Here is a 1153433-nt window from a genome sequence, read left to right as displayed (position 1 = left end):
ATAGCTGCCTAGTAGAGAAGTATGAATAAAGAGATCTTCTGTACATTTATCCAAGGCTGAGCTGAGCATTGTTTGTACAGGTGGACAGCTTCAGACAGCCAACCAGAAATGTATGTCTGTCTTTTTCATGTCTTCCTGTTTTAAAGAGGCAACTTTGGATTTTACTCATTTTTTTCCTATTGTTTTATTAGTTTTTGTGTTTTTTTTCTTCTGAGTGACTGCTTTGAGGTTAGTTTATTCTTTTGCTAGCATCCTTAAGACTACAGTTAGGTTGTTGATTTGAGACCTTCCTTTTTGTAACCTTTTAATTTTTTTTTAATTTTATTTTTAATGTTGGAGTTTGGTGTCAGAGCCTTGTGCTGGCTAGGTAAGTGCTCTAATGCTGAGACACACTTCTAAGCCTACTTGTACTGGTTAATTTTATATTAGGGGTTTACTTCTTGCCTGGGCATTTCCCTGGACTAAGAATCTCCTGTTTTTCACTTCCCAATATTGCTGAGAAGCTTCTGTCCCCACACCTACTTTCTTCTGCTGAGATGCAATCTTACAATCCTTTCTACCTGGAATGACCTGGTACTATAGCCTTCTGACTTTAGCCTCCTATTTAGCTAAGATTGTAGGCTTGGCCAAAGAAGCCTAGCCGAAAGACTTAAAAAAATAATTTTATTGTCAAGGTGATGAACAGAGGGGTTACAGTTACATAAGCAAAGTAGTGAGTACATATCTTGTCAAACTTATTATCCCCTCCCTCACTTTTTTCTCCCACTTTCTCTCTTCCTACCCCCGCAACTTGTACAGTTCATTTCCAACATATTGTCATATGAGTACTGATGTTACATTGGTTTTCCCTTTGTCTTTACAAAATGGTGAGACAAAAGAGTTTCTTTAAAATGTGTTTTATCACTCTAAATTTCTTTCTTCCTTTGTAGCATGTTTTTGCTTCATTCTGTACATCTTGATCTTTCACTTCCATATGTGTTTATCTTATGGTATTTTGTAATCATCCTTGCATTTCTTTTTTGTTTGTTTGAATGTATTGTTTAAATTTGGAGGTGCATCCCTTCTTGTATTGGTTTCCAGCTCCCTTCTGTAATAACATCTATATGGCTTCAACCATTTATAAGATTATTATGTCTTGTTTTGTGTCCTAACATATAAAACATACATTAGGTGATGGAGAATCTTTAAAGTACACTTAAGAAAAAATGTATATTGTGCTGTTGTGGGTGGAGTGTTCTATGTGTGTTGCATGCAATTAATTTACAGTTTTGTCCAGCTCTTTTATTTTCTGCTTATATTTGCCTGATTGTTTCATCCATTATTGAAATTAGAGCATTAAAATCTTCTCTTTTAAAGAGTAATGTATTCCTCCCATTCGTTGTCTCCTGTCTACTTATATTTGGAACCTTAGATATTTGTTATAACTGTTATAACCACTTGGTGAATTGAATTGACTCTTTTACCATCATTCTTTGTCTCTTGTAGCACTTTTAACTCAAAATCCATTTTGTCTGCTGTGAATATATTTAACTTTGCTCTGTTTCGATTACTATTTGTGTAAAATATCTTTTTTCCCATACCATCTTACATGTTTGTAAATCTAAAAATGAATTTCTTGTAGATAGCAAGTACTTGACTCTAATCTTTTTATTTTTTTTGGCCAGTCCTGGGCCTGAGCACTGTCCCTGGCTTCTTTTTGCTCAAGGCTAGCACTCTGCCACTTGAGCTACAGCGCCACTTCTGGCCATTTTCTGTATATGTGGTGCTGAGGAATCGAACCCAGGGCCTCATGTATACGAGGCAAGCACTCTTGCCACTAGGCCATAGTTCCAGCCCGACTCTAATCTTTTAATTCATTGTTTCAATCTATGTTTTTATCACTGGCAATGAGATAGCTAATTTTAGGTTTCTGCATACCTAGACTGGATGTAAACATATAGCAAGACAGGTACTGGTGAATGTCCCTTGTAATCCTAGCTACTCAGAAGGCTGACATCTGAAGACTGAGGTTCAAAGCCAGCCCAAGCAAGAAAAGTCAGAGATTCATATCTGTTATTAATCACTAAAAAGCCAGAAGTGAAACTGTTGTTCAAGTGGTTGAATGCCAGTCTCGAGTAAAAGAGCTAAAGGACAGGGCCCAGGTCCTGAGTTCAAACCTTAGTACTAGAAAACACACACACACACACACACACACACACACACACACACACACACACACACACACTACATTGGGACCTGAGGATCTGATAAGCCATCCAGAAAAGGGTTCTCAATAAAGAATATCTTATCTCAATGTGGGCAGAATCTACTTAAGTGGCTGGAATTCCTGATAGGAAATATAAAGGCTCGCCTTCTCTGTCTCCCTCCCTCTTTTCACCCCTCCCCCTTTCTTTGGATTCTTTGTCATCAGTGTGCTTTCCTTTATTTATTTATATTTTCCTTTGATTCTTTATTAACACATTTAAAGCCTTTATTTAAAATTCTTTCCTTCTTTGGTGATAGTTTCTGGAAACCATTTTATTCCTTTGATGAGGCCATGTTTTTGTTTCTCTCACTTTTCTTTTTTACCTTTTATCTTGAGGTTGGTTTCTGTTTTGAAAAGTATGCATTGAAATGCTTCTTTTCTCTCCTCTCACTCCATCAGTGTCCCCCACCCCCCTTTCTTCCTCTCCTGGAACTCTTCTTTTCTTGCCTTGGAAATCAGAACTTTAGGTGCTTCAGGCTTTGTACTCCAGGACTTATACGAGGGTTCTCAGTCCTTCAATCTTGGACTGGAAATCACACCATCAGCAACCACGGTTCTGGAGCTGTTAGACTCGTTCTGAGCTACACTACAGGTGTCCAAGCTATCCAGCTTACAGATGATTCTCACAGTGCCTTCAGCCTCTCTAATCACATGACACAATTCTCATAATAAATCCTCTCACACCTATCTATCATATTTTCTCTGTGGTTACCATAGAGATTACATAATGCCCTAAAGTTACAGAAATATGTGTTAAATTGATTCTAACATAGCTTAAATCACCTACATAAACAGTGCATTTTTTACAGCTGTCTCTCAGCCCACTTTATGTTACCGAGGTCACAAAATTACATCTTTGTGTATTATGTGCCCTTAATATAGATTTATAGCTATTTTTATGCTTTAGCCTTTCAAATCTTATGTAAGTATTGAAATATTCTATGTTAAAATTACTATAAGGATTTTTAAAAGTTTTCTCTGTATTTACCTTTATTAAGGAGGTTAAAGTTTCATAATCTTCATAGAAGTTTTTGAGTTATTCTCTAGCATCCTTCCTCCTGACTTCAAGGGTTTCTCATTTCTTCTGAAGCAAGTACAATGGTAATGAGCTACCTCTGGCTTTGCTTATCTGGAATGTTTTAAATTATCCTTTTTTTTAAGTGTCATTTTGAAGTACATAGATTTCTTTCCCCCACACTTACATCATCATCATCATTATCATTACCATTATTACTATAGTTATTTTTATTAGTTTATGTAGTTGTACAAAATGGATTCAATTCCATAAGTCAAATTATAAGTACAATTCATCTTGATCAATGTCATTCCTTTTGTCTTTCTCCCCAAATTTTCCCCTTCCCATCCCTACCCTCAAGTTATATAGTTCAATTTTTATATAATATACATTGAATGTAATGTGCACACTTTCTCACCTTCTTCCCTTCATTAGTGTGTCCTCTCACCCTCTTGACTTTGAGATATTGACTTCTTGATTAGAGGGTTCTTTCAGTGTTGTAAATATTTTATCTCATTACCACTGGTCTGCAGAGTTTGCAACAAGAAATATGCTTGTAAACTATTGTAGATCTCTCACATGCGATAAGCCACTTTCCTTTTGCTCCTTTTAAGAAGAAGAGAAAGCTATTTTGCTTGGTAATTACACAGTTCTTTGTCTTTGGATTTCTAAAGTTCTTTCTATTTAAATTAATTGTCTTAACTCACACATCATAGCATGAAGAGTATTCATATGTGTGTATGTGCATATAAATATCTGTATATATGTATAGTTATGTATGTATGGAAAATTAGATGTTTCAGTACATGCGTATATACTATTTAAATCTGGTTAAGCATATCTTACCTCTTCAACATTTATGATTCTTTTATCATGAATTCCCTCTAGCTTTAAAAAAACATATAGGAAAAAAAAAAAAACAAAAAAAACCAAAACATATAGGATATTATTCTTCTCTATAGTTACACTACTATCCAATAATTTAACTCTAAAATATTTTACTCACATCTAAAGGATTTCTACAGTTTAATATAGTGTGTCTTGATATAGGTCTTTGGATTTAGCCTCAGAATTTCCTTTCTTTTTGCCTGTCTACATCTAAGTTAACTTTGGAAATTTTTCAGCCACTATTTCTTCAAATAACTTATTTTCTGTCTCCTCCACTGTAACCCTGATAATGTGAATTTTGCTCACATGGACAATGAATCAAATTCTCTTAGAGTCTAAATCTGTCTCTATATATTTTTTCTCAACTTTTAAGAATTGATAGATTCAAATGATCCATTTTCAAGTGTACTGATTCTCTTTTCTGCCTATTAAACTCTGATACTAAACCCCTATAAAGGATTTCGTATTGTTGTATGAGCTTTAAACTCCAGAGTTTCTGGTGGTGTTTTTTTTTTTTTTAATGGAATTTCTTCTTGTCTGTTGATATTCTAATTTTGTTCCTACATCACGTTCCCTGAGTTTCCCTTAGGGCATATTTATGAATATTGTTTTCGAAGTCTTATCTTAGAAAGTGTGCTGCTTGTGTTTCTTTGGTGATGGTTTCTGGGAATTATTTTGTTCCTATGATGAGGCTATGCTTTTCTGAGACTTTTGTAGGTCTATTATTTTTGTTTGAAAATTATGCATTGAAAGCACTTCTACCTTCTGAACCTTTGTAGGTTAACATGGGAGAGTGTTACGGTTTGACTATGAAATGTGTTCGCTGGTTTATGTGATAAATACTTGGTCAACAGCTAGTGACAGTATTTGGGGAAGTGACAGAAACGTTAGGAGGAAGAGCCTCACTGAATGAAGGAGATTACTGGGAACACAACTCCGAAGGTTATACTTGTTTCCCTATCCCTTTCCTTATGTGTCTCTCGCCAGTCTACCAAGAGATGAACTTCCTTTGTCATAGGCTCCCATGATTTTCTGCCCAAGTGCATGGAATTAGGTAGCCATGGATGGAACCCTCTGCATCTGATACCATAAATCAAAATAAATCTTTCCTCCTTCAAGTTGTCTTGTCAGTTAGTTTTTATTCTATTTTTATTTTTGTGTCAGTCATGGGGCTTGAATTCAGGGCCTGGGCACTGTCCCTGAGCTCTTTTGCTCAAGGCTAGTGCTTCACCACTTTGAGCTACTTCCTGTTTTCTAGTTGTTAATTGGAAGTAAGAGTCTCACAGACTTTCTTGCCAGAGCTGGCTTTCAACCATGAGCCTCAGATCTCAGCCTCCTGAGTAGGAAGGATTAGAGGTGTGAGCCACCAGCACCTGGCTTCGGGTTATTTTATCAGAGTAAAATACTATTTAGTAAGCCTATCAATCTTAATACCTAGATAGAAAAAAAAAGGTATTTTGTTGTCTTTTTTTTTTTTTTTGATAGGTGCTCTACCTAGGCCCAGGTATATTTTTCTTTTTCTTTTGTTTTAATGATCTTCCCAATCCCCATACCATACAGCTAGGTGCTTTTAAATGCCTGAATTTGCTGAAAAAGTATCAGTCTAGGTTCTTCTTCTTGTTTTAGATGTTTTACCATATCCTCTGTCCATTATCTCTTAGCCTCTGCTTGTTTTACAGGTCTGTAGTTTCCTGGAGATTTATCCACCATGACACCTGTCATTACCTTTTAAGATTTCCACCAACCTGAGAACCAAAGTGTGTCACCATTTTCTGACTTGAAATCCCAGTCAGGCTAGTCAGCAATGAGCACATTGGACAGCTACAGACCAGCTAGAGCATTGCATATGTGTTCTATGGGGTTTGACCCCTTTTTCCTAGTCACTATTCCACTTAAGGAAGGGGTAAAGTACAGGTAAATGAGAGCACCACAGAACTTCCCACTATTTGATTGTGGCATTTTCCTCCAAGTATACATTCATTCATTTGCTTGCTTTGGCTCTTTAGTCCCCATAAATCACCTAAAGCTCTTTGGTCAGGCCATACTTGTTTTCAGTAATGTCTCAGGGACTTATTGACTTGGTCACCTTGCTGACATTGTACCTAAAAGGCTCATACAACTAGAACCTGGCCCAGAGAAAGGTGGCATTATTTTTGTTAATTATGTTCACATCTTTTACTGTTCTGTTTTCCAACAAGCGTAATAGCACTAGGAATGAAACAGAAAATAGTTTTAAGTGACTGGACCAAAAAGAGATGAGGTTTTGTGACATTCCTAAACTCTTGCATGTACATGACTGACTAAAACCTGGTGAAAGCTGACTTTCCTGAGAAAACTCACTAAATGTGTAGGGAACCCACAAGAATGGCACACAATATATGATCTGAATATGGGAAATGAATGATCAAAAATGAAATTAAGCCTGGCACTGGTGGCTCATGTCTGTAATCCTAGCTACTCAGGAGGCTGAGATTTTGAGGAATATAGATAGAAGCCAGTCAGGGCAGCCAAATCTGAGATACTCTTATTTTCAATTAAGCAGAAAAATACCAGAAGTGGAGGCGTGGCTTAAGTAGTGAAGTGCTAGACTTGAGTGAAGAAGGTAAGGGCCACCACCCAGGCCATGAGTTCAAGCCCTAGTATAGACACACACACACACACACACACACACACACACACACACACACACACAAACACACGAATCAAGTTGAGGTTTTGGCTATTACATAATCATAGACACCCTCAAATCTGTGTGTAAGTAAAGGGTAAAAAGTTCACATTCCCACTTCTAGTATTTCCTGTTCTAGAAGAATGATACTGTATTCAGTGTAGGCTATCAGCAGCTTGAGGTATTTTAAGATCTGCATTGTTCCAAACCTATTAAAAATGAGTGGTTAACTTTTCTTACAGTTTTGAAAAGAAACAATGTCTTCAACAGTAAGGGAAGCAAGACAATGACCTGTGGGTTTTGGTTAATGAGCTTTGGGTATAAGACTGTATCTGTTAACTCATGTGAAAACCTGTTAGTGGTATAAACTTCTAAGAGTGAAAATAAGTATTCTAGGGGGACAAGGTTAGTTCACACATGTGTTTTTTTTCTTTCCTTCTTTTTAAATAAGTGATGAGGAAAAAAATCGAACTCTCAGGGCCATTCTTCTATTGAGCTGTGTACCAATCTACCTCATTTTATGACAACAGATAAGGAGATTTTGACAAATGACACATCTTTTCTGTTATGATACCTTCTTTTTTAGTTGGCTCAAAATAAAGGAATATTGTACTTTATTCTTAATGTTCTCTAAAGAGCTCATAGAAGACTTCCCCAAAGTACCACTTCCATCACATTGGAAGGTTAATAACATTGGACTTTCTTTCCTTTCTATGGTTTTGTTTTTCTTTTTCTTTATTCTTTGGAATTAAATGAATAACAGTTGATCAGCATCTCATCTAGGGCAGCCATTACTGAATAGAAAATAGGTGGATTCTATCTTATACTCCAAGTGAAATAGTTCAGAAACCTTTTAATATGTACAACACAGAGTCAAAGCTCAATACATATTGAACCTCTTTGCCAGTATTGTAAGCACTTTTGATTGGGAGAAGTTAAGAGCATGCTGGTGTTTGGCCATTTTGTTGCTAACCTAAGATTAGGAACTTTCATAAGACAGAAACCAGCCACACCTTTCAACAATCTTACAAGCTCCAGCCCAGCAGGGGAGCAGATTTGCCTGCAATACTTGATATTACTGTACCTGGCTAACAGATGAATAAATAGAAGGTGAAATTTTGAAAGTCAGAGCTCAGAACTCTGAAGCAATTAAGAACAAAACAAAATGGAATTGACTTCCACAAAGCTTGATGATGCTGGAAGCCAGTGAGACTTAATTTAGTTCTTCGGGTACAAATTTCTAAAACCCTAAGGAGAATTGGCAACTATCAGGACTTTCACTTGGGAGTATGGCTGAGTTATATAAAGTTCCTTCCAATCTTAGGATTATATGATTCTGTGGAGGAATCATGAGCATAAATTCTCTTCCTCCCTACTTCCATGTGCATGTATTTTCTTTCATCTATACTCAAATGTCTCATTAATCTCAACACTTTAGGCGATCCAGGTGTCTGAATTCATATGAATGCTCGGACCTCCAACATTCTTAATCATTTTGGCTTTATTCCATCCATCTCTAAGGTAAATTGCCATGTTGTTTGTGGCCATGTAGGCCATTTATCTGTGACATAGCTTATGCATGTGAAATGCACTCATCACAAGGGCAGTTTGAGGACTCAAGCTGGACCAAAGTGTGAAGCTGTGGCTCTGCTGTTCTGTATACTGTATCTCCCAACCCACCAACCCATACAACCCTGAGAGGCCTGGGGGCTGCCAGCCCCACACAGTGAAATTTAAAAGACTGAACATTTAAAATCCATTTCTTAAGTGATATATAGGTCTGACTGTCTTCATTTCTGGTACTTGTTTGTCAGAGAAGAAAATAAAATATCCTTCTAGGGAAATTATATAAATACATGATTCCCTGCAAAAGGGAAAAGCAAAGCAATAAATAACCGCCACCTCTGTCCCTGCTGTCAGGATCAAACATTCCAGTATCTAATCAGAAGTTTTAAAGTCCCTGTTTTAGGCTTATAGTACATTAGCTACATGGGTTTTTAAAAGTGCAAACAGTCAGGCTAGAACCTCATTTGATTACATTTCCAATTCAGGCACCACCTATTTTATTTTTGATGGATTTCGCAAGGGAAAGTTGCTTATTTATTTTTTGTGGCACTCCCAGTGGTGCTGCAACTTGGTGAGATATGAATTGTTTTGGTCTTTCACATGCAATTCTGCTAAATGCAGACTGGGAGGAAGTGACAGCGGTGCTTACTCCCAGTCCTCTCGGCATGCAGCCCGAAGCTCTCTTGGAAGCCCTCTGACAGGTACCTACAGAGACACACTGGGTAAACTGGGAGCTGGAGCAGGTCTTCTATGCACAAATTGCTGAAAATGGTATATATCTGGCTAAGATTTCCTAGCTACTGGTAGTTCAGGTGGAAATCTTATATGGCAGTCAACACTTATATTAACTAGTTAGCAAGTCTCAGCTAGATTATTTGTTTAGGTCTAAGTTCATATTGGATAGAGGAGCACTACAAGGTCCACTGTGGCTAAGAATCTTACATACTGTTGTATAGACAAAGTTACGGTGGAGATTCGGCTTTCCTGACTTACTACTGTATGAGACTCTCATTTTTACTGGATTATGCTATTACAGTATATAAGCTGCTTCAGTTCCAAGACAAGAGCACTAGAGTGACTCACTTTAAGAGGGGCATGGGTGCAAGGGATGAGGGGTAGATGAGCAAAGGTGCAAATGGGAGGAGAACGCAGTCAAGAACTCATGGTGCATACCACAAAATAAAGAAAAGTAGAGGAAGGGGTTGAGAACGATGATGGGGGTACCATGGATCAAGATGCATTGCATTCATTTACTGCTTTGTTAATTGGCACCTCCTTTGTACAACTACTTAAAGATAATAATGTTTTAAGCAGAAAATGGACTTGTGGCATCCTTATGAAATATGTAAAACAAGTTATTAAAATGCTATTACTTGTGTATTTTTATCTTTTAACAGATCCTCAGCTGAGATTTCCCATTGCTTCATTAATTTCTCTTTCTGTGCTTGTATGTAGTTCTAATAACTGCTATAAAATGGTAAACAACCACTTTAAAACTTACTTAATTCCATCATCAGAGTTGTGTGGGGGTTGGTCTTCACTGATTACCTTTTCCCTAGATGATAAATCACTTTTTCCCATTTCTTGGTAGTCTAGTAATTTTGAGTATGTTCTGGACAATGTGATTGGGTCAAAACTGTCTTCTGCTCTGCTCCTCTGAATGTATTGTAGCAGGCAGTAAACTCAGCAAGGTTCACACTTTCAACTGGGTCTCCGCTGTAGAGGACAGCACAAGAGATGGCATTCACTGTTCAGTCCTTTCCACCTCGGCCTTGTTGGGGTTGTCACATCTTTACAGAAGGGACAAGCCAGAGATTTAAACAGGCTTTAGTGCAAAATTCAATGTGATCAACCAGTGGATATCGCTTTCCTTCCATTTTCTTCCTCAGTTTGTAGTGGCTGTAATCAGTTCTGCTCTCCTGTCTGGTTTCCTCAGCCAGTAACCTGGCACCTGTTCCTTGGAATTTTAGAAATTCCTCTGGCGCTGACTGGGGCCAGCTTCAGATAAAGTCTATGGAACACTGGAAATTGACTCAATGCCATTCCATCTCTTCTTTCATGTATAATTTTTCCTCGACATTTCCCTACTTTTACTTGCTTTCATTACCATCAGATACTGTTTTCCCCAGTAATTTAGTTGTCTGTGTGTGTGTGTGTGTGTGTGTGTGTGTGTGTGTGTGTGTGTGTGCATGCAGGTGGGTGTGAGAGCATGTGTATGTCATCTGTCCAAATGTTAACTCACATCTAGCAACTCTATCATTGTTCAAAGCAAGCAGTAGATTTTTTAAATGGAATTCTCTCAAGAGTAGTTTCCCTACTATTTTTTACTTCTGTTAGTCTCTCTATCTTTCCATGTTACTGTATTATAGATATGAAATGAACACTTCTATATAAAAATGATAGAAGTTTTCACATGATTTTGATTATGTGGATTATATATGCACATATACAGTAGGTTTAATGTGTACACATGTATACATATATGCTTACGTATACATGTGTATGTATTTATGTCACATACTTTAAATAATATTTGTTATATAAAGCTGGACATAATGGTACACATCTGTAACCAGAGCACTTTGGAGGTTGAGGCAGGAGGATTGCAAGTTCAGGGCCAACCTGAGCTACGTAGTGAGTCCTTGTCTCTAAAAAAAGAAAAAGAAGGGAAATGAATACATTGTTTATATAGTTAATATTCCATGTTTTGTTTCTTACCTGGGATAGAGTATTAGGACACTTTGCTAGTTACCCTACTACACTGACTTATCCAAGACAGCTCTTTGAGCACGGATCTAATCACCTTTCTCCTGTCTCTCCACCATCTTTACTTTGGTATAAAGTTGTTATCTCATTTTCTGCTTAGCTGCGGAAGCAGAAGGATGCGCAGAAATTGTTGCCTATGCAGGCTCATCTTCAGAGTAAGGTGCTAAAGGAAAGCAATCTCTCTCTCTCTCTCTCTCTCTCTCTCTCCCACTCTTTTAAATAACTCCCATCTTTCTGGATAGTCCAAGTTTTCTCTGAGAACTGTCATTTCCTTCAGGTGTTCCAAGATCATTCTCCCCAGTCTCTATATTACATATCAGAACTAAATCTGAAAGGTTGGTTACAGCCTTTTTTTTTTCTCAGCGAGTCAGTGTCAAAATGAGAAAATTTGAAAAGAAAATGGATTTGTACTGGTGTATCTTCTATTGCTGGAGGAAAGAACAGCATCTTCCTAAGCCATTCGGCTGTTCCTGGTCATCTTCTGAGAATATGTGAGAAAAACTGCTCAAAAGCAAGGGTGAGGATGCTGCTGCTGCTGCTGATGTGTGTGTGTTGCTAGGGATTAGCCCTAGGGACCTGCACATGGTAGGTGTGTTTTCTTCCACTGAGCCATATCCCTCACCCAGGAGGATAATTTTGATAGCAATTCAAAATGAACCTGAATTCACCAGCTAAATTAATAGATTTTCAGTGAGCACATAGACTCCGGAGTCAAGAAACTACAACACTGGTTAATTCATTATCTCAGTAATCTGAGGATTTTGCATGGTATCTCTGTACTTCTTTCACACACACAATTGACTGTTGTTACTGCTAGCATCACATCTTTATGTGAAGACAACCAGAGGAGAATAGCATATGAGTTGGGACAGTACGGTTTTAAATCAAATGACAATGGAGTGTGAGCTTTCTGTGACTGGCCTAGATCAAGTATAGTTGTTTGAGACTTACTCTAAGCCCTGGAATCTCAAAATGAGATCTGATTTAGCAATAGGATCTTTCTTAATATAATCATTAAAGATAGCAATATAATTCATCCAGGATTTATGGTGAGCTCTAAATCCAACAAGGGTGTGTGTAGCAATAGAATTATATGTTTCCACCAGAAAGAATGATATTGTACCATTTGTAAGGAAAAAGAAAAACTTGGAAAAATTACATTAGGCAAAATGAGCCAGACCCAATAAAACATAGGTTGCATTATTATTATACTATTATTATTATTATTATTATTATTATTATTATTATTATATAGGTTTCCATTATTGGTGGTAACTAGAATGTGCCTATAAACCTACAAGTAAACACACTGGATGGTAAAAGAAAAAAGTATACTTGGACATGATAATCACACCAGGACTCTAGACATTCACATAGTGAGAACAAAGGAAGCTAATCATACTAGAGGATCACAAAGGCTCAATAGCTATGGACATATGATCATATAAAATGATGCTTATTGAAATGAGCTCAAAGAAATGGAAACAAGAGTGTTTTTGGTTTCTGTTTTTGCTTTTGTTGCTGTTCTTGATTTTTGTACTTTTTGTCTTGTATATAAGTTTATCTGTTTTGGAGAGGGTAAGGGGGAACATAGAAATGGTGGGAAAAAGGGTGGACAAATGCATCACTCATACCCACTGGACTATGAACTATATAACTATACAATTTGTGGGAGAAGAACGTCAGAAAGAAAAAACTAGGAGAAGATACAAGAAATGTACTCGTTACCTGACTTATGTAACTGTAACCCTTCTGTAATCACCTTTATAATACCAAAATCGAGAGACAAAGGATAAAAAGACAAACGACTACAAAAGTAATACTTGCAAAACTGTTTGGTGTAAATCAACTGAACAACTCATGGGGGGAGAGGGAAAGGGATGGGGGGATGAGGGAGGAGGTAACAAACAGTACAAGAAATGTATCCAATGCCTAACGTATGAAACTGTAACCTCTCTGTACATCAGTTTAACAATAAAAATTTTAAAAAATAATCAAAAAATAACAAAAATAAAATACCAAAAGGATGAGGAAGAAAGTCTGTAGCAAAAAAATGTTGCACACTTGAAAAAAATGTTTCTGAAGAATGGAGGGAGAAAATGAGAGGCAGAGATGAAAGTCTTGGGAACATGAATGTCCAGATTGGAGTATGACAGTTGCAGGTTGAGGAATGCTCAGGAGAGACAAGGAATAATTTTCTCTAAAGGATAGAGGTGGGGAGGGGGGAGAGTAAGGCTCTGTTAACAGTTAAATTTCACTCTATCTATCAGATGTAGTCAGATAAAGATTTTGTCCATTAAAACCAGAGTGAAAACATTATATCAGTTAACAGGAAAATGATCTGGTATATGCTGTAAGGGAATTGAGAACATTGCTTGAAAGTCAACAGTATCATATAAAGTGGGCCACACAGAGTATGGGACAAAATTCACTAAGCATAGTAGTGACTCTGCCTGTAACTTCAATAGCCACACAAAGATGAATTTTTTCTTTAATTTTTCTTTTATTGTAAAGGTGATGTACAGAGGGGTTACAGTTACCAAGTCAGGTAATGAGTACATTTCTTTTTGAACAGTGTCAACTCTTCCCTCATTTTCTCCCAGTTTTCTCCCTCCTGACATTCTCTTCACCACAAATTGTATAGTTCAGTTTCAACATAGTATCTTAGTACCACTGCTGCATTAGTCCATCTTTTTTCCCACCATTTCTGTGCTCCCCCTTAAACTCCCCAAAACAGATAAACTTACATACAAGACAAAAATACAGAACTCAAAAACAGCAATAAGGAGGATGGGGAACTCCACAAAATTAAAATGACCCAAAACCTCTTGTTTCCATTTCTTGGAGTTCATTTTGGTAAGCATGGTTTTATATGATCATATGCACGTCACTATTGAGTCATTGTGATCCTCTCCTAAGGATATCCTCCTTTGGTCTCATTGTGTGAATGCTTAAAGATCATTTAATTGAACTTGTCCAAGCATAATGTATTGTTGTTGTTTTTACTCCATTGTGTTTATTTGAGGATTTATAAGCATGTTCTATTTACCACAAAGGAGGGAAACCATGCAACCTATATGTCTTTGGGTCTGGCTTACTTCGCTTCATATAATTTTTTCAAGAATTTCCATTTCCTTACAAATGGGGCAATATCATTCTTTCTGATGGAAGCATAGAATTCTATTGTGCATATGTTATATATATACATATAATTATTGTATATTATGTATATGCATATTATATACATATATAATATACATGCTATACACTAATGGTAAATGTATATAACATGTACATGTGTATATAATATGTATGTATTATATATACACATATGTAATGTGTACATGTGAAATATGGGTTTTTTTGTGAGAACCCTGATGAATGATTATGAACATCCACTCATGAATAACCATCTTTGCTTTGGTGTTCTGCCTTCTATTGCCAGCATTTCCAATAAAATAAGCAACATTGCAGAGCCACAGATAACAAAGGACATGGCTTTAAGAAGTACACATTTGGTAGATTTAACAATAATAAGTAATAGTATAAACTCCAACTCCATATCTGTCCATTGGGGGAGAGGAAATGAGAATTCAAATCCAAACCAAACTAAACTAAACTAAACTAAAACTTAAAAAAAATTAAACTTGATCCTTTGGGATAAGAATTGATTATAATTAAGGGATATGACTCACAAAATGTGAAAAAAGAGAATCTGGCATAGAAAATTTGAATTGTTCAGTTGATCTAATTTCAGACTTTTGGCCTCCACAGTTGTGGGGGAATAAATTACAGTTGTTGTAAGTATCCCCCTTCCCCTCCCCTGACTTTGTAGGGATTTATTAGGACAACTTTAGCTGACTAAATTAGTCCATCAGAGATTACAAACTACAGACCAATTTAAAGCATGCCAGTTGTCTCTTCATACAGATTAAATTATTTAGTTATAACACAACCACTTGTCAGTTTCACATTACTTTTGGCTGCTTTTCTACCACGATATTACAGAGACTTCAGGGTGGCTAAACCTACTTCTCTGTCTTTTTTGCAGGAAATATTTTGCTGACTTTTGGCATAGATTAGCAGGGATTCACCTCCTAGGGTTTTAGAGAGGTGTAATTTCTGTGAACAAGAGGCTGCTCAACACCCAGGCAAAGCAAATTCTTTTTTCAGCAAAAAGTAGGGAAATGATTTATGGATAGGCAACCAAAGCAGTCATTAAATATGAGGACTGAATATTCACCATGCCTGATAATAAACCAATCCTTTTTAATGATTCTCACTTGTACTTGAATCTAGGGAATGTTTCGAGCCTGCAGGCTCACAGGTAGTTTTTGTTATTAGGACAAATTGTTAGTAGCATATATCTTAATGTGCAACAAATCTGCATCTGAAATCTAGTATCCATTGTGATTATGTTGTTCTAGTGAACAAGGTATGCAAAAGCACAGACTATAAACACATTTAATGATACCCTCAGCTCTGCAGATGATGTATTCCTAAATATGGGGCCCAAAACAATAGAAGTTTCTATTCTCACAAGAGGAAGGGTGGTGTTCACATAAGCTTAGGCACAGCTCATAGAATAGAAGGAGAGTCCAGGTGAAAACTTGTATACATGCAATCAATTTAATTTCACAAAGACGTTAAAGATGATTTAATGGAGAAAGAATCATTTTGTTTCAACAAAAGTTACTGGGACAACTGGATATCCACACTGAAAAAGGTGAACTTTGACTTTTGTCTCACACGATGCACAAAAAGTAGATCATAAACCAGGTACAGGTGGTTCACATCTGTAATCCTAGCTACTCAGGAGCCTGAGACCTGAGGATCATGGCTTGAAAGCAGCTCTTGAAGAAAAGTCCATGATACTTACTTCAAATTATCCAGCTGTTGTTCAAGGAGAAGAGTGCCATCATTGAGTGAGAAAGCTAAAGGACAGCACCGGTCCTTGAGTACTGAGTCCATTACTGGCACCAAAAGAAAAAACACACGTAGATTATAGATATATTTAATGGAAAGAGTTAAAGCTAGAATATGTGTAGAATAGAACACAAGGAGAAACACTTTATGATGTTTGTTATGTAGACTTTCTGAGACTTAACATCAAAAACGTGATTTCTGAAAAATACTTTTAAAAATGAAAACTGCACATTGTTCAAAATTGAAAACTTAAGATTGAATGTATCATTAAGGAAAAAAAAGCCAGGCACTGATGGCTCATTTCTATAATTTTAGCTACTTAGGAGTCTCAGATCTGGAGGATCAAGATTCAATGCCAACCATGCAGAAAGTCCACAAAACTCCAAAATAACTGGCAAAAAACCAAACTAGAAGCATAGTTGAAATGGTTGTGCACAACTCCAATAAATGTGAGGCCCCAAATTTGAATCATAGTACCAAGCCAAAAAAATTTCCTGGGAAATATTTTTTACACATGAAAGACACACAGATTCAAAGTATTCTTACAACCTAATAATAGTAACAATAATAATAATATGCAAATAAATCCAAGTAAAATTAGACAAAGGATCCAAGTAGAACATACCTTCTCAGCTAAATATTTGGTTAAGTTCAGGCAAAGGTATGTGACATTGGCATCCAAGTGGACAAAGGCAGATTCCATAGGATCAAATTCAATAGAAGAAAGCCACTCAACACTAAGAATTGGCAAGGCAAGGATACACATAGATTGGCATTCCCCTAGCTACAGGGCTGAATGCAAATGCTGTGGACACTTGGAAAGAAGCATTTCGTACAATCCTAGTTCCTATGTCTGGCATAGAGAATCTACTCATCAGCATCTGGCCTTGAGTAATGGAAGTAGTATGGGAAGACTGAGAATAAGACTGCACAGCAGCATTTGTCACAGAGACCCCAAACTGGAGACAGCACAAGTCAGCCAGCAACAAGGATGAGGTTCAAGAAAATGTGGGATTTTTATTTTTTTCTTGACGTGCTTTCTCCCTATGATGCCATGCTGAGCAACGAACAGGAGCATTTGATTGCCTCAGGCTTCAGTGTGAAGGGATCTTGGAAACCTATGCTATAGAGAAATGTATATAAATGGTAAGATGTTGCTTGCTTCTATGTTTATTTAAAAAAATCCAAAAAAGGCAAATCTGTAGAGGCAATGCAGGTGAGGAAGGAGGTAGAAGAGGGAGTCACAAGTGACAATGAGGGAAGATGATAAAACTAGATAAAGTTAAATAGATAAGACTCTATGAAGTTATTAAAACTCACAAAGCTTGCCAAGTACTGGTGGCTCATGCCTGTAATCACAGATATTCAGCAGGTTGAGATATGAGAACTGAGTTAAGTCAACCTGAGCAGAAAAGTCTATGGGTCTCTTATCTCCAAGTATTCACTAAAAAGCCAGAAGTGGATTAAGTGATTGAATGCCAACCTTAAGTGAGAAAAACCAAGTGGGATCACGAGGCCCTGAGTTCAAGCTTCAATAGCAGCATGTGCAAGTATGCGTGCGTGCACGCGTGCGCACGCACACACATACACATTCTGAAGCTTAACAGCTAGTGGATTTATAGAATGTAACTTGTACACCAACAACATACTGAAAAATCTATAGTGGGAGCGTTTTCATACGTCCTGAAAATTGGTAACATTTGTCCAGTGAGAGACATGGCTGCAAACTGGAAAGCCTGTGAAATGTGCCCACTGCCATCTGAGTTCAAACAGACTTCAGAAAAGCTGGTAGAAAATGGAGGATTCTGTTCTTGTCAGAGAGATGTTTAAATCTCATTGCCATTGTGTCTCTTGGAGAGGAATGCCTGAGTCTTCTGGCCTCCTACTGATGGAGTAAGCAGAGAAAAAGCTTAGAGTCCTATTAGTGGAATGAGCAGAGAATACTGTGAAAGCTTTTCTCTATTTCTTTTATCTTCACTGCTCTTGCAAGGTGGGCTGAATAGATATTTTTGGGCCTCTTTAGATCATAAAAATCACAGACATAGGACTAAGATCACATCTGACTTTTTAAAACATCTTGTGGGAGGTAGGGAGTATAGCTCTTTATTTCATACTCAATCCCATCTCTTCACCTCCTAATCAACTTTATCTTCAGAACTAGCATTACATTTTACCCCTGCTCCATTCCTTCCTTTTCCTGCTCTCCTCTGAGAAAGAATGGAAGATGATAATTCTTGAGCATATCTTTGCTGAAAACGTGCACCTACATGCATAGAAACCCAGTTATAGGACAATCTTCATTCAGGAAAAAAATTTGACTTTCTATAATTTTATTTTTTTGTATCAGTACTGAGGCTTGAACTCAAGGCTCGATGCTGTTGAAAGCTGGCCTTCTACCACTTGAGCCACACCTCCAGTTTGCTGGCTCTTTTCTGGTTAATTGAAGATAAGAGTCTAAGTCTGGGTTTACAATGATTCTCAGATCTCAGCCTTCTGAGTAGGGAGTAGTACAGGTGTGAACCACCAGTACTTGTCTTGTACAATGTCTGTCTGTCTGTCTTTGTGAATTTACAATGTTACAAATCCCTTTACTTTTTCCTAGTTTGATCTAATTTAATTTTGACTTCATTCTTTACACCATGAGAGATGGCAGATGGCAAAGGGAATAATGACAATATTTTTCATGGTGAGTGAATATTAAGCTTTGTAGAAAATGTTCCAGTTGAATTTCCTCATTTACTAATTATTCTGGCTCTATGACACAGGTGCTCATGGATGAGAAACCTAGAGATTATGTTTTACCAAAAAGAGTTACTGCCATGGTCATTATAGCACTGTTCACCATAGTTAAACATCAGAAGTAATCTTTGTTCTTCAGCAGATAGGGGCATAAAGAAGATATTGTATATATCCACAGTGGAATTCTATTCATCCATAAAGAAGGGTGAAATCTGGTCATTCACAACAATATGTACAAAATATGACATCATTATGTTCTGTGAAATAAGCTAGATATGGAACCTGAAAACACTGACATAATAGAAACTGAGTAGATGGATGGTGAACACAGAAGGGATAACATAGGGGGAAGGAGGAGGTGAAAGGTTAATCATTGGGTTCTAAGTTACAGTGAGATAGGAATCAGAGGTTCCAGTGTTGAGTTATTCGGTAGAATAACTATATATAAGAATATACTTTACATTTGCAAAAGCCATAAGAAAGAATGTGGAATATATAAGTGTTTGAGGATATTTTAATGTGTGAGGATGTATCTAAATATCTATATCTATATATCTTTATTTCCTTAAAAACACATATATGTTTTCCCATACACAAATACATACACACACACACACACACACACACACACACACACACGGTTACCCTGATGAAAAGTATATACAAAATATGCATATATTGAAAGATCATATGCTACTCTATTAATATGTAAAAATGTTTTATGACACAGTTAAAATAAACAAGAATACTTTTTTAAAGTAGCAAAAAACCAAATATCACCTAGTTCTGCTTGCGTTCTGAGGTGAATCCGTAGCATAGCCCAATGGGGAGTTCTCACCCATACTGTGCAAGAAAGAAGTGAACCTTGTTACTTTAGTGTCTCTTTGTACTTAGAAACTCGGAGTGGGGGTAGGGCATGATGAACCCCTTTCACTAAATGTGGCTCTGGCATTTTGCTAGTTGATTGGGGATGGAGTTTCATGGACTTTTTTTTTTTTTTCTGTTCAAGCTGGCTTTTAACCTCTATCATCTGATCTCAAACTCTTGAGAGGCTATAATGACAGCTACTGACACTGCTCTTTTCTAGTTTCTTTTCTAAATTAACTCCCTTATAAACTTCTCTCTCACTTCCAGAACCATGTGAGGACCCTTTCCTTGCTGTGTTCCTAGGCAGGAAATCCAATCAGAAACAGACAAAGAACACTTTTGTTCTCATTGGAGCATCGGGGGAAACCAATTCCAAGATTTCCTGCAGTTCATGACCATCTCTTGACCAATCAAACCACGACAGACCATTGGTGGGGTGGGGGGTAGGATGACAAGCGAATATATATTGAATAAGACCAGGTAAAGAGACTGAGGCCTCCCAGATCCAGGGCCTCTCTTCATAGAGCCTACTTACTGCTTTTCTTTTGCTTCAGTAAACTTGTTGTCTGTTTTAAATACATTCCTGCCTTTTAATTCTGTAATCATCTGAGAAAAAAAACAGTATTCCTAGACAGCATTGTTCTCCTTCTTTCCTTCCTTCCTTCCTTCCTTCCTTCCTTCCTTCCTTCCTTCCTTCCTTCCTTCCTTCCTTCCTTCCTTCCTTCCTTCCTTCCTTCCTTCCTTCCTGCTTTCCCTCCTTCCTTCCCTCCTTTCCCTCCTTCTTTCCTCCCTTCTTACCTCCATCCCTCCCTTCTTCACACCTTCCCTGCTCCCTTCTTTCTTGAAATACAAATACATTTACTAATACAATTTATTTTGGGGAGGGGTTGCTCCATACTGCTTCCTATTAGTTTAGTAAGAAATCCTTGTGTTTATTAAACACTGATGCTTTTTTATTGTGTAAATTTCCACAATGTTTTGCCAGAACCCTGTTTTCTGATAAGCATATTCAGTCTGGGTTTCCACTTTTGCGAATAATGCTGCTATAAACAATCTTTCATGAATGTATTTTGCATATGTCAACAATTTAATAATGGGATTTCCCTGGAAGTAGAATTCTTAGATTAAATGGAATACTTAAAAATGATTTTAAAGAATTAATTATATTGCCCTCAGGAAGCTTTTTTAAATCAATTTATAACTCCATTAAGAATATTTGATAAAACTTTTCTTAATAGCACTGGCCATATATATATGTATATATATATACATATATATGTATATATATATACATACACACACACATATCTGGGGTAGAAGTGGGGGTGGGGGTGAGGGTGTCGGGGGTGTCATTATTAAGTCTTGAACCCAGGGCTGGAAGCAGTTCCCTAGCTTATTGTTCAAGGCTAGTGCTCTGCCACAACTCCACTTTTGGCTTTTTGGTGATTAATGCTAGATAAGAGTCTCCTGGACTTTCTTGCTCAGGCTGGATCTGAATGGTGATCCTCAGACCTCAGTCTCCAGAGTAGTGAGGATAACAGGCATGAGCTACTGGCACCTGGCTTGCATGGGATATTTTCAATCTTTAAAAAATCGATGGCAGTTTGATGAATAAAAATAACGTAGGGTAGTGAACTGACCTGGGACCTGGTCATCTAACTTTGTCTAAATCTAAGCAAATAGCAACTACCTATTTGTGGGTAGGTTATTTTTGTTCTTTATGCAGTCTTTAATTTCTTTACAGGGAAGAAAATACTTAGCACAAAGCTTGGTTGCAAGGATTTGGTAATTAGCTCAGGGGAAACTCTGAGACAGCAACTGGCCAGTAACAAACACTCAATAAATGTTAGGCATTTATTATTATCTATTCAAACACCATTTTCATATATTGTCTGATTTAATGAGTGTCCTATTTGAATTACTTCTCAATATTATTTTCATTGTTTTTTACATTTTCATAATAATTTGAAAGAATTTGATGTACATATTTATAGGTGATATTGCATATTACACTTACTCTGAGTTTTTTATTGAAAGTATTTTTCAAAGATATTGTGTTCTCTAATTTACATACAGTTTGTTAAAGTTACTGAAGTTTGAAGTCCTGCTTTCATCAAGTCTCTCTTCTCTGATCCAACTTTAACGTGGGTAACCACTTGGAAAGCTCCCTCAAGGAGCTTGCTTTATCTTTTAATTTTGTCCCAGTCCTGGGGCCTGAATCGTGGTTTGGTTACTGTCCTTGAGCTTTTTGTGCTTAAGGTTAGTACGGTACCATTTGAGCCACAGCTCCACTTTCGAGTTTTATTAATTTTTTAAGTGGTTAGTAGGACATAAAAGTCCCACAGACTTTCCTGCCCGGACTGGTTTTGATCCTTTTTTTTTTTTTTTTTTTTTGCCAGTCCTGGGCCTTGGACTCAGGGCCTGAGCACTGTCCCTGGCTTCTTCCCGCTCAAGGCTAGCACTCTGCCACTTGAGCCACAGCGCCGCTTCTGGCCGTTTTCTGTATATGTGGTGCTGGGGAATCGAACCTAGGGCCTCATGTATCCGAGGCAGGCACTCTTGCCGCTAGGCTATATCCCCAGCCCCTGGCTTTGATCCTTGATCCTCAAGTCTGAGACCACTGGGATTACAGGTATGAGCCACAAATACCTGGCTTATTACAATTTTTGTTTTAGCATAGAGTAATCATTTTTTTTAAAAAACACAAAAATAAATAAATTAGAACAAATGAGCTCCAGCTTTTTCCTTTTAAAACTTTAATGTTATTCTTCAGAATTATTTTGTCTCCAAAGGCATTTCACAGTGTTTGTGTATACAAGCACATGTGTGTATACATGTGTGCTGTGTGCATGTGAGAGAAAAAAAGCATTAGGTGTTAAGCATTCTAGTCTATGATATACATTAACGTATGATAATTACTAATATTTGTTTATGATAAGTCCATTTAGGGAACTTCCTTATTTTAGTAGTTTTTCTTATTCTGATAATTTATCTACTTATACCTTGGGCTTTTCTAGAGATGAAAATTAAGGTGTAGAAAATTTCACATATTTATGGATTCCTCTGTCACGTGCTATTTACATATTTTATTTGACATTTCCATTTCTTGGGCCTGCATTACAATGTTGAACAGGATCTTTTATCTTCTCTGGCTCCTGGATAGAGTAGGAATACTACTATGGACCTATCCTATCCTAGATGGAATTTGTTCTTTAATTCATAGCCAGATTTTATTGTTCAGGTCTTATTTGGTAATCTTCGAAAGGTAAAATTTCCCTTTTGAATTTTTTGCAGGGTGTGCGGTGTGTGTGTGTGTGTGTGTGTGTGTGTGTGTGTGTGTGTGTGTGTATGTGTTGGTCCTGGTCCTAGAACTTGAACTCAGGTCCTAGGCTCTGTCTCTGAGCTTGTGCTCAAGGCTAATGTTCTACCACTTGAGCTATAGCTGCACTTCTGAAGTTTTGGGGGTTATTTGGAGATAAAAATCTCATGTACATTCCAGCCTGGTCTGGATTTGAACTGTGATCCTCAGATCTCAGCCTCCTGAATCACGAGGATTACATCATAAGCCAATGGTGCCCTGCTATTTGTAGCTTTTGTGTTTGTTTAAGAAATCAGAATTGAAGCTAGGAGCTGGCTCCACTCAGGTGGAACACAGGTATAGGTTGTGAATGGTTTAGAACAAGGGCTTCTAAATCTTAGCCAGCTGAGCTACCTTCCCTTTGGTCCCCTTGATGTGTTCACCAACTTGGAGGTCCTGTGAACCACTTGTAGGACTTTGTTGTTACTATTAATTTAGTTTATTTCTTCTTGATTCATGATCTTATTATCCATCCCCAGTTGACCTTAAAACTAATGTAGCTCAGGGTTTTGATCTCCCCAGATTTAGATGCCCAAGTACTAGAATTTCAGGTATATATCACCATACCTGCTGCTTGGTGTGTGTGTGTGTGTGTGTGTGTGTGTGTGTGTGTGTGTGTGTGTGTGTTACAGGGATCAATCATAAGCATAATTGATCATATCATTGAACTTAAGTGAGCAATGAAATCTCCAGCTTTCTCCTCTTCCAGATATTATAGTGGGATGGAACTCTAACCTTGGTTTCTTGTTTCCAGCCCTTTCCAGGGGCTACCCACAGGCCCAACACCAGAGTCCTAATTAGAACAAAACCCCTCCATCCCTCAGACAATCAAAAAGGAATCAAAAAGGAATTAGGAGCTGTGAGTCAGGAGAAAATATCAAACCTATATGTCCTCTTATATCATGTTGAATCTTAGTATATAAATTTCTCTCTTTCTGTGGTTTCTTGTTTTGTATCAGTATCACTGTAGTCTACACAGAGCTGAATTTTTCTTTGGAATTTTAAGTGAGCGTGTTTTGGGGGAGGAGGAGATTGATACTGATATACCTTTATTTTGTTCTTCCCTGCTTCTATCCCTCCTTCTCTCTTTCTTCACTTCCCCGGGGGTTAATTGATTCTGTATACTTTTACCATTATACATTTTCCTAGTAATTTAAAATTCATGCACCTATTTTTATTCTTGAAGTGATTACACACACACACACACACACACACACACACACATTACAATTGTAACAGCTCTTTCAACAGCTATAATATGGGTATCTGCCTCTTACATAATAAGTTCTCTGTTCTTACACTTCCTACTACCCTCTCTGGCAGACTGTGCTGTTGAGAACATCTGGTGTCTTAGTTCCAGATGGTTATTTTACACATTAAAAAAAAAAAAAACATCAGGCATCAGCAGTTACTTAAACTTAACCATAACTTTCAATGTTTTATTTGATCGCTACTCTGTCGTGTATGCTATTTTTTCCTCCTGAATTATTTGTGGGTAGCAAAATTTCCTAGTCCTACAGATCCCCAAATCTCATTGTCTCTCCATACTCAAATGCAAGTTGAACCGGACATGAGTCTTGTTTCAATACAAAAATATTGGCCCATTTTCTTGTAGCATTCACTTTTGTTTTTGAGAAATAAGAGCTAATTTTGATCACAGTGATTTTTGGAAGGTATCTATCATTTTGTCTTTGAATCTCTATGAGGATTACTATTGACTCATGGGATTTTAATATGGTACATTATATTTTTTTTCTCAAATTTTTATTATCAAACTGATGTACAGAGAGGTTACAGTATCATACGTTGGGCATTGGATACATTTCTTGTACTGTTTGTTGCCTTGTCCCTCATGCCCCTATGGTACATTATATTTAAAAGTCATTGTTATAAACTCATCATTTTAAGCCAGAAGTCAACTGGTGGCTCTTGTAGTATTTATAGTCCTAGCTACTCAGGAGGCTGAGATCTGAGGATCAAAGTTCAAAGCATGCCTGCCGTCCATGAGACTCCATTTTCAAAATAAAGAGCAAAAGGCCATGCTAGAGTCATATCTAAAGTGGTAGAGCTTCAGGGGTAAGAAAATCAGCTCAATTAGCACATGTTCCTGTGTTTAAAACTGTAAGGTCATTTTTCAACTCAGCCTTCTTATATTATTTTTAGTCTTCATTTCTGTTCATTTCTTTTTGTTGAACTTGTTTCTATGTTTAACATCTCTTATACTTTACTTATACATATATATGATTTTCTGAAGAGAAATGTTTAGGCCTGGGGCTTAAACTCAGGGTCTTGGTACCTTGCATTTGCTTTTTTGCTCAAGGCTAGTGCTCTATTACTTAGACCACAGATCCACTTCTGTGATTATATTTTTAATCTCAAGATTTATCTATTCTATCTAAAGGGTTTGCATTTTCTAGACTAATTCTAAGCACATTGAAGTCCTCATCTTTGTTCAATTCCTTGTTCTGTTTTTTGAAAGTGTGCTTTATTTCCTTCAAATGGTGACAGCTTTCAGTCTATGTTTTTCTTTATTTTTGAAGTTCTTTCCTGTCCACTTTTAGCTGGGGTCATGTTTTCCTGAATATTCTGGTCACGTTGTTGTAGAAGAATATGCATGAAGACTGGGGGCTGCCAAGGCAGGCTTGACTTTAGGTAAATCTCCTTGATGATATCCCAATCCCAGATCCAATTTCTGAGTGCCTCTTTGGTACAGGGTGGACACTCACTGCTTTACGGTGTTCCAAATACCTTGTGATCCTGATGACTTGGTCTGGTAGACAGGTAGGGTCGTGGTGGCAGTGCTGGCATCCTTAGAGACGCAGCACATGTCTTTATGTAATTTTTTTTTTCTATAAACGCCATCCTCTGAAGTCCTTGGGCTTGTCATTCCACAAGCCATCTCTCTGTGTGTTTTGGACTCCTTTGATCTGATATCCTCTCCCTCACCAAATACTGATACTATTAACACTCTTTAAAAATAATACTTTTTATTTGTAAATGGTTGTATGAAATGGTTAAAATTCAATATGTCCATTAATGGGTAGATTCTGTGTGTTTTGCATTCCTGTGATTCAGGTTTACTCCCTTACTCTTTATACTTTTCTGCTTTCCAAATTAATTTATTTTTATCTACAAGTGGATGTATAAAAGTGTTACAATTTAATATGCCCATTTATGTGCAGAATACATCTTGATCAGAGTCACCTCTTCCATCCTTCTCCCTCTCCCTCACCAATTGCATCAAGTTACCCACTTGCTTTTTCACATGTGAACATGTATATGTACTGTTCATATTTCTGAGCCTAGCTTAATTCACTCAATATTTCTTTTCCAGATCCATCCATTTCCCTGTAAATGGCATAATTTCATTCTTCCTGATGTCTGAATAAAATTATATATTTGTGTATGCATGTGTGTATCACACACACAGAAACACATATTTATTGCATATATATGTGCATGTGTCCGATCTTTTGATAGATTTATCAAGTTATGCACACTACCCAGATATCCTATTTACATTATTTATAGAATCACAAGAAGTTCTGTTCCAAAGACCCATAGATACAGCTTGTTACATGCTTTCCAGTGTTCTTAAAAGCTTTCTGTCTTTGTTTTTCCCTTCATGGGTTTCTTGTCATTTCATGGGATTGGAGTGGGTTAAAGGGTGGCTCAGGTTTATCTCCTTAGTCAACCCTTAGCTTTGTCTAAGGTGGTTTTCTTCTAAGGACCAGGGGATTATATTGCTCAGCTCTCTGGAACCAGGGGGCCTTTTGTTATATTTTCATTGATATTCCCTTTCTGTCACTCTCTTGGTAGCAGTAAGACATATTACAATATGCACAACTAACACCCTTCCCAATACAGAGACACTCTGGCTTTTCTATATATGTGGTGCTGAGGAATCAAACGCAAGGCAAGCACTCTACCACTAGGCCATATTCCCAGTCCCCACCCATTTGCTTTTATCTAATGACTCTACTACATAGGCTTATCTGACACACTGTATTGTTTTCTGGGCTCTAATCGTGCAGTGACATTATCATCTAAGTCTAAATAAATGTTGGTTGTCCTTCAGAGAAAGATGATGATGTCTTATGAATCTAAAGCCAGATGTGTTAAAAACATGAACAGTCAGTAGACGTTGGTGAAATGAAATGATGCCCTGAGTATGTATAAATGAATGAAAACAGAAAAGCATTCCAGCCTGCTTCTAGGTGCTAATAAATGCAGGATTTCATTGTTTTTAAACCACCAAGCCTTCCAGGTACACAATCATACCAGATCCAGGAAAAACTATACATGTTAGGTTCTATTATTATCCTCGCTATTTCAGAAGAAAATTGATAATATTAGTAATGTGTTGAAAACAACACAGCTAGTAAAAAGTGAAACTTTACTGGAATCCCCTGTTTGTCTAATCAATCATACATACTCGGATTTTTTTAAAGTTTTCTTGTTGCCAGCCATTCTGCATCCTGGAACTTATGCTATAACATAGGAACTCTTAGCAGGATAAGATGACAGATTCTGAGGCTGAACTTTTTAGCTTGTTGACAGGAATTTTCCAGATCTTAAGAAGGGGGAAGTGAGTGGAATTAGTGTTCACTCACTCTAGATGAGAACTGTGACTTCAATTCATGTCTAAATGTCTTTCACATTTGTGAAGATCCAGGAAAATGAAGGCTTTGGGGGGCCAGGGAGGAAATTAAGCTGGCCACCCCACCCCCATCTTCTTCCATCTCTCCTGTTGCCAAGTCAGACATTTAATCCCCAAATAAATCAAAACTTCAATCTTTTAGCATTCATTGGTAGCACGATCATTTCTAGGTTTTTGGCTACTTCTTCTTAAGCGATAATATAAGCAATAGATTGTTTTGTTATTCTTGTAGAAGATTGACTAGTTTTCTTGAAACTTTAGGAAATGAAGAATGTTTTAACAGACACTAGTGGCTCATGATTATAATCCTAGCTGATCGGGAGGCTGAGATCTGAGGATCAAGGTTTGATGCTAACCCCAGGGATAAAAGTCCATGAGATTATTTTCTCTACCCACCAAAAAGACATACATAGAGCTATAGCTCAAGTGGTAGAGCATCAACTTTGAAAGAAAAAAAAAACAAAACTAAAGGATATCACCCATTCCTTGAGTCCAGGGCCTAGTTCACACACACACACACACACACACACACACACGCACGCACGCACACACACGCAGAGAGACAGAGAGACAGAGACAGAGAGACAGAGAGACAGAGAGAGACAGAGAGACAGAGAGGATGTGGTCCTAGTCCCAGAATTCATCACCAACTGAATTCCCAGGCATTTTCTGACTGTTCTTTTTATATATGCTCGAATGTGGTTTAAACATGAGATTGTGCATATGTGTTTTCAGAGAACAGTCCTGATAATTCTAAATTAGAAATATATAAAAGAGCTATCCAGACTCAATGCTTTCTTTGCAAGGTGAGCAGCTGAAACCAGCTCCCTCTTCTACCTTCTTAGAACAAAACTGTGAAATATGTTAATAGTCTCTGCCCTGGCCCACTGGAGTGGGAGGGGGGGGGGTGGCTGTGCTTAATCCTCTTCACAGGGGGTGAATTGGAAATTGAGATTTGCAAATGAAGTCAGTGATAATTTCCCATCTTCATTATTTATGGAAATCAGTTACTTTACTTAATTATCCACTGCTTGTATCGTCCACATAAAATGCCTTTCCTTTTATTTAAACTGTGAGTAATTGCCAGTAGAATTATTCATTGGAAAGTGGAATCTACTTTTTTTTTTTGTTTTGATCTCTAGAAAGCCTATTAATAATGAATAAAGGTGTTATTTATTTGTGACAGTTCCACAAATGGAAATAGAAGAAAGACTGTATATTCCTCATTTATCCCCTCTGACATTACTTAAGTAAACTCCCCTCAGGAGAAAGAAAAGAATGAGAACTGCGCTTCCCTCCCCCCCCCCCCCCCCCCCGCCCTTTCCCTACCTTCTTTCAAGAAATACCAGCCAGTGGCTCCAACTGTGGGAAAGGCAGCTCGGGAGAGAAGTTAACTCAGACCTACACTCTGCCTTTCAGAACATAAGAAACCTTCATACATTCCTGATATTCACAAGGGCTATGGCCTGAGACCCTGTCAATCCCCATATCCATGGATCTTCCTACAGCCTATAATTTGCTATATCTGGGGCAATAAAATCTAGCTGAAAAAATGTAAATGACACCTTTGGACCCTTCATAATTCTAAAAGTAGAGGGTTCAAGGAATTTATGAGGCTATTAAAATAAATCTTGTGATTAACATGAAGTCTACATTAGACTGTCTCCACGGGAACAATTGTTACTCAATTCATACCATTTTGTTAAGCTGGTTTTGATACCATCTAGAGGTCTTAGATCCATTCTTCTCTACACTAAATAAAGACTATGAGACAAGAAAACAGGGAGAAGATGCAGAGTTTATTTGAAAGTGAGAGTAAGGTGCCAAGGAAGTTGAGGATGGCCTCTCGACTACTAGAGGGTTGGTAGAAGCCCCCGAGTAGAAATCCTGGCTGGAGGTCTGCTTATGCCATCTTGAGGTTCTTTCCACCTGTTTCCCAGCCAAAGAGGAGAAGGGAAGAGGAGGAGGAGGAGAAGGAGGAGGAGGAAGTGGAAGAGAAGGAGGAAGAGGAGGAGGATGATGAGGAATAGGAAGAGGAGAAAAAGCAGGGGGAGGAGAAAAAGGAGGGGGAAGAAGAGTATAGACTTCTCCTTGGGGCAAGAAAGTGACTAGGGGTCCTGGAAGTCAGCAATCCATGGTGGAGCTTGTGGAGTCTCTCACTACATCTGTTAGGGAGAGTCATGGCTGGTTAGATCACTGTCCAACTCATTGCAGAGGAAAGGGCAACTGTCTGCTGTGTGAGTCTGCTCTAGGCCTACCAGATACATTGTTTCTGCTGGGGCCACTACCTATCTTCCAGAAGCTTTATGAAGAAGGGGTGTAATTATCTCTTCCACACCACTTTCTCTCCTGATGCCTAGTTTTCTCTGACTTTTCCTCAATGGAACAAGTTCTTGTCCCTCAGGTTCTATGTCAAATGGGTACATCTTTCCTGCTGGAACCAGTAAAGTCTACATTTTCAGTCTTCAATTTTCTTTCAAATATTTATGTCTTGGTCATAACATGGCTTGATAGAGTTCCTCACCTCCCCCTCGTGTTTGTTACCAACAGTAGACGCATATGTTCTTTTTAGGAACCCACTTTCTTCTTCCCACTGGGAGATCCACATTTTCGCCTGCTCATTGGTATGTCTGTATGAAGAGGCAGACTGCTGCTTGTTGGGGAGAGGCACATCACTTTCTGGTTGCTCTTGGTAGCTATGGTAGTTACTTTTGGATGTCAGCTTTTGGTTATCCATTCAAATTGTAGCTTCAGCAAAATTAATATATTACATCAATGATGACACTTGAAGCCCTTCATCAATAGTCAAAACCTTAACTTCCATAACCATCAGTGAGAAACATCTGATATGTTTATTAGATCTGTACAGGGCCAGAAGGAGACCAAAAGAAAGTGAATAGAAAATTCACTTATTAAAATGATTCTCAATATAATTAAGGAGCAAATGGATAAAAAAAACTATCAATGTAATTCAAATAATGAAATAAAACTTCTAGAAGTAAGACATAATTGAGAGTAAAAATTCAACAGACAACTATAAAGCAGATTTGTTCCAGCTATGGAAATAATTAATGATGAGACAATAGAACTTAAGAAAATATGCAGCAATAATGTAAATTAAAGTTTTCCATGTCCTCAGGATGGTACTGTGTTTTGCCTCAATAACTTTTATAGCACCCCCTAGAGTAAAAGGAAATACCTAACATATATTTTATTGAGTGGTTAGACTCCAAGCACTTAGTATTTTGTATAATGTGTACAGTTAAACATGTGTTTTCCTGTGAGTTCAAGCTAACTTTCTCAGCACTTCTTTGAGCTCCATCTCTGGGAAACACAGATATGAAATAGACAAAAATGGACAGTATCAAAACTATTTTTACTTATTTTAACTAATGGGGTTCCAGAAGAAGCAAAAAAGAAGAAAGACTTTTCTGGAATTAAGACCAAAGTCAGACATTCAAGAAACACAAATTCGGAGCAGGATCAATAGAATGATACCCCATAGCAAATGCACAGAATACCACAAATCAAAAAGTCCTTAAGCATGGAGACATGAAGACTGAAAGCTGACATAAAGTAACAATGACTTCATGACTCTTTCTTGTCTGTTTCTCTGTCTGTCTCTCTCACTGCTTTTGTCCTTCTCTCTGTCTCCCTCACTGTCTCTGTCTCTCTCTCTTTCCCTCTCTCTTTCTCTTTGGGGTTGGTCTTGGGGATTGAACTCAGAACACTGCTGTTAGCTATTATGCTCAGGGCTAGGCACAGTATACTTGAACTAGAGCTCCACTTCGGGCTTTTGGCTGGTTATTTGAAGATAACATTCTCTCAGATTTGTCTGTCAAGGCTGACTTTCCACATAGATTTTTAGATCTCAGCCTCCTGAGTAGCTAGGATTATAGGGATGAGCCACCAGGACTGAGAATGACTTCTCTTATCCTAAAATAACTAAGTACATTTTGCATAGTGTTTTCAAGATGTTTATGTGCATTGTTTTTTAAATGGAGTCATACTATACATAGCTGTTTTTTAAAATCATTTTTTCAATTAACACAGCATGACTTTTATTTACTTACTGAAAAATAATTGTAAATAGTACTTGACTAGTACTCAGCAAATTGTTGTTCAAAAAATAATTACCATGTAGGAACAGGATAGTCATCATTCTAAGTACTTCTTAAATGCTAATTTATTTAACCTTAATAACTCCAAGAAGTAGATATTATGCCTGCTTTGTAGGTAGAGACTCTTAGTTTCCATTAACTTTAAACATTATAAATAGACTTTGGTAAATGTCCTTTTGCCCACACATTTTTTAACATTATTTTCTTAATATGTATTTTCAGAAGTGAAGCTCATGTTTAATTTATGAACTTCTGTAGTCTTTCTATTAGCTCTGGGGCCACATGTAACAGAACTATGGCCAACTGAGCCCAGAGATGACGTTCATGTTTATAACTTGTAGTTGTATTTAAGAATTTGAGTCAGTGTTTCTGGATTTTTGGCCATGGCAATTGCTTTCCTCATGAATGCAACAGGAAGTTTTCACAGGTGGCAAACTCCCCTTGCTTTCTCCATGCTCTGTGACCCGGGCTGAGTTTTCTCTTAGTGTTTGACTTATTCTCTGTGGAGTCTCTACATTCTCCACTCATGCATGAGAATGCGTAGTTCTGCCTGAAATAACTGTGACATGCATTGAGGGAGTATCTGACTTTTGTGGGTTTATGGCATTTTGCCACCAAATGACTCACGTGAGTACCTTCTTTTCTTTATTTCTACTTTTAATTAATGTTAATAATATTAATTAGTATTTGTACTATTTAACAGAGCTGGCTGCCAGTGCCTCATGCTTGCAATCCTAGCTACTTAGGAGGCTGAGATCTGAGGATTGCAGTTCAAAGCCAGTATAGGCAGGAAAGTCTGTGAGACTCTCCACTTAACCACCAGAAAACTAGAAGTGGTGCAATGGCTCAAGTGGTAGAGCAATAGCCTTAAGCTGAAGAGCTCAGGGACAGCACCCAGGTCCAGAGTTCAAGTTCTACAACAACATAAAAACCTCTTTAACAATTAATAATGTTTATTACTAATTAGTAATGTTTAATACATATTCTATTTCACGATTTAATAATGCTGCTATTATTATTATTGTTATTATTATTACTGTTAATTTTGGGTTTTGCCAGAGTTGGATATCAAGGCCTATAGCTTGTTCAGCATGCTTTCTCAAAGCAGGCCTTCTACTACTTGAACCATACTTCCAGCTCACTTGTTTGCTGCTTATTTTGAAGGTGGAGTCTCACAGATTTTTCTGCCTTGGATGGCTTTGAAATAAAATCCTCTGAATTTCAAACTACCGAGGGTCTAGGATTACAAGTGTGAGCTATCAGCATCTGGCATCTTTATTTTTTATTTTTTATTTTATTTTTTTGCCAGTCCTGGGCCTTGGACTCAGGGCCTGAGCACTGTCCCTGGCTTCCTTGTTGCTCAAGGCTAGCACTCTGCCACTTGAGCCACAGCTCCACTTCTAGCCATTTTCTGTATATGTGGTGCTGGGGAATCGAACCCAGGTCCTCATGTATACGAGGCAACCTCTCTCACCACTAGGCCATATCCCCAGCCCTCTTTATTTTTTTTTTTTATTTGTGGTTGATATGTATTTATACTGCATATTGGTGGGGTCTGTGTGATAGTTCAACAAAGCCACTAAGCACGTTCTGGTTGAATCTCTTACCTTAACCACCCTCCCCTTCCAAATATATATTTACCAGCATTCTGCACTCAATTCCTCTTGTTTTCATTCTACATACTCTCAACTGGTAAGATGTGGAATCAGGCTTAGTACTTATCAAGGGATAAGTGGATAAAGAAAATGTGACAGGTAAAGCATGTTTAGGGTATTATTTATCCATAAAAAGGGATGGAACCATGAACAATATGAACATCTATTTTAGTGCTATTTTTCAAATGTGTAAATCTACCTGTAGTCCCAACTTCTTCCTGATCTCTTTATTCCCTTTCTGTGAATTTTTTTCTGCTCATTTTTTAAATTAAAAATTTTATTACAAGGGCTCTCCAGATTCTATCTTCCCACCCAAACACCTCTAACCAAGACCACCAGTGAGCCCCCTACAATCAAAACCACTGACCGAAGACAACACTTAGCTTGCACCTCACTGCCTAGCAATACCTTCATCCTTCCCACCCCCAACTCCTGGCAGTTCCTTGTCTGTCTTCTACTTGGTCCTCTTCATCTTGATTCTTCATTCCAGCACCTCGAAGCAGACTTTTTTCTTCTTTCACTCCCACCATGATTTCATCTACCCATGTGACTCTAAATGATAGGTCTCCATTTTTATACTTGGTTTCACCACTATAACTTGATTCTGTCTCCCAAACCATAATCTGTATACACTATTCTCAGTATTCCTACCTGGGTGTCTATACACAGATATACTAAGTGGATCATATCCCAATTAAACTCCAATCATATTCCAAATCTCCATTCCATGATCATCCCAATTCAGTCAATGGAGACTACATCCTTCCAGTGCTCAGGCCAAGAACACTGGAGATACTCTTGGCCTGTTTCTCTCTCAACCTCATCCCGTGTCCCCTGCCCCCCCCCCCCCTGTCTTAAATCCCACTGACCCTGCCTTGTGCAAATCTTCCTTACCATCTGCAATAGTACTAAGCTTTCCATAGCATGTCTAGGATTTGGCAATAGCCTTCAAATGGTCTTTCCATTTCCCCTCTTCTTTCCCCTGTCAGTAGATTTTTACCAAAGAAAATAGATCCCTTATAATTATAAATCAAATGTATGTATTGGTGGCTCACACCTATAATCATAGCTAATCAGTGGTTGAGATCTGAGGATCATGGTTCAAAGCCAGCTGGGGAGGGAAGTCAGAGAGACTTTTATTTCTAATTAGCTACCAAATCCTGGCTGTGGAGCTGTTGCTCAAATGGTAAAGGCTAACATTGAGAACAAAAGCTCAGAGATAATGCCCAGGGCCTGAGTTCAAGTCCCAAGACTGGCACCAAAACAAAACAAAACAACCAACAGCAACAATAAAAATTGGAATTCTGATCATTTCCTGCCTCTGTCTCCTCTCTTCTTGTCACTTGTTTTTTGTTATCGAGTGTGAGAAACACTCATCTGTCCAGGGGCTCTGACTAAACTCAGAGACAAGTGCAACAGAAATGAGACTTCTATGAAGCTCTTGAAAGATTGATTGGGTGTCTAATGGGCAGGCATGTCCTAAAGAGTTGCAACAAGCCATTTGTTCCCTAATGGACAAGTCCCTTCCCCCTGTTGCTCATTAGCTGAGTAATATAAGTTGTATGATCTTCTCAGGTCTCATCTAAGTTTCCTTTTTTTTCTAATGGGTAGTTTAAATATATTTGAACTTTAGAGGAGGGTCTTGTTTCTGTCCCCTTCTGGTCTCTTGTGGCAGGAAGACTTTCCTGGATAAATGGCAGAGGCTTAGTAGTTGCTACCTTTATCTGTAATCTACCCATAGCCCTGGGCCCCTAGCATATGTGGGCAGGTCCTTCCTTCATCTGTGTATCTTGTCTCATCCTCATCTCTCTCTCTCTCTCTCTCTCTCTCTCTCTCTCTCTCTCTCTCTCCCATTGACATTGCTTGAACTCAATGCCTAATATTCTTGCTAAGCTTTTCCTCACTCAAAGTCAATGTCCTACCACTTGAAAATCTAGCTTTTTACTGGTTAATTGAATGTAAGAGGTGTATGGACTTGCCTTTTGGAGGCTGGCTTTGCATGGGGATCTTCAGATCTCACCTGGCTAAGTAACTAATATTACAGGCTGAACCATGAGTAACCAACCACTCCTCTTACTTAAAATATTCTTCTTACTCCTCCCTTCATGAATAACAGGGTTATCCATGCCATCCAATACACTCTTACATGTTTTAGTCTAATTTGAACTCCATTTTTTCTCTTTCCCTGGTCTTTCTGTCCATTATTGAACCTCTTGTGTCTGATTTAATCGTTACCATTTTGTAAAACATATTTCCTGTCTGGCAAGGCATATCTTCTTATTATTCTTCTTTCACAAAAATCTCTTTAGTTATTCTTAGCTTTTTTATGCTTAAATTTAAAAGCACTTTGTCATGTTCTAAAAATCAAGTTGAGCTACTTTATTGGAATTTTATAACACAGAGACATTCGTTTGGAAAGAATTAATATCTTTACATTATTTGCTCTTCCTTTCTGAGACCATGATACATTTCTCTGCTTATTCAAGCTGATTTTGATTTTGTTGTTAGTGTTGTAGTTCTGTATTTCTTTCAGTTTTTGCATATTCCTTGCTGAAATCACTCCTATGTGGCTGAGTCTTTTTTTCCCCCACTATACTTTATTCTTGTATGTTTTCACATATCTTTCTGTTTGTCTCTGTCTTTGTATCTCTCTCTATAACACACACACACACACACACACACACACACACACACACACACACACACTTTCCAAAGTAGGTAACAGGGGCTTACACCTATGATCCTAGCTACCCAGGAAGCTTAAATGTAGAAAATTGGGTTTTCCTGTAGTTTTAAATTTTATTTTATTTTATTATATTGTATGGTAAAGGTGATGTACATAGGTGTACATTTACACGAGTCAAGCTATGGGTACATTTCTTTTTGAACAATGTCATCTCTTCTTTTGTTTTCTCCCAGTTTTTCCCTCCCATCCCCACCCACAATTTGTGTGTTGTGTAGTTCATTTTCAATATAGTGTCTAGTGAGTACCACTGCTGCATTTGTTCATCCTTTGTCCCACTATTTCTGAGCTCACCCTCAGAGGATTGGGGTTTGAAGCAACCCCAGGCTGAAAAGTTCTCAAGAATGTGTCTCCAAAATAACCAGAAAGAATCAGGGCTACAGATGTGGTTCAAGTGGGAGAGTGGTAGCTGCAGGCAAGCTAGCTAAGCAAGCACAGGCTCTAAGTTTAAAATCTAGTATTGTCAAGAGAAGTAGTATTTTCACGTAGAAAATTTGTGTCAGCTACAATGATTAACTATTTTTTTTTTCTTTTCTGCCAGTCCTGGGGCTTAGAGTCAGGGCCTGAGCACTGTCCCTGGCTTCTTTTTGCTCAAGGTTAGCACTCTGTCACTTGAGCCACAGCGCCACTTCTGGGCATTTTCTATATATGTGGTGCTGGGGAATCGAACCCAGGGCTTCATGTATACAAGGCAAGCACTCTTGCTGCTAGGCCATATTCCCAGCCCCTGTAGCCCAGGCTGGTCTCGAACTCGTGATCCTCCTGACTCATCCTCTTCGTTGATTACTGGCGTGTGCCACCATGGCCAGCGATCAACTATTTTATTAAGTGAACTAGATTTTCAGCTTATTTTTTCTCACCTTCTAAGTAGATGCAATGAGAATTCTCTCACTTTTTGTAGGCTATGATTCCTTCACAAAATCCCCCACAAGAGTGCTAAAGAACAAGATAATAACTGCCCTGCCTGTCCTCTCACAGCTCATTCTTGAGTCCACCCATCTTCACCATGATAAGAAAATGCCCCTAAAATCCCTGATTACTAAAAACTGTTCGGGAATGATGAGCATGATGATGCATGCCTGTAATCCCATTTTATGAGTTGGAGCAGGAATCAGACACCACTGGGACAAAGTTAGTGTAAGACTTTAAGTGAAAAACAAAAGCAAATAAAACAACACAAAGTAAAAGCCAAAATTGCTGGGAGTGTGGCTCAAGTGGTAGAACATTCACCTTGCAAGCCTCAAGCCTCAAGTGATAACCAAATAGCAATAGTAACAATAATAAGACTCTTTTTGGAAGAGTTATAAAGTTTGTCTTCTGCTTCCTTCTATCATTTGAGCTCATGTTGCCTTTTGATTTGCTTAGTAGCCTTTCCCCCAATTCATAATCTCAGCTGTGGGCTTTTAGCCCATTGCGTTGAGTGTGTTAGCATTTAAATGAGGATTTTATATGCAAGTTTATGAGTGTGTCTGCTCTATAGTTTTAATTTTATTACCATCTTCTGTACCATCTTCTGGTGGGAGGGCGTTTTTATGAAGTATATTGACATGTGGTTCTGACAAGTTCTCCATTTGGGCTATAACATAGTGTATGAGTACATATATGGCGTGCATTATGTGTTGTATATGTATACTTGTGTCACACATGGGCTTTCATGGGAATATATGTGTAGATATTTCCAGAGAATATGTGCCCTAAGAAACTTGACATCATTTATAGCTGAATAAATAAATATCTGGTCTGAAAGACCTAAACCATTTTGTAGTTTATTGATTTTCCCTCTTATGCATTATAGTATATTTTAATATCCTACCTTCAGAAAATATCTGATAGTATGTTTGTTTTCTCAATAAATGGCTTATTGATTAAAGATTCAAATTACAGCTATAATCGTGTTTGCATGTCATTTTCTTATGGCTACAAATATATTCTAGATCTGTTGTGGTCCAGTTGGCTTTTCTAATTATGTTCATTTCTGTTTTATGCTTATTTTAAGTCAGTTTACAAGAGGCTGATCTAATTGTTTAATTATTTTTCTTTCTTATATAAGCCTTTAAAGTCCATGCCCTAAAATTCTAAAATATTCTTATTATCCTTAAATAATTGTATAAAAGGGGTTTCATTTCAACAAATCAGTTTATAGGTACAATACCTCTCGACTAGTTTCACCCCTTTCATCATTCTCCCCATCTTTCCCAATCCCCTTGATCCCCTTAACTTTCCCAATTTCATAAGAAATGAAGTGACTCCATACCCCAGGGTTTAGATGTTTTCCCAGTTTTATTTTTGTACATAAATAGCTAGTAAGTGTTAGTGCCTTTGGCTTTATGGTGTGTGTGTGTGTGTGTGTGTGTGTGTATATGTGTGTGTATTTGTGTGTGTCTGTGTGTGCGTGTGTGTGTGTGAATTGGGGCTCATAATCAGGGCCTTGTGCTCTTGCTTGGCTTTATTGCTCTTTGTTGGTGCTCTTCCACTTGAATCATACCTCCACTTCCCTATTTTCATTTTGGAGGGCAATTTTTAAATTTCTCATAATGATTTTGTTCATTTTATTTAGAATCATGGTTCTTTATTTTTTCTTCTTACTATATTGTGGACCAAGTAAATGACCATTGTAAATTTCTGCTACTGAGAATTTATAGTGGTGTGTGTGTGTGTGTGTGTGTGTGTGTGTGAGAGAGAGAGAGAGAGAGAGAGAGAGAGAGAGAGATTCCATTGGTTACCAATGCAACGTCCATGTCCACTTGAATTTAAGATATTTCTTTAGTTATAAAGAAATCCACACTGTTAATTATATTATCAGATTCTCTCAAATTTCAAATATTACATGCTTGCATGGAAATTCCACAATTATATTTTTACACAATTTTTATCTTTCAAAATTTCATCTTCGTAAAATTTTCTGCCCAAAGTTTTAAAATTTGTTGTGGTCTGTTTATGCCTAACATTGTGACAGTCTCTTACAATAGCTCATTTTTCCCCTTAGTGCTTTTCTATGTGTTTCACTTTGTAGACTGGTTCTCACATTTTGGGCATGAATATACCTGAAAATTCATTTAGAAATGCCCCTGCCACACTGTACATATTTGGTCCATAGGAACCTCCCACATACTTTGAGCTGTGCTTTAACTGATACTGAAAATTGCAATCCCGTTTCATGATACACTGTCAGGGGGTGTGAAAAATCACAGTCTCCAGTATTTACTAATCACGAGGCTTTATTCTTGCTATCATGTGTCATGGTAAGCCAGGGAACATCCTCATAGAGGAGAGCTGAAGATGAGACAGCCTGTACCCTGCTCTGCCCTTCCTTATCTTCTGCCGCCACTTGGTTTCTGTTATTATAACTGATTATCTGAGCATGCCTAGGTTGGGACACTTTACCTCCTTGTGTGGAGTTCAGGGTCCCGTGGATCTCGGGTTACTGAAGCAGAGGGGAAGAGTGAGCAGCTTCCACCTTCTCCCTGCTCTCTCCTTCTACACCTTCACTGTTAACTCTGTGTGACTTCCACCTTGCCAGGGAGTGCATGGTGCTTTCATATTCAAGTGCTTAGATGGGTACATGATTCGGGAATTCGATGTATGTGTTCTTTTCCTTTATTTTATTTTTTTGCTTCCTCTGTTGCTTCATAGACATTTGTGGAAAGCTTAGAGAGATAAACAATATCATAGTAGTCCAGGAAAAGAAAGAAAGAAGAAAAAAGAAGGAATGACAGAAAGACAAACAGAAAGAGAGAGAAAGAAAGGAAGGAAGGAAAGAAGGAAGAAAGACAGAAGAAAGAGAGAGAGAAAGAAAGAAAGAAAGAAAGAAAGAAAGAAAGAAAGAAAGAAAGAAAAGAAAGGAAGGAAGGAAGGAAGGAAAGAAGGAAGGAAGGAAGGAAGGAAGGAAGGAAGGAAGGAAGGAAGGAAGGAAGAAAGAAAGAAAATCTGCTACTAAAATGTTTCCAAACCGATGTGGTGTTTTCACCATGTTATATTTTAAGAATCCATCTTTATGTTTTCAGCAGTACTGTAGTTTTCACTTAGGATTTTGTGATTGCTAGGTAGGCATTCAACCATTGAACCACACTTGAGCTAATTTTGCTCTGCTTATTTTTGAGATATGGTCACTTTTAGTCTGATTACACATCTAGATTATTATCCTCCTATTTATGCTTCCTACCAAAAATTGGATGACAGGTATGTTCCAAAACACCCAACATTTTTTTTTTCTGATGTGATAAGGTCTCTTGAACTCTTTTGCCTGAGCTGGAACATTGATCCTCCTGATCTCTGTCTCGCACATAGCTGGAATGACTGGTAGGAGTGCAGAAAAGCATAATGGAAATGTATGCATACATGCAGGCAAACATTGCAGCTATGATAGCTTCCATATAGGAAGAAAGAATCGAAGTTCTGTCCACCACCATTTCTACATAGCCACTCTCTGGCAGGCAACAGGTGTTTGACATTAGCTGGAGGTCCAGTAAAACTTGACCGCTTTTTTGTTTGTTTGTTTGTGCCTCAAATTCCAATGACTGGGACACAAGGAAAGAATAATAAGGTAATAAGCTTCAGCTGAAGCAATTAAAATGATCAAGGCAATCTTTGGGTTCTGAAGAAAAAGATTAAAATTCTTAATAAGCAGAGATACATTTTGAGAGAAGATAAATGTTTATAAGACGGTGGAAGGGAAATACAAACTCATTTCTCAATTTTACAGTTTGTATGTGATTTGAGATCTAAGAGAAGGAAGTAGAGAGTCCTTGGGCAGGCAGTGGGGAAATTTAAAAATTGAGCCTTGTGAACACCTTGTAGGACAAGTAGCTGAGTGTTTAATTCCAGGCACAGCTCTGCCACCAGCTGTTTACATGATTTTGAATAAGTGTCCTCACTCTGAGCCTCAAATTTCCTATGTGCAGAATCATGACTGTATCAGTTGGGTTGAAAATGCTTTGATTCAGAATTGTAATTTTTGTTTCTCATAGCAATTTGGATTGGTTTGTAACCCCTCCCCCCCACACTCCCTGACCAAAGGTCTGGGTACTGGGAATGTAATCCTAGATGTGCTTTACATATTTAATATGGTGCTTACTGGAGCATAATTAGGTCCTGGGGACTCTAATATCATGAATGGGTTAATTTTCTTTCCAAGGAGTGATGACAGTATGATAGAGTTAGATTCTTTCCTGAGAGCACTTCCTCCCACCCTTCCTCCTTCCCTTCGTTCCTTCCATCCTTCCTTCAGCTTGAACTCAGGCCTTGCACTGTTGCTTAGCTTTTCACTCAAAGTTGACTCTCTACGACTTGAGTTTACACCTCTACTTCAGGCTTTTTGCTGACTAATTGGAGATAAGAGACTCATAGACTTTTCTTTCCTGAGATGGCTTTGAGCTGCTATCCTCACATCTCAGCCTCCTCAGTAGATGGTATTACAGGCATGAGCCACCAGAACTCATCTCATTCTCTTCTTTCCTCACTTGCACACATGCAGCCATCTCCTATTCCACTATCCCCAATGTGATGCACCATGCTCTATAAGTCTTCCAACTAGTAGAATTATGAGTCAAATACACTGCTTTACTTTATAACTTACCCCAGCTTCAGGTATCTAAATGAATATTTATTATTATTATTATTATTATTATTATTATTATTATTTTGTCTGTCCTGGGTCTTGAACTCATGTCCGGGGCACTGTCCCTTAGCCTCTTGGTGTTCAAGGCTGGCTTTCTACCACTTCAGCCACAGCACCATTTCCAGCTTTTTCTGAGGAGTTTATAACAATTCCACAGACTTTCCTGCTTGAGTCGATTTTGAGTCTCAATCCTGACATCTCAGCTTCCTGAATTACAGGCACGAGCCACCAGCATCTGGCTAGGTATAGCTGCATAAAACAGACTCAGACAGCATAACAAGTTATGAATACTTCACTATCAATTCAACATTCTGAACATATTTATGGAGTAGAAGTCTCTGAAAAACTGAAAATATTTGCTTATGTTAGAGGTTAGTAATGACATAAGTATTAAAAGTCAGTTGCTGGGCTCTAAGAAGACTCTGAACTAATGTGGTACAGTAGGCCTTTCCTTCTAAGGTCCAGGTCAGTCCCTCCTTCTAAGGTCCAGGTCAGTCCCTTGGCTAGGACAGTGGAGGGGACACAGGCCTATATGGGCGTTCACATGTATATCTTCTATGGCCTTAGAGGCAGGCAGGCCCATTTGGCTCTGGGAGGATAAGATTGGAAAATAATTAGGGACTTCTAGTCTTACCACTTTTTTCCTTATGCCTAGCAGTGACTCTCACAATGTACTTGCATCAATTCAGATCATCACTATACAATGGCTTCCAGGTGTAAAATCCATGTCTAGACAAAGCCCTTTGTTTGTGGAAAATGTGTGTGTGTGTGTGTGTGTGTGTGTGTGTGTGTGTGTGTGTGAAAGAGAGAGAGAGAAAGAGATACAGAGGCAGAGACAGAGACAGATCAAAGATTACCCTTTAAATTGCATATTCCTATTATGCTACTTCTCTATGGCCAAACATCGGGTTCTCACAAGAGTGGCTCTGTGCCTGAGGGAAAGGCCAAAGTTTTCTTCTGGTTTCTGGGCTCCACCTTCACATGTTCCCAATCCAAGGAGGCTGAGCACTAGAAATTGATCATTTCAGGCAGACTATACCTGTCTCTACCCAAAATGGGCTAAGAAGATATTTGAGAAATATGATTACTTAAAAGAGAGATACCAGATGTATACTTTATCAAAGACAAAGTATTAGAAGTGCTGAACTAACAATGAAAATTAGTTTTATAAGAATGGTGGGGAATAACAGCAATTTGAATTAAGAAAAGAAAATATAAAAGGAATGAAGGAAAACAATGAATAAAAATACGTTTGTCACAAAAACAAGAAGGAAGAGAATTGTCATATGGGATGGGCATCATGGAGAAAGCAGTTAATTCATTAATTCACCACCACAGCACATTGAACAGATCCTCAGGACCAAATTATAAAAATCAGGTAGTGAAGAATGTTTGTAAAATTAGAAACACAAAGCATGGAGATGCTTGAGTCTTCAAAACAGAGATTTCATCCAGAGAAAATTTTTAATGGAAATTAGAAAATATGTAAGATAACACATTCCTTGAAATTAAAAATCAATAAAAAGATTATAGAAAAGAAAAGGTCAAGGATGTAGGAAAGAAAAAAGGGGATAAAAATCCCATACCTAAAAATATAACGACATTTAAGAACATTAAGTCTTTAGAAGAGAAAAATTTGAAAGCTTATGGAGAGAAAAAGAATAAGAATGAAATTAACAATAGCTCTTTCAACAGCACCAATGGATACAAGGAATTGGCATTTAAAATCTAGAAGCTTATGTACAATCCAGATTTCACTGCACTGTGAGGGCCTGATAAAAACATTCTTAAGCTGGTAAGATCTCAGGAACTTTGTCAGAATCTCAACTGATTGGAATAAACACATTTTATAAAATATTGAAGAAAGGGGTCTTTAGGAGTTCTTGTAAGAACTATATGGAGTGAAGTGATAAAACCTGGTTCAGGGTTTTGTTGTACTTTGAATAGCAGAGGTAAAAGAGAAGGGATTAGAAGTCTAGTTCTGGCCCATCTAGTTCATTTCAAATGGAACTATCTTGAGTTAAAATGCTTATGGCATACAGTACATGCCAGATTTTAACAATTTACCATGAAATAAACTGCCAAGTGTCTCAAAAACATTCTGTATTAATTGCATGTTGAAGTGATGTCAGTTTAAATAAAAATAGAAATGCTTCTTATTCATGCAGGTCTGTGTATTGACACACTCATCATAATCTGAGGATGCATTTTTTTTTTCTTTTGCCAGTCCTGGGCCTTAAACTCAGGGCCTGAGCACTGTTCCTGGCTTCTTTTTTGCTCAAGGCTAGCACTCTGCCACTTGAGCCACAGTGCCACTTCTGGCCATTTTGTATATATGTGGTGCTGAGGAATTGAACCCAGGGCTTCATGTATAGGAGATGAGCACTCTTGCCACTAGGCCATCTTCCCAGCCCATGGATGCATTTCTTATAGCCCTATGCACATTGTAACCCAGCCACACAGAATGTGCTAGGTGATTGGTTGTTTGCATTGGGGACAATTGGTGATGGGAAGCTGTGGCTCACTACACAGTACCATAAGACATTATGGTACCACACACCCCTAGCCTAACAAAAGACCAACTTCCAAGTTCCAAGTTCAGGTACTTCTCACCATTATGAGAGTGGAAATTTGTAAATCAGACCAATAAGGTTTATAGTTCAAACCAAGTCCATGATTTCTTTCTACTGTCTTCTGTGTTGCAGTTTTCATATGTGGCTCACATATGTGGCCCCCCTTTGTGTGTCAGCTGGACTGCTATGGTAAGGCATCATGAAGGGAATGGGAGAAAGATGACTCTAATGGACAGTGCTTAGCAGGATTATCATACAGCTTTCATAACAGATTTAAAAACACATAAACAGGGGCTGGGAATGTGGCTTAGCAGTAGAGTGCTCAACTAGCATGCATGAAGCCCTTGGTTCAACTCCTCAGCACCGCATATATAGAAAAGGCCGAAAGTGGTGCTGTGGCTCAAGTGATAGAGTTCTAACCTTGAGCAAAAGGAAGCCAGGGACAGTGCTCAGGCCCTAGATCCAAGCCTCAGGACTGGCAAACACACACACATACACACACACACACCATTAACAGTTTTACAACTAAAGAACTAAGAATAAAAAAATCACAGAAAAATTAGAAGAAACAAAACAACTAAGAAGATAGAAACAATAAAAAATTGCAATAAGTATATGTGAGTTAACTTCATATTTAAAGTCAAACTGATTGATGGGGTAAGACACAGACAGATGGACAGATGATAGATAGACACAAGATATGTACAAAAACAGAAAGATATGAAAAAGTTACTGTACTATACACACACAGATGTTTGCCTTAATTTTCTAAACATTACACTACAAATGTACATTTACAGTCTAAATATACATTTAGACTCTACTAGGTGTTATAAGAATTGCATCAATTAAATGTGCAAATATTGTGCCATTTTATGAAAGGGATATGAATATGCATACCTGGGAACACTGTGTTCTGTGTTTAGAACCATTCCCCTATAAGCGACTGAGGGATGAACCTAAAAGCAAGAGTATATTTGGGGTGTGATATAACCTGTGGTTTTCAGGCCTCTTCTGGAGGGCTAGGGATGTATTCTTCAAAAAATGACAGGCTACTATATCACATTAATAAGCTAAAAGACAAAGGGTCATATGAATATTTCAGTAAATATATTAAAATGTATAGTAAGATCCAATACCCACTTAAAATTAAGAAAAAAATTCTATGAGTAAATTAACTTGAGAGCTTCCTAATTTGGATATGGAATGTCTTAGTGAAGATTCACCACAGGGATAGAACAAGTAATATATATTTAACATGATAACATATATGTGTACAGTTATATAAAATTATTGATTGATATATAATCACATATAAGTTAATATATATAGACATATACATATGATTTGTTCATATATTTCTGTTTATATATCTACAAGCCTGGTTGGTCCAGGAGACTGGTAAAGAGGATAAGCTGTTAATGCCCAGGAATTCGGAAGGCTAGAGAATTCTCTCTTGCTTAGGGAAAGCTAATCTTCAATTTACTGGATGTGGCCCATCCACATATAATGGCTTGTGTGCTTTGGATAAAGAATACAAATTTTCTTCCTCTTATCCTGCGGAAGGGAAAGAGAATCACAGAAACAACAGGACAAAAGATGAACTAATGCAACAATGATAGTCACTTCATACTATGTTGGAAATGAACTATACAACTTGGGGGGAAGGGAGTTAGGAAGGGGTAATGGGACAAAATGAGGGAGGTAACTGTGTTTAAAAAGAAATGTACTCATTACCTTACTTATGCAACTATAAACCTCATCACCTTTGCAATAAAGACATAAAAAAGAAATAATAATATTAATATTTAATCAAATAGCTGGATATCCTGTGGCCTGATTGACAAAATTACTGATCATAAAGACTAAGACACAATGAACACAAACAAAACCATGGAGCAAACATCATACTGAATGAAACATTTGAAACATTTAGTATAAAATTCAGGAGAGATTAAGAAGTAGCCTAGCTGTACACACATTCAAAATCATAGTATCGGTCTTATGCAGTAAAAAGAAATAAGAAATAAGAATTCGATCCATGGCTGGGAATGTGGCTTAGTCGTAGAGTGCTTGCCTAGCATGCATGAAACCCTGGGTTCAATTACTTAGCCCCACATAAACTGAAGAAGCCAGAAGTGGTGCTGTGGCTCAAAAGGTAGAGTGTTAGCCTTGAGCAACAGGAAGCCAGGGACAGTTCTCAGGCCCTGAGTTCAAACCCCAGGACTGGCAGGGAAAAAAAAAAAAAAGAATTAGATAGATATATACATATAAACTAGAAACAAATACAGGTGATCTTGTCATTTGCCTAGAAAATGCAAAATAATTTTTAGGCACATAAGAAACATGGATGTGGAATGGGACATGAAAAAAATAGCTGAACATAAATATAAAATACAAAAAGTCTATTGCTGTTATGGTCTATAACAAAAGACACACCATTTACGATGGTATCAGAGAAGACCAAATACTTACAAATAAATCTAGCAAAAGATTTGTAAGATCTCCATAGAAAAATTACAAGCTTTATTTAGTCCTAAACAATTGGAAGTGTTCACTATGTTACAGATAAAAAGGCAATGTTACACAGATGTATATTCTCAAACCTGCCTAGAGATTTGATACAATTCATTCAAATCTCAAACAGGTATTTTAATCTTGATGAAACATTGCTGAAAATATTATGTTTGACTAAAGAACACAATTGAGAGATGACTATGAGACCTGCTGGGATGTATAAGAAAGGCATATTTATTTAAACACACAGTGTTTAATGGAAGAAGCACAGACAGACTGACCAATGGAATAAAAAAAAAAAAGCACATGCATGGAGTTTTGATAGAAGATAGAGATGCCATGTCAAATCAGCTCAAAACTATGAAATTAAAACAATGAATATTCAAAGATATAGAAATCACAACTCTACTTCACATGATGAAAAGTCACCTTGAGATAGGTTAAATGTTTTTGCCAAAAATAAAACTTTCAAAGTAGGAGTATATACTTTGGATCATAGGTGCTAGTGTGTGTGTGTGTGTGTGTGTGTGTGTGTGTGTGTGTGTATCTGTGTGTTGGTACTAATGCTTGAACTCAAGCTCTGAGGTTTTCTTGCTCAAGCCTGGCATTTTATTTTATTCTTTTTTGCTAGTCCTGGGCCTTGGACTCAGGGCCTGAGCACTGTCCCTGGCTTCTTTTTGCTCAAGGCTAGCACGCTGCCACTTGAGCCACAGCGCCACTTCTGGCCATTTTCTGTATATGTGGTGCTGGGGAATTGAACCCAGGGCCTCATGTATAGGAGGAGGCAAGCACTCTTGCCACTAGGCCATATCCCCAGCCCCAAGCCTGGCATTTTATCACTTGAGCCACAACTCTATTTCTGCTGTGTGTGTGTGTGTGTGTGTGTGTGTGTGTGTGTGTGTGTGTGTGTGTTTAATTCGAGATAAGGGTCTGGTGGACTTTCCAGCCTAGGCTGGCTTTGAATCTGGATCCTTAGGTCACAGCCACCTGAGTAGCTAGGATTACTAGCTAGATATGAGCCACTGGCAACAACTTTTATGTGATTTTTGAAGAAAAAGACTTTGAAAATATTGTGCATTTACCCTTAGTTGTTAGGTCTATACCCAAACAAGGTTTAAGCCCATTAGCACTAGGGTAGTCCTCTCCTAAAGACACCAAAGCTAGAGAAGGACACAAATGGCAGCATCAGGAGAACAGCTGGTCTATTTTAATTTTTTAGCTCTTATTTTTGCTGGTATCATACTTTGAACTCAAGCCCTGGAGCTAGCTTAGCTTTCTCTATTCGTATCTGGTGCTCCACCACTTGAGCTATGCTCAAGTCCAACTTTTCTTTCCTCTTAATTGATCATTAATCTCCAGGATTTTTTGTTTGTTTGTATTGCCTGGTCTGACCTCAAACAATGATTCTCCAGATTTCAGCCTCCTGAGTAACTAGGATTACTGGTGTGTGAGAAATACACTCACCTACTGAAGCTTAAGAAATGGACTTGTAGACAAGAATTGCAAGGACAGCAAGTAATGGTAATCATGCAAGTCTGCGTGTCTGGTGGGGAGAAACAACCCAGAGAATTGCAGCAAGCAGCTTATTCCTAATTTGTAAAGTCCACATCCCAATTCTGAACTGGCAAAATACTGTGTATTATAACGCAGTTTCCTGGACATTTCCTACATTTCATTGCTTCCTATTGGGTAAATGGAGTACAAGCACCTGTTGAGAATGGTTAAATTTTAGAAGTGGATTTTGACTATTTCCTTCCCCCTTTCTAGGTATATATTCTCTAACATGTACATAGTTTTTTAATTAATCTATTTCCTCTTTTTATTATTATTTTTTTGGACAGTTGTGGGGCTTGAACTCAGGGCCTGGGCACTGTCTCTGAGCTCTTTCACTAAACATTAAAACTCTATCACTTTGAGTCACACTGCTACTTCTGGTTTAATTGGAGACAAGTGTCATGGACTTTCCTACCTGGGCTGGTTTCAAACCACGATCCTTAGCTCTCAGCCTCCTGAGTTGCTAGGATTACAGGCGTGATCCACTTGCTCCTTGCTGGTTCATTCTTCATCTTGCAAATTGACTCGATGTCCTGTTTGCCTGTCCTGTTTATCTAGGGACTTCCCTGGTACATCAGCTTTGTGATAAGCTATTAAGCCATTGTGTAAGCAAACTCTTTGCTAACTTGCCACTCAGAGTCCCATGCCTTGTCTTGAAAATAGATCATCACTGACTTTATTTACACAAGTATGAACCACTGATATCAAGAAAGCTATGGTTTATTTATACAATAGGCCATTACCTAAGATTATAACAGATGCAGTGGATAACTGAATGAAGAGAGTAAATTCTCAATTATAGCATTTTGAGTGGTCTGCCTTCTGATCATTCACATAAAAGACAATGGCATATCAACAAGGAATTAGCATGTGTTTCTGGGACATTGGTAGGAAAGAGGAGAGGGTGGGGTCTACCACATGAGTATCTATGCATTATTATAAATGTCTTGTCTTCAGTTATGGGTTGTATGTAATTAGAAATAAATGTCTTAGGCTCCTCATTAGTCAGTCATGGAAGGTTTAGGTCTGCCTAATTCAACTTCAGTTTATCTTGCTTCATCCACCATGCATGTTAATCATGCATGAAAGAGAACTGTTAACAGCTGGGCACAGGGGCTTCTGCCTGTAATCCCAGCTACTTAGAAGGCTGAGACCTGAAGGACTGTAGTTTGAAGCCAGGTGGGGCAAGCTGAACAAATGTGAGTCCCTGCATTCAAGCCCCAGTAGGGGCACAAAAATAAGTAAATAAAAAAGCTATGAGATGTCTTTTGCTGTCTCACACATTACCTCCTCCCATTATTTAAGGGCTTAAGCCAATAGTAATCACAATTTCTTATTGTTTCTGGGGCAAGTGGGAATTCAGATTGTTCAGGGCAGAGCTGGTACCCTGATGGCTACTCCAAGGTGCCTGGCGATGCTTCTAGATAGAAGCAAGCAAGTCTTGAAAGCAACAGATGCCCAGAACATTAAAGACTGTTGTCATTTTGCTGAGTGCTTGCTAGAATGTTTATCTTTGTTACTCCCTAATGTGCAAAGAGGAAGGCCAGTTTCAATAAATAAGGGCTTGTTTAGAACCAAGAGAAACAAAGTAAGACTGAATGACTGGGCCTTCATGTCCAATGGTTGTTAGAAATCCCAGTTGCCAATTTCCTCTCAGTAAGTGAGCCAGCAATCCCAACTCTAAAGCTCCAAATGGTTTGTGACAATGCGGGAGAGAAGAAAAAAAAAAACAAAACATCAAATTGAATGTTGAACACTAGTGACTCATGCTTGTAACCCTAGCCAGTAAGGAGGTTGAGATCTGAGGATTGTAGCTTGAAGCTAGTCCAGGCAGAAAAGTCTATGAGATGCTAATCTCCAATTAATCACCAAAAAACTGGAAGTGAAGCTGTGGCTCAAGTGATAGAGAGACAGTCATGAATGAAAAAGCTAAGGGACAGCTTCAGGCTCTGACTTCAAGCCCCAGTGTGAACACACACCACCACCACCACCACCACCACCAAGTGAAAAACAGTAATTCAATTATATGTCTGAGCTCAAATAAGAATAACAGGTAGAAAACAGATACGAAAAAGTCTCTGGGTATTATCCTCTTCTCACCCCCAGTAGCCAGTCATTGCTCTCCAATTGGCTCACTGTCTGTGGCTGACCCCATTTGGCCAATGATGTCCAGCCAGGTGTGCTGACCTCACACACCTAGACTTTGATCTTTCTTCCTAGAACGTGTTTCTCTTTCCTTTGCAATGGGTGTCTGTCATCATCTCTTTGCCCAAGGACTTACCCTTCCACAGAGCCTAGAGAACATTCTACAATATGGTGGAGAACTATTGTGTAGCATTGCCCTGTGGCTTCAGGTACTGCTTCAACTCTGATGTTGAGTCAGGGTCTCAAGATGAAACCTGGGCTCCACAATTTTCTCCTCTTCTCTGTGGCTTCTGGCTCAAACAGCTCATCCACACCTGTGTTCCCACTTGGGTCCTCCCCACCTATGCCCATTAGCAGCCATTGTGATACTTTTCTCTGTTGCCTTGAAGTTTCACAGGAAAATGGACATAAATAGAGTTCGGCAGCTAGGATACACCAACATTATTTTGGCATGAAATCTCCTTGTGTTTTTTCTAGTTCGCAAAGAATATCATGTTGGGGAATATTAAATTTTAGCTTCAAGGCCAAATTCCCATTACATTGTAAGCCTAGTTCTCCAAATCCTTGGCATGCTATCAAGCAATTCACAGGCTATCTGGGCTTTTATTTTCAACTTGCTGGTTAAACTCAAACCTCCTAAGGCTCTCACACCCTTAATCCTATGATCATTACCAAAGATAATGATAAATGAGAATGTTTCAATGTTAATGAGGGAGCAAATAGCATGTTAATGACGTTTGCAGATGGATCCAAATTAGGAGAAGTTTAACACCAATGAGGCCAGAAAGACAACAATAAAAGTTTTTTTTTTTTGAGAGAAAAGGAACATACACAAGGAAAACTAGAAATGAGAACACCCTGAGACTAAGAAGGTATGTATATCAATACAATGAACAATAAGTGGATTGAAAAGAATCAACTCCTTTCCTAGAGACTGAGAGAAGAAGAAAGGATTGACTATCTAAAAGGGGTCTTCTTCCTGGACAGAATTATGTGAAAGGATCTTTGGATTTGTGGCCATTGTTGAGTTGGAAAATGCTAACAGTAGTCCTCTGAGGGGGAAAAAAAAGTGTGCATTCTTGTAACATGTGTGCCATGTGTGTGCATGTGCATGTCTCTGTGCACACATATGTACACATACTTAAATGTACTCACCTAGAAATTGTGATATATGCAGCCTTAAGGGGTGCTGTAGTATGATACCTTCACCCAATATTCTCATGTTGACCGCTTCTTCCTTAGTATGATAGCTAATTACTTAGGTAAAAGGGATGGCCCTCCTGAAGAGATGAATGTGGTCTCATATTACTCAGTTGGTTCTGATGAGAATGGACTGTGAGAAAGGAACCTTGCTCCTCTGAATTCCTCTTCCCCACAAGTTCCTACCAAGGTTGCCATGTGCCCTGTGGCCACTCCAGAATGGAGATGATGTTGGCATTGTGTTCTTATGCCATTAAATTGCAGCGTATTATTCATAAGTAATGAATCGGTATACAATATTTTTCATTGTAAATTCAATAAAACAAATTGATTCTCGCAAAATTCTTGTTTTGATTTTTCCTAAGATCTTTATGTCTCCAGCCCAACTTTTTTTTTATCCTGAAGCAAAAACAGTTTGACATTTCATTTACTGGAGTAAGAAGAAAGAATAAGGATCTATGTCAGAACTTCTGTTTGTTAAAAACCGAAAAGTTTGAGCTGGGCACCAGTGGCTCACACCTATAATCTTAGCTACTTAAGAGGCTGAAATCTGAGAATCTTGGTTTGAAGCTTGCTGGAGCAGTAAAACCTATAAGACTCTTATTTCAAATCAATTACCAAATAAGCCTGAATAATCACTGTGGCTCAAGTGGTATAGCACTACCCATGAGCCTAAAAGCTCAGGATAGTGCCCATGCCAAGACAAATCCCAAAATTATCCTCTCTCTCTCTCTAGCACACACACACACACACACACACACACACACACACACACACCTAAATAGCTTACTACATAATAATTTTGAATACCTAAAGATATCTCCACAATTTTTTCCACAATATTTTGTACTACTCCCAACAAAATGATCAGAAGCAATTAAGCCTAATTGCTGTTATAACATTTTTCTATATCTTTCTTAAGTCTAGTCAATGAGCAAAGGATCAAGCTGTGGCATTGTGGTAGTTGCTTTTGTCTGGGTGTCAGAGTCAACTTCAGGCATTCAATGTGATATCCTGTACACAGAGTGAGGAGGGACCGCCCACCTAACATCATTCTAGAATGTCTCCCCCACATACAAAGCAAACACACAAGTTGAAGAACATGAACCATAGCAAATGTACTAAAATAATCCGTAAGTGATGATGGTGGGAATATTCATTGCCTTTTAAAAGATAACTTGTTTACATTATTTAATTGAAATACTGGTATGCCATTCCTGAAAATCTGAATTATCTTAGTTCAATCTTCCTGAGTCAGCTGTAGCACATTTTTCTCTGTCATCCCCTGTACCCAAGAGCTGGACTTTCTTCCCCTGTGTGCTAGGCAAATCTCTATTCAAAACCAAACTTGTCTCTGTCCCAGCTCTGCTTGCAATCTCCTCTTTCCAGAGAAGCCATGAAACCATCATCTTTCTAAGCTCAAAGATCCACCATCTCCATCTCTAATTGCTACTTAGCTTGCTCTGAAATCAGCTCTTGAATGTCTACCCTCCTGGTTGAATTCAGATCCTCATTACATCTACTTCAGTCTAGTCTTCCTAAGCTTCTCATGGTATTCGAGTATTTCTCTTGTTAGTTGGCTTACCTGAAGATTAAATACAGATCATTCACCATAGTTTTCAAGTGGAAAGCCAAGAACCTTGCTGGGATAGAGCATAAAGATCACTGCCCATCCTTCCTTCTGAGCATCTGCCATTTCCTCCCTCGCTCCAGGCTCAGCCAGCCAGCCACCCACCTTTTTGATGGCAACTTTGAAGATGGCACTCTTACACAAGCTGACAACAATATGAGCAAAGTGAACCTGGAGGGTCTAGTGAGGAAATCTGGAAAAGGGGATTTGAGAGGCTGAGACATGAGGCAGCATATATAGGACTTAGGTTCTAGCAAACCCCATGCGAGGAATGTGGCCCCGTAGGTCCTTTGTCCCTTTCTGTGACCCCAGTTGATTATATGTTCTTTGCCTTGACCCACCACTCCCATTTTTACTCTTTTGTCTAAGTCTGCAAGCTTTTCCCACATCCCAGACTTATCCCTATTTAGGTGACTTGTTTCTGTCTTCCTCCTTTTGGTTTTGGCTTCTCCAAAGCTTACCAACTGTGTGTCTGTCCATCTCCTAGTTGACCCAGGAGTCAATTAGTCCAGTTAGCATTATCACAGGGAAGGTGATTCTGCCAAATGGACTGGCAGAATTTGAATTCTGTTCTCTTGCTGAATTGAGGTATTGACAAGGGGCTTCTTCAAATAAACCCACGCGGAACATCAGGGTTTCTTTTTGTCTTTGGATACCATCTGGCATCTGAATCTGAGTCTGTGTTTCTAGAAAGATAAATTCTGCAAGGTCAGGATGTCTCTGCCAGAGAGGGGTGGAAGTGCAGAGAACCCTGGGCTGGAAAGCAGGAAACGGAAGTGCTTTAAAATGGCACTGTCATTTAAATCCATTCAAGTATCTACGCTGAGGAGGCAGGGCCGAAACAGAAAGCTGGGATTTGTGCAGCCCAGATGTTAAATCTTGGAATGATTTTCCTCTGAATGTCTTTGGGGTTCCCTGCATTTCTAAATTCATGGGCCAGATAAGCTAAGGCTCCTGGAAAGCAAATAACACTTTCAAACAGTCACTCTGGGTTTTGTTTTCTGGCACCCCTATAGGTGAGGGCTGAGAGCTTTGTCTATAACTAATAACAGCCCCTGAAGCTGGAGGTCTCTATGGGAGAATTGCTACATGCATGCTGGAGTGGGGGTGAAGTGAGGGCTTCCTCTGCACATTCCCCCTCCCCTACTCCATCTCAGCCATACATCTCAGAGAACCTGGCACATAACTCCAAATGTCACTAAGGTGTCTTAGTAATTTTAGTAAATTTCAAGGAAGGCTGCATTTCCCTAGAGCATAGCATATAGTATAGTGGGATGAGAGTTCCCATTGTAGGCCATGGAGGTTTCCATTGAATGGAGTATGTGTATGTGTGTGTGTGTGTGTGTGTGTGTGTGTGTGTGTGTGTGTGTCTATGTACTAGTACTAGGACTTGACTCAAAGGTCTTGTGTTCTCTTAGTTGTTGAGTTCAAGGCTTGTGCTCTATCAGTTGAGCCACACGTTGACTTCTGGCTTTTTTTGTTGATTAGTTGGAGATAAGATTCTCAGTGACTTTTCTGCTCTGGCTGCCTTTGAACTAGCATCACCCTTAGATCTCAGCTTCTTGAGTAGCTAGGATTACAGGAGTAAGCCACCCACACCTGGTTCATAGACTGGATTGTAGTCCCAATGATCAGCATATTGATGTTTGTGGGCACTTGGTCACAGTAGGTGTTCTTCATAAGATAATTGTTGGAGTGGAGATACACAAATGAGTGAACTATTTTATTTCAGCTACGTGGCACCAGCCATGCTTCTAAAGCAAACACATGACCTTGTAGTAGCCAGAGGAAAGGAGAAAAGGGAAGGCTGCTCCCCCTTGCTCTTTCCTTTGGTTGGGGAGGAAGCATTTCTACCATGCTCAATGTCCTGTCTCCTGAGGCTCCTCTACCTTCCTGACAGATGTCCTTGGGTCATCCGTTGGACTGGATGAAAGGAACTTTATTAGCTTTCCTTTCACACTCTGACAGCCGCAATCACTCTCGGAGGTTTTAATTAAAACATTTAATTAAACACAATTCTAACAGCAGAAAGTTCACTCTCATCCTGCACAAGTCCCTGGGCTTGGAGTTTAGGAGAGGATGGCACCAAAAGGGATGTGGGCACAAATGTCCTATGCTAGAGAAGTTGTTGCCAGGGAGAGGGAGAGACAGGCATTCAGCTTCTTGTCACATGAGACTGGCCCTCGGTTAAAATAGAGTAAGTGAATTTGGGCTTCATTGTTCTCTTATGGCTGCTTGTAACCACCCCTATTCTACCTGGGTCTCCAGAGCTGTCCACACATTTTATTAGATCCATTTGGCAGTTCATATTCTCACATTCTCTCCATTAACTATTGCAATCTTCTTAAGTTTCTCTTCTTTTAGTCCTCTTTCTAGTTGGTCGGTCAGGGTCTGGGTGCTATCTCTGAGCACGTTCACTCAAGGCTAGCACTCTACCACTTTGAGCCCCAGCATCATGTCCTTTTCTTCTGTGGGCAGTTGAGGCTCCTAGTCCATGATCCTAAGCTATACCTTCAGATGAAGGAAGGGAAATGGAACCTGAAGGGGAGATAAGTTTGATCTTATGCAGTCTCTTGGCATTGCACAAATCATGTTGTAGTTAGCAATCTTAGAATACTCTGTCTTCTGCAGTATGGTCATTCAGTGAAGAGGCTTTCTTCTATTCCCCTCTCGAGCCCTGCTTCTTCTGCCACTGGGCCCCATCTTGGTTGTCATTTTTCCTTTCCAAATCAAGGCTGAAGAAAGCATCAACCAAGCATGAACAATATGCTAAGACAATAGACTCAGGTGGAGTAAGAACAGAGGATAGTGAGGGGAGCGAATTATCCTAGCCTGGGTCCTAGAATGAAAGTAGAAAACTTCCTTACTTCTTTTCCTCCTCCTCATCCTTCTCTTCCTTTTCCTCCTTCTCTCTCTTCTTTTCCTCTCCCTCCTTGTCCTCCTTCTTTGGTAGTACTAGGAGTTTGTTCGAGATCTTGTATTTATTAAACTTGTGCTCTACTACTTGAGCCATAACCTCTAGCACTGCTTTTATGCTTGTTATTTTGGAGATGGAGTCTAGCAAACCTTTCTGATAAGACTGGCCTTGATCTATGATCCCCTAGATTTCTACCTCCTGAGTAGCTAGGATTATGGATGGAAGGCACTGACACAACATCTCATGTATAAAAAAACATGTCTCTAGAAAGCTCAGACAGGTGAGCCCCAATGTGAGAGGAACCAATATGAAGTTACAGGAGGTGAAGAGAAGATCATTCTAGATACCTTCTATATCTACCTCCAGTATGATAGCTGACCGGTAAAGCCATAGCAATGATCTTTCTGATCCAGTTTTCTGGATGGTTTGGCCAGTGGGAAATAGGGGTGGAAACTGGAAGGAGAAAATAAGGTCTTGGTATTTATTATCTTGACTTCTCTTAGACCAATTATGAGACAGTTGAATCTTTTACCTGAGGATCACAGGTCCTCCTAGCTGGACATTTCTAGTAGCTCTTTCTAGATCATTGTTTAAGCAATGAGTTTTTTGGAGCTAGGGATACTGACAGTGTTCTGCACTCATCAGCTGTGGGGCAGCACCCCTTCCCCCCCCCCACATTACCCTCTACCTGGCCCTGTCATTGTGGTCAGTGCCTTTGCCAAGTCTTTCTCAGGCTAGCCTACTCCAATGTGTCCTGTGTGTTCAACTGGGTCTCTGAGTGACAGAGGTAAACAGATAGGTAAGTGCTCTAAAGCAAGTGCTCCTATGAAGTTCAAGGGGAGAGGTGCTGAGTGTTTTCTTGTCGTTGCTGTGTGAGGAAAAGCCACTTTCCCTCCCTCCCTTTTGTCTTCCCTTGGTGATGTCTACCTAAAGATCACCTGAAAAGACCATGTTGTTTTCAAGTTACTTCCTGGGCTCTGGCTGAGCCTGGCATTTTCTCATTGATAAATGGAGCTAATAGTATGATATCTGTCCAGCCTACCTCTTAGGTCTGTTGTGGTAATAACATGAAATAATGTCTGTGAGCATTCTCAAGTTGTTTAAAAAAACACACTCAAAAGTGCTTGTAAGACTGAGCAGTAAAGGACCTGAAGGCAGGAAGTGTGAGACCCAGGGAAAGAACAAGTGTTGCAGTAAGGCTGGGCCAGGCCTGAGTAGCTGCATTCCATCCCATGGCCTCTTTCCCAGCCCTCCTAGCTTCTACCTCCCTCCTTGGACCTGGCTCCTTTCTCTGATAGATTATGTGATCTAGGTGCCTGAAGGCCTTCCCAAGGACACTTTCAAGGGCAAACTCAGAGAATGCCGGGATTCTGTCCTTCAGCTATTCCTTAATAATGGTGGTCAGAATTAAGGAGTGCTTGAGAGCCTTTCTTCTCAAATGAAGGTATGGAATAAAAATCAAATATGCTTCAAATAATTATGTACTATCAAATTATGTTTTAAGGCTGTGCTCAATTGTGTAACTTTCACTAGGGACCACTGTTAGCCATGTACTTTTCAGTTTCTATTCAAGCTTGGGAAGTGAAAATATCTTTGCCTTGGTTATGGATCCTTCTGATGTTCCCTTCACGCTGACACCCATCTGGGACCTCAAGGTCCTGAGTGAGGTCCATCCAGTTGTTGGTCTGAGGGATGCTCTGGAGATGACTGACTTGGGGATTGTGTGAGGTTTTGATACCTCCTGTTCAGTGTAAGTCATTGAGACGTGTGGTACTGCTATTTGTAAGAATTAAATAGGAGCTCTTCTGTGTTCCTTTTTGTTTTTTAATAGGAAAGCCTTTCTCCTGGTAGCAGGCAGAAGAGAATCACAATGTGCAACATGTCACCAAATGATGTTTTCTGCTTTAGGGGCTTATTTAAAATATATTTCTTCTTGAAAGTCCATCCTGAGTGTTGCTTTGTCTCCCAGCAACGTCAAAAAAAGCCAATGGAAATGAGAATCCCCCCCCCCCCCCCAATAACGTATGCTTTCACTCAAGGAAGGAAAAAAAGCAACAAAACCCTCCTAACTTCTAAACCAGTTCCCAAAATAGAGACAGAGAGAAAGGGAAGCCAAAGTGTGCCTAGAAACCCTGCAACCCTTCTCCAAGGAGCAATTACAATTTAGAGAAAAAAAAAAAACATGCTGTGTTCATGGCTCCTAGGAATAGCCCAGCACAGTGGCCTCCTTACTCCCCCTGGTCCTTACCTCCCTTCTCCTGCCAGCCCAAGAACTGTTCCTAAGAATCCTGAGGAGACTGGAATATTAGCACTTTCAGATGGATTCTGAACAAGCATCAGGCACCTAGACGCAGGATTAAAACCTAGGTGTTGCCTACCCAACAGTTTATTTTTCATATTGATTTGCTAAAGCATTCTGGGATTGCTTTTGTGGTATAATTGGAAATTCCTTCTATAGTTGTTGGGTTTTTTGTGGGGGGGGAGAGAAGAGAGATGGGGCTTGAACTCTTGGCCTAGATACTGTCTCTGAAAGTTTCTGCTCAAGGTCAGCTCTCTACCACTTTCAGTCACAGCACCACTTCTGGATTTCTGGATGGTTAATTGGAGATAAGAAGATGAACCAACTCAACAGTGATATTTCCTAGACACTATGTTAGAAATGAACAATACAACTTTGAGGGAAGGGAGTCAGGAGGGGAAAAACTGGGAGAAAACGAAGAGTGGGTGATACTTTTCAAAAAGAAATGTACTCACTACTTAACTTACATAATTGTAACCCCTATATATATCACTTTTGCAATATAACTTAAATTAACAAAAACAAAGACTACAATAAAGAAAAGCTCTATGAAAATTTGAAGGAAAAAAAAAAAGAATCTCACGGATTTTCCTGCCCAGGCTGGTTTTGAACTGCAATCTTCAGATCTCAGCCTCCTGAGGAACTAAGATTACAGGTGTGAGCCATGGCATCCAGCCGTTTCATAGTTTTAACAAATGCCCCAGTGTCATCTTCTAGCACTTTTTATATGTTGTAGGTATGCCTCCATCACACTTGACCATTCAAGTTTCTGAGCTCTGTTGCTCTTGTTTTATCCTTAACACGTGGTACATCCAGTCTGTTCAATCTACCCCATTTCCTTCTCTCATCCTCTTCCATGGAATCTTTCTCTGGAGCCCCTCCAGGGGGTGCTATGTGACCCAACTGCAGTCCTTCCCCCATGAGGAGAGATCCCCTGCTTGCCTGTTGCCCTTGAGCAGATGATCAAATCCACAGAGACAGGGGACTCCGTTCCATTTCAACTCTGGAGCCTGCAGTTCCTCACAAGGAGTCTATTGCTGAGGAGAGTGTCTCTGTTGTTTGATTGCTGCTTCATTAAGCTGCCAATTCCAGAAGCTAAAGTCCTTGTTTTGAGTAGGCAAGAAAAACCTTTGGGCCCATTACTATCAAAGAGACAGGCACTGTTCACTTCTCAGTTTTATCAAAGATAAAATGTGGGTATTGATATCTTTTATGGTGGGTAGAAAAATCTAAGGAATATATCCCATATATTTATATTCCATATATATTCAAAATATGTCATCTCATTACCTATTTTCTATCTGACATTTAGTATCTGCCACATATAAAGGCTTAATAGCAATTATTATGGTACTTAGATCTATTATTAATTTTTCTAGTATTGCTAAAAACCTTCCATTTCCACTGATTCCTAAGGTGCTTTCAGTTTCTATTGATGGAGTAAATATCCCATGGGAAATATCTGCCTTTTTATACCTCAACCCAATGGTTTTTCTCAACTTCCTTCAAATGGCATCATTACTCATGTTTATACAACATTCAAAATTCACTACTTAGCTGATAAAGAGTCCTGGAGTAAGAATTGGGAACTCTGGGATGTAAGATAATGGGCCAGTTTCATGAAGCACATTGTCTGAGGGAAATTTTGTTGGCTTCCATGTTTATCTCTGCCTCAGTTTCTTCTTCTGTGAAGTGAGTATTGTGATGAACCCCATTCTAGAGGCTTCTTTTCTTTCACGACCCACAGATTTTTCTTTTGGACCTGTCAGTTTTTGCTTACTTATCAACATGCAAGTGTTTGGTTCTCTCTGCCAGGTGTGCCAGCCAGAGATACCCAGGGAGTCTGGCAGCTTAGAGGGCAAAAACCAAGGCTTCAACACAGGATAGAATGGTTCAGGATTGGCAATGGTTTCACATGACTGAGCTACTAACGTTCCCACCCTTGGAGCTAGGATGACATTCTGATGGTAATCTCAGGCTGAAAATTGCTAGACACATGGATACTAAATGCTATCCAGAGAATTTGGAGCTGACCTGGTCCAGTGAGTGGTTTCCTTTTATATTTCACTTTTTCTTTCTCTTTTCTGCTCTCTTCTCCTTCCTTTTTCACTTCTTCCTTAAACCCCTCTCTCCTTCCTTTTCCTTATCCCCTCCCCCCCATTTCTTCTCTTTCTCCTTTCTTCTTTCCTCCTTCCATTCTTTACTTCCTTCCTTTGTTTTCTTTCTCTTTGTGCTAGAGTTTGATCTCTGTTACTTGGCAGCAGATGGTCTACCTTTTGAGTCATGCTCCAAGCACTTATTTACCTGAGTTATTTATTTTGAACTAGAGTCTCAAGCTTTTAGCTTGGGCTGCCTAAGACTGATCTTCCCAACTATCCCTTCCACGTAACAGTGATAGCAGTGTATACCACTATATCCAGTTTATTAGGATGGGGCTCTCACTAACATTTTCCCTTTGGCTGACCTTGAACTATTTTCCTCTAGATTTACACCTCCCAAGGCACTGTAATTACAGGTGTGAAACACCACGCTCCACTTCAGTAGCTTTGAACTGAGAGGGATTAGGATTTACCTAGATCTGTCTCTTGCAGTTTAAAAGTTCTGGGGAAAGGTGAAACTCATACATTTTTTTTCATTAATTTGTTTTATTTTGTGTTACTTTTAAGTAGTTATGTAAACAGATTTCAGTTCAACATGTCAATTTGTGAACATAATATATCCTGATCAGTGTTATCTGTTAGACACTTTCTGATCTGGTCCATTTCCCCTTCCCTGACTAAAATCTCCATACGGTATAATCTTCTTTCTCTAGTGTGCAATTATAACCTTGAGGAAGAAAAGGTAGAAGTCATTCTCATTACTCAGGAGGCTGAGATCTGAGGATGGTGGTTTGAATTCAGTCAGGGCAGGAAAATCTATGAGACTCTTATCTCCAGTAACTACTCAGAAAAAAACTGGAGTGGCAGTGTTCAAGCCCTGAGTTCAAGGCCCAGGACAGGCAAAAGAGAGAGAGAGAGAGAGAGAGAGAGAGAGAGAGAGAGAGAGAGAGAGAGAGAGAGAGAGAGAGAGAGAGAGGAGGTAGAGGTGATGGATTTCCAGAAATACGTCTGAGTGCATACATTTGGGCCTCTTTACATCCAATGACTCCCCCATGAAGGACAAAAAGGCAGCCTTTTCTCATTCCAGCACTGCATGCTGGGATACACTTCAGTAATAAAGCTAGCACCAAGTAGGCACTGAAAGGAATGCCATTTTTCAGGGTAGAAAATTCACATGCAAGCACAAATCTGTGCTTTATAGTTTTTGTATCATGAAATATATCTGAAATTGATGATATAGTAACCAATCTAATCCTAAATCCAGAGATTAATATGTGGCATTAACTCAAGCTTTTTTCTTTTTTCCTGATACTAACTCCAGGTGTTGACTTCCTGAGCACTAACAGAACACTCTAGAATTTATTCTGAGATATATTCTCAGAGCAATCCCATCGTTCCAAGACGTTATTTGTATTATCCCGAGGTGAGGTGGTGAAGTGGATGAGTTTAACCTAAGACCTAGAGTGGAAAGATGTATTTCTAAATAGCTTAACTGTGAATGACAGTGGGCAGGCATAACCATAAGGTGGGTTTTCACCATTTCCCAAACTGAAGTTTGGAAAACCAGACATTCCAGAGTGTCTTCCGCTGGGTGATCGCTGATGTATTTATTCCTCTGATTAATGAACTTTGCAAATTAACCTCTGCCTGCTCTGTAATTTCGATTAAGGTTTCAAAAAATCACTTAAGCGTATGTTTCCGCCACTCCTGAACCTATTCCAGCTGGATGGGCCCGCTCACTGTGCTGATCTCAAAAAGATAGTGCCAGTCCCCTGACCTCTGAATTTACAATTAATTATTACATTCAGCACCCAAATTACCCCCAGTCTCCATGTGCATGGCTTTATCTCTCTGCACACACAAGCCTGGCTTTTAATTAAAGGCCCTCCAAATTAAATGAAAACAAATTCAATTATTACATCTCATTGGAACAGCTCATAGCCTTGGCTGACAGCATTTATCCAATGGGCATCCCCGGAAAAGCTCAGCGCCCACAACTTAAATTAATGTGCCTACTAAATGATTTTTCTTATCGTTGTTTGAACAGATTCTTTGCCATTGGGTCAGCCCTAGCTGTGGCTTTTACTGTCTATGGGGGGAAAATGAAAGAAAGAAACAAATTACAGTTTAGTACAATTCGTCCTTTCTCTATCTTTGCTGATCTCTCCAAAGTTCTTAGTCTCCATTTGTACATGGAAAGAAAATGTTCTGCCTTCTCTGAGAGCAAGAGATAATTATCCTCCAATCTCCACAGGTTTCAGGTGCAGTGCAGATATACACTCCCTAAATTTAGATCCTTCTCCAGAACACTCAAGGATGTCTACGGAGAACATGTGTCCATTCTTAACTCTCCAAGCAGCCTAAAGTTGAGAAGAATGCACTCCGAATTGAGATTATTGTTGTAATGGATGGTAACAATAATCATAATAATAACACGTTTCTCAAAGGCTATAATACACCAGGCATTGCAAATAGCACACAATTAGACACAGTCCCTCCACTATGGACCTTTTATGTAAGTAGAAGCAAGGCAAGCCCCAAACAAAAGGAGCAATAGAAATGAACTGATTGCCTAGAGGGAGGAAGCTTTTGCTGTTCTGATTCCTGGCTAAGGAAGGTCACATAGCTCTCTTGCCTAGGCCATGTTGTCTAGGCTGCATTTTCAGCAAGGTTTTCTTCTGGGTGTGAAATCCCTAGGCTATGTGGCAGGTTGGGCCTGGGTTACAAGGTTGTAGCATTTAATTGGAGGAAGGAAACTGGATCTTTTAGATTTTATAGGGACTGGCATCATGTGATAGGGAAAAAGGCTCAGAAGTTTTGAGATATGGGTACAAAACAGATGCTGTTTTCTCTGCTGTTGGCCCCAGGCACCACCATGGAAGCTCTGCTTCCACAGGCATGGGAACCAGACTGTGCAGAGGCACAGAGCAAGGAGAGAGGCTAGAGAGAGAAGTGGGTGGATTTGCATAAAGATCAAGAATTCACAGGTCTTCTATCTGTCTCATATCCCATGCTGTGAAGTAGATGGGGACCAAAAGAAAACACATCAGATCACCAGGGAAAAGCAAAACAGGAGAAAGAAGTGTGGGCAGGGGAGAAAGAGCTGCCATCCCAAGCCTGTGGCTGCCAGACACCGTCTGCCTGGCGTTTCACATGCCCTGAATCTCAGCCCATATCCAAGAGAAACAAGAAGGAGTGCACAGAGAACTCAGTGAAGCATCTGATGTCCTCTGGGAGAGGGGACATTGTGTCCCCATATTTAACACCCACAAGCCTCACTTGTGTCTCCTGGGGGTGGTCAACCAGCTGGGAGAATACTGTATTTGAAGAAGATTCCCACTCTGTCCTATTTTGTATCCTCGGTTGAAAAAGCATCCTTAATAGCCCCCTTTCCTGCCTGCTCCATGTGCAGGAAATTCTGTAAAAGTCTCTTGGGAGGATTAAAGACCCTCTGAAGATTTCTGTAATCTGATTGGTGCATGGAAATACACATGTAGAAGGGAACTAAAATGTCAAGTCCCATTTCCCGGTGGTGATTCCGATAATTTATGCATATGTTTATGATTTGTCTTAGCATACCACCTAGCCATTACCTGCTTCTATTTTATTCTTATGCTCTCAACTGATCTTGATCAATGCAGGGACTGTGTCTTTGTTTTTGGAAATTTTGAATATCACTCCCCCGTGAAAAAATGAGTACTGTCGCTATCCGGTAATTATTGAATCAAATGAAGTAAAAGCCTAGTTTAAATGCCCTCAACCAAACCAGCATCAGATTCTTTGGTCCTCAGACACACTTTGTACTTGTTGTTGTTGTCTCATACTGTCTAGCAGCTGAAAGTGGTGGAGTGTGGCTCATGTCTAAGAGACTGTCTGTATGACCTTGGAAAGTTCCCTCATCTGCTGTATTCCTTGGGTATAAAAACAGTAAGCATGGTTTGATAACCACTGTGACATCTGAGTTGGTGTCATGTCTGCTATGTGGTGTTATGTAAGTGGTAGTTTTGTTCTTTTCCTGTCTTATTCTGGAAGATACTTTAGTGGATTGAAATGTGTTCTGTAGAAATATGTATTGAAGGGTAACTTAACAGTTCCCACTCATAAGCCTGACCACATTTGAAAATAACTTCCTTATAGAGTTTCTCAGGTTAACATAAGGTCAACCCAGATTAGAGCAGATAATTATTTGATAGATCTATATAAAGAGAGAAATTTGGAGAGATACCCTCAGAGTGGAAGACAATGCGAGGGTACAGATAGATGAAACAGAGAATATCATATGAAGGCAGAGGTAGAGAGTGAACTCATGGGTCTACACTCTTGGGAGACCATGTGTGCTAGCAACTCCAGGAGCAAAGAATGACCCAGCACCAATTCTTTTATAGAGCTTCTAGAAGGAACTGTTTCTATCAACCACTGGATTTTGAACATGTAGCTTCCAGCCCTGAGGGGGAAAAATATGTTGTTTACTTGAAAAAAGTCAAAGGTCATAGTCAATAGTTATTTGATGAGTTGGGTAGAAAGCACCATGAGATCATTAATCACTGAGACAAGTATGGAATTCCAGAATCATGATAGCAGAAGTAGATCTCAGCCCCTTTTACATATTAATTATTTGAAATTAGATAAAGTAAATTTGTCTGATTGAAATTTCTCCTTTTCTTTCAATCATAATGTGATAGGTAACCAGTGTGATGACACTGCGTATCCAATTCCATTGAACAGAATATCCACAGCGAGGGGGCTGCTATCAGAGGGTGATCTAGGTTCATTCTGTCCCTTGCAGTCTGCCACATACGCTCATCTTTTCCTATGCCATCTTGGACTTATTTCAGTACAAATTGAACAACTTTAAACAAAGAAAACAATCTAGGTATACACCAAGTCACTGGGGGAAAGTGTATGTACAGGATTGTGTTGATCTTAAATGGAAATTCATTCATGAATATTCACCAAATGGCCCAGAATTGCACTGCAAATGGGATATGATGGAGAATGGAACAAGGAATGAGAACAATGCGACTTAACATATTTATTACGTCCATACACTTAGATCTTGTAATAACTCCTAGATCTAGGTAAGTCACTGATGATGTAGCATCCTGATGTGACATTGCCCAACACAGACAATGGGTACAGAGGCCAGTCTGGGGGCAGTCTGACCCTTGAGCTTTCTAACCATTGTTCCCAAATCACTCAGCTCTTATCCTTTCAGAGTCACAGAAAGAGCTTGGTAGAATGTACAGCTTTTCCTAGGCTGGACCTCAAGGCAGACTAGGGCACAAGAGAGAACAGTCAGGGAAGCATACCTGATTCTCACTACCTCCCCTTTCATGATTGTCCTTAGGTGTCTGGTCCAGAGAGGCAGAGATGCTCTTGTGCTTTCTAGTTCCTGTAGATGCCTACAGAACAGAAGCCTCAGTCATCCTCTGTGGCATTTTCAATGGAGAGACCAAAGAAAGCAGACTCTGTGCTTTCCCTCTTGGTCTCCTCATTGTCTGACCCCAAAGATCTACTGCTTCACTCCAGACAAGGTCTATATTTTGTGGCACATTGGAAACTATCTCCTGTTATTTTTTTTTTGTTTATTTATATTGTTCTCCCCCATCTCTCCAAACTCCACCATCCTCTCGAATTGCCTGGTGGGAAAATGAATCTCTTGGTCCTTTCCAAGAGATGTGATCCAGACTGAGAAACTGATTAGGAGAGTCATCATATGCATATGTGTTCCATTTGCCTACCTTGTGTGTCCTGCAGCGCTCGGGTTTTGAAGTCTTTAGGTATTCTCTCATGCTTCCTGGAGTAGATGAAGCCCGAATCTCTCATGGAACAATTTACTTTGGAGGATGACAATGAGCCTGTACTCTGTTGTAGAAGCCGCATGGATGCGGCACTGAGAACTCTCTGCTGTGAGCCTTGTCTCTAGCCTCAACAGATGTCATGGAGGTGGCCTTCGAAAATCTTCCACTCTGTGAGTTCTCCACTCACCAGAGGCTTAAAAGAAGATAAGACTAAAATAAAATGGTTATTTTTAGTAGGGAGGTGGTTGTGAGAGGACTGAGTAGGCGAGTCAGCTTCAGGGAAACATCTTCCCAGCTGTTCCTAAGTGTGTGTGTGTGTGTGTGTGTGTGTGTGTGTGTGTGTACTCTATTGTTATTGTGAGCCACTATCTCAAACTTTAGTTATAGTCAGTCCAATCCCATCACTATCCAACTGAAACTTGCAGAGTGGTGACAATAATAGTATCAGCATGACACTGGAAAATGGAAGACCTAGTATGGGATCCATTCCATCACTTCTCAAGTGGGACCCTGAATAAAAATGCAAACACTCAATATTTCAGTTCCCCCTATTATAAAATGAAGTATCATAACAACGTTTCTTGATTTCATGGACTACTTTTCAAAAAGTCAAGTGTGTGGTAAAGTTTTTGTACAAAATTTTTGTACAAAGCATAAATATTTTGGCAGAAAATACACATGAATAGTCTTCTCTTTTGGATTATTCAAACAACATCAATTCATTAGTCTGTTTTGTTCATTGCAAAAAGGGGTTCCATTGTGATATTTCCTTACTTGTATACCATATACCTTGATCATATTTACTCCCTTTATTAGTCCCCTCTCCTTTTACCTCCTCTGTTTTTAACAATTCTTTACATGGATTTCATTATGACACTATGGTAGAAATTCCTATCTCCTTCCAGTGATCAAAAGAATACAGTGTTTGATTTTATTCCTTTTCCATTTAACCAAGGTAAACCAAAATGGGATTGACTTGTCGGCTATTTAAAATACATTGATTTTTTTTTGACTTCTAAGCCTCATAGGTGTATATACATATATATGTATATATGTAAGTGTGCATATATGGGATGTTTATATATGTGTGTATATATATGTACATATATAAATAGTTAGTAGACAGCTAGGTCATTACTTACAAGAATAGGACATGTAGGTAATGCGTCTTCTGGATTCTATAATTTGGAAACAGGAAAGAAATTGGGTGTTGGAAGGACAAGGTACAGAATCCTATGAAAAATGTTATTTTTTTTCTTTGAGAAAAATTGGGCATTTTCAGAGCACGAGGCTAACATTTATGATGGGCAGCTTTCATAGAAATTTACCATCTGAGGTGGCCTAAGCTGAGAGATGACAGACATGAAGGGAATGTCCAGAGGCCCAACACTCATGGTGAACAGAGTGTCTGAGACCACTCTACCTCATCACTTGCTTTGAGCATGCCCTTTCCTGTCTAATGGTGACCATCTTTGATTTTTCTTTTTTTTATGGTACTGGGCTTGAAATCCAGGCCAAGCCTCTCGCTTGGCTTGCTTGCTTACCTGGTACTTTACCCGGTGAGAGATGTTTCTAGCCTGGCCTGTTTTTGTTACTTAACTAAAGATGGAGTCACCAGGCTTTTTTTCCCCCTGGGATAGCTTTCTACTGTAATCCAATAGCTCTCAGCTACTTGAATAGCTGGGATTAGAGCTATGGACATACAGCTAGTGGTGCCAGGCATCATCTACTTCATTTTAAAATTTTTTTTCATTTAATTTTCTATTGATAGGTTATAAGGCTAGAAGTCAGGGCCTGGTTGCTCTCCCTGAGCTCTTTAACTCAAGGCCAGTGCTCTACCACTTTGAGCCACAGCTCCGCTTCTGGGTTCTTTTATGAGTGGTTAATTAGAGATAAGAGTTGCACGGGAACTTTTCTGTCCAGGCTTGGTTCAAACTGCAATCCTTACATCTCAGCCTTCTAAGTAACTAGGGTTACAGATGTGAACAACTAGTGCTTGACTTCATTTAAGTTTTTAATATAGAAAATTATAGATGTTGTAAAATTTAACTTTTTTTTTTTAATTTAACTTTTTAAACCAGATTTTTATTTGTTTATTTTTGTGCAGGTCCTGGGACTTAACTCAGGGCTTGGACATTGTCCTTGAGCTTCAAAGCTAGTGCTTTACCACTTGAGCCACAGCTCCATTTTCAGCGTTTTGGTGATTAATTGGAGATAGAAGTCACATGGACTTTTCTGCCTAGGCTGTCTTTGAACAAGATCCGCAGATCTCCTGAATACCTAGGATTACAGGTGTGAGCCACCCAGAGCTCAGCTCATTTTAACCAGTTTTAAAAGTGCAGTTTGGTGGCTGTATGTATACTCACATTACGATGTACCATCGCCACCAATCACCTCCAGAACGGCACAGGGTTGTTTCTAGAAAAAAAAATAAATCATTCCTGATTGTTCCTGTACAAGCCCTTGCAGGATGTAGTGTACCATAGGGCTGCAAAATGCTTTTATCTCCCTCCCCCACTTCTCTTTCTTATTGCCTTTTAATTAGCAGAAGGGTGAAGGTCATCTTCAGAGGGTTTTTTTAACTTGTAGATGTCTTGGGGAAGATGAACAAATGGCTGATCTTCTCTTGAAGAGAAGAGACCATGGTGATGCCTCTGAATTATCTGTAGCAATTAATGTCATGTCAAACTTAAACTTCCTACAAATGTGCTCAACTCATTTCCTCCTTTGAGTCTATGTTAGAAGATACCATTTCTGCCTGTTGGGCATCTGAAATGTGTGGGTGAGAAAAGCTGTACAGTCTATGGGAAGGAGCTCATGTGAACTAAATGAAAAGATCTAAAAATAGTTGAAAGCAAAAACTCTACAAAGTGTAGAATTTTGAAGTTTTTCCAGATAAGAGGTGGTCTTCTGACTTTCCCAGGACCCAGTTTTTCCATCCTTCCTTTGCAGAAAGGCCTCTCCACCTTGCCAAGCACAATACGAAGCAGCCCAATGCATTCATTCACAGCTAAATGCATACAAGCATTTTATTCATTCAACAAGAAATATACTTTCCTAATCTGGTTAAAGTGTTCCAAAATTGGATTAAAGAGAAGACAAATCTAGAAATAAAGAGCTGCGTAAGGGAGGAGAAACCCAGTGACTACTTTGGGAATTGCTGTGCTCTTAAGAAATTAAATTTGGACCTAATGGTCATTTATATCCATCCTCTGCATCCTTTATTCAAGATCTCCTTGAATGTTCCTTACTCATCTAGAGGAGCACAATGGGGTGGGAGTGTGTGGCTGGACTGTGCATTTGTCCTGTGGACTCATGAACACCCTGTGTAATGGCAGCAAGGTTGTTCTGAAAAGGCAACTATGAGAGAGAAGAATTGGGTAACAGTGATGGTAAAGAAGGGATGGAGTTGGGTACTGGTGGTTTGTAGTGATCATGTTAGCTAATCAGGAGGTTGAGATGTGAGGATCACAGTTCAAAACCAGCCCAGGCAAGATAGTCTATGAGACTCCTATCTCTAGTTAAGTGCCCTCCAAGAGCCAGAAGTAGAGATATGGCATAAATGCTTAGGTACTAGCCCTGAGACAAGAGTAGCTAAAGGATAGTGTCTAGGCCCTGAATTCAAGCCTCAGTACAAGGACAAAAGGAAAAAAAAGGGGGGGGGGAGATGATTGTAGCAGTTATTAAAAGCATACTGTATACCCGGCATTTTATTAATCATATTAGTTTATTTTTACAACTCACTTGTTAAGTTACTGAAACTTAAGAGGCTAACATACTGCCCTCACCCTACAACTAGTAAAGAGAAGAGCTGTGCTCAAGCCCAGGTAGGCCTGTGTTATTTTATTCCTTTATATACCATCAGTAGAAATGTAGATCCTGACCTATTTTTGCTGAAAACTTTCATAAATGAAAAATGCAAGGTATTTCCTATGTGAAAATGGAATTAGATAAATTGAAGGGATGGGTGGGCTTGGGAAAGTTGGAGGCAGAATGAGGGAAGAGATGACATTGATCAAAATACACTTTACTCATAAACTGACAGGTTAAATTTAAATGCCTTTGTGCAATTACTTAAAGATAATTAAATAATTAAAAAAAATTAAATACAAGTTAATCTTCTTTTCTTTACATGATAAGTTCTTTCCTGAATCTCTTTCTACTAAATAGAGGGAGTTAAATGCAATCATATCTAAAATTATTCCAGATGTCAAAAAAGTAAACAATTATGTAATTGAATGTCAAGATTCTAAATAAAGGGCTGGGGATATAGCCTAGTGGCAAGAGTGCCTGCCTCGGATACACAAGGCCCTAGGTTCGATTCCCCAGCACCACATATACAGAAAACGGCCAGAAGCGGCGCTGTGGCTCAAGTGGCGGAGTGCTAGCCTTGAGCGGGAAGAAGCCAGGGACAGTGCTCAGGCCCTGAGTCCAAGGCCCAGGACTGGCCAAAAAAAAAAAAAAAAAAAAGATTCTAAGTAAAGAAAGAGTTATTCTAACACAGTTTTCTGTCTCTGTGTGTTTTAGTTCTCCGGGATTGTTACTTGTACTCAGATATAGTTTTGTCCTATTTTTCCTTGAGAGGGATTGTTTTTTCACAGCAATACATCTTTTAGCATTAAAAATTTTTCAGGATGGACATAAGATCCATAGTTGGGTAAAATTTTTAAGAGTATAATTCCCCATACACATGGAGGAAAATAGGACTAAAAAGAAAATTAGACTTGGTGAGGAGTGGAACCAAGAATGAAGGTGGGAATGAATTTCTTTTTTTTTTTTTTTGGCCAGTCCTGGGGCTTGGACTCAGGGCCTGAGCACTGTCCCTGGCTTCTTTTTGCTCAAGGCTAGCACTCTGCTGCTTGAGCCACAGCGCCACTTCTGGCCATTTTCTGTATATGTGGTGCTGGGGAATCGAACCCAGGGCCTCATGTATATGAGGCAGGCACTCTTGCCACTAGGCCATATCCCCAGCCCGGGAATGAATTTCTTGATGTTTGCAGCTTTTCATTTAAAGTGTGTGTGTGTGTGTGTGTGTGTGTGTGTGTGTGTGTGTGTGTGTGTGTACCTGAATGGTGGGGGCTTGTGCTCCTATCAAAAAATCCTAGGCAAGGGCCTGAGGAATGATCTATTACTTTCAGGCCACTGTTTATCTTAGAATGCGCTAACATAGATATTTAGGTTATTTAAAACTTTTTAAATTACCTCATTCTATCTCTTTAGGAAGGTATTTGTAGTCTTGTAATTCTTCTTGCATGGAGAGAAGGAATATATATTTACAAAGACGATGGAACAGAGGTTTGGTCCAAATGGTAGAGCATCAGCCCTAAGTGGAAAAACCAAATGGGTCTGTGTGTATTTCTCTCTCTTTCTCTCTCTCTCTCTCCCTGTGTGTGTGTGTGTGAGAGAGAGAGAGAGAGACAGAGGCCTTGAATTCAAGCCCCAGAACACTCACACACATACACACACTCTCTCTCTTTTTCTCTCTCCCCTTCTCTCACTCTTGCACCCTCTCTCTCTCTCTCACACACACACACACATACACACACACACTATATAACATAAGCAAATGCTTCTTTTCTAATGGATAGTAAAGAAGCATGTCATTCAATCACCCTTGAGACATTTGCCCTGGGCCAAACACTGTAATAGTCATAGAGCCTCAAGGAGACCCTCTTCCTAAGGGGGATGTACTACATTGTCAAGGATTCCTTTGTCCTAAGCCAGGCAGAAAATGATTGACATTGGCATAATAAAGAAGCTAGTTTTTGATAGGGTAAACTAGACAGTACAGGCCATGCCAGAGGTTGCTTCAATGCTAAATAATGATCAGGGACAACACTTGGAAGTAACAGTGCAATGGGCCCTACTGGCCTTGTGGGAGGTCTTGAGTTCCATTCTAGCCAAGGCCATTTCTTAAGTGTTCTTGATGCCTGGACTTCTCTCCCCATCAGTAACTTGCTTCCTCTAGTATCAATAGCAGCAGATAAGATGTCTGATCAAAGACAGGTTTTGCTGTAGCCTGCCCTTGGCAACTGAAGGCATGGGTGACAGCACAGGGTTGGATAAACTCAAATCCATCATCGCTGCTAGAAAACATTTTAGAAAACATGCCAGAGTAATGATGGGTAGAGGCATCATCTGCCTTGGAGACATGCCGTCACTGCCTCAGGATTTAATGGAATGCTGCTACCTTTACACAGGATCAATATAAGACTTGGCAATTGAACAGAATTTCTGTATCTTTTGTAAAAATGGGGTTGAAGGTATTTTTCCACTCTGTCACTCAACGCCCTTTTTATAAATCCTGGTGATTGCAACTCCACACCATCTTCCTCGGTAAATTTTTGCTTAAGTTTTGTTCCAAGGAAAATGCTGTCTTGACTGATGAATTTGTATGCTTTCTGTTTTTAGAGAGCAAGCGACATAAGCCAATGTCCTTTCCATTTGCTTTCTCTAGCACAAATTCAGAGCCAAATGCATTACCCAAGTGTTATCTGCTCAATTCAGGTATCTGCAATATCCCTTCCTCTGATCTCTCCCTGACGATCTGTTTTATTTATCTTTAAAAAGACATGTTTTACACTGCAGGTTGCCTGAAGTCTACCCTGTAGTTACCATACAAATCGAACTGATGACTTTCTTTTTCCATATGTTTACTAATATGGATGTCTGTTCATCTTCCTAGCAGATGCAACAAAGCAAGATAGATCCTTGGGGATAGAGCTTTATTTTGTGGCTAATTAAAAATTTAAAAAATGTTAGCCAGGAGCCAGTGGCCCATCCCTGTAATACTATGCTATTCAGGAGGCTGATATTTGAGGATCATGGTTCAAAGCTAGCCTGAGCAAGAAAGTCTGTGAAACTCTTATCTCCAGTAGAGCACTAACCTTGAGCAGAAAGCTCCTGGACAGTGCCCAGGCCTTGAGTTCAAGGTAAACACACACACACAAAAGGCCCAAAGGGCTGGGAATATGGCCTAGTGGCAAGAGTTCTTGCCTCTCATACGTGAAGCCCTGGGTTTAATTCCCCAGCACCACATATATAGAAAATGGCCAGAAGTGGTGCTGTGGCTCAAGTGGCAGAGTGCTAGCCTTGAGCAGAAAGAAGCCAGGGACAGTGCTCAGGCCCTGAGTCTAAGCCCCAGGACTGGCCAAAAAAAGGTCCAAAGTAGAGCTGTGGCACAAGTGGTAGAGCACTAACCTTGATTGGGAAGCACTGAAATATAGGTCCTAGGTTTTAAGTTCAAGCCTCAGTACCAGCACAACATTTTTAATTAAAAGTAAATAAATATTATAGATAAGGCATTAATGACTCCCACCTGTAATCTTATCTACTTGGAAACATGAGATCTGGAAGATAGTTCTTCAAATATAGCCTAACTAGAAAAGTTCAAGCAACTCCATCTCCAGCATAAAGCTAGAGTAGAGGTATAGCTCAAGTGGTACAGAAGCAGAAGTGCTCACAAAAGCAGTGTGAGCAAGCAAGCTGAACAAGAGTGAGGTCCACACAGTACCTGCAAAAAAAAATAATAAAAAGTATAGATAAATCAAAAGCATGAGTACTGACGACCTTGTATGCTTAGATTTGGAAGGAAATGTAAATAGTCATCGACATTGTACTTGGAAAGCACCAGCTCACCTGGAGCAGTCCACAAACATTTCCATCCTTCCTCCATTCACATTCACTTGGAAATGACACCTGAACATTTATCACTGGAATAAAACTTAGCACTAATGATTGCAACCATTTATTTCAATAATTGCTTCACAATCCACTTGTTCAGTCACATGGAGCTTCATTGTGCTCACGCTGTGAGGTGGTAAGAACAATTCTCTGTTCCTGCCTAGAATATTGGACAGGCTGCATGGGGGCAGGGCTACAGATTTCTACTATGTTACATCAGAATCTAAATTCCTCACTGAACCTTTCAGTGTCAAATAGATCCAACTTCACTGCTGCTTCTGAACCTTAGCCCACTTTGTAATTATAGGTAAATGTTTTACTCCAACTTTGGTTTCCTCATCTGTGTAATGAGGGTAATAGTTATAGTTACCCCCTTAGAATTTTGGTGAAGATTACTTATGTTAATTCATGCCTATTTAACACAGTGCCTGTCATATGGCAAATCAAATTAAGCTTCTGAAAATACTTATATGTAATTTGAAAAGAAATTTAGCCCTTTTTTTCTTTTTGGTATGTAATTTGATGACTCAGTATAGACTTGAGCATTATATCCTCTCAGTTCTTTTTCTATCTTCACTCTTTTTTTTATTTGTACAGGTTTGGAAAAATTACTGAATTTTTTTGACTCTTAGTCTTCTAATCTCTAATAGAAAAAATATACATATATAGATCTAAGGCTGTTGAAATGTTAAATGATGTTACACACCTAAAAGATCTTTAACACTGGGTCTAGCACAGTGTTGGCCTTGATAAATCTTGATACTATTTATGGTAATATTTAATGCTACTATTAATGATAAGGAAACCAGCTGTTTTGTCCTCTTTGACAGTACTGGAGTTTGAACTCAGGGCCTCATGCTCATGACTTGCTCATGGCTGCTGTTCTAACACTTGAGCCACGCCTCCAGTCCAACTTTTTTCTAGCTCATTGAAGATGGAATCTCTCAGGATTTTCTGCCTTGGTTGGCTTTGGATTGTGATCCCCCTGAATCTCAATCTCTTGAGTAGCTAGTATTAACAGTTATCAGTCTCTGTCATCCATGAAAACTGTGTCTGAACATTTATTGAAATGCATTCTACATTTCCTAGACCTCTTTCTTACCTTCACTGTTTCTTCCAGTAAATGTATTCTCTGAGCACAACCTATTGTTGATGGAAGGATTTCTGTGAGGTTGTGCAGATCACATTGAGTAGCAGTGAAAGACTACATGGAATTAGAAGGTGGAGATCTGCTGCGTCAAGTCAGTTTGCTACCTAATGCTCCCAATTTGAATATCCTAGCACTCTGGGAGGACAACTGCTGATAAAATCTGTGATTTCCAGAAGCTCTGGACATACTGGGAGACCAACCATCATGACAGAAGACCTGAAGGGACATGCAGGTCTCCCCTGGCTTGCAAAAATAATGCACAAGGTCATTTGTAGACAGGAATGTATCTCTGAGGGTCCCATCTCATTACATGGAGCCATTTACATTGGCTACCTGTCTATGTCTTCTTAGCAGGGCCACCATGTACCTTCCATGTCTTCACATAAAGCCACCCACTGGGGCATTGTTGACGTTCATCCCACAGCTGATTCTCTCTCTCTCTCTCTCTCTCTCTCTCTCTCTCTCTCTGCCCCCCCCCCTCTCTTTTGACCCAAACTCCTTCCACCTAGTTGTCCAAGTGGGTAGGACTTCCTTTGCTACTTCCACATGCTGGGGAAATTGGCTGGGTCTGCTAAGTGTGATTGGAGCCGTTTGTTTTTAAGCTGCACATAAGCATCGGGTGAGATTTACAGCACTTTCCTTCTTGCCGAATCGACCCACTGGGAGCCATTAAAGTTTTATTGCTCTCTGCAGTTGCCTGGCCAGAGTGGAATTGAGGGGGCCTGTAGTTGGAAAAGCTTTTTCTTCCATTGGCTTATTCACAGGGAGTACTGAGGGGGAGGAAAAGATGACTCTTTTGTTCAGGCTCCTTATTTTGGTCCCAGTCCTTTTCCAAATTGCACTAAACTCTTGGCATGACTATCTCAAATAATTTGTACTTCAAGCTAAGCCTTCTCATTCCATCAGGACCTTCCTAAATTCCCACCTTCTCCAGGTAATCTTGTGTCTATCAAAGAAAAGACTTCTCCCACAGTCCCCTTATCTTAGCTGGTTGTACCCAGCCCCACTCCACCCCCTTTTATATCATTTCAGTGGTCTTCATTTCTGATTCAGATGCTGATTTTTCTTCAGAGGACCCACCTCTTCAGGGTGGGTCATGAGTCCTAAAATCATAGAATATCACATGCAGGAGTAGTAGAAATTCTTTAGTTCACCATAAGCAGTGCTTTGCATTGCTTATGTCAATTACCAGTGCACTTTTATGCTTGTCTGGAAGGAAGAGTCTTTGTAGGAGGTGTTCTTCTGCCAGATTCACAAAGCATTGCAGTGATGACTTCAGTTTTGCCTACCTCCCATTGGGCTCTGGATGAAATAGGCAGATATTTCTTGATTTCCATTGGAGGGAGACATCTCCATTCATTAACAACTAGTAATCATCATTATTGCATACTTACCATGTGACAATCACCATGGAAGCTCCTAAGATAACCCAGCCACAGCCTCTGCATCTATGGAGCTCACAGCTAAGCACAGCAGACTGAACACAGAATAATATTCTCTGACAGTTCCTGAGAGAGAGGATGCCGTGGGCTGTAGGATCATTTATGGAACTGTGACGGCCAAGGCTCACTCAAAAATCTATCTTCAATACCCAAAGACAGTATATGACGAAAATAGGAATAGTAATAACAATAATGTTCGTAACTGCACTCTGAACATCTGTTTCATTTAGGGACTGCTCTAAAGGTACAGATTATTTCATTCTTATCCTGATAAAAATCTCACAAAGTAGATTGAAGCTGAGTGTTATCTACAAAGAAGCCAGGACTGCATAGAGATATATTGACTGGCCCAAGGCCATGCAGTCAGCAGGTGGCTGAGTGCCGCCTAGAAGCCAGATTGAAGCCTTACACGATCATGGATTCTCTTTTCCATTTCACTGCAAATCTGTCAACCTTGGGAAGGTTTGCAGAATAATATGTTGTTCTGTGTAATTTCAAGCTGCTATTTAGTGTTGCATACATATGTAATTGCATCTTAGGGATGAAAGCTTTGGATGGGGTATGAGATTTTATCATCAAGTGTATGCATTTTGACATGCATACAGACCATGTAGGAAGTCACTCCCAGAAGGCCTGCTTGGCCCATCCACATCCCTGATATTCTCCAGGCTTACTGGCGATCACAGAGTTTGAGAGCCAAGTGCTGCCAACTAGCAAGTATAAATGACTCTCATACCTCAGTTTTCTCATGTGTAAGACAAGGACAAATACAAGAACCTACTACACATGCTTAACCTGGGAACTGAATGAAAAGAGGATATATCTGAAGCACTAATGATTCTGTCTGGCACATAATATGTTCTCAGTAAAAATTTACTCTTAACATTGCTCTTGTATTCAAAGCCATTCACACATATCTCAGTTTTAGTATCATACTCTAGGATCAGAGATGTCATTCTACACTACTGTCTCTGATGTACTCTGTCAAAGAAGAGAAAACTGGGCATCCTCAGTTCTGGAATTGACTGAGCAGAGCAGAGAGCTTGAAATGCCTTATTACAGTAGAGGCAGTCATTGTGGTTGGTCTCTTCTGATTAGTATAGCTCCAGTATATTCTATATTCTCTCAATTAGGACTTCTTTGGATTAGCATTGGCATTCTGAGGCTGTTAGAAAATTTGGTTACAATTTCCTTAAAAATACACTTTCTTAATCATGCAATTGGTTCCCCCTTCTCCCCCAGAGTTGTTCCTACAATGTAAACCACCCAGAACTCATACAAGAGATTCTGTGTGTCAATCCTTTCTTACTGTATCAAATTTCTTTCAAATTCTTTTTTTTTTCTGGGGGTGGGGAGGATGCAAGAAGGAGTTCTAGTACTCACACTTGAACTCAGGGCATCAAGCTCTTGCTTTACTTATGGCTGGTGCTCTACTACTTTAACCACACCACTTCCAGGTTTGGGCTGTTTAATTGATGATAAGTCTCTCTCTCTCTCTCATTTGTCTGCCCAGATTGGTTTCGAACCTTGAGATTTCAGTACCCTGAGCAGCTAGAATTATAGATGTAAACCACCAACACTTTGACCTTTCTTACTCTTGACACACATCAATGACAAGAGAAGAACCACAACCCTTTCTCAAGCACCCTGAGAAATTCACCCTTCCTTGATTTCTTCCCAAGTTTAAAATGAAAAGGTGGGAAATATGCAACATGTGTAACACATAATAATGTGTATGAGTGCTTGTGCTTGTATATGTGTGCATTACTTACACTTTACGAATCTATTTCCCTCCATCCTATTAAGAACACTGTAACTGTAGTTATAAATATAATTACTGTAATTGTAATCATGGTTGGACTGGTTTTTGCTGTTGGCCAATGATACAATCAGGCAGGTTGACTCATGGTACCAAGACTGGCAACACATTCACTGTAGAACTTCCTAAAAACCTCAGAACCTTCTGGAAAACTCAGTAAAATCCAGCACAGACTCCAAGTTCCCTTGCATCCTCAACAACCTCTAACTAGTATAGTGTGTTACTCACACCAAACTTATGGAGCCTCTTCCTGCCTACAAGTTTGTGTATAGATGATTCTTCTGCCAACCATTAAATGTGTCTCTTCCGTCTGAGATATGGGTCTCTATGGAGGTTGCCAGTGAGGCTGATTTGTCCTTATGTACTTTTTGAATATCTCTCCTAACCCCTATCTTTAGTTTCATTCATAGTTCTCATCTCTCGCTATGATCATGTCAGGTGTTGTTCTTATAGTCTTGACTTCTTTATTAAATCACAAACCATGTGTCTGCCTTGTTTATTGTGTATTTCCACCTAGGGAAATGCTTTGACTATAGCAAGTCATGAATAAATATTTATAGAATAAATACAAACATTGAGGGAAGGAATTAATCAACGAAGCTGATGGCATAGAGGGATGGATTAATTTCCTACATTCACACATCTGGCAAGTTTGTCTGTTATCTTCTCATAGGAAACCCTGGGAACATGGTGAGTTCCTTCACCTATTTGGCACCGAAGATCTGGCTTAGCCTCAGGTAAAGGCAGGCAGCCTCCCTGCCCCTAAGGTCTGTGATTTACACACATATACATGAGAAGTTGTGACTCCCATGCAGGTCTGCCAGTGAAGTTTTCTTCCCAGTCCTCAGTGTTGTTTTGGTATTACTACTGTCTTGGGGACTTGACCCCACATAGCTACAGAATCGTGAGCTATACCATTCCTCTGGGAGAACAGAATGAGCCCAAATAAAAGGCAGAATATATAAACTGAGACAGCTGTCTTCCAAGCCAATCCACAAACATCCCCTTCCTTTCCCTGAGGCAGGTGGACAAGATTCTCTCTGCACTAGGGCCTCCCCTGGTCACCTTGTCATGTTCCTTTTCACTGTGTGAGGCTCTATGAGCCAGCACTGACCAGGTATCGCCTCTGTCCAGCAGCCCAGTGGGAAGGAAATACAACCTCTCTGAGAAAGGGCCAGGGAAGAGGAGCAAAGGAAAGTATGGATGAAGCTAACGATCCATTCTTTAGGCTGCATTGGCCTCACTTGTTCCTTGATCCAGGGAATGAGAAAAATTCATCTCATAAAACAGATGTTTAGAAACTGGAAACCAGTTTATAAACAATTATAATATGGGGTCATGCCCATTGAATTTAATCCAAATCAATTCTCAGACGGCAAAGACCTACAGGGCTAAGTAGTGAAGAGAGCTGTCCTGAAAGAGAAAGATCCAGCCAGTGGTGGCACTTGAACTCAGGGCTTGGCATTGTCCCTTAGCTTTTTCCATCAAGGCTAGTGTGCTAGCACTTCAACCATAACACCATTTGTGGCTTTTAGGTGGTTAAATGGATATGAGTTTCATGAAGTTTCCTGCCTGGGTTGACCTCAAACCTGGATCCTCCGATCTCAGACTCCTGAGTAGTTTGGATTACAGACATAAGCCACTGGTGAAAGGTCCCTTCTTTGGAGCTGGGAGCTGGGCCAGTATGTCTTCTAATTTAATTACTTCTCTCTCCCTCAAATTGTTTATGGTACACTAGGCTATTAAATGCACCATAAGCAAACAGCTCTTGAAAGAGGAAGTGGATTTATTTGTTTAGTTACCACTCCAACAAAAGTCTATTTCTTCCGCTAATTAAGATTCCATTTCCTAATTTAAATGTTATGCTAATTAAAGTATAATTCTGAGAATGGTAAAAGGAATAAAAAAAAAAAAGGAGACAGAAGAAAAAAACCAACAGGGTTGGCCTTTAGGAATTACATTAAATTTATTGCATTGTAACAATGGTAAGCTGGGTAATTTTTTCATTTGCCTCCCATTGGTATATGGTGCCTGCTTATTCATATGCATTCTAACACTTCAGCTCATTAACACACACTCCCCCCTCCTCTTTAATGGGAGTTTTCTTGTGATGGTTTGAGATGAGTTGTGAGTTAGATCCTTGAAGCAATGTTTAGAATTTCTTCAGATGGGCCACACAGAGTGTTACAAGCTGCTGCCTGATTTGATGTTTAGTGAGAGAGGAGGGAAATAAAAAGGAACATCTGGATTTCTGCTTTGTAACCAATTTTGTAGCCAAGTTGTTGTTCCAACGTCTCCATCCTCTCTAGAAGCCAGCGGATTTTGCAGAAGACAGACAAAATAATATTTTATAGAGCATTTGTCTTAATTGAGTTATGTGTGGAGTTTTGAGCATCTGGTCTGATTTTGAGGATGACACCAAGGGACACAAAGCATCTTGGGACAACCACGAATATTCATGACCAATGCCCCATCAGTCTTAGGGAGTCCTCAGGAGGATTTAAAGAATACATGCTGCCAGACCCTGGTACCCAGGTCTGCATCAGTCTGCTTGCAGAACACTTTGAAGAGATATTTAGAATGAGGCATGGGGGCTATGGGATTTTCTTTTGGGATAAGCAACAAGAGCCAGGGTTGACAGAAATGAAACTAGCTGAACAAAGAGTCAGTTGCATCTGTCTGATTTTCAATGCCAGAAAGAAGAAGGAACTGACTCCTGTTTTCTGCTGGTAGTGTCTTTCTTGCCAACAGTTTGAGTGAGATGTGAGTTTGATCACACACACACACACACACACACACACACACACACACACACACAATAGGCAAGGAAGGAGTGGGGGGGTAATTGGAGTGGACCATGGGGGATGGGGAAATCAGTCCTGAGAAGTTGGCTTTGTTGTCTTTGGCTGTGGGGGAAATTGCTGGACCTCTTGCCCAGGGCATTCAAATTGCCTTCACACTTATTCTTGTGTTCATAGACTGTAAGCTATGACTTGGAAACATAACTGAGTCTCCAGCAAGAGACTGCACCTTTGTGCTATTTACAGTTCACATTGAACAGCAGATTCCCACCGTACCAAGGTTTATAGATCTAGGAATCTTAAATGATGTTTAGTTTCAGATACTTGTTCCCAAAGAAATGCCCCCAGAGATATGTGTTGAAGATGTACGCCATGCATACTTTACCTGTTCAGGATGCACCTTGAGGTTATATTCTGTGAGCAAATATTTATTGAACATCCACTAATATGACAGGCTCTGTGCTTGACATTGAGAAATATATAGCCACAAAAACAAAATACAATTTGATCCCTGCACTCAAATAGTTGACCTTAAGAGGGGAGTTTGGGTTGGGTGCCAGTGATTCATGCCTGTCATCCTAGCTACTCAGGAGGCTGAGATCCAAGGATCACAGTTTGAAGCCAGCCTGGGGAAGAAAGTTTGTGAGATCCTTATGACCAATTGACTATCACAAAATTTGAAGTGGAACTGTGGTTCAAGTGATTGAGTGAAGAAACTAAGAGACAGTGTTCAGGACCAGGAGAGAGAGAGAGAGAGAGAGAGAGAGAGAGAGAGAGAGAGAGAGAGAGAGAGAGAGAGAGAGAGAGAGAGAGAGAGTGTTGGTGTCTCAATCATTCCAGAGTGAATTACAGAGTGGATTTCAGATCTTGTGACAGAGTTCCCATCTTTGCTCTATGACCTAACCTTTCACAATCAGAAGAATGCTGTGATCAGATGTATGTTTGAGGAGGAACACTGTCATTGTAGTTCTGGCAAGGCAGCTGTTGGGAGTGGGAATTAGAAGAAGGGAGAGGATGACTGAGTTCTGTCTGTATTCCATGGGATGGAATTGAGCTGTGGATTCAAAAGCAATGTATCATCTGAAGAATTGATATTGCAGCAGCAGAAATCATATCCCTGACTTCCTGCTTACCTTGTGGAAGTGCAGGATGGAGACAGAGGAGTAGAGATAGCTTAGATGCATTGTTTGAGTGACCAGGACAATACCGGTGCTGTTAACTCAGAGGAAGAAAGATGTTAACCTAGGAGGAATGGATGGGAAGATGGCAAGGAAAGAAATGGAGTTCCATGGGGTGGTGGGGGGGAGGTTATTGTACAAAGAGGTCCTTAGTGATTGTGTTATATTTGGGGTCTTCAGTTCTGTGCTCTTTGCCCAGGAAGGTCACCTAGAAGGAGATGTGATCAGAAAAACTAACCAGGAGTGGGATTCTGGTGGCTGTTTTAAAACTCCTTTCATAAGAAGTGAAATAAAGCTTAAGAGCTGCCCTCCCCTTCCCTCTGAGGCTTCTCCTTTGTTGAGCTGGGTGGAGTGGGGTGACAGAATATCGATCCATGGGAGATAGATGGGAGAAAAAGCCCTCATTGCCCACTGAATCAATGCGCCCTTAAAGACAGCAACAAACAGGATTAGAGGTTGAAAGACATTTATTGAGGGGCAAATCTGAGTGTATGTTTTATTAGTCAGTCCCGGTACTAGGTTTATAGAAATGGCCAGCTTAGACACAGCCAAGAGCAATAAATCAGGACTTTCTTCTTTGGCTGGCTGCTTGGTCAGTGATATGGGGGTGTGTAACCCTAGGCCAAAGGATGGAAGGGAGTGTTGTCTTCACGCCATCTGGGGTGGTCTGGGGGCTGGAGAAGGGGAGACAAGTGAAAATGATGGGCCTTCTCCAGTATGTCATGGTAAAGATCAAACATGTCCATTGCCTGGGTAGACGCCTGTGGGCTTGAACAGAATTGGGATATTCCCCACCCCTTCTGCCAAAACCATTTGCCTAACCTTTTGCCTGACTGATTCAGAGGCTATCCACACAGCTGGTCATTAATTGTAGGCCAGAGCTTGATTAATGAGCATTATGCTAATGTTGGGTCAGGGAGCAGATTATGTGCAAAGGACCCAAACAGTAAGCCAAGTCAGAAGCAATAACAACACCTTCCATCATGCTGCCTCCCAAAATAAGTTGGCAGCTGGCGGTAAGTGGAGGAAAGGCATACTGATGAGATGGCGCCTACCACCCGCACTGGTTTTCGCCCACGTGGTCTATAGTGTTTCAGGGCTCCGATGGCCAATGGCAGAAATTCCTGGTGAGCAAAAATAGCAGGAGAAACTGCTGAAGAAATGGGTATAGAAGCTCAGCCAGAGGATGGATTTAGAGGGCAAGACATTCAGGAAGTGAGGAGTTTATCATCTGTCATCTCTAGGTGAGACTCCTTAGTTTAGGATGCATCCAGGCAGTTTAGAACAAATCATCAGTGTTTGAATTTTAAGGCATGGATTCCTTCAGTGTCATGTGAGTTTGTGATAGGGGTGAGTAGTTGGGATTTAAAAAAAAATGTTATTGTGAGGTTTGGTGTATGCCTCTTGTTTCGTTTGTTTTTTTTGCAAAGAATTAAATGACAGTAAACAGCATAATTATTAAATTGCACAGAGCAAAACAATCTGGGTGGTCAACATGTTGAAGAAAGAAGTCATGATGAAAAGGATTTTAACTGCTGAGAATAATTGATTAAATAAAAATGAGAGTGGGGCTAAAAATGAATAGATGCAGAAACTGCAAATTCTTCAAGAATGTGGGATGAGAAAGGTCTGTTTTCAGACCTACTGTGAAAAAGGCAAGATTATTGAAAGCTCACTATGAGAAGAAATTAGGACTTTCCTTTCCTTCTGCCAATAAATAAGAATATTTATTACAAATTATCAACTTCAACGCAAGTATATTGCTTAAATGAAGGAGTTGGTAATTTCAAAGTCTTTCCAAAGACCATTCAAAGTGTGGATTAGTTTGTTCTCTTAGGGGCATGACTTGAGACTTATATTGACACCAAGATTTTATGTAACGAAATAAAGTCTAGGAAGGTGAAAGAAACAATAAAACTCCTATCTGAAGAAAAATGGTTGAAAGGACTGCAGGTATTTAATTTGGAAAAGGAAAGACTTTGGGGAAATGGGGTTTGCTTCCAAAACAATTGAAGCACAAAAGGAAAATTGGATAAGCTGTATGGTTTCCCGTGTCAGAATAAAAGAATGATGCTCAGGAATTGTAAAGAGACAGATCTCAGTTCAATATGGCATTTCAAACTTTTTAACAACTACCAATCAATATCCAGGAAGGAATGAACTCACTCTGAAGGGCTTGATTCAGCTGTCTCCAATTCAAAAGAAGCATGGCGGTTTCAGGAGCTTTGCACAAGATTCGCCTGAATCCTGGGGCCATCCTCTTTCTCCTGGTCAATGTGATTCTAGCTGGGAAGGAGATGCCACACTAGGTATTCCACGTAGAGAGAATTTAATAAAGGAAGTGAGTTCAAACGTGGTGTTCCAAACAGCAGAGAACGCTAAGAGTTGTAGCCCTTTGTTTATCAATAGTCCAATGACTCTAGGTCAAAGGTTCCTGCTACTGTTACACCCAGGTGGGGGGTCTAATGGTTTTTAGACTTTGATCTCTGCTCTGATTGGTTGTCCCTATTATAATTAGGTGCTTTGGAAGGTAACCTTTTATTGGTCAGAGCCCATGACTTGGATTGGTTGTTAACTCCTAATCAGGAAGTCCTCCCATGCATCCTCTTTCTAGAGTCATGAGAAGGCTTTTGAAACTTGAAGCAACTAGGGAAGGGCTAAGGCAAGATGTTTTGAACCGATGTCTCTTGCATCTGGTTTTAGCTGGTTAGGCCAGCATGCTTTCCAGGAGCCCTTGGCCCCAAATAACCTGCCCTTTTAATAGTACTTTAGAGAAAACTCTGAGAACTTGTAGATTCTAGATGAAAGACAAAGAGGTGGAGACACAGGAGAGGATTAGTGTTGGGTTGTCTGAACATGAACTCCATTGAAAGAACATGCTAAGAGTCATGAAATCTTGGAAGTTCAGAAAGGAGCTAGAGGTTGAGGCCTAGCACCCACAGCTGTGGGACCTGTGCCATCTGTGGTACCACATAGCTAGGGTGAGAAAAAGAGGAGAAAAGACATCCCTCTGCATTATACCTTTTCAATTCCATTCTAACATCTTCAGTTGCAGATGCTCAGAGAATGTTGAGTGGAGAAATACCTGGCAAACATAGTTCTTGACACTCAGTCTTAGAGTTCAGGACAGAGCACAGAGGGGAAATGTATCACATCACAGGCACTGGTGATCCATCATTCTCTGCTCCTGTACACATAGGGACAACAAGAATAGCCACTTCCTACCTCAACCCAATTCACTCTTTGTTCACCAGCCACACCAAATGCTAGCCCTCACACAGCATACCACCTGTTAGAATTCCCACCCACAGCATGCTTGAGCCTTATCCCCAGTGCTCCATTCTGTTTGCACTGATATTTACCCTTGGCTGTGGGAACACTCAGATAGCATGCTCCTTCCTTCTGCCCTTTGCATCATTTCTTTCCTGTCTTCTCTTTACTCCCTCTTCTCCTTTCCTACTTTCCTTCTTGTCCTATAAAACTTGCCTATTTTCCAGGGGATTGAGTCACACCTACAGATCTTTCATGCTAGCTCAACGCCAAATTTCCTACTTTTCAAATATGAACAGATTATTGTTATTATTGCTGTTTTGCATTAGTTAGTTTAATGGTGGTCATTTTCTGCTGCTACTACATGGCTTAGCTCTGATTTACTGATTTCCTAATTAGTCCCTTCATATGTAATGGAGAACATTTAGGAAGGACGAATAAGGGAAAGGGACTAAAATATCTCATATATAATCTTGCTTGTAAGTAATCATCACTAATCAAATGTTTAAATATCCTTCTAGTTATCTTTCTATATTCATAAAGCATAAATATGTATGTATATATAAACAATTACATGTATAATATAGATTTTTGCATTTGTATCTTTGTAGTGAAAAACGGCTTGCAAGTTTTTTACATTGAAAATGTTTGGTAATTTTTGTATCTGGACATCATTTCTGTCACAAGTCATCCATAGTGAATTTAATGCCTAGCACTACTGCATGTGACTTTGCCATCATCCATTTAAATGAACCCTCTATCAGTGGAAAATTGATTCGTTAGAGTTTGCTATCATTCTTACTTGTATATCGTAGAATGCATTATTTAACTTGTTCTTGCTTGTTGTGGAATAAATTATTCATTGTTTTCCTTCTTACTTAACGCACTTATAACCTTTTAATTGCCAAAATGAGTAGTATTTTATTTGAAAAGTCAGTGATGTAACAAAAAAAATGGTTGTCATTTTCTTTTTCATTTATTTATTTTGCAAGTCCTACATTTGAACTTAGCCTGGAGACTGTCCCTGAGCTTCTTTTGCTCGAGGCTAGTGCTCTCACTTGAGCCACAGTGCCACTTCCAGCCTTTTCTGTTCATATGTTGCTGAGGAATAGAACCCAGGGCTTCATGCATGCTAGGCTAGCACTCTTCCATTAAGCCACATTCCCAGCCCATGATTGTCATTTTCAAAATGTAAGTAAGCCTGTGGTCTTCTGCTGAATCTGACTCTATCTACTGCTATGTCACCCAACACCTTCTTCTTTAGACCTTGTGCAACATACAATAAACCCAGTGTATCCCCTCCTACTTCTTGTTTCTAGGCAGATTCTTTCTGCATGGTAGAGTAAGTGGATACAGCCAGGGTATATAGACAGTTCTTGCTCTCTGGAGCTTTTCTTTGATCCCAAACATGTTTTGTAAAACTCTGAGTTGTCCAGAAATAAAGAGCAACGTGATCTTGTGTTGAGATTTTGAGGTAGTTTTCAATTTCATATCGATTTTGAACAGGAACACAAACAGTGAATGACTTCTCTGTAACCAGGACCATTTACTGGAGGAGCCGACCCAGGGTTGTTCTAACAAAACTGTCAACTTGATTAACCAGAATACTAGGCAAGAGAGACAATTTTTTAAAAAAATAAATTAATGAATCTAATAGAGGCCAAAGCCATAGTAAGAGGTCAAAACAAGGATAGATGATTATGAATACAAGGAAAGTGAGCTTAGTTGGCATGGAGGAGACCCTAGATTTAATCTGAAAAATATAGTCATATGTATGGTCTGGATATGACCTCAGACATTGCACTGTCATATCTGCATATTTTGTTTTAAATTTCAGTCCTCAAGTCATAGCTTGAAATAGGCCTAGGGCTTTTTTTCTTTTTGGAAACTGAGCAATTAGGTCTGATAAATAACAACTGGAGTCAGAGGACAGATCACCAACAATCCCTCCCTCCCTCCCTTCTTTCCTCCCTTCCTTCCTTCCTTCCTTCCTTCCTTCCTTCCTTCCTTCCTTCCTTCCTTCCTTTTTTCCTTCCTTCCTCCTCTCCCTCCCTCCTTTTCACCTGTTAATAGATATTTATGGCCCAATATCCACAAGTTACAAAGGAGAAATTAGAGATGATGCAGGCAGTACTATCCTTGGGCATCTTACAAATGAGGTAGATGAAAAGGTGAGGTTCATGCTAATGCATGTGACAATCATGAAAACTCGTTATATGTTATCACATTGAGCCTATTAAGGGAATCCAGAAGCAAAATTTGGATTATATAGACATCTATCCTTTTCTCAGACCCTACTTTTTCTTCCTTTTAAAACTTTTTTTTTCTCTTTCTCTAGGAGGAGATAGTTTTAAGTGGGGTCATGAAGAGTGTGAAGAACTAGAATATTCAAAATTAGGGAGGAGGGGTATGCTTTGCATGAATGAGTGTTCATGGGATCAGAATAGGGTCAAGTTCAATTTAAATTATTGCTGAAATAATTTGACAGATCCAATACCTAGACATATAATTATCATTCCATTTTACAGGTGAGAAAATTAAGTCTTACCCATCAAATGACTTGCCTTAGTAGTGTTTGCAGTTGATAACACAATTTGTATATGGTAACTTGGGTCCATGAAGGAGAAAATGAGAAAAAGATTTGGGCTGGGTGCATGGCTTGAATGGTAGAGTGTCTACCTAGCAGGCCCAAGTCCCAGAATTAAAACCCTAGTACTGCCAGGAACAGAAAAGAAGAAATGATTTCTGCCACTGTTCACTGGACATTAATGCTATGAGTTTCACAGGTTCTGTTGGGTTTCTGCCTCTGTATTATGCTGAATTTGCAGACCTCAGTTGGTTGATCCACCCCCCACACTACTGATGAACTGATAATTTTCCTACAGGTTTTGCCTTTTACAAAAAATGTTACATCTCTGTACAATTTTGTTCATAGAAATATTTTCAGTGCATAAATACTTAGAAGTAGAATGGCAAGATCATAAAATAGGCATTGATTTAATGTTGAAGTAGCTTGCACATCAATTTCATACCACTAAAACATTAGAGGTAATTTAAAACAAGTGCTTAAATGTACTATGACACAAATGTGTGATAGAAAACAATGAAGGATGGCAATGAAATTACATTGAGGCAGAAAGACAATCACAAAGTAAGAGGGAAAAAGGCAGGTTGTTGATATTGTAAATACATGCACCAAAATATTAGTAACATTTACAAAATTGATTCATTTATGTCTGGATGTACCTTTAGGTACTATTTAATCTCTTTTCATACTAAGCAAAAATATTTACAGTTTCCTCCCCTTCAAAACTAATTAAACTATTTAACTTTGGAAGGTGACCAGAAAGCCTGAACTAAGTTTCAACTAATTGAATAGACATAGAGTAGCTGAGACATCGTTCATAGTATAAGTACTTAAGGAACGAGAAATAAGCTGTAATATATAAGGTCCTTCGATTTACTTTTTATTAATATTAAGATTATGAAGTATATAATTTTCCCTGAAAGACAAGTTCATTTTTAATTTTTTACATATAGAAAACAACAATAACCAGGAATGGATAGTAATAATATCTTATTTTCAACTTAAAAACCTAAGTAACAATTGATGTATAACTTATGCAGACCTATGTAGGCAATTATTTAAATAGAAGATAAGGTATTGAGAATGGTGATGTTTTCTGGATTTCTATTATGCCAGGAAAGCTCCTTAGTCCAAGGCCACTGAAATGAGAAATGTATGACCATGAGCTTCAGGAGGACCAAGTTAGTCTTGGTAGGATGAGAGTGGGAATTTCAAGCTAAACCTAATATAATAACAACCACCTCTGAAGAGCTTCATTGTTTCTTAAACATCATACAGAGAGCTTGCTTAGTTCTGTGAAAACTTTGGGAGAAGGTAGGAGAGGGATTCTATTTCAATCCCCATTTAGCGAATGATGAGTAAGATGCACAGAAGTTAAATAAATCATCCACAAAGTTCATGTGACTCCATAAAGAGTTACTAAGAGCTTTCATTATGTTTTTTTTTTTTTAATTTAATCCTCACAACAACCTCAGAGGGAAAAGGCAACAGGAAAGATGACTTTCTTTGGCCTCAACCATTTTTCAGATGAATAGTTGAGCTAGATTAGATTAAATATCTTGAACAAAGACACACAGACAATGACTATTTAATATAAGATTTATAGCAGGGCTCAAGTGGCTCACACCTGTAATCCTAGCTACTCAAGAGACTGAGATCTGAGGATCTTGGCTCAAAGCCAGCCAGGCAGGAAAGTCTGTGAGACTTTTCTCCAATTAACCACCAGAAAACTGAAAGTGGTGCTGTGGCTCAAAGATATAGAGACTAGCCTAGAACTGAAGAGCTTAGGGACAGTGCCCACTCCCAGAGTTCAAGCCCCACGACCGACAAAAATAATAATAATAAAAGATTTAAATGCAACTTGTATTCTAAAGCAAAAATTCTTCAATGTATTCTATAGCTATAATGAAATTATAATAATAGTACTGATGAATAAAGAAGTCAGTGCTTAGCCTTCAGTCTTCTGACTAAAGGCTCCTTACCTGATTTGAATGTGGATATACATCTCCCCACCTTTTGTGGTAGTAGTGGAATTTGAACTAAAAGTCTTGTACTTGCTAGGAATGTATTCTAGCACATGAGCTACACCCCCATCTCTTTTAGACTTCACTGGTTTTCTAATTGGGTTTCACTTTTGCTGAAGTACAGTTCTATTTATACTTCCTATGTAGCTAAGATGACGATGTGTCTGTGCAGGTATACACATTCTCAGCTTTTGCTATTTTTTATTTTTTTAAATCATTTTTATATTACTTATATAAGTTGGGAAAAGGCATGGTCCTTGTGTTTCTCTGGCAAGAGAGAACTCACACCTATGTGATGGAGGATGCAGTATGATGAGTAAAGGACAAAGCAGGATCAAAAGTTATTGCACTTAAAATCATGAGGTGTTATTTGCATGAGGAAAAACAAAACAGCATTCGAGTAAGTACATGATAGTAATAAGTATCAACACAAAAGGAAAAAAATTGGCAAAAGTTGTAAACTTGATCTGATTTATGGTTATAGTGGAATATGTATGGATGTCTTCTCAGTGAATTAAAGGTATCATTTGTAAGATAGAAGTTGGCTGTAACATTAAGGCACTTTCCATTGTTATTTCTGTATCTCTACTAGTAGAAAGTTGAAGTTGAGTGAGTGTGTGTTTGTGTGTGTGCATGTGTGCATGTCTATATGTCTGCCTGTCTTGTCTGTCTGTTAAAAGGTATGAGGTTGAGCATTCTTTATAAACTTGTGAAATTTGAAATATGTGGCATGGAGTCACATAATGTTTTACTATTCCTTACAGCTCCTGTCTCCGGTTCATTGTGGCAATAGTTTATTTCATGATGAATTCCAGTGTGCATGGTGAGAAAGTGAAGACATGCCAGCTGGCTCTGTGCTCTAATCCAATTAAATATCTCTAGTACTCTTACCCTGTTACAAAGCTTTGTTCTTTGTGGCATGTCTCAATAAAGCGAATGCTTTGGCCTCCTCTCACGTTTGAATCTCTTTGGGGAAGTGTTTGTACATAGACAGGTTTGAGGCTGATAGTCACGGTGGCACTGTCAATGAAGAATGACATGATTGGCTTAACACAGTGCTTAGTAATACTTCTCTCATTTGTATTTAATCCAAAGGATTTCTTTCTGTGGACAAAAACTTTCTGTGCAGAATATGATAATCCATTGACGTTACTGACTAACAAATTATCACATTTACTCCAAGATAAGCCAGGGCCCATTCTCTCTGCCCCCAGGAAACAAGAGGGCAATCCAATGTCCTTGCGTTCCTTAGCCTTTTCAGTCACTTGAGACTGGCTTCGCTAAATTTGGTTGGCCTGGAATTTCTTAATGAGTTTTCCTGGCTGTCTGCCCATGATTAAGAAATGCCTTTGATTATTAGAGTTACCCTCCTTTTGTAAATCTAAAAGGGCTTCTTCTAGAAGTGTTAAATTAATTTAACTCTATAGCTATGTTTGTCTGACAACGAGAAGTCAAGAGAGGAATCAGAAAGCCAGGACAAAAGCTCTAGTCTTAGAATCCAGTCATTTCCTCTGACAAGTTGAAGTCGAAGGCAAAGTGGAAACCTCTTTAGAGCTCTCTGTGTATCTGTGCTCTTAATATCCAGAGAGTTTGAGATTTGTAAAGATGATGGAAGGGAATGAATTTGTTTTGATAGAAGTAGGATATTTATAGGAATATGTAGGTAAGAAATAGAAAAAAGCTAAGTGAGACTCTCTATGGTACTGTTGTAAGTACAGGGAAAAAAAAATTCATCATAGTCTGCTTAGAAGGGTTTAAGATGGTTGGGAAACACTCCAAGCATGCGTTCCTTGCGTCCTCTGATGTTGACTTAGTAAAGCATGGGGAATTTACATTGAACCAAAGATACACTATTACAATGCTAGTTAGAATCTGATCTTCTTAGTATAATTTTTTGTATCATCTTTTTTTAAACTTTTTTTTTTTTTTTGCCAGTCCTGGGGCTTGGACTCAGGGCCTGAGCACTGTCCCTGGCTTCTTTTTGCTCAAGGTTAGCACTCTGCCACTTGAGCCAGAGCGCCACTTCTGGCCTTTTCTATATATGTGGTGCTGAGGAATCGAACCCAGGGCTTCATGTATATGAGGCAAGCACTCTTGCCACTATGCCATATTCCCAGCCCTTTTGTATCATCTTTAAGTACCTGTACAAAGGGGATTCAATTCAACATGTCCATTTATGGTTATACTGCATCTTGACCAATGTCACCCCTTCCATCATTCTCCTTAGGCAGCTGCTCCAACCCCCTTCATCCCCTCAGGTTACCCAGTTGGAGTTGAGAATTATTTGCAAGCACATGAAATTTGGTGTATAGTGGCATGGAGTTAGACGATGATATATCATTCCATATAGCTCATGACTCCCATGTGAGTATTGTTGTAATCTGACCATGACCTTAATGATTGTCCCAAAGTCCTTTCCCTCACCTTCCTCTCTGCTTGCTTCTCTTTCACTTTTACTTTCACTGCTCTTCCTCTTCCTGTCTTTCCCTCCAGCCTACACTTTGCACTAAGCAAAACACCAAAGGGAGTTGGATGTGTAAGGATTCCTGCTTTCCTTCCATACCCACAGCAACACCACAGAAATTACAGTGGCCAGCCTGGGCAGGGTGCCCTCCTCCAAGGACCACCTGAGCACTTTGCATCAATTTGCACCTAGGAGCACAATGCAATTTTCCATCTTTGGAGCAGAGAAAGAGATAAGTTCACAGGCACAGCCAAGACACATGCTGAGTCAGGAAATAGCCCCAGGTAGCACCCAATATCCTTGCTTTGTTCTCAGAAGCTGGGCTACTCTGTGCCACAGAATCAGCTAATAGGGTGCTAAATGGGAGACAAAAGTCACTTCCCAAGAGGAAGGCAGTGCTCTGTGGGTGTTTAGGAGGGTGGCAGAGGAAAGGCACTGGCTATAAGCTAGGAGAAAAGGAATAGAGAATGACTAGCTTTTGAGTTCTGCCTACCTCCTCAAGTAGAAACAGATGGGCTCTGTGACTTAATAGGGCTATTATTAGATGCTAAATTCGAACTAGTCTTAACTATTCTGTCTCCCCCAAAGCATAGAATTACCCAAAAAAGCTCTAATTGTTTTGCTGTGGCTTTCATGAAGGTAAACTGAACAAATAAAGAGATCAAAGTTGGCCTTTGTGCCAGTGGCTGATTCTGATGTTAGAGGCCTTGGAGTTTCCATTTCTCCACTGAGTGAAGTCAGTGGGTACTTCTGAATCTTGAACAGAGCCATCTCTGCCTTTATGAGCTGATGACAATGGGACAGGGGGAGGGTGGGACTGGATAGGAGCAGGGAGGAACAGGATTTATTTAACTGAATTTATTCCCCTAAAAAACAACAACAAGAAAAAAATGTACTCCTGCTGGACATTAGTGGTTCATGCCACTCTGGGCAGAAAAGTTCACAAGACTCTTATTTCCAATAAACTACTCAGAAAAAGCTGGAAGTGGTGCTGTGGCTCAACTGGTAGAGTGCTAGCTTTGAGCACAAAGAGACTGAGGGACAGCACCCAGGCCCCCGAATTCAAGCCCCAACCCAGGAAAAAAAAAGAGCAAGGGGTTTGTGAATGGAGGAGGAGATCCAGGCTTGTTCCTAGGTCCACTTTTCTCCACTCAGAGCCTGCAGGTACCTCCCTTTGCATGATTGGCATTGCCGTGTAGAGTGAGGTCTGTCACAGGCTGAGTTGACACTCATCTCTTCCTTGAGTGGCTCTTGCATGTGAGTGCTCTGAAGACCATGCAGTCTCAACATTAAATTGCCCTGAAAACAGAACTCTGAAGATTAGAGCAAATGTGTTGTGGCTACTACTAGGGAGTACGAATTTGCTTCTTTTTCTTTTTTTTGTAGAAGAAATTAATTTTATTACATTTTATTCTACACTGGGACTGGGAGGTGTGACACCTATGCTAGAGTTATTTCTGCATCCTTCAATCTCTTTGGCTTCCTCTCTCCCTCCCACTCCCATCCGGGCGATACAGCATTAGAGACTCAGGGAAATGAGAGCGAACTGTAGTTTTCCTCCCAACCGACAGCCCCAGCTCTGTATAATTCCAGCCTTTGCTTTGACAGCTTATATCATCTTCTTCAGACACATCTAGCTCTTTTCTTCCCCAAGGGAAGGGGTGAAGAGTTCAGCTTGAGCTCAAGCCATACTGCCCTTCTTTTCATTTTTGGATTCCCTGAAAGGAATTGCTGACTCTCCCAGCAATGGCACTGTGATGTGGCTCCAGGCCCATGACCCACTCACCTCCCAGTGGCAAGAGGGACCCACAGCATCACCCGATCTGCCCAGTGGAATTTGGATTGGTGACCTGATTTACACTTTTTTTTTTCTTCCTCCTGTCAATATTTTGTGTGGTAAAACATTTGTTGAGAAGGGTAGGGAGAAGATTCTAACCTCCTTCTCTGTTCATTTGCTTCCCTAAATAATCAGGAAAATAAAATCTAAGGAAGAAAGAAGATAGATTATAAAAGGCTAGTGGCCTACAGTAGTCATCTCACCTCCTTATTCATAGGACCCCTTGTTATTAGCAGTACATGCCTTTGTCCCCAAAGACTGACCATATTCTCTTATTTCCCAGTATCCTTTGCAGCTGTCAATGGCCACATGGCCTAACTCTGGCCAATAGGATGTAAGAGGAAGTTAGTTACCCAAGAAGCCTTGCTATAACAGAGAGAAAGCTCAGTTACTGTTGGCATTACATGTTTCCCTTTGTCTTATGACCAAGAGGTGACTAGCTTGTACATAATATTTTTATGCTAAGGCAGAAAGCAGGAAAGCAGAGCCTAGGTAGAAGATGACATTCCTGAATATTTGTAGGGACTTCCTTTCTCATGGCTTTATGTTCTGTAAGAAAAGGGAACCTATGGTTTTTTGTTTGTTTGTTTTTACTTAGTTTATTGTACAGGACTGTTAGAGGTAGAATGGTCCCACCCCACAGCCATGTTCAAGTCCTAGTCATCACTATGGTGGAATGAAAGGTAGGTCTTTGGGAGTGGGGTAATAGGCATGAAGACAGAACCCATAGTATGAATGGGATTAGGGTTTTATAGAAGAGATTTGAGAGAAATGTGATCCTGGTGTGAACCCAATCTGATTCTACCAACTTTATTTCTTGACATGAGAATTTGATAGGCAGAAGTGGTTCCCCAGAATGGACACTTAGCATGGTTGTATAAGTGAATCTTAGAGAGAGAGAGAGAGAGAGAGAGAGAGAGAGAGAGAGAGAGAGAGAGAGACAGAGACAGAGACAGAGACAGAGACAGAGAGATACAAAGATGGAAATTAAGTATAACAATGAAGAAAAGTCAAATCATGCAGAAATCTACCAAAATCAATCTGCCAAAATAAAATATTTGGAACAGATAGAGCTTGAAGGTAGACATAACAGCGTCTTTGTCTTAATTATATCAATTCCATTTCTGATAAATGAGGTTCACAAAGTTCCTTCCCTCCCCTCCTTCATCTTAACTCTTTGCTAGCCATTTGAACCTTTCAGGGATCCAGTCTATTTCTTTAAAAATGTATTTGTTCTACAAAAATTGCATCCTTGCTAAGTGCCAGGCCTCTTCCTAAGAATTGGAAAAATAAAGATAAAAACATTGGCTGGGGCTTTCATTTCTGTACGTATTTATTTTGCAGGATGTGGCATATGTAATTCCACTTGGTATTTGTTTTAAATAATACTGTGAACTAACTCATTTTGCTGGTTCATATTATCATTTTACAGATGGGAAAACTGAGGCTTACTCTGAGGTTCAGTATCATCTTCAGGATCACACGGCTTATCACTATTGAAACAGCCATTTATAGACAGAGCCACCTTAGCCAAAGCCAAAGCTTTCCATTTCTGCCTTCTCAGAGCTCCCAATGTAACAGGAACAGCCAGAAATATTTGGAGTCAAAGGGATAGGAGCAGATTCCCAGATATTTACTGGGCAGTTATGAGTCTTAGCATGATGAGATTTAGCTTTATGATATGAGAAATTGCAATATTGGTATCTACTCCATCTATCAGTATTTAGATGATTGCAGTGGCAGTAGAGGACATCTGTGCCTCTATGTACACATGTGTACAAAACAGACCTTGAGATGGTTAATAAAACATGATCCTCATATTTGTTATTTGCAAAGGACTGATATTTGCCAAGAATTAAGCACTGAATAACGGAGGAAAATCAATAACAATATCACAGGAACCTAAAGAGTGATAACTAGTCAGTCAGTAGACACGGGAGGAGGGCACAGAGTTCCTTTTGTCCAGTGGCTTGTGCCTGACATCCTGAGTCTCACAGGACTTTTCTGTGGACAGCAGAAAGGGAAGGGGAGGGGCAAGATTCAAAGTGAGGCTCATGTCATTTATGAAGGTTCTTAGACTCAATGCTAAATCAAGAGATACAAGTGACCTGGAAGACCTCTTTCTCTTGGGGAAACCAGAGAGCACTTGCCACTGGGCCAAGCATTTAGCTGTCCAATCTGGCACACTGGCAGGCAAACTTGTCAACTTTCACAGGGTCAGGGACACTCAGGATGGGGTTCTACTGCCCTTCTACTCTGCTAGCTCTCTTCAAAGCTTCTGGGCTGGAAGTACTGTTCTCTAGGCATGTGTACATGTGAGGATGACCAGTGTGAGCCAGCTGTTAGTCTACATCTCTCTGTCATGATAACATCTTATCAGAATGAAATAGCCCTAATGGCCACTTCTATTACAGTGATAGGCAAAGGCATTGCTTTCAAAAAGGATTAAAGAACTGAGAGTAGACAACCAATAATTTATGTGTTTTTTTAAAGGGTATCGGGCGGGGGGTGGGCAGCATCTCACATACATATGTAAAGAATTTATCCTAAGTCAGGCATGCCTGAGTATATCTGGACCTACTCAGTGAGAGACTCATTTCTATGCCATCTATTTTTGCCAGTCCATAGTTGGTTATGCAGTTCTGAAAATTTCAGGAAGACTACTGGATTATTTGAGGGAAGTTCTTTGTGGCTTATCCTGTAGAATCCCATGCTCAGTGACATGACGGGATTTCCAGTGACTCTGGAGCCCTTGTTGACCTTTCTTAGTCCTGGAGAAATCCTGACTTACTACTTTCCCCATTAGCAATTTGACTAGACCTTTCCCCGCTTTGGGTAACCCTTCAGAGAGGGAGGGTGTTTTCATTTTCTTGGGGTTTTCTAGATAGCCTGTTGTGCTCTTCAGAATGTTTCCTGAGGAACATATGTGCCTTATAGAGATTGAGTCCCATACATGCAGCTGTTCTCAATTTACAATAAGATTATGTCTAAATAAATCCATTGAAAATTGAATATAACATTATGTATAAAATGCATCTGATATAGTTAACCTAGAGACACCAAAAATCAGCAGCATATAATAGTGAGCCAGCATTCTCTGGGTCTTTTCTATGTTTCTTGGGGCATAGGAATGTTGCCTCATACTATTTGACTTGGAGAACTGGCTTTGCCCTGTAGGCCACTCTATGAGCAGAAGGTGAGGCAGGATTAGGGAATGAGACTATGTGGATGCCTATGGGTTTTGTGGGAATTTAAAATTGTTCTCATCCTTTATCCTGGCCTGTTTATTCTCACTTTTCCACCCTTACCCTTAGGCAGGGTTAGCTTATGTGACTCAAATCCTCAACTCTAGGTGTTTCTCATCTCCTTCCCTTCAGCCTGCCCCTGGATTCATCCCAGTCTCTGGTGACATTTGTTTTATTGAAGGGAGATGGACTCTTCCCTTGAGAACTTGGCAGCTAGACAAGTTCTGTTTTTCTGAGTGAATAATCCTATTTGTGGAACACCAAGGAAACAGTTTACATCCCCAGGAGGCCATCGCATGCTGTGTAGAATCTCTCTCCACATGGTACATAGCGGTGCTGGTCCTGTCCTGCAGGGAAGGTGGGAAGAAAAAAACAACAAAAACAAAACAGCCCAGAGAAGGAGCATTTCCAAAGCCAGGAGCTTGAAGGTCATCCCTTTTGCGTTACAGATGCTCAGTTCCATTACAATTAATGGGTGCTCCTAGCCTGGCACATTTCTGCTTGATCTCTCACACCATATGCCCTTTTTCTCCACAATCCTCCTCAGCATCTCATGTACACAACCTTCTTCTCGAAAAGAGCTGAGCTCTACTTGTGAGAAAGGCATCTGTGGAGCACTGGAAAGAAAACCCTTTTGAAGCTTTTTGGTGCCTTCCTTCCTTCCCTCCTTCCTTCCTTCCTTCCTTCCTTCCTTCCTTCCTTCCTTCCTTCCTTCCTTCCTTCCTTCCTTCCTTCCTTCCTTCCTTCCTTCCCTCCCTCCCTCCCTCCCTCCCTCCCTCCCTCCCTTCCTTCCTTTCTTTCTTCTTCCTTTTCAACTTTCATTTGAAGCCTCCTGTAGATGTACTTTCCATGATTCCTGTCAAAATATTTGCTCTAGGTAAAAATTATTTTAACCCTCTGTTTTATAATGAATATTAAGATTGTGTTCATCCTTAAATTCTTCATTTGTGGGTGTTGGGGGACATTTATATGCATCGAGGTTGGAGGAGAGTCATGGAGTCTGCACTACAATTTCACTATGGCTTCTGCTATGATTATGTGGACATATTTGAATGCTGAGCCCTAGGGTAGCATAGTTGAAAGAAAAGAAGAGAGTGGGTGAAGTTGGCCATATGTTTAATAGAATCTCAGTACTTCTTTTTATTAGCTCTAGGGTTTTAAGGAACGTCTTCACTTTCTTTGGGATTGAGTTTCCTTATGGTAATAAGATAAGTCATTGATTCAACATGGAAACTGATATTCAGTTTCTAGCATAGTCTTGTCACATCACAAATGTTTTCTAAATTATAATTCTGATGTCTTTAACTAATTGGACGTTAAACTTCTTAGGATTGTTTTGCATGACATGGATCTACATTTTCACATACACATACCTTTACATATGGAGGTTCACCTAGTTTGGTGGAACAAATACAGAATTGAATGAATGTGTAAATAAAAACACTCAAATGAAAAGCTTTGCATAGAAGAAACCTCTACATTCTCCCTCTGGTTATGATTCTTCTACTTGTTTAATAGTGGCAAGAAATTGTTGAACAATAACTACTAATACATTTATTTATTGAATACATTGTATTCATTTTTCAAATTATTCTTGCAGCTTCTGACATAATTTAGAATATACTCCAAAGTTGTTGCTATGGTCTACAAAGTCCGTTTCACAATACCTCCACTCTCCTGTCACCCATGTCCCCATCACAAACCCTGCACCCCAGCCTGCTGGGCTCCTTGCTCTTCCTCAAGCTGCCAAACCTTTGCCATTTCTGTTACCACCATGTGGTCTGTTTTCAGCTGGACTCAGATTCTTACTCTCCTTCCCCTTCCTCATGTCTCTGCCTGAATCCTAATGAGTCAGAAAGGCTGTGCCTGGTCATTTTTCAAACATGACACTGCCCATTAGCCTGTGCTATTCACCATTGTCTCCTCCCTTCAATGACCTAAGAACAGCTAAATGCATGTGTGATACCCTCCCCAATGCTGCTGGATAAGACCAGAAAGTTTCTGCTTCTCCAGCATCTAGAACAGTGTGCTCAATAGACAGTTGTTGAGTAAATGAGTCACCTAAATGATGAACATATGTGAGAGATGGAGATCTCTCAGCCTAGGCAGAGTGGGGATGAAGAGCTCTGTTAATAAGATGTTGCATACATCACTGAACAAATAGTCAAACCCCATAGCAAGTGCTAAGAAAGGAAGAGGAAAGGAATCCTCCTAGAAGGTACAGTTCACTAGGAAAGATCAGATAGGACAGTAGAGAGAGCTGGAGAAGGTAGGGCATTGTGAAGTATAGGGATAGATTAGCACAACAAACATTTGCAGCCCAATGTGCAAAGGCAAAGTAAACTCTGTTTTCATATGGGCCAGCTAGGAAGCTGGTGGCACAGTTTAGGAGAGAAGAGAATAGCATAGGTTGAGACTGGGGAGGGGAGAGAGGACCCAGCCAGTAGGAAAAAGTCAACGAAGGTGTGGGTGTGTGTTCTTCCCCTGAAGTTTGGCAGGGGAAGGATAGTGAGCAAGGAACAAATGACTCAGCAGTTTTAGTTTGGTTGTGAATGTGCTGGAAGTTTCCAATGGATTTGAATATATCGATAGTCTTAAAGTAAGTGACCTGTATGGCAGGAAGATGCCAAACCCTCACTAGATTTGACAGATCATGGAGGAGACAAGATATGGAACCCTCACTAGTTCTGACAGATTATGGAGGAGGCAAGACATGGAACCAAAAGCAAAATATTTATCCATTGTAAAAGAATATGAGAATTGTAGAACATAAAATATAGAATTCCTTGGGAATTAGGACGTGGATCCATTTTGAGTTGGAGGAGAATTGTCAGAGGAAAGGGCCTCAGCAGCTTTCAATCTTTTTGTAGAGAGAAGGTATCAGAAGTTGGGGTTTGAAAAGACATTTGATGATAGGCTATGAAGACCAGGTAATGAATTATGGCACCTATAAGACCATAGGTGACTGGCTTCACATGAAAGGTGTCCTGAACCATCACACATTCCTTTGAAAGAGCTGTGATTTATGATCTACTTCCACATGTCAGACCTCTACCGTGTACCCTCTACCCTTTCTGGTACCTCCCAATGGCTCTAAGAAGACAAAGGTTATTATCTACAGAGACCAGAGTGATGATCAGAGCTGGACACCTATGGAGGAGGAGAGCTGGATTTGAACCCAGGTCATTGTATCTCCCAAGGTGATCATGAAGATGGTCATTTTCATAACTGTGAACTTTCCTGTACTATGAAATAGTTGTTATTTAGGATCTCCAAGTCTGGGGTGGTTTTAGAGGCACTCTAAGAAATGACCACTACTTCTTTCTCTCTCCCAGAGGAAATAGTTGTGTACTAACTCAAGAATGTAACTTTATGCGGTGACATCTAAGAATATCTATCGATAACTTTTGTCTTGAATGGAGGCTAGTGGTTCTATTATTTTGTTTGCTTATATGTTTGTTCGTTGGAAGGACTAGGGTTTGAACTCTGGGCCTTGGTCTTGCTAAGAATACTCTATCACTTGAGTCTCAACTACAAACCTATTATCTGTACTTCCTATGCAGGTCTAAATTACACATGTGAACCGCCATACCCAGCTTCTTTGTTAAGATGGGAGTCTTATCTTTATGCTTGGATTGGTCTTTTTTTTTTTTTTTTTTTGCCAGTCCTGGGCCTTGGACTCAGGGCCTAAGCACTGCCCCTGGTTTCTCTTTGCTCAAGGCTAGCACTCTGCCACTTGAGCCACAGCGTCACTTCTGGCCATTTTCTATATAAGTGGTGATGGGGAATCAAACCCAGGGCCACTAGGCCATATTCCCAGCCCCTGGCTTGGTTTGAATCATGATTCCCCAGAACTCTGGCTCCTGAGTCACTGAAATTGCAGGTATGAGCCACCTTAATTTGCCTTGATTTCTTTTTCAGTAGGCCTTAGGAAAATCAAATGACCACCATACCCGGCCAGTGCACCAGCACAGTGGCCATACACTCACAGAAACTCTGTGCCTGGCCAGTATGAGACCCTGAGGTTCCAGAATTAATTTAAGAACTGTGCCTGCCACACCTGTGACCCTGAGAATTTGTAACCACAAACAAAATCTGGACAGAGTCCACGTCAGCCATGACTTTAATTAAAGCTATTTAGATGGACCGAGGGCTAATTTAAAGGTGATTGCCAGATGGGTTTTCTCAGGTCTGAAAATGCTGGTGTGACAGTTAATGATAGTGCAGGGCTTAATTGGCTCCAGTTAAACAAGGAAAAGCAATAGAGGAGACCACAGCTGATGTGACCTCTGCCCTCATTGTGACTGATCCCCTGATAGCTCAATGATGTCTTCCTCACATGGTCAGAGAAACAGACTGGTAGATTTAGGCCTTGGGGTGGACAGGTGACATGAGAACTAATGTCAATCTATTTCTTCTGGGTTTTTTTTTTTTTTTTTTTTTTGCCAGTCCTGGGCCTTGGACTCAAGGCCTGAGCACTGTCCCTGGCTTCTTTTTGCTCAAGGCTATCACTCTGCCACTTGAGCCACAGCGCCACCTCTGGCCATTTTCTGTATATGTAGTGCTGGAGAATCGAACCCAGGGCTTCGTGTATAGGAGGCAAGCACTCTTGCCACTAGGCCATATTCCCAGCCCCTATTTCTTCTGTTTAACAATGTCGTGGAAACTTGTTCACAACCTTAGTTGGGTTAAGAGAGGTGACAGCTCAGAGCATAAATTATGGAACAAAATTTAGATCATAGAGCATGTCTATTACCTAGTCCTATGTTCCCACTCTACCATATTTTCCTTTCTATTTCTTCCCAAATTTTCTGGAGCTTGAACTCAGGGCCTTGTGCTTACTCAGCTTGATTGCTCACTGCTGGTACTCTACCACTTGTGCCATACTGCCATTCTACCTTTTATGTTGGCTAACTGGAAATAGAGTTTTATGGACTTTTCTATCTGGTCTGGCTTGGAACTGCATTCCTCAAAATCTCTGTCTGCTGAATAGCTAGGATTGATTGCAAGTATGAACTACTGCTACTTGGATCAATTATATTTCATAATAAAATGCATTTAATAAAAATGATAGAGAAACAAAGTCATGTCGATGATTATGTTTAAGACAGCAGTGAGAAGAAAGATTCAGGTTTCCCCAAGTTATTTCCTGACATGTTTTTGAGGAAGAGCTAGTGAGTGAGTTTCCCAGTGGTACTAATATTGGAACTCAAGGTCTCATGCTTAGCTAGGTAGGCACTAGCACCCCTTTTTATGTGAGTTTTTTCAGATAATTCTTCACTCTTTTGCCCAGAGCTGTCCTTAGACCAAGATCCTCTTAGCTATGCCTCCTGAGTAGCTGGGATTATAGGTGTGAGCCACTGCATCTGGTTCCTGGCATTCTTAATTGCATTTTCCCCCTTTAATTATACTTTTCATAATTCTACATCTTAACTTCTCATGGTACCAACTTTTTTAAGTCAACAGAGAGTTTCTTTGCTTGCTGACAAAATCAACAAGTTTATTCTGAGTGCCTGCTTTATGTTTACATCCCTCTGGTCCTTCTAACAATACCAGAAAAGGAAAACTGACTCATGTAGTTGTTCAGAACATAGTTCCTAGCTGCGAAACCAAAGCCTCTACAAGCCATAGGTCTCACTCACTATGATGACATGATTCTTTTACCTCTTGAGACTTTTTGTGATTGATTGAAACATGCTTTTAATGTTGGAGATGCCCATTAAAGATCCTCTTTTCAGCAGCCATCTTGTTTTGGGCATGGTAGATGGAACCACTTCATGTTTGTCACAAACACTCACAACCTATAACTGGTTACTGAAATTAGTAAGATAGGAAGCAGGTTGAATTGCACAGAGGGGATCTTTGGGCCAAATACTTCTCCAGGATGGCAGCCCTTCTGCTGTTGTGTGTGGATTATGCTCTAAAGGAGCTGCAAATTTATTTCCAACTCTCTGCTCCTCTAACTCTCATTTTTCAGTCACTGGTTTAGTTCAAGGGTAATACAGGTCCAGAGTCACCAGTCTCTGACTCTTAACCCAGTGTTCTCTGCTTTCTGCCAGACAGACTTGCATTTAGCCTCAACATGTCACGAAAATTGGTTAGCTCTATTAACAGTTACCGTGGAGCTGACCAATAGAAAATGTTAGAAGGATGAGCACAACAGAGACCTCATTTTGTTCGGTCAATTACAAAATGGACTAAGGCTTCCAAATCTATTCCATGTGGGCAGCTGCTATTAGACTTAATTTGAAAAGTCATTGGCATTGACTCTGAATTTGTAGAACTCCTCTCAGTCAGTTAACTCAAAGCTCTTAACCTTGTATTAAGTACTTATTACCTTTGTTCAGCATGCTGAACCTCCTGACCTTTTCCTTGTAGGTAAATGGAATGAAGAGATTGGTATAGTATTTTAGGACTTAGTAGCTTGTCATTTTCTTTTTGCTCTGTTCCATCCTTGGTCATCTCTAACTCCACTTGGGATTGCTTCTACATTATCTTCAAGAATATGGAAAGGATTGTCTATTCTATGGTGTATAATTTATTAGAAGGCGACTTAGGTGTTTTTTTTTTCGTAATTTCACATTCTGCATGCAAATCAAGCCAGTTTCATTTCTAAGGCATTTACAAAGATAACATCTTGAATAGGCTACCCTTCCCTTTGTAAACAGGGGCAAGAGTTACCCTGTCTTTGCTGATCCTGGACTGAGAACTATGTGTAGAAGTCTAAGAACTTTTCATTACCTTACTTAAAATCCTCAAAATCCTGACTACACCACAAGATATTAGAATGGGAGGTGATCAGCTATATTCCTGTAGTTAATAAATGGCAAAGTGGAGGTACTTTGCAAACTTGACCAGAGTAAAAATAGTCATTCCCTCAAACTAATGTTCTGGAAACCTAGATTCCCTTAAACTAATATTTTAGGCAACCTAGATTGGAATTCCATTTGTATTGTCTGCTAGTCAAGCAAGGTGTTTAAAACTTCCATGTCTCTGTTGTGTCCATTAATGTCTCTCTTAGAGGTTTGTGGCAAGAATAGCATATTATAATAGTTCAAGATCCATTCATTTTCTTCTTCCTTTTATCATTGTTGGTGCTACACGATCACCACCACCTCTATCCCGTCATTGTCATCACACCAGTACCATTGCCTTTACCATCATCATTACCTCCTCACTCCATCACCTTCATTACCATCACCACTAATAGCACCTCTGTCATTGTCATCACCATGACCAGCACCACACTCCTCACACATCCCTGCCATCCCCACTATTACCATCACCAGCATCACTACCATCACCTCATTTTGAACCACCCTCATCACTCATCATCACCACCACCAGGAACACTACCACCACACTCATCACCCATCACCATATCACACTCATCACCAACATCACCACTTCTACCACAATCACCTCTACCCTATCACTGCCTTTACTCAAGGCTACAACTACCATTACCACCAACATCATTATCATCACTCTCATTGCCAGCATTAATATCAATAATAATTCCATCACCACTATCATCATCAATGCCAGCACTACCAACACCACCATCATCAACACCATCACCATGAACACCATCATCTTTAGCACCAATATCAGCAGTATTCATAACACCATAATCCAAATGGGGAATAGAAACAGCACAGAAAGGGCAAGGCAGATGGCAGCCAGCCGACTGGTTTCCTTGGAGAGAGGGACCACAGTATTTGCATGTTGACTCCTCTATCATCCCTTTTGCTGCCCCATCAGCATGGAGAAAAAGCACTCACATTATCTAGCCAAGCCAGCTATCATTTCAATCCAGCCCTTGAGAGAGTTGGCCCCAAATTGGGGTGCACAGTGCAAATGCATCATGTGGACAGTTATATTCTGAGACAGATTCTAAGGGGACTAAATTTCCCACCCTCAGAACTTTAAACTATTGAAACATACATTGTAGGCTAATAAAGCCTACATATGAACAACACTTGTTTATTAAATACCTAGTATGCCTTAGCTTTGCAAGCATCTCTTTCCATTTTCTTGGTGATTAAAAGGATTGTTATTCCCACTTAACATATGAGAAGTTTGAAGATCAGGAAATTGGGAGAGTCCTCAGATTATACAGTTAGTCGGGAATAGTGGTCTGCACTGTCCAGTACCTGTGCTTTGGATGGCTTATTTTAACTAAAATAAACTTCCTTTGAGAGTTAGAAATGGCGACTTTCAGTAGTCCGACTCTCATTTCTCTTGGGTTCAGGGAAGACTCAATCAGGCATGTCATAATTTCTGAGCATGTGCAGTTCCACACCATGCAATGAACACACAGATATAGCAAGGAAGACAAAGTTCTTATCTTCATGAAGAGCCCCCATACACCTATATTGGTAAAAGATGTGATAAAGGTGAAGAATGTGTTTGTATCTCACACTGAACACTGGCATTCAGAGAAACCACAAATACTCATGAACTATGAAGGAACATTCTACATCAATGAGACTGCAGATCAAGGGGCAGAGACAGCAAGGAACATGCCTGCTCTGCAGACCAGGGCCAGGGTATTGAAGTAGAAACACAACGATAATCAGGAGAGACAGGAAATGCAGTGCTCAGGTTAAGCTGACCCAGATGACCTGACCATGGCGTTGTAGGCTCAGGAAGCAGTGTGAAGTTTCCTCAGATGGTCACAGTAGGACCTAGATAGCTTTAGCCACTCAAGTGCAATGGTCTGATTTAAGTGGCAAGTTGAAAGTGGTTTGTAGGAGAAAGATAGTCCAGGCAGAAGGATCTTAACTCTAAAAAAGCTATGAAGACTTTTTGATGCGTGATATGTACTAAGTCTTGAACTCAGAGCCTCATGCTCTTGCTTCACTTCTTTCACGCAAGGCTAGCACACTACCACTTGAGCCACAGCTCCACTTCTGGATTTTGGTGATTAACTAGAGGCAAGTGTCTCATGGATTTTCTACCTGGGCTGGCTTAGAAACACAGTCCTCAGATCTCAGCCTCTTGAGTAGCTAGGATTATAGGTGTGAGGCTCCAGTGTGCTCTTTACGTTGAATGTAGGGTAAGTAAAAAACAATTTCATGATGATTCTTAGCTCTTGGTCCATGGAACTAGATGTGATGGCTCAACAAGCACGCCAAGGTAAGGACTGTGTGAGGAGAGAATGTGGAATGGCCCCAGTTCCATTTGTACCTGTTGAGTTTAAGAAGCCTGGTTGGGAGTGGATATCTTGTGGTATGAATTTGCTGCTCAGGAAAGATAGACTGGGCTAGGATTTTGTGCCTGGTTTGGCCTTGAACCATGATCCTCCTGTCTGCACCTCCAGCTGAGATTACAGGTGTAAGCCACTGTGCCCAGTAAAAGAGCCACTCCCTCACAAGCAAATGAACAAGTTGCAAGTATACTGGCACAGATGCTTGGAGAGGAAGCTACAGAAGAATCTGTGTGTCTGTGGCTTCTGTGGCCACAGGTTGAAAATATTTGAGAAAAAATATCATGCCAGTACTGAACACACACGGGATCCTTCTGTTTGTCTTTATCCTTTACACAATGTAGTATGACACATGACAGCCTTTCATGAAGCGTTTGCACTGTATGAGGGATTGAAAGTTATTTCAAGGTGATTTCACATACTGGGGGTGGTGATGGGGGGACTGCACAGGTTCTATACAAATTCCACGTTATATTCTGTGAGGGCCTGGAGTATCTGCAGACATGGGTGTCTGTGTGAGGTCCAGGAGCCAATCACCTGCCCCCTCACATACCGGAACATGGAAGGACAATAGTGTCTCTTTCATGCTGCTCAGACCAGAGACCGAGTGCGGAAGATGAAATGGTGTGTGGCAATTTGGTGAGACGAAGGGGTTGATGGCCTCAATAGGAGCTGTTTTGTTGGAATGGATGGAGTCGAAAGCTCAATTGTTGTGTGTTGAGAAGAAAATGGGGAGGTGAAAAGGAGCGAGATGTGGATACAGACTGTATTTCTCAATCCACTCCTAATTACACACCACCACACACCACAAAAGCTGGCTACTGGGCAAGGCCATTTGCTGTTGCTGAAATAACCATGGCAAATGGGGAAAAAAACAATGCATGGTCCCACATTGGAACTCAGATCAGTTTGAATCAGTTGTCATTATCAGGAAGCTGTTCCTTCTACTGAGAGATGGAAACCTATTGTAATTTTAAAGAGACAGAAGCATGCTGAGTTTTGTTACTATTCTGTGCCTGGATCCATTGCTTTTGTGATCCTACCAGCTATCTGCCTTGGTCCACTCATAACTCCTCATGACTGATACCTCTGAGTGAGCTATTCATATACTTCCCATAAAGCTGTGTGTGTGTGTGTGTGTGTGTGTGTGTGTGTGTGTGAGTGTGTGTATGCATGCATTGGAGACAGACTTAGTGCATTCATTTTTGTGCTTCATTGACAGAATACCTGATGCTGGATGATTTGCAAAGAAGAGAGGTTTCACTGACTAAAGATTTTGGTGGCTGGAAAGCTCATATATCAAAGGGGCTCCTAGCTGCACCACAGCATTATGGGGAAGTCTAAAGGTTAACATCCCCCCACCCCCGAAAAATATAACAGAGTTTAAAAAATGTCTGAAGGCAAGTCCAAATCAAGGCTAAGCATTGGTACTAGATGTCCAGGCTACCACACTTGCCATGGAGTGTGAGATGTCATGGCAGTAGTTTAGAACAGCCAGGCACAGGTGGTTCAGACCTATAATTCTAGCTACTCAGGAAGCTGAGACATAAGGATTCTGATTCAAAGCCAGCCTGGGTAGAAAAGTCTTTGAGACACTTATCTCCAATTACCAGCCAAAAGCTGGAAATGGAAATGTGGCTCAAGTGGAAGAGTGTGCGCTTTGAGTGAAGAAAGAAAGCAAGAATAAGAAGCCATAGTTCAAGCCTCAGCACTGGCATCTAAAACAAAAACAGAGTGCTGGGAATATGGGCTAGTGGCAAGAGTGCTTGCCTCATATACCTGAAGCCCTGGGTTCAATTCCTCAGCACCACAAATATAGAAAATGGCCAGAAGTGGCGCTGTGGCTTCAAGTGGCAGAGTGCTAGCCTTGAGCAAAAAGAAGCCAGGGACAGTGCTCAGGCCCTGAGTTCAAGCTCCAGGACTGGCCAAAAAATAAATAAAAATAAAATAAAACAAAAACAAATGGCGGCAATAAAACTCTCGGGGAAATTTGGAGAGGGAGGGTTGATGTGAACTTTGCTAAGTTTGTTCTCATTTGGGTGGGGCGTTCCTCTCTCTTATGCTGTCACTCCCTCTATCTTCACTTGACGCTCCATGTTTAGGAGGCAATAGATGTTTATTTCTTTACAGATACTATCTTGCTCACATGTCATTGATGTCTCCAATCGAAAGGGAGGAAAAGTCTGGACGATTCTCCATTAGAAGCATGCTATTAAAATTGTCAATTTCTCGAAATAGATGGTTGAAAAACCATCATTTTTCCCCCCACTGTGTGTTACCCTAAACCATAGATCTGTCATCAGACAGCTAGAAGCATGTGGGTACAGAGAAACTGTGGGAAGATCCGAGTGGCACTTAAATTACATTCTTCCTTTGATGTTGAAGACACTTAGTGCCATTTAGCAGAATTCCAGTGTAGTTGTTTCCATAGAAGAGGGGCTGTCCCTTTGAGAAAGCCTTTGCTGCAGAGACTGAGGAAAATAAATGAAGCCATCAGAACAGCAGGGTTAAAGAAAGGCAAGGCTCCTTGGGTTCCTTGCACTCTTGTGGAGGTGGTAACTGCTTTGCAGCTGCTCCAACATGGGCCACACTGGGAAGCCCAAATTTGTCCAGTCTTCCATTTGGATGACATGTTATTTCAGAGAGAAGGAGGCTAGAGCCTAGAAAACAAATGGCCTGCTTGCTACTCAGCAGGATGAGACCTGAGAATCACAGGTCTAAGCCAGCGTGAGCAGAAAAGTCTATGAGACTTTTAGCTCCAATTACTCAGCAAATATCCAGAAGTACTTTACATGGTAGAGTGCAATCTTTGGGTAAAATGGTAAGAGACAGCCATAAGCTCCAGTACCATCATCAAAAAGAAAAAACAGGAAAAAAAAAAAAAGAACTCAGGAGACTTAGATCTGTGGGACACAGTTCAAGGCCAGCCAAGACTGGAAAGCCAGTGAGACTGTGAGACTCCTATCTCTAATTAAGCACCAAAAAAGCTAGAAGTGGAGCTGTGGCTCAAGTGGTAGAGTGATAGCCTTGAGCAAAAATGCTCAGAAACAGTGCCTAGGCAGTGAGTTCAAGCCCCAGAATTAATATAAAAATAAGGATAGTGAGAGCTAGTAAGAGAGATAAAGCACAATAGAGAGAAAGTAATGTGGCCCCCCTTCATCCCTCCCTCCTTCTCTTCCTCCCTTTGTTCCTTCCTCCTTCCTTCCTTTCTTTTGGTGGTACTGTGGATTGAATGCCAAAGGCTTCACACTAACTAGACAGATATTCTACTGCTTGAGCCATACACCCATCCCTTTTTGCTATTCTTATTTTTCAGATTAAATCTGTCTGTCTACCTGTCTCCCTCATACAGACACACACACACACACACACACACACACACACACACACACACACGCGCGCGCGCGCGCGCGCGCGCGCCTATCCCCCTCAGAACCAGCTTGGAACTGCAGCTCTCATGTTTAGGTCTCCTAAGTACCTCAGATTATAGATATGCAAAGCCATGCTTTTGAAATGGAGTCCTGAAAACTCTGCTCAGGCTGGCCTCAAAACTCTCTCTTCTCTCTCTTCCTCCTGAGTAGCTGGGATTATAAGCCTGAGCCACTAGACCTTATTAAAATGGATTTTCTTTTCTTTCTTACCAGAAACAATATTCTCTCTCTCTCTCTCTCTCTCTCTCTCTCTCTCTCTCTCTCTCTCTCTCTCTCTCTCTCTCTCTCTCTGATAGGTAGTAGAGAAAATGTAATGTACTCTGTGCCTAAGTCAAAGTATTTTATTTTCTGGCTGCATAGCACAGTATATTATTTCCATGTGGAGTCTTTGTCACCTCAGAAATAACCTCACTATGGGGAATGTGGGCACAGATACAGAAAATCTAGGAGGAAAGAAAGACAATATATCTGTGCACTCATCTAGGTGTCTTAGGTAAATTATAAAATTGTGGCCATGTGGGTCAGAACCCCCAAACAGGAAGGGATGCAGTTGCTTCTTGGTATAGCCGATTCTCTGACTGTGGATCCCAGTGTTCTCACCCAGGATAAGTAGCAATCCTGCTTCATTCTCCTCCCTTTGTTTCTGAACTCCATTTATAGCATTTGAAATGGAGCTGCCGGGTTCTGGTAATTTCTATAGCTATCGCTGAAGTGATTCTCTGTCACTTTACTTTGTCTATGACACAAAGCGACCCAAAGAACTAGCAATTAAAACATTCAAAAGTTTCCTGGAAACTTCAGGCAGCTAGGTGAGCAGTTAACTTAACCACTGATATTTGGTATAATGTACAGAGAGAATGGTAGTAATTTCCAATCTGTACTCAAGAGTGAACTGTAAAATATTTAGTCAGGTGTAGCTGGGAGAGTTCTCTGTACCTTGCCCTCCTTCTGAAACCTCCTTACCCTCTCAGCCTACCAATACACAATAAGGATGGAGAGTGTATTCTTACAGCTCTTCAGCCAGAGGGAAGTCAAATGACTCATCAAAGGTAGCTGAGATCCTGGAGCACCCAGATTAGACTCTAACCCGGATCCCTCACGTTCAGGCCTGCATGCCAACTCTCTTGCTCCCCTCCCGCTAGCCTGCAAACTCTTATCTGTCCATCCAATTAATAATAAGTGTTTAGTAATTATGGCTTAAATGTGGTTTGTATCAGTCCTACGTGGTCAATTTCCCTCAAACATGTTTCCACTCATTCATTCCTTGCAGGGTTTCTATGCTAGCTGAAATGAACTTGGAGTTTCTCTTTGTGAAAGCACACACATTGATCAGACTCTAACAGAGCATTTTTTTTCTTCCCATTGTGACTCTGACACCATTGTTTCCCACTCATTGTTAGGAAATTCTGCACCAGTCCAGGAAATCTCAGAACTTCATTGTGAAGTTCCTTGGCCTCTCAGGGAAAGCCCACACATATTATGCCTGCACATCTCCCTGTCAATGGCTTCTCTCAGGAGTTCTCTCCAAGCAGCTTGAGTACCAGAGGAATATTCAGCCTTACTGAGTGTTTGCCCATGGTTATTTCATGGATTTTCGTTACCAAACACTTCCATTAATTGATGAATGCATTCTCCCATCTACATTTACCCAGCACCTGCTCCAAGGAAGGCCTTGTGCTAAGCTCAGGGCCGGGCAGATTCAGCCATGAATTAGGCACAGTCCTTGCCCACAAGCAGCTCACAGCTGAGTTGTGCTAGATGAGATTCCATTGACATCTGGGCCCTGCTGAATCAATGTCTCTCATTACAGTCTATCTTATGCATCACAATCATGGAACAGTTAGTGAATGGTCATTGAGTACACATTTTCCATAACAGAGACTTTAGTCACAGTGAATAATCAGAGAAGACAACCCTAGGACTCTTCCCTCCTTGAGCCTTTTCCCCATCCCTGAGAAAGAGCAGCTTTTGTCAACGGATCAATAGAACACATCTATGCCTGGCAATCAGGTCAAATGTGACAGGGTACTATTTGTTGGTATATCATCACGCTTTGTGCTTCTGATAGGGGCTGCTCGTAATGAGGAGATATGAGTTCTTCTTCTTCTGCCTGTCTTCTTAGCTTATCATTGCCAGCCCCCTTTTTTGTCAAAATAAAGACTTTTTTATACTTTATGCCTATGTTTTCTTTTTCTTTCTTTTATTATCATTAAGATGTTGCACAAAGGAGTTTCAATTCAACATGTCAGTTTATGAATACACTGTATCTTGATAAATGTCTCCCTTTCCATCAATCTCCCCATCTCTCTCAATCCCACCTGTTCCCACCAAATTATTGGTTCCATTTTCACAAATGTACATTGGCTATTGTGACTGCATTTGCCCATCCTTCCTCTCTCTATTCATCCACCCCCCCATCCCTTTAACATCCTCCACCCCAACAACTCATGATCCAACTTTCTAACATTCACTTTGTTAAATTGCAAGTTGGTTATTCAAAGGAGTTGTACACCATTAGAATCCTCCTCTGTGTATACCATTCTTTAATTAACATGTTTGTATCTATGTATATGATCCTGTACATGTCTTCATCTATTTTATAATTTAGATATGTCTTTTGTATATGAGGGAAAATCTGCCCTTCTTGTCCCTCTGAGCCTGATTTAACTTTACATAGTCTATTTTTTTTTCCTGCACTTGATAGATACTTGTAGATACAGGGATCGTAATAATTTCAGTGATTAGAAAAATCATTCTTTCTTGTCTCATCCTCAGTCTCTCCCCAGAGGACACTTAGCTGGGAGGTAAAGGGTGTTCCATGGCACTGGGTGAAGAGGACTTGAGTCAGCAGGATTTTGACTTAATCCTGCTGCTTATTAGGACAGGAAATAAACAGCTCAATGCTGTGTCCAAAATCAGACAGATCTTCAGCTGCTAGAAGCTTCCATTTCTTGGTTTCAAAGGCCAATCTACACACATAAACTCTCCACTGCTCAAGTGACCAATGTGTTCCATATTAGAGACAGGGAAGAAAAGCTCATCGAAGACCTGAAATGTCTGTGTATTGGTGCAACTACTTCAGACAAAGGCTGACTTTTCATGTAAATGACCAATAACCTCAATGTAGGGCCCTGTGCGCCTTATAGTCTTCCCTGGAGTGAATGAAGAATTGTCTCCTGTAGGAAATAATTCCTATATGCCTGAGCCTACTAGGTGTGGGAGAGAATTACTGCACTTGTACCACCTGCCCTTCAAGGAGAGGGAAGAAAGAGAGCCTCTGGGGAGAGGTATGGAGGGGACATGAAGCACTCTGGCCACGTGCTTTAACACTAAAAGCCTAAACACAAATCCAACACAGAGTTTGGAAGAGCAAACAAAAAAAAAAATGATATAATCAATAAATTCCCTGGCAGCTATCACAAGAAAAAGTAAATAGAAACAAAGAGAACAAATTTGTCTTTCTCTAAAGCAAGAGTTTAATTAAGTTTAGAATTTTCCTTCAACTCAGGACAATATGCACCCCTATTACCTCCTAAAGCTACTGTGAACTGGGGTGCCAGTGGCTCACGCCTGTAATCCTAGCTACTCAGGAAGCTGAGACCTGAGGATTGAAGTCCATAACCAGTCTGAAACACTTACCTTCAATTACACTAAAAACCTGAAGGTAAAGGTGAAACTCAAATGATAGAGCATAAGCCTTGAGTGAGAAAGCTAAGCAACAGACCTCAGGCTTAGAGTTCAAGGCCCAACACCAGCATGAACAACAAACAAACACATAATACTGTGAAGCCATGTTTCTGGAAGGCTGTCTGAAGTCATGAAAGATGGTCTTCAGTATGGTGTATTGTAATGAATCAGAAGATTTGCACTGAACTCAAGGAGGATGGCAAAATGGTCACGTGCCACTTGTCCAAAACTTGGATATTAACATGCGTTCTTTGAGAGACTGATCAGAGCTCATCCAGCAAAGAAGCATCCAGATTAAACTTAGAACCCAGCTTCCTTGATGCAGAGTTGCATATTCTTTCCATTGCTACTATGTCTTTTTCGAATTTTCTTTCAAGTCTGCTTGGAAATAAACATACCTAAAGGACCTGTGGGATCCACACTGACTAGCCTAAGATTTGACTTGTTCCTGTCGAGAGGAGACACCCTGGTGACTGCACTGCCTCTCAGATGTCTTCATATTAGTTGTGAACTGTTCAGTGGGGTGCAGTACATTTGCCTTTCTATTCTTCTGCAGCTTCCTAGTACCTTGCATCTCTACAGATGGTCTTTGTTCCCTCTCCTGATTTTGAATGCAAGAATTACGCAGTAAAGTAACAGGCATACCTGTTGCATGCCAAAGCATAGTGGGATTTGGCTAAATGGCAACTCCTTAGTACAACTACTTAAAGACTTTTTATAAAGCAAGGGACAAAAGAACATACCATGGTTCAGCTTGGGAAAGAACACAGTCACAGCAGTAAGTTCTCTGACAGCAGAGATCAATGGAGGAAGAAAATTACTGACCCTGAAGTTTATGCTGTCAAGGGGAATCAACTTTTTATCAAAGGCTGAGCTAGGTAGTTCTGAAGCATTACTGTCATAGCATGGTTTACTACAGAGACAAATGCATTTGCGAAACAAACAATACTTTTATTCTATGTGATGAATGATTCATATCAAGAACAGTAAATAAACATAGCTACTTTAGCTTAATGTGGGGTTTTCTGAATGCATTTTGCTATTTGTGTGTGTGGTAAGGTACGTGATTTTGAATTCAGAACCTGGAGCTTGCCAGGAAGGTGCTCTGAGCCATGCTTACAACCTTTTTTGGACTGGCTTTCATTCTGAGTCAGAGTCTCATTTCCTGCTCAGACACTGTCCTAGACCACAACCTCCTATTGCAGGCTTTCCATTGTAGCTGAGATGATAGATGCCTACTACCATGTCATATTTCTTTTGGTTGAGATTAAATTTTGAAGACTTTTCTGCCCAAATTGGTCTAAAATGATAACCCTCCCAAGATTAGCTTCCCCAAAAAGCTGGAATCACAAGCATGTGCTACTCTGCCCAGCTATTGGTTAGGAAGGACTCTCCTGTATCTACTTGGGCTGGTTTCAAATTGCAATTCTCCTAATCTCAGCCTCTTAAGTACCTCATATTACAGGAATGAATCACCAGAGCTCTGCCTCCCTTGGCCCATTTTAAACACAATTTCATATTTCTACCTTTTGAACACCCATTGAAAACTCCTTCCTACCCAGCTCTTCCAATCTTGGAAGGTCATGTACCATAAAATCCCCAAATTCACAAGACAGACATAACTTTGAGATGACCACAGTATACCTTGACATCCTGTTGTTTCCAGGAATGATAGGTTTTATTGAGGCCACTGTCTTCTTAAAGTAGGTGGCCATTTTTATGGTTTTTATGATAATGGTGATAATTTTCAAGAGAGGTGTCTGGAATCATGTATGCTGGTAACAACAAAAAAAGAACATAGGACTAGGTTCTAGTGGCTCACACCTGTAATCCTAGCTACTCAGGAAGCTGGGGTCTGGGAATTATGATTCAAAGCCCACCCAGGCAGGACAGGCTGTGGGATGCTTATTAAGCATCTAAAAACTGGAAGTGGAGCTGTGACTCAAAGTGGTAGAATGCTTGCCTTGAGCAAAACTTCTCAGGGCCAGCATTCAGGCCCTGAGTTCATGCCACACAAACTGACAAAAAAAATAAAGCTAGAACCAAAAAGCATAGGATTGTGATCCTTCAGAAATGACTGTCAGGAACCTCTCTCCGTCACTGTTCTCAGTGTCTAAGAGCATGCAAGAAGCAAGAGACAGGCATGCAGTGCTATCAAAGAAGATGCATATATATCCAACCACTGAGGACTCGACTAAGGACTTTTACTGAAGGGTTTGTCATGAATAGAGCAGAGCTAGAACCACTGCCTCTAGATAGCTAGATCTTATCTTCTATAATTTCACTAAAGCAAATGACAATAAAAATAAGATACCCCATATCTTATTATGAATACTCATATGCCAAGGACCACTTTCTGGTAGAGTTTAATGAAAAAGAAAAAGATGAGGGTTCTTCTTTTCTTTTTTTTTTCTAGGTCCCTTCCTTCCTTCCTTCCTTCCTTCCTTCCTTCCTTCCTTCCTTCCTTCCTTCCTTCCTTCCTTCCTCCCTTCCTCCCTTCCTTCCTCCCTTCCTCCCTTCCTCCCTCCCTCCCTCCCTCCCTCCCTCCCTCCCTCCCTCCCTCCTTCCTTCCCTCCCTCCCTCCTTCCCTCCTTCCCTCCCTCTCTCCCTCCCTCCTTCCCTCCCTCCTTCCTTCCTTTCCTCCCTCTCTCTCTTTCTTTCTTTTATTTTCACAATATCTGAGGTTTGAACTCTAGGCTTTATACTTGCTTGGCTGGGCGTCTGTCATTTGAACCATGCCACCAACATAGACTATTGCTGGCTAATTGAAGATGAAGTTTTGAAGATCTTTTTGCCTGTGGTAGCACTGAATATGTGGTCTGAATAAAATATTATAAACATCCAAATGGCCCTTGGCAGAAAGAGGATACTTACCCGTATGGGGGAAAAGGGGACAGTAATACTGTGCAATGGATGAGAAGAGGGATACTTGAAGATCAGAATGAAATAGATGTTGTTGGGACCTGGGTAGCAAGTCAATCTTCTGCGTGTGTTAAGGAAAGCTGCCTCTTGAGTTGGACACCAGTGGTTCACACCTATAAGCCTAGTACTCAGAAGGCTGAGATCTGAGGATCACAGTTCAAAGCTAGCCCAGGCAAGAAAGTCTATGAGACTGTTAACCCCAATTAGCCATCGAAAAGCTGAAAGTGGGGTTGTGGCTCAAGTGGTGGAGTGGTAGCTTTGAACAAGTAAAAAAAGCTCAGGGATAGCACCCAGGCTCAGAGTTCAAGCCCTAGGACCAACACAAGAAAAATAAAATGAAAACTAAAAGAAAGGTGCCTGTCTGGACCTGATGCAGAGAAGAGCGAGTTGGGATTCAGCCACTTGTAATGCATTCGTGCTCTCAGATGAAGAGAAATTGGCTCCAGAGCTGGACACGGACTGTCTGCTGGAGCAGTCACCCATTCCTGCCATTGTTCAACAGAAGAATGGTAACCCAGGTTATTTGGATCCAGTCTTGATTCTCCACCTGAGGCTGGGAGGTTGCTGAGAGCAGCTAGCTTTAGATGGAAGTGTGTGAGGGAGAGGACACACAGCCAATGGTCCGCGGCTCCCCATGTATGTACTTCTTTCCTGGGTTTAATCTTTCTCATGAAAGTTGTAGAGAGTTCACTAGAAATGTTTTGGCAATAAGTTCAGAATAAGCTGAAAAGATAGTATAGGGACTTTGCTGGGCAGATGCTTGTCTTTGCAGACCTCTTTTTTTTTCTTTTTCTTTTGATGAAGGTACTGTGGGATTTGAACTCAGGGCCTCCTCATATTCTCACATGGATTTTTCACTCAAGGTGGGCACTTTACCACTTTCGCCACAGCTCCACTGCTGACTTTTTTGCTAGTTAATTGGAAATAAGAGTCTCACAGCCTTTTCTGTCCAGATTTGCTTTGAATACAGATCCTCAGCTTTCTGCTTCCTAAGCAGTGAGGATTACAAATGTGAGCTAATAGCACTTGGTTTAGAATTTTGAAGTGAAGAATGAGTATGTAAATTCTACAGGTTCATGAAAGTGTTGGATTTTTCAAGCTGTTTTGAACTGACACACAATAGGTGATGAGAAGGGGAGAACCCTACCCAAATGTCCCTTAGCAGGCATTCTTTATTCTATTTGGATAAGTGAGAGTGTTTTTTTTTTTTTCCTGTTTGTTGGTTTATGCCAGTAGCAGGGCTAAAATTCAAGGCCTGTGCTCTTGCTTAGCTCTTTTGCTCAAAGCTGATAGATACTATACCACTTGAACCTCTCCTTCTATCTTTTTACTGGTTAATTGAAGAGTTGAGTCTCTTAGATTTGTCTGCCCAGGCAGGCTTTGAATGATGATCGTTAAATCTCAATAGCTTGGGTTACCAAGTGTAAGCCACCAGCTCCTAACTTGCGTTTGGAAAATTATTTTCATCTTAGATGTTCGTGACATTTTTAGGCTCATTACAGGTCTAGGACAGCCGAATAATTGGACGTTGAAAAGTTAGTGAAATGTAATCTGAATTCTCATTATTTTGAAGTAAATAATCTGGTTACTAAATAGTTTAGCTTCTGTCCTGAACCTAGGAGAGAAAATTCCCTTCTGTTCCCAGGAGGAGAGAGTCAACACTGGGAAGTCAAACCATTCAGCTGTATCTGTGATCTCAGGCACAAAGAAATTGCAGTATCAGTCTTGGCTCTGTTTCAATAGGCCATGTTGCCTGATAAGGTTAATTGATTCCCATCGCTTTTAATTAACAAAATTTAAGTTTTTTTAATCAAATGAGAGCGATTGTCTTGACAGGGGTAGATAGAAAGATGACAAGAGCCATTTCTATAGTTAAGGGATGACTTGGGCCCTGTGAAGAGCTAAGGGGACCCCACAAATGACTGAGTCACAGAGTCCTGAGGGATGGGTGACTATGCCAAGGAGCACATCACTACTCATTTACTCTTGAGAGTCAAGCCTCGTTGGATACTAATTGACTATTTGGAATAGCAGCCCTTAGAAATCCATCATTTCTTGTTCCCAAGTCTCCAAAATGAGCAATTGTCAGCCTGTCTCTTTGAAAGTCTAACCTGCCACTGAGGCGATTCCTCCTCTAGGCAAAGCATGAGCTTCAGGCTCTGTTTTACATCAAATAGTCTTTTCAGAAGCCAGCACCATTCTGGGCAGGACAATCTCTATTGGAGGTCAACTTGAAATCTCTATCAATGCAAACATGGGTCCATCTCCTGCCTCTAAACTGCCACTCTTGGTCCTCCTTCTTCACACTGCCAGTCCCATGCATTTCCCACATGTCTCCCCAGCAGCTACCTGGGAGATGACTTGCAGATGGTCTTATTTGTGTGTGTGGCAACAATTGCATGACAAGCAGACCTGTTCCTCATCGGTGTGGTCTGTCTTTTTTCTGTAGAAGCCTCCTAGTGTGTTGAAAGTGATTTTCCCAGTCATATGTACAAGTAGGAGTCGATTGCTTACCATTTCTAGTCGGTGATAGCCATATTCTATTCTAACACAACAATGTTGCATTGCATAAGGATGAGTGGAGGGCCACAGTGTTTTAAACACAGGTGTAGTGACGAGGATGCGAGCCTGTGTGATCCATCTTTACCCTGTTTGCTGATATGCTTTGCATCAGAAGCATAGCAGTTTCTAGGGCATTCATTCTCCTCTTCCCTCCAGGGGGTCTATGAAAGGCAGAGGCCTCCAGGGAGCTTAAAAGGAGAACTGTAAACTGTGTGATTTGTTCTGATGCCTTGAGAAGTTGGTGTCTAGCCAAGGGATAGAATCCAAAAGCCTCAAAGACATCTTTCTACTTCACCTGGAAACACATATTTCGATACTTCTTTCTGATGAGTCTTCCTTTGTGGATTCCAAGAAAGAATGTAACTTCTTCAAGCCTGATGCCATTAATTCCTGTAGAAACTCCTGCAGAGCATTGTGCTTTTATCTGGATTTCTGGTAGAGGAGAACTAGCATAGGCCAGGGTCATCTGAAAGTCATTTGAAAGTCTGGTGTAGGGGAGGGAGGCTCTTGATACCCTTGCTTTCTTCAAGGAGGTGATGGAAAACCTGGAAACCACAGGAATGTACTGCTAAATCACATCTAGATTGTTCTTTTACACACACAAAGCTTCACAGACATCAGCCAGATTTGATTTGGGACCTTTTGATATTTATTTGTTAGATGTTAATGTGCTGACAACTTTTATTAGAGTGTATGTGTGTGCGCCCGTGCCTGTGTGTGTGTGTGTGTGTGTGTGTGTGTGTGGCCTGTGTGTGTGTGTGTGTGTGTGTGTGTGTACCTGTGTATGTGTGCCAGTACTAAGTTTTGAGCTGTCTCTTAGCTTTTTTGGTCAAGGCTGGCACTCTACTACTTGGGCCACAGCTCCACTTTCAGCTTTTTGGTGGTTAATTGGAAATAAGAGTCTCATGAGCTTTTCTCGTGAGGCTGGCTTTGAACTGTGGTTCTCAGATCTCAGCCTCTTGAATAACTAGGGTTATAGGAATGATTTACCACCATCTGGCATTAGTTTTTATTTTTTGCCTTGAGTAGTAGGTATTGGGAATCCAGAAAAATGTTGGAAAGGAAAACCTGAAGTGGAGCTCACATTCTGCCAGTGTAGGAAGGAAGGAATGTGGGTAGATAAATATGTAATAGGCCAGTGGTGTCAATGCTATTCAGGGAATCAGTAGAGGAGAGAAGGCCAGGAGAGTACTAGTTTATAGGAAGTATTAGAAATACAGCTCTAACATTCAGCAGAGATGGAAAGAAAGGATGCTAGTGAGAAATGTGCCACAATGGGAGAACCTGTTCTAGACTAATCTAGACTGAAGGGTCCCCAGGGGTAACACCTTTGAACTTCACAATTGTTTTACTCCTCATCATAGGAAGCATGTGCTTAGAACTGTATATTTTCATATCCAAACACTTCAACTTATCTTGCTTTCTTTTTCTCTGTTCTCACACCCACACACTCACAATTACAAGGCTAGAACACTTATATGGAGATCAGCTACTTAAAAAAAAGAAAAAAGAGGAGGTGGATAGTACACACAGGATTTGCAGACTTCAGATGAACTCAAGGTAGAATAGTCCCTAGAGTCTACCACTCATCCATCAGTCCTGGGCTATGCTAGGCAGTCCACAGAGGATCTGAGAAGGGCATCATAAATGATTGGCAGTGGTCAGCAGTCACTTCTCATATATAGATAAGCCAAAGAGTCAATGGCACCCTGGAGGCACAATCTGTTTATGATCACAGACCAGCAGGTGAGAGAAAAGGTGAGGTCTTATTGAAATGTTTGGAGGTCTCCTTGCCCCAGAGACAGAAGCAGTATTTATGGGCATTTTCTAGACTGAAACGGAGAACCAAGAGCTCCCCAGAAGCAGTGGTATGTGGTATATGGGGCTCAGTCAGCTGCAGGTGGATTGTAGCCAGTGGGTCATTTTCATCTACAGAAGTTTTGTAGGACTTGAAGGTTGAATTATTCTTTTTTGTCAGTTGTAGGACTTGAACTCAGGGCCTGGGTGCTGTCCCTGAGCTTTTTTGCCACTTTGAACCACAGTGCTGCTTCTGGTTTTCTGGTGGTTAGTTGGAGATAAGAATCCCAACAACATTCCTGTCCAGGTTGGCTTTGACTATTCTTTTTTTTTTTGCCAGTCCTGGTGCTTGGACTCAGGGCCTCAGAGTCGCTGACTTCTTTAGCACTCTGCCACTTGAGCCACAATACCTCTTCTGGCCTTTTCTAGATATGTGGTGCTAAGGAATTGAACCCAGGGCTTCATGTATATGAGGCAGGCACTCTACCACTAGGCCAGCTTTGACTATTCTTAAGAGCCAAGTCCTTTGCTGACTAATTTTGGAGACTTCTCTTATGTTTCTAGAATTTAAAGGGTTCTGCTGAACAGTATAAAATACTTTCCTTAAATGGTGCATAGTCTTTTATCACAAGACAATATGTAGACAATAAACAGCAGGGGTCCAAAAAACAAAGATGTCTGATCATAGGTGCTCAGGGTTTGAGTCCTGCAGCAACATCATCATGACTAGAGCCAGCATGGAGGAAAGATTAAGTTTTATAAAAGAGGAAAATGGAGCAGCAGTAGTCAAGGAGTAGACTTCATTTATTCTGTATTAAGACAATATGAAGGCTTGACAGGCTAGAAGTGAAGTGGGACCTCGCTGGCACAATGAAAGGCAGAGTTGGAAATGCTGGGAATTGAGGATACTCTGTAGGCAAGTCTCTAAGCCGAGTGTGTATCAATAGCAGAATTTAGTGGCTCAGACCATGGGGGAAGGGAACAACCATTTGTTTTCTAATCATGAGCCCTGTGTTATTAGCTGTGTTACCTTTGCCAGTTCAACCACTCCTCTAAATCCCAGGGTTTTCCATCTTTAAAATCAAGAGCCTAATTTAGACAGTGACTGCGGTTATTAAATAATATGTGTAAAGTCATAAGAAAATACTCTAGCACATATTAGATATTCCATAAAGAGAAATTTCTGTTGGTAATAGAGTCAAATGGGGAGAGCATTATGGGTTATCATGAAGAGCTGCAACTTCCTAGAGTAAAAGAAAATGGAATTTGTGTTGTAGAAATTGGTCTCGTTGCCAGATGCTATACTCAGTCCTTGAAAGGGAGTGAGAAGAACAAAACAAGGATGATGAGAAAGAAGCTCAGGCTAATTTGTCAAAGGAGTCTGCAACCCTATTCTTAAGCCAAGCCAGCTCCTGAACATCTCTGTCTCCTCCCATGCTGAGATTATACAAAATAATCCTTGAACAAACAGTACAAGAAATGTATCCAATGCCTAACGTATGAAACTGTAACCTCTCTGTACATCAGTTTGATAATAAAAATTTGAATAAAAAAATAATAATCCTTGATGCTACCCAGGGACCCAGGGTGTTGGGTCAGCCCAGCCAGATGTTTACACACTGACAAAGATGATCTTTCTTTTGAATATTTTTCTTTATCTTTAAGTAGTTGTACAAAGGAGTTGCCATTCGACAAACTAGTTTATGAATATAGTGCATCTTGATCAATGTCACCCCTTCCAACATTCTCACATACCCATCCAAACCCACTTTTTCCCACTAGTTATCTTAATTTTAGGCTGTATATTGAATTTTTGCCATGTAACAAGGCAGTTTATGTGTACAATTTGTGTTACCACTTCAACATCTTCCTCCCTCTTAGACCCACCTCTTTCCTTATAGTTCTCAATTCTGTCGTATATACAATGAACTTGTGTCTGCACTTTCCCATCTTTCCCCCTTCATTTTTCTATCCCTCTCCTCTTGGGCCTACCTTCCCGTCTTGCAAGTACCCATTTCCTGGTGCTTAACTTGCTGGGCTTTGCCATTGTCTTTTTTAAGGAATTATACTACTTGCACTCTCCATATAGTCTATTACCCTTCAGTCAATTCAATTGTAACCCCTGGCTTAACCACCCAGTCTGTTGTTTAGTTATAGATTTATAGGCACATTGTAGCTACTACAAATGAGGAAAACCAGGCAACTTTTGTTTTTCTGGGTCTGGCTTACTTTGCTTAGTATAACTTTTGCCAAGGAAAAGAACCTGTCTTTCTTATGCTTGGCAGCATAAGCTCCAAGCTGGAGAGATGATTGGGAACACGCTCGTTTTCCTTCAATCAGGCTAGGAATAAGGCCCCTTTACAGCCTCTCTCCATTGTTTCAACCCTTTGTAGCCATTTCAGCCCTCATCTAAGTGGTAAATGCTGCCTTCAGACCCATTCTGCAGGAGTCTTGTACACAGTAGTCCTGCTTCTTACTGGTTACCTAGAAAGAACGCCTGTGGAAGGTTTCTCAGTTGTAACTTTCTGTAGAAAATAGGCAAAGAGATATCCAGATAAAGGTATCAAGGGAGCCCACGCGCAAGCTGACACTGTCCTTCAGTCTCAATTCCTTCTGTCTATAGCCCAGTATCCCTGGCAATGGTGGTCCACCCCTACTTCAGTTCATACAACATCACCAGCTGGGTATGGACTTCAGGTGTTGGGGACAGGGGCTGCTTTAGCAAGAGCTGGTGGTAGGTGGAGCCCTGTGCTGTTTTCAATATCACAGTAGACAAGCATGGAAATGTCTGAGGGCAGCAGGATTGCAGGACTTACCAGCAGTTACTGAAACCATTGTATTCAATGGAGAAAAACAAACTCATTTGACACTCACAACTGCCAATGCCTTTTGATTCTAAAGAATAGAAACTGAGAGGATGGGAGAGGGACAAAGCAACCAGGCCTTCTTCCCCCATCATGGGCAACAGAATGACTTGATAAACATTGTTCATTCTGGAATGCTTCTGAACAATGTGTGAGTTTTGCAGTCTTACAATGCTCCTTGGCTATTTCTACCTTCTTCTGTTGCTTTAACATCCTTTTCACACACACACCCCCCACCCACACACACACAGGCACCAATACTAGGGCTTAAACTCTGGGCTTTCTGATCTTGCTTCACATCTTTTTTTCACTCAAAGCTGGCACCCTACTAGTAGAGCCATACCTCCACTTTCAATTTTGCTAGTTAGTTAGAGATAAGAGTCTCTTGGATTTGTCTGCCTGTGTTGGCTTCAAATTATGATCCTCAAATCTCAGCTTCCTGGGTAACTAGGATTACAGGCATGAGCCACTGGCACCTGGCATTGTGCTTGCAAAATTATATCTTTTAGAGTTTTTGTGTGCCAGATTTCATCCTGGGTAGAAACTTATCCCAGATTTTCTTTCCTTTGAGTTCTATTTGGATGCTACTTTGACATGCATACCACTGCAAAAGTAGAATATTGAGGGAAAGGATGAGAATTGACAAAAATGAGGGCTGTCTTGCTTTTACTTCGAAGTCAATTGTCTGTAGAATATGGAATGTTTCTTCCTGCAGTAGTGAATGAAGGCACTAAAGTGGCTGCAGATTTATCCAAATAGCTCACAATGCATACCAAGTGCCACAGGCTAACGGCAGGTGAGCTTACATTCCCAGTTGTCCTCAGGGCCCTGGAGGTGGGTCCTCCAAACCTGCAGGAATCCATGGTTCCCCAGGAAACGGTGATCACTTCCCTGTCTTGCAAGATCAGACATCTTTTAATTACACATTTATCAGTAGTAGTGTGGTAGGTGAGTAGGTCAGTGGGTAGCTGCTTTCAGAAGCTGAGGGAGTCTTTCTATTGTTAAGACTCCCAGAGTGTATTATACTGGTGACAGGTGTTCAAAACTACTCTCTGAATGGTGGGCAGATGTTTTAGTATTGCTCACTTTAGGAAAAGAAAAAAAGCTAGTGAGATTTCATATCCGGCTTGTCATATCTACATATGCCAGTCTTATTGTAATTATTTCTACTTTTGTAAAGTTTCTTTCTGGAGCCTGAAATGAAGGGTGTGTGTGTGTGTGTGTGTGTGTGTGTGTGTGTGTGTGTGTGTGTGTGTCCTTTGCCTCTATGATAAGATGCTATGCCCATGTGAGCCATTCTTCATTATATATTCATTTGGTTCTCTGTTGCCCTTGTAGAGTTAACAACCTTAAAAATTGGATGCTTCTCACTGGTTCTGTAATGAAGTCGCAATTGGTCTCCAGGTCTAAGCCCAGGTGTAGTGATGCTAAATTGAAGGCTGGCCTTGAGCATCAGAAGAATGCTAAATACTTCTGGGTGTGGAAAATCCTCAGATGTCACAAATGGGAGAGGGCAAGTCCTCACATCTTTTACTAACATAAGGAAGTGTGAGGAAGTAAGGAAGGAGAGATGCTAAGAGCAAGGACAGTCACTAAAATTAGACCCTCTGACAGCAGCAGCCACCTGCCCTTCCTTTCAGCTCACTCTTCTAGCGCCAAAAGAAGTGATAACTTGAGGCAGGAAAAACTTGTTTTCTTTCAATATACTGTTACTGAATTTTTACTATATTCCAAGCATGGGGATTTTTCAATTTATGATCTCATTTTCCATTCAAAATCCTATGAAAGAGATTGCTATTAGCTTCTATTTCAAAACAATGAAATCCCATCTTAGAGTCTAAGGGCTTTTCTGAAGCCATGCATTTGTTCAATATATGAACTTTGACCTTGATTTGTCCAGATCTTAATATCTTAGTCATTAGGTTCTACAAGATTCTGCATTTCTTTCCTTGTTTCTGTTTCCCTCTGTCTTTGTGTCTGTCTTTCTCTTCCTGCCTCTCTCTTTCTCTCTCTCTTTTTCTCTCCCACTCCCTCTCCCTGTCTCTCTCCCTCCCTTTCCTCTCTTCTGGCCTTAGTGTTGTTGCTAAATATGCTTCATTCTTAAGGTACTTCCTTTCCCTCCCCTTGAAGTTCCAAGATAGATCCTGCTTTAGGTTACCACTTGAACCACATCCCCACATTCAGATTTTGGGGTTTTTTTGTGTGTGTGGTTAATTCGAGCTGAGTGTCTCATGGACTTTACTGCCTGGGCTGGCTTCAAACTGTGGCCCTCATATATCAGCCTCCTGAGTAGCTAGGATTATAGGCATGAACTACTGGTACCTGACTTGACTGTGTGATTTTTTTAAGCAATTCCATTGCTGTCTTTGCATTTCAGTTGTCTTTTTACAAAAGAGAAGGATTTTTTTTAAAGTCTGCTCCTCTCAATGAGACACATGAAAACATTTTTTTTAACCTTATGAACCAGTGAAAGCCACAAACCATTTTTGTGTCCTCAATATTTGGGAAACGTCCCAGTATAAGCTAAATATTCAGTACATATCTTATCATTATCACAGTAGAAGCCAAGTTTTTGAGTATTGTATTGTAATATCCCAGGAATTGTATCATACACACTGTACTCTGGTTTTATCTATTAATCTGTAAAATATACTCACTAGGTTTGTCATATCACTCTCCTATTGGACCCAATTAGACTTTACAAATAAGTTGCCCCAAACTACATAAGTAGTTCTGTGTTTAAACATATTTTAACGAGTGTACAGGTATAAAGAACATGAAGTGTGAACTGAACAATGGTCAAAATACCCACTATCAGCTCACCAAGTTCTTAGAAACTTTTTCCCCAGAGGCGTATAAGTGTGTCCATGGAAATAAGGATGAATGCCCTAGAAGAGAGACATCACAGACTAAACTCCAGGCATGTGGGTTGTTGGTTCAGGACCCTGGTGGACTTGATTTCTCATTTTTTTGTAGATTTATCCTTTTCTGGGCCCCCAGGTAGGAGCTTCTCACCAGGTAAGGGTTGTAGATTCTTCTGGTCAGGATTAAGTGGCAATTCTGTTTTGCACCTATCCAGGAAAGTGGTGTTCGGGTGATAGTTTAGGCTCATAGAAATCCCATCATGTCCTTTGTTTCTAAGGAAGAAGTTAGGCAAAAACCTGTATGAAAGAGAAGAGAATCTTAAAGAGATGAGGAAGGTAGCTCTGTATAAGAGGCAGATTCCTCAGAGCATAGGAGCTACCATCTTAGAGACTCAAAGGCTAATCCCACACACAGCTTTTTCCTTTAACATTCCTGTCTATAAATCTGGCCCTGGAGAGTTTCTTTGAGCAGCCGACACTCCAGATGGACATGGAAGGCCACGTTGTCCTTGTAATTAGGATAACTAGTCATGCCAGAATCTAAGTGGAAACTTCATCCAAATATATCATGTGAGTACTTCTAGTACACACCAGACATAGTAATGTTGACACTCCTGTCCATTTACCTGCACTCATGGGCATACACACTCTCTCACACACTATTCTCTATTCTCTCTTCCTCTCCTTTCTTGCATTAAAAGGGGACAAAAAAGGGTGAAATATATCTCTTATTTGTTTGGGGAGGGCAAGAAGATTTTAAAGATAAAGTGACAAGAAAATAAAGCAGTGAGGAAAAGCAGGCTTTGGAATTGCACTCCGTTCTGCTGAAGAAAACAGGAAGAAGATGAGCAAGAAATGAGGCTTAATTTTAATGAAGGGGAATTTGCAGCTAAGTAAAGAGAAATTGCAGGAAGTGTATTCAGATAAGAGCAAGGCCTCACATTCCATTGTGAGGGACAAGTTTGTGTTCTTGAAGAAACTATATTAACACACAAAAGATAGAGAGACACAGGAGTCTGAGTGGACTCAGACCAGCCCCCTGAAAGGCAAAAAATGGGACCCACTGTCTTCTCAGATGAGTTCTGTGGAGGTCAGTTAAGGACATCTCTCACTCTTTAATTCATAATGCTTTTCCATATGAACACTTCCAACATGGAAAAGATGCTGCATATCTTGGCAGGGTGTCATCCCTCTTTCCCTCCCTCCTGCCTGGCTGGAGCAAGTAGATCAGATTTCGCAAGAATGAACTCCTAGGATATCTTGAACTGCATTACTATTTATTGCCTATTAAAATAATGAACTTTTTTTTTCTGGTCATGGGGCTTGAACTCTATGCCTAGGCACTATCTTTGAGCTCTTTAGATCAAAGCTAGTACTCCACCACTGAGCCACAGCACCATTAAGAATGAACATTTTTATACATACATTTAATATAAGAAGGAAGAGTGATATTATATATATATATACACACACACACACATAAATACACACATTTGTCATCTCGTTACTTTCTGTTTCCTTCTACTTCTTTTGAGGGGGGCATTGAGGAGTCAGTACTTGGGATTTGGATTCAAAGCTGCCATAGTAGGTTGACCTCTAGACCTTTATACACTGGCTAATTTCAGACAGGGTCTTTTTTATCCTGGCCAGCTCAGAGATCCCTCCTATTTATGCTTTCCACAGTATGTGTAACGACTCCAAGCTATTGTTCAAAATACAGTTTCTTGGGGCTGGGGAAATGGCCTAGTGGCAAGAGTGCCTGCCTCATATACATGAGGCCCTGGGTTCGATTCCCCAGCACCACATATACAGAAAATGGCCAGAAGTGGTGCTGTGGCTCAAAGTGGCAGAGTGCTAGCCTTGAGCAAAAAGAAGCCAGGGACAGTGCTCAGGCCCTGAGTCCAAGCCCCAGGACTGGCCAAAAAAACAAAACAAAACAAAACAAAAAACAAAATACAGTGTCTCGTGAACTTTTTTTTTTTTTTTGGTCTGAACTAGCCTCAAACCTTGTTCCTCCTTCTGCATCTTGAGTAGCTAGGCTTATAGGGGTGAGCCACCTTACCTGGTACAAATTGGGCTTTTAATACTAAAATCTCCCTGATGGAGGAGGTCTGGTGACTTGGCTCAGAATGAAGTTGGACTCCTGTCTCCTCTCTGTGGCCTCTTCAACTTCCTGGAAGGCAGGAAACAAGCAAAGTTTCTAGCATCTGGGATGGGAAATACAGTACTTACCAATTTGAGTCATTGTCCTAGAAAAGAAATCCTAGGATGTGAGAGGTATAGATAGCAGGTATATAAAATAAAATATGTAGAATTATATTAACAACACCAAATGCTATTCTCTATAGATGTGGCCTATAGTATGCAATACTATTCCTATGTATAGTATGTATACTAACTTTCTGTGTAGAATATTATATACTAGCTAATATAGTCTATATATGTATAATGATATACTATATAATACTTTCTATACAAAATACAATATACTATTATATATAATATATATGTAAAATGAGGGCTGGGAATATGGCCTAGTGGCAAGAGTGCTTGCCTCGTTCATATACATGAAGCCCTGGGTTTGATTCCCCAGCACCACATATATAGAAAATGGCCAGAAGTGGCACTGTGGCTCAAGTGGCAGAGTGCTAGCCTTGAGCAAAAAGAAGCCAGGGACAGTGTTCAGGCTCTGAGTTTAAGGCCCAGGACTGGCAAAATATATATATATATATATATATATATATATATATATATATATTAGATATCTTTATATTACATAAACACCATACTATGTAGACATAAACTAGAATTAATTACCTAAGTTTTTTAATTTTAATAAATATTATTATATATAACCAGGAGCACATAGACATTGTGCCTTTGTATTCCTCCCCTTAGAACAGCCTCCTTTGATCTCACTCTGTGTGAATGTCTAGAATCCTATAAAATTTATCAACTTATCAAGCTGTGAATATATACCCATCTAGGGGCTGGGAATATGGCCTAGTGGTAGAGTGCTTGCCTCATATACATGAAGCCCTGGGTTTGATTCATCAGTACCACAAATGTAGAAAAGGCCAGAAGTGGGGCTATAGCTCAAGTGGGAGAGTGCTAGCCTTGAGCAAAAAGAAGCCAGGGACAGCACTCGGGCCTTGAGTTCAAGACCCAGGACTTCCAAAAGAGAAAGAAAGAAAGAGAGAGAGACACAGAGAGAGAGAGAGTCAGAGAGAGGGAGAGAGAGAGAGAAAGGAAGGAAGGAAGGAAGGAAGGAAGGAAGGGAAGAAAGGAAGGAAGGAAGGAAGGAGGGAAGGAAGGAAGGAAGGAAGGAAGGAAGGAAGGAAGGAAGGAAGGAAGGAAGGAAGGAAGGAAGGAAGGGTGCGAGAGAGAAATATATATATCCATCAAGCTTTATGTATTTATGAACATATAAAAACTGAAATTCACTTGCCTATGGGAAAGAAAGCTGGCATTTAGTGCCCCATTGAAGCATAAAACTGTTCCAGTTTTATTCTAAAGTGGGGCTAGCTGCTGGCAACAAGACCTTAACATAGGGCAAGCAGTCAAGGTGGCATTGTGGAGCTGAGTCTTTCCTTAAGCCCCTACAATGATGATGGACTAGAGCAGAGAAGGTGTCTGGGAATTCCTTCTAAAGATTTCCTCCTTTCTCAAGCAACATGGGATTGTTTAGATCTGGAGTTCCTCACTTTCTTAGAAATCATGTAAAACTTCAGACACCAAAGTTCTTCTCATCTTGATTCTAGCCCCACTTTGCTGGATAACTGGTAAGTTTACTTTGGCTGGACTTGGCTGTTACTGCAGAAAAGACATCATGTCAGCCTACCACCAGTCTCTCTCTCTCTCTCTCTCTCTCTCTCTCTCTCTCTCTCTCTCTCTCTCCCAGAGATTCCTCAAAGCTCAGATTAGAGCAACATGGAGAAAATCTCGGCAGACCATGAAACTCAGAAACCAGACAATATTTTCAGTAAGAAAAAAAGTATGGAGTGGAGGGACAGGTGGGGGAAGTGGTGTTATAGAAATAAAAAGAAAGAAAAAAAACTTCTTCAAATATTCAGGAAGAGTCACAAAATGTTGAAGTAAATCCTTATCAGGAATTTTAATGAGCAAAATAAAATATGAAATCTGTATGATTAAAATCAAATCTTCCCCCTTCTGCTCAGCTAGCTCAAACTGCCAAAATGAAGGCACAGGCAGGCACTGGGAGGCCTTTTGTATTTAATTACTGCCAGGGATTTTTCTCAGTTCAAAGCTCTTTCTCAAGCCCCCACAGGGGTAATGGAGGACTTGAGAGAACAAATAAGCTGCCCTCTGAGTGATTTAGAGGCCTGGACAACAAGCAACAAACATTTTAAGGAAGTGGAGAGAACCAGGCTAGTTTGCTTTCGTTTGTATCTCTGCTGGAGTGATGGCCACAAATGAAATGCAGGGGAGCTAGAATGTGGACATGACATCTACTCTGTATGAACCCCCTTTCCCTCCTCTCAAACCCATGGTTTAGGGGTTGGAAGTGGGAAGACTCTATCCACACTCTCATCCTCTGGCCAAGATTACTTGTTACTGATTTTTTCCTATACCTGTCTCAAAGCCTAGTAGATACCTCAGCCTGTGTGGAAAGATGAGATTACTTTCACCCTTGGAGCAGCACATGGCTCAAAACATTGTCCTCAATCTTGAAACCTTTCCTTCCTTAGTGGTCACTTAGTGGTTGCTTTTTGGAGTCCCTTGGGGGTGCATATTAATTGGAGACACCTATTCATTTGCATTTAGATTTGTTTCATTTCAAGATTGATTTCATCACTTCCTTCTTGGCTAGAAGGGATATTGTTTTACATTATGTATTAGCATAAGATAGGCCACAAGCTTCCTTGGCCCCCTCTGGAAACCCAAACATCTGCTTCTCAGAGGAAGAGGCGATAATTGATGTTTTTTCACCAGGTACCCTTGTGTGGACTGTAAAGCCGGGGTGGCTCTGACAGGTGCATATCCTGAGCTTGTCTGTGTGAGCCTGAGGGAAACAGGAGATGGTAGGTTTAGACCACAGGTCTTCATATCCCTGGTGCTAGCACTGGCCAATGTGTGGTGCAACACTTCTGTTTGATACTGTCTAGGGGTCTTGAAATCTTTTTTTCTCCCCCCTACCAAACAAAGAACAGAAAAAGAGGGAGATAGAAAAAGAGGGGCAGAGGTTATGCTTATTTGACTGCAAAACTAAGGCATCAGGGACTGAGGCAAGCCTCTTAGCTACCAGTGAGTTGGTATGAGTCCCTAACCAGGACTCATGGATGGGAGGGCCATCTTATACCATATGAGTTTTTTTTCCACTTCCTCCTGGGGCAAGGAAGAGGAGAGCACAGACATCTCAGTGTGAGAGAGCAAAAAAAGAGGCTGGGAAACTGATTGCCCAATGTAGGTTTGTCTTTTCTAGTCCTTTTGGGCCAGTCTTGAGTGTTCTGACATTTTGTTGGGTCACTCCCTCCTCACACTGAGGGAAGGAGCAATGGTCCCCTGGGCAGGTCCGCATCAGGGTTGTCAGGGGGTTTTCTTTGTCAGAGCCCTTATCTCAGCTTTCCAGGGTCTTCAGAAAGACAAGGGACCATTGTCTCTATCAGGCTTCTTTGATTTTCCCAGTGTCTTTGGATGAGTTGGGACTAGAGTCTCCACCCCTTTTCTCACCTTCCCATGGTCCCCAGGAAGAGGAGGGCTGTTCCCTCCACCAGGTCACTGTCTCTTCCTCTTTGCCTACTCTTTCTTCTTCTGCTTCTTCCTCTTGTTCATTGTGTCTAACAGGACTCAACTGCTCCATTAGATATTTTAGCAACTTTCAATTTAGTGTCTTTTCATAGCAACTTAATTTGTGTATGACACAATTATTAGTTGCACAAATAGTTGTTGAGGAATACCATATGTAATTGCTTGGTTGTTTGGTTATTCTTGCACCAAATGCTTTCTGAGTAGGTATGTGTCTGGTGCCAAACTGACTTCCAGGAGTAGAGCAGCAGGGGAGTTAAGATGTTGAGAGAGCTTAGACAACAAACTGCAGATGAAGTATGGAGCTGTTAGGGACAGAGCCAGAAGCATTAGGTGATGGATTGGATGAAGGAACTATGCCTGCTGGGTGCTGGTGTCTCAGACTTGTAAACCTAGCTACTCAGGAGGTTGAGATCTAAGGATCCAGGTTCAACATCACAGCAAACAAAAAAGCTCATGAGATGCTTACTTCCAATTAATCAGCAAAAAAAAAGGTCAAAAGCAAAACTGGTTCAAGTAGCAGAGTGCCAGTTTAGAGTGGAACAAATCCAAGCAAGAGCACACACACATACACAGAGAGAGAGAGAGAGAGAGAGAGAGAGAGAGAGAGAGAGAGAGTCCATGAATTGTTAGTTTTAGTAATTAGACATTCGATGTGTATTTCTTGCAAAGACTGCATGATTCTTCTCAGATGCCTACCAGCACTTTTTTTTTTTCCGGTCTGATCCTTATTGTTTAACTAGTACATGCCAGAATCAACCTGTAAGATTTAAATTTTCTAAACTCAAAATTGCCTGGGGTCCATTTAGTCTTATTGATTCAGACTATTTGGTTGGTATTGCCTCAGCATCTGTGTTTAAAGACAGATCTCCAGGCAAAATTTTGTGCAAATCCTTGGTTGGGAAAATACTAAGGAAATATGCCATAACTGACAGGTGACTCGTGTGTCATGTGTATGTGTGTCCATAGCACTCGATATATTATTAATCTCAAACTGGATTCCCAAATATCTGCCTTTAATTCATCCCTGCCCAGTTCCCATTAGTGAGTAACTGCCTAAAGAATGACACCATTTTTAATATCAATCTGAATAGAACATAGATTGGTGGACAAGTATGCTGGGGAGAAAGATCTCATGATGCTTTCAGCCACAAGTGATCATGAAATACTATTTTATTTTGCTTTGCTTTCTTTTCTTTTCTTATTTTTAGCAGTATGGAACTTTGAATTCAGGCTCTCAGCCTTTTCTTTAACCCCACTATCCTAGTACTTCATGAGTTAGGACCTAGCCCAGGCGTGTACGTAGACCTCCAGGAAGCAAGGAGGGCAGGCATGTACCATCAAATCTAGCTATTGCTTGAGAATGGGTCTTATGGCCATTTGTGCTCTGGCTGCCTTTGAACTTCAATCCTCCTATGTCTCAACTTCCCAAGTAGCTAGGCTTATAGGCACGTGCCACTAGTTCCAGGCAAACCATTTTGAAATGTTTTCTCTTATTTTTTTAAATAGTAGTCACATTTCTTCAAATAATTACTAAAAATTGATGGTATGGGTTCATATAAAACCACATATGTTGCATGCATAGATGTACATATGTAAATATTTTGCAGGTAGTCTTCTGATTGATCTTAGGTTGTTTGAGGCACCATGGTTTCTATGTCTCACCCTGTTTGAGGTCAGAAATTGAATCCAATAATTACAAGTGCTCAGAATCACTATTTTCAGGGTTGATATAGTCTTATAGGTTTTTTTTTTTTTTTTTTTTTTTTTTTTTTTTTTTGCATAATGGCCCCCCTCCAAGATCCATGAGCTCCAGTTTCTATTGACGAAATGGCCCTTGATGTATATCCTCGTTAAGTGTTATCTACTTCAACTAAATAATAGTAAGTAGCTAATCTGCATTCCCATAAAGTGATAAAGACACATAGATTTTTCTGTGTTGAAACTCTGAAGCAAAGAGGAAGACCTGTTTTAAGTCATTGCCATAGCCCAAATGGCAGAGTCACCCCTGCCCAGAGTAGTTTCACTGCAAGAACCTCTTTCTAGTCTCCTTCAAGACCATATCCCACCTGACAGAAGGTGAAAAAATACTTAGGAATGAACACAAAAATGCATGCACAGGGCTGGGAATGTGGCCTAGCGGTAGAGTGCTTACCTAACATGCACGAAGCCTTGGGTTCAATTTCTCAGCACCACATAAACAGAAAAGGCTGGAAGTGGTGCTATAGCTCATGAGGTAGAGTGCTGGCCTTGAGCAAAAAGAAGCCAGGGACAGGGCTCAGGCCCTGAGTCCAAGCCCCAGGACTGACAAAAAAAAAGAATGCATGAACAAATGCATGAGCACATACAAGCACATACAAACACACACATGTACAGATTCATCTGTTCATCTGCTTCAATATTTATACTCACACTTACACAAGGGATGTACCTGCCCTGCCTCTTCTGTGAAAACAGTCTGATACAATCTGCCTTTTGAACACATCCTCCAAACTAAGTATGAATAAAATCAATTTAGCCAAAATCAATGTGCTTTGTAGAACTGCTTAAAATCTAAGTGAAAAATGAAACCTTTGAAGTTGTCTTCCCTTAGTAAATGCAGCTTTTGGGGGTGGTGGGAGGCTGGACTAACAGACCCTGTCTAGCACAGAGTCTTTATTTCATGGACTGGAGAGTAGAGTAATTAAGGAGCAGGCAGAAAATGAATAAATTATGAGTTTTGTTTCTCACAAATATTTTCCCTTCTTAATCTCTACATGAGACCACTAGAGCATTTGTTACCTTGTGCAACCATGTTCTACTTGCATTAGATCTTATGGCTTTTCCTTTGGCAGAGGTAAGGGCTGATAACCCCTTAAACAATGAAGCTATGAGGCTCCCTGCCTTCCTCCACTCCCTCAAGGAGAGTGAGACTTAGTTCTCTGGCACAGCCAACTCCTCACTGGTATATCCTCACTCTCAGCCCAGAGCTGGTCTCTGGGGCTGCTCTTACTGTATTCTGAGCACGTAGGCAAAAAAAGAAATGTGGCCTCCATGAAATGCTTTTCTTCTAGACTGAACTTTCAGTAGAGATGTTAGTGTAGATGATGAAGAAGACAGCAGTGGGTGAGGAAAATACACAACTTTACATCATGTGTGCCATGACCAATACCATTTATTTGCCCATTGACAAAGAAAGGCATAGATATTTTGTAACTTATTTTTTTTATTTAAGATTACAATGAGAAGACAATTCAATTTTTGGGTTTAATTGTTGTTGTTGTTGTTGTTGTTTTTTGCCAGTCCTGGGGCTTGGACTCAGGGCCTGAGCACTGTGCCTGCTTCTTTATGCTCAAGGCTAGCACTCTACCACTTGAGCCACAGCACCATTTCCGGCATTTTCTATATATGTGGTGCTGAGGAATCGAACCCAGGGCTTCATGTATACGTGGCGAGCACTTTTACTACTAGGCCATATTCCCAGACCTGTAACTTATTTTTAATTATGAAACATATATATTTAATAAGTATGTTAGTATTATGGAATTGGCATAATGTATAATTTCTTTTAATTTATGTATGACAAAACTAGTGATAATAGCTAACGTTTATTAGAAGTTTGTAACAGGCACTCATATGCCTGCTTCATGAGAATATCTTAATGGTAGGCACTCTAATAGTTATACTATGCAAATTATCTCATTTAATTACAAGAAACTGAGTTAGAAGTAAGGTTACTATTTCGCCTTTATGCATAAGAAATATATAATCACAAAAGAGAACTTCTCAAAAGTCTTATAAAGTAAAGAGAACACCAAGACACAAAATTATCTCCCTCAGACTGACTAAAGGTGCCTAAGATGAGGAAGGAATGAGGAGCGAGGAGGGAGGAATGAAGGACAGAGGGAGAAGACAAATAGGTATAAATTGCTCCAAATCGCTGTCTTGATTGATTTACCAAACAAATGGTAGAGTAATGAAAAATTGGGACATTCGATGAGTTTTTGTATGTGTTAGGGGGAAATAACACTTGTGTAATTCCAAACAACAAGAGAAATGAGAAAATGACTCAGGAAAAGAATATGACTCTTTCCTGTACACAATTATCTATTCCTTTAGAGATAATTTGCTATAGAGAGAACCTCACTGTCCTATGCCCCACAGCAGTGTTAGCATTCATTACAGCACACTTACCACTAGTGTCTCCAGGGCATTTCCTGGAAGGCTTTGGAGGTAAAGAAAAACCCTTCTATAGCAACCTGATACATATGTCTTGGAAATTCCAGAACATTCGGCTTCTTTTAAATTGCTCAAATAAATTAGGCCAAAGACCTCTACTTTCTCAATACTGTTGAGTCACAAGGGTCTTTGCAACCCAGTTCTTCCTCTCGTGCTACCCCCTGGAGTTGCCAGCTGCAAGCCTGAACCCTCCCAGATGGGGAGTCATTGGTTCAGTACTCCCTCTCTGTTTCTTTGAGTCCACTGGATTTGGGGATATTTAGTACAGTGATAGACTCATGCTGTCTGAAATTTAAAGGGAAAGAAATTGTGGCACTGGTGGCTCACACCTGTAATCCCAGCTACTAAGGAGGCCGAGATCTGAGGACTGAGGTCCAAAGAGAGTCTATGAGACTCTTATCTCCAATTAACCACCTAGAAACCAGAAGTGGAGCTATGGCTCAAAGTGGTAGATTGTTAGCCTTGAGCAAGAAAGCCTGGCCCTGAGTTCAAGCCCCATGACTGACAAGAAGAGAGAGAGAGAGAGAGAGAGAGAGAGAGAGAGAGAGAGAGAGAGAGGAGAGAGAGAGAGAGAGAGAGAGAGAGAGAGAGAGAGAGAGGAAGGGAGGGAAGGAGGAAGGAAGGGAATGTGGTAGAGAGGAGCAGCCTAGGAAGAATGTAAAAATTACATGATAATGATTTTTTTAACTTTTTTCATTTTTGGTTTAGGTGGCTAGAGGATCCAGATAATGAATTCTGGAATCAATGGTGGAGATGAAGTTTTAATTCCTGGGTAATCTTCTTTATAGGGAGGGGGGAAGATCACAGCAGGGCTGCCACTAAATGCAACAACCTCCAAACCATTCTGAGAAAAAAAATCTGAGCAAGGAATTTCACCCTGTCAGGAGCTCAAAAGAAGCCTCTTGTTGTTAAGGGAAGGTCAGACAACAGCTGGGTGGCCTGTGAACTCTTCCTCGAGCAGTATTCAGAAGCAGCACTTGGGGAAAAGGATGCTCTGATTTTCATTCACAGGCATCTCACCTGGGTGCATAACTAGACTGGGCTGCTTCAATGTCGGCTTGTCAACACGATGTGTCATGAATTTTAAAGAGAAAGCACTGATTAATGTCCTGGGTTAAAATGATCAGGTTGGCAGTAAAAGAAAAAAATAATTGCCAACACTTTAGACCAGTAAAATCATAAGACTGTGAGCAAAGCAAGGTTGAAAATTTGAATATCTCACAATCCACAATCCACTGTCTAGGCATTTGAGCTGTTCCCTGTTTAAAACTAAAACAAAAACAAAACTGGAGATCGATTGAAAACTGCCATTTGTATTTATTGTGGTACTAAATGAGGCAAATTTCTCACAGAAATTATAAAATGAAAACCAGAACTGGGCAATGGTTAAAGAGGAGAGTAACTTGATTCTAATAAGAATATTGCTGTAGAAAAAGGCTTTTGGCCTATCTCACTTAATAAAATTTTTTCAAGTCTTTCCATTTCTTTATGAATGGTATAGTATCATTATTTCTTGTAGATGAGTAGAATTATATTGTGTACATATACCACATTTTATTGATCCATCCATCCATCAAGGGGTGTCTGGGCAGATTCCATATCTTGGTTATGGTAAACAATGCTGGAATGAACACGATTGTGCTGGTAGTTTTATTGTGTAATGACACAATATTGTTTGTGTCCTAATGGATAAATGCCCATGAATGTAATTGCTGGGTCACATAAAGCATAAATTGCATAGTTTTCATCATTTGTGGTAGCGAGAATGTGCTGCACCTGTAAGTCTACAAGTAAACACAGTAGATAGCAAAAATAAAATAAAATACACTGGGACATGATAAATTACACAGGTCTTTAGACATTCACACTTAGTGAGACCAAAGGAGGATATTTTTCAGAGAAGAACACAAAGGCAAAATACCTGTCCATCTGATCATATAAAATTAATATTTGTTGAAATGAACTCCTGAAATAGAAATAAGAGGTTATTTTTTCTTTGTTGCTGTTTTTGTTTTCTTTTCTTTTTGTTTTGTTTATTCATTTATCTGACTTTGAGAAGGCAAGGGGGAGCACAGAAATTGTGAGGCAAAGGATAAACAAATGTAACCATGATATTCACTAGACACTGTTAAAAATGAACTATAAAACTTGTGAGTGGGCATGAGAGGGAAAAACTGGAAGAGAGTGAGGGAAGGGGTGACACTGTTCAAAAGAAACATACTCTATCTAACTTATGTAACTGTAACCCTTCTGTACATCACCGTTACAATAACAATAAAAATACATTTAAAACAACATTGAAAAAAATAAAAAAGAAAAGAAAAAGCCTTCTATATAGAACTGGGATTAGCTCCAAATACATCCTGAGTAAGTTGGAATATATTTATAGCCAAGAAGGAAAAAGGTATAGATCAGTGGATGGAAAATTCCTGAGAGATTCATGCAGGGTAAGCAGATTCTGGCTAAAGCAATCTAAGAGGAGGTAGGTTAAAGGTAGACCATGTGATCAGGCCCTATGTCAAGGAGGACAGAGTTGAAAAACCTTGGTAGATATTGAAGTTGATCAGATGTGGAGAATGGGATAGCTGTTGCTAAATGGGCCTATCAGGGAATCTTCACTAAAACTGGATTTTTCAAGAAAGCACATGGGGTAGGGCTAGGAGAGCCTGATATTTGTAGTGAAATTATAGTTTTAGAACCCAGGCCTAAACTCCAAGGCTTCCATGTGTCAGGTCTGGCCTCTTCCCCCAACATTGCAGATAGTCATCGATAACATGTAGAAGCAGGTTAATTTCCTCTATCCATTAAAGAATTAAAAGACAGGAAAGTATCTAAGGTAAACAAAGTTTCTTTGAGAAGGAATGGAAATCTGTGAAGAAAAGTAGAGAGATTCTCCATCAGGAGAGGAATCTAAAAAGGAGTCCCTTGGAGTCTTCTCATAGGGCCTTTTTGTTGTGGTTGTTGTATTGTTTTTGTTTGCTACCAGTCCTGGGGCTTGAACCCAGAGCCTGTCCTGAGATTCTCTTGCTCAAGGCTAACACTGTCCCTGAGATTACTTTGCTCAAGGTTAGCACCCTGCCGGTTGAGACACAGCTCTATTTCCAATTTTTTTTGGGGGGGGGTTAGTTTTAATGGAGATAAGGGTCTCACAGACTTTTTGCCTGGGCTGGCTTTGAACAGCAGTCCCCAGATCTGAACCTCCTGAGTAGCTAGGATTACAGGTGTGAACCACTGGCACCTGGCTCAGAGAGAAGTTTCTATAGTACAAGGTTTCTCTCAGGTCTCCTCCCTTGGCTTTTTTCTGATTACCCGATTGTTTGTGCATGCACTGCCCTGGATGACTCTTTTCATTGGTGGAGTGGACACCCGGAGGGTTATTACACAGTTGTGGTCTGGTTGGTTATTATCATAGTCGTTTTGGAAGCAGTTCCAGGAGAAGTTAGTATTGAAGTTATTACTTCAGGGGAACAATTTTGGTCAGAATAAGAAAGTCATTGTTGCCTGGCAGGTGGTCTATCCTGCTGAAGAATTCTGCTGGTCCCTTCCTAGGGGGCATTTTTCTCCATCCATCCTTATAAACTATCAGTGAGTCCTATGCTTCCTGGATACCGAGGTGATTACAAAGTGATTGCTGAATGCACCCTTTAGAGAAAAGATTGATACTAAAGAAGGGAGGCAGAGGTGCCAAACCTTTGTCCTGTTCTTAATTAATTCATGGGCCCAAGTAAGGAGTCAGTGATTTTTCAGCCAAAATTGTATGTCCTTGCTCCGATATTTTCTGATTCCTCTTCTTCTTTTAGTATTTTTTAAAAATTTATTTATGCTCTGGAATATTCTATTACTTGCTCATCCTTGTCCCTTCTTAGAAGAGGCTCAATAAAAGCAAGACATCATCAAAATGTGGCCTTTTCTCTCTCCTTCAGATCAAGAGCAGTCCTTACCCCATTGTAGATGCTCTATAAACAATTGTTGAATTAGATCTTCGATGATGCAAGTATTCATATTGTGGCTGTTTCTAATGTAAAAAAATACTGTGAAGAGGAATATGAAATGATATTATATCTCAAATGTAAATTTCAGCTTGGGGTGATGCTGGGGAAAAAAAAAAGATTTCCAAAGTTCAGTACTGAAGTAGGGGTACTGCCTAAATGTCAATCCAACATACAAACTGCTGTGTCCACTCGGTAATGAAAAGTCCTTTCAGTGTGCGAAGCTATTTCATAAGCAAATGAGTTTTGCGGCACTTAAGTTAATATAATGTCACTGGAGTAATATGTCCAATGCTGACGGGGCCAATTGACTTTTATTGCTATTAGATTCCACTTTAGAAACCACACGTGCATTAAGTTTCATATTTTAAAGGAGGAAAAGTAGATACATGGCTTTCCTGGACCCGTTTGAAGCCTTCATTTTTTAAGTTGAAAAAATTGCTAAGTGAAATACTGCTAGTGCTAGTAAAAGGTTTAGGAAACAAGGATGTAATTTATATTTAATGAACTGGCCAGGCTCCTTATTTTACTTCTTTCAGCTGGTTTTACCTTGGTTCAGTTTTTAATCCTGAAAGTCTATCCAACACACATGGTCTCTCTTCCATTGTAAGTGCTCATGTGCACACACATGCACACACACACACACACACACACACACACACACACACACGCTGAGGTGTGGTTTTCAAGGTCCTATCATGTTTAGCAAATATTTCAGATGAAACGATATGTTCATCTGTTACACTGATTGCCAAGATTATAGCATGACAACAAACATTATTTGGGGAATAGAAGCTGAAATTACAGCCCACTCTCTCTGCGTCTGTAGCAATGAACAGATGCATGTTCATTTCTCACAGCAATCGCCATGACTCCAGGGCTGGGGGCTCCTGAGAGCATTTGTGCACAACCAGTGTGCCTGGTGGCTCTGTGCTAGAGATGCCACACTGGTGAGCTAAGAAGTCACACCAGTCCCTCCCCCATGGTGGCTGCAACAATGAGTATGCTCAGCAGCTGTGACAACATTTTTTTTTCTTTTTTTCTCATTATGGAGGGCAGCATGAAAAACAGTGACAGAAGATGGTTTGGGCTCTAGATATATTGAGGTACTCGCTGCCTCATGAATAGTATGTCTGCTTTTCCAGAGCCAGAAAACTTCACCAAGGCTTCAGGATTTTCTAAAAGTGCCCATGGAGATATGCAATATGCACACACATACACACACACACACACACAAATGTACAACATACAGGTATGCACACATATATACACATACACTCATGCACATACAGACATGCACACATGCACACATAACCATGCATATGCATCTACATGAAAACAAATGTGCACATGCACACACATGCACGCACACAGCATAAACACACATGTACATATACACACATTCGCGATTATGGATACACATGCAAGTTGATGCCTGCATGTGTACGGAGATGCATACACTCATGCACACAATGCTCATCCACATACATACAGAGATGTAACACATACACATATACATAAAATGTACAGTTGCCACTATATTTAGAATTATTTACTTTGGCAGGAAGCCTGAGGATCTGTGTAGAAAGCAGTTTATCAAATACAATGAATTAAAAATCTTTAGTTTCTTTGTTATGATGTCTGAAATATTTCTGCAACAAATAAGCAAGATTCTTCCTCAAACTGACAGTGTATTCTGTGTCATGCATGGTTTTCTACCATGACAGTAACAAGTGACCGCAGATTTAGAGCTGAATGTCAGCCTATGTGTCCTCTCATAGTACTGTAGTTCACATGTCTGGCCTGGGCCTCCCTGGGTTCCCATCAGTGTCAGGAGGACTGAACTCCTCTCCTGAGCTTTAGGAAAATTCCTACCTGTTCCACCTTCTAGAAGGTTGCATGTACTCTGACTGCACTCCTTGGCTCCTAACCCTTTCCTTCATATTCAAGTAGCTCTCTGGACCTTGCTTCAGTTATCACATCCCTTCCTCTGGCCAAAGTCTGGACACATTGGAGAAATGATAAACTGGGCATCGGATAATCCAGGATAGTCTTCCTTTCTCCATATTCTCCCTTCTGTTTATATCATAGAAACCCCTTTTTCCCATGCCAGGTAACACACTCTGGAGAGGCTGGGACAAAAACATGAGGTCTTTGAGGGGGACATTAGCTTGCCTTCCCAAACTCCTAGATTTCAGGAGTGAAACCTGCTATCAGAATTTTGAGCTTATTTATTCATTATAAAGATACCAACTTTGAGGCCAGGAAGATCTGGGTTGAAAACCTGACTGCTCCACTCATTCATTAATACATTCATCCACTCCTAGCACATTACCTTACTGAATGCCTACTAAATATTAGGTCTTGCCATGATCTCTGGAAAGATGGTAAGAATTAAGACAAATTTGCAGTCCATGGGCATTTATATTTTATTAGGGGAGAGAGATGATATGAAAAGAAAGAAATGTATCATGTAATGTCAGATAGTGATAAGGACCCAAAAGATAAATGGAAGTACAGGATTATGTCATCTATAAGCAGAAATCACTCCATCATTGTAGCCCTGTATCATCCATTCATTCATTCATCCACTTGTGCCACCATCAAGTTTATCACTGAGATACTTAAAGTGAATAAAGTATTATAAGAATCTTAGTATGAACCTGAATTTTCCTTTTTAAGTATCAATATATGCCTATGAAATAGTGATTTTTTGTGTGTGTGAAAAAAAAAACAAAAAACAATACCCATGGCTCCAAGAAGTTAAAGGATTTTCTTATATAAGTTTTTAGTAGGTGGTAGAATAGCACAGTGAACTCAGGGTTTGGGGATGCCCTTGACATTGAACTTAAAGTAAACATGTCTTTATTCTTCACCTAAGCAAATAATAACCCCTTGTGAGTTACAGCAGAAAGAGGGAAGCTGAACTGGGCTTGGAAGCCTTTTATTTCCTTCCAACCCCAAGATAATGTGATTTCTTTGAGCTTCCACTAATTTTCTTTTAGTCATTATGGGCCTATTCTATCTTTGATCAATCATTTAAATCAGTGTTTACACAAGCTTAGCAGAGGGACCAGTTAGACAATTACCCATGCCTTGGAACTAATTTAAACAGCCCATTCTGGGCGGCAGCTCATTCTCTCTTATTTCTTTCAGGCTTGGATGCAGAATTCAGTAGGCACAGTATTGGGTGGAGGGAAAAAGAGCAGAGAGATTGGAGAATTCTGGCAAAAAAAAACACAGGAATCTCTTGTGGGGTTTGGTTGTGGTGGGCTTTCTGGGTTTTGCATATGTTTGTTTATATATACATACACATGTATTATATATATATATATGTTTAAGGAGGTGCATATTTTTCTTCCACTTAACTAGATGTGTCTCCTTACTTGTGTACATTTACTACTTGAATGTATTTGCCATAGAAAATTTTAAAGTATATCTGAATATAAATGAATTCCTAATTTCTATCGAGGAATTGTGTTCAGCATAGCGGTCTTCAACTGACTGCCTTCTTTTTACCCACTTTATAATTTAATTTTAAATATAAACATACATGATTATGCATGTGATTACATATTTAATAATATATCTCACATAGATGGTATGTATATAGTGTTTATGTATTTACATATGCATGTATGTACATATATGGATTTTTCTGTCTTTATCACCCTAGCAAGACATCACAGTACCCAGCTCAGTACCCAGCTGGGCTTTGGGAGTTGGTGATTCCCAGCGAGTAGATAATGTGCCTTGGTATTTAGCCTGCTTTTGAGCGCCTCCTACTCTCATTGCTGCCCCAGCTGCTGGTGGAGCCTACTTAAATGTTGCCATCACAGAGCCCACCATTACATTGCCCTCCTACCTTGTCACTGCCTTGTTTCCATGTCCAAAAACCCTCTTGTCACAACTTCCCTTACACCGGAGTTGCTCCAAGACTTGGCCTTTGCTTCAGCGTGTCCTCAGACACAGGCCTTCAGCATGCGATGTGGATCTTCTGTTCTGCCCACTGGGTCACACTCACTCTGGCCTGCCTGTAGCCAGCCCACCAAATCCTACCTTAGCCTCCCCAATTCCTTGAGCTCTCTTCTAATTGACACCCTCTGAATCATACATATTTTAAAACACTGGGCCCTGTCTTCCTTCATAGCATTTCTTTCATTCCCTGAAGCTGAGTTGACCCAAACACTCCATCCCAATCTCCCCGGTTTCAATGCAAATAGGAAGTTTTGCTTTTAGAATCCTGACCCCCATCACTAATTATGTGAGTTTGCTTGCTTATGATCTTCAGAAATCGGAACCAGATTCTCAATGTTTCCAACAGACTGTAGGGAAAGCAGTGGGGTACGTCAAACAGGAAGAATAAAAGTGAATCTTGTATCTCTTCTTCCAGCTGTGTGTCTCTCACCCTTAACCCTGTTAAGCATCCGCTCTCCCTACCCTGTCTACCCCTGGGACAACCTCAAGGCAAACACCAGTAAGTGTAAAGATTATAAATTAGCAATCCCAGGAGTCCTTTAAAATGCTATTTTTCCTTTACGTGTTAGGATGAGAAAACCAAACTAAAGGAAGTGGGGAGGGGAGGGAGATACGTCACCCAAAAGCCATCGCACAGGATTCTGAGCACAATATCCTCCTAAATGACACACAGAAGGAGTTGGAGCTTTGTAATACCTTTTATATTGCTGCATGCCATCTGGTTGGCAATTGTTAAGCCTAAAATATTCAGGTAAGCTCTATTTTCTCAAATAGTGTGATGTTCTGGGGATTTCAGCAGCCAGTCGTCTTTTAAATATCATTCTATTTCAGGGTTTTCAGAACAAAACAAGCTAAGTTAGCAAGATGTTTGCATAGCACCTAGGGTCACATGGAGGTACTAGGATGCCTGGGTCTCTGCAGTCCCAGGACATATAGGGGGCAGTGAATCGGTTACATTTTCTATGTGAGAATTTTTATTTGACATGGACTGTTTGCTCCACCTGACTTTCACCCAGGGAAAATGATGCTTTTGCATTCAGGAAGGAAAGTTGCAGTAAAATGTGGTCTTCTTTCTTTTTGATGAGGCCAGCAAGCAAAGCAGAGGACCAAGCAAAGCATATCTTACTCCCTTTCCCTCCCCTTATACTGCTACTCCTCGCCTTCTCATCATTCACTTTTTCTTCTTCTTCCCCCTCCCCTCCTCCTCAATGTTCTTTTTCTCTCCCTTCTTTCCTCCTCTCCTCTTCCCTCCCTTCCCCTCTCCTCCCCTCTGTTCCCCTCCCCTCTGCTTTCTCCTTTCTTGCTAAAGTTCTTGATGCTTTTACCATTGTCTTAGAAGAAGTGGGGAGGAGATAGAGTCAAATATTATACCTCAAAACAATATTGCTTTGAACTAAGATTTTTTTCCAGTCCTGGGGATTGAACTCAGAGCCTGAACATTTTCTCTGGCTTCTTTTTGCTCAAGGCCACAATGCTACTTCTGGATTTTTCCATATATATGGTGCTGAGGAATCAAACACAGGACTTCATGTATGCGAGGCAAGCACTTTACCACTAGGCTACATTCCCAGAAAAATGTTATTATTTAGTCGGTGGTGGGGCTTAAACCCATTGCTCTCCCTGAGCTTTTCTGCTCAAGGCTAGAGCTCTACCACTTTGAACCACAGCTCCATTTCTGGTTTTCAAGTAGTTATTTGGGGATAAGAGCCTCATGGACTTTCCTGCCTGGGTTGGCTTTGAACCCTGATCCTCAGTTCTCAGCCTCCTGAATAGTTAGGATTGCAGACATGAACCCCCTGTGCCTGCCTGGAGATACGTTTTTGGTTTTGTATTTTGAGATTAAAGCATGATGAGGTGGCAAAATAAAGCGCACACAAAAATTTAAACTCTATTTATTCATAATGTCCAGGGAGACAGAGCCATCTCTTCATGGGTCCATCCACACAGGCACATGTTTAATTAACATTGGTGGACATAATTATTTTGCCAGACCTTGGTGAGCACAGTGTAAAGTGGCAAGAGCACAGAATTGAATAAACCATAGCCACTGTTCCACAAAAGTTTCTAAAATAAGAGCAATGGGAAACAGAGTTAAATTGGAGTTTCAACGTCAGACTCCTTCATCTTCAGACTCCTTATGTGCCTTCTCTATGATTGAATCCATCTTTGTGTCTCCAGTGAATTTCTAAATGCTGACTGCTTCACAATTTATATTTCCAATTTACATCTTTCTCATACTCTAGACACATTGATCAAACTGCCTAATTTGCATGTCCATCTGGTTGTCCCAGAAGTACCCCAAACTCAGCATGTCCCTGCACAGTAGTCACTTGCCCTCCAAGCCTGCTTCTCCACATCAACCCCCTCCCCCACACACACCCTGGAGGATGCTGCTCATCCTAAGTCTCCCTTCCTGTGACCCACCTGGTCATCATTCCCATCTCTAGTATTGTACACTTGGTCAGTCTTCCTTCTATCTAGCACTGATTTCACTGTCTAGGATTTTACTTGGCTGTTAGTTTGGAGTGAGTGTAGGAATCCTTAAGAGTTCTCACTTAGTCTTCTTTCATGTTAACCTTTTCAGAGAATTAGCATAATTAAGACATTATCTGTGGTATGATCCTGTTAACACATTTATAGGGTGTATTGCACTTTCCCCAGTTTTCCACTTGTGTCATTTTTTTTCTCTTCTCTTTTCTGTCTCATGATAGGATGTACAATATTACACTGTACTTTCTCATTGTGTTTTCACCATCTTTCTTGTGATCTTGATGCTTTAACAGAGTATTAGTGCATTGTTTTGCACAATATCCTCACAATGTGGCTTTGAGTGATGCTGATGTTGTCTTGTGTTTGTGTGAGATGATGAATTATAGGAAGATATGTGTCCTTTGCTTTATTATGCTGAATTATGATATTGACATGTGCCACTCACTATAGATAATATCTTGATCCCTTGATAAATGTAATAACTGCTAAAATTCTCCATTTCAAAGTTACTTTATTCCCTTTGTGAATATTTTAGGAAAAAAACATTTCCTGTTTCTGCTGAAAATCACACACACACACACACACACACACACACACACACACACACACACACACACACACACACACACACACACCTCCACTTCTGGGCTTGATCTCAGGGCTTATGCTCTGTTTCTGATTTACTGTGCTCCTGTGCTCAAAGCTAGTGGTCCACCATTTGTGCTACAACTCCACTTTCAGTTAGTTTGGTGATTAATTGGAGAAAAAAGTCTCATGGACTTTCCTGCCTGGGCTGGCTTTGAACTATGATCCTCAGATCTCAGCCTTTGAAATAGCTAGGATTACAGGTGTGAGCCACTAACACCTGGCTGCTCATTATTAATTTTAACATTAATCAATGGTTGTTGCCAGAAGCTATCATGACTTCAGGCTTTTAACAGTGATGTTCTTTTTCCTTAGATCTTTCTATATTTGTGAATTGAAAGGCTTTAAGGAAGAACAACCTCTTCCACTTACTTACGTATTCAGCTATCTATCAATATCAATATGGATTCATGGCTATTTGTTTTCATATTTTTCTTTGTGTCTTACATTGTTCCAACCTTAGTCATTGGGAACTCTTTCAGGTTGGCTCTTGTGCTATTTGTAATGTGTACACATCTCTCTTTTTAAAAGTGTTTTCTTGGTTTCTGGCACCAGAAAATACGACACACTGCTATTTCCTCATCTCTCTCCTTGAAATCTGGAAATACTCTAGGTTCTTTGTTTTTCTTTTCTTTTGTTTCTTGGAGGGCTAGACATTTAAATCAGGGCCTTTTACACTCTATACAAACACTCTACCACTAAGTTACACCCCCAAACTCTCTAGTTGCTTTTATTTTTCACTACTGAGGTTTGTATTCAGAGCTTCATATTTGCTAAGCAGGAGCTTTAATATGAGTCATACTTCAGTCCTTTTTTGCTCTGGTTATTTTTTGAGATAAGGTCTGACATTTTCCTTAGACTAGGCTGAATTGTGATCCTCCTATTTATAATTCTTACTGTAGATGAGATGACAAGTGCAAGCCACTGTGCCCTAGCTATTGAGAGATGTGTATTTATGAGCTTTTGGCTCAGGCTAGTCTCATACTCAGTACCTAGGATTACAGATGTGAGCTACTATGCTGGGATTGGGTTGTTTTAACTGGAGAATGAAAATCAAAATCATCGTACAGCTCTATCTATCTGTGTATCAGATATACATAAAAGTGCCTCTGATTTTTGTAATATTTCCTTCCCCCCTCTCAGTTTTCCCTCTTTCATTATTTGAACTTCCATTTCCAATAGTAAAAATACTGGCTCTCTTCATCTACAAAATATTTGCTTATGTTAAACCTAATATATAAATAAACTTGTTTCAGAATTGCTAATCTATATCCCTCTGAGAAAAAAAATGCAAGTGAAGTGCAATGCTCATATAGAGTTATTTTTGTTTTTATATAATTCCTACTGGATGAACTTCCTTTCTCTGCGGGTTGGACCTTAACATGTCCATCTTCAGAAATTTTCTCCATACCTGATCCATTCTTCACGCTACAGTTAGGCAGAATTTATTTTTAGAAATCATATTGCTGGCCAAGTGACAGTGGCTCATGCCTATAATCGTAGCCACTCAGGAAGCTGAGATCTGAGGATCCAGTTCAAAGTCAGCCAGTTCAAAGACAGGAAAGTTTATGAGACTCTTACCTTTAATTAACAAGCAAAAAGCATATAAAGTGGAGGTGTGATTCAAGTGGCAGAGCATTAACATTGAGCGAAAAAGCTCAGGGACAGTGCCTAGGCCCTAAGTTCACACCCCAGGATCAGATCATGCATGTGTGCGCACACATACACACACGCATACACACACACACACACTTCACATTACCTTGCTAAGATTCTCTAGATTCTCCTTTCCACCTAAAAGATAAACATGTAAGTGTTTACTATGGCATGGGAGGTCCTTCCCAATCTAGCTCTCATTCAGCCTCTAGCTCTTGCACTGAACATAATGAAGATTAAAAAGGTTTTGATTAATAACAATACTCAGAACAAGATGTCAGCAACAATTTTCCTGGCGGTTGGGGAGGATAAAACATCACAAAGAAACTTGGAAAATAAGAAAAAAATAGGATTTATTATGAGTCTACTATGGATCAGGCCTTTTATGAAGGTCATCTCCCTGAAGCTTCCTAAGTAACTGAGAATGTGACATGGCCAATAGCACAGTTACCAGAATCCAAACAGATCTGAATTCGAAACCTAATAAAAGCACTCCAAAACTTGGCTAATCATCCAACATGACAAAGCTGAATTTTTCTTCCATGGATCTACTAGTTGGTAGGGCTTCATGAAAGAATAAACAAAGATATTTGTTTATCAAGAAAAAAACAAAACAGAACAAAAAAGCAGAAACAGAAAGATCTTGCGATGTAATGTGATAGAAAAGGTGTAGCAACTCAAGATGAAGGCATTCTTCTCTTCTGGGCTGTGTCCTTGACTAGCTCTATCCCTGACTATGCCATTCCATCCAGTGGATTCCAGATTCTTCATATCTAACACTAGAGAGTTGAACTTGATGATTTCTCATACCACTCCCTTCTCTTTGACTGTGGACTCTCTTCCCCAGAGCTAACGACCAGTGCTCATCTTGTATTGCTGCCTCTCATGTTCATGTAACTTTCGATTTCAAAATTGTACTTTCAAACGCTTGAAGACACTGTGCCCAAGAAAATCAAAAATGGGAAGGGGAGAAGAATGTGAAAGGGTGAGGTAAAAAAATGCTGACCTGTGACAACCCCCCCACCTTCATGTCTGCATTGTTATTAAGTTTTTGAGCTATTATATGGCAGGCCGAATATCACTCATCTATTGATCATATATTGCCATGAAGCTGAAAGGGCCATTTTCGTGTGATAAACAGCCTATTATGTGATAAACTATATGTGTCTCTAGTACATATAGAACCAGAAGAAGTAGGATCTAGGTGTGGCATAGAAATTCTTCACTAGGTATGAAGAGTAATTGCCCTTGGGTACATTACAGACTGGCAACCATTACAGAATGGTCTTCTGGTGAACAATGTGGCCCTATATTCTTTTCCCCTTTGCCTCCCAGCTTAACTGCTAGGAGGTGGATGGACTGAGTCATCCCTTAATAGACCCTTTCTCACATTTTTTTATATTGGAATTTTTCTGTGATTAGGTAATATTTGCCTTTATAGTATTTTATACTATGATGCAACTTTCCCAAGACAATAGGGCCTGCACTTCCCTTGTCTGTGCCACTGTCTCTGCTAGGACACTCCATTTACTGAAACTCATATTTTATAGCAATTTCAAGACAAGAACTTGTCCTTTGTAAATCAAAGCCAACACGAATTTGGATCTGAATAAACCAGCTCACCATTCCATATAAGTAACATCATCATTTTCTCAGTGTGTTAGGTATGAAGTTGTCATTGTTTGTGATAGATTGCATTGCTTCTTTTTAAATTAAATTATCCATGCTTATGAATTATTTTGTTGTAATATTCATGGCTTCCTAAGGGCACACAAAATTCAGATGCTTGTTTTATTGTCATATAACTTACAAAAGAGACACCCTGAGTTAGAGGTGAGTATAGTGGAACATAACCAGAATCCTAGCATGTAGGAGGCCAAGACAGGAGGATTTCAAGTTCAAGGCCAGCCTGAGCTACATAGTGAATGACACCCTGTTTTCAAAAACAAACAGGAAGTGGTGATGTGGTTCAAGTGGTAGTGTGCTAGCCTTGAGCTGAAGAGCTCAGGGACAGCACCCAGGCCCAGAGTTCAAGCCCGACCACTGACATATATATATGTATGAGAGAGAGAGAGAGAGAGAGAGAGAGAGAGAGAGAGAGAGAGAGAGAGAGAGAGAGAGAGAGAGAGAGAGAGAGAGCTGGGCTTCACCCATGATAGCAGCATGAAGGGCAAGTTAATTTTGGTTATTCTGCTCTATTCTGGTAAAGATTAGAAATGTGCCCAATATTTTAGGACTGGTTATCACGTGTTGCAGTACAGAAATATCTCATGTCTTAGTGCACCTTCTCAGCCCCTAGGGACTCTTCAGCAATGCAGGTCAAATGACAAAATGAAAGTTCATATTATTTAAGACTTCAGAGTAAGCCAGATTTACCAATGTCAAATTGTTGGTGAGACGTTTGACCCCATGTTTATTTCTAATTTCCACAAGCTGTTGCTAAGAGCTGCTGTAAATCAGGTTGCCATTGATCTTGGCTCCCACTTGTGTAATTCTATGATGGACTGCTTATCATCTATAGAAAAATACTACTGTTCTGAGAGAAGGCCTGTGGAAGGGGGTTCCCAGGATGTTCTAGAAATATGCATGGGTATCAATTATTCAAGGAGGAAGAAAGGCAGACACCTGTGTGAACAAGTTGGATCTGGGAAGTCCTGATATAAATCTATACATCAGGAGCTCTAAATACACAGACTAGTGAAACTTAGCCTTAAAGGAAAAAGGAGAGAAAAATGATACACATGGCTGTAGCAAGCCATATTTGTTTAAAAGCGACAAACTTCATGCCAATATGCTAGGCGCTTAAATGATCGTTGTGGTCAGCCTTCTTATACTTCATGCATTTTTGAGTTTTTTGTGTTCTGAGCTAAAAGGAAGGCTCTTCAACCTCCCGCAGGGCTTCTTTTATTTCTAGATGCATTGAAAATACTTGTGAGCCAGTCATCCCTTTCCAAGGCTGGCATCTTCATATTGCCGTGATCGCCTGTGAGGCAGGGAGCAAGGAGGGTGGGAGTGAGGGCAATAGAACCATATGTATTTTCAGTCTCTCTAGGACGATGCACTTTGCTTCATGTCTGTTATCTTACATAGCACAACATCTCTGTGAGATAAGTATAAGAGCAAGAGCATTTTTCTCTTTTGATGGGAACAGGAGGAGAGCATGACTGTAATAAGTGAGAACAGAGTTAAGAATCAGACTCTGCTTATTAGTCGACACAGGAAGCTGTAGCTTTCAAGGGCTGCTCCCTGCATCTGAGCCACAGGGTCCTGAGACAGAGTCTGTCTGGCTATTTACTGTCCATTGCTTGGTGAGGAAGAACTTGTTCACTTCAGGTTTATCTTCAAGACATTTGCTTAGAAAGCAAATTGTCAGCCAGACACATGGGACCCATGTCTGTAATCCTAGCAGTTCAGGAATCTGAGATCTGAGGATAGTGGTTCAAACCCAGGTCAGTCTTGTAAATCCGAGAGACTCTTATCTCCAATTAACCAGCACAAAGCCAAAAGTAGAGCTGTGGCACAAGTGGTAGAACAACACCCTTGAACTAAAAAGCCAAGCAAGAGCACAAGGACTTGAGTTCAAGCCCCATTCCTGGTATGCATGTACATGTGCACAAAAGCAATTGTCATAAATAAATCTTATTTTTATGTCAATTGTCATTCTACTGATAATCATTTATATTAGGAGAAAGTTTGTAAATGTATTTATAGAGGGGAAAATGCTTGGTGATGGTTAGGTATATTTCATGGTACAAAGTGCTAGCTGCTCACTCCATAACCACCTTTGGATCTCTTAGTGAAACCTACTGTTAGATTCAGGATCTCCAGCACTGTTTCCTCTATCTTGGTCCCAAAACTTAGAAAAATCCCCATCTTCCTTACTTTTACCTTGGTGTGAAAGGTTAAGTAAATGTTTCTGTTATTCAAGCAAATATTTTAGAACTAGTTATCTTTTTTTTGTTGTTGTTGTTGGGCCTAGTGGCCACAATACCAGATCCAAGTTCAGGGGATTATTGTTAACCTGCTTAGTGTAGTCAACTGCAATTTATTGATCCCATATCAATCATTTTGTGACCTGTCAGGTGTTTCCAAGCAAAGGGGTCAGGTTGCTGACCTCCATTAGTCTACCTCATAAGCTTATACTCTTGATATACTAGGGCCTTGTCATTTAAGTGAGGGAGGGGCTAGATGGTAGTGATTGGAAGGCTCACCTCACGTCACTGTACATCTGAGTTGATCCAAACTTGATCTCTGAGCTCTGGCCTCTTTCTTTTTTTTTTTTTTCCTATACAAGGGACATGTTTATTATGAAGACACAGAAAACAGGACATACAAAGTACAATCTTCTAACATCCTGAGATACATACTCACATATACACTGTACATAAATTTATATTATCAATATAAAAATACACCATTAACATTTCTAAGGACAAATACAAGCCCAGTAAATATCACAATCCTAAAATATCTACCTCCATTAAGTGCTGGTGGATAAGATGACAGTAAAAGGAGCCAAAGCAGGTCTGGCTTCTAGTTGTTGACTTATATTGGTTTGGGGGCAGTGACCCAGTGTTCTTTGCTTACTTATCCATTTCCCCAAATCATTTAAAGGTGCCTGATGTCATCAACTCTCAAAAACAGAGCAAAGAAATAATTTGACATTATGGCATTATTCTCTGGCAACACACATGCACACACTTCAACCGCATTTAGTCAAGAGATGTTGATCACAAGTTTAACTTAAAACCAGTGCCTCTACAATTGACCCCTCTGAGGAACACCATAGTAGAATTTTGTTTTCCTTCTCATACACATATTTTGTGTTGTGCTTAATAGATTTTACTTTCAAACAATAAGATTGTGTTCCTAGTCAAGTAACAATTGAGGACAAAGCCCAACATGAGGTCAACTATGGGAAACAGGCACAGATGTACATGGGAGCGCACTGTGACCGAGCACAGATTCAAAACCACAAACTCGACTATAACTCTAATTTCCTGTGTCCAAACCCCACTGGACTTCGGCTGCAGGGGGATTCTTTCCATAAAGTTTGGGAAAATCTATATACTTCTCAAACATGAGAAAACACGAGTAACTGATTTTACCCATGGAAGCTATATTTAGGTCAGGAAATTCTATTTCTCTTTCGTGTGTGTGTGTGTGTGTGTGTGTGTGTGTGTGTGTGTGTGTGTGTGTGAGAGAGAGAGAGAGAGAGAGAGAGAGAGAGAGAAAGAGACAGAGAGAGAGAGAGTTAGGTGGGCTATATATGTTGGGGGGAAAGGGGGAAATAAAACATTCCCACTATCCCGCTCTGGCCTCTTTCTTCCCTTGGGGTTCATCCTTCTAGCACATTATATTCTCTTGCCTGACTATCTCTCCATTTCAAAAGAGCTTTGTAAAATATAAAAGTCGCTCTCTGGAATTATACATCTTACCAGTTAAAAACTTTACACATAAACTTGACTTAGGAAGAAAGATTTTCAAACTCAGTTCTTCTGGCAGTTATTAAAGTTTAAATCTACAACAAAGAACAAAGGATGATAGTGATAGTTTTCAGTCTCCCATTTTTCATTTTGATTGTACAGATAGCACAAAGAAAACTGCTGCTATGCACAATTTATCTTCAGTGACCCTATTCTGCAACATTTCTACACCTCCCTTTCTTTTGTGTTTCTATATATTTGTCTTAAAATATTTAGTTTTGTTCCCTTATTATTATCTTTAAATAGTAGTACAAAGGGATTTATGAGTATAGCACATCTTGATTGGTGTCATGTCTTCCATTATTCTCCCCCATCTTTGGCATAATTTCTATTCTTCTCTTCCTCACATTTCAAGCTGCTCTGGATCCCTAACTTAGGCTAACTTATCAGCTTAGTAATAGCATGTCATCAATAATAGGTCAACATCAACTTTAGAATACACACAGTAGGATATTTTCCACAAATCTCATTCAGCATTAGACAGAATTCATTATGTTGCAAGTTATTAATAGGATCCAGGGGTACTTTATTTCTTTTTTCTTTGCTCTTAAGTTTGTGTTTTTGATGAGTAAGTACTCGTTTCATTTCAACATGTCAGTTTGTGAGTACAATGCATCTTAACTTCTCCTCTTATATCCTCCTCCTCTATCTCTCCCACCCCCACCCATCCTCTCAATTTCTAATTCTATTTTCACATATGTACAATGAATATTGTGACTGAATTCACCCACCCTTCTGCTCTTCACTTGTCTACTCCCCTTCCACATGCCCCATCTTCCTTGATACCACAAGTTCCAGCTCATTGGAATTCATTTTATTAACTATATAAATTAGTTGTTTAAAGGAGTTAGTTACACCATTGGAATCCTCCCTAGCATATACCACACTTTAATTGATTTATCTGTGCATATATGCATATGGAATTATATATGGCTGTATTATTTAGGGAAACACCAATGTACCAACAAGCCAACTGCAACAAAGAGCAGATTCAGCTTGTCAGCCATTACCATCTTGACAAGCCATCCAGCTTATCATTTGCATGCTCTCCTGCAGTAGGTAGATAAAAGTAGAGAGCCCGTGATAAGATGCATCTTTGTTAGCACTTCCTTTTCTCCTGCCATATGCAAGACTGCCTCCTGGTACGGAAATTGGTTCCACATCTTTAAATACTTTCCAAGTGATGCTTTCCCTTATGCCAACTCTCATTTCTGTTTCTTAATTGTCTTTTCTGTGCACACATTTTCCCTCTTTTGCTTCAACTTCATTGCTCAAAAAAGCAGACATCAGTATATTTGCTTCAGGATTGCATTTTTTCACATGTTATTTTTTTTCCATTTCCATTGTTTATCTATTTATTGGCAACTATTTCATAAACAAATTGGATCCCAGGCATTCAAGGTGGAAGTATCTTGTTCAATAGCCAATATCCAAACACATTGTTTTGGATGATGGTTATTTACTAGAAGAAATTGAAATTGTAGTATGTTAGCAAACAATCCAGCCATTCCTCTACTGCTTCAGTTGTATGAAAGAAAGGAAGGCTTTGAATGATCTTTCTTCATTAAGTTTGCTTAAATTAATGTTATCATTATATTCCACTTCATTTCTTAGAATCTCATTTAATCCACCTAATTCAAAAGAATATAGACCAAATAGAGAGGTTGAAATTTTTCATATTAGCCCAAGGAATAGAGTGTAAGAAGTCAGAAGTTCTTTGGGATTAAAATGAGTGTATGTGTGTGTATGTATATATATATATATATATATATATATATATATATATATATCCCATATTTAAAACTAAACTTAGCACGTAATAACAAGAAAGATGATTTTCTATCCTTTGTACATACTATATGAATATTTTTGATGTGTTTTCTTACCCAGAGTAACGTTGCCCAGTCCCTCTCTTCAAGGGCCCATTTGGATATTCTAGGGTAATTGCTTCTTCACAAAATCTTTACTCATGTCTTTTAATGGCACCTTTTCTTCATATAAGGTAGTATTTATAAGCTGAGGAATCAGAACCCAGTATATTTGGAAATCTTTATTGTACCTATCATTATCACTTTCCTTAAAGTATTTATGGTATCAGCTAAAAGTACACATGTAAGGATTTAGAAACTGTATCAAGAGGTGTATGTGAGCCAGGTACTGATGGCTCACACCTAGATCCCTTGCTACTCAGGAGCTGAGATCTGTGGATTGAGGACTATGAGTCCCTTACTTTCTATTACCCAGTAATGTGTCAGAAGAAGCATGGCTGAGCACTGGCCTTGAGCAAAAAAGGTGAATGAAGGCCCAGAGGTCAAGCCTCGATGTACACACACACACACACACACACACACACACACACACACGTCTGTGTTCCAATGACTTGTGATTGTATAAATAATAATCTGCAATAAAAAAAGAAAGAGAGAAATGACCTTGAAACAATCTTCCCTTAAAGAATCTGTAATATTGTGGAAATGTGGGGAGGAATACTTTCTAGGCAGGTACAGCATAAGCAAAAGTTTGGAGAATGGGAGAGTAGAGATGTTTAGGAGAAAAGAAAAGGAAAGAAAAGATAGGGAAGGGAAGGAGAGGAGAGGAAAAGGAAAGGAAAGGGAAAGGGAAAGGAAAAGGAAATGGAAAAGAAAAGAAAAGGAGAGGAAAAAGAAAGAGCTAGGGTTTACACTTGTAATCCTAGCTGCTCAGGAGGCTGAGATCTGAGGATTATGTTGGGAAGCTAGCCTGAGAAGGAAAGTCTGTGAGACTTATCTCCAATTAATCATGGAAGAAGCTGTAAGTGATGCTGTGGCTCAAGTGGTAGAGTGCTAATCTTGAGCATAAAGGAACTCAGGGATGGTGCCCAGGCCCTGAGTTCAAGCCTCAGGACTGGAACACACACACACACACACACACACACACACACACACACACACACACACACACACACACACACACCAAAAAGACACACCACCCTACCTTTGAACCTTACATTTATCCTGGAAGTAGCAGGGCTACGTGTGAAGTACAGGCTGACGTCAAATGGTCCTTCTTTGTAAGAAGCTTCTTCATACTCATATGTTATTTGCTTTTAAACACTCTCCTTTCAATTTTCAGTCAGATTCTCTTTCAGTCTCCACAATTAATTGTTTTCCTGCCTTTGGTAATATTTATAACTCTGCTTTTGCATTGTTATTTTTTCCAAAACTGGGTTTTCCTCTCATACCAGCATGGTTTCTCTTTTTCTGCTCTAGGATTGATACATTGATGCTGAGAAGATTGCTTGTATTATAACGGGAGCACATGGAAAGGCCCGGGCTCTGTGTGTGTGTGTGTGTGTGTGTGTGTGTGTGTGTGTGTGTGTGTGTGTTCATATCTCCAGTATTACATGAGCATAGGATGGATTTTCCACACATGTTAAATGAGTGTGTTTTTTTTTTTTAATTTTTGTTTTTGTTTTGAGTGAATAGACTAAATTTGATCAAGGACCTTGAGACTCCTGAAAGGTCCTTACTAATACTGGTGGTGAGGGTAGTATTTATATACTTGCCTTAGTACCCCTTTTCTACTCATCTCATTTTGGGTTTGCCTTTACCAGCACCTGTGGAATCTCTTGGGCACCATTGGGACCATTTAAATCCTTTTACCTCTTCCTCTGCTTAGGAGCAAATATTGAACTCAAAACTATTGGGAGGCTATATAGTCTATATTATTCTAAAGATGTTCAGAGATGATGTAAGTGATTTTATGCAGTCAGATTTGGGTATGTGTCACCTCACTTTCTTCTTCATATTCACCCACTTTTCATAATCTACCCATTATATCTCATTTGACCTCTGGGCAGTTGGGAAATAAAGGGATTGGCTCCATGTTCTTGATAGCCCAGGAATGAGATTAGATTACGGTTGCTGTAATTAAAGGTGACTTAAGTAGAAGAAATTGTGTATCTGCCCACTAATAAGCAAGGTGATGTTCATAAGCGGCTTTGTCACCATCAAGCTCCTAACTCACCCCAGCAGCTTTCCATTAAAGCAGGGGGATTAACTGTCAGTGAATCACAGTGGAAGGAACTAGAAGAATGGCTCCTTGGGTCCCAACAACAAATTACTTCTGAATCAAACCTCTGATTAATAGCTCCAGAGTTGCCTCTCTGCTTTGCATAATTAAGTTTCATGGAGTGTTACAATTAACAGCCTTGCCTTCACCCAGGTAGAAACTGCCACCGTTTATTTGGCCAGCAGTGTCAGAAAGTGCTGGGTGGTGGATAAGAAGCATTTATGAGGGGATTAGGTGCATTCTGGGTCATAAATTGACTAAGACTATAATTACCTTCCAATAAAAAGCTACAGACATGGTGATCCCAGGATACTGCCCAAGTTCCCTTTCACTTTTGTTTTTCTGCTGACATGGGTCTAAGAACTTCTTTCCTTAGTCAAATAACAGCTGTGGACATTGAAAACTTCCTCTTTCAAATGTGTTTTAGCCTTTGTGAATCTCTAGTGCGTAGCTTCTTTTATATCATTTATTATGGCTACATGTGTTAGCACACAAGTATCAGACATGCTATGCAGATGTCAGGTAAGCTTCAGAGTCCTGGAATTGCCCGGGAAGAATGCCAAGATGTCATTAGAACTACTGAGATATGACAAAATGCTAACTACTTTGTTGGAGGTGGGTAAGGCCAGGAATTAACCATTCATCAATTCCAAGGGATTAAAATGTAACTAGAAGATATTCTTTTATTAGAAATTTTTTTTTGCAGAATGATATTTCTGTGACATATTTATTCCACTGAACAAGGAAATCAAGGACCAAGAGTAGTCATTGGTGAGATGAAGTCCTCTGTTCAAATTTTTCTTAGATTACTAGTGTTAAATAATCAGTAACAGAATCCAGGTGCCAGTGGGTCATGCCTGTAACCCTAACTACTCAGGACACTGAGATGGTAGGATATCAGTTTGAAGTTAGTCTAGGCAGACAAATCCAAGAGACTCTTGGCTGCAATTAACAAGCCAAGAAGCTAGAGTGGAGGTGTGGTTTGAGTGGTTTAAGCGCCAGCTTTGAGTGAAAAAGATGAGTTTAAGCCTTGAGTTCAAGCCCTAATACTGGCAAAGAAAAAGGAAGGAAGGAAAGAAAGAAGGAAAGAGACAGAGAGAGAAAGAGAGAGAAAGAAAGAAAGGAAATTAGTAAGAGTTGAAAGTTTCCCAGATGTAGGAGCTTTCCTATTCCCTTTACTTATACCAATTTATTTCATGAAGAACATGCTTAGAATATCTATTTACCTTTATGTTTTTACTTTTCTTACTAAAGCATCCTTCCTCTCTGTTTTCTACTTTCTTCATTTCCTCCATTTCCCATTCTTCTTCCTCTTCCTCTGTCCTTCTTAGTTGTTTTTATATTGCACTTGAGATTTGACTAAGAAAAAGATGTGAAACCGAGAGAACTAGATTTAAGAACTTCTGAAAGTATCATTCTTCAAGAGTGTAATTTTAGACAAATCAATTAATCATATTGCACCCCCATTATTTATTTAAAAAATAAAAAAGAAAGAGGCATATAAGGGATAATACTCTTCCTGTCTATGGTAAAAATGCTGCCATGAATCTCAAAGGTAAGGGTACCTCAGTGTCTTTTGTAGTGCATAGAGCACTACAAATTTCCACTTGTTTTTGCTAGCCCCTAATGAATAATTTTGAGAATTTTATTAGAACTGAGAGCCAGACCTATCTGAGGAAATATACAAATAAAGGGAGAGACTGGTGCTCTAGACAAATTGGGGGCCTCATTATGCACTTACCAGGAGGAAAATGCTGCCTTTCCTTGGCTAAAAAGCCATTTGTCTTGCAAATTTCTATAATGAACAGATTTTGGAATAAATACCGTGTAATCTGTGATGACAGTTCTCTCATTTCTTTTTTATTAGCTCAATCTTCTCGGCATCTGAACGACGTAGCAATAGAACTTCTGTGATCATTAAGGCAGCGGGGCCAATGCATTTTGTCTTTTCCTAACACATAGTTCACTCCCCAGCCAGTTTCTCTCAACAAGGCCCGTGTCTAGTAGTTCAATGTCTATATAAGGACACCAGAACAGACCAGAAAACAAGCAGTAGGCTATATGTTCTTTGCTACAACATGCTACTTCCCCTACTGACCTTTATCCAAGAATTTTTAAAGCCTGGGTTTTTCTTAGAGCTGGTGGAGAACTTGAATTAAATTAAATACCCCTTGCTTAAATTGGATAATCTCAAACTGGGCACTGGTAGTTTATTCCTGTAAGAGCCTCACAGACTTTTCTATCTTGGCTGACTTTGAACCAAGGTCCTCTGATCTCAGGTTTGAACCACAATCCTCAGCTCTCTTGAGTAGCTAGGATGACTGGTATAAAGCACTATTAGCTGTTTCTTAATTTTGTCTCTTGTACTTGCAACCAGAGTCCTCTTTTGCAGCCAGGGTAGAAAAGTCCATGAGATTTCCATTTAGAAATCACCATCAAAAGGGCTTGGAATGTGGCTTAGTGGTAGAGTGCTTGCCTAGCATGCATGAAGCCCTGGGTTTGATTCTTCAGCACCATATGAACAGAAAAGGCTGGAAGCGGCACTGTGGATCAAGAGGTAGAGTGCTAGCCTTCAGCAAAAAGAAGCTAGAGAGAGTACTCAGGCCCTGAGTTCAAGCCCCAGGACTGACAAAACAAAACAAAAACAAAAACAAAAACAAAACCACACTTCACCATCAAAAAGCCAAAAGTGGAGCTCAAATGGTGAAGTGCTAGACTTAAGTGAAAATGTCAAGTGAGAGTGTGAGGTCCTAAGCTCATGCCAGTACTGGGTCACACACACACACACACACACACACACACACACACACACACAAACATACACACACATCTCCATGGACTATGAATGAATAAACTCTTAACTCTTTTTCCTCTCTGTCTCTTTCTCTAGGTAAGTGGTATTTGGTTATGGTTTGAGCTTCTGTAAAAGAGAGCTGAGGCCTTCCAGGTCTTAGTCCCACTGAAAGGAAGTCTTTGGCTGGTGACCATTCGTCTTGCCCAGGTGCTTCCGTGTCATGTTTGGGTCCCTGCAGCACATGAAAGGTAAGGCTGCTCATGGCTGATGGGTATGCATCTGGTCCTGATGAAGGGATGCAATGATGGATCTGTGACAGTGACAACAACTGGAAGAAATCAATGGGCACCAAGTACCAAACAATGATCTGCCCTTTACCTCTGAGGACTAACTTGTCATATGGGTTCTCATGCATTGTGTTGATCTACTCACTAAAAGTGAATGGCATAAAACAGATAAATTATGGTAATTTACTTTCCTGCATTGGCATCATAATTTCTGCCATTTTTTTAAAAAGAGGCAAACAGGATTAAATATTTTAATATACTAGTTGGGTGTGCAAGTGGGTTGATCCATAGCATATTCTCAAATTATGGAGTTCATCTTGTTCTTATACATACATAGTTGAAAGAATTGTTGAGAAGCATGAAGGTAAAAGCTCAGAGGGATATTCTGAGGACTGAAATTAAACATTTTCTTGGTGTCTTTAGCATTTGGGACATTGAAGTACCATCCCATAATAGCTATTATAGAACTGTCTTTAGCAACTCTAACATTATAGTCTTGATGGAATGTCAAATGGGCTTCCAGAATTATGAACAATTTCCTACAACCTCTGGAGGGTTTAATTCATTCAAATGGTTGGGAAGACCCGATGTGGGTTGTCCAAAAATTAATGAACCTGGGTTTTAAGCAAGCTTTGTTCTTATCACAAATCATTAACTGTAGTCTTGGGCAATATAAAATACAGACATGACTTCTGTGTATTTTGATATTACTACTAGAAATCATCAGGTGTGCCTAAAGCAGTTCACAGTCTGATTCAGACAGAGAACATGGTCTCCTTTCATCCCAATTCTGTTCTTTCATACATTCCTTGACAGTATGAGGGTAAACTATTTTCTTTGATAAGCTAAATAAATGAGATACTTGTGTTCATTTGCTAAATGATAACTTTTAGAAAAGCAAAGAAAATCATGATTTTGATGCACATAAAATAAACCCATCAGAAGTATTTTATTTAAGTCATTGTTAATGAGGATACTGTAGATGTTATATATATTTCAAAACATAAATCAGAAACTTGAGATAGTTATTGACATCGATTTTCAAGTGGACACAAAGTTTTTGTTTCTCATGGAAAGGAGGCCACCTAAACCTGAACAAGGCAGAAGTTATTTCTATGTGTATTGATAAGAACCATCTTGCAGGGGGACGGGGGGAAGAAACATTTGCCAAACAAATGGAGAAACCTTTAAAGCGATGGAACTTGATGTTTATTACTCTGATTATTTGCCAAATGCCGTTATGAAAACATTTCTCCCATGGGGAGAAATGTTCTACCATGTTCAGTCCACATGAATTCTTCAGCCTCTCTAGAGCATCATACATCAGAACTCATGTCACTCCTCCAATAAGAAGGGACCCAAAGGAGAAGCCAAGGTTTCAGTAGAAGGCAATGGAGAGATAGGTATTGCTAGGTGTAGGAGCACTGTGATCCCCATCTTGGGTCTTGAGCCTCAGGAGAGCCAGCTGATCTGCTTGCTGAATCTGTGGTCCTGATTGCCTCTTAGCATGGATGGAAGGCCACTTGTACATGTGGTTGCTGCAGATCTCTGCTTTATACTGTTGCCATTGATGAAACCCTCTCAATGGGCAGGAGCTACAGTACCACAGGGACCCACAGTGATGGCATTTCCAGGGAGGGTGGTGCATTTCTTTTCACCACTTCCAGGAAAATCCTCTTATTCTCCCTGCTAGAAGCTCTTACTGGGATTCCAGAGCTCCTCTCACATAGAAACCCAGCTGTGCTACTGAGAAATTTGAAAAATGGAACACTGGTTCCAATATTTTTCTTTATCATAAAACACCTGGGTATTTTTTAAAGGTGTTCCTTGAGAATGTAACAAAGAAGATCCTAAAGAGATATCTCTTCAGTCCAGACTCTCCATTGAATTGCTCAAGACCTCGTGGGTGCAGGTGGGGAATGAGGTAGTGAGGTGGGGGGGGTGGCTTTCCTATGGTCTTCTGGTATCAGATCTCATCTTTGAACTTTGGTTACCTGGGACAAATAGAGAGCTGCAAGTATAGTTGACTTAACTGAGACACTAATAGTGACTATTAATGACATTGAGTCCAGTGCTCAATCCTGTTGATTCATTAGCATCTGTTGGGTTGATTTCCCATAGCATATGCATAGATTAAGATGGGGAGAAGTAGCCTTAAAGGTTTGGCTATTTGCCATTTAGAAACCAACTGTAACTATAAATTGCATGAGAAAAATCAAAATCTAGATTTTCTAAGAAGGGACTATTGTGGACACATCAGGATGGGTACTTTTCAGTCTGAAATTGGTTCACTTTTCCTAGAAGCCCATGGAGTTCTGGGACTATCAGCCATCTGGTTTTAACGATTGAAAACAAAAATCAAAAGTTTTATTTTTAGTTAGTAAACAAACTGACCACATCTGACATCTCTATAGCATCTTTTCCTGTCCCCTGCCACCCTAAGTGCAGAACAGTGGAAGGAAATCAAGGCTATACATACAGGGTAGGGTAGGAAGGCTCAGAGAAAGAGCTTGGGGCAAGTAACATTCCTCAGGTATGTATGTTAGGCTCCACTCTTCATACTGTTCCTTTCCTTCCCTAGCCATACCTCTGTGGAGATCTAAAAGCAATTGAACTATTGTAGAAAAAAAAAATCTCTCCTAGCGTGACTGCAGGATTATCTAGCTAGCTATGGTTTGTTAAGTTGTGCATCTCTATGTTCTCAGATTCTTTAGAGAGCAGATGGTCATGGGAGGACAACTTGGTGTGAGACCATGTCCTGCCCACCACCTCCCACTCCCTTGCCCCTACAGCCTCTCTTCCCTTCTTATTTCGTTCTGTCTTCTTGGTGCCATAGAGAATCCTTTTTCCCTAAACCACAGAGGCCATCAGCGTATCCTCATGTGTGAATTTTAGCTGTAGATTGATTTCTGAAATCATGATGAGAAACCATAAGCAGTATGCCAGGTGGTAGAGAGAGAGATTTAGCTTCCTTATATAACTCTCTGCAGCTCATTCACCCAGTGTCATCTTTTTTTTTTTTTTTCTTGGAGTCCACATATTATCTCCCTCTAGCAGATGCAATAAGGTAGAAATACAACGGTGTTTGGCATGCTGTTTATTAAGACATGCTTTGGAGCCAGTTGGAGGGCACTGGCTGGAAATGTTAATCATAGTAACCACCAGTGTGCTGACCTGCGTGCTGTTCTCTGCTTTGGGGAATTGAAGCAGAGCACTGGGCCGATATCATCCTAATTCAGACTATTGTTGTTATTATTATTTCTTTTCTGGAAAAATGTATAAAACTCAATCATCTTATTCTCTGGGAGCAAAACCCAAAATTATATGGAGGGAATAACAGCCATGTATATTCAGAGTACAGGAAGAGAAAGAGATTCCTAAAGGAAAGAAGGGAAGGAGGGATGGGGACATTCTCAACTTCTAGGAGATTTTTGGTGTTGGAAAGAAACTGAGAAGCCACAATGAAACAAAACAAAACAAAACAATATCACATCTCTGTCACAATAAGCTTTTTCCAGGAGCTGAAAAAGGCATTATTACTCTCAAAGAAAAGAACTCTCTTTCCCCCCTACCAACCCTTTTTGATTTAGACTCCTGTGATTCAAAGTGCTCTGGTGTTTTAATGGTCTGTTTTAAAGATGGAAAAGGCCCTTATGTGTCAGAACACAACCTGTCCCAGCCAGCACGAGGCTTTGTTTGATTATGAAGCTTGTTTGGGATAGATGATATTTTTATAGCTTCTGCTTTGCTTCACCAACGGCCATATTGATGTAGCTCTCCAGGACGGGCCTAATAAATAGTTTATAAAACTGTAAGGCCATTCTCTTGGGTAATCTACCACTGTGCTTTCACAGATTGCAGGCTGCACAGATTTCAGAGCAAGATGACTTCTCACACATAAGCTGGCCAGAGGGTGGAGAGTTTTGCTGTGTGTGTGTGTGTGTGTGTGTGTGTGTGTGTGTGTGTATGTGTGTGTGTGTGTGTCCTCACACAACATGCCTTCAAAAGACCCACCTGAAGTTTCTTGTAAACGTTTTAGAAGGGCAGTGGAGAGTGAAATGTTGAGGTTGGATATTTCATTAACATTGTTCAATCTGTGCTCAGCTGTAGCAGCTGCTGGGTAGGCTGGAGCTCACAGAGCAGCTGTGGAGACCCTTCTAGAGTGATTTAAGCCTCTGTTATATCACCTTTTTTTCCAGAAAAATCAAGATGGAGTGGAGATGGGAATGAATCCACAGGCTAGGAAGTAGACTTACTGGTGACTCGGGGTGCAGGCAAGAACTTCCGGGCCTCTCAGGTGCTTTTTTGGAGGAGGAGGAGGCTAGCTTTCCCGGGGGAAGAGTGCAGGATGTGTCCTTTAAGGACATGCTCAGGCAGCACTGAGATCCCCAGGGGAGCAGGGACTGCATGAGGGGGTACAATTTGCACAAGCAAAGGATGAATATGTGCTGATATGGAAAGATTCTGAGATCTGGACCAAGTGCAGTTGCTCCCAGTGTTCAGAAGCACCTCTTGCAGGATTTCTATTCTACAGAGATTTCCACATTTATCATCTCATTTAATCCACAAATGCCCATGAGTTTAGAGATGAAAAAATAAATAGCCTCAGAGAGGTTTACAAAGCAAACAAACACAACCCCAAAAGATCAACAGCGGTACCAATGATAACATAAGACAAAACCCAGCTATGGTTTTTTATGCTTCTGTTAGGAGCGGCAGAGCCTCTACCTGGGTTTTTTATCTGATGACACTGCCTTGCCTATTAACCTAAGTGTGAATCCTGTACTGGGGGTGTTAAATGTAAGCTGAACTGACAACTCTTTTTGGGGTGAGATCTTAAAACCTCAGGAAACCTCTTGCCCAGAAATTCCTCTGTTCATCACACCTGAACTTGTGGGTGCTGACGACACACCTCTAGATTCAGGAGGTGAGAATGAGTCATGTGTCCTTGAAGCAGAGAGTGTTACAAGCTGCTACTTCTTCTTCCTTTTCAAATTTCTTTTACTATACTTAATTTTTTTTTTCATTTATGTTTCAAATATCTTGAAGTAGTTGTATAAAGGGGAAACTCTCGATGCTCCTTTTGTCGATAAGAGCCCAGGCAGCCTTTTCACACGCTGTACCTCCAACCTTCGCACACCCTTTGAGAATGGAAGGGCTTTTTAAATCCTTCCAGAGAGTTCTAGAAGGTGAGGTGTGCTGCTCAGGCACTCTATAGAGTGGGCATGTCGGCTTCTGAAGTGCCTGCTGTTTCTTGCTCTCCTGGTTGGCTGTGGTGACATTTCCTGCTACAATTCCCAGCTGGGGCCTAGGTGTGCCCAAGTGCTGATATGGGAAGCCACGTCTGAGGCCAAAGTGGAAGGCAGGAAGACCCTTCCTGCTGCCTCCCATTAGAACATTCCAAAGACTGTAGCCTATTTTCCAGTGCTCCATATTGGGCAGTGTTAGCATTTCCCTAGCCTCAGGTCCTCAGCTCCTCCCACTAGCCCCCAGATCCACCCATACCTAATGAGCCACCCCTACTCACTACCTACCTCCTTCCCCTTTACTCCCTAGAGAGAAGCTGCCACCTGGATAAGGTGCATAAGCCATGTAGCTCCCTCTCCCGTGGGAACTATGGCCCCACTAATAAACCTCCTTATGAACCTTCTTCTCCTGCCTGTGATTATCTCTGCATGGTCCTCTGGGATGGCCGATACCTATGCTTTCAGGCAGTATAAACTAGCTGTGCTCATTTTTTCCCCTTTTAATTGTTCATTAACTATAGTCAAAGTCACTTGGAGCTGAAGTATAGGCCAGCAGGTGATCAGAATTATGGACACCTTCTTCATTGAGGCTCACTTCTCCACACTAGCATCTTCCTACTCTTGTTGAACTACACTATAGTGTCTGATCATCCCCTCATTAGATGCCTGACCTCCAGCTCTCCAGAGGACCTCAGGCACATCTGAATGACAGGACAAAGGTAGTGCTGCTGAGGAGATGCAACCCTGGCATGTTGCCCTGACAAGCCTTTGCTCCGCATCACTGTGTATTGGGCCTCATGCCAGGCCCAGGCTGTATCCCTGGCCTGAGTGGAGCTCTCAAGAGCAGATTTCCTCACTGGTTCAGAAGGAGATGTTGAGGAAGGGCCTCTATGGTTTGTCTATGCCTGTTATCTTCTTCTAGAATTCCTTATGCACCCGCCCAGGGCTGGGGAGGACTGGTCCTGATGATATAAGGAGGAAATGGACACAGGGTCTCCCAGAGCCTCAGAAGTCTCTACTGTTACCCCATAGAAGGGTACAAAGTTATCAGCAGGTTTCTGTGAACCCTTAAACTTGAAATGATCAAGTAATGAGAGAGATAACTTAGTTCAAGTTTATACTGAGAAAGCCAGATGTCCTGATTTGTATCAACTCCAGTGTTCCTAGCTCTTGAATTACAAACAAAGACAAGTGATATCAGCCCTACCTTTTAACCAGTGGTAGAACCATGCCAACAAATGTGACTCTTTTAGCACAAAACTAAATTGCTACTCAAATATAAAGAAGAAATCTATAATGTTCATTCTCCAAAACAAACAGTATCAACCTAATCCCTTGTTTTTCTATACTCTTGTTTCAACAAAGGCAAATGACACCGTCATCAAATACTGGCATAATTCTAGATCTCATGGTTTCTTATCCAAATTATGGCTCTGATTTTGGAGCCCTCTTCCAGGACCTTCAACTCATGACCCCCTGCATCTATAATTGTGTTCTGAGTGTTCACACAAGTGACAGGAGCTGTGATGGTTAGACACTGTATTGTTCTTGTCTTGTCTTTTTCATCCTCTCAAGATTCTCAAGAGACATAGCCCAAGGGATAAGAGCAGGCACTTGTATGCTCTCTATTCTGGAGTCTTTTGCCTAACCTCCAATGGGGGCCTCGGTGCTTGTGCAATGGATGGAATAGAGCAGAGTCTCTGTCAACTCTTGGCTGTCCATGGGAATCACCTGGGAGAATTGGAAAAGCATGAACAAACACAAACAGTGGCACTCAAAGCTCTAGCCAAGGGATTTTAATTTGATTGGTGGGAGCACAGCCTGCCTGGGCATAAGCAAGTTTACAAAGTTCCCAGATGGTTTTCATGTGTAGCTGGGACTGATAACTATGGGTGTGGGGCACTCTCTTTTGTGGTCTGCAGCCCATCCTAAACTCCTGTCTTCATTGCCTTAGTTTAACTCACAGCTGTCTGCCTCCTCTCTCTCTCTCTCTCTCTCTCTTTAAAGTACTCCACTTGAGAAGAAATACATATCATGAAATAAATCACATTAATGCATCCCAGTTTATAGAATTTACCCAGTGCAGAGATGATGGATCAAAATCAACTTGCCCTTGAATTATCTTATGATGAGTTTCTAGCAGAAATATTTCCAAGTCAGTCTGGCATGTCCTAAGTGCTCAATAAATGTTCTCTATTACCAGTTAGTATTAAAATTGTATTGCTTGATTTTTTTTTACAAAAATAAATATTTTCCACATGAAATAGACAATTTCTCTGGTCACCAGGAAGTAAAAGTTGAGAGACAAAGAAAGAGAAAGAAAATAGGCTAGGGGCCTGTCTAACACCTTTTCAGAGACCTATCTGTGCCAACTTTTGTCTGCATAAGGACAGAATTTAGAGACTGCTCACAGTGGCTCAGGCCTCTACCCTCTTCGCTTCCCATAAGAAGCTGTATTTACTATTCCCAACACACAATGTAATGCTTTGAATTTCCCCAAACTTCTCATCTCCCACCCTTCTTGGAAGCGTAGTCAGAACAAGAGCTAAGCCAGTGTTAAACCAAGAGCTAAACTCTGAAAGAGCTGATTGCTCTCTTTCCCAGTGAGCAAGCAGGACTGCCAGCCTTTTACCAGATATAGATGGCAAACCAAATTCTGAAGTCTGACAGAAGAGCATCTGAGGTTTCTGCAGTCTCCTCCTGACACATCCCAACCACATCTAGATCCTTCTCCAACGTGTTATTCCTGCTTGATCCCTGTCTGGGCTCTGCCTTCTTTTCCCTGTAGCTCCCCCTGCTGGCTTGGAAAGATCAGGCTCAGGGGCTCATCTGGAAAACCCTTCCTGGAGCATCTAATTGCTCACTTAACTCACCTCCTATAGACAACTGACATCACATTTTGTCTACTCACTTATTTATGTGTTATTTTACTGAGAAATCGAGTGAAAGGAAGGAATCCGGCCATTGCCTTTAGTTCTGTTCCATTCAGTGGCCGCTCGCCTCATGTGGCAATTGATCATCTATACATAGCTAGTATACAGGTTAAAATAATAATATTTTGACCCTATTGGGTAAAAGAAAATATCTCAAAGCACTTTTAGGGTACATATTTTTCACTTTTAAAACTGTAGCTAGAGATTGGGGTGCTGGTGGCTTATGCCAAAATCCTAATTATTCAGGAGGCTGAGATCTGAAGATCAAAACTCACAGCCCAGGCAGTAAAGACCATGAGACTATTATCTCCAACTAACCACCAAAAATCCAGAATTGGAACTGTCACTCAAGTGTAGAGCACTAGCCTTGAGCACAAAAGCTAAGGGACAGTACCCAGGCCCTGAGTTCAAGCCCTAGGTCTAGCACACACAATAAGCAAATGAACGAAACAGTGTAGCTAGTAGAACATTTGAAATGATTGATGAGGCAAAAAGAAAATGACACAAGATCCAATTTGGTTAGCGTATTTGCAGTTTTTGCATATTTGCATCCATATTTGTATTTTATATATATTTTTTATTATCAAACTGAATTACAGAGAGGTTACAGAGGTTACAGAGAGGTTACAGAGAGGTTACATTAGGCATTGGATACATTTCTTGTACTGTTTGTTACCTTGTCCCTCATTCCCCCTCATATTTATATTTTTTATTGTGGGATTTTTGGTGATATTTTGTTCAGTTAGTTTGCTGATTGATTCCTTGGATTTTGCTGGTAATTTTACCACCAGAACTACATCTCCAGCCTAGCTTTTTTGCTGGCTGATTAGATATAAAGTCTCATGGACTTTTCTGCTTCAGCTGGCTTTAAACCTGTATCTTCCAGATCTTAGCTTCCTGAATAGCTGAGATTACAGGTTTCAGTTAGTAGTGCCCGCATCATATTGTATTTATACTGGCTAGCTCTGGTCTGTAGCATGTTCCAAAGGATCAAATGTAGATCTGTCATTGCTTGTGTTTATAGCTTATCTTCTTATGTTCTCACTGTATCTAGCTGTCACTTTCTTGGGCTGAGATACAAATGATAAGGTATTTTCCTTACCTTTTTGTTCTTTTGTGATGCATTTCACTTCCTGTGACTCTTCCAAACATTGTCTTCACAGGGCCTACAATAGAAAAGATGCTGAACTAATAATTATAGAGTGGGCTACTTACAGAATTTTTTTATGTTCTACGTCATACCACATGGCCCTGTAACCCCTTTCAAAATTATAATCACTTCCTCCTTTTACAGAGCTTAGAGAACATCAGATTCAATTAGTTTATAAGTGAGTTTATCTCAACACCATCGAGGTTAGTGAAAGGATGGAGCATCATGCAGTAACTTAATCAATGAGTAACAATCCTACCAAGAAGAACAAAGAAAAGAGGACAAGATCCAGCACTGGTTCTTACACTAAACACACTGGCCCTGTGAGACAAAGCATTCGATACTAGGAACTGGTCAGGAAAAATCACGGACTAAGATCTATTTGTCTTCCACTTGGGCAGGAATGTCTCATTTCCCGTGTAATATCTCATTTAAACCTTTAAACTCATCACAGGACCCACATTATCATCACTATTTTATATTAAGTACCATGAAACTGAGGTTTGGAGATTTCTCATTTGCCAATAAGAGCCAAGATGTGAATGAGTGTGTTCTGTTTTGAAGAACATAGTGTTTTCCCTGGTACAATCCACCTTTCCCCTTCTGCATGGAACATTCCATGCCTTCGTCACAGAGGGTAGTGCTAGTTCAATAAATTAGGCCCAAATCTTACTATTCTAGTTTCCAGAACATCTGACTCCCTCCTCATGTGTCTTAGCACTTTCCTCCTGCTCCTCTCTTCCCCCTTTACTCTATCTACCTCACCTCCTTTACAATGCACAGCATGGGCCTCACTGGGTGTTTGTTCCTTTCTTTGTACTGCAAACACTTCAACTGCTTCCCCACCCTCAGGGACACCTCCCACTGGTGCCATTTCTGCTCTGATTATTTAGTGTTTGCTGCCACAGATCTGTAGTGATTCTGGTAAGTGCTGAAAATGGTCCAAAGAAACTTCAACAGGACTCAACATAAGTCCCTGGGCCTGGCAGGCCCTGGCTCTCTTAAGTTTGCCATTTTAAAAGTCTGATCCAATGACAGGTTTTGCTCAGGCTTCTCCTTCCTGCCTCTCCATGCCATTTGCTGTAGATTGGCACAGAGCACGATTTTCTCCGTGTAAGAACATAAAATATGAAATACTCTCTGAACAGGAAAAGGCCACACAGCTCAATATATTGACCTCTTGTGTTAATATTTCTAGGGAGGCTCCGTTTGGTTAAGAGAGCTTGGCTGATGGCTGATAGCAGGAAGCAATGGAATAAAAAAGGTGATTTGGGTTTGACTTTTGTGTATTAGAGATGGACAAGTGCTAGCAGGAATTCAGAAATCCCTCCTCTCTTCTTCTTCTTTTGCTTTTTTTTTTTTTTTTGGTTAAAGTTATTTTTTTTCTTTATTGTCACAGTGAAGTACAGAGGGGTTACAGTTTCATATGTAAGGCAGTGAGTACATTTCTTATCCAACTTGTTATATCCTCCTTCATTTTCTCCCAGCCCCCCCACCCCCTTTCCCTCTCCCCACCCATGAGTTGTACAGTTGGTTTACACCATATGGTTTTGTAAGTATTGCTTTTGGAATGGATGGTCTTTTTATCCTTTGTCTCTAGATTTTGGTATTCCCTTTCCCTTTCTTAGTTCTAATACAACGTATATACAGTATCCAGGGTACTAAGATCAGATACAGTGATAGCAGGGGTAAAACCATGGAAAGGGAATATGAGAGAAAAAAATAAAAAGGGTACTCTTTCACATGGCATGTTGAAAATAACTACAACAATGATATACCATGTTTTCATAACATGGAGTTCATTTCACTTAGCATCACCTTATGTGTTCATACAGGTATAGCTTAAAGAAGAGTAAAAGAAGCTTTGTGAGACTCTGTTTTTCCCCAAAGTGTATATGTGTGTTTGTTTGTTTATTGTTGGTCATGGGGCTTGAATTTTGGGCCTAGGTGCTATCCCTGAGCTTTTCATCTCAAGGGTAGTACTCTACCATCTGAGCCACTGCACATCCTGGTAGTTAATTGGAGATAAGAGTCTCATGGACTTTGCTGCCCAGGCTGGCTTTGAACCGTGATCCTGAGATCTCAGACTCCTGAGTAGCTAGAATTACAGGAGTAAGCCATCAGCACCCACCATGTGTTTAGAGCTGAGCTCTTATCAGAAGTTGGACTTGATAAAATTATTGCCAACCATGACCACCACAAAAATAAATGCCTTGTGATGGGGGCCTCCACTCCAAACTTAGTTTTTATTGTTTTTTTTTTTTTTTTTTTTTTTTTTTTTTTTTTTTTTGGCAACATAGGGATTGAAAGGGAACCACCATCTTACTGGACAAGTATTCTACCACTCGAGCCATGCCCCTAGCCCCTTTTTATTTACTTTTTTCTGGTAATAAGGCCTTGCATGTTTGCTGTGGAAAGCCTCTCGCAGTACCTGTAGCATGTACCCACACAGATAGCATGTTTGTTGAAATATAGTCTGCCTAACTTTTCCCCAGGACTGGCCTCAAATCACAATCCTTCAGATCTCTGTTTTATAAATAGCTGGAATTACATACCTAAGCCACTATGTCTGGCTCCCTACTTGAACTTCTATTTTAAGGTGGATTTGAGAGAGTTACCTTAAGGACTAGGATTTATCCCTGTCCTTGCTGATGAAGGACAAAGTTATCTGGTTCCAGAGCAGCTAAATGTTGGCTGGGACACTGATCAATATTTTCTGTGGTCTGGCTTTCTAAGAAACACTTCCCCTTATTCCGAGCTTTCCCAAAGTCTCTAGAGTAAGTAACATTCCAGTGAGGGACAGAGCCCCCTGGGAGGATTTTCTTATTCAGACAGTTTCTCTAGAACTTCTACAGAAAGTCTTCAGCTTCCAGGCTGGAAGCTGATTGGTGACCATGCTGTGAAGGGGACCAAGATAGCAGGAGTTATGGAGGGGGTCTCCCCTGACCACCACCCACCCCTTAATGGTAATAATTGTCAACTTCCCATCTGGTGCATTTTTGATTAGCAGTTATTCCAAGTCATGTTTATCACCTTATTAGAGTATGTCATAATCAAAGATCTCAGAAACTCTGTTTTCATGCAGCCAAGGTAGCACCTTGGCAAAATCATTGCCTATGAGCCACCATCCTATGTCCTAGATAAGAGGGTCTTCTTTAGGATGAGAAGTAGACAGAAGATTAGCTTTGGAGCAAAAACAAGGTTTGTTATTTAAATGAAGTACAGAAGGCTATCTGATAAGCAGAACAGCCTCTAAAAGACATGTGCATTTCATCTTATGAGGAACGGTTTGAATAGTCTTTTGGAGGGGGAAGGTGAAGTAGAGATTATGAATTTTGTATATGGCCTCTACTTGTGTAAAAAACCCCACTCTGCTCTGAGATCTTATTGGATTGAACTATTCCATTGAAGGTATAATGATTTTCAAGGACAATCCTTCATCAGATTTGTCCTGGATGGCCTTCTTAACTGGCCTGTACGTGCCTTCCTGTTTTATGTTTTCTTGCTTGTAGTTGCTTCAGCCATAACCTGATGGTTTCTTATCTCACTATACTCCACTTTGGATATGTGCATTGGTCACCTACAAAGTGCATGAAATATAATTATTCAAGCATGGTACTTAAAGCAACTGGTGGCCATTGGGTCAAGTTTGTGTTCTAGAGCTATGAATGAGTGTTAGGGGATTTACTTTTGGCTCCAAATCTGAAGGGAGTGGCTGCATAAGCTTTGTAAGTAAAAGAAAGTCTGAGTCCTATTCCTCAAGGTAATTTATTAAGAGCTCCTGACTTTAGGGGTGGGGGAAAGAGGACCTTCCAGTTCATTGCAAATACTTTTATTTTTTTCTCAAGAGTGAAGGATAATTCAGACCCAATTCTTGCTCAACATTTTCTTCTACTGCAACATCTGATGATGTCTGCATATTTTTCAAAGGTAATAGATACTTTAAGATTATTCAGAAGTCTGAAATGAAGATGCTATTTCCAAGGAAGGCAAAAAAGTGAATTTATTTGCAAGGCTTAAGTAAATGGAAGGATAAAATAAAACAAAGTGGGGTTTCCCATCCTGCTTTTGGGTGCCATATTTTGCTTGATATGCCATAGTGCTCTTGAAGAACCTAAATTCACAGGTCAGGTGCTGATGGCTTCTGTCTATAATCCTAATTAAAGAGATCTGAAGATCAATGTTCAAAGTCTGCCTGGGTAAGAAAGTCCATGGGACTCTTATCTCCGAAGAACTACCAAAGAAAACTATAAGAGGAAGAGTGACTCTAGTGGTAGAGCACCAGACTGGAGTTCAAAAAGCTAAAGGACAGCTTCCAGGCCATGAACGCAAGCACCAGTACTCTCCTGTACACAAGCATGTGCATGCACGCGCGCACACACAAACATCTTATAATGTCTGTACAAGTCAATTGTTGAGGTCCATACTTAACCTTCCTCTATGAACCAGAAACCCCTTCTTATTACAGTCTTACTCAGTAATGATATATTCTTTTTACACGAAGGAGGAATAGGAAGGAGAGGAATAGGTAATGCCCATAATTATTTCTTCCCAATAAGCAATTAACTTGTTGAATTCCACAAAAGCCTTCAGCTTCACTATTAAACTTTAAATTTAGAAATTCAAAAATGTCTCCTCTTCCCTTTATTTTATTTTATTTTATTTTGTGTGCGAGTATTGGGCCTTGAAGTCAGGGCTACATGCTTACACTTGGCTTTTTCACTTGAGGGTGGTGCTCTACCACTTGAACCACACTTCCACTCCTGGAGTTTTGATAATTAATTCAAGATAATTCTCTTGGACTTTCTTACCTGGGCTGGCTTTGAACTGTGGCCCTCAGATTTCATTTTCCTGAGTAACTAGGATAAAAGACATGAGCCACTGGTGCTCTCGTATTTTTTTTTTTTTTTTACAAGCAGAGCTAGTTTTCATTTCTGTGCTTGAGAAGAGGAAAAATTGAAATAGGGAGACTTTTCATTTCCCTGTCTGATGTGGGAAGACATATTTTTTAATAATGCATGGGGAATCTGTGCAGAGGTAGATGGCCAGGCTGCAGAGGTGCCAGCAGCTGCTGGGAGTGGGCTGGAGGTCGAGAGAGGGAAAGCCAAGGCTCCTGTTTGAAAACTACTCCAGGAGGACACTCCCAGCTCCCAGCAACTGCAGCTGGAAGGAAGATTTCTGGCAGGGAGGAACAAAGTGGTGATTTGCTAAGACCAGAGCCTGATTCTGCCTTCTGTACTTAGCCAGACAACTGCTTATCGGGAGCCCTCAGACTGGAAGACAGGAAATTAATTGTTGGATTGGAGGTCCATTCGTGCTAAGCTGCCTAGGGTTGCTTGGGAAAGCTCACAGCAATAAGCCCTGGCCACACCTCTGGGCTTTCAGAAATCAGCATCAGGAGACTAGCAAAAATTCAGACCTGCAGAAAGAGATGACCTGTTCCAAGAATGTCAGATCACTGAGAATAGTTGAACCACAGTATGACAACCACTTGTGAGATGCAGAGCTGTGTGTATCATGTGACATTCTCCTATATGAATGCACTGAGTGCTGGGCACTGCCGTTTATTGCTCTCAAGTGTCTGGAAGTTGGAGGTTGGAATCACTGAGGTCCTTGGTTCAGACCCCACTGTCAGTCCCGCTACCCCCACACTGGTAGTATGGTAAGGTCTAGACAGTGGGCCCTTGACTCTGAAATCACCCTGGGTTATACAATAGCGATGCTGTAATTCAGTGCTCGAGTGCACAGGCTCTGGAGTTGAACACACTTGGGTTTTAATTCCTGTTTTGCTGTTGACTAGGCAAAGGAAAGTAGGCGAATTACTTAAATGCTTTAAGGCTCAGTTTTCTCAATTGCAAAATGAAGACAATACCAGGCTGTGTGGAATTCCTAGGAGACCTGAGTTAGGAACATTACAGTTAATCACACCTCTTCACTCTTCACCTCAGAACTTAGAATCAATGGGGTAGACGACACACGGATTAAAGCAAACAAAAAATTAGAGGTTTATTGCTGTAGGTGTTCAATTAAAGAAGGCAGCTTGGATCTGCAGTTAAAATTGGGCTTCCTAATATACTCAGACGAAAATGAACACAGGCACAACTGCAGCCTCCTGGTTCAAGGACTGCATGCCCTTTGGTACCCCAGTCCACCTGCACATGGATGAATCCATCAGACCTATGACCTCAAGGCCATATAAGGATGAGGGAAAATATAGCTAACCTGACAATGACCTGTCAGTCTCTATATTTATAGAACAATTATTTCACTCATAGTGATTTTCACCCTTATGTATCTCTAAGGGAACTGATTCATACAGCACTTTTCTTATTTTATGAGCAAAGGAAGAGAACAAGGGAAAATCTAGGCATGTGTTTGTCCTTCATTTCCTGCTCTCTGTGTTGCTTTTTAGAATATCATGAAGACAGAAGTTGATACTCATGGTCTCATTCTCTTGCTTTCCATGCCAGGAGATCCAAGCTTGAAAGACTTGAAAGAGCTAGTTGCCGGTTCCATCTGGCAGATACTAGGGTGAAGGATAAAGAAATGCTTATGCAGTGATATATTTAATATTTTAATGTTGAATAATTCATATTTCAATACCCTTGTGGGGCATGGAATGAACCAACGGACATGATTAAATTCAAGACGTTTATCCCATCCTCTACCTTTGTGTGTTTCTGGTCCTAGGACTTGAACTCAAAGTCTGGGTGCTGTCCTTGAGCAATTTTAGCTCAAAGTTAGTGCTTTACCACTTGAGTCACAGTACTACTTTCAGATTTTTTTGTGATTAATTGGTAATAAGAGTCTCACAGACTTTCCTGCCTGTGCTGGTATGAAGTGAGATCTTCAGATCTCAGCCTCCTGAATAGCGATTGGTGCCTAGCATCCTCCAATGTTATAGGTCAGATTTTTCCTTGACTAGCTTAACAGATCAAAAAGATACACTCCAAGAGCTAGATGACAGGATACCAAGAAACATTAAAATAAGTCCCATAGGCCCTTATTCCTGATAAGATTATTATAGTAGGGCAGACATTTATAGTCCTGTGTCTTTTCTTAGACATAGGATGACCAATCCCACAACACACAATGGGAGATTTTTCTGCTGGCATCATTCATTCACTTCCTGCGTCTTGTCATAGCCCCCTCAGGGCACTATTGTTTCCACATAGCTAGTCCTTATTTAGGAAGGAATACATGATAGTGGACAAAAGGTCCACATTCCAGGCTTCCTTGTGGAATATCCAGACTAATGGGTCACACGTACAGATCATAGGATTTAAAGAGCTGCTGTAACATTCCCGAAATGTTAACCTGCAGTTAGGATATATGTTTACATCCCATCTCTACCCTGTACTTGCTAAATGATCTTAGACAGTTTTGTAATTTCTCTGTCTTCATGTGTCTCTCTGTCTCTGTCTCTCTGCCAATACTGAGACTTGAACTCAGGGCCTCATGCTCTTTCTTGGCTTTTTTGCTCAAGCCTAGCGCTCTATCACTTAAGCCACAGCATCAACTTCTGTTTTCGGGTTAACTGTAGACAAGAGTCTCACAGACTTGTCTTCCCAGTCTGGCTTCAAACTGTGATCCTTAGATTTCAGCCTCCTAAGTAGGTTTTATCCTCCAGCACCTGAGCTCTTTATTTCTCTTAATGGCCAAATTATATTAAAATTACTTAAGGGTTATCATTAGGCAAGAATAAAGTAATGTACCATAAGACATGCTTATGTGTATATATACTGGATCTGAAGAGAACACATAAAACAAGAGTGCATCCAAAGCCTGCCTCCCCCATTCTTACCACCAGGCCCCTCATAGCTGGAAGGTGAGTGATTTGAAAGAAATATAAGATAGATATTGGCTCAGATAACCAGAAAGTACACTTAGGCTGCATACTCTTTCCTGCCCAATTTTATAGCTGTATCTTAAAGTGACTCTGATGCATGAACTAAAGCAGAAATTAATGAGGGCATGAATGGTTTGTTTCATAGAGGTTGTTTTGTGTAAAAAAAAAGTATGACTTATATTTGATTTGCTATAAAACATATGACTGGTCACCTCCTCATGTTGCTCATTCAGTGCTCTTTCTTCTCAAAAATGAAACTCCTAAGGGCACAAGGACCTTGTGAATAAAGGGGTGGGGGCAGCAACTAGGTTACACTTGTGAAGGTATACATTACAGGCTTGGGAGTGGGTGAAAGGGATATTATCATTCCTGACAAGTATTTGGAAGTTGGGGCTGGGGATATGGCCTAGTGGCAAGAGTGCCTGCCTCATATACATGAGGCCCTGGGTTCGATTCCCCAGTACCACATATACAGAAAATGGCCAGAAGTGGCGCTGTGGCTCAAGTAGCAGAGTGCTAGCCTTGAGCAAAAAGAAACCAGGGACAGTGCTCAGGCCCTGAGTCCAAGCCCCAGGACTGGCCAAAAAGAAAAAAAAAAAAGTATTTGGAAGTAGAGAATTAAGGAAAGAGTGGATAAGTGAGTTTCCACACCTGGGAAAGTTGAAGAAGGCTTAGGTGCAATTGCCATAAATAAAACTAGGGCTAAGGTAAGGAAGGAGATGAATAGAAAATTTCTGTAGTATATATTTCTCTATCCACATCTCCATCCATACACATATATATCTATATTTACAACAACCTATAAACTATAAATTGTACACATGCCTGACACTTGAGAGAGACATGAACATCTTTCACACAAAGAAGCAAATAGAGTCTTTGAAGTAGACAAGGTCATTCAAAGACCTTAAGTAAATGCCAACATTATTGCAAAAAAGGAGTGGATGCAGAAACAGACCAGGTTGAGAAGTAAAAATATAAACCGGAGTGTCTACTGCTGTCACAGAATGGCAACTTTTTTCTTTTCAGAAAGGGATGAAGAACAGCTACAGACAGACTAGAAAGAGGGAGAGAAATGAGGAGGCAGAAAAGGTCTCTAAATTTGATAATCAGGGAGTTATCAAGGACTTAGGCTATTTTCAAACACCCATGTGCTGGGGATTAAGAAGTGGGTAGACATGAGAGAAAGGACACGAGCATACTTTTAGAAAGACTTAAAATAGAGCAGGTGAAAAATGAAATAAAAAAGAGAGAGAAAGAGAGAAGGATCTGGGTTTGATCTAGCACCACAAGAAAAGAAAGAGAAAGGAAGGGACATGAAAGGTAGGAAAAAAGGGAAGGGAAGGAAGGAAAAGAAGAGGAAGGGGAAAAAGAGGAAGGAAAAAGCAGAGAAAGAGAGGAGGGGAAGGAAGAGGAGGAGAGGGGAGACAAGAGGAGACAAAAGGAGAAAGAAGGGGAGGGGAGGAGAGGAGAGGAGAGGAGACTAGAGGAAAGGAGACCAGAGGAGGAAGTTTTTCAGGTAGGAAAAGAACCACAGTCTTTAAGGAGCCAAAGAAACTCAGAGCAAAAGGGAAGAAATGGGGGACTCTGCTCTCAGGATGGGCAGAGGAGAGGAGAGAGAAAGGACCAGGAATGCAAATCACAATGTAGAGATACATTAGCAGCTTCCAGCAGTAGGAAGACTCATGCAGCCAAAGTCAGCTGAGTCTGCACATGGTGGCCCTACCACCATCTATTTCTTGGCTTGGTTCACTCTTTGTTGCTGTGTGGCCTCTTGAGTTGCAAAGGTCGGCATCTGTTTTCCAGTGTTCTAATTTAGGATATGGAATGGGCCTCCTAGGTTCTATTAATGTGTGTTCCTAATCATACTGACATATCTGGGTGAGTTTTTAAATTAAATAATTGCCATCATAAAACATCTTCTGAAACAGTCGTTTTTCTTGGTATCATGATTTCTGTATTCCAAAAACTCTGATTATTGGAGAGTCTTTATGCTTTGAATTAATCTAATCTTGGTGCTTTTGTCGATAGTTTCTCACTGACCACCTCCCCTCCTTTTCCACAACCTTCTTCTTCTGCTCTTCTCCTCCTTACTTTTCTGAGGCTTGAACTCAGTGCCTGAGTATTGTCCCTTAGCTTTTATACTCAAGGCTGATACTCAACTGTCTGAGTCACAGCTCCACTTCGAGCTGTTGGGTAGTTAATTGGAGATAAGAACTTCGCAGACTTTCTTGCCTAGGTTCACTTCGAACTGAGATCCTCAGATCTCAGCCTCCTGAGTGTGAGCTATGAGTGCTAAGCCTTGTATTAGCATTTTCTTCTTCCTCTCCTTCCTGTTCCTCCCTCCTCTTTTTCTTCTCTTTCTCCCCCCCACCCCCTCCTCTTCACTCTCCTCTTCCTCCTTCCTTCTCCTTTGTTCCATCTAGTCATCCTTTAGTAGGGAAGCTAAATATTTCATGATGAGCAGCAGAAATGGAGAGAAGAAAACATCTTAGAGGGATGAAAGAAGGAAATGATTACAACATCCGCAGTTATTCATATGAGGGCTCTTTCATTTGTGAACAAATGTTTGCTGAAACTCACGTGCTGGACATTTTTCTGGAGCCACAGATGCAATGATGGGTAAACGGATCATTAGCTCCCAAGTTCTTTAGTGTCCGGCAGAGAGGTAATAGTTTTCAACTGTGGTATATTCATCTCAAATCGTCATGGCTTTGGTGGGGGGGGAGGGGGGACTAGAAAGTATGATGTATAGCAGTAACATGCTCTCAGCCCATGGTTTTAAGATGCGGATCCATAAATGATGCTATGCCCGTGGTGAGGGCTGGTGCCTGCAGAATGATGTGTGGAGATCACCAACAACATGTACTGCCCCGAGCTGTCCTTCATGCTGCCTTTGTGCAGAATCCTTTGTGAGATTTAATAATCAGAAAACACAGATGGTTTTACTTGGCAAAAGAAAAGGTTTATTGCTGTCTATTTTTTTTTCCTTTCACATGTTCGTTATCTATAGAGCTGTGAATCTTGGAAAATCTATTAAAAATAATTTAGACTATACAAGATGTGTGGACTCTGTCAGGAAGCAAAGGTGCAGTGAGCAGGGCAGTTCCATTGGTAGCCTTGGCTCAATCCAGAAATATTCTTTTGGGGGGAGGGGTGTGATAATGTGTGCATGTGAGTACTGGGTTTGAACACTGGACTTTGTGTTCCCCCTTGCCTTTTTTTTTGTTCAAGGCTACTGCTCTACAACTTGAACCATACCTCTACTCTTGGCTTTTTGGTGCCTAATTGCAAATAAAAGTCTCATGGACTTTCTTGTCTGAGCTGGCTTTGAGCTATGATCCTCAGAACTCAGCCTCCTGAGTAGCTAGGATTACAGGCATGAGCTACCAGTGCCTAGGTCCCAGACATATTCTTGAGGCAACTATGAATCATAGCTGCCACAATGACTCTAAGGACAAGAGACCTACATTTGGAAGACAAAATTTACGTGAAATATCCCAAATGGATTAATGTAAAGGACTCTTCTTTCTTAGAAAGTAAAAACAAATTGTCTTTTTTTTAAAATAGACATTCTTACACCCCCCCCCCTTTCCCCATCTTTTTCTTTTTGGTGCTAGAGTTGAAAATCAGGGCTTTGCCCCTCCAAGAAAAGGTTCTACCAACCACTGAGCTACTGCCCCTATCCCTTAACCATTTTTTTATGAAATATTTATGATTCTTGTAGAATGGTAAAGCAGGCACCTCTGCCAATTGGAGTCCACACTCTGGGTTCTGTTTCCTAGGGTAACCATAGCCAAATTTAAACCTGGGAGAACTAAGAAAACAATGTCTTTTGTTCTGTGTCCTTGAGACTGTAGCCCAGTCTGGCTTCGAATTTACCATCCTCCTGTCTCCGCCCTCCTGTGCTACATATATCACCACTGGGATTAATAAGCCAATCATTTTATTTATCAGCTCTAAAGACCAAGAAGTCCAAAGCCAAGGTGTCAGCAGGGCTCTTTGACTTGGGAAACTTCTAGAAAGGCATCTTCTTTTTGTCTCTCCCAGTGTATTCTGGGTTTTCTTGTTTGGTTTTTGGCTTGTTTTTATTTTTGTTTTGTATTGCTGAAGATTGAGCCTAGGGACTTACTCATGATACTGAGCTACACCAACCCTCTCCGACCCGCCCCCCCCCCCCCAACCAGGTTTCTGTAGTTTTACTTAAAAAAAATCTTGGTGCAACCAAGACTCACTCCCATGTTGCATGGCCTGTCATACTCATGAGACTGCCTCTGTCTGTCTCTCCTCTTCTGTCTGGGTAGCAGCCATGCTGGGTTCAGGGCCCAGCCTGCTCCATTGTGATGTCACCTGAACTCTCCCTTCTGTCAAGATCCAAGGTCTAAGTGAGCTCACAGCCTCCCATACCAGAGGACAAGGCTCCAATGTATTTGGAAAGAACACTGCAATTCATAACAAGTTATTAAAGGTGAACACATAAATGAACAATTACGGTGACTCCCACCATTTACGTTTTGGCTCTGTAGATGACATATCTTCAACAGAGAAGGATGCACATTCCTCACTGCTGAGTACAGATACAAATGTAACTCTTGGTCGATTAAATATGGAGCGATTAAAGATAAAGGCATATGTCTTCATTCAATTCATTTTCCATATTTCTGTGTTACATTATACTAGCTAAAATTATGTGGATTTTTTTTTTCATTTTGGTGGTTCTTGGGCTTGAACTCATGATACTAGGCAGAGGCTTTCCCCCACTTGGGCCACAACCCTTGCTCTTTTCATCTTTAGTGATTTTTCAGATAATATCTCCTGTTTTTTTTGTCCAAGGCTAGCCTTGCATCACGAACCCCCTACTTTCACCTCCTGTGTAGCTGGATTCCAGCTGTGAACCATCACGTTCAGCTTATTTATTGAGAAGGAGGTTTCTCTAAATTTTGCCTGGATTGGCCTTGAACTGTGATTCTCCTCATCTCCACCTCCTACGTAGCTAGGATTAAAGGTATGTACCAGCGTTCTTGTCCTAAGATGACTTTCCCTCAAGGAATGATTCCACTGACACCAAGGAAAATTGACTTGCACTGGAACTTTTCCCTATAAACAATTAAATAGTTCCAGAGCTGGAAAGGTTCCAGATAGGTAAATGGTTCCTCCTTTTAGAATGCAGGGTGCATTCCTCGTACAGGAAGGCAAGACAGCTCCCTTCAGCGTCTGGCTGAGCAGCTTTCTTGAGGCACTGTTTAAAGCCTAGCAAGAGTTTTTACTAGTTAATTAAAGAGAAAAAGAAATTCTGTCTCTCCTGATCTCTGATTCTACAGGGCAAACAGTCCCATGACTGTTATCTTTCCTTTGCTTGCTTTGGGTTTTGGTTATGTGGGTGTGGGAGCTAGTACCCCAGCCCTGTTCTGACTCTCAGGTGTGCGTGCTTGCTGACATTTGAAGGACTGCCACTCTTCCCATCTGTATTGGGGCTCATTCTTCCCTGTCAACCCTACCCTGTGGTTGATTAGCTGGTTGGGAGGAAGTACTGGTTTGTTGTCTGAGAGTGCCTGGAATAAAAGCAGTCGAATGGTCATGAGCAGCCAAGAGCTTGGATTCTGGATGCCCCTTTCCAAGGGTGTGTCCTATCTCTGGCTCTCCCAGTCTTCCTTGACCTCATCTCTTCCCAAGTATTGTAAGATTAAATTCAGACCCTTTAAATAATATAAGTGCATCAGGAACTACTCTCCCAGCAGCAGGCCCAATCCTTTAGGGCGTGAATCAAGGGCCCTTAATTTTCCAACAGTGGTTGGAAGTGATATTTCTCCATTTCCTGCTGACTCACCGAAGTAGAAACTTGGCTTCTCCAGGTCCCCAGAGTTTCTTTGTGTTGAGATATTGTGTCAGAGGCCTTCTTCCCAAAGAGATGTTCTTTAAAAGGAAATTTTGATGCCCAGAAAGGGATCAGATTTGTGACTTTGGCAACATGGGAAAGGACTACACTGAGCATTTGATTGACGATGCATGTTCAGACCTAGTTCACCTGCCACCTCCATGTCACCTTCTCTTGCCACTCACTTCTCTGTGAACAAACTGCCTGGAGCATTACCTAGCCAAGGCTGGCTGGACAAGAATCAAGAAGCCTGTCATGTGACCACAGAGACAGGCTGAGACAGAATTGAAAATATAATTCCCCAAAAGGTATACTGTTTCCAAATAGCAATCTGTATATGGAAGAAATCTACATCTCGATGCACACACAATTTGTAAAACAAATTGGGGCAGAAAAGTATATATACAATTCATTTGAAGCTACATGTTAAATAAATGGTGACTTTACCAGCTGGGTTAGATCATCTCAGGGCCAATTCTACACTGGTAACCACATATATTTCAAGGGCATTCGAGACTCTCATGCACAGATCTTAACAGGCAAGGCCACAGCACTTTTGGTGTTTGTTCTGTGCTGTTCTTCTGGTGATCTCTTTGAACCTTGTCTTCCTCTGTAAAAATCAGTAACAGAGGAGAGACCAAGCAAGGTAAACTCAAGATGCCTTTGCATTCATCTTCTATTTAGTGTACTTTGGACTTGGGATGCTTTCCATTTGTGGCTTAAGATAAACATGAACCATTTAAATGCAAGGGAATTTTCTCCTTCCTATTCCTGGCTGGCTGAGAGTCTCTGAGTTTCTACACGATTGAAGCAGAAAAAACAAAACACACTAAAAGCACCACTTTTTTGTAGTATTTTCAATCTGTCATCCAGAGGAACTCCCTGTCCAATTCAATAAGGAGTCACTTTGGTAATACATCCAGCTGAAAGAATGAACAGCTATCAAGACATGCATTTATAAATGGAAGCCAAAATATATTGGAGAACTTAGTGTTTCTTTGCTAAAATATTTCTTAATATGTCTCTAGGAATCAAAGAAATATAGAATTGGAGACCTGGAAGAACTAGAGGGATCATTAACGTAGCCGTCTCATTTTCCAGATGAGCAAAGAAGTTCTTTCCTTTTCCCCAATTGTGTAATATTTTTAGTTCCCTTGTAGCATTATTTCTCATCTAGTTGAAGCTCATAGAACAATTCACATGGAGAAAACATTGGGCATATGGCAGTGTAGTAGTCATTCCCAGTATGCCAAAATGGGTCTGAAGGAAGAGAGTTGTTCTGCTGTCACTCATTCAGTCAGCTGATCAATCAGTGAATCATCCAGTTCAACAACAACAACAACAAAAGTCCACAATAAAATTCGAAATAAAATGCAAAATTAAGAAAGAAATAGCCGATCTATTCTTGGTGTCTTGGCTGTCATTCTTGTCACCTCTCCTACAAAGGACAGTGGTCTAGGATGTGAGAATTAGATTCAAAAGTCTGCATTCAGGGGCTCCTAGGACTCACCTTTTCTTTAAGTTTTCCTGTATTATTTTAAGTGATATCTCATAGTTACCTAGCCATGAAAATAAAATGTATAAAATCACACCTCTTGAAGGTACTTTCCTTTTATTCATTCCTGTCATTATCATGAAAAACTTTCCCTGCAGTGGTGCCCAGATTGGCTCAGAGCCTGTACAAAGCTCTCCTCTTTGGTAAATGACAGCATATTCTTCTTGCTTTCTCAAAGAGATAATCTAATTGTGAGTATTTTTCTACTCAGAGAGATGGTTTGCTTCATGTCAATACACAGTTCTTGGACCCTGCCTGCCACTTAGTCTTACTTGTAAATGAAGCTTTTGCCATGAAATAGCAAAGTGGTTTAAAGTAAAATTCAGTATTCATTGTTTTTTTTTCCTTCACCAGAAACAACTTAAATCATAAGGAAAATGTATTCCTTCTTAATGTGGATATCTGGATTGGCTACTGGGTGATGGAGTGCTGGAAGATCAACCAGCATAGTTGATCCTGGAATGATTATCAAATCCTCAAACCAGCTATCCCATCTTCCCCTTGTTCCAAGGATCTTTCCCATGGAAAGTCACCCATGACTGCTCTCTGTAGAATGTCAGAATCTCAGTTATTCTTTTTTTAACCCCAAAGATTTCCACATGAGGATCTGTTCAACTCATTGGTCCCATGGCTGGTAGTGTCATTGGGAATCCATGTAATGGCTCTCAGAAATGCCATTCTTCCCAGACAAGTATGCCATTCTTCTTGGCTATAAGGAGATTTTCGAAGTAATCCATCTTTGGGGGAGAGGGGTGTTTCAGATTCATATGTGAGCCTAGAGCTCTTTCTGTCTCTACCAAGATGCAGGACATTATGTTTTGTTCAGGACCCAAACTGTTTGAACACACAAACTTGTCTCCTACAATGCAGCAAAAGCACAATAGAATCTGGAATTTTGCATTGGATATAAACCATTGAGATGAAGATTTTCTGTATAAAACCTTAAAACTGGAGTGAGCAAAACCCCCCTTTAGAGAAATACAAGCATTGCTTAGGAGTTTCATTTCATTCTACATTATAGGCTAGACTATCTACCCATATCACACCCAAAGTGCTTCTATCTCTGTTCCTACTGAGCAATTATATTCAAAATCTACAAATGCTCTTTTATAAGATGATAAATTTAGCTTGCTCAATATTAATCACCACTTTGAAAACAGTTTGTAATATATGCATTGCCTAAAAATTGTTCATCTATGATGTTGTACATTTTCCTGTCAATCTATAATTAAATCATAGGAAAACATGCTGATTTTACATCATTATAATAAAGGTATGTTCTGATATCTCTGATGATGGTAGCTCCCTAGCATTCATTATTTAATTGCTAGATATTTTAGCATCAGCTCATATGGTGTTATCTAGATTAATTGTGAACTTTAATATATGTGAATTCAAAAAGGAAATCATCTCTCTCCCCCATAAGGGAGACCCAGAAAACTGAATAGCTCAATTTCATGTTAGCAGTGTAATAGCTCGCTGCAGTTAGGAATAAAATATGAATGTTTAGAGAAAAGTCCCTTTCAGTTACTTTTAAGAGTTTCAGAATTGTGACAGCATTTTACCAGTTGAGTGGAAGAAGAAGGGTTTTATTCCACTGTGTTTGGTGATGGTATTTCTAAATTAATCTTATAGCAGTTGGATGTGAGGATTTCCCTTAATGACTGTCTGCATAACCATGGCTCTCCACTCTGGCCTGAAGAGCTTCCTGAAAATGTTCACTAGGCTAGGAGAGAGATGGGAAGAAAAGCAATCAAGAAAAAAAAACACCAGGGCTGTTCTTACACCCGTGAATAGGAGACTGTTATCATCTGGTTTCTATTGGATAGACTAAAGAGGGAAACAATTAAAGTCAAGATCGGGAAGCCATTCTTCCCTTCTACTATCCATCAGGACAAACGATTATTGGATAATGGAAAAGTTCCTTGCAATTTTACACCAAGAATAAATAAGTATGTGTATTTGTTGAATACCTGTTGTTTTACAAGAGACCAAATGAGGACCTTTCCATGGCTCCGTCATGTATTGTATTCCTCACATTAGCAACACTGGGGTATTCCCATTTTACACGTGATAAATTGAGGGCTTAGCTGATGTGCAGGCTTGCTCAGGAGCACACAGTGGAAGGAGAGAGAACCTAGCATTACTAAAACAATGATCAAGGCTCAAGTCCGTAGTGTAATGTTAATTTTTTGTATAACTGCAGCAGTGCTCAGAGTAGGGTCCAGACAGTAAATTACTGAACATGTATTAGAGACAGGATCATTTCAATTCCAAAACTTCTACTTGTTCCAGTATATAACATTTCCACCACCTACAATGTCCTTTCCAATCTACTAAACAACCTCTGGAGGGACACTACAACTATTTATCTGCCCAAGATGTAGGATCACCCTTTTCTCTTGAAGATAGACAGTGTGATTGATGCATCTTCTAAGAATTTGTTCAAAGATGGACATTTCTGAGATGGCATTTTAAAGGGAGATTCTAGTTAGATTGCAAGATTGGGGAAGCACTCCAGTACAAAAGAATCTGTCGAAGTTCAGTTAAAAGTTCATAACAAAGAAGCCTGGAGTGTGTGGGGTTGGAGGGAATTTAAGAAGAAATGTACTCAAAAAGGAAGTGGAGGAACCCCACAAAGATCTGAATCTATATAGATTCACATATCTGGTTTGTATCTTTTTAAAAATAGATAACAAAGCAGGTTTGTTTGTTTGTGAAGATGAGATCCTTACTCCAACTTCAGCTGTGAGGTCTACTTCCTTGACTTTTATTTTGATCTTTGGTTAGTGGGCCCAGTAACCAAAGTCCCAGCCCACTTTTGTAAATGGAGATCTATTAATACTCACAGTGAAATTGTTGGGACTGATTATCTAAAGCCTGCAAAGCTATTTGACATGATTCTCAGAGTGATGTACTGTGAGGTCTCCTTGCATCTCAAAAGCCCTGATTGCTTCCGGCACATTCCTCCACCTCCTTTTTTTTTTGTGGGACTTTGACAGCAGATTTTCCCAATGCCTCCTCTCCTAGTCTGTTACTCATCACCATCTGACACCTGGAAGGAAGGCTCTATAGCATTCCTGGTCCTCAGCATCCCTGCTTCAGACACAGGGTCACCTAGAAGCTAGAGGAGCAGAGCTGCTGAGCCCATCCTGCCCTACATGTGATGCTTATGCCTGAATTGAAGCTACTTCTTTATGTTTCAACCCTGGTTTCCCTGTGCTGTTTCAAAGTCAAATCCTGCCTCCTCTGGTTCTCTCTGGAAATTGCATTCTTCCACACTTGTCAGAAACAGTTAATGGTAAGTTTCTTTTTCCTATCTGATTTCAGAGGAGAAATTAATAGTAAGTATTTGGATCTTTCTCTTGAGATTGTATTCTTGAGACAGAAAACAGGACATGCTAGCATCAGGGATAAAAAGTAAGAAGGTACCCACCTGACTTCAGAGCATATTTCACTTGGTTGTGAGGGATGGATCAGCCCAGGTAAAAGGCATGGGATGCTTGCAAAATGGAGCTGAAGATGTACAGTGTCATTTCCTCCATGGGAGGAACTGACCAAAGAATTGCAGTGTCCCTCATCTCCTCCAGAGCACCTGGAGACTCATCATTCAGGTGTCAGTTTTCTTATCTGTAATGTACCTTGTCTAGGGGCCTGGATAGAAAAGAGCTCATCTGACTTCAAACCACAGGATGTTTTATTAGGCCCAAGTATCTGAAAACCCATGAGCTTGAGGAGAGAAGAAAGAAACCCACAGAAGTAGGAGAATTCTAACATATAATTAAACTTAAAAGGCCTGTTACATGTGACAAATACTAAGCATCCTAATAACTCAGGCAGTTAGCTTCCTGAATGTCCCATGCTCTATTTTTAATTAATGATAACATATAGATGACAGTTGTGTAGCCAGAAACATTTTCTCAAAACTACACTATGCATTTTTCTGTGGACTTGCAAATAGCACCATGAATTAGGTAAACAAGGTATTATTATCATCTTGTTTTTGATGTCAGGGAACTTGAGGCATATACTTGCTTCTAAGAGGTCTAGTATAGTAGATATAGGTGCTTCCATAGAGTGTTAATTCACCTACAGAACCCACGAAGTGGGTTGAGCTGTTTCCATGTGGCCCAACCTTGCCAAAAAAGAGATGAGGACATGGAGAACACATCCCCATCCCCCATTTCCAGAAGTCTCTATATCCATGTTGGATAGAAATTCATAAGGACAGCTTCATGTATAGGAACACAAACCCTCCTGAACCATTCCCTCTGAGGAGTGACTGAGAAAGATTTTGATTGTGTTTGTCAACTCCATTGCATCTAAAAGATGAGAACATGTTCTTGCTTTCAAAATGATAATATCCTGTCTGGCACACAATGAATTGCAATATGTATTTCTGTCTCATGCGAGGAGTCATTTCTTCTCAGCAGGCAGGCTGATTTGGGAGACTCTCTTTCTTCAGGTGTTAACTTTTGCTGTATCTTCTTCTTTCTCTGCTTTCGCATTTTCCACTTTCCATTTTCAGCAAATCAGTGATTGAATTTTCTATTTTTTAGTATCCTTTTCAGTGAGATTCCTCTCCCTCTTTCAGAATCCAAGACTGGGAGAAAAACACCTAGATGAAAACATAAGTTCAAACAATATATATTTAAAAATATAAATAAAATATTAATTATATCTCTTTGTTCTTTGATTTTAAATGTGATATGAAGTTGAAGGCACAGTCTTTGTCCCAGGTATTATGGCACAGTCTTCTCAAACTCAACCTCACAAAACTTTATAACAGGATCCCAAATGCAGTTGGAAGGGACAAAGTATTAATAAAAAGTTGTCAGGTTTTAGAAACTATGTGGAGAATAAAGACAATGTGTGCCTATGGGTTTCTGGTTTCTGTTCTTTCTTCCAGAGCAGATCTTTGTCTGGCCCCTCCACAAGTAAAAGCCTATTAACCACATACCTGACCGGCTATCATGATTTGAAACCTACTTTAGGACAGTTAGACTTACCAAGGCATCCTAAACCCAGGGATGTTTCTAAGCACTTTAACTCATTGACACACTTAATCTATGGGATGGCCTTGTAAAGGAGAAATCCTATTAGTAAGTAGCTTTTGTGGAAAATTGAGACACTACTAAAGTACCACACACACAGACACACACACAAATAAGTATGTGAGGTAATGTATATATGTTGGTCATCTTGATTCAGCTTCTCTACAATTTATATATACCAAAATTATCATAAGGCAACCCATAAATATATGAAACCACTATTTATACATTAAAAATAAATAAGTATATGTTTCACAAATCTGAAAAGAAACTATGGCAGAGTAGTTAAAAGAAGCAGCTAGAGCAATTCTCCCACCAAGGAAGTATCGGAATGAGATGAAGAACATCCAGGACTTGAAGGCAGTAAAGTCTCACAGGAAAGTTTGGGGTGGCCAGGCAGTTACTACTCCAGCTGGGGCAGCAGTTAAAATACTCCACCACCACTATCCAAGCCAGAAACACAATGATTGGGCCTCAGCTTCATCTTGAAGTCAAGATGGCTCCTTCACTCTCTCCCTCCATCCATTCTGCTTTTCCTCCTTCCTCCCTTCCATCATCTCTGACTTTTAATAAGTGTCATCCAGCATCTATTGTGTAATATTCACTAAACATAGAGGACATTACAGTGAACAAAAATGAGACTTGTCCATCCCAGAGGTTGGCATTCGTGGAACAGCACTGGATTTTAGAGACTTCCAAACACACAGATGGATCTGCACTGTGTTGTAGCCTCACAATTCTTTACTGAAGTGCTAACTTTAGACAAAGCAAAGACACCATTGTCCTCTCAGTATCAGCCAAGGAAGCAACTTCAAGCTAGAGTGTCAGGGAAGGAACAAGAAGTGGAGATGTAGCACAGAGTTCTAACCCTGAAGAAAAAAGGCTAAGGGAAAATGCCCTGGCCTTGAGTTCAAGCCCCAGGATTACACACACAAACACACACACACACACACACACACACACACACATATTTGTACATACACACAAACCTTCAAATCCTCATCAGTCAGGCACTGTTGGCTCATGCCTGTAATCCTAACTTCTAAGGAGTCTAGGATCTGAGGGTCACAGTTCAAAGCTAGACTGGGCAGAAAAATATGTGAGATTCTCATTTCCCAGTAACCAGCAAAAAAACAGAAGTGGAAGTATAGCTCAAATGGTAGAGCACCAACCTTGAGAAAAAAAAAAAAAGCCATTCAAGAGTGTGAGGTCCTGATTTCAAGCCCCAGGACTGGCACATGCACATAAAGGCACAGGACATCACACGAACACACACACACACACACACACACACACACACACACACACACACACACACACACACCACACATTCAAGACATTTCCAGTTTCCATGAGAAAGGAGAGCTATAGGAACAGTAGATCCTCTACAGGGTACAAGAGGAGACTGAATTAGGGAAGGGACTTTCCTTCTCATTCAAAGAGCTCAGGAGGTAGCTGGGAATATGGCCTAGTGGTAAAGTGCTTGCCTCGTATACATGAAGCCCTGGGTTCGATCCCTTAGCACCACATATATAGAAAAAAGCCGGAAGTGGCGCTGTGGCTCAAGAGGTAGAGTGCTAGCCTTGAGCAAAAAGAAGCCAAGGACAGTGCTCATGCCCTGAGTCCACACCCCAGGACTGGCAACAAAAACAAAAGAAATAAAGAGCTCAGGAGGGACCAGACATGGATATGAGCTGGCTCTTGGCCTGAAGGCTTCTGGAGCATTCAGTAATGGCTCTCATCTGGAGCAAACACAAGGGAAGCATTTGAGAAGTTGTCTTGGTGTCCACAGCATGGTCAGTGGACCAAGGTTCCGTGGGTCTGAACTTCAGTGACACTGGAACAGTAACTGAGTGTTCCAGGACATTCCATCCCTCTCTCCATCCTCTCTGAACCTTCCCTTTTCTCTCAGTCTGTTTCAAAGAAGACCATGCATCAAGGCATTAGAGAAAACAGAAAGAAAGCAAGAAACAAGCAGAAACAACAACAACAAAAAAATCCCAACAACTAATCCTTGTACTCCAAATCTTCCTACATGGGCATCTAGTGATTACAAGACAACAGAGAATTCCAACTTCAGCTGGGGCTTTTAGCAATGGAAACCTGGGCCGTGGAGTTATCATTTCAGGCCAAAATTTCTGTCATCCACAGTTCCTTATTCAGGTTCTACAGCCTACACTGAACCTAGCCACCAGTCTCAGCAGCCCAATTTCTAGAGCCTTTGTTTCTAGAGCCAGTGCTCTTAGCATCCTGCCCAAACTGCTGATGCCTACTGGATTCTGCCTCAATTTTACCACTGTTACTTGGCTGGCTGCTTCTAGGCTGCTGATCGATGCCTTTCCAACTGTAAGAGTAAAACCCCAAATCTTCAACATGGCCTGTGAGGGCCCTGCTTGAGCCACCTTTCTGCTTTTCTAGATTGACTTCTTACATCTCTGCAATTTATTGCTGGCATCAGGGCTCTGGCCTCCTACATTCTTTGAACTAGCTAAGAATAGCTTGATTTCTGGACCCTCATAAAGGATCTTTCCTCTTCCTGAAACCTTTGGTCATTGAGAGGCACCAAGCTCCCTCAAGTGCTTTTTTTGTGTCTTTACTCATTAATCTATGTACAGAATGCACTTAAGCCTAAAACTGTGCTTCCCTTTTTCTTGTTTTATCAACATGAGGAGTCTTTGGGCAGATTAGAGAGATAATGAGACAAGACCTTTGTTTCTCTCAAGAAAAATAAGTTTTGTTAAACAACACTGCCATTTTATTGTACTGTACTTCTTTTGTTTTTATTGTAATTTCTTTATTTTTCTCTCTCACTTCTTCATCAAAGACTGAGGGATTTAGCTTGAATGTTAGAATAATTCCTGGCTGGATTTTATCAACTCTAAGAGTCCAAGACTGAGGTGATTTCCTGTTTCTGATTTAATTTAACTTTTAGTTTACTTCTGCTCAGGCCTAGAGATTTGAACTGGATGGTCCAGATTTCAAATCTAATGTCTGCCAGGGCCCTTTGCTCCCCTGCAGTGCTTCCTGAAGCCCAGATCAGGGAACCCAAGTGTTAAAGGAAGCTGCAGAGGAAGCATGGGGCAGGACAGGCCCCTGGGGGTGATGGCAGAGGGTAAGGGGGTAGGCACTGGCACTTCTGAAGCTACTGGGTTCCTGGAACTTCGGATACTTGCTTGCCCAATCATACAAGTGAGTAGGCTGAGCAACAGGAATGGGAGTGGCAGCAGCTGACCTTAGCACCTCAGGACCAGTTAACAGAAATCTCATCCAGGAGCCCCAGCGACAGTCCTGCAAGTCCCAGGATGCAGCTTGTCAACTCTAACCACACCATTGTACAATGAATGGATTGGTGGGTCCCCAATCATTCCATGGCTCCCAAGATGTTATTAACTCTCTCCAGAAAAACTACAGATGTTGGCACTGCAACATCTGGCCAGCCTTCTTCTTGAAAATGACACTGAATTAATTGCCATTCCCTAACATGATGGAGAGGGACCATCCTTTCAACTTGCATGCCCACAGGCATCCTTTGTGGGTGTCACCTATGCCCACTCATACTGAAGGGTTGACAGGATAACTGTCTATAGGGTCTGCTGGAGTCAGTCTTCCCTATTCAGATGATGTTCATCCATCTTCTTCACAGTTCCTTCTCAGACATGAAGGAACTTTGCTACTGTGGAGTATCTGTAATGTGTGGGATGTCATTCAAATGGAGAGTTGGGGCTAGTCATCTGTGCTGGGCTTTGTCTTTTATAATATATAATTACATATTATACATTATCTCATATTACATATATTAGGTAATATATTTTCATATATACATATGCATTTAAACACACACGTATAGTATACATATATATGTATATGTGTGTTTATATATACCTACATTATTAGGATTGTTCCAGTAATCATAAACCAGAAAGACTTTAGAGACTGTCACATAAGAAATAAAATCAGCCTAAGTACAAGTATATGTTTGTGTTAAAATTATTAGAGTTTTGATGAACTACAGTAGCAAAAACTAGTGAAAGCCTATTTATAAGTGAATAGTAGAATAGATTCATTTACATATAGACCCCAGAATATTATATAGTCTTTAAAAGAGAGTGAACTCAAACGATGCCAGATAATCAGGAAGGATTTCCGCTGCCATCATCATTGAAGAAGAAAAGAAAATCACAGACAAAAGTGCCTATCAATTCCATTCCTCATAAAAGATGCAGTAAAATATTCTTTCTCCTGTCAGCTACATATTATCAGCCTTAAGTGACTACTTGTCTAATAAAGTGTGAAGGGCTAGATGTTAAACTTCTATTCCCCACCCGGCTCGGTAGGAATGTGATTTCACACTTGCCATTTGAATTTTCCCAGGAACAAGACTTAGCAATTATGTATTTGTTTATTAATTGCCTCCTTAATTTACAAGATTTCTGTTTGGGGCTTGTCAGTGATTCAATTTTAATATGTGTTCTTTTAAATTCATATGTTGTTGTTGGCTGTTATTCTTTTTCTTTCTTGTAAAACTTTTACTTTTTTGTGCAATCAAATATGCTTATCTTGGGGCTGGGGATATGGCCTAGTGGCAAGAGTGCCTGCCTCGGATACATGAGGCCCTGGGTTCGATTCCCCAGCACCACATATACAGAAAACAGCCAGAAGCGGTGCTGTCCCTCAAGTGGCAGAGTACTAACCTTGAGCAAAAAGAAGCCAGGGACAGTGCTCAGGCCCTGAGTCCAAGGCCCAGGACTGGCAAACAAACAAACAAACAAACAAAAAACAAATATGCTTATCTTAAAAAAACAAAAAACAAAAACACTATGGTTCTTTTCAGATTCATGTTAAAAATGGGCGGAAAAGGAAAGGAAAAAAAAAAAACCCTAATAGATCCAAATAAAACCGTGACTGAAGGGGGCCTCTGCCTACCTAGACCCTGAGCCTTCACCCTCCAGTGTGTACCAGGCTCTGACCCTTGCTGTACACATCCCTAAGCTGCCCTAGACCATAGGAGTCTTTATTCCCAGGTAAGGGGTTCCTTCCCCAGGTTGGTGTTTCCTTCCCAGTCTATTAAACAGTCTCTACCAGCAGTGGTAGCTTCTGAATAGGAGCATGCCTAAAGAAGTTGGAGGAGGAGGGGGCTGAGTCCCATTAGCATACGGCTGGCACAGCAACTCCTTGTATTTTATTACCCTAATTAGATGGGTATTAGGTTATATTTAAAGCTTAAATCTTCATTATGTCCTATTTCAATTGTGGATTAAAAAAAAAATTCAACATGTCTTTGAATCAGGTGTTGTCTTAATTTGGCTTTCCTGCCAATTATTGTGTCTGTTTGCCTGACTTTTTTTTTTTTTTTTTTTTTTTTGCAACTCAGTGCTGTGTGTAATGGGCTTGTCAAATCTACATATAACTTAACTGTTTGGGGGCTCATAAAGGTCTCTTGGTGCCTCATGAAGTGGTGAGAGGGTTCAGGTTACAGGTCCTTTAGCTTTACTTCCTGTGTATCAGAACCCTTCCCTGAAAATGGATGTTACTCCCCTCAGCCCCACAGAATAACTATTCACCACTCACCATTCATCCTTCCCCACTCCAGATAATTTTGACATAAATTCAAGCTCAGGCGCTGTGTTTTGAGTGAACATAGGCTTGCGTGTTAGATTCCTGGTCTGCCGCGATTTAGGGAAGTGATAGAAAACTTAGGGAGAAGGCAGAAACTTTGAGAGGGAGGGCATCTGGCTGGAGGAAGCTGGTCCTTGATGGCTGCCTTTGAAGGCAATACCTGGTCCCTTCCTCTCCCTCTTTGTTTCTTGTCTTCCATGAGGTAAAGAAACTCCTCTACCACACACTCCCACATTCATAATATTCTGTTCAAGTACCTGGGGCCAAGTGACAGAAACTGTAAGCCAAAGTAATTGTTCCTCCTCAATGCTGTTTCTGCTTAGTTTCTCTAGGCTGCATCATCATATTTGTAGGCCCAGATTATCATATTGTCAGCCAGCTCCCAAGCCTTTCTCCATTTTAATAACAAATTGCTGTCAAAGCTGTCTTTTGAAAATATTTCTTTTACTTTCCCTTTGAAAGACCCCTAATAGTTGAAGGAGAAATCCAGATTCCTGTGTGTATCCAAATGCCTTTGTGCTCTTCTGACTCCAATCTCCATTTCCAACCACACTGTTACCACGAACAACTCAGACCCCTGCATCCATGTGTCTTGGTAGTTCTGTGAAACAGGGAGCAAATCCTTAGCCTGCCTATCCTCTGCCATCATGTATTTCTAAATGGAACTGCATGTGTCCTTCTGTTCCTCCCCCTTTGCTGGGATCCTAAATCCTACTCATTATTCAGAGTCCAATTCAAAGTCACATCCTCACTGAATTGTTTCTAAGTATTTTAGTGAAAAATAATCCTCCTTGCTTTGGTACTTGTTTGTACTTTGTAATACTCTAATTCCAGCATTTGCATTTATCCTAGTGAATTGAGCCTCTGCTATCTCTTGACCAATTGCATGTTTTTGAAGATAAGACCTGCATTGCACACATCTTTTGATGGCTGAGTCTGGAGAGAACTTACTTCTCAATGCATAAGGAAAACAAGGAAAGAGGGAGGAAACAAAGAAAGGAAGACGTAGCCTTAAGGGAGTATGCCCTGCATTACACATAGCTTATTTGATTTGGCTTTCTTCCTTTGTTTTACTTGACTATTATTTGTTGACTTCTCTAAATGGTCAAATAAATATTTTTAAGCCTGCGGTGGAACTTAGCTTATTTTGAAGATTTTAAAAGTAACTTTCCCTATAATATATATGGAGAGACCTGCAAAGAGAATACATTATTGTCATCATGAATCACATTATCTTTCCTATTTTTATTAATTCCAGTTCTAATTCTAGGGCATGCTAAGAAGAAATGACTATCTATAGAATCTGGTGTTAACATATTCTCTGTGTATCTGTTGTCATTGCTAAATTGAGAAATCAGTCATCTTGTTAGGTTATAAGTTAGTTGTTAAAAGCATTTATACCATGAACTTTCTCATATATCATACTTAAGTTAATATGTTAGTGCATATATATATGCATATGACCTTGTATATGTTTAAATGTATATTTAAAAATTAGATTCAACTTCAGTGTATGAGAACAGACATGTGTACTTTGTCTTTCTGGGCCTAAATGAGAGGAAGGATGGAAGAACAGTCATAATAGTCAATGTGTATGTGTGAAAATGAAACTAGGAAAACTGAGGGGATGGGTGGTGTTGGGAGACATGGGAAAGAATGATGGAAGGGGTGACATTGGTCAAGATGCATTGTACGCACAAACTGCCATGCTGAATTGAAATCTCTTTGGGCTTCTAGTTAAATATAATTTTAAGAATAAAATAAAATTTTAAAAAGAAAAGTTAAATTGAATCTTAAAAGGAAGAGAGAAATTGCTCATCACCTTTCTACCCTCTTACCTGCTAAGGTAACAGTGTGGTCTGACCTGCTCATACTAGAAGCATTGAGAAATGGGCCGAAGCAATGTGTGTTTTATGGAGCATTGGTTGGCAGGTCGTGGTCACAAGATTGCAAGAAGATAGGCAGAACCAGAAACATTTGGGAAGTTGCTGAAAACCGTCTGAACCAGGAGAGTTAATCAGAAATAGGACCTCTAGAGGTTTCCCATCTCCAGCAGAGCATTACAACACCTGATGAGGCGACTTCTGTTGCTGATGGATGACAGCTTAATTTACAAGAATGTCGAGCCACAGCAAATTTGAAAATAAACCAAATATATACTTTATAAGGAAAGGGAAATATGATTCTGCACTTCATTGCATACTTTACTGGAAGCATCATCAACCCCATAATTAGATAATACCTAAACTAGATGAAACGTTAATACTAAATATTATGAGAAATTTACTGGAGATTGCACCTTACCTCCTATTTATATTTCTGGCCCAGCTTGTCTTTCTCATTTTAATAGAGAATGTGCATGCATGTATGTGTGTCTATGTTGTGGAAATTTCCATTAGGAATTAATTCTGGAGTCTTAATAGATTAACCTTGCTTGTACCTAATAGAATTTATTTTCAAGAAATAAAATTTCTACTACAGTGAAGATTTTAATGGGTAAGCTTTTTCTCTCATCTCCCTCTAGAAAATTCCTTGCCTGAGGCTGTATTTTTTTTTAAGGCCCATTCCCCTGAAGGCTGTGTTCTCAAGTCTGCCCACCTAAAATCTATAAAATGAGTCCAGAATTCTTCTATACCTGCTTGCTTGAAAAGGATGGGACTCTATTTCCCTGTGCATCTTGCATGGTCTTTGACCCTCTATTCAGATTTGGAAATATCATGATGAAATTAACTCCCAATTTAGTTGTTCAGGGATAGGGATTGAACCCAGTGCCTTCAAATGCTAAGTAAGCATTCTACTCCTGAAACACATTCCCAGCATCCACTCTTTGTGGAGTGTGTGTGTGTGTGTGTGTGTGTGTGTGTGTGTAATTAGGGTTTGAATTCAGGGCCTCACATTTGCTGGGCACGCACTCTACCACTTGAGCCCCCATCCAAGCCCTTTGCTTTTATAATCTTTCAGATAGGGTTTCTTTTTGTTTTCCTGCGCTAGCCTGCACTATGATTCTTCTACTTTCTATTTTATTTATGTTTTATATTGTAGCTGTGAGGTGCCAGACTTTGAAGTCAGGCCCCACCACGTGAACCCCATTTTAGAATCGAACCCTGAGCCAATCAGATTTGTACCTGTGTTCTAATCTCGCTTGCACAGCTGATTGTTGTAACCTTGTTCTTTGCCTTTATAAGCCCTGTGTAATCACAGCTCGGGGCTTCCTCCTAACCTCCGCTGTGTCGGTGGGTAGGACGAGGCCCGAGTTGGCAGCTCGTTAAATAAAGCCTTGCCTTGCTTTTGCATTTCGGAGTGTCTGAATCTCGGTGGTCTTCTTGGGGGTGGTCTTGCAACTTGGCACAACATTTGGGGGCTCGTCCGGGATAGCCCCAGAGACCCCGAGATCCCAGACTCCGAAGGTAAGAAAACAGCGCTGTTCATTTGTCTTGTCCTGTAATTTGTCTGTCTGTTTTGCTTTTGCTTATACTTGTAGGGCGCGAGTCAGTTTGGTTTTTGGCCGGAACTGACCAGGAGGGCCTCCTAAACGAGACTCAACCCGCCCACCTTGTACTCGGGTCCACTCCTTCTGCACCCTTGCAGGAGGTTGTGGGCCAACTCGGGTCCACTCCTTCTTGCAGGAGGTTGTGGGCCAACTTGGGTCCACTCCTCCTGTACCCTGGCAGGAGGTTGTGGGCCAACTTGGGAGATCTCCAACTCGTAACTCGGGTCCACTCCTTCTGCACCCTTGCAGGAGGTTGTGGGCCAACTCGGGTCCACTCCTTCTTACAGGAGGTTGTGGGCCAACTTGGGTCCATTCCTTCTGCACCCTTGTAGGAGGTTGTGGGCCAGCTTGGGAGATCTCCAACTCATAGCTTTTCTTGTTCTCAGGCCTGTGTGTTTTCCTCCTTTTTAATTGTTTGTTTCTTGTAGCCTTTTGGACTGAACATCTGATCAGAGCTATAGATAACGTTCTGAGGACCTCCATCTAGCCCCCTAGACTTGATCCTAGCTCACTGGAGGGAGGTTAAGGAGATCATTTTTGTGTGTTTTTTTCTTGCACTGTGCCTGACTGACAAACGGATGATGGGGAACGTTCTTTCCACTCCCCTGGACTTGACTTTAGCTCACTGGAAAGATGTACAGGTGACACCCCACAATCAGTCAATCAGTGAGAATGTCCGCAAAAAAAGAACTCTAGGGGACCCCCACCCAGCCTTCTTAAGCAGAAAATTGTTTGGTGCGCTAAAATGTTTTACTAAGACTAAAAATGTTTTACTAAAACTATCAAGCCCTGGAAAATGAGGCTGGAGAATGCTAAAATCATTTGTTAAAGGTTTTTGTCTTAAAATGTACGGTCGATGCTTATTCAGCGCGCTTTAAGATCTTTTGAAAATGGATGTGTGTGTGCATATGTGAGTGTGAACATGTTCAAGACTGCAGTATGATGCAAAACTAAGTTTAAATTCAAAGGTCTTCATGCCATGCAGTAACTGGGACTGAAAAAAAAAAAAAAAAGGCACTTTTGAAACAAGCAGCCCGTAAGCAAAGGGCAGCACCTGGTTTCAGAATGCCTGTGAGCTTCAGTTTTTCCGATGCAGATAAAAGCTAAAGTGTTGTGTTAGTGTTAAAAAGGCTTTGGAAATCAAGAATACATTTCTAGATAAGAAATTTGGAAGTAAAATTGTCCTAAATAATTATTGCAAAGTGAGAAAAGGAGAATTATGGCTACCAAAATGTTTAATTGCCATTCCAGCTTCTTTGTAGGTTTTTTGTAACAGTTTCCAGCAGGCCCACAGAAGCACAGGTGATTCCTACAAGTTTGTCAAGATCTAATACTGACCCTTCCAGTCATCTGTGATAGTGGTTAGTAAGGGTAAGTTTGTCAAATGAGAGGATAGATTAAAATCTCACCCCCCGCATTTACTCAAAGCCCTGACTGGCAGTAAGAATTTTAAGCTGATACATCTGTTTAGGAAAGAAAGCTTGTAGACCTGAGATTGTGTTGTGTCCTTATTGAGATCTGTTAAAGGCCTGTCAGCTTGCCAATGCCCCCAATCAACAGATTAACCACGGTGGAAGGGACACTAGATGGCATCGCCACTTGGGTTCATTGCTTCCACGCCAGGCCAGCTGACCCCTTTGCCCTGGATGACAACTACCGTGATGGAACATGGGAGGTCTCCAAGCACCCAACTCAGCCGCTTCACCTTCGCCTCAAGGAAAGAAAGTTAGACTGAGACTAAGGTTATAGGTTCCTGGCTAGGTAAGGTCTACGCCCCTGAGTCAGCCTGAAGAAGTTACAGAAGATGGATGATCTTCACCCATCAGCCCCCCTTTAAAATCAAGGGACCAGAGTTGTTTTTGGGAAGATGAGGCAGGATAAACTAGAGACATGCAAAACAGAGGTACAGAGACTATTCTTGTAAGAAATGGTGACAGGCCCTTTGGTTACTACATTGGGCCCTACTGGCCCATGCCTTACCTCTATATCATCCCCTAGACATGCAAGCCATTGAAATGGACAGAATGGAGCCATGATTGGCTCCCAAGGTACCAAAAAGAAAAAGGGGGAAATGAGGTGCCAGACTTTGAAGTCAGGCCCCACCACGTGAACCCCATTTTAGAATCGAACCCTGAGCCAATCAGATTTGTACCTGTGTTCTAATCTCGCTTGCACAGCTGATTGTTGTAACCTTGTTCTTTGCCTTTATAAGCCCTGTGTAATCACAGCTCGGGGCTTCCTCCTAACCTCCGCTGTGTCGGTGGGTAGGACGAGGCCCGAGTTGGCAGCTCGTTAAATAAAGCCTTGCCTTGCTTTTGCATTTCGGAGTGTCTGAATCTCGGTGGTCTTCTTGGGGGTGGTCTTGCAACTTGGCACAACAGCTGGGATGACAGATGAACACTGTCATGACTAGCTTTTTGTTGTGGAAATGGGATATTTCAGACTTTTTGCCTGGGTTAGCCTCAAAATGTGATTTTCTCAATCTCTACCTCTTGAGTAACTAGGATTGCAAGCATAAGCAACTGTGTCCAGCATGAAAATGGGTCTTCTTGTGTAGACCAGGCTGATATCACATTCAAAATCTTCTTATTCCACCTTTACATGCTGGAATCCCATTCATAAATGACCACACTGAGTAAACCTCTTTTTAAAAATGTATTTATTTATTTTCTTTTTTACATATTACTCAGAATAAGGTACTCTATGATAGAAACAAACAAACAAAAAAAACCTAGTTCACATCACTTTCCAATCTACTTTCCCTGGGCCATCAAAAGGCATTTTTCCTATTCTAGGAAGACCAACACAATTGTCTAATAAATACCTCAAAGTACAAAACCCTTTGGGCCTCCTAATGTCTCAAGACAGGGGAATTTTCTTAGACACGATTTCAAAACATTCTTTGGTATTGACTTTTCTGAGAAATAGTTATTCTAAGAATCATACTCATTATACTCCTTTATACCAACTTTCTAAGAAATTCTGTCTGGCCATCCAAACACACAAAAGTAGAATCAGGTCTTGCAGGCCCTAGGGTTTCTACAGACAAAGTACACAGCTGGAAGACTTTCCCTGGAGCCTCTTTTCATTGTTTATCACTTCCTCTACCACAGAAAAAAGGTGGGTGTGTAGTACTTTTAACCTGGGGACTCAAATTCTATATCATTTAGTGTTGACAATACACAACAAACTCTTTTTCTGGATGTGTAAATACCTGCTTGTTTATAACCCTAAGGCTATTCTTCTATCCCCAATTCTGTCTTAAAACTTTTTGTTTGTTTTCTGAAATTCAGTGCCAGAGCATTTAATAACATCACTAGCTAGAATCTTTGGCCTTACACAACTCCAGGAAAACATGTTTTAGTGAGTATACTTGTTTAGAAATTCCCTTTTCCAATTGCCTTTTATCACAACACGTGGAGAATGGAAATCCTTATATTCACATGTTAGGGTTGCTAGAGTGTCCATAGGCTCTTTGTTCAAAGGAGAAATGGTTCCCTTGTTTCCAGGGATTATCTTTTTCCCAATGCACAGCAGAGCCTTCCATTCCAGGAAGAGTATGGTAGAAAACTAGCCCTCTTGCCATGAGAAATGGTATGTTTGGAACAAGTGCTTTCAGCTGGGGGGAAAAAAATCCTGAATTCTGGAAGTCGATAGTAGTCACAAAAATTATATGAAAGAAACACTGCTAGTTGTCCCTCTTTCCTTTACTCTTCGAAAAATGTTTACCATTCTTTCAGTTGAAAAGGCTTGAAAAGTTCTTAATAAAGAAATTTCTCCTGTAAAACACCGTATTCTTCCAGTCAACTGGAGCTAAGAATAGGGATGTATTCTTTTTCTGTGTGTGTGTAACAGAAATGAGGCTTAAACTCAGAGCCTCATGTTCTTTCTTAACTTTTTCCTCATTCAAGGCTGGTGTTCTACCACATGAGCCACAGTTTCATATCCAGCATTTTCACTTGTTAGTTAGAGGTAAGAGTCTCCCAGATTAGTTTACCTGCACTGACATTAAACATTGATTTTTAGGTCTTAGCCTTGTAAGAAGTTAGGATTATAGAAGACGATATTCTTTTCTTAGGCTCTTTATTCAGTATCTTGCTGAAATTAATGAAAATTAAATTTCCCAAAGGTTTATATTTCCATCCTCCCTCCCTTCCTCTTTCCCTTTCTCCTTCCTTATCTTTTTCCTTCTCCTTCCCTTACTGTTCCCTTTCTCATATCTTCCCTCTTTCTCCTTCTCCTTTTATCCCCCGTATTTTCTTTTTTCAAATAAAAAAGGTCTAGATGCTATGGTTGATATAGATTAATAGGGTTTTTTATTCAAATCTCAATAGCTTCAGCTTTTGTAACTTCTTGCTGTAAAATGGTAAACTATTAAATTATAACAGAAATTGAGAAGGCCCTTATGAACACATAAGATGATGCTAAGTAAAATGAACTCCATGTTATGGAAACGATTGTTATATCACTCTTGTAATTACTTTCAACATGTAATGTGAAACTGTAGCTTCTATTATTGATGATCCTCTTGTATCCCCTTCCTGTGGTTGTACCTGCACTATCTCTGTATCTTATCTGAGTACATTGGAAACTGTGTATACTGGTATTAGAACTAGGAAACTGAAAGGGAATACCAACATCGAGAGACACAGGATAAAAAGACAAACAACTACAAAAGCAATACTTGCAAAACTGTTTGGTGTAAATCAACTGAACAACTCATGGGGGAAAGAGAAAGGGGGAGGGGGAGGGGGGAATGAGGGAGGAGGTAACAAAGAGTACAAGAAATGTATCCAATGCCTAACGTATGAAACTGTAACCTCTCTGTACATCAGTTTGACAATAAAAATTAAAAAAAAAGAAATTGAGAAGGAAAAAGTAGAAGTCTGAAGACTCTGAAAGATTTTCTAAAAGTAAACAAACATGTCTTTATCACCTGAGAGGAGATTCAGATTACAAGGATAAGTTTATTGTGTGTAAAAACAAACAAAAATCACCCTCTTACACTAAGTGATGCCCCTCTTCCAGCTAAGTAGAAGGCTTGGTTAATGACTTCATTGGTCCTGACCAAAAAATTGGGGTCACTGAGAATGTAAAAATGGCTTTTTCAAGCTCCCAGGTAATAACCTGAATTGCACTGCTTTTCCTTGGCGAAGATCCCATTGTTCATTTATAGCTTTGACCAATGTCCATTCTGTATTTTTGTCTTCTTTGCACTTTTGACAAGTCTTGCTCAGATTGTTGGACTGCCTTCTGGCATTGTTATGTGGAGAAATTAATAAGCACAGTGCTTTGACATTCTAAAGAGTTACAGAACTGCTTAATGATGATGAGATTACCATGGAGCTGTCTTGCTCCAATCACATCATCTGAGGGAGTCTAGATTGAATTGACAGCTCTGGTAGGTAAAGTTTAAAGTATAGGAACTGTCAGAAATATCAGAAATGGGTGGAGACATTGCCAGCTTTTCCTGCTCTGCCTTTGTCATTATTGCCTAGCCCTACTATAAACATCTGCTCTAGGAGACACAAGGCACCACAAAGTAGAGTCAGAGAGGAATAGGTCTAGAGCTATTTCTTTGGTGGTTTGGGGTTGCATGAGCACAAAGTGGTTAGCCCTAGGGATGAAAATAAACAATTGTTTTTATAATCCTAAACAGCTCTGCAATGTTGGGCAAGGGGGTTGTGCCATTTTCTCAAGACATGTTAATACTCAAAAGGGCAGCATGAATAGCCATGTGAACCTTATAGCTTCTCCTACCCCAAGCCTTCATCACACACCGCTTCAGTAGCTCCCTCCCCTAGCCAAACCCTGGAATTACAAATTCCTTGAAAGATCTATAACCTTAAGCTATATTCCCTCTTTGGTGGCCCTAGGTCTTCTACAATATATAAGATTTTATTGCTCCCTGCTGTCCAAATCTCTTGGATTTCTCTTTCCCACCACCCCTCCCCCCACTTTAGACCCCCCTCGTTGAATGGAATACACTTCAATCATCTATCACTTTACCTTTTTGTTACTAGTGTTTCACAAGAACCTCACAGCTGAGCATCCACACCACAGCTTCCTCACTCAGATTCTGGGCACTGATACCGGGAATGAACCATACTGGCTGCTTTCACTATCAGCAGGGCTTTTGGTGGATATAAGCCCTCTGCATTTTAAGTTTCTTGTATGCCTTTTTAACAATTGCTGGGAATGGAATACCTCACACTAAATCCTACCTTGAAAGCTAGTCACCATTTTGAGGTATTCAGGTGAGCCCTTGGGAAGAGATTAAGTCATTGATACTCTGCCCTCATGAATGAATTAATCCATCTATTGATTAATGGATTGATGATTGATGAGTTGTCTTACAAGTGGGTCACTATAGAAGCCAGTTTACCTTCTACTGCATCTTCTTGTTATGCCATGAGATGCCATGCACTGATGTCTGATGACAGAACACCAAGAAGGACCTCACCAGATGTGGTCACCTGGTCTTGAACTTATGAACTTTCAGAGCCATGAGCTAAACTAATTGATTTTATTTTCTTATGATTTTCCATGTTTCTTGGGTATTCTGTTACAACTGTATAAAACAGAATAAGGCAATTTTCAAACAATGGCTATCTCTAAATTCAGAAAAGAAATGATCAGGTATACATTCTCTGAAATTTTGTACCCATGTACCACATATCATTTATTTGCATTTTAGCTGCTATGTTCTTTCCCTTCACTTTAGCCAAAGAGGTGGCTCATAAGGAAGATATGGTCAAGTTAGAATCACTCAATTGACATTTCACTTGTATTTTCAAAATCACTTAGGAGATGTTCTTTATTTTTTAAGTATGTGTTCCACTTTCTTATATCTTTACAGAATACTCCCCACTCAACTCTGTAGTCCTTTTAACTGTGTTAACTCTCTCCTTTCTGTCATAAGCCCTGGAATGAAAGTGTAATCAATGATCGACACTTATTATTTCCATTTTCTCCTAGGGCACCCTCCAGTCTCTAGCACTTTAACTTCCTTGTGTGCCTCTCTCATGAATATAAGGAGGGCCAGTGCCCACCCTAGCTCCCTTTTTCTTTATTCTTTGTGATATGCTTGTACAGTCTGATGTAAACTTATATAGTTTCCTCTTTACTAGACATAGACAGGTCAAAGTTATCTCCTCAAAGTTGATGTTTATATTTCTCTATCTTCATTTTAATTCTTAGTACACACCCCATCACATCATCATTTACAATGCCATAGCCCTAGGAGATCAATTGAAGTTGTTCCCTTGTCCTCCATTGCCACCATTATCAAACTCTGCCTGGTCAATCTACCTAACAGGTTTTTAATTCGACCATTCCTAGTGGTGTATCATTATAATTTCATGGTTGGAAAATCATTCCCTAATTTGTCCCCTTTCTCAAAACTTGCCATATTCGATCTGTTTTCTGTGACAAAATATAATTACACAGTTGCTTCCTTATCCATTGAAAAGTTTCTGTGTGCTCTTGGTAAGAAATACAAAAGGCTCCTATGTATTCAAGTTCAGCATGAACTCACCTCCTTTTGTGCTCTCTGCTCACCCTACCTACAGCTGCACTGAGCTAGTGATTGGCAGAGCAAGCTGGGACACGTTCTCATATTTCTCTTCCTCAGCAGACAGTTTCAAACAGCTAAAGTGTGCCTACTGTTGCTCTGCACCAACTTGCCATATGGAAAATTCTCTTGCTTCATAAATGCAGTTCCTCCATTATGAATGTGGTAAAGACTTTCCCTAACCATAATAGGTGAATGTGCTCTTCTTTGCTTTTCTGTAGAACCCTATCTACGTTTCTGCTTGAAAAGTTATCACAGAATTCTGTACTGATGTTTCTTTCTTATACCTCATCCTTGAGTGATGTAGGGCAGAGTCTGCCTATTCCATTACCTGTTATGTATTACATTCACAACATGCATGAAGACTGAATAAATGTACATTAGATAAAATTTGAGTTCTTCCTTTTGTGACATTAGTTTGAAATCATTAGACCATTTTCTCATCAAAGATCGTAATGTCAAAAATACTGAAAACAGCCAAGCATGACTGAGTGGGTCACACCTCTATTTATTCAAGCGACTGAGATCTGAGGGTCACAGCCCAAAGCCATCTTGGGCAGAAAAATCTGTGGGATTCTTAACACCAAATAACCACCAAAGAGCCAGAAGTGGAGCTGTGGCTCAAGTGGTAAAGGCTAGGTTTGGACAGAAAAAGCTAAGAGATGATGCCTAGGCCCTGAGTTCAAGTCCCAGTATCAGGGGGGAAAATTGAAGTTATTTGAACCAACAGAATAAATATAAATATATGCTCACTGGGCTCCTAGAAACTCAGAAGACTGAGCTCCAATAATTGTGGTTTGTTTGTAGCTGGCCTGTGCAGAAAAGTTCATGAGACTCTTACTTTAATTAACCAACAAAAATCCAAAAGTGGAGGTTAGCTCAATCTGTAGAATGCTAATCTTAAGCAAATCAGCCAAGGCATGTTTAAGGCCCTAAATTCAAGCCCCTCTACCATCACAAACCAAAAACAAACAGACAAATAATGAATGCATGCTCCTCTATTGCAGAACTGTGATAAGGGTATTGAGTTAGTTATACTTCACAGTGATGAAATGCCTGAGAAAAGCTATGTAAGGAGGAAAGATTTATCTTGGCTCACAGTTTTATACAGTTTCATTCACTGTTGGTTGGCCCTTTGTGCATGAATAGGACACCACATCATGGCAAAGACTGTGTATGCAGGATGCTTTTCATCTCATTGTAGACAGGAAGTAGAGAGAAGAAGGGACTGAGTGAGCATCAAGCATAATTTACAAAGGGGCTCCCCACAATACCTACTTCCTTGAAGTAGGCCCTCCATTTTGAAGTGTTTATCATCTCCCAAAATAATACCAGCTAAGGACCAAGATTTCAACACACAAGCCTCTGGGGAGTATTCTAGATTCAAATTATGATAGGTATGATGAAAACTCAAACCATCATCACAAAAGCCTTAACTCTAACACTCTAGGTCCTTTATTCTTTTGGGGGACCTGCTGGTAGCCCTCGGTGCTTGTAGGACTATTCAATCTATGTCAGCAGTAAAAGCACAATCTTCAAATGGCTTCCCCAGATGTTCAGAAGACCTTTAGCCTGTCTTCTCTAGCTGCCACTTAGTTTATGCTTAAGAAACAGAGATTCATTACAGAATTGGCAGAAATCAATATGCCATGTTTAAACGTCTCCCAAATCAATTTTAAATTATCCAAAAGTTCATGTGCACATCTCTGATCTCCCCTGACAGGGAGTGCCATGTGGAGAATTGTCTGAAAGGGAAGGTCTGCATTGCCACATGCAACCACATACTGCAAAACACTGGAATAGAGACATGGCTTCCAGCTCAGACCCCAGTGACTTTCTGGCTCTTTAGAAAGTTACCTTTCACACAATCGTAGATCCCTTATACACTATGCCAATTAAACTCTAAAAGAGATGCTCTTCATCTCCTTGTGGACCATGTTGAGAACAAAGAACTACTAGACAGGGGTAACCTGATCACCTTTACTCAATAGGGCCGCATGTCTCTGGGTCACACTGCAGCTCAGCTGTTGTAGGTGCCAGGTATTCAGGAACACACACTTGGCTGTCTTACTGGGTTAGCTCACTAGTTCTGGTTGTGGTAGTATTTAGCCATTGCTACTGGGTAATATTTATTGAGTATCTAGCAAATATTCTAGCACATTTACCTTGAATTAGCTCCTTCAATCCTGCCTTAGCCTTTTTAGGCATATTCATATATTGTTTTGTATTTTTTTCTCAAATGTAGAAACTGAGAAACAAGGTCAGGGAACTTGAGTGAGGGCTATGAAATAGTAGACTTGGAATCCAAAACTAGGCAGTATGGTTGCAAAGCCTAGCTCTTTGCTCCACTCCCAAGAGGTGAATAATGATTTCAGAGCCCTGTCCACATCCTGTGACACTTGTCTTATTGTCAGCACTGGTGTGTCTCTGTCTGGAGATGGCCACCTTCTCATGACTGAAGTGTTCTCTGCTTCCAAGAGGTGGGTTGGAAGGATTGGGAAGGATGAAGCCCCAACATCTGTGAGTAAGGGAGGTTGCAGGTATATATCAAAGTTACCACCACCATCACCACCATTCACCTCTGCTGAAATGTAGCTTGAATCATTCCCCTAAATGGAATTAAGACCCACTGGTTGGCAGCATTTGCCTCTCTCTCTCTCTCTCTCTCTCTCTCTCTCTCTCCTACTGATATTTTTCTCTGTCTTCATTCTGATCTCCAGTTCACATAAACATCTTGTCTCATAGCCTCACCTCTGTCTGCTTTTGGAGACATTCATACAACAGCAGCTGACTTGCTAGAGCTCAGGTATAGGGCCCTGACCAGGACTACCTCATATAAGTCAAGAACAAGACTGGCATGGGCCTGGAAGCCTATGTAGGTGGCTGGCTTGTCTGGCTTCTTCCAGAAGACTGACTGTACCTCCCTCTGCTTCTCACTGTTATCCTCCCTCACTGAAGATGCCTGGTCCTCTCTGCAGGGCCTCATGTCCTTGCTGTGAACACATTGCAGTGAGTCACGTCACCTCACTCCATTGCACCTGGAAGGATAAAAAGGGTCTTGTCCCTTGGATCAAAATACTTGGAGGGTGGTTATTGCAACAAAAATAACTACAGGTGAAAATAGCAAATCAGCCGACTGTTCAGTGCAGCTGCCTGGAAGCCCAGTCTAGACCTTTGTCAGCAAGGCTCTCGCCACACTGGCTGAAACCCTTTGCAATGCCTTCCATGTCTGTGTGTTGAGCACTGTCTGGGACTGTGGTTTGGTATCTTACACTCTGCCAGCCTCTTTGCAAGTAGTGTGAGAAAGACCTGCTGTCGAGCAGTTTCTTTGCCTTGAGTTCTGGATTCCTGAAGTGGTTTCACAGAACTCTGGGCGCCAAGCAATTGCATTCAGCAAACACATGCTAATCTCTTGTTCCCACAGCCCAGAGTCCAGGGGAGTGAAGCCAGAAGGGAAAAAGCAACCACGGTGGAGAAAACCTGCTGTGATTGTACTATGGGTTTTGCTTTGATTTATTTAGTTTTTATTTGTTAAAATAGAAACTTTTAGTTTTTTTTTTAAGTGCATTGTGTGTGTGTGTGTGTGTGTGTGTGTTATGTGTGCGCGCACATATGTGATACCGACATTTGAAATTGAAGGCTTTGAACTTGCTAGGCAAGTGCTTGACCATTTGTGCCATGTAGTCAGACCTATTTTCTTTAGAGGAATTTGTTTTGTTTTTCAACTAGGGTCTCATGTTTTTACCTGAGATTGGCCCCAGAATGCAACCTTCCTGTCCTTGCTTCTCAGGGAGCTGGGGGGATAGGTTGAGGTAGGTTGAGATAGGTTCTCAATAACTTTTAAACTAGATTGGCCTTGCCCTCTGACCCTCCCCATCTCTACTCCCAGGTAGCTGGAAGTATAGGAGTGAGTCACTGTCAGCCAGCTACAGTATTGTTATTTATTTATTTGTTAATTTCTATTGACTTGGGTCTTCAGGCAAGTTAAAATATTTGTAGCTTCTTTAAGATGAAGCAAGAAAATGCTAAATAACTAAATAAAATAAAAACAAATAACAAAAAAAAATCATGTGTAGTATTTTTTCCTCCCAAGCCAACAGGTCAAAGGTCACCCTTGGTACTATACTCAGTTAATTCTTACTCTGTGTATAACACACTTATGTATAGAGTACCACAAAATGCTGTTAGGGGTGGGTGACTTCTCTCTCTCTCTCCATCACTCCAAATTCCCATGTTGAAGCTGTAATTCCTATTATCTCTGAATGTGATTGTTTATAGTTTTGTTTCAACTATTTTTATTTGTAGTACTTGATTCAAACCTATAACCTTGCACATGCTAGGCAAGCACCATACAAATGGAGAAGCATCCTAGCCCTGGATCTTTCTTCTCTTGGTGGTGTAGTATGGTTTAAACTCAGGGCTTTCTGCTTGTTAGGAAAGTACTCTAGTACTTGAGACAAATTTCCAGCCTGAGAAAGAGTGTCTTAATGGAGGTAACTACAATTAAATGACTTCATAAAGGCAAGATTTCAGTTCAATTATAAGTGTGCTCTTATAAGAACTGGGTATGTACATCTCTCTCTCTCTCTCTCTCTCTCACACACACACACACACACACACACACACACACACACACACACAATGGCATCATTCAGGAACAGCAAGAAGACAACAGTGTGCAAGCAGAGGAGAGAGTTCCCAGAAGACACAACCCTGCAAATTTTGATGCTTCAATATCAGCAGTTTTGCTCCTAGAATAAAGTTTGGGAATAAAGTTTGCTTTAGTGACTCAATCTGCAATACTTTGTTAGGTAGCACAAGAAGATTCATATGGATATTCTAGTGTGAATCAGGACATGGACATGAGGATCAAAGTTGTTTCTAAGAGCATAGTTTACACCTCTCATGGCCTAAAGAAATGCTTCTCTAAATCTTATGGAAATGGTACATGCACAAAATGGGCACACAGAGGCAGAGATCTAGGTGACTCATGCCTGTGATCCTAGCAGTTCAAGAGGCTGAGGGTCAAAGCCAGCCTGGGCAAGATTATCTCCAACTAACTACCAAAACAAAAACTAGAAAAGCCAGAAGTGGAGCTGGGGCTTAAGGGGTAGAGTATTAGTCACTAGCCTTGAGAAAAACAAAAACAAAAGTAAAACCTCAGGGACAGCAACCAGGTCTTGAGTTCAAGGCCTTGAAGAATGTCACAGCATACACTTTATATGCACCTCTCTATATATTATACAGTATATACTTCTTTATACACTGTCATCTGGGTAACAATCACACAGACAAAAGAGCCAAGATATTTTTAATTTTTATGGTCCTGAGGTTTGAAATCAGGTAATAAAACTTAATTGGTGTTCTACCATTTGAGCCACACTTTAATTCTTGCTTTTTTTTTTTTTTTTGCAAGTCCTGGGCCTTGAACTCAGGGCCTGAGCACTGTCCCTGGCTTCTTTTTGCTCAAGGCTAGCACTCTGCCACTTGAGCCACAGTGCCACTTCTGGCCATTTTCTATATATGTGGTGCTGGGGAATCAAACTCAGGGCTTCATGTATACGAGGCAAGCACTCTTGCCACTAGGCCATACTCCCAGCCTCATTCTTGCTTTTTGATGGTTATTTTGGAGACAAAGTTTTACCGATTTTTTTTTCTTTGACTGCCTTTAAACTTTTATTATCAAGATCTCAGCCTCCTGAGTAGTTTAAGAGTAAAGGCAGTCACCACTGGTATCTGTCTGCTAGAGAGGTGTTTGCCATGATTTATTTTCTGGGAGTAGGAGGAGGGGCAGGATCCCTTTTTTTTTAATGACATAGCTACCATATGAATAAGTACTTAGCACCAAAAAACCAGAATATGTGATTGAGTCTAAGTGGTGATAAATTGGTCTTACAAAATTGTGGGAAAGGTTGTTGGTGGGTGATGTTTTCTGGGGTACAGGAAGATCTCCTGTGGGTGGGCCTTCAGTGAGAACACAGAGTGCATAGCATTTGGAGGATGGAGACAGGGAACAGACTGAGCACTGCAGATGTAGAGATGAGGAAGCAAGGAGGGTGGGCACTCTGGCATTCAGAAGACAACCTATGAACCAATAATGGGGGGAGGGGTGTGAAATTGTGCTCCTGTAGAGAGCAGCAGGTTGCTACTGCCCACCTTAAATTTTGAGAAAGCTATTTCCTTGAAGAGGTTCCTCCATTGAGAAATTGGACTCTGTGATCAATAACCTCTTTCAACTACACCGTTCTTGAATATGGCTGAAAGAAGATGAGATAGGTGGGTATGTTGAGAAGTTCAGATTATATCTAGACTACCATGTCCAATTTGGAATGAGTGAAAATTATGATATCATATATGGTTTCTTCAGCTTGGTTTGCCCCCTGCCCACCAAGCTACATGAGCTGGAGGCTGAGCCTCCCATGTGATAGTATTGAGACTATCTCAAAGAAAGTGAATATATGGAAGTTTGGAAGCTCCAGATACCCAGAAGTGGTGATCCATGAAAGATGACTAGATCATGAGAGCCCTACCTAGAGAGGGGTTAGTGCCTTTGAGCAGGAATGAGCCAGGTTTTTTGACACTGGGTTACTTCCTCTGAAAATGGGTTGCTCTGAGGGGAGGTTGGCTTCCTCAGCTTGCTCTTTCATTCTACACTCTTGTACGTGTGCTCTTTCTATAGGCATCTACTTATTTTCCAGGGAAATGAGGGGAATTGTAAGCCAAATAAACCTCTTTTCTTTGTACATTGTCTAGCACTGGTGTTCTTGTAGCAACACTGAAGGCAGTAAGGGGATGATAATTCATATTCATAGTATAATAAATTTGTGTCAAGGAGACTAGCCAGGAACACAGTAGCAAGAAGAGCTTCCTTCTTGACAACTATTTGCTACTTGGGAATGAAGATTACTCTTTTATTTTCATACATATGCTCATTCACAGGGAAGTGCTTGTTTTCTTTATTCTAGGTGAACTCTGAAAAAATGTGGAAGTGGTAGATCTAAGACTCATGTAAATAATGAAGAAAATATTGGGTGTTGTAGGAGGTAAAGTGAAATTTTTTCTCTGTGGAAAAAGAACAAGATATCATAGAGTATATGGTGTCCAGTATGCATCTGGGCATGAGCCTTCATTTCCTCATGGGTTTTAGAAGAAAGGGAGGAAGTATGTGTTAAACACCTATACCATCAATCCTCTGTGTACACAATGGAGATGAATAAGGTCTTTGGAAACTCAAGATGCTAAAACTTATATGGTATCACACTTTTTAAATTAGTTTTACATTTATTATAAAGATGATGTACAGAGGGGCTACAGTTATATAAGTCAGGTAATGAGCACATTTCTTTTTGGAAAACGTCACCCATTCCCTGGCTTTCTCCCAGTTAGGTTATCATGCTTTAAAGAAAGAATTCAGCTAAGGGTAGAGCTCAGTGGTAGAACATTTGCTTATCATGTACATGTCTTAAGTTTGATCCTCAGTGACAGAAAAAAGAAATAACTGAGTTTAGTAACTGAGTGGGTATAAAGAGGGATTGTAAAGAAATAAATTAAGAACAGACCTTAGTTTTCACCCTGGAGGAATGAAAGACTTGACATAACTTCAAGTTGTTTTTTTTTTTTAATTTTCCTTTCCATCATCTTTGTCCTCATCCCCCTCCCTCTTGTCGCCGTCGTCGTCATTGTCCTCCTCCTCCTCCTCCTCCTCCTCCTCCTCCTCCTCCTCCTCCTCCTCCTCCTCCTCCTCCTCCTCCTCCTCCTCCTCCTCCTCCTCCTCTCCTCCTCCTCTTCTTCTTCTTCTTCTTCTTCTTCTTCTTCTTCTTCTTCTTCTCCTTCTTCTTCTAATAGTGCTACTGGATGTGAATTCAGACCCTCACTCATGCTAATCAAATACTCTACCACTGATATATAGCCTCATCCCCTGGAATTATTTCTAATGGCTTGGGAGGTAAAGAGAACAGTGCTGGGCCAGTTCACTTTGTGGTAACCTGTGAGCATACCATGGGCAACTGAAAATGCAAGATTGTAAGAAAGGGCTTAGCTGGGGCAAGAGGAATAGCCCACAGAATGTGAAGTCTTGGAGCGAGAATAGTGCTTAGTGAAAAGAATGCAAAATGGCCTCCCATATGTTGTTTCTAAAATGAATGCTGATGGATTCTTTTTGCCTTTGACTCGAAGCCTGGTGGGCTAGCATGATGGCTAGTTTAGTCAGTTTCATGGAATGCAGATCTAGTAGACAACAATAAGGCCATCGCCCTCTGCTACTTGCACCTGCTGTGATGAAGACATGTGTAAGAACTTGTCCTCTACTGGGCACTGGGTAAAAAGAAAGCAATTGACTCTGGGAAAACCCACACTTGGTGGGCAGGAAACAAAAATAGTTGAAGGATGATGAATAAAACATTACGCATAGACATCCTTAACATAGAGATGTATGCAAGTCTGTTTTTGGCCCCTCTCTAAGCCAAAAGGGTGGGGATATTCAATCTATACTATAGAGGAAAGTTATGGGAAGGAGCACATAAGAAAGAGGCTTTGGGTGGTGGAGGGAGGGGGACAGGAGGTTTGTGCATATTCTAATGCTTTTGTTGGAGCCATTTCCAATTATTTAATGTTTGAATCTAATCATTTCCTTGATTTAGCAAATCAAAGAATTTTTTCCCCTCAAGGGCAAAATACCTTCATTTTATTTTCTTCTCCATAATTAAGTAATTTCTTAATTAGTAATGTTCAACTTCTCCAATCTTAAATGACACATTTTAGTCTGTTTTTGTAAAAGCTCGAATACACATGCACCCAACCCCGCTCTTTGTGTTCATGAGCTGTCTGTCCCTGGCTCCCCTCCTCCATGTTTCTTACTGGTGAAAGAGATTAGTCATCTCCAGCAGCTCTTCCTGAGCAGTGGGGGCATCCAGCTGTGTCATCTCACACTGTCTGACTTCCTCCTGGTGGTTGTAATTAGCATAAAGGAACTTCCCCTCTGAGGAGGAGATAGGACACTATGCTTTGTGCCTGGCAGGCAAATCTACTTTCTGGTCCTTCTAACATGGCAGGGAAGGGGTAGAGCATCCAGGAGAGAGATTCCCCCCCACCCCCAGTGGGGGCAGGGCTGTGACATTCTTCAAGGCCTTAAAGCATTTGCACCTGAGCTGGGACTGAGACCAAGGCCACAGGGAGCAAACTCTTCCCAGTTTTGCCTTTCTATTTCCGTAGACTTTTCATCTGCTTGACTAAGCTCAGCATCAGATGTCACTCCCTGTGTCAACCTGCTGTAGACTACAGAAAGTGGTGGGGGTCTAAATGGGGATTGGTCTAGATTGATCTGAGCACAGTGACTCTTCTTTCTGAGGCTGTCACATCCACCAAGACTGACAATAAATGGTAGATACCTCCTTCACCAGCAGTTTTGTCAAACAGTGAGCACTTTCTGAGCATGGAAGCATTTTTTCTTAGGATGTGGTTATGTTCCAATAAGCCCATCATAAATTGGAAATATCACAAGTAAAAAATGTCCTTAATGCATTGTCACTTAGAGTTGCCTAACTTAATTTAACGTGCCTATATTTGGGCAAGACCATCTAACAAGATCTCCTTTCCTTTATTTCTTTCCTTCTTTCCTTCTTTCCTTCCTTCCTTCCTTCCTTTCTTCCTTCCTTCCTTCCTTCCTTCCTTCCTTCCTCCCTCCATCCTTCCCCTCCCTCCCCTCTTCTTTCTTTCCTTTTTTCCTCTTTCTCTCTCTCTTCCTCTTTCCTTCCTTCCTTTTTTCCCTATTCCTTTTCTTTTTTCTTGTCAAGGACTTGAACTTAGTCCCTAGGCACTATCCCTTAGCTTTTTTTGTTCAAGGCTGGTACTCTGCTACTTAAGCTATAGCTCCACTTCTGGATTTTTTCTGTGGTCCCCTGAACTTTTCTTTTGGAGCTGTCTTCAATCTGCAATCCTCATCTCTCAGCTTCCTGAGAAGCTAGGGTTACAGGTGTGAGCCATGGTCATCTGGCTAAAAATCTATTTTTATAAGAGATTGGTTATTATTTAGTACATACAGTGATGGATATTTTGAGGATAAAATAAGATGCAAAAACACAATATCCTCAAGTGGTACCAACTCAGTCCAATGTAGACTCTCAGGGTACAAGATATACTAGAGCTGAGCTTGCTGTTGCCCAGGGACCTGCAATTGTTGGAGTACAGATGGTTATCATGGGGAAAAAAGATCAAAATCCCAAACTCCAATTGTGTTTTCTACTGCATAGGTACTATTTGAATATCAAGTTGAGAGATCATTAAGAGGAAAGGTCATAGTTCAGAAATGCTTGCTATGTGCATAGATACATAGCAGCGATGAAGGATAGCAGAGATTCCCAAGGCAGGCATTTCCTTGAGCAGGTTCAGGCTTCCTCATGCAAGATGATCCTTTCGTGCAATTTTTGGAGTTCACCTTTTGGAAACCAGGTCTGGGAGCATGGATAACTGTATTCTCCATCTCTTCCTGCTGGCTATGTGTCCTGACCCCTGTCTTTTCATTAGTCAACCTCCCTTGGCCCTGGAAGAGGAAGATAATGACCCAATATGCCCTTCCCCCCAAGGAGGTGCAATTAATGTTAAAGTAATAGAACAATAATGCCTGTGTGTGATAGGGACTTTGAAATCACCAGATGAAAGTCTCACAGAAGTGCAGTGGGCTATTATTAGCATTTATGTAGCCACATTTCATCTTCAAAGCCCTTTGCAAATATTAACTAATGATCACAGAATCCTGTCTCCCCTCCCCATCTAGGCCTGGTCTCTGTGGAGCCTGGATTTAAATGGAAACATTGCTTCATGACCCACAGAGGCAGAGAGGTGTCATCCCTCACAGCCACCCATCTTCATTCTCCTTGGGAAAGCTGTTCTGGCCACCAGAAAATCAAAAGCTTGCTCCAACCCCTGTGGGCCAGTGGATAGCAAATTCGAACATAGGCTAGACTGGTACCATCCAATAGAAATGAAATGTGAGGTACACATTCCAAATTGGAGGCATATTTGGAAAAGTAAAAAGAAGGTGAAATCACTTTGAAAAGCTACCTATGGTAGTGCAACTGAGATTAACAAATAAATATTGCCCTTTTTTGGCACTGTATCTTTGAAGTCATTGATTATTGTATACTTTGAGCACAGGTTGATATGGGCCACCCCATGTTAAGTGCCCACTAGGCATAGAGGGAGAGAGGCTCTGATGTAGAATAGCACAAAGCCACACTGCTTTTGAATAGAGGGGCACAGATAGTTGGGCCTGTTATCAGGATGTATGGTGCTACAGAGCAGGGTTGTTCACAGTTAACTACGAGTTCTGTGGCCTAATACAATGAACTTTGACCTGCAAACACTAGCTGTGTGACAGTAGACATATTGCCTAATCCACTTGAGCATTTTAGACAGTTTCTCTGTCTATAATGCTACTTACCACATCATCACAGTTTTTAGGAAGATTAAATGAAATCATTTCTGCCAAGCAAATAGGTAGTGGTTATTGTGCAATCCTGGTGCTAGAAACAGCAGCATTACCATGGGAATGAGGCGGGCTTATGCTTCAGGCTTGGCCTCTATCTTACCCTCTGCAGGCACCAGACACATTCCACTTGTGACACAGAACCTACTTTGGCTTTGGCTGTGAGGTTGATTAGTGAATTTCTCCCTTCTCCACCCACACAAGATCCATGATTCCTGCATGGATTTATATTCCCAGCTCTGTATGGATAGGGCTTTTACAGTGTCACTTGCTCTGAAGAAAAGAGAGATAATGAAGACTTGGGGCCTATTTCTTCTGCAAGTCCCTTATACTATGTAATTACTTTCATTGTCTATTCCTTAATAAATATACTATGGTCTCCATAACCTGCAGACCTTTGAGGAAGCATCCTTCTCTTCAAGTGATGCTGCCTTCTGAACCCATGAAAATGTGCTTTGTGGCTTCTGCCTTCATTCATCACTTTCCATCTGCTTAGATTCGGTGTTAACTTAGTCCTAGTCCTTCCATGTTATTTCTTTCCAGGTGAACAACTGAAACTCACTGTCTTCTCAATGGATGCTCAGTGATTCTTTGCTGAGTCTGCAGAAATGTAACCCAGTGATAGGAGAGTACAGAAGAGAGTTCTTCGGGACATGAGAATCAGTGCCTCACTCATACCTCTCTTACACACCCAAGCTTCCATGACTGAGTAAACGCATCCATTGCTCAGAGTTTGCAAATCTTTCTACCTCAGCAATTCTTTTGCAATAACTTTGAAGTGGCCTTAGTATAAGCTGGTCTGAATTTGAAAGAACCACCTTTGGAGACATGAAGATTCAGGAAGTATCTGCCCCTTATAAGCCTAGGTCTTCTAGAAGATACAAAAGGTGCTGCTATACTTTGGATCTGGAATGTTCTCCAAAATCACAAGTCAAAGGTTTGGACTTCACCTATGGCATCCCTGAGAGGTGGTAGAACCTGTAAGAAGTGGAGCCTAATAGGAGGCCTGAGGTCATTGGAGGCACCTTAGGTGTTGTCCTCTCTTCCTCTTCACCTTGGCAATGATGTGGAAAGGGTTCCTCCAACTATGCATCCACCGTCATGTGTTACTTCCACACCTGGCACTGAACAACAGTCATAATCAAGGTCTAAATGAAGCTAGGTGCTGATGGCTCACCCCTGTCATCCTAGCTACTCAGGAAGCTGAGATCTGAAGATCATTGTTCAAAGCTAGCCCAGGCAGGAAAGTCTTTTACCAATTAATCACATAAAGAAGTTGGAAGTGGTGCTGCGGCTCAAGTGGTAGCTTGCAGGACTAGAGCAAAAGGAGCTCAGGGACAGTGCCCAGGCCCAGAGTTCAAGCCCCAGGTCTGAAAACAACAAAACTTCTCTTTTCATAACTTGATTATGTCAGGCATTTGTTAATTAATATCTGATTGGTACAGGCACCTGCATGTTTTGCTGTCTGGCTCTCTGATCTTCACAGCTGAGGCTAAGCAGCCAGCTCCTTCTAGTCTGAGTGAGAAGGATGCAGAACAGATCTGTTTTTGGTGCCCTCTGCCACCCCCCCGCCCCCCTGCCCCAGGAACCATACACACTTGTTGCTGGATTCTCAAATAACCCACTGAAAATCATCCTAGCCAGAAAAAAGTCAGGTATCAGCAGGGAGAATGCTCTGTTTGGGTCCCTAGGATTTGATTAGGCCCCCCACATGAGGAACCACCATTGGTTCCTGGGCCAGGGTTCTGTTTCCTAGCCACAGCTCTTTTGGGGGAGCTGTGTGCAGTGTGTTCTGGCTTCTGCCTTGTGGCCTGGCCCAGGTTGGCTGATGGTGCTGATGTGTGGAACATTCTGCCTTCTACACGGTATGTGAGTTGAATGTGTCTCATTACTGCCCTTCCCAAACTCGATTTTTCCTTCATCCACATTTACAACTCTGCCCTCCCTCATGTAACTACCTTTTTTTTTCTTTTTGAGGTTACATCAACAATCCCCAGCCTCTGAGGACAGAGGTGTATAACCAGGGGACCTGATTTTCCTGAGGAGTGTTTGGCTGATTGACTGACCATGTAGGTCTCTCGCCACTCCCTCCCTCCAGGATCTGCCTTTGGGGTAACTCCTCAGAAGAAAACACAAAAGCACAAAATGCAACTGACTGTTGGTGCAGAACTATGTGTAGGGAAAGATAGTGTGGTTGGGTGGGGATAGGAATTCTTTGTGACCCCTGAGGTGGCCAGCTAAAGCTGCGGAGTCCCTGAAGCATGAAATTTGATTACCCTTATCTTGGTGCACAGCTCTGAATCTGCTGCCGGTCATTCAATTACCCAGCAACCTCTACAAATGTCTCAGCTGCAGTAAATATGGCATTAGGGCATTATGCTGCTGTCTTCCTGGTACCCCTGAAACTGTAACACCGTCAGCACCAAGGTAATGCTTTGGTGGGCCTCGGGTCTGAGGCTTTGATTGTGGCTCCAGAATGTTCTCTGTACAGTGAGTGACTGAATGCTTCTTTGCTACTTTTAAGATGTTGTCAACTCCTATTCACATCAGATATGGTAGTTTAAAATGGCCTGGAAAGATCCTCTGATGATTATGTGTGTGGAGGAAATAACCAACAAGGCATGGGGAGAGGAGTACTATTTAACATGGAGCAGAAGCATGAGGCATGATGGCGTTCTCTCTCCAAAAGTGTGCAAAGACTGAAAGAAGCTAGGGCCAGCTCCTGAGGCTGGGCTCTGAAGCCATGCAAGGGGAGCCATTGAAGCCCTCAGGCGATAAGTAGGGGGTGACCAGGCAGGAACCCCCATGTTATCCTACTGTTTCTAGACTGATTATTCCGAGTGGCATCGGCACCTTTCTGACTTTCTACTGGGTGACCTTTTAGGGTTCCTGCCCATTCAATGTGAGACATGGTTAGACAGAAAGGATACATATTCACTGAGCAGTGTCAGCTTGCCTTGAGACAGAAAAGTTGATAAATAACTCTCCAAATGTGGGTTTATTTTGTTTTTATTCTAGTATTTGGCTATTCATAGAATAAATGAAAACTGAGATTGTGTGTGTGTGTGTGTGTGTGTGTGTGTTACAAAAAAAATCTGAGAGAGTAGTGTTTGGGAAACGGTGTCAGTTCCCACTAGTATGGAATCATTTTGATTATCTAAACAACTCTTAGAACAAGTGAGCAGACAGATTCACTGCCACTAACTGTTCTGAGCTTCATCAGAAAGCCAGTAGGACAATAGCTGGGGCAATGACCCCATGTGGACATCATACTGATTTCCTCTTAGGGGAGAAGACATTGTCTTTACTGTCTTAACTTCTGTAGTGGGGGACAGGGCCTATGAATTAAACTGAGAAAGTCAAATTGGCACAAGGAAAAGTGTAACCATGTCACTTGAGATTAGTATTTTTATGTTACATGGAAAGCTTCACCAGAGAAGTGAGAAACCACAAGGAAGCATATATGTACCATTTTAACACAAAGTAATAAGCTATGTAGATAAGAAGCATAAAAGTTTTGGGGGACGGGGTAAACTAGAGATGACAAGAAAATATATGGGGAAACTCATGGAATATAAAGATTGTTTGAGTAGGTTTGTTTAGGTACATACTCATTGTTGGTATTGACTATCTCCCCTAATTTAAAAATTATTTTTCTACTCAAGGTATGAAGCAGAATTTTTTTTTTAAACAGGAAGTTTGTGTCCTGCCTTTAGGTAGAAACAGGTTGGATGGAGAGAGCGCTATCTGCTTCCTACTTAGCTGCAGATCTATTCTCAAATGGCATCTTTGGGAATTGCATCTTCTGGCCCTCATCACATCCTTCCCATAAGAGGGGGAACAGCAACTGAGCAAGGCAGGCCCACCTTCTCCTCAGGCTGGAAGCTTATCTCCTATTTCAGTTTGAAACTTCTCAGGATCTGTTTCCACAGCAGTTATTATGGCTCTTTTGAAAAGCTGCTCTGCTAGAGCATGATCCACAACTGGCATTTCTAGATTTAAAAGCAGTCCACAGACATTTCCCGGACAAAGCTGGAGGAAGACTCAAAGATGGACCACACACCCAGGTGCCAGAGCAGTGAAACAGGTGTTCTTTAGCTTGAGTCAAATGGTCCCCTTGATGCAGTTCCAGCCACAATGGTAGTGTGTCTTAATTAACTGAAAATGACGTACTCATAAAACTGTCAGCACCAGGCTCTAATGTCTGTACTTTTAATGATGCATTTGATTAGGAGGTAATACTATTCACTGGGAGGCAGTCAGACCTGTTTGATGAGGGTCTTTTCCCCCCACCTTTTCTCTCCTTCTTGAAATATTTATGAAATTGTGATGTCCCAAACGGTCTCATAAATAAATAAACAAATCGATCAAAGCAATGTCACGATTCCTTCTCAACACCCCTGAACCCTGCAGTCACATCTTTTGCAAATGTCAGGTGATGGGTGAGGTGACTAAAAGTACAGATATTTTATTTATTTTTTTAGTATTTAGCAAATCTTGGAAAGATAATGCATTTGCTTTGCATCTCTCCCTCTTCTCTCCTTCATCTCATGGCTCATGATGGTGCTGGTGGGTCTCTTCCAGGGAGGAAGAGAAGCCTGTAACATTGTATAATAGTACTGTGTGCCTATCTTGATCTATTGACTTCACCTTCCCTAACTGTTCCCCCTGCCTCTCCATTTCCCATACCACAGTCTCCTTCTCTTTTAATAATAATAGATGATATTCTTTGACGGCTTCTTTTTGCATATTTTGTTTACCTCTGTTGTCTCATTTAATCCCCACGTCATGGGGATATGGTTAAGGTTCTTGCAGCAAACTTGGGTCATGGTTCATCCTATGTATAGTCCAACATCAGATGAGAAACAGCAGGCCAGATGTGACTGGATCGTAGGTCTCTATTGCTGCTTAGGTCCCACGATGTATTGCTGGATGTTCACTGTGTTTTAGGCATAGCTCGGAGCTATGGGAGTGGCCAAGAGATAGTACAGGCTCAACTTGGGCTGGGTCCGAGGTGGAATGTACTTCTATAAGTTGGGCCTGAATGAATGAGCACTTTCATTGAAAGTCCAGTTCCCCTGGACACAGTGCCAGTTTATAAACAATAAGAGCTAGGACTTGAAGAAAAAGAAACTCACGTTTATAATTAATTTGCCAAGTAAATGAAGAGGACTGTGGGAACTAGTTTCCAGATCTACCATCTCATACATGAGGGAATATGTCTGGTTTTGAAGAAGTACCCAAGAGCTCAGTTCCAGAACAGGTGACATGGTGCACACCCCAAGATCAGGTGAAGGTTTTAGATCTCCTTATCTCCTGATTGTACTTCTACCACATCTCTAAAGTTTAATGTCCTTTTAAACCAAGGCTTATGCCTTCTTGTGCTCAGAGCCAGATGGAAAACAGTGCAGAGATGGCTTGGCTTGATTGAAAGAGTGTTCATCTTAAGTTTCCCAGCGCAAAGGGAAGAGCAATAGAGGTGTCGGGGGAGGGGATTATATCATTTTGAATCCACAAATAAGTGGCATTGCACACTGTTGAGTAACATAAGTGGCCTCAGCTGGAAGTTGTTTGGTAGTTTGCATTACCACCTCAAATACCTTACCAAGGAATCTGCAAATGTGATACAGTGAATGTGGACTGTCCTGAGATACCCAAACTTTTAGAAATTGAAGGTCAAAAAGGTTAAATAATCTTGATGTGTGAAGGAACTAGATCCCAAGTGTGGGAGTCTAGGGCCCAGTCTTTTTTCTCCACTTTGCTACATTGCCTGTCTGTATTCATCAAGGAGCAAAAATGACAAGGACTTGTCCCCTTTTCTGTAGAGGTTCATTTTTTATTTTCCAGCATTCTACCCATTGCTACTCTTTCTGTGGTTGCTTAGATTTCTAATCAGTCTCCATTTGGAGAAATTGTTGCATGATATAACAGTCAAAGAGGAACTCATGACCTTGCATCCCATCCTCCCCAAACCCCCACACACATAGTGTCAGCACAGAGAATTTGATATGTTGAGACAGACAACCCCTTATCGTTGAGTCTGTTTGCAGACATGTGCAGAGTCCCTGGGTTTTGACAGTGGCAGATTTGGATCTGAATCATAAACTTCCAGAAGCTGCTCTCTTCTCTCTCTTTTTCATTAAACTAAACTGTTCACACATCAAAAACAGTACAAGTATCAATGCCACATCACCAAGGCTGTATAACAAGCAATGTCCTACACCACAGAGATACAGAACTTGGCCACAGTGGTTAACTCAGGGGACTGGGCTCACCTGTCAACTGGAGTGGACAGACTTATGCTAGGTGTATATCTATGCCCACGATCTACTTTTATGTTGTCTGGATCATATGCTCTCACTAGCTCAGTTAGGACCATTGGGCTTTCTAAGACTAAGAAAAGCTAAGTGAGTCCTAAATGTAATAATCTCATAAGCAAATAAGTTTGGGCTTTGGGGATAAAAGCTTGTTGGAAAGTCTCTTATGCAAAGTAAAATCTCTTGTTCTGTTCCTCGTATCAGCAGCCCTTTTGTCTCTCCTGTGGGAGAGGGTTTTTGTTCTGCTTCAGGGTTGGAGTGTGAGGGTCTCTCTTAGTTATCTCTCTTAGGCTCTTGGGTGAGCTGCCACCTGGCTAGAATTAAATTAGTGTCATCCCCACTAGCTCAGTGAACCTATACCTCTGCACTATTATGCATCATGCTAAGTGTCCTTGAGATGTGTTATGGAGGCAAAAGGAGCTTTTTTCCAGGGTTTCACAATTTGAGTCTATGAAACAAAACTGACAGTAGATTAACTGGAGAAAATCCATGTAAGATTATAAATGCACATATCCATGGGAGTCACACACAGAAGGGCAGATGGTTGGAGCTCAAATTCTCACTCCACAGGGGTGAAAGCAGTGGGAGCAGCAGGTATGTTTGGAGGAAGATGAAACAGTTCTTAGAAAAAAGCAGAACAGTTCATGGCTTGGGATAGAATACACCTAAGCTATGGAGGTGGTGTCAACTGAATCTTTATGTGAGTTCATCGTGGTTGGAGCTCTACTCTCCATGAGGCTGGTTGAGGGGCTCACAGTGGCCCCTCTTTCTCAAGAAGGGTGGTGAGTGAGAGTGGGAGGCAGGATGTCTTTTAGCAGAAAGCACTGGGCATGCTGAAACTGCCAATTTAGGGGGATCATTTTCTGAGTCCACAGATGCTTTCACACATATGTGAAAATTGAGTCACTCTCTATCCAACAAATATCTCCAAGGAGCTAAATCTTTAGACAGCAAGAACATTGGCCTTAGGAACAGTGCATGTATATGGAGGATTCTTTCTGTCTTTCCTTTCTTCCTTCCTTCCTCCCTCCCTTCCTCCTTCCTTCTCTCTCTCTCTTTTTCTTTTTTGTTGGTTGTGGCGCTTGAACTCAAGGCCTGGGCATTGTCCCTGTGCCTCTATATGCTCAAGGCCAGGGCTCTACCACTTCAGTCACTGCTTCACTCCCAGTTTTTAAATGGTTAATTGGAGATCAGAGTCTCATGGACTTTCCTGCCTGTGCTTTGAACCATTATCCTCATATCTCAGCCTACTGAATAGCTAGGATTATAGGTATCAACCACCAGGGCCTGGCTCTCTCTCTCTCTTTCTTTCTTTCTTTCTTTCTTTCTTTCTTTCTTTCTTTCTTTCTTTCTTTCTTTCTTTCTTTCTTTCTTTCTTTCTTCTCTCTCTCTCTCTCTCTTCTTTCTTTCTTTCTTTCTTTCTTTCTTTCTTTCTTTCTTTCTCTCTCTCTCTTTCTTTCCCCTTTCTTTCTTTCCTCCCTCCCTCCCTTCTTTCTTTGTTCCTCTCATTTTTCTTTCTATCTCTTGTTCTTTCTGTTGGTCACGGGGCTCTCAAACTGGAGGTCTAGGCACTGTCCCTGTGTTCTTTTTGCTCAAGGCTACCATTCAACCATTTTGTACCACAGCACCATTTCCGGTTTTCTGGAAGTAAATTGGAGATAAGAGCTTCACATACTTTCCTTCCTAGAATGGCTTTGAACCAAAATCCACAGATCCTAGCCTCCGGAGTTGCTAGGATGGCAGCTGTGAGACACCAGCACTCAGAACCTTTTTCTTTTTAACCTTACAAAGCAATCAGTTTTTCCTCAACCTGACTAATAGTGTTTGCAGTGTAGAAAGGCACTGGTGGCTCATGCCAATAATTCTAGCTACACAGGAGGCTGAAATCTCAAGATCAAACTTCAAAGCCATCCCTAGCAGAAAAATCCTTGAGACTGTGTGTGTGTGTGTGTGTGTGTGTGTGTGTGTGTGTGTAGAATAGTCTCATGGAGTTTCCTGCTGGTGCTGTTTTTGAACCACAATTCTCAATTCTTAGCCTCATGAGTAGTTAGGATTATAGGTGTGAGCTACTGGTACTTAGTTTCTTGAGACTCTCATCTTCAATTAACTAGTGGAAAACTAAAAGTGGAGGTATGACTGAAATAGTAAATTACCAACCTTGAGCAAAAAAAAAGACAAGCAAGGTTTCAAGTTCCTGATTCCAAGCCACAGTTCTGGTGCGCACGTGCGTGCGCGCGTGCGCGCGCGCACACACACACACACACACACACACACACACACACACCCCTTGCCAGCATATAATTCTGAAATATTTAAAGGAATCAAGGGGTTTCTGGGGCACTCTAGCAGAGAACACATTTTGAAGAGAGGCTGGCCTGCCTGCATAGAAGAGCTGGCCTGCCTAAGCCTATCAGGAGAGTGAAGATACAAAGAGGTACACACACATACACACACAAATATACATACACAGAGTCAACAGGCATGCAGGCATTATCTGTGTATAAAGGAAAGACTGTATAAAGGCTTGTCTGGGAAGAGCTGAGCACAAAGCATACCTTTGAGAGATGCTAAAATCTTGCATTCAACACGTGGGCTTGGAGATCAGAATTACATCCAGTGAGGAACACATTTTAATTGAATGCTGAACATCCTGTCCTTGCCGCAGGCCACCTACTAACAGCAAATTAAACAAAAGAAAAGCAATTAGACAGGCTCAGCTGGCTCCCCTGGGGTGTCCTTTGCTGTCCCTTTCCTGCCCTAGGCCTGCTTCAGTGCTGGACCTACTTCTAAGTGAGGATGGAGCTTCTGCCACTTCTTAACTTCCTGGATATTTTTTCTGATCAGAAGCACTGGGAACAAGGTGCAATCGCATGCTGAGAATTACAGAGTTCCACTGGGACCCTGAGTTTTAAATTAGGACCTCAGCACGTGAAGATTCTCTCAGATGGTAAGGTTCGGCATCGGAACGCTACGGCTGTCACTTTGAATGGATTTCCCTTTCCTGGTCCTGCTCCTCCTGGTCCAGCCTAGGCAGAGGAGAAGGGATATTTTAAAGTGACAGGTTTAAACAGCCTCTGCATGTACGTGTGTGGTGCAATCATTTCTCATGTGCTGCCTCCCTGCCTCCAGCTGAGGGGCTCTGCAGGATCCAATCTCCTTCCATAAATCCATGGGAGGCCCCATGCTGCCTGGCAAGGCACACACAGTAGGGGTGGCTGGGGTGGGGGTGGGGGAGTAGGTAGCAAGACTGAGGGCTGAAGAAAGGGTGGCCCAGCAGAGCCCTGGGTCCTGAGAGCTTGGTCCATACCCTGACACTTTTGAGTGCCAACAAGCTGCTTGGCTCAGGGCTGACCAAGGTGGCAGGTGCCCTCTAGACAATTTCATGTGCAACTTGGAAAGTGGTCACTGTGATTCTGTTTTAAAAGAAGCAGCAGCAAGTAACATGCAATCTAGTCTTTGGGGCCAAGTGTTCTTCCTTCATCCAATTTAACCTGGGCAAACCTCAGCTTCCAGATCTCCACCCCAGAGCCTGTTTCTTTCTGTAAAATGGGGATCTGGGGGCTCACTTTGCTTTGCTGTCAGGAGGAAGCACTGAGTAGCTGAAATGGAAGGGCTTTGTGACACGCAGTGTCGCTCTGCAAATGAAATGACATGTGTGACGTAGTGACAGCAACAGTGCAAGAAGAATTGGATGACAGTGACTAGGGTAGCATTTGCCTAATTTGGTGTTCTTGCACTGTCTCAGGGAGTGCCCATCTCCCCCGCACATACACTCAGGCTGGTGCAACTGGCCCTTCCCTGTCTGCAGCTCAGCCAGGAGCCAAGCAAAAATCTTGCAAACACAATTGCATCTCTACTGAACACAATGCATTATAAATAAAGCAGAAAAGATTTAATGCATGCAGGAGGATGTCTATAAGGTCTCTGCGAATACCACACTATTTTATATCAGGGACAGACATATCTGTGGATCTGTATCTGCAGCATCCTGGGATCAGTCCTCAGCTGATAACAAAGGCCCACTATGCTGTATTTAATGAATGGGAACAGTGTCATTCTAGGGAAAGTACTCACAGCAAAGGCAAAAAGCATACTCACTCTGAGTAACTGGAATCTCTAGTTTTCTGGGGAGAGAATCTGACCTCAGTTGCTGCGACTCACTGACACCCCAAAAATGACAGAGCATGGAGCTGCATAGGCAGGAACCTGACCCCAACATGCCACCCTATGAACACATGGCCACAGGGCCCAGCCCTGTGCCTCCAGAAGTCAAGATAGCACTATGAAGTCGAGCCCCTTTTGAATGCCTGGCTCCTGCCTAACCAAACTGTTCAGTGCTCCTATGATGAGGAAAAAAAAAAAAAAAGAAAGGAAAGTATGTGTCTGGGGGAGGGAGGTAGCCTCTGCTTTCTGTCTGACTTTATGGATCCAGTGCCCTTCATGCTGCAGGCTCAAGTATTTCCAGACAAAGCTATAGGGAACTCAGCCCTGGGGGGATGGGGGGGGGCAGGAGAAAGAGCTGCCTGCTTTTTTTCTCTTCACCTCCTTGCTCCTTTTGCTTTAAAATCGTGTGATTTCCTAAGCAATTCTGAGACTGCTGCCTGTGCTTCACAGCCACTATTCTATTTAAACGTTCAGTAAGAAAGATCTCAGTAGTCTGTCCCAGGAGGAAATTGCCTCCCCAATTCAAGTAAGCCAGGTGCCCTCTTGAGACTTGTGAGATTGGTGTCCCCAGCCAGAGAAACCTTCTCTCTTCTCAAACTGGGAGATGGCAGCACATAGGCCTATTACTAGAAATAGATGCATTTATGAATTTCAACATCCTATTAGTGGTGATGATCTGACAAAATCATGAGAATAGAGATATTTGGGTGTGCAGCTGACAAATGATTGGTGTGCTGAGATGACAAGAGGAGAGGCTCTTGAGGAGCATGTGCAGGGTGCAGCGGGGGTCAACCAGGGGTCCCGTCAGTAAAGCAGGAGAGCCATCCTTGGGGTTCAGGAAGACATGAAGAACCTTGGCCCTGACTCGGCCCTGACTCAGAAGGTGTGCAGGTGCGGAGCCTCTGAGGACAGATAACCATCGTTTGCATTCCTGTCTCCTTGAAACAAGTCTGAGCTCAGGCTGCCACCGCAGCCGAGGTAAATTTCTTTTCCTCAGATGTAATAATTCGCTGGAATTGATAGAAGGAAATATATATTTGGAATCACTATCCAACCCAGTGAGATTGGATCATGACAAGAATATATTGAGTTATGAATGTCTGAGTATGGTTATGGAGTGGCTTACTCCCTCTCCCAGGGTGCTGAGTGAGACACACGGCTCCGCCAGATTCTAGGAACTGTTTATGAAGCACCTTCACCTTCTCATTTGCTCCCAGAACAGAGTTGCCTTAGTCTTTATTGGCATCTGTGCCCTCTCTAGCTGTATACGTAAGAGAAAAATCCAATTGGTCCCATTAGCTTGATTTTTAGTAGCAATGGAGATGCTAATGGATTCTGGGCTGGCTTGCCATTTAATTTAGATGTTAAAATATCGCATGTGATTGACCTAGATCCATCAATGCCACTGCAGTAGTGAGTGAGAAATATACAGAGACGGATGCTGGCTGCCTTGGCAGACTATCATTTATAAAATACCTAGTTAATTCAAGGAAGAGGACCACCATGTCCCATGGGGCCCCCTCAGGGATACAAGAATGAGTTTGGAAGACAGTGTGTCACAGCATGCCTTTCTCATTTCAGCCAGAAGCATTGGAGGATGTTAAAAGAAAGGAGATTTCTCCTGGCTTTGGTGGAGCATTCCATTCTCCAAGAAACATACATATTTTAGTCCTGTAGATTGCAGCTCTGAAGGCCAGAGCCAGGCATCAGTTACACATTGCTAGTTCAGGTATGTTGTAGGGCCGACACAGGGGAGGGATGGACTAAACAGAGCAAGGGTGGGAAGGATTGGTTGAAGCTGTCACACTGGAAGGTGATATGGGAGCATAGTCAGTCTATTTCTCAGGTAAATTTTTCCATTCACCCCGGGATCTGCAGTCACATTTTCTAAGTCTGGCATCTCTTGCTCTGCAACCTGGTGCAAATAAATCAACCTCTCTGCAAAGAGAGTTTACCTCATCCGTAAAACGCTAGTTCCAATGATCATACAGGCTTCCAAGACTTCAAAATGAAATGAATGTTTTGGGAAGATCTAATGACTTATTGCAGGAAAAGATACTATTATAAGTACTTAAGTGTTGCTATTATAAACATGTATTCAATGCTTGTTGTTGTCAGGAAGGAGAAGTTCAAGATTGCTTTGCACCAGTCCATCCCATTGTCTAATTAGGATGGGAAACTCCATCTTTAGAATTTGAAGTTTATTTTTCTAAGGCTTAAGGCTTTTTCTCTCATACTGTCCTCATACAGGTAGAAACATTCTCTATAGAAATGATACAAGCGAACATGGATAAAGCCCTGGTTGCCTGTGAGTCTCAGCATTCTTCTGTTTTGCCATGTGGAGACTATACCAGCTGACCTCTAGAAACATCCTTTGGCCCTTTGTGAATGTACTGTAGCCACATCACCAGGAGCAAGTATACTGTGTACTCACTATGTGATTGGTGCAGTGTGAGGCACTTCCTATGTGTTAACTTGGCTAATTCACAGAGTAATACTATAGAAGCATTCACATCCTTACCTGCATTCTAATGGTGAGAAATGCAGGAGGCAAAGAGCTGATATCTTCCCAGGTTGTCCTGCTAGTAGCATGCAACTTGAATCGAGACTAATCAATTACTCAGCCCAGGATCTTTGGAGCAGGAGTCCTTCTGTGGCTTTTCTGTTACTATGGTTTTGTGAATCTTTCCAAATTCAGCATGAGTGGAGAAATCAAAATAAATATCTCTCTTCTATAGGCTTTATCTTGAGCCCTGACCTTGGCATCAGAGAATATTTTCCATCTATAAATAGCAAAGCACATGATTGCCAACTAACTAGAAGAATATTTGCTACTGTGAAAGTGTCCCCAACAAGCTGAGTTATTATTACTGTGTCATGATTATAGCAAAAATAATGTGTATTTATGGAACACTTCATGGCCCCCAAGTACTTCATGACTATCCTAATTAGACAGTTTGTTGACACGTTCTAGAGAGATGACTGCAAACATTGATTTCAACTCTTTAGGACTGTGAAACGTAGAAGTACCTCTCTGTTTGGCATGGAGGGCCAGGTAGAAGACATGGGAAAGCCAGCAATGCCAAACTAAGAAGAATGATTGGACAAGGATTACCACAACTAGGTTAGAAAGGCAGTGCTTGATCTAAATCTCTTTGGACTGTGTAAATCAAAAGTGAATTACTGGGAGGGCCCCATTTGTACTTTTATTGCTCTATTTACATTTTATGAAGCCATCTGGTATCATTAATATGTTGAAAGCCCGTTTAGTTTTATTTGTAATTTCATAGGAAAAGAAAAAGTTCATTTTCCTCAAGTGGGAAAAACAACAGACCCTAGGAGACAGCATCTGGGCCAGGTGAGTCGTGGGTATGAAATGAGGAATGGTGGATCCGTTCCATAACCTCTGAGAAGATGGGAAGTGACCGGCTTTCTGGGACTCTGGCCATACTTTTGTAGACTCAGTCCCTTGAAGGGAGGCTTGGCCCTCTGCACCAGGGGATAATCCACATCCCTGGGATGTGTATCCCTTGTTAAGAGGAGCATATGACAGGCTAAAGAACCATGCAACAAGACCACCAGCTGCCCTTCCTGGGCACTGAGATACAGGGAGCCCAGCCAAGCTACCACTGCCTCCAACCATGCTCATCTGCAGGGACATCCCAGGGGCCACACACATGGATGGAGCCTACAAGCCATCTTGTTCTTCTGCTCTTGTTTTGCATCCTTAGGACACAGATGAGCGATCCCCTCAGAGGTGGCTTAGGGAGACCAGAAATCATCACCAGCCACTCTTGGCTCAGGGATGAACTAATGGCAAAACATTCCTTCCCCATCACTACCCAAAATGAGCAGCTGCTGGAGGATTACAGAGCATTGGACCTTCTCGTTTTCATTTTAAATGTTATCTCAGCTGGGCAGTTCTTGCAAATGAACCTTTCCCCGCCCTTTCCTCCACAGCCCCCATTCTCTCTACTGTGCAATCTACCCAAGTCCACTCTGGACCAAGCTAGGGCCTAGGAGGGGTATACATTAACTAAACTGTGGCTTTCTGACCACATTGGGGCTGTGCCCAGACTGAGTTTCTCTGGCTTAACACTTGGTTGCTAATGACAAGAGCTGGTGGGTCAGATGTGCCTGAGAGCGAGCACGCTTCTAAACCAACTTGGCAAATTAGCATCACAGAGCTATGCTTCCAGGTTATTTCCTAGGTCCATAGGTAAGGCAAGGTGTGTGTGTGTGTGTGTGTCTGTGTGTGTGTACGTGCACGCACACACATTTTACTTTTTTTAACCAATGGGACCATCATTTTGCAGTAGCAAAACATGTACTTTGTAATGGTCTCCAATCGTACCCTGCAGGTTTCAGAAACACAAAACAAAAGCTTTTATTGATTGGGCGGAAATGTGAATGCAGTTTTATTTCTCTAAGCGTTCCCATGGTACAGTTTCTTCCCTCTGACCCTTATCCCCACATTTTTCTTGTCTCTGTGTCATCTTCCTGTTTTTGTTTTTGGGATTTTTTTTCTCCTCTATAAGATATGAATGGGAGATAAAGCATCATAGGCTTGGAGCAGTAGGAAGAAATTACTAGTAACAACAAAACAAAACATTGTGCCTGCTTAATCATTTCTGCCTAAACCTGAGGCCTGGAAAGAATGTTCTATCCTTTCTTTACCAGTCTGTGTGCTGTTTTGCTCAGGTTCTTCTCATCAGTGTCCTAGAACTGATTATAATGAACTTTCCTGCATGATTCAGGCACTTACCCAAAACTGCTTCTGAAACCATTGCGTTGGATAGTGACCAAGGACAGTAGTTAGGCCAATGGATTTGCTGAACAGGAATGAGATAGTTGAAACACACCCCTTAAACATCAAGAACCAAGGTCTGGTCTGATACTAATGGTTCATAGCTGTAATCCTATATACTCAGGAGGCTGAAATCTGTGGATTGCAGTTCAAAACCCATAAAAACCTGTGAAACTCTTATCTGCAATTAACGACCCTGCCCCCAAATCCAGAAGTGGAGCTGAGGCTCCAGTGATTGAGCACTAGCTTTGCGTAAAAAAAACAAACCCCAAACTCAGTGAAAGCCCCCAGGCCCGTAGTTCAAGCCCCAAGCACAAAAGCACGCGCACACGCACACACACACATGCACGCGCACAAGATCTGCAAGATCTGCTGCAGGACTCTATCAAGGGCAGATGTTGAGACCAGCAAGGCTCCATCACTCCTATCTATCTGGACCAGTGAGAGCCAGGGATAGCAACACCCCCATGAACCCTTGTCTAGGGAAATTCAAGGGGCAGATACATGCTTTGATGTAGATAAACTGAGATGTGGGCATCTGCCTTTGTATTTCTAGCACTGAGGCTGTGATCAACTACAGGTTGTGCTGCAAGTGGCCGACAAGGAGCCTTGGGCTTGAACGCAACCCATTCAGCTCTGTTTAGCTTCTGGTATTATAAATTATGTAGCTGTCTTCATCTATTATTCAGCATAATTTATTTTGGACATTTGCATCAGCGGTTTATATACAAAATAAATGAGATGCCAAAAGAAGGAGGAGAGTATGAAAATGGACATGGGGGTGGCAGGCAGGGAGAGAAGGTGTGAGGGACCTCCAGTCCTGTCATCCATCATATAATCATGCTTGGCTGTATGGGAACACGAGGAGGAGAAAGGCAGGTAGGAGGCACATTCAACAAGCAAGGGACCTGAGCAGCTTACTAGCCCGTCTCATGTGCTTCAGGTTTTTGGCTGTTATTTGGGGAATACCAGATCACTCACCTCCCTGGAGCTATGTGTTTCTGGACAAAGGAAGCATCTGGCTTCCCATGAAGCAGTAACTCTGTTGTATTTGCCTTTGAGTCACACATCAGGGCCTTCTGACTCCCATAGTCACCTGGCAAAACAAGCAACTTGGGCTGGGTGCTGGCAGCTCATGTTAGTAATCTTAACTACTCAGGAGGCTGAGATCTGAGGGTCTTGGTTTGAAGCCATCCTGGACAAGGCAGAAATGTCGGTGAGATTTTGATTCCCAATTAAGCTGAAAGAGGAGTGATAGAGGGCCTGCCAAATCTGAGCAAAAGGAAAGACCCTGTATTCAAGTCCTTGTACTGGCACATGTACATGCACACACACACACACACACACACACACACACACACACACACACACACACACACATACACACACAGCAAGCGGCCTAAGCTTGCCTCCAAGCCTCCTTCAGTATTTTCTCTAACTGCCCCATCCTGCCTCTTTGCAGGCTCTCTCCTGTTTCTTCCTGTATACCAGGTACTTTGCTCTGTAAGCATTGAAGCTGCCTTGCACTTACCTTTGTGTGGTGACATGGTCCTTCACCTGCTTCACAAGTGTTATTTTCCCTGTAGCCCTGCCCATTGACAACCTAGGACTATCGATTTGGGCCTGGTGGGCAGCAACTAACATGTAATCTCTGATCACAAGTTCTGAATTTCTATGGCCTTGGGCAGCTATTGGGGGAAAGAAGTAGATGTAGCAAATTGACAAATAAAAAGAGAAAGCTTCCTTTGTGTTGTGACCCCAAAACCCCTGCTCTGCTTCTGTAGGGCACAGAAGAGGAGAACATTAGTTACTTTTTTTTCCTGGATTTTGGTGTCTGCTCTGATAACCAAGAATTGTTGAAATGGCTGAGATCATAGTCTAGGTCTGATTGGCTAGCACAAAATCTGAGTTGAGTAATTATAAGACCAAATTCACACAGGTCAAAACTCATTAGCTAGAGTATAAAAACAGCCTTCTGCAATAATATAGCATTTCTCTTGCACTCACACACAATTGGCTTAAATCCTCTTTGTGTCTCAGAATACTTGGGAATAGAGGTGACACCCTGTCCATGTCAGTCTTGCAACCCCTATGCAGAATTGCAGCTTGGAATTTTTGAAAGGCTATGGCCTGGGAGCCATGCCCAGTGATGTAGACACTACAGCAGAGGCTCCATGTTCCCCAGATGAGCTGCTCAAAGTATGTGAACAGGTGAACCCAACACACCTTTGACCTCTCAGGAATGGAGGTCAACCAATTTGATAAAACAGAAAACCAGATAATGGGGGCTCCCACCAACTTGCTTTGCTGAGAACACACAGCTGGCATGTGAAGGGGAAGGAGTATCCAGAAGTTTCCAAAAAAGACAAGAGAGCCTGAAGCTGAGTGTTTTCAATTTTCCTTATGGGAAGGCACTGAGTTGATGGTACCTCAGGCAGGACTTTCCATGGCTTGTCACTATGTCGTTGTACTGGGCTGTCACTGACCAGAGCTGCCAGAGGGAATGGAGACAGTTGACAAGAGTAGGTCCAGGCAAAGACTCTAATGGTAACATTCAGCCCCTCACTGTGTTATATAAAGACACCGTAGCTGCACTTGGGTAGGCCTTCAGAGCATTATAAAATAGTTTGGGAATCTAAAAATGGAAAGAGGGTTCAGGCCATGGCTAGAGTCACTGAATGATTTCAGAGTCTCATTTCCGACAAAAAAGATGGAAGGGCCCTATAACTATGAGATTATGTCTGTCCAATTTTATACCCATGACTCCCCAAGGCCTAGGGATTTGCTACAGCCAAACAGAAAAACACCATATAGATGGTTTTGTAAACAGACCTCAGTGGGCTCAGGGGTTTCTGAGTCTGAGAGACAGTTATATATCTAGAGAAGGAAGGAGAGAGGGGAAAAAAAGGAAATGTGAGTAGGGGTTTGGTGTCAGAGTGTGTGGGGAGAGAATTCAGGGGTAGGGAAGTTGTTACTTGCAGCATGTTTGATTTCAGACCTGAGAGGATACCTTGAGGCAGACAGAACTGCAGCTCTTGCTCCCTACCCAAGTCACGGGGTTCTACGTCGTTTAGGAAACTTATACTGGTTTCTTATCCTGTTCAAAGAGGACAGCTCACTCTTGTTTTTCTGTTTTGTTTTGTTTTTTCGTAGGATAAAATTGCCTGCTTTATTGAGCTAGTCAAATTCATTAGAAATGTTGTCAAAAAGGTGTAATTCACTATTGAGCTTCCCTGGGACATCATTGTGTGACTATTTCTTCATAGTACCAGTGACAAAATTATTTTTTTTCTTCCTTTTCTTTTTCTTTTCCTTTCCATTCTTTCTATCTTTATTTTTTTATTATCAAAGTGATGTACAGAGGGGTTATAGTTTCATACGTTAGGCCTTGGGTATATTTCTTGTAGAAAGCCAGGGCTCTGGGGGCGGCTGTCTGACAGCCTTGAAGCCCTGAGCTGGCAAGCAGGGCCATGGGACTCACCCAGACAATGCAGAAAAGCTGTCTGTAGAAGAATGGATGGGTCTTTGCTTTATGGTGACCTCACCTATTTTATTTCCTGATGTGCTTCTCAGGTTAATGCCTCCCACAGAGTTCCTGATGACTAATAATGGTGTGATTTACATGCAAAAATTAGACACCAATGGTATTGTTCCTCATGAAGACTACAACAAGAAGCCATATTCCTCTGCTGTCTGGCAAAGTAATTTTGGGGCCTGGAGCTTCAACTGGGGGCCAAGGCTCTATCCTCGAGTACTTTTTGATCAAGGCTAGTGCTCTACCACAATGCTACTTCTGGTTTTTCTGGTGGTTAAATGGAGATTGGAGTTTCACAGACTTTCCGGCCTGGGCTGGCTTTGAACCAAATCCTCAGATCTCAGCTTCCAGAGTAGTGAGGATCACAGGCACGAACTACCAGCACTTGGCTGGCAAGTTTATTTACTTATTTTTTTTAATCTTTACTGGGACCCAGTTCCTGCCCAATCTTTTAGTACAGAAACCCAGTGTTGAAACACAAATGCTGTATTCCATATCCAGCTCAGCCTCTCAGGTTGAAAGAATTTCAGGGTAAAAGAATGGGAGTATGATATTCAATCAAGGAATGAGGTCAACTTTATCACTGAATAGAACTGATGCTACCATAACCACTTCTGCAGTCAGAAGCAGCAATCAGTGGGCCCCCAGCTTTGGGACAATCAACTCCTCCAGTGTTCTTAATGATGGATACAGGAGGTTTATCCTGGGCACCATAGATATTTAACAGCATCCTCTATCAAATAGATGCTGGTAACAGCTCTTGATCCACTACTATGACAATGAGAAAATGACATCAGACTTTGCTAAATGGCTTCCAAGAGGCAGAGTTGCCACTGCCTGAAGATGACTGAGTTTTGTCCTAGTCCCTAGGTTCATCTATTAGATCACTCATGGTAAGTTCCTGATGCCCACAGCAGCTGGAGCTGGTCAGAAGTAGGTTTTCATCTCACAACCCCAGGTCACTGTCCCTCCGTGAGGCTAATATTTCAACAAAATGTTCCCCACAATTCTTACCTTCTTTGAGAAGCATTGCTATATAGGAGCTAGTTGCCATGTGTCGCTATTTAGCCTTTTTCTTATTACTAAAGCCAATGAGTGAATGAAAATAAAGATGATCACAAAGCCAGTTACTGCACCAGGACTAGCACAGGAATACTACCAGTGGTGTTAGGCACTTTGTGGAAACACTTGATTTTACAGTGGTGTGATGGAGGCCATCAACTCTGATATTGGTTACCGAGGGACCACACCCTTGCCGGACTCAGGTAAGTGAAACTCTCAAAGACCTCAGAGCTTTCATCAAAAAGTTCTTACTTTGTGAAATCCAGGAATGCAGATGATCAGAATTAAATATTATGACTCTTACAAACATGAAACGTCTAGGCAATCCTTGGAGTTGGGTGAGAAATTATATGTGTCCTATGACTCCCTCTTATGTCAGATGCAGGCATCACTAATCAATCATTCTATTCTTCTTCAAGTGCCCTGGCAGCAGCCAGTATCAATCAACTCAAGTTTCAGGTATGACACCAGTTTATTCACTTTGTCTAGCTCAGATTCTATTACTTCTTTCTGTGTTTCTTTTTTAAAAAACATAAATACAACTTTTCTGTGCCACAGGATGTAACAGGATCTTTCTCCTTTCAAAAGTAGATGACTTAATGTTTACCACCCTCATCCTTTTCTGTCAACAAACCTGGTATTTTAGCACAAACTATAATCTCCCTTCCGCACTGCATTATTGGAGTCTCAGAAGGCCGACAGACTTAGCCAACAAGGCTCTGGGATTGGTTTTTCATTACTACAACTTAACTTGATTCCAATTTGGATTATCTCGAGCTTGAAAAGGCTCCGTGATTTCTTCTCAACCAAAACTCAAATTAAATAAACATGACAAAAAAAATCTTTCCAAGCCCACCATAGGAGACCCCGGCATGAGGGAGAAGCAATGTCATCAAGGCCACTTTGGCATGAGCACAGTCTTGAGAGAAGCTCGGGGTGATTAAAGGTACTTAAGCCTCTGTCAAAAAGCCCAGGAGGCTCAGTGTCATTGTCCCCAGCTTGGCTCAACTCCCTTGAGACAGGCCAAAGAGGCTCTCAGCAAACAAGGAAAGAGAATGCCATTGGCTGGCTGGTCAAGCACCCACCTCATGAGGGAAAGGGCTGAAGGAAGCAGACTACTGGTATGGTCCCCATCTAGGGCGCTGTAAACCTCTGAAACCAACACTTGGATGCCACATGGTATGAGTTTGGAGTGTTGAAATAATTTTAAATATGATTCAGGAGCATTCCTTTTTAGGAGCCTCTAGGAGTCCAGGGCTGAGAGCTTGACAGTGGGCCACAATTTTTCCTCTGAGAAGAGGAAAATGATCAGTATTTTTTTAAATGAGTTCTACAATGGGTTTCTTGTTGTAGAAGATTTTCAGGAGGACAGGAAGAGAGGTGCCTTAGCCCCAGAGCAGGAAGCTAGAACAATCTTTCTGGTGACTAGAAATGAACAAGACGGGTGGGCCTAGCACCTAGGGGGCTGTAGACCTGCAGATAAGACTATTCGTATTCTTACAATCAAGTTTCTGTAAAGAAGATGGATGCATGTAGCTGGTGAACTTGGGTGGAAAAATTTGTCTTCATCAATGATCTTTAGAATATCCTGCAATATCCTTTATTAGCTTGATTCTAAACCACCTACCCAGTATTTACACATATATGTATATAATACATAATTAATTTACTTGTATAGATATATTATTGTAGATGTTTATATGCATATATGCTCACATAGATTTATATGTACATATCGAAATATGGTGCCTGTTACTACATGACTCTTAAAATGGCATGCATTCAGATAGTTCCAAGTTTGTATCCAACATGTATCATTTCAGGAAGATACTCCCCTGGGTAGATTTTGTAATTGAGCCTTAATTTCCCCTTCTGTAAAGTAAAAATGATGATGCTTATTAATGTCATATGAATGTTACAGGGAATATGAAAATGAACATAGAATATAGAGAATAGGTAATAAATGGCAGACACAGGTATTTGCATTAGTATTGCTTCTATTACTCTGACTAGTTAAAGACTGGATGCCTTGTTCCTCAGGGTTGGTGGTGAGAATCTGGAGGGACTGGTCATACTGCTGATATAAGTGTTTTAAGTGTTTGCAACAAATTTGTCTGCTGTGTACCAGCTAAAAAGCTCATAAGGAATATCCTTTTGTTTTCTAAATCAGATTCTTCCACTGCAAGAGCAACTCATTTCTATTTTATAACTGAGTGATTTCTTGGAGGAATTCCCTGTTGTGGCTTATAAAACATAATTTCAGAGAGGAAAATGTTACCTCTGTGCAAAGGAAAAACTTCTTAGGAAAGGGGCCCCTGGAGGCATTGCCTTTCTTCCCTGTTACATAGATGTTTCTCCACACCAGGACCATCAAACATGGGGATCTGGATACCACATGAGAGCTGCACTACACACTGTTCTAAGATCTCCTTGATACTTGCAACCCACACATTCTCTGGCTCTTCCAGACAGTGCCTTCTGAGTGTGACGTGCTCTGACTGTTGTAACACTAGGCTCCTAAACACCACCTGCCTCTCCCAGCTCCTATTCATCAGTTACCAGGCCTTGGAGAAATCCAATAGTGAGGAGGTGAGATTACATTTTGAGGAAATGGGTAAACTGAAATGGGGCTAGGATTGAACGCAACCGGGCAGCCAGCTTCATTTAGCAGCTTGTGTGTGTCTTATTAAGAAAATGCAGCCATCCAGAACAGCTTTGCCTGAGCTCCTGGCCGGAGGAGGGGCAGCCTGGAGAAGTGGCAGATGGAAAGAGACCTCCCTTGCAGGCTTGCTCAGACTGATGCAAGTTAATCCTTGCCCAACAGAACAACTTTTGAGTCCTCTCTCAAGGAATTCTTTGCTTTCCCTCCCTGGGCTATTCTTGGTAGGTATTTTCTCATTAGCAATCTGAAGATAGGATGACTCTCCTAGAGGTCCCAAGGAATAAAACAGTATGGGGGATAGCATTGATGGCAGTGCAGGGAAGTTAGGAAGATGGTTTAGGAAATATCTTTTATAACCCTTGCCCATGAGGACAGGAAATAAATAAGAATAAGGAGTAAGAAGCAGCAACCCGGAAGCCTGTCTTGCTGAGACAAATGGCTCTGGCTCATATAACAACCACAAAAATTCAAAACAACAAAATAGTAAATGCTGGCACAGAGAGATACAGAAAAAGGAACTCTCATGCCCTATTGGTACTCATGTGACTTACTAAGCCCTTATGGAGGATAGCACGGAGGTTCCTCAAAAAGAGTAAAAATAGATGGACCATTATAGCCCAGCAACCCCATTGCTAGAGGTATATATATATATATATATATATATATATATATATATGTGTGTGTGTGTGTGTGTATATATGTATGTATGTATGTATGTATGTATATATATATGTATATCCAGAAGAAATGAAATCAGCAAACAAATATATTGCTACATTATACATTATTTACCATTTTAAGATATAGTAACAGTCTACATACCAGTCAAAAGATAGTTATAGAAAATGAGGCAAATATACAGCATGGAGTATTATTCAGCTATGAATAATTTAACTCTGATTATCTCAACATTGAATGGTGATTATTAGGATTATTCAAGGTTGGGAAGTGGGAAAGGGATGGGGAAGGCTGATCAAGGAAGGCTGGATTTGATCAATATACAGTGCAGAATATGTATGAAAGAACACACTTAATCCCACCAATATGTACAATGAGTATATGTCAATAACAATTATGAAAAGTAACTGAATTCATAAAATTCAAGCCACAGCTACGAACAGACTCATATTTTCAGGGTAGATGTTGGTGTGGTTCCTAAGACCTCAGGCTCTGCCTCTATGTCTCTGTGCTATTCTCTCTCTCTCTCTCTCTCTCTCTCTCTCTCTCTCATTGTGTGTGTGTCTGTTGCTTTCTGTCTCTGTCTTTCTGTCTGTCTCCTTTTTTCTCACACACACACACACACACAAAAAAAAAAAAACCACAAAACTATGGGACTATAAGTTGGAATGCAGGAACCTTTGCTTCCCTGCTTTATAGCTGCTTGAGCCTTTGCAATCTGTAAATGGTGGAGATATTTAGAGTCATAACTGGCTATTTTTATGTCTATGGCAAATTCTAAGACGTATACTTACACCATTCTAAAGGCAACCTTGGAAATTTTCCGATGAAAAATGTCATAGAGGTTTGAGTTTCTGTAATTATCTATTTATATGCTATGGCTACCCAACGAGGAGTCCCGAGATTGCCTCATTTGCTGGCTCTATAGCTGTTCATAAGTAAGTGTAATGTGACACACACCCTGTATTGGTTCATAGGGATTGGAAAATTAGTTATGTCACATCTGAAAGCCACTTTACATTCATAGGTCATAAACCGAGAGGAAAAATAACCAAAAGTTTCAGTATTCAATTTGTTTACTCTGAGCAAAATGCAGCCTCTTAAGCTGATGAGAAGAGGGTGGGAGAGATGGAAAAAAGGCTTTTAGGAGTTCACTTTAAAGGCTCAAAAGATGTCTGGGATATTAAATAGCTGTTAAAAGCTCCAGTCTGCTAATTTAAGTGCAAATGAGTATGAACTATATGGATTAAATTTGCCTTAAAATAGTAGTCTGAAAAATTAAGGAAAGACTATTTGAGACAAACATGGTTTGCCTTTTTTTCAAAACTTGAGCACTTGAAAAAAATAATTTCTGAGTCTCAATGGAAGCTAAATGTAGTCAGATTTAACGGTTCCTAATGATCTCCCCATTAAAAGGTACAATTTAGTAATAATTATACCCACATTAAAATCAATGTGTGTGTTTATGCATACACAACACATAAAGTGTATGAATTTAACCTAAGCTTATATGATCTTTTTAAGCATAAATTATTAAGTATATACTATACATATACCATGTATAGCATACATATCTATGTACATCTATGTCCTGTCTATTTATATCAGCAGACTATCTGCGGATAAATCTGAAATGTGTATTATTAAAAAAGAAACCCTTTATAACCTCATATGCAAACTCATTTGATCTTTTAGGGTACTGTCTTGTATTTTTATTATTATTAAAATTGGGATTTCATCACTTCATAGAATATTTTACCCCCAAATTATTATTGAAGTCCTTCATTTTGCTAAATTAATTTATAAAGGATGTCTGCACTTCTTCATAGCACTCATATTTGAAATGAGGCAGCTTTAAAGGAGCAAATTCTAACTTTAATTCTAACCTGTAGAGCTGTCTTTCTACATTATATGTTCATTATGCAGTGAGGTTGCACATGAAAAAGCATATTTTAAATTATTCAGCATTATCATTATTATTATTGCTCTATTACAGCCATCCCTTTGCTTGATTTTAATATGCTTTTCTTTGGAATTCAAACATTATGAGCAATACTTGGCAAAAAAGCCAATTATGAATATATATTAATACCATATACTCTGTATTATACTGTTTTAGAACATTTTCTTTCTTTTTAGTTCATCAAGATGTTGAAAGTTCAAAAATAAAGAGAACCAAGCTTAAGATATGAGAACACTAAGGCACAGGAAATCCCCTGACACTGTATGAGATTTGGGTGGAATTATTAGGCTGGACAATCACTCCAGGTTCTTCTACTTTTCCACATTTTATTGTGGTATGCCATGAAAATTTAAGGTGTCCAACTAGGGGCCAATGAACTTTGAAGTTGTTGAAGTATCATCTGAAGTGACGGTTTGACCTGTGAACAGAAAGAATGATTCAGCATTGAATTTTAGTGTAGAAATTCATAACAAGAGTCCATTATGAGATCACATGTACATTTTCACAGTCATGGGGGAAAAACTTTGAACTAGAGGTCATGAATCTGCTAAGGTACTTTTGAACCTTCATCTGCTAATTTATTCAACCATTATGGCAGACAAATAGATCAAATGGTCATAGAACTACACAATGATGGAATTCTGGATGATTAGGAGGCAGACAATAATACTCACAGTAAAGAAGTATATGATAGGGATTGTGAGAAGATGGATAGTCCTTTGGAAAAGAAAATCAATGTTCCATAGAAGTAGATTACACTTAAATTGTGAACCAGGGTTGGTTTTCTGGGAAAAAATACCACTGAGCAATGATTTGGAGATGGGGAGAGGTTGGTCAAACAAGAGCCTTGACATAGAAAGAGTCTTGACATAGAAATGCACCCAACATATCTGTTGAAGTATTCAGTTTGGGTAGGACTTAGGGATAAGGATTTGAGTGGAAAGTGAGATCTAATAGGTAATTGAGATGACACTAGGCAGCCTAGACCTAGTCCTATAGGCTATGAAATAAACCTTTGTATATCCATCTTTCATGGAGTTGGGATAAAAAACAATAAAATTCATTTTTTATAATTGTTAAAATTTTTTCATTATTTTTTTCATTATCGTTAGATAATTGTACAAAGGAGTTGCAATTTAACAAAGCAGTTTATGAATACACTATATGAATATACTTATCCAGTATATGAATATACTTGATCAATGTCACCCTTTTCAAAATTCACAACCATCCCTCCCCAATCTACCCCTTCTCTCTGTCTTCTTAATTTTATTGGATATGAATTGGATTTTTGACTGCATTTTCCCCCTAGTCACCTCTTCATTTATCTACCATTTTTCCCTCTCCAACCTCTTTTGAGTACCCACTTCCTGGTGTTTTATTTTGCTGAACTTCGATTTTGCTTTTCTAAGAAATTGCCCTATTTGAGTTCTCCCTTGAATCTACTGTATTTCAGTTAATACATTTGTGCTTGTTGTTTCCCTGTTAGTTTAGTCTATAGGGTTATTGTTTGGTGATGACTGGTGGTATCCCAAATGTGTTCATGCTCATGTTCAAGCAGGTGAGAAATCCCGATGTCTTGTCTCACAATGCTAGTGTGAACGCCACATTTTAAAGGCTGTGTTTGGAGTGATAGAGACTGAATAGGTGTTGGTAGGCATTGCATTCTTATGTCATTAACTTGTCAGCCCCAAGTTCCTGGCTCTGACTATGCCAGTACCTTATAGTATTTGTGATCACAGTTCTTAGAATCAGACAATCCTGACATTAATTCTACATTTGTTTACTTCCTAGTTTGGTGAATTTGAGCGAAGGGCTGATACTCTAAGTATCAGCCATCATGAACCTTAAAAATGATATTTTATGAAAAGCCTGATGTGATAATGATTGTGGTCATGATAATTATGATGATAACTTTTAATATGTACTTCAAATTTATAGATGACAATTGTTGTTCATATTTGTCTGGTAGAGTGTGATATATATATGTACATATATATATATATACATATACAATGTAGAATTACCAGTTCAAGGCAATTGGCATATCTTTTTTAATTAGTTACAAATTTTATTTTACTTTTTATATACAACGGGGTTATAGATACGTAAGTCCAGTAATGAGTACACTGATTTTTGAACAGTGTCACCTCTTCCCTTGTTTTCTCCCAGTGTTTTCTCTTCCTGCCCCCCACCCCAGAAATTGTATAGTTTATTTTCAATACAGTGTCTAGTGAGAGTGTTACTGATGAATTTGTCATCACTCCAAACATTCATCATTTCTTTGTGTTAGAAATATGTGAACTTCTAGCTGTTTTAAGTTGTATATAATTGTTGTCAACTGGCTATTCTACTAATGTTGGAAGTTATTCCTGGTACATGATGATTTAATCCATACAATGTTGTGCCACAGATCTGGAAAGTTTTTGCATTGAGGAAACCTTCTCTTGCAAGATTCATAATCTTCAGCTTCCTTCTGGGGGGCCTAGCCTCATTCTGTTGATGCCCAGTCAACAGAGTTTTAGAACTTCTGAAAGGTTCAAGTTTTTTAGTCTCTTAAAGCTTGTATGCAGACTGTATACAAAAAGCATTTATCTCTGGGTTATGAAGGCTGTATATTGACAATGTCTCACCACAATGTAAGAAATCATCCATCACTGATTCATGGCTTTGAAGTCCCATTGCTTCAGGTGTGTGAAGAAGCAGATTCAGGACTTTCTAGGTTCAATTGCTACAGAAATCATCAGAACACTATGAATAGAAATTGCATTATGTGGAGGGTGCTGGTGTTGGATCACTGAGAAGCCCTGAAAATTAATTAATGGAAACTACCCCACATCCCGGACCCGAGAAAACCATTTCTGGAAGTCAGAAACTGAAAAAAGAAATCAGTATATTTTATCCTCAAATGCAGAAATAGTCAATTCCATCCAACAAAACGCACTCATCAACCAGCTAATGATTAGAAAATCTAGTTGAAGGAGCAAACTTCCATTTCCACTAATACCTCATCTCCACTAGTTTGTAATTTTTATTTAAATATATTTACTATCTTTAAGTAATTGTATGAAGGAATTACCAGTCACAAAACATTATATGAATGCATACAATACATCTTAATCAATGTCACCCCTTTCAACATTCTCACCTGTACCTCCGAATACACCTCTTCCCTCATTTTTCTTAGCTTTTCTTTATGAAATTTTGATTGCATTCTCCCCACCTTCTCCTCTTTATTTTCCCCTCTCCCTATGACCTTATACTCATTTGCTGCTCTTCATTCTGTTGAAATGTGGTATAGCTATACAATGGAATTTTGATTGTCTGTTTGAAAATTATATTGTATCATTTGTAAAGAAATGGAAAGACTTAGAAAAAAATCATGTTAAGTAAAATAAGTCAGGTCTAGAGTAACAAAGGCCGCATGCTTTCCCTCACATGTGGGAGCTAGAATTAGCTTACAAATGAATAAGTTAATACATTAGATAGCATGCAAGTGTATACAAATATATTGAATAAAGTATGGTAGATACAAGGAAGAACGCAAATAATGTATTTCCCTAGAAAGGTAATGTCAAAGTAGTTTTCAGGTTTTTAGGAAAACTTTTTTCCTCTTAGGAGGATAAGAAACATCTGGCAATGAAGGAAAGTTTTACAATAGTAATATTCTACTAATGTACACTAAGAAGAACACAGAAACCCCAATTATCCTTCCTGCACCAGCTCTGCATCCTAGCAGTCTTATAAACATCATATATTGGGTTTATGGCTTATGCCTAATCCTACCTACTCAAGAGGCTGAGATCTAACAATCAAGATTTGAAACCAACTTGAACAGACAAAGGTATGATACCCTTATCTCCAATTAACCAGCAAAAAGTTGAAAGTAGGGGCTGGAATGTAGTTCAATGGCAAAGCACTTGCCTAGCAAGTGGAATGTCTTAGGTTCGATCCCTAGTACCAAAAAAGAAAGAAAGAGGAAGGAAGGAAGGAAGGAAGGAAGGAAGGACGGAAGGAAGGAAGGAAGGAAGGAAGGAAGGAAGGAAGGAAGGAAGGAAGGAAGGAAGGAAGGAAGGAAGGAAGGAAGGAAGGGAAAAAGAGAGGAAGGGAGGAAGGGAGGAAGGAAGGAAGGGAGGAAGGGAGGGAAAAAGAGAGGAAGGAAGGAAGGAAGGAAGGAAGGAAGGAAGGAAGGAAGGAAGGAAGGAAGGAAAGAAAAAGTTGAAAGTGGAAGGGAGGCTTGCTCAAAACACCAGCCATGAGGGGGTAAACAAACACACACACACACACACACACACACACACACACACAACTGAATGAGAGCTTGAGGCCCTGATTTCAAGCCCCAAGACTGACACACACACACACACACACACACACACACACACACACACACACACACACCCCACACACACACCCCACAAAAGCAGAAGTAGAATTTCAGTCCTTGTCTTTCTAACTTATATTCCAGGTAGATTAGCTTCACTTCACTTTCATCTTCACATGAACTCAAAAACAAAGAAACAAACAATAAATATTAGCAAACATGAATGACCTCAGGTTCTCTCAAGCCATTTCATTGGCCACTTGCCCTTTGGCCAAACTTGGGATGGGGAAGGAAGTGTAAAAGAAAAACCCCTTTAGGCCCAGTATTAATTCCTTTGTTGGTAAGAAAGGAAATAAATGTAGTCAAGGATTGGCTTTTAAAACAAAAACCATGAAGGGAATTTCAATAGAGAGAGAGAGAGAATCCATTCCAGAAGGAGGAATCATAACTCTACACTGGGATTAATCTGGGAAGATGAACATAAGAAGGAAGGGCTGTGGTGAGAAAGAAAAAGCCGGAAAGAAGAAGGAGCAAGAACCATTTTTCTTTATTTTATTTTTATGTTCTTTATTATCCTGTCTTTTTTTTCATCATTTTTCTGATGTTCTGCCCATCTGCTGTTAACATATAGTTCTCTAAAAAAAAAACCCCAAACACAACTTGAGCAAATTAAGTTGCGAGGCATTGGCAAGCCCAATTATTCCATGTTTCTCCCCCTTTCCACCTTTCCTGATGCTTGGAAATAGACCTCATTTCCCTGTAATTAACAAAATGGTGAGTGACAGCCTGGGCAAATGAGACAAAACCCAGCTCTGGCTTTGTCTGTCAGAGACGTATGTGTCTGAAGAGGCTTTCTGGATCGTTGATACAGCAGGTCTGGGTGCGCACGCATGCAGACACGCAGGCTTAAGCTAAATTGAAAGGTGCCTACATGTCAGAGAGAGGATTTTTCCCCTTCTTTTCAATTTATCACAGCAGTTGCTACCATTTGAACATCTAGTTGATTCCTGAGTAAAGATATATGTTTATTATGGAGGTTATTTATTAATAATAGATGGGGTGAAATTGAGTTAGAAGTGCATATATTATGTTTCTCCATTCGTAATATGAAGGCATTATTGAATTACTGAGTCTGGCCTTACAGTTGGGTTTATTTCTCTCTCACTTTTACAAATAATTCATCCATCTATTCTTTCATTCAAGTAGATAGTCATGGAAGCCCTCTCTCTGCCACACAGGGTGTGGCAAGCATCCTGGGTAAGCAAATGGTTTGAAAGCAATGATCCCCTACAGGAACTCCCTATGTGGTAGAAAAGACAGACAGGTACATCAAAGTCGTGTGTGTGTGTGTGTGTGTGTGTGTGTGTGTGTATTACAATATGGTATTTATTCTAGTAGACTATTACGTCAGAAAAATGATGACTTTCAATTTCAAGTTGAACATATACCAAACTGTCTTGAAGTAACACACACCTGTATTTCCACGTTGAAACCTAGGCTATCTCATAAGGACAGCCAAGAAGTGTACCACCTTTTCCCACATGTGAGAATCCAATTCATTAAATAATTGTTATGTATCTCTTCCTAGCCAGACACTTCAGTTCCAGGAGCAATCACACTGTCCCTGGCCTTATATAGTTTCTGATCTATCAAGGGAAATGGAAATGAAAGAAATAGTTACACACATAATTGTTTAATTACAGCTGCAATGTAGTAAGAAGTTGATAAAGGGCAGAATACTTTTAAGTGTGTGTGATGAAAACCTGACAAATCTTGCAAATGAAGGTGAGATTTAGAAAGTCATTTTTCCTCAGTAAAATCTGCAATAGAAATCAGTTGTGTGACAATCTCCTGTTCTTCTCATATAGCTTGTCTTTGTAGCAGAGTCAGTTAAAGGAGGATATTTAAGTCAGGCTGCCTTGAGAACAGTTATGATAGTAAGTCATGAGGAAATATGATTTATAGGGAGAGATGAAGCCTGGTATCTTGAATGATAACCAGCCCTAGCCCTTGATGTGTTCCTTTGGTCTTAGAGAAGGCCACTGCATGAGATGATAATTTCCTAGTTTCACAACTTTTCTTTTTCACACAGCTATACTTCTGGAATAGCTCGCACTTGCAAATTATTCAGTAAAGGAATACAAGGAGTCACATGGGGCTTCATAGCAGAGGAAAGATAGCTAGAAAGTACAGCAGGTATCAAGTGAATGTCAAAGACCAACTTTTCCTTCTCTGTAGTCATTAGAAAAGACTCATGGATAGCTACCATCAGTATTGTATTTCTGGATACTCTAACAACATGGTTCATTTCACCTCATCTTTCCTACCCTGCCCTACAAAAACAGAGTAAGCAACAGAGGTTTAATGCCCCATATCCTCTGCCTAGAATTAACTCCAGAAGTAGCCCAAGTTCTGACCCACTCTTTCCTCCACTATGCCCCTGGTGCCCCACCACTATGACTCAGATTGTACCAGAACAAGTGGTGTAGGCTTTTATCCTGTAATGCATTCACTGGCTTGTGTTTATACATGGCAATATAGCACAGTGCACTATAACCTAACACAATACAGTGCCATACTTTTGGGGTGTCTTCTATGTGACCACCTGCTAAAGCACTTGAAAAGTCAAAGGTGAGCAAGGCTGGGTACTTTCCTCATGGATCTTAAAATTAAGTTAGGAAGGTGCACTGCTAAATAAGCCACTCCAGTAGAGTATCATAGATGCTCTTAAGAAAGTACAAGATGCATAAAGAGCAAGGTTAATGCAGGACTTATCCCTGCAACGAATTGTTGAGTGTCATTTAAGTGGTGACTTACATAGCTTGGGTAAATAGGCAGGTAAGGAAAGGGAAGAAATATTTCCCAATCAACAAACAAACAAATAAAACCATCATGAAGGAAGACCCAATGGTTACTTTGGACAGAATATGAGAATATGCTATAGGTTCAGGTTAGCTACCATACAGCATCAGGAGGACAGTAGCTAGAAATAAAGATGCCATGAGAAATGTCTGGTCTTCTCATATTGAAGTATAATCATAATAATGGTGATGTACTCAGAATCTTGGGGCCAGCAGTAGCATCCAACTGTCTGCCTTCTCCCTCCATTAAGCCAGCCTGAGAATGTACATGGTTTACCACAGACATAAGCTTATTTCCTCTGAGTCAATGGTCATTTCAGAAAGAGTTTCCCTCCAACAAATATGTGATTAGAATCAGAATTGAAAAGAATCTCAGAAATTGTTTAATACTATTAATCCTACCCTGACCCCAGACATTAAAGTCAGGGGGCTAGAAGAGATCTAAAGTTTGAATTGGAATCTGATAGGCTTTAAATGTGGCCCTATCAACATCACTGTTCATTAGTAGAAGCATCAAAAAATATTCTGGTATTCTGTTGCTGACATTATGACTTAAAATGGCTACTGTTAGATGAGATAGCAATTTAGATCAATGTTGCCTATGGCTGTCTTCTGGAAGACTGTGTGAACACACTGTTAGGCAACATCTTGGGCTGTCTAGATCTAGGTTTCCACAGTTTCACAGTTTCAAGTGCTATCACTCTCCTTACCTCTTCCAGTGCTGGACAGAGTCAGAGGGTGAGAAGGTCATGGTAGGTATGTAGACAGGAAAAATAAAGATGTGTTTTTTACTCATTCATGAGTTTGCTGTGTTGACGTTTCTCCTGAGTTGATGTTTCTCTGATTATCATTTGGAGCCAAGGGGACTGATGGTCAATAACATACTGTGACCAGCAGGTAGACAACACAAAATGCAGAGAGTTTAGTCTGTGTTCTTCGTAAAAACTCACCTGCATACTGGCTACTTGCTTCCTGGATTAGGCTACTAATGGTCTTCCAAGTGGACCTGCCTTTATTGACTTAACGAACTAGAATTACAAATGTTTCTAGAAGCACACGATGTTCCAGAAGGAGTGGAAGAACTCAATAACTTATCTTCATTTTCTTCCTCTTTTGTCATGTCACATTTGCAAAACTCTAATTGAAGAAAGATGGAACCCTGCAGTTTTAGAGCTGAAATGGCTCTTGATCATCCAGTTTTCATACTTTATAGCTCAGGAAACTGAGGACTCCAGAAGTTGTCCAATTACCTAAGTCATCCATAGCTACTAGATAGTAGAGAGGGAATTGAGTGCATTGATGTCTCCACAAAGAGCTTTACAAATAGACATAATGATGGTGAGTTTTAGGCACCAACTTGGATTGCTCTGGTCATTGATGGTAATAGCTATCTAACCATTAAGCATTTATGTTGCGTTAGGCAGTTTGTGAAGCATTTTTTGTGCATCATCTCTTTTAAGCCTAGGAACAATCTTACGAAGTACAACCGGTATTTGTCATCATCTCCCATTTTTACAGAATAATAATAGCTAACATTTATTAAATGCTCACTGTAGAAACTTTAGCAGTTATAAATCACTATGTATGTTAGTTCTCACCAGAAACTACAACAGTACTAAATCTCCATCTACTTGATCAGGAAAACAGAGGGAAAGCAGACAAATACATAACTTTTCTAAGATTAACGAGGTACTAAGGGTAGGCTTTGACTACAGCCCTCACTTGGTCATTGGCAGGGATGGAGCTCAGATTTGTTGGAATGCAGGGCCCTTGCTCTTGCCCCTTGGGCTTGGCTCTGAGTAAAGAAAAAATAGAATGTATACCTAATAGTATCCTCTTAGGACCCTTAATTGAAAAGCATAATAAACCAATGGTATTTCTCATTTCAAGTCAGTTTCAATAGATAAACTTTGCTTTTCACACTTGGGAGAAAGAACAACAGTGAATCAAGTGTTCTGGTTCCTAGTTGCCTGCCTTCAGGAAGTGTTTTATCATCATGATAAGGCAGGATATGAGTTGCACCATTGTGTTTCCAGCTTCTTAGTGTCTCACAATACATACTTTACTCCTTAGAACACACACACATACACAAACACACACACAGAGTAATGTTTGCTTGGTTTGATTCTGCTGTGTGCATATATATGTGTGTATATATATATATATATATGTATATGTATATGTATATGTATGTATGATCTCCCAGGTACTTGATGCAAAACTCAGGCTTATAGTATTCACAATGATGTGATGGCCTGCTTATAGCCATTATGCCTTACTGAGGCCCAGTCCTCCCAAGACTCTTCTGTATAAACACTGATGGGCCCACGTGATCTCAATTCAGTCCATTTTGCATTCACCCGAATAGATAATGGAGAAGGAGGGTAGGTGAGAGGTCCAGGGAAACTATTCACTCGTGTAAACATCAAAATAGAAATTTTAAATGGAGACTTGCAAATAATTTTCATGGCAAATCGAATGATCAGTTTACTGTTTTCCTCTTAATTTGACATTCAGATAATAATAACCTTGCCTGAATTCTTTCTTGTTCTTTCACTTTCCAGAACATATATTTTTGCATAGTTTAAATAGTTCCTAATTGAAGATGTCAATTCTCCTCTAAGATGAAAGAAGTTCCTTGTCCATTGCGTCTTTGCAATGAATAGAAATTATGTTCTTTAAAAGGCTTAGCATAATCTGACAGATAGCTACAGTAATGCCTCATTAACTTGGCCTCCACAAGTGCAGAACAGTGCAGAATTTTCTAATCATCCCTAGTCAGGACTAGGCAGAGATTGTGAATGATCTACCCTTTCTGATAACTCCTGTTCTATTTCCATTTCTTTTCATAGATAACTCACAACTAACTACTAGCTGTATTTTGAGATAGAAGAATCTTGTGTCAAAAGTCATCAAATTGAGCACCTGCTTCTAACTTCACACCTCACTTCCTAGAGCCTTTGTAGTTTTCCCATAAAAGGCAAGTGTGCTTACTTCTGGTCTTATTGATAAGAAACTGCTAGGCAGTTGGTGACAGATGAGGCAATAGCAGTCTGAGGAAAACAAGTCTAAGATCTGTTGAGAATTTTCTTATGTCCTTCCAGGTGCTGCAGGTAGCTACTAATATCCTTGGTTTACAGATAAGAAAGTGTATTCAAGGGAGATGAAGAACTTACTTGGTGGTAGTGGTAGGAAAGTTATTAATTAGAAGCCTTTTACTTGGAGTTTTATGATTTTTAAATTGAATTCTACTTAGTCTGCATTTGTATAACACACGTAGTTATATAAATATGTGTCTATGGGACAAGTAATAAATTTATTTGAGGCACAGGCTCAGCCTTTGCCAATAGGAGGCATAGCAAATATGACTTTTTTTTAAAATTGTAGTTCGAGATCATACTGCTCATGAGAGGAGGAATTAAAATGGAAGCCCCTGATGGAAACTCTAGACCCCTTCTTTTTATGACTACCTTTATAAACTGCTACCCAGAGCTTTTCTTGTGAAACGAGGTTGTTTTCAGTCTCAGTATATTGGGAAGTGGGAGCAAAGCAGTGTCAATGAACCTAGTCTCTAGCTGAACTGCCCACATGAGTTTTATACCTGCAGATAACTGAGCTGGTTGCTATTGGTGGAAAGTTTCCTGTAATGAACTTTGCTTTACAATAATAAAATAAAGCAAAAACAAAAACAAAAGGATGAATCAAAGCAACCAGGTACCAGTGGCTCATACCTGTGATCATAGCTATTCAGGAGGCTGAGATCTCAAGATCATGGTTCAAAGCCATACCTGATAGGTAAGTCAATGAGAATCTTATCTCTAATAAAAAATGCCAAAAAAAAGGGCAGAAGTGTAGCTTTGGCTCAAGTAGTAGAGGACTAGCTTTGAGTAAAAGAAGCTGAAGCTCAATACCTAGGGCCTGACTTCAAGCCTCAAGACTGACAATGAGACTTTTATAACTGCACTAATGAGGGGGCACTTGGTTCTTTTCATGTTATGAGAGAATGTATGGATTTACCTCTCATAGCAATCTTATCATCTAGAGCATGGCATTATACATTATTGTTATTACTGGAAGGACTATAGAGGACACCAGAACACTTCCTGGTTTTGCCAGTCATAAAAACACGACACAGAATAGAAATATTGTTCAGGCTTATGTAGTTAAGTAGTATCAGAGAAGAAAGAACAGAGGATGTTCAGTTGATGGATAGGAGCAAATAAAATCTCAATGGTCTTTTATTTATATAAATTTGTATCATATTTAAGTAGGTGGACAAAGAGGTGTCAGTTTATGATCAATGTCATCCTTCCATCATTGTTCCCCATCTCTCTCCTACCCATCCTCTTAGTTTACCTAGTTCCATTTTTATTTATGCACATAAAATATGACAGTGCTAGAGGTCTTTCTGGTAGATCTAGTAAACGAGAAATGTGACCTTCAGTATCCTTCCCTGAGTATTAAGTCTGAATTATTCCCAAATCCTTCTATTTTTCCTTATGTTTACTCAGAGCAGACAATGGACTCTATGGCTTCTTGCACACTCCCTGGCTGCCTATTCCTCTAAAGTATAAGCTGCAACTAGGCACGGCATTATTTTTAATGCCAGTACTGGGACTGAAACTTAGGGCTTAGCTACTGTCTCTTAGCTTTTTCGGTCAAGGTTGACACTCTACCACTTGAGCCATAGCTGTAATACTGACTTTTTGGTGGTGACATGGAGATAAGAGTCTCATGGATTTTCTTGTCCAAGTTGGCTTTGATCTCTCATCCTCAGATCTCAGCCTCCTACATTTCTAGAATTACAAACCTGAGCCACCAGCATCTACCCGGAAAAGGGGCTGGGGATCTGGCTCAGCGGAAGATTGCCTGCCTGGCAAGCGTGAGGCCCCGGGTTCGGTCCCCAGCTCTGGAAAAAAAAAAAAAAAAACATACACAAAAAACTACAAAAAACCTGGCAAGACATTGTTTTGCTATCAGCTGGATCCTCATCCTGCCTCATAGAAATTAATAAATATTCATCAAATGCTTATCAAATAAGTGAATGACATATGGCAATGACAATGCACATTCTATAGGTGAGGGATGTAGGGTGGATGTGGAGGTATAGTAAGAAGGCACCCAGACAGAACTTTCCAGCCTCATCCACCTGCCATAATGACTTTGGAGAGTGGTGAGCTTTCCTGAGCTGTGGACACAACACATAAACATTTTTCCAACTTACTTCTCTCCCACCACTCTGTCACCACAGCTGTTTGGGATTTCAGAGAACATTTTGTCTTTCCTTTTGCCCTCCCACACTTTGCTCCTTCATCTGCCTTTCTGGTACTCTGCTCTCTGTACAGAACTTTCTGCCTGGGTATTCTGAACAATCTACCTTCTTGTCAAAATCCTGCTTACCTGCTGTTTCTTTATTTACCTGTAATACACTGAAATACGATATGCCTACTGGACATATTTCAGGAATAAAAGAGCATTTGGTAATGAAACAAATCAAAATGTTTGGCCATCTTGAATTGTAGATAGGACTTGGTCATCTGTTAGGTGTCAACTGTATTTTACACAAAACTAGATGGCATAAAAATATTTCCATGCTATGGAAATGTATTCAACTATAAAAATAACGTAGATCTTTCCCCATATGTAATGGTATAGGCAACATCCAGGACATATGACTGGAAAAAATAATTTTATATGCATGTATATATACTAAACACTTGTTTTTTTAAAAGCCCAAGTATTTACATCCATATCTCTATGTGTATAAAAGTGCATATCTGTGCTAATATTTAAAGTTAAGCCATATACTCAGATATTTTGGGGGTAATTACCTATCAGAAAATGTCTCTAGAAATACACTAGAAATATAGAACATATGGGGACTGTTTGGGGTGAGATGTAAAAGGGGGAAAGGCACACAGGGAAGGAAGAGTAAATGTGGTCCAAATACTTCATATGAATGCCTGAAAACAGAATAATGAAACCCTTTAAAATGTGTTTCAAGTGATATGGAATGAGAAAGCCATAAAGGGAATACATTTGATTAAAGGAAATTATATGTATATATGCATTATAGAAATACCACAATCAATTTACACTAAGAAAAACATAAAGAAAAATACACCACAGTTTGATACCAGTAGTTGATTCTTTTTTTTGTAATTTATTTATTAATTAAACACAATTTTTTTTGAAAAGGTGTTGTGCAAAAAGGGTTCAGTTACATAGTAGGGCAGTATGTACATTTCTTGTGATATCTTACACCCTGTTTTATCTTTCCCTTCCCTGGGTCAGTTAGACATATATGCAATACACAATGTACCAAGAACATATACAGTAGCCACGTGGCCCACACCAAAGAAAATTTGCCTAGGGTTTTAAATGTAATGTTGGTATTAGACAATATGTCGACAGTAGTCTTATATGAACGTACATACATAGCTTTTGAGCTATTGTCTTCCACTGAGAGGTCAACTTTTGACCTTTATATGTTGTGTAGTTGTTTGGGTTTAGGTACATAATGTTGGGTCGCTGACCCAGTCCTGTGGGAAATACCATTTGACAAGCAGTTTTTGGTTTCACAGACCTGGTCTCTACTGTCTCTCTGTCACCCCTTCTTAACAGTCATATATCAGGGAGATCATGCCCCTTTGTTTTCTGTGTTCTAGGCTTGTCTTGCTCAACATTATTTGTTCAAGTTCTGACCATTTACCTGTGAATAACAATATTTCACCATTCCTATTCGCTATGTAGTATTCCATTGTGTATAGGTACCACATTTTTTGGATCCATTCATCTGTGGAGCGGCATCTGAGTTGTTTCCATATTTTGGCTATTGTGAATTGTGCAGCCATAAACATGGAAGTACAAATGTCTTTTTGATATCTTGGGACCTGCTGTTCAGGTTAGATGCGAAGGAGTGGTATAGCTGGGTCATAGGGTAGGTCTATATTTAGCTTTTTGAGAAACCTCCATACTGTTCTCCAATTATTTAGGCTTCATCCCACAGTCACAAGGATGGTTCAACATCCGTAAATCAACCAATGTAATTCACCACATCAACAGAAGTAAAATCAAGAATCACATTGTTATCTCAGTTGATGCCCAGAAAGCCTTTGACAAAATACAACATCCATATTTATTAGAAGCTCTGGAGAGAACAGGAATAGATGGAACATTCCTCAAAACAATAAAATCCATATACAACAGACCAACTGCTAACATCATATTAAATGAAGAGAAACTTAAATCACTAATTTGCGCTCCCACCAACAATGGAGAAGGGTTCCTCTTTCCCCACACCCCCTCCAGCATTTGTTGTTGCCTGAGTTCAGAGTATAGGCCATTCTAACTGGAGTGAGGTGGTATCTCAGGGTTGTTTTTATTTGCATTTCCTTTACTACCAGGAATGTTGAACATTTCCTCATATGCTTCTTTGCCATTTTTATTTCTTCTCTTGTGAAGTCTCTCTTTAGCTCCTTTGCCCATTTCCTAATTGGTTTACTGGGCTTGGAGGGGCTTTGTCTTTTGAGTTCTCTGTAGATGACAGATATTAGGCCTTTGTCTGTTGCTGTGCTGGTAAAGATCCTTTCCCATATGGTTGGCTGTCTTTCTATTTTGGTGGCTATGTCCTTAGCTGTGCAGAAACTTTTTAATTTGTAATAGTCCCATTTGTCGAGTCTCTCCCCTATTTGTTGTGCCCCTGGGACTATATTCAGGAAGTTCCTTCCTGTGCCTATAAGTTCTAGCGTCTTTCCTACTCTATCCTTCAGTAGTTTCAAGGATTCAGGCCTGATATTGAGGTCCTTGATCCATTTTGAGTTTATCTTGGTCCATGGTGATAGGCTTGGGTCTACTTTGAGTTTTCTACATATGGCTGCTCAGTTCTCCCAGCACCAGTAGGTGAAGAGGCTATGTTTATTCCATTGTATGTCTTTAGCTCCTTTGTGGAATATCAGTTGACTGTAAGAGTGCAGTTTTATTTCTGGATCTTCAATTCTAATCCATTGGTCTTCGGTCTGTTTTTATACCAACACCAGGCTGTTTTTGTTATGATGGCCCTATAGTAGAGCTTGAAGTCTGGTATTGTGATACCTCCTGCACTGCTTTTTTTGCCTAGAATTGCTTTGGCTATTCTAGGTCTTTTGCTGTTCCATATGAAATTATGGATTGCTTTCTCTATTTCAGTGAAGAATGTAACTGGGATTTTGATAGAGATTGCATTGAATTTGTATAACAATTTGGGCAATATGTCCATTTTCACTATATTGATTCTGCCTACCCATGAGCATGGGAGGTCTTTCCATCTCCTTGTGTCTTCTTTGATTTCCCTTATTAGATTTTTATAGTTCTCATTAAATAGGTCCGTCACGTCCTTGGTTAGGTTGATCCCTAGGTATTTTATTTATTTATTTATTTTGGCTACTGTAAATGGAATTGTTTTCATAATTTCCTTTTCTGCTTATACATTGCTGGTGTACAGAAAAGCTGCTGACTTTTGTGGATTGATTTTTTATCCTGCTACTTTGCCAAAATGGTTTATTAGGTGTAGGAGTTTGGGGACTGAGTTTTTTGGGTCCTTCAGATATAAGATCACGTCATCTACGAATAGGGATAACTTGATTTCTTCCATGCCGATGTGGATCCCTTTGATGTCCTCCTCTTGCCTTATTGCTATGGCTAGGGATTCCGGCACTATGTTGAAAAGAAGTGGGGAGAGTGGGCATCCTTGTCTTGTTCCTGAGTTTAGGGGAAATGATTTAAGTTGCTCTTCATTTAATATGATGTTAGCAGTTGGTCTGTTGTATATGGCTTTTATTGTTTTGAGGAATGTTCCATCTATTCCTGTTCTCTCCAGAGCTTTTAATAAATATGGATGTTGTATTTTGTCAAAGGCTTTCTGGGCATCGACTGAGATAACAATGTGATTCTTGATTTTAGTTCTGTTGATGTGGTGGATTACATTGATTGATTTACGGATGTTGAACCATCCTTGTGACTGTGGGATGAAGCCTACTTGGTCATGATGTATAATTTTCTAGATCAGCTTCTGGATCCTGTTAGCTAATATTTTATTGAGAACCTTTGTGTCTGTGTTCATTAGTGATATTCGTCTATAGTTGTCTTTTTTTGTTGGGTCTTTGCCTGGTTTGGGAATGAGTATGATATTAGGTTAATAGAATGAATTTGGGATTTCTCCCTCTGTTTCTATTTCGCGGAAGAGTTTGAGGAGTATTGGTATTAGCTCCTCACTAAAGGTTTTATAGAATTCGTTGGTGAATCCATCTGGGCCTGGGCTATTCTTTGTTGGGAGGTTCTTGATTACCCCCTGTATCTCGCTGTAAGTTATTGGTTTGTTTAGTTGATTTATTTCTTCTTGTTTTACTTTGGGCAGTTTATACTTCCCTAAGAATTGATCCATTTCTGTAAAATTATTGTTTTTTGCTGAGTAGAGGTTCTGGAAATAGTTCCTTATGATTGTTTGAATATCGTGTGTACTTGTTATTTTTCCAGTGGAATCCCTGACTTTACGTATATGAGTCTCTTTTCTTTTTTTTGTAAGTCTTGCAAGGGGTCTGCCAATTTATTTATTTTCTCAAAGAACCAGCTTTTAGTCTTATTTATTTGTTGAATGGTCTTTCTATTTTCAATCAGATTTATCTCTTCTTTGTTCTTTGTGATCTCTCTCCTCCTAGTCATTTTAGATTCGAACATTTCTTGTTTCTCCAGTTGTTTTAGTTTCACCGTGAGGTTATTCACCTGCTCTGCTTCCATTCTTTTAATGTGCGTTCTGAGGGCAATGATCTTGCCCCTCAGTACTGCCTTAGCTGTGTCCCATAGGTTTCTTTGTGATGTATTTTTATTGTCATTGTGGCTTATGAATTCGTTGATTTCATGTTTAATTTGGTCTGTGGCCCAAGTTTGGATAACAGTGTGGGGTTTAGCCTCCAAGAATGTGTATAGCCTCTGTGGTAACCGTTGTTATTGAGGGTTACCTTTATTCCACTGTGGTCAGATATAATACATGGGATTACGTCAATACTTTTGTATTTTCTGAGGTTCTTTTTGTGGGCTATGACATGGTCTATTTTGGAGTATGATCCATGGGCTGCTGAGAAGAAGGTGTATTGGGTCTCTGTAGGGTGGAAGATTCTGTATAGATCTGTCAGATCCATTTGGGATATGGTGTTACTTAGGTCCTCAGCTCCCTTGCTGATCCTCTGGGTGTTGGATCTGTCTCTTGGAGAGAGTGGGGTATTAAAGTCTCCCGCTATGATTGTGTTTGGGTCTATCTTGTTCTATAGTTCTGTGAGTATTTGCTTGACTTATGTAGGGCCTCTTTTGTTCGGTGAGTATACATTTATCACCTTGATGTCTTGATTCTGGATTTTTCCTTGTTCTAAAATGTAGTGACCTTCTTTGTCTTTTTGAGTTGATTTTAATGAGAAGTCCAGCTTGTCTGAGATCAGGATGGCTACACCTGCCGTTTTGGTAGGTGGATTTGCTTGGAAGATCTTGCTCCATCCTTTCATTTGGAGCCTGGTTTTGTCCCTTGCTGTAATGTGGGTCTCCTGTAGACAACAGATGTCAACTTTTTGTTTGTGGATCCATTCTGCCAGTCTTCTCCTCTTTATCAGAGTGTTTATACCATTTGTATTCAAAGAGATCAAGGATAAGGGCGTTTTTTTCTCCTTCCATTTTCTTGTTGGGCTCTTTTTCCTCTTTTTTTTTTTTTTCTTGTCTTTAGTGAGCTGCTCTTTCTGTTGGGCTCTGGCTATTGTAGTTTCTTTCTGTTTCTGTCTGTGTGTCCTATACGATTTCTGTTGGGTGGGATTCCCCTCTTAGAATTCGCTGTAGGGCTGGTTTTTTATTCACATACTCCTTTAGATCCTCTTTGCTATGGAAAGATCTGGTTTTCCCCTCGAATGTGAACTCCAACTTCGCTGTATATTTTATCCTAGGTTGGCAGTTGTTGGCCTGTAGAATTTGGATGATGTTCTTCCACTCCCTTTGTGCGTGGTAGGTTTGTGTGGAGAGGTCTGCTCTTATCCAGATCCTCTTCCCATTGTAGTAAATTTCTGTGTTCACTTTGGCTGAATTCAAAATTTGCTCTTTATTCTTGAGATCTGAAGTCTTAAATATTATGTGCCTTGGCGTGGCTTTTCTGGGTTCTGGCCTGCCAGGTGTCCTATAGGCTTCGGTTACCTGGATGGGGTCCCTTGTGAGATTGGGGACATTTTCTGCAATATCTTTATTGTAGATATGTTGAGGCCCTCTGCTCTGGTATTCGGCTCCCTCTTCTATTCCAATTACGCGCAGATTATATATCTTGTCTTTGTCCACTAGCTCCTGGATTAGTCTGCCCTGAAGCTTCACCATTTCTTTGAGTGTGGTAATTTTCTGGTTCTTATTGGCTGCATCTTCCTCTGAGAGAAATTCTGGATTCCATATGGTCAATTCTTTGTGCTGTGGATTCAATTGCGGAGTTTATGGATCTCAGAGAGCTATTTATGGTTGCCAGATCAGCTCTGATCGTGGAAATTTCTTCCTTTAAAGAGTTGTATTTTAAATCTATTTTTTCATCCATTTCACTTCTCAGGATGTTAAGGTCTTCTTTAAAGAAGGTTTGCATTGTATCCATTTTTGCTTGCATTTCTTTCTTGGCTTCCTGGAGGTCCTTCAAGACTTCCACTCTAAACTCCTGGAATTGTTTTCTGATTTCGTTTCTGAAGCTTTCCCTCATTTCTGCTAACATGGCCTTTCCATCTCCTTTTCAATCGTGTTGCTTTTTGGAGCTGGAGAGTTGGTTTGCCCTTTGATGAACTGTGTTATATTTCTTTGTGATTTGCGCATCTGGATATCTGTGGGTTGCTTCCCTGGTTTGGCTTTGTACTGGATCCTGCTGGTCTGTCAGTGGGAGCCTTGTGTCTTGGTGTCCTGGCTCTGGGTTTTGGTATGGCTGTTGAACCTTGCTGCCCAATGGGTGAGCGTGACCTTCTTGGTTGTTGCTGGGGTGTTCACCCTCACTGCACTTGTGGGTCGGTAGGTTCTGTGTCTTTCTCTGAGGGACAGTGTCCTGCTGCTCTGTTGTGCTGAACCTAGCGTGCCCCTGGTGGGGGTTTGCTGGTTGCTGATTCAGCATGGCTTGTAGGCTTTTCTCTTCTTTGGTTCTTTTTTCCACTCTGTATCTTGGTCAGAGGAGCTCACCTCTTAGGCGGTTCACCCTCTTGTGTGGACCGCTCCGGGGCCAGTGTTGTTGAGGGGCAGCCCACCCACTTCTGTGAAATGTGCCAAACTAAGTGTGCATGGCCACTGGAGAGCTTTGCCCTCTTGTGCAGGTGCGCCTACCAGAGTGGGCACTGTCGCCGAAGGCCTCGCCCACCTGTGCGGGATATGCCTACCAGAGCAAGCCCTTGGTTGTTGGGTTGTGCTTGTGCCCTCCCACGAGTCCTCTGTGGGGGTCGGAATGTGTGGGCCCCAGTGGGATCAAGTGTCTGCGAGGCCCAGGCATCTCGGGTGGGGCTTGCAATACCTGCTGTCCCTCGGCCCCTGTTGGGAAGGGGGCGGGGCCGGTGAGGCCGACTCTGGCTCCTTTGCTGCCTTGGTGCTGCTCCGCCCTTCCCTTGCTAACTCCTGTGTTTTCCCAGAGCCTGATGGTATCTTGCCACCTGATTTGGGGGTTCTTTGTTCCCTTGGGGTGGGGAGGGGGAGGGAGGGAGTTCTAGCTTCTTTGTAGAGTTTGGGTCTCTGATAGCTGGTCTCCCATTGGGGGAGGGGGCAATGGGGAACTCACTGGTCCTGGATTGAGTGTGTGTCTTGAGCAGCCATTGGTTCTTTGGGGGTGGAGTGCTGGGGTGTGGCAAAAGGTCATGGTGGTAGCCCCGGCTCTCCCCTTCTGCGCCACTTGGTTTCCCCACCGCTCATGTCCTATCCTGGCTGTGCGGTCCAGAACTTCCTGTCACCACCATGTGTCTTGGTCCACGCTCTCCCTGGGGTCCATGGAGTCCTGCTATCTGGACTCTGTGCTCCTGGTGTGGGTTTTCGGCAGTGGGTTTTCCTTGTGTGGGTCTGCCGTTCACTGGGTCCCCTTTCCCAGCCTGGCCCTGTTTGGGCCAGGGTCGGCTGGTGGGGGGAGGGTACCCTGGAGATTCTCTGACTCCGTGCAGGTTATAGGCTCTTCTTTTTTTTTTTTTTTTTTCTCCTTTTTGTTTCCTGCATTTCTCCACTGCTTCTGGCTGCTGGTTTTGCTGGGTTCTTGATGGGGTGTTGGGTGCTGGAGTTCCCAGCTCGCTATTCAATTGGAGCGAGTTGGGGTGCCTCCCTACTGTGCCGGTGCCATCTTCCTCTCTCAGTAGTTGATTCTTAAAGAAAAATTGGTTTAGTGAGGATAGAGCTTTTGTTTGTTCTAATGATAAGAAAGCATTGATAATTTAAATATACAACAACAAAAAGTGTCCAGTGATGGTATTTTAAATGGCCTTTGTTCCCTCAAAAAGGCCAAGGCCCTCTTGTCCAGAAAAAAAAGTACATGGAAATAAATATAGTTCAGTGTGCGCATCCCTTTGCACATAATATGCCTGGGATGCTTTCATGTCAAAGGAATGAAGGGCTCCTTACTGAAACAAAATGACTTCTCAGAGCAAAGATGCTGGAGCTGGTTCTTGAGAAGAAAGAAGTTCACAAAGACAGAGGGTTTATATGAAGATGGGGTCTGAGTACAGGTTGAAGACACAAGTATAACTTAATGGGTATGTGGATGGCAGGGTATGTGCTAGACAGAGACATAAAGGGCAGAGGAGGAGGGAGAACACCAAAAGTTCAGCTGAGTCCACACTCTAGAAGACATATTGTTGCAGACATTTCTCTGGAGTCAGCACAGGGACTGATTCATTTTATTTCCTAATTTCATAAATATTCTCCCGCATGTACTAGATGTTAGATTTTTACTGAGGGTGATGTAAAATATTACAATAAGGGACAGTAGAAGAGACAAAGATTTGGAGAATTTTTATTTTTTCTTAAAAAGACATGAGGTAGAAAACTGTAGATCAACTTGCTGGCTTTGAGTTAACAGTTAAGGGTCAGAGGCCTTTGTGGGGATGTGAGGAGTGGCTAACAGCTTAGCCACTCAACTCTATGAAGAAGAGGAAGTTGGAAGTTTCCAGCCTTCTTGGAATGTTCAACAAGGATGAAGATGTGTTGCAGGAGCCAAGATTTTAAAAATCCAACATTGAACAGTTACCATTCCTCCTCTGCCCTCAGCTCTGTTGAGAGAGAAAGTTGATTTGTTTAGCTCGTCTGTCCAACTGCCTATTTCTCTCTCTTCTGTGTGATCAGATTTCCATCAATAGGTGACTGGAGAGCCACATGGCTGTGTTGATGTGTTGAAGTATGAAGCTTATTAGAGAGGGAGAGCTCTTAAAACGAAACCAATGACAATGACAACTTATGAGAGCATAGGTAATTTTAAAGTAATTTATTTTCCTCTCCCTCTCTCCCCACCCCACCCCAACCCCAAGCTAATTTTAAACAAGAAGCCACTCCAAAATCCTCTACAGCGTTTCATCAAAATATCAGCCTTGCCACCTTCTCCCTGGGGCCTATGTGTAGGTCAAGAGATTTTCATTCTCTCCCAGAATGTCTTCTGGCCCTCAATACCTTGGCTTCTGCAGAGTTTTATGAACTACAGCTCCCATTCTTTGTCATTAACCAGCTTAAGCCTTCTTCTCATTTTCTATGTGCCTTACTTTCTCTCTGAGAAAGAAATCCTGCTGTTTTCATCCATCATATTGTTTGTATGTCTTTTTGTATGTGAGAAGATGTTATTCATTGGAACATCTTTAGCCATATATATGCCTTCCCATAAGTATCTTAATTCACAAAGAGATTGATCTCATGGGTTTATATACTAGTGTTTTAAAAAACAAGACTCATAGTTTCATATGCTGCCTGTCCAAACATGCACGTTTTCTGCAGCCACCCTATCCCTCACACATCCTTGCCTTGATACTCCCTGGGGATCTCTTTCTACCTACACCAGGCTCATAGTTCAACATGGTAGTGGTTGTTAGTATGGGCCCTGGAGGCATGTTTTGGTTGGTACAGTGCCAGCCAATGACTGAAAGCATCAGGGACTAAGTTGACATCCCAGTCTTGGATCAAAAGAAAATAACAGAATAGGCCATCTTTTACATTCCCATGTTTTCTAGTCACATCTGCATGGTGATACTAGTTCTTCCCTGGGGCCACACAGAAGAGCTATGACTGATTGAGTGAACTCTATTGACATTGTCTTTCTTCCTATCTGCCTGGTACCCAATGAAGGAGTCCTGCTCACTGCTAGCTCTTTTCTGCTGGGTCTTCTTGATTGGTCTAGGCTGTATTTTATATTATCCCTGAACATGGTCTGACTAGAGTTTAGTAGAGTGGGAGTCTAACAATTTTCCATCTGTTATAGAAACTCATGGAATCTATGATCAGCCTCACTTTTTGTCAGTGATCACTTCATTCCTGAGAGATGTGAAAATATGGTAAAAAAAAAAAACACTTCTTTATATGAAAGTATGTTTCCCTTTTAAAAAAATCATCATACAGTATCTATAGCAATCAATGATGTATGGTTTCCAACAATTTTATCCTACCAATGAACACATAAATGATTGCATCGGATAGATACCTCTTGAATTAATTTTGAAGGAATATCCAAGTGAGCTTTTGTTTGATTCAAAAAGTTTAAAAATACTAACTTCATTCATTTTTTTACTTGCATAAAAATCAGGCTGCTAAAAATGTTGGAGAAGAGGAGGCTTTAGAAACAGATTTTCTGGGCTGGGGATATAGCCTAGTGACAAGAGTGCCTGCCTTGGATACACGAGGCCCTAGGTTCGATTCCCCAGCACCACATATACAGAAAACGGCCAGAAGCGGCGCTGTGGCTCAAGTGGCAGAGTGCTAGCCTTGAGCGGGAAGAAGCCAGGGACAGTGCTCAGGCCCTGAGTCCAAGGCCCAGGACTGGCCAAAAAAAGAAACAAAACAAAACAAACAAACAAACAAAAAGAAACAGATTTTCTGGAAATTATATGTTCAAGATGGGACTGGGAGATGTGCATTGAAACTTCAGAAGGAAAGCACTTAGCCTCTAACTTTCTTCTTTGCCTCAGACCATGAACTTCTAGTCTCTCTCTTACTCACCTGCTTTAGGAATAAAGGATGCTTAGGGAGCTGTGTTACTGAGCTCATGCTTAGCCCATTGAAGCAAAGACTCGGTGAAGATGGTCACCCTGAGGCACTTGTGAAGGAGAGGATGACTCAGAGATTCTGGGACTCCAGCATTTGCTAGATCAATACCCACTGTAGCAGGATAGGTATTGACTTGGAATTCATGGCCATGAAGACCATTTATGAGCCTTCTGGGAAGAAGAGAGCCAGATAAAACCTAAAGACTGTCCCTCACCTGTGATTAGTCCTTCTCCTCTAATTGACAGTTTATTAACCCAGGCATTCTCTGATCATTAATCACTTGGGTAGAACAATGAAATGAGGAAATGAGTCTATACTACCACAGGCCTAGTGCTATGGTAGCTCTCCAGTGATCACACTTATTGGCAGGTGCTATGTGTTGAGTTTGGTACAGAATTTTGACATGATGTGTTTTCTGCCTTAAAGGAGTGAACATATTCAGGTTTTAATGAATAGAAGAGAGCCAGTCAGAGGTAAAGGGCAATGCATCATTATAGAAGTGAATATACATAGTACTGGCTACACTCTCCAACCTCTCCAACCCTTTCAGATTTCATGGAGCAAGTATTCCAAGAATCTGTTCTATCCCAATGGTAGCTAGGCTGCTGGTGAGAAGGGGTAAAGCTTTCTTGCTTGTCTTGTTTACGAAGATATAGCCTATTGTGTAGGGGTTTGGATAGATTCTACCTTCTGTCCTTAGAGGTGCTTACTAGAAGGCATAAGAACACATTTAAGTAGGATTTGGAGCAAAAATTTAGCCCTCTCCAGGAAGCTTCCTTGGGGTTGTACTCATTTCCTTCTTTCTGCAGCTCTAAACCCTTCTTTATAGAAAAGGGCATGCTATCCCCTCTCTAAAGAATGTCACATTATACATACTGCCCGTTTCCAGGAAGCCTTCAGGGTCACTGCAGTTACAGGAAAAAGTCTTTATGCCTCAGCCATGTAAATAAATAGCTCTTTAGCATTTCAGAGGCTCATCAATAACAAGTGTTCAGGCCCTAGGACAACAGAGCAGTTGACCATGCATCTGCCCACAGACTGGTTTTTCTTTTATTTTCTCTGCCTGTGGTAGGTCCCAATTGTCTTTCACCCTCCTCCCTAAATCTGCCCTTTGGATTCGATTTCTCTATTATAGCATTTGCATAAGAGGAAAGAACATTTGATTGTCCCTAAATTGTTCAGCCAGCTGTACTATTAAGGGGCAACATAGTTTTACATCACTGAGTTGGAATATAGGTCACCAAGTTATTCCCCATTAGTCTCAAGAAGCTATTTGCCTAGAGACCGAAGATAGCCTCATCAGAGAACTTGCAATTTGGCTTGTCATTTTGCAAAGATGAATATGCATGAGCATCCTCCAAGAGCTCCTGAGAGGATTGCTAGGTAGAAGGAAGACACCCAGTCACAGGCATCTCCTGGAGAAAAGATAAAGAGAGAGTGAGCAGGTGCTTAGATGGATACATTAAGCTGACTTTAAAAACCACCAAAGTGTTAAGAAATCTACTAACATCTTGCAAGACTAAGGCCAAAATCGATTTAGGGAGTTCAGGAAATTCTACACCTGGCTTGGTGCAGTAAACCCCAAAGTCATTATGAAGAATGAGTTAAGCCCCCTGTTCTTCCTGCATTTATTTAACTTGATCCTATCTGGTTATTTCCTTCAATTTGTACACACAGGTGTACACTGATCTCAGCAGTTTGTGAATGCCTGAAAACTCAAGTTTCTTGCAAAAGAACAAATGAAAGTTCAACATCACTGCCTTAAATGTATATTTTCTGACCTCTTATGTCCAAGGAAATGTTAGGAATTTCTCTGACTTAGAGTTAAGAAATACTAATACCTACTTGTGCAACTCCTTGGGGCCAGTACTTATTCTGTATGATAATACATTTCATCATTGTAACAGGTATTTACTGACCATATATGGAATATAACAAAACTATTCTTTATGCTGAAGATACAGCTGTGGAGGGCCCTGTTCCCAGAGCTTTATGATTTAATGGGAAGGTAAAGAAATACTGAGGCAATCATAACATATGGTATGACTAAGACTATTTTCATGGTAACTTTTAATCCAGCACTTCTTCCCAAACCAATTTAATCCTACACAGAGATCATGGAGATATTTAATGAACTGTGTGATTGACAGCAGAATATAATCTTTGATTTTTGTCAATGGCACTTGATTGGGTGCCATAATGAGGCCTGGAAATAGAATCCAAAGAATTTCAGTACATTAAAGAAATGTTTGTCAAAGTCATTAGGAGATTTGTCAAGGACATTCTGGGGTTTTTCATAAGGGCATGGATTGTATGCAGGGAGAACACCAGTATCTTTTCGATGAGTGATCTCCCTAAAGCAACATTTGTCATTAAGCATTGTGGAAACACATACTACTTGGAAAGAGTTTTATGAATTGAAGCAATTGTTTTTGATAGAAATATGGAGCTAAACAAAGAAATGTTCACAATTTTACTAAAGTCAAGTAATAATAGAGTTTGATAGTGCTAGAGGTGTTCCCCACTCTGGGTGCCCTTCTTAATATACCAATGGATTTCAGTAATCTAAGCACCTACTAGATGCAGAATTCCACAAGGAAGAACTCAAGAAATGCCATTGTGAAAGGGGCAAAATTATTCTGTAATACAAGTGAAGTAGGAATTAGCAACAACTGTATCATTTGCACAAAGGAGCTGTCAAAGGAGCTTTAGGTTAAGGAAGAATCTTAGCACTTAGAACCATGAATTCCAGCTTGGGAATCCTCCAATCAAAGCCACAGACACATGTGAAGACATGGAGTATGAGAGACATCATGAGTATGTCACCCAAATAAGATTCGGAATGTAGAATATAGAGAAAAATGACAATGACAAATCAGGCTGGGATGAAATAATCAGCATACATTCTGAATTTTCTTCCCATAAGTGATATGAAATCATTGTGGTATCTAAGAAAAGTGAGCTATAGTGGGTTATTTTACTTTGTTCAGTGTGTGTGGGGTGTGTGTGTGTGTGTGTGTGTGTGTGTGTGTGTGTGTGTGTGTGTGTGAATGTGTGTGAGCATACACATGCATGCAGGTGAGTGCATGTGTGCACGTGAACTCATGCTGGGGCTTAAACTCAGGGCCTAGGCACTGTCTATTAGTTTTTTCATTCAAGGCTAGTACTCTACCATTTGAGCCACAGCTCTACTTCAGACTTTTAAGAGTCTCACAGACTATCCTACCTGGGCTGGCTTTGAACTGAGATCCTCAGAACTCAGTCTTTTGAGTAGCTAGGATTACAGGTGTGAACTACAGGTGCCTGGCCCTTTAGTCTTCTATAGACCTCCTGAGAAAGTAAAGTGTGCTTGATGTGGAAAGTCTAAGTATGGGAGGATATAACTCATTATAAACTATTCATTTGGAGAAAATGTGATCTGAAATAAAGCTAGCATGACCCTTATTGATAACTAAAGCAATAGAAATGAGCTTTAGTTGGTAGAGGAAGTTTGATATGTGTAAAAGTCGTGTAGCAGGATATTAGCATCTTGCCTCCCCTAACCTAGATGAACTACATTCTTAGGACACAAAGAGACATTTATTCCTGGGACAGATCCTGTTGTTAAATACAATAACTTCAAAGTATCATGCTCTTAAAAATATGCCCCTTTTCTAAAGTAATAGCTTGTATTATTCTTTCTTTTTTATTATGGGGCATATAGGACATTGATTATTGCTGTTATTATTGTAATTCTTAAAATTACATTTTCGTTGAATCATAAATCAATGGATGTTCTTCCCTCAAGGCACTTCTTCTATTTAAAGAGCCAGGTCGATTTTTACAGGATATGCCAACAATAAATCTTTGGGTCTATTTTTTTTCCTCCTGAAGACTTTGGATCAGGGTTATTATTATCATTATTTATTATTTATCGAGTGCTGTCAGTTTGCTCAGCAGTATACAAATATAAATGGATAAACATCATCATTAAATCTGTTTCCAAAAGGAGCAGGTGTTTATCATGAAAGAAACTATTTGAATTACCAAAATAATGCCCATTAGTGGTTTTCATTTCCCGGAAAACATTGTCTTTGTGGTCATTCAACTCCTGCAGCATTCTGAGTGGAAGAAAAAGGGGCACTCTCTTCTTTCTGGCTTATTTCCAAGTTGGGAATTACCTCCTGCTTATTGGAAATTGTCTTTGATCCAATTTCCATAGCTTTGAGTTGATACCTTTCAAATTTTGTTCTTTAATGATTTAAAGTCCAGGTCCCGTCTTTAGGGAGAACAATTTTGTGTATATGTGTGTCTGTGTCTGTGTGTCTATGTGCCAGTCTTAGAGCTTGAACTTGGGGCCTGGGTGCTGAATGTGTGTTGATAGCCTGAGGTTTCATGCTACCACCCGAGAAACAGCTCCACTTTCATATTTTTGGTGGTTAATTGGAGATAAAAGTCTCACAGACTATCCTGCTTAGTTTGGCTTTGAACTATGTTCCTCAGATCTCAGCCTCCTGAGTAACTAGGGTCACAGCCATGATTCACCAGCACCCAGTCCAAGTAGAACACTCTGAGTTGCTCCTCTTGGTGAATTAAAGAGAAGCTAGTTCATCCACAGGCACCACCAGTCAGTTAGAAAAAGATTTGTTCAACAGTCATGTTTACTTCTTCAATCATGTGCAACTTCAAAGTAATTCAGTAGTGATGCTCTTAATCCTATTCCTCCTCAAGGGACACTACTCCAAAGAGAATATTTTCCCATTTGTTGGGGTCATGTTAAGCAATGTCCAAGATCTATTTTCCAGCACAGCTGAAAAAATAAACTAATGTTTCCAACCTCTAGTTCAGTAATTCATTACTAAAATGCCACATTAACAAAGGTAAAGAGAGAGAGAGAGAGAGAGAGAGAGAGAGAGAGAGAGAGAGAGAGAAGGCAGAAGCAACTAATGTGTTAGATTTGAGGTTACTAGGCAATTAAAGCAACCACCAGGAGGAAAAAGCCATCAACAGCTAATTTTTTTTTGTTTTTAGTTTAGCTTTACACAAGGTACTCACTGTTATTATGTCAATTGATTTGCACAAGAGTAGCATCAAGAAAGGAGAATGTGTGTTGCATTTAGCATCTCAAATGGATGGAAGAAAATCCAGATTTAGAGAGGTTAAGTGATTTTCCCACAACTAAACAGCTGAGCTCTGGTAGACATTGAAGTCCCATTTCTTCCTATCATTGACAATTGGATAAGACCAAGTAAAATCTAACTAACAGTCAACCACTATTAGAAACAAAATCCAGAGGATGTAGTTTATCTCTAAAGAATGAGCTCCTACAGTCAGGGTAGCTAAAAAGCCTCTGGATCTCTGAGTAAGCTGTTGGACTGATAATCGGTTTAGATGTTTACTTTCCAAAACTAGATAAAAACCACTTCATGTATATATTATGACCTACATGAGGAAGTGGACTCATTTATAGATCAGGCTATCAATCTACAAATGAGCTTCTGTCCTTGTCCAAATTTAGATAAGCATGCAGGGAAGCCATCAAGACATTAGTATGATTGGCTCTGGTTTCAGAAGACCAAAGCATTTCAGACAACAAAGAAAATGATTCTGCTCCTTCCTCTGCTTTTTAAAGTCAGCAAAACCAAGCACTAAAAAAATCCCATGCCAGGCTGTGAATGCAGCTTAACGGTAGAGTGCTTGCCTAGCATGCATCAAGCCCTGGGTTCAATTTCAGTACTACATAAACAGAAAATATCAGAAGTGGTGCTGTGGCTCAAGTGGTAGATTGTTATTCTTGAGCAAAAGAAGCTCAGGGACAGAGCACCGACCCTGAGTTCATGCTTCATAAAGGCCTAGTATGCATTGTATTATTTCATCCAATATTTAATGAACACTTTGTTTGTGCAGTAATGTTTTATTGTTCCTTTTTAAATGTGTCTATCTCAAAAGAGTATATCTTCAAATTTCCTTTAAGGCTAAATAGTGGACGGTTCAACTGAATTTATTTAGTTCTAGCGTTCCCTTCACTCTAAAAACAAACAAACAAAAAACAGATGATCATTGACGAAATATCCTGTTTACAAATATGGCTAACGACACTGCACCTGTGCAATACACATATGATCATGTCAGTGGGAATCTTGTTTTCTGGAGATAGAAAAAGATACAAACATCATGTCCTTCTTTGGTAGAAATGTAGGATATTATTTGTTTGAATTATTTCTAATGTATACATCTAACATTCTCAATTGGCACCAACAGTCATTTACCAAAAAAAAAAAAAAAAAAGATAAGAAAAGAAAACCAACAACAAAAAACAAAACCACCCACATAAGCACAAAAACAAAAACAGGAACGACATCCTACAGTTTATCAATAAAAGGGCTAGTCAGTTTTCAGGATATGAGAAAAGGATCTGAATAAGCATTTCTTCAGAGAGAAAATGCTTTAGTCCATGAGAACATTAAAACATATCAACATCTTTGCTCAGTGAAATGAAAACCAAAGTAATAACTCAGTATCACACTATACATTCACTAGAATCTCTATAATTAAAAGACACATACTAACAAGTATTGGTGAGGGTATAAAGAAACTGAAAATCTCGAATAACTGCAAAATGAAAATATAATATAATGTAAATGTAAAATGTCACAACTGTTGTTTTTTTTAATTTGAGCATTGTATACCAACATCGTTCAGCAAATCAAAGGTATATACTCAAAGGAAATGAAAACAGGTCCACACAAAAATTTGCACCAATATTCACAGATGAATTATTCATAAAATCCCAAGGTGGAAAAATACAAATGTGCCCCTAATACATAGTTATTTTAAGTCTTGTGTATATATATATTTTAAGTCTTGTGTGTATGTATATGTATATATATCACCATAAGATAATTGAAATCCTCCACACATATCAATTTTCAGTACATTCTACTTAATGAAGAAAACTAGTCACAAAAGACTTCATAAGTATGATTCCAGGATCCTAAGTGTGTGTGTGTGTGATATGGACTTTGGACATAAAAGTCCAAATAATGCATGCATATCTAGAGAGAAAAAATATTTTAATCTTTTTAAATCTGGGAAGATAGAAAATTTGACAGGAAATAAATACATGGTACAGGATTAATTTGGTGAGAGGTGACAAAGATGTTCTAAATTAATTGTTGTGATGGTTATATATGGCAGTGAAAACACTAAAATCTATTGAACATTTAGAATGAGTGAGTTGTATCTTATGATAATTATATTTCACTAGTACTGTACCAAATAAAACAAAAAGGGATAGAGAAAGGAGAAGGAGGGAGAGGGAGACTCAAATAGCAGTGGCTCACATCTGTAATCCTAGCTACTTAGGAAGCTTGAGATCTGAGGATCAACATTAACAAAGCAAATCCTGGTAGACAAATCTTCAAGACTCTTATTGCCAATTAACTAGCAAAAAAATACAGAGTGGAGGTGTGGCTCAAGTGGTAGAATATCAGCTTTTGGTAAAAAGGGCAAGCAAGCAAGAGCATGGGGTCTTAAATTTAAGCCAGAGTACCTGACTAAGTGAGAGGAGGGGAGAGAGAGAGAGAGAGGAGAGAGAGAGAGAGAGAGAGAGAGAGAGAGAGAGAGAGAGAGACAGACAGACAGACAGACAGAGAGACAGAGAGACAGAGAGACAGAGACAGAGAGAGACAGACAGAGAGACAGAGAGACAGAGAGACAGAGACAGACAAAAAGAGAAAGAGAGAACAAAGGAATTTATGGTGATGACCACTCTTAAATATCAGCAGAACTTTTTTTATTCTGTTTGATTCCTCTCTCCTTTATTCTTTCCATCCCTTGGAATGGCTCTAGAAAAGACAGCAATTATGTTTCCAGCATGCTGTCTTGCAAGATGGAACCAGGCTTGCACGCAGCTTTTTCATCTTTTGTTTCCATTGGGAAATTTTAGATGTTGGGAATTGATGATAGCTTCAAGCAAATTCCCAGCTGGTCACAACGTGTTTGGACGCTGGTTTTCGGAATTGGAATACAAGAACATTTGTGTTTGCTTCTGTCTGAAAGATTATATTTGTATTGATCCTTCCTGCCTGTGACCAATGGGAATGATATGGAAATGATGAAGTCTGTTGGAACAAAAAAATTTGAATCTGGTGAAAACATAACCAGGTCCCACTAGGGAAGAACTAAGCATCTGTGTGGAGTCTGTTCAATACAAGGCAGCAACTACTCCTTGTTTTCCCTGTTCAATTAGTAGAGTGCTCAATTGCGCTAGCTATAAGCAGCCTCTAGGGGTAGATATGAAATAACTATGACTTCTTTTTTACAATTATTTAGACAACTGCTTCTTCTGGAAATCAACAGTGAATTGATCAGAGCCGTGTATGATGAATGTCTTCTAATTTATATTACTACACTGGCTGAGTGTTTTATGATAAAGTAGGTAACAGATACAATGGTTGAGGAGGTCAAATATAGTGGGATCCTTTACAGCCTCTTGGGAGACCAGATATCCAAGAGATGAAAATTTTTCTGAATGACTCCTATTGATAAAGAAAAAAGGAAATGGTTGAACTGTATTTTCAATATTCCAGCAGTTGTAATAATAGATACTGCATTTTTTTATCATGTAGTTTTGTCTCGTGTCCTATATACAGTATTCCCTAATAGTACACCCTTCAAGAAACTGCTAAAATATAACAGAGGTGTTTTGAAAATCCCTTAGGTTGTCAGTGTAATGTACAATGTATTATGTCAGTCTAATGTATAACCTTCTTACTTGGTCTTTGTTTCTATGGTCTACTGAAAAAAATAAAAAGGAGAAATTAGATCAGATAAGGTGTGTATGTGTGCATGTGTGTGTGTGTGTGTGTGTGTGTGTGTGTCTGTCTGTCTATCTGTATGTATGTATGTCTTCATGAGTGATGCTAAGGATCCAATTCAGAACATTTTTAAGGTCAGCTTAACACAATATAATGTATATGCCTTTGGAAAACAATAGTGTTTCTTTAGGTCTTGATTTATGCCTTTATTTATTAAACACTATTGAGAATTTATAATACATTGGACACAGGGCTGAGCTGGCAGTACAGAAATAAGTGGTACACATGTTTTGCCTTCACAGACCTGATACCAGCAGACAAATGTGCAAGTGATTTATAAAGTCTGGTGACTACACCAAGGGAATCAGGAGCATGATTTAATGGAGAGAGGTTTGCTGCAGATAGTACTTTTCTTGGGGATGGAGAGGTAAGGAATTTTTTGGAGATGTGAGATCAGAGCTAATGCTGGAGAATAAGAGAAATTTTGGTCATTCAAAGGCTTGAAGAATGTAAGAGGCAGAAGGAGAGCAAGTTTGTATGTCCCAAGGTGAAATAAAACTTCAGAAAACAGGATGAAAAGTTATGGCAAATGTCAAGTAACCAAGTCAGGGAGTGGCAAGACAAAGCTGGAGAGCAAAGCAGTACTGAATATAGGGAAGGTTTTGCAATACATGGTAAACTGACTTTCATTTAAATCATACTGACTTATATTTAGGAATGCTTGCTGTAGATAAGTTGTGGAAGATGAACTTGGAAGTGAAAATGGAGGCAGAAGAACTAATCAGGAAGATCCTGTATTCCCTGGGGTAAGAGAACACAAGCTAATGGCTCACGCTATGGTGTTGACAGAACTGGGGAAAAGAAAGTAGCACTGAAAGAAAAGCTAAAATAGGGAGCTGTTGACTCACCTCTGTAATCCTAGCTACTTAGGAGGCTGAGATCTGAGGTGATGCAAAGCCAGCTCAGAGAAATACGTGAGATTATTATCTTGAAATAACCAACAAAAATCTGGAAGTGGATCTGTGGTTCAAGTGGTAGAGTACCAGCTTTCAGGGAAAAAGACAAAGGAAAGCAAGAGGCCCTGAGTTCAAGCCCCGATACTGGCACAAAATAGGAAGGAAGAAAAGGAGGGAGAAAAGGAAGGAAGGGAAGAGAAAGAAAGGGAATGGAAGAAAAGGAAATAGTAGTGAAGGGTAGGGAAGTTGATAGAGAGGGAGGGGAAGTGGGAAGTGGAAAGTAGGGTATAGTAATGGATGGGATGTCAGCAATGAAAAGGAGATGAGAACGAGGCTGAGTTTTCAACATGACTAGCTGAATGGATAGTGCAACCATTTAACCACAGAGAGAAGAACTAGGGAAGAATAAAAGTTTTGTCTGTTTATGGAGCTCTAAAACCCAAATGCAAGAGGTGTGTATATTACTTGTGTTGGAATGTCATTTAAAATATATACAGTATATGGGTAGCTATTTCCTCAAGTCCATTGTTAAAATGTTTCCTGGTAGTGTTAAAGTACAGAAATTAGGCCTAGATACAGAGTAAGAAGTAAAAAGATAATGCATTCAGTGTATGTACACTAATTATATCAGATCTAAATGCAGCAGAATCTCATTAATGAAGATAATTTATAGTCCTTCCTTCATAAGCACTTTTTGTTAAAAGTGAAACAATATGATTGTTTCTAATGCTTCCCTATTACAAAATTTCTTCCTCAAAGTCTAGAGACTTAGTCTTGTATATTTTATATCTATTCCCAAACAAGTACATTTTAAAGCAATACTTTTTTCCCTATCCCCCACATTTCTGATTTATTTTCCCCTTATCTTTCAGTTGGTATCAATTTCAAATTTTTTAATGTAATTTGATTTCCTATAAGAGTTCTCCCTCCTCCTTCATTTTCTTTCTTTTTGAGCTAACCTGTGGCAATAAAGACAAATATGAACTGGTTAACAGGAAGGCACATGTGAATTGCTTACCTTGCGGTGCCCCAAGAGAAACATTGAATGAATGAAAAAATCATTTTAAATTGAATAGAGACCTTCAGACAAAGAGCCAGGGGTAAAGACCAAAGTCAAGAGAAGCATGGCTCAAATATTTGTTCATGGAGGTAGAATAAGATCCTGAGAGTCCTTCTGCTATGTTACAGCATCCAAACAGGAAATCAATGATGTCCTAATGATAATTGCAATGACGATTTCTAGATGGATAAATTCATTCATTGACATTCACTTAACCTAACCAAAAATAAACCTCCTCTTTGTTGACTGATATCATTTCTTCTTGAGAACAAAAGAATTATACGATCTTGAGGTCAGAAGGTAGGTAAAATATTTCCAGATTTTTTGAGCTGGGACAGAAGGCTTTGAAAGCTGTTTTCTGTTATCACCCTGAGCTGATTTTATATTTGGACAGCATCAACGCACCAGGAGTGAAACGACTTAGAAATGTGTTGTGACTCTACTATGTATCAGCTGTGTGGTCAGGGACATTTTTTTCATCGTTCTTATCGTTGCTTTTCCACTTTATAAACTGGGCCGAAGAATAGAAAAGCTGATGGCAGGTCCATCTGTGCACCCTATTTCAGGAGGATGTTACAAAGATCTTGTGAAATAAAGGATGAGATGGCCTTTTAAAAGTTGTGCACAAAATAGCCAGGCACTTCTGGCCCATGCCTACAATCCTAGGTATTCAGGAGGCTTAGATCTGAGGATCGAAGCTCAAAGCCAGCCTGGGCAGGAAAGTCCAGGAGCCTCTTATCTCTGATTAACCACCAAGTAAGCCAGAAGTGGTGCTGTGGCTGAAATGGGAGAGCAGTAGCCTTAAACAAAACAACTCAAGGAGAGTGCCCAGACCCTGAGTTCAAGCTCCAGTACCAGCACACAAGGAAAAAGAATATACAAAAGAGATGAATGATCACATGATATTTTACCTAACACTGGGAAGGTCTCTCAAGTTACCTTAATGCAGTAGTTAGTAACTACATTCCGCAGCTTTGTAAGAGCTTCAAGTCTTTCCTTCCTTCCTTCCTTCCTTCCTTCCTTCCTTCCTTCCTTCCTTCCTTCCTTCCTTCCTTCCTTCCTTCCTTCCTTCCTTCCTTTATGCCTGCCTTCCTGCCTTCCTTCTTTCTCTCCTCCTCTCTCTTCTCTCCCCTACCTCTCTCTCTCCCTTCCTCCCTTCCCGCCCCCCTCCTTTTCTTTTGCCAGCACTAGGGCTTGAATTCAGGACCTGGACACTGTCCTTTAGCTTTTTCACTCAAGACTAATGCGCTACCACTTGAGATATGCCCCCATTTCCGTGTGTGTGTGTGTGTGTGTGTGTGTGTGTGTGTGTGTGTTTGTTTGAGATCAGAAATAAGCATATCATAGACTTTTCTGCTCAGGATCCCTTTCACTTGGGATCTCTAGATCTAAACTGCCTGAATAGTTAGTATTGGTTACAGGTATAAGTCATCAGTGGCCAGCTAAGTCCCAACTTCTTTAAAAACTATCTAGGTATCTGCCCACACTCTTTTCTTAGTGAATCAGGAAGGAGAGGATTGTGGAGAGTGGAATGTGAATATCAACTAGTTCCGAAAAATAGGGAGCTTGACAAAAACAAGCAGCCAAGTAGGTCAGAGAGATGGGAATGGACAGTAAGTTTGTCCAGCAAGCAGTAACATGCACTATGGCTAGAAATCACAATGGAAGCATGTAGTACAGTGGGAGTTGCAAAGCTTTGCATTTGCTGCCAGAACTGGAACTGTCATCCAAAGATCAGTAGCCTCCAAAAACCATCCCAGGGTGGTTGGACCAAGGAAGTGTATTATAATGAGGACACTAGCCTCTGGATTTAACGTGGCTTCAAGGATAAGCCAGGGTACAGTAGCTACCCAGCTAACCCACCTCCGTCACTACCTTAATAGTCTACAGGCGTTTCCTGACTTACTTCTTCAATTCAATACCAGTGTTACTATTTATACCATACTCTTTAAGATGCAATTTAGGTGTTGTCTGTCCTCTGCTCAGAAATCCCTAATGGATTTTTACATTACTCAGAGTAGACGTCAGATTACGAACCCCTCTCCTCACACAATTTCTTCGACTTCTTTGTGTCCTAAACTGTCCCAGCTGTGCCATCTACCTGGCGCACAGTAAATGCTCCGAGGCAATATTTTTTCTTCAGATATTGCATGGATAACTCCCTCACCTGCTTCAACTCGCCTAATTGTCACCTTCTCAGTGAAGCCCACTCTTAAAAAAATCATATTTAAAAATTACAATTCCCTCCAGCACTTGTCCACTTAATTGACTCTGCTTGAAAACTTTTCTCCAGCACTTAACACCATCCAGCAGGCTGTGTAATTGGCTTACTTATTACGTTATTGATTATGGCTTGCCTACAGTTTTCTAAAAGAGGACATATGAAGGCTGGGGTCAGGTCTATGTTGTTCATGGATGGCCAAACACAATAGAGCCTTCAGAAATAGCTTTTGTATGACTGAGAGCAAGGACACTCGCATTCTGTAAGATCTGTGAGCAGATGGATGGGACCCATGCCTCCTGATCTACTTCCTTACCTTGCCCTTTACAATCTATACTCTGAGGGCCAGGTACTTTCTGTTAGAGTCATTTCATGTCTATTTCAGAAAACTTGTCCTTTGGAACTACACACACAGCCTGCAGCCTAATGTTTGGCACATAAGCAAGGGTAACAACTATCCTTCCTCTGTAGTGGGACTACATTTGAGAAGCAATTGAATGCTCTGGAAAGCCAATTCTGATGAATGAAATACACCATCACGCTGGATAATATCTCTTTGGAACTGAACTGAAATAACTACAATGAACTGAGGCAATCCTAAAGGAGAGGTTAAAATGTCCAGTACCATGTTTATGATATTTGTCCAAAAAAGTACACCTATTCAGAATGGTGAAGGTGTATGTTTTGAAATTTTGATGTAAAACATTCTATTCCTTATCATAGTTCATGCCCTTTCCCTTTCTTTATTAGCATATATTAATTCATTAATTGCATGAGCTTCCATTTTGATATTTCTACACATGCATACAATTTATAGTTGATCATATTTTTCCTCTTTTTCCCCAGTGGTGATACATTTTTATTTTATTTACTTTTGCCATTAATGAAATAGTTTGGCGCTTAAGAACAGGTGCATATTTGCATCATATATATGTTACTCCACTTCTATCTTCACAAACTCTCTTGCCTCCTTTAAAGTTTTCAATTTTAAAGGTATTTATTTTCACACATATATATGATATATATCTAGTACATTCATCTACATTATATTTATCTCATTCTTCTGCTGGTTCTCCCACAAAGATGCAACTTTTAGAGTCATGTGATACCTATGCATATATATGAATACATAGGATATATGTATATATATATGTGGGTGTGCATGTGACATACTTTATATATAATCTATATCTCTTATGGTCACATATATTATATATTATATTTATATGTTGTAAATGCATGTGTACTCTACATTATATAGTATACATATATTATATACATATATGCTATACACACATATATAATACATAACAACAAATATAAGACATAAATGGCCTAAATACCACATCATATATATGAATATATAATACATGTGTGTATATATACACATATATGTGTGTACATGATGCACCTTATGTAGAATCTATGTCTATCATATTCACATATATTATGTTATATATGATACTGACATTAAACACCTACTACATATACATTGTACTGTATGTCATATTATACATACATATTATAGACATAGATATTACGCATACACCTATAATACATAACTACAAAGATAAGACATGTATAGTCTAGATTCCACATATGAGAAAAACATGCCATACTTGTCTTTCTGTCAGGCTTACTTGACAACATGATAATGTCTGATTTCATTCATTTTTATGCCTTTTATAGAATTCAGAAGTCTATTGAAAGAAGATAGAGGTTCCTAAACAAATAGAAATAGAGCTTCCATAGGACCAATGATCTTTCTTTTAAACAGATGAAATCACCACTTCCTAATGACGTCTGCTTCCCATGCTCAGCCCAGCATTGTTCACAAAGTCAAGAAAAGGAAACACTGGGGTGCCCACCAGTGGATTATAGATGGACACACTACGATGCATGTCATATACATGAGTCACCTTAAAGAGGCACAGCTTGCACTGGCTACAACACATGCAAACAGACAAAACACTATTCTAAGTGAAATAAGACAAACATGAGAATAAAAAAAAAACCCACACTGTATAATCTCATACCTGTGGGATACAAAGATCAAAGAAATCAAATGTATGAAATAGGGAATAAATCAGAATTAAGTACGGGGAAGAAAGCAGAGATGTTGGCCAGATGATACGAAGTGCTAAACATGTCAAAATGTCTAATGTATAACATGAGAATTCTAATTAAGACTCATATTGTGCTCAGGCATTTGTTATTGCCACAGGGGAGGTTATATGAGGCTACATGACTTGGTTCTACTCTAGTGACCATTTTACTACCTATATATCTCTTGACATCTCACGGTATACCTTAAACATATAGAAGATGTATTTGCAATAAAAGATTCAGTGTATTGACATAAATAAGGCATATATTGAGTTAAGTGTGGTACTCACCGGGGAGGACTACAATGGTGTAATGTCTTCAAACAGCTAACTTATACTTTAACAAAATGAGTACCAGGAAGCTAAAACAAGTGTTATCAGGAGGAGAGAAGTGAAGAGGACGCAGAGTGAGGAAGGGTATGCCCATATGGTCACAATATTCAAGCTGCCTATATCAAAGGGAAACCAGGTAAACTGAGGGAAATGTGGGGTTGGGAGAGATGGGAGAGAACACTGGAAAGCGAGACATCAGGCAAGTCATACTGTACCCATAAATTAACTTGATGAATTGAAACCCATTTGTACAACTACTTAATGATAATAATAATAACAACAACAATAATAATAAGCACCCATAACTACCATGTTTAACTTAATGAGTAGAATAGAAGTACACCGCATATTTTGTAGGCCTTTCTGGGAACATGAGAGGAGAAAGGAGAAAGAAGCATCTACCAGATCAGACACTGTGTCAATGATGAATTTGTGTGTGTGTGTGTGTGTGTGTGTGTGTGTGTGTGTGTGTTAATTCTAAATAAAATAACCAGAGAGGGACCAGAAAATCAAAAGACATTATTTTTCTTCCTTCTTATTCATTTTCCACTCCCTATCTATCTACTTTGTCCTTTCTTATTGAACTTTCTTAAAAGGTTTAACCTTCTGGATTGTTCTCTATGCATCTTTATTTTCTAATTCTTCCACCCCCACATCCTGCTCATTTTGTCCTGGTGGGATTGATCTATCCTATGCCGTGTTCTCCTTCTTAGAGCCTGACTATAGCACATAGCAGCTCTCAGAGGGGCCCTGCTGACAATGAAATAAAGCTGGAAAGCTGTATGAATTTAAGTGGCTTTTCTTCACATTTAGGACTGCTATTACAGTGTTGATGGTTGGTAATAAAAGACCTTTTAGTGCAGGAAATCAAATAACCTTATACAAACACAAATGGGCCTGGACAATGATTAAACCTAATGTAATTGGAGAATGAACTCTGATTATGGGTGTCAGTTCTTGCCTTTCTTCAGGTATGTGAGGGCTAATCTAGTGATGGATAGATTGACATTCTTTGTAAAAAAGTGTAGCGTTTATCATAATACTCTATATTTCTTACATTTGGCTTCTCTGCGCCATACAATTTTGTAAGGTTTAAAGTGGCATGAACTTTGTAGAAGCTTCCAAAACATTTCTGCAATGAACTATAAGTTCAAGATTGAGTGAAAATCAAGGCAGTTGTCAACAAAATTTCCCTGTGTTAGTGTGTGTGTTCCTATCCTTCTCCTCAGGCTCCCAAAAGAAATGGAAGAAATCACATTTAGGAAGGAACTGTTTAGGAAAAGACTAGAAAATGTCCTTGGAGAAACAATCCTCTATTTGTCAGGGCATTTTGAAATTATTATTATCTTTAAATAGCTGTACAAAAAGGTTTCAATTCAGTATGTCCATGTACATGTAAAATGCATCTTGATCAATGTTGCCACTTTCTATCATTCTCCTCCCAACTCAACATATCCCCTCCAGTTCATGGTTTTATTTTCATTTATGTGCATTGAGTATTAGGACTATATGTACCTACTCTTCCTCTTTTCACTTGTGTGACCCATTTCCCTCAAGTCCCATAAGACAAAATGTTTCAGCTTTCTGGTATTCATTGAGTTAAATTGTTAGTTACTTGCTCCAAGGAGTGACACCATTAAAATTCACCCCTAAGTAGACCATACTTTAGTCTATTTGAATAGATAGATAGATAGATAGATAGATAGATAGATAGATAGATGTTGGGGTTCCATGCATGTATGTTTACATATATATTTTATATCTAACTTCCACATATGAGGGAAAACATGACCCCTTTGTCTCTCTGAGCATGACTTACTTCACTTAACATAATTTTCCAAGTCTACATATTTCCCTGCAGATTACATATTCTTGATGTATAAAATTCCATTATATTTGTACATATATCACACATACATATATCACATTTTCTTGATCTGTTCATCCATTATAGGACAGCTGTGCTGTTTTCATAACTTAGCTAGGGTGAATAATGCAACCACAAAAACAGGTATGCAAATGTCATTATTGCATCCTGACTTGTAGCCAGGATAAATGTGTTAGGACAATAATTTACCTGCCTTGGTAAGTATTTCGTTTATCCTAGGTTATCATTTTCTCATGCAAAAAAAACACATAGGTAAAACTGTATTTGTTGACTTTATTAACTGCAATCAATATGTCTTCCTAGCTATCTATTTGGTAAGAGAGATCTACTGTCCTGCTGAAAGGAAGTCAAGTTCCTTGTCTTAATGACTTTAACTAGATAGTTAATTTAATGGACCTGGCTTTTATAGATCTGCCAATGGCGATTTTTATTGCAGATAATGGCAGCCAGCAGAACACACTTCAGTTTAAGAGACAGGCATTCTTGCCATGCTCAGTTTCACTCTCCAAGCCCTCACAGCTGCCCACCTTTGTCCTTTCTCACAGAAAATCCTCACTTCCCACCATGTGCATCACATTTGCTACCGCCTCATCCTTCAAGGGTAAGAGCTCAAAGGCCACCCTTCTCTCCCCATGAGGAGTCAGCTTTTCTTCCTGTGAACTCAAACATCACATTTTCATTCCTTCTGCTACTACAGCCCAACCATCACCCTCTCCCGTTTTACATAATGTTCACCACTGTTAACGTAATTAGCAGTAGGTGGACAGATAACTGAACATAGTCACATCACTTAGAGTGTCTTTGCTGTTGCTTTAACTTTTTTAACCCTCCAGCTTCTGCTCTAGAATTACTCTTGTCACTTAAACCAGTTTCCGTTCCCTAAATGGTAGATCTTACCTCGTCCATGAGGAGCTAGATAACTACACTAGATTTTATGCAACATTGTGGTGGGATTGTGTGGCATATGTAAATGGGTCTCTCTGGAGCACCAGATAGTTATATCTCAATAGCAGTGAGAGAATACCCTGGCAGAAATAAAAGCCAAGGAATTTATTTAGTGTATAATGTGAAGGAAGTATTTTGAGGCCCTCTGGAGCTCCTTTATAGGCTGATTCTCTTCAGGGAATGAGTTTTTCTCAGCTTCATGAGCCAAAAAGTTCATTCTGGCAGCAGATCACACTGGCTTTTAATGCTATTGATTTTTTTTTTTGACAGGGTGCATGTACAGGGGCTTGAACTCAGATCCTGTGTGTGTTGTCTATTTACTTTTGACAGAGTCTAAAAGGCTTAGCTCAAAAATGATTTTTAAGAGTTTCATGTCTATGTAAAATACCCCTAAGATTCAGATTCATGAGATTTTCTGTCTGCACATATTTATTGTAGAGATTTGCATCCAAAGGAAGTTGTACTAATTGCTTTTATTTTGAATCCAAAATGCTTCCTTATAACTGTAATGACCCCACTTCACAAGGTGATGTGGGTGTGATCAGTATATTATTAATTGTCCTGACTCATTTATTCCCTCATCTTGGCTGTTTATAGGCTAGAACCACAGAGCAGACCACTAATTTGGTGAGGGGACCACTCACGGTGCTTCTGGAAGAAAGTTCTCTTTGAGAGTATAGACAACTGTAACTGGGTCCATTCTCCATTTCATATATATATATATATATATATATATATGTATGTATATATAATATACGAAATATATATAGTTCAGTATCACTTAGTATTGTGTATGTGGGGGGTGTGTGCACATGTACACACACGTTTGTGTGTCTCTATGTGTGTGGCTGTGTTTGTACTGAGGCTTAAACTCAGAAACTGTTCCTTATTCTCACTCAAGACTGGTACTCTACCATTTGAGCCACACTTCTACTTTTGGCACGTTTTTGCCAGTCCTGGGGGTTGAACTCAGGGTCTGGGTGCTGTCCCTGAGCCTCTTTGTGCTTCATGCTAGTACTCTACCACTTGAGCCACAGCACCAGTTCCAGCTTTTTCTGAATAGTTTATGGAGATATGAGTCTTGTGGACTTTCCTACCTGGACTTTCATTGAACTGTGATCCTCAGATCTTAGCCTCCTGAGTATCTAGGATTATAGGCCTGAACCACTGGTGCCCAGCTACTTTTGGCTTTTTGATGGTTAATTGTAGATAAGAGTCTCATGGATTCTTCTGCCTAGGCTGGCTTTGAATTCTAGCCCTTAGATCTCAGCCTCCTGATTAGCTAGGATTACATGTGTGAGTCACAGGCAACCACAGAGTATTTTTTAACCACCTGTGTTTAAACTACTTAGTCAGGAACTCAGATTGTCTTCCTTGTAGCTGACCCACCCTTTAGCATCTTAGCTCTCACATTCACATGTTACAAGAGATGACACAGCCATGCTTTCCAGCATGAGGAGATTCCTAGCACTTGATGTTCTTACTGGAGATTTCTGATACCTCTTTCTTAGCTAGCTTCAAGCACTATTCACCTACATTGATCATCCAGTTGACTCTCTTCTGGAGCAAGAAGATTCTATCTTCTCTTCATTTCTACTGTGATTCTGGGAGGGCATGACTGGCAGTCAGCTGGCAGCTGTGATAGTTTTGGGATTAGTATTAATATGAGAGAATGAGGTATCTGTTCTGTGAAAATGAACACACATCATGCAAGTTGCATATTTTGTAATTTTTACAAAGTTGAAGTTGTTCTTCTAGCACTGAGACAATAAGAAGTCAACAGGATGGCCCATCTTTTGGTACCATCTTTGCATGAATTTTAACCACAGGAGATTATCCATCTTTAAGAAGGCACCTGGCAAAGGAAGCCCCCTTTCATTTCTGTTGCATGAATTTCTCTCTGTGAGGCACTGAAGATGTACCATCAGCTGAGAACACTAAGATTAGTTAACTTCAGTGAGCGGCCTTGCATTTCATCTTGAAAATCCCAAGGTATGAAATACCCAAAGAGAAGAAACAAAGGACCGAGAGCAGCATTATTCAAAGAGGGCATTGTAGGAAACCCTGCTTCTTTGGGGGGCTTTTCTTGGGCCTGTTCAAGGCAGATTGGATGAGAAGCTGAAAGTCAGAGAGAGCAATGCTGTGAGAGACATCCTTCTGCCAGCAGAGAAGGGGAGCATGGATCAGGAACCCTTCCAATTACTGTGTTGAGGGCTCAGCTCTGGACTGTTGCCTTTTGAAGATGGAGCTTTGAGGAAGGGCCAGTAAAGAGTGTGACACATGTCTAATTTATGCAAATCCTCACCATTCTTGTGAGCTCATGGATTAGTAATTTGTCCAATGACAGCATTTTTCTGCCATTCATATTCTTTCTCCAAATGGAGGGCTTAGGAGACATTGACCAGTGCAGTTTCCATAGCTGACATCCAACCCAGAATGCGGTATTTCTGAGGAGCAAGAAAGGGATTGTCAAGAACCACACTAGCGGTTAGTTTTGACAATCATTATTTAGAGTGCCAGTGGGCATTTGCTCCTGCAGCACAATGGTGAAATAGATATAGGAAGGTCCCCTTAAACCGCACCATCCATTTAACTTTGCTCTTTGGAGTTGATTGTAGATTCATGTGCAGTTCCAAGTGATCCTGTGTCCTCGCCATCTAGAATTCTCCAGCGAGGAGCATCTTGAAAAATGACAGTGCAATATCATAAACAGAATGTTGACATTTGTAAAATCCACTCATCTTAACTGAATGTCCTAGGACTTCAGTGTGTACTGTTGTGTTGGCGCTTAAAAGTTTTCCACAGTGGGCTGGGAATATGGCCTAGTGGCAAGAGTGCTTGCCTTGTATACAGGAAGCCCTGTGTTCAATTCCCCAGCACCACATATATAGAAAACAGCCAAAAGTGGAACTGTGGCTTAATTGGTAGAGTGCCAGCCTTGAGCAAAAAGAAGCCAGAGACAGTGCTCAGGCCCTGAGTCCAAGCCCCAGGACTGGCAAAAAATAAAAGTTTTCCACATGTGAATGCATGCATCCAACCCCTATGTAGTCTTCTTATACCTACACCAACTTCCCTCCCACTTCTGACCCCATTTCTAAACCTTATCAACATGTATACATTCCTCGTTTAAGTCTGTCATTTGAGAATGTTGCAGAAATAAAGTCATACTGTCTGGAAATTTGGGGGAATGAATTCCTCTCCACAGAATAATTTCCTTGAGCTTGTTCCAAGTACTCTAGCGTTTCAATCACTCTTTTGCTAATAAGCGTTAGCATTCTAGGGTATGGTGAAGTCACAGCTTGGTTAACCTGATAAAAGATATCTAAATTATACTTTCCTCCAAAACAAAACCACAAAGAACTAATAGCCCACTCATCAAGTGGGCTAAAGACCTACAAAGAGACTTCTCTGATGAGGAAATGAGAATGGCCAAGAGACATATGAAAAAGTGCTCTACATCACTGGCCATAAAGGAAATGCAAATCAAAACAACATTGAGATTCCATCTCACCCCAGTAGGAATGTCATATATCAAGAAAACTAACAATAACAGTTGTTGGAGGGGATGTGGCCAAAAGGGAACCCTACTTCATTGTTGGTGGGAATGTAAACTGGTTCAGCCACTCTGGCGAGCAGTATGGAGATTCCTCAGAAGGCTAAATGTAGAACTCCCCTATGACCCAGCAACCCCACTTTTGGGTATTTATCCAAAAAACTACAAACAAAATCAAAGTAAAGCCACCAGCACAACAATGTTCATTGCAGCGCAATTTGTCATAGTGAGAATCTGGAACCAACCCAGATGCCCCTCTGTAGACGAATGGATTAGGAAAATGTGGTACATATACACAATGGAATTTTATGCCTCTATCAGAAAGAATGACATTGTCCCATTTGTAAGGAAATGGAAGGACTTGGAAAAAATTATACTAAGTGAAGTGAGCCAGACCCAAAGAAACATGGACTCTATGGTCTCCCTTATTGGGACTAATTAGCACAGGTTTAGGCAAGTCACAACAGAGGATCACAAGAGCCCAATAGCTATACCCTTATGATCCCATAAGATGATGCTAAGTGAAATGAACTCCATTTTATGAAAATGATTGTTATATCAGAGTTGAAACTACTTTCAACATCCCATGTGTATCTGTAGTTTCTACTATTGATGATGTTCGTATATCACCTTCTTGTGATTGTATCTACACTATCTCTGTAATCTTATTTGAGTGTATGGGAAACAGTGTGTACTGGTATTAGAATTAGGAAATTCAAAGGGAATACCAAAATTGAGAGACAAAGGGTAAAATACGAGAAACAACAACAAAAGCAATACTTGCAAAACTATTTGGTGTAAGTGAACTGAACACCTCAGGGGGGGACAGGGGGAGTGGGGAGGGGGGTATGAGGGACAAGGTAACAAACAGTACAAGAAATGTATCCAATGCCTAACGTGTGAAACTGTAACCTCTCTGTACATCAGTTTTATAATAAAAACTTAAAAAAATAAAAAATAAATCTCAAATAAAGGTTAATTGATGAAACATCAAGAAAAAGATATCTAAATTATTTCACTTTTGTTTTTATTATGATGAGTAAAGTTATCTATAGCCTGCATTTATAAAATTGCAAGTAAAAATCCTTCGGGGGAGAAAGGTTTTTAAATCCTACTTTCCCTCGGGTTCTCTTGTTGTTGTTGTTTTCTCAATCCTGCTTGTCTCCACAGTCATAGTTCAAGGTCATGGCACTGATATCTCCCCAGATTACTTGCAGTGTAATCATGTAAAACAATCTTTAAAAGGGTCCTCTGGTCCTAAAGTTGAATCACTCCATGCTCATCCCCTCAGTGGGAAAAGTGAGGCAGCAAAATGTTTGTGCTCTCCTCCTGACTCAATGTCCTCTTCTTCTAGCCTGAACTTTTATTCTTCTCAGAAGAACTTTGCTTTCTCTCATTTTCCTTCCTCTCTGTGGAGAGAGCAGCAATGATGCTTCGTAGGCACTTGCAATGACCTTGCAAAAGTTATCTCTTGGGAAGAGCCTTTTTACAAAGCCCACACCTGTCTGGTTTTAATTGGACTGACACTGAACAGAACTGAGTGGTGGGGACAGGGAGGAGGGTTCCAGGAAGGAACAAGAGCAGTTCAGATAATCAGTGCTGCTTCGATAATGGGAGGCTGTGGTTACACATCCGCCTCCTTGGGACGGCCCTGTCTCTGTCACATCAGGTAGGAACTACAACGCTCTTTCTCCACTCACTATCTTCCTGCCCAACTTGGGGACTGAACAAATCTGAATCACCCATGAGGCCCACTAAGACAAGAAGCACAGAGACCCTGGAACTGGCTCCCTCGTTCATCTGGCTCCTGGAAATTGTGTGTGAAGGGCTGCACTGTGCAGGTCCTAAGTTATCCATCATCTTTGATGTCTAATTCTCTAATCCCTTATTGTTGTTGTCTTCCTTAAGCAGGGTGATGAAACCTGTTTTAGTCCTATAGTTACCTTCCAGTGGTTTATTATTCTATTGTTCAAGGTGCTCCATCCATCTGGACCCTCTTCACCTTCCACCCCTTCTCCATTCCTCCATTCCTTTGCTGCCGGTAAGCATCCTGTTCTCCTGCCACTTCACTTCCCAAAGTCTCCTGCGCATGCCTCACCTTTAACAACTTCTAATGCTTTTCCTTTACTTGAAATTCTCTTTTCTCTGTGTTTCTTTAGCAAATCTCTAGTTTATGTTCAAGGTTCACAATACTTATATCTTGTTTGTTTACTTGCATTATGTATTTAGTTATCCATTTTCTGATGTTATAACAAAATACCTGGACCTGGGTAACCTATAAAGGAAAGCTGTTTACTAAGGTTATGGTTTTGAAGGTGGAAAGACCAAAATCAGCTGTTTTTTAGTGTTTAGTTTGGGGTGAGGGCCTTGTGGTGGATAATGTCATAATGGAAATATAAGCCAAAGAGATTACAGGATGATACAGGAAGCAGAAGAACAAGGAATAACCAGCCTTCCTCTTTTATAACAAACTGGAAAGCAAGAAATTAATTGGAGCTCTTTTTTTTTTTGTCAGAAACCAGATCTCAAACTCAGTACCTGATGCTTTTGCTCACTTGCTCTACCAGCTGAGCCATGCCTCCAGCCTCTCGGAGTCTTATAAGATGGCTATAATATATATTAGAGGGAGTGTCCCTAATGATCAAATTGCCTTGTAGTAAGTTCTACATCTTGTACCTGCCACTCTCACTCAACCTCACCACATTGAGAGTCACGCTTCCAGTGTAAGAGCCAATAGATTCACAGGAAAACCACATCAAACTGTAGCACTGGGCCAAAGGAGACTTTGTGGCCTATATGGGGCTTTTAACACATGGTCTGTCAGTGGTCACAATCTCTCTTTGAAAGATTTAATCTCTCTGCACCCTGAGCTCTTTGATTAACAGAACCATCATCTCCCTGGACTTCTCAATGCCCGGATGTTAGCAACTAACAGTACAGGGTCTGCTGAATAAAGGCTGGAGAAGAAAAAGCCTTGGACTCATGAGAGATACCGTCGTTGTGCATCATTTCTCTTCTTTTCTCCATCCACAAGGAGGTGTCGTCACAGATTTCCTTTAGTGTGCCTGGGAATCTGAGCAGAGATAAAGGTTTTATCTACTTCACAGGGCTCAATTCACTGCCACTTACCAATCTTCAGATAGCTGTCTCTTGGATTGTCTATCATCATCATCACTATCCTCTTCCTCCTCCACCTCCTCCTCCTCCTTTTCCTCTTCACTATCATCATCATCAACATCAACATCTTTGTCATCATCATTGCTGTGAACTCTGTCCCCAGGGATATGCTTGTCTCTCCTCCTTTTCTTCATCTACTAACTAATTCATTCCTTCTATGATTGATTGGTTTTTCTTAACCTCATTTTGTATCTTTCAGGTGTCTGTGAGCTTCTCAAATATGTCACCAAGATACATGGACAAAAATAAGAACTTTCCTCCAGGAGGCCTTAATAGAGGAGTCTTTTAAGAGAGGGCCTTGAAGGGGTCTTCAGCCAGATGACTGGCAGAATAGCAGGCCATGAAGGTGTTACCTAAGGGAAAACAGAAAAGGCAGATGGGACAACCATGTAGGAAACGTGCTTTTGTGTGTTTTAAGAGGTGCTAAATGAACTCCCCTCCCCATCTTTAGAGACAGTAAAGGGAAACAACTTAAGCAGTTAATTTTTTCTTTGAAACATCTGCATATTGTACATGTGTTTGTAAAATCCCTGCATGTGTAAATTAGTCTTCTTGTCTCAAAATATGAGTAATAATTAACTGGCTTATGCTTATTAAACTCCTTGACAGTTCCTATGGAAGTATCTACCTTAGTTGAACATTTTCTTTCCTTGATCTCTCTTTGAATCCTTTGTTCTCTTCATATCTACCCTACCCTGTTCATCTGAACATAAGGTTCATGATCAGAGCATACACTATACTCTGTTTGGGGAATTCTGTTGTGTAATTTCTGCCTCTGTTCCAAAACGTTATTTCTTTCTATCTTTTTTCTTGCTTTCAGGTAACAAATATCTTATCTCTTGCAACTCACCTACAGGCCTCTGGGAAGTGAGAAACTAACCATTTTTTTCTGTTTTGCATCTAGAAGAGTCTACCATATAGATGTTTTCATATTAAAAGAGCAGAGGTCCTAGAGGCTGGATCAAGGGAGGTAGGAAGGTCCTGGCCAATGTAGGAGTAGTGAGATTCATTCAAATTAGTGAGATTCATAGAGCTGTGGAGTTTCTTTCTTTTTCAACCACACACACATGCACACACACACACACACACACACACACTCACACAGAAGTGGGCCTACCCTTTGACCTTCCCTGAACATAATGCCAGGAGGCTCTGTTTTTACAAAGCACTTTCTTCACAATGTCGACACATTTCAGGCTGTGCCTCCCATGTTATATTTAACTCCACAAAGATAGAGAGATGTTATGGTTCTTATTGGTGTCCCATGTATAAGTCTAAGGATTCCTGACTTGCAAGTGCTAATGAAATTGTTTACCCATTGTCATCTGTCCTTGAAAAAGAATACAACTCCACTCATCAAAAATAAGGCCCAGAGTGTCTACATTGAAAACATCATTGTAAATTCTTCCTTAAACCTTGGACTCAAAAGAACAGAGACATCTATCTTAAAAGCATCCAGATGACCCCATTCACCCTCCTGTGTTCTTCTCTTACTTCCTTCCAAATAACCAAATAAATGCAAATCTGCAGTAACTGATTTTGCATGTCTAATTAGATGTTTTGATAGCTAAACTGAGAGCCATTTCCAATGAGATTCCACATATGCTGTAGCATCTAGTAAACTCTGTGGAGATTGGTTGCCATGCCCAAGGTGAGGGAGACTTGCATGGGAATTGCTGAGATACCCCACTCTCTGAGGGGCATTGAGTCACCAACAAGTTAGAAAAGTGAACTGGAGTTGTATCCACTTTTCTTTTTCTTTGCTACTCCAGTAATTAGATTCTAGAGCTCTCTGTGGGAAAGCTAGGCTCTAGTACAATCCTTTCTGTCAAAGGGGGAACAGGGTTTTGATTTGTTTATTTCCTTATTCATTTCAGTGGATTTAGCTAAGCTTAATAAAGTTCAAACAACCTGTCCAAAATCATAAATTAGCATTAGCGATCCAAGATTACTGATTTCCTCAGGGCTCTGCCAGAATTTACAGCCATCTCTACTTCCTTCCTTCAAATGACAGAATCTTAAAAAGGCCTTCAAAGTCCCTCTGTTTGTTAGATCTCCATTAGGCACATTTCCAGCCCTGGCTTGGATCAGCAAATCTCAACAGGTGTGCAGAGGAACACCAGTGTGCCATGAGGCCTTCACAGCTGTGCTCCTAGATATTAATAAGTGAGTAAATTTTATTTTTACCCAACTGTCACACATATGGGGTGATCATGATGCCTGACACTTGGAACTGTGCCTTCAAGGTATCAGTGACCCTGTGTGAACAGGTTATTATAACTTGCGGGCTACTGGCCACAAGAAATACTGGTGCTGGTATCCAAGACAAATCAGATGCCAGAGGACCTTGCAAACTCACTCATGCCCATAGATGGTGGTTGATTCTGGGCATCTCAGTGTAACATTGGCCAAGGAGGAACTGGAACCACTGTAGAGCTATTGTAGACAAGATAGCTCATTTAAAAACCCTGGTAAAATAATATATAAGATAGGGATAAGCAAAAAGAACTCCAAGAGAAGGACACAGGAGGATTCTATTGTTGTCATTATGTTTAATGTTCTAGGTGAATTTCCTTTGGCGTACCCTATGTAGTTACTGTATATGATTTTGGTACACTGGATATTGTATATATGCTTACCTGAACTAGGGAAGGGAAAGAAAAATGAGGGAGAGTATAACAAATATGACAAGAAATGTACTCACTACCTTATTATGTAACTGTACCCCCTCTGCATATCACCTTGTCAATAAAATTTAATTAAAAAGGTAAAAGCCCTGGTAGAGACAGTGTAGTTATATTACTTACATTTCTCATATTGTTTGGAAAGGTTTATGCAGAAATGGTGCCACAAATATAAAATGGTAAAGTCTCCTCATAGCTCCTCTTCATTGAGCTATTCTCATTGCCTTATTCTACTCTGGGTTTGTCCAGTTTCAAGTGTGCACTGGCTATCTGCAACATACTTGCTTTTCCCAGCCTAAAACTTGGCTTGCTATAACTTCCACTGAAGAGTTATAGTGTTTTGTTTGTGGAATAGTAATAAACACATGAAAGTCAATGTTTGCCCCACCTGGGTAAGCACAGAATGAGATGGAGATCCATTTTCAAGTATGGACTCTAGGGTTTACACTCATAGAAATTCTACTTAATAGTGGCCCAAGAGATTTATAGTCTTAGAAAGCTTCCTAGGTGATGCACAACTGATGCACAACCAGGTTGAAGAAATATTGCTCTCCCATAATCCTTAGCTCATAGCTAAACTCTTCTAGGTTAATTGAACGTTTTTTATAACCCCAAGGTACTACATTTTTTTTACAGAATTAAGAGCTTAGCTCCCAATATGCAGGCCTCATTCACTGCATACTCTCTCTTGCCTTTTTACCAAGGTTCACAGCACTCATCCACAAAAGAAGACAGAATTTTGATGCCTGAGTATATCCATTTACATTGTGCAGACCTGTCCTGAGTGGGTTAGTCCTATCTAATGCTGATCCTCCAGGGACATTTAAATCCAGACTTTCTTAAGATAAAAGCCAAAAAGCAAGAGACACAACGAAAACCATAGTGAGTGAACTATAGACAATTCTTTTAGGGCTCCTTATCCTTGTCTGTCCTTGCCTTTCAATTTCAAGTTTCTTAATTAAATGTGTGAATAGAGAAACTGTGCTTTTGATAGATGTTACCTGTCGTGGATTGCAGTCCATAATGGAAAATCTAGTTGGTCTGGTCTTTTTTTTTTTTCCTTGCTTCTGTTACATTTGTCAAACCTATACAATAGTAAGTAAGGTATAAACATCTTTAATAACAGCAATGAATAGGCATAGAGGAGGCAGTTTGTGGGGCTTTGAGAGTAGCCTCCATAATAGAAGGCATTGATTTTCCTCATGACTGCAGAGGACTCACAGATGCAAGCCTTTCTGGACCACATCCTCTCTGATCGTTGACACTTCCATTTGGATGGACCTGTGGTCTTCTCCTGTCTGCCCACACAGACCATGGTCCATTCAAGTGCAGTGCTGTCTCCTTCATATGTCTGCTCAGCCTGGACCTGTAATGCCAAATAAATCTTTTGTCATGTTAGCAAGCCCATGACAAAGAGTTACTACTCTGCTTCCAGAATTAACAGGCTACTATTAAAGGGCTTTTTTTATGGCCAGGCATACAATAAAAACATACTACCTGGGGTGTGGTGCTGGTGGCTCATTCCTGAAATCCTAGCTACTCAGGAGGCTGAGATCACAGGTCAGTTTCCCAGTCTAGGCAGAAAACCTGGAAGTGGAGATGTGATTCAAATGGTGGAACACCAGCCTTTAGCAAAAAAAGATAAGGGATAGAGCCTAAGCCCTGAATTCAAGCTCCAGTACCTGCACCAAAAGAAAAAGAAATACACATTATTCACAAACAAATCATACCATAGAGATCAATAAATGAAATAGATAAGATGATGAAATGTAGATTAAGTATCATCTGTATCTTTTCTCAAAACAAAGGAAAACCACAGAAATGCATTATACACTCATCTCCCCCATTCTCTTCTTTTAAATCATTGAACAGCTATCCCTGAGTAATTTTCCATGTTGACTACAGAAAATACGACAACTGATTACACTAATTTGTTATCTATGCTATTTCTAGACCTTCACAATATTAATAATTTTATGATCATGTTTCCATGATCATGAAAGATAAACTCATGTGTATTTTTCTAATGTCACTTAGAAAGTCATTCTGTCCTGTGAAGATGGGGATAAGGGTTCAGTTACCTTCCTGGACTATCAAATGCAGGGAGTCGTGTTTTGGAGCATAGAAGAAGCTGTAGCTTCTGAACCAGAGCCTGGGTTCCCTGTGAAGGTCTGTCTTTCTTCTGCAATTCCCCAAATCTGACGAGAAGCAGTGCCAATGGTTGAACTCTCTGGGGTCTGCACAGAAAGTCCCCTTTCCTTCTTTCTGTGGAAAGATACATTTCTTTTGTGCCAGAGATGATAGAGAATGAGAAGAAGAGAAGACGACACGAGGGACGAAGCCTGACAACACTGAAAATGCTGACATAAATTAATCAAACAAGGCATCTCACAGGATTGAATTAGTTCCTGATTTATGGCTGCAGCACAGCTTCTGCCGGCCGCTTCCTCGTGCTCATCCATTGCTGGCCCTGATTTATGTCAGCATTTCTGTGCATTGGCTGACTTGAGATTCTCAAAGGATGGAGGGAAGGGAGAGGGCTGCTCCAATGCCGGCTGTCTCTCGTCCAATCTCCATCCCACCTTTCTCATCCGTCAACTTCATTATTTGCCTCATAAACTCAATGTATGCATCTTTAGGCTCTGTCATGTTGCTCTGGGATAAGGGAAATAAGTACAATTCATTCGTAGAGATTCTTCCTTCTACTGGGATTGAAACTAAATCGGTGTGGATGTGCAATTGTTATTATCTGTAGAGACATGTCTAGGTCTTTGTGGGCCTGGTCAAGTTACTGCTAATTTTTGTAATGACAGCTACCTGGGGGGTGATTTGCAAGGAGATGTGGTTTGAATGCTGAGGTCTTCCTCCTTTGGGAAATCATTTTACTGCCATAGAAATCATTTTACTACCCTTATAGAGAAAGGTTGCTGGGGATATTTCTTCAGCTCATTCTAGAAATCTATGTGCATCCTGGTGATGTTCACTTTTCCATATGTTGATTAATTTTCTTTTTTCTTATGCACCAAATTCTGGGTGCTACATGCTTGCCTAAATTCTTACATTATGAGTTTCACTCTTTAAGGCTTTTGTTATCTTCAAGGGAGACAAATATTAAACATATCAGATAAATAGCATGATTGTATACATGTGGTAGCGTTCATAATTATAATCAGTAGACTTCACATTATGTGGAGTAATTCTAATTTTTGAAAACAAATATGGAAGAAATTAACATCTTGAGAATTCATAGGAAGTATTAATTAATTGATTAATTAAATAATCAAGTCATATTTCTAGACTTTTTTCCTTTAGTTATTTTTCAGGTAAGGTCTCTCTTTTTCTCCTCCCATGGCTGTGATTCTACTACCTATGTTATATGAATAAACAGGGTGATAGACACATACTATCTTATCTAGCTTATTTAAAGAAATTAGAAGGTCACCAGGCTGGCTTTAAACTATTGCTATCTTAATAGCTAGGATTACAGACATGAGCCACTATGTCTGGTCATGAAATATTTTGTATCTGTCAAATGTAGATGATACTTTTAAAGGATGGATTCGGTTGTAAATGGTTAATACTACTTGGAAACATGGTAAAGTGTAAGATCAACTTCATATGAATAACGTTGTTTAGAATTGTACAAATAGTATTTTATTATCAGACATGAGATGCTTATTTTAAAAAATAAAATAAAAATTCAAACAAATAAACAAAAATACCTTGTCAGGCACTGGTGGCTCATATCTGCAATCCTAGTTTTCAGGAAGCTGAGATCTGAAGATGATGGTTCGAAGCCAGCCTATTAGGAAAGTCCATGAACTTTTTATCTCCATTAATCATCAAAATTTGCCAGTATTGAAACTGTGGCTTAGCTGCTAGAGTGCCAGTCTTGATTGAAAAAGCCAAGCCAGAGTGAGGCCATTAGTTCAAACCTAGTATTGGCACAGAAAAACGAAAGTTTGTGTTGTAGTGTCCAAATCAGTATATTAGATAAAGTAGTTAACATCACTAAAACTTAATAATGTCTGCCTCATAATGTTAATGTTCAACCAGGGAAGGTATTCAATATTTTAACACCATACCAAATATCTAGCAGATATTTGGTCAATGTTATTGTATTGATTTATTCCTAGTACAGATCTTTTGTTCCCTGTATTTCTGAGTCATAGATTAGAGATCACCTAATTAGATATTGGACAGCCTGCAGAAAATTTGAAATTAAAACATAAGAAGTAGGACTACTTCCTTTCTCCCTAAAGAGGCAAATCTTCCCCTCCTGATGCTTTCCAGACTCTTGTGAATATCCACCACCCTGTACCCAAGTCAGAGCCCTGGGGCCATCTCCCACCCGCCATGTCTGGCTGCTGAGCTCTTCCACTCCCTCCACCATGCTACACTCTGGCCTTATAGAACCCCCACCACATGTTTTTTCTCAGTGGAAGCAGTTTTCTATTATCTCACCAAATTCTCTACTGTACACCCCTTTACATCTCAACAAGGGATCTCTTCCCAAGAGGCTTCACCATCCACACTCTTCTATATTGTTCTCACTATAGTGCTTTGCTCAGTGTGTTGTGAATCAATCTTTACTGTTTGGGTACTTTTCCAAAATATCTATGGCTCAGCAACTGGTACTGGAGCTGTATCTCCAATAATCTTTCATATATGGAAAAGGGGATACTAGGCATTACCTTTATTGAATGAAGAGTTTAAAAAACAAGTTAACTGGACATCAGACCTATAATTCTAATTACTCAGGAGACTGAGATCTGAGGATCACAGTTCAAAGCCAACCTAGTTCAAAGTCCAGGAGACTTTATCTTAACTGGAAAAATGCTAAACTGGAGCTATAGCTTATGTGGTAGAACACTCACTATAAGCAAGCAAACTGAGAGCAAACATTGGGCCTACAGTTCAAGCCCAGGTACAGACACAAAACAATAATTATATTAATAACAACATAAAGGACACTTGAAATTCAAGGGAGGGGGATTATTCTGATGGACTTACCAGCATTGACATTGACATGCCATTTCCACACATGGACCTTTGCTGTGAATTTAAGTAAGCAATTACCATGACTCATATTGGCTGGGAACAGAACAGCCCAGCATCCAATCAGTTTGCATGAAGTTTTCAAAAACAACAACATAAGGTATATGTGTTTGTGGTAACTAGATGCAAATCTCCGGCCATTACCAAAGAATCATACCTTCATGTTTTCCCTTCTCTGCTGTTGCTTCTTATGCCCTGGGAAAAACAGCAAAGAGTTTTCTAGTCCCCTGCCCTTTGCTATTTCTTTGACATATTTCAAGCATTCTATTGTTAAAGAGCACATTAAATGCTATGGCTTCTTCTCCTAGGAGACCAGATATTCACAAGGATTCTTTGCGAAAACTTCAGGGAAAGACAAGCCGTCTTAGTTCTTGACTGTGAAATTTTCCCTAGACAACATAGTATCAGACACAAGAACAAACAGCTCCAGTGTTGGCTTCCTGTGGGATATTGATTTTCCCTCTCGGCTGCAGCGTTTTCCTCATCCTCTGGCATCCACTGGAAAAAAAAAAAAAGAAATATGAGATGTGGAAAACTAAAAATACTGAAAGTGACAGGTTCCTCTGGCCTCTGGGGTTCTGTGAGACTTCCAACAGAGAGGAACCGATGGGGCATGCCCTGTCCTTCCACGGTCATTGAATAGACTTTCGGATTGTGGAAAAGATGGAGGTAAATAATAGGTATTAGGCAAGGCAAGATAAGAGCCTTTGGAAAAGTGGTTAGTAAAGCATTCAGAAGCGGGTCTAGTGAGATAATGCAAGGCAAACATGATTGTCCCCCCACCTCACCTCTGCAAAGCATCACTGGAAACGCTTTCCTGAATTGCTTTTGCAGCAACAGAATAGATAATAGGTAGAATACTGGGGTTTGGATGGCTGCTTCCTCAGTAAAACAATGAGCTGTGTGGTCTGCCTTATTTCCTGAAATCTCACTGTCACTTCGGCCTTTATCAATGGCTGAATTCAGGAGAGATCTTCACAGTGAAGGCTAATTGCACAAGCCCCCATCCAATCCCAGGTTGCAGAAAGACAAATTTGAGGAATTCTGGCTTAGCTCCACAACTCTATTTTCTAGGCTGTTAGCTACTTAAAAGTGGCTTTAAAATGAGCATTTACTTTCAGTCAAAAAAAAAAAAGTAATTCTTGTATGGATGCTTATTTCTCATCTTGCCTTTCGGGTCTGATTACTGACTGGGATTTTTGCTTTTGGCTCCTGAAGCCATTTTGACAACTTCTCCAATGCTTCAACTCCCTTCAGGGTTTTTCATTGCTCTGGTTTTTCTAGTCTCCCTCTTCTTCTAAAGGTTTGCAGGAAATGTAGACTCAGTCCCCAACCTCATTATGTGCTACTGTCCTACGCTTGCTGTGGATTTACTGTTTCAGTCCTTAGATGTGGTGTCTTTAGCTAATAACAGACTCCTTCATCAGTATCTAGATTTTGTTCTCCATCTCACTAAGAGTGCTGGACCCCGACCTCTTTCTGCACACATCATGCAAGTCTCTGTTTTGTAAGCTTGTTCCTTAGGCTACTGGCATAAAACATAATAGACTGTACTGTCCTCCAACTTAAGGTCACAGCTATCCATTGAACACTTTGGCTTGCCTTTATTACAGCCAACTCACACCTTAAATTTAGAAACTAATCTTGACTCATCTGTTCCTTGTACCAACTATGTGCTAGTTCTTCTGCTGGCCTCTGCCTATGCTGTTTCATAACAGAGCTCATCCATCCCTGTAGCCTTAAAAATGCTCTCTACTTTCATGAGTTCTAAAGCCCAAATGAAAATTAATATGACCATATATATATATTTATATACACACATATATTCCTTTATAGTATACAGATGGACTTTTACATATAAGAATATATTGCATAGACTTATACTGAATGAGTATATATTGTATATCTTAATATATACTATATATATGTAAGTATATATATATATATATAGAGAGAGAGAGAGAGATTTTGTTACATGTGTCTACTTGATTTGGATTTGGATACTTGATATCCAAAATGAGACATCTGACAGACATTTCCAATTTACAGTGTCTAAAAGCTGAGGCTGTAGCTTAGTGGTTGAGCACTTGCCTATCATGGCTAATGGAAGTTGGCTTGGTGATTTTGTACTTTGTTTGATGACTTCAGGAGCCTGAGCCTCACTCCCTGCTCAGTTAATGTTTCTTTCCCACATGATGAGAAACACAGCTTGCTATTGAGACAGATATTATCCTTTTATTCTATTTTTTCCTTATTGGCAGTATCCCTTATTTCTTACTTTAATGTCTTCAAATAGTTGTACAAGAGAATTTAGATTGAATATTTCTACTTATGTGTACAATGCATCCTGATCAAAGTTGACATGATACTAAAATGATATGGGCATAATATGCATTGAAATCTTGCTAAGATAGCACACACAATACACAGCTTCTCCAAAACAACAGGCTTCTAGTTGTGTTCCATTCTTCTCAATAAGGCAATGACCATCATTTGTTTAGTGCTTACTATGTGCCAGGGTCATCTTTTTATTCCAAAAAATGAAGTGTATATATGTATTATTTACATATATTATAGTGCATATATATCACTCATTATTGCTTGGTCTTAAGATTAGATACAGGGCTCTTGGTATGTATTCTTTGAAAAGAAGTTGACATAATTACAAAAAATGATTCTCAGCCTTGGGAAGTTTCCTTGTCTTTATAAATAGTAATATTGTTCAGTGTGCATTGATCGCCATATCCCACCAGTATGAAAGTGATATTATTCAGTATAAGTTTTTGGCACCAATATTATTTTTAATTGTCTGTTTTGCTTTTCAAATATAAAATAAGGGCATGACATATTTTTCACCTAATGAAGTACCTTAGCATTCTAACATGTTCCCAAAGGAGAATAGTCTCCAATCTTTGTCTTTTATGAAATCTTAGCTGCAGCTTTTCCAAACTACTTTCTCCAACTCCAAAATGTGCACCTCTAACCATCTCATACATCCCTGTTGAAAGAAGTTGCACTGAAGTCTTGGACCAGTGGCAGAATTCTTTCCTTGTCTATGGTTTTGGTTTGGGTTTTTGCTTTTACTTATCTATCCTCCATCCTTTGCAAACCCATTAAGTACTTCTTTAATAACCTTACTAATAGATACTTACTAATTATAATAATAAGATATACCATATATACTATCCAGAGCAAGAAACAGTTGGCTCACCACAGTGAGATTTTTGACTGACCTATTGACAGAGAGAAGTACCAAAAAAGTCCCTTTGTTTTGCTGCTTTCATATGTACTTGTTATTTTATTTTACCTGTTTTTTAAAATTCAAGCTACTATTTCTTTAACTTGCATGACCATGTAGTTTCTGTTTATTAGAAATTAGCTTCATTAGAAGCTGGAATTAGAAGCATATCCAGACTTAATCACTTCATGGCTGTGTAACTTTGAAGAAGTCCCATGATCTCTCAGTGCCCTAGACTCTTTATCTATGAAGAAGCAATAGGAAAACTTTTCATCTATGGGATTCTGATGGTAAGCATATAGATTAATATCTGTAAAATATTATCACAGATTGGGATGCATGGCAGGAGAGATTGATGGAAAGGGTGACATTGATCAAGATACTTACAAAATAACATGTTGTATTGAAACCCCTTTGTATAAATAATTGGAGTCTAATAGTCATAGTAATAATAATAAAGAAATTCAAAACATATGTAACAAATCCTAGGACACAATAATGAAGATGATGTAAGTGCATGGTATTATTAAAGTACATCTGATGTCAAGTTTCTGATGTGATATGATGTTCAAAACGTTGTGTTTTACTTTTGTCAGATCTTCTGGACTCTGAAGGCCTTTGGGGTAATGTTGTCCACTTACTCTTTGCAAGATGGCAAGAACACGGCTTTCTGTCAGACAGTCATCATAGATTTTCTAAGCTGTACTATACTCGCCATTTCGTTGTGGACTCCTCAAGCTTTTCTTGTCAGCTTGAACCTAGCTTTGTAATTTAGACTTCCAATATTCTTTGTGCTTAGGCTACTGGTTGTGGTCACTCATTGTCCGCCACTGACTATCCCCAAACACCATATCTTTGAACCCTATGCTTTCCTCATGAATGCCTTACTTAGTGGTTCTTTCAGACATGGTTGTCTTTCACATAAACAGAACCACAGTGGGGAATCACGTTGTCCTCCCTGCTGCCCAACTGCCTGTTCTATTCCATTTCTCTTCCAAGTCCTTGTCATCTTGGGAGGATTTTCTGCAAATAGCTATTCCCAAGTACAGAGCACCTTATTCTGGCAGGAAAGGGTGATCTCAAACAGTTCTCTGATGTCACCATTGTACCACTAAGACAGACATTTCGCCAGAATCGTACCAAGGATTTCAAAAGTGACAAAATTATTCAGTAGCCACCTGTCATCAAGTGAAGTCTTCTATTCTTTATACTGGGACTGGTGTCATTATTTTACACATTTTTCTCTAGGAGGTTATTAACACACGTTTTCATTTCATACATTCTTTTAGAAACATAGAAAGGTGAGTGAATCAAAAACCCTCAGGGGAAAATTGCTATCTGGAATTTTCTTGAGAGGAAAAAAGCAAGAGTCAAACGATCAAGTGAGTGAATGAATGTTAAACAGCAAAGGGAAGGTCTAGAGCACAAATGCAAGTTTCTGGTCAAGTGTCCTCATGGGTAGTGCAGATACTAACTAAAACGTAGAACTATAGAAAAGAAGGCAGAAGAGAAAAAGTAAAATGTCAGGCAAAGTGCACTGGCGTGAAACATGGTAGAGTGCACAACTGGGAAGTGTCCAGTATGTAGTGGGCATGGGGAGCCCCAAGTGTGCATTGCCCTGTAGGTCCCTTTCTACAGGAAAGGGATAGATAGAGCCAAAGGGCACATCGGGAAAAGCACTGAGCATGGACTCCATAATAATATTTTTAAGTGTGTGTGTGTGTGTGTGTGTGTGTGTACAGCCTGAGGGGGAAGAGGATAAAAAGAGGTAGAATATGGTTGCAGAAAACTCCCAGAGACATTGCAAACCCACAGAAATGGCCATCAGTGTGATTGGCCATGATCAGATCTTTTGGCTCAAATGAGAGAGCATTTTGATCTTCTTAGTATTCCATTACATTAGGAAATGAAAAAAATAAGATTGTGTTTACTAATAATTCCTAATTGTGTCTACTGGGTTTGCATATATTATTCATTTTTTGCATTTTTTCTTGGCAACTCAGCAATGTAGGTAGTACTAGCTTATTATGAGAAAAAGGGGAAACCGAAACCATGGGATGAAGAAGCAAAATGATACAGCCCTCCTGCCAGGGCAGCCAGCCAGCCAGCCAGCCTTAGGCCCAACACTCCATCCTGCCATGTTTATAGGAGATATGCAGCGACTGGGCTTTCCATTCAGCACCTCTTCTAAGTAATTTGCAACCTGACTCCTCCTACCTCCTGTTTCCACAGGCTGATACTTTTCTACACTGATGAGAACCCTAGGGTGATCATAAGAGGACAGGGGCAACAAAACACAGGAGAGAAAAAGTGCAAGCCTATTTGCCATTAATCAACACGTTTCTTCTGGATAAATGCAAATGATATGAGGGCAGTGATCCCAGACGAGGCCAGTACTCACTGAACCGCATCGCTGAGAAGTTTGAATGCTCTCTTTGCCACTTTCCCCCAAAGAGAGCAGGGCTCATGATTGCAAATAGATTTAACCTTTCCCATCTGAATTATCCTGGGTTTAGGATCCAATTTGGCTTCCTTCTGGAATTGGCCAGGTAGGGCTCACTCTGTACATGTTCCATATTGAAGGACAAGGTCTAATGAAGCTGGAGGCATAGCTCAGAGAGAGTGTGCCCATATTTCTGTATGCAGCTTCCAGAAAGTTCTTCCCAACAAATCTTCTGCCACCTCCATGTCCACAGTAGAAGAAGTGATTCTTTCTCTACAGTCTCGTGACATGTGCCAGTATTGTAACATTAAAGTTCCATCCTACATAGGACCCAGTTCAGCCATCATTAACTATGGGTCTAGATAGGCCATTGAATCTTTGTGTACTATCCCCATTACTTATAAAATAGGGATGGGCATAGTAGGTCTGTGTGGATTAATACATTAGGAACATAGGTACCTGAAACTAGAGTCCTGGGGTTTGAACTCACAGCTTCGCACAGGCTTGGCTTATTAGCCTTGCTTGATCTGCTGGCACTCTACCCCTTGGATCGTGCCTCCATCCTTGTTCACTTCTGGTAATTTGGACATGAAGACTTGTAGACTTTTCTTTCCAAGGATGTCTTTAAACCACCATCCTCCAAATCTTGCATCCTGAGCAGAGGGGATTATAGGCATAAGCTACAGTGTCTGGCTATCATGAATTTTTATAAATGATGCTGACCTGCAGTGATCTTGTAATCATTGGTCATTCCATAATGGTTCTACAGTTTTCCCCTCAAAGCACTATCTGGTAGAGAGGAGGTGTTCTGTTACGGCTGGTTGAGAGAATAGAGCAACTTTTGATTTGTAGTGATTAGGGCAGAATCTGACAATTAATGAGCCAAGTGAGCCACAGAGCCAGTGAATACAAAGCAGGCTGTGGCCTCACCAAGGCTTTCAAGATAAAAGCCATTGTCTGCATCCTCAAAGCCCCTTCCCTGCCCCTCTTGTGGATGGGTTCCACTGGATCTCAAGTGCTTTTATCTAGAAAGGCTGCACTTGGGGTGCACAGGCTCAGAAGATCGAGGTGTGGGATTCCAGGGCCTACAGATCTTTGTGGTCTGCATTTGTCAAAGAAGCATCCTGGAGAAAACCTACCAGCCAAGTCAGCATAGAAGACAGAGGGAGATCAGAAAGCATGATGGTGTTGTGGAAGGGAGGGGATGTTTCTGCTTGTCTCACTTGCTGTTATGTAGTCAAACAAACAGGAGACAAGGGAACAAGTCTCCAGGGGCACAACTTCCTTAGTTCAAATGTCCCTTTAAACCAGGAAAAATGGGGGGGGGGGAAAGAACATTTTAAACTTGGCAAATATCAAGGCCCTGGGTTCAGAGACAGAAAGGGCATAACAACTTCTCAAAGCCGACATGAGACCCAGGAGTTGAACAGCCAAGTGAGGTAGTATCAACCCTCCCTGCCAGGGAGGGCTGTCACCAAGCTTCTCCTGCTATGTTATGAGCATCAGGGTAACAGACAGAAGCCTTCCTCAGCCCAGCACTCTGCTTTTTTGTGATCTGAGTGAACATGACCCTCTAGGACCCCTTTCTGCAAACTTGAGTGGCAGAGGAAAGTCCTTGTGCCAGAGCAGCTATAGAAAGAGGCATTGTATCTGCTGCAAACGTCCCCACCGGGCTCTGTGGAGAGCTGGATTTATGTTCTACACATGTAGCTCCAAGAACCATGGCTCAGCAAACTCAGCTAACATAGATAGGTTCGGCTGTGAGTACGCATCCCCTTCATTTTTAAATGTATATGCACTTCAAGGGAAATTAAATCCATAGGTTTCCAGTTCATTTACTCTTAAATCATTAAAAGGTTGTTTAAGAGCATTAGGCATCCACAGAGCTTTCCCAGACATTCTGATAAGCACCAGAATGACTCCTTACCCCCCTCAAAAGCAAAGTACCCAACCTTCCAGAGGATGCTTGGTGTGAAACACTCAGTGTTTTCTGCTTGTGGAAAACCCTAAAGCTGATAAAGTAGGCCTTCCCTTCAATACAGGATGAGCGTAAAATTAATATTTTTCTGCAGACTTTGAATTAGAACATAGTCTTTACATTATCCTGGAATTCTTGGTGACATAACCTTACATGAGATGGCATTCTGAGCATTTATTGTGCGTTATATGCCTACCAGCCACTGGGTTCCATGTGTTTTAAGCCCATTGTTCCTACAGCAATGCATGCAAGGGATTGTCTCCTGTTCTGGCCAGTTTTCAATCTTTGGAACTAAATACCTAAGATGATCAGTTTCTGAGAAATGGGTTGTTTGGAGGTTCCAGTCTATGATCCTGCTCATTCTGTGTAGAAGCAGTACAGTAAGGCAGGAGAAAGTGATACAGCCAAAACTCCCACCTCATTGCTAGGAAGCAAAAAGAGTTAGGATGGAGGTAGAGGTCCCACAAGACCCTTCAAGGCCATGCCTCCAATGACCTATAGGCCTCAGCTAGACTCCATCTATTAAAGTTTCTACCATTTCACAACAGTAGCTGAGGGACAAAGTGTTTCACATAGGGGCTTTGGGGGACATAAAAAAAATTGTGGCACCCTACTGTATAACTGGGACCTAGAAAAATATATTCTCTTGCTTGAAGTCCCAAGTGATGGCACAAGACTGATCATTCTGACTTGCAAACATTTCTTTTCCCACTGGTCTTGGCACTTTTCTAAGCTAACAGGACAAGCTGGCTTTGCAATATATCCAGCACTTCAACAAATAATCAATACAGTATGCATTCATCATTAAGGAAATATGCATTGAGGGCCCCAGCTTCACCTGGTAGCTTAATACTTGAATCTACTGTAGGAGATAGCTATTCAGATTTGGGTTTTATAAAGGGTGAGAGGACTGTCAAGGATTGGGAAACGAGACTGGGTTTTCTCATCAAAGCCACCTGCCTCTGTGCTGTTGCCTCCTTGAGACAAATGAATTTCAGCTAAAGGACCATTTGGTAGTACCGCACTGTGATGATCTGGACAACTTCTCTTTAGTATCAACTTGGTATATAGCCACTTAATAAAAGGAATGAGTTAGTTCAAGCCATTGGGCAGCTGCAAAGCTGCCCTTCGTGAAATTGGCAGAATGGTTGGTAGGTTTTAAACACAGAGATTGTGGACAACACATCGATCCTTTATTCATAGAAGGGGAAAGGTAACCTCATTCAGCTCATTAACAGGAGAGAATTTATCCAAATCACACCGAGACACTAAGTTGAAAGCCAAGCGATGGATTTGTAATGAAAATCTGGCTAGAGTTGCTATGATAGCAGAAGCAAAATGAAATCAGGAAGGGGTAATGGTGCCTGCTCATTCAAACTACAGCTGTTATTTCCCTGTCTAATACAATTACAGCAGAGCTTAAAAAAAAAAAAAAGGACAGGGCTACTTCTTTAGGCTGCTAAGGATGAAAAATAAGAGGAGTGAACATTGCCAACAGGGATCTTTCCTTCACTCACCTTGTGGAAGTAGTTGGAGAAAATAGAGCCACTAGAGGGCACTATCCAGACCACCAAGTGGTGGTCATACCCACCACAGAGGGGGTAAAAAAATTCAGAATTTGTGATGGCTCTGCAGTGGTCCGTAATCTTCCCACTATTATTCCTGACTCAATCCTACCTTGTCAACTTTCACGGACATGTGCCTTCCATTCTGATAAGGAAGAGCCTTTTGCTTTCTTCAGAGGGCTAACAGGAGAAAATTTCACTCTTGAGTACTCCCTCCCTCATAGTCTCTTGGCATGTGACCAGGATTACTAACTTTCAGGCTTATTACATTTTTCTTTATCCATTCAGCTTTTATCCTCTGGTTATCACGGCACACATGTCTCTTTAGCCGTACCTCAGTGGTCAGAAAATATGCACTAGGCATTTGCTAGCATTTGTGCTGTGTTATGTTATTCCCAAATTAACTGAAGAGTATCCTCTTCTCAGATTTCTCACATCTAAACTAATGAAACTATGAAAAGGTGTAGAGGTAACAAAAAAATCAGGAAACATGTCTAGAAATAGCAAGCAAATAAATACAATGACAAAGCACCAATATCACACCACATTTGGAGAGCAATCTTCAGAAATATTTCATGTGTGTGGCTTGTATTATCATCTGATCCTTACCACAATATCCTGATCTAGGCTAAATTTTATCACTAGACATTCTTATCTCAAAAAACCACAGACAGAAGCTCACAGTAGCAAGTTTGAGAGCAAGAAGACTAGTTATTAACCACACCAAGATTCCAACTTCCGTATTCTTTTACTAAGTCCCAAATGCTTTCCCAGTTGTGAGAGTTTTTTGTAAATTTACTCTTTAGTTGTACAATGAGGTTCAAATTCAACATGTCAATTTGTAAGTCCAATGCATGTTGACCATTCCTTCCATCATGCTTTCTCATCAATCTCAACCCCACCCATCCCCTTGTTAATTAGTTACATTTTTTCATATGATTGTAATCGCCTACCCTTGTGAGAGGTTTTTGTTGATGATTTTCCATAAGGAAACAAAGATTTGTGCATAATGCAAATGGAACCCACAGCAAAACAGAACCTATATTCAGACATTGGGAAAATGTTTCCGGAAGACCTAATCATCAGTCCTGTTCCCTTGCCTCTTGGTGTAGGGGCACTGCTATGGTGAATGTCACACATGTTCATAAGCCATCAGGTCTGCTTTGAGGTGGCCAATAGTGGGCTCATTACTCAATAAACTAGTTGGGGAGATCCTTCCCTGGCTTCTCTCCTTGGACCACCAGGACTTGCACAAGAGGAGAACCTCACTGGTCCCCACCCTAAGCAAAATGAATTGAGATGTAGGACTAATTTAGTTTGTCTGGTTTCTTTTGTTGTTGCTGTTATTGATGTTGTTTTGTTTTGGGTACTAGTACTAGGGTTTGAACTAAGGGCATCAGCCAAGTTCTTACTTGGCTTTTCTGCTCAAGGCTAGTGCTCTACTTACTGCTTGTGCCACTCTTCCACTTCTTTGGGACTCTTTGTAAGCAAACATGAACTATCATTGCAATAACTTAGCAGTGTTTTATTTTGCCATTGTACTAATAAAATCTTGCATCAACATGCTCAAGTTAAGTGGTGGGCTAAGTCAAGTATCCAGCTCAGCAGCTCTGAGCCTGTTTTCTGACTCCTTCTGGACATGATTTATCCTTCTTGGATTTATCACCCAGCTTGTGGGGTTTAAGACTATGCATACATTTTTAATGGAATTCCCTCTTTTCCACCTCTCTCTCCACCTCCCTTTCTCTTTTTACAGTCTTTTCTGCAAATTTAGTTAGTTTGTACACACTTGCCCTTACCTCTACCCTCCCTTCCAAGATGTAGTTGAAGCTGACATTGAACGGATGCTCAAATTGGAAGGAAACATAGCAGGAAGTGACTAATCACCAGATGGCTATTTGTATCTACCACTTAGTTATTTGATATCCCAACTCCCATCTAGAATGGCTTTTTATTATACTGTCCTCACTCTTTTCTACCTACCAAGATTCTCCTCTTGGAAGATTCAATTTTACTTTCAAAGCAAACTCTCTCCATTATCACTTGACTTCCATCATCAATCCTCCTCTACATTCCAACAATTTAATTCTCTTCCGGTGAATTCTTGAACTTTAGTTTGAAAATATGTCTTTATGTTGTTGTTTTACTTTCCTCTTCATTTTATGTCTTATTTCTACAACCAGTCAAGATTACTGCCCCCAAATACAGATAACACAATAAAATATACCAGAGGATATGACATGAGTTACCTGAATGTCTTCTTTTGGCTTTTTTTAGTCAAGTAGGAAATGAAGAGAAATGTCAGGCAGAGGCTGTGCTGCTCTCATTCAACCTACTACTTGTTCCTCATTGGGCCTACTGCCTGATTTTAGTGAGGCCCTGAGTATCTGAGCCAGGGCTACTTGCAGGGCAGGCCCCATGTACATGGCAACCTGCTTGCTTAGTGAGGCAAACCATGTAGCACTCCAGCCCTCCATATGCTACCTTGGCTTTACCTCCCTCCAGTACTCCATGGACCTCTTCAGGGCTCTTCCAGAAAAGACTATCATGTATAATTCTTATGGTATCTGAGCATCCTGCCAGCTCAGGGACAAGTCCAGTCAAGGCTACCCATACTATTGGGATCCTGGGCCAAATCTACAAAGAGCCCCAAAGACATTGCAGAAGATGGAACTGGAAGGGGTAGGAGCAGGGAATAAGATCAGAAAGCAAGATAGAGCTGCCTACCCATTTGGAATGGCAATGCAGTGACAAGTGTGGGCTCAAAAGGCTTCAGAAAGGGAAAAATCGCAATGAAACACATAATGCTTACCTCCAATTAGCAAGCAGGCCTGCTGAAGGGATCTTTCTAATGGGTAATTCAGGAGGCCTTTGGCGACCATCTATTCTGGAGAGCAAAGTGAAGGCTGGTGATGGCTGGCACAGGTGAATGCTCAATTGCTGTTATTCAGTTTCTTCTGCACTTGCCAAAGGGCACTGAGGCTACGGGGTTGTTGATTGTTATGGACTAATTTTCTTTGCTCTGTTTGATGGAATTCTGGGTAGGCTCCCCTCTGTTTTTCATATACTTTGTGAGTACATATTTCACAGTTAAGTTTCTTTGTAGAATAAATGGAAAAGGCCATTTGCAGTTGGTTCATGCCTATAATCCTACTCAAAGGCAGCCTGGACAGGAAAGTCCATGAGATTCTTACTTCCAAGTGGCCACCAAAAAGCCAGACACAGAGCTTTGGCTCAAGTGGTAGAGAGTCAGTCTTGAGTGAAAAATCTAAGGAACAGTCTCCAGGCCCTGAGTTCAAGGTCCAGTAGTGTCACGCCAGAAGAGAGGAAGGGAAGGAGGGAGAGAGGAAGGGAGGGAGGGAGGGAGGAAGGGAGGGAGGGAGGGAGGGAGGGAGGGAGGGAGGGAGGGAGGGAGGGAGGGAGTTGAAAGCAGGGGGTAGAGAAGGATAAAGAAAGAAGGGAGAAAGGAAAGAAGGAAGGGCAAAGAGGACTTTCCAAATCATTGCAGGAACTGGGCAACAATGAACCTCTTATTAACAAATCTGTAATGCAAATGACACCTCAGTGTGCAAGTCATTGGTATCATTATTTTTCCAAGTTGAAGTCATTGGTGGGAAAGAGTGTGGTGACGGCATGGCTGACTCTGGCTGGTTATGTGTCTGGCCCCTTCCACACAGCTTTTGTGGAATTCTTTAGGGCTTCCTGCCCCTTGCTAAAGCTTTCACACTTCTCAGAGCTTATTTTCAAGAAATGAATCCAAGACACTAAGGAATACAGTATTTGCATACTTGACACTTCCTTTCTAATTATCCTTTGCTGATGAGGTTTTTGCTTTGGATTTGGGTTTTTCATCTAAGCCTCTCATTTATATTTTGTTCGGGAGTTCAAATTATCTTCAGGTAGAAAGCCTCCATTTCTGATTTGAGCATATAGGACACAAGAGTCCAACCATTTGGCTTCTGTTGGTAAAACTCCCTAAACAAAGCCAAGTATTTGCCACTGCTTGGAAACACTGATATCTGCTTCTGTCTTCATTCCAGGGCTGGGTGTGAAATGCCCTTTTCAGAGCTGAATCACTTCCTTCTTTCCCTTTTCCCCTATCATTCTCTGATTTCATATGGCCCTGTGCTTGCTGTAGCCCTCACTGAAGACCTGAATGGGTGCAAATAATGGTTTGTTTGGGGAGATGTGTTTTTATTCCTCTCCCTCTTTCTCTCCCTCCATCCCTCTTTCTATCTTTTCAGATCAACATAGAGAAGGAAGGCAGAATGAAGGTCTCAATTTTTTGGAAAGTAAAATTAAATTAGAAGGCAAGGTGGACACACTGAAATTGGACAATTTAGGTCCCATTTCCTTGGGTTGTTTAGACAGATTGGTCCAATTTGACTTTGTAGCTTGATCCAAAGGAGGAGTTGATTACTGGCTTTGAAATGAGCTTCCTTCATTGCCTGCGTGAGCTGGTTGAGAAGATGGTCAGAGCTCCAGCCAAGGAAGACTGAAAACTGGGAAAGGGAGGGATGAGGGGAGAGAGAAGGAGGGAGAGAGGGAGGGAGGGAGAGAGGGGGGAGGGAGAGGGAGAGGGGAGAGGGAGAGGGTGAGGGAGAAAGAGGAAACAGGAAAGTAGGGGGCAAAAGAGAGTGAGGAAGACAAGGTGTTGCTTATTACTTCTTAGCTAAGCTTGTTCGTGATTAACCTGGTAATAAAAGTCACCTCTGGGAGGCTTGCCTGGAAATGAAAAGAGAGCCCAAAGTGGATATAAAACAATCTCCCTTAGCTAAGAAATTGACAGCTGATGTTGGTCCCCTCAGGGAGCCAGTAGGAGAGAGACGGGCCGTCAGCATTCTGGACGAGCTCACACTGCAGCTGCTTGGTCCTGATGAATGGTGAGATGCTGCCTCTCAAACCTGATAGGGCAAAAGTTTTCTCCATAGCTTTTAATTTGTAAGGTCTTGTGATGGTTTTTCATAATTATGACAGCCAGCCCGTGGTGCCTGCAGTACTCCATGCACCAGCTCCGACTTCTTCTTGTCCTTCAGCAAGAGCTATTTTGCTCATTAGCTTCAGTGTGAGGGAGAAATTGCAGGCTCCCTCTGAAGATTTTGCCATTGGGTGACTGGATAAGCAGAATGCAAATGTGCAAATGTAGCTGGAACCCAGCATCAGATATCTCCCGGGCTGGGAGGATGCATTTTTCTAAGTGGTTTCACAGATTGAAAGAGGCACGACGGACAGGGACCAGGCCAACTGAGAAAACTACTGAAATAGATGGAGAGAGACCCAAAATTTCCCACTTTTCTTTTTAAGCCTGGGCTGTTAGAAACTTTTAGGTGTCTAAGTGTGGGTTTTATGCAGCATTTTTATGATAACAAAACTAAACTCACTCTTTCGTTCTTTGTTTCTTTGCGTTTGTCTTTTTATTATAATAGAAATGGATTCATTTGGCTGGGGATATGGCCTAGTGGCGAGAGAGCTTGCCTCGCATACATGAACCCCTGGGTTCGATTCCCCAGCACCACATATACAGAAAACAGCCAGAAGTGGCACTGTGGCTCAAGTGGCAGAGTGCTAGCCTTGAGCAAAAAGGAAGCCAGGGACAGTGCTCAGGCCCTGAGTCCAAGGCCCAAGACTGGCCAAAAAAAAAAAAAAAAAAAAAAAGAAAGAAATGGATTCCTTTTTCTGCTTTAGGGGTCTGAGACATCGTTTGGAAGACATTTTTAAAGTAACTATCAAATTCTTTTCATGACTTTTTCCAGGTAGACATGTGGTAAATTATTACATATTATTTTTATGTTTAAACAATTTAACAAATGTTTTACTGGCTCCTATTGTATGATAAATACCCAACTAAGGATGATACAGAAAAATGATTCTTGTTCCCAAGAAGCACCTGATGAGCTTGATCAGTTAAGTAAATGGAGATAGAAGAAATGTGGCCAGTATGTGGACACACAGTACAGGTGCAGGGAATTCTAGGGGAATAGAGCTATGGCAAGAATTGCTCTTTACAGTAGACAGTAGGAAAGCTGAGCTGTGTAGGTTGAGGAACAGTTGGCCAGTCAATCAGGAAGGCACAGCCATATGGCATGGCTCATACCTGTAATCCTAGCTACTCAAGAGCCTGAGATCTGAGGATCACTGTTCAAAGCCAGCTGGGGCAGAAAAGTTCATGAGACCCTTATCTAATTAACCAACAACAAAATCCCAAAGTGGAGATGTGGCTTAAGTAGTAGAGACCTGGCCTTGAGCAAAAACCTGATACAGTACCTATACCCTGAGTTGAACCAATACTGGCAAGCAAACATGCATATGTGCACGTGCACATACACACACACGCACACACACAAACACACACACACAATCACACTCTAAAGTCACTGTGCCTTCTTGTGGCTTAGGATCTTGAAATGAGATGAACAGACAAAAAGATAGAGGTAAGAGCTGAGCACAGGGCATCAGGTGAGAATCTAAGATGGAAGCTCCCCACTAGCGTAGGCCACTTGGAGTTTTTATCTTCTAGGTCAAAAGAATATTTGAAGGATCGCTCCTTCACAAAGTTCAGCATTTCAGTCCTCTTTCTTCAACTTCACACCTGCCACCCCCCTTCCCTTCCATTGTACACCTCTCAATCTGTATTCATCCACAAATCTCGGTCTCAATGCCCTTCCATCCATCTGCTCACTCATTCTGAAATAGTATTTTTTTTCTCTCTGATGTGTTTGAGTTGCTTCTCGGATAAGTGGTTTTCTTCTTATATTTTCAGGCAGCCTTTTAAGATATTTTAATGTGGATAATTAAAAATAACAGTGAATGAAAGAGACCTTTTCCCTAATGAGTGAAGTTTCCCAAATATTTAGACAGAAAGAATGAAACTACATTTTATATGGAAGAATAGTCATAATTGCATAATCTGTTATGAAAATAAAAGATTTGAATGCCATGCAAAACTGGAGGGGAGATAGAGCCACTGAATCACACACTTGTATAAAATTTAAAGGGAAAAAAATGGGCTTTTTGAAGGTACTTCCCAGACAACCTGTCACATTTGTGGGGGAGGGGGACAGGTCAATCTCTCTATGGAAACTTCTTTCAAAGGTAAAAGTAGAGGCACAGTGGCAAAGCACTTACTTAGCTGGCACAAGACTCAGTTCCAGTACCGTCACTGTGTAGAATGAATAAATAAATGCATTAATTAGCTGATTAAAAATAAAATAGCTGGGCATGAACCTATTGAGCAGATGGCAAAGTGGCATTTGCTCCTTTTCTAGTTCTGGTGAATTCAGCATACTCCCTAAGGAGCCTCCACAGACAAGGACCTTCAAGTAGTTTGGTTGAGCATGGTCGTCTGCTCAGAGCTCCTTGTGTGAGTTAGGGCCCTCATTATCTCTGTAGGGCTTCCTCAGTGACCACTGGTCCCTAATCAGCCCCCTGCCTCCAAAGACGATCTTCTTATCCCCCAAGGTCCTTCAACCAATGCATAGGCACTTCCTTGTTTTCTTTTTTTTTTTTTTTTTTTTTTTTTTTTTTTTTTTTTTTATTTTGGCCAGTCCTGGGGCTTGGACTCAGGGCCTGAGCACTGTCCCTGGCTTCTTCCCGCTCAAGGCTAGCACTCTGCCACTTGAGCCACAGCGCCACTTCTGGCCGTTTTCTGTATATGTGGTGCTGGGGAATCGAACCTAGGGCCTCGTGTATCAGAGGCAGGCACTCTTGCCACTAGGCTATATCCCCAGCCCCCACTTCCTTGTTTTCAATGGAGAGAGGCCAACAGTGTTAGCTGGTCAAAATCTGTCTCTGACATATCTGTACATGCATCCCACTAGGGGACTCTGATTTCCATGTCTAGATGAATATGCTCCCCCGCCCCCCCCACCCCCCAGAACCTACCTTCTGTGATATTTGTTAAGACAGCCAAGTTACCCTACAGGGAAACCAACAGGCAATTGTTCCCTTCTTGCTTTTGCCTTCAACTGTCATGACGCACAGAAGAGAAGCTTCTCTATCATGCCTCTAGCTTTCTGTGGCTGTTAGACCAAGTGTTTGGAAGGAAGGATTGAGCTAGGTAGAGTCTTCGGTCCTTCAAAGAGCTTGACTTTTCCCAGAAGGGCCAGATTTCTAGCAAGCAGGCCTGGGCTCAAGGAGCTTTTTCAGCACAGCTCCAGGGAGGATAGCACAGGTGACTTGGAAGGCAATCTCAGCACCAGGGGACATTCACTTATGTGGGAAGACTGTCTTCCCCTGAGGTCTCTGGGCTCACTTCAGTGTAATTGAAAGGAGCTGGGTAACACCTGAGCCTGCCATTTAGGCAGCTGGGTTCTCTTCTCACCCTCTGATGGATTAGTTCCCCTGTGGAGACATCTTTGTGACTCCATCTCTGGCTTCTTCCAGCCATCAGCCTTCCCTGCAGCTCAGGCTATGGCTTGCAGAAAATGTTTTCCTCTCCCCCCATCTTCCCTACCCCTTCTTCTGAGACTATCTCCAGATACCTGGCTGGGGTATTGGCTCTCCCACAGACACAGATATCTAGCAATTTCCAGTGTTTTCCTCTGAACTGAAACAAAATGTAGGCATCCTTGACTCAGTCCTGATCCCAGTGCCCAAAGCATGACATCTGTGAAGTATCCCCTAAGATACTCACAGAGCCCCTCTCAGATCAAGCTATGGGCCACCCTGCACAGCAACATCTCTCTGCAGATACTACTCCCTTGCCAGAGTTGATGTTGCGGTTTTCAGGCTGCGAAATGAATATTTTATTAACTTATGAAGAGGAAAAAGATTAAATTAGCAAAATGATGATATAAAAAAAGGATAACCTGACTTCAACCTTTTTATTATGCTTCACACAACTAGACAGCAAATTGCGTGCTGGGCCTTCTGCTTAGATGGCTGTAAAGAATCTAACTTTTGCTTTCAAATTAACCTGTCAAATCATATATTTATAAAGGAATGAAGGGAGGAAAATGAGGGGCCTAGGAAGGCCCACGCATCAATTAAAGAGAAATTAATTACAATTTACCTGAATTAGCACATTAACACTCACAGATTAGCAAAGAAATGTGTCTGTACCAGGAAAAGAGTCAAAACAGCCCACTCGGGGGGAGGATGGAGAGGAAACAGTTATCTTGAGTTCCAGGAAGAAGTGGAAAAGAAGGCTGGGAAAAGTGAGATCAGCTGGAGGCAATAGAAAGATTCAAGTAATCAAAATCCTCTCTGGTCTGTGCTGATTTAGTCTTAGAGAGAATAGCATGTTTCTCAAAGGCTGTCTCTGAAATCACCCCAGAGTAGTCAAATAATGACGTGGGCCCCCACAAGAAAGAGTGCCACAGAGATACAGAGAGCAACAGACCCCTACTCATGTCAATAGAAATCACAAAATAAGTCTGGTTCTAGAGGCTCACTCCTGTAATCCTATCTATTTGGGTAGTTAAGACCTGAGGATCAAGATTTGAAGCCAGATTGGACAGAAAAAAAAATACATGAAACTCTATCCCCAATTAACCATCAAAAAGCTGAAAATTGAGGTGTTATTCAAGTGACCAGCCTTGAGCAGAAAAAAGAAAATGCAAGGTCTTAAGTTCAAGCTCCAGTACCAGCATAAAACAAAAAGGCTGGTCACTGGTGGCTCACACCTGTAATCCTACTCAGAAGGCTGAGATCCGAGGAACACTGTTCAAAGCCATACCTGGTAGGAAAGTCTGTGAGACTATTATCTCCAACTCACTACTCAGAAAAGGTCAAAAGTGGCTCTGTGGCTCAAGTGGAAGAGCATGAGTCTTGTGCATAAAGAGGCTCAGGGACAGCACCTCGACCCTGAGTTCAAGCCCCATGACTGGCAAAAAAAAAAAGAAAAGAAAAGAAGATAAAAGAAATCACCAAACAAATGTAAAATTATCTCTCCTCTTGGGGGTAAGATAATGAATAAAGGAACATAGAAGAATTGTGAACATTGGAAAATGCTGTAATTTGGATGTTGAAAGTTTCTGAGAGGATGATGTGTTAAGGCTTAGTCTTCATGGTAGCACTATTGGAAAATGATGGCTATTTGTAGGTAGAGGGGTGGTGGTGTCTTTGTGGGATATTCTTGAGTCATTGTTTGTGCTCCCAAAAAGAATTGTGAGCCACCAGCCCCTCTCTCTCTTTCTTTCTGACTTTTTGACCATGAAATAAGCAGTTTTGCTTAGACTTACTATAGCCTTTCCCATACAACATATTAAAAATCACAGTTTATAAACACAAACTTGGATACTCTGCATGTGAACTTATGATCATATTGTTATAGGCAGTTCTCACTTTTAAAAGATGTAGCGGTTCTTGTTTGGTTTTGGTGAGGAGGGGAGCAGAGGGCAGGGCAAAAATACCTCTCCTTCCTCCTTTCTCACCCATTCTGTCTCATCTCTAGCAACAGCCTTTGCCAATGAAACCCATTAGATCTTTGTTTCTCTCTTTTTGTTTATTTACTTTTTAACTTTCCCTCCTGGGGTTGCTGAATTAGTAATGTTTTTGAAATGGTCTGGAGCTGGCTTTCTCCAGTAAGAGCTCCATGGCAGGGGACTTGGTGGCTCTGATGGCACTCAGCTGTCTTCTTTGCTTCTCTGTCCAGTCAGATTGAATCGGCAGTGCTGGGGATAGCAGTGACCCTCTTTCTCATGGTCAGAACCATGCACTCCATTAGATGTGCCTTGTAGCCACAAGAAGAGCTGATGAAAGGAAGCAGAGAAGAAGGAGGCTCTACAGTGCCTAGGCACTTATTTCAGAGACAGCAGAATAGGTTATGGGGTGGACTTCCACACAGCAGGCTTCCAGACATGCTGGTTCTTCATCTGTGGGTTCCACTAGGAGTTAAAGATATGGGAAAGAGATTTGCATCTGTACTGAATGCTTAACAGGCTTTTCCCCTGTTATGAGACTGCACAGCAACAACTTCACATCACCCTGGCCTGGCATTAGGGTTTATAAGTCATCTTCAGATTTAAGTTATCTGAAGATGACCTAGCGTCTACAAGAAGATGGATGTGGTTTACATGCAAAAAATGCAAGTTTATAGAAAAGGATGTGAGGACTTGAGTAACTAAAAGCACATAGTTTAGAGATCCAGACAGAAATCTTAGCTTTGCTGTTTGTTGTGGGTTAGCTCAAGCAAAACCCAATGCCTTTGTGAGTCTCAAGGTTCCTTTCCTATAAAAATGAAGATGAAGACAGACAACCCCCAGGGTTTGGGAAGCTCCAAATGAGATCAACCACACCAAACCCTCAGTACAGGCTCTGTAAACCATCTTCTATGTCTCTGTCCCCCACTATAGGCCTCCAGTGTGATCCTTGTCTGTGAGGATGTGTCCCACTCATTCGTAAAGAGAAGGACTGTTTTTTTTTTGTTTTGTTTTGTTTTTTTTGCCAGTCCTGGGCCTTGGACTCAGGGCCTGAGCACTGTCCCTGGCTTCTTTTGGCTCAAGGCTAGCACTCTGCCGCTTGAGCCACAGCGCCACTTCTGGCCATTTTCTGCATATGTGGTGCTGGGGAATTGAACCCAGGGCCTCATGTATACAAGGTAAACACTCTTGCCACTAGGCCATATCCCCAGCCCAGAAGGACTGTTAAATGAGATACTAACAGGAGATGCTCTGCTCTGGAATGAAGGAGTGAGGTGAGCAGTGTTAGCCAGTGGGGCTGGCTAGATCAGCATCTTCTAGCTGCTTGCCCCTCCTGGTGCTGGGTAAAAGTGTTCTGTCCCTTTAAGAACCCAGTTCCTTTGCCCCCCTGGTTTCCCTGGCAGAGCCATCTCAAAGCCCCTATGGTTGACTCTACTTTGATCTCCTAGACCTTCCTCTTCCAAGTGGAGGGATCCACTGGGATCCAAACATTCCATCTGCCATTTGGACCAAAGGATTACTGAGCAGTTGAGGTATGCTTAAGGGCTTCCTAAAGTTACCCATATGGCAGCACGAGAAGCAGCCAGGAGCCCTGGTGATCCTAGGGCTATGCTGTGCCTGAAAATGCTGCCATACCAAGGGAGCAAGGTGCCCAAGCTGACCGTTAAACTCCAAGACAGCTGCTGATGTGGGGGGTAAAGATGGCAAGAATTTGGATGGAGTAGACACAAACCAAAGAGTAGATAGGATGAAAGAGAGGAGACTTAAATGTAACATCTTTCTGGCAAGTCAATTACCATGCTTTACTTGAAGAAAGAAGCACAGTAGTTGCCCGGGGCCTCTCTCTTGTGCGTTGGCTCCAAGAGGTAGGCTGGCAGAGGAAGGGGATGGAATTTTCAGGGAGAAATATATGGGTTGTATGCTGCAATGTTAAAGGGGAAGATTTTTCTCATATCCACAAATCAGATTCATCTGAGTCTTCCAGAGGACCTGCTCCAAATGTTATCATTACCCGTCCTTAATTTATGCCACCCCATTTGCAAGCATCATGGTGCGTAACAAAGTTAGGACGAACTAAGCCACAAAACCTAAATAAAAGACCTTCAGCGGAGAAGAGGAGAGCCATCAATTTAGATTTTTAAACTGCTTAATAGAATTGAGGTGGCGGTCTGGGTCTATTGCTTTTCCCAGTTCAGAGAGCAGATGAATTGTGGTGGTATAGAAAGGAGGGAACACCAGGCTAGTTGTCAGTGAGTGAGGACAATCTCTCGCCCACCTCCCTCTATCTTCACCTTAGCTGCTCTCTCCTTTCTCAAGATCCTGTGCACTAGCAGGCTTGGTTAATCAGCTTGGGCTTACTCTCGGCCCCGCCCATCACTCCCAGTTTCCAGATCCATCTAGGTTTTCTGATCAATAGTACTATTGGGTCCCAAGCTCAGTCAGTATTAGAAGAGTTACTGAGCAAACCTCTTCTCATAGCACCTAGGCCCAGGCAGAGACAAAGGGCCATTTAGTTGACCCAGTATGAGAGAATGCAGGAAGCTCCCAGCGGATGGTGTAGAAGATAGAAGAAAGAGACATCAAGATCAAAATGGCAGAGTATTAGAAAGAATACACTGCATTTGCTTCTAAGCCAGAAACTTTGGGGACAGCCAGGAGCAAGCTAGCAGACTGGTCATCTGGTGGCCTATAGGCAAAAATCTCATAGTGCTGCCCAAGGTATACTTGATGAGCTTGGCTGTTTTTCAGGCTCACCTTTTAACATTGTGCCTTTTCCTCTTCACACCTCCCTACTCCAAGTCCACCCTCAATCCAAACACACATACTGAGACAAGTCCCTAGGAAGGAAGACAAGAGACAGGAGGTGGAAGACAGAATTTGCTGGGTGACTAGCACAGGCTAGGAGCTGGGAGATTCTGAGTTCAATGTGCTCATTATTCATTCCTGCAGATGAAGTAATAGAGGTTACAAACTAACTGAGCATGCACATGGATGAATAACAGAATGTTGGGAAGTGAATGCCTCAAGGGCAATTTTTATCAAATAGTTCGGTACCAAACCTGACTGTTGCAGTGGCTGGCACTTGGTAGGCACTGGTTTTGCTTTTATTACTTCATGGGTGATTTGTGTTTTTTTTTCCTTTGTGAATTTTCTATTCCATTGTATTTGTAAAATTGTGTGTGTGTGTGTGTGTGTGTGTGTGTGTGTGTGTGTATACCAGTTGTGGGTCTTGAACTCAGTGCCTGGGTGGGCTATCCCTGAAATTTTTCAGCTCAAGGTTAGTGCTCTATCACGTGAGTCACAGCTCCACTTCTGGCTTTTTTTGGTGGTTATACTTGAAGATAAAAATCTCAAGGACTTTTCTGCCTGGGCTAACTTCAAATCTCGATCCTTATATCTCAGCCTCTTGAAGACTAGGATTATAGGTACAAGCCACTAGAACCTGGCGTATATTTGCATTTTTATCTGTATCATACATTTGTAATTTTATTAAGGATATTTTTTGTTTGTCCAGAAAGACTGAAAAAATACTGTCAAAGTTTACAGTGCTTTTGGACAAGCATAATTGTGTGTGTGGGGGAGAGAGAGAGAAAGAGAGGGGAGAGAGAATGTATTAGTAATGGAGCTTGAACTCAGGGTCTGAGTACTGTCCCTCAGCTTTGTTTGCTCAAGGCTGGTTCTCTAGTACTTGAGCCACAGCTCCACTTCAAACTTTCTGGTGGTTAATTGGAGATAAGAGTCTTACAGACTCTCCTGCCCAGGCTGACTTCAAACTGATTGACAAATCTCAGCCTTCTGAGTAGCTAGGATGATATATGTGAGCCACTGGCATGTGATTTCAATGTAAATTTTTAATGCTGAAAGACAAAGAAGCAGGAGACAAGATATGTTAAAATATAGACTAAAGTGCATTCATTTAGCATTTATTGAACAACAACAGCATCAGGCACTGACCCTTTCTACACATTACCTTATTTAACCTCCATCAGGTAAGCCCTGGTATGTATCTCCATGTAATGAGTTTATGCATATTTGCAACATCAGCGTCAATGCTGTTCACATGGACATTTCTCCCATTCAGATGAAAGGTTTTTCCTGTTGTGAAACAGGTAAGCCTCACCTCTGCACCTGTCTTCTATCTGTAGTTCTACCTCTATTACCCAGGCTAGAGTTAGCATGGCTCATCTGAAGCTTTTACCCTGTCCAAATGTCATCACTACTCAAATCTCCCATGACCTACTATCTCCTGCATTTCTTGGTGTGCTTTCTCCTGTGGGTGCCCAACAGGTTTACTTTCTCCTCTGTGCTTTGTTGGAGGTGGGAAAGTAAATCTGGTATGTGGAAAGTATGTAACAAGGCAACCCTAAAGGTTCAAATCTCAGAGACAGGAATGACCCTCTTCTGAACTACTTGATCAGAGAAGGCAGATGCCCCTGTCTCTCAAGGATTGGATCCCGTGCTCTCATGCTGAATCAGGGAGTTCTGTTCTTTTAATATGTGATGGAGCTGCCTTGGAGACATTTATGTAAGTATTCTCTGCTCACTGGCATCTCCGACAGAGGAGAAACGTGCTTGGGGGAAACACCTCAGCTTCCCGGCACTTAGCAAAGGTCAGGAGGAGAACGGCTGACAAATTAGACAGCTCTTTTCAGAAGTTTAATCTTGAATGTGATATATTTTTCCCCTCCCCTTGTCTATAAGGAGCAGTGACTCCAACCCTGTCATGTTGCTAGGCCTAAAGAGGGTGTCCTCCTGGTTTTGCATATGACAGACAAGGGTAGAAAATAGAGCTGTGGTGGTGACAATTGCTGCATTCTAATTGATCACGGTTCCTCCTTCCCAGAGCTCTGAACATCAGCTCATTCATCATTCTCGCGGCTTTATTAAGTAAGCCATTACTGGGTATTAGTGGCCCCATTTCTTGGTTATGCAGCCAGAGTCTGAGAAAGGATGAGTGATTGATCTGGCATCACAGGGCAAATTAATAGTAGGTTAGTAGTTAAATTCTTAACCCATGGTCCTCTGTTTTGACCATAGATCTATGCTAGCACTATGAAACATTTAAACAGGGCTATCATGATTAGAATTCTATAAGAACATCCTTAATCACTGGCAAGGATATTTACCAAAGTCATGTGATTCCGTCTTTGTGTGATGACTATTTGAAGTTCAGTGGAAAGCGGCTAAATTCACTGGGCCCAGGAGAAGCATGAGGTGGGCATTTGTAATTATCAGAAGTGTGTAATCTGAGGTGTTGAACATGGTAGTTCCTGAACTGAGCACTTTATAAATGGAAAGGGAGTCCTGTGGGCAGGAGAAACTGATGGGCCATGATGAGGCAGGTCACCAGCAGCCACCAATAGAAATGAAGAGAAGTCTACGCCTCTGGAGACACATGCTATATGCACATCCATGCCAAGGAAAGTCCACTAGACTTTTGGCCAATGTCAATCAGTGACATTCAAACTCCATCTGCTTTCTTTTTCCAGTAGAAGATATTGCTTTACTATTCATTCGCCTTAATTGTCAAGTTTCCAGTGTAACTCTTTTTTTATTTTATTTTTTTCTCAACTGAGAATGCCTCTCCTCTGGCTCTGGCTCATACCTGTAATTGTGGCTATTCTGGAGGCTGAGATCAGGAGGATTGCAGTTCCAAGATATTTTAGGCAAAGAGTTCATGAAACCCCACCTCAACAATCAGAGGTAGTCCTCTTTTTCCTCTTCCTTTTCCTCCTTTTCCTCCTCTTCTTCCTTATCATCTTGGTTCCACCTTCCAGATTTTTCTGTTCCTTCTTCTCAACAGCTTAACCTGCTTCTGGATATACACACCTCTACCCACCCCTCCTAACCAAAGCAACGGCTATACTTTCAAATTGGTCTTCTACCCTCTAGGCTCTTCCTTGTCCAATGCATCCTGTCTATGTTTCTTTAGTATTGTCTTCCTAGTTTTGGTTTTAATCCAACCTTATATGCAACCTTTCTTTGCATTCAAAGGAAGTACAGTTATTTGCTTCATATTGAAAACTGTCAGTAATGTGACCGGTCAAACTTTTTTCCGAGCTTCTTTGGGCATGTAGCTCAGTGGTAGAGCACTTGGGCACTGTTTGTGCACAAAGTCCTAGATTTGCTCCCTAGCATGGTCATCAACAACAAACATAAGAAAACCCTTTCCAAGATTTTCCCCAGTATATCTTTTCCTCTATCCCTTCTACTACCTCCAGGCCCAATTGACCTGCTGATCAGTTTGTGGTCTTTCTCCTAGGAGGACATTAACTCTTGCTATAATCACTTTTCCTATTGTTCCTGATGGGCAATCTGCATCCTATCTAACTTTGAAACCTTAAGTTAACCTCATTTCCTCATAACTTCTCCATCCCACCACCATCATCTCTCAACTTGACAAAATAAACCTTTCTCTAACATTTCCTCAAAAGTCTTCATGGCTAATCACAATCAGTTTTTTTTATTAATCTGTAGTATATATGTTTTATTCTCTTATTTCATTTAGACATCGATGGACAACTTTCCAACCATCATTTGTTTCCCAGAAATAATTAGGCCACCCTAATTTGGAGACCAAAGAGTATGAGTGACAAGGAATTTTCCCTTGGTCTCACTGCCTGAAATTTCCTACAGAATCCCGGGGACTCCTGAAAGCTGAGTTCCTATCTGGTCCCTGCTGTTGCTAAGAACACAGGATATTTCTTGCCCAGGAAGTGACTGTTTCCTGCTTTCTGGAATTAATTCACCACTCTGTTTCCTAACTTCTCTTTGACACTGAGATGTTTGAGTATTTGTGACTCCCCTTGACTTTGGATCCATAGCTCCTATTTATTTCTTGTCACAAAAAGTGATAGAAACATTTCTTCTACCTACTCTTCTCAGAAAACATTAAAAGAATGTGACGTTTGCTAGGATATATCCATTTGGTTGTTTCTCTCCATCTATTTGGTTGTGTTTTCTATTTTGGAAGTGCTAGGGATGAAAGCCTCATCCACGATTGGCAATCACAACCCCCATTGAACTCCACCAGCTCCTAAATCCACTTGAAATAATATTGTCATGAAGAAAGAGTTGCGTACACATGTATAGGAAGTGAGATCCTAACTCAAATGATCCCATCTCTCATTTATTCGGCAAATATTTAGGAAGCCATTGGCTGTGTGCCAGCCCCCTTCCTGAATGCTGTCCTTACACAAGACAACATAGTTGGTCTCCTTTGATCTCACAGGAAAAAAAAGACTCTTGGCTTGCTACTCCAATTCAGTTCATTCCTGCCTGCCATCCCCTCTTTGTTGGGAGGGATTCGAATCTGATGTGTCCGCTACTCACTGAAACCATAAAACTCAGATTTGCTGAAAAGGAGCAAAAAGAAGCCCTTTAAGAGAGACAAGTACCATGCTGACTTGTGGCACTGGCCTTGGCTACCCTTGGACCATAGCCAGGCTCTGATCAGGACTTTGGGAAGAGGGTAAATGATAGGATAATGATGTACAGGGCTGGGCTATATCTTCAGGGAATCCCTGGAATGCAGTCCGGGGTAATAAACTCAGGAAAACAGAAATGAGCTGCGGTTCCATTTCCTTTGTGACTGAAGTATCTATCCTACCAGGAAGGGGAAGGCGCTCCTCTTTCACATTCCCTACTTGAAACTCCCCTCAAAGCCCTCTTGTCAGAAGCGAGAAGAGGACCAGACACAATTAGGCAGGCAGACCCTGGCTAAGTGGCAACTCTTCCCTTTCAGACATAAAATGAGAACCAGACACAACTGCCTGGGCTCAAGTGTGGCCCGAGCACCCCTCCATCTTCCTGGAGCTGTGTCTCAAGAGCCCTCTGCCTCCCTTCTCTCCTCCCTCTTAGAAAGAGTGATGTGGCTTATAAACTTGGATCGCAGCTCCTACCACAGCCATGGGATATGTGGGGCTGTGAAAGAAAACAATAACAGCCATGTTTATTAAGCATTAGCTTTTATATTTATGAGGGATGGTGTGGTAGAGCAGAAAGATAAGTGGGCAATTCCTCAAAGTTCCCCGCTTCTAGTTGAGGGATTAACGGGAAACCAATAAACACTGCTATCCTCTGTTACCTTGTAAGGAAAATGGAATAATCAGACTTATGTTTCCTGTATCTCACTTTGCTCTAGGGTTCAACTGAGATGAGATATGGGGGAATGTGTTGAACAGTGTATTAGGTTAAACAATTCTAAGTGTTACAGTAAACAAGTCAAATTTTTTAGGGCTTTATTTAAAAAAATCTTTGTTTTCTTTCTCTCACCCATGACATTGCTGTGGTAGGGCGAGGCTTTAGTCTGTGCTTCACAGACACTTGGAACATGGACTTCCTGCTGCAGTACTAAATTCTCCAATAATAGCCTTAAGGTCAAGAGCATGCTGGCCATAGCATCCACAGAGGTAGGAGAGATAGACAGACAGGTAGATAATAGATGGATACATAAATGACAGATAGACAGAAAATAGATGGATGACAGAGAGATTGATAGATCAATAGATCAATCGGTAGATAGATAGATAGATAGATAGATTGATAGATAATGACAGACAGGCAGGCAGGCAGAGTGGCTGTCCAACTCCTGTATTCCCTACAGGGAAACCAATCACAGTGTTCCACCTGATAAGAGACATGTGCAGTAGAGGCATAGTAAAAGAGGATACTATTGGGGAACCAGATTGGTGTAATCATCCTTACTCAGGAGGTCGAGACATGGAGGATCATAGTTTGAAGCCAGCTTACGCAGAAAAGTCTATAATACTTTATCTCCAAAATAACCAGCAAAATGCTGGACTGGAAGCATGGCTCAAGTGAGAGCCCCAGCCATGATCAATAAAGCTAAGCAAAAGTATGAAGCCCTGAGTTCATACCCTGGTACCAGCACAAAATGAAAAAACAACAATAATAAAAACAACAAAGGAGATGATGTTAGAGATATTCATGTCATGTTCTGAGGAGAATTGAGATTCCAATACAAAGCCATCTCATCTATCAGGCAATGAAATCTGTGTGGACAGAGGTCTTGGGAACTGGAAGTCAATCAGTCTGATCAGTAGACGGTAGTTAGAGAAGAAGTGAGGACAGGGAGCATAGGCTGGAGTCTAATTATATTTATGAGGCATTTGGGAGTCTTTTGTGGTTCAGACTCCTGAAGTCATTTTGTCAAAATTATGTGTGTAAAACTTTCTTCTGTTAGTAGAGGACAGGGGGTTCATAATCTAAGTGAAAAAGAGTGAAATTATTAATAACTGCTCCAGCTTGAGAACTTACTCAGCATGGGACTAACATTTAATTGTGTCCAGACTACATGGAATTTGGCTGCTATTATTTCTTCTAATGGTTCTAATTGTCGGAGCTTAGGCTATAGACAGCCCCTGCCCTCAATACTATGAACTTGCCATAGTGCTAGGGACAGCTTGGAATCCAAGGTAGTGGCAATGAGATTCAAGGAAGGATGGATGAAGAAGAGTCTGAAAGAATAGATCAGTTATTGATGGATTGGGTTGAAAGGATAAAGGGAATGGGTAATATTAATCCCCATTCTGATACTGGAAGGTGGAAACGAAAGGATTATCAAGGACATTATAGGAACACTACTTGAGAAGTAAGAAGATGGCCACTTCATGTTTCTGATATGTTGATTTTTCAGTGAGAGTGGATGAAAAATGGTATGGTAAGAATTCAGTGCAGTAATTTATTCTCTCTAGGATTACAGGTATAAGCCTCCAGCACCCTGTGGGTGAGATTTGAGGTAGAAGCCCCTAGGTAATGCAGAGAGGGTACACTCCATTCTTCACTCTGTTACTTTTGGCCTCACCCATTACATCAATCACCACCAGATGCCAGGAGGCAATGGCTCTCTAGTTCATACACTTTCACTCTTTTCTCTTCCTGGCTAACAACTCCCCTGTCACCTCAGGAAACTTACACACACCCCTGTTTTCCACTTGTGAGGGGACTGATCACGGCTTACCCAGCTGAGGAGTTTCTTCATGATGCCCATCCTGGATGACAGCTCAAGCCTCTGGTCACATCTAAAACTTATTCAGATCATCCAGCACCCAGAACTGCATCCCCTCAACCAACTGCAGGCACCTCTAGGAAATACTATTCTTTCCATTGCTCCTTACAACAATTCCTACCTGTTTCACAGAACAGGTGACTTGGTTTTATATCCATCGATTCCATAAATGCCTTGTTAGTGCTTTTTACTGAAGAATGCTCAGTTTAATGGCAGACAGAATGGATATGAATTACACTTCTACCTCTTACTAGCTATTTAACACTGGGCAATCTCTCTAGGCCTCAGTTTTTCCCACCTATAGAAGAGATATCATAACAGAGTCTACCTCATTAGATTGACATGAGGATTATATGAATTGACATGTTTAAATACCCAGAAGTATGTCTGGTTCCCAGTGAGCCCTTCCCAAGCCTTAAATGGTGCCAGGCTCTGTGCTTTCTACCCTCAATGAACTTGCATAGAATGGAGACTAGTTTAGTTAAATTGTTTTTACATTTCATTTCATTATAAGTATAGTAGCACCATTCCAAGGAAATGAAAGGGGTGACATCAAATAAAATGCATTGCACTTATAAACTGATTTGTTGAATTGTAGCTCCTTTGTACAACTACTTAGAGATAGTGAAAGTATAATTTAAAATAAAGGAACACCTCAATGATGCTATATAGTAATATTATTTTGAGGAGCCAGTTGAAGACCCTGACAATTATTTATAGTCTTTCTGGAAATATGCATGTTCAATTTCATGCAATCAGTTAGCAGATACCTTTGAAATACGTCCCATTCTGAAATGAGGAGCACACCTATTCTCAGTATTGTGAGTCTGTTATTTGGAGATGAGTGTCAGCATAAAACAACTTTCATGCTAGGCACCAGTGGCTCACATCTGTAATCTTAACTAGTCAATAGACTGAAATCTGAAGATGGAGCTCTGGCAGAAAGGTTCATGAGGCTCTTAGTCTCCAATTAATCACCTAAAGCCAGAAGTGGAGCTGTGGTTCAAGTAGTAGAGTGACAACCTTGAGTGCAAAAGCTAATGGACAGTGGCCATGCCCCTTGAGCTCAAGCCCTAGTATCAGCACACACACACACACACACACACACACACACACACACACACACACACACAGTGAGGGTAGGAATGAGAATAATATGTTGGCTAATGATTGGTTACTGGGAAGGGTCAAGTCCATTATGTAGGCACAACCAGGAATGCTGACTATACCACATGACGGGTCCAGAGACAGCTAGGACTAAACTCTAGCTTTGGAATTAGCAAAAACTGTAGCATCTCTCAGAGAAAAGTGGAGGCACTTCTCTTTAAATTTTAGATGGGCTTTAATCATCCAGGAGGAGACAGTTGTAGAAGGGTAACTGCATACTACAAAGTCACAACACCAACAACAAATCTGAGCAGGCTGTCCTACTTTGCACGTTAAGAAACTTGATTGATGTGGAAAATGAGGGCAGTGGAAGTCAGAAGCAGGCCATAGCTGTATGGCCACCATAGAGGTGTTGAGCACACAGAGCAGATGCTAGGCTGTCCAGACAGTCCTGCTCCCACGCTACTGCCTTTGCTGAGCAGAAGCATCCCCTCGCCCATTGAGGCCCTTGAGGAGACCTGGGTTTGAGTTTCCTGGGGCATGTAATTTTCTGTTTGCAAACCTCTCTAGTCTGTTCCCACTTTAGCAGGAGGTCGATTTTTCCTGACATGCTTAAGAGCCCCTGATGTTGACGGAAAGTGCAATTTGCTGTGAAAGTGTGAAACTTCACCCAAAATGGAAGGGGGAGGAGTATGAAACAACGGAAACATTTAGCTCCTTATTCCCCAGACAGGTAGGAGACTGTTAAGTTGAAGGAACCTTCCTCCAGATCAAGAACAATTCCTAGCTCAGACTCTCCCCCACCCTTGACATTCAGAGTGGACTAAGTGGAGTAAGATGACAAGAACGGCAATGCTAACACCTCCAATTCAACCAGTGGATGATTCCTCCAGATATCAAAGGCCATATGGCCACCATGCTACCAACTCCTCCAAAGCACTTTATGTATGGGAGACCATCAAAAAGCTGTCAACATTCCTTCTGTCCCAATGAATAAGTCTGTCTTCTGTGAAAAACTCATACATGTAAACATAAACAGTCACGTGCACATATACACAAACATATAAAGGGAAAATTCCAATGGTGTAATGCCCTTGAAAATCAATCTCCAGTCTAACCAAATGAATTCCAGGAAGCTGGTCCTTGAGGTTTCCCAGCTGGTGAGGTCAAAGAGAGGAGGAGAGATGAATGAAGAGAAGGGTGAGAGAACACAGTCATAATATTAATGCATATTGGTGAAAATGGAATGTAGAAAACTGAGGGGATGGATGGAGTTATGAGAGAAGGAAAAGAAGGATGAAAGGGGTGACATTGATCAAGATGAATTGTACTCATACACTGACATGTTGAATTGAAACTCTTCATCCAAATATTTAAAGATAATTTTAAAGCCTGTAATTAAGCCTCATATATGAATACCAAGGTACACAAACAACAAGATGAGTCATATTTAGGATTAAAAGCATTGAATCCATAGCATTCTTCTTTGCGATTAAATAAAACTTCTGAAAAACAGGAATCACAATTTTAAGTAGAATTTAAAAAATAAATGAATAAGCAAATACAAAAAAACCAATTATGCACACATTTCCAATGAAAATTCAACAACTTTCCAAAAGACTGAACACTTTCTCAAGCAGAATAGATGTTTATCCCTGAACTCATTAGAAGAAAACATAGAATTAGGAAGTTTTCAAGAGTTGCCCCTGCACAATGCTCTGTAAATTCCACCCCACCCCCACCCGTCCTTCCTAGTGTTCAATGGATGAGGGACCAGGGATGGAAAACCATCCTTCAAATTAACAGCATTTCTGGCCTTTTTAGTCCTGGAAACAAGCAACTGCTTTTCAGTGCAGCCTTCATAAGTGTTTTCCCCAGAATGTACCAGAATTCTTCTCAGAGATGAGAATTATTCTTTCTTTCTGAAAAAATAAATGCATCCCTGAAAATATTGTCATAAAAACTTACCAAGCCCAAGTCCCAACTACGCAGGAGGCTCAGATCTGAAGATCATAGTTGAACACTACCTTGCATAGAAAAAGTTTTATGAGACTCTTACTTAGAATGAATCAGCAAAAAAGAAAAAAAATGCAAGCAGAGCTGTGGCTGAAGAGGTAGAGTGCCAGCATTGACACCCAGGCCCAGAGTTCAAGCCTCAGGACCAGCAAACACACACATACACACACACATCAAAACTCCCCCACCACTCCAAACACACAGGAACTACAGTATAGAAAACCTCCACATTTCAGATCATTTAAAATGTAGCCATATCTTTACACTTCCATTTATTTTTCATTGCAGTCCCCATCCAATTACTGATTCAATCTATTTCCCTCTCTTCAGTCCTTTGCTCTGTGTGTGGTGTGTGTGTGTGTGTGTGTGTGTGTGTGTGTGTGTGTGTGTGTGTGTGCCAGTGCAGAGTCTTGAACTCAGAGCCCGAGTGTTGTCTCTCAGCTTTTTCTCTCAAGCCTGGCACTCCATCATCTTAGTCACAGGTCCCTTTCCACCTTTCTGATTGAATAATTAGAATACAGAGTCTCCTGGATTTGACTGCTCAAGCTGGCTTTGAGGCTCAGCTCTCAGCCCCTTGAATAGCCAGGATTTACAAGCATGAGCCATTGGCAGCAAACTAAATTCTTTACTCTTTCCTCTTCTCCTGATCATCCCAGCCTGATACAAGGAGCCTTCTCATTCTCCCTCGAATGTAAAATGCCCTTTCTTCCATCTATGCCCACCAGGAGGTGAAGGGCTGATAGCTGCTGCAGAGGTTTCATAGGGACCTGCAGGCATGTTTTGTGGAGTCTTTATCCCAGCCCCTCCTTCACTGTGCTCACAGCTCTACCTTTATCCAGGAGGAGAGAGTCAAACACCCTGCCCCACACCCTCACCTCCTTCTGCCTTGCTTGAAGGTGACTTTGGGTTTGACAGAAGCACCTTGGACATCCTATCCCATGCTTTATTCCCATCCTACCATCCTTCCCCTCTAAGCATATCATTCCAAACTCTCTGCTCAGTCTCACCTCAACAGAGCCCTTCTTCACAGATAGGAAACTAAATGGGTTTTTACTGTATGCATTATTAATTTTCCTTACCTGTCTTCTATTCTCAGTCTCAGACACCACATCCCTCCCTGAGCATCTACAAATGCCAGTAATGAGAATCTCACACTAAGTAGATAGATTTTGAGGTCTTTTGAATAAAGGCTGGCAAGGAACAAACTATGCGAATATGTCTGTGAAAGGTAATATGTTATTTCTTGGTCAATATTGCTTTTTTTTTTTCGGTCCCATAGCAGACTTCTACAGCTGTTGTCTGTGGCAACTTTCCAACTTGGGTAATTACATTCTGCTTACCTCTTGTTTCTCTGGTGGTTCTAAGATAACTTACTCTTCATGTCCTTTCCTGAGTAAAACAAAGAAACCTACTTTTGCTTTTGCTATTTGCAGAGGAAACGTGCTATACAGAGTTGAAGCTCAGTAGAAAATAAGCCTAATTCAAGGAGTTTAGGGCCTAGAACCAGCACCTATTCTGATGGGAATGTCAGCCCTAGTCAGCTTCAGTTTCTGCAATTGTATTTTGGGAATCTCATTCTAAATTTTTAATTATTGCAGGCTCACATACAATACTCCAAGTGAAAGGCTTTAAATAGTATTCTAAATTATTGGTTGACCACAAAGAACCTCTGGAAAGAAATAGATTTATAAGAACATTTCTTATAAGAGGATATCTTTCTTCTATCTCAAAAAACAAAGCTAAGTGTACAGCAACTTTTTTTGTAAGTACAAAGCTTTGGAAGACAAGGAATATATAATGGCCTCTTGATTAGAGGAGTGTATGTAGGGCTTGATCCTGGTCAGATCTCAGCAGTCAACTAACTAAAGACATGTGTCAAGCCCACATCATTCTGCTGGTCTCAGACTCCTCTGTTATTTATTGTTAGAATCATCAAAGTAGAGGTCATAAGGCACAACCCAGGCATGGGAATGCTATCAGATATGAGTCCTCTGTGTTAATTAACCAGAGTGGAATACCGGCCAAAGAAGCCAGGTAGAAGGAAGTGGGTATCACGTATAAAAGTTCTGGATCTGCGAGGTCTCTGCTCTCTGCCTTGATTATGGAAACGTGCGCCACCTACTGGAAGGAATGGGGTGGTGTCTCTTCCCACCTGGGTCTGGTCTTGGGTGACTTTGCCCCTGTGAGGTTTGATCAATAGTCCTTTTTTTTTTTTTTTAAATAATTATTTATTTATTATCAAAGTGATGTACAGAGGGGTTACAGTTTCAAACGTAAGGCAGTGGGTACATTTCTTGTACAATTTGTTCTTGTGGAGGAGCAGAGGCAGAGGTTAGGGCTGCAGCTCAGCCTGGATCAGATGTCAGGAAAGGAGCCCATGACATAGAGAATTAGGACTGAGAGTGACTCTCCAAAGAGTGATGCTACTCTACTTCCTTCTTCCTGTTCCTAAAACCAGGGCCCCCATCCATCCAACCATCCCAAGATTCTCAGAGAGACTCTAAAGACTTCCCATCCTGAAGAACTCTCCGTTCTTTTCCTCTGGTTTCATTTAGTAGATACTTAAATCACTCTGCACACTTTTTTTTTGTAGTTGAGGCTCTCAGTGGGGGAACTTAGGCAGGCTTTGGTGTTGCACTGGGGGCTGGAGAGAGGAGGGAGATGAAAGGGCTGAAGGAGCTTATTAATAGTTAAGTGGACAAGGCTGATAATGGGACATCTTTTTATTGGCCCCACAGGTAACTCATAATACCGGAGCTTGCAGGCAGCGCTAGTGATTTGCATTGATACAATTCAGGCTGAGGTTTTCATTATGTACCACCGATGATAGGGGCTCCTGCTATCAAAGGCACTGAAAGGTGCTCCTATCTTGCATTCTGTGTATGCGTATTCATTAATGGTTAGGAAGGTGCTTTGTCCCCTTGGTATTGGGTGTTCCATGGTGAATCATTAACATCATGAACAGCTTCATACATAGGTCTTATTGATGTGTAAAGTACTGGCAACTGAGGCTTTTGCATTTATTTATTTATTTTTTATTTCTGAATGAAAGTGCTGTTTTACTCAGGGATCTGCCTAAAACCTGGTGTGACATTCTAGGTGAGCACAAGAATGTGGAAAGTCCAGGAAGGGATGGTAAAAGAGACCTCAGAAGGCTGATAACATGGTATTGGAGACAAAAGGAGACTGTATAGTGTGTGTGTGTGTGTGTGTGTGTGTGTGTGTGTGTGTGCCTGTGTGTGTGCCTGTGTGTGTTGTATGCTGATTCTGGGGCTGGGCACTGTCTAGATGCTTGTTCAAGGCTAGTGCTCTGCCACTTGAGCCATACCTCCACTTCCAGCTTTTAGGTGGTTAATTGGAACTCAGAATCTCAGACTTTCCTGTCTAGGTTGGCTTCAAACCCAGACACCCTCAGATCTCAGCCTCCTGAGTAGCTAGGATGACAGGCACAACCTATCCTCAGTGGGAGTTTTTTTTTTTTTTTTTTTTTTTTTTTTTTTTTTTTTTTTTTTAAGACAAGGGGTGTCAATAACCAGTGTTGAGGAAGGAGGTTAGTAAGTTCAATAGCTGAATCTATTTTCCCTAAGGGAAAGAAAGGGGGGGTGAGCTTCCTAGCAGTCAGGGAAAAGCAGATGATGGGATGGTGATTAGGGAGCCTGTCTGGAAAGAAGCATTGCACAAACCATTGTAATAATAAATAGGACAGAGATCCAGGAGGGAAAAATGTATGTTGGGAAAGGGGATACATGAGCATGGGGAGAGAAGATACAGGAGACTGGACAGACACAAAAATGTTTAGCAGCTGACAGTATAAAAAAAAGTTTGAAGGCTAAAAACAAAGGAGCGGATGCAGCTTTTCCTGGTTAGGGAGGAGAGGAATAAGCAGGACCAGAGTTAGAAACCAATTATCTCTGATTGCACAATCAGGACACTGCTTGTGAACCAGACTCTGAGCCCCACCGCCACACAGGGGTCTGGGGCCACCAAAAGTCAATTATCAGATCCGGGGAGCTAGTCCATCCCTTCTCACTTCAATCCAAAACATCACTGGACAACTGCTGTAATTTGGGGATGGGGGATGACAATATTGCTAGGATTTCCTAGTGACATGAGACCTAGTTTGCTGTCAGGCCTTTAATGTGGCAGTCGTCAACCGCCAAACAACCCAAAATACACATTTCAATTTCCCAGTCTTTTGCTCCCAGCCTTCATAGGGCTTTATCCAAAGTGTAAGTGTTTTTTTTCTTGTTAGCTTTAAATCCACTATTATCCCCACACTTTCCCCTCAGTAGTGTATAGTTGACATTGTCCTCCCCTCATTTTCATACATAACCTGGTGCCACATGCACTGACTTTATTAATATGACATGTGAGTCAGTCGTATGTGTGTGTGTGTGTATGTATGTGTGTGTATGACATTCCTTTTTCTTGCTGAGTACTATTCTATTGTAAAGACATGCCACATTGTGGGATTCTCCACCTGTCAAGTGACGTGTGGTTTTTTCCTAGTTTGCAGCTAGCAGAAGTTAAGTTGATAAAATCAGGCACAGGTGATTCACACCTGAAATCTGAGCTACTCAGAAGATCTGAGGATCACAATTGGAAACTAGCCTAGGGAGAAGAGTCCATGAAACTCCAGCTCCAATTATAACTACCAAAATACAAACAAACAAGAAGCTGGAGGTAGAGATGTGAGCAAGTAGCACCACCTTGAGTGAAAGGTTGAGAGACAATGTCTAAGGCATTGAGTTCAAATCCAAGTACACATACACACATACACACAAACACTTGATCAGAACTTTTGTGCACAGGTTTTCATGGGCATATTTCTTTATTCTTTTTTGTGTAAATTTCTAAGAGATGGCTGGCTTACTGAGATTTGCTGAACTTTTAAACTGCCTGTTTTCCATCAGTGTATCAAAGAACCACAATAGCTATATGCTAGCCAAAACTAGGCAGAGACAACTTTTAAAATTTTAGCCATTTTAATACATAGCGATTTTTCTTCATGTTTAATTTGCATCTTCCAGAATGTTACAGATGTTGGGTAGCTGATCATATGCTTGTTTAAAAAAAAAACCCTCAGCAGTCTATCTTCTTTGGTAAAGTGTGTTTATAAACCTTTATTCCAATTTTCAAATCGAGTTGTTTGTTTTTTACTAACTATTGAATTATGGCTTTTTGCCCCCTGTATTCTAGGTACAAGGAACAAGCTATAGTATTTTCGTTCAGAATGTACTTATCTTTGCAAACTCTAAACAGTGCTGTTCAAAGGGATTTTAATTCCATTGATGGTTAATGAATCAATTTGTTCTTTTCTTCTAAAAGCTGTGTGTGTGTGTGTGTGTATGTGTGTGTGTGAGTGTATACCAATATTGGGGCTCAAACACAGAGCCACTCTCAGCCTTTTGGCTCTCAACTGGTGCTCTACCACTTGAGCCACACCTCCTCATTTGAGCTTTGTCTGGTTAATTAGAAAAGAATGTCTTGTACTCAAAGCCTGCCTGTGCTGGCTTTGGATCAAGATTCTCAGATCTCATCCTCCTAAATAACTAGGAATATTGGCATGACCTACCAGCCCTGCTTTCCAAAACCTTTGTATGATTAGATTTCATACTTGGGTCTATGATACATTTTAAGCTATTTCTCATATGAGGTCTAAGTCATGGCTTGAAGTCCATGGTTTATTGTATGAATGTGCAGCTTTTCCATGTGCTGTGAGAACTGTTTCCATTCCAAAGTAGGACTTTCGATGGATATTAGGTATTCAACTCACTGGTGCAAGTATCTAGGACAATGGCAGCCTCTGGTTAACTTTGCAAGAGGCTACAGACTCTTCAGAAGTGCACTACCATTCTGCATCCTCACCAGCAGTAGACAGGAGTTCTAGCGGTTTCATGTGATTGCTGATATCTGGCATGGCCTATGTCTAGCGTTTCGCCCTTCTAATGAATCTACAGTGGCATGTCATAGTTTCTTAGGCTGCCATTTCCAAATGTCTAATGATACTGAACACACTTTCACAATTTTCTTCTGTCCTATCTCTTCTTGTTTCAGATTGTGTATTTTGATTTATGGTCCACTTTGAGTTTCAGTCTTGTTTTCTCTGTTATAAGGAAATATTCTAAATGGAGTGGATTTGAAGCAACAAACAAGTCTCAAGGCTCTAGATCAAGGCGGCAGCAGATTCCATATTTTTCAAGGCTTGGTTCTGGGTTTGCAGATGGAGCCATCTTAGTATGTCCTCATGTAGTTTAAGCAACAGAAGATTTCTGGGTGGTCTTTTTCATAAAGGCACTAATCCCATTCCTAAGGGCTCACCTCTCAAAGGATTTTTTTTCTCCAAATACCACTAGCTCAGCTCTTAGGTAAAATGCAAAGGATGGGCTCATAAATGCAATCTAGATGTATTTAATTTTGCACGTGAGTGTCCAGTTGGTCTAGCACTGTTTATTTCAAGAAAAGATTGTCCTTTCTCCATTGAGTAGCCCTTTCTTCTTGTGACAGGAGTTTTCTATGTTTGTGTGGAGTCTGTTCCTCACTCTCTGATCCATTCCATGGTGGGATACTAACTCTTTGTCTACTCCTTTTTCAGTAGCACACTGATTTCATTACGGTGGCTTTTCTGCAGTTAGTATAAGTTGTTTTTTTGCAGGAGTATCTTGGCTATTTCAGGCCTTGTGTGTTCCTATACAGACTGTAGAATCACAATAATCACAATCTAAGTTTTCTGGGAGCATGTTGAGTGAGTCTATAGACCAAATTGGAAAAAACAAACCAATGCTAACACTATAATAGTGTGCATTTCTGTTATGGTTTGTACAAATGTTCTCCAAGAGCTATGTATTAAATGTTTGGTCACCATATTATTGCATTGTTAGAAGATGGAAGAAAGTTAGGTCTCAGGAGTGTGCTCTAAGAGAGGACTTTGGGACCCTAACACCCTTTTATCTCTCTTTTTGTATCTCTCCTTTTTCACCTCCTTTTTCTCTCTCCCCCTTTTCTCCTTTTCTTTTCTTGTTTCTCATCTCTCTCTCTCTCTCTCTCTCTCTCTCTCTCTCTCTCTCTCTCTCTCTTTTCAGCCTTCTGGTGGCATATGGTATTATGATGAGCCATTTCTTTTTCTACCTCAACCTTCTGCTATGACAGTCTCCTTTATCAGAGATCCCAAAGTTACAGACCAATTGACCATGGCCAACACCATGAGACAGAGAAAACCTCTCCTTCTAATAAATTGATAGATTGCAATTATTTTGTCATAGTTATGGAGAGCTGATTGGCATGTCCTCCTCTCCATGCACATAGGATACGTTTCTCTTTTATTGAGGTCTACTTTGATTTCTTTCATCAGCATCTTAGGTTTGTTCATTTAGATTGTGTGCACACATGTTAGGTTTACATCCAGTATTTGGTCTATGTTGGTCCTTCAGAGGCTCTATTTGCATGCATATCTATACCCCTGAAGTTGTCCTTCAGAGCACCATGCTCCTTTGCTAAGTTTTCTTGTGTGCTTTATTTTCATTGGTTACAAAGTACTGTGTGTATAAATTCACTAGATTTTTTTTCCTCGTTGACTGATCATCTCCATTTTAATAATCCAGTGAAGGCTCGTTTAAATCTCACACATTATAATGTGCAGTATGATAAGTGTATATATACACACATATCTGTTTCTCTGGAGAATTCTGACTAATAAACAGTTCACATAGGAAGCTTAAGGGAAGGATAACAGCATTATAATAAATATCTTGCAGAGTTTCAGAGAAGTCAGGATTCTGTATGTAAAACCTGACTACAAATAGGACACAGTAGGTCCAAGCTTTTTGTGCAGCATTGAAAAAGATCGAGTTATAAAACCTTTGAATAAGGTACAGCTCAAATACAATTGCAAGGATGATGGTAATGCATTAATCACAAATTACCTGAGGGAGTGGGATCACAGTTATGTCACTTAACACTGGGAACACACTCTGAGAAATTTATCTATAGGAGTCTTTTGTCATCTAAACCTCAGAAGATACTTGCCAGGGTAAGTCAATCACACTCCTCTGCCTATTTTTACTGTTTATTATTATTATTATTGTTGTTGTTGTTGTTATTATTATTGTCAAATAACTATACAAGGGCATTTCAATTTAATATTAATGTGCACAATATGTATATATGATTCAGGGTCACCCCATCCACCAATGTGTCCCCATCTATCTCATCCCCACTCATCTCAAGTTTAGTAGTTCCAGTTTCACCTGTGTACATTGAGTTGGTATCCACTCACCATTCAACTCCATTTGTCTGTCCTGTCCTTTTAGGCCTTACTCTCCCCATCAAATACATTTCAGCCTCCAGCTATTCATTCTATTAAACTGTCTGTGAATTGGTCACAGTGGTTATACTATGGAATCTTCTCTACTCTTACATATTCTATAGTTGAATCACTTTTTGAACTCATACACACATGCATACAGGTATATCTATATATACCTATATACAGGTGTATGTACATTAATATGACCTTCTATATATTTTCATGTATGTCTAGGTTTTAGATTTAGCCTCCACATATTAAGAAACATGCACCTTGGGGGTTACTTCACTCAATATGATGGTTTTCCAGGTGTATGCTATCCATTTCCCTAGAGATGGCATAATATTATTCTTAGTGACAAATGAATCACATGTAAAAGTGTGTGATAGAATCACATTTTTCTTGCTCCATTTTTCCATTGTAGGACATGATCCATAACTTGCCTACTGTTGTAATGAACACAAGTGTGCAAGTGCCTATATTGTATTCTGACTTACAATCTTTCTGATAAACTCAGCCTCTTATACAATCAACAGATGCAGCACACACAAGATGCATAAGGCTGATGTTACAGTAACATGGAACACTCTTTTACAGTAAACATTTTTTAAACGGAAAGACTATATCTCAAATGATGACTGAAAGTATGCTACAGCAATAATTTTTAGAAGTGTAGCCATTTTTTATCATAGGCCAGCTTCGCCTACTAAATATAATCATGTAGTTTCATAGAATGGCAGTACAGTTGCCATGAATGTGTGTGATATGCTGTTCTATTATGTTAGGGTCACTAAGTCATAGGAAGTTCTGCTCCTATGTAATCTTATGGAACCACCACCTCATATGTGGCTTCCCATTTACGGAAATGTCATTATGTGGTACCAGACTGCTTATTTCACTTAGGGAAAGTATATATATATCTCCAGGATGTTAAGCAATGCATGGGTGCATGCACGTGTGTGTGTGTGTGTGTGTGTGTGTGTGTGTGTGTGTGTGTATCTGACAGAGAGAAATATTCTGACTCCCTGGCATAAGTTTGCATCTTCTCTGTGTAGATATGGAAGGGTGAAGAAGCAAGGAAGAAAGGAAGGGGGGGGGAATGAGGAAAAAAAGAAAGGGAAGGGAAATGGGGAAGGGACCTGAGGAAGGGAAAGGGGAAAAGAAGGGAAGCTAGTCATACAAGGCTATTAGAAATGCAAAGTGGGAAGTGGTGCGGTGGCTCAAAGTAGTAGAGCTCTAGCCTTGAGCAGAAGAGATCAAAGACAGCACCCATGACCTGATTTCAAGCATCATGACCAAAAAAGAAAAAAGAAAGAAAAGAAAAACAGAGTAGCTTGGGATGTGATTTCTTGGTAAGAGCACTTGCCAAGCATGAACAAGACCCTGAGTTCAATCCCAAGCACCAGCACCTTACAAAATAAAACCTATGAAAAACTACAGCACTTCTACCACTCCCTCTTAAAAAGAAAAAAAAAAGGAAAGAAAGCAAAAGTGTAACACATTGGTGTGTCCCTAGCAATTACTATCATGATTTCAAGAGATTGCTTAGGTAACAGGCAGCTCTAACCCTTGGAAATGCTATGCTGTCCTTCTTTACATATGTTCTTAGCTGGAGACCACACCTGGGCCTGCACGGGAGGAAGTGACCACTGGGTGTCCATGGGAAGACCTGGCTTTCTCAGGTTGTCAGCTGGAGGCTAGGTAGAAAGGCATGAAAGGGGAATATGGCTCAGATCTCAGGCTAGTTTGTGCATATTGCATGCCAAGTGGCTTTTGCATGAGGAGACACTGAGAAGGAAACAGAGAGGGCAGAGCTGAGTGGCTATCCATGCTCCCACCATAAGAGACGTGTGAATGTTCAAGGTGGTGAGAGGTGGTGAAAGGTAAGGGACGAAAGACATTGAAGGTGACAGATCCATCTCAATGCCACCATGCTGCCTGCTGGGCCTTGTCTTGGGGCCCTGTGATTAGACTGAGCACCTTTGCCCTCAGGGGATGCTCAGCAAATGTCAGGCTTTAATGAGATTTTCTATACCATTGAGAGACACTTGTGAAGTGTTCGCCCACTTATAGAAAGTTACCATCTGAAGTTTACATTGACTTGCCACCCTGGAGAGGGATCACGGAGTCAGCCATAAAGCAGGTAAGACATGCAGGAGGGTGGAGGAGAAGCCTCGGCACTAGGCCTCCTAGACAGAGGAGATTCTGGGGCCCTAGACTTCCATCTATTAGCCTGTTCCTGGATTTGCTGAGTTCTTTGCAAAGATCCCAGGGATGGGGGGAATTCTGGGGCTGAGAGAGAACAGTAAATGTCACAGCACTTAACCTTTTACCTTAAGGAAAAGCTGTACTTTCAGAGAATAAATGCATTGTCTTCAAAGACCTCCTTTATTTCTCCAGGGCATGACTTAAATATTGGGGAGCCATAGACTGAATTCTCTTTCAATTGCTACCCTTCGCTTACACTTTTCTCCCTCTAGAGTCCTTTAAGCCTTTGGATACCCACCTGCAGAGCAGAGATAAGACTGCCTTCCTGTGCTTTGAAGGCATGGTGGCCATTTCTGATTTTCCTCTTGAAGGACACTGACCAAATTGGCAGAGGCCGCTCTGCTTTTCGTGGGCACATGTTCTCTTTTCCATTTCTTTTTCTGAAATCTCAGATGAGCTGGTGAGGTTGAACTCCATGGCATGAGCCAGCACTGAGAGTAATTACAAGGATGCATTAATTAAAACCCCATCACCCCTGAAAGCACCAGGGTGCAGCTCCACAGGAAAAACCACAGGGAAAGACCCAGGAAGGATGCCACTTAAGATGAGGTGACCTTTTGGCATATGGTGACTCAGGGGTTGGATGCATGGGTTTCTGAAGAACTCTCCAAGCAGCCATCCATCTGGACCCCTATGTGGCTCCTTCAGGCATGCAGAGCTGACCAGATGGCCCTCGATAAGGCAGTTTTGGAGGAGGGAGGCCAGGAATGGATCCAGAAAGTGTTGCACTCTCATAGGCAGATTGCCTTTGGCTGCAGAGTATTCCTTGCTTAAATCTTAAAAACAAAGTGTTTGTTTGTGCATGTGCTGTCATTTTCCCCCAGGGCAAAGAAGAAAAAAGAAAAAAAAAAGACTGCCTAGCAAACATACATAGGCTAAGGAAAACACAAACAGACCTCGATAAACAAGGACTCTGTCTAGCATGAGAAAGTTCCCCCACCCAGGCTCTCTGTTTAATATTCAATTATCCTTTCTAAAATCATTTAAAGCCTGAGCAATGCAAAGGGTAAGACAAGGGCAAGAATCATCTGTCACCCAAATGAACTGGCGGATCCCAAGCCATCTAATCAATAAAGTGTGTCTGGAATTGAGGGGATTTCTTAGTGGATGATGTCATGGGAGGAAGTTTTCTTTTAAGTCTGTGTCCTTGGGTTGTCATAGGGGGGAGGAGTGACAAAAGGGACTGGTTTTGATCTGATTCAGTGGGTTGGGTGGGTTTTCTTTTCCCCAGACAACTTCACAAGCTGTCATGGAGAAACATAATTTGGGGGCACTAAAGAGCCCCTAAGTAAACTATGGATCATCTTCATGGTATTTTGGAAGCACTTTGCTAGTGATTTCAAAGAGGAATTTAGATAAGAAAAAAAGCTAGAGAATAAAAGACTTGCTGGCCATTGGGTAAAAGCCCAGAGCTGTGCCCATGGGCCTTGCCTAATGCTTAGTGGAAAAGACACTAGTTTCCAAGTTTACCATTGGGAGCTAGGTGTGTTGGATGTCCTGGTTAAGGTTTTCTGAGGTTTGATTAGAGATGACTGTTAGAAACATCCACAAATTTAGCTTGGCACTGGTAGCTCATGCCTGTAATCCTAGCTACTCAGGAGCCTGAGATCTGAGGATTACGGTTCACTAACCCTTGGCAGGAAAGTCCATGAGACTCTTATTAATAATTGTCCACCAGAAAACCAGAAGTGACACCATGGCTCAAGTTGTAGAGTATTAGCTTTGAGCTGAATACTCAGGGAAAGCACCCAGGCCCAGAGTTCAAGCTCCATGACAAGAGAGAAAGAAAGAAAGAAAGAAAGAAAGAAAGAAAGAAAGAAAGAAAGAAAGAAAGAAAGAAAGAAAGAAAGAAAGAAAGAAAGAAAGAAAGAAAGAAAGAAAGAAAGAAAGAAAGAAAGAAAGAAGGAAGGAAGGAAGGAAGGAAGGAAGGAAGGAAGGAAGGAAGGAAGGAAGGAGAAAGAGAGAGGTGGGAGGGAGAGAGGAAGGGAGGGGAGGAAGGGAGGGAGGGAGGAAGGAAGGAAGGAAGGAGGGAGGGAAGGAAGGAAGGAAGGAAGGAAGGAAGGAAGGAAGGAAGGAAGGAAGGAAGGAAGGAAAGAAGGAAGGAAGATCCACAAATTTTATAGGTGACTAGCCAGAGAAGTCTAGACTCAGTCAAGGCAAGCAAAACAAGTGTGAAGGAAGATATAAATTTTCTCTACAAGGTCCTCAGGGATCTCCTTATGTTTTAACTTCCTCTCTCTGTGAAGAATCCCCAAAATGCATGTAAATGTAAAGGAAAATAAGAGGTCTCATACCCACAGGGACAGAAGGAAATTGGGACCAATATACCAGTTTCAGAGTCAGGATGCCTTTTCCTTGGTGTCAGCGCTCTCATTAGGTGACATTGCACTTCCCATTTTCCTTGGAGATATTCAAGCTCTACAACTCTTACTGTGGATTAAAAACGCAAGAAAATTAACAAGCAACCCCCCAGACCCCTTCCCAAATGAGACACATCACTCTCCACAGAGCTGAGGCTCCAATTCAAGATTCCTGAGCTCCATTCATGCTATAATATTACAACCAAATAGGATTATTGCAGGCAGACATTAGAGTGGACAAGGATAGCTCTATTATCCACTCAGCTAAAGATAATCTATATTATTTTAAATAGGAAATTTAAGCTATTTCCAATTTGTTCTCTAATTGTTGTGAAGATAAATATCAGGATGGGGGAGTCTTGAAAATATGGGTCATCAGTCAGCATTTCACCAGTTCCTACATGCTTCTTAAAAGTAATCATGCTGGGCACTGGTGGCTCACACCTAATCCTAGCTACACAGGAGGCTGCGATCTAAGGAACACAGTTTAAAGCCAGCTAGGGCAGAAAAGTCTGTGAGACTCTTATCTCCAATGAGCCACCAGAAAACCAGAAGTAGAGCTGTGGCTCAAAGTGGTAGAGCACTAGCCTTGAACAAAAAGAGCTCTGGGACACTTCCCTAGTCCTGAGTTCAAGCGCCATAACCTACAGAAAAAAAAAAAAAATCATAAGGACAAGACATGAGTACTTTTTTGGAAACACCAAGACTAATAATTATTCTGCTGAGAACAAAAATGTTAGCATTGAAAATTGCTTGAGGCATTTTTTGAGATCAATTATATTACATATTTATATTCATATAAAAGATTATTTTAATCTTAAAATTTGGAGGAGCCCAAAATAACTGTCAAGAAATGAAATAGCATTCATATAAGGAACATTCCAGTAGATTTTAAGAGGCTTCTGTTAGTGGAAAAGAGACAATTCAACTTTAATGTTGTCTAAGATGAGCTAAAATGTTAGTGGTATATAATGTAGTTAGTTATATGTAACCCATTTCCATAGCTCTTACCAGTGGTAAAACTGGGACTGTGGACATTCCAAGCACAGCTTTTCTATATCCTACTGATATACCTCTGCTAGATATTCAAGAAGGGACAGATGAGTAAATTTCCCACATGTTGATAATATGACAATGTAGAGAGCCTTTCTAGGAAGTTTCTGACAGCCAGAAGAAATCACTGTGCCGTTTCAGACTAGAATGCTATAGTGTGGATGCAATGGATGCAATGTCTATGTGTATATGAGAGGTGTTTGACGGATTGGGGTGAGTACTGGATAATTACCAGAGGAAATGTGGGTGTTCAGTATTTTCATTGCCCTTGGAGGCTCTAGTTCTGGGAATAAACCATCTGCTTCTGAATGAGAAAACTCATACCGTGTTTGTGATTGCAGTGGACTGACCAAAGCCTGAGCATTTCACAGAGATCAGAATTTCTCAGTGATGTGTACTTAAGAGTTTCAGCTCTAGGAACTTGGAGCTCATCCTTCAGGAACAGAATCATTGCAGATCATAAAGGGAATGATTTCTGGTTTTGCTATCAGCTGATAGCATTTTAGGTGGGTGACATCAGCCAATGGTATCTAGTCTGAAACGTTAGCTAGTAGCAAGTGCTCTGGAGGAAACATTGCCGGCATTGAAGATCTGTTGTGAAGATCGAATTAGTTGGTGCATGTCAAATGTTTGTAATAGTGTCTGATATGTGGGAAAGAGCTTAGGAAGGCTTCAAGCTTGGATTTTCCCAACCAGATTTTAAATTCCATGAGGATATTATTGCGTTGTGTTCACAATGCCTGGAACAGTGCCTAGTCCCTTAGTAGCAATTAAATACATATTGCTCATTAACCAAACTAGTCTTCAAAATGGAAATGATACCCAGGCAGCATAAAAGGGGCTTTGCTTAGTGATTTTTGTGTTGTATATACTTCAGAGATGTGTAAGATACCTGTGGTTCTGTTTCCCTCCAGTGCCAATTAACTTCAGTCCACCACAGCTCAATCTATGCACAGTTATGTCACTTAAAATATTTTTATTATCTTTAAGTAGTTGTACAAAGGAATTATCATCCATCAAAGCAACTGATGAATGTAGTATATCTTGATCCATATCACCCCTTCAACATTCTCACCTACCCCTTCCAACCCACTACTTAATTTTAGGTTATGTATTGAATTTTTGCCATTTAATAAAGCAGTTTGTGGTACATTGCATCTTGGTCCTATTACAATTTCTTAAGAGAGATAGACACCACATTCAGATTAACTTTATTATATAATAGTCTCTTCTATGTGTTCTATTGTTATCACTAGTCTTTTATCTCTTTCCATGTTTAATTTCTAAGTTAAACTTTATTATGGTAGATGCATAAGGAAAATACACAAGTGTCATCAGATCCACTGTTCCAGTACCACAGTGCTTTCTGCTTTTGTTCCAGTAAGCGTTATTTTATGTAGCAATACTCCAAAATGTAAGAACAGAGGTGCTTACAATTTTATTATGTTATATTATTATAATAGCTCTATTTTGTTATTGTTGTTCATCTCCTGTTGCCTAATTTATAAATTAAATATTCCTCCTCCCCCCTTTTTGGTACAGAATATTGCTATGCAACCTTGATTGGCCTACAACTTGCTATGTAACACAGGCTGGCCTCAGGCTTCCAAGTGCTAATAAAACCATTCTGCCACCTGGGAAGTTATGGTTACATAAGATTTCATCACGCTGTTCTGAAAGACACTGGGTTTAAAACTTCTGAATTGTTTACTTCTAGAATTTTTCAACCCACAGCTGGCCATAACTAGTGGAAGCCTCAGAAGGTGAAATTCTGGGGTGGGTGTGTTACAGCCCATTGGTTTACTGGTTCATCTCCCAGCAAAAATTGAATGTTACACATATATCTCTATGTTGGCATCACAATACTAGTTATGTGCTTGGAAAGGGAAGTGGTTGGTAAATATTTAATGAAGGTATTCAGGAGTTATCACAGTTGCATTCCTGGTCTCATTGGCTAGACCGATTTCTCTAACATATGTGGTTTCTTCTAAATCAAAGAAAAGGAGCCCCTCTAGTGTACTACTGATAAGGTCTAGAGACTTTTTGTATCCTTTTCTCTCCCCTTTAAAGAATAAAAAGGTAGAAATGCACTTAGGGTAAACAGAGTAAGTTTGTTTGAAGGTGAAAGGAAAGCCATGAAAGTGAAAAGAAAAAACAATGACAGGGGGGTCTCCCTGATACTCCTCCATGAGGGAAAATTTGAGGCTTCTTTGTCTAATCTCTCTACATGTATGGTCCTTAGTCTCCTCACTCTTACAAGATGTGTCTTTGTTTTCCTTGGTTAAACAGCAGTCACTCAATCCCAAAGGCATTTCCAATTGGATATAAGTTTCTGTCTGGTTGGTCCTTCCCATCTCGGTGGGAAGTGGGAGGGCTTGCCTTCTGCTTTTGCATCTGATCTAAACACATGTGCCAAGCATGGAACCTGCCACCCTGGGCAAGAACAAGAAAGTTGATTTATGCTTTTTCTTTTTTTCTTACCATAAGACTTTGTCCCAGTCACTTTTTATCCCTGCCTACCTAGAGTCCAATACCTGTCCCTCAGTACAATTCCAGTGCATCTTCAAGGAGATATAGGTGTAGAGATTCTGTTCCCTGATAGCTAAGCAAAAGAATATAGACCTCTGTATAAGCACCGAGCCAGTGCCAACCAGCTTCTCCGACCATCTCTTGGCAAACAGGATAGACTCAAGCTTGGCTGAAAGCATGAGCCATTTCCAGAGCTTGGGGCATAATGGCTATAGATGTTGCCTGAGTTGATGTTGATAAAAACTTGCCAAGCCCTGGCATGGTGTGATATTTATATGCACAGTTGGCCTCTAAAAAAAAAAGTGATTATCTAAAGGAAGTAATTGTTTAGAGCCTCATGCTGAATTCTAGTCTTCCTTTGGCCTGGGCGACTAACACTGCTAATCATTGCCAAATTACTGCTATTGTAATACTTGAATTAAAAACCAGACTGGCCATTTGCTCAGTGGAGGGTCTTCTCTGGACGGCATCCATGCCTAGGTCTGTGCAGGAGGGCACTTTGCTGTATTACTGGCTGCAGAGAGCATTTTGCAGAGAGAGGAAGCAAGGCCAGGAGTACTTAGCTGTTAGCCAGCTCTTGCTTCCTCCTCCAGAAGGAATACAGAGCTGCTTACAGGGTGAGGAGGAAGCGGCCTGCACTCAGAGCTGGTAGGAGATTAGGAAAGAGGAATTATTTTTTCCTCATGTGGTTATTTGTGTAAGAAGAGAGGATGTATTATCAAAGGAGAGATGATCATAAAATCTAGGCGCCTCTTCCACTTTTCATTTCCTTTGCATTACCATAAGTATGTGGGGGGGAGGGGAGTACTGGGGCTTGAACTCAGTGACACAAACTCTTGCTTGCCTTTTTTTGCTCAAAGCTAGCCCTTCAACACATGAACCACACACCCACTTCCATTATTTTTATGGTTAACTGGAGATAAGAATTCCTTAGATTTGTCTCCCCAGGCTTCTTTGAACTGGGATCCTCAAATTTCAGCATCTACAGGAGCTATGGATTATAAGCATGAGCAACCAGCACCATCCTTCTTTGCCTTTCTTTACAGGGCTTGCTACATAGCTTATCTCTCCCCATTTTGTCTGTTTGGTAAGAAGAATGATAGAAGAGAAAAATCCTTTCTGCCTCTTTTCCATTTCCCAGTCCCCCATTCTCATGACCACTGAGCATACTCTAAGAAAGGACAACCCTTTCTTTTTTTTTTCTTTTTTTTTGCCAGTCCTAGGCAGTGAACTCAGGGCCTGAGCACTGTCCCTGGCTTCTTTTTGCTCAAGGCTAGCACTCTGCCACTTGAGCCACAGCGCCACTTCAGGCCATTTTCTGTATATGTGGTGCTGAGGAATCGAACCCAGGGCCTCATGTATACGAGGCAAGCACTCTTGCCACTAGGCCATATCCCCAGCCCAGGACAACCCTTTCTGACCCACGATGTTCTCTTAGTATTAAATAGGCAATGTCATTATTCCAAATATGGGCTTCTGAATCCAGAATAGTGAATTTTCTTCATAAGAAAGTTTCCTCAGTTTTTGGTAACAAGAATAAAGTCAAGATATGTACAATTCATAGCCTTCAGAAATAATATGCTACCTTAGGAATGGAGACAAATGTCACACTATCACACTTGAGAGACATATTCAAAAGTATGTTCTTTAGTCCAGAATTTTCTTCTGTGACACAGTTTGCTAACAAGGGAACTGTGACTCAGTCCTTTTTTTCCCCCCTAAAGTTGTTTTACCTGCTAAAGAAGTGGCTTTACCTTTAGGCAGAAAATAGAATATTTTAGACTTCACCCACGTTCAACTCTTATGATGTCTTTGTTGTATATTATTATTATTATTATTATTATTATTATTATTATTATTATTACTACTACTACTATTTGCCTTGATAAGTCTTGGAAAACTCCCCAAAGATTGTTTTTCTAATGGATTGTTCCTAGTATTATTATAATTATCCAAAAGTCAAAGTAAATTTGGTGGTTATTTGAACAATTTCCTTTGCTTGATATCACCACAGTGATGGAAATATGGTTTTTTTCTACAGTTAACATTTTTGGTTGTTAGTGTGCTCATCAGATTGGTCATTCTTTACCTAAAACAAAGCAAAATCTCAAATATAGGATTGGACAATAGGTTTAAATTAAGCCTTCACCTGGTTATATTATTCATCTTGTCAACAAGCTATCAAGAAGTAATCCATATTATAAAGTGGTAGGAAATAAGCAAGAGAGAGAGGTAGAGGGGAAATGGCAGAAGGAGAGGTGAGATCAGGAGGGAAAAAGAAAACTATTATCTGTAATGAGGTCTAACTCTTGAATTCCATAGGAGCCTGATGAAGGTCTGTGGGAATCCCTTGGGACTATGAGTAGGAGACTATTTTTGAAAGTTCTAGTTCATCCGAAGATCTCCTTAAAAGTAACCAGAACTAAACTTCCAGAATAGTGGGAAAGCATTATGCCATCTGCTCAGAAGCAATCTGAACTCCATGCTAAACTGGCTGGTTCTGGGGCTGAGGTAAGAGGTCTACCAGAAGCGCTTAGGAGTCTGTGCACTTAGGACTCGCACCTGTAATCCTAACTACTCAGGAGGCTGAGATACTGGATCACATTTGAAGCCATCCCAGGCAAGAAAGTCTGTGACACCCTTATCTCCAATTCCCCACCAGAAAACTAGAAGTAGAGCTGTGGTTCAAAGTTGTAAAGTGCTAGCCTTGAGCAAAAGAGCTCAGGGGCAGCGCTCAGGTCTTGAGTTTGAGCCCCACAACAGACCAAAAAAAAAAGAAGGAAAGGAAGAAAGGAAAGAAGGATGGAAGGAAGGAAGGAAGAAGGAAGGAAGGAAGGAAGAAGGAAGGAAGGAAGGAAGGAAAGAAGAGAGGAAAGAAAGAAAGAAAGAAAGAAAGAAAGAAAGAAAGAAAGAAAGAAAAAGAAAGAAAGAAAGAAAGAAAGAAAGAAAGAAAGAAAGAAAGAGAGACAGAGAAGTAAAGAAAGAAAGAAAAGGAGCCTAGAATATCTTCATGGACCATAAAAATGAAGTGCTTAAAAACAACAACAAAAAAAGGATACATGTGAGGAAGTACATGTTCCACTTTTCCTAAGAGTTACCAGAACCTTTTATTAGAGATTTATTATTAGCAAAGTCAAGCATTTTCTTAAATATACTACTAATAAAGAAATAATAATAAATAATCATACAATTAAAAAAACTGGGGGGCTGGGCATATGGCCTAGTGGCAAGAGTGCTTGCCTTGCATACATGAAGCCCTGGGTTCTATTCCCCAGCACCACATATATAGAAAATGGCCAGAAGTGGCGCTGTGGCACAAGTGGTAGAGTGCTAGCCTTGAGCAAAAAGAAGCCAGGGACAGTGCTCAGGCCCTGAGTCCAAGGCCCAGGACTGGCAAAAAAAAAAAAAAAAAAAAAAACACAAAAACTGGACCACTGAAAATGACACCAGGACTGCCTTACTACACAGCCCCACTGAACAAGTCTGGGACAAAAGAACTATAAAAATAAAGACTACCTTGAACATGATTTAAGTCAATAAATTTAGGTCAATAAATCTTTATGAAATATATAGATGGTTCAATAAATTGGAAGAAAGGTGGAAATAATCTTTCTTACAGTATAATTCAAACTAATGTTGTAGAATGTATGTGGAGTGGGATCTTCCCCATTTTGGAACTGCCATAGTAATAACTGATTCAAACAAAGGCCATGATGAATATTTCCAGCACAGGTTTGACAAACAGAAGGATATATACAGTTTTTCAATAGCTTCCCACATATGACTCACAAGTTGCATAGAAAACAATAACAGTAACTAAACATAATGGAATTTTTACCAGGTACTTTAACCAAGCAGTTAAAGCAAACATCACTAGTAACTTACCTAGTTACTAATGCTCTTAATAAGATGCACTGAGAGGATGCAGGGTCATATCCTGCCAGAAATGCATGATCTTACACCAAATAAGAAAGTACCCAGCATACTAAAGTAAGGAGCATTTCAATATCCATTGGGAAGCATCAAAATTGCTTCAGTATGAAAGAAAGCAAGCTTGAGGAATAGTTCCAGATTAGAGGAGACTGAAGCTGTTTGACAACTACATGCCACAAAAGACTTGAGACTGGCACCTGAAACAGGTTAGAAAGGCTTGGAGAATATTACTGGAGAAATTGATTAAGTGTGCATATACTAGATAGTACTGCATAGTATTACTCAATTCACAAAAACATTTCCTGATTTTTAAAAACTATACCATTGTTATACAAAGAATATGATTACTTTTAAGGAGATGCATGCTGACAGGAAGATGGAGTGCACATATAAATAGAAGAAAGCAACAATGCAAGCACCCATGGTAAAGAATATCTGGTAAAATGCTAACAGTTGGTGTAGCTGGGTAATGTTGTATGAAAAAAATGTAGTTTTTCTCTAAATTTGAAATCATATAAAAACAAGCTTAGTCATACACTGGTGGTTCACACCTGTAATCCTAGCTACTCAGGCAAATGAATTCTGACAATTGTGGTCCAGAGGCAGCCTGGGCAGACAAACCAGAGAGAATCTTTGCTACACTTAACCAGCAAAATTCCAGAAAGTAAGATATAGTTTAAATGGTAGATCATCAGTCTTAAGTGGAAAAGCCAAGTGAGCAGATTAAGCCCAGAGTTCAACTCCCAATACCAGTGAAATTAATGAAGTAATTAATTAACTTTATTAAAGTACAGGGTAGAGGTGTGCTTCAAACAGTAGAGCCCTTGCCTAGCAAGCAAGAAGCCCTGAGTTCAAACTTTAGTACCAACTAACTGACAAATAAATAAATAAATAATGAAGCTATCATTTTTAAGTAGTTCAAAGTAGCCTGAAGCATTTGATAATTTAGCTGGATTTAGAGCTGCCCGTGCCTCAGCCACTGTAGAGCTCTGGCTTTTCCCTTGATGTTTGTTTGCTAGCAAATGGAGTCGTTGCCAAAGAGATTGTCCCCAAGGTTCAAGTGACCATTGTGTGACTCTGTTTACTAAACAACATTGTTTAGCTGTTGTAATTTTTCAATGTTAAGCATCAAACTCAGGAACATGTCTCACACATGCTAGGCAAAAGCTCTATCCTCACCTCCAACTTTTCTTTCCATTTGTAGGCATGTGAGACCTCAGCTAGCTTGTTCTCTTCTCGGGATAGTTGTCCAGTAGCAATTCGATGCATTGGAAGTGTATTCCAGGAGAAATGAGCTTCTCCAGGGCTCCTGCTTGCCTCAACTCCCAGAGTACTCCAATAGCCCCTACAAGTACAAGTGGCAGATTTCAAGCCCTTAGAGAAAACTCCTTGTTGGTGCAGCTAGGAGGCAGGTGAGGTCATGCGAGGAAAATTGGGTAGTACCCTCATCCTCATGCGGTGTGATGGGCAGGGGGCTCATGATTTTAAACCAAAACAGCATGTTTCCTCACCAAGTATTGTCAGAACAGGTGTCTTTGTTGGGTACAGAGCTGAAACATACTCTGAGTGCACAAAAGTGAGTGATGGGTGCGTAAGTAAATGTCAGAACAGGCTTTTGATGTGTTCTTTGACTTTCCACTTAATGCGATACACACGATTCCTAAACAGAATTTAACAAGATAGATAAAGGCCTCGAGGATCCAAGCCTAACCACAGAACAAAGACATAGTTGAAGGCCATTTCAGTTCTTATTCTGCTCTATGAAAACATGAAAGAGGAAGGAATGGCTTTGTAAATGAATAAGAAAATGTCTTAAATACTCCCTCTCACCGTCTTCCATTCTGTAGTGTAACCACCACTCATATCTAATTTTCCACACAGGCCCATTAATCCATCTAGCAGCTACTAATTGAGCACATGCTCTATGCCAAGCACTATTCTATGGCCTAGATACACAGTGTGAAACAGACATGTGCTGTGTCTTGTGACTCCTCTATCTTGTACAAAGAAACATTACCTTGTGAATGGGCAGAGAGAAGGGAGGCTACAGCCTTATGTTTGGCTGAGAAGAAAATGGAGAGCCACTGCATGTTCTGAATGATATCTAGCTTACAACTTAAATGATCACTCTGTCTATGGATTCAAGACATAATGCTGACAGCAATGGAAGAAGATAATCAAGAGTCTCTGGTTTTGTAAAGGATGGGTGACTAGTGGAACACTAGGTGATTATATAAGGTTGTTTTTAAGCTATAACTTATAATCAGAGTAAATAGGATTCCCTTCCCTCCGTCCCTCCCTCCCTCCCTCCCTCCCTCTCCCTTCCTTCCTTCCTTCCTTCTTTCCTTCCTTCCTTCCTTCCTTCCTTCCTTCCTTCCTTCCTTCTTCCCTCCCTCCCTCCCTCCCTTGCCTCTCTCGCTCCCTTGCCTCCCTCCCTCCCTTGCCCCTCTCTCTCTCCCTCCCTTCCTCCCTCCCTCCCTCCCTCCCTCCCTCCCTCCCTCCCTCCCTCCTCCCTTCCTTCCTTCCTCCTTCCTTCCTTCCTTCCTTCCTTCCTTCCTTCCTTCCTTCCTTCCTTCCTTCCTTTCCTTCCATTTTTGCTCTCTTTCCTTTTGGCAGAACTGGGGTTTTACACTCAGTATATTGCACTTGCTACTGATAGAATTTTCTCTCAATGGGAATGACATGTGTGGAAATAAAGAAGGAAGAGATGTGAATGACATCAAAATTTCTGCTAGAACAACTAGGAAGGTGGGCATTTCCATTTCTTGGCACTGGGAAACAAGAGGAACAATCTGGAAGCACAGCAGTGGTGGGTGCCTATTGGATATAGGTAAAGGAGTTAGTTTTGTTACCAGGAGAGGCCTTTGCTGTGGACATTGTGGTGTGTGTAGGCATTCAGTATCTGTGGGATAAGAGCTGCAATATGTTACAAAATATGGAAATTCTTCAACAAACATAAATACCATAATATACAACAGTATTAATAGTTGTTACACTCTGTTTCTGAAGACTCAGAGTGGAACTTTTAAAGAGATTAGTACCTATTGTGGACCTTTCCCTAGCCTGCTCTCAACCTGGACCAAGATGCTTCTACTTCTTTGTATAGGAATGGTTCTTTCATAAGGTACAATCAATGCAATTTCTGTTAATGAAGAAAGAACTAGGTACATACCTGAATTTCCGAGGTAGGAACATAAAATTGAGTAATAAAACCCAATAACCCTTTTCGCACTCTGGGAAAAAGTATTACAAAAGCTCTGTCTCTCTGTCTCTCTGTCTGTCTGTCTCTCTCTCTCTCTCTCTCTCTCTCTCTCTCTCTCTCTCTCCTCTCTCTCTCTCTCTCTCTCTCTCTCTTTTCTCTTGTTGTTGGCTTTGTTTGCTTGCATGCACCTAGATAGTAGAATTGTAGTAAGGGTCTTCATGCTAAACAGGAACTATATTGCTGAACTATTCTAAAGTTCCTATAAATGGTCTCTTACCTGTTGTAATTATGAAACAAATTCTATGATTTTTTTTATGTTTTACTTACTACTTTCAGTAGTTGGCCGTGAGCTTTGTGAGCTTCCATGATAAAATGATGATAGGCCTGTGTGTAACCATTCTAAGGACAGATGAGGCACTGCTATTTTTCTCCATCCTTTTGTGTTACTTTATTTTTCTGCCCAATTTTCAAAACCCTTAGGTCCTAATTCATACTTCAGGTAAATAAAAAAAATAGTGACTGATTGACTAAAACTATTTTCTTAATAAATTATATTTTCTGAAAAATTCCCATTCCACTTAATAGGTAATTCTAAGGGAAATGGAGAAAAAGCAAACATAGATAACAAATGACAAGACAGATTGAAAATGAGTCAGATGGAAAGAGTCACAATTATGTTCTTTTTATACCCAACCAGTTTAGCTCTGGATAAATTCAGAAAGGGAACAAGAAAGAAAGAAAGCTCTTCTTTTCCAGAATGATAATTACAAACCCCATACTGTCACTGGGCTTTGGAAGCATAATTTTAAAATATATTTAGCTGGGAGATAAAATGGAAAATGGACTGTATATTCTGTAACTGAAGAACACTTATAGATGGAAATACCAGGAGCTTCCCAGGTCTGGCTAGCAGGCAGGGAGACAACACCACAGTACCCTTACTCTAGGTGCTAATAGAGACAGATGCAGGGAAATCTTTTATGGGTAGAAGGACAGTACTCTCTTCCTTGCACTTTGCACAGTTTTAGTCATCTTAAAGAGAGTGGTGGAAGGATAGATGCTTGCTGCAGTAGAGGACCAGGAAAGGGTGCAATCGTTTTATTCCTGCATTTGACCAAACCTCACTAAACCTGGGAAAATAATCTGTACAGAAAATAAGCGAGGAACACCCTTCAACACGTTTTCTTTTGGTTCACTCTGCTCTGACCTCTTTTATTCTAGATGATTCCATTCTTAGTTTTTCAATTATGGGAAGATAGAAAGACTGCTTACAAGTAGCTTATGGTTTTTGTCCACATCTGAAATTCTTCGAAGATTTTGAGATTTGGGAAAAAGCAAAACCAATCCAATGGTACTTTCTACATTTTCCTGAATTTTACTTACTTTCCACATCTTTCTTATCTCTTAGTACCATAATGACTGATTTTAATATCATCATTCATTTTTATGAATTTATGTTTAACAGTGATTTTTCAAGTGATTATGATTTCTTTTATTTTCTCTGTTCTTGAATCAATGAATTTGAACTTAGAAAGGTCTGAGTCTTGCTCATATTTTTTTTACTACAAAATCTGATTGAAGAAAAAAAGAGATTGGATGAAACCACCCACCCCATATTAATATAGAGAATAAATAGCATTGTCATAAACCTGCAAGTCCTCATATCAAAACTGGGTTAATAAAGGCACATCTATGAATTTGAATATCTTCCACAATCCTGGCAATATATTTCCTAAGAACTAACATAAAAGTGGATATACAGGACAATTTCCCCAGTCTAGTGTTTGTGGGTCCATAACAGCATTTTAAGAAAAAAAAAATAATATCCTTCACAGGTGCCCTTGAGTGAGAAAGCTGATGAAAACTAAAGTCATAGATAACTCTGGCGGACAATATGAGCATCCTTCAGCCATCTTGCAGGTTATTAACAGGTGTCAATCAGAGGTGGAAATCTAATCAAATCACAGGTCCAATTCTCAAGGAAATGATGGGACCAATATAATTTCTACAGGATCAGCTCTCCTCCACCCCAAACCAATAACCAATGCACCTTTCCTGGCACCAACTTTATTTTCTGGGACTATTGTCTGTGTGGAAAAAGAAAATCCCCTAAGTTCATAGTTTTTCTCAGCAGGTGGAGCTCCATGAGTTTAAAGGGAGCTTCAGATGGGCAGCAATGATGAAAGAACCATCCAAGTGGAAACAATTTTCTCCCTGGTGTTGAATATTGCATTGGCTGGGTCTAAGGAGCCACTGAAACCAATAGAACTAATGAGAGATCTGATGTCTGGAAAAAAAAAAAAAGACCTGCACTAACATTGGAGAAATAGAAAGAGCCAAATAACTTCTTGGTGGACAGTAACCCTAGGAGTGTGGCTTTGCCTTTCTCCCTAGCAAAAGGAAGGACTATTTTCCCAGAGGCAATCTCGATCTCAACATGCAAAGCAACATGTAGAAGAGGGGTAGACAATGAAATCCTCAGAGTGCCAGACCACCAAATGATTTCCTTTCACCTTCATGCAGCCCAAGAGGATTCTGCTGGGGTTCGAGTGCAGGTGTACGTATGAGTCTCAGTTTCAGAGATTTAAATATAGCAACCAGAACAATTCTCTGTTTTCCACAAAGAACAAACTGGCACGTGGGAGAGCAGAATCATATTCCTACTTTTTTTTAAAAATTCAGAAACCAGATAATATTATCTGGTTCCATTTACTAACTTAGCTCTTTACCTTCAGGCTGTCCTAATGTGTATCTTCTCATTTTTTTTCCAGCCACAAACTATGTAGTTAGGTCTTAAAATCCCACACTGTAGATGGGAAAGTTTAAGGCCAAAATGGTAAAATTACTGCCCAACTATGTGCCAATATTGAATGGCTAGGGTCAGGCTTCTAACCACAAATGATTTGCCTACTCTTAGCTATGTTTTTTCAGTGCTCTAGTTATCTTCTGTGTCTTGTGCCTCTCTTTCCTTGTCTTCTTACTTGTACTCTGGATACAATTCTACTTCATAAAGGGCAATTCTACTCCCTAACTTGTTTGCCACCTGACTTTTAGAGAGCAAAAAGAATCCTGTAGCGCATCAGAATTAGAAGATTCAACCTTTGAGGCTATTAACAGATAAAGAGGAGACTGAACCCAGAATGGGGAAGTCACAGCTTGGTCCAGGTCACATAAAAAACCTGCAGCTGAGCTGCACTAGCTCTTAGGTTAGTGCTCTTCTCCAAGCACTCTACTTCATTCATTAATATGACAGCTGGGGTGCTAATGAGAACAAATGTAGGCCCATCTACAGGCCCGTGACCACTCTGTGCTCACAGCCTAAGTTACCTGTAGGAAACTGGTATGAATAAGATTCAGGGGGATATGTTTTCTGTACTTGATGAGTATATGGCTTTTCTGTATCACATGTGCTCATTAAATAGTTAAGAATTGTGACATCATCGACACTATTAGTGGATCCATTGTCCCAGCTCTGTGGAGAGTTTACACTCTCCAGCTACAATGCAAAGTTTACTCATTTTTATTCCAATCCTATCTTGTTACATTATGTTGGATTTTGACCAAAGCATTGCAACTTTGCAACCACTGACTTTTAAAGCCAGAAACTTCTTTATGTGTACAGTCCGTTTCTATGCATTTTAAGATCTTTAGCTTCTCTGGCTTTTACTCAAAAGCATCCTCCACCTAGATTGTATTAGGCAAAAATGTCTCTAGATATTGCACAATATTCTGTGAAGAGTGAAATTGCCCTTGGTTGAGAATGGGACCAAGGGCTTCCAGAGCTTAAGTACCACGTATTCTATTTGCTTTCAGTTCCTGTCTCTCATTTTCTTCAGCTGCAAAAATAGAACAGTGAATGTGATAAACTATAACATCCCTTTCTAAAATCCAATGACTCACTTCTCCTTTTTTGATCTTCCAAAGATCAGCAGGGAAAACTGTGGCTGAATCCTGGGGCCATAGTCTCCTAGCCCAAAGGCATATTTTGGGGGGCCATGAGTGGTGGATAAGAAATACAGGTTAGAGAACACCCAAGTGAAGTTTTGTGAGGTAGGAAAGTCACTTAACGCAGACAGAAAACAAATAGAAAAATCAAGATGTCAGAAAACACAGGTGCATGAAAGAAGCAGAGAAGTAGGTGAGATGATCTTGTTTGCAAGCTGGGGAAGTGGATCTTGATGAAGCCTTGCAAAGAGCCTGAATCAATAGCCCCACAAGGCTTCTTAAACCTGCAGATGTGTGTGCAGGAGACACTGGTGAAAACTCTTCTTGCCTGGTGTGGTTAATAGAATCAGGTTCATTAGACACTTAACATATTTTCATTCACCTATATTTGGCCACGTGCCATCTGTGGGGATGTGAGAATTCATTAAAAACGGCTGTTAATCTCGGTGAAACCTGGACTCTTGCATATATGTTACATTAGAATCTAACCAGTTGAGGGGCTGGGGATATGGCCTAGTGGCAAGAGAGCTTGCCCCCCATACATTAAGCCCTAGGTTCGATTCCCCAGCACCACGTATACAGAAAACTGCCAGAAGGGGCTCTGTGGCTCAAGTGGCAGAGTGCTAGCCTTGAGCAAAAAGAAGCCAGGGACAGTGCTCAGTCCCTGAGTCCAAGGCCCCAGACTGGCAAAAAAAAAAAAAAAAAATCTAACCAGTTGAAGAAGATCCACAGAAGGATCAGAGAGTGTTTAGCATGGACAATTTATTGAATTGTACGAAGGATCAGACAATGCCTTGTGCAGGTAAATTAGGGAATTGTGGAATAATCAGGCAATCCTTTGCACAGATACATTATGAGTGTGGTTGTCACATGTGAGGTAACTTTGTTTTATTAGACTCGTGAAGATCCCACTTTGCTCCTGCAGAAAATCCTATCACAGCTCAAGACAGGAAACTGCAGGGCCTTTTTCTTTGAGGTATGATAGATTAGTAACTAGAACCACTGAATTTACATTATGTACCCTTACTTTAATAGTCTGACAGTCAAGCAAATGTGCTGCCAAGTATCTGTGTGCTTTTGAGCCTATGATTTAGTAATAGATGGCCACCTAGAAGAATAACACTGTGCTAAGACTGAAACTGAAAACAAAATAGAATATTAATTCCTAACAAACCCACCTCTCAGCCCCACCTAAATGTGTACTTTGACATTGATCAGCACAAGCAAGCTGAGATTTTTGTGAAATTAAATAGGGAAGTCTCTCAAGGATTGTTTCTTTGTTAATATACTTCTGTCTTGATCTAGAGTAAGCCCTCTCTTGCTATAAACAAGAATAATTTCGCTGCTTTGCTATTGTGCATCCTGAACCCTTCCTTTAGCAATCTTGATGAGCACAGGGTGTTGTGTGCTGCATACCAATGGCCTCTCGAAGCCTGAAAATGAGGTAGTCATCCCAACCCACACCATCTGTGGTCTCTGCTAGATTTGTGGCATATCTCCCTGAGCTGAATCAAACCTCACTGTCTCCAGTACGCTGAGAATCAGAAATCAGAAATAAATTAGGACAAGTAGGCAAACATTAAAATGAGTTGTTGCAGAACATTTGTGTAGATTCCAATCTTCAATGTCAAGAGAGCATCATTGTGCTCTAATCGTATCTTTGTATGAAAGTACTTTGTGGCAGGCATTCATAAATGAGCAGCCAGTGAAAGAAATGGAAATGGAAACTGAGTCACCAAGGCAATTTATTACAGTGCAGACAAGGCATCTGTGGGTATGAGGTTGGAATGGTGAACAATGACGATGAAGAGAAGAACTCTCAGCTATTGTCTTGCAGTCTTGTCCATGTCAACAGACTATTTTGGATGTGCGAGGCTGACAGCTTCTCTGGATGAATAGGTTCAGGCCAGAAATGTTCATTTATGATGGAAGTTTCTCCTTACAGCCTGTATCAGGATCTCCAAAGCTCTGACGAGGATGGCAATGGCTCTATAAATCAGCCGGGACCTTTGTCTGCTTGGATAGCGTTATCTCAATGTTTGTCCCAGCGATTCTGAAGAATGCTCTTCCTTCCCTTTATCAGAGGTCAGCAGCTTTAAATGTAGACAGGATACCCTCTAATGCGAATGCAAACAGAAGTCTTCAGTGCCCATAGATTCCAGTTAATAATTTACTTATATGCACCTGGACATTTCTATATAAATACAGATTTGTCACAACCAATGTTCCAAAAGGAGACACAGTCCATCCTGGGATTAGGTGCCCATGGAGAGCCTTCTTTTGAGTAGAACAGAGAAGCTGTCCTGAGGTAAGAGTAAGACCTTGATCCTGGTGTGAATCACCCCAAAGCCTTATTTTCCCCTAGTTTGTAAATGGTGGCGCCTAACATGGGAATGTGGCACTAAGATTTTGCTGCTAGTAAGTGAAAGGTAATTGTTCCTTGGAAGGGTCTTACTGGGGCACAGGATTAGAAGGACATGGCTCCTCCTCATGGAGTGGTTCAGCCATGGTCTATTCCATGCTGAGTGTGACTGGGCCAGGAAAGGATGTGGGTAAAGCATGGGAGAAAGACTGGTATACAAAACAGTGTTTCTGAAGTAGTGTCATGCATTCATATTTATGTTTATATAGTGTGTATTTACTTCTTATTTTCATCTCCTTTCCCTCCACCCAAGCAGCTGACTCTGACATGTGCTCTATTGTCTGATCCTAGATATATCATTTGTGCTTACATTTTGTGTTGTGGTTTGCTATTTGAAGTATCATTAGTTGCTTCCTTATCCTGGCTTTCCCATCATCCCATTTGCCATCTGGATGTAACACATTGCTGCTAGCACTGCAGCCACATCTACACAGTTATGCTGGGGGGCTCGTTATTTCTTTAGAAAACAAGGAAGTGATGTGCATAAAGCTTGAGGGCTGATTTTTACCATCCAATGTACTTGATACATTCTTTGGGACTATTTCGGGTTGCTGTCATCATTTCTTTCAGAAAGCCGGTACTATGTATATTCCTGGTGCTGTAGATGGAGGAGCAGAGTTTGCTAGATGTGTGTGAGGCTTGCCTTTTAGAAACCTGAAAATCCAAAGGGACAGAGTGAGCCCACATTAATAATGACACCCAACTTCACAGTCCACAAAACATATTTTACTCCAACGAGTTTTTGACTGAGGTAAATTGATAAAAAATTATTGTTAAATTGGTGTGAAAGTATATAGGTGTGATTCACAAAACTAGAGCCACTGTTAGTGAATGGCAGTTTTAAAAATATATAAAGTAGTTCCATTTGGTTAGATTCATGAGAGATTAAGATAAAAATGTCATGTTATTCAGAAATGGTGCCATTAAATGTGCTGAGTTTTCTACCAACTATTCCTTTTTCCTATGTGTGGCCCAATAATTCCAGTTGCTAGAACTGGCTAAAACCCTATAGATCCTTCCCAGTTTTATAATTTATTTTAGTTTTTGCAGTACTGAAGATTGAACTCAGGACCTAACGTGTGCAAGACAAATGTTCTACCATTCCTCCCTTTTATGGTCTTGGTTAATTTATTGGGGCTTGAACTCAGGGTCTGGTTACTGTCCCTTAGTTTCTTTTGCTCAAGGGTGGCACTCCACCACTTGAGCCACTCCTGCTGTGGGGTGGTTAATTGGATGTAAGAGTCTCATGGACTTTCCTGCCTGGGGTAGCTTTGAACCAGGATCCTCAGTGATCTCAGCTTCCTGAGTAGCTGAGGTTACAGATATAGTTGCTGGTGCTCAGCTGACGTGGATTGTTTTTTCCCAAGCTTGGCCTGGTTTGTAATCCACCCCATTTGTGCTTCTCCATGTTCCTGGAGATGACAGGAAGACACTGCATTCTCAGCCATTGCTTCTCCTAACTAGCGTGCATCCTCAGACCCATTGAGTGAGATATGGAGTCTTGGAAACATTTCTTCATCTGCTGACCTCAGCCTCCCAAGCAGCTGCTGATCTCAGCCTCCTGAGCAGCTAGGATCACAGGCTTGGGCCACAATATTCAGCTTCCAGGTCTTCTCTGAGGCTTTCTCCTTCAATTTATGTTAATAGAGTCTGTCATCAAGCCCGAATATTTTCATTCTTGATATGTCTCAGCATTCATATCCTTGTCATTTTCATTTTGACCTAGTTCTGAGATGGATGCATCACATTTATTTCTTCTCATTTTAACCCATGAATCACTGGTCCTGGCCTTAACTGTGTGTATCATTAATGCTTCTGTGAATCCATTTTCCCTTCAATTTCTACACGGGATATCCATTTTTAGTATCATTTCATAACATGACTCTTACTTACAAATTAGAACCTTTCTCATGAAGCCCTTAGTATCTAAGTTTGTTCTGAATATGATTTTCTCTTTTCTTTAACTTCGTGTTTCTATCGACATGACAATCCCATAATGAACTACTTTCTTAATTGTTTTAGGTATGTGTTGAGCTCTGTATATATTTGTTAAGCCTCAGGATGATACCTCTCTACCAGAAGAGGAGATGGAGCACACATAGTTGGGAGACAATACATCTTTGATTATTTGTCCAGGCATGTCTCCAAATCATAAAGAAACAGACATTAAGACATAGAAATGGGGCTGGGAATATGGCCTAGGGGCAAGAGTGCTTGCCTCATGTACACGAAGCCCTGGGTTCCATTCCTCAGCACCACATATTTAGAAAATGGTCAGAAGTGGTGCTGTGGCTCAAATGGTAGAGTGCTAGCCTTGAGCAAAAAGAAGCCAGGGACAGAGCTCGGGCCCTGAGTTCAAGACCCAGGACTGGCACAAAAAAAAAAAAAAAAGAAGACATAGAAATGTCTTCATGTGCCTAATATCCTACTATACATCTGTAATGTATAATTGGTCGAAATTATTTTGGCCTATTAATATTTTGCTTTCTATTACATCTTGGACTAGTGAGCACTAATGGTTGGATTCTGACAAAGAGTGACCTTTGTGGGAGAATTATTTGCTACTGTTCTTCATTTTTATTTGAGCCGTTAGTATTTTTCCCCTCAATAGCTTGTGAACCATGATCCATTTAATTAAAACTCACTTTTAGAGACAAAGGAAATCAACAATCTGAAAAAAAGCAAAATGTCACATTCCCCTGGCCTCTCCCTTGAGTGCTCTGAATTTTCTTGAAACATTTGCTGAAGGCATTTATAGGTCCCTTTCCCCCAGAAATAAAACCTAACTTCAGCTGAGTCACAGTGGAGATAGGTTCAAATCTTAGACATGTTTTACTTTCAATGTTTTTCCATTTTAACATCACCATGAGTTGATGTTTCAATTACCATATGCATCTAGGATGTATACTTTCAAAGCACAGAGAGGCAGAATGCCAAAACTCCACCAAATGGAGAAATGCCCAATTGGAAAGCATTTCTAAATAACTTGTCTTATGCAAATACTCTCCTTTTTATTTTCCCCAGAATCCTATAAGCCTAGATGGGCTTGCTCTAAATAACTAAACATTTGGATGCTTGGGTGAACTAGTCTCTGAGATCCTCAAGGTTTGTGACTCACTGATGCCCTCTGTCTAATGAAGGGAAAGGGAATAAATTTATGAGGTCTCTTCAGTACCCTGGACAGCTCCTGCAGCCTGCCTGCCATGGAAAAGCTTCATCAACAGATTGCTAATTTCTCTCCTTTCTCCCTGAATGGCATTAGTCCTTCTGGCGAGAAGCACTGTTTTGCATCCAACCGTACGATCTCACCTGTGGACATAGGAGGCTGCCTAATGGATGCCTGCTTTTTGCCCCACTGGGCTGTGACTGAGCAGAGAGACAGAGCTGTACAAGTTGCTAATTGTTTCAGCCTGTAACTCCTGAATGATGAAAAAGATTAAAGGGGAAGGAAAACAGCTATTATATCTCTTTCTTGAAAAAACTTGCACTGTGAGAGGCTCATTAACATCATTAGTGTTCCATTAACCTCTAGTCAGACAAATAAGCTGGAGGTAATTTCAGAGCATGGGGAGAAAAAGAGGGAGAGAGAAAGGAATTTAAAAATTATCCGGGTGTAGGTGACATTTTCCCAGCTACCTCAATTGAGCATTTGGATGGACACCAGAAACTTTACTAACGTTAACACCAGCCTGGTATTGGAGCATAGCCAGAATTCTGGCTGCTAGGCAGGCCTGTAAGTAATAGCAAGTGGAGAGATTCATTGATTGGGATGAAATGAAATTCACTTTAACACAACAACACATAAAATTTTGCAAAGGAACACAGTGTGATACAATACAAGCTTTAAAAAGGTCTACTACAAAATTATGTACCATTGTATGAACAAAAGGTTTTCTACCTAGTAGTTTTTCCTCGTCACATTTTGTTTTATTTTAATCCACATCTCCAGGCCTGACCCTCCTCCTTTCATCCCTACTCTCATGAAATCTGCTACAAATCTAGAAGTCAAATGCAAAGCACTATTAGGCTCATTCATCTTTTGGTCTTTTGCAAAGGAGAGAGTGATTTTGTTATACGGAGACACAAGTGAGACTTTAATTTTGGCTAATTCCTAAAGACAATGTAGATTTGGGTGATGCTCTCTATCTCTTTATAAAATGGAAATGCTTTGAATTTCCAAAATACTCCTTTTGAGAACAATGGATGAGGAAAGATTGCTCAAAGTGCAGGCACAACTACAGTTTCATGATAATCAAATATAACCTTACACAACTACATAAACTTAAAATGTCTTGGCCAGGTGCTGATGGCTCATGCCCATAATCTTAGATACTCAGGAGGCTGAGACCTGAGCATCGCAGTGTGAAGCCAACCTGGGGAGACAAACCTAAGTGACTCTTCTATCAAGTTAACCAGCAAAAAGCCAGAAGTAGATGTGTGGCTCACAAGACAACATGGTAGTCTTGAGCATAAATGTTAAAGGACAGTTTGAGGCCCTGAGTTCAAAGTCCCAGTACAGCATGTGCATGCATGCACGCACGCACATACACACATGTCTCAAATTAGGAAATTCTAAGTCACTGTTAAAATAGTGCTATATTTCAGTTATTGATGTTCAGTACAGAAATGATTTGCATTAAGATCTTATTTATGTATTCAAGTATGAGAGGCTAGTGGCAAGAATCAGAGCAGCCACTGATTCTTCATCCTCTGTCTTCCCAGAGAAGACATCTTGGCTCTTTGTTAAATATGTATGTATAATGCCTGGGGTCTCAGAGCACATGTACATGAACTTATTGTTGGAGCAACAGAGTTTCCATCTACACAGGCATACAAACTCAAGTAGGCAAAAATCAAACTTAGCATAGAACTGATACATTAACTTCTCAGTAACATGTGTGATTAAGAGACTTTTGGAGTCCTGTAGCTATTTTTGCCTTCATAGAACCGCCTAGGGCCCCTGCCCTGCTTCTGCACCCTATCCCCAGGAGATTTTAGGCTCATAGCAAAATTGAGCAGAAAATAAGAGATTCCACTAAACTCTGTCCCTACCCAAGCAGATCCCTAGCTTAACAACAAACTATTCTTGAGTGACCCATTCCTTATAATGGACAAGCATACATTGACACAACATTATCATACAAAATCCACAGTTGACATTAGAGTGGACTGTTCTGTTGTTGTGCATTGGTCTTTTAATGTTTGATACCATGTGTCTCTCCTGTGAGCATCATCAAAAACTGTCACACTGCCTTCTCCCTCCTAATCCCTGATCTTGTTGGGTCCTTGATGAGAGGGGACATCTGTGATCCCTTGATCTTAGTTGATCACCATTAAATATGACCCTATATCATGCTGAGGTCTTCATTTGCTAAGAGATTTTGTCATCAGTCGAGGTTGGGTTTTGTAAGTTCTCCACTCAGCATCTATCTGTGTGGTTGTGTTTTTGTTCCTTAGGCCTGTTAATATGATGCATTGTGTTGGGGACTGTTTTGGCCTTGGTGGAGGAAGGGTGCCAAGAGCAAGATGCTGCCCTTCCCCCAGCCCTGGGACAGTGTGGGAGGGAGACCCTCCCACCTTCTGGCCTCAACCGGAAAAGAAGCCCCCCGCCCCTTGGGAGGCGAGCACGTGCATGCCACCATGATAGGGTTGTCCAGCCCACAAAGGAAGTCCCATGACATCACTTGAGGGGCAGCCCAGTCAGCCAATCAGTCAGTCACCCCAAGTCCTTCCCCTTCCGCCTTTGTCATCGTAATAAATTTCTCTGGCCCACCCTCTGGGGGCTGAGACGCATCCCACCATCGCAGCATTTCCCTGGTGCCTTCTTCCCCCGCCCCCTCCTGGTAACACGTGAGGGGACCGGGGGGAGGGGAGGCTTCAGCAACCTTTCCTCAACTTAGCACAAGTCCACAAGGGTACGCCTTCATTTCCCACAGGCGGGGAAATAAGGCCGAGTACTCTCTCATAGTTTTTGGAGTTCAACCATTTCTCCCCGGGAAATTGGGGAGAACAGGATTGTCCAGATCCCGACAGCATTGCACTGTTATTTTTTTTTTCAATTATTCAATCATCCTCAAATACTTGGGATGAATCCAATTGGTAGTAATATCCATTGTTAAATTCCATTAGATAATGTTTTCTAGAACGCATTTGCTTCTCCATTCATGGAAGACCATAGTCTGTAATTCTTTTTTTTTTTCCTGAGAATTCTTGAGAATTTCCTTGAGAATTCCTTGAGAATTTTCTTGAGAATTCCTGAGAATTTCCTGAGAATTCTTGCCTGGTTTTGATATTAGAGTATTACTGGTTTCAAACAATCCAAGTTAAGATATTCTCCCTCTGCCTAGGGTTACTGTCTCTTGTCTAGGGTTCCAGTTTGTTTTCTCTGCTCAGTAAAGAATTAAAGAAAAATGTCTGAAAGCCAAAGAAACAGTGAACCAGACTCCTTGTGCAAAGAGGGCTCCCAGATCTGGTATCTGCAGTCTCTTTCCCAGGGTAAGCTATACAGAGTCTCTTCCCCAAAGGCATTCTCCTTGTCTGATTGGTCAGTGGTGGACGTGTGCTGCATGGAGTCTCATGATTGGTTCCCCAGCCTCAGAGAATGAAGGCAGACATTTCCCTCTGATTGGATCTCTATCTCCACACAAAAGTATGGAAAGAGATTTAGCTAGGTTACAGTCTAGGGGAACAGACTCTTGGTCACAATGGTGAAAGGCTCACGAACTATGCTGTGTCACCACCCACAATCAAGCAGGAGCCCAACCCAGCCCCCATTTTCTATCTCTACCTATCCAACGCAGGCCTAACTTCCCCTTACTGTTGCTTCTGGGAGAAGAATAAACAATTGGTATGATTTCTTCTGAAGTAGTTGATAGAATTCACATGTGAAACCATCTGTGCCTGATGCTTTCTGTTTGGGGAGGTTTCAAATATTGATTCAATTTATTTAATAGACTATTCGTAATGCCTGTTTCTTCTTGGATGAATTTTAACACATTGTGGAAAGGTTCCATGTTGTCAAATCTGTGAGTGTAAAGTTTGTTCCTGGTATTTCTTGATTCTTTATTAATCATTTAACGTCCATGGGTCTGAACTAATGCTTCGACTTTTAATTTTTATATGATCAAACTATGTTTTCATTCTTTTTTTCTTCTTCCTTAGTTATTCTGGCCAAAGCTTATTGGTTTTCTTGATATTAAAAAAAAAAAAACAAAACAGTTTTTAAAACTTTCATTGATTTTTGTCTGTTGATTTCCTCTTTTCAGTTTCATTGATTTCTACTCTAATTATAGTATATAACTTATTTTCTTCTGCTTACTTTGAATTTAATTTACTTTTCTCTTTCAAGTTCCCTAAGATAGAAACTTAGATTACTGCTCTTTCTTCCTTATTAACACATGAATTCAATGCTATAAATTTCCCTTGAAGCATGCTTTAGCTATATCCTACACAGTTTTTTATGTTTAATTTTTATTTAGTTCAAAATATTTTTAAATTTCATTTTGGACTTTTTGGAACTGTGTGTTATTTGAAAATGTATTGGTTAATTTAAAACTATCTTGAGATTGTCCAACATTTTTTTAATTTTTATTTTTATTTTCGAGGTGATGTTCAGAAGGGTTATAGTTACATATGTAAGATAGTGAGTACATTTCTTATCAAATGTGCTACCTTTTCCCTCATTTTTCTCCCACCTTCCCTCCTCCCCAATCCCCCCACCCAGTTGTACAGTTGGTTTACTACATGTTATCTTGTAAGTATTGCTGTTGCATTGGTTTGCCTTTCACCCTTTGTCTCACCATTTTGATGTTCCCCTTCCCTTATTTAAAGATATATACAATACCCAGCATACCAAAATCAAGTACAGTGACAACAGAGGCTCTACTTTAATTTCATTGTGGTCTGAGAAGAAACATGCAATTTGAATTATTATTATTTATGTATTTACTTTTTCTGGCAGTGGTGGTTAATTAACAATAACAGTCTCATGGACTTTCTTGCCCAAGCTAGCTTTGAATAAGTCTCCTGAGTAGCTGGAATTATAGGTATCTGCCACTGGTGCCCATCTCAATCCTTTAATTTTTTTAAAAGTGGGTTTTCTACCACAGAATGTGGTCTTGAGAAGGATCACATGTTCTTTTTTTGTAATTTATTTATTAATTAAACAAAATTTTTTTGACAAGGTGTTGTGCAAAAAGGGTACAGTTGCATAGTGGGGCAGTGTGTACATTTCTTTTGATATCTTAAACCCTGTTTTTCTTTCCCTTCCCTAGGTCAGGTAGACATACATACAATACACAATGTACCAAGAACATATACAGTAGCCACGTGGCCTACACCAAAGAAAATTCGCCTAGGGCTTTAAATGCAATGTCAACATGAGACAATGTGTTGACAGTAGTCTTATATGAACGTACATACATAGCTTTTGAGCTATTGTCTTCCACTGAAAGGTCAATTTTTTATCTTTATATGTTGAGTAGTTGTTTGGTTTTAGTTACATAATGTTGGGTCACTGACCCAATCCTGTGGGAAATACTATTTGACAAGCAGTTTTGGGTTTCACAGACCTGGTCTCTACAGTCTCTCCGTCACCCCATCTTAACAGTCATGTATCAGGGAGATCATGCCCCTTTGTTTTCTGTGATCTAGGCTTGTCTCACTCAACATTATTTGTTCAAGTTCTGACCATTTCCCTGCGAATAACAGTATTTCACCATTCCTAATCGCTATGTAGTATTCCATTGTGTATAGGTACCATATTTTTTGGATCCAGTCATCTCTGGAGGGGCATCTGGGTTGTTTCCATATTTTGGCTATTGTGAATTGTGCAGCGATAAACATGGAAGGGCAAATGTCTTTCTGATATCTTGGCACCTGCTGTTTGGGATAGATGCCTAGGAGTGGTATGGCTGGGTCATAGGGTAGGTCTATATTTAGCTTTTTGAGAAACCTCCATACTGTTCTCCAAAGTGGTTGTACTAATTTGCACTCCCACCAACAATGGAGAAGGGTTCCTCTTTCCCCGCACCCCCTCCAGCATTTGTTGTTGCCTGAGTTCAGAGAAGAGGCCATTCAAACTGGAGTGAGGTGGTATCTCAGGGTTGTTTTTATTTGCAGTTCCTTTACTACCAGGGATGTTGAACATTTCCTCATATGTTTCTTTGCCATTTTTATCATTCTCTTGTGAAGTCTCTCTTTAGCTCCTTTGCCCATTTCCTAATTGGTTTACTGGGCTTGGAGGGGCTTAGTTTTTTGAGTTCTCTGTAGATGACAGATATTAGGCCTTTGTCTGTTGCTGTGCTGGTAAAGATCCTTTCCCATATGGTTGGCTGTCTTTCTATTTTGGTGCCTATGTCCTTAGCTGTGCAGAAACTATTTAATTTGTAGTAGTCCCATTTGTCCAGTCTCTCCCCTATTTGTTGTGCCCCTGGGACTCTATTCAGGAAGTTCCTTCCTGTGCCTTTAAGTTCTAGCATCTTTCCTACTCTTTGCTTCGGTAGTTTCAAGGATTCAGGTCTAATATTGAGGTCCTTGAATCATTTTGAGTTGATCTTGGTGCATGGTGATAGGCGTAGGTCTACTTTGAGTTTTCTGCATATGGCTGCCCAGTTCTCCCAGCACCAGTAGGTGAAGAGGCTATGTTTATTCCATTGTATGTCTTTAGCTCCTTTGTCGAATATCAGCTGACTGTAAGAGTGCGGTTTTATTTCTGGATCTTCAATTCTAATCCATTGGTCTTCCGGTCTGTTTTTATACCAATACCAGGCTGTTTTTGTTATGATGGCCCTATAGTAGAGCTTGAAGTCTGGTATTGTGATACCTCCTGCACTGCTTTTTTTGCCTAGAATTGCTTTGGCTATTCTAGGTCTTTTGCTGTTCCATATGAATTTATAGATTGCTTTCTCTATTTCAGTGAAGAATGTAACTGGGATTTTGATAGGGATTGCATTGAATTGTATAACAATTTGGGCAATATGTCCATTTTCACTATATTGATTCTGCCTACCCATGAGCATGGGAGGTCTTTCCATCTCCTTATGTATTCTTTGATTTCCCTTATTAGATTTTTATAATTCTCATTAAATAGGTCCGTCACATCCTTGGTTAAGTTGATCCCTAAGTACTTTATTCTTTGTTTGGCTACTGTAAATGGAATTGTTTCCATAATTTCCTTTTCTGCTTGTACATTGCTGGTGTACAGAAAACCTGCTGACTTTCGTGGATTGATTTTTTATGCCAAAATAGTTTATTAGGTGTAGAAGTTTGGGAACTGAGTTTTTTGGTTCCTTCAGATATACGATCATGTCATCTGCGAATAGGGATAGCTTGATTTCTTCCTTGTCGATGTGGATCCCTTTGATGTCCTCCTCTTGCCTTATTGCTATGGCTAGGATTCCATCACTATGTTGAAAAGAAGTGGGGAAAGTGGGCATCCTTGTCTTGTTCCTGAGTTTAGGGGGAATTATTTAAGTTTCTCTCCATTTAATATGATGTTAGCAGTTGCTATGTTGTATATGGCTTTTATTGTTTTGAAGAATGTTCCATCTATTCCTGTTCTCTCCAGAGCTTTTAATAAGTATGGATGTTGTATTTTGTCAAAGGCTTTTTGGGCATCGACTGAGATAAAAATGTGATTTTTGATTTTAGTTCTGTTTATGTGGTGGATTACATTGATTGATTTACGGATGTTGAACCATCCTTGTGACTGTGGGATGAAGCCTACTTGGTCATGATGTGTAATATTCTTGATCAGTTTCTGGATCCTGTTAGCTAATATTTTATTCAGGACCTTTGTGTATGTGTTCATTAGTGATGTTGGTCTGTAGTTCTCTCTTTGTTGTTGTTGGGTCTTTGCCTAGTTTGGGAATGAGTATGATATTCATAGAATGAGTTTGGGATTTCTCCCTCTGTTTCTATTTCACGGAAGAGTTTAAGCAGTATTAGCTCCTCACTAAAGGTTTTATAGAATTTGTTGGTGAATCCATCTGGGCCTGGGCTTTTCTTTGATGGGAAGTTCTTGATTACCCCCTGTATCTCGCTGTAAGTTATTGGTTTATTTAGTTGATTTATTTCCTCTTGGTTCATTTTGGGCAGTTTGTACTTCTCTAAGAATTGATCCATTTCTGTAAAATTATTGTTTTTTGCTGAGTAGAGGTTCTGGAAGTAGTTCCTTATGATTGTTTGAATATCGTGTGTACTTGTTATTTTTCCAGTAGAATCCCTGATTTTACGTATATGAGTCTCTTTTCTTCTTTTTTTTTGTAAGTCTTGTGAGGGGTCTGTCAATTTTATTTATTTTCTCAAAGAACCAGCTTTTAGTCTTATTTATTTGTTGAATGGTCTTTCTATTTTCAATCAGATTTATCTCTTCTTTAATGTTTGTGATCGCTCTCGTCCTAGTCATTTTAGATTTAATCATTTCTTGTTTCTCCAGTTGTTTTAGTTTCATCGTGAGGTTATTCACCTGTTCTGTTTCCATTCTTTTAATATGAGTGCTGAGGGCGTTGATCTTGCCCCTCAGTACTGCCTTAGCTGTGTCCCATAGGTTTCTTTGTGATGTATTTTCATTGTCATTGTGGCTTATGAATTTCTTAATTTCATCTTTAATTTGGTCTATCGCCCAAGTGTTGGATAACAGTGTGGGGTTTAGCCTCCAAGAATGTGTATATCCTCTGTGGTAACCATTGTTATTGAGGGTTACCTTTATTCCACTGTGGTCAGATATAATACATGGGATGACGTCTATACTTTTGTATTTGCTTAGGTTCTTTGTGTGGGCTATGACATGGTCTATGTTAGAGTACAATCCATGGGCTGCTGAGAAGAAGGTGTATTGGGTCTCTGTAGGGTGGAAGATTCTGTATAGATCTGTCAGATCCATTTGGGATATGGTGTTACTTAGGTCCTCAGCTCCCTTGCTAATCCTCTGGGTGTTGGATCTGTCTCTTGGAGAGAGTGGGGTATTAAAGTCACCCACTATGATTATGTTTGGGTCTATCTTGTTCTGTAGTTCTGTGAGAATTTACTTGACATATGTAGGGCCTCTTTTGTTCGGTGAGTATACATTTATCACTGTTATGTCTTGATTCTGGATTTTTCCTTGTTCTAAAATGTAGTGACCTTCTTTGTCATTTTGAGTTGATTTTAATGAGAAGTCCAGCTTGTCTGAGATCAGGATGGCTACACCTGCCGTTTTGGTAGGTGCGTTTGCTGGGAAGATCTTGCTTCATCCTTTCATTTGGAGCCTGTTTTTGTCCCTTGCTGTAAGGTGGGTCTCTGGTAGACAACAGATGTCAACTTTTTGTTTGTGGATCCATTCTGCCAGTCTGCTCCTCTTTATAGGAGAGCTTATACCATTTATATTCAAAGAGATCAAGGATAAGAGTGTTTTTTCTCCTTCCATTTTCTTGTTGGGCTGTTTTTCTTTTCTTTTTTTTTTTTTTTTCAAGATAGTTAAGTTTTTATTGAGCCTTTTAGATTACAACATGAGGTAAAAGGAAAAAGTACTCCTTAACCAATATTTTACACAGCTATACCAAAATATCTTAGATTCACAGGACTTATATGGGATTGCATTTCTCAAAAATTGGTATCAAGTATAAACATGTCTTAACTCCTTGGATTTTCCAGTTGACTATTCCAACATGAGTTTCAAGGCCAAGTTTTATCATTGCTGAGCTCTTCAGATCGGACACTATTTTAGTCGATGTCCACCAATTCCACTTCAAAAAAGAGTTTTGCATTTGGTGGAATTTTGGCATCAGGTTGTCCTTTCTTCCCATAAGCCCATTCTGGTTCAATCTCCAGTCGAGCCTTTTCTCCTTTACTCATAGTCAAAAGTGCTTCATCCCATCCTCTGATAACTTTACCTACTCCAACCTTAAAACTTAAAGGCTTGGCACTTTTCTTTTTCTTTGAACTTGTTTGAATATTTGTATCAAAAACAGTTCCATCTTGTAGTGTTCCTGTATACCAGCAATGAACAACATCTCCCTTTTTGGCAAAGTTGGTTTTATCTACCTTTTTCAGAATACATTTTGTGTATTTTGGTGGACCCTCATCCAGAGCCTCTTCAGCCTTGGTTTCTTTGGGTTTATCTTCATTAAGCTTCACATTTTTCACTTGTTCAGACACTTTACTTACACTTTCAGTACCTTTGAAACGCTTACTTTCAAAAAGATGGTTATAGGCCATAACCAAATGATCCTTATTAGCAGTCTTGGCTACATTTTTAATGTTTCCTAATAATTTATGCTCTGCCAGAAACGAATCTGAACCGTTATCCTGCAGAAACTTGATAATGTCCTTCTTGGGCAGCTGCTCACTGCGTAGCTGCTCCACCGTCCACGCCCCCTGCAGTACAACAGCCGCCATCTTTCCCCACTGGCGCCGCTTTACTCTTTCCTTTTTTTTTTTTTCTTGTCTTTAGTGAGCTGCTCTTTCTGTTGGGCTCTGGCTATTGTAGTTTCTATTTGCTTCTGTCTGTGTGTCCTGTATGATTTCTGTTGGGTGTGATTCCCCTCTTAGAATTCGCTGTAGGGCTGGTTTTTTATTCACATACTCCTTTAGATCCTCTTTGCTATGGAAGATCTGGTTTTCCCCTCGAATATGAACTCCAGCTTCAATGGATATTTTATTCTAGATTGGCAATTGTTGGCCTGTAGGACTTGGATGGTGTTCTTCCATTCTCTTTGCACGTAGTAGGTTTGTGTGGAGAGGTCTGCTGTTATTCGGATCCTTTTCCCATTGTAATAAATTTCTTTCTTTGCTTTGGCTGAATTTAAAATTTGCTCTTTATTCTTGAGATCTAAAGTCTTGAATATTATGTGCCTTGGCGTGGCTTTTCTAGGATCTGGTCTGCCAGGTGTCCTATAGGCTTCGGTTACCTGGATGGGGTCCCTTGTGAGATTGGGGAAATTTTCTGCAATAACTTTATTGAAAATATGTTGAAGCCCTCTGCTCTGGTATTTGGCTCCTTCTTCTATTCCAATTATGCGCAGATTATATCTCGTCTTTGTCAACTAGCTCCTGGATTAGTCTACCCTGGAGCTTTACTGTTTCTTGGAGTGTGGTAATTTTCTGGTTCTTATCAGCTGCATCATTGTCCAAGAGATAGATTCTGGATTCCATATAGTCAATTCTTTGTTCTGTGGATTTAAGTGCGGAGTTTATGGATGTCAGAGAGATATTTATGGTTGCCAGATCAGCTCTGATTGTGGAAATTTCTTCCTTTAAAGAGTTGTACTTTTAATCTATTTTTTCATGTATTTCACTTCTCAGGATGTTAAGGTCTTCTTTAATGGAGGTTTGCATTGTATCCATTTTTGCTTCCATTTCTTTCTTGGCTTCCTGGATGTCCTTCGAGACTTCCACTCTAAACTCCTGAAATTGTTTTCTGATTTTGTTTCTGAGGCTTTCCGTCATTTCTGCTAACATAGCTTCAGTAGTTTTTTTTATTCTCCATCTCCTCTTCAGTCGTGCTGCTTTTTGGAGCTGGCGAGTTGGCTTGCCCTTTGATGAAATTTGTTATATTTCTTTGTGATTTGCGCATCTGGAGATCTGTGGGTAGCTTCCCTGGTTTGGCTTTGTGTTGGTTCCCACTGGTCCGTCAGTGGGAGACTTGTATCCTGGCTCTGGGTTTGAGTTTGGCTGTTGAACCTTACTGCCCAATAGGTGAGCATGACCATCTCGGTTGTTGCCGAGGTGGTCACCCTCACTGCACTTGGGGGTGGGTAGGTTCTGTGTCTTTCTCTGCAGGAAAGTGTCCTGCTGCTGTGTTGTGCTGACCCTAGTGTGCCCTTGGTGGGGGTTTGCTGGTCGCTGATTCAGCATGGTGTGGAGGCTCTTCTCTTCTTTGGTTCTTTTTTTCCACTCAGTATCTTGGTCAGAGGAGCTCACCTCTCAGGCGGTTTGCCCTCCTGTGTGGATTGCTCCGGGGCCAGTGTTGTTGAGGGGAAGCCCACCCACTTGTGCAAAATGCGCCAAACTGAGTGGGCGCTGCCGCTGGGGGCCCTGCCCACCTGTGCGGGGTACGCTGTCCAGAGCGAGCCCCGGGTGGTTGGGGTGTGGTTGTGCCCCACCGCAATTTTGCTGTGGGGGGCAGTATGTGTGGGCCCCAGTGGGATCAAGTGTCCGGGCATGGGTTGGCTCCCACAGACTGTGCCTCCGCTACAAGGGGAGCATGTGATGGGGCCCAGGTGTCCCTGCTGGGCTGGTATTGCGCACCAGCATCTGTGACTTTTGTTCAAAAAGTCCGCGAGGCCCAGGCGCCTCAAGTGGGGCTTTCAATGCCTACCAGTCCCTGGGCCCCTGTTGGGAAGGGTGCGGGGCCGGTGCTGCTGGTTCAGGCTCCTCAGCTGCCTTGGCGCTGCTCTGCCCCTGCTAGCTCCTGTGTCCTCCCTGAGTCTGAAGGGACCTTTTGCTGCCTGATTTGGGGATTCTTTGTTCCTTTAGGGTGGGGAGTGGGAGGGAGGGAGTTCTAGCTTCTTTGTAGAGTTTGGGTCTTTGATAGCTTCTCTCCCGTTGGGGGAGGGGGTAATGGAGAACTTACTGGTCCTGGATTGTGTGTGTGTGCCCTGCACTGCTGTTGGCCCTTCAGGGGTGGGGTGCTGGGGTGTGGCGATTGGTCATTTGGTGGTGGCAGCCCCAGCTCTCCCCTTCTGCACCACCCAGTTCCCCCGCCGCTCACGTCCAATACTGGCCATGCAGTCCTGCACCTCTCATCCTCCACCATTTGTTTTGATTGGTCCACGATCCCCCTGAGGTCCTCGGAGTCCTGCTGTCTGGATTCTGCACTCCTGGCGTGACTTTTCGGCAGTTGGTTTGTTGGTGCCGGGTCCCCTTTCCTAGCCTGTCCCTGTTTGGGCAAGGGTCAGTGTGTGGGGAGAGGGTACCCCGGAGATTGTCCGGCTCTGTGCAGGTTATAGGCTCTTCTTTTTTTGTTCTTTTCTGTTTCCTGCGTTTCTCTATTGCTTCTGGCTGCTGGTTTTGCTGGGTTCTTGATGGGGTGTTGGGTGCTGGAGTTCCCAGCTCACTGGCGGTGCCATCTTCCTCTTCCAAGACTTTCTTTCTTAGGCTCACTATTTTTTATTTATTGCTTTTGTTCTTTGTTTCCATCTCAGTCTTCCACCACAGCATTTTTATAATCTCATTTTCTTCCTCAAGATCTGCATAATATATCAGTTAGACAGCACAGTTAAATATCTAATTATTAGTTACTTTGTAAGACACTAATGATTTAAGTACCTTGATTTCGCCTTAAGTACTCTTTCTTCACAACCCAATTCTGAGCTGATTTCTCTCTTCTCTTTGGGATATAGTTCCCATGGTCTTCCTTATATCCTTCCAGTTCATCTTCGTCATAAATGTATATGCAGATGCAAAAAAAAAAATCACTTACATTAGAACTATCCAAATCTGTGCAAATTGGTTTGAGAGAATGATTTAATTAGATGTAGCTAGAAAACATCTTAGGAACCGAGTAAGTACATACATGTGATTTTATGCAGTACTGTCTTGCATCATAGAGGAGTGTACCACAAACACAAGCAAGTCGTATAACACTGCTGGTTGTCCCTTGGGAACTTATCCAATATGACAGGATTTATTTCCACTGCATTATTACATCTTTATATAGCAATACTAGCAACCCGATAAAGCAAGAATGCAGGTGTTTGTTTGTCCTGTATCAGCAGGATAAAAATTGAATGCTGTATCCCAGGACTCTCCTTGCATTCATGTTGTCATGAAGTCTCCTCCCCAAGTTCAAACATCTGCTGGCTACATGCTTCAAAACACTGCTGTTCCTAACTCATTTCCAGCATCTCAAGAGAACTTTATGGCAGGTGTTTGAATGTGTAAGCATATAGTTCATTCCAGACATTGCTTCCCTAATATGTTGCTGTTTGTGACTCTCTTACTCTCTCCTGCTGCTTGAATAAATAAGGACTCATCCTTAGTTCTGGTGATTTGAGCATTCATCCAGACCCTTGCATCAAGACAGACATAGTAAAATATAGTCTACCAGCAAGATCAACAACTCAAAACATGCTTGGAGCAACTTCTACTTGTAGAAACATCAATAATACCATCTGTCACCTGCTCTGGGTCATTGAGATGGAGACAGTGAAGGGCTAACAACCTGGAGTGATTTGTAAAGGGATTGGAAATGTTCACCATGGCTTTTTAAGGCAATTATCAGTGGCTGGTGACTTGAAACTACACCTAAGCATTTGCCCTGAGTACTGTGAGTTTTATTAGGGTAGTTTCAGGGTCCTAAACCTAGTATGATAAATCTATCCTTCAATCAATCCACCTTTAGCAAAATGTACTCCATGTTAAATGTTTTTCTAGGTCTCACCTTCTTTATTCAAACACCACCTTTTCGTTGAAAGAAATTTGACCTAAAAGCCTCCAAGTCAAAAGTAATTGGAAGCTTGTTTCACAGTACCTCATACAGGAAGGTAATTATAGCTGTATGTATGTACACACACACACGTGTATGTATATACACATACACATGTTTTGACAGAAATAGTTAATCCCATATCCAGATAGTAGAATGTATTCTTTAAATAAATCAGAAAGTTGACACTGTCCAGGGAGCCCAATGTTTAGCCCTGTAATCCAATTTAGGAGAAATAAAACTCCCTGGCTAAGGCGGATACTGACAATATTCATGTGCTCATTCTTTTGATATTGGGATAATTATTACAATTCCTACAAGATGAGAGTAAGGTCTCTTCTATTTTAAGTGAGCTGAGTGGACTCATGTTCATTGACAGATGGCATTTGCATTCTGATTCTTTCTGCTCCCACTGTATTCAAGAACTGTGGTGAGGGGCTGGGAATATGGCCTAGGGGCAAGAGTGCTTGCCTTGTATACATGAAGCCCTGGGTTCGATTCCTCAGCCCCATATATATAGAAAACGGCCAGAAGTGGCACTGTGGCTCAAGTGGCAGAGTGCTAGCCTTGAGCAAAAAGAAGCCAGGGACAGTGCTCAGGCTCTGAGTTCAAGCCCCAGGACTGGCAAAAAGAAAGAAAGAAAGAAAGAAAGAAAGAAAGAAAGAAAGAAAGAAAGAAAGAAAGAAAGAAAGAAAGAAAGAACAAACTGTAGTGACTCTTGCTTAAAAAATAAAATCATGTGCTAATGGAAAGAAAAGGAAGAAAGGATATTAAGTACAGATTTCTAACTTTAGTGTAAAGACCATACAAATTCTATAACAAATATCTGTTACATTACCTACACAAGGGAACTTGTATTTCTTTCCTTCTTTTCTTTAATTTTATATTTCTGGTTTTTATGGTTCTGAACTTTGAAATCAGGGTCATACATGTGCTAAGTAAATGCTCTAACATTAGAGCCACACTTCTCACCTTTTTTCTTATTTGTATTTTATATTGTATAATTTTATATATTATAGATATCATTTATGATATAATATTTATTATATTTCCAGATATATTCTCATGATTTTTGCCTAGGCTCATCTTGGACCCTCCTACCTCCACCTTCTGCAGAGATGAGATAACAAACAGGTAGCACCATGCATGGCTTGTTTGTTGAGCTAGTCTCACTAACTTTTCCCCCCAGGCTGAACCAATCCTCCTATCTCCATCATGGAAGTAGTTGGAATTACAGTCATGAACCTTTGCAGCTGGTCTTGAACTTCTATTTTTTGAACCTACATTGGATGACTGCCTATTACTTGCCTGCTCCTAGCTTTTTGACACAGATAGAAACAAGTTTGAGTTTAGGCTCTTCTTTCTGAAAGTCACACCAATGTTGTAGATCATTGTGAGGTATGAATGAGGTACTAATCATAAATGGCTTAGGGTGCAACTAGACACTTAAGAAATGCAATGTGTAATACACCCATTATAATTACTATGCATTTGTCAAGGATTCCTATTACAAACTATGGAATGTAATTTAAAATGGTCCAGAGTAATGACAACATGTATTAGATGAATGCTGAATATGTTCTGTATCCCAAACATGGGATGAGGATGGGTGTGTATGGCCTCAGAGGTAGGTTGCACTAGGAACTCAAATGCTGTTAAAGAGTGTTTTCTTTCTTTCTTTCTTTCTTTCTTTCTTTCTTTCTTTCTTTCTTTCTTTCTTTCTTTCTTTCTTTCTTTCTCTCTCTCTCTCTCTCTCTCTCTCTCTCTCTCTCTCTCTCTCTCTCTCTCTCTCTCTCTCTCCCTCCTTTCCCTATTACTTTGCTTTGTTACTTTTTCGGGGTATATTTCTTAAATCTCACACTGTAAACCCAGGTCTTTACAGGAAAAGAGCAAATAATTAACCACTCTGAGTTCGGTGTTGATTCATGCTCTCCGTGGCTCCTGTCCTAAAGAATCCAGGAACCCTATTGCCTTTGTTCATGCTCCTCTAACAAAATGCCCCATACTGGATAATGTATGCACAGCAGGATTTTCTTTCTCATGGTTTTGGGGATGTGAAGTCACCCTAAAGTGGCAGTATGAGCTACAACAAGATGAACTGGAGCAGGAGGTGCTACAGCCAGGGAACCTTGCACCAGGATGTAAGCAGCAGAAACAGAAGGCCACCCTAAGCAGTGGGCTACCCATCTACCAAGCACCCTGAGTCCAATTGTTATGTCCTCAGAGGCCCTGACACTTTGAGCTGGTGTACGAGTGGCTGCACTGTTCAGCTCTAAGCCTCCCAGAATCTCCATCCACCTTGGACAATAGCTCCTGGCCGCCTTCTTCATCCTTAGTTTCCCACCTAGCGGCAGCTGCTATACTTCCAATATTCTTTTCCTGGTACAGTTACTTACTCTTCACAATCTTCCCAGGCTAACTGTTTTCCAAATCTTTAAGTCCTGCTTGGCTTTTCATGATCAATCTTTCTTTCTACTTATTTCTCTCTACTTACTGTCAAACACAGGCTATCCAGGGAAGCAATTGCACACACTTTCCTAGGTATTTCTTTTTACTAAATATTCCAATGCCTTCCTTTTTAATTTGGCTTCCACAACGTGTGAGGGTGAGGACCCAGCTCAGCTAGGTTCTTGGTTCTCTTGCAACAAGAGCAACTTTCCTTTCCATCCCCCCCAGTAAGTTCTTCATATCCACCCACAGCTTTATCACAACAGAATTTCCCGATGTTCCTGCCAACATTCTGTCCATGTTACTAAGACAGTCGTAGAGGATGGAGCTCCCTTACAGCTTTCACCTTTTGCCTCACAAACTCCTTCCTAATGCTCCATTCATGCAAGCCTATGGTTTTGTTTCTTTTTATTTGCTTAGTTTTCTTTTATTACTGTACATGGCTCTATGAAGGGGCATCAATGCACGCACACATGTGCGTTTTTGAGTACAACATGTCTTGATCAGTGTCACACCTTCCATCTGCCCCCGCTCACCCTGTCCCACCCCCCCCAAACAATCCTAATGTTGACATCATTATTCTCTTCAAACTCTGACTGCCTCCAGCCATGATCCAATTCAAAGTCATTTTCACATTTTTAAGTGTTTCAATACAGCATTACCTGACTTGTACCACTTTCTGAGTTACCCTGTTTGTATAACTAAAACCCTACCACAGACTGGCTAATTTATCCAAAACTGATTTTTTTTTTTTATCTCACAGAGATGGAGGAGTCCATATCAAGAATGTGGCCCATTAGCATCTGGTAAAGGTTGCTCCAGACAGCTCAATCCTGTCCCCTCTAGGTAGAAAGAACACTGTTCTCAGACAGCAGAAAAGAAAGAAACAGCAGATGGGCACACACAGTGGCTCACACCTGTAATCCTAGCTGCTTAGGAGACTGAGATCTGGGGATCATACTTCAAAGCCAGTATGAACAGGAAAGTCTGTGACTTTCTTATTTTCAATCAACCACCCAAAAGCTGGAAGTGGAGCTATGACTCAAGTGGTAGAGCAGCAGTTTTGAGTAAAACAGCACAAGTGCAGTGCTTGAGCCTTAAATTCAAGCCCCAAGACTGGCAGGAAAATAAACAAAAAGAGAAAAAGAGAAAAGGAAAGGAAGGAAGGAAGGAAGGAAGGAAGGAAGGAAGGAAGGAAGGAAGGAAGGAAGGAAGGAAGGAAGGAAGGAAGGAGGAGGGAGGGAGGGAGGGAGGGAGGGAGGGAGGGAGGGAGGGAGGGAAGGAGGGAGAAGGGGAGGGAAGGAAGGAAGGATATGGAAGAAAGGAAGAAGAAAACCCACCATCTTAAGCTATTTTTTGAGTTAATTGAGTGATCTTCTATTTGCTTTTCTTTTTTCTTTTGTTAGTACTGGAGTTTGAACTTGTTCAACTTGCTGAACTAGAAACTCTACCACTTGAGCCATGCCTGCTCTTTGCTGCTTAACTGGTGATGTAGTCTAGCCAACTTTTCTTCCCAGAACTGGCTTCAAACTATGATCCTCCAGATCTGAGCCTCCTGCATATCTAGGATTACAGGCATAATTACTGGCTCTCAGCTAGTAATCCCTTCCTTTAGGGCCCTTCATGACTATTAATCCCTTTAATTCAATCACAATTTTGATTCAACATGCAAGATTAGGGGACATTGAGAACATAGCACCAATTAACCAGTTGACAGTGATACACGTTAAACTCAGAGACACTAAGACCATACCATTGTGTGACAAGGATCAGTCCCAGAAAAAAAAATGGTTTATTACCAGATTAAAAGTATGAAGGATTATTCATAAATATTACTGTTGAATCTAAGCCTATAAAGATAGCAACATTCTATCTCTATCCTGAAGTTATTTAAAGTCCAGTGGAGTAGACAGTCACAGAATTATAGATGAGCATGCTGAGAACTACATTAAAGTGTGAAGGGAGAGAAGAAGCCAGTAGCATCTCACTATGCTGGGGCTGAGTAGACTATCTGGGTCTGTCTCACCTGGGAGGTGAGATGAACTCTGTTTGCTGTGGATAGGTGGTAGTAGGTGTACAGTGAGGGCATACAGACCTGTGGAGAAGGTGTTGAGCATCATCTTCTCTATCTTAGGAATGTTCTGGTGGTATCCTGTGGCTGGGTATGGGTCCTTGCTTCAGGGAGCTTAGGGGATACCCACTGTGGAGTACCTTTCCTGGGATGGGAGGGACAATGGAGTAGAGATGTGGGATCCAGTCACAGGTTCTAGTTAGGAACATGGTATCATCCTATTTACTTTTTAGAAAGATAATTGCTGACAGTGTAGGAGCAGAGACAGTGTTCTAGAAGGACAGTAATAATCATGCAAAACACAAGGAAACTGTGCACTATAGACCGGGAGGAAAATAATAAAAGAATTCCAGAGATGGCAATGAGGCAGAAATCATGAGGTCTGTTAGCCAATCAGGTACCCGGGGACAGGAGGAGGGGGTGAAAATAATAAGTCAAATGTGATTCTATGTGCTGTGTCAGGCCTAGGATTACGGGAAAGAAAAGGCACCGGAAGAACTAAATTGAAGAAAGATGTTGAGTCTGTGTTTGGTATGTTGGGTTTGAGGTGCTTATACAATATAGTTTCAACCCACCTCCCGCTTCTCTTCACTGCTCCAACTGTAGTCAACAGTAAACTTACCTTTGTTCTTCAGACTTTCCTGGGATGTTTGCATACTCTTCTTCCTCTCACCTCAGGGCTCTTCCTTCTGTTTTCCCAAATTAGGTGGAAAGATCCCTGAACTACAGCTCAGGAATTCTCTCCTCTGGAAAGTCTTTCTGTTTCCCCATTTCTCTGCCCCAGAAACTTTTCCATCTCAACCTTATCACTGTTACCAAAAAGAAGCAGCAAAACATGTATTTTATAGTAATCAGAAAGCCAGACGTGAGCAGAAAAGGATGCATTAGAGGCCTGCAGCTGAGACCTTCCAAATGTAATAAGCAACCCACAGAGGGAGCCCCCACAACCAAGCATCATGAGCCCATGCTCTGGACCATTTGATGGAGTTAAGGGTAGTCCCAAGAATTCTTACCAATAGATATCCCTACCTCAAGACCAAAGAAAAGCCCTGAACAGCAGCTGTCCTAGCCTCTATCTTCAGAAGTGTACTGTCACTTTTTTTAAAAAAAGCTTCTTTCTTTTCACAATAAGAGATTCATTCTCTACTATTCTTTCCTTCACCTGCTCATTCATCTTTTCCTGCCCTAGACATGGTACTTTAATTGTAGCCACTGTCCTCAAAGAATCGATGTTATTCCAGTGCCTTCACGGTCATAATCACTGCAATCTGAAATCGTTACCTTTGTTAAAAAGGAACAGGAGAGCTGAGGACCAGTGGCTGATGCCTGTAATTATTGCTGCTCAGGATGCTGAGGTCGGAGGGTCACAGTTCAAAGCCAGTCTGGAACAAGAAAGACTGTGAGACTTTTATCTCCAATTATTCACAGAAAAAGCTGGAAGTGGAGCTATGGCTCAAGTGGTAGAGTGCTAGCTTTGAGCAAAAGGAGCCCAGAGATAGCTCTCAGGGCCAGAGTTCAAGCCCCCTGACCAGAAAAAAAAAAAAAAAAAAAAAAAGGACGAGAAGAAAGAGACCCAACTCAGGTCTGTGTAATAGAGTGGTAATGGGCCAAAGGAAGAGAGAGTTGTATGCACAAGTACTAATATGAACTTGATTAGGTGTTGAGGGAAGAGGGAAAGGAACTGGGTAGAATATCATGAATATGTATGATTGGGACCCTTGACAGATTGTGTCAGCCAGACTCTTTGCCAAAATAATCCTCAAGCACAAATCCTGAAATGAAAGCTGGTGCAGATGAGTCTTACTGAAGTTTGGTCAGGAAAAGTGAAGTAAGAGTGTCCTTGTCCACGCACATAGATGACATTTTTTTTTTGTCAGTTGTGGGGCTTGAATTCAAGGCCTGGGAACTGTCCATAAGCTTTTTTCTTCAAGGCTAGTGCTCTGCCACTTTTAACCACAGCTCCACTTCCAGTTTTTTAGTGATTAATTGCAGATTGGCATCTCACGTGGGGGCTTTTCCTCCTAGGGTGGCTTCGAAGCATGATCTTCCTATCTCAGCCTCCTGCCTAGCGAGGGTAACAGGTGTGAGCCACACACAGATAGCTTGGATGTCTTTTAATAATTATTTTACCTCCCAGTTTAAAGTGAGGGGATATGTGTAGAAATCTTGCCAACTTGTACTCCTCATTTTATTTGCAGAACCTAAGACCTTCTCAGTGACTCAGTGAGTGTCTGTTCATTAAACATCAAGAGGAAACGCCTGTTTCCTCTCCCAATAACAAATCATGGTATAATCAACTTGGAGAGAGAAAGAAAGAAAGGTGTATTTCCTTATGATTTTGAAGGTTCCAGGCAGTACTGGATGGAGGCTTGGGGGTGCTGTCGTAAGGCAGCAACATCATGGCGGGAGTTTATGCTAGAGCCTAGTGACTCACTTCGTGGCCAGGAAACAAATACAGCAGGAAGAGACAACAGAGTCCTTCTATCCTATCCCATAAGGAAGGACTCATGCCTCTGCCTGACACCAGAGAACTTGTAATTAGGCCTCAGATCCCAAAGGTCGTACCACCTCCCTAAAGCATCACCACAGGGCCAAGCCACTGGGGCTTTTGAGGATATTTAGGAACTGAACTATGGCGGAAGATGTCAGATTGGATGTCTCATTCCCCTGTGCTGCTTTTACTCCTTTTTATCTCAGTCAGGGACCTCTGGGAATTTTGAAGGGGCTGGCTGAAGTTCCCACTTCTGAACACACCTTTTCTGGTACATATCATTGCAAATGTATCTCTTTTTTTTTCTGAATTTCTCTAAGTAGTTATTGTCTGTCATTCATCTGACTCTTAATCATATTCTCCCTGTTTCTTAATGAATTCAGTTATGTCACTCCCATAATGATTAAAATTGTGAGCCTTGAGAGAGACAGGAGAGAGAGAGAGTGGGAATCTCTTCAGAAGCCTTTTTGTTTTGCCTTTAGCACAGAAAATGTTGCTATTGCCTGATTGATGCTCCATAAGTATCTCTGAACCAATGAGTGAATTCATTAATTAACACAACTAATTCTAAGCCCTGAAGAGGTTTATAATTAATAAAGAGCATCATAAAAATACTTTAATTTTTCAAATAACATCGATCTCAGTAAGCAAAATTCCCACACAAAAAATCACTCTGGGGGATGATAATACTGTTGTTAAAATCTATTCATCACTCAGAATGTACCAGAATCCCTCTTTTGACTTAACGTGCATTTATGGCCTGTTCCAGACACTATCTCTGTATCTCTACCTGTCACATTGCAATAGTGATTCCAACGGTGATCTTTGTTTGCTTATTACTATCAGACACATAGCTTAAGATCAGCTGAGGTTTCTTTTTGGCAGTTGTCCGTCAAATTTTAATTGACTTAGGTTGGAAATCTATATCGTAAGTCAAATCAGTCCATCTTATTGTGTTATACTTGGCTATCACTATAGATAATCTGCCACACCTGATACTATGCTTAATATTAGCAACACAATGGGAGCTTTCAGAGATATATTTATCATCCAGTTTGATGGTTAATATTACTTTCTTTGAAATATCTCTAGGATGACAATTAATAATACCCATGCTAAATATATTAGCCTACAGACTTGATTATCCATTCTCCCTGTTGTATAATAAGCCTGGCCAACTCTTTCTTTCATTCCATTGATGTCTGAAACATCTGGGGACATTACCTGCATTGCAGGTGTTTTCTAGAAAGGTACCGTGAATGATTTGATTGTTCCACACTCATTTCAAGTTCAATTGCAGAGAGGGGCAAATCTCCAGTCTGTATAATCCATCTATTACTTGAATGAAACTGAGACCACTGCCTGCTTCTGCCTGATATCAAATTGTCTGGGAGTTGTGGTAACTTGAATGGTTTTAAACCAGTGGCAGAACAAATAGATGATAGAAGTTTACCTGTAACAAGAATGGTGCTGTTGAGGAACCATGGTGTCCATGCACCCATCGCACATGGTGAGCTCACCCCTTTCAAGGGTCTGGCACGTATTAACCAATGCCACCAGCACAGTACTTAGGGTTGCTGGTATTCACTCTATGGGAGAGGAAGCTGTGGTTGATGGCAATCGTGTAATCTTCTGCCAGGATTATGTCAGAGGCAAAGTGGGATTGATGTGACTGCATGTTTTGTTTCTCTTAGGGGATAAGAACTCCTGGGATTTCCTGATCATGCTGAAAACCTGGAACAACTTGATCAGACCCATTGTCTCCAGGGTCTCAAAGAATGAGTCCATGGACACAGAGTGAGAAGTGAAATGGCAAAAGTTTATTTAAGGAAATGTTAAGCAGAGCTTCTACTGGCCAGGAAGGGTCCCCAGGGAGAGCCTTTGTGCAGGGCGTCACTAGGAGAGAGCTCAAGATCATTGAACAGCCTGCAGGCCACATCTATCCCCAGACCCGGTCAGAGGCATCAGTCAGCAGCTCTCCAGGCATCCTTTAGCCCCTTGACTGAGTGGCCAGTGCACACACCTCTGGGGTCCAATCAACCCAGCTCAATCTTCCAGGGGCAGGGGCCAGATGCTCAGGGCTTTCATGATTGTCTGTGCACAGCCATGGTGATGCGATGTCTAGGGGCCTGCATAGAGAACTGCTCAGGGTGATGGTGAGGGATGCAGGACCTCTGTAGGAAAGCCATTTCCCTTGACTGCCTAGGAAGGCTCTTTTTCTGCTCTCACTCATCAGCCTCAGAACTGTGAAAAGCTAGGGCTCTTGGGAGTTGGCTGTTCTTTCTTACCTTTTGGTGAGAATCATGGTGCTTTTCTTTCTTTGTGGGTTGATGCCAGGGTTGATGCCAGTCACACATGCCACCCACCATTCACATACCTGTGAGGCTGGATCACCCAGAGTGGTGTGCTACTTAAAAAAAAAAAAAAAAAAAGAAATCTCTGGGTTGTATTTCATTTCTCACCTTATCTTCTTTTCATACCTTATTTCCTCCTGTATTTATGGTAAGGTATGTGACCACAAAATGCCCACTAGACAGTATAGCAAGCTGTCACAAGTTCAATAGGGTCATGATACTTGGAGCATTTTCCTCACCTGTAGCATGTCCTTACCATCTGACCAGATAGATGAGTTCCCACTTTCCAGATGAAAACTCTGAATTTCAGAGTGGGGGAAAGTCCTCAGGTAGCCATGGGAAACAGCTTGTGCTATCAGCCTGGAGATCCTGGTTTTGACGTCTCAGAACCCTAAGATGCAGCATTTCCCCACCAATGTTCCCTGGTACAACAGGATTTGAGCTGGGGTAGCTGATGCCCCAAAAAAGAATTTCAAAAATGTCTATAGTCATGGTTTAATAAAATGATTATCAAGAAGCTGAAACATGTTTTAAAGGGCTAGCTGGAGTTGGACAAATGAATGGAAAAGGGACCAATGGGTAGACAAATACAGTCCTCATATTTAATGTACATATGTGAAAAGAGAAGCTGGGAACTGAATGTGACCAGTGGGGGAAAAGACAGGTGAACGAAATGAAAATGATGGAAGAGGTGATACTATTCAAGACACACTGGACACATAAATGGAGTGTTAAGTTATAAGCCCTTCATTCAACCACTTCTCGATGTAAGAAATAATTTAATAATGTTTGTGAGCAAACACAGGACCAAGTTCTCTCTCCTGGGGAGTCAAAAAATACCATACTAAATTCCCTGCGGAGCCCAACAGTAAATAAACCAATTATGTCAATGTATCAAAATATGAAACACAACTAGTATTTGATAAGTTTATTTGGTCCAGCACATTTGTAAAGTTGGACTCAAAATCTATTCATGCATTAAATCCTTAAAAGTTACTATTTGACAAGCACATCTTGGAACATGTTATTAAATGGAATAAAAATATTGGGGGAAAAGCACAATTCTCCACCAGCCCATAACTAAATCTAGCCTTAGTTTTTGCCAACCAGCCCTGAGACAGTCATGCAATCGTTTACCCTTTGGGTCTTAAGTTCATCCTCTGTTAAATTGTAAGTTTGAACTTGATGACCTGAAATGCAACTGTCAGCTCTGACGTTTTGGAAGTCTGACACCAAGTGCAATCTCATTTGAGGCAGGGTCAAGTGGCTACTTGAGTTCTGAGGGTTAATGTAGCATCTAGAAGAGTTTTGGTTTGGGAATTGCCTGAAGGAAAGGCTGCTATTTTATGGATATCAACTTGGAAGAACAGCATACTAAGCAAACTAAGCTTGCATGGAAAGACCATGCACAGATAGACATGTGCACTTATTTCATTCAGGTGAGATCGTTTTAAAAGACAAAATCATGGAAGCCAAGTGTACAAGGCAGTTGGTTAGGGCTAGGAGACGTTTGTCAAAAGTGTGCCAACTTACTGTTACAAGATTCATAAGTTCTGAGGGGACCGGCTCTCCAAGAATTGTTATACATGACTTGATGAACTCTATGCATGCATTACTACCCAAATATATAGACACCAAATTATTACCACTCCTACCTTGAACATATTCAATCCATTAGGTATTTTATTGATCATCATCTACCTTCAAAAATATTCAATCAATTTGGTATTTCATTATTTAAGCCAAATGTTCAGCTGAAGGGAGGAGAGGGGATAAAGAAGGCATTTATCAAAAAATAAATTGATTTTTTATTGCAAGCTAGATATGAAACTTTTCTGCATTACTTTTCTCATTATATTTTTCTCCAAGCTGTGGGAAACTCTGAGGAAGAAAAACATGAAGACATAAAAAAGTTGATGTCCCTTGCAAAAGCTGTAAAAAAAAAAATCACATCATATTTTATGTTAGGCTTTCAAAATGGAGGGAAAATAATTATGCTTTGAATTGTGAACATTGTTTGACTGTAATATCTCTTTTCAAGTAGATCCTACTAATTCCAGATTTAGAAAATGAAAGTGTATTCATAGAAACCAACAGAACAGGGCAGAAGACAAGAAAAAGTAAAACCTTAAACCCTTAAAAGGTACTTGAAGGAGTACCTTTAGATCTGCGAATAGGAAACACATTATTAAAAGGTTTCTTTGACACTATTCTACCATGTTTTTAAAATGCAAAGGGGCACAGAGTTATTAATTTCTATTTTCCTTAAGAACTGTATAAAAAGACAAGTTTTTTTTTCCAACTGCAGCAAGAATACATTGAATTTGATAGCAGGTGAACCAACAGATTGATTACATAACACAACTCGCTTCCAAGGATGTATAGCTAAATGCAAATTTAGCATGCACAAATCTCTTGGCTTGCCTTCTGTTTTTATCCTTCACAATCAAGATAGAGTGTACACACTGGAACCGGGGGAGTCTCTTCGACTTTCTTCATGATCTCCCTTGTTAGGTCTTTACGCGGTATCTCTGCTTCTTTCTCTATGTGACAGTCTATTACGTCTTGCTCTTTCCTTGTCCATAACACATGCCTTCGCACTTTATTATACATAGGGGGAAATAGGCTACAATACTGCCTCAGAAGTTCATTGCTTGGTGTAGCTCCTGTTGGGAAAATGGAGGATAACAGAAAAGGAATAAGCTGGACTCGATCATCAACAGGCAAAGACTGTTTATTGGGGAACAGCGAGGGGTACAGACCTTCCCGCGGGTTTGAAGGTTGTGCAAGGGGGTGAATTTGGGACCAAGCTTATATGAGGACTGAGCAAGGAGGCAGAGGTTATTAAAAGCACCACTAGGTCTAGGAAGTTAGTGGCTTGTCCTTGGACCCTTAATGGATTGTTAACAGATGGGTTGTTTTCAGACCGGCTTAGGTGAATTGCCCTGGTGAATTGCCCTGCCTGCACATCAAAGCTGGTCAGCTCATACCTGGGGTTTTGCCTGGTGTCTTTAGGAGTCTGGGGCAATAGGGTGGGGGGTCAATCCTTTAGCTCCTCTCACCAAAAGCATAGGAAGCTCTTTCGAATCAATTCTACACACAGGATTTGCTCTATTCTGGGTATTAAAGAGGCCATCAAGACAAAGACAGTCACCCCTGGCCTCCCAGTGCTGGGTACCCAGGGCCAAAAGGAAATGCACAAAGCTAATGTAAGAGCAGCTTTTGCCCAGGCTGGCCTCATACTGCAATCCTCCTAATTCTGACTCCCATACAGCTAAATTTCCAGGCATGCACTATATACCCAGCCCTTCATCTTTATTCTGTCAGGAGTGAAAGCAAAACTAGAGTTAATGTAGGAGAGCTTGGGTGGCTGTATTTGTATATCATGATTCTTATTACAAATCTATGTTGAATGGAGTTATTCACTTGGATGTGAGTAACTTCAAACTGATCAATTGGGCGGTGTGGGTAGCTCAGTAATAGAGCACTTGCAAACAAACAAAAACAGACATAGATAAATAAATGGATGTTTTGAGGGGTGTGGTAGCGAGGTTGTGTGTGTGCGTGCACGTGTGTGTGCACGGGTGCACACAAGCACACAAGTGCACCAGTCCTGGGGCTTAAATAAAGAGCCAGAGCACGAACTGAGCTTCTTGGCTCAAATATAGCATTCTACCACTCTATTTCTGGCTTTTTTGGGGGGGGGTGTTTAATCAAAGATAAGAGTCCAACTGACTTTCCTACTCAGCCTAGCTTTGAACCTGGCTGCTCCTCAGATCTCAGCATCTTTAATAGTTAGGATTATAAGCATCTGCCACTAGCACCAGGCTAGTGATGGTAACATTTTAAAGAGAAAATGTGGAGTCAACTTATAACATATGGTCTTCCTGGGGGACCCCATGCAGGCAAGAGACTAGGGATCGAAATCTAGGCCCCAGGCAAAGCATTGTCCCCTGGCTGCTTGGGGCTCCCTCAAATCCCTTTCTATAGTGATCTTCTAAGTACCCCCCAGATAGTTTATCAAGAGGAACCTAATCTCCTTCAATTTCATTTTAAAGGATCAAGTGCTTTGAGTTTCCAGACTTAACACCCTCAGGAGATGCTTGGGTCAATATTTGCTTCCTTGGTATAAAGTTCTCTGTGTAGAAGCCGAGACTCCCAGCTGAAGCTTAAGACCATTTTACGGGAAACGGAACCTTGAATTTGAAAATTGACCTTCATCAAATTTTAATTATGCATCTTCAAACCTTACTGGTTAAGAATGATACAAAGGGAGCGGTGTTTATTGAGTTGCTAGTGTGTGGATGGTGATGTCCAAACGCCTGGTAGGCCCCCTGGGCAGGAGGTCCAGGTACTCATTCTGGGTCAACCACATGCTGGTCTTGTGTTTCTAAGACAAGCTCTTACCTTCCTTCCTGCCAAGCGTAAGAATAAGAGGTCCTAGCCTGCAGGTCTCTTTTATGGGTGGAGCCACTGTAGAATGTCGACAATTCTTGCCGGTTAAAAATAGTCAAGACGGGCCTCCCCTCTCAAAGAAGCTGCCACCTCTTTAGGGAGACAAGTTGGGAGCATGCAAAAAGTTAATTAGTAACAAAAGATTAAAATAACAATTCCAGACAACAATGGAAAAGATGTCACAAAGCTGTATAAGATTAATTGCCAAATGAATTCTTTACACAATAAGAATTCAAAGAAAGAACAAATCATCCGTGGTGGGAGATGTCTACCAAATTCATCACCTCCTCCTCCTCCTTGTTCCTCAGCCTTTGCCTTCCCAAGGGACTGCCTTCTGCACCCCCTCCCCCCAAGTGAGTCATCCCAGACCTTCATAGGCTGTCTGGGACTCAGTGCTGGGTGCCAGGCACCCCTGTGGCTCTGAGGTAGGTGAGGTGGATGTGTTACCCCAAACTCACTGATCACAGGCATGCCTGTGTACTGCCCCCCACCAGCACCAGAGCACAAGACATGTATTGTGATGTCATCAGTAGGTGACAAAGTCCAGGAGGGCAACCCCTCAGGTCCCTGGGCAAAGCAGAGAGGAGCACCGGCCTCTTGCCAGCCCTGGCTCTAGAGGCTCCCAGCATTGTGAGCCAGGTTAGCCCCAGATGTGGCAAGGCCCAGGTCAAAGCAGAAGGTTCTAGACTGTCAAAATGGCATCATGGTGAATGCTAACCCAGTTAACACCTGCTGTCTGTCCCTGGAGACAGAAGCAGAGAGAAATTCCACAGAGGATGCCTAAGGCAAGGTGTTGTTTGTGAGATGTGTGTGCTGTTTATGGTGTGTGAGCAATGTGTCTGCTGTAGGTGTAGTGTGTGGGGGCGTGTTCTGTGTTTAGTGTGTATATGAGTGATGTGTGGGGTGTGTATGCTTAGTGTGTGTGGTGCATGTGGTGTTGTATAGTGCATGGTGTTGTGTGCAGGGTGTGGCGTGTACATGCAGCTGGAGTCTGGATGGTGTGTATGCATTCAGTGTGTGTACCTGTATTGGGGTGTGTATATGTGGGGTCTCTGCCTTATGTGTGTGTTCTGTGGTGTGCAGGTCATTTGCATTATGTGCAGTGTGCATGGTGTTTGGAGGGGGGTGAAGAGACCACCACTGTGGATACTGGTGCTCTCCTCAGGCTTCAAGACCCAGTAATGGGGAAAGGCTGCTGTTTCTGGCATCTGTGGCAGTGGCCCCAGGATCTGCTCTTTGCCCTGCTGCCTCTCAGCCTGTCCGGGCCTGCGAGCGCCCTCTAGTGGCCACGCGCACACGATGCAGGCCTCGGCCTTCTCCCCAATTGTGCAGTGTGCCAATTGCTCCACCTGCTGCTGGTACCTTGGCCAGAGTTAATTTTGAATTGACAATCTAGTACACCAAGAATCTCCCAGCTCTGGGCGGGTTCTCAAACATCCAGGTCAGTGTACTGGGAGCAACTTGAGGCCTTCCACAGAGAACTTGAGCCTCTATCCCCTGCACTCCTGTCCCAGGGACTTTCTGCTTGGTGACACAGGCCCCGTAGAAAGCAGACCTTGCCTCAAGCCAGGTCCAGGAGCCCAAGCTGGCCAGAGCCACTGCACCCTGGCCGGAACTCTGGGCAAAGTGTTGGGCCAGGCTCAGACATGGGGCTGACTCAATGTCAGGCAGCCCCAATGAGTGGGAACCATGAGGCAAGAATGACAAAGAGTCTGTAGTCCTCCTGGAAGAGAGGGAACTTCTGGGGTTCTCAGAGACCTATGTATCTCTTGGAAGAACACAGCACAGACTTTCTTGGAAGAGCAGAGCATTACAGAGAGGGAAAAAGCCTTAGGGAAGAGCAGGGGTGGGGATGAAGGTGGAGAACAGGGGTGGTGTGTGGCAGATATTTACCTGGGAGGGACTGGCTACCTTGCGCTGTGCTGTGCTGAGCCATACTCATGCTGGTGTGAGGTTCTGACTTTGTACTGTGGCCCCCATGTCAGTGATCAGTGTCACTAGAATAAACTACAAAGCTTACTGTGGGGTGAGAGGTACAGGGCACAGTGTCCTATGGCAGGGATGCTGTCTTATAAGTTTGGCTTGGCCTGGAAAGTTTTTCCTTTTTCTTTCCCTCCATTCTTTGTTTTATCCACACAAAGTTTTGCTTTTGGCCCAGATGGTCTCAAGACCAAGATCTTTCTACTTCTGCCTCCAGCCTAGCCATCACCGCAGATGCAAGCCAGCTTATTGGTTGAGTTAGGGTCTTCTTAACTTTGTGTCCAGGCTGGCCTAGAGTCACGATCCTCCAGATCTCTACCTCCCGAGTTCCCAAGGTGGCAGGCTTGAGGTGCCTCACTCCTCTTAACCTTCACGATTCTGATAGAAATTTACTTCTATCACTTCAGGAGGAGATAGATATACCCTGATTCAGTATACTTAAAAGCAAAGATGGTCTCCCATCAACAGACTTGTCACAGCCTACATTCATTCCCTCGTGCACTTGTGGACCCATGAAACCTTATTCTGTCCTTGTATGCCACAGCACATGTGGGCACTGAGACTGCAGAGAAACTGGAGCCTCCTAGGTCTCAGACCTTGGCAGCTCTTAGGGGCCATTCATTGAAACGAGCCAGCAGTAGCCAGCATCCTCAGGGATGGGGGGGGTGCCAAGCTAGCACAGCAAAAGAGAAGTAATTTTCCAAGGAACACGAGGAGCACAGGAAGAAAGCTGTCCTTTAAGGGCCTGTAGGCAGCCATGTCCTTCCATCTGGAACCACATAAATATAAGGGATAATTACCACCACCCTCCCCTGTGCGATACCCCTTGTCCAACGCCAGAGGGAGCTGTCACCTCAAGAGCCCTACAAGGAATAACTGCACAGACCAGTTCAGCATGGGTTCCTTTTAGTTCTAAAATTCCATCTTAGCTATGTTTCTTAGCATAGCATTGCACATAATTCCCTTACACCCACAAAAGCTAGCAAAGCCCAGACTGTAGGACCCTCTTCCTTACCATGCCCTCCACCTCTGCCCCTAACATTCCCACATACCTGTGTGTTCACTGAGCTGCATGGGCCTGGAAACTTTTTTCTTCATGCCAATCCCCGGCTTCCAGTGCAGGGCTTGACATACAATAGAAGGACTCAGCGAGTAGGAGAATGAATGAACAAAGAGATACCTGTAAGATATTCCAAGGACAGAAGCACGTACTACATACCATCACAACCATTTTAGATGTAAGTGCTTTAATGCCGGTTCCCTCTCCATCTTCCCATTTCTCAGTGGCTCCTCGCAGTGGAACTGAGATGAATGGATGCCATGTGTTCTGGTGTTGTGCTGCCTAGTGGGGCCAGGAGGAACTTGGTGAAATGACCTGTGGGAACTTGAACTCCCAGGTGTGCCATTGCCCTTGGGCTCTGTATACCTGAGATTCTCCACAAAGGAGATGAAAGAAAGATTGAGGAAAACCAGACACAATGGAAATGATGTCTTTGGTTCCAACTTGTGTGCAGTGTTGGAATTCTACTCCTCCTCTCTCCTTGACTTCCTATTCAAACTATGTGCTGTGGGAGCCCTACACTGATGAAACACATGTGCCCTTTAGCAGACTACAAGTGTGACTAGAGTACATGTTAGAGTCAAAGAGAAAGCTGCTTGCCGCCCAGTTTATTAAGTGACTGGTGTCTAGTCAGGGTGCTGTGATCTGCTGGTGTGGATGGGCTGGGTGAGTGGTAGGTGCTGCTCAGAGCCCATGAGTTATTTGCTTCATCATTCTTCAGACTCTCATTCATGGTGTCTGGACCCTCTACCCAATGCTCCACCTTCTCCTGTTGAATTAATTCCAGAAAGCCGTCCTGCTGACTGGGTTGAAGCTGGGAAGGCATGGAGGCTATCCTGAGAGGGAAAAGCCATGTAGGCCTCTTTCCTCCTGAGCAGGCCCCCTGCAGGTGCGTGATTATAGAGCAGAACAGGAAGCCCTGCAAGGGATCGGGACCTGAACAGGGGCTCGGGGCTCAAACGTGGCAGTTCCTCCCTGGCAACAAACTAATAGAAATGGAGGGAACAATGGTTGCTTTGGGTCACCTGGTGAACACTATAAGGGTCCTACTACCAAGCCAGATGTCAGGAGCTTTCCACCACCTGTAGCCCCTGACTCTGCCATTTGCAGGCCTTCGGAATCAAGACCTCTTCACCCAGAAAGAATTCATAGAACTCAGGCTAACTTTGCCTTTTTTCTCTGTTCCTCAAAGAACCTTAATCTACTTGAAAGGAAATCAGACTAGACACCACAAGCTGCATGTAAATATACAGGAAAGCTGATTTATGGTTAGAAACCCATATATTGACTGCTGCAGCTGCTTGTCATAACACCCTGTGTTGTAGGTATCTGGCCTTGGATACTTTTAGGAAAGATGTGTGCAAATAGCCCCAATTTGAGTACCAATGGATCATTATATGGCTTCCTTCTGTCAATTTGGTATATACCTCCCTTGGCTTACTCTCTCACAAACAACATCTCAAATGTATGTGCCCGTGTGTATCAGGTAAGCTCGCCAGCAGCAAACGTGAGTCTGATGATGGTGTGGAGACTTTATCCTGCAGATAGTCTTCAATTTTGAGTGGCAGCCAGCATCAGAATTGAAAGAAAGAAAGAAGAAAAGAAGGAAGGAAGGGGGGAGGCAGGGAGGGAAGAAAGGAGGGAGGGAAGAAGAGAATATTCATGGGCAGGATGTGCCCTCTTGTGGCTGACTCCTGCCACCGCAGCTTTGTGGGCAATCTAAGGAATCTGTAGGGAAGACAACCTAGAATATCAAATTTGTGATGGCTGAAAGGCAGCTAAGTCCCTGGATGGAAGAGAAGGGGACCCATCACAGAGTGTCTGGTGAGCTGCTTTTTGGCTGACGTCAAGCACAAGTGCACGTTCACATGCTGTCACGTATGGGGTGTTATGCCGAAGATCTCACAGCTACTGAGTGTCCCTGTCATTCGGTGGGTACTTGTTTCTGGCTGCACAGTTGTGCTTTGTGGTTCCCCATTGGCCTCATCTGCATACCTCGCTCCTGGCCCCAGGGCCTCTCCCCACCACCAGTGCAGCTGGCACCCCTGTAGTGCCCCTTCAGGATTCTAGGAATAATTGGGGTCTGAGGTAGGCTCAGAAGTGAAATTACTAGGTCTTCGCAATTTAATTTACTTCATCTACATATTATCATCTGCCTAACATTGCTGTATTTATAATAGCTCTCATTTCCCTCTCTCCCCTCCCCTACTCCACTTGAAATTAACCAGCTTCTCGACTTCTGTTACCTACATGCGAAGTGCTTTTGTCCTATATTCTTGTTATTTTAATCTGCATTTGTCTTGCCATGCACGGATCCTGTATCTTCCCTCCGGCAAGCAGGTATTTGGATTGCATCTTTAAATCACCTGCTCCCATCTTTTGCCTTTGCTCCATTCCGAGTTTTTTTCTTATTGAGTTGAAGATTTTCTTAGAGAAACAATACATTCATTTCTTAGTGTTTAGCTACATCGCAAATAGTTTGGTAGAGTGCCAGAGTGAAAAATTAAAAATATTTTCAATGCCCAAAGTCAAATATGAAAATATTTCTTGTATTAGAATTAAGAACTTCAGGAACAGTTTATTCTGTCAAGAGTCATCATTTGACTTGTTGTGCTTTTTTGCTTCAGAAATTATGTATAGAAATTCAAACCAAAAAAAAAAATCTTCCCTTCTAGTTCTCAAATACGTGGGCTGTCACTCTTTTCTCTTGAATTTATCATCCTCTTTGCACACAGAAAATCGGGCAACATTTGGCAGGTGATATTGTCTAGGGCGTCTTAGGTTCTTTTGCTTTTCCTCTACCAAATAAATTATTGTGAGGCAGGAAAAGTGGGAGAGGAAGCATAGGTTATTTGAAGGTGAGAGTAAGTTACCACGGAAAAGAAGGATGCTGGTGGATTGGCAAAGCCTATCATAGACCTTATGAAGTCGTATCCAACTGCTTTCTGGGTGAGAGGAGGAGGAAGAGGAAGATACTGACTTCTTGAAGCAAGAGTGAAAAGCTGGGATCTGGAAATCAGTGGTCCACTGTAGCTCTTGTGGGTTCTGCATTTTATCCGCCATTTGAGCAAGTCTTGGCTATTTTGGCATATGGTTAGGTCACTGCCCATCTCACCCTCCACATAGGATGACTCCTGGGTCATCAGGGGTGTTGCTTCATACTGGGCCACTATCTGTGTTGTCCTGGCTCATAGGGAAGAGGAAGGGACCTTGGCTCCACTGAGCCCCTCTCTCTCTTATCTGCTACATCTTTCCCTCTCAGCTTTGCAAAGCTTGAAGCTGACTCAAGGGAACCAGCTTTGGAGTCACAGGAAAAAAAATCCCAGCTCCTTCGCTTCAGGTCTGGGGGTCATAGATTCTTTTCTAAATGCATCCCTCAGCAGCCCCAGCCCTCCTGATTCCCATCCAAGCAGAGTGGAGCCCCTAACCCTGTCAACGGACTTTACCTGATCAGTGTCACTCCAGGAGCCCACAGCTGGAATGGAGGCCCACTCTGGATGTACACAAAGCAGATTCTGTATTTGTCCATCAGAGGAATTCCTGGAGGAAAGACATCCAGCCTCCTGTTGTTGGACGTTTGGGTAACAACCAGCCAAAGACGTCATACATACCATCTCCTGTCCCATCAAAAAGCATTATTACTTCACTACAGAGTTTTTTTCCCATGCTAATGTTTAAACATTGTGCCTCTCCCCTGTCCGCCCCCCTTCCCCAAGCAATCAAACTGGCTGAAGAACCAATTGCCTGGCCTGGGCCCTCATCTGCAGGGAGGAAGAGAGCTGGGTGGAGGGAGCATGCCTGAATGGCAAAGATGAGAAGAGATGCGTGAGTCGCCCAACAGCATTGCCAGCCTAGCCTTGACAGGCATGTCGTTCTCCTGAGCTTCAGTATCCTCACGTTGTTGACAGTGATGACAGTAAATGGTCCAAATGCTGCGCATTTGCACTTGACTTCATGCAGGCCTTTGGGCAGAGCCTTCTTTTATTCTGTGCAGGAGGAAGCCAGCTGCCTGTGACCTGTATTGTATGCCTTTGGCCCCCTCTTCTGTGATTTTTATGTATCATCTCTCAAGGACTTTAGTTTGTCCACATATTTGTATGTGCATGTGTGTGCCAGTAATGGGGCTTGAACTCAGCACTGGTCCTGTTCCTTAACGCTTTCTGCTCCAGGGTGATGTTCTAGCACTTAAGTCACAGTCCCACTTCTGTTTTTTGTTGGTTAGCTGGAAATAAGAGTCTCAAGAGCGTTTCTGCCTGGGTTGGTTTTGAATTGCAACTCAGATCTCAGTCTCCTGAGTAGCTAAGTTAATTGTCATTAGTCACCAGTTCCCAGAAGGCTTGTTTTTGTTTGTTTATTTATGTAATGTGTGCAGGTCCTAGAACTTGAACCCAGGGCCTGGGCACTGTCCTTGAGTTTATTTTGCTCCAGGCTAACATTCTACCACTTGAGCCACAGCCCCACTTCTAGGTCATGGGTGTGGGGTGGGGGGTGGTCATAAATTGGAGCTAAGAGTCCCATAGGCTCTGTGCCCAGGCCAGCTCTGAACCACAATCATCAGATCTCAGCCTCCTGAATAGCTAGGATTAAAAGTGTGAGCCACCAATGCCTAGATAAGCAAACTCACTTTTAAAATGGAACTTCAAAGGCAGGGATGCTGTCCTTCCCAGGTGGACATGAATAGTCTAATGACACAAGCCAGAATAATGCTCTACAGAGCAAAGGAAAGCAGAAAAAGGCCAGCCAGCCATCCCAAACATTCCCTGCTTCCTGAGAACTTAAGTGGTTTAGGTAGAAATGTCATTGAATGGGAAACAGATTTTCTAATTATTTGGGAAATTAGGTCTAGATAGAAATAGTCACTTCATTTGTCAAAAGGCCTTACCCACAGTAACTTGAAAGGAAATCTACAAAGTATTGAGTAAAATATGCATGATAATACATATTCTATCACCTGTTTGTGTGAAAAAGCATGCAAAAAAAAAAAACCCAGAACTAAGAAATGTGTACAGATTCTATAGAGATTTGTGCAACCAAAGACAAATGTTATGGAAGCATATAGTGTATTTCATATATATATATATATGCATGCTTCTTAAAAGTACTTCAGCATGGTACATTTCTAATTCAAATAAATGGAGAAGAAGAAATAGCCAGCTGGTTTGGTTTCTGGTGGCAGGTTGAATTGGTCTAGTTCCTCTCTGCTTCCAAAACAGATTAATGAATTGCCAAGAACCTAGGTCAGGCCTTGGCAGGGCCAAACTCCCTGAGGTTTGCTCCCTTGTTTACTGTTTGTAGCTTCTCAAGGTTGAGACAACCTTAGATGAGTAAGAAAGAGAAGTACCCAGGTGTCCTGAGATTAGGAAAGAATTGAACCCATTCAACCATTCAAATAAGTGAACTGGCTTCTAAGTGTAGATGGATCAAGTTTCTTTGTGGGGGGGGGGGCGGCGAGGGGGAGATTTTATAATGGAGTTTTTGTAAGGAGCATTGCATCTAATAAAATAGCCCCGTCTGGGCTGGGGATATAGCCTAGTGGCAAGAGTGCCTGCCTCGGATACACGAGGCCCTAGGTTCGATTCCCCAGCACCACATATACAGAAAACGGCCAGAAGCGGCGCTGTGGCTCAAGGGGCAGAGTGCTAGCCTTGAGCGGGAAGAAGCCAGGGACAGTGCTCAGGCCCTGAGTCCAAGGCCCAGGACTGGCAAAAAAAAAAAAAAAAATAGCCCCATCTGTCTGTCTGTCTGTCTGTATGCACGTGGGCACGTGCACACTTGGGGGTATCCAAGCTCACAGCAGAAACCTGTGAAGCAAGCCAAAGTCACAGGAAAGGTCGGAGCCTCCTCACCTGTGCAACTCCACTGTTGCCTGGCCCCAAACCTCCCCAGCATCTTCTAAATTCGGCAACCTTTGTTTCCAGTCGTGTCAAAGACAACAGGGTTCATGACCTTGCCCATGTGGCAGGCTGCACTGAATAGAAGTCTCTGAAATTGGGGGGTGGGAGAACCTAGCTTCAATTCCATCTTCAGAGAGGGATGACTCTCTATGACCTCATAACGAAAGGCTGTGTGTGCCTAGTACATTGCCAAAACAATCCCAATGATGTCATCAAAATATTGATCCTATGGTCACCTCTGATATCTGTCAGGGTCCATATTTTATACTCCTGAAGATGGAGGGGGAGGGAGGGAAAGAGAAAAGGAGAGGGGGAGGGAAGATATGCTGTATCTACTACATGGTCTGTGATCAAATGTTGACGGATGTTGACATGGAATCCACTCTTGCTTCCTGGCTTCCTGCCTTCTATTCTCCTGTCCTGAAGTCTTTGCTGCAGGTGCTGTCTCTATGTGAGCTATGCATGTAGGGGAAGGTATGGTGTTGGATACGCTGGGAGGAGTCTAAGTGAGGTTCCTCACCTCTGTGCCTTGCTATTGACCCCTTTTTAAGTACAGCTGAAACCCATGACTTTGAAGAGCTATTTCCACCTGAACTAGCATCTGGAGAGCATAGAAGCTTGTGTTGCCAAGGGATTCGGTAATGATGCATAATCTTGAAGAAGGACAGGTTTATCAGTACTCATCCTGCTTTTGCAAGAGTAAATAAGCAAGGTATGTTCCTCAAAATAAGGTTTCCTGTTGCTTACAACCTGTGGGCCCACTCTTCATTAGGAATAGGGGTGTTGGAGATCAACTGTCTTGATTAACTGCTAAGAGGTCTTCCCAGCTCCTCGGCCTCAGCTTGCTTATTCCTGGAAGCTGCACGCAGGGCTTTCTACTGCTCTGTTTTTATTTTATATTCTTTTCTCAGGCTTAGGGCTTGACCTTTCCTCTCCTCTGAAAGCAAACTGGAATCCACAGCAATATATTTTCATAACTAAGACCAGAAAGAATCTTCAGTCCATTTGTCAAATCCCTGATCCTGCCAGTACCTAAAGAATAAAGAGAAGGACCACCATTTGATTAGTAGCAGCAGAATAAAAATACCTGCACTGAGGGAAAGATTTTATAGAGGCTGTTCAAAGCTCAGATACAACATCTGAGACCACACATCAGGGAAGTAAAAGAGCTCTTTCACTTGGTGGTCTTAGGGAGAAAAAAAAAAAGGCAAGATTATCATTTGAAATGAGCTTGGGAAAGATAGAGATGTGTTAAGTAGATTTGCATATTAAGAGGAAGAAATGTGGATTGACTTATTCTGTACAGCCCCCAGGGCTCTCTAAAAACTGAACAAGCTATCTCTCAGCAAATAATGAATGAGATTTTCATTACTGAAGTCATTCATGTAGACCGACGATAGCGTGGGGATGGAGGACAGATTCCTATTTAAAAGTGTATGTTTAGGAATACGTCAAACTGATTTTCAATCCTGGCTGTGCTATTTACCACGAGTGTGACCTTGGGCTAATATTCTAAAGCCTATTTCCTTATCCTCACAACAAGATGGTAATTCATTGCTCTTCTGTGAATGGAGTGTTGTGAGTTTTCAATGAGATAATGTATATAAAGTACATGGCAGTGTGTCAGCCACAATGAGGGGTAACTCGCAATCGCTATTTGCCTATAATTGCTTGTCAAAAGCATTGTTGAGGGTTAGAATGTCAAGACCAGCAGATAATGCATATCTCCCTCCGGTGCAACGCGGGGACTTGGCGCTCATTCTCTGTTGATTGAGAGCTGCAATATGGCAGGGGCTGATCTGCATACTGAGAATGTGGAGCCCAGTGGAGCTGACAGACATTCATCCTCAAGACCACGCACCCCAGGTTCCATGGCGGGTGGTGAATGGCAGAGCAGGAACTGGCTTCAGGGGTGAGGGTAAACAATATCACTGTGTCGGACTATCCTTCCCTCCCACCTCACCTGCCAAGTAGGAAGCTTTTGTTACAGGGTTCTGTAGGAGAAGCCGCTGGCACCTGCAGCCTGACATATCCAACGGCTGATTGCCACCACCACGCTCACAGGTACAAAACCCAGAGCACCTCACCTGAGCTGTACCTTGTCTTTATTGCCCTGGAACCTAGCAGGTGGCCAGGATTCGTGCACTAAACACTAGTGTAAGCAAGCAAAGACAGTTAACTAGTTGGGGGACAATGGAGATGGAAGGGATGTTTCTTTACTTCAGCCCTGAGGCAGGTCATTAATTCTGATTAATTAATGCAATTCTAATCACACAAATCCTTGGAAACAGTCTGCAGGGTTGAGCCTCCTGGGAATCATGTCTGTGGTATGGTGACTCACTCAAGGTCTCTCTTAGTATTAGCACCTTTTTCCCTCCCTCCCTCGCTCCCTCCCTCCTCCTTTATTTCACCCAGCCTGTCTCCCATCCATGCCACCTAGGGTCATTCCAAAGAGAATCAATTTTCACATCGACCTTCCTCTCACACGCTGGTGTCCTGGCTGAGATGTGCTGCACCTGGGAATCCTGAATCAATGAACGCCTCTGCTAAGTGGTCGGTGAGTGAATCTTTGGTGGAAGTGAGGGTCTGGCGAGGCAGTCTGTCCCAGACCCACTGCAGAGATGCGTCTCACCAATTACCGTGGTGCATGCTGCTCTGACACCTCTTGGGTCTGGCACTGTGCCAGGAGTCAACTTGCTCCCATTAGCACTTGCTCTTTCCCCAATAGACAGAGAATCCTGCCTCTCTAATTGGTAATAACGTGGTTCTAAAATACATTTTAGACTCTCTAGTCTGACTTCATATTTGATCCTATTGCAGCCTGCAGAGGTAAGTTTGAGAGTGAATCTTCTTTGGAGAACAGCCTATAAAGTATCAATCAGCGATCAGTTCACTTCGGTGTGTGTGATTAACCGAATCTGCTTTCTCTATTCTCTCTTCCTAATGGCTTTTCCTCCTCCCTAAAGCCCACGGGAGGATTATGTTGTCATTGGCTTTGAGTTATTTTAAATGTTTAGTCTCTCATTTATTTCCTTAAATGCAAAGCACTTTAATAGCATTTTGAGTGATTGTCACAGTAGGCTTTTGATTTAAAAATTTGAGATATAATGCACATACCACAAAATGTACCATTTTAAAATCTGAAATTCAGTGTTTTTTTTTTAATATATTCACTAACTGTGCTCTCAACACCACTGCTTCATTCCAGAATATTATAAAGGGTTTGCATGAAAGGAGACTGTACCCACTAGCTGTCACTTCCCCTTCAACAGCTGGCTTTAAACTTCTCATTGTATGACTTTCTCCTGCTCATTCATCAGAGTGCTGAGAATAAGACCACCATATATTTTTAAGTTATGGACTTGAACTTGGAGCTTCTAAGTCTTGCTTGGATTTCCCAAAGCATAAGGCTGGCACTCTACCACTCCAACAGCAGCTCCACTTTCAGCTTTTTGCTGGTTCATTGGAGATAAGAATTGCGTAGAGTTTTCTGTGCATGCTGACTTTGAACCTTAATCCTCCAATCTCAGCCGCCTGAGTAGCTAGCATTATAGGCACAGGGAGAGCAGCACCCAGCTCCAACTTCTCTGTACCTGCAATTCCTGACTGTGCTATCTGATTTTCTGCCATGACTTGGGGCAGGTGTTAGTTCTTTCTGAGAGCATGGGTTGCATTGAGAATGCTCCATGCAGTTCTACAGGGTTCTAGAAGGTATGCTAGTATGTGAGTACATATGAGTACTGACTCCATTTGGAGTGAGCATTAGCACCTGCATTTCTTTTTTCTGGAGAAATGTCTAAATGTGTGGTGAAACCATAAAAGGCTCATTGCTTTAAAAGCAAATGATACCTAATAAGCCAGGTCACAATCTACCTGCTCCATCTTCCACCACCTGATTGCTGTCCACCTTTTCAATCTGAGAAATCTCAGCTTGCAGACTGGCAAGCCCACATCACGTGATACCATGCCATATAGTGCTGGCATGTAAGTGTATATATGACTCTGGAATCGTAGATTTTCTTTAAGGTCTTTCTATTTCTTCCAAACAACATGTGGTTTTTGAATTGGAGAAAACTTCAAGTGTCATTTTTACAATCAAGTCGGCACCTCACAATACTTCCCTATTAGGGACAATATAAGAATTTTTAAAAGGGGTCTCAGAGCTAATTAACTCAATAATAGTATTTTTATTATCATTCTCTTCTATGCAAATGAATCTTATGTATGTATTTTACCCCATCAGCCTGTCACACATATTGAATGGCCCTTTACTTAGCTATCAGCTATACACATTTGCATATATGGTAAATAAGTCTCTGTGTATACCTGTCTGTTTCCTTGTCCATCCACCCACCCATCCATCCATCCATCCATTCATCCGCTTGTATGTATTTCAATGTTATTTCCTCTGTGTGTCCATGTGTCTGAGTTAGATATCACTTTACCTGAAGTACAGTAAAACTTTGGGCTCTCCCAATCGGTCTCACTGGTGGTTTGGGGGCAAAGTCTTCATCTTTGGTGAGCTGCCTGTTCTCCCTAGCATCTGGCACATGGCAATGTGCATGGACTGTTTTATTTTTTGAGATGAAGCCTGTCCTGGGTGTGTGTTTTAAAATACCCTGCCATGGAGCCCTTGAAGAGTGGGTACTGCAGGGAGATCATGCTTGTGCCTGAAGTCTTTACAGGAACCTCGGTAATCTCAGCGGTGGGAAGCGGTCTGGTCTGGGAAGAAGGAGGCAAGCCAGATCTCAAAGGGAGAGCCATCGTTAAGCATGTGGAAACCTACCCCAGTTTACTGCCCGCCTCCCCTGCACACGTTGTGGTCCTCACGGAGACTCGGGAACCCACAGAATCCACCCCCAGCCCAGCCTCCTTGGCAGGAGCCCTGGTATCCTTTCCATTCTGTGCCTCCTGCTCTTTTCCCTGACCACCCAGCGATGGAAGCTAATAATCTGAGTAGCTGAGAGACCCCATGATTGTAAAAGGAAGCTTCTGGAAAACATCCTGCATTCATGCGTTCCCAAATCAACAGAATGTTACATAGAGTAGTTGTTTCTTTGGAAACCAAGTGTACTGTCTTCTGCAGGGTGAGTTACTATCTGAGAGCGGAGGGGCAGGGCTGGAGATGGTGCCCCTTGGTTCACAAAGCAGGAGAATTGCCAGCTGGACTTCATGTCAACCCTGTCCCCGAAATATAGACTGGCATCTGCTTGCTCCCGGGGGAAGCTGGTAATTTGTGAAACCTTGAGCCTCAGCGACGGTCCTATAGATGGAATCTAACAGCTAGCACAGCCAGGCAGGGGGTTCCAGAATGTTCCCACAGACAGGATAGGGACAGGCAGTGAAGCACAAAAAAATTGACATTGGAAGGTGCCTGTTTGAAAGACATGACAGGCTTTGCTTGCTGTGGAGCTAATTATTATGCAAATGTATGCTAATAAACTCTGCCTCAAATGTTGTTGAGAAGCTGCCTTTTCCCGTTAACATAGCTGTAATGAGAGGTAAATTTGTAATGCAGATGCCCGAGGTAATATCTCCTAAATCACTTTACAGTGTAACGGACTCTCTCACCCCACCCAGGCACAAATGTCAATTTAAATTAGGTTTTGCTTTGCATATTTATTGAAGCTGTATTTATTGTTAATATGTACTAAGGACACCAACTAAATAGCCCCTACTACTTGCTAGAAGTGGAATTTATCAGGGAACAAGGGATGGCATTTGATCATCAGGAGATGCTGGTGGCCCCTCTACAAATAGTTCAATTATGTGACAATTATATGGCCTTTGTAAGACTTCATAGCCTTTTTACCTCTGCCTTTGTGTTTGTGATCATACCCAGCCTTGCAGATCCATGGCCTTGGAGCAATAGTTTTTGTCCTGACACCACTTGTCTGGTTTGGAAGTAATTGTGTACACAGACACGCACAGGGCTCTTACACAGCCTTTCTGTCTCCTCCCTTGAAGTACACTTAATGGCCTCAATGAGGTCTTCAATGACCTCAAGACACGTGTCTTCTGAAAGTCATATGTATGTATATATGTATGTATATGTATATGACACATACATATACCACACACACACACACACACAATGGTAGTATCTACGCAACCCAGCCTTGACCCCTGTGTACAAGAGTCCAGTCTTCTCAGGTCTAAATAGGAGGAGGCACTATACTGCTGTTTGCAAAGTTGCTCCAAATAATTCTCATCTGAACCTTCTACTCCACTCACAGATAATCCTGTTGTAAATTCTGCCAGAATACTGCTTAACAATTGGTCTAGGACAGACATGCATGTTGGAAGATGGCCAAGTCCTTCAACTACTCTCTTTGCTAGGAGAATTTGCACTGAAATCACTACAACAATGATTACAAGGTTAGAACTTGTTTTTGGTCACTGATGGCTCACACCTGTAATCCTAGGTACTTAGAAGGCTGCGACCAGAGGATCACAGCTTGAAGCCAGCCTGGGTAGCAAAGTCTGTAAGATTTTTATATCTAATTAACTAGCCCAAAGCTGGAAGTAGAGTTGTGGATCAAGTTGTAGAGTGTCAGCCTTGAAGAAAAAATGAGAGTGCTAGACTTTGAGTTTAAGGCCCAGTACTGTCCCCAAAAATGAGTTAGAAAATAAAATGCATACTGTGTGCCAAACATGGTGGCCAGCATCTTACTGGTATAGTTTCATATTTTTTCCCTTATAGATTGACTTGGATACTGTAATTGTTATTTTGAAAATGGGAAGACTGACAACTCCGGGGCTCTAAATAGTCCACTTAATACACGTGATAGCAAAAATTCAGATACTTTTTAAGCACCCAGGGTTTTCACCAAGGGAAAGCTTTTCATTCTGTCTGTACCTCAGTGAAACAGACAATTCATGGCATCAGCATCATAAGATGTTGGATTTGATGATCTAACATGTTCTTCAATCCATCAAACTTTAAACGATGGTTATTCAATGGTAACATAAGCAACTCTCCTCTGCTTTTGCCGGCCTCTGTGTATCTCTTTTCAGAGCAACACAGCATGAAGGGGACCTGGAAATTGGTAGCCTGTTATAATATTTGTGTGTGTGGGGGTCCCATTTTCTATCTCTTTGAGCCATTCTTGACCATTCTGTTCTGTCATCTGGTTGAGTCATTGTTCAACTCATGTCAAGGGGAGGTGCACCTGTCCAGTGTTTGGGCCAGTCTGTTCTAGATGGTCAGGGGCTTTGCTTTTGTCCGTCATTCTTGATATTACCCAGGGTCTTCAGGAAGAAGGAGGGGTGTTATCTCCACAGGCCGCTGCCTCTTCCTGTCTGTCTAGTATTTCCCTTTTGGCCTTTCCCTCCGTGTAATATGTCAGCTGCACAGGCCATTGACTAGTGTTGTTGTTTTGCTTTGTTTCCAGAGCTATTAAGAAAGCAATCATTTTGAGGCAATTTCAGGAAATATTGTCCTAGCAGAGAGAGGTGAAGGACTTGGTCATCTTCCTTACATACACATGCCCCCTGGAATCCACCTATGAAATTCAGAATGGTGGCTGAAGAAACAAGAGCAAGCTACAATGCAATCTGAAATGAAAGTGTAGTTCTTTTGTATCCATCTTTCATGGTATACAATAAGTCTATCAAATACTGTTGGTCTTGAGAATGAGCTGAGACAAGGCTTAAGAAGAGGTAGATTATTTTATTTTCAGATTACAAACTATTTTTATCATAAATATTAAGGAATAGGGGCTGGGAATGTGGCTTAGTGGTAGAATGCTTCCCTAGCATACACAAAGCTCTGGGTTCGATTCCTTGGCACCACATAAACAGAAACAAACAAAAAAAAAAAACGGAAGTGGTGCTGTGGCTCAAGTAGTAGAGTTCTAATCTTGAGCAAAAAGAAGCCAGGGACAGTGCTCAGGCCCTGAGTTCAAGCCCCAGGACTGGCCAAAAAATAATAATAATAATTAATTAATGCATTTATTTTTGCCAGTCCTGGAGCTTGAACTCAGGGTCTGAGCACTGTCCCTGGCTTCTTTTTGCTCAAGGTTAGCACTCTACCACTTGAGCCACAGCACCACTTCTAGCCTTTTCTATATATGTGGTGCTGGGGAATCGAACCCAGGGCTTCATGTATACGAGGCAAGCACTCTACCACTAGGCCATATTCCCAGCCCCTAGTTAATTTTTTATAAAGATTAAGGAATAGTGCCCAGAAGGTGGGCACTAGTGCCTCATGCCTGTAAACCTAAGCTACTCAGGAGGCAGAGATCTGGAAGTTTAAGGTTCGAAGACAGCCAGGACAGAAAAGTGCTGGAAACTCTGTCTTTAATTAGCCTGCAAAAAGCTTCACTGGATGCATGACTCAAGGGGTAGAGCACCAGCTGGGCAAGCAAGTAGAGTGAGTAGGAAAAAAGAAGCAAAAAAGGAAAGAAAATTCTATCCCATGAAAGTTCATGTCATGTACAAAACTATGAAAAGTATTGTGCAAAATGACTTACAGGTCATTATATGGTTTATATGAAAGAAATGGTTTGTCCTTTCCAAAACAATTGCATTATGTATTTAAAAAAAATTCTGAAATCCAAGACATTTCTTCTGGATCCGCCCATGTGCATGGTATCTGCCTAGAAAAATAATGTGTAAACGTCACTGTTCCCCTAATTCTGTGGCTCTGGGCCACCCTGGATTGTGCACAGACCCCAAAGACCCCTCGTCTCAAGGAGAAGCCTGGTTTGATGGCAGGAGCCTCTCCCGGGGACACCCACAGACCTCTTCCCTCCACCAGCCCCTTTCCTGCCAACCTTGCAAGCTTTGTCCTGCATTTTGAGGCTGCAATGCAGTTGCACGGTTTGAGCTCAGCACAGGGAGGGATGGCTCCGTGTGGCCAGAATGTCCTAGCAGCCCTGCCCAGTGCTCAGGAGCAAGCACTTGTTTTCAGAGCAACATGCCCGTTATCCATTGTGGGGTGCAATGTCCTTACCTAACCCAGGATGATTCCTTCCCTGTCCTTGTTCTTCTTTTCTCCCGTTCCTTAATGAAATCTGTCCGTGGTGTGGCTTTACCTGGTGACCACAATGGTAATGAGCACCTGCATAGATCAGGCCTGTTTTGCTAAGTGTGATGCCATCTAGGGGTATTGATTTGTTTTCTACATCAATTTTTTTTAATTAAAAAAATATTGGGTGCTGGTTGCATATGCTTATAATACTAGCTACTTGGGAAACTTAGCTCTGAGGATTGTGGTTCAATACCAGCCTGGGTAGGAAAATCTGTGAAATGTAGCACAATAAATATGAATGAATGAATGGAAGGAAGAAAATGGTTAAAATGAACAAAGAGGGCTTATTGGAACATAAAAGGAAAGCCCAAGAAGAAAAGTAGGAAGGCACTCCATTTGGAGAACAGCTCCAAAGAGGAGTCCAGTGGGGCCCCCTTGGAAGGCAGTTTTTATAGTGTGGGCCTCCTCCCATACCCTCCCATGTCACTTCCCTGGTTGCCTGATGACTTACGCATGCTCTGCTTTGTCTCATGTCATTGGTTGAGTGGCCACCAAGGCATTCTGGGAAGAAGCAACATTTGCATGCGAACCTGAGGCACTATGGGAAGAAGAAACACGAGAAAGGGTCACATGTTATCTGCCACGTTATGTCTGCCATTTTTATCCCTGTCTACTTAATAGTTTCCCTTTCTTTCCCTCAAGTGTTGTATCTTTAGCCCATAGCAGGATTTTATTAAATGTTTATTGCATAAAAGAAGAAGACCTTTCTTCTATTTATTGGAGATTTGTCCCAGGCCAGGCAGTGAGCCTACGCAGCCAGGAGAGAGTCCACTTCTCCTCCTGCCCCCCTACTCTTCCTGAATATATTAACCCATTCAGCGCTATGCCCAAAGTCCCATCCATGTGTTCTTTATAAGGAGCTGGCATGGGGAAGGGACAGTCCATCCCAGGAGAAAGATGCTCAGAACAGTGCCCATGGCTTACCATGTATCCATGCACTTTGCCTTTCCACTCACAGTCTAGAAAGGGAAGGAGGACCTCTAATGGGTGATAGCCTGTGGGCCCGCACCAAAGGACTTCCCTGGGATGCAGTATCTGGTAGGATCCAGTTCAGACCTGCTTCATAACAGTGGTTGCCGGCCTTGCTCGGCTGCACAGATCCATTGTTGCTCTGGCTACCAGGAAAAGAGGGGGTTCTGCCCTGGAGGTGTGGGGAGCCCTCCCATAGTCCTGAAGTTATTAGGCTAATGGGTGCTGACTTCCTGAATGTTTGCCTTGCAGTACCCCAACATCACCACAACGTGGAGACAAATCTTCACAAATGAGCCTTGAACCTTAGCCTTGGTGTATCATTTCTTCAGTCCTGCGTTCTAGCTTCAGACCGAACATTTCTTGGACAAGGCAACCATGCACCCCTCCCTTAAGATTCGGGGGGGTCAGCGTCCCTGTGTCCCCAGTCTGTCCCGCTGCCCCTTACTCTTTTCATCTTTCTTTCTTTTATTGTACTATTATTTTGTTGTTGTTTGCTCCAAGGCTGTTTCTTTTTGCTTTGGGACTCCTCTGCAAGTAGCTTCCAATATAAAGGGCTTGGGAAAAATCTGTTCATTTATTCGTGAAATAAAAGCAAGTTTTAAAAGCGATATTCTCCCCGCCCAGGCTTTGACATCTCTGAGTGATCAAATCCTGCTCATCATTTTAGGTATACAAAAACATCCAGCAAATTTTCTCAACTGCTTTGAAGATTTATCTCCTATTAATGATCACAAACTAAACTGCAAATGACCTTTTTTTTGAGAATAAGACTGAAGAAATGCTCCCAGCAGATAAATTGGGCATAAAGTTAGCTTTCAAATTCTATTAAAATGAGTGCTGGCATAGTGATCCCTTCGAGCTTCTTCTGCTGGGGTTAACCAAAGCAGAGATGAGGTTGAAAAAAGGAACACTTGAGCAAGGCACCCATGGCTCACACCTGTAATCCTAGCTACTCAGGAGACTGAGATCTCAGGATCATCTAGTGGAGCCAGTCCAGACAGGAAAGTTCATGAGATTCTCATCTCCAATTAAATCCCCAAATTAAAACAAAAACCAAAACCAGAAGTGAAGCTGTGGCTCAAATGGTAGAGCTCAAGGATAGTACCCAAGCCCCAGGAACAACACACATACAAAAGGTGGAACACTGGAGGGAATTCGGAGCCTCAACTTCACTAACTTCAGGTTATTCCTTCCTTCCTTTGGATGACACCGATCTCTCCCTTTACCATTCTGGGTAACAGTTACCAGCTAGAGCAGCCAGGAGATGGAAGAAGGCAGAAGTGGGAGTGGACCTGCTCACTGGTGACTGGTCCTCACATGGTTATGTGCTGTGGCACAAGATGGTTGAGCAACCTGAATTAAACAGAGGAGTCCTGGATCCTCAGAGATGCAGGCCTGGTGTTGGGGGAGTGGTGCTGGGCAGGTGCACACTCCATGGTGTCTAGGATACAATGTCAGCATTTTAACCGCAGGCAGTTTGCCTGCCATCATAACAAGGGCAGCTATTGATGGAGGAGAGGCTGGTGTGGAGTGCTGCTTACCAAAGCATCAGCTGTAGCAGGACACAGCAGTGCCCAGAACGGGTATCTATGATGTGGTTCCAGGATGGAAGATCAAAGCTGAAACCAGCATCCAATGTGAGATTACCATGTCCCCCGGACGCTGCTCAGTCAATGAGTGCTGTTCAGGTTTTGGTGATATGTGAAATCTTCAAGTGGGATCACAATGCCTCATCTATAGGGAAAGAAGGAATGAAGAGCTGTATCAAGGCAGGGGGTGATATGCTAGGCCAAAAGCTTGACCCAAATCTTTGGCATTCACCTGAGATTAAGAGCTTTACAAGCAAAGAGATCACTGAGGCTGTGTGTTGTAGGATGCTATTGTGTTGCAAAGTAAAAACTTCGAAGGAGCTTCTCTGGCCTGTTTGTACACAACAGTACCACCAGGCAGGAAGCAGGAGAGAAGGCAGGATAGAGCTGCAGATAAGACCAACTTCCACCTGGACGTGAGGGCCTGTAGGATTTAAGGTGCAGCAATAACCATGATCATTCCTCTACTCAGGGTTGGACCAGTCCAGAAGAGGCAAAGACAGGCAGGAGAGTGAGAACCTGGAAGCCCATTAGGAGAGGGATGTAGGGTTAGCACTTGATGTCTTCTGTCCTGGAAGCTTTTGTGGACTCACTGGAGACATGGGGCTTTGGTCATCGCTGAGATGATCACCACATGCACCTTGGAAAAGATGCCAGACTCAGACCATCTCTGAAAGGTGGCTTTCCATCTACAGCAGAGCAATACATTCTAATTGAGCTGTGGGTGCTCATGCCTATAATCCTAGTGACTCAGGAGGGTGTAGGATGTGAGGATAGCGGAAGAATCCAGAATTAAGATTCACATATCCAGGGAACAAGCAAAAAGCCAGAAGTGGAGCTGTAGTTCAAGTAGTAGAGCACCAGCCTTGAGCAAGAAAGCTCAGGGACAGCACCCAGGCCCTGAGATCAAGCCACAATATATTGGCAAAGGAAAAGGAATGAAGGAATGAAGGAAGGAAGGAAGGAAGGAAGGAAGGAAGGAAGGAAGGAAGGAAGGAAGGAAGGAAGGAAGGAAGGAAAAGAAAGGAAGGAAGGAAGGAAGGAAAAGGAAGGAAGGAAGGAAGGAAGGAAGAAAGGAAAAGGAAGGAAGGAAGGATAAGAGTATGAAGGGAGGAAAGAAGGAGAGGAGAACAGGATAAGGAGAGAGAAGAGACAAGAAGAAAGAGGAAGATGAACAAAAGAAGAAATGCGTCCCTAAACTATTGTCTATAACCCTGCTCATTGTCAATTAAGCCTCTTCCTAGGACTGACTTTATGACTTCTTTGAAATTCTCAGATACTTCAATCACTGTCCTGCTTCTGTATTTTTTGTGTATGTGTGTGTGCACACACACGCACGCACATGTGTATGTGCCAGTTGTGAATGCCTCTGAATGTACTTGGATAAAAGACAAGGAAAGGAATGATGCAATGGGACCCTGTCTAATTTCACTTTCAGAAAAGTTTTGGGAAGAAGAGACAGTCCCTTTTGCATAGCACATTAAAATAATTTATGGGGAACGTCTCCCTTTCAGCTAAGGAGGTGGTCAAGATGAGAGGATAAATCTTTAAAAGAATAATGTTTTCAGAATCAGGTTCCTGGTCCTCAGATCCTTTGATGTATGAGTGTAATCGCAGGTCAGACATGGTGAAATATGCATGAGGTCTGAGAGGAGAAGGCAACATGCAGGAAATATTAGTGTTTACAGCAAAACTCAATCGGAACACTCATTTCAAGATGATAGTTTATTATGTTGAATGCAATTTAGCCCCCAAGGATGTTTCCTCTCCGTCTCCAAGATTTCCTTCATCCCTGCCCACCTGGTCCCCACCTCAAACTCCCCTCCTTCACCGTGTCTAACTCAAAAGAAAGCACGAGGCCAGGAAATGGCAGCTCATGCCAGTTCCTCAGGAGGCTGAGATCTAAGATTGTGGTTCAAAGTCAGCCAAGGCAGGAAAATCCATGGGATACTTATCTCCAATTAACCAGTAGAAAGCTGGAAGTGGAGCTCTGACTTAAGTGGTAGAGCACTAACCTTGAGTGAAAAAGCTAAGGGACCATGCCCAGTTTTTGTGTTCAAGTGCTATTGCACACACACACACACACACACACACACACACACACACACACACACACACACACCCCACAAAGAGACCACAGGATTCTTTTTGGTTGTAGGTTTTCCAGATTTTAAAGGGGAAAACATGAGAGGGAGGGAGGACTCTTTTTGGACATCACCAGCAGTTGGCTAGCATTCGGGGGCTTGATCAGACAATTTTAAACAAAGAAGAACCTAACACAAAGAAGATGGTTTATTTCTCTATAGAGAGAGACCAGCCTTAACAAAGCAGGGCTGCCTCCTGCCTTTCTGCTTGTCTTCTGAGCTCCCTTCCCTGAACCCTATGGAAATCAGCCATAAAAGATAGTGGCAAGGCAGATGGTCAGGAAGGCTCACTTGGCAAAAGCCCCCCCTTCCCCCAACCCCCCACCCCGTGGCCCCTGGAGGAAGAGGTGCTGCTGGCTGATATAAATGCCTACCCTGGCAGAATCAGGCATGCCCCCTGCCCACAGCCAGTCATTCAAACCAGCACACCACTGGAAGGCTTAGTGCAGTACAGTGCTAAGTGCCAAGCAGGCCGAGCCTGCTAGCCTGCTGGCTGGAGATTTGTGTTCCAATCACACAGAGATTTCATCCGCGCCCTTCACAGGTTCTCCTGTCTTGAATATGGACTCTTATCCCCAGTAGTTTGCCTGTGCTCCCCTGGCAAGTCTTGCCATGACCCACCACAGGGCAGGTGGTACAGCTGCCTTGGCACCTGGAACTGGCTTAGGTTTGTGTGAAATCAGGTTCCTGGCCTCTTCGCCTCCACACCTGGCTCCTGCCTGAAGCCTCCCTCTGTTCTGATGGATGATCTTGGCCTGAGCACAGGGGGTCAGGTAGAGCACAGGCCTGCACACAGGTGTGACCCTGTGGCCATATCCCTTGGGGCTGGTGAAGCCACATTTGGAAATGAGGTAACTGGATGTATTCTTGAGGGGATGGCAGGACCCTGTTCCCTCCTTGTCTCTCTGTGTTTCCTGGCCAACATGAGGTAAGTGACTTCCACCACCAAAAGTTCCCTGCCACAGGCCCAAAGGCAAGGGACCAGGACCAAATAAACACAGGCAGAAACTTCTGAAACCAGAAGACAAAATGAACCTTCCCTCCTCTAAGTTGATTATCTCAGAAATGTTGTCAGGGAGATGAAAAGCTGACTAAAGCACTTCAAAGCAGTGAAAACTGAGAAGAGGAGAAGAGAACAAAGGAAAAGAAAGAATGGGAAAGGAGGGAAGGAACAAAAAAAAGGAAGGGAGGAGAGCAGAGCGGAAGGAGGATGAAGGAGTAGGGAAGAGGAGAGGGAATGAGATAGGAGGAAAAAGGAGGTTTGAAGAGAAGAGAGGAAGCTCTGGGGAGAGAAGAGGAGGAGGACAAAAAGAAGGAAAAAACGAAATACTGCATTTATAAATGATCTCAAAATCCCTTAATCTACTTTTTTTAATTTAGAAATATGAGAGCCAGACACTGGAAAAACTTTTAAAAGATTTTCTAAGTAGATAGTGGCAAATCTTGGATTCAGAATTCTGTCTCTGCTATGAAAAATCACTACACAGCACCTCCGGAAATACTGGAAGCTATAAAGATAATAAGTTGCTGATTAAAGTTTTGCAAAATCTTACCAGGTGCCAGTGGCTCATTTCTATAATCCTAGCTACTCAGGAGCTGAAATCTTGAGGATCATGTTCCTTCATAGACAACTCCGGATAGAAAAGTCTGTAAGACTCTGTCTCCAAAATAGCAAGCCAAAAGCCAGGCTCAAGTGGTAAAGCTAGCAATGCAAACAAAGGAGTACAAATCCCTGAGTTCAAACTGCAGTCAGCTAATAATAACAATAATAACAATAATTGTAATAAGGTTTTTAAAAGCCCTATTATCTACCTGAAGGCTTCAAGGTTAGCATATAACAGGACTTTGTCTCAACCGGTACCATGAATTGGCCAGAACACCTCATTTGCTTTGGACTGAATGACTGCCAAGCACCTGAGATGCATAGCCACAGATACCTGTCCTTTCAAGGAAATTCCATTATCATGGATACAGAAGCTAGTTTAGCTTGCAACTCAAAGACATTGTGTTTCCTTGGGACATCAGAGTACAGCGTGCATAACATGGATGAGGATGTGTTCTGAGAAACATTCCATCAGGCCATTTCCTTGTTATATGAACACCACAGACCTAGAGGGTGTTGGACCATTGCTCATTGTGGCTGCTTGTTATAGTCAAGAATTACCTTGTACATGGCAAATGTGTGGGTACATCTGGCACACCCTTCAGACTGGGCACAGTAGACTGTTTCCATTTGGAAGGAATTCACTCCGAGAGAGAGAGAGAGAGAGAGAGAGAGAGAGAGAGAGAGAGAGAGAAGGAAACCCAGAAACTAGTAACATTCCAATGTATTGTCATGAAGTATTGTTTTTGTACCAGGTTGTGTTAGCCACCTTTCAGCTGTGATCACAAATGCCTGAGATGAATCATCTTAAAAACAAGGCAAGGTTTGTTTGGGCTCATTGCTTCACAGGTTTTAGTTCATCACCTCTTGGCTCTGTTTCTTTGGGCTATGGCAGCACTATAGATGGTGGTGTGAAGGCATGGTAGAGGAGGCATGTTCAATGTATGGTAGCTGGGAGGCAAAGACAGAGAGAGAGAGACAGAGACAGACAGAGACAGAGACAGAGACAGAGAGACAGAGAGAGAGATCCAGGATCCCAACAGCCTCTTCAAAGACTGGCCCCCAAAAACCTAACTGCCTCCCACTAGGCCCACCCTCCCCAAAGGTTCTATCCCCTCTCAATGACACCACAGAGAATGCATAGATCAAGCCCTCCACACATGAACTTTTAGGGATACTCCTAGTGAGTGACAGCTCATCGGCTGTGTCTTTCTACAACTGGCAGTTCAGTAGGGTTGTTTACACCAGCATCACATATGCACACGTGATACACTGGTGACTCCAACATCCATCAGGTGCTAGGGAAGATCATATAACACTACTGTCGTAAAGGTGGTACAATTTTACCGAAACAGCTTTGTATGACAGAAGACTATCTCCTTTAAATGTGAACTTTCCCATCTTATCTCACAAATAACAAAAAGTCTGTGTGCCCAGTGCTGAGATTGAATATCTTAAATGCTTTGTTCTTTATGAATATGAAGGACCTGAAAACTACTGGGGCTTGAACACAGGGTCTTGAGCTCTTAAGGATGGTAGGTGTTCTATCAAGTGAGCCATGCCAAGCTTAGAGCTTTTTGCTGTTATTTGGATTTGCCTGCCTGGCCTAGCTTCCAGCTTTGATCCTTAGATCTCTGCATCCCGAGTAACTAGGATTCATAGCCTGAGCCACCAACACCTTGCTTTGAACAACACTCCTGAGTGAAACTGGCTTTGGGGTTCTTCTGCAAGCATGTATATGTACGGAACAGAAAGACCACTTCCACAATTAGCAGCACTATATTGAATTAGGCTAAAGCACCTGCTGGCTTACCCACTCTTTATTTTTGTGTCTTCAGTGCAAAGGAAATGCAATGAAGACAATAAATAATGCTTTAATGTTATTGTGCAAATAATTTCAACCTCACAGACACCTTGGACGGCTTTGAGGACACTTAGAGATATGTGGATTGCACCTTGAGAACCATAAAGTTAAACACCAATAAATCCTTCCAGTACCAAGGATCAGAAACATTTTAGATGCCCTTCTCATATTCTGTCTGAAGATAAGTGATATCCGAATGGGATGGCAATGCACTTCTTGATGGTCTCCAATTTTAATCTGTGATGTTAATGTGTTTATCCCTGAAAGATACAAGGAACCAATGGTTCCCACTGTGGGGTCTGTCTGATAGAAAACCTCGCATGGTACTGAAGGAAAATTTGATTAGTTTCAAAGATGAAAGACAAAGAGTGTGCAGCCAAGATTTCTTGGAAGTCTTGTGTCCTGATTTATCAAGGACCCAGAGGGGCAGCCTCAGTGAGACCGAGACCAACTGAAGCACACCCTGTGGGGCTCTTAAAAACCAGGTTTCTGAGCTGGGCACCAGGGCTCACACCTATAACCCCAGCTAATCAGGAGTCTGAGGATCTGAGGATCTGAGGATCACAATTCAAAGGCAACCAAGGAAAGGAAAGTCCTTGTGACTCTTATTCAAATAACCACCAGAAAACTAGAATTGGCACTGTAGCTCAAGTGGTAAAGTGCTAGTTTGAACAAAAGGGATCGGGGCCAGCATCCAGACCCTGAGTTCAAGCCCTAGGATTGAAAAACAAACAAACAAAAACAAGCTTCTTTTGCCTTTAAAACTGCAAAAGTGTTTCTTCTGTTCATTGACTATAAGACATGTAGCTGTATTATTTTTATTCTTATCCTTAAAATACTTAGGTTATATATAGACTCTGAGCAGTTGGCAACAACTTCAGGGGGAAAAAATATAGAAATGTAAGGATTTCCATTCCCTACTGGGAGGTGCTAAGGAGCTCAAAGAAAACACACACTGAGGATTGGGTGTCCTTGCTATTAACTAGAAGGCAATGAATGCCCTTGGCCTTGCGAATGAGTCAGCTCTTCTAGATACAGCCATGGAAGAAGGAAATTAGGTTCTTTCTAAAGTGTGAAAACCCTTGAAATTGCACCATGTGCTAGAGATCAGGGCAAGGAGATTTGCTCGCTAATCTTAGGGGTGGATGACTGGTTAACCCAGGTGTGACTCACCTTTCCCATTTCATTGGTCTCTGCTTTTCCAAGGATTCCTGAGTGTTACCTGTATCAAAACCCTCAGCCACTAGCCATCCCATCAGGGTCCTGGGTATCTCCCATGCTCCTTATTCAGGCTGCTCCCTTTGCCAAGAATGTTCTCTTTGCCCACTTCCTTTTCAACAAACTTCTATTCATCCTTTAAATCCTGTGACATCACCTGAGCACAATTATGCTCAGTTCAGTTAAATCCTCTTCAACTCAGCTAAGACAGAATCAAGGCCTTCCCTTTCCTGTTTGTTTGGGCAATATTTTTGTATTGTTATCCATGCCAGTACTAAAGCTTGGAATTAGGGCCTGAGCTTTGTCCTTTAGCTTTGGTGCTCAAGGCTGGCACAATACCACTTTGGCCACATCTCCACTCCTGTCTTTTTGCTAGTTAATTGTAATACGAGCTTCAGAGACATTCCTTCTAGGGCTGGCTTCAAACTATGATCATCAGATCTCAGCCTTCTGATTATAGGCATGAGCTATCACCACCCGCCTCTGTTTTGGCAACTTTAATCATGATCCTCTCAAACATTTATCACATTGTATTCTGCTTTATTTGCCCAGATTTATCACTCACCTTAAAATTCTTCTGTAGCTTTTGCAAATGTAAATAGAGTCAAAGCCAAGTCCTGCTCCATGTTAAGTAAAACTGACATTTGAGTATTTCTAGTCCCATGAGGAAGGCAGACAATGCATCAGTCAAAATATGCAAAGTGGGTACACAATGTGAAAACACAGGGTATTTAATTAATTTTACTTATTATACGCATCTAATACATTGCTTTATGCAACATAGTTGCTCAGTGCCTTACTGAGTGAGTGAACCCTCAGAGGACCAGAAGACTTGAGCATGTCCTGTAAAAACTCTAATCCACATAAATGGAAGGAAGATTCATGAAAGGACAATTCTGCAGGTGCAGGCAAAATTAAGGGAGCAAACATGGGATGGAACAATGAGCATGGGAATTGTCACCCAGGCTGGCACTGAACACCTGGGCAGGGCAGAGTAACCTCTCACAGGTACAGATGTGGGCTGTAGCTTTGGAAGGGGGGCTGCCTGATCAGAGTGGGAATATTAGTCCATACCCCCTCTCTTTGCCCTTTTCTACTTTCTGCTGAGGGAATCCAGTGAGAATGAGGAATTGTGGCTTCAATAGGGGTCATTTGCCAAGGACACAGAACAGGACAAGGATGGTGGAAAAGAGAAATTCAGAAGTGACTGAAGAGTGGCGAGGACAAAGATATAAGTATTTTCTCCAAACTTATCTGGTCGTGTCCCTGCATAATTGTGCATCAAACCTGTCATCTATGATTATCCCAAATCATGACCTTCACACAGGCCCTCTTGGGGTCAAATGTGCTCAAGGAGACTTCTCTGACTCTGGAGCCAGGGATTTCACAGATGATTCTAACTACTTAGCTACACAGAAGGAATTGAATCCTGGTGAGAGAAAGACACAGGACAAAGAGTGAGTGATCTAATATCTCCCCTCCTTGAGGAGATGTCAATCTGTTTTATGAAGAAAACAATGTCTGGGAATGAGATTTTGTACTTACAATGCCATACATAATAATTAAAAATTAATATAAAATAATCTGAGCAGTGTGGATGCTGGAGGGCTAGCAGAGGTTGGATGTGATTAGAATCAGGTTGAATTAATGAGGTAAGAACATTATAGTTATAGGACAAAGTCTTCTTAAACTGAGTTTAGAAAACTGTTGCCATTTGTCTGGAAGAACAGCTTTCTCCTATAGACATTTTAGTATTTGAAAGATATATGAAATAACTCATTTATTTCATAGTAAGCTTATTCTTTAATGTATCCTGCTTTATTCCTACTTTCACAGAAAGAGACATCTTCTACAATATTAGGGATTTAATGAATCTTGGGAGAGATTTAGCATTGATTTAGCTTATCCTATTGATTTCCAATTCCCCAGAGACTCTTAACAAGTACAGACTTCGATGTTTGCTCAGCTAATCATCTGCCTGCCCATCTTAGTCTCTCATTTTCCCTATTAGGGCCACAAGGTAATTTGTACAATTACAATCAATTTCATATCAGATGTTCAGGAATGACTACTGATGACTTTTTAATAGATGCCTCATAGAGAATGAAACTTATGTCTAACTCATTCTCTATGTTCCTCACTTCTCATTTGTTTGTTTATTTGGTTTTCTTCACCTCTGGTAATTGGGCTGATTAAGTAGTTTGAATGTCAAGTTATCTTAAGTTATCATGATTCCTTTCACAATATAAATGGTATTATACAATAGAGGCAGCTTCCTTACTGGGTAAATGCTATACCTGACAGTATATTTTCCAACTCCAAGCTCATATCCTGGGATGACAGGGAGTACTTTGGACTCTCTAAGGTATGCTATGTAGAGAGAATCTCAGAAGTTGCTTGGTTTTTTCTTACTGTTAAAAGAGAAAAGTCTTAGGGCTGGAGATATGGCCTGGTGGCAAGAGTGTTTGCCTCTTATACATGAAGCCCTGGGTTCAATTCCCCAGCACCATATATATAGAAAAACGGCCAGAAGGGCCGCTGTGGCTCAAGTGGCAGAGTGCTAGCCTTGAGCAAAAAGAAGCCAGGGACAGTGCTCAGGCCCTGAGTCCAAGGCTGGCAAAAAAAAAAAAAAAAGAAAGAAAAATCTTCCCAGGCACGAATAGCTTATGAGAAGGGTAAGATCAGAGGATCGCAGTTCAAAACTAGGCTAGACTGAATACTTTGTGAGACACTTATTTCCAGTTCACCAGTCAAAAGCTCAAGTGGTAGAGTACCAGTCTGGGGTAGAGAGAGTACTCATAACCCTGAATTCAGGCCCCAGTACTGGCATCATAAATAAATAAATAAATAAATAAATAATAGAAAACATATATGAACAATCTTTGGCTATTAATTTTGAATCCTGATAAATCATGTAACCTATACTTGTATGAGAATTCTTCAATAAGAGGAAATAGGCAACAGGTAGAAGGAAATTACTAAATTAGAAGTCTAAAAAAATAAGATAGGATTCAGGAGAAATAGAATGAATGGGATGAGAGATTTCTTTTGGAGCCATGGCAAATCAACTTCTCTCTGGGGGAAGGAACTTTTGAGCAATGAATTTATGAGAAGCCAGCCAGGAAACTTCATGGAATTATTGACATAGGAGGCAGGAAGCATGTGAGAGGATACTTGGAGCCCTTTGAGAGTGTGGTTGGGATAGAGTAGCAAGGGTTAGGCAGGTAGAAGAAGTTTGGAAGACACAATGCCACATCTGACATAATCTTCTGAGGACTTTGTTATAGGTGTACTGGAAGGTGTTGATCTTGCAAAATCATTGCTGGTCAGGCACAGTCCTGTGCATGTGATCAGGTAGAAAAGTAGCCAAAATGAGAGGGATTCGGGTTTAGAATAAAACCACAGTTCAAGTTGCTAGTACCTGCTCATAGGTGGAATGTGTTGACCAGATAAAGAGGAATCAAAGATGGTGCACAGGGCTTGGCCTGATATAGTAGGAGTGCACATTTTGTTCACTAGGACTGAGACCCAGGAGGTGGAATTGATCTCAGGGGAAGAGAATGATGGAGAAGTAAAGTGGCTTGCCAGCTTTGTCTATATGCTGCTTGTAAGCACAGAGGAAGGATGGGGAAAGAGGAGCCAGCAAAGACAGACAGTGGAATTAATCAAAGTAAAAATGCCAGGTAGATGTCATCACAGCAGCTAAATGAGGAAACAGCATTCCTCTGCTCTGATGAATGCCATAAGGACTCCATAAGTGAGAGGAGACTTAGTCATTGTTTTTGGCAAGATGAAGATCATAGGCAATGCTGATACTGGCAATTTTGATAGTATAGTGGAAAGAAGGCCTGATAAATAGAGTGAGGAGAGGACAAGGAGGGAAGAGAACAGGTGATCAGTCAGAGTTGGGTTGGTAAGAGGCTAGAGAAACCAGGATGCAGCTAGAGAGGAGAACATGGAGACAGGAGATGGTTCTGGATGATGATGATGATGATGATGATGGTGGTGGTGGTGGTGGTGGTGGTGACAATGACCATTATTGCTCTAATCATGATGGGTATTGAGTATTTCTGTATGCCAGGCACTCTATATCCCTAATATCATCATCTCTTCCTAAGACTCATAAAGTAATATGTGTTACCATTACTAGGTTAGAGGTGACACAACCAAAGAGCACGTACCCTAGATCTGGTAGGGGATGAACTGAGAGTCCAGCTATGGTCTCAATGTGTCTTCCTTCACATTAAAATCTGCCCAATACCATGAGGGTATTGTTCCCATAAAAAAAAAGACAGCCACAGTTGAAAGAAACTCTTTTCTCTATATTTCTAAAAAAAAAATTTTATTTAAGTATTTCTACAAAGGAATTTCCATTCAACAAAGCAGTTTATGAATACAGTTCACCTTGATCAATGTCACCCCTCTCAACATTTGAATGAAATTATTAACTATCCTGTCTCAAGTCCCTTGTTTTGGTGGCAAGAACTAGAACCCAAACTCAGTTAAGGGGTAACAAGCAGTAGGAGGGATAAAAGGCAGTGGGAGAGGTTTGATTTGATTTATTTGAAAAGTCTCTAAGTAGATATGAGCTCAGCATAACCAGACTCGGGTTTAGAATGTAATGAGGGTTTTGTGTTTGTCTAGCTCTGCTTTTACCTGTTGTCTTTAGTCTCAGGGAAGTGCCTCCAGGTGGCAATATACATCTACAAAAGATTTACTTCTGAGAGACTAGAAAATCAGTTGTTAAAAGTCCTAAACCCATGTGTGGTTCTGAAGGCAAAACTTTAGCCCTTGTCTCGTCTCTGTAGCAATAGCTATCCAAGGAACACACAATGCTCTCTCTGAACCTGGCTAAATGCCTGTCTCCAAAATGATATGGATACAGAGGTTGGGTTCCATAGGAAATCCTACGATGCTATTAACAAAGGGAGAACTGGCTAAGCAAGAGGGGGTAGATGGCCACTCAGACATAAGTCACTCAATGCCTGACTCTCTTGCAGCTATTTTCATAGTGTACTGTTCACCATCTTTCCACCTTAGTTCTGTGAGAAGGAAAGCCCCATACTTTGCATAGCAACTGGCATAGCATAGGTTCAAATTAAAATAAACACATTGATTCAATAGATAGATGACCTCAAGGGAATACTCTATAGTGCTGGCCTGTTCATTTGAATTGTTTACTTATGATATTAATTTTAGCTGGAGAGCTCTTCATGCATATGAGACTCATTATTTTTTCTACCTGTAGTCATCTAACTCTCCTCAATCCTCAGTCTATTTGAAAAGTGTATCCGATTAATATCCTAATCATCAGAACGGGCTTTTGATGTTATTTTATTCAAAGGGGAAAAAAAATAACAACTCCAACTCAGTGTGATGTCCCCTGTGGGCATGAACCTGGTGGTTTAGTGGGAATTGAAACCCCCTCCAATTCTAAGGAAGTTTTGCTGTGTTTCACCCCTGGGGAGTTTATCTGCTCCCCCACTGATTCTGTAAGGTGAGTCAGAGCTCTAGGGAAAGACAGGTACATGACAAAAATGTTGCTTGGGCTGTATTCGCTTCTGCTAGTGGAATGCCTCTGGCAAAACAATCCATCTGGAAAGATGTTGCTCAGGTGGGTGAGAGAGCTCATCTTGTAGATGAAGTGAGTGTTAACCTGCATGCAATGCCAATGCCAGGATGCTGAAGGCCCTTGGTTTGCCTGAAAGGAGTTTGGGTTTTGTGGAATGAAGGTGGGAGGAGGAAGGCTCATCATGAAAATATCCAGAAGGCTGAGCTTGTCCTACATAAAATTTCTGCTTTCTTCTTGGGTATTAAGAGATTAGCTGTGTGCCACGGGATGAAGGTCTGGGGGAGAAGGCAGGCAAGAAAAGGTATTGGTTTTTTGTTTGTTTGTTTTTCTGTAGCCTAGGAAACTCTCCTGGAAATGTATGCAGAACAGAAGTGTAAGAAAGAATGGCTTTTTTTTTTCTTTTCTTATTTTGGTTTGTTTTATTTCCCTCTAAAGATTAAGTCTGCTTTCTAGCACTAGGCTGGCTGGGTTAAGCACTAACTTCTTCACTCTTAATTTTTAAGTTAGGGGCAAGACACTAATCACTTGTGTTTCAATTTTCTCTTTTGGTAAAATATGGATACTAAAATGGTACTCCCTCTCAGATGCTAGACTACAGTTGGTATATTTAAGGCATTTAAAAGAGTGCTAGGCATGCAGTAATCAATACATGTGGGCCTGTTTCCATTGTTATTAGTCTGAATGGGAAAATGATAGAAATGTATGTTAGACTGTGTCTGGGAGAAGTTACGTGCTTTTGTCCCAATGTGAAAAGGGCAGGTGTGTGTATGTGTGTGTGTGTGTGTGTGTGTGTGTGTGTGTGTGTGTGTGTGTATGCACTCTGGTAGTGAAGGAGGAGTGGGAACAGGGAGGCTGGTTCTAAGACAAATCTCCTGGCCTTGTAACAACCCCGGGAATCCAGAGCACCTGTTGGGTGCCCTGCAAGTTTGAGAAGAGCAATTGCTCTGAAGTCAGAAACGGAATTAATGTCACAGAAAGAATGAATGGCTGATGTGAATAATTAATCCTCCTAATGAGTGCATTAATATTTCCCCCAATAGATTGATTCTTTCTCTAGGATTGTTGTGCAAACTTACCTGAGCTGGTCATCTATCTTGATTGCTCAGGACAACCTAGACTGGGAGAACAAACATCCACAGCTGGCTGACCATCTTAGACTCACATTGAAAACACCAAGAAGGAAGTCTTCCATCCAGAAAACTGAACTCAGGGAAATGGTTCTGAGTGATGGTCATGAAGACTTCAAAGCAAGTCATCAATTGAGCCTGTTTTGCGAGGCTTTACTAACTCTTCCATTAAAACTTATCTTGGTTCTTCACTTTATTTCCCCAGCATGGAATGTGCCAGGGGCTTATTTCTCCAAGTGTACTTGGAAACCGAGGCCAATTTATTTTCAAGCTTAAGAACAGTGAGGGACAGAAGTAATATTATTATCGCAATTAAACTATGCAAAACAAGGGTTCAACCAAGGTAGCACATGTAAGGGAAGATAGGTACATGTGGAAAATCTTGGGAGAAAGAGCATACTGCATCTGGATGATGGCTAACCCAGCACAGAGTTCTTAGATGGGGTAGTCAGGAAGATTCATGAACAGACTAGACTCTCATATGTATCTTCTATTGCTTATATTTAAGTATCAGCAACCAGGTAAGAAGATATGGGGAAAGGAGATCAGGTACTGATCCAGGGGCTGGTAACCCCTCCCTTAGAGATCTAAGCAAGCGTCCTTTTAGAAACTCTAAACAGGTTAAGTCAAGTCCATCCAGGATAATATCCCTTGTGATTAAATTAGAACAACTCATTAGGGATTTCATTCAATTCTATAAATTCCGATCATAACAGCACCTAGTTTGTTAGTCTGATTGAATAACTTGGAGGAGATGTAGTTACAGTTGTCTACCTTATGTAGTTACAGTATGTAGTTATATAGGTACAACAGTCTACCTTAAATGCCTAAATGCAAAGAGAACACGGAACCCTAAATATTCTGGAGTCCTAATATATACTACCTATAATAAAGTTTAGGTCATAAATTATAGGCATGGATACCAGCATCGTCATCTAAAGTTTATTGATAAATCAGGAAGGATCAAAGATGAACAAGAATACAGTGTACTCATAACAATATAGTATAAAAATTATACAGATTCTCTGTGTGTGTGTTTCTCTCTGCCCTTCTCTTCCTCCATCTCTCAACATAGAGACTTACTTGTTACACTTAGTCTTCTTCTGTGGTAATGTGAGAGGTGTGAGGCCTGTGTCATGAGCTGAACTGTGGGTGCATGGAGTTGGCGCTCTGATGGAGTTGTTTTGCTACTGTGTAAAGGTGATTTTAACTCGGGCAATGCAATATCACAACAGCCACTCTGATAACTGAGGTAACTACTGAGTGACTAATGGGTGGTAGCATATAGATTGTGGAGACCCTTGGCAAATAGATGCCTTATGTCCCTGGATCAAACAGGACAGAACAAGATGGTGTGAGATTCCATTGTACTATTCTACATGACATACAATTTATGAAATCAAGGAGTTATATGTTTAGGGAATTTTCTGTTTGATAATTTGGAACTATAGTTGGTCTTGCGTAACTATATTGACAGAAAATGACCCAGGTGATTTGGAGACATTTCTACACACCACAGAATGGATAGCTACTCTCTGTATTCCAATACTTATAAGTGAAATCTCTTGGTAGCCCAGCTTCAGGCACTCTTTTTTTTTATTGTCAAAGTGATGTACAGAGAGGTTACAGTTTCATACTTTAGGCATTGGATACATTTCTTGTACTGTTTGTTGACATACACTCTTAAAAAGGGAATTCTGGGGATTCTCTTCAGTTCTACCCGAAGCTGACAGGCCCACAAACACTCACCGATAAAGAGCGAGGGATTAAAGTGAAACCAGTATTTGGAGAGAAGCTGCTCTCCTTGGCCAAATAGCAGATCGCATTATGAGATCTGCCTATAATGATCATGGCCCCATCATATTATGAATGTTAATACCCCCAGCCAATTTTGTGAATTGTGAGCATTTTCTCATCTGTGCTACATTTGCATTCTGTATTGCTTTAGGCTTTGGTGCAACACTTACAAATAGGTGCAGTATGATCTTTCTCTCTTATTTGAATTGGAAAAGATGCTGAGGACCATACAAGCTAAATCACTTCCTGGAGGTCAAGAGGGTAATATGTGGGTGGCCAGACACGTACAGTCCATCGGACTCCATGTCCATCCCTGAGTGCCAGTGTCTAGATCCTCTTGTCCCTTCTGGACACTTTCAGTGACCACACAGTCTTCTATAAAGGACTAAGCGGTGACCTAAAGAGGTTATGTCCAAAGGGTGATGGCCTGAGCCAAAACTGAAGCATAACTTCTACTCTAAATAACTGGTTATCTTGGAAATTTGAAAAACACATAGAATCCAGTGTTGTGCTCCCTGGAAGCTCCCTATTCAGGTCAAGCCACTTGGCTGCCAGCTAAGAATTCCTACCTGTGCAATGCTCAGAGCAACGTCTGTTGTGTAGCAGATTCGCAATCAAAAGTTTTGTATGACTATTAATATTTAATGAAGGGCTATGAATCGTAAGACAGTGGGAAATGTTTATCTGCTGCTTTGTTCTTCTAAGTTGAGATCACGTACCATTTAAACATATGGAGTTCATCAATAGTACCAGCTTACCCAGCAGTTTGTGGTCAAAATTAATATATGAACAGCCATTCTGGGAATAGGTCCAAGCCTCTTCAAAAGTCCATGGCAGATTAACCCATGTGCAGAAACTTGAAAGGGCACAGATATCTGCTAGAATCACCTTTATCTCCTAATACTGTCCTGTATATATTTGTTGTTGTGGTGGTGGTGGTGGGGGTAGTGAAGTATTATTTGGGGGTGGGTATGGGGAGGGCATCAGTACTGGGACTTGAACTCAAGGCTTTGTATTCTCATTTGGCTTTTCCACTCAAGGCTAGCACTCTCCTACTGGAACCATACCTTCACTTCTAACTTTGTGGTGCTTAATTTGAGATAAGAGTTTCGCGGCCATTTCTGCCTAGGTAGGTGTTGAACTGTGATCCTCAGATCTCAACCTCCTGAGTAGCTTTTGATGAGCTATGAGTAGTCACGAGCCACTTGGGCTGGGCTTGGATCATTCTTTTGCAAGGTAACAGAGCCCCAGGATGAATTAACTTGCACTAACCAAGAGCTACTCATTACCTTCAGGTATGTCCTATCTGCTTACCATGTTCAGTTTCTGACTCTCAGTAGTCTATGCAGGCCTTGTTCTTTGATTTGGCTTTAAACATCCTCATAATGCACTAAACAGTCCATGTGTTGGACAGTGGAGTACAACGGTTACAGCTACTCTGCTTCTGCTGAAAACTAAATCTCACCATTTTCAGTTGATCAACTTCATATATCTGCTGTACCTGTTTCTGCTCTGATCAATTGGGCTCAGCAAGAGCATCTGCCTCCTGGGATTGTTGTGAGAATTCAAAGGAGTTAATTATGCGAAGCAGGTGACAGTTCCTGGTCTGGGATGAATCCCCAGTACCAGAGCAGTGAGCCTCTGTAAGCTTTAGGATATCACATTTGAGGGGTAGGAGTGTCACTCTTAACCCTTTTTATAAGCTTTCCCCCCCACCTTGCACAAGTCTCTGGGGGGCAGGGCAGGAGGAGGATAGCAGCCACTGTGGTGAACTCCTTCAAGGACACCTAGATTTTTGAAGCAGGACAAATGGGGCAGCAAACCTCCCATAGTTCCCTGGACTCGACTCTGCATGTTCCAACACTGAAACTAAAACACGACTGATCCTCAGAGGAAGCCGGGCTAATATCTCCCAGGGGATTCTTCACATTCAGAATTCAGACAAATTGCTGCTTTTTAATTAACAGAGTCCCAACAACTGTGTTATCTGTCTTCTCATGAATCTATTTCCCCTCTAATCCCTTCTCGTTTCCCCACCCTGTCTCTTTCCAAGCTGTAATCTTTCAAGCTGCTCCCTGAGGAGAGGACTGAGCAGGAGAGAGAGAGAGAGAGAGAGAGAGAGAGAGAGAGAGAGAGAGAGAGAGAGAGAGAGAGAGAGAGAGAGAGAGAGAGAGAGAGGGTGGAGGGAGGAATGATGGATGATGATTTGCGGTCCATGGACAGCAGTCAACTCTCAGTTTCCAGCCAGGAGAGACATACCCCTGAGACTCCCCTCCCCCTGCCATTAAAGCAGGTGTGGACTGCCCTGTCATTGGCCAGCTGGGTGTTAAAGAGCTGGCAGAATTCCTTTGACATTAGCACTCCAGGTTGAATCCCAAATACCCATTAATTTCAGTTTAATAGGACATTTATTGAATAATAAATAACCACTGAATGAAGGAAACATATTTATCAAGGACTTGCACTCAGGTAATGCAATTGTGGCTTTGCCTGTGGAAAATCTGAGCCTGAGCTGCATCAATGCCTGCACCTCCAGAAAGACATACACTAGTGATGGTGAAGAACAGGATTAGAGGCAGGAGCTCAGGGCTGTATTTTGTCCTGTCAGCTCTCCAGGTCTCCCATGAAAGCCTGTGGAGGATAGGCTGCCCACTTACCCGGCAGAGACTTGTGGCTTCACATTGGCACACGAGGAGCCGTACCCGGGTCTTGTTCTGTTGAACATCCGACACTAGGCCTGTGTTGTGGAAATGTGAGGTATGATTACCTTGTCTCAATCACCGGTTCCAATCTGACCTACAACTCTGTTGGAAGCACTCTTCAGTTTCCAGAAAACAGCTTCTTCCCAGCTCCACTCCCAGTGGAGTACTTGAAAATGGCTTTTGAAAATAATAAAAAAAATTCTCAAGTTAAAAATATCCCTTTCTCCTCTCCTTCTCCTAACTTATTAGAACAATGCCTCAGGCAGCAGGGGTGTCATTGGTAGTTCTACTGGAGACAGGTCTGAAAGAGCTGATGTGTTTATGAATATTTACATCTCTGGGAAGAGAATGCTGTTCAGTAGAATATTTTCTTCCCTTTTAATTCTGCAGATTTTTCTCTTGTAGTATTAGAATGCTGTGGGACTAAGGATGGATAGGTGGATGGATAGATGGATGGATGGATGAATAGAGGGATAAATGAATAGGGAGAAGGCGAATGGAACTCTGTATGGGTCTCTCAGAGCTTGAACTACATAGAGCCTTGAATATCAGTATACAAGAAGGCAAGGAATATGGGTAATATGCTAACTGTAGATGCTCGGGCTTAGGCCATCCATCCCTTGCCTCATTTCTGATAATGCTTTTTGGTTTTACATGAAGATTTACTCATGTTGAATTCTATTTAGCACTGGATAAGGGACAAGATGACCAGAGCATTACACTTGGCTACTGAGTGGAAAGTAGAGCATGTGCAAGGGGAAAGATGTGATGTGATGTCTTTTTATTTGCTTGGTTTTGGTTTTGTGTTTTTTTGTTGTTGTTGTCAGTCCTGGGGCTTGAGCTTAGGGGCTAGGCACTGTCCCTTAGCTCTTTTGCTTAAGGCTTAGCACTCTACCGCTCTGAACCACAGCTCCACTTCTGGTTTTCTAGTGGTAAATTGAACATAAGGGTCTCATGGACTTTCTTTCCTGGCTGGCTTTAAACTATGTTCTTCAGATCTCAGCCTCCTTAGTGGCTAGGATTACAGGTGTGAGCCATTAGCACCCAGCTGAATATAATATCTTAAGTGAACTAGTCTTTTGCAAATGTTCTCATCCATCATTTTTCAAGCTGTCATATAAGCTCCTGCTTTCTCACTGGCCTTCCTGTATTTGCTACCTCATTCCAAGGCACTTAATTGAACATTTCAAAGATCAGGTTCAAGGTAGGAGTAAGGTTCTCCTCTTGGTTTTCTTGGAGAGTGGAAATAAGTCCCTGGAGGACACAGAGCAAGTCAAGTACCAAGGAACAGATGGATTCTCACATATATCTTCAGGCTACCCCTGAGGCTGGCATCTCAGACAAAGCAGACAGATGCACATGCTGGGGCTTTTAGTTGTCTCTGGTGGGAGCAAGGGACAGAGCTGTCTTTCCAAGATATAACACCTTTGCAGATGAGCATTTTACAGGCTGGTGTGTTAGAGGAAGAAGTTTTACTGATGGGAACTTGGCTCGCCTCACAATTGGCTACAGGCCACCATCTGAAGCAGGGGACTTCAGCCATTACCACACCCTCATTTGCAAGTTGCTTTCAAAAGGATCTTTTTCCTAAGGGAAAGGCTGTCTAACCATGATGAAGCTGTCGGCTAACAAGAAGGCATTTGAGCATATCTCTGCTAATTTAGAAAAGTACAGGGAAATGTCTAAAAGGAAGCAGGAATTGCTGGATGAAGGGTTGTTTAAAGGTGGTTCTGGAATATAGATGCCACTCCTGAGGAGACCAAGGGAGGAAGATGACACAGACTGCCTTGTGGGACATAGCTGTATAGCAGGAATGCTGTATTCTGCCTTGGCCAGCAAGTGGGACCCTGACATTTTGTGTGGTACCTTCTACTTCAGTGTGACAAAATAGTCTACTTCTTTATCTCTTTAAGGGACTACATTGCAGCTGCCTCTCTTTCAGTGTTGCAGTCAAGATGCATCTGTATTTTCAGAAGGGATGAGGTGAGACAGGAGCTGGTAGCTCACACCTATAATCCTAGCTACTCAGAAGGCTGAGATCTGATGATCCTCATTCAAAGCCAGCTCAGGCAGAATAGTCGATGAGATTCTTAGCTCCAATTACACAGAAAACAAAAGGCAGAAGTAGAGATGTGGCTCAAGTGGCAGACTACCAGCCTTGAATGAAGGAGCCAAGAAAAAGGCAAAGCCCTGAGCACATGCTCCAGAAGTAGTATACACAAAAGAAAAGGGCATGAGGTCCTCAGTTCAAGCTCAGTACTAGCACAAAAGGGGTGGGCCAGAAGGATGTGGCGTTCTGAATTCAAGCATGCTGTGTTCCTCACCCTAAAGAGATATGGGCTATTCTGTATTGTCGCCTATCTTGCTTCTTGCCAGTTTTCTATTGGGTATTATTATGTTTTTGCCTTTTATCTCTATACACATCACCACACCTCTTTTTCTCTAGATCCCACCTCCAGCAGGAGGAGGCTTGTATGTGTGCACAACCATGCCTACACACGCATATTTCCACACACACATGGGCATGCGGGCCTCCCTCTGCTGTACCCTAACTACAACTAGACCTGGTCCTTTGTGCTAGCAGGCAGTACTGGAGTTTGAACTCAGGGCCTGGGAAACTGGCAGTTTTTGCTTTCCTGATGAAGGTCTGGGTTTTGCCACTTGATCCATAGCTTCACTTCTGTTTGTTTGTTTGTTTTCTTTTGCTGATTTGGAGATAAGAGTCTCATGGACTTTCCTGTCCAGGCTGGTTTCAAACTGTGATCCTCAGATGTCAGCCTCCTGAATAGCTAGGATTAGTCTTGTAAGTTACCTATACCCAGCAAGAAGCTTTTCTTAGGCTCCTCTGTCAGGACACTAGAGATAATACCTTACATCTGATACAAAACAGGCATTGTACTCCTTGGTCCAATACTGTGCATAGTGCCTTACACCGGGAAGGTGGCCAACACATAATGTTAACTGAATGCGTAGATGAATGGAAATATCAACAGATGAATTCCCCCATAGATGTACTCCTATTATTGAAAGTACTTCCCGCCTTGCAGTTATTTGAGATCTATCTTCTATGAGTGATGTCTGTCTTTCCCTCATTATCTTTTTCTTTCCTCTTTATTTCTGTCTTTTTCATAAGGCACATTAAAGACAGCCACACATACATAATCACTCACGCTTGGAAGCATCATAGATGGACACGAATGCATGAGAATAAAAAAAAGAAAGAAAGAAAAGGGAAAAAGCTCTGCATGAATTGATTCTGTTTGTCAGAATGCACACTGTCAAATCCTCTGCCTGCCAGCACTGGAGACCGCGGCTCAGGTCCTTCTAAAGCAATATCACAACAAGGCCGTAAATCTATTTCCCTGGGTATGCATGGCTGTCACCTAACACTTTGGAGAACAGCAGGAGGTTCATGAAGAAGGTAGAAAGGGAATGCTGGTTAACGTAGGAGCTGAGGAGCAGAGGGGCCTGGGGAGGTGGAGGCCCCAGGTCAGCATGGCTTCCACAGAAAGAAAAGTAATGAGAAGGACGGCTCCTTCAGACTGACATAGTGGGGTTTTATATGTGCTCTCTCACGGTCAATTCCAGGGGAAAATTAGGCCAGTTTCAAGTCAAAATAGGATCCCCTCCCCCTCTTCTAACAGTCAGCTCAGAAAACGGCACCTGGATGTGTAGTCCCAGCTGGACTGTGCCTGCCTTGCACATCCTCAGTGGTAATAACAATTCTCAAACAAGAAGCAAGTCGATGATGTAGAAGGTGGAAGGGAATCCATCTGGGGTTTGGCACTGTGGGAGTCCAAATGTGTTTGTGGTGGACAGACACGCAGAGGTGGCTGGGGAAATATGGAAATGCCATCTCCTGGCACAGGCTGGGCAGGGCATCTGTAAATGTTCTATAGGACTGGGGACATTTGTCTTTCTGTCTGACTCTCAATTCTCTCATTTCTCTCTTGATAATTAAAAAGGTTGATTAAAAAAAAAAAAAGACGGGGTTGGGAATATGGCCTAGTGGCAAGAGAGCTCGCCTCGTATACATGAAGCCCTGGGTTCGATTCTCCAGCACCACATATCTAGAAAACGGCCAGAAGTGGCGCTGTGGCTCAAGTGGCAGAGTGCTAGCCTTGAGCAAAAAGGAAGCCAGGGACAGTGCTCAGGCCCTGAGTCCAAGCCCCAGGACTGGCCAAAAAAAAAAAAAAAAAAGACGGGGCTGGGAATATGGCCTAGTGGCAAAAGTGCTTGCCTCCTACACATGAAGCTCTTGGTTCCATTCCCCAGCACCACATATATGGAAAACGGCCAGAAGGGGCGCTGTGGCTCAGGTGGCAGAGTGCTAGCCTTGAGCGGGAAGAAGCCAGGGATGGTGCTCAGGCCCTGAGTCCAAGGCCCAGGACTGGGCAAAAAAAAAAAGACAGAGTGGCTGGGCACATCTGTAATCCTAGGTACTCAAGAGGCTGAGATCAGGATCACAGTTTAAAACTAGGTGGGGCAGGAGACCCTATGAGAATCTAATCTCCAACTAACTTGACCCAAATCTAGAAGTAGAGCTGTGGCTCAAGTATTTGAGCATCAGTCTTGAGTAAAATAGCTAAGGGACAGTATTTAGGCCAGTATACAAACCTTACTACTGGCACAGAAGAAAGAAAGAGAGGGGGGGGAGGGAGGGAGGGAGGGAGGGAGGAAGGAAGGAAGGAAGGAAGGAAGGAAGGAAGGAAGGAAGGAAGGAAGGAAGGAAGGAAGGAAGATGAGGGTGGAAGGGTGGGAGGGAAAGAGAAATAGAGAGGGAAGGAGGTAAGAAGGGAAGGAGGAAGGAAAAAAGAAAGAGGAAGAAAGAATAGAAGAAAGGAAAGAAGGAAGGAGGAAGGAAAGAAAGGGGTGGCTTGAATATCTTCCACATTAAATGCATCCCATGGCAGATGGTTGGTGGATGCTGAGGTTTGCTGTCCCACTATGTAGCCCAGGGATCTGGGGCTGTCCTGAGTACTTAAGGGGCTCACCAGTGCCTTTGGAAGGTATCCAATATCTAGCCTTTGGTTTCCCAAAACAATCTAATGGCAGAGTTATCCTGTAGCAAACTACACAGGGGACAGAGGCAGCTCAGTGAGTGTGCTCTGTTAACCTGCACACAGGCAATGGAAGGGCATCCTGGGACTTAGGGTCCTTCAAAGACCCCATCAGAAGAGCTGTGCTCTGGGAACAGCAGAGATTTCCAGGAGTGGGACAGGAGCTCTCATATTTGCTAACCATGTTATATCAGCTCCTCTCTGGAAATCACTCATCTGTGAAGTGGTGGTCATGACCCCTACCCAGCAGGGTATTTGAGAGGATGAGAACTGTTCTGAATTTCCACTGGTTGGTAACATATTCATGGCAGATGTATTAAACACACAAGGCCATTCCATGCATGAAGCAGCCAGGACCTTTCCTAGTGACTCTTGAGAATGGTGACCTGGAATGGAAGCCAGCTGATGAGCGGTGAGATGGGGGTATTGGCCCTGAAGATGTAGCCCGGGGCCATGCCTCAGGGGCCACTGCCTTTACCTACTTCAATCCAGGCAGCCTATCTGTATTTCCCTTGTTACTAGTGACTATGGGCCTAATGGCGGTGATTAGTGTCTTGTGTTGACTCTGTACCCTGTGCCCACAGATACACAAGGGGAGGGGGAGGGAAAGGTCATTAGCTGACAGGTCTGCATATTGATCCAAGGACTGAGGTCCTGGGATTTGAAAACAGGTCACAGCCCTTATTGTGGAACACCAGCCCTTGTGTCTCCTTAGCTTCCTCCTCTAGCCTGGGTATGAGGGGTCCACAAGTACTGTCTTTACAAAACCCAAATCACTCTGATTGGTACAATGTATAGAAATGCCACAACTCAGTATATCCTTCCTTCCTTCCTTCCTTCCTTCCTTCCTTCCTTCCTTCCTTCCTTCCTTCCTTTCTCTTTCTCCCCTTTCCTTTCCTTTTTGCCTCTCTTCCTCCCTTCCTCCCTCCTTCTCTTCCTCCCTCCTTCCCTCCCTCCCTTCCTTCCTTTCTTTGTTCTCTCTCTCTCTCTCTCTCTCTCTCTCTCTCTCTCTCTCTGTCCCTCTCTTTCATGCTAGCACTAGGGCTTAATAATAAGGCCCTGTGCTGTTGCTTGGTGTTTTTGCACAAGGCTAACACTCTACCATTCAAGGTACAGCTTTACTTCTGGTTCATTACTTGCAGATTAAGTATCTATGAGAAGAGTCACTTTCCTGTTCAGGCTGGCTTTGAACCTCAATCCTCATATCTCAGCATCCTGAGTAGCTAGGATAACATGCATGAGCCGCCAGCACCAAATTCCCTTTCTGTTTTAACTCACAATGCTATATTTTCTGGAGGTGTCACCCATAATGCAAACAGAAGAACTTGAAGGCCGAGCAAACCAAGGTCTTCAGTGTGTTTCCTTTGAGTAACACAAAATGTGTACTCAGTGGTACAAGCATGGTGTCTTGCTTCTTGCCTCCAATTTTCTCCTTGTGCCTCTTGTCTAAATAGTGTGAAGGTAATTAGCCAGTGCAGGGAGAGGGAACAGTGGCAACCACAGAGAAAAGAGCAATGACACATCAAGAAGCAGATCTAAACCATAAGGCATTACTTCAGTTTGAAAATAGATTCAATCAATATTAATAACATGATGCCATCACTGAAGATTTATTGATACATTGAGCACTTACCGTGTGCCAGCAATGTTATGCCAAGTGCTTTATAAGCACTATTTAATTTTATTGTCACAACAGCTCTAAGAAGTGGGTATGATGTGCCTTCCCATCATGAAGATAAAAAACAAAACATGCACACATGAATAAGTAACCTAAGTGGAGAAAGTCCCTGTAACTTTTCCAAGGTCACAGCTAAAATAATATTTGGAGGCTCACTAAGAATCAGAGATTTGAACTCAACTGTCCAAACAGCTAATCCTGTCATTTGGCTTTCTTCATAGTGTTTCAGTCTTTTCTAAATCTAAGCCTCCACAAAGCTTCAAATTCTTTCCTACTGATCCTTACCAACTAAGAAGATGTTCTTTCTGATAATACCTTTTTTTAAATATTATGAAACCTCCAGGTATAGTATTGGGTGAGGAGACAGCATATACTGGTATTCAAGAATGGGATGCTGTCCTTAAGCTTTTTTATATATGGCTAGCACTCTACCACTTGAGCCACAGTTCTACTTCTGGCTTTTTGATGGTTAACTGGGGAGAAGAGACTCATGGACTTTCCTGTTGGGGTGGCTTTGAATCATGAGACTCAGCCTCCTGAGTAGGAAAATTGGAGGTATAAAAGCCACGGGTGCCCATCAGGGATAGTCTTAATTAAATAGCATGAAGTGTTGCAGACACCTCACATCACACCCTTTCTCTTTCTTTTGTATTGGCAGTGTTTGTTCATAAACTAACATAAGAGTTTTTGTAAGTTCTTGCAGGGAGAGACAGTCCAGTAAATGTTGTTTCAAAGGTTCCATTGCTCACGCCCCCTCCCCCAACCCTAGTAAGCCAGAAATCCCATCCCTGAAGCAATCCTCATCTGAGCAGGAACTGCCCACGTGCCTTCTCCTACTCCATAGAGGGTTGATCTTACTGTCTTTCCACAATCTTTCTAATGTCAGGGCTCTAAGAAGCCTTTTTTTAAGCATTCATCCCTATTCTCCACATGCAAAGGAGAAGTCAAAATCAAACAGGGAGAATGTAAGGCCATCCATTTGAAAGACAGGAAGGGGCAATTATGGGAAGGCTTTGACTGACAGGTACAGACTGGAACCTGAAACCACAGAGTAATAGGAAATGGTTGAGTGTGTTCAAAGGGAGACCAGTATTTTAGGGAGATGCTTAACCTATCTCCTAAGCAGTGTGGAACAGAGCGGGTACAATGTGAGGATGCCTGTGAGGCATGCTCAGAGGAGAGGCTATTTTTATTCAAGGAGGTCAGATACTGAGATGCAATCCAGTGAAATATAACACCTTCTATCCATCATTCAGAACTAAGGGCCTGACTTGAGGTTGCCAGTAATTCTGGACATTTTCCATTTGGCTGGTGGAGGACGTAAGGAGGCAGAAGGTTGCCCCTCGCAGATGCTCATGTGATTGACAAGCCTTTCTTATAGGCCATGACTTCTGTCTCGTGATTGGCAGTTCACAAATTCCAAGATTGACAAAAAGGTCAATATGATGGTGTCACCGGCTGGTTTCTGCACGTGAGATGCTTCCTATAATGCCCAGCCAGTACATTCCATGTTCCTTTGCCTAACAGAAAACGAAACTATCCATTTTCTGTTCGTGTTCCCAGACATACCACCGTGAGGTTGGACCACAGAAGTCCTCTTATCCATCATTCCAAGACCCTTAATGGATGCCTGAAACTGTTATATGGAGAGAAAACAGAGAAGCCATATTTTGAGAGGTCGAATTGGGAGTCTTTATTAGAAGGCCAGCAACTGCAGGTGGACTATTCTCTCAAAGCCCTGAAGCCCTGAGAATATACTGTCAGAAAGCTGAGCCATGCCAGCTGGAGAGGAAAGAAAGAGCAGGAAAGCAATACCAACAAACCAGATCAGCTACAATGGAGAGCTGAAGTAGAATGCCATTGACTGGAAGGAGTGCCAGGAGATAGAGAGATATGACACAGAGACAGGAGGCCTGGCACAACTTTTCCTGAGCTAGTCTGGGCCTATATAGGGTCAGGTAAGGGGAGAGGGTCACAGGGAACTTGAAAGTTCACAACCCAAGACTGACAAGTCCAGTAACCTATTGTCTAAGTCCCTGCCCCTGCCTCTAGGAATTCAGGCGTGCCTATCACCTGGGAGGTGATACTTTCCTGCCTCTACCATGAAGACAAAATGGTGCCCATTAAACCCCAAACCCTAACATCCACCATGTGGCCAAGATGACACCATTTAGATTTAGCATCCCTACTTCAAAACCTTGGAGAGTTTGGGAGAAAACCAACTATCTACACTGTGCTTTCTTCCAGCCATACATTCCATAAAGCCCAACATACAAAACAGGTACAGGAAGAGATTTACTGCAATACACATTATAAAGCAGAACGCTCTGACAATAGATTATAATAAAAGTGATTGACAAGGTATAATTATTAATTAATTAATTAATTTTCTGGTTGGGGGCTGGAACTCTAGGCCTGAGCACTGTCCCTGAGCTTCTTTTGCTCAAGTCTAGTGCTCTACCACCTTAGCCACAGCTCCACTTCTGACTTTTTTGCCCCCTTTTTTTCTGTAGTTTAGTGGAGATAAGAGTCACACAGACTTTCCTGCTCAGGCTGGCTTTGAACCAGGATCCTCAGGTCTTAGCCTCCTGAGTAGCTAGGATTACAGGAGTGAGCACCCACCAGCATCTGGCTGGAACGCCCCACTTTTAAGTCACACCAGCTGAGCACACAGTGAATGGAGTTGTCGCTTATCTGAATGGATTTCACCCCACTCCTAAGCTTCAGGGCATGCTGGAGAGCTTCAGATAGCCAGAGAAGGCAAGAGAGAGGAATCCTATGCCCCTGATCTCTCTCACACCCTTTCTCTCACACACTTTCTCTCTCTCCCCATCCCCCAACTATTCTAGCCCTCCTTCTTCAGAATAAGGCCGAGACAGGCCAGTAGTTCTGAAGTCTGCACACTAGGATGGTGTGGAAAGCAGTGGGGGTGGGGGTGGGGCACTTGCCACTTTCCGGTGGCTTGCTGCCTTGTGAGGAAAGAGGCAGGTGTGGATCCTGCTGAGGCTGAAAGTGTGGCAGATGAGAAGCCGCATGAAATGGCAGGAAGCTTTGTTGCTCTTAGTCTGGCACCCTTGCCAAGATCACAGAAACGTGGGGGAGGAGCTGTTGCAACCAAAAAAAAAAAGAAAAGAAAAGGAAAAAAAAAAAAAGAAGGAGGAGGCAGCAGGGTTCTTTTGGGAACTTTTGCAGCAGTGTGAAGAATCAGAAGTTAATTCAAACCCTGAGTGTGCCAACTAGGTTCTACTTCTGACAATCATGGCCCGCACTGGCTTTGGAGAACAAAGCATTGGAGGTTCTGGGTCTTGCCACTTGTCAGCTGTGTGACCTTTGGGAATGAAGGTATCCTCTCTGTGTTGCAATTTTTGTTTACAAGTATCATGAGAAATGATGTTGATAGCTTCCACACAGGGACTTTCAAGAAGCCAAGTTAACACAAGTTGTTTGATGTTTTAGGGCTTAGTTTTTGGAAATCTGTAACTTAATGTTAGTTGCTATTATTTAGAAAAAGATAAGTTTTAAAACCACAAATCCTTTGTATAGGTCACAGGGTATGCATTGGCAACCATAGTCTCCTGATAGTAACTTAGGTAGGATAGCTAACAACCCTGAAGCAGGGAAGTTGTTTATTTATTTATGTATTTATTTGGTTGGCTGGTTATGGGGCTTGAAATCAGGGCTTGAGTGCTGTCCCTGTGCTCTTTCCCGCAAGGCTAGTGCTCTACCACTTCCATTTTTCTGGTGATTAATTGGAGATAAGAGTCTCATAGACTTTCCTGCCCAGGCTGGCTTTGAACCACGATCCTCAGATCTTATCCTCATGAGTAGCTAGGATTACAGGCCTGAGCTACAGGCACCTAGCTGGACAGTTATTTTGTTGCCCACAGTTATTAAAGGAGCATACAGAAAGATGTTTACAGGAGTGTGAGAAGGGAACAATGGACGACTGGGAGAAGAAATGTCTTAGCTGAGCTACAATCTCTAGGATGCAAGAAATTGATTCAGACCTGAGGTACATTGGGGCTGGGGACTGACAGCCAGTGTGAGGTGTCAGGGTGTCCGAACTGAGCTCTCCCAAGGCTCCTGGCGCCTGCCCATTCAGCCCATCTAGCACCTGCTCTTCCTCCACTTTCTTCTCTTGGTTCCGCCTCCACCCTATTCACCTTATGTCTGCTCTTCTCCTTCACACTGCATCCCACCCTCAACCTCTGAGCTAAGAAAACTTTCCTTCCTTCCTTCCTTCCTTCCTTCCTTCCTTCCTTCCTTCCTTCCTTCCTTCCTTCCTTCCTTCCTTTCTTTCTTTCTTTCTTTCTTTCTTTCTTGCTTTCTTGCTTTCTTGCTTTCTTGCTTTCTTGCTTTCTTGCTTTCTGTTTTTCTCTCTTTCCTTTGTTCTTTTGCTGCCCATTCTAGGGCATGAACTCAGGCCCTGAGATTTTTTCTTTTTAAATCTCCAAGCTAGTACTCATCTACTTAAACCACAGACCCACTTCCAACTTTTCGGTGTTTAAATGGAAATAAGAGTCTCAGACTCTCCTGCCTAGGTTTTGAAGTGCATCCCTCAGATCTCAGCCTCCTGTGTTGCTAGGATGACAATCAAGAGCCAGTGGTACCCATGTTTCTACAACTCATCTGCTGAAACTCCATTTCCTCCAGAGGGACTTCCCATACTCTTCCTGGTGTGCTCCTGTCTTGCTTGGGGACCAGAAGGCTGAGTCCAGATCTCTTCTCCAGGATTTGCCCCAGGCATCTTAGAAGGACCAAAAGCACAATCTCCCAGTTTGCCTTCAGTCCACGGAGATCATCATCTGAAATTACACAGCTTCCAACCTCTGAAATTACACAGCTTCCAACCTGTTCCTCTGCTGGTACACAGCTCAGACTGTGAGTCTGCTTTTCTTTGAAGAAAGTTACTAATTGCAAGGTGGCAGTGACCTTGGAAGCAGAGAGAGTGACTGTCTAAGACAACTGGGTTCTTCCTGACTCAGCGCTCTCCTGCAGCTGTGGAGCCTAAAACTGGCATTGAGCTAAGGGAATATTTCACTTGCTTTCTGAAAAGGTGCAAAGGAGCCTGGCTCCTGGAGCCAGAACTTTTCACTGCTTGGCAAGACTAGAATCTGCCTTTCACAGAATGGTCCTGCAGCCTCATCTTGAATACTTGCAATGGCAGGAAGCTCAGCACCTGGCAAGTTAGTCACATGGAGTTTTGAACTTTACTTTTCCTCCCTTGGGCCTCTTCTTGAATGACCGTAACTCTTGCCTGTTGAACTGGAGTTCTGGAATACACACGGGTCACCCGCTGCCTTGCATGGTGTGATCTGGGGTATTTTGAAGTTTGCTTGGATGAGTGAAGTGCATATTGTTTCCTCACTAGAATTTATAGCCATTCCTTTAGTTGTCCTCAGCATACTCTTTTGGGAAGTAAACCCTCAGCTTTAGGCTAAACCCCACACAGAAACTTCTTTTTGGGCACTTGCAGAATGGTCATGTTGACTTCTGCCAGCTAAGCCAAGATCCTAAAGGGAATCCTGGGGGCATGGGGCGAGGGGACCAAAGTTGTAGCCAAAAAAATCAGCATACTACAGAAGAGGAAGCCAAGAAGTAGGAGGAAGCTGAGCTCAGCTGAAGAATTGTGAAGGAGGAAGAACAAATTTGAGACCACCTGGGATCCTGGAGTGCCCCATGCTGATAAATCAGGCACCACCCCTTTTTTCTTAACCATAACAAGCCCCATGCCACTGGTTTCCTTTCCAAGTACAGGATATAACCCTTATCAATATCATCATGTTGGTCTTAAATGATTTTTTCCCTAGTGACAAGATGGTTCTAATCCCTGATTCTGAGTGTGTGCTCATCACATAAACCATAGATGCATCCACTATTCCTTTCAGGCCCTGTTTTAACGTCTTAGATCCTAGGCCATAGCCAAGAACAGACACCTGAAATACATCACTGACATGTAGTAGACATGCTTACATAGACTCACTGCCATAGTTGGTGAGTGAAGATGAGTTAAGAAGATAACAACACATTAAAGAAACATTAGATCACCTAATTACAGTGCAAGGGCATGTCAACAAAATGCTCACCATAAAATTTAACATTTCTCTCACTAGACCATGGAGAATATTTTATTGATCTCTGCAGAGTTGGCAGCTAACCAATGCCTGGCACATAATAAGAATCTGCTTCATATTTATTTGTAAAAAATGAACATACTTTCACCTCGTTCTGGAAAATAACACTTCTCAGGGATCCTGCAAAGTGGTCATAAGTTGATGTCTTTCTAACTGTTGTAAGTGCCAATCTCTCCTCTTCCACACTCTTTCTTGGTAAGTAATTCTTGAATGGTTTATGAAAGAGAAAAGATGGTCTTCATAGGAGGTGATTGTCAGCTTGGGCTGCCATAACAAAGTGCCAGAAGCTAGACAGCTTAAACAGAAGAAGATTATTTTCTCCTAGTTGTAGAAGTTGCAAATCCAAGAGCAAGATGCTTGCAGGGTTGGTGTCTCCAGAGGCCTTTTCTCTTTGGCTTGCAGGTGGCTGGCCAACCCTGTCCTTAGCTTCTTGTACTCATTCATTTCTGTGATTTCATTGGTGCTTCAATTGCCTCTCCTTGTAAAGACACCAGTTGTGAAGGATTAAGCCCCATCCTAGCTGTAGCTTAATTACCAATTAAAGATCTGTGACCCCAAATAAGGTCATATTTTGAGATGATCTTGAGGTCAGGATAGTAGCACATGAATCTAAAGAGGGCACAATTCAATGCTCTGCAGTAGGACAGGAAAGAGGAGATGCTCAGGCTCAGAGGTCAGGGCCCTAAGTCCAAACAGAAACAGTCATCAAGAATCTCTGGGCCACCTGGGATCTATTTGGACGGCACATCCTGATTCTGCCTTCTCTGGCCTTTCCTGCCGGAAGTCCTTTGCGTCTGTTTCTTTCTCATCTGCACGCTCTGGGATCTGCTGTCTGGTCTGCAGGTCTGCATTTCTGTGTTCTTTGTCCTGTATTCGAGTAAAAAGTTTATTTGGGAAGAGAGTGTGACCGCTGCCTTCAACAAAGCGACAGATTAGGTGGCTGGCTGCCCCAGGCCTACCCTCTTTTACTGCGGGCTGGAGGCAGCCGGCATGGAGATAACCTGTGAGCAGGTGCTCTTGTCCCTCCTTGTAAATCAGGATGGGATAATGCATATGGAAAGCACCTCTCTCTGCACATCCTTCTATCACCTGGCGCTTTATCCATCTGGTCCTCAGGGTCAAAGTTACTTGGCTGGGGCGAGGGGATTTATAGGGAAATGCATGTGCCTATAGAAAGGCCTGTGGTGCAGGAGGGAGCAAGAAGCCCATCATGGGTTCTGAATAGAAGCTTTCTCTCAGTTCATGCACAGGCTGTCCCTCTGACAGGCATGATTCTTTGTTTCAATACCAATAAAGGAAACAAAAGAGAACAACTAACTTTTTATAAACACTGTTATACCTCAGTCATAGTTCCCCACAGCCCAAGGAGCGCACAGGAGAGTCTGCTTGCCACATGTGGAAGCGTTCCTCTCTGGAGATCACAAGGAGTGACCACAGTTTGACTAAGGTCACAGAGTGAGAAGGAAATAGAGTTGACATTCAAACCTGCCAGTCTATCTCCAGCTCCTATGTTTTTAAACAGCTGTGATCTGTGTGAATAAAACCCTGGGCTTAGGAAGCACTGACAGGAGGCAGAACTGCTGTGATGACTCCTGGGGGGGGGGGGGGGTGTCACACACGTGTGCTCCTCCTGCTGGCAGAATTACACAAAGCTGGGGTGACAAACATAGACCACCACACCCAGCTTATTGGTTGAGAAGGGATCTCCTGGACTTGAATTTTTTGCCTGGGCTGAGCTCAAATCATGATCCTCCCAGTCTCAGTCTCCTGAGTGACTAGGATTACAGTTATAAGCCCCCGTGCCAAGCTGGCTTAATTGTTATAGCTTCTGTAAAATGTTTTGTTTTATTGGAAGAGGAGTATTAGTCTGTAGCCCAGCCAGGTGTCCTGGAACTCATGATCCTCCTAACTCTGATTTCTGAGAGCTGGGTTTACATGCAGATGTCACCATACTTGGCCAATGAACTTTTTTTTTTAATCAACTTCATGTAGCCTCAATGTTTATGTAGTAATTCTTAACCCATTGGTTTATTATGATAACAAAATAATAAATACATAGTGGCACTCACTATGTTGAAAATAAACTACATACCTTGTGGGTGGGGATTGGGGGAAAAACTGGGAGACAGAAAGGGAAGCGGTGACATTGTCCAAAAAGAAATGTACTCTTTACCTGACATATGTAACTATAACAAGTCTGTACATCATCTTTCTAATAACAATAGGCAAAACTTAAAAATAATAAATACAAAAAATTGGGGCTGTTATGCCATAGCAGTTATTATGTAAAGACCAACAAATTGAAGCTATAGAAACTACAAAAAAGCCTTTTTCCCTGCAAGCTACAAAGAAGATATTTATGTACAATTACCTTCTTAGGTTATTTTCTATTTTGATTTCCAAATGTACAGCTATGAATGATGTATGTCACATTGGAGTCTTTGCAATTTCAATGTAGTCTAAAGAGTTTGTATGGCTCAGAGGACATTACCGATGCCCAGTGCCAAGAGAAACCTTTGTCTTGGATGTGCCCCATCCTGGCACGGAGGAGGGCTATGCCCAAATCTGCTGTGGGATAGCATTGTCAGCCTTGGAACAACCAAAGTGATGGCTGGCCATTCATCACAGGGAACGAATGGACAGAAGGCCTTCATGAATCTAATCTCCCCAATTTACTAGTCTCAATTCCCAAGAGATAGCCAACAGAGCCCACACTGGAGCCAAGTGACAGGATAGAAAAGATGAAAGGGGTCCTTTTCTGGGTAATGTCTCTGCACTCATTTTATGCATCCATTTTTAGTCCTTGAAGAAATGGGCATAAATAATTCCAACCATTAGCAGCTAAAAATGGACAGCCATTTCGGGATCAGGAGAGAGATGGACTAATTATATTAATGTAGAGTAATTATAAGTATTTATGTTCGGTACCTTCACTGCAGAGCTGAGATGAAAGTCTCTTCTGAAGAGACTTGGTGCAGTCAGGAGCGCAGTACAGTTCAAGACAGCTACTTGGAAAGTTTCCCGTGGAATTCCAGTTTCCTGAAAAAGAAAGAAATGTTTATATTTGATCCTTTGATCAAATACAAGGTTAGAATAGTCCACGAGTGGCTAAGGAATCTGCCCTAGGTGAAAACTGAAAATGGGTCAGTTATGAGTCCAGAGCCATCAGGTGCTGGTGGCCCACACCTATAATCCTAGCTATTCTGGAGGCTGAGATCTGAGGATCTTGGTTTGAAGCCATTTGGGTGAGGAAAGTCCAGGAAGTTCAACTACCAAAAAGCCAGGAGTGGAGATATGGTTCAAGTGGTAGAGTGCACTCTTGAGTAAAAAAATTAAGGAACAGCACCCAGGTGCTGAGTTCAGGCACACAGCACAACACACACACACACACACACACACACACACACACACACACACAGTCTCTCTCTGTCTCTCTCTCTCTGTCTCTCTCTGTCTCTGTCTCTGTCTCTCTCTCTCTCTCTCTCTCTCTCTCTCTCTCTCTCTCTCTCTCTCTCTCTCTCTCTCTCTCTCTCTCTCTCTCTCCAGGGAGAATTTCCTTTTATTTCATTCTTGGTTTCAAACTAGAGTGGAGTCCTAGGCCTACTCTGAGCTTGTATATGGGAAAAGATGCTTATGTCAAATCTCTTGTACACACTATAGACCATTGGCTTCAGAGTCTAAAAATCCTGCTATTTTAACTGTTTCCTATTTCTCCTGTTGATTTGTAAGAAACGTGGATCTATGGAGCTGCACTCAAATATACATTCTGCACAGTGACTGAGCCTACAAAGAAGGCTATGTTCCAACATAGTTGTGTTGGTTTGGAACCCACCGTTCTTTACTGAGCACTTTTGCCAGACTTGAGGCATATGTTGAACATTAGGAAATCATTGTGACCAGAAAGACTAATATGATTAGCCAAGTCAAAGCCACATGCCCTCTCTTCTTTATAGAGAAGGGATAGCCCCACAGAGAATAGACAGAAGGGGAGGAAGACTCTTTCCAGAGAAGTTGAAAGAAATGATGTTGGGCAAAGCAAACTATGCAATACTCCATGTGTACTGTGTCATTCTGGGCAGAGACGTAATCTCTTTTCACTTAAGATAAATTGCTTTCATAATTTCTCCCTCATAGCATAGAAGATTAAATGAGTTAACATGCATAAAACACCAAGTACTGTAGTTGGCATAGAGGAAACACTCAATAAATGTTCATTCCTTCTGTACCAAATAGATAGCTGTATTTTAATTCTTTTTAAAGCATCTGAAAGTGCTAATTTCACTGGCTGTTCCTAATATTTCTGACTGGTCTGTAGTTTAGAGAGACAGCAAGTAGGAGGCAATACATTTTTTAGACACACTGCCTTATATTAGTCCTAACAATTCTAGAACTTTCCTGTATCCTTGGCAACCATCATGGAAGCAAAAACATGACCATTTCTTCCCTCAGCACACTCACTCTCTGGCAGCTTCCCATCCATCTGTTCTTTCTAATACATCTATCTCTTAATGTAGCCCAACCATTCATTAATATACTCATCCATCTATGCACCTCAGGCCATGTATTCATCCATCCATCCATTCATCCATCTACCTCCTACCATCCACCCACTAATTTACCCATCTACCCACCCACCTACTCATTAACCCAACTATTCATTCATTCATCCTTTCTTTGAAAAGGCACTTTTGAGTACTTACTAAACACTACACATTGTGCTAGGTACTGACTCTAAAATTATCCACTGTAGTGGAGATAAACTGAAGCTGCATCCCACTCAAGTCACAATGTAAAGTGGGTTAAGGAATAAGAGAGAGAGAGAGAGAGAGAGAGAGAGAGAGAGAGAGAGAAATGGTGAAAAGACATTTCTTCATCCTTCCCTAGGACAAACAATAGTGAGACTTGAATATGTTATTATATTTCTTTCACTGGGTGAAAAAAATTCCTAATCCATGCACAATACAAAGATGAATGGAGTAACTTTGAGTACCGTTGTGTGGTAGAGAGAAGTTCATTAAGGAAAAAAAAATAGGTAGGAGTTTCAACTTACCTAGATTGCTTTTTTTTTTTTTAAGTGATCCAGACCATGAAAATCATCTCCAAATAACTCCTTAAAATCTGAAAAGCTGAGTCTTGTTAATTAAATGTTTAATGAATATTGTCATTAGTCTTTTAATTTTAGGTAAAATTGATGAAGCAGTGGTCTGCATTTATAGGCTTCTTATTTTATTGCTGTTGTGAATATTAATACCTTGCATTTCAGTCTTGTCAGCTGGTATAGGTTATTTTCTTGAAGCTTCTGATGATTCTGCTAAGTAGACAGGGCAGAGTACACCTTTTCTTATGAGTGTTTGGAAAACAAGGTTAGAGGCTTCAATCTGTGGTTCAAGTGTAGAGGATTAAGAATGGGAGGGCACAACCCTTTGGGCTTCGGTAGGCATCATTTCCTATCTACTGTTATTACAGTCAGTGCATGATAAGTGAGTAAGGATTTTTGTTGTCACTGTTGTTTTGTTTTTTAAATATATACTAGCTTAACTACAGTGCCTGTTTGGAATGTGAAATGTTCCCCAGCTGATGGTGCTATGTGGGGAGGCACTGGAAACTTTAGCAGTTGGAGCCAATCTGGAGGAAGTAAGCCATCGGAGGTGAGGGACCACCTTGAAGTATGTTGTTCCTGACCCCTTTCTGTCTTCTTCTCTATTCTTGGTCATGAGGTAAACACCCTCTACTACAAGCTCCACCTGCCATCACATACAGGCTCATTATAGGCCCATAAATCAAAGCCAAGTGACCATGGGTAAAACTGGGAATCCAAATATGGGAGGTATTTTAGCAAAGATGACAGCCTAACACACCTTGTGTTTCAAGGCCTTAACTTTGCCCTTTTTTAATGGTGGCTAAGACATGTTTCCTACTGAGCCTTTGGTTAGAGGTAGGTATTGCTTTGATGAGGGGCTTGTATTGCTTTGTTGTTATAGGCAGGAATTGTGGTCACTCTGGTAAGACCTGTTAGGACTCAGTTTCCAGGAATGCAGTGTGACCAGAAAGAGCCATTGTTTTCCGTGTTAAGGAATTGGTATTGGAAATGCCAGAAGCAATATCTGGAGTTAGTCAGCCAGGGAGAAGGTCCAGATTCTGTGACTGCCTCTTGAGATCATAGTGAACTTGGCCAAGATATTTCTCTTTGTTTTTTGTTTGTTTGTTTGTTTGTTTTCTGTTTTGTTGGTCAGTTGTAGGGCCTTGGTGCTGTCCTTGAACTTTTTTATGCAAGGCTAGTTGCTTTACCATTTGAGCCACAGCTCCACTTCCAGCTAGTTAATTGGAAGATCAGAGTCTCATGGACTTTTCCTGCCTGGGCTAGTTTTGAACTCTGATCCTCAGGTTTTAGCCAGTTGAGTAGCTAGAATTACAGGTGTGAACCACGGACAGCTAACTCTTGCCTATATTTTATTTCCTTCCTCTGTGATGTGAAGAAAAGCTTAGGGAGCTGGAAGTATTCAATCAGCTGCATGAGGAACGAGGCAATCTGGAACAATCCTCTCTCTCTCTCTCTCCTTTCACACAAATAAATAATTAAGGCTGTGAATATGTTAAAAACTTTTACAGGAAGCAATGTGCACACTTGTCAGAATGAATGGCATGGTGAGATTTGGCCAGATAATCATCTCAGGACGACAGATGAGAACAGATGAGGCAAGATTTATCTTGGCAGCTACCTTCACAAGAGGGTGATATGGAAATGCGTCTTCTCCAAATATGTTTTTCACCAGCCTGCTTAGCAGCACCTCCCCCCCCATTATTAATGTTTTCTTTAGGGATGAAATTTAACTTAGAAGGGTTTTTGTCTAGTATGGTCAATTCAATCCCAACATAGAGGGAATGCTCAGATCCTTTTTCTTGTTAGTTGTGGTACTGAGAGATTGAGCGCAGGACCTTATTCTTGCTAGGTCAGGAGTGCTCTATCACTTGATTCACATAGCCCAATTTTTTTGCTTTAGTTTGTTGTTGTTTTTTCAGACAGAGCCCCCCAATCACTTTTCTCAGGCCTTGAAGCTTCATCCTCCTGTCTCTACCTCCTGGGTAGCTTAGGTGACTGTCATACACCTAGTCATTTTTTTTTTTTATGATAAGCATGTCATCTTATGAGTACAACACTTTCTGATCAGCGTCACCCCATCCATCATTCTCCTCCAAATCCCTTGGTCTTAAATCTTCATCTGCCCTATTTTGCATTATGACTACCTACTATGGTCAGCCTACAAAAAGAAAACATGTCAAGGTTAATAATGCATCTAATCCATTATTAAGTACATCAGGACAGCCACAGAGTTGTCCCAACAAAATATCAAGTAGAAATGGGGGAAAATAGTACATTACAACCCTAACAATATAATCATAAATGGTGGGGTACAACTCCAACATGTTCAGCTACCCTGTGCTTGTCACACTGCTGGAACCATGAGCTGATTACCATGACACTGCTTACCATGATGGACAGCTGTGCACAGATTGCTTTCTGCAAGACAGGAAGAGGTGGGTGCAAGAGGGAAGAAGAGGACACATCATCTGGAATTATCATTTGACCCTTACCAGGCTTTGATGTTTAGAGAGGAGATGTTTCTAGGAAAGAAAAGTATAAAGAGAGACAATACCAACTGTGGGCTAGATGCGGGTTTTTGAATGAGGTTGCAAATCAGCAAAATGAGAATAGGTTGCTAACAAATCGCCAAAGAAGAGATGGTGGGTACAATGTGCTGTCTCACACACAAGACAATCACAGATGTGTGGGGATAACGCATACAAACCTTACAGATTGCTTTGCCCTTAAAAAGCTTCATCTTAAATCTATGCAGGCAATATTCATATGCACACATATTTGCTTGTTTTTTGTTTTCTCCCATTACTGGGTCTCGAACGCGGGTCCTCACCCTCTCCCTTAGCTTTGCGTTCAAGGCTGGTGTTCTGCCACTGGAGTCACACCTCTACTGCTAGATTTTTGCTAGTTAATTAGAGATAACATGCTTAAGGGGTTTTCTGTCCAGGCTAGCTTTGATGTGGGATACTTAGATCTCAGCCTCCTAAATAGCTAGGATTATAGGCACATGTATTTTTATGTAAGCAAGGGAGTTCCACAATCACTTTCTACAGTTAGTTTAAAATCTTTACACATTACTAGTTTCAATATTAGAAAGGCCCTTAAACAAAAGTTAGTAAGGTGGTAGCACTTTGGAATGAGTTATTACGTGCAAAAGAAAATTTTAACACAGGTATCTACCTTTCTTACCAAGTTGTGATGGAGAGGAAAATATATTAAAAATTGAATTGAAGTGACACACAAACAGATTTACAACCACTTTGGCCCACATCTAGATACTCAAGAGGCTGAGGTTTGAGTATCATAGTTCAAAGCCAATTCAGGGAGAAAAGTCCATGAGACTCTTTAGGTAACCAGTAGAAAGTCAGAAGTGGAGATGTAGCTCAAATGTTAAGAGTTCTAGCACTGAGTGAAAAAGCCTAGGGAGACTATGAAGCCCTGAGTTCAAGTCCCAGTACTTACTGGTACATACAAAACCAAACACACACACACACACACACACACACACACACACACACACCTAAATAAACCACTCTTTCCTTATACTTTCTAGCATGTTTTTAGCCAAATAATTCAGTCTTCCTGATAGATCTCATAGGCAGAATTGCCAACTAGTTGAGGCTTCTAAATTTCCATTTCTTAAATAGTTTTACAAACTTCATTTGAGCCACAAATTTTGGAAGTCTTTTTTTTTTTTTTGCCCAGTACTACTTTCAAGCAAATAAATGACAACAAGCTGTATAATCAAGCACATAATAACAGCCATAATCTCCCACAGAAATGCCAACATTAAAAACTGACAGTCCCAATACTTGGAGGTGTAATTCACAAGTGAGAAGAGACTGCATATATTTGCACAAATAAAAATAATTTACATTTCTGTGAACTATAGAATGAGTCACTCCATATTTATGTATCTGTGCTTACCACTGGATTGCGTATTACAGCCTAATATTCTAATTACTCCTAAATCAATCCCATTTTTTCTCTCTATGGAAGAAAATCAGCTATAGGCTTATCTATGCAGATTCTGCCTAGAATCTTCAACACATCAGCCCAAAAGTGTCTCTCAAAGTATAACTTTAGGATTTCCTGACTCTAAAGCATCTGAGCTGTGTGTTAAAATACAAATTCAGAGACCCAAGCTGTACATGGATTTAGAAAGTTTTTTAAAAAATAGTACAAAACCCTGAAGTTTAGGTAAGCACTGGGATAGAAAGTATGACAGCAGGCATTGCTTTTGTCACAGGCGCCTGTGACAGTGATAGGCTTGAGCCTTGAAAAGTGTTTTTGCACCCTAAGTCTTTGATGAAATGCTCTTCCTAACATAGTTTCAAATACAACAGAGCTGGCAACAATAGTGTAAGTATGCCATCTCCCTCCCCTTTTTAATGGAGCAAATGTCTTTACCATTTTAAGAATCACCCAGGGAAAGAAGCCTTGCTTGGCTTGTTTTGCCAGTTTCAATTAAATCTTCACAGAACAACAATTAAATATTCACAACAACAACAACAATCTTGTGAAGTTCTTTGTTGTTTACACACACACACACAATATATATATATACATGTATATATATATATATATATATATATATATATATATATATATATATTACAACCCAGAAAGTATTTCCTTATTTTTCCAATGCTAGGGATGAAATCAAGGACTTCATGCATGTCAGGCAAGCACTTTATCTTGAAGTACTTTCCTTCCTTCCTTCCTTCCTTCCTTCCTTCCTTCCTTCCTTCCTTCCTTCCTTCCTCCTTCCCACCCTCTTTCCCTTCTCTTCCCCCTTTTCCATCTTCCCTTCCTCCTCTCTCTCTCTCTCTTCCTTCTCATCCCTCCTTTTCTTTCTTTCCTTGCTTTCTTTCTTCCTCCTTTCCTCCCCTTACTTTGCCTTCATTTCCTCTTTTCTTTTGCAGTATGGAGGACTTGAACTCAGAGCTTCAAATTTGCAAGTCCTCTACTACTTGAGCTACACACCTCCAGTCTTTTTTTTTTCTTTAGATAGAATCTCACACTAACTTTACTCAGGCTAGACTCCAGTCAAAATCCTTTTAAGTAGCTGAAATTACAGGTGGATGCCACCAGATTTAGCTTGTTCTAGACATAGGAGCTGACTAACTTAATTTCAATTGGCCTTGAATCTTCATCTTCCTGTTTCTATCTCCCAACAAATTGGCATTCCAGATATGTGTCACCATGCCTGGATTAAGAGAGCATTTCTTAACCTGTACATCTAATAAGATGCACAGTTAATAAACTGTGCAACCCAACCTATCTGCTCCATGATTGGCTGATCTTCCTCCTGATTGCACCTGACTTCCATGTTTACACCTCTTTAAGTGTCTCCATCTGAGCACATGAAGTTCACTGAATACACATTTTTTTTTCTTGTGTTAGGAGCACAGCCATAAGACATTTCCATAGTGCTCAATGCATTTGATAGAGCAGCCTTCACTTTCCTTCTTCTGCCCCCACCAACCTGCCTCTTCTGTTAGCTAAATGTTCACACACTTGCCTAAAAACAGTGTGGAATGCTCCCTGCTGGTGCAAATTGAAAGTTCCTAATCTCAAATTCTAAAGTACTACACAGTCTGAATCCATTTTCTGTGTGTGGCACTGGGATCACATCTGCTCAACACAAGCTCTACCATGGAGCAACACCTTCAGCCCTTTGAAACCCATTCAATTCCAGACAGTCACCAATGGATAATTCTATAGCTGACTTCATATGATGGATCCCATTCAGAAAACAGATTTAGTAAAGGCAGTGTGCAAAATTATCTTCAGTCTATGTGTAGAAGGTATATATAAAATAACCAGGCAACAGTAATTCCTACCTGTCATCTTAACTGCATGGGAAGCTGAGACTGGGGATTGTGGTTCAAAGCAATATGCATGAGACTTTGTGACCAATAAATGGATGCAATGGCTTGCTCTCATCATTCCAATGATGGAAAGCATAAAAAAAAGGTGGATCACAGTGTAGTCCTTCACTTGAAAAAATTGAAATCCCTATCTAAAACTAGCACAATACAAGAACTGGTTTTGGTTCAGAGGTGCAGCTTCTGTATAGCAAAATTGCCTGGCCTCAACTGAAAGAAAGAAAGAAAGAAAGAAAGAAAGAAAGAAAGAAAGAAAGAAAGAAAGAAAGAAAGAAAGAAAGAAAGAAAGAAAGAAGGAAGGAAGGAAGGAAGGAAGGAAGGAAGGAAGGAAGGAAGGAAGGAAGGAAGGAAGGAAGGGGAAAGAAAAGAAAGAGAGGGGGAAGAGGGAGAGAGGGAGGGAGGGAAGGAAAGAAGGAAGGGAGGAAGGAAGGGAGGGAGGGAATGAGGGAAGGAAGGAAGGAAGGAAGGAAGGGAGGGAGGGAGGGAGGGAGGGAGGGAGGGAGGCAGGGAGGAAAGGAGGAAGGAAGGAAGGAAGGAAAGATGTATATGAAACATACCATAACGGAATTTCATTTAGACTTATGTCCCACCCCAAAGATATTTTGCTATGTTTATGTAAATATTTCAAAATTCAAAGTCATCTTGAACTAGCAACCCCTCAGTTCCCAAGCATTTTTGGATAAGCATGTCAGCCTGTACATACATGTTTCTACAACACATGTTCATGATTTTAAGGCAAAAGACACTCTACTGCTTCCTTGGGAATATGTCAAGAAACCCAATGCAACCTGCCCCACAATCAACTCTGGGTTTCTGCATCAAATGGGCTTGATCCTTGCTGCTTAATGACTTTTTTTACTTTATGATTCACAGAACAGAATGGCTTCCTGCCACCTGCAGGATGAAACTCTGTTTCCCCAAGTATTTATTTCATAAGATCAGGAGAACAGAGATAATGAGAGGCCGTCACCAGGTGGTAGCCTCCTGCATTGCATAGAATAAGCATGCACCAGCTTTTCTTTCCATTTTCTCTCCTCTAGGCCTATTTTTTCAAAACCCTTGGTAAATACATTTGATAATCAGCTGGTAGATTAGCATACAAAACCAGTCTTAACTAAATTTGAATTCAATCTTTATTTGAGGCTGTGATGGCTAATATTGACTGATGCATAGAATTATGAGGAACCCCTGAGTCGTTAGCTCCAGTGGAGCTGAGATCTATTTTTTTAAAAAACCAGTTATCGATTTCTGCAAATAGGCTTTCCTTGAGGCTCCTACAGATCTCAGGCTTTAGGTGAAGTGTGGAGAGGTGATGGATAGTGAGGGCGAGTACATTTTCCCTTTGTTCATCTACATTCTTATTAATAATAATATCTTTCATTTATAACTCCCGAGCGTCATGAAGTGCTTTGCGAATGTAATAATACTGTATGGAGAAATCCATCACCTAGACCGCAGGTGAGACATAGCAGCTTTCTAGCAACATCACTGGGCCGTTCCACAGTTTGGGATATCAGGAAGAAGCCAAAGGCCCACTAAAGTTATTTTAATGAGACAATACAGGCACGTAGTTTGGAATGGGACTGAGCAATTTTGCCCAGTCATTAGCAGGGCTCTGCCCCTGTTAATGACACTGACTTGCATCCCAAACAGTCAGGGTTGCAAACCCAGCCTGTTATCTAAAATAACTGCCTCCTTAGGAGCAATATTTAACTAACTGCTTCCAAAAGAAGAAGGTAGAATGAATCTGATGAGGCTGATGGGGTGTCGCTTATGGGCACATGCATACTTGCCCTTTGTACCTGGCTGACCTAGCTACAATGGCATGCATTGATTCCTGTATGCATTTGATGATATCATGCTTCTAAGCATCACTTCTTCTAAATCGTGTCTTTGACTTGCAGAAAAGCCACATGGTACAGTGACGATGGAGGTTGATGGGTGAGCCTCTGAGGGGAGAGTTAGTTTAGCATAGGTCATTCTGCCTCTTCTGTGATGTATAGCATTGGAAAGGTAGCTTGTGGTTACAAATGAAGTCCAAACATTGTCCATAAATTTGAAGTTTACCTTTGGATTACATATTATCTTTTGTCATTACTGTTTTGTTTTATTGTGCCAGTACTGGAGCTTGAAATGCGGCTTAGTGGCAGAGTGCTTGTGTAGCATGCATGAAGCCCTAGGTTCCATTCCTCAGCACCACATAAACAGAAAAAGCCAGAAGTGGCACTGTGGCTCAAATGGTAGAATTAGCATTAACCTTGAGCAAAAGGAAGCCAGGGACAGCGCTCAGGCCCTGAGGCTTGAACTCAGGATCTGGATGCTGTCCCATAGTTTTTTTTTTCACTCAAGACTGGTGCTCTGTTACTTCAGCAATGACTTCTGATTTTTTTTTTGGACAATTAATTGGAAATAAGAATCTTATGGGCTTTCCTGACTGGGTTGGCTTTGAACGGTAATTCTCAGATCTCAGCCTCCTGATTAGCTAAGATTCAGGCATGAGGCACCTGTGCCTGATCTCCCTTATTGATGTTAATCTAGATTTTCCCCCTCTACCTTGGTTGAACAGCACAGTATATATACTAAAAATAAGGTAGATGGTTTAAGAGCAAAATAAAAAAAAAAAAAACAGAGAAAAGGGCTGAGTGCAGAAGAAGGATGAATCCATCCATTAAACTTCCCTTCACAGAGGTTTGCAACAGGATTTATAGGTTATTTCTTTCAGATGTTTACTAAAGGAAACCATTTTTCTCCTCATCTGGACATCGTCTGAAATTCCACTCTCTCCAGAAAAAGCTTGCTGTCTCCATCAGCAAAGAAATTGCTGATGCCTTCTAACCCATGACAGGGTGAGTCTCGGAGGACCTTCTAACCCATGACAGGATGAGTCTCTAAGGACCTCCTGCTCATTAGCAACCCAGATTTTCCTCACTCCACACAATACAGAGACTCATCCTGAACAGGATGGCAGTACCTATCTCTCTCTCATGACTTCATTGAGTTCTTTTACTTCTGTAATTTGACCTACCCATGATCCAATCAGTGCCTTTGCTTACAGAGCAGCGTCTCTAAGAGTCAACCTTCAGTCTGCTTTATGCTTGTAACACAGGGGCCAGTACACTGCCTTGTCATGGACAAGTGGATTCTAACATGTCCCCTGATACCAATGACTTGGGGTGTGCTACTTTTTGGTGATCACAGGATTCAGGTTATTTTTCCCACCAGCTCACTACTAGCTGTTTGAGCAAGACACTAGCTTAATTACCTTTCTTAATGGCTGATAAGGATCAAAGGATGGGTGAGCAGGACTGCTGAGTGGCACAAGCTGCCATTTGCCATTTCCTTGCTGTCCTGAACATTGTCTCTGAGAAGTAATATGAGAAATGACATTTGCTTATTGCTACTTTTTCTCCAGTGACATGTGGCTCATACCTCTAAGTAATGTGGAAGCATACCCTATCTACTTGATTAGCCATCTCCAAGCTGATACCACAGACCTAGTTGCTAATCATCAAGGTCTACTGGCAATAGCACTGAGCACAGTAGACAATCGAGTCCTCGGGCCAGGGCAAGGAATTGCACCAACAGAATGTTGGGCGGAGTGAATGAATGTGTTCTACAATAGAAAAGACATAGCAGTGAATGGCAAGGATGCAGTTGGATCTTAGGCTAAACACCCTGTGATGTCATAAGTATGCATCAATTACAACTCTTTTTGAGAGGCCACATGAGACAAGATAAAATTCAAATCCATAACTTGCTCAAGTCATTAGTTCTAGGCTGAGACTTGGGAAATGAAAAAAAAATATTCTTAGTGGAATTTGTTATAACTGGTGGTGTAAATAGACCACAGTCTAAAAGTGAAATCATTGACTATAATTCCTTTTTGAAATATCAAGTTGTTTTGTCTCCTCACGAAAGATCAGAAAAATAAATCTATATTGTGCCTCAGAATCAGCTTATTGTGATCCATCTTGAGCCCTTCCTCTTTGCCCATTCCTTTTCCCATCTCAAGTTCCCAGAACATGAGAACACATCTTTCTTTGCAGCTCAGGAGAGTGGGGCTCACCACACAAAGACCTCCCAGGCTTGCAGGCGCCTTGTTGGTCCCAGATCCCTCAGCCACTTTCTCAGGAGGTTTCCCTGTGGGATCTTGAGGGGTGGAGACTACAGCAGTAGAAACAAGTGAATTGGGCTTAAGTGGCTGTATCAGATTCCCTGGCCACCTTGGGGAGGGGAGGATGGGAAGACAGAAAGAAACTCAGGATTGCAGAGACTCAAAATCAAGGTGGGCTTCAATCCATTTCAATCCAAGAAGGCCCTGCTCATTGAGATGTGCAGTCCGTTTCTGCAACTGTCTTTCTATGTATATTTATGGAGAACACCCAACATCCCTGCATGGAGCCAGGGCTTGTTATTTTGACTGATTGCAGGCGAGTGACTGCTTTGTAATGGCAGCAGCCACTCATTAGCTCTGGCGAGCCAGACAGAAACCATCAGTTCATTCCAACCGCATCCTCCCCTGGAGGTGAATATTCAACAGGAATTGATCTCCTTAATGAGAACGCAGCCCTAGTGGCTTCAATTAGCAGCAGTGGAATTTTAAACAGTTACTTATGACAAAGGGTCAGCATGCGCACGTGTTTGCGCAGGTGAGCATGCATGTGCCCATGAAGCTAACATACTGATGGCTGGCTCAGACAAGTTATATGGGGCTGGGGAGCAATTGCAGAGAGCAGCACCGAGGTACCCCCACTCTCAACAGATGTGGGTGGCCGTTGATCCAGGGAACCCCCATAAGGATGCCTTGGTGGTATAGCCTTTCTACATCCTCAAGGGCCCACAAGGGCCTCACACTGTCCTATCTCCCTTTTCTGTAACAGATAGGCTCAAGGAACACTATGAGGTGAAGAAGATGAATGCTATGGTCTTGAAGGACAGATCTGTCTGTGCAAAACAAAATAGCTCTCTTTTATAAAAGGAAAATAGAGATTAAAAAAAACTTGGCTGAAAGACTTTCGCAAAACCCAATGAACACAATTAAGAATAGGCTGAAATGGACAAGAAGACATGATAATTGATTGTGGCCTTTCTGCCTGGCAGCTGCACTTAATTAACCTTTAGATTCAAATATCAAGTGGAAAGGCTTGGGGAAGGAGCTGGCTGACCTCACTTATCTCTGCCCCCTGGAGGGACGGGTTCAGAGGTCACCAGGGAACAGGGGGCCAGATATTAGTTATCCCACCCAAACTGCACCCAAGGGCCTAGAGTTATTTCTCCTCTCCCAGAACATAAGAATACTTGGAGACTGCAGCTTTGAGTTAGAGCCTACATTGCACATGGCATCTAGTACCTGGGTTGTCCTAGCCTGGCTTTCTGAAGGACAAACAAAGCCAGCACAGGCCAGGTGTCAGGTGTCCAGAAAACAAAAGCAAGACAGTGCTGCTATGATCTCCTTTGTCTCTCCAGCCTGCAGGGAACTAATCATTCGCAGGTGCATCCACTTCAAGAGCAAAGCCCAGCAGTGGTGAGAGATAGAGGTGGACACAGGAAACTTAGGAATTCACTCCACAAAACAGTCACCTCTCAGCTCCAGAAAGGTGGACATAGCTTTGGGCTAGTCAGTACTCCCTGCAGTTGTCTTTGAGGGGGAAACACAATGTAGCCTGGGTATAGCCAAGGTCATTACGAACAGTGGGAACCACCTAGCTCTGCCCTCTGGGATCAAGAAGAGTCTTGCGTCCTAGCCCCTGCTCAGGTGGAGCTCTTTATTCTGTCTGTTTCTCAAGAGCTGGTTGAAATGACAACCATACAATGCACTAGGGCCTCTTCACACAGCTCCATACAGTCCTGTCTCCCCTTTTGCAGTCACCCTGGTCACCTGCCTTCAAAGAGGTGAAGCTGTCAGGGCACGCATGAATTAGCTGTGTGGTTTAGAGGCTGATGTGCATGTTTCTGGTTATGTGACTTTGGCTAGCTACGCTTCTGAAGAAAGGAAAGGGCAGAGGGAAAGAAAGGAAAGAGTGAAGGAGGAAGCAAAGAGAAACAGGAGGAAAGCAGAGACAGAAATACACACAAATATTCATTCAGCAGGTCAGGTTTATTAAATGCATTTTGAATTCCAGTCTTTTTAACTAATGATGAGTTTCATGGGACATAAGCCCATGGATGTTCAGTAGCCAATACCTGCATTTAGGTGATAAGATAAATCTCTGTGTAAGTAAATATGCACATATACATATAGACATATAGACATCTGATTTACAAAGGTTCAACTTATAAGTTGTACTTACAGCATTATACTTTCACTAGGAACTGTGCTTCATGATTTTAATTTTTATCTCGTCTCGGACTAGAGATATATGTGGTATGGTGCTCCCATTGGTGCTGAGTGTTGACAGCAAGTCACAACTCTCCATCAGTCACCAATCACAAAGAGAAACAGCCCACTCTCTACAATATACTATGTTGCAAGCATTATTTTTTAAGATAGAGATTTTCAATGGATAACTTGAGATTGTCAACCTTTGGTTATAAAACAAGCTTCATTTTAGATTATCTTATCAAGTAGTGGTAGTCCACTATATATGTGGTGTGTTATATATGTGGTGTGTTAAATGAATATTGATTTCTGATATTTTCATAAACCTATGTAGTCACATCTTGTCTCCTTGGATATTATAACAAAGACTTTATCCTTATAAGCCAATGGGTTAATTTGGCCCCAAAGTTTCTCTCTGCAGTCTTCATCTTAATTCTTGGTTTATTTCTTCCCCAAGTTGGATGTATTTTCTCATTCTTTATGACATTTTTAAAAGCAAAATCAATATTCTCATCTTCCAAACCCTTAAACAAGCAAAGCATTACATTTTCTCATTTGTTTCATTTCTACTTCCAGAGAGGTGTACCAAGGGACTTACATCTGCCCATTCAATGCATCTAGGTCTGTCACCCCTCTCTCACCACCCTTCCCCACATCTGTCCTATCCCTCGTTCCCATCTCAAGTCTCCTACTCCCATTCTCATCTGTGTAGACTGAGAATTAAAAGATAGTATTTGCCCTTGGAAGAATTACCTTGAGCCCAAAGGACAGTCATAGCAGAACATAGTGACACAGCCAAGAGAGATCCCAATTCTTCTGTAGCCTCTGGGGTCACCCCTCCTGGCCTTGCCCCTACCATGCTGCACTTAGGGAGCTGCAGTCAGGGAAAGGAAGGCCAGTGCAACACATGACACTGAAAACCAGCTGTGTCTCTATAATCAGGGGTACAATTTCTGCCAACTGTAGATTGGGGATTTGACAACGAACCCACGATCACTTCAAGAAGGTAAATATCGTAATTTCCCCTTGTTGATGCAGTGAGTATGTGATGGACCCATCTGTCTGCTGGAATCCAGGTATCAAGAAAAGTTGGGGACCACCAGTTTTCTGATCAAACATGGTTTGTTATTATAAACTCTGGAGATGAAAATATCATTGAAAGGAACTATTCGGTTACCTAAGAATCTGGAAGAGGGTTTAGAATAAATGGAATCTAATATTCATGTCTGCCCAAGTCCCATAAATTGAAAACCTGATCAAGAACAGAAGTCATGGGGAGGCTATTAGACCAAGATGATACATTCCTTACGAGTAGGATTAGCCCCTTATGTAAGAGGCTGCAGAGCTAGCTTGTATTGTTGTTGCCTTGTGAGGGCATAGCAAGAAGATAGCTGAGTCCTCACCTAGAATGCAGCTTTGCTGTTTTCCCAACTCCAGAACAGTGAGAAATGAGTGTTTCTCTCTTAAGCCACCCTGTCCATGGTATATTGTTAAAGTAACTAGAGTTAAGTCAGAGCTTGCTAAAAAAAAAAAAAATGTGAAAAGACTCCACACTGGAAATGCTGGTTTGCTCCACTTGAGGTGAAGCCTAGGCCTTCTCATTTCACAAAAACTTCAAGTGATTCTCTTGTGAGTGTTTACCAGCTATCAATTGCTATCAATTAGACAAATGCTGTCCAGAATAACATTGAATCCTTTCTTGTTTGTTTGCTTTATTTTTTTTATTTTTGGCCAGTCCTGGGCCTTGAAATCAGGGCCTGAGCACTGTCCCTGGCTTCTTTTTTTTCCTCAAGGCTAGCACTCTGCCACTTGAGCCACAGCGCCACTTCAGGCCGTTCTCTGTATATGTGGTGCTGGGGAATAGAACCCAGGGCCTCATGTATACAAGGCAAGCACTCTTGCCACTAGGCCATATCCCCAGCTCCTGTTTGCTTTATTTTTGTCTTTCTTAAGCTATTTTTCCAATACCTCTTTGGACCAAGAATCCAGGCCTAGTTGTAATGGAACAAATGGGACTCAGCTTCCCCTACTATTATGATGGTTGGGATTTTGTGTAAGAACATTTGCATATGTATTTGTGGGATGAGTGGATGGTGTCAAAATCAGTCTTAGGGACCCCCCTTTTTCCTCTCCTCACCCCTCACTGTGGCAGACAGTAAATATGGTAAGTAATGTTTGAGAATAGTCTCATAAAGATGCTTCATCCTAATGGCAGGTAGCTGGGAATAATGAGATTTCGCTCTGTGAGTTAGTCACATTCTATGGCACTGTCGAGCTAGAAGTAGGAAAAGAGTCCTGGTTATCCAACTGGGTCCACCTGTCATCACATGAGCCCATAGAGACCAAAAACCTTCCTTACCTGTGCCAGCAGAGACATGAGAAAGACCTGAAGCACCGGAAGCCTTTGCTGGCTTAGAAGATGAAGGACTATATTCCAAGGAATTCTAGTTAACTTTGTGAACTCAGGCTGATGGTCATCTCAGAATCTGGGACCACAATTCCAATAACCTTAAGCTTACAAGTGGAAATTCTTCCACACTTCCGGATCAATGCTTAGGCTGCTAATACCTTTGAATTTCAACCTTGTAAGGCAGACCCTAAATGGAATCAAATCTATTGGATTTCTCATCTACAACATGGTTAAATAATGTAACTGTTCTAAGCCACTGTATTTATGTTAGTTTGTTACACAGCAATAGGAAACGATTGCACTTGAGGAATATTAGATGAAAAATGCAGTTTTTTCTTTCAGAATCTCATAGTACAGGAGAGATTGATGTTATGTAGCCACTTAAAACATGATATTCAAAGCATTCTTTTTGGTGCCAGTCCTAGGGCTTAAACTCCGGGCCTGGACACTGTCCTTGAGCTTCCTTTGCTCAAGGCTAGTGCTCTACCATTTAAGCCACAGAGCCATTCCAGCTTTATCTGAGCAATTTATTGGAGATACATGTCTTACAGACTTTCCTTCCCACACTGGCTTTGAACCATGATCCTCAGATCTCAGCTTCCTGAGGAGCTAGGATTACATATGTGAATCACCAGTGCAGGGCCCTAAACATGTATTAAAGAGGTGCACATACAGGAACTAGAAGGTTGTTTTCACTTGCTGTGATGGGGTGAAGGGAGTTCAAAAGTTCATCCTTCCTCCATTCTTTCCTTCCTAATATTAATGAATACTGTTAACTCTCCACTCAAAGAGGCCAGTAGCCGGAGGACTGTGTCAGGGAGCCAGAAGGCATAGGTGGACAAAACAGGATGTACACAGGCAGTGTGGTCTGAAGGTGCTTGGCGTGAGTGGGAAAGATAAGCCAAGAATCAGCTGTAGCCCAAAACCACAAGTGCCCTATAACCAGACATGATATTAGAAATACAGGTTGCAGTCAGGATGCTAAAGAGATTAGGCAAATCTGTGTTTGTGCTAGGAAATCATAGAAGTGAATGGTCAGATTTGTGCTTCTTTTGGAACACAGGCACCCAGAATAGTCCTTCTGCAATGGACAGAGTATCGTAGTATGTAGCCTTGGTGTTTGAACTCAGGGCCTGGATCCTGTTGCTGAGCTTTTCTTTTCTTTTCTTTCTTTCTTCTCTTTTCTTTCTTTTTTTTGGTCAAGGCTAGTTGTCTACCCCTTTGAACCACAGCGCCACTCCTAGTTTTCTGGTGGTTAATTGGAAATAAGTGTCTCATGGATTTTCCTGCTCAGGCTGGCTTTGAACTGTGATCCTCAGATCACAGCTTCCTGAGTAGCTAGGACTGCAGGTGTGAGCCACCAGCACCTGGTAAGATTATATTTTAGATAGAGATTTTTTTCTCCAGGACAAAACCCTGCACCATGATCCTCCTACGTACAGCCTCCAATTTAGCTGTGACCACAAACATGCTCCACCATACCTTGTTATTGATGGAGTCTAGCTACCCTTTCACTGAGGAGTGGTCTTAAATTGCACTGTGATACTTCTGCTCACTACCACCAAAGGGGGGGATACAGGCGTGAGCCATTGCACCTGGCTATAATGCATTGCTTTTTTTTTTTAACACTATACACAATTCTGAAGCTGAAACAATGGCAACTTATACCTACCTCTGTTGTTCTCCCATCTTCTCCCTGTTGATCCATGGATCTATTGCTCTGTCCATTTTCCAAACACCCTATCTAGCTTTGTTTTATCTAGGTACACTTCAACTGTATATCTTTTAGTGTTTTAATTTATCAGTGAACATCATCCTGTTTGTAATCTTGTGTGATTGTGATTGCATTGTTAGTTTCATCCTGTAAGTTGCCTGTGGCTAGAGTACATTTGTTTTGATTGCTGAATATTCCACTGAGTATATTCACTGCAATAAATGTATACACGCTTCAGTTGTTCTGCCTGTGGAATTTTGGGAGGATTACACAGGAGTTTTCTATAGAAAATATGGCACCAGTACTAAGGCAGTAGATGCTAGACAAGAGAGACCAGGCTTGAAACATAGAGTAGCTAAGGGCTATGACTGATGCTCAGCAATGTGTAAATTAGGAAATACTTTCTTTTAAATTATGTATTTGTTGCTATATAATTCTTTTATTAGCTTTACATAGTTGAACAAAGGGATTTCAATTCAACATGTTTATGAGCGCGGCACATCTTAATCAGTGTCTCTTGTATTATTCTACCCTAACTCTCCCAACCCTATCCATTTCCATTTATCTGATAATATTTTCACATATATACACTGAATATTATGACTGTATTTGCCAGCCTCTTTTTTTCTCTATTCATCTGCTCTCCTTCCCCTTTGCTTCTCCCCCTCTTAATAACATATGTTTCAGCTTCCTGGTATTCATTTTGTTATACCATAAATTAGGTTTTTTAAGGAGGTTGTATCATTACAATCCATGCCTGTCCATACCATACTTTCATACTGTATTCAATATGTTTGTGTGTTTATGCATATGACTCTGCATATGTTTTTCTGTTTATAATTTACATCTAACTTAGAAAATGCTTTCTAATGAAGATTAGAATAGTTTATTTGTTCTTCTTCCAGATCTCATGTTAAATGCCAAATGGAAGCCTCATCCAGTTGTGGTCTCAGATGCTAGTGCAGAGCGTGAAACTCAAAAGATCAATATATTATGTGCATCCTGGAAGACAGGGAGTGGACTTTGCCCAACATGGAAGTACATGCCCTGGGCTGTAGCCTTCTGCGTTCTACTGGTGGATTGATGAGTGAATTGTGAGCCCTCTGGAACTTCCCCACCTTCCATCATGGGGACAAAAGCAAGCACATAATACTTTGCATATGTCAGGAAAGGAAATAATTAATATATTGTTTCCTTCCACTACTACCACACCCATAGATTCTTAGTTGAAATAGATTCCTATCACAAAAGACAGATGAAAAGGAATAAACTAAAGTGAAGTCTATGAGCATATTCATCTCATATATACGTGAGAGACCCAAGAAATGAGCAGTTCTTCCAGTTTTTATAGCATTTTCAACAAAGAACGTGTGTGTGTGTGTGTGTGTGTGTGTGTGTGTGTGTGTGTGTGTTTTCCTTGAGTTTGAACTCGGGGACTAGGTGCTGTTCTGGGCTTCTTTTTCTCAGGGCTAGCAATCTACCACTGGAGCCATAGCTCCACTTCAGGTGATTTTGGTAGTTTGTTGGAGATAAGAGTCTCATAGACTTTGCTGTCTGGAAATGGCTTCAAATTGTGATCTAATCTCAGTCTTGTGAGTAGCTAGGATTACAGGCACAAGCCACCATCATCTGGCTAACAACAACATATTTTCTTAGAGAAGTGGAAGGTAAAAGCAGCAACCTGTGGGAAGACAATAAAGCAGCAGATGAAGACTAGTTAGTAAACCTTGAATATCATATCAAATCTAAGATGGTAAGGGGTAAAGTTGGTTTGAGTGGTTAACCTTTATATTCCTGATAGATTTTTTTTCATCTTTATCTTAATTTTAGGTGAATATGGTTCCCACTTGTTTTGTTTCCATTGTCTTCAGCTTGACAGCCCCTAATATTTTATGGTGGCATTCACTGCTCTCTAATACAACCTACTGGGTGGAGATTGAAAGGGAAATTGGCATTCTGTTTGCCTGATATTTGCCCTAGGCACATTCATTGACTGTTGAAGATATAAATATCTCCTAGAGGATTCAGTAGAACACAAGGCATTGTTTAATAAATAGTATGGAGAGCCTAGCATCCGTGACTCACACTTGTAATTCTAGGTACTCAGGAAGCTGAGATTTGAAGATCACTGTTCAAAGCCAGGCTAGGCAAGAAAATCAGTGAGTCATTTATCTCTAGTTAACCATCAAAAAGCCGGAAGTAATTATATATGTATACATATAATACATATCACTAATAATGTAAAATTATTCCTAATTAATATATGTAACAACATTAAACATTCCATCCTCAGAGAGAACAACAACAACAACAACAACAAAAAGCCAGGAGTAGAAATGTAGCTCAAATGGGAAAGTGGAAACCTTTAGTGGAAAAGCCAACCAAGAAAGTGAGGCGATGAGTTCAAGTACCATTGCTGGCAAAATAACCAAAACAAAATAACTACAAATAATAAGTAGTACTGAGAAGCAGTGACTACCACTTTAGAGCTTAGGTTTATGGAAATTTAGAAGAAGGGACATTTTGACTATCTTCCCTTAAAAGTGTTTTATACAGCAAGGGAAGAAAAGAGGTATTTTTAATATTTCATTTATATTAGAAATTATCCTTACATATAATTCCTCTGTCAAGTGGACCATTATGCTTACAATGAGTAATTATCTTTATCAACCTTAAATACTTCATCTTCAAAAGAAAATGTTTAAATAAATCTTTGTTAGAATGCTTAAATATGATATGCTGAACTAAGTTTCATTTTAGTGAAATTTGGCCTTAAATTGCAAGTGTGCAGTTTTCAAACTAAGCCAGTGCATTATGTGAAATACTTCATTTTTAAGACATTGTTCATTAACCAAAAAAAGACTTAGGTGATGATAATGGAAATATTTTTTTTAAGTCAAGTGAGGTTTTATTTGGCAACCTTTAACTGTCATTTCACTATAAAGCAGAGTCCACATGACTTGGAAAATCTAAATAGGATTTGCCAGAGAAAAGGCTCTACCAGTTCTTTTTTGTTTGTTTTTTCTGAGGCTTGAATTCCAAGCCTGTGTGCTATCCCTTTTTCCACTGAAGGCTGGCACTCTACCCCTTGATCCACAGCCCCACTTCTGGTTTTTGGTTGGCTAATTGGATATAAGGAACTCACAGACTCTTTTTGCCTAGACTGGGTTTGAACCATGGTCTTCAGATCCTCATCTCCTGAATAGATAGGATTACAGGCCCGAGCCACTACACAGTGAAAGACTGTGAGTTCTAGCATTAAACAGCCAAGTAACAAAATCCAGTTACGGGCTGGGAATATGGCCTAATGGCAAGAGTGCTTGCCTTATATACATTAAGCCCTGGGTTCAATTCCCCAGCACCACATATATGGAAAACGGCCAGAAGTGGCGCTGTGGCACAAGTGGTAGAGTGCTAGCCTTGAGCAAAAAGAAGCCAGGGACAAGTGCTCAGGCCCTGAGTCCAAGGCCCAGGTCTGGAAAAAAAAAAAAAAAATCCAGTTACCTAATCTATCTATTCCTCATCTGAAAAATGGAAGAGAGATCAATAACTCTTCTCTGGGAAGTTTTCGGCCCAAATCAGATAGAGATAAATATTCAAAGCTGTTTGGTAGCCATTGGTTTTCCTGGTCAGAACCCAGAGCATTTTAGGATGCCATGGCAAATCCCAAGTACTTTTCAGCATTAAAGGATCTTCCAATATATGTATAATTTTAGTTCAACTAACTGAAACTGAATTTAATTTCTGCTCCATGCAATGTAGCATTATTGAAGAGAAGAAAACTCTCCTTTGAGGAATGCTTCCATTGGGTTGTTTTAGAGTTGGAGTTAACAGAGAAGTTCACATGGGTCCCTGTGCTTCAATAGGGCTTCCTTTCCAGATCTTCTAGGCTCCACTGTGTCCCAAGAGTCAAGCTAGAGGGCGAGTCTGATGCTGAGAGCCTTGGATAGGCACAAAGGATTATTTCCTTTGTCCACACCCGTGTTTCAGTGTTGCTCAGTTTATACTAATGACATTTTGAGGTAATAATTCTTTATTGTGGAGGGCTGCTGCATTTGATGTGAGAAGTTTAAGGTCATCTCTAAATTCTACACACTAGAACCTAGTAAAAGTATGCTCTCCCTACCTAACTTAACAAAACACAGACTGTGTGTGTGTGTGTGTGTGTGTGTGTGTGTGTGTGTGTGTTTGATGATAACCCAAAGTATCTCCAGATAGTTCCCACCATTCTCTGTGGGGAAAAGTTGTTCCAGTTGTCCATTTATCTGGACAAAGCGTTGGCAAACTTTAGCTCAGGATCCAAATCTAGACAGCCAGCTCTTTTCTAAGTAAGCATGTATTGGAATATAACCGTGTCCATTTATTCATGGCTGTTTTGGTGCTAAAATGGGATGGTAGAGATTAGCATTTGCATAGCTGGTGCCACTTACACAGCCTAACATATATCCAAGTCCCTGATGGACCAGTGGTGTGACTTTATGTTTGTCTTACTTTATGATGGTGTGGAAGCAATATGCATTCATTAGAAAAGTACTTCAAAGTCAGCATTGTCATATTGATTCTGGTATCTGGGCTTGAATTCAAGGCCTCACACTTTTGCTCTGTTTTCATGCTCATGGCTGGTACTCTACTTGAAAATAGAGATTCATAGACTTTTCTGGCCAGAATGGCTTTTAACCAATATCCTGCAGGCTTCAGCCTCTTAGAGGATTACAGGAGTGAATCACCAGTGATCAGGGTTGGGTTTTGATATAATGTTGGAAAGAGACAGGAACTGTTGCAAGCACGTGATGCACTGAATGTGCAGGTGTGCCAAGCTCAGATTATATACAGTGTCAGCTGGTGCTATTTTCATGTCACAATGGATTTATCAGAATGTAGCCCCATTGTAAGTCAACATCATGGGATACACCTGTATTTACTAGGTAACCCTGACAAAGAAAGATTCAAAGCCCTGCTGGAGATCAATACCAATATTGAAGCAGGTACTTTCCCTTCCTAGTACAAATAATTTAAGAGTAACAAGGAGATCCAAATAAAGAGACTGCTAGCAAGATCTATGCATGAAGCTTTTGTTATGGTTAATCAGCTTTTCTGGAAACTTTCAATCTTTGCTATTTTAATGAATTTTTTTCAACAATCTTATAAGATGGAAGAAGTTCTACTAGCACCTGTTACAGCTGAGCTCATTGAGCTAATTGTCAGAAGGTGCTTTCCCAATTTTTACCTGAAGTAGGACTATAATCAATAACTTTGATTTTTCTTTGTTATTTTACACCTTCTAACTTTCCCTTAGTACTAGGAGTTCAAAGAATTTCAGACATCATCCACTCCAGCTTCCTACCAAATACAAGGATCCTTGTTATAACCATATCTTTGAACAGAAAGAAAAATCATTTTTAAATATGTGTAAATTCTAGAAAGTTTGGCTTTGAATGAAGCAGGGTTGTGCCTCCAGGAGGTTTAACTCCGGCATGTCTCCTTCAGGTAGAATTACAGAATCACAGTAACCCCGAAGGTCATTCATTCCAATTATCCATGCAACGGGTGAATCTACACCAGAGGGTCCCTGCTGGCTATTATTATCCAAGGCCAAAGCCTTAGTACTTCTGGTAACTCATCATAGTAAAGCTCACTCCTTTCACAATGGACTACCCTCTTGTTGTAGAGCTGTGACTAAAAATGTCTCCTTCGATCCAGTTGAAATCAATGTCACTGTACTTGACACCGTTCAATATTGTGGTCCCTTAAAAATCTACAGGATTTTAAGAGCCCAGGCCCACTTTGAACACACAGATCATTCAGCTCCTTTGACAAGAGATCTCTTATGACTGTTCTTGTCTTCATACTATTCTTCTTTTCCTGAAACCACAGTTTTGAGGACTCTCATCTCTCATGCTCAGTTATTCTGTTCTGCATACAACCTGCCACAGTTAACCCATATTCTTCTTCAAGGATGAGGAATGCTTACATATGCATCAGGTTCCTTTCGTTGACATTAACTGTGCTTTCAAGTGCATCCATTATGTGAAAGGCTCATGAACATCCATACAACTAGGTTCTTGTGGCAGGTTACAATTACAGCCGCTCAGCTTCTTTAGGAGAAGAGGAGTGCTGTGGGTTTTAGACTCAGGACCTTGTATTTGTGACTATAACAGGGACTACAAATGTGTGTGCTCCAGCATGCCCAGCTTGTTAGTTGAGATAGGCTTTTGCTAACTTTTTTGAACTAGCTGGCTTCAAACCAAGACCTTCCCATTTCTGCCTTCCATGTAGCTGGGATTACCAGCATGAGATTCCATGCCTGGTCCAACATTCTGTTTCTCCTTTTACATAGGGTTCTGGATCTGACAGCATGAATGGCATTCTATGTCTTTCTCTTGGATGTCAACTTGGTAAACCTCATTTATATCCTATTTTTTGTCTTCAGACTTATTTACTGGTCCCATTTTGTACAGGTAGATCATAGGTTTCTGTGCATGTGCTTACCTTCTCTTTCATTAATGTTGATGAGTGTGCTTTTTGTATATTAATCAAGACATTGGTATAAATATTGAAAGTTATAGAGCCAGAAACAGATTCTTAAAGCTATATATCTATATCTATATCTATATCTATCTATCTATCTATCTATCTATATCTATATATCTGGAGATTTTCTTCCATATTGACACTAATTCATTAATGATAAACTAAAAATATTTGCATATTCATATCATAAAGCCACGATCACGTCCATGTTTCTTTATTTTGTCACAAAGATCCTTTAGTGCCTCTTGAATATGTGAAGTTTCCACTTCGTCTAAGCATGCTCCTACACAAGCGGCCTCCTCTTTCATTTAGAATTCGCTGATTCATGTCTGTCAATTTGTTCACAAGTGTCATTAATTTATCCAAATAGTGAAGGATGCATTCTGCATACCAGCGCCCCTGCTGGCTGCTGGAAATATTAAAGTTCATAAAAGGGAAGCCTCTCATTGTCTAAAGGCAATGCAAGGGAGAAAGAGTGCTGATGCAGCCAGCCCGGGTGGCTCACTCTGGAAATCCTAGCTACTGAGGAGGCTGAGGTCTGAGGATCACAGCTTGAAGCCAGCCCAGAGAGGAAAGTCTGTGAGACTCTTTATCCAATTATTCTCATAAAAAAAAATAACAACAACAACAAAAAAAAAACACACACACACAGAAGTGTCTCTGTGGCTCAAGTGCTAGAGTACTAGCCTTGAGCAAAAGGAGCTCGGGGACAGTGTCCAGGCCCAGAGTTCAAGCCCCAGGACTGGCAAAAATAAATAAAAAAGTGTTGATGGATGCTGCAAAGGAACCTGCCCCCCTGGTGCACAGAGATGGGATTTTCAAACACTCAGGTGTGAAGGACTTGTGTTTAAAACAGAGGTGACGGGGCTGGGGATATGGCCTAGTGGCAAGAGTGCCCTAGGTTCGATTCCCCAGCACCACACACACAGAAAACGGCCAGAAGGGGCGCTGTGGCTCAAGTGGCAGAGTGCTATCCTTGAGCAAAAAGAAAGCCAGGGATGGTGCTCAGGCCCTGAGTCCAAGCCCCAGGACTGACAAAACAAAAACAAAAACAACAAAAACAAACAAACAGGTGACTCCCAAGCTATTCCTTGAAGTGGGGAAAAAATAAATAAAAAACAAAACAAAACAGGAGAACATGAAGTGGAGAAGACAATAGGTTGAAACACAAAATGTTCTGTGTTGAATAAGACAGCATTGAAGAAAACATTTAAGCCCACAAAAATATTCCACACATGTAGTTTTTAGCAAAGAAATCATAACTTTTGTTATAGATGCCCAAATAACCATCAATCTGTGTCAGTCCATAATCGATTCTAATGTTCTTAGCACTGTTGAACATTTGCCTGGCCTTCTATCTGTGTCTCCTTAATCAAGCATGTTTATACACAGGTCATTTATATTACTAGATGTGTTATGTTGAGAACTGTGGAAAAAAGATTCAAATAGAGACTGCTTATTAGCCTAGAAAGCTATACAGTCTAAGGGCTTGGGGTCCTTTCTTTTTTTCACCAAATAAACAATTATGAGGCAGAAAAAGTGGAAACAAAGACAAAATTTATGTGAAAGGGACACTAAGACACAAGGAAAGGTGTATATGGCCTACTGCCAAGTTGGTATAAACCCTCAACTAAGACTCTTGCCTTGGAAAACCACCATATTGCATATGAAGTCCTGTCTATTTCCTGAGCAAGAAGGAGGGGAAAAAGAAGAGGAGGAGAGCACAGATTTTCAGAGTCAAGGGAGTGAGATGGAAACTCAGAAATTGGTAGTCCATTGTGGTGCTCATTGGGGGCTTCTTTTGTATCTCTTTGGGTGAGTCTCAGCTGTTCTGGTATCTGACTGGATCCTTGTCCAACTCACTTCAAGAGAAGGGGCACCTGTCCCCAGTGCTGGTTTGCTCCAGGATCACTCATAGCATTGTCTCCACTGGGGCTGCTCTCTCTGTCTTTTAGGGCCACTAGAAGAAGAAAAGGCCTTGTTTCTGTCTAGCCACCTTCTCTCCCCATCTGCCTAGGTTTTCTTTTTATCCATTTGCCCTTCCTCCCTCCTCTCCCTCCCTCCCTTCTCTCCCTCCTTCCCTTCTCTCCCTTCCTTCCTTCTTGTGCTAGTACTGAAACTCCAATGCTCAGTTTGAATTCCTTCAGTTGGAATTGTTATACCTATGTCACGAGAAGACTCCCCAGAAGACCACCAAGGGCCAGACGTTCCGAAATGCAAAAGCAAGGCTTTATTCAGGCGAGCTGCAGATTGGGCCTCCAACGCAGCGGAAGTTAGGAGGAAGGCCCCAAGCTGAGATTTCACAGAGCTTATAAAGGCAAAAAACCAAGTTACAACAATCAGGTGTTCAAGCAAGATTAAGATACTGGTACAAATCAGGGATCAAGGCATTCCGGGGCGGTTAGAGTTAAGCATTCCCAGGCGGTTAGAGTTAAGCAGGGAGTTTCCTGACCAGCTGGGCCCTAATAAGCTTGTCCTGCTAGCCAGGATAATTGGTGGCCTGAGTCACTCATAGTTTAAACAGACAACAAAACGGGGGCTGCCTGAAAATGGGGTTTACTTTACCTCTTCAGAATCAAGTATAATAACTTTGACTCATGCCTGTAATCCTAGCTACTCAGAAGGCTGAGATTGGAGGATCATGCATGATTCAAAGCCAAGCCCATGATAAAACTTTCTAAGAATGGGATCCAGGGGGCTGGGAATATGGCCTAGTGGCAAGAGTGCTTGCCTCTTATACATGAAGCCCAGGAGTCAATTCCCCAGCACCACATCTATAGAAAATGGCCAGAAGTGGCGCTATGGCTCAAGTGGTAGAGTACTAGCCTTGAGCAAAAAGAATCCAGGGACAGTGCTCAGGCCCTGAGTCCAAGGCCCAGAACTGGCAAAAAAAGAATGGTATCCAATCAACAAGCAAAAACTTGAAGTGGGAGTGTGGCTTAAGTAGCAGAGTGCCAGCCTTGAGTGGAAAAACGTCAAGCAAGAGCATGATGATCTGAGTTCATGCCCCAGTACTGGCATGCAAAACAAAAGCCAACTTTGAAAAGTCAGAGTGCTTCCAATACAAGTAGCCAGGCCCTAGTGTCTGTGTGAAGACTCTGTTGATTCAGCACCTCAGTGTACTTGAAACACACCAGGACATGTCTCCACAAGTCTGCCCTCACAGAATCCTCTTTACTTCTGGAAGGAAATAAACACCCTTTCTCAACAGCTTCCCTGGCATGAGACAGTTTATACAGAAACCATATTTCCCAGAATCCCTTGTTCTTAAGTAGAATTACTTGTCCAGGTACCGTTTACCAAAAACCTAACAAAAGATCATGGAATGTGTGAAAAATTATTCCACATTTATCTGCCTGCTATTTTTGTCTGAGGTTAGGTCTGCTTTTATTGGACACCTCCCACCCCGCCCCCGGATGAATTCCTGAGCCTGCTAGGCTGCTGTTCATTCCCGTAGGCTCATTTCCTGAAGTCCTATAGGCTGCTATTTTATAAAAGACAATAAAAACAAAATTGAAAACAAGCGTGTGTAGTTTAGCTTCCAGAAGTACTTTCAAACTTCTAAGCTTTACCTCTGACGACTCAAAAACCTTTAAATCTTCAATTCCCTACTCTAGTTTCCAAAGAACAGAGAGGCTGTCTGTAGACAGGTTCATTAACAAATTAATAGAATAATCAGCAAGGCTTTTGTGTGCATTTTGGAGATAAAAAACTGGTAACAGCCTTCTTTGACTCTTTAATGGGCCGATAAGCACCAAGTATCTGCTCAGTAGCTGAGCTAATCACACAGATAAGGGAGGTTAAATCAATCCTGGAGTTCTGCAGAGGTCATTTATAGATGGAGCAGTACTAGAAGCAGCTCGAGGAGCTCAGGTGTGAACATGGGCAGGGGAACTGCTGAAAGAGAGGGTGGGAGGCAGCTTGGCTCTCAAACAAGTTGTTCTGGGTTAGGTGGTGCAGAGTCCCCCAGGCCAGAAGAAAGGGAATCTGCTGAGTTTGGGAGGAAAACACTTTGGGGATTTATCTGCTCTTACATTTGTTTAACACCTAATTTGAAAGTCCAGAAAGAAAAGAACCTTTCTTCACCTTCTTTTCCTCCCTTCTGGTTTTAAGTGAAGTGAACATGATTGTTTTTAAAAGTAAAGGACTAAAAGCTCAGGTATTTTTCAGTTATGAAGAAAGCTTCCTGAGCAGGCTGCTCCTCCTGCAATGGAGCCCTGTCATATGCCTGCCTGCTGCTTTCCCTGTCAGGTGCTCTGTACCTTGTTCTTGGCACGTGGGGCAGCCCTCACACTAGAGTAGAAGGATAATACACAGCCTATGCAGGGCTGGGGTTGTCAAGCCAATGCATAGGTATTTGCACATCGTAGGGATACTTGTGCGGGAAGGTGGATATGAGGGTGTGCTGTAGGATGTGTAAGGTCGACCCCGGGAGGGCTTCAAGCAGATACCCCCATATGTCTGAAGTCTCCATCCAGTACCTGTGTTACCTAGGTAACATAAGGTTTATTAAAGTAGGTAGCCAATAAAGGAGAGCACCATGCACTATTAAGGCAAGAGAGAAAAGTTTATTTCTGAACTGCTGGCCTGTGGATAAGATGATGTCAGGCCAGAGAAGGGGAGACCCCTGCTCAGCCCTGCCATATATAAGGCAGGGGCAGGGAAGTGTGGCCACGTGAGGGGAGATGGCTGCCTCTAGGTATGACGTTACCTTGGTAACGCAGGTACTGGGCGGAGACTTTAGACAGGTGGGGGCATCTGCATGGAGCTGTCCAGGGTGGACCTTACAGGATGGAGGAAGAGTCTTAGTGATCTTTCTTCCCGTGTGTGTTTCATGTGGGTTTGGTTTGTGAGCAGAGGGTAGCCAATGGCTCTCACAGTACCTTTTAGCAAAATATGTGCTAAGTTTCTGAGTTATTGATTAACTCGCATTAGGTTCATCTGACACAAGTAAATGATGACAGAGCAAGATAAAACTTTCTGGCTTTTTGAATGTGAAGAAGTCTTTGGTTGTAGGCTTTATAGTGACCTAGAGTCAGGAAATCTTACCTTTTCTGTGTATTGCTCTTGTTCTTTGCTCCACTCTTGGTGTTCCTTTTAGGATCTGAGGCTAATCTCACTTCACCTGTGGAGTTCTCACTGCGGATTAAGGGAAAAAGGAAGAAAAAGAGATGGTCCTTTAAGAACTTTACCTGAAACCTGAATACATTTTACATGTCTGAATTTAGTCACAGCTAACCCAAGTGATGCCTGAAAATTCCAGTATTATATGATTAAGAAAAAAATAATGATTTTTTTTTTATTAACAATGTCCTGTAGCCTTTGACCTCCGGGAAAGTAGAACACCCATGCCACCAAAAGAAGCTGTTATATTTTAAGTAGGAAGGGAAAGGAGGGAGGGAGGGAGAAAGGGAAAGAGGAAAGAAGGAAGGGAGAAAGAGGGAGAGGAAGAGGAAGGGGAAAGGGGAAGGAGTAAGGAGTAAGGAAAAGGAAAAGGGGAAGGGAAAGGAAAGGGGAAAGGATAGGATAGGAAAGGAAGGGAAAGGAAGAGCATCACAGAAGTGACCCATATGGAAAAAAGGAAAATATGGCTTGAGTTTATACATTTATAAGTATCTACTTGATCATTTCCATCCTGAGTCACTGAGCCATCTGTGGGGTATGAAGATTGGGACTGTAATTTCTAAGAGGAGAATATCACCTCACTAAAAATTCTTTTTAGAATATCTTCTATTGCAGAAAATAAGCTATATTATCTATGCTCAACATGATCTGTCATGTGTTCCTGCAGAGCCTGAGGAAGGCCCCAAGTGCTATGGAGAGAGAGTGGGTGTGGGGCTGTGGAAACAGAGATCACAGGCCTTGAGATAGCATGCATTCAGTTAGGCAGAAACCTCAATAACTACATCTGTTGTGAGTGTCCACTCTCAGGCTGCTTTCACTGTCCCAGGAACCAGTCTTTTGAATCTGCCACCAACAACTGGGTTGGCACAATAGTGATGAGTTAGTTAACAGGATGAAAAGATGATGCATAGAGAAATAGCAGACAAACAGAGTAGACAAGGATTTTAGTTTATGCTTGAGGTTCATCTTCAACTTGATGGGAAAGTTACAGGGAGTTTTGCAAGGGTGTGGCAGATGCAAAAGGCTGCCTGCTCTCTGATTGCTGCAGGAATGGGAAGGGGGAGGAAGTGAATGAGGAGCAATAGCATTGGATGGATTCCTTGCAGAGGAGGTGTCAGGTGTTAGAAAGGAGTCCATAGATGTTAGTGAGCAAAGAGTAGACAGCAACATTACAACCTATTGATTCCTGTCAGTCTGGAGGACAGAATTGGGATGAACTCAGCTCAGACCAAGGCAGGGACTGAGTACAACAGAAACAAGGAAATGTGATCTAGCTTCGAAGTCTTCCATAGCGAAAAAGTCCTGTGTAGATCATGTGAATAGATGGCTCCTGTCATCTCACACGAAGATGCCTCCATACTATTGCAAGAAAAGAAAAGGGAGCAGAGAGGAGAGCAGACCAACAGAATTTATATGGCAGGAAAGCCTGAGAAGGGCCATCAAATTTTCAGCCCTGCTGAAGGAGAATTGTCTCATCCTACCCCCTCCCCTTACTACTACTGCAATTCCTTTTAAATATTAGGCAGAAAGAAGTGAAGTCAGAGGGGCAAATGGAAGTGGGGTGAGATGGAGGTGGGATGCATGAGCAATCTTATTTTGACTGAGGAGTTTCAAGGTTTCAACAGCATCTGTGTCTGCCAGGGGTGTCATGGTTAGATTTGTTCTTAGTCCTCAGACCCTCTTCCAAGACCACCAGGAGTTCAAGAGAAAGAGATAGAGAGATGATTCAGTGGTGTCAGCTGAAAGGAAAATTTTAACATACGGCTATCAGAGAGAAAGGTGAGTTCTTTCTGCTTAAGTCATTTTCCTTCCCTATGGCTTAAATATGCCATGCAGAGTCCATGTTTTGGAAATTTCAGCCCCAATGTGAGTGTTAAACCATAGTATAATCAAGAGATGATTGGGTATTAAGGGCTGTAGGTTCATAATGGAGTCAATGCTGTTAACACAGGACTGGAATAGCTGCTTGGGTGCAAGATTGGGAAAGAATAATACAGTTTATTTCCCTTTCCACTCAGTCTTGATCACTCTCTTGTCCTTTATTCTACCATTGGAGGATATAACACATAGCATGAAGGCCTTCACTGGATATCTGAGCCCTACTCTTGAGTCTCCCAGCCTCAAAACCAAGAGCCAAAGAAACTTCTATTGTTTACAAATTCTTCAGTCTCACAGGTCATGATTTCACAGGCAATGAAAGGGTGAAGACAGCCATGAAACAATGCAGAAACATGAGGTCGTTCATCAGCTGACCTTCCATGCTCCTGTTAGCTGGGAGCCTTAACCACACTTGAGCAGGGACAGAGGAGCCCATTCTCTCGATTGTCTATGCCCGTGCCATTATTCCCATGTAAGTATTAGGAAAAGCTAGGAGATAAAGATGCCTTGATCAAGGTGATGTCTGGGTCAACTGCAGAGGGTATTATCAGACCTTGTCCTTCTTCTCTCCAGCCTCATCTCTTTGCCTGACCAGTAGCCAATTAATTATTCAGCTTTTAGATGATGGACAAGATTCCAGCTGCCTCCACAGGGACAGTAGAACCATTAACACATCAATACTACCAGCATCAAAGAAGAAAAAATAAATAAATAAGCCAGAGCTACAGCAAAATCTTGTTTTCTTCCTGCAGTCTCTTAGGAGGCAGTCAGGTCCCGAGGGTATTTGCCTGATGCCATCTAGGGATGGGATTTGTTTTCTGCCAGCATCCCCATTGGAAAAAATAAAAACAAAAGTGTTTAAAGCAGACAAAGCAAGTTTATTTGAAGGGGAGAGGAAATCTGTGCAAGGAAAGTATGGGGACTCTCCATTATGGAGCCCCAAAGAGGAGTCCAGTGGAAGTGCTCCTGAAGGGCTCCTCCCATATCTCCTCCCTTGAGCTTTGCACTGAGTGCTTGAGGCCTTGTGCCTGGGCTACCCTGGTTCTGTTTGTTGGTTGAATGAGCACCTGAGGTATTATGGGAAGAAGCTTTTGAAGAAGGGCCTGAAGCTCTCTGAGAACTAGAAGTGCCCAAATGAGACACACATTATCTGTCATGTGTTATGTCCACCACTTTTTTTTTTTTTTTTTTTTTGGCCAGTCCTGGGGCTTGGACTCAGGGCCTGAGCACTGTCCCTGGCTTCTTTTTGCTCAAGGCTAGCACTCTACCACTTGAGCCACAGCGCCACTTCTGGCCATTTTCTGTATATGTGGTGCTGGGGAATTGAACCCAGGGCCTCATGTATACGAGGCAAGCACTCTTGCCACTAGGCCATATCCCTAGCCCCATGTCCACCACTTTTTATCCCTATCTACCCTCAGTTCCCCTTTCTTTCTCTCGTAACTATGCGAAATGACTTGTTGGAAAGACAGATGGAGGAAGCCTGGGATCAGGTGGTAGAGGAGCAAGACCCACTCTCTGGGATATGCCTTTCGCAGAGAAATGTGGGTGTCTAACTTCTTCTCAAACCATCTTGCAGCTGACAATGTTCTTGCTCTCCTGCTCCTCGCTGCCTCCTCTTTCCCAGCTGGCCCTTCCGCCTAACTTCAATAAGACAAGAAATTGTAGTTTGTTCTCTGGGTTGATCTGCTGCTGACAGGCTGGTGAGATGAGTGCTGTCAGTCTGTGTATCCAGAGTCTGGTAGGTGTTAGGGGTGCATTTTAAAACTTATCAAAACTGAGGGGCAAAGAGCAAGATCTCTGCTGCATTCCTTCCATTTTGTGGAGAAGTTAGGGCTGTAAATGGAACAAAGAACATTCTCCATCGATCTGCTGCTGAGACTTCAGTCTATTCTGCAGTTTCTCCAGAAAGCTGGATATTTAAGAGTCAGAGACCTAATCCCTTACCAGAAGTGATAGGATATAGTGTTTGTATCTCGTCTCACATATGCCTGCAAAACAAAGAATATTGTGTTAAGATGAAAAATGACACTCTTGTGCAGAAAGAGATTCAGTTGCTAACATTCACAGTGTGAATGTTCACACTGTGAACATTAGCTTATCCTGAAAAAGCTTTTCACAGATTCTGTTGTGGAGCTTTTAGATGAAGAGATTATCTTGGATTATCTGCGTGGGCACGGAACTGATTGCTTTCTTTTATAGCCTTGTGAAAGGGAGGTTGAGGATGGGATTTTGCACTGTAGAGATCTGAAGATGCTGGAGGTGGGAGTGATATGATCCCAAGTCCACATGCCAGCAGGCAGATGAATCTAGATCAGACCATGCATGATACGATGCTACTCCATACTGGCTTAGTCACTCAGATGTCTTCTGTTTAGATCCTTGGGCCTTAGCTGCAGATGGTAGCTCAAACTGATAATCCTAGCTACTCAGGAGGCTGAGATTTGAGGATCATAGTTCAAAGCCAGTCTGAGCAAGAACGTCCATGACATTCTCTTATCTAATCAAGCAAATCAACCACCAGAAAACAGGAAGTAGCACTGTGGCTCAAAGTCATAGAGCACTAGCCTTGAGCATAAAAACTCAGGGATAGTGCCTATGCCCTGTGTTGAAGCCCCTTGACCACCACTAAAAACAATAACAAAAAGAAATGCCTTATATTTTAAGACCTCAAATTTGAGATAATTCATGACAGTGGCCTTAGGAAACCAGTGTATATTCCAATCATAACATTTTCTCAATGTAAAGAAAAATGTATTTCATGTGTTAAAGTTTCTTTAAGTTTTCCACTACACCTTTTTTTTTCAAATCTTTGTCAGATGTTATCATTCTCAGACAGATGAAGAAATTGTGCTTAGTATTTTACAGTATATAAGAGAAGCACTTTGATTTTTAGATCTCCTTATGTCATCATTGATAGAAGGAGGATAAAGACACAATCATGGGGTTGTTTTAAAGATCAGATGAAATCAAGTGGCTACAAGTCATCTCCAAAGTAAAATATCCAATCTATTTCAAAGCTGAAGATGAGATTGGTCAGTTGATAAAGTACCCTCCAATCAATTGTTTAATCATTTGCTCTTCTCTTGAACTCTTTTTTTTTTTTTTTTTTTTTTTTTTTTTTTGTCAGTTGTCAGGCTTGAACTTAGTGGCTGGGTGCTGTCCCTGAGTTTCTTTGTGCACAAAGGTGGAGCTCTATCTCTATAACCATAGTGCCACTTCTGGGTTTTGAGTAGTTAATTGAAGATAAGAGTCTTACAGAGGCTTTTTTTGCTGGGGTTGGCTCAGTTCTCAGCCTCCTGAATAGCTAGGATTACAGGCATGAGCGACTGGTACCTGGATATTTCCAACTCTTGCTCCTTTTCTCTTTCTCTTTTCTCACCCTCTCTCGCTGTCTGTCTCTGACTCTCTCTCTCTATCTCTCTCTCTTTCTCTCTCTCTTCCTCTTTTTCTCCCTCCACCTTGTCAATATGCATATCCCCATTTTCTATGAAAAGAAATCTACTTGAGGTAGGGGTTGGGAGTGAGGGAGACACATTATATTTGCAAACCATTTTGTAGAATGGCAACTCCTTTGTGTAACTCTTTAAATAACTTTTAAAACAGAAAAAAAGGAAAGGAATTGTACTGGAAGGTAAATAATAAAAACCTTATAAAGAGGAGTTAACATCTTAGATGGCACTCTTTGAGAATCTTCACAGCCACACCCATCATTTTATTCAGGCCTTAGGATATGACCATAGATGTGCAGACTGGCATTGTATTCCTCATTTTATAAGTGACAAAAACAAGGACCTCCCCAGGAGGAAGTATCCAGAGATTTACTGAGGCTAACATGAATATAGGCAGTGATTAGGGATTCAAACATATATCATTAGGCATACATGAGTGATATCCTCATTCATGAGGATTTTTCCGTTGCCTAGGTCAGCAACAACTGAGCAGGCACTTCCCTGCATACAAACCCTTTGGATCTGTATCTTTCATCACTTACCCAATATAATATTTCCTTATTACTTATTGTCTATCAAAATGGGACAATAGGACACCCTTAGGGGGATTGAATAGATATCTGGTAAGATATATTTAAGGAGCAATGTTAAACCCATTATTGCCTCCCCTTCAAGAATTCTTCCAAGGGCTGGGGATATAGCCTAGTGGCAAGAGTGCCTGCCTCGGATACACGAGGCCCTAGGTTCGATTCCCCAGCACCACATACACAGAAAACGGCCAGAAGCGGCGCTGTGGCTCAAGTGGCAGAGTGCTAGCCTTGAGCGGGAAGAAGCCAGGGACAGTGCTCAGGCCCTGAGTCCAAGGCCCAGGACTGGCCAAAAAAAAAAAAAAAGAATTCTTCCAAAAGCATAGTACTTCCCATTTTTATTTTTATTCTTAAACTCTTGTTCAAACCTGTCCTCTTTGTTTTGTTCTTTTCAAACCACTTGTACTAAAGTTTCCCCTCTTTCTGTTGGTAAGATAGAACACCAACCATTTGTCACTTAAGAGGTGAAATGTGATACTTGTAGCAACGAGGGCACTTACAAACAGTAGCTGCCCCATATTGAAGCAAGGGCACTCTAATTACTCTGGTAAATTGTCAGAGTCTCTTCAAGTGCAATCCCTTCTTGGCTTGGCTGTGAGGTTATCATGGGTCCTTCTGGAGGTCAGCTGAGAGAGGAGTTGGTCCTTAAGTGCTCTGGAGTTGGAAGAGACCTGCAGAACTCAACTTCTGAGGTCTCTGAGGCCTCCCTGATGTTCTCTTCTTTGCACATTGTCTGGTAGAAAGGACCTGGAAGGCTGATACTCAGGATGGTCTCATCGACTTACTTTTCATTGGTCACACCAAGGATGTGATATGGCCAACTTTCACAGGAATGGCACAATAATGATTCAGTCAGTTGCCATTTGGGCTTTGTCCAGCAAGGAATGTGGAAAATGGGCTGCTACTTCTGTTCCATTCCAACCCATGACCACGATGAGAGGGAAAGGCTACAGTATAAGTTCCACAACAGCACAGTCTAGGTAAAAATTCCAGCCTTCCTGTGCCATTTGCTGAGACATCCCTTTTCAATTCAGCTTAAAAACCAGATTCCCTTGTTATGAATGTCCACCGTAGGAAAGAAGGGTCCCACTCTATCTCAGGAGCCTTCATGAGCTGGTGAGTGACTATATGTAAGTGGGCATCTGTGTGCTAAATACTGGGAACGGAAACTTCCATCTCTTGATTGACAAGAGTGATTAGCCATTAAAAGTAACCTCTTAACCATCCCACCATCTTTTCCTAAGAAGATTCTCTTCTCACACATACCCACTGGGCCAGTGGCCTGTTCATTGACTAAAAATAGGATTGTGAATCCTTGTGCTAGAGATTGATTGCTCACACCTGTAATCCTAGCTACTCAGAAGGCTGAGATTTGAAGATTGTACTTTGAAAAGATCCTGGGAAGAAAACTCCATGATACTCTTATCCCCCAATTAACTTTCAGCAGAAAGTAGATGTATGGCTCAAGTGGTAGCGTGCCAGCCATGAGTATAAAAGGTAAGCAAGAATGAGTCCTTGCATTCAAGCCTCAGTACTGTTACCCAAAAGTGAAATAAAAATTAAAAGTGAAAAGAATCCAGAGACCTCTGGATTCTTTATGATCTTATCTCCTTTATTCTAAAGTTTTACATAAACCTATAGACTTTATTAGTATGAAGAAGGATAAATAAAGATATGTGCAACATAGACTATGAGCTCCCCTAGTAGAACCCTGGAAGTTGTGAAGCCTGGTCACTATCAATTTTTTAACCTGATTAGGGATACTTTCTGTAGCATTGGGTTTGTGCTCTGAAGTTCTAACACACTTTACGATTTGGTCCATATTAAATATTCTTAGTTTTGGTTAGAAAAGATGAATCTACGGAGGTGAGATGAGTCCCCGGTCTGGTGGATGGGATGCAACATGCTTCTGGAAGCAGGTTACCTGTGAGGTGGAAATATTTTGTAGTGAGAGGTTGGGTTACTGAAAAGGGAAGTGGGTGGGGCTTCTGTAGTCAGTTTGGAGGTAGAGTCTTATCTCCTTTCTAGTGTTGCCAAGGGAACCACCAGAACTCCACATTTCCCTATCTGGTATCTCTTTCTTTCTTTCTTTCGAGGAGACCCAAGCTGTTTAAAGCCAGGTTGGCAGTCTCCTTGGTTCCCAAGATCCTGACATTTCTGATGCCTGCCTCTTGCCTTTCCCTGCAACACATGGGCATGTTCATGGCAGCATGCAGAGCTACAAGAAAAACCTAAATTTAAATGTTAAAAAGCTTTTGTTCATTACCGGTGGCATTTCCCCCCCCACCCCCATTTGTCACTTGGAGCAGAGCTGTGACTCTTTTAATATCAAACAAATAATAAGCTGCCTCTAAAGTGATTTTTCTGACAAGAAGCTCAATATATTAAACTTTATCTATATTTTAATAGCCAATTTCACACCAAACTGCCTTCTTAATAATGTATTTACCACCTGGGGATATTATTCCAACCCATCTGGAAAGAATTGGAAATTAACTGTCCCTAAACCGAATGTGTGTGTATGTGTGCTTTACACTTGCTGTAGAAAAAAGCAGTGTCATTGCTAGGGAAAGGGTCTTAGGGGGGTGCACCTAGGGAGGTTGAAATCCGGAAGAGAAATGATAGTTGGTTTTGAGACACAAATTTGATCTCCAGAGGCAACGTTTATCTCCATAAGCTTCTGCCAGATGGGGCAGGGCTGCTGGGAGAACGAAACTAGCCTGATAGGGTTCTAAAGAAAAAACTGCCTTTGTATTAGCTAGCAATTGGCTGAATTAGGACCAGCTTCTTTTGTTTCATCACTGGACAGTAGAGAGATTTTGCTAGGTGACTTGTATGCATGTTGGATGTTCATGGCTCATCTTCGTCCTTTTGAGCTGTTATAACAAAATAGCTAACAACTGAGTAGCTTTTAAACAATAGACATTTATTTCCCACAAGTTTGGAAACTGAGACATCTACCATCAATGCAGATGCAGCAGCAGATTTTTTTTTGCCTGGCAAAGGTCCATTTGAGAGGTGCCTTCTTACTGTGTCTTCACATAGTGAAGTGTGTGTGTGTGTGTGTGTGTGTGTGTGTGTGTGTGTGTGTACAAGGCTTGAACTAAGGGCCTCACAGTCCTACTTTTTTTTTTTTCACTCAAGGTTTGCACTCCACTACTAGAGCCACACTTCTACTTCTAGCTTTTGCTACATAATTAGAGATAAATATCTCACAGACTTTTCTACTTGGACTGGTTTTGAACCACAATCCAAGATCGCAGCCTCCTGAGTAGCTAGGATTATAGGCTTGAGCCACCAGTACTTGGAAGGGGCCTTTGCTTTTGTTTCTGATTTGTGTTGACGTGTGTGTGCGTGTGTGTGTGTGTGTGTGTGCGTGTGTGTGTGTGTGTGTGTGTGTGTGTGTGTGTGTGTGTGTGTAGGTCCTGGGGCTGGAACTCAAGATGTGGTCTCTGTGCCTGAGCTTTTGTGCTCAGGCCTAGTCTTATACCACTTGAGTTATAGCTCTACTTCTAGATTTTTGGTGATTAATTGAAGGTAAGGTTCTCATGAACTTTCTTGCCTGGGCTGGCTTTGTTCTATGGTCTTCCTACCTCAGCCTTTGGAATATTTAGGATTACAGCCATGAGCCACAGGTACCCAGTATGGCAGGGGCTTTTTATAAGGGCTCTAATTCCATTGATAAGGTATCTGCCCTCATGCTCTAATCACTTTCTAAGGTTCCTAAGGAACTTCTTCATCTTGCTGTCTAGTTTATGTTTGTCATATGAATTGGTGGCGTGTCCAGATGTGCAAACATTTAGGCCATCACGTGATTCTCTCCATAACAATAACAAAACTAAAACACCAAGTTTTGCACTTGCTCTGGCGTAATACCTGAGACAAATGCTTCAGAAGAAGGAAGATTTATCTTAACTCACACTTTCAGAGGATTTAGTCTATGATTATTGGGTCCCATACCTTTGTTCCTGAGGTGAGGCAGAGTACCATGGTGGAAAGCAGTGATACATACTTCATAGCACCATGGTGGAAAGCAGTGATACATACTTCATAGCAGTCAGGAAGGATAGACAGAACAAGTAGAAAGTATGGTTCAGGGACAAGACATATATGCAATCGGTTCTTGGGGGCATTTTTTTCAACGTTTTCCTTTTATTTATTCATACCTACATGAACTGACAAACTGAGAGGTTGTACTGAAGGTAAAAAGATGAGGAGCCTTTGAGTAGATAGAAAAGCTTCTAATTGAGGGAAGGTTTGGAGAAAGAACAAACCTCCCCTGACAATTCTAGGATCTTATTCCTTCAGGGATAAAGTGACGACTAACCTGGTCTGTTTTCACTGATCCAAATTTAGCAAACATTGCCAAGCTCCCACTCCACATATGACCATAGGCAGGATGATAACAAGTCCCATCATGAAAAGAAATGGAGAGAGAAGAGGATCAGGAAGTATTTGCTGTGGGATGCAGAGAGGATTCCCAGGGAGACTGGATATTTTCACTGGATCTTAAAGGATGAGCAGGGAGCCCCAGGCCACTCAGTTCGAATGACAAATGTATACACAGGCATGGCATCTGTGTGATTTCTGACAGGGAAGTCAATGGAAAGGTCTTTCAGGTATCCTAAAGTGAATGAAAGGAACCCTCTGTGGGGCCTAAAATCAACCCCCTTTCAGAGGGATTAGGCAAGGAAGAGCAGCTTTTTAGTGGATCTGAAGATTACCTTGGGAAAAAATTCAACTATAGGATATGTTTGGTGTGGGTGAGAATTCCAAGAATGAGGGGGGCAGCCAACTTTGCAATGTAGGAATCAATGTGTCTGGGAAACATGAAAGTACATCAGCCTGAAGTAGCTCCTGCTGGTCTACCCCAGCAGGCATCAGGGGAGGAGATGAGTATGATGGGCGATGCAGCTCCGGTGGGCCGACCCCAGGAATCCGGGCAGTGAGTTAAGTGTGATGACTAACCCCAGGAGACTTCAAGTGCTGGGAGCATCCTGCATCCTCCAGCACTGTTAGGAGACTGAATGTCCAGCACTACTGAATACAGGCTACTATGTATGGATGCCACGTGGGCTATCCATGTCACACTGTTTCTGCTCTGGGACTCCAGTAGTGTCTGAATTGGGCAAACCAGAGGCAGATGAATGAAAAATTGCACACGTGGTGGGACACCAGCTCATTGATATCTGTGGAAGGGAAAGTCATGTGATTCAGCAGCACAAAACTAAAAGGTCTACACAGGAAGAGAAACCCTAGTGGGATTTTTGGTGGCTTATGCTGATAGCACAGGCACAAAAAGCCAGGCAACAGAGGTGTCAGCAGGCTGCCCTATCTAATCTGTGTCTCTGTTCCTTTCTCAGGGCCTTGGGAGTAAGTATGCCCGCACTAATATGTGTCAGGCTAAGAGACCCAAGTGATAGCTATCACCCAGGTCCTAGGGAACTGGAGTCCCAAACTAATCTACAAACAGGAAGACTAGTGGTGACAGACAAGTCAAGGAGGATAGGGGGTGAAAGGCTCCTCTAATCGTGCAATTGGAAGGTGTTCAATGCTGACAGTTACCTGGGGACCTCCAGATACCAGGCTCCCTAACTTAATCAGACAGACACAGGGAGCTTCTGTGGCTGAGGCTGCACCAAGAAATGTGGAACAATAGGAGCCCGCCCCTCAGGGCGTTGGGTTGTTACGGAGATAATAAACTATATAAAAATCTGTCACTGGGCGATAAGTGATGAATTAAAATCAATTATATGTATAAAATAATAGACAGCTCCGTCTTTCCTACTATAAATGCCATGGTTTTGATCCACCTCAGAGGTACCAGCAGAACAGGGCCTGTACCAGGCCTACCAAAATAATTAGGGAAGCAGACTTTGCTGGTCAGATTGTCTGCATTGTGGTTCCATGAAAGAAAAACATAGCAAAATTGTGAGTCAGGTTATTTTGTTTGTTGGTTTTATTTATTTTATTGTTATTATTTTTAATTTTTCTTGCCAGTCCTGGAGCTTGGACTTAGGGCCTGAGCACTGTCTCTGGCTTCTTTTTGCTCAAGGCTAGCACTCTACCACTTGAGCCACAGTGCCACTTATGGCTATTTTCTGCATATGTGGTGCTGGGGAATTGAACCCAGGGCTTGATGTATACAAGGCAAGCACTCTTGCCACTAGGCCATATCCCCAGCCATGAGTCAGGTTTTAACGATCACCCCTCTCTCCACTGGTGAGCTTGTCTTCATATCCTGTGTTAGGATGGAAGCATTTGATGATTGATTAGAGTAAGGAGGACTTGGAGCAAGGTATTCACTCAGTGCCTTTGTTTTTCCAGGTGTACAGCATATGTAATAGCCCCATCTACAATAAGGCTGAGTATTTGTTAAAACAATGCCAATGTCTGTGCAGAATTCTCATTCACAATATATAGTAGTGAAGGTTGATTTTGGGGTGCTTCTTGGAGGAACCTGATTCTACTCTTCAATATCTTTTTGCTTCTGTTTCCCTTCTCTTCTACCCCAATGACATGCACACAGGAAGGAAGGAAGGAAGGAAGGAAGGAAGGAAGGAAGGAAGGAAGGAAGGAAGGGAGGGAGGGAGGGAGGGAGGGAGGGAGGGAGGGAGGGAGGGAGGGAGGGAGGGAGGGAGGGAGGGAGAAAGGAAGGAAGGAAGGAAGGAAGGAAGGAAGGAAGGAAGGAAGGAAGGAAGGAAGGAAGGAAGGAATATAACTAGGATTACAGGTACCACATTGTAGCTTGGAGAATGTTGAACATTTTATGGGCAAGGGATTGTATTCTCTTCCGCGTACGGTACCAGCATCATAGTCCCTGGCGGCATTTGGAGTCTGTGCAGCACTTTCAGTTTGTAGCGAATTGTAACAATGGAGCCACACACATTGAAGTCAAGTCACAGTGTACCCATTGGGACCAATAGGTACTGCATCATTTTCTTTGCACATAAAAATATCTGACCTTGGGGCTGGGGATATGGCCTAGTGGCAAGAGTGCTTGTCTCCTATACCTGAGGCCCTGGGTTCAATTCCCCAGCATCACATATATAGAAAATGGCCAGAAGTGGCGCTGTGGCTCAAGTGGCAGAGTGCTAGCCTTGAGCAAAAAGAAGCCAGGGATAGTGCTCAGGCCCTGAGTCCAAGCCCTAGGACTGGCCAAGAAAAAAAAAAAAATCTGACCTTGCTTGGAGCACCATGTCTGTAATCCTAGCTACTCAGAAAACTGAGATCTTAAAGATCACTCTTTGAAGCCTGCTGGGAAATATTCATCTCCAGTTAAACACCGCCCTCACCCTCTCCAAAAAGAAAGAAAAGCTGGAATTGAAGGTGTTGCTCAAATCATAAGAGCTCCAGCCTTCCGCATAAAAAACCAAGAGAGAGTACCAGGCCATGAGTTCAAGCCTCAGTGCTGGCACAACACAAAAGCCCTGGCCTTGCCTCTCACCATCTGCGTGGAAGCCCTTATTTGCACCTTTCAAAAGGGTGGTTTGATGAAATCAGCATCTGGGACTCACTGCATTTAGACTACAGAGACCACACCGCCCCCCCCACCCCCCCCCCCCCCCCCCCCCCGCCCCAGGAGCAACTCCTTAAGAGCCTGGGCCATGCTCTGGTGCAGACTACTTTCTCCACGCTCCACCCCCCATCCCCTTGCCTCCTCCTACTTGCACTCATGCTGACCTGGTGGATTTCATCTTTTGGAAGCGTCTGCACCCAAAGATTTCATTAGAAGATTGTGCCTGGTGATTTTAAAAATATAGTCTGACTATGATGGTACCAGCCCGGACTTGGTCCGGAGCATGCACCTGGGGTGAGGTGGGGTGGGGGCTCCAGGCTGACTGCAGGAATGTGCCAGCCACAGTCACTGCAGTGCTTTGCACTGGGACTCCCACCCTGAATCTTATTTACATTCGGACTAACAATAGCTCTGGAGCCTGGCTATAAATAATTTCTAGGGAAGAGTTGTCTAATTAAACGTGCAGCAGTAAGGAAAGTGCTTTAACCACAAGGCTGGTGTCCTAATGAACGTAATCACTGGATGGGGACAGCTTAGGAATCACATCTAGACATCTCCCCGCGGAGGCAGGGAGATGGAGGGAAAAATCTCGGGAAGAATTTCCAATCAATATTTAATTGCACAGTGTGGCAAACTTGTCAGAAGGCCTTTCCCCCCCTCCTTCTTTTTCTTTATACCAAGGGGTAAATGGATTTCAAAATGCAGCTTCATGGAGTGGCCTAGGTGTGGGATTTCAATGGAGGAAAATGGTGCGTTATGAATGCTGAATAGAAATTCTAGGTGCATTGGAGTCATTTATTAATAGGTGAGGCACACACATTTTGAGAGGTGCTGAGTATAAAAATTAAAATGGGATAAATCACTGGCACTGGTGGCTCAACCCTGTAATCCTAGCTTACCAAGAGGCCAAGATAAGATGACCAAAGTTTGAAGCCAGGCTAGGGTGATCGGATAGTAGATCTTCTATACTCTTATCTCCAGCTAACCAGCAAAATTTCTGGATATGGAGATGTGCCTCAACTAAACTGGCAAAAGCATGAGGCCCTGGTACCCATACACACAAAAGAAAAGGGGTGGAGGCAGGTAAGCTCTAATTCCACATATAGTCTAATTCCTTTTCTGCCATGTCTAGGGTAGTTCCAGACTCTAATCTCTTATTAGATTGTGGACTCTGAGCTTTTCCCCCTCCACTCAAGTAGGAAGGAGGGAGGCTGCCTTTGCTCAGTGCCCAGGGCAAATAAAGGGAATGAAATGGCAACATCCTGGACTAATGCCATTCAGGAAGGGACAGCAAGCTCCTGTCACTTGAGCTGTGGTGAGCACATTAGGCACAGAAGCAAATCCAAGGCCGCCATGCTGCTTTCTGCTTCATTAGAAACAGGCACTCCATCAGCCAGATGGAGAAGGACGTGGGACACAGGGTAGTGGCTTGGTCTGTGAATATGGAACACGCTCCTGAGGACAGAAATGCTTCCATGTGAGGAAGAGCCCTGTGCACCAGACTCACCATGCTTAATTAATGTAGGAGCTACATCTGTCCAGCCTCACGGTGGACACATAATAAACACCTATGTGCCATCAGCAGGAGGGGCTGTCCATGCACAGATACATACATGTTCCGGGTATGAGCTACTCATATTGCTATGGTAACCTGCTCTTGAAGCCACATCCAAGCCGGGGAAGGAGGAACGAAGAGGATGAGAGAGAGGGAGGGCGGGAGAGGAATAGTGGGAGGACATAGCACAGCCAGTACTCTGTAAAGGAATCCCCAGGGGGTGCTGATCTGCAGGCAGAAAGCTGACTAGAATCCCCAGACACTTCAGACATCCTGGAATACACAGACATGAAGGAGCTAGTGTGGCCACCTGTGATTAATCAAATTCACCACTGGATGTCAACATTGCTCTAGCCAATTACAAGGACAAGCAAGGATTCCAGTGTTTCTCCTCTTTGTATAAGTGGAGTTTTAGACTGGGCTCACTTCCTGACTCTAGGAATGTATGGGGGTGGGTTGGGTTGGGAGTAAGACTATCATCTTTTGATGGATTCCAAAAAGGGAAACTATCAAGTTGTAAATGTATCACTTACCCCTCCCCCTCAGCTCAAGGCTGCTGCTCTACTTTGTGAGTCACATCTCCACCTCTGGCTTTTTGCTGGTTAAGTGGATATAAGAATCTTGGGGCCTTTTCTGCCTGGGCTGATTTCGAACCATGATCCTCAGATCTCAGCTTCCTGACTAGCTAGGATTACAGGCACAGGAGTCAGTCACTGGTACCCATCCTTTAATAAGAACCCTTCCACTTCCTCTAGCATTCCTGGTTCCCTTTCTTCACTGATTATTCTCCTTCTAGTCACACCCCTAATGTAAACACCAAATATTCTCTTTCATTGGCTTATTGTCTTCCCTAAGCTCCCCTTCTGCCCCCTCACATAAGTAAGTATTGACTTATAAGGTGCTCAAAGGCAGAAAGCTTTCTTTGTTTAGTACTGCATGTTTCATGCCTAAAGCTCTGTATGAAACAGAGTAGATGTTCAGTAAGTATTCATTTGTAATGGTTAAATGTGTAAGTAAATGAATCAATGCAATTTGGTCAGTAAATAAAAATGGAAGCGGAGGCATTGTTCCAACACTTGTGAGAGTTCTTCCTTCTCCAAGTATTTTAATACATGGTTAGAGAGAGAAGCACAGACACAGATGCGAAAGTTGGACATAAATGTAAGGTTTGGAAGCCGGAGAGGGTTTTCTGAGTTGAGTTACAGTTCTGTTACTGCTTGGTGCCAGTGGTTCAAGCCTGTAATCCTAGCTACTCAAAAGTTGGAGCTTGGGCTGGGAATATGGCCTAGTGGCAAGAGAGCCTGCCTCGTATACATGAAGCCCTGGGTTCAATTCCCCAGTACCACATATATGGAAAACGGCCAGAAGTGGTGCTGTGGCTCAAGTGGCAGAGTGCTAGCCTTGAGCAAGGAAGCCAGGGACAGTGCTCAGGCCCTGAGTCCAAGGCCCAGGACTGGCAAAAAAAAAAAAGTTGGAGCTTTGAGGATCATGGTCTGAAGCCAGCTCAGGCAGGAATATCCACAAGCCATGAGACTCTTATCCAAATAAATAAATAAAGAAGGAAGACAGGAAAGAAGGAAGGAAGGCAGAAGAAAGGAAAGAGATAAAGAAAGAAGTAAAGAAAAGAAAGAGGGAGAGAGACAAAGAGAGACAGAGGAAGAAAGGAAGGAAGGAAGGAAGGAAGGAAGGAAAGAAAAGAAAGAGAGAGACAAAGACAGAGAGGAGGGAAGGAAGGAAGGAAGGAAGATGAGGAGAGAGGGAGAGGGAGGGAAGAAGGGAGGAAGAAGAAAGGAAACCTAGCAAAAAGGCAGAAGTGAAGATGTAGCTCAAGTGGTAGATGACCAGCCTTGAGTGAGAAAGCTAAAGAATAGCAACCAAGGGCTGGGGATATGGCCTAGTGGCCATGAGGTCCTGAGTTCAATTCCCCAGTACCACATATACAGAAAATGGCCAGAAGTGGCGCTGTGGCTCAAGTGGCAGAGTGGTAATCTTGAGCAAAAAGAAGCCAGGGACAGTTCTCAGGCCCTGAGTCCAAAGCCCAGGACTGGCCAAAAAAAAAAAAGAATAGCAACCAACACCTAGGCCCTGGGTTCAAGCCCCAGTACTGATATATATATTTTTTAAAGAGAAGAAAAGCTTTGTTACTATCATTGACTGTGACTTAGAAAGAAATAAAACTTGACCTTGCTGAATCTTAGTTCCTTTGTCACTACAGTGATATATCTTACTCAATCCACTTGAGTTTCTTAAGATCACCTTCTATCCTGGGTAATGAACAGTAGATTCTCCCAAGTCCCCTGTAAACATGAAGACCTACACACAGCCCTGGCAATATGGGGTCATGTTTGTTTCCCAAAGATGAACAGACAAATGATCAACCTTTTCCAGTTCACTCAACCCATGGGAACTAATAGTCCAGGTCAACTGTAATGAAAACAGGGTTGGAGGACAGCATTTTTCCACTCCAGATGGAAAAATAGTTCTGAAAAATGCTGTTTCTCCCAAGGCGTGAGCCTCAGACCTGCTGCTGGTTCTATATATCCGCTATTTACGGGGAGATGACTGCAGTTGAGCTAGCATTTTAACAAATCTATATACTTCCTTTACAATAATTTAATTAGCAAAAAACATATAGATCTACAGTGTAGCACTCATTCCATTTATTTACTGTGCTGTCACCTTGGGCTCCTGGATGATTCTTGATTTTTTAAAATTTAAATGCTAAGCACAATTTATAAGCTAAATAAGACATTATTAGACTATCTTGGCAGAAATGTACAAGAACACCACAAAGCTAAGGTGAAAAAAATGCATTATTGAATGAAATTTAATTAGTAGATTTTGTGTTATTAGTGGCTTGCATATTGCATTTAGGAAAATGAACACAAATATGATCCAGACAATCTTTCCAGTGAGGAAATGTCACTGATAATATAACTTCACTCCTACTCTTTCCAGCAGATGCTGGATGAAAATTGATGTCTTGGTCTCTTGCCAGTCAAAAGATTTTCTGGTTTGTGGTTCTAATAATAGCTAAATGGAGGGGACATGCTTTGTACGGCGCTCTGGCAGGTAAGGAGAAGGTTGCTTGGTGAGAATTAACATAGTTTTTGTTGTTGTTGTTTTTCTGATGGTAATCATGGGATGGTGCATTTATTTTCTTTTCTTTTCTTTCTTTCTTTCTTTTTTTTTTTTTTTTTTTGCCAGTCCTGGGGCTTGGACTCAGGGCCTGAGCACTGTCCCTGGCTTCTTTTGGCTCAAGGCTAGCACTCTGCCACTTGAGCCACAGTGCCACTTCTGGCCATTTTCTGTATATGTGGTGCTGGGGAATTGAACCCAGGGCTTCATGTATACGAGGTAAGCACTCTTTGCCACTAGGCCAAAACCCCAGACGGGACAGTGCATTTCTGAGAATTGGACTGAGGCTATAGTTTCCTTTGCTGGTCAAGTCTAACATTTATATTATCTGTTCTGAGTCCCATATGGGACACGTGGCTGTAGTAGAGAGGGCAAGACTTGGAATCTTGTACTCAGTGGGTTTAGTTACACAACCTCCGTTTATAAGCTTTGTGCAATTCAATTTGTAAATGAATAATCTATCTGTGCAAGAGATTAGTTACTATTACCTCCTCTATTTAATACATTAGGACAGGGAACTTGAGGTGCATAAGATAGTTGCTCTAGTCACACAGCTAATAATCTAAATTATCTTCATTTCCCAATTGCTTCTCCACAATGCCTACCTCTCAAAGTATTGTAAAGATTACATTAGGTAAAATTTGCAAGGCACTTGAGACTTGTATTCAAAAGTATTAATGTAAGCCTCCTATTCACAACTTCACAACAGTCACGTAAGATTTGTGTGTGTGTGTGTAAATTTTGGGGCTTGAACTCAGGGCCTGGGCACTATTCCTGAGCTTTTCTGTTCAAGTCTAGTGCTCTACCACTTTGTGTCACAGCACCATTTCCAGTAATACTTTTTTTTTTTTTTTTTAGTTAATTGGAGATAAGAGTCTCAAGGTCTTTCCTGCCTAGAATGGCGTTGAACAAAGGTCTTTAGATCTCAACCTCCCCAGTAGCTAGGATTACCGACATGAATCACTGATGCTCCAGCCCAACAGTTTTGTAGGTTTCATGTCATTTTGGAAACGACACAGTAGGCCAATGGTCAGAATTTTTATTCCCAAGTGGCCAAGGTAAAGTTTTTGCCCATCTCAGCAATGATATATGGCAAAAAGGAAACAAAATGGCTTGCCTTTCTTCTGAAGTTGTGAGAATCATTTTGACAGCCATAGGAGGGTGCTACCCAAATGCAAAGTATTGTTGCTATCATTGTTAGTACAGACAATCATTCATTTGGTTCTATGCCAAGTTATACTGACAGCAGTGTTGGGAGCGGGGGATGGCAGAGATGAAAGCTGTAAGAGCATTTTTGCAGAGTGAGTCCGATGGTAAATGTAGGCATGTACTGAATTATGCATATCTAATTTGTGTATTTTCTGTGCACAACTAGATTGGGTGCAGCCCCATTTAACTTACCCACTTCAGCAAGCTGTGTTTCAGATTCTGTCTTTACCTTCTCTCAGGCAGTGTCTCTGTAGGTGGTATGATGACCCTTCTGACCTACATTTCCATCCTCATATTTCCTCTGTTCTCTCACAATGAATTACGCATGCACTTCACTTTAACCATGTGACAATTTGGCTATCTTTGGGGCATTCTGGTCCATACCTATCATTTCATACAGTTGCTTCTCTAGTATTTCTTTCCTGACTATGATTTTGGTAGGCCAAGGAAATCATGAAAAAATCATAAAATAATTGCATTTGTTAGGAGAGAGTGAGGAACTTATTTTGTAAATAAAATCATGTAAAAGTAAAAGATATTTGGATAGTTCAAAGTTCTCTTCCTTTTTAATGAACTTCAGATATACAGAATTGAATTATTATAATCAGTAGCATCTAGTTACATGGGCCTCCCACTCCTCAGTATTCTACGCCTGACCTCACTTTTATTTTTTTTTTAAGTGTTTAATAAGCAACAAACACCTTTTCCCCTAACACACATGTGGTGTGTGTACTTGCATAAGCCCATACACATACACACACACACACAAATTCACAAGTTAAATCCTGGACACAGGCTACATCTCAACCACATAATTGCCACAGTTTCGATTCTGCCTGTTTCCTACTTTAAGGCAACCACAATTTAGAATAATGGGCTCATATCATGCTTTATGTAATTCCATCATATAAATGAGTGTGTGTTTTTTTTAACTGTCGATCATGGGCCTTAAAGTTTGGGCCTGGGCACTATCCCTGAGCTTTTCAGCTCAAGGCCAGTACTCTAACACTTTGAGCCTCAGTGTCACTTCTGTTTTGTTTGTTTGTTTTTGTGTGTGTTTAATTGAAGATAGGACTCTCACAGACTTTCATGCTAGGGGTGGCTTTGAACTTCAGTCCTAATTATCTCAACCTCCTGAATAGCTAGGATTACAGGTGTGAGCCACCAGCACCTGGCATACCTATGAGTCATTAAAATTATTCTTTATTTGATATTTTTATCTTCATTATAAGGGCATTTACATATGTTATTAAGGAGAATTTTTCCTTTATTTGTATTTTTGAGATGATCAGTATTTTACTTTTGTGGTAGTGTACCTTCTTTCTCTACTGTGAATATACCTTAATCTATTCACTTACTTTTATGTTAATGAACACTTAGGTTACATTGGTGCTTGTTTCCTACTATGAGCAAGGTTGTTATGAGCATAGATACTGAGCAGTCAACTGGTGAAGTTTACATATAGAAGGTATTGCCTAGTTGCTTAACAAAATACCAGTTTACACTCCCACTATAAAGATCTTGTGGAGTCAGTATCTCTAGTACTTACAGGTAGTAGACATTTTAGACTTTGCCAGTTGGTTCTATGGAGAATGCAGTTGTATTGTAGTTTCTAGCATCTGTATAATTTCTGTAAGCTATTTCCTCCCCTCAGCTGTGCCTATTCATTTTTTTTTTTTTGCCCATTATTTTTAAGATGGTTGACTGTGCTTTTTCACATCGACTTGTTGTTAGAAGTTCTTTACATACTTTTGACTCGGATTTTTGTCAGTTTTATGAATAGCTCCATTTTCAATCTAATTGAGGTAATTAGTCCAGGGCAGGGGGAGGGGATGAGGCATGAATTTCTTTTATCCTTTGATCAAATAAACCCATTCTTCTTGATCTCACCTCATTCAGTTTAAGCTTCTGTCCCTCAGTACCAGCAGACAGAAAGACTGAGTGTTAGGATTAGAGAGAAGGCTACATTCATTAGGACATTCCAAGAGGAAATGACCGAGCTTATAAGATGTAAAGTAAAATCCTCATATTAGTTCTTCTCAAAGAAAAGTATGACAGAACTCCCTATTTCTGTTCAGGTTTAATTAATGTACCTTCTCAAGGCCTTTACCACCTTCTTAGAGGATGGACTCATTTTCTTCAAAATAATCAAAGAATTACAGAGGAGTTCTTCTTTCTTCCTGTATTTTGCTTTGCAGATATAAGCCAGACATTGGAAAAAGCATACAGGGATTCATTATTCATGCAGATGAGTTTCACAATTCAATAGAGCTAATTAGGAAAATGATGGAGTAAATTAGCACTTTATGCAAGTGTATTAATATTAATAAAACTGCAATTTTACCCTGAGGTTCAAACATAAGAGGGAGAGAACATAGCCCTGACCAGCAAGTCAACAATCAACCTGGTCGTTTTCTGGAAGGTAGACCACTTTCATTTATTCTGGAGTCTCTTGTATCTTTCTGTTATCCAAATTTTCCTGATACAAAAAGAGATGGAAATATTTCAAAGGCACAAATGAGCTCTCATTACTTCATTATTTGATCTGCTTGGGAGAAAATTCCACATTGGCAACCCTGTTGATCATAACTAGCAGCCCACAACTGTCCACATGGCAATTTCAAACCTACTCTCTCATACTTGACACAGAAGGAAAAGTGCTATGAGTGTTACCATGTATAGTTTATTAATTTTTACACAAATTATTCATTATTCTCTTCACCCATTACCATGATCATTGCTTCTTGTCTAACTCCATACTCGTTACCATTCTTACCCCATCAAATTCATGTGCCAAACTATGGTTCGAGTAATCATTTGAATTTTTAGGTCTTCTAATTCAAACTTGTCATTCCAGGCAGGGATTTATCAATAGTTCAATCTTACTTCCAGATTTACACATATCACCCCATCTCTCTCTCTCTTTCTCTCTCTCTCTCTCTCTCTCTCTCTCTCTGTCTCTCTGTATATATATATATCTTCCAGCACATATTTCTTCTAGCCACATGAAGCCACTTGGTATTCCAAACACATTCAATGACCTGTAGTTTATTTCCTGTACCTGAAAGTTTCTCTCTTTCCCATCACCAGACATAGATATCAGTATAGAAGACATTCTTTCTCAAATGCCTCCCTTCATCTCTGTCCCTTACCAAAAAAAAACCCAAATAAACAAAAAAAACCGAAAACTGTACTTTCAAAATATGTTCTAATTTTCTACTCACAGCCCCTCAGAGGATGATTCTTTCTTGTTTACTACCTAGTCTTGTCCACAGACAGTCAGTTTTAAGAGGGCAAGGATCAGTTCTCAATCACCATGATGTTTCTCTGTCTAGCACATTAGTTGTCATCCAGTCTTGTCAAAACTGTGGATAAATGTGTGAGGAAACTGGTGAATGAAAGTGTGGATGCATCACATAGTCACTTAAGAGAAGGAAGATTTAGAACTTAGACTGGAAAGCCTGTACTTTCCCTAAAATTCACACTCTGCCACTCACATTGGCTCCTTTCTCTTAGGGTGCTAGCTTTTAGATAACCTGGAAGATGATTTATTAGACAGAGGAGTTTAAAAGGCTCAAATTTTACAAGACTCATTATTGGAATTCCTTCTACATCTTCAGTAGATTTGTTTAATTTGCCTCCTGAGGATATAAAGATCTATAGGAAACCCCTGATTGTAGTTTGCTGACATTTCTTTCTTTCCTGTCCATATTTAACTCTTTCTTCCCAATTTCCATTTTTGTATTTCAAATCTTAAAACAAGTCTCAATTCCTTTCAATCCATTTCTAAACTATATAGATCCAAAACGTATGCAAGATTAATTCTCTACACTGTTTTGAATTGGTTTTTTAAAATTTCAGTCACTTACTGTGATCCAGGAAAAATGCTCAGTGTGCATTTTGATAATGAGGTTGAATTAGTAGTCACGGTGACTCATTTCTAAATCCATGATCTGGCAATTCCAGTTTCAAATTGCTAGCTTGGTGAACTTAAGGTCTATGTAGACATTTTCTTTTGCCTACTCTGTTACTGGCATGTGTTATTTAGTGACTTACTTCTTCCCCTTCCTTATCCTCATTTTCTGTATCTGTAAAGGGATCATCTGTAAAGAGCCATGCTGTCAACTGCTCATGGTATTTGCTCCTGGTAGGTCCCCAAGGGTTGCTCTAGTCTCTGAGAGAAGTGAAGTTCCTATTTTGCTAACAGCCAGAATGGGAACTTTAGTCCCACAACTTCAAGGAACTGCACTTTCTTAGCCAGCAGTAAGCTTAAAGGGAACTCTAAAACTCAGTTAAGAACCATAACTGGATTCAACACAGTCTTACTTTCATCTTGATGAGACCCCAAAGGGAGATTTAACTGACTCCTGATTCCCCAAACCTGTGTAGGATAAGATGTTGTTTCAAGTGGATGTATTTGTAGTCATCTATTGACATCAGGAGGCCATGGGTATCTTGGTCAAGGGAGTTGCAATAGATCAGAGGGACTGAATGTCTCATGATGTGTGCTGAGGGAGAAGTCAAAGATGATAAAGTTACAGTAGGAAGGTGGAATAAATTGTTCTCTCTCTCTCTTGCTCGCTCTCTCTCTCAATGGATGGATGAATGGGTAGATGGATGGATGGGTAGCCTGTGTTTCACAGGTAGAGCAAAAGATTAGTAAATGGAGAAATAAATGATCGTTAGCCAGAGACTTATAGCATATTTTCTTAATAATTGATATGCCTTACACAGTTTGAGAGGTCAATGATAAACTTGTGCAGACATAAGAGGATTGAAAATGTCAGAATGTGCAGATAGCTGAGGAGATTTTCAAAGTGAATAGTAGTACAAGGAGACATATTCATTGATTCTCAAGATTCTTATTGTACATATATCATCTAATGTTTTCATGTCAATGCAGGCAGAAGCAGTAAGTGGTTGCTGAAGGTAGCTGGTGCTCATGGGATTCCAACCTTTATAATCTTTGGTTGGAACTTCACAAAGGTTGCCAGTGTGAGGTCAGCAAGCAGAGGACCATGTGCTTCAGAATAGGAGAGTTAGCTTTCTGCCCTGCGAAAGTGATTTCATATTTTACAGCCCTGTTTTGCTTATGTGTCTAGGAAAGGAGAAGATATAATTGCTCATAATACCCATTGCTAAATTTTATAAGGATTAAATAAGATTATAAATATTTCCATGCTTCATAATACAATGATTAATTAATGTCTCCTTCAGGGTACCAAAGAATAAGTGCTATATCTTTGCTTCCCCAAGGTTCTGATTCTGAGGGCTATGTATTTATTGAGATTACAAGTGCTTAATCAATATTTGTGGAATTCATCTTGAGTAGCTGTAGGGACTCTAAAAGTCATATTTGCAAAAATATTAAGGACTCAATTAAACTTAGCTATACTTGCAAGTTATTTTACATCTCAACAGAGAATGCTTGTATGCAAATGTTGACAATCTACACAGAATCTTGGTAGATAGAATAGGTATTCTGCTTTCTGGCCTTGGCATAGATTGACTGAAACAGGCAAACAAGGCCCACTGGAAAAGGTACTTTTCTGAGTTAAAAGCTGCTGCATAAATTAGTCCTGGTGATGGAGTTTGAATTATTTGGACCCATTCACATGTAAGGTCAGGGTCTTTCCAAAAACTTATGAGGAATCTACATATTTTGGAATCAGTGGATTAGAACTTGGGAAATGGTTACAATGACACTAATAAAGAAGGTGATTTCTTCTGGGTACCAGTGGCTCATGACTTAAATCCTTCCTAGGAGGCTGAAATACGAAGATCCATTTCAAAGCTAGAAAGGGGAAAAAAAATCCATGAGACTCTTAGTTCCAACTAACTATCACAAAGCTGGAAGTAGCTTAAGTGAAGTGGTAGAACCCCAGCTGGGTAGGGAAATGCTAAACCTGTGCCCGGGGCTCTGAGTTCAAACTCTCGTACCAGCAGAAGAAGGAGAAGGAGAATGAGAATAAGTTGATTACTGCTGGGAGCATGGCTTAAGTATTAGAGTCCATGTCTAGTAAGAATAAGACCCTGAGTTCAAACCCCATACTACCAATGAAGGCATTTTTTAGTCTCTAATGTGGTTTGAATCTTGACTATCACCCAAAAGTCTATTTGTGGAAGTCCTGGTCTCCAGATTGTGGTAGCAATGGGAGATGGTAAAACCTTTAGGAGAGATGGGGTGGGGTAAGATTAGTGGGAGAAAGTTAGGTCAGGGAGGGTGCCCTTAACGGGAATACTGAGGCACTACCACTTCTTCTGTCACACTTTCCTTTCTGGTAGCCATGAGTTAAGAGGTATCTTCAGTCACATGTACCTTCCATGATGCATTCTGCCACCACATGCCCAAAGCAGAGACAGCTGATGATGGTCTGAGTCTTCTGAAAACCAAACGGAATCATTCTCATTATTAACTTGGTTATCTCAGGCTATACTGCCATAGGGACAAATAGCTGACTACCACACTCTCTTTTCTTTCCTTTGAGTTTACCAATTGAACATTGATAGGCAATCAAAATAATGGGCTTAGCCTCATAAATATATATAGCTGTATGTGGGCAGGCTATGCCAATGTTTTTCTTAAAAAAACAATATGTGAAAAATGTCTGCAGGGCTTTGTGAAGCACTTGATATACGTGAGAAACTTTGGTGGGCAATGGCAGAGCCTGGGAAGAAGAAATATGAGATGCATGGTCTGTTTCTCAGGTACTTAAGCCATTCAAGTACTGTTTGGAAATGACACAACAGGAAAACAAACAAACAGCAGAAGAAAAAAAAAAACCAGGATACAATCCAAAACTCTGTTGCCCAAGACTTTTCGTGGAACATACAGTAGGCCAATGAACATTAATGCTACAGAGTAACCCAGGGATCAAAGACATGAATTATGAAGCTCATGGATGTTTTTACCAGATTGGCCTGCTTAAGTCAGGACTCTGGTTTTGCCTTCTCCTGTGGACCTGACCTGGTGTTAACCCAATGCCGATTATTAAGAACTTTCTATTTATTTATTCCTCAGATAACTAAATGATGTGTATTGAAGTGGAAATTGCCAGGTGCCAGCGGCTTATGCCTGTCATCGCAGGAGGCTGAGATTTGTTGCTCACAGTTGAAATCCAGCCTGGGCTGAATGAAAAGCACCCAATGCGACTCTCATTTCCAATTAACCAACCAGAAGTGGCACTGTGGCTCAAAGTGATAGAGCACTAGCCTTGAGCAAATGAAATCAGCAACAGTGCCCAAGCCCTGAGTTCAAGCCCTATAAATTACAAAATAAAAAATAAATAATACAGCAGAAATGGGCCAAGTGGGAACCAAGCTTGGATCAGACCCAGAAGCGCTTACTACACATTGTCCTTGGGTTGGGATGCTGTCTCTGCTTTCCCTCCCAAGCCCTTCTGTTGTAAGAGGCTTTGCCACCCTGCCTGGGGGAGGCCACTTCAATAGAGGTTTGGATGAGAAAAGATTTTGGAGTGACTCGCTCTGGCAAAGGATCTTGGGAGGCTGGAAAAGGAGATTGCCAGGATCTCTTTGGTGATTGAAGACAGCCCACTAGCAGCAGCTGTTCAGAGACAGGAAAGGCAGCTTCATAGAAAGAACCACCATCATTTGGCAAGGAGTGCTCCAATCAGTAGCCTTCCTGATGTGTGGAATTGTGATGCAGATAGGCCATAATGCATTACCCAAGCTGAGAAAGGAGAATCAGCTCTGTGGCTTACAAAGGGCCCAAGGAAACTGGCATTCTTACTTACACTGAAGGGTCAGCTGGGCTGTGTTGCTGAAGTTGACTGTTGAAGTGAAGCTGATCTCTTTAGAAAGTGAAAATATCTGAGATTAACAAGGTAATTTAAGTCTAGAGTATTAATGCCTGCCTAGAAAGATCGAGAACAGAATAGTAAAGATGGGTATTCTTTTAGACATTGTCAGATTTCCAAAGTCCTTATAAATTAGAGCAGGAAATTAGATCCAGAGTGAAGTTTGTTTTGATTTATGAATCTGACTTTCTTGACTCCAGATTCAGAGTTCTTTTACACTGAGTCCTTAACTTGTATAACTACAACTTACTTTGCTTTTCATGAAGTATTATTTTTCTCTCCTCTCACTTTTTTTTTTAAAGTTTACCTTTTCTCTTTTTGGTTCCATGAATTTCTATTATATTGGAATTCTGAAAGACTACTGGACACATAAAAAGTTCTGTGCTATTCTCAAAAATCTGTCATCTAATATAAATGACACAAACCAAGCAGCAGAGGTGTGAATAAAGAGATAGTGCAAAGCTGGGTTAGTTTGAAGGAAAGCATGATTAGAGGCTTTTGGGGAGAAGAGGTAAAGGTTTGTCTAGGGTAGATATTTGGAATGAAGCTTGAAATCTCTGATAAGGAATAGAAAAAGATGAGGGGAAGAATGGGAGAATCTACTGGGAGTGACTAGCAGCCGCCCAAGCAGAAGAAAATGGTGCTGACATGAGCAGAAGTACCTAAATTGCTGGGGTTCTGGGTGAGGTAAACTGGAAATGCCTTTTAAGTTTATATATGTTTGAGTGAGTAGCAAAGGTCAGGCCAAGTCTTGGCAAAACATTATGTAGCAGGAAGGGTCTGGGACTAAAAGCCTTCATTTGAATCTTAGCTCCATAAATGCTTGGATCTTCAAGAATAAAACTCTAAATCTTGATTTTTTTTTCTTACCAGGCCATTGTGGAAATAGGATGAAAATATTAAATGTCTAACATTATTCCTAGCTTTTAAAAATGAATTTGGTTTGGTTCTTCATTATCTCACTTTAAAACCATAGACTAATTTGACTATCATGCTTTGCCGTCTAACATTTTCTGGAAATATCATCACTTTCCTCCATCATCCTCTTTCTGGAGTTAGCCAAGTTAATGTTAATTTCACAAAGCAAGATATTAGCCACTGTTGTCTTTTTGTTTGCTTTTATAAAATTTCTGTACTCCACTCATTCATACACATAATTGCTAGAATAATTTTCACTAAACACCTTTTGGCCAATCACAATAGTTAACTGCTATCAAGTGTACAGAAATGGCTGTTTGTGTTCATTGTAACAGTGCACTTTCTCAGCATGCCACCATAGGTCTGCCTGCCTCCTAGGTTTGCTCTCTGGTAACATGATCCCATTTCAGCTTTGCCCTTGGATAGGCAGCCCAGAACAGGCTTTCATTCACATCGTTACCTTTTACCTTTCATCTACTAATGCAAATAAAGTCTATCCTTATCATATCGGTCCTTGTCATAATGATACTGTGGGCCATCTTTGTGTCAACACGGCACTGCTAATTTTTTTCTTACGTGTGTGTGTGTGTGTGTGTGCATGTGCGTGTGTATGCACGCATCGATTACTAGGGCTTGAACTTAGTCCCTGGGCACTGTCCTTCGGCATTTTTGCTCAAAGCTGATACTCTACCCCTTGAAACACAGCTCCCTTTCTGGGTTTTTGACTAACTGAAGTTAACTTTTATAGATTTTCCTGCTTGGTCTGGCTTCGAACCCGATCCTTGGGTCTTAGCCCCATAACCTGCTAGGGTTATAGGTGCAAGCCATCTTCACCCACATATTGCAAGATCTTGCAAACCATTTCTTAATTATTCTACCACATCTTTTTGCTGTTGTGGGATGGAACAGGCTGTGGAATGGATTTTTTTTTCTGAAAATGAATACTTTTTGTTTTCATTTCCTTTGTATCTACCCTGTGTTCTGTGCTCAAAACCATGCAAGGCAGAGAGCAAATGCCTAATACACTCTTGTGAAATAAATCAAGCCATCGTTTGTTTGCCTCAGTATTCAGAGCAGACTCCTTTTTTTGCCCATAGTGGCATAGTAAATTGAAGTGAATCCTTAGGTCTGTTTGTGACTGTGCCATTTACCAAATTATCTCTTGCTTGTGAACGGAGCAGAGGAGCAGAGATGTCCCTGAAACCACCAAGGGAGACTAGAGCTCGAAAGGTACATGCTGATTTCTAATGTCAATTTCCTGGCTGTATAATGCACTTAAAAATTAAATTTGCTAAAGGCACTTCAAATGTTTTCCTTGCTAACACTTCATTACAAGGTACTTAACAGTAATAAATCCACAGGGCCTATGGTTTTTAGAAACTAAAAAAATACTTAGAACAATAAAAACACCAACCTTTCCTCCTACTCATTATTTTGGAAGTAGAATAAAAAAATAATTTCTAGTTGAATGGATTAAAGATGGTCAGACTATAATGAATATAATCTTTTCCAATAATAATATAAAATGTCAAACTTTTCTTTAATTTCTCTTTCAGGGACTGAACGTGAACTAATGATTAGAAAAATAAAGGGAATATTTTTTGCTTGCTAGCATTTTTTTTTTTTTTTGCCAGTCCTGGGGCTTGAACTTAAGGCCTGGGCATTTTCTTTGTTTGCTCAAGGCTAGCACTCTACCACTTGAGCCACAGAGCCACTTCTGGGTTTTTGCTGTTGTTGTTGTTATTTCTGTTTATGTGGTGCTGAGGAATTGAACCCAGGGAATTCATGCATGCTAGGCAAGCCCTCTAGCGCTAAGTCACATTCCCAGCCCTGCTTTGGTTTTTAGTTATGTTTTTGTTCCAATACTGGGACTTGAACTCAGAGCCTCGTAATATTTAGTTTTGTCCTGCTCAAGGCTGGTGATCTATCCCTCTACTTCTGGCTTTTTCTCATTAATTGAAAATAATATTCTCTCCGATTCATTGGCCTAAGCTGGCTTTGAACCAGGATCCTTAGATCTCAATCTCCTGAGTTGCTTGGATTAAAGGCATGAACCTTGATCGCCAGCAAAGGGAAGCGTCTTGATGGCATTGTTGTCTATTTGTTATTATGCAGCAAAGTTCCCTCTCAGGCTTGCTTTTCCTCCCTTATTAATCATATTGTTCCAGATGGAGGTTGGTAGGAATTTGCCATTTCCTGCCTATTCACAGGCCATACGTCACTCCTCATCTACCTCTTCTCCCTGGCTTTCACAAGGCTGGTAAAAAGGATGAAGGGTTGCATTTGCCCAGTTCTTTAGCTCTTAAACAGGTTTCAAGTAACTATAATGTGGCTCTACGTTTCCACTCTTCCAAAAGTATGAGCAGAGGCACTAAAGTCTTCCCCAACTCCAGATTCAGTATGCAAACTTAATCTTTATTTCCTGGCTTCTCTATGACATTTGACAAAAGAGCTAAATCTTTTGCTTCAAACCTCTTCAATCTCTCAGCTAAAATAATCAAATTCTACTTAGCTGATAAATTCTCACATTATTTTCTCCCTTGACTTCCTTCTCACTTCTCTTCTCTATCCATTTTCAGCCCAAGCACTCCCTTACCTTGAATATTGTATTTCTGATCATCACCAAGTCTACCTAATGCCATATTTCCCTCTGGTGCTGAGATGTTAAATACAATATTGTTCTAGTAGCAAAGAAAATAACTTCCATTAATTCATAAATAAGTAAAAACACACATGAATAAGAACATAGTCTGTAAGGTGAGATTTTTGGACTAAGAAGGTAAGACTGCGGAGAAGATATAACCATGAAGGAAGGTGGCCATTTTATTTTATTTTTATTTTCATTTTAATTGGTGGTAGTATTGAGACTTGAACTCAGCTTCTTGTAACCTGCCATATTAGCATTTTCACACAAATCTGGTGCTCTGCTGCTTAAGCCAAACATTCAGATCTAAGTCTATTCAGTTCTAGGATTATAGGCATTGGCCACCAATTCCTGGCACTTAGGTTAACCATTTTTTGCTTAAAGTCAGAAGATACCACTTTGAGAAGAGGATATGGGGGTGAAACTCCATAACACCCAGCAATAAGGATCTTTGGAGGAAGAGCTTTACTATCTGTCATTACTTAACAAAGAAAAAAAAAACTAAGTATGGCTCTAATTGCACATATTTTTGGAGTACAGTGTAATAATACAATGCATTTACAATATGTAATGATCGAATCAAGGTAATTAGTGTTTCCATCTTCTGAAATTTTTTATTATGGTATTTGGATTAACACAGAATAATTGTGCCTATTTACAATTTCTTCAATCTGAAGGCATCCCTGTGTCCCAAATTTCTCAGCCAGGATGGCCTGATGAGTTGTGAGAGAAGAGAAGGGTTCAGACAGTGGGGGATGGGGAGTGGTGGACAAGAACCAAAATCATGGGAGGTTTTCCATCCCACATGGCACAGGCTAGAGGAGAGTGTGGGATTGGTGCATTTTCAACAGATCATTTCCTCTGCCATCCTGAGATTCATTTCTATGGAAAAAAGTATCTCCACAGTGAGACATCCAAGCCTACCATGGTGTTCCTGGAGGAAGAAAGGAAAGGTTAAAGCAAGTAATATCAATGGAAGTAGGAAGAGGCACAGGGCTCTGACTGTGATGAGCAAAATGGATCTGGCAATGTTTGCTAATGGATTGAGTGCAGATACTCAGGAGACAGGAGTCAAGAGCATCCCAAAGTTTGGGTCTTGAACAATTTGAAGGTGAAGTCCACATTGAGATATACAACTTGTGGGATTATAGAAGTTGGAAGAACATGCATATCTTGGAGTTTGAGACATGTTGATTTTGGATGGAAACTAGAAATCCAAGCAGAGAAGTTCAGTGAACAGATAAATATTTACCTCTGAAATTCAGAGAATATATATACACACATACATATATATATATATATATATATATATATATCTTAATTATATAGCATAGTAATTATGTTTGAAATCCTAAGACTGAAGTCTCCCAGGAGGTACTATGTGGAACAGAGTTCCAAGGACAGCCTCTTCTTTCACAGCCCAAACATTTGCTTGACTGCAAAGTTTCGCTACCTTCATTCTAGAAATCTCTCTTATCCAAGCCTCTGCAGACCCAGATATGGCACTACCTCATGGGCAATGAGCCACTCAGAGTTTTACCTATCTGAACAAAACTATTAAATGAATAATATTTATTTCTACAACTGTCCTATTCTGACTTTATGGCTGCTTTCATTTCAGCTTATTCCATTTTAAGCCTTCCCAATGACAAGGGCCTCCTAATGAAGGCTTCTCTCTTCCTTCTACTGTGACATCATGGGGATTATTTTTACCAAAATCTGATCAGTCCCTTCCTTTTTGAAACACATATGGCAGCCAGGGTCACACCTGTAATTCTAGGTACTCAGGAGGCTGAGATCTGAAAATCATGGCTCGAAGCTAGTCTGGGCAGAAAGGTCTGTGAGACTCTGTATCTCCAATTAACCACCCAAAAAAGCGAGAATTGGAGCTGTGGTCAAGTGGCAGAGTGCTAGCCTTGAGCACAAACAATGCTTAGGGAAGGCTCCCAGGTCCCGAGTTCTAGGTCCAGTACAGGCTCAAGGAACACAAAGAAAACCCAGATGACTCCTTGCTTGTTAGAGATTAAAGGTCAAATAATTTCAAAATTTTCAAGTTTGAACCCAAATATTCCGTGATCTTTATAATTCCAACTTGTACCTGCTTCATTTCCTGGTCCTTGGAGGCCCATGTACCTCTCTGTACCACCTCATGTGAAAGTGACATCCTGATCTGCCACACATACAGTTGGTCTCCACCAGCTCATCTGTGTCCAGTGTTCATTTTTGCCTCCATTAATTTGGAGAATCCCCTTCTGTCTTTCTACTGAGTCTCCCCAGATCCACAAACCATTTTCTGCAGCACCTATATTTCCCACCAAACTTCCATACATACATTGCCCTATTTCAGCTATTAATCCACACTATACCATCTCATGATGTCCTTCAGTGATATCCTGTGTGCACTTCTCTCTCTGCAAAATTACATACTGCTTTAAGGTAAAAGAAAAAAAAAAGAAAAAGAAAATAAAAAGAAGAACAGCATTTCTTTACCACTGAACTAAGCTACAGAGAAGCCATTTTAATAAATATGTTTTGGGGTTGAATTAAATATATTGAACCTGTTCCCTAGTTTAGCAAGTTCATAGATCAGGCTGGTCACCAAAGACTCCTGTACATGCTTTATATAATTCTATCTGCCAGCTGTTTTTGGATATACCAACTCCCAATGCTCCTAAATATCTGTTCATTATATTTACGAGAGAACTGATGGCAAAAGTTATGCCAAAATAGATTTATAAGAATATGAAAAAAAACTACAGTCACAAAAGTAAATGTGTAGTTCATATATAGTGAAGTCTTACACAAGATTTGTTATGATTTTGGAAATTCAATATGAGTAGATAATGTCTATGAGCTAAATCTAGAAGGAAACTGGCTCAATGCCAGATTCTGGATATTTTGGGGTATTATTTAGTTGTATTGACACAGTTGAGAATTGAGCTCAGAGATGAGGGGGGAGGGGAAGTGGAGAGGGAGATAGAAGAGATTTTCCCTAGCAGACTAGGGCAGACAGAACAAAGCAGCTGTAAATAGCCTTAGCGATCAGTGCTTCCTGTTTTGAATAAGTGTTACCAAGCAGCAAAAACATAAAGCCCTTCATAAATAAAATAATTAATATCCTTTGAGCCTAGTAATTTTCAGAATATTGTCAAATTTATTAATTTATTAGGAAGACCAGCAACCTTGCAAACACTTATTGAGAAAAGATGAGATGATGTTCTAATTTCTGTAAATGAGAAGGTTGGAGCTCTTACACAATGAGAAATAGGTCCATTTATCTAGCAAAAATAGAAACAAACCTAGGAGACAAGGGTCTTTCCACCCCAATCTCCACCCCCGCTCCACACACCCACCCAGTGCATTCTCTAATGTGTGCTATTATTCCTTCCAACAATAGAAATCTCAGAAAGTTTCTTATGGCTTCATCGAAATTTTCTCCCTCTTTCTTCTGGTTTGCTTTTGAAATAAGAAATCCCACGGTGCCCTCCCCATTTATTTGTCCATCTATTTGGCAGCAACATGAGAGCCACATGTATGTGTTTCTCTTTTCTTTCCTTCTTGAACTTTAAAAGGTTATTTAATAAATAAATGAAAAATAAACTCAGAAGAGGAGCCAAACTAGGTCTTATGTTTCTAATAGAACCATAAATGCCAGAAAGTTCTGGGAATGATTTATTATCCTGTTATTATAAGTGACTGGGAAGCTTTCAATGGAGTCCTTGCTAATTTCTAGCAGCTGCATTAAATCAGAAACCTTATTAGCTACTATAAAATCATCATCCTATTTTTCTGCAAATAAATTAGAACACCTGATGATGGGGTGTCAGGACCTCAAGGATCCCTTCTCCTCACTTCTCTGGAGGAGATGCCCAAATGTTGGAGTCTCTAGGACCCCCTTCCCCTATCTCCTGGGGGAATGCCTGAACCCAAATTATGAAAGACACTCAGCCCTACCCCTCCCACCGGCAGAAGGAATAAGGCATATCTTTGTGGACTTCGCTGAGTTGAGGAGAAATGATGAAATCCCCTTCCCCTCCAGTCCCCCGCATGTGTCTGACGCAGGAAGAGAGTCCCGGTTAGACAGCTTGAAGGTTGAAGGAGTCTCCACCGCCCAGAGGGCGGGGAGAAGGATTTATTATGATGATAAAGGTGGAAGGGGAAGGACTTGGGCTGACTGACTGATTGGCTGACTGGGCTACCCATCAGGTGATGTCATGAAACTTCCCCTGTGGGGCGGGGATTAGAATCCCCAAGGGCCAGACCTCCACCATTAGACACGTGGCTGAACCTTCTCTTCCGGTTGAGGCTGGAAGGTGGGAGGGGCTAGTTTTTACACTGTCCCAGGGCTGGGGGAAGGGCAGTGTCTCACTCTTGTTGCCCTTCCCCCCTTAAGGCCAAAACTGAATCCCCAACAATGGGGGTATGGAATAGCTTACCACTGAACATGCTGGTCTCATCCTTGACCTCCACAAGAGAAATAAACACAAGTCAGAGGTGTTGTGATATTGGTCACATCACCTATTAGTCATTAATGAGTGGCTGTCTCTGTTTTATAGAAGAGAGTCCTAATGGAAAAAAAAGAATCTTCTTTTAGAAAATGCTATTTCATTAAGAAAGTAGGTACTGAGATCATCAAATCTGGTTCTCCATTTGAGAATTCCCTCTAGCTTCAATCCTTCCAACCTTTCACCAAGTCCAGTAGCTGTCTACTTCTCAGGAGAAAAGCATTGCTGATAATTCTACTTTACTTTTGCTTTTTTATTCTAATACAATATGCCTCTAAGGACTGGCTCTCTTATGATCAGATAAGTTAACACCTTATGTTGGGCAAGTAGGAAGAGTACAAAATAAATATCAAGTCTTTGAGCACAAATGTGACCTTCAATCTCAAGACATGGCAAGAAGAATATTGGGAAATTGTGGTCTTAGCGAGGGAATCAAGGAGAAGGTGCTCTGGAGAGCATGGATCTAGTGTGGTAGGTAAATCCTGGCACATGGAAGAGAGGGAAGCAACAGTACCAGCTACTAGTTACAGGGAATACCTGTCTTCATAGAACAAAGTAGAATTTTTGGAGAAATAAATTTTGTAGGATCTAGTAATGGAATAGAGGTAGAAAGTGTAGAATGTTCTGTTTGCAAGACTGGGTGGATATCCAGGGTAAAAATAGCACAAATAGAGAAAATTAAGAAACACTTTAATGTCACATTTCTTTTTTTCTTTTTTTTAAATTTAATTGTCAAGGTGATGTGTGTGGGGGAGATGGGTTACAATTACATACAAAAGGTTGTGAAAATGTTCTTATGTGGAGTTTCTATAACTATATACAGATATTCTTACAATTCACTATCTTTTATAAATATTTTTAATGTGTATGTGTATGCACAAACAGTCTCCTGAGAGAATACACTGAACAAATCTTTTCACTTGGCCTTTTTGCTCAAGGCAAGCATCACACTTCTACTTCTAGTTTTTATTGGTTAATTAAAAATATGAGTCTCATGGACTTTTCTGTCCCAGCTAGCTTAGCAGCTTGATTTTTGAATCTCAGCTTCCTGAGTAGCTAGGATTACCCATATGAGCCAGTAGTACATGGCTGACTGATTGTCTTTCTACTTGTTATCTTCTCTGCTGAGAGTTGGTTTTATCCAAAACTTTTCATGATTGAGTCCCATATTTTAAGTTTTTTTTTCCAAATGGCACTTCATTGGAGAGCTTTCATAAACAGTGTTTTTTAAGTTTATATTAGTCGTTGTTGCCGGACTAGATTTACCTCCCCTGGTGCGGGGATGCTAAGCTTACTCCCTTATCAGTGATCCCCTTTTCACCCTCCAATTTAATCAGGAGGAACTCACAGTAATATAGTAGTGATGACGAGGATTGAGCATGAGCTGGCGATAGGCTGGCGAGCTTGTCCATCCAAGAGCAGCTCCCAAGGACCTCCCTCATGGGCTAACGTCACTTTCCATAGTACCGCCATCTGGGCAAAACCCCCAAAAATGGGTGCACACGTGCTAGCTGGCGCAAGGTGGGGGATGGTCTCAAAGCTATCCCTTCTGGTTCTGGACCCAGAAGGAGATAGGTGTGGCTCACTTCCACACTGCCCCAGGGCTGGGGGAAGGGTGACATCTCGGGAGTGCTCTCCTCGCCCTTCCCCCCTTAAGGCCAAGATGAATCCCCAACACGTTGTTATTATTTTTTTCTTCAGAATATTACTTCTAATCACCATACTATGGTTTTCTCTTTCAGTTATTCATCATCCCATGACAATCTTCTATCTGGCAAAATCTTAGTCTGTTCTGTCCATTGTTCGATTCCTAGTATCTAAAGCAACTGGAATATAGATTGGTGTTTTACAATGGTTTAGAAAATGAATGAGTTCCACAAAAGATGTTAAAGTGACAATGGGTAGATATGTTGTTTTCTTTGGAGTTCAGAGACAAATCAGTGAGTTGTCAGGTTTCATAGATAATTACAAAGGTGTAGTCTCTGTGGAAAGTGTACAGTAAAAATATGAGAGGACTTTCAAAAGTGCCTTGAAGAACCCCAATATCCAAAAGGCAGGCTAAAGAAAATAAGCTTGCAATACAAATGAAACAGGCTTAGAGTTAGTTGGAAATGAAAAGAAAACAGTAATTTGAAATGAGCTGAAAAGATGGAAGAACACAAAGGTCAAGAAGATGTAGATTTAAAAAATTTGAAGTGGATTTTGTACTATTGATGTCTCTGGTGACCATAGGAAGAAATTATTTCATGGAGCCATGAGCTATGCCCCATGCTGGTATATTTGGAAGGATGATTGCCTGATAAGAAATAGGAGCAAGAATGCTAGGTATATGAACATATCACAGTGGAACACATTATTTTGTACAGTTACTATACACTAAAAATATTTGGAGCCAGGCACAGACTCATGTCTGTAATCTTAACTACTCAGGAGGCTGAGATCTGAGGATCACAGTTCAAAGCAGGCCTGAGCAGGAAAATCAGTAAGACTCTTATTTCCTATTAATCCCTAGAAAACTAGAAGTGGTAGCACACTAGCCTTGAGCAAAAGAGCTCAAGGACAGTGCCCAGGCCCTGAATTCAAGCCCAATGGTAACAACAACAAAAAGTCTGGAAAACTGTGAGATAAATGGCAGAAAGGAGGAAGACAATAATAGATAGCTGGAAATTAAAAAGGCAAGTCCAAACAAAAAATGTCATTTATAAAGAGCCAGCATAAATCTGGATATTAGTGGTTTATTCCTATAATCTATGTACTCAAGAGGCTGAGATTTGAGAATCTCAGTTGGAAGCCAGTCCAGAAAGAAAAATACAACATCTCTTAATTACAATTAACCAGCTAACAGTCAGAAGTGGTGGTGTGGCTCAAATAGTAGAATGCCAGCTTTGAGGGAAAAGATAAGTTAAAACATGAGACCACAAGTTCAACACCCCCTACAGTCACGAATAGCAACAAAACAACAGTAACAACAAAATGGGTTGTATGCATTGAAATAAGGTAGAGTAGTTAATGATCAGAGAGTCCAAGGTGAGGAAAGACTCATGGTAACAAAAGCCATTGCATGAGCAATTTGGAAGCAGAGGAATTGAGGTTGCAGATTCAAGGGACTGGAATTTGTGATTTTGATCATGGGTTAGAGGTCATATTTGATGACAATGCTTACTTAGAGGCAGACTCATATCATGAGCTCCTATCATAAAAGTCCCTTACAGTGTGACTGACATCTAACTTAAAATCTAGGCCAGCACAGAGCTTCAAATTGGGACTGCAGAGTCCTCATCAATGAGTAGAACAAGGTTGCCAAAGCAGGCCCTGGCAGTCACACGCTAGTTGATTAAAAACAAACAAGCAACAAACACAAAACTGTCATATTCGCTGGCACTGCCTTCTGCAGAACCATAGCTGGCAATTGGAGTGCGATCCATGGCTTATGAGGGTTTTTAGACCTGGTTGCACTTAGATCTTGTAACTTGTAGCTCTGGGTGGCAGTGGATGGTAAAGGCCGCTGTCTTTCTGTCCACACAAAAATGAGGCAAAGGTATACAGCCTCTGGCCTATGATGGGTACAGCCAGTCACTCTGCCCATCACATCAGGGCTGTAGTTTTCCCATGAAGATTGCAGAACAACGAAGGGACTGTTCTCAGTTCTGTTTTTGTTCAACAGCAAACAGAGCCACTTGTCAGACTGACGGTCCTTACACATCGCCAGAGCAGAAATAGTTTGCAAGAGGGTAAAGAGAAATGGAGGAAAAAAGACATTAAAAAGGGAAATGTCACCATTTCCAAATGCCATATTATTTGACAGTTACTCTTTATGTTGCAACAGCTGCTTAACATGACAAACGATGGCGTTAATAAAAATGCACACAAGGATATGCAGCACCAGAGAATGAATAATGGAGCTTTCTATCCTGACATGTGGAACACATTTAAGCAGCGATGAATGGGACCTTGGTAGCTGTGCATTGCCAGGTGCTTTCAGACATCCCTGGTAGAGACTTGGCTCTTGTGTCAGTCAGATTTCATTGGAAGGAAGCAGACTCCATTTTACCTGGTTATAGTTGTGGGGTATAAAATGGCTTGCTCAATCCTTGAGAGGGCTGACAAGACAGAGAGCAGCAGACTGCAAAGGGGCCAGGCATAATCTCTGTCTCTGTCTCTGTGTTTCTGTCAGTCTGTCTATATTCTTTCCTCTTTCAATAGTAGCCCACTCTAACTAAGCAACTCAGTGAGATAGTAATTATTCATTCAAGAGATTCAAGAGCTATTTAAAAAACAACCCTCAGTAGACATTCTTCACACTGATTACAGAGATTGGAGAAGCAAAGGACACAGAGAAACCACACACTATTAAATGATTTAAAAAATTGGGGAACTGACAACACTTCGCTAAGGCTAAAGAAATCTAGACAGTAGGGTATGAAGGAATTAAGGACAGTTCAGTGAAGAGAATAGAAAGCTGAGGAATAGACCTAACAAAGAAAAGGTAATCTTAACCACAAATAACGGGATAAATGCTCCCACATAAGAAATGAATCTATACACAGGCCTGAAACCCTTCACAAAACAACAGCAATGAAAACAACTAAGAGATTTCAGTGCAAAAGAACACCATGAAACTCCTGCCAGATAAAGTAGAAGAGAAGTACATGACCTTGGACAAGCCAATGACATTTTACATATGACCTCAAAATGAAAGACAGAAACTATAGTGTCAATCATGAAAAAAAAAATTAAATCTACTTTGAAAGGAATTGTCAAGAGAAAGAAAAGACAAGCCTCAGATGGGGAGAATATAGTTGCAAAGAACATAACTGATAAAGAACTGTTAACTAAAATTGACCAAGAACGCTTTAAAAGCACCAATGAGAATAATTTTAAAATAGACAACTTGGGCACCAGTGACTTATGCTTGTAATTCTAGCAGGATTGTCGTTCAAAGCCAGCTTGGGCAGAAAAGTCACTGAGAAACTTACCTCCAATTAACCAACAAAAAGCTGGAAGTTGAGGTGTGCCTCAAGAGGTAGAGTGCTAGACTTGAGTGAGAAAAACTAAAGAAGAGTGTGAAGCTCTGTGTACAACCTTGGTACTGGTATACACACGCACACACACATACACACACACAGTCTTGAGCAAACAATGTATACAAATAACCAAGAAGTACAAAGCAGGTGCACATAGGAACAGATCCTTTATATGATGTGTCCTTAGAAAAATACAAATTAAAACCATAATGCAGCCCCCACTGTATACCTATCAGAATAGCCACAATGTAAAGCACTGACTCCAGACACTCAGAAGACAGTCTGGCAGTTCATTACAAAATCAAACATATTTTTACCACACAATCCAGCAGTCACCCTCCTTAGTATTTACAAAATGAATTGAAAACTTATGTCCACACAAAAACCTGCACATGGGTGTTTATAGCAGCTTTGTTCGTAATTACTCAAACTTGGAAGCGACCAAGATGTCCTTCCATAGATGGATGGATAAATAAACTGTGGTACATCCAGACAATAAAATAGTATTCAGTGTTAAAAAGAAATGAGCTATCGAGCTTTCAAAGATGCAGAGGAAACATAAATGCATATGACGATGCGCACAAAGCCAAGTTGAAAAGGCTGTATGCAGTGTGGTTCCAATTCTGTGACATTTGGGAAACTCGGGACTATGGAAACCATCGATGAAAAGATCATTGGTGGTTGGGTTGAGGAAAGAGATGTAAGAAAAAACAGAGCATGGAGGATTAGCATGCGGTCTTGCAGACAATATGGATTTGTCAACTGCACAAAATGGACAACGCCAGGAATGAAACCTAATCTCGGTTATGGATTTGGGATGAATACATTGTGGCAATGATGTTTTACCCATTGAATCCAATCTCCCACCTGTGGCGCCTGGGTAGCTTGGAGAATGCAGGAGGGCATCTGTGTACCTAAGCAGCAGAAGAGACGCAGAATACATCTACAGTTTCTTTTCCATTATGTTTGCAAGCCTAAAATTGCTTTAAAATGATCTATTTTCAATGAAGGTGAAAAGCAGACATTTCTAGGCAAATAAAACCTCTGAGGCTCTGTTGCTTGCTTACACACTACCTGAAAAGACATACTGAGGGCCATCTCCAGGCTGAGAGGAAGAGACCACAGAGGTAATTCAAAATCCACACACAAAAAAGTGAATATTACTGATAGAGGTAATTATGTAATTATAAAAGACAATACAGGTGCTTATTCCTTCCTTCTTCTCTTAACTGATTCCAATAAAGCTATTATAGAAACCCATATGTACATAGTGGTATTTTGTGCTTATAGAGAAATGCAATATATCTGTCAATAACAGCAGTTGTGGAAGTAGGTGGGAGGATAGCTCTGTTGGAATAATGAAATGACACCAGATGGCAACTCAATTTACAGGAACAAACAAAGAAAACAGGAAATGGTAAATAAGATGATTAATACAAACTATAAGTGCATAGACGTGCATTCCTTTCTCTTCTTAGCTCCCTTTAAGCTCTTAACATGAATTAAAATAGCAAGTTTAAAAAATTTACTATAGCATTGGAATGTATATAGATGTAACTTGTCATAAGAATAATAGCACAAATGTGGAGAGAGGGGTAGAAGGAAGAAGGATTAATGTTACATGTTTATGGTCCCAAGGGTGCACTTTTTTTCTGGTTTTGTTTTGGTTTTAAGAGAAAAGTCATTATTCACTCAACTCTAAAATTAAATGAGCTGGAGGAGTCAACATTCTTCCTTTTAGACTTACCTGACATTGATCATAGGTCCAATGAGAGATTGGGGGGGGGTTATAATTTTAAGCTGGCTGCTAGTGTTTCCTACTTGTAATCCTAGCTACTCAGTGGGCTGAGATCTGAGAATCATTGTTTGAAGCAAGCCTGGACAGGAACGTTCATGTGACTCTTATCTCCAATTAACTACCAGAAAACCAGAAACAGAGCTATAGCTTGAAGTGGTAGAACACTAGCCTTGAGGAAAAGAGCTCAGTGATAGTGCTCAAGCCCCAAGTTCAAGCCCCATGACCAACAAAAATAAATAAATTAAATAAAGTATACTTTTATTGTTATTAGGAAGATGTTTACAAAGGGTTACTGTTTCATAAGTCTGGCCACTCTATTGGGATCCTCATCCTGGGTCAAGATAAGATTATCTCTGACTGACACTACTGCCCCTGTGGTCTTCTGTCTCCAAGAGACCCTCCTCACCCAAACTGGGCTAATGCAGGCACTACATATGCCCTGAATGCTCACAACTGTGAGCTAGATTTTGTAAGCTTGGTTTCCTCAGAGTTTCTACTGTAGTAATGTAGAGGTGACTGTACACCTGAAGCAGATTCTGATAAGTGAAAATACAGAGGGTTAAGCCAGGGATTGTGATTTGTACCTGTAATCTCAGCTACTCAGAAAGCATAAGTAGGAAGATTACAGTGTAAGGGAAGCCCCAGGCAAAAAATGCATGACCCTTATCTGAAAAATAACTAAAGCAAAAGGGCTAGGAGCATGGCTAGAGTTGTAGAGTACCTGCCAAGCAAGCCCAAGGCCAGGGTGTCAAACATTAGTACCACCAAAAAAAAAAAAAAAAAGTCTATGCTTAATTCTTAAAGAAATCACTCATGAAATGGCTCAGTAAAATACAGTCAGATAAAATCATTTAGAATTAAAATAATAATACTCTAGAAAACATTCAATTTTGTGAAAGAAAGCTGTAAAAAAGGAATAGAGAAAAACACAGGAAAAAAACATAGAAAGTAAATTTAAATATCAATATTTTCTTTAAGTGTGCATAGACTAAATACTCATCTAAAAAGCAGAGACTGATAGGCTGGAGGGAAACATTCTATATACAAATAGGAAAAAATAAAAGGATATATAACATGCCCAAAGAAATGTAAATGCTGACGTGATTACTTATACAATGTGCTTGAAACACAAATACATTATTCATCATAAGGAATTGTCCATTATGAAGGTATAAAAATTATAAATCTTAATTTTTTTTGGGGGGGGCAGTCCTGGAACTTGAACTCAGGTCCTGAGCACTGTCCCTGGCTTCTTTTTGCTCAAGGCTAGCACTCTGCCACTTAAGCCACAGCACAACTTCTGGCCATTTTCTGTATATGTGGTGCTGAGGAATCGAACCCAGGGCTTCATGTATATGAGGCAAGCACTCTTGCCACTAGGCCATCTTCTCAGTCCTAAATCTTAAAATTATTATCACCAAATCAAAGTCTCTAAATTCACGAAGCAAAACAGACTCCAGTAAAGAAAGAAAGGGACAAATCAACAAGAATACCTGGAGACTTCAATACCAAAGTCTGAACCATGTAGAACCAGGAAGAATATATAAGCAAAAAAAAAAAAAAAAGATAAAAAAGATATGAGCAACATAGTTATTAAGGCACTAACAAAAACCTTGTTAAACAAACTTTTTAAAATAAACTAGAACAGAATAAATACCAATCCCAAGTACATATAAAATGTTCTCTAGAATGAATATGATGGTGGTTTGTAGAAAAAATTCTATAAATTTTAAATGACCAAATTCATATAACATATAGTATATGACTATAAAAAGAATTAGAATGGCAATAACAGAAGGAAAGTTAGGAAATTGAAAAATATGTGAAATCAATATATACAACCAATGAATGGAAGTAGATAAAGGCTATGATGAAATGAAAACAGGCTGCATTTCAACTATTACTCAGAGATAATGTACAGGATAAATACTTATAAATTTTCCTCTAAATATGTTTGATTGAGTTTTTTAAAAGAGGAAAATATCAAATAATCATCTTCTCTTTATCTAAAGACAAAAAGTAAGAAGTAAGCAGCAAGAATATAATAAAGCAAATGGAAAGCAATAAAAGATAGTAAAATAATTTTTAAAATTCAAGGAAGGGGTTGGAGGCATGGTTCAGGTCATAGCATACCAACTTAGGCTCATTCAAGCCATAGTCTTGGACCAAAAAGCAATTAAGGAAAATAAAAGTTGATTCAATGCAAATATCAACATGATTGACAAAACTTTAGCTAGAATGAGCAAAAAAACAAAAAAGAAACCTGAAACTACTAAAATCAGCAATGGAAGGATGGATATTCTAATGGCCTCATGGAAATATGAATTACAGCCAGTGCTAGTGGCTCACACCTATAATTGTAGCTACTCAGGCAGCTGAGATATAAAAATCATGGTTCAAAGCCAGCCCCCACAAAAATATCTGAGAGATTTATTTATAGTAAACAATAACAACAACAACAACAACAAAAGAACAGAAGTGGAGGTATACCTCAACTGGTAGAGTGTCAGTCTTGAGTGAAAATTCTAAGCAAGAGCAAGAGTCTCTAAATTTAAGCCTCAGTTCAGGCAAAAAAACTAAAAGGAAGGAGGAAAAGAAGGAATGAGGGAGGAAAAGAGGGAGGGTGGGTGGGAGGGAGGGAGGGAGGGAGGGAGGAAAGAAAGAAAGACAACAGACTTGATCACTTGGTCTACCATTTTGAAATGATGAAAATGCTCAGATCTTTGAATGTACCAATATCCATACAGCCTATAGATGATATCTCAATAACACTATGAATTTGTTAGTGTGTGCAGTTGTTTATCCATGTTTATACACATGATGACAGCAAAGTAAGATAATAAGGTTGAAACAAAGAGACTGTGTGTTTTCAGAAGCAGCTCTTTGTGATTCCATAATGTTCCCCAGGTATGAGCTGCTGATTCTTGCTGAACTTGTGGGGTCCCAGGAACTAATGGTTCCTACTCATGGAAGTGGAGAGGATAAAGGATGATGGCCTAAAATAATGAATACAAGAATTCCTTTATGTGGATTTTGAACCATTTTCTCATAGCTAGATCACCAAGTGTGATGTGGAAGCTGAATTCTTCTCTAATGAGAGTACAGTATTGCTGGGTCACTACAGGAAGTCATTTCTCTCTTCCTAACCAAGCTAAGCTTTCAATCCTGATTCATCCCTTGCTCACTGGTAATCATTAAATGAATCCAAGTCAGAAAAAGACATACTTAATCCTTCACTTCTTGCCAATGCACAAAATAAGTTACCAAAAATTTTAGGGCAGCTAAACAACCTTGGTCCTTGAATCTGGCAAGAGAAGGAGTCAGGAAGTAAACATAGTAAAAGTGATAGGAAAGATTCTTAGTAAAGAATATGCAGAGAAAGAGGGCCTGTAGCATATGCCATGGAGGAGACAGCTCTTCATTCCAGCTCAGCCATCAGTGCCACCTTTCTCAGTACAAAGTTTAATCTTGGGTTAACTAGTGAGATCTGGATATACATTTTTGATTGGTGAGTCTTCTTTTTGTTTCATGTAAACTAGCCATGTCCAGGATTTTTGATCACATCTTTATTTCCTCATTTGTTTTCCTTCTTACTTCCTCATTCTTTTGGAACTCTCTGTCCCCACTTCCTTCTCTGGTAGGGTTTGGTTTATCAGCTTATCCTGCCATCTGCAAAGTTGTATAGGCTGAAATTCCCTGCCAGCTTTTCCACTAACACTGGTCACTTTCCTCTAGCCTCATTTATTGTTTTCTCTGTTTTACAGCTTCTTTGTTTCTCCTCCATTGTCTATAAACACTCATGTTCCCAAACTAATTATACATGCAGAAGGGTGGTGGCTGAATTCTCTTAGCACCTGTGACTTTCAACTTGTTCTCAGACTTCCATCTTCGTCTTTGCTGTGAACCTCTTGAATGAAATATTCTACATCTTCTATACTTCATGTTTAATTGACTTTTTAAACTTATTGTAACCTGGCCTTTCACTCTAGTACTGTGATCTTCTCTTTCCAGGGTCAAATCTGTAGCTTACTAATGTCTTGCAAAGGTAGTGGCTCATGTTTGCCCTTTATTTTTGACCTTTTTTCATTGCAGGACAGAATTGACTATACAACTTTGACATTTTCTTTTTCTAGGATTCTCTACAACTTCCTTAGTTCTCAGCCTAACCTTGTGAGGCTTCCTTTTGTGTCTTTTTCCCTAGCTCATTCATTAGATGCTGATATTCTCCACGGTTTTGTCTTCTGACCTCCACTCCCATTCATTTTCTGGCCAATCACTGTCCATTATTGAGAACCAGCTCTATTCTAGAGAGTCTAAGGCTACCTATCTGTCTTCACTTCTTTCCTATAGAAAATGACTCAATCCCATGTGGCACAAACCAGTGCCCTAGCCCTCTCAATACCAGCTACCACTATGTTCCTTCTGTGTTCAGTTCCATCATCACTGAGCTAGAATAGTGAAAATACAGATGAGGCATATCAAATTCCTTTTACCTACTGTTTACAGACTATATTTCATTAAACCTGTCCTTTGATTCATTCCTTTTCCTTCACTTCTCATAGTCTGATTGGCCAGTATTGCTAAAGCTTACTTGGTCCCTCTCCCTCTCCCTCTCCCTCTTGCTCTCCCTCCTTCTCTCTCTCTCTCTGTAAGTATCTATGTATGTATGTATCCATCTATCTAACTATCTTTCTCTCTGTCTAATCTGTCATCTCCACTCTCTGTCTCTCTGTTCTCTCCTACTCCTCCCTTTTTCTCCCCATCCTCTTCTCCCTTTCTACTTTCCTCTCGATGGCAGTCAATCACTAGGGATTAAACGCAGGACCTCGGGCATGATAAATAAGTATCTACCACTTGAACCATAACCTATTCCTATCCCTTTTTAGCTTACTTTCCACGTAGATTCTCATGTTTTTGCCTTGGCTACCCACTTTGTGCTGAGATTCCCCCTGCATCTTCCTCCTGAGGAACTGGTATTTCAGGTGGTTTCTTGAGTACCTGGCCCTGAAGCTGATTGTGTGTCTGTTTTGTCTCTTCACTCTATGGCAGTGGCTCAGGCTTCATTTCCAACTGTCAGCATGCAGGGTCATCTCAGTCCTGCTTGCTGGATCTAGAAGGGTTTTTTCCCTCTTTCATATCGAAGAGGGGCCGACCTTACAGATTCCACAATTCTATAGGAAGAAGCAGGGTTTAGGCAACCTGTAGAAAGCTGCCAGATAAAATAAAATGATTTTTGGTAGGAAAACCCACTGGGGAATGGGTTTTTTTCAGATGTGATGATTGCTTCTCTTCCAACCATGGTTGGGATGGTCCTGCTGGGCTAAAATTAGACAGATGCACATGATATCTTTTGCCTACTCGAAGGAACCACTATAACTAAAATACTCACATTTCTTGATTATATCCAGAATTTCTTTTCACAGAAGATTGTAGAAAAAGTGTTTAAACATTGCTCTCAATGGAAAGATAATAAAAATAAAATTGCAGCCATGAGAAAAATAATACTTACCTAAGTTACCAAAAGCATGTATTAGGAACACCTAAGAACTTCTTATAGATATCTGTGACCTAATCTGAAAACTTCAGGTCTGTTTTCAGCTGTGGGTCTGCTTCTGTTGTTTGGGGTGTAATCATCCCTTATTACTGCCATCCAGAAATGGCATACACCTCACTGGGTGTTGGCACTATGCATCAGCAGCACTTGTGTACATTAGGTAATCTCTTCAGCCATGGCTGTAATGGTGAGGGCAGAAGCAGGATGGTGCATAAGGACAGGTCAAGATTCAGCTGAGTTGTAGCACAGTCCCAATGGCCACCTGAAATTGCTTATCAGTGATGACTCTTGTTGGGAAAAATTTAAAAAAAAAAGCCCAATTGGGCATTTTTATTGTCCACCTTCGTCTATCTCTGGAATTGGGCCATCATGGGATGATATTCATTTGGGAAAAATTTCCTTTTGTAACTACATATATATGTATGTATATATATGCATATACCTATACATATATGTATATACATACATATATGTATACATATAGGTACCTATATGTATACATATATGTATGTATATACATATATGTATAGGTATATGCATATATATACATATACATGCGCACACATACATATATGTACACACATATATGTATATATACATGTATATGTATATATATGTGTAGTTACATATATATGTAGTTACACACACACACACACACACACACACACACATATATATATATACACATTTTTTCCTGGGTACTGGTGGCTCATGCTTGAAATACTAGCTCCTCAGGAAGTTGAGATATGAGGATCATGGTTTGAAGGCAGCCTGGATAAGAAAGTCCCTGAGGATCTTATCTTGAATTAACCACCCCAAAACTAGACTTGGATAGAGCTATGGCCCAAAGTGGTGGAGTGTTAGCCTTGAGAAAAAAACCTCAAGGAAACTGCTCAGGCCCGGAGTTCAAGCTCCATGGCTAACAATAAAAAGAAATAAATCTTTAAGTATTTGACAAAGGAGTTGCCATTCCACAAAGGAGTTTATGAATACAATACATCTTGATAAATGTCACCCCTTTCAACATTCACACCAATCCCTCTCCTACCTGTTAACCCTTCCTCACTTTTCTTGTAGGACTTGCGTTGGATTCTTGACTGTATATTCCCCTTCTTCACCATCTTAATTTGTCCCACCCTTTCTCCTTGACTGACTGCTTTCTTTGACAGTGAAAAATTCCTGAACGCTGCATTCTGGCAATACTGCCAAAAGCTGGAACTACCACTCTTTCCATGAAGAAAAACAGGAGCAGTTCATGTCTATGTCTACCACTATCCTGTGAATTAGAAAGTATTCAGCACTTAACAAGGATTAATGAACTTAACCCCAATAGCAACCCTGTAAGGTAGGACTGCTATTTTCTCATCCTTTTTTATTTCTTTAGATGAGAGAAAAAAAGTAGCTAATGAAGATAAGTCACTTGTACTGGATGTACCTGATCACATCCAGGTCTGAGCCTCAGCTATTTACCTTTCCTATATTGTATCATCCACATACTAGTAAAATACACAGAAAAGCAAAGGGCCTGGTTAATACCCTTGAGAAAAGGTGTTCAAGCTATGGCATGCTGTAATATAAGACAAACAAGGGCTTGACCTGAGTGTTGAATTCACCACTTTCTAGTACACTAATTGTAGCATGATCTATAGTCTTTCCCAACCAGAGAGACTTCCCATTTTCAAATAGACATAGAAATATGTTTTTGTTTGACTTACCAAAAGGGACAAAAGACTCCACCTCAGGAAAATACCACCCATTACTACGTATGGAGCTGTATGGTCTACATGAATGAGTGGAGTTATAATGTGTATTGACAGTGAGAGGGTAGGAAGGAAGAGGAGGAGGAGAATAGTAACACTAGGGGATTACCATGTATGCAAGTCAATAAGGAATTATGACTTCTTTTCCTTTCCCTTATCTGTCGGTTTAAGCACTAATACTCAGGACCCCATGATCTTGCTTAGCTTTTTCACTCAAGCTGGTGCTCTACCACTTGAGCTATACCTCCACCTTCAGATTTTTTGCTAGATAGTCCAAGATAAGAGTTCTTTAGACTTAGCTGCCCATGATCCTGTGATCTCAGCTTCCTGAGTAGGTAGGATTACAGGTATGATCCAGTAACACCTGGCTCAAATGATGACTTTCTTAACAAAGTTCCTAGACCTTTCAAGTGTGATTTTATGGAATCATTCACAATCGACTAGGCTAGTGTTATTTTTTGCTTTGCAGATGGGAACACTGGGGCTCAGAGAAGTTAGGAGATCTATCTTTTGTTCATACTGTTATCCTATTGCAGAATCATGAAAGATCACAAAGCTTTTACCATGGTGTCATTGGTAATGCCTTTTCCATCAGCCACAAAAATGGCACGATTGTTGCATCATGCCTCTAACTGCTACCCTAGCTACTCAGGAGGCTGAAACCTGATGGAATGCAGCTCCAAACCAGCCCAGGCAGGAAATTCCACAAGACTCCATCTCCAATTAACCAACAAAAAGTCTACCTGAAATGGTAGGGTGGCTCAAATGAGCAGCAGCTAGGAGTAAGAAAGTCTCTGAGTTCAAGTCATGGTACCTGTACACATTTAAAAAATATACCAAAAGAAGTACTGTTGAGGGATATGATAAACCAGATTTTCAAGTGATTTAGCAATTCTCTCTGTGTCAGTCTCCTCCCAGTTAGGTCTGTGCAGAAGGTAAGATTCCTTTTACCCAGGTTATCTCCTTTCCCAGCTCTGTTCACCAGCCCTTCCCCATCCTAGATGCCCCTTAGACTATGTTTTTTTCCTCTCTGGAGCTCACAACTCAGGGTCTGGGCATTGAGCCTTAAGCATTTTTTTTTTTGACAATTCTGGGCCTTGAACTGAGGGCCTGAGCACTGTCCCTGGCTTCTTTTTGCTCAAGGCTAGCACTCTACCACTTGAGCCACAGTGCTACTTCAGGCTTTTTCTATGTATGTGGTGCTGAGGAATGGAATCCAGGGCTTCATGTATACAAGGTGAGCACTTTACCACTAGGCCATATTCACAGCCCTGCCTTAAGTATTTTTGCTTAAGGTTGGCCCTCTACCACTTGAGCCACAGCTCCACTTCTGACATTTCATTGGGTAATTGGAGACAACAATTTCTGGGACTTTTCTGCCCAGGCTGCCTTCCAATTGATATCATCAGATCCCAGCCTCCTGAGTGGCTAGGATTGCAGGTGTGATCTGAGGTTCTTGATGCAAGATAGACAGGGACATGCTAACTCCCACATCTTAGGGCTCAGGAGGCATTGTAAGTGTCCCAACTGTAGATCCATAGTTGCAGTTCCTAAGCTATCTGATCAGGGAAATGCCTTGGGCTTGTTTCTTCCACCACTGAGGGAATGCAGGCCATTGGGGACAAAGCTCCTAGCCAGGTTGGAGGTGCGAAAGTGAAAAGCTAAGTTGGAAAGCTCTTGATTTAAAGGAAATATTGAACAAACTAAAGCAAGGCCTGAGGAGTGGATTGCAGCTGAATTTCTACCAGGGAATATATTCTAGAAGCCCTTTCCTTCTCAGCCAGGATTCTCTGGGCTTCTGAACTCCAGACATTGAATAGTTAGCACAACAACCATGGCTAGGGTCAGTGTGGAAAGTAGTTTTAAAGGCAGATTTGTGCATTGAGAAGGTATTTATAAAGAAATAAGTGCCATGCCTTTAATTTGGTGCCCCCTCTGTGACAAATATCAGAATAATAGCAGGGCTTTCTTTGGGACCACAATTTTTTGTTCTCTCACACCATGGTCTAGACTTAAAAATCTTTTCCTCCAGCTCTGAGTGGAAATCACTGATTAGGCAAACTGCTGGTGTAGGGGCAAAATTAGTCTGTTTACCATGTGGGAGCTTGCTAATTGCACAGGAATGTGCATTCCCAGGCACACTCTGCAACTGTGTCTTCATCCTACTAGGGGAGATGTATGGGTAGGGAGAGCCCAGGCCCCCATTGGGCAAGATAATGAGGCTCATTCATGTGCTCCATTTGTCCACATTCCATTTTCTTCCTGAGGTGATGCACATTGCTGCCTTTTTGGCCTTTTGTCATACAATGCTACCAGCATTCAGTTAAAAAAATAGGAATAGCTGGTGTTGGTGGTTCAAGCCTGTAATCCTAGCTACTCTGAGAGATCTGAAGATCATGGTTTGAAGCCAGCCTGATTAGAAAAGTCCATGAGACTCTTAATTCCAATTAACCACTACCACAAAAAAAAATCCACAAGTGTAGTTGTTGCTCCTCAAGAGGTAGAGTGCCAACCTTCAGCACAAAAACCAAGGGTAATGCCTTAGCCTGTTTTGTTTTTAGTCCTGAGTTCCACCGAATTAATGGCGCCAGTGTTCTGTACCTAGCCAGGACAAGTGCTTTATAATGGAAAGGATGATAGAATTCTTGGGACATCCGGGTGGGAGAGTAATTCCTTCTGCATTGGATGCTGGGAAGCTGTCCAGGAAAACAATATCTGGCGCTGGATTTTCAAGATGGCTCTGGAATTAGATCCGCAGCGGTGATATGTCAGAAGCAGCATGCCCCGCCACAGAGAAGATGCACATATGGATAGGAAAGAGGGATGATCCAGCCATTGATCTGCTCCTGAGCCTGGTGCACTGGGGAGGGGCTGTCTCTTACAGAGAAGGGAACATGGCCGGAGAGCTGACATCCCTTCAGTTATGTATGCCAGCTGTACCTGTGATTTCTATTTTTCAGGCAAATTTGGGTCCTGGGATTACTTATATTTTACATTAATGTTCTGGGCAGAAGTTTGCATTTCCCATGCCATGTCTTTGAAGAATGTTTCTTGACTATTCTACCTTAATTGTAGCCATCTACTCACCAAGCAGTATATCAGACATCAAGAAACTACTGTCAGACAATCTGCATGCTTCTAATTGTTTTTTGTCTTATGCCCTTTAGAACAACATATTTCTCTGTGTTGTTCCTCCTTACAATACAGTACCTTGTTTTTGTAGTTCTATGAATTAACTCAAGACTTTAAACATACAAGGCAAGTACTCTAACACTAAACTACACTATCAGGTCTTTTAGGCCTTTCCCTTTAATATTCCATTATCTATCTATCTATCTATCTATCTATCTATCTATCTATCATCTTCCTTCCTTCCTTCCTTCCTTCCTTCCTTCCTTCCTTCCTTCCTTCCTTCCTTCCTTCCTTCCTTCCTTCCTTCCCTCTCCTCTCTAAGTGCCTCTCTCTATCTCTCTCTCATTCTCTGTCTCTGTCTGTCTCTGTCTCATTCTCTTTCTCTCTTCCTTTTGTATGTATGTGCCTGTACTGGGGCTTGAACTCAGAGCATGGTGCTCTCCCTTAGCTTTTTCACTCAAGGATCTCTACCATTTGAGTCACACCTCCACTTCTAGCTTTTTGCTGGTTAATTGGAGATACATATTTCAAGATTCTTAGAGCTCAGCCTCCTGAGTAGGATGAGACATTAGCACTTGGCTCTTGCAATATTTTAGTACTATAAATGTGCAGATTTATAGATTTTAAATTCAAATTTGCAGAAATTTCAAATATAGGGCAGAGATTTCCTATGTACCCTTCCTGTTGCATGGTACATGACCAGGATACATTTGTTTATGTCTCTCTGTCTCTGGCTCTGTCTCTCTCTCTTACACACACACACACACACACACACACACACACACATACTCTCTCTCTCACAGACACACACACACACACACACACATTTATTATTGATTTAAGATGAACAAAAACCTCAGAATCCATGCTTCACCCATTCCAATTTGCCTAAAAGTGTGATTGTTTCAGAGCTGGACAGACAGTGGGATTCATTTTGCTTTTCTGTTTGCATGTTTCTCAGTTTACACAGAAAAATGACTTTTAGTTATCCCATCCCAGCACCATTAATTTGTGTTAATTAAGATGCGAATGATGGAGATTCATTGGAGACCCTGGCCACTTGCTGAAAAAAGTTGCACATGCCTTGTAGAGGAGTCTGGGGAATGTGGCTCCAGATGGAGGCTGCCAGTAGACAGCAGAACAGGAAGTTTGTGGCTCTCCCTGCTTCTCCTCCTCCAAGGCCCTTTGTGTCCCCAGCTCCCTTGCAATGGCCAGGTTGACTGGTTACAGAGCTTGCTCTCCTGCATGCTCTGAAGGCTCTGGGTGACATGTGCTGATTGCATACACAAAGATGTCAGAGCAATTCACCAGGTCTGGGAATTGTGGGGCAAACAGTCTGTGGAAGCAACTGAGCACATTGCCAAAGGGAGGGGGAGGTAAGAAAGTGGGATATCTTGTCAGAGAGAAAGAAAGAGAAGTGTTGAAATTAATTCCTAAATGTGTTGGATGGAAATTAGCAGCTGAAGGTTTGCAAAGAAGAAGAGACAGAGGGAGAAAAAAGGGAAGAGACAGCCAGATGGAGAGGGGGAGGGAGAGGGTAGAAAATAGAGCAGAGACAGCTTCGTTTCACAGTCTCGCTTTACCCTCTGTGAAACAGCCTGTGCTTTCAGTGGGATCTTGCCTTGTCTCCATTTTTTGTTACCCTCTTGACCTCTGACATCACCCCAGCTCCTGGACGCCCCCCCCCCACCGCCAAACTCCTACATTTCAGCATAACAGTTGTGCTTTTCACCCACATGGAATTCCCAGCTTGTGGAGGAAGTAACTCTCTCTCTCTCTCTCTCTCCCTCTCTCTCTCTCTCTCTCTCTCTCTCTCTCTCTCTCTCTCTCCCTCTCTCTCTCTCTCTCTCTCTCTCTCTCTCTCTCTCTCTCTCTCTCTCTCTCTCTCCCTCTCTCTCTCTCTGTGGCCTGTGTAGCCATCTCACAAGCTGTGATGGGAAGGGAAGGCACCAGGCTTTGCAGGGAGAGCTCAGTGTTTCCAATTGACCTCGTCTATGTCATGGACTCCACTGGGTCTCAGCTTCCTGCCCATAGGATTAAAATTATTGGGTAGATGATAGAAGATTACACATATAAGATATTTATCTTAGAATAGAGTATGTTATATACACTTGTAAGTTGTTTTATTGTCTTTATTAACTCTTACAGTTTGGGTGTCAAATGTTCCTCAAGTGTCCATATGCTAAACATTAGCTGGTGATGGTAACTGAGGAAAGGTAGAGGAAACATTTCAAGGTGTGGCCTAGTGGGAGGAAGTTAGGCCATTTGGGGAGGAGGGGATGCCCTTGAACCAGCAATTGAAACCACAGCCCCTTTTCCTCTTTCTTTTCTGCTGGGCTGCCTCTGCCTTGCTAATATGGTGCTGTCTCTGCCATGCTAGTATAGTGCTGCCTCATGCCCAAAGCAAAAAGGCAGATGCCCACAGACTGAAGCCTCTGAAAGAGAGCCCAAATAAACTTTTCCCCCTTAAGTTCTTTATTTTAGGTATTTTTGTCACAGCCATGGAAAACTGACTGACATCATTGGTGGCAGAATTGGAGCATTGAATTTTGAATTCTCTTTCTGGTGTTCCATACCTTGTACTTTAGTGTGTGAGATTGCAACAGGGAGATCCAAGCCATGCATTTCACTTAGTCTTAGAGCCAAGATGGACACAGGCTTCCCAAATCCCATTCTTTTATTGATGGTTGAAGGTTTGCCCAGCAGTAGTGAGACTTTTGGAAGAGGCTCCTTTCTGGGGCATAATACAAGCAATCATCCAACTTCATTTTGAAAGAACAATGGGGATTACTACATTTGCCAGGAGGCAGGTCTGGCTTTGCTTTTCTCTCCTCCTGCTCAACACTGCGCAGGGTATGCCCTGAAACAACTCCTCCTTGCAATTTTCTTCCTAACCTCCAGATTCAAGGTGCCACGTTGAAATCTGGGTCATGCATTAGGGTCATGTGTGCATTTTTTTCCAAAGTAGATGAAGGTAAATTGAAGCTCTCTGAATAATTATGACTCTTTGAGAGCTATTTTTTGTCTCTCCATAGTCCATTTTCTTTTTTTTTTCTCCCTGTGGCTTCTAACCCTTAGCTCTGCATCTCTTTAGAATCGCTTCCCCAGTTGTGAAAGGGAAACATAAATTGCACTTTGGTTAAAATCCATTCACACAAGTGCACTACCCTTTTGTAAGCACTTTGTGATTTGAGTTCTCTAAACTCGAATTGAGCTTTGTCTTTAGAGAAAGAAATATTTATCATTAGCGTGTCCATGATAAACATCTGAGGAAGGGGAATTGGGGGCTGTTGCTCCATTTGCTTTTGTATGACCTTGCTAAAGTAATATTTACTTTTAATCTTTTTAGTACAGCTGCCTCAGAGAGACAGAGAGGTTTCATGGCACTTCTATGATGATACATTTTAGGTAACAACATTTAAAATGGTGGTCCCTCCATAATGTGAGTGGGCCTCATCTGATCAGTTGAAGCGCTGAACTAAGCATATACTGGAAGAAGAAAGAATTCCTCTAACAGGTGGCCTTTAAGGCTCAACTCTAGCAATAGCTTTACCTGGGTGTTCAGACAGCTAGTCCATGCTACAGGCTGTGGACTTGCCTGACTTCTATGGTCAGTCAGTTGTTCCTTAAAATAAATTGCTCGCTCTTTCTATATCTGTCTGCCTGTCTATAGGGGTGTGTGAATTATCTATCTATTGCATGTATGTGTGTGTGTGTGTGTGTGTGTGTGTGTGTGTGTGTGTGTGATTTATACATATAATTTTAGGTGTCTCTATGTTTCTATCTTTCCATATAAAATACCCACTTTCTATGTTCTTTGTAAACTTCCCGAGCCTCCCTCCTTTCCTCTTTCCCTCTCTCCCTATTTCCCTCTTTCCTCTCTTCTTGTTCCTTCCTTCTTTCCTTCTTTCCTTCCTTCCGTCCTTCTTTCCTTCCTTCATCCTGGTTCTCCTCCTCTTCCTTCTTTTCCTCCTCCTTCTCTCCCTCTCTCCCTCCCTCTCCTTCTACCTCCTCTCTCTTTTCCTCTTTTTCCTTTCTCATTTCATTGTATTCCCTTTCCAAAGGCATCCTATTTTCTGATGTCTGGTAGAGGAAGACCCAGAGTGGATGTATGAATTGTCTGTCTTCTCCCTTTCTCAAGTCCTCCAAACTGAAATTTCTCCCACCACCAACAACTTAGAGTCTCAAGACCCATGGGGACTTCTTTTTGTCCTCACTCAGTCATTGTAACTCTGATTCCTTCTAGTGCATGATAAGGAGGAGCTAGAGCAGCTGGAAAGAGACAGAAGAGCCTCTGGGATTAGACACAGAAGAAAATACCAGTGCTAGAGAAAGGGTGAGGGATAAGCTTTAGTGGGTGATAAGAGGCTTTTCCAACACAAACTTTAGATATGAGTATCTCAAGTGAGCATGGTGATGGCGCTGCTTACAACTGACAGAGATTTACAGGTTGTCCATTCCAATGTATACCTCAAACCCTTTTGACCAAATGATAAAAATATGACACAAGAGTGACCAGATCATACATAGAGTGTGAGAAAGTGTGTGAAGTGGGATTACTCTAAAGTAATTTCACTCTACTGGGTTGTTCCTTACTCTGAGATGCCATACTTCACCATGATTATGTAAAAAATCGCAAGTTATGATTCTGACTTATCAGATTATGTTTTATGGACTAGAATCCCATATCTGAAGCCCATTTCCCTTATTTGTTAGCCATGTGGTCTAGCCACTTGTTTGCCCCTCATGATTTAGTTCTCACAATATAAATAAATAGTGTGTTTCAACAGAGTAGTATAAGGACACTGGGATCTTAAAGTCATGCAAATGAGCTACTCTAATTCCTGTTCTTCACCTCAAGCTGAATTGCTTCCAATAAAATCTTACCCAGTGTACAAATGAAGAGACAAATCTTTGTGTTTGGGATATTTAGTATGTGTAAATCATGAATAACTGAAATGTCATTGAGAATTTTTTTAGAGACAATGTGTTAGAAATACGTAATTTAGTTTACGGCCATACCACCCTGAACGCGCCTGATCTCGCCTGATCTTGGAAGCTAAGCAGGGTTGGACCTGGTTAGTACTTGGATGGAAGAAATACGTAATTTATTACTTTTATTACTAATTAAATAAATATTTATTGAAAACTACTGTATGCCAGGATCTGTTCTGGGTGTTTGTGATACAATAATGAACCCTGAGAGAAGAAAGAATTGTTTCCTTAGAAATTATTGTGAACAAGCTATGCATTGATGTTCTCCTCTCCTCTCTTTTTCTCCTCTTCCTCTCCTTTTCTCTCCTCTCCCTCTCTCTCTCTCTGTCCCTCTCTCTCTGTCTCTCTCTCTTAATTTTTTGAAACAATTTCTCATTACGTTACCATATGCTGGCCTCAAACATGTGAGCCTTTTGCTTCTTTCTGCCTCCCTGAGATCACAAACAGGCACCACCATACCCAGCCCCATGGGTTTCTTCATCTGATACTGATACCCTTGTCACGGAAGTGTTAAATGGATTATATTCGATTATATCTCACTTTGGTGTATCCTAGTGTCTGGCACTAGTGTGTTGTTGAGTGTGGTGATGATGATGGTGAGGAGGAAGAGGAAGAGGAAGATGATAGCTGTTGGTTTTGAAATGTTGGTTATTGGCCTATCCCTTAGTGAGTTGAGAGGGTGAAATTTCTGATGGCAATTCATCCAAGTGTATGTATGAACCATCAACCACATATACAATGAGATGAGCAGAGGTAGCTAGACAACACCTCCAAGGGACTCCTCCTTTTTCAGATACCATATATAACTGCAAATCTCGTCATACTGATGAAAAGGTGAAACAAAGCACAAGGCTAGCTTCCCCTGCCCCACGTCTCTGTCCAGCTCAGGACTCCCTGTTCACTTTTTCACAGCCCAGTGTTCACTCTGAATTGGGCTTCATTCATTTTTTTCTTTTTAACATTGCAACCTAACTTGGGCTGCTGCCACAATGGGGAAACTTTTCTGTGAAATTTCCCTGTGTCCTACCTCCTTTATGTTAGAAGTAAAGTCTGCCTATCCATCTTTTATCTTTATCTTTTCTTTTCTTTTCTCACAGGTCATGGCCTTGAACTCAAGGCCTGGGTGCTGTCCCTAAGCTCTTTTGCTCACGGCTAGCACTCTACCACTTTATGGCACTTCTGGTTTTCTGGTGGTTAATTGGGGATAGGAGTCATGTAACCTTTTCTTCTTATGCTGGCTTCAAACCATGATCCTCAGATCTCAGCCTCCTGAATAGCTAGGATTCCAGGTGGGAGCCACCTGGACCCAGCATGCCTATCCATCTTACATTGAGCTGCATTCTCTAGAACTTGACACCATCCACCACCCGTTTCTTCTTAGAGTGTTCTCCCTGGATTTTCTTAAGTCACTGATTACTGAGTGATATTTTATTTTCCTAGCCACTCCTCCAAACTCTCTGCAATATTCCTCTTTTCCTTATCCCCTGAAATATCTGTATTGCGCAGAATTCACATTCAATGCATGGTTCCCTTCAGTCCTGGTCTGGCTGAGTTACTTTATCAGTACTGGGGAATTTGAGTCCCACCTATACAAAGATGCCTTATGAACCTCTAGCTGTAGACAGCATCGCCTTCTTTGGCCTGAACCTAAATAACCAAATGCCACCCAACTGTGTTTTTCTTGAATGTTTTATCAGCACCTTAAGTTCAATATTTAGCACCTGCTCTCTTCTCAGGATCAATGGTTCTCGCCATGTCTCTCTAATCAGTAACATGATATGCTCAGTGCCAAGGCTAGAAACCAAATGGCAGCCACATCTTACTTGATGGTTAAAAAGTGAGCACAGGCTGGCTGCCAGTGGCTCACACCTGAATCCCTAGATACTGAATTTGAATCCAGCCCAGGAAGACAAATCCATGAGACTCTTATCTTCAGTTAGCCAATAAAGGGCCAGACGTATAAGTATGGCTCATGTGGTAGCATACCAGCCTTGGTCAATAAAGATAACAAGAGTGTGAGGCCCTGAGTTCAAACTTCAATATTGTCACAAAACAATAAATAAAATAGAATAAAAATAAGTGAATTTAGAATTTTTTCCCCTCTAGAGTATTCTAAGAGCCCTCATCTACATTAGATGACCTCAATCCAAGACCCTTCAGCTCCTTGCACATACTTTATTTTAAATCATGTCCTATTCTGTGATATTTGATTTATTTCCTCTGTGACACTCTGAACCCCTAGAGGGTAAGTAACATGTTATTATTTTTTTATGTTTGTATTACATTCTCTTTTTTTCATTTTTATTGCCAAAGTGATGTGCAGAGGGATTACAATTACATACATAGGTAGTGAATACATTTATTGTCAAACTTGTTTCCCCCTCTCTCTTTTTTCTCCCACCTTCCCATCCCCCCCATATCATGTTCTTTCTATCCCCACGTCCAACTAAGTGCCTAGATGTTCAAAAAAGTGCTAGCAAAAATAAAGAACCAAAATAAATCAACATCATGAGAGTTAGATAAGAATTCAAGTAAGTAGCAAACAATATAAAGCATAAGTTATGATTTCTCTCTGGGGCTCAAAGAAGTCAGACTGAGAATGGAATAGGACCCAGGAAATGATGTCAGAACCCTTGCTCATTGAACACTTGTTATGTGAGCTCTCACATAGTGAATTGTATTTAAGGCATCTTAAATACAATACATTGGTTCTTTAAAGAAAACAACAACAACAACAACCATAAACAAGGAAATAGTGACTCACACCTAGATCCCAAGCTACTCAGGAGTCTGAGATCTGAAGGTGGTGGTGTAGAACCAAACCGGTAGACACATCCTCAGTACTCACATCTCTGATTAATCAACAGAAAAGCCAAAGTTGGAGGCATGGTCAAAATAATAGAGTGCCAGCCATGAGTGAGAAAGTTAAGTTGAGAGCACTAGGCACTGAGTTCAAGCCTCACTCCTGGCACCAAAAAAGAAATAGGGGGAACAAATTTGATTGTTTTCTCCATCTAACCAATGAGAAATCTTGGGATGAGAAAAGCATGACCTATGAACCAAGGTCCCCATCTCCAGGGTAGAAAGTCAATGTGAATGGCTAGGCAGGTAGACCTCTGCTGGGCTTTCTCTCCTGTACTCTGTGGGTGTGCACCTCTGCCCATGCATATGTGCGTGCATAAGCACACACATACATAGAGCGCACACACACACACACACACACACACACACACACACACACGGAACCAGTACTAGAATTTGAACTCAGAGCCTCATGTTCTCCTTGACTTTTTTCCCTCAAGACTGGCATTCTACCATACGAGCCATACCTCCACTTCTGGCTGTTTGCTGGTTAACTGGAGATGAGAGTGTCATAGATTTGTCTGCCTGGATTGGCTTTGAACTTAGATCCTCAGATCACAGACTCCAGTAACCACAGGTCTGACTATTGTTATTTGACTTATAAATTTACATGAGGGGTAGCTATAAAGCTACAAAGCTGATTTTGCTGTGTGTCTGTAGAAATTGCCCTATTTATGGGAGTCCTCAGCTTTTCTGGAGAGAGACATGCTAATGTAGTTGATGTCTATGGACCCCCAGGGTTGAAGTATCTGGGGAGCAGTCAGAAAATGGGAGTCTTACTTACCAGGAGTCTTTAAGTGTGAAAATTCCCGGGTCCCTGTTGTCGGCTTCACCAAATTTGATGTTTAATTTTACTGTCTACTTGACTGGATTAAGGAATGTTAGAAGCCTAGGAAAAGTATGATTTTATAGTGTGTCTGTGAGGTGTTTCCACAGAGGATTAATGTGTGAGTCTCACTGGATGCACTGGGAGAAGATGATCCTCATTATGACTGGATACGACCCAAGGAGCTGGCAACCCACTGAACAAAAGCAAAAGGAAGCTTTTGTCACTTATCTCCTAGTGATAAATACACTCATCTTTTCTTGATATATCAATATTCCAGGTTGTCTGGCCTTTAGAGGTATTAAACTAGGTCTTAAGCTAGCAGCCTTCTGCATCCTCAGACTTCCCCCTCACATAGAGACTTTCATCATTGGCTTTGAACTTAGACTTAGTTATGCTACCAGTCTCCAAGAATTTCTGGCTGGTGAAAGGCATGTGCTAGAATATACTAGCCTTTATAAATAGTTTGTGTCTGTTCCCCTAGGAAATCTTCTCTATATTTCTGTGGTTCTATCTGTCCATCCATCAATCCATTTATCCTTCTATCACTTCAGAGCACACTGATGAATAGACTGGCTTTCTGGAGACTGTAGAGAATGGATATAAGATTCCCCATGCAACCAATATGTGCCAGCATTTACTCTGAGAAGTCTCTAGATTGTAGCTGAGGAATTGCGATGAGCAAACGTTCTGCTCTCAGAGCCTTAAGATCTCACAGGAGAGAATCGGTTATATACAGAATGCACCCAGAACTCTGGAGGAGATGGTAAGATAACACACTGTGATAGCAACTGAACTCTACAGCTCTGAGTAGCTTGCTCCCTTAAGTAATACAGAACCACATAGATATCTTTTCACAATGCAAATCTTGGGTACCTATGGTTTTCCTTTGACTTACTTAGACAGTAAGTTTCTGAGACTGCTGTCATTTTCCCATTTGATTATTTTTGTACATGTCTTGGTTTTATTAATTTCATTATTTAGACTACAAGGATAGAAGGTAGGAACTTAATGTTCTGCATCATTGATCAGTGCCATGGTGCTAGTCTCTGTGGCAGGAGCCCCTGCCTGTCTGTGGCATGCAGAGTAATTCTGTGAAGAAGCCTTAGTGGTATTCCTTGGGTGAGTCTCAGATTCTTGGGTCCAGGTTACTCAGTCTCTTGTATAGTCAAGCAGCTGTGACTACAGGAATGTACCACTATGCCCAACTGTGAATAATCTCCTATTATCACCGCTTACAGGCTAGGTGACATAATATGAGAGGGTAAGTAATTTGCCGGAGGATAACAGAGCTTGTAAGTGGGAATGCTAGCATTTGAAGCCACACTTTTTAATTCATGTAAATACAGGTTCTTTCAGTTAGCCTAGGCAGAGGTATTGTACACTGGAAAGTGTGTGTTGTGGACTGTGATGGAAAAGAAGGATATGTTAAAATTCAGCTGGTCTGAATTCTGATCTCAGGGCAATGGGTGATAGAGAAAAACATCATATATTTGCCTGGGTTTAGCATCTCATGAATGACTTAGGTTGATTGGGCAGCCAGCTATTATAAGAGGACTACTTTGGATTTTCTAGGAGACTTGGTGAACAGTATTGTGTTTGAGCATAGAACTCTATTTCTTGTGACTTCCTTAGTTTAAAAAAATGAAGGCCATCCTTCTTAACCACTCTGTTCTCTTGACACATTTCTAGTTGGCTTCTGATTCATATCTTGAGGCCACAAGGCACTCGACTTCATCAGGCTAAGTCAAATGTTTCATCAGTCGCTGTACTTCATGAGTCCATGCTGGTTCAGTTGAGTCACAGTTATGTAAATATGCATTGTATCCAATGCAAACTTCCTAGTTCATAGTTCCTCCTTACACACACATGCACATGCGTACACACACACACACACACACACACACACACAGAGCAGCTGGGTAAAGTAAACACAGGCTGTAAGTTTTTCCTGATTCCTGAACAACACTGAAGTTGCCTTATTCCCAGGTACACATTTTATTAGGTAAATTTGATATTTCTGTGGGATTCCAAATTTCTGAATAGCCATCTTCAGCTAGGCTGGCCCTCTAAATTAAAATGGAAACTTTATTTTTTTTCACATTATAATATTATCTTCAATGACTGTACAAGGAGTTTCAATTCAACATGTCATTTTATGAGTAGAATGCATCCTGAGCAGTTTCACCCCCAAATGGAAGCTTATTAATAATCACTTTCCATCTTTAGGTGATTTCTAATTCATATTTTACCCAAGGACACTTAAGTCTTGAGAAAAGTAGATGGCAGGCCTGCTCCCAGAGCCTGAAGCCTCCTCTCCCCTCCCTTGCCAGTTCCCTCTTCTTTCCCTCCTACCCCCCCTCCCTCCCCTCTCCTGTCCCACCTACTCCCCTTCCCAGTCCTTTTTCTCCTTTTGACTCCTCTCTTCCCCATTTCCCTTTCCCCCTTTCACCTCTTCTCCTCCTTCCCCTCTCCTGTCTCCTCTTCTCCCTCTCCTCCCTTGTCCCTTCCCCTCCCTCACCCTTCCTTTGCTCTCTTCTCTCCGGTCCCCTCCCCTCACCCTTCCTCTTCTGCCCCAGAATCCCTCAGCCTAGTAGCCCAGGAGTTCACTGGGAGATGAGTCTTGTCTCTCATTCCTGATTCAATTCTCTTCTCTGAAGGGAATCTAATACTCTCTAGTTTTCACTGTAACTGATGTGACCAGTGATAACTATTCTCTCTTTTCTGAAGTAAGATGTTTTAATTAAAGCTTTTAAACCTAAAAAAAAAAAAGAAAAAAAAAACAAATACCTTAATAACCTATGTGAGCTAAATACTGCACCAGGAGGACAGGACAGTGTTTGTGCTCAGTCGCTCAGATCTGAGAGCAGGTATTGTGCTTTGTATCCTTCAGCCACTAAAGTAATAAAACGCTAAGGGCTTAATGCTTATTTTTTTTGAATTACATTTTATTTTGCCAATTGTGCCGAGCCCAGTCTAATTTAACAAAAGGCTTCGAGGGGGAAAAATACAGTAGAGCAGATGCACATAGCAACCATTAAATTAGGATACAAGAGTGAAAGCCATGCAGAGAAGGAAGCTTCTGCCCATTAGGGCAGGAAAAAAGAATAATGACAGGCCCAAGGAGAGTGGGCGCTTTGGGATTCAGAGGGCAAAGAGATGGAGCTGAGGCCAAAGACAGGGAGAGCCTATCTACAAAGAAAATCACATCTGCAGATCCCCTCCAGATATCACAGCCCCTCCCTATGTAAGCCCAGTCCTTTCACTTTCAAGCCTGTTGTTTTTCCCAGCTCTTGTGTTGTTGTTGTTGTTTTTTTTTAATTTTTATTTTTATGACAAACAAGATGCATGGATAGTGGAGGACTATTTTGCATGTTGTGTTGTAAGACAACCAATTGCCTGTTTGGGAGATAGGATGAGGAGTGAAGGGGTCCTATGGGGTTCTTGGCTGGGTCATCCGAGCAACAAGCCAGCTTTTTGGCATAGACCCAGGAAACCTAGCTGTACCCTGGGACCAGCCCAAGCATGGCTAGCTGGAAGCTGGAGGTCCAAAGAGTGGTGCAATTACCTGGGCACGTGAAAGGCACTTCAGTTCTCCAGGGCGGGGTTTGTCAACTTCTGCATGGCTTCCCTAGAGAGGTGCTAGTGTCAGTTTTCAATTTGCTGCTTTCCCTGAACGAACTCTTTCTCCTCCCTCCCCCCCTCCTCCTCCCCACTCCCCCACCCCCACCCTGGTACCCCGGGAGCCGGTTAGAGGGGCACGGTAGCGTTTTCTCAGCTTGCCTGTGTATCAAGGGGGCGAGTGGAGCCCCGGGTGAGGTGAGGTGCCAGGCCCACCTCTGCAGGGGTCGGCAGTCTCGGTGGGGGCGCGGTGTGGCGGGGATTAAGGTGGGTACCCCGCGCACCCTCCGGGATGCGCGCGCGCTGCCCACCCGCCGGCTCGCTCCGAATCTGCACCGGGAGAAAGTGGCGGTCAGGGATGGAGCTGCTGCCATGACAACCCTGGCGCTCGGGGCCCGCTCTCCGCGGAGCTGCTCCCGGGTGGAAGGCGGCGCGGAGGCCGGGGGCGGCCGCTGAGCGGGGCGTCCGAGCGTCCCCGCGTCCCCGGAGGAGGCAGGGGCCGCGGTCCGCGCAGCTCCCCGAGCGCCCAGAGCCAGAGACCGGGCGGCGCTCCGCGGGCTGGCCGCGATCACCCATCGGACCGCCGGGAAGGACACCACCCACCACCTCGGAGCTTCTCGCTGCATCCTTCCCGCTGCTGGTTCCTGCTCGGAACTTTTTATCGCCTTAGGGGAGGAGGGAAAGGAGGGGGGGACCACATGCGAGACTTGAGACTGGTTTATAAATACATCTATACATATGTGTGAGCTAATAAAACATCTCCTCTCCTGGAAACAGGAGGCTTTTATGACATCTCCTCCGTGTCAGAGACACTTGCCGTCCTCTTTGGGTTATAAACTTTTGATGCCAGACCTCCGCCGAACCTGCCCAACTGAATCTTAAAGTAGCATCTCGAAGAGACAGAGGCTGCGAAAGCGCCATCGGTGACCTTCATCCCGGCACCTTCCATCTCCTCTCCCTCCCGGGCTGCCTCCCTCCCTCCGGCCCTCCCTCCCTCACCCCCAAGGGGGAGCGTCGAGAAAGCTCTTTTTGGATACAGGAGGGGGGCATCTGGGGCTGGAAAGCGGTGGCAGGAACTGAGGAAGATTTATTCGACTCCGGAGAGTCGGCTTCTCCTTCTCCCTTTCGGCTCCTGGCTGCTCCATCTCGTTCTCCTCTCCTCCCCCTCCTCCAACACACACCCCACTTGCGGCCGGTGGTGTGCGGGACAGGGGGCGGGGGGCACCCGCAACGTGCCTCGGCCCCAGTTCTGGGAAGTTGTGGCTGTCGAGGATGGGGGTCTGTGGGTACCTGTTCCTGCCCTGGAAGTGCCTCGTGGTCGTGTCTCTCAGGCTGCTGTTCCTTGTACCCACAGGAGTGCCCGTGCGCAGCGGAGATGCCACCTTCCCCAAAGCGATGGACAACGTGACGGTCCGGCAGGGGGAGAGCGCCACCCTCAGGTAGGGAACCTTGCTTCCGCCGGGGACAGAGTCCCCCTCCTGGGCCTTCTCTAGGGGCAGCGCTTGGGGCAGGAAGATCAGAAGGCTCCAGAGGGGCTAGAGTGTCCGAGAAGTTCTTTGTAGGCCCAAGTGGTGGCCACTGGCGTTGTGAGGTTACTGCTACCCTTTTGCCCGGACGCGGTTGGTTGTCATTTGCTTTGGCTTTTTCTTTGGTGAATGATCCTACCAGGGAGCACTAAATTCAGCACTTGGGATTTGAGGTGTTAGTGAGTCTTGGCACAGCTGGATCGACTTCTGTGTGGATACTGAGAGGAAGTCCTTGAGGTGCCGGGTCTCCTTACATAAGCAGCGATGGTTAGCCTAAGACGCTTTCGTGGGTCTCTCTCAGGCCTGGAAAGATGTGATGGAATAGAGGCTTCTCAAGGTGACCAGGCTAGCCCCTTTCTCAAGCTTTGCACTCACCCATGCCAGGCCTGGCTACGAGTCTGCTGAAGACAGAACCACTCATGCCAACTCTGTGTGGTATGCCTGGGGCTCTTCTTGTAAATGTGATAGCTGTTTTGATTTTGCAATCTTGGGCCAAGCTGAGCAATATGTAGCTTTTATGCAACAACATCATTCCTGCGTGAGAAGCACAATAGGGAAGCTTTTTGTTTTTGCTTAATGAGTTACAGAGAATCACTTGCATGCTCTAGGCAGAGGGGTGGAGATTCTTGGAATATGAACCTTTGGGGACTGGGCCTGCTGCAGTGGAGACTTTTAATAAAAATGCAGCCACTACTTTCCACCAGCTCAGCAGATATCATCTTTTATCCCTTTAATGAGGCAGTTCTGGTCCTAGGAGACAGATTCAGGGACGTCCCAGCTTAACTATGTCTCACAATGTACACAGGGTGAATGCATTTGCCCTGCCTATGACTTTGATGGTTATGGTGAAAATAAAACATCCTGACCCAGATTCTGCAGCCACTGTTGTGTGCCTGGCTTCTGCAAGGGGAGAATGAGGGGTGGGGAAGTTCCTTTCTGCTTTCCCATTGGCCTTTCTGCAATCGGGGCATAAGGTTTTTCCTCAGGGGGAGGAAGGAGAACCTGAGACCCAGGTATTCCATTCCTGACAGCAAGAGTTTAGTCTAGGTTCTCACCACTCTGAGTTTTTAGCTGAATCTTGTTTTGAGCTATAGAACAGATCTCAGAGCCCAGTGTGCTGGTACCTGAGATGGAAGAGAGGAATACAGTGATGTCCCTCCCAGACATTAAGGGACAAGTTCTCCTGTCCTGTGGGCTTGACCTATATGAGAATTTGATGTCCCTACTTCATTGCTCAAGGGAGACTCCTGAGTCTGTTTCCTGAGACCTGTGTGTTGCACATTTGTAGAGGACCAGTTGGTTCCAAGATCCCTAGAGGTCATGCAAGAATGGTGTGAATGGGATCGAACACTCCCTCATCTGTAATCTTCCCATGGAGACAAAGAGGTCCAGCAGTGAGTATCATTAGCTCCACGCTGGACTTTTCAGTCATTAGTCAACTCCTCTTGCCTCTCAAAATTACACCAGAAACTTGAATCTTCTCCTTTCTAGGATGCAGTAAAAGTATTCAACCATTAGAGGGAGAACTTTCACATACGTTTTTATTTTTTATTTTTATTAGCTGCTGGCCTGTTTTCATGATCTTCAAATTGTAATGTTTAGCAGCTGGGCTTGGTAATGAGAATGTGAATAAAAAAAGAAAAAGCTGAATACTTGCTTTTCATGCTTTGTGGGGGAAAAAGTCCCAAGCAACTTATGTGTTCAAGTATAGATTTCATTACCTGAGTAATTGGTTATATGCTTTAGATTTTTAAAAATTTCTTTTAAATCGACACACATTCTATAGTTGGTTTTGTTTTCTTCTGTGTTTTTACCTATTTGTTTTTGAGAAATCAAAAACATTATCCACATACTAATTTTTGTAGGTTCTATAAATGCTACCTTGTGTATATTTATTATTTCAAATTTTTGGAGGCAGAACTAGGGCTTGAACTTGGGACCTTAAATTTGCTAGGCAAATGTTCTGCCACTTGAGCTGCTTCAATCCCTTTTTGCTTTAGTGATTTTTCATATAGGTTTTATGTTTTTTTCCCAAGTGGCTCAGTATGTGGTATTCCTACCATGATAGAAACTACAATTTTGCACCATTAGCTAGCTATACCTGCTTTGTTTGTTGAGATGGGTTCTCGCTAACCAATTGTCTGGGCTGCCCTCAAAACTTCCTGATCTCTGACACCTGAGTAGCTGGTATTATAGTGTGAGCTCCTGCACCTGGCTTCTTTATTACTTACTTACACGTACGTACTTACTTGTGTGCTGGTACTGAGGCTTGAACTCAGGGGCTGGTTTCTGTCACTTAGTTTTTACCCTCAAAGCCGATAATCTACCATTTGAGCCAGAGCTCCACTATGACTTTTCGTTAAAGAGTTTCATGAACTTTCCTACTACAGCTGGTTTCAAACTGTAATCCTCAGATCTCATCCCCCTGTGTAGCAAAGATGACAGGCATGAGCCACTGGTTTCTAGATTCTTCCTGTAATTTTTATAAAATGCCTCCATCTGATTTTCTTGACTACTACTTCCTTTCATCATATAAATTCATATCATTCCCTGATTTCTAAGAAGTTTTGAGTTTAATATGATCACAATGTTTCTTAGGAAAAAAAGAGAGAGCTATTCCTGCCAATTTCTATGGGTTTCAGACTCTTGCCTTTTGTTTCCAATGCCCCTAAATCCCCAGTACTTAAGGGAGAGTCTGTGTTTGCACTTGCTAGAAATCCATAACAATGGCCTTGACCACAGATAAATGTACTATGTCTTATTTGTTTCTCTCTTTTTTTAGTTTGAAAATATTAGTATTTGTTTGATTTACTTATTTTTGTGGTTCTTGGAATCGAACCCAGTGCCTCATGCACTGGAGACAAATACTTTACCATTGAGCTACATATGTAAGCTTGTAATTCTTATGTCTAGTCACACTTAATGTCTTCGTAATAGGGTTCACTGGGTAGTCATTCCTTGGGAAGTTAGTTTTCCAAATGGAACTAATGATATCCATGTCTATTAGCCACAGAAATCATTTTCAGAGGTACCCTCTAGAGGTCATATTTATTACCATTCTGTATCTAAATGTTGCATGAAGTTAGAAAAGGAGCCAAGGAACATGATGAACAAACCCCAGACCACCTTCAGATTTCCCAGTGGAAAAAATTGTACAGTTTAGGGGAAAATGGTGTCCTTCCTGTTTAGACAGGTCTTTGTTTGTAGTGGGAACAATGCCAGAGACAACACTGAGATTTCAAATGTGGAAGAAAACTTGGTTTGTATAAGCGAGTCAATATTACCATCCCTGTGACTTCTTCATAGGGCTACCTGAAAAGTAAGAGCAATTATTTGAATATTGAGTTAGTTTGCCTTTTTGGAAGAGAGACAATATGGAAAATGAAAATGAAGGTGCTATTCACTATGGTTGAATTATAGCTTCTATGAATCTGATTTGAATTCATTATTACAAATGGGCCCTCTTGGCCAGAATCACTTCATTACAATTATGTGCTGTTGGGTTAAAAATGTTCAGCGCCTTTCTCTTATATTAGATATGACACGTATCTGGGAGTTTGCTATCTGAGTCAATGCCCACGTCAAGACGGGAGCCCGGGATCTAGAACGGAGTTAGCTGGTATCTATTAAGCCACCTCCATGGCCCACATGCCAGACATTGTGCCTTCTTTATAGACCTCAGTCACCTCTAAATTTGCTCTACTTCCTCTGTGAGCCCTCTTCCTCCTTTTGCGTGGCTGTTTTGAGGGATGCTATGAAATTGTGATTGCAGTTTGAACTGTTGTACTCTGTGGGAGAAATTCCTACCAACTCAGTGGTTAATTCTGCTGTTGTTTTGTTTGTCATTTGTTTTCAATAGCAGGATAATTGTTTTGCTGTGTCCAGGGTTGTTGATACAGGATTATGTTTAATGGCTCTTTTCTAATCTGTCCTGGCATTTTGAGTTGGAATTTTGAGCTAATCCATTCAGAATCAAAGATATAAGGTTTGACCATTGCCAAGGAATAATCTGAGCAGTGGGGTATTTGCCAAAGCAGCAGGGCAGTGGGTGTTTTCCTGCATTCTGCTCTTGCCACCAGCAGCTTTTCCTTTTATGCACATTAGGAAATCCCAGGTCAAGTGTTAGGTCATTGCAAACACACACACAATTTTTGTATCTCAGTGTTTAAGGCACCAACGCAGAATTGAGGCTGTCTAAATACAAAGGCATTGATCTTGGTCTGGGCAGATGAGTGTGTGAAAAGATACTTGAGCAGATACCATCCTCAAAGAATCTCTTTTATGGTGATGGCTATCCTGAGTTTCTTGTTGGAGTTGCTTGAGATTGTTTACACACACACACACACACACACACACACACACACACACACTCGTCACAGGCATATAGTAGGGCTTGAACTCAGGGCCTCATACTCTTGCTTGGCTCTTTCATTCAAGCCTGGTCTCTACCACTTGAGACATACTACTACTTCCTTGAGATATGTTTTAAAAATTACATTGGTGCTAGGCATAGGGGTGCAACTTAATAGCAGATTGCATGCTTACCATACACAAAGCTCTAGGTTTAATCTCCAGCACCCTCCAAAAAAAAAAAAAAAAAGGCAAATGCCAGGCTCCAAGACCAAAGGTATAAACATCTCCAGAGATGGGCATGAATGTGGTTGAGAACAACTTCTTTAAGGGGCTTTGTCCTGGAACATCTGAGCAAGGTGATAGGTAAAACCTCTCTCTCCCACTGAAGCACCTTCTCTGTACTGTGCAGTGGTGGAGACTGTGGGAGGCTGCAGTCTGTGTCTTACATGCTGCAGTAGATAATAGGGTAGGTACCAATGATGAAAATTAAGTGCCAGCTGAGTGCTTCAATCTATTTTAATGGGGCCCACCCTCTTCTGAAGTAGTATCATCTCTCCAGTGATGTAAGACCCCTATCAGAACAGTTTCACTCTCTTCTAAATGTGACCCTTGAACAATCAAGTGTAGCACTTGGGGAGCATGGAAGCCTGTGAGACACTGGATTCCAATCAAGTTGTTGGGCAGAGGTAGACCACTGAACACAACAGTGGTTGCAGTGTGGTCTAGAGAGCCCCTGCTGACATGACAATAAGCAGGTGGCAGAGGCAAGGGGGACTTGTATAGGCAGCCGTAGAACCCATATGTGTCAGGAAGGCTGTCTTGTCACTGCAGAGATGATTTGCCTTGCCATAGATGGGAGGGGACACAGAAAGCCAGAAAGCTACTGTTGAAGGACTTGGCCCATTGTGGGTTGAGCCATAGCTGCACGGTTCCGTGAGCTAGAAAAACAGGGCTGAGTTGAATATTTAATATTAACACTGCCGTCTGGTAGAGTTACCACTCACTCCTGCAACATGTTTGCCAAATTCCCTCCCTCAAAGCAAGGGATGAAGGCATGAAACCATGAAGGATATAGATTCTTGGCTTCCTAAGCCCCAAACCCCAGAAAACAACATATCTTATCCAAGCCTTTTGGTTAATTATTTGGCCTCTTGTAGTAAACTAGGCCATTGGTTTAGGTGAGTTCCATCTTTCTATATCCTTTCCATCTACCTTCTAACAAAAGACTGCCCCCTTGACCTTCTTACTGTGCCTACTGCAGGGCTGGCTGCGAGGAAGCCATCCCCACTGCTGAGCCGATGAGGGAGTGAAGAAGAGACAAGCAGGTCTTCCCTGACCTTCCCAGGGGAGGACTTTTTAAATTGCTTCTTATTAACAGGAAGCAGTCTTTACAGCCGTGAGATGAGAAGAGGGAATTAATCCAGGACGTCTTGTAGAAGTTTGCATTGTCTATTTTGTTAGAAAGGAAGTATTAACCTTTTTTTTTTTTAAATACAGACAAGAAAGCCCCAAATTATTTCTGATATATTTGCTATTGTTTGCCTTGCAGGATGATGCGTTGTCTGATGTTGTCTTTCGTGGGATTGGAGCTACAGTTTCCAGGGGGTAGAAGTTGGGGAGGGGCTGGTTCTTTTCATCTTTGTCCTTTCACTCCCAAGCCAATAGCACTCTGTAGGAGCTGCTTCCACACTGGTCCATATTTTAATTTGAGAAGGGCACAGTGACGCAGCCCTTGCCCTGCCTGTGATGTGTGGGTCATTTTCCTGATAGGAAGGTTATAGAGAGGAAGATTTTGAGCCTTGCAAAGATTTCTTCTTTTAGGCTAACACCATGGACCTTTAATGAAATTTACAAAGGCCTCAGTAGAGAGGTGTGTGTGTGTGTGTGTGTGTGTGTGTGTGTGTGTGTGTGTGTGTGTGTGTACTGGGGCTTGACTTCAGGTCTGAGCTCTGGCTTACCTTGTTCCTTGAATGCAGATGTCCTACCACTTGAGCCACGCCTCCACTCTGGCTTTTGTCTTGAGCAAATGGCACCAAGTTTGGGGTGTGCCTTTAAAACAAGAAAACCTTTTTATAATCATGATTTCCTGAGAGTCAAATTCCACACCTATCACCTATTATCTGCTGGAGTCTTAGGGACATTATAGTCCAAATTAATGACCTAGGAGATAGACTTTGAGGGACATTAATCCACTTGTCTTTTGTCACATGATCATGTAACGAGGTAAGATTTTCCTCTAGAAGGCCTTTCTTCTTCTCCACAATTTTGAAGTCTTCATTTCCACTCCACATCCTGAGACCAGAGAAGGTGTCCATGTGGTGTAAACAGAACAAATCAGGAGTGACTTATCTCTTTCCTGAATACATTGGACCAAAGTCTAGAAGACTTGCCTTTAGCTGAGGACCTTAGCTGGTAGCTGTCTCATCTGTAGGATGCTGGCATTTGACACCCTTCCCTTCCTTCAAATAAGGGCTGATTTAACTGTTCCAGCTAGAGGTCATGATAGGTCAACACGCAGCAAAATGATGACCACTGCAGGGTCATCATGGTGAACACTGGTGCTCTTGGCCTAGTCTCTGACCTAATGTATGAGCCTATTACTTGACCTTCTGCAGCACTGGAAGTACCCTAATGGCCTTGCAAACTAAGAAAAAGTGAGCAAGTCATACATTGGCAAAAAGACACTGGTGAGACCCATAAGGAAAAGAGTGAGCCCCCAAAGTCTAGAGTGAACAGAAATGATGTAAGCCCTAAAGTATGTCATTTCACACCTTTCTTCCTTACCTTTAGATTCCCATTTTAGTTAAACCATTAAGGCTGTGGAAATAACTGTAGGCCCTCTGTTCACCTCCCTACTGATTCATACCCTAGGGAAAATCATGTGACCCATTTTATCCCCCTCTTCCCTGGAAATGATACATTTTGCTTAAATCAAAGACATGCTGAAGGATTTGACCTGGCTTCCCATAAAAGTGCAGATCGATAAAATGTTTAAAAATTGGTTTTGAATATTAAACATTTTCAGTGGTTCTGAAGATTTACTGCTTCTCGATTAACCAAGTTTCCGTTGCATAATCAGAACAAAGAACATTTTAAGTGGTTGTTAAGTTTTCTGGCTAGTCCACAGAAGATAATTTAACTCACAATTACCCGAAACGCTATAGACTAGCAATGAAGAGTAAGACAGAATAACATTGTTGTAAGAAGTAATTATGCCGAAGAGAAAAAAATTGAATATGATAATTTTCTATTTATTTTGAGTTCCAATGCTGAAGAAAAGTAGGTGTAATTACAGTAAAATAATTTGGAAACATTTTCTCAAAGATATCTCTGAATACTTTCAAAAGTTCTGTAAGTTTATAGCAGTGTTTCTGTTGGGCCAAATTTAATTTTAAATTACGTGGTTCTTATAAAAATCCGTCAGTATGTACATTTGTTGGGAAGCATTTGTCTGGTAATTAGGGAAATTTGATAGAAGAGAAAGGAAGGATGAAAGAAAATTTGATAAAAGAAGACAGATAAAGGCAACAAAAGACAAAAATGGAAAGACATCAGACAAGAAATATTAGGAGAGGTATTTTCTGGAGACAGTATCAAGGAAGACAAAACAGGAGCTAGGAGGCAGGAAAAGCATAAGGCAGGGGTTCCTAAAATAGAATTAAAAAACAGTCAAAAGTAAAGGAGAGTAAGTACTTGTGTAAGTCGCTCTGCCCTACCTCCTAAAATTCTGGTATTTGAATGTCTCATTGATCCTCCAGGCAACAAAACCACATGTGCCTCCTGTCCAGTGTATTACAGCTACCAGCAAAGACAAAACAAAACAAAACAAAAAAAAACCCAGAGTTCTTGCTTGTCATTAGGTTCCAGCCCATCCACCCTCCCTCCCTCCCTCCCTCCCTCCCTCCCTCCCTCCCTCCCTCCCTTCCTTCATTCTTTCCTCCCTTTCCCCTTCCCCTTTGCTTTCTCTTTCTCCTTCCCTTCCCCTTCCTCTTCCTCTTCCCTTTCTCTTTCCCTTTTCTCTCTTCCTTTGTGTATGGAACTGGGGCTTAAATAGTGGTTGTATGTGGTTGGACAAATGACACCATTTATGTAAGCCTTCATTTCCTAGTTGGAAACAACAACAACAACAACAACAACAACAACAAAACAACAGGGTCAGTATACTCACTTGACTGGGTTATTGGGAGAGACAAAATGGCCTTGAGTTTGTAAACGACTTTAAAAATTCACGCTGTAGCAAGCTCACAAAGCAAAACTCGGGGCCGTGCACAATTGCCACGTTTTTTCACTCAGGGATATTGCTCCACCATGTGCGCCGCACCTTCACTTCCAGCTTGTTGCTCCTTCAATGGAGATTAAAAAGTGTTATAGGCTTTTCTACTTGAGCTAGCTTCCAGCCACAAACCTTGTGCCTCAGCCTCCTGAGTAAGTGGGGTTACAGGCATTCATGCCCCTGATGCTTGGGAGAGTGCCAGACTTTCTGACTTATTCCTACCAGCCTCACAGCTGCATATCCTCCCTTGCCAGGAAGCTTGGTTCCTGTCTTTCTCATCTACATTGGGCCCATCCCAGGCCCTGAGTGGTTGGACACCCTACTTGTATGCTAGAAACTGCTCTTTGGTTGGAGTAGTTTTCCTAGGGGTCCGGGTCTCCCTAGCCTAGTGGTTCTTTGCAGAGATTGCATTGTGCCTGCTTACTTGGTGTTCATTGTGCAGACTCTCTGCAATTCAGCAGTTTCTTCTCACATACACAGACTTCCTAGCTTACTTACTTGTCTATCTTGACCAACCTTCCATATGGCCCTGACTTGTGACTTCTCCAGTGCTGCAGGGATGTTTACTTCCCAGAGGTAATAAAAGACAGAGCTACTATTCACATGTATAGGGACTTATGTCAGGTGTTTTATGAGAATGGCCATGCTCAGAGAGATAAGATGCTATAAGGCACCTATGCAAGAGGAAATGATTGTATTCAAACTGGTCCTCTCCTGTGCTGATTGCTTTGTCCAGTGTCTTTTCCATTGTTTCTCTGAAGCTCTCTGTAAAATTCAGAAGGCTTCTATGGTCTCTTTATTGTGCAACATATTGTCCAGGATACTTCCTCCCAATACAATACACCCCCCAAGTTGTTTAAAGAACCAATGCTTCTCTTTTCTTTAGGTTTCTTTCCCTGTCACAGGTATATGTGGGCACACACATGCGCAAAACGATCTGACATCTGTGTATGACTTCACTTTCTAATGAAGATATTCTCACTCACTTTTAAATTGAGAAGTCATTGAAATTACCACCAGAGTTTCTGGCATTTGGATTCTAGTTGAGATAATGATCTTTCCCTAGATGGTTGGTATTTAACTTGTCCCGTCTCCTCCTGCTTGTTATAATTGCGGTGTTTGTGAATTTCATAATATTCTTAAAGCCACCGGCAGACACTATGCTGTCTTGAGGGAGGCGTGCCTGCTTCATTCCTGTCACCTAGGCTCTAGATGAGAGCATGGCTCCCACTGGAATCTGCAAACGTCAGGGAATGCAAAAGCCAATGTGAGCCATCTCTTAACATTGCAGAGAGTGTCTGGGGACGAACAGATTTTTAGACCTATTCTCTGGGCTACCTGAAATGCAGCTGCTTCTGCAACAAGCACCTACTGTGATGGCTCACAGTTACATCTCAGCAAGACACACTTACACCTGTACAGCTAGAAGAGCTTATAGAATGCTCTTGATTATATGCTCTGTTTTACAATTGGCAAGTCAATGGGTGCTTAGTGAAATGTAAGATAAAGTATAACCTCTCTCAAGAGGTTAAGAACATCGACTCTACAGTTGAAAAGGCTCATTCAAGCCCCAACTCTGCTAGTTAAATAACGGCCAAATGTGGTTGGACAAGTGACACAATTTCTGTAAGCCTTAATTTCCTGATAGAAAAAAAACAAAAAAAACCTGGGTCTCTACCCTCACTTGACTGGGTTACTGGGAGAGAGAAAATGACCTTGAGTTTGTAAAAGAGTTTAAAAACTCATGCTGTAGCAAGTGCACAATAAACTGCAGCTATTAAAAAATAAACATAAGGCATGATCAGTCCTCAGTATCCATGGGAGATTGGTCCTAGATCCTGCGCAGACATTGAAATATGTGAACTCAAGTCCCAATACAAAATAGTATAGTATTTGCATCCCGCCTATACACATCATTCTGTATATGTTAAATCATCTCTATGTTTCTGATAGAAATTGCTATCATCCAAATGCTACAGGAATAGCTCCTATACTGTCATGTAGAAGGAAGAATGAGACAAAGATGTGATTATTCACACATATATGAATATCTGTGTGGGTCCATGTTCAATACATCTGCTTTTCTTTTTCTAGATGTCTTGATTTGGGGTTGTTTACACTGGAGCAGGCAGAATCCCAAGATATGGAGAACCTTTTGCACTAACTTCACAGTTTAAAGTAACAGCACTCATATATTACTAACTATATACTATGCATCCTGTAGACAGACAATGTGGATATTATTCTGCCCCGTCCTCTCCTGGCCTCTCCTGTCCTGTTCCATTCTACAGTTTAGGAGTTTGAACCCAGCACTGCCTGAACATTAAGCAAACTCTCTATGACACGAGCCACACTCTTGCCTGAATGTGGGCTTTTTAAAAAAACTTTAATTCGAATACTTTCTTTTGTAAAACAATTTCTTATAATCAATATGTCAGTAAAACACAGAGCCCACAGATCAGGAAGCCTGGAAGAAAAGACAGAGGGAGAGAAATGGTGGTCAGATGCAAATTTATTCTAAATAAAACATACACATAATAAATGTTTGTGTCAATAAATGTGAACAAATACTCTTAACTGTTACCCTAGAAAGCATAAGGTATCTAAAGGAAGCCAGAGCTCTTTTGGCTCCCTTTTTACTAGAGAAAAAAATGTGTGTATATATATAACATAAAATTTATTGTTTCCATGATCTTTTTAAGTGCACCTTTCAGTGGCATTAAGTGCATCCATATTGCTGTATAGCCATTTACACCATCCCTTACAGCATGTCTCTCAACTTCCCAAACTAAAACACTGTAACTACCTAATCATAGCCCATCATTCTTCCCTCTTCCACAGCCCCTGGCAACCAATGTTTTATTTCTGTCTTGAAGATTCTGACTACACTTGGAACCTCTGACAAGTAGTAGTATGTAACGGTTGTCCTGTAGTGAATGGCTAATGTAATTAGCATATCTTTAAGGATTTGTCCTGTTGTATCACATGCCATATTTCTTTCCTTCTAAAGATCCAGTCATTGTAATCCTATATCACACTTGTGAATCTATCCTTTGATGGAGAGTTGTATTGCATTCACTCTTGTGAATGATGGTGCAATGAATATGGGTACGCAAATATTCTTTCAGTCTTTATTTACAATTAGTATTTTGGTATTGCCCCAAAGTTGAATTGTCAGCTCATAAATCATTTTCTGTTTCCTTATTTGAAGAACTGCAATCCTATTTTACATGGTGCTTGTTCTAGTCAACAGCCTAACCAATACTTGTTATTTTCTCCTTTTATTAATTTTATCATAACCAGTTTAATGAGTAGAAATTGTATTTCATTGTGGATTTGATTTATATTTTCCTAATGAGAAATTCTGATTCTGATGTGCTAATTGACCAATAGTCAATTCAAGTCAGTGCCTGTTTTCTAGGTGAGTATTGTTGAGCTGTAGTCTGGAAACTAAACCCTTTTATATCTATGTATAACTTGCACAATTCTTTTGTTTTGTTTTTTTTTTTTTTTGGCCAGTCCTGGGCCTTGGACTCAGGGCCTGAGCACTGTCCCTGGCTTCTTCCCGCTCAAGGCTAGCACTCTGCCACTTGAGCCACAGCGCCGCTTCTGGCCATTTTCTGTATATGTGGTGCTGGGGAATCGAACCTAGGGCCTCGTGTATCCGAGGCAGGCACTCTTGCCACTAGGCTATATCCCCAGCCCACTTGCACAATTCTTAAATATGTGCACATTTTAAAATATATCCCATTGGATAGGCTGCCATTTCATCTTATTTCTGTTGGTTGCAAATAGGTTAAGAAAATTAAAGTGTTTTTGTTTTTTTATTAGGCAATATCTTGCTAAATAGCTCAGGTGGTTTTGACCCCATGGTTCTCCTGACTGTATCGCCTGAGTGTGAGGATTTATAATCTTGATTTGTAATGAATGTTTCATCATGTTTGTGTGGATATTTTTTGCTTACTTTTCAGTAGTTGGTATAAACTCAGGAACTCACCATGATCCAGGAGTTCTCTACTGCTTTACCTTCCTGTCTCTGCTTCTTAAATATCTAGGATTACAGGCATGCCTAGTTTAACAGTGTTTTGTGGTGCACACATGTTTTCAGTTTTGTTGTAGTCCAGTTTATATGATTCTTTCCTCCCATTTTTTGTCTATTGTTTTGATGTTATATCCAAAATCCACTGTCAAATCCAATGTCATAAGCTTTTCTTTCTTGTTGCATTTTGTGTTTTACAGTTTTATATATGTGTGTGCATGTATGTATGTGTGTGGGGGGGTGTGGTTATATCTGATCAAGTTGTTAGTTTTCAAATATGTTATAAGGATTCAACTTTATTCTCTTGTATAGATGTCCAGTTTTTCAACACTCTTTGTAGAGAAGTTTTCACTGTCTTAACCGAGTGTTCTTGGTTGACATTTTTAACACATATTTGGACATTGTTTGAATGTGGAAAATCATTTGAATATAGACACACAACCTGGTTTCTGGGGTTTCTATCATTGTGGTAAGGACAAACTATTTTGATTACTGTATCTGTACAGAAAAAATTTAAATTACAGAGTGTGAGTGCTTGCTATTCTTTTTCAATATTGTTTTGGTAAAGGTGCACCTTTGAGATTTTACAAGGACTTTAGATTAAATTTTGTTTGAAGTATTCAAGTCTTTTAACTTATTTAAATTTAACAGCAAGTGTTTTATTTCACTTACGTATGTACATGTGTGTATGCGTGTATGTATGCATGTATGAATACACACAATATTTTTTTTTTGATGCGTGGTTAGATCCCAAGGCCTCACAACATTATGAAAAGTCTTCTTTCACTATCATCCTCATTTTATTGCTTTTGATGCTATAAAAAATAGGATGGTTCGGTGAATTTCCTTTTCAGGTGATCTATTGTTTTCATATAGAAATGCAATTGATTTTTTGTTTATTAATGTTTCCTCCTGTGAATTTATTGAATGTGCTTATTGCTTCTAGTATCAATTTTTTGGTGTGGAATATGTAGAAATTTCTACATGTAAGATCATACCATATGTAAACAGATTATTTTTCTTCCTCCTTTCTTATCTGTATGTCATTATTTTTGTTTGTGTGTCTAGTTGTTCTGGATAGAATTTCCAAAACTATGTTGAGCTGATGTGAAAGAAGCAGACGTCTTTGCTTTTTTTCCTGAAATTAGATGAAAAGCTTTCAGTCTGTATTTTCTCACTGATAGTTTCTCACTGATAGTTTTCTCACATATAGTTAAATGTAAGATTTTTATACACAGTCTTTGTAAGTTTGAAGTAGTTTCTTTTTAAGTTGTGCATAGGTATGTTTGTGTGTGTGTGTGTGTGTGTGTGTACATGCACCCAAATGTGTACACTATTTTTGTTCATGGAAGATACTGAGTACCGTCAAATATCTTTTCTACACCATTGATATGACTTTGTGTTTGCTTTGCTTTTTCCATCCATCTGTTCCTGGGGTTTATTGCTTTTTGTATGTCAACTATCCTTGCATTGTAGGAATAAAAAGCACTTGCTCATAATGTTTAATTTTTTAATATTAATTTTCTGACATTTTGGGGAGACAATTTTTCTTCAATAATTTTAAGAGTTGTTAGTGTGCAATATTTTTTTTCCTCTTCCCTTAATGTTACTGCTTGACTTTGTTATCTGAATAATGTTAGCTGTTAGAATGAGTTTTGTTTTTTTTTTTTTGGAAGAGGTTGAGGAAGACTTGTTTGATTCAGTAAACACTTGACAGAATTCATCAAGGAAGCTTAAGCCAGGCATTCAGACCTTTATTTTTGCTTTTGTCATGGTTTAAAAAGGTTCCCCCCTCCTTTTTTTTTTTCAGTTTGGGGTGGACTGTGATCTTCCTATCTGTACTTTCCATATAGCTAAGATGACAGGAACTTACTATCATGCCCTGTTTTTACTGGATGATGTGAGGTCTTGCAAACTTTTTATCTAGTCTGTCATTGAACTACAATTCTGATATCTGCTTTCCACAAAGCTGATATTATAGGAATGAGCCACTGTGAGTAGCTGGGTGGTTTTAGTACTTCAATCTAGTTATAAATCTTTTCACATTTGGTGTGTGTGTGTGCATGTGTGAGTGTGTGATTTGTTTGAGGTTGACCCAATTCTTTCTAGGAATTTTTGTACTTGCTGTACAGTATGCAATTTGCCATCAAACATTTTAATAGTACCTTTTTTGTCAATTTATTTATTGTCAAAGTGATGTACAGAGGGGTTATGGTTTCATATGTAAGTCAGTGAGTACATTTCTTATCAAACATCTTAACCTCCACCGTCATTTTTCTCCTTCCTTCTCCTCTCCTCAATTCCCTCCCCTCCTCCCTGAATTTTACAGTTTGTTTATAGCATATTGTCTTGTAAGTATTGCTGTTGCATTGGTTCACCTTTTACCCATTGTCTCTCCATTTACATGTTCCTCTTCCCTTCCTTAGTTCTGATAAATATATATAAAATACCCAGGGTAAAAAAAAAAATACCCAGGGTACCACAATTTTGCGTCTATAAAATTGGTTGTATGGTTGCCATGAACCCTCTTCTTTTTCTGATTTGAGTTATTTGGAACTTCTATTTTCTCAGTCTAGCTAGATTTTGTTTTTGTTAACTTTTTTCAAAGAACGTACTGGTTTACTTTATATTTTATGTGTTTTTTTTCCTCTTTCTATTTTTCTTTTTTGCTTGGCGAGTGGTCCTGAGTCTTGAACTCAGGGCATGGGTGTTGTTCCTGAGACTTTGTGCTCACGGCCAGTACTCTTGAGCAATTGTAATTTCATTTTCATATTTCTCCAGATACTCATTTTGGGTTATTTTTCTGTACTTATTGGTTGTGTAAGGTCACATTTAATTTCTACATATTTATGTATTTTCTGTTTTTCCTTCTGCTGTGGATTTCTGGTTTCATTGCTCCCTTGCTAGGAAAAACACTTGGCATGATTTCATTCTTCTAAATCTATGAAGATTTGTGTTGAGGTTTAGCAAATGATATATCTTGGAGAATCTTCTATTTGTACCAGTGAAAAGTATGTCATTCTGCCTTTGCTCAGTAGAATGCTCTGTGTCTGTTAGGAGCAACTCATGTAGAGTGGTGCTCACATCCTTTATTTCCTCATTGACCTTCTGCTGTCTATTATCAAAAGTGGGTTTGTGATGTTTCCTACTATTAATAGAGGAACTAGTTCTCCCTTTAATTCTACTAGTGTTTGTTTTATGTGATTAGATGCTTTTTTTGATACACAAAGATCTTTATGACTTATATCTTCTAGAAAGTGGATCTTTTTATATTTGTAATGTACTTTGTCTCTTATGAGGTTCCTAACTTTGTCAATTTTATATATTAGCAGCACAACCATGTCTGCTTTTTCATTTCATTTTCATGGAAATATTTTTCCATCCTTTCCCTTTCAACCTGTATGTGAACTTAATCTCCAGTTGATCTTTTCAGGACAGTATATAATTGGATCCCATTACTGTGTAATTCATTTTACAACTCTCTCTCTCTCTCTCTCTCTCTCTCTCTCTCTCTCTCTTTGTGTTTGTGGTGTGTGTGTGTGTGTGTGTGTGTGTGTGTGTGTGTATGCTAATCCCAGGACTTGAACTTAGAGTTTGTGTTTCTACTCATCTTCATTGGCAGCTTGATGTCTAATACTTGTTCTATGCTTCCAGCCCTATATTTTGCAAGCTAATTAGAGATGGAATTTTGTAGCCTATTCTACCAGGGTTATGTTTGAACCACAATCCTCTAGATTTCAGCCTTTGGGGCAGCTAAGATAACAGGTATGGGCCACTGGTGCTGGGTTGATCCATATCCTTTAATTGGAAAGTTTATTCCATTTACATTTAATGCTATGGAAGGACTTACTATGAAATTGTGTTCTTTTGTTCACATGTTGTTTCCCCTTCCTCAGTTGTCGTTTTGTTGACTTTCTTAGTAATTAGTTGACTTTTTTCGCATTGGCATTTTTTTCTCTCATGCCTTTGTGGACATTCTTTATATAGATAATTTCTTTGTGTTGCATCATCATGGTTAACCTATTCTAAGGTTAGAACAATTTATTTTAACTTCATAATAATTTCAACTGCATTCAAAAACAGCCTTTGGAAGCCTAGATATCAAGTGCGAAAGTATCATGTTATTATAGCTCTTACATTGCTTTTACATTGTATACCAAGTGTCATGGATTCATAATTCTTTTTATACTTTTATCTTTTCAATCCTGCTTTTTTTTTGAAAGTTTTAGCAAGTATTTATTACAGCAAAACAGGTTGAAAGTTAGGAGAAAGAGTAGAGCATTTCCTATTCCTCATGTAGGAAGTGGGAGATTGACTCAATTCTATTTTAAGAGATTAGAAATGGAGTTATGAACAATATTTATAACAATAGTATCTTCTCTGTATGTCCATGTATTTGTTACTTTACAAGATAAATTTTTTACAGTTTGAGTTTACTTTCTAGTCTCTTTCTAATTTGCTTTTAGAGACCCATTTTCACATTTCTTGGAGAACTACTCTGTGATAATGAATTCTCTCAGTTTTTGTTTATCTGAAAGTATCTTATCTTCTCCTATATTCTAGAAGGGCATTTCCTGAGTACTGAATTCTTGATTGACAGCAGCTTTATTTTTTTTTCTTTTTGGTCTTGGTTGCTGTATTTTCTTTATTGCTTTTCTCCCATTACTTTACATGGGAAGTGCATTACCTTTAGTGTGAAAGTATGCAAGATTTCTTCAGGAAAAACTCACTGATGACCTGGAAATTCCTTTGTACACAATAATTTTTCATTTGCTAATTTTAAGGTTCTGACTTTGGTCAGATCTAATGGCACATGCCTGTAATCACAGCACTTGGAAAATATTCAAATGCATGTATTGGTATACTTGATAGCATTCCACAAATTTCTTTGGCTTAGTTCAGTTTTCTTCCCTTGTTTTTGCTTGTTGGTTGCTTATACTCAGTAGTTTCCAATGACTATTTTTCAATTTGCTAATTTTTTTTTGTTGAAGTCAGCAAGCATTTCAATTCACAAAAAAGTCTTATTCACAAAATTATTTATAACAATTTTATATTAAAAAATTCACCTTCTATACAGCTAGATACTGTTGGCTCACTTCTGTAAATCCTAGATACTTAGGAGGTTGAGATCTGAGAATCAGGGTTCGAAGCCAGCCAGGGTAGAAAACTGTGAGACTCTTATCTCCAATAAGCTACTAAAAATAAAATCTGGAAGTGGCTCTGTGGCTCAGGTGGTAGAGCACTCGCCTTAAGCAAAAGAAGCACAGGGATAGCACCTCGGCCGAGAGTTCAAGCCTCAGGACTAGCAAACAAAATAACAACAACAAAAACCTTTTATTTTTGTTAATATTCTAATTTTATTCATGTATTATTCTCTGACTGCTTTTACTTCTTTATCTTTCCCTATAACTCTTTACAAGCATATAAGACAGATTTTAAAAGTTCTTTCAAGTAGTCCAAAGACTGTGCTTCTGCAGGACTTTGGGAGAAGATATATTTGATTCCTTTTAATTGGCCAAGTTTCCCCATTTCTTTGTATTCCTAGTTATCTTTTCTTAAAACTCAGGGAAGCCGTTGTGCAATACCCCCAGTAGACTCAGTTTTCTTTAATACAACCTACTTCCCCACTGCTTGACCCACTGTGAGATAGGAATACTCAGTTCCATCCCCTGTAGCTTATAGGCAGAAAACAGAGAGTGAAGAGCAGAACAAACATGTGACTCCCCTGCTGCGGAGATTGGAATGATCAGACTCTAGAGTTTAGAATGAGCATGGTTACTATGCTAAGGGACTATCTGAATGGGTAAATTCAAAGTAAAAGTAAATTCAAAGAAAAAAAATCAAAAGGAAATAATAGAAATCAAAAGGTAAAACTGGTTCTATAAATGAAGATTGCCTTTTTTTGGACTCATTTTTGGTCTAGATATAGTGGAAGAAAGGATTACTTAAAGACGCACTGATAGAAAACTTTCAAACTGTGAAACAAATAGTAAATAAATGAAACCAAACAACAACTGCAAACTCAAGACAATCACAGAAGAAGGCATAGCATTTGTATAACGGCAATACTGGAAACAAAAGAGAGAAGCTGAAGAAAAAAAAATATTTGTAACAATGGCGGCTGGGAATACAGCAAGATAAGTGTTTGACCCCAAATCACAGATTCAGAAAGCTCAGAGGACACTGAGCAGGATCCATGAAAAGAAAAAGATGAAGAGATGTCTATGCCTATTGTTTTCAAACCAAAGAAGTTCAAGTGAAAGAAGATAGATGAGAAAAACACCTTACCTGTACAAGAGTCAGAATAAGAATGCCACTGGACTTCTCTTTAGAAATCATGTACAAGGAGAGACTACGATGAAATATTTAAAGTGTTGTAAAAAAAAGAATCACTAACTTGGACAAAGACTTATTCCAGCAAACAGAAACGGAAGGAATTTGTCTTCAATAGATCTGCCTTGCATGAAATGTTAAAAGAAGCTCTTCAAAGAGCTGGGTCATGGACCAGGTCTCACAGGCTGCTTTGATTAGCTCAAGCCAGTTCTGATCATACACACCCCCTCCAACCCCAGCACCTCCAGGTACAACTGATTCCATATCTAAAATCAAATTGTTCATTGTTAGGTGCTCTTCCTTACTCTCTCTCCCTCTCTCTCTCTCTTTTTATCCCTTATCCTCTTTATCTCTCCCTCCTCCCTTGCTCCCTCCTTCTCTATCACTGTCTGTCTCTGTCTCTCTCTTTTTGTACACATACACACTTTTTTCAATTGGATATTAATTTCTCAAGGGCAGCAATAGAATTTCAGTTTAAATATGTCAAATAGCTCCCATGATGCTTTGCGGGCTATGCTAGCCATGTTTCTTGACAAGGGTTGGTATGTTGCATCTCTCTTCTTTATTGTTTAAGAAGGCAAAAGCAGGCATTTATGCACTTGTGATCAGAACACAGATGGAAGCGGTTGTGCACATAAACCATGCTTACTTTGGGCACTGATTTAAAATTTGTTTCCTTCCTCTTAAGAATTATTTCCCAGGCTATCTTTGCATATGTCAGGATTGTTAATCATTCAGGTATCTTTCAGATGTTGTTTCTTTCATTTTTTTTCCTTCAAGATTTTTATCAGTCACCTTTAACCCAATAGTTTCCCAGCTTTTTTTTTTTTTTCTTTCTTTTTCCAGTCCTGGAGCTTGAACTCAGGGCCTTAGCACTCTCCTTGACTTCTCTTTGCTCAATGCTAGCACTCTGCCACTTGAGCCACCACACCACTTCTGGCCATTTTCTATATGTGTGGTGCTGAGGAATCGAACCCAGGGCATCAGGTATATGAGGCAAGCAATCTTACCACTAGGCAAAGCCCCAGTTTCCCAGCTTTCTGAACCATATTTTTGATGCACACCTGGACATCACAAAGCTTTCTTGAGGGAGCAGGAGTTTACTGGGGCTTGAACTCAGGGACTCCTGTGCTCTCGCTTAGGTTATTTTGCTCTTGTCTGATGTTCTACCACTTGAGCCCTGCCTCCAGTCCCCAGGGAGAATGTTGTAGGTGACAGATGACTGAACAAAACTCTAGATATGTAGCCAGGAGTTGAATTCTGGTGCAACCCAAACTGGTTCTGTGAACTCTTCTTTGGAGCTTTTGACCCTGACTATAATGTTCTGTTATACTCTTTGCTATCCAGCAGTATTTACCTGTCTGATGTTGACAGGACCATGTCTTGCTACTGTTCTACTGCAGAATAGAGCATCACTTTTAAGAGGAATCAGAAACTAGGGACAGAAATGCAGGCATCCATTTTGTCACCTGCCTTGGTTCCACAGTTATAACGTCACTGTTTTTCTCCTCTTTCTCTGCACATTGCTTCCTTCACGAAGGGAAATTGTGCCTTTTCTCAGGAGAGCAGCTGACCATTCTGCCTCTTCTGAGTACACAGATTGACTCTGCACACTGTTGTCTTCTGGACAGTTGCCAAATTTCCAGGAGATTACTTAAATTGGACTTGTACCCTTTATCCAATCAACTCATTAGTAGGAGAAAAAGTTACAAATCAGGTAGGAGGTTTTTAGACAAAATTTCATTCATGGTGATGCAAACAATGGTAATATTTAGCTCTTAGAAAAGATCTTGGAGAGGGAACAGTTCCAGGACATGTCTCTGCTAGCTAAGCTGCTGAGATCTTTGTTTTTTATGGCAACACAGTGTCTACAGTTGCTGTAACCCTCACAGGGCTGTCTCTTTATAAAAATACTCTTGTTGAGTGGTGGTGGTTCATACTTGTAATCCCAGATACCCAGTAGACTGAGATCTAAAGATCATGGTTCAAAGTAAGACTAGACAGAAAAGTCTGTGAGAAACCACCAGGAAAACAAAAGCTGGAAGTGGAGATGTGCTTCAAGTGGTAGAGTGCCAGCCTGAATGAAAAAACAAACAAACAAGTAAGCAAAATCTTGAGTTCAAGCCCAAGTCCTGTAGAAAGAAAGATAGGATGGGGAGAGAAAAAGAGATAAAGGAAGGAAGGGAGGAAGGGAGAAAGGGAGAAAGGGAGGAAGGGAGGAAGGGAGGAAGAGAAGAAGGGAAGAAGGGAGGGAGGGAGGGAGGGAGGGAAGGAAGGAAGGAAGGAAGGAAGGAAGGAAGGAAGGAAGGAAGGAAGGAAGGAAGGAAGGAAGGAAGATATTTCCTGGAGTTACTGTCTTAGCAGATTTTTCGGTGATGCCTTTGGCTAGAATCACCTTTATAAAGCCAGGCCTTAGCTGGAAGAGTGTACCAGATAAAAGGTTTCTGTCATTTTCAGCCCCCAAATGAAAGATAGGCTCTATCAGCAAGCTGTGAGTGGGCTAGGGCCAAACAGTCATTGTACACAGTGAGTACACTGGTTCTATGCTTGCAGACATGTGAGACAAGTTTCATACTGGATGGAAGATAGGGTGAAGGGAGGTGGCCAGAGTTCTCAGGGATTGTGCCTAGATTTCTCCACTGTGCACTTGCCCCAGAACTGAGCATGGGGCTAAGACACCAAAGTTAAGCTTGCTGTGCTGGTGTTCCTGACAGTCTACTCTCGAGGCTTTAGCACTGAGGCCCACTCACCCACGATGCCTGAATCCATTTGTGGATGATACACAAAGAAGCCCAATATGTCTGCAGAGGGGGAATAGGAAGAAACGCTCCAGGCTTTGAGCAATCAGAGGGAAGGCAGCCCATGGATAGAGCAGCTGGCCAGGTCGGGTGTAAGTGAAGGCCAGGAGGAAGCCCACAGGCAGGGAGTGGGTATGGAGAGTCCAGCGGGATACCTCAAGTGCCACAGGACCAGCTGGGGACAGCTGGGAGAAGGTGCAGGGAGGAGATAGCAGAGATTAATGAGCCACCCTGTGCTCTGCAGCCAGCCGGGCCAGCGCATGACAGCCAGAGCCAGCAGGCCAGTTCTCACTTCCCAGGGAGGGAGGTCAGTTATTTATTTATTTTGTAACGGAACCTAACAAATTCTAAAACCAGATAAATCCAATTACCCGTGTTTTGCCTTCAGGGAGTGCGAAAGATTAATGGTGGTATTTTGGCAGTAGCATAAAAAGAAATAGGTGGTAATAACAAGCGGTGCTATATAAAGAGCTAGGATGGAAGAGGGCAGTGCTGTAACTCCTGCTGGCCACAGGGTTCCTGCCTAGATTCACTCTGCTTCTGCTCAGAGACAGTCCTTGTCCTGCTCTGCTGCACAGGAAGCAGGAGAGTAACCTGGGGTCCTTTCTTAGGCTCTGCTTTTGTTTGTATTCATGCCATCACCCACCAACAACCCCCACATTTAGTCTTTGTACTGCAGTTAATGAAGCATTTCCAAAGCACTTTCTAGAGCATCTTCATCCAGCGTTGAGTGGGAGTAGTTCAGAGATAAAGACCAGATTCAAGAGAAGTCTCTGCAGCCCCTTGTGTGTGTGTGTGTGTTCCTGGCCTGTTAGGAGGACAGCCATGTCTGCAAGCATTGCCTTAGAATTCCAGAATCCAGGGTCTCTACTGTGGCTCTCACAGACACACCTAGGGCCTGGTACCATTGCTGTGTGGATACTGTGAAACCTAGGTTTGGGAGTCAGCTGACTGCACACTGCTCCTAGTTTATTTGCAGTTTTCTCTGCCTAAGTTTCATGGCATGATATTCCCAGAGTCTTCCCTGCATAGCTTTTGGCTTAGACGATCTTTGTTCCAAAATGCCTTGTTTGATATTTACACATTCTGCTTTTTTAAAAAGATGTAATTATTTTTATGGAGATGTAATTCACATACCATAAAATCCACCCTTTAACAGTGTGCAATTCAGTGAGTTTTAGTGTATTCATAAGGCTGTACAGCCATCACCACTATGTAATTCCAGGATGTTTTAATTCTGCCTCCAAACCACTGCTCAGCCCTTCCCCAGCCCCTGCAGTTGTACAATGTGCTTAATGAATGTGCCGCAAAGGACATATCGTATACAAGGGCTCTCACACATGCTTTGCTTTGAATTCCTTGATATACTCGTTCTTTTTCAGCCACTCATTCTTTCATTCCACAAATATTATGATGATGATGATGATGATGATGATGACTATTATTATTGGTCATGGGCCCTGGGTGCTGTCCTTGAGCTCTTTTGCTGTAGGCTATCTCTGTACCAATTTGAGCCACAGCATTTAGGGAATGCCTGTTCTCTCAACCCTCCACTTCTTCTTTGGTAGCACCTGCGGTAACTATGCTAAAATCTATGTAACAGCATTGATGTATTTGCATGCTCTTGAGCTTTCTAAAATTGAATTATGCAATATGTATGCTCTACTGTCTGTACAACATTATTTTTTATTTTTTGTGCTGTTCTTGGAGCTTGAACTCAGGGCCTGGGTATTGTCCCTGAGCTTATATCCTCAAGGTTAGTTCTTCACTTCCAGCTTTTTGGTGTTTTATTGGAGATACAATCTCATGGGCTTTCTTGCCCTGGCTGGCTTTGAATTGAAGCCAGGTTTTCTGGTGGTTAATTGGAGTAAAGTGTTTCAAGGACTTTCTTGCTCTGGTTGGCTTCAAACCAGGATCCTTAGATCTCACTCTCCTGCATAATTTGGATTACAGTTATGAGCCTACAGCACCCAGCTTCACAAATATTTCTTGTGCTCTGATAATGCTTAAACATTTCATTAGGCACAATGGAAGGAGATTAACAGCCATGGTTTCTGCTTTCAAGTAGTCTACCATTTCAAGGTATCTATGATGAATAGAGAGTGAAGCAAGTGGCATTCCTGTCTCCTTGGTTGTCATCTTCTGGAATGCAGTAAACCCCACAACCAGCAGTGGAGCTGAGAACCAGGCACAGTTATACAGTTTGATGGGCACAGCCATGGTTCTGCCTCATGTTGAGAAAGTTGGCTAATCCTTGGCAGGCCAGAAGCATACACTCTTTATTCAGAATTCAGACTTAAGGCTTAGGCCCAGACCTGCTACCTGCTTGTTTATACTCCCAAAAATTTCCTGCTTGTGTCTACTTAAACTCCAAAATACTTCAGTATACTTCAATATACTATGTCTTGTCTATGCTATATGTACTTAGATCTCTCTATTAGACATCTTACCACAATCCACAGTTAGTTCCTAGGCTGAATCCAGTCAGAATTTCCTGAATGTAGTTAATCAGGTCATATAAAATAATAGCTAAGGCAAGATAGCACAACATATCCTTGTTATACTTCCAGTTCCTACATTGCCTATTTCATAAGATGGTTATGGTCACAGAGGTGACCTTGTCACCCAATTGGCTTATTTCATAATATGACTATGATCACAAAGATGGGATTGTTGGTAAGACTAAACTAAGAAGGAAGACATGAAGCAGATACTTCTACAGCCTTTGTAATTTGAGTATTCTTCTAGGAACCTATTTGGAAGATTGTTGGTGAAGAAGAGATCATAAACAAGATTGTCTAGTTGTTAAGGAATTTAATAGAGTCCAAAGCTTCATCTCAACGTATTAGAGATAGACATAGGATTTACTGGAGATGTTATAAGGTGGGGTTAATTCACTTAAAAAAAAAACCCAGTCTAAGACACACTGGATTTGAACATCTTTGTTTTACTTTTAACAATGGATGTTAAGCCTGATATCAGTGCCTCAAGCCTGTAATCTTACTCAGAAGGCAGAGGTCTGAGGATTTCAGTTCAAAGCCAGCCAGGGCAGGAAAGCCCATGAGATTGTATCTCCAATTAACCACCAAAAAGCTGGAAGTGAAGAACTAACCTTGAGGATAAAAGCTCAGGGACAATACCCAGGCCCCGAGTTCAAGCTCCAGGAACAGCACCAAAATAAAGAATGTTGTACAGACAGTAGAGCATACATATTGCATAATTCAATTTTAGAAAGCTCAAGAGCATGCAAATACATCAATGTAGTGACATAGATTTTAGTATAGTTACCACAGGTGCTACCAAAGAAGAAGTGGAGGGTTGAGAGAACAGACATTTTCTAAAATTTTCTTCAGGAAAACTCACAGACAGGTCAGATTGTTCTTTAATTTGATCTGGCTGTTGTTGGTATATCTTTGTTTATATGGAAAGAAAGCTGTGCTTTTAAGATCACTGCCTTTATATTCCCTCTACTTAAGGAGTTCTTCATTAATAAGTACAAATGTGAAAAGTATGCAATGTAGTTTAAAATGTGAGCATTAAAAATAGCATTGTGAGAAAGGTAAAGGCAGATTTCATTCATGTAATTAAATTACTAAATTAGAAATGACATTGTGCTTTCACCTTATTGGGAGATAACTTTCAAGTCTAGTGACATAAAAGTGACACTAATCATGATGTTGGAGATCTTATTACAACAATAAAAGGAAACAAGTGGCCACCTAGGTAGGGGTGGAGGGGGAAGAGCTTGTTTCAGGAACCATGGAACACCACACAATATAGTCTTTCCTTACATATGAAGGCCACTTGTTCATTTCAAGGCAGAGATATGAGAGTCTGGAATTATCTCAATAGATATTTCATAGATAATCCATAATTTATGTTTTAGATCTACCATAGGAGAGGAAACATGTACCCATTGCCTCTCAGAGCCTGATTTACTTCACCTTTTCCCAGGTCTATCTATTTCCCTGAGAATTACACAATATTATTTTTCCTGATGGACAAAAAAAATTCCATTGTACAGGTGCAAATGATTGTGTATACACACACACACACACACACACACCCCACACACATACCCATATCACATTTTCTTGATTCATTCATCCACTGCAGGGCATCAGGGCTATTTCCATAACTGGATTATGGTGAATAGTGGGGGAAGCAGTGAACACAGATGTGCAAGTGGCGTTCCTGTCTCCTTAGTTGTCATCTTTGGGAATGGCAGTAAACCCCATCACCAGCAGGGGAACTGGGGGCCAGGCACAGGGACACAGAGTTTGATGGGCACAGCCACAGTTTTGCCTCATGTCGAGAAAGTTAGCTCATCCTTGGCAGGCAGCAGCGGAAGCTCTTTATTCAGACCCCAGGGAAGGGTTATAATGGGGCTAATGTCGTTCCAAACACCATGGCAACCTGAAAATCTACAGCTTCTAAACTTCAGAATTCCTGTAGAGGAAGCCAGCCATGTTAAAACACTGGTGAATGTTCCTTTCCCCAGTTCCCAAGAAGTCACATGTTCTTCCCCTCTGCTCGATCTGTTGCTTTCCATGCCTCCAGTCATTTTCAGGGCCTGGAAGGTTCACAACAGCCCAAAGAAGAAGCAGTAGTAATTGAGGCCAACTGGAAAATGGGCTAACAACCCTGGAGTTAAAGAAGAGCCTAGAAGCTTGATATTCAGCTTTCCATTTTAATCAATAGATATTAATCAACAGAGAGAACAATAACTGACTTATTAAATCAGCAATGATAAAAACAGGCCATCACTATGACTGAATGTTAATTTTCGTGGATGTCAGTTTCTGAGGGAGACCAGGCACGTGCAAGGTATAACACAGAGCTTCCAATACTCGCTGTGGTGTTAAATCCTCGTTATGGTGTCTTAATAATCAATTGGACTTGAGCGTACAATATTTGTCTAATTAACTCCACATCGACACCCAGGAACCAGCCTTGCTGGCCACAGATGATGGATTAGTTATGGTAGCTTGGGCTTGATGGCTGGGAGCTGTATATTCTCTATGCTCGGGGGGGCTCATCTCCAGGGCCTAGTGCCAACAACACAACCTCTGGGGCTTGGTGCGAAACATTTGTTACAATTTACAATGAAATAAGAATGAGAAGAATAATGCTGCCTTTGTTAAAGTTAAATTTCCTACTTATTGGAAGGGCCTTATTAGTTCCCATGGACCGCAATGAGATCTTAAGACCCCTTTGTGTGACTGGTGGAAGCAGGCTGAATACAGTCAACCCACCCTTTCTACTGTGTGTGTGTGTGTGTGTGTGTGTGTGTGTGTGTGTGTGTGTGTGGTGGCAGAGAGATGTTACTTTTGTTGTTGTCAGTTGTGGGGCTTGAACTCAGGGCCTGGTCACTATCCCTGAGCTTCTGTGTGCTCAAGGCAAGCTCTCTGCCACTTGAGCCACCATGCCACTTCTCGGTTTTGAATGGTTAATTGGATATAAGAGTCTCATGGGGACTTTTCTGCCAGGGCTGGCTTCAAACTGCAGTCCTCAGATCTCAGCTTCCTGAGTAGCTAGGATTACTGGTCTAAGCCACCAGCACCCAGCCTGTTTTTTGTCGTTGTTTGTTTTTGTGTTTACTTTTTTAACCCATAACCTATGCTTAATAGGTAGGCACTCTACCATTTAAGCCACACACCAGTCATTTTGAATTGCTAATAGGGTCTTATGCTTTTGTGTGGACTGGAATTTCTAGTATCACTCTGTCTGCCTTCCAAATAGCTGGAATTACAGGTGTAAGCTACCATGCCCAGCCACCTCTCTACTTTCTCAGCTCAAATGCCCTTATAAAATCTTCTCAAATATTCTCTGTATACTCCACACTGCTCTAGGACCTTTTCCTTTCTTTCCATTCTGTTTATACATTTTCATTCCATCTCTTCACATTAGCACTTGAAAGGCTAGCTATGCTATGTACTTATTTTAATACTTTATGGAATATATTTTATTCTGCATTTTGTTTTGTTTTGTTTTTAGGGAAGTTATTATCTTAGCTGTTTAGATAATATTTTTCTATTTAGGAACTGTGATTTTTACAGGCCTTTCTCTGTCTTGACAATGACACAGAAATTCTGTGATATCTCTGCCCATCCAAACAGTTAGTACTTGAGCAAGAGCTTAGCCATGTTATTATTCAGGGTCCCATGGTTCATATGGAAGTGGCTTGATTACACAGAGGAAAGCAGAAGTTACCGAGAAAAAGGATTTTTACTGCCAGATATTGGAACAAGCCTCTGGAAAGAGTTCATCTTTATTAGTAGAGATGACATTGTAAAGGCAAATTTAATTGCCTACTTACAGTGTACTATTTCAAAGGAGAAACACACAGATACCATGTGTTCTTATCAAGTAGAATTGGTAAAACTGCACTTCATATGATAACAACAACAACAAAAAAATCAGTGACACTAGGTGGCTGTGTGGTAGAGTGTTTGAGTAGCATGCCAAGACCAGAGTTTGATTTAATCTCTATTACTCCCTCAATAAATCATAAACACCTAGCTACTTCTTTTTTTTTTAATGTTTTGTGAGGCTTGGCCTTGAACGCAGGGCTCAATTCTTTTGCCCAGCTTACTTGCTTATGACAAGACATTCCACCATGTGAGGCACAGTCCAAGCCCTACATTTTACTGCTTAATAGGAAATGGAGTTTCATGGACTTTTCTGCCTAAACTTGCAATCCTCCATGTTTCAGCCTCCTGAGTAGCTAGGATTATAGTCATTAGCCACTGACACCCAGCTAAGACTCAAATTCTGAGTGCACTAGGAAAAGAATTTAACACCCACATAAATACATCCTTATGCACCCTTGAGAATACAACAAAACAATCTCAAAGCTATGAAGGGAAAGACTGATGTGTGGACAGATGGGTCTTGTTAAATATGAATGATCTCAACAGAAAAAGATAGCATAAGCATTTAAAAGATAAGTGGTAGACTGGGAAAAATGATTAACAATATTTATAGCATTTATGTCTGAGTTGTATAAAGAATAAATACAAATCATAACCCAAAAGATAAATCACCCAATAAGAAGTAGACAAAGGATATGAATCAGCAAGTAGCTGAAATAAAATAGCAAACAAATATGTGGAAAATGCTAAATCTCATGAGTGATCAGGGTAGTACAAATGAAAACCCAATATAAATGACCACTCACAAGCTTATAAAAATTCAGTTTGTGTCAGTGAGGATTCAAGGATAAAAGTATTTCCTGAGCATCATCTGCTGGAAGGTAAAAGTGTGAATCTTCTGCAGCAGTCAGTCGTTTCCATGTATAAAAATAAAATATTTAAATATTGGCTGGCTTCCAGTTCTAGCCTTTGCAAGGAGAATTTAGAACCATTTTAGGGAAATAATCCAAATGGCAACCAAGCAAAAATGTGGCACCATCTGAGTGCTTATTTGACCAATGACTAGTCTTGTCACCTTTCTGTTGTTTGATTTCTTTATTTGTAAAATGAAAAGTTGAACAAAGAAAGTTACCTATTCTAGTTTTATCAAACAAAAAAACAAATCTAAGTGCCTAAATAGCCTAGAGCATTGGCAAGCTTTCTATGCCACACTTTGTAATTGTTGTGAAGAATGGGTTGAGTATTGGTTGCTCATGCCTGTAATTCTAGCTAGCTACTCAGAAGGCAGAGATCTAGGGCTGAAGTTTGAAGCTAACCCAAGAAGAAAAGTCTATGAGATTCTTATCTCCAATTAACTACCAGAAAGCTGCAAGTGGAGTTTTGGCCCATTTGGCAAAATGCTCGACTTGAGCAAAAACTACTAAGGGAAAGCCCTAACACACACACACACACACACACACACACACACACACACACACACACACACACACAATGCTTCAGGGCAGCTGAGGTCTAAGTGTGTGGCTCAAATGGGGCATTGTAAAGCAAATTCAAGGTCCTGAGTTCAAACCTGAGAACCACAAAAGAAATGTCCATAGATCCCTGGAAGAGAGAAATAAATTGTGTAGCAACACTTATATTTGAAACACAGGGGTATACAGTGTATCTGCATGTATATGATATATGTATGTTTCAAAGTGGGTGATAGGAGATGGGTCATTTTCATTCAATAAAGGATTGCCTCTGAGAAGGTATATGAGAATAGGTAATAAGGTAAAGATAGGACATATGTCTGTTCTATGAGTCCTGAATGGATTGTATAGATGTAATTTTCAAAAAGTCATAGAAAGTAGGACTCAGGGGCTTCAAGAGAAGAGTACAGCTCAGGCCTGTACCATGTGGTTGTCAGAACCGATATCAATGCAGTCATCATGTAGTTTATGCATCAGCCTCGTAAGAGAGAGACAGCTGCTGGCAAACAGCATCACTATCTTTCATACCAACGCCACGGCAAAGAGTCACACACAACAAACATCTTGTGGCATGCCACGGTGTGTCTACTCTACACATTTTCAGCTGGCTCCTTGCAGTTCCATCTTCACACTACTCAGAGGTTTTCCATTTCTGCCCAATTGCTTTCTTTAATGGCTCTGGCTGTGGTCAGTTTGCACAGGCATGGGCTAAGCGATGAGCAGTAAAACATCTTAGTCTCGCCAGGTGTCTTAATGAAGGAAAACCTGGCTGAATTCCTCATGGCTGAGATCAAGGATGGAGCTGCCTTCCAGGCCTGCAGTGTTACCCTTGGTCAGGACTCTGGTCTCTCACTCTGCTCTTCAATCTCATGATGAAGGATAGAGGGATAAAGTCATCTTGACCATAATTACAATTAGTTTCTGGTCTGTCTTCCATACACAGAAACAAAAATGTCAACTAGTATTTAGTCAATCTAAGCATTATCATGAGGATTAAACCATATTACAGAGTAAGATAAATAAGCACACTTTAGAGGAATTATTTTTTTAGAGCTTCAAAAATAACCAAGATGTGTACGTCACATGTTTAAATTTAGCTGTATCTAAGAATTGCCAGATCCAGAAGAGATGAAATGACACATAAACAGGTAGAGTCAAGCAGAGCCAAGCAAGGCTGTCTACCCATAGAAGGGATACAGATGCTTCTTTGGTGACTTCTCTCTTTGTGGCAGGGAACAAATGTCAGCACATTGCCCAGGGTTGTCCCTCTCACCTTCTTGTGGCAGACAGTTTGGGACTTGTTTTGTGAAAGCAGTGAGATGAATTATATGGCCTCTGGCTTTTTGAGACAATCAAGTTGTCCTTCACACTCCAAGTGGATGTAATTAACTGCACTGATAGGATGTTATGCCAATAGCGATGCTGAAAACACCGGAAAATGAGTCAAAAGGATGCTTGGTGAACTGTAGCACAGGCAGGGAAGGGAGGAGTCAGCCAGGGCAGGCCAGGTGGCTCACCTCTCTCTCCTATGCTCTGTAAAATGGCTTTGGCCTAACGACTTTCTAAAGTGGGCAAATAGGATTTTCATTAACTCTGAAGGATAAAAAGGAAAAGAAAACAGTGCGTGTCCTTTGTCACTGAGTGGTGGGTTATTTCAAGAAGAAACAAGCACAGTTAGAAGTGTGATTGTTCTAGCAGATGGAAGCTTTTTGATCTTGGTCGCAAGATTGTACTACTTGCACTGTATAGCCCTGGGCAGCCCAGCTGGATACACTGATCCAAGTAGTCCATCTTGTCCAGGAGAGAAGAAAGCAAATGACCTTGGTGCATCTCTGTGCTAATTGCCTCTGGCTTTCCACGAGGATAATCCACTGAGAAAGACAGGAAAGGGAAAAAAAGAAATGAATCAAGTCACCCGACCTCTTATTACTCGTTTTGATTCCTGATGAATCGTAATCAGAAATGATACTTGTAAGCAAAGTGCACCAATGTTTACTAACACTAACGAATCATAATTTTAAGTAATTAAATACTAGTTAATTGATTTCCTGAATAATAAATTTAACTTTCCAGTAACCATCCTCTATTAATGGATGCATACACTTATAAGCATTTGCACTATACTAAGTCATTAAGATTTCCGGAATAATTTCTCTCCAAATCATTGATTTTAAGTTACTTTTGCTAATGCAGATGCATAAAATCTCCTAATGTTGCCATGTATCAATTTTAATCGATGCCGTTATGACAATCTGTGATTTGTTTATGTTTTACTTTTAAATAATAAAAGAAAAATAGGGGGGGAAAGTAGTTATACGGATAGGAAAAGTATTTGCCAAGTTGCAAATAACTTTCTCCAAATGTTATCATTAGATAATTGTGTCAATGCCCCTTTGAAATGATTATTTTAAGGTTCATTTAAGGTTATGGAAATGTAAGCATCAAGGAGACCCTGCCATATATTTGACCCATGGTGAAAGTTGTCTTCTAATTGACTTCCTTGTCTTCTGAAGGGCCAAAGGAAAATCTGGCATGGATTTCTATCCCACAGGGAGCTGTAGTGTTAACAGATCATTCTGGCAGTAGCATATGGAAGATAGAGTGATGTGGGCTGAGATGAGAGTCACAGATGAAATCAACATACAGCTCCAGTTAGGTGTTATTCCAAATGGTTTATGAAAGAGGTGATAAAAACCCAACCTGGAGAATTATTGGTATGTACAAACAAAAGACATTTGCTTAAAAAGCTATCAGGGGTTGCTATAGAAGGTATCAGATTAGATGGACTGGTAAAGAGATAATCCAGTCCATCTTTTTGTAGTCAAAAACTGGGATGACCTGGGTAACATTGCATAAATACCCATAATGCAATTCACTAGGGGCTTTTCTTCACACAATCTTTCTTTCTTCCTTTCTTCTTTTCTTCCTTTCCTTCTTTCCTTCTTTCCTTCTTTCTTTCTTTCTTTCTTTCTTTCTTTCTTTCTTTCTTTCTTTCTTTCTTTCTTTCTTTCTTTCTTTCTTTCTTTCTTCCTTTCTTTTCTTCCTTTCTTGCTGTTTATGTGGTACTGAGGAATTGAACCCAGGGTCTCATGCATGCTAGGCAATCACTCTACCACTAAGTCACATTCCCAGCCCTCAACTTTCTAATTTATCTCTCTCACTATTCCTCCAAGTTGTTTTCTGCACTTCCATCTCTGGAATGATAAGAATGTAAGCTACAGGACTAAATGGAAAAAGGAAGGAAAGAAAGACAGCAAGAGGGAAAAAAAGAATGAATTCGTGGAGGCAGAAGATTATGCTGAGTAATTATTGACTTTAGTAGATTTTGAATGATCTTAATATGTCATTGAGATTCAAAGAGTGATGAACAGAGACATATTCTAACCTTTGCAGTACCTGAAAATATGACCCCAACTAACCTTTCATTTTTCTATGATAATTTTCTAATCCATTAAGGTTTTACATCTCATTTTCTTTAGAGAAGTGGAGAGTACTAGGTTCCAAAATGTTTATTTAACTTGTTCAGTAATATGCTTTATAAAAATCTACATTTATAATAATGATGTTCATGGTGTTGATGCTGAAGTTAATTATTAATTATGCTTCTGTGTGCTCATAAACAAGCGGTGGGAAGGAGTTCATTATATGCGGGTGGCTTATGTATGTTGGCATAAACAGAATATTTTCATCAAAAACTCTCTGGGTTACCTGCTGCTTCACTGCACACTATATTATATAAATATTTTTCTTATGATACTTTTACCATGATAATTTCTACCTCCATGAAACATAAGGTCAGAATTTTAATATTACTTTTGAGAGCCCAGAAGGCTTAGCTGTTTATTTGTCTTCCTTGTTTTTCTCCCCCCCACCCCCCCCCCGCCACCCCTTTTCTGTATTCGATTTGTGGAGGCCTTTACTTCTAGTATATATAAAAAAAAGAAAGTACAAAAGCAAAAAAAAAAGTACATCTCAAAACTCTGTCCAGGGCGATGACAATTTCCAGTGTCCTAGAGTGCTCAGAGATGATGTGTCGCAATTAGTCCCAGAGTTTTAAGCTGATTATACTCTGCATCTTCCATTTAATATAATGTGAAGGAATAAACTCAGATGCTTCCATCTCAGTATGTTCAGAATCTATGATACTATGTGATGTTGGCTGAGAGGAAATCCTTTGGAAATTCATGCTTAACAAGTCTAATGTGTATGTGTGTGTGTGTGGGGGGGGTGGGTGGGTGTGTGCACACATTAGACTATGTATATTCAAATACACACACACTTACACACATATAAATATATATCTCACTTAAGGTTGTCACTTTATCACTTTGTCATATTTAGACATTCAGTAGGGAAAGAGGAGCAGAATCTCTCCAGTCTTTGAGCTATATTATGGCATTTGGTTCTGTTTATGACTAAAGAAACAAGTTTAGGAAGGCAGAGGTCACTGATGCACCATACTACATATGATATCATGATTCTTGACACCCCATGTGACTGGAGAGGTGTTGCTCACTGGTGTCTCTGTTTAACTGAACTTTGCATATTCATTTTAGGAAAGCGATCAAAACAACCAGAGCAACTTTCTCGAAGGCTGTCTTGTGTGAGAAGGGCAGGCCAGTTTGCCAATTGTGCTTGACTAAAAGACAATAGATTCCAGTTTCACTTAGTTCTGTCGTAATTCTCTCTGCACCATATAAAGATTGTTTATGAGGCCATTTGGTCTCAGGTCTCAGAAATTGTGACTCATCTACTGGTTACTTGACATTATAAGAATCTGGGATGCATCTTTGTTGCTCAAATGACTGATTTGTACTGATTTCCAGCTGTTGTCTGGAAATTAATTCCAGCCAGAATTCTCTCATAACTCTTCACCCAAATAGACCTTGGTCTGTTAACTGTGGTTGCAGTTAAGAGTGAAGGAGAAAGTGAGGCTGGTTTACATACAGACTTAAGAACAGGTTCAAGAATAGTAAATCTATTCAAAGTGGGGGATGCTTCCTATTGCAACTCTAATATCCACATTTTTAATGATGGAGAGCTGTTCAGTGTTCTGGCTTCCAATGTCTTCATCTTTAGGATAACGGTGAACACTAAAGATACTTCATCTTTCTTTCTGCCTGTTGTTTTTTTGTGACTGAACTTGAACTCAGGCCTCCAAATCTGGCTTGGATTTTTCTTTTTGACTTAAGTACTGGGCTCTACCACTTGAGTCACATCTTTAATCCTGGCTTCTTACTAATTGATTGGAGATAAGAGTCTCTTGGATTTGGCTGGCTTTAAACTTGGATCCTCAGATCTATTCCCTGAGTAGCTGGGATAGCTGAGTAGGTGTGAACCACCTGCACCCAGTTTTTCCTACCTTTGCATGCTCACACACTAGTTTCTTCCGGTGTGGCCTGGGCCTTTTTTCACTTGCTACAATTATGTGGGCACTGTCACAAAGCTATAATTGTCTTGAGGTTTGTGTGAAGATACTGGTGACAGAAAATGTAGTGGAAATGGCAATGAACCACAAATGCACAGAGCTGGGCTCTCCCAGTATCCAAGCTTTACTTCTCTGTCTTGTGTTTATATTTAAACCTACCATGAAAGGAAAAAAAAAAAAACTACCCACTCCCTGCTTCATAGAGATGCTAGGAAGAGGAAGTGCTGGATTAGAATGATCTCTTATATAACAGGTGATACTTCCTGGCAGATAAGCTTGAGAAGAATGATGCAAGAATTTTATAAAAGAAAAAGAAAATGACATCATCCTCATCACACTGGGGGTTGGGAGTGGGGAAGTGACTCAGGGCTTGGCATGCTTCACAGTCTTGTAATGTGCCGATTTCGGAATTTCCCAGTTTGATTCGGTAATATCCTTGTATTCAGCTCCGCCTCCGGCTGCATGAGATTCTGAGACTCTGGGCCGTGTAATTAACTTCACATCTGAGAAGTCACTGTTCTTCAGAGCTGTGGGTCCCCACATTGCTTCAGGTTACTCTGGAACTAGGCTTCTTTCTCCACATGGGGTGGCAAGAGTCTGAGAGTCTGTGCAAAGGCCCCCTGTGTCCTGTCTCCTATCACTGCCAATCCCCATGTCCACAGCCTCTACTCAGGAACACTACTGTGGTTCACCTTGGTCCTGTGGTTGCTTTAACTGCAGGGAAAAAGCAGTGCTCAGAGGAGGAGGCCTTTCACGGGCCGGCAGCTAGAATGGTTTCTATTTTCAGTGTCGACTCTCCCGATGGAAATCTCTTTCTCCCTAGCTCACTCCCTGTTTGCCGAATAAAAATTCTCCACACAGTGATGGTTAAAAACATCAATTAATTCTAAAACAATTATTATTTTTTGAAATGCCATTTTATAAATGTAATAACACGACACAATAATCCAGGGTTATTTAACAGAGCATTTACCCTGAAAACAGTCATTACTCTTTAAATGCAGCAGACTCGAGAAGCCTCTTAATATGAAATGGCAAGTGAGGCAGAAGCAATATTGTCAAAAGTGCCACATCCACCACATTCACTAACAGGAGGAAGCTACTGGTTGCCCTGCCCCATTGGATGCCATTTTCTTGGCATTTCTTGGGCCCCAAAGCTTTCCTGTTTGGAGTGACATGGTCTGGCGCTGATGTGACATGGTCTGGCTCTGATGTGACAGGCTGATGATGGAAAGAAATGTCGTGTGAAGCATTTCCTCGCCTGTCTCCTTCACTCCTCCCCAACGGGTCTGTAATCTGGCTCAGTGGTCAGTTGGGAGACCCCTGTTGTAGATCAAGTTTAACAGAGGGATGGAGGGTTACTCTTTCTGCCATTGGGTTCCATGTGGGGCATCTCTGGCTATGTGACTATGACTCAACCAAATGCCATCTCTACTTTTGGATCTAGGAAACACAAAAGTCTTTTTACCTATGTTGACAACATGCAGTGCTTGAAGCCTGGAGGCCCATATGGAATGATGAACTAGAGGTTGTCTGTTTGCTTGGTTGTTTTTTAATTGTATGTATGCACACTGTAGGAAAAAAAAAAGTGCCCTTCAACACAGTCTTCCCCAACCCAGGTGAATGCTCTTTAGTATCCTAAGGGTGGTTGCTTACCTGTAGTGCTGTCATGTGGTTCTGCAAGGGCATTTCTGTCTGTGAGTCATTCTTGTGCTTTTGAAGAAGAACAGTTGAGCAGTGGCCTCAGCACTGTTTCTATCTGGGGTTCCAGGGCTTGGGAAATCTGTGGCTTCTCTCAGGGAGGTCTTGCACCCATAACTTCAGATATCAAGCTTTTACTTTCTGAGGCTGAGCATTCTTTATTATGAATCACAAGTGCGCTCTCTCTCTCTCTCTCTCTCTCTCTCTCTCTCTCTCTCTCTCTCTCTCTCTCTGTCACTTTGAGAAAACCCAGGGAGGGTCTGATACAAGAAAAAATCCTGTCTCTTCTGTAGCTCACATATATGCCCAGTGACGTACAATTGTGTTATATACACAAATCCATTCCTTTCTCAAATTGGTCTTTCACACCAAGTAGTATCTCATCTCCATTATCCAATAATCACAAGGATAGATGGGACTGTGATCAGTCAGAGCTGTTGTCTGGGCTTCATGGATGATTATCCTGAATAACACCAGAATACTTATAGAAATATCTAGACGGCTACAAGAAAAAGAAAATGGAGATTAGAAGCATATATTTTAGAGCAAAAATGGAACTTAGAATTCATATGCATTTTTTTTTTAAATTCAAAGAAGCCAGGCATGGCGACTCATGCCTGTAATCCTAGCAAATTGGGAGACAGAGATTGCCAGAATTGTAGTTCAAGGCCAACCTAGGTAAGAAGTTCCCAATGGAATCTGGTTGTGGCAATATGTGTTGGGATCCTTGCTATTAGAGAAGGGAAAATAGCAAGATGTTCCTCCAGAATGTCCCAGGCATACGCATGAGATCTTTATTTGAAAAATAATAAAAACAAAAAAAAATTCTTCAGAGGTATGGCTCAAGTGGTAGAGGACCTGCCTAACAAGCACAGGAAGCTGAGTTCAAACCACAGTACCACAAAAAAAATCAGAGAGAAGGTTAACATCTTTTACTTCTCATATTAAGTGGATACTAGGCTGGGTACACTTGATGGCTAGGGATATAGCTTTCTAAAAGTCATCTTGCTTTTTCTCAGATGGTGGTGGTTTTGTGTTGAAAAGACCGCAGACTCACAGACCACAGTGGGTGATGTAACCATAGGCTTCCTTTTGGAAATAGTTGTTTCAGGTGTGAAATCCCTGGCTACAGATGATTTCTGGGGATGATACTACAAAAGAGCTTCTGGGAACACAATATTTTTGGAGTTCCTGTATTCATGTTGTTCTTTTGGTTCTAACAACACCTGTTAGCTGGCGAGCATGGGCCTCCAGGTATGCTAGGTGTAGGATGATTAAGGCAGTGACCTCCTATGCAACTGGACCAGGTGCCCTAGGAGCAGGTACTCTAGAAGACTAATGTGTAAATAGTGACTACAGTGTGATAAGCAAATAGTTTCTTCCATCAGATAAAGAGTGTGACAAAGAGAAGAAATCATTCTGGGAGGTCACATTGATGGATTTGCATTTGTAGAGAGTTATATACTATAAGCAGGTAACACCCACCTGTTAATCCTAGCTACTCTGGAGGATGAGGATCACAGTTTGAAGCTAGCCTGGGTAGAAAGTCCCTGAAATTCTTACCTCTAATAAATCAGCCAAAAGCAGGATGTGGAGGTATAGTGGTAGAATGTCAGCCATGAGCACAAAGCTAAATGAGAACACAAGGCCCTGATTTCTAGCCCCAGTACCAACACAGAGACACACACAGACATACACATACACAACATAAGATGTTGAATGTTTTGAAACAAACAACCAATAGAGAAGGAATGAAAAATCACTCAAAGAAAAGGTAGCAGATAAGGAAATCATACAAACAGGAAATTGCTGGTAAAATGGTAGGAGATTGGAATGAAAAAGTACACAGAAGTCATATAGTCAAAGGAACGGTAAGTCTCTATTGGAATTAAGTGAAAATAATTGATAATACTTTTTAAAAAATAAACACTGGATGACAGATCATAAGATGTATTAGAAGGATGAGAGTTATAAGCAGGAAAACCTGGCTAGCAAGAGATTACTGGGGTAATCTGTGTTTTTTTTTCTTATTTATTGTCAAAGTGATGTACAGAGAGGTTACAGTTTCATACGTTAGGCTTTGGGTACATTTCTTATACTGTTTGTTACCTCCTCCCTCATTACCCCCCTCCCCCTTTTCTTCTCCCCCATGAGTTGTTCAGTTGGCTTACACCAAACAGTTTTGCAGGTATTGCTTTTGTAATCGTTTGTCTTTTTATTCACTGTCTCTCAATTTTGATATTACCTTTCACTTTCCTAGTTCTAATACCAGTATAAACAATTTCCAATGTACTCAGATAAGATACAGTGATAGTGCAGGTACAACCACAGGAAGGGGATACAATAGGATCATCAACAATAGAAGCTACGGTTTTACATGGCATCTTGAAAGTAATTACCACAGTGATATAACAATAGTTTCCGTAACATGAAGGTCATTTCACTTAGCATTGTCTTATGCATTCATAAGGGCATAGCTATAGAGGATCTTGTGATCCTCTGCTGTGACAAGCCTAAACCTGTGTTAACTATTTGGTATGAGGGAGACCATAGAGTCCATGTTTCTTTGGGTCTGGCTCACTTCACTTAGTATAATTGTTTCCAAGTGCTTCTATTTCCTTACAAATGGGGCAATGTCATTCTTTCCAATAGAGGCATAAAATTCCACTGTGTATATGTACCACATTTTCCTGATCCATTCGTCTACTGAGGGGCATCTGGGTTGGTTCCATATTTTAGCTATAATAAATTGTGCTGCGATGAACATTGTTGTGCTGGTGGCTTTAGTGTGTTCTTGTTTGTGGTCTTTTGGTAGATGCCCAAAAGTGGGGCTGCTGGATCATAGGGGAGCTCTATGTTTAGCCTTCTGAAGAATCTCCATACTGCTTGTCAGAGTGGCTGAACCAGTTTACATTCCCACCAACAATGAAGTAAGGTTCTCTTTTGGCCACATCCCCTCCAACATTTATTATTGTCAGTTTTCTTGATAAAGGATATTCTTACTGGGGTGAGGTGGATTATCAATGTTGTTTTGATTTGCATTTTTTTATGGCCATTGATGTAGAGCACTTTTTCATGTCGGCCATTCTCATTTCCTCATCAGAGAAATCTCTAGCCCACTTGTTGAGGGGGCTCTTGGTTCTTTGTGGTTTTGTTTTGGAGGAATTTAATTTTTTTTATTTCTGCATATATTTTAGATATGAGGCCTTTTTTTGTTGTATGGCCGGGAACGATCTTTTCCCAATCTGTGGGCTTTCTGTTTATCTTGCCAGGTGTGTCCTTTGCCCTGCAGAAGCTCTGCAGTTTGATGCAGTCCCATTTGTCCTTTTTTTGTTTGTTTGTTTTGTTTGTTTGTTTTTTTTTTTTTTTTTTGTTTTGTAGCATTTCTGGATCTTTGTTAAGGAAGTTCTGTCCTGTACCAAGGAGTCCAAGTGTTTCTCCTACTCCTTCTTTTAGTGTTTTCAGGGTATCTGTTTTAATTTCAAGGTCTTTGATCCATTTGGAATTGATTTTGGTGCAGGGTGATATATAAGGATCAAGTTTTACTTTGTTGCAGGTGTTGAACCAGTTTTGCCAGCACCATTTGTTAAAGAGAGTGTCTTCCTTAAATCCTATTTTTTTAGCTCCTTTATCAAAGTTTAAGTAGGCATAGTTCTGAGGGTTCATTTCTGGGTCTTCAATTCTGTTACATTGGTCTTCAGGCCTGTTCCGGTGCCTCTGTGGTTTTTAATAGTTAGTATATGTAATGACTGTTAGTCTTTTTTTGACTTGTCATGTCCTTAATGCTGTTTAAACAAATGTAAACATCATATGCCATCCTGTAGTGTACAGTTTTGTGTCAGTTTCCTCTTTTCCTTTAGGCCCAGCCATTTTATTTTCACCTTAATAGGCATTTGGGCTTGAGCAAACTAGTTATTAGTAACGAAAATGTTACTAGGCAAGCGGGCTACCACTCAAAGCATACCCCTGGTTCCTTTAATTTTAGTTTGTTTCTACTTAGTAGCTTAAATCTGGCCTCAGAACTCAGACTTTAATCTGCCTCTTGAGTAGCTAAGATTTTAGGCGAATATCATCATACCATGGTCAAGAAAGTAATCTTTGCCAATCAAAACACATTTATAAAAGATGTAGCATACATCTTTCTGGAAATATCTAGTTCTAGTGCTAGCCTTTGCCTGAGTTCTTTCAGCACCTAATAAGGGCACTTTCCTCTCTACCTTTCTTTAAGCTCACTGACCTTTTCAATGGCATTAATAGTATAATACTACTTGCTCCTCAAGGGTATGCATTATCTAGCTGCTTCCTGTGAGCAGTTCTGAATGGTGGATGAGCCTTAATGGATGGATAGCTCTTTCCCCTTATAAAGTGCTACCCACCAAACAAAAAAACAACATTCCCGCTCCCAAAGACTTGACTACCCCCAACACAGCAACCCTCCAGAAAGCTATGCACGGAGCCTGGGCTTTTATAGAAAGCATTTTAGGGTTTACATTTGGGGAAACATTAGCCCCTTAGGACTTATTATTCACAGAGCCTTAAAGATAAAACAAAATAGCTTTATTTAAAGATTTATTTAAGATGTTTTAAAAATTGAGTAGAACATGCATTTTTAATACTGATTGATAATATTGTAAAGCATTTTAATGAGAATCTGCCCTGAGGGCCCTGGCCAGCTCCACGGATAGAATATTCCTTTACATTCCTACCATGAGTCATATCTGAGCCATGGATTAATACATTGATGAAGGGTGCCTCTGTTCTGGAAGGGACAGCGGGAAAGAGAATAGAGAAAGGCAGCAGAGAGAAAGGGAGCATTATGGTATAGAACAGTCATGTTTCAGGCTACATTAAAAAAAAATACTTTCCAAATAAGAGACTTCCTGATCATGTTTTGAAATATCCCTTGTAGTTTTAAAACCAGTGCATTTGAGAAATTGTTGAAAGCTCTACATAAGATGTGTACTGTTGTTAATTAATATATGATTCTCACTCATTGAGAATTGTCTATGTTGCAGGCAGCACATTGTACCTTTACATTTGTGAATTCATCTAGTTCTCAAAGCAATCTTGACATTAACCTTATTATAGAGATGTAAAAAAAAAAAAAGATACATAAGCTGTGTGCCAGTAGCTCCTGCCTGTAATCCTAGCTGCTTAGGAGGCTGAGATATGAGGATCAATGTTCCAAACCAGCCTGGGCAGAAAGGTACATAAGACTCTAATCTCCAATTAACTAGCAAAAGGTAGGTAGGAAGTAGAGCTTTGGCACAAGTGGGAGGACACTAGTCTTGGCAAAAAGCTAAGGAAATGCTCCTTGGCCCTGAGTTCAAGTCTCAGTAGTGGTATAAAAATGTACGAGGGTTAGAAACGTTTGTTAACTTATCCAAGCTAATAGTATAAGACCACATTGGATCTGCCATCATCAAAAGTCAGTTTGACCCAATTTTTAAATGTTTTTCACACGAGTAGATGTTGAAGTCTCTATTGAAAGTTTAAATGAAATTAGTCTTTTTGTTTTTTTCTTTAGGGAGGTTAAATATGTTTCTTTGGTCATCAACCTTCCATCTCGGAGGCTGACTTAAGTGGTAATGCTTTGGAATAAGACTTTCCAAACTTACTTCTGTCCTTTGATCTTGAGATGTGGACAAGTTAAACACTGTCACTGAGTGTCAGTGATTCCATGGGCCTGGCTTTTCATCACTTCCAGAGTAGGGTTGTTTCAGCTAAGGATATGGTCATTAGAACTTGCATAAGGCTTAGCACCACAACTCAACAAAATGGTGGCCAAGAAGCAGCAAATATTCTGAGGAGTAAGTAGTCAGCCCTATGGAGTATAGGTACTGTGTTTCAGAAGGTACACAGAGCCCTGTTGTGTCTCCAATATACTTCATCCTCTTGGTTGAACACTTGAGATGCTTGGTAAGAGTTTAGATGGACAAAAAACAAAACAAAACAAATCTCACAAATTTCCTACCTTATAAGGAGTCTCACTAGGGATTTTCCACATGCATCTTTAATTGTCATCACATAGATGGACCAGGACAACAGATCTTTCACTAGGTCCAAACCTGAGTAGCCTGACCAGCAACTCCTGGGTATCTCCTTCTTTTACGTGCTAGCCTTCTTCTTCAGACTTTTGCTTTATTTCCTACTTTTGAATTTATAGAACCATTATCCTGGAATCCAAACAAAACACCTAGTTTTAATAGCTTAGTCAGTAGGTGGTTCACCAACAATTTCAAAGAAAAAAGTGAGTTCACAGAGGAGTAGCAGTTGTTGTTTGGAAATAATTCTCCAAATTACATTCATTTCACAGCAATCTGAGGTCACAAATTCAAGAGCAATGATAACTCTCCATTCAATTAGACAACTTGATCAAAATAGATCTGTCAAGATGACATCCCATCTCTGGAATCACTTGGAATGGAGAAAAAACTGAATGGCTGCGGTTGTTGCTTAGATATTTTACCATTTATGGGAGCAGGGGAACTGGACGTGTGTGAGTACTGGCTGAGTTCAGGGCATCTGTTGCTCCATTAGAAAGAAGTGCATGGTCCTCCGTTTGGTATTTCTGCAGTAGTAATGGCTAAATGAGTGAAAGGCATTCCCTAAGGGAGCAGGTAGATAACAGCTGAGCTCACAGAGGTGTGACCACAGTGCTTTCCAGCTGAGTGTGTACAGTCTCTACCATTCTATTTTCCAGCCCAAGGCAAAACTTCCTACACATCGGGTGATGCCAGTCCCTGATGGAGTCCCCCAAGATTACATATTGACAGAAAAGTGTTAGAAGGTAATATGTTTTCTTTAGCCATTTTTTGCTTTTAGACTGGGGATCCTGTCTATCCAAGGGCTGATGGTTGAAATGCAATTTAGTATCACTTCCATCAGATAGTATTAGTGCGCGCGCGCACACACACACACACACACACACACACACACACACTTTTACTTTCCTGCAATGATAGAGCAATGATGTGGAATGACCAAGACTGGAGAAGTTGGAGTGGAATTTTTCCAACTCCCTTTGCTGTTATCGAGATGCTGCTCTATTTGAGTCTTGGTGAGGAGAGTAAAGACAGACTTATATCAAAGTACCAATTACCCCCTTACTTCCTCTCTTAACGTTATTTTTTCCAAATTGATTATAATTCATTTTGAGAGAGTGTCCATCTTTTTAAGGCATGGTGCCCCTTGTCAGAATTCCTTAAAATGCTTTTTTTTTTCATTTCTCTATTGTCAAAGTGATGTGCAAAGGGATTGCAGTTTCAAATATAAGGCAGTGAGTACATTTCCTATCCAACTTGTTACCTCCTCCCCAATTTTCCCCTGCCTCCCCTCTTCCCCTCCCCCAGTGAGTTCTATAGTTGGTTTACACTGTATAGCTTTGTATGTATTGCTGTTGCCTTGGTTTGTCTTTTAGCCTTTTTCTCTTGATTTTGGTATTCCCTTTCCCTTCCCTAGTTACAATACATGCAAATACAATATCCAGGGCACTAAATTCAGTTACAGTGATATCAGGGCTAAAACCATGGGGAAAAATACAAGAGAAAAAGGGTATAATTTCACGTGGTATGTTGAAAATAACAACAATGATGTATTACTTGTTTCCATAACTTGGAGTTCATTTCACTTACTATCATCTTATGTTTTCATATGGACATAGCTATTGAGCTATTGTGATTTTCTGCTAGGACTATCCTAGATGTGTACTAATTATGCTCAATGAGGGAAACCATAGAGTTTATGTTTCTTTGGGTTTGGTTAACTTCACTTAGTATGATTTTTTTTTCCAGGTCCTTCCATTTCCTTATGAATGGGGCAATGTCATTCTTTCTGATAGAGGCATAGAATTCTACTGTGTATATGTACCACATTTTCCTGATCCACTCGTCTACTGAGGGGCATCTGGGTTGGTTCCATATTTTAGCGATGAACATAGTTGTGCTGATGGCTTTAGTGTGGTCTTGCTTGTAATCTTTTGGGTAGATGCCCAAAGAACTGAGGCTGCTGGGTCAGAGGGGATGTGGCCAAAAGGGAACCCTACTACACTGTTGGTGGGAGTGTAAACTTGTTCAACTACTCTGGGAAGCAGTATGGAGGTTCCTCAGAAGGCTAAACATAGAGCTTCCCTTAAAATCCTTACAGTAGGAAGATGCATTGGATCCCTGTGATTGGAGATATGTCAGGGAGGAGGAGCTGGGGAAACCTACAGGAATCCAGCAGTGGAGCTGGCAGGTCATACCTATGATCCAGCTATGTTTCCTAGCCTGTTTTTCTCTCCACCATTGGTTCTACCTTCTGCGGGTTATATGTCATGAGATAGTAATGGCAGGTGTCTCTGGGAATATGATAAAAATGAAGAAAATAATGAAGTTACTCTGTGTATATATAGATCTCCACATGGTATTATTTGTGGCATAAACTTTATTTAAATGCCTTCTGTTTTTTGGTTATATACTAGTAGCCCTTGGACATGCTAGCCTTTTTAATGTAGTACAAGAAAACATCTGTTATTTATGTGTTTACTTTTCTAATTTCCTTCCTTCCCTGTATCCCATGTCATACCTTTTGCTGATTCTTTGGTCATATTTCTTTGATTTCCAGTAATATGTACAAGCAGCTAAGTAACTGAGCCACAGGAATAATACCAGTGCCCACCCACCCCATGCTATACAAGCCATACTAAGCATCTGACACGCAGCATTCTTCAAGAAGTTTTTGTACCAGGGCTTGAATTCAGAGCCTCATGGTCTTGGCCCTGCTTTCTTGCGCACTGCTGGCACTTTACCACTTGAACCATATCTCCAGACTGTCCTCTTAGTATTTTTGATTATTTTGGAGATGAGAGTCTCAGGGTCTCTTTGCCATACCTGGCTTCAAATCATAATTATCTAGATCTCAGCCTCCTGAACAGCTAGGATTACAGGCATGAGCCATCAGAGGCTGACCAAGAACCTTTTATTTTTACTTTTTTTTTCAGGATATATGAGCTGTGAATTAACTCCTTTTCAAGCCCTGACTTCTTGATCCTGATCCCCTGTAGAATAACATCTTGTGTGAGTTTTGAGCCAGTGTTGAAGCTCATTTGGTTTTCCAGTGAAGAATTGTGGATTCTGAGATCTCAAAGCAAATATTAAGAAAGTTCCAACTAGCTATACTCATAGACACCTGGGTACCTAGCTCTGGTTTACTAAATTTCTTCTGAGCTGTCCTCTCAGTGGCTGGTTTTCCATCCGGAACTAACATTTACATATACCCTCATTTGCATAATCATACATAAGTTTACACCCAAGTGAAGAAAAGGGATTAATGTAATGCCCATGACACAAGCTCCAGGGGCAGAGCTGAGGTGCTGTGGTGGTGGATCTTTCTCCAGAAAGACTCAGGAGGGGGTTTCTTTAAATACCAAGATTCCCTGGTGAAATAAAGTATGATTTCATTTACACATAGTTTTCACAAACACATCTGTCAAGTGTAAATCAAAATGCATATGAATAATCTACTTGCCATTCTTGGAAACTGTCAACCTCTTTTTCTTTTATGTCTCTTTATCTGTTCTCTTTCGCTGCTTCTAAAGATGCTTCTGATGTCAGGAAGATGTAGAAAGGACATATAAAAGGCAGAGATGCACAGTGCCCTTCACAGAGAACCCCTTTTCTAGGGACCACAGAGTGTAGTGTGACAAGTATAGTAATGGGGAATTTGCTCCCCCAGGTGTGTTGTCTTTATTTTTAACCATGACTAAACATTTCTCACCACTTGCTTCCATGGAATCATGTGTGTGTATTTTGCATAAATTAAAAAAAACTGTTATTGATGGGTTGTTTTTTGCACTATTACTTTATTTAATACTTAAAATAGCTCCTTGATAGTTTCTCACTGGTACATTTTAGGAAACTGAGGATCAGAGAATCAAAACAAGTTCAGCCACATTAGTTTACAATAAGGTAGTCATAAATAATGTGTTGCCTACTGGCACTTTATCTTTGTGCTGTGTTATTTATTTAGCTGTTGTTCTTTAGTTATCCCTGAATGTTAAGCACTGGGCTGCCCACTGGGACTGTAACATGGAGCAGAAACTAGACATAGACACTGTATAGTCACTTAAGCCATTAAAATCACAGGTATGCCAGGACACTGAATGAAAAGCTACCTGTAGCTACCTGGAATATTGATAAAAGATTTGAGCAGAGGAGTTGGCCTAGTTAGAAATGCCAGCACAGGGCTGGGGATATAGCCTAGTGGCAAGAGTGCCTGCCTCAGATACACGAGGCCCTAGGTTCGATTCCCCAGCACCACATATACAGAAAATGGCTAGAAGCGGCGCTGTGGCTCAAGTGGCAGAGTGCTAGCCTTGAGCGGGAAGAAGCCAGGGACAGTGCTCAGGCCCTGAGTCCAAGGCCCAGGACTGGCCAAAAAAAAAAAAAAAAAAAAAAGAAATGCCAGCACAGGCCTCTCCAAATTCAGAGCCTGCATTCCTTTAGTTAGGGAGGGTATCATACAGTAGGAAGAGTACATGCAAATTTCCGGGGTGGGAAAAAGAACAGCAAGAGAATTTAATTGTACATCAGAGATCATGGAGACAATGCCAAGTCTGCTAAGGTGTATTATGAGTTTTGTTTTACTAACCTTACAAAAGATAAAAGTTGGAGTAGGAAATGGGAGGGAGGGAATGATCACATGAAATGTTTGTATAATAAATATTTTGGCTGAATGGCAGAGAAATGAGTAGGACAAGGAGTGAGAGCACCAGCAGATTCTTTGGGATGGAATGGAAATATTTCAGATAAGCTACGAAGGTGGCTAAGACTGGAACAGTTTTGTAAGGATAGAGAATACCACACAGAATTGAATAACCCGTTGAAAATAAAATCAACAAGATTTGATGGTAGGCTGGATATCACAGAAGAAGAACAGAGAGATGTTGATTTTGACAGGTCTAACTGAATGGCAGGTGGCCAGTTACTGAGATGGAAATTAGAGAACTAAGTAAGACTCATTAGTGGCAGTCCACTATGACCTTGTTTTAAGATATGGTTACTTTGAACTGTCTTAAAGGTAAGAGTTCTTGCAAACAATGCAGGGCAGAAAAATCTACTTCACAGGAGAGAGCACAGGAGGAATTTGATGTAATGTGGGACCCTTCCATCATGAGCAGCCTTTAGATCTGCAGAAGAGAAAGAAGAAATAAAGACGAGGAAAGTAGTTAGGACAGAGATTTAGTGATCATTTGTAGTTAGTGGCTTGAATTTGGCTACCAGGACCAATCAGAATGTTAACAAGAGAGCAAGACTCTTCCTAAATATTAGAAACCCAATAACGATGGCTTTAAGAGTAAGGAGTTGTTGGAAGAACCAATTGATTTCCAATATGGCAAAGTATAATTACTTATCAAAGATTGACTGTACTCAATACCAAGATATTTGATGATAATAATGAAACATATTTTGTCCAAGAGGCAGACTAGGACTTTGTGTACACTGAAGATCAAATGGAGTGGAGATAGTAAACCATGAAGATTATTACAAGAAATATGACAGTGTGGAGGAGCAAAGACATTTAATTAATTGAAATAAACTTGTATTTCAACTTGTAAGTTGTGTTGATGCTGGTGCTAGTGACAGGTTGACATATGCCTCCAGCTCATGTTGAGTATATGCAACTGTGGGATAAGAAGTATAGCACACTTTGGAAATTGGGGCATAATATGGGATTTTCTTTCATTTTGATAGAGGCCCTCAAGGTGAGCTACTTACTTTCATATCTCAAAGCAAGATGTTGCACCACTGGTAATATTTTGCAAAGCAGTTGATCAAAGCTGGCTTGCATTCTTGCTAACTGTTCACCTCTAGCCTCCAAAATAAGTTGACAATGAAAAGTTAGGAAATTCGAGAAATGGGCTGAGGCCTCTTTGGTCTAGAGTTCCCATGGTCCATGGCTTTCACTCTCAGGGGATATATTGTGGAGAGTGTTTCTTCCTAACCTCAAATCCAGTGAGTGAGAGAAACTACAATGAAGCCACACAGAGATCTAGGTGATCTCAGTAAGCTAAAGAACAACTTAGGTAGCAGCTTTTGCAATGTTCAGTGACCCCAGAGAACAGGACTGTAATGGGGCAGGGCGGGAGAGGGGGTGGTAGTGGTGGTAATGCATTACTCTCAGCATGTCAAAGTTCTGTGGCTTTGAGGGTAAGACCTGCCCATGGTAGAACATAGTTTATAGATCTTGTCTAAGAGCCAAAAGATCCGATACTGAAACAGCTGAAGATCAGAAAGCATCCTTAGTAATTAATTAGCCATGATGACTGCTGGTGATCTCCAGGCATAATGGCATAAATGGAGCTGCAGGTGGATATTGGAGGGTGTAATTGGGATAGGAAATGAGGAGTTACATACAGTGAATAGGGACAATCTTTGTAGGAATTGGAGAAAAGAGAGTTGCATAGTTTGAGCTATAGGAAGGACTCTCGTGTTCATGGAAACCAAATAAAGTCAGGCTTTCTTACTTACAGCATAAACCTTGATGCTGCATTATAGCCAATTCAAATAAATAAATACCAGTTCTCAAAGAGCAATAAGGCATATTATTAGAAAGGAAATTAATATTTACTTTTGAAAAGTAGAAAGGTCTTCTTCTCTTGTTATGATATATATCAAAGCACTTTCAAATTATTTCTTACCGAATTTCTCTCAATATTTGACATGTTCATCATATGGGCATATTCTCCTGTTAGGCACAACCAGCCACAAACTCTCTTCTAACTTATTGGGACAAGTTCCTGACTCTTTGGTTTCTGTGGCATATTTAGGATTGATTCTACCTATCTAGATGGAATTCTTTGCTCCTTTCACTGTAACTTTAGTCTTTTCTGTCTCATCATCTCCCCTGTGTTTTTCATTTATTTAGCTCAATGCAACTCAACAAAATTATCAGGATTGTATCTTTTAGAAAGGATGGAGAAAAAGTTCTTTGTGTAAAGATTTTAGTGTTTCAGCTGTGTGTGTGTGTGTGTGTGTGTGTGTGTGTGTGTGTGTGTGTGTGCTGGTACTGGGACTTGAACTCAGGGCCTAGGCACTGTTTATAGCTATTTCATTCAAGGCTGGTGCTCTACTTGAGCCACAGTTCCACTTTTGGCTTAATGTTGGTTAATGGGAGATGAGACTCACAAACTTTTCTGCCTAGTCTGCATTTGAACTCTGATCCTGATAAACTCAGCCTCCTAAGTAGTTAGGATTTCAGGAGTGAGCTACCTATTCTAGCTTATTTCAGATTTCATTTATTCAAGTATTTTTAATGGAGAATTATTAACTTTTTTCTGGGAAAGAACCAGAGGAAGAGAAGCTGGTGGAGTTAGGATTGATGAAGCTATGTCTTGGAGAGAAGGGAAATTAAAACCAATGCAAGGAATTTCAGAGAGAAGCAAAGGGGATGATAGCACCCACTGTGACAGGGAGGGGGTCTGTGTTAGGGAAGGATCAAGATCTTGCAGGAGAATATACGATGAAGGGTCTGCATCTCAGCTCATAGGCACTGGACACCCTAGAGAGAACAATCAAAAGAAGCTCTCATATAGCTTGGAAGCTAATGAGGAAAGGATGAGAAGAGACCATTTGCACATACACAACCTCCATTTCCAATACAAGGTCATGGGAAGAGAGTGGTGGCCATGTGGGCATGATTTTCTTCTTCAACCAAAGTGATGGACAAGAGAGTGTCTCCCTGAGCAATGATGAACCAGGACAGAAATGTCTAAGGAGTATCCACAAGTGAGTTACCCAGACGCAAAGGCTGTAGTTGACCTTGTAGCCAAGAGAGTCAGACATTTTTTGGAAAATTTAGCTATGATCCTTCTTTTTAACTTACACTTCCAGAAAAGTAACCATTAGACAGTGCCAATTACCTTACCTGATTTATTTAAGTGTTCTAAATTATGTGTGCTGATTCCTCTTCAGGAAAATAACTTTGAATGTGGCTTATAAATTGCACTCTACTATCAAGAGGGATAAAAACAAGGTGAGATTGTTCTTGCATCCTTAGGGAGGGTGGAAACTAGTGGGGGTGTAGTGCCATGTCCACACCACTAACTCTGACTGGACTTCTTCAGTTTCCTACCTTAGGATCATATTTAGTTCTTCCCCCTCCCCCTTATTTTTAATTCATCTTTTTTTTTAATGCTTCCTTGCAACCATTTTCAATTCTTTTGGGTACAAACTGGATGTATAAATAAATAAACAGTGTGCTCTAGAAACTCAGTAGTTTTTTCTTTCTGGCTTGCTCTCTTCTCTGATCTCTACACGTTGGCATGGAGGTCTGAATGTATCTTGCTAAATTAAAGTGAAAGAGTCATGGTTGGCTGTTTTGTAACTTCACGGGAAGTTGAATAGTCGCTATGGAAGGGGATGTCTGGGCTTCCTAGGACTTCTTTGAAATAGAAGATAAGGTACATATTCAGCCTTCATCTAAGAGTGTTTGTGATTTCAGAATTCTTGAAAAATAGGCACACAGGACACTAAAAAAATTTGATTTAAAGAAAGAGGCAGATAGAAATTAGCAGAGGATTTCAAAAGCACCTTGAGGACATAAAGTTGCCTTCATAATGAGGATGGAAACTTGATCAAAATCCCTTACCTAAAAGAGGAAGCTATTTCAGATTTTACCAGTTTCTGATTTTGCCAATGTCAAATTTAATTCTGAAAATTAATTCTGAAAATATTCGAGATCTATTAGCATCTACATCCACGTTGCCCTGAAGGAATCAAGATTCCTAACTCATTCTGTGACTGCTATTTATTCCTTATTCAAGGAAATAGGCACTTACTGGCATTGACATCCTCCACATGGAAGCCTGTGATTTTAGGCTGGTACATATCCAAGCAATACCCATCCAGCTTACCCTTGTACATAAATGAAACCCTCTACTGTGTTCTCTCACAGCAGTTGCCTTTCTTCACCCTCAGAGGAAAAAAACAAAGCATGGGATTGGCTGACAAAAGTATTGATGACAGGAGGGAAGGCACTGTAGGCTCACATCTGTAATCCTAGCTCCTCAGGAAGCTCAGATGTAAGGATCATGATTTCAAGCCATCCTGGGCAGAAAAGTCTGTGATACAATAATCTCCAGTGAACAAGCAAAAAGCTGGAATTAGAGGTGTGATTCCATCATTAGAGCTCCAGGTTTGGTTGTAAAAGCTAAGGGAAACTGTGAGGTCTTGAGTTTAAGCCTCAGTGCTGGCACACACAGACACACACACACAGACAAAATGTAATATCCTGGTCACTGGCTATCGGAAGAAAATGTCTAGAAGAAAAATAATACCATTGCTCTGCCTCATTGATAGATTTTTCCGTCAATCATTTAGTGGTTATGCTTTTCTAATGAGGTGGGAGATGCCATAAAGATTCCAAGATCCTCGGCTGCGCTGTGTGATGTTGGGGAGAGACGGAGGGTCACCTTTATCATCCTGGACATGGACTTAAAAGTCCTGGTAGGAAAAAGTTCTTCATGCCTAAGAGCCAGAAGCATCTGCTTGTTTAGCCTATGGAGGTTGTGTTCATTGGACATTTGGACAATCAGCAAAATTCCAGTTCAGCTTCATGCCTTCTGAGAGAGTCATTAACAGGAGGATGTGAATTATAGCAAACTCTTCAGCCTGGAGTTAACCTGAGTTGTACTGAGCTGATTGACTTTCTTCATTGTGTCTCCTTGAGGTTCTCTCTGAAATGGCATTAAAATGGCTGACCAGGGACAAACAGCAATGCCCATGAAAGCCATGTATTAAGATGATGATGATGATGATGATGATGATGATGATGATGATGATGATGATGATGATGATGTGCAAGTCCTGAGGCTTGAATTCAGGTCTAAGCACTGTCATTGGGTTGTTTTGTGTTTTTTTTTTTTTTGGTCAAGGCTAGTAGTGCTCTACCACTTGAGTTGCAGCTTCACTTTGGGCTTTGCAGTAGTTTATTAGAGATGAGTGTCAGACTTTCCTGCAGAACTAGCTTAAATTGTGATCCTTAGACCTCAGCCTGCTGGGAAACTAGAACTTCAGGATAAGCCTCAGGCACCTGGCATGTTTCCTCATTCTTATACTGCTTTCCTCCCTTCATGCCTGGTCATCAGTCTTGTAAAGCTGTGTCTAGCTGCCAAGAACCCTGTAAACTGTAAACTCTCAGATCAAGCACTAAAACATATGATTTCTGAGAATTTAGCATTGATTTGTCCTTTTCATCAATTCTGACATGATTTAATGGTCCAGAAGTTGTAAAAGGAACAGATTTTTTTCTTTCTTTTTTTGTTGTAAAATTTGTGAATAATTTATCCAGTGACTGAAAGAGCTGTAGCTTTAAATTATTAAAATTACATATTGGTTTTGAAGGAAGACATTAGAGATGTTTGCCTTGGCCCATTCTTTATGTCTTTGCACAGCAGCTAGAGGTTCCTGAAAACTCAGGCAATGGTGAGGTGATTTTCTATGATTTATGGGGTGACTGAGAAGGAGCCAAAAAAAAAAAAAAAAAAAGGAAAACCAAGCAAACAAACGAACAATACAGACAACTTTCATTTATTTAAGACAGAGCCTTTTTCAGAAGCAAATAACCTTTGGTTGCATCTCCTGAGAAATGACATTTCCTTTCCCTTCTCCTGCTTTGCAAGGACTTCAGATAGGTGAGAGGAAAGAAGGAAATAAATGGGAAATATGGCATGCACAGACTACTTCTCATTTCTTCTCCCTGCCTATCCATTATATAGCATGTGGAAGGCAAGAATTGTGCTCTGTCCATCACACACAAGACATAGCAGTGTACCACCTCGGATCTCTATTCCAGTTAGTATGGCCTGCATAAGAAGTTTGAACTGGGCCATGAAATCCAAATGAAGCCTGGAATATTTGCCATGTGTCTTGATGGTCCCTGGTCTGACCTGTCTGCCTTTGGATTTTGGGTACACAGATCTTAGTAACATTTGTACACATGTCTTAGAAACATAGCTAGGCACTGGTGGCTCGTGCCTATCATTATAGCTATACAAAAAGCTAAGATCTGAGGATTGAGGCTCAAAGCCAGCCTGGACAGGAAAATCTGTGAGAGTCTTATCTCCAATGAATTACCAGAAAACAAGAAGTGGAGCTGTGGCTCAAGAATGGTTTAGTACTAGCCTTCAGTACAAAAGAGTTCGGTAAAAATGCCCAAGCCCAGAGTTCAAGCCCCGTGACTGACAAAAAAAAAAAAAAAAAAAAAAGAAACCTTAGTAACACAACAAGAAACAGCCCTCTGATAACTCCACATTCTTTCAAACACACAACCTTATAACAATCTGCTTTTCCTTATTTTGTCCGCTTTCCTTTATTCAACCTTCCCACTTTGCATTGATTTCTCCTTCATGATACCATTCAAAGGCTAACCTTTTCCCTCTCCAGCTCCTGGATCTCCTTGGAAATGGGAAGAGACATTCTAAAGCAACAAGACCTAGACTTGTATGTGAGGCTGGCTCTTGGCCTGGCTTTAACTTGCTAAATATAAATCCCTGTAAGAAATTATCTCTGGGATTGGAAATACATTTCTCACGACACAACTTAAGCAGAATAAGTTACAAAGCTAAGCATAGTAGAAAATATGGCAGAGGTGTTGATGTGTGAACAGGGAGTCTTTAAAATAGCAATCCCTTATGTTTGTGACTCTTTTTAGTTAGAAAGCATTTCTTATCACACAAAACCCTACTTTGCTCATATATCAATCCCTTTCTCTGTAAAGGAACGGAAAAGTGATTACTCTTTAAAAATGAACCTTTCATTATTCCTATTTCTTTCTTTCTATGTTTTTATTTTTTTTCCTGTCAGTCATGGGGCTTGAACACAGGACCTGGGCATTGTCCCTGAGTTTTTGTGCTCAAGGCTAATAGAGCTCTACCACTTTGAACCATAGTTCCACTTCTAGTTTTTAGGTGGTTAATTGGATAGCATTGTACTGACTTTCCTGCCCAGACTGATTTCAAACTGCAATTCTCGGGTTTCAGCCTCCTGAGTAGCTAGGATTATAGGCATGAGCCACCAGCCCAGCTCTTGGATACTGTCAGAATGAGGACTACCTTTGTGTGTGTGTGTGTGTGTGTGTGTGTGTGTGTGTGTGTGTGTGTGTGTGTGTGTGTGTGTGTGTGTGTGTATGCCAGTCCTGGGGCTCGAACTCAGAACCTAGGTTTTATCATTGAGCTTTTATACTCAAAATTAGAGCTCTACCACTTGAGCCACAATTTTATTTTTGTGTTAATTGGGGATGAGTCTTATGGATATTCCTGCCCAGTGGCTTAAACTGCAACTCCAAGATCTTAGCCTCCTAGTAGTTAGGATTACAGGCATGAGCCAAGCATGCCGGCTCCACTACCCTTCTTGGCTTTTACAGCCAAAAGGAATGCAGGTGATATTACACTAGAATTGTTTGGTGTGTGTTGGGATCTTTTGTAATTGTCTAGACCTCTTTGGAGCAAATGTAAAACACTTTGACAACTGGAGTGCATTTTTTTCTCTCACTATATATATATATATATATATATATAATATATGTGTGTGTATATGTATATATGTATATGTACATGTATATGATTGTATGTACATATGTATGTGTATACACAACACACATTATATAGCAAAGGTCTTAGAATGATAGGACCTACTCATTGGGATGCATTGGAGAAGTGGACTCAATTGAGTTCAATCTTCTTTTACTGATGAAACTGGACTCTAAGGTCTCCAATGGTGTGAATCCATGGGAAAGGGGGATAGGCTCTTGCCATGACTGTCCATGCTGTGTTTTCCAGGTGGGCATGGCAGTAATCCTAGGGCCACACATGGGAACTCAGGAAACACTCTCCAGAATAGCTTGTGTGTGATTCCAGGAGCGTTTTGTAGAGGTCAAGATACTGCACATATTTAGAGCTAAGGGACTTATGTCAGATCTCCAAAAATCCTACCAAGTATCAACTACCCCATATACTCCAACAAGTGAGGCTCCAGAACATTCCTTTTCTGTGAAACTGGTCTGGCTTTATGACTTCTGTCCTGTGACAAATGTTATTTGGCAAAAGTGAGACCATAGATTCTGAGGCTGGGTCAATGAAGGTGTTGCTTCAGCTTACCTGGCAGTCACTTGGAGAAGCTACTTCTCCTGGAGGAAATCTGGCTATCTAGAGATGGCTATATTGGAGGATTCCAACAAGCCACCCTTGCGAGGGGGTTAGAAAAGTCTGCAAGTTCTAGAGGTTTTATCTGCAAGACCCATTGCCCCAGTCATTTGAGTCTTCTCAGCTGAGGTCCTAGGTTTCCTAAGCCAGAGGAAAACCATCTGTGCCTTGTCCAAATTCCTGACTCTTTTCACTATCAGAAGTAATAGCATTATGCATTTCAGGTATCTGTCCAGAAATATCTTCTTGTGTATTTATTTATAATCCGGTGTCACTTAGGGTATGCTTGTTATTTATGTCTGGAAGTGGGAAGTGGCTTGTGTAGCAACAGAAAACTCTACAATAATGTTTATAATTAATGAAATAAATAAAATGGCTATAAATAATAAAAAAAACACTTAAAAAGGCATTATCAATATGGGGCTGAATATGTAAGCTAAGATTGTCCACACAATAAGATGCTGAACAGCCCTCCTAGTGTGTGATAGATTTGTACTTCCTATGGAAAGCTATTGAAGATCCATTGCAAGATAGGAAAAAGGTACCTACAAAGCAGCACGTGAACAGGAACTGTGTTTATGTGATGAAGGAAATTTGTGTGTGTGTGTGTGTGTGTGTATGTGTGTGTGTGTGTGTGTGTCCTGTGTGACATATACAAAGAAAATTTCAGTATGGATGCAGGAAAAAACTATTACATTCTTAACTCTTGGGAGTGAGAATGGAGACCCAGTGTAGTGGGGGGACATATTAAGTACCATAATAAATTTAATTTTCATGTCATCCCCTTTTCTCCTGTTTGATTTTCTAACAAAAGTGTAGACTGGTTTGGAATTATTTGCTTCCACAAATTTTAGAACAATGGAAATTCCATGTCCCATCTCCAAAGAGAAAAAAAATTCTCATTGCAGACACCAGCTGAAATTGCATATTTTTAGTTGCAGCACAAGGATAATAAAAATAAGTTATTTTTGCAATCTTTGTGAGAGCCGTCATAACCATATACCCTTCATACTAAGTTCATTTTCTGTATAGCTCAATTCTATGTGTTGTTTGAAATAACATAAAATGTGATGTCATGTGAAGCAGATATTGTTATGGCATGATATTATTAGGGCATTAATTGCATTTTCTTTCTATACCTCTTGACCCTCAGCCAAAGCAATACAAACAGCATGTTTAACCACAGGCAGAAATTAACGCAGCCACCCAAAGAGAATAGTAATTAGCAAGATGTGGTTTTAGGTTATTGAATGTGCTATCTCTTTTCTAGTATTGTGCTTTGCATTCCAGTGAAATGAAGAATTTTTACCATTCCCTAGATTTTCAGCATCTCTTAAAACCATGGTACTCTGCAGATAATGTCACAGTTCATTTAGGAAGAGCTCTTGTGCTGTAGCTCTCATGGAGAAGGCATGGAATTTTGGTGGTGGGGTGCATTTGTGGCTCATTGATAATTTAATTTATACCATGAAAAGGGAGTATGGGGCGAGGGGTAGCCTATGACCTGGTTTGCTGCATTAATAGCACTTGATGAATGCCATAGCTATTCCTAGGTAGTTCAGACGTTCCTTGGGCTCCCATATCCTTTTACCAAAGTGTAATCAGGTGCAGCGTTATGTAACCAAGCCTTTTGTCCCATTTAAAAGGTTCTGCTATTGTAATATAACTAACTCTGTGTGTGTGTGTGTGTGTGTGTGTGTGTGTGTGTGTGTGTGTGCGTGCTAGTACTGAGCTTGAACTCAGGGCCTGGGCACAGCTGCTTAGCCTTTTTTGCTTAAGACTGTTACTCTATCATTTGAGCCACAGCTACACTTCTGGCTTATCTGTGGTTAATTGGAAGAAATAAACTTTCCTCCTTGGGATGGCTTCAATCTGTGATTCTTAGACCCCAGCATTCTATATAGCTAGGATTACAGGCACTAGCCATTGGGACCCATTAAATGAGAGCAACTTTTTTTCATTCCATTGGACAGTACTTTTGAGTATGGCTGTCTGTATATTCTAGTGGAAACAATTTTATTGTTGTTGTTGTTGTTTTTGTTGTTTTGTCATTTGCGGGGCTTGAATTCATGGTCTGGGTGGTGCTGTCTCTTTTACCCAAGGCTAGTGCTATACCACTTAGAGCCACAGCTCCACTTTCTGGAAGTAATCTTATAATGTTATCCCCTTTAATGACTATATGGTAAGTAGCATGGATTTTTAATTGTAGCCACCACTAGATTTGGGCCCAAATCACCTCTGAGTTTGTATGTCACTGTCAACAGTTATTTCATGCTACTTTAAATTGTGTTATCTTCTCTTTTATACCACAGTGAACCATACCCGGGACATAGCTTCAGAGAATTCTCACTTCACATGTTTCCCCATAAATTACATTTGATTACCCAAAATCTAGTCAAATAAACAAAGATCAGGCAATCTTCCTCATACCTAGCATTTGACTCCTTCAAGCATTTTCTTTGTTTCTTCCAGAAGTTCTCTCTCAGGCCTCCTAGAGATTACTAAGAATTGGAATCAGTTACTGTGTTTTTTCTGACTTTTGAAGATGTTCAGAATCATGGGCTACCCACCCCTTATTGATCTGCTTGTCCTGATGTGGAGCTGCCTGACTCTCTTGCTGGGTTTTTCAGGAGGCCTCTGCCACCCCACAAGCGAGCTATCTCCCCCACTCCTGCCTCAGATGGGAATGGTAGGCACCATCAAAGGACCATCATTAGCCTCTTCCTGAATATTTTCTCTCATATGGTGATTGCATCCACTTCCTGCTATATGAATTTCTCCCAAATGGGTAACTCCAGTTTTAATCTCTTTTTATAACTTTGGTTCAATAATTATATAATTTTTAAGATGCCTTCCAGGTCTATAAATCTGTGATCCTATTATATTTAACTGCTCGCTAGGTGTTTCCTATTGGATGTTCCATTCTCATCCCAGACTCACCATGGTCAAGTCCAAACATGGTTTGTTTCTCATCAGAACAGGAGGGACATAATGGAGAGTGGAGGAGATTTGGATATTAGATTTGGCTCTCCACTGTACCAGGCCTGTGCTCTTAGACAATCTGCAAAACCTTCCTGATATGAAATTTTGCCATTTGCAAGAATAATTTTTATTATAGATGGGCTTTATAAGGGCTAAATACATTTTTCACATTAGAATGAAACATTGAGAATCAACACAAAAATATAGTTGACACACAATAGATGCCAGAACCCATTCATTTTTCCTTTCTTCTTTCTTCCTTATCTTATGAACTTTCACAATTTTTTCTTTCTTTTTATCTGTTTTCTTTTTATTTATATTTTTGTGCTAATACTTCACACTCTTGCTTAGCCTTTTCACTCAAGGCTAGCACTTTGCTGCTTGAACCACAACTCCACTCCAAGATTTTTACTGGTTAATTGGAGATAAGAGTCTGTCAGATTTTTCTGCCTGGGCTGGCTTTGAATTAGGATCCTCACACATCAGCCTCTGAGTAGCCAGGATGACAAGTGTGTGCTATTAATGCCTGACCCTAATTTTTGTTTGTATTAAACAATGACAGCATAGTGGCTGACCTAATATAACTATTTGTTGTAATATGTCTGTCCCTACACTTGTAAAAAATGAACTTAAATGGACTTTATCTTATATAAGATATTTTTTCCCCTTAGGGTAACTGACTCTTTCTTTGCTTCTGTCTCTATGTCGTTTTGCTTAAACCAATCTTCTTGTTTCTTTCATGAGTAATCTGTTGTTTGCCACCATGCCTCCAGATTGCATTGTCTTCCTTCTGGGATCCTTGCCCTCTTAAACAACTCTCCTCTCACTCCGAGGAATCCTCACCCCTGCTCTGCTCTGAGCTCTTTCCAACCATCACAGCAAAAGTGCTTCTGTTTTCATTCCTACAAACACATTGCCTATTTCTGGAACCCTTTGCTTGACACTCACATTTATGGGCGTGAATGCTTTTGTATACATAATTTCCACAGCCTGAAGCATCTTCCCCCATTTCTCTATTTAGTGAGTTTTGTACTTTTTTTCCAGTCTCAGCCAGATAAATCTCCCTTTCACCCTGGGAAGCCTTTCATACCACATTCAGCCCTGTCTATCCACACTTTCTCCACCAACCCAAGCATTGGGTGGTAGGTGCATCCATCGCATCTTTCATTCTCTTCTCTTATCGTATTTACTATACTGCAAACACTTTCTGAGTTTTCCATGTGGATTCGTAGAAAACTGCATCTGTATTTCTTGTTATTCTATAACTGAACACTTTCCTTTCCTTTTTCTTTTTCCTTTCTTTTCCTCTTTCCCTTCTTCTCTTCACTTCCCTGTCCTCTCCCTCTTTCTCCCCTCTCTCTTGTAACAGGATTTGAACTCAGGATCATGCACTAACTCAGCTTGCTTGCTCAACTTGCACTCTATCCCTTGAACAATGCCTCCAGTCCAATTTTTTTTTGCGTTGTTGTTGCCCTGTAGATAGAGTTGCATAGACTTCCTAGGCAGGCCTCAAATCACAATGCTTCAGATCTTGGCCTCCTAAGTCACTAGGATGATAGGTAGGAGCCACTTTATTTCTTGTTGCTGTCTTGTTTGTTTTTATTTTTATGGTTTGGTTTTGAACACATAGAAAGTACTTAATAAATAATACCTCACATTTTGAAGCATATTCTAAAGAAAAGGTGCAAGATGGGGTGCTAGGACATATTGGTGAGTATGCAGTTTCCACAATGATTTAGAAGTGTCTGTCCAATGTGATATGAAGACCACTTGGAATAAAAGCACACAGGACAAAATTAAAGCTGAGAGTGTTAAGACAACCCTATCCTGCCATCATCTCCTGCCTTCAAACCCACTTCTCATCTGCAAGCCTGTTCATTTCCATGCAGAGAGGCACTTATAGGTCTTGGAAAGCTGATGTGCTGAATTTGGCTTTGTGCTCCTTTCTTCCATACTGCTTAAAAGTGCATAGCTTTATTTTTACTTAGAACAAATAAAAATAAAAATAGAAGGTTCATTTTTAGTTTACTCCTTGATCCTGGGTAGCATTTTAAATTTACTTCTTAGAGTATAACATTCGCAACACTTTCTAGCTGTCATTAGTCATTCCTTTTTGTTTTCTTATCTCTCCCTCCACAGTTAGAGATTGTTTTTTTTCCTTGAAATGTCCCCAGCTTAAACATCAAGTGACTTTGGTTCCAGAAGGAAAAGGAAAATGTTGGGTTAACTCTCCTTAGCCCCCAACCACTGGGCTAGGATGCAATGGCAATGAAATGTACTAATTTATCTTATTTTACATAATTAGAGTTAGGGGCTATTGAACACAGAATGCAAATGTATGCTAAATATGCAAATCAGCCACATTTCCCAGATTTGGAGAAGAGGGAAATGTGGTAGCCTTATGTTAGATGGTTCTCTCTTTTCTGTGAGCACAACTTTCCAGCACTACAAATGCAAGCAACAGCACAGTCACAGTTGGGGCTGCTAATTTGAAAATCCAGTTTAGCCTGATTTGAAAAGACAACAACAGTTTGCAATCACTGGTGTATTTTTTATGAGAGTGCTGGTCGTGCCATTTCTTGTTTTCTGAAGATAGCCTTTTAAAAATTATTTTAAAGTTAGAATACAACCAGTCCTTTTCTCCAAAGTCTGAATTACCTTAACCTGACAATGGCTTCAGATACCTGGGGGCTTATACCTCTGGGAAGCTGCAGGGGGCGCAGGCAGCAGACAGCCCACTCCTCTCCCCTCCTTCAGTGTCTCTGTTGAAGTGGAGCTGCCTCCTCCTTCCTAGGGAAGCTCCTATCAGTAACATAGTGACACAGGCACCAAGATTAGGCAGTGTTACCTCATGGTGATTTGACCATGGGGGGGCATTATTGCTTTGCCTCAAAACTCCTGCCAGGACAAGCAAAGTTTTCTGGGCTTGTGTAGCTAGTTTACTTAATTTTCTATCCAAAGGTCTCTGTTTCCTTCTTTTTCCTATCTCAGGTATAAATCTCTAATGAACCTGTTGAATCCCAGACTCTAATCCAGTGCCTGTTTCTGCAAACCAAGCTTGTAGTTCCATCCTATATTCCTCTCCTTATTTCCTCCCATGCTAGAAAAGTAGCTCTGGAGCTGGAAATCTCCTTCTCCCTCAAATATTACATGGGTCAGGCAAATTACTTTCTAGTAGTTCATCCTCATGTATAACAAGTAGCACTTATAGTCATGACCTCAGAATGCTGAGGACAACTTATCTGAGCCTCTCTCAGATTGAATCATGTGAATCATGTCGTCATCATACATAAAGTCAGACTCAAAACAGTTTTAGCCTTGTAATCCTCTCGAATGATGCTGACTCAAATGGCTGAAAATGGATGATGAGAGCACTGTCTTCAGGTTAAAGCAATATCAACTCCATTTCAGAGGTAGGGGAGGAGACCCTAAATGGGGATAGGTTTCAAATGACTATCTGGACTCAGTTAAGAAAATTATGTACAATTACTTGAAATTGGTATGCAACACTATTATAAGGAGTAGAATAATATGACCATTCTGCCAGTAATTCGGTTAGTAATTTGGTAGTAATCTCCAGTAATTACTGTAAATGCTAACCAGTTCATTTCCCAAATCACATTTCCTTTTGGGTGTTCAATTTATTTCGTACATTTTAATTGACTTTTTCTTTTGTAATACACGCTAACAACGCTTTACATTCTGTGGCCTTACCTAAGGCTGAAAGGCAGAGAAAGCAAGCTAGAGTTCTGAATTCGAGTTCCAAAGTTTATAGCTGTTGTTCACTTCAGATTTAATTCCTGTGTGCAATTATTAAGACTTGGTTTTCAGCTGCAGTATCTTTGTGTTATGACAGCATGGAAAAATATGATACTAAGTGAATAAAAAAAAAGACCCACCCGTTTGCAATTCATAAGTGACACACAGGCCCAGATATATACTGTAATAGTTATATCAACAATGCAGACAAAAGAGAGCCACTAATGCAGTTTGTGACCAATGCATGTGAGTAGACAGGTTTTATTTGGGGTGAGAGCCAACAGTGCTTTAACTCAGGGCCTGGGAGCTGTTTCCTAGCTTGTTTGCTCAAGGCTGGCCTTCTACCACTTGAACCCCAGCTCCACTTCTAGGTGTCTGCAGGTTAATTAGAGATAAGAGCTTCATAGACTTGCCTGTCCAGGCTGGCTTCAAATCATGATTCTCAAACCTCAGCCACATGTTTACTTTATGTTTCTGTGAAATGGGCTTAAAACATTACCTCTAATAACCTTATTACCCTTAAAGAATAATGTGTCTGTGAATGCTTTGTCAGGCTGCAGGGCATCCAGAGAGAAAACTGCCCCCTCTCTCTTCACCTCCTTCAGCACCTCTGTCTCCTTGCAGGGGTGCCGCCTCCCTTTTGGCTTCTTCCTTCTGCTTCTCATGGAAGCTTATTTGTTTGAGTTATTGCTTCTGCATGAAATAGGTCCTTGGAACACACACCTGTCTTATCACAATGAGAAGGAAAAGTTGTTCATTGCTCCTGGACTGGTTTCAGGTGAAAGTCCTTGCGCTCTCTCTGAGGCTAGCTGGTACTCTGGGAATAACTTTACACTTCTTTGGTGCAAGGGTTTTAATAGCTGTTCAGTGTAACTTTCCACTGAAGTTTTGCTATTCTCACCCATCATATTTTTATCACAAATGTGTCACTCTGGAAGGAGAAGCTCACTTTCCCAGTATCTTTCCAACTTTAATTCTTGCAAAATGTAATTTGGTTCATGGGCTGCTACTAATAACTTGCAAAGCCTGATTCCTATTTTTAAAAATCTTCTTTTCCAATAACACCTCATCTTGTTTTTGAAACGCACAGAAGCTCTGATGACTGTCTCCCTTTCACGTGCTGATTTCTGCTGAGCTGTGACATGGAGAAGGTCAGCGTGGCTTTTAGCTCATGCCTCTATTTTCCTGCTACCTCATTTGACCCTGATCAGACAAGGCTTTGTGTTATCGGCTATATACTTTTCCTATTTTACAATATTTTCTATGCCATCATTGCACATAGAAAACACAGACGTACAAAACATTTTGAATGTCTTTCTTATTTAGGTGCTGAGTACCCTGTCAATATCGTATTTTCCTGTGGAATTGGAATTAAACACTGGCGTTGATTTTCATTCTGTGTTGTTTTAGACTTTTGACTCTAAAGAGAATAGCTTACTTATATTAATTGTATTTATACAGACTTTTTAAAAACACTGATCCCTGTGAAGTGGAACGTGTTGAAGCAATTATTCTAATGCCACTTGTCACCTATATTAGCAATGGTTTCAGCCCAGCACACTCTCCCTTCAGCTCACCTCTGACCCTTTGAAGAGTTCACTTTTTATGTAAATGCAATTTGAAGCACATAATGCAAAGGCTCTTGAATTCTAATTGTCACAGTATTGGTACAGGATGCTTCTTCTGGATCTGAATATTTTGCCATCAGCATTTCCTAAGCCCAGTGAATAAACCATGGAGGAAGAGAACCAGTAGAATAGATTTGTCCTCTACATTCTCTCTCTCTCTCTCTCTCTCTCACACACACACACAAATACACACACAATAGATAGATAGGATACACAGATGAAAAAATGATATACCTAGGAAGTGATATTGTGGCTCAAGTGGTGGAGCACTAGCCTTATGTAAATGGAGCTCAGGACATCACCCAGGCATAGAGTTCAAGTCCCAGGACTGGGGGGTGGGAGGGGCTGAGAGAGAGAGAGAGAGAGAGAGAGAGAGAGAGAGAGTTGAAATCTCTCGTGTCTCTATCTGAAAAGAAACGGCTATTTATTCTGTTCTGTTTCTCTGTGTGTGTGTGTGTATATATATATATATACATATATCTACATGTGCATCTATAAATAGCTGTAATGATGTATATATACATTACATACATATATACATATAGGTGTGTATGTATATATGAGCGATTGAAAGAGAGAGAAAGAACATGACATTGGGTCACGTAGTTGAGGAGACTGAGAAGTCTCAAACTCTGAGGTTGGCAAACTGGAGACGCCTGGCAGTGTGAGTGAGAGCCAATTTTACCTTGAAACTTACACTTTACAGTGTTCTAATGTTTAAGTTTTCAGTTTTCTTGAAGAAAAGCTGCTTTGAAGGACCCCCAAATTGATACTGAACAAGAACAGTTTGACCAATCTGCCCCTAGTGCTAGAATAAACTAGACTCCATCCTAATCCCAGTTAACGTCACACAGGACTGGGGTTTCTGTGAGGTCTGGATAGACAGAGGTCTGAGACCAGTGCCTGTAACCCATCTCACCCATGCCAGACCTGGGTTTTGAACCCTTGCCTTGCTACTTCTTTTTCTCCAAGTGGGACAACTTCATAAGTCTCTCCGTTAGTTACTTTCCTACTAGCCTTCACTGGAGATCACTCACACTCCCATGAATCCACATCCATGATACAGTGTCCCTGCCTGTAAGAAGGAGGCAGTCTCCAGGGCTGGCAGGAAGTTTCTCTCCACAGATTTTCTCCTGGAGAAATCTGTGTGGGTGTTGAGCTATGTCTTTGTCTATTTTGCAAGTCTTTTAAGCTTATTAGTCTCCAGCTAGGGGATAATCCGTCTATAAGGGTCTTGACTTTTAATAGCTCATGTCATGTCTGTTAGGACTCCGCAAACAAGCTCATAAAGTAAGTATGCCTCTCTATCTCCTCACCCACCTTCCATTACTGGGACTGGAACTCAGGGCAGCAACACCATCATCTTTTTCACTCAAGGCTGGTGCCTTGTCACTTGAACCACAGCTCCACTTCTGGCTTTTTGGTGGTTAACTGGAGATATTAGTCTCACAGACCTTCCTGCTTGCTTGGGTTGGCTTTGAGTGGAGCTTCTGAGAACTTGGCTCTTGAGTAGTTAGGATTCGCAGGTATGAGCTACCAGTGTCTGCCATTGCTTCCACTTTCTCTAATAAAGATATGCTGAGAAGTCAGAGGTTTCTGAGCCCACCCCCAATTAACTGATGGCAGGGCTATATGCCCAGTGCTATGCAAAGCACTGATGTGATCATTAATTGATGCAATGATTTCATTCTTTTCAGTCTTAGAGACTCACATCTTCCTTTACTCTCACTCTGGTGACTATTATACCATTTTTAAAGCACCTTTTTTGGTGTCCAAAGATTTTTTTTTTCTTTTTCCTGGCTAGTTCAGTTCCTGTCAATGACTGTCATCCAAAATGCTGACCATGAATTTCGGAACCAAATGCTTCAAACTTTCTCTGCAGGTTGGAAAGATGGATCTCACATCTTGCACATCTATCTCTGAAGAACATGTCGGCTGCTTCTCACTCGGTGGGACATATATCACTTCTAAAAGGCTACTGCTGCCTCTTGCCATGCCCAGAACTGATTGGGTAGCTGAACCAGCTTTCCCTCGTCTGTGATGGGCAGAGAATTCGGAGGCGAAGTCTGGTGCTTTCTTTATCCTGTGAAGACAACTGCTTGTCAGTCCTGTTTCCTATTTTAAAATCACTCCCTGGGGAAAATTAAGCTTTGTTTTGCTTCCTCCAACAGTCTGTGGCTGCCAGCTCCTCACTACCCCTCCCTGTCTTGAAAAGCACAAAGCCACATTTCTGGTATACAAGCTTTATCTTCCTGAGGCTCTGTACCCCTCCTTCCTTAAAAAAAAAAAAAAAAGAAAGAAAGAAAGAAAAAAAAAAACTCCAGGCATATTTACCATTCCTTTTAATTTTCAGATTCCACATTCTGTTCTGTACTGAGTGAGATAAAACTGGGGTACTAGCTCATTCCTGGCCTTTCTACATACCCTATCATGGGCACATTTGTATTAGATATTGATTTCTGTTTAATAGAATAAGCTAGGAAAAATCACACTCTTTGTTGGTGTTCAAAGGATAAACCATAAAAACCATTAAGAAGAATTGTAAGAGTGAGAATGATTAATGGGACTTGAGGTGCTGTCCACCGACTATTTCCAGATAATGTCTTTGAGAGATTCCATTGCTTCTGGCTTCAGTTCAGAGCTATTTATTTGCAAGGTGAAATTCTTCTGAGTAATGATGTTTCCCAGGCAGCTTGACTGACAGTGTTTAAGAGACAGACAGGGATGGCCTTGAACTCACATCTTACAGGGTTTGCAGAGAAGAGTTGCCAAAAGACTTTAGAGGTTGTGCTTTGAAACAGTATGTCTATGCCCCCAAATCTCCCACCCTCAGTAAGCCATGAATTTCCTCATCAGGAGGGCCTGCTGGGCTGAAGATTTATAGGGAAGAGGAAATTGTCAAGAATTATTGATTCCTGACTTCTGTGAAACCAGTGTGCACTTTTTTCTTCTTCCAGGCATTGGACTTAGTTTGGAATTGGACAGTAATGAGAATCCTTAGAACAATAAGCTACCAGGACCCTGTTCCTGAGTGCAAATTCCCATTATCACTTGTTGATACCTGGGCTAAATAATGTGCATATATTGGTGTGGTTTTTGGTGTTTAATGGTCTAACCTATCCTTTGCAATAAAACACCCATCCCCCAGAGAACCCCTAGAGCAGTGTTTGCCATAAAGGTTACTACCAATAAATATTAGACAATTAAATAACTGGATAGGTGGAAGGATGTGAAGATGGATGGGTGATGTTATAGAAGCTATTATTTTTGAAGCATCTATAATGTCAAAATCAGTGATTCATTTTTAAACTTTAATTTGATATGATTTCCAATATGCAGAAGAGAAAACTAAAGCTCAACAGTGACTTGAAGGTGACAAAGACAGGGTTGAAGTGTGAGACTATTTTACATTCTAGTCCTGTAGGGCGAAAGATGGAGTCAACTCTTTGTAGCTCCCTGTAAGAATTAAATCTTCTCTGTCAAAGTGATGGCTTCCTTTGGGTCAACCTTGTGATTTTTATTTTCCCTGAGAAGATCCTGCTTTGACCAGGTGGTATAGCCCATGTGAATTATAATTTAGTTACATAGTATTTTTATATTGTAATTATGACAAGCTTTTATGAGTTTGTTGAATTTTAGGAACATGCTGTTCCCATTATCTTGTTAAAAAAAATTAACCCCCTTCAAATTAGTCAATTGAACAGGATAGTGAATCTACGTTCTATCCTATCAGAATGAGGGACAGTACTGTGTTCATTACAAAACTGGGCAGATATCCTGCTCAGCATGACTGTGTATTCTAGTCAGTAGCATGCCCTACTGCAGAAATAAATTTTGCTTTACCAAATTCCTCTGGAGTTGGTGTCTTTATGTCCATGTGCCACCACAATACCCTGATACATTTCCAACACTCCCTAATATAGCAAAGGAAAGCCATATAGTTTACTTTCCATATTGCAAATAGTAACTTATTTTTGCAAAACAAAATGAGAGGTTTTTGTGAATTCTAAGGGCTTCTCTCCTTGTGTTTACATATATTCAAGTATAATACTTGCCATGCTTAAAAGTTTATGCTAATTGTATTCCAGAAAATGTTAAAACTCCATTAGGATCTGAGACTACTCTGTCAATAGTTATTTGGGCCGGTATTTATCTTCAATCACTTGTGGAAATTGAAAAGAGAGGAACTATTTCTGTGATTAACAAAGGCTTATTTTTTAGTTGCGTCATGTTTATGCCTTGCTCATTGTCTTAGTGAAAGTCTTAACCCTCTCTCCTTTCTTCTCCACAACATCCCCCGGCGCCCCCCCCCCCTGCCCCCTGCCCTTTCCAGGGCACTCTGTTGCCTGGCTCCTGGCCCTAGAAAGGAAATGTCACATCATATTTTTCCATTAATCCACTTTATAGCCTCATTCATGAGGTTTCTTTTAGTCCCAAACCAAGGTCCAGCTCTTGGTTTTACCTGTCTTTTCTGATCAGTGGTAACAACTTCCCTTCCTCCAGAGACTAGAGGCAAGACTAGGAAGAGGCTATTTTCCTATGAACAATCTCACTATTTTTCTAAGAATACCCCCACAAAGTTTTGAGGCCAGTGTGCATCTTTGAAAGAAGATATTTCATCCTCTGGGAAAATAAAAGACAGAAATTGTTCCTTAATTACTCCTTTGGACTATTTTAATGATTATTTTCTCTCTACACTGCTGCAGGTTTTTTCAAAGTAATGAACAATGCCATTTTGACAGCCAGGATCCAGATAGATTTTCTATCAGCTGAGCCAGGCTCCAATAATTTATCACTGAAAATAATAATGATGATAATAATAATAGCAAAATACCCACCCTGATTATGATTGACAAAGTGTCATTGGGAGAAAAGAAGGATTTAATTGATTAGAGCCATTACAGGTAAATAGAGACTCAAGAGGGGGGGATTGGCCCCTGAAAAGACTTATCCCTCTTTGAATAGAGAATAACAAGAAACTTGACCCTGGGCTGGTGTGAAAACAGGCACCTGGGCTGGTGTGACAGGGTAATTAGTTATTTGTTCAGCTACCGATTTTTGAAATACCACAGGGCCTAGGAAGAGAGATAAATTCATTTTAGCTGAGAAGTATTTTATGTTTTTAAGCAAATATCTAAAACTAAATTATAGACAATATGGATTATATTTTAATCCATTCAATGCTTTCTCCTTCCACTTACATTCTTATTTATCTTACTTTCTTTTTCTGGTTTTTTTAAAAAAAGTTATCCTTCTTTCCCAAGCTGCAATTATTCACCCCAGTCTTTAGTTTAATTCTTCATCTACCTTTTTCATTTCACTTGTGTTGGATTCCCTCCAACTCATTATTCCCTTCATTCCTCTTCTGTGCCCATCCTCTCTTCTTTTGCCTAGGTCTTGCTCCTAAATATTATTCCTTTTTTTTCCAGTGTCATAGCTCTGAAATACTCACTGGATAATAAGGATGGCTTTTCCCCCAGGTGGGGATTGATTTTCACCCTGGGTAGTAAGGTAGAGTGCACTCCATTCCTCTGTCTTTAGGGAAGGCTGCAGGAAGCTTGAGGGTCCATTTATCAGATCATCTGTAGGGGCTCTTGGGCAAGAAAGAAAGTAAAATATTAAAATGGTTTACTCACATTACAGTATATCAACTAAGTTGGTTCTAGATTCATCTTTTAAAATATTACTTTCATCCACTTGGTTCCTTGTTTGCTTATTTATTTATTTAACTTATTTTGCTGGTACCAGGAATTGATCTCAGATGTTGTGCTTTCACTACTTTCTTACTCACATTTGGTGCTATGCCACTTGAGTTGTGCCTCCAGTCTCACATCTTTCTGGTTAATTGAAGATGGAATCTCACAGACTCCGCCCTCACCCTCCAGGCCAGCTGCAATGCAAATCCCAATCCTCCAGATCTCTGGTCCCTGAGTAGCTGTGATTACACGTGCGAGCTACTAGTGTTAGGATCTTTAATTCTAGTTTCAATGTGCAGAAACTCTTTGCTGTAACTCAAAGAGCAATAAGAAGACTTGCACAGGGCTGGGGATATAGCCTAGTGGCAAGAGTGCCTGCCTCGGATACATGAGGCCCTAGGTTCGATTCCCCAGCACCACATATACAGAAAACGGCCAGAAGCGGTGCTGTGGCTAAAGTGGCAGAGTGCTAGCCTTGAGCGGGAAGAAGCCAGGGACAGTGCTCAGGCCCTGAGTCCAAGGCCCAGGACTGGCCAAAAAAAAAAAAAAAAAGAAGACTTGTACAGCAGTTACAGTGGAAACTTCTTGATCAATTAATTCAGTCCATTGTGCAAAATGAACACGGGAATCCACTGATGGTCTTTTTGACCACTCCAGAGGGAACACAAGTCTCTTTCTTTACTGGGTGATATGCCCAGACCCAAGGGAACCTCAGCCTTCACAAAACATTGATGTTGATATCTAGCAATTAGATCTTCTATGCTGTAGTGATTGGTTTTGTGGACTCTGGGCCAAGCTTGGAGTTCCTTTCAATGTGGGGTGTGTGTGTGTGTGTGTGTGTGTGTGTGTGTGTGTGTGTGTGTGTGTGTATGTGTGTGTGTTCACTGCCTGACACAATTGGGCCCAGATTTCCCAGGCATCAAAGATCTTATTGGAACTAAGAGGCTTTCATTTTAGGACATGAGTAATGATACTGAGGTGTGGCAAGGAACAGGGTGGCAGTGAAAAGGGAGAAACTGAGTAATTGGGCCAGTAATAAAATCAGGAATGCAAGCCCCCTCATAAGTTTTTTTTTATTTCCTCATCAATCTTCTTACACATATAAATTCCAACTTAAGTAAAGCACTTAATATTGTTTTCTACACTCAGCCACAGCAAAAGGTCTGTTCTCCTTTGCCTCTGACTAACGTCAGGCTAGATTTCATCATAGAAACTAGGAATGAACAGAGGACCTTGCCTGGGCAATTGGTGTGAGACTGAGTAGCTGCAGTGTGAATGTCTAGCCTGCCAACTATAGGAGATACCAATTGGCCCTTGTAGTGAGAGTCCCTGGTGGGGAAGGGCTGATCAGCAGGTGGTGTGTTTGTGTGTTTGTGTGTGTGTGTGTGTGTTAGTGCAAGTCCTGGGTCTTGAACTTAGGGCCTGGTCATTGACCCTGAGCCTTGTCACTCAAACCTAGCACTCTACCACTTGAGACACAGCTCCAATTCTGGATTTTTTTGGTACCTAATTGGAGATAAGTTTGTCATGGACTGTCTTGTCTAGGATGGTTTCAAACCTCAATCTTCAGATCTCTGCCTCCTAAGCAGATAGGATTACAGGTGTGGGGCATTGGTACTGGGCATTATTAGGTGTTTTGACTTTTGATTCCTTTCTGAAGCAGCCAAATATATCAAGTCTCATAGCATCCACATTCAAGGCCCCCATTTAATGGCACTGCAGAATATTTAGAGAAAAATCAACTCCTGTCTAAAAATAGTTTTAGACCCCAGACCATATTATTCTTTTGAATACCTTTAAAGATGAAAAAATGCTTCCTTTGGTTCCTTGCTTACACAAATAACTTTGAGCACAAGCACTGTGCCTGACAATGCTCTAAAAGCCCAGAACTCTGGAGCAAACAAACTGATGAAGTCCATGATGTACTGCTGGGTGATGGTGACTTACACATAGGCCGGGCTAGATTTACCTCCCCTGGTGCGGGGATGCTAAGCTTACTCCCTTATCAGTGCTCCCCTTTTCATCCTCTCCCCTGGGCACCTGACCAGCAGGTGGCCAAGGTGGAGCAAGGGACACGGGCTAGCCTAAGGTGCACGTGGCCGAACGAGATCCCCTTTTCCTCCCTCCTTACCCACCAAAGAAGCCAGGCGCAGACGGATCTCGGAGATGCTTCGGAGAGCAATCCGGTTTATTCGGGAGGGGCTCACGGTAATATAGTAGTGATGACGAGGATTGAGCATTAGCTGCGATAGGCTGGCGAGCTTGTCCGTCCAAGAGCAGCTCCCAAGGACCACCCTCATGGGCTAATGTCACTTCCCATAGTACTGCCCTGTGTGCTTGCTGGCGCAAGGTGGGGGATGGTCTCAAAGCTACCCCTTCTGGTATCTCCCAGAAGGAGATAGGTGTGGCTCACTTCCACACTGCCCCAGGGCTGGGGGAAGGGCGGTGTCTTGGGAGCGCTCTCCTTGCCCTTCCCCCCTTAAGGCCAAGATGAATCCCCAACACACATGTAATCCTAGCTACTCAGGTGGCTGAGATCCGAGGATCATGGTTTGAAGCCAACATGAGCAGGAAAGTCCATGCGTCTCTTTTATCTCCAATTAATCACATGAAAACTGGAAGTGGAACTGTGGCTCAAATGGAAGAGCACTAGCTTTGAGCACAGAAAGTTCAGGGAGAATGCCTAGGCCATGAATCCAAGTGCTACACACACACACACACACACACACATCTGTGCCTAAGTGTTGGTAGTGGAACTTAGTGGTAGAGTGTCTAGCTGCCATATGCACAAAGTCCTGGGTTTGGTTCCCTGCATTACAAGGAACAGAAACACTGCCCCCTAAATCTAAATATGTCTGTAGCCAATTAGTTCTAATAAGAAGCCAGAAAGTACTGGAGAGGAAAGTACTAGAGAGGTGAGAAGACACTGAAGTTTGCATGGACTGAATATGGAAATCACCAAAAAGTTAGCCAGATAAGGTTTGGCAACAGTTATTGATCTTATTCTGGGTTGAAACAGGTTTTACTTAATGACAGATTGGAAAACAGAAACCCACACATGTTAGGGAGATGCTGATGAAGGAGCGAGACCATTGATTTTCTGAGTATTCTACAGAGCTGAGGACAACTGTAGAAACTGCATGAGATAATTTTACCCCAGAGACAGCTAGGAAAGTACAGAGCTCTGCTGGGATCTGCTATAGGGTAGAGGACAATACAGCAGGTGCCCAGGGATCCTGGAGATCATTATACACACCTGAAGAGTAAGCAGTGGACATAACAAATAATTAAGTAATGCCATTAGGCAATTAAGTTTATTTTTCATTTGACAGATGCAAATTATGAATATTTATCTTCTACATCACGTTGTTTTGAGAAATGTGTACATTGTTCAATGGCTAATTCACATAGGTATTTATTACCTCAAATAATGTTTTCTGAATTATTTTCAGGTATAGAAAGTTTTATTACTAACCTTAGTATCCCATATTGAGCTTATTCTCATGCCTAAAATTTTGGACCCTTTGGCCACCATCTCCTCAACCATCCTCACGCTCTAAGCTGATAGTAACCACCAGTCAGTTCTCTGTTTCTATGTGATCAACTTTTTCAGATTCCATATATAAGTGAGATCATGTTTTACTTGTCCATTTTTTTTTTTTTTTTTTTTTTTTTTGCCAGTCCTGGGGCTTGGACTCAGGGCCTGAGCACTGTCCTTGGCTTCTTTTTGCTCAAGGCTAGCACTCTGCCACTTGAGCCACAGCGACACTTCTGGCCATTTTCTGTATATGTGGTGCTGGGGAATTGAACCCAGGGCCTCATGTGTACAAGGCAAGCACTCTTGCCACTAGGCCATATCCCCAGCCCTACTTGTCCTTGTTTATATGGCTTAATTTATTAAGCATACTGTCCCCCAAATTCATCAGTTTTGTCCCCAATGACATGATTTTCTTATTATGATTGACTAATATGCTGTGTATCACCTTTTTTTTTTTTTTTTTTTACCCACTCATCCATTGCTGGACACTTAGGCTGATTCAACATCTTGGCTCTTGTGAGTGGTGCTGCATTGAATATGATAAGAGTTTTCATCAACATAATGATTTAATTTCCTCTGGATAGGTGCTAAGGAATGAAATTTCTGGACCATAGAGTAATTGTAAATCTAATGTTTGAGGGAATGTCATACTATTTTCCATAATAGTTGTATTTATTAACATTTTCATCAACAGAGCCAATGGTTTCCTTTTCTCTCTGTTATGTTGTGGCCAACACTTACATTTTGTCTTTATGATAATAGCCATTCTGAAATAGGAATAAATAGTATAGAATTTATTGGTTTATTTTATTTCTCTTAAGAAATTTGGCAGTATTGAAATTGGAAAGAAAGTGCATAGGACTTGAATCAGACAAACTCTAGATTATTAGCCTCTCTGGCTTTGAGCAAGTTATTTAAATTCTCACAATGCTAGCTCTTATCTTCAAGATGGAATTAAATTCATCTTAAATAATTGCTGACATAATTTATTTGGTGAAAGAATCTTACTTGTAATAGCATCAGAGCATTACCAAGTGTTACTACTTATCCTAATCAATAATAGAATTCAGTTATAATTATGGGTTCTGTATGGATTTAAATGCATATAATTTTTTTCTCAAGCATGTATCAATATTTATTGTCACACTTTGTGAATCAACACCAGAACCATGGCAATTATATTCATGCTCAGACTTGCCAGTGTAGCCTAAAGTTTCTGAATCTTGAGGAATCAAGTTATCTGTATGCACTGAGGCCTATTTTCTGCAAAGGGCATCAAGGACACAGAAGGTAATGTCTACAGTTATGGAAAATATCCTTTAAGAATTTAGGGAAAGGGGGAGAATGGGGGGGGGTATGAGGGACGAGGTAACAAACAGTACAAGTAATGTATCCAATGCCTAACATATGAAACTGTACCTCTCTGTACATCAGTTTGATAATAAAAATTTGAAAAAATAAAAATAAAAAATAACTAAATAAAAAAGAGGAAGCATACATTTTTAGTGGACCATTAGACATTCCTGCCACACATCTGAAAGGCAAACTTATACAATTAGTTTATACTATCTAATATTAAATTGACATTTATAAAGCATTTATACATAACGTTAAATTACAAACATATTGTCAATTTATATTAACCAGTAAAAGTATAATAGGACCAATCACCCCACCCCCAACCTATCCTTGACAGAAATCCAGTCTTTCAAGAGTGTTATCATATAAAGGAAGATGACATATGTAACACAGATGTCATTAGGGGAGGCAGCACAGAGCAGAGGAAGGAAAAAGATCACACTGCTGGCTATTTGTCTTTCTATCCCCAAATTCACTTGCTCTTTTAACTATGAATTAGTGTATAAATAATATACAAGAGTACAAGCACCTAATCATCACTCAGTAATCCCAATACATGACAAATTAATAGTAATTCTGTAGCTTTTTAAACGTTTCTTGGTCTAAGTAAATGACATATGTTTTGCTACCTTTGCACTCACCAATGCTTACAGGATGGTTCTCAGAGACAAAGTAGTCAGATGGGTCATTCACATGTGAGATCTTTGAAAACAAAGATTATGGACTTACATCTTTATCTCCGGTGTTTGCAATGTAGAAGGCTTAATAAATGTTTGTTGACATGGAAAAAAAAAGAATTTAGTTGATGGGAACATTAACTTGTTTAACCACTCTGGAAAGCAGTATGTAGGTTCCATAAAAGGATGACTGTGACTTTTCCCTATGACCCAGCAATTCCACACCTGGGCATTTATCCAATCAACCACAAACCAGGCCATGCTAAACCATGTCCATTGTAGCATTGTTTACCATAGTCAAGATAAGGAATCAGCCCAGATGTCCCTCCGTGGACCAATGGATCAAGAACACGTGGCATATGCACAATGGAATTCTACTCTTCCATCAGAAAAAATGATGTTGCCCCATTTGTAAGGAAATGGAACATCTTGGAAAAAATGATTTTAGGCAAAGTAAGTCATACCCAATGAAAGTAGGTTGGATGTTTTCCCTCACTGGAGGTAACTAGAATGGGCCTATAAATCTACAAGGAAACACACTTAACAGTTAAAAACTATACTAGGACATGATAAATTAAACAAGCATTATCCAACAATGGAGACCTACTCTCACCTGCTGTATTATCTGATCAGTTGGATCTATCTTACTAGGATACATCCAATGACAAGCTACAGCTTCTCTTCTCTCATCTCTGAGTTTCCAAGTGACAGTCCTAGAGTCTGAACCACACGGTGGCCTTTTAGATGGTCTCTCACAGAGGCTCATCATGGAGCAAACCGTCAGAGCAAATCCTTAGACTGGGCTGCACAGTTCAATAGAGCTCCTCTTCCATTCCTGTCTGAGACACATGAAGGAAATCACAATTATCCCCACTGCTTTGCAGGTTTGCATACTGTTTCCTAAGAAAGTTGAGTAAGGTCTTAAAACCATGGGTAACTCCATCATTGACATTGTTTTGGTTTCAAATCAGCTTGTGGTTTATGCTTTTCTTTCCACAGAAGCTAATGCATAGTAACTCCAATTACATATAACATATTTTTATTTATTACTATTGTTTAAGCCAAAGCAGCTATAGAAAATAATAGAAACCAATATGATTTCATTGACTAAAAATATCCTCCCCGCTTTCTCCTGCACTGAATTGCTTCTTGGCCTCATTGCTTAATTGCAAGAAATCCAAACATCTCTTGATGCCTCATTTCTCCATTTATGAAACTGATGATAGCCACACCTCCTCCTTTCCCACCGCAGGAGGGAAGGCTTAATAATTTAGCATGAACAAAAGCACTTTGCACTCTCAGGGTTCATCTCACTAAAGAACATCAAAGTATTACTGCATCTATTATTAATAAAGAAGAGCGTCCCTAACATCTTACTCCCAAGAGAATTTCTTTATCACTTCTCAGAGTACAAGTTGGATGCCATTTTCCATGACCCTCTTCAATCTTCTGGCCAACAACCTGCTCATTAACCTAGATAATACCACTATTTTTGGACTCTTCCACTGCCTTTCATCTAGGGAACTAAAAATGACTTGCTAACACCATTAAGTCAAGCATCCTTACACAGAGGTGAAGTGTCACAAAGATCAGAGAACAGAGAGATGGGGAAGTTGGGGATGAGATGTAGTTCAGCCTTGCTGAGCCAGCACCAGTAACTGGGTTTCCATTCCTGCCATGGGAAGGAAAAAAAAAAAAAAAAAACTCAGCAATGTGAGTCTTCCCTTCCTCCCTTCCTTAAATGTGAGAAAATGGAAGTGCATTCACTGGTATTGCACTATTTTCAGCACCTTCCATAAAGAAATCAATTAAATGTGTTTGACAGTTTTTCCCGACGCTTTGCTGGCAGACGGTTTAACTTTATATCATCTTCTGCAGCACCCCTGCCCCAAACAAAACAACCATTTCATTCCATCTGCAGTGAAAGCAACTTCTATTTATCTTGGTGAGGTTCCTGTTCTTGCTAACCTACAGTTGCCAGTTGGATTGCCTTTGTTCTTGGTACTTTCTGGCTATTGCATCTTAGTGCCTGAGACTCTGAGTCTATGACAGAGGAAGCATCCTGTCATTTTAATGAATGGAGTTCTACTCCAGCACCGTACTTCCCCACAACAGTCCCTCACCGCCATCAAGATGTCAAAATAAAACAAGTTATAGAACAGTATTGTGAGCAGGCAATTCTGATCATTATTGAATTAGGTGGCTGAAGAGATCAGTTTATTTACTCCTACCCTTTTGAGATTACCATCCACTTGAATAAAAATTATCAACAATTACAACAGAGCTTTTAAACTACACATGATCTCAACTGGTGAAAGTGGAGGAGATGTGGCAGGCATTGTGTTAAGAACAAACTCCAAAGCCTGGTCTCATTTCTCTCTGCACCTAGCTTTAGGTGCCACTCACCTTTAGAAGATGATCAGTGAATACAAAAGGGAAGGACAAAATGGGAAGGACAAAAGACTTGAAATCAAAGGACACAGACCCAGGTTCACAGTGAAATGACCTGAAGCCAAGTGTTTAAAGTCCCCAAGCCTTGTTCCACATACTCATCTCTAAATTGAGAATTATGAACTTGATGACTCCATGTAACTCCTTGGTTAGAAACAGCAGCTTAGAGGACAAACAACATCAGAGTCTTTCGTATATTCTAAAATATATTTGCAAATATTCACCATTTATTTGTTTCATTAGTCAAAACTAAATGTATTACAGAGGAAAAACCACAGTGAAAACAATAATGCATACAACATAAAATAAGCATACTATACACTATTGTTTCTTGTCTATTAAGATGATTCTACACTCCTTGAACAATTAAAAGGAAAAATGTTAAAAAGAAAAAAAAACACAGCAAGAACATCAGTGAAGTCTGTAGACGGTCAGTTGAGACCCTTTCCTAGTACCATGTTTCAGAATAAACACCTGCAGTCCAAGAAAGTGTTCTTTGGGCAACAGAGGAAGATGTATCCATGAACTCACATAACCAGAAATAGCATTTAGTGATGAAGAAATGATGAAGAAATGGTCTTCATCATCTCTCCAGTGCTTTTGCAAAACCTCTAGCTTCATGATGAATGTACCTGGACAAATGATGTGCTTCTGCCTCAGTTTCCTCACGAATAAAACAATTTCTACCATTTTCTCCCTTGACGATGTAGCGAAGAATCAAAAATGATCCTAGCTGACAGGATGTGGAAACCATCTAATTTGAGGTCTCATTAAGGTAGATTCACGATTTTCATGAGTTGTCATTTTCAGGCTCCTTTTTCTTCTGGATGACTAGAAAAAAAGCTGACTCCCACTGAAAATCAGAATACCCCAAGGAGATAAAATTTCTAAAACTAACCAACTGAAGTGAAATACAAAAATGTCAGCTGACCACCAGGAATAAACAGATTCCTGGCAATACCCATTATTAGAGCATGGGATTGCTTCTCTCAGGAAGTGGTGGAAACATTTACTGCTCAACTGGATAAAGTCCTCCCTCTCAGGGGCCAGCTGACCTGTCATTTCCTTCTACATTATCTATGAGCTTTTTCTAATAATAATAAAACCACTGAAATTGGTTACTGAGCTATAATCACTCTTGTATAGGTTTGACGCTGCATCGTAATTACCTCTGCCCGTGTTCTGAGATAATCACTCTCCATTTGGCCACGGTCTTTGGGCTCCCCCAATCTGCTGACAGCTAGATCCAAATCTACAGAGGGCTCCATTAGCATGTACACTGGTGCTACCTGCATTTGACAATGTTGCTGCTTTTTAAACAGAAAAATGAATTCAGGCAGCTTCAGAAATACCATGAAAATGTTCTGCTGTTTAAATGCTAATGCTGAGGCCTAGGAGTGATGGTAGCTGGCCAGAGGCTGTACTTCCTTCAATATGTTGAGCCTATGATTCAGTTTCTCCCACTTATTCAATCATAGCGAACATTTTTCATAGACTTTTTACAGTGTTTGTAAAAATGCCTCCTAAGCAGAAATAGAAAAATACACTCTCCTCTTTGTAGAACTTCCAAAAATATGTATTTTTTTAATCGAAAAGCACTTTGGGAAGAATGATGAACAGCCATATTTGAGTTATAAATGTATTATTTACTTGTTATTAAATTCAGTCTCTAAGGAAAAATACATATGTCCAAGTCGTGTGTGTGTGTGTGTGTGTGTGTGTGTGTGTGTGTGTGACATCATTATCACATTATTGCATGTTGCCATTTTGGTGACAGACCACATCCCCATGCTTATTATTCCTAAGACTATAATCGAGCCAGTGATGTCATAACCATCCTGAGATCATAAGGCGCACATCACTAACTTGTTTGTAGTAAGGCTGATGTAAACAAATCTACTGTCCTGCCAGTTACATAAAAATAAAATGCATGCACTTATGCAAAGAATCGACTACTTGAGCATTGTGTTTCTAACTTTTAGTTTACTATATCAAGTGCTTATGAGTTGGTGTGTGTTGGTGTGTTTGTGTATTACTGTGAATTTTAGAATCTCAAGATCTCGTTTCATTTTTTTTTCTGTCAAGCCTGGGGCTCTGTCCATTTGAACCCCACCTTCACTTCTGGATTTTTGTTAGTTATTTGGAGATTGAAAGTCTTCAATTTGTCGGCCCAAGTTGGCTTCCAACGGGGTTCCTCAGATTTCAGCGTCCTGATTCGCTAAGATTACAAGCACCCAGATCTATTATACTTTTTACCACTGTTTTAGAGCATACTCATGTCCTCATAGTGGTAGCAGACTCACATATGTGTTTCCCATGTGCTTGATTGTACAACGAGGACACATAGGTTGACTGACACCAACAAGATTTGTGTAAGCCACTCTGTTGTATTCCCTCAGTGATGAAATCACCCCATGATATATTGATTAGAATGTGTTGTAGCTATTAAAAGACACTAGGGGTGTGTGTGTGTGTGTGTGTGTGTGTGTGTGTGTGTGTGTTGTGTTGTGTTGTGTTGTGTGGTTTCATTTTAATTAGACTTTGAGGTTGGGCTATAGATTCACTTGCACGATTCTTATTTTTTTGCCAAACCTGGGGATTGAACTCAGGGCTTGGTGCTATCCCTGGGCTCCTTTTACTCAAGGCTAACTTTCTATCACTTAAACCACAGATCCACTTCTGGCTTTTTCTGTGTATGTGGTACTGAGGAATCGAACCAGTCTTCAGGCATGCTAGGCAAGCACTCTACCACTAGGCTACATTCTCAGCTGGGGGTATTCTTTAAAAAAAAATAACACTATGTTTAGAATCGAAACCTTTCTTTACTCACACACCCATCTCCTAAATGTTTTCCTCAAAAGTACAAATAATCACTTTTTTAAATTTATTGTCAAAGTAATGCACAGAGGGGTTATAATTTCATAAGTAAGGCAGTGAGTATATTTCTTATCAAACTTGTTACCTCCTCCTTCATTTTTATCCCATCTTCCCCTATCCCCAGCCCTCCTACCCCAAATTGTGCAGTTGGTTTGTGGCATATTGTCTTGTAAGTATTGCTGTTGCATTGGTTTGCCTTTTACCACTTTTTGCCTTTTGTCTGTCCATTTTGGTGTTCCCTTCCCTTCCTAGTCCAATTACGTATATACAATACCCAGGGTACCAAAATCAGTTACAGTGACATCAGGAGTAAAACCATGAGGGAAGAAAAGCAAAAGAAAAGGGCAAAATTTCATATAGCACATTGAAAATAACAACAACAAAGATAAACCACTTAATTCCAAATCTTATAGTTCATTTCACTTAGCATCATCTTATGTGATCATATGTACATTGCTACTGAGCTATTGTGCTCCTCTGCTAGGAATATCCTAGAGAAATACTAATTATATCCAAGGAGTGAAACCATAGTTTATGTTTCTTTGGGTGTGGTTCACTTCACTTAGTATAATCACTTCCTTCCTTCCTTCCTTCCTTCCTTCCTTCCTTCCTTCCTTCCTTCCTTCCTTCCTTCCTTCCTTCCTTCCTTTTCTTTCTTTCTTTCTTTCTTTCTTTCTTTCTTTCTTTCTTTCTTTCTTTCTTTCTTTCTTTCTTTTTCTTTCTTTCTTTCTTTTCTTTCTTTCTTTCTTTCTTCCTTTCTTTCTCTCTTTCTTTCTCTCTCTCTTTCTTTCTTTCTTTTCAGAAAAGGTGCTTAAAAACATCACCATGCCTATTTCAGTAACTGAAAACCTAGAATACAGACTTAAGAAACTAAGGCAATTGACATGGTTCCCAGACTCTCTGGACTTCTGCTGCCCATTTACATGCAGCCCAGACAAGCCTAGTTTTCCTGCTCTTCCCTTGCCTGTGGTTTTGGAAAGTCAGCATTTTGCCATCCATCATAGTACTTCTGGCTCCCAGGATGTCAGGATCTTTCTTGTTTTATTTAAACATTCTAGGAAAGAATTTCATCCCCATAGAGAAAAACATTTTGGGGTATGTGCTAGAGATGGAACTCAGGGCCTCACATATGATAGATGTATATTCTACCATTTAACCACATCCACAGCCCTAAAAAGTGTGTGTGTATGTGTGTGTGTGTGTGTGTGTGTGTGTCTGCATGTGTGTCTGTGTGTCTGTGTGCCTGTGTGTATGCTGGTCCCACGGCTTGAACACAGGCTCAAGACTTTTTGTGCTCCAATCTAGCATTCTACCACTTGAGCCACAACTCCATTCTGGCTTTTTGGGGGTTACTTGGAGTTAAGAGTCTCATGGAGATTCCTACCCTGGCTGGCATCAAAGTGCAATCCTCAGATCTGAGCCACCTGAATAGCTAGCACACACTTGAAGGTGTGAGCCACTGGTAACCTGCTTCTAAAAATATTTTTTTTAATGATGAAAGAATCATTATCAAATGAATCCTTGCTTATATGCCTTTCTCTTTAAAATAAACGATATCTTCCAGTATTGTGGTTGTAATTTCATTAAAATTTATTGGACCCCTACTCATAATGTCTATTATTACCTAAGATTTTTGGAAGACTTATGGTGGAGGATATTTTTAGACTGAATCTTTACATATTACTCTATAGAAACCATGCTTTTATTTTCACAATCTGAAATACTCTCTCCATTCCAGAATGCATATTATTACCTTTATTTTATAGATAGGGAAATGAAGGTTCAGAGATGGTAAGTATTTTGATTGAATTTCACAGTGAGTTGGTGACAGATTTGTACCTGATCATCATTTATCTCTAAATCCTGCACTGTTTCTGTTATTCCTCTATAGCTAGAGGACAGTTTTGCATTCTTTGATGGATTTTTCAGTTTTACTGACTGAGCTGTAAGCCCAGCATGCTTCAGGCTGACAGAGGAATTAACTGCTTCATGGTGTCTGCCATCATGGCCACTATGACATACCAAGTCAACACTGGTGAGGGAAGCTTTCAGTCAGCCCAACCATTCAAAATAATACCAAATACCTATTCAACTTGTGCTTTGTTAGGATATACTGTCGGACATTAGGAATGCCTGAAACAGCCAGGAAACTTATACCAATAAGCCATAAAAATGTAGGCACTCTGAATGTTGAACTCAAATGACTAGGGTGTGGTATGGGGCCAAGGAAAGGGAAAGCAGAAAGAAACGGGGAACATCTCTGTATCAGGAGAGGCAAGTGCACTTACAAGGGTAAGAATAACATCCAAATAAACAGGATGACTGTGAAAACTGGATTTGGTGTTGACATAACACAGGATAGAAGTGCATAGAAATGAGAGCATGTAGGTGATATAAGGGATACCGGGAGTGACCTGATTAGGATATGAGGGACATGGTTGGGACATGAAGGGGAAGTGATAGGATTTAAGGGAGACATGGTGGCACAGGATAGGTTAGGACTCGGTAATGAGGGACATGATTGGGGTGTGGCAAAGACAGGAAGAGATAGTATTAGGACATGTACAATATTGGGTCAGGTCATAAGGGTCAACATGAGGAGCAAGTGAGGGGACTGAGGGGAATAGCATGAGATGTGAGAATGAAGTGAGAGATCCTGAGGAGACACAATGGGAACATATGTTCTACAAGGCGACTTGATGGTGACAGGACACTTGAGACCGATGGAAAACATCTGTGGAGTATCAGATGGGTTAGGGTTCACTCCTCTGTCTTGTGCACAAGGTTAGAATAATAGTTCTAGAACAGGATCTGAGCAAGAAAAAAAACATGTGATCAAGAGATAAATAGTGCTTGAAAGGGGGCAATCAATCGTTTAGGCCTATTCATTAACCGACATTCTGCTGGCTCTTATAGTTGCTTAGAACAAAACAAGCATTGTTAATTCCATCCGTTACTTTCTGTAAGAAGTACCAGTCTGCAGGCCTTCCAGCCTCTGGATATGACAAAGCCTTGTACTATTGGAGGCCCAGGGATAAAACCACATGATCATCCAGACTCCAGAGACAGCCCATGATAACAGCACATGACCTTTGCAACAAGCTAGGCCAATTTTTTTCCTGCTGGATCATCTCATTAACTCTCCAGCTGCTAGTTTCTTTTGTCAGTACACTGCACCTGCGGCCACAATCATCCTCGGCTAGTAGTTGACCATAATCCCAGAGCAACAATCCCATTCTGGGTTTTCTCTGGGCAAAATTGGGAAAGATAGACCTCCTATTGCACTGTACCTCCTAGGTCCCAGATTCCATGGCTCATGGCAGAGTATCATATGATTTTCCATAAATGATTTGTCCATTGCTTATCCTGCTCCCTTGACTCAGAATTATGGTATCAGGAAACATAGAAACACATGAAAGGTATATACACCCTGTTCTTCAGCATCCATCCCTATTTTCATCTAAATGTGCCCGTTGTGTGTGTATGTGTGCTTCTTTCTATTCCTCCTGTTTAATTCATCCATCTATACTGATGGTAACCACTAGACTATGAACTGTATGGATTCAGGCTTCTCTACTGCAAATACATTCTAGACAAATTATCATCCCAGGGCTACATGTGGTAGTGATCTGACACATAGTGACTGTCCTGTGGTGTAGATATTATTCTTACCTCCAACTTCAGTCTAACAACAGTAATGCACACATTGTATGCTGAGAGCCATCTTTAAAGTAGTAACAGGAATACTTTTTGTAGGGAAAATATTTTTGTAACCTCAAAGAACTATCTCGGTGTAACCGTGCAAGATAAATTTTTTGCATAAGGGGTTAGCTTTGTGATTTATAATCTTCTTTCATGAAAGAATAGCTTCGAAACTTTCGGTCACAGTAGTGTCTAAGGATTTGAAATATTTCTAATCCCAATAGAAAAGCTTTAGGGAAGAATGCCAGGAGTTTTTATTACCCCCAGTAACTCTCAAGGATGAGGTAAGAGAAGGTTCGCATAGCCTAGGAGATAGTTCCTATTAAAATCTTATTAACATGCTTTGAAGTTAGGGTATCACCATGTCCAAAATATTCTCCCCATCTGCTATTGTCCTAACCTAGAATATTCAGATACACCCCTGAGGGAAAGAGCCTGGAACTTGAGACTTGTTCAGTCCTAAATTATGCCAACCAGCACTTTGACCAGCCAAAGTCATTGTATTTTCGATCTATCTTTATTTTAAAAATATAAGTTAGACAAATGTGATGTTTTAAAAAATCTTCTCCAGCTTCGCCTTGTGTGAATCTATACGAATATTATTTTTATCCTACTATCCTTCAAAGACTTGGGGTATTTCACACTAGAAACAAACAATAAACCCCGATTATCCAAAGCTTGATTTATATCTGGGGTGAAAATATAAACCAACAGCTTGCATGGATAAGTGATTTAAAAAAATCATTGGATGCCTTGAAAGAAAAAATACAAATTACAAAAAAGAGAGGAGAAGCAATTCATAGGGAAAAGTATCACTGAAATGCATGGCTGGAACCCCAGCATTCCCTTGCTTGCTTTGAAAAACAAGAGCATTCTTGTTTCTACACTGCCATTGCCTTCACTGCAGAAAACATCATTCTGTCTTCAATGTGCATATGTGGAAATGGGACCAAGTAACCTGAGGAGCTGGGTGGAGCTGGGATGCATGTGGCAGAGTTATAGAAAGGATGACGTTGATCAAGATAAATTGTACTTATAAACTGATGTGTAGAAGTGAAGCCTCTTTGTTAAAATATTTAAATATATAAATAAAACAACTCTCCCCAGAAACATTCTTTTTAATCGAAAGCTGGCAAATGTATAAACTGGAAATGACTGTTAATCCCGGTAAGAATATATTCACATTAACATAATTTAACTTGAGGAGGAAAAGATTTAAAGGATATAAATGGCTAAGCAATGGGCAGCATCTAGTAGGAGCTCAGTTGTTCCGTGTGTGTGTGTGTGTGTGTGTGTGTGTGTGTGTGTGTGTATGCATTGCTAGCGGGTCTTCAGTTCAGGGCCTCACAGTCTTGCTTGGCTTTTTTTGCTTAAAGTTGATGCGCTACCAGTTGAGCCCCACCTCTACTTCTGGCTTTTTGGTGATTCATTGGAGGTAAGAGGCTCACAGACTTTCCTCTGTAGGCTGGTTTCAAACCATGATCCTCAGAACTTAGCCTAATGAGTAGCTAAGGTTACAGGTGAATGCTATACAGGTGAAAATGCTCAACTCATAATAGTTTAAGACAGTGTATTACTATAAGTTTTGTGTTTTGTCACTAGTTATTGTTGTTAATTTCTTATTGTGTCTAATCTCTAAATTGCTCTTTACCATGAGTATGTCTGATTAGGGTATATTAGACTTAACATCTGTAGTGTTGGCCATGTTTAAGTCATGCAAGGGGGTCTTGCCATATGTCTTTCTTGGATAAGGAATGACTATGGTAAACCCATTTTTTAAAACCAATTTAGCTAGCTTATGGAGAGGATAAAATGAACAGAACAGCTATTATTGGTGTGGAAGACACTGTGATGTGTGTGCATGCAAACATATATAGCTATGTGTGAAAGGTTAGGCTTATATTTGTATCTATGTGAATATGCATACTTAGGAATATTTAGTCATCATGACTAGCTACTCAGTGTTGTCTTAACACATAGGATTTATTTTCCTATTTTTCAGCCAAGAAACTTGAGTTTCACAACTCACCTGATATCTCTTAGCTAGTAAGTAAAGAGAAGATTTGAAACCCTAGACATTGCCCTAACAATCCTTGTTTTCACATTGCAGTTCATTTCTCAAGTAGAGACACTGAGGTGAGAACTTCCTGAGAGGCTTGGTTTATAAGATACTAAATATAACTTAGATAAAGTAGGCCAATGACTTAACATTTCAAGCTTTGATATTTTTATTTGTAAAAGGGCAAGTGTGCATATTGACCTCAGAGACTTTTGGTATGACTGAGATACCATACACAATCCTGTCTACAAAAGTTCCTGGAAGATCTCTGGTGTGCATGATAGGTCCATTTGTACAGTGTATTCATTGTGTTTTCTCCAATTCTCTCTGGAGTTATGGTATTTTTTTTCTTGTTAGTAAAAAGAAAACATAAGCCAGGTACCAGTGGCTCATACCTGTAATTCTAGCTATGCAGGAGACTGAGATATATGAGGATTGAAGTCCAAAGCCAGCCAGAATAGGAAAGTCCATGAGACTTATCCCCAATTAACCAGCAAATCCAGAAGTGGAGCTTTGGTTCAAATAATAGAGTGTCAGTCTGTAACAAAGAAATAAAAAGCTAAGGGAGAATATCCTGGTCCTTCGTTCCATTGCCAATATTGTTACAAAACAAAAAAGAAACTAAAAAGACCTTCCTACTATTTCAAAGAAATAAGCAAATATTTATTGAGGACCTTCTATCATTTAATAAAGTTTGGTATTAAAATTTGCTAATAAAATTTGAGCAAAAACATTATTCTTTGTTACAATTAATTCTGGGAAACTGTTTCTCAACCTTGCCTTTCCTACTTGTCTCCATCTTCCCAGTTCAACTGAGCTCTCCAGGGCTTTGAAGGGAAAGTTTCCTCCTTGTCACACTCACCTTGAAGCTGGGGACAATAGATTGCTGTGCTTTTCACCATACATCATGTCTCAATACAGGCCTTCAGGGGACAGGCCTGTTACATTACCTAGTCTACAAGGGCAGGTAATTTAATAAGGTCATCACATTTTCCTTCTACATAGGGATTTAAGAACAAACTGCTGCCCAGTTACTGAAAATCAGTTATTGAATAAAGCAAGTGGAACAACATATATGGATACGTAGTAGATGACTTGGGCTTAGACATACAAACTGGCTCCTCAGGTCTTTGTTTGGCATCAGGATCTAGGACATGAGGCATCTTGGGGTTGTGTGGATGTCATTAAGGTCTAAACTAGGACGACATTAATATAGACAATCCTGACAAGGCATCTTGACTTCTATACATTCAGCGTTTTAAAACGTATTTACTTCCATAATTATGTCTTGACTCAGAAATTGCTGCCATTGCTCAGTTTAGCACTCCCTGCTACAGTTGATTAATTAACCTTTTGGGGATCTTACAAAGTGTTGTCTGTGAGCCAACTGTGTAGTTTCAGCCATGCGTGGATCTTTGTACAGCAGTGTTTGTGCATTTAATTATGAGTGACTCAATTTATTTCTCCACCTTGTTTTATTTTCTTTTATGAATGGAAATCAGAAAATGAGTTAATGATGTTAGTGTTTGGAATCTACCATCCTAAGCCCCATGTATAGGGAGAAAAAGATGGAATTGAATGCACACGTTAGCAATAGCAAATAATTGTGACATTCAAAACGAAGTGAGATACTGGAAATAGAATGGTGAAAATTATCTCTGAAAGTTAAAGGTAATGAAGTCTTTGAAAGTGTTTTTGTTACTTGCTCTCCTGATCGATTAAGTTAGCCTGTTGCTGACTTTTGACATTAGTTGTTCCCTTTCTTTTTCTTGGACAAACCTGGCATTACTGAGATGACTGAACACTGATTCATCTTCCCTGATCTGTCTCTCTCCTGCAAGATGCAGCTGCTGCTATGGGAGCTTGCTTGAGCAGAAGAGATTTCCCTCATTTCTAAAGTCCATACCAGTTTCCTCATTACTGGGGAATGCATTGCAAGATATCAAATCCAATCTATAGAGTTGTATATGGTCTGGGACCCAGTGAACTTGGAAATTGATTCTCTTCCTATACACTATCCAGGCAACTGAAGGAAGGTGAAGTATTTCTTCCAATACAGTTGGTAACCTGAAGTTTCCCTGGAGAACTCTCACCTTGGAATATTTGTCACCTGTAGTTCTTAATGCTTGTCCGAGCAGCATGAAATTCAGCATAGCAGATGAGGTGTTCTCGCTGCTCTGTGGCTGCAGTGGGGTTTTATCCTCTTCCCTCTCCAGCTCTGTCTGCCATTCCCCTGTCAAGATAGGGGCTTTCATTTATCATCATCGTTATTATCACAGTTACTTTGTCACAAAAGATTCCAGCTGTTTTATTCGATGTTTTTTTTTTGTACCTTCATTCCAAGAAAATTCTAAAATGAAATGGAAAACACAAATGTTCATATTTCAAAAAGAAATACAATCCATTAGGGGAAGAGAAAAACAGAAACACTCAATATATAAATGTATCCATGTCAAACAAAGAGGATGTAGAATGCTCTTTCTGATTCCCAACTTTATATGTCAATAATGCTAACAATGCTATGGCCATATATATACACACATATATATATGCATTAGTTTATGAAATATTTAGCAGGATCCACTGAGTGTAGCTATCAGAACACATATTTAGATTTATTAGCTGTGACGTACAATGACAGAGCTACATATTTCAAAATACTTAGTATGTATTTCTTTTAATAATCTGAGAGGGAGTCATAACTTCATAATATAGCTAAGAAAATGAGACTCAGACTGACCAGTGACACTAGCAGTGTCCAGTCTTAAGTCTCAATTTTTGATCGTAGAGACCAAATTCTTCCCTCTCAAATCCCTAAAAGTATTACTCCTGGGTTTTAGGAGAGGTCTTACAGGTTTGATTCCGTCTCTCCCTGGGATCATTTGTATTGCCCTCAGAACTTACTAGCTACCTGGTTGTCAGGAAGACTTAATCATGTTATTTGATAAATGAAATCTTTCCCCATGCCACACTCCCCTCACCTCAACTTACTGGGCAGGAAAAGGGCTGGACATTGAAATGATCACCAATGACAATGATTTGACCAATCCTGCCTGTGAACAATGCCTCCATATGAAGCTGAAAGGATGGGGTTTGGAGAACATCCAGATAGATGAACAGGAACACATCCCCAAGCCAAGGGAGCAGAGCTCCTTACTCCAGGGGGACAGAAACCCTTGATTGGAACCCTTCAGAACTCCACCTACTCACCTATTCACCTGGTGTTCATCTCTACCCTTTAAAAATCTCCGTTGTTGTTAGCTGACACCTGTAAAGCCGTTCCCGGTGTTCTGGGAGCCATTCCAGCAAATTGTCAATTTGAGTAGGAGTCATAGGGACTCTCTATTTGTTTGTTGGCTGGACTGAATAGATTAAACATCTAGGGCTAATTATTCCAGGGTTTGGCCCTAGCATGTGAGGTGGAACAGTGTTGTGGGATCCAGCCCTTATCTTGTGGGATGATGCTGACTTCAAGTAGATAATGTCAGCCTTGAGTTCAATTGTAGGATAGCCAACTGGAAGATTCCACTGCGCATCACTTACGGTAAGAGGAAAACCCTTAGAAGAAATGGAGGCACAAATTGGTTAAGAATCAAAAAGAGTCAGCTTGAGATGAATAGAATTGCAGCTCAGGAAAACACAGATCTGTGTAGTGTGAACATATGCTACTAGGTGCACATGTAAGATTTACATTAAATCTTACATAATAAAAATTATGTTAAAAGACAAAACTACAAGTAAGGGAGACAGTGACATTAGTTGGTTTCCTAAGAAAGGCTTGGGATAATTTAGCCAACATAGGCAAATCAATTCTCAGAGAAGAAGGGGCAGGGCAAGAAAAGAAAAATTCCTGGGAAAGGAAAAGTTAGGGGCAGAAGACCCTGTTGGCTCTCCGTAGGACTAGAGAGTCCTGCTTTAATGAAAACCATTGTTCTCAGCACTGAACTAAAGGAGCAAAGGAATTTTGTCTTCCACATCTGCAGAAGGTCAAAATTTCTCTGGATGGTCCTGACTAGAATCTGGGGTCCTCTCTCCCGAACATGAGGGGACCACAGACAGTTGTGCCTTTTGGTGTTCGTGTCCTCTACAAACCCATACACCTTTGTCATCAGAGATTCTGACTAGGAGAGTAGGAAAACAATTTTGTGAGGATTTTTGTATCCCACACAGGCAGCAAAAAGGAATGAATTATTCGTACATACCATAGCATGGGAGAACCTTGAAGATACTACAATATAATAGATGAAAGATGTCAGTCATGAAAGATAATATTCCATTTAATTCTATTTACATGGATTACTCAAGGAGGACAATCTGTAGTGACAGAAAGCAGGTGAGTGGATGCCACCCATGGAGAATGGGGGAGGGCAGAATCACTGTAAATCCTTCCTCCAACCTTTCCCTTCCCTTCCCTTCCCTTCCCTTCCCTTCCCTTCCCTTCCCTTCCCTTCCCTTCCCTTCCCTTCCCTTCCCTTCCCTTCCCATCCTTTCCCTTCCCTTCCCTTCCCTTCCCTTCCCTTCCCTTCCCTTCCCTTCCCTTCCCTTCCCTTCCCTTCCCTTCCCTTCCCTTCCCTTCCCTTCCCTTCCCTTCCCTTCCCTTCCCTTCCCTTCCCATCCTTTCTCTTCCCTTCCTTCTCTTCTGTCTGTCTCTCCTCTGTCCCTCACTCCCTGTCTCCATACCTTCCTTGCTCTATGCTAGTACTGGGGACCTGAACTTAGGGAGTTATGTTTTTATGTTTTTGCTTTACTTTTTGGTCAGCACCACTTCTGGCTTTTTGCTGGTAAGTTGCTGATAGGAGTCTCGTGGACTCTTCTGTTTGAGCTGGCTTTGAACCTTGAGCCTCTTATCTCCACAAAGCTATTCTTTCCAGAGTGAGATAGTACTGTTCTAAATGGCATTCATGGATGATAGTTGTACCATTTCTGTGCATAGTAAAACATATAAGTTTAAGTATAATCAAAAAGCTAGATATGATGGCATAGAGACTTGAGCTCAATATATATCAATTGATTTATCTTGACTCTAAGTGGATATTTTGCCATGTCCAATTTTGTGAAATCACACACAAATCATTTGGAAAGGTATTCATTCACAGGATTATATAGACCTTATAGACACATTTCAATTTGCAAAATTAAAATAAAAATTTATTCTGGATGCCAGTGGCTCATACCTGTAATCCTAGCTTTTCAGGAGGTTGAGATCTGAGGTTGTACTTCTAAGCCAGTCTGGGCAGGAAAGTCCATGACATTCTTATTTCCAATTAATTCAATTTAATCCAATTAATTGATCAAACCGTGGCTCAAGTGGTAGATGTCTATCCTTGAGCAAAAAAAAACAAATCTCAGGGACAGTGTCCAGGCCCTGAGTTCAAGCACAAGGCCCAGAAGAAATAAACAAACAAATAAATAAATTACTAATAATCTTACCAATCTCATTTGAAAATCCTTAAGTACTGAATAACTGTCAAGCTCATGATGATGAATTCAGGCTTTTCAAAATTCTTATTTTCCCCATGAAAGCTCAGATTTCATCACTGTCACAACTACCAGTTGTTTTCCTTGAAGTGACACTTCATTCATTTTTTTGAGAAAATGTCTTTGAGATAGCAATTCTGAACGACTGGTTTGTGGTCGACTCAGGAAGAGATGGTATTGTGTGACAAATACATATATTTCTATTCCAGATTTAGCTTTTCTCTTTCTGGCAATTTATTTATTTTTCTTTTTGTAAAGGTCAGTGAGTAAATATTTTAGAGTTTGTGTCCTACCTAAAATTTCTAACATATGTACTGTTTTTGAACTATTTTTTAAAACGTCAAAACAAGTACTCCTTAATATGAAGGCCATGGAAAATTCAGTGGCATGCTAACTTGACCCGGGCCATAATTTGCATTTCCTTAGTTCTAAAAATCATGCTTTTATATATAGAAGTGCTGTTTGCATGATTCCATGTTTTGTATGTGTCCTCTCCTTTCGACCCAAGGGGCAGTACTGAGGTTTGAACTCAGGGCCTTACATTTATTATACAGGTAGTCTACCACATGAATCAAGTCTCTAACCCTTTTGTACTGAAGTCATCTCATGTCTGATTGAGCTGGACAACTGGAATTTTTTACCTTTGTCTCCCAGATCTAACATATGAAATGAGCACACTTGGCTTTGAGATGGATTCTTAACTGACTTTTGTCTAGACTAGCCTTGAAATAGAATTCTTCTTGCTTTTCCCATTCCTAGCTCCTAGGATTATGAATATGAGCTACCATGCTCAACTACTTCATGTGTTTTTACACAAATTTGTGTTTGTTTGTTTGTCAGTGCTAGTGCTTGAGCTCTGGGCCTATGCACTGCCCCTGAGCTCCTTTTTTGCTCAAAGCTGATGCTCTACCACTTGAGCCATAGCATGACTTCTGGCCTTTTCTGCCATTAATTGGAGATAAGAAACTCACAGACATTTCTGCCTGGCCTGGCTCAGAAGTACCATCTTCAGATTTCAACCTCCTGAGTAGCTAGTATTAAAAATGTGAGCCACTGGTGCCCAACATATAGAATATTTTAAAATGTGTAATCAAGAGGAGTTGTACTACAATGATTAATTTGCACTGCTTCATTAAAGGCATTGTGGCATTGCTTTGTTCATGCCCAGGGTCCACAGGTTTTACCTATTGGGGCTTTGGTCCTATGGGTGCAAACATTAACATGATGAAAAGGGAAGCAGTGGCTGGGGATATGGCCTAGTGGCAAGAGTGCTTGTCTCATATGCATGAAGCCATGGGTTCAATTCCTCAGCACCACATATACAGAAAATGGCCAGAAGTGGCACTGTGGCTCAAGTGGCAGAGTGCTAGCCTTGAGCAAAAAGAAGCCAGGAACAGTGCTCAGGCCTTGAGTCCAAGCCTGGAAAAAAAAAAAAAAAGGGGAAACAGAACCTTACAATCATTATAAGAAAACTTCCTGTCTCATCAACCCTCTGAAAAAGTCTCATGGCCACTTCCATGCTCTTTAGGCATTGAAAACTGATGGTGTCAACAGCAGTCTGTCTCAGTTTCCCAGGGGACTGACATAGATTAACAGTAAGAAAGAATACGATTTTTATTTGGTAAATTCTGCATATACATATACCTAAGAAGTTTATTAAAGAAAGACAGGTAGACCAAAGGAATGTCTTAGGTCTATATGTTTTTAGGGAGTCTGGGGGCAAAACTAAACATAAAGAGACAGATGGAAGCCAAGAGGCATTTAAAAAAAACTATGTGTATAGTAGATTCCTAGACATCAGCACCCTGTCTGATGATGAGAATATTTCTTTCTTTCCTGGGTAGAAGGAAAGCATCTCCCCCTTCCCGGTTCTTCCTTCTTTTCCTTTCAGGACAGAAAGGAGAGGTCAAAGTCTCCTGGGAAATTCTGTTTTGTGTTTTATCTTTGTTGTTGCTTAGAATAATCAATATACCAAGAGGCATATTTGGGATTGAACTCCTTCCTAGTCTGAAAGCCTTTCCTCATCATCCCTCATAGTGCTCTCCTGAGTGGAAGAGTTAAGAATTCAGGTCACTTTAGTGCAGAAAGACTGCAGACAAGGTGATGGTCCCACAGGTTCTTAACCTTTTGAATCTCAGTGATGTCAGCAGCAACATGGGGGAAATTATACTAGTCACTAACAGGAATTAAAGACTAAATGAAGTTTTAAGTAATGCACTTCGCAAAGTGCTCAGAACTATAATGACTTCATAGTCAATTATGCCTTCTTTCCTTTTTATCTTATGAATTAATTTCTTACGTGCTATTAACTACATGCAAGGGAGAAATAGCACACTACCCTATCAGCAGACTTTCAGGCATTGTGTGAGGAAAAGTTTAGAGGAAGAGCTTGGATCTACCCTGGACACTACAAAAGAGTGTCTAGTCCAGGATCCCCGAGGAGCCCCTTGATCTACCTTGGACTCCAGTTGAGCCTCTTAGAATGATGGCACTAGGTTCCTCTGGACTTGGGGCTTTTCATCTTTACTGAGCTTTAGACTCCTTTGAAGTTTACATGTGCCTTGGGTTAATGCATTAAATCCAGCAGTGAGTCAAATAACTAACAAATTTGAAGAAAGGTTGAATGTAAAGGATGTGTCAAGGATTGGAAAGGTTTCTGGATATTGGGGTGCTATGTAGGAATGAAAAGACCTACTTGAAAGGAACTGGGCAAAGCAAACTTCTGCAGAAGCCTGTGATGCTGACACAAATCCCACCATGCTAGCACTTCTTTTTTTTTTTTTTGCCAGTCCTGGGCCTTGGACTCAGGGCCTGAGCACTGTCCCTGGCTTCTTTTTGCTCAAGGCTAGCACTAGGCCACTTGAGCCACAGCGCCACTTCTGGCCATTTTCTGTATATGTGGTGCTGGGGAATCGAACCCAGGGCTTCATGTATACGAGGCAAGCGCTCTTGCCACTAGGCTATATCCCCAGCCCCAATGCTAGCACTTCTAACACAGTGTTACTCCTCTTTCAGGTTCGTCAGAATTTAGGGTCACAGGCTTGTCTGATTGGCTAGTTTAATGAAAATCAAAGAGCAATTTTTAACAGGGTGTGGCTTAATTAATGGGAACATGATGTAACTAAAACTCAACGAGCTTATAGCAGGATGCCTTTGCCAATTGTAACAGGAGTAGGATGTAACTAAAGTAAAATAAAAGGGGTCCAAGTTACCAGACTTAAGTAGCAACTCTTCAGAAAAATAATTCGAACAAGGCTGACTGAAAGGAAGCAACCGGTTGGAAAATATTTTAGTTTTTACACAAGATACTGCTAGTAAGTATAATATGAAGATAGCCGTGATTTCTCAGTGATGAGATCTGAAGCAGCACTAGTTCCCTCTTGTCCTGAGTAAGGGATCTGATATGTTTCAATTAGAGAATAGTGAGAATACAGACTCAGGTTTCCTCCCCATTGAATTTGATACTTTCCTGAATTCTATCCCCAGACTTTATTCAGGGAAAGGATCTCATGTTAATAATCTCTACTCTGTATTATCTGATTTACCATTGGGGGAACATGTTTTTAGAAAACACATGAAGGATGGGGAAAGATGTTGGCGAATTCTCCGTTGTATGGTGACTTTGGGAAAGGAGGCACCTGGCCAAGTCTGCCACTGATACTTGAGTTGTAGCATAGTGTGTTTGCTTAATAATTGCTACATTCCCGTCTAAATTTAAGCACAGTTGACAGAGGTTTAGGAGGTGGCAAAGCTGCAATAAGCTTAATTACAATTTACAAATTTACAAATCCAAGCACTTTTTTCTGATCTTCAAACAATAACCTCTCACTCTGTGGGTAGTTTCCACTCTAATCATGGATTGAATTATACAGACTGTACACATGAGTGATTTTAAATCTGAACTGAAATGTAAACAAATGCATGCAACTCCTCTCTCTCTCTCTCTCTCTCTCTCTCTCTCTCTCTCTCTCTCTCTCTCTTCCATAGTGGAGAAGGATCTTAAGATAAACAAATGGTTTAAATTTTAACACCCTGTCTAGCTCTAATTGATTCTTCTTACCCAACTGTGCATTTTAACATGTTCCAAGTTGGAGAAATCTACCAGCACTAATTTGATGCTGCAACTGTTTATGAGCCATTTAATAGGCAAAGGGGACTGTTGTAATTTCTCAAGATGGCTGGGGAATGTGTTAAGTGACACCTGATTGGTGGGTTGCTATAAGAGGGGGAAGTCATCTCTAACCACTGGGGATGAACAAGGATTATATTTCTTCATGAGATGCAAATCCTGATAGACAAGAGAGGTTCCTGCAGGAATTTTAGACTTTGTTTAGTAGTGAGGGTGCCTCTTTGGAGGACTATTTCATTTAGAAGGATTTTAGATGAAGCCTATACACTTTGCTTTGGACTTTCCAGTTGTGATAGAAAGTTTCTTCTACAATGTTCACCCCCAGTTAGTAAAATTATTTAGAGAAGTGTCGGATATTCACAAGTTCAAGTTGTTAGTGTGGGAGAGGGTTGATAGAAATCCATGAAATGGTTTGCTGTGCTTCAGAAGACCCTTTGTCGGTACTGTGGCCAACAAGTCCAGCCAACCCACTTCTTCACTATGGGTGACCTGTTTTTGTCTATGCTTTCCCTTACACCTGCCTTCCTTGATGGCATGGAACTGCCTTCTCCATTTGGAGTAAGAGATGTCACTTGCGTTCTACTTGTTTGTCTCTCTGCTGCAGACCCTGTGTTTTTTTTTTTTTGTTTGTTTTGTTTTGTTTTTTTTTGGTCAGTCCTGGGGCTTGGACTCAGGGCCTGAGCACTGTCCCTGGCTTCTTCTTGCTCAAGGCCAGCACTCTGCCACTTGAGCCACAGTGCTACTTCTGGCCATTTTCTGTATATGTGGTGCTGGGGAATCGAACCCAGGGCCTCATGTATACGAGGCAAGCACTCTTGCCACTAGGCCATATCCCCAGCCCCAGACCCTGTGTTTTAAACTATGTGCAAGTCTCCTACCTGGCTTAATTCAAGTTTCTGAAACCAAGTGATCTGTTCACAAAGGAGTGATAGTACTAATAATAACATTTCCCACAAGGTATAAGTAACAAATGGCCTGTAATCCTAGCACTCAGGAAGCTGAGGCAGGAGGATCAGGAGTTTCAAGCCAGCCTGGGATATACAATGAGCCCCTGTCTCAAAATATCAAAGAAAGAAAAAAAAAAGTATCATCTTCTCCTATCCTGGTCGGCTCTATCTCAATCTCTCCCTCCTTGCTTTTCTCTTCATGTAAATTGCCTGTTCTAGGCATATTACACCATCTTGTGTTTATTTAATGATGATTAGCAGCCACCACCTTTAGCAGATTAACTTTCTCAATGTAAAAATGAAATTTTAATTATTGCTGTGTCTTCAGTGCCTTAAAAGTGTCTTATAGTTGGTGTTCAGTAACATGTACTGAATAAAGATGTGAAGTGAGTATACAGTTGGTGTGGTCGTATGATTTTTGTAGAGTGTAGTAAATCTTACCCTCAAACTTCTAAATTGTTCTACTAACCCCAACGCAATTAATCAAGTTAAGCAATCTCTCACAGTCCATTTTCTCAACTATAAAACAGAGAGCATACAACTGTTATGTATGCCTTGAAATCGAGAAAAAAACATACTAGTGGAAATCAAAGAATACTGCAAACTATTTAGCACAAGATGAACTATATTTTGTTAGAACAGAGCCAAAATCCCAAAAGTTGGCCTCTTCTTCCTCCTCCCATCTTCCCTTCAGAATCTTATGACTGTTATTACTTTGTTTATTCAGGTAAGATTTCCAAGAACAGAGCAAGTGTAATTACTGTGCATGCTCACTGGTTTTGCTGAGCAGTTGTTCTGTCTTTCATTTGTTGAAGTGTTTTGTATGCCTTCTTGGCCTTTTGGGTAAGGTCAAGTGTCCAAAGCTGGGTATGTTGTCTTCACACAATTTGACTTTCACAGTAACTCTATTGAAAATGAAAAGAATTTTCACTGTAACATTTTCGTGGAAATGGAAAAAGGAGTAAAGTAATTTACCCTAGGTCAGACCACTTAAGAGAGGCAGACTTAGAACAAGAGTTTGTACAAAGTCTCTCCTGATAATTTATTGCCTTCAATCAGGAAATTCTTACTCAGGTGCTTTAATGTTCCATACCCTCCCAAGCTGTTCCAGTTTGGTAGCTCTTTCTCCTAAATAAAAATTATAGGTAGCTTGGAGGGTGCTTTCAATTCTCACCTATGTCCTTGTAATGTGATTTGAGCCCCGGTACACAGGCAACACCACACTGAAAGGAAATTCCAGCTACCTTATGCTTGAACACAATGCAGAGAACCTCAAGTTCTAAGCTTGCCTGGGTTGTTTTATGCTATGACTTTGCTGCTTTCCTAAGTGAGGTGAAAGGCTGGTGTGTGAATATATAAAATGCTGTAAGGGAAACCATCATCCATCACGTTCTTAAAACCACAGAAACTGCATTCACAACAGAGGGAATATTCCTTAAAGGTGACATCCTGTGTGTGAAATAGCAGGATCATTTGTTACAGAAATAAAGGCAAGCTCTCATGGGATACCTGAGATGAGTCCTTTCTCGTGAGAAGCATGGTTTTAAATAGGAATTTATATATATATTTCCTAATTGTAAATAATTGAATATTTCCCGTAATTCCTACAGATCAAAATTCTCAGTGCTGGATGCCTTCCTATTTACTTATCAATACAATAGGCACCTGACCATACCTATGGCTGATGTCCTTACATCAGGCTGCATTTGGATGGGTTGGACCTCTCCTTTCCTTGTTGGAGCAATAGCCCTGACTAATACAAAATGCTTTTGACTGAATGGAGAGCTAGAAGTTGAAGCAGCTGGTGCTTATGTCCAAAAACAAACATAAATAAGAAATCACGTTCAGACGTGGCTTGAACAAATCCCCAGCACCATGAAAAGAAGCAGCACCAAAAAATGAAAAGAGGAAAAAAATCAATACAAAAAAGGGAAGAAAAGAAGAAAGAGAGAATCCTCTGAAGACCATATTTCACAAGTTTAATTTCAGGCTGACCAAAAGATAGCATTTCTAGTGATATCTGGGAGTCTTGAAAGAGAATGAAAAAGCCATTGTGGAGACACCCTGCTTCTACTATTTCTTTTTCCTCAAGAGGCCGGGGCAGATGTTTTTCTGGAACATTGGTGCCATAGGAAGAAAATCTAAGCGTCAGAATTACAAACATTAATATTTCTCATATTCTATGGGAAATGGATCCCTGTATTCTATTTGGTCCCTGCTCAAAAGTGGGATACTCCTTGCTGTTTTTAATTCTAGTGAGTAACCAATTAGCATGATCCTGAAATCTTAAATATCTTTATTCAAACTAGTGAATCTACATCTACCTAAGAAGAGAGGGAAGGATTCTAATTTAAAAGAAATACAGTATTTTTCAAAATAAAGAGAAGTCAGAGATTTAAAGCTCTGAAAGTGTTTTTATTCTCTTCATCTTATTCCGGACTCAGCAAACCCAGTCGGCTTCAAGAAACTCTTACCTTACCCTCTGTGCTCAGAATCTGAGTGATATTGAGGAATAACCAAGTTTTCCAGATGAGTAGTGTTGTCAGTCAGGCCCATTAGAAAGGATTCAGCCATGTGCTTTCCCTGAACTTGGGAAACTTCTATATTCTACCTTCATAGCCCAGAATTTGGTCAGGAATGGGAAGAGTCTATGAACTATACTTCATATTACTAATAGAAAAAGTACACTCTTGGCATCTCAAGAGGTAGAGCTTGGACCAGTGAGTATAAATTTAAGTATTTTGCTTAAATGGAAGCAAGGCACTGGTTGCTCACATCTGTAATCCTAGTTACTCAGGAAGCTGAGATCTGAGGATTACAGTACAAAGCCAGCACTGGCAAGAAAGTACATGAGACTCATATTAGATAAAGACAGAAGTGGCACTGTGGTTCAAGTGGTAGAGTGCTAGCCTTGAGTAAAAAAAAGCTGAGTGATAGCACCAAGGACCTGAATTCAAGCCTAAGGATTGGCAAACAAAAGAAGAAGAGGAGGAGGAGGAGGAGGAGGAGGAGGGAGGAGGGAGGAGGGAGGAGGGAGAAGGGAGGAGGGAGGAGGGAGGAGGGAGGAGGGAGGAGGGAGGAGGGAGGAGGGAGGAGGAAAAGAATTTGACATGGAGAGCTATCCCTCAGTTGGAGTAACATGCATGGGAAACTCCCATCACTGTAAGTTGACAACATAGAGTAGGATGACTGTGTTGGTATTATTGCTTATCTAACTTCTGTATTGTGCCCTGTGCCTGGAGTGCAGTAACTTCTCCACAATCACTTGGTGTATATTTACTGTGTTGCAAGTTAGGAGAAGATGTTAAAGTATTGGACTAGACCAGTGCTAAAGCTATTATAAGACTTTGCCCTCCCCCCAATATGAATGCTGTCTTGGTAGAATGAGAAAGTTACCTCCTAGTCTTTATTTTTTAACTACTAAGCAGAAGATTAAGCATTATTTTTCTTTCTAGTGTTTATTACCAGTAAAGTACTGTAGAGAGAGAGGTGAAGAGTGTTTTCAAACAAGCCAACTTTAAAAGCAAAACAACATCAATTCCCAACTACTTGTGGCATTATTTCTATCTCTCACCTGAATTGCCCAGTTGACCTGGAAGTTGTTTAAGGATTAATACTTTTGGCTACTATAAGGAAGGCTGGGGAGAGCAGTATACAAACTCAATGCAGGCTCAATCCTATATGGCCACATGTCAGGGTGAAACCTGGGGCTGTGACACCTGTTCTCTTCAACATTTCCCAAAGTGCCTGACATCCTAAAAATTAAACAAGTGGTCAGTCACTCTAAAGGATACCATAAATGAATTTCTCTTTCTTTGATGCTCACTGGAAAAGTATTCTCTGCCCTACTCTTGGATTAACTTTCCATTTTTGTAACCAGTTAGTAAACTTTTCATGCAACTGATGAATTGCTATTAATTAATTAATAAATGTACACTAATTAATGTACATGAGATATTGCTCTCTGCATGCTGGAACATGGTATGAAAGAGGTCAAAGTTAAGTATCCAAGTTGGGTTCAAATCCTTTGGATTGACCCACTTGCTCTACTTTATATCTGAGCCAGTCTTCCTGGTAAGTTCTTATTGCTTAGAAGACAGGTCTGGGAATGGGATAAATGAGCCTACACTCACCTAGGAAAACAAATAGAACAGAACGGTGGGAGGGGAGAGGGAGAAGGGAGGAAGGGAGTGAGAATAACAAGGAAAGAGAAGAAGTGAGGAGAAGAGCAGGAACAAGTGAGCTTTCAGTGTGCCTACTAGTGACAGAATAAGACAGGGGAATCTTGATGGGCTTGAACCTAAGATGTTTGGGGAATGATTTATTGAGTGTGAATAGATAGAAATCTGGGAATCATGATGGAGCAAGAGATTTCAGGGACCACATGGGTGTTTGAGTTTGAAACATAGTTCTTTGCCATTTCACTTCCCTAATCACTACTCTGTATGCTGTTGTTAGAAGGAATTTCTCTGTGAAGGTCTTAACATGACATGAATGATAATGGAGGTGGGCTTTTCAATCTGACAAAATTATATTGCTAATTTTTTTACAAGAAAAATAATCACAAATAAATTTCATATGAGTGCGAGGCCTTGATGATTCAAAAGGAGAACAGGAATCATGCCAAGTAAGGATTCTGGAGCCAAACTGCAATTACCTAAGTCCTTGTTTCTCAGTAATGATCTTGGTGGTTCTTTTCCACATCCACCAACATGGTGCTTGATCCAGTGCCACCAGAAGGAGGAACTGTGAGAGTGAATAACATATTTGTTGTCTCCAGGTACAAGTCTTTGATTTATTTCCAAAGTTACATCGATTTTTAAGAATGTTATTTCCTTTAATTTCCATGCTTTCCTTCCATCTTTTATTATAAATAGAAATTAATCAACTACATAGGTGCCTTTGTGATTAATATAGTACATAATGACTCTGAGGAAGGAGTTCTTGCTCTAAACTAGGGTTGACCAAACATGAGCTATCAATAAAAGCATCTGGGTTTGGGGGTGTTTTGTTTTGTTTTGTTTTTTGCCTATTTTAGGTAAATAGTTTTGTAGGGACACAGAATTGCCCAAATCTTTGCGTATTCTCTATAGTCTCTTTCTCACTACAATTGGCAAAGAATAGGGTGTTTGCAACAGAAATCATATCTCCACAGAACTTAAAATGTTTACTCTCGGGTCCTTTTCTGAATATGCTTATCGATCCAATGTAGTCTCTAGATTATTACTTCTCATCTAGATTCATGACAAAAATGCCCAAATGTGTCTGTCTCACTGTTTTCAGTAGGATTTTCCCCAAGAGAATCTTGCCTTCTGAAACCTGGTAATGAATAGCAGAAGCAGAGGTAAATGCTTTTCTTTTCTGGTCTTCAAGTTTGTTTAGCCATTCACTACTGTGCACATTACTGCAACGAGGGCCAGCGAGGGTTGGGGCTGCATTGACAGCTTCCCTGATTTCTAGTTAATACAGCTATCATTTCATCTGTGTGATCCTCCATGACCTCTTGGAAGAATTAATAAAGGCAATAATTCACTTCAGGGAAATGCTAGCTGGTGAGGGCTGCTTATGAGAGAACCAGATATCTACATGGGAATACTGGGGATGGAGAAGGGACAGAAAGAAACAGAAAAAGCACATCCTCCTGGGGAGTTTGGTGAGGTGAATAGAGCCTTCTTCAAAATATCGGAAATACTTCAATGCTCTGAAATGGGAAGCAAACGTATGCAGTTGCTACTTGCTTTAATTCTTACAGTTTCTACCCTGTTCTCTTCACAGTATTGGAAGAATGCCTTGAACACTTTCCTGATGTTCATGAAATATGAAAAGTGTTCTCTTTCAATAGAATGCAGACAGATTGACCTAGGTCTAATTAAAACTGTCTGGTCTTTGTTAAAAATGTCATATAAAAAGGAATTCATGCAAATTCAGTTAATACGGGAGATTGTGTCGCCTCATTTCAATGTACATTGCATTTTGAAGAAGCACTTTACCTAATATACTCGACTACCTCTCCCAGCTTGAGGAAAATTTTGAAAGTTCCCAAACAGCAGAAAACTTTAATTTTTAATTTTTGCTTTGTTCAAGATTGCTTTTATTGAGATGTGTTTCACATGCCATGTAGTTTACCCACTTAAGAGTGTAAAGCCCAATACTTTTCTGAATGTTTATAGACATTTAATTTAGAACCCCTCTGATCAGGCAAGCCCCTCACACAGAGTCCACAGCAAGAGTGATCTGTCTTGACAGCTCCTCTGTGCCTGGATCCTGAAAAGTTCAACCTGAATTTACACTCCTTTTTTTGTTTGTTTGCTGCCTTGTTTTGGTTGTGAGGCTTGAACTCTGGGCCTGGGCACTGTCCCTGAGATATTTATCTCAAGGCTAGTGCTCTACCATTTGAGCCACAGCACCACTCCCAGTTTTCTGGTGGTTAATTGGAGTTAAGAGTCTCTCCTACTCAGGCTGGCATTGAACCTCAATCCTCAGATCTCACCCTACTGAGGAGCTAGGATTACAGGCATGAGCCACTGGTGCCCATTAGAGTATTTACAGTATTGTTAGTCAATGGATCTCTCTCTTTCTTTGTCTCTCACTCTGTCTCTGTTGTATCTCTCTGTTTAATAATAAAAAGAATTAGTTGGGAAGGGGGGTCTGGGGCTAGTATGTGTTAGGTAAGTCAATTTTAAAACTATGTATTCTATTTTCAAAAGGAAAAGTATGAGGCCTTGGGAGGAGAGAATTGGGGTTTGAACTCAGAGCATCACATTTGCGAGGCAGGAGCTCCAATACTTGAGCAACACCCCTAACATGTTTTGATTTAGTTTGTTTTTAGATAGGGACTTACATTAGCCAAAGGATGTTCTAGAATCTCAGACCACCTGCCTATACCTCTCAGCTGAGATTACAGCTGTTGCCCACCATGCCCTGAAAGTATGTAGAATTTTCCTAAGAGAGAGAGAAAGATTAAAGAAGAAGAGAAGGAGAATGGGAATGGGAGATAAAGTAAAAGGATTAGAAAGAGGGAGAGAGACAGAAAGGAGAGTGGAGAAGGAAAGGGAGGGGAAGGGAAAAAGGAAAGCAAGGGAGGGGAGTGGTGGGGAGGAGAGAAAAGAAGAAGAGAGGAGCGGCATCTTCTTCAATAAAACATGGCACCTTGGAACATTGCTTGCAATATTTTAATAATGGCTAATGGCCATGGAGCCATTCTTTGGGCCAGGTACAGTATAGGCATTTTCCACCTTATGGTACATTATGGTGCTATTTTTCCCTTTCATGAAGAATTGGAGACCTGCTCCTTGTGTGAGCATCTCTGAGAAGTTCAGCAACCCTTCCCACTCACTTGTGCTCTTTCCTTGGCAACTGTGGTTTTCTACCACTCACTCCCCATTAACATTTCACCAAGCAGCTTCTTCAGTCATTACCACTGTTCCTTGGCTTTCCTACTGTCCTTCTTGAAATAATTGCCAAAATTAATTTAAAAAAAAAAACAGGATAAAATCACCTAGACAAACACTACTAACATTTTCCAACTTACTGAGCATTTCAAGCTAAGTTAGTATTGTGATTTGAACTTTTCTGTGATAACCCAACAATCTGAAGTCAAATTCCAAATTGTCCCTTTTGGTGGTATTCAAGTGGGCTGTCACTATATCACTTGTGCTATGCCTACAACCCTTGCTCTTTGCTAGCTATTTGTAAACTGCTCTGCCCAGGTTAACCTTTAAACATGGTCCTCCAGATCTGAGCCTCCTGAGTAGCTAGGATTACAGACACAAGCCACCTGTGCCCTCCTCCAACTCTTCCCTTTTTGTTCTACCTGGCATTCCTCTTAGCTACAAAGCTTCCAATTAAAATCTCCACGGGGGCAACATGAGGGAGGGAATGAGTTCAAGGGGTGCGTCAGGTACAGGGGAATACACACATTCTCCTCTGCATCGTTTACAAGGTGCAACTGCTCCGCACCTTAGTAGGTTGTTGCCATGTGGGAATGGAGACACAGGGATGCCATTTTTTTCTAATATTTCAAGTGAAGCCAGAAATCTGCATATTGAAATAAAGAGTCCTGATCTTTAAATGTCATTTACTACTTGACATATCTGAAGTGCACCACAGGGAGGCCAACCCAGCACATGTGCAAGCTGCAGGCTGTCTTGTGGCCATTTGCTCACCACTTCTACCCTTCCAAGTTATCTGATTCTACTCTGACTCCCTTCTGATTTCTGCTTCATGCCTTGTCTTCCATTCTTCATTTCTGCCCACTAATTTCACTGTACACATCCACCCCACAAATTTTCCCAGACTTTTTCCTCTCTGCCTTGTACCTCCTCCCACCAAGCCAGTATGCTTCTGGTGATCTAACTAGGGATAGCTATTTACAAAAGAAAAGCGATGGGACTGTAGATGCTCTGTCCACAAAGCAAAGATAACCCTCCACTCAGGCAGGCCATGGAGGGAAATAGAATTGGAAATGATTTTTTATTTCAATTAGATTTTAATTAGCTTCTGTCTTGGAACCATGGAATAGGTTGCCGAATAATTGAAACAGCAACCTTATTTGCATCTGTTGCTCCTAAGAATAGCAATTTTTGCAGCATCGGATCCATTTTTTTATGCAGAGGGTGAGAAGGAGGAGGGCCACTGGCTGGGGGAAGATTTCAGATTAAGTAATCAGTGTTAACATAAGCCTGTGGCAGGTCACTGTGGAAGACTATAGGGACATCCCCTAGTCACTTTGCTCCTGAGAAATGCAAAACTTGAATGTGATGGGTAGCAAGAAGCATTTAATTACAGCCTTACACATTTATTATAAAGCTCTAGAAAATCAAATTTCAGCATGTGGGAAATTTAAGGACAGCATAGAAAGAAACTAGGAGCTCTTGTCAGAAACCATCATGGAGGCTTATGTTTTCATGTTCATGATTCTGGTCAGAAGCACTTTCTCCTATGATTTCTGCTGAAATAAAAAGTCCCACAGATCACAGGTGGGAGGGTTCTCAGACCTGTGTCCCAGACATTTCCCTGCTCTCTCAAGGCCTTTTCAATATGCAAGTCACAATTTTGCAAGACCTCTCTTTTATTTCTTTTCCCTGACAAGACAAACTGGGCATCCAGGGCTATGACGTTGATGAAAATGTTTTCCCCATGGGAATATACAAGTGGATGGCTCAGTGAATTTTCTCTTGAGGCAAATGAGGCATTTGAGAGGCTAAGGAGCTCATGCTCTCCTGCTTGCCTCCAGAGACCAGCTCTCCTGCGCATTGCAGAAAGCATCGACCAACAACATTTGCCCGTGTTGGTCTGAGTTTGGTAAAGTCTTTGAACAAATTCTCAAGGACTTCCTTTCTGATGATAATACTGTTTCTAGGGTGGAGTCCTAGTTCATTTTTCTGTCAACTGAAGAACAAAGAGAAAAGCATTTAAAATCAATAGAGTAATTTTATTAAAATGAAAGGAGCAGGAAGTTGTTCTCATCTGTAATCCAAGTTATTCTGGAGATTAGAGGCTGAGATTTAAAGATGGTGTTTAGAAGCCAGCCCAGGCAAGAAAGTCTGAGAGACTCTTATCTCCACTTAACAGCCTAGAAGGGAACTAGAGCTGTGGCTTAGTTTTACAGTGCTAGCCTTGAGCAAAATTCCTCATGGGACAGTTCCTAGGCCACAAGTTCATGTCCTATAACTGCCTTGGGAGTACAAGTGAAAAGAAAGAAAGAAAAATTAGTGTGAAGAGGCTGTGCAAGATCCACCCCCCTTCCACCTCCCTCCTGAGAGAGTGCAGTTTGGGTTTGATTATTGAAACTGTGGCTTAACCTCAGCTACCTGAGGCCTTTCTGATTAGATCCCTCTTGCCCAAGAACCTGCATGCAGAAGTTTCTGATTGGGCCCCTCCATCACTACACACATACCTCAGAGCTTCTGGGTGGAAGTAGAAGGGCTTGCCTTCCACCCGTGTCTTGCCTTTTGCAATATACATGTGTCAAATAAGGCTCTAGTGCTTCATATCTGTAATCCTAGTGACTCGGGAGACCGAGATCTAAAGACTGAAGTTCAGGGCTGGGGATATAGCCTAGTGGCAAGAGTGCCTGCCTCGGATACACGAGGCCCTAGGTTCGATTCCCCAGCACCACATATACAGAAAACGGCCAGAAGTGGCGCTGTGGCTCAAGTGGCAGAGTGCTAGCCTTGAGCGGGAAGAAGCCAGGGACAGTGCTCAGGCCCTGAGTCCAAGGCCCAGGACTGGCCAAAAATAAAATAAAATAAAATAAATAAAGACTGAAGTTCAAAGCTAGCCTGGACAGTTAAGTCCCTGAGATGCTGTCTCTAACTAACCACCAGAAAACTGGAAGTAGAGGGTTTTCTGAAAGTGGTAGAGCACTAGCCTTGAGAAAATAAATGCTAATAGACAGCACCCAGGCTCTGAGTTCAAGTACTAGTACCAGCTAACTAATTAACTAAATAAATAAAGCATGTGTCAAAGTATTGGAACCTAGCACAGGCTCTCTGGGAACAGGAAAGATGTTGCTGTATCCTGTTACTTGCTATGTTGACCATGTTGATCTTTGTCCAAGTGTACATTTTTCTCTCCTACCTTCTTAGTCTGGATCACTTGCTGTCCTTCTTCACAAACACATCCCTGATTCCTTCTCTCTGTTTTACTTTGAGGCTGTTGGAGCCTTGTCCTGAGTTAGCACCACACATTTTCCTCACAGGTTGGCCCTTCCCCCTGAGTATCACACAATTCCTATTTTGGTGTTTTTATTTTTGTGCTGGTGGTTTGTTGCTTCTGCAGGGGCATGCTGAACCACACCCTGGCATTTACTTATTCTATGTATTTTCTAAATTCCCACTCTCTTGCTTTAAGTTCTTCCATCACCTATTGCAACAGGAATGCTTTAATGGAATAATATTAGAATACATTTCAAAATCATTTCATGATAGTTTATCGTGATTGTCTTGCCATGCACAGATAAAAAAAACAATTATGCAAGCAATACTTTCTAAGGTATAATTTTACTTTTTGTGTTTTGCTGGTCCTGGGACTTGAACTTGGAGCTTGTATGCTGTCCCTTAGCTTTTCTGCTTGTGGTTATTGGTCTACCACGTAAACCCATAGTGCCACTTGATACTTTTTTTTTTCTTTTGGTTGTTATTTGGAGATAAGTGACTCCAATGAACTGACTTTCTTGCCTAGGCTGTCTTTGAATGGTGATCCTCAGATCTTAACCTCCTGAGTAGATAGGATTAGAAGGTGCCAGGCACCGGTGCCTGGCCCTAAGGTTTTATGCAATGGAGGTGTTACTCAATTATCAGATCTGTTACCTCTGCCTTAGAGGTGGCCAATGAACAGGTGGTTTTTCTATGGTGTCATGTGTTACCTACAAGCAGGCAATGCTATGCCTTAGACCAAATATCTGCATGATATTGGAGCTACTTTTCTTAACTAATCTATGTAATTTCTGCTATGCTTTTCCCTTGTAGATTAGTTGTTATTTCCTTCATTGAATTTACTCCTTTTGAAGTTAATCATGTTTATTGTTTGTTTAACTACCAGCATTTTTATTTCAATGTTAATACCTCCAGGGTAGGAACCACATCCCTAAGACCTAAATAAGTCCATGGTCATAATGGGCCTTAATTAATATACATTTAGGGCTGAGTGTGGCTGGGTGTTTGCCTATAACATGCAGAGCCATGGACTGAATCCTTGGCACACATGCACACATGCATGGGCACACCCACACACATATAATGTTTAGTCAAAAGTGTTTGCTAGAGACTCATTCATTCAGCATATTTTAGGCAAGAAAATATAGAGGTAAACCATCTAGAAAAGGGTCTTTCTCTCAGCAAGTATACCCGTATACAAGGTTGACAAAGGAAAGCGTGCAATGTGCCACCAACCTGTGGAGATATAATCAAGAAATTACCCAGAAAATGCTCTGGAATGAAACTCCAGGGAGAGAATTCAGCTAGCCTATGTGACAGTGACATCACATCTGAAGGCTCTCCACACCACTGGGGCCAGATAGAGGAGGTGGAGCCTTTCTAGAAGATGGAATGAAAGGAGAAGAGAGGGCCTATGTTGGCCAAGACACTCCACAGCACTTCAAAATCTGAAGTCAGGCCCTTTGCCTGCAATCGCCCCTGGCCATCTTCATAAATGCCTGTGTGTCCCCCATTTCTTGCTCAGGGGTCCTCTCTTCTATAGACTTTTCTCGTTTCCTCTTTCCAGGGAGCACTGACTATGACCCTTCTATGGTACCTACTGTCCCTGGCACTCACTCACATTAATATCTGGGACCGAATCATTGTCTTTCTCTCACTTATTCCTGTATTTATCTTGATCTCTTGCTGGCCAATGGTTCTTATGAGCAGATGCTGCGATGTCCACCAATGGTGTGTTTCTCAGTAATTATGTTTGATGAATGACTACGTTGGTGCATGTAACAATGTATGAAAGAAAGACCACTGGAAAAACCTTCTTTTCTTGGTGTTTCATGATTATGAATTTAAAACCCTCCACTTCTATTTTTCTCTATCCCATAAACTTTCTACCCTTAACTATGAACTTAGTTTTCTTGTCCTTATTTTTGCACTTATATATAAGCTTGCTGGTCCAAGCATACATCATGTGGATTTTCATCATCTGGCGAATTAAAAAATTACCCAGAACCCACACTTTCTTTCTACTATCCCAGTGTGCCCACCTCCCCCCAACTCATCCAGTACCAGCCCCTGTTCATTACCCAGACATAGGTTGTCTTTACTCTCCATTATTCTCCTATGGCTTAAATAAATTCCAAGTCTTATTCAGTCACAAGTGACACATTTCTGCTTCCAGCTCTCAGTGGTTGAATTTATCTCCCCTTTGATGTCTGTACTAATATAGAACAAATATTAGCAGATAATGTATTGGTGGCCAAAGGATGAAAAGACGACTCATGCTAGTATAATATTCATAAAAATCTTGATCTGAGCTGTCACAATGCAATGAGGCTAAATTTATCCTCAAACAGATGAAACAGCACCAGCCATTCCCCCCTCAAAGTTATAATATTTTAATTACTGCCATTAAAATCTCATATGCATACGTCATATGCATCTTGAACTTCAGAGTCTTAAACCAGATATGTTATTTCTCAGAAAATCCTAAGGGGACGGAAGTCACACGATGCTATGGAGCCGGCTCATACTGTACAAATAATTCTTGGCAGAGCACTCATTCTAACCTAATAGATAATACAGAGCAGGCAAGGTGTTAGTTGTTCTAATACTGATGAGATTCTATACAGTGTTTTCCTTTGTGTATTTTTCACTATTTGGGAAAGGCCAACATAATATTTATCTGTGGATTAGACACCATGGATACAGGCATTAAGCCTTTAGATGTGTCTGCTTAAGTTTCTTGTCAAAAATGTAGGCCGTGCACATTTTCATTGCTTAGCTTTTATTTTATTTTATAATTGAAATAACACTTCTTACCACTTAGCACGCCAGCACCCTGGTGGAAATGTTATGGTGAAACATTAGAAAACAAATTCCTTCTACCTTTCACCACTAGTCTCTTTCCATTAACTCAGTTGGCATTATTAAGTGCTTGCTGTTTACATACTATCTAATGTCCTAGCTCTCTACATAGAATGCTCTTAACTATTTATAACTCTGTTGTATTTTGTTTGTTGTTGTTGTTTTCCAATCAGACATAGAGCTTGAACTCAGGGTCTGAGCACTGTCCCTGAGCTCTTTTGCTCAAGGCTAGCACTCTACCACTTTCAGCCACAGCTCCACTTCAGGTTTTTGATTGGTTAATTGGAGTTAAGAGTCTCACAGAGACTTTTCTGCCTAGGCTGGCTTTGAACCTCGATCCTTCTGAATAGCTAGAATTACAGGCATTAGCCACAGGTGCCTGGATTCCATTATATTCTTTTAGGGTATTTTGACCTGATTTTGTACTAACCTCACACTTAACTTGTACTCTGTTCATCTGCAATTGGTTCTGTCAAGTGGATTTGGTCAGTGAACCTCCATTTCTCAGTCCAAGGTGATTCCTCATTGGCAATGAATACACCATCAAGCTGATTTACAAATCTGTCTTCTGTCAGGTAGGCATGAATCAATCCTCTACAGTCTGCTCACCTTTGTTGAACTGATGAAATTGATTTTCTGATCCTAGCAGAATGGAGGCCCTGGCAAGGAAGTCACTTGCTTCTGGTCCTCTAATAAAACTCCCCACTCCAGGGATGCTTCCTGAAATGACTAATTGACCCCTCCTAATTGCAAGTTTTATTCCACATAGAGTCAATCTGTAATATGTCTATTTGTTATCAATGCCATCTCATGAAGAAAATGTCAGGCTACGAAAGTGTTATGGTTAAGTTACATTTGCTCAAAAGATGTGTGGATATGAGGCCCTAACCTTTGACACCCTGATGGGTGTGATTATCTTTAGAAATGATCTTGTGGGCAAATTAAAATGTTGTCTTTAGGGTCATCCTGATCCACTGTGATTAGTGTCCATTTGAGAAAAAGTATTCAGACATATGCATAGAGAGAAGAGTGTGTGAAAACAGACAAGAGGGAAGGAAGCCTTGTGAAGATGGGAGATCAGAGTTCTGTGACACATGCTAAATAATGCATGGGGCCTCCCATAGCTGGAAGGGGAAGGAAGGATCCTCCCTGTGAAGCTAACAAGATCAGAATGGCCCCCTTTGTACAGATTTCTAACCTCAAGTAATACAAGACACTGCATTGCTGTTATGTCAATGTACTCGCTTTATGGAGCTTTGTTACAGAAACCCTGGGGTTCTAATACAAAAGCTAGTGGTTAGCTTTCGGATTGGACTTAGGGCAACATGTGAGTTTTCCTTATACCTATCTTCTCTTGGGGAGGGGGTGTAGAGAGAGAAGAGATTAAAACTGAATCCCAAAGATACTCCAGGAATTTGAACTCAATCTCCTCAGACTTTTAGTGATAGCCATTCATTTTTGTGTATTTTATTTAAGTGGACAATAATTAAACATCAGACATTCTCAGAAGAAAGAGCTGTAGGCCAGCATTTGATGAGCTAGAAATGCAAAATAACAATTCATTGGGGCTGGGGATATAGCCTAGTGGCAAGAGTGCCTGCCTCGGATACACGAGGCCCTAGGTTCGATTCCCCAGCACCACATATACAGAAAACGGCCAGAAGCGGCGCTGTGGCTCAAGTGGCAGAGTGCTAGCCTTGAGCGGGAAGAAGCCAGGGACAGTGCTCAGGCCCTGAGTCCAAGGCCCAGGACTGGCCAAAAAAAAAAATAATAATAAATAAATAACAATTCATTAAATCACATAAACTGTATTTAAAAATTGTCAAGAAATAAGGCACCAATAGGTCAATTGCTCCAAACTGCTTTTTTTTTTTTTTGACAAAAATAACAAGGATTTCCTCCTTCACATACTTCACTTACTTTTCTGATTAGACTACTCATCCATAAACTACAGTCAAACCCTAAATACTCTTACAGGGTTGTCTTTTCATACTAGAAAATTCTTACTGTTGTTCAACTTGCCTGTAAATTGTTCAGACTGGACATGATAGAAATAAGCAGTTTTCATTCATCTTCTCTGTTGGAATTTTTAATAGGCAAGCATTAGCTCTTTTGATTATCTGATTATATTCCTGAAATGTGTGTCTGTGTATATGAACATGCATGTGTGTAAATTGTATGAAAATTGGACATCATTTCAGAAGCTTGTCCATGGTGCCTGAAGGTTGAACAATTGTCCATAAATAGAAGGAAGGTATCATTTGATTTTTACGGAGAAGTAAGAGAAAAATCCTACATTAAGCTTCCACGTAGGCCATAGGCTAGAGCTTTTCCAGTTAGGGTTTGAAATTTAGGCTCTGATCGAATAGACATTTTGTGATCTCCCTTTTCTTTCTTTTAGACTGTTCACCATTAAAGTTTTAGTTGAGATGCCCATGTTTTTCCTTCATGGAGGGAAAGAGTGAAATAATAAAAGAAAGAGAGAGAGAAGAAAGAGAGAGAAATCAGTTTGGAGATTCAGCATGAACATGCTTAGTTAGATGCTTAACTGCCTTTAGACTAGGATGAGGGTTGTAGATTTTTGCATGTGAAAGGAAACATGCAACAGAGGTTCTTTAGCTCCTAAAAGCCTTGCAGGGTAAGACTGGGGGTCATCAAGACCCACTGAGCCTCAGATATCTTTAAGACAGTGTTTTCATGCTACAAAGGTCTCCAAGAAAGGTAAGCATGTGGGAAGGTCTTGAGGCATGCACAAGTCTTGAAGGGAGAATGAGACATTGCTGGACACACAAAAATGGCAGAAGAGAGAAAAGGACTTGAAAATGCCAGACACAATGCATTGGGAAAGTCAAAGCATTTGGTTCAATGACTATATTTTGTAGGAAAGTGCAAAAGAAAAAATAAAGAGAGGGAGAGAGAGAGAGAGAAGACAAAGAAGAATAAATAACACCTTACATAAGTGAGCATAAAAATCTATGCTTCCATAAGATTTGTACAGGGCATTTTGAGCTAATACAAATTTGACAGCCTGCCTTTGAAGCATTGCAAACTGGAAGGGAGAGAAGGAGCAAGTTGTGTGGAGGATGCTGAGCAGGTGAGGGGGAGTCAGGAGAGAAGGCCAAGAGAAAATGACTTCACTGGTCATCTCTGGCCATGTTACTAGTTATGATGGATGGGATTGGAGAGACAGGAGCAAGAGTATCTATTTAAAGATGGTAATTAAGGAAATATGTCTAAGTAGAGGGAAAATGGCAGAGCTGATTCTGGCTGTTGATGTGTCTGATGAAGCAAGACTGATTCACCTACAAACTGACACAGCTGCATTAATGTGGCTGAAAATAGCAGTGCTCATTGCCAGTGATGGAGCTGTGGTGGAGAGGGCTTCGCCACCTGTGGGCTTACGAATGTAGATTATTCCCCTTTGACTGGAAATCATTTCTACCTGGCTTCTTCCAAGGGTGTTGAATCATTGCCTTCCATTGTCTGCTAAATGAGCATTTAAATACCAATTTGTTGTTTGGAGTTTGGACCTCTGTTCATTTGAGTGATCATAAGGTACATCGACCTTATGCTTTTGAAATTTCCTCTGGTATTTTTGTGTGGATCTTTTTTTTTGTTAATGCCAGGTGTAATTGCTGTGATTTGCCCAATTGCTTTCATGTACATGTAGTGAGACAGGTTTATGATACTGGGTGTACGAGTCAGCGAGCAAAATTAAGCCTTCATTATCTGAGTCTATGACTGAAGCTCAGTTATAAGAGGAGAAAGAAAAATGCAGGTGGGTGAAAATTCTGAACTTAAAGAGACCTTGCCTTACAGTGACATATTCTAAATATATACCACTGCATCAAAACTATTGAATCCATTTATGCTTCCTCTGCATTTTCTTTCACCAATATTGCTGAATATCAAGAGTGCTCAGTGTGAAGAGATGCATTGCCTTGTAGGTTTAAATTAAAACATATTTCCATTACTCAGTTTGAGGGAAGCAGCCGAGTGTGTTTCTTGTCCTCAGAAAGGTAAGACACGTGTACAATTTAAAAGACATGACAGGGAGGCAGAATTCATTAGAGGAAAGCACCTTCCCCCCACCCATGCTCTCTGCTTCCCATGGGTTATGCTCTACATGAATCTCCCTGGAAATCTCTCTGGGTTCCATCATGAGCCAGCATCTCCTGGTGGTGTCTATAATTGGACATAATGATTTTGGATTCTGATATTGCTTGTGGAAGAAATGAACATAAAGGTACAGATGACAAGTGAGCTGCAGAATAGATCCTAGTAAACCAACATTTCCAGGCTTTCAGTGCAAGGCAACATCCAAGCTGTGAGCTGCTTAATCAAATCAAGGTACCTATTTGGGATTTCCTGTCCTCTGACATTATTATGCTTCCATATCAAGTCAGGAGTGATTCTATTTAACTCACAGGTAGAGCCCCAAACAGCTACATGCTTAGATAAAATGATGACTTGTGTCCTCACCATATGGGAAAATCTAAAAGCTCAGAGAAGTGGGCATAGTTCAAGTTGACTCCTATATAGTCATTGGAAGAAACTCCAGATGTGCAGAGCCTTGCAGGCAGGCTACCACAAAATGTGATCCAAACTATACTGATGAGGAGAAAGAAGGGGAAGTGTAGGAAGCAGGATACGTATAATAAATGTGGATGACAACACTATTGGGAAAAATATCATCTGTTCTACCATTGAGAAACAGAGGTCCACACACCTTGATATCTCCAGAGTCCTTGTGCTATTGTGCATGTTTATCCAGGCTATGTGCTTTCTCTACCTTTATTTCTTGGACTGAAATCTGAGTTACTAATTCATTATTAAAATTAAAGGTAAAGTTAACATTAAAAGTATATTATTAGAAGCTAGGCTCTGCAGGCTCATGTCTGTCATCCTAGCTACTCAGGAGGCTGAGTGCTGAGGATTTCAGTTCAAAGCCAGCTTGGACAGGAAAGTCTGTGAGGCTCTCAGCTCCAATTAAACATCAAAGAGCTAGAAGTGGAGCTGTGACTCAAGTGCTAGAGCTCTAGCATTGAATACAAAAGCTCAGGGATCATGGCCACGCCTAGAGTTCAAGCCTATGACTAACATACACACACATATCATATATATTATGTATATATACATATATTACATATACTATAATAATGTATATGTATACATATATGTATTTACATCTACATTTATGTAAATATGTGTATATAAGCATATATACATATATGTACATATTTGCATATGTGTGATGTATTTGTGGTATATGTATATGCACATACATGTATTATACGTGTGTGATATTTATCACATACAGATGCACATGTATGTGATGTACATATATATGTGTGTATATATATATTACAGATAATAACAGCAGGTATAAACAGATAAAGCTTAAGATCATTTTTGAAAAAGACTAAATGACAAGCAGGAAAAAAATATAGTTTGTTATCTTTAATCCTAGAACAGGGTGGTGGTCTTACCTACAAACTTTAGCTAATATTCAAATAAGCCACCAAAATCTTTGGTGGATGAAGTCAGAGATGAAGAGTATTGCATAGGTGAGCTGTGAAAGTGGGCAGGGAAGCATTAGATCTTTTGCCCGTTGATCTTGGATCACTTTTTGTTTCTCCTTAGGAGATGAATCAGCAAGGAAAGCCAGAACCTTTTCCAAGTAGTATCTGCAGTGTCTGGCTATTTTGTAAGGTTCCAGACTTGGGCTTCCTATCTTGCCCTGCTTTTCTGTCACTGGCATAATAGCTCATTTAGTTACTCACTTATTTATTAATGATAATGAAGACCATTCACTATGAATCCATCCTGGTCATTGTACTTAAGGTGTTTATTTCTTTTTTTTTTTTTTTTTTGGCCAGTACTGGGCCTTGGACTCAGGGCCTGAGCACTGTCCCTGGCTTCTTCCCGCTCAAGGCTAGCACTCTGCCACTTGAGCCACAGCGCCGCTTCTGGCCGTTTTCTGTATATGTGGTGCTGGGGAATCGAACCTAGGGCCTCGTGTATCCGAGGCAGGCACTCTTGCCACTAGGCTATATCCCCAGCCCTAAGGTGTTTATTTCTAACCATTACTAGATGGACAATTAAATATGTTATTTTGATTGGGGGCACCCAAGAGGGGTAGCAGAGAGAGAAAGAGATAGATAGATAGATAGATAGATAGATAGATAGATAGATAGATAGATAGATGATAGACACACAGACAGACAGATAGGTAGATAGGTAGATGGGGGGTTGAATGAGTTCATAATATTGAATGTACATATGTGAAAATGGAGCCAAGTAAATTCAGAGATTGAAGAGGGTTGGGAATGCTGAAGAAGAACAATCGAAGGAGTGACATTGATGAGGATCCATTGAACTGATAAACTGACATGTTGGATTGAAATCCCTTTGTACAACTATTTAAAGATAATTAGAACAAAAGGAAATTTACATTAGTCTTTTTATTTTGCTTCTATTTTTCTTCATTTGTCAAACAAAGATTTCAATGGTCTCTATATCTGAGTGTTAAAATGTGTACTAAATGAATTCACTCACATAAAACAATTAGCCAATGATAAGCTCCCAGTAGATCCTAGTTGCTATTCTTCTAAAGTTCAATTTCAATTCTTGTTATCACACTATGAATGCCATGTTGGGTTAATGTAGCCCTCTTAGAGATACAAGATAGTTTTTTCTCCGTCTCTCACCTTGGAATACAAAATAACCACTCAAACATGAAGAAAGCAGGTGCAATTTGAATTCCAAGTGATCTGGATTTTCAATGTCAACTTCTCAATTTTGTTACACTATTTGGGAACCCCGTTAAACTCTTTGATTGATTCATTGAGTAAATTGGATTATTTGCAAGATCTTGAGGGCCTTTTGTTCTTGTTTTGCTATTGACTTATTTCAGTTCCTTGTGTAATGTGGATATTGACCCCCTAGTCAAATGAAGAATTTGAAAAGATTGTTCACACTTATACTTCATTCTTTTATTTTTCAATTTGATGGGACCTCATATGTTTATTTTTTTTAAAAAATAGTTAATATTCCATTCATTCTTTCATTTGTTTGATGGCATCGTTCTTTTATTTTTTTTCACAGGATGATATTGGGATTTGAACTCAAGGCCCCAAACTTGTGAGGCTGGCACTCTACAAGTAGGATACATCTCAGTTCTAGTTTTCATTTCTGCTTCTACTTCATTGTTTCACTTAAAACAACAGCACAAACATGTTGTTCAGACAAAGATTATGGACTCATTTCCAAAGATTCATTAATTATTAGACTTTACATTTGAGGACCTTCAGTCTATTTGAATTCATTTGTATATGTGGTGAGGGATAGAGTTAGCTGCATCTTTCTGCATTCAGACACCAAGATTTCCCAGGAAAACTTATTGTGGAATTTATCCCTTCTCCAGGATGTATTCTTGACACTTCCGTAGAAAATAAATAAATAAATAGTAAAACAAATAGAATTATTGGTTTCAAGGGCACAGACAAATTTGTGTTTACCTGTTCTGCAGCGTAATTTTTTTTCTTTTTGTAAAATTTTATTTATTAATGAAACAATTTTTTTCAAATTTTTATTATCAAACTGATGTACAGAGAGGTTTCAGTTTCATACGTTAGGCATTGGATACATTTCTTGTACTGTTTGTTACCTTGTCCCTCATACTCCCCTCCTCCCTCCCCCTTACCCTTTCCCCCCCTGAGGTGTTTTTTTTTTTTTTTTTTGACAAGGTGTTGTGCAAAAGGGGTACAGTTATATAGTAGGTCAGTATGTCCATTTCTTGTGTTATCTTACACCCTGTTTTTCTTTCCCTTCCCTAGATCAGGTAGACATATATACATTACACAATGACCAAAAACATATACAGTAGCCACGTGGCCTATATCAAAGGAAATTTACCTAGGACTTTAAATGTAATGTCAACAATAGAGTTTGCTTATCCTTGTCTTATATGAACATACATACATAGCTTTTGAGCTATTGTGATCCACTGAGAGGTCTATTTTTGGCCTTTATATGTTGAGTAGTTGTTTGGTTTTAGTTACATAATGTAGAGCCGCTGAGCCAAACCTGTGGGAAATACCATTTGACAAGAAGTTTTTGGTTTCGCAGACTTGGTCTGTACTGTCTCCCCCTCCCCCCACCTTAACAGTCAAATATCAAAGAGATCATGCCCCTTTGTTTTCTGTGTTCTAGGCTTGTCTCGCTCAACATTATTTGTTCAAGTTCTGACCATTTCCCTGCGAATACCAATATTTCACCATTTCTAATCGCTATGTAGTATTCCATTGTGTATAGGTACCATATTTTTTGGATCCATTCATCTGTGGAGGGGCATCTGGGTTGTTTCCATATTTTGGCTATTGTGAATTGTGCAGCGATAAACATGGAAGTGTTCTGCAGCATAATTTGATGTGATGTTATACAACATTCCTTCCTTTCCTTTTCTGTTTCTTGAGATTACTTTGGATAGTGGTGCTCTTTGTGGTTCTGTACAAATGTTTGCATATATTCTTTGTGGTTCTGTGAAGAATGTCATCTGTGTATTGATAGAGATTACACTGAATCTATAGATCATCTTGACTAGTTTGGACATCTCAGCAAGAGCAATTCTTCTAATCCACGCACATGTAATACCTCTTCATCTATTTGTGTCTTCTTCATTTTGTTTTATCATTTTGTAGTAGCTTTTAGGTATAAATCACTCACTGCCTTGGTTACATTCATTCCCGAGTTTATGATTTATTTATATTTATTTATTTATGTTTCTATTGCAAGTATAGTTATTTTCTTGATTTCTTTTTCAGATAGTTCATTCAGAGTATGAAAATGCTGCTGGGTTTTTTTGTATGTTGATATTTTAATCTGCAATTTTTCTAAATTTGGTTACTAGTTGTAATTTGTTGTTGTTGTTTATTTTTGTTTTTGTTTCTTGTACTTGTCCTGGGTCTTGAACTCTGGGCCGGGGTGCAGTCCCTGAGCTTTTGTGCTTAAGACTAATAATACTCTACCCCTTTAGCCACAGCTCCATTTCAAGCTTTTTTGGTGGTTCATTGGAGATAAGAATCACATAGACTTTCCTGCCTGGGTTGGCTTCAAACCATGATCTTCAGATCTCAGCCTCCTCAGAAAGTAGACTTATAGGCATGAGCCCCATTGTCCTGCCTGTACTTTTTTTTTTTTTTTTTGGAGGAGTCTGAAGTGGTTTCTACAGTCATGCATTACTTATTGACAAGGATGCATTCTGAGAAATGCTTCAGGCAGTTCTACTGTTGTTCAGACATCATAGAACATACAAGCCTAGAAGGCATAGTTCTCAGTACACTCAGGAGAGATACAGGGTATAGCTGTTGCTCCTAGGCTACAAGCCTAAACAGCATGTTATTGTACATAGTATTGTGAGAACTTGCAACACTAGACAAAATATTTGTGTATCAGACATATATGAATGTAGAAAAATTGCAGCAAAATTGCAGTATAAAAATAAGGCATGTCTTTACCATGAATGGAGCTTGGTGTGTTAGAAATTTCCCTGGGTGAGTCATTGAGTGTGTGTTGTCGGTGTGTTGGCGAGGACAGGTTGAGGGTAAAGGTCAGGGGCCTGGCTGTAGACTGCTATAGACTTCACAAATACTGCACATTGCCTACACTAAATGTATAAAAGCAATTTTCTTTCTGCAAAAATAAAATAAAGTTGGCTCACTCTTTTTTTTATTTCACAAACTTAAAAGAAAATACGTGTTTGACTCTTTTTGTAATAGCATTTAAAACACACAGATGAGTAAGGTACAGTGGGGCACTCTGGTAATAACATCACTTAGGCTGCTAAGGCAAACAGAATCCTAAGTCATCACATCCATGTAGCCAGCCTGAGCTACAAAGTGAGAGTCTCTCTCACAAAAAAGAGAAAGAATCACCCAAACTTCAAACATCTCATCAGATGTGCATCAAGACGTTCTTTTCTCATCCTTAATCTGGGTGATATTTTTACATTTTAAATTTATTCTTATGGGTTAAATGGTTTGTTAAAAAACAAGACACAGCCAGGTGCTGGTGGTCGCTCATGCCTATAATCCTAGCTACTCAGGAAGCTGAAATCTGAGGGTCAGGGTTCAAAGCTAGCCCTATCAAGAAAACTCATGAGACTCTCTCAAATTATCCAGCAAAATAGTCAGAAGCAGAGCTATATTTGGTAAGGCACAGACATAAGTGAATAAGCTCAGAGACAGTGTTGAGACCTTGAGTTCAAGCCCCAGGACCAGCACCAAAAAAAAAAAAAATAGACACAAACATACCTGTTTGGATAAACCTCACAGAATCAAGACCATCGCCATCACCATCTTCTTCCTGCATGCCCTGCCCCACTGAAAGTGTTCAGGCTGAATAACGTGCATGCTGTCACCTCTTAGGAGAGCAATGCTTTCTGGGAAAACCTCCCACACAACCTCTCTGAGGCTATGTGACAACAAATTTTATTTATTTTATTTTAAAGCTGAACAATGTAAAATAATGATTAAAAAGTATCATTTATGTTTTATATTAATGTGACACATATAATGATAATAATGTTGAAAAAATATATATGTGCCAGTAGGGTAGTAGTCATTTCTTATCATCATCAGGGCCTCCCTACTGTGCAGTGTTACTGATGCTCTCCTTTTATGTGCCTGCACAGCTGCAGGGTTGTGCACCACAGTATCATGACAAGCATTGAGAAGTGTGTTAGTTTGCTACACTAGAACAGCCACATTGTCACTAGGCAACAGGAATTCTTCAGCTCCATTATAATTCCTGGGACCATTGTTATATAATACACACAGGTTGCTGCGCTGTTGACCACAGTGTTCCTGAGGCATGCATGGCAGCATATGATCATAAGCTGCAGCAACAGGGAATAGTGGTTTCTTGGAATATTATTACTACTGTTAAATAGCTGTGCAAAGGGGTTTCAATTCAACATGCCAGTTTATGAGCACAGTGCATCTTGATCTATGTCACCCCTTACATCATTCCTTCCAACTCTCTCCACCACACCCAGCCTTTCAACTTACTTGTTTCTATTTTCACAGATGCACAGTGACTGTTAGGACTATGTTCTCCTACCTTCCTCTCTATATTGGTCTGTTCCCCTTTTCTTGTGACTTCCCTCCCCCAGACAGAACATGGGTTTCATTTCTTGGTGTTCATTTTGTTAAATTATAGGTTAGTTGTTCAGAGGAGTTACTACCATTGGAATCCTCCCCTCTGTGCACCATACTTTAGTCAGTTTCTTGTGTAGATTTGCATGTGACCTCTGTTTTTTTCATATATTTTTAATATTCATATCTATTTTCCATCAGTAAGAGAAAAAGTATACCCTGAGTCTCTCTGAGTCTGACTTCCTTCAATTAATATTCTTTTGTCCAGCTTCATTCAGCTACCTGCAAGTGGCATAATATTACTTTTTATGATGAATTAGTGCAATTCATGTAAATGTCAAATTCATATCTATATTTAAGATTTATATATACATATATCACATATGTCATTATATATATCCTTATCAGTCAGATAGGTAGATCTATCTATCCATCCATCCATCCATTTATCTATCTACATGTCTCTCTGTCTAGCTAACTCAACCATATTTTCTTGGAGCACACATCCTCTGTAGAGTAGCTGGAATGTTTTCATAATGGCTCTCATGCATAGTGCCACAGGGACATGGGTGTGAAAGTGTCTTTACTGTATTCTGACACTTGTAATCTTTGGAATAAATCACCCAGAATGGTACTGAGTGATCAGAGGGTAGTTCTATGTTTAAAGAATCTTTAAGGAATCTCCAAACTGCCTTCCAAAATGGTTGGATTAGTTTACATCCCCACCAATGATGCAATAGGGTTCTATTTCCCTACATCCCCACCAGCATTTTTTGTTGCTTGTATTTTTGATGATGGCCATTTGTACTAGTATAGGATTAAATTTCATTGGTTTGTTTTGTTTTGTTTATTTATTTATTGTATTTCCTTTATAGCTAGAGATGCTGTGCATGCATCTCTTGGCCATATTAACATATTTTTCTGAAAGTCTCTAGCTCATTTTCCCAATTATAACGGGTTATTGTGTCATTAGGGGTTTAGTTTCTTCATCTCCTTCTATACGCTGAATATTACGCCCTTCCTTGTCAGATGTACAGCTGGCAAAGATTCCTCTCATTCTGTATGTTGCCTTTTTAGCTTGGTAACTACATCCTTTGCTGTACAGAAACTTTTTAGCTTTGTGCAATTGCATTTGTCAGTTTTTGTTCCTATTTGCTGAGCCCATGGAATTCTACTCAGGAAGTTCCTGCCTATGCTCATAAAGTCTTAACATTTTTTTTACTCCCTTTTATTTTGATTTGCAATCCCCTAATGAAGTATTATGCTGAGTATTTGTCATATGCTTATTTGATATCTATATATCATACTCCTTGAGATGTCTGATTTTGTTGCCCATTTTTTTTTCAATTGGGTCAATTGTTTGTTTGTTGTTGTTTTTGTTGGGGGGGAGCTATTTCGGGAAGTTACTGTTTATCAGATCTATCTTTTGCAATTTTTTCCCAAGCCATCTCATTCTCCTAGCAATTTGTGAGTGTGTGTGTGTGTGTGTGTGTGTGTGTGTGTGTGTGTGTGTGCTTACAAAAGGACAACATTGGGATGAAAAGAAGAAAACCAAGTTAGAACTTTATGACCTCAGACTAAGTTACTTAGTATTAAAGAGGACCTGGAGCTAAAAGCATATAATCCCCCTCTCCTCCCCCCATGACCCACAAGTTGGTCACTATAAACCTATATCTCTTCCTCCAGAGCTTGGGCTCTGAGATTTCTGGTGAGTATTCAGACCAATCCTTTGTGTGTATATTCAAACAAAAAGGTCTTTTCCCTGACCCTACCTACATCTTATTGGAGTAAGAGCAACAACACATACCATCATCTCTATGGCTACATAACCAAGTCTCAGAGAACATTGGACTGAATAAAATTCCTGTGTGAATAATGCAATAAACAATAAATTAAGCAAATTATATTCTTATAAGACAATGAGTCAGTTGATCATTAGAACATCTGAGGTAATTTGAGGAGTGCTCTGGCCATGCTGCATAAAAAAAGGGATTTCTGCCTTATGGGATAGTCTTAGGACAGACAGGAAGGGAAAAGAAGGAATGTCTTGACTCCTGGCTGTGCCTAGAAAAGCAAACAAGAATGCTTTGCCCATTCTTCCACTCCACTTTGCATTTTCTCTTTGAGGTTATCATTCACCAGGACTCTGTCACTACCTGTGTTCAAAGGAAGCTGTCGCCATTCTGCTCAGCCCAGCAGCCAGCAAGTTCAGAAGATGAGAAACCCTTCTTGGCATGAAATGCACTGTGAAAAGTGTTTGAAAATAAAGTTGTTAATGACAATTGTCATAAAAATCTTGCTGCCTCAAATGCATTTTTCATAGTTTCCAGGCCAACAGGAGCTTGTCTTGTGTTGAAATTTCAGATGGTTGGCTAACTATATGACAGACGGCGCAGGAATGCTTAATGTGTCCATGCGCACTTGAAGGCATACCTGTCTGTATAATAATTACCTACCTAGAGAGCAGAGCTGCACGATGTCTTCACAGAGACATAGAAGCTATGCATTCCATATGCTACATACAGGCAAACTTTATCCACATCTTTAGGCCCTAAACACTTGTGGAAAATGTTCTTTTGAGAGAAGCTAGGGAGAAAAATTATAAAGTTTTTGTCCTCGGCTGGGATATTTCTTAGGGTTAGAGCACTTGCCTAAAATGCATGAGGCCCTGAGTTTGATCCCCAACACTCAAAACAACAGCCACAAATCTTTAGTTCTCAGGGAAGTAGTGGATTCAGATGTAGCCAAAGAGAAAAATAAAATGGTAAAGTACAAAACAAACACTAGAAAGAAGAGGAAGAGGGGTTGTCTGAAAGGTGGCCTTTTGAGTGCATGCACACATGCCTTACAAGGTCCTTCTGGATTCCTAGCCAAAAGGTACATTCCTTGTAATTTCTGGATGCTGCCCCTCTTGGTAAACAAACAGAAATCCTACCAATTAATGATAAATTTAGTTTAATAAGTTTCCTCTGGAAAGGGTAAAGGGCTAAGAGTCATTTGCACATGGATGTAAATTTGTTTAATTAGAGTTGTTTTTCCCTTCCTTGCAAAGGCTGAAATCATCTACACTGAGGAGAGGAGAGAGAGCTGCCATTTATCTAAATCCTACCAGGTGCCAGACCTAGTAATATTATAACCTTTTTCTCATTAACCTTCACTAGAGGGAGGAATAGAAGGGGTTGAGAACTTGCCCAATATCACCCTGTCAGATGGAGGAACTAGGATTTAAAGTCAGGTGTGTCCAGATGAAACGAGTACTTTAAAGGAGAGAGGAATTGGAGGAGGTAGCTTTGTAATTCCCAGAAGGCAGTGTTGCCTTTCCTTCTGGGCTCTGAAAATCTTTCCATTGGTGTTTATGTAGAGGTTCAAAATAATCAGGAAGTAAGACTCCATTTCACTTGTTCATTTAGTAACCTTTCATATTTTTTTTCAAAGTGACCTTGTGCTTTATTAATTAATTGCCAATCCCCCATAGGTTGTAGAGTTAATTTTCAAGAGTGTCTAGTGCATATCACTGCTGCATTTGTTCATCCTTCATGCTACCTTTTCTGTGCTCCCCTTACCCCCCCCCAAAAAAAAAAGATAAACTCACATAAACAGCAATCAGAAATAGGGACAAAGGAGAGGGAAAAATCACAAAATAACAAAAAACCTTATTTTCATTTCTTGGAGTTCTTTTCTTTGAGCATCATTTTACATGATGATATGCACATAGCTATTGAGCCTTTGTGATCCTCTCCTAAGAATCTCTTGTTGTTGTTGTTCTTGTTCTTCTTGTTCTTCTTGTTCTTGTTCTTGTTCTTCTTGTTCTTGTTCTTCTTGTTCTTCTTGTTCTTCTTGTTCTTCTTGTTCTTGTTCTTGTTCTTGTTCTTGTTCTTGTTCTTGTTCTTCTTCTTGTTCTTCTTCTTCTTCTTCTTCTTCTTCTTCTTCTTCTTCTTCTTCTTCTTCTTCTTCTTCTTCTTCTTCTTCTTCTTCTTCTTCTTCTTCAGTATTTACTTACTTATTGCCAAAATGATGTACAGAGGGGTTATAGTTTCATAGGTAAGGTGCTGAGTACATTTCTTGTTCAACTTAGTGTTCAGTGGGGTGTTGGTGGCCCATGCTTATTATTCTAGCTTCTGAGGATGCTAAGATTTAAGGATCTCAGTTCAAAGCCAGCCTAGAAAGGGGAGCCCATGAAATTCTTTGAACCAATTAACCACTCAAAATGCCAGAAGTGGAGCTGTGCCTCAAGAAGGTTAATTGGAGATAAGATAATAACCAGTTCAGATTGTTATGGCTCAGATGGTAGAACACCAGCCTTGAACAAAAAAAGCCAAGCAAAAGTGAAAGGCCCTGAGTTCAAATCCTAGTATCAGCACAAACAACACATATACACATCATTAGCCTATTTACTAGGTAGTGCTCAAACTGATGGAGAATTATAGTTGGATCAGATAAAACAGATGACATGGGATTCATGACCTAATAAGGGAGGAAGACAACTAATGACCAAGTATAACAAAGTTATCCCTTATCCACAGTGTGAGATAAGACTCCCGGCATGTCCCCCAGACACTACAAAGCCCTAGCCTATGTTTTTCCATGAGTGTATTCCTGTGATAGAATATAATTTATATGCTGGCCAGAGGAAAGAGTAACAAAAATGATGAACAAAAACAGAATAATTAAAATAACATACATAGTTATTCAAATGTAAGTGTCTAAAACTTTCTTCTAGTAATTTTAACTTTTCCCTTTAGGAATCAATTTACATTGTCTCTGTGACTTAATTGAATCCAAAGTCTCCCCAGTATTTTGCTTTAAGCCACTGGGGAGGAAAATAAAGATTATTTGAAAATAAGGCTCATTATATGTGGTACTGTGAGAGCTTCTTTGTTAGTTGTGATGGCTACTAGATGACAAATGGATGGTTCCTATTCCAGGAGAGAGTAGAATGTTAAGATTTCCTCTATGCAGAATGGCACACAACTTACATGTTTTAGTGTTTCAAGTATTTTTGAAAATTTCAAGTTAACATGTTCAGACTGTTAATCATCAGTACCTGGGATTGAAGAAAGAACAAACATAGAAAAGGGAGAACTATGGTAAACCATGTGAAACGTAATACCAAATGAGATAAAGGAGTGTGGACAAAGCAAGGAGGTAGACAGTGATGTATAGAACAGGGCTATCTTTTGATTATGTATGGAGAATCCCAGCATGAGCTGAGATCTCAAAGAGAGAACATTTTCCCATTCAAAGATGTACAGGAAGAGTCCCCAGGACTTAGGGATAAGAGATGGCAAAGGCATTGCACAAATGCCAGTGGGAAAGCAAAAAAGGGTGAAGGCTAGGAGATTGGAAAGGAAGGAATGGCAGTCATGGAAAATATCTGATTATTACTGTGTTCTTTTGAAATCAACTTTAATTGTGCTGGATGATATTTTTGAAGGACATACGCTGTGTTGTTGAGATAAGAAAGACCATTTCTAGGGGGTGAGAATGAACTGTGTGATCAGATACTTTAGTACACTCTCTAAGTGACTTGGTATGCAATTAGATCGGCAGGGGAATTGAGGGATGGGGAAAAGTGGTGAATGTACATACATATTGCTGCTGAAGAAGGCTGAGAGAACTGGCAGATTAGATATGAGGGACTAAAGGAAAGATGAAAATCAAGGGTGATGATAAAATTGAGTCTGGATAGCGAAATGAATCATAGTTGACTTGTGTGAGCCATGAAAGTCAAAGAAGTAGGTCGAGAATTGTTTTAAAGGATTTATGAGATGGCTCAATAAGCAATATTTTTAGCCGGGGCCCATGCTTGTAATCCTAGCTACTCAGGAAGCTGAAATCTGAGGACTGCAGTATGAGGCCAGCCCATGCATGAAAGCTCTTGAGGTGCTTATCCCCAATTAACCACCTACAAGGCCAGAAGTGGAGCTGTGGCCCAAGTCGTAGAGCACTAACCTTGAGCTAAAAAGCTCAAGGATAGTACTCAGGCCCTGAGTTCAAGCCCCAGGACTAGTGCCAAAGGGGGGGGGGGAAGGAAAAGCAATATTTTAGATAAAATTAGCTAAAATGGAGCAGATTAGTAAGCATTCAGGGATGGAATTTAAGTTAGGGTGACCCCAGTTTACTAATTATACTGAATGACATGGACGAGGAAAGGAAGGAGGTACACAAATTGAAAGAAAGATAGAATAGGAATAGTTAGTGAGGTCCCAGGCAAGTCAAAAGGCTGTGCACCCAAAGAAACACAAGTGAGTTTTTCATGATGTAAGACATCACCATTTGTGTGAGATACTGCTCTCAGAGATCTCTGTACATATCCTTTCCACACTAGCAAGGCATTGGTGATTCAGAGGAGCCATCTCAATGGTGAGACAGAGAGAGTGACCTTGGTGCATTCAAGGGAAAATGGACTAGGCCTAAGTGGAGATAGAGAATAGATAAAATCATTTCACAGTGGCCTACTGTGAGACAGAGCAAAGAAATGAGGTGGTCATGAGTTAAAAGGAGAGATTTTGTTTGTATGTTGTTCTCTTCATAAGTCAAAGTACTCTAGATGATGCTCAAGTGCTGATTGGGAAGGTCCCAAAGAGAAATGCTTGTTAATAATGCAGGAGAGAGCGAGCTGATGGCCGCCATCATGGTGGTGGTAGGCCTGAGCAGGTGGGTGAAAGGGCTCACAGAGAGATATTGGCCATTGCAAAGAACTGAGAGATGTCATCTCTTTTAACAAGTGGGAGTGGAGGTGTTGGTAGAAACTATCAGCTAAACCTCTTGGCAGGAAGGAGAGATGGTTCCCGTTGCTATTCTGTGCTCACTGGATCTCTCTAGAGGTTTTGTCGGGTGGCAGAGATGTGAAATATGAAGACACTATGAATTCATAAACACATTCGTGATGTCTATTTGATGATGGGACAGGGTGGGGCATCCACTGAAGTCTTCAAAACAAAATAAAGGTATTCTCCTTACATAATTGTTGTGAGATGTGATGTAAAAAGAAATATTCAGGGATTTTGAACCGACTTACAACTGGCAGGGAAACTACAGTATGATAATCATGTATATTCATATGTGCTCTTTGCATTCCTTAGTTCATTTAATCTTACCACTTCACATGGTAGATACTATTACAGTCTTCATTTACAAATGAGGCAGTTGAGATGTGGAGAAGCAAGTAAGCTGCAAGAAGGGCTCCACAACTAGTAAATTAGTCAGGAAGGAAACAACCCAGATTATTTAGCGACTATGAGTGTAACCTCACACCCTCGGGCTTCCTGATTAGAATTCAGCTGAGCTCTGAGGTGTGAACATGAACCTGCGGTCCTTTCATATTATTAAAAATCTCTACTGCATCCCACAAGTAGCATTTGGGATAGAGAAAGCCTCATATTGGGTTTTTGTCTGTTTCCTCCTGCCATCTGTGGTCTTGGGGCTACCAAGAAAGCACAGAAAGCAGGCTGGATCATTCCTTGGGGGAAGAATTGTATCTGCATAACATAGTACAAGGACACACACTCATCCTCATGTCATCCATCATAGATGAAAAGCGTTTCTCTTATATTTTTACTTGCAATCAGTTCACCCCCTTTCTAATTCCTCAGGGGATCCATGCAAATTTGTTCCCTGTCCCTGCATGCAAAGTATTACATCCATCGCCATTGCCAGTTGTTGGCCATGAGAGAGAGAAATTTAGAGACGTTTCTTCTTGAGAGAGTGTTGGCAATATTAATAACTCAAGTGGAGGCATGGGATATGGAGTTAGCATTTACTATATTCCTCCAGTTTCCACATCTTTTTTTTGTTGTTGTTGTTCTGTCTCACAGGGGGCAGGAGGTGGGGCAGCAAAAGCTGATAAGATCATGGATTGCCATTTGAACAGGTTCTCTAGATGCCATGTGGGTAGTGCTATCTCTAGTGGAGTCCCAGAGAGATATGCAAAATAACATCAAGGGGGTCTCTAATCACCACCCTAGAGCCAGGTTGGCTGAGGATAGAAAGCAAGCAAGAGAAGGCAAATAAGAGATGAGTCTCCATTTGTTTACTCTGTGTTTTAATAATTGGCTGATTAAGTTCCATTTTTATTTGGTTTCACTGGCAATCAGATAGAGAGCTGTAATATCCACTCACACCTTGTAATTACCATTAATTTCTTGCTTTTGCTCTGCACCGTCAGGACAAGGTTGGCAGAGAAGCCATGGGAGATTGAATCAGACTGGAACACAATGCATATGCATGATGCAAGACCAGCCAAGGCTCTTAGGAAATGTGTGGAGGGGTGGGGGCAGGAAAGAGAGGAAAGGATGTCTGGAAGATGGAAAGAGAGAGAGGAAAAAAAATACCTTGAATTGGAGACAAAGGCAAATACAGGAAAGTGTCTAAGTCAGCACAACAGCCCTGCTAGCTTAATTACCATAATGATGTAAAATAGTCCAATCAGCAATCTGGGGCTAATCTTTCATGTATTACAGGTCTCTCTTTTGTAGAGCTTCACAGCTTAAATGCATTTTTAATGAAGATATTTGAAGCAAGCAGATAATTTCCTAGTCTTTCCAGGAGGGAATCAGAGCACATTAAATAGGTTGTTCTTCCCTGTAGCTACCCAATGTTCTTGCTTTGTCTGTCATGGAAGAGCCCATCCTCTTCCAGCATTGGTGGCTCTGTTCTCTACTCTTTTATTCCTTTTCCCAAGGCACTTTGGGAAGGCAAAGCATTGGGAACCTGGGAGAGTTGTAACTGGTGTCTGGAGGAGCCTCCACAGTATCTAAGAGATGTTCCTGTTTCCTTGATCTGGGTGGAAGAAAGTAAAATCCAGGAGCATTCTCCTGGTCCATGCTACTTGGAGAAATTCAGCTTCATCTTGCCTCTGTGGATTTTAAGGGTCCAAATACCACTAAAAACTCATAGAAAGCTCTTACTCTGATGAATTTTTATGCCAACAAGGCCATTGAAATTGTCCTGCTTGTTGCTCTGATCTTCCTATGAATCAAGGAAACAATCCTCATGGCCCTAGAGCCCAAGATACATCTAAGTGATGTTCAGTTTGATAGATAGAATAATTACACTGTTATTATTATTATTTTGTCATTCTTGTTTTGGTTTTGTGCCATCAGTTCTGAGGCTTATATCAGGGCCTGAATGCTGTCACTTAGCTTCTTTGCACAAGGATAGCACTCAACCACTGGAGCAATAGCTCCACTTCTGGCTTTGTTAGCACTTACTTGAAGATAAAAGGCTAATGGAATTTCCTGCCTGGGCTGGTTTTGAACTGCAATCCTCAGATCTCAGCCTCCTGAGTAGCTATGATTACAGGCACCTAGCCAGTTATATTCTTTTTGATCAGTGTTTGAGGCCATATGATCTAAATCCCTCTGAGTATTGAGTTTAATACACATTATAGAAATCTTCATTTAAGTCCCTCAAAAGGTCAGGGTTGAGGGGAGAGCAGAAGGGAAAGATAACAGAAGTTATAGGTAAGGCAAACACAGTTGCAAAATGCTCTTTTAGTTTACAACACAAAGGGAACTTTACTAGTTTTACTGCTTGTCAAAAAACTGCCTGAGAAACGACTAACTGTATTCAATTCAGCCCTTGGACTAACATTTTTAAAATACCATACCAGTGAATTCAGCAAATTTTGTGGCAGCCTCACTTGGTTTCCCTCTATCACCACCGTACTTCATCAAATTCTCTGATTTCCAATGGCATCCCATATTCATAGTAAAATAGTGTACAGTAAAGAAGCTTCTATCATTTGGCAATTATTTTTTCAAAAGTAAATCACACACACACACACACACACACACACACACACACACTCCAATACAATATAATAAGGCTTCCTTCAAGTCAGAGCTTTATCAAATATCCTTATTGGTACTTTCAAGGCACATACTTTATCCCAAATACCTAAATGTGAAATAAAAAATATATTTTCTTCATTTCCCACTTTGGTTGTTGGCCACATGGTGACAAGTTAGGCCCTAAGACGTTCTGGTAATAGGACCTGAAGATCTACAGTGGAATCAGGGCCCTCATTAACTAGAGAGTTATGAGTCTGCCCTATCACTGGCCTGTATGAGCTCAAGATGAGAGGGAGAAAATTCTTACCCTACACTTCATGCTCTTCATTTCATTTCTTGGTTCATTCACATATTTATTCACTTTTTCTAATTATACTATGTTCAGGTTATTTGTAGGACCCTCTTGTTCCAGAAGGGGAATATTGATGGCGAGCATAAAAAGGACAGGAGAAAAATTTGCATTCAGAAGACTCCCTGCTATGAAAATTGTAAACCAACGCACATTCACACTTCATTAAAGGAAATCTTAGCCTGCCCATTACAGACCACATAGAAGCCCGGTTACAAATATAATTTGCCTAATGACTTGCTTAGTTGGTTCTTTGGAATATTTAAAATATCTTATTGATGATGGACTCTATTATGTTTCTTGAGAAAAATATACATATAAGCAGAAATGCAGAAATCACTCATCTTAAAAATCATCACATAAATATCATATAAAACATATGTAGGGACATACATATATTGTGTCTCTACAGAAATGAGAGAAATATAATTACTTGTGAAGATACCCCGTAGGACATTGCTACAAAATCATTTTCTCCACATTCTTCAATCTAGTTGTGTTCTTTTGACCATCTTGCAGCAATTCTTTATCTAAGCACTGTTAAATTTAGCTCATTTCTGTAAGATAGTATAACTTTTAAATTTGGAATTTCAATGTAATTCTTTTTTAGTAGATTGGAATACTCTTATAACTGTCCATTTTTCTATTTCTTTCTTTCCACTCTTCTATTACCTGTTTTTCTATTTTAATTCATCCATTTCTTCCATTTTCCTTGCCAAGGTAATCATAATTATTCGGTTTCCATCCACCAATTTTAGTAGGTGTCACCTGTATATTTGCTCATATATCTCCCCCACCTTCATTATTAGCACTAATCCTTCTCTCTAGTGGACTTGTATTACATACCCATATTGCATAGAAAATAATATTATTTTCCCCCCAAAAGTTCTTCTATTGCTTTTTCAATAAGCAAAGCATGTCATAAAAATACTAGATGTGGGAAAAGACAAAGGAATATGGCTAATAACGATTAGGACAAAGATAGTCCAGGTTATTCCACATGTGATCTCAGTATTAAGTTGAGTGATCACAAACTTTAATATAGCTATGGTTAATTTGCACGGCAGCCAATCATCCAGAGAAATAGAAGAATGTTAGAACTTGTATATACATATATGTTCAATAAACTGTATATTAGAGAGAGAGGGAAAGAGTGAGAAAGAGGGTGGGAGGAAAGGATATGGGAATAGAGAGTGAGGTAGGAGAGAGGAAAGGAGGGAAAGAAAAAGAAAAGGAAGAGAGGGGAGATGGAGAAGAAGGAGGAGGAGAAAGGAGAAGAAGGAGGAGGAGAGAGAGAGAAAGAGAGAAAGAAAGAGAAAAGAAGAGTAGGAGAAGGAAAAGAAGGAGAGACTGATTTATTTTTGGAAATTTAATCACATGTTTATGGAGACTGGCAAGTCCAAAACCAGTCAACTGTCTGGAGACCCTGAGAGAAAAATCAAAGGTTGTGGTTCAGTCTTGCTGACTGAATTTCATTTTGCTGTGGGAGGTCAGCCTTTGCTTTTTGTAGGCCACCACTGATTAGATGGGACTTTTCCGCTTTTCCACATGGTAGAAGGCAGTCTGCTTGACTCAAAGTCCATCAACTCAAATTGTAGCTAGGTGTCCTCAAATCAGCATCCAGAAGAGTAATTGATCAACTATCTGGACACTGTTGCCCTGCCATTTCGACAGCTAAATCCACATTTCACAGCCATTTTGAGAACTATGTGAGATTATGTTTAATCTCAAATTATATATAAAGGAGGCCTCCTTCTTTAGTCTCCAGCACAGCCCAGTATCATTAGCGAGGCCTGAACAATCCTACAGGATTTAGCTTAGGTCCTAGTATAAAAAAACAAAACAACAAGAATGAAAAACAAAGTACCTCTCTACTTCCTCTCCTCTTGGGTACTGCTTTTGAATGAGTCTTAAGCTATATGCTACTAGAATGTGGTCTTGTTGATACATACATAATTTTATTGAGAGCTCTACATTAAAGCTGAAAGTTTATTTTCTGTCCAAACCCTTGTATATATGTATTGACTTCTGTAGCCAGTAAGTATTTTCTCCTGATAACTGTTAGGGACCTTACCCACATTAATTTTTTTTTTTTTACATTACATTGTACTTATTACCTGTTCAAAATATGAGCCTCTCTAATTTCCCCTTATCACCTTTGTCTCTACAATTTAAATTCAGATACCTTCTTGTGAAGCTGAGTTATCTCTTGCCAACTTCCTTTTCCTGTTTCAGGGAATTTTGAGATGTTCTTTGCCCTATAATAAGATTACCTCCGATAGCCCAGGCATATTTCCAAAACAGCAAACCTGATTTTCTTCAGCATCATCTTCCCAGCCAGCTGTCTGCTTCACAGACCTTTATTTTTCTTTCCAATGTCAAGAAAAAAGAAAAGTAGCAACAAAAATACCACCTGTGGCCCTGAGTCTGAGTTCTTCGATTTCTTACCTGGCCCTGCAGGGCCAGAAAGCAAATATCTTCGAATTCTCCGTTAATATTATTAGATACGCTGACTTCCACTAGTTTGGTAGATTTGAGCTTTAGAGAAATTTTCTATTTTCACAGAATATCATCTTCAAAAATAAGGCAGCATCCCACCCTGCCCCCCACCCCCGACACACATCCCTCCCAGTAATGAGAAACTCCGATTATATGTTGACATGGTGTTTTTAAGACCGAATATGAAAGCCTCAACCATTGCATCAAGCCGCAGATCAATCATATCCACCACACAGAGAGAATTACCAATTGGCAACCTACATCTTCTTTACAAGTGCTGTCCAACTCTAACACCACCTGAGCCAGCTGCTTTTGTGACTTGTGCAGCGCTGTCTTTGGTGAGTTTGCCAGCCAGCTAAAAGACCTCATTTTTTTTTTTTTTTCATTAGGAGAAGACAGGAGTACAGAAATGCTTTTATAAAAAGAACTGATTGCTTTCCATCCAGGAGTCTCTGCATGCTAGCTCCCACCTCACCTATGATTTTATGATATCAATAAAGGACAGGAGTTCTGATTTATTTCTCAACTCACCACAACCCTCGCCCATTGAACCACCAATGGTTTTGAAAAAGAATTTAGTTATAGGGAGATGGGATTGGAATCTGTAGTCTAAGATAGAAGAAAGAATATGTAAACTTTCCATCTGTGTTTTATCTGAGTCATGGAAATGTTATAATACAGGCCTACAATAAACAATCATTCACTCGGGGCTCTTGAACTTGCTTTTTGATTCTGTTTTCTAGGTCTCAGGTGAGTAGTTGCCTTGTTTTCTAGCATCCAGGTGGTAGGTATACTTTCCTGTTCTGAACAGGAAAATCTTATCTGCAATTAAGTTTGAGGCACATATTTTTTTCCTACAAAGATGATGTGTTCTCTGACTGAGAAATAAATAAGATTCATAGTTACTAAACAGTGTGAAGGTAAACGTATCTAAAAAGGCAAGAAAAGCATTTGTGATAGTCTAAAGAAAGAACAATGATGCCTCAAGAGTCAGCTCTCTTTGCTTCCTTTTTTTGAATGCAAATTATTTTTTAATATTGTAAATAGTTCAAAAACTACCAAAAGAATATTTCAAATCCATCTAAAATTAAGATTCCAGTGTTTATAATTAAAGGATTATTGGTATACAATATACAATCATACTCATGCCATTGATATACATATTGTCAGAGTGGGTTTTATTTTTCTTTCTGGTTATGTTGCATAGGTCCTGGAGCTCTAACTCTGTCCTTGAGCTTGTGTGCTCAAGGATAGCACCTTTCCACTTGAGCCACAGCTATACTTCTGGCTTATGGGTGATGAATTGAAGATAAGCATCTCATAGGCTTTCCTGCCCTGGCTGGCTCCAAATCTAACTACAATCCTCAGATCTCAGCCTACTGAGTAGCTAGGATTACAAGTGTGAATCATTGGCTCCAGGCTTGTCTTTGACAGTTTTTAAATGGAAAAATTGAATATTTTCAACAGACTTAGATCCTGAATGGAAATAGTTTGCAACCTTTGCTTCTATATCATCATATCACACCATCTTGCAAACTGGAACCAACAGCTCCCTATAGGACTTCCAATGCATATGCCAAACTTTCTAAGCCTTTAGGACAATACTTTTCTTTTCCAAGCAATTACCTTGAAACTACTCACTTCCTCAAGGTTACAACCTTGTCTTGCTACTCTGTTTGTGTCATCTCACACAGAATAAAATTAGACTGTTCTGTATTAAATTCTTAAGACAGGCTTTCCTGCCTAATAACCATTTCGCTCCCTCTGCAACATCACATCTTAGCATTGAAGTCATATCTTTCCATCTGTGCCTATCTTTTTCTCTTCTAGTATTTCATTTTATCAAAGACCATTTCCTTCTTCCAGATCTTCAAACTTGACCATTATTTTTGCTCACATACTTAAGTACAATTTTCCAAAAAAAATTTTACTGAGGAAGAATTTTAAAAATATTCAATCTCATGACTTCTTTCATCTGCAATTGTCTCATTGTCATACCAGCCCACTTGAAATAACACTCTACACACTACATTTATTCTTCTTTGCCAAATGTTATTCATCACCCCTACAAATCTTAGAGATGTATGAGAACACACTGTTTTGTTTGCTTGTTTGGTATGAGTGGTAGAACCTAAGAGATCAGAGTCTACCCCCAGAATTCCTTAAATTCCATTGCTAAACACTTTGAACTTGATCCTAAGAGTGCAGGGCAGTCATCACAATATTTTCAACCTTCATTTCCTCTCAGTTCTGTTCTTTTCTCTGATGTATTATGTATCTGTGTAGTTCCTTCATCTTCTCATGTATCACAAGAAGTCCTTGATAGAAGATCTTGAACACCTTGGTGAGCCCATGGGTCATGATAATGAACCTTGTATTCCTGTGGTAAGACTTGAAAATCCTGGTGCGTTTTCAGTCAGAAAAGGACATAATACAATAGACATTTTAAGAAGTTGACTCAGGAAAGAATGACTAATGGATTTGATTAAGTGAATCTGGAGGCAGAGATGAATTAGGGAATCAGTAAAACAATTCAGGTAGATGAAGGCTTCAGCTTTCTGACAAAGAGTTTTATGGGGGTCCCTAAAACCAGCTGAGAAATGAAACTGAGCTCTTTGGAGGATAGATACTTTTTTAAGATCACAATAAAGGCTTCACAGTGATTAAATATAACCTTTTCCCTTCTAACAGAGTCATACTCCATTTGGTTTGGAACATTTATGAATAACTGCATATTATTGGAGATAGTATATTTAGAATCTAACTCATCCAGCAAGAATCTTTGCATCCACAAGGATCTTCTATGTCATTTGAGTCTGAGGTACAAAAATCCTAATTTTCCTGTAGCAAATAACTCTAGTTTTTCACAGAAATTCCCATTATATAAAACCCAATTGAGGCACATGCCAAATGAATAAAGCCGTACAGTATCTTGATTAGATATTATCTCTGTGAAAGTTTTTCAAAATGAGATTAACACTTGAATCAATGGGCTCAGTAAAGTCGACTGGGCACCATCAACTCCATCCTGGGCAGAGGTAGAAAGGTAGGTGGTAGAACAACTGCTCCCTTCCCTGTTTGCTGTTCTATTTAACCTAGGTCATCCCATTTCATCTTCTTTTGTCCTCAGACTAGAATTAATACCTTCAACTCACCTGGTTCTCAGGCCTTTGTCCAGAGACTGAATCACAGCTTTGGATTTCCCAAATGTCCTACTTGTAGATAGCATGCATGTAAGGGAATGAGGAACGGATTTTATTGAGTAAATCTGGAATGGAATTTCCCAGCCTTTGTGTTGGTCTAAGTTAATTCCTTTGTATCTTTAAACTTTCTTTTATATTTCCAAAATATTATTTGTATTTTTATCTAATCTCCTACTAGTTTTGTTTTTTTTGAACCTTGATTAACATACTCTAGTTCTAGTACTTATGTATCACTTTGAGCATACTAAGATTCAATAGTATTTTGAATAAATGCAGGAATGATCAAAGAAACCTGTGAACTAGGCAGTAACTGCTTAGATTTAATTTACTATTTATTGTTTCTTTGTTTCTTTGTGTTTTCTTGTTGTTATTGTGTGCAGGTAGTGAAGCTTGAACTCCAGGCTTGGGTGCTGTCCTTCAGTTCCTTTTACTCAAGGCTAGCACTCTACCACTTGAGCCACAGTACCACTTATGGCTTTTTCACTAAATTTAATTGGACATAAGAGTCTCACAGATTTTCCAGTCTGGGCTGGCATTGAACTGCTATCTTCAGATCTCAGCCTCCTGAATAGCTAGATTGCAAGTGTGAGCCACCCGTGCCCTGTTTCATCTAGAATTTATTACACATATACTTTGTAAACAGAACTGTCCTAGAAATGAATTAGAGTGTGGAAAAGCCAAATTTTGCTATCTTTAGGAAACATACCATTTAATGAGGTCATCAGTAAGATTAAATAGAGCGGACCCATTCTTGGACAGGGTATCATGGGTGCATAAAAGACAAATACAGTTTATGTTAGTGATCTTTCTGTACTACTACAAAACATGTGAGACAATAAACTTATAAGAGGAAAGGTTTAATTTGACTCACAGTCTTGAAAGTTTCAGTCTATGATCAACTGGCTTATTGCTTTGGGGCCTGTGGTAGAACAGCACATGATGGAGAAAGCTCCCACCTTCTTTAGTGGAATAATGTGATAGGGTCCTAATATCCCCTCAAGGTCACAGTCCAACATCAGAAGACCACTTAAAGGTTCCAAGAAATCGCAATAGCACCATGGGCTGGAGCCAAGCTTTTTTTCTACTTATTTATTTATTGTCAAAGTATTGTATAGAGTTTCATATGTAAGGCAGTAAGCACATTTTTTTAATCAAACTTGTTACCTCCTCCCTCATTTTTCTCCCACCTTCTCTCCTCCTCAATTCCCTCTCTCCCCTCCTTCCCCTCCCCCCAGTTGTACAGTTTGTTTACAGCATATTGTCTTGTAAGTATTGCTGTTGCATTGGTTCACCTTTTACACTTTGTCTCTCCATTTTGATGTTCCCCTGCCCCTCCCTAATTCCGATAAACATATATTCAATACCCAGGCTATCAAAATCAGTTACAGTGACATTGGGGGTAAAACGATGGGGAAGAGCAATAAAAGAAAAAGGCATAATTTTATATATTTCATTGAAAATAACAACAATGACAAACCACTTATTTCCATAATTTGGAGTTCATTTCACTTAGCATAATCTTATGTGTTCACATGTACGTAGATATTGAGCTATTGTGATCTTCTGCTAGGAGCATCCTACACATATACTAATTATTAGCAGTGAGGGAAACCATAGAGTCTATGTTTCTTTGGGTCTGGTGTAGCCAAGCTTTTAACACAGGACCTTTGTGCTGACAATCACCAAAAGTGTAAACACCTATCATTTCCAAGGGAAAGGCATGTTGGTTGGCATCTAGAATCTAGAATTAAATTACACTTAAGTAGAAGATAAATACAAATAGTAATTACACAGAGAAAAGTTGGATGGGGAGAACAGGCAATGGGGGAAGCAACCCAGATGGGAGGGAAGGCAGAAAACATTACATATTGAAATAATCTAAGATTGATATAAGGGAGTGTGAAGGGCAGTGCTGAGAGGTAGAGCTACTAGACCACATCATCTTCTCATGTGTTTCTAACCCCAGGAGTTTGGATCTGATGAGAGCAGACAGTAGTGAATCTTTATAGAGGATCTCTCTAGTTAAAGTGAGTCTGAGATGAGTACAGCTTAAGATTCCATGATAAATATATGGAAGAGAAGACAGGTCTGCTACAAGAGATGGTGCAGTCAATGGTTGCCTCTGTGGTTGGAGAGTGCTGTCCACTGTAAGGACAGTGGCTCTCTGTCCCTTCACTGGTGATGCCTTAAGAGCCAAGACGCATCCACAGAAGCCTTACTTGGCTGTGATCAACCCTTGTCCTCCTTTATTTTTTTCCTGTGGGAAAACATGTTCATAGTTCTAACTGCCACCTAAAATATAGACTTCAGGAATTCTTTTTGCATATAATATAGATGTTATTTCTAGGTAAGATTTTGTTTAAGAAATACACAGGAGGGACCTGGAAAAAATTATATTAAGGAAGTCAGGCCCAGAATGTTTTCTCTCAAATATGGAAACTAGAATTAGTTTAGAAGTATATATGTAAATTTTTTGGGTGGTATGCAAAAGCATACACAAATGTATTAGCAGAAACACAGTAGACTCAGGGGAGAATTAATACCAAATTCCTTATTAAGTCTAAATTGAAGCTCAACAAAATAAACACCAGGGGCAGGGGGCAAATGAAGAGAAGAAAAAGGGGTCAGTGCAGTCAACAATTCAATGTATGTCCTACAAAATTAAGAAAAGTAAGGGAAGGGGTGGGTTGAGAGGGGTGGTGAAAATGTTGAAAGGGGTGATATTGATCAAGACATATCTGCAGTCATAAACATCTTTGTCGCATGGCAACTCCTTTGTATAACTCCTTAAAGATAACATGATTCTATGGTCTCCCTTATAGAGAATAATTAGCACAGGTTTAGGCTAGTCACAGCAGAGGATCACAAGAGCCTAATCGCTACGCCCTTATGAATGCATAAGATAATGCTAAGTGAAATGAATTCCATGTTAGGGAAACGACTGTTATATCACTGCTGTAATTACTTTCAACATGCTATGTGAAATCGTAGCTTCTCTTGTTGGTGATCCTCTTGTATCCCCTTCCTGTGGTTATACCCGCACTATCACTGTATCTTATCTGAGTACATTGGAAACTGTATATACTGGTATTAGAACTAGGAAAGTGAAAGGGAAGATCAAAATCGAGAGACAAAGGATAAAAAGACAAACAACTACAAAAGCAATACTTGCAAAACCATTTGGTGTAAACCAACTGAACAACTCATGGGGGAGAGGGAAAGGGGGAGGGGGGAGGGGGGAATGAGGGAGGAGGTAACAAACAATACAAGAAATGTACCCAAGGCCTAATGTATGAAACTGTAAACTCTCTGTACATCACTTTGACAATAAATAAGAAAAAAAGATAATAACATGAAAAGAAATACACAGGGGTTATTTTGACAACCCTTGGGTTGTCAAAAGTAAAGATTACAAAATTAACAGTAGATAAAATCTAAAGCAAAGAAAATTTATTATAGAGAATCAGTTTGCGTCGAAAGGGCATAGTTTGCTGATTTCATGAAAACCTTGCCCTAAATTAATTATGTTTTATGTAGGTAACTTACATAGAAGTATTTTTAGTATAGTGTCATTTACTAAATTGTGTGTGGTCAAGCCTCTCATTAAAGGAATTCTATGAAGATAGAATCCATTATGCTTTCAATAAAAAATGTTTTCTGAGTACATAGAATGTACTCTAGCATGGTATTAACTTCTAGAGAAATGTGGGAAAGTCCTGGTAGATGTACACTCCGGCCCTCATGGAAAATTCAAATATGTGGAGAAGACATACTCAAAACGATAACTAACAACCCAATCTTCCTAGTAACAGAGAACAAGAGATGGAAATAGTGATAAGATAATAAAGATTCTTGTGGTTCCAAGGAACAAGCAATTAAATTTAGCTGGGAGTGGAATACTAGCTGCCTTCTAAATCTTAGATCTACTTTTAATAGGCAAATAAAAGGAAAGAGAAGACCATCTGTTTTTCTATCCCATCAATGCTGTGGAGAACATACTCGAAACCATTCCAATACCCTTCTAATTGCTACCTCTAATAGTTTTTCCTCAGGTCCCAGTTTTTATCCTCTTTGCAGTATTTGACTTTACAACGTCCTCTCACTGGATGAGATGGCTCACCGCTCTAATCCAATATACACGGAAGAATTGTAATTCAAGATTAACATGGGGGGAAAAAAGTGAGATTCCATCCTGTAATTCCATAGCTGTGGTATCATCCAGGTACATGGGCAGTGTGAATAGCAGTACCACTGTGCAGGCTGGCGTGGGCATCAGTGCAAACAAAAGGGCTGGGGATGGGACCCACATGGGCTTCTGCCTATCAAGTAGCCCAAGGCCCTGAATTCAAAATGCCAGTCTCACAAAGCAAAGCAAACAAACCAACTTAATCTAACTGGTTTCTGCAATATTAATTTTCTGAGATTTAAAGCTATTTCTTTCTTTTCTTCCTTTTTTTTTTTTTTTTTTTTAACTAGTCTCGAGGCTTGAATTCAGGGCCTGGGTGCCGTCTCAGAGCTTTTTTTCCCCTTCAAAACAACACAGCTCCACTTCTGGCTTTTGGGTGCTTAATTGGAGATAAGAAACACACAGACTTTCCTATTTGGGCTGACTTTGAGCCTCAATCCTCAGATCTCAGCCTTCTGAGTAGCTAGGATTACAGGCGTGAGCTACTAGCACCCAACTCAGTCATTTCTTAGTAGAATTTTCTTAGTTCCATAGTATCTACCAGGTATATAGTATACCAATTTCATACCTCTTCTTGTCTCCCGTTATCTTTTCAGACTCAGATAGTACAACTGAAGACATTAGCCTAAAGTTTGCAGTGGAGAGTGTGAGGTCACCATGCTTAGCTGGAGCAGTAGGGGTAAATAACCTTTAGCCTTGGCTGCTCTGAAAATGTCTGTGAACCAACCTTCCTTCCTTCCTTACCTTTTTAATACTGCTATTATGGTTTGCAATTATGGCCTTGAACTCTTGCTTGGCTTTCTTACTTGCAACTTGTACTCTACTAGTTGAGCCTTGATGGCAGTTTAGCTGTACATTGATGTTGTCACGAGGAGCATGCCTTGGGGCGTGTAGATGGAATCTCACAGTCTTTTCTGCTTGTGCTGGACTCAAATTGCAATCCTCTGAATCTCCATCTCTGAGTATCTAGAATAATAAGCACATGCCACTAACACCAGGTTTGAACCTACTCTCTCTTATTGTCTTGTTCTCCATACATTTGTGTGAAGGGGTTGCTGGTAAATCTGTTTACACTGATAGTGACTCAGCTAGATTAAAATTGACAAATGGGAAGAACATCCATTTAGTTTAGATACTTTATGATGCAAGCCATTACCTCTATATTGGAGAAATAACTAAGAAGAGGAATGAGACCTTTGATATATATGTATTGACATATATACTATATAAACTATATATAAATATTAATGTATTGCTATATAATATATACATATGCTATATATACATATATTTACATGTGTACTATATATGAGTACATTTATATATTAAATATACTTATATTTATGTATATATAGTATATGTAATAATATGCTGTATTAAATGTATTATATATAATATATACCATATATTATAGTGTACTTATATATGTGTATATGTGTATACATCTATATGTATATGTGTATACACACACACACACACACACACACACACACACACACATATGGCAAGCCCAGGACCTGAATTTTCGGTTTTGTTTTTCTGTGTGACTATGTTCCTTCAAAGTTAGGATCAAATTGACACTTCAATCCATCTTCCTGTTGATGGAGTTATACCTTCAATACTGAAGGGTTGTTGTTATGTTTTTAAAACAGGTATGATTGCACTGCTCTGTCTACATTTGAACCCTTAGTGGGTCCTGACCTTTTCAGTCTCTCAGTGATTAAAGCCCTTATTAATTTCCTGGGGGGTTGCTGACACTCTCAGGCAGCAGAGTGGTGGGGGTTCGTTAACTTGTAGGGCTCTAATTAGGCAGCAAAGGATTTGTCTCTCCTTACTCTGTTACATAATGAATCTGGAAATTCACACATATAAGAAAACACACACACAGACCTATTACTGAAAGAAAGAAGTGCTGATGCATCCAGGGCAGAACCTTAAACCAATCCTCTGCACCCTGCCTTTTCTTTCATATACTCCCCTGGGACCTAATCAGACTCTTGTAGAAAACTATATTTGGATGGGGGTGGCACAGTGTGGGAGAAAACCTTGGGGGGGTCTAGATTAGCCCTGAAAATAATTATTGATTGGGTCATATAGTTAAGTCCCTTCTGAACCTGCAATTCTATGAATAGCTACTCCAAGGAAAGGCAAAAAGCATAAAAGTCTCAGTGTCAAAAAAGAGAAGAAAGGGATTTTATGGCAATCTTTATGGGTGGTCAGGATTTTAATAAAGAATAATGACCACATTCTCGATTTCCTAACCTCGATAAAGAATGAGTTTAATTGGAGCTAAGAGCACTTTGATTGGTTTGTGATTGGTTAATTCATATTTTGGGGAGTCTGTATAAGACACTAAATTCCGTGAAAGGAAGCAGTAGGTGGGTGGGTGATGCACAAGGTCTCTAAGGGAGACACAAAGTTCAAGGACAGGTTTCTGCAGCAGTCTGAAGACTGGCAAGTACTGGAATGAATGCCCCCAAGAATCCCTGATTTCTACCCTCTCATTTACTTCCCAAACATGCATGAGCCAGAAAGAAGTCTAGTAAACCAAGGTCCAGGATCTGACTGGAGAAAAGTGTAAGGTCCACCCTTGGGAGAGCTTCATGCAGATATCCCCCACCTGTTCAAGTCTGCACCCAGTCCCTGCATTGCCTAGGTAACTAGCATACATGGAGGCAATTACCTTCCCCTTCTCTGAGGTCAGATTCTACCCACCTGGCATAACTCTGGTCTTTCCCTATATAATCTGACTCATGAGTCGCTGCTCTCTTTCCTTTTCTCTCTTGCTCTCTTTCTTCCTTCCCTTTCTCTTCTTTTCTTCCTTCCCCTCTGTCTCCTCGTGCCTCCATCTTGTGTGGGATGACAGTTTGCTATCTCCTCAATAAACTCTTTTCTGCCTGAACCCTGTGGCGGGTTTCCTTCATGAACCTAACATATGCGTGCCTTGACCCAGGAGGGGACTGAACGAGGAATCCTTGGATCTCCTCCTCCCTCTTCTCTTCTGAGGGTTAATCCGCCTCCTTGACTGCCCCTCCTTGGACCAAACTCCCTAAAGCCAGAAAGAAATCTATTTCTCACCTTTACCACTGCTGACTATGCATCTAACACACCATCTCCTCTCTATGTCTGGTAAGTGAAACTTGTATGCCTTTTTGGCCAGTCTATTGTCATTTCAAGGATTCCTGAATCGAGAACTTGACTCCATGTCCTTAAGGTCCCCCCCTCTACATCTTTATTGGATTCATAGGTCCTCACTCCATAAAGACTACTCCATAAAGTCAAAACACCTTAAAGGCTAGAAAATCAGTTTCAAGGGCCCAATCATTTGTCTTATGCCCTCAAAAGTGGGAGCCCATAGGTTCCCTCTCTAAGACTAGCAATTCTGGGTTTGAAACCAGATCTAAAAATCAAAAGTATCTGTTTAGAAATTTGGGGTTAGCACCAATTGGATAATTGCAATCAGCGACCTCACAATATTGAGAGATTTGGACAATCTCTAACAAAGAAACGGTAAATGGTTAGAGTTTCCATATGTTCAGGTTTTCTTTGCCTGTCCTTCTCTCTCTTTCCAAGCCGTTCACCTCTGCCTCCCAACAATCGCCTCTCAATCTCTTTCTCTCTCTCACTTCTCTTGGTCTTTCCTCAAGAGCACCCACATTCTGTTAGTGTGCTCCTTCCTTTTTGCTTGTCTGCTTGTATACTCAATAAAGCCCCATCAAGTTTTATTTTTTTATTATTTATTTATTGTCAAAGTGATGTACATAGGGGTTACAGTTTCATATGTAAGGCAGTGGATACATTTCCTTTATTTTTTTTTTTTATTGTCAAAGTGACGTACAGAGAGGTTACAGTTTCATACATTAGGCATTGGATACATTTTTTTTTTTTTTGGCCAGTCCTGGGCTTGGACTCAGGGCCTGAGCACTGTTCCTGGCTTCTTTTTGCTCAAGGCTAGCACTCTGCCACTTGAGCCACAGCGACACTTCTGGCCATTTTCTGTATATGTGGTGCTGGGGAATTGAACCCAGGGCCTCATGTATACGAGGCAAGCACTCTTGCCACTAGGCCATATCCCCAGCCCCTGGATACATTTCTTGTACTGTTTGTTACCTCTTCCCTCATTCCCCCCTCCCCCTTTCCCTCTCCCCCATTAGTTGTTCAGTTGGTTTACACCAAACAGTTTTGCAAGCATTGCTTTTGTAGTCATTTGTCTTTTTATCCTATGTCTCTAGATTTTGGTATTCCCTTTCACTTTCCTAGTTCTAATACCAGTATATACAGTTTCCAATGTATTCAGATAAGATACAAGGATAGTGTGGGTACAACCAAAGGAAAGGGATACAAGAGGTTCATCAACAATAGAAGCTCCGGTTTCACATGGCATGTTGAAGTAATTACAACAGTGATATAAGTTGTTTCCATAACATGGAGTTCATTTCACTTAGCGTCATCTTATGTGTTCACAAGGGCTTAGCTATTGGGCTCTTGTGATCCTCTGCTGTGACTAGCCTAAACCTGTGCTAATTATTCTCTATGAGGGAGACCATAGAGTCCATGTTTCTTTGGGTCTAGCTCACTTCACTTAGTACAGTGGGTACATTTCTTGTCTAACTTGTTACCTCCTCCCTCATTTCCCTCCCTCTCAAATGGTTTTGTAAGTATTGCTTTTGGAATCCTTTGTTTATTTACCCTTTGTATCTCGATTTTGATATTTATTTTCCCTTCCCTAGTTCTAATACCAGTATATAGAGTATCCGGGGTACTCAGATGAGATACAGTGATAGATAGCATGGGCACAAACACAGGAAGGGGATAAAAGAGGAACAACAACAACAAAATGTTATGGTTTCATACGGCATGTTGAAAATGATTACAACAGTGCTATAACACTCATTTCCATAACATGGAGTTCATTTCACTTAGCATCATCTTATATGTTCATAAGGGCACAGCTATTGGGCTCTTGTGATCTTCTGCTATGACTAGCCTAAACCGGTACTAATTATTCCATATAAGGGAAACCACAGAGTCTATGTTTATTTGAGTCTGGCTCACTTCACTTAATATAATTTTTTCCAAGTCCTTCCATTTCCTTATCAATGGGGCAATGTCATTAGTTCTGATAGAGGCATAAAATTCCATTGTGTATATGTACCACATTTTCTTGATCTAGTCATCTACTAAGGGGCATCTGGGTTGTTTCCATATTTTACCAGTGACAAATTGTGCTGTGATGAACTTTGTTGTGCTGATGGCTTTAGTATGTTCTGTCTTGTAATCTTTTGGGTAGATACCCAAGAGTGGAGCTGCTGGGTCATAGGGGAGCTCTATGTTTAACCTTCTAAGGGACCTCCCTACTGCTTTTCAGAGTGGCTGAACAAGTTTACATTCCCAACAATGTAGTAGGGTTCCCTTTTGGCCACATCCCCTACAGCATTAGTTATTGTTAGTTTTGGTGGAATGTAAGGTCCACCCCTGGGAGGGCTCCATGCAGATGCCCCTGCTTGTTTTAAGTCTGTGCCGAGGACCTGCATTAACTAGGTAACTGGCATGCTTGGAGGCAGTTACCTCCCCCTTCTCTTACATCACATCCAATCCACCTGGCCATACATCTGGCCTTTCTCTACGTAATATGGCACAACATGAGTACTTTCTCTCTTTCCTTTTCCCTTTTGCTCTCTTTCTCTTCTTATTTCCCCTCTGTCTCCATGTGCCTCTGTCTTGTGTGGCCTGGCAGTTTACTTTCCCCCAATAAACTCTTTTTTGCCTGACCCATGTGGTGAGTTTCCTTTCTGCTGAACCTTACAGAAAGAATTGACCTTTATAAAGACTCATGCTTTGCCATGGCTACCATGTGGCCTGCTCTCCCTTCCTTCACCCTCTGAGGCTGTGATCTGAGGGAACAAAGCAGCTATTTTGAAGGGACAGTCACCAAATTCCATTTTCAACAGTGCTGACTGGTGTCTTTTCCCACTCCAAGCCTGCATGGACTAGTGCTCAGAAATTTCCACCCTTTTCCATCTCTGTAGCTCCCTTGTGATGGCTGAAAGGAAATGTTCTGAACATGGAACAAAAATGATTCCTAGTGCATACTTCAGCTGGCAATATGACTTTCTGGTCTCTCCTTGATTTGAGTTCAGTTACTTAGCTCTGGCAGTCCATGAAAAGAATTGCCATTGGGAACCTATTTGAGAAGGTGAAGGGAGAAAAGCCTGGGTACCTGTTACATTTGTGTAAGGAACTCAGTGACTTGATTCTTGCCATATGAGCCAGTCCATTCAGAACCAGTATGAGTTAAGGGAGAGTGTTCCATTCAAAGCAGCTCACATATAAAACTTAGCTATAAATCATATATAAGTATCCAGAGATGGCACTTTTTTAATTAAACTTTTTTTTAAATGACACTTTAAATAAATAGCCTATCCACATATTATGCTTACTGGATACTCTAGTCTCTTATTAATCCTAGGAAACATTTAGATATACAGTACTTTTTAAAACATTAAGATTTACAGTCTATACAGAATAAGAAACATTAAAAAATAAACTCTATGTCCAGATGGACTTAAATGAAATGATACTAGGCAGGCACTTAGCATAGTGGCTGGCAAGGAATGGGTCATATTGTTGTTAATTATTGTTGAGAACAAATGGTTTTCTATGCCAGCCTAGGTCTGTGAAGCCAAGGTAAAGCCAGAGTCCAATGCCTGGGCTCCTTAAGGTATTTATATCAGGGATTGGGTTTCCTGCTGTCTTCCCATCTCATTTGGCAATTTTACTTCTTAGCCCCACCATGATTGCAGTGGACAAGGGACATGAGTGCTTAATTAGTCCTTTGTATTGTTTTTCTTTTTTTACGTCAGTGAATGCTCCCAATGGTAATCATTATTGACTAAAACTATATTAGCACTAATTTTTGCTGTTGCTTCTGATTTTCCTTTTAAATCTCAGGCATAGTTACATTTTGGGGGCAGTAGTCTTCCAGAGACTGCCAATAAAATCACAAAAATATCAGCCGCCCCCACCCCTCAAAAAAAAAAAGAAGCTAAATGTTTCAACTTGGCTTTCTAGAATAACAAAAATCTTCCTATGAATTATATTGGTATGTGAATGCTTTGGGTATGTTCAGTGTTGAGATTTGGCCAGAGAGACCTTTCAACATACAATCCACACCATATTAATAGGATAATCAATGATGTGTTACTGTGTTTCAAATGAGTTCCTTTCCATTTTGAAGCCCCAGATACTTTGCCAAGAGCAATTCACTGCAATCCCATGTTACTTTATTACTGGTACAATAATTAGTAGCAGATAAGTTGAAGAAGAAAAATCCCAGAAGGAGAAAAAAACAATCATACATACTCAAAATCCTGATTCACTTTTCTAACTGGTGAAGTGAATAGTGCATTCCCTGGGTCATATCTAAATCTAAAAGTTTTTGAAGCCTACACTAACACTCCATCTATTTGGGTACATTCATGATACAGTTTCTTGTCCCTCACCACATGTGCAGTGATCTAGCCACTCTGTCCTGTTAGCAACACTGGGGGAAAAGAATGCATGAGTATAAGCAAGCAGTATGCATATCCCAGACTAGAAGCAGTGCTTTCTTATAGCCCCGTGCATCCTCACATTCTGTTCACTTCTCAAATTCCTTTCCTCATCTTTGTTATACTGCATGTGCAGATGGAAAAGGACCTAGTTTAGCATGTTTTCTTGTCACTACCCAGAAGACATTGTGAATGTTCTTAGGTAGACAAATATATTTGGTTTGCATCTCCTAGTATAAAATTGAATCAGAGGCTGGGGATATGGCCTCGTGGCAAGAGCGCTTGCCTCATATACAAGAAGCCCTCGGTTGGATTCCCCAGCACCACATATACAGAAAATGGCCAGAAGTGGCGCTGCGGCTCAAGTGGCAGAGTACTAGCCTTGAGCAAAGAGAAGCCAGGGACAGTGCTCAGGCCCTGAGTCCAAGGCCCAGGACTGGCAAAAAAGAAATTAAATCAAGTCCAATTGCTGTTATTTGAAATTTAAAATGTTTTATTTACTTTGAGACTCACATATATTAGGCAAATGTACCACCACCACACCCACCTTTCTGATTATTTTCACCTGTACATATATGAGACAGCAAGTTCACATGGTTTTACCTAATTACTGACTAAAGGATTAGTAAAGATAAACCTTCTAAAAGAATGTACCACCTCTCCTTATGTAATATATTGTAATGCATGCAATTTAATGTAATCTTTTGTCAGGATTAAAAATCACAGTTTTTATGTTCTGTTATTTTGTTTTGGTCTCAAAAATAAACTGGGCTGGGTGCTAGTGGTGCATGCCTGAAATACTACGTATTTAGGAGGTTTGCAACTCAAGGCTCCCACAAGGTAGGTTCAGTGGCATGCACCTGTCACCCCAGCTACATGGAAGGCTGAAATCAGGAAGATCATGATTACAGGCCAACCTGAACATAAAAATAGGTAAGCTTCTACCCCAGCAGAAGATAAGTTGGGTGTGTTGGTATGCATCTATCATATTGCTACAATAGGTGGATTAAAGTTCGAGAATACACATGGACAAAAAAAAAAAAAGTGGGCCTGTGGCTCATACCTAAAATCTTAGTGACTTAGCAAACTAAGATCTGAGGATCTCAAATTGAAGCCTGCATGAGCAGGAAAGTCTTTGCAACATTTACCTCCAATTAATCACCAAAAACCTGAAAGTGGAGCTGTAGGTCAAGTGCTAGAGCACCAGACTTAAGTAAAAAACCTAACGGAGAAGTATCTGTGCCTCTTGTTCAAGACCTAGTACTGGCACGCAACACATAAAAATGAGACCCTAACTCAAAAATGGAGAATCTTGAATCATGTCTCGCAGGCTTGAGTCCCTGAATTCAAACTCCAATACCAATAAACCACAGAAATGAGCTTATTTTTCTAAAATAGTTTTTATATGAATGGTGTATAAGAATGAATGTAGAAGTTACCATAAACTGATTAGTTCTATCAAGTCAATTTATATGGGGCTTTAAGGCTCTGTATTAAGCAAATTAAAAGAAATTTTAAATTTTCATGTAAGTGGTCAAATTCATGAAAGAAAAGTGCTAATGTCGTTTCTTTTTTATCCAATCAGTGTCTTTGGGATTTTCTAGAGATAAACTTAAATTTCATTCTGGATATATGGATATTGTTAGTATGGCTTCTCTTTTTTTCATGGTTTATTTTTTTCCTAGAGATTTTTATCTATTTGTTAGCTTTTGCAAAGTATCAACATTTGAGTTAATTAGTTTTCTGTTTCTTAGTCCATTAATATTTGTTCTTTTATTTGTTATTTCTTGGTGCCTAAGTACTTAGCTCTCTTCTCTCTATAGTTTTCCCAAAGTAGAGATACAATCTTTCTCCGTAGTGCAGGTTTTCAAAGCTGCAGGTATTGAGGCGCATTGCTCAAATTTTGCCATTATACTTCACTATTATTCTGTTGTAAATATTTTGTGATTTAACTGTGATTTCTATTTTGACCCATTAGTTATTCCATCAACTGTGGCTTTGGTGGCTGTTTTTATTTCCTACCTAAGCTTAGACACTTATTCAGACTTTTATTGTGGCCAAGGATATGACAAATCCATACATATTGAAAATAGTAAGTATTGCAACACTACTGGATTTCACGTTCTGTAAATATTAGTTAGACCAAATTGGTTGATGATGTTTATTTAGATCTTCCAATTCTTCCTCCTTTTTGGTCTATACTTGTTCTTGTAATCACAGAGTCAAACTGAAATATCCACCTGTGAGTGTGGCTTGCAGCTTTCCTCCATCATTTTTTTGTGTTTGCCTTGTGGATTTTGATGTTGTTAGTGAGGATATATATTTAAGATTAATGTGCTGTCAGGAAAATCCTTCTTTTTCTCATGTAGTATATTTCATTTCTCTTGTGATAAATATTTTCCTGCCATCTACTTGGTTTGATACGACTGTGGCCATGCTGTTCATAACTTATCTTTTCCCAGCATTTTACTCTCCAGTTGTGCCATGCTGTATACTTAAAATCTGTCTTCTGTGGACAATTAATATTTGGGGTTTATTTTCCTATCCAAGGTGATAATTCTTTCCTTTTACTAGGATCTTAAGTTCACTCACATTTAATGCCATTATTATTTTGGTTTATGTCTAACATATTGCTATATGTGTCTCATCTGTATTTTTCATTTTGCTCTTTTGTATATTTTTTTGTTTTCTAGACGTCTTTCATGTTCACTCAGTTTTTTTAGCCTGCTGATTTATTTCTTCCATTAATGCCATAGCGATAACTACATTACTTTTTTAGTGATTTCTTTGTGATTATGTATTTCCTTAACTTTTTACACATTATGCCTGACATTTCTGAGTCCCCATTCCTATTTTCGTTTCATTTGCTTGTGCCGATATCCTGTGTACTGTTTTCTTTTAGACTCATACTGTTGTATTTTTTTAGCCTTATAGATATATATTTTTAGAGTCAGTTACAAGAAACAGACATATTTATTTACCAATTTTATTTACCGGTTTATTTACCATTTCTACTTGTCATTGAGTTTCCACTTAACATCATTTTTCTTTGAACTGAAAATAATCTTTTAACATTTTATATAATACAATTCTTCTGACAAATTGTCTTTGATTTATGGGATAAAAATATTTATTTTACTTGTTTGTGAAATTTGTACTAGCTATAGAATTTCTGGATTGGCTTTTGTCATCTTTCTTTTTTAAAAAAATATGTAGAGAGGCTTCCATTGTTTCTATACTCTGAGGAAAAGTCAAAGTATTGTTGCTTCTTTTCAATTTGTTCTTTTTATTTGGTTTTGAACACTCTGACAATGATGTGCCTACTTCTTAAACTCTATTTATCCTTTTTGATGCTTGTTGAACTTCACACATTAGTAGAATCCTGGTTGCTTTTTCAATATAAAAATTAGAAATTGTTTTGGCATTGTGCCTTCATTATTTGCCTAACATTTTCTTATTCTTGAAACTTTTCAGGTGGCAGTGTTCTTAGTGCTTGAGACTTTAATTTCTGTAACATTTTTCTTGAAATTGGATAATTTCTATTTATCTGAATTTCTATTCTGTGTGTGTGTGTGTGTGTGTGTGTGTACATGCATGTGCTGGTCCTGGGACATGAACTCAGGGCCTGCATGCTGTATGTACCTCAGCTTTTTTGCTCAAGGCAGCCACTCTTACCACTTGAGCCACTACTTCACTTCTGGATTTATTGTGGTTAATTTGAGATAATGTGTGTCCACACACTTAGACTATCCTGCTGTTCACTGACATTTTCAGTGCCATCTTGAATATACTAATGAGTCCACAGACTGGATTTTTCTTTCTATTTAAAGAAAAGTATCTGTGAGTGGTTGTATAAAGGGATTTCAATCTAACATATCAATTTATAAGTATGATACATTTTGGTCAATATCACCATTTCCATCTCTTTCAAACCCCAGTAATATGTACATGTATTTCATCTCTAGACTTCCATTTTGTTCCATTTGCTTGTTTTTATCTTCCTGTAATTTTTATTTAATTTCACGGACATATTTATGCAAGCTAATTTCAGTAAGGGTCTGCTAATTCCAACATCTGTTATCCTGGGCTCTGTTTCTATTGGCTACTTTTCCTCTTAAGTTTAAGATCACCATGTTCTTGAACACTGCTATTATAGATACCAGATTTACCACTGCCTTCTTGTGAAAACTACCCATGTTTGGTTTCTACACACAGTTTAATCAACAGCTGATGACATTCACTTGCCTCCAATTCTGCATTCATTTTAGACTTTGTAAGAGAAGGCATAGCCTGGGTCTTGCTCTCTGTGTGGGGCTTAAGAGTGGGGACCACCTATTTGGAGGCTCAGTTAGAACTCAGTTTGTTAAGGAGTCGATCGAATTATCCAGCAGAGCCCAAACTCCAAACGTTCCAGCCACTGTTACTTCCCAGCAGAGCCTGCAGTGGCTGTGTTCTGTTCTTAATTCCACAGCAGCTGTCATCTGGTAAGCTGCCAGTGTCTCTCCCAATGGGGGCTCCGTCAGCCACAGATTCGCAGGGACTCCCAGAGAGACGTCCTTTGTGCATTAGTTCCTCCTCTCCAGTTTGCCACCCTCCAATCCCAGCATCTCCAGCAGCTTTGCTCTATGATCTCAGCCACTTCAGCCTAGCAGGATCATAGCACTCTGCTCAGACAGAAAACATATTTCTGCATTGTGGTTTAAAATTGCTTCCAGAGGAAACCTGGACAAACCTGGAGCCCACCTTTGCTTAGCCGTTTCTGTCGTGTGTTGGCTCTTCTTTGTAGCCTGGAAAGAATTGTGTCAGGTACTTTGTGGCTGCTTTTGGCTGTAAGGCTAGTCTAGCATAATTATTCCTTATGAATAAGCCTGGACATGGTTTTTATGATCTGGGTCAAGTATCCTTGCCTAAAATGATAGTTTTCATCATAGCAAGCCCACTGAATAATTAATAGTTCATAATCAGTATAGATCTTTATATATTCCCTACTTTTTTTAGTTAATGCCAGTACTGGGGCTTGAACTCAGGGACTACGAATTGTTGCTTAGCTTTTTCCCTTGCTCCACCACTTGAGCCACCGATCTATTTCTGGTTTTGGAGGAGGGGTCTTAATTGTAAATAAGTGCTTTGTGGACCTTCCTGACCTGGTTGGCTTGGAACCATGATCATCACATTTCACCTTTCTGAGGATTGTAGGCGCGAGCCAGCAGCACCTGGCTAAATTTATTTATTTTCATTATTTTTAATAGCTATACAAACTCTTTTAAGTCACTATATCAGTTTATGAGTACAGTACCTATGGATCAGTATCATCCTCCCATCATTCTGCTCCACCTGTTCTAACCCCACTCGTCTACTCAATTTCTCTGGTTCTGTTTTTTTTTTCCTCACATAGATACATTGAGTATTAAGACTGTGCCCACTAATTCTTAAAACAGTTCTTAGTTGAGTAGTGTCACTGTCTCTACTATTAAGTAGGAAACAGATACACAGAGAGATTCACTGATCTGCCAAGTTGGTGTGTTTACAACGTCACAGTCACGCACGCTTTCAGCTCTTCTCCCTTAGTTTCTGGTGGAGAGTAAGTAGTGACTGAACAAGGAATGGGAAGTGTATTCACACTCATGGCAAAGGGATGACATTAAAAGGTGAACCACAGAAGCTTGAAACCTTCAAGTTCTGATTCTTTGTTACCACACAACCTCTCCTGTGAGGCCATCCTGCAATTATCATTACATATTGCAGGTCTTTGGGGTGGGGGACACTGGGAAGAATAGTGAAGTTTGTTCTCATTTTCTTTTACATTCTTAACCTTCTGTCTTTTTATGTATGTATGTATGTATTTATTTTTATTTTTTTTTGCTGAGTTGGGATGTGAGCTCCTAAACTATGACAAGAGGAGAAGCTTGTTTAAAATGTAAAACTTTGGGTGGAGTAATATATACTAGATTGGCCGTTTGATCTATCTGTGACAAGTGCTAAAACACATGTGTATTGATTTTTGTGAAGAGCGTATTTCTAAGGGTAATTTAATAGTAGTATTGAGCATGGCTTTTACTGGTGGGGAGGAGAGAGAGAACAGATGAAGAGAAGGAGCTGCTAATGGTGTTTTCCTAATGCAATTGCTTAGGTCAATGGAAAGCTGTCAGAGTTTAATGCACTTGCTTCCTCAGGATGTTATCATGTACAGGATTAAGCCATTCCAAAACATGAAAACAACAGCCACTTGTTAGAGTGGGAGCTTGTTAAAGACCTTCCATCAAGCAGTTATGATTATTTGAAGAAAGTGGTTATAGTTCTTATTTCTCCACCTTTAATTCTGACTCAAACCTAAGTGCTAGGAAGGAAAAAAAAAAGCTTTTAACTTTCAATAGCAGGTGGGAAATGGCACAATAAATTGCTTCAAATACCCTTTTGTTCCTTCCCCTGTCTACCTATGGAAATCACATTTATTTGTAGAAGAAACTGAGGGAGTTTTGCTCTGCTCTGCTCTGTTTCTGAAACTAGTAGAAAGTCTATTCTTGGAAATGCCTTTGGTTAAAATGGTTCTAGTGTTTAGGATAGACTTCCAGAGCCATCATTGGAATCACACTTCTGGTGTTTAGAAAAAATACAATAAGAAACTATGGCCTCTACTAAATGTGCATTCATCTCCTGCTGTTGGTTTTCATTGTGTTCAGAATCTATAGCTCAGAAAGTCTAGTAGAGCGATAGATAAGATGTTGTGTTAAAAAGAAGTTTCTGAAAAATATTAGCAAAAAATAAAGCTTAGGGATCCGTTAACTCATTCTTTGAACCAATGTTTATTAACTTCTAAAGGCCAGTCAGCATAAATCTCATTAAGTAAGTAAGAGAGAGATTCACCATGAAGCTGGAGAGACAAACAGGAGCTGCATAGTCCAGTCCATGGCTTCAAACACTTCAGTCTTAATTTTAAGTACACCAGGAAATCATAAAAATGAATGGTAGTAGGGGAGGGGTAACATGACTTGATTCACTCTCAGTAAATAGCACTATGGATTGTGAGTGTATTATGGTAAAAGACAAAGAAGGAGAATGAGTTGAATGGAAACAAATGGGGATCACTTGGAATAGAGAGAAGATATTTGTTTCCAGTATGTGTCATTAATTTTCTGATGGTTATGAGGATGAAAATAATTAGGAAAAACTTTGTCTTGAACCTGGTAATTGGTGGTGCTTTTTACTGAGATTGTGACACCTAGGTTGATAGTTGTGAGAAGTGAGGAGATGATAGATTTTCAGGGAGACAAATGAAGAGTAGGATTGGGGAGTTATTCATTTTAAAATGTCTTTGAAACATCTCAGGTATATGTGAAAATTTAGGAATTTTATTTGATTTTAAATGTAATTGTTTTTAGGATAGGGATATTTTTAGTCCTTTAAGGAAAAAAAGAATATTGCATGAGACATAATAAGCCTCAATAAATATTGATTGGCTTCATAAGTCTAATGCTCAGAGAACAGGCTAATACTTAAACTAGAGAGCCAACAGGATGTAGATTTTACCCTACATATAGGAATAAGAAAATGCAAGACAAGTTAAAGTCTGATTGTTTCTATTCTGCAAAATGCAAATGAGAAATTTTCAGTTGATAACACTGAGTACTATTGTTTTTGTTTTTTTCTTTTGGATTGGGAAGCTTCTGAGAATTATGGGAAGAAATAAACAAGTTAATGAGTGTTTATCTTTGAGTTATTGTGCTATTGAGTTATTGTTTTGTGTAGTGAGTAACAGAGAGAACTGGTGTGCCTGTATCAGAAGTTCTAATATTCTCTCTAACTCTTAGTTTTAGATCTCTCTAATGTTTAAAGTGATGAGATGAAAGTCTGTCATGAGAATGAGAAAATTACTTGCCTCTAACTCAATTTTAAGACCTAGTGAATTATATAAAACGATAACACTAATGAAGCAAATTTTCGTGTCTTAATCTAATGTTTAGAATAACATTTTTTCTGTCAGTGAGCACCTTTAAGTAGGTAAAACTAAATGCAATGCATGTTTTGATGAATACACAGCAATCTATCAATCTCAGTTAAAACTAAAAACATTCATAAACAGAACCACTAATTCTATGCAAAGAACAAAGCTGGCATACTTATAGATAGATAAAGCAAGAGATAAAAGAGGATTCCTATTATTCGAGTCAGAAATCAAAGTGGGTTATTTTTTCTTAATCTTTTCTATGGGTTAGCCCCTGTTGCCACTGTATTTGCTTTTGATATTCTGGGTATTGTATATATGGTTGTCTGAATTAGGGAAGGGAAGAGGAACATCAAAATGGTGAAACAAAGGGTAAAAGGTAAACCAATGCAACAACAATACTTACAAGAAAATATGTTGTAAACCAACCATACAACTCAAGGTGGGAGAAGAGGTGGGTGGGAGGAAAGGTGGGAGAAAAATGAGGGAGGAAGAAACAAGTTTGACAAGAAATGTATTTACTACCTTATTATATGTAACTGTAGGCTCTCTGTAAATCACCTTGACAATAAGATCAAATAAAATAAAATAATAAAAGAAGAAGAAATCATAGTAATGCCACACTAATCTCTTGCAGAAATAAAAAGAAGTGCATGTGAATACAAGGAGCACATATAAGACTGCAGAAAAATATAAACAGCTAAAACTGGCTTAAAAAGAAAATAAAAATCTAAATACACCTATGAAAGATAAAAAAGGACTTTATATTAAAACAAGTATTCTCTGACTAAAACCAAGTTCTTATGGCTTTGTTGATGAATTCTACTGATCACTGAAAAAAGACATAACATTAGTTCTTCACAACATTTTTATTGAATTAACAATCAAAACAGACTTCAGAATATATTCCACCTTACTCTATCACATCATTATACTTTGATATCGAAACTAAACAAAGCCATCTCATTAAACTATAAAACTATATCATGAATATAGAGTTAAAATCATAAAAATGATATAATCAGTCTAAATGCAGTGAAATGTAAATAGGATATTATGACATGCATCAGAACCAAATAAGACACTTGTTTCAATAATGCAAGGATTGTTTAACATCTTAAATTAGTATATGCTGGATGCTGGGTTTGTTCCTGTAATCCTAGATGCTCAGGTGGCTGTGATATAAAGATCTTGGTTTGAAATCATCCCCAACAGAAAAGCCCATGATACTCTTTGTTGTGTTTTGGATGTGTTTTTTTTGCCAGTCCTGGGGCTTGAACTCAGGGCCTGAGCATTGTCCCTTGCTTCTTTTTGCTCAAGGCTAGCACTCTACCATTTGAGCCACAATGCCACTTCTGGCTTTTTCTATATATGTGGTGCTAAGGAATCGAACCCAGGGCTTCATGTATATGAGGTGAGCACTTTACCACTAGGCCGTATTCCCAGCTGCCCCCTGCCCCATGATACTCAAATTTCTAGTTAACCAGCAAAAAGCCAGAAATGGAGGTACAGCTGAAGTGATAAACACCAGTCTTGAATGAAAAGGCTGACCCTGAGTTTAAGCACCAATAGCACTATAAAAATAGTAAAATCCATCCTGCTAATAGACAAAAGACACAGTTAAAAGGGCAATATCTAAAGCCAGAAGATTTAAATAGGAAATTGCAGTCTTGTGCCACATACCCATGCTCTGGTCAATCACCACTACATATAGGACAGTAGTTTTATAAGATGAAAATGAGTGGAAAATTCCTATCATCTATAGGAATTCCTGTTGCCTGTTGTGACCCAATAGTTATATTAACATTGTAGTGACATCCATTATGTTTGTGTTATTGTGAGAATAAACATACTGTACGGCCAGTTATGTAAAAATATAGCACCCACAACTATGCATAGTATCCAGTATTTGATAATAAAGAGCTGTATGAATGGCTTGTATATTTACTTCACTTTTGTTTGTTTGTTTTGGTCAGTTGTGGTTCTTGAACTCAGATCCTGGGCATTGTCCCTGACCTAGCACTCTATCACTTTAAGTCACAGCTCTACTTCCAATTTTCTGGTGGTTAATTGGAGAAAAGAGTCTCACAGACATTTTTGTATGGGCTGACTTGAACTATGATTCTCAGATCTCAACTTCCTGAGTGACTAGGATTACAGGGATGCGCCACCAGCACCTGGCATCTTTCTTTACTGTTAAGCATTAGTTTAGAGCAGATTCCTGTCTATAAAAAAGTATCCACTGAAATACCTAGAAATAACCTTAACCAAAGAAGTGAAAGACCTCTTTGAGGAGAACGTTAAAACCTTGAAAAACGAAATTAAGTCAGAACTAAGGAAATGGAAAAACCTCCCATGCTCAAGGATTGGGAGGATTAATATAATCAAAATGGCAATATTGCCAAAGTCTATCTACAAATTCAATGCAATACCCATTAATACCCCAACACCATTTTCTGATGAAATAGAGGAAGAAATCCAGAAATTCATATGGAACAATAAAAGACCTAGAATAGCAAAAACAATCCTAAGCAGAAACAACAGTGCTGGAGAAATTACAATACCCAACTTCAAGTTGTATTATAAAGCTATAGTAATAAAAACAGCTTGGTATTGGCACCGGAACAGGCCTGAAGACCAATGGAACAGAATTGAAGACCCGGGAATGAACCCACAGAACTACGCCTACTTAATCTTTGATAAAGGGGCTAAAACAATAGTTTGGAAGAAAGATAGCTTCTTTAACAAATTGTGCTGGAAAAACTGGCTCAACACATGCAACAAACAAAAACTAGATCCTTATATATCACCCTGCACCAAAATCAATTCCAAATGGATTAAAGACCTTGAAATCAAAACAGACATCCTGAAAATACTAAAGGAAGGAGTAGGAGAAACACTTGGGCTCCTTGGAGCAGGACAGAACTTCCTTAACAAAGACCCAGAAAGGCTACAAATCAAAGAAAGGTTGGACAAATACGACTGCATCAAACTTCAGAGCTATAGCTCGCAAGATAAACAGAAAGCCCACTGACTGGGAGAAGATCTTTACTGGACATTCAACAGACAAAAGCCTCATATCTAAAATATATGCAGAACTAAAAAAATTACCTTCTTCCAAAACAAAACCTCAAAGAACCAATAACCCCCTCATCAAGTGGGCTAAAGACTTACAAAGAGACTTCTCTGATGAGGAAATGAGAATGGCCAAGAGACATATGAAAAAATGCTCTACATCACTGGCCATAAAAGAAATGCAAATCAAAACAATATTGAGATTCCATCTCACCCCAGTAAGAATGCCATATATCAAGAAAAGTAACAATAACAATTGTTGGAGGGGATGTGGCCAAAAGGGAACCCTACTTCATTGTTGGTGGGAATGTAAACTGGTTCAGCCACTCTGGCAAGCAGTATGGAGATTCCTCAGAAGGCTCAATATAGAATTCCCCTATGACCCAGCAGCCCCACTTTTGGGTATCTATCCAAAAGACCACAAACAAAATCACAGTAATGCCACCAGCACAACAATGTTCATCGCAGCACAATTTGTCATAGCGAGAATCTGGAACCAACCCAGATGCCCCTCAGTAGACAAATGGATCGGGAAAATGTGGTACATATACACAATGGAATTTTATGCCTCTATCAGAAAGAATGACATTGTCCCATTTGTAAGGAAATGGAAAGACTTGGAAAAAGTTACACTAAGTGAAGTGAGCCAGACCCAAAGAAACATGGACTCTATGGTCTCCCTTATTGGGAATAATTAGTACAGGTTTAGGCAAGTCATAGCAGAGCATCACAAGGCCCAATAGCTATACCCTTATGAACACATAAGATGATGCTAAGTGAAATGAATTCCATGTTATGGAAATAATTGTTATATCACAGTTGTAACTACTTTCAACGTCCCATCTGTATCTGTAGCTTCTATTATTGATGATGTTCTTGTATCACCTTCCTGTGGTTGTACCTACACTATCTCTGTAATCTTATCTGAGTATATTGGAAACCATGTATATTGGTATTGGAAGCAGGAAATTGAAAGGGAACACCAAATTTGAGAGACACAGGGTAAAAAAAGACAAACAACTACAAAAGCAATACTTGCAAAACTGTTTGGTGTAAGTGAACTGAACACCTGGGGGGGGGAAGGGGAAGGGGAAGGGGAGAGAGGGGTGTGAGGAACAAGGTAACAAACAGTACAAGAAATGTATCCAATGCCTAATGTATGAAACTGTAACCTCTCTGTACATCAGTTTGATAATAAAAATTTGAAGAAAAAAAAAGACCCAGAAAGGCTACAAATCAAAGAAAGGTTGGACAAATGGGACTGCATCAAACTTCAGAGCTTCTGCATGGCAAAGGACATAGCTCGCAAGATAAACAGAAAACCCACAGACTGGGAGAAGATCTTTACCAGCCATTCAACCGACAAAGGTCTCATATCTAAAATATATGCAGAACTAAAAAAATTACCTTCCTCCAAAACAAAACTGCAAAGAACCAATAGGCCCCTCATCAAGTGGGCTAAAGACTTACAAAGAGACTTCTCTGATGAGGAAATGAGAATGGCCAAGAGACATATGAAAAACTGCTCTACATCACTGGCCATAAAAGAAATGCAAATCAAAACAACATTAGATTCCATCTCACCACAGTAAGAATGCCATATATCAAGAAAAGTAACAATAACAATTGTTGGAGGGGATGTGGCCAAAAGGGAACCCTACTTCATTGTTGGTGGGAATGTAAACTGGTTCAGCCACTCTGGCAAGCAGTATGGAGATTCCTCAGAAGGCTAAATATAGAACTCCCCTGTGACCCAGCAGCCCCACTTTTGGGTATCTATCCAAAAAACCACAAACAAAATCACAGTAAAGCCACCAGCAAAACAATGTTCATTGCAGCGCAATTTGTCATAGCGAGATTCTGGAACCAACCCAGATGCCCCTCAGTAGACAAATGGATCAGGAAAATGTGGTACATAAACACAATGGAATTTTATGCCTCTATCAGAAAGAATGACATTGCCCCATTTGTAAGGAAATGGAAGGACTTGGAAAAAGTTACACTAAGTGAAGTGAGCCAGACCCAAAGAAACATGGACTCTATGGTCTCCCTTATTGGGAATAATTAGCACAGGTTTAGGCAAGTCACAGCAGAGGATCACAAGAGCCCAATAGCTATACCCTTATAATGACATAAGATGATGCTAAGTGAAATGAACTCCATGTTATGGAAATGATTGTTATATCACAGTTGTAACTACTTTCAACGTCCCATGTGTATCTGTAGCTTCTACTATTGATGATGTTCTTGTATCACCTTCCTGTGATTGTTTCTACACTATCTCTGTAATCTTATCTGAGTATATTGGAAACCGTGTATGCTGGTATTAGAACTAGGAAATTGAAAGGGAATACCAAAATTGAGAGACACAGGGTAAAAAAAGAGAAACAACTACAAAAGCAATACTTGCAAAACTGTTTGGTGTAAGTGAACTGAACACCTCAGGGGGAGAAAGGGTAAGGGGGAAGGGGAGGGGGTTATGAGGGACAAGGTAACAAACAGTACAAGAAATGTATCGAATGCCTAAGGTATGAAACTGTAACCTCTCTGTACATCAGTTTGATAATAAAAACTTTTTTAAAAAGTATCCACTGATATGTTCTGCCATCAGCAGTCTCAGACCTCTGATGTTTACTGTGTACCTTGATTGCATCAGAGGGTGCTCTAGAATGATTGACCTCTGCCCTCTACATTTGTGTCAGCATCTTCTGTGATGTTCCCTGATAAAATCACCAATGACAAAGTTCTCACTACACATCCCATTGTTAAGCACCTGATAACTGTATTTATGTGAACAGGACAAGAGACAACAAAGAACTCAACTAGAGCACAAGTCTGGTTAGAGAGATAAAAGACCGGGAAGAGGTTTGTTTAGGATACTGATGTCATGAGTCTGTGGTTTCATTGTTGAACTGACAATCAGACACAGAAGTAATCTCTTTTCAGAGTAGGTCTAACTTAAAAAAAATAGAACTAGCCTGAACACCAATGAGCATGTAATACCTTTAGATAATCTGAATTGATTGGGTCTCCTTGGCTAGTGCTGACCCTGCCCTTTTACAGATAACATTGAATGAACCAGATGTATCAACACATACAGGGACAGAATCAAGTCTTCCAAAGGTTTCTGCCTTAGGGCATCCTTTAATAATTGGTAAGAAAGTGAGATAATTGTTCTTTTGCATTTACAGGATGATTAATTGGGAATAAGGGATTTATGATATCCATGGTGGATTTTTGAGCTTGGGAAAGGCACAATGATAGGATCCTACTTCCCTGTGATGGACACCTGTGGTCCATTGCCAGTGGGATTTCCACCTATGAAGATTGAAGTGTAAATTATATTGATCTTTAGTTGTAGAGTAGACTAATGCTCTACCTTAGCAGATCAGAAGAAAAATCAAATTGGAGTCACTCATGGCAATGCTTCATGTGTGAGTTGTTTGTAATAAACTAAGTTGTTATCAGATCTTCTATGAACTGAGGGCAGAGAGAGAGAGACAGAGAGAGGGAGAGAGAAAGAGAGAGAGAGAGAGAGAGAGAGAGAGAGAGAGAGAGAGAGAGAGAGAGAGAATAGCCAAGTGGGCCAGGGAAGTTCTTTCTCTGAGAATTCTTGCATCTCTTATTTTCTTAATCCTTACAGAAAGTGACCTGAGGTTACCTGGTATTTGCTAATCAGTTCATTTTCTATTGTCCTATCTCCCTGTCCCTGCTTTACAGGGAAATAACATTTTTTTCATCCTTTTTTTAAATATATATATTTTATTATCAAACTGAATTACAGAGAGGTTACAGTTTCAAACATTAGGTATTGGATACATTTCTTGTACTGGTGGTTACCTCATCCCTCATTTCCCCCTCCCCCCTCTCCCTTTCCTTTCCCCATCGCCCCCCATGAGTTGTTCAGTTCATTTTCACCAAAGAGTTTGTAGGTATTGCTTTTGTAGTTGTTTGTCTTTTTTTACCCTGTGTCTCTCGATTTTAGTATATGAATTAAAATGTTCTTTCCCTTAGAACCAGGAAATTGGAAGGGAAAGAACATTTTAATTCATATTTTTAAACACTTTGTTCCCACTTTTTACAGTTATTCTCTATGTATAGAACCAGCCTCCTTGGCTCAGCCAATCAGAACACTTATTTTATGGAAGGAAGGGTTGTCAGATACTAGAATAACAAATAAAACCAATTAAAGTCTTTGAACTAAATTGTTGTCACTCTATCCTATGATCCATCACAGGTGAAAGGTGCTCAGTTGAGGCAGGCAGGGCTCAGAGGCAATTGAGTTACTATCATTCCCTTTATGCACCAGCCAGGCACCTTCCTTGGGGAAGGATTGGGGAGTGATGAAGCCACAGGACCCTAAGGCCAGAATCAAGGGCCCTTAGGGAAGCAAGGCCTTTAGTCTCTGCCAGCCTTTATCACCTTGATCTGAATTCACAGTGCCTGCTTCATTGTAGACAGTACTTCATCCAGCTGGAAATGTGAATCCTGTCAGGAGCACTGGCTCCGTCATGCTTATCAGAAATACATTATCAGGTGGGGATTAGACAGAAGTTGCTGCTACTGTGCTGCCCAAGCCCAGTGAATAATGAATAATGAAAATTCCATAGACTGGAAACAAATACAATTGACAGGCCCAGGCTATTGGAGCCAGCCTTTCACTCAGCTCATTGTGACACATGGGACTTGTAGGGTCTCTTTCCACTTCACTCACCAGGGCTGAGTCTTGCTGATTGGGGGCTGGCATGGTGGTCTGCGAATCACCTCCTCTCTCCTCCTCTGCATGGTGTGGTCCACCCTCTACCTGCCTGTTTTGTTTTTTTCTTTTTCTTCAGACTCAAACTACCTTAAAGGAACTTGGGAAAATAGCAGAACAAAAGAAAGAAAAATGTGGATATAGGCCAAAATTCTGTGTCATGAAATGAAGCATCTGGGAGAGAGCCAAGATGGAAATTCCTGAAAGCTGTATGACTTCAATCTTTAAAGTGATTGCTTTTCTTCAAATGAAGTTGGCTTTAGAAGAGGTGGCTCAGTTCTCAATATAATAAAGTGTTTATGTGTTTGCAATACATGGATCAAAGTTCATTTTGGTTCTCTGTATTGCATATCCCTCACCAACATTCATTCATTTATTCATATATCTACCAATCAATTGTTCCACCCACCCACCCATACCATTCACCCATCTGTCTGTCCATCCACCCACCCATCCATCCATTTTTCCGGCAATTAAAGCAAAGGAGTTGAAATAAATAGTTGTAGCACAAGTAACCAATAACACTAATGTCTTCTCTCTACAAGATAATGTCCTGTTGTTTTTTTTCATAATGAAAAGGTAGATTAAAGAATAGTTATAAAAGCAAACTATTTAAACAAATAATGCAAAAGGGCTTCCAATTAATCACCTGGCTTTTATAAGCAAATAAAATGTTGCAAAGGAGAAAATGATACTCTATGTAGAGACATTTGGACATGGAATTGAAAGCTCTAATTTTTCTGTTGGGGTCACATTTGCTAACTCCCTTCTTACACAGGTATAGATGTTCCTTCAGTTAGGATGAACCACAAGTGTCTACTCCCTCTGAGAACCCCCACAACCTGTCTTTAAACAGGAGAGAGCACACCAGTAGTGTGCTCTCACCCAGTAAAAAACTGTAGCACCAGTGGCAGTCAAATAGGACTTAGAAAAAGTAGTTGTCAGACTCAGGTGAGTTGTGCAAAAGAAGGCATAATATTAGCCTTCCCTTCCATGTGATCTTGAACCAGTCCCTGCAGCTGCTCCCTGCACATCCTGGCTCTAAAATGTCACTACTGTCAGCAGTTGGGTTGTACAGATGATGCATGGACCAGAGCTTTCCTCAGCCTCACAGCCAGTGCAGTGAAATGATAGCTTGAGAAAACAGTGTAGTGCCAGGTAAGCCAAAAGAAAGACTCATGATCTTAGACCATCACTGCTGCTTCTGTTTACAAAAGCCACTGGCCCAGAACAAAGATCACATGGTTTTCATAATATCCTCACAGCAGATACCACACCTCAACCATTTCCCTCAGATCCTGTCCTCTGTAGATTCTTCTCACTCCTCTCAGATGAGAAAATGTTGAAAAGGAGTTGTCCTGGACAATGATTCAAGTTGCCCTGATCTAAAATGCATGTAGGTACAGAAAATTACAGAGGACCCAGAAGGAACCCAGCTGGTATGAAAATATGTATTAGTCCATGGTGTTTTATTGATGTTTTCCTAACCTCATATTTATGTGGAAATTTGAGTTTTGTGGTCTTAATTCCTAGTAATGATGCTCCTTCGCTGCCTCCTTCTCCTCCCCTCCTCCTCTTTTACCTTTCCCTCTTCCCCCTTTTCTCTTCCTCCTCTCCCTTAAGTCAGACTGCCCTATTTGAGTTTACAACACTGGATACTAAGAAGGTGATTGTAGGCCACAGCATCGAATCAAACAGTATAGAAAGTGAGTTTAGAGCCAGCATGGTGGCTCATGCTTATAATCTCAGTCCTTAGAAGGTGAGGCAGGAATATGTTGAGTTCAAGGCCATCAGGGGCTACATAACAAGACCCTGTCTCAAACAAATGGAAAAAATGAATTTAAGTTTTCCTCTGTGCATTTCTCTCACCCCATTCTCTTCTGGCTGTTCAAGCTCTTTCTCTGTTTTTCCTCCCCATGGGAAGTATTGTTCTTTTCATTTATTTATCCAAGAATGATCTGGAGATTCAGATACAGACTGCTCGGTGGGACTACTCCATTCTTTTCGGTCTGTTTGTTTAGAAATAGTTGATGTGATCTCTTTTCTTAGGCCCCAGCTGTGGTCAGCCTCAGAGTCTCTCTTCTTCATCTTCTGTCTAATCCAACATGACTGATTTGTATATTCCACTTCTGGTCATTTTCAACTCTTTATATTAGCATCCATTGGCTTCCCATTGGTTTTCTCCCTAGGATATTCACAGCCTGTGTTTCTGCATTCTGTCTTCATATTTATTGTTTCCTTTTACAATATTCTTATTCGTATTGCACTTGCCAGAGGTTGCTGAGACGGGGGAGAGCAAGGCAAATTTAGTTTCTGCCTTCCTGGAGCCAGATAAGAAATGAACAGTTGCAGAAATGCATATATAAATGTTAGGGTGAATGCTATCAAAGAAAAGACAGCATGTAATAGGCACAATAAGATGAAAGACTAATTTTAGAATTGTATGGTCAGAGGAAGACTCTTGCAAGTGAAAAGATACAGGTTCTCATCAAGATTGCAGAGCACATGTTCAAGTACCCCAAAAGAACAAAGTACTCCATACCTTTAAATAAATTAATACTATAGGCATGGCTGACCAATGGCAGATATAGGAGAGAGTGAGAAGGTGGAGATTGAGGGGGGAAAAGCCAATGCAGAGATTCTTGGTAAAGAATAAGAGTTATCCTGGTGGGGCTTATAATCCAGACAGATATATTCTGGGCAGAAGAGAGGCAGTAGAATTCAGTGTGAATGAGTTCTGTCAGTCTGCCCTGCTTTCGTTTTCAAGGCATCTCTACTGTTTGTAAATCAAATAACTTTCAACTTGGATGAGATACTCAAAATCTCTGTGTTTCAGTTCTAAAACAAAACTGAGATGACAATACTTCCATAATATTGTTCACCAGATACAATATCCTTGATAAAGTGCCTGTACCTTAGAAAGTATTATATAATGAGTACATGATTACAAAACTACTGAAAAGGATGGAGGTGGTGGAGACAGTGGTGTTAGTGGTGCAATGGACTTTCAAAAAAATTCCAGAGTCTTCTGTCTTGACGTAAAATTGCATGAACAGGTAGATGGAGGAAAGAAGGGAAATGAGAAATGGTAAAGGTGTTTTTATAGCCCAGGAGACAGACAGTGTTACCCTAGATCCAGGAGTAAGGAGATATGAATAGACGATTATATATTCCATGTGCATATGTGAAAATGGAGCCAGGTAACTCAAAGGGATTGGTGGATTCGGGAGATATAGAGAGAATGATGGAAGGAATAATATTGATCATGGTGCATTATACTCATACACTGACAAGTTAAGTTGAAAACCCTTTATACAACTTCTTAAAATAAAGATAAAGAGACTATATGAGAAATATTTTTGGGAAATAATCAGTAGATTTGGTGATAGACTGGAGATTGGATTAAGACAGCTGTCAGGAATGATCATCTTTCTGGCAAGATTAAGTGGATAGATTAGAATAGTAAAGAAGAAGGTAGATTTTCAGAGAAAATTAGGTCTGTAGAGCTGGTTTGGCATACAGGTCAATAAAACATACACACAAACAAGAAGAGTTCTGATCCAGACAAATGCATTTATCACATTTGAGTCTTGAGATTGACCTGAGCAGACTCTCTTAAGGGCATAACCAGAAGGCCAAGATATTTAAATATATATATATATATATATATATATATATATATATATATATATATATATAATGTAGTCATTCTATAGAGGACTTGCTATTCAATAAAGCAGTTTATGAATACAATGCATCTTAATCAGTGTCACTAGTGTCATCATTCTCTCCCATCTCTCCCAATTTTATCCCTTCCTTCAGTTGAAGGCTAGGTTCTAAAGACTTGAACATTACAGTAATCTATAAAACAAAGCTACCTTTTTGGGTCCACTGTGTTGTGAAGAATGCAATAATACTGGAAATATATGAGGCCTGAAAAGTACCCGAAGAACCCCTTGTTTACATTCATTGTCCTCAACCTCACTGTGACTGATGGAGAAGCCACTCAGGGACTATTATTTGTCTGTGAAAAATGTGGAAATGGAACGAAGCTATATCATTTGTTCTCTGTTACTAAAGACTGAATTACTTTTGTAATGTACGCAAAGAGAGCTTGTTTGCTTAAAACCAAAAAGAATTTCTCACAAAATAAATTATATCCTATGTCCATCCATTTATTAACTAGGTGTACAAACACACATAGACTCAGATAAGTTGCTATAGTCGTGCACCAAGCCAGAAAATCAGAATTTGTACCATTAATAGGCATGTTGAGTTTGGAATACAACTTGTTTATAACACAGTAGATTGCTAAAATACACATCCTTGTTACCAGACTCAGTTCCAATCAATCACCACTCAGAAGCCAACACTCGAAAGACAGAGATAGTGGGAAGGAATTCCGTTTTCTTCAGTGGCTGGCCTGAGAAGATGAAGGGGCTACTGTCCTCAGAGCTTTATCATAGGGCATTTAGGAGCACAAAGGGCTTCATTAGGAAGGACAAGAGCAGTGTGGACGAAGGCTGTATGAGTAGATATAATATTTAGGCATATGGCTCCTTTTTACTTCTTCCCTGGCTGTAATATCACATTGGATCATGACTTACTGTGACTCACTTCAATAGATCTTCAGATGGACACATTGCTTTTCTACAAATTAAACACTGTGGTTATATGTATGTATATACATATTTATATATATGTGTGTATGCATATATACACATATATATGTTAGGAATTACAGGCTTAAAGAATAAAGAGAGACTTTATGCATTCTGATGGCATTAGAGAGTCAGGCCCCATATTTTCAGGGTTGTTTCAGTCTACAGAAATGTTATGGAACAGTTACTTAGCAAAGGGAGAAGTGAAAGGAAAACACTCCCAAAGCAAGGGACTTTGTTACCTCCCTTGTTACCATGGAAATTTATGTCAAGGTAGATCACTGGTTCTCAAAGTCTGGTCTTCCCACTGGCACCCTGAGAATCAGCAGAAAATGTGTGAGATCGGCAGATTTCTGTGCCACGTGACCCCCATCTGTGTTTGCTTACCAAGAAATGCTGTTACTCCTTGAGCATATAGAGTCTAGACCAAACTGAACTTTCTAGTTTTCATGCTGCGTGTGCTTCTGCTTCCCACTGCGAATTCCAGGCCCATGCACTCTCTACAGAGCATACATTTATTTTTTTGTATTTTTATTATTTATTATTTTTATTTTTTTAATTTTTATTGTCAAACTGATGTATAGAGAGGTTACAGTTTCATATATTAGGCATTGGATACATTTCTTGTGTTGGTACTGGAGCCCTCATTCTCCCACTTGGCTTTATCTTTTGAGGGTGATGCTCTACCAATTAAGCTACAACTGTTCTTCTGGCTCTTTGCTGATTTATTGGGGATAAGAGTCTTACAGACTTTGTTGCCAGGCTGGCTTGGAACTGGGATCCTCACATCTCAGTCTCTGTGTAGCTCAGGTTACAGGCAGGAGCCTCAGGTTGCCTGGCTTAGACCACAGGGTTTAAGAAGCTGTGAAGTTTTTCTATGTATCTCTAAGTGTATGTAAATTAATTTTGATGATTCATTGCCATATTTCTATTGACAATGCAGCAGCAGACATTTCCTGAGTGACTACCATGTACAAGTCTGGTGTCTGTTAAACAAAGACCTATAAGGTACAAGTTCAGAAACTATAGCAACCTAAATCCTTTTTTTTTTCTTTTTTTATTTTTTTTGGTAATAATAATCTGGTCCCTACTGTGTTTTTTTCATAGTGATCTCAAAGTCCTTCTAAAATATTAATTCCCAAGAACATAAAAGATAAATGTTATTATCTTTACCTGCCAGGAGGGTGGGAAAGTTAAAGACATGCCCACCAGGAAATGCCAAATGTCAGAGCCAAAGCTACTCATTTTCCCTAGGGACAGTGAAATTGCTTACTTTATTTTAGTTATCCCAAAGATATCTGCAATGTTAATATCATTTCCCTTTTCTATTCATTTTAGTTATTACCTTAGATTTGTACTATTGTGTGCAGTTTGAAATTAATTATTAGACTCTAATGCCTAATTTTGGTTGGCATTTTAATTATGAAACCGTGTTGGCTTTTAGATGAGTTATAGCGAAGTAATGAGCAGTATTTACTCGCATTAATGACAGTTTTCACTTCTCTTTCAGGATAACTACACCATGAATGATTTCAAGGATAGGGGAAAATAAAAAAAAATGACAAAAGGCAAAGTCTACAAGCCCTCCTGGTCTGAAAGTAGAGCAGCTTGAAAGAAAACGGGCTACTTGTGGGAGAAAAAGAGGATGGGCTGTGGGCATAAACACCTAAAATGTAGCTTCTGGCATTTGCACCCTCCCTGATGGTCTCCAAGAACAGATATTGCCACCCTAAATTAAACTCAGCTGCAACAGGCATGGAGAGTCAAGCCAGGCCCTGTGTCTGATCAAACTCTAAACTCCTCGGATGGTATATTGTTTAATAGTATGTGGATCAACGACTTGTTTTACTTATGGGGGCAGCTGTCTATCTGGGAACTAGATCCCATGTTTTCATAGCATAGGTGATATCTTGAAAGATTTGTCTTTTACAAAATTAACATAATGATTGGAACTTTAGTATAAGAGGGGCTTGCCTTCCCCAGCCTCCTGAGAAATCCTAGGAATCTGGGATAATGGTTAAATGTGTACCTACCTACAAATATCTTACCTAATTCTGCTTCAGTCACAGGTAGAAATCCTAGAAGATCTGTAAAGCCTTTTAACTATTTAAAGAATATTTTGTGGGCTTGACAGTGACTCGTGCCTGTAATTGCACACATCAGGAGGATGGTGGTTTGAAAACCACCCAGGCGGGGCTGGGAGTATGGCCTAGTGGCAAGAGTGCTTGCCTTCTACACATGAAGCTCACAGTTTGATTCCCCAGCACCACATATATGGAAAACGGCCAGAGGGGGCGCTGTGGCTCAAGTGGCAGAGTACTAGCCTTGAGCAAGAAGAGGCCAGAGACAGAGTCCAAAGACTCTGAGTCCAGAGACTGGCCAAAAAAAAAAAAAAGAAAACCACCCAGGCAAGAAGTTAGACACCATTTCAGCCAATAAGCCACATGTGGCAGTTCACATCTGTAATCCAGCTCACACAGGGAATACAGGTAGAAGAATCACTGTTTGGGGCCAAGTTGTGGGGAGAAAGAACGAAAGAAAAGATAAAGGAAAAAGTGATGACTTATTTGTAAAATAACAAAGCAAATAACAAAGATGAGGATGTGTCTCAAGTGGTAGAATGGCTGCCTAGTGAGTGTGTGGCCCCAACTTCAAACTCAGGTAGCATCAAAAACACACTCATACACACTCGAATGAGAGAAAACGTTTATTTGCTGCTATTTCATGGATACCAGTGAGGTCTCTTCTACTAGGTATCTCCTCTTAATTTAAATCATATCTCCTCTGTGGGCACATCTGTAATCCTAGCTACTCAGGAGGGTGAGATCTGAGAATTGCAGTTTGAATCCAGGTTGGTCAGGAAAGTCTGTGAGACTTATATCCAACTAACCACCAAAAGTCCGTAAGTGGAGCTGGGGCACAAGTGGTAGAGCACTATCGTTGAGCAAACAAAGCTAAGGCACAGCATCTAGACCCTAAGTTCAAGCCTCAGTACCAGCACACACACACACACACACACACACACACACACACACACACACACACAATGCCTCTCTAATTTGTTCCATGTGCTTATGTACATGTATACATTGAACTATTTGCAAGGTTGTGACTGTTCTTGGCCACAAGGATCTCTCCTGTGTTACATAGAGACAAATAACACCCCTGTCTCATAGCACAGAGTCATGGGGGGGTCCACAAGGTGCTCAACGTGATGACATCAGCATCCTCGTTGCTATTGTCAACCCGTGGTTGACAAAAGAATCTGTGGTCACAATGGCAGGTTCTTCCAGTGCAATGTAAGACATTTCCTAAGCAAACACATTGTATGTGTGTGATGTCAAGAACAGTTTGCAAATTATCTAGAAGAACTTAAAAGAGATGTGACATTGTGGAGGTAACACAGAAGTCCATAACAAAGAGAGAGCAAGGGATGGCTATTTATTTAGATCTTGAAGCTCCGGTTTGAGTAGGCATGTCAAACAGGCAGAAATGTTAGAAGATTTCCTCGTGGAAACAGTAAAGGCTTCATTTGTGCCCTGACTGGAAGCAGTGGCCATTAGAAAGCATTTTATGTGGTTGGTTTAGGGATGTGTATTTAGCTTTCTTTGGCTAGTGCCTAAGTAGCTATAAATGTTAGAGAGCTTTTGGTTATGAATCAAGGCCTGGCCACATTGGGTTGCTTATTTCCAAGGTTGTGTTTTTACTTTTTTTTCTGGATTGGTGCTAGAAATATGATCCACTCCAAGTGGTAAAGAGCCCTCTGACATCCTGGGGTTTGCTGCAGATGATGGGGCAATTTTGTGGGAAGGTTGCTGCAGTTGGTAAATCAGTTTAGTTTTGTACGCTATCTCCCTACTGTCAGTTTGCATATTTAGTCATCTTGTTAGTTGTGAGCAGCTAAGGGTTTTAGCTAACCTATCTATTTGACCATTAAATCAGATTGGCCAAAGTCTGTACTTAGAAATTCAGTTTGTTACGATGGGCTTGGTGGTGTGTATTTGTAATCCCAGCTACTTGAGAGTCTGAGGCATGAGGATTAGAATTTCAAGACCAGCCTGGGCAACATAGTAAGTCACAATTTATAAATGAATAAATAAATATCTGGAAGTTAAAAACATCTTCATAAAAGTAATAATGCTGCATCGATTTAAAGAAAAAAAAACTCTTGAAGTATTTGCTAAATAAATAAATGTTTCAGCTTGAATCGATTTCTGACTTTGTTTTTAATGGATAGTGTTTTCCCCCTCCTACTGGTTTTATTTCATTTCACTTACACTTTTTAATAAGTTTAACTCAATCCTGTGCTGTGAAATTGGGGGTGGGGTGATAAATTAGATCATTCAATATGACACATTATCAGGAAACGATTTACTAGTGCCTTTGGGGAGTATTGCACATCAGTTTTTCTTCTTGTATTTTTCCTTATAATATGTAGTTGGGTTTCTGTCTGGGTTCTATCCCCACAGAGTCTAACAACAGTAGATCAAAAATATTCACTAACTGACTCCCTCTTATATTGGATGGACAGACTTTTGTGTCATTATTCGCTAAGCTATAAGGTATGACAACTATTAACATTGTATTAGGTATTATTAGTAATCTTGATGTTTGAAAATATACCAAAGAATGTGAATAAATTTACATGCACATGATATGCCATGTTACATAAGGGGTTTGAAACTCTGTGGATTTTTGTATTTGTGGTTCATCTTGGAGGTAGTCCTTTATGGATTCTGAGTGAGGACTGTATTTACATTTTGCCAAGGATAATTTTATGACTGTTAGAATGGGAATTCCAAAATGTACTAATTGATAGGGATTAATTTATTTAGGAGTAAATTTAGCAAGGGACAAGCGACCTAGGAAAACTAAGAATTAATTGTTGCAATAAAATGGTCCACTGTTGAACTGTGATGATGTAGCATTAAATCTTGCCATAGGAACATTTGTCCATTACGCAGGGGAATTAACTCCACTAAAGCAGAAGCTCTGATATACTGAAGGAGAAAGAAACCCCCTTACTTGAAATTACCTAAAAAATTTACTACTCTGATGCCACAAAGACAAATACGGCTAGGTTTAGTAATTGGTGTTCATTTTCTATCTGCTAAGCTGTGAATCCTCCACTTGATTCTTTTTGTTCTAATTGGTATTGCATAAGAAGGTAGAACCTGGGTGCCAGTGGCTCACACATATAATTCCTAACTACTCAGAAGACATATTTGAAAATGGTGCTCCAAGCCAGCCCAGACAGAAAAATGTGTGAGACTCTATCTCCAGCTAACCAGCATAAAGCCATTCTGGAGGCATAGCTCATGTGGTAGAGCAAGAGCTGTGAGCAAAAAACAAACAAATAAACAAACGAAAAACTGTACAAGAGCTCAATACTCTGATTTTAAGCCCCAATACTTGGACACACAGAAAGCAAACCAAACCAAACAAACACATAAGCAAGAAGGTAAGGACTTCAAGACTTTTAGAAATGTAAGGGGTTTCAGGGATAAACTCTTCCAAAATTCTCAAGTTAAAGATGAGTAAATTGGGATCCAAAGAGGTCAAGTGACCTTTCCATGTTCAGTCAGTGAGATCAAAGAAGTCCCAGAAGCAGAAATTAGATATCTACTCTACCCTGAAAAGTTGCTGTGTTTCTCTGAAAGCAGAAGAACATACATATATACATATACACACATCCATATTACATAATACATACTCCAGATGTATTTTCATACAAATCTGTGATGTGAATGATTATATATGTACTAAACAATTAAATTATTCCTTTGACTCTTCAGCTCACCAATTGTTGAGAAAAATAAAATGACAGAGCATTTTCTCTATTTGTAAGGGGAAGAATCCTCACTAGGTTGCTTTTTATTCCTCTGTGAAATTAGAGTTAGGATTTGACAAGTCATTTGTACTTTATATCTCTCAAATCTCATGAGTTTCCAAAAAAAGAAAGTAAGAAGTAGAAAAGCCAGAACAATGATCTCATGAATAAGTGAACTGATATCTTAGCCTAATTAAATGCTTTTTCACAATTAGCATTTCTAGAGCTAAGGCTATTCTGACTGCTGAGAAATCACTATAAGAAACCTCTATCTTACAGCAAAGTGGAAAATGGAACCTATGGCAACAGCAGAAAAGTCAGTCTCATTTGCATTATCTATCTCTATTGGTGGATGTGCAGATGCCATGCCAGGAGCTGATGGGTTGGCCAGGGTGCTTGGGTGCCCAGCTGTATCCATGGAAACCCAGCCTGCATCTGTGTGTGAGGGCTCCCTAAATAGGTACACCTGCAGCTCTTAAGTCTCCATGCATTTGCTTCCTCCTCCTCACTTCATTCACATCTTTTTATTAAATGAGTTGATGTGTCACCACTGACTCTCAGACAGCAGCCCAAGGTTCTGCTCTGCGGGAAAAAGAAAACTTCCACTTCAAAAGTTTGCAGATTCAGAGTAGTGCCGAGATGCTGCAGATAAAAATAAAGCCATGGAAGCCCCCTCTGAGTGGAAGGACTTAATTATCCTGACCATTCCCTCTCTCCTTCTCCCTCTCCTTTCTCTGTAACCCCCTCCTTCTACCTCTTCCTGTTTCTCTGTGTGTGCTCAAGCAGTAAGCTATTTTGACTGTTGCCATCACTTAAGTCACTGATGGACGTCACTGTCTGATGCATTAGTTGTATGTCTGTGGCCTCTGAGGAGCTTAAATATCTAATGAGGTCTGGCTTAAAAAATATTGAACCTTAGAATTATTTTTGTTGTGGTTTCAAAAATGTCCAAATGCTTTCTCCTCCCTATGGGCTTCCTATATTATATAATGCTAATGTGAAAACTAATACCCCAGGTGACTCTATTAGTCAAGGTTTGCAGGCATCCAGATCCAACACGGTGATATGCACACACACATATAAAAGAGATATAATAACATATATTACAATATAGTATGTTATAGTAAATTGGGTCACATAGCCTCAAAGTCCACAGTTGGCCAAAGGGAGACTCAGGATTGTTGACAGGTTGAGACTTAGGCAAGGGCCATTTAAAATTGGGAGTCAAAATAGACAAAGGTGTCCAGATCAAAGAATCAGGTATGAATTCTCTCTGATTCAACTACCTCAAGGATTCTACTCTACTGGGCCTTGAGTTGACTTGCTGTGGGCTACCTGAGTCCATCTATCCATTTACTCCAATCAATTCCTTTCCTAAATACCCTCACAAACACACAACTTAGTGTTTGACCAGTTGTTTGGATATTTCTGGGCCCATTCAGGTTGACACATGAGAATGGCATGCACAGTGTCATTGCCTGCCATTTCTGGACATTATTTTTGTGATCCTTTCAAAAATTGCTTTTACTTCTGGAACACCATAGTGACATCCTAGAGCACAAAGAAGAGACACTTAAATAAATATATAAGCAAACAAAAACACAAAAGCAATGAATGGTAGAAAAGAACAATGGGCTCTCCTCAGGGGGAAGAGTCTCAGTTGGAGTACAAACTCAGAATGGGCATGAGGGTGAATGAGGTCAAAGTACTTTTAAAGCATGTATGAAATAGAAAAAGGAAATCTGTTGAAATTGTTTTACAAGCAAGGAGTTGGGGTGAGATTGAGAATTAAAGTGGGAAAGACTTGATCTGGGCACATTCTGTTTGTGTATGGAATTATCACAATGAACCCCACCCTCCATACAACTACTATATGCTATTAAAACTTTGTTTAAATCTCTTGGTCAATTGAACAAAGATATTTACTTACACATAGTACTTGAAAAGCTGCTTCATATCATTTTTGGAGAGAACAAACAAGTGGAAAATATAAAATAAAGATAGATAGGAAATGTCATTATTCATAATAATCTCTATAGCTTTTATAATATATAGAATTTTCCCTGTGATCTTCATATTGGAGCCTCTACAGCCAGGAACTTAAAATATATAAACTAGATATAGTATTCCTTTCTGGGACAATGTGATTTAAAATTAATTGGCAATGACGAGATTCTAAAAAAAAATAACAAATGAAATATTCTAGCCCTTCCTACATTTGGTAAAGTGTGGCAAAATATGAAATGATACAAAACATACATTTATTTACTCCTACAAACCTATCTTAGACATCAGTTCCCTATCAAAGTTATTAAAAATAAAAGAGAAAGCGACCCCTCTGCTTCTTTTAATTTTTATTTATTAGTTCGTGGCAGTACCAGAGTTTGAACTCAGGATCTTGTGCTTACTCAATTTGCTGGCCCTCTACCACTTAAGCCATGTTTCCAGTCCAGCTTTTTATGTCCAATTTTGGTGCTGGAATCCAAAAGCCATTTCTGTCTAAGTTGGCCTCCTGAGCAGCTAGGATCAAAAGCGTGAGCCGCCAATGCCTGTCTTTTGGTTCCATTTAACTCTGTAGACTAATAATTTGGAGGGTGGAATTAAAATGTTTAAATCTCTATTTTCCTATTATTTTCTTCTAAACAATGAGACCAGTGAGACCAAAAGTGGATAATCTTAGGGGAGGAACACAAGGCACAATGCCTATGTGCCTCTGATCATATAAAATAATATTTATCAAATTCTACTCCAGGAAATGGAAACGAGGTGGTTTGTTTTTTTCCCTTTGTTGCTGTTTTTGTTTTCTTTTTTCTTTCATCTTGTTTATTCATTTATCTGTCTTTGGAGAGTAAGGGGGCACAGAAATGAAGAGACCAAGGCTGAACAAGTGCAGCAGTGGTACTCACTAGACATTATGTTGAAAATGAACTATACAATTTGTGGGTAGGGACAGGAGGGAAAATCTGAAAGAGAGAGACAGGGTGACATTGTCCAAAAAGAACTGTATTCCTTACCTGACCTAACCCCTCTGTATATCACTTTTATAACAATAAATTAAAATATCCCCGCCATTCCTCTAAGTATGAAGCATGGAAATACCTTTTAAGCTTATTTTTTTTTCTATTGTTGAAGTACTGGGGCTTGAACTCAGGCACCTTGCTCTGTTGTCTGGCTTTTTTGCTTAAGTTTAGCACTCTACCACTTGAGCCATAGCATGACTTTTGCCTTTTTTTTTTTTTTCTGGCTAATTAGACATAAGAATCTCTTGAGTATCTCTACCCAGGCTGGCTTCAAATCTCATTTTTCAAACCTCAGCCTCCTAAGTAGCTAGTTGTGAGCCACTAGTTGAAGGCCTGGCTCAACAAAACATCTTTAAAGGAAAAAAAAAAAAAAAGAATACACTGTTAAAATGCTAGGGTGAAAACCTTGGATAGTCCATCCCAAAGCCTCTGTCCCTCTTCCTTCCACTGTGGGCACAGTTGATCCTAATTACAATCCTATTCAGGAGAGCCTGAAATCCCCAGTTGTATCTCATATATTGTGGGTCAGAGATCTACACCACTAATTAATGTTATGAACTGCAGAAAGTAGGTGAATTCATGTCCATGGTACAGAAGGTCAGGATAGTCTCTGACCTTTGAGTGTTTACTGAGGTCTGCAGTGATTGTTTAAAGCCCAATAATGTATTTTGATGAGTGCTACGATGTCAAGTTTAGATTTTACAAGCATTTGGACTCCTCTGCTGGAAAACTACACACACAGACACACGCACACACATTGAAACCAAAATCAGAACAGCAGTTATAGTGAATAGTAAGTTAAACTACAAAAGAAGGAGGAAGAGAAGGAAGAGGAGGAGGAGGGAGGGAGGGAGGAGGCGGAAGGAGGAGAAAGGAAAATCAACACGCATAAAAACAAGCCAGAAAGGTTGAGAGCAAAAGAATCATAGAACAATTTTGGTCGGTTTGGAATGAATTAATCAGACCATTAAACAAATCTTTTAATCTAAAGTATCTCTTTCATTTCTGTAGCCTGTAAAACAAAAGGACAGAGGAGCTGATGGCAGGGTCTGCCATTGCTTCTGTTTGTATTACTGACTGGAGTGCCTGCCTCATTAGCATTCCATTGCACTCTGACCACGTGTGCAGGCTGCATTTAAAGTCCAGTAGCCACCTGAGTAGGCCCTTGCCTCTCAAAGCTTGATGTCAGATAGCAAGCAGATTCTATCTGTCAATAATCTATCTATCTATCTGTGATCTACCTATCATCACTCATAGCTTGGGGAATATAATAAAATCTCTGATAAACATCCCCAAGTATTTTCCCCCATAAAAATGCCTGTGGCATTTCATATAGAAATAAGCATAATTTCATGAACCCAGAAACTCACATAGGGACTTGGAAATTAAGAGTAAGGAAAAAAGTCAATGTCATCCTCAATTCTATATGAATATTAGAAGGCAAGAATAAGCAGATTGTGTCAGTGGAGCCCATGGCCTAATACCCAGTGCCCTTGAATTTCAATATGAAACTTAAATGCAGTACACCATGTCAAGAACTTCACAGCAGAAGGACTGAAGAGATTTTATTAAAATTCTATCATTTGTATCTTTGGGGTGTGTGTGTGTGTGTGTGTGTGTGTGTGTGTGTGTGTGTGTGTGTGTGTGTGTGTGTGTATGTGTGTGTGTGCTGAATTCAGGGCCTAGGTGTTGCCTCTGAGCTTTTGTGCTCAATGTTAGCACTCTACCACTTGAGCCACAGATCCACTTCCATTTTGGGTAGTTGATTACAAATAAGAATCTCATAGACTTTTCTTCCCTGGCTGACTTCAAACCTGTGATCCTCATATCTCAACTTGCTGCGTAATTTAGGATTACAGGAGTAAACCACCAATGCCCGAGGCATTTATACTTCTCCTTTTTTTTTTTTTTTTTTTTTTTTTGGCCAGTCCTGGGCCTTGGACTCAGGGCCTAAGCACTGTCTCTGGCTTCTTCCCGCTCAAGACTAGCACTCTGCCACTTGAGCCACAGCGCCGCTTCTGGCCGTTTTCTGTATATGTGGTGCTGGGGAATCGAACCTAGGGCCTCGGGTATACCGAGGCAGGCACTCTTGCCACTAGGCTATATCCCCAGCCCTACTTCTCCTTTTTTAATCCAAAATATACAAGCATTGAAGGAAAAGACAGCTTGAAACATGTGTCTAATCTCATCTCAGGCTGTGGACAACTCATTTTATCTCTCTTGGACCTTAATTTTCTCATCTGTGAAATGATTTCATAGAACTGGATGACCTTGAAGGGCCATCCGTGAGATTTTCATTTGTACTTATTTATTTGCTAGTAGCATGACAGAATGAGAGAGAGAGAGACAGAGAGAGAGAGAGAGAGAGAGAGAGAGAGAGAGAGAGAGAACAACTGTGACAACAAAATAGGCAAATAAGTTAAAAAGTACAGCAAGATAATAACGAGAATGAAACTGTAAAATTCCAATATGATGTATAATACTTCTGATGTAGAATGTAGAATGCTTTTCTTTTCTGTTTAAATAACTGCCCTATCTATTTAATAGTTGCTGTTGCTTGTATTTTATCTTTGCGGTAGCCTTTATGTTCCTTGAATTCATGATTTGTTTTGGAGTCCCCCTCCTCCTCCTCCTCCTCCTCTTCTTTCTCCTCCACCTTCTCCTTCTCCTTTTTTTTTCCAGTGTCCCTTGCCTCTTAGTAGAGTCCCTACTGCCAAATAGATGACTAAGAACTATTCTTGCTTCCATAAATGGTTATGCAAAGGAGCAAATGAAGGGCAGGTGAGAGAATGATTCAGCCAGTACAGTAACCTGGGGCAGACACAGCCCCTCAACCCAATGCAGCAGTGATTCTTAGAAATCTATGTTTTCAAGAGCTATTTGACTAACACACACCAAGACCACTTGGCAAGGGAATGGAGAAGAAAACTTTAAATAAACTTATAATGGCACAACATGCATTCTCTCCCTGGTTTATCTAATCAAATCTGCATTTCAATGCCACTGCTTTCCTGTGTGTATCCTAAACTATTATTGGTCAGCCTTCCGGGAGAACATAAACCTCTCTTCTTTCAAGCAACAAAGCAGATGCTTGGCTGGACTCTCTCCTGGAATTTATAACTGGCCATGCTGATCCTGAGATGAGAAATGCCACATGGAATAACCAGAGCTTTCTGCCGTTTATGTATGGAAAGAAAAAACCAAAAAAGAGGAAAGGTTTATCTCATTACCTGGAAATAAAAGAACTATGCAAGCTTCAAAGTGTCTGCTTTTAAACATCCCTTGGAAAGTACCAGAATGAGAGAGATTCAAATAAGAAAGCCTCTGTTCCCAATTAATTGGCAACACCCCCCCCCCCCAACCGGCTTCTTCTGCTTCCTGTCTCCACATTCTCCACCACCCTCTCCTCCCTCCTTGGGATCTAGCAAGATTAAGTGGCCGATTTATCTGCTCAGCGCTGAATTTTAAAGGGAACAGCTATCTGTGTGATCGTATTATTAATATTTATACCCTGTCACAGAATGTTGACAGATTAATTATGCAACATAGTATAAAAATCAGCCAGCAGCGTGGGCGAGCAGTGGCAAAGTTCATATATTAATAACTCAGCTGGATGTCTAGCACATGTCCCCGGATGACTGGGATCCTGGAGAGGTGCAGGCTCCTCCTCGCAGAAGACCTGTAGCTTTATTTCACTCTTAACTGTTTAGAGCATCCTATTGCTGGACATCAAGAAGCATTTTTTTTAATTTAATTTAATTTTATTGTGAAGGTGATGTACAGAGGGGTTGCAGTTACATAAGTAAGGGATGAGTACATATCTTGTCAAACATTGTTACCCCTCCCTTGTTTTCTCTCTCTTTCCCTCTCCCTGAGTACTCTCCCCTCCCACAAGTTGTAACGTGTATTTCCAGCAGAAGCATCTTTTGAGTATTACTGTTGCATTGGTTCACCCTCTATCCTTTGTCTCACCATTTTGTGATTCCCTTTCCCTTCCCCAAATCAGATAAACTTATATACAAGAGACAGAGTATGAAAATAAAAAAAAAAACAATGACAACAGGGGATAAACCAAAGGGGGGAAAAATGAAAAGCAAAAAGAAATAACTTCACACAGTACACAAAAAAACCCTCTTGTTTCTGTGTCTTGGAGTTCATTTCAAGTAGCATCATTTTATATGGTCATATGTACATAACTTTTGAGCTATTGTGATCCTCTGCTAGGACTATCGAAGGCATATTCTAGCTATTACAAATGAGGGAAACCGTGGAGCCTATGTTTCTTTGGGTCTGCCTTACTTCACTTAATATGATTTTTTTCCCTAGTCTTTCCATTTCCTTACAAAGGGGGCAATGCCATTCTTTCTGAGGGAAGCATAGAATACCACATTTTCTTGATCCATTCATCTACTGAGGGACAGCTTGGTTGGTTCCATATCTAAGCTGTGGTAAATAATGCTGGGTACCCTAAGACCCATCTATCCCACTCCTGGGCATTTACCCAAATGATCATAAACAAAGCCACACTAAAACTACCAGAAAACCATGTTCATTGAAGCAATGTTTTAAAAAGTCTCCCTTTGTGGTGCTGCTAACTGGCTCTCACTGGATCTCTTTGTGTGTTGACCTCCTGCAATAGACAACTCTGGACAAAGGTACTAGAGGTAATGGGCAGAACTGATGAAGGAGGAGAGGAGATAATTTTTAGCCCTGAGCTCCTGACGGACTAAAGCTCCTACTTTAACTTAGAATATAAACAATCATTGTTGATTGGTGTGGACCATAATTGTGCATTCTGCTAGTGTTCAGACAGTACCTCAGAACTGATAAAGTGAGGTCTAGTCTTCAGGAACTTGGTGTTTAGCTGGGGAAGCAAAGTTCCATGTGAGAAGTTGGCCCAAATTGCATGTTGGATTTCTCCATATAATCATATTCCTTAATAAAGAATAAGGAACCATATACATACACACACATATATATGTATATGTACATATATATGTTCACATATATATTCATACCTAGTAAATGCTCAGTGCCACACACTTGCATTCTACCACTTGTCATACCACCAGTACTTTTGCTTTTACTTTTAAAAATAATCTTTGAATTCTTTAATTTTTTAAAAATTATCTTCAAGTAGTTGTACAAAAGCAGTTTGTGAACACAGTACATCTTGATCTACCTCACCACTTTTAATATTCTCACCCATCCCTCCCACCTCATCCATTTCCTGTCTTTTCTTAATTTTGTAGGATATACTTTGAATGATGACTTAGGTAACATCTCACCCTACCTTCTCCCTTGACTGTCCTCAGACTGAGATTCTCCAATCACTGCCTCAAGAGTACCTGGAATTACAAGCATGTGCCTCCGTACTCTACTTTTATGATTAAGGATCTTGCTTAACTTTTTGCTCTGGCAAGCCTCCCACCACTACTCTCTTGTCTTTGCTTCTTTATTAATTGAGCATCCTACTATATTCTATGAGTTTCTCTTCAGTATCCAGTGTCTTGTTTCCAATGGCTGACCAAGAAGCAACCACATTGTTCAGAATAAAACTCAAGTGGTAAATGCTGCCTCCCATGGAGAAGAGACTATAGTGGTGCTTGGCTCCTGGTTCTCTCTGGGGAGTGGTCAATCCTGTCTCAGGATGTAGGAAGGCTTGGATGATGAGTATGACATGTAATTTCCCATTGTTTCTCTCAGTGTGTGTGTGTGAGTGTGTGTGTGTGTGTTGTGTAGTTATGGAAGGAAGAGGAATAGATAATTCTGTAGCGAAATTCACTTGAACCAGTTATTGGGTCACATAAAAACAAGCTGTTGCAATCATAACACAGCAAATCAATTCTGGGAGTCACATACCTTATAATCACGCAATGCAAATAATCAAGTCCAATAAGCAAGCAAACCTTCAATGTCATCAAGCAAAACTCCAACCACAAGTAGCTCTGAGAGCCTTAAATCAGCCTCTTTAATTCTTATGTCCTAGCTATCAAAGCACTGATGTGGTTTCCAAGTCTTTCTGGAAGATTTAGCAACCAGAAAAAATACTGCTCTACTGCTTACCAAGTCAGCTGATTCACCGTTTATCCATATTCTCAACAGTGTCAAGAGTATGAATATAGTCAACTGTTATCCTGTTATTTTGATCATCTCTTCTAGGCATTCACCTGTATTGGAACCATATTTGTGAGACTGGAGTGAGGTAAATGTGAGAAATACTGCAAATGATCCTTGCATTCCAAAGTGGTATGCAAACAGTTACTGAAAATACAGTATAATCAATGTGATGAGACCTGTGTTGGTCAAAAAGAATTTACTAAACATCTAATGTGTGCTCAGCCCCAGTGATATGGTTCTTTCTGAGGCACAGAATGTGGTAATTGGTGTGCAGGGACACACAGACAAGTGGAACAACATAATGAGGAAATGAAGACTGTGTGACATCATAGGATGGTGGGTAAGGAAATCAGCCATAGGGATCCATTCCTGTAATCCTAGCACTCAGGAATCTGAGGTGGGAGGAATAGAAGTTCCAAACCAGCCTGGGCTACACGATGGGAATCCTGTGCAAAATAAAATAAATAGAATAGAAAGAAAATAGCATAAATAAAGTATGATGGAATAAAGTAAATAAAATAGAATAGAATAAAAGAACATAGCTTAGTTTCTTGGAAATAGACCTCTTGTGAAATTTTATACAACCTACCTGCACAACAAATTTGCATTTATTATCTCCCTACCCTTTGGGAATTTAGAGAGTGAATCTTAACTCCTTCCTGTAATCAGGGCACAAGAATCAAGAAAGCTTTGAAGTGGGAGTCTGCAATAAGGGAGGAGCTGAAGAAGCAGCCCAGGTATTGGAGATACAGCATTTTGTCCCACCTTATGGTCTATTTGCAATGCTCTCCATTCCTATTGGTTAGAGCCTATCTGATTAATATACCATTCTGTACATCAATGTACTCAAAGAGGTAATTTCATGCTCTTAAGGCATTAGAAGGTCATTTAGTGCATTAGTTTAAAAAAAAAAGATAATGAAGTTGGAGAAGTACAAGTTATTTCCAGGTGTGGATCAGAGCAGCCAGAAGGAATAGGAGGCTGCATATTTTAAACTTATCATCACTGCATTTGTATGTGTCAGAAATCGTCTTGAGGTGTCTCATTTAGACGGGCCTCGGTGAAACAAGACATGTAGAGTCTGTTCAAAATGAGCCAAATTGCAGATAACGTGACAGTGTGATGCAACTTCTATTCAGACAGGCTCAGTTGTAGGACAAAATTTTGAACCAGAAATCTTTGAAAGTCAAAGCCTTAGTGCAGAGCCTACCCCCTCCTCTTTACAAAACTCAATTAAAATGTGCATGAGCAATAATCTCCCTTTTCAAAGCTCCCGTGGTGATTGATAGAGTTATTTCTAAGTATGTTTAGGCTCTGTGGAACCATTTAACTCATTGTGGCACATGCAGACTGGAGAAAGAGCAAAAATCTTAATCAATGGGAGTGGGCTGAAAGTATCCCTGAATAAAGAGTATACAGAAGAGGAGGAGGAGGTAGAGGAGGATGGAGGATGAGAATTGTGCACCATGCCTTTCTTCAATAGCAAAGAAACCTCTAGTAGCAGGGAGTTTAAGAGTTCAGATGTAATGCTCACTGTGTGTTTACCAATGCGAAGGTTAATTATGAGTCAAGAAAATGCCACCATGAGGCTGAGACTTTTTTTTTCCTTTTTTTTTTTTATTCTATTGCTGCTTTTTGTCAGGATCTCCAGGAGCCCACAAATCCAGAAGAGACCTTTGATAACCACCTTGGCAGCTCACGTCGCTCACTGCGATCCGGCAGGTTAATGTACCGCTGCCAACCCTCCAGAGTGAGGCAATCAGAAACGCGGCTTGAGAGAAATAAAATGAAATGTTGGTGGGGAGGGAGTGGGGAGGCTGCAGTTGGTGTTTCAGCTCCTGGCATGGTTCTTCTAAAAAAAATCACACCCACCCTTGGAAAGCAGGTATTAGAAGAGTGACTGAGGGGCACTTGGCAATGCAAGATTAGGCCCCTTTTGTTTTCTTTCAGGTATATCTAGGTACCGCTGAGTGGAAAGAATTTATATTGCTTTCCAGCTGCAGACTGAGGAAGGAGGATGTCATCCTATGTCACCTCTCAGGGTGATTCTGTCACTGGCCATGATGTTGCTCTGCCTCTCTCTAGGGCTCAGCCTCTCCCTGCCTATCAGGTCTCCCTGTTCCATGCCCTTCTGTGGTTTGATTATGTGCCCTAAATTCTTTATCGCAGAGCAAGACAACAACAGCTCTGATACCATGGCCCCAAAGGCATCTCTCTTCCTTCTCCAGTGCATGTCAGGTCAAATTTTTAAGATGGAAATTAAGTGATGACAGGGGAACTAAGCTGGGCTTTGATCACACTCAAGCTTTAAGTCCAAAGCCTCTTCGCAGGTTACGCAGATGTCTTTCTCACAGTTAGTTAATGCCATGGGAAATATCCTTTGGAGATCATTTTAAAATGTAGAGCAACTGCTCTCTCTCTCTCTCTCTCTCTCTCTTTCTCTCTCTCTCTTTTCTCAGTAGATGTCTTCAGCATTTTTATTAAAGCTATGGAGTCATTTTCTGGAAAAAAAGAAAATCTTTGTTAATTTTTCTATATAAAACACATGGGCCAGGCACCAGTGGTTCATGCCTAGCTACTCAGGAGGCTGAGATCTGTGGGTTACAGTTCAAATCCAGCCCTGGCAGAAAAGTCTGTGAAACTTGTATCTCCAATTAGTCACAGGAAATGCTGGGGATGGTGCTGTGCCTCAGGTTCTAGTGTGCTAGCCTTGAACCTGCCCCCAGGCTCAGAGTCCAAGCCCCAGAACTAGAAAAAATATATTAAAAGCATATATCTATGGATGGAATCTTCCTGTGTAGGGAGACCTGGAAAGAAGTTAAGGGAGACTGCAGGTCAGCATGCATTCATTTATTTTGACCATTTAACCTGGACATATTATCAGGCTTATGCACTACTTAAAAAAATTATCTGTAAGTCATTGTATACAGTGCATCTTGATCCTTGTCACCCCTTAAATGTCCCCACCCCTTCCACCCACCCCATCCTTGACTTTTCTTAGTTTTGTGGTACGTAAAATGGATGTTTGACTGCATTTTCTCCCCCTTCATGCTTTTATTCATCTACACCTCTCTCCTTGGCCTCAACACCTCCCCCAACTTGAATGTACCCATTTTTTTCCAGAGCTGGGGACAAAACTCAAGGCCTTGCACTCACCAGGCAGATGCTCTTCCTCTGAGCCAGATCCCCAGCCCTTGTACCCATTTTCTGATGTTGATTTTGTTGAGTATTCATCTAGACTTTCTAAAAGATTATACTATTTGAGCTCTCCATACAGTTTATAATGGTTAAATTTATTCATTTCTAACCAGTTTCATTCTACCCAGTGTGTTTACTTATAGATTTATAGGCACATGACAGCTACCACAAATGCGGGAAACCATGCACATTTTGTTTCTCTGGGACTCGATTACTTCACTATATATATACATATAACAACAACAAAAATTTAGTAGTTGCTAGCACTCACTCCTCCTTTTATTGTATCAGGTTGTTGAATCTTGGCATGCATCCCAGTACTTTACCTTCTTCAGGATTTCACCTCCCTGAAATGTAATTAGTTGGAAGCATTGTGGATGTATGAATCAGTGTCGTAGAAAGAAACATTTGCCATGCCTTTACCTAGTGCATCAGGTAGAAGTCTGGACTTCGGGCTGCAAGGCTGTTATCCAAAGAACAGAGATGCTATGCCTGGCTCTTTCAGATGCTGCTTCAAAATCCTGCCCAGCTGAGCCCAGTTTTGCTCCATTTACAGGAAGAAGTAGCGCTGGCACCGACCTCATGTGGTGTTAAATAGAGGTGAGATGCAAACGTTTTGGGGGTTTTGTTCCCCTGAAGAGTCACCTTGACTAGAGAGAGAGAGAGAGAGAGAGAGAGAGAGAGAGAGAGAGAGAGAGAGAGAGAGAGAGAGTGTGAAGAATTGTGATCTGCACAGTTAAGCCAGAGAACCATAAAACAAGAATTCAGGGTTTATATTCTGTGCAGTTTTCATTGATTTCCTCTTTGGCTTTTGGAGAATTATATTTCTAACTTATTATTGTTAACTGGTGAAGTTTAAAAATTTATGGATTAACAGGACATAGATGGAGAGTATGATATGTATTAAAGATGCTGTACCAAGTCAGGCACTACTAAATCACACCGTAATACTAGCTACTCGGGAGGCAGAGATTTGAGGATTGAGGTTTGAATCCAGATTGGTTAGAAATGTTTCTGAGTCTCTTATCTTCAATTAACCACCCAAAAGCTGGAAGTGAAGCTGTGGCTCAAGTGGTAGAATGCCAGACTTAAGCAAAAAAGCTAAGGATAGCACCTAGGCCTTGAGTTCAAGCCTCGGGACTAAAATAACAACAAAAAGTTGCTTATAAATATTTAGAGATATTAGCACATTCAATGAAAACTTCATTTGGGAAATAAGGAGCCTTAGCTTAAAGAAAACAAGGAGGAAGAGGAGGAGGAAGGAGGAGGAAGAGGAGGAGGAGGAAGAGGAAGTGGAGGAGGAGGAAGAGGAGGTGCAGGAGGAAGAGGAGGAGGAGGAGGACTAAGTACTTATCTTCTCCTTTCCTTTCTTTTCTCTTCTTTTCTTTTTGGGCTTTGGAGACAATAATAATAATAGCTATTGGTACATTTCACTGCATTTCCTGTACACAATAATCAGTTAATTGATTTATTACAGGCATGGCCTTTCTGCTCTCTTCCTTAGCATCCTGCAGTGAGTTTTGTTGCCTCCTTGGCTCTCTTGATTGCATCACTATCGTACGTATAACTGGGAACTAGGACTAAGCAGATGGGAAAATGTGCATTCTATAGATATCAAAGCTTGGTTGTTTAAATGCCGATCTCTTCTGGGGTGGATGGCTCCCAAGACCCTGAGGATTTTTGGTATGTGTTCTAAAATAACTTCTTTTCTCCACATGAACACAGGCCTCACTGGATGAAGGTTATTTTCAAGTAGCCCTCAAGGTTAAACTTGGTTGCTCTTCCAGATGGCTTCTATCTAATTCTTTGGATTATGATATTGAGCCACCCTGTGATCAGGACTCCTAGTGCCAAGAATAACAAGAAGTGGAAGCCAGCCACAGTGAGGGCTGCTGCTGCGAGGGCATGCTGAGATACAAGGGTCAAGGCCAGAACATATGGTCTATCAAGACCCTGCTGTAATAACCCCTGGAAATACAAGTCAGCTCCCAGGGCAGCTCATCATCTTTTGTTCCCTCTGCATCAGTCCCTGAACCCCCTTGAGTCCCTCCTTCTCCCATATCGGATACTAATTTTGTCCACAGGCTCCTTTCTACAGTAACTGGTTTGATTCCAACTGCTAGGGCTTCTAGCAAGCTCCTTGAGAACTTGTTTCAAAATGGACACATGGTATAATGAGGAAGCCCAAGGCTTCTTGGCTTTCATAGCTGATGTCTTCTGTCGCTTAGCTTTACAGCAGATGACTTAGACACCTATGACTCAGCTACCCTGGCAGGAAAATCAGGTGTGAAATTGGTTCGCCATGAAAGGTGCTTTGAAGGTAGACAAACCTGGGTCTCAGTAGGGTCATAGTAGGGAGAGATAGCATAAGAGGGAGTCAAGAAATATTCCATTGTCTATTATTTGTCTGCCTGATTACTTTCTCTCCCCCTCCTTCTTACTTTCTCTCTTTGATATCTTCCACTCCATATCTTTATTCATTTTCTCATATTCTTCTATTTTTTAATTATCTTTAAATAGCTATGAAAGAGGGCTTTAGTTCAACATGTCATTTTATGAGTACATTGAATTGTGATCCATGTCACATCTTCCATCATTTTACCAGTCTCTTCCAACCCACCCAAATCCTAATCAAGTTACCTGTCTTTATTTTCATATATGTACATTGAATATTATGACTGTATTTGCCCACCCTTTCTTTCTCCACTTGATTATCTTCCCTCCTCAGGCTCGCCTTCTTGCTATTCATTTTATTAAGCTGTAAGTTATTCAAAGGAGTTACACCATTGAAATCCTCACCAGAATATACCATACTTTAGCCAATATGTTTGGATACATATGCATATGACCCTGTATATGTTTAAATATGTTTATAATTTATATCTAACTTCCACCTATGAGAGAATGAATGTGCCCTTTGTTTCTTTGAGCTTGATTTACTTCAGTTAATATATTTTTTTCAAGATCCAACTATTTGCTTGCAAATCATGTTATAAAATCCTTCCTGATAGATAAAATGCCATTTTGTGTGTGTGTGTGTGTGTGTGTGTGTGTGTGTGTATGTGTGTGATTTTCTTGATCCACTCATCTATTATTATAGCACATCTTCCATATCTTGGCTATCCTGAATAGTGCAGCAAAGAACATGGGTGTGCAAGTGTCTTTACTGTATCCTGCATTGGAATCTTGTGGATAAATGGCTAAGAGTGGCATTGCTGGATCACAGAATAGTTCTATGTTTAGTTTCTTTGAGGGCTCTAAGAACTGCTTTTTCCCTTGTTCTGTAGGATGTTTTTGCTTTCTTTCTTTTTCAGCACAAACCTGGCTTCCTTCAAATGCTTGTTTTCCTTTTAAGTGAAGGTATAATAGCAATCAAACTCACAAAAAGCTCCACTAGGGAATGAAGAAGTAAATGTTCTAGCATTTGTTCACTTTTCAAGGACTCCATAGTGGCTGGAAACAAATGCAGAAACTGGATTTGTTGTTGTTTTTGTTGTTGTTGTTCCTATCTCTAATACTAACCCTCCTGCTCCACAATCAAACCGGAAGCATCTTATTTCAGGACCACCTAAAACTTCTTTCCTTACTTTCTCCGAGATCACATTCAACAACACCCACACGTTGGGTAGATCCCTTGTTCTAGTTTTGTCCAATTAGCTAGTAAGTACAGCCATTGAATTCTACTAGCCAGGGCTTCCCCGGGTTGAAATCTTACCATATTCCATAATCCATATTTAATTTATTATTTTCTTTCTCTGTAAGATATGAGGAAATAAGACAAAAGTTGTGTTTGTCCTTGACATAGAGGTCAAACCAAAGGGAATTGGTACTTCCATCTTTAGATGCTGAAATACATTTTGCTGCTTATATGTTCAATTTTGAATGTGTCTGTGTGCTTACTTTCATTCAACCTCACCCTCCTTAGTTACACCTGGGGGATTTATAAGGTCATATTTTTTAACTATGCTTTGAAAAAAATATATTCCTGTAACTTAATTTTACAAAGGGATTTTTATGGTGATATATTATACATACATGTAATGTGCTATGACCAAATTCACAGCCTCTGTTACTCTCTGATGCACCTCCCCTTTTTATATAATGCAATGAGATTCATTATTCTTTCTTCATGCCTGCATATAAAGAACCTCAGTTATAATTACACTTCACCCCCATCATCCCATCTTTTCATTCTCCTCAATAATCTTTAACCATAACTCCCAAAGGATACATTTGTTTAGAGAGAAGGGGCAAGATATTGAAGTGAGGATTTCATGTCTTTTTTTTTTTTCTTTTAGCACTGGGCCTCAGTTTGAAGATATTTTATGCTACCATTTTTCTCTTGCAGAGAGAATTGCTCATGGTATTAAATCATCACACATTTTACCTACAGGCACAAGTACTCTGTGTGTGTGTGTGTTTGTGTGTGTGTGTGTGTTTGTGTGTGTGTGTGTGTTTGTGTGCATTTGTACTGGTACTAGGATTTGAACTCAAAGCCTGGTGCCCATACTTGGCTTTGTCACTCAAGTCTAGCATTCTTCCATTTGAGCCACACCTTCACTTCTATCTTTCTTCTGATTAATTGGACCAAAGAGTCTTTCCAATTTTTCTGTCTGGGCTGGCTTTCAGCATGATGCTCAGGTCTCAGCTTCCTGTTTGTGTGAATGTTTGGATAGTTCATGTTAATAAAACTACTCAGCATATTGATAAATTTTGCTTTGGTAACCCAATAGACAAAGCCACACCATTCTCCATTCCAGTGCTCCAGAAGTGGCCACACACTACTCTGCAGATCCTTCTTCATCACCCAGGGGAATGCTTACAGTGTTGACCTTCAAGAGTAATTTCGGTCAGGAAGAGAAAGGCTCAATTGTTCATAAACCTGACATTTATTACTTGGAGATTCTTTCTCCACAGTACAAACTGCTGTTTACAATTTTATCAAATAAAGTGCAGCTTTCATCAATGTCCCACTTACTCTTCCTCCCCCACCTCTCTGCCAATGGCTGTTCCCACCTAACCATGGGCTTTGCAAGGCACAGGATGCAAAACTTAGTGGGATCATCCCCCAGAAATCTGTGGCTCTTTGGTATGAGCAGATTGGTGTCCAAAATAGGCCTGTGGTCTGTTTTTCCTCTCTTATTTACATGACAATTAATGAGAAGGTGGATGATGGTGTTGGTGTGTATGTGTTTTCCTTCTTGAAATTCATCAGCATCTCTTTGGCATTTTCTTAAGTTGCTAGGTTAGGATGAAAATTAGAATACATCTATTAGAAGCATTCTGAGCTTCCAAATAACTAATAAATGGGAGCAGCATACAATCTTTTCCCAGGTCAAATTATGAGAGGAGCCAGTATAAATCTGTGCAATTATACTATTTGAATGCCTAGGCCTCTCCACTGTAGAAATCCTAATGTTTCCCTTCTTTCTTTAGCTGTATTCAAATTCTTTAGAAGAAATGGTTCCATGGTTTGGAGACAGGAAAGGATTTGAAAGGACCACCACAATTCACCTTACTACAAAATTAGCTGATAGCATTATGTACACATAGAGAGAACTTGGGGCTTCATCCTTCACCAGTTCTGAGTCACAAATTATTGTCAGTAATGTTATATAACCCAGATCAAGGAGAGTGAAATTTCCAGGAAGAGGGAACAGTCCAAAATAAGAACAAAAGGAATTTTTTAGAGTTTCAAATAGAACAAGTAGCTTGTGGAAAAAGCTATATAACTTGGTGATTCATACAATGAAATGTAGACATTGCAAACAAACCAACAATGTATATATACCTTATATACCTTCATTTACTCATTGTTTGTTTGTTTGTTTGTTTGGTGCCAGTCTTGGGGCTTGAACTCAGGACTTTTGTGTTGTCCCTGAGGTTTTGTGCTTACTGCTAGCAGTCTACTACTTGAGCCACAACTCCACATCCAGCTTTTTGGTTAGCTAACTGGAAGTTATATTCTCATGGACTTTCCTACCTGGGCTGGTTTCAAACTGTGATCTTTAAATCTTAGAGTCTCCAAGTGTCTAGGATTACAAGAGTAAGCCACTGGCACCCCGTTCATTTTTTCATTATTTTAGAATGAATCTGCTGACTGGGATTGGTGCCTTATGTACAGAGAGCCCCTTAAGACATCACTCATAATGTCAAATTTGAAATTCTTTAAGGTAGGGCAAAAAACTGAAGGTTCTTATTGTGAAAGAAAATTTCTCTCCCTTTGGCATAGCCTAAATTCAATTTTAGGTCCCCCCCTCCCCCGCAGCTTACTGTATTGAATCTTTCCAGACTATCCTGCTTAATTTTTATAGAAACAGAAGTTCTCTTTTCATATTTGCATTGAATCAGTTTGTGAGGGATAAATTATATGAATAAGTGAAAAACAACAGATTTGGGAGCCAGGCAGAGTTGGCTTGTACCTGTAAGCCTAGCTACTCAGGAAGCTGAGGCTGAAGATTAAGTCTGGGCAGACCAATTTGACAAACTCATATCCTATAACCACTTGTGGTTTATCATTGTTGTAGTTATTTTCAACATTCCATGTGACACTGTACCTGTTTTTTTTCCCCTCATACTCCCTTCCTGTGGTTTTACTTCTGATATCACTGAATCTGACTTTAGTACCCTTGATACGTATATACAATAGGGAACTAGGGAAGGGAAAGGGAATACCAAAATCAGGAGACAAAGGATAAAAAGACAAACCAATGCAACAGAAATACTTACAAAACCATATGGTATAAACCAACAGTACAACTCATGGGGGCAGGGAGAGGGAGATGGGGAGGGGGGGTAGGCAGGGAAAAATGAGGGAGAAGGTTAACAAGTTGGATAAAAAAATGTACTCATTGCCTTACATATGAAACTGTAACCCCTCTGTACTTCACTTAGACAATAAAGAAGAAGAATAAAAGGAAGCCAATGTTTAAGTGTGACTCAAGAGGTTGAATATCAGCCTTGAACAGAAACACCAAGTGAGAGCATTAAGGTCTGAGTTCAGTCTCCATAACGCAACACACACGCTCATGTGTTCATGCATTCACACACACACATACACAAACAGCTTTGGGAAAATATGAAATGATGATTGGTAAGCCTATGGTGCAACTATTAAAAACTGGTGTCTGGATAAAACAGAGGGAAAGAGTAAAACAGAATGGGAATCCAGAATGTTGTGGGTCACAGACTACAAGTAAAACAGAGAAGGGAGAACGCCAGCTCAGTCATCCTGTCAGTCAAGTGAGAGTTAAGGAGAAATTAGTGGGACTTTTAGTACATGCTTAACTTGTATTTTGGCTTTCTGGGTTCATGTGCTAATGTTAGCTATTGACCTTTGTCAAGTGAGGATGTTCTTAACCAGCCTCTATGAGGTCATACTCACAAATGTCCCTGAGCCCTTTCAAAAAGGTCAAATAATCTAATACATATGGTTGCTTTGGTAGCAATAATCTACAGAAATGTTTCTAGTGAATGTTTCATTTTGAAATAATGTGCAATTTTTGAAAAATTTGTAATAATAGTACATAATACTCCACTGTTAAATCTTTGTTCATGTTTGCTTTATGATCCTTTTTTGAATGGATAGATGGACAGTTAATAGATGAGAGCTAGCTAGCTAGATAAGTAGATAGATTGATTGATTGATAGAGTAGATAGATAAATATTGTACATATGCATTCAAATAAATATTTTTCCTGCCCATAGTTTACAGTTAGCTGCTGACATAATACTCTGCCCCTCAGCACTACAGTATATGCATTTATTATAAGAATAAAATTTTCTCTTATAATTACCCAAATCAGGACACATTATATTATTTAATGCACAGTAATTATCATATTGTCCAAATTTCCAGTAATCTGCTTATGGCATTTTTTTCCATACAGAAACTTGTACAAGATCACCCAATTCATTTAGTTGTTGTTTATCTTGTCTCCTAGCCTTTCTTCTTATTTAACACATTGACAATGATGTTGAATGCACCTGTTGTGGTCCCTGTAATTAGTTTGGATTTCAACAACATTTTTATATTGAAATCCTAATGTTCAGGATGAAGATATTATGGGTTGTCATGAGGATGGAACTTTCATGGTAAATCCTTATCAAAGGGGCTTGTACTATGCGAGGTTACAGGAAAAAGTCACCCTGCTTTGTCCTCATGCCTGCATTCAGGTTAGCATTTTGGGTACAAATACCATTTATGTGATATGTAATTCTGGGTGTACCTTATGAAGAAGTACATCTTGATTTGTTTCATTATTTGTTAAAGTACTATCTGCCAGGATTATGTACTGTAATCTTCCTACTTTTCCTATTAGAACAAATAGGTCATTTCTGGTGAGGTGTCTTGTGACTGTATGTAAATAATTTTCCTTCATCAGAGTTGTGCACACTGGTTCTAATATCCATTAATGATTTCTGCCTAAGTTCTTACTGATATGGTTGCAAATATGGCAGTATTTGTGTCCTAACACCATCATCCCTTACACATCAATAGTTGATATGTTTCTGTAAGAAAGAGTTTACCTTTTTAAACATCAGTTTCCTTGCCTGCTTGCTTCTTAGTTAATTTATATGGGATCATAAAACTTGGTTTCATTCAATGGATTACAATCAGCTTTAGTTCTTTAGTAAGATGTTCATTTGCACTGAATTTGGCCTGTTAAACAATATGTCTTTCCTATACTACAAGCACTTCTTTTCCTCCTGGCACAGGATATATTTTCTTCTTCTACTACTCTCTCTTAACCCCAATCTCAAGGTCCAGAACACCTCTAAGAAGCCCCTGAGGTGTGAATAAGGTATGGCATTTAGATACCAAGGGCAGGGTGGCAGATGGCTTGCAGGCCCCAAGAGCTTTGCTGTCTCCATAAAGACAGAAAGTGGACAGGAGAGAAGATGTTCTTTAAAAACCTCTTTCTTGGATCTTTGTCTTCTTTTTTTTTTCTACCACTCTACTTATATCCTCTCTCGATGATGAGAAAGATGGCTATAAATTTGGGCTCTACTGCTCTCCAAGCCGAGAAGGTAATCCACTCTTATTATTTGGTTCTGCTGCAGCTAAAAAGTAATATTTGTCTTCAAGACTAAAATTAGGAGCTTACAGGATAAGTAGTTGCCCATGTCAGGGGATATGAGGATGAAAGAATACAGCCTTGTTAAGGGTGTTTTTAACCATAACCAATTGCCTTGCCCTATCAGTAGAGTCTATGTTGTCATAAACTTAGGTAGCTCCTGCTAAAATAAAATGTCCCAGGGAGTTTGCCTCCCTTAGTGAATGTTTTTGATAATGAGATATATATCATTCTATATTAATAATTGCAATCATACTGTAGGTTTTCTTACAGGCCACTTCTTGCTTAACTTATTACTTGCATCTCCTGGAGTCTACTGGGGAATTTAGAACAGACAATATGTGGGGATGAGGAGCAAAGTACAGTACCAGCTTTATTTCCCTGAAACCCATCCATCTTCCCAGCATCATTCTTGGGAGATGTTCATTTTGCTTCCTGCCACCTCCATTTTCTGTACGTCCTCTGGACCAGCAATGCAAACCTTGGGTCCCCTTGCCCTTGTTATCTGAGTACAGTGCTAGGTCCTATCAAGTGTAGGAGGCATGAGCAAGACTGAAAATTCCAGAAGCTTAGACCAGGGTGAGAAGGGAAATGCAGCCACACCAGCTGTCTGACCTTGCAGAAGCCCTGCTAGCTCAGAAGACATGGCACACATTCAGATGAACCATGCACCTGCCAGAGCCAGGGAAGAACTCTAAGCCACATTACGACTTAATAGCCCTCGGGGTAGCCAAAGGCATGAGCCTCACCAATCACTGATGTCACTCATCCTCCTTTAGTGGGGAGTGAGAGGTTGCAATGAGCCAAAAAATGTGCTTATCCAATTTTGCTTTCTTTAATTAAATGGAACCCACGCCTTCTATGGAAACACAGGATAGAATGAGAATATTCATTTCTTGTAAATACTTGCTACTTTCCAGAGTTAACAATAAGGGCTTCTTAGGCATTGTCTTGTTTTCTTCTCCATATCCATACTCCCATTTTACAGACAAGGAGACTGACCCTGGAGCTCATCCATGGAGTGTAAAACCTATCCCTAGGTCTTCTGTATGCAATGATAGGTGCTTAGTTTCTATGTCACAAGTTCTAGGTGACAGTTTAATACTACTTTGCAGCAAGAAAGGCAAATGAAGCAAGGGAGGTGAAAGCTCATGGACTGAGCCTGTGCATGCTGGACTGGAATTTTTGAGAAAAGCATCAATCTCAAAATGGGCAGTAGCGAATACAGAATAATACCATCCATTCTCTGCTTCCGTTTTCCAGCTGGTCCTGAGCCATTGGCATATTAGAAAGAATGACTCATTATGAGCTGATAAAAACCAAAGAGAAGCTGAGAAGAGGGATTCCTTTTATTTTCTGTTTATTTTCCCCCCTCCTCTCCCTTTAGAGCATCTCTGCTGAGAGATCTATGCCTCTCACTAATCAGCCACCCAGCCGCTCAAAGAACATCTGAAAAAAATTAAAACCCTCATTTTAATTTCCTTTTAACAGTGACTTGTCACCATCCTTTTGAATCCTACAGCTTTGGAGCTCTGACAGTCACCCACCAAAGCAAGTCTGTAGAGGCTGTAGGGTTGGAGGCTTTATGCTCTCTTTTTGATTTATTAGCATTGGGATATTGTGTGTGAGTGTGTGCGTGTGTGTGTGTGTGTGTGTGTTTATGAGAAAAAAAATGCTTTGTCTTTGTGGATACAAATGAAAGAGCAAAGGTTGGTTCAGCAAGAGCCAAGAGTCACCCTCCTAGGTAGCCATATTGTTAGAAATGACATGTCTCTTAACTTAGCTGGGAAGTAAGGTGTCAGTTTATACAGTGCAGCAAGACTCAGCCACACAGGAACCTGAGGCATTCTAGCAGTCTAGTATCTGTCTGCTTTCCCCCCCCTTTCCTCCCTTCTAGTGTAGTAAAGCCTTTCAAGTGTTTGTAGATCATGACAATAGGATGTAGTCATTATGTGCATCACTAATAGTATCTCTTTAGACAGATCAACATCTCATTCCTCCTGGACTTCTCATTTAAAAAAGAACATGTTGCTCACAAGGAACAACAGAGTATAGAAGCAAAAGCATCACTTCTCCAGTTAGGCTAAGGAGAGCGTAGTCACCATCCTTCAGTTCCTCACTGTCAACCTTAGGAAATGGTTTTAGGTTCTCTGGATCTGACATTCCACCTTTACAATGTAAGATTAGCATTTACTTTGCAGTATTGTTGAATAGATCGAATGAAGGAATAAATGTAAAGATCTTGAACAGATTCTGATTCTTTGTAAGGCACTCTGTAATTATAAGCATTGCAATTACTGGGGAAATTTATTTTGCCAACCACCAAGGAATTTTGTTTTGGAGGTGGGGTTTTTATTCACACATTATCCATTGATTCATTATCTATTATCCATTATTTGTCCATTCCTTACTTTATTTCTTATGCTGTTAGGCTCATGTCCATAATCATGAAACAGTGAACACGGTTTCTTGAAGTGAAGGATTTGGTTAGTGGTGGTGATTGAGGTTTTTGTTGTTTTTTTTTTTTTTTTTTTGGCCAGTCCTGGGCCTTGGACTCAGGGCCTGAGCACTGTCCCTGGCTTCTTCCCGCTCAAGGCTAGCACTCTGCCACTTGAGCCACAGTGCCGCTTCTGGCCGTTTTCTGTATATCTGGTGCTGGGGAATCGAACCTAGGGCCTCGTGTATCCGAGGCAGGCACTCTTGCCACTAGGCTATATCCCCAGCCCTGTTGGTTTGTTTTGCTCTTCAGTTTTGTTTTTTGCTAAAACTGCAGTTGAACTCAGGGACTTGAGCTCTCACTTGTTATTGCCTCTCAAGGTTGGCCCTCTACCACTTAAGCCATATGTTTTCACTTCTGATTTTATTCGTGAATTGGAGTTAAGAGTCTCCTGAATCTGTCTTTCTGAGCTGGCTTTTAACCTGGATCCTTACCTGAAGGCCTCCTAAGTAGCTAGGGTTACAGGCATGAGCTACTCATGCCTTGCAAAGTGAGTTAATCTTGTAGCTACTCTTCTTGCTAGTAATATTAAACATAACTGCATTATGGAAGTAACAGTGTTGATAATGATGATAGACAATGAACTAAACTTTTTAAAACTAAATTATATTTTTACTGTAACTTTATGTATAGAATTAAATCTAAACAGGTGCCAGTGACTCACACTGATAATCCTAGCTAGTCACGAGACTAATATCAGAGACTCACAGTTTGAAGACAATCCTGGCAGCACAGTATGTCAACTTTCATCTCCAATAAACCAACATAATACCATTGTAGAGAAGTGTCTAAAGTGGTAGGAACTATTGGGACCTTGAAACACATATGGATAAAAGAGAAACACTCTACAAACAATGACAACTATGCACACACTGCAGTCATTTTATCTATGCATGCAACTGATGCACCATCCTTGATACAGGGACAGGTAACTAGCTCATTTGGAGCACAAATGCCAACTGCAACTGAAATCTTCCCCAAGAAGATTTCTTAGAGCAGACTTTCAAAATCCTGACGACAGAGAATCAGTTTCTTAGATGAGAAACCTAGTGCTTCTTACATTAGCTTTGCATGCTCTCAGCCACCTGAGCTGTAGTCACTTCACTGAGTTAGACTGGGGCATTCCCTGCCAACATTTGCTTTGCCCTGGAGATGTGTGGAAGACTGTGACTTAACAATACTGCATACCTAAATTATTCTTTTGTTATTGATCATGCATTTATCTGCAAAAAGTACTGACATATTAGTGGCCAACTATGTATGTTCTAGGACAAATTAAACACTTTTTAATATCTCAGTTTACTTAACCATGAAAGAGTAGATTTAGCCAGGTGCTGGTGGCTCAGGCCTGTCATCCGAGCTACTCAGGTAGATGAGATCTGGGGGTTACAGTTCAAAGCCAGATTGAGAAAGAAAGTCCATGAGACGCTTATCTCCAATTAACTACCAAAAACAAACACACAAACAAACAACAGCTCTTGGTCACATGAATTAGGTAGCCATTTCTAAGACTCTGTTTTCCTTAGCATCCTCCTCCTTTCTTCCTTTATCTCCCAATACTACTAGGCATGATTACATTCATATCTTTAGGCTGCTTCTCTCTAATCAGTTCCTTCCAAAGCAAGAGCAACATTTTCCTGTCATCCAGAAAGCATTCCTTACTACCTGGACCTGAAATTTAAAAGTAACTTTCCACCTGCTTGTGTGCCTTGCAGTAAGTACACCATAGCTAGCAACTGGAGCTAGCAACTGGAGCCTCGGGAACTGACTTGCTCTGCTCATGTTCAGGGCTTAACTTTAGCAGATGCCTGCTTATTGAATGAATATGCACACATTGGGTTTTTACTCCAACCAGTCTTTTTTCAACTTACACCACATGACATGGCTCTTTCTTTGTTTTCTAAGAAATGAAACTAGAGTTGATAAACCCAATAATAGCAGTGTCTGGAATGACAGATGTAAATATAAAATTAAAAGCAACTGGGAATTAAAATGTTATTATTTCCCCCCATTGTACCTATGATATATTTTAGTACTGTGGAGCATTCTTAAAAGGGTTACAAGTAAAGGAAACATTTTTTTTAATTCTCCTTCTTGTGGCACTTCCTCCACTAGAAATTTTCAATAATCATTTCTCCCTAATGGCTTTTACCCCCTCTGAGACTCATAGTGCTTGTGTGTACCCAACATTGCTCACAGGGAACTAGAAAGATTATCTCTATCTCTGTTTCTATATCTCCATCTCTCTTTTTATCTGTCTACATAGTTATGGGTATAGGTAATAGACAATAAATGCATAGACAGATATGCACTCATTTAGCTAGCTAGCTAAATAGTACTTATAGACAATAGACACTAAATATGTATTGGCCCATAGAGGAAATGAATAAAGACAATTATTATATTTCCTACAGTGTTCTCTTAGTGTATTGTTCTTGGACTTTGCATCTCTCATAATTCAGGAATACATTATGAAAATGAATCTGAATGAGAGAGATAGACTTTAAATTAAATGAATTAAAATGATTATTTAATTGCTCACCATGAAAAGTGCTTTGAAATAGAAGTGCAGAGTGTTGGGAATGTGTATTAGTATGGTCCCTGATACAAGCTTGGAATCAGGATGAGAGTGTGGCCTTTATGAAGAAAGCTGTTGGAGGATGAGAAACACATACAGAGAGAGAGAGAGAGAGAGAGAGAGGAGGGGATGGAGGTGGAGAGTGAGTGGGAGAAAGTGCTAAGACAGCAAACATATAGTTCATTACCCACACCCACTTCACTTTATCCAGACCTATGTTGAACACTATCAATTCTTTCATTGGCATGGCAGTGAAGAATAAGTACAGGGAGCCAGTGACCCCCATTACAACTGCCCTGGACAATGGACTAGTAGCTGTGCTTACAGAAGTGGTGACTGTGGGAACAGAGAGAAGGGGTACAGCAGAGATGCTTTAGAAATGAAAGCCCCAAAAGGGGAACTGTGAGGTACATAGGGATAAAAAGCGGCAGATAGAACAGGTGGTAGATAGCATGTGTTCCATCATGACATTTTTTGTTCCCATAGGGCCTCAGGCTCCAGCTCAGATTCTTCTTTCTGTAATGCTGTGGTTTCTCGCCCAGTTTCTTCTTTCTATAATATCTTGGGTTCCTACTCAATCAAAAGAGACAGGGCAGTTCATGCACAAGCCATCACAGAATCCATGCAAAGTTTAGAGGGGGAGATATAGAAGGAGCCCATACTACAGAATCATCCTCATCGAAGACTCCATTGAACTCCTTCTCTACAGATGGAGTACTCCTTTCTTTCATGGCTTTCATTTTTAAATAAACTCACTGTGCTTACCTTAAACATCTTCCTGCCTGTTACTTCTTTAATGGGTAAAGAAAAACCACCCTCAGACAGGCCTTGGTTGATCATGCCTATAATTCTGGCTAATAAGGAAGCTGAGATTTAAGGATCATGGTTCAAAGCCAGCCCAGACAGGGAAGTCTTTGAGACTCTTATCTCCAATTAACCAGCAGCATACCAAAAGTAGAACTGTGGCTCAAAGCAGTGGTGCACCAGCCTTGAGCAAAATGATCTCAGGGACAGCACCCAGGCCTTGAATTCAAGTCCCACAATCAACAATAACAACAAAGAGGACAGAAAAAGAAAGAAAACCAGTTCCATTCTCTAGGAAGTCTCAGAAGGTGGAGTCAATTGGGCTACTTAACAGCTGCTCAGGAGTGACTCAGGAATATGTTTTCTCTTTCTATTATCTATCCATATATTTCTCTAAAACCTAGGATTGTATTGTGGTTCAATTTTGTCAGTATAAGAAAAAAAGTATCCAAACTTACAGGGAAACTGATATGTTGAATCTAGGAGAGTTCTTTGTAGGGGAAATTGGAAGGAGTGCTAAGGAATCTCTTACTCAGGGATCTGGAGTGCAACATCTACAGATGCTTTATTTTCTCCAGATTTTCGTGGGGGAATTTCTTTTCCCCTTACTATTCAGTTGTATGGCAGTGAATTGCATTTCTCTCCAAGGCTCCTCAACAAACAATTTACAGTGTAAATATATTTGTTGGCATGCAAATCACTTGCATTATGAGTCTTGATTAATATTATAATGTGTTGATGAAAGCCTGTAAGTGGTTCTTGGAACCAAGGTTTCAGACAAAGATGTGCTGTTTGGGTGTAGTATGTTTGTGGAATATTAGATTAGGCCTTTTGTTTTGTATGCCTCTCTCTCACCCTCTGTCTATAAGATCTTTGGTGTGAAGCAATAACAACCTTCAAAATGCACAATTAATTAACACAACCAATCACCTAGATTGCACAAAAACACTCCTCCCTTTATATATACCATGCTTGTTTATTCCTTGTGTCTACCCCTATCCAGCCTGTTTTCATGTCTGTGGGGCCTTTGGTTCAGCTATTTAGCCTCTTGCTCATTGCCAACATCCGTCTCTGGAGAAGTATTGTTCTGTGTTATCCTGTGCCTTTTAAATACTGTGTGTGCATGGGGGTTGATTAAACCTTAAGTCTAATTCCCAAACCACCCACTGAAAGGCAGAGATAGTGTTACTAGCTTTGCTCTAGGAAGCCAGACTTCGGTTTGTCTTAGCGTGAATGCCTAGGAATAAGAATGGTGGACTTTCACCTCCAGCAGCTCAAGTATTGACTGGCACTTTTCTTTTCACATGTGAAGTTGGAAGAAACAACAATTCAATGGAAGGCTCACAGGCTCAGAAAAGAAGCTGTGATTAAGAGCATGGGGCTTGGGTTGCAGACCAAACCTGGGTGGATTCCAGCTCTGCTACTTAATAACTGCCTGACCTTAGCCAAGTTGCATTGAGACTCCAGGTTTTCAGTTTCCTCATTTGGAGAGTGGGGTGGATAATTCCTATTTCTTGAATTTGGAGTGGGGATTAAATGAGATCATGTTTTAGAAGTACATTCTCAATACAAAGAGAAAGAAGAATAAAGGGGGAAATGTGGTCAAGTAAACCAAATATTTTCCTTTATCCTTGGTCTCTGGTCCACCCAACACAATGGCAGTCACACTGGTATTGGATGGGATGTCTTTAACACGTGGATTCCTCTGTATCCAATGATCTCTTCATACTGAAAACCAAGAATTAGACTTGCTTTTCTTAGCAATGGTGGCTTATAAGTGTTGGAGAAAGGAGACTTCCATGTGGTTGTCCAGGCAGAAAAGTTTATTATTAGCACAACCAAACCAATGGCTCACAGGAGATGTAAGTGTGCAGAGAGGCAATTTATGGCGGGGATGAGTTTATATGGGGGGGGCGAGGAGGAGGTGTGGCCACAGCTGATGCAGAAGTGACCTCAGAGCATGGGAGGGGCTCACACTGCCCCCAGGTGTGCACTACTTACCTGAGTGACAGGTGCTGACAGATACTTCTAGACAGGGCCATGTGTACATGGTAGGAGGACAAAGGAAAGTGGCCATTTTCCCTAGGGTGGACCTAACAGTAGCGACCTTGGGTTTCATCATAGGACAGAGCTTCCTCCACAGATCTGTGCTCTGGATCCTGTGTGGCTTCTCACAGAGCTCTCTTTCCACATCATCAGAGATCACAGAACTTTGGGAGACCAGGAAGGGCGTGGGTGGTCACTACTCTATGAATGGATACATGGCACATGCAGAAGGTAAACACAGCCAGAGGCCATGAAGAATAAACTAAATAAGCAGAATGTCAGAATGAGAAAATGTTGTGTTTGGTTAAAGGAAGGCTAGATACAGGTTGAAGTTTGAGCCAAACTAGACACAGTGGCAAATAAGTTTTATTCTTGCCCTTTGCTCCCTACCCTTAGCCAACAAAGAGATTATCTTGGGCTCTTTCCTCTGAGTAAGTAATGAGTTCTCAAGGCTGCTAGGTTGATTATTTTGTGCCCCAAATCCATGTGAATTATCCATTCAGAAGGAGTAGAATGTATGTAAGTGGGGCCTGTGTGCCCTTGGTAGGTGGGTGTGGAGAAACTTGTTATAAAGAATGTTCTCCATTGTTAATAAAGAAGGATTTGCTTGTTTGTGATAGGATCTCAACAAGGGGGCTCAGCTGCCCTCAAACTCTCAATCCCCCTGCCTCAGTCCCTCAAGTGCTGGGATTACAGAGATGTACCAACAGGCCTAGCTAAAACACCCTTGGTTAAGGTAGATCAACATACACAATTTCCTTTTTTAAAAACCAAAATATTGTATACAGATTTGTGAGAATGTTCATTTACTAGGAAAAAGGTATCCAAGCATAAGTGAAGTGAAATCAAATAGTTTTTCCATCTCCCATCTTTCTTTTCAGTCCTCATTGGTGGCAACTTCCCTGAGTGTGTGTCGACTACCACACTTGCCACTTGATACCAGTCACGTCTGCCTAAACAGGCACTTGCCTTGCCTTACCTTGGGAACGGGCTGATGGCCTCAATTTCTATTCCAGGCGGGTTTCTACCCATTTCCTAGATCTTTCCTCCTCCGCAGTTGTCATCTTCCCACATCAGTAGTTTACTTTCTCTAATAAGAAATATGCATATGCTAAAATTTCCTGTGTCTAAAACCTTTCCATTTGTCTTCTAGTCACCACTTCCTGTCAGTTGTGCATTACAGTAAAATCCCCAAGGAGAATTGTCTGTATTTACTGTTTTTGTTTTTATTTCTTGTATCTGATTTCCCCATACACCTAATTCCAAAAGTTCAGGAATCTGGAAGTCTTATGTGAAAGTACTGTCTGACTGTGGTGGTTCCTGGCTACTTTTTAAATCTCTCTCTCTTCTCAGGCACCTGGGGCATCGCTAACCAACTCCTCTTGCTTTTCCCCATAATGGTTTCCTTCACTGAATCCTAATTTCCTAATTCTTAAGCCCTGGACTTCTCCATGCTGAGATCTCATTGTCTTAGTTTGTCTGTCTCTGCTGACTCCTTAGATGACCTCATCTGCTTTCATGACTTTTAATACCATGTTCACGGTGCAGACTCCAACATTTTCATGTTCAACCCCAACCAATGTCCTGAAATCCGAATTTGTGTGTTCAACTCTCTTTCTGAAAGTTTCTGCTTGAGTGAATCAAGCTTTCCAAAACTGAACTTATCAAACACAAACCCCTTTGGTGTCTAAATCACAGTCTCTAACACTCACTCAGGCACCCTGCCACCTTGTTCCTCTTCCTCTTAGTCCCACCTATCTCTTTGGATGACAATTCTGTGGACATACATGGTTGAGCCGAAACAGCTTAGTCCTATCTTTGTCTATCCAAGCAGCTACAAAAAGGAAACGGACTATAAAATGGGTGGCTTATAAACAACTGAATTTTATTTCTCCATGCTTCTTGAGGCCAGGAGTCTGAGATGAGGGTGCCAGCATGGTCAGACTATTGAGGGCTATCCTTTAGATTGGAAATTATTCTATTTTCTTTGCATTTACCAAAGGCAGAAAGAAGGTGAGAGAGCTCTCGGGGTTCTATTTTGTAAAGGCACTGATTACATTCATGAGGGTAGAGCCCTCATGACTTGATTACATCCCAAAGGCCTCTTGTCCTAATACCATCACACTGTGGCTTCATATGTCAGTGTACAAGTTGTGGGGCAGGACATACTCTGTCCACAAATCACCCAGCCTCCAGGCCACTGATGAGATCTATCAGTTCTACCTCCACAAAGACAGGCAGCCTCTATGTGAAATCAACCACATTCTGAAGTTTCCTGTTAGTGTTGGCCTGAATCTCCAGGACACCATACCCATTAAGAGACCATTCTTTTATGGTAACTATAGGGAAGATTCAGTGCTGAGTGACCTCAAATTCACTCTTGTTCCTAAACTTTTCTTTCAATATAGGCAGTTGGAAGACTATAGAATATATTATAGGCTAGATAAAATAGAAGAATCTGCTGTAGCAAGATAAGGGTTCGGTATAGGATGACACAAATTCTTGTAAGTGCCAGCTTGCTAAACCTATTAAAATATCCTTAAGTCATCAAGACAGCAAGTTGTACCCTCCATTAACCTGTCTGGAATCTACTTCAGAGAATGAATTCTTCCGAACAGAGTTCATACCTCTAGCTCTAGATTAGCCATGATGGTCTAGTTATCTTTTGATCTTTTTATAACCCATGCCCCCACATGGTTTTGGATTTTTGTCTTCTTTTTTATTCTTCTTCTTTTTTTTTTTTTTGCCAGTCCTGGGCCCTGGCTTGTTTGCTCAAGGCCACTTGAGCCGCAGTACCACTTCTGGCCGTTTTCTATATACGTGGTGCTGGGGAATCAAACCCAGGGCTTCATGTATACGAGGCAAGCTCTCTTGCCACTAGGCCATATTCCCAGCCCCTTCTTTTTTATTCTATGTACTAGTATCGGGGCTTGAATTCAGGGCTTAGTGCTCCGGTGTGTTGTTTTTCATTCAAATTTTGTCTGAACCACACCTCAGGTTTCAGCTTTTTTTCTGGTTAATTGAAGATAAGGGTATCTCTGGTTTGTCTGCTCAGACTGCCTTTAAAACTCAATCTTTAATTCTCAATATTCTTTATAGTTGGTGGCATGAGCCACAAGTGCCTAGCTATTCAATTTCTGTCCTTCACAGAAGTCACTGAATGAAAGGCATGATGACATATAAAAAGAATGATGCAAGAGGCTACTCTAGGTTGCATTTGTATAAAACGGTATCCCTTTCCAGTGGTTCCACTTGGCTATCAAGATGTGACAGAATGACATTTCCTCAGAGGCAGAATTACCAAGACATTCTATGTTAGCATCTGTATTCATGAGTGACCAAAGGCTGATCCAGATGCATTTGGCATGAGACTGAAGGAAGCCCCAGATGGTCTCTTTTTAGCCCTTGGAGATGATGCAGGAGGGCAGTGAAAACAGCATAACCTTTTAAATTTTAACCACTTCCTGGTTTGAATTTTAGCCCTGAAGACTATGGGACCTAGGACAACAACCTCTGTTGTATGTGAGGATGGGGATGGAGAATCACAATTGCTAATATAAATGGATCCAGTCATGATGTGCCATCTGATAGTGTCCCTCCTTTCCTCATCCCCTCCTCTCAGATTCTGGGTAGAAAGCAGTAGGAACCTGACCAAAAGTTTCTATAGCTGCATTTCTGCACTCATTGTTGTTCTACCCCCATCTTAAGACCGCCTAGCTTGCCCTGGATAACTAACCATAATTGCACAGAAGCTACTGCTACTGGGCCTGTCACCTACCTCTGTAATTACCCCACAGTCACATATGCAAGGTGACATGGCTCTGGAGACTCTAAAATGTCCAAGAACCAGGAAAGTAGCTGGGAAGATGGAGGAAATGTCCTTAAGAAAGAGAGAGCTTAAGACTATTGTCCTTTTCTTTTCTGTTCTTTCTTCCAGACAGCAGAGCCTTTTGCAGCACTTTTAAATGGTTGCCAGGGAAACAAAGCAAGGGAGAGGAGAAAGGTTATATGGATACTGGATAGAACTAATGTGCTTTTTAAAAAAAATCATGAACTGACAAGTGCTTAAGACTTCAGAGGTTCTGGGAAAGTCTCATTTTCAAAGTTCCCCTTTTAGTGCCTCAAGTACCTTGATATCATCATTAGCCATATTTTAATCATTTGTAAACTCTAATTCATCTCCATCAAAGACATGTGATGATGGGCTTTATGGAGCATGGCCTTATACGTGAACTCCTATTGGAGACTCAGAATAAAGCGTATGGAAGGCTGGACCACGGGTCCAGAGGCCTTGATACAAAGGATTTGGGGTCTGTAGGCAGTAGCTTCAGTCTACTCTAACTGTCAGTCAGTCTGCCATCTCTAATTTAAAGTCAGATGCCAAGGAAGCTCCTATGTGTGTGTGAGCTGCATGTGGCTGTGAAGGTCAGAGAGAGAAAAACAACTGATGGGAGAAAATGTGTGCACTGCACCTACAGGTGTGTCTACAAACATTTCCCGTGCTATGATGTGCTTCTTCAACAAACTGCCTGCTCTCCCTTTTTGCTGAATATTTACTGAGTCCATTCACTTCAGACACCATGCTTATGAATCTCTGTGCAAACTTAGTTTCGCCCCTGTTGCCTCTAGTGTGTATTTATAACCCCAGCTCTCTGGAGAATTGTCCCACTTGATATTTTCGGTGTCCTCTCAGCATTTATTGGCCCAATTTGTACCGTATTCATTTGCCCATGTTTATTGTCTTGGCTTGGTAAACCTGTGTAGATTTCTGACTGGAGTCTTATGTGAGGCCTGCCTCCGCTGTGTTCCATGGCACTTGACTTTTGCCTAAGATCAACAGGCAGGACTTGATGGGCACTCCCCACATCCCTCCCCCACCCCCCTCCTATGTTCTTAGTAACAGGAGGGAGAGAGTTGACGTGATGGTTAGCATTGGCGCCTTGAACTGAGTCCTCTGTACCAACACTCATGGCAGTCCAGCAGGCCATCAGCCATGTTCAGAGGATCAGACGACAGTTAAGTCGCATTCTCATGAAAGGGCTGAGTAGACATTGTAAGGAAGAGCCAAATTAGGAAACACGAGGTGGACATCACAATGGTACCCTGAGAGGTTGAAACCAAGATACAAATCATTGACAGAAAAGTAATGAAGGTTACAAGGCACTGGTAGCTCACAGATGTCATCAGGAAGTTACTCAGGAGGCTGAGATCTCAGCATCATGCATCCAAGCCAATCCAGGCAGATAAATCCACGCTATTCTCATCTCCAATTAACCATCAAAAAGCCTCAAGTGGTAGAGTGACAGCCTTGAGCAGAAAAGCTAAACAAGAGCACAGGGTCTGCATTCAAGTCCCAGTGGCAGCACGCAAGGAAAGGAGCAAAACTACCAAACAAAATGATGAAGGAAGATCCATAGTGATGGCTATGATTGACGGGCTGTCTATGGACAAGAAAATGCATACAAGATGGTGTAGGAGTTTCCTTAACAGGCACAAACAGATTTAGTGATTTTTTTTTCTAAAATTCATAGAGGAGTTACACATAGATATACTTTTTCTGTCATCAAATATTTTGTTTATGCTCCACTTGCTCTGACACATTTTAAATGGTAGTGAGTGCTAAACTATGGACAGAGAAGGCAAATGAAGTTGTTCTAGCCATACCAGAACAGATTTCAAACTCCAAGGATCTCATAGCATGGAAAGATAAGGGCAGGCAGGCATGACTGAAAGCATTTCACAATGTGCCTGCTCCACTGTGCTGTGGATGCCTTCTGCCTGGGAGAAGGGTCTCTTATCCCACTGTCTCCTCAGTATGAAATGAATGTGTTTTCAAAGAGAAGTAAGTAGAGATGTTTCTTCCTCTTTGCCACGTGGATACTGCAGTGCTATCATGGTGCACTTAAGGATGCTTTTAATGTGAAGATGGAAGAAGACTCAGATGAAAATAGCTACGACTTAAACCTTAACATGTGGAGTGGAATGTTCAACTAGCGAACTTGCTCAATTTATACTTTCATGTGGATTCTAACTCCAAGGTTTGAGATTTCTTTTAGATTCCCTATAGGGAAGTACTGGTATTCTTTCAAGCAGATCAAAGAGATATGGATGATCCTTTCTTTTCTTTTTTCTTTCTGTGTGTAAGCTGGTGCTGGGGCTCGAACTCAGGGTTTTGATATTACCCCTTAGATTTTTTGCTAAAGGATACAGTTCTACCACTTGAGCCTCAGCTCTATTTCTGGCTTTCTGTTAGTTCATTGGAGATTAGAATTGTTTGATCTTTTCCCGTGGAGTTGCCTTTGAAACAGGATCCTCAGATTTCAGCCTCCTAAATAGCTAGGATGATAGATGTGAACCAAAAGTGCCTAGCAAGATCATTTCTTTTGAAAAAAATTCTCAGGACAGAAAATTCCATAATCTTGCTGATTATTTTTGTGCATTTTCTAAAACTGTTTCCAGGTGGAAAAATCTGTTTCTGGTTTTATCTAGTGCCCTTCACATAATCTCTTCTTTTTTGGAAAGCTTCTAAGGGAAATGTCAAGATTAATAGTGTAATGATGGGGAAGAGGGTGGAGCATTGCTTTATTATTGAGTATTACAGTTCCTACCACATCCCAGTGTACAAACCTAGTGGATTTGAGGTGGGATGTGCATGACTTTAATGAGACTTCCCACCTCCTTTTGAACCTAAATCTTAAGTGTGTGCCATTTGCCATATGGTTATGTAACTGAAAGTAATAAGCTGTATTTTCAAGCAGAGAGAAAGGAGGCCAAGAATAGGGCCTTGGCTCACTTAACAATTTCTAAACATAAAGTGGCAGAAAGAAGGACCATTCCAGCAAATGACATTTTAATATACAAATCATTCATCGATTGTATTGGTGATCCCATTTGTTTTATTAGTATGAAGGGAGAAGCAGAAGGCAGAGACAACTGTGGGGAGAATGTTTATTGTAAGATATTATGCTTTAGCTGGAATTCTGGTTTTACCCGATTTAGATTAATGATGGAAATAGGTGTTTTATTGGAGGATATTTTTGCATAAGTATGTAACAACATATTGAGGGAATTTATACCTATGTGTATGTATGTACATACATATGTATGTACATGTGTGTATAGAGATACTTATATATAATATATAGTTGTATAGAATATATCACTGTGAATCATGACAACTTTTGCATTGTTGTCTTTTTTGGTTGCTATAAAAAAAAAGTACCACAGATTGTTAGTTTGGGAGTTTTGGTGTTTGGTTGTGTGTGTGTGTGTGTGTGTGCGCGTGCGCGTGTATGTGCATGCCTACACGTGCGTGTGTGTGTGTGTGCTAGTAGTGGGGCTTGAACTCAGGATAGCATGTTCTCACTCTCACTTAGGATTTTCACCTGAAGTTGGCACTCTACCACTGGAGCCACAGCTCCACTTCTTATTTTTGAGTGATTACCTGGAAATAAGAGTCTCAAGGATTTTTCTGCCTGGGCTGACCTTCAACCTTGATCCGTAGGTCTTAGTCTCCTGAGTAACTAGGATTACAGGTGTCAGCCCCTGGCACATACATAGTTCTCGAGTTCTTTATCAAGTTTTCAGCAAATCCCTTGTCTGGTGAAGACCTGGTAGCCTTTGGCTGTGAGTTGGCAGTGTGCTTACATGACTAAAGGAACATACACTAGCCTCTTCTGTTTCTTTCTATTTTACCTTTTACTTGTTCTCTTTCATTCTTTTTTTTTGTTATTATAAAGGTGATGTACAGAGGAGTTATAGTTATATAAATTAGGTAATTGGTACACTTTTTTAAAAAAAATGTCACTTCTTCCCTCATTTTTTTTCCAAGTTTTTTTCCCTCCTCACCCCTCTTCTCCACAAGTTGTATGGATCATGTTCAACATAGTGTCTAGTGAGCTCACTGCTGCATTTGTTTACCCTTTGTCTTTCCACTTCTGTGCTCCCCTTACCCTCCTCCAAACAGATAAATTTACATACAAGACAAAACGTTCAGAATGCTATTTTGCTTCCCCCTCCCTTTGTCATTATTTTTTTACTTCTGTAATCTTTTGTCTAGTCTCTTCTAATCCCACTAAGGGATTTGAAACAAGAGCCTCAGATCTCAGCCTCCTAGGATGACAGATGTGTGTCAAAAGTGCCCAGCAAGATCATTTCTTTTGAAACATGTATCCCCAGGAAGGAGAATTCCATCGCTCTTGCTGACTATGTTTGTGAATATTGTAAAACTGTTTTTAGGTGGAAAGATCTGCGGGACCACCATCTCTATAAACTCTGTGAGAGCCCAATTATTTCCACATAATTCACCTTGTTATACCATCTAATTGAGGGCTTGTGTTTCAGCACGTGAACTGAGCAAAGGTACTCCACACATTCCATAACAACTTGTAAGAATCCCATCATGTCTGCAGGGCCTGCAGGTTGTATGTTCCATGTGGGTGGTACTGTTCAGACATTCACAACCTAGGAAAATCACACCATTGAACTCCATTGGCCACCTGTATGTGACCTGGCATGCTCTGTAAGTGTTGTAACCTCATTGGCCACCTGTGTGTGGCAGGCTTGACCATGTGGTATTTGCCTTTATAACCCAACCACAAGCGTGGCCCAGGGTACGCGTTCCCAGCTCCTGAGTCTGGGCCGTGGCCCTGGCCAGTCAGTATACTTTTTACTTTCCCAATAAATCCATCTTTTTACTTGAAAAAAAAAACACACCATTGTCATTCATAAAATAAGCCATTTTATAATTGTTATAATGACATGATTTTTAAATGAGTGATCATTTTAAACTATATTTAGATGAATGCCATTGTTTTGATACCTTTAAGTGATAAGGGTTAAAAAATCATAATGTCATAATTATTTGTCTTATTTTGTGAATGGAAGGGGCAATGTTCATTGCATAACTTGTCTGTCTCTGTCACTGTTTTTAGGTGCCTTATATGTGTCTCATTTAATTCATGTAAAGAAATCTTAAGAGCTTAGAGGTACCATTCTTTTATGGGAGAAAAGATCTAGTCACTCTTTGGGTACACAAGAGAAGGAGCTGGGATTTGAGCTTATATCTTTATGACGCCAAGGTTCGTGCTCCTTCTGATATTCTAAAGCCTCTAGTTCTTAACCTAGGTGTGCTTAGAAGAAAGCTGGTATTGGGTAAAGAAATTGGTTTTCTGATGAGGATGTTTAACTTTGTTCTTTGTTCTGAGGTGACTAGATTCACCTCAATTTCAAAGTCTTTGAACAGAAGTGAATGCACAAAACAGCATAAAGTCGATACGGCTTAGAGTGTATTGGATTTCTAGCAGTAGATGCTCCCTTAGCCTAACTATGGGATAGATAATAATTATTAGTGCTAATTATGAGGGATCTAGATGCCATAAACAGGAAAGTTGCGTAGGACGATGCACATATTTACCTCTGTGGGTGCTCAACAAGGAATGCTTGGGTTTTGTGGGATTTTTCATTATTACTATTTTTGAATATTTTGTGCTGGTTCTAGGGCTTGAATTTAGGGCCTTGAACTCTCCATTGACATTATGCCTCAAGGCTGATATTGTATCACTTGAACCACATGTCCACTTCCAACTTGTTCCTTAATTGTGTAAGAGTCTCACAAATTCATCTGCCCTGCCAGCTCCAAACCTCAATTCTTATTCCTCAGCCTCCTAAGTAGCAAGGCATTATAGGCAAGAGTTTTCACCAGGGCTTTGTATTTTAATGTTTCTCTAATACAGTCATTTTCAGTGCTTGGATTCCAACCCAGGGCCTATGTGTATGCTTGACAAGTGCTCTACCATTGACCAACAATTTCACACCATTTCCCCCCACATTTTAAAATACAGCATCTTGCTTTATAGTCCAGGCTGGCCTTGAATTTTTTTTTTAATTTATTGGCTTACATTAGTTTGACAAAGGGATATTTCATTGTTACATCTCCATATGTGTGAATCCTGAAATACTATATTCCAATCACTTTCATCCCCTTGGCCTTGAATTCTTAATTCTCATATCTCAGCCTTAGCCTCTAGAGTACAATTACAGATGTGCATGGGTCTGAGATGAATGCCATACTTCCCCTTAAGTGAGCAACTACCAAACAGGAAATGAGAGCCACGTATCACTGTATCTCTAGGGATTTGCATCACATTCCACACCAAATACACAATAATGTCTGGTGGAAATAAACGAAGCAATAAATCAAAGACTATTTGGAAGAGACACAGGTATCTGGTGACCAAAGTCCCTGGAAATGTGGCAGTTCAAATTTGTGCTCCTATATTGATAATGCCACCCCTACATGGACTGTATTTATTTTGTGTTAAATTAAGTGAAATGAAATTAGGTTTATTTTTAGACTATTTTAAGCAGTTATGGCCCCTTGGATATATGCTGGAATATTATGAAACAAACCCTGGGAATCACTGACCTAGATACAGTCACAAGGTGATAGGTGCTACCCAAATATAATAAATTATACTCACAGCGCCTCTTGGCCTTTCTTCCCTACTGGTGCTGTTGGCACAGAAATAGTCTGCAAAAACATTGAAGAATGACTCAGGGCCAAAATTTGTAACACTTGGGACTGCCTTTGCTACCCATATCAAGTGATTTTATTTAATACCAAATCTGTCAACAAATATAGAGCAACTGAATGTTTATATTTATGGTGTGTGTGTGTGTGTGTGTGTGTGTGTGTGTGTGTTAGAGAACAAACCCGTTGGTCTACCACTGAGCTACATCCTTAGCTTTTGTTTGTTGTTTGATGACAATCGTGGTTTTTATTATTTGAGTGCTAGTGGGATTTTTGTGGTTGTTACTGTTTTCTGTGACTGTCATTTTTTGCTCAAGCCTAGTACTCTACCACTTGATCCACAGGTTCACTTTTGGCTTTTGTTTCTGGTGAATTGGAGAGTCTTACAAACTTTCCTACAAAGCTGCTTTTGAATCTTGACTGCGAGCTCTCAGCCTCCTTAGTAGCTAGGATTACATTTATGAGCTACTGGGACCAGGAAGCACTCATATTTGAACTCCATGCTTGCTACTCAAATGCCCTACCATTTGTTTACCCTTTGAGCCATATCCCAGCCCTTTTTTGCTTTAGTTATTTGGATAGGAAGTCATGTTTTATTTACTTGCTTTTTGCCTATGCCAGTCTCAACCTCTGATTCTCTTTGTTTACTAGATTGTAAATGCTCTTAAAAATGACCAATGGCATTTTTTAACCCAGTAATTTCATTACAGAGTTTTTTCATGAATTTTAATTGGTTAAAATGTAAAAGCCAGCAATATGGAAATGGCTGAGCAAATTATTCTATATTTGTTCAAAGAGTTACTTTAAATAAACAGGTATGAAGAACAATCATTTACATAGTGCTGTAAATGATTGTAGGAGAGTAATCAGTGAAAGGGGAAATTATAAAATTTGCTTTTATTCTGGTGTGTGATTATTCTCATTCACATATCCACAAATATTAACACGTATAAAATATGAAAGACTAGACTATCTACTAAAATGATGGGATTATGTAACATACCCTCATTATCTTTATGATTGCTACTATATTTGTAAAACAAGATTCAGAAACTAAGTACTTTGAGTACAATAATACATAAAATTGTTTCCAGATATTAATCAATTACTCTTATAGAAATGAAAATAAGTGAAATTTATTGATTTCTAAGCTTATTGTACTATGCTTATGTCTTCTTCTTCTTTTTTTTTTTTTTTGGCCAGTCCTGGGCCTTGGACTCAGGGCCCTAGCACCGTCCCTGGCTTCTTCCCGCTCAAGGCTAGCACTCTGCCACTTGAGCCACAGCGCCGCTTCTGGCCGTTTTCTGTATATGTGGTGCTGGGGAATCGATCCTAGGGCCTTGTGTATCCGAGGCAGGCACTCTTGCCACTAGGCTATATCCCAGCCCTTCTTCTTCTTTTTTTTAACAAACTGACTCAACTTACAACTCACCAATATTCAGGGATGAATTTGGGAACCAGACAAGTGTACTTTTTTTTTCTAGGTCTTAATATGAGAAAGGATGTATCAGTGATTAGCTAGAGACAATTCAACACCTTAGTTTTGATATATCCTCTTCTATTGCAAGAGAGAAATCAATTTCATTTCCTTCCTTCATATTCCTCCGATACAAACTTCTGATTTCATCATCTGGAAGTAGTAATAGTCATTCATTGCTATGTATCTTTCTTTTGAAGATTGTCATCTTGTAATAACAATTGGCATAGCAGTTTTGTGGGTCAGCCAATAAAGAGTGCTATGGCTCAGAGACTCGCAAGAGTTAAACGTCAATGTATTGTGTGTGCAGCAGGCATAATGATTCCACTAAGTCTGCAGGGTCTGGTCACTCCTGCATTGGCTAACTGCTATTAACTATTCCCCCAAAAGTCTGGATACTTTCCATTTGGATCTGTATACAGTTCAACAGGTGTCCTAACAAATTGATCCAACAGAAAGAGAGCATGGTAGAAACTTGACCCTATGTTATGAGAAAGCTTCAAGAGTTGTACAATGTCAATCTTTCCACACACTGTCATTCTGAGTGGGAGGAGTCTGTGTGGGACCAGAAAGCAAGGTTGATTGGTACATATTAGAAATGTCATGGTTTGGGCTGGGAATATGGCTTAGTGGCAGAGTGCTTGCCTGGCATGCATGAAGCCCTGGGTTTGATTCCTCAGCACCACATATGCAGAGAAAGCCTAAAGTGGCACTGTGACTCAAGTGGTAGAGTGCTAGCCTTGAACAAAAAGGAAGCCAGGGACAGTGCTCGGGCTCTGAGTTCAAGCTCCAGGACTGGCAAGAAATTATAACAAATAATTAATAAAAAATAGAAATTTCATAGTTCCATTTTCCCTTAATGGTTCCTATATCACAAAAATGTAAAATTCTCTTAGCTTTTCACAAAATAATCTAAGTTTCACCCAATTACAGTAGCACTGAAATTCAGAACCTTAGCATCAGTGTTCAGTCCTGTAATGAGGACAAGGAAGCTCCTCTGGTATGTTTCCTAACATATTGCCTCTTGAATTTAGTTCTCTCTCTGAAAACCTACAACTAAAATGACAATTGTTATACTCTCCCCTATTCCTGCATGTAAACACATGCACACACATAAATGCACATATACAAATGGTCCATCCACAAACTTGTACACATATTCAACATGCAATAGCAGGACAAGGTAGTATAAGCACTGTGAACTGTTCCACTCAAGAAAAGAGCAAAGTAGGATATACATAGCAATATAGAAAGCCAGTAAAGATTTCCTTTTCAGACCTAAGAACTAGGAATTCTTCTAAGGTTTTTCTCTCTCAACTAATTTTCGAGTCATTACTTTTCCATTCAAGGCAGTCAGCTGTGGTGCCTGAGCATTTTGTGTTTGTTTGTCTCCTTAATCTAGTTCTTGTTTCTGGATGATTGGGCATCCACAATTCATGCTTATTTTGTACAGTCTCTGTCCTTTTCAACCCTACCTGGCATGATTCTTTCCAAAACAATCCCATTAATAAAGCATATGCAAATATTATTGGGTTTAATTTATTAGAAAAATAATTGCAAAATATCTTCCACATAAACCTTAGTCTACTCCAGGCTTCCACTGACAACTAAGACATTAAGCTTCTCAGAACCCTGTTACTGACTGAAGTTCTACACTTCATTTATTGAGAACTGAAAAAGATCTCACAAACTCAGGATTTTGTGGCTCTTGCCTCAGCCTCAGAGCCCTCAGGGCTGCACAAAAATTCTTTCTCTTATCTTTTAATTTGGATTGCCATTCCAAACCTTTCACTCCTTTCTCAAATACTGTATTTCATATTCCTCAGTTTTAGCAAGTGGTATGATTTCCTTGCTCTCTACCATATTTTAAATAAGCCAAGAAGTGCCCTTATCTCCACTCTCTTTCTTCCAGTTTGACCGTTTTGCAACTTTTATCTTGCAAGATCAACTCTTCTACTTGTTCTTCTCATCCACTTCTTACTCATTTCCTAAGTTTTCTATCAATTATCCACTTCTTACTATGTACCCTCCCATTAACCTGTGTCAGGTAACACTTGTATATACGAAAATAACCAAATACTCTTTTATCCTTCCTTTTACCTCTCTCTGTGTCTCTCTGTCTCTCTGTCTCTCTCTCTCTCTCTCTCTCTCTCTCTCTCTCTCTCTCTCTCTCTCTCTCTCTCTCTCTCACACACACGCACACACAGAGAGAGAGAGAGTGTGTGTGTAGGGGGTCTTGAACTCAGGGACTGGGTGCTATCTTTTTACATTTTTACTCAAGGACAACACTCTACCACTTGAGCCACAGCTCCATTTCCATATTTTTACACTCTCCTACCCAGACTAACTTCAAATCATTATCTTCAAAAATCAAGCTCCTGAATAGGTAGGACTAAATGCATGAGCCATTGGTGCTCAGCTTTGTTTTTCTTAATAATCCCTCTGTGCTAAATATTTTCTCTCAGAACCATGTTACCTTCATGCTGATTTTTATCTTTCTTTTACATGTTTTAATTGAAAATTAAAACATTGTTGAGAACAGCTTAAAGACAATGAAATGAAATGAATGCCTTCTACTCACTACGTTTGTGCTATGTCATCTCATGGTACAGAGAACCTTGCTTTCAAAACTGAGTGTTCTCCTTCCTGCCTCACTACCCTCAGTAATTTTACTGCTGCTCCACTCTCCTTGACCTCCTGTTCTTTCATTTCTGTTCCCAATATAGATTCTGCTGCTGGGAAAGTTACCATTGTCCTCTTAAATACTGAACCCAATGGACACATTTCTGCCTTTACCTTATGATACTTCTAGCCTTTGTGCTACATAGTCTACTTCTTCCCAGGCTCCAGCTTTTGTATCTATGAGCTCACTGTCATGGTTTCCCTCTGGAGTAAAGTCAATGATTGAAGAATGAGTTGATGGTAAAGAACAAAACTTAGGTAGAGAGCTAGCAAAAGAAAGAAGGTAGAATTCTCCCCTGTAAAAGATTATCTTGCCTAAGGAATGCAGATGTAAAGACTTATACCGAGGTGAGGGTGTCATATCAGACAGATGAGAGCTAGGCTAGTTAGAATGTCAAGTGATCTGCTTTTCTGATATAACAGCTGTTGTGGGTCAGGTAATATTCCAGGCTCTGTGATTCCACACCAAGTTACTGCTTAGAAAGTCTTACCATCCATGTCTGCTTAGTCCCTATTAATTATGACACAAAAGGCATCTTTTCTTTTGATTTTTCAGGAGAATAGAGGAAGATAGCAAAATGCAGCTTTCTCCTTACAACTGCTAGATAATGTATGCTAGAAAACAGTAGTTGTCTCTAGTGGGTTCCTTCCATCACTCTATAGAGTCTCTTCTTCATCTAACCAGTGGGGATTATCTGAAAGCTCATGGACCTGGGGGTTTCTTGGATTTTCTCTGGGTATCACATCTTGACAACTCAATCAATCTCTCTTAAATGGCATTCTTTCCATTTAGGTCATGTCTTCATATCTCCTTTGTGTATTCTATGTCCCCCTGCAGCTGCCCCTTAGAAGCAGGATCTCCCCCAAGTTGGTACCCTCAGCTATCACTGCTCCCACTCAGTCTTCCTAAGAATTCATCACCATCATCTCTGAATTAAGCACTATTGTATTCTGGGCTGCTGACTTCCACATCCACCTGCCAGGACAAACTTTTCTCCTGGGATTTGTGTATGAAGATGTCTTCCCTGGGTGCCTTAAATGCTACATTAAAAATAAAGAAATCAAATACTTTCCTATGAGCTACTTTATGTAGAAATTTCTCTCATTCCCTCTGTCTCTGTCTTCCTCCTTTTCCCCTTCTCTTCCTCTCCCTCTGTCTCTTTCTGTCTCTCTGTCTCTCTGTCTGTCTGTCTGTCTCTCTCTCTCTGTGCCTGTACTGGGGCCTCACATTATTTTTCATAGCTGATGATCTACCATTGGAGCAATGCTTCCAAACCAGCGTCTTTGCTGGTTAATTGGAGATGGGGTCTAAAGACTCTTCTGCCAGGGTTGACTTTAAACCATGTAATATTTAGAGCTCATCTTTCTGAAAAGCTAGGAATACAGGGGTGAGCCACCAGATCCTGGCATCGTTTCTCTTTTCATGACATCACAACCTCAGACACTTCTATCAGAAATGGATGTGTTGATGTATTTCTATTCCTAAGTCAGCATCAAAAGCTGGTCCTCTTTGCTCTTAATATTATTTTGAATATTATCATGCATCATTAACTGTATACAATAATGATTTTATTGTGACAGTTTCACTCATGCATACAATATATTTTGATTATATTCACATACACACACCATATTGTCCTCTTACTCTTCCTATATTCCTTTCCTTGTCTCTTAAGATGCTCTTCTGCTTTTGTGTCATCTTTATAAGATACATTTTTGTGAATCATTTACTTTTTTAGATTTTGTACTAGTGGCTTCATGTAACCATTCATTAGTTCTTATACAAACTTAAAAAGAACTAATATCTTAGCTAGTATAACTACCCATAAAAATGCGCCCCACGGGGGGGGGTGAGGAAGTAGATAACAAATTGTACAAGAAATGTACCCACTGCCTTACATATGAAACCGTAAGTCCTCTGTACATCACTTTGATAATAAATAAGTAATTATTTAAAAAAAAAGAAAAAGAGAAAAAAAATGCCCACATTTACACTTTCACCATCCTTCATCCTTCTTTCCCCTTGCCTTATCATACACTGTCAACATTTCCCACAAAAAGCATGAATAACTTTCCACCTTCCTGGCAAATTAGAATACTTTTTTTTCATGTATGTGGCATAGTCGGACTATTTCCCACTTGCCTCTTCCATCCCTCTTTCATGTCTTGCTACTTCTATACATGCTTGGCAACCCTGATATATCTAATTCTACATGGACTAATAGTAGTTTTTCTTTTCTTTGCAATTGTTCAGGCTCAATATTCTAGAAATCTTCTTTTGTATCTATGATGCCACAGCTGTCAATGTATCTCCATGAATCATGCTTTTGATCTGGGTGCTGGTGGCTCATGCCTGAAATCCTAGCTATTTAGGAGGCTGACATCTGAGGACTGGGGTTTGAAGCAAGCTGAGCTTGGGACTCTTACTTCCTATTAACCACCAGAAAACTGGAAGTGGTGCTGTGACCCAAAATAGGCCTTGAGCAAAAAAGCTCTGGCACAACACTATACATCAACACTTGAGTTCAAGCACTATAACCCTCCTCCCCCACAAAGAGAATCATGCTTTCTAGAATATCCTTCCCAAACCCCTGTCACAGTTTCGTGCCCTGCTATATACTATCAGCACACTCTGAGAATGTCAAACATCATGTAAACATACATAAACTTACAACAGCCTTATTGAACACTTAGAACAGGAATTAAATAAATGTGCTGATTTAGTGACTGAGTTCACATTTATAATTTAACATTCAATTATAGACTGGCTCATGTTTTGTGATTTATAGAGTAAAAATCTTGTAGGTTTCCTCATCCTCATATTTTTTTAAAATAAAAGATCAAAGCATTTTAGCTATCTAGGTTAAGGTTAACTCTGGCTAGATTCACTTCCAAGCACTTAGGAAGATTAGATATTCCTGGTTGTTATTATCCAGTTGTATTTGATCTGGTCTTTGTTTCTAAGCTACGAGTTGTCCTGTCTTTCTTGAGTCTCTTGATTCCTAAGATCTATATTTTTCCCCCCAAAGACTTAGACATGGCTATTTACATTTAAATATAAGGTTGGTTTAGGAGAAAGGAGAAAGCATGACATGGATGAAGACATATTGTACTCATTGTCTAACATGCTAAATTGAAACCCATTATGCCACCACCTAAAGATAATCAAGATTATATAAAAATAAATAAATTGAAATGAATTGAAATTAGAAATTCAATTCTTTGCCACTACACATATTTTCAGTATCCAGAAAATGCATTTGGTTATCTCTTTGGACATCATAGATATGAGTCACTTCATTGTCATGGAAAATTCTAGATACCAGAGCTTTAGATTCAAAGAGCGTCAAGGACAGCACCAAAAAACAGAAAATCAACTAAAATAAAACACACCTTTACTATTCACCAAAGACTCTTTCCCTTGGTTATGGACTCTCTTGGGCTGATCCTGCCAAATCCTTCCTTTGCATATTTAGGTAACTATCTGCAGGGATGGTTTTTCTGGGATGGTATTGGTTAGTCTTAGTTTTCAACCTTCTTGGTGGGAAGGCCAAGTCTGGGAGGGCACTTTTTAGCACTCTCCTCTTCTGGCCAGATAATTTTCTGCCACTTTGTGTACATACTTTGAGGGAGGGACACTCAATCTTTCAGCTTACTTGTGGAAAATAGATACAACATCTGTTCCTGAGCTCCGTAAACACTCTACTTTCCCCTGGTTCAGGTACCAGATCTGCTCTCTTCCATAGAGAATTGTCTCTATGACAATTTATCAAGCAGGTGCTTCTCCAGGGAGCGATCTTCCTGAATTCCACTGCCACATTTTTATACTATCAAAATTACATTTCACAGAGAAGAAAATAATTGACATAATGCCTATCAGGGGATCAGAGCCATTTTCCCATAGCTGCAATACTCTACTCACTTTTAGAGCATTTTGCAAACACTGGCCTTTTTATTAGGAGAAATTTGAGTCTTATTGTGTTTTTGCTTGCATTCCAGTTGAGGTAATTAATGTTATAACACAATCCTTTTCTCTTTCCCAGAACTGGAGCGTCATTCAACTCAGGTTGTCATGCTCTTGTTTAGCTTTATTTTGCTCAAGGCTGATACTCCACAACTTGGCTTTACCTCCACTTTTGAAGATAAGGGTCTCTAAGTTTGTCTGCCTTGGCTGGTTTTGATCCAAGATCCTTAGATCTTAGCTGCTGAGTTACTAAGATGAGAGGTATGAGCCACTGTTGCACAGCCAGAATTTTAACTTATGCCTAATATAAAGGTCAATTTGTATTTCTTATGAACATGTAATTTTACTGGTCAACAGCAATTATCACTTGCTGTATGACCTGTTAAGATACACTAATGTCACAACAGCACAGAGAATATGAGCTCTCTCCAATGACGTCACAACTTGTTTTTGTGGGTACAGATAATGCAGAATAGCCTTACTTTCAAAAATGCCCATGTGAGGCTATATGAAAAGAATTCTTGCCGTCAGTACACAAATACTCTTCTGTTTGCTTATCCCTTTTGTGGTGATAAGGACTTGGGGCCTGAGAACTGTCTTAATAAGCCAGCCAAAATTGTCTTGCACCTTCTGACAAACCATGGCTGTCCTTCCAAAGGCATTTGGATGCAAGCCACATGGACTAATAATTTTATCTCTAGAAGCATTTAACACCAGCTAAACTCTGTTTTGATACAGAGCTCCTTTGAGTGAGTGGATGTAATAGCTTCAAACTTTTTTTTCCCCAAATTGGGAAAATGTAATTTAACTCTGGATAATTAACCATAGAAAAAAGGAAACAGAAAGTTTGTCCAGGAAAGTGGAGCACCGAGCTCCTAGAATAGCAATAAATGTCCTTTCACACTCTGTCCTGACCCACCTAAAATTTCTACTTGAATTTGCTCTGGTCGTTTAACCTCTGTTCATCCATCCTTGGATGTATTTTTGCGAGTGTGCATGTATATGTGTTTCTAATTTGCTATGTGGATTTTCTATATATAGCTCCAGGAAATTATGAGATATGCAATAGAAAGTCCACTTTGATATTTGTCTGGTGTACACATTGCAGGACTTTGTAAGAAGTGCTTGTATATGCATGGGGGATATCTATGTTCATCTGAACTCTCTTTCAAGAAACGCACCGATCACAACGTGAAGTGAGAAAATACAAGTGAGTTTGAAGAAAGTTCACCAGTGTGTGCTGTTTCCTGGTTGTCTTTTCCAGGAGAAGCATTTGAAAAAAGCATTATCTTTTACTTTACATAGCTTACTACCAACATTTTTCCCTTTCAAATTTCCTCATGTTTTCTATCTTCTCCTTTGCCCTTGTTTTTTTCTTCTTTCTTCTCCTTGTTTTTTTTTTTCTTCTCCACTACTGTTCCTCTTCCCCATCTCTTCTCCTCTTGCTCATTTTTCCTTTCCTTTCTCTTTCTTCTCTTTCTCCTTCTCTTTCCTCTCCTTTTTTCCCTCATTCTTCTACTTTTTTGTTTCCTCTGTGTTCCACTTTCTTTTGTATTTCATGGGAACGCTACTCTTGAATAGCAGAAAAAGCATTGGTTTGATGATAGAAAAATAGAATGGGGAATTCTTAATAATACAGTAGATTGGAGGTAAGATAGCAACCTTCCTGAGCTAGTTTTCTCATTTTTAAAATGGCATTAGTAATGTCTGCCTATCAGTGTTATCATGAAGATTTTATTCAAGTTACTAAGGACTAAATGTGTAGTGCAAGAATCTTATTTTGTTTAATAAATGCAGAAAATATGTAGTAGCACATATTCAATGCCTGGTACTCCTCAAGACATTTAGACTACAGTGAACACAAGTTAACACCCAAACAGCCATCTTAAACTGAGGAGAAAAAAAATTAAGCACAGACAAATCCTGACAGATGTTGGAGAACTCTAGGAAAAAGAGCAATCAGTCATAGTCAGTGCTTATTATTATTATCGGTGTTGCTTTCTGTTGTCTTCTGCTGGTCTGTTCCACTCTCCCTAGCTCCGTCTTTTGCTCTTTCTTGCAGCAACTCATGCCTGAACCACACCTTCTGATTGATTCCAGGGCATGGAGGTCCCCAGTGAGTTGACATGACTCTGCTTGAAAGGGAGATCAAGTAGAGGGAAAGAATGATTTATGAGACTCCTGTCGCCCAGGCAGGACACGCTCAGCATATTCTCAAGCAATTCACAAGTTACTTTCTGCCTAGGGCGGAAGGAGTTGGGCTGGGGAAAAGCTGAACATAGGCACCATCCTGGCAGGTTGGCAGATGTCATCAGACATTTTTCGGAAAGCTTGGCTCTTCAGGATGGTTCTCTTAGGTTGGTCCTACATGTTTCCCTTGTGCATGTTATTCTCGCAGGGTACTAGTGAGCTGTGCCCAAGAATTGTTTCTTCCTTCTTCCTGTTTTTGGTGGCCAGCTCTGAAGGACAAATAGCAGCAACTACCCTCTCTCTGGTCCTTTTTATAGGTCAGGGAGGTCTGGGAAGCTGCCTGTTGATATGGCTACTCCAGGTTTCTACTCAGCACTGATTTACACTCCCATCCTGCCCTTTGCCTGGACCCACCTCAGTTTTAATATTCCACTCATTTTTCTTCCTAGGACAAAGAGCAAATCTTCCTCAGGAAATAACTTGCACAGTAAAAGGACCTTTCCTTTAGTGAGCTTTTCCCAGCTGCATTCTGCAGAAGAAGCACTGGGGGTCCCAGTGCATACTAGAGAGTGGTCTGAACATGCATGACAATGGAGGCAGGATACGTATGTCATGAGTTCCCATGGAGAACAGCAGCTGCTATAGATGAGGCCTCAGGTTCTGTCTGGTGAGTGGACATATAGATCCTTGGAAGTGCTCATGATTTTGGAAGAGATGGGGCTGGCAAGCTCTCTTTCCCTAAAGTTCTAAGCCCAGGTGAAAGACGGATTGCCAGTGGTGAATAGCAGGGCTCTTCCCTCAATCCCCAGGTTTGCATTCTAATGCATTAGCTTACCTCAGGACTTCAACAGAGCAAGCCTGGAACTCTGCTAGTTTCTTTCCCTGTGAAATGGAGCTCTCCTTCATCCCATGAAAGGATGAGGCAATTTGTTGATGGATGTGCATGTGTGGTAGTCTTGACAGTGCCTGGTTCAAAGTAAGTCCTTGGTAAATGCAGGTGATCAGTGTGGTGATGTGCCATGATGAATGTTTGTTGGGTACCATGTGACTCAGAGGTACAGGAGCAGGAGTGCCAGGATGCCATTGTGCAAGGGCCATCAGAGGTTTGCCTGTCGGGTATACGAAAACTGAGTCTAAGTATAGGATTCTTTTATTCTGAGAAAAGAAAATGGAGGGAGGAACTTGGCAGAAAGAGAAGAAGGATAAAAGGTAGCATGTCCTTTAAGGCCACTGAATGAGGTGTTACATTAAAGAGCAGAGACAGGACAAAAACAGCCTTTTTATCACAGAAAATTTTACATCTGCTTGCTTTGCCATGGTTCCACTTCCACTTGCAGCCATCAGTTTGCTGAGCCAATAACTTGACAGCGTCCCCGCCCCCCGCCAGCTAAGGTCTCTAATTACTTCATTCGTATCAATGAAAGAATCCTTTCAAAAGTTCTTTATCAGTAGCATCTTATAGGCCACAACCTATGACAAAGGCATCACAATTATAATTTGGTTTTATTGATTTTAAACCAAAGGTGATGCTTGTCTCAAAATTTCATCCATGCCCTGAGGATGGAACTTTTTCTTAGTCATACAGAATAAACTAGATCAGGAAAGCTCCCCCTCCCTCACTCCAATTCAGCTAAGATTTCTTTTATTTTTGAGAGACATTACTGGCTGTGTAAGAAAGTCAGTAAGGGAAGGTAGGAGGAAAGTTCTGTTCCTTGGTAGCCTTTGACTTATCAGTCATTGTGTCAGTGTGGGCTAAGTCTTTGAACCATCATGTCCTTAAGGCACCCAAGGAGATTCTGTGGACATCTATTTATGAGTCCTTTTATGCCAGAATAATACAGAGGCTCTTCTAGAATAATACAGAAGCTCTTCTAGAATAACACAGTGGCTCTGGGGTCATCTCTAATGTGAATGCTATGACTTGAAGAGAGACTATTCCAGTGCTGGGTGGCTTTTCCACCCATACCTTGCAATCAAGATCATTTCTATTTCCTGTGGAACTGGAGGGAGATTCCAGAGAGCAGTCCTACTGCTACAAGGAGGCTTACAAGTATCTTATTCAGAAAGTCTACCTTAGAAATTCTAAGGCCATGGATCAAGGTGTGTGATTTCCCTTGGCATTTCTGCTGTTAACACCTGTGCCTGGAAGGTAAGAAGCCTGGGGTACCTTTACTGCCTCAGGGGAGAAACAAGAAGGAGAGACGGAAACTTACCTAGCTGGATTGAATAGGAAACAAAGTTAGAGGCAAATACTCCAAAACACTATCCTACCATGCCTTTCATAATTAAAAAAAACCACTAAAATGATTGATTGTTTACCCCATAACAGTCTGTGCTAAGTGTTCTACTCATAATTGGCTCTTCTGACTTTTTTTTTTCGTTTTACTATCGCCCTAAGAGGCAGGCATGTTATTGAGGGTTTTGGAAAGAGTAATTAACTTGCTTATATTATACAGTAGTAAGTGGCAGAATTTGGATTTCACCTCAATCTTTTTGGCTAAAAGCCCATGCTCAGAAAGAAGCACTCTACTCTGAGGCCTCCCTCACCTATGTGTGCACTTGTGAAACTTGTGCAAGAAAAAAATAAGACAAATAAGTTTGTAAGATTTTATTGAGAAACTTAGCATTGATATGTAATTTGGGGAAGGAACTATATGTTTTACCTTAACTATGGCCATTTCCTATACAATCTCACAATGTGGTGAAGGTTTTTAAATCCAAGTGACCATTATCAAAGTATCAGTCTCCTTATAGACTTCAGTAGACATTCCATGGCATAATTGTTTAGACAAGGTGAATGTTTAGGATGTCTCTTTGATCTGGAATGGCCCATTATCTGTGATTTTTTTTTTTTTTATGGAGACAGCTCTATTGGTATGTTCCAACCAACTCCACATCTCATGGTTCTCTTGTTACCTTTTTCTTGGATTGTAGTATATAAAGATTGTAGTATATGTCATGAAATCTGCATGCAAAGAGAAGAAGCAAAGGAATTGAGGCTGTACTCAGTGACACTTAAAAGACAGTATTAAAACTCTTCACCTTTATATGTAAACATGAAGCCTTTTGAGATTTTTGCTTTGCTCCAACCCCAGGGAAGGCTGACAAGTGACTTGCAAATTTCTCTCTGATTGATTAATGAGAAAGGATATGATAGATAAATGACACATAATCAGACAGACAAACAGACATATATAGATAGATAATGGATGGATTGATGGATATCACAAAAGACAAATGTACCAACTGCAAAAAATAAGATGCACCTCATCAAAAAGTAGAACTCCTCCCAGAAAACTATTTTTTCTTGTATTTGAAACAAACCCACTTTACTCTTCACTACTACCCAACTAGGGGGATAAAATCTGTAGCTCTCTATACATTTCATACCCATAGAGGTCTTGGAATACCTTTTGTTTATATCTCTTCAGTTTTTCTTTTTTGCTTTCTCCTTTCTAACACATGAAGGACCATTTTAGATTATTAGATGATTTTCTCCAAAATGCAGAGAATATTTTTACCAACAATACGTACCATCTAAAATGCAACTTTATGAAATGGATGTAATACAAGTTTATATACGTGTGAGAAAGATGAAAGAGAACATGCATTCTCTTTGCTTTCACACATAAACAGCTCTAATTTGAAAAGAAGCAAAAACAAGAATCCAAATAGCTTCAATTTCCTTTACAGCCACTGATATCTCTCCCTCTCTCTGCCTGTCCCACCTCCAAATGTTTTCAGAACCCAGGCTATATCTCTGGTCTCCACTTACTATTTCTCCCTCTGTCTTCCTGGAATGCAATCTGATTTCTGTCCTACCACTGCACTGACACCACAGGCTTGCTAAGGACTTGTTATCACTGCTGACATGGACATGCCCATTTTGTCCTTCATTTTTTCCTGTGTAACCATTTGTTTTTCCATCAAGCAGAGAAATCTTTCTAGAATATGAAAAGGGCCACAACCCCTATCTGCTTAAAATTCTACCTGGGTGCCCATCTTTCTGACATATATTTACCCATGATGCTGAGGGCCCTGTCCTTCTGCTAGGCCTTCTATTGCACATGCTCTATCTGGCCATTCTGTTCTTTCAAAGCTATAATCCCTTTAGCAGTCTGTCCCTTTGTACACTGTCAGGCATTGCTCTGGCTATTGATCCTCTTGTCCTCTGAGTTGAGACTTGGCTGAGTTTAGAACTCATCTGAGGCATCCATCAATCCATCTATACTTTGCATTCCCCCACGTACCAGGATTACAGGTATACTGTGAATATTATAATGCACATTAAATCACTGCGTGTTCTACAAAACCCAGAGATATCAATTAGCTGTGGCTTCCTGGAGGGAATGAGTGGATGAGAAACCAAAGTATATATTGGCTTCTAAAAGTGTTTATTAGCTCTGACAATGCTAACTCACGTGGAATAACATTATGAGAAGAAATAGAGTGTGTGCATGAGAGATTTAGAATTGGAATTCAATTTTAAATGACTTTTTTGCTAAATTATCTACAAAGATTATTTTAGTTAATTTATCCAGTATTTTAAAGTTTACATATGTTTTAATTGAAAAATCAGTATGGGAAGCAGTTAGGAGAGAAATGACTGGCATATGTTGAGTTGGAGTGATACAATAGACTGTGTATGCATGATAATAATATTATTGTGTGACATTTTGCAAAGAATCTTGTAAATAGGTCAGCATCGACTCTCCGGGATCTTCTGCTCATGTTCCTGCCAGTTATCTCATAATTGGATCCTGGGTCAGTCTTTAGCATAGCAGAAGAGTTGACAATAAAATGGACATTTAGAAACTGAATCCATAATTCCACCTGGAATAAATTCTTGGGTAAATAGTGAGCCAATTAGAGAAATACATGTGCACTGATGAGGTTGTGAAAGCCACACCAGTTAACTAGTGGAGACTTTTAAATGCCTAGATTCATCAGGAAATTTGAATTGACAGTCTCATGTTGGGAAATCCAGTTTTCAACTTCAGGTGGCTTCTTCTAGGGACTGTTGAACAAATATTTGGAGGAGAAGTCTGGAGTTTAAAATGGATGGTCGAGACAGAACTATTGGGGACCACAGTCCACAGCTCCTTTGGGGGGAGAATGTATCTAGAGCAGGCTGGTTGTTGGTTAGGGTTGCAAAAAGCCATTAATTCTACCATATATGTGGCTTGGATCTTCCACGCTACCTGGCCATAGTCTGACTTTCAGAATCTATCCAGAGCCAATCAGTCTCTCACTAAATCACAAGAGCCTGACACATAAATCAATGGGCTCATTTATTATTTTATCATGGAATATTTTTCTTTCTGGTGCAAGGCCTATACAGGTGCACTAGCAGATAAATAGATTTGGAGTGTGATTGGCCTTCTCTTTCGGGCATGCCTGTACCATGGTAGGTTCAAGTATAGCAGGAAGTAATAGCCATCTGGTCCTCGCAGACTATTAGACATCTGTGTGAGGTTACCTCAAGCCATTTTAGAAGTGAAGGCAGGAGAGTGGACCATTCTAGACAGGAGCTCCTGCTAGGAAGAATTCATTTATATACCAGCAAGGAGAATGTGGGCCCAGTTCCTTCTGTTCCATCTGGTGACATTTGGTGGTGGTCTCATGCTGGCTTTGGTCAGAGACACTCTTTTCCCTGCATTTTATTTCAATGGAAAAGGGTAGCTGAGAATCACGCCTCCTCGCCTTTGTCCCGTGATCCATCCTGACTTCATCTCTGGGTGGAAGGGGCTCTTCATCTGTTTGCTGAAATTGTAAGACGAAATCATTAGTATGGAAATGAGCCCTGCTGATCCTCTTGCACTGTAAGCCTGACGGGAGCACACATACATGCTGTCTGCTTGCTGCCATGGCATAGATCCAACTGGGGACCATATTACTATTTTCCATCATCTGAGAAGTAAGAGAAAGTCCCTTGGAGCTATGATCAAAAGACCTGCAGGAGTGGAGTTGACCAATGACCTCTTGCCATTCTACCATTCCCCCAGTTATTAAAAAAAAAAAAATACCACCTACCAACAGAGTTTTGTGACTGATTTCCTCTGTCTTACCAAGAACAAAAAACAACACAAAAAGAAACCCAAAAGAATGCTGCTCCCTTCTACTGTACAGAAGACCAGCCCAATAAGGCTTATCCATCCTTCTAGGATAGCCTACACAAAACAGCTTGCCAGGAGCCAGCAGTGAGAAGCCTGGCCCTGCTTGCTGGAGCTCTGTTTCAGAAGTCCTTCCTTCCTTACTTTAGCATTACCTTTGTGAAGCAGATGCTAAAAGATGATGTGATTCACTCTCCTGTGTCTCAGAAAGGGCTTACATCTCTCACTTCCTTCCAAGGCCCAAGAGGTGGTCCGGCGATGTGCCCAGATGGTCATCTGTAGGGAATAGTACACAACAAAAGATTCTGTCTCTTCCTAGTTAGGCTCTGCCATCTTCACACACTCCTCGTGTCAAGTGGTACAGGAGTGGAGTCCAAATCTGGGGAAAATGAGTGAGTGCCCTGGAACTAGGTCCATGTGCTCCCTCTCACTCCTTGCACAATGAGGTCATTGCTATCTTGGGAAGAAATGATCTCAGTGTACCCAGCTGGTTCACTTCCTTGGCTGGCTCATCTAGTATCAGAGGAATAGTGTCATAGCCAGATATACTGGTGATGACCTGGGCCCTGTAAGGGAGTTGTGGGGGTGGAAGAGATTGGCTTGCCAGGAATTGGGCAAATTTTCAGATTCAATTCTTCCTGATACCTAGCCAAAGAGAATAACCTTCTTGTCAAAATACACACACGCACACGCACACACACACACACACATACACACACATACCACGCTCACATACCCCATGCTCACACAGATAATGTTTAGTATTTACAATATTGTGATTTATTTTATTCGTCTAAATATTCATTTTGTACTTAATTTAGTGATCACAATTTTCTCTTTTATTTTCTTAAAAGACCACCCTCCCTCAATTTTCAAAGCTGCTGTTATTATTACCCACCTGCAGTGCTAGAGATTATAAGAAATAAACTCATGCCAGTTCCACTTCCTGTGGTAAAGGACAATCTACTCCAAAATGTCAGAGAGACTAAGGAGCTAAACCACCTCCAGGGACTGGAAAGGAAGCAGGTGAAAATGCGTAGCAAATTGTGGAGGAGTTGCCCAGGTCTCATAAACCAAGTCCTCTGATGATTTGAAATGTTCTCTGCGTCTCATTTGTCAGCCTCACTAGTGAGGATGGGGGATGAATTTTCCATTCACCCTGTCTAATGCAAGCCATAAGAGAGAAGGTTTTGTCTACTTCAAAATGCAAAGAAAGCATCTTATTATTCCTTGTCAGCCACAGGGCCTACATGCTCTTCTTCTTTTGGGTCTTTTTTGGAGATAAGAAAAGGAGACCTTTCTGCCTGGGCTGGCTTCACACTGCTATCATTAGATCTTACCTCCTAAGTTCAGTTCCTGAGTTCAAGCTCCACAGCACACACACACACACACACACACACACACACACACACACACACACACACACACACAAAATGGAAGAGCATGGCACAATCAGCAAAGTTCGTGTCTGCCAATAAGAGGCACTAAGTTTGATCCTAGTACTGTCAAATAAAATGAAACAAAACAAACCCTAAACCTTCTAAATTCAAACTATATTTTCCTCATACACAAAAGCAAAAGTTTGGAGGTAAGGATTTATTTGATCTCAGAAAGTTTACTGGTTCATGATGCCTTTGCCTTCTAGCACAGCATAGCTCACGAATCATTGTTTTTTTATCTTAAATAAACAAACAAAAATAACCTATATAATTTTGCTGTACATGGTAGCTCATGCCTCTAATTATAGTTCCTGAAAATTCAGAGACAGAATATCATAGTTTGAGGTCAGTCTGAGAAAAGGTAGTGAGACCCTCTTTCAAGAACAAATGGGGGCTGGGGATATAGCCTAGTGGCATGAGTGCCTGCCTCGGATACACGAGGCCCTAGGTTCGATTCCCCAGCACCACATATACAGAAAACGGCCAGAAGCGGCGCTGTGGCTCAAGTGGCAGAGTGCTGGCCTTGAGCGGGAAGAAGCCAGGGACAGTGCTTAGACCCTGAGTCCAAGGCCCAGGACTGGCCAAAAAAAAAAAGAACAAATGGATGGCCTAACATATGAAACTGTAACCTCTCTGTACATCAGTTTGATAATAAAAATTTGAGGAAAAAAAAAGAACAAATGGAGGTTGGGCACTGGTGGCTCACACCAGTAATCCTAGATATATAGGAAGGTGAGATCTGAGGACTGGGGTTCGAAGGCCAGCCTGGGCAGAAAAGTCCTGGTGTACTCTTATCTCCAATCAACCACTCAAAAATTGCAAGTAGAGCTGAGGCTCACAGTGATAAAGCACTTGCACAGAGTTCAGGGACAGACAGACCTGAATTTCAGCCCCACAACTGACAAGAAAAATAGACTAGGAGCATGATACTAGCAGCAAATTGCTTGCCTGCCAAGCAAGAGGAGCTGAGTTTGATTCCTGGTACTGCAAAATGAAATGAAACCAACAAGCAAACAAACAAAAAACCCTTAAACTTCTAAATTGAACTTATATTTTCCTCATATACAAAAGCAAAAATTTGGAGGTAAGAATATACTTGATGAAACTATTCTTTATCATTCAAATACAGTCGTTACAACACTCAAGGGGTCTTTCTAAGTATTTTCTTTATTTTTAAACTTCTGAATTCTTGGATAAGAAAGGATTTCAATAAATTGCTCTTTTTATTGTAATAGAATGCATGCAAGGTTTAGAAAATTTGAGAATATACAGAATCAGGAAGACGAAACCAGTATTTTTAATAATCTGCCATTCAAATAACAACAACTCAAATTTTGATGGGCTTCCTGTCTATCTTGCTTTATCCATGTTGATTTCTTTTACATAATGTCATTGTTATTCTCATGCTATTTTGTATCCTGTCTTATTTTACTAAGCTCTATGGACAATCCTCAAGTTATCAGATATCTTTAATCATAACTGAAATGACTACCTAGCATCTCATAATATTTATATAATCCTTCAGGCCATGTTGGCTAGTGAAAAATAGAATGCTTTTGTTTTTACTATTAAAACTGTATTCTCATACCATCTTTGATCATTACCCTATACTTCATCTCTATTTACTGTTTTTTGGCAAAATCTAAAAAGCAAACCTGTTGGATACAACAAATCTAGTTAAGTTTAGCATGTATACTTTAGCCAATTGTATAAGAGTACTGGTGTCAATTCTACAGGCCCATCCAACTACCTACTGCATTAGTATTATATTAAAAAGATGTTGATTACTTATCATCACTGTTTGCTATTGTGGTACATATTCTAAGCATCTCCATATTTATGTGGTAAAATGTTTCCATTTTTAACTCATGAATGAAGAAGGTTGAACATTATTTCATATGTTTACTGACTAAATTCTATTTTCTGCGACATTTTCATCATGCCCTGTGTCCTTTTCTTTTTTATTAAAAAAAGTGTTTATGCTGGACGCCAGTGGCTCATGCCTATAATCCTAGCCTAGCTACTCAGGAGCCTGAGATCTGAGCATTGTGGCTTGAAGCCAGCCCAGGCCGGAAAGTTCTTAACAGTTGTGGGGGCCAGAAATGCAAGGTCAAGGAGTCAGTACAGTTGAGTTCCTCTTCTAGTTCCAGAACACCCACTTCTCTGTGGATCCTCTCCTGGTAGAAAGCAAAAGGGAAAGCAAGCCCTCCAGTCTGTTTGATAAAAGCCTGCATCCCCCATGAGGGCACCACTCTTGTGACCTCCCCAAGTCCACCTCCTGACCTCACCTCTGTGGGCCAAGGTAGCATTTCAGACCATGCACTTCAGAAGGGCATAGCCATTCACTCTATTACAGAAGCTTAACCAATGTTATTGAGTCATCACTTAGGAGAGCTGGTAATTATTTTAAACCTTCAAATCTACTCCTTTCTAATGATTTTCTTAAGATTTTACATCATGGGTGCATTGTCATTGTATAACCAGCTCTAGCCAGAAATGAAGTACTCTTCATTGCACATCTGAGTTACTTACTTTTTTTGTATGTGTGTAATGATATTGGGGCTTGAACTCAGGAGCTATTGCTCTTGCTTAGCTTTTACCCTCAAGGAGACCACTTGAGCCACACTCCTACTTCTGGCCTTTTGCTGGTTAATTGAAGATAAGAGTCTCAGGGACTTACAAGTGGATAACCTTTTCAGCCTGCCTGGGATGTATTTGAACTTCTACCCTCAGAGCTCAGCTTCCTGAGTAGCTAAGATTTCAGGTAAGCCACTAGCTTCCAGCTTTGAAGCATTTATTAAGTTGCTCAACATTGAGTAGTAGATAATCCATAAAGTAAGAATTGGATAGATTGGTGGAGGAGAAGGGGAAATTCAAATACCTGTTCTGAAAAGCCAACACTGAACTAGGCTCTTATTTCTTTTTGATAAACAGCAATGGCAGGAGAAGGCCCACTAAATAAAAGGACTGGTAGGAGCAGTCATTTCTACTGGGGGTGAGGCCCTTTATGCTTTTGCTGCCCACTCTCCTCTCCTAGGAGTAGGGAAAATGCCAGGACGCCCATTTGGTGTTATGAAGACTGCAGCCAGACAGCACGGAAGCCTCTGTCCTCCCTCCTTCCCTCCCCTGAGTCTTCCCTCCTTTGCACCATGAGCTGTTTTCTGCTCCATTTACTCTCCAAGCCCTCAGATCACCCTCAGAGCTCTCTGTTATCTTGCACATCATCCTAGCTGGAATAAAATATAACTGTGTCTGAAAAGTACAGAAATCAAAGCTCCCCTTGGGGAGTTTTTCTCCCATATCACCTGTCGAATTGAAAACCGGTGTGTCCTTGAAAAGATATGTATTTCAGGCCGCAGGGGTGCTAATTTGCAAGGCCCATTACTCAAATAAAACATTAAAAAGAGTCTTAGGGAAGCTGATGCTCTCAGCCTGTTTCCACTCCAGCACTAGAAGCACCAACTATAGGTTTCCTGTCAAGCTTCAGAGGCCTAAGTCAAGATTTATCAATTGGTATTTTGACTTTAACATCTACACTTTCATTATGTTACCACACTACGAGCGTGGCCACAGCTTTTCTTTTTTTTTTTTCTTTTTTCTTTTTTTTTAACTTCACCTAGGTTTCTTATTCCTGTACTTGAAGTGAATGTAGAAGAGCATGTGGAGTTAAGCACCTGGCCAGTGTTCAGTGGAACAGTCCACTCAGACCAATGCTGAAGCTGATTATGCCTATAAGGGATAACCTTTTCAGGCAGATGGCATAGTCACCTCCATGATGTTTGTCCAACGTGATGGATAGCCTGGGATGTTTCGTATTATTCAAATTTGCTAAACTTGGAAATAGCACTGGGCATTGTGGCTGATGCCTGTCATTCCAATGCTCAGGAAGCTCGAAGCAGTATATGTTAGACAGCAAAGGGGCCACACTAGACTACATAGCCAAACCTCATCTCAGAGGGGAAAAAAGAGCCAAAACGACAACAGCAACAACAAAAGATACATGTCTTAAGAAAAGTGCACAAGTAGGAAAATAAAAAGAACCTTTCTCAGTAGTCCCAAAGCTAGATAAGCAAATAACCTATTACCAGACATTCCTTCAGTCTTGTGTCATTGTATTTTCACATGGACTAGATTATACCACATTTATTCTTTTGTGCTATGTTTTAAATATTTGGGTAATAAATGTCTGTAAAACATCGTATCCTGGAATAGAATGTAAGTCATTTAATTAGTTTTCTGTCATTGTTTGTTTAGGTTGTTTCCATTGCAATGACTAATAGTTTAATGATGTCCCCACCCCACCCCCGCGGGGGTGGTATTGAGGTTTGAACCCATGACCTTAAACTTTGGAGGCAGGGGCTCTACTACTTGAGCTACATCTCCCGTCCCTTTTCACAATGGCTATTGTGGAGTTAGATTCTTGCCTTATGCCTGGGTTTTGGGGCTGTACTCCTCCCACTTACATTTCCTTGTGTTGCTAGGACAACTATACCTAGCCATAGATTGAGATGAAGTCTCACAAACTTCTTTTTGCCCAGGCTGGCCTTGAAGACAGATCCCTGTATCTCTGCCTCTACAGAGGCTAGTATTATAGGCTGGAGCCACTATACATGGAAAATAATAGCTTTGTTCTGTAACACATTTTCAGATCAAGTGAGAAAATAGATCATTGTCATAGGAAAATTTTCCTAATGTGGAAAATACCTAGTCAATAGCTACTAATGGTTTAGAAACTTGATGGGAAGAATGCACATTAACACGTGCGCAAGCACACACACACATACACACAGACACATGCAGACACATAGTTTGGATAACTTCCTTTCTCTTATACCCATGCTTGTAGCGAAGACTTAGATAGACATAAATCAGAAAGCAATAAGAAATGTTATAGAAGACTAGATCTCTGGTCAGTTTCAAGGTTCTGGATGAGCCCATCTAAGGTGTGAAGAATGAAAACCAGACATTCAAGGTTATGCATTTGGTTTTACATTTTCTCTAAGGTCATCTTTACCAGCTTAAATTATTTAAAAAAAACATACCATACTTCCAGTCACAGAAAAGTAATTTCTATTTATAATGAAAACGAATGTTTGTCCTGTCAAGTTCTTTATTCCTACTGCATATTGATAAAGATATTCACCTTGTTGATAAATGGAAGGATGTCTCACAAAATCCTTCCTGGAACCTGGCAAAGGGAAATTGCAATGTAGAGCAATTACAGCCAACTATTGTACCTGTAGAATTAAAGGCCATTATCCCGAAATCTTGGATGGATTAATTAATGAGTCGGCAAATAAAGCCCATGATGAATTATGAAGCACCATATTATTATAATTTTATGATAAAGCATCTTCCCCTGGATGACATTACATTTTCAGAGAGAAACAGTAATGAGCTCCCTCAAAACCTTAAACAAAATCTCTGAATCTTTCAGGTAGAAGACATAAGACAAAGGGTAGAAGGAAGAGGGGGGCATGAGGTGGGGAAGACACATACCTTTAATTTATTTTTTAAAATGAGGCATACTGAAAATGTGACTAGCACTCTCATATCCTGCCCCTGGAGTCAAGAAAAAACTTTGTTTCACAAGGCAGTGGTATCTTCTTCATTGAAAGAATGAGGGAAATAAATGAGCTTTAAGCCGATTTGGGCTAGCAGTATTTTAAAATTCAGTTTATAACTTTTTTTGGGGGAGAGGGGAGGGAGGGGAACATGTTATTTTTCCTCTCGTTCCCTGACCGCCTGGTTGTCCAGTGCCAGAGCTCAAAACTGGAAACCCTGGGAGAAGCAGGAGCTGAAATTGCTTTTTGGTGGGCCCGATTTCATGCTGAGCAGGAAGCGGCAGCTCGGAGATGAATTGGAAGGCCACGCTTGTCAGCGAATGAAATGTGATGAACCTCTGAGTTTTATTGACATGCAGTGGTTGAGCTGGCAATAGCAGCTGGCACAGCATCTCTTTAATCCCATGTTCTTGGGGTGGGAGTGTGACCTGGTACTTTTTTTTGCTAGAAATGATACATATTTATTAGACCATACAGCTTCAAAGAGAGAAAAAAATGTGCCCAGTGTTGGATATCACCACAACCAAACCTTTCTTTTATTAAAATAAATACAAACAATTTCCCTGTGACAGCTCTTCCTCAGAAGGGGAGCTGTGCTAAATGGTGACCTTCCTTCCCTCCATGGAGATAGGGGTGCGCTCCAGCTGACCACTTGTTGGGAAGAAAGGATGTGAGGGGAGGGCGGTGTGTGTATGCGGGGAGGTACCTGGGGAGCATTTTATGGGTTTTGAGGAAACCAGTCTGCAGTCCTGAGCATCCTGCAGTTCCGCTAATTATATCCCTCCTCTCATTCGCCTCTACAAAATCAATTGCAAACAACATCCAATCTCATTTTCTTCGGTGCATTTCTGCAAGATATAGCCATACACACAACCTTTCCTCCTCTCCAGGAATGGCTTCCTGCCACCACACACACACACACACACACACACACACACACACACACACACACACACACACACACACACACACACCATGGAACAAAGGTTTTAGAGAATGAGGGAACATGAAGAGTGGAAACCATTGAAACAATGTGACATTTCCAAGTTCTTTTCAATTATCCCTGTCAATTGAGAGAACCAGGATAATACTCTATACTTAAAACAGACTTTTGTTGGTATTTGGTTGAATACTTGCTCCCTAAGATACTCTTAGTATATGCTACTATTCTATCTATCTATCTATCTATCTATCTATCTATCTATCTATCTATCTATCTGCACAATATACACCTAAGAGACAAATAAGATAGATATCAATGCATAAATAAGTGTGTCTTTGTTGTGTTATTTATTGAAGAAATGTTACAAAAGGGGTTGGACAGGAGAGGACTTTCTTGCTTATGATTACACATGTAGTTTATGTATAATGAACTTGTACCCACAAATACCAGATACATATCCCTGACACATATATATCTTTGAAAAATACACCATGTGTCGATATATGCACATGTATTCCACTTAGCTACACATGCACACATAGATACCTATAACACACAGTGGGGTAGCATGGTAGGTTAATGAAGATGCACACACTTTTGAAATGATGACTGCCAGCCATTAACTTTGTTGCTCTAGCCAGCTGCTCCAACTCTTGGAACCTAAATTTCTTCACAGGTAGGCAAACACATAATGCCTATAAGGTACAATGGTGAGAATCAAAATCAGACAATTTATTTGCTTTCTAGAAAATAGTACAATTCTCATGCAGGATCAAACCCTATTTCTACAAGTTTGGGACAATTTATTCCGTTTTTTAGCAATGCCTGCTTCTGTTTGTCCTGTTGACTATCACTCTTTTGGGTTCTTTCCATTTTTTTCCATTTCCCAAGATCATTTAGGGTCTTCATATCAGTTCATCATCTATACTAAGCAAGCATCCTCATCTCTAGAGTTGTCTGAGGATCTAGTAAAGAGATATAGGCAGTAAGAGACGGGCTGTATTGCCTCTGCTCCCTTTCCTTAGGTTGTCCCATTGATGTTCTCTAGTTTCATTCATACCAGATTCAAATCCTAGTTCTGAGCTTTCACTTGTCTTAAATATAGCTCATTCAATCACCCACCCTTTTGTTCCTGCTTTCGACCATATGTAACCAGCTTTGAGTTTGTGACTTGGGCATTGCCCTCCTCCTACATTTGTGTCCCCTCCAGCCCTGTGCTATAAAAAGGAGTTCAACTTTAATCATGCTTGTTTCACAAGGCCCTTCCTGATTCCTCTCATCTCTCCTTTCTTGAATTTTTGATTATGTTTTAGAGTTAGTACAAGTACCAACCATTGCCAACTAACAAATGGCTTTATCTTTCAAACCAGACCAGGAGAAATGTTGGACAGAGCCCATAGCCCATGACTTGCATATTATTTTATCTCTTTTATAATGTATGCCATCATGAAGACAATAATATAGGCATTTTGATTATTTTACTATTTTGACAACCTTTGCCTTCTGGAAGTATGTGTCCAAAGAAATTCCATAAACCCTAAAGTACTATCATGGACCACATCCATGTTTCCTTCAAAGGTGAATCAAGATACAGCAATGGCTTTTCTGTCACCTGTGTAGTAAGTTGAACCACCTAAGGTCATGTGAGCACATACTTCTTTTTGCATGGCAGTGAAGCAAATCACTTCATGACACATGTCTCCATAAGACTACTTTATCTATTGATTTTGTTTACACTGAATAGAAATAGGAGGCTTTTCCTAATAGGCAAACATTTCTCACTCTTTGGTGTGCATTACTCTATTTAATATACTTCAGTTTTAACACATGGCTGTGGCCAGGTATATTCTGTTACAAGGAGCTATACATATTCTACAGTATACTTAGATGTTGAGACCCACCACCAGCACTCCTTGTGCTTTTACAATATAAATGGGGGATGTTTATGAGGTTACTTGATATATTATAGGTATTTAGTAAACACTGAACATTTGTTTCTTAGTTAAGACAATATAAAATGGTAATTTATTTAAATGTATCCTCATATCTCTTTAAAATGAACATCTATAAAAAAAATACTGCAGCTCAAGGAAAGATCCATTAGATGAATGCTTAAATTGGTGGGTAGAACTTTAAGGAAAGCAGAAAAATTGCACATATTCATGGTATCTTCACAGAATGTTTGTTAATAGTTTTTTTTTCTTTTGAGTTCTATGGATTAAGCCCAGGGCTTGTGTAACTTCAGCCCAGCCCATTGTGTTGATTTGAATAAATCATAAAGTCTTGCTTATCTCAGAGCTTAATCTCTCTCCTTTAGATGATATACTGGATTGAGTGACTGTCTCCAATTGAATGGAGTGCAGAAACAGAAATATTATGATTTTATAATGAAGAAACCTGGCACATGCCATGTTAGCCAAGTGACCAACATTGACATCACATTGATGATGTCAGGTCGGTTGATAAGTGCTCTGTCCTGATACTCTTATAAAGGCCAAAGCTCTCCCATATGATTCCTGAATCTAATCCTGAGAAAATATCTGACAAACAAACATTTGGGGATTTCAAACAGAATACCCAAGTGTTAGTCATCAAAGTTTTGAAAGACCAAGATTCCATTACCAATTACAAAAGTCTTGGGACACAGGATCAACAAATATGCTTTGGAGGAGTGGATGGGGTCCTGTATATCAACGGGAAAGATGGGGAAGTAGTTCACTTAACACTTCTCTTTTGATTATGATGCCAGGATTTTGAAAGATGTACTATTAGGCAAGTGGGTGCCAGTGGCTCATACTGGTAATCCTAACTAGTCTGGAGGCTGAGATCTGAGGATCATGGTTCAAAAACAACCAAGACAGGTAAGTCCATGAAACTCTTATCTCCAGTTAACCAACAACAACAGTAATAACCACCACACAAAGCACTTGAAGTAGAGTTGTGCCTCAAGTAGTAGAGCACTAGCATTGAGCAAAAAAGGCTTAAGGCAGTGCTACAGTCACTGAGTTCAAGTCCTAAGAGTGGCCTACACACACACATACACACAAGCTATGACATTATGCAAAGAATATAAATGAATGTTCTATGTGATCCTTGAAATCCTTCTATAAATCTAAAAATATTTCAAGATACTAAGCTGTGTTTTTTTTTTAAAGAACATGACCCAGGCTGTTTGACAGGCTTTGCCTATTATCACAAACCATGGTGGATGCTGACCTCCTTCTAGTCATCGTGTCAAGGTGGTGCACACATGTAGGTAGAAACACTGGGTCATCTGCCATGCATTATTGATGAATATCACTGCAAGAGCTTAAAAAACTCCAGAGATAGAAGAAACAACTGGTGAGAGTCTTTATAAGTTTATTAAATATCTGTCTTTTCTTTTGGAAAAAAAAAACTTAACAGTGCACCTATATGACCCATACAGCTAAAAATAAGCTACTTGAGTTACCAACCAATGGTTAATGGTATTTAAATGTGTAAAAGGAAATGAAGCTTCTTTTAAGGTAAATTATTTTGTTAAAGCATTAAGCTTTTTCAAGTCTCTTTTTATATCTGGCAATACTGGTGACTATACGCAGGTGGAAAGAGAAGGTGTTACTGTTTGTATCTGATGCTTAGAATTGCTTGCAAATGCCTTGTTCTGATTCACTGAGAGATGGCCTAGCCTCACTCCTCTAATTAATGAATGTTTTATGCTTTTAGGGAAATGAAAATACATATTCATTTTTCTGACTTCCTTCGTGGCTGGAGTCTCAGTAACTCCTTAATTCTCCAGCAACACCAACAGAATAAGGAGGATCTAGTTGAGTTTTACCTCTATACCTACTCTGACTGATTTCTAGTTTTTCGGTGAATTTATATGCCATTTGAACTGAGCTGAGCAGAGAGTTTTCTCACCACAAATTGCATCCTGGGAGAATATGCACATAAGGAAGGAGAATGGACATTTGAGTGTTTCTTTTATGATATATGATACCATTGTGCAGAAAAGGTACTCCTTTACATTTCAGGAATTAGAGAGGGTAATAAGAAAACGTGGTGGGTGGGTGTGTAGGAGGGACATGTTAATTTCCTTGGTAAAATAAGTAGTTTTGTGATTGTGAAAACTGTAGACTTAGAACTTAAATGTCAGAAGGAGCTAGAACTCTTTTTACTCTAAGCACCACAAGAATTATTTCTCAGTATTTCTTGCACAAATGCCCAGGTAGCCCATTGAAATATTCACCAGAATAGCAACTATGTACTAATAATGCCTCCAAATATGAAGCTTATTCCTTCACACAACATCTCAATGGTTGATTTCTAGTGAATTATGAATTGGCAAAGTCTTTCATTTTGGAAATTCTACCTAGTGATTTTAGTTGTTGTTTTTTTTTTTATGTGAATGCATTTACTTTGACTATATGACAGTCCTTTATCTACTGGAAGGTAATGATCACATGTGTCTCAAGTCATGTGTTTCCAGGCACAATATAGTTCTTTCATGTATTCTTTTACTACATGGTTACTAGAAAAATATGCCCAGTTATTGATTTCCCCTTAAAGGAAGTTTCTCAGAGCTTTACACAGTCTGCATCTCCATCAGTAAATGTGCAACAGGTTTGTATAAAAGCTAACACACATCCCTTAACGGCATGCCTTATGTCTATATTTGAGTTATATTTGAGTGGCTATAATAGAGTCATTGATCTTTTTTGAGTGAAATAATTCTGCAGATTGGTCAAAACAATACAATATTTTTTTAAACCATCTTTCAGCTACAGACCTGGGTTATACAGTATTGTAACTACATAAATCTTAAGGTGTTGTTCTCCTTGCCAAATTGGAGCCATTAGGGAGGTACTATTTGGTATGTTCATGTTTATATGTAATTAAAGTATGTGGCATGATACCCTAGACCTGAAGTACCCAGAAGAATGCTGTCAGGTATGAGGGTAGATACTAAAAATAGTATCATTTACTCTTCAAACTTCCATGATCTTATGGAGGTAATGAAAGACTATGGTACATGTGTTACTGCTATCTGCTTCTGGCATTTCATTTGGGCCTTGGCTACGAAGCTTATTGATACAGTTCCATGTATTGAGTGCCTAAAGTTCTCTCTTCTGCAATACATTATGTACTCCATTTGTTCTGTCAACTTTCTAGTCATTTCTCCCTTTAAACCCCCTTGATCCTTTTACCTGTGCTGGAAACTATATCTGACTATTTTATCATCTGGCTATTTCAATTAAATTACATTTTTTTTAAAAAAAGCATACAGTAAGGTTAAAAATGATCACTATATCACTCCAACTTTCTTCCATTCCTAGAAGGTTAATTGAAAGGCGGCCATCTTGGCAACGTTTAGACAAATGAGGATAATTATGTGTTCTCCAGCTTTTTGTAAGGTTAATTGCTTAGATGTACGAAGCCTTGAAGAACAAAGAAGGAATAAATCAGAAACAGCACTATGATCTGATAACGTGATTTGGTGCATTCATGTACAATTCAAAACAAATAAACCCATGATTAGATGAGCTCAGCCGGTTACCTGGGTATGTGGCCAGTTTATCAAGGTCAGACATTCCTAAATCCATGTACTTTCTTTCCCAGGCCCCTGTGAGGATGGAAAAGTGCTACATTATGTGGAGGTGCAGGGAGGTCTTCCAGGGGTGTGGTACGGTCTAGGGGCTAGGTAAGAAGCCTGCATAATGGAATGTTACTACACTGTATAAGTATACCCAAGCAGATTTAGATCTTTTACCAGCTGATCAGCACTTCTTCTTGACATAGCTCTTCTTTAACAGCAGCATCTTTTTCAACATCTGGGAACATATCAAGCAAGTGGCATTGGCAGAAAAAAAGAAAATAAAACTCTCTACAGAGCAAGGGAGTGTAGTTGTGCCTGTTAGGGAAAGGGGAAACATGTGACACAGAACTTTGTCATTTTATCTATGAGCTTTCAATCCATTTTTGCCATGGACAACAGCAGATACACATGGAATCTGGGCAGGTATTGAAGTGATCGGCTCTAAGAGGCTATGTACAATGCATTCAGTATTTTGCTTTTTTTTTTTTTTTTTACCCAAGTAACACAAGCAACAAGGTAAAACAAAGAGACACTCTGGCTCTGTAAAGTTAACTTTTAGCCAGATCGTTTTATCACCCCGTCCATAATTGAGCTCTGAGCACAGGGCCAGCTCCTTTATACTCCTTACTCTCTTCATTTCACTTCTATGCTAGCTGAGCATGAGCTTCCACTGAGTTAACCTTCTGTCTGTAACCATATTTCACATTCTTGCTTTACCTCTGCATCAGTTTTAAAGGTTTGAAGTTAATAAAGAACATTTGCATTAGAGTTTTATAAATGATGGTCTCTGTAGAATGACTTTACAACTCAGTAACTCCAGTGCAACTGTCCCTCATCCATTTGAATTGAAATGTACTACCAACATGATCCAATGGATTTTTTCCCTGTTCCATTAATTGCTGAAATTTATTCCATATTTCAGTTTATGCCATCACTCTGACCTTAACTTTTTTGTCTATTTTGCTTGCATAGCATTTCTAAACAACCTCCATTTTTCCAATGAAAATAAATATATACATTTTCAATACACCTATAATGTCTTCCACTTATATCTTCTGTGCAAAAGTTGACATTAATTAATTAAAAGCATTTTGAAGTGCCTATCAGTTTCTGGTTCTGATCTGGACTACTTGCTTTCTTGTATTTCCATGCTTTCCTTTGTTTAGAGTTTATTTGTATTATTTTTGTTTTAATTTTCTTTCTTTCATCCCAAATCATCTCTCTTTTTTTGTTTTCTCTCTTATTTAATCATAGGCAGTCTTTCTTTCTTTTAACCCTAATTTTGCTTTAGTACATCTTCAAGTAACTTGTTTAGAATACATATGAGGTAACTATAATTTCCGAGCCTTTCAATATGTATTTAATATTTTGTTTTAATTATGGTCCTTTGGTTATTGTGGGATTTATTTTAGTTCATTTGCAATCCAGGATGGCACTTGACCACCCAGCTCTGTCTTAGCACCATACCTACATTAAGCTCTAGGCGACCCAGGCTCCAGTATAGCTTTCCTGGACCCAGGACAAATGCTCATCTGTGGAGACTCAGACCTACCTCCACAATCCCAGACACTACATCCACTTCCATGAACCTCAGTCCTAGGCTGTATCCCACAGACTGGGAAACTGGCTCATTTCTACATATCTGGGTGTCAAACCTGCCTCATCATTATGCTGGACTCATGGACTCTGGGTAAGGCTAAACTTAGTACAAAGTTTGCCCTTGTGAACTGACCCTGTGTACAAGGTCTATCTCGGTGAACACATTCTCTAGGACTGATTCCGAAGCACAGAGTTTCAGATTGGTTTCAGTGGAGCCAAACAGTAGACCCACTTGCTGACAGATGAAGACACCAGCCATACCTTTCCAGCTGAAAACTCCAGCAGCATTACTATCTGAAGAGGCTATAGACAGCCTACCAGAGTCTCTGGTCAGGAAGGCTGATGAATGATCTCTTCTGCTAATTAGCAATAGTTATAAACACTGGAAGAGAAGTCTACTTTATAATGTCTTGTAAGGAAGGGTACAGGATGAAAAATTAAAAGCAAGTCTGTGGTAATAGCTACGTATCTAAAAAGAAATTGAGGAAACAATTTCATTTGAAATAACATGAAAATTTGGAGGAATCAATATAACCTAAGAAGGGAAAATATGTACATTGAAAAAACATGACACGAGTAAATGAAGATATATTCTTGGGAATGAAGAGTTAATATTTCCTAAAGTGCCTTGTTTGAGTGGGTGAATATGTTAACTAGCTTGATGATGGTAGTCATGTGTATATATACTCATATAATAGGTATTTATCATATTATCATGTTGTACATTTTTGTTGTTGGTTGTAGCTCTTTAACTAAGGGCATGAGTGCTGTCCCTGACCTCTTTTGCTCTAGGCTAATGCTCTACCACTTTGAGCCACAGCACCACTTCTAGTTTTCTGGTGGTTAATTGGAGATAAGGACCTCATGACCTTTCCTGCTTAGGCTGGCTTTGAACTGTGATCCTCAGATCTCAGCCTCCCAAATAGATAGGATTAAAGGCATGAGCTACCAGCTCTTGGCATGTTGTACATTTTAAGTGTATACATTTTTATTTGTTAATTATACCTTGATAAAACTTGGGTAGGAAAATAATTGTTTTGCATTGTATGTACTTGGTTTATCTTCTTTCATCCTGAATCCAAATAATACTATTAATTCTAATAATAGAAATTCCCTGCTTTCAGCCCCGATAACTAATCCTTCATGAGGATGTATACATGTGAGCATGAAAAAAAATGCTTATTTTCTGAGAAAAGTTTTAGGATAGTGCTTTCTACTTTTTGTTTGCAACTTCTACTATAATGTCTCTATGAATCGATTCCCTTTCATCCTGGTTGGCAGTCAGCTGATAAGACTGTTTTGGAATGTCTTCATCTACCAATTCTTTTTTTTTTCTTTATTGTCAAAGTGTGATACAGAGGGGTTACAGATTCATATGAAAGGCACTGAGTACATTTCTTGTTCTACTTGTTACCTCCTCCCTCATTTCCCCCCTCCCCCCATCTACCTTGCCCTCTCCCCCCAAGAGTTGTGCAGTTAGTTTACACCAAATGGTTTCTAAGTGTTGCTTTTTGAATGATTTTTCTTTTGTGAGGTTTGTTTACACCATATGGTTTCTAAGTGTTGCTTTTTGAATGATTTATCTTTTTGTTCTTTGTCTCCCAATTTTGGTATTCCCTCTCCCTTCCCCAGTTCTATTACCCATATAAACAGTATCCAGGGTACTCGAATGTAATAATGTGGTAGCGAGGGTACAGCCACAGGAAGGGAGTACAAGAGAAACAAAACTAAACAAACCACTCAGTCAAACAAAAAGACAAAGAAAAAGAGAAAAAAAAGTAGTAGGTCAAAGTACCCCAATAGCTATACCCATAAGAACACATAAGAAGATGCCAAGTGAAATGAACTCCACATTACAGAAACAAGAGTTATACACTGTTGTAATTATTCTCAACATGCCATGTGAACTGTCTATCAATTCTTTAACATCTTTCTTTACTGATTCCATTCTAACTGTGATGTTGATGTATGAAGGTTGAAACCAGTGGGTTGTTTGCCTCTGTATTTGTGTATGCATGACTTCTGTAGTTCTTCTAATATGACAAGGAATTGTTTCAACTGCACTTGCATTAATTCATTTACCTTTAGAGAAATCCTATGAGATGGCTTACCATAATTTCAAAGGTAAGAAAATTAAGACACCTAAAATACAAAGTAAGCTAGGAAATGATAGCCAACACTCTAGCAGAGTTAATTTGGTTTCAACTATGAGCTATCTCCCATCCACTCTATACATCTTTCTCCACAGTGGTTCTGAGAGATTTCTACTGCTGTCTCTAGTGACCTATTCATCTTATTTGAATATAATCATAGTAGTTTTAATTCTACTATCTCATTATTCTTTTTTCCTGATTATCATTTTTCAAAGTATCTTATTTTTTATATTTTCTTGGTACTGTATCATCAAGAATCCCTGAGAATGCAGATTAGATACTTAAAAGGAAATACATTCCGTTTTCTTTCTTATTTCTCCTGAGACCTGAGCTCTTTGTTTATCTCGGGTTTTAAAATGTAATTACTGTTGTTGTTTTTTCTGTAAATGTCATAGATATTTAGTGAGGAACTGCACTGAAATTTTGCAGTAGCTCATATGGGTTTTCTCTGCTACTGTGAATGTAGGGCCCTTGTTCCTATGAGTGGCTCCCTGGGAAAGCATCGCATGCAGGCTCTGTATGTGAGAAGCTCACTCGTGGGCAGATTGCACATTGATTACAACAGCTATAGGACTCAATTTTAGACTTTCATATTCTCACATGGAAGAAAAGGGTGGACCCCTGAAACTTCTCTAATTTTACTTTATATTTTTAAGAGAAATCATTTGCCAGGCACCAGTGGTTTGCATGTGTAATCCCATATACTCAGGAGGCTTAGATTTGAGGGTCAAGGTTTGAAGCCCATAAGAACAGACAAATGCAAGAGAATCTTATCACCAATCAATCAGCAAAAAGCTGAAGTGGAGGTATGGCTCAGATAGTAGAATGCCAGTCTTGAGTGAAAAAGACAAAGGAGAGTATGTGTCTCTGAGTTCAAGCCCTAGTATTGACACAGAAACAGAGAGAGAGATAGGAAGGAAGAAAAGAAAGAAGGAAGGAAGGAAGGAAGGAAGGAAGGAAGGAAGGAAGGAAGGAAGGAAGGAAGGAAGGAAGGAAGGAGAGAGGGAAGGAGGGAGGGAGAAGGGAGGGAGGGAAGGAGGAAGTGAGGGGAAGGGAGGGAGGAGGGAGGCAATAAAGAAGTAAAAGAAAAGGAAAGAAAAGATCATTTGTTCTATCTACCTGGGTCAATACTGGGCTCCCTACAAATGAAGTCAAAGAAAGACTTGGGAAATAATTGACTTCTTACTTCCTCTGTTTTTAGCTCCAAATTCCATCCCTTTCCCTCCACACCTCTGCCTTCAGTTGCAGGCAGCATTGAAATCTGAGCATTCTCCAGCGGCAAGGCTGCTTCTACCTACCTGTCTTTGTCAATACATACATGTTATATTGAAAGTCCTGGCTTGCAGATGGTCTTTGTAATGCTCCTCAGTGTTATATGAGTATGTCTTTCCCAACTTTACTACAGTTTTCATGGGTATAGGGAAGAAGGAATGGCTAATATATGCTCTTGATGAGCTGTCTTATTTCAGCTTCCTCAGGCTTGTCTAAGAAATAGGCTTCTCCCATCACACCCCACTCTAAATATATTTACTGTGCACTCATACCTACCAAGCATCAGGCCTAGCTCACACTGTCATCTCTTTCAAAATATGGAAAAAAATTCTTTTGGTTTGTTTTTATTTTTGTGCACACTGCACCTTGAACTGAGGACCTCCAATTCTCCCTTGGCTGGGGCTCTACCTGCTGAACCACATCTTCACTTCTAGCTTTTTGCTGGATATTGGATATAAGAGTTTCTTGGGTTTTCTGCGTAGGCTGGCTTTGCACTGTGAGTTTCACATGTCAGCTTCCTGAGTAACTAGGATTATGAGCATAAGCGACCGTTGCCTAGGTAATATTCTTAAAGCGTTATGTACACTCTTGTGCCAATGTCACTCACTCCCTAGTCCACTGGTCCAATTCAAACTCATGTCCCTATTCACACTGCTTATGCTCATGTTTCCCATACTTCTGGCCCTTCAATTAGTCTTCTGTTTTTCCTCCACTATACAACATCTTTACTCTGTTATTGTTTGGATTGCTTTGTGTCCATTAAAATTCACTTTGAAAACTAATTGCCAGTGTAATCTTTTTAATAGGAGATGAACCCTTTCCTCACATGAACTTCAAGAATGGATTAATGTCTTTCCTGTAAGTGTCAACCCATTACTGGGATGGTCAGTTGTTACTTTAGTCTGGAACTTGCCCTTTGCCTCACTACGTGATCTTTTGTCTACACATCTCCCCTCTGTTTTTCACCATTGGGTCCCTTATCAGAAGCCACACAGATGCTGCTCTCATGCTCTTGAATTTCCCACACTACGAGCCAACAGGAACTTCATTTCTTTATAAATGATTAAGTCTCATGTATCCTGTTTTAGCAATAGGAAAAGGATGAAGATTCTTACTTCTCTAGCCCAATAGCAGTATTCTTCTTAGAAAATATTATTAGTACTATAAAAGTTATATACCAAGGGGTTACAGTTACATAAATGGTAAAGAGTATATTGTTTTTTGGACAATATCACCCCTTTCCATGTTCTCTCTCATTTTTTTTTTCATCCTCTCCCCACCCACACTCAAGTTGTACAGTTCATAGTCAACATGGTGTCTACTGAGTATCACTGAATATTCTTTATAAGGGTTAAATAGGACTAATGGTGAACCAAGTCAGCGAGAAGACCTCCTAGACACTATGTTGGAAATGAACTGTAAAACTCGGGGGGATTCTTTAGGTATAGGATCATGTCATCTGCAAAGAGAGAAAGTTTAACTTCATCTTTTCCTATTTGGATCCCCTTTATATTTTCTTCTTGCCTAATTGCTCTGGCTAGGAATTCTAGTACTATGTTGAAGAGCAGGGGAGAGAGAGGACATCCCTGCCTTGTTCCTGATTTTAAAGGGAATGGCTTTAGTTTTTCATCATTTAGAGTTATGCTTGCTGTTGGTTTGTCATAAACTGCCTTGATTATATTCAGGAATGTTCCCTGGAATCCCAGATTTTCCAGAGCTTTTAGCATAAATGGGTGCTGGATTTTATCGAACACTTTTTCAAGAAATGTATCCAATGCCTAACGTATGAAACTGTAACCTCTCTGTACATCAGTTTGATAATAAAAATTTGGAAAAAAATAATAATGCAAAATAAAAAAACTCGGGGGGAGGATGATGTTGGGAGGGTAAAAACTGGGAGAGAATGAGGTGACACTGTTCAAAAGGCAATGTACATATTAACTGACTTACGTACTGTAAACCCTGTATATTACTCTTATGGTATTTATTAAAAAGCATTTATTTTGGAAAAGTTAGGAACCGTTGTTTAAGGGAATAGTTATCATTCCATAACCAAACTGACGAAAAGGAAACAAACCCACTTGAAACAATTTCTTTTATTTCAGGAACATTTATTTGACTACTTTACCTAAAAAAGAACAGGCAGAAATTCAAAGTGTAAAATTCAAAGTGTAAATGTAAAATGATAGATCTCTCCCTCTTCCCCTCCCTTCTCCTCCTATATCTTTTACAACTTGAACCACATTTCATTATAATTAGTGTGCAAATGCACCTATGATTCTCAGAGTGTCCCACAGAAACCTGGTATCACTTAATGTTGTATTTGGCTGTGAGTGACAAAAACCCAAATTCTGTATTGGAACCAAATAAGAGCTGATGTTTCTAAAGAAGATATCTTTTTAAAAAGTTTATTTATTTGTTGTCAAATATTCAGAGGGATTACAGTTTCATACTTAAGTCAGTTAGTACATTTCTTATCCAACTTTTTATCTCCTCCCTCCTTTTCCTCCCATCTTACCCTTCTCCCCAATTCCCTCCACCCCTCACCAGTTGTACAGTTGCTTTGCAACATATTGTAAGTATTCCTGTTGTATTGGTTCACCTTTTACCCTTTGTCTCTCCATTTTGATGTTCCCTTTCCCTTCCTTAGTTCTGATAAACATATATACAATACCATACCCAGGGTGCCAAAATCAAATACAGTGACATCCTGGATAAAACCACGGGGAAGAAAAACAAAAGAAAAAGGCATAATTTCACATGGTATTTTGAAAATAGCCACAGGCTGGAAAGATGGCTTAGCTATAGTAGAGTGTTTGCCTTGCATGCATGAAGCCCTGGGTTTGAGTCCTCATCACCACATAAACAGAAAAGGCCAGAAGTGGCACTGTGACTCAAGTGGTAGAGTGCTAGCCTCGAGCAAAAGGAAGCCAAGGACAGTGTTCAGGCCCTGAGCCCAAGCCTCAGGACTGACAAAAAAAAAAGTCCTAGAAAATAACAACAACAACAATAAGCAGACTTTCTGGCAGGACTGGCTTTGAACCATGTTCTTTATATCTCAGCCTCCTATGCAAGGATTACAGGTGTGAGCCACCAGCACCGGCCAGAACACATGTCCTTTGACTGAACAAATCACCACTTGAATAGTACTGGGTTTCTTTCAGTAAGGAAGGGAGAGGAAATATTAGGAAAATGTTAGCAATTGCAGCAGTCTTTTCTTAACATTACTCATGTTCGGCATTTAATAAACACCCATTAAATATTTGTAAAGAAGGACATTAGTTCCAGACATGGAAAAACAAAACAAAACAAAACCTTCCTTCTTTAGGGGAATAAAGTTCAGCTCCAAAGGCTTAAAGGAACTCACCAAGGTCCATAGCAAACAGGACAGAACTGTGGGAAATCCTAAGAGGAAAATCAAATAGGAATCTCCATCCACTATCATGCAAGGAGGTTAGTTTGTATTCTAATTTCTGGAACTAATCTGATATGATAAGATGGGATAATGAAATGTGTGTTCCTTTGTAGTTTGAGTTTAAGATTCTTATTACTGGCTCATAACAATTTCTAGCCAGGCTTATATAACCCTTCTTTCAATCTCAAACTAAATCACTCAGAGACGACTGTTCAGATGTGTCTGGCTCTCTCTCCATGGTGACTCTTGATTATTTGTAGCCCAATAAAACAGAATGGAATTTCAATTTCTAAGGGAAAATAAAAACAAATTATAGTAAACCTTCACAAGGAGAGGAAGGTAGGTGTTGGCCTGTCACCACTCCACTTCCTCAAATTGGTTATTTGATTTTACTTAATTGTTGGTGAAATTTTCTCAAATTGGCAATTATAATCTGGAGCTGATTGCATACCCAGGTAATTTACAGATTTCTCATTTGGCAAGGATGCTTCCTAACACTTCCCTGGAATAAGATTTCACATCCCTCAGCCGAATATTCCTCTTTGCACATATTTTGCATTTGCATTTGGAGAGTGTTATTACATTTTGCCCACAGGATGTTTAAGTGCTATTTCTGGTAGTTGCATATTTCTGATGAAATCAAGTAGTTATTTTTTTTATATAATTTGTTTTAAATCATTTAGCAATCCCAGTGGAATTGATTAGGTGTTCCCCAAAGCAAACTAAATAATCAAGCTAAGGAAGAAACTCAGCAAACTTACTGTAGTAACAACAAATTACACTTAAAAATGTGGCAGTACTTATTTTGAATACAGGTCCTGGGAATTTTATCTTAGCTTTACATTCAAGGCTGCTGCTCTACCATTTCAGCCACACTTCCACTTCTGTCATTTTCTGAATGATTAGAGATAAGTGTCTCAAAGATTGCTACCTGTGCTGGCTTTGAACATTGATCCTTAGATTTCAGCCTCCTGAGTAGCTAGGATTACATGTATGAGCCACTAGTGCCTGGTTAATACATTTTGCTTTTTTCTATTGGTGAAGGGTTTTATGAGGCAACTCCTTACTCTCTCCCTCTACATTCTATTTTTTCACACAGTCTTTCCACTTACTTCACTTGTCAGTCTAGTCTGAAATCAAAGTTTAATTATCCTTATTTGCTCTTGTACTGTGCATTAAGATAGAGTTTATCCAGTAGTCCAGCTGTTTTGAAGATAATTAGTAGAGAATTCAACCTGCTATAAAATAATCCTTCTGGGCAGAGAGCCAAAAGTGAGGACATATTCTCCAATGATACTAAGTTCTCCATTACTTGTAAGTCACAGATTTCCTATCTGAAGTCAAATACTGTGAATTCTACAATCAAGTTAAGAGTTTGAATTACATGGCATGATTTGCATACTTAACACATGTCTGCTTGAGGAAAATTGTATTATTTTCATTTGGGAAAAATAAAAGTCAGTGGGTAAGAAGTCAATGGGCAATATTGTTTGGTGGTCAATTTCAATGAAGTGGTCAGCGAGTATCTCATGTATCTATTTAATTGAAGGTGTTTTTGTGTGCCATAATATCTTTTACACATCTATTTTGATGTTGGGTACTTGGCTTAATTATTCATTCAGAAAACATTCATGGGACATCTGTTTTGAGCCACATATCTTACCATGTGGGATAAATCTGTGGGGGTGAGGGGTGGGGAAATAGTATTTCCTGATTCTGGGAGAGAAGTAAGCAACAGTGAGAAAGAATGCTACTTCTTTTCTGGTGGCAATGAATAATGAGGTTTCAACTCAGGACCTCACACTTACTGGGTACTCGTTCTACCACTTGAATCATACTGAGACTCTTTTTGCTGTAATTATTTTTCAAACAGTATCTAGATACTTTTTACCTTTGCCAGCCTGAACTGAAATTTTCCTGTGTATGTCCTACTCTTTGTAGCTTTTGATTAATTGAGATGAGGGGGCAGGGTATCTCATGAACTTCTTGTCCAGGCCAGTCTCAAAACATAATCTTGCTGCTCTCAACTTCTTTAATACCTAGAATTACAGGCAAGAGTCAACAAGCCTGGATGACAAAGGATTTTATTTCTGTAGTTTTACTCCAAAGCAGTGCAAATACCCCCCTTGGGTGATTTATTAATCTGCTTCCAAGCAATTAATTGATTAATTCTCCACAAAATTTTCCAACTGGCTCTGAGTGAAAGAATAAAAAGGGAACACCACATTCAGGCTTCCTTTAATGTAGCCTACTAGTATTATCTGCACCATATTACAGCTTAGAGAGAAGCTGCCACGCCCCCCCAGAGAGGCCTGACTGTATAGAAATATGGGGTGCATGGTAGTTAGTGTTAATTACTGGCTTCTAATTACAGAGCTCATTTTATGTGGAGTAAACTTAGTGCAGGCTATATTCCACCTTCTCCCACTTTCTTTGCGACAGTTCATTTCTCTCTGGAGCATCCCTAAGGAAAGGAAGAAGAGCAAAAGGCCAATGTGATCTTCTTATTGAACCATAGGTTCTTGAATTTTCAGGTCTGCTAACATTGCTTTCAATAAATGATGCTTTTCTTCTGCTGCTTTTGATTGAAGAACACTAGAAATCAGTTGGGGAGCAGGTGCTGCATTGTGTTAGATTAATGCTGATTGAATTCTTACACAGCCAGCTGATTGACGCACGTGTTCTGAAAGTTTATGATTCTACAAATACTGAATTGCAACCAGGGAGGTATTTTGGCATATCGAGTACCTTAATCAACACTGCCAAATCTGTCAGTACTATCAGCCTGGAACTTGATTCCTCAGGCCATTCTGTAAAATCATGACTGAAAAATGTAGATTTTTTTTTCAGCTGGCCATGACTGAAAAATACAGATTTAAGGAGAAAGAAGAGCCTTGATTCCAACAGATGTCTTCTCATGCTGAGGAGATGAACATTTAAATTATTAAAATTATCAGATGTTCATCAGACTTGGTAACAGCATTGGATGGAGATTAACTTTTTATTCTACATGCAATGTGCTACATGATGAATAGAAAAATAGGAGTTGTTGACACAAAATGCTTAAATATCCCTGTAGGAGTGCTATGACAGGATACCTTGGTCCAGCATTGACCATGTCGCCACTACTCAATAACTATTAGCCTGCATTTTCAAAATACATGCTACATGAGCTTGGTCACACATTAGAAGTAGTCCTACTGGGAAGGAAATGGAGTCAGTTACAAGGAGAAATGACACAGAGCTTGGACAATCCAGTGACTGCCAACAGGCCATTTCTTCTCCACAAGGAGTATCTCATATTCTCACATTTCCCAGAGATCCCTCAAAATCTCACTAGCAACTGTGCTGTGTGCAGAAACCACCAGAGGGAAGAGCTAGGGGTATTTGTGTTGCCTGACACCTTTCTACCACTGAGTGCATGGCCATCCATTTATCTGTTCATAATTCACACATGCAAATATTTGCCTCAGGTTCACATTGCATAATATCTAAAGTGATTTTAACAGTAAAGACAACACAGTTGGTGTCTTAGTTTTCTCAGTTCAGTGGGGCCCATGAGAGCACCTAACTCTTAGAATGGATGTGGGCTTAAACTTCTCTTTTGCGGTAGCATCTTCTGCCTAGTGAGCCTTCTGTCAAAGCTTGATCTCTTTAGAGCACCAATAAAAGAGTGAATCAACCTGATAGCATTTATGGTTGAATGGTAAACATGTCATCTTTATATTAATGAACTCTTCTAAGCCAGGTCTCATTGTTTCTTAAGACCATTCCCTTTAAATTAATAGTTATGTTCTGGCTAAGGCTTGAAGTATATTCCAGTGTTTTCTCTCCTAGGTAAAGTACAGGCCAGGATATACTCTATCAGTGTCATGGCCTGCACTGTCTTTTCTTGTGTTCTGACAGAGAATATAGCACTATGCCTGGTACAGGAATGTGTGTATGTGTGTATGTGCACAACCTTCTGCACACAATTAACCATGCCATACACATACAATATTTGAGTGGGCAATTAACTGGATGGATGTAGTAGATGCCAGGGGAAGTTCAAAAAAGTATGTCATGATGAATTTCTCTTTCTATGTCTCAAGTTCTCATAGGCCACACACTTCATGCAACGAGCTGTCTCTGAGCTTTCTTTTAACCCAGTGCAGTGATGATTTATTATACTGGTAGTCACTTTAAGATTTCAATGCCTCATCTCCATGTGTGGTTTTCAACATGTTGTCAGTGAACCAGTGTATCTGTGCTCCCCAAACACCTGTTAGAGATGCAAATCCTTGGCCCTTCTCCAATCTTACAGATCCAACGTCTATAGAAATGAGATGGAGGAATCTTGTAGTGGTATGCCGATGTTACTGATTTACGGTGAGGTGTGAGAACCTGTCCTAAGTGAAATCTGAAACTACCTTTTGGTCTATATTCTGAGGATTGGGTCAGTATGCTGCAATGAATTTCTACAGCATAGCCAGGAAAAACTGGGTTTGAAGGCTGCTTCTGTGGCAAGAGTAGTCATTTTCTCTCAACATTAGATTTGAGCACTCCCATAATCAATTTTCATCTAAATGTTTACTTAAGATATTAGGCAAATTTCAATCCTTTGCTAGCTTCATTATAAAGAAGTTATAAGATATGCATAGTATCACAAAATGAACGTGCCCAGGTTGGTTGGTACATTTTCCAGAGCTTATTTCATGAGATCAAAATTTCTGAAAAGGGCTGGGGATATAGCCTAGTGGCAAGAGTGCCTGCCTCGGATACACGAGGCCCTAGGTTCGATTCCCCAGCACCGCATATACAGAAAACGGCCAGAAGCGGCGCTGTGGCTCAAGTGGCAGAGTGCTAGCCTTGAGCGGGAAGAAGCCAGGGACAGTGCTCAGGCCCTGAGTCCAAGGCCCACGACTGGCAAAAAAAAAAAAAAAATTCTGAAAAGTTCAGCTCTTTGTACAAGAGCTCATAGGTGGGGAAATAACAGGCAGAGTTGAAGGGTAAGTGTTCTTACTCTGTTCTTGCATTCTACATCATGCTCATCAAGTCTCATGGTCCCTCCTGACAGTCCCCCAAAGATGTTAAATGCTAGCATATGAAATTGAACCATTTCCCATTGAAAATAAAGCTAAGAAGTTTTTCTTTTGAGCTGCCTCAGACACAGAATTTAGTTTTACCTCACTGATGAGGTTGCAGGCCTTTTTCCTCTTCCAATATCTCTTGCTAGAAGTGGGATTGTCTGGAATTCTAGATTCACAATATTACCACTACACAGTCTTTGCCTTGTCTTCCAATACAGAATCATTGTTTAAGTGTGAAATTTGTACTGTTAATCATCCAAATGTTGGTTACTCTCCATAGACTTGTCATTGCAATTCAATGAAGAAATATAATGGGGGCTTTTTCCAAGGAAATAAACTTTATCCTATAATCCAGGGCAAGTCCTAGCAGGCAAGGGAACTACCATTCCCAATTTAAATGATATTCAGTGTTTTCTTTGTAAGCTGTGAACAAACAGATCCTAGAAATGTATTACAAATGATTGTGGGCCAGGAACACAATCTCATCTATAATTAGAGCTACTCAGGAGGCCAAGATCTGAGAATCACGAAGTCATCCCAGACAAACAAATCAGGAGACTCTTATCTCTAATGAGCCTACAAGAAAGCAGAAGTGGAGGTGGGCCCAAGTGGTAGAGCAACAGCTGTGATCAAAATCCCAATGAGAGTGTGAGACCTTAAATTCATGCCCTAGTGCCTACACACATACACACAAAAAATGATTGTGGGGCCTGTCTTATTGACTGAAAAAGGAACAGTATCATGATTTGTTACAAATTGTACGTAATCCAGAGTTAGCTCTGGAACTCAAAAAAATACTCATTTGTTTCTCAAATACACAAAATGGCATTGAATTCTTATTGAAAAGCTGGAATCTATTAGACAGTACTATCTTTTGGCTTACAATGTGGATATGATTCCTACACAGACTCAGGTTATCCATCACCAATTGCATCAAAAACACAGGCATCAGTGGCTCAGATCTGAAGGCGGAGCTCTGAAGATTACAGTTTGAAGCCACCCAGGGCAGAAAAGCCCAGGAGACTCATACCTCTAACCACCAAAAGGGTGGAAGCAGAGATGTGACTCAGGGGGTAGAGTGCCAACCTTAAGCAAGAAAGCTGAAAGATAACACACAGACCAAGAGTTCAAGCCCCAGGACACACACACACACACACACATGATCGCACCTCAGAACACAGTTTTGCCACTCTTTTTTTCAGTCACATTGACTCTACCATCACTCCTTGAAGGAAGTTACATATGACAAATTGCAAATTGTAACCTCTAACTGAATAGTTGTCATTCAATCCTTTGTACTTCAGGTTGGACAGCTAGGCCCCTAGGAAATTTTTGGTTGGATCCAAGCTCTCAGGTTGATGTTATGAGGATGAGATGATGGAAGTAATTTGTGCTCATGATTTTCCTTTCCTTGCATTTTATTTTCTAATCTAAGGATGAGTTTATCCAGTTTTAGATAGGTTTTCTTATCTTTTTTATCAAGAAAAGAAAAAGTGTTCTCTGTGTCTGGACTACTCAATGGAGTATTTTTTAAATTTTGTCAAGAAATTATGTTCAACAACCATATAATTTCTAAACACAAAAGCAAGAATAAGTGTATGTAATGTATTTGCAAACATTTTTATGGAACCCTTATGAACATATCTTCTGCTAAAGAAAATGCTGCTGCCTTTTACCCCCTAGCAAAGTTTGAAACCAGAATGCATGAGTGACTTAGTGTTAATGGCCCAGCATATTATCCTTAGAACTTTAATGTTTGGCGGAGTACATTATAATAGTAAAACACAAAGAACTCAATTTGCACAGCAAATTGGAAGAATATCTGTTTTATTTCCAACATTTAACTAGAAAAATAAAACATCTAGCCCTCTGCTTTTTGGCGCTATACAGAAGAAAGTAAAGTTAACGGATGTAAATTAAACTACAGATATTATCAAGACCAAATCACTTTCTAAATACTTGTTACTTGGTGCTTCAATTTGGAAGTAGATTTTGTGACAAACAGGAAGGTATATTCAGATGTAAAACACTATCATATGTCATAAAATGATGAGATTAAGAGAGAAGAAGCAGATTTAAATGAGTTCTGATTTTAAGTCCTTGAGTATTTGAGGGATTAAAGAGAAAAGACTAGTAAAGAAAGAATTTTTTTAATTGAGTTTTCATTTCTGAGGAAGCATTGTATACTAAGTTTTGTAGAACAACATAGGGTTTGTGCCAGGAATCTCAAATCAAAAATCAATGTGATGGCTCTTCTTGCTTCCAGATGAATAAAATGTATCAACATATGTAGCTTAAGGCAGAGCACTTTATAGAACCATACAGTTAATGCAATAGACATCCATGCTTGGAGCAGAGAGTTCAAATCAGGACAATGTTTTGCATAGAAAACTAGCCTTAGTAGGATAAAATTAAATCAAGCAAGATTTTTGTCTCACAAATAAGGTAAAAATCACTAACATTGATAACATAGAATAACAAAATGACTTCCTAATGGAACTAACTTTTTAAAAATTATTAGTGGTTATCAAGTACCTATGACTTCTAAATTGGTTCCTATTCAGAAGAGAATAACAGTCTTTTCCTAAAGGCCCTGTAATAAAATCAAGGCTTCAGTTGGCTAGAAATATACTGGGGGAGGCCAGCTGAGTAGCATATATACTTTTGACATCCGGAATGGTTTCTCATTTTCTGGCATAGTATCCAGCAAATTTGCATTTTTTTTTTTTGGTTTTCTGTGCTACAGTCTTTGATTCTGATATCCTTTAATGAAGAGCATATCCCTCTGAAAATAGAGTTTGGAAGGGAAGGAAAGCATTTCCTTTAGACCTGTGGTGAGATTTGTGGAGAAGGCCATACTAAACATCAAAATGATAGACTGGAACACAGAGTGAATTCAGCCAATGTGCTTCATAGGTTAGGAAATGGAGAGCTAAGAAACCTCAGAAAACAGAGGGATTGAAATGGGAAGTGCTCCCACAGAACTGTTTATAGAAGCAAAGGAATTGAAACCAGAGGCATGACTCAAGTGGAGGAGGGCCAACCTTGAGAAGAAAATGCCAAATGAGGCTTCAAGTTTTAAGTTCAAGCCCCAATTCTGGCACCAAAAAAGGAGGAGGAAGAATAAAAGAGGAGGAGAAGGAGGGGGAGGTATGAGTGGGAAGAAGAGGAGGAGGATAAAGGGGGAGAGGAGGAGGAGGAGGAAGTGATGGAGAAGTATTAGGAGGCAGAAAGAAATTGAAATAGTAGGAGGTAATGTATACTTTCATTTCAGAGAACTCATAAATCGGCTTTGCATAAAGTTTGATGTTTCTGGTCAAACTCTCTTGTCTAGAATGAGAGTCTGAGGCTATGGGGAAGCATTCATTCATCAAAATCAATTAGAGTCCATAATTCGCAACTTTGTGTCGAATACAGTTAGCTCTCATATCTTTGCCAGGAGTCTTCTCACTGAAAACTGATCAGAAGTTCATTGATCTAGCTAATTGACTGGGAAACACCTAGAAGAATGTTGTTCAAATTCTATTTTCCAAGACAAGGCATTGTCTTATTTTTAATGCTGTTGTGTGTTGAACTGACATGCCTCCCTCCCCCCCACCAACACCCCAAAGGCAAGTTGCATACTCTGAGTTAGAATAAATGATCTGCACACATCTGCTACCGGGAAATGGGGGCCAGCACCTGAAGGACAGCCTGATGCTGATCAACTGGAAATAGACCAGAAGGTGTACTGAGATCACAGATGGACAAAAGGGAAGCATCAGACAGCTCTACGGGATAGATAGACAGTAAAATAACTGCAGGCAGGGATGGACATTATTAGGTGAATGCACCTCATGTCCTGTCCCATGACTCAAAATAAAACACCAACTAGGACAGTAATGGTGTCCCAGAGGATGGTCTCTGTTCCTTTGGGATCACTTGTATTAAATATGAAGTTACACACTGCAGATGCTGTTAAACCAGGGGCTAATTTAATGATTTAACATTGTTGAGAAAGGATTAGTGAAACCACCCATTTTGATGGCCTGTTCCTAATTTGCATCCATAACGAGGTGGGATCCACGCCAGGTTCAGTTCCTTTGTGTTTACTTCATGAGAACTGTGTTTATTTCTGATAATTACAAATAAATCTTTCTTGCTTTTCTCAAAGTGACTGAATAAAAGACTCTGGGAGTGTGTTAATGCCATAGCTTGAATAACTATCAAAAGAAGGAGAAGTAAAATCCAATTATAACTCCTTCAAAAATGTAATTAATGTTTTCTTCCCAAAGAGGATGCCTGCCACATTTCATTTTAAAACATTTGTCTTCTTCTTTGTAGTTCCTTGCAGCTTGTCTAAGAGAAACCTGCACTATAGGGTGCCAGTACTCCAAACCAAGATGTCAACCCTGGGTGAATGATGCAGAATGATAGAGCCCAGGAAGATGTCGGCTAGAGAGAACTGAGGTTTTGACTTTAAAATTTTACAAAGAAGTGTAACTTTTTTTTTAGTACATTTCCAGAGAACTGAGGAAAACAAAGCAGATCTCTCCAAATTGACTGATTTTAAAGACCTGCTGAGGAAGCCAAGAAGACTTTATGCTTAACATTTCCATTTTCTTTCTTTCTCTCTCTTTTTCTTTCTTAATTACTTTCTCTCTCTCATTCTCTTTTCTTCCTTCCTTCCTTCCTTTCTTTCTTTCTCTTTCTTTCTCCCTTCCTTCCTTCCTTCCTTCCTTCCTTCCTTCCTTCCTTCCTTCCTTCCTTCCTTCCTTCCTTCCTTCCTTCCTTCCTTCCTTCCTTCCTTTCTTTCTTTCTTTCTTTCTTTCTTTCTTTCTTTCTTTCTTTCTTTCTTCCTTTCTTTCTTTCTTTCCCAGTACTAGAGCTTGAACTTAGGGCTTCAGAGTCTTGCTTGGCTTTGTCCGCTTAAGGCTAAGGCTCTCCCACTTGACCACATCACTTTGGCCTTTTGGTAGTCAATTGGAGATAAGAGTCTCACGAAACATTTTCTGCTCAGGATGGCTTCAAACCATGATTCTCAGAGCTCAGCCTCCTGAGTATCAAGGATTATCAGTTTGAGCCACCAGTATCTGGTGGCATATGGGTTTCTGAGTTTAAGCAAGAGGCCATTAGACATACTTAAGAACCATTTCCATGACCATAGAAACTGTAAGGGGAAATCTTGTATTTTTTAATAGATACCTCATTGAAAGTGTGAAACAAGAAGGAATGAGATGTAAGTCTAATTATTTTAATTGTCATTTAGAAACTCCTTTGTGGCCAGGTGGGCACTGATAGCTTATGCCTGTAATCCTACCTACTCAGGAGGCTGATATCTGAAAATCAAGGTTCAAAACCAGCTTGGGCAGGAAAGTTTATGATATTCTTGTCTCTAATTAACCACTAGAAAACTGAAAGCAGTACTGTAGCTCAAAGTGGTAGAGAGGTAACCTTGAGCAAAAGAGCTCAGGGACAGCATCCAGGCCCTGAGTTCAAGCACCATAATTGACAAATAACAAAACAAAATAATAATACTACTAATAAAGCCATCTCTTGTGGACAGGTAATTAAACCAAATCAAATTACAATCAATCCCTATGTAAATGTAACTATTCTGAGAATAACATATAAGTGAAGATGAATTGATAAATAAATTAATAAGAAAGCTATTAGTGAGCACAGACTATACTGCAACTCTTAAATATATAGTAGTTGTACTAGTCTTAAACACAAATTGTTCTTTGTTTTTGTTGTGTCTTTGAAAGTGGTATCTGTAAGACAAATGGGAAGTTTCGATTAAGCAAATCAAGCAAGGAGAGACTTGTCCTCTTAAAAGAAGGACCACAAAGCTGTTTATTTGTTTGTCTGTTGGTTGTTTTTTGAGCAACTACATACCAAGATTTCACAAAGACAAATTTTTGTCAGTGTCTTTCAGAAATGGGGTTTGTCACCTGGGGGGAGGGACATTCATTATGTACTTGTAGAATTAATGAATCAACTGATTCAACCTTTATTTTCATAACAGAATTAGGGATCTTGTTTCCTCCTGAGGTAGAAAACATAAAATCAAATCTCTATAAGCCCATGAAGGAATTTAATTTAGATTTGTTATTTGCATCCCCTATGCCATGGCTTAATAAGCCTCTGGATCAATTAATATATTACAGTCATTGCATGCAATATGAATTAGGATAAAAGTATGATTATTATGGCCAAACAAATCTACCATTTTCTATCTAAAACATTTGGAGAAACAAACCTGACCTGCCTGAGACTCAAATTATTAATCTATAAGATAAAGTATCTGATAGAAGTTGAGAGAATTATAAATGAATTAACTGTGTTGTTAGATAACTTACTGTGAATGTTAAAGAGGTCATATTGTTTACAAGTCCTTAAAGATAAGATTTTTTAAAAATTTCTAATCTGTCAGTTTATAGGTCACTGTTCTGTAGTTTAGGAATAGTTACCTACCACATGTTATCACATTTATTTATTTACTTACTTACTTATTTACTTAGTTTTTTAATTTACTTTTCTTTTCAAGGTAATGTATAGAGGAGTTACAGCACATCTATTTACCAAGATTGTGTGTGTGTGTGTGTGTGTGTGTGTGTGTGTGTGTGTGTTTGTTTTTTGTTTTTTGTTTTGCCTGTCCTGGGGCTTGAACTCTGGGCCTGGGCTCTGTCCCTGAGTTTTTGTGCTCAAGGTTAATGCCCTACCACTTGAGCCACAGCTCCACTTCTGGATTTTTGTGATTAATTGGAGATAAGAATCTCATGGACTTTCCTGCCTGGGCTGGCTTTGAATTGCAATCCTCAGATCTTAGCCTCCTGAGTAGCTAGCATTTCAGGTGTGAGCCACTGGTGCCCAGCCAAGCTGATTTTTTTAAAGCTTTGTTGCATTTTATACTTAAAGCCTGGTCATACAATGAATACTATAAATAGTAATAGTAGCACAGAAATGGAGAAAGAGATTCCACAAGGGAAAATATAGGGATGCAAAATTGTTAAGTATTTATAAATAGAATCATAGACTTGTCAAACTGAATGGAGTCTTAGATCTGACATAATATAACCCTCCCACTCCAGAGGTAAGGAGACTCTCTTAGAGTCATGCACTCCAGGTCACTTTCAAAGGCCCCTCAGAGATTTTCTTTGTATATTTGCAAAGAGACCCAAGCAACCTAGCTCTTGATCCTGCACCAGTACCTCTATGAGGGATAGCATAGTGAATATTAAGATAATATTAGTGATAAGCAAATAGTGACAAGCAAATTGGACTTACAAACTACCATTTGCAAACCCTTAACGGTTCTTTATTTTAGCTGAGTACTTCTGACTCACATCTGGAATCCTAGCTACTTAAGAGGCACAGATTCAAGAGTCAAGGTTCAAGGCCAGCCCATGCAGGAAAGCCATGAGATTATTATTTCCATTTAACCACCAAAAGACAAAAACTAAAAACAGAAGTGAAACTGTGACGCAAGCCATAGAGCACTAGCCTTGAGCACAAAAGCTCAGGAACAGTGTCCAGACCCTGAATTCAAACCCCAGGACTAGAACCAAAAGGAATATATATATATATATATATATATATATATATATATATATATATATATATATATATTCTCATCATAATCTAAAATGAAGTAATCACAAATTTTAGAGTGAGGAAATTGAGGTTAAGGAATTAAGTTATACAGTGTCATATATCTGGTAGGTTGCAGCAGTTGGATTTGATAACAGGTTTTGAAACTGCAGCTGATCTAATTTTGTAGAGTTGTATATATACATCATCTCAAGACTAAACATACAGACCCCTCCCAGGATATTTTTGTTTTGGAGTAGAATCTCTATCAGCTTTTACTTTTTCTTATAATCCTTGAAATACTCCATTATAGCAGAGCATATTGTATATAAAATCTCTGTCACCTTAGGTCCAAGATGTGAGTCAAGCTCTTAAAACATCATGTCCACAGCCATGTTCATTAAGGCATTATTTACCATAGTTAAGATATGGTACCAACCCAGATGTCCCTCAGTAGATGAATGGATCAAGATGTGACATATATATATACACACAATGAGAAAGAATGACATTTTCCCATTCATAAGGGAATGGAAAGTTCTGGAAAATATTATATTAAGTGAAGCAAGCCAGGCCCAAAGAAATATATGTTACATGTTTTCCATCATTTGTAATAACTAGAATATATCTATGATATTCTTAGCAGAGGATCACAATAGCCCAATCACTAAGTGCACAGGACCATATGTAATGAAACATATCAAAATGAACTCCAAGAATTGGAAATAAGAGGTTCTTATTATGTCCTGTATGCAATTATTCTATTTCTTTTCTTTCTGTTTTAGTTTTTTGTACCCTTTGTCTTGTATATAAACTTATTTGATCTGTGGAAGGGAAAGGATATCACAGAAACAGCAGGACAAAAGATGAACTAATACAACAATGATACCCACTAGACAATATGTTGGAAATGAACTTTACAATCTGAGGGGGTAGGGGTAAGCAGGAGAAAATGAGGGAGCAGATAACAGTGTTTAAAATGAAATATAGTCATTACCTTACTTATGTAACTGTCACCTTTGCAATAAATTAAAATAAATAAATTTAAAAACAAAACAAAGAAAGTGTCTAGAATCAGAACAAATGAATTTGAGGCTTTGCCTTTCCAAGTGGCATGAACACATGATTTTGCCTCTACTCCCCAATTAAAAAAAATTAGGAATCTTGTGGCTGGGGTGTGATGGGCAGCTGGGAGTTGCCAGAAGCTTCCATCCTAGGTGGAATTTCACCTTCAGCTTTGGGAAAATTTGAAGAGAATCAGGCCTAGGGAAGTCTTGTTTCTTCCAGAAGTTAGCACCTAACATTTGTTGGGTAAATCACAGAAGAAAGATGTCATTGAGAAGAAAGATGGAAAGGATGGAAGAAAGATCTCATTTTTGGTCCTTTCCATAGGTCTTGGCACAGAGGGTGTCCTTCTCTTCCTGAAGGCTACTGGAGGAGGTTGATCACATCCTTAGACCCTTTCTATTGTACAAACTGTCCTGGATTTGTCACCCTGGGCTCTGAATACCTAATTAGTGCCTAATTAGCATTCATAAGTTGATAGTTTTCTCTTAATCTAGATTCTTAAGCTTTGTTCCTTTTAGCAAGTTTTAGCAAGGCTTGTCCTTTATTTTCTTTTTAACATTAAGAGAGGGGGGAAGTTTTTAGGAAGTTTGATATGTTAGAAAATATGAGTGAGATACCTACAAGTTTCTTTTATCTGTGTAACATAAATGCTATGGTTGGCTGTCTCTTTTATTCATGACTGTGTCACTGAGATTAGAAATAGCATCCATAAATGAAACTGGATGACAATCCTATAATATTAAGGCATGAGGGACAATCATGCCCTGGTCGTTGCTTGTCCTTCATGCTTAGGATAACAGTGGTCACCCGTCAGCTATTTTAGGCTTAAAGGAGGCTGGTGCCTTGGAGGTCACATTGTAGCCTCAACCATCACTGAACCAGTCTCACCAGTGGTTACCTGAGAGAAAAATGACACTCTATGAGGACAGAGACAAAGCTGAGCACATCTGAGGACACAAGTTGCTACAATTGCTAAATCCTTCAGGTCACAGTGGCGGGGGAGGCCAGGTATGCACCTGCTGGTAATTCCATCAGCCTCTCAGATTGGGCACAGGCCAGTTTCTCTATTGTAATAGAAGGAGCTTGTCAATGCTATTGCCTGTATTGTTGACATTAAGTGGAATGATTCTATGGGAAACTTCCAAATTAGCATTTACCAATGAAGAGTGGTTACAATGACAGCGGAGGTCTGTGGCCGCTGGTGACCTGGATCCGGCTTCCATACGTCTTTTCACTTGACTGCACTTATAGTCAGAGCCCTTTGCTCTCAAAGCTGCTGGGCCTGTAATTTTTATTCCTTTGCCCAAGGAAGGTGCAGCAGGGCTGTCCTTGTGTGGACAAAGAAACAGCTGCCTACCTCAAAGAGTTATCTCCTAGCACCTGGCTAATGGGAGAGTCCTCCTGTGTGGGAGCAAATCTGGTCCATTTGTAACATGCCTTAATACTAACTAGGTAATTGGCCAGAAAAGACAGTTAGTAAAAGAGGCAGGTTATGTGATAGGATATGGATAATGAAAAGTAGTGAACACTAGCCTGATTGGAGGTCATGAGAGGAACATCTGGACAGGAATTTATGAAGTCCTGAGTGGAGAGGACGGGTAGGAGGCACACACACTGCACAGTGGTTTAAACCATAGCTGGTCAGCTACAGGGATCAGCCAAAGTAATTCTCAGCACTTACATTTATCGCAGCTCCAGGGGAAATTGCAGCCTGTGGGCCCAATCGCATTCTGGAGTACATAAAGCACTTTGTAGCCACACAGGAAAAGAAAAAAAAAATGGAAGAGGAAGAAATTAAGATAAAATCGCCTCTACCTTATATCTATGGAGAGGCCTATGAGAATGCACGTCAGCTTCCAACAGCTTCCATTTTCCCAAACAGTTCCTGAGGACAAGCATCACACGAGATTCAAGTCAAATCATAGCAGTGATTTTTATCACCTGGACACGACAAGAACAAGAATGATTCTGATTTCAGTAGCAATGTCAGTCTTGGTAAAAGCATCTTTCCTCCCCCCCCCCTCTTTTTTATAACTGTAGTGGGTTTTTGTTTGTTTTGTTTTGAGGGGATTGTTTGATCATAGGTTGAACTTGGGGTCTGGGTGCTATTCCTGAGCAATTTTGCTTAAGGCCAATAAGATGTAACACTTTGAGTCAGAGTGCCACTTCTGGTTTTCTGGTAGTTAATTGAAGATAAGGGTCTCACAGACTTTTCTGCCTGGGCTGGCTTTGAACCATGATCTTTTGATATCAGTCTCCTCCTGAGTAGCAAGGATTATAGGCATGAGCCACCTGTGATAGTTTTTGTTGTTGTTTGTATATAATTCATATACTATATAATTTTCTTCAATACATTTTTATTAATTTTAAGGATTTTTGGTGTTTTGTTGGTTGTGGGATTTGAATTCAGGGTCTGGGCACTGTCCTAGGGCTTTTCTGTGCAATACTATTGCTCTACTACTTTGAGCCATTGCCCCACTTCTAATTTTCTGATGGTTAATTGGAAAGTCTCTTAGACTTTCTTGCCCATGCTGGATTTGAACCATGATCCTCAGATCTCAGCCTCCTAAATAGCTAGGATGACAGATGTGAGCCATCAGCAACCATCTTGGAAGTTCTTTTCTTTTTGAGTGACTTTCCATGGTCTGTATGTACTGTGGATTATTTATTCATTCAACTGTTCAAAGACTTCTTTGTTGCTCATGTGCTTTGGCATATAAGCCAAATAAAGCTGTCATGACTATTTGCATGCAGGTTTTGTGTGACATGACACAACCCTTTTGGGAAAATAGTGGAAGCCAATTATAAGATAATAACAAGAGTGTTTTTTTTTTCTAAGAAACTGCCAAACTGTCCTCAAAATTGACTGCATAGTGGTCTATCCTTATCTTCAGGGATATACTCTAAGACCTCTGCTCAACAGATACATGAAATCACAGACAGTATTGAATCTTATGCATGCAGTGACTTTTTTCCTAACTATATGCTATTAATTAATTGATCAGTTAGGTATGGTAAGCTATTACATGAATCACAAATAATAAGGTAAAAGGGATATGATTTTACAATAAAAGTTATGTACAGGTTGTCTCCCAAAACATGTTATTGTACTCTACTTACATTTCTTATTTTGATTACTGCATAAGGACAGTGAGGTGAATGATGTAGCCATGTGGTACAGCATTTGCCCACTGCATGAGAGGCACTGGAAATCCATGGCAGTTGATCTGGTAATGGAAACAGCTACCAAGTGACTTGCGGGCAGGTGGTATACATGGTATAGATTCACTGAATGATAAGAATCCTGGACAGGAACCAAAATTTTACTGGGATGCTCAGATCTCAACCTCTTGAGTGGCTGGGATTTCAGGTAATCCAGGAGTCCACTGGTGCCTATGCCATTTCATGTTTGTTTTGTTCTGATCCTCTTTAAGTAGTTGAACCAAGAGGTCTCAATTCAATATTTCAATTTATAATGAGACTGGAGCTCTATCAATATCACCTCTTCTGTTATTTTCTCCCTCTCCACCTATCGCAACCTTACCCATCCTCTGAAGTTACCTGGTTCAATTTTTGGTGAGATGCCCCATTTAAAAGCATTGACCCACTTTTTGTGACTATATCATTTGCATTTTTTATTGTTGACTTTGAGTTTCCTGCATATTTTAGATAATAGTCTTTTCATCAAATAGGTCTTTTCAAACAATCCCTCTCAGTCCATGGTTTTTCTGTTTAGTACCTACGATCTATTTCATAGAGCAGAATTTGTAATGTTTTAATCACTCATTTCTTTCACAGTTTATGCCTTTTGTGTTTTATATAAAAAGTGATTGCCAAACTCAAGGCCCTCTCCATTTTTCTTTTTCATTTCTAGAAGTTTTAAAATTTGTACAGTCTTTTGACCTATGATCCATTTCTAGTTAATGTTCTATGATGGGATGGTTTTTTTTTTTTGTGTGTGTGTGTGTGTGTGTGTCTCAAAAGTGTACTCGTAGATTCTTTGTTTTTGACATGTGAATTTCCAACCCTTCCAAACAACTTTTTTTTAAAAGATCATCTTCTTTGCATTGTACCATCATTGTCATTTTTCGTGTGTCTTTGTGTGTGTTTGTGTGTATATGTGTGTGCACATGTGGGCGTGTGCATGAGTGTATACCCATGCATGCATTGGTATTGAGTCTTGAATTCAGGGCCTGGTGCTCTCACTTAGCTTTTTCAAAGCTGTTTTACCACTTGAGCCACACCTTCACTTCCAGCATTTTGCTATTAATTGGAGATTCATAGACTTTTATTTGTAGGCTGGGTTGAACCAGGATCCTCAGACTTCAGCATTCTAAAGTAGCTAGCAGTATAGGCTTGAGCCATTGGTACCAAGCTGTTATTATCCTTTAGTCCAGCATCAGTTGACTGGATCTTGGTGGGTCTCTTGAAAGCTATCTATTGTGTTCTTTTGATTTGTCTAACCTCTTCTAACACTGCAATATTTTGATTACTCCAGATATTTCTTGAAGTCAGTTAGTGTCACTCCTTCCAATTCCTGTTTTTCTTCAATATTGTGTTTGCTATATTGTATCTGCGGTTTCCTCATAGGATTTTAGAATTGGTTTGTTATCCACAAAATAACTTTCTGAGGTTTTGGTTGAGATTATATTGACTCTTTGTATCAAAGTGGAGAGAACTGAAATCTTGGCAACATCCAGTCTTTCTATGTCCACAGGAAGTATTTCATTTGTTTAGTTATTCTGGAACTTCTTTCATATATTTTATAGTCATCCTATCACATATGCAGTATGTTAGACTCATAACTAAGTATTTCATTTGGGGGCTCTAATATAAATGGCATTATATTTTAAATTGCATTTCTTCCTGGAATCATATAAGAAAATGATTTGCTTTTTGTTCATTAACAAGGTGCATCCTGCAGCACTTCTGTATTTACATATTAGTGCTAAGAATTTTTCCTAATCACATCTTTCAGATTTTCTTCATAGATGATCATGGCATTCTTTTCTTTCTTCTGTTTCATTTTTTCTTCCCAATTTCAATTGTGTTTCCCAATTTTCCTTTTTTTTTTTTTTTTTTTTTTGCCAGTCCTGGCGCTTGAACTCAGGGCCTGAGCACTGTCCCTGGCTTCTTTTTGCTCAAGGCTAGCACTCTGCCACTTGAGCCACAGTGCCACTTCTGGTCTTTTCTATATATGTGGTGCTGAGGAATCAAACCCAGGGCTTCATGTATATGAGGCAAGCACTCTTGCCACTAGGCCATATTCCCCGCCCCTGTTTCCCCTTTTTCTTGCGTTGGTACTATTATTTTTTTTAAGTCAGTTCAGCATAAATATGACAATTGCTGAACTCTTTCAACTTAATCCATTGATCTATATATTTAACTTTTTGTAAATTTCTGTTTTGAAATTGAATAATGTGAGTCCTCCATCTCTTATTCTTTTCTAAGTTTTTGTGGCCATTTTTATTCTTTTGAATGTCCATATGAGCTTCAGTATCAGCTTATTAGCTTTTTCTAAGAATTCAACAAAACTGTGATGTGGATTATATTAAATCTGTATATGAATTAAGGGGTTACTGTCATTTTGTCTTATTGAGTTTTTAAATTTTTGTTTTATTTTTTGTTTTGTTTTTGTTTGCTTGTTTTGGAGTCCTGGGTTTTTACTGAGAACTTTGGATTTACTAGGCTGGCACTCTACCACTTGAGTCATGCCTCCAGCCCCTTTTGCTCTGATTATTTTTGAGAAAAGGTTTTGCTTTTTACTTAAGCAGACCCTGATTGCAGTCTGCTTATTCAAGCTTTCCACTATAGCTGAAAGGACAGGCAAGCATCACAATGCCCAGCTTTATCTAATGAGATAGGGTCTTATTAACTTATGGTCCAAGTTGGCCTCTTTCTCACAGTCTTGCTGGTTTCAGCATCCTGAATCCCTACTACTGTAGTCCTGAGCCATCAACATCTGGGTTAACTTTTTTTTTCTTCTTGAACATTGAATATCTTTCATCTACACAGGCTATTTTAGTTCATGATATTAAATATATTTATCTTTACAGAGTAATTCTTACACTTTTTCAAAATTTATTTTACACCATTTTATTCATTGATATATTTATAAATGGAAATGCATTCTTAGTTTTATTTTCTGATTTTTGTAGATGCACAATTGTTTAATGCAAAGAAATGTTTGTTTGGTTATCTTTTGTTGTTGTTTTGCTTTTTGGTTCTGGTCTTGTGGCTTGAACACTGGCCCTGAACTTTTTGCTCAAAGCTACTGCTCTATCACTTGAGCTACAGGTACACTTCTGACTCTTTTGGTAGTTAATTGGAGATAAAAGTCTCATGGACTTCTTGACTGAGCTGACTTCTAACTGAGATCCTCAGATCTCAGCTTCCTGGGTAGTCTGGATTTTAGGTATGAGCCCACCAATGTCCCACTGTAATGATTCAATTAGTTTTCATGTGTAAATCTTATATTCCAGTAGCTTAATGGACTTTTTTTATTTGTTTACATAGTTTTTTGGTCGATTTCTTGGTACTTTCCTATGTATGTTACTTCATCTTCAGAGAGATAGCTTTAATTTTTTCTTTCCAAACTAGATTTTCTGCCTAATTGCCCCAACTACAACCACCAATGTAATGTTGAATGCAAATGTTTATGTGTCTCTATCCAGTTATGGACTGAAGTACACAACTGAGAATCATGTTGGGAGAGATAAGGGTCTAATTAGAGCTATTTTATATGAGAGTTTATGAGTATATGTATGTACCTCTAAGCTTTTTTTGTAACTTGTTGAGATGAAATCTCTCCTATATGAAGAATATTGGAATAAACATCTATATGTTGTTGCAATTGTAAGCACAGTCAACACTAAACTATTAAGTTACAACTTGATACATGTGTTTACTTGATACATTTTTTTTAACCTTTTAAGGATGACCTTTCTTCCTATAGGGGGCACTTTTTCACCACACATAAGGACTATCTTAATTGAGCAAGATATGTCAAAGTAAATTATTTTAAAATGGTGATAGTGGAAATGCTTGATAACTTAAAGTTTTCTTCATCTTAAATGAAGGATAGTCACAGTAATGAAGCACTGACCTTATATGTGTTGGGCTAAGAGCTAGGAACCAGTGGATAGTAAAGATGGAACTTACAAGTTGATGCAAGGACTTCTTTAAATTAACAAAAAGGGAGGGGGGACAAATCAAATTATTCCACATCAGAATGAGTTCCTTCTTGCTTTAATCCACTGCTTTCAATCAGCCCCCAGAGTCACCTATATATTATGATCTTAACAATTTAATAAACCTTTGTGGAAAAGCAACCATTGTTACTTTTTGGAGTAACCAGGGGGGTGTTTAAAATTCAATTCAGAATAGAAGAACTACCCCATATGGAGCCACTTGAGTGGGTAGTTGAACTTTGTGTAACATTCGCTCTTTGTGAAGAGATCAGAAAGTCAAACTGACCTATTTTCCATTCACACACACACAGATACAGAGAGAGAGAAAGAGAGAGAGAGAGAGAGAGAGAGAGAGAGAGAGAGAGAGAGAGAGAGAGAGAGAGAGAGAGAGAGAGAGAACCAACTATATCTGGTTACTCATTGGGACCATTCACTCTGCCAAAAAGTCCAACTTTGAATGGTGAGGCCAGGATCTCTCCCGTACCATCTGTCTGCCTTGTCTGCTTTGCTTGGCTTTCTGAAACTTCAAATGCTTCTTGTTTCAGCGGGAGTTGAATTTTCCACCCATAGCAAAATCACAGACAGCCTCTGCCCTTTTTGCTCTCCTTTCTGACCTTACACTGAGGTTTCTGTTTTGGGTTTACAACAGTAAAGTATCTTCAGAGGTGAATGAGAAGCCTGGAGGAGAATGTTAATGCCCATTTGCTTTGCTCTTAATTAGATTCCTTCAAGGGAAAACCTTGTAGTCTGGCTTATTGTGTAGTTTGGTCAGAGGTCGCCTAATTTATCTAAACACGGAAGAAGTCTCTTGCTCCTATAGTGGCTCCAGACTCACAATAAAGGTTTTCATAGTACTGGACAATCAGAAAGGTGTGGAATTGTGGTCAGCATAGACAAAAGAAGCTTTAAGGTAAACTATTAATTGGAAAACAGGAAGGAAGAGAAGAGAATAGATAGAATAGAGTGCAGAACTACAGAAATTACCGTCCATTCAGATCTTGGGGCTAGTTGCTGTTCAATTTTTGTCCTCAACTCTGGCTATAAAAACATATTGCTATTTTGAGAAGTCATCATGAGATGATCTGAAGGTCTAAATGGTTACTAATGTCTTGTCAGAAGCCTACTTTCCAATCCGAAAGCAAAGTGTGCTTTTACCTGAAAATCTCAGGAGTTCTTTCCCTCTTGAAATCATGGCTCCTCTTTTCCTTTCCCTAACATCTGTGGGAGGGTAGCTGCAGTTGATCATCCCACATTTAATTAATGAGCCCAGTAGCTAGCTCTTGTTCCTCTGGGTTGCGCCTAGTACACTTGTTTGGGTTCTTCATCTTTACTGACCAAGAAAGTAACTCATGTCTGTTCTTTTTTCCTGGGTTTTGGCTACACCCAGAGAGATATTTTCTTATATGTGATACCCAATGCACTTGAAGCCTTCACCTCTCCTTGCTCTATTTTTTGTCTCATAGTCCACTGTTTTGTCATCACTACGGTCAACATGCTTTTCCTGTTTGTTTGGTTTTGCTCATCTTTTCTAAGCATGGCCTATCTCCCTCGAGGCCTGAATAAAATGAGAACTGAACAGCTGGACATCCACAGTGTTAGCAAGAAGACCTCTGCTTCCAGGGAGTCGTGCAAAATGAAGAGTAAGCACCATTTTAGGCAAACCATACCATTCAAGCCTATTAACACTACCCATATTTATAATAATCATCAATGATCTAGAGTACTCCTGGGACAAATGGCAATCAAGATTTATTTTTATTATTTTCTGAAAGTTGACAAGTGAAGGCCTAGGAAGAACAAAGTTTCCTGCTTCTTAAAAGGGGGAAGCTTGAGATTCCTAAATACCTCATTCCCTATATTCATTCACCCCTGTACGGAAGGGATGGTAAAAGTTTCAGTGAGGGTTTTCTGCATCTCTTATCATTAAGTGCGAATAAGTAAGAATAACAGTAGAATCAGAACCAAGGTACAAATGTGTATCCTTAAGGCATCCACAGAGCTGGGGTAGGAGAGAGGGGTGGAGGGTTGTGGGAGAGATTTTCCTTCTCTCCTAATTACCCCCGCATGATGGCTGAAGAAAACAAACCAAAGTCCCACTGAGAAATGGGTTGTACCAAGTGACTTTGGAGCAACACTATGATGTCAAATACTTTATAAACAGCCTCAGCACTGCAGAGAGCTAGCACAGAGAGAGCAAGGAAGGAGAAGGCAGACCTGTCTGATGTAAGCCTCTTCTTTCTTGAGTTCGCGACCTTTGTCCCTTAATGAGGGGAGGAGAGGGTCTTTGGCAATGCTTCTGGCTGGGTATTTATCTGAACCCAGACATGAAGCTTGTCTCCCCTTATGTATTGCTGCCCTGATTCTTCAGTGCACAAGATGAATAATTTACTGCAAAGCACGTGGAAGTATCTCTTTATTATTCATTATAATGAACTGAGACAGGAGTAATTCTCCACTCGGCTGGAATCCCCTAAGGCTTAACTTAACCAGACTCTGCTTTGCTTTCCCACAGTGGTTAATTTGAGTAGAAGGAGACACTTCTCTAGGGACATATGGCCTCACTAGGACTCATTCTAGGTGAGGTATGAGAGAGGAAGGCCCAGATGGAGCAGTGGCAGAGCCAGTGAGGTCAGGTTCTCACAAGAGCCCATGTTTTGGGGTGCCAAATAATGAAGTATTACACAGGAATTTTCCAGGAAGAATAAGAATCTGTAGTTAACTGTGTGCTTGAGAAGTGCATAATTATTCTCAATATTCACCGGAGTAGAACATAATTAGGATGGTTCAGCGGCTGTGAAGTGTAAATTCTATATTTTCAGTCCATTTAAACATTTGGGTTTTTTTTTTCTCTCCTTTTCTTTCTTTCTGCCTCTCCCCTCCATACCTTTCTCTCCTCCCCACTTTCTCTCTTTCTCTTCCTCCCTCATTCCTTCTTTATTTCCTTTCTCCCTCCTTTTCTTCTTCTATTTTCCAATTTATTTACTTCATGATTGAAAAGAAAACTCAGCTTACCCTCGTATGGGGAAATTTTTGGTTTTCAGCCATTATTTCTCAAAGCCTCGGCTTTCCAAGTGTCTCTGGGAGGGACCTTCTGCCATAGCTCTGCCCCAGTTCAGTCGTTCTAGACATTTTGCACAAAGGTTTTAGAGTGGCCCCACACCCACTTCTGTCCTCTCTCAACACACGACTGGCAAGAGGAGGGAGAAATCCACACTGTTCCCAGGTTTGGCTTCCATGGCTTCTGGTTCACTCTGAGCAATCATGAGAATCCAAGAGCTAAGCTAAGAACATGCTCTTCCTCCCCCTACATTAGCCGGCAAGGTGCAGAAATCTGGGTGACATAAATTAAATACAGCAATTCCCAGGCCTGAGTGGGAAACATTTGCAAAAGTTAACCCTGTGACTTTACTGCCCTTAGGGAACAGTTCTCCCTGGTCTTTCTGTGGCACAAGGAATGAAGTTTGCCTGCTGCCTTCTATTTTATTTTTTTAAGGGAAGATATTCTCGCATAATCTATATAAAATAAGCCACAATAGTGGCAAAGATGATTGGCTTATTAAAAATACATAACATATATTTTTAAACAGGCATCAAGTTGACAGGCTACAGGAGAAGTGCTTGAATAAATGGTGAAGACTTCATCTCTAGCCTCCCTCCCCAATCTGTCCCTGCCCATCTGTCTTTTTTTTTTTTTTAATGAGGAATTTACCTTAAAAACTCAAATATGGTATTCTTTACCTGTGGGTTCTGTTCAGGAGGGCACAGGGTAAGGCAATGACCCCCTTGTGGGGCACTAAGGCTCAGTGACTTGGGCCCATGTTGTGTCTCTTTGAAACTCGGAACAGCCTTGTCAGTAGGCCAGGATTCAAATAATGGGTGTCCAACCGCCTTTTTCAATTTTTTAAATGTCTGTGTGTAGGCTAGAAAATGAAATCAAGGCAAAATAAAAAAAAATCATCCTACTATTTGGGGTATCGGTGACGTTTAATTTTGAGTAAATACAGAAATGTAATAGTAAATATTTGTGATCCACAACGACGGTAATAAAATGGTGACAATAGTATTAAAAAAGAGTGGTATATCTGAATATTCACCAGAGTCTATGATCTTTAGACATATTATTTTCCATTTTAGAAGTGAGAAAATGGAATGAAAAATTGAGAAGCTTAGTAAATTATAGACATGTGGCTGGAATTCATATATTATACTAAAAAAATGTATTATCCTAAAAGATAACCAGAAAGTGTTTTAATTAAACCTACTAGTTTATGAGTATGATTCATCTTGATCAATGTCACCCTTTCCATCATCCCTCCCCCGTTGTTCACCATCATACCTCTCTTCATTCACCTTCTGCCTCACCTCCTTCTTACAAAACACATTGTTTCTTCCTGATGTTGATTTCCTTAAACTGTAAGTCCATTGTTCAAAAGAGTTAATACCATGGGAATCCTTGTTTGCATATGCCACATTCCAGTCTCTTTGCTTATGTATGTCTGCATATGACCCTTCTTATATGTTCATATATTTTTATAATTTAAATCAACTGTCCATATACGAGAGAGAACATGCATCCTTGGTGTCTCTGAGGGTGACTTGCTTAACACAATTTTTCCAAGTTCTTCCATTTCCCTTTGAGCAACACAATATTTCCTTCCTGGAAGATAAGTATAGGCGTGTGTGTGTGTGTGTGTGTGTGTGTGTGTGTGTGTGCATCCATCTATCTATCTATATCTGAAATTTTCCTAAGCCATTTGTCTTTCATAGGGCATCTGGGTAGTTTCCATAACTTGGCTACTATGAATAGTGCAGCATGTTACACCGCTGTGCAAGTGTCTTTATTGTATCTGAACTTGAAATCTTTTGAATAAATGCCCAAGAATGGCATTTCTTGGTCATAGGGTAGCAGGTACTTATAAAATACTTTTTCTCTTAACCTGGGTGTTACACAAAATCCCTGTAGATAGAGCACAAGTTAATCAATTACAGTATGCTGTTTGGTTTCATAAATACATCAGCCCTTTAGAAGTTCTGGGTAAGTTTTGCCTGAACTGAAAATGAGAGAGGGCTTGTTTATGCACCGTGATGGAGAAAGAGGAATGACCTGTGAGGTTTATCCAGTCTCTGAGATTCTGTGTTCTCATACATTATATGTGGGAAGGTGTTTGGAGGGAAATCCATGGGCTGTAATTTCTGCAGTGCAGGAGCCTTCGCTCCCCTGATGCTCACTTGGGAAGCCTGTGGCTGACTTACACCATTCTTCAAAAAGATATGGAGCTCCCCAGACCCTCTGCTTTTAATTTACAATTTTAATTTATATTTTTCTATGGATGATTCAAAAACAGACATGACTGAGAGTAAATATGTCAAGATAATCTATTGAATAAGATTAAGATGGTGTGTTCTTAGAAACAGTTTAATTTCATCTTGCTTACTTCTTTGCTACATGTAAGGAAGAAATCAGAAAGCTGTGTTTTAAAACTGTTCAGATGTTGGAGGGGGAAGGGAGTCAGGTGGCAAATAAATACTGTGAATGAATTATTCTAAGGGGTTTCTTAAGGTGGTCTCATAAGTCAGAAGCAGTTGTAAGAAGACAATTAAGCAGGGGGAAGGCACATACCTCCCTGCCTACCACCGTCTCTTCTTGAGGTATCAAATACCATAGACAGAAATAGAGGCCAAGGAAAGCGGATTTGGTTTCAGGAAAGGACTGATTTTGATCATTCTTATCTAAGAAATTGTTGTCTTCTTTACCCCAGGGCTAATGGCTTCTAAAATGACTTTGCAGTGTGTGTGTGTGTGTGTGTGTGTGTGTGTGTGTGTGTGTGTGTGTGTGTGTTCCTTCAAGCACCAGCTTTGGAGATTCAATTCAGGTCCTCACACTCTTGACTGGATTTTTCATTCAAGGTGCTCTACCACTTGAGCCACACCTTCACTTCTGGCTAGATTGGTTGGCTAATTGTAGTTAATAGTGTCACAGACTTTCCTGCCTGGACTGGCTTCAATCTGTGATCCTCAGATCTTAGCCTCCTGAGCTACTAGTATTGCAGATGTGAGCCACTGGAGTCTGATCTTGAAATGGCTTTGCTTCATAGTGGGACACCTGCATTCCAGTCTTTCTGAAGACTGGAATACAAAAGGAGGTGTCCAAAGCCAGATTGTGACTAAAAGAAGAGATGCTATTGCATGAGAGCTTGCCTAGTGAGTCTGTGGTGAAGAAGCCCCTTGCAGATCTGTGCTTACCCTTCATGTGTTTTTTTTTTTTTTTTTTTTTTTTTTTTTTGGCCAGTCCTGGGCCTTGGACTCAGGGCCTGAGCACTGTCCCTGGCTTCTTCCCGCTCAAGGCTAGCACTCTGCCACTTGAGCCACAGCGCCGCTTCTGGCCGTTTTCTGTATATGTGGTGCTGGGGAATCAAACCTAGGGCCTCGTGTATCCGAGGCAGGCACTCTTGCCACTAGGCTATATCCCCAGCCCCCCTTCATGTGTTATATGATGCAACCAGTTTGTGGCATTTTCTCAGGTTGGAAAGCTCCTTAGAATAATTTTCACTTTTCTGTGTGTTCACTGCAGACTCTGGGAAGCAAATGTGTCTTAAAGGAATCTGTTCTCTTCAACTATCACAGATGCTATGTTCCATCTGATTTGAGCACACTGTTTCAATCTGCCTAAGAATAGTTCCTTTGAGAGAAGTGGGGAACTCTTTTTCTACCAAGGGTCATTTGGCCTGTGGTGTTAGCTGGTATTGATGTTTATATTGCCATGGATAAAAGCTCCTAGATTTATTGAATTTTGAGTTCCTCTTGTGGTTACTTTGGCAGGACAGATCATGTGATTTTGAAATCTTATAAGGCTTTCAGGACAGGTGTTCCCACCCCTGCTGGGTTGTACTGTTCATACAACAAAAGTTCCTGAGACAATGACAGCACTAGAGAAGCAATTGAGCCCACCGGATTCTTTTTCTGGTGCACATGATTGTATTGATTGATCTTCCAATTATGTATTTTTTTAGGAATACAACATTGTACAAACCACTGGTCATCAATCTAGACACTAGCCCATCAACTACCATGTCAATCCCTGGTAGAGTAGGCCTGATAAAAATACAAAATTAAAGTTGTCTCACAAGCTTGGACTGAAAAAGTAAACTTCAGAGGGAAATGAAATAGCACCACAGAGCTGCCTATATTTTGAATAATGAATAGAAGAGAGGAGTATTTCTGAAAACACAAACAATGTCATTGGAAATAGACAAGACTCTATAGCATACTTGAAAAGTATTACAGTGATCACTAACTAGATGATGGTAAAACCACAAATCTCATATTTATGTTTTGTTAGTCAGCAGAAAGAAAACATTCTAAAATTAGGCTCCAAAAGGCTAGACCAAAATCCATTCTTTATTGATCTATGAAGACTTCACAAGTCCTTAGGAAATGGTTCAGCATAACTTGGTTAAACTTGTATTCATTCCTGGAATGCAGAAGCAAGTGAGGGATTGGCGCTCTGTCACAGTGGTAATGGAGCTACTTGCTTTGTTTGTTTCCAGGCACAAAGTACTTCCTGCCTCAAAATTTCCATCCCACTTCTTGATGCCCCTAATGGCTCATATCTATAATACTAGCTACTCAGGAGGTTAAGATCTGAGGATAACAATTGGAAGACAATGTGGGTGGAAAAGCCTGTGAGCTTCTTATAGCTAATTAAGTAGCAAAGAAAATCTAGAAATGGAAATGGCAGAGCACCTATGTCAAGTAAAACTCCAAAGTCAGTGTGAGGTGCTGAGTTCATGCTCCTGTAGTGGCACACACATGAGCCCACACCCATTTGCATACACACACACACACACATAAAAGACCTCCCTAGAAGATCTGTCTGGCTTCTCAGATGATTGACAATGGCACCTATCACATAGTCAACACACATTGTTTGGACAATTGCTTTCATTTGAGCTCACTTTCTCATGGAATTCCTGTGTCTCAAGTCTACCACATGTGTGCTCTCTACCTACCTGCCTATTATCTTCACTTTTCTTACTCAAAAGGTTTTGATTCCCTTAATCCTAGGTTTCTTCTGTCTCGTTTATGGCCTTACACAGAGCTGGATGAACCCAATCACCCACCTTCTTTCTATATGCCTGACGCTGAGCATACCTGAAGGCTCTTCTCATAGCTGACCACCAACTGCAAAGGGGCCTCAACACAGTCTGTGAAGCCTGAAATAGCTCCCTGGCTACTTTGTTCTCTTCTGCAATAGTCATTTCAGTTTTTTTTCCTTGCATTTCCCTTTTCCTACCCTTTCCTAGTCTCCCATTTGCTTTCTGATTGACAACTTGGCCATCCAGTCTGGAGAAAATAGATAACCTCAATAGTCTCCTTGCTTTCCTATAGCCATACAAGGGCAACCATGATTCTGCATGGCTTTTCTCACTTATACACAGCATAAATATTAAGCACCCTTCCTTATGTGTGTCAGAGCTACTGCTTCTGCCTTTACTGTGCCTTTTCTGTCTGACTTACCTGCTTTCTTCTGTACCATCGCTGTCTCCCATCCCTGAGGTTGTTCTCATCAGTACATATGCTCACATCATGGGATGTAGGAAGATGAGATCTTTGTCTTACTCAACCACATCTTTAGTGTCTATAGTAAAGTTATTCGAAGTGTGTTAGATGCTCATCACACTATCACTACTGCAGAGTTTTCTAGAAATGCAGACACGTGGTCTTTACCCAGACTTGGTGAATTATCAACAAACAGATGTTCGTTGTGGGTGCATAAAAATTTGAAATGCCCTAGCACCCAATGGATTTCAGTACATACGTGCAAATAAGTTAGTGAACCTTTACATCATAAAACAAACTCATCTCATCATTTCCCCCAGTTTAATTGTCAAAATTGTTGAAAATATCAGCTGTGAAACTGGCATTCACGCCTCCACATCCTTTCACTGGTCACCTTTCCTCCACTGCATCCTCTGAGTCCTTCTTGACATATGACAGCACTCTTAAGACTGAAGGACACAATTATCCGATCAGAACTGCATCCTGGCTCTGGGTCCTGCTGCAGTCCATTCTCCAAAGAAAATCCAGCACGTTCTTTCTTAAAAGAACACGCAAGACCTGGGCATACCTCCACTTAAATCTGTTCTAAGGATTCCCTCCTTACATCTAGAGGAAAATGCCAACTTCTTAGTGACATACGTCTGTCACTACTTTATAGCACTTCCCTGTGCCCTCACTCACCTTAATTAGACCAGGCTGGCTTCCACTACTTTCTTCATCTGAGCCAATCTGTATCCCAGGGCCTGCACAATTGTCATTCTTGCATTCCAAACTGCTCTCTGTACTCACAGTGTGTCCCCAAATTCTTTCTTACTTTTCAGCTTCAGGTTTCTACTTCTCCAGAGAAATGCCTGTCACTGGACTGCCTGTCTGAGTGGGCTTTGCCTAAGCCAACTGTACAAGGCTAACATGACAGTCACCTGTGATCAATTTATCATCAAATACCGGTGATCTGTCACTCTGCCTAATGCATAGTGTCTCCCTGAAGCCCACAGAGTATCTGGCTCTTAGGTGCTTAGTTACTGTTCATTAAATGAACAGTGTAGATTTATACTTGTTATTCTATCTATGAATATGATGTCATTTATTGCTCTGTTATTCTGTTGTTTAAAACCATAAGAACCTTGAAGGCTGGCCTTGTATCTTTTGATAACTCTCATTGCTATTTTTGGTCTAGACTTGATTCTGCCTTCATAGGTAACTAGTAAAATGTTTTTTCCCCCACACTGTCTGGAATTACAGTAACTTGAAGATTGAGAATAAGCTAGCTGGATTATTTTGTGTGTTTTTTCTTCAGAGATATTTCTCTGCCTACCTGCCTCCCCTTTCTTTGCATAATTATGATTGGCTAGCCTGTGCTTTGCTTCTGTTAACAGGTGAGAATTAGATTTCCTCTCTCCTCCCACAGTCAGGCATGTAAACCTCCCTTTTGTAAATGTGATGTCCACCTTTCAGTGGAGCTGCCTTTCTGTGCAAGTCCCTTCCTTTATTTTCCTTCACTGTCTCCCATGCATAGAATGGCCTTCACTCCACCACCTCACAAGGGTTGTGCAGAATGTGGAGATACTGTCTGTGCTCACATTGAGGCCTGTGCTTGGGGGAATGAGAACTTCTCTTTGCCCGTGTTAGGTCATGACAAGCAGGGATTTTATAGACCCATGTGTCTATAAAAATTGAAACGTAGATCATCACTGGGTAGATGATTTTCTGACTCCAGTGATACTGTACTCACGTCCTAGTTGATGGTTAGCTATTCTCTCCTCTTCAGGGCCCTCACCCTATACCCAGTGCTGTCCACTTCCTCTGCATGTACCCCATTCTCTCCACACACAGGCATGCATCCTCTGTGGACTTATGCCACACAGAATGAACTGCAGAGAGCACATCGATGCCAAGCTTCAAAGTCAATACCCTGCCGTACTGGAATACTCCCGTGCTGTGCCCTCTCAAAGCAGCTCTTTTCCCATGCCAGACATCTGCGGAAGTTCTCAGATATATTCCCTACCAATATCTTATCAGCAAATATTAGCTTTAGCAGAGTTATGGCTGTGGTTGAATTTCCCACTATCTGAGTCATAGAGTTTTCCCTTTCATAATTTAGGGTCTTGTTGATGCTCTCGAGTTGGCTCTATTTGTAACTCAGGAAATAACCGAGGAGTTAAAGCCTCCCAAGAGAACAGCTTTGCAATTTAGAATGCCTTGGGAGTTGATCTAAAAATATTTCATTTTGGCTTCACTGTACTCCTTGCAGCTAAAAACTTCATTTATTATTACTCTATGAGTTTTCTAAAGCAAGGTCTTCTTCATCCCATTTTTTGAGCTGCATTATTAACATATTTTGATATACTATACCAAGAAATATAGTAAAGTTTGATGTAGTAAAGTTTTTTCTTAATAGAAATTCACTTAACTTTGAATTTATGAAAAAAGAAAATTGCAAGACAAAGCAAAGGGAGCAGAGAAGCTAATGTTGGAACATATATGAACAAAAAGAAATGCAGAGAAGTGCATTTAGAGGTTTAGCATTTAACCCATCATCTTTAGTAGCAATTTGTTCTTTTTCCTTTTTGTTTTCTTTTGCCTACACTGGGTTTGAACTTGGGGGCGCACTCAGCTTGTCTAGCTTGCACTTGATCCATGCCTGCAGTGCTGCTTTTGCTGGTTCATTGTTGATGGAGCCTTTTTTTTTTTTTTTTTTGGCTATGCTGGCTTTGCATCTCTGTCTTCCAGGTCTCAGCCTCCTGAGTAGATAGGATCGCAGGTAAGAAACAAGCACCAATTTTACCAGCATTTCCTAAACTAAGGATTCCTTAGATGACCCCGATGACCCCTTTAAAGACAGAGACCAAGAATGGGAAGGACAAGATTCTCAGTGCTAAAATTAATTTTTAGAAGTTCATATATCAAGAGAATTATAACAGTAGGTATAAATACTTTAAATATATACAATATGCCCCTGAATTCTAGAGATAAAAGTTACATATATATACATATATAAGTTATACACACACATATGTATGCATGTATATGCACACACATATGCATTTAGCCCATGTTTCACTTCTAAAATCAATGAATGCTAACCAGGCACAGGTGGCTCATACCTGCAATCCTAGCTATTCCAGAGGCTGAGATTTGAGGATCATAGTTCTAAGCCAACCTGGGCATAAAAGTTCCTGAGACTCTAATCTTCAATAAACTACTCAGAAAAGGCTGGAATTGTAGCTGTGGCTCAAGTGATAGAGTGCTAGCCTTGTGCTCAAAGAAGCTCAGGGACATGGCCCAGGCCCTGAGTTCAAGCCCCAATATCAGGAGAAAAATGAAAAGAAAAAAAACAACAACAATAGTGTGTTCTAGTTTATTACCAAATCCTCTTCTGCTTTGTCTCATCCCTATTTGTAATAAGAGCTTTCTCTTTCATTTGTTGAGTCCATCATTGACCCAGCAAGCCATCTCTGTGCCTTTCTTAGTAGCTTGAGACAACAAAAGCAACTCCCTTTTTACTGTACCAGTGTGATTGCAGCATGAACCTGACATTTAAATCAAATTGTTGTCACACCACTTCCAGAAAGATCTGTACCCTCCATCTTCCAACATCTTGTGGGCATTTCTTTGCTCTTCTTGACTCTAATTTCCACCTTCTATCCTCACACATGGTTTAAAATTGTGTCAAAGTCACTTCTAAATAGCTTTCCCTTTTTATCATTTTTTTTAAAGAAAATGCAATAAGCACTATAAGTTTGAGGAAAAACTGATGGAATAAAATCAGCCAAATTGTGTTGGTCTTACTTCTTAGAGTCTCTTATATATTAAACTTTGTAGCTCTGAGCCAGGCACTCTCTAGCTACTGGGGAGTCTGAGAACCTCAGTTCAAAGCCATCGAGGGCAAACAAGTCTGAGAGATCTGTATCTCTAATTTAAAAATAATATTCTAATGACCATTAGGTAGTTTTACAAAGAAGTTGCCTTTCAACAGAGCAGTTTTCAAATATAGGGAGTTTGATCCACATCCAACATTCTTACCTATCCTTCCCAAACCACCCCTCTCCTTACATTTTAATTTTTTTTAGGATTTGTATTTTTTTTGCCATTTTACGAAGCAGCTGATGAATATAATGCAGTTTATGAATCCAATGCATTTCATAGATCTGAGTAATCAACAACAAACAAACAAGAAAGAAACAGAACAAAACAAAACATAGATGTAGAGGTGGGGCTCAAATGGTAGCCTGAGGGGGAAAAAAAAACACACAAAAAAGCCAGAAGAGCACTAGGCCCTGAGTTCAAGCCCCAGCAAGGCACCAAAACAAAACAAAACCAGAACAATAAATAAACTCAGGAACTCTTTTTGTGCTTGCTGAAATTTTACAATAGTTACTGATCTCTGAGTGCCTCCTAGCCCTTCTGTGTAATATGGGGATCATCTAGAGCATTTCTCAAAGAATAGTTATGCAGAGCGAATGGTTTAATATATGTAAAGTTCTTACCACTATTCCTGGGGCAGTTTCGGCAATATGTAATTTCAAAAGTTATTTGTAATACAGTTGTAATGAATTCTATTTTATCACGGAGAAGTCAGTAGGGTTGGCTTAGAATGTAAAGATTTTAAATGTCAGAGAGAGTTTTCAAGAGATCAGAAAGTTGTCATTAACCTTCTTCAACTTGCCTCTTGACTTACTCTTATTTAACTTCAAAAATGCTCCCCCGTGTGCTTCTTGTTAAAGAGGGTCCGGGACATTGCCACAAACAGCAGGGAGGGAGCCCTAGCTTGGAAGAACACTTAAGCCAGACTTTTCAAGTCCTTCTCTAAGTTCTCTGTCCTGCTGTTCAGAGGACAGGTGGAAGAGCCCTATGGTGAGGGAAGAAAGCAAGAAGCTGTGAAACATCATGAGGAAAGTACCTCTCCTCAACCACCATCATCCTTCCACTGTGTTTCTTTGTTGCTTGGAGGTTCTGGGAACTACCAACTTTATAAAGCAGCTCTGCCCTATCAGAGAGTTGCTTTTTACACAGTTGCTCCTTTCTATTTGCACCGCAGGTCCACCAATGAAGCCCAGATAGAAGAACAAGTGAATTAGGCCTAGCCAAGGGGTACGTAGGCTTTGCAACTGCTGTGTGGCCAGGGCATTCCATGGGTTTTTCATTCTCTAATAGAGCACATGTTTCACATACACTCAACCTCTACACATGCATACAGGCACACAGACATATGTATAAAGCATATATGTTTATTATATATAATATGTAATACACATATTATATATATATTCCAAAGTTTTATAATATATGATGTATATGTTTTATATATATATGGTAAAACAAGTTATATATATAATATATAACTTTGGAAAGCATATATGATATTACATTATATATGTAAACATGTATAATATAATGTATATTATATATATACACACATACATATATTCCAAAGTTGTTGTACAAATGGGTTTCAAACCAACATGTCAGTTTGTGAGTACAGTGCATCTGCAGTTGTTGCTATGGTACGGAGATAGTGATGGTTTGTAAGAACATGCATTTCAAGATCTCTCACTCCCCAAAGCCAAATGCTCAAGAAAGTGCCGAAGAGGAGCTTGTAATCCTACCTCTCCCTTCTTACCTATCCCATTCATAATTGTCCAAGAGTCATTTTCTTTGCATTAACACATTTCTTTACTTCTCATATCATCCCCATCTCCTGATAGTCACCAACAAGGTATTTCTCTGAAGGGAAATTTGAACTGGAGGCAATGATCTATTACTGAATTGTAACAAAAAATATGGTAAAGCCAGTGAGTTCTCAATCATAAACAAGAATGTTAACACAAATGAGTTTACTTTCTTGGTTTTCTTTATTTGTTTTCTTCCTTCCTTCCTTCCTTCCTTCCTTTTTTTAAACAAAGGGCAGTACTTTATATTACATTAAAGTATACACATTTTCTGAGTTCCTTGGGTTAAACAAGGAGCTTCCAGTGAAAGAACACCTCATCTTCAGTGGTCATTTGATAAACCCTGCTGAAACGTTATCAGTATATTTCTGAATACGGGAGAACTGAATGGATGCAATACTGGGTTACAAATCCTTTTGCAAGTCAAGTATTTTCCAACTCATTGCCTTAAAAGAAACTGAAAGAGGAACTAATTCAATTGTCACTTGTGAGATCATTAAGATAATTTTTGGAGCTAGATTGTTATGTGATTTTCAGCATGTATAGTGGAAGGACTTCAAAGACTTCAGTCATTGCTATACAGATATTTTTATTTCTTTCTTCATACTTACGTGAACAAGGTTTCTTGTTCACATAAGAAATAAGAAAAAGAAATAAGAATTGATCCTAATCACTGTCTCTGTCACTAAGGGATAATTTTATTTATGGGATTTTTAAAAAGGGGCTTATCCATATAATTAAGAGGTATATAATAAAAACTGAGTTTTATATCTGAGTACTACTCAAAATATGCAGTGTATTTATGTTGCTTAATCAATTTTACATAATGATAACTCATTTCAAAGGCAAATATTATTATTGAAAGTTTTATGATCACATACATAAAATAAATTTAAATATCATTCTACATATTTTTGTTGCAAATAAATATGTTTGCATATCAATAAATGGTTTTCAAGAATGAAATATATGCTGATGAGAACATATAATGACAATACAGTCCAGAAACAAAAAATAAACATTCTTAGGACTATTTTTGTGTTTGAACTAGGATTTGAATTCAGGACCTCTTGTTCTTTGGTGGCTCATGACTGGTTCTATGTCAATTTAACCACACCTCAATCTGCCATTTTGCTGATTAACTAGAGAGGAGAGGGGGTTTTGAAGGTTTTTCTGCCAAGGCTGCCTTCAAATCATGATCCTCCAGGTCTCAGCCAACTGAGAAAGCAAGACCCAAAGGTGCCTGCCACATTTTTTTTTTTATGATTTTAAAGGATATAGCAGGAGATAGGAACCATTGACTCATGCCTGTAATTTTAGCTACTCAAGAGGCTGAGATCTGAGGATCATGCTTTGAAGCAAGTCCTGGCAAGAAAATATATGGGATATTTATCTCCCATCAACCTCTCCCTCCCCCCCCCAAAAAACCCCAAAACAAACTAAAAGTGAGAAGTGGATCTGTGATGTAAGTGGCAAAGTGCTAGTCTTGAGCAAAAAAGCTAAGGGACAGTGCTCAGGCCCTGAGTTCAAGCCTCAGGACCAGCACAGACACACACAAAAATGAGTAAAAGGAAGAAAAAAGAAAGAGAGAGGGGCGAGAAAGAGAAGAAAGGAACTGGTGACTCTTGTCTGAAATCGTAGCTAATAAGGAGATTTGAAGCCAGCCTGGGGAAGCCATGAGACTCTTATCATTTAATTAAACATCAACATAAAAACGAAGGGACTGCACCCAGGCCCTGAGTTCCTACCTCAGTACAGAACCTCCCTCAAAGAAGAAGCAGAAACAGAAGCAGAAGTGTGTTTATAATTTTGAAAGTAGGTAGTCATGACAATTAGACACTGTGAATTTTCCTTATATCTTCCATTGAATGTATGTGTATATATTGGACATGCATATCAATGAATTTTATGATTTTTTTTTCTTATCCTTGAGCTTGATCTGTGGTTCTGTGTGTTGGTCCTGAGTTCCTTTTATTCAAAGCTAGCACTCTACTACTTGAGCCACAGCACCACTTCTGGCTTTTTCTGTAATTAATTGGAGATATGTGTCTCAGACTTTCCTGCCTGGGCTGGCTTTGAAGTGTAGCTAGGATTACTGACATGACCAACTGGTACCAGGGTATTGTTATCTTTTAAACTTTAAGGTGGGGCTAGGAATATGGCCTAGTGGCAAGAGTGCTTGCCTCATGTACATGAAGCCCTGGGTTCAATCCCTCAGTGCCACATATATAGAAAAGGCCAGAGGAGGCTCTGTGGCTCAAGTGGCAAAGTGCTAGCCTCGAGCAAAAAGAAGCCAGGGACAGTGGTCAGGCCCTGAGTCCAAGCCCCAGGACTGGCAAAAAAAAAAAACTTTATGGTGAAGATATTTTTTATAGACAAGAAATAAATCCTTTGAAACTATAGCTTAAATAATTATTTTTATGAATGTATAAATGTGTAATGTGTTTATAACTGGCCTCAACAAAAACAAGAATAGTTGTTAGCACAAAGTCCTATGGATTTACATGGCTCCCTGGACTGAAAGATATCTCTCTTTTTCTCACTCCCAACTAGTCACTTCCTTCCTGGCTCCTAGAATGCTATAACTGGAAATTCACTCTTTGAGAGGAACTGTTGCAACGGGAAATTTGTCTTTATGTAGTTCAGATATGATGAAGAAAACTTGTACATTGGCCCTAATCAGTCACTTAGTATTGACAGTGAAAGAATATTTTCTCTAAGAAATGCTTTAGAAGTGAAAAACAAAGAGGACCTATTCAGGTTTTAATTTTATAAGGCAAATGGACAATTACACTTGAACGGAGAAAACATTGAGCATAAAATACATTAAGGACCCCAGAGTATGGAGGTCGGCCTCCTATGGATGACACACCTGAATACCTAATTATCAGGTCCCCATATACAGTTGGACTCTCAAAGATCATCACAGTGATATTATCTTACTTATCAGGAAATAATATTGAAATAGATCTGTAAATACCAGTGTTTAAGGATGCTCATGGTAAAAAAGAAAAAAAAAACAATGTGTAATATGAACATTAGGATATGGCATATGCCTCTGCTTCAGACACAAACAAATCAGCTCCATCCTCCTGCCTGCGACTTGATATTTGTATGAAGGAACAGCAGGGTGCTATTGAAACAAGAACACAGAGGTCCTCAGGTTTGATGGGGAGGAAAAGATCCACTTGACCTCTATGATTTTTATATTGTCCATCTGTCATTCACTTTATACTGAAAACATGCTAAGGCATACTTATTTTACATGTGTAGTTTGAAAACACAGCAAATGGAAAAGAAAATCAGTTTGAAAGGAATAATCATTCCTCACCAGCATGCGAAAGCACATAATTATCACCCCACCCCAACTTCACAGCCACTCACACCTGCTGAGTGACAGGTGGGCTGGCCCATGAAAGACCTGAGTGGCTTAGGTAGTATGATTTTCATCCCTCCTGCGACTCCATAAAGGCCGTCTCTAGAGTGGTTGCTTTCCCTGTCCAGGGCAGGCTGTCTTCTCAGTGCTCCAAGAGCTGGGCCCTTCTTGTTCCTGTAAGGTTGGTCTCTGCCAGTACCTGTTGCTAGGTATCTTTCCATCTGCATGCCAGGTGCCAGGTCAGATTTAATGGGGCCAGACTCTCATGTTCTCATCTTGTCCTCTCTCTGCTGGAATGCAGTGTCTCTGTCATTGCATGCATCCAGGTGGACAGATGGGGAGCGGGTGAGCACACCAGCCCTGCCAGAGTACACTCATTTTGGTCAAGAATTTCATTTTCTCAGGCCTTGTCCTCAGGTTCTCAGCTCCCAAGGCACATCTGCAAATGTTCTTCCCAATGAGCAGGCAGGTTTACGATTAACATGCAGTTGATAGCCCGCAGGTCATTCACTGTGGCACGCATTCCACATACATCTGTAGCCTTACATGGTTGGGGAGAATGGGTGAGGTGGGTTCTCAGCTTTGATAATATGTGGCTCTTTCTTTCTGTGGGACAGAGGGAGGGAGGTATCAAGGAAGAAGGTCACTGTAGATAATCTCCTTCTTCCCTCCCTTGAAGCCTGAGGAGGCAGCCACCACTTCCTCAGAATGTGTTGACTTTCCAAGGAGAATTTTCACAATCCACGTTTTGAATTAGAGTTTGCAGGCTTTGGGCAGCTTAGGGGTGCAAGGATTAGCGACACCTGGGAGTTCTGGAGGTAAATAAGTTCACATTTTGATTAACTACACATAAAATATTTGCTTTGTGGATTATCTGTGACCTATTTGAAATCTGGTACCACTTTCTCGCTCCCCTGTGCCTCTGGGCCACTTCTCCCACAAGGTGGTAAATGTGCTCAAGGAATATAAACTAATTTTTATAGATGCCTAGGAGGGAAAGCAAATGTGCAGCAAAGATACTCACGTAATTTGTCCCCAAATCAAGTCAAAATGATTTTGAATCATGGCTGCTTCAGTATGGCTCAAGCCTCCCTTGCCTTGTATTTAGGATGTTTCATCAGTATCTGCTTGTTTACTTTGAGTACCCTATCATGTTTATACAGAGAGTTTCATTTCTCATCTCTTTCTTTCTCTTCCTTCCCACCTTCCTTCTCCCCTGTCCTTTCCTTCATTTCACCCACAGGTGTACCATAGATGACCGGGTTACCAGGGTGGCCTGGCTCAACCGCAGTACAATTCTCTATGCTGGAAATGACAAGTGGTCCATAGACCCTCGTGTCATCATCCTGGTCAACACACCAACCCAGTACAGCATCATGATCCAAAACGTGGATGTGTATGATGAAGGTCCGTATACTTGCTCCGTACAGACTGACAATCACCCCAAGACTTCTCGGGTCCATCTCATAGTGCAAGGTAAGTCACAACTAGGCCAGATGTTGGCTTTCTTTTCATCGATGGAAGGGAAAAGGGATCTTGGTTTTTCTCTACTCAGATGTGGAGATACAAAGGGTTGTGTTGCTTTATTGAATCCAGAAGCTGAGAGCTGAATAGTTTCTGAAAGTGATTCTGAAAATTTGGTCTCTAGTCCTTCTGTGGTGATCAGTAAGTTGCTTGAAGTCTCTTAAGAAATTTAGCTTTCTGGACAAAATAATGGCATTTGCTGGAGAATGGATGGAACTAGAACAAGTCATGCTGATTGAGACAAGCCAAGAACATAGAGAAAAATGGCATATGGTCTCCCTGATATGTGGATGTTAAAATTAAAATGCAAAGAGATAGAGCAAAGTAAGCAGGTCTCAAGATACCAAAACACAGTAAAAAGCAAAGAGGACACAGAATGAGTGGGAAGTGTGGGAGAATAGTAACAATAATAACAACAACAATAAAATAATGGAGGGAACCATGGCTACATTGGACACTGAGCAAAGGGAACCAAGCTTCTCAGGGGTGGTATTGGGAAGGAAGGAATGAGGGAATGGATGTTGCTAAACAAAAGAAACGTAAAGTACATATCACCCCAAATGGAGAAAGTGTCTGTATTGTTAAAGATCATAGACTTCATAAGCTATGTAGAGTAGAACAACAATTTTCATCATTGTGAATGTCAAAATGTATACTGTGAAATATATGTAATAACTTAACCTCTCCCCCAAAAAAGAAAAGATGTAAAAAAAAAAGAAAGAAAGAAACAGCTTTCTAAAGTTAGAGTAAGATATATTCCAACATAGATAAATGCAATACTATGCAGAGAGCCTTGGAATGATCATTATGAGACTTATTTCATAATAAAAGGTTAATGTTGACATGAGCCTGTAACTTGACTGCTTTTATATAGTTGCTGATCTTGCATGCTGTGGACAGGATTGTGGGTGCTGGCCAGCTGGGTCCTCCTGGCATTGGTGCTGTGTTTGTGCTTTTTCTTGCTCTTAGTGGTGCCTGGTGTCAGGAACGATACTCTAATGAATGTTGTATGCAGTTCAATGCTGGAAATAAACTTATATCATTAAGAGGGAAGGGGTAAAAAATTTAGCATCTTCTCTCATTCTTTTGTTAAATGTGAATCACTACAATTCAGACATAGTATCACATGAGCTTTTTAAAATAGTTTACTTTGGGGCTGCAAATGTGACTTAGTGGTAGAATGTTTGCCTAACAAGCATGAAGCCCTCAGTATCACATAAGCAGAAACAGCCATAAGTGGCACTGTGGCTCAAGTGGCAGAGTGGTACTCTTGAGAGAAAGAAGCCCAGGGACAGTGCCCAGGCACTGATTTCAAGCCCCAGGACTGGCAAAAAACATTTACTTTGTAGCTGAAAAATGGGATAGAAGTGTCAAAATCTCCAATATTCACTACGAGGAAGTATAGTGAAATGTACATGTCAGTTCTAAGAATCTGTGAGCAATTTTGACAAGGCAACAGTCCAAAATGAAGTGCTTTTGAACAGATCCAACTGTCATGGCTTTGTAAAGCACTTTCTGTCATAAATTGTCTCAGAATGGGAATGAACTTCCAAGGGATGAATTCCATCCTTCAATGGTCCTCCACCAAGTGAGAGACTAAGAAATTCTTCCAGTGTCTGATAGATATCTTGGGGACACACACTGAGCTCTCAGAGAGGGTCTTCCTATGTCATTTTGTCTTTAGCAAGTTCTTTTTATCTGACTTCATTTGTCATGGAGTCAACAGGTTTTAAACACTATAGGTTGTGGAATGTGTATGGTATCCATGCTTATCTAAGAGGTTTCCTCAGATCTGCTTTTAAAAACAACGACAACAGTGTTATTCATTTCAGCTGGCATCTAGAGAGCAATGGTTGATTAAGGATAAGCATCTGTTTCTGTTCAGCCACTTGCACCATTCTAAACACTGTTCTTCCCTTTGGCTAGAACAACTCCTAGGTGTCTGCCTTGCTGGGGTCCTCCTCTATAGGCTATTTGCAATAGATATTGGGCTGGGGATCTGTCTGCTACAACTCCTCTCTCCCTGCAGTCCCAGGGACAGCCTGCTGAATATTGGCTTCCATCTGTCCTTGAGGCCCTCTCCCTTCTTCATGCTTTCAGACACTCACAGGAGCTGGCCATATGACAGGCATCTCTAGATGCTACTGCTTCCCATTCTCCATATGTATTCAACCCAGGGTAGGGATGGTTGATGATCACAGCTCGGGGGCCACAAGTCTGGCTTCCATCTGGACAGAAAGGCAACTGGCATGTCTGACACTTTTCCTCAGAAGATGAGGGGGGCAGTGAGTGAGATCAGTCATCAGAGATGGGTTGGGATGTCTGCTGAAAGTTTCTGCGGATGTCGAAAACCAGGGACCTGTGAGTTCTCACCACCCACCTGCCACCTGGGCTCGACTCCAGAAGAGCAGAATTCTCCACATTGGAAATGACACCTCCGTGGCACTTCTGTGGCCTTGACAACAAAGTTGTCTTCACATTCAGGAAATACAACACTGAAATAAAATATAACTGTCAGGCATTGTACAGAAAACAGACAGAAACAGTGAAAGGCTATGTTTCCCAAGGACGAGGACAGAGAGTGTGAGCATGTCAAAGTCACTATAGGCCATAAAGGACATGGTGAGGGCTCCAAGGATAATGTTGTTCACAGAACACCAGGATAATTCCTTGGGTGGGATAGAGAAGCCTCAGAACCTTCCAGCCTTGGTTACTAAAAGTCTGAGGATGGACAAGATACAGGGCAGCACATTTACCTGCTTCACCTACCCTAGAATCTACTTCCTCAGTCTCCAGATGTCAGAGCCTGCCCTCTGTAGCTCGGGCTATTCATCCAAGTGGCCTGGGAAATCCAAATGCAAAACATAAAGTAGAGGAGGAAGAGAAGCAAAACGAGGAGATGTTGCTAGATCTGAAGGCAAGTTAACTTTTCTATTTAAGGGTCAGCCACAGAAAAGAAACTCGGGATTCTGTGTTCTATCTTGTCTTCATTAGCAATGCAGTGCCAAAACCGGTGGAATTATGAAGGGATGAATGTGAGGACCCCACTGTTCAGTGAGAAAGAAGCCCAAGAGTCCTTCTTCCCAGCAGCTATCGGCTTTTGTCCAGTCTATAGATTAATTTTTCAGCCTTAGTGTTATTTCAGGTTAGGTAAAGATAATGAAAGTTTCCTAATCCTCTTAAAGAAGATTTATCTGACCGAGTAGAAAGCTTTTGGAATACAATAAGGCATGTATAAAACTAAGGCCTAATCTTGCCTTTAATTTCAAACTGCTGATGGGTATTGATTTTGCAATGAGAAAAACTAAAAAATTTCTGAGCTGCAACGTGTCCATTAAAACAAAATTGTGTTTATTTATCTTCTGCCCATTTAAGAATATTAATGTCTTATAACTTCGGCCAATCAGGAGGCATTCTTAGAGGAGGCCATTCACACCAGGCTATTAGCTTTGGTGTTTTGGTTTTTGTTTTTTTTTTTCCCTTGCAATATCAGGAACTTAAAGATGTTCTGTCAATCACCTCAATGTCTATCCTTTACTCTTTCATAAAGTTGCCTTTTCACATGTCTAAGGAGATTAATTTCCAAGTCCATCTCTTGGCAGGAAGAAGTTGCCTTTATTCAAATCCACTTACTGGTCCCTGAGGCGCATCTTAGCCACCAGGGCTTCATTATGAGATGTCATGTGAACATGTGCAGTATAGTGATCTAGACTTTATACCACTCATTTTTAAGGGAACCCTGAGCAGGGGGGAACAGCCACTGTGGGTCAGAATCATCAAGGTATCAAAACCTACCTGCTGTTATATAGGAATTTGTTTGCAAGACATAAAGAAGCCACATTTTGAGAGGTCAAATTGGGAATCTTTGTTAGAAAGCCAGGAACTGTGATTAGACTCCTGTCCCAAAGACCTGAAGCCCGGAAAGTAGCTTGCACAAAGGCAAAAACCGCATGGTTCAGGTGGGTCCCAAACCCAACAAAAGCAAACCATCTAGGGGGGAAATCAGGGGTGAGCAAAGCAAACCATCTAGGGAAATAGGGGTGAGCATTCTCTGTAACAGAACTTTCCTGGGGCTAACTAGCATGATACGCCTGCATATTCTCTGAAGCAGAACTTTTCTGGGGCTAAACCACATGACACATCTGCAAATTCAATAAATGGCCTATCTCCCCTCTAGGATTTTCAGAGCTGGATGAAAAACCCCCACCACTCAGCAAGACACCAGGATAGCAACAAGACATTGTTACTTAGACCAGTGTCCTTTTTTTTTTTTTACTGGCAGCTGTATCAAGGATGAGCTGAAGTGAAGAGAAACTAGGGAAATGAGGCTAAAGCTTGCTTCCATCATCCAGTGAGAGAGAGCCACATGCTGTAAGTTGACATGCAGAATGGAGAAGTGCCTAAGAGATACTGTCCAAAAGAAAGGGACAACATGAGTCCCAGTTCCTTGAAAGAGAAAGACTTACATGATGCTGTTTGTATTTTTGAGTTGGGAGAAGTAGTGGTGGCTTTTGTAGTGACTGAAGATTTAAGATGCTGTGCCACTTAGGAAAAAAAAAAGAGCTTTCAACTCACAAGTTTGAGGATAAAGAAAACACCAACATTATATAGACACTATAGAAAAAGAAAGGGGAAAAACAGAAAGGGAAAGTCTGACATTCAGGATGAATTTACTAGCTGCAGATTAGAGAAGTTCCTGATCTTAACCCTTCCTACAGAAGATCATGAGCCATGCTGGATTTACAGATGTTCCTAAGCACTTGGGAAACTGAGGCACCACGGGCACTCAGAAAGTAGATACCTAAGGCTCTGTAGTCATGGTGGCATTCAGGCTACCCACCGGATAAAAGGAACAGAGCTAGAACTCAAACCATAGCCAAATGACACAAAGATTAACATCTGTTCAATGCTCCAATGCCTTTATCAGCCACATTGTGTTAACTAACCACCTATAGTTGGGATTTTGCCCCAGGTCCTTAGGAAATCTTTAAGGTTTTGTAGATTATTTAATTAATTTTGGTTCTTTTTTTTCGGTAGTTGACAATGCACTGTACTAGGACATATTGCATTAAAAAAAATCCAAGAAAAAAAGGAATCAACGGGGGTGTGCCTTTAATTCTACTATAAATGGTACTGAAAGGTTGAGAGAGAGGCAGAGAAGGAGGTAATTAATTTTCTAGTAGCTCCTTCCTCCAGGGAAGTGCATTTTAAATGTTACCACTTTATCCCATGTAAGCACTGAAAATCCTAGCCCCTTTGAGGGTCTAGGATGTAACTGTTGTTCTAATTGACACTAATTCTTCAGCATTCTGAAGCAACACAGAGCCCTATGCACCCCCTGGTGTTAGCGGTCTTGTTGCTAAGGATGGAGACACCAAAAGATGTGGTTTACCTTTACCTTTGTAAAAAATTTATTTAGCTATTGATTGATTGTCCTGGTACTGGGGCTTGCACGCTTCCTTGGATTTTTTTTCCTCAAGGCTGGTGTTCTACACCTCTACTTCTGGCTTTTTGTTGGTTAATTGGAGATAAGAGTCTTTCAAATTGGTCTGTCCAGGCTGGCTTTGCACTGTGACCCTCAGATCTCAGCCTCCTGAATAGCTAGGATTAGAGGTGTGAGCCATCAGCAGCCTGGTACCTTTGCTTTATAAATGTTGATATTCTTATCCTCTTCTTTTGGTTACAAATGTGTTTAACACATGATATTTCCTTGTAGGAAATGTCTTTTGCAAAGCCCAGGTATGAAAAAGATTAGAAATGATGAATTACATTAAATTCTAGCATGTGAGTCTCCATACCAAGCAATCTTTCACTCCTCCCTTCCTTCCTTCCCTTCCTCCCTCCCTTCTTCCTCCCTTCCTTCCTTCCTTCCTTTATTCTTTTTTCTTTTCTTTTTATGCTGGTCCTGGGGCTTGAGCTCAGGGCTGGGGCACTATCCCTCAGAATTGTGCTTAAATTTAGTGTTCTATCACTTTGAGCCCAGTGCCATTTCTGGATTTTTGGTACTTAATCGGAGATAAGAGTTTCAGGAACTTTCCTATCCAGACTGGCTTTGAATTGCTATCCTCAGATCTCAAGCTTTTTAAGTAGCCAGAAGTACAGGTGAGAACCACCAATGCCTGTGCTTATGTAATTTCTATGTACAGAACAGATTTTGGTCTCTTGGCCTGGAATTAACTCAGAGGGAACAAGTTATTACCTTGAATTTCTATTTGACATGTAAATGAGAAAAGTTTCCTATACAGCCCAGGACTAGGTTATTCAGAGTCCAGAGTCCTGGCCAAACTAAGTAGTGGACACATTGAATGAAAATTTATTTCAGGCGAGGCACTAGTTGTTCATGCCTGTAATCCTAGCTACTCAGGAAGCTGAGATCTAAGGATCAGAGTTCCAAGTGAGCATGGCCAAGAAATTCCCTGAGACTCTTATCTCCACTTAGGTAACAAAAAGCCAGAAATATAACCATGACTTAAATGATAGAGACCTACCCTTGAGCAAAAGACATCAGGGACAGTGCCCAAACCCTGAATACGAGCCTTAAAACTGGCAGTAAAAGAAAAGAAAAGAGAGGCTGTCTCACCTTCCCCTTGTTTCCACTCTAAAAAAAAATAGACATCATTTCCATTTACATCTTACAGAAACTCAGGCTTAGAAAGACTGAAAATATTCACAGATAATGGAGCTCTGAAGTGTGTTAAATTCTCTTCAGTGCACTCATTCCTTTGGGTTAAGTTTTTGCCACTAGAAAAAAAAACTATCAAAATACAAACCATCAAGACAACTGGTTTCCACTCCCACTGCTTACTCTTCTGAGTGGCCTTTACTTTTTCTTTGTTAAATAAACTCTTTGCTACGTGTGTGTGTGTGTGTGTGTGTGTGTGTGTGTGTGTGTGTGTGCATATAATACTGTCAACAACCCACTTCACATGCATTATCTCTTTGGATCATTCTTCATAAGAACCCTGGGAAACAGAGTCATTACTTTATGAGACAAGAAATTGAGATTCATAGAGGAGAAAGTGATTTGGACATGTTAGACTGGTTTATTCTTTTTTCTATTCTTTCTTCTTCTTTTTTGTTCTTTGCTGGTACCAGGGCTCCAACCCAAGGCTCAAAATTCCTTAGCATTTTTCCTCAAGGCTGTTGCTCTACCACTTGAGCCAAAACTCAATTTCTGGCTTTTTGGTAGTTCATTGGAGATAAGAGCCTCACAAAATTTACTGGCTGATATGGTTTTGTGCTATAATTCTTAAATCTCAGCCTTGTGAATAGCTAGGATGATAGGTGTTACCCAGCTTGGCTGTGCAGTTTTTCATGTGAGATGTCAGTTCTTGGCAACCCCCAGAATTGTGTCTTTTTGCTATATCATTAACTCAGAACTATGTAAAGGGACAAGTAAATGTAATCATAGGTCATAAGACAGGAAGTCTCTGAGGTGATACAGAAAGGAAGGCTGTTAAGGGACCAATTCTGTCATGGGGGGAAGCAGGTTTGGGGGTAGAAAATTTATAGCAGGTGAAGATGGCAGAACTACAAGGCACAATGCTTCCAATGGCATAGCTATTTTCACCTCTTCCTCTGTCAAAAACTTATTTTTTTTTGCTATGTTCCTCTCTTCTTCCAAATATTACAGTCATTTGAATTAACATGTGTGATTATGAGCTTAAAGAAAAGCAAGCATCCAACCTGAAATACATTTAATTTATTCAGGTTCTTTTAAATTATAGTCACACTTATTTGCCACAGCAGGGTAGAAGAGTGGGAAAGAACAAGTCTGGGCATGAGAAAACTCTACAACCTGAGCTCAGCCTTGAACATCTTAGGCCTGTTTTTAGAACATTCTATTCCTAGGCTTTTTGCCTTGGGATGAAGAACAGTATTGACTATAATTGATTTTCTTTAGGTATCACATTCAGTTTAATCTTGTGTATGTGTGGATATGTGTATAGGAGCTCTATAAACTGCAAATTCCAGGTATGTGTGCAAATAAAGCTCAAAAACAACAGGGTTTATAGTACGAAATAATACTAAGACCTATAGGCTTCACTTCTGTGAATTTGAGATGGAAGGGCTGAACTAATCAGCCCTAATATTGAAATCCTTTCTAATTGAATGAGTTGTAAATATAATTATTCAAGGGGACTTTTGCATTCCTCTGAAGACAATGCAAGTGAACTAGGGTTTTTGTTTGTTTGTTTTTCTATTTTACCCACTTTCTCATTTATATTTTCTAGAGAGTTCTTAGCAATCAGAGGTCTTCTTCCTAAACTCTACTGATTAGTTAGGGACTCTCAGCATAGTTCACCCTCTGGGTTGGGGAAAGTTGAAAAGAATTTCTCCTTCCTAATTCTCTGACATACCCACTACAACTATTAGCAAATTGTTTTATTTATGTGTACGTGTATTTGTGTGTGTCTAGCAATCATCTATATATCTGACTATCATTCATCTCTATATCTATTGTTCATCTGGCTATCATGTCTGCTATTAGTCTATCTATCTATCTATCTATCTATCTATCTATCTATTTATCACTTACTGACTGACTTACATAGCAGTTTATTTATCTAGGTATAATTACCTATTTACCTATTTACCTAGCAATCATTTATCTACTGACATACCTACCATTTTATTTAACTAAAAGAACTGATCTGCCTAGCTACAGGTCATCTATCTACCCATCTTTTTTCCTTCCTTCCTTCCTTCCTTCCTTCCTTCCTTCCTTCCTCCCTCCCTCTCTTTCTCTCTCTCTCTCTTTCTTTCTTTCTCTCTTTCTCTCTTTCCGTCTGTCTGTCTGCCCTGGAGCTTGAACTCAGGGAGTGGATGCTGTCCCTGAGCTTCTGTGCTGGTCTGGTGGTTTCCCACTTTCAACTACAGCGCCACTTCTGGTTTTCATGGTTAATTGAAGATAAGAGTCTCACAGATTTTCCTATCTAGCCTGACTTTAAGCCACGACTCTCAGATCTCAGCCTCCTTGAGTAGCTAGGATTGTAAGCATGAGCTACTGGCACCCGGCTCCCCAATCTTTATTAAAGAGTTAGGTTTCGCCAAGGGAGCAACCTCAGCATAGAAATAATTACACTACTGTCTTCAGAATAACTATTGTACCCAATGGGAAGGCATCTCCTGAACCTTCCTTTACAAGGAGGATGCCCAGGGATTACAGGTTCCTGCCACTCCTGGCCTCCTCCAGCACTCAGGATAAGGGTGAGACCCACATTCTCCCTGCTCTCAGTTTGCTTCACTCAGCTACTGTCTGAATATGACATGTCCTGGAGCCAGAGAACTGATGCTCACCTCCACCTAGTCTAGTCGGTTGTGATACCTTTCATGCTATGATGTATAGCTGGGGACAACACAGTCCCAAACACCATATATATATACAGAGAGACAGAGACAGAGAATTTGTCCTTTCATCAGGATTCTTCTGACTTTGTTCTGCTCCACTTAACAGCTAAAACAACACACACACACACACACACACGCACCCCCCACACACCCCACATACACACATATACTCACACACAAACAGAAACACTCACACAGTTTTCACAGGTTTTGTGGCTGTTTCTTGTGTGGTCTCTGGAATTCCATCTCATCTGCCACCGAATATATAGATTGAGATCCATGGAGAAGAGAGGGTCTCAATCCTCTTATAGAGTCTGTTACATTTAGACCCCGTCTACAAGGGAGGGGAGGCATATCCCATCATCTTAATAGTTATCAGAATGGTGAATTGTTGTTTTCTAAGGTAAGTTAGATGAGAATAAAATAAGACATTGGGTGAATTCTATACTGTTCTTGAAAGTCTCTGGCCTTTTTTTCTTCCAAGAGGGCAGACCTTCCGTTTGAGACTCCTGGCTTAGGAAATACATGGGGTGGTTTTCAATGGCAAGGGGATTCTTTAATATGATCCCCCCCAAAAAAAAACACTGCCAGCTTTGGAACTGTGATGGTGACATACACCAAAGAAACCAAGAATAGAAATGGCAGAGTCTGGGCCTGCCATCTACCTTGAATGTAATGCAATTAAATAAACACAGCAGCGACAGCAAAACCTATCCTCAGAATCATCACTGATGTGGAGATGGAAGAGAAAATGAAATACTTGTTATATTAGACTCAATTTGCTGGCAGTTTCTGCTTTGTTCCTAAGAAGCTAATCTTCCAGGAGCTGCTGTAAATACAAAGATCTGTTCACACATGTTCCTATTGCTGTGAACAGAGAAATAATCACACCTTACAAAAGTAAATCAGTAACTCTCCATAGGTTCTCCTCTAGATTAAAGTTCACCATGACCCTCATATGTGCTGTATCCTCATGAGCTTCTCGTTACTCTGCCATCCACAGATTTAGTGAGTCATTAGCATCAGGATAAGAATATTTCCCTACATGTAGCAAGTGCATACATATTTGAAACATCTGAAATCCTTCCCTAACCTAGTTAATAATTTGTGTGTGTGTGAGTGCGCACACACGAGTGCATGTCAAAACATGGATTTGAACTCAAGATTTCTTGTTTTCACTTGGAGTGTTTTTTGCTCTAGGAAAACACTGTACCACTTGAGGCACACCAGGTATTTGCTGGTTAACTGGGGAAAAAAGTCTTATGGACTTTTTTGTCCTGGCTGGCTTCAAATCTTCATCTTCAAATCTCAGCTTCCTGGATAGTGATGGCAGGCATGAATCATGAGTACTCAGTTGTACTTAAATTTTAAGTTCAAACATAGTGACTCAGCAATAGTAACTATCCATTATCTTGTTTCCATTTTGGGCTTTATACAGTTTGGCTGTTCATTCACTAATGATTCCCTCTCTAAGTAGAAACTTGTAGAATAACAAATGAAAAGTAAGATTATTGTAAGGTTTCTTTTTCTTGGAAGTACTAGCTTGTGACCATTCCCACTTACTAACTAGCCTGCTAATCAGTTGATAGTCAGTATCCAACTCGATTTCGTGGTCACTAGTCTTTGTTCCAGATCCATTCAATGAGCAGGTCCACTGATCTCTACTTCTATCTCACTGTGTATCTGGTCCTAGTCAGGTCATCTCTGTGTGAAATATTTCAGTCTGACATCTCTATCAAGATCTATTCTCCTTAATCCTTTTCTGTTCTTTCCATTTTACTCATCTCAGTAACTGAAACTCCCTTCTCAGAGTTAGAATCAGCTTTATACATGTATTTGGACTTCTTCATGTTTCCCTTAATTCTACTCTCTCTCTCCTTTTTTCATTCTCTCCAGAGCTTTTCAATTTGGGTATGCTATCACCATCTTAACATGTTCTACACTCAAGTTACCTTCCTCACCCAGCACCTAACTCTCCTCTTCTAATTCACATTCCTATTTATGCAAACACCACCCATATGCCCAAACTTGGCTTAAGCATTCATTCTTCTCTCTCATTTTCTGCTTTGCTAAAGATTATGGCATGATCCATAAAATCATGCTCTTCATTTTCATCTTTTCATGTCTACAACCAGGAGCATCACAGAGCAAAATCCCATTCTCTGACTCTTTAATTCTCTCTCTCATCCTGATTTACATCCAATCCTCAGTCTCTTCCTCCTTGTAATTCATTTTTTACAATGTTGCCTAAGTATTATTAAAGCACACATCTGATCATGTCACTTCTCCTCGCTGAGGGTATTTAAAAATATATCTTTTTCACTTTTAATTGACGTGTAGTAATTGTACCCTTTCATTGACTATGCTACAACATTTCAATACATGTAAATAACATTATGATCAGATCAGCCTAACTGGCATATCCATCACTTCAGATATTTATTGTTTCTTTGTGTGTGGGAACACTCAAATTCCTTTCCACTAGCTATTCTGAAAAACAGAGTTGACTGTAAATTTCTCTCTAATGAAAACAAAATTGTCAAAACATCTTAGATCACCTTTCTCCGGGTTGAACACTCCAGGCCCATGCCTTCCTTATCAATCTCAGGAGGAATATGTCCATGCTTACATACTACACCCTAATCACACATTTGTCTTAGTACCTTCCCCTCATCTCTAGCTCCCCACACTCTTTCCATTACTCACACAATTTATTTGTCTAGAATATTCTGCTTCTCTCTGAATTTTCAAACCAAAATCCCAAACTTAAACTACCCAGTAGATTTTACTAACCTGAAACACATAGTCCATATCTACATTCTTCAACAAGAGAGCTGTCACCACATGTGGCTAGTGGCATGCTCCTTTCCCCTAGGACAAATGAGGGACTGAATGCTTGCTTTAATTTAATTGTGTGTGTGTGTGTGTGTGTGTGTGTGTGTGTGTGTGTGTGTGTGTGTGTGCTGGTACTAGAGCTTGAACTCAGGTCCTCCTCCTCTCCTTTTACTTTTTGACTTAGGACTGGTGTTCTGCCACTTGAGACACAGCTCTACTTCCTGCAGTTTGGTTATTAATTGGAGAGAAGAATCTCACAGACTTTTCTACCTGGGCTGGCTTCAAATCAAAATCCACAGATCTCAGCTTCCTGAGTAGCTATTGTTACAAGAATGAACTACCAAAGCCCGACAACTTTATCTAATTTTAATTACCTTAATTTGAAACAGTCATATATGACTCATGGCTTTCATATTGCATAACAAATTTATAGTACTACTAAATCCCCAACCCAAAGGTTTCTTTGAGATTTTTTTTCCCTCCCTGTCCTAACTATGATAGTATTTTTTTATTTCAATTATTGGTCAATAATTCTCTCTTCCTCCTACATTGCCTGGAAATAAGAGCTAGAGATGCCTCCATTATTAAATTAGTATGACCATATAAGTAGCTCTTTAAGAATATCAAGTTAAAAAGTTTAAAGACTCATAATAATAGCGAAACAATGCTAAATGTGTTTTAACACTTTATGCAAGCTGGAGGAAAATGTCCACTTTCCTTATGAAAAGGATGAGCATCTCAAAGAATGACTTAGTGGAAGAGGTACTGAAGATTATTGGAGACCACACCACCAGGGCAATAGATAGCTTGAATTTATTCCCATTGCTGCCCTGTGTTGAGAATAGATTGCTGTACACTGGAGGCATAGAAATGTATCTACTGAATAAATAAATTCTTAGTGAAGCCTATAGAAAAATTCCACAATTCAGAGATTCTGGGGAGATTTATTCACACAGCCACTTTCCCACAGTGACGCTGGAAATCACTCGCAAACAATGTGCCCCCAATGGCTGCCCTGGCATGCAGAACTTGAAGTTCACAAACTCATCCTGCTGTATGCAATCAACTTAATGGGATGTATTATGTGCTCTGATTGGCCAGCTCACAGGCATTAATGACCAGTTAGCCACTGTGTTCAGGTCAATTAATTTATATTTGTATTTTGCAAACTAAAAGTTGCCCTGTTAGATTATTGATTCTTTGTCCCTGTATTCAATTTGTTTTTAATTGCACCATTGGTAGGCCAAGCCCTCCCTCCTGGCAAGCTGGCAGTAAATCTGCCACCATCTCAACAATCAACAATAAATGTGTCTCTTCGTGTCATTATTAATATGTCTCTTGGATTGGTTCATTACCACGGTTAACAGTTTCGAAGAGCGGGATGGCACTCTGCCAGGAGGATTCCTTTTCCCAGGGGCTATTTTGTCACGATGGGATTGATGCTCCCAAGCCTGTGTGTGTCTGAGAAAGGGGGGTCTGAGATTTAATTTAATATAGCTGGAATTCAAACTACCTAATCCTCTTTTTTTTTAAATCATAAACAGCTTTAGAAGATGTTGTTGAAATAGAGATCTTTACCCTCACTTCCAATTCTTTTTTCTGTCCTCTTTCCTCTTTCTCCCTTTTAATCTTTTTAATTCCTTCTTAATTTCTGTTCAGTTAGAACCTAGCCCCAGGGCTGGGAATATGGCCTAGTGGCAAGAGTGCTTGCCTCATATACATGAAGCCCTGGGTTCCATTCCTCAGCACCACATGTACAGAAGATGGCCAGAAGTTGTGCTGTGGCTTAAGTGGCAGAGTGCTAGCCTTGAGCAAAAAGAAGCCAGGGACAGTGCTCAGGCCCTGAGTCCAAGCCCCAGGACTGGCAAAAAAAAAAAAAAGAAGAACAACTTAGCCCTTCAATACCGACATACCAGATACTTAGGTAATCTGTAGTCCTGGGATAAATGAACTGGACATCTCTAGGGTTTTAGCAATCTATGATGGTATTTTTTTTTTTTTTTTGGCCAGTCCTGGGCCTTGGACTCAGGGCCTAAGCACTGTCCCTGGCTTCTTCCCGCTCAAGGCTAGCACTCTGCCACTTGAGCCACAGCGCCGCTTCTGGCCGTTTTCTGTATATGTGGTGCTGGGGAATCGAACCTTGGGCCTCGGGTATACCGAGGCAGGCACTCTTGCCACTAGGCTATATCCCCAGCCCCGGTATTTTTTGATACTCAGAAGCAAAGAGGAATTCCTTACATGTGTGATGTGTGCATGGTGATTTACAAAGCTGCGTAAATACATGTCCAAAATGTCACCTAATTTGAGATCAATATCGGAAAAGAATAAGCTCTATTGTGTAGTGGGGATAATCATTAATTATAGAGTCATTATTGACTCTTTTAGTTCTTAGGCTTTTAGGAAAGGGGTGCGCAGATTTTAAATGAATTATTTGGCTTGGTTAAAAGAGATCTTCTGTGTCCCAGATATGTCAAATGATAAATCTAAATGGAACTAAGTATCTGGTTCATCCTATCCCACCCCACTCCCTGCTGTGGCCTAGGATCTGATGACAGTGGGGACCATGGATCATTTCCAAAGCACAGCCACATAGTTGCCACAGGACACAAGGCTTGCTCTTCAGATACAAAGTCCAGTTTTTCATCCAGGGTACAGGATTGTCAATTTATTATTAACAAAACACACACATGCACACACACACACACACACACACACACACACACACACACAAACACTTCACACTTCTTAGTACATAGCTCTCTCCGTACAGGTAGAGCTGAGCTTGTTCATGGGGAAAGTTTGATACTAGCTGTTTCTTTTAAGAAGAGTCTAAGGAGATGAGGAATGTAAACCAAAGTAGGGAAGGGATTTAGGCCAGAACGATTTAGTAGAAATTGTTGGAGGGGATGTGGCCAAAAAGGAACCCTACTTCATTGTTGGTGGGAATGTAAACTGGTTCAGCCACTCTGGCAAGCAGTATGGAGATTCCTCAGAAGGCTAAATATAGAACTCCCCTATGACCCAGCAGCCCCACTTTTGGGTATCTATCCAAAAGACCACAAACAAAATCACAGTAATGCCACCAGCACAACAATGTTCATCACAGCACAATTTGTCATAGCGAGAATCTGGAACCAACCCAGATGCCCCTCAGGAGACGAATGGATCAGGAAAATGTGATACATATACACAATGGAATTTTATGCCTCTATCAGAAAGAATGACATTGCCCCATTTGTGAGGAAATGGAAGGACTTGGAAAAAGTTATACTAAGTGAAGTGAGCCAGACCCAAAAGAAACATGGACTCTATGGTCTCCCTTATTGGGAATAATTAGCACAGGTTTAGGCAAGTCACAGCAGAGGATCACAAGAGCCCAATAGCTATACCCTTATAATGACATAGATGATGCTAAGTGAAATGAACTCAATGTTATGGAGACAATTGTTATATCACAGTTGTAACTACTTTCAACGTCCCATGTGTATCTGTAGCTTCTATTATAGATGATGTTCTTGTATCACCTTCCTGTGGTTGTACCTACACTATCTCTGTATCTTATCTGAGTATATTGGAAACCGTGTATACTGGTTTTAGAAGTAGGAAATTGAAAGGGAATACCAAATTTGAGAGACACAGGGTAAAAAAAGACAAACAACTACAAAAGCAATACTTGCAAAACTGTTTGGTGTAAGTGAACTGAACACCTGGGGGGAGGGAGGGAAAGGGGGAGGAGGGAGGGGGGTATGAGGTACAAGGTAACAAACAGTACAAGAAATGTATCCAATGCCTAACTATGAAACTGTAACCTCTCTGTACATCAGTTTGATAATAAAAATTTGAAAAATATATATATATAAATAAATATACAAATAAAGTAAAAAAAAAAAAAAAGAAAGAAAAGGTGGTAAGGGGAAGGGATGGAAGAGAGACCCCCGAGGGCCCTGGAACTACCAAGATTAAAGGAAACAGAGAAAAGTGGAAAGTGACCAGGAAAAGAGGAAAGAGAAGAAAAAGAACTTTTTCTAGTAGCTTGGAATTGTGAGGTCCCTTCATGGATGAGGGTGGGGAGTCCACACTTCATCAAAGGATGAAGCAGAGGAATCTGGGCCAAAAAAGAAATCACCACCAAGTAGTCATTATAGACTTTGGGTTCCTTAGGAATCGTCATTCCATCTTACCATCAGTATGACATGTTAAAAGATACGAAACCATTTTTAATGGCCCACTATTACATACTGAATGGATGCTCTTTGCAATGATTTCTGATCAAATCAAAATACAATTAAATTAAATGAATACAAAGTCCAGAGCTATTTAAGCACACACACACACACACACACACACACACACGCCCACCTGTGCCACTCCAGTGATTGAAGTGTTCAGTGACAAGCCTGAGCGTGACCATGATAAATGGAAAGCACCAACAACCATTAGCCGACTTCAAGAAGGCAAAATAGCTACTTGAAGGAATAAAGCTTCCCAATCCTTGGTTCTGCAACAGCAGGGTAGAAAGTAAGGGGACAGGAAATCAAAGTTCCTTAAAAAAAAATTATCACACATAGAGGCAAAATGTCCCCACAGCAGGAAAGAAAGTGGAAAACACACCAAATCAATCACCTTCAAAATAAGGCTTAAAATCTTCTACTTCATAAGATGTAGGGGGAGGGAGAGAAGAGTGGGCCCAACAGCTTGAAAATGTTTTATTAAACTGCATGCTGGCTGTCATGGCACATACAGAAAAATGCAATTAAGGTCAGGCCATTAAAAAGACGCCCAAGGATAGCTCTGAGAAAGACCAGGGGGCAATCAGCAGGTACCCAGGCAGCTTTCAAAGGAAATTCACTTTGAAAAAAAAAGTACCAGACAGGAGGTAGAAGCACCTCAAAGAGCCCTGAAGTGAAATCTCAAAGCCTCATTGCCATCAGAATGGGAAAAGACGATGGCTGCAGGTGGGGAGACAAGACTCTCAAGTTGGACGTGAGTGCGACATAAGTGCAAACTGATTGACATCTGAAATCTTTGGTTCTATCCACAGTTTAGCTGCAGTGTCTCAGGCCTCTGGTTTTGCCTAGCATGTCCTTTAGAACATAGGCTAACATGTCCTTAAGAACAAAAGTCTAAATTCGACAGTGGTGTGACACATGGAAATTCACTTGAGCATCACTTGGAAGGTAGACCAAGGTTCCTCTGTTCTGCCTGTTCTCCCTGTTCTCCCTGTTTTGCCAGTAGATACCATCTGGATTTTGATTGCTGATTGTGAGGTGGCATCTGGAAAGTGGGAGGACAAGACTGTGCTGCCTATCTCCAATAATCAACAGCTGTTCCTCTTGCTGGTAAATCCAAAAGAGATGATGAAGGTGTCAGGTATATGCTACCTCGCTCAGAGACATCTCCAGGTAGAATAGTGCACATGGTCATTGGAGGCATCCAGTGATGGTGACTAAGCTAGAGTTTGAATCTTGATGCTCTCCACAAAGTCCGTGTGCTGAGTTCAGTCCTAAGCTCAGCACTATTGAGAGGTGGAAGAAACATCAAGATGCAAGACCTGATAGGAATATTTAGGTCATTAGAGGTATACCCTCAATGAAGAGAATGGCATAGTAGTTGTTGCTGTTGTTACTGTTGTTGTTGTTTTTTTGTTTTGTTGTTTTTTGTTGTTGTTGTTGTTGTTGTTGTTCTTCTTCTTCTTCTTCTTCTTCTTCTTCTTCTTCTTCTTCTTCTTCTTCTTCTTCTTCTCCTCCTCCTCCTCCTCCTCCTCCTCCTCCTCCTTTTCCTCCTCCTCTTCCTCTTCCTCCTCCTCCTCCTCTTCCTCCTCCTCCTTCTTCGTCTTTGTTGTTCAGTTCCATGGCCAAGGGATAAGCAAGTTTCACTTCACCATATGTTTCCTCCATGGTCTTTTGTCTTACCAGTCCCCAAATCAAAGAACCTATTATAGGGCTGGGAATATGGCCTAGTGGCAAGAGTGCTTGCCTCATATACATGAGGCCCTTGGTTCGATTCCTCAGCACCACATATACAGAAAATGGCCAGAAGTGGCGCTGTGGCTCAAGTGGCAGAGTGCTAGCCTTGAGCAAAAAAGAAGCCAGGGACAGTGCTCAGGCCCTGAGTTCAAGGGCCAGGACTGGCCAAAAATAAAAAAAATAAATAAAATAAAATTCAAAAAGATAATTTAATATTAAAAAAAAACAAAGGACCTAGTATAGTAGGTCATGAATTGGAAGCTAGAAAACTGTAAGTCAAAACAATTCTTTCTTTTCTGTTATAACTCAATATCAAATATTTGTTATACTGATTGAAAACAGCCTAATGGATGATCATTTTCTCTCCATGCTTCAGCAACCCTTGCAATTCCCCCAGCCCAAGTCAGGGCCATCCCGCTGAGACGCCCTTTGAACTCAGGCCTTTCAAGTTCCAACTCCTCTAGCAAGGACTCTGTCATCCCATTCTCTAATCACTGAAATGCATTTGTGACTTCCCACCAAAATACCACTGAAGCACTATGAAGATAGGAAAACAGCTGTTACCTCTAAGTGTTTTTCTCTAATGTGGAATTGCAGAATAACCTGGCTTAGATGATCAAACATGCTTATGACATATGTCTGGCATGTCATGCAGAATCAGTAAATATAAAAATGACAGAAAGGATGGAAATATTTGTTCAAAATGAGATGAGACAAAATTTATTTTGCTTTATGATTCAATACACTCTGCAAATCATATATATATATATATATATATATATATATATACACAGAGAGAGAGAGAAAGAGAGAGAGAGAGAAGTGCCTATAGTCTGGGTGATATAAGTCTAGTAGATATATAATAATTGTCCATACTTATAGGGTACAAGATATATTTCAATCTACATATATTTCATACTTATCAAATCAAGGTAACTAGCAGATATTTAACTTCATAAATTCATCATTTCTTGGAGTGAGAGCATTCAACAGCCTCTCTTTGTAGTTAGTATAAATATATAGCAATTTGTTGTCTAGAGTCACCTCACTTTGCAGCAAAATCCCAGAGCTTACTTTTTCTCCAGTCTAGCTGGAATACTGGTTCTTTGAACAATTTTCCTCTAACCATGCCCTTACTCTCTGATTCTATGAAATCAACATTTTGGGAGTCTACATATACATGAGACTATATAATTGTCTGCCTTATTTTGATTAACCTATCTCTTGACTGAGGAGGAGTGTCAATTCCAGAGCTGATAATTTTCTTATTTCATTCTACCAAGCCATCCACCTGTATTTGTAGTCCCACCACATTTCTCATAGCCTTTTGTTAAGTGACAGTGTGCTATTGTTATTCCCAAAGGTTTCAGTATGTCTTCAATACTCCAGCTCCAGGATGTGCATTCTTCTTTGGCCTTTCTATTTCTGTTTTTCTGTTATAGAGATCTGTGGAATATGACTGGGGCAGCATTCTCAGCTTCTTAAGTTTTAGCAGAAACATCAGCTACAAGCTGCCAATTGTGACTGTAGCAAGAGAGGTATTTTAGGCTGCAGGAAGGGGAACACCATTTCTGGGTATAATACAATTTGAGACATGCTCCCATTTTCCTCAAAAGCTATCGCCTTGCAATGATTTTCTGTCTGCAGTGAGTAAATGGTTTCCCGGCTGCAGCAGCTACAGTGGGTAGATGAGATGGCCATGCCTCCTCCTGGTGGTTTGCTTCTTACTTCTTGTTTATTTGCATAAAGGTTATATTTATCTCTCATTTTACTTTATTGTTTTCAAAAGTTACCTCTTAAGCACTCCCTTTTTCTCCATTTTTCTTATCCAGCTCCTCCAAAATAGGCAATGCTCAGTTTTTGCTGAAGGGAAGGCCTCTTGGATAGGCCCAGTGGCCAGGCCAACTTTCCCAATGCATTTGCATTTATTTACATTTAGTTGGCCTGCAAACAAGAGGATTGTTCACAATTCTACTTGTCCCAGTTTAAAAAAAAAAAAAGATTTTTGTGAGCTTTGATTGGATTCAAGAGCAACTTAAAGATCCACAAAACCCAAGAAGGTAATGATTGCTTTTTCAGAGGAGAGTGTGTGAGTATGGTTTATGGCAGCAATGATGAGCCTGATGTCAGAAGGATGGCTTCAATGGGAAGGGCATCCAGTTGGGCTCCTGCCTTTCTGGCTCTCATTTCCAGCAAGTCACCTTGCACGGAAGTGAGAAGCTGGGATACAGCCTCTGGGTTTTGATAGTGTGCCCTCTGGCAAGCTAATGGAGCTTTCTTTCCACCAAGCTTGTTTCCCAGATGCCTCAGCTTCTTTCTTAGTAAATTAGGCACACCACTTGATATAATGAATCTTTGTACCACAAGCTGGTTTCCCACTTCTCTATGTTGAAAGCTGTACTGGACCCTAGACTCTTTTCATTTCCTTCTTAGCATTAAAGGATACTTAGATGTGCATGTGGTTAGCATCCTTTAAGACAAGGCTCTGCCATCTCCCTTCTAGACAGTAGACATGTGAGCCAAAAGACTCAATATTTCTTCTTCCTCTTCTTTTTCTTTTTCTTCTTCTCCTTCTCCTTCTTCTCCTGCTCCTCCTCCTCCTGTTCCTCCTCCTCTTCCTCCTCATTCTTCTTCTTCTTCCTCCTCATCCTCTTCCTCTTCCGCTTTCTTCTCTTCCTTCTATCTCTCTGTCTCTCTCTGCTTATATCTCTGTGTCTCTGTGTCTCTGTCTCTGTGTCACTGTGTCTCTGTCTCTGTCTCTCTGTCTCTGTCTCTGTCTCTGTCTCTCTCTCTCTCTCTCTCTCTCTCTCTCTCTCTCTCTCTCTCTCTCTCGGTTCTGATATCCCAGTTAGCATGATCAAATAAATGGATCGTTAATATAAGCCAAGCTTTTTTGAAAATCTCAAGAAATGTTTCAAGAAAGCTATCTTAGTTATGTGTTCCTAGAAGTCAGATCTTAGGGGAGTAATTAAATATTGATGTTAAATTTTGAGACTAATTCCAAGAACAGAGACAGTGAAAGCTCAGAGAAGTGAGAAAGAATGACAGAAAGCAATGCTGGTTACAGCTTACCAATGTAGGCTATAGAATTATGATGAACAAGATGATGAAGGGGGGAGCTTGGCCAATGTTTCTGGCTAGCTCCTTAAAAAAAATCTTCAAAAAGGCTCAAGAAGAGTATGCCTTGAAATTACCCATTGTTGAGAAGAATACAGAGAAAATTTTCTTACTGGACTTGCTCCTCAGCACATTCTATCTTCTTTTGATGTAGGTTTGTTCCAAAAAGAGTGAAGTTTGGATGTAGGATTGTAGCAGGTAGTCCTTGCATCAACCACTAGAAAAAACTATATCCCATATCCTGAAGTACTAAATATAAGTTTGCTGGATGAAGAGTTGGGTGTGCAATGTCCAGGGTCTAGAGACCTTGGGAGCTGATTGGTCAGCTTCTGACGGTAAACTGCAATTCCTTCATGCACAGTGCTGGTAAGTCTCCAGCCAGGGAAGGCTGAGCAAACAGCTAGATGTTTGGGAGTTAGGGAAGCCAAAGGAATCTGAAGATCCACTTAAGTGATTCACAATACACAACACTTCTTGGAGACTGGCACGTCTATTGTATCTTTTTGCATTAATATTATTATCTTTAAATTGTACCAAGAGATTTCAGTTTAACCTGTCTGTATATGTGCACAATGCATCTTGATCAGTGTTACCCCTTCTATCATTCTCCCCAACTCACTGTTCTCTCCCATCTTCGCTTGTCTCAAGTTTCCCAGATCCATTTTCACATATTTACTTTGACTATTACAATTGCTATTTGGTCACCATTACACTTTCCATTTACTCACCTCACTTTCATGAGTTCTCCTCTCTCCTCAGTCAAGACATGTCCTATTTCATTTACTTTTAACTTCTAATCTTTCTCTCTTACATACTGGATGGTTAAAATCCTAAAAGACTGGCAATACTGTCTGGGAGAGGATGTGTATCAGTTCAAACAGGTGAAAATTGCTGCTGGGAGTTGGCTCAACTACATATAAAACTGCATAGTAACTTCTTTATTGTTCTTATGGTTTCTTAGGTAGGAGTGAAATGCGGTTCCAAATCGACATATCAGTCATGTGTCTTGATCTATATCTCCCTTTTCACTGTTCTCCCTCATCTCTCCCAACCCTACCCATCCCTTTAAATTACCTAGATCCACTTTCACGTAAGTGTATCCACTTAAACATATTTGCTATCTCCAAATTCAACTTCTAGGAGTTTGACTTAAAAAATTGTATGTGTACATTAGAAAAGACATGAATAAATATGCTCAGAGTAGCGTTAGTAAAACACCCAAAGTAGAAACCAGCCAATTCCCACATAGAATGAATAAGCAGAATGACTTAGTAGACTATGGGATGTCTACAATGAAAGATGCATTGCAATAAAAATAGTAATAAAAAAACCACACATCCTGAAGGCATATCACAGGTATGAAGTTGATTAAAAGACACCAGATACAGAAAAGCATCTATGACATAATCCCACTTATATGGGATTAAAAAGGATTATAATCATGGTAACCTTTTGGAGACACATGAAATGGAAAATGCCATGATGGAAGCATCTAGAGTGATGGAATATTTTATATATCTTTATCTGCACTCTGGTTATAAAAGTGAATACCCATGTACATCCTCATCTAGTACATTTAAAAATCTATGCTCTTTTCCACATGCAAATTTTATCACACACACACACACACACACACACACACACACACACACACACACACACACACACACTGAACCTCTTCCTGAGAGTTTACAAAGTAAATCTCAAATTTTGCCATAGAAATTATAAGGGTAAAAGAACCACAATTGCACAGTCTTGAAAGTTGCTCTTTAAGCCCTTTTTGTTTTGAAGGAATGAGTTTTTCCTGCATGGAAACTGAAGACAGAACACGAAAAAGACTAGTTTCCAATTACTAGAAAAGAGCCCTTCTATTGTCTCCTTGCATCTCAGAGCCTTGACAGTTACAATTAAAATAATTTATTTTCAAAGAGAGAACAAATGTTTAGGCCAAACACAAGCTGACAAATGGATTCCATAGATTGCTAAAGTATATTTGCTTTTTGCTCCAAGAAGAATGATGAGAGAGAAAAAAAATTACTCACAAAGAAGCCTAGGATGATGACAAAGCTTTAGTCTAGCGGTAAAGATCAAAATTCAAGTCCATCCAGTGACAAGAGAAAACTCTCATGGAGAATAACAATGAATAGAGGGGAAAGGCAACCTAAAAAGAGGAGTCAAACAACAAAGACAACTGAAGAAAGAGGGCATTTTACAAAAGAGCCAAACATGAAAAGAGGCGAGAGAAGCGTGGAAATCTATATTAAAAAAAAAAAAAGGCCACTGAAGAAGCAAAATGTACAAAGAAGGACTTGTGATGAAAAATAAAAATAAAAAAAAAGATTAAAAGGAAGGGGTGAAATAGCAGAAGGATAGAAACTAACCAATTGCTCTGAAGAAAAACATGGCTTTGCTAGAAAATGGATGTTTTCACAGCTCCTGGAAGCCAGGAATATCCACTCTGTTGGTTTTGCCAGGCAAGCAAATCTCAGCACAAAACCCAAGCAAGAAGGAGGTCAGGGACTAGGACATACCGAAAAGTGTTTGTTGGATTTATGGGTTTGAAGAGAATACCAAGGAGCCATCAAGGACCTCCTTCTTTCACCAAGATAACTGTTTCGTTTTGGTTGGTAGATTGCCCTCTATTCAGTGAATCCTGCCTGAAAATGCTCTTCTGGTTTAACTGCTGTTGGGAAAATGCCTTTTTTCACATTGACTGAGTCAAATGTTTGGACATGAACATCTGAGTTTGATACCTTCCCTATCTACTTAGGTGTCGTCTCAGGCATATTTATTTCTTTGAGCTTCTTCAACTTTAAAGCAGAAGTCATATTCTGGGTAATCATTTTAATGTATGAGAAAGGTTTTATATCTATCATAATGTAGGAGGCAAGATTCATTCGTTGTTATCAGCTTTTGTTATTGTGGGGTATTGAGACCTTAGGTCAGTTGCTTACCAACTCAAAGGGACACAGCATTAAATTCTTTTGAAAACTTGTTTTGGTATTATCTTTAAGTAGCTGTACAAAGGAGTTGTCATTTAAACAAAGCACTCTATAGCTACAATGTATCTTAATCATGCTTCCCCCCTTCAAAATCTCCACCCTCTTCCAACTACCCTCTCCTTTGCTTTTCTTAATTTTGTGGTAGGTACAATAAATTCTTGACTGCTTTCTCTTCACTTCTCCTTTTCTTTCATCTACCCCTCTCCCTTTGGCTCTACCTATCCTATTGTATTGTATGTACCCATTTCCTGGTGCTGATTATGTTGGGCTGTGACCTAGTCCTTCTAGAAATTATACTATTCACGCTCTCTATAGAGTCTATTAATTCCTTTGCAACCACATTCATATTACCCAATGTGTTTACTTCGATTTATAGGCACATTCTAGCTACTACAAATGAGGGAAATCGTGCTACCTTTCCCCCCCCCCCGGGTCTGGATTACTTCATTTAATAGAATTTTTTTCAAGTTTTTCCATTTCCTTACTGGTGGTACAATATCATTCTTTCTAATGGATGAGTAAAATTCCACTGTATATCAATTGAAGGGCACCTGGGATGATTCCATACCTTGTCTATGGTGAATAAGTGCTGCAGTGATCATGTGCCAGTGACTTTACTGTAACCTGGTGTGTGTTATATTGGATAAATGCCCAAGGGTAAAATTTCTGGGTCATAGGGTAGTTCTATATTTAGGTTTTTAAGGATCCTCCATCCTGCTTTCTAGAGTGCTTGAACAAGTGCACATCCCTATGAATGGTGTTTGCTTCCTTGCCAGCATATTTTGTTATCTGCTTCCTTGATAATAGTCATTCTAATCTGGGGGAAGGTGGAATGGATGTTTTAGGATTAACATTGCTCTGGGAAGGTAAAGGTTGGACTTTACTTCTTAAAAGCAAAACCTCCAAGACAGTGTGAATAACCCAGGTTTACTAAACTGTGAGAATTTCCAAAGAATGTGAAAGAGCATGGGTTCCTACTTGTCGTATGAACTGGCTCCTTCATGGCCTGTACTTGTTCCATCTACATTTTTTGGAGGAAATGAATTTAAAAAAAAAGCCACAACAGAGCTGTCTTGATTAATTACTGCAAAAATGGTTTGGGGTGGGGAGTGAGAAGTTGTTGTCCTATTATATTTCTGGAAGAAAAAAAAAGAGCATTTTATTGCTTCTACAAATTGCTCCCTGGAAAGTGCTTTCATTTTCTAATTGTTCATAAATTTACTGACAGGTGGTTCCACAGTAGGTATAACATCGTTATTTTCATTTTATTATATACACTGTTTTAACGAGAAAATCTGGAAGGGTTGAGTATCATATATCATTTGATGTACTGTGAAAATGAGTAGGTGGGCAGGCTCAGCCCAAGACTGTCACTTCCACAAGCAAAACTGGGTTTGGTTTCCTTACCCAGGGTCAATCTGGACAGCTGTGCTTGCTTGGGATGCAGGAAGTCAGAGACAGTAAAAGTCAATCATTTTAGCATGGTTCCTTAAATCTTAGAAAATAAGACTCAAGCATTATCTTCCTCTTTCACTGTAAGACTTGTCACAAGTCAAAACAAATTCGGAGTTTATATATGCAACCTTGATATTTGAAGAGCAGTAGTGGTCACCAAATGGCTACCAACTGAGTTGCTTTGCTTTCAGTTGAACTTGTAAACTCTTCACTTTGCAATTTAGATCCTTCATTCTAGGAATTGTTTCACCATTGTTCAAGAACATCTACAGGACCTAGAGTTCTGGAGACCACAGCAAGCTCTCAATGAATATTGGAAAGGTATACCTTGAGCTGCTACTCTAAATTTATTTGTGGGACTTAGTATAATGATCAATAAGTATATTATGTGTATGTTATCCTCTTATGGAAGTGATAACCTTGTGATGTAGATAAAGACAACTGTAGGCAAATGAGTTTGGCCACTAGGAGTTTTAATGCTCATGACAATCGGGGGAGTAGAAAGAGCATGTAAAACCGGCTCCTAATCCCCTGATTGAAACTGTGTATCAAGGTTATTGTTAACATCACATGTCATCAATAGATTTTTAGGTTTACCTCTCTTCCTTTATAGGAATCTTTCCTTTTGTTGGATTTTGGAATACTCATACTCTACATTGTCTGTGAGCCTCTGCCTACTCCTTGTCTTGCTGTGACGTCTAGTCCTCTAGAAACCATGCATGGTTTTACTATCAAATCCATTGTGACCTCCCTTGATTACTGTTTACCCTCGTCCATGTGGCTCCTTTCTGTCACTATTCCATAATCTGGAGGCTTCGGTTACTGTAATCACTTGTACTAGAGAAAAAGCTCTCATAATATACACATGATCTTAACTTGGGTGCTAAACAATTCACATGGGAGCCAAGTAATTCTCACCATCCACCCTATCTGTCCCCCAATCTTCCTCTGCTTCCCATTGTCAAACATCATGACACTCAGATTGTCAAGTTAAGAAGTAAGAACTATGAAAACGGCTGAATTTGAATTTCACATAAGCATGAAGATATGTCTTAGTATCAATATGCTCCATTCAACATTTACATCCAAATTTAAGTAGATACCCCATATTTTATTCGGTAGTGGAATTCCCCTAGACACTCACCGTAGTATGAAATAAGGAAGCCAATGTGAATATTTCCTTCCTTATTAGTCCAAATTCAATAACTTTAATTCTGATGTTTTTAACTATCTGAATACTTTCTTTATATTCAAAATAAATACTTTTTTTGTCAGTCCTGGGATTTGGGACTCTGGGCCTGGACACTGTCCCTGGCTTCTTTTTGCTCAAGGTGAGTAGTACTCTACCATTTGAGCGACAGTACCACTTCCGACTTTTTCTGCTTATGTGGTGCTGAGGAATCAAGCCCAGGGCTTCGTGCATGCTAAGCAAGCACTCTCCCACTAAGCCACATTACCAGCCCCTCAAAATAAATACTTTAACATAAGTCTATGGGTACCCTCATGTACCTCTAGTGTTCTGTTGGGGTTTGTTTGTTCCTCTTGCCTCACCTTCTCTCTGCCTGCACTCTGCAGGGTGGTAATAGACCTTGCTTGTCTGGTTAAGAAATGCTCCCAGTGTACAAGAATGGCATTGCCCATTTGTAAGGAAATGGAAGTAATTGGAAAAAATTATACTAAGTGAAGTGAGCCAGACCCAAAGAAACATGGACTCTATGGTCTCCCTCATAGGGAATAATTAGCACAGGTTTAGGCAAGTCACAGCAGGGGATCACAAGAGCCCAATAACTATACCCTTATGAACAACATAAGATGATGCTAAGTGAAATGAACTCCATGTTATGGAAACAATTGTTATATCACTGTTGTAACTACTTCCAACGTGCTGTGTGTAACTGTAGCTTCTATTATTGATGATCTTCTTGTATCCCCTTCCTGTGGTTGTACCTACACTATCTCTGTATCTTATCTGAGTATATTAGAAACCATGTATACTGGTATCAGAACTAGGATATTGAAAGGGAATACCAAAATCGAGAGACATAGGGTAAAAAAAGATAAACAATACAAAAGCAATACTTGCAAAACAGAACAACTCATGAGGGGGGAAGAGAAAGGCGGAGGGGGGGATGGAGAGACGAGGTAACAAACAGTACAAGAAATGTATCCAATGCTTAATGTATGAACCTGTAACCTCTCTGTACGTCAGTTTGATAATAATTTTTTTTAAAGGATAAAAAAAAGAATGCTCCCAGTGGCCAGTGAAGCTCACACAGTGGTGGTATTTTGTGATATGAGGGCAAAAGCCCCTCTCTGTAGACTCTCTCGCCTCTCCTAAATGCCACAAGTCTTGGCACCTTCAGAGGGCTTGGCCATCTTTAAATGCTCCCCCAAAGAACTATGACATTTCTGCCACACCTCTACCATAACACTTGTGAAGTCTTGGGTTTTATTTTTGTGTGTGGTTGTTGCTTTGCTTTTTAAAAAAAATAGATTTGATTATCTGTCTCCATTTATATTTTCAGGAACTGTGCACTGATCTTCAGCTATGAGGAAAGCTTGTGTACAATGCCTTTCTTCAAGGAACATGGCACACTTGATATAAATAAAACAAATAGCCATTAGTAGCTAAATCACTTCTGCTATAATAACAGATGCATACACAAAGCACAGTGGGACTTAGAGAAGGAAACTGTCATACTTATTAGGGATAGCTGAAAGCACTTTGTATAGAGGTAGACAAAGCACAGATTCCAAAAGGACAATTAGGAATAGGCCCAAGTGACAAAGGAGACCAGGCATGGCAGCTTAGCTTACCAAAGCAACTTCCCCTTCTCTGAGATACTCAGAGTGCCTGGGACATAGCAAAGAGATAAAGTCAGAAGGAAAGAAAAGAGTAAGATACTACAAGGAACTAAATACAAAGACAAGACATTTGTAGGCCATGCAAGGATTTTAAGCTGAGAGAGAAATATGATTAATATGACTAGATTTTTATTATATATGTATATATAATAATGAATGTAGATAAGGCATACAGAAGATATAGAAGGAGTTATAGAAATTTAGCTTATCTTTATGAATAGGTTTTCTTCTTCGATATAGTGATCTAAGAAGAGCATCTTGACGTGGCCTAAATAAATGGCTACTGAATGAATTGAGGCTAAGAGTCAAATAAACTGCTTCATTGTGCTTTGGTATAAGATTTAAAAAGTAAAAATAAAAGTGCAGTTAGTTCCTCATGCTGCTTGAGTTTTAAATTATATACCCCTTTCATTCTTTTACTGAAAATATCTTTTTCCTACACTACAGAACATTTTTAAGAGAAAGTTCTAAATATACTTATATGTATGTATAGGTAACTCATTTTAAAGCGACCTTTTTATGATAAATTCAAATGATGAAACAACACCTGCTAGCAATGAAAGGCTATAAATAGGGAATGAAATATAAATCTAGAGCAAAAAAAAAACAGGCAGACCCATTATGTATCTATTGCAATTAGGGGAGTATTTTGGTTGTAGACTAGAAGGAAATAGTTATTAAATTGCTCCAAAAACATATCAGCTGAAGATAAGAGCAAGATAATGGCCAAAAATCTATATATCAATTGAAGGTAAATTATTATTGAGATCTTGCATTCCAAATGAATCCATTCGGTTTATTAACCTGCAGGTAAAATGGAAAAGATCCTCTGAAGAAGCCAAAAGATAGTCATTTGAATCACATACTACAGCAGACATTCCAAAAGTAAGAATACCGGGGTGGTATCTTTCTGTTTATTATTCTTTTTTTTTTTTTTTTTTTTTGGCCAGTACTGGGCCTTGGACTCAGGGCCTGAGCACTGTCCCTGGCTTCTTCCCGCTCAAGGCTAGCACTCTGCCACTTGAGCCACAGCGCCGCTTCTGGCCGTTTTCTGTATATGTGGTGCTGGGGAATCGAACCTAGGGCCTCGTGTATCCGAGGCAGGCACTCTTGCCACTAGGCTATATCCCCAGCCCTGTTTATTATTCTTGATGTTGAACATTTATGCTTCCTATGCATTGAGATCCTCTGAGATCCTCTGATACATAGCAAAACAGGTATTGAATTTATCTACATTGTTTATCTTTCTTTTTTGAATGCAGATAAAACATGCAGAAAATATGGGAAGGATCTTGAAGACCTTGATCTTGAAGTTGTGATGGTATTCAAAGTATACTGTTTGCACCCACTGTAGTGTAGTGGAGATGATCATGAAAAGCACATAACTGAGATAGAAGGCCAGAACACAATGCATTTAGACAAAACATGGTGGCTCTGTGAAGGAAAGACAGACTGTCTGGCATGGTCATGGGAGGGGGTTTTGTTGTTATTGTTGTTTGCCTGTTGTGGGGCTTGAACTCTGGACATGGGAGCTGTCCCTGAACTTCCTTTTGCTGAAGGTGAGCACTCTATCACTTGATTCACAGCGCCACTTCAGTTTTGTTTTGTTTTGTTTTAGTAATTTATTGTAAATAAGAGTCTCATGGAGTTTCCTGCCTGGGCTGGCTTCAAACCACAGTCCTCAAATCTCTCAGCCCACCTTCCTGAGTAGCTAGCTAAGATTACAGGCATAAACCACCGGTGCCAGGTGGTCATGAAGGTTTTTAAAGAGCTGAGCATCTGACGACAGGTAGATGATCTCTAGCCAAATAAGTCGTAGGACAACCTTCTCCACAGAGGGAACAGCTCCCAGAATGACAGTGACTAAGTACTGGAATAGCCTGGTAGAGGATGAAAAATAAAAGTTTTGCCCTGAAGAAAAATCCAAGTTGAGAGAAGGCTGATGCCTTTACAACAAGCCAAAACAGAGGAAGTCCAATCAGATCTCATGTTATAAATCTTTGCAAGGGGGCTTTTGGTGAGAATAATACTCTGAAGTGAAAGTTAGTACTCATACATCACATTAGGCCTTGAATAAAGGCTAATATTTGGGAAAGGGAGGTAATTAATGAAATGAGATTGACACAAACTATTTTAATATCGTATAGAAATTTTTGGCTGGACATGAAATAAAACAGGGATAGATTTGCAATCAGAAGAGTAGTCTGAGAAAAGAAAAGCTGTAATACGTGATTATGCCACATATGCAGAAGAGCTGAGAGAATGAGAGATGAAGACAATAGGACATGGTAGGAGAGCCTGAAAGTTACAGTAATGTGAGGAAAGAGGAATAGCAGAAGAGAAAGCAAGAAGCCTAGAGGGTACACCCCAAAAGGAAAAGTTGTTGAAACTGAAAACTGTTTGGATAGGAAATAAGAAGATAATATGATTTTAATGTTTCAAAACTGTAGAATTATACTTGAAACACAAAGGAAAGTGAGAAAGCATGTTGGTGTAAGCATGTATGAATTTGGTCTTCGTTGTCTTTCTTCCGTTGCTGTCCAGGAATGGGTTGCCCTTCCCAGGATTAGCCATTGTCTCCCTCTGCAAACCCACCAACAGCCTCATATATCTACCCTGTCCATTCTCTGACACTTGGGCCACCATCTACCTGCACTGAGAGAGGCTCCAGATACAGAGTTCTTAGGGTACCCCTTACTCCTCAGTGTTTACTCCACCAGTGCTAAGCCTTTTATGTTGCTAGGCTCTTTCTTTCCTATGTAAACTACAACAATGGCTCTGGCTAGTGATTTCTTCTCCATTCCTCTGCCCACTAGGGAATTCCCCAGATGGCTCAGCATAGCAAATCCTGTTCTGTTTCAGGAGATCTTTCAGCATAATAGACTGTGTCCTGTCACTTACTTCTTCCCTTATCAAGTTACAACAAGATCCACGTATCTTTTTTTTTTTTGTTTTGTTTGCCAGTCATGGGTCTTGGACTCAGGGCCTGAGCACTGTCCCTGGCTTCTTCCCGCTCAAGGCTATAGCACTCTGCCTCTTGAGCCACAGCGCCACTTCTGGTTGTTTTCTATATATGTGGTGCTGAGGAATCGAACCCAGGGCTTCATGTATACAAGGCAAGCACTCTTGCCACTAGACCATATTCCCAAACCCAGATCCACATATCTGTTTAAAGCAATATATTCCTTAGAGTTTAAAACTCTTGGTTTGCTTATATAGTCCAACTGATCAGAGTATAAGAACCTATGAGAATCATATATTTAAATCAGACATTCATTTCTATTTTGTCGCTGTGGAAACAACCTTAAATAGGATCAGCTAACTCATATTTAATTTTTAATGTGGTTACTACTGCTAGATTAATCATGTCCTTAATACATGCAAAAATAGAGGCTAACTGAAAAGATACTTTCAGAAATTAGCAAGAAAATGGCACTACATAACCATTCTCTTTTATTGAACCCATAAAATCCACTTAAAGTGTCAGAATCACCTAAAAATGATTTTTTGCTTTATTTTGTTTTTTCCTAGTTGGCCCCAGGTGTAGCACTGAGTTCATCATATTCTCCAGTTTATGATACTTTGTCATCCTTGGTCTGTGGAATGTTGTTCTACTTAAAATAAAGTCAAACCCTTAACAACACTGTGAGCCTGGCAGTGGTGGTTCACACCTATAATCCTAGCTACTCAGAAGGCTGCAATTTAAGGACTGATGTTCAAAGCGGTTTGGGGAGGAAGTCTGTGGAATGTTTATCTCCAAAAACCTACAAGTGGAGCTATGGATCAAGTGGTAGAGTGCCAGCCTTGAATGATAAAAAACAAAGGACAGCACCCAAGCTCTGAGTTGAAGCTCTCAAGTATCAGCACACACACAGAGAGAAAGAAAGAAAGAGAGAAAGAGAGAAAGAGAGAAAGAAAGAAAGAAAGAAAGAAAGAAAGAAAGAAAGAAAGAAAGAAAGAAAGGAAGGAAGGAAGGAAGGAAGGAAGGAAGGAAGGAAGGAAGGAAGGAAGGAAGGAAGGAAGGAAGGAAGGAAGAAAGGAAGGAAGGAAGAAGGAAGGAGGGAAGGGAGAGAAAAGAGGGAAGGGAGAGAAAGGAGGGAGGAGGGAGGGAGACAGAGAGAAAGAATGCATGAATGATAGAGACAGAGAAAGAGAAAGAAAGAGAAAGAAAGAAAGGAAGGAAGGAAGAGAGAAAGGAAAAAAAAATATTAGCTACAAGTGTTAAGCAGAGAGTTAATAATATTCTACCAGTAGGTGATTTAAGAAAAACAAAAAGTACAAATAGATTAACAAAATAAGAAATGAGAATATATATTTCAAACTGAGGATATAAAGAAGTACTAAGTCAAGTCAGTGCAAGAAAATAAAATTTACTTAGTTTGAAGAAATTGCATGTTGAAATGTCAGTTTTCAGTGACCATATCGACATTTAAAATTAGCACATTTAATAGAGATACTTGTGTGTTTAAAAGGGCACTCTAGGCATTTGGCATTATGTAAATTATTTAAGAAAGTGATTTGTGGCATACACCCAAGGCCTTTAAAGTATTCTTATACTTATACCAGTGATTGCTCAGCTATTAATTTTTATGAAATAATAACTAAAACTCACATGTCAATTGTCAATGTATGAAGTGTTTTTTGTTTGTTGGTTTATTGTTTTGTTGTTGTTGTTGTTTTGCTTGTACTGGAGCTTGAACTCAGGGCCTTACACTGTGTGTCTTGCTGGCTAGTCTGATTCACACCTCCAGCCTTACTTTTTGTTAATTTGGGGGAGAAATTTTTTTCTGGACTTTTCTTTCTGAGCTGGCTTCAAACTATGATCCTCTGGATCTCAGCTTCCTGAGTAACCAGGATTGCAGATGTGGGCCATGATGCCCAGCACATCATGTTTTGTAATAGGAAAATGATATTGTTAATGACTGATACAGTCAGGAAATTGTACTTTTAGTGAACATTTAACAATAAGAAACAGTGTGTATGTTACAATGGTAAGTTAAAGAGCAGGATAAGATGTGTGTGTGTGTGTGTGTGTGTGTGTGTGTGTGTGTGCATGTGTGTAGAATATCTAAAACTAAAATGACTGAGAACTGAAAGCATTGAAGAATTGACAGAGTAAGTGTGACTCTATTTTTTTTTTCTGATCCTAGGGCTTGAACTCAGGGCCTGGGCAGTGTCCCTGAGCATTTTACTTAAGGTTAGTATTCTACCACTTGAGTCATAGTTCCACTTCTGGCTTTTTTTCTAGTTTATTGAAGACAAGTATCTCACAGACTTTCATGGTAGAGCTGGCTTTGAACATTGATCAGCAGATCTCAGCCTCCTGAGTAGCTAGGATTATAGGCATGAATCACTGGTGCCTAGCTGGAGACTGATGCCTGTACATTATAAGTGGAGTTTTAAAAAGCACAATCGTTGTTAAATCACTTTGTGTATTTTATTAAAAAATAAATTCCAACATGCGTCTCTACCATAAATCAGAAAATTCATGCCTCAGTTTGTACATAGGACAAATGAAACCGTAAATCCATAAAAAGAATACTGCCAGCACTATTTTTGTTTTTTGTAAACGTCTTTTTTTTTTTTCTAACCCAAGGGCTATATTCAGGTGAGATACATGCTACCATATCTGGCTTAGGGATTCAAATGGAGTCATGCAAAATTTTTGCCCAGGTTGGCCTAGAACTACAAATCCTGAGTAGTTGGGATTATAGTCATGAGCTTAGATGGAAGCAGATGATGATGGTGGTGGTGGTGGTGACGGTGATGGTGATCATGATGATGATGATTTTGTCCATCTTTAAGCTTGAACCCAAGACCTGAGTCCTGTCATTGAGCTTTTTTGCTTAAGGCTAGTGCTCTACCACTTTGAGTCACAGTACTACTTCCAATTTTCTGATGTTTATTTGGAGATAAGAGTCTCATGGAGTTTCTTATTTAAGCTGGCTTTAAACCACCATCATCAGTTCTCAACCTTGTGAGTAGCTAGGATTATAGGTATGAACCACCAGCGCCTGACTGAAAGTATTAATTTTAAAACAAATTTAGAACCTTAAAAAATTGTTTCATAAGGAAAATGTATTTATATTTATGACTGTTTAATTAAAAAATAAACCATGATATTACAAAAGTCGTATTTGTAAAATATTACAAAAATTCAGTAGTTTAATAATGAGGAAACATATCAGAAAGAGAAAGATATAATATCTATGCATACTTCCACACAACAAGACATATTACGGAGCATTTGTTAAAAGCACAGGGCAAGTTTATCTTTTTTTTTTTCAATTTTGTTTCCTTTTCTTAACCCCCAAATGTCCTTTCAGATTCTAAACAACCTCCTATGGAAGGACACTGATCTTAAGAAGCATTATCCAGGTTTTCCAATTGGTGACAAAGAACATAGCTGGAAAAGAAAATGTGCAAATCTGGGCTGGACTGTTCAAATAGTTTATGTCTGAATGAGTCTTTTCTGTAAACATCCCTGAGACCTAAATACCAGAAGAGACATAGCATAACCATGCAACATAAAGATTTGGGAAGCATCATGTTAAATGCAGAAGGATACTCAGACATTCTTAATCTAGAACCGTTGTGGGGAGGGAAGATGGCAGAGAGGACATTGTAAATTTGCAGAACTGCCACCAAAGCATTATCTGACATTTTTTATAATATTTTATGATCTGAAAGGTTCCTTTGCATTCATTAACTCATTAGACCTTCACCACTCTGCCACATCAGAAGAGCAGGCAATACCATCTCCATGTTAAAGATGAGAAAATTGATATTCAGAAAGATAAAGTGATTTTTGTAAGGGCAGATTTGTTTAAAGAAATAGAACTGAGCCCGAAACTGAAGTCTATCTCTCTCTAGTAGTTATATTATTTTCCGTTTATCATCTTCTCTACACTGTCACACTCCTGTCACCTCCGAGGATTCTGTGTGAATGTCTTCATGATATTTAGCCTTAATATGTCTATTTCTTCCTGTCTTTTTTCTTATTCACCATCTTCACCCAACCTTTCTCTCCCTCTGGTATTTGAAACAATTATTTCCTCTATCGAATCTACCTCTCATTGGTTGCTTAGCCAAGCTATGCAAATTTGACCATCTCCACACCTCTGGAGAAATCATTGCCTGCTTACTACCTGTGGCTCAATGCTGGATACACTGCAACTCTTCAGATGGGCAGAGAGGAGTTCTATCACTAGAGACCAGAAAGAAACACACACAACACCTCAGACTCCTTCATACATCCGTTGAATACCCTGCTAATGGTATTTCATCATATTAAGGGGAGACAAAATCTAGGAAGACAAATTTATTTTCTAAATGCCTTCATGAAAAGTAACTAAATTCATGGGCAACCCACAATTACCTGAGAACTGGATCCCATCTAAAGCTAAAAAAAAAAAAAAACGGAGTAGGAAAAGAAGAGTTAGAGGCATGACTGAAGTGTCTGTTTAAGCAAACATGAGGTCCTGAATTCAAATCCTAATACCATAATTTTTTAATTATTCAAAATATCTAAATACATGAAATATTTACAATGTCTTTATGGTGAACAATATAGATATGATCCCCTAAGAACTTTGTATATTTTAGAATTCACAATATCCAATATTTTCATATCTAAGCCCAACCTTTAACGGCAACTTACTACAGGAGAAGAATCAGAGATTGAGTAGAGACAGAATCAGAAGTATTCTTGGACTTTGGTGACTGTTTTCTCTCTGATTCTTTATCTCCACGAATGTCCCATCTGCACCCAAGAGTCAGAATTCATGTCTTTCCCTACCACACAACTTATTGAGGGAATTCATGGAGCATCTCACCAGGAATAGAACATGACATGTAAAGTTAGCTTTCCAACCAATTAGAACCTTTTTTCTCGAAGTGGTTGCTTGACATAAGCACCACCATTTTAAGAGTGGTTGCCACCTTACTAGAGATGGTGATTCTTGTTTTCCAAACAAGTTCCTGCTTTGACTAGGTGTCCTGGTCTCAGTTGATTGCTCAGACAAATGTTTAATCACTTTCAAAGTAGTTAATTGTGCAAGACTGTGACCCTAAATTCTGACCAATCAGAATGAGAGGCATTAACACATTAGGGATAAAACCTGGGAAGACTACCTATTTAGTGTGATTGAATACTTGGCTTCCTGTCAGTAGCATGTTCTTTGGCAGAATTTTATTCTCTTGCTGAGTTTGTCTCAAAATGCTATCTTTTTTTTCTATATGGCACCCCAATATTCTGAGACATTGCCAAGAGCCTGTCAAAATTGCCTTGTTAAACATGGCTACTGTCCATGAAGTCTACAATTGAGCTATAAGACAGAAACAATTGCTGGAAATATTGCAATAGAAGTTAGTCCTGATGGATCAATGTTTGGATGCAATAGTGACTTGCAATTTTTTAGAGGTTGTCCTCTACAGAAACATTTCAAAGCAGTGTGAAAATATGAATTCCCAGCTTTAAAACTATGGGAACTGCTTATTTTTCAAGGAACATAAAAGTTTTTCTATCATCAAAAAATAAAGAATGGAAAATATCTGAGAAGTACTAAAAGACATTTAATTATTTCAAATCTACTTTCTCCTGTCCCTTGTTTATAGGGGGAAAATAAACAAACACACAAAGTTTAGTCAAGTGCTGCTAATGCCTATGCATAATGAATAGCTTATGTGAAAGGTTATTGTTAAAACTTATCATTTAGAAAGAAAAAAAATATGTGTTGGGAGCCAGTGGTTCATGCCTGTAATCCTAGCTACTCAGGGGGCTGAGACATGAGGATTTCAGTTTGGATTCAGTCTGGGCAGACAAATCCAAGAGAATCATTTTTTCTTATTAATCAGCAAAAAGCCAGAGCTGGAGATCCCCTAGCTGAGTAAAAAAAAAGCAAAGCAAGAGCATGAGTCCAGAGTTCAAGACTAGACAAGTGGGAAGGAACAACCTGTTTTTCCTCTACATATATGTTTCATAAATATCTGTTCTGTACATAGGTATGGAGAAACATATATACATGAATAAATGGAGATAGACAGACAGACAGATGGATAGACAAACAGATAAATGGGTAGATAAAATGAGGAGGCCTTACTAGTTGGTTACACTTGCAAGGCAAGTGCTCTACCATACCCCCAATTGGGTTTTCTTCCTTTTTCTGGGGAAACCTTAGACCATGAGCCCCCTAACTTTACCTTTTGAAGAGTTTGTCTGTTCCCCCTCTTACTTTCCAATATATTGTATTGTGATCTTTTGTCTAGTGTAAATTATAATTTTATTCACATAAAAAAATTATGATTTGATCACTTATATCTAACCCAATACCACCCAAAATCTTTTCTGTTGACCAAACTCTATCAATCAGACATTCTTAATCTATTATCTTGATAAAAATCAACTTTTAGGGAATATCATTGATTGTGCTATCATCAAAATTGATTTTGTCAAGCAAGATCATCTTCACCTTCAATGTTTGTAAGTAGGACTTCCCCTAAACATAGCATTTCTTATACTCACTCTGCCTTTCCGTCCTTGGAAACTCAAGGAAGGCTACCAGATAATGACAATCATGCATCATCATTTGTTGTTTCCCAAACAGAAACACACAGCAGGAGTTTGAACTAGAGTGAGCAGCTTTATGGCCAAATTCATTCACATGTAAGGGAAAAGAAAGCTGAAATGGTAAATTTTAAGGTGACATGTTGAAAATAGACCCTTGGGATTCAGGCTGTCCTCCGATTGATGCAATAAAGAGCAAATGAAACCTGTCTTTACATGCACAATTGGGCATATGCTTCTGTAAATGCCTGATTGTGTATGCAAATGAGTGTTGTATGCACCTAGTTACCTGCTTGCTACATTCATATTTTTATGGCTTTTGTAAGTGCTTTTATTATTTTTTAATAAAATTACTCTAAATGGTCTGCGGATATATGATGCTTTGGAAAATTGCTATTTCCTAAAAACCCAGCTTTATACAAGCATCTCAGAATCTCTTAATGAATGGACCTATGTTAGTAATGGGAAACGCAAAGTTAAAGTGATTATCTGAATGAGTCAAATATCTGCACCGTGCCGAAATTTGCCTGATTCTGGTATTTCAGGGAGGAGACTGGTCCTAGGTTTTCTAGTGCCTATTGCTTTGGGCTTTGTTTAGCTAATCCAGCTACTACACCTCCAGAACCTAGGCCAAGTGAGGCAGTCGCAGCCTCCTCTTGAAACACTTCTTGGCCCAGAGAAGGAGTCCATTGCTGCTGTAACGACATTTCCAGGAGAGTGAGCTTTTTCTATATTACCTGCTGGCTTGCAGATAACCCTAGAGTTTCTCAGAAAGGAAAGAGCAACTGTAAAGATTCACCAAAGGAAGGTGACAGAGCTGTGAGTGAAGTGAGAAAAAAAAAATCTCTGAATAATCTTCTCGATACTCCATGCAAGCCCTGCAGAACCCACAGTGATAAAGCATGAGAGATTTATTTTAATGTGTAAGAACCCTGCTCTGTTCTCTTGGGAGATGGTAAAGGAAACACTAGGAAACTCCGGATAGTTTATATTTATCAGGTAAAAGGCTGTCTGCTTACTAATAAGCTCCATAAATATTGTTCTCGCCTCTTGAAAGAACTAAGGAAAAAAAGACCCAATTTTGCAATTTTCCCCCCTCTTATAAAAGAAGGAATCTGTTTTCAAAGGTCCTGATTCACTGGTAGAAAAATGTAGCTGAGGTCCTATTCAGTTGATGCTTGGAAAGGGTGTGTGTATGTGAAGAATATTTATGTGAAGAATATTTATTTATTCCTGGCTTCTTCAGTGACACACCATTGGCTAGCTAAGCATTTCAGTACCTAGAGAGATAACTCTGTCAGTCTCATGTTACCTATCTATATGTTTCTTTATTCTCTAGCTGTTAAGTCTAGAAAATGAACTAGGATTTCTCCACTGCATTTGAAAGTGATTTCTTCCAGAGAGTCTATCTGGCTGAGCAATCTTAATCTGTAAGATGCAGACAATAATCATTTTCATGATATGTCTACTTTAATCTTATTTCTGCTTTATTATTTTTTAATCCCAACAGAGCCTAGTTTCCGAACCCTTGTTATTAAAACCAGTCCACTTTCTTGTTTTATGCCCATTCTCTCAAAGTAAGGGGGCCACTCATTTCTGGCATCAGACGTAGTCCCTCAATAGCCATATCCAATCAGCCTTGGGAATAAGGCTACTTAAGATGTGGAGACCTCCATCTCTCAGTGGCTACCCTTGGGTCACGTGTTGTCAATCCCATGCTCAACATCTCTCAGGTCTTCTCTGTTGTGGTTCCATTATTTGTGGTTATTGTTACTTATAATCCAGAACCCCAGATTCAGGCCTTTGCTTGGAATTACATGTATTGAAGTACTACCTTAAATACTGAAGTGATGAAACATTAGGCTGATCCTATTTTATATTTCAAAATGTATTTGTGAAGTGATTTTTGTGTTCTGGATAAGTATGAGACACTGGCAGTGCATGGTATAGACAGATGTCAGTGTGTGGAAATAGCTTCTCTTCAAATTCATTCACACAGATGAATCATGGACCTAGGATTAGAACTAAGTTTTTTCAGAATTCATAGGTCACCTGGCCTGCTATGTCCTGCCACCAGTAGAGTCCTCTAGGATACTCACTACTTCAGAAAACTTCTAATCTCCAGTAGAACTGTGGGAAATTCGCTTTGGGGGTGCAGCTACTTCACTTCCACCTACCATTGAACTGAAGTTGGAGAAAGCCTTAGGTGTCAATAGTATCAGATTCTAAATAAATAATAGAATGAAGAACCATGAATTTTGACATCTCTTTTCAGTTAGGGCCACTAAGCCGAGTAACACTGAGTTAGATAAAAACTGAGAACCCTTTTCCTCAAGAAGCTAAATAGCAGTACAGAGCTCAGTTTCTCCAGAAATGTCTAATGCACCTCCCATTAGCTTGACACAACTATACACTAAGGGATAGAGCAATCAAATATGACCAAATGCCCCCTTTTGAAATTTGGTAGCAATGTTATTAGGGTGATACCATGTTCAAAGACAGTGTGAATTGTTTCATCAGTACAAAATTTTACAAAAAGTAGATGATACAATATGGAGGCAGGTTTCCAGCAATTTTTTTTAATATCCTAAGACTACACTTAGGCAAGTTGATGTTGAATTCAGTTAGGAAAATATTTACTAGTTGATAAAATGAGTGATCCTAATTTCAGTGACTTAGCCCAAATGAAAGTTTGTGTCTTTTTTTATTGTAAAGAAGATATACAGAGGGGTTGCAGTTACATACAAGTTTGTGTCCTTTATGAAAAAATAAAATAATGCAAGTTGATCAAGCCTCATAGAAATTGCTAGTATGTAGGTTCATTACAGTGATAGATAGCACACTATTTCAATCCAGATTTTAACAGGATCCATAGATTACCTCTCTGCACTGTCCTGCCCTTAGTCAAGTTATGGTTAGAATAACATATGAATTATGCAATCGCTTATATATTAGTATTAATTCTGTGAATCCTGTATTAAGAGCCCCTAAATTTACTAGATAAAATAGAAATCACTATGGCTGGTGACACAAAGGAAAGTCGTGTACTCTGGCTTCATTTTATGAAAGAGATATATCTCAGTAGTGCAAGCCATAATTTTTTATCAATTTGTGCATTAGGATAGACAGTATGTAAGTATAAAAGTCTCACCTGTATAATGACTTGGTGAGTTTTCATTTGCTGCTCAAGGTCTTCTGTTAAAAAAAGAGTTCATATCCAATTTAAAAGCACACGGCAGGCCATGCTTCCTAAGAGGGAAGCAGAATGAGAGGGGAAATGTAGCAAAACCTTTTTACTGCACATGCATGGAGTCACTCTTGGTTAATCAATGTCCTGAGTGATCCTTTTATTTCTATCTAAATAGCTTTGGGAGGGCGGGGGACCAGGTGGCCAAACAAAGACCTCCATCTTCAACTGGAAGATGTATTATTCATTGACAATTCTCCTCACTTTGCCTTTATTTCTACAATTTACAGTTGTGGTTTTACTCTCCTCAATCCAATTATATCCTCCTCCCATCCTCCTCCTCCTCCTCCTTCCCCTCCCCCTTCCCCTCCCCCTCCTTCCCTTCCTCCTTTTGTGAAGGCATTAGATATCCAAAGCCTTATGCATTACTCTCACAATTGAACCACAGCCTTTGCCTACATGTAAGTCTTTTTTTTTTTTTTTTTCTGGTCCTGGGCCTTGAACTCAGAGCCTGAGCACTATCCCTGGCTTCCTTTTGCTCAAGGCTAGCAATCTGCCACTTGAGCCACTGCGTCACTTCTGACCTTTTCTATATATGTGGTGCTGAGAAATCGAACCCAGGGTTTCATGTATACAAGGAGAGCACTCTTGCCACTGGGCCATATTCCCAGCCCTACATGTAACTCTTCTCTTTAGCTCTTTTCCTAACCTGCACAACAGCTTATGGAGTTCCTGCTAGGAACTTGGCTAGGTACTCTATGCATTACGTATTTAATCTTCATGTTAATTCTTAGAGAACACCAACTCGTAACCCTGTTTTATGTATGAACAAACCAGATCTTAAAACAGTGGAAGCAATTTCCCTAGGATTCTGCCACCAATAAATGGCAGAGCAAGGATTATATGTAACTTCTGATGGCCCCTAGAATTCATGCCCATTTCCCCTGTACTACACAGCAGGTCACATAGAGACCAAGGGCACCAACTTTCTAGATCCTTCCCAGGAGTGCTCTTGGATTCTATAAATACCCTTATCTGTGCCTGTCTTTTCTACTATGCCCCACACCATAAATATAGGTACAATAAATATTTTGATTAAAATGTAAGTTGCTTGAAGCTGAAGATTTGATTTTTAAATCTTTATAAATATCTAGGCATTCTTTAAATAGAATATATGTACATTATTGGTGTAAGAAATGTGTCATTTTTTAGTTTGAATTGAATGTTCCAAGTAATCAACCCCTTGGCAATAAAAACTGTCAGACACTCAGCACAGTTAGTGAATGTTAGGATAGGTTTGTTACAGTAATCAGGAAAAAAAAAGGCAGTGATAAAAATGTAAGTCTTGTTATATTATTGGGCTTATGAAAATGTTTAATAAATAAACACTTGTGAAGTTGAACCAGTAGTTTCCCTATGCTTAAATCCTCCTTACATATAGCCTCTGTCTTTTAAGATGCTCTACAAAATTTTATGTGGCAAATGTATAGTCATATATACCAACCTAAAGATTTTACTCTTAGCTATAGATTGAATTTGGGAGTATTTGGGAAAATATGTTCCTTTATCCTAAATCAACCAACTTATATGTGTAAAGGCATTTTCCTATGCTCTCCAGGATTCAATATTTCAAGTTGACTTTATCCTAAGAACTCATGGGTAGCAGATATGGAGACAAATGCACAAGTGTAATAATGTGAGGATGCAACTGTGTAATGGGCCAAGGAGGGTCAGGAGAGGAAAATGCAACCCCTGCTAGCGGCTGATAGGTAGTAATTTCTTTGAGTTTCAGTTTGAAAATGTATTGCATGATGAGTGTGTAGGTATGCATTACTGTGATTTCTACTGGCTCCAAAATAGCATGGCTTTGCTAAGTACAGAATTTCATCAAGGAAGTGAAAAAACTCTGATTGGAGGAAGCCAGAATCAGATGGATGATCTAGGGAAAGACAAACAGAGATAATCAAGCAGATAGAAGAGTACAGAAGATCCCATTGGTTGGTTGAGCTGAGTCATTTGACAATAGAAATAGGAGTGAGGAAATTGGTTGGTGACATATTTTGGAGTGTTTTGTTCTACCAAGACAAAGTTGTGGAATGCACTCCACTTTTTAAAATCAGGTTTTTCTTAAATTAAAAAAAAAAATGTATAGTTTACTCACTGGTTAGCAGGATACTGGATGGAATTTTTTTGTTTGGAAACATATTTTGCTTCTAAGAATAAGCATTTGATGACTCAAGAAATACACCACCATGCCCCAAGAAAAGGTGTTAAAGTGTTGCTTGCACTTATATTACAAGCAAGCTTGTCCATACATGACACCTTAAACTTCCAAAAGCACTGTTTTTCTTTCCGGCAATCCTTTCCCCAGCCACTCTACAGCATGACAACATTAACTATTTTCCTCAAGTAACAATTAGTCTCTTCTCTAAATTTGATGCACCCCCTGACCTGCAGGAGGAAAAGAAGATAAGTCTCTTGTGCTTTTTAGTAAGACATACTATACAAAGGAATGGAGGTAATAGCCTATTCCCCCACCACCCCCTGCCCAAGTTGTAAAGGTCATTTCCTACATTGTGTCTAGTGAGTATGTTGCATGGGTTCACCCTTTGTCTCTTTTTCTACGATTCCCCTCTCCTTCCCCAAGGGTAACAAAATTAGAATCAGTGGGGAATAAACCGGGGAAGGAAAAAAAAGAAAGATAAAAGAAATAACTGCAAACAGTTCACTAAATAAAAAGAAAACACACACACACACACACACACACACACACGCACAAAACCCTCTTGTTTCCATATCGTGGAGATCATTTTGATTAGCATCATTTTATGTGGTCTTATGTACCTAGCTACTGGGCTATTGTGAACCTCTACTAGGACTGTCCGAGGAATATACTAATTATCACGAATGAGAGGAAACCATATTGCCTATGTTTTTTTCAATCTGGCTTATTTCACGAAATATGATTATTTTTCCAAGTCTTTCCATTTCCTTACCAATAGGGTGATGTCCTTTTTTTCTGACAGAAGCATAGAATTCCTTTGTGTATATATATCATATTTTCTGAAGGTTCTACAAGAGTTCTGGAACTGGGGAATGCATAACTATGTAGAATCAATTAGCTGGTCTTATTTTGATTTGCATCCATGTTTGGGTTTTTGCTGGTCTTGTGTCATTCAAAAATATAGCTGTCACATCTCTGTACATCAGTTTGATAATAAAAATTAAAATATATATATATATATAGCTGTCATTGAGGTTTGCTACAACCAATTCAAGTTTCAATGGGGATATTATGGTTTTGGTTCTTTTTGGTAGTATTAGGGTTTGAAAACAGCTAAGCAAGTATTCTCCCACTTGAGCCACATCCACAATCCATTTTTGCTTCTTTTAGTTTTTGACTTGTCCTTTTGGCTAGACTGACCTTGGACTTCAGTCCCTCTTCTACAACCTAATTAGTTCGAGTTACAGACATACACCATCACACCTGACTCATGATTTAAGTTCTTGAACTTGAGCTTTTCTTGTAATCCCATATGTAAACTGGCTTTTTGCTTTTTTTCCTGATAATAGAATGAGCAGGTCCTAGGAGGCTCTTCAGAAGGTCAAGATGTGTGCAAAACAAAGTGGTACCTCCTTGAAGAGACGTGCAATGGGGCCATTTCCTCCCATGAAAATTGATTCTTCAGGTGTACTTTCTTTTTAAATCACTTTTGGAAAGGTAGTACTGTTCAGAAATGCATTCCAGAGTACCTTGCTTATTCCTGGACTTCCTCCAGTCATGTGTGGATTGGCCATTTACAGAGATCTAAGACTGTGCAAAGCCGTTTGTGGGACTCAGCTCTGCAGATGCAGACTCTCCCACACATATAACATCAGCGGCCATGGCTGCACAGGCCCTAAGCACACCTGTGTTTGTTCTAGTCGTGAGATGCTTCCAACACTCAAAGCCTTCATTTCCTGTGTCTCTGAAGCTTCCAGGGGAACCATTTGTTTGATCTTGCTGGCCTTAGTTTTCAGACCTTACTTGTTATAGGCTCAACCTGTAGCCTGTTATACTGCCTTCTCCCAAATATCTCCAGTACTCATGAATGGAGATGGCTAAATATGTTAATCCTAATGAATGGGGATGGCTTTGTCAGTGATGCCATTCTCAAGGTAAATGAGTCTCAGCGTGAGATATTCATGCAAAGCTTGAGGAAAATAAACTGAGACAGGATTAGCTCAGTTTACCACTTGGGCACAATATCCAAAGCTGTAATCATTATGCTTTCTGCTTAATATCAGTTATTTGCAATATACACTTGTATTTAATAAGCGCATGCTCATCAGTGAGTGCACAACAGCATCATTTAAAAAGTTAGCAGGAGCTGCTAGAAAAGAGCTTTCTGGTTCCAGAAATAGTATGTGTATATTGGGGCAGGAGGGGGGTGGGTGAGCTGGAGATTTGGGGATGTAAACAGAATTATATTCCCCCAATTAATTAATGTAAGAATTAATGTAAGAAAATTCTTCTCTAATCTCAAATCAATTCAATCCAATTAGTTTTTCATTAGCTTTCAATAAACATGTAAACAGCTTGTGAGCATACACTTCAATAGACATAAATTTATAGGAAATAATTTTAATATATGCATAATATAGATATATACAGCACATATGCTATATGTAAATATATATAAGTGTAAAATGGATGCATAATATATGTATATGTATGTGAATATGTTATATATTCATATATACATATGTATCATGTATATATAAAATATGTATCACATCTTATACAGTATGTGTGTATATATTTTTCATATTAAGTAGTTGCTCAAAGAGGTTGCAATTCCATAAGTCAGGATATGAGCACAATGCACCTTGATCAATGTGTAACAGTACTGATGTTTCAGTTCCAGGCCTTTCACCCCTCACTGGCTTTTTTCTCAGGTTTGGCCCTGAAACATTTGAACCATGCATTCACTTCTGCCCTTTCACTGGTTGGTTGGAGATAATAGTCTCACAGAATTTTCTGCATTGCCTGGTTTCAAACCAGGATTCTCAAATCTCAGCCTCCAGGGTTACAGGTATGAACCACTAGCGGCACCCTGCTAATTATACAGTGTTTTTGCAATAAAAATCCAACACCAACGTTAGAAAACTCAATCTGCACCTCTTCTGTCTCCAAGAAAGGAAGCTTTTCAGGGTACTTCTTGTCCCTTCCTATCTTGACTCTCAAACTCTTTAGTGTAGACCTGTACATAGCCATGAAAGTTGTCTGAGCTCCCTCTTCAGTGAGCACACACCCAGAAATGCCCACAGTTATTAAAGGCAGTAAAGCTGTGCGCCCAACAGCAATCAATGTACTTAACCCTGAAAACTCATGTTTCCATCAGCAAGCTTTCTATAAGTACTATGCTAGCCTCATGTTCTCATCACTCCTCATGAGACAAAGTCCTAAGTGGACTCACAGCTTGATTGAACAGTAAGGAGGAGAGGGGCATTTTGCCAGACAGCAGCCAGACACTGTCTCTGGAAATTATGTACAAGAACATACAGGAGTTAGTATTCATCATGATGTTTAAGATAAAATGTCACATCAAGGCTGTAGACAAATCTGAAAAATGACCCTATCTCTTCTTGTTTCCCATGACTCCATTTGCTGATTGGTAGTTGGATTAAGTGTTATACTCCCACCTGTCTGGAGAAAGCCCTTTCCCAACTTGTATTCACTACATCCTTGAATAAGACTTACATTAATGATTCTTGTATTCCTCCCCATATATCTATGACACCCTTCTGTGGCTTTAGACACAATTGTTTTGCCCATGGAATGTCTCCTGCTACGTTACCAACTCCTCTAGATTTTCTTTCGACATTCCTACTTTGTGCTATCATGGGAAAACCTTTTTCACTCCTAAGCAAAACAGGACAGTTGGTCATGCTTGCCTTGAGCTATTACTTCCTTACATTTGAGTCTTTACAGTTATTGGCTTCCATTCCAAAAACACTAACCAGGGCTGGGGATATGGCCTAGTGGAAAGAGTGCTTGCCTGGTATACATGAGGCCCTGGTTTCGATTTCCCAGCACCACATATTCAGAAAACGGCCAGAAGTGGCGCTGTGGCTCAAGTGGCAGAGTGCTAGCCTTGAGCAAAAAAAAAAAGGAAGCCAGGGACAGTGCTTAGGCCCTGAGTCCAAGGTCCAGGACTGGCCAAAAAAAAAAAAAAAAAAACCACTAACCAGTAATTCTCAACATTCCCTGTCTTTTACATGTATGCACCAGGATAAAAATAATTGGAAGAAATGAACATGTTTATGAATACTACTATGGGTTCTACATGCCTACTATTTGCATGTTTTCGCTCAAAGACTCAAAAATGAAAAGAAAACCACCTTGAACTTGAATAACTTTGTTGGGAGGGAGAAAAGATACAAGCAGTAAGTTTGCTCTAATATTATTCTGGAGAAAGAGACATGGGGAACACTTCCTTCATGGGTGAAGGACAGATACAGAAAACACAGGAAGGTGGAGAAGACTAGGGGATTTGGGTGAGAGAATAGGACGGAGAGGGCTCATCGGGAGGCTTTCCATGTGAGAGATCAGAAAAGTCAGGGAACCAAGGGGATTTTCCTTCCTTGTTCTGTCACCACTCTGGATCTAAATTCATCAAATAAAAATGAACACACAACACCATTAGAAACTTCAGCCACCCACATAAAAAGGCTATCTGAGCTTCCAACTTTACATGAGAACCAAATGAGCCAGGTCTTCAAAGAATACAGGCAAAATGCCATGGAGTTCTCCAATTAAAACCAGAACCTAATTTTCAAATGATTGCTTTGCTATGCAGCTTGAACTAAAATAAATCTCGAGTACCTGGAATGAACGCGGCAGGAGGAGAAAGAAACCATCTCTCACAGTGGGGCTTTTTACTTGGAAAAGTCCCTTGAGGCATATAGCAGGTCAGAGAACAAAGCCATAGGGAAGACATGAAAATCATTTTGCATACCAAGTGATCAAACCACTTTAATTTTGTACGCAAAATGTTTTCTCTTTCCAGTGACTCAAAGAGGTGGAGGTTGATAGCTTCTTACAAGACAGATTACAAATTTGCAGTCATCCTTTGCATTTGAGAAGTAATTAAACATTTGTAAAATGACAGTTTTCAAATGAAATGTCTGACCAGAGTCTCCTTGGAAAATAATGATGTGATTTCTTTCACTGCAAGCAATGACAAAGACAGTAGAGGCTCTCCTCTCCTATTCCTACAATCTCCACAGCAGTCTTCAAAGGCAGTGCCTGCAAGTATTCCTCACCACACTTTTTTTCTCTTCAGCAACTTCTGGAAGCCAGCTAGCCCTTGAAGTGAACTTTACACCTGATATAGCATCTTGATTTTTTGCCACATTTCAATCCTTGCCTTACAGTACATTTTGTGCAAATGGTATACCACTGGAGATGGAAATCAAGAGTTGTGCTGGAGTCAAATTAATAGGGCTTTCATATATTGCCATATTTTAGGACATTTTAGTTAAAAATAAGGGGTAATGAGAATTATGGCTGTAGGTCAGTGATAGAGTATTTTCTTAGGATATATAAGGCCTGAATTCAATCCCCAGCAATAATAACAATAATACTGATGAGCATAACTTTAAATCAAAAATGGCTATCTAGGGATGTTCAACTAGATGTGGATATTGAAAAACTGTGGCTGCTTCTTAGTGCTTTTGCCAGTGCTCTATCTGACCTCAATGAACAGCTAAGGGATCCTCATGGACTTTTATATATAGTTGTTATATTATGAAGACAAGAATTGAAGATGCAGTCATAAGCAGATCTAAACTAGTTTAGAGTCTAGTTGTGTGCTGGTGGAAATGTTTTGAATACTGAGATGGAAAACAATTGATTCTCATGCACACAAAAGGGTCCTTTGGTTCCTACAGAACTGATTTAACATTTCCCTTGCTGAATTTATTTGAAAAGTGATAACCTGAATTCATAAAGAGAAAGAAATATTTTTGTGTGATTGGGACTACAAAGACAGGCAAATGTCAGTACAAGGAAGAGAATCATTTTTTTTTATTGGTGTTTCTTTTTTTCATGTATTTTCTGCACTAACTTTCACTACTGCCCATACTATGCCCTAAACCAGAAACTGACACATAGGTCAGATAGTTGCCAGATATTCAAGTGATGACAGCGGAAGGCCAGATGCTGGTGGCTCATGTTTATAATCCTAGCTTCTTAGGAGGTTAAAATCTGAGGATCTTGATTTGAAGCCAGCTGGGGAAGGCAAATCAGACAAATCTGACAGATTCTTATTTCCATTTAACCTGCTAAAAGCCAGAAGTGTGGGTGTGGCTCAAGTGGCAGTGGATCAACTTGAGGGCAAAAGCCAAGCAAAAGTGGGTAAACCTTAGTTCAAGACTCACAATGATGGTTGAACATCAAGAACATGGAATGGATGGAAAGTGGCTGCTACTGTCAAGTAGCACAGATGAAGGAACTGTTAACCATGCCTGAGGAAGGAAAAGAAGTTTCTTCCGTGAGTGATATTTCACTGGTCCTTTAAAAGAGAAGTGGGAATAGAGCCACAATAGAGCCATGATGGTTCGAAGATGGTACTAATGGCATGTTAGGCATAAAACCCACAAGCAAGGTTTGGGGGCCTGAATATCAGCATTCTGCTGAATAATTGTAGATTGTTTATTAGAAAAAGACATATGGCTAGAAATGCTGACCAAAGTCTTCAATGAATAGCTTGTGAAGGAGGAACATTTAAGACCTGTTAGAATAAGGTCTTAGAGTCTGAACAATGTGAGTTTAAATATTCCCTCTTAGCATATTGATAAGTTACCAAAATTTCATAGTTTCCAATTTCTTTAAACTGTACACCAAAATGGCAACTTACTTCATTGTAACATGGAGGTACATTTCTGACACTCTGTGTGCATGCAGTCCTAAATGTTAACTTCCATTGGTACCCTCTCCTTTGAGTGCCAAGCACCCAAGGGTTTGTTTATTCTGTATGTGCAAAAGAGCTAATGAGGACCCTGAATCAAGTGATGGCTTCAGTTCTTTGTTTTTTAAAATTATTCTCATCTGGGTGCCCAGGGTTCTCCCCTGCAATTCTGGCTATTCAGGAGACAGAGAAGTAGAGGATCATGCTTGGAAGCAAGCCCAGGAAGAAAAACTCCAATAGACCCCTATCTCCCAAATAACCAGCAAAAAAACCTGGGGCCAGAGGTACATTGCAAGGGGTACAAGGTGAGCAGCACAAGTGCAAGGCTCTTGAGCTCTCACCTTGGAACTGGAAACCACAACAAAAGTCACTCTCATTTTAAGAGGAACAAAGAGAGGAGGAGACAGGAGACCAGGAGCCTGGGAGATCTGTTGCAGTATTCTAGAGGAGAAATAAAGACTTGGATCAGGGCCATAGTGGTGACAATGACAAGGAAAAAAACAACAACAACAACAACAAAAAAAACAGACAAGTTAGAACTCATGACAAAGTGGAAATCTGTGAGGGCACCAGAGAAATGATATAATTATTCTACAGGAATAAAGCAAGGAACTACCCAGAGCAATCTTCCACATTCATTTTGGAGTTCCCAGATATTTCCTGCACACCAGCAGCACTTTGGAGGGTCCCAGAAGGATGACTTTGAGGAATATACTCATAGGTAAAGGCTTGTTTACTCTTTAGAGGCCTGATTCCTGTTTCATCATCATTGATTACTTCTGGTGCAAATTATGTTGGCAAAGAGCAGTATAATTATTTTTATTAATTTTCCTCTACCACAAGACAGCAGGATAGATTGCCCAGCATCATCAGCAAACCTGAGACTAACCCCCTGGAGTCTGGGTTCAACCAACTCAACCTCCTCCCTATTACATGGGCTTTATTGAAGCAAGTACTGTAAAGCCTTACTTAATTAAACTCAAGAAAACAAGCTATATGACAGGGTTTGTACAGCTGCAATGTTCAAAGAAATAAAAAAAAATCCCTTACTTCTGGACTGGTCATAAAAATAAAAAAGAGATGCAGTTTTATGTCTTTGAGCAGAATATGGATCATGACACACAAGGAGTTGGCTAGTAACTGGAATGCACAAACAGATCCATGATGGCTTAGAGAAGTCAAATGTGGGACTCACTAGGACAAGAGTTATGTCCCAGGCACTCTGAACCATGCATTGTAGACACTCAACTCAGTCTTCAGTTTACTTCTTCCAGTAGTGTCATCAGTAGTGTTGATTTACATAAAAATAAAATGGAACATAGTGAGATTAGATATATCAACCCAAATATCAAAGTTAATTCCATGTCTGACTCCAAGTCACGTGCCCTCATTACTATGTAGCAGGCCCCAGCACACACACACAAAAAAGGCCAGATTTCTATTCTTGCTAGGATTGAAGTGTGTACTGCAGATTATTAGTTCCTCATGACGAGTGTCAGACATGGAGCATTAGGATGCAACGACCATGGTCCTGATGAAACTCAATATGACCACAACAATATTTATTGAAAAACTCCTATGATTTGTACAGGAAGCTATCAGCCAGGCAAGGACTGGGAACTCCCCTCTAGAATCGTGCAATAGACAATATGGCAAAACAAAGCAAAACAAAACAAACCTGGTCTCTTGGTCTCCTCTTTCATTCCAGTGCAAGCCATCTTTCATATTAGAGTGACAAGGTAAGATGGTTTGTTCAGTTTTGCTTTTTGGCTTTTTTTTTTTTTTTTTGCCAGTTCCAGGGTTTTAATTGGTTCTTTGCTATTTGAGCCACATCCCCCAAGCCTGACTTTTTGTTTTGTTTGTGGTGTTCTTCTAGGGCTGAGACTTAGCTCCTCTCTCACTTGGCAATTTTTGCTGAAGGCTGGTGCTCTACAACTTGAGCCAGACCTCCACTCCTGGCATTTTGCTAGATAATTAAGAGTTAAGACTCTCTCAGATTTCTCCTCCCAGGTTGGCTTCAAATCTCAACTCTCAGATCTCAGCCTTCTGAGTAGCTAAAATCACAAGGTATGAGCCATGGGCACCCAGCTGAGAATGATTCAAAACAATAATAAGCAATAACTGATGCTGTTACATCTTTGTTTCAGGATCCTCATTTGCTTTGTTATACTTAAAGTTCCTACACTCTAGAGATAGATTACTTCTAGTAACTCCACCAAACTCTCAGGGTGCCTTTGTAGGCTGGGTACTTCCTAACCCCAGTAGAATATCCTTCTCCATGGTAACAAAGAAAAGGTTACAAGCCTAATTGACTTCTAAGACATTCCACTCCTGATTACGTTGTAATCTTAAAAACTAATGATGACAGAATCATGCTACTTCTAGAATATTGGCAAAAGGAGTCAGTGGGTGCCCAGCATTAATTGGGCATCCATCAGATCAAGCACTCTTGGCAATTTCTATTGCTTATTTAATTAATTGAAATGATTAAAATTCAGATTGCCCAGAAGACACAATATTATTTTTCTCTCAAGCTAGGCAATAACCACTTTCTTTTGAGCTATGCCACACTTAAGGAATCAAAACTCAATAGAAGAAAGCCCTGGGAACCAGGTTCAACACACTGTGTCTCCAAATTGACTGTAAGGACTAACAGAAAGAAAAAGGGCCGCCAGCCCTTCTCAGTTATTGATCAGCTCTCCACTGTACACTAAAAGATTTTTATTCTGATTTCCCCTGCAGATTTTCCCCACTCTAGTGCTTCATGATCATTTCTGGGTTGTTTTTCTTTAGCTACTAACTTGACGTGCGTTCCTAACTGGCTTCCCATCGTGCCAGAAATGGGAAATAAGGAATGGGCTTGGGTTAGGATGATACTTGTAGGGTGGCTTTGCTTTGTGGAAATTCAAAAGGTAGTGTAGGTGGCAGTGACCAGTCTTCTGGGGTGAGTTCTCACAGAAAAAAAGCTTTTGACCTCATCATTTTCCTCCAGTTACAAAGCCAAATGAACCAGAGATCCTCTTGTGAAAAAAAAAAAAAAAGACGTTAGATAAAATGCAGGGGATGCAGAAGTGATGGTCTAAGAAGAGCAGGGTAGTGGTCAAGGAAACAAGCGTCTGTGTGGGTGGTCTGGGCCAGCTGCCATCCTCAGAACAGGAAGAGTGTCTCCCCAATAGGCAGTTTATGGGGCTGCTAATTGCCCATTTCTATGTATATATCCGGCTTATGCAAGGGTACCACTGTCGAGGGAGAAACCCAAAGAGCTGAAGATGGATTTCGGAAGGCACAATAGATCCATAAAACTAGATGAATAAATAAAGGCATTAACTTTTAATGTAAATAGGACTGAAGCATTCTTATTACCTTATTTCTTGACGATAGAGGAGGAAATTCCTTCTGCCAATTTGAACAACTTTGAAGTATATTTGAGAGCACTTGTAAAAGAGAAAAGGGGCCCAAGCACTACCACATATGTGCTTAGAGGTGCTAAGGGTATGTAGAAGTGCTTCCAAAACTGAGAAGCAAGGAGTGCACAAATGGCTGTAGCTGAAAGAGAGATGCAAAGAAGAGGGTCACTGCAAACTATAGCCATTTCTCCATCTATTCAGTCATCCAGTTTGTCAACACAGGCTGAAACTCTCCTATGTGTCTCCTATCAGTTGTATAGCCCTGGAAAGCCCTGGTTTTGCTGTGTCACTGAGCTCATGTTTTAACACAAGAATACAAAGCATTGATTTAAGGTCCTTTAGGGCATCAATTAAGGCAGAGTGTCCAAGGGAAACAAAAAAATCTCAACCTTCCAGGTTGTAGCTAAGAAATAAAGAAGTCTCCTGGTTAGCAACAATTTTTTTTCTTAAAATCACAAGTTGTATAGAGCCTTAAGTTTCCTGTCATGGTTGATTGCAGATACTTCTGTCTGTGTTGCGTCTAATCCATCAAACATTTCTGTGAGAGGTATTATTGTACTTTTTTTTGTATGAACTTGAATTTAGGGTCTCACACTCTTGCTTGTCATTTTTTTTTCAAGATTGGCACTCTACCACTTGAGCCACTTCTCGTTTTTTGCTGCTTAATTGGCAATAAGTGTTACACAGACATTCCTCCAGGGCTCCTTTCGCATCAAGATTTTCAGATCTCAGCCTCCTGAGTTAGTTAGAACTATGGATGTGAGTCACCAGAGCATAGCCTGCCCGTAGTTTCTAGAAAGAATATTTGAACTCAGAGAATTTCCTTATCTGACTGAAGAAACACAGCTGCTTCAGGACTAAGTTCTATTATTTTATACTTTCACTTTAGTGGCTACGCTATTTTAAATTATTTCAATCCAGCTTTCTAATCTAGATGAATATTTAGCCACCACCTTCAATGTGTCCTTTGTCATGAGTGAATTCCAACTTCTTTACCTCACAATGTGAAGTTCTACAGCCTCCGGTCTTACAGCATGTCAGTGCTTTATTATACCCTCCACATCAATTAAATCATGCTACTTGTCATGTCTGAAAACTTTGTTAATTTCCTCACATCCATATTAATTAAAAAGGCTGTTGTTTCTGATTAAATGTGGGAGGCTTAGAAGAGGAAGGTGACAACGTTGATTCAGCATTTTCAAGGCTGAGTGATTTAGAATGTCAGAGCCATCAAACAAAACACAAAGCCATGAGGAAGGGTGCTTAGCAGGAAAATATGGACAGTTTTGATGTCTTGTTTGAACTGATGGGAGAATATTTTGGAGAACAGCCTGGCCTCCTGTTAGGAATGGGCCAATGTTCAGAAAACAACTGGAGCTACAGTTGGGAAGTAATCAAAGGAAGTGATGGACAGCACTGCAGATAGGAAAGAAGGAAGTGACTCAGGAAAAGAATGTGAAAAGGGAAAGAATGGAAATTGTTGGATTAAACCTTGAGGGAAACTGTAAGGTCTATAACTGATTGAAGATGAATAGATCAATGAAGGAAAATGAGAGGAAAACTCAAGGTAAAAACAGTTTTCAGATAGGTGGTGGTGGCTCTCACTGTAATCCTAACTACTCAGGAGGCTGATATTTGAGGGTCACGGTCTAAAGCCAGCCAGGGCAGGAAAGACCATAAGACTCTTACCTACAACTACCCGCCAGAAAGTCAGAAATGAAGCTTTGGCTCAAGTGGTAGAGCTTTGTCCAAAAAAGCTCAGGAACAATTTCCAGGCCCTAAGCTCAAGCCCCAGTACCCATAAGCATGTGGGCATGTGTGTGCATGTACACATGCACCGCCCCGCCCCAACACACAGAGCAGAAAACCAACAAGCAAAAATACAGCTTCATTTTTACATATTCTCAGGAAAATAAACACAAAAATAATTGAATAATTTGGTTCTCAAAGACTCTTCAACAAAAGGTGAACAAATGAATCAATGATATACACTGGACACTGTGTTGAAAATAAGCTATAGAACTCTGGGTGAAGATGGGAGGGAAAAACTGAGAGAGATGGAGCAAAGGAAGAGGTGACATTGTCCAAAATGAAATGTACTCTTTACCTGACTTGTGTTACGATCATCACCTCTATAATAACTTTTTATTTTTAAAGACCCTTCAATTTGCTTTGTTACTTTTGTTGTTGTTTGAGGATTGAACTCAGGTCCTTGTACTTTCTGGATTGACACTCTAATCACATGACCTACACTGCTCATTTCTTTCATGTTTCACATGTTTTTCAGATGGGGTTTCCCAGGTTTTCCAGGTTGAGCTTGAAACATGATACACTTACTTCCACCTCTTGCTTAGCTAATATTATAGGCATACATCACCATGTCTTGCTTTCTCTGTTACTTTTAAGGGACTTTCCTGAACTATTCAGGATAGCAACACAGATAAGAGAGCATTAGGAGCTAGGTCCAGAATAAGAGATCATTGCTGTGTCCAGGGCATGGGGAGACATGATCAAATAAAAAGATAATAAAAGTGAGATACATGGAAAGACCTTCAAACATCTCAGTACTACTGGAATACAGCATCCTTGGCATGCACAGGACTAGAGAAAAAAAAAAAAAAGCAGAGGCCATTATACACCCTGCTAAGGTTTGATGTTATCAGAAAATCATGGGAAGGCTTTAAGCTGGGCCATTATATAGTACAGATCATATTTGAAAAATACTTCTGTTGCAGAGGGAGGATAAATTGGAGAATCTAAAATCAGAAAGATCATTCAGGAAGCTGCTATAGTTGTCCAGGCAAGGTATGATAACGGCTTGGATTAGAGGAATAAAGGTAGAAATACAAAGGAGTATATGATTTAAAAAACTCTTTTGAAGAGAAAAATTACTGGAAATAGTGACGAATGGGTGATGGGAAAGAAAGCAAAGAGCCAATGTAAGTAAGTAGAAGCCCATCCTGAGTGACTGAGAGAATTATAGCAACAGAAACTGAGTGAGACCAAGAATGGCAGGTGTTAGGCTGAAAGGGAAAAGGTACTTAGGGTCAGCTTGGTGAGGCTGATTTGGAGATTTCCAATAGCATATCATTAAGACATAGATGGCACCAGAAAACTATACAAAGATATGTATTGTGAAGTCTGAGCTGGACACATAGACTTAGGAAGGCTACCGATACCCACAAACAACTTAATTTCTGGGGCAATGAGGATGAGCCAGCCAGAAAGAAGTCATTGGAAAATACTCAGTGTTGCACAAATTTCATAGATATGAGGAGATCACAGAATTCCAAGGATAGGACTCCAATCCTAAAGATGTTTTAAAATGAGCTGCATTGAGAAATTCAAACATCAGTCTGCTGTCTTTCTTTTTCTTTCTTTTCTCTTCCCTCCCTCCCTCCTTGCCTCCCTTCCTCTTTTCTTTCTTCCTTCCTTTCTTTCCTTCTTTCTTTCTTTCTTTCTTTCTTTCTTTCTTTCTTTCTTTCTTTCTTTCTTTCTTTCTCTCTCTCTTTCTTTCTTTCTTTTTCTTTTTGCTACTACTGGGGCTTGAATTCAGGGATTGGTGCTCTTGATTAGCTTTTTCATTCAAGGTTGGCACTCTACTATTTGGTCTAAATTTACACTTCTAGTCTTTAGCTTGGCTTCTTGAATATACAAGTCTCATGGGCTTCTCGTTCCAGGCTGGCTTTGAACCAATTCTTAGAACTCAAGCTCCTGGGTTGCTAGGCTCACAAGTGTAAGCCACCATTGCCCAGCACCTGAGAGATTCTTAGTGCATATTCTGTCCACACTCTAAGACTTCAGCATTCATATAGTTTCAAAGGCATGGTGCAAAGTGTGTTGCATGGTCAAAACCTGGCCACATTTTTGCCCTTGTCACCCTTTCTAAAGTATTTCTAGATGCTGGTAACATCAAGGTTGATTAAAATATCATTGGAAACAGATTAACTTAGGAGGCACAAAAGTGGAAGGGACCTAGGGAATGGATTAAAAATAAGATATTGGGGAAGCTCACAGAATAAGAAAGAGGGCAGTGCCAAGCTGTCTCGTGGTAATTATTGATCAATATTATGCAGCAGGTGTGAGAGAAGTAGGCTACTCTTGTTTTCTGTCCACATTTGTTTTTTTGTAATTGCAGCATCCAGTCTGGCATTACACTACATGCATACATTAACTCATGTTACCAAGCTATTTCTAGAAATTCAAAGGGGAAGAATTAAACTTCCCTTTTATGGGACGTATGGTGCAAAAATCTATAGGTTTGAGATGGGCTTCTCTTATTATTCCTTTGAAAACAACACATCTGATAGGTGAGAATATATGGGAGAGATGGTAATTGCCTTCCTGCTGGAGCTACATTTTCCTCCTCCTCTTCCCTTTCGCCTCCAATATTAATTATCAGGACTAAAAATAGTCCATTGTGGGATCTGTGAGGCTCCAGAGGATTCTGAGATCTGTGCTGGAGGCTCTGCTGGGATGTTTCTTTCTGTGGAGTTTGCTGCCTGCTGTTTGTGGAGTCTGTAAACACTTGCCGAGAAGGCTCAAGTGTCTGTCTCTCACACTGGCTGTGAGTGTCAGCCTGTGAGAACACTGTCTTTCTGAGCAGAAGTGAATCATCGAGCCTGGAGGGAATAGAGAATACACGGGTTATTTACCACCATAAGACTGTATGGCAAGAAGAGAAGATGGGTACAATGCCATACCACACAGTGTTGCCTTATGATACAACCAAAATACAGTGGGTCTAAACACCTTTTCTCATCTATTTGTATTGTGTGCGGTTTCTGTACTTCACTAAGCCCCCAGACAATAAATGCTCCTCGCACCTAAGCTCTTTGGAGACTTAAAAGTAGAAAAAGAAAAACTACTGAGTTGCTCCCATTGCTGCTCGGGTGAGGTCGAGTTAGGTGGGCACTGGGAAGGTGTTCATGAATCAACACATGTCCTCTAGAGTTAGAGACACAGACGTTTCCATTAAGCTCCTACCCCAGAATACAACAATCACCACGGATCAAGTCTTTTCCTACCTAAAGTTTACTTTCACCAATTGTTCTTCCCTTTTCTTTTTGAACAGGTGGCAATTTTTGATGAGATGTGATAGGAAGTGGGGGAGGGGAGATGGACACAAGGCTACTTTTTCTACCCAAGACAGGTGTTTTGACAAGTGAGTGTATTTCTTTTGCTTTATCTTTAAAAAAAAATGAAATAGACCAAAAAATGTATTTGAAAGGGAAAGAAAGAAAACAAAAAAGACTCTGTGTAGAGAAGCGACCCCAGAGCTGAAAGTTCTGAAGTAGGTGTATCTCTAAGAAAACTAAAATCAATTATTATTTTTTTTGTAACTGGGAAGGTCTAGAAAATATTGCAATGTGTTGTTACATAGCTAAAGAGGTTTGTCTGTAAGCTCTTGGGTGGCTTCAGTGTGGGGACCTGTGGATCAACATAGTTCAGGGTGAGGGCAGCAGAGATGCCCAGGCAGGGCAAGGAGCTATCTGGGAGGAGGCAGAGGTCAGAAAGTGAAGCCTATTTCTGACCAAAAGGAACTGCTTCACAACCATACTCATAGGGGTCCTTTCAAACATGGCCATTGTCATTTTTTTTCCTTCCTTCCTTCCTTCCTTCCTTCCTTCCCTCCTTCCCTCCTTCCCTCCCTCCCTTCCTCCCTCCATCCCTCCTCCTCCTCCTCCTCCTTCTTCTTCTCTCTCTCTCTCCATCCCTCCTCCTCCTCCTCCTTTCTCTCTCTCTCTCTCTCTCTCTCTCTCTCTCTTATCCTGGGGCTTGAACTGAGGGCCTTGGCACTGTCCTTGTGCTTTTACCCTCAAAGCTAGAGCTCTACCATGTTGAACCACAGCTACACTTCCAGTTTTCTGGTGATTAATTGGAGATAAGAGTCTCATGGACTTTTCAGCCCAGGCTGGCATTGAACCTCTATCCTTAGATCTCAGCCTCCTGAGTAGCTAGGATAACAGGTGGGAGCCACTGGCTCCAGCCTTAATTTTTATTTTCTTTGTTGTTGGTGGTGGTGCTGCTGCTGCTGGTGGTGGTGGTGTGTGTGTATGCGTGTGTGTGCATGCATACGCACATGTGCAAGTCCTAATGCTTCAACTCACAGAAGCCTGGACACAGTTGCTGTGCTTTGTTGCCTCAAAGATAGAGTTCTATCACTTAAGCCACAGCTCCACTTCAAGATTTGTGGTGATTATCTGAAAAGAAGAGTCTCACCAACTTTCCTGACTATGCTGTCTTCAAACTATGATCCTCAGATCTCAGCTCCTGAGTAGCTAGGATTACAGTCATTAACTAACCAGTGCTCAGTTTTTCTTTTAACATTTAACCCCACCCAGTCATTTCATCATCAGCTCTCTGTTTAACTTTCAAGATATTACTTAATAAATTTGATTTATAAACATAGATTAAATATAAATAATTTAATTTAATAATGATTTAACTTAAGTACTTTGATGTTTATATGCATTATATCTTGATAATGGAAAAACAAATTCAATTAAATTTAACTATTAGATTCAACAGCTAGTTAATGAGTACCTACTAAATATAAAAACGATACAAGTTATTCTGTCTTATGAAGTATAAAATATACTTGAAGTTACCTGATGTAGGGGAGAACAATAGCCTGGTTATTTATCTATTTTCATAATTTCTCATTTACTAGTACATGATTTTTTTTTACTTAAATATTGATTTTAGTCTCAAAATTGTTTTCTTGTTTCCATACATTATATCTCAGGGTTGCTGACACTTCTCTGTCAGTTGCTGTGCATGGGAATTAAAAATGCACTTTATTTTTAGCCTAAGGAAACATAATTTGGAAGATAAATTTGCTGGGGAAAAGAGTTCCTATACTCCATTTCAAAAAAACATAATAACAGTGTTTCCTCATGTCAAGGAGTAGGAAAGACCTCCACATGAAGATGCAGGAGAAGCTTTCCCTTATGAGCCATCCTTTCATGGCTACGTGAGGATGACTCCAGTAGGATTTCATAGCATCTTTAGCCCTTCAAGTCATTTAAGTGGAAGGATGCTCTAATGTGTTTGCTGAGGCCCATGGTTTCCCACGCTCCCACATCCATAATTGTCTCTTCTGGTCATTAGGCCATTGGCTTAGATGCTTCCTTAGAACAGAGCATCATTCAACTTGGTTTCCTGGTTCTTTCAGGTCTTCCAGACCTTGTAGCACACACATGGATTCAGTCCATGTATCTCAGGCAATCGCAAGAGCAGTGGGACAGAGCAGTTAGGGTAAATCTGGGCACCCAGCCTATGAGCTCTAAACTCTTCAAATCCTTTCCCAGACCCTTGGCTTTGACTAGAGCAAGTCTCCCTTGGTTTATCCTGCTCTTTGTGGAGAGCTTGAATACATTTCATTTGAAGCCATCAAGGATTGTACAGCTATGAACCATTGATTGAGATCGTATGTGGCTAATCCAAGCAATAATTTCAACCATTCCATACTCCATGCCTGGATTATGGTATAGCTGTTTCATCATGGCTATTTTCTACAGTTAGAATAGATAAGCAAGACCAAGATGTCATGATATAGGGGCACATTGCAGTCATGGAAAGTTTTTTAAAAGATAAGTAACGAGGGGCTGGGGATATAGCCTAGTGGCAAGAGTGCCTGCCTCGGATACACGAGGCCCTAGGTTCGATTCCCCAGCACCACATATAAAGAAAATGGCCAGAAGCGGCGCTGTGGCTCAAGTGGCAGAGTGCTAGCCTTGAGCGGGAGGAAGCCAGGGACAGTGCTTAGGCCCTGAGTCCAAGGCCCAGGACTGGCCAAAAAAAAAAAAAAAAAAGATAAGTAACGAAACAATATGTAAAATATGATCCCATTAGTAAAGCAATATGTACAAGTGGAAACAATAGGCTCTTCAATGCACAGCTAAGTGTAAGCAGTTTGAGATTTTCTATGAGTTGACCTTCTGAGAATGCAATCATTGCAGCCTACCAAAGCTTACAAGGTAAAGCAAAGTGAACTATGAGCTTGGTACTGTGGGTTTTACTGCTGGTCAGACACCTAAGGATTGTAATTGTATTAGGTTTCGCTCCTTCCTGCTTTCCTTCCTTGCTTTTCTTTCCCTTTCCCTTCCCTTTTCTTTCCCTTCCCCCTCTTCCCTTTCTTATACATCCTCTTGTCTTCCTTTCCCTTTCCTTCCCATCCTCTTCTTTCCCATTCCTTCTTTATTCCCCCCCCCCATTCCCCCTTTTCTTTCATTTCTCCTTCTATTTGAGAAAGGGTCTTGTTAATGCAGCCTTGAGTACTGCATTCTCCTGATTCAGTTTGGTGAGTACTAGAATTAAAAGTGTGCACCACTATACACTACCTTTTAAAAAAATGATAAGCCTGTTAACTAGTAGTAAAATGTATCACAAAACTGGTAAAGCACTCTTCTCTAAAACTCAGGAAAGGGATTGGGGTTTAGCTCAGTGTAAGAGCACTTGCCTGCCAAGTACAAGTCCCTGAGTTCTGTCCTCAGCTTTGGGGGGAAAAACAATAACAAACAACAATGGCAAAAACTCAGGACTGAGCTAAAGAAAAACTATAAACACAAGGCTAATTTACACTGAGAGAAAAACCATCAAAAGGGTTGGATTCCATATCCAGTGGAGAAATATAAGAGAATACAAACTTGAAACTGCAACAAAACTCTTGACCAAACTATGGAAGAAAGAATATTAAGTGACTCAAATTTCAATTTATAGAGGACAGTCAATCAGCGAGTTTTTTTTTTGTATTAAATTCAGAGGCAAATCATTCTCATTGCACATCTCTCTATGGTCTCTCTAAGAAACAAATTATAGTGCAAATGTATTTTTTGGCACACTGAACATTATGTACCAACTTATTTCTGATTAATATTACAATGTGTTGATGAAATTTTCTAAGCACTGCTTAGAGATAAATGAGGGTATTTTTTTCTTACCTAAAATGTGTTGATACTTGTTTTCATGTTGACCATTACTTACACATTCAATTTCATGTTCGTAGGGACAGGATGCTGGGAAATTGTTTTAATAGTCAGAAATATTGTCTGCATGGCTTCTGTATCTCACCTTTCTCTTTATTTAATTTTATTCTATTTTGATAAATGCATTTGGAGCTTATTTTGTTCCAGACAGCATGCAATAACAAAGAGTGCAGAGATAATTTGTGTGTGCTCCTGGTGCTGGAGATTGAACCCAGGGTCTTGCATATGCCAAGCTGTTAAGTCCGAAATAATTTTTTGTATGTGCAAGTACTGGGGATTGAAGTAAGGTCCTCATGCCCTCATTTGGCTTTTAGCTCAAGGCTGGCACTTGAACAACAACAATAACAACAACAACACCAAAAAACACCAGCTTTTTGCTAACTAATTGGAGATAGGGTCTTATGGACTTTTTGCCTGGTCTGGCTTCAAACTGTAATCCTCAGATCTCACCCTCCTGAGTAGCGTGTATTAGAGGCATGATGCTCCAGAGTCGTGCTCTGAACCAGAAATACTTTTTATTTATTTATTTTATTATTTTTTTGGCCAGTCCTGGGCCTTGGACTCAGGGCCTAAGCACTGTCCCTGGCTTCTTCCCGCTCAAGGCTAGCACTCTGCCACTTGAGCCACAGCGCCGCTTCTGGCCGTTTTCTTTATATGTGGTGCTGGGGAATCAAACCTAGGGCCTCGTGTATCCGAGGCAGGCACTCTTGCCACTAGGCTATATCCCCAGCCCCCTAGAAATACTTTTTAAAAGGTATTTCTGACATCCAAAAATTGGTCATGTGGGAGGTAAAACAGTTCTGCATGTGAAAACCTGCAGTGAAGTTTGATAGGTGTTTAAAATGAATCAGGAGTACAATGAAAGAAATAAGGCGGCAAAGCAGCCTGAGTTGAGAGTCTTTGTCACTTTTGCATCATGAAGGTTGCTGTAGCTTGGACACTAAATATCCCCCATAGGCCCTTGGATTAAAGGCCTAAACTCTCAGCTGCCACACTGAGAGATGGTGAAGTCTGTGACAAGTGGGACCCAGTGCGAGGGCCTTTGGCCATGGAGCATGTGCCCCTGCTCAGGACACTGAACACTTCTGCTTTCTCTCTTGTTTCCTGGTGAGCAAATGAGAAGGTTTGCTCCATCTTAAGTTCCCACCACAATGTGTTGGCTTAGCCAGGACTAAAGCAATGGGGACAGTCGGTTAGGGATCAGAATCTCCGAAACCATGAGCCCAAAAAAACCTTTTGTCCTCATAAGTGAATGATCTTAGGTGCTTTGTTATAATGCTGGAAAGCTGGCGGACATAAAGCTCTGATCACATCCCAGTGCCTTATGCCTGCAGGCTGTGTAATAATCATTAGCTGAAGGAGAAAGTGATTGAAGCTGTGAAGGAAGTGGGAGTTGTTACAGCAAGCTTCATGGAAGATAACAACCTTTAAGCTTGGTCTGCAGAGAAAAGGGAAAAAATATAAAAGTGGTAGAGGAACTACTGCCTATTCAAGTGAGATCTGAGGATATTAAGGCAGGCTCAGGCCAAGTGTGTGAAATAACACTGTGTGACACTCAAATGTATGTAGTGAACATGTCCAAATGACATCACACTTATACACTCTTACACATATACACACCTATATATTAACACATAAATGCCTACACACATACCACATATATGGAGGCACACATTCACAGATGCACATACATACATAAATATTATAGGGTTCCCTTTCCATTGCTCTATCCACATTTAGGGCATGCTGTCTATAGAAATACACTTATACATCCTTACAGCTTTGAGTTCTGAAGTGCAGTGTGGTCAGGACTTGCTCCTCATTCTCTCTGCTGACAATATTTACCAACACTATGCATGCCTTGCTGATAATCATTTATTTCAGTAGTAATTCAACACTTACCACAAAGCATTTAGGGGCTCAATTCCCTCCCTTCTCTTTGTCTTGGTTTTCAAAAGGTTGGGGGTGATTCTACAGCTTATTAGCAGGAAGAAATCAAGAATAAAAGGGTGGTAGGATCTCCTGAATCATCATAGAGCAGTCAGGTATAAGCCAGCCATCTTTTAAAGGCTTTTAGAAAGAGGTTAAATATAACCTCTTCCAAATGTCTTTATGTTATCCTTTTTTCATTTCTGCTTTATTCATATTCAACAATAAGAAAATGTAGCTCCATTATTTAATAACTTTGCATATGGCATGTTATGAAAAGGAATAGTAATAATAAGTTGGAATCAAGCTGTTTTAAAGCTAGTGTGGCTGGGAAAGATGCTAGAAGAATAGGGAAAATAATAGTGTAGACCTCACGGACTAAGTGGCATATCGGTTCCTTCTTTGATTCGCTATATTATCAAACTTTTTGAGAAGACATGCCACGTGTTCTATATTTAACCAAAGGATGGTGCCTCCATAAATGCCACATGCTATCCACACAGATTCTGTAATGGAGTTGTGGCAAGGGTATTGAAGGAGATGTGGTAGAGTTAGCAGACTTTCAAATGATTCAAGTAGGTATAGTGTAGACACCCATGTGTGAAAAATACCAGCTCTGCTATGTGGGAGGAAGGATTACAGTCTCTGGAATCCTCTTAAGCCTTCTAGTCCATTTGCAACACAGCAGTTTCGATGGGAAGCCAATTCCCATGGATCTATTTTGCTTGGTCTTTTTAAACAAAGGCCATTTTCCTCTGAGAAAGACTTAGGACTTAGAATGGAAGGAGATTATTCCTCCAATCCTGGGAGCCCTGTTCATCCCAAGTAGCCATATCTGCTAATCACAGAAGCAAAATATATTCCATCCTTCCTCATATACACAATGTCCTTCAACCAGGTCACCCATCTCTCCCAAAAACAAACAAAAGATAGCTCTTGATGGAATAGATTGTTAGAGGTTTTGATTTAGGACCATGTATAGGTGACTACAGAAGGCTCCTTGGTCCTCTCCGTACTTTGCTTTACTTACTAGTTTCATCATAAAAGATAAGAGATAATTTTCCCTCAGAGAAGAACTTTTTGTTTTGGTTTGTTTTGTCTCTAAAGGTCTGAGACTGATCACCAATTGGAAGTATTAGTTAAAAAGGAAACAAGAAATTATAAAGAGACACCAAAAGTGGTTTTAATATTTTCTTCAGGCATCATTTCATCTGCATCACATCATCATCATCACTGCCACATTTTATGTCGTATTTAACTGTGTGTCAGGCACTGTGATGAACCCTTGCCATTCATTTTGATCATTCAATGTGCACCAAACTCTCATGGACATAATATGTTTTAAAAATCCATCCTTATGGGAAGCTGAATTGTGGAATTATTTTCACACAGCTAACAGGTGGTTGTGGCAATTGTATCCAGATATAATTGATTCAGAAGCTACTCCTCTCAACTACAATGAATCACCTACTCACTGGAATTGTAGCCAAATGCAATGGTGGGTAAATATCTGTTTGGGAAAGCTGCATTTGACCCATAGCCAAATCAAACTCAGGCATATGCTGTCCATGTGTCTTTGTTCATGTTGTGCTGCCATCACAGAATATCACCAATTATATAATTGACAGAAAACAGGAAATTATTTCGCTCATGGTACCACTGGCTGAGAAGGCAAAGCAAGATCAAGGGGACATATCTGGGGAGAGCCTTCTTGCTGCAAGATAGTGTGACAGAAGCCATCAAATGAGCCAGAGAGCAAGAAATCAAACTTACAGCGACAACCCCGTTACATTTAGTGTCCCTCCATTTAGGACAGTGGAGCTCTTATGACAAGCAGTACCCCATAGTGCCCACCTCTGAGAACTCTTGCATTGAGCATTAAGTTTCCAACATGCTTTTGGTGGACATATTCAATCCATAGCACCATGACTTTTAGTGGATCCATTCTTTACCAATTCCAGGGAGAAATATGAACACAGACAAGGCATAGCTCATGAGGGTAAGTCAAATTAAAAATTCTGTGGCTGAGGCTGCTGCTCCATCCTATTGATGCCCAGAGCCTTAACAGCGTAAGTGTTGGTGTTAATTTCCTTCAAGACCTTTAAATGTCATGGAAGGAAATTTCTATTTTATTCTGGATCTATAGGTCCCACTTCTTCAGCTTGGAGAGTTCTTGTGAGGCTGTGAAATAAGAGCATGCCTTATGTCCTCTGAATTCCTTCACCTTTTCTAGAGTGTAGTTGATTGTCTCCAGGCAGCTGAAATTAAAATAGGTTTCAGAGTGTTAGTGCCATCACAAAGCAGGGAGGAGAGAAAGGGGAAGCATCACGGTACAAATAAGAGCTTGTTAATACCTTATCCCACCAATATTTGATATTTATGCATCATGCCAGAGACATTTGTTATGTGCTATTCAGTCCATCCCATTCTACTATAATTTGATATAGGTATTATTACTTGCACAACTTGTGACTTTTAAAAAACTTTATCTTTAAAATACTCATCTCTTGAAATCATTTTCTCAGTATACTATTGTTGCCTTCCTCCTCCTCCTCCTCTTCCTCTTCCTCCTCCTCTTCTTCTTCCTCCTTCATTTTCTTGATGTGGTTCTTTTTTTCAAATACTGCCACACAAATCTCAAATCAGTGCTCCCCCTACCAACAGGTAAAGGCCCTTGGTTTAGACAAAACCATAATTGCAATTTCTGATAGTGATGTTTTCCAATGCATTCTCAGTATTTATTCCAGCAATTTCAAGGACTTTTAAAAAATGATTCAATTTTCCATTAGCCATGCATGCCTCCAAATAGAACAACTAATCTTAACTAGGAGTTGGAAAATTTGAGAGTTAAGAAATACCATGTGTAGTTTTGATGCTGCCTCTAGGTAGCCACATAGGATACATAAGTGAGCACATTATTGGACTAAACCAATGACTCAATTTATTCTCTTATTTAACAAATACCTATGATCTGCTTTGTAAAGGTTAAACACTTTTCTGAGAAGCAACTGAATAAAGGTAAAATATGCAGTCTTGTTCTCAACAATGTCATTCAGTAGGAAAAGATGCAAAAATAATATATTAAAATTATCCTTGCTAGGTGTGCACCAGTGGCTCATGCCTGTTATCCTAGCTAACCAGGTGGTTAGAGCATTGTAGTTCAAAGCCATCCCAGACAGGAAAGTCCATGAGACTTTTATCTCCAATTAATCATTCCCCCCCAAAAAAAAAGCAGAAGTGGAATTGTACTTCAAATGCTAGAGTGTTACCCTTCAACACAAAAGTTCAGGGATAATGCCCAGTCCCTGAGTTCAATCCCTATGGCCAGCACACGTACATAAAAAATTATAGATGTGAGGGATGGGTGAGAATGTGGAGAAGGACGACATGAATCAAGATGCATTGCATTCATAAATTGCTTTATTTAATAGCAACTCCTTTGTACAACTACTTAAAGATAATAAAAAAGAAACCAAAAAATTGTAATTGCCATAGTACAAAAGGTAGTGTGCACCATAGTTAGAATTAGTGTATGTGTGTGTGTTAGAATTTGTAATGATAGAATCTGTGCAATGAGAGGACCACAGAACCACTTTTTGATATCTTTCATCACAGAGTGACACTACAGAAAAAGTATATTTGATAAGGAGGATTGCATTATGAAGATTGTGGCATGCACCATGTTTTTTCTGGAATAGTTTCATTGTTTAACTTTTCTGGATATTGCAATCTAGCTGGACATTCACCCCTCACAACAGCATCTTGTGAGCTGAATAAGCCCTTCTGTTTGGAAACCCACTACCTTCCTGTTCCTAGCTATATGCTGCATATTCTGCAATTCATGTTCACTAGGCTTTTATGAAATGGATGTGGCACTTTTGATTGAACAAGTAGCTTCCTACACTAGAAATGTATGTAGAAATTCCTACAAAATATTTTAAATTAAAATGTAAGTTTAATTTTTCAATTGTGAAGGCCAATATCATAATACATTTCTAAAGAGATAAATATTATTATTCAATTGTCTCAATTTTGTAGCCTATTTCTTTTTTTTTCTTATTTATTTTCAAAATTATATACAGAGAGGTTACAGTTTCATATGTTAGGCCTTGGGTACATTTCTTGTACTGTTTGTTACCTCCTCCCTCATTCCCCCCTACCAGCCTATTTCCTTTTAATTTCTGAATTCCTCATCAGTATTTTCAGGAGTTTAGTGGTAGACTTACCATTACTGTGACAATATTCCTAAGTTAAACAACTAAAAAGGAGAAAATGCTCATTTTGGTTTATCATTACTAGGCCTGGTTGCCCTTGGGCCTTTCATTAGGCAGCCCATCCTGACATAAGTGAGGGAATGCTGGTAATGACTATGAAAGAATAAAGAGAACAAGACAGCAGCAGGGGAACAAAGACTTCCCTCAAACGCACACTCACAATGACCTATATCCTCCAAGTAAGTCCTACTCCTGAAGTTCCCAATACCTCCCTCTATCTCATTATACAATGAATCCACTGTCAATTAATCTGTATGAGTGGTCAGAGCCAATCACCTTCCAAAAGTTGCATCTCTAAACTCAGCTGCACTGGGGACCAACCTTTGAGGATATGAGTTTTTAGGATCCAAACCATAACAATTAATTTAAAACCTTCCAACAACAACACAAGACAGTGGCACTATTCCCATGTCAGGGCTAAGACTGATGTGACCACTTGAAAATGTTCTTGGAAGGGATGGGAATGTGATTTAGTGGTAGAATGGATGGTTGCCTAGCATGCATGAGGCCCCAAGTCCAATTCCTCAATACCACATGAACAAAAAACAAACAAGCAAACCAACCAAAGAAAATATTCTTGACAAATCTGTAAGTCACTAATGTTACCTCCATATTATTTAATTTTTATTTATTTTAATATTTATGACCCTAAATGTGTTTTTAAAAATATATACCTTTTTAGATTAAAGCTAAAAATTTATCCAATCTTAATTAAAACAGACACACAATCCTTTCACTATTTTTGAGAGCTATGTGGATTTAGAAGTGGTGATACAGTATAGAATCATAGTTAAGGACAGTGCATGGGTTCTTACTCTTACTACTTGAATGGTATTAGTAAAGTTTGCGAGTTTCTCTACCTTGCACAAAAAGAATGGCAGACACCTTTCTTCATGACTGTGATGGGAAAATTCAGACAACAAACACATTTACACACTTGATATACTGATTACTACTTTCAAGCATACTTAAAATGTTCATCACTACAATCATATTTTCACTTTAATCTAATAAAATTGTCTTTCTGCTAAAAGTGGTTTGCTATAGCTCTAAGACAAGCATCATTAATAAACCAATTAGTTATTTTAACTGTTATTTAATTGATCTAATCAGCTTTATTCAGAATCCTACAAGTTATCTGTATTTTCTTAACCAAACCACAAAATATGTTCCACTTGTGTTGGCTATACTAAACATTAACTCAAATCCCACCCTTCTCGTGTGTCTGGTATGACAAGTCTTTCTCTCACGACTCACATCATTTCTTGGCTGGCCTCTCTTTCTCAGTCCTCTATGGCCCAGCCCCACAGCAGTACTGGGTATGACAGGAGGACCTGTGCTTTAAATATGAGCCAAGTAACATTTTGTAGATTCAATTCTTCAATACCTTATTGTTACATTGGAATTATAATAGACACTCCCTTCTGTGATGCACAACACACTAAGTCATCTACCCTTGCCTACCTCTCACACCTTGCTGACAAACACCAAGCAGGTGTTCCTGGCTCCCATTGAATCCCCCAAACTCTTTCCTGCAACAGGAATACAAGCTGCATTTCACTGTCTTGATGTCCTCCTGGAGCCTTCCCATAGGCTCCTGCCCAATGCTGCATCCTTTTATACATTTGTCTGATTGATGGGACACACCTTCAGACACCACCTGTTCGTGTACACTGCCCACTTTCTCAGATAACCCATCTCTACCTAAAATTGTTGTCATTTTCTTCCTCTGCTCTTTGTCCATCTCCTTGCTCCATGAATGTGTTATCTCCTTCAGACAAAGATGATTCTATTTATTTGCTGTAAATCCTACTTCTATAACACACTCAGTAAGCAATACTATTAGATTAGTAAGCAAGCAAATGAATCATTTTTGTGCCAACCACATCCCATACACATAGAGAATTACAGAGGATATGCAGAATTACATTTCAGTTTTTGGTGGTACAATTTGCATACTTTCTATTTTACAGTGGAACAAACTGATACTTGTTCTAGTAGAAGAAACACATACGTTTTTCAATGGGGGGGGGTCTTTTCCTGAGTGAGTAAAACAAGGAGGGTAATCAAAATTGTGGGCAGTAGCCACACAATCGAAAGGAGAATTAACTGGTATGTGACAGTGTGTTTAGTGCTAAGCTAGGATGCTCTGCTAAGTGAATTCTATGTATTTCCAAATGTCAACATTTTCAATTTCTAGTAAATTTATCAGGATGAAAAATCATCACTTGGGGCCAGCTAGTACTTCCTAAAAAGTGCAATTCAAGATGGAAATTTCTTAGTCTTTTTTCTTGGACCAAGTCCAATTTTGAGAACCACATCATGAGTGCAGGATGGTGGGTAGCGGAAGGAATTCTCACCCAAGAAATCCAGCTTACCTTCAGGAAGCATTGACAAGACTCTCACTAGGGGTGGGTCACTCACAAGGACTCAGTCAGTCACCCTGAGAGACATGCTTCTGTTCATGCACATCAGGTAGCTTGAAGTCTTTGCAAAGCTCAAGCCTGAACAATGACAAGTATCTCAGCAGTGTGGCCCTCAGCCATTTACTTGTATGTCAGGAAGCATGCCCTTAACCCTCAGATGCTCTTAACCCTCCATTCTTCCCTGTGTGCCATCCAGACCCCTTTACTAATCCCACTCTTGGACCATTCCCTAAGGAAATTGTCTTTCTCCTAACTCCCTTCCGTCTTTTTCCATTCCCTGAATCCCCACAGTTTAGCAGTGTGCAGAGCTCCCCCCCCCACCTTCCCCAGGATAATTCCTCATGCACACATATATGCTGATACACTCAAAGGAAATACGAACTATTAAAGGCAGCTCATGGCTCCTGCCAGGCTTGGAAAATATCCCTTACTTAGACAAAGCATGGAGAGAAGCTTCTGTCTTACTTTAACTTGATGAGTCGATATTGCTCCTCGTATAGCTTTCTATTTGGAAACAACTCTGTTTATATAACACTCATTTTATGTATTTCTACTCCCTCATTTTTTACCATTAAGGACACTTGCCCAGAAACAGAATCTGTATTTTCTTTCAAGTGTTCATCTCCTCGCGCAGCCTGCTCCCCACCTGAGTGCATCGCACTTGATTGCTATGCTGCAGAGCTGGGCACAACTTTATTCTGCACAACATCATATCAATCTGTTTGCCCATCTATCTCCCATCTTTATACACACCACAGACACATAAATGTCTCCAGTGAAATGAGTATGTGTTAACAGTTCTCAGAAATGCACGGACAATGAATGTCTCCTTCTATATGTATATTTTTTTGCTAATGCAGAAAGTAATATGTAGCCTTTTAATACTTAAAGCATTTATTTCTCCTTGATGCATATACATGCAATTCTTGTTATTTATTTTATTTTTCATGTAAACACTGGGGCTTGATTTCACAGCCTGGACACTGTCCCTTAGCATTTTTGCTTTTAAGGATTATTTTCTATCTCTTGGCTTACAGCTCTGCTTACAGCTTTTTAGTGGTTAACTGGAGATAAGCGTCTCATGGACTTTCCTACCTGGCCTGGCTTTGAACTGAGATCCTCAGATCTCAGCCTTGTGAGTAGCTAGGATTTCAGCCACAAGCCACAACTGTCAGGTGTTCCCATTTTAACAACAGGGAGAATTGAGACCCACAGAGATGGATTGATTTGCTGAAGGTGGGATGGGACTTCTTCATTCTGAGAGCACACTATCAGCCCATGCTACCATGTCTGAGCCTTTTAGAACTTGGAGATTCAGGTTGCTACAGGAAATAGATAGAAAGGTCAAACATAAAATGTATAGAGTGCAACTTCTCTTTTTACTGTACAAGTAATGAAACTGACTTTTCAGTGTTTAATTTCAGAACCGCTCACTGCATGAAATACGTTTCTGAAAAGAGAGAAAATTGTTTCGTGTCTGGACTCCCAGTCTTTGGGATTAAGGGTGCTTGCCTGGTTTGATGATATACCTTTCTCCAAAGTGACTCTCATCCTGCCACCTCATCCTGCCTTTCCCAATCCATCTCTTGTAGCTGCTGTAGAAATGATGAAGGCACCCCAGACAAGATTATATAAGCTCAGTGATAACGAGCAAAAGGAGATAGATTCCTACTGAACAACAATCCTGCTTTGTGCCGATCTGAATAGGAGAGCAGAGAAAAGTGAGCAGAAATACAGGCAATCTATGATCTAACGGGAAATTGGTTTTAAATAAGTTGTTTTTTTCAGAGGCTTCTGGGAGATATTGGTCTTCCAAAGAATTATGGAAAGCACTGAGATAATTACCTTGGCCTTAGAAACTTAAAAAAAATCTTTTTATGTACTTAAAAAAAAGTGTGTTTCACATTCAACAAGCTGCCAGATAAATTGTCAAGGAAATTAGAGACTGAGGAAGACCCCAGAGCAAAGAACACTGCTAGGGACAACAGCCCACTCCACAATCCTATCTTCAATAGCTTAGTGTATTGTTTATTGTGTGAGCTCACATTCTCATACTACACATAGCTGCTACTTATTTAATGCATTTGAGCTGTGTTTAAGAGGTTGGGGTAATCTTCAAGGTATATTACAGTCACAGAATTTTCAAGAGACTGAAGCCGAAGGATAGAAAATTTGAGGACAGTATGGGTTATAAAGTGAGACCCTGTCTTAGCTACAAAGTAAAATAAAATGAAGAAAAGAAAGAGAAAATAGAGAGGGGGTCTGAAGAGACAGGAAAATAGAAGATCTGGGGGATTTCACTGGTGTTCTTTGAGTTTCTAAGCCATTTCTTCATTTGCAAGTGTGATGCTTCAAGGGCTGGCTTGAAGATTAAGTGAGATGGTGGATTTTTACTTATCACATGCTTTAGAAAATTCTAGACAGAGTAACTCCTCCGTACCCATGGTTTGACTTTCCTCAGTTATATAATCAACTTTATATAATCCTCAGCCTATAATCAATTATCCTTCAATAAGATTGAGGGGGAAATTATGCAATAACATGATTAATGCCTTTTCCATTGTGGATCATTCTTCATAGTGGGATGAAGTGTTGCCTCCTCCTGACTCTTTCCTGCCTGAGATGCAAGTCTTCTTTGTGAGGTTCACCTCCAGGGACTCATACTCCAGATAGGCCTCTCCCCTCAAATTTCCAGAACGTCTCAAAAGCTGCAAACAGGTGGGAAACAAGCATCACACATAGGCTTATGGGGAACATATCAGATTTGAATAATAACATCACTATGAATATATAGGATAAACAGTCTATACAATCATCCATATTAACTGTGGTTGCAAGCATCTGATGAAATATGCTCGGGTAACAGATAATTAACATCCTGAGAAGTGGTGATTACTCTTGTTTTCATTATAATCATCACCAAAATTAAATTACAGTGGTTTAAATAGTGGTCTTCGAACTTGGTTAGTCTCATAATTCCACCCCCTCACTATCCTGGGTAGACATTATTTGGGGAGGGACAACTTTGTCTTGGCCAGTGAGACATTCATTCATCTGTCCATCCGCTTATTTATTAATCCGTGCTCTTTCATTCATGAGATGTTTGAAGTAGGTTATAGAAAGGTAAAGAATTAATTATGTGTTTCTCTGTGACTTGAACTCATGCTTGCTCAACTTGCTTACTTATGGCTGACATTCTACTACTTGAGCCTTGTCTCTAGAACAGATTCTGGCTGGTTAATTGAAGATAGGGTTTCTCAGAGTTTTTCTGCTCTAGCGGGCTTGGTACTGCAACGGTCTACATGTCAGCCCCCTGAGTAGCTAGAATTGCAGGTAGAACCTACCAGCACTTGGCTTAATTACATAGCTTTAAAGATGAAGAAAGCTGACGGAAAATATCAGACACTGATATGTGTAGTTTACACATTAAAATAAAAGTTATGAAGTCTACATAATGAATTATATGTAGTGATCCGATTTATCTAGCTTATAAAAGGGGTTAGCAAACCCACTCCTTCATTCACTCAATCACTCACCCACCCATTTACCCACAATCCCCCTCACCAAGTCACACACTCACTCAATCTCTTTCACTCCCCTTCTTACTAACATCTTGCTTACTTAATATGCTTTTGTTTACTTACTTACTTACTTACCTTCTTGCTTGTTTAATTCTCCATGAGGAAAGGAACAATGAAGAGCTTATATTCCCCTGTGTATAGTTTGTTACAAAATAAAAAAGTAAATAAGTATTTGTTGAGTATAAAACAATAGAGAGACTCAATTAGTCATTTTTATAGCATCCTGAAGGCAAGCTGAGGGCTGACACTAGCACATTGTTTATTATAGTGCTGTTGGATGGGGATGAAAAATAGGGAGAAAGTTTGGTAGTAGGGTATTTAGTAAAATAATGGCCTCTATAAATTCTTACTTGTTTGCTTCTAAACTAGAGTCTAACCTAGAATATCCATACTAGTGATTAGACTAGATATCTCAAATGCTCTTTAGGAAATCAAATTTGGGTAATAGAGGTTATGTTCAATGCCCAAAAGCTGCAAATATCCATCCAGTCTCAAAGGCCAATCAGGATACACTGATTTGCTGAGCCACTGGAACTTTGCTCAGAAAGTTCCAGGCTTTGACAAGAAGTATAACAAATATCAGATGACAGTCAGGACTTTCCACCAGTCAGCAGCAGCTGTTATTTTAGGAAGTTATTGTATCATTCTATCAGATGAGGAGCTTCAGGCATGTACAAGAATGTGGCAGAAACACAGGATTCCCATGAACCTAAATAGGTTCAAGGCTATTGTTTTCCATTATAGTGGATCAAATCCTCAGACTCATCCTTACCAAAGCAAATTATTTGTCCTCCAATAGCAGCTCATCTCCTCAGTATCTTCAGTGTGAGCTGAGGAAACAGCACAATTGTAGCTGGGATGGGTAGCTTGGAACCGTGCCAACTCATTTTGTGAATTCCCTGTTTCCTCTGATCATGTCTGTACCTGGTATGATTGACTGCTCTTGGGCTCTCCAACCTTATGACTTGATAGGTCTGAAGAATCAGGATTCTGATGGACAGTTCTGATTATCATTTGATATTTGATATCTTACTGGCAGTTGACTTATCTTTTTGTTGACCAAATCTCATGTGTTTCTTTCTTTTCACTTCCTCCCTCCCTCCCTCCTTCCCTCCCTTTCTTCTTTCCTTCCTTCCCTCCTCCCTCCCTCCCTTGCTTTCTCCCCCCCCTTTTCTTTCTTTCTTTCTTTCTTTTTTTCTTTCTTTCTTTCTCTCCCTCTCTCTTTCTTTCTTTCTTCATTCTTTCCTTCCTTCCTTCCTTTCTTCCTTCCTCATTTTGTGCCAGTCTAGTCTTGGGGCTTGAACTCAGGGCCTGAGCGTGGTCCTTGAGCTTTTGTGCTCAAGGATAGCACTCTAGCACTTAAGCTATAGATCTACTTCTAGCTTTTTGGTAGCTAATTGGAGATCAAAGTGTCACAGATTTTCCTGCCCAGGCTGGATTTGAACCGAGATCCTCAGATCTCAGCCTCCTGAATAGCTAGGATTATAGGTATGTGCCAGCAGTGTCCAATTGTCTCTTCTTTCTTGATACTGAAGATCAAACCCAGAGCACTGAGCTTGCTATGCAAGCACATTCTCACTAAATCACACCCAAGCCCCCAAATAACATTCTAGAATTTGTTTTGTGAATAGTTATGATCTTAGAATATAGATATTTGGTCTTAGCCCTGTTTCCCAGGATACTATTAAAATGGTTAGAATCTTAACAGTGATGTGGTGTTTTGTATAGTGACTGACAAATGGCAGCCCTAAGTAGTTCCTTTAGGGAGACTTGCTACCGTGTTAAAGACAAAGGCACAATGTAAAGTTGGAGACTTTTATTTACCTGAACCTCTCTCTGCCAGAGGGCTAGGACAGAAAAATGGAGACTGACATTTTAATTGATCACTATTACACACTCCTATTTAATGAACTATTGAAATCCCCAATACAGTTGAGAGAACTCTTTATAGCTGAATAGAAGTAGGTGCCTAGAAGAAGGTGTTCCAGAAAGAACATGGAAGCGGCACCCCCCTCTCTATCTTCTGTGCCTTCTGCATATCTTCATCTGCATCCTTTGCAATAGACAGATTATAAGTATAGTGTTTCACTGAGTACTGTCAGCTACGCTATTGATTGAACATGATGGCAGATTGCAGGAAGCTGTGTTTAGAAGCCCAGATAAAACAACCTGAGACTACAGTTGCCATCTGAGATTGAAGGCAGTCTTAGGGATGGGTGGTCAAGCAGTGTACTCGAGCTACCTCTAGGTGGCTTGTGCCAGAACTGAATTGAACTAGAGGACACCAAACTGTGCCCAATGCAGATGCTAGGGAAAGAAATTGTTGTGGCATGTAAGCAAACTAAAACCACTACACTATGAAAAAGTGTATGTCATATGCTAAGAAAAAGAGTACTTTGATGTAGGTTGTGTGACCTTTATCCAAACCTTAGTGTCCTGAATGGTGACTCTATGTGAGCTTGTTGTAAATACACTCTACAACCTTCCTCATGCTAGCCAGCTCCTCTATTATGCAGCATGTCTATCTTAGAACCCATCTATCAGGACTACTTTCCCTTCAGCCTGGACTTGCTATAATGCTGCACCTTCCCATTCTGGGACTCAGTCAAAGAAGGTTGCCATTTCATTTTTATGTCTCCAGGTAAAGGAACCAAACATTATGATCAAACACAGGCTATGTAGTCCAGAACCTGCAGGTGGCTCTAAAGCTTTTAGTGGGAGATACAAAGCACAACTATTCACCCCACACTTTCAGCAGGATGTCCCATTGTGCCTTGAATTACCGAATCTCTAAGAATTTTACTAGTGATTACTGTAGACTTCTGAGGCTTTGGGGGCTTTATGCTTTCCCAATGGAGTACACACATCTTTTTAGAGTCTCCAATATACTTGTACCCTTTGCTCATCTGTTTGGATGAGTTCATGTCATTGATATAGTGGTCAAATGGGATATTATATACAGTATCCAGGCAGTCTGTGTCCCTTCAGAATATATCAGAAGGCTGAAATGTTATCCTAGCTCTAGGCAAACCATAAACATACACCATGGTTTGATCCCATGAGAATATGAAATGCTTGAATTCTGCTTTCTTACAGTAGGCAGAAGGGTGCATTTACTGGTCACTCATCATATACCAAGTCCCAGAGTCTGTTTTAATCTGCTCTAACAAAGAGACTACATCTGGCAAAACATCTGGAATGAGTTACTACCCAGATTTGTAGCAGCCCAATGTAATCAGCCATGAGCCATCTGGATTTTGTAGGGGACATGTGAAGTAAATAAGGATATGACAACAAAAATTTATACATTGTGCCAGTCTCTGAAATTGATAATCTGAGCTACACCATTATTTTTTCTGGCTCCTTTTGGTTGGGATGGAGATGGAGGTCCTATACAAAGTTTCTACTTGGCCTTTTGTATTTTGACCCTTGTTCAGTAGGGAAAGAAATCAGCATAGGACTTTCACTAGCTACTGGTTGTCCATCTTGTGTTACATTTCAGGTGGTAAAACTACTTCCATGGAGATCTGCAGACTCGGTTTGTACACCCTGACCTGGGCATGTAATAGGACACTGTTCGTCATCTCTATACCTCTCTTCTAGGAAGCAGGCATGATGGTATTTTGAATCCACTATTTCACCTTTTCCAAATATATGAATATCTGGACTAATGACTCTGTGTCTTTTCAAGAATCGTTGTTGAACACATCGACATCATCTTGCTGAGAATTCTCACTTGATTTTTCCAAAATATTCTGAGTCTTCAAATGATTTCCCAAACTGAAAAATAAAATGAGGGTAAGTTTCTTATGTATGTGTACTGAGGCTTGAACTCTGGGACTATGTGCTTTCCCTTCCCATTTTCACTTAAGGTTGGTACTCTACTGCTTGAGCTTCACTTCCAGTTTCTTTTGGTGCTTAATTAGAGTTAAGAGTCTTACGGAGTTGCCTTCCTAAGCTGGCTATGAACCAGGATTCTTAGATCTCTTCCTCCTGAGTAGCTAGGCTTACAAGCTTGTGCCAGTGGTACATGTCTGGGAACTTTTTATTATGGCAAGTATTCTTAGACTGTTGACCATCTGTGCTTGATTCCTTCATATCTACAAATCATATCTACCTTCTGGTCTAAGGATATTATAATTTAAGTATACATAGCTCTTGGGATTTTGGACCTCTCTAATGTCTTTTAAATCCTGTCTCACATCGTGACAATCATCTCCATTTTGCCTTTGACTTATTTATTGCTGGCGACTGTTATTTAGAGTCCTATTATCTGTCAATTATTATTTTTTAAAGTTGATCATCTGTACTGTTATGCTGAGTCCCATGATCATTAGTTATTGCTTGTGTATCTGGTTATCTGTACTGTTAGTACACCCATGCTCTATTACTTATATGGAGATCTGATCACCTTGACTCTTTTCAGGGGAGTCAAATTCTGAAACAGCATTGGCTATAGATTTACCTTGTCCACAGACAGCAGTTCGTGTACATAAACATAATGTTTATCTAGTGAGTGCCACAGAATTTTATATGCTATGGAAATTGAATCATGTATTCTTTTTAATAAAATTATGAATTCCCTTACCATATTGAAATAAAAGAAATTTTAGTGTACATGCAGGTATAATCAAGCTTCAAATAAATATAGTATTTCTTAAAATATCTTTCTTTTTATATCAATTCCTGAATATCTTAAGGGGTTTGTTTTCTTATACCTAGGTCTTCTCTTTTTAAGAGGAACATTCTTTAAATTCAGATAGCATCAATTCACTCACTCCATGAGAACAATTATATCTATATTTTATTCCCATTTTCTTCTTTCCAACATTGGTATCTGATAATTAGAATATATTTATATGTAAGGCATATGATTGGTTCATAGCCATAGTTTCTTATAACTATTTAGATGAGACTACTTTGTACCCATCTGTTTTCTAATTAGGTTTTTTCCATTGTCAAACCACCTATTTTTATTTAAATTCAATAAATGCTGTTACCATGTAGGCTTCTATTCATAGGTTTTATGAACCTATGCTCCTTTCTTTTTAAAGATGCTAGCTTGACACCTTATGGGAGAATCACAAAAACTAGGTTGAGTATAAAATGTTGGATCAAACATGTGTTTTAAAAGTAGAACATTAAAGACATTGTCCCGCTGATCTGATCCTCAGATCTCAGCCTCCTGAATAGCTAGGATTATAGGTATGTGCCAGCAGTGTCCAATTGTCTCTTCTTTCTTGATACTGAAGATCAAACCCAGAGCACTGAGCTTGCTATGCAAGCACATTCTCACTAAATCACACCCAAGCCCCCAAATAACATTCTAGAATTTGTTTTGTGAATAGTTATGATCTTAGAATATAGATATTTGGTCTTAGCCCTGTTTCCCAGGATACTATTAAAATGGTTAGAATCTTAACAGTGATGTGGTGTTTTGTATAGTGACTGACAAATGGCAGCCCTAAGTAGTTCCTTTAGGGAGACTTGCTACCGTGTTAAAGACAAAGGCACAATGTAAAGTTGGAGACTTTTATTTACCTGAACCTCTCTCTGCCAGAGGGCTAGGACAGAAAAATGGAGACTGACATTTTAATTGATCACTATTACACACTCCTATTTAATGAACTATTGAAATCCCCAATACAGTTGAGAGAACTCTTTATAGCTGAATAGAAGTAGGTGCCTAGAAGAAGGTGTTCCAGAAAGAACATGGAAGCGGCACCCCCCTCTCTATCTTCTGTGCCTTCTGCATATCTTCATCTGCATCCTTTGCAATAGACAGATTATAAGTATAGTGTTTCACTGAGTACTGTCAGCTACGCTATTGATTGAACATGATGGCAGATTGCAGGAAGCTGTGTTTAGAAGCCCAGATAAAACAACCTGAGACTACAGTTGCCATCTGAGATTGAAGGCAGTCTTAGGGATGGGTGGTCAAGCAGTGTACTCGAGCTACCTCTAGGTGGCTTGTGCCAGAACTGAATTGAACTAGAGGACACCAAACTGTGCCCAATGCAGATGCTAGGGAAAGAAATTGTTGTGGCATGTAAGCAAACTAAAACCACTACACTATGAAAAAGTGTATGTCATATGCTAAGAAAAAGAGTACTTTGATGTAGGTTGTGTGACCTTTATCCAAACCTTAGTGTCCTGAATGGTGACTCTATGTGAGCTTGTTGTAAATACACTCTACAACCTTCCTCATGCTAGCCAGCTCCTCTATTATGCAGCATGTCTATCTTAGAACCCATCTATCAGGACTACTTTCCCTTCAGCCTGGACTTGCTATAATGCTGCACCTTCCCATTCTGGGACTCAGTCAAAGAAGGTTGCCATTTCATTTTTATGTCTCCAGGTAAAGGAACCAAACATTATGATCAAACACAGGCTATGTAGTCCAGAACCTGCAGGTGGCTCTAAAGCTTTTAGTGGGAGATACAAAGCACAACTATTCACCCCACACTTTCAGCAGGATGTCCCATTGTGCCTTGAATTACCGAATCTCTAAGAATTTTACTAGTGATTACTGTAGACTTCTGAGGCTTTGGGGGCTTTATGCTTTCCCAATGGAGTACACACATCTTTTTAGAGTCTCCAATATACTTGTACCCTTTGCTCATCTGTTTGGATGAGTTCATGTCATTGATATAGTGGTCAAATGGGATATTATATACAGTATCCAGGCAGTCTGTGTCCCTTCAGAATATATCAGAAGGCTGAAATGTTATCCTAGCTCTAGGCAAACCATAAACATACACCATGGTTTGATCCCATGAGAATATGAAATGCTTGAATTCTGCTTTCTTACAGTAGGCAGAAGGGTGCATTTACTGGTCACTCATCATATACCAAGTCCCAGAGTCTGTTTTAATCTGCTCTAACAAAGAGACTACATCTGGCAAAACATCTGGAATGAGTTACTACCCAGATTTGTAGCAGCCCAATGTAATCAGCCATGAGCCATCTGGATTTTGTAGGGGACATGTGAAGTAAATAAGGATATGACAACAAAAATTTATACATTGTGCCAGTCTCTGAAATTGATAATCTGAGCTACACCATTATTTTTTCTGGCTCCTTTTGGTTGGGATGGAGATGGAGGTCCTATACAAAGTTTCTACTTGGCCTTTTGTATTTTGACCCTTGTTCAGTAGGGAAAGAAATCAGCATAGGACTTTCACTAGCTACTGGTTGTCCATCTTGTGTTACATTTCAGGTGGTAAAACTACTTCCATGGAGATCTGCAGACTCGGTTTGTACACCCTGACCTGGGCATGTAATAGGACACTGTTCGTCATCTCTATACCTCTCTTCTAGGAAGCAGGCATGATGGTATTTTGAATCCACTATTTCACCTTTTCCAAATATATGAATATCTGGACTAATGACTCTGTGTCTTTTCAAGAATCGTTGTTGAACACATCGACATCATCTTGCTGAGAATTCTCACTTGATTTTTCCAAAATATTCTGAGTCTTCAAATGATTTCCCAAACTGAAAAATAAAATGAGGGTAAGTTTCTTATGTATGTGTACTGAGGCTTGAACTCTGGGACTATGTGCTTTCCCTTCCCATTTTCACTTAAGGTTGGTACTCTACTGCTTGAGCTTCACTTCCAGTTTCTTTTGGTGCTTAATTAGAGTTAAGAGTCTTACGGAGTTGCCTTCCTAAGCTGGCTATGAACCAGGATTCTTAGATCTCTTCCTCCTGAGTAGCTAGGCTTACAAGCTTGTGCCAGTGGTACATGTCTGGGAACTTTTTATTATGGCAAGTATTCTTAGACTGTTGACCATCTGTGCTTGATTCCTTCATATCTACAAATCATATCTACCTTCTGGTCTAAGGATATTATAATTTAAGTATACATAGCTCTTGGGATTTTGGACCTCTCTAATGTCTTTTAAATCCTGTCTCACATCGTGACAATCATCTCCATTTTGCCTTTGACTTATTTATTGCTGGCGACTGTTATTTAGAGTCCTATTATCTGTCAATTATTATTTTTTAAAGTTGATCATCTGTACTGTTATGCTGAGTCCCATGATCATTAGTTATTGCTTGTGTATCTGGTTATCTGTACTGTTAGTACACCCATGCTCTATTACTTATATGGAGATCTGATCACCTTGACTCTTTTCAGGGGAGTCAAATTCTGAAACAGCATTGGCTATAGATTTACCTTGTCCACAGACAGCAGTTCGTGTACATAAACATAATGTTTATCTAGTGAGTGCCACAGAATTTTATATGCTATGGAAATTGAATCATGTATTCTTTTTAATAAAATTATGAATTCCCTTACCATATTGAAATAAAAGAAATTTTAGTGTACATGCAGGTATAATCAAGCTTCAAATAAATATAGTATTTCTTAAAATATCTTTCTTTTTATATCAATTCCTGAATATCTTAAGGGGTTTGTTTTCTTATACCTAGGTCTTCTCTTTTTAAGAGGAACATTCTTTAAATTCAGATAGCATCAATTCACTCACTCCATGAGAACAATTATATCTATATTTTATTCCCATTTTCTTCTTTCCAACATTGGTATCTGATAATTAGAATATATTTATATGTAAGGCATATGATTGGTTCATAGCCATAGTTTCTTATAACTATTTAGATGAGACTACTTTGTACCCATCTGTTTTCTAATTAGGTTTTTTCCATTGTCAAACCACCTATTTTTATTTAAATTCAATAAATGCTGTTACCATGTAGGCTTCTATTCATAGGTTTTATGAACCTATGCTCCTTTCTTTTTAAAGATGCTAGCTTGACACCTTATGGGAGAATCACAAAAACTAGGTTGAGTATAAAATGTTGGATCAAACATGTGTTTTAAAAGTAGAACATTAAAGACATTGTCCCGCTGATTTTGCATTGAATATTACTATGGAAAATGTCTGAGGGCACCTTGCTTGTTTTCTTCTCGCAAGTGGTTTATTTTCTTGCATAGATGACTGAAGAATTCTTATTATCTTTTTTTTTTATTTTTGGAATGCATTATTTAGATGGAAAGCATCTTTCCATATTAACTATTATATGTAAGAATTTCCTGGAACCCAGTGTGTTTTCCAGCTTTCAGATTCAATCCTACTTTCATTTTGGTGACATTTTGCTTGTATTTTATCATTGATGTCATCTTCTATTTCATTTATTTAGCTGAATATTACAGTAGTCACATCAGTCTTACTATAGAGGATCATTGCCTGACTTTAGGTGTTATTGGCTTGCTAAACACTTTCATCTTTTATTTAGTCATTGTTGTTTATATCACAAGAATGATTGGGAACTTTCTGAGATGGTAAAACTTTCATATTGTAGAAGGGCCAAGTGCTTGGTCCATTCTTTGATAGCTCTTGTTTTGTTTTTGAAAATAAGGTCTGATTTTTGTACTCCAGCCTGGCCTTGAACTTGCAGTTCTCCTGTTTCAGATCCTAGTATGCTAGAATTACAATTGTGTATCTGCATGAGCAAGTTGTTGAAGTTTGTGTTTTTTCTTCAGTACATTGATTGACCCTCAGCTTGCTAATTTAATCCTATCTTCTTCATTTTAATGTAATTTTTCTAGCTTCTGTTTTACTAAAGTAACATTAATTTTTTGGTTGTTATATAATAGAAGTTATGGAAAAAAAATCACACTCTTTCCAAGTTCTACATAGGTACTATGGGGAGTGTGTTTCTCTCTCTGTGTGTGTGTGTGTGTGTGTGTGTGTGTGTCAGTGTTGGGACTTGAACTCAGAGCCTAAGCACTGTCCTTGAGCTTCGTTTGCTCAAGGATGTATCACTTGAGCCAGAGGTCCACTTCTAGCATGTTTGGGATAATTTATTGAAGATAAGAGTCCCAATGACTTCCTTGTCCACACTAGCTTTGAAATTGAATCCTCAGATCTCATACTCTTGAGTAGTTAGGGTTTTAGGCATGAATGCAAAGTGCCTAGTAGATCCTGCGAACTAGGAATTCCCAGCCCTTGGGGAAATACAGTAAAGCTACAGAGCATTCCTAGTGCTATAAGCAACCTTAGACCATATCCCAAGTACACAGAGGTAACCCCATTCTTCAGTTTCCCCCCAGTAGACATTGTTTTTCAACATGGTACAATAGAAAAAAAATGTCCCCTGTATAAAAATATCTTCCTAGATCTAGGATTGTTCATATGACACTTGCGACATTTGTCAAACCCGCATTTAGGTTCAAGAGTCAAGGAGGTAGGGACAAGGTTGGAAGCTCAGCTCGTTTCTCAATGTAGTATACTGCCTCACTGCTTAGACATCATAGGTAACAATATAATTTACTGTTCATCGTTCCTTCTTTTAAAGACATGGTCTCTCTATTTAGGCCAGGCTGGCCTTGAACTTATGATCTCCCTGCCTCTGCTTGCTCAGTTTAGGATGACAGATATGTGCACCTCAACCAATTAAGTTTTCAAAATCATCTTTGATCTTCAAGTGAAGACAGAGTAGGTAAAATGGAGTTCTTTTTTCTCTGGGTGACTGCCATCCAGATGGATGTAATTTCATATGTAATGACAAGTATACATAATGGCAAAGCCCAGGAGAGGGGCAAGCCTCAAGTCTTTATTATCAGACTCACTGTTGCATCAGCTGGAATAAAGCATACTCAGACAAAAGAGAAAGAACATACTGAACTTGGTTCAAGCTTGTCTATGATTGACTATCCAGCATAAGTAACAAAATAATTCTGAAACCATGTAATGAGAATGCTATTCTGCCTTATGATCAGTAAGAGGCATTATATAATTCTTGGTGTGAAGAACAACATTTTCATGGATTCAGTCTACTTCCAGCTAGCTTTTCCTCTCTATGTTATATCTTAATTTAGTTTTCTTTTATTCTTTTTATTATCTTCAAGTAGTTGAACAAAAGAGTTGCCATATAACAAAGCAGTTTATGAAGGCAATATATCTTGGTCAATATCACCCCTTCAACGTTTTCACCTATCCTTCATTTACTCACCCCTTCCTTCTTCTTAATTTTCTAATTTATACATTGGATTCTTACTGCATTCTCCCCTTCTCCTGTTCATTTAACCTTAACTCTGCCCCCACCCCTTGTAAATAACCAATTCCTAGTGTTTTATTTTGCTGAACTGCACTTTTGTCTTTCTAAGGAATTATACTATTCAAGATCTTCCTCGAATCTATTGTATTTCAGATAATGTATTTATAGACACTTGCATATCACTCAATGTATTTGTAAGTTAAATCTAGATTCCATATGTAAAGGAAAAATGCATCTTTTTTCTCCCTGGGCCTGACTTACTTCACTTAACATAATTTTTTCTTGGTCTTTTCATTTCCTTATAAATGGTACAATATCGTTCTTTCTAATGGATGAGCAAAATTTCACTGTGTATATATACCACATATTCTTGATCCATTTGTCTGTTGAGGCCCACTCCAGGGCATTTTCCCCAAAAGATTACAAACAAGTGTACAGTAAAGCCACCAGCATAACCCTGTTTATTATAGCCAAGGTATGGAATCAGTCCAGAGGCCCCTCTCTATTTTGATTGTATCACATTAAGGGACTTTGTCTGTTAAAGACCCAAAATGCAATTATCCTCAAGGAGTTGTCATACAGAGCATCTTAAAACTTAGCTAAAGGATACCCTAGCCTGATCTCCAGTCCCCTAGATCCCAAGCTCATTGCATCATTCAATAAAAGGTTAGGATAAAACATCTTTCAGAAAATTACTGGAAACAAAAACACAGCAAAATGAAACAGATAGAAAAGGTCCCCTTACAGATCTAGCTCTTCTGCCAGACCAATGCACATAGATTTAGTTAAATTAACTTTTCTTTATACAAGGACTAGGATATTTGTAAGCCCCTGAGAAATGAGTTCAGTGAAAGTAAAAGGGATTTAATCATAGACACAAGAATAAAGCTTTCTCTAGTCATAGTTGGGCTGCAGATGGGGGAGGGAAATTAAATGTGCACACTAAATACATTAGCACTACATAAAAGCTGAGCAGGAATGGCAAAGGGCATTAAAAATTAAGTTAACTCTTATTTTCCTACGGTTTATTAAGAACATATATGGCTTAGGAATATAATGTTAGAACATTGTTAAATGGATTTACAAACTGGAAAAAAAAAACTTCCATAATGCCTTTCTTACAACTTAACTCATTCCCAATTTTATACAACTTTTTTTATACCTGACTGCAATGAATCTGTGATTTTGCCTCTATACTGTGTGTGTGTGTGTGTGTGTGTATCTGTGTGTCTGTGTGTCTGTGTAATGTGTATAGAGTGAGAGCCTTGCGCTCTCCCTTAACTTTTTCACTCAAAGTGGTTACTGTACATTGAGCCACAGTTCTGGTTCTGGATTTTGCTTGTTAACTGGGACTAAGAATTTCTCATATTTGTCACCTCCAGCTTGCTTCACACCAAGATTCTCAAATCTCAGCCTTCTGAGTAGCTAGGACACTGGGTGTGAGCTGACGGCATCCCACATATACTAATAGCTTTAGAGTCTATGCTTTCACAGGTATTAAATCATAAATGTATCTCATCAAATTTTATACTTTTTTGAAATGATCATTTAAACAGCTTTATTGGATTTCTTCTTGTGCACATTCTGTAATGTAACCAAAATACCTCCTTAATATTAATCATTCGATTAAGGTTTTCCCACCCGTGGAGTGGTTCAGAAGTCTGTTCCAAGCTATTCTGGTGGGACAAAGACGTGAAAACAAAGAGAACATTTCGTAAGACAGAGCCTGCCTGCTCCCATGAGCTCAACACAGCATCCTGTCTCCACCCATCTTTCCCTCTGAGGGGTCCCCAGCAGCCAGGTCAAAAGATGAAAATGTTCTGGGTCTTCTGCTCTCAAGGAGGGACCCAAGCCTGCCCTCCATGAGACATCAAACCCGGCAAGGCAGAAGGCTCTGCACTTCTGCTCTCAGTGTTAACTACATTTTTCACAAGTCACCAGTGCACATGCTTCATTTTTGGATTGGCGGTTTCCCCTTAAGGACTAAGACAATCTCCCTTTGATATAACAGACTGTACTTCTATATTAATGTGTCAAGTTGCTGTGAAATTTACTGCCTCGCTGGGCCCATTAGACTGCTGAGATTCAACTCTGTCTTCAGTGCGTCACGTTCTATCAGAGTTCGCTCGTCTTTCTTGGAGCAGCTTGTCCCCATGTGCCACTGTGCTGAGCCAAAGCTCTTAGTGAGATGAGTGCAAATGAATTCTTCAAGTTCTGGCAATCTTTGGGGACAGGAGGATGCTTTGTCCCTAAGACCCACGCAGGATAAGCCTCTGGCCTTGAAACTGCATTTGTCAAAGGTGTTCTATACACTTCCAGCCGTTTCCCATGAACTGTTTATCACCAACATGTCATTCTTGACCTGTTGTTGCCCTTGCCATTCCCAGCATCCTTTACTATGCACACACACGCAAAAGTGTGGATGCACACACATCATTTTTTTTTTTGCCAGTCCTGGGGCTTGAACTCAGGGCCTGAGCACTGTCTCTGGCTTCTTTTTGCTCAAGGCTAGCATTCTACCACATGAGTCACAGAACCCCTTCTGGCTTTTTCTATATATGTGTTGCGAGGAATCGAACCCAGGGATTCCTGTATAGGAGGCAAGCACTCTACCACTAGGCCATATACCCAGGCTCCTACACAAAAAAATTTAATGTCCCTCACTCCCTTGTTCAACTTTCCTAACTTCTTGGTGAAGTCCACTCAAGCCAAGTCATGTGACCTTGTAATTTGCGGTTACCTAGAGTTATGTGGATCGCAGTCTTCTTAGGAGCTAAGAAGTCACAGTTCCTGTTCCCTTGTGCAAAGTACACAGGAGTGTTTGACTGGAAATCTATTTCTATAGATGCCGATGGGCAAGGTGGGCAGTCTGATGGCACCCATGATGCTGTGATTCGTACTCTGTGTGGCCAGATTTGTTTGATCAATAGAGATTTCCATTCAATCATTATTGAAAGGGATAAAGTCAAGGTGTATTTTTTAAGTTTGTTGCTATTCTCTTAGAAATATACAGTGAATTGTGTTACTTAGATTCTTACTTCTTCTTTTTCTGCCAATGCAATGGGGTGGGCATGAGGGCATGTTGATTCAGGGAAGAGCACAAACAATGCCTGCCAAGTAATCTCCAGAGGGTAAAACCCAAGTGTGATTTCAATATCTTGTTTTCTTTTTTCCAGCCATGCATCAATTGTTGTCAGTTCTTGAATATGTAATACAGCATATGATAATGCTCCCTAATGGGTGTTCGAGATGGAGTATTATACAACAGCATGTGTCATTGGGTGTTGTTAGCAAGCTCAGATGAACAGTTATTTCCTTTATTCAAAAATCATCTGTATTGCTCTGGCACAAAGACAGGCAAAGAACTACTGGTACAATTTTATTTTTAACATTCTGAACTGTTGTAAGCCTAGTGAACTGTTTAATATGTTACATTCAACAAGGATAGCTTACACATGACGAAGCCTTTGGAACTGTCATACCTTCAAATGAATACAAGGTGTGGACAAAAGCTTTTCTTTTGCATAATTCTAGCAATGCAGACAAGTTACCATTAGGATTTAAGAAAGGACCATGAGTTACTTTCATTTATTGTTATTCTTTACATTTTTCTTTTTTTATTTTTTGCTTAGTGATGTATATAGAACATCCTACTCAGCTGCATAGAATTTACTGCCATTGTTTTCTGCCAGGCTTTTGCTCGAACAAATTATTTTTTTATTTTTATTTTTTCTTCTTCTTCTTTTGGAATATGATCTGCAAACCCAAAATATTGCTTGAAGGCTTCGCTTTCAACTCAGCAAACTCAATTTGGAAAATAAGATTCTCTAATTGCACTTATAAACAAACACAAGAGACATCATAGTAAAAGCTAAGTGGGCTGGGCATTTGTATGTGGAAGCCAGTATAATTAATTCAATGTTGAAAGCCCAGAAATTTAAACTCAAGAGGAATTTTTTGTATGAATAAGACTGAGATATTAGATAAATTTACCTTTCAGAAGACTGGATAAAATACTAATAATAAACTATATGTTTATGATTTTTTTTCTCTGTGTGTGTGTGTGTGTGTGTGTGTGTGTGTGTGTGGTGTGTGTGTGTGTGGTTAGGGGCACGTGCCAGTCGTGGGGCTGGAACTCTGGGAGAACTTTTGTTTGCTAGAACCTAAAGAGCTATCATTTGAGACACAGCTCCACTTAGGGCTTTTGCGTGATTAATTAGATAAGAGTAGCACAGACTTTCCTGCCAAGGCTAGCCTTGAACCATGATCCTAAGATCTCAGCCTCTTAAATACTACGATAACAAGCATGAGCTACCAGCATCAGGCCATTAATGCATCTTTTATACATGCTGTTTGACCATATAATACGAATTGATACCAGTGTAACCCAGAGCAATGAAGGATATTCCTTCATGAAGACAGGCCAAATGGTCAAATCTTAAGCTGAAAAAGATAATTGAAGAGAAGCGGCACCATAGTGTGAGTTTACTATAGACAGGTTTACAGAGCAATTAACATGATCATGTACATAAGTGATTGCAATCTGGAGAGCAGAGGTGATATTTACTAAGTTCTCACCAGAGAACTAGCTGGGTCATCCAGCTGAGTGGATTGTCTCATTACTGCTTTTTTTTTGAGCTCATCACTCAGTTCACAAGTGACTAAAATAATTCATAACTGAACATCGTGGGCCTTTAGCTCCTTGTGGTAGGACAATCAGTGCATGGATGTGATTTATAGGGTAGAGCTGTTAAAGAACTGCTGCTTAAGTTTTCTAGGAATGCTTCTAGTCTGCTATATATACCCTTGTCAGTGTATAGGTATTTAATATAGGTGATCTGCAACTAAACTATTAAGTAATCTTTTCTTATAGAGTCTTACTTTAGTTTGAAATTCTAAAGATTATAAACCATAAAGGATAACCTTCTTTAAGATTCCTTTAATATTCACATTTAGAATTGTCAATGTTGATGTTTTCTTAGTCTTGTCCTAACATAAGCAACCAAGGAATGAGATCAGCAAGAGAGCAGTGTTGGCAACCTTGGCCCCTCTTTCCTCCCCCAAGGCAAGTCAGCCATAGTGCCTGGGCAGATTCCCTTTGCTCCTGCAAACAAGACCGGTGCAAAACCATATGCACTTAAGCTGTAAGAGACTCAGAACACCTTCCCAATCGAACGCCTGCCTCTGGCATAGGCAACTACAATCAGAAACAGATGCTCTGGCTCCTGGCTTCTCCTAGCATCTGAATATTCCTGACAGGCCTCTCCAAAAGACTGGCCACTCCTGTCAGTCTTGGCACTTGGACAAGTCTACTGCAGTTTTGCATCCTTGAGGGAGAAGGAAGGTGGCAACGTGGGCAACACAGCAGTTTCCCCTGTGGATTATCATAGTGCCAGCTTACAAAATCACAGAGGCCAGCTTTGCCCTGAGCAGGGAGAGTTGGGAGAGCCTTCCACAGTCTCAAGCTCATTGATTGGTGGGGCTCTTCTCTCACACAAAGGTAGTCACTCTAATATATAGACATCAGCTCAAAGAGTGAAGGAAAATAAAGAGCCAGGAAACCATGTCCAAAAAAAAAAAAGACAAAATAAATCTTAAGCAGCTGATCCTAAGGAAACACAGTTATATAATTTACCTGACAGAGAAGACAGAGAATTGAAACTAGCTGTCATAAAGATGCATAAAATAGCTGTCATCCATTGCCAATAGAACAATGGATGTACAAGTGAGAATTTAAGCAAAGAAATACAAAGTATTCTTTAAATGTCAACAGAAATTAGAAAGGTAAAGCATACAATAACTGAATGGAAAAAGCCTTTCACAAGTTCAATAATAGATAGCAGAAGAGAGGATCAGAAAATTGGAAGACAGGCCACTGGAACTGGTCAAATCAGGGCAACAGAAAAGCTCATTTAGACAATAAAATATAACATTAGAGGAATCTAATAGAACAATAAATGCATTACTGAAGTTCAAGAGGAGGAAGAGAATTTGGGTACCACTACCAGTGGTTCACACTGTAGGTATTGGTATCCTAGATACTTAGTAGGCTGAAATTTAAAGATTGTCATTTGAAGTTAACCTGGGCATAAAAATCTATGAGACTCTTCTCTCCAATCAACCAGCTAAAAGCTGGAACTGGAGATATGGCTCAAGTGTTAGACCAACAGCCAAACAAAAAAATAAGTAAGATTTCTCTCTCTCTCTCTCTCTCTCTCTCTCTCTCTCTCTCTCTCTCTCTCTCTCACACACACACACACACACACACACACACACACACATACACACACACACACACACGAGAGTTAGAGAAGGAAAAAAGAAGGAAGGCGGGAAGGAAGGAAGGAAGGAAAAGAGAGGAAAAGAAAATTATATAATTCAAGGGACTATTGTAAAAGTCCTAAATGTAGGAAAGAAGATATCCAAGTATAACAAAACCAAAGTTAGGATAATGTTTTCAAAAAATAAGAGGAAGCATTTGACACATACAAGGGAACTTTGATATGACTCTAAGTGAATTTTCAACAGAAACTTTACAAGTCATTGAATATTGTCTCAACAACATTCAAAGCATGGAGAGAGATAGAAAAATAAAAGGCCAACCAAGATTAGTACCTCAGGTCAAACTGTCTCCAAAAACCATTGCAGAAGAAAGACTTCTTTGCCAACAACAAAAAGGAAGAGCCAGTTTGCTTCCTTAAAAGAAATGCTAAAAGAAAGGGTTAAACTTGAAATAAAAAACACATCAACATAATGCAACTCTTTGGTAAGGTAAGTACATACTCAAATACATAATACTGTATTACTACAATGGAGGTTTGCCAGTCACTTTAGTTCAAATATGAAAGTCAAAAGACAAAACTGCTAAACTAACAGTAATTAAGTCCATGTTTAAAGGCAACTAGTATAAGCAGATATGACACTAATAACAAAGTGAGATGCAGTTAATACATGCCTTTTTACTTAATTGAACATAAGTTGGTATTGACTGGAGTTACATACATATATATATGCTATCTTATGTAAGCTGAAAACTTACTGAAAGTTAAATCTATAGAAATTAGAAAAAACATAAAAACAGAAAGGAATTAAAGCATATTGATACAAAATAAAAAAAAAAACTGCAATGAAAATACCAAGAAAGGAAAACACAAAAGGAGCAAAGGACTAAAACAGCTATGAAATTGACAACAGTAAACACTCTATTTAATCAATAATTATTTTAAATCTAAATGGATTGAATTCACCAATCAAAACAAAAATTGTGACTTAGTGGATAAAAAGAGAGATCATGACTCAGATACATGCTGCCTAGAAAAGACTTGCTTTAGACTTAAGGACATGCATAGGTTGAAAGCAAGTGAGTGGGAAAAAGCTGATGCATGTTTACCAATGGTATTAGTCATAGATTTATTTACATTATCCAAAATGGAATTCAGTTTTAAAAACTGTCACAGGAGGACATAATGTAATGATAAAAGGAACAATCAACTAGGAAGATATAATAATTATAATTTGCCTAATATGTATCCACCTAAAAATCAGAGCACCTTAATAAGCAAAGCAGATACTGACAAAGCTGAAGGAGGAAATAGACAGTAATACAATGACAGTAGGAGAAAACATCACTCTACTACTGGACAGATTCACTAGGCAGGAAATTTTAAAAGAAATAGGGGTTTTATTCATGTTACAGAAAATACATCTATTGGAAGCACACAGAATATTCTATCTAACCACAACAAAATACACATTTTCTTCAGGTGCAAGTAGATTTATTTTTTTACCTAATATGTCTTAAGACAGAGCACAAAAAAATAAACAACAGCCTCTCAACAAAAGTTAAAGGACTGGAGTTATAATAAGTGTATTTCCCTACCACAATGGAAAGAACTAGAAGACTTTGAAACAAGGAAAACTAAAAATAATAATGATCTCATCCCTGTAATTCTATCTATGTAGGATAAATAACCTTAGAGAAGAGAGCAAAAAGGAATGGATTCATGGCTTAAGTAGAAGCAAAAGACAGAATAAAATGAGTAAAATATAATGTATGCAAACTATGGGGAGTAAGAAAAGCAGTATTGATAGGGAAGATCACAGCAATCGATCGATAGATAGGTAGATGATAGATAGATAGATAGATAGATAGATAGATAGATAGATAGATAGATGAGTCACATTTTAAATATACAACATAACGCTATACCTCAGGAAATTAGGAAAACAACAAACTGAGCCCAAATTAACTTAGCCAAAAATAAGAAAATGGCAAAGATTAGAAAATAAATAAAATACAAGAGAAAATAATAGACAAAAATACAGATCCAAGCACTAGTGGCTTATGCCTATAATTCCTAGCCACTCAGGATTCTGATATCTGAGTATCACCATTAAAAATCATCCTGGGAAGGAAATTCTATGAGACTCTTATTTCCACTAAAGGAGACAAATGGCCAACAGGTACATGACAAAAGCTCATTATTGCTAATAGTCACAAAATGATGGCTATTCAAAAGAAAGGGAGGGAAGAATGGAAGGAGAGAGAAAGACAGAGGCAAGGAAGGACAGGAATGGAGATAAAGACAAAGAGATAAGAATCTAAGAAAAAAAAGAGAGAGAGAGAAACAGGAATGTAATAAAGGAAGAAAGATTCTGCCCATTGTAACATTAGCTGGTCTCACTCCTCTCCCCAGTTGTGCTGCCTTGTGTCCATGCTTCTGTCTGGGCCTCCCACTGATGTGTGCAAGTCATATGATGTGTGCTGATTTGCATACCACCACACCCATGCCCTCTGTCAGTGCCTCAGTCACAAGGGTTCAACCAGAATAACAGTTGCTTGCTATTTTTTCCTCATGTTATTTTTATTTTTAAAAATTATTTTAAAAAGTATCCTTAAGTAATTGCACAAAAATTTTCAAAGGAACAGATCAATTTGTGAATATAATGCATTGTAATCAATGTCATCATTTTCCCCAATGTTTAAGTACTTCCAGTCTCTCTCTGACTTGCAGATAAATCCTTATGAAGGATGTATCACAATCTATTTGAGCTCTCCATCAAATCTAAAATAAATACAACAAGAAAAATAAATACCTTTTCCCCTTTCCCACCAATGGATGCTCAAGTTTGAAATCTAGTCCTTCAAACAACACATCTCTTCCAGGACTCCTAGGGTCTGGCCTCCCCTCTGGCAATGTAATAAGCTTGATGATACAAATCCATAACCATATCTGACTCATTGTAGCTTTCAGTAATAGAACGCTATTCAGTTGTCTCTAGCTCATGATATTTTCTACCTTCAGAACAAATTCACCGTTGCCCCACATCAGTCCCCAATCTCTCACCCTGCAACAAGGTTATGTTAAAAGGTGAAGTTCCTGAGGCCAGTTGTGTCAAGTGGAGTTTATTTGAGCGAAGAAGAAAACAAAACACAATTCACAAATAAGTCAGCTCTGAGAAGCACAGCAGGTTCTGAGAATTGCAACCAGTGATATGATCAGAAAGTATGTATAGAAAACAAACAAATAAACAGAAGGTAAACATAGAAAAGAAGTTAGGTCAATACAGTTTACACTATCAACTAGTAAGTTGGCTTTATTTTGCTTAGTTAAGGGTCAATGGGACTTCCAGCAACCAACCAAAGTTCAATAATCATGACCTATGTTTTTTTTGTTGGTTTGTTTTTTTGTTGTTGTTGCTTTTTGCCAGTCCTGGGGCTTGAACTCAGGACCTGAGCACTGTCACTGGCTTCTTTTTGCTCAAGGCTAGCACTCTATCACTTGAGCCACAGCACCACTTCTGGCTTTTTCTATAGATGTGGTGCTGAGGAATTGAATCCAGGGCTTCCTGTATATGAGGCAAGCACTCTATATTCCCTGCTTCTATTATTATTTTTTTCTCCCTTTGGTACTTTTGAACACAGGGCCTCTTTCTTGCTCTGCCACTTGAGCTTTGTCCTTACTCCTTTATTTTTGTTGGTTTTGAGATAGGGACTTACTACTTTTGCCTAGGCTGTCCTCAAACTTGTGGTTCTCCTGTCCCTGCCTCTCAAGCTCCTAGAGTTATTAACCTATACAACTATTCCCAATCTAATTAACATGACTAAACCTGTGTATTACATTAGTTGACTCTGTGGGGCATGGTGACAATGCTCACTTCAAATCTAAGGCCTCCCACAAAATTTTATGCAGCAGGAATAATAGCAAACCACATTTATGAATTTATCCTCTAGTCACACTTCAGTGACCTGGATGAAGCCAATGACCTTTTGCCTCAAGGAATTTGAAATCAGAGTTAAAATGTATTTCTGCTGTTTCCAATGATGACATGGTAACTTGCTTAATCTTTATAGTCGTCATGTCTTACTTGCCATGAGATCTGGGAAACAATAAAACATTTCCTTACCATTAAAGAAGTGAAGTGATGTGGTAATGCTCAAACATGCTGAGGGAGAGGGTTCCCTGCCTCCCTACTGTATTCAGATTCCTGTTCCTACTTTGTTCTGGAAGCTATTCAATTTCCTTTTTATTTGATTTTATTGTAAAGGTGATATACAGAAGGGTTATAGTTACATAAGTAAGGAGATGAGTACAATTCTTGTTGAACATTGTTACCCCCTCCTTTTTTTTTTCTGCTTTCCCTCCCCCCAATTCCACTCCCCCTAAGTTGTAAAGTTCATTTCCAACATAGTGTATTTTGAGTATTTCTGTTGCACTGGTTCAACCTTTGTCATTTGTTTCCCCATTTCTGTGATTGTTTCCTTGGGTTGTATAACGTTAACTTACATCTTTATTTTTAATCTTTTTTTCTTTTTCTTTATTGTCAAGATGAAGTATGGAGGGATTACAGTTTCATACATAAGGCAGTGAGTACATTTCTTATCAAACGTGATACCTCCCCCGCTTCCCCCCATCTCCCCATTCCCCCAGACCAGAGTTGAACAGTTGGTTTAAACCATATGGTTTTGTAAGTGTTGCTGTTGCATTGGTTTGTCTTTTTATCATTCGTCTCTTGATTTTGATAGTCCCTTTCCCTTTCCTAGTTCCAAAACATGCATATACAAAGTACAGGGTACTAAAATCAGTTACAGTGTATATCTTTATTTTTAAAAGTTCTGTTGCTGGCCACTGGTGGCTCCTGCCTGTAATCCTAACTCAGAAGGCTCAGATCTAAGGATCATGATTTGAAGCCAGCCTGGGCAGGAATGTCTGTAAGACTCGTATCTCTAATTAACCACTGGAAATGTGGAAGTGGTGCTGTGGCTCAAAGTGGTAGCATGCTAGCCTTGAGAAAAGAGCTCAGGGTCAGTACCCAGGCCCTGAGTTCAAGCCCCATGGCTTACAAAAAGAAAAGTCTTCCTTTGTTTATTTCCCTGCCAGCAGCCACTTGCCTCTGGTGTTGCCATATTATCTCCCTCTGGGTTTTATGTGGGCAGGTCTCAGCACCTGCAATGCCGTCTTCATCTCTTATTGCCCAATCTTCCACATCAGTACCTCATACCTCTGCAGTACCTACTTCTTCACGAATCTCCTCTTGCCATGATGCACTTCAAAGTGATCTTCCTCTGAGTCTTCAAGATGGTTTGCGATTTGTTCCACTATGTTTTTCAAACACTTAACCACAGAGAACGTAAAAAACCCCACCTGCACTGCCCAGCAGCATATAAGCTATTTGTGGGCTTTCCTTATCTGTTCATCCAGCCCCATTACAGTGTATGGAGCAAAGTGGTCACTCAACAACAAAAAGCATGATTAGTGTAAATGATATAACTTACTTGTGATAGTTCCCTCACTTCCAAGTGAATAGAGCTTAAATCTCTGTGATAATTTGGGACACTTTAACCAAGTGACTTTGTCTATTTATAAGTAGCATTTTCTAGCTGTCTACCTGTCTTGAAGTATTATTAAAGTGATTCAAGGGAAAACACCTATGAAAGTTTCTGCTGAGAGAAGAGAAATTAAAACAAACATAGATCTGCTCATCTTCTTTATCAAAGCTATGAGGCTAAAAGGGAAATGGAGCTAAGGCTCAAATCTTCTGTTGGATAGCTCTAGCTTCTTCCATTATACAGATACAGCAATGTGGTCTAAATTTGAATCCAAGATTTTCCCACTCACCTATGAAGTTAAGAAAAAAGAGAGATTTCAATTATTATTTTAAACTATTAATATATATGTCTTTTTTCTTCTATATGAGTGTATTTCATTTATTATGCCTATGCTCTATAAACATGGCAGGCTGGATATATGCTAATTAGAAAGCAGTAAATCAGAAGATGCTAGGAACTAGAGTGAATAAGCCTATCTACACAATAGGATCCAAGGTATAGAAGTAGCAGTCACCTTGGCTTTCTACTGATTTAAAGAATTAAATACAAAGAGAGCCTCATGTATGCTTTGTTAAAGGTCAGACAGATCAGATATTGCAGGGACCAGAACACCTTGCTTTTGTACTCAATGTGATCCTGACACATGGTGGAGCCTAGAAAGGGCCTGAGCACAGAAGTAGCTAGGACAGGGATCCCTGAGCATCCATCAAAGGTCTTGATTCCTGTGGTCCCTTGTACTTAATGGAGTCACATGTAAGCTATCAGCTGTTGAGTGTATCAACTTACATGAATTGTTTTACAGTCACCCTAAGTTTTAAAGGCACCTGCTAGGAGAAGAGCCAAAATCAAGAAGCTGATCATGAGCATGGATGTTTTGGAAATTCTGACCACACTGACAGTGAGATGGGGAACCTTGAGTCAGAGTAGGAACTGATAGTGGAGAGAATGATCATGAGAAGTTCCTACGAGGTAGAAAAGTTGAGTGCTAAATAAATACCTTCGTGATACTTTCCATTTCTGGCTTTGAAGCAAGTATTTTGGATAGATTGTATAGAAAGTATGATGTTTATTTACTACCAAATCAATTTCCCACCCTTAAATCATTTCTACTTAGCTCTTCATGAAGGAATCTCACGATAACTGAAGTGGAATTTATTGCTATTGTTCCCTTTTCTTAAAACAGGGGGAAAAAATAGTCATGTGACATGTCCAGGATTCCATCAAGAAGCTGTAGAAGAGGCAGAGCACAGAACTAGTCTTCTTACTGAGTTGCATGTATAGTGGCCGAAACTCCATTGACTTTGTTCCAGTCCCCAGGGCTGGGAAAGCTACTGAGAGCTTCCCTAGCACGTTTGACCCAGTACATCAAACACAACCACAGAGACCAGAATTGCTAGTTCTTTTGAACACTGTGGTGTGCACGATGAATTCACACAGAGGAAAACTCCCTCGGGAGGAGTGCAAATGAACGCCTCACATCACATCATTTCAGGAGCTTATTTCTAAGTGCCTGTTATACTCATTAAAGAACCTCAGGGGGTACACCCAGGATTACTTCCTTGGTATAATCAGTTTATACTGTGCTCCCTTGTTCAGCCGGCAAACAATAGGGGGAAAAAGATGGAGATATTCAGAAGCAATAGATTCAGTTTCTGCTTGCCCGGGAATGATTCTTGCAAAGAAACACTGAATCATGCTCTGAACTTCTGGGTGTGTGGGGATTTCAGGTTGTTCTTTTTTTTCAGCTGAGCTCAATAATCTCTTGAGACTTTGGGTCTATCTCAAGGGCCAAGATGGGCAAGAGCTGCATCTTTCAGAAGTTTCATTTCACTAGAAAATTGAAGAAGAGAGGAAGAATACCTTGGCTTCTGGGACATTGATGGTCTAAAAACCAAGAGCCTCCACAGTACATATTGTTGAGTCAAAACTCTAGACCAGGGATCAGTTTAGAGAGCTGCCCTTCATAACCTGGGGCACCTCTGATATTTTTTGCATGAATTTGGCCAAGTTATTTCCTGTCCCTTAGCCTCAGTTTTTCTCATCCATGACAGGAGGCAGAGGATAGTATTCCTCCGGGATCCAGCTGTCCTCTTCTCCTGGCACTGGGCTTGGATCTAGGCGATTGCTATTTGGAGAGTAGTGTTTGTGATACAGTCAACATTTTCAAAGTTAGTGCTGCAACATCTCATCCACCTACACTTTTTACTGATGCAGAAAATGCCAAATCAGTGAAGTTTTATCCTAACAGAAAAGCTCACTCGAATATTTCAATGATTTAAAATAAACTTGTAAAAGTGGCTTCCACAGAATTCTATCCAGACAGCTAATCGGGCACTGAAAGGAAAATTCCTTAATCAAGTGAGTCTAATCACCAAAGGAAGCTGGGGAAGGTGGATTTAAAAAATAATTTGTTGAGGAAAAAATTTGCAAAGCTGTACAATTAACTACTTCAAAATGAACAATTGTCAATGTGGTATGACATCCATTTTACCTAGTCCCCAAATACACGATGGTATAACATTAGAGAGTTTGACCTCAAGAGTGGGTGAGTTTTGAAAGACACAAAGATTCAGGGATAGACACAATACCTCTCAAATATACAGGCTCTCACACACATACCACATACACTCACACTATACACAGGCACACACACACGCTCACACACACACACACACACACACCTCCCTCATTATCACTTATGGTGCCAAAGTTATCACAGATGCTTTGTGCTCTAAACATGAAATCATGTTTTCCTAGAGTACAACGGAGTGTTGATGAGTCCCCGATTAACACCTGGCTTCAAATCCTAAGTCTTCTATTGAGTGGCTCTCACATGCTTCTCAGAGGAGAGTTACAGTGACGTAAAGTGGCAACACACATAAACATATATGCTAAGGAAAAAAAATAGGGTTGTCTGCTACTGATGATGCACAGGCCTGCTTTGTTTACTACTGCAAAACAAGTCGAAAAGGTCTAAAACATGGTTGATGGGATAGCCTGGCCTATTAGTGTCTCAATGACCTCTGTATCTACTTACTGAGCGAGGTACTAGTGTAGAGAGAAGAAAGCATTTCTGTGGTTTTCAGCATTCACCAGAGGCATTTAAGCATTGTCTTCTTTCTTCTCTTCACTTTTAGCCAATCTGTTTAAATGTACCTGGCCTGAGTTAAATTACTATACTAAGATAAAATATGCCTCCCATCAAAATATTTCCCAAATTTCTGCCCTTCTGCCTGGATAACTGTGCCAGAGCTCTCTTACAAGTCTCTGCTTTGAAGATCTTGGCCTTCCCTTTTCATGCTTGCCTCGCTTATTTTCCTTATTTTTTCCTAAGTATACTGAGCTATTACACAAACAATGAGAGATGACTTATACCCAAGTTAGAAGTAGTTTTCTTTTTTTTGTCCTCCTTCCTTCCTTCTTTCCTTCCTTCTTTCCTTCCTTCCTTCCTTCCTTCCTTCCTTCTTCCTCAGGTCAATGCAAATTACATCTTTCAGTTCTTCTTTTTTGCTTAGAAAGTAATTTATTCTATAAGAACACAAGTATCTATATGAAATATAAAATTACATTGTTGTTTCTTTGTATAGATGTTTATTTGGTTACATGTTTACCTTACAGAGAGTAGAAAATGTGATATAAACAACTATGACTTAATTTTTTTTTCTTTTATTCCAGGATAGTGCTCTTCTACCTGAGCCACAGCTCAACATCAGGCATTTTCTGGTGGTTAATTAGAGATACGAGTCTCCTGGATTTTTTTTTTTCCCCTGTCTGGGCAGGCTTTGAACTGTGATCCTCCCATCTCAGCCTCCTGAGTAGCTAAGATTACAGGCATGAACTACCGGCACTTTTTTTTTTTTTTTTGCCAGTCCTCAGGCTTGGACTCAGGGCCTGAGCACTGTCTCTGGCTTCTTCTTGCCCAAGGCTAGCACTCTGCCACTTGAGCCACAGTGCCACTTCTGGCCATTTACTATATATGTGGTGTTGGGGAATTGAACGCAGAGATTCATATATATGAGGCAAGCACTCTTGCCACTAGGCCATATTCCCAGCCCATAACTTACTTTTTAACCCAATTGAGCAAGTTCCCTTTTTTCACCATCTATAATCCATACAGATCTGTAACTCATATGTACTTCTTTTTCTACTATGGGATTTTCAACTTTTTTCAGCAGAAAGATTAACATTTAATTTTATCTTATAATTATAAACCCCCCTGTTCATCACCTCTACAATACATATATTAAAAATAAAAATAATAAATAAAATAAAAGTTCCATTTGTCAGTTCTAACCAGAGGTTGGCTTGGATAGTTGTGAGCTGCTAGGATGGGTAGTTCTTCAACCTATCCCACTGATTCCCTCTTAGTTTCAGAAGTATCAAGAGCCATTCACCTTGTAGCCTTCTCCCCAACAATCAATGCCACTACTCCCTTGAGTCCTATCTCTGATTTTTTTCCCACACTAGTCTTATTTTTTATAAGCCTTGATTTCAAAATAGTACTTCACAGAAAATCTATGTGGCCCTACTTTCTGAATCTATCATTTCTCTAGAATCTCTAAGTAATTACAGACCTTGCCCTGAAAACATCAATTTTCAGTGCTCCAGTTCTTTAATTCTGGGGGAGCTGTTTGCTAGGTCCTCATTTTGAAGTGCAAATCATCTGCTCAAACAGGAACACATATTATAACCCAAGTACATTCTTCTCTGGCTGCCCAGCCTCTTCTTTCAGTGCATATATAACTTCGGGGGGGGGGGGGGAAATGTATAGCCAACTCCTACAAAAATCCTCTTAATCCCAGAAACCCTCAGTTTTATCTAATCCATGTGTGGGCCCTGTCAAAGAACTGCCAAGAATGTGGCCCCGTGGACATGAGGCTGGTGGTCTTATGCATCAGTAGTTTTGCATTCCATTTTCTCCCAATTGGAACAGCAAATCTCCAACAAATGGGACAGAATCATTGTACAGTTTAATGTCAGTAGATATATTGTCTGCTCCCTATCCTGCTTGTCCATTCTGGCATTGGCCACTGAGTTGCATGTGGTATGTTTAGCAGTTATGTCTCTTTTTAAGTGATCTCATGATTCTGAATTTAAATTTCCAAAACCGATTAAGTGGTACATGAATTTATTTTATAGTGAAGCATAGTTTGCAAATGGTTGGGGAATGAGCTAACTGTTGGCTTTCATTAGCAGAGTGAGTCCATGGATTCTGACTACAAAAGAAAGCATTTCCACCTATTTTACCCCCAGGCACTGGGAAAAAAAAGACCTGGCCAGCAAAGAGCACATATCTATTGGAAATGGCAGTCAAACTTAGATCCTAGACATCCAAGATTAGAAGAGGTAGGGAGTTTGTAGAGACAGACAGAGGTCACAGCATGAAGCCCTGAGGGCTAGGGAGATGAGAACTCAATGATGTTTTTTAAGAAGGAAAATCAAATGATTATATCTATGTTTTCTTTCTTTTTTTTTAATTTCTTGAACTAGATATACAGTGGGCTACTATTCAAAATGTCAACCTGTATTTTAGAAACATTTCTCTCTCAAAACTGTAGAAGCTGGACTAGGAAAATCTTCTTGAGGCAGGAAGGTAGGAAGCAGTTAATCAGCCAAAGAAAGCACAGTAGGAGCCTCTTTAAGATCATGACAGAAGAGACGAAGAGGAACAAATGACCTACAAGTCAATGTAGTTCACAGCCGAGATGTCAGACCTGCTGTATGTCAGAAGTCAGGAGAAGACACAACGTACTTTCAGGTTTTCATCTTTGAGAGAATAGGCGATACAAATAAATGGTTACATATTAGAATGGGTGAAAAGTTCCATTTTGATTACCTTATGTTACAAAGAATTTATTAAAGATCTGATAACCTTGCTAGAACTGTAGCTTTATCAGCAAATAGCAAAAGGTAATAAAGATCTGAAAGTCAGGCACTGGTAACTCACATCTGTGGTCCTAGACTCTCAAGAGGCTGAGATGGGATGATCTTGGTTTGAAGCTAGCCTGGGAAGGAATCATGAGTCCCTTCTCTCCAACTAACCATCAAAATGCAGGAGTGGAGATGTGGCTGAGGAACAGCATCCAGACACTGAGTTCATAACAGCAAAATTAAATCCAAAAGTAATCTACGTGGATTCTCAGCTCTAATCCATGAGCATAGTGATTTCCATTCCTTAGGAAACAGTGAGGATGGAGGATCAAGGCTGACAACAGCCTTCAGTAAATAATGGCTTTCGTGTTTCCCATCAGTATGCAAGTTTACCACACCATTGATTAAAATCTGTATCTTAGGCAGCCATATTTGTAGGAAAATGACTCTACCTTTATGTCAGTTTTCATTAGAGTGAGCCTATACCTAAGTCATAGCTTTCTTGTGACATGAGAACTCCTATTGGTCCCTTCCTCCAGAAACAAAAATAACACCAGGAAACAGATGCTACATTCTGTGGGTTTAGCACAAACTTCAGCTATGCAGGCAAGGACAAGAGTGGCTCCTGGAGGATGGAACATTGTGCCTCCAGGTGTTCATATATTGTTGTTTTCTCCTTGCCTTATCTTCTTCAAATAATCTCCTCTCTCTTTGCTAGTTGACACATAGGGGGAAGGTCCCCTCCTGTGTGAATATAATCTCTGAAGGAGTCAAATTCTCTTTCCTTCAGCTTTGACTAATTTGTTGTGTTTTTTTTTCCATAATTCCAGTGATGTGCTTGGATAGGGAAAAATAGAAGCAAGAAAAGAAAGAGAAATACTAATAGAAACCAAAATGCCCCCCAGCGGCAAGCTGGTGGCATCCAGAGGTTGTAGATAATGGATTAGCTTTTACCTATTTCCATAGCAACAGCTTAGCTGCTCTTAAACACTTCTTTAAAAGCTTCTGATAAATGTATCCTGTGACCCTGAAAACTTTTCCATCTCCCTCCTGACTTCTTTCATCTTCAACCCCTCCTTTTCCCTTTTGCCCCACAAAAACATCAATTATTACCCATAACCTTGTAGCACTTGCTTGGTTTTCTGCAGACCTGCTTCTTTTCAGAGTCTGAGATGGATTTGGCAGTGTGAGACCGGCACAACTCTTCTCTGCTCCCTACCTTTTGTTCTCTTTCCTCTAATTTCTCTCCCCTTCTTACTTCTCTTCCCCCCTTCTTTTTGCATCTGTTCTTTCTCTCCCTCCTTCTTCTTACACCTTTCCAGTTCTCACCTTTGTCTCTCCTACTTCTTAAGCTAAAGATAAGCAGAAGCCATCATCATTTGAATCACTGAGGTGAAATGGAAAGCTCATTCAAAGAGCTAGACGTGTTAATTGTCATCATCTATGTGCTGGACACATGGACAGAATAACACAAAGAGTTGAGACCATTCTGGTCACTTTGGGGAGGCTGGAAGAAGAATAATGACTAAAGAGTGTATTCAAAGTACATAATATGCATGTGTGGAATTATCTTGATGATATATATTTGCACAATTAATTTGCACTACTACAGAAGAGAAAAAAGAAATCAAGTTTCTGGGTCAATAGACAGAACATTAGCAATAAGATGACAATGAACCAGGATCTTGTAAAAGAGTAGAGAATCTAAAGACAATACTTTAGCTACAGCTAAGCCACTTCTCTGAGACTTGGGCAATGGCCACTGGCACTACTTCTTTATTTTCATTAATTTCGTTTTTAACTACACTAGAATTTTAACTAATGGCATCAGACTTTCCCAACTAGAACTTTACCATTTGAACCAGGCTTCCAAACAAGGATTTTACTGGTAAATTGGAGATGGGGCCTCATGGACTTTTCTACCTGGGCTGCCTTTAAACTAAGACCCTCTTGATCTCATCTCCTGAGGCACTAGCATTACCAATGCTTGAATTGCATTTTCATTTTTAATCTCTAAAATGAGAATATATATAGTCTGAAAAGAAATAATAAGAAGCTGATGGCTCACAGTTATAATGCTAGCTTCTCAAGTGGCTGAGACCTGAGGATCAAAGCTTGAGGCCATCCTGGGCATATTAACTTGAGAGATTTTTTTTCTACAATTTAACCAGCACAAAGTTAACACTAAAACAATAATCATAAAAAGAGGTATTTTGAGAATCAAATGGTATGTACCATACATGCACAGCTATGTGTATCTCACTGAGGTCAATTTCATGTTATAGTAATTATTGTTCCTGGCTGGTTATCTTCTAAAAAACTTAATGATTTGAGAAATCAGTGTGGGCCACAGAGGTTAAAAAGGAGAAAGGGAAAATGTAAGATGTAAGCCTTGAAAAGATGAAGAGTTTAAATAGAGGGGAAGGCAAGAACTGAAATAAGAGGGTCTCTAAGGGAACAGGAGACAGACAAGTATGTGGGCTCTGCTTCCTTAATCTCCTCCACCTTCTTGCATACCCAGCACATAGTAGGGTATGTATGTGTATTTGTGTGCATTAGTTCCATCGACAGAATAATGGTGGTTTTCAAAGAAACCTAAGATCATAGATTTAAAAATCATTATCTACAAGTCCTCTGAAAAGGTCCAAGGTCAGTACTTTTACCAGGCTTTTCCAATCCTCTGAAAGAATCACACCTACCAAGTTCCTCGCTCTGTGGGTGCCATCCCATTATCCTTCTACAAATGACAAAATAACGGGAATTAAACCTTCTTTATCGTAGAACTTCTTCAATGCCTGGCACAATGCCTAGAATACAGAAGGATGTTGGCAAATGTTTGTTAAATAAATATATACCTTCACAGATTCCATGAGCCAGACAGGTAAATTAAGAAAAGTTTTCTTGAAGGGTTGAACTTCTCAGTGGGATTTGCATAAAGGAAAGAATTTAGATTGCAGTCATCATTGGAGGCAGCTCACCTAACTTCCATATGAGAAGCTAAGAGTAAGTAACCCCCACCTTTCTAAAAATAAGGAAATGGATTCTTTGCAGTTTTGTTTTAGAGGAATGTAATTTTTTTAGTTGTGCATATATTTCAGATATGAAGCCTTTGTCTGTTGTATGGCCGGGAAAGATCGTTTCCCAATCTGTGGGCTTTCTGTTTATCTTGCGAGCTATGTCCTTTGCCCTGCAGAAGCTCTGCAGTTTTATGCAGTCCCATTTGTCCATCCTTTCTTCGATTTGTAGCATTTCTGGGTCTTTGTTAAAGAAGTTCCGTCCTGTGCCAAGGAGCCCAAGTGTTTCTCCTACCCCTTCCTTTAGTGTTTTCAGGGTATCTGTTTTGATTTTGAGGTCTTTGATCCATTTGGAATTGATTTTGGTGCAGGGTGATATATAAGGATCTAGTTTTAGTTTGTTGCATCTGTTGAACCAGTTTAGCCAGCACCATTTGTTAAAAAGGCTATCTTTCTTCCAGGCTATTTTTTTAGCTCCTTTATCAAAGATTAAGTAGGCATAGTTCTGTGGGTTCATTTCTGGGTTTTCATTCTGTTCCATTAGTCTTCAGGTCTGTTCCGGTGCCAATACCGAGCTGTTTTTATTACTATGGCTTTATAATACAGCTTGAAGTTTGGTATTGTAATTACTCCAGCACTGTTCTTTCTGCATAGGATTGTTTTTGCTATTCTGGGTCTTTTATTGATCCATATGAATTTCTGGATTGCTTCCTCTATTTCATTAAAAATGGTGTTGGGATATTAATGAGTATTGCATTGAATAGCCCTCTCAACAAGAAGGCTAAAGACTTAAAAAGAGTCTTCTCTGATGAGGAAATGAGAATGGCCAAGAGACATATGAAAAACTGCTCTACATCACTGGCCATAAAAGAAATGAAAATCAAAACAACATTGAGATTCCATCTCACCCCAGTAAGAATGTCCTATATCAAGAAAACTAACAATAACAAATTTTGGAGGAGATGTGGCCAAAAGGGAACCCTACTTCATTGTTGGTGGGAATGCAAACTGGTTCAGCCACTGTAGAAGCAGTATGGAGATTCCTCAGAAGGCTAAACACAGAGCTCCCCTATGACCCAGCAGCCCCACTTTGGGCATCTACCCAAAAGACCACAAACAAGGACACACTAAAGCCACCAGTACAAAATGTTCATCGCAGCACAATTTGTCATAGCTAGAATATGGAACCAACCCAGATGCCCCTCAGTAGACTAATGGATCAGGAAAATGTGCTACATATACACAATGGAATTTTATGCCTCTCTCAGAAAGAATGACATACCCCCATTTGTAAGAAAATGGAAGGACTTGGAAAAAATTATGCTAAGTGAAGTGAGCCAGACCCAAAGAAACATGGACTTTATGGTCTCTCTCATAGGGAATAATTAGCACAGGTTGAGGCTAGTCACAGCAGAGGATCACAAGAGCCCAATAGCTATGCCCTTATGAACACATAAGATGATGCTAAGTGAAATGAACTCCATGTTATGGAAATGACTGTTATATCACTATGGTAATTACTTTCAACATGTGATGTGAAACCGTAGCTTCTATTATTGATGACACTCTTGTATCCTCTTCCTGTGGTTGTACCTGCACTATCTCTTTATCTTATCTGAGTACATTGGAAACTGTGTATATTGGTATTAGAACTAGGAAAGTGAAAGGGAATACCAAAATCGAGAGACACAGGTAAAGAGACAAACGACTACAAAAGCAATACTTGCAAAACTGTTTGGTTTAAATCAACTGAACAACTCATGGGGGGAAGGGAAACGGGCAAGGGGGGGGGGAATGAGGGAGGAGGTAACAAACAGTATAAGAAACGTATCCAATGCCTAACGTATGAAACTGTAACCTCTCTGTACATCAGTTTGACAATAAAAATTTAAAAAATAAAAATTAAAAAATGGAGAGACTAGTGACCACCCCTGTGAGTACACTTCACAGACCAAGCATGAGTCCTTTCTTTTTCTGAATCCATAGTTAATAAAGAAAGAAAATGAATAGTCCTAAAATCCTGATACCACTTAGCTTATTATAGACTGTTCAGTTTATCCGGGGGTAAGAATGTGATATCTCTAGCATGGTTGAAGCTTAAAGACCTTAGAGTTCACTTATGTCAATCATGACCTCTATATGTAGAATCCAACTTGTTTTTCAGCTCCCACAGATGTAATCTGGTACACACCAAGAACATTGTACTTAATAACAGCAGCTATAAATTCAATAAAAGGGGTAAAGTTACATTTTTTTCTTTTCATAGATACCGAGTATAGTAAAGTGAGAACTGATTTCTAAAGTGTGTGTGTGTGTGTGTGTGTGTGTGTATTAGGGCTTGAACTTTGGACCATCCCTGAGCTCTTTTGTTCAAGATTAGCACTCAACTACTTGAGCAACAGCTTCACTTTCAGGTTTCTGTGGTTAATTGGAGATAGGAGTCTCTGAGACTTTTCCTGTTTAAGCTGGTTTCAAACTGTAATTCTTAGATCTCAGCCTCCTGAGTATCTAGTCATCAGAAACTGGCTTCCTAACTTTTAAACACTTTTTTTCCCAGAAAATCAGTATCACACATAAAATAGGTACTCATTTTCAGCACAGGAAGGAACCTTGACAGGTAAGTATGTGAATGTATTCTGAAAGGAGTCACATTTCTTCCTATGGGCTTCTAATTATGGAAAACCTGGGACTGGGATACTTTAGAGGACAAAGTAGCATCTAATATCCATTTAGGGTAACCTAATTTCACCAATTCCTGGTAATGTTTAACAGAAATAAATTTATTCCCAAGAGTCACTTTTAAAATCATTGGAGGATCTGCCAATCATGTTGTTGGCAAGGCAGCCATCTGAGTGTGGGATCCATGGAAGCAGGAAGAGAAGGCTCCCAAACTTCTTAACGACAGTGGGGTGTGTATGCTGGTGAGTGATGGGTTTGTTTCTTGAGACCTGGAATTTCTAACTCTGCTTCCTCCGTTGCTTGGAAGTTTATGTTCTCCTGGGGGGAACTGCTTAATAGAATTGGGTCCCACATAGTCTCTTGGTTGTATAAGTCTCTACAGAGGTCTTTCCTCTAGACCCTGATGTCTTCATTTGTAGGATTTGGGGGGATTTATCACTGGGAAACTTCTTATACCTCTTTCAACTCTGAAAGTTCATAGCAAAGGAGGCTATTCTTAGGAGCAGGTCATAAAACATCAATAGTTATATGTATATAACCATATAAAATGATGTTTGTTGAAAGGAACTCCAAGAAATAGAAACAAGGCTTTTGTTATTTTGCTTTCTTTCCCCCTCCTTTGACACTATTTTTTTTTTTAATTTCTGTACCTTTTGCCTTGTACTTAAGTTTATCTGTTTGGGAGACAGTAAGGAAGAGAACTAAAATGGTGGGCCAAGTGGTAAACAAATGAAGCAGTGACACTCACTAGACACTATGTTGAAAATGAACTATACAACTTGTAGGGGAGGAGGGGCTGGGGGGAAGCTGGGAGCAAAGGAAGGAAAAGGAGACATTGTTCAAAAATAAATGTACTCACCATCTGACATAGGTAACTGTAACCCTTCTGTATATCACCTTACAAAACATAAAAAGAAGTTCATGATTCCATAATAAAATGTAAGGACTAAAATATTCTCAATGCCTCTGAAGATCTGTGGGTAGGACTATCATTCCAGGAGAATGAACACTCAAAGGAGATCTATGTTTCTTATAAATATTATGAGGCCCATTTTTAGAGCGTACCATTTTTCTCCTTATTAGCTAAAATTTTATTCAAACAGTACATTTTATATAGTCCTTCAAAGTCTTTACATTTTCTCCAAGAAGAGACCATCCCTTGTTTGACTTGGTCTTCTGTATCATATGAGCAACTATGGTAGAGAGAAACTAATGGGAAATAGAATAGAAAGAAGCATAGGAGGAGTGAGGAAAGTTGGAGAAAATGAGGGAGAGGGTAACATGATCTAAAAAGAAATGTACTCATTACCTGACTTGTGGAACTATAACGCCTCTGTATATTACCTTTATAATACAATTTAAATGTCTTGTGTGTTGCTAAATTGATTGTAAGTGTGATGTACAGAGGGATTACAGTTACATAAGTTAGGTAATAAGTACATTTCTTGTCGTATATCATTACTCCCTCCCTCTTATTATCATACTTTCTCTCCCCTTGACACTCCTCCCCCACAAGTTGCAAAGTTAATTTCCAACTTAGCATCTTGTGAGATTGCTGCTGCATTGGTGCACCCTTTGTCCTTTTCTCACCATTTTGTTATTCCCCTTCCCTTCTCCAGATCAGATAAACACATATACAAGACAAAGAGTACCAAAATCAAAACAGAGAGAACTGAGCAGGAAATAAAAGGGTGGGGTGGGGGGAGAATGAAGGAGAAAAGGAATAACTTCTTAAGGAACATTTTAAAAAAACTTCTTGTTTAAATATTTTGGAATTCATGTCCATTAGCATCATTCTATATGGTCAAGTGTACATACCTATTTAAATTGAATAGAAAAGAAAGAAAGAAAGAGAGAGAAAGAAGGAAGGAAGGGAGGAAAGAAAGAAAGGAAGGAAAGAAAGAAAAAAAAAAGAAAGAAAGAAAGAAAGAAAGAAAGAAAGAAAGAGGAAGGATGGAAGGAAGGAAGGAAGGAAGAAAAGGGAAGGAAAGGAAGGAAGGAAGGAAGGTGCTTTCTAACTTCTCTTCTCATTTTGTATTCAAAACCAAACACAGTAGATCCAATTCAGCCATGTATACTTTCATCAGTGAATTAAGATTGGCACAGACTTTGGTTAAAGAGAATCTGGGGAAATGTGGGGAGAAATGTACGGGAATGCATTATTCATCCCATTTTATCAGATAATGATATGTTCCACATGAGTGAGTCTTCTAGATAACTGAATCGTTTTTTCCCCAACACTTGAATTTCCTCTTAACTTGAGACTACATATACATTCTGTTAAAAATGTGTTCTAGGCATCTCTATCTAGAATCCTGATAATAATATAATCATATGTTGATTATCATTATATTTTCTGTCGGAACTAATGATATTTTTCCTCACAAATGTGCCACCCATCCTGCTACAGGGTGTGTGTGTGTGTGTGTGTGTGTGTGTGTGTGTGTGTGTGTGTGTGTACATGTGTTGGTACTGGAGCTTGAACTCATACCCTTGTGCTGTCACTTGATATATTTTGCTCAAGAATGAAAATGTACCACCTGCATCACACTTCTACTTTGAGCTTCTGCTGGTTAATTGGAGATAAGAGTGTCATAGAGTTTTCAGCTTAGGTTAGTTTTGAACCGCAGTCCTCAGATCTCTGCTTTCTGAATAGCTAGGATTACAGGAATGAGACACCAACAGGCTGTGCTCTTCTGTGGCTCTCTATCTTGACTCTTCTTCTTTTTTTTTTTTTTCCTGATGAATTTAGTGCCTTCTTCCCTTTGGGAGCCATTTACTAGTACATCTGCTTATGGGACGCTTTTCTTTTCTTTCTTCTAATCTTTGTCCACAGTGTCTTTAGGTTAAATGGATGTCTCCAGGGAAAGACAAATAACATAGCCTATTAAAGCAGCCACTTTATTTTCTTTCAAGTCTACCATTTAGTTCAGATTCACAAATAATGATTTGATGTCTATTCAATGAGAATATTGTGTTTGAAACTGAGATCATAAAAAGTGCCTTTGAGTGCTTATGTCCACTAAGAGAGGCAAAAGATACTTCTCGCTTATTAAGAATGGCAAATAGGTAAAAACCAGCAGATGGATTTGTTGTGTAAAATTTATCAGTAAAAGAGGATAGTGGAGAAGTAGAATAGAGGAATTAATTCTCTTTTGTTAGAGAGATTCCTAGAAGTATATGTAAAGAAGATGAAAACTAAAGATTTAAAAGGATGAATAGGAGTTCTCGAAGTGGAAGAAAAATAGATAAATATGCCTCAGACACAGACCTGGGCATTTCAAGCCTTCGGAATGCCTGAGTCTGTGTCTATCTCTATCAGTCTGTCTGTTTGTCTATCTGCCTATTTACCTGTTTATTTTCTTTGTGCCAGTACTGGAGCTTAAACTCAGAACTTGGGTGCTGTCCTTTGTTTCTACTGTCAAGGCTGGTACTCTACCACTTGAACCACACATCCACTTTTGTTTTTTGCCAATTAAATCGAAGTAAGATTCTCACAGATTATTCATGGCCAGGCTTCAAATCATGATCCTGGGATCTCAGCTTTTTGACTAGTTAGTTAGGATTGTAGGAATGAGCCCAGCTCTCTGTCCATCTCTTGGAGAACTGAACACATGGATTGAGTAACAGCACTGCTTATTTCATTTAGTCTATTTAAAAATAATATTTTATGAAAACAGTGATAAAACAGAAGTTTCTTCTCAGCACCAAATTACTTATTAATACATAGTTGTTAAAGAGAGAGGCTCTACAAGGGGACATTCCCAATTTTTGATATCTTATTTCCGGCAAAGGTGGCAAAGTACTTCACAGAAATGGAGAGGCGATCCTTTGTGATGTCCAACCAATTCTCCTGATTTTAACAAGGGTGCACAGAGGTTCTTCGCGTGCCTTTAAAGCAGAGTTAAAGAAATGCAATCCTCAGAGCAGCAGCAGCTTCACCTAGAAATTTCTTCAAATGGAAATATTCTGACTCCACCTTAGACCTATTGGTTTAGGAACTTGGAAAGTATTCTGTTATCTCTTCCTCAGCTATTCCTGTAACTCATCTTGGAGAATCATTTTGCTGAGAATAGAGACCAGTGCCCAAGCTCCAGAAGAAAGCACCTAAATTAAGGGGAGTACAAATTGGATATTTGCACTCCTCTCCCTACTGTCCCATTGTTGTGTGCATGGACTGGCTGGCGGTCATGTTGGGGCACCGAGAGCTATTTTTTTTTTTTGCATATGTCTAGGGACAGAGTATTAATAATGTAGTTAAAAGACCCCAATCCCTTTGCTCTTATTTTGTGAATTGGGCAATGCATCATTCCATACATTACAATGTTTCAATGAGCAGAACAGAAAACTGTTGTCTCTATCAGCAGAAAAGTGCTGAGGGAGGACTGAGGACAAAAACCCAAAAAGTAGAAGGATTACTTCATTGGAATTTTCTTCTTAAGGTAGGGACAGAGAGGTGGGACAATAGAAAGACAATTATTGGCTAACATCAGGTATTTCAGATTACCTTTTTATGTACAGGTAGAGGCAGATTGAGTAACATTATTATATATCACTATTATGTCAGTAGTCTGGCCTGTTTAAACACTTTGGCTGTTATTACTTTAGTTCTGATTTCTCAATATGTAGCTTTGACTTGATGAATGGGACTTTATTATAAGTGGCTCCGATTTGAGATCTATTAGGACCCAGTATAAAAGCTTTGCCTTTGATTAAAACAAAGGACTCTCTCTCTTTTCTCTTTCTTTCTTTCTTTCTTCCATCCTCCCTTCCTTCCTTTATTTTGTATTTCTTTTTCTCATTCTTAATTCTATTTCTCTCCCTTCCCTTCCCTCCCTCCCTCCCTCTCTCCCTCCCTTTCTTCCTTCCTTCCTTCCTTCTTTCCTTCCTTCCTTCCTTCCTTCCTTCCTTCCTTCCTTCCTTCCTTTCCTTCCTTCCTTCCTTCCTTCCTTCCTTCCTTCCTTCCTTCCTTCCTTCCTTCCTTCCTTCCTTCCTTCCTTCCTTCCTTCCTTCTTCCTATCAGAACTTGTGCTAGACTCAGGATTTGGGCATTGTCTCTTAGATTCTTTTCTCAATGATAGTGCTCTACCACTTGAGCTATATCTCTACTTCTAGCTTTGGGGGGGGGGCATTAATTGGAGTTAAGAATCACATGGACTTTCTTTCCCTCACTAGCTTTGAACCGGGATCCTCAGATCTCAGCCACCTGAGTAGCTAGAATTGCAGGTGTGAGCCAATGTCACCTGGATTGTTATGACTTTAACATTGGGTAGACTCTCTGTTCCTGATGTGTACCTTGATTCTAAAGGTCCATGTTTTATTTTGTAGTGTACTGAGAAAACACAAAGTAAGGCATTTCCAGAAACCGACCTGGAAACTGGTAATGCCACCCACTTGATTTGTAAATGACTCAAAGACTGAATCATAAACTAAAATTGAATGAGAAGGTGGCACAATCAAAAGAAGGGGATACAATTGCCCTGTTCAAATATTTCATGGTATCTGGTTATTCTGGCTGTTTAACTGACTTCATAAATATCATTCCTTCCATAGATAGCAGGAAGGTAGAGTCTATGGTCAGAAACCCAGTAGCTAAAAAGTCATCCTTTCTCCTCTCATAGGCCTGCTCCTTGCTTCCAGATTCATCCTTTCTGACAGATGCAAGTTTTATTGTAGAGACTGATGCCACAGCCTAGGGTAGTTGTGGTTGTCTTATTCTCCTTGGAAGCCAGCTCTTATCATAAGATGAGTTTGTGTTTATGTCTGTCACTCATGGCATATGGCAGTCCTTGATCAAGTTCATGGAGGAGGGTATACAATCTGCACAAATTTAGGAATTATGTGTGCATTTCAATCATAGAGATTACAAGTGGGAGGGCAATGGGAGAGACAAATGAAAGAGAAGAAAGGTGATGTACGGCAGGGGCCTGCTGAAAAACAGATAAGGCTACAACCTACTAGGGATTCTCACATTAATTAGTATGATTCCAGCTGGGAAGGAGCTCTCTTTGTTATTTGGGAGTCTTGTAACCTTCCAACTGAGGAGATCCTGGAAATCTCTTGGCTGCTTAATATTTTAAGAAAACGTTTTTTTAGATACATAACTATTAATATGTGTGTGTTTCTTTAGCTTTTCAATGCCACTTATTTGGCGGGGGGGAATGAGTGATTGAATGTAAGTGCACGTGTGTGTCTGTGTGTCTGTGTGTATGTATGTGGCGTGACACTGGGGTTATTTTCTGTGTGTGGTGTGGGATACTGGGGATATTTTTTTCCCTTAAATTACTATCACTTAGTTGTAGAAGTGGCTTCATGTTGACATGTCCATATGCACACAGTGTACCTTGATCGGACTCACTCCATCACTCTCTCTCATCTCCCTTTCCTACTTCCCAAATCAATCTCCCACGTGAACATGAAAAATTTTGATTATAGATTTTTTTATTTAATCTGTTGGTTCACCCTTTCTCCTCCCAACAGTACCCATACCCCACACAGAACACGTTTCACCCTCTTAACATTTGTTTTGGTCCAAGTGTATGTGAAGCATTTAAAGGTTTCAGCAAGGTATTTCACACATGCATATATAGTATTTTGATATCATTGACTCCTCTCCCCCACCTACAGTTGCTTCCCCAACATCTATTCCTATTATTCAACAGACTTCAGTCAGTTTAGTCTCACCATTTTCATTCATAGGTACAATGTATTTATTGCTCTAGCATTCTCTCCCTTCAGCTTCTCTCAGCTTTTACATTCTGCTTAAACATTCTTACAATTGCAAACACATTCACAAATGCATACATACACACATACACATATAAATACACACCAACATATATTCTGTATGTGTTTATACATATGCTGTTTTTGTTGTTGTTTTTTGGTCTAGCATCCACATATGAGAAAACTAATGAACTTTGTCCTGAACCTGAATAACATCACTCAATATAATGATCTCCACATCCATCCATTTCCCTGCAGAGAACATAATTTTGTGGCTCTTGATGGCTGAACTCAGAGCTTTGTGCTTGCAGAGCAGGTGCTTGACCAGTTGAGCCATGTTGTCAGGCAGGCATCAAACCATTATGTCCCCAATCCCTGCCTCCTCAATAGCTTGGATTATAGCCATGTATCACCTCACCCATCTCCCTGTCACAATTCATTTACCCCTGTGTCCCTTGCTGCAGCCTCTATTCCTTCTGTGAAATCTTAACCAGTTAATAAATCTTGATCAAGGAAAGTGAGGGCTAACAGGGTGACTTTCTGAGTCTCTCATTTGCACACACACACACACACACACACACACACACACACACACAGAGCCTATTTTGCAAGCCTGACTCTGCTCTCAATCCTCTCAGTGCTCCATTTGTGCTTCCAGCATTTCAGCAGGACGCTCTAACAGTAATGAGTTTTTATCACCTTGAGAAAGTGCTTCAGTAGCCTCCCAGTTCTAAGATCTCATTTTTGTACCCCAAGAAGAAAGGAGGCCCATTGGATATTAATCATCCCTGTGAAAGGCCAGGACCACATTCCAGCACATAGTCTTGGCCACTTTACATGAGAAGAGTGCCTCTACGGTCACAGTAAACATGGTGTTACATCAGGAGTCGTAGAATCAGACCATTTCTTTCACCCATGTTTTAAGTGAACCACCTCAAAAGTACCAAGGAAGGGAATGGGGTATGGAATGTGTAAGACAGGGTAATATAGAGGAGAATACAATCAAAGTATATTATATATTAGCTAGGTGCCAGTAGCTTATACCTGTAATGCTAGCTACTCGCTAGGCTGAGAACTAAGGATCATGGTCTTAAGCTACTCTGTAGAAAAGTCTGTGAAATTATTATTTCCATTTAACCACCAAGAAGCCAGAAGTACAGGTATGGCTTAAGCAGTACAATGCCAGCTTTGAGTCCGAAAGATGAGGGAAAGAGCTCTGGCCCTGCATTCAAGCCCAAGTATTGGCTCGAGCACAAAAAGTACTATACACATGTAAAGATGTCATGGCAAAATCCATTATTTGGAATAATTCATGCCAAAAAATAATAAAAAGGGAAAAACCTGAATTGGAGACTTTACCAAGAAAAATCACAAAAATCAAAAAGTCTTCCAATCAGCTGAGAAGCTGACCATTTTCCTAGTGAATAAGTCTGATGAAGGCCTGGTCCTTACAATTGGAGGGAGGTCTATGGCCTCTTGTTGGATTTGTTCACTTTGTCAGATTCTCAGCTTCTTTCCTTTCCACTATTCTTTGGTCACAGCCATCTTTCTCTCCTTCCTGCACTAACCTCTTCCTTATAGCATGGGAGTCCTGCTTGTCCCTTTCCCATAGATACCCACAGGACATTTGCTCTGAACTCACCTCACCTCTTGGTTTTGTCTGGCAGAGAGCTGAACATTTAGGGAAATAATCAATGTACGCAAAGGCCCTCTCTGCCACTTCACTCACCCTTTTCTGACTTTATCTATTGTGTTTCCCCCAAGTAGAGTTTAGTAGTTTCATCAATATAGCTCACATAAAGTAAGGCCTGCTGTTTGTGCTGACTATATGCAAGCTTGATTTCTCCCCTGTGGTGTTGCTAGGTCTTGTCAGCTTTCTTTATTTTCTTTGGTGACATATATTGAGAGTGGCCTTTGTGTTTTCACCCAGGTTTCTTGGAAGTGCCAGGTCACAGCTATGTGGGTTTACAGAAACTATTCACTAGCTGGAGTCTTTTAGAGTTAACACTCTGAACCACTGTGATTCCCCCACAAATACTGTTTCACACATTTTCGGTAGACCTCACTCTGGCTATAATAGTGGAAGGTATAGAGTTCCAGAGCTTTTCCTTTTCTGGATAGGCACAGAAACCAACATGGTGTCCAGCCTGTGGGAGAGAAGAGAGCTCAAGGAGCATGGGCAATGAGGATGTAAGGCCAGGCATCTCTCACGGTGTGGTTCCCACTGTTCTTACTATTTCATATGCGCAGATTCAATTCTTCCTCTTCACTGCACATCTTTCTGGATGCTAACTCTGTACTTATTTTGTGGATAGAAAATTGAGACATAAATAGATTTTAAAACTTCCCCCAAATCACTAGCTAGGAAGTGGCTGAGCCAGGAAGCAGCACAGCCCTCAATTTCCAGAGGCAGGGCTCCAAGCAACACAGCAAATTAACCCTAACTGATGGATGAAGAAAGATTATTTATTTAAAAAAGGATACTAAGATAACCACAAACCAAGGAACAGGAACACAGAGTTCATAGGAAACAGAAGAGATGATCTGCACACCTTTCGATGTCGTCAAAAGCAGTCAGAAATATCATTTCTTGTTTATTGAATTGGTTAAAATATAGTACAAAATTTATGAATACAAGCTTCTCACAAGACATGGGAAACAGGAAACAGGTGGTCTCATATTGTTAGTAGACTTGGAATCAAGGGGAGGGTGTAGATGAATGAAAAGTGGAAGTGGGGATACAATTCTACAAAATAAGGAAAATTGAGGGAAGGAGTAGGCTTGGAGGGATGGGGGACAATGGTGAAAGTGGTGACATTGATCAAGATTCATTGTATTCCTTATACTACTTGATTAAATGTCAGATGCTTTGTGCAATTACTTAAAGATAAAAGAAAAAATAAATACAAAAAGAAGATAAAAATGAATACCTTGACAGTGAGGAAAATTAACACTTTGAACCACTCAGACTCTCTCATACACAGACAGTTTCACACATTTTGTGTAGCACTGTAACACCAAAAGATTGCATATGAAGTTTACTCACATTGTTGTGGATAGGTACGTGCTAGATAAGCTATCATGCATTTATAGGAGAAGTGCTACTCAGCAATGGGCATTTATATTTCTATAAATATGCAAACAAGAGAATATATTTTCTATCTTTTTGCTTTGCATTAGTTAGGTGGATTATAATGTACTCATGCTTATTGTACATATAAAAACATTGATGATAATCAAATATGAATAAGGTACAGGAACTGGTTAAAAGAAAGAATGTAGGTGGTATAAATAGGAGTAAAAACTTTTCTACACACATTTTTCAAGTGGATGGAATCATGTAGTAACTCTATTAGCTTTTCAAAAGATTAAATAATTTCAAAATAAGATACTTTGCAGCTGTAGGATTCTGCAGAATCCTGGGGAGTGCTGAGCACCTGCTTGGAGTAAATCTTTTATTTATAGGAAAAGGGAAGATTATTTTTATATCTATGTAAAAATAAATCAAATATTTCTTCACTAAACTCAGCACCATATTCGCCAGGTTTTGCAATTCCAGCTTGGGAAGTAGGACTCAGGTTTTGTCCTTCCTGCCTCATAACAAATGAAGCAAAAATATGTCCTCTCAGATCCTCCCTTGTTTGACCCTATAGCAAGTTCAAGCTTAGTGACATTACAGGTGCTTGACATCTGTACACCTCTTTAATGTCTCCTGGAGCTGCAGGAAATCTACACAGTGGGTTATTAGGCCCCTGTGAAGTTATAAAAGGCAATTGTTCTCTTTTCCCAACAATATGTATGTGACAATTATCTGGGAAGTGAAGTACAAAGAAATAGATAATGTTTAATGAAACAATTGAAAAAATGCTATTAGAAGATGAATCAAATTAAGATGATTTAGCCACTACAAGATGCTGGCACTCATGATGAGTTGATATACCCTGGATTCATTATAGTTGTCATTCAGGGAAGCCCTGTACAATCTGGACTGGGTGATCCTTTTCCATTTAAGACAGTATTAACATTTCCATCTATATCCCTGACTGCATCAAGCCATGTGGCTGTGTCTTTCTCCTCTTCTGCCTGGGTGCTGACCCAGTGAGTGCCCTGTGGGACACACTAATATGTAGAGGTGGGAACCAAGGATAAGTTCTACACATGCAGAAGGTTAGACTGTTTATCTGAGACATGAGCTACCTTTTACAGCCTAAAAAAAAAATAGAGATGTATGAGTGTTGTTGTTTTTTTTCCTGGCAGGCTGGTTGGATCTTACTAAACTGGATACTTTTCTGGGCTAGTGATGTAGCCTCTAGTCAACTTGTAGCCATCTGCTCTATATTTGTTATGTTTTAGATGTTTTTGTAACCAATGATCTTCAAAAGGGTTCTGCACAATATTTTAAGCTGTCTAAAGTATTATAGAACAATTGTTGTTGGGAATAATATTTTGCATGTTAAAAATCCCTGCATCATGTTAAACATTTCAAGACAGATTCGTATGATCCATGATTTTTAGGAAATGGACACATCAGTTCCTGATGGGCTGGTATGAGTAAGGACCCAACCCTTCCTCAGTAAAGTATATGAAATATTCCCTTAGAAGCACAGATGACATTGCTCTCTCTCTCTCTCTTTCTCTTTCTTTCTCTCTTTCTCTAACGTGCTTTTTTTCTCTCTCTCTAACGTGCTTTAATTGCTTTTTGCTGGGGCCAGGGATATTTATGGGCTAGGAGATTGCCAAGTTATTTATTAGATGGAGTATCTAGGGATAGACTAATATAAATCACTTAGGCTGGTATTGAATATACCACTCAGTAATTTAAAAAGCTTTAATAAAAATGCTAAAATATGAGACTTGTCTTTGACTGTAATGAGACTCAGTTATCATGTTTTTATCAGTGATGTTCGGTCACAGATCTCTTCCCACACACCTTTTCCCAGTGTAAGAAAATGCAGATGCAGTCTTTATTTCCAGAATTTTCAAGGTTTGTTGGAATTGAGAGAGGTTTTAAAGATTTACAGAAAAACGCATGTAAGAAGTATCTATTATTATATAGTGAGGGGAAAATGGCTGACTTTCTTTATATGTCAACATTCAAACATGTTATTCACATTAGAGGTGCTGTCTTCTGTGGATCTAGTGTAATATAAAAATGAAGAAAGATGGGGCTAGGGATATGGCCTAGTGGCAAGAGTGCTTGCCTCGTATACATGAGGCCCTGGGTTCGATTCCCCAGCACCACATATACAGAAAATGGCCAGAAGTGGTGCTGTGGCTCAAGTGGCAGAGTGCTAGCCTTGAGCAAGAAGAAGCCAGGGACAGTGCTCAGGCCCTGAGTCCAAGCCCAAGGACTGGCCAAAAAAAAAATGAAGAAAGATGGTGGAGGGTACACAAGGTTAAACTTCAGCCATAGATTGCTTATAGATTCCAACTTCTATTTTTGTTTTGTTTTGTTTTGTTTGTTTGTCAGTCATGGGGCTTGAATTCTGGGCCTGGGCTCTGTCCCTGAGCTCTTCAGCTCAAGGCTAGTACTCTACCACTTTGAGCCACAGCGCCACTTTTGTTTTTTTGTAGGTCAATCGAATATGAGTCTCACAGAATTTTTTGCCCAGGCTGGCTTTGAACCTCACTTCTCAGATCTCAGCTTCCTGAGTAGCTAAGACTACAGTCATGAGCCACTGGCACCCGACTACATTCCAACTTCTATACAGTATGAATCATATTACTGTGACTACCAAACCAAATTCCCAAATTACAAACTAATGATCAAAACTCATTTAATTCAAACCAATGGAATTTCTAGAACCCAACATGTGGTTTTCTTTTCTTTTTATTTTCTTATTTATTGTCAAAGTGATGTACAGAGAGGTTACGGTTTCATACATTAGGCATTAGATACATTTCTTGTACTGTTTGTTACCTCCTTCCTCATTCCCCCTCCCCCCTCCCCCTTTCCGTCTCCCCCCATGAGTTGTTCAGTTGGTTTACACCAAACAGTTTTGCAAGTATTGCTTTTGTAGTCATTTGTCTTTTTATACTGTGCCCCTCAATTTTGGTATTCCCTTCTACTTTCCTAGTTCTAATACCAGTATATACAATTTCCAATGTACTCAGATAAGATACAGAGATAGTGCAGGTACAACCACAGGAAGGGGATACAAGAGTGTCATCAATAATAGAAGCTAACTTTATCTAGATGGATTCAACTTTTCTTTAAAACACAGAATTCTACTCTTTTTTTTTTTTTTTTTTTTTTTTTGCCATCCTGGGGCTTAGAATCAGGGCCTGAGCACTGTCCCTGGCTTCTTCCCGCTCAAGGCTAGCACTCTGCCACTTGAGCCACACTACCACTTCTGGCCATTTTCTGTATATGTGGTGCTTGGGAATCGAACCCAGGGCCTCATGTATATGAGGCAGGCACTCTTGCCACTAGGCCATATCCCCAGCCCAGCCAATGAAATTCTTATATCCAATTCCCCTATCCAATTCCCCCTCTTAAAGAGCTGGACTGAAGGTGTGGCTCAAGTGGTAGAGTACTATATCTGAGCAAACTACTCAGCCCAAGCAGAAAGTCCTGAGTTTAAGTCCCAGAACATTAACAACCCCACCCCCACCCAAAACAAGATCTAGAATTTGGTCTTAGGTCATTGTGAATATGCTCTTGAGGGAAGTATTCAGACAAAGACCCACCTGTTCACTTTTCACTTTGGGTGCCATGAGGTTACCAGGCCCCTTCTTTCATCTGCTTCTGCCATGATGCATTGCATCAACACAAGTCCAAAAGCATTAGGACCAAAATTCTTCTTTTTTGTAAGCTGACTGCCTCTGATATTTTGTTAACAGTAGTGGAAAGCTGGCTAAGCATATCCCTTCATCTTCTTATTGACACTGATTATCTGTGATCAAGGAGAACAAAATCTGGTGTCTGGGATGTAGAGGCAGAGAATAATCATATGCTGGGATGTCCCTGTGTTGTAGCCTTTGGTTTTGCCATCTATTCAGTGAGGCAGGTACTGTTTTAGCATTGCCTTCTTTTCCAGTCATCAAGGTGAAAGGAACTTTTCTAAATCCTCAAGAGTCTCTTACTATCTAACACTGTGTCCCACTAGTAGAAGCCAGCCAGCTACACTGTAGAGCTTAGCCTTTGGAGGCAAGCAGACTGGTGTCCCCTCCAGCTGTATCACTAGCAGAGGCTCTGTTGACAGTCACAGTCAAATTTGTGCATACATCTCAATTCCACTTCTGCCAGGATGTGTGATATTAGGAAACTTACCTAACCGCTCACTGCCTCTATGTCCTCACCCTTAGAACATGAGCATCAGTGGCTCACACCTGCATCCTAACTCATACCTCACAGTTCAAAGCCTGCCCTGGAAGTTCATGAGACTTAGCTAAAATTAGCCAGTAAAAAATAAAGAAAAAGAGCAAGGAAGAAAGGAAGGAAGGAAGGAAGGAAGGAAGGAAGGAAGGAAGGAAGGAAGGAAGGAAGGAAGGAAGGAAGGGAGGAAGGAAGGAAGGAAAGAGGGAGGGAGGGAGGGAGGGAGGGAGGGAGGGAGGGAGGGAGGGAGGGAGGGAGGAAATAACAACAACATAAACTGAAGTAGAGGTATTGCTTGAGTGGTAGAAACTAAAGAAGAACATGAGGCCCTGAGTTCAAACCCCAGGATGGGACACACACACACACACACACACACACACTATTCACATTGCCTCAGAGTTCCATATGGGGGAAGGAAACAATACATAGAAAACTCTTTTGTGGCATTTCTTGACACTTATGAAGTTCTTAATAAATAAAGGTTATTTGCAATAAGAAAAAATTGAAGTAGAATAGAGTCCATAATGCTGGAATCATCTGTGTGCTAAGAACTATGGGAAGACCCCTTTGCAGTTGTTTCCTTTTCCCTCTTCACCATCAGCATCTGACTTGTGATCTGTAGCCTGCTTTGCAGTTTGAGAACCAGAGGTTGAAGAAGGTAGAGCACGAGTACAAGGTCAGAGTATTCGTAAGGGGGAGAGTAAGCTCAGATTGTGTTAATGTAAGGTGGTTCTGACAGTCTTAAGGGGAAGAAGGGGAGACAATGGGAGGTCTGAAACACGTTCTGGGAGACCAGAGCCCTGATAGTCCCTGATGTGAGAGAAAGGCTTGAGTTCACAGAGGTCATGGGTCCCAGCTGACATCTCACCACAAATACTTGACAGAATTGGGACTAGAACCAAAGAGCTTCCTTATCTGAAAAAGGAGGAGGTAGAGCTGGGTGATCCCTAAGGTCTATTTTTGACTTGAAAGTTCTATGATGTAAATTAAACCCTGTGATCTAAGTATGTGTGTGGTCCAATCTCTCAGGGGCAGCCAGAGAGTCTGGGGAAGACAGAACAAAAGGAGCAGGCATCTGCATGCCCTAGAAAGAGCAAAGCTGAGGATCAAGCCCCGCTCACTGCATGCACTTCCTCTGATCAGGAGAAGTTGCCTAAATTGTGCAAATTAAAAATGGGAAATGTGTGTCTAGGTCTATAAATAACTGCTGCACCAACCGTGGTGGAAACAGCCATTACAAATGAACTCAGTGGAATGAGAATGGTTTGTGATATCATCCAGCTCCAAGAATGTATTTATTATCTGTAATTCACAATCCCTTGCCTTCCTTCTCCATCATTCCTCTCAAAAAAAATAGTAGCCAAAAGAAGAAAATGCAATCAAAACAGAGCAGATCTAATCCTCTCCAGCATAAAATGTACCCATATCACACCAGGATATGAAGGGAACCTAAATTTAGTCAGATTCAACAGTCCTTGATGTACTGTCCAACAGATCTCAGACTCCAGCTAGACATACAAGGGTGAGCTACTGGTGTCCAACTCATATTCATTATATGGCACATGGCTATCGAGTTTCTTCAGCACTGTATTTTGAAATTCTTCTCTGCTAATTGAGTTATCTGTATAATCGAGCAGATTACAGATGTATGCAGATAAATATGTCTGAATGATATCCTTTCTGTTCTCCTAATGTGTATGCCTATTCTTAATGTTAGTTTTTAATAATAAACATTTTATATGCCTGTGGTGAGGATGGAAACAACAGTAACACCAACAACATATTCAGGGCTGCATTCTAGGCTTCCCTAAACTGTGTTGGGTGTTACTTGTGGTAGTGTCATCAAATGGCACCCAGAAGTAGCCCACTTATGAGTGGGGATTTTGTAATGCTGCAGCAATGTATACAGCTAGAGAACAGAAAAGACTTGAAAATTTGCAACTATCTTCCTTCATTCTTAAAATAACAAACACAAATAAATACTACCACCAAAGACACAGAAAACACAAGAACACCCAGAACAGTAGCCAGACAGGGTAAACGATGGATTTTCCTAGCTAAGGGGAAAAGGAGATTGTTCTGTGTGTGTGTGTGTGTGTGTCTCTCTCTGTGTCTCTGTGTCTCTGTGTCTGTCTCTGTCTCTCTCTCTGTCTCTCTCTCTCTTCTCTCTCTCTCTCTCTCTCTCTCTCTCTCTCTCTCTCTCTCTCTCTCTCTCTCTCTCTCTCTCTCCCTGTCTTTCAAAGGAGAGTCTAGTCTGAATACCACAACCACAATTCTGCAAGTATTTGTGACTCTGGTTCAGGAAATAAACTCTCCTATTAAAAATGCAGAAAGGTAACCCCACAAGAATAAAACCTTAAAAGCATTTACTGTATTTTTTTTGCAAATTAGCCTTGAGTGTTTAAAACTGTAATGAAAAGTATTTCATATTTCTATTAGCCTTCACGAGGTCTCTTAATATTTTGTTATTCCCTGAGCATAATAACATTAAAGTGAAAACAGTAATAATAGCTATTTAAGGCACTTTGAAACCATTATCCCTAATCTAATCTCCACATCCCTGAGAGGCTGCCATGCCTAGGCCCATTTCACAGCCCAAGAAAGCAGAAACCTAATGGCTCAATCATATGACTTTTTAATACGATGAAAATAGTCAGGGAGAAATGTTCTTCAGACTTTAGACTGTGAGGATCTAGGTCAAAGGAGGGATATATTGTTGTTAACCTCTACTAGGTAATCTTAAATAACACAGTTCAGACAGGAATCCTGAGTGAACAGAGGCAGCACAGGAATGTGATGGTGGAGGACTATCCTCAGAATGTTCTATGGAGCAGGGCACAGCAAACATCTCTTGGACACACAGTCCTGGGGACACTGAGTTGGATACACCCCTCTGGTCTGAGGGGCCGAGAGGACTCAGAACTAAGTAAGAGACCAATGTTGGACTCCACATCTTGACTGCACATCAAATTATCCATGGAGGGTTTTAAACCATCCCATTCCCATCCAGACCTATTTCTCTTTCATTGATGATCCATCTCCCCTTAGGTTTGCTGGCATGAGGACTCTTGGTGGGACAGCAAAGCCAGAGCTGACACAGTGTGAGAAGTTGGAACTACCATGCACCAAGCATTTCTTTTTGGTCTTGCTTCCAGCTTTCAGTAATATACACACCCTGAGCCTCATTTCACTGGAGAAGCCAGTAAGATCCAAGGAGTCCACCACACTTAAGCAACTAGAGTCCAGGAACCAGCCTGCTGTCTTATTTACCCTCACTCACACACCTCTCCCTAAATGCCCCATTGGGGTCCAATTAGATAGCAAAACAAAAACCTTAGTTCTGGGTTAACATTAATGACTACATTGATAATACTTCTTGAGGACCAGTTTCCCTGTGCCCCATGAGGTGCATAGCACCAGCACTCACATCTGCATTCCACCTTTTGTAAACCTTTGCCCTCCAGGTTGAGCTCTGAGCTGATGCCAAGGCAGGAAAGAGGTTGAGTCCCTGTTCTGTCTAGAAACAGACTCTAAACATACACAGGCAGGGAAGCCCTCAGTGATACCTTCATACTGAGAAGTGTTTATTTTCCTACTGTTGGCTCAAAAGCTTCAAAGATCACTTTAAGAGGGAGACAGTAGCAATTATTCAAAGTTTATTGAGACAAACAGATAATATATGTATTTAGGGAAAATTTATATATAATAGTGTTATACATTATTGTTTGTAAACATATAAACACTATGTTACATAATACATATTTATATGACTTATGACGTATTATTTATATCACATTATGAGAAATATATTAATAAATATATTATTTATATTAGGTGTTATGTCATGCTTTTTGGTGGTCATGGGGTTTGAGTCTGCTCTGCAGCTTGCACCCTAATTCCAGCCCTTTTTTGCTTTCAGCTACTTTTTGAAAAGGGTAGTGCATTTTGCCCAGTGCTTACCTTGGGCTAACGTCTTCCTATGATATATACCTCTTCCTAGCTGGGATTATACACTTCAACAACCAGGCTGAGCCTCTGTGCTAAGATGGGACCTTGGTAACTGTGCTTTGTCTAGTCATTCTCCTGATTACCTCCTCTCAAGTGACTGTAGGCCTGTTCCATTTTCTCTGGCTCCTATTTTATATGTAATGCATATTAATAATGTAGACAAATAATCATTTACGACACATTATGTTATTCTTGTAATTACAGTGTTTTCTATTATGTTATACATTTATATTAATGTTGAAATATTTGCATGCATGAATGTATTAATATGTATCTTACCAATAAAGATACAAATATTTTAATTATATATAATTTTGTTTGTAGACATAAGTATATAGCATGTATCATGTAATATTGTTAATACCATTTAATGCATATTAAACAAATATGCTTTATATAATGATACTCATCGGTTATACAAATGTACACTATATAATTACATATGATATATAATATGTATAAATTACACAATATATTTATTATATAATTATATTGCATATATATGACATGGAATGTAATACATTAAGAGTAATTTATTGACTTAACTATTTAATATATTGAATTCAATATAAGGGAGGATCCCTTTCTCAGTTATTTAAGAAAAGCCACATTCATAAGCTCCAACCTAAGGTTAAAGTTAATGCAATTAAGCACAAATTAAGCTGATTCTCTAATTCTAAATGTCATAACTCCTATCAATAATGAGCCAATATTTGCTAAGTACTTACTTGCAATCCATAAGCCATGTACTAGTGTATTGTGTACACATACACTTAGTCCTTTTAACAACCAAGTGAGGAAAGTTTGGTTATCTACATTGTCAAGAAGAGCATCCAGGTGTCCAGAGGTATTGAGTGAACTAAGATTGCATGGGTCCTCTGGATTCTGGGACCTGAACTATGGTGCCCAACCTCCTGTCTGTGTTGCCCACATCCTACCAATGTGTTGACAGGCTGGGGCTAACACCATAAGTTTGGCACAAAGTAATGCCTCACCTTCAGGGAAGACATTTCTCACTCAGGGTTTCCCTCTCTCAAGTTCACAGTAGAGCACGTAATGCAGTATTCATAGTAGACATTTACTTTTTTTTTTAATTATGTGTTGAGATTCTAAATAGGGAGACAGCCATGGTTTCTAACATCTATCATGTAGTGGGGTAGAGAGACAAAAAGAAATCAACATTCATGGTGAGAAAAGCATAAAGCTTCAGATGCATCAGAGAGGGAGATGCAAAGGTTAAGGAGAGATTGTATCAAGAGCACTGAGTGAGGTAGGCTCTGGGGGATGCTGCAACCACTAGCAAAGACATTTCCGAGGAAGGAACTTTCTCCCACAGAGCCCAGAAGGGAAACCAAGCATGGTGTGAAGAATAGGGTATTGAGAATATCACAGAGGGGGAAAAATACATGTTACCTGTCCAGAAAGGGAAACACTGAACATGCTAGAAGATCCTCAACTGAGAACTTTTCAATCTCCTCATTGCATATAGGAAGAAAAATGTTATTAGGATCTATTAACTATTATGTTCAATAAAAGGAATAAAAAGATGATTGCAACCAACCCTGTCCATAGACTAACTCAGTTACAAGGTTGAATAGAATAATGAAGATATAACAAGAATGTGATAAGAAGAGAAGAGGGATAATCAAATTATAGGGAAAGAACCTGGATCTAAATAAAGTAGTGGAGGATGAATGGTCTGCAAGAGCAGATGTGAGTGTGAGTTTACCAGGTCGGGATAGCACACATGCATGCAAGTGGCTAGAGAAGGTATTGGTAGTTAGGCTGCAAATAAGACTTATAAATCCTGCACTGCACCGTGTATACTGTACACAATCAGCAAAAAGTAGATACTGGGATTTTAGGCAGGAGACAGGTATTTACAGGTAACTGGTGCATGTATGAGGACTGGATTATAAAACAGTGATGAGCAGAGAACAGGAAGACTTCTCATCTAAGCAAAAGATGTTGAACTTGTGAACTAAGTCACTGGCAGTGGGTTAAAGAGGAAGAGTCAGGGTCCAGAGCACCTTCAGAGTGTGCAAGAGCAGGTGACATCACTCCAGATCGGATGTGCACATACATTATAGTTAAGACACCTTTGGACACCTGCCAAGATAACTGATTACATTCTATTAAATGTCTGCCTGGACATACGTGGATGTAGAAGGAGATGGGAATTTATGTCTATCATCAATTTAAAACAATCATATTCAAAGTTATTGTCATTGTACATTGAAGAGCCTGAACTGCTTGTTCAAATACCCTGATATACCCATGACCACCATGACAAGACAATCATATACCTGTACCATCACAGAGGATGGGCCAAGACAGCTTCAGACTTGATTTGAAAACACATTGGACTATTTGGAAACCTTAAGTTAGTCTCCTGTAGTCCTAGTGTTTTCCTAGGGTAATCCAGACACTCTGAGTAACATTACTATTTATCTCCTCATGTTTACTTCTATAACTCTACATACTAGTGTGAACATAAACTCACTTCATACATTTGTTTTCATAGAAGGAAAATGTCCTGCCCAAATATCAGATAGCACTTCATGTCATTTCTAAATGATCTTTCTTTCCCAAAAGTTGGCATGTGTGCAAGAGTAGAGTCAATAATATTAGTAAATTCAATTCAGATGTAAAAGTAAAAATTAGAATACCTCACTTGGGAAGCAATGCACTTGGCCCTAAAGAATTAAGCAGGGTTAAGATTGATCTGCAGGATTCCAGAAGAGATTGAACAGAGAGGCAATCTAGCTCTGCCTACTCTAATCTTGCAACCTTGTATAATGCATTTAAATGTCCCCATGTTTCATTCTTTCTTTACTGTGTGTATTTATTGATTGATTGATTTAGTACTGGGGCTAGAACTCATGGTTTCATACCTTCTCAGCTTTGATTGCTCATGACTGTCAGTCCACCATTTGAGTCATGTCTACAGCCTGGGGGAAAAAAGTATCCTTTTTTTTTTTTTAATAATGTCAGTATCCCACGAGATCACACATGCACAGAACACTGTGAAGACATAGTAGCATATTGATGTTGGTTACTAAGTATATCATAACTGAGAACAGAAAGGATTTTTGGTCCTCCCAAACCTTCTCTTTCATTTCCTCTCTCATGGACTACTCATCTCCTCGAATCTTCCTTCAAGCAAACCACAGAGCCTACTACAGAGGGTGATAGATAGCACTGGTTGGTTCAGTGGGCACTCCTAACTTCTCTGGGTGACCCACTGCAAGAAGCCCTTTCCTTACAATATGATATCATTTGCAGGGAAATGGATGGACCTGCAACAAATCATATTAAGTGAGAGAATTCAAGATCAGAGAGACCAATGGCACATGTTTTCTCTCACATGAAGAAGTGAATGGAGTAAAAAAGGAGGTCCTTGGAGAGAGTGAGGGAAGGAGTGACACTATATGAAAGAAAATGTACTTACTACCTGATGTCACCTTTATAATAACAATAAAGTAAAAACAAGGAGGAGGAGGAGGAAGAGGAGCAGGGGGAGGAAGAGGTAGATCTTTCCTAATGGGTGACATCGGCTGAGCCACTAGGGAACAAGGTAATAGTATCTGTCCAAGTCACCTTACAAGTATCTTTTTACCTGGAACTTCTCAATATTTCTGATAAGATATATAATCTATGGAAGATGATGCCTTTGAAGTAGGCACAGCACTGGGAATTCTCCTTCAGGCTGAGTGGTTGTGATGCATTAAATTGTCCTCTACTTAAACTGTGTTTTCCCACACTGGCCCTACTTGACTTCCAGAGAGATCCTGGGGTGCACATAAACTGTGGGGTTTAGGAATGTCCATCCGGAGCAATCATTTGTACAAAATCATATATATATATATATATATATATATATATATATATATATATAAAATTTGCTTGTCACAGAGAGCCAGATCCCTGCATAGATAATTTTACATGGTCCACAGATGACATTATAAATATCCAAATGCCCCTTTGCAGCAAACACACACACACACACACACACACACACTCTCTCTCTCTCTGTCTCTCTCTCTCTGTCTGTCTGTCTCTCTCTCTCTCTCTCTCTGTCTCTGTCTCTCCTCATCCTGAAAAAGACCTTCCAGCCAAAGAAGACATTATTTTTTAGAATATTTTGGAAGTTGTGCTGAAGTTATTGCTTTATAAAAGTAGAATATATATATGTGTGTGTGTGTATATATATATATATATATTTCTAAGCCTAGAACTCTTTTTTTAACAAGTTAGAAAATAGTGAAAACCAGGTAGAAAGGTTTTCTCAGGAGAATGCAATGCAGTTAGAGTGTGACTACTTTTCCCACTGTGTATTTCAGTAAAATATGTGCACTGAAACTTCATAGCAATTCCTAATGCAGAAATAATCCAAAATATGGCAGATTTATACGCCAGGCAATTTTTTATTTATTTGCTAATGTGAATTCCCCTAAGAGCTCAAATGTTCCTGTTACTTATAGCTCCTCCTTGGAAAGACTTACCCATAAGGTCTGAGCTGCAGAAAACTTCAGGCTACACAGTTCTCTGAACTGAATGTCGACACGATACTCTGTCATCAGCTCAGTATGCTTGGGAACCTATCATCACAATGCTCATTTGATAAGTAATTATTCATAAATGAGTGTGCAAACAATAAAATTAACATGGCTAAAGGCTTGCAGACACCTCTATCTGGTTTCTTTTTATTTGGGAAATCTGAAAGAAAATGGGGAGGAAATAGTTTTGAAACTCTATTGAATAGTATCTTCATACTTAAAAATTATTTATGTTTCTTAATGCATTTTTATTGTTATTGTAAAGATGATGTATAGGTTTAACGTTACATAGGTCAGATAATGAGTACATTTCTTTTTGAACAATGTCACCCCTTACCTCACTCTTTCCCAGTTTTTTTTTCCCTCCCATCCCCACCAACAAGTTGTACAGCTCATTTTCTACAAAGTATCTAGTGATATCACTGCTGCATTTGTTCACCCTTTGTCCCAGTATTTCTGTGCCCTCAACACTTATCCTCCCAAAGACAGATAAATGGAAAAAACAACACAAAAGGAGAAGAAAACAAAAACATCACAAAGAAAGAAACTTCTTCCTTCCATTTTTTGGAGATCATTTTGATAAATATTATTGTATAAGCTCAGATTCACATAGCTATTGAGCCTTTGTATTCTTCTCCTAATAATACAGTATCCTCCTTTGGTCTCAACGTGGGTGAATGCTTAGAGTTCTGTATAGGTTATCATATGCAGGTGTATTTTTGCTTGTATTTTATCATCCAGTGTGTTTGCTTATAGGTTTATAGGTATAGTCTACATACCACAAATAAGGGAAACCATGTAACCCATTTCTCTGGGTCTGGCTTAATATAATTATTAATATATTAAAATGATATAGTAATTATTATATTATTAGCATAATTATTTAATATAATTATTTTCAAGTTTTTCTATTTCCTTAGGAAATATATGGCATCATTCCTTCTGATGGAAGCACAGAATTCATATATATATATATGAATATATATGTACATAATTTGTCATCAATTCATCAGCTGATTGGCATCTAGGGTGATTCCATATTTTGGTTATCGTAAACAGTGCTGCATTGATCATGGTTGTGCTGGTAGCTTTAATATGCCTTGTTTATGGTCTATTAAATACATGCCCAAGAATAGAATTTCTGGGTCATAGGGAAATTCTATATTTAATTTTTGAGGAATCTCCATACTGCTTTCCAGAGTGGTTAAACAAGTTTGCATTTCCTCCAACAGTATAATAGATTTCCCTTTGGGCCACATCCCTACCAGCATTTGATATTGTTTGTGTCTTTGATAATAGCCATTCTAACTGGTATGAGGTGGAATCCCAATGTTGGTTTTATTTGCATTTCTTGTATAGCCAGATATGTTAAACATTTCTTCCGCTGTCAGTTGGCCATTCTTTCTTCTTCTGAGAAGTCTGTGTTTAAGTCTTTAGCCCATTTATTAATTTGGTTGGTGTTTCTTTGAGTGTTTATTGCTGGGGGGGGGTTAAGGTTTTGAGCTGTAAGTATATTTTAGATATAAGGCCCTTGTCCTATGCATAGCTGGTAAGAAATATTTTTTTTAATGGTACTAGGGTATAAATTTGTGTTATAATGCTTCCTCAGCTGGCACTCTACCACTTGAGCCACACCTCTAGCCCCTCTTTTCACTGGCTGTTTCGGAGACAAGTACTCATGAACTTTGCTGCCCAGACTGGCTGTTCTTAAACTTCTGACCTGTGATCTCAGATCTTATATTTCTGTATACCTAGAACTACAGATATGAGCCGCTAGTACAGAGTTTGCATGGTTTTATCCACATATACTTCCCACACTTTGAATCAATATGGGAGAAAATAGAGAGTGTGTGTGTGTGTGTGTGTGTGTGTGTGTGTGTGTGTGTGTGTGTTTCGTACTTGTCCTCAAGCATCATGCTATCTACAGAAAGAGCCAGGTACCAAAACAGTCACAATAATGCCACATGCTAGATCTCCTTCCTGAGTCAGGTTGGAATAAGATGTAGCTAGGTTGTTGGTTCCAAGATGTGAGAGAGGGAAGAGAAAACTACTGAGGAGAAATGACAATGGAGTGTTCTTTGAAAGGTGATTCCATACTTATAGGTAGGGATTCAAAGTAGTGGGAGAAACACAGCAGTGAAGAGCCTATGCTCCTGACCCAATGTGCACTGGGCTTTGTAGACCAGGAACTGGAATTAGGCTAGCCAATGAGGTAGGATTAGCTTATGAAGGGCTCTGGTCAGGGCAGTTTATGTGTTATACCAGAGAGTCATGATGACCTACAGGTATCAGTAAAGGAACAATTTGCTTTAGATTATTATATCATAGATTATAGTAGCCACATCTAAGGAGTAAATTAGAGCAACAAAGAAAAAATTCAGAGACCAGGCAGAAGTCCTAGAGGAAGGCTGTAGTAGTTGTCTAAATAGAAACCAGTATGAAATTCATTCAGAACAATGGAAAAGGAAAACTTGAAAATAAATCTGGGTTTTTCTCCTGGACTGAGCTTTAAGTGCCATTGATAAAGCATGGAAGTAATACAGGTAGGTTGTAAGGTTCCTTTCAGGCTCTGTGGTGCCAATGAAGCACAGACTTGGCCCTGGGCAGTAAGAACTGTAAAATGTTATTGTTGTTGCTATCATAATAAGAGCCATTGTCGTCGTCATCATCATCATCATCATCATCATCATCATCATCATCATCATTACTATCATTGTAGTCTTAGAAACCAAATCTTATTAGGAACTTACCTTATGTCTGGCACTTGGCAGATTCCATTTCAACCTCATATCACATTGAGTTCAGCTACTGGCAATGTCTACAGTTGGCAGATAAAGATGCCAAGGCTCAAAGAGGTGAAGGTAGTTTGCTGTTGAAGAACCTATAGCAAGGTGAGAAGTTCAGCTAAGATTCAAACCATGGTCTAGATAGATTGAGAGCCTTGCCTCTAACCACTAGAATACAGTTTATGCCACCTGTGATATCCAGCTTATGATAGTGCTGCTTAAATGGATTCAACTCTTGCGGTAGTGCAAAAGTGTTTTCTCATCCAGTAGAATCTGTGTATTGAAGTTTGATTTTGGAGCTTTCATTCCTCCTCACAATGGTAGACAGTGGCTCTCAGTACAGCCCTAAGTTCACTCCATAGTCACAGGGAAAGTATTGATACTAAGCCTTGTTGTCTACTAGTTTAGATGCACCAAATGCATGTCAAACTCTGAATCTTTTGAGCTTATAAAGTGAGCTTTTGAGCTTATAAAACACAATTCCATCATTACATCATGAAACATGTTGTGTTGACAATACTATCCGTGACTTCTGTGCTTGTTGATTGGGCCAAGAAAGAAAGCGAATAACTATAGATAAAGAACTTAAGAGAAAGTTCTACTGGGATTCAAAGGATGTGTTTTATGTAGTGAGTAAAAATGTTCTCTTTTATGTGTCTGTACTGGGGCTTGAACTCAGAGCCTTGAGTTCTCACTTGGCTTTGTTAATCAAGTCTGATGCTCTAACAAATGACCATACTTTTACTTCCATTGTTTTCTTTTCTGTCATGTGGACTTTTCTGCCTGGGATAGCTTTGAACTGGGACTCACAGATTTCAGCCTGATGAAAGCTAGAATTACAAGCGTGAACCACCAGTTCCTAGCTAAGAATTTTTAGGTATGGAAATGAGAAGGAAAGAATTTCAGGATGGAACAATCTATGCAAGCTCAAAGCATTTGGAATTGTCGTGACTGATTCCATGTGCTTGACTTTTTGAGTGAGATCTAGGAAAGAGGATTGTGACTGGAGATTCTTCTTGGTTGTCCATTAAGCTAATGGTTCTACTCAAAGGAAGTAATAGCCTGTCAATAAAGAGGAATTCATGGAACACTTCATGTTTTCCTTTAGATTTTGCATGTCTGTCAACAAAGTCAGTACCATTTTCAGTAATCTGGTCCCCCACTCTTCACACAGATGCATACCACTTTCTTTAATGGGGCTCAAGAATGAGGGAGAGCTTTGTCATCAGAAGTGAGCTACAGATGCTGTCATATCCTTGAAATTGATCTCTGAGAAAAACATCATGCAGCATCCAGCATTCAGCATTTTGTAGTCTAATTCTTCAAGAAAGTGCAGAGAACCATTCTTAATGATTCTATTCTGTTGTGTTTCCTTTCAGTTCCTCCTCAGATCATGAACATCTCTTCAGATGTCACAGTGAATGAGGGAAGCAGTGTGACCCTTCTGTGTCTGGCTATTGGCAGACCAGAGCCAACTGTGACATGGAGACACCTGTCAGTCAAGGGTAAGCTTTGACACCTGGTTGAAGTTTCCAGAGTGAGTTTGTGAAGTGCTTGGCTCTGGTGTAAAGAGAACTTCAGGAATGAGAAAACATCAGTATGTGTATGTGTGCATGCATGTACATATTGAATGTGTCCATGAAAATCTCACAGGCAATTGCCATTAGGTGCTGAGAATTTAATTTTAAAAAGCCAGAAGAATTAATAGAAGAATTCTACTGAATCACCTACTTAGTTCTTTCTGTGATTTTAGAAGGAATTTGTCTTGGATACTGAGGAACAGAAAAACAGGCAAATAACTTGCAGTGAAGACATTATGTCTCAGATGGGGTATGTGTGCCTATTTTGTATATGGGGCCATTGGGAAATTTGGCATCATTGCCAGGCAGGAGGAAACAGACCCCCGTACTTCAGGACATTTATCCAGAGTCACACCTATTGGACCAGGCAAACATATTTCACCTGAGTAAAAGAAGGACAATGGAGATGGGGATGCAAACCTGGGTATGACTTTGCTGCTGGGCACTCAGTAATTAGTATTAAACATCAGTTATAATCAACTCCAACTTAGTAGGGGGAAGCCATAAGGGCATTGCCCTTGTCTCTTTGGAAATCAAATTTCTTCCAAGTAAATCTTGACGGAGATGGGAACAGAGCCATTTGATACATTTACACCACTGCTAGAAGCTCTGATTAATTCTGGAAATCATTCAAGAAACAAATGTTCCCCCAGGCATTACAAAGTCCAATTCTGATACCCAGTGAATAGAAAGCTCTGTGACTGTGAGTGAGGTAAAATAATGTAGATTAAATGAAAACATGGAATAATTCTTAGTAACCTTGAAAAAAGGTAAAGATCTGCTAGGACACGAAAAGCTCTAACAATGAAACAAAGAAAAGTGAAAATTTCCCACTAGTTTGCAGAACTGCCATAACCAAATGTCAAAAATTTTGTGTGATTTAAATAACAGGAGATGCATTTCTTCCAGTTTCTGGAGGCTACAAGTGCAAGATGAAGGTGTTGCAGGGAGAACACATTGGATGCATTTGCTCTGGCTTCTGGTGACTTGTCAGCAATGTCTGGCATTTCTTCATTTGTAGACAAATGATCCTGATCTCTGCATTCATATTCCATTACAGTCTTTGTTTATGTCTGAATTTCCCCCTTTTTATAGGAACACAAGTCACACTGTGTTTATGTTAATGACCTTTTGTGAACTTCATTACCTCTGTATGCCCTATTTTAAAACATAGTCACAATCTAAGGGCCTAAGAATGAGGACTTCAGGGTGCTCATTCTGTTTAGGGAGAATGTATTTCAATCTATGACAGCTTCATCAAAGCTAAAAGCCATTAGTAAGAAATAGTGATTGTTAGGTGCTCATGACACATGCCTATAATCTTCACTATTCAGGAGGCTGAGATTTCAAGGATCATGTGGTTTAAGACCTAGATCCTCCAAATCAAATAAAATTGAAGATCAGGAAAAAATGACAAAAGCCAAGTAAATAATTACATTACAAAGGGGTACAAAGAATTTGATACAATTATATATTTTGAGTGACATAGTGGTTGCATTGATGTTAATATTAGTCAAAACTTGTTGAACTGAAACTCATTTGTGCTACTAAATGAGATGAAATATATGATATATACATATATAAATTAGTCAAAACTAATACCACTGCACACTAAAATTAATGGTATTGTGTCTAAAGTAAATTTTAACAAAATTTGAAATATAAGCATAGACATGTGGGAAAGAATCGCCCGGACTTCTTTTCACTTAAGTGATCAACATCAGAAGAGAAACTTGGATTTGTTAAAGGAGCAGCACTCAGCTTTCATTTCAATCCCGCACAAACTGAGAACATAAATTTCTGCTCATGACTTTTAATAGGGGAAGATAATACTGATAAATCTACTGAACACTCTTTATTGAAAGACATTAAGCGTTTGCTTAGCAAGTGCCAGGCCCTGAGTTCAATCTCCAATGTCAGCAGATCAATCAGTCAATCAACAAGAGGAGAACCATAACTCATCCATTAAAAAATGACCATAGATATTGAAGCTGAGCATTTCAATATTATAAAATGTTATTGAAAGCTGGTGGTCAGTGGCTCGTGCCTATAATCCTAGCTAGTCAAGTAGTTGAGATCTGGGGATTGGAGCTTAAAGCGAGCCCAGACACGAAAGTTTGAGACTCTTACTTCCAATTAACCACCAAAAATGCTGGAGTGGTCACTCAAGCAGTAGAGACCTAGCCTTGAACAAAATAGTTCAGAAATAGCGCCCTGAGTTCAAACTCTAGGACTCACACACTGTCTCCTCGTCTCTGTCTCTCTCACAGTTTCTCTCTCTCTCAGTCTCTCTCTCTCTTTCCGCCTACATATATATATATATATACTCTCTACGTACACATACACACACACACACACTAACATTATTCAAATATATGAAGAGCTTCACTAAGCTCAACTTTAATATAAGCATAGTAATTGCATGTGGACCATGACTTGCATTTTCCCAGAGTCATAGCCTCAGGTTCATTTATACATAAAACACCTTTAAATATCAGATCAGCTTTTATGTATTTGCTAAAGTCAAATGTATTTATAAATGTTTGAAATCCCAGAATATACTTATTTGATCCTAAAGACATAGTTCTCTAAGCCTAGAAATATTTCATGTGAGAGTTTGACTCTGCATATTTTAAAGCAATACTCTCTCATGCTACAGTGTTAATTTTTTCACTTTTCAAAGAAGGTCTTAAGCCAGGTGCTGGTGGCTCATACCTTTAGTCCTAGCTACTCAGCAGGCTGAGATCTGAGGATCAAGGTTCAAAGCCAGCCTGGGCAGGAAAGTCATGAGACTCTTATCTCCAACTAACCACCAGAAAACCAGAAGTGGTGCTGTGGCTTAAGTGGCAGATTGCTAACCTTGTACAGAATAGCTAGGGACAGTACCCAGGCCCAGAGTTCAAGCCCCACTACCGACCTAAATATAAATAAATAATTAAGTAACTAAGTAAGTAAATAAATAAGAAAGAAAGAGAGAGAGAAAGAAAGAGAAAAAGAAGAAAAAGAGAAAAAGAAAGAGAAGAACGTCTTATTCATTCATATTCCCAATCGGTGATACAATGTGATAGTTGCCATTCAGCCGTGAAAAAAAGCCAAGCAAATTCTAAATTTAAATGATCCTGTTCCTCTTTAAATCCCATGGACCCTGCTATATTCTAAACTTCCTTTGTCTCCTCATCTCTGGCCTTCACTCCAGTGTTCTTTCATTTCCACATTGTCTTTTCTCTAGTGCTCTGCATGACATTTAAACATTTCAACCCAAAGCACTGTTTCCAAACACTGAAAAGCTTTGAAACCTGGAGAGTTTGCAAGTTTAAAATATGTATTTTATTATTTTTTTGTGTTAGAAACATGTTTCTATCCCTCTTGAACTCTGGGAGTTATTCTAACAGTTTTCAAAAGAACAGCTAATAAAACTTGCAGCATTTTTAGAAAAACATGTTGGCTAATTTCTGATGGAGGAATAATAAGTAAAAGCTGCAATGGCATTTCCTTGGAAATTCCAGCAGGATTACATGAGAGAGTTTAACTTACTGGACAACTGTGTTTCCAGAATGCTAATGCAATATTTAAAGTATATGGCTTAAATATATAGGGATCTTTGTAAGAGGAAATGAATCAACAAGATTCTCATGTAGGAAAAAAAAAGTACTTCAATGAAAAGTTGGTTAAAGAGGAAGAACAATAATCACATTTGTGGTTTGCAAAGAAGGTCTGAGTACATTTCCTCAACTACTAGAAATTATACTGAGGAATCAAAATAAATGAATACATAAATCCATTGTTATACTAGAGCATATTATTAGTATGCTTTGTTGGGTCAGAAATAATAAGGAATCTCTGAATAAAAAAAGATAGTTGAAAACACAGAAAAAATACAGCTTGAAATATAGAAGTAAGATCTAAATGTGAAATGATAATTTGAAAGTGAAAGGTTTCAAGTAAGGGTTCACTGGCAAAAGTTTAAAACTGTTAGGGAAGATACAAAACAAAGGGCCATTCCCATAATGTAAATAGTCCTTTCACTGCTTTCTTCCTTTGAAGTCCCTTTGTCTTGTGGCTTCAAATTCTCATGAAAACAAAGACCCCCCAAAGAAACCTCCTGGAGGTTTTGAATCTCAAAATTCCAAATGTGGACCTACATTTCTGATCTCTGAGTGAATCACTAACCCCCATTTTCCTTTGTAATGTTGAAAGTGTGCAAGGATTACTAGAAATGACAATGCCAGAGGACACTTACCTCACTTCTGATGAAAAGTGGATTTTTCACAGGATATATATAAAATGCTTGGAAAAGGGTTCCAGAAATAAACATTAGGTGATGTTCAGTCGACATGAAGAACACCAAGCATTTCACTATATTACTGTTCTTTCCATTTCAAAGACTGTAGTTCCATACACCAATGGCTCAAACCAATAATCTAACTATTCAGGAGGCTGAGATCTGAAGATCATAGTTCACAGTTAGCCTAGGCAGAAAAGTCTATGAGAGTCTTATTTCCAGTTAACCACCAAAAAGCCAGAATTGGAGCTGAAGCTCAAGTGGTAGAACACTAGCCTCCAGCACAAATGCTCAGAGATAATGCCCGATCTGTAAGTTCAAGCCCCAGGCTGAGCACAAAAAGCAAAACAAAACAAAAAGCTATGCTTATTTTTCAGTAGCAGAAAACAGCATCTTAAAAACACATGTTCCTTGGGCTGGGAATGTGGCCTAGTGGCAAGAGTGCTTGCCTCATATATATGAAGCCCTGGGTTCGATTCCTCAGCACCACATGTATAGAAAACTGCCAGAAGTGGCACTGTGACTCAAGTGGCAGAGTGCTAGCTTTGAGCAAAAAGAAGCCAGGGACAGTACTCAGGCCCTGAGTTCAAGGACCAGGCCAAAAACAAAAACAAACAACAAAAAACACATGTTCCTATGAATATGCTGGGGAATGGAGCCCTCATTCACAACTTCCACATGCATAGAAATCTACACCCAGTGACCTGCAGCTCAGCAAACAAGGGTAATGATAGACTCTTGAGCTGCAGCCTCAAAGAGATTTCTGCAGGGAAAAGTAGGCAGGTCTCAAAACAAGCAGGCACTGTGGGTTGGCAAGTATCCAGTATATTTGGAACTCATTGTGAATTAGATAGGTTTCAAGACATATTTTCTGATATCTTCCTGAAGAACAAAAGAGAAATCTACTGTGGTATAAACTCAAAGGTAGATATTTTTCTGGGCAACCAGCGTGGTTTGGAAACAGTTATAGAGATTGGGGTGGTAAAGAGAGTTTGTGCAGGCTTCTCCTGTTCTGAAGAGGGCTGTCTTTCTTTCTTCATGCCATAGTAATCTAATAACTTCCACATCTGCCCCCATTTCCAGTGACATATTTGGGAAGGCCAGATGTGTGGAGAACATCATAAAGTCTTCTGTCTCCCTTCTACTGAGATTTCAAGATGACAGTCATTCACCTGTGAGTGAGTTGCTCAGACAGTCTGCTCACACAACAGTACCTCAGGGAGCATGTGAATGAATTATTTTGCAGAAGTAAATTTTCTAGGTAACCGCAGCTGATTCCTTTATGTAATGACTTGAGTCATTTTTAATGGAAGCAGTTCAAACCTGTACACCACTTTCCTTCAGTTTCCTTCAGTCTAGTGAACGCCATTTAGCCTCAGTTTTGTAATGGAATATCAACATGTAAATCATGTCTGTGTCTGGGGACTGAGGTAACTAGGAATATAGCCCTAGCAACATTTAAATTCTCCTATGTGTTTATCTCATAATTCTTCAGATTTCCTTACTTCCCACCAGTCAGATTGCTGATAGTCAATTCTTCCTACTTCTTTTACCTGTCCCCTTTCTTCTGATTAAAAGACTCTTTAACCAAATCAAACAGTTCTACGTAAGAAGTAGTAGAGATGGGTGGGGGGTGTTTTTCTCAGGATAAGGTGTCAACTGTGTGATGAAGGCCAGCTCAGGGGCGGCGGGGGGGGGGGGCAGGGGGAGGATAACTCCGCAGTTGCTGTAGGAGTGAACTTTGCTGGACTAGATGGTAAGTGCTAGCAAATCATCCTCCATGATGCTGAGCTGGAAGGGGAATTATATCTCACATTCACTCTGTCCAGTGTTGAGGATGGGAAACACAGGACCATTTCTATCACAGCCTTTGACTGTTGCTAGAAATTCCTAAGAAGAATTTTTCAACAAACTGCTATGCCCTTGCCACCCAAAATTGAGGTGTCGATCCTATTTGGATGGTAGTGTTCACACATCAGATGTACAGGCGTTTCAAAGTCTTACAGGTCTAAATTTGAAATCTGGGCTGACTTGTCAACAAGTGGGGAAACTTGGAAAACCCTTCGTATCCCTTGTCTGCAAACCAGAACTAGCCAACATCATTGGATTATTTTAAAGATTGAAAAAAAGAAGTAGTAGTAGTGCATGGGTAGGAACTGAGCCCTGTTGCTGAAAACAGCAATTCCTTTAACTTACAGTTGTGTCACACATTGATCAAATGCAGTCTCTGAAGCCCACACTTAGCCTGGGATGTAGGGATGTACATTCTGAAGAGTGCTCACTGGATCCAACCCCAGTACCATACAGTTGAATGGTTTGTGCACTTTAACTCAGTGCTCTACAGTCACAAGAGAAGAATGCTAAGTATTAGTCTTTATTCCATTTCTGCCTTGTCTCTTTCCCTTGACAAACCGGGATCATTTTACTTAGTAACTTAATGCTTCTGCGAGTTGCCTGAGAATTGGGATGATGTACTTGTTTCATTTGTGCTAGCCAAGTTTAGAAAGAACCCTTCTGTCCTTCAGCAGTCAATATCTTGACTGATGTAGGAGTTACACAAATCTATATACATGATGAAATGTCATAGAAATATGCTCAAAGATGCTCAAAAACATGAAAAATAAGCACATGCATACCCAGTAAAAGTCCGAGTAAGCTTCACAGTATACTCACAATATGAATATTACTATGAATATATACTTTTTCATTTTCTGTATTTTATCATATTTATGTATTTCATATTCATATATATTACATCAAATCTATATAAACCCATTTCTGTGTTGGTATATTTAATCATATGTATTTAATATGTGTTTATAGTTATGTACATTTTTACCTTATATAAAATACCACCACTTGAGAAACTGTATGATAGGTACATGTGTAGATGACTATTATTTTCGTAATTTCTTACAAATCAATAATTATTTCAAAATCAAACAGGAATGATATGTAAAGCAAACAAATTGCTACCTGTGCTTATGCAGAAATTTGTAGTTCAATATATTTCTACACACATTGTCTCAAGTGAGTTTGTGACAGTTCTGTGAAATAGGTCAGAGAAGGAATATTCTGCCTGTGCCATGGGCAAGGAAACAGATGGAAAGTTTAAGCAATGACAGATAATTCACAGCTTAATAACATTGTGGATCTGTAAAAGAAACCCAGATCCAGACTTGTCAAATTGGAATTTTTTTTTGGCTATACAAAGATGGCCCGACGGCTGGAGGTTGGATCAGGTACAGTGAGTGTTACTGGCATCTAAGGGTAATCAATAGCCATGGACATTGCTCGTGCTCATTTTCCTTCCTTCCTCAGCGCCCACCTTTCTGTATCCAGACATTTTCCCATTCCAACTCAGTATTGTTCTGACAGGTGCAAAGCCTCCAAATTAAAGTCACAGGTAGGCCATTGTCTGCCATGGGTCTCTGCTATTCCTCTGCCTCAATTAAAACAAACCTGATGAGAACTACCTACCTCATTGTTTTCCTAAGGTACCTCAAGTACAAGTTCCAAGCACTAATAGGAACTGCCTATCCATTGACCGAATGCATCACCTAGCCTTGCTACCACTCCTTTGTCTCTCTATAAGGCAGCCTGGATTCTAGTTTCTAATCTGGAGTCATGTTTAGAGCCTAATTAATCCCCAGAGTGTGAGAAAGAGGTGTCTGAAATGAGAAAGCAAGGTTATACATATCTTGCTCAGTGGAACAGTTATGGGCAAACAAGCTGTTCCTCTCACATTTTTGCAAAGCAAATTTATGTTCACTAACTTTGGTTCTTGTTGTAAATGAGAAGTGTAGGAAGGTCTAGCAATCCGCTTTTCGCCATATGGGTGCCCATATGTTTTCCCCTTTTGATTGCGTACATTTTCGCTTTGGCATGCACATATGCCTGTATTTTTGCAACTTAACAATATTAAAACTAATCCCATTTATGCTCCTTTTGGGTGAGTTGATTGAGTCATAAATTCCTGAGAATCTCTTCCTTGGGATGCTGAAGTTCTGTTGTATGAGCAGGGGGAGAGCAGGGAGAGCTATACTAACAGGCAGATGGTGGTAGCCAGTGTCACTGTGTACCCGATGCCACTGTCTGAGGCTACAGAGTGGGATCCTAACAGTAGAAACCTGAGAGTTGTGGGTAGACAGTGTCTTGGTCATGGCTACCCTTCTTCCTCCCAGAGGGGAAAGCCTTAACTTACAAATAACAATCATTTCCTAGGGCTCCTTTTCTAAAGTCTCCAGTAAAATAATTCACCTTGGAGTAAACAATCATGATGTTGAGTTGTGGTTCTTTGATATGTGAGCATGCTTAGTAATGTTACTTAATACTTTGAAAGCAGAACTGAGAAACCCTCTAGGTTTCTTATGCATGTTGAAAATGAGGCAGCTGGAAATTAAACTTGTGCTGAAATGATGCTTCGATTCTTCACAAAGCATTTTAGAGAATAAATGTAAGAATAGACATTAACATGTCTCATATCATACCCAGTGAAATACTCAACTTGCTCAAATGTAAAAGTGGAATTGGAAATGCTTCCTACAGTTGTTAAGATTCCTCTATTTCTTTCAATTTCTTTCTCTTTTTTTTAACTAGTTCTGGAATTTGAACTTACAATTTCATAACTTGCAAAGCCAGGTGCTCTACAACCAAGCCATGCCACCAAGACCTTGTTGTGCTGCTTATTTTTTAGATAGGGTCTCAATTTCTGCCCAAACATTCCTGGACAGTGATCAGACTATTTTAGACTTTCCATCAGAGTTGAAACAACAAAGCATACCAAATCTTCTAGCCTCTTTCTATGAGTAGGAATCTTGTGGATTTTTCTGCTCTAGCAAGCCGAGAACTGTCAACTTTCCAATCTCAACCTCATGGGTACATTAAGAATATTTGCTTTCCATTTTGGAAACAGTGGTGTGTAAGACCAACATGATTCTTGCCCTTGTAGAGTTTATGATCTGCTGAAAGAGGTATTCATTAAGCAGCTTATTAAGATATCTCAATGAGTGGTAACTTTACTGAGAATGAAAAACAGAAACTTACATTTTTCTCATGCAGAAGTGAATAGAGGTCAGCTAGAAGAAGAGCCAGGGAATGCCATCTTCAGTATATACTTTTCAGGAAAGAAGCAGCAACTCTGTCCAAAGGTTTTGAATAAAGGAGCTGGTTCACTAACAATCCAAGAAATCAGTGTGAGCACAGAGAAAGCAGGAGAGACAATGGCCAAGGTGGTGTAATAAGGGCCCAAATCACACCAAGCCACTTTATTCTGTGAGGGCTAGAAAGATATATACAAAGTTTCAAACAGGAAAATTTGGAAATAGGATGTTCATGCATCTGGTTTTTAACTAGGAGCCTCTCTCATTTCTGATCAATCCTTCTCAACTGACTTAAGCTCTATCTCCATTCTCCATTCCCCGCCTATAAACCAGAAAAAAAATTGCAATAATACATCTCCTTTATGGAGAAAGAGAGAATGGAATTGGAAAGTCTCTGTTCCAAATACTTTTTAGATTATAATATAAGAATGGATATTAACATGTATCATAGCAAGTGGAAAATTGGAACTGGAAAGGCATCCAGTGCTGCTGGCTGTCTGTTGTAAAGCCTTCTCTATGCGATTGCTATATCAAATTATGCTATTGAAATCAGTCGGACACTGATAAAATTGAGACCAGCTTTACAAGTACTGTAGATCTAATTGGCCTCAGCAGTGGGTCCACAGTGACTTTTGCTGCTGAACTCAAATTGTGGGCTTCAATAGAAAATAATAAGCTGCCTGGCTCCACACCAACATCGGCAGCCACCTCTGGAGATAATGCACTTTAATTTAGACACTGAGCTCCTTTCCCTGGCCAGATGTTGAAGGAATCTCAGAAAGGTTTCTTTCCTACTTTTTCCCCCAAGGTATGCACCCTTGGGAATGAAATTCATAGGTTCTTGGATTCAACTCTGTTTACCTTCTATCCTTGATATTTCTTTTTTGTGGGATTTTTATTTTTTTCTAACAATCTCTACACTTTCTTCAGGCTAGAAGTTCTATGAGTCCTCTTTTCTTGCTTAATTAAGATATGCAAAACTGAATGTCCATCACTTAATGGCCAGTGTAGCTCTGATTAAGTTCAGCATGCACTAGCCATGGAAAGGAGAGATGTGCATCTGACAAACACATTATAGTTCCCTCTCTAGACTGATAGCAGGGTCAGGAGAAGAGAAACACCACAATGTACCACCAGGCAGTTGGGCAAAACCAGTTCTAAGGAAGTCTCTTTCATAAATAAGAGAGACAGGGAAGGTTCTACCTGGGTTTGCTGGTTAACTTATCAAGGCCACTGCCTCCATCATAGTCAGGTCCAAGCTTGCAGTTTCATTGAGAAGCTCTAAGTAGGTTACCTAGGTACCCATATGTAGCTCCAAATGGAGTCATAAAGAACAACAGGCTCCATTCTGAGTAATGGACCAATCATGCCATCTTCTCATCACCAACCTGGAACAGTCAAATTCACAATGTTCATGCTTATTATGAGCAAGGTCTTCAGGATATTTCACTGAGAGATTGAAGCCCACCCTGTGGCCTCTGCACATGCTCACTTCTCTGGGTGAACTTACAATGAGCTTGTCTTCATTATTTGATGCCCTGATTGCTAACATTTCCTTGAGAAAGTAGACCCCACTTTTTCCAGCTGCCCCTCCCACTCCTTTTCTATACTTACTCCATTAGAAATAGGTGTGGTACATGGAACTTTCACATTTACTTTGGTCTATCGCCCAAGGTACATTTCAAAGATGACCCAAGTGTTTCTATGGGGTAGCTGTACACATAGCCATCTTAAATATATACTATCTCATGACAAAATAAAAGGAAGAGAAAAACGAGGGGCTGGGGGTCTGGCTGTATACGCTGTCTATCCAAGAACAATTGAAGAATAATCATCATTGTGGCAAAGGCCAGTTCTGATGTATGAGGACAGAATGGCTTAGAGGAAAATGCGTTAATTAAAAAATATTCATATTTGTTCAATTTTACAGGTCAGATTATGCACATAATGCATCCTGCTTGATACACTTCAAAGTTTATGTGTTAGAAGCTACAAGAACTTTCAGTCTTATCTCTAATATGTTCATCTTCCATCTTCTTCCCTATCATTCTTGGGCCCACCTTAAAAAAAAAAACAAAACTGTACCTGGATGCTAGATGATCTTACTGCTAAGGCTTTATTGTATATTTATTTGCTAATTTATTTATATTAGCATGTCTTAATTGGCCAGGGGGAGGATTCATTGTGACTATCCATACATACCATACTTGTATACTGATTCAGTCTAGGAGTACAGATTCATTTCTTGACTAGGTGAAGAATTAAGAGGTAGAGGAGTAATGTGGTAAAGTATCAGAGTTATTAAAAACCAAAGTAGAATACAGTCTCTTAAGTACAGAGGGGCCCCAGGTTGCAAGGCCATTGAAGTTCTAAGAGGACCCTTTGTTTTATTTATTTTCCTCCAATCCAGAGCAAAAATTCGTCAGTAAGGGGCCTTCCACTTGTGGCCCTCATTGGCCTTTGCCACTGAGCACAAGCTCAGAAGTGGTCTCTACCTTCATCCCTAAGCATGGAAATAACCAGTGATTGGAGTTTCCATCTTGAGTCACAAACCCATCTATAACCTATTGCCCATGTCAAGAGGAAATCCCCAAGCCTGATGCAAATAAGGCCCAGTCTTTTTGCAGTACCTTTCCCTCCATCTAGGTGGTCCAATCCTAATCAGTCAAGCTTTTCAGGGAAAACCTGAAGCCTCTACAGAAAACTAACATTATAAAGCAAGCTCGTACCAAAAGTTGGGATGACTTGCTTTGACACATGAAGTTTGACTCATACAAATCGAGCAAGTGACCTTCACATCTCACCCCAAGCATCTGTCTGGCAGGCACCAAGACATTGAGATTTCTGTCCATGCTGGAGCTGTTTCTTTTTGTCTTCCTCCTAAGAATATCCATTATCAAGGTGTCCACCAGGCCTGAGCCTTTGTTCCCACATGCAACAGGGTGAAAAATGACTGCAGAAATGGGATGTGTGTGAGAGTGTGGGGGAGGGGAGCTCTTCCTACTTCCTGACTGTAAAAGCAATGGCCATGGTTAATTAACTGCCTTTCATCATAGGGGATTCAGAGGAGGGAGGGAAAGGAAAAAGAAAGTGTAGCTTGGAACATTTTAATTGGAGTAGACTCTCTAGGCCTACAAAATTCCAGCCTTGGAGGGAGAGAAAACCTCTACTGGAGCATCTGAGGGAATGGATCTCATTAAGGGAAACATAGTTGATTGTCCTTCTGAAGCCAGGCTTCAGAGCTGGGGACTGTGATTGACTCACAAACTAACAAGAATGAGAATGGGGTGAGGAGGTGAGGGAACTGGATCTCCTGCGAAATACCTAGTGGAACTGCCAAGCAACCCCAACCCCACCCCATCCCAGCCAACATCCCTTGTCTTGTCTAGTCTGATAAGTGTGAAACTTTGTTAGCCAGAGGAAGCAGTTTGTACTCTTACCTGCCTTTCTTTTGTTTCTCTCTCTCTCCTTTCATTCTTTTATTTTATTTCCTCATACCATCAAGAGTTTCTTCTGTTCAGAACCCCTGATGGGTGACAGGAACTCCCTGAGGGTGCTAAAAATAGTTTGTTTATAAAGACTCTCTAGAAGATTTTGCTTCCTGGAGAAATGTTAAAGTAATAGATGGAACCATAGCACCGTTCTCTGCTTCTTCAGGTCTCTTGCTCAACCCATAAGCTTTGTTCAGCTTACGTCTGCCCTTCCTACCATGGCAGCCTAAAAATACTTTCATCCTGAGCCTCACTAGAGACTCCTTCTGCTCCAGTGAGCCTGGCTTACTTGTCCCTGTACAGCAGAAATCAGGTGTAGTAATTACACCGGAAGTGAAGGAGTTTCTCTCCTAATCAGCCCTCTGCAAAGCATCATGGGACCATCAGGCAGCAAGATATTTGGAGCCTGTGGCGCTGAGCCATGCTGGCCCAAGTCCATACTTCATTCTCTTCCCTACCTCACATCTTTTTCTCATTCTTTGTATTCATGACCTAGCTCAAAATTTCATGTAAGGCATCAGAACCTCTTTTCAACAGGAATTCCTGTCTCCAAGGCAAGAAAACAATGAGATCAGAGGCCTTAGAAGTTTGGTCACAGGTTAAACATGTTCCAGTACTCCTGTACCTCCAATTCTCTGTCAGGTATGAAGGACCTGCGAACTACAGATACTTCCCTTACCTGTTCGTCTCTGCTACCTCTCAGGTGTCCAGAGAAATCCCCATCCTTCCAAATTTTCACTGGCCTCATCCATTGCTGTGTCATACCATAGTCACTCTCCAGGACATTCATTTTTGCTGCCCTTTTCAGACTTCTGATGCTTCTGCACTTATTTGCTACATAAAACTTTCAGTCTGACAAAACAGGGCAGTGGCTCATCACCTTTATTATCAGTACTACTGTCAAAATTATTCTTTATATGAGGTGATTTAACCTCATTCCTGCTCAAGAAGGTCTTCTGTCAAAAGACAGAGCAGTAAGTAAGCAAATAGGATAATGCGAAGAAAACATATGAAGAGATTTGTGTAATTTTTATGTTTTCTCTTTTTTGTTGTTGTTGTTGGTGGTCATGGGGCTTGCACCCTAGGCCTGTGCACTATCCCTGAGCTCTTCAGCTTAAGGCTAGCTCTCTACCACTTGAGCCCCAGCACCACTTCCAGCATTCTGGTGGTTAACTGGAGATAAGAGTGTCACCGACTTTCCTGCCCAGGGTGGCTTTGAATCACAATCCTCAGATCTCAGTCTCCTGAGTAGCTCAGATTACACCAGCACACCAGCACCAGCTCTTTTTTTGTTGTTGTTTTGTTTTTTTAATGCCAAAATAGGAGATTGAACTCAGGGCCTCAAACTATTGTTCAGCTTTTCCCTTCAAGGCAGGAGCTCTTCTACTTGAGCAACACCTCCACTTTCTACTATTGACTTTTTAACAGAGCAGGATGTAGCAGCATAGTCTGATGCAGTTGATGGCAAATGGAAAAAAAAAGAAAAACTGTCTCTCAATTATGTACTCATTCATGCAGTTTACTAGCCATTCAAAAGAAAAACAAACCACTGTGATTGACAGGTTATCAGATCTTTGCTTGACATTAAGACAAGAAAAATAAACCGTTATAATTTCCATGGGGAAGGTATGATAAGGGCACGTTTAAGTAACCGGTATCATCTAACTTCATTGTCCTATGCTCCATGTGTGGGATCTCAGAAGAGTATCACTCACTCTCCCTGTGGAAAGTGAGGGTATGCAGGGGTGTCCTAAAAGAGATGACGAGTAAAATGACTTGGACCAATGGATTCAGAGCTCATTAAAGAGAATGACAGAAATAACAAGATAGACAGGACAATAGAATGGAAGATACAGAGATTGGAATTGGAAGTAACAAAGTAGCCTGTCTTAGAAGAAAGTGTGAAGTTGTTGTACCCAAATAAAACTGAGCTCCTTTGATGTGGGTCTAACAATAATATTGTATTACAAAGGAAATAGGTTTGCTCACATCTACCAAGAAAATGTTTGAATACAATCTATATCTTTAGCCATATCTTCAGGATAGTCCCCAAAGATAAATGTAGTAGGTAAGTATTACTCTTAATTGTTACCAAAGGATAATTGAATAGTGTTCCACACTGCCTTTATTTTAGTCCTTCGCAGTACAGCCATTTTTGTCTTGGAAAACTCTAGAATATGTAAGATCTCCAGTTCCTATTTTATATGCTCTTTGTCTTTCTGTATGCATTTTCTCAGATTTCTAACATAAGTCAACTTCGCTTCTTCCCTTAACTTCATTCAGCAGCTTTATGCATTTTTCTGAAGAACATTAAGCCTAAGCACTATGAAAACTATTTTTGTTATACTTTGTTAGTTATAAATTGTTTGATCCCCATGGAATTCAGCAAGATTAGTTTCAGAAGAATCAGCAGTGGGAACCAGGAACTGCTAATCAATGAACACAAGATAAGAACATAAACATAAAAATATCTTGTCATAATTTACATATGTATATGTAATTCATAAATCCTTCCCAAGCAAAATAGAAGATGTTAATTATTATCTCAAGAAAGTCACCTTATGCCTTCTTATTGTTACGCTCCTACAGAGAAAAGACTAATAAGAAACCACTACTATTATTCTACTGTAGATTAAATTTTTATTACTAGGGTTTCATATAAGGAAACATCATTCCTTTTTTCTCTAGAATAAACACACACACACACATAATTATACGTTCTTAAAATATGTGTGAATTCTATATGGAAACAGATATACATCTAGATATTTTGGCATATATATGCATATACATATACCTCCATATAATCTTAGAATGTGTAGTTCTTTCTGGGTGTTTTTACTCCACTCTTGAGTTTTACTCCTGTTGTATACATTGTTTTTTTCTTTATTCTTATTGCTATCATGCTATATAATAAACCTGTATTTGGGGGCTCATTTACCAGTTAATGGACATCTGGTTCCTTCTACATTTTTATTATTATGAATAAAGCTGTGATGAACATTTCTGTATTGAATGTTTATGGACAAAAATTTACATTTTTCCCTAGGTAAATATTATTTAGGATTGAATTAAAAGGTCAGATGTTACACTTTTTGACTGTGTGTGAGTGTGTGTGTGTGTGTGTGTGTGTGCGCGCTAGTAAGTAGATGGGAATATGCTCTTGTTTGGCTTTTTTATTCAAGGCTGGTGCTCTACCATTTGAGTCACTTGTAGCATTTTACTCTTTAGTTGGACCTAAGAGTCTCATGGATTTTTCTACCCTACCTGATGTTACAACCTCAGTCCTCAGCTCTTGGCCTTCTGAATAGCTAGGATAATAGGAATGAGCCACAGTGCCCATCTAAATGTTTTTCTTGGATAACGTTTTAGGATTGGAATCAGAAGATGGCATAGTAGGCTTCTAAATCTGACAATACAACAAACAGCCACACTGTTTTACAAAGTGGTCTATTTTATTTTCCTATATAGATCTTGTAAACATTTGAGTAGCTCCACATGCTTGCCAATTGTATCATATTCTTTCTTTCAAATGCCACACATTCTAACAAGTGTTTAGGGTAAAATTCAATTATTATTGTAATCCTCCGGTGATGGAATGAAGATGGTGATTTTTTAAATGTGCTTATTGTTTTGTTTGAAACGTTGTAATTATTATCTTCTAAACACTGTATTTTATTTTATTTTTGTCTTATTTATTGCCAAAGTGATGTACAGAGAGGTAAAAGTTTCATATGTTAGGCCTTGGGTACATTTCTTATACTGTTTGTTACCTCTTCCCTCATTTCCCCCTCCCCCGCTCCTTTTCCCTTTGCCTCATGAGTTGTTCAGTTGGTTTACACTAAATGGTTTTGCAAGTATTGCTTTTGGAGTCATTTGTCTTTTTATCCTTTGTCTCTCGATTTTGATATTCCCTTTCACTTCCCTAGTTCTAATACCAATATATACAGTTTCCAATGTACTCAGATAAGATACAGTGTTAATGCAGGTACAACCACAGGAAGGGGATACAAGAGGATCATCAACAATAGAAGCTACAGTTTCACATGGCATGTTGAAAGTAATTACAACAATGATATAACAGTCGTTTCCATAACATGGAGTTAATTTCACTTAGCATCATCTTATGCATTCATAAGGGCATAGCTATTAGGCTATTGTGATCCTCTGCTGTGACTAGCCTAAACCTCCATGTTTCTTTGGGTCTGGATCACTTCACTTAGCATAATTTTTTCCAAGTCCTTCCATTTCCTTATGAATGGGGAAATGTCATTCTTTCTGATAGAGGTATAAAATTCCATTGTGTATATGTACCACATTTTCCTGATCCATTCATCTTCTGAGGGGCATCTGGGTTGGTTCCATATGAGGGGAAGTGGCCAAAAGGGAACCCTACTTCGTTGGTGGTGGGAATGTAAACTAGTTCAGCCACTCTTGAAAACGGTATGGAGATTCCTCAGAAGACTAATCCCCTATGACCCAGCAGCCCCACTTTTGGGCACCTACCCAAAAGACCACCAACAAGAACACACTAGAGCCACTAGTACAACAATGTTCATCGCAGCACAATTTGTCATAGCTAAACACTGTATTTTAATAGTTCCTTTGGTATTCAAGGTATGTGTCCTGTGTTAGATATGTGTTCTGAGAATATTTTCCTAAAGCCCTTATCTTGTCTTCTTATTGCTTTTAATGGTGGTTTTCAACAAAGCAAAGTTTTGTATTTTAATGATATCCATTTTATTGATATTCTATAGCTCTAATTCTTTACGTATATTCTAAAATACAGAAAGTAACAAAAGGTTATAAAAATAACTAATATATTTTCTACTTTAATTTTTAGAACTTTAGCCTTTTTGTTGTTGATATACCCATACATATATATACACATATACATATATACATACACATATATACAGATATGTGTTAAAAATTGAGGTTCATATCATCCAGTTAATCTAATGCCATCTGTCAAAGCCAATCTGTCCTTTTCCAAATAAATGACCTTAGTTTCTGTGTCAGTAATCAATTGATCATTGATTTACCTTTTTGCTGATACTTTCTATTTCTGTTAATCTATATGTTTATCCAAATGTCAATATCATATTGTTTTGGCTTTAACTTTATAATGTCCTAAAATCAGAGACTATGAATTTAAATCATTATCCTTGGCCAAACAGTGGCCTATCTGTGTCTTTTCTATTTCCACATTTCGGTGTCAGTTTTCCAACACATACTAAAACAGATGCAAATTTTTGACTGAATATGCTTAAAGTATAGATTGACTTTGGAACAATTGATGTCTCAGTAATATTGAGCTTTCCAGTCTTTAGATTATATTCTGCCTTTATTTAACCTTGATTAACAATCCTCGAGAGTGTTTTAGCCATTAATAAATCATTCAAAAATATTTTCTTGTTAGAAAATGCCATGATGAATGCTATTTTTAAAATATCCATTTTAATTACTCATTGAAAAAATGTAGCAATAAAATTAACTTTTATACATTGACCTTTCATCGTGTGACATTGCTAAATTTATTCACTTGTTTTAGTAATTTTAGGTTACTGAACATTTTTTGACACAAATTACTATGGCCTGTATAACAAGGACACTGTTATTTCTTGCTGATTCTGTGTCCTTTTCTTATTTTGCTGGTCATGTATAGCATCAACAGAATATTAAATATAGGTAGTAAGAGTTGATATTCTTGTCTCATTTCTAGAAAGAGTAATTGTTTTTCATTTCCCTCATTAAATACATGTTTCTCTTATGTGTGTTTGATGGATCAGCTTCAGAAGACTAAAGACATTCGCTCCTATTCTTAGTTGATGATGGTGTGTGTGTGTGTGTGTGTGTGTGTGTCTGTGTGTGTGTCTGTGTGTATGTGTGTGTGTGTGAAAGAGAGATATAGAGAGAGACAGCGAGAGAAAGAGAGAAATATAGTACATTTTTATTTATTTAGTCAGCCAGTCATGGTGCTTGAACTCAGGGCCTGAGCACTGTCCCTGAGCTTTTTCACCTCAACTTTTACACTCTACCACTTTGAGCTACAGTGCTACTTCCAGTTTCCTGGTGGTTAATTGGAGCTATTAGTTCCATGGACTTTCCTGAACTGTGATCCACAGATGTCAGCCTCTGGAATAATTAGGATTACAGGCATGAGCCACTGGTGCCTGGTTGATGTCCTGCACTTTAAATGTTTTGTTGGACATCAATTTATACAACAAAGATTGAATTACCAAGAATAATTTTTGTAATGTTAAACCATCCTTGTATTCTTGAAACACAATTTTCATGTAGCTAATATATATTTTGTTCTCTTATTGATTGAACTATTATTTTCTGATAGTGATTTCTTTCCACTATTTTTTATTCTTGCTTGCTTTTACTAGTGTATGTTAATTGTACAAACTAAAGGATTGCATAGTGCTATTTCCTCACCTGTGTATATTATATTTTATCATATTAACTCCTTCTGCTACTTTTTATTTTTTTAATTATCTTTATGGAGTTGTACAAAGTAATAGCCACTTAAAGCAGTTTATAAATACAGTATATCTTGATCAATGTCACCCTTTCAATATTCTCCCATATTTTCTAATATTTCTATTATTAGTAGCAGTATTTTCTTAAAGAATTTTCTCCTGTTATGCTCAAGATGGCAATGTATCCATAATGTATCTCCTGGGTTTGGCTTCAGCATTATAAAACTTCAGCTTTAGCCTAATACCAGTGACTTATCCCTGTAAACCTAGCTGAAATCTAAGGATTGACGTTTGAGGCCATTCCAGGCAATAAACCACTGAAAAAGGTCGAACTATGGTCCAAGTGGTAGAGCAACAAAAGTCAAGGTCAGAGCACATGTCCTGATTTCATACTCCAGGACTCATCAAGCACATGCACACTCACACACACCTTCAGCCATATATAAATTTAGTTGTGGGTGTTTCCTCCTAAGTATTTTTGGAGAGTTTAACTGCTATCATTTGCATATATCTTAAAGTAATATTTAATAACAGTAATAGCTAGTGGCAAACATTTCATTGTTATCTTGGTTGTAGAAAGAGTTGCTAGTGTTTTCCTACTGGTTATGGTACAAGTTTCACATTAAAGAAAACCCATTTTCTATTTCTATGAAGTGTTCATCCAGAAAAGCATAAATTTCATCAAATAATTCTTTCAGACAAGATTTGAAAATTATCATGTTTATATCATTGTGCATAACTAATGTTTTGGAAAATTGACATATTTCTTAATGTTTTATTTGCTGTGTTTGCCTTAATTGTAACTAGGAGTAGTTGTAGTATGCATATCTTAAATTACTATGTAAGTTTTCTTTATAGAATGATAATCAAATATAATATTAGAACACATGCTTAAATATCTAATAAGATATTGTGATGTTAGCTGGGTGCTGGTGGCTAGCTACACAGGAAGCTGAAATCTGAAGATCTTGTTTTACAGCCAAACTGGGATGAAAAGTCTTTGAGACACTTACTTCCAATTGACCACCAAAAAGCTAGATGTGAAGGTTTGACCCAAGTGATAAAGCACCATCCCTAACAAAAAAGACAAGCAAGACCATAAGGCTAGGAATTAAGTCCCAGTAGTAACACACATTCACACACACAACCACCCACACACATATCACATACACAAATTATATATTGTAAAATTGTTTATCTCAGTTCTAGTGTCTGTGTAGCTCTTTGACATTTTTAACTTCTTATAATTGTTTCACATTCAAAATTTTTACCATTTTTGAGATGTTTGGAAATGTTTTGTGATCAATTTTGATAACTGTCTTACCAGTTTCCAAGTTTATACATATTTTAGCAATGTTTGAGTATGATAGTGTATATAATATATACATAACATAATCATCCACACCAAGTATGTAGTGTAAACATACATACAAAGTCCATATAGTGAAGCACACACTTTAGAAATTGTAAACAATTTGCACATACCATACATAATAAAAGATAAACAACACACACATAGATCCCACCAGTTGGTCCTATTGTTCAGACTAGGACACATTGAGTAGTACATTTTCCTACAGCTGCTGAAAGCAACCATGGAAAATGTCAGTTTTTAGTGTTTCCATCTTATCTCTGCATTGTGACTGCTTTTTACTTTACATATTTCACAATAAATTTGAGAAACAATAATTAAGCTATTTTATTACTATCTTCTGCTCCTCTTACAATGTGAAAGGATCCTTTCTTACAATTAAAGATTTTAGTCTTGCAACCAACTTTGTTTTTCAGTTCTGCATGTAACTTTTTCTAACTTTAATATTGTACTTTCTGCTTTTATTTAGTTAATAACACTTTTTTAAAATACTAGAATTAACCTGTTTTCAATATATCCTTTGTAAACAGAATAGAAACACATCTTCCTTTGTCTTTGATTCTCTCTTTGTAAAAATAAAAAAAAATTAATATACCACCTGAACCATTCTTTCCTTTTAATGGGAAGGTAAGCTACTTGCAGGTATTATTAAAACTGTTGCATTTGTTCTTCATTGAGCTTTTTTTTTTCTGGGTTGTTTTGTTCTGTCTAGTAGCCTTCATGTTTTATATCTTTTGCTCTTTTGAAACACATTTCTCTGATTGTATCCTGTATAGTTTTTGAAATGAAAATGCCATGTTTTTATTCATGCTGGTCCTTACCTTTCTGTTTCCCAGAAGCATTCTGTGCCTGTATGGGTCTAATTATTCAAGCTCAGTAAGTGGTTTCCATGTGTCCCTATTCAAGACAAGGTGCCATTGTCTCCAGTTATCTTCACTTTGACCTTAACCCTCTGTTTCTTGGAATTGATCAAACCACATTTTGAACTTATAATCAAAGGTTAGGAATTGGGACATTCATGTTTTTATTTAGCTTTATTATTATATTTATAATAACTCTTTGGACTCATCTCTTTAAGTACGGTTCCCATGGGGTCTTTCATGCCAGAAGTTCTTGGTAGGCACCACTAGTTAGCTTTTCCTTTCTTTTTTTTTTTTTTGTTGGCTGAAATGCATTTCAATAAGTTTGGCTAAAATGGTTTATGAATGCTCTATTTTCTGATTCACAGGATAGGTCTCCTTTCAGGTGGTAAACATTGGTGTAGAATATTTTGCATTTCCTGTTTGCATGACTGCTTAGCAATGATGTGTGCTGTGTTTGGCACAGTAACAAGCCTTGGGAGAATATCTGGGAGGGTCTTGCCTTCAAATGCATTGCGTGACTGAGTACATTGCCATGTCTAAGGTTCCAAGGTGCTACTCTCTTTCCTCAGAATTCCTGATGGTACCACATTAGTTGATTTACTGATGAGACAGAGTAATAGGGACCTTCATTTGTTTATTTTCATAATTTTTCAGCATTTCATTTATCACCTAAAAGTAGGAAAACGTTCCTTTCTTTTTCTCTGTAGATGTAAAATCTTATCTGGACATGTAAATATCTCTTTTATAATTTTCTCCCATATGTACATATGCTCATTATCTACAGTTAAAAAAAACACATGTATTAAATATATGTTTGTGTTGGTACTAGGACTTGAACTCAAGATTTTATTCCCTGGCTTGGATTTTTCTCTCAAGGCTGGCACTCTGCTACTTAAGCCAAACCTTCAGCCCTGGCTTTTTGGTGGATAATGTGAAATGATAGTGTGTCCCACATTTGTCTGCTAGGGTTGGCTTCTAACTACAGTCCTCAGATATCAGACTTATGAATACATTGGATTTCAGATGTGAGTCACCAATGCCTGGCTCATACAATTAGTACTTGATACCTGGTTTCATATAGTTGGTTCTGAGGAAATGTACACCTTCAATACCTCTCCCTGCCTTTTTATATTCTTTTCCTGTATTCACAAAACATTTCTAATGTTTGGAACTTATATTCTTCATTTGCTCTTTTGAACTCTTCTATTAAATACATCTTGCTTTTGACATAATCTAAGTTCCCTTGTTTTGTACCCCTTTACTTGTTTTCTGTCTAACACATTAGCAGTATAAGTTCATCCTGACTCTTCTTTTTGGGTCTTGTGTATTCCTCTACCTTTTCACCTTTTACCTCCTCATCTCCTTTTACAGAGGCCATCTCTGGTTTCCTTTTACTTCTCTTGAGATGTAAAGGTATTTTTAAAATATTCTTATAAGAATCCTGGAAGTCAAGTTTTCTTCATGAAACCTTCCTCTTTAGCCATATTTTTTTCCATGTGTAGCTCAGTCACATTAACAACATTTCCATCATTGTACAGTGAAAACCATGTTTGAAGTGTGATCTTCCTTGAATATTTATAAATAGCCATTTTTCTTTTTACCTTCTGTACATTTTCAATACACATTCTCAAAAAAAAAAAATGGTGTGACCTGCATAGGAAATGAATTCTGCCTTGCTTCAACTCTCTGGCCTTTGTGTAAATCCTTTTAATTCTCTTTTGTAAACAAAGTTGATAAGAAAAGTTCTAGGGTCATTTTCTAGTGTCTAGATGGCTTTCATCTGTTTGGCTTCTGCTCCATAGAAATGCTACATATTAATTTGTCCTCTGAGATGTCCAATATGTTGTGATGATCGAAGAATCTGAATTACAGTAGTGCTCAGGACACTGGTTTGAAGATCTGGTTTGAAGCCCCACTCATGTTGAAAATTTATTGGGTTCCACTATGATAGTAATTTGTCTGCTAGAGGGTTCTCACGGAGTCCCTCCTTCTGATATTCACTCATTTGGATAGTTCTTTTCCAAATTAATCATAACACACACACACACACACACACACACACACACACACACACACACACACCATAGTATGGATCTCCCAAGGCTAAATCAGAAAATCCATCCTTCCTTTCTGCTGACCTTTTATTTATTTATTTTTTTAGGACTACTTATTCTGATAGGAACTAGCTACCATGACATAAAGACATAACAAGTCCTTATAGTAAGAAGTTAAGCCAAACTACAGCATTACCTGGTCAACTTTGACAATAAGTCCTCTGGTAAAGAGATTCTATGGCAGCAATCAAGCATAGCAACACCTGCAGGTCCCAAATGATATAATGACTGCACCCACATGTAAAACACAAACTAGTGCTGCATCAGATCTCCAGTTTTGGCCTTCAGAAATAGTGTGAAATAAATATTTGTTAGTTGTTATTATTAGTTATTATTAGTTTAATTAAAGAGCTTTGACTTGTTACCCAGCAATCGATAATACAATGTGTTCAAGTTATTTCTAGGACTACTATTGGGTTGCCCAATACTCTGTTCTGATTGTAGCCTTATTATCTAAGCACTGGGGAAAGAATTATAGAAGTATATTCTTTTCTCAATTTATTTTTATTGTCAAAGTCATATACAGAGGGATCACAGTTACATAAATCAGGTAATGAGTACATTTCTTTTGGAACAGTGTCAGCTCTTTCCTCTATTTCTTCCAGTCCCCTTCTCTTTCCCTCCTCCACAATAGAGATATCTTCTTACTTCCTGTTTCTCTTGCAATGTTTCAAAATAGTAAGTGGTGCCACAATTTGGATAGTGCCTCTATTGCTTGAATCAAATCCATCTCCCTTACAAGTAGTGTTACACAAGTTGATTATATTAAATAGATAGAGTAAATAGCATCATTTTTTAGAGAAAATTTTAGAAAAGTTTTTTGTAACTTCTTGGAGAATGAGGTTGGGCCTTCTATTCTGATGCAGTTGTAAAGTAGATGTCACTCTTCGTGCTTATCAAGGGTACATGAAAGAGAGTGTGGTGTCTTGAATCTGTTAGGTTACTTTAGTAAATATCTAACATATTCAGGTTTTAAACACAGGTAGAATGTGTATAATACTTAGGTTTTTAAGGTAGAGAAGTATATTCTTTTTGAATTATAAAGACTAATTTATTCTGCCATTTATTTTCACATCTCGTTGCATTGAGCAGAATTTTTTTAACTATTGAATATGAGAAATAGACCTAGCATTTGCTTTTCCTTCTGTTTTCTCAGAATTATGTCTAGTGTGCTTTCTGTTAAGTATGATTCTAATCAGAGATGTATCACTTGTTGAGATATGATTCCATAGGTGTTTACTTTTTATTTATTACTTTTGGATTTCAGAACAATTTACCCTTATAACACTGACACATTTTTGTAGTCTGAGAATTGATATTAATCACAATATGTTTATTTGGCATATTTCTAGATTCTATTTACAAATAGAATTGTATTCTTATGGGTGATATGATGCATGAAATCCTGAGTATGTGACATTGATTAAGATGCATTGTGCTCATAAACTATCATGTTGGATTGAAGCTCCTTCTTACAACTATTTAAACTCAATTAAAGTAAAGCAATTGCCAGCATGAGGACATGCAGGCTTTTTGCAAAACATAGGTTATCAGTGTATCTTAGCAGTAATAGTTATAATAATTATGACTTCAGTGCGTGTTGTGATTTATGATTTTTCAAGGATTAACATTGAGTCCAAGTACTAATAACACAAAAGAAAACCTTCATGTTGAGCAAACCTCAAATGTTATAAGATGCCATCACAAAGGGGGATATTTATTTTTCAAATTACTTTTTATTACATGAATTTTTTAAACCCAAAGCATGAAGACATTGAAATTACCCCTATTAGTTTATTATTACTTTACGCTAAGCATGAATAACACAAGAGAGTTTCATCATGATAGCTCCACACAATGCCCTGTGAGCAAATTCACTACCATGTTATTCAGATTGCATCTAAGAGAAACCTATTTCTATTAGTGCCTAGATGGCACATCTGGCATCTTGTGAACAGAGAGGAAGTCCCGTGTGATTGTGCAGCTCACCTGGAGAAGCATCTGAATTTGAGTCACGTACACTTTTTTATTTGTTTGTTTTCTAGTTCCTATTGGTACAGTGAGGCCTGCCAATCAGCACTATCTAGGATGGTGGGGCAGGGGGTGGGGTGGGATTCAACTATGATATAACACTACTTTTCTTGTATGCTGGTACTAGAGCTTGAACTCAAGGCCTGGGCACTGTTCCTTAGCTTTTTGGCTTTTGGTTGGTGCTCTGTCCCAACCCACAGGACATCAACAGGGGAGACCACCTACGAGAGAGAATGAAGGGAAAGGGAGACGCAAAGAGGACAGCAAGACAAATGGGAGTCTGTTCAAGCTGCCAATTTACTTTGATTTTTCACACACTTGTATACTCTTAAACCAGGAGGGGGCAGTTCTTCAGCACCTGAAGGAAGTTGGCTTGGGGTAGCAGGACGTTGGCAGGGTGAAAAGGTTACTGGTCATGCTATAGGGGAGGGTTGCTAAGTGACCTGACCACAGAATATTCCTATAACTCGGGGTGCAGCCGGGGTTGCTAAGAGACTTGACTGTAGGACGTTCCGGTAGGTTTACTCTCAAGAATTACCTATTATTATTGCTCTATGAACTGGGCCATCTAGTGTAACCGGGGTGGTGCTGGCTCAATAGTTGGTTTCTTAGCTGGTTTCTATGGTGGCTTCCAGCCAGAGGCTCAAGTCAGGGTCTCTGTCCCTGACAGTGCTCTATCATTTAAGCCTCAGTTCATCTTTCAGCATTTTACTGGCTAAACGGTGATAAGAATCCCAAAGACATTCTGACCTCGGGCTGGCTTTGAGCAGTGGTTCTTGAATTGTAATCTACTAAGCAGCTACAATTTACAAGCCTTGGCCCACAGCCTGAACTACTTTTGAAGCACAGATCATGTATGCATGGAAAATGAAGTTATCCTCATCATCCTCATCCTCACCCGGCATTAGCCATGTGAGGCCAGGGCTCACCACCCCACACAGAGCACAGTGCATCTGCTTCCCTGATCAATCAGGGCACTGGGTTCACATAGGTTCACATTTCAGCATTGCTTAATCACCTTCTCTTTTCTCCCAGACATATCCACATTTAAATAAAACTCTCATTTCGCTTAACAATGAAAGGGCTTAAAAATCGCATAGTAAGTGTGAGTCAGTGGGACAGATATCTAATTAAAAAGGCCTTTTTTTTTTTTCTCCCTTTTCCCTTTGGTTTTGTCTCTCCCAAGTCTCTGACATTATTGTAACTGCTTTCGGTGTCCCCATTCTGTCACACAGAGAGCTCTGAGGAAGGCAACCAAGAAGGGTGCAAGGGGGAGCCAGAGCTCAAGAGAAGCAAGAAGAGGAGGGTAGAAGGGAGGGAGAGAGGGGCAAGGAGCCAAGGACAATGGAAAAAACAAGCAGATGAAGAGGATTACGTGGTAGAAAAGTATATTGGGAGTGCTGAATGAGACTATATTGAGTCTTAAAAATCAGGCACAGGGTGAAGAAGTGAGGGCCTGAAACAACAGAAAGGATCAGAAAAAAGAAAATAAATTATAAGAATGGAAGGCAAGGAAATGACCAACCACAACAAGGTGAACAGTGGAGACAAAGCTATGAAGCTAACCAAAGAGAGACACGATTATTGCAGAGTAGATCTTTCCAGGGGATTAGATGTCCTCTGGGTGTTTGCAGAACAAAGGGCAGGGGAGTAAAGCTAAGGCTTTGGGCAACTCATGTGTAGATCCACAGAGTGCATTCCCATAGAGAGTTTCAAATGCAAAGGCCTGTTAATTGCCTTTGGATATCTGTCCACTTCCCCGTAAAGGCTTCCAGGATAATATATTTAATCGTGTAGGTTCATTTTCCTCGTTGGTCCTTCCTAGATTTTCTGGTTGTTTCTTTTTTTTCCTTCCTATGGAAACATTCACATGAGGATGAAGAATCAGAATATTCTAAAATTACATTATTGTCTTCAGTAGAGTCAAATATGAATCACTGTCCTTACCACAGCACTATGACCATAGTAAGTAGGATGTACTTAATCCATAATTAACTAGAAATTCCTCTAACTTATAAATTTGTTTTATTCCCTCCTCCTTGTCCATGCAAACAGATGACTTATTTCTCAAAACTTATACCATTTAGAGAGAAAATCAGCTGGCAACATTGACACAGGATAAGAAGCATGGTGTATATTAGGAGTGAGGACAACCATGTAACATTGTGATGGTTTCTGTCATACATGGCCATCACAGTCATGCTCCTGGCATGCAAGGCAGTCGATCTGGGGGACAAGAACAAGAGAAGGGGAGGGTAATTAATATGTCCAATGTACATTATATGCACATGTACAAGAGGCATCCTCTTACTTTGTACAATTAACATAGGCTAATGTAAAAGCTGCCCATCTGTGCCCAATTCGTTAAACAAACATGGAAGAGCTAAGAAATTTGAACAAATCAAAGACAACTGGCCAGTGATATTTCCTAAAAATGGAGAGCTAACAAAGATGCTGTTCCACAGAAGAACAGTCCCTACCACTCCGGCACAGGGACCAGGTATCTAATTAGATGAAAAGCCATCTGACTCAGCACTCAGCACCCAGAGGATTATGGATGAATCTCTTCAAAACCCACTTATTCCCTATTGGACATCACCTTGGGATGCTCTTTCATTAACCAATAGTTAACAGTAACTTTTCCATGGAGTGGAGTTTCTTAATTTTGCTTAAATTTAACTGATTATAGAAATAGCTTAGGTTGATATAAATGTTTATATTTCAACCCAGCAACCAACACTTAGTAAACTGGGTGAGGATTTTAAATATTTAACCAATAACCTACAGCAGATGATAAATACCAATTCTTGAGAGTTGAACAATTTCAGCCAAAGGAGGAGAGGCATGCCAAGACAAGATAGGATGCTACATTAGGGCACAGTCTAATGATGCAGTTTAATTTCCCTAAATATTCTATAGGACCACTTGGTTTTCTCACTTTCAGGTTTCACTTTTGCGTCAGTGTCTTGAATCTTGATTTGATGCATGAGGTAATTAAGCACCTCTAGATCTACATTTCACAACTTATTACCTTCATCTTCACCACCCCTTCAAACATGACTTCAAACCCCACAGAAGATAAATAGGCCTGTCCTTTGGTTTCCTCGATCCTGTATGTCTAAGGTCCTGCATGGTTCTTTCAGTTTGCTTTCCAAAAACTAGCATATTGTTAAGAATGTTGGCTTAGTCTTCAAACATTGTTCCCTAAGGATGGAGCATCCCTTGATGATAATTTCCTGCAATCATAACTAAGACTTCGTACTTAACTAATGAATTAAGCTTGTCTTCTACAATAGCAAGTGCACTTTTGTGAATAAAACTCATTTCATACTAAAAACAACCTGCAGTATAATTACTATTAATAGACCTATCTTTCAGTTCAAAGTTTGAGACATGGACACATAATCTCATTAATCAACATCACACAAATACTAAGAGCTGAATCAGAATTCAGTCCCAATCATTTGAATTCTAGTGTTCAGACTTTTCAGGACAAAATCACCTTATGACCTAGTGTTTGGACTTTAGGATGAAATTAGCTAATGTCCACTGAGACATCTCATTTGTAAGATGAGCTGGTTCCCCATTCCACAGGTAACTGAAGATCCCACTCCTGGGATCATCATGTTATGCCCAATCTAACAAAGTTATGTGTAACATAGCATTGAGATAAGACCCATTAGACACACAACGAAACTTTAACCTCTGTTTTTTGAGGGAGCCACAATGACAGTCAAGAGCAGTCACATCCACCCTTGCTGACTGTTGATTCAAACTGTCAGCTGGACTTCACCTGTCCTTGTTGGCAGCCCACACGCTCTACCTGGGTGCCTCTTTGGTTCATGTGCCACCATCTTCCTGGGAGAGAGACATTTTTTTTTATCTCCCCGCAACTGGAATCATCCAATTCCTACCTTTAATCTTCACTGCCTGGGATAGTTTTGGTTCTTGATTTTTTCTTTACCTAACCAGCACTGAGCTAGGTGTCTGGGTAGCATCCACTGAGGTAACATACCCACTGAATCCTCAAAGCACAGATGAATTTTGTTTAAGACTCCAGAAGGAGAAGATAGAGTCTCCATAGGAAATATACCCACATTTAAATGTTAATTTGTGACACAAAGATCTATCTCTGTTGGAATTTTTTACATATTTTCTAACGTTTGGAGCAACCAAATTCACTCAGGATGGGAATGCTTATTCTTTTTATACATTTTGCAGGGTATCCAATGAAACAGCCCACTGTGTTCTGATGCATAGATTTTTCACCTCCTGTCTCAGGGTAGTAAAATGAAACTTGCTGTCTGGGGTAGTTGCAATGTGCATAGGCATTAACATCCATAGCCATCATTGTCAGGTATATTGAGGGCGAATTTTATGTAATTCTTCAGTCTTGAATAGAAAAAGAATGAGCCTGAAGCTGCATGGCAAAAACCTTGAGTTGTGATTGGTTTGTTCTTTCAATGTAATGAATGCCCAGTTAGACTCCACTGAAAGGAAATGGGACATGTGACCACCCATGGACATACACTAAGGCTGTGAGACTCCTACCATAGAATATAAACTGATGGGTGGTCATTGTTCTTCATGTCTGGGTTTTCAGTTATGTGGTTAACCTTGCATGTGAAGTCTCTCTAGTTTATTTTTCTTTGAACATATAACCTGTGGAAAGTCGCTTTAAGACACTGTTCAAATCCTGCAACCAATCTTTGGATTTGAAATGGAATTATTGAAATAAAATGTTTTCCTTTTATTTAAGGTAGACGGTTAAAATAACATCTGGTAAAACAGATACAATATTTAGACAAATGCCTCCTAAATTCACAAAAAACTGCTCATACTTTCAGATTCCATTCCACTCAAGAGGTAGAATCCTAGTCAACATATTTTGAAAGTGTGCAGTGGAATTTTGTTCATGACAACCAACTACAAACAACTCTATTGAACTGTCACACACACCTGACCAAAAAAAAAAAAAAAAAAAAAGGAAAAAATACAGGATGTGTTGCTTCCCATTTCCATGTTGCAGGCTAAATTTTCTCCAATGTTTTTGGTAGTCGTTTTGGTGTATGATAGAGCCAAAAGCAAAGGACCTGAAGCCTCAGGTCTCACCTGGCCTGGATATGTCTCTCATTATGCTGCTAATTCCCTGAGAGACCAAGAGGGCTCTTTTCTGAGTCCTTCACAGACAAAGTAAAATTGTTTCTGAAGTTCAGGGCATTGCCTCAGATCAAAATATTTTTTTTTTCTCAAAACATGCATGGCCTGTTCAAATACTTCTTTCTCCTTTGTATAGCGACTTCCAAATCAGTGCAACCTTCTCAAAATTCTGCCTCCCTAAAACAGCATCCCTGCCACCATCTGGATTCTATTCCCAGGCTCCTGCCCCTCACTTCCTCTGCTCGATTGCCTTCCTTGCATTTTTCACCACTACCAAGCACATGCATGCATGTGTGTGCGCACACACACACACACACACACACACACACACACACTCCTCACAGTAAGAATCTCTTTAAGCCAGCCACTCATCACACCTGTAATCCTAGCCACTCAGGAGGCTGAGATATGAGGTTTACGGTTGGAAGCCAGCCTGGGCAGGGAAGTCCATGAGACTCTTATCTCCAATAAACTATTCAGAAAAAGCTGGAAGTGGCACTGTGGCTCAGGTGATAGAGTGCTAGCCTTAAGTACAGAGAAGCTCAGGTATAGTACCCAGGTCCTGATTTCAAGCCCCAAATCTGGAAAAAAGAAAGAGAAAAAGAAAATATAATTCTCTTTGTTTTGCTTTTATAACCCCACTAGAATATGATTTGCTGGGCAGTAACTAAATTAATCTTGCTTTCTGTACTCTATCTCAACTAGAGCACTATCAAATAACTGGTAAGAATTCTATAAGTAAATGAGCATTCTGAGTAATGAATAATTTCAAGTATTTGAGAGGCAGAGGTTGGATGGATCATGGTTTTAGACCATCTGGATTAAAAAAAAAAAGGGAAAAAGAAAACAACCCTATCCAGGATCCCATCTCAACTAATACACCAAACGCAGGGATATACACTTGTAATCACAGCTAGAGATGTACAAGTAAAGTGATTCTGTTTGCGAGCAGCCAGAGACAAAAATGTAATCGCCTAGCCAAAGAGAAAAGGCTACAGGGTACACTAGAGTAAGACTCATTGCGTGCCTAATTACCAAGCTCAAGGAACAGAGTTTAACCTCTATTGTTGGCACACACAGACACAGACACACACACAGACACACACACACACATACACACACATTTTGTCTCACACTGAAGTGTTGAGTTCCAGAAGGAGATGGCAATTCAGCATGACTTCCCTTGCTTGTCCCATTACCTCCTTGTCCTAAGATGGCTACTATACTACCAGCCATCACTCCATTACTCCATGAAAGAAGGGAGTATGTGAGGCTCTCTGGAAGGGAGGTCATTGATGGACATGTCGTCTGACTTCCTATGCTCCGGATTATCGAATCATTGTTATAGATGTGGTTTTGGAGCAAGTGTTGTTGAGTACCGTATCCATGGTTGTTTTGACTTCTTTCTCTTATTCCCCAGAGTTTCACATGTCTCTTTTAAAACACTAGTATTCAACTTGAGGTTTAATTTGTCATGTCCTTATCAATATCAGTGTTATTGTCCCTGTCACTCTGATATCCCAAAGAGAGACCTAATGGACAGTTGCCACATGTGGGAATTCGGGGAAATCTATCAGAGTGGTACGGGGTAAAAGGAAAAAAAAAATGATTGTCCAGATCAGCCACAAAGAGGGTGACAATACAAGACTTGGAGTAAAACATACTTGGGGGAAAATCTACAATTGTTAACAGAGAAAAGCTTTTGTCAGTAGAAATTTAGTTCCTGTAGATGGTGAGTTTCTTTCTCAAAGCACAGAGTATTTGAAATAGAATTGAAGAGAAATTAAGAGCTTTCTTTGTTCCTCCTAAAGAATAAATGCCCTAAATATCACGTTCCAGTCCCCTGGACACCTGACCTGCTACATTACCAAAAGTGAATGGAGAGAAGGTTCAAGATCAAATGCATGTTTAGAAAAAAAAAGCAAAATGATTATTTGCTATTTGGCTGGATCCTCCCACAAGATAGCCAGGCCCTCCATAGTGGACTTAAATTACTTGTCAGAAAAAGCATGGAAATCTTCCAAGATAAAAAGTAATGCCCACTCTTTTGTTTGTCTGTTTTTGCTTTTCTCCTGCTGACTGAAGACACTCCAGTTGTTGAAGATTTTGTCACTGTTCCTTGTGCTGAACCATCTTCTTAGAGAATTAGCAGGGTTTCCCCAACATCAGTCTGGAAAGAGAGAGGAAAGGAAAGAACAAAGGTTAGAGCAAGGGGGGGGGGAATTCTTGTTTTCCTTTGCTGTCAAAGAAAGGGGGTGGAACACAATGAAATATAGAAGTATCAAGGATTTTGTTGGGTTTTTTTTCTTTCTTACTTTAACTCACTCTGTAGCCAGCAACAAATTTTTACACTTCTGCAAAATGCCCAACACTGCAAACACTACAGAAAATAGGAGAGAATACACATCTATTTTTAAGGAGATCATTATTGTGTGGTTTTAAATATCAGTAGCTGCAATGGAGTAAAAGTATGATTTAACTGGTTATCAGGGACAATAAACCCAACTCGTACCAGCTGCCCTAGTCCTTCAGGCATCTGTAGAAACATCCTGAAAACAGCTCCTTGGGTCTGAAGGAAAACTAGAAACAGAAGCCAACCTGCCTGCTGTCTGAGCTGACCACAGCAAGCATCCTAAAGGAGATCCTTAATGGGTGTTGGTGGCTCATAGCTATAATCTTAACTACTAGGGAGGCTGAGATCTGAGGATCAGAGGTTGAATCTATCCTGAGAAGAAAAATTTTAGAAACAAAACAAAAATAACAAACCAGTTATCTCCAATTAAACACTAAAAAAAAAAACAACAACCCAAAAAACTTAAGTGGAGATATGGTTTAATTGGTAGAACATTGCCCTTGAGCAAAATAAGCCAAGCAAGAATGAGAAGCCCTGAGTTCAAGCCCCAGTATGGGCACAGGAACAAAACAAAACAAAAGAAACACACACACATACAAAGAAAATTGGCAAGTTACAAGGCCTGGCAAGCAGCCAAAGGTCCTGCCAGAAAAGAAAGGGCCCCTGTGGGGTTCACAGCTGGCTACAGCTGGGAAATGGCTCACAATGAGCCCTAACAGAGGCTGCCAGAGCTTCCCAACCAACTGAAATGGTTTTGCACCAGGAAAACAAAACCGAGGAGAAAAGAGGCGAAGAGAAACAGAGAAGGAGCAATCATCCTGTTATTTGTGAAGCATGGAATAAACAAGCTCCTGCACCTTGGATTTCAAGCCCTTTGGATCAGGGTAAAATTGAATTGAACAAAGCAAACTATGTATTATTAATGTTTAGTGTATCTTTTAAAGATTTGATACGGGCAGGCACAAAACATTGCAATAAAAAAGGGAAAGGCTCTTCAAAATTGGCAATTCTTTTCCTTTACTTCTCTCCCAGTGGGAGACCATATGCATCTTTTCTCCTCATATCCTCTCTTTTGGGAGGGGGTGGTGGTTTTTGAACAAAGACATGGGAATTCAGAAGGGAGAGTAGATAGACAGGAGCAAGCAGACACAGAAAAGGAATGGGGAAACAAAAGGCTCTGAAGGGATGTGGACAGGAAAACTGCAGGTGAAAGAAGTTTGGATTGAAAACTAGAGAGAGGGGAATAGTAAGAGGACAAGTAATTGATGTGCTTCTAGAATATTTATCTTGTATCTCGGGAAATCAGTGTGGAGATTGCATTCCCTTTGGGGAAACAAGCCCATTTCCACTGGCTTGGATATAAGTAGAGAAGAGCATCTCAACAGGTGTCTGCCTGAAGGAGGGAAATCATTTCTCTTAAGAATCCTTTCCCTTCCCCCATCTTTCTAGTATTCTTTGTGCCAAAGAACTGTTGGAGCATCTTTCTCTCCTGCTCAAGTTTTCCTCAGAAAACTGAAGTTTCCCATAGATCAAACTTCTAGTCTCAAATAAAAAGTTAGAGATGGAAGCCCACCTATTTCATAGCTATTTGCTTGCAATTCTGGTCCTGAGAATGAGCAGTTGGGTTCTAGGATGGATTACTGTTAACTCATCAGTCATCCCTCCAGTATTTATTGGGAAATGACTATCAGATACTGTACTGTCTTCTCTAGTAAACAGGTTTCACCTATTGATAAAGTATAGTCTGGGTATGGTGACTCACACCTACAATCCTAGCTACTCAGGAGACTTTAGGTAGGAGGACAACAGTCCCTGGACAAAAATATGAGATTCTATCTAAAAAAAAAAATTACAACATAAAAGGGCTGAAGATATGCCTCAAGTAGTAGACTGCTTACTGAGCAAATGAAAGACAAACCCTGAGTTCAAACTGCACAAGAAGTATTTATAATCTACCTGCTACATACTACATGTTATTTGAAGGTGCATGCATTTATTCGAACTATTTATTGAGCAAAGAAAATGTACCACATACTATTATATAAAGTAGATACAGAATAGCATAAAACAGAGCCCCTACCTTCATAGGGAAGACAAAAATAAAAGTACAAATCCTATCTCATGCTTTCAAATGTTATGTATATTCCGGTGATGCCCAAACTTCTCCATGATCATGTGTAGCTTGGCATGAACACATCTGAAAGTCTTTCTTGCCAGCTCCTCCTTGACATGTCCTGTCATTCTTTCCATGGTAGAAAAAGAACACCCTTCCTCCAGTCACTCAATGCAAAATGCAATAGAGTCTCTCCTCCGCCCCCCCACCCCGATTTTTCTCTCACACTTTTTAACATCTATTAATCAATCTTACTGAGTCTTTTTAGATTAGATAAGAATTTGAAATCTCTCTACTCTACTACTCTACATCTACTTATGTGTAACATTCTATTACTTTCTTGACGACCTATGATCTGTCAATCTCTGTTTCTAATACCATTACATTTTGGTTCATTTTTTTTCTACCAAATTAAGAAAAAACAATAAAGGACAGGGAAGTGTTTAAAGTATACCAAGGAAGTTTATTTGAAAGTGAAAGAAACAGTGAAATGGACTCCTGTGAGGAGGGGCATGAAACAGAGTGACTTCATTCTCTCCTTTCCCATGGCTCACTATATCTAGTATTCCTTGCCGTTTCCCTAACAATGTGCTCCTGTCTGATTGGTCAAGGGGTAGACAGAGCCTGCAAGGAGTCTAGTGGTTGGTTCCTTGTCCTTGGGGGCAGGAGAGAATCCATATGATTGGGTGGATCCCACACCTTTCACCATGAGTTAGGGAAGGAGCTCTTTATGGAATACAGGATGGGGAACACACACTTGGCCATGACCAGAAAGAGTCACTTTACCTGTGAAACTTTCCTTATCCACTGGAGGAACTGGGATTTTAGCCCAGGGCTTTTTGCTTGCTAAATAGGCATTTTGCTGCCTTAGCCATACTTTCTGTCCCATTGGATATTTTAGAAAGCGTACCTCAAGGACGATGTTTCATATCTTATTTACCTGTATTTTCTTCTAGCTCCTACATTTCTAGCATGTGATTTAGGTGTTTACTTTATCAAATTAGATCTTTCCTCTACCAAAATATAAGCTGTTTGTGAGCAGAACCCCAGTCTGTTTTGGCTGTTAGCATGGATCCAGTTCCTAAATCAGTATCTCACTCAGAGCATATTCTAAACACCCAACATTCAATAGATGAGTGAATAAATGCATAATATAGATCCCAGGTAGCAGTCAGTGTTGTGAATAAGAATTACACAAGGGAATAGATGGATAAAAATTGCATAGGTACAGTCCATTGGCTATGCCATGGTCAGAGACTCCCTGCCCCCTGAGGAAGTGGGACATGAACAGAGGAGCAAGGATGGCCTCATGCCTATGTGAGTAGGGGATAAGCTGAAGGAATGAGCTCACCTGGGTGTCTATGCCATCGTAAGGTATTTGGATTTTGAGTTTGAAGCAAAGCTGTCGATTTTTTTATGAGCAGGAGGACAAAAATACACTTCTGCTTCAAATACAGTAATCCTCAGATCTGATGGTGAACAGCCAGACTGTTATGGGATGGAAGCTGGGAGTGAGTGGGGCGGTAAGAGAAGTTTGGGCCAAGGTAAAGTGGGATGCATGCACGTGTTCTGAGGTAGCATGGTCTAAGAAAGATTTGAAAGATAAAAACTAGGATTTGCTAACAGTTTGTAGGGAGGGAATCAGAAAAAAAAAAAGCTCTTAAGGAAGAGCCTTTGATCTTTATTACTAGTTGCTTAATGGTGACTTTTACTGAAAGGAAGAAAGCCACAGGATGCACAGTTTGTGGGAGGTAAATAAAAATTTGGTTCATCTTGATTAAGTGCATGGTACCCATCAGACCCTGGAGAATGCCTAGACCTACACTTCAGAGTAAACAACAAACATGGACGCCTCCGGTGTATAAAGCGTATTTGAGTCTATGACGTCAGTAATATCACATAATGGATGAGCAGAAACCTGAACCCCCTAGCTCTGCATTACCCTAACATTTAAAATTTGGAGAAAATAAATGAATCTGTCAAATTAGGTCTAACTGACAGTTTCAAGGTGGTATGAGGAAACTCAGGGTGTGTATTCCCCACATCATAGGGAATAAAACATTCCAAGGAGAGATGGGTGATAGAGCCATTCATTGTTTCAAAGAGCTCTGAATTTGGCAAGAGCTTTTGGTTATAGTGGAAGGAATTCTACTAAAGAAGTGAGAAGAAAGCAGACACAGGGTACAAAAAGAAAAACAACTACAAAAGCAATACTTGCAAAACTGTTTAGTCTAAGTGAACTGAACACCTCATGGGGGGAAAGGGAAAGGGGGAGGAGGGAGGGGGGGTATGAGGGACAAGGTAACAAACAGTACAAGTAATGTATCCAATGCCTAACCTATGAAACTGTAACCTCTCTGTACATCAGTTTGATAATAAAATGTTGAAAAAAAAAAGCACTGTCATGTCCTAGTTGCTTAATTAGCTTCGCCTTTATGGTAAGACACAAATAAATAATGATTCACACAAGACATATAATTTCAGCAGGGGATGATAGTACACATCTATCACCCCAGATACTTTGGAGGCAGAGACAAAAAGATCACGAGCTTGAGGACTGTGTAGGCAAAGTTAGATAAATCCTGTCTCAAAAACTAAAGCAAGGGGCTGGGGATATAGCCTAGTGGCAAGAGTGCCTGCCTCGGATACACGAGGCCCTAGGTTCGATTCCCCAGCACCACATATACAGAAAACGGCCAGAAGCGGCGCTGTGGCTCAAGTGGCAGAGTGCTAGCCTTGAGCGGGAAGAAGCCAGGGATGGTGCTCAGGCCCTGAGTCCAAGGCCCAGGACTGGCCAAAAAAAAAAAAACTAAAGCAAGCAAAAAGTGTGGCTCTAGGTTCAATACTCAAGGCAAAGAAAGAGGGAAGGAGGGAGGGAGGGAGGGAGGAAGGGAGGGAGGGAGGGAGGGAGGGAGGGAGGGAGGGAGGGAGGGAGGGAAACAAATAAGAATAAAAATAGAAATAGTAATTTTACACAAAGGAAAATATAAAATTTTCACATGCTCTCTCAGGAACAGCACACATTTCCAGGCAAAGAACTCAGGTTTTTCTGGGAGACAGGACAACAATATCATTTGCAAAGGTCTGTGGTAGGAAGGATCAATGATGTCCATGTATTACATGAAAAACTAAATAGCAAGAGCTTTCACTATGCCAGCTCATAATAGCCTTTATGCAAATTTGGGAGGCTGGATCATGAACCATGAGAAAAGAGTATAATATACATGTTGAGTTGGACTGAACTGTTCATATGATAATAGTCTAATTGAGAAGGCAACATGAAATGTTTATTATCATATAGTGATTATATTAATATTATAGATTACATTAAGATTACAATTATATTATTGTAATGAAAATTATGTTAATATAGAAATATTCATACCTCTTAAGGGAAGAGCCAAAGATAACTGTGGGTGACATTGCTTAAAGATTCTGATAATGGTCAATACTGGCTATCAGGCAAGAAGATTGAAGTGGAATACTTCTGAGAAGTCTCTCTATTCCGAAACATTTCAGCAACTATCTGACTAGGTAGTAGGATCTAGGAATGTTTCCTGGTGGAAATTCACCTGAGACTATTTCCTAAAGGACAAGCAGAATGTACAAAAGCAAAGAGAAAGGGAATAATCAGTGAATGAATAAAGAAAACGTGATATAGTTACACAGTAGTGTATTATTCAACCTTCAAGAAGAATGAAATTATGTCATTTGCAGGAAAACAAATGGAACTGGAGGTAACCACATTGAGTAAAATAAGCCAAGCTCAAAAAGCCAAATATTACATGTTTTATCAGCAGAATCTAAGCCTAAGAGGAGGAGGATGGCAACAATGCCGATGGTTATGTTGGTGGTAATGATAATATACAAGCATGAAAAAGAGACTGTCTAAAATAGGGAAAATTAGCAGGAAGGGGGAAGTAGGAAGGAGAGGGTATTGGTATCAGGAATGCTAATGATCAAAATATGTTATATATACATGCACAACACACACATACACATATGAAGATAGACAGACTCACAACGTTCTGGTTTCTGGGAAGATAGGAAGGAGATGTATAATAAAGAAGGGTAAACTTGTTTGGTGTATATTTTATACATCTACGGAAGTACTAGGATGAAACTCGCATAGATTTTATGCACATTATTTTATTTTATTTTACTTTTTGCCAGTCCTGGGCCTTGCACTCAGGGCCTGAGCACTGTAGCTGATGTTTTTTGCTCAAGGCTAGCACTCTGCCACTTGAGCCACAGCGCCACTTCTGGCCATTTTCTATATATGTGGTGCTGGGGAATCGAACCCAGAGCTTCACGTATACAAGGCAAGCACTCTTGCCACTAGGCCATATTCCCAGGCTGCACATTATTTTTTAACAAAAAAAGTTGGAAAGGAGGTTTGATAAAGAAAAGTTTATGAGAAAAGCAAGGGAAATGATAATGCAATATACAAAAGACAAGAATTGCTTTATTTATTCACAGCTGCCTTTCACTTTACTGACCTAGGCCTCATAACCAGCTCTCAGAAATGACTATGGGAACCAGAAAATGGAGGGAAAAGCTAGTCTCATGGGAATGCTCCCAATAGTAGCAGACAATGTTTTAGGTCAAGTCAAGCTTCATCCTGGAGGAAAAGAGGGCAATATACTACGGCAGTAAGGTTGACCTTCACAATCATACTTAGAAAATTTTGACAGTTGGATTTGTCACAAGATACATAATGGACTAAGCCACAGTCTCTCAGTGACCCAAGACAACCTGTTTTTCTCTGTATAGAAACTTGTTATTTGTTTCAGGGTGAAAAATTCCCACTGAAGAAGAGAGAGCCCAGCTGTGTTTGGGTTTTACAGGCTGCCTCGAGATTTCTTTCCGATGTTTTGGTTTGTGACAAAGTTGAAAATACACTATCATGATCATTATTACCATTATTAGTTATTCAAATACCGCAAATAATTAATGTTTACTGAGTACCATTAATATGCAGTAGGATTCAACAAGCATTGAATTAGACTTGGCCTCTGTCCAGTGGGCTTGTTGCAAATTTAAAAAAAGTTATCACCCAAATTTTTATCTCTTCAAATTATATTTATTTCCCAGATTGTTCTTGGTTATGATCTGCTACAATAATTGAAACACAGAAGCTGACATTATGCTGGCAGTGATTGTTTGCACTAAATAGGTTGCACTGGGGGACACATGGAAAGAAGGATGCTCAGAAAAATTACATTTTGGAAACAAAAGATGTAAATAAAACTATGGTTTCATTACTTCAGAATTTAGCTGAGGTTTCAATGGACTGATGTGACTTGTAAGCAGCCAGAGAGGGAAACACAGAGCACATGCTAAACTTTCTTGGGCATGGAGTCATTTCCTTGAAACTCTATAAAATATGCTTTTAGAAAATTCTGAATTTTTTTAATAAGGAAGGAATTTCAACCTTCAGGTCTCTGTCCTCACTTCTCATTCTTATTTTCATCAAGACACTACTGTGGATTATAAGTGAGAAATTTCCAATGGTGCCTCACTCCTGCCTGCAAGGGGACAATAAATTCAACAGTTGGCCCAGAACCCACCCCTCCCACTTCCCAGAAACTCTCACAGCATTTAGGTCACTCAGGCAATTTTAAGATACACCAGGACTGTTTTAGTTTAGTTTTGTTTTGTTTTACTTAGTAGGAAGAAATAGAGATCACATTTTAGTCTTATGAGGAAAAGTATCCTTATCTAAGACAAAACAAAACAGAAAAACCTGAAATCTGAAAATGTATTAGAGTTAGTAATGATACTCAAAAATATTTGAATTTTGAGTCATTTCTGATTTGGGGTTTCCAGACTAGAGATACCTAACAGGGAAATATCTATGCAAATATTCTAAAACCTGAGACAGACTGAAATCCGAAACATTTCTGGTTCTAAGCATTTTGCATATAGGGTACTCAGTGTGTATTATATACCTAATGGCTTAAATAAGCCTAAGTGAGAGTAGCAAGTGTTGGTGATTAAGATAGGTTACCAGAACTCCTGCTCATTGGGAATAATTGCTGGGAATGCAAAATAGGAGAAAACACTTTGGAAAATGTGTTGATAGTTTCTTAGGTAATTCACTCACCTATATTGTGACATACTGATTCTATTCCTAGGTGGAAATGAATGAATGTGTCCACAAAAAGATGATATAAAATATACTGATTTTATTGCTAGGTAGAAGGAATGAGTGAATCTTCCCATAAAAATGTATAAGTTATGTTTATTTATAATAGTCATAAATGCAAACAGTTAAATATCCATCATTGGTGATTAATATAAAAACTGTAATATGTTTTATTACTGTTGATGGTGATAGTGGTGTTTGCGTTTGCTTGCTTTTTTATTTTGGGGGAGCAGAAATGGGGAGAGGATGGGGGAACCAATGCAATCATACTATTAGATATAAACTATGTGGAGAATGAACTATGTAACTGGTGGACAGGGACAAGAGGGGAAAAGTGAGAAGGGGCAAGGGAAGGTGTGATGTTCAAAAAAAGAAATTTACTCATTACCTGACTTGTGAAGTAGTGACCCCTCTGTACAAGGCCTTAACAATAAAAAATAAAACTATGTATTAAAAAACTAAAATATGTTTATCAGTGAAATGTTACTCATCAAGAAAATATGGAATATCCATGTATATGCATAAAACAGAAAAAGCCTAAAAAATAAGTCAGGGAAAAGAAGTTAGACTCAGAGGATTTTAACTCATATGATTACATTAATGCAAAGTTCAAGAACCTTGAAGCCTACTAGGGTAAGAAAACATTAACTAGTTATTGCCCTAGAATAAGGAAAAATGAGCAGATTGATGGGAGGGCAAGTGAAGGGGTAGGTGACTAGAAGGGTCTAGAAAAAATTCTTTGAGGTGGTAGTTATAACTCCAGGTGTTTTGTCCAAGGGAACATTTGGACAAATTTGCATTTGATTGTATGCAAATTATACCTCCATAAAGACAAAGAAATACAAGTACTTGGAACTCTTTACCTCCTATCACAGCTGGGAGAGATTTGATAGATTGGACTTCAGTCATGATTTGTTATGAATACTTGTTTTTTTTTTGTTTTTTTTGTTTTTTTTTTTTGGCCAGTCCTGGGCCTTGGACTCAGGGCCTGAGCACTGTCCCTGGCTTCTTCCCGCTCAAGGCTAGCACTCTGCCACTTGAGCCACAGCACCGCTTCTGGCCGTTTTCTGTATATGTGGTGCTGGGGAATCGAACCTAGGGCCTCGTGTATCCGAGGTAGGCACTCTTGCCACTAGGCTATATCCCCAGCCCCTATGAATACTTGTTAATGAAAGAATTACATAAAACGCCAAGTCAGTCATTTGTCATGGAGGAGGACACAGTGTTCATTTTAATCTTTTGGAACAAAAAAATTGTTATTCCTTAGATGCTATTTCTCAGATGAGCTTGGACAGCATTCCTAAAGAGTGGCATTAAGAGCCAATTCCACATATGTTGTTTCCATGAGCTCTTGATATCTCTTTATAAAGAAGAAAACACATTTTTGATACATGGTCAGCTGATGAGCAGTCCTTTGCTTTTCATTGAGATAATTACTGACTCATATTTAGCCTAAATCATATTCTTTTCATTGAAGCCTAGAATTTTGCTTATTGGCTGGTGGTTGATGTTCTTATCTAGACTCTTAAAGCACCTGATGGGCATTAATTGCAAAATTAACTAAACTTAGAAACTAAGGAATGAAGACAAGCTAGATGAATGACTCCATCAGTATCATTCTGATAAGGTTGATGGCCATCAATGGTTATTTACTAAGTCATTAAATGGAGACTAAAACTATCAGCACAATCAGGGCTCACTAGTGTTAGGACTGATAAGCCATTCTATATTTTGGTTTTCTATTTTTAAGAACTCATTGCCCCACAGTTACCCTTAGATTCTTCACTTTGACTAATAAGATTTTGGTATAAAACAACTCTTTCTGGAATAGATGTGAAGAAACATGAGGTGTGGTTATGCTCTATTTCTTTACTCTTCTTTTTCAAACTTAATTCTAAATTTATTATTTCATTTTATTTAAACTATTTTTTTGTTATCTTTAGGTAGTTTACAGATGGGATTCAATTCAACAAACCTGTTTGTAAATATCTTGATCAATGTCACACCTTCCAACATTCTTCCCTATTTTTCCCCAACCCTATCCATACTCTTAAGCTATGTATTTGTTTTCACATGTGTACATTATAATGATTGTATTTTCCCTCCTTTTCTCTGCCCACTTGTCTGCTCTCTTTCTCTTCTTGCTTATTATTCTTCTCATCTTCCTCCTTTTCATTGTGATTATTCTAGAATACACTTTTTGCACACTAACTGCATTCTTTTCTTGGTGGCTTCATTTATATTATTATATCCAATCAATTCCTAGTTTATCAGTTGAGAGAAGTTGTCTTAATCCATTTTAAGGCTTGAAAAATTCATGTAACTGTACCCTTTTTGCACAACACCTTGTCAAAAAAATTGTGTTCAATTAATAAATTAATTAAATTTAAAAAAAAGAATAAATGTGGCTACAGTCTTGAGTTACAATCTTAAGCTGCAGACCTCCCGACCCCCCACCAAAAAAAAAAAAAAAGCTTGAAAAATTCAGAGCTGGAAATTTTATACAACTCAGGAGAACATAGGAATTTATGCTTAAAAGAGCAGGTAATTGGACATAGGTATACTTGAAACAGAGCCACACTTTTTATACACTATGTTAAATCATTGTAGAGTACTTGACCTTCATTTACCATAGACAATGTGCTAACATATTTGAAACTGTACCCTGCACACTTTCTGGATTTTAAACTTTCTATAGTCTTCACCTTTAAATACCTGATGCTGCGATTATCATATATATTTATTTAGAAACCTTTCCTATATCTAAAGAGATATATGGAACATGTCTTTGGCAAATAAATGCATATGTAATCTTTCCATTGGCAAATGTATAAAAGATAAAGCATTTGAGATTTAGAACTGTTTTCAGGGAGTCTTCACCTGTAAATTAAAGTTTTTTCATTGTTAATCTCTTTAAGTAGCCTAAGAGAGTTTGCAATTAAAAAGAAAACAGTAGGAAGACAATATTTGTCCCTAAATCAAGCAATTGCATCACTACTTCAGTGCATGGTCCCTTTCTTTCTGCACCCCACCTACCACATTCCATACTTAAGGATACAAACACTCCAGAGAGTTCTGTGCTCTTTATTTCTGCGAATTTCGCTTTAGTCCTGACTCTGCTTCGTTTTCCCTGTGGGAGGTTAACAAATATTTTCTTTCTTCAACCTGTACTGAGAGTAACACAGTCACAATCTGGTGCTCTTCCCTCAACCCTATTTTGGTCCTTTGAAGTGTCCCAGAATAAAGTTTGATTCTAACACAGAGGCATGCCTTTCCTGATAACCACCTGCAACACTTTCCATTAAACTGGTCACCCATTACTCCTTTCTGAAATCCTCCACCCCTGTGTGCAGCAGCCTCATGCATCTGAGCAAACATCTATGTTACTTTGCAAGGGAGCATTCTTTACAGCATCAATCCAAGCTTCCATTGTTCCTGCCCTGCGCTGTGCAGGGAAAGCAGGAGACGGGTGTGGAGTAACAAGTGGGTTAGGAATTAAGGAAGAGTGTGTGGGTCAAGAAGCTCCAGCCAGAGGACTTAGCTTCAAGGGCCATCTTGGGCAAATCACTCTGGCTCTCAGAATCTTTAGTTAAGAGACAAAGGATTGGATGCCATCAGTGCTGTTCAAAATGGGGAATCTGGAAGCATAACCCTCCACCTGAATGATCATGGAGCCCATGAATTATTTTTTCATGTCTAAAAGGCTTACAAAAGTTGAGTGTACCTATAACTGTAGCTACCCAGGAGGCGGAGATGTGAGGATCATGGTTTGAAGCCAGCCTTGGCAGAAAAGTTTCTGAGACTCTTATCTCCATGTAACCACCAGAAATGAAGAAGTAGCACTGTGGCTCAAAGTGATAGAACACCAGTCTTGAGTGTATACCCAGACCCGGAGTCCAAGCCCAATGACCATCTTAAAAAATAAAAAGCTTACAAAAGCCTATACTGGTGAGTTTATATATTTTAGTAAAGTTTTGTTAATTCACCATAATTAATACTTGAGATTGCAAAGATGCCTACATTCATTTTTAAGGTAGGAAATTAAATTTAAGTCTTATAGGCAAAATATTTGTATAAAAGATCCTTGGTTTAATACTGTTTTAAAAATGTTACTGAGGACTAAAAAGCTATATAATTCCCAAGGTTTTTCAAGGACGTGATATACAAACTCTACCCACATATTTGTGGTTAAAAACTTGAGCATGTGTGTTTGCATGACTTGTTTCACCATGAGCTACTTAACAACAGGATTGTGTTATAAAGAATGTGTTTTTAGTATTTTTTGTCATTGTATAAATACTGCACACAAACAGGAAAGCTATAGCATCACTAAGCATTATAATCATAAGGCCATAGGTGGGATCAAGAATTAACCAGATGTTGTTATGTGGTGCATGGCTGTTTGGTGTTGCTATATCTGGAAACTAAAGGGTTTTACACATTTTTATATCAACTTTTAGAAGCAGACAATCTTCTTATCCCATTGTACAGAAAAGGAAGTGGTGAAGGTATTTGGGAAGAGCCACAAAGATGGATCTATCTGACTATAAGGACAGAAAGTTCTGTGTGCATATCAGCTGTCCATAGTATAGGTTTTTAAACAATATATCTGTATGTGAGACAGTGGTCCATATGAATTCAGCACAAAAAAGGGAAATGTATTTATCTGCTTGGGCTTCAAAACAAAAGATACATGGTTTGGATGGCTTAATAACAGAAATGTACTCTTTTGCAACTCTAGAAGCTGCAAGTCCAAAATCAAGTCATTAGCTTGTTGGCATCTCTTCTGGCATGAAGCACCTTCTTCTTCCTATGTGTGTTCTCTTCCTCCTCCTCCTCCTCCTCCTCCTCCTCCTCCTCCTCCTCCTCCTCCTCCTTCTCTCTCTCCTCTCTTTCTTCTTCTTCTCTCTCTCTCTCTCTCTCTCCTCCTATTTCTCTTTCTTCTCTGCTGCTGCTCCTGGGGCTTGTACTCAGGGCCTGAATGCTGTTCCTGGACTTTTCTGATCAAGGCTAGTGCTCTATCACTTCTTGGACATTCATTGGGTATTAGAATATTATAGACTTTTCAGGGTCCTAAATAGCTAAGATTACAGGCATGAGCCACTGGCACCAGGCTCTCATCACTTTTCTCTAAAAGTATGTCAGGTACATTGGATCAGATCTGGCCTTAGTAGACTCATTCTGATGGGATTGACTCTTTAAAGGCCTTGCCTCCAAACATGGTTGCCTCCTGATGGGCTGGGAATTAGGATCAACGTAAGAATATGAGGGCAGAGATACAATTCAGCACATAACAGATTTGTGAATTTCTCTAGTTTACTATTTCACATTTCAAAAGCCCTCCAAGTAGCACCTTTGTTTCTGTAAACTTACTAACTCAGTATAATACAGTTGAACAAAAGGAGAAGTGGTCCTAAGTATAGCTCTGGAGATTTTGATTGGTCAAGATACCTCCACAGAACCCTGTCAAATCCAGAAGCTCTCTGGGTCTCTAACTTGACCCTTGAAAATCAGAGATAGGAAATAAGGGAAGCCCCTCTTGTTTTGTTGTAAGACTTTCAGCCATGATGATGAAAGAGGACTCTATAGCTGTGAGCAGAGACAGAAAGATTGGGACCCAACTTAGAAGGATGCTACTGTGCATTCATGCAGCACATTCTTTGAGCCAGGTGTCCACAAAGTCAAGGTGCAAAGTATGACTATACGCTTTTCCCAGCAGTGACTAATCCATGGTGTTAGAGGCAAGCAACTGTCCTGGTTCTGATCATGTGGGGGCTCAGGGTGGATTTCTTCATGGCTAAGGAGATGAATGTAATAGAAGATATAACTAGGAAGCCAATCACCTGAATGAAACACAGAAACAATCAGTTCAGGAAGGGAAGCTAGTTGTAACTCATTGCTTTTATAAGGAGAAGAATCTCAGATTCTTCACACCAGGAGGAACTGACATTTCATGTCTATGGTTAATCTAGATGAAGAATGAACTGGGGCAGGACTGGGCTGGGCAGACACACAGGGTGCAAGACTTGGTTACTGAACATGTATGCGGTAAGGAATAACAAAAGTACAGGCCCGGAAGACACTGATGTTTGACCTTACTCCTTCGTCTAAGAGCTGGGGGTTGGTCACTCCTTTGATAGAGCCCTAATTCCTTTCCCTGTGATCTTTTTCTGACCAGGTAGTTCTGATGCCTCTTTACTGAATATTATAAATGGGAAGGGAAAAATGGGGCTAATGCATTCACTCTAGGGAGCAAAGCTGCAGAACTAGAAGGCAGCCCACCTGACCCAACCAAGCTCTTTGCATTGCTAATGTTTTTCACTGATTATGGCTGTATAAATATGAATACTGTTGAACACTTAGCCTCCTGGCTGGGAAATATAGGCCAGTTGTTTGTTCCAGTGGCAAGGCAAATGCCTTTCCCTTACATGAAGTCCTTCATCTCCCCATCCCTCTTGTCACTGCTTCTATGGAAGATTAAGCCACACCTCTGAGGCCTGCCTTGAGTTGCAGAGTTGCTATTGACCTCTCCAAATAAAAGTTTCTGAATGCGATTTCACCTCTACTGGGCATTTGGAGCCCCAAACCAAGCTGTTTCTTAATGCGGTAGCAATCAATTTTCAGACTTAGGGAGAACAAGGGAGACTCTGCTCTCAGAATGCAATCTCCCTGTCAAAACCATGATTTTGCCCCTATTCCAGTGCATGTAAGCAAACCTTCCAGAGTGGTACCAATTGGGAGGGAACTGGATCATTGGGTCAAGTGAATTTTCTCTGGTGTTCACAATCTTTCAGGTTTGTGGAGGTGAGGGGGAAGATACCGTATGTAAAGATTGTGTCTATCCAATAAGGAAGAACCTGTTAAAGATTGTTTCTCTGTCTGCAGCTGTTTCAGGGCTTTTCTCCCCACCTTCCAATTGATTTTTCTCCTTTGCATGAATTTTCTCAAATGCACAAATTAATTTTCACACATTTTCATAAAGCTTTGCATCGGTTGGCAATCCTGCCCCAGGGGAATGGTTTTGCCAAAGGTCATTCACTTGGCTCACTGCTGCTTGGCACCTCTTGTCCTTGATGGAGGGTTGACTGCCTTGAATGGGAGGTTTTCATTGCCATGCATTAAACAGCTGTTCCTTCTCACCAGATGCTTAATATGTTTCTTCATCCAAGCCGGGGGGGAAGGGAGTGCTCTCTAGCTTGCAGTTGTGAGAAATGATCTGAGAGCCAAAGGATATAGGAAAATAATCCCTGGGTGGTTTGAGAGGGAATCTGTTTCTTGAGTTATTGTTCAGAGCATTAAAGTCCTTTCAAAAAATATACATGGAAACTATTGATTTGATTGGTGCTCCATAGATCTCACAGCACTAAGATATCAACTCACCACACTGAGATCCCCAGAGTGTTGATGGACACTGTTCTCGCTGCCCTACAATGAGGGTGCACAGGGCCCTAGTGCTGATGCTGTGGGTCCCTGTGATAGAGATGGCTACTGTAGGCTCCACGGCCCCACTCGGTTCCCAGTGCTGGCTGTTCACCTGCATGTGTTCCATTGATCAGAAGCTCTAGCCAAGCGGCTGCTGCTGTGACCTAGTTACCATGGAGAACTCGCACATTCTCGGGTTTCTTGCTGCTTTTTTCAGGCAGAATTACAGAAGAGAATGTCTTTGCTGCTAGGAAATATAAATATTACAGAGAGATGCTCAATTTCTCCCTCTGTGATGACTATTACCAAAGATATGCAGGAAGACTTCATTACAGAGCATTGTCCTTCATAATGAGCCCTTGATGGGCTTTGACAGGGAACGAGAAGTCTGCTAGGAATTGATTATGTTAACCCTTGGCTACTTATTTAGATAGACTAGACAGACATGAAGTAGAACTATTTAAACATTTGCCACATTCGTATGGAGTACTTACAATGTGTTAGGCACTAGGCAATGCCAAGGTGGATTCAACACTGTTTTTGCCTTCAAAGAACCTACAGTCTAGAACTGGAAGATAGAATTCTATAGTGAATACAAATTTTAAAACATTGTAACCAACTCGTGTTGAATACAAGTGTGTGTGTACAGTAGGGAGAAAATATGAAGATCTAGCTATCATCTATCTATTCTCATCATCTATTTATCATATATCTATCATTGGTGTATCTACCTATCTATCATCTATTTCAGGTAGCCATTCTGAAAGAGGCATTCGTAGCTGAGTCTTGAATGTGGGCGGCTTCACTGTTTCACTAGAATACAGAGGGTATTCCTCCCGAGCTGCTACTCCTCCACTGTGTCTGTCTTCCAGACAAGAAAAAGGGAGTCATGTAGGAATCTTTCAAGAGACCAGCCGAGTCTTCCTTCACATCGTCTGCTGACATTCCCATTCAGTGGCATGGTCTCCCCAGTTCCAAGAGAGATAGGGTTGCTGAATATTTTCATCTGGATCTCCAGCTATCCTGAATAAAATTAGGCTTTCACAGTAAGACCTGATAATCAGCTTCTAAGATGGTCCCCGTTGATAGTCAACTCCACCTAGATTGGTGCTCTGGTGTAATCATTTCTTACACTGAATAAGGCTGGGATGTGAGACCAGTTGACTACAGTGGGATCAGAGGTACACGTCTTGAAGTGTTGATGGATCTAATGCAACATGGCAGCTTAGAAGTGAGTAAGCCAATTAAAAGAATTTTTCCAACCACAGCCATACTTTCAGACAACCACAAACCTAGCTGCATTGGACTATAACTTTAGGAGAGATCCCTGAGCCAGAAATGTTCCAAATGATTTTGTTTTTCTAATGAATAAATGACAGAAAGCAGTGGTTGGAAGAATATTTCCAAAATTTCTTCTTATAAACTGGCTGAGATATATGTTACCTTCAAAAAATTGACAAAGACAAGGTAATTGAGGTTATGGAGTAATGAAGGTACCTGTGAATTATCTGGATGTAACTGGTGAAGCATACAGTTATAACTATGGCTAAAAGTACGAAGGGCGTTGGTTTTTTTTTTTTTTGGGGGGGGGTTATGGCTCTTGCAACTTTGACATCTACAATAAATGCCTAATTTAATGAGGCATTTCTCCCTAAAGCAGCTCCCCAGGAATAGAGTTATTTTACCTTAGAGTCCTACAGTATGTTCCATAATCCAAAGTGTTCTCTTAATTACTTATTTAGAACAATAAAGCGATGCTTTGGCAGATAGATTAACCTGAAGCTACCTTAATCAATGCTACTCAGGGATACTTAGGAAGTTGTCTGATACAATCAATTGAAAAAGGTTTAAAGATTTTTCAACACTGATTTACATAATTATTTTCATAGCTATTATCTAACAACTTCCAGTGTTTGATGTTAATGCAATAAGGTACTTGAGCAATCATTGTAAAATGCAATATACTAAGTATAGATCAGAATATATATATATATATGACTTTACGAACACAATTTACATGACTTTCTGAACAATTTTCTCTGTGTATGTGTGTGTGTGTGTGTGTGCGTGTGTGTGTGTGTGTGTGTGTGTGTGTACCAGAATTTGACCTCAGGGCCTTGTTCATGCTCAGTTTGTTTGCTCAGCTGGCAGTCTACCACTTGAGCTGTGCTCCTAGCCCACCTTTTTGCTGGTTATTATGGAGATGAAATCTCCTGGGGCTTTTCTTCCCTGAATGGATTCAAAACAAGATCTTTCAGATCTTTGCCTCTTGAATAGCTAAGATTATAGATGTGAGCCGTTGGTCCCAATGTTCTATGGGAATAGTTACAAATGGTTTAGGGGATAATTTTAGTCATGGAATTATTAGAAAGAAGCATAACAGAAAATATACATTCTTTTATAATTATTCAAACTAGAGACCGAAACGGAGGTTTGTATTTGGGCTCACGAGGAATTTAGAATTGAAGGAGTTGTTTCTGAGGACCATGAAATATATACTGGGCATCTGCATAGGTTGAAGTAAGAGAGCCCTGTATGAATGAGCAATATAAAGATTATGGTTATATGGACAAATAGATGTTGAAACACTAGATCATGAGCTTACATGGAAGGAGGCACTTTCCAGACTAAAGGACACATTCCCTAAATGCAGAGGTCCCTGCACCCCGGGTGCTCTCCCAACCAGTGGGAGAGGCGAGGAAGTGCACCCCTCCGAGGGTGAACCCAGAATAGGTAATGAGCCGTGAGTCCCTCTCAGGCAGCCTAATCCAACCTTCCCAACCCACCCTTTCTGCCCCGGTTAGACAGTCAGTTGACTGGGGAGAAGTTCAAGACTACTCTCAGTTTTGTGGTGGAGACCTGATCTTAAGTATGGGCAATGGCAGCAGGAAGAGGGGGGTGTAACATACCTAGCCAGGGGCTATGATTGGAGGTCCGAGCTGTCAGTCAAGGGCAGAAGGCCATGGGACCTCCCTAAGGGGTGGCCTAAGTCTACGTCATTACTAGCAGGACCACCCCCAGGTTACTGCCGGCTGCCATCTTGCTGTATGTGGTCTTAAGGCTGGGAGGCGCCTCTCCAGTTCCGGAATGGAAGGCAGGCGGGGCTAACCAGGATCCCTATTCCAGGAGGCAGTGCAAACAAGCACACCCACAGGGACTGAGGCAGGCGGGGCTCTTCACTCCAGGGAGGTGGTGCAACAGCCACACACCTCAGGGACGGGAACAGGCAGGGCCAGTCCGTGCACCCCACATCTCCCCCTTTTTTGTTTTTTTAATAAGCAGGTGGATGTCCTACTCGAGAATGCGCCTGTCTTAGGTTGTTCCCCCCTTGAGGAATCTTACCCATCTTTGGCTGACCATCCTAGCTCTTCGGGCCATCCTACCTGCGAGGCTTGCCAGCCCCAGCAAAGAAACTTGGGGGGAGAGGGGTCTGCACATAAGAGGAGTCCCTGCTATTTCTGCCTCATGCCTGTACACTCCGGTAGACTGCACATCCTGGTAGGGGCCATGACCAACCTCATAGGGTTCCCAAATCGCTAAAATGCTGCCAGACCACCATTGACTGGACAGCTCTGGCTCATTGCTTAAGAACTAGGGGAAGCCTATTTGCACTAGCATGGGTCAGGTGTAAATACAGAGGCAATATAAGCACAGAGGCAAATGCGAACACAAAGGTCATGGGGGGTCTCTCTCACGAGGGGGAGAGGGTAAGGGAGCCACCCATCTGGTTCAGTCCAGGGAAGGTTGGAGTTTAGTTTGTCCCCGCGCTGCTCAAGGTGGCCAGGCAGCGCCATCCCCCATCTCTGACGGTGAGGTAGAAACAGGTCCAGGCCTTGGCAGTTCTGGAGGTCCATGGCAGCCAAGGTGCTAGTGATCCATTCCAGTTCTTGGGAAAAGCTGTAGGCGATATTGCCACAGAGAAACATTGTGCCACAAAAGACGCTTAGGTAGAGGGGCTGGGAATATGGCCTAGTGGCTTGCCTCCTACACATGAAGCTCTCAGTTCGATTCCACAGCACCACATATATGGAAAATGGCCAGAAGGGGCGCTGTGGCTCAGATGGCAGAATGCTAGCCTTGAGGGGGAAGAAGCCAGGGATGGTGCTCAGGCCCTGAGTCCAAGGCCCAGGACTGGCCAAAAAAAAAAAAAAAAAAAAATCCTTAAAAAAAAAAAAAAAAGATGCTGAGGTAGAGTCCCAAGAAACAAGCAGCAGGCAGGGCTGGGCACTGGAAGGAAGGGAGGCTGGCTGTCACCGCTGTCGTCCACCACTGACACATGCAGACAGGCCTCCCGTGGTTCCAGGGAGGAACAGGAAGAGATCCATTTTGGTCTTTTTCTTTATTTCTGGAGAACAAAGATCGTACCTCGAGAGAGAGCTCTTGGGTTCTGCTGAACAATATCTTAGGTCTCTAGCAGGTATCCAAATTGGGCTTGGTTGCCCAATAGGGAAAACACGTCTAAAACCCCTTCCCATGCTAATAAGTGGGTCAGGACCTCGCCATGATCCAGTAAGGGGGTCCTTCCATCGGACTTGCACCTTTGAATAAGGTGTCTGATCTGACCAATGCCTCTGAAAGGCTGTCAGAGGTTGGTCTTTGGAGAAATTTTAAATATTTAATGTAAGCATGGCTGTCCTTAATTGGTCATGAGGGCTGCCCCCCCCCACTTTCTGTTTTAATCATTGGTCCTTTAGGGTCTTGTTATGCCTCTCAATTATGGCTTGACCCCTTGGATTGTATGGTTTTCCAGTGGTGTGTTTCATATTCCACATTTGAAAAAATTTCTGTAATGGTTTGCTTATAAAGCAAGGTCCATTATCGGTCTTTACCTGTAAGGGCAGCCCTAGGATAGCAAAACATTGTAGAAAATGATTTTCAGCATGCCAGGCTCTTCCACCTGTGTGGGCAGTTGCCCAGCAGGCATGTGAATGGGTGTCTATGGACATAAATATATATTTTAATTTACCAAAGGGAGAATAGTGGGTTACATCAGTCTGCCATATAACATTAAGCTTGAGACCCCTGGGGTTAACACCGGGGTATTGCAGAGGCAGGACCTGCAGAAATGGCATACATGATCTGCATGTCCTTACAATCTTTTTTAAGTCCTTTATAGGAACCAGGGGGAATCTTCGATGTAACCCTCTCCAGTTTAAATGCATACCCTCATGGAGTCCTTGAGCCATTTGAAAATTTTGAGGCTGTACAGTGGCTGTAGCTATAATAGTCCCATTAGTGGCCAGGTGATCAGCCACTTGGTTACCTTGTGCCAGGTTTCCAGGTAGATCTTGATGTCCTTGGAGATGCTGCAAGAAGACAGGCTCAGCCTTTGCTTTTAGTAAAGACCGGACTTGGATCATTAAAGGAATAATTGGGTTTTTTATCTAGTTTAATGTATGATGACACTAGGGTTGGTAATAAATTAACTACATGCAAGCTGTCAGAGAACAGGTTCATTGGCTGCTGAACATGGGTTAGTGCCAGGGTAACTGCATACAGTTCCTTAAACTGTGCAGACCCTGTAACTGGCTCAAAGTAGCAGGTGCTTTTCTCCTTATTGGCAGGGGAGGAGGTGGAGTATATCACTGTGGCAGACCCCGCTTTTCCTCCATCAGTAAAAACATTCACAGCTTTAATAAGGGGTTTGGTGGAAAAAAGTTGGGGGGCAGTCCATTGTAACCTTGAAAATGAGGTCACCCATTTTGACATGCCATAATGGCAATCCAGCTTCCCCATGAAACCTATGAAACCTTCTAAGGCACTAGACACCCAGTTATGGTTTCTTCGAACCCACTCAAAATCTGACAGCTGATAGGGAACAACTAGCACATCAGGATCCCGCCCATAATGTCTCAGGGAAGTATCCCTGCCCTTAATTACCAGGTCAGCTAGCTGGACTAGCTGGGAATAAGCCCTGGAAGCCCCTCCCACTGATGCATGCACCCATTGGAGAGGCTCACCCACCTGAGTAATGGCAGCTGAGGAAAGCTCTGAGCCAGGAATGATCCAGAGACAAAGGGGGCATTCGGGCCTAAAGTGAGCCAATTGTGACATATTGAAGGCCGTCTGAATTTTTTGAAATACCACTTGAAGTGATGGAGTTATTGTAACAATATCAGTGGGGGCTTTATCCTTTAAAGAGTCAAAAAGCAGAAGCAAATCTTCTGTAGGCCTTAGCCAATTAACTTCACCCAAAAGCTTTTGCAAATCCATCAAGGTATAGGATGACTGAAAGGATAATTGAGGCTTCAGGGGCAAACAGAGTCTAGTCTAAGGTCTGCCCCCAAATCTTAAAGGGAGGTAAGCTCTGAAACTTGTCTTTAGATATGTGCTTCTGTAGAAGCGTCCGAAGCTTCCTATAGGCTGCATCCAATACTTGGGCGTCCGCTGCCCCAATTATAATATCATCCATATAAACATATAAGGTAATATCTGACTGGCTCTGAAGGGGTTGTAGGATCTGTGACACATAATGTTGGCAGAAGGCTGGGCTTTTAGCCATGCCCTGAGGTAGCACTACCCATTCATATCTTTGGTGAGGCCCCTGGTAGTTAACCGAGGGGATGGAGAAAGCAAACTTCTCACAGTCTTGTGGGTTAAGAGGAATGGAAAAGAAACAATCCTGGATGTCTATTGTAATAAGATTCAGATCCCGAGGAATGGAGGGGATCCATGGCAGCCCTCGTAAGGGGGTGCCTGCGGGAATCATCCGCTCATTAATTTTTCTTAGGTCCTGTAACATCCTCCATTTACCTGAGGCCTTTTGTATAACAAACACAGGGCTGTTCCATGGACTTAACGAAGGTCTGATATGTCCTAAAGTCAACTGCTCTAATACTATTTCTCTTAATTTTTCTAGTTTGTCTAGGGAGAGTAGCCACTGTTCCACCCACACAGGGGGGCCCAGGAGCCATCGGATGGCAGGGGTGGTGGGAACAGTGGCCTTTAGGATTGGGGGTGTGGCCTCGTGAGGGGAATGGAAGCCTCCTGCCCTGAGGCCTCAGAAGGAGGCCCTCCCTGATAGCTATCAAGATAACCTGACAGGCCATGACCTATAGTAATAGAGGCCTCAGCTTCCCCCAAAATATCCTGTCCTAGCATATTAGCTGTGTTAGGCCAGACATCACTAAGGGGCGCACTTCTCCCTGATTACCATCGACATCCCTCCAGGTAAGCCAGTCCCTGGTTTTCTCAGGCCTAGGCTCACCCCTCACCCCCTTCATCGGAGGCCCAGAGGTCAGCTCCCATTGTGGGGGAACCTCCTCTTTTCTTAATATGGTCAGATCTGCTCCAGTGTTAATCAAGCATCAGAACCTTTTCTCTGCTATAAAGATGTCCATCTCTGGCCTAACTCCTGGGACTATGGGGACTGTCCAGTGGACCCTAGGCTGGTCACTAGATTGGTCACCTCCTTTGGGTGACGGGGCTGGAGGGTGCCCCACCATCAGTTTAAAGGCTTTCCCTCGACATCAAATCTGGATTTACAATCCCTTCACCAGTGAAATCCCTTCCTGCATTGGGGGCAAGGTGTCCTAGGTAGCACCTTAGCCTAGCCTGAGGGTTGTTCTTGTGAGGCACCAGGTCTTATGCGGCTTGTAGGACACTCCCTCTTAAAATGGCCCTGGCGGCCACACCCATAACAGACCCCTTTGTTTGTCCTGCTGGTAGAGGCAAGAGCAGGTGCCTCGGCAAGAGAAGCCGTCAGCAACTGTGTCCGGCGGGCCTGAGCACTGGCATCCTTGCTGGCAATTATCCAGCTTTCCATAGATCCATCCTTCATCCCTGTACAGGCTAGTTTGTGGTCTGTGGTCATTCCGTCCCATACCAGGGCCCTGACAAGCTGGTTCTGCGGGGGTCCAGAAGGGATCTTCCCCTGGAGGCTCCTCTCCACCCTGTCGATAAAGGTGGCGAGGTCCTCAGTAGCCCTTTGAGTAATTCCTGGTATCGGGGGTTCCAAGGAGCCCTCCCCTAACATTCTCCATGCTGCCAATCCCAGGGCCCACACCTGCTCTTGATAAGGGGCAGGAAGAGCAGCCAGGAGGAGGCTTGTAGAGTACTGGTTAGTGGACCCCAACAACATTTCAAAAGTTATGGGAACTGGGGGATTGGCAGCTTGATTTCTCTCAGCCTGAGCATAGTACTCGTCTCTAAAAAAGGCACTCCAGTTTATGTACAGTGGTCTAGGAAGAATGGTCTGGGCTAAGCTCCTCCAATCTTGGGTGGTGCAAAGTCGATGAGCCAGGCCATCGAGGGTCTCGGCCCAGGGAGAACTAGGTCCCTCCTCAGTAACTACCTTTCTAAGTTCTCTGATGTCCTGGGCTTCCCAGGAAAGCCACAGGATCGGAATGCATTGTGGATCAACATCTGCTGGGGGCCCATGCAAGGTGAGCAAGAACCGTGGCTGCAGGCCGGTGGCTTGCGGGGCCTTCTCAAGTCTGCACAAGGTGGAAGGGAGCATCTGGTGGGGGAAGGGTGACCAGACAGCGGAGGCCATCCCCCAGCTTGCTTGTCCGTCACTTATCTCGGGATCGAGGTGCTTAACTCAGGACCCAGGGGACAAGCCTGATACTTGTCTGTTGGCTCCTCGAGGTGGGGCATTGAGCCCCTCTCCTCCTGAGCAGCATGATGGGGGCTGTCTCTCTCCCGGGCCCAGATGTCCTTCTTTACTGTGCCTGGGGCAAAGCAGTCCTTAAGGGCCCAAAGGATTGGAAAAAAATACCAGAGGGAGCTTGTCTCCCAGGTCAAGTTCCCTGCTTTCCACTTCCTGCTCTAGCCGATCCCACGTCTCCCAGGAAAGCGGATTAGCTTCCTCCAGCCAAGGGAAAGCATGTGTCAATTTCTCCCAAATCTTTATGGCCTAGGAATCTGAGATATCCTGTTAGGCATTTTGGAGCGTGTATCTCAGCACCTGGAAGGCTGGATTACACAGCTGGCTTGGAGTTTGCCCCATTCTTCCCAGGGAGACTCACCTATGGAGACTTGCTTCACAGGGTTCACCGATAGTTCCTGTGTCCTGTGCTTTCTGTTTCCTGTGTCCTGTGCCCCACATTGGGCACCAGCTCCAGGGGTCCATGCACCCCGGGTGCTCTACCAACCAGCGGGAGAGGCAAGGAAGCCCACCCCGCAAAGGGTGAACCCAGAATAGGTAATGAGCTGCGAGTCGCTTGCAGGCAGCCCAACCCAACATTTCTGCCATGGTTAGAGAGTCAGTTGACTCAGAAGTTCAAGACTGCTCTCAGTTTAGTGGTGCGGACCTGATCTTAAGTATGGGCAATGGCAGCAGGAAGAGGAAGGTGTAACATAACTAGCCAGGGGCTATGATTGGCAGTCTAAACTGTCAATCAAGGGCAGAAGGCCATGGGACCTCTCTAAGGGGCCGCCTAAGTCTACGTCATTACTAGCAGGACCACCCCCAGGTTACTGCCGGCTGCCATCTTGCTGCAAGTGGTCTTAAGGCTGGGAGGCGCGGCCATCTAGAGCCGCCTCTCCAGTTCCAGAAAGGAAGGCAGGCGGGGCTAACCGGGATCCCTCTTCTGGGAGGCAATGCAAACCAGCACGCCCCCAGGGACAGAGGCAGGTGGGGCTCTTCAGGGCCTCACTCCCAGGAGGTGGCGCAACAGCCACACACCTCTGGGGTGCGAACAGGTGGGGCCAGTTGGTGTGCCCCACACCTAAAGGAATAATTATATGAGGTTGAGGCACACTTGTGAATTGCAAGTGCAGTTAGAAGGCAGAGGGATGACCCTTGGTGCCATGTATTTACCTAGTCTGCTTTTTAATGTTCCTTGACACAAGCCCCTGGCCTTGGAGTTGTCAATCCTCTTGATTTTAGAAGAGAAGATAGAAGAGTCTGAACTTTGAACTCAGAATCCTTGATTCTCATGTAGTTCCATAACACATTATGTTAACAGAGATAGAGTCATATACATATATACACACGTATGTTATCTCCAGTATGGTGTATGTAGGGAGAGGGCATACCAGTCGTATAACTCCTTTGAACAAATCACTTACAGTTTAACAAAACGAATATCAGGAAGCTAGAACAGGTGTTGGTGGTGGGAGGGGGAGGCCAACGGTATGAAAGAGATACACATGAGTGGAAAGAGGAAGGATGGACAAATATAGTCATAAAACTCAATGCGCCTATGTGTAAATGGAACTGTGTAAAGTTGAGAGGTTGGATGATTTGGGCAGGGATGTAGGACTAGGATGGAAGGCATAACATTGATCAAGAAGCCTTGTACTCATGAATTGACATGTTGAATTGAACTCCTTTGCACAACTAGTTAAAGAAAATAAAAATAGTAATGATAATAATAAATCTTTCGGCGAGGCTGTGATCTCCGCAAGCTTTGCAGCACTTGGCCCCCTTTTCTCCTGACCCAGAAACCCCCTTTCTCATAGTGCTGCCTTAGAGAGCAGGAGGAAAATGTTCATTTCCCCTCTTGGTATTCTCAGGTGTGTGTATTTGCCATGGTTGCCAATTACTCAAGAGCATTAAGCTCCATCTCTAAATCCACTTCCAGCCTGAACATTTTAAATGTCTATAAACACTTAACTCCTATGATGCCTTTAAATAATAAAACAAGGTGGAATATAATTAAGGGGCAAAATGAGTTGCACAGACAATTTGAGCTGTGTGCAAGTCTTTTTAAGTTGACTAATGTGACATTGTTCTCCAGGAAAAGAAAACTTCAGCATTTTATTTTCAGAATTAACCTGATCTAAATTAGGTCAGGAGAAGGGAGGAGAATTGGAAAATTCCCAGAGTACCTCTCAGGTGATATGAGCTCTGTTTTTCTTTGTAATACCACTGAAGGGGGAGGAAAGGCCAAAGCTGCATGGCTATGTAGGATGAGGACAACTCTGCCTCTGTTTAAGCACGTTTGCTGTTTGCAGAACAATGAGCCTTCAGGCCCATGGACAAGTCTGTTATCAGCCAGCAGCAGGCTAGAGCCTAATCTCCAGCCACTAGCAACAATTGGTGCTCTATCTCAGGCCAGGTAACAATGAGTCTTCAAACTGCATCAGCTGGATTTTATTATCCTTTAGTTTTATACCTCTCAGCCCAGAATAGTCTTATCTTCCCCTTTTTGGTGCAGCCTTTCCCCACTCCACAAGACCCTAGTTGGCCCTTTTTCCCCCCTTTCCTACATTTTCAGATTTGAAGCTACCATATTCTAATAAACTTTTATAAAAGTACATACATGTACATGCAAAGTTAAAATGACCTGCTTCTTTTTATTTTTACTGTTGTTATTGTTTAATATCCGATTCAAAATAAACGAATACTTAATGGCTGCATCTTATTGACACAGATTCATAGTAACCCTAAGTGCTTCTTGGGATCATGTTCCCTGAGCAGGGAGAAAGTAGATTTGCATGCAGAAAAGATCCAGAGTTCCTTTCTTAAAGGCATCTTAGCTTTTATATGTGCTCAGAGACACCAAGCAAGAAATAGGATCCTGGGTTGCCAAACTAACTGCTTCTTGACTGCTGATTCAGTGTGAAGAACTAATTAGGTCTTTTATTGTATTCCATTTAAAAGTGACTTCTTATTCCAATGGAAGTTGAGTGGGCTTGATAAAAGTTTTTCTTTTTGTGAAGAATTTCTTGGGCTTTCTTCCATAGCAGTACCTTCCTCCGATATAGTCTGTCTAAGGGGCAATGCTCATGCATCTGAAGAGAAGACTAGAGTCTATTTCTCTAGATGAGGGTACACTGGTGGAATCTATTGTCAGATGATGCCTAACATAGCAGCATGCGGAAGACAGGAATGTGCAATGATTTCCTGAATGAAACTGGAGTTTTAGGCTTGCAGTTATATATGTCAAATCTGACTGCTTGCTTCTATATACCAAATAAAGAAATGTGGTGAAAGACAGAGAAAGGAGATTTATTATGATATGGAAAGATAGCACTCCAGCTTATCTTTAGCCATCTTCAGGGTACAAGAACAGAAAGAAATGTGCATAATTATTCGACAATCCTGTTCCAAGAATGGCCTGCTTGATCGTGATTTCAGCTCTTGGGGAAGGTTTCCAGAGAAATTGTTGTTGCTTTCATTACTGACTACAGTTAACAAGTTCTTGAGTGGTCTTTCCTGAGGAGGCAAGATTGTTCTTTAGGTACCAACCTATGAATGTGTTATCTATCAATCCTGCCCTCCCTTGATTTCAAGGTGATCATAAAACAACTGCAGAGTGAATGGCTTAGAGCAAAAGCACAAACAAAATGGAAACAATGATGCCAAGTTTTTCTCCTGCTTTTAATCCATTGGTGAGCTTAGAAGAAGCAGCTCTGAAGCACCTCTTACATGAGCATGTACAAATTGGCCTCCTATCACTTTTATTTCTTCAATTTTGGAAACATGTATAGGTTAGAAATGAGAAATAATTTGGATTTATTCAAGAAATGTATATTAGGAAGATTTCAAAGTGAATTCCAAAATGAGTTAAACATAAAAATGAAAGAATATTAAAAATGATATAAGATAATTTTATAACCTTGAGTTTGGGAATAACTTCTTCAGCAAGACTTAAAGTGCAGATGATATAAAATGAAAAGGTTGACAGATTTGGCAGTGTTGAGAAAACGTATTGCAGAGAAAGATATTAATAAATGAAACTGAAAGATGTGTGACAATCTGGAAGACAATATCTAATGTGAGGTATATAGAAGCAAGTAGTCAGATTTGACATATATAGCTCCCAGCCTAAAACTCCAGTTTCATTCAGGAAATCATTGAACATAGGGGAAGAAAGAGATATACAGCTGAGCATTGGTGGCTCATGCCTGTAATCCTAGCACCTCAGGAGGCTGAGGTCTGAGGATCATATTTCAAAGCCAGAATGGTCAAGAAATTCCATAAGATTCTTACCTATAATTAACCACCAAAAAACCAGAAGTGGAGCTGTGGCGCAAGTGGTAGAGGACTAGCCTTGAGCAACAAAGCTCAGGAATAGCGCACAGGCATGAGTTTAAGCCCCAGGATGTACACAAAGAGAAACACACACACACACACACACACACACACACACACACACACACACACACACGAGACAGAGAAAGAGACTGAAACAAAGAAGACAAAATATGCACATATTTAAAATAAAATAATCTAAAGAAGTTACCTTTTAAAAAAATCCTTTTAGTTCATGTTTGTAAGTGAAGGTGCAACTCAAGTGGTAGAGCACCAGCCCCTTAAGAGAGAGCTCTAGACCCTGAGTTCAAGCCTTAGATCCTGCACACATAAGCAACAACAAAAACAAAAAGACAACCCAAAAGGGAAAAAAAAATAAACAAGAAACGAATAACAGGAAGACACAAATAGATGGTAAGATAAAAGGGTGTTAATTTCAGTAGAAGTAAACTCATAAGAACTCACAGTCAGAAAATACTAGGCAACAATGAGTGTCAAAATTGAGGGAAATAAATAATGTGCAGGTTTGGTAAGCTTAAAGGAAGAAGTCACTCTCATGAGCCAACCTTGAGAGGGAGAGCATGAAGACCAATCTGGTGACATTGATCACATTTTAATGGAACATTTCTAAAAATCTCTAAAGTAATCCCTGTCTTGTGACCAAACTCATGTGTTGAGAGATATACATGACAACATGCTAATCAAGAGAATTTAGAAACCACTTAAGTGTCCATGTAAAAAGAAAACATTTAAATGAGTTACAGTGTATCGTTGTGTAGCCCACAGGGGATGAAAAAGAATGATGTAGTCCCACCCACATCTGGTAAGGTGAATTTCCATATATAACTGCAGAGCAGTCAGTATAGTACTATACCATTTGTGTCAGTGAGAAAGATCAATATGTAAATACCTACCTCCTTCCCCACACCTGTACAAAAAACATATCATTAGGATATACCACAAAGTGCTAACTTGCTTCCTTTGGGAGGATGGAGGGACAAGAGAGTAGTTGTGAATAGGAACCGTGTTCACATTTCGTACAATATTGGTCCTCATTGTTTAGATCTTTATTTACCAATGATTAAGAGGAAAACTAATAGGGAAAAACCATAGATCCTAATCATGTGACTACTTTACTATTAATAAGTAGAGGTGTTACTCTGTATGTAGTGAATTTATAAAACCCTAAGGAAGCACTAATAGTTTGTTAATTTTCTAAGATAAAAATTAGCTCATTTGTTCAAGGGCTACCAAAGAAGTAAATACCTAGAGAGAGAGAGAGAGAGAGAGAGAGAGAGAGAGAGAGAGAGAAATTTCATTATAGCTAGTATTCATTCATTCACTCACTCATTCACACACTCATTCATTCAACCAATAATTGTAGAGGAATAGTGATGTACCAAGCCCTATTTTGAGCAGTAGAGGAATAAACAAAACAAAGTTCGTAATCTCTTGAAGCTTCAATTCCCCATTCCTTAGCCATTTTGGAGGTAGTAGCTGGGATGCGGTGGGGCATCAGGCAGTAAACCAATGGGAAGTGTGTTTTTTCTTTTCATTTAAATTTTATTGTAAAGGTGATGTACAGCGGGGTTACAGTTACCTAAGTCAGGTAATGAGTATATTTCTTTTTGAACAGAGTAACCCCTTCCTCATTTTCTCCCACTTTCCCCCTGCTGGCTTCCTTCCCCCACCCCAAGTTGTAAAGTTCTTTTCCAACATAGTGTCTAGTGAGTACAATTGCTGAATTGGTTCACCCTTTGTCCTACCCTTTCTGTAATTCCCCTTCACCTCTCCAAAATCAGATGAACTTATATACAAGACAAAGGGTACAGAAATAAGAAACAGTGACACAAGTGACTAAGCCAAAGGGTGAAAAAAAAAGAAAGAACTGCAAACAGTACAATGACAAACATCTGGGGACAAACCTCTCCATTTCATGGAGTTCCTTTCAATAAGCCTCATTTTATTCATATGCATATTGCTATTGAACCCTTGTGATCCTCTCCTAAGAATGTCCTCCTTTATTCTCATTGTGAGAATGCTTAAAGTACTATTTAATTAAGCATGCCTGAGTGTAATTATTTTTCTTTTACTATCTCTTGGATTAACTTGTAGATTTACAGTTATATTCTAGTTATTACAAATGAGGGAAACCCAAGTTTCTTTGTGTCTGACTTACTTGGTTAATATAATTTTTCCAACTCTTTCCATTTCCTTAGGAATGGGGCAAATGTCATTCTTTCTATGCCTCCATCAGGAAGTGCATTCTTAACCTCCAATGGTACAAAGCCACTGATCACAGGATGGAGAGCAGAAACCAGAGGCTGGGGACATTTATAACATGATGTGGGGCCATAAGCAAGGACTCCAATGACATCACTTCTGAGTAGAGACCTGAAGGGGTAGGCTAGACTCACCTTCTGGAAAAAGGATATTCCAGAACAAGGGCAAGTGTAAAGGTCTGGGAAGGTAAAATCCTCCGAGTGATGGAAGGACAGAGCAGGAAAAGGAAGGCAAACTAGAGTTGATGGAAATAAAATATACATGGAATTACTTTATGTGCTCAATTATTAACATAAAGTGAACAAGTTATATTCTAGTATTATTTATGTTTTCAAAGTAAGAATTTGAACTCCATGAACCATGAATTGGTTCAGTGACTTGTCCAAGGCTATCTTGCAGCCAGGATATGTTTGAACATGGGTCTTCTTTAAAAATAAATAAACAAACAAACAAACTGGTCCTGGGGCATAACCTCAAGGTCTAAGCACTGTCTCCAAGCTGCTTTGTGCTCAAGGCTAGCACTCTACCACTTGAGTCACAGCATTACTTGAGTAGTTTATTGTAGATGAAAGCCTCATGCACTTTCCTGCCTGTGCTGGCTTTGGACTGTGATCCTCAAATCTCAGCCTCCAGGGCAGCTAGGATTATAGATGTGAGCTATCAGCAACCAGACACATTGGTCTTTTCAAAGTTGGGAAGCATTTGGCTTCTAGGATAGTACTGCTCAAACCCAGCAGCATTTCTAGAACTTTGGGGTCAGAATCACCAATAACAGGGGCCCAATAACCTGGATTTTTAGAAATCTGCATAAATGATGCAGAAAACTTTAAGGAATTACTTATATCATTTGATCCACTTCGTTGGCAGGTGAAAACAGGAGTTCCTCTGCTGTCAATCCCACAGAGGGGCAGAGTGAGGCCTCAATCAGAACCTTCTGACCTTCAAGTACTTTCAGCCTTTTTATTCTCCTGGTGCTGAAGCTTGAACTCAATGCCTGGGCATTGTCCCTGGGCTTCCGCCCCCTCCCCTTCTCCCCACCCCCTCCCTGCCAACTCAAGTGTTCTACCCCTTTAGCCACAGCTCCACTTCCAGCTTTTTGGTTGTTTATTAGAAATAAGAGTCTCGTGGACTTTATTGCCCAAGTTGGCTTTGAAACTCAGTCCTCCGATCTCAGCCTCCTGAGTTACTAGGATTCCAAGAATGAGCCACCAGTGCAAGAATTGAAGAGAAGGGCTTCTGTAAGAGCTAAGGGTTTAAAGATCACCTGGACTTAAGCTACAGATGTTCTAGGGTGAGACCTAAGATCTTACAATTTTATCAAGTTCCCCAGTCAAGACATTGAGTTGTGTGTAGGACCCACAGTTTAATTAGCAAGTCTGCAGAATTCTCTGCAGGCTGTGTTAGGGCTGTCAGAGACCAGCTCCAAGCTAAGAGATTTTAAAAAACGATTACTTCTATCTGAATGACAATGACCCATGACTGTACTTCGAACTCAGTGATATAAAATAGTGTTTGAATATGTCTGGCTCCCGAAGGGGGGGAAATGGAGAAGGAAGAAAATGAACGGATGTGGGTTTTAGATGTAATGTGATCTTCAAAGTGAAAATTGCGAAATTATATTTACACAGATATTAGGAGGAAAAAGTTGAGGCAATTATGCAGATAACACAAGTCAAATTTCCCAAAGTTCTGGCTTCATTGATCTGGATAAGTGGATATTTTTAATGTGTTAAATCCAGATAATTGATATGGAGGGAGGGTTTTTTTTTTTTAATCACTTCTGATTAAGAAATACACTGCGGTAAAGAGTTGAGAGTGTTCACAATCCTGGGGTAATCGATCTCTAGGTTCTACTTTCCCATACCACACAATACAAGCCTGTTCTTGACAACGTGGGGTCCCTAGACACAAGCCGCTTAATCAATGTACAAAAGACCCTTTAACCAACCACTCCAAACTTTCCAAGGGTTTGATGAGCTGTATATTTTAAAACAACAACAACAACTGGGACCATGACCAACTATTTCTTCCCATTTATCACAATGTGAGCCATGGTTAGTTTTCCTTTGATTCACTGGGTTTCCTAGGCGATCTCATTAATCTCACTCAGCCCCACTTCCCTGTCTATAAAGTGACACAAGTAATCCTACCTAAATTCATGGGCTTTTATTTAATTACAGAACTGCTTCCTTTACTCATGCTCTGAAAAGGAACTACTCCACACACATTAAATAAATTTCAATTATATCTATGGAACTTTCTCAAAAGAATGCCTCCAAAGAGGTATTACTCCCTTCCTTGGGTTCTTAAACATGAGGTATTTGATATTTTGTAACCTTATTTCAAGAGCCCAGGTCAAGTTTTTTGTGAACAATGTTGAATAACCAAGAAGCTCTCCAGAGCTCCTAAAGTACATGAGTATTTGCATTTGCAAAAGATGGCTTCATGGGCTGGGAATATGGCCTAGTGGCAAGAGTGCTTGCCTCGTATACATGAAGCCCTGGGTTCGATTCCTCAGTACCACATATTTAGAAAACACCCAGAAATAGTGCTGTGGCTCAAGTGGCAGAGTGCTAGCCTTGAGCAAAAAGAAACCAGGGATAGTGTTCAGGCCCTGAGTCCAAGGCCCATGGCAAAAAAAAAAAAAAGATGGCTTCAACATGTTATACATTGAATTCCTATGTTTTCTTTGTAATGGTTTTCCTTATTCTTTTTTGCTGTCAGGATATCAGTCATCAGAGTTTAGTTGGCAGAAGTCTTTCCCTGCCATCTACTTCTGTCCTTTTCTGAGTTCCTATTTTGTCACCCTTTGGGATCCCTGAGATCCCAGGTTAGGCTTTCTATGACATCAATACTCTTTCCCCAATAATACTAAGACAATGTTCATCTTTCCCAATTTTCCCTGATACGAGAAGAGCAAGGATTCACAGTCATCAAGTAGGTATTTTGGAATCCTGCTAGCAATTGATCACTGCTTTCTTGCTATGGCACACACAGTGAAAAAAAATGGAAGTTCAACTTCATTTCAACTGAAGAATGTCCTTTTGTAGAGGTAGTCACAATTGCTTTTATGACATTATTGTTGAAAACACGACTTTTTCAACATTCAGAGATGAAATAGAAATCTTCCTGACAGCATAATGGGTGATGGTTATTTTTGTGTGGAAAAGTTGCTTTCCACATTGTGTGAGTTGCCAGCTGAAGTAACCACTTTTTATCCCAGAATGGCTTATTTCTTTAAAAGGACAACTGAGAGCTAAACTATGCTTATTTGGACTTGGATTTTGGCAAATACTTTCTTGAATGGAAATGATGTGAAGCTGGCATTTCAAGGAAAGTAACTGGCAGCCTTTGTTGCCAAAAAATGAAATTTGCACATTTAAGCTGAGATTGAATTTGAGGAAACATACTTGCTTTCTTGAGTTTGATAAGTTCCCAGTGCCTAGAGTTTTCAGATACAACTGATGAAGACATTAACAGATATATATTTATTTAAAATGTTTGTAGCAAATTATGTCATCATTTGGAAGATCTATGTACCTTAGTGAATAAAGATATTCTTAATAATTTTAATGTTCAAAATGATATATGGAATAGAGAAACAATCTTTATTTTAAAGTTCCCTAGAGAATCAGAGCCCTGTATGGTTATATGTATGTCTTATATATTGCAATGGGTATATAAGTGTACCTATTGTATATCATAATATATGTAAGTAAAAGTGTATTATATATTGTAATGTATATATATATGTCACATACATATGGACATGATCTGTGTGAGGCTAAACTTTCTTTACATATTTTAATAGTATGGGAGTCTATAAGATATTGACAATATTTGACAATATGTAGAAATTATTCCCACAAAGTTTGTTTTGGAGAACATTTACTTCTCCTAGAAAAATATCAAAAGGTGATCTTTAAAATGAATCACTAAATATGTATTTCAATTTTTAAGTTAAATTTCTAATGTTTTAAATATTGATGGATACAATCTATTAATTAAGTACTTGACAGGCCTCAATAATGTTTTTAAATATCAGTGGCTCCTGAGCCCCCCCACATTTGACAACTGTTAGATTTTGATAGTAGATTAATCCTCATTCTTTATCTGTCATGTAAGGGCAGGCTGAAAGGAATGAACATCCTTACCTTGCTGCTGGACATAAATAAATTGCAAAAGAATCCACATTTTTCTGTTCCTGAATGGAAGTTTGCTTTGCTTCAGTTGGTCAGAGAATGTGAGGGAATGTATCCAGATTTAGGTGAGCTTTGCATTTTGTAAGTGTTATTCAAATTTGGATGAGGTCCAGAGGCATTATATTGTGAGTCTTACATGTTTTCCTTCTTTTTTGTCTTTTCATTTTCGGTACTGGAGGATTGAACTCAGAATATTGCACTTGCTAGGCAAACACCCCACATGTTTTCTGATGTATGGATTATGTGCCATACGACTTTTTCTGCTTAAGCACCTCATTTCTCTCATATTCTCATAGCTACGGTCTCATCTCTATGGGAAGGTTACCTTTCCACAAAGGCCCTTTACTGGTCATCTAGAAGAAATGGCCATTCCCTTGAGGCTCTATGTTCATTTCTCCTGCAACACTCACTATTAATAGTATATATATTATTAGTTTCTTTTCTTTTTCTTTTTGGCCAGTCCTAGGCCATGAACTCAGGGCCTGAGCACTGTCCCTGGCTTCTTTTTTGCTCAAGGCTAGCACTCTGCCACTTGAGCCACAGCGCCACTTCTGGCCATTTTCTGTATATGTGGTGCTGAGGAATCGAACCCAGGGCCTCATGTATACGAGGCAAGCACTCTTGCCACTAGGCCATATCCCCAGCCCTATTATTAGTTTCTTGACTGGCTCTCTTCTATAGAACCAAAGCTCTTCCAGGGCGATATTCTGCCCACTTTACTATTATTATACCTTTATGAACAAAACTATGCCTGGCACAAAGAATACAGTAAGTAGTTGTAGAATGATAGAATTAACTCAACTAGGCATTGAATGGTCATCTATGATGTAACCCCCTGCCCCAGTCTCCTGAGAGGATTCAAATAGCTGTACTCCAGGGGGTTCAGAAGTGAGTATCTGTTTACAGATGTGGGCACAGTCATACACCCTAGAAGTTTAGCAAGAAATGTCATGGTACATGCTTGGCACATAACAATCATCTAATCCATGTTAGTTGCTGTTATTATTGTTTTGACATTTCTTTCTAGTCCTCATTTCTTTTTTTTTTTTTTTTTTTTTTTGGTCAGTCCTGGGCCTTGGACTCAGGGCCTGAGCACTGTCCCTGGCTTCTTCCGGCTCAAGGCTAGCACTCTGCCACTTGAGCCACAGCGCCGCTTCTGGCCGTTTTCTGCATATGTGGTGCTGGGGAATCGAACCTAGGGCCTCGTGTATCCGAGGCAGGCACTCTTGCCACTAGGCCATATCCCCAGCCCCTCTAGTCCTCATTTCTGTCTGACGTTACCTTTGTGGTTTATTTTGGGTATCTGCTTCCTCTCTGCCCCATCATTATAAACTCTTAGATTTGTCACCATCTACTGCAGAATTGTCAGTCATTAATCTCTCCTGGGGCAATAATTTATCATAGTAGATATTCAACAAATATTTCAAAAGGTTGAGAATGAGAGGGTAGCCTTATTCAATATTTCTATTGAGAGCTGGGTTAGCTTGCTATTGCTATGACAAATGACAATAAACAACCAACTTTTAGAGAGGAAAAGTTAATTTGTCCCACAGTGTCAAGAGATTTCAGCCCATGTTTTCTTGTCTGTCACTAAATCTGGTGGAACCCATGTAGAGGAAAGTGTTCCATCCCTGACAACCATAAGTTAAAAGCAATGGGATTCTCAATGCTTCCTTTAAAAGCACCCAAGGACCTCCTTAACCTAACCTAGTCCAAGGAGGCCCTTCCTCTTAAAGGGCCCACCACCTCTAAGTAATGCCCTAGCCTGAGGGCCAAGATTTCAACACATGAGCATTTGGTGGACAGTTACAAAACAACAACAAAAAAAATAGCATAAGATTTTAAAGAACAGGTTGCATGCTTTATACATTGTGCTATTGTCCCTATTTCCTTCTGAAGCATCCATTCCTTAGTACTGGATCATTCATGTCTGACCTCACTTGTTTTTCCAGCCTTGTGTTTCAGACCAGGCTTACTCCCTCCCCCAGCTCTGCACTTGGGAACACAGAACCTCTTCTGCTTGAAATTCCTTTTAACAGTTCCTGCCTTGGCTTACTCCTCCTCATCTTCAAGCTCTTTCCTCCTAGAGACTTCCACTTCTGCCTGTGAAGTAGGGAGACTTGGTCTTGCTGATATACATTTTGGCCATGGATGATAGCATCTAACATTTTGTCTTCACTGTGGAAAAAGTTGAAGACCCCCGAATCGCTACAGACAAGGGCAGAGACCTGGATTACAGGTTACGAAATCTGTCAGTCCAGTGCCTAGGACTGGAGTTTCCTGTGGCCCTGCCTCCTGACCTGACCCCATTTAGGCCTGAACTAGCTCAGGTGCTTTTACTCCATGCCATGTGTCTCCATGTCCTTGTCCTGTCGTCTGGCTCCTGGCTCCTGGTTCTTCTCCGGTCACCATGGCTTCCTACTTCAGTTCTCCATTGGAGCTGAATTGGTTAGTTGGTTTTGTTTTTGTTCTTTCTTTCCTCTCCAGCCTTAATGGCTCAGTTTCCTAAGAGTGTTCAGTGTATTTGCTGGCTGCTTTTTTTTGAGACAGTCCCCGGCCTTTTAATAAAGACTCCAAAATTTGACCTCTTAGAATGTGGTTTCTCCATTTCCTTGCCATGCCACACCTGGTTCTCTGCTCTCTGGCTGCTGTACAACTCCTCTGTTTTGGCTTGCTAGTGTGGTTACCACCCTCCTCTGTTATTATCTTTGAACCTCGGTGACTGTGGAGACTGCAGGCTTCCTGAAGGGAGAGACTGACTGTATTCCTTTTGGCTGACACAGGCACTGCCAAATTAGTGATCATGACTAATAGTCCTTGCTTCAACCAAGAGATTGTAAAAGAAAAATAATTGAGATTTTAAAAAATTATCGTCAAAATCTTTAGATAAGTCTGACTGTACTATGTTGAACAATACAGTAATAATACCACATTTATTTATTAACCTTCTTCTGACAAATCCAATATACTTTACATGGGCGTTATTGTTCTAACTCCCACCCTTCATGCTCTTGGTGAATTATGTTGCTTCTTGGTGGGAGGAAGTAGGGCCCCCATTCTCACCATCCTGCCCATGAAAACAAGGAGAACCATTTATCATCTGCTGAATAAATGGATGAATAATGTGGTGGTTATTGGCTCGCTCAGAAGACACAAAGTCCTTTCATCTACTTGCTATTGCTCCTGACAATACTGTACTTGGAAATGAACATGACACATCATGAGGGCATTATACAAGGTAGCAGGAACTTTCTTCCAATTAAAATCTTTAAACCATAAAATGATGAGCTAAAAATAAGTTTTACAATTTCCTGCCCACCATAACCTCTACTGTCTTAAAATTCCTCCTACAATTATAGGGATTAATAGCAATTTAATTTACAAGGCTTGAATCCCTTTTTGGGTTTTTTTGTTCTTATATACTTCTTAAATTTTCCATTGTAATTTATTTAAAATTCTATATGTTTATGTATTGTTTCCTTGATCACACTGTGTTCTTAACAATGGGGAATCTGTGTATACCTAATTGAAATTCATAAGAACACTTGTATTCCTTGTGCCTGCCTGAGAGTTAGCAAAGGGAGGGAAGAAAGGAGAGCAAAAGATAGAGGGAGAGGGAGAGAAGAGAGAGAAAGACACTCCAATGTGCACATATGTGTGTGCACAAGACTGCTATGCAGAAGACTGAACCTATGCTAGGTAAATAACCTACCCAAGCTATATCCCCAAGACTCAATCAGATTAAGTTTTTAATGTAGGATTATTTTACTGACACAGAGTCCAATAACTCTAGTTCTTTAGTTTGCTAACCACTAACCTCTTCATATCACCTATAAGCTGTTGGCCTTCATCCCCAACTGAAGAGCAACAGATTAGTGAATATTAGTAAGTAATCTTTCGTATATAAAATGGGTGAATGAATGAATTTGGCAAGAAAAATGTTATGAAAAGTTGTACTGCATCAATATCTAATTGGCTTAAAATATGTAAACAGGGGACTTTTTTTTAAAAATCTGGGTACATTTAAATGAATGGTGGTTATGTAATATACTATTGAAATGGAAACTCAGAAACAAAAGGAGTAGCATTCATAATTACAACAGACCAACGGATGTAAACAAGGACTGTCTCTGGTAAGATAAGACATACAGAAACTCTCTTGAGTGGCAATTCAAGGGCTCTTGCCTTTGGCTGACACAGGATGAAACCTTTGTCAGCAGGGAATCTTATGTCCTGCTTGTCTCTGCCCTATTAGAAGTGGTGGTTACTTGAATCGAACCATCTCTTGAGTGCTTGCATTGCCCTCATCATTCTACTCAATTCTTTCAGCTATCTGAGTTAATTAAGGCTGTGGCTGCTTCCATAGATAATATTTCCTCTGGAGTTTTCCTGAAATAATTTTACCAACAGGGCTGGGGTTTGGAATAGCAGACATTACTCTATTTTCCAGCTAACAAAGAAAGAAGCTAATGAAACCAATTCTGTGACCATTGACCTCCGCAGTCCCTAGTAGCATTCCACTCAGGAGGATAATAACAGTTACCTTAAGGGATATCCTGAAAATAAGGACAGCATGGAGTCACATCAGAAGTAATAGAAATATTCCAGAGGAAGGAGGGTGGGAGAAAAATGAGGGAGGAGGTAACAAGTTTGACAAGGAATGTACTCACTACCTTATGTATGTAACTGTAACCCCTCTGTATATCACCTTGACAATAAAATTAAATTAAAAAGAAAAGGAAAGAAAAGAAACATTCCTCTGTGAATGAAGTGATCCCTACCTGTATCACATAAATCATCACTCCCCAGTAGACTTACCAGGATAATTTGCAGGCTAAGTGACCAATCCCCATCTCTCAGACACCCACCTGGTAAGTGTATGCTTTGGTGTTGATTATCTACCAAGTAAAGGAATGTTGCCTTAAGGAATGTACAATTAAATAGAACAAGCCATAGGAAACTCCTTGACAATATTTAGGATTTCAATCAGGCTATTTAGGAATGTAGCTGTTATGTTTTAGTAGATAGGTTTTGACCTGTAATATATCCAAAGTTTATGTGGTGCACTCTATTATGATGCTGTTATACTGTTCATAAAATTGCAGATGTCTCATAGGAAAAGGGTGAGTCAGATGTTACTGTCATGTCCCTGGACATATTTATTCAGCTTGGGGTCAATGCATGATTATTAAACCCTACAGGAAAATAAATAAATAAATTGACACTTTAGAGTGAAAAATCACATTGTTTCTAAGTTGTATGCATACTGGCAGATGTTATATGCCTCAACAGTCAGGAAACGATTTATGTGCTGGCATGTATTTCCTACAAATCAGTGCAGCCTATTTCCCATTAGAAAGCAGCTGCCCCTCTCTGCAGTAGGACTCATTTAATAGGTTATAGAAAGCCACAGAACATATTCAATTCCAACATTTAAACTGCTGCCCCATCCTCTCCCCCTGCCTAGCTCTGGGTGCTGGCTTTCTTCTGTCCTCAGCCCTCAGAGGCACTATCACTGTCAGCCACATGTGGAAAAATCAGAAATCTCCCAGTGGAGAGCAGGGTCAGAGAGGGCTTGGTGGCTCCTGATTAGATATTAAGCCACTAGAGCTTGACCTGAGAAGGGTAGACCCTGGATCAGTGAGTATGGGCTGTCGTCCCTTCAAAGCTTCCTTCCATCTTCAACTTTGAAGGTGAGCCTACAAGTTGCTGACCTCTCTTAGGAATTACGTACAAATGCCAATATGCTTAGACTTTATTTCTAAAGAACAGGTAAGAACCTAGAAGAAGATGGATCTGTGAATCCTGAAATAGACACTAAAAGAGGTTCCCTCATCATTTGGTGTCTTGTAACAAGCTGTTCTTCATAGGATTCGATTCAGTTGAGTGATGTCTACTTGCCAGTCTTGGTGTCTTACATCAGCCCCTCCCCTCAGCCACATTGCCAGTCATGAGCTTTGCAAAGAGTAGTGTCTTCTTTGGTAAGTTATGTAACAGTGAGAAGGAAAAACCATGGAGGTAGCTGTCAGGCTGGATGGTAATCTATATTGAATCACCCTGTGGAAATGACCATCCAGACTGTTCCACAGGATCATTCAATATAGGGCAGGTTTTCTCCTGGAAAATTCTACTAAAATTCTGCTACAATAGAATCTTGAGTGGTCCTCCTCAGAAAACACAGAAAGAGTGAGGAAATGACTTACAGTAGAATTTAATTTCCAGCACAGTTCCATTTCCTTGCCTCATTCGCAACTGTGTCCCTGACACATGTCACCTCAAGTGTGCTGTTGAAACTAGAACATTCAAGGGCTTGCTTCCAACACCATCTACACCACATTCTAAGTGACATTTCTATCATTCTCCTCCTAGGACATAGTACCTACTTCTTCCTTAAAAACCTAATGAAGGCTTTAAAAACACACAGCTACTGAGTTATTGCTTCCCCTAGGCTTATATTTAAATATGAATAATCACAGGGATGGGAACCTGCCTTATATGTCATAGAAAGTGCTCAGAATCATTTGGTACATGATAAGACAGACACATATATTTTTCATCAGCTTCCTTTAGCCATCTTCCTGTATTGATAATTTTGTATAGGCCATGAATGATGTTACACTTTTATCTAAATAGTTCTTGACAGAAAAACAACAACAACAACAAAATGTTCCTTACCCCAGGAAAATAATTAAATGATAGAAACTATGAATGTGGTCTGTTGGTGAATTTATCTGTTTATTTTCAACAGCTCTTTTCTGAGGCCAGATCATTAGTTAGGAATTGCAGTGGGTACTGGGTACTGGGAAAGCTTGGGAATGAGGTAGGTGGTCCTTTACAAAGCTCCCCTCCCCTAGTAGGAGAAATAGAAGTTCATCTCTCATAGAGCTCTCTCAAGTATAATCTTAGTGGCCTTGTGAGGTCAGATAGTTCCCTGTGGTAGGTGCCAGTCCAGTGTTATGTGCTGACCACCACCACTGTGTTTGGGGGCACATTTCCATGACACCAATTATAGCAACTGATGATGACCAGCATGCCTCTAGACATTGTCTAGAAAAATATCTCTTGGAGGCAAAAAAAACAAAACAAAACAGTTGCATAATCACTGCTCTAAAGTAACAAATGAGATGATAAATGCAGGTTCTATAGGGGCTTAGAGAAGGTCATCTAACAAACACTTCAAGGTCAAGGAAGCCATATTGCTCAAGGCCCAGCAGGAAATGGTTAAGATTAGCACACTCAACTTTAAATAACTCAAGACAGTTTTGTTTTTGTTTTTGTTTTTGTTTTTTTTGCCAGTCCTGGGCCTTGGACTCAGGGCCTGAGCACTGTCCCTGGCTTCTTCCCGCTCAAGGCTAGCACTCTGCCACTTGAGCCACAGCGCCGCTTCTGGCTGTTTTCTGTATATGTGGTGCTGGGGAATCGAACCTAGGGCCTCGTGTATCCGAGGCAGGCACTCTTGCCACTAGGCTATATCCCCAGCCCTCAAGACAGTTTTTAATGAAGGTATCCTTCACAAAGTGTGGACAAGGGAAAGGGAAACCACACAGATGACAGTGCAGTATTCCCAGGTGATGACAGCCAGCCTGTTCTAAGCTCTCCTAAGCTAGAAGTTGCACCTGAAGCTTACAAGAAGAAATCTGGGTGAGTTACATTGAGAAGTGGACTTGAGAAAAGCTATCCACTTGGTTGGAATAAATCAAATCCTGCTGAGTACACAAATCGGAGCTCCCAGTTCCTTCCTCTGATTACCTGCAGGCTTCTTATGGGCCATGCCAACTAGAAGGCAAAGGTCAGTGAGCCAAACGGTTCAGCCCATAGAAGTCAGATGCTCAGCAAAGGGAAGACAGCATAAAGAATTGGAGTGAGAAAGCTGCCTGGAGGGCTACAGAGGAGATATCTATCAAACAATGGTGAACTTCCTCTAGAGATCTCAAGGTTAAGCTTGTATTTTAGGAGGAAAGGAAGGATTAAAGATGTGCATGAATAATGTTGATTTCTATAAAATTATTATGGGGCTGGTCATTGTGTATTTGATGATCTGTTGAGACCTTACCCATCTGGTTTGCTGAAGGACAATCTAAGCCGTATTTCAGGAGGTCTTTCCTTGTTATAATATACAGACTTTTTAAAAAAGAGTCTCCAGTTTTCAATCTTAAAAGGTAGGTTCATTGTCTAAAACACACACAAAAAAATTATTTGTTGAATGAAGGAACAAAAGCAGGGAGCGAGGGAGAATAGAGAGTGGGAGAGAGGGCAAGTTGACTTGGTTTTAGATTAAGCCTCAAGGTGACCCAGCCGGAGGGGCTGTCATTCACTGGGTTCCAAAGGCAGATGGAAAGCCAGTTAATAAGGTATTGCCTCTACAACCCTGTGTCTAGACCATTCATCCTCTCCCCATCTGTCCCACATCTAAAATTTCCACAGCCTAGATTCTTTGTTTTTCTTGTTTCTTTGAAACAAAAGCTTGTATGGTAATAATCTGGGTGCCTAGCAACTGCCTTAGACCCCATGACATGGAAGTCATTAACAACCCTGAGGCCTGAAGCTCAAAGATGAGAACACGCAAAGCCTGCTGTCATGACATCGATCTACCTGTTGGAGATGGAGAAGGGTGTGCACCTCCAATTCCTCCCAGGCTTCCAGGCTTCCATAGCTCTGATTCCAAAACACCAATTTGTTCTTCAGTACACTCAGAGTGTGAGTGAAGCACTCTGGGAAACTGGAGTTTTTTCTGTAAGGTTCAGAAATCCAGGGGGGTCCAATTTGAAAAGGTGGTGAAATCATGGGAAGTCAGAAAATGGGAATGGGGGAGGAGAGGGGGAAAAAAAAAAAAAACATGAGAACTAAGGGGGAAGATTAGTTTTGTAATGTGGGGAGTAGATTTGTAAAGTAGCAGTTTTTCAACCCCAGCACATCCAAGAAGCATATCAAGAAATGAATGCCAGCCCACATGTGGTTTGATGGGCAATTGGCCCACATGTCCAACTGAGACAGAAACACACAGACTTTTAGGGTGCTAGTTAGAGAACCCTCAACAAAGCCTACCATCCCGGCTGCACTGTAGATGGAAGCATTCAAGGTATCAGGGCTCAAAGCATACTCCCATCATTATGGTGCTGCTGTGACATAGCTAAAAAGACAGTAAATTGTGTATTGCTTATTTATGTCTGTGTCATCATGTGCTGACTCTTTGGGAATGAGAATAGCAGAGCTGAGTGCTTCCTTCGACACAGTAGCATTGCTAGGTGTATAGGTGGCTGACCTTGGTCTTCTAGAGTGCTTTGCACCTCCATCTCGGGAATTAACCTGGCTGCCTCCCCCTGTCTGCCTTATATCCTGCTTCCGCTGCCATTCTGTCTGTGTCCTTGCTAATTCGGCAAAGTTAATACCTGATTAATAACTCTTGTGATAGACGAGTTCCTGGATGAGCCATAACCCCCATTTACAATCTGCTAGTGATTGAAAAATTATGTTCAGTTCAGTAATAATTGATGGAAATGATCTGTTCTCGTCTGCAGCTGATTTGCTTTGTAATTGTGATTTAATAATGTAAATATCGCTTGTTTTCTTCTCAAGATGAATTACCTTCTGATTTGCTAAGCTCCAATCTTTCTGGGCTTTTTAAAAATCTCTTTATCTTTACTCATGAGATTCTAACTGAAATGTATTTCTTCATATGCAGACACATATAAATTCTAAGTCAATAGTTAGAAGAAATACATATTAGTTTTTACAACCAGCTATCAAACCTAAAACTAATAGTACCTTTTTAAAAAAGAAATGGTTTGATCCAGCCCCTTTTGTAGTTACATGTGATATCATAGGCAGTCTGGGTGGATATCCGGTTGGACACAGAAGGTCAGAGTTTCTTACAAGCCTAATGTGCTACTATTTCCTCAGTGAAAACAGAGCTTTATATTTTCTTGCTCTATTGGTTGTTTCTCTACAATTGTGCCCTTAAACTATGCATGGTTCTGTCTGTGTATGTGAGCATAAAATACAAGAAGCAAAAGATATCATGCTGCTATTTACATTCATTCCAAAACTTACTGTCAGGATACAATATAATTGGAGGGGGAAAGAAAACAAACAAAAAACGAACTTCTGGAATTTAGCATGACTATGTCCAAAGCCACATTTCAAGGTCTGTGACCTGATCCACCATAATGATCCTCTTCACAAGCTTCCTGTAGGAGCAGCTCTAAATGTCTGCAGATAACACCTAAGTATCAGGATCCAATACTCATTCTGCTTGGTTTAGTAAGCAATAGTTCCCTTCAGTCCACTTCTTGAATTCTAAGATCTTCCAGCAGTTCAGACCTGCTATATAAGAGCCTCATCTCCCTTCCAATCCTCCTTGTCTTTCTCCCTTGCAGTAACATGTTTGCCAGGAAGATGCAGGTGTCATACCTCCCAATGTATCAAAAGTAATCAGTTTAGCTAGGGTGGAAAATGCCTGGCTATCTGAAAAACTGTCCATTTTCTCCAGGTAAGACATGTTCATTCTGATGGAGACCCAGAGAGGGGCAATCCTTAAGTGCAAACAGAAGTAAAACCACAACCCCCAAAACAACAAGAAGCAGCAAAGGCTGATAAAGAGGGAGACCCAGCTGGGCCTAGGGATGTGGCTTCTGTGCCTGTTGAGCCCATACTTGAGCTTTCTCCTCCCATCCCAGTGAGTTCAGTGTCTCCATCTTCCAGGAAGGGCACCTGCTTGAGTTTTCTAGAGCAGGAAAGGAACCATCTATCTATATCTATAAAAGCTCAGAATTAGAAATACTGAGCATAATCCAGAGTTTGGTGAGAAATGCCAAACAATGTTGGCCTGATTGGCCATCAAAAGTAGAGAAGGAAAAAGCAGGAGATGAGGGATCTATGAAGTGAGCTGACTGGATGAGCTCATTTTGCTCAGAAGGAAATTTCAGTTGGGTGGGGTGCAGTAGCCACATTGATGTCTGGCTAGTGAGGGGCAGAGCAAGCAAGGTCTAGGCATTGACTCCACACTTGGTTTTGAACTGCAGTAGCCAAGGATGTGTCAGGAAATCTCTGGTGTACTTCCAATCTCTGCCTTCACAAACTCAAAAGCCTATTTCCTTGCCTTTTGATATCTAGTCTCTGGCTGGCAAGGATTAGCCAAGTGAGATATGTAACTATGAAAATATATCTTTACCAAATGCAGAGGTCAGGAAAGCATGGAGAAGCATCATTTTCCTGCATCTGGAACGAACCCTCAGACTTATGAAAATAGGTCTCGGATTACATAAATGGATAATTAGTTGTACTTGTAAGACCTTATCCCACTCCACCTATAAAGAAGAGTTGAAAAAAAAAAGTACAACTACTTGTCAAAATCTACAAGAAAGGAAAGGAAAGGAAAGAATTAATTTGTCCCATTAGCACAAGACATTACCCTTAGACACACGATCCTTCATATCCTTCATAATTGTCAAAACCTCCCTTTCCTCCCCACCTTCAAGCAGCAGAAGCACAGTGATGGAGAGCTACCCTGACACTATCATGGTGTCTCTCTGCCTATGTTTGTATTGTCAGGACGCCAGTCAGAGTGAGGTGAGCCTAGATCCGTTCTGTGGCAGACTTACCTGACAGTAAGGATTTCTCAGTCATGGAACCTGAGATCCTGGGCTGGAACTTTGAGTGTACATCCATGACTACTACATTTCTGGAACTTAAGGAGTTACTTAAGATTCCTGGCTGGGGACCATATTGCTCCAGTAGAAAGATGGTGAAATACTGAAACTGATAATGACCTTAGATTCACTCTCCATATAGTAGACTTGGGAGTCATTCTGTGTTGTTTTTATTTTTAATAGTAAAAAAAAAAATATGAGGCTTGCATTTGTACACAAAAGTCATATAACAGTAAAGCACCAGTTGCTCACATCTGTAATCCTAGCTACTTAAGAGGCTGATATCTGAGATTGTGCTCAAAACCAGCTTGGACAGGAAAGTTCATGGGATGCTTATTTCCAGTTTTTTTCCAAAAAGCCACAAGTGGAGCTGTGGCTCAAGTGGTAGAGCACTAGCATTGATAAACACCAACAACAAAGAACTATGGACAGTGCCCAGATCCTGAGTTCAAGCCTCAGGACTGGCATACACACACACACACACACACACACACACACACACACACACACACACACCACTACATCTACAAAAGTCACATAACATGATGTAGCATGGTGCTGGTGGCTCATGTTTGTAATCCTAGCTTCGTAGGAGGCTGAGATCTGAGGTATATGATTCAAAGCCAGCCTGGGCTGGGAAATCCTGAGACTCTTCTGTACAATTAGCCAGCAAAAAACCCTGAAAAGTAGAGCTGTCACTCCAGTGGCAGAATGCTAGTCTTGAGGAAAAAAGCTAAGGAACAGTACCCAGGCTCTGAGTTCAAGTCCCAAAAAGATTCCCCACCCCACAAAAAAAAAGTCACATAGCAACATAGCATACTAAAATAATCAAGCTGAGAATCTGTCTTAGGACTTATGATCTCTATCTCAGTGTTTTCTTTAGTATTCCAACTATTGAGATTGAGTCCCAGAAGATGATGTATACTGAGCGATTTTCAGGGTAACTATGTCAAGAGAGGCCAGGAAATGCGTGGATGCCTTTCACAGAGGTCATCTTAATCATAGTTCAAGTTAGATGCGTGGGAGATACTATTAACTTAAATAGCCCAAGGATACAGATGGAAAGTGCCTTTGAGTTTCCAAATGGACCCACTTCCGGGCCCTCGGGAGCAGAGACTGCACAGTGAATGTACAGCCCCTAATCTTTCCCTCTGTGCTGTCTGAGCTGAGCGCCCAAGCAATGTTATCTTCCCGTGATGCTTCAGAGCTTCGACCTTTTTGCTCCGCCAAGTGTGCAGAATTACTCTGGCTGTTTCCTGCATGCCAATTGGGCTGAGTTAGTGGATACTTTGCCTGGAAGCTAATATAAGTATTTCAAAATTATTAACGAGTGTAGGTAATTAACATCATTGTCGTGTGACGGTGCTGTTGGGAACTAATAGAGAGGATAAAAGAGAAAAATCAAAGACAAAGAATGAAAGCCAGGAAGGAAAAGAAGTCAAATGGCATCCAGACCTCACTTGCAGAAACCAAAAACTGTTTCTTCATGGCTAGGAAGATCATTGGATAGCTTCTTTAGTGCTCTGGGCTAGTCAAGCCTTTTCAGAAAGGTGCAATTCTAAAAAAATAACTAATAGCCAAAACAGGGGAGGGTTGATGGCACAAGTGGCAGAGCAACTGACTGGCAAGTAGGAGGCTTTGAGTACCAACTCTAGTCTTCTAAGACTTCTGCCTAGATCTTATGCTCTCACCCTGCATGTCACTGCAGGCCCTCCAACCAGCTTATCCTCTCCTCTTCCTGAGAAAAGCATGGCTATCAGTCCATAAGTTTGCAAAGAACAATTGTACATGGGGTCTTTCATTCCCATTGGTCCAGCAGAATCCTGCATGAGGAAGCTCAGCCACGGATTCTCCCTGGAGTGAAAAGTGTTGGTGTGTCAGCGGCTCATGCAGAGAGGTACAAGAGCAGCAGCCAAGGCACCAGGGTTGAGGACAGGAGATCTTTCAACAGGCTTTAAACAGGAAAAGCATTTGGAACAAAGAACACTTTGCACTTTCCTTTCTCTCTTCCTCTCTTCCTCTCTCCCTCTCTTTCCCTCGCTCCCTCCCTCCTTCCTTCTCTGTCTCTCTGTCTTTGTCTCTGTCTCTCTTATTAGTAATACTAGGGTTTGAAATAAGAGTCTGCTACCTGCTAGTCAGGTGCTCTACCACTTGAGCCATCACCTCACCCCCTTGTTTGCTTTCAGTTACTTTTCAGCTGGGGTTGCTTGTTTGTATCAGGCCTGACCTCAGACTGTAACTTTCCTGCCTATGTATTATGCATAGCTAGGATAAGCAGCATGCACGATCACACCCAATGTGTTTGTTAAAATGGCATCTTGCCAGCCTTTGGCCTCGAACCATAACTGATTAGTCTCTGGCTCCCAGGTAGCTCAGATTACAGGCATGCTCCAATTGGCAAACTTTTGAGATGAGATGACTGTTAATAATTAAAATGGGAAGCTACGGGTAAGCTGGATTGCCCCAGGCAAGCCAAACTGTATGGTCACTCAGTCTGTAAAAACAACAAGGGTTCCTTGGTGTAGCAGTACAAATCATTTCTATGTGGCTAACTGACAGGGAAGTGTTTTGAAACACGCAGAGTCAGGTGGTTTTATTGCTGTGTGGACTTTGTAAAGTGCACTTAGTGGTCAATCACCGGATGTGGTCTCTTAGTAATCAAGGGATGTTGTACACCTGAGGAGTATGAGCCTGATACTGGCTGAGGAGGCAGACTGCTCCTTATAGTACACATAGTAAGTAGGACCACACTCTAATATATAGGTATTTATTATTATTACCAGTATTATGTACTGTGCTTACTTGTGTATGTACTACTTTCACACCACTGGCCACATAGTAGGCCTGCTTGTACAGCTCCATCTCAAGCACATGGATAATGCATTGTACAGTGCCATTATGTCAGCCAGGATATAGCCAAGTGAATGAAATTTTGAATTCCCTTTATAATTGTATGTAACCACCATCATATAAAGGCCCATTGTTGACCAAATATTGTTTATGTGGCATCAGACTGCAATTTAATTCCCAAGGGGAAAAAAAGTCAAATGCAGTAGGTGTTAGAAGGACAATTTTAATGTCCTCAAAAGCAAGCAAGGGAAGGGGCAAAGCACTTACTCTGATGTCATTCTATTATTATAAATAATTGGAGATTTTGTATAATGTCTGACCTTGACATATCTGATTCTAGATCCACTATGGGGGTCAACACCCACTTTCCCAAAGAGCCCTCAGGTAATTCTTATGTTGGAGAGCCACTGACCCACTGCAATGCCAGACATTTTGTTTCCTCCAAAATATGTTGTATTTAAGAAAGTAGGCCTGGGTGACTGGTAGTGCCTGCTTTCACTGCTGCAGGCAAGGTCAAATCCAACTATCTTTTTTAGTGGGGGTGGTTTGTCCAGAATAAAGGTTTATTTGGCTCGTGGCTCCTCTCTTGAAAGAACTAGTGAGAGAGTTTCTGCATCCTAAATAGCAGAGAACATAACCTACTGAGACAGAGAATTCACTCTACATTTTCTCTTGTCCTTGTTCATTTTTCATATTTTCTACTATTTTTATTAGCATATATCTATAACACAAGAGGATTGCCTAAACGTATATACAATGTTGTTTGAACAAGTTTACCACCTCTATTATACCCCTTGCCTTTCTCTCCATGTTTAAATAGTGTTTGATGGGTTTCATTATTTACATACATACATACATATATATGTATACATATATATGTATGTATGTATTGGGTTCTTCAATCATCTTCACCTTCCTCTGGTGATTTTACCCGCCCCTTCCCCTTCTTTTTACCCCTCCCCCAAATAATCCTCACTCTCACCCTCATGGTCCATCATTATTGTTATCCTTGGTTTGAATTTCACATATGATTGAAAACTGATGACATTTGGATTTTGGAACTTGCTTTATTTTGCTCAACATGACTCTTAAGATAGGTACAGTCAAAAGAAGCATTGTCTTATACAGTGGTCTTGCTGTCTCTTACTTATTGAGTTGTTTTTTGTGTCTAATCAGTAGTCTTGTTCAGAACTCCTCTTAGTGTGTGTGTGTGTGCGTGTGTGTGTATACATGGGTGCATGCACATACATGCACATACACTCAAGGGCTTGAGTTCAGGGCTTTATGCTTCTGGCCTGGAATTTTCACTTAAGGCTGGTACTCCATTACTTTAGCCATACCTCCACTTCAAACGAGAATGGGCGCATTCAGGGTGGTATGGCCGTAGACTCACTTCTGGGTCTTGACTGGTTATGTACAGATGAGAGTTTCATAGACTATTATGCCTTACCTGGTTTTGAACCTCTACCACCAGATGTCAGCTCCTTGAGTAGCTGGGATTATAGGAATGAGACACAATTACTGATATCCCTTCACTTTTTTACTTGTTAATCCTGAAATGACTTTATTGCTTCAGAGTGCAAATAATAGTAACAATAAGAAGGAAACCTATAAAATAAATAAAAGCTTTTCAAATATGGGGAAGCACTTTGTCAATAACTTAGCTATTTAGGCCCTGCTATTAAAAATGTTTTTTTTTTTTTTCCCTTTCTCTGCTTTGTTGGGTCTGGAATGTTCATGTAGTTTACATTGAAATACTTGTTAGAATGTAAATGCTAGCTACTTTTTTAACCCACTCAGACTATATTGCTCATCAAACAGACTTAAGCATCTGTTTGCAGCTGTTCTTGTCTGTGCAACTAGCTTTCTGCATTCCTCCCCCATCCCCTCTCTCCTTTGCACTGCCTCTGTCCAGATCCTCACTTCTTTCCCTGGCACAATGCTCTACAGTTCCATTTCAAGGGAAGGCATGGCCCAGTGCCAGTGACACATGCCTGTGATCCTAGCTACTCAGAAGACAGAGGTCAGGAATATCAAGAATAAAATAGGAATACATACAAGAAACCCATCCTATCCAACAGTTGGACCTAGTGTTACATAGTTCTTTATTTTAATGTAATTCTAAAGGTGATGTAGAGAGGGCTGCAGTTATGTAAGGAAGGTAATAAGTACATTTCTTTTTGAACAGGTACATCCCCTCCCTCATTCTATCCCAGTTTTTCCTTCCCAACTTCCCTTCCCACCAAGTTGTAAAGTTCATTTCCAACATAGTATCTTGTGAGTATCACTGTTGCATTGGTTCACCCTTTGTCCCATGGTTTTTGTGATTCCCCTTTCCTTCCCCAAATCAGATAAATTTATATACAAGAGAAAGTGTACAGAAATAAAAAAAAACAGTGACAACAGGGAATAAACCAAAAGGAAAAAGAAAAGAAATAAAAAATAAATAGCTGAAAACAACCCCCCACCCTCTTGTTTCCATTTCTTGGAGTTCATTTTGATAAACATTGTTTTATATGGTCATATGTACATAGCTATTAAGCCTATTGTGCTCCCCTCCTAATAATGGCCTAGACATATTCTAGTTATTAGAAATGAGGGAAAGCATGCAACCTATGTTTCTTTGGGTATGGCTTGCTTTACTTACTATAATTTGTTCCAAGTCTTTCCATTTCCTTATGAATGGGGCAATATCTTTCTGATGGAATTACATAACATATTTTCTTGATCCATTCATCTATTGAGGGGAATCTGGGTTGATTCCATATCTTAGCTAGAGTAAATAATGCAAAGAAACAACAACCCCATTAATTAATAAGTGGGCTAAAGACTTAAAGAAAGACGTCTCTGAAGATGTATCCAAAAGCCTACTTATTACTTGACAGGCCAAAAATATATACTCAAATCACGCCCGCAATTCCAGCTTTCCACATAAGAATTGGTAGAAATGGTCCAATCTGAAAGAGCCTCCTTTGCTAGACAACAGGAAAACTCTTTCTTATCCAGAGCCCACCCTCTCCCCTCCCTCACTGCAGTGTTCATCTCGTCAATCCCCCAGCTTCCTTCTGACCTTTCATTTCTTCATCTGCCTCTTCCTCCTCTGAGTTTTCCTCCTGGCATCTTTCCCGCCTACTGTGCCTTCTGTCACCTCCAGCCCTCCTTACTGCTCTCATCTCCTGCTGTTCCTTCTTCTGAGCCACTCACCCTGGGGCACCTTCCTCTGTGAGCCACCTCCTGACAGGTCTCCTGGAAAAGCTGTGACAGGTGCTGGCATTTAACCTTATACAGTCGTTTTCTTAGATAGAGCCACAGCTGCACATGGCATATTTAGAGGGATGATGGGGGAAAAGGGACCCATGGAGGGGAAAGTTACATCATTTCCAAAGGAGGGACCAACCAGGCTGGACTTTCCTCAAGAAGGGGATGATAGTTTCACTGATGTGAAGGGCCAGTCAAGCAAGCAAAGGGTCAGACCGGGAGGAAAGAGCATTCCGTCAGGATAAATAATCCCCAAAAGGGAAAGGTTAAATCCAGGTGCCAATAACATATACCTCTAATCCTAGGAGCTTAAGAGGTGGGATCTGAGAATCACAGTTTGAAGCCACACAGGCAGAAAACTTCGTGAAACTCTTATCTCCAATTCACTATCCAAAAGCCCAAAGTGGAAGTATGGAAAGTGGAAGAGTGCCATCATTGAGCAAAAAGCTAGGAAAGATCACCAGCCTAAGAGTTCAAGCCCTAGTTCCAACATCATAAAAAATAAAACAAAAGGCTGGAGTGTTTATATCTGATATTTCCAACTCTACAGCTTTAAGTTGAAGTGAATATTGGCTGTAAGAGCCAGGTCCTGGATGTAGTTGGTTGGCCTCACACGATGTGAGGGAGAAAAGGCAAGGCAGGAAGCTTCTGGGATTTTTCTCTCGGTTTTCTGTTTGATCTCTTCATTTCCCAATGCTTAGATTAGTTTCAACTATGAAAATAAATATGTCTGGCTTATCATGCTTGATGGAAGCGATTTAGAAATGGCAAAGTACTGAACTGCTAAGTCAAAGTGATAGGAAACTACAAACTGCTTCACATTCTGACTCACTAGGGAGAATGCTGATTACCCAAAATGAGGGGTCTTGTTCTCTTCATTACCTCTCCAGGTTCTACCCTCAAATGTCCAACACACTTGGTTCCCAATAGATTGAGTAACATGACTGCTGGTTGTTATAGGGTCTGAGCCCCCACAAAAATGTTATGAGGTCCGGAAATCAATGATCAATGAGACCACTCAGATGACCATTGGGGAATAGAAAGAAGTTTATTGAGACAGAAAGCACTGACACACCAGGGCTGCACTAGAGGTCGGGATCTCTAGATACAGCTCCCCAAGCTGTCTTAGCAGGCTGCTTATAAACCCCCAAACCACAGGAATTTCCCCTTTTGCCTAATTATTGTGGCTTGTTACTTTCTAGGAACCAGTCCCAAACAGGTCAGGGCATCTTGACCTTTTACCAGAAATCATCTGACTATCAGGTGATAGAACAGGATAAACTCTCCTGGGGGACTTAAGGGTGTGGGCAATACAGAGAAAAGCAAGTTCAAAACAAGTTTGTTAAGTAGAGCTCAGGCAGGTTACATTAAATAATACCAATCATAGTTGTTCAAAGCTAGTGTCCATAGATGATCAATTTTCTACATTTACATCTTTTCACTGGTAAACCAAGGGACATCAGCCAGCCAGAGACCAACCTCCATCCTTCACGGTTTCTCTGCCTGCATCTCGATTGCTAAGTTAGGACAGACAGATGTCAACAGTGCGTGCCATGTGTTCTTTGCTTTCTGTGACTGCATTGTGACCGCGTCATGTCTGTAACTGTGTGAAGTGAGAACAGAACTAAAGAGGAAGCCTCCTCTGAGGAGATGAGATGTTTGCTCACTCCAAGCATGCATTCTGTATCAGAGAGGGAGGACCTCTCATGTCCCCTGATAAATGGCCCTATTTATATCCTTGCAGATCTTAATCTTGCTAGTATAATGAATTGAACTTATCTTCTTTAAGTGCTCCTTCCTCAGAAAGAAATAACTCCCTTCCAAAATGTATTTCTGCCACAGATGCAGAATCTGCATTTGGTTGTTTAGTTTCATCTTCTTTTGGAATGCCTGTGTGCTTAGGGAAGGTGCACAATGCCTCTGGGTTATTGATTTTATATAGGACATTGTACCGTCAAAGAAATGCTTGGGCAGACATGGAGTTCCTGCTTTCATATCATTTGTCAAAGAAAATACTGTAGTCTCCCAGCCCCTTTTTAAAAGTCCCTTTGTTTAATGTGTTGCCAGAATTTCCTGTAGTGCTCAGGCACTTTCCATGCCCCAGCTCCATCTTTCTTTCCTCCTTCACTCCAGTGTATCCTTCCTTCTCCTCCCTTCTTCTGTCGCGTGCCTCCCCCAAATGCAGCTTTCTTCCCCTATGTGTCAGCAATATGGCTTTCCAGCACAAAGCAGAAGGGAGTAGAACATGTGTAACCTGCTGCTTGTTCTCTGCAGCCTGGAATCAAAATGTTACCTCGCACGTGGGACAGGAGAGGGCAGGGAAAGCATGCAGACTTCCATAGCTTTCTGGGTCTCCTGGCAATTAGTGACCTACATTGGCAGGACTTTAAAAACCTCAGCCTACGTTTCAAGTAGTTACCAGCATCTAAATCATCTGAACTAGGGAGGGCCGCTTCTCCTTTGTCAGCAAAGAGACCTGCATTTATGGAGATGCATGTTTCGTACAGATGATAGAGCTGATGGAAAATGTAATACTTTAAAAAAAGCTCCAATTCATTGTGTCCCCTGAGATCTAACCTAAGGCTGTGTCTTTAGAGGTGCAAAGTCCATGGATTTAATATGAGGAGTACTCAGAAATTTGTCTTTGCTGGCTTACTCCTTCCTAAGCTGTGTTAATCAGCTTCATATTATGATGACAAATATCTGAAGTAATCAACATGCAAAAAGGAAGGGTTTATTTTTGGCTCATAGTTTTAGAAGTTCTTGATTCATTGTTTCCAGCACTTTGAGACCTGTGGAGAAACAATTCTGAGGCATGCGTATGACAGAGTGAAACCATTCATCTCATAGCAAACAAACAGACAGAGAATGAGGGACAGGAGCCAAAGTCCCACCATCCACTTCAAAGCCCCACCCATAAAGACCTGACTATCTTCTTAAAGTTTCTACCACGTCACAATAGTGTCAAGCTGGGCATCAAATGTCTGACACAAGGGCATTTGAGGAGCATTTAAGATCCAAACTATAGAATGGACCTAGATGATTATGAGTGTGGGACTGAAAAATGAGCCAGTGAAGAGCGATTTCTGATTCTTAAAAACTTCTTTGGTGTGGCCTCCACACTAACAGCACACTGCCACCAGAATGTTTGATTGAAGTACAGGATCCTAGACTCCACACCAGAGCTGCTAAATCAGAATCTATGTCTTTTTTTTAAAGTCCCTGGGGAATTTATATGCAAATCAAAGTCTGAAAAGCACTTAGACGGTATCTATCCTACAAACTTGACAAAATTCGGTTTCTTACTTAATGAGGTAGTATTATCATAACGATCCCCATTTTACATGAAATGAACTTTTCTTATGTTTTTGGTTGTTGCGTGTTTTTTTTTTTTTGCGTGTTTTTTTTTCTGGCTGTCATATATCCATCTCATGAAAACAACATTGTAGAGAGTACAAATCAAGTGCCACATTCCAGAGAAAGGACCTGTTGTCTGGTGATTCTCCAACAAAGGTGTGTCATGATCATTCAAAATGTATATGGCTTCTAACTTCTAGGAAGACATCCCTTTCCTCGGTGCAGGTCAATATTTCTGAGTTGATTGGCATGCGTGAAAGATGCCTCACCAGGGAATTTTCAAAAACATCTGGTCTACGTAGCATGAGCTTGGTCTTTCTTCTCTCTAAGGCACAGAAAATCATGACCCTGCCTGAGACTCATAACAGGCCCACTGCAGGCAGCTCATTTGTTGGTTCAGTGCAGCATAGCTTAATTACATGGCAAATCTGCTTCAGTCTATCTTAAAAGAATAATGGAGTTTCAGTTGAAGGAAGCCAGACTTCCCATCCTGCCATATTTATATGCCATTATAGAAAATGGAAGATGAGATTGGGAATTCATCTTGGTGTGTTTGATTTCATTATTATTTCATCCTTGAAAATGCAGAGAATAGGATTTCAATACACAAAGCAGTATAATCTTTGTAAACCTTCCAAAATAAATAGCCTCTCTGGATTTCTTTCAAATCCAAGATTCTGTAAATTTCAGAAATGTTGAGAAGGGTTTTTGTATTTCTTGTATTCATTTATCCAGACATGTATATAAGCATATCTGGATAGATGCATGAGTATTATGATAGAGGGCTTTGAGCAGCAGCAATGCCCTAAGAGCCTGATAAATTGGGCGATAATTATCCCAGACCCAAGCAGGTCCTGTACCCTGAAGTATTTTCTGTGAACTATTTCAAGCTCACTTGGTGCTCTGGAACAATGAAGCAGAAATGCTAGGTTGAATTAAGACATAAGCTGAGCCTGCAATCCAAGCTATTCAGTAGGCTGACATCTGAGTGAGGATTGAGCTGCAAAGCCAGCCCAGGCAGGAAAGTCCTTGAGACTCTTATTTCCAATGACACACCAGAAAACTAGATGTAGCTGTGGCTCAAAGTGGTAGAGCAATAGCCTTGAACTGAGGAGCTCAGGGACAGTGTCCAAGCCCAGAATTCAAGCTCCATGACCAACATAAGCTGGAAGTGGGCGAGTTCCTCTCCCTGATGTTGCTTCTCCCCTTCATTAGGCTGTTCTACCTGTGCTTATCAGCCACCTTTCAGATAGAGCCAGACAGATTTTCCAAAATCTCTGTACTTGACAACAGGGGAGGGGAGGAAGGTCTGTTGTCAATGTAATACTTTTTTTCCATGGAATTTTATGAGATTCAGCTACCGGAAGGAAGCTCATTTGGGGTAATTCAATTAATTGTATAGATGGGAGCCCCTGCAAATATATTTTCCAAGGACATCACATCTTTGAAGGACGGTATTCAGACACTGACATATCCTAGGTGATAATGACCTGGGCTGGATAGAGGCAGGGAAGGCAAATGCCAAGAAATAAGTAGTTTGAGGATATGGCCTGATGAGTAAGTAGAGAGGGGGATCCAGAAAAAAGCGACTTGAGCATTCAGAGTACCCAAACACCTAAATCCCAATTTCTAGCCCCAAGCTCTCCTCAGCTTCTGTGCCACATTCCTGCTCCACATCTGGGATAGAACCAGGTTTGCTTCAGTAAGTACTTGCTACATCAGAATACACGCCTGTGAGGTAATGGGCAAAGTTCAAGTTAAATTTTGAAATTGTGCTTATTTATTTAATTTTATCAACACATTTTTTGTTATTATAAAGGTAGTATAGAGAGCGGTTACTGTTATGTAAGTCAGGTAGAGTACATTTTTTTGGAACAATGTTACCCCTTTCCTAGCTCTCTCCCAATTTTTCCCTCATCTCCACCCACAAGTTGTATAGTTCATTTTCAACCCGGTGTCTTGTGAGTACCACGGTTGCATCTGTTTGCCCTTTGTCCCTCCTTTTCTGTGTTACCTCATATCCTCCCAAAGACAGATAAACTAAACACACAAAGAAGACAAAAGGAGAAGAAAACAAAAACAAAAACAAAAAATTAAAAAAGAATAAATAAACACCTTGTTTCCATTTCCTATTGTCCTGAAAACTGATTTTTCACAAAGGAACTAAGCAGGGGGCTGGGGATATGGCCTAGTGGCAAAAGTGCTTGACTCATTTACATGAGGCCCTGGGTTCAATTCCCCAGTACCACATATACAGAAAATGGCCAGAAGTGGCGCTGTGGCTCAAGTGGCAGAGTGCTAGCCTTGAGCAAAAAGAAGCCAGGGACAGTGCTCAGGCTCTGAGTCCAAGCCCAGGACTGTCCAAAAAAAACAAAAAAAACACACAAAAAAAGGAACTAGGCAGTGGGTCTACATATGGGAAAGAAAAAGAAAACCTCTACTTTCTCTTTGACTCTCATTTCCGTTGCATTTTCACGGAAGTCTGGCATTTAAACAGACTCAATTTAAATTTGGAGACAGAGTCTATTCTCTTTCCACTGAACCTTGGGCAGAGGGATATGGGGTAAGGAAAAGAGCCATGGTGGCTGAAAGCAAAGCAGATTTTGTAGCTCCAGATATTTTGGATCCAAATTGCAAATTAATAACTATTTGAGTAAGAGGCCTCCAGAACAACCCACAAGATCAGGTATGAAAATAGGAGGCTCTTCTAGTAACCACACATCCATTATTTAAGGCTGTCTAAGTGAGTCATTCATTCATTCTTTACACACACACACACACACACACACACATTTACTTTCTTTTCAGTCCTGAGACTTGGATTCAGGGAGGGCCTCGCCACTTTCCCTGAGGTTTGGATGTTGTTGGTTTGTTTGTTGTTGCCGTTCTTTCTTTCTTTCCTTGCTCAAGGTTAATGTTCTAGCATGTGACCCTTGAGCCATAGTTTCACTTCTCGCATTTACATAGTTTATTGGAGATAAGAGTCTCATGGACTTTCCTTTCTCAGGCTGGCTTGAACTGTGATCCTTGGGTCTCTGCCTGAATTAGTAGCTAATACTGCAGGCATGGGCCACCAGCACCCAGTTGCATTGTACATGTAATTAGTCTTCAGTTTGTTTTAGAAGGGGAGATTTTTCTTGAGATTTTTTTTTTTAATGTTTAAGTAGGAAAATATATATATATCCATTGTCGTGTACAACGTTATTTCTTCTCTCTCTCTCTCTCTCTCTCTCTCTCTCTGCAGTACTGGGGTGACCTCAATGCTTCGATAAGGGCCATACCCCAAGTCTTCTTGCTTTCAGAATGTTTTCTAGAGTTTTGCGTATTTGCCAGGCCCATCCTCAGACTGTGTTTCTGCTATCTGCCTCCCAAGTAGCTGGGAGTCTGTGTTCCACCATCAGTGTCCCATGGTCTTCTATACACACACACACACACACACACACACACACACACACAAACACACAAGAAATACATATGGAGAGAGAGAAAGATCTGTATCTATCTATATCTATATCCATATCTGTATCTATACACATATATATGCATATATAATGAAATGCTTAATTTGAACTATTTATTCTATTTTCCATTTCTGGTTGAAACTGACACGTGATTTGAATTTATTTGTCCTGAAATGTCAAATAGTCACTTTCTTTTTTTTCTATAATTAGTTATTAGTTTGTTTTTAACATATATAAATATACTTCTACCAAACAGAGAAAGATATTGTTTATAGTAACATAGTCTGAAGTTAATCTGATAAACATCAAGTTTTATCAATGTACTGAAGTAATTAATCTTCCTAATACTCTTTGTAGAAAATACACTGATATACCTTCCTTGCCAAGTACCCTACAAAAGTTAATGTGACTTGCCTGAAAAAGTGTTGATCGAAGACTCCAACAGAGACTTTCTTTTTTGATCGTTATCGTGTGCCTTTGCATAGCAGTTCCAATATCTTTATTAAAAGGCTCCCCTGCTGCTTCTAGAAACTCTAGATATGAATATGGTTCTGAGCCTAGCTTAACCATCTCCTTATTGTTTCTGTTGTCTCTCTGTCTTCCCAGAAGGCCAGGGCTTTGTGAGTGAGGATGAATATCTGGAAATCTCTGATATCAAACGCGACCAGTCGGGGGAGTACGAATGCAGTGCACTGAACGATGTTGCTGCACCAGATGTGCGGAAAGTCAAAATCACCGTAAACTGTGAGTTCATCACTACACAGAATTTCCAGGGGGAAGAGGAGGGGCAGTGATTAAGGTGACAAGCAGGTGACAGCAATATCATTTTCTGGAAGTCCACCACACAAGTGGTATCTACTTCCTCCATCCTTGTCGCCAAGTGCCCTTTGTGTCTCTGGCATCCTCCCGGGATATCAGAGCCTCCAGCAGACAGAGAGAGCTGCTAATATAAAATGGGTGGGAAGACACAGAAGAAGATGTTGGGGAAATGTAGTGTCTTCACAAGATACCTAACAAGCTGGATGTGTTGTTCATGTCCTTCCTGTAATCATCTTGCAGTGATTTTTGTTTGTGTGCTTGTTTACTCTCCACAGATCCTCCCTACATCGCCAAAGCCAAGAACACGGGTGTTTCTGTGGGCCAGAAGGGCATCTTGAGCTGTGAAGCCTCTGCTGTCCCCATGGCTGAATTTCAGTGGTTCAAAGAAGAGACAAGGTACCTTGAAGGAAATATGGTGGCTCTGAGGCTGAAATGATGGGAGATTCCCCACGTGGATAGAGGAGGGTGATAACGTACAGGGGAAAAGAAAAGGCAAAACAAAAATGTGATGCCACTTTCTTTGTCACAGAGTCTCTTTTCTTAGAGCCAGAAGGGAAACACAGAAGAATCTGGGAAGTCAAGAAAACAAATCAACCTTGTTTTTTTCAGAATCTGAGAATATTCATAGCCATAGTAGAGTAATGACTAGAGGCCAGGAAATGTTATCTTTTGAGCATGTCTGCCCTTTCCTTTTCCCACCTTTTGGGATATAGTGCTTAGGGTTTGGAGTTGGAGGAGCCAGTCTAGTTAGAGAAAAAGGTTTGGAGAAAGAGCATCCATCTCTTTGTAGGATGAACCTATGATTAGGTTAATATTTCATGTGATAGAAGACCAGATTGGTAGTGCTTTCTCTTATTGCAGGTTAGCCACTGGCCTGGACGGGGTGAGGATTGAGAACAAAGGCCGTATATCCACTCTGACTTTCTTCAATGTCTCAGAGAAGGATTATGGGAACTACACTTGTGTGGCTACAAACAAGCTTGGGAACACTAATGCCAGCATCACACTGTATGGTGAGTGCAGGAAGCCTGATGCTGTTGGTTCAGCCACGTGGGGGATCTCCAGGGATTCAGAAGGGAGGAAAGGCATACTTTGTTTGGCCTGTGTCCATCCATACTGTTCAACCCACCACCCTTAGATAAGACACTCCTAGCCTTTATTCCCGTGCCATGGGAGACATTGGTATTTACAAGGTAATTTTGATTTTCATGGTTACTGAAAGGCAAGGTTGATGCCTTTCAAAAGGAGTAAATCAAATTCTGAATCAACCTGAATGTGGAATTTATCAAGAAGAAAGATTCCATAGGACTGTTCAATTGTAATATATTCTAAATGTTTGTAGGGACAAAGGAGATGTGTTTGATGATAGCTTCTGTTGTAAGAATCTATGATTCCAGGGTTGGTGTTCAGAGCATCAAACCAAGTTAGCAACTGCCATCATGATTCTCATATTGACTCCCATGCATGTTCTCATTCACTGAGATGAATGGGGCAGAGGTTCAAGTCCTCATCAAATGCATGCTTTATTCGCAATTGTAGCCCGAGACATTTCACTGAAAGTCAATTTCTCCCATATCGACAGGGAGCTGTCAGGAACCATGAATGAATGGCTTCTTTGAAAGCCCTTCTTCACTCCATCTTCCCACACTGCCGTGTCTATATCCTTGTGCAACATTTCATGCCATGGCCAGGGCCAGCCCTATTGTAATATTTGATGAATGTGTCTTTTGTGTATATGTGCTTATTTGCTGAGGTATAATGTGGGGAAAGCATCTGATGAGTAGGGTGAAGAGGGACTCATTTTCCCATTTACATCTCAGACCCTGAACGAGCTTTCAGTGTTGACATGAACTAAACTTTGTCCACCAACCATCTGAAATGTGTGATCTATGTCTTTTGTTTTCTCTCTGCATTGTGTGTGCATTGTGCTGTGTGTGTCTTAGAAATAAGCCCCTCATCAGCAGTGGCAGGTGGGTACAGCATGTTCCTTCTGTCCTCTGCCTGCCTGAATGCCTATGCTTTTGTATTTAAGCCTACTTCAAAGATAGGCTTGCCTGCTCCCCTCCCTGGAAAACTCTCCATAGTGGATGAAATTCAAGGGGTTGGGTTTGTGTTTTTTAGACAATAAGCATGTAGAATATGATGGCTTTCACAAACACTTATGAAGTATATTATAGATCTCAGAGAAGAGGATTGAGACTCCACCCTTTCCCCTGCAAATAACAAACTTCTATTTGCTTTCCTCTAACAAGGATGAACATCCTGCTATTTCTGCACTCAGAAATACCAAGAGGAACTCAGCTCTGAGACCAAATGGATTATTAGATAGCTATCTCTAAGGAAAAATCATCCTAGTATGAATATTTTATTCCTTCAGCCCAAGGCAACAAGGGATACTGACTTAGTGCTGAAAACTGTATTTTAAAATAGAAATAGTTGGGGTTATTATTCCTAATGGTGATATCCATTATTTACCAGTTTCTAGGCATCCTGGCAGTGTTGTGTATGACAGATTGTTAACTCCCCTTTTATAGATAAACTAAAAGAGGGTGTGTAACAATGAAATACCCCCAACTAACCAGCAGGCACTGGATGTGATCTAGAGTTGGACCCTTCCTAAGATACTGGAGTGTTTTCCCAGAGGATAAGAAGAGAAAGCTACACATCCACACACATGGATTTCACTTATACATTCTAGGAGACACAGTAGAGCTGGTGCTTAGCTCTGGTTCTCAATTCTCCCATGCCTTTGTGTGAAAGACCCTCAGCTCTGCCATCTACGATGTCAGTTCATAGTGGTAACATTGGAATTGTAGACTGCCACTTTTTACACTCTGGATCCGGGGCGAGAACATGAGGATCAGGAATTCCAGCCATTGTGTTGTGATAACACTGAAGACAAAGATTAGAATGTTGTGCAGCCCCTGACCTCACTTACTCCTTGGGTTAATAAGATTGCTAGTAGCATGGAAGGTGATAGTAGAAGGGATTAGGTTTGGCAACCAAATGACTCCAGTTCTTGTACCTCTCAACTGTCAACTAAGTTAAAAAAAAAAAAAAAGCATTTCTGAGGAGATAATAATGGCCAATATATCCTAAGACTCCATTTCTCTTCTCAGGCTGCCATAACTAAACACCACAGATTGGGTGGATTATAAGACAACAGACAGTTTTCTTATTGTTCTGGAGGCTAGCATTTGAAGGTGCAGGCTCCAGATCACTCAATTTTGATTATATCAAGGCCTCACCTCTATGAAGTCATTTAGCTTTCATACCTTGTTACAGGTTCCATCTCCAAATACAGTCCTACCTAATTCTGAATCTACTAGAACATGGAATTCACAAGGAAGATCAAACCATGGGATGGTTCAATTCTGATATAGTTATTGTCTTGTAGGGACAACATTGAAATCTGGGTAGAGGTTTTATGTAAGAATCTTATCAGGACATAATTTCATAGCACATAGATCCACATCTGAATTCAACCATGTGTTAACCACATTTAAACTCTCCCCCTTTTCATGTTACTAGCAATTTAATACTTGCCTCAAGAGTCTGGTGAGAAGATTAAACAGGAGCATTCACAAATTGTTTTAAATGTGTGTCTTTGACAACACTCAAAGCCTACAACACTTAGTTGACTGAGTTGAAATTGGAATGATGTTTTTCTGGCTCCTGACATAAGAAGGCCATTATGAATCATTAATCAGATAATGTTGAGTAAGATGATATGACTAAATAAAAGCTGTTGTACACATGCTAGCAATTACAGTTCCGTGTAATGTCTACCAACACTTTGTGACATGGGCCATCCTGTCATTGCTGCCATTCATATACCTGCCAGAAATATATCCCTGCAAAATATCTATTTTCCATTCCTGCAAAATCGCTTTTGTCCTTTAATATAGCACCCTACAGATACTACAATTCAACCTAGCTCATTTCACCTGAGTGGAATCCATTTACCTTTTTGTCAATCTGTGTATGTGTGTGTGTGTTTTTTATTGAGGCTTGAACTCAAAGCATGATACTTGGTAGGCTGGCCCACTACCACTTGAATCACACCTCCAGCCCTACTTTCTTTGCTAGTTATTTTTGAGACAAGTCACTTCCTATCTGAGTGTGTAATTAGGCTTCAATCTGTTTACTTTAGATTTCCCATTGTTGCTGGTATCATGTGACTTGCTACCACCTCCAGCTTCCCTCTGGAGAGTGTCTCAGACTTTTCTGCCCAAGGTGTTTCAGAACCACAATTCTGCTGTTCTTAGCCTTGCATGTAGCTTGCAATGAGAGGAAGGCCCCTGTTGTGTGTGGTGCATTGGTCTAATTAATAAAAATACAGCAGCAATGTAACAGGTAGTTGATCCCTTGTTTCTGTAGACCTTAATTTCTACATGCAATTTTGTTTTTAAGTTATCTTAGAGCTTGAACTCTGGGCCTCAGCCAAGTCCCTGAGTTTTTTCTTTCTTTTTTTTTTTCCTTCTCAAAGCTAGCACTCTATCACTGGTGAGGCAGTTTCACTTCTGGCTTCTGGGTGGTTAATTGGAGATAAGTATTTCACAGACTTTCCTACTTGGGCTAGCTTTGAGCAGTGTTCCTCAGATCTCAGTTTTCTGAGTAGCTAGAATTACAGGTGTGAGCCATCGGTGTCTGGCCAGTTATCTTGTTCGATTAGTCTTTCTTCCCCTCCAGTCTGTAAGGTTTATGAACAGAAGAACCACGTCCAGCTTAATCCCTAGGACCCATCATGGAGATCCACACACAATAGTGGGTCAGGACAATTTGGACAATGTATGAATAGATGAATAGATGTAGAAATGAAAAGATTGTGTTAGTGATGCCAAAATCAGCTCCTGGATGTTAGATCTGCCTGGGAAAAATGGCCCCTTCCCTGTGTTTTTCCCTTTGCACCCTAGAAGTTCCCACCTGGCACCTATAATCCAGGCAACTGCCATGCCTGGGGGTAGGAGGAGGTGCTCCAGATTCTGGGATCACTTCCCGGACTAACCTGGTCATACCTCTTTTGTACAGTGAGAGATTCCCTGGGCTCTGAGATCATCCCCCCATTTGCTGTGGTCACACCTCCCAACTTTCCCTTTATAATCCCACTCATCCACAGTACCCTTTTTCTTTGTTCTCTTCTCTCTGTATGCCTCCATCTCTTCTCCCTCTTTTTCTCTTCCTCTCTTTCCCCCTCTTTTCTTCTTTTCTCTCTCCACACAGCACCATCTCATGCAGGCCAGCAGTTTGCTCTTACTGCCCCCAATAAACCCTTTTATGCATGAACTATGTGGCTCTCCTTTCTGGCCAGTCTTACACTGGGAACTGACAGGTTGGTCTGAGGAATGTATCTCAATGAGTCCTTCCCAGGCTCAGGGAAGATGAGTCTCAGTGGGTCTTGGTATTTTATCAGTGAAAGCCCTTGGAAAGAGATGGCCTCTATGGCCCTGAAGGCCTAGTTCTCTGATCTTGGACTGAGTGGCAGTTGATCAGCTCAAGATCAAAATGAGAGTGTCCATTCCTGCCATATTCTCTCTAATCCTTAGTACCCCGTAATTACAACTAATCATAACCGTAATCCACTTACTATGAGCAGAGCTACTAGGCTGAGTGTTTTCCATGTTCTGTTTCACTTAATGAGCCTATAAAGTAAGGACTATATTTATCCTGATTTTACACGTGAGGAAATTGAATGATGAGGCAGATAACTGAAACTGTACTTCTTTCTAAGCACATGAGCTATGATTTCAGTCCATATACTCCAACCCCAGGGCCCAAATGCTTTAAATATCATTTTAGTCCAATTTTTAATACTTGGCCACCCATGAAGGACACTAGAGGCTGCTCTAAGGGAACTCCATGTCAGAGTAGTCTTCTTAGACCATGCTCTCCCAACTCCTATCATTTATCTCAGATCCCATTCTATCAAAGGTCAGCATTCACATTTATAACCAGCATATGTATATTATCTAAACATATGCATCATTTCCAGGTGTGTGTTTGTGTTTATTTTCATATAATCTATGTCAGTGCTTGAGAGCCCCCTTTCTGTCCCTGTGGTCCCAACACAACATAGTTTCTCAACTATACATTCACAACATATACCTGCAATGAACTAAAGAGAATGTGATAAAACAAATTCAAAAGAATACCAAAAACTGCAAGATCAATGGATTGGAAAATGGATTGATCTGAAAGGACCAGAAAAGTGAGAAACAACATAGTGGTGTGTTGTCACCCAAGAGCCATCAAGTGGTTAGCATCAGAGTATAATTATTCTTCCTTCTACAACAGCCATTTTCCCATCACATGGTTGCAGACACAAGGTTGTCATTTAGGTAAAGTACAACTCAGGTAGGATATTACATCATCTACTTCCTTTGGCCACAAGCAACTAGAGATAGTGGAAAGCAATGTGGTACAGATCAGTGCCAGCTAAGAGAAACAAGTCCAATTTGTCTCTAACAAGATAAACTACAGTGATGTCTGGGCCTTGGGTGTTTGTAAACCACAATAACAAAACAAAATGGATACTAGCTTGCTTTCAATGTTTTCTTTTTGCATTTTTAAATTTTATTTTTCATTCTTTTTTTAATTTTTACTTTTTGTAGGTGTCAGGGCTTGAACTCATACTCTAGCTTGGTTTTTTTGGCTAGAGGCTTATGCTTTAAACACTTGAGACACATCCCTATTTCTGGCTTTTTGCTGGTTAAGTGGAGATGAGATTCTCATGGAGTTTTCTGTCCAAGCTGACTTTGAATGAATATCCTCAGATCTCAGCCTCCTGAGTAGCTAAGGATGTAAGCTTGAGCCATTAGTGTCTTACTTTCAGCTTCCTAAATCTCTGTTCTGAATGGGGAAATAAAAACAATGGGAATACAGGATAAAGGACAAGTCTCCAAAGCTTGATCTATAAGCTTGGCAATGGTAGCAAGTGCCCTGCACTATTGGAAACAGCCCGCTCCAAGTATTCTTGAGCTTTGAGTGGACACAGCCATTTGAAGCCCCACCTGGTGCTCTGGTACCTTGAAGCCTTGCCAGGTCTATGTGCAGCAGCCGGTGGCTGGGCTCAGCTTGTCGACCACAGCTTGGCTACTCACTTCCCTAAATCTTGCCAACCCATTGCCTCCTCAGGGCAACAAGCAAGAGGCCCTGATCCTCTCTCCTTGGAAGATTTTTGGACCTGATTGCATCCAGTACTGAAGAGAATGTGATGTGCTTAATGAGGCATGTAAACGCCTGGATTACTGGAATTGGCAGAGGAGATGGACAGTGAACTCACACAATTCCAGAAAGGAGAAGAGATGAGATGCGATGGCAAGAAAAACAGATTCCTCACACTTTATCTAGGACATTGTGGCTACACAAATTATCTCCATTAAGAGTTACATATCAGAAATAGGGACAACTCATCAGAATCTTGTCATTGCAGATACACACAGCAAACCCTTGAATCCAGGTAACATCTGGGCACTCTGTTTCTTTTCCTCAGGAAGAGCTAGAGCACCCTCAGAGCAGCTTTGCCTGCAGCCTGTCTGTGCAGCTCTTAGAGGTCTGTGGACCCCAACTCTATTTTCTTTTGCTACTGGCAGTTCTTTCAGGATAATTATGTCCAACTGATTGGATCTCACAGTTGGACTTTCTTCAACTAGAATTAGCATTAAGCAGCTCCTCTCCAAATCCACTCACACATCTGTAGGCAGAAACTTCGGTGCACCTATCATCCCCCCACATACACTGCCGTTCCTGTCTCATTCCTTTCCATTGTTAAGTGTCTTTCCTCCATGTGGTTCCATGTGGTTGTAGAGCATGTACACAAGGATCTGAGGAAAACCTCTTCACAGCATGATCCCCATGTACCACCACTGAGAGACTCCATCTCTTCAGGACCCACTGCCTTCCATCTCCCACGATCTCCCTCCTTCCTAACATCCAGCCTCTGCCTATTGCTGAGCCCCTGTATCCCCTAGTGGTGAAACCAAGAGGTGACCTCTTTCTTATCTTTGGGTTCCAGTCTGCTCCTGGCTCCCCATAGGCATCCCAGTGGGAGGATTACAGTGAAAGATGAAGAGTCTGCCTCATCTTCGTCCATTATAGGAGCAATCTTTCTTAACCTACATTTGAGATTACATGGAGAGTTTTAAAAATACAGATTTGAGAGCCTTGCTTCAGAACTACTCAATCTAAGTCTTTACGAATAGCCCTGGGAGTGGGATTTTAAAGCATGTTTTCTGAGGAAATCTTCTTCACATGGAACTTTGGTACTCTCTAAGCAATTGTCTAACTTCCAAGTCTGTGTCTTTAGTCTTCTTCTGAATGCTGAGCTATAAGCCACTCTCCCTGCCTGCCTCCCCCTTGGGAACCCCAAATCCCATTCTTCTCCTCTTCTCTACTTCGCAACTGCACACTCTTATTAGAAAGCTTACCATCATTTTTATTTTTCCCTTAGCTAAGGAATTCTAGCAACCACAACTCAGCCCCCATTCTTACTTCACTGCATCATGCATCTCACCAGACAGTGATCATAGTCACTCATGGGCTTTCTTATCTTTGGCAATCCATCTCCCCTCTGTTGCTACAGAAGAACCAAGCGATTATCCCAAAACTCAAAATAAATCTTGTCATTTCACTGGCTGAAAAGTCCTGCCTACAAGAAAAGCATGGCATTACAACTGTATGCACTCTGATCAGAACACCCTTTCAGTCTCTGTCCCCTTCCATGTACCTACCTGATGAGGCTTTTTATGCCCACATTCCTGTCATGTGGCTACTTCCATTCTCCATTCATACATTTGTTCATTCATTTCATCAACACATATGTGTTCAATGCCCACAATATGCAAAGGACTGAGGTACAAAAAGAGAGAGAAAGAGAGGAAGAAAGGAAGGGAGGGAGTTTCTAACTTTCTATCATACCAATATGATCTGTTGATTGTTAAAATAAAATGTAAATGCCTTGCTAGAGGAATGAAGGAATGAAGAATCAGCAGTAGCTCTCAAATAAGCAGTTACATGTGGCCTAAGAATCTTTTGAGACACACTGTTGTTTTTTTTATTATTTCATACAAGACAGATGAGCTTAGAGATGAAGAGAACTTAAATGAGGTGACAACATTCTCCCACATAGGAATTTCACCATAGATGTGACAATACCAAGCTCTCGTCTCCACCCTTATCCCATATCTCGTTCTTTCTTCTAACTCACATGTCTTTCCAGCAGCCACACAGGCAGGCTTTCTCTTCCTGATAAAAGCACTTCTCTTTCAAAGCTATGTTCCATGGCAGCCTATCTGGTAGTCTTTCTAAATCCTGCTGTAAAACCAATCCTTTATCCTTGGCTCCTCATGGTAACTTGCCCTTAGGCAATATTTTGTTTGTATTTGTTTTTGCACTTAGAGGATGCAGCACTGTATCTTGCGATGGTCATTGCCCAGTAAGTGTTTATTGAATTAATAAATAAATCTTCTAGTCAATGGGGACATCAGTTATAGCCTATATATATTTGAAACTCTTCACTACCAAAGACTAGGCAGATATTCAAAAGACTTGTAGGCCCCTTTTCTCCCTAGGGAAGCCAGATTATTATTGCTCTGATGTTTGCTTACATCCCAGCCTGGGCATAACCCAATTCTAATTTCAAATTCATGTACTCCTTTCACTCCCAACCCCCACATCATGATCTTCCGTGTGGGGGAGACTTCCATTAAACATTGCGATTCACTGTTCAGGAAGACAACTTTGCAGAGACATCAAAAGCTGCACATATTTGTCCATTTCCTGCTGATAACGTACAAGATTTTTTTTCTTTCCCAAATCCACCGTTTAAATCCAGGTGGGAGGGTATGAGTCAGAGAAATACCATTGCTTTTGGCTGATGACAGCAGCATAATCATTTGTATTTTCCACAACCTGCAAAATGTCAACATATTAGAAAAAAAAAAACTGCAGACATTTCACATTTCATTCCTGATGAGGTTCTCCGTCATTGGCTCCCTCCTGCCCCTCCCTCCCTGTGAATCATTGACATCTGGCTATTAGCCTAAACATTTAGAATTTAACACTGAGCATTCGGGTGTGCTGATGTCAGCATAGACTGAGAGTTTAGGCAGAAGTCTTCTTGTCTCTCTCAGGTTTGTGATGAGCTTATAGATCTGAATTCACTTCTGATATTAACTTGCTAAGCTCTTGACTTTGAGGAAAGCACAAAGCAGGGAGTGTTAAAAGAACAAAACAAAGATGGCTGCCTTTTATTGCATCTTTATCCAAGTCTTAGTTGTGCTTGCAAAGTCTAGTTAATCTCACTTGTAAAACAACACAATGCTGTGGTGTTTTTTTTTTCCCTACTGTAATTAAAGACAATGGAGGAGAAGTTCCCTTTGAAGAGAAATGAGGTGCCTTCATCAGCCGACACTGCTGAAAATAGATTTCTGTTTCACCAACAAGTGTAACGCATACATCCTCTAATTAGATTTCCTTGCTTCTCTTTTAATCACCAAGAACATCATTATCCTTTTGGTTCCTCATTAGGAAGGTCATACAGTTCATAATCATACTTATAAAAACCTATCCAAATTTCAGAACAAAATGGTATCATAAAGAGACTTCAGATCTTCCATTCATCTCACTATGCTATCAACAAGTTCAACTTGCTTGTGGGGTTTTCTTCTTGTTGTTGAATGTGACCCCCCCCCCCCCCCCACACCTGTCATTTGAGTAGAATTACAGCTAGTTCAGCTACAGTTGCTGAAGAAGAGTGCTATATTTTCATTATAATCTGGAGAGGAAAAACAGTAATACATCCCAACACCTTCATCACTTACTGAGAATACTACATTTCTAAGCTTCAAAAATCTCTTAGAAAGCAGGATCTCATCAGGAAGCTTATGCATTTATATTTCTTTCTGGGAATGTTGTATTGTGTCTGGGTGCTGAGACTGTCAGCACCTGTCATTCAAGAGGGACATGAGCCACACACCCTTGAATGTGGTCATATACATAGTGCCGGGGTGGACAGGTTTGATTGAGTTCTGATTCTCATGTGTGAGTAGGACTGTATTCCATTTGAAATCCTCAACCTAACTTGCATCTTAAAACTCTCATGTTAGCTGAGTGCCTGTGGCTCACGCTTGTAATCCTAACTACTCAGGAGGCTGACATTTGAGAATCATGATTCAAAAGCCAGCATGGCCAGAAAAGTCCGTGGGACTCTTACCTTCAATTAATCACCAAAATGCCAGGAGTAGAGGTGTGGTAGAAATATCAGAGTGCCAGCATTCAGTGAAAAATGCAAGCAGGGGTGTGAGACCTTGACTTTAAGCCTCACTGTTTTCATTACATAGACAGGCAGGCAGGCAGGCAGACAGTTTAATGTTTATAGTAGATTTAATTTACCAAACTAAGTAGCATCTCAAAAGTAGAACTTATTTTGTTTCTCTGTTTATTATTTGTCTTCCCTAGCTGAAATTCAAGTTGACAGTCCTCCTCTAGCCATGCACCCATTGACCTGTATGCAAGTTTGTCCTTTCTTGAATTTGTCCCTTGGTTATTGTTGTCTCACTATCTTGTTTTTCCATATGCTATAGAGTAACTGATGTTTGTCTGCACATCTGTCCCCAAGGTATTATGTTGTTACTCATAGTGTGTTTTGTAACTTGGCGTCCTCATTTTATTTTTATTTTCAAAGATGTTCAACTTCAGGCATGAAGAAGCAATTAATTTTTAGCATTCGAAAGAGTGAAAGAGGAGGGGCTAGAATCTTAGGAAGAGGCATAATTACATGTTCTCACTGTCAATTTATCCTGAGAAAAGGAAAGTATTTAATGAAGCCTGATATTTGTAGCAGCCATTGTTGTTGAATTGAGTCACTGTTAACCATAAAGTAGGATTACTTAAATATGGCATTTGTACAGAGAGAGAATTGGACTTTTAAAGTATACTTTGTCAGAATAACTTGTCTTAGTTAGGAAGCTGTGTGTGTGTGTGTGTGTGTGTGTGTGTGTGTGTGTGTGTGTGTGTGTGTGTACTGGAGCTACGGCCTGGTGCTCTCCCTTAGCTTCCCTCCTTTCTCTCAAGGCTGGCACTTTTCCACTTGGAGTCACACCTCCACTTCTTTTTGCTGGTTAATTATAGATGAGTGTCATGGACTTTTCTTCCCAGCTTGTTTTAGACCATGATCTTCAGATCTCAGCCTCCTGAATTGCTAGGATTATAGATACAAGGCACCAGTATCTGATATTAGGAAGCTTTTATCTATGATTAGCAGCTACATTATATCTCTGCAAAACAAACAAACAAACAAACAAAAAGAACCAGTCACTCCTCATGACGAAGTTTGCTTTTGGCTGGCATTTGACAACTGTTGAGAACCTACTATTTCACAGTATCTCTTTACTTAGAGCAGGATCCCACACAGTGTGTTATTTTAGGGAGCAGCAAGCACCAATCTAGCTCCAATTCACCTTATATGCATCTATCTTTTATTCACTCTCAGTTTTTTGCACAGCATCTTAACTAATCCTCAGACAAGTCCTATACAGTCACTAAACTACCTTTTCTCCATTTGTATTAACCTATAGATGAACTGTTGGTAGAAATAAAAGTGATTGGAGATTGCTTATTTAAAGTAGCTTTCTTTCTAGAATTTGTAAGGAATACTTTGTAGAAAAATGATTGGGTAGCTTGCTTGTTTATTTGTTTAGGTCAGGACAGGGATTATGCTCAGTCTTTCTAAAGCATTAGCTCTTTGAAGACTGGCTTTCTTTCTGTTTTTAAAAAGAGAGGCTTCCACATAGAGACATCCAATAAATATCGTGACTCCTCTCCCAGGCTGGCTGGGTCTATTTCCTTATAAAAGATGGGTCTTATGCCCTTGGACTTTGCTGCAGACTTTTTTATTTACTTCTCTCCTGACTCTTATTCTCCAACCATCAGAGTTGGAGGTCTCTCTTATCAGCAACTACTGTGATCATTAAAAGACTTCACTTCATTATTCCCTTCTCTTGGGAAAAACATCTAGAAAAGCCAGTATTCATTCCAATATTAGGAAGAGCAGATTGCATGATGGTTGTATACCAGACAAGCTAGTAATCATTTCAGTCCTAGAAACTCAGAATATTTTCTTCCACGTGCAACAACAAAACACAAAAGATTCCTAATTATAGAAAACATAGTAGGAAATGTAGTGTCAGGATATAAACTCAATTTAGTTGACTCCAAAGCTGCAAGGGAGAATTACTTATACTTTAACCCCCCAAATATGACTTTACCCTAAAGAATAAATAGGCTTCACAGAGAGATCAAAAGAGAAAGATCAAGGCAGAAAGGGAGCAGGATGCACCAAAACCCTTTTCTGAAATCTTATCTTAGTGAATATTTCTGCCTCCTGCTCTTCCCTGAATCCTATTCCTTAACTACCTCCCAGACCCTCCTTTTTTTGAACCTTTGACCTTTATCCAAATACATTTCAGTTTACTGGAGTAGAACACAGTATTGCAAATCTGCCTCCATTTCTAAATCTTGAATTCTCAGCTTTAGATAAAAACTCTTCCAGCAACCAATTAAAAACAAAACAACCACCATGTAGATTCTTTACCATACTTGTTGGAGTTAATAGTGATGTCATCATGGCTACCACATAGCTGAAGAAACCCAGGCAACAGCTATCTGAATACACCATGGCTTAGGGAACCTATTCTCATCCTAACTCTGAAGAAATATGTTTAAACATTCACTCAGCCTCTTCTAAGTGCAGGATGATAAGTTGCTCCACTTCCATTTCCTCCTCTGAAGCACGATGTGGCCCAGCTGCCGCTTCACTGATACAACAAATGCAAAAGCTTATTGTAGCTTAAGGGACCAAGTATGAGACAAGAGACATCATAGGACTATACCAGCTCACATAAACATCTGCAATCCACCCTTTTTTCATTTGTTTTGTTTTATTTTATTATATTTTCCTAATTATATTTTTATTATTATTAGCTTTAATTGTGCAAAAAAAAATGAGTTACCATTCCTCCTTGTGTGTTATAACTTTGCCTAAGTTAGGAAAGTGACTGTAACATGAAAGAATCCAGCAAGAGACATTCAATTCAAGTGCTTTCTTTTCTCAATTTTCTCAGATCTTGTAAAGTTGCAATGAAATGCATTAGCCATTATTGATGGCTTTTTGTCTCTGCATTCAAACCCAGAATATAGTATAAGAATGGGAGTTATTGTTTTCCTTTTCCAAACAAAGGCTGAACTCTGCCATGTAGAGGAGCAGCCAAATCTGAAATGTGTCCAGGGTCTGTATGAGAAAAGTAATACTGGTTTTAATCTCTGTCAGAGTGGATTAGAATAATTCTCTGGCTATTATAGACTGATTATTTTTTCATAGGCCGATTGGCCTAAGGCATTTTGGCAGTAAATACTGTTATCAATTGATACTGCTATGCAGGTGCTCCTTATCCCTGCTAAAGAACAAAACACAAAACATTTCCCTGAGACCACATAGAAGTATGGGACAAAAGATAATAAAGTGAAAACTGGAAAATGGCTTGATGCTGGTTGCTCATGCCTGTAGTCCTACTTAGTCAGGAGACAGATCTAAGGATCAAAGGGTGAAAGCAGAGAATTCTGAAAGAATTGCTTGCCAATTAACCAGCAAAAACATCTGAAATGGAGGCATGGTTCAAGTGGTAAAATGCTAACTCTCAAAGAAAAACCCAGACTGAGAGTGGGAAGATCTGAATTCAAGTCCCAGTACCTGAAAACATAGAAAAGTTGATGATAGATAAATAGATAGATAGATAGATAGATAGATAGATAGATAGATAGATAGATAGAGAAGGGAAATATAAATTGTTAGGAATGGTATGCCCTCTTACCGTTTCAAGATGAAATGGTAATGCAGTAGTACCGAAAATCACCAAGTACCATGTGAAGAAGGCCGTCACAGTCAGATGTAAAGTTGCCATTTATACAAATAACTTAGAAAGCTAATAGCAGACAAAACATACAGGCCATCAGGCCCCATTTCCTCTCAATATGCAGATGGAACTACCCAGGCCCCAGAAAGAGGTATCACTCAGCTAAGAAACATCAGTGGCAGATAATCAAGTTCCCAATCCATTATTCCCATTACTTCATGATGCTCTGGTCCCTAGTAAACATCCCAAAGTATAATCTTCCATAGAGAAGAATTCGTTTTTTAAGAATCGGAGAACAGTGATATGTTTCTGTTTCAACTCTAAGTGTATAAATTGTGTGGCCACAGGGCACTCTATATCATATAATTTTCTTATGATTAAAGGATTTAAAGTGTTAAACGAGTCTAAGGTTAATATGCTTTCTATGTAGAGAGCACCATATGAACATGCCATTTATAGCCTCAACAACTCAGCAGCCTATGTACTTCCTAAACCACCCTTATGAGTTCCACTCTTTGGCATAGTTGTTAAAGTCTCCATCCAGTGATCAATGAGTATTTCACCAAACCTTCATAAATTCTCAGTTCTCTTTAGGATCCCACCTTCTTTTGCCATACCGAACTCTCCTATGTTTCATTTGCCTGTGCACTTACTCTTTTCTCTTGGCTTTACCTGCATCTATCTTGCACTGATAGCATGGCATTCCCAGAAATACTCACATTCACTGGCAGAATCTGAAATAAAATGATTCCTCCACTTTTGTTTCTAACTATCTAGAGTAGAATATAGAACTCAGTAGCTTTTCTAGTAAATACCAACTCGATAAATTAGTCAGAGTCATAAATATGCATATATATAAAGTTTCTATATATCATATACAAAAAAATGAAAGATTCTACTAAGGGAAAACATATGTGCTCATGTACTCTTCCATAGCCATTAGTTCTGCATCCCTGGATTGAACTGAATGCTGATTGAATATACCATGCTGCCTAGTGTGACGATGTGGCTTAGTGATTAAACACTTAACCAGAATGGGCTATGTCCTGGGTTTGACCTCCAGGAAAAAAAAATACAGAGAGAGAGAGAAAGAGAGAGAGAGGAAAGAAGTAAGAAAAGATGGAAGGAAGGAAAAGAGTGTAAGAATAAGCAAGAGAAGGAAAGAGTAAGGGAGGAAGGAAGGAAGGAAGGAAGAAATAGTGTCTGTGTTGAGTGTATACAAATATTTTATTGTCCTTATGCCCTAAGATATATACTGAATCACCTATTTACATAGAATTTTCTTTTTAAGTTTTTATAAATAGTCTAGAGATGGTGTAAACTCTGCAGAGAGTTATGGATAGGTGCTTTGCAAATACTATAGCATTTTATATAAAAGACTTGATCATTTCCTGGCATGGTATCTGTAAAGGGTCCCCTGTCCTACCTATCAGGAGAAAAAGACTTTTTCAAGAACGCATGAGCCTTACAAATCTGCATTGCTCATTTTCTTACAAATACATTTTTCATTTATTTATATATTTATGTATTATCTTCAAGTAGTTGTACAAACGAGTTACCATTTAACAAAGCACTTTATGAACACTGTATATCTTGACCAATGTTACCCCCTTCAACATTCTCAACCATCCTTCTCCTACCCCCACTTCTCTCACTTGTATTAATTGTGTAGGATATACAGTAGATCTTGTCTTCATTTCCCCCCTCCTCTTCTTTATCCATTTACCCCTGTCCCTTGGCCCCCACCCCTGCCCCTAAATCAGCTGAGTGAGGAGGATTAAGAGTTTGAAACAAGCCTGAGATATGTACTTACACCTAGTTGCACACAAAAAAGACAAAATAAAATTCCTTAAATCATTCCTGTCTTGGAAAAGACAATATGATCTTCAATTGAGACATTTTATAACTTAGTACCATTCATAGGCCTTTCTGATCAGTATGATGTCTTCGGGTGTGTATCACACTAGCTGGAGTACCAAGAATCAAGCTAATTTCTATTAATGGTTGTAAAGCCTCCACAGAGACCATAGGATCTGTCCTCAGACCTTGTTTGTGTATATATTCTAGAGTAGAATATAGTGCAGAGCTACAGGATCCAGACGACAAGCATCAGATAAGGTCAATGTTTTACTCCAGAAGATCATGAATCAGTTGAAATTCTTGAGGAAGGATCAGTTGCATGCTTACTTCAGAATGGAGAGACCTGTAATTCCTCAGCAAAATGTCTGAGTCAGTCCCTTCATGGGCAAGGCCTGAGACCATGTATAAGCTTCATGGACAAGTGGCTTGGGTCTGGTCCAAGGAGACTCTCTACCTCCTTGGCTTCTTTTTAATTGGCCTGTTTGCTTCTCAATGAAATGTGGAGCTTCACTGGGTTAAGGTAGCACAAGGGGATGCATTCTTGACTACATGACTTGCCCATTTGTCACTGGTCTTACAGGAATGCATCTCCATGGCTTTTCATTCTTTGGCTATATTCAGTTTTGCTTTCACTGGAAAACACTTTGCTTGAGTAGCACAGGTCTTGCTTGTGGCAAAGGGAAAACCATTGGTACATCTGCTGTAGACAAGAGACACACAGTGAAGGCAAACCTAGTTTGTGTGATTTGTCTTCCTGAGGCTGTAGCCCATGAGGAGAAAGGACCAGTACTTATGGTTCTGTAGTGGTGGTCATATTTCCAAATGGGATCTGAATCACTCCCTGGGAATTTGAGAAAGGGTCAGAGAGAGAGAAAGAAGAGGGAAGCGGAATACATCTTGAGGATTAACCATCAGGCAGCAGTATGTTCTGAGGATTCCACATTTTCTTTGCTGCCATGGGAGAGACACCACTGATGGCTAAGAGAGACAAAATCCCAGCCTACACAACTCTTAAAGATAATCATTCCCATGGGCTGGGGATATGGCCTAGTGGCAAGAGTGCTTGCTTTGTATACATGAAGCCCTGGGTTCAATTCCCCAGCACCACATATATAGAAAACGGCCAGAAGGGGCGCTGTGGCTCAGTGCTAGCCTTGAGCAAAAAGAAGCCAGGGACAGTGCTCAGGCCCTGAGTCCAAGGCCCAGGACTGGCCAAAAAAAAAAAAAAAAAAAAAAAAAAAAAGATAATCATTCCTCCTTTCTCAGCAGTGTTGGAAGGATCCTTCACAATGCCTATATTGCACATATTGAGGATGCAAAGTTGGCAATGATAATATTTCCTTCCACTTTGTTTTCTGCTCCCCACCTGCTTTTCACATTTCTGTATTTTACACTTGCTTTACCTGTGCTCAACTCTGTCAGTCAAGGATTCTATTTCCATAGATAAAGAATAAAGGCAACACTTAAGACGGACCTTCAAGTTGCGCCTTATCATGGAGCCTTGCCTTTTGGCCTAACTTTTGGAATGATGGAAATAAATGACTGTCCTCAGATAGTCCCATTTATGTATTTATTTTTTAACTGTAGCCTTTCAGATCAGGTTATAGAAGTTAAGACAACACAATCACTTACCCCTTAGGGTTTCCAAATCCTCCCAAAAGTTTTCTTTTTCTCCAGACAAGGCAGGGGGAGGGATGGAACTAGGAGGAATGCTCATGGAGAAGCATGTCTGTGCATTTGCTTGTTGGGGGAATAAGGATGGTGTTCTTGGGTTACTTGCTAATGGACTTGTTTTTCTTTCCCTCTCACAGGGCCTGGAGCAGTCATTGATGGTGTAAACTCCGCCTCTAGAGCACTGGCTTGTCTCTGGCTGTCAGGGACCCTCTTTGCCCACTTCTTCATCAAGTTTTGATAAGAAACCCTAGGTCCTCTGAGCAACGCCTGCTTCTCCATATCACAGACTTTAATCTACACTGCAGAGGGCAAACTAGTTTGGGATTCTTTTCATTTATTTTTTTCACCACTTTTATTTTTCTTTTTAAGTTTATGATTTCACTATTTTCCAGTTGGAATGAATGGGGTTGGGGGGAGGGGTGGGAAGGGTTCTACCATGTGTAGGATAATCAGTCATTGGTGTCTTTAGAAATGGAATCTGCTCCTGATACCTTGGCCACCAACTTCATTTTAGCTCTACTTCTCTTCCTTCCATTGCCACCAAATTTCACACACACACACACACACACACACACACACACAAACACACAAACACACACAAAATCATAAGTTCAAAGTGGGCGAAAGCATTCCTTATACCCTGAAGACCCAACTTGACTCACAATGTAGTACAAAGCAAAAGTTGCATTCATTCAATTATCTTCATCTTTAAAGCTTATAATCATTTTCTTGATCATAATGTACATATCCTTTCCTCCATGTTTATTATTGCCTAGTTCTATTAGGGTTTGAATTTTCATTTTCTAGGATATTATTTCACTATACTCATGTATATATGCATATATATGAACACATATATGTATATATGTGGGTATTTGTGTGCATATGCACATATCTAATTGAGTACATGCATACATATGTTCATATATATGCGTAAATATGTAAAATCCTGCCATCTTCTCTTGTTACTCTACCCTACTCATTTCTCCCCCCAGCTATAAGGATCATAGGCCTGGAATGATGCACTCATTCCAAAACTAAAATTCTAGGACTGAAGTAAGCAAAACACAGTCAAGTATATTAAAGAGAGTACTTCTAAACATGCTATCAAATTATCAATAGATGGCTGATTATTTAGGTTTCATCACGACATCTATCAAAGTATCCATAAGATATTCAACTCTTCAGCCAATTATCTGCTATCCTTTCTCCCTAGCAATCTACTTACTCTATTTATCATTCTACCAATGCAATTATCTAGCAGTCCTTTCTATTTCTCTCTCTAGTGCTTACTATCATTTCCTGACCACATATCCCTAATCATACTGTGTCTATTCCATTTTATTAATTTCTCTTCTATCACAGGCAGACATTGGCATCTTCAAAATTGCCTATAAACTTCTGATAGGAAAGCCAGTGATCTCACATGCAAACAACACAGAAAAGCATTATTCTGTGTCATAGGCTCTTTAGAATATGGAAACCCATCCACCCTAATTAGATTCTGCTAACAGATGAACCAAAATAGCTATTTCAATATCAGTCACTCTAGTCCCAGAAGACACTATTTCACAAACCACCTTCTTGGAAAACAAATCAGCCCCAAAGAAGCCTTGATTAGTACTGAATTTCTTCTTTCACAGTGGATGGATTACAGTACCAACCTTCACACTTCTCTCAGCCTTTCAAGAAAGTGCATGTCGGTAACTTCTAGGACCTTCTTCATGGCCAGCAAGGACCTGCAAGAAAACACACATCTTTCTCTGCAATGTAATGACAGCAGTCCACTTGCCAAAGTGTGATAACTATAGCCAAGTGTCTCCTTTCCAGCTTGAACTGTTTGAAAACTATCCAGTGAAAAGCTGATGGGCCAATTACATGGCGGGTGTGTTGACAACTCTGGTATTTGTTTCCGGAAGCTCTTCTGAGCTGAGGGTACTTGAGAAACTGACTTAATTTCCAAACACTTGATTAAATACAACATTGCAAACAGAAGGGGGAAAAGTGTAAAAGACATGATTTCCTTTGACACAGGCTGCTTCTCTAGGAGCCTGACAGAAGAATATTCCCAGTTTTCTATGTTCAAGGCAGATCTAGTGTACAAGAAGAGCACATCTGATCTTTCCTCCATTGTCACCTAGGACAAGAAGGACTCAGCAAGCAAGGGAGCCTATAATACAAGAGAGGAACAGTGAAAACTATACAGATTTGTGCCCAGACTAGACTAATGTGGAGTAAAAAAGAGGATCAACAAAAACTTCCTTACAGATCACCTGCCTCTGTAGGAAATCATTTTCAGGATGACACTCTAAAATACCCATATATGTATGTAGATATGTATGTATATGTATATGTATATGTATACATACATATATACATATATATATGCTACATAGAGTTTAATTTTTTAGTACTTAGGTAATCTCTATTCCTCCCATATAAGTGCTCTTTTTGTGTATGTTGACACATGAGCACCACCCCTAGACTGGGGATATATATATATATATATGTGTGTGTATATGTACATATATATATGTATGTATTACACACATATGCAATTGTAGGCTGTGTTGTCTTACAAAAGTTAGGTATTGCTGAAAGAGAACACCTGAGGTAAGAAAAACTAATATTACACCCACTGGCTGTAAATAGACATCTGCATTTCCTAATAAGCTGCTCAGAAGCAGCTTTGGGGAACATAAGTGATGAGCCAAAAGCAGTCCATTGATTTCAAGTTTCAGAGATCATCATAAGCAGACACAACAACAGAATTAAAGGTCAGGCATCACATCTTTCAGATCTGTTACCACACTGGGCACTGGGAGTTGCATTAGGGTCAGACATTGGTGAGAAGTAGCATACCATTTCACTGTTCTGCTAATACTGGAGTAAAATAAATGTGGCAGCTGTGGAGAGGACAATGGTTGGTTTTGGAAAACAGAGCTTGAAATGGACAAACTATGCCTGTTCCTCACTTCAAGACTTGTAATAAATGAGGTATCTATCCTTCCCTGGGTAAGCAGATCATCAGAAAATTTTCAACCCATTGAGGCTGGACTTAGTGTTACTATGGCATTCTGCTCTGTCCCCTTCTACTGGACACTAGGAGGCACCTCTTCTATTCATGTGTTAGAGGGTAAAACATGTTATAGTCAATCCTCTGGGACAAAGAAACTCAAGTATATAAAACCCAAGTCAACCAGGACATGGAAATGAATATGTCTTCATCACACTCTACTCCAGCTTTTGTGTTATTTGAGTTACTTCGGCTAGGAATAGTGCATTGCAAGGGTTACTATTACCCAACATCTTAAAACATATACGTAGTAAATATTTACTAAAGACAGCATCCATACTTATGTGCTTGTATGCTTTTTAAACTTTACACATGGAAGGTGGGTGGATAAAGCCTCCTGGACAGATTTGTTTAGGGAAGCAACAGTAAAGGTGGGAAGGGATAAGGGCAGGAGAAAGAAAGAAAGAAATCTTCAAGCAACCAATACCTCATGAAGTTTCCATGAAGAAAGAAAACCAAATAAGGCTTATAAGGATTTTAGGAATTTGGCATCAGATGTTATGCATAAACTTGTCCCTTTCCCAGCACAAGTTAATATCTACTTCCAACAAAGTATTGCCAATGGAAGTGCTACCGGCAGGGCCCTGGCCAAGCTTGTTTTTCAGTAATTTAATGTCAAGTGCCTGATATAGTCACCTGCAAGACTAAACAAGCGTGTTTCACTTTTCTCATTCTCATTTTGATTCGGGGAGTATAGATATATTGGGGAGTGGGTGTCAACATGCGCACACACATATTTTAGGCAGAGAGTTCAGTACACAAATGTCAGGTTGTGGGCTGCAATTATGCTCAACTGAATAGAAGAAAACGGGAAGCTTTGTGTCATAAAGAGGACTGGGCCTCTTTTTGTGAAGCCCATACCTTTGTGTACAGGACGCTGTCCATCAATTGGTCAGTTTACTCCAAGCATGATGGAAAGGATGCTATGTGGCTCTGGGAGCCCTAGAGGTACAGTTATGTTTGAGATCTGTGGGTTTTTTTTTGCATCAACCAAGTTCACCTGCCTTCAACAAAGCAGAATTAGCAAGTGTTACTTACATTAGAAAAGCTATGGAGAAAGAGCAGGGAATGCCAAAGTGGGTAGTTGATCTCAAAGAGAGCCAGCCAGTACAACAGAAATGGCTGGAAACTTACTATTCAAGTTTTGGTTGAAGCTTCTAATGCAAATGGGAACTTGCTCTATGTAGGTATACATATGGATGTCCTCATGGAAGGAGAGAAGGGATGGCTTGAGAGGGTTTCCCAAATTTGATACTGAGTTGTCATCAGAGAAAGCAAAAGTAATTTTATGATATCAAAAACCAGTGCCCCTGCCCCATTACACAGAAGAACAAAAAAGACTCCTTTTAATTAGGGACACAGCATAATCTTTTTTTTTTCTCTTTTTCTTTCTTTCTTTTTCTTTTTTGTTGCAAAGATGCATTTTATGTTTTTTCCAATAGTAAACATTTTTCATTATGATTTTTATATAAGCCCCGTTGTTGAAAACTCTCATACTGAATTCCTTCCCTTCCTATTATCAAAATTCTCCCTGTCATCTCTTTCTTAACAAGATAAGTTTGAGCCGTTGCAGTAAAATTTCACAGGTGTGAAACTGGGAAAGCAACCTTAGAAAAAAATATGATCAGAACTCCTAGTGATCACAGAAAGCAAACAAATAAAAATGCCAGTCTCATTTCCCTCATTTCTTACTTAAGAGAAGAGAAGTAAATGAAAGGAAAAAGAAATAGATTTGCAATTAAAAGATGTGGCAAAAAAAAATGATAGAGCAGAACTAGAGCAATTTAGTGTTCAGGTGCAGAACAGTTGGAGCCCAAAGGATGTGGAGTGGACTTAATTAGAGTCAATTGTCCTCCTGGAGAAAGTAGCCAGCTAAGTCTGATTTCCAGCATTTTGGAAGAGATTCTTTTCTGTTTTTTTCAATGGTGCCCTTTAAGGCACACAGTTTGTTCCACACCACTGAGTGGAGAAAGAACAATTACGAACCCTCCACTGTCCTGGTGAGCCTACATCCTATATTATTTGGCAGGTTAATAAGGATATCAATAATAACAATGCTAAGTAATAATAGCTGCCCTTGTGTTAGTGGAAGGGAGCATTTTTAATCATTCAGAAATTTTGTGACATGTTAAGTGCAATTGTGAGGAATGTGTGGGTGTACGAAAACGTATCTGTCAAGTTCAGAGTCCTCTAGATTTAAAAACAAAAAACAAAAGTATATATGACTTATCAATGGTGCCGTTAATAGCTGTGTCAGACAATGGATGTGCCCGTTTTTCACAATTATCCTTAAATACAAATCTACGTTCAAATGCTTTAAAATTTTATCACATAATACAAGAGTATAACTGTTAATTTTGGGGAGTTCTTTTCCTTTTGTTTTCTTTCTTTTTTTCCTTCAAAACTCAATGAAGACTTGATTTCTGTCAATAATTGTATTGAGGGTGAATATACTACCTGAATTTTGTGCATGTTACATTGTAGTTGTAACCTTTTCTAATTCAGGATGAATACGAGATGGTTGTGATTGTGCAGTGTATCAATAAAGTTTAAAGAAATTTGTAACTATTAGGGGGCTGTTTATTAGGAGTTTGCTTTGAGATCCAGGAATCAAAACACGGTGAAAGAGGTTATGCTCATCTCCTATTTGTGTGTTTTAGACATTGGGGAGCAGGTGCAATAAGAAAAACTGACTCTCTGTCCCTTTCTTTCCATTTCTTCCTTATGCTTCTCCACACCAATGTATGCAGGACACAGTGTGACTGCTTGTCACATTAGATCTGTACATCAAATACCTATGCTATTTACAAGAAATGTAAAACGCAACTGTGGCCTCCACATCGAAATTATTTACTAACCTAGGATAAAGTCGGAAGTTTACAAAAAATAGTGACCAGATATTGCCCCAGAATGAGCATTGTACACTCCACTGTGCTATGCATGCCTTTAGCAAGAGAAAGCCTGGTGATGGTGGCATACATTCATTGGATTTAGTTCTATTCACATAAACTTGGGCTGAAATATATATGGATAAACTGGCAAGGCAAAGAGTGCTGGAGAATTCCTCTGCTGAACTTTACTAAAATGTCCCTCTCTTCAAGTAAAATCCCTGTTTTGTTTCTTATCAACAATTTCTTATTAACAACAGGAAGTGATCCTGTGTGTGGTAAGGTGTGTGGTGTTGACCAACTGGAGTGCTTGCTTATCTGCCCCATGGGTGAAATTAATTCCATTGTTAGACTTCAAAACTTTCTGCTTCCCTCCCCTACTCTTTCAATCCCTAGATTTCTCAAGGCTTCCCATAAGTGAAGGCTAAGGAAAAAGGTTGATTCTGGTTTGGATGATCATGGTTTGTATATGAGGAGTCTCCAGATTGTTTCACAGAATAGCTATCTTCCCTGGCAAAGACCTAGAGCTGAAGTTTATTCTCTTATTGGTGTCCTCTGTAGAGAAGGGCAAATCTGAAACTTCCAAGAGTTAGTCAAACAGAGGATAGAACACAGACAATTTGATAGACTAAGGTGTGCGAGTACTCTGAAAATCCAAATGACAAGTAAACACTAGGTATCAATGAACGAGTTTCTACTTTCCTCAGGCTTATGGTGAAATCATGGCTAATAGAGGAAATGGAATTACAGTTCTTGTAACCATGTTCATCCTTCTCTTTAGTACTTCCCTTTCTCATTTTTTTTCTTCCTTTTTACTATCTTCCTTGATTTTACACCTGGCTCTGTCCTTTTCCTGTTCATAATACATTTACTCATGCTGTGCTGCTGGTAAAGGTACTTATCAGTCTTCACTCCACCAAACATCAGTTTTCTAGATGACTTTTCTACAAGCAAGCACTCATCTAGCATTCACATATATTAATTCCTCACATAAACAACCCTAATTCCATCTATGCAATCGTGACCTCCCTAATGTGACTGCTTTCCCATCTATTATTTAAGCCTGTCAATCCATCCTCTGAGTATCCTCCACCTAGCCTTTGGAGACATACCTATTTCCCATCCCTCTTCAAGGTAATGAAAATCTTGGCTGTTATCTCTCTGTTCCACAAAGGAGGCTTTATCAAGTCATTCTTAAGCACTGCAACTAAATGACTGAATGCATTTTCATTATCTCTGTCCCGAATACACTTTATTAAAAACACATGCATACCAAAATACTTTGAGAAAGATAGTGAAGGTATACCTGTTTCTACCAAGATGAATTACAGTAAGAAGATGGAGGATTGGAAGTGGAGTGGAAAAGACCCAATAACCAGGTATAGATGCTTAACTTTCTTTTTTAACTTTTAAAAAATTCTTTTTATATGTTTATTTGTTTGTTTGTTTTATGTTGCTAGGAATTGCAGCTTGGGCCTCTCACATGCTAGGAAAGTATTCAAACACTTAAGCCTCAACCCTGTATATTTTTTGTATGTTTGGTCAGTTGGTTTTTGTTATTTGTTTTCGAGATAAGTGTCTTGGATACTTTGAGCTAGCCTGAAGTATGAAATATTTCTTCTTCCTTTTCCCATGTAGCTACCTGGGATTACAGGCTTGAAGTACCAGGACCAAATATGTACACATATGTATGTATGTATATATGTATGTATGTATGTATGTATGTATGTATGTATGTATGTATTTTGAGGCAGAGTATTGTTCCATAGTCTGTTCTAGCCTAGAGCTCATGATGTGGCTGAAGCTATTTTAGGAGGAGAGATTCTTAAGTGGAAACTCATTCTTTGTTCCACACACTTTGATTTTCATTTGATAAAGTATTTAATAAAATTTACAGTGTAAGATAAATTTTGCAAACAGAAGTAGGATACATTCTCTAAGGATATTTATCTCATCATGAGAAATCTCCTTTCTCTATGTTCTCCCCATATATTCATTTACCCATCACTCATGTACCTAATCAACTCAAAAACTTCCTTTTAAGGAACTCACATTTATGATAAGAAAAGAGCTATATAAAATGAAACAATTACAGCTCAATATTACAAGTAGTATGATAGAGATATGAGGAAATGGCTGAAGACAGCAGAATAAATATTAGGAGATAATGAGGAAGCTTCCTTATTTTGCTCTAGGAATAAAAAGCTGGGATGTCAATAGCTAAGTAGACACAGTGTACAGATAAATTATTACAAAAAATGATTAGCAGGACTATGGCACCTTCAATGGTCATGAACTTATTGATAAATGGGTATTGAAGCGAAACAATCCTATGAAAGGAAATAAAAATATAAATGGCCAAAGGACCACCTTATGTAATCAGTGAAAAAAAATGATTCAAGCTCTCAAGGTGAGGAAGAACTGAGATCTGCTGGAATATGAAGTTCAGTTTCCACAAAGGATTACTAAACATGCAATCTTTCCCTGCATCTCAGAATGCCATCGGCTTCACAGATGTAAGATGGGAGGGGACAGCACTCTTTACTGCTTTTCCTGGACATAATCTTTTAAAGGGAAGATCCAATTTGTCTAAAAGCGGCTCAAGACAAAATACCAGGCTTATTTGTATTTATGTATTTAAAAGTGTCTCCTCTTTCAAAGATAAGACTATTCCTAGGTTTATCTCCTCATTAGCTGCTATCTCCTATGACAGATTTTTTTTAAAGAAACAAATTAATTGGAGACTGCATGCCAGTTATTCTCTTCACAAATGTATTATGTTGATATTTGGGAAAGCGTATTTTTAAATGATAACCCCACAAGTGATCAATGATGTTGCTTTCAACCCATTTGTACCTTCTTAGAACTTCAGTATCACAATGATTATGTGGTGATCATAATAATGGCCTCACAAGACTGACTGTACCTGGTACATATTAGTTTGTTACAAAATAAACTTTGGTTTTTCCCTCCTATTTTTCTTTAGTATTCTCTCAATGTCTCCACTTTCCTGAGTGTCTACAGCATATCATTTTAGCTATGCCAGCTTGTCTGCCAAAAGAAAACCATGTTATTTCTCTATTGAGATGCAAAATATTGTTTCCTCTTTTTTTTTTTTTTTTTGTCTTAGATCACCCTAGGACACAAGTTTGGAAAATGGAAGCAATAACGGCTTGTAGTAGAGCATCACAGATATGTTGGAAAAAGTATAGGAGAATACTGTTTCCACTTTCAGAAAGATGTATTAGATAACTCATACATCACAGGCATGGAGGTTTCAAATTGGGAGCCAGAAGGTCCATCTTCAAGTAAATCGCAGCCTTGATTTTAAACTGCAGCATGAAATAGGGGTACATCATGAGTTAGGGTACAGCTCAGTTGTACAGCCCAAACTTGGCATTCAGGAGGCCATGGATCCAATTACAATAAGCAAAAAGTAAAGTGCAGAATTATAGTCCATCATGTATGAGCATTGGGGACATGAACCAGAGGGGACTTAATCCAGACAAGAGGCTCCGACCACCCAGAAGAAGAGATGTAGAGCTGAGTCTTAAAGGAGCAGTAGAAATTGGCCAGGAAAAGGGAGAGGAAAGAAGCAAGCAAGAAGCTGAGTCATCTGTGATGAATGAACTCATAGAGGTAAAAGAATCATAGCAAAATCTAGGAACTGCAGGCACAGTTTATCCCCAAAAGGGTGAGGACAAAGGCAACAAGGTTGGTGGAGTAAGTGAGAGCTCTAGCCTCCACCAACATGTTCACAGTAAATGCTGAGCTCCTGGGATTTTCCCTACAAGAAATAAGGGAGACGTGGGAAGATTTCATAAAGGGGCCAGATTAGGTTGGCACTTGAGAAAGATTACTCTGGAAGCAGGGTATATTAATGAGATATGAGTCCAAATGGCAAGAAGGAAACATGTGAATGGTCATCAGAACAATTCAGGTAAGAAAGGAAGAGGAATACGAAGAAGCAAGGCAGGACGATTTCTAGAGGGCTGACTTGATGGAAGGAATGAAGGTACCAGGTAATGGAGACAGCCAATTTGTGAATATGCCATGTTTCCAATTCAGCCAGCTAGTTGGAAGGCAGACCGTTCCACAAAACTTAGGAGGAGGGTGCTATCCCATGCAGTTTTGGGCACATTCAGGTGGAGATGTTTAAGCACCATCAGCGTTTTCCTGAGTCATCTAATTATATTCAGTGCCTTCCACAAGGGATGCCTGATTTCCTTTCTCTGCCTCCCACTTGAATTCCATAGGAACTTTAACTCCTTAGATCACCCATCTGCAATTCATTCTCATCCTCCATTTCCTCTGTATCTTGATTTGGACTTAAAAAGGTACTGCTTTTAGTGCTTGTGTCAGTGGTAGGGTGGAAAAACAGTTCTCTGATTAGGTAGTCAGGAAATAACAGATGATTGAAGCAGGAAAGGCAGTGGGGGAAATGGCACAGCTGTCCTCCCACCCAGATGGGACAGAGTAATTCCCATGTGGATCCAAATCAAGGGTCAAACCACTATACACTGGGTGGCATGAGAATAGTTAAAATGCTGAGAAGGGTTAAGCGTGATTTGTTCCACAAGTTACATGTACATAGCAATAACTATGTCCTCTTTGTGTGTTTACCATCATTTGATGCTTACCTCTTACAAATCCTGTTTCTATGCTTTCAAGCCCTATCAGGGAGCCTCCCTCTGATTAAAAGGAATGCATTTCATTTGAATGGCTTAGGAACATAGATATATGTTCAATTCTGTTCAGATATGTTTTCCTCTTTCCCAAAGATCTCAGAGCAGTTATCCCAAAACTAGAGAAAGCTGAATCTTAGCAGGAAGTCATCGTGTCTGGCTGCATCTCTTGGTCTTGTCAGTATTTCAGTACAGAACCATATGAGTCTGTGTCCCATGTATGCACTGCTCAAAGGCAAGACAGGGAGGTGAGTCCAGTTAGATTGACTCACCTAACTCACCTGAGGTTACATTCTGATTCTGTCAAGTACTAGTAGTATTCCTTACGATGATACCAATTGCAATCGTGTCCTACAGCTTCAATGTGAGCATCTGTAGAGTATTAACTGCCTACCCTCTGTCATGCCAATGAGACATTGAAGAGGAGATACAGCACATTGCCTATATGTTGTCCTAGATAGACAGCCAGTCAGTTAATTTCATACTCAATTCTCTTCCAAAGCACCAATAACTTCCACATGCTGTCCAAGAAGGCATGGCTCTCTGAACAGCACATTCTTCTTAGACTTGCAAAAGTGATTGTTGCTGGTGGTAAAAACTGGAGAGGTCATAGAAATGAAAGGAGTTACATAGGGACTAACCCCATGTTTCCAGGTTCATGTCACCAACAGAGAAAGAATTCAAGTGAAAACGTAAGGAATTGTGAAGACATTTTTTATTATAGGTTGAAAGTACAGATTGCAAGGGGTAAAAGGTTGGCATTCCAAGAGAGTACAGTTTTCAGAACAGTATTATGGGCAAACTTTAAGAAAGGGGAGGGAGAATTATTCATGGGTTAAAGTGAGACAAGGTAATTTCAGGTAAGATTGGGGATGTTTTCTTTTAGGAATAAGGGCTATTCCCGTTTCTTTTATCCTTAAGCTGAGTTTTTAGGATGTGTCATTGTACCAGATGAATGTGGGAAATAATTCTATAAGTTTCACAATATCAAATGCCATTAAAATGAAACAAAGGACAATTAGTGTTCATCTTGGTCTGTCATATCAGTCCTGGCTGGTCATGGGTGGTATTGTTCCTTTATATTCTGAGCAGTCCCAAGACATCCATTTGTGATTGCAAAGGGTTCTAGCCAACATGCAGTCTGCCTCTTCGTGTCCTTATTTCTAAGCACCCTATATCAAGATCACACAAAATGAAACATGTACTGAGCTCAGTGCCCAATGTCTCCTTCTTTCTCTATGCCTTGGTGCAGTGGTTTACCCTCACTCAAAACAATGCCAGAAACATGGAGGTCTGATGCCTGGATTCTGAATCTGGGTAGGTGCTTTCTTCCTGTATTGGTCATGTTGGAGGACCAAGGCCCTTCTCACTCTGGGCTCTGCCCCTGGAGCTTCTCTCTTTTGTCATGATCCTGTCCCCTGTTCAATGGATTTGCAAGGACAGTTGCTCTGGTTACCAGACCAAATCATTTCTGTTTCTGTTTCTCCATCCTTAAAGGTCTCCGTGGAGTCAGCTATTTAGAGAAATAGTCACGGCAGGTTGAGTCAACTAGGACAGTAAAGATATTCATTTGAGGACCTTGGCTATAATGCCACACACTCTCCTCTTGTTACAGGGAGTCTTCAAGTCAGTGCTGTTTCAGGGAAGAACCACATTTGTGATTTCTCCTCATCTCCTATTTTCCAGATGGTGTAATAGTAAACTTAGTTACCTGAGTCAGTTTGCTCATTTGAATGTGTTCCTTTGATGTCAGTCCCTTACTGAGTTACACTCAGAATTCCCTATTGTCCCTGAGTCAAGCTTCCTGTATCGATCTCTGTTCTGTGGGCAGCTTTCCCCACACTGTTGTCTGCCCCTGTTCTTCTTCTTAATTTTCACATTAAGGTATTTGAAAGTGCTGAAGAAGAGTGTAAGACAGAAAGCTTGAGTTGCATACCCATGTAAAATGCCTATAGACCGCTCAAAATAATCAGGGACCAACAGTCTGGTAGATAGAGCAGACAAGGGGCAGACAGCCAGCTTCTCACTTATATATGTGATGGGATGATAATGGAGCCAGGGGCCTTCATGTGTATTTTCTTACATAATATTCAAAACAACACATAGTATCTTTAGGCCCACCAACAGAGAGAGATTGCCAAGGCTAGAAATCTAAGGCAGGCCCAACCTGTTTGAAGCTGATGCTCTTTCCAGTTCAACACTGAGCTGCCTTTTGTTCTCAGAGCCGACTTTATGTTCCCTAATACACTGGACTGTCTTTCCTAAACACAAGAACAGGTCATTTAGGTTTCTTGTAATCCTACCTTCTTTGTGAGCTTCCAGAAAGAAGTTCAAGGGTTTCCTCTGTATGAAATAAATAGCACCAAGATCCCAGACAATCTCCCTGGCTCCAGAGTCAAGTCAGGGCCAGAAAATGTCTGTGCTCCTTTGCACTGACCCTGTCTGTATCCCAGGGAGAAATAAGCTGGTAGTGCTGGTTCATGTGAGCTTAAACTTGAACTGGGCAGGATCCTGAGAGCCTCAGACCATATGGAGCCTTGCAAAGAACTGAGGAAATAGTTAATTCCCCATCTTTTCAAAACAGAGAGCTATATGAATAGAAAGAAAGAATGCTTTTGCTTATTTTGGACAAAACAAGAGAAGCCAATAAAAATCCTAGCCTAGGAAAATATATTATGAGCTATATATGAGTGACTGTTGACTACATTCAAGCAAATGGTAATGTTGTCTGTGGAAAGGTATCTATCACTGCATCTCTTTCTCTTCCTGTCCTCAGTCCTCTGTCCACTTTTTATTCATCCTGTTCATCTCGTCCTGTTTTTCCTCTGTCACCCTCTTCTTTACCACACTCAAGGAGAACAGGTAGTATGTATGTTTGCTACTTTCCCAGGACTAACAGCAGTGCGTGGCACCCAGTAGCCACTATATCTACTTAATGAACATAAAGCTGCATCTTTTAAACCAAGGAACAACCTGAAAAATCAAGTCCTTTGAGCAGAGGCATTGGAGAAAAAAAATCCTGGGTAGAATGAAGAAATACAGAGTGTGTAGGTAGCTCTGTGCTTCCTGTGATCAAGAGTATCTGATGTGGGGCCTAAGGAGATGAAAGGGTGATAGGACTTAGAAGGTTTGAAGATGGAACCACCCAGACAGAGCTTGACTTACTTTGTCTGAAAGGAAGTTGGTCTGAATATACTCTTTGAATCATGTTCTTCTTGTTTCTAAGGGCTTGTGTTTTAGATAGGCATTGATAATACAGAAGCCAAAGACTTGCCTTCATCTCAGAATGTCATCTCAGGCAGAGCAGAGATTCTGCCCAGGATTCTGGTTCTAGTATCTTCATGGCATGACTACAAAGTTCCTATGTCTCATTCCAGCTCTGGGAAAGTCAATCTTTCACTTTCTTGGCATATTTTCCCTCTTATTCAGTACTAAGTCCTTTGAACTCTTCTCCCATTCCCAAGGGCAACATCTGTTTGACCTCTGCGCCTAACCAGAAAATACTTGGACTTCCTATTGAACCCAAGGACAGGGAGAACTCAAAACAGGCAAAATGTTCACCTGAAATAAGGCAAAGGAAGACTGAAAGAACCAATCAGCATAGAGATGAGGTAGTTTCAGCCTTTGGGTCAGTTGATTCCCAAGGTTTAAGGTTCATGGCCCTGGTCAAAAGTATCTACATGCACAGTTACAGTACTATAGACTGTAGACTATAGTTGCCTAGATAGAATGGGGTCTCCACCTAAAATAGTATAAAACTATAACATAGAATTGGAAGAACAATAAACCAATACACACACGCACACACACACACACACACACACACACACACACACACATACACACACCAACAAGAGGAACATTTCAATGATGGAAATGATAAATGGCAAACATTCTTCAGGGGTCATTTCCTATGGGGGAGGGCCACATGGGTAAGTGAATCAATTACAAAGACTATTCTAAATGCACAAATGTCCTGCCTTTCCTGAATGGAAGTTCCTAGGAGGTTGAGCTGAGAGGCTGAGAAAGACCCCAACAAACCATCCCACCCCTAGGGAAATGGTAGCCCCCAGGGGAGTCTTCTTCTCTCTTCTAAACAATACACAGCCCATAGGGAAGGAAAAGCCAGCCTGACTGTGTGCCTGGCAGCCTAGGACTTTTTCTCTCTCACATCAGTAAACAGCACCACAGCAATCAATTTGGCTTTTTTTGATGAAGACAAAAACCATAGAGGAAAACCATTAGAAGAGGTAATAAAAGCCCTTCTTGTACAGTTAATAGAGAGCCTCCTAGATGGAACAAGCCCAGCTGTTGCTGCTGAAAATTTACTTCTGTTTTCAAGTTCAAATAGAGACTAAAACATTATCTTCGCGGGAATTGATTTTACGTCTTCCACACACATATGCCACCTTAATTGTGATTTGTGTGATAGTTCAGTTGCTGAAAGCTTTCGTTTATCTCTACCTGGTTAAACAACTTTAAATAATAACAAGTCAATATATCTGTCTATTGACCGGGGTTCTTCTGCATCCCTAGAGCAAGCTGTTGAAGAAGTAAAAAGTGTTTAACCCTTGGTTGCCCTCATCCATTTTCCCTATGCCCAGTTTTAATGGAGAGATATAATTGTTCTGGAAATGGGGAAAAAACTAGAAATATGTGGGACATGCTGTGTTGTCATTCTTTGTGCACCAAGTCTTTTGTTGTCTGGTTTTAGTCTCAATTCATTTCTGAAAAGAAACCATGATCTTTTCACTTCCTTTTTTTTTAAATCAAAATCTTCTATATCAAACTTTCTTATGTATTTTTCTTACAGAATGCTCACTTTTGGCCTACACTGGAGTAAAAGGGATTAAAGAAACTGCTTGTGTTCAAATGCCCACATAAAACAAACCAAAACTAAAAAGAAGAAAAGAAGTCATGTTTTTCCAGAATGTTTTTTTGTCCTCTTTTGTTTTCTTGTTTTGGAGATAAATTTGGCTATGTAGTAGCCCAGGCCAGTCTCCAAGATCTTCCTGCTTCAGCCTCCTGAGGGCTAGAATTATAAGCTCCAAGCTTGAACCATCTGTTTTCCATGGTTTTTATTTTATTTTTTTGAATGTCACACCTTACTTCTTTTTCCCCACAGGAGACTTTAAGGCCAATGGGAAGTGTGTCAGGGATAAGAGAACAAAAGTAAATTATTTTATCCATATTGATAAAAAAAAAAAACCACAACCCTGCAATGCCTGAGTTAGACCCTTTGTCTCTATGGTCTAAGGGAATGAATCCAAAGACACAGAGGGAGAAGTAAAACAGCGAAGAATGATTTAATAAAGAAAAAGAGAAGCACAGTTCCTGCTAGACAAAGGGGAACTCAAGAAAGGACACCACCTGGGGTGCACTGTGCAGTGGTTGATAACATGTCCCTAGGAGAAAGCTAAGTGACTCAAGGTTATTGGAGAGCCTGGGGACCCAGCCGCTCTGCCTGAGTGGCCATTCTTGGGCACACTTCTGGAGTCTAAATCAGCCTGTTGTTCATGTGCAAATCTTCCTGAAGCAATAAGCCATGGCATGAAGTCTAGGAGGGGTCTTCTTCATGCACAGCAGCTCAAAGCCATGGTGAAGGATTACAGATAAACTATAAGAGGAGGCCTTCAATTTGGTTGCCAAGCCAGGCTTTTTGCATTGCTGTTGTTTTCCTTTATTTTCCCCTCTCAATATGATCATAAACCTACAGTTACTTAAAGAGCCAAAATTTTGATGTTATAGTTGATAGTATGGTAAAAGTTTCTGCTTTTGCCTTTTATGGACCCAATTATTCAGTGGCCAATAGGCATCCAAGCAGCCAAGCTAACAGGCCGGCAGCTTGATGATGCCTACAATCAGTGCCCAATCTGCTACACCTGACTGGCTTTGGCAGTCCCTGGGAAAGAGCAGTCAGGTTGGCCTCAGGTCCTTAAATGGCTTCCTGTCTTGGGGGTTCTACATCTCAGGTGATCTTTTGTTTCCTTGGTCCTGGGTGGGTATTACAGACAGGGTTTGAGGTCTGCCACTCCCTGTGCAGCCCCAACATGTAAGCAGATCATAGCAGTATTCTCTCTTAGCCTGCATATGGCCAGCTACTCTACCTAGAGTCTTTCTATTCAGGATTAGCAATGATTCTCCTTTGCCAGGAGGGAGAAGGAAAACGCTTCACCAGCATCTAGCCTGCTGAATAGAGTCTGGGGTTGATATCAGCACAGCCCTAGGGCAAGAAATAGGCATTGTATAGCCTACTGCAGGAGGAAGAAAGAAAAGATAAAGGATGCCAACCAGTCCTTACTTGGACTAGCCTGCAGCTATGGAGGAGAGGAACTCTATATTATTTACAAGTGAATAACCTGAGAACCCACTCCTGTGTTCATTGTTGGTTTTATTTCCCCCAGTTTTCCCAATCTCTAGACCAAAATGTTAGCTTCTAGCATATATAATCCCCATTCAGAATTTCATTTAAAATGTCCTCTTTGTTATCTCAGTCTCTTGTGCATTTCTACTTCTCCCAATAAGCCCTACAATACCAAGTAAGTAATAATATTATTAATAAATGAAAATACTTGTTGCTGACAGATTGCATATAAACAAGGAGCTGTCAAGATGGGAAGCTGTCATTAATTGTTAATTAGGAAAGCACACCCTGGGTCGGTGTTTACTTAATAAAGAACATTTCTTGACTCTTTCCTCTGTGCCCAGGATGATTCCCTTCAGGACAAGAACTATATAGGAATTATTCTTTTGTTTTCTTTTTTTGTGCCAGTACTAGAGATTGAAATCAGACTGGGAACTATCTCAGCATTTTCATTCAAGGTTAACAATCTACCACTTAAGCCACAGCTCCACTTCTAGCTTTTTGCTGGTTAAATGGAGATAAGAGTCTCCTAGCCTTTGCTGCCTGGGTGGCTTTGAACCAAGATCTTTTTTTTCCCCCTTTGGTTTTTGTTGGTTGTAGGGCTTTAACTCCTGGCCTTGGCCCTGTCCCTGAACTTTTGTGCTCAAGGCTAGTACTCTACCACTTTGAGCCACAGTTCCACTTCCTGAACCAAGGTCTTTAGACTTCACTCTCCTGCATAGCTAGGATTACAGATGTGAGTCACTAGCTCCTGGTACATGTCCTACATCTTTTATTTGCCATATGTCTGTGTGCCAGGTATATTTACACAGACACAAAGGCAGTGACTAAGATGCAAGAAGGCACTTCCCCTAACTTGATGGTTAGTGAGAAAGGAAGGGCCGTTCATCACTTGCCGTATAAATCTCTACGGAGAGTATGTTGAATGGCATTCATTTAAAGAGCAAAAATTGGGCTCACCTTCAGGGTGGCATTTGATTATTCTTCCATAGAACCTAACATTGCAGAAGGGGAAAGCTCAGTAAACATCTCCTTCTTCATTTGCTAATCTAAATAAACCATCCAGCCTGCTATTTAAAAAAAAAAAAAATGATTCCAAGTGGCAGAAGAGAAGGAAGAGCAGCTAGGAAGAAAGGGTGAGCAAATACCACTGACTGGAAAGCTGAGGAAAAATCAAGGAGAGGAGGATGGACAATTAACACTGTGGCCAACTGCAATAAGAGCCTGTACTTACTCTGCAGGTGCAGTAACAGAAATACGGGGCTTGGGTACCCGGGGCTCACTCCTGTAATCCTAACTAAGCAGCAGAATGAGAGCTGAGGATTGTGGTTCCAAATCAGCCTGGGCAGGATAGTCCATGAGATTTCTTTCTTAAATTAACCACCAAAGAGCTGGAAGTGACACAAGTGGTAGAGTGCCACCCTTGGACTGGAAAACTAAGGGACAGCACCCAGACCTTGAGTTCAAGCCCCAGTCCTAACACAAGTTAAAAAAAAAAGTAAAAAAGAATCCAGGGAAGAAAATGCCAATAAAACAAAGTTAGGCAAAATCTCCAACATGTAGAGCTCTTCTCTCTTGGAGCCGGGCCTGAGGTTCAGGCTATGCCATAGGACCTTCTAGTTCCCCTAAAGGAGGCTCCAGCTTTGGTCCCACTTTATCTAGGGATGGGACAGACAGAAGCTTGCTACTGAAGCTGGGCTGTAAGAAGGGCACTACCGTACCCTTAGATGGAGGGAGCTGTTGGAAAACGTGGCTTGGAAAAATAAGCACTGAAAGGCTTGCTTTGGGGGAAGTGCGCAGAACAGCAGAGCCACCCCGCTTGCCCCATCAATGACTCAGTTCCTCCTTTGTACACAAGGGGGCACTAGCAATACACCAGCAGCAGCCCCAGCAACCTGCTTGTTCCGCAGCTGCTTGGGAGGACTTAATTACACCCACTTCCAAGTGAGCAGAGCCCTGCTCTTCAGGGAGGGAGTTCTGCACTGCAGACCTGCTGGCTGGGCTGGCTCAAATGTCACCTCTTTTCGGAAACCTGGCCTTCTCTGATTAACCTCACTTACCCAGGACCACTCTAAGTCCCTGGAGCTCCCTAGTGCATTGGTTTATCACTTCGCTCTTTCTCTATTGATATTGAGCATGGTGCTTTTTAATGCATCCCTAGGTATTTCTCCTCTCTTTCACTCCCTTTGTGCTAGCCCATGTTTTCTCCTGCTGGTCCCCACAGAGGGACATCTAGGCTAGTTGCAGTAGAAGAATGTTGTACTAGATGTAGAGGTAATATAGAAGAAGAATGCTGAATATGATTAACCGAATATCCTCAGTCACCGTGAAACCTTGGGCAAGCCTCTCTGAAACTCAGCTTTCTTATCCATTCATTAATAATAATCATAGCATTGTCATAGGATTCTGCAAGAACTAATGAACAAAAATTTCCTGCAAGTGCCTGGCTTAGTGCCTGAGCTCAGGGCCTTTTGTAACTGCTGGCTGATGTAGACAATGCTTGGAACTATTGCTTCTCTGGATTTCACATATCAGAGCCTGCCATTTCCCTACCACAGACTTGCAGCCATCCTTGTGTTAGGCACAAGTTAGATGCACTGAATAAAACACATTTCTTCCCTTAAAGATCCCCAGTGGGGCATTTGGGACAGTGTCATTTGAATGTAAGGTAATATAGCTAAGATGAAAAGGCCAGAACATGGAGAGGGCATTTCTCCACTTAAAGAGAGAGCAGGGAAAGGAAAATGGATTTGAGCAAAGTCCTCATGGCCAGATCTCCAAGATGGGAGGCAACCAAAATGCAGAAAGGGAGTATGTGACATGCTGTCTCCTTTCGCCTCCAATTTTGCCCTTCAGTGTTCCCCCATTGAGAATGGTCAGAGAGACAGTTCCTATCTCCCAAGGGTGTTACTATCTACAGAGCTGAAGAGAAAATGTCCCCCAGGATTAAGAGTGTGAATAGTCTTGGCTGGTTTTCTTCTCTCTTTCTTAGATTGACCAATATTCCCCACTCAAGTCGTCCCTTAGGTTTTTATCGTTCCCTTCTTAGAAGTGTGTTGACTCTGAGATGGTCATATCTGGGTCACAGAAAGAAAAATGCCACGTGAAGTCACTCCTATGTGGAAGATAAAAAGGCTGAGTCACAGAATCAGCTAGAGGTCATTAGAGGCCTGGCAGAGTAGAGAAGACTGGGGAGGGGAGAGATTGATGGGCATACAATGAGAGGAATAAGTTCAGGGTTATTAGTGCACAAAAGAGTAGCTAGCGCTAACTTTATTCTATGGTTACCCCGTATTATTTACAGATTTATCATATGCATTTTTGAGTAAGGACAACAAATGCAAAATAAAATAATTCAAAATCAATTCCAACTTTTTAAAATTCCTACATGTGAATGCTACACTTCTGTTAATATGGAGATGCTCTAGTAAGGCTCACATTATTTTTAGTTGTGTTTAAATCTTGGTGTGCTCTGCAAAGTGTTTCCCTAAACTTAATTTTGTGGAAGTGTGCTTCCACAAAGTCCAGTACTCAAAAAGCAAAGTAAAATATAATATGCTTAACTGAAATGTTAAAATGAGATTTGTTGAAAGGCAACACGTCTTTAGCAGAAGTTGGGCAATGTTAGGGGGAAAATGAACAGAGGCTCTGAATTCTGCATCCTGAGCATTTGAAGCTTTTCTCCATGATGGTCTGCTTAGAGCCATAGACCCACAAATTCTAAGATCCATTGTATGGTGTGATTCAAAATAGAAGAAAGGATTTTGAGTGTTCTGATGAGATGATATATGAACCAAATATCTTGACTTGTTTATTACATATTGTATACCTGTACTGAAACAAACACTGCCTCACAAAAGTATACAATTATTACCTGTCAATAGAAGGAAGGAAAGAAGGAAGGAAGGCAGACAGGAAGAAGGAAGGAGGGGGTAGGGAGCAAAGAACCAGGCCAAAGAGGTAGGAAGAGAAAAAAACATCAACAACATAGTATTGAGAACTGGAGCACAGAAATTGCAACTGGGTTAGTTTCTTGGGAAGGTCTGTATGACCAGTACATGTGATCTCTCAAGACTTATGCACTATTGGGAATGTAAATGAATGCAGCCACTGTGGAAGTCAACATGAAAGTTCCTTTGCAAACTAAAGCTAGAACTGCCATATGATCCTGCTGTGCCACTCCTGTGTGTAATTGGAAGAAAAGTAAGTCAATATGATTGAGATACTTGCATACCCATATTTACAGCAGCACTTTTTACACTAGCCACAACATAGAGCCAATCTACCTACTCATCAACTAATGAATGGATAAAGAAAATATAGTATAGGAACACAACAGAGCTTTATTCAGACATAAAGAAAAATGAAATTGTATCACTTGCAGGAAAATGAATAGAACCGTAGACCATCATATTAAGTAAAACAAGCTTTACTGAGAAAGTGAAATCATATTTTTTTCTAATATATGGCATCTAGCTCTTACAAGAAGAGGAAAGGGAAATGAGAGGGGATGGATTTGATTAGGTGCATTGTAGGACTATTTAGAATCATTTCAATGATATTGTTATGCACAACTAATATACACCAACAAAAATGGAGAAACAACAAAAGTAATAGAGTTATTGGAAGGAAAAAGAATGAGCAAACAAAAGACAGAAAGAAATAGACAGACAGACAAACCGACAGACTGAAAGAGAAAGAAAGGAAAAGCAGGAAGAAGGGAAGGAGGAAGGGAGGGACAGAGGGAGGGAGGGAGGAAGGGAGAAAAGAAAAGAAAGACATTATGCTCCCCTGAAGACACTGAGGTGAAATATGATTCAGGGATCAGAGTGAGGAATGGGAAAGATCAGTTTGAGAAATGATTGTTTTTGTTTTTTGGTGTTTTTTTTTTTTTACAACCTTTGAATTCACACCATACATTTCCAATTTACAACCATTTTTTTGGTAAGAAGAAAGTGGGCCAATTATTCAAATCCTTATTTCTGTTTTATTTTATTTTATTATTATTTTTTTTTTTGGCCAGTCCTGGGCCTTGGGCTCTGGGCTGGAGCACTGTCCCTGGCTTTTTTTTTTTTTTTTTTTTGGCCAGTCCTGGGCCTTGGACTCAGGGCCTGAGCACTGTCCCTGGCTTCTTCCCGCTCAAGGCTAGCACTCTGCCACTTGAGCCACAGCGCCGCTGCTGGCCGTTTTCTGTATATGTGGTGCTGGGGAATCGAACCTAGGGCCTCGTGTATCCGAGGCAGGCACTCTTGCCACTAGGCTATATCCCCAGCCCCCTGGCTTCTTTTTGCTCAAGGCTAGCACTCTGCCACTTGAGCCACAGCGCCACTTCTGGCGTTTTTCTGTATATGTGTGCTGGGGAATCAAACCCAGGGCCTCATGTATACGAGGCAAGCGTTCTTGCCACTAGGCCATATCCCCAGCCCTCAAATCCTTATTTCTTAAAGGTAGAATACCTAACCTTTCTTCTTTCTTTTTTCTTTCTTTCTCTCCTTCCTTTCTTCTTTCTCTCTCTTTTTCTTTTCTTCTCTTTCTTTCCCTCTCTCTCTTCCCTCCCTCCCTCTGTCCCTCCCTTCCTTCCTTGCTTCCTTTTTCTTCAGCATGAAATTGGAACCCAGGAACTCGCATTTGCTAAGCATTCAGCCCTTTTTGTTTGACCTGGGCATTTTGAGATAGGGTTTCGCTTTTTCCTGGGCTTGTGTGAAAGGTGATCTTCTGGTGATGTTTCCCACTACAGCTGAAACAACTGATGTAACACCACCATTATGTACCTAGCATTTTCTCTCGGGATGGAATCTGGTGAACTGTTTGGCCAGAGCTGCAATGGAACCATGGGCTTCCTTATTCAAGCCTCCTTCAAAGCTTGGATGACATTTGTGTCACCATGCCAAGATACTGGTTGAGATGGGGTCCCATTAACTTTTTTTTACATGCTGGCCTCCAACTAAAATCTTCCTAATCTCTACCTCCTGAGTAGCTAGGATTATATGCGTGTACCTGGTAAAAATATTCAATCTTTATATTGTATCTCACATAATTTTTGTGTACTTGGGAAAAATTCCCCTTTCTTCTTTTGTCTTAGGGGAACATCTCCTAGTGCGCTTGATTTAGAAGAACAAAACAACACAAAGTCAGAACTCTGACTTAACCATAACCTCTAATAAATTCCTCTTGGCCTTGTGAACTTTTCTGTTTATTGAACTTTGTGTGACCTCATCCTTCTCTTTATATGAGCTCAGGAGACCAGGCTCTTCCTCCTTATCCTCCCAATTTTAGGAAATATCCACTTTCCAGAAGAAAATATTTCTATTTATTTGAAAGTCCTTCGCTGCCCTTTGCTTGGCCCCAACAAACTTGAAATTAATATATTGATCTCTGAGTAACCCCATTCTTTAGGATCCAGGGGCTTTTTATGCTTCTGGAATTAATGAAAGAGGAGAGTGTAGTACAGTTTTATGATGTTATTTTTTTCCATAGCTAATGTTGATGTTCTATTTTTTAAATTTTTATTATCAAACTGATGTACAGAGAGGTTACAGTTTCATACGTTAGGCATTGGATACATTTCTTCTAGTTTGTTACCTCATCCCTCATTCCCCCCTCCCCCCTCCCCCTTTCCCTTCCCCCCCCCATGAGTTGTTCAATTCATTTACACCAAACAGGTTTGCAAGTATTGCTTTTGTGGTTGTTTGTCTTTTTTTACCTTGTGTCTCTCGATTTTGTTATTCCCTTTCAATATCCTAGTTCTAATACTAGTACACACGGTTTCCAATATACTCAGATAAGATACAGAGATAGTGTAGGTACAACCACAGGAAGGGGATATAAGAACACCATCAATAATAGAAGCTACAGATACACATGGGACATTGAAAGTAGTTACAACAGTGATATAACAATTGTTTCCATAACATGGAGTTCATTTCACTTAGCATCATCTTATGTGTTCATAAGGGTATAGTTATTGGGCTCTTGTGATCCTCTGCTGTGACTAATTCTAAGAAAAATGATATTGTCTAAAGGCAAGTAAACCACATAGGGTGAATGGATTGAGGGGGTTTCACAAGCAGCTCCATCATCTATCTTGTGCTCAAGGTTCCTCCTACAATCCTCTGGCAAAGCATCATGTCAAAACTTTCACTTGCCTCACGTTCTTGTTCACCTCAGTTGCTGCTTCGTCCTGCTCATTCTGTATAAACCACTCCTTCCAGCTCTTGCATCACATGCTGTACATCATTCTTGCAGTTTCTCTCTGCAATTTACTTTGGAATTGGTAGGGGTAGGACAACTTCTCGGTTTAAAATTTGTATTATCACTTATTATAAGCTAAAATGTGTTTTGCCGAAAAACTCATATCTTACTCAATTGATCTTATAAACTTTACTCTGTACAGACCCCTCCTGTAAACAAACAAACAAAAGTAAGGAAAACTGGGAGAGAGAGTGGGGGAAGGGTTGGGGGAGAAGTGGGATGGAAGAGGAGGGGAAGACAGGGAGAAGGGATGGAAGGAGGGGAGTGGAAGGGAAGGGAAGTAAAGCAAGGGAAGGATGGTCAAGAATGTTGAGATTTATCCCAATTATTTGTTGGGCCCTCAAGGTAATCACCTGTGTTCTATGCCTTAGTCTGTTCTAGGTTGCTATAGCAAAATCCATTAGATAAGGTAATTTATAACAGTTAACAGTCCTGAAGGCTAGGAAACAAAGGGCCAAGCCTCTGTTGTCATTCTTGCTTGTGGGGAAAGAGTCCCCACTGCAAAGACCTAAAGAGACACAGGCAGTGCACAAAGAGACACAGAGAGATGATGCATAATGGTTTGACAAGCGATCCACTTTTGAGATAACCAGTTTATCAGTGGATGATGCATCCATGAGGTACATTCCTCATGACCTCACCACTTCTTAGTACTTCTACCTGATGTCTTCTCTAAGCACCAAAGACTGAGATAAAATTTAACAAGTGTTTTGGTGAGACATTCTGACTTCATAAAAAGGAGGCAGGGGTGAAATTCAGCCCACAGAGAGTAGACAACATGAAGATGAAACAGAGAACTTACAAGACTCTACAAGATTGGAGTAATGTGGCCATATGCCAAGGAATACAACAGCAGGTGCTAGAAGAGCCAAGAACTGCATCCCCTACCCCCACTCCTCCAGGAGTCCTCCAAAGGCAGGCATGGGTATCTGCTGATACCACCATTTCAGTCCTTCGGAGTTCTAAGAGAAACAGAGTGTGCTGCTTTAAATCACCATGTCTGTGGTCATTTGTTTTAGCAGCCACAAAAACTAATACATCATCTATTGCTTCTTTTCCAGTGACTAAACATTTTTCCCTGATGCTAATTGCCTCTCTGGTGTCTCACCACAATCCCTCATGATGAACCACATTTTCACTATTTCACCACAACCTTCTCTATAAAATCATGCCAGAAAAAGTGGTCATATATGCTGCTACTCTATGCATGATTAGATGAACTTAGAGATTTTAAAGAAGAACCTAGTGAAGTAATATGAGAAATCCATGTTTAAACACAACAATGCTAAATAAAATGTTTCAAAATAAATTAAACAAATGCCCAAGTGTGGTGGCTCATGCCTGTCATTTCATCTTTTTGGGAGGCAAAGATTGGGAGGATCATAATTACAAAGCAGCCAAGCTCTCCGGAGTATAAAAGTGAGACCTTGGAGCTGGGAATGTGGTCTTGTAGTAGAGAGCTCACCTTGTATACATGAAGCACTGGGTTCGAGTCCTCTGCACTACATATATAGAAAAAGCCAGAAGTGGCACTGTGGCTCAAGTGGTAGAGTGCTCGCCTTGAGCAAAAAAGCCAGGGACAGTGCTCAGGCCCTGAGTTCAAGCCCCAGGACTGACAAAAAGAAAAAGTGAGACCTTATTTAATAAATAATTGAAACAAAAGAAAACAACAGGCAAACAAGAAAAGGAGACTGAATTAGAAAAAAAAATTGCCACAAAAGATGTCTGAGAAATGGTAGTATCTGGAGGAGGTATGGATGGAAACCATCAATATAGGAAAAACAGGATTATTTTTAAGATAACAAATTAAGCCAAAGTGTGCAAAAACCAGAAAGCATTTACTACTCAGGTAATGTCACCTCCTATTAGAAGTCAAAGCAATTTATTGGAGGGGGGCAGTTTGGGGGAGGCAAGGAGAAAAGTAAACCATGTACTTATGATGATGGGTTCGTGTTTAGCAAGGATTCTTTAGAAAACAAGATTGTTTGATGCTTCCTTTGAGAGTTACAAATCCAGGAGAACAGTGATGAGACAAAAGTGATATGCAAACATGAAAGTCCATCAATACAACATGACACTTCACCATCCTGAGCCCAGAATGGGGCCGGGGGGCTGGGAAATATGAAGATTATTCAATGTTCAGTTCCACTTAACATGTAGGCCTTTTCTCCATGCCATCCACCCAGTCTGTTCCTATAAGCAGTCCACAGATAGAGGAATGAGAAAGATATAGTTCCTTAGTTCCATTCCACTGTCTATTCTCTACTCATTAAAGTTTATAGTATAAGGTCTCCTATGCTTCTGAGTTGTACCATCTAACCTTTTACAATCTACATAGGAGGTGACCAATAATTGGACGTATTAGTAGGAGCTAAACTCCAAAAAGAAAGAAAAAAAGAAGAGCTGAGTGGCAATGACCAAAGAGCAGTGCTTGTCAGCACTGCTGACAGCAGGAAAGGGAGGAAGCTTTCATTTCATCTCCCCATTCTATTCAACTTTTTCCCCCCTAAAATGGAGGGCTTTTGTTGTGCATGCATGTGTATATATGTGATATCTGACAGAATGAACCTTTCCTAAGGAGTAAGGAGTGAGGTCACCCATCCATTAACTTCTAGACTCTCCTTTAACATTTGACCAGCAATGAACTCAATCCTGGGGTACTTTGCAGAAGAGATGAATGATGACAGTGACTAGCACTACAGGTGACTTGAACCTATGGGTGATACCTTGTCATCTCCTTTCTCTTCCCACATTTCCAGATTCTCCTCTCTCATAGACAACTGTTAGGCTGGCCAGAGATGCTTGGTTTAAGAGGATGCAGACTCTAATCCCCTAGATCTATGCCATTCGTTTTCCTACATTTAAAAAAAAATACTGCTCACTAACAGCTGTTACCAAATTTGGGAGTTCTAGTCAGTATCTCAGTGCAGTAACGAACTTTATTCATCCTCAATGTATAAAAACAATTCTAGATCTGTATGTAAACAAGTCCAATTAACCATGCCAGTCAGTTCCATTATATTCTATTTTCCTATCTAACAACTCACACAAGAAACCCCAAACTACCACATAACAATCACATTTTATTCAATAGGATATCAGGTGTATCCCTAGGCAGAACTCTTTAATTCTTCACATACCATAAACTGGGCTGCTGCCCCATCAGGGCCCAAGGCCTAGGCAAACAGAAATTAGAAACTCTACAACTAGGCTTCTTGGGGTAAGAAGAGAAGCCATTCATACATATACTCTTGAAGCACAGGCACTGTATTGCTTGTAAGTTGGTGAGTCTTCAGTGAGCTATTGAATGAACTAGCCCACCATTTACTCAGTCTGGCTCCATTAAACTGGTACTCATCTATAAACTGTTTGATTTTATAAGTGAGGGCTGGAAGAGTGAATTCAAACCCCACAACTAACCAACCAAAAAAAAAAAAAAAAAAAAAAAGAACAAATCAAGTAGTGAGTGATAATGGCATTGATAGGACATCTGACTAGGAAATCACAACACCTGGATCCCCATGGAAACATTGAAACTACAATTAGAAACAGGCTAAAATCATACAATAAAGATACTGGACAATATATGCAGATATGTATCTATAGAATCTGTGAATCAGTTGCGGAAAACATACATTCTCACTGACAGGGATTATTTTTTTTTCCCCTTTCCTGGTCTCATATCCTAGTCGGCACCATGCAGTTGGAAATGGCTCAGTTCTTCACCAGGTGAAAGGAACACAGTGGATATTATTCACATGCTAACTTGTCTGTGGATCACCTAAACATTTGTCTCCTCTGCTTCTGGTGAAGAGCACAGGCAAAGTGGTGGCATAATTTACATCTCAAGCCATAGAAGACAATGATATACCAAGGAAGGCTTCCAGAAGAATGCTTACATACAAATAGCTTGGTGGGAGATCACTGGCATGCAAGTAACGAAACATTCCAGACCCCAGGAGAAGCTGGATTGAGTGTATTCAGAAAATGATTAGCACAGTTATGCACAGTCATGTTCAGAAGAGCTATTTCTTAAAGCCTCCCACCCTACATGCACACCCTGAATAAATGACCAGAAAATATCTGAGAAGAATTTATACCCACTCCTTTAGATGTTAGTAGAGGACACTAGTAGGTAAGCCCTGTTAGATGCTATTGTAATGAAGAAACTTATAAGAGTAATGGACAACATTCTAGAGGTAGTGTTCAGTGCCTGTTAATGGGACCAGTGAGTGAAACCCATTGCTGGTGTCTTCGAGGTAATGGTGAATTTGTCAAGAACAACAATCATCATATGCAACTTGTTTTGTTTTTTTTTTTTCTTTTTGTTTTGTCAATTGTGAGGCTTGAACTCAGGTTGAGCCCTGCCCCTGAGCTCTTTTGCTCAAGGCTAGTGATCTATAACTTTGTGCCACAGCTCCACCTCTAGTTTTCTGGTGGTTAATTGGAGATAAGCTTATTGTGGACTTTCCCGCCCTGGCTGATTTTGAACTGTGATCCTCACATGTCAGCATCCTGAGAATCTACGATTAGAGGTGTGAGCCATTGGTGCCTGGCTATAGTTGTGCAATATAAGTTAAATGAGCAATCAATGCAAGTATAAAAGCTCTGGGTTTTCTTTATATGTATGATGACTCATATTCAAGAGGAAACAATAATACCTGGAAAAACTAATTTTAAAATGTTCCCCTAACATCTATTAGACCACACCTGTAACTGACTCAGATGCATACAAACTAAGAATACGTGTAGACTTTGATTTATGACCCTTTATTGTTAAGCTATGTAATCAAAACTCTGTATTTAATTCATAATCTGAAAAGAAAAAAAGTTTGTAGAGATATGCTGTTCTGTCTAGCTATTTGTATTAAGTAGTAGATTCATTGTGATGGCTTTGCATGTTAGTGTCTCAATTGTCACTTGAAGGTGGCACAATACATAATTTAGTCTGTATTTTTAGTGATAGACATGGTAACTTTTTAGCAAGGAATTAGACTTTATACAGATAATCCCAGCTACTCAGGATGGTGAGATGAAAGGATCACAGTATAAAACTAGCATTGGTAGAAAGTCTGTGTGATTCTATCTACAACAAAATAGCATAAAACCTGGTTTAGAGATGTAGCCAAAAGGGTAGCATATCAGCCATGTGCAAGAAAGCCAAACCAAGGCCAGCACAATAATAATGAAAAAGTAAATAGAGAGAAAAGAAAACGCACATCTTAAAGAAGAGTTTTATCATAGTATCCTCCTTTCTAAGAGCTTATATTCCTAGAATTGTATTCCCTCTACTTTGCTATCTTCTTCACATATATACACACACACACGTATGTATGTGTATGTATGTGTACGTATATGTACATGTGTATCAATCACTATATTGGCCAGCTATGGTTACATTCTGTTTTTCTTCATTTTGAGCCATTGTTCACTTTATCAGAAACTTCTAGAGCGAGGAAACAGAAATAAAAATTAAGAGACGTGTACACTGAGAAATAATTTGATGTCTAATACAGGAAGGCATTCCTTACATGTATTCCAAGCTTCAGACCATTTGACTTATGCTTCAAAGTAACTATAATTCAGCCATGATTCTACAGAAAATTATAATACATAGCCTTATCTGTTGAAAGTCATCACATGTTCATTAACTTAAATCTGGATATCAGAATTTAAGAGATTCCTGAAATGTATAAATGTGCCCTTAATGTACTGATCATAAACATTATGGGAAAAACACCTTGAATATGTTATAACATGTACAGGACAAACCACAAATGAGCACAAAAGGAAATCAGCGCAGCCATATATAAGCAGCATTACAATGCCAACCAAGTACTAGAAATTAAAAAAGAAATGTAGCAGAAATTCTAAGGCTGTAAAACTGAATTTTAACATGTATTGGACAAACTTCACAGTGGACTCAACCAGGAAGAGGAAAACAACAAGCTTGTATAAGGAGTCATTTGAAATTACTAAGTCTGCAAAGAAAGGGGGAAAGGTCAACCGAGCCTTAGAGCTTTATGGGACACCATCACAATGATAACTTGTATCTTATGTTATTTTTTCAGAAGAAAAAGAAAAGGGCAGAAAGGTTATTTGAAAACATAATGTCTGAACACTCCCTCATATTTGAGGAAGGCATAGACATAGAAATCCCACCCCCCCCCACTAAACTCAACCAAGTTCAAGTTTACCACAAAGATATCCAAAGTGAAATATATAATAATAAACTTTTAAAACTCTCAAACAGATTCCTGCATATAGCAAGAGAAAAATAAGCTGCCATCTACTAGGGATGCTCAGAAAATTCTGTGTGTATTTCATGAAAACCCTGGAATCCAGAAAGCCTGTAAAAATATATTTCACATACCGAAATATGACAACCAACAGCCCATCACCCATCATTGTACATCAAAAACAGTGATCTTTCTAACATAATGGAAAAAAATTCCCAGATGCTCTTGGCTCACATCTGTAATCTTTGCTACTCAAGAAGCTGAGATCTGAGGATCACAGCCTAGACAGGAAAGTCCATAGTCCTCTTATCTCCAACTAGTCATTAAAAACAAAAAACAAAACAAAACAAAAAACCTGTGGCTCAAGTGGTAGAGCATCAACCTAGAATGAAAAAGTTAAACAAACATGCCCCAAGTTTAAGCCCTAAAACTTGCATGTGTGGGTGCGTCCATGCGCATGAACATGCACATGCGCATGGACACACACACACACACACACACACACACACACACAGAAAATTAAGGTATTTCCAGAGGAGGAATCTGAGGGAACTCGTAATTCTGCACCTGCCCCATGTAGTGATCATGTTAATGGCATCTGAGTTGAAAGGAAAAGATGAAAAGTAGTAACCTAAGTTAGAGGAATATTTGTAATGCTCTTTAAAAGGATAAATACAAGGAAAAAAATGTCTAATGAATGAATGAAGGCTGGAGAAATGGATCCATGATAGAGTACTTGTTTGAAAAGGTCAAGGTGCTGAGTTCAAACAGTACTGCAAGCATACACACATAAACACACACACACACACACAGAGGCAGAGAGACAGAGAGAGAGAGAGAGAGAGAGAGAGAGAGAGAGAGAGGAATGTAAAATGTGTGGGTCCTCTAACAGTACTACTAAAAGGGAGGGATTGAAAGGTTGAAAGAAGGTAAATATTGTCAACCCTCTTTACATGTAGGTTTGAAAATACATATTGAGATTGATTTGGGAAGGGGGAGAAGGATTAAGGGAGATAAATCTAATTAAAGTATATTGAATGAATGTATGGACATGTCAAAATACCCCCCCCCTTGAGCAACTAATCAAAATAAGTGAAAAAAACAATATATTAACAATATACAGAAATATAGTAATGTGTAAAAATGCCAATAAAATATGGGGAAAAGTTATGATAATTGACATATATGTACCAAATCAAAGAGCTAGTACATGTATGAAGCAGACAATGATAGAAATGAAGAATGAGACAGTTTTAAAATAACAGTAGATGACTTAAATATCACATTTTTAATAATGTATAAGACAACCACACAGGAAACCAGTAAAGAAACAGAAGCCTTTTTTTTTTTTTTTTTTTTTTTTTTTTGCCAGTCCTGGGGCTTGGACTCAGGGCCTGAGCATTGTGTCCCTAGCTTCTTTTTGCTCAAGCCTAGCACTATGCCACTTGAGCCACAGCACCACTTCTGGCCATTTTCTACATATGTGGTGCTGGGGAATTGAACCCAGGGCTTCATGTATATAAGGCAAGTGCTCTTGCCACTAGGCCATATTCCCAGGCCCAGAAACAGAAGTCTTGGTAAGTTTGGTAGAGCTTGCTTGTGATCCTGTATCTTAAAGGTGAGGGCATAAGGAACACAGTTTGAGGCCAGTCTATGCTACATAGCATGACCCTGGTCAAACAAAATAAAACAAAACAAAGAAAACTATTAGAACTCTTCAACAATACTCTCTATCAATTAGATTTAATAGCATAAATAAAGCATTCTTTGGAATACATATTTTTCTCAAGTACATGTTATATTATCCAAACTAAAGCATATATTAGGCAACAAAACCATCCTTAATAAATGAAAAAATACCTATTCAGATCATACAAAGATTCTCTTCTTCTCACAGTGGGATGAAACTAGAAATTTTACAGCAGAAGGAAAATACAAATTTACAAGAAGGTGGAAATTAAACATCATACTCTTAAATAAAGACATACAGAGGAATTCACAAAAGAAATTTAAAAATACCTTGACACAAATAAAAATGGAATCACAACATTCAAATGTATAGAATATTGCAAAAGGAGTGTCCTCAAAAATAGTGTTTACCACCGTAATGATATATGTTTAAAAAAGAAAGCAACACCTAAAATCCATACCTTGACTTAATCCTTTAAGCAAGGATGGACAACCTTTACTCTTACACCAACAAAATTATTAATACAGGTAGACAGCAGCCGAAAGATACCAAGAAGCATACTTCTGCTATGTACCATTTGTATTCATGGGTTTTATACAGCATGTGGGCTGCATATTTCCCACCTCTTCTAAGTAAAAATTAGAAAACAAAAACCAAAAAAAAATTTAAAGAAACAGAAAACTAGCACATAATTGGAAAAACAAAGATTACAGTAGTAACAAAAATTGAGAGGAGATAAACTAGAGAGAAAAATCAATGAAACCCCAAATTGGTTGGTCTTTTGGAAAAACTCAACAAAATTGACAGCCAAAAGACTGTCAAAAAACAGTCAAAAGAACTAAGGAAAAAAAGAAAAGTGAGTGTAATAACTAAATTATAACTAAAAGTAGAGGTATTACTGATCTGGATAGTATTTCAAAAGGATTATAAGACAATATTATATGGGAGGGGGGTATGAGGGATGAGGTAACAAACAGTACAAGTAATGTATCCGATGCCTAACATATGAAACTGTAACCTCTCTGTACATCAGTTTGATAATAAAAATTTGAAAAAAAAAAGACAGTATTATAAACCAGTGAAAACCCACAAATAGGACAATCTAAGTTAATTGGAAAAATTTCCAAGAAAAACACAGACTGCCATGATGGAATCATGGATAAACAGTTCACAAAACCTTAAGACTAGAAAAGAGGTTGAATTAGTAATTAACAACCTCTTAACAAAGAAAAACCCTTCAGCTAATTTTCTCATTAATTTCTGCCAAATACTTAAAGAATAATTAACCAATATTTATTACTCTTCCAAGTTTTAAGAGGAAGAAAAACTTCATAACTCATCCATAAAGACAGTATTATTGTTTTACAAAGGTAGCTAAAAATACTAGTGGAAAAGTCCTTAATTAAATACCAACACACCAAATTCAGTAGCATTTAAAAAGGCTCCTACAGTATCAAGTAGATTTTCCTTCCCTAGAATGCAGGAATGGTTCGACATAAAAAAAAAAAAAAAAAAACGAAGGAAATGCATTTACAGAATGAAGACAAAAATGGTCTCCAGTGATGCAGAAAAAGTATTTGAAAAACTTAATGCCTCTTCTTCATAGAAAACAGCCAAGTAGGAAGAAAAAGAAACTGTTTCAATAAAATAAAGTTTTTATGTGAAAAACACACAGTTAACATCATACTCAATTATAAAAGACTGAAAAGATACCTTCTCAAATCAGGAATAAAACAGGAGGCTCACATACAACCTATTCAACATAGTCCTGGCAGTCCTACTTAGAGCAATGAGGCATGAAGAATAAATTAAGGGCACTGAAACTGGAAAGGGAGAGTGAAAGTATAACAGTTTCTCTCACTTTTGCTGTTGCACTCTGCTACTCTTGGCTCTGTCTCTGTCATACACACAGACACACACAGACAGGCCCACATTTCTGTAAGGAACTGATTATTGACGTTCTCAAAGTCAGCATGTCAAAATCAATTACATTACTCTACACTAACAGTGAAGAATCAGAAAAGAATCCTATTTTAGTTATATCAAAAAGAATAAAATATTCAGGAATGAACACAAAAGAAACAAATGACTTGTATACCAAATACTGCAAAATGGTGTTGAAGGAAATTAATTTGGCAATAAATGGAAAAATATCCAGTGTTCATGGTTTGGAACACTTCATATTAAGAGGTCACAGATTCAATATAATTCCAAAAACAAAAAAAAAAAGTTTTTGCAGATATAGCAAACTTTAGAACTTCAGCTTCTAGGTCATATGGAATCTCAAGTCATGCCAAATTATAAAAAAGAAAAGAAGGAGGAGGAAGAGAAGAAGAAAAGAAACCCTTGAAAATGGTTAGATTTGGAAATCTCACATTTGCTGATTTAAAAATATATTACACCCAGTGATGGTGGCTCACATCTGGAATCCTAGCTGCTTAGAAAACTGAGATCTTCACGCATCTGTGTCTCATGCCTGTCATCCTAGCTACTTAGGAGGCTGAGATCTGAGGATCAAGGTTCAAAGCCAGCCCAGGCAGAAAAGTTTGTGACGCTTATCTCCAATTAACAACCAGAAAACCAGAAGTGCTATGGCTCAACTGGTAGAGCCTTGAGCTGAAGAGCTCAGGGACTGCTCCCAGGCCCAGAGTTCAAGCCCCACAATTGACTGAGAAAGAAAAACAAAAAAAGAAGAAACCTGATATCTGAGGATTAAGTTTTGAAGCCAATCTTGCCAGGAAAGTCATGACACTCTTATCTCTGGTTAATTCCCAATATCCAGACGTGAACTTGTTCAAGTGATAGAGCATAAGGTTTGAGGGGAAAAACTATTAAGTCAGGGACAGCACCCAAACCTCTAGTGAAAGTTAAGACTATTACAAAAAAGGAAAGGAAAAGAAAAAGAAAAATGCATTATGAGGGTATAGAAGTTGGAACTATATAGCACTGTAAAGGACAGAGTTACAGAATAATGCAGTAGATGAAAGAGTCCGGAAATAAGCTCTAACCTATCCTGTGATGATTTTCTATGAGTATACCAATATAGTTGTTCAACAGAACAAGAAGGAAGTTACTACCATATTAAAAAAACAAACCCTTATTTACCAAAAAAAACAAAAACAAAAAACCTTCAAATCCACGAACTGATGGCCTACATTTGTAATCATAGCTACTGAGTAGACTGAGATTTGAGGATCAAGATTTCTTTGGATTTTGGTTTGTGTTGGACCTAAGGCTTGAACTCAGAGCTTGGATGCTGTCTCTGAGCTTTTTTTTTTGCTCAAGGATAGTGGTCTACCACTTGAGCCATAGCTCTACTCAAAGTTTTTTGGTGGTTAGTTGGAAATTAGGGTCTCTCACTCTCTTGTTCAAGATGGCTCAAACCATGATCCTCAGATCTCAACCTCCTGAGTAGCTAGGATTATAGGTGTGAGCCACTGTTCCTTATCCATAGAAGTGTTTTTATAAATAAAAATTATGAGTCAATAAATGTATCCATTTCTTTGGTGGAATTTTTGGATAGGGCTTATTATTTTTGCAGGTTGGCCTAGACATCTAGTCTCCTATTTTCACCTCTCAGGTTGCTGGAATGACAAGCACATAACATTTTGGCTGAGTTGAGGTCTTGTACAGAAGAGACACAGTTCTGAACCAAACCAGAGTGAGATTTACCTGGGGGAGATGGGTGTCAGAAAGGAAAATAGCTCAAAACTCTGTACTTGCTATCATACAAACTCTTTTCCACATTAACAACACAGTAATGGTAGCCAAAACATGATTTTAACACCTCCTGGGTGTTTGGCAACTTACAAACACACTTTGAAGCCATTTGCCTATTTGGCAGATTACAGACACACTTTAAAATCATTTACATATGAGGATGACCTCTGAGGTAGGCTATGGAATCCATACAAAATGGGAAATGAGAACATGAAAGGAGATCATGGATGGTTACGAAAACATTTGGATATGTGAGTTGGATGCTCAATTATTAGAGTATCAATAGCAGAAAAAAAGTGTTAGGTTTTTAAAGTAGGTAGCCGGTAAAGGAGAACACCACGCGGTAGTCAGGCAGGAAAGAAAGTTTATTACTGAACTGCAGGCCTGTGGCCAAGATGATCCAAGGCCCTAGAGAAAGGAGAGAGAGAGAGAGAGCGCGACCCCCACCCAGCCCTGCCTTATATCTAGGGCAGGGGCAAGGGGTATGGCCAGGTGGATTAGGATGTGACCTCTGAAAAAGGGAGGTAACTGCCTCCAGGTCTGCAGGTTACCCAGGTAATTGGGTGGAGACTTAATGAGGTGGGGGCATCTGCATGTAGCCCTCAGGGAGAGGACCTAACATTCAGCCTTTTAATAGTTATGAAAAAGGGTGAAGACTCTCTTTGGCTGCTTCCTGCTGGCAAGGGGCATTGGCATTAGGGGTAAAAGGCAGAAATGAGGCCCCTCCTGGAGAAGGCCAGCAGCAGGGTCCCTTGGTGGTAGATGCCAGTCCTTGAATGAAGCCTAGAAGAAGACTCATGAGGCAGGGGCTCGGAAAAAAAAAAGGGCAAAAGGAAGGGTTTAGGGCACAAAATTAAAAATTGGATGACTTGGACAGTTCTTATACTCAGGCATGGACATTAGATGGACAAGCTACTATCTCTTGATGCCCCGGCTCTGATTAATTTTGAAAGGGTGAGACAAAGTGACTCCATTTTGGATGCGATCATTTTCCTCTTACTCCATTCCATGATACTTGTTCCCAGAACTGGCTGAGTCCCAGTGGTCTAGGTGCTTGTTGCTGGGATGGCTTGCCCTCGTTGGCATTCACAGGATTTGAACTCAGGGCCTGGGCACTGTCCCTGAGCACTTCTGCTCGAGGCTAGTACTCTACCACTTGAGCTCCACTTCCAGCATTTGGCTGGTAAGAGATAAGTCTCTTCAGCCATGCTTCCAGCCTGGCTCTTCGCTAATTAATTGGGAGATGGAGTTTGAGAGAGATTTTCAGCCCAGGCTGGCTTCAAAATGCAATCCAAGGCATCTTTGTCACAAAAGCCCTTTTTTATTACCAATTAAAACAACGAGACCAAGGGGACTAGAGTTTACCTGTACCTTGTCAAGAATTGACCAAATACTTGCCAGAATTCTGCAATGATAAAACTCAGTAGATGTGATGAGTTTTAGCACACATATATAGCTAGATGGACATATAAAGAATGGCATACTGGTTTTACAACAGTGTTTAAGTCACAGCCAACAATTGTACACCATTTTAACAATCTTTGTCTTATATGAATTTAAGACATACCCATATCATCTTCTTCCTACACTTTTTCTTCAATTCCCTTTTCTGAGACTTCACTAACAAATGACGTTTACACAGACATACACACATGGAACACACATACACACTGTGCACATAGGTTTTACAGCATGCAAAAATGAATTTCAGCAGTAGACTCTTTTAGAATTCCAATAGTAAATGACATTTTTTTGTCCAATATTTTAGAACCACATGGTTGGTTAGAAAAACAATTTTGCTAGCAAACAACAATTTTCAGATTATAAAATGGAGAAACCATATTTTGATAAACTCTACTGGGATGCCATGTTGAGGGGGGTGGCAGGAGGACACAAACACACTAATAGAGAACATGTGGCATGGCATAATGGTGCCTGAACTGATGCCTGTTAAACCCAATATCCACCACGTGGTCAATGCTAGAGAAAAGAACTTTTAGATATCTTTGCTGACAAAGCACATTGGTGGTCAAGCCTCAGTTTCGAAGGTCTGTGAAAAGAGGCAGCTTTGTGAGCAAGGCACACAACGATGGTACGACTTGGGAATTTTATACAGTAAGCAAGTAAGCAGGAAGATGAGAGAGAGAGGGAGAAAAAGGAAGAGAAAGAGAGGAAAAGAGAGAAAGAGTGCCTGAATATAAGTAACTTCTGACCATTTACCATTGCAGTGGCAAAAACTGTATCTGTGCGAGTATTTCGAGCAGGCCTCATTGCACTGTCAAGAGGCATGCTAGCAGTGTCCCGGCTGGGGTGTGACTGTGATGCAAAACCCAAAAAGCAAGGGAGGGAGGCGCCTGGTGAGTGAATGAGCTTACCGGGCAGAAGCAGCTGAAGCTGTGGACGGAGTGGCAGAGAACCGGAGCAGCAGCAGTTTCACTCACCAGGGTAGACAAGTGGTGTGGAGGTGGAGGTGGATGTGGAGGCCAGCAATGGTATTAGTGAAAAGTGCCGTGTGGCAACTCGCAGCAGTTTGGTTCGCGTAGAAAGGGCCATCAGGACTGGGGATACTCCCAGAAAAAGAAGAAAAATTGATGGGAATTCCGCCTGTCCTGACTCTTAAGCCCCATCCGAGTCATGGCACCATATATGTTAGGTTTTTAAAGTAGGTAGCCGGTAAAGGAGAACACCACGCGGTATTCAGGCAGGAAAGAAAGTTTATTACCAAACTGCAGGCCTGTGGCCAAGATGATTCATGGCCCGAGAGAAAGGAGAGAGAGAGAGTGAACCCCATCCAGCCCTGCCTTATATCTAGGGCAGGGGCAAGGGGTGTGGCCAGGTGGATTAGGATGTGACCTCTGGAAAGGGGAGGTAACTGCCTCCAGGTCTGCAGGTTACCCAGGTAACTGGGTGGAGACTTAATGAGGTGGGGACATCAACATTTAGCCCTCAGGGAGAGGACCTAACAAAAAGCTACAAAGATAAAGAGTCAATGGAAATGTGGGGTTCCTGTTATAAACACCCAAATCCACCGCAGTACAGACTTCATTTTATAACAACCAAATTAACAGTCAGGTTTGACTACAATGCAATCTGGCTCCTGTGTCTGGAAGCGATGTCCAGCATGCACACAACAATCCCAAGATTTTCCACGCTTGTTGTATCACATTTTCTTCACCACATGGGGAGTGATCAGTCTGAATCCCACTCTGTATAGCTGAGAATTCCTCCAGTGGGCCTGTGTTCCTCCTTACCTCTCCACAACTCCCAAACAAAGCCTTCGTGAAGAAAAGAGCTTGCAGAGAACAGACTCAAATAGCCAATGTTTTAGAGCTAAATCTGTGCCATAGCAAACCACCATTACAACGAAGATTTACTCCTAATATTTGTAAATTCATCCCATATTCTAAAGCTCTCACACACCCTTGCTTCCTTGATCATGATGCAATGTTATTGATTCAAAGAAAAGTACTTGGTGACTTAAAAACATACTTTTAAATCACTTAAGAATTAAAGCTGAAATCTCCAGTGGTTTATAAAACATCTAGAAATAAGCACCAAAGAAAATCAATATGTCCAAATTATGAGTAGTCATCGGAGGGAATTTTATACCTTTAAATGCAAACGTAAAGCCTTAATGGCAAAACTATAAAGGGAATAAAAAATCCCCCATAACTTTTCATTAATTATACAATTGTCACAAATCTTGATCAATACCACCAGAAAATAAAACACAAATGAATGAAGTAAATGCTATAATTAAAAGCAAAAAACACAAACTCAGCCTAGTCACTTACGCCTCTAATCCAAGCTATGCTGGAAGTGGTGAAAACAGTTTAAGGTAATTCTGGGGAAAAGTTAGCAAGACCCCTACTCAGCCAATAATGATGGTGTATGCCTGTCATCCAGCCACATAAGATGTGAAAAGAAGGGAACCACATTTCAGTCCAGCCTGCAAAGATGCTAGGCCCTGTCCAAGAAATAGCTCAAGCAAATAGGGCTAGGAGCATGGCTCAACTATAAAATGCCTATCTAGAAAGTAAGACTCCCTGAATTCAAATTACACTACCACTATCAAAAAGTAGAACAAAATATAAAACAAAATAAGCCAGTTAAATGGGTCAACGGATATGAAATATTTAAGAAAACCCAAAAGATGGGCCTGCAAATTAGAATAATAGGAGGGGAAAAATCATAGCAAAACAAAAAAATTAAAGGAATGGAAATATAAAATTATAAGCTCAAAATGCTTTGAGTTAATCTTGGTTAAAATTAGGAGAAATCATAGCCTATACTAGTTTCAATGTTAAATAATGAAAAATTATGAGAAAAAGTTCTGCAGACACACAGGCTTTTTAGTGAGGTAGCATAAATTTTTAAAAAATAGTATCTATTTTTAAACCTATATTTTGTTATAAAATTGCCTTCCTAACTAATTTATTTGGAAGAAATTTTCCTAAGGGATTATAAGCAAAATGATTCATATTTATCTCAAGGAATCTAAACCCGAGTTATAGGGCTATGGTTATGATAATGTTTGCTCTGTTGTCAGTTGAAGAAAATTATATATACTTATTTGGTTTTTGTTACAGAAATCTGGATTTACTCATAAAGCATGTAATATCTGCCCACTGATTAAGTTCATAGAGATCTTTTTATAACCATACTTTCTTTGGAACTGAAAGAAAATATGTTCTTCTCTTTCTTTTTGCATATCTAAGTGAGTAAAAAATGAATATGATAGTGAGAGTAAAACATTATATGCAAATGTACATTTTCCAAGACAGTGAAAATGAAATGTATACATACCATCACTAAAGCAACTGATAAGACAACTAATAATATTGTTCCTATTTAAAAGACCAAAATACACTTATACACATCTATATCATATAGTTCCGTTATACATGGTATATTATTTTGTTATGCAGTAAACAAAAATTGACTCCAAAAAAAAGAACAAAACCAAATCATAATTGGAAAGGAATTAAAACATAGTATTCCAAGTCTTCCCACAAAAAGGGATCAATTCTTGATAATTTCACAGTTTCACAAAATGCACTCTAAGGAGACCATTTCTGCCTGACAGAAACTGCTTTATAGTATAGATTTCTGTTTAAGGCTAAACTGACTAATTTTAAGCAGTAATATAATATTGATCAAAAACTGGACAATGACCATAAAATACTGTAAAGAAACCTATAAACGTAAAAATGATGCTCTCAAAATGTGAAAAGAAACAGTACATAAAATCTATCAAAACTAAGTACTATGTATTCTGTGAGATGTAAAGAGGGTCAGCATAAGATGAACAAGGGGCTTGCTACATTAATAAGAGAAAGAAAATACCATAATTGCCTAGGTAGATGTCAGAGGATAACCTTATACAATTAACACTCCATTTTGATTCAACTGAGTTCTTAGCAGAGTGCAGTGAAGGAAATTTCTAAGACTTATTTAAAAATTCCATATTAACACTATCTAAAGTGTCTACTACTGTACACTAGATCTCATTTTCTCTCACTTAAGTGAAGACATTATTTCTAAGGCTTTATCTCCTTTGTCCTATATATCATTTTTATTATTATTGAGATATTGCCCATAATCATGGAAATATAATATTGTCTTTCCCTCCTTCCTAAAAGATAGTAGACTCAAATTTGGGATCACTTTTGATGATGTCAATTAAAACTACAAACCATGCCCCTCTGCAGTCCACTAATATATATGTAGCAGGGATTAGAGGAGTAAGTGACTAGGCTGGGTTCATGTTTTTTGCTTTTAATTTTAGCATTTACTTTATTCATGTGTGGGTTTTTTTGTTGATCTGTATTTGTGACAATTGCATATATATGTACACAAATATATACATGTATATACCTATATAATTGCTATATATAACATATGTTATATATACCTATGTAATTGCTAATATGTATATATATATATATGCACTTATGAGTTTTTAACATGCTGCCAGGGCCCAGGATATGCTATCCAAAATAAGACACTTTGGCATACTAATTATTTTAACCTGGAGGAAATTGAGAAACCTGGAGATGTAGGTTATAAAAATTAGGAAGAAATTATTTCACCCTTTCTCTCCTAAAGAAAGCCATAAAACCTTGACAACTCAGAAATTGCCAATGTAGATTATTCCCAGGTGTGTTCCTATACGTGTCATCTACCACATAGGGAAACATTTAGATAATCAGGCCTTGCTAAGTTCCCCAACTTTATTAACCATAGATCATATCCTTTCATCTTCCTCCATGATTGTAAGTTAACCAATTAATTAAAACACAGTTTGAGAAATCTCTATTTCTGAAGATTTTCTATGTCATGTTTTGACACAGGAATTACATTAAGTGAACCATATATTTTTTTAATCTTGTTAGTCTGTCTTTTGTTATAGGAGTCTCATCCCTATATCTTGCAAGGGATAAGGAAACAAAACACTTTCTACTTTACAGTTCTGCATATAAAATATAGTTAGTGTTTATCTCTTGATAGAATGAGAGAACATGACGAAACAACGCTTACTCTTTTTTATACTGTGTATTTCAAACAGCTACCAGGATCTATTATATGGTAGATTCCCAAGAAATGAGCTATGAATGAATGTTAAGTATTTTGTAGCAGATTATTTTTATTGTAATGAAAATACAAAAGCTTGGACAGGAGAAACTCATGAATTTTATGATAGTTGCTCCTAAAGCAAAGTGAGAGGGGAAGGTTTACAAACAAATCATGCTGATTCTAATTTTATGGACTGTTAAAAGGAGCTGTGCACCAAGCTCTCCTAAAGTTGCATGATCTAAAACAGCCATACTCTCTCTCCCTTCTCTCCGGCCATGGATCATCTTGGCCACAGGCCAGCAGTTCTGTAATAAACTTTCTCTCTTGCCTGAATACCGCGTGGCATTCTCCTTTACCGGCTACCTACTTTAAAAACCTAACATATATGGTGCCATGACTCGGATGGGGCTTAACAGTCAGGACAGGCAGAATTCCCTTCTATTTTTCTTCTTTTTCTGGGAGTATCCCCAGTCCTGACAGCCCTTTTTCCGCGAACCGAACTGCTGCGAATTGCCACGCGTCCCTTTTCACTAATACTATTGCTGGCCTCCGCATCCACCCCCACCTCCATCTCCACACCACTTGTCTATCCTGGTGAGTGAGACTGCTGCTGCTCTGTTCTCTGCCGCTCCATTCGCCACTTCTGCTGCTTCTGCCCTGTAAGCTCATCCACTCACCAGGCGCCTCCCTCCTGTGCTTTTTGGGTTTTGCATCACAGTCACACCCCAGCCGGGACACTGCTAGCATGCCTCTTGACAGTGCAATGAGGCCTGCTCGAAATACTCGCACAGATACAGTTTTTGCCACTGCAATGTTAAATGGTTAGAAGTCACTTATATTCAGGCTCTCTTTCTTTCTCTTTTCCTCTCTTTCTCTTCCTTTTTCTCTCTTACTCTCTCATCTTCCTGCTTACTTGCTTACTGTATAAAATTCCCAAGTCATACCATCCTTGTGTGCCTTGCTCACAAAACTGCCTCTTTTCACAGACCTCCAAAACTGAGGCTTGACCACCAAAGATATCTAAAAGTTCTTTTCTCTAGCATTGACCACATGGTGGATATTGGGTTTAACAGATATCAGCTCAGGCGCCATTATGCCATGCCACATGTTCTCTTGTTAGTGTGTTTGTGTCCTGTCACGCCCCCCCCAACATGGCATCCCACTGGATTTTGTCAAAATATGGTTTCTCCATTTTATAATCTGAAAATTGTTGTTTGCTAGCAAAATTGTTTTTCTAACCAACCATGTGGTTCTAAAATATTGGGCAAAAAAATGTCACTTACTATTGGAATTCCAAAAGAGTCTACTGCTGAAATTCATTTTTGCATGCTGTAAAACCTATGTGCACAGTGTGTGTGTTCCGTGTGTATGTATGTGTAAACATCATTTGTTAGTATGTCCATCTAGCTATATATCTGTGCTAAAACTCATCACATCTACTGAGTTTTGTCATTGCAGAATTCTGGCAAGTATTTGGTCAGTTCTTGACAAGGTACAGGTAAGCTCTAGTCCCCTTGGTCTCCTTGTTGTTTTAATTGGAAATCAAAAAGGGCTTTTGTGGCAAAGACTCCTTGGATTGCAGTTCAAAGCCAGCCCGGGCAGAAAATCTCTCAAACTCCATCTCCCAACTAACCAGTGAAGAGCCAGGCTGAAAGCATGGCTGAAGAGACATCTCTTACCAGACAAATGCTGGAAGTGGAGCTCAAGTGGTAGAGTACTAGCCTCGAGCAAAAGTGCTCAGGGACAGTGCCCAGGCCCTGAGTTCAAATCCTGTGAATGGCAACAGGGGGCAAGCCATCCCAGCAACAAGCACCTAGATCCCTGGGACTCAGCCAGTTCCGGGAACAAGTATCATGGAGTGGAGTAAGAGGAAAATGATCGCATCCAAAATGGAGTCACTTTGTCTCACCCTTTCAAAATTAATCAGCCGGGGATCAAGAGATAGTAGCTTGTCCATCTAATGTCCATGCCTGAGTATAAGAACTGTCCAAGTCATCCAATTTTTAATTTTGTGCCCTAAACCCTTCCTTTTGCCTTAATATTTTTTTTTTCCGAGCCCCTGCCTCATGAGACTTCTTCCATGCTTCATTCAAGGACTGGCATCTACCACCAAGGGACCCTGCTGCTCCCTTCTCCAGGAGATGCCACATTTCTGCCTTTTACCCCTAATGCTGACGCCCCTTGCCAGCAGGAAGCAGCCAAAGAGAGTCTTCGCCCTTTTTCATAACTATTAAAAGGCTGGAATGTTAGGTCCTCTCCCTGAGGGCTCCATGTAGATGCCCCCACCTCATTAAGTCTCCACCCAGTTACCTGGGTAACCTGCAGACCTGGAGGCAGTTACCTCCCCTTTCCAGAGGTCACATCCTAATCCACCTGGCCATACCCCTTGCCCCTGCCCTAGATATAAGGCAGGGCTGGGTGGGGGTCACTCTCTCTCTCTCTCCTTTCTCTTGGGCCATGGATCATCTTGGCCACAGGCCAGCAGTTCTGTAATGAACTTTCTTTCCTGCCTGAAAAAACAAAAAAACAACAACAACAACAACAAAAAAAAAACAGCCATACACTTTTGTCCATGACTGAGATTAGTGGGCAAGCTTGCCCCACCCATGTCTGGCAAGTTGGCATATTGGTTTATCTAAAACATAGCACAAGTGGGATAGTTTAACTCTTCTTCATTCCACAGGTGGTCTCTCTCCTCAGCAAGTTTGTCTGGGCTTTCTTACTTGATGCTCTAAGGTTGGAACAGAGTAACAAGAGGGATGGAGCCTTAGCAAATTGGTACTTAAAGTTTTTGTCTTTGTCCCATTCTCTGGCATCTATAAAACTTGGTGGGCCAAGGCTGAGCCCAGATTTAAAGTGGGGAGCCCTCATGGCTACCTACTTCCAGGGGCATGATACAAGCATTTGGAAAAGTGTCAGTTCTGAAATTCATTGCACATACACAAAGAAGACAACACTCTGCTTTGATATGCAGAGACATAATAAAGGAGTATAAAACATCAGATTTCCTTCAAGAATGGAAAAACCTGGGAACAAAATTCATGTTCCTCCAAAATAACAATATTGAAAGTAAAACAGATTAGCATGTAGGTAGGAAAGTACACATGGAAATAAGGAGGGTGGATAGATCAACGTAAATAATAAGGTCATGTTAAACCTAAAATGGCCATTGTTGGACTCAGCCTTGATCCATTGAGAGCAGGACTAATTTTATATGCCCTTCACCCTTGGGGCTTTTCAACTTACTCTGAACAGAATTTCTCCTATTCTTGAAATCTGTAGTGATAGAGCTTTCATATCCTGCTTTGAAAACATCTCCTGCCTCTGACGGCTCTTGTGGTCAGCAAGTTTCTCACGTCTAGCTTTTATTTGTCATGTTGCCCTGTGTTAATATCCTGTGAGCTATGACCTCTGTGGAGAAGGTGAACACAATTCTGCTCACAATATTTTGTCCTAGATCAGATAGAATAGGCTGTATTCCTCTTCCATGTCTGTATCTCTCTCTTGAAAGACTAAGATTCATAGTAGACATAATACAAGGGTCTAACCAATAGCACAAGTGGAAAAAGGATCAAAGTATTACCAGTTTCGGTGGGCAATCCCCACATTTCCTAGAGCTGACGACCTTTACCTTATATTTTCAAAAGAAATGGTGTCAGGTAACAACCTCACTTGTTACCTACATTCTCTTCAAAGTGAGATGTCCTCACTGAAGTTGAGAGGCAACACAAAACAGTGAAGAATTCTTGTGCTCAGAACCATAGATCCCAGTTTAAGCTCAGATTCTGCTTCTTATTTGTAGTATGACCCCGCCTTACCTTCTTAATAAGGTCTAAACTTCTCACGCTTCCCCTACTTGATTCAGAAGATTAAAAAAAAAATCATGTAGCTGAAAAGCACTTTACAAACTATAAACCAATAAAGTCCTGGAGAGCTTTAGCCCTAGTTACAAACTCCTTGCACAAGATTCTCCAGAGTAAGTTTTGAAAATGTTCACAAATCTATATTCCACGGTGTGAATTGGGTCAGTTGCTACAGTTTATAAACTGTGATCTGTAAGTTGGAACATGTTTCATTATTTCCTTACAGATATAATTTCCTTACAGATATAATTCTTTGAACACCAGTGATTGTGTGTGCTGTTACATAATACAGACTGGAAATACATACAAAGTCTCCACCCTTTGGATTCACAGCCAGAAGAAAGAACTGAGATGCAAATTTTATTGTAACTGGTAAAGGCACACATAGAAGACACACACACACACACACACACACACACACACACACACACATGCCAAAGTGTCCCACAGCCCTGTTGTAAAGTCAGTAAAAAGACAAAATTAAGGTATTAAATCTCTCTATCTCTCTCTGTCTCTGTTGCTGTGTCTCTGTCTCTGTCTTTCATTGCTTCCATCTCCTGGCTGGTCAAATGACCTGTAGTTTTTCAAATAGATAAAACTGTCTCTAGTGGCTGTGAATTTGACCATGATTCCCCTATATAACCTATAGAACAAAAATATAAAAATAAGTCAATTCTTAACTGTCTTCCATTATAAATCTTAAATACTTTTTTCTATTAAAATGTTATATTTGTGCATATCAATATGTCCTCTTTATAACTTCTTTGTGTTTGGAGCCCTGGCACTCCTCTATTCTAGATGTATGAAATGTACCTTATAGGGCTGGGAATATGGCCTAGTGGCAAGAGTGCTTGCTTCATATACATGAAGCCCTGGGTTCCATTCCCCAGCACCACATATATAGAAAATGGCCAGAAGTGGTGCTGTGGCTCAAGTGGCAGAGGGCTAGCCTTGAGAAAAAAGAAGCCAGGGACAGTGCTCGGGCCCAGAGTCCAAAGCCCAGGACTGGCAAAAAAAAAAGCACCTCATAAAATGTAGTCAATTGTATATTATTGTGACTATACTCATCTACTGTACTGTGGATTCCTTTCCTTGGTGTCTTTTCTACCCTCTCAGCACCCATCTGAGATAGCAAGGTGTTAGGTGAGTCATCCACTCCGATCTGAAAGATGAGGTCCAGGGAAGGAAAATGAAGCCAATACAGTGACCTTCAGCCAAAAGACTGATCAGAGGGTCAAAAAGGATTGGAGATATACATTGTCTCATGAGCTGAATACCAAGGCTTTGGGATTTTGAAGAAGGAAAAAGTGAGTTTAAGGTGGAGATTTGGGGTGAAAAGCCTTCTGTGAGACCGAGGTACTGCAGGAGTCAGTGAGAAGAAAACCTTTATTCATTTGAGGTGAAGACTCAGTAGAGGTGCTTTGTCAGGGAAAAAGGGGGGATAGTAGGCAGACTGTGCTAAAGGCAAATATTCAGGATGCAATACAGTTTCATCTGCCAGGCTATGAGTTTCCAGACATAAATATAAAGGCTGGCAGAAAGGTAGAAAAACTGGATCAGAGTAGTGGATTCCACCATGATGAGAAGATCTGTAGTAGTGAGGAGATGGGCTCATGGCACACCTTGTCTGTGGTTGACTGACTTCTTACTGCCTGCATGGTGGAGACCACTGCAGCTGAAATGGTTCAACCTGGAACTTGGAATAGATATTTAGGATGTCCAGTTACAAAGTATACAAATTATCTTGCCAGGCAGTGGTGACTATGGCACAGGGATATGACATGCTGACAGAACAATGTACATGCCTAAAGAGATCTTATTCTTAGTGCTAGTTTCTGAGCCTCCAACTTTTCCTTACTTTTGTAGTTACAGTGAGCTTACAGTAAGTCCCTCTTCTGCAAACAAATTTGATTTGTCTATCTCACAAGAAAAGTCTTAGCACATCGATATAATTTATAAAGAAAGAAATCATTGGCAAAATTTGCTCCTTTATTATTACTAATGAATTGCTTATGACATGCATCAACATAGATTGGGGCACCACTAATGAGTAGACTGTTGAGAACTACTTGTGTCACTTAAGTGGAGGCTCTAGCTATGTCTCTAGAGAATCTAGAGGTTGTGCTTGGGCTCCTGATGCCATTTCAGACACCCAGGTAAAAACAGAGCAACACTGTTGTCTGAACATCTGTTGCTTGGCCAGTGTGTAAATAGTGGTTACTTGATTGTGGTTCACTCACTGTTTAGATTGGGTCTCTGTTATTTCCCCAGTGAGATGCGGTGTGAAACGCCGTGACCCAGAAGTGCTCATTCTACATCCCAAAACACACAACCAAGTCTTCCCAAATCCTTTCTTCAGAGGAAAGCATAGTTCTTAAGACCTTGGCTCCAGAGGGTTAATAATGGACTAACACCATGATTTTCATGTTATGTTTGGTGTACAGTGATGTATGCTAATAACACTTCGTCTTTCTTGCAAGATTAATTAATGTCAACTTATGAACAAGAATAGCAGCCCTTGCAGTTATTCCATGGAGAAGGGTGACTCATGCTCTGATGTAATCAAACTATTACCAGAATCTGTGCCTTTGTTTTCATGTGGAAAGGAAAGTGATGGTATCATCAGGGTCACAGATTAGACTTCTGCCAGTGTTTTGCCCACTTTTCTGGAGAAGAAATTGAAGATCATTATCTCTACTGCCCCACTTTCTTAGTCATAGCTTACAATTTTTGAACCTCTCATACTGAAAGAAAATTAAATAACAAACTCTCTTCCATACAGGTAAAATGAAGGCTTCAAAGTTGATTATTAATTTTTGCTCTTATGCATTAGAGATGGTGTTGATCTAAATGTAATCTCCATGACACATTCCATCAGTTTTGATTGCAAATACACCCCCATATTGTTTTATATTTCCAAGTGGTTACCCAAGAGCCACAATGTCCACCCACATTAATAGGAAGAAGAGTCTCTTTGTCTATTAAGCCAACCCCCTCCCTCCTTTATTATCCATGACCAGAGGAATTCATTCACTTCCAAGAGGAAGCTTGGGAGGGGCCATTCCCTCTCTCCAATGCAGAAAAAGAACACTAGCTCCCTATAGGTCTTCTGTCATTCCTGCTGACTGGTGTGTATTGTCACTGCTATAACTGATAATGCTGTCTGTATGGCAAAGAGGATTTTTTTTTTTTGCCATTTGAATTCTCTGCTAGTATTGTCATGAGACTTCATTTTTGGTCTCCAAGCTGATTGATCCATAGGCTGTAAATAGAGTCAGAGTCACTTTCCTTCCTAACACCAGCCAGGTTTCTTGTCATTGGGATCTGGCCATAATGGCAGATCATAGCAGGTCTCTTCTTCTCGGGATCTGAACAAGTATTCTCTGTGTAGGCTTTTCTTTTCCTCATAGTGATATCCTTCCTTTCCACAGAGCTGAGGTCATGTTTACCCATGCTCTTAACTTTAGATCCTACACAGGCCGCTCATTCTTCTCTGAGGCATGTGTGCATCCATTTCAGCACCACACTTGGTATTAGTTTTGCACACTTGTGAGGGTGAGGAAGTAGAGTTAACAGAGGGACCTTACCAACCATGATTCAGTAGCAGGAAAGCCTTCAGTGACCTTGTAGGGAGCTCTGGAGAAAGTACCGGGATTCACAATCTTCCTTTCAATGTGACCACAGAGTTGGCCCTGACTCATCAAACCCTGGCTCCAGAAAGGCCTTCCAGTACCCCATGTATCTCACTGAGACTGTTTTGAACACACACACACACACACACACACATACACACACAATATGCATTCTTTACTGAGTAAAAACAGTGTTTGTAATCAAAGACTTAGGTCTTTTGTCTGCCTTTATACAAGCTTTTCCTACCATGGGTGGGCCTTGGAGTGCTGTGACATTGTCAGTGCTATGTATAATCCCTTCCTTGAGGCTAAGTTTGAGCTGATGTGGGCTTGTGCTGATCCTTCTCTGTCACTCAGGAGTCTCTAACCTAGGTGCTCTTATGTTACCCAGAATCTACCAAACCTATTAAGCATGATCACTTGGGTGCTGGTGTTACCTCTCAGAGGGCCATTTCAGGTGAAAGAGTTGTAAACATCAACAGTACCCCTAGATTCATCCTGTGACCCTTTCTGCCCCACCTCCTGCAGCAGCTTGTCTACCATCACTCAACATCTGTCAGAACCTTCTCAGGCTACTGTTCCATGATATAAAAAAAATGTCATACAAGTTCTTATGGCTCTCCATAGGAACAGCTGATATGTAACTCTTGTTAAATCCTTGGCAACAAGGATAGAGGCATTACTGTTCTTGTGGTTATAGATGACCTTTTGTACAGGGTCTTGTAGGCTCTTTAATATTATCATCCTTCTTTGCCTCGGGGACCTGTCAATTATAATAGCTAAATGGTTTGGGGGAATCTGAATTTAAGATCCTTTCTAGGCACTGATACTGTGCTTAATAAATCTACTGCAGCCAAGTGCTTGGTGTCTCACACCTGCAAATCCTAGCTCAGGAGGCTGAGATCTGAGGATTGCAGTTTAAAGCCAGGCCAGGCAGGAAAGTTCATGAGACCCTTATCTCCAATTAAGCATCCAAGAAAGCTGGAAGTAGAGCTATGGCTCAAGTGGAAGAACACTATCCTTGAGCAAAACTGCTCAGGCCCTGATTTCGAGACCTGGGACTAGCATTAAAGTTGTCTTGTTTTGTTTGGTTGGTTATCTGCTGCAGTGACATGTTGCTGAGCATTTTTTGGATTTCTTCAGCCTGCCCCTAGGCAACATGGAATAGTCACAGCCATCATGATGGGCACTGTACAAATATCCCTCCTATCTCTAGTAAAATCTTGTGTGGTTCTAGAAACTGGGGGACTAGAGACACAGACATATACAATACCTACCAGGGCCTTCTTTCTCTAATGTTTAGAAGGGGCTTAAACTATTTTACAACATTAGTGATTTTGTTTTTAAAAAATGTATAGGTCTTGCTCCCTATCTAATATAGATGGTTTTTATTAGGATGTTCCTCTGGAGCACCAATCTCTGCAACAACATGGTTCCAGCAATCTGTCTGTTCTATTCCAATATGCCCTATATAAGTGGAAGAAGGTAAATTTGTATCCTGTGAACCACTGGAAAATTTGCTAAAGGTAGTGAAAAGGTACTTCCAACTATATTTCAAAATTTGTGTGACGTAAATGGGTATTCTACCAGATCCCCCATATCCTGCTTCAGATCACCAAAAATATAGCCAGTGGTCTCAGATTCACACTTATGGATACCCTATGAATGCTGTGGCAAGAATAAATACTGCTGGCAGTTGGATGAGGTGGCTCACATCTATAATCCTAGCTACTTAGGAACCTGAAATCTAAGGAGCATGGTTCAAAGCCAGCTGGAGCCAAAATGTTCATGAGAACCTTATCTTCATTTAACCATCAAAAAGCCAGATGTGGAGGCATAGTTACAGTAGTAGAGCACCAGCCTTGAACAATAATAACAAAAAAGCCAAGTGAAAGCTCAAGGTCTTGAATATCAAGCTCCAGTACTGGCATGAGTAAGAAGGAAGGAAGGAAGAAGGAAGGAAGGAAGGAAGGAAGGAAGGAAGGAAGGAAGGAAGGAAGGAAGGGAGGGAGGGAGGGAGGGAGGGAGGGAGGGAGGGAGGGAGGAAGGAAGGAAGGAAGGAAGGAAGGAAGGAAGGAAGGAAGGAAGGAAGGAAGGAAGGAAGGAAGGTTACTGCTGGCAAATGTGGTGTTTCACACCTGTAATTTCAGCTGTTGCGGAGATAGAGATGAGAACTTCACTGTTTGAGGTTGCCCCTGGGACAAAAGTGTAATGCTGTATCTGAAAAATGAATCAAAGCAAAACAGTGTCTGGACATGTGGCTTAATTGGTATAGTACTTGCCTAGAAAATGTGAGTGCAAAAACTTGAGCTCAAATCCTAGTATTTAGACGAAACAAAACAAAGGCAATGGTGGACAGTTTTTGTATGAGTGACTGCAGATCTTCATACTCCCTTCCCTGAGGTTCAGCTACCCTGGCTTGGTGGTTTTTACCTTTCTTCTTATATATCACACAAAAAGGCCCTGTGTACACAATGTTGCACCAGGTACAGTTTGTCAATAGGTGTTTATCTCAGCTTGGAGGAGTTTTTCTCTCTCTCTCTCTCTCTCAGGGATAATTGAGGCAGATAAGACTTTCTGAGAGAACGAAACACCCGTGTACACAGGATCCCACTACTTCCAGTCCATTGCTAGCTAGAGATAATGAACTGATCTGAATGGCCACTCCTAGATAGGCCCTAGAGTCTCTCTATGATTATTTGCTGATCAAAACAGATTATTTTTTTCTGTATATGAAATATCAAGTGATCACATTGAGTACAAGATTTCCCATCAGTAGGATGGACAAGATTCTATTAATAGCCATCCATTAAATTTCAGCAATCTGATAGATATGGTATCAAGGCAAAGTATTAGGTTAGATCTCCACTAGAATACTGGCTTGTTCCGGAGAGCAGAGAAACTGAGGGACTAATTCCAACTTAGGGAGAAAATGACACAGCAAGATGCATTCAGAGATGTGAGACACAGTCACAGGACCCTGTTCCTTTCTTTTGCTTTTGAATAAACTTGCTTTGTGTGCTTGAAACACTTTGCTGCCCTTTAATTATTTTAATCAGCAGAGAAAATGAACCCAAACCCAAGCAGCATCAAAACTAAATTCATTAAGGTGGTGGTTTAGAAAACAAAAATAGATACCAACCACAACAAAAGACAGGTAAAGGACACACATGTGGTCATGATTCTGACCCTTTCAAAAGAATTTCTTACATATTTCTCTTATATGCCATGGTTTATAGTGGTATGTGACTTTTAGCATTCTAAAAAGATTTTAAACTGTTGAGCAAAAACCCTTGCAGATAACAAAATTGTAGTGGGCCTTTTCCTCTCACTTTCCTGAGCCATAGTTCAGTTTTCATTTGTAAAAAGGAAGATAAAGGCAGTTAACATTTATAGGACTGATGGGACAGTACACACCTGTGTAAGGCGTAGTCCCCAAGTAGGTACGGCTGATGCTATTATTACAGGAGTTACTAGCATGTTGAAATGTTTTGGGGTTGGCTGTCTCTTAAATGCTAGCCACCCCTTGCTTAGTACCCTATTGATATCTCCATAACCCAACCCCTTATGTTCTATTCAAGGGTTACAAAACCCTTGCACAGCATAGCGTGGAGTAAAGAGCTGTTAGAGAGACTCCTGGAAAGTTCAGAACAATGATGTCTTGAGGGTTAAGACCAACCAACCAGAAGTTGTAAGAAACTTAGGTCTCACAATAGCGGGAAGCTGCTACTATCCCTGGCCCTGAAGGTCAAGGGCATATGGAGCAGTTATAAATGTCGTTAGATCTGTGGCATGAAGAGCAAGAACAGATGGGGACTGGTGGGGCCTTTATAGAGGAACATAGCCAGTGAAGATAACTTCAGTCTAGCAGGGAGGGGATCCAGGGAATGAATAGCCCCAATTCTCTTTTCTGTCCCATCTTATCTCCAATAGGTGCCCCCCACCCCAGCAGAATCCAGCCCAGAGCTGGATAAGTGGATCTGGTTTAGGTTTGCAGTCAAGGTCAGCCTCCTGGGTGTAGAGCAGATTGAAGAAGGATGGAGAATTGATTTACAGGGTCAAAAGCAAGGCACTTGATGCTATACATTTAATGCTTGGCAGAGCACGATTTCAGGGGCCTGTTCCTGTAGGACTAGAGCCTGACCTGGACTGTTTGATACTCTGCCACATTACAGTAAAGGATTTGTTTAACCCCTGGCACTGAGTTCTTGCTAAAGTACTAGGTCATAGAATGTAGCTCTCTTCTCTGCTTTGTATTCATTTCCACTATATATTGCCCTCTTTTCCTCAGAAAGTACTGCTCTGTGACAAGGGAGAGTATCAAGTTTACTTAAGGGGTGAACAAGAAGTGCCTACTCTTGTCCATAGGTATTACATCTTTAAGAATGAGAGACAAAAGAACTGTGCCTCAGGAGATGCAGGCTACCTGAAGGCCTGAGGGTTCTACCTGGGTGTTTATAGCCAAAATTATGTACATGTGCCAGTAATGTTTTCTATCTTTGCTAGTGGATATTAGAAACAGGCAACAATTGAGCAATGCAAAATTTTAGCCATGTCTTCCTGCCTGCTCATTTCCAATTGGGATCTTCCCTTGTTTGATTCCCCATGCAGTTCAATCTGACTCATCTCTCGGTGCCGACAAGTTCTACTCAATGGCTTTCTTTGGCCCTTCAGCTACACCCAGCCCATCTCTCCTTTGGACTATCTCCACCCTCGGAATCTGTGCAACTACATTTCACATGTTCTTATGTTCAGCTGTCAATTTCCTTTATCCTTCCTTCCTTTCCTTCCTCCTTCCCTCCCTCCCTCCCTTTGTTCTTCCTTCTTTCACTTTTTTTTTTTTGTGTCACGAAGAATTACATTAAAGATCCTTAAGCTTCTTAGACCAGTGCTCTACCACTTGAACGTTGCCCCCAGGCCTTTTGCTTTTACTGCCTTCTTTAGAATCAAGTCATATGCTTTGTCTCCTTATATGGCCTCTGTCTACAATTCTTCTACCTCTGTGTTCTGTGTAGCTGGGATTACAGGTGCACATTACTGCACACAGCTCCATGATCTTGTGTACATGTGCGCGCATGCACGTGCGCGCGCACGTGTGTGTGTGTGTGTGTGTGTGTGTGTGTGTGTGTGTGTGTTTGCTAGTCCTGGGGCTTGAACTCAGGACCTTGGAACTGTCCCTGAGCATTTTGCTCAAGGTTATCACTATCACTTGAGCCACAGCTCCACTCTCACCATTTTTTGGTGGTTAATTAGAGTTAAGTGTCTCACGAGATTTCCTGTCCAGTCTGGTTTCATACCACTCAGAGCTGAGTCTCCTAAGTAGGATTACAAGTATAAGCCACAGGTGCCAGACTCCACTATCTTTTTAAATAAGTGTCTCTTTTATGCATCAACATAATATGGAACCCAGTAAGATGGCAAGAGGGTGAAAGGACAAGGACCTAAGAAGAGACTCTGAATCTCTAACCATCCCTGGCAGAATATGGAGGATATGGTATGACTCTCAAAGATAGTCAAGATAGTTGGTTAGCTTTTCTCAGCTCCTCAGGTAAAAACACCTGAACACTGGATAGCAAGTGCTCTGTTCACAACTTCATCAGGACTGGAAAAACCTTCCTGGCAGGGAGAAGCCATTTTTCTTTGCAGGTTCTTTTGGGCCCTCAGTTGTAGAAGCTCCTTCCTCAGCCCACTTCAAGAGAACAAATGGTACAGGGTGTCAAAAATTCATTGAGACCACTGTCAGATAGCAAGATACAACCAAAATTTGCTTACTCTGGCAATTTGCCAGATTGCTGGGTATAATCCCCCACTGGTAGGAAAATGTGGATCTGGGGTAACTGCAATCCTCTGTGCCTTTTGCCTTTTCTCTGCTTGGCCAGTGGATCTCTCACCATGACAAGAGCAGTGAAAAGCCTAGAGGAGCTCTCATGTCAATTTCAGTTTAACCAGGTGTTGCTTTTCCTCTGTCAGCTGCCTCCTAGAGACTTCTTTTGCTTAGCAACAGCCTCAACATTTCATAACAGCCTATCCCTAAGCCTCAGCACTAATTCTAGAACTTCCAGCATGGTGGAAGCCTCTTGGATTTAAATGAAATTGAAGGTAAAATAGCTTCCAGAAGTTGGAGGCTCCTAGAGGTGTTTTGTTGTTGTTGTTGTTGTTTGTTTGCCAGCACTGAGCTTAAACTCAGGGCCTGGCCTTTTTCCCTTAGCATCCCTTTGATCAAGGCTAGTGCTCTCCTACTTGAGCCACAGAGCCATTGTTGGCTTTTCTGAGTAATTTATTGGAGATAGGGATCTCACAGACTTTCTTGCCTGGGCTTTCTTGACTGGTGCTTTCAGGACACATGTCAGCAAGCACTGATCTACAGTGACTGACTCCTTACCACACAAGGAATAGCACCTCCAGCATTAGCTGAGACTCTTCAGCCAGTATGGCCTTGGTTAATGTGTGATTTTGGACCTACCTGAAGTGGTTATTTCAGAGCTTGGGGAATATTCAGAGAGACATATAATTAAGCAGATCAGGAGCATAGAAGGCCAGGGGATTCCCTGCATATTTTTGGAGAGTTTCAAATAAGATTAAATGAGGTGGAATATGGTGAAGTACTTTATAAACTGCAAAGAAATAGATGAATGTAAAATTTTAATATTATTACTAGGCCATGACTATAGATGAAGATATTACTCAGTTACTGATCATGATATTGCAAACCTCAAATGTCCAATCCAGAACTAATCCACATAAAGTAATGGATGAAATGCAAATGAAAACACAGGTAATAGCCATAGCTATCTGGTAGAGATATTTCCCCTTCTAACACAAAGAAACATTGCACTGTGTTTAGAAATGCATGACTCATGTGGAAGAATAACAATGGTGATGAATACTGAGAACCTCTAGTTCAAATCACCAGGGATAATGGAAAAGACAGTAAGTATAATGTCTTAAAAATATAACAAGAGAATTTTTGGAAGAAATAATTGAGGGACTGAATATTTAATAGTTACCAAGAAATGTCAAAGCATGAGTTATTCTAATGTCACTTTATCTTAACCTCTTTTAGTTACAGAAGTTATAATTAATTTGAAGGCTAACTGACAATGGTAATATGAGTAGTTACCTAGCTTTCTACTGAATTTTCCATGGTATTCAGTATTCTGTTGTGTTGTTTTCTTAGGTCCAAAGCCGTAGCTCTGACTTGTTACCATTTATGAGACAATTCCCTATACTTGAAAAATATGGAATAATTCATTGAAATAAAAAAGGTGATTGACTTTTGGGAGGGTTTTCTTTGTTGAGGTAGCCTTTCCTGTTTAGGACTTTTATACCCATGATTACCAAGACGTTGCACCAGCCTCACTTCAGGTTTTTAAGTGATAATTGGAGATAGAGTCTCATTAGGACTTTTTTGCTTGAGCTGACTTCAAACCTCAATCCTCAGACCTCAGCCTCCTGAGTAGCTAGGATTCCAGGTGTGAGCCACTAGCTCCCTGCTACCTTTGTTCCTTTAACATATACCATTTGCTTCTCTTTACCTTCACAACTCATTGCAAAGCTCAGCCCATCAGGATGCATTCCTGGCCTGCCAAATGGGCCGCTGTTTCTGCTGTATTCACCCCATGTATACCATATTTATTCCTTTTCTGTGTGTGATATAATTCTACTATTGAATTTCTCCTCAGCCAAATTAGAACCTTTATTGAGAACAGAGAGCATTTTAATTTTATTTGCCATTTTATCCCTGGCACTTAGAACAGTGTGTGAATATATTGGGTCCTTAATAAATAATGAAAAATAAATAAGTGCACGTGGTTTCATATCAGGCCCCAAGTATAATTAAATTCCTCCTCATGGGTGACAGTTCTTGCTTTTTTGGTTTCTAGAATGGTCTTTGGTGACCTTTAGGAACAAATACAACAGAAAGAAGATAAAAATGATTCCGAAAAATATTTGGGCTGAAGAAAATCCTTACATTGACTCAAATGTCAGCAACAACAACAAAATTATTGAATTCCTTTTTTTTTTTTAAACTTTTGGTGGTGCCTTAGTGTTTTAAAGAATGATTCAAAGTTCTGATGTGAGATTTGTGTTGGTGAAAGAACTTTTGCTGGGCACTAATGACTCATGCCTAAAATTCGAACTATTCAGAAGCCTGAGATCTAAGTATCACAGTTTGCAGCTATCCCAGGCAGGAAAGTCTGTGAGACTTTTTTTTTTTTATTGTCAAACTGAGACAACAGAGCAGTTACAGTTTCATATGTTAAGCATTGGATACATTTCTTGTACTGTTTGTTACCTCCTCCCTCATTTCCCCTCCCCCTCCCCCTTTCCCTTTCCCCCCATGAGTTGTTCAGTAGATTTACACTCTGTGAGACTTTTATCTCCATTTGAACACAAAAAAGACAGAAGTGGACCTGTGACTCAAGTGGTAGACATGTAGTGGACCACTAGTCTTGACTACAAAAGCTCAGGGACAACACCCAGGCAGAGAGAGAGGGAGAGCAAGAGGGAACGATACAGAGACACAGAAGGACAAAGAGACACAGAAAGAGATTTTCTGAGGCTGTATTGAGCTGTATTGTGTACCTCATATTCTAGAAACCAATTAGCTACTGGGTAACTGTAATGTCATATGTCCTGTTGCTCAAAAAATTCCTCAACTGATAATTTCATGTAGCTAATCCGGGATATTTATCAGTCTTCAAAAAAAGGAGTAAATGTGTAAAATATATGAGTTGATGTCTAGTTCTTGTCCAGTATCTAACCCAAAGTATAGATAATGTATATTCCCCTGTGTTATCCAATCAGGTTTTTTCTTTTGTCTAAGACATACTACTGTTCTCCAAATGCCTACGGTGAGAAGGCATGTCAAATAGTTATGTGACAGTACATTTTTTAAAATTTATTCCTCTTGGATATTTCTCTTCTGTGGTTATTACTGCAAAAGTAAGCGATGCTAAAGAACTGGGAAACAAAGAAATGGATAGAATATGTTACCCAAGAAGTGGGTGAGCAGGCATCTTGAGTTCTTTTTTCCCCTCTTATTTATTTTCATTATCTTTAAGTTATACAAAGAGGTTTCAATTCAACATGTCAGTTTGTGAACACAACATATCTTGATCAGTGTCACGCCTTGTTCTTGAGTCAGACTCTCTTAATGTACTTGATAGTTCAGGTTCAAGGCTCAGTTCTGCTGAGTGCAGTTTGCTTCTCAGAGTTCTAGAGCTCAGGCTGCCCCATGCCAGGGACTCCACTTGACTAATGTCTATATTTTGAAGACAATGAAAGATGAAATGTGAATATAGATGCTTCTACTTTGGCAGTATATGGAAACATGATTGTATGTGGCTGGACAAGGGACATGGGTTAAAGTAATCATGATCGGCAGGCCATGGAGCCTGCAGTGTTTGTAAAACAGCAATGTTGTCCTGCCAGCTAGGGTGGCAGCAAGCTCGTTGAAATGAATTTACTGCCTTCATAGTGTTGTGATGGAGGGTGATTACTTCTGACTAGTGAATTACACTGTGGAATATTGATTTCCTTGTTCAGAACTAGGGCTGGGTGAATAGTTTGCCTGACCCTCACACATATATTCTGTGCTACTGTTGGCTCCAGGAAATGCTTAGTAGATAGGGACCAAATGTTTCACATTTGAAGTGGGGGAGCAGTCAGCTGTATCCAGAGCAGGCGGAAAAACAATACTATTTTAAGGGATAAAGCACTAAACCTCCCACCCTCTGCATTCAGAGATTCTAACATGTGAGAATGTAGGGTCAAATTAGATTATAATAAAGCAAGTACCTGATCTCCATGGGCCAATGAGACATAGGAAACAACAACAAAAATGGTGATTTCCTGGGTTCAATGAGGTCTATGAGCTGTTTAGCTGACAAGAAGGTTCAGGGTCACTATTATAAATAAAAGCATACATATGTTTGTCTTGATCAAAACTGGTGAAATTTCAGAGTTAGAAAGGTCTATTGAAAGGAGACAGCAGCCAAAAAAGTTGGAGGGATGCAGGGCTTGTGTGATTTTCGTCAGGATATTACAGGCTTGGTTTCTGAATGTTGAGATTCTCATACATATGGAAATCTCTGAATGATTGTGAAGGATGTCCTACTTGCTGTGCATTTTGACAAAAATTAAAGTATACTAGGCAATTATTTTTACTGAGTATATTTGAGAAGTGTAAGCATCTGATGAGATACCCCCCTGAGTGAAACTTCATAGGAGTGCTCTTACAATGAGGGTCACTGGTGAGTTTGAAAGAGCCCATGAACTTCCAAATAGCATATCACACATTGGGTGTATTTGTTCTGGTATAGATACTTATTTTTTTCTTTCATAGATATTTTTTTGTTCTGTCTTCCTGCAGTTTTTTTTCCTTTAGATTCTCAAAGAGCAGTCTAATATCCAAAGGTATAAGTAGCATAACCTTTTCAATCTTTATGTCACACCATCAAAAGGACAAGTTGGGTGTGAATAGACACCTCTCATACATCTTCAAAGGCAACACCACCTAAGGTGTAGCTTTGATTTCAAACATGGCCTTCTTTTATTTAGGAAAATAAGTGGAAGAATTCAGAAGGCCCAGAGGACTTCAGATCTCTGAAGTCCTTCTTAGACCAACATGTCCAGCACTCCTTTTATTAATCGGGAAACTGAGGCCTGGAGGATACAAAGCCTGCTGCAGGTCCTACAGCAACCTAAGGCTGTGTTAGGGGAAGTATAAATCTTCAAGCTTAGTGCTTCATATTCTCTCTAGTTTATTTAAGCCAGTTTCTCAGGAAAGTTGAAGAAAAAAATTAATGTTCAGTAATACCATTTGTTCTTTTTGATATAAAGGATCAAATCATTTTCTTTTTGCTTATTTTTTTTGATGATACTGGCATTTGAACTCAGGAACTTGGACTTGCTCAGCTTCTTTACTGAGGCTGGTGCTCTACCAGTTGAGCCACACCACCAGACAGGCATGTTTTTTAAAGCACAAGAAGCAAGTTTATTTGAAGTGAAAAAAAGCAGTGAAAAATAAAATAAGGAGACTTTTGAAATAGAGATGGTCTGCAAATATGAATCATATGGAGTCCTCTCAGAACTTGGTTTTTCTGTCTGGGCTAGCTTCAGGCTTCAATCTTTAGATCTCAGCCTCCTGAGTAGCTAGGATTATAGGCATGATCCACCATTTCCCAGCTTCACTTCTACTTATAAGTGCTCTATTCAAACACAGACATTTAATGTCTGAGTGTGTGTATATATATATATATATATATATAAACTATACATAGTGTATTATGTATTACATGTGTGTAATAATATAACATAATTATATCTTATGTGTTACATATGTATTTTATGTATATAATTATATGATATGTCATATATGTAATTATATAATATAATTATATAGTCTATATATATGTTTGTATTTGTAAATGTGAATACACCCCCCACACACACATATAAATGCTCATCCCCGCACACCTACAGACTCAATGACAACTTTGGAGTATCTGGGTTCCTCTTCTACTTTATTATTTCAGTTTCATATCTCTTGCTTGTTAAATTTTTCAGGTGAAAACTTGGAGGAGAAAGAGTGTTGTATTTGATAGACAGGGACCATGGCTTCATATCTAACTTCCTCTCTGGCTTCCTGAGTGAATGAATATGCATGAGAACTATGACCATGGGTAGAGAGAAAGACACTGTGCCAGGATGAGTTAGTAATACAGAAAATATATTTTTTCCTTTTGGGTTTTTCTTTTTTTTCCTGGATCTTCATGAAAAGATAGGGCCCCTCGCCCATGTGTGTTGTATGGCTTGTATGTTTTTCCCAGGAATACTGTCACCCTCTTCCTTGCACAGAGGAAGAAATCATGGCTTGGCTCCATCCGATCAACTCTAAAGGAACAGCAAATATATCCAAGAGCCAAAAGATGTCTGGGAAACTGCACTTGGGAGAAAGTACTTGGTCTTACACATTTTCAACGTGCTGCCTCTGACATCGCAGGCTCCCCAGAGAGGAGTTAAACATGAAGCTCAAAGACTCTAAAGTAAGACAAAACAGCAAAGAGGACTTGGGATGCTTAGAACTGAGCCGCCAACACATAAATCTATCAAGTGTGACCTCTGCACATTTTTCTGGGCCCTTGAACAAAACCTGAGTGTGGGTGATGAGATATCTACACTGCAAACCTTATGGGGAGATTCCTTTTATCACTCCTATTTCCTGTTTCCTAAAGAAACCCCTCAGGATGTTATTTTGCACAATGGGGACAGTAGGGGTCAAATCTATTTATTTATTTATTTATTTGTTTATTTATTTATTTATTTATTTATTTATTTATTTAGGCCAGTCCTGGGGCTTGGACTCAGGGCCTGAGCACTGTCCCTGGCTTCTTTTTTTTTTTTTTTGCTCAAGGCTAGCACTCTACCACTTGAGCCACAGAGCCACTTTTGGCCATTTTCTGTATATGTGGTGCTGGGGAATCAAACCCAGGGCCTCATGTATATGAGGCAGGCACTCTTGCCACTAGGCCATATCCCCAGCCCATAATATTTTAAAGAATTAAGTAACTAAAACCTTTAGATAAGTTGCAGACCTGTACTCCAGCATTCAGGAGGCTGAGGCAGGATTGTTAATTCAAGACCACTCTAGGCTATACAGTGAGACTCTGTCTCAAAAGTATTATGAAGAAACAATAAAAAAGACTCAAGCAATTAAGAATTTATATTAAGCAACACAACCCCCTTGCCCCACCATCACACACACATTTTGAGTGGGAGTTCCTGGAATTTTCCTTATCCTAATACTGTTTATTTCCCCACCTTTACAAGGTACTAAGTTTATTCTCTCTCGTCTTACTTACATCATGCAAAGGGCAACTAGGATCCAGCACCATTTTCTGTTCCAGATAAAGCTATTGTGTCTCAGTAAGTAGCGCTCCTTTTCTCAGAACTGCAGTCTATGATACAACTTCTCTGCAAAAAGCTACTTCACACATGGGATGTATAATCAGGTCTGATTCTTCATTTTTCCTTTTGAAGAACCATCAAATAGGCAAAGGCTTGAGTTGTAGATGTCTTCAGATTCCCACCTTCCATTTGTATGAACCAATTTTTTTTCCAGCAACCATAATACCTGAAAACATTATTTAAATATTGATTTTTCAACCACTTTGAACCAGGGTCTTGCTATGCAGCTGGGGCTGGCCTGAGACACAGTGGTTAACCTGCTTCAGCTTCCTGAGTGTAATTCTGGGATTGCAGACATGTGCTGCTACACCTGGCTTTTGAATATTGAATTTGAAAGTTATACACATTAGCAACTTGTTATGAAAAAGACCAGAAGCACAACCTGCTAGCAATGGATCTTTACTTATCCCAGTGAACCCTCTCTTGACAATTCCTTGTTTCTCGTAATCACCTCTTTAAGCTCCTAGAAAGCTCTGACTTCCTAAACTGAACTCTAAATTGGGTTGAAGAGCCAGGAGGAAGTGGTCTTCATCATAGTCTCCGACATATTCTATGAGAAGTTTGGGGCTCATGTGGCACGCTTAGCAGAAGCTAAGGGAATCTTTGATGTCCTAACAGATAAGACATTTCTGTAGAACTCTTCAGTCACAGAAGAGTGGTTCTTGCATCGTTGGATTGCAGAGGACCACAAGTGCAGTGGAGCTGATACTTGCCAACAATCAAGTTGTCCTCATTCAAGTATTTTTCACACCTGATTGACCCACCTTTCCGGGTGGGTGGACCCTTCCCTGAGGCTGTTCTGTTCCCCCAGGGAGATTTTAAGCACAATTAGGAATAATAGAAGACTATAATGTCTACTAATGGTCATCTAGTAGATACTAGTACATATCCAGTAGTTGTGTATTTGAAGCACCATATTCTCTTGTCTCAATGAGGCTCAGGATGCATCTCTTTTACAGGTGCCTTGGATTTTTTTCCATTGGGAGTTCTGGCTCCAGGTTGGCTCATGGGAGTCACCTGTAGTTTTCCTCCTGTATTTCATTGAGCTCTAATCTGCACCTGAATCCTCTATCCAGCTACTACAGGGGCACCAACCACAAGAATGAGAGAAAAATCTCACCCATACTTTAGACTTAAAGACTCAAAGACCCTCGCC

General features: G+C 40.3%; 2 protein-coding genes across 4 annotated transcripts; one reads left to right on the top strand and one right to left on the bottom strand.

Annotated features, from left to right (window-relative positions):
* Positions 1-377185: 377185 nt before the first annotated feature.
* LOC125348014 (peptidyl-prolyl cis-trans isomerase FKBP3-like) lies at positions 377186-378111 on the bottom strand. Its single transcript, XM_048340950.1, has one exon. The coding sequence runs from the start codon at positions 378109-378111 to the stop codon at positions 377437-377439; it is 675 nt and encodes a 224-aa protein (XP_048196907.1). The 3' UTR covers positions 377186-377436.
* Positions 378112-546526: 168415 nt separating this feature from the next.
* Positions 546527-1089559, top strand: Opcml (opioid binding protein/cell adhesion molecule like). 3 transcript variants are annotated; one of them, XM_048343636.1, is made up of 8 exons: positions 546527-546708; positions 840553-840785; positions 976936-977061; positions 1070666-1070803; positions 1071154-1071274; positions 1071740-1071891; positions 1072822-1072848; positions 1089459-1089559. In XM_048343636.1, exons 1-8 carry the CDS (start codon positions 546542-546544, stop codon positions 1089557-1089559), a joined length of 1065 nt encoding a protein of 354 aa, XP_048199593.1. In that variant the 5' UTR covers positions 546527-546541. The 3 variants fall into 3 exon arrangements, with proteins under 3 accessions (XP_048199593.1, XP_048199592.1, XP_048199591.1); XM_048343635.1 differs by lacking the exon at positions 1072822-1072848 and having other exon boundaries at positions 1070669-1070803; XM_048343634.1 differs by lacking the exon at positions 1072822-1072848.
* The last annotated feature ends 63874 nt before the right edge of the window (positions 1089560-1153433 follow it).

The sequence above is a fragment of the Perognathus longimembris genome, chromosome 3 (genome assembly GCF_023159225.1).
Source record: "Perognathus longimembris pacificus isolate PPM17 chromosome 3, ASM2315922v1, whole genome shotgun sequence".
NCBI classification, from domain to species: domain Eukaryota; kingdom Metazoa; phylum Chordata; class Mammalia; order Rodentia; family Heteromyidae; genus Perognathus; species Perognathus longimembris.
The sequence above is the reverse complement of the archived record's forward strand: the minus strand, read 5'-3'. Positions and strand labels throughout refer to the sequence as shown.

Excerpts from the sequence above, each read along its gene's own strand:
- LOC125348014 (XM_048340950.1), bottom strand. The coding sequence starts at position 378,111 with ATGGCGGCTGTTGTACTGCAGGGGGCGTGGACGGTGGAGCAGCTACGC.
- Opcml (XM_048343636.1), top strand. The coding sequence starts at position 546,542 with ATGGGGGTCTGTGGGTACCTGTTCCTGCCCTGGAAGTGCCTCGTGGTC. Across the intron at positions 977,062-1,070,665 it reads GAGACACCTGTCAGTCAAGG|AAGGCCAGGGCTTTGTGAGT; the intron begins GTAAGCTTTGAC and ends CTGTCTTCCCAG. Across the intron at positions 1,072,849-1,089,458 it reads CCCCTCATCAGCAGTGGCAG|GGCCTGGAGCAGTCATTGAT; the intron begins GTGGGTACAGCA and ends TCCCTCTCACAG.